Source organism: Schistocerca serialis, chromosome 10 (genome assembly GCF_023864345.2).
Source record: "Schistocerca serialis cubense isolate TAMUIC-IGC-003099 chromosome 10, iqSchSeri2.2, whole genome shotgun sequence".
NCBI lineage: Eukaryota > Metazoa > Arthropoda > Insecta > Orthoptera > Acrididae > Schistocerca > Schistocerca serialis.
The window spans coordinates 221,804,266-222,957,698 of NC_064647.1; the positions used below are offsets into that span (position 1 = coordinate 221,804,266).

At 41.5% G+C, this 1,153,433-nt stretch overlaps 5 protein-coding genes, 1 long non-coding RNA gene, 1 other non-coding gene and 1 pseudogene across 13 annotated transcripts in view; 2 read left to right on the forward strand and 6 right to left on the reverse strand.

The window, feature by feature from the left end:
• The window catches only part of LOC126424707 (uncharacterized), a 54,101-nt gene extending 29,894 nt beyond the window's left edge, over window positions 1-24,207 (reverse strand). The window contains exons 1-2 of the mRNA XM_050087430.1: window positions 24,204-24,207; window positions 13,248-13,301 (exon numbers count right to left, since the gene is read on the reverse strand). Of these exons, the coding sequence (XP_049943387.1) occupies window positions 13,248-13,301; window positions 24,204-24,207 (58 nt within the window). The remainder of the gene's footprint in view (window positions 1-13,247; window positions 13,302-24,203) is intronic.
• A 112,934-nt stretch (window positions 24,208-137,141) lies between these two features.
• On the reverse strand, window positions 137,142-652,531 carry LOC126425040 (transmembrane protein 50B). 3 transcript variants are annotated; one of them, XM_050087947.1, is made up of 5 exons: window positions 652,335-652,531; window positions 649,293-649,405; window positions 633,211-633,374; window positions 625,790-625,925; window positions 137,142-137,201 (listed from the first exon to the last, which is right to left on the reverse strand). In XM_050087947.1, exons 1-4 carry the CDS (start codon window positions 652,431-652,433, stop codon window positions 625,819-625,821), a joined length of 483 nt encoding a protein of 160 aa, XP_049943904.1. In that variant the 5' UTR covers window positions 652,434-652,531; the 3' UTR covers window positions 137,142-137,201; window positions 625,790-625,818. The 3 variants fall into 3 exon arrangements, with proteins under 3 accessions (XP_049943904.1, XP_049943903.1, XP_049943902.1); XM_050087946.1 differs by lacking the exon at window positions 137,142-137,201 and adding an exon at window positions 189,780-190,030; XM_050087945.1 differs by lacking the exon at window positions 137,142-137,201 and having other exon boundaries at window positions 625,340-625,925.
• Window positions 218,511-257,015, forward strand: LOC126425043 (uncharacterized). Its single transcript, XR_007576254.1, has 3 exons — window positions 218,511-218,599; window positions 239,054-239,163; window positions 256,508-257,015. It is a non-coding gene; the product is annotated as an uncharacterized LOC126425043 (long non-coding RNA).
• On the reverse strand, window positions 258,073-301,302 carry LOC126424708 (collagen alpha-5(IV) chain-like). Its single transcript, XM_050087431.1, has 105 exons — window positions 301,299-301,302; window positions 298,606-298,659; window positions 298,188-298,241; window positions 297,770-297,823; window positions 297,016-297,069; window positions 296,639-296,692; window positions 296,262-296,315; window positions 295,848-295,901; window positions 295,472-295,525; window positions 295,058-295,111; window positions 294,681-294,734; window positions 294,304-294,357; window positions 293,927-293,980; window positions 293,513-293,566; window positions 293,151-293,204; window positions 292,733-292,786; window positions 292,356-292,409; window positions 291,979-292,032; window positions 291,602-291,655; window positions 291,240-291,293; window positions 290,863-290,916; window positions 290,449-290,502; window positions 289,710-289,763; window positions 289,333-289,386; window positions 288,956-289,009; window positions 288,579-288,632; window positions 288,217-288,270; window positions 287,840-287,893; window positions 287,463-287,516; window positions 287,086-287,139; window positions 286,724-286,777; window positions 286,347-286,400; window positions 285,985-286,038; window positions 285,623-285,676; window positions 285,246-285,299; window positions 284,869-284,922; window positions 284,492-284,545; window positions 284,115-284,168; window positions 283,701-283,754; window positions 283,339-283,392; window positions 282,962-283,015; window positions 282,563-282,616; window positions 282,201-282,254; window positions 281,824-281,877; window positions 281,410-281,463; window positions 280,996-281,049; window positions 280,620-280,673; window positions 280,207-280,260; window positions 279,831-279,884; window positions 279,418-279,471; window positions 279,041-279,094; window positions 278,664-278,717; window positions 278,287-278,340; window positions 277,910-277,963; window positions 277,496-277,549; window positions 277,082-277,135; window positions 276,705-276,758; window positions 276,306-276,359; window positions 275,929-275,982; window positions 275,552-275,605; window positions 275,153-275,206; window positions 274,735-274,788; window positions 274,358-274,411; window positions 273,981-274,034; window positions 273,760-273,813; window positions 273,398-273,451; window positions 273,021-273,074; window positions 272,659-272,712; window positions 272,297-272,350; window positions 271,920-271,973; window positions 271,506-271,559; window positions 271,129-271,182; window positions 270,752-270,805; window positions 270,338-270,391; window positions 269,961-270,014; window positions 269,584-269,637; window positions 269,207-269,260; window positions 268,830-268,883; window positions 268,453-268,506; window positions 268,076-268,129; window positions 267,699-267,752; window positions 267,322-267,375; window positions 266,908-266,961; window positions 266,546-266,599; window positions 266,169-266,222; window positions 265,792-265,845; window positions 265,571-265,624; window positions 265,209-265,262; window positions 264,832-264,885; window positions 264,418-264,471; window positions 264,056-264,109; window positions 263,679-263,732; window positions 263,265-263,318; window positions 262,851-262,904; window positions 262,475-262,528; window positions 262,062-262,115; window positions 261,663-261,716; window positions 260,925-260,978; window positions 260,548-260,601; window positions 260,186-260,239; window positions 259,772-259,825; window positions 259,395-259,448; window positions 259,018-259,071; window positions 258,600-258,653; window positions 258,073-258,083 (listed from the first exon to the last, which is right to left on the reverse strand). Exons 1-105 carry the CDS (start codon window positions 301,300-301,302, stop codon window positions 258,073-258,075), a joined length of 5,577 nt encoding a protein of 1,858 aa, XP_049943388.1.
• LOC126425042 (uncharacterized) lies at window positions 358,383-547,451 on the reverse strand. 5 transcript variants are annotated; one of them, XM_050087948.1, is made up of 5 exons: window positions 411,920-411,944; window positions 400,206-400,254; window positions 364,473-364,521; window positions 362,161-362,252; window positions 358,383-358,747 (listed from the first exon to the last, which is right to left on the reverse strand). In XM_050087948.1, the coding sequence occupies exons 2-5, from the start codon at window positions 400,211-400,213 to the stop codon at window positions 358,570-358,572; spliced, it is 327 nt and encodes a 108-aa protein (XP_049943905.1). In that variant the 5' UTR covers window positions 400,214-400,254; window positions 411,920-411,944; the 3' UTR covers window positions 358,383-358,569. The 5 variants fall into 5 exon arrangements, with proteins under 5 accessions (XP_049943905.1, XP_049943907.1, XP_049943906.1 ...); XM_050087950.1 differs by lacking the exons at window positions 400,206-400,254; window positions 411,920-411,944 and adding an exon at window positions 547,405-547,433; XM_050087949.1 differs by lacking the exons at window positions 400,206-400,254; window positions 411,920-411,944 and adding an exon at window positions 483,012-483,040.
• A 5,657-nt stretch (window positions 652,532-658,188) lies between the features above and the next one.
• Window positions 658,189-708,174, forward strand: LOC126424709 (ATP synthase subunit b, mitochondrial-like; the record flags this gene model as incomplete). Its single annotated transcript, XM_050087432.1, has 5 exons — window positions 658,189-658,211; window positions 659,341-659,453; window positions 677,502-677,665; window positions 702,164-702,352; window positions 707,866-708,174. Coding segments are annotated over 5 exons (798 nt in total), but the record flags the coding sequence as incomplete, so codon positions are not given.
• Window positions 708,175-876,505: 168,331 nt separating this feature from the next.
• Window positions 876,506-876,623, reverse strand: LOC126425603 (5S ribosomal RNA; annotated as a pseudogene).
• A 226,793-nt stretch (window positions 876,624-1,103,416) lies between these two features.
• Window positions 1,103,417-1,103,489, reverse strand: Trnaa-cgc (transfer RNA alanine (anticodon CGC)). The gene has a single exon. It is a non-coding gene; the product is annotated as a tRNA-Ala (tRNA).
• Window positions 1,103,490-1,153,433: the final 49,944 nt, after the last annotated feature.

Sequence of the window (1,153,433 nt, forward strand, 5' to 3'; positions counted from 1 at the left end):
GATAATTCCTTGTCTAATTAAATGAGAAATAGTTCACTTTCAGAATTTTCTGACAATTACAAAACTGTATTTTCGTAAAGTTAGTGGTACCAGTGTTTTGGTATCTTATTTAATTCGTAGCAAATCAGCATCTGTGGATCACAGTTCTACCATAGTATACATCACCCCTGAATTTCATTGTGTATCAATGCAAATAACTGTGCATTTGAACATTTTTGGAAGCTACAATCCTGCTTCACATTATCTACAAGCAATTGTGGTTTTAATTACTGTAGCAGATATTCTAACATTTTCAGTTACAATCTCATTTTCCCTTTAAGGAGAGTAGTCATATACATTCTCTTCATTTATTCTTACATCTGTTTTCCAGTTTGCAAACAACTGTAATAAATGTAAAAACACTTTAGGAAACTTGTGAATTCTATAACGTCTTTGTGTTGTCTCAACAGAAATCTCTTTTTGTGTATCTGCTTCTGTCTTCATGGGGAATTAGCACCTTTTTAGCTCAGATTAAGAAATAATCAGCAGGTTTAATTTATAGCCCTTTGTTCACCGACCTGCAATACACTGTAACAGCCAAAATGCAGCTCCACTGTGATTGCTGTTACCACACATGGGGTAAGTTGGTTGACATTTGTAAGCAGCTGGAAATCACCCCGACTACTGTAAAAAGATTGTCAGCTGTGATGAATCAGTGTGTTGGAAGAGCTGCCGAGAGTCGTGTACCTGTGGTAACGGTACCAGATGTACCTTAAGTACACTCCTCTGGTGTATATCTTGTCTCCTCTGCATCTGTCATTACTCATCCACTTCCCTGCGAGTAACGTGTCAATGGTGGATCTAGGCGTCACGTGGAGGGTGGACTTGGGCCAGGGAAGACTCAAGGTGTTATACCAATCCCCATAACTAACAAGTCTGAAGTGCTGTCTTTCACTGAAACAAACTGAGCCAGTGGGACTCACTTCACCTGTATGGGGAAAAACAAAAGGGTAGGTGTCTGTAAGTCATTGGCACTCCAAATGTATGGTGAATGATTGTATCCCTTTGGGAAATGCCAGCGACGGACAGGAAAAGACACCAGGTGCACTCAGTGTGAGGCTATTCCAGCAGCCATTGAGGGAACACAGTGCAACAAACTGAAGATTGTGGCACACATTGGAACACGTGATGCCTTTTGTCTGGGCACTGAAGTGACTCTTGGGTCATTCCAGCAACTGGCAGAGAAATTTGAGGAGACCAGCCTTGTGCATTAAGTCTCAATGAAGCTCACAATATGCAACATTGTCTCCGGAACTGATCGTGGCTCTTTGGTTGTGAGTTGAGTGGAAGGACTGACCCAGATGCGATGGCTCGCCATCCAGGGGCTGTAGGAAACCCTGAAGTATAAGTGCAAGACTGAAAAAATGCCTCCCACAGGTGAGAGGTGGTACTCTGCCGAAGCATTCATAACAAAGTGCCAGAGTTTGAAATGCTCGTGAAAAGCAATGAAGCTCAATGAAAGCTGCTTGAAACCTGAAATTGATAGCAATGAGATTTTTGAGGAAAAATTAAATGTATACCAAAAGGATAGGCAAATGGAAAAATGTGATGGTGTATTTGACACTGTAGACAAAAAACTCAGATCCACTGAAGTAGAAATTGAAACTTCATGTGAGCCTGATTGAACAAGACTCAGTGTCAGGGGTGGGTATAAAATGATAATTGGATCCAATCGCCCACCAGACTCATCTCCTCTTGTAACCACAAAGTTCTGAGAAAACGTCAGTTCACTTGTACTCCAGTTACCCAATCACACTGTGATCATTGGTGAAGACAAATCATCCAACAATTAATTGGGGAAATTACAATTTTGTTAGTGGTTGGTGTGGTAAGACATTTTGTGAAGCTACCTAGAACGGATTCAGGGCACCCATTCACAACAGAAATATATCTGCTTTCGTTTCATCAAATATACCAGACATCTTTGAGGATGTCCACTTTGACACTGGTATCGGTGACCATGACGCGGTTGTGGGAACAATGATTACTTAAGCACAAAGGACAGAGGACAACTAAAACAAGTAGAAAGATGGATGTGTTCAGTAAACTAGCATGTAGACAAACTCTGGCTCAAATATAAAAGAATAATTGGCCACACACTGCATAGATAAATATGGAAGTACTCTGTAAATGTTCCTTTACAAAGGAAAACCCAAGAGAATTGACCCAGTTCAGTTGTACCACTGAAAAGATGAATGAAATAAGTATTTGTGTCGGTGGTGTTGAGAAACAGCTGAAATTGTTGGAAATGAAAAAAGCTCCAGAGCACAATGGAATCCCTGTCAGATTCTATACTGAATTTGCAGCTCAATTAGCCCCTCTTCTCACTATAATGTCGCAGATCCCTCAAACAAAAAACCATGCCCAGTTTTTGGAAAAAGGCACTGGTCACACATGTGTACAAGAAGAGTAGAGAAGCGATCCACAACACTACCATCCAGTATCTATGACGTTGATTTCTTGTAGAATGTTAGAACATATTCTGAGCTCAAACTTAATTTGGTATTATGAACAGAATGGTGTCCTCACTTTCCAGCTAGCATCGTTTTTGAAACATTGATCATGTGAAACACAACATATTGAAAGCTTTGGATCAAGGCAACCACGTAGGCAGTGTGTTTTGATTTGCACAAAGGATTTGTCTTCTTATCGCCACTACACTTATTGTCGAAAATACAATCTTGGGGTATCAAGTGAAATTTGTGAGTGAATTGAGAACTGTGTGGTAGAGAGGACACAGCATTTTATCTTAGATGGAGAGTCATTATCAGATTTGGAAGTAACTGGATGTGCTCGAGAGAAGTGTGTTGGTCCCTTGCTTTTTGTATTGTATATTAACGACCTTGCAGACCATATTAATAGTAAAATCAGGCTTTTTGGAGATGATGCAGTTATATATAATGAAACACTATCTGAGACAAGCTGCATAAATATTCCGTCACCTCTTGATAAGATTGCAATATGGGGCAAAAATGGGCAACATGCTCTAAATGTTCAGAAATTTAGAACTGTGCGCTTCACAACAGGAAAAAACATAGTATCCTATATTTTGGGTAAATGAAATCGAATGTCCACATAGGTTCACTCATGGGTAAAGCAGGTGGCAGATTTTATTGATTGGTAGAATACTGGGGAAGTGCAATAAGTCTACGAAAGAGATTAAAAAGCAATCAGTCATGTGATCCATCTTAGAATATTGCTCACGTGTGTCAGACCTGTACTAGATAGGACTAACAGGGGATATTGCATGTATACAAGGAGGAGCAGCACAAATTGTCACAGGTTTGTTTATTCCATAGCGGAGTGTCACAGAGACATTGGCGGAACTGAAATGGTAGACCCTTTAAGACAAACGTAAACTATTCTGAGAAAGTCTGCCCCGAACCATGGGTGGTACCCTCTGGTGGCACTTCTGACAGAAGGTCGATAACTGGCAAATTGATCTCGGTCCCCAAGAGCTATCGGAGGTTGGCCCATATGACAGAGGAAGGGGTGGAACTGTTAAAGTAAGTACTGAATGAAATCCAGCTAGGTTTTTTGCTATCCCAAAGAATTCAACAACACGTGGCATGCATCTGTTTGTAATGAATGCAGTTTGTCATCATAGGATGACTTTAAAATGCTGAGAGCACATATCAGCGCAAGATTTGTGTCAGCGCATGCCTCAGACCACCAAGGGACAGGGACATGATGTGGTGAAGAGGAAGTTTGATGAATAGAACATTCTGCAGCAGAAAGGGTAACACTTGTGAGATATTGCACCTGGTCATCACGACTGAAAATCTTTTTCTTTGAAGGTGACCAGGGAGGAGCACAGCTGCCCATCAGCCTTAGTAAGCTGCAATTTGGGTATGCACACAGATGGGGTAGGAGTCAGCAAACAGACAGCACATGGGAAATGGTCGCTCTAGTAGGCGTAAGAAAGAACGGACCACTCAAGACGATGGCAAGCTGCACATTGCAAAAGGATAAGTCCAAATGGAAATAGGGATGCGAGGAGTTGGGAAGGAAAATGGCAACTCCTGTGTTAAGGCAGAAGAGGTTGAGTTGATTAAGATCAGCCCAGAGGGCACCTCTGGCAGGTTCTAAGAGAACCCGTAAGGGGATTATGCACATTAGTCACCGAGTAGCTGAAATGCTTGAGGTAGCTGCCCAACAAGCCGAAGGAAGTCTGACCTGGTGACATTGAATAATAGAGGAATGTAAACGGTACAAAGGGAAAAACATCAGGTGAGGAAGGAAAAGGTGAACTGCAACAACTTGAAGATGGGCAGTTAGTGAGATGGGTTGCCTATGAATCTCATTCAGCATGATGCCCACAGGAGATTGAATGCTGACCTTGGGAGGGGGAGGGGGGGGGGGGTGGTCTAAACAAACTGGAGAGAAATGTGAAAGCTCAAAGCAGTCGTAAGTATGGAATTTTGTTTCCTGAAGGCAGAGTACAAGGGGACGGTGTGATGCTAAAAGCAGGCATAAATTCTCTTTCTGGGACAGAAGGCTATGAATGTTCCATTCGAGGAGGTATGAGGAAGAAATGAAGGGGCATCATCTCAGCACTGTTGATTGACAGTCTGAAGACTTGCAGCTACACTGCATAGAAGCAGGTGGATCCTACTCCATGAGGTCAACAGAATTATCAGCTTGCTTGTGCTGTCAGTATGTGGAGTCCTGCTCAGGAAACCTGTTTGTGGTGGGTGGTGGCGACATAGAAGCTGGTCAGGCTAAGGTATCACATGGCAACACCGTTGAATACAATCTTCGAGACGGCCAAGGAGAAGACAGTTTGCCTTTGTTGGACTTCTTTGAGCCTTTCCAGTTAGCAGAGGAAGACACTGGCGTTTGGCTGTAGGGATGTAGGAAGTCTTCACAGAACTCCTTTTGTCCTTTCCGGTCACCAGTTGTGTACCCAGTGGCTTCGCTCCTTGAGGCGAGAGACTGATGGCTTGTTGCACAGCTGGACAGGGGGATGGTGATGCTATTTTGACACTGGGCAATTTCACAATCTCAGAACTGAATTTGAGGTCACACGTCTGTGTGGCCATGTCATTCATGGAGTGAGAGGTAGCAAGAAGAGAACTAAGTGGAGAACACACAGTTTGCAACTAGCCAATAACTTGCAGGTGACTGGGGAAGGCACTTTTTCCTTTACCTGGATCTCCTGCTCACCATGATATACAGGACAATCCCAAGAGGCAGCAGCATGACTGCCATGAAATTGATACAGCAGGGAGAAGGAGGTGGACAATGCCCTCATATGCATCCCTACCACAGGTTAGACATTTGGGTGCATGTCACAAGACGTTCTGGTGTGGTTGAATTGATGACAGCAGGGTATAGGGTTCAGAATGTAGGGTCAGACTGTGGTAATTTCATAGCCTACTTTGATTTTGGACAGAAGCACTACTGTCAAAGGTGAGAAAAAGAGTGCATGTGTGCACTAATGAGAAATCTACCTATTTCATCGCCCGACAATCTGAGAGGTTAGACTGGTTCGGCCTCAGTCAGACTGTCTAACAGCCTAATGTATGTAACACCACACGAAGAATTCCAAGTTCTATGGACCATGACACGAAATGGATAGCCATGGAGAAGCGGGGCTGAAAACAGTTATTCAGCTTGAGAATCCGAAGTTGTCTACAAAAGCAAATTGCCACGCCTCTAAACAAGAGCAGGATTTCACAGGCCGGCAATGGCATTAACACAATTTTGAATAATGAACCAATTTACCATTGCTAAGGACTGACCATATTCAATACGTGAAACCACAAGGAACCACGTTGCAGCTGGCAGGGTCTTTGAATTATTAGCCTCATTACCTTTACGTTTCATAGATGTTGATTGTGATGATTGGGTTATTGTGAGAAAATCCCTATGATTGCCAGCATCTCCAATAGCATGCTCTTTCTAACTGAGGGGCCCCTTCAAAGGGGGGCACACCTGCCTTAGGTGATTGTCTACACCTCCAAACACCTGACTGAAGGACCATTTGGGAATTTGGCAGCTCAGGCCATCACCCCTTCCTGGGCCTGGCCTGTACCAGGGGGCACGTAAAAACCCTGACTGTCGACCCAGGGCTAAGAGTTACATGTTTTGCAGTCACCTGTTATGCAGTAGACGTGTGTGCCGGCCATCAGGGGCACATGAGGAGGAAGAAAAAGAGGAACCTCAAATGCCGAAGTGCAGGGAAGAAGGGAGAAGGGAATCAAGCAAATGGAGAGTGAATGGAAGACAGTGGTGAGACTGTTCCTACATCAGTGACAGATGATGTGGAACATTCCCAGTAACATCCAGACATGTTTCCCACAGAAAAGGAAAAAGAATAGCAGGAGGATAGACATGCAGCACAGAAGGGAAATGATGCTATGAAGGCTGGGGACCTGTGGTAGCCAAGCATAAACCCCTGAAAGTGTGTTGAGCCCCCAGGGGGGTACCACCATGTGTGACAACTGCGCAATAAATAAACTGTGTTAGCAGATGCTTCATAAATGCCTGCTCAGAAACACACAAATAACTGCACTATGTAAGTGTAACAGACTGTGTTGAGACGTGTTTGTTGTTATTCAAACCCTGAACCATTTTAAAACTGTGTGACAAACTGCAATTGTGTTAATTATTAATGTTCTAGTGAAGAAGCAGTGACAGTTTACATTCATGCTAGAGCGACACTTCACACAACACATGTGATACTCAGAACGTTTTTCCTATGTTGCTACAGTGTGCAGTGATATATGAAAGACTGATTCTGCCATATTTTATGTTTTTCACAAATGGAACAACCATCAATTGGATTGGCACCACCTGTGCCCACACAGCAACCCAGCTCCATCACGCGTGCCTGCCTTCATTGTCCCACCAGTCAGCAGCAAGATGAATGAAGTGTGGCGTGTGACAGTGACGTCACTCCTATGAGATGGAGCTAGTCGCAACAGTGCCGCCACTACTGATCGACACGCTTCACTTGTCTGCACAGTTGATGTAGTGCTCGGAGCGATGACTGTTGTCACCACACTGCCCCACTGTGTGCTCAAGCCAGTACATTTGATCAGCGGACCTAACTAATGAAATGTCCAAAGCAGAAATTTTTCGATGAAACATGGACAAATGCATGCCAAGAGCACAGTAAAGAATACATTCGTGCGTTTTCTCATTTGTAAAATTATGTTTACAGGTGAAGTGACATTTATGGAACTTATGACTTTTACTATAATTTGTGGATGTTTTAATGAGATCTGACCACTACATTCAATTGAATTCAACTTTTTATTTTCTACGTTATAAAACTAAAAAGTATCTTTCTTTTTAAGTGAAAGTAAATGTAAGCCCCAAAGGTATTGTCTTTAAATTGCCTTATAATGTAAAACTGTAATAATTTCCTAAATGTGAGAGCATAGAGATGTTACAAGCAATGAAAGAGAGCAACTGTATTTGTTAATTGGCAAATAGCACATGGTGGGAGGGAGTTACAGCAGGGAAGAAAGGGAGGAATCCATGCTGTAGATGCTTGGGAGTGAGGTTCTTCCCTGAATGGCAAATATCAGGGAGAGGAAATGTAAATGTGGAGGTCAGTCCCCAAAGGAGGACCAGAAACACTAAAAAGGGATGAAAAGGAGAGACAAGGAGAACAAGAACAGGAAGGAATACAAGAAACCTGACAGATATCCAGGTCGACATGAGAGAGCTCTGAGAGGTGGGAAGGAGTGGGTGTACTAAATTAATTTCTTCTTATACCTACAGGTGAAGCTTTGCCATTTGAGTTAACATGTTTTATTTAGACAAAATTTAGTGGAATGTGTTGCATCACAAACCTGATGACTAGCATTCATACTCTTCTCATTGCTGCAACCACAGGAAATATCCTATTTCAATAGGACATGTTTTGTAGTTGTGCTCACAAACAACGGCAGCTGAGCTTAGGCCTGTTCTGCTAATATAATCGAGCATTCCCCCGACTGCAACAAGAATTCAGTAGCACTCAGTATGCTGATGTCAGCCAGTAAGAGCACTTAACACAATCTTGAGAAGGTGGTTGCTGATTTATTCCATTTGTTATTGCTGACGGTCGTGGAATGTGACAAATACTATATAAACAAGGAGAAATGTAGAGGATACATGCTTTCTTCAAGCTCTAAAGTCCTGTATGGACATACCGCTAATGTCACTTTAAACTATCAACAAAATATTTAGTCCTACATTGACCTGCACTGCTTCTTGATTACATGGAGTTCCTTGTTTCACAATGATTTGGTTTTTTATTCCATGTGAGGCGAGCAAGCACTGTGGCCAACTTATTACACTGCCTTTTAGTATGGCCTGACATGGGAACAGTTCACAAGACTGCATGGGACTTTCTGATGTCACATGCTGAATACAAGAAGAGAAGAGCTGTCTATTGATGTATGTGATCATTCAGTTGAATATGCACGAGGCAAGCATGACATCCAATACAATAACAATAACCTCGAGTAAAGTTATCTTGAGTTTATGCTTTCTCTTTACTGAAGGATATGTTAGCCCCTAATATTTGTTTATAAATATGTGACGTTCTAAATTCATGAGGACCAGCCAATGGTGAAGGGAGAGACTGAAGTGTTTGCACGAGTTTATTTTGAAACTTACTATGTTTTCTTAATACACCAACCCAGGAAGTGATACTCTGATTTACGAGCAATACAGAGAGGTAGAATTACATTAATGATTCAAGTCCCATACCTTTTAGAAACACCAAGCCAGAAAGAAATGAAGAGCCTGCTTCACAGGACACGAACCAGCTATTTCATACTTTGTTACTCTACATGTACTACGAGGGCTATCCACAAAGTACATTACATTTTGAAATTAAAAATACAGTTTTGGAAATTTTTTTATTATATATAAATGAAAGCCACACTTAAATACTAATTTCCTGCATAGTTGCCATATAAATTAAGGCACTTATAGCGATGGACGAGCTCGGATATCCCTTCGTCGTAAAAATCAACCGCCTGCGCCTCCAACCACGTGGTTACCTCTTTTGGGACAGAAAAGGTGTGATTTTTGTGAATTTCCTGGAAAGAGGCACTACAATAAACTCTCAAAGGTATTGCCAAACTCTGCACAACCTCAGAAGAGCAATACAAAACAAGCGCAGGGGAAAGTTGGGCTCAAAGATCTTGCTGATTCACGACAATGCCTGGGCCCACACGGCAAATGCCACTCGTGAAGTTCTCTAATGTTTTACGTGGGAGTTGTTTCCTCATCCGCTGTACAGTCCCGACCTGGCACCGAGCGACTTCCACTTATTCCCAGCAATGAAGAAGTGGTTGGCTATGCAGCATTTTGATGACAACGCACAGCTTCAAGAAGAGGTAACCACGTGGTTGAAGGCGCAGGCGGCCGAATTTTACGACGAAGGAATTTCCAAGCTCATCCATCGCTACGATAAGTACCTTAAAATTAAATGGCAACTATGCAGAAAAGTAGTATTTAAGTGTGGCTTTCGTCTGTATATAATAAAAAATTTTCCAATACTTTATTTTTAATTCCAAAACATAATGTACTTTGTGGATAGCCCTCTTACTACACCATTATCAAGTTGTGAAACTTTGGTGTTTGTTGTGCTGCAGCTGAGGCATCATGAAGGCCTTAACTGTCTTAACATTTGACAATTTTAACAAATCATACAAAAAATGTATTTTATAAATATTTCGTATGCTGTTGCCTTCAGATACCTTGCTTTCATAACATGCTTATTACAGTATACAAACTGTCAAGTAGGAAATCCAATATGGTGCTTCCCAATCGCCCTTCATTTAACAGTAATTGATGTCTATGGTAGTTCCTGCAGTTTTTGATATAGCCTGTCTGTTGCAGCTGCCAGATAATTAGTTGCAAATTGGTTGACATTCACAGTGTCATAAGAAATGCAGAAAATATCAAACAACTCCACCTGGTGAACTGGCCTATACTGAGTTCTGTCAGAAGTCATGTCACACACCTGTTGGCCAAAGTCTTCAATTGCAGACCTGCCCACAACTGTCATTCTGCAACATCTAATCAAAACAAACTGTGGACAGGAGCACTGGTTACCCGAGCAGGCTTAAGTGTTGTGAGTCTATTGTGGTTGTGACAAACCAATCCATAGTTTAATCAGAGCTATACAGAGGTGACAGAAGTCATGGGGTACCTCCTGTATCTTGTCTGATTTCTATTTGCCTAGTGTAGTTCAGCAGCTGAAGGTGGCATGGAGTGAACAAATTGTTGGAAGTTCCCTGCACAAATACTGAACCATTGTGCCTCTATAGATGTTCTTAATTGGTGAAGTGTTGCCAGTGCAGGATATTGTGCATTAACTGACATCACGTATATCCCATTAGTGTTCAATGGGACTGATGTGGAATGTGAGTGGCCAAACCATTTGCTTGAACTGACCATAATGCTCTTGACTAACCTAGAGACATGGCATGTTGTCATCCATAAAAACTCCATCTATATTTGGTCACCAAATGGCCTTAAAAATAACCATTCCAGCCAATAGTTCTGTTGGACTACAGGACCCATTCCATTCCATGTAAACACAGCCCAGACCATTATGGAGTCACCACTAGCTTGCACAGTGTACTGTTAACTTGGGTCCATGGCTTCATGGGGCCTACACCACACTAACCATACCATCAGCTCTTACCACCTTAGATCTGGTCACCTACGGTCCAACTGATATGCTCTGAGGCCAACAAGAGGTGCTGCATGTGATTTCCTGCCGTTAGCCAAAGCATTAGCATCAGTCTGCTGCAATATCCATCAATGCCACATTTCCCTGCACCATCCTAGCAGACACTCATTGTAAATCCCACATTGATTTCTGTGGTTATTTCACACTGTTGCTTGTCTGTTACTACTCACAACTCTACACGAATGCCACTGCCCTGTCATTAAGTGAAGGCCATCAGCCACTGCATTGTCTCCGATACGAGCAAATGCCTGAAATTCACTGAAACTATCACACCTTAAGTATTTATTGGAATCTGCCATTATGAACATAGAACAGACGACATTAACAAAAGCCAGCCACCAGGCCCCAACCCTTGCCAGACTCAAGATGAAGTAGCTGGCTGACAGCCAGACACCCAAGATGTTGAGTGGACTAGCTTTATGACAACATATGCACTGCTCTTTTTGAATGTTTTTGTTAATTGGAGAAAGTTATCACACACATAATCAGACTAGTTAATTAGCTACAGTGAGCAAAACGTGACCAATTTTTCCGCAATACATTTTACATTAGCACGAGAGAAAACATTGCCAATTCATACTAACAATGGAAAGCCCAGAACTAAATCTTTCACCAGTGTAGGTGTGTTCCATTTATAGTCAAAATTGCATTTTCTTTAAAATTGGACAAATAATAGTACTGCAGAAGATGAGTAAAGTCTAGATGGGGACTAGGAGCATACTTACATCTTTTGTGAATACTCACCGAGTTATGATGAGAATGGAAGTGGCTGTGTCAGCCACTTTTATTATGCAGCAAATGAGACAGAAGTGAACACGCAACAGATTTGGAAATACTATGAAATAGAAGCAAAAGCCACTGTATTTGGAAAAATGTTCTCATGTCCCACAGTAACAACAAACTCAGAAATAAACATTCTGAAGGAACAGCTGAGTACTTCTGAACCATGGTAAGCTGGAATACATAGCCTTTTTTCTTACCTCATATTAGATGAAACTGTCATCCCAGATAATGTTCCAACAGACACTGATTAGAAAATTTATTACCAAAGGCAATTGACTTAATGTAAAAAGTTTGTTTTTATTTTGTCTACTTTTATTATCAAAATGTAGGTGACCAATAAACAATCTGAGTATATTTGGAACAGATACCTGATGTGAAAAGTTTTTTTATATTTAGTCACAATACTGCATGTCAATAAAATGTTGTCAAGGAGCTTCCTGGGAAAGGATGGTCTTACTCTGGTAACACATCAAGTTTTCTGAAACTGCCTTACAGTTTTGGTTTTTAAAGCAAAAAGTGTACTACATATGCCACATACTCAATATTTACTTAAAAATCAATTTAACCTTTCAGTTAAGGCGTATTAGCTGTATGTAATACAATAAATATATTAACAATAATGATACAAACAGTAATAGGCACACAAATTATTTGTTTTCTTTAGTAACACCTGGGTTTCCTCATCACCACTGGGGTACCAGGCTTGATGCGTTACTCTTTGTTTTACATGGCGAGTTTCCCCAGTAGGCCTATAAACCATGATGTCCACACATGCATGCACAAGAATCTAGTTGATTCTTGGAGCAAGCATGACACTACAGTACAGGGTGTATTTGAAAAGAACTTCACAAATTTGAAAATTTAGACCAACTTATACAGGTAACTTACAGACAGGCTTGGTGTCATATTGACAGAAAACTGATTGTGTTTTGACTTGTGTGATACGCAAGTACAAATTAATACCAACCCAAGCAGTAGCAGCAGGTTGTGAGTGCTTTGGTTTGAAGAGAATGTGACAACTACACAATGTAATTTTTGTACTGAATATGGTGAAGATCCTCCTAGCAGGCATATCATTTTTGAGTGGTCGAAGTGTTTTACTGGAAGTATTCAGTACAACACATCCTGAAGTCATCCCTAGGCACATGACAATAAACATCAAGTGGGACTAGGCTTCATGTACAGTCCTACAAAAATCAACCCAGCATTCTCTTCTATAGCTCCAGTCCCATATACAACTGGCACGTGTGAAGTAAATATACGCACTTCAAACCGTAAAAGACCTAAATAACAGTAGGATTGATTATAGGATCTTGTGTGGTAGTGTAACAATTTGGATGATAGATACAATGGAAAGGCTATATTTACTGTGTAGTCGACTTCTCATGCAAGTGGTTAAATTAATGAACAGCAGAACTTGCGCCAGTAAAAAACCCATAAACACTCCGACATCTCTACTGCTATTCCGAGTTAGAATACCCCGCATCTGAACAAGTCATATGTGACACGCTGTGGTCACATTGCCAAGACCTCAGCTTCAGATGGAGTGTCTGCTGTGTAACCAAACAAAGTTACATTGGGGCTATGGAACTGTACGGTACATCATTTCCCAATAAAATGACACCAAATCCATGCCCAAGTTAAATGAATAAATCATTGCATTTTCAAAGTTGTGAAGTACTCATCGATACACCCATTATGTGTGCACAAAACTTACCTGGTGCAGCACTGTTTCCAGGAGGTCCACTTCCTTCAGACATCAGGACCAAGCCTGTAACAGAAATTTTACCATTTACAAATCTCCTTCCTGGCACTGTACATTACTTCATTCGCTGAACTATTATACTACACAATGGCCACAAATACTGACAAAGCTACTGTTGCACTTTTCAGCATTCAAGTTTGTGTACACAGGAATGTTTTTGGAAGCAAATACAAGAGCCATATTAAGTTTATAATATGGTTATAAAGGCTGAAACTAGAATGTACCAGTAAACTTGCTCATGTTCATAGCCAGTTAATGAAACTAAACTCTTACAAATGCATTAAACCCATTATGAAATGTTTCTTACATTGTCTTAGTTGGAACACAACCATTTGTTTTAATACAGTAAGCAGAAACAAAATGCTTGAAAAGCCAAAGTCACATTTGCTGCACATAAACTCATATTTGGCTGAGCTTTATGAACTCTTTTGACATGCACGTACAGATGTTTACTTAATGTAAACCGGCTTCAACAGCATACAAAAATCCACCATTATATTGCAAGAACAAGCTGCATTCCAAAACCAAGCAGCAATCCAGATGGGGTGGAGTATGTATTTTATGACTTCATGAACATCAATATCCTAGTGCAGTCTCTTTGGAAGGTCAACCTATCTGATGAAGTCGGTGAAATAAAATTGTCTCAAATTTCAGGGTGTGGAGAGCACTAAATGAAAGATTCAAAGCACTGTCAGTATGCCCCATCAGTTCCAAAGTATTATCTTCCCCATGAAAACATTCTATGGAAGTTCAAATTGAAAAATTCTGGATAATTTATCAGTTTCCCAGAATGAACCACCTGAGCATCACACTAGTGATGAAAGATGACTGAGCAAAGCATCCAATGGATTAAAATAAATTTGTAATTGTATTCTCATGCACACAGGAACCAGCTATCAAATATGGACAGGTTATCTACATTCCATTTCTAGTCCCATCCTAGGTAAGTGCTTTTACTAAAATTGTCAGCTAACACCAGTGCTTAATGATTGATCCCCAATCCACTTCCCATGCGCATTCCATACCTCTGAAATTCCGGGGCCTCCGGATTCAGTGTCGACTGCATCGTGGTTGCCGAACTAAAAGAGAAAACAAACATGGTTATCAGAAGGTACGTGCACACACACACACACACACACACACACACACACACACACACACACACCAACTGGTACACAAAATTTGGAAAAATTGTGAAAAAACATGCTCTATCTCTAGTGAACGTTCTGTAACTCACAACTGTAAATTTCAAAGTTCTGCATGAGACTTAATTGGGGTAGTGCAAGTTCTGTGCCAGTCAGATTCCATATTTTTGCTAGAACCGTAACTTCTGCTGACTTTGGACACTTTATGCAGTCTGAAGTGAGAGTTACTGGACAGAACTAGAACTAAGAATTGTTTTAACATTGCACTACAAGAAACCTTTGAGACTGTTTTGTACGCCTTGTGTCAGCAGGAGGAGGAGGAGGAGGAGGAGGAGGAGGAGGAGGAGGAGGAGGTGGTGGTGGTGGTGGTGGTTTGGAGCAGCCCACACTGGAGGCATGTGGAACAATTCTTAACCATAGTGTGAGACACTAGAAATACTATGAAGAGCTATTCAAAGTAAGGCACTCTGTTATGACTACTTGTTGTGGTTTCATAAAACAACACCCAAACACAGTTAACAGTAACCAGTCATTAGCTCAATTTACATGGGGCTTTAACATCTGCCCCAGTCCAGACTATGCTCCAAACAAGGTCTACCTGTGCATCCACAATTAAGTGGATTGGCAGGAACACTGACATACTTTGTGATGCTGTAACAGGCTACATGCAACCTCAGTTGGGAGAAATTTATGCAGGTGCATTTTGTCAGTTTCTTATAAATGCTCACACTTGAACAGGCCCCCAAGGAAACAAAATATGGAATCTTATGATTTCACAAATTATTTCAATTATACCAGTACTGTATCTGTAACTGGAAAGGGACTATGCACAAAACCCTGTGCTCTGAGGTCTGTTCCATTTCTGAACAGTCCCATGAACATACATGTGTAAAACTTCTGATGCAATGTCTTACCATTCATTCTACTATAGAAAGACAAGATGTTCAATGTTCCCAAGTCTATGTTCTTTCCAGTTTACTTGATTTTACACAATACTCCAATAAACTTTCTGACAGACAATCTCAATAATTCTGAAACAACAATGCACAGTTTACTGTTGAAACTGACAGCACAAAAGAAAATGATGGCTGTGAAAATATGCTGTTCAGTTTTTCTTTCTCACTGTCAAGCCACAATAGCACAGTATTCAAACCATTGGAGAAATTTCATCTCCCACATACTCTTACTCTCATGTAGTTTTAAAATTGATTTTAACAGAAAACAATATGGTTTGTAGGCTTATGATCAGAATACTACTGTGATATAGAAATCAAAAGTTTTGTATTCCTACCAATTTGCAGACAACATATGACTATACTTTCACTGAAGCTACTGTCCACAGGTCCATCATCTGAGAGGTCTCATAGCCCATACAGCAATGATAGGCATTGTCTTACCCATCCATTTTAATCAACTTCAGTTCCTAACGAATGTTACAATACACAGAGAGGGAGGCAATGGAGATTGAGGAACAAAGGGGAGAGGATGGGGTGAAGGAGAAGGAAGAGAAAGGGGACAGAGGGAAAGAGAGGGGGGAAGAAAGAGGTTTACGATTTATATCCAATTACTATACATATTTAGTAACTGGGAAGATTTGCAGATGCGAGTTTTATAGTCACACAGCAGCCAATCAAATGTGTGCATAAAATGATTACATATCTTTACATTCTACCTTGTGTCACATCGTAACTAAGTGCTTTCACACAAATTTTAAACTGCCACTAGTGCATTAACATTTATCAGTGATGCTGATCCACTGGTTATGTATATTCCATACCTTTGAAGTTCAGGTGCATCTTGATGTAATGGCGACTGCTGCACCATCACAGTTGAACTACAAGAAAAGTAAAAATTACTATTAGCGTAAGGTACTTGCAGGAAGCAGAGATAAATAGTTTATCAAATGAACATGTAATATGGGAACAAAATACGGCAATTTAACACACACGCGCGCGTAAGTACCACAGCAAATGAATAAAATTTTTCGAGAGAAACATGAGAATATGATACCTTACAAATTCTGGTGCTTCTGGATTCAATACAGACGTCCATACGCTGAAAATTAAAATTGAAATACATTAGAAAGACATTACAACTGAGAGTGACATTAACACGAGCAGTAACACATTACAATGAAGAATTATGCTAAGTACAGGAAACAGTGTTGTGGGAAGACTGAGCAGGAACCGAAAAACTAAAGACTTCTCACAGGAAGCTGAGGAAGTAGGCATGGAAATAAACTGAAATGAGGTAATGAAAATCAGCAGGGAAAAGTAAGGTTTTTGGTTGTAATAAAGAAGTTATTGAAATATGTGCTTTAATGAAAATCAGCAGGGAAAAGTAAGGTTTTTGGTTGTAATAGAGAAGTTATTGAAATATGTGCTTTCAAATATCTGTGAAGTATGCAGACCAGGACAGGAAACCACACAGAAAAATTTTCAGACAGAACAGAAAAACTACTCACAATTTTGTTATGTATGAGGCAATTAGCTAAAACAAAAATCATAGTATAACAATAAGACAGGAGGCTTTGAAAATGAACTGCACATGCACAAAAATTTCAGGAAGAACAAGACAGCTAACTAGCATTTAACCTGCAATTCTCACGTGCATCAACACAACTATGACCCCTAAAAATTTTTGATTAACTTTAAGAGTAAAATTAGTACCAGCAGAAATGCAGCTATAAATGCTTCAAGAAGTACTGTACAAACCCCACAGTGTTTTCAAGATAGCATTTAGCTACTCTCAACTAACATTCCATTCAAACACTAATCACATTCAGTCCATTATAGGAATAGATTATTCAACAGTTCACCCAATACTACTTTGACACACTAACAGCGACCACCCACAGAACACAGGAAACGTCTGAGGAAAGATCAGCTACTGCACGCTATTGAGCAAGAATATGGAAGCATAGAAGGTAGGTCACCGTTTCACAGCACACTACATACACTCTTGCAACATGGGACAAGACTTTACCTTCATTTTCCATACATACCACAAGTGTCCCAGTCTGAGCCGACAGGCAGACAGAAATGGGATGTCCTCATTTTAGAGCAGTTTGGTTGTATTGCACTGTGGTGTGAAACCTGAAATGAAAACCTCTGTCACCTCCCAAGTGCTCCAAGCTAACTTAAGAGGTAACAGTTGCTACAGCATGAAGCACAAATAGGATAGTCTAATATTTATACCTGGCAAGAAAACTACATAATTATTATGTGACAATTGCTTTACGTAAGTATCTGTACATTTTAAGTGCCATTGCTGATTCTTTTTACATGACCTCCAATGAGCGTGAGCTTTCAAATTTGGTCCAGTGAGCATATACTGTCTATTCTTTAAACTCACCATACCATAAAGCTGCCTTGGAACTTTTCCTGGCAATAGTCCGTGAATGTGAGAACAGAGTTCGTTGCCAATGAATACTGTCAGTTGGTACAGCTTATGTATGGTTGTTTGAGTGTTTTATTTTTGATGTGTTGTAGTTTTGTTTTTCGTGGTTGTCAGTGTTGGTTTTTTGTATCAGTAGTTATAGTTGACCTATACACGTCAAGGAAAACGACGTATTCCGATTTTCATATTTTTAAATGTAGGTACATGTGTTTTGGCACCTTCAGCTGCGGTGAAGGGAAATTTCCGATTCCAATTTTCATAGTTTTTGTTTTAGGCATTGGTGTTTTTGTACTGTCAGCTGCTGTTAACCTATATAGGTCAAGGGAAGTGTACAATTCCTGTAGATTTTTTAATTATTTTTTGTTCATCAACTTTTCTGTTTTGGGATCGATGTGTTTTTTTTTTTACTGTTATATTTAGCTTGTCCACTCCTATAACCCCCAATATCCTGCAGTTGTGCCATTAGTTTTATTCTATTTTTGGAGGGAGATGTTATTGTCTTACATGTATTTTCGTGTTTGTTGCCATGTGCATCTAGTGTTATAGGCGCCATATTGGAGATGCTTAGAACAGCAATTTCCACCATATTGATGACATCATGGATCAAAGTAGACAGGTGGAATCTGACACTTCTGTATTCCCAAACCTCACACTGTAAGGCCCGTAAGGAGGATCGCCACAGTTTTAGTACATTTTACGATCCTGAGCTTGTTCGGTGAAGAAAATGTGCCATTCTGCGTTCCAATGTCTCAAAACCTGACGACGTAATGCTGAGCGAAGGTCTATTTCCAGAATGCCAATAGCAAGAAATGGCCTGTTAGTAGCCAATTTAGCCAGGCCATCAGCAAGCTCTTAGTCAGGGATTCCAACATGGCCTGGGGTCCAAATGAAAACCGCTGAGCATCCATGACCAAGGGGATGAAGGGAGTCCTGGATAGCTATGACCACCCGATGGCAAAGGAAGCACTGGCCAATAGCTTGCAAACTGCTCAAGGAGTCACTGCAGATAGTGAAGGACGGTCACGAGCAGAAGCGGATACTGTTCAGTGAGTGCAAGATAGCTAACAATTCTGCAGTAAAGAAACTACAGCCATCTGGACCAAATCTAGTATCAGGATAAGAACCATGTACCAAAGCACATTTATCTCCCAATACGTTTCCCAACAATCACAATAAACAATATTGAAAGGTGGGTTTTGGGAAGATACTGAATGGTATATATGTTATCTTCACTGCACCCTTTGTTTTTTGCATTTTCGGTTCTAAAACAAAGACATTTAACAAGCTCCCTTGTGTTTAATCTGTAATACTCATGGGCTTGCCCAACGATATTTCCAAGTTCACGGGCCTTGTGCTGCGATTGTGGCTATTGGATGAATAGTGATTGGTCACAATCAAGCAGTGACAAAAATCTTCATTGTATTTTATGCTCTAGCATGTTCACAGAAAAACTCACTCCCAAGAGCATTTGTATACATGTAACATCTACTATGGCACTCATTATTGTATGAGTAAGGTGGTTTCAAACTCCTAGGAACACTGAGGGGAACGAAAATAAACAGACAATAGCTAACGAACGCATGACCTTTGACTTGCTCACTCCACATCCGAGGCTGTATCTGTTACATTACCGAAGTCTGAATCTGCCGTGTCATTTTTTATATTCACCAGGGAGTTATTGATAATTCATACTAAGAATGGCCATTTTTGTATCTCATGAAAGCACCATTGCCTTAATAGTGCACACTTTCATAAAAAGCAAGTTTTAATAGCATAACAACATAATATGAAAATTCTTTAACCATAATATTAGGTATCCCACCAAGTTCTTACAACATATTGTACCAGTAATGACATTTTCAAGAGATCCTCCATGTCTTTGTGCTTTGAAAGATTTATTGATAGGTTCTAAGTTATAAAAGCCACCAAACATGAGCTTCAATTGATTAGAATTAAAGTCGAAGTATCATTTCCCAAATTTTGCTCGAGATGCAGACATGACACAGAAGACATCTGATGGCAAAGGCTGAAGTGACAGTCTTCAGGAAACTTGTAAGAGCTGAACTCTGTAGAAGCCACATTTCACAGCACAGTTGTGAGACCAACTACTCCTGTTCAAAAAACATCACTCGCAGTATTTCACTACAATATCTCATATCCAAATTCACTGGCTTCACAAATGCAAGGCAAATATCTCCTCAACCTATACCTCAAACTACACTTTAGGTCAGGATCAATACAACCTCCATTCCAAAAGTAATGTCTATGTAAAAATAATACTGCCTAGGTTCTCTTCCCAACTGCAACATCACACTGCTCATCATATTATGGGATGAAGCAGACATCCAGTAACTTGTCCAGATGACCGTTACGCACATTTGAGTCCGAAAGCGACTAGGCTAATCGAAGTATCTGAATTCATACCTTCCTCCACTTGAAAACTATCACTTGTGGCAGTTTACAAGTTTTCTATGTAACAAAGTGACAATTACAACATAGTATTACTTTACCTCCATGTAAACCTGACTGCCTTTGAGCCACATCAGTGCTAATTATCTGTTTTTCTGAGAAACAGCTGTTCTGTCACTAAGGAATCTATCAATCTATCCTTTCTGAGATAATTACAGAAAGGCCACTCCACAGACTTTACAAAATATGGGCCTACCATTCATTTAACACAGTTTAACTTTACTATGTTAAACTGCTTGATTTATTGGAAAAGCAGTCTTCAAGTCTTTGACATAACATTACCATTTCAATAGCTAAATTCAAACCATTTAATTCTGTGAAGAGACCTAATGTTTCTTGGCTTAACGATTTCTGATAAATTTATTGTGCCTCAATCAATAACTGAAATTTACTGATATGCAGTAACACTTTGACCAGCATCAAACATTAAAATACAGCTGCATTTAAATAGTGCTAGCATGAGTACATGTCACACTGCTGTTTAGTGAAAAATAACTCCAAAGCACACAGTGCAATGACAGGCATTATTGACAAACATACTTTCAGCAGAAGATGTGCTAATACAACATGCAGATACATACCGGTACAACATCTCTATCTCATCGGAAAACTGCTGACAGCATGGGCACTCTGGAAGGGAAAAAAGCATACATCCTTACTTTGTCACAAATATCTGAACAGAGGTTAACTTCTTGATCTTATTTCAACTTTTACTAGTGACATGCACACTAGTCCAAAATATTCCTACAATTTACACATCTCCACTGTGTATCCATAACATGTACAGAAAACATTGGATAGCACTTTTGCCTGACTTTTCATACACAGCAACTTCATAAAGATTAATTTATCTTTACAATAAATCAAGTATCAGCAACTAGTAATTAACACCATTATAATTAGAGTCCGTGCAAAACAGCAGTTACATATGTTGCTCTGTATCAAAAATATAGTTTACTACTTCAATTTTTCAGTCATTGCTTACAATATTTATATGTGGTGCTTTATTGAATTTGTCCCTGGTAAAGGGAAACTTAAAAGGTTATGTCCATCAGTAAATGCAGTTCCTTATTTATATCAAGGTCAGTGTATAAGAACAACATGTAAGTTTATTGTTGACACCACCCTTTTGACTGAAGGAAAAACTGGCAAGCTCTACTTTCACAGATGTTCTCTTTGAAATCAACATGGCTCATGAAAAATTAAATGACAATCATGGAAAAATCATATGCAGCTTCATCAACACTGGATGCCAGGATCATATGAATCCTGTCAAACTGCTGGGTTTCACGATTGTGCTCTTTCCAAGTATTTGTGATCCATGTAAGACAACATCTGTCGAGACTAAATGGTGCATTAACTGCCCAGCAGCTTGTGACAGTGTATTATGCACCATTACATAGCCACATTAATTGTGTCCCACTGTTACGGGGATGCTTCATGTTAATGAAAATAAAGTTGTCAGGGTCATAACATCAAGCAGAAGACTGGAGCACAACTTGTAAGAAAAATGAAAATTTTCAGCCAGTGTGTTTTAATACCTCATCAGCATAAAGGAAAACCAAGAGGGCTTTCAGCATCAGGCAATAAATATATATAAGGACACAAAATGAACACTGAAATACCCAGTCTGTAACAAGACAGCACTCCAATGGTTGCAGTAAAAATTTCAACACACTTCCTTTAACAGTCAATGCCTACCACCAGGTTTATTTACAAAGCAAACTGCGAAAGTCTGAAACAGCATCCATTATATTCCATACACGAATTTTGCCAATACTGACCGAAGTGACTTGACAAAATGATACTGTTTTTGTCACATACAATAAGGTTGAGGCACCACTTATGCCATGTTAAGGAAAATACAAGAAGCTAGATGATTACTGTAAGGAAAAGTTTACACATTACTGGAAAATCATCTGTTTCAAAGTCTGTACATTACAACTGTGTAGGAACAAATCTAAGTTCAATAATGAAAGCAAAAAAGAAAAGAAAACGTATTTCCCTAGTTTTGGAAACAAATTCTAGACACAAAGTCTTTTCCTCACTTTTGGCCTCTGCATATTAAAAACTGTGGCTTTCATAACTACATTATGAATTTGCTAGGAAGTAATTTGTTCTTTATACATGCACACAAGAAAAATGTGCATAAAGTAGATAAAACTTACAGCAATTCAATGGAACAATTAGGAAGTATTCTAATTACTGGCTGAGAAAAATCTGCTTCTTCAATACATTTTTGCATACATTCACTAGAGATTTTCCTTACAGTGCGGCACTGAATCAAGTTCATCATCACACCACCCCTGAAGACAGAATGTGGGCCACTGTGCACAGTATGTTCTACGCACGAATTTTTAATTCTTTATGTTCTTTGAGTACTATAAAACGCTTGGAGTAGCAGTCATTTTGTCAGGAACAACCTCCAGCACAACTTTGCTGCGTAAATACTTGTATCTCTTATTCTTTGGTTGACTCAAACATTTAGCTAAAAAGTGCTATATTTTCGTAACTTATTTTTAATTTTACTATGCTTCAAGGATAAATAAGAGATGCTCAGGCAAGAATTATGTTTATCTTGGTATAACAATATGAAAACTATTTTAAATAAGCCTAGTTAAAACTAGTAGTTAGAATCTGTATTACCGATACTTTCTACAAATTTTTAAAAGTTGCCAAAACAGAATGTATGCACTTATGGCTACAAGCATGGCCGTAACAGGGAAACAAGACCATGGATCTGCTGACTTTGAGCACTACCATATTGAATTTTAAGAAATGAAAATATAATACTTAACCATTATATCCCAAAAGATCAAGTTTCTTATGTCTTAGTTAAATGCGTAGAATATGAAAAACCAAATGTATGTTGCTTAAGAAGAAACCATAAAACTGCACACAGGCCTTTTCACAAAATTATGACACCAAATAGAAACAAAGAAAGAAGTGCTTCCATGTCTAATTGAATAGCACTTCACGTTTTTGTAATAAGCTATTGTAAAATTGATATTCAAAAGAAGCTTAAGATTCACTAGGCCTAACTGCATCGAAGTACCCATAAGGGGTTTAGTGACCAGAACTGGAGCCTTGAGCCTATATCCTTAACGTGAACAATAATTTCTAAGTATTAAAAACTATACTCTTACATACAAACTATGCACGTGACTATGACGTAGTCTCTTCAGTAATTACTGGAAAATAACGCAAATCTATTAATACTGATGCAAGCTGCAGCACATTATCTGTATGATTTTCTGCTGAATTTTGTAGTCATGTTCATGTTCAAAGACTACGCAGCAGCATATGGAGGTAAACTATGGTTCGTAACTATCATGTAGTTTATGTGCACATCTCACATTGTACACCTAAGCATGCAAACAGTATCATTAAAATTAAGTGAAAGATACGTCGCCAGCTTCTGGAGGGTGTACATGTGTGAAGAGGGAAAAATATGGTAGACATTCTGTCACCATATACGCACAGTAACTTAGCCACAGTTTATGGATACTTTCTGTGGACAACGGCGGAAGCTTCCAGAATGGCACATGAATAGAATCGTGCACATGATTACACTGTTCAGACTGATAAAAAACCGATGTCTCATATGGTATTTAGTATATAACGCAAGATATCTTAAACCAACATCGAATGATACCATACTGATGATTTAAGCCCTATTTTCTATGTCAGGTAAGGCTAACGTAATTTAAACAGATGGTAACAGACGAATGATAAGTTTGCTACGAAGAATTACTTAGAAACCCCGACACCATGAACAAATTGCTGCATAAGTAGATTCATGCGAAATGAAACACGACGCGTTCCATTGCATTACTTAACTAGGCTAGCATCTCGTCCTCTATCCCTAAACCAATCTGCAGTTTATGTGACTTACCCATTATGCTTCCGTTACTACACAGACAAATAACACTGACGACTGCTACACCAAGACTGACGTCTAACTAGAACTGCGCGCTTCGCCTTGGCGGAAATCAGTGACTCATCTTTGCTTCAATGCCGCCAACTTTACCACTGGCATCTGCAGCGCACAACTTTCAACCGTCAAGCGCAGTCGGAAATTACTGAAAAATTTTCGAAATGACCTAAATGAAATCATTATTGCTGGCGTTCTTCGGTTCGTTTCATTAAAGGTGTTGTGATATATCATGACTGTTTGCAAATGGTCTCACCGCGCATGCGCCTTGCCGTGATCGTCCTGACACCTTTCTTGTCTTTCGAAGCAACATTGCCATATTTTACGTATAACGTATTATAAGTCCAGCTAAGCATGGTAATAAAATGACATGCTTAGTTGCACTGAAAATTCCACATCGTTTTATGAACATATTACCTTCAGTCTAGTTCTGTCGATTAATTTGAGAGGCACAAATCCCATCCTTGTACGCATATAATAGACATAAAATACACTCCTGGAAATTGAAATAAGAACACCGTGAATTCATTGTCCCAGGAAGGGGAAACTTTATTGACACATTCCTGGGGTCAGATACATCACATGATCACACTGACAGAACCACAGGCACATAGACACAGGCAACAGAGCATGCACAATGTCGGCACTAGTACAGTGTATATCCACCTTTCGCAGCAATGCAGGCCGCTATTCTCCCATGGAGACGATCGTAGAGATGCTGGATGTAGTCCTGTGGAACGGCTTGCCATGCCATTTCCACCTGGCGCCTCAGTTGGACCAGCGTTCGTGCTGGACGTGCAGGGCGCGTGAGACGACACTTCATCCAGTCCCAAACATGCTCAATGGGGGACAGATCCGGAGATCTTGCTGGCCAGGGTAGTTGACTTACACCTTCTAGAGCACGTTGGGTGGCACGGGATACATGCGGACGTGCATTGTCCTGTTGGAACAGCAAGTTCCCTTGCCAGTCTAGAAATGGTAGAACGATGGGTTCGATGACGGTTTGGATGTACCGTGCACTATTCAATGTCCCCTCGACGATCACCAGTGGTGTACGGCCAGTGTAGGAGATCGCTCCCCACACCATGATGCTGGGTGTTGGCCCTGTGTGCCTCGGTCGTATGCAGTCCTGATTGTGGCGCTCATCTGCACGGCGCCAAACACACATACGACCATCATTGGCACCAAGGCAGAAGCGGCTCTCATCGCTGAAGACGACACGTCTCCATTCATCCCTCCATTCACGCCTGTCGTGACACCACTGGAGGCGGGCTGCACGATGTTGGGGCGTGAGCGGAAGACGGCCTAACGGTGTGCGGGACCGTAGCCCAGCTTCATGGAGACGGTTGCGAATGGTCCTCGCCGATACCCCAGGAGCAACAGTGTCCCTAATTTGCTGGGAAGTGGCGGTGCGGTCCCCTACGGCACTGCGTAGGATCCTACGGTCTTGGCATGCATCCGTGCGTCGCTGCGGTCCGGTCCCAGGTCGACGGGCACGTGCACCTTCCACCACCCCTGGCGACAACATCGATGTACTGTGGAGACCTCATGCCCCACGTGTTGAGCAATTCGGCGGTACGTCCACACGGCCTCCCGCATGCCCACTATACGCCCTCACTCAAAGTCCGTCAACTGCACATACGGTTCACGTCCACGCTGTCGCGGCATGCTACCAGTGTTAAAGACTGTGATGGAGCTCCGTATGCCACGGCAAACTGGCTGACACTGACGGCGGCGGTGCACAAATGCTGCGCAGCTAGCGCCATTCGACGGCCAACACCGCGGTTCCTGGTGTGTCCGCTGTGCCGTGCGTGTGATCATTGCTTGTACAGCCCTCTCGCAGTGTCCGGAGCAAGTATGGTGGGTCTGACACACCGGTGTCAATGTGTTCTTTTTTCCATTTCCAGGAGTGTAGTTACAAAGTTGTACAAGTGGAGCTCAGTTTCAACAGGTCGAAACAATATTTAAAAAAGCACAATTTACCTGTAATATTACCTTTCTTTTGACTCTCGCAATCAATTTTCGAAATGGTATTTACATCTTGATGTACGTAATAGGTGCATTAAGGTATAGCGGATGTCACGATAGATAATGATTTTGTGTATATTCACTCTCCATACACCGGTAGCAAAGAAAAACATTGAGATGGTTGCAGATCGTGTAGCTTGCATACAAAAAACATTCTCTCACATCCAATTTGCGAGACTGCCTAGTTTTGCCCTTGCTGATTTCGTTTCTCTTTGATCGTGTATGAGAATAAAGATATGTTTTAACAGATAGTTATGAAGCAAACAGACTGTACGATTCTCAGTAAAAAAGGAAAACAAAATGTGTTTCATTTATGTTGACAAGTTGTACATTTGAATTCCTTGTTAGAAAGTTCTCTTTTTTATATAAAAGTAAAAGTTTCTGTTGTGTGAATATAGAGATTCATTTTTTTTCTTTATTAGGAGTATTCCGTTAATTGCTGTTATTTCCAGACAGGCTTAGATGTTCTTAGTGTATAGGCAGTGCCAAGTACCGGTCATTGCTCTCGTGGTTGTTTTCTAAGATAATGATTATGACAATAAAACACTATATGCTGTCAATCCATAATTTACCAAAGAATGGAATTCTATAATTTTAAGGTGCAAACGACTGTAGTTAAGAAGTAACGTGAAGCCTAGAGAAGGTAACACGTACATGTCGAAATATTTCTTGTGAAGGCAGTGTTTCATTCCGCATTACTGACCAATTTCTACTGCGCAGCCATTTTCAAGTAAAAGTGTATCAGTGTTCGTGCATAAAGCAGTAACAGATCGTAGAAACATCACATGTCATACATCATTAATATCTAATTTTGTAAACCACACTACAAAAAAAAAAAAAAAAAAAAACTTATCAGTAATCATAGTTACAAAATGCATCCGTAGGCTATGGCCAGATTCATAATGAGGTAACCCTATTTGGTGTTATGCTTTTCATTGTGATTTTCGGATTCCCAGTTTTCCTAGAGTATTCTCTCGTGAATCATTCTTTATCAAGTATTGTATATGAACTGTTAATACTGTAAGTGCGATGATACGAAAATGGAGACTAGAGGCTGAATGAACAGTTGAAACTAGGCAACAATGTGAAATGAAACGTTTTGTTTTAAATAAATTGACATGCTCCACGGAAAAGAATAGGCTATTTCAGTTAAATACACTCCTGGAAATTGAAATAAGAACACCGTGAATTCATTGTCCCAGGAAGGGGAAACTTTATTGACACATTCCTGGGGTCAGATACATCACATGATCACACTGACAGAACCACAGGCACATAGACACAGGCAACAGAGCATGCACAATGTCGGCACTAGTACAGTGTATATCCACCTTTCGCAGCAATGCAGGCTGCTATTCTCCCATGGAGACGATGGTAGAGATGCTGGATGTAGTTCTGTGGAACGGCTTGCCATGCCATTTCCACCTGGCGCCTCAGTTGGACCAGCGTTCGTGCTGGACGTGCAGACCGCGTGAGACGACGCTTCATCCAGTCCCAAACATGCTCAATGGGGGACAGATCCGGAGATCTTGCTGGCCAGGGTAGTTGACTTACACCTTCTAGAGCACGTTGGGTGGCACAGGATACATGCGGACGTGCATTGTCCTGTTGGAACAGCAAGTTCCCTTGCCGGTCTAGGAATGGTAGAACGATGGGTTCGATGACGGTTTGGATGTACCGTGCACTATTCAGTGTCCCCTCGACGATCACCAGTGGTGTACGGCCAGTGTAGGAGATCGCTCCCCGCACCATGATGCCGGGTGGTGGCCCTGTGTGCCTCGGTCGCATGCAGTCCTGATTGGGGCGCTCACCTGCACGGCGCCAAACACGCATACGACCATCATTGGCACCAAGGCAGAAGAGACTCTCATCGCTGAAGACGACACATCTCCATTCGTCCCTCCATTCACGCCTGTCGCGACACCACTGGAGGCGGGCTGCACGATGTTGGGGCGTGAGCGGAAGACGGCCTAACGGTGTGCAGGACCGTAGCCCAGCTTCATGGAGACGGTTGCGAATGGTCCTCGCCGATACCCCAGGAGCAACAGTGTCCCTAATTTGCTGGGAAGTGGTGGTGCGGTCCCCTACGGCACCGCGTAGGATCCTACGGTCTTGGCGTGCATCCGTGCGTCGCTGCGGTCCAGTCCCAGGTCGACGGGCACGTGCACCTTCCGCCGACCACTGGCGACAACATCGATGTACTGTGGAGACCTCACGCCCCACGTGTTGAGCAATTCGGCGGTACGTCCACCCGGCCTCCCGCATGCCCACTCTAGGCCCTCGCTCAAAGTCCGTCAACTGCACATACGGTTCACGTCCACGCTGTCGCGGCATGCTACCAGTGTTAAAGACTGCGATGGAGCTCTGTATGCCACAGCAAACTGGCTGACACTGACGGCGGCGGTGCACAAATGCTGCGCAGCTAGCGCCATTCGACGGCCAACACCGCGGTTCCTGGTGTGTCCGCTGTGCCGTGCGTGTGATCATTGCTTGTACAGCCCTCTCGCAGTGTCCGGAGCAAGTATGGTGGGTCTGACACACTGGTGTCAGTGTGTTCTTTTTTCCATTTCCAGGAGTGTATATACTTAACCACGGGAAAAATCAGATTTGTAGAAGCACAACTTTTTCAAATTAACTGCAACGTTCTGCAAGTGATTTATGCTTGCTTTGCTAATAATCAAATCAGAGGATTAAAATAAGTGATTACAACAAATAAAACATGCTAAGTGAATATATTTTAACTCACTCGACAGCTCCCATCCACGGCAACCACGTTTGTCTTCGTTTGATGCTTCTTATGCACAGAAGCAAGCAATAAGAATTGTGTGTGGAGTACATCCTAGGGACTCGTGCAGGGATCTGATTAGAGCTCTACAAATCCTTACAACACCTGCCCAATATATTTTTTCTCTGATGTGCTTTGTTTCAAAAAATAGCAATTTATTCAAAATCAATACCTCATACCACAGTTATAACACCCGAAGGAAACTGGATATCCAATATGAGCTAAAAACGAAAAGCATGGTCCAGAAGGGGGTTTTATATAGTGGCACCAAGATTTTTAATTCCCTCCCACCGCACATTAAAGAACTGGTTCAAAACATGCCAAAGTTTAAAGAAAATCTGAAGCAGTTCCTTTTAGATGAATCTTGTTACAGTATTGATGAATTTCTTGGCAAAAATGCATAGTCTCTTCTTTGTGCTTAAACCTTACTGTGTGACCTCTACAATTGATTAATCATACTCCAATTTATGTATGTCTGTATATGGTCCCTGTATGACTTAAGAACAATACCCAAATGTATGTATAACTGCATATTCTTTCAGGTATCCTGTATCTTAACGAATATGTAAGGGTATATGCTAAACTTCACAGTTTCTTTAATCTAGTGATAAGATCAATGTATCTGTGCACAAAACAATAATCTGTAAAAACCTTGACTAATTGTATATCCAGGGATATGTTGCCATAGGGATCTATGGAACACGAAATAAATAAACACTCAAGGAGAGCTGCCTCACCGTAAAGTACATATTAGCTATGTGGCCGTTGCCTTTGGAATCGTCAGCAGAAATTCCTGTTAGCGTCCAAATGGTTCTGAACTCCTGATTATCCACTGGATCTCAGTGGAATAGGCTACAGCTAGTCAGGGTCGACTAGAACTGGGAGAATCTCGTGGCAGAACATAAATCCGTGATCTAATCGTTTCTCGAACGGACCTACTGTTGTACGGATTTTTAGATTTTTGTTCGAAACGTTAATCCCCACAAGAGCGACGAATAGCACCTATATTTCTCCAGGGGACGGCTGTACAATCTCATGATAAATCCAGAAATAGCTTATAGTGGAATAATCCAACCACTGCATAACTTGGTATTTGATTGATTGATCCGTCTTTAAGCATTTTACAAGCACCTGATATTATTTTACACACATTGTGTAGGGGCTTAATCAGTCACATTTTGAATATGTTACAGGAATATAAATGGATTATACTAGACATATGTAACAATCAGTTAATATAAATACATTATGCAGAATGAAAAAAGGAGGAACAATATGTGTGTGGCAGTACACATGCTGAGACAATCATTTTAACAGATATAAATGAAATATGCTTTAAACATGTTAATCATTCAGTAGAAATGCAGTATGAAAATACAGCACAGAAAAGTATGACATAATAAACATTTTAAGAATACCTCAAATGATATACTGTTCACATCATCGGCAATTTTAGTGGATTAGATCATTTATATAACGTATTTTAAATTCTGTCACATAGGACACGTTGTGTGCTGAAGTTTGTGACATATTAAATAATTGTGTACCTGTGTATGTGTAATTATTTTAGGTTTTTTATTTCTTGTGACTGGGATGTAAATCATCTACCTTTGACATGGGTCATACTTACGCATGATCTTTCACAATTCATGGCTATCTTGGCTTTCCTTGGTACGCACCAAGCAGCTGAGAAAAGAGAGGAATGTGCCAGTATTTTGAGCTCATTTGTAAGTTTCCCATACATGATGCATAGTTTTTTACTCAGCAATGCACGACATGGCATTTTTCTGCCAAATAAATATTATTTTCGCCTCTTAACAGCACTGCATAAATGAGGTGGCTGTGCAAAAAGGCATAAGTGTTCAGCAATAGCTTGTCAGCCACACAAGTTATAAGTTTACTTAGCAAATATGTGACTTGGGCTAACATTGTGTGTACATAGTTAGTGCCAATGAATGCCAAGGAGCTTAAGTGAGGTAGTTCAGCTGTCATTGTTACAAAGGCTGAAAAGAATATTGAGAGTGGTTAATCTGTAAATTAATTTACTCAGAACCATGTAATGGAAATTCTGATTTATTGTGCACTTTTCTGTCCGAGTCCCTATCAACTGCATCAAAGGTGGTGTCATTTGCATATAAATCATTTATGTAAATCATGAAAAGGAAAGCTGTGTGGAGTGGCTGTATTATTTGAGGTGCCATATCATGTACTGTGTGGCCCCTCCTACCGGTGGTTTGAGTCCTCTCTCAGGCATGGGTGTGTGTCTTGTTCTTAGCATAAGTTAGTTCAAGTAGTGTGTAAGTCTAGGGACCAACGACCTCAGAAGTTTGGTCCCTTAGGAATTCGTATATTTTTTATGAAAAGGAAAGGTCCAAGCACAGCACTAAGAATGTTGTTGGCAGACACATACTTATGGATTTGGAGTAGGGGTTGCAAGCAGTACTCTTCTAATGAAATGGCAACAGTTTTCAGAGACTTTACTGATCTCGTACAGATATGATTTCATGTATGAAGACTGAAACGGTGAGTGAAGATATGAACCAAGGCTAGGAATTGAACCTGGGTCTCCTGCTTACCAGGCAAGTATGTACGCCACTAAGCCACAATATATATTATGTGATCTTAACGTATCCAATGGGTGAAGCTGCTTTGACATCTTTAGCTTTATATCACTGTTTATACCTCCAAAGATTAGTATTCTATAGTTGCAATATTAGGAAAATGAAAGATTGGTGAAGCAGATACGTTGTTGATGATGATGATGTTTCGGATTGTGGTGCGCTCAACTGCACGGTTATCAACACAGGTACAAATTCCCAACCTTTACTCTGTCCAATCTCGCCACTTTCATGAATGATGATGAAACGATGAGGACAACACAAACACCCAGTCATCTCGAGGCAGGTGAAAATCCCTGACCCCACCGGGAATCAAACCCGGGACCCCGTACTTGGGAAGTGAAAATGTGACCGTGACACCATTAACTGCAGACAGATACATTGTGTCATAGATAGGCACAACAAAAAGACTGTCGAACAACACTCACTCACTCAAGAGAGAATAAAGACTGTGGGTGTGTCGGTGGAGTATGGGGCTGTGTGGTGCTGATGTGTGAACAGGGCAGGCAGTAGGGGGGTGTAGGACAATGAATAACAAAGACAGAGGATGAGGGGAGGTTACAGGAACATGGGATATATTACAAGGAGAGTTCCCACATGCACAGTTTAGAACAGCCGGTGTTGCTTGGAATGATCCAGATGTAACACATTGTAAGCAGTCATTAAAATACTCAGCAACTGGGTGATCCAGCTGTTTCTTGGCCACAGTCTGTTGGTGGCCATTCATGCTTGTTGGTTGTCATGCCCACATAGAATGCGGCACAGTGGTTACAGCTTAAATTGTAGAACTCATGCCTGGTTTCACAGGTAGCGCTGCCTATGATGGGATAGGTGATGCTAGTGAACGGACTGGAGTAAGTGGTGATGGGAGGATGTATGGGACAGGTCTTGCATCTAGGTCTATTACAGGGGTATGGACCACGAGGTAAGGGATTGGGAGGTGGGGTTGTGTAAGAGTTTTCCATTGTTTGATACAATTATAATCTCTTATATCATGAGGCAGAATTGTCAGTTCTATTAAAAATAAACACAAATTTAAAAAGATAAATACGGCAACAGATGGTAAAAAAAAAAATCTCAAAAGTATCATTGAATGGTTTTCTGCAAATGGTCTCACCATCAATTTCAAAAGAGACACAACATGTTTAATTCTGCTCATCTAGGGGCACTACGCCAGTGGAAAGTGTAACATGTGGTGAGGAAATAATAAATAGGGTGGGAGCTTCAATATTCTTAGGTGTCCATATTGATGAGCATTTAAATTGGAAAAAGCATATTTTGAAACTTAAAACCACTTAGTTCAGCCACATTTACATGTAGAATCTTTGCAAATCTTTCGGAGAGCCAAATCAGTAAGATGACATACTTTTGTAGATTTTCATTCAATAATGTCAAATGGAATAATGTTCTGGGTTAACTCATCTTCACGAAAGAGTCTTCATTCCAAAGAAGTGCACTGCAAGAAAAATTATGTAGTGCTCACCCACAATCACCTACTAGACATCTCTTTAAGGGCATTCTGACTACTGGTTCACAGTATATTTATTCCATCGTAAAGTTTGTTGTAAATTATCCATTACAGTTCAAAAGGAACAATGACGTTCATAATTACAATACCAGGAGGAAAAATGACATTTATTATTCCACATTAAGATTGTCTTTAGCACGAAAAGCAATGCACAGTGCTAAAACAAGACTTTTGTTCACTTACACAGTGATATAAAATGTCTTGATAATGTCCTGACAAATGATCATGGTAGTGAGTGTTATATTAAAATGTTTTACCTTTTTTTATGTTACACTTTCTGACATGTTGCACACCCATGAGAATCATTTCATTTTTTTGGGTCTATGGAATGAAAACTGAATCTAGTCTTATCTAATTTAACCACACAGTAAAATTTGAAAATAAACTGAGAAAGTTTCTCCTTGACAACTTCTGTTTCATAGAAGAATTTCTGTTATGGTAATGTGTAAAAAGTGGTCGGTAGGAATTACTGCTGACATCTGTATATCTTGTTCCTTTTCATAAGATAGAAATGTTCAGAATGTAATCATACAAACAAATGAGTCTGTGATATGAATGTAAAATGTCTCATTTCACATCATTATGATATATCATGTAAAATGATCCATGGAACATGTAACTAACTGACACAGGTACTCTTACAATCAGCAGTGAGCAGCATTTTGCAGCTTGTGCCCTAGAAGCAGAAATTAATGACAAGGTCATAGTTTTACGTTTTATTTCATGAAGTGCAAAAAAGAAAAAAGTACAAAAATATCAATGAGTTGTTGTTGAAATCAACTCATACAAATACCTGGGTGTAACACTTTGTAGGGATATGAAATGGAATGATCACGTAGGTTCAGTTATGGATAAAGCAGGTGGCAGACTCCGGTGTATGGTGGAATACTGTATAAGTGCAATATGTCTACCAAAGAGATTGCTTACAAAACACACGTGCGACTGGTATTAGAATATTGTTCAAGAGTGTGGGATCCATACTGGATAGGACTAACAGGGGATACCAAACGTGTACACAGAAGGGCAGCACAAATGGTCACAGGTATTTTTAATCCATGGGAGAGTGTCACATAGAAACTGAAGGAACTGAACTGGCAGACTCTTGAAGACAGATGTAAACTACCGCAAGAAAGTCTGTTAACAAAGTTTCAAGAACCGGCTTTAAATGATCACTCTAGAGATATGTTACAACCCCCTATGTAATGCTCACATATGGATCTTAAGGATAAGATTAGAATAATTACTGCACACGCACACAGAAGCATTCAAACAATCATTCTTCCTGCATCCTGCACTTCACGCATGAATTGAATAGGAAGGAACCATAATAACTGGTACAATGGGATGTACCCTCTGCCATACACATCGGTTTGCAGAGTATAGATACAGATGTAGTTGAACCTTTCATGAGTGACAGCAAAGGGCGCTAATGGTGCAGAAAGCTTGGAGGAGGACATACAAACATTCATGATGTAGATGTAGATGTTTGCAAAACATGGTGACATAGGCAAGTTAGTTCTTGAGATTCTTTCATAATATTGCAGTCTGTGCACGGGACAGAAAAAAAAGTTGAGTTGGTGGGAAAAATTAGGACCTTTAAGACATGACTTTCAGTGCTATAAAAGAAATGGAAAGGTTAAGGACAGAGAAAGGTAACCAGCAGTTGGAAATGCTAGCAGGAAAGAAAGGCCACAGAAAAAGAACAGTATGAGAGAGCCTTCTCACTGGTACTGAAAATAGTTTGTCCTGCTACCTTATCTAGATAAGAATGTAACCATACATGTAGGTGTGGGCTAATCACAGCAGGCTTTCAGCAGAAAAGCAGCAATTTCAGGAAAAAGTAGCAAAGAGGAGGAAAGTCCTAATAGTTAGTAGTCATGGAAGAGGTGTAGGCCAGTTGTTACGGGAAGAATTATAGACTGCACGCTAGGTCACAATTTTTTATAACACAAGTGCCAGTCTTACCCAAGTGATAGAGGATGTAAGTTATTTGCATAAATATTTTGGAGAAAATGAATACAGTGTAATAGTGAGTAGAGCAGGAAGCAGTATTCTCAGGGACAATGGTTACAGTATCAAGAGTGACCTGCTAAATATAGCTTCAGCGACAACCTGTACAAATGCTGAAATGTTTCCTGTTCTGAGGCATTTTGACTGACCACAGTTGACCAGCTCTGTGAGATAGATCAATAACTTCTGTCAGGTGTTGGGTTGAACATAGGTTTGTTTTCTGTTGATGCTATTGACAAGCGGGGTTTTTACAAGCATGGCCTACACTGTCTAGTCACATTAATGTGACCCCCTGCCAAAAGCCTGAATAACCACCTTTTGCAGTGGGGACTGCTGTGAGATGTGCAGGAAATGAGTCAATGATTTCTGGAATGTACTAACAGGAATGTAAAGCAATACCTACTCAAGTTCCGTGGCTAGCTGTGCTAGATTTCTTGGCTGAGGATCCGTGGCAGGAAGAGCCCAATTGAGGTGGTCCCACACTCTCAATTGTGTTTAAATCCAGAGAGTACACTATGAGCTGTGTGACATGTTGCATTGTTCTCCTGGTACAGGTCACCAAGCTAAGGAAAAAGAACCTGGATGTAGGGGTGGATATGGTCCCCAAGGATAGACACATGCTTGTTTTGATCCACTACGCCTTCCAGAATGACGAGATCATCATCAAGGGAATGCCATGAAAACATTCCCTAGACCCTAACACTCCCTCCTGCACCCTGGATTCTTCTGATAATTGTTCCAGGGTGTTTGCTTTCAATTCGATGGAGCATAAAACGTGATTCATCTGAAAGGCCACCTGTTGCCACTCACTCAGTGGGCATCCAGTTGTGGTATTGGTGTACAAATTCCAGTCATCATTGCTGATAAATAGGAGTTGGTGTAAAGGCTTGAACCAGGTGCCTGCTGTGGAGGCTCATATGCAGCAATGTTTGCTGGATGTTCATGAGGAGACACTGTTGGTAGCCCCTTGCTTCTTCTTGACAGTCAGTTGCTCAACAGTTGCACATCTGTTTGCCCATATGCATCTCCACAGCCATTGTTCACCGCTGTTGTGTATGACCCATGATGCACCATAACAGCCTTGGAACGACTTTGGTAAAGCCATTTTGCCATTGTAATGGGACAAACAGTTTGGATCAACTGAATATTACAGCACTACATATTAGTATATAACCCAAATACCAAATATCTCCCGTCTCTGTATATTTTACAAATGCATATTGTCACACACTACATGGCAGAATGCAATGTTAATAAAACCTATGAAGCTTTGAGTAGCTAACTAAGTAACAGAGTAGTATTTAGAAGTAATTTATCAAGAAAAATTGTAAACAAACAGCATGTTTTCATATTTTGATAAAACCTGTATGTTTCACAAAAACAACTTAAGATCAAACCAAGCAATATATTTGAAACTTAAGGAAATGTTAGCTACAAAATCCAAATTTTAATTAAGAAGAAAATCAACATTATCGGTTTTGCATTATTTGATCCATCATTAAAATACTCGTTTGTACAGAAAATCATGAAATCCAAGAAAATCATTATTATATGCTAATTTGGTGATTTATTACATGTAAAACCACAGTAATGGAAACATAGGTAATTGGCTTTTTAATTACAAGCCTACCAATGTATTGCAAATAGATATTGTATTTTCATATTTTGTCAAAATCTGTTAACTTCATCAAAAAAACAGCTTAATGAGGATATCGAGGAATATGTCTGGAACTCCTGAAAATGTCGTCCACAAAAGCAAATTTGTAATTAAGAACAAAATCAATATTTTGTATTTTGCATTATTGGATGAGATATAAAAGATTATTTTGCACAATAAATTATGAAATTCACAATTACAACCAATATGTATCAATTTGGCAATTCAAAATAAGAACCAAGAAGGTTTAAAGTGGTGTTAGTTTTTAGAAAACCTGGATCCATCCTGCAAAGACAGGTTTACACCCTGGATTCTACATGAAGGACTACCAAATGTGAGTTAGTATTACAGTCAACTAAAATTACTTTTAGTGACAAATACTTGTTTGAAGGTTCACTGCTGGTCATATGTAAAGTATAAATATTCATGCTTGATTTGTAGATGGTACATAATGCTATGCACAGTTTACATTAACCGTGGTGGCAAGTGAAAGTTTATAAACTTAGCAGCTTTGGACATGCTTCCACAATTGGCCTGAAAGCCAATGATCATGCCATTTTGTATCAAATAACTCGCTCTCTTTCTGTAGCACGACAATGACTGTACTGAAGGGAAAGGACTGGAGAAATCTAGGAAAAATGGGTAGATTTTGGAACAGTCACCCACAACTGTGGTCAGGTGAAACTTACAGCAAAGGATGGGAAGGAAAGTCTTTCCTTCTCATCCTGTTTGGTAAGTCTCGCCTGACCTGCAGTTCTGGGTGACTTTCCTGAAACCTACCCCTTTTCCTAGACCTCTGCATCCCTTTTCCTTCACCTCTCTTCCTTTCCCTTCAACCCTTTTGCCTGAAGAAGGAGCCACTGACTCCGAAAGCATGCCTAATTATAACCTTCTTTTATGTGTGTGCCACCACTTGCTAAGTAGATTTTTTATTTATCCATCCAATTAAATTATTTTGCCAGTAATAGGAAAAGGATGATAGCTGAATCTTCAAGAGGAGGACACCAAACCTCATGGGCATATTCCTGTAGTCATTGTCATGACAGCAGCACTTTTTTAGACTAATTCAGATTTAAGGTTATCAGTTTTAAAATAATTAAATGTACCTGAAAATTAAGAGTTTAAAAATGTGAAGACAAAAGGAAGGTTAAAATACACAGATTGCAGCAAAATATTACAAGGCTAAAAACTAAAACCAGTGAACTTCTGATTTCTGTAGATGAACTGCAGCCTGCAAGTCATGAAGATATATGTTTTTCTGAATATAATTTGATAATAGACAGAGGTATGCTGAATATGGATGGATATAATGTAGCATCCAGTTGCTGTATATTAGGTATGAGTAGCTATTTAAGTTAGGATGGGATATAAAAACAATGACACTTGTTGATTTTGCAGTGATCAGCATCTTGAAAATTGTGATGCAGAAGTATATATATAATAGAGGGAAACATTCCACGCGGGAAAAATATATTTAAAAACAAAGATGATGTGACTTACCATACATAAGTGCTGGCACGTCGATAGAAACACAAACAAACACATACATACACACAAAATTCTAGCTTTCGCAACCAATGGTTGCTTTGTCAGGAAAGAGGGAAGGAGAGGGAAAGACGAAAGGATGTGGGTTTTAAGGGAGATGGTAAGGAGTCATTCCAATCCCGGGAGCAGAAAGACTTACCTTAGGGGGAAAAAAGGACAGGTATACACTCGCACACACACACATATCCATCCGCACTGTTTTCAAGAGGAATGGTTATTCTGCCGGTTAAATTAAATCAGTATTGTCCAAGAAAGTAAGACACGATGCCAGCCATATACAAGAAGAGGACCAACACATAGCGCGGCTTCCTTTTTGCGGTGCTACAACGAGCAAGATAGCCAGAGTCCTGAAGAGGCAAGGAAGAAAACCAGTTTTCCGACCACCTAGGAAAATTAAGGAAATGCTGAGATCAGTCAAAGATAGTCTCGGCTTAAGAGTGCCGGGAATTTATACTATTCCTTGCAAATGCAGCAAGAATTACGTGGGCCAGTCTGTAAGAACCGTTGCCGATCGAGCACCAGCGCCACCTAAAATACAGGTATTTGGAAAAATCAGCAGTGGATGAACATAGCCTGCTTAACAGGCATAAGATTTTATTTGAAGAAACCAGAGTAATAGCCCACACATCGAATTACTGGGACTCTGTGATCCGGGAAGCAGTCGAAATTAGACGTAGCGATAATAACTTTAACAGAGACAATGGCTATGCACTTAGCAACACTTGGAAGAGTGCACTGGATAAAGAAAAATCGCAGAGAAAAATTTCCCGCACTTTACCTCCTAATTCAAGGGATGGCACTGCAAGCAACGCATGATAGAAACTACATCTATGGAAGTAGAGGGCACCACTTCAATACGCGCCATATCGCTGTTGCTACGACGTATTCCAGCCAATCAGAAGCCGTCCTTGGCATATAAAAGTGGGAACCTCGCTAGTTCACGACAGTCAGTTTTAGCCCTGACGACGACCATGGAGGTAGTGGTCAAAAGCTTGGAGTTTTATCCTGAATTGACGCAGCATGTACACAGACAGATTTTTATTCAAGAAATATGTCACGAAAGACTTCGTAGCCAAATTTACATTATTGCATGTTACATCAATAAAGGCACTACCAGGTGAGTATGATTTGATGTATTATTGCCAACATCCAACTGAAGAATCACAAAATAAATAAGAATAAGAGAACAAACAATTTTTAGCCCATGAATATTCAAAATAAAAAGTTTTATAGCAATCTTTCCTTTCTATAATGTCATTGGTATTCCAACCTGGGCTTTCCATAGTTTGAGTTCTTAACAAAATTATACCAAAATACCTAAAGCAGAAGTACGTGTTACGATGGTTGGCTATGATATCACTAACTACTTAATCCTTGAGTCAGTGCACTGTTTTTACCACATGAGGGGAACATGATGTACTTTGTACATGTGAAGGATAGTGGTCTTCATGGTGCTACAGTAATGAGCAAAATCAGAGTTTTATCTTAGTTTAAGTAAACAACAAAAAAAAATAAACCTACATTCTATGAGCTAAATCACTGCTTAATTAAACTAAAATACAAAGCTGTCATCATTTCACTCTGCTGCCATGCACAAGTGTTACAGTAATGGCCCACCCTAGTCATTAAAAAACGTAGTTGCATCAGGTCCCAACCAAACACTTATTCGATTACAAATTCCTCAATGCGAGATTGTGCCACCTGCTTTAGAACCTGCTTCATTTTCTTGCATGAATCATAATTTTTTTTTCTCACCTAGCTTGCCATTTATTGTATATTATTGCTGCTCACTTGGACATACGACAGCATGACTTAGCAGTGTGTTATCTGAAGCAATAATGAAGGAATAGATAATGGGCTCTCAACTGTAAAACAGCAATGGAGTAGTACAAGACAATGTTATTGTGAATGGTGCCCCTTATACGTAGGCACGCCTGCTTGAGGGTTAAACCCAACAACAAAGCAATCTTTTGTTTATATGCAAACTGAACAGTTGTCAGATACCAGACAGTGTTATTGCACCAACTTTTGGAATGTACATCAGTACACATTCCTATTCCATTTATGTATAGTCAACAATGTTTCACCATATACTTCAAAATGTGGTGCATTACAAATAATTACTAAATTAATATATACATCTTGGCGAAAAGGTATATGAAGAGATTTGTTAAATACAGGACAAAAGTCTTACAAAAATTTGCCATTCATATATGAAATTATTTTGTATCTCATTCATGACTATTTTCATTGAGAAAATCCACACACTTATTATATGTGATTTAAGAATGGTCAATGCAGACTTTCACAGATGGTTATGTACACGAAGTTTGAAACAAATTTATGGTCAACGATTTCTAATACAAGATCCTCCCAAATAAAATCTGTGGGCTCCCAAACACATCAAATGTTTACATATTCACTTCTGACATCCATAGACGATAGCAAGACATTTTAAAATACACCGAGTACTGACAGTATTATGTCAGATGGACCTTGCACATAATGGAACAACATGTTTGAACACAAAGTGTTTGTGACTATGCTACCCAGAGAAATTAGCTACCCAGTTGAACACGCATGGACATAAAATTGCATTTAATGACACTTATAATGAAGCCTAATGGTTTCTAGAAACTGTAACAGAAGAAGTTATTGATATAGAAATATGTAACCATCAATAAAGACAATGGTTTGTAGCTGAATACACCATGGACACAGCCACCGTAAGGTTACAACAGGTGTGGCAGGCACAGGATAAAAACAGTGCCTTGTATGACGATGAACTGAGTATTTGTGATGTGACATCTGATGCGATGGCTATACAAAACAAGGCAAGCAACCTCACAGCCAGTTGCCATTTAACAATGGCTGAGGAGCACTGTTGAAAGCTCGTGGATGTACAGGCACTTGGTGCTGCTGGAAGGATTAGAAGATATTGCAGCGAGATCGTGCATTCGTAGAAAATTCTGATAAATGTGTGACCAATTTAACAGCACAAACATCACAGATAGCTGTGTATCCCTTTTCCAAACACACTAGTAATCATATGAAATGCTGAGAGATTCCAGACTTTGAGTATGATGTACACAAATATGAACAGCTTGTATTAGCTTGCTAGATACAGCATAAGAAAGAATTTCTTTTCTCTGACGTAATTTTTTGCATTGTTACTGTTCCAAAAACAGGATATTTAGAGGTTCAAGCACAGGTAGACAAAGATGACGACGTGAGTTGGCTTATGACTTGTTGAAGGGATTTTGATACATCCAAAAACTTTTCAAAGTAAAGAAATAATACCCTTCCCTAAATGTGTGTCCAACATCTCATCCAATGCATCATCTCATCTGGTTTCAATTTTTGAACCAACTGGAGTATGTTAGTACATAAGGCCCACCTACAACTGGATTTTAAACTAAATGAATACATGTGATTCCACGACATGTTATGATGCGTGGATTGTCACAAGAAATGACTGGTAACTTAAGAAATTCTGAATTGGAATTTTTGCTCTTCACATATTAGGGCTATAACAAAGTAGTCATCAAAGCTCCCTTAAAAAATGCATACAACAGACCTAATATCAGACAGCAGGCAAGTGTTCTGATGTTTTGTTCATCATACTAAACTTGTGAGAGGCTGTGGCTGAAATTATCAGAAAGATAGAAGCATGTTTCCTGCATCAATTGATTCTATTATAATCTATACAACACATACACACAAAACAATGATAAACACACAGTATACTTTAGCCAGCATACCTTATGTACAGAAAAAAAACTTTAGCTAATAGCAAGAGGCTATGTTGCTTGCTCTCTACTTTCTTGTGGTACTCTAGATGCAGAGGCACATATTTTAGAAGCAGAGGCACATATTTCATGGGTGTTCACAGAAAAAGTGATACAGTATATCAATATTTAAAACTGAATTATACAAAACAGCCAATGCAATTTATTTTATCATAAAAAACCTCATTATCAGGGTTACAGCTTCTATGTATGAAATGTTAAAAACACTTCAGTTTAATTACTGTAAAAATTTTTAACACCGACATGTAGTTTATTGTGAAAATTTTGAACACTGACATGATTGCCTAGACATCAAGAGCAGCAACTCATGAGTTTCCATAATTCAAATTAAAAAACAAAATATCATTTCATTCTAACAAATGAAAAATTACACAAACAGGTGTTTGGTTTTAGACACACACTTCCATGTTCAGACAACAGGTTACTGCTTCCACGCTGCTTCTGCAATCTGCCACTGACAATACTCAGAGCCGAATGATGTGATGATGATACAATTTTTCAGTGCTGTACATCAAGGAGATAAATCCTCCAGCCTCTGTGAAAATTTCTTTAAACCACATACCTAACAGCATATAAAAGCGGCAACTTGAAATATGTCTAGTAAACCTCTAGTTTTATATATCACAGTACGCAGTTCAGTTCCAGTGGTCTTTGACTGTACCAAACTTAAATACAAGGGAGCTGATGAAAATAAATGCATTCTGAAGAAAAAGACCAACACCTGGATATGACCTTTCTTGGCCTGAAAATCAATAAAAAAACATTGTTACAACAAAATAAAAATTATACAATTGCTTTATCAATCTTCACAAAACCACTATCATAAAATATAATCATGAGTCAAAATAAAATTAATATGTATTTCTATAGGCATAAGTGTGATTTGAAATTTAAATATAAAAATATATACATATACACTACTGTTGACAAGTTACACTTTCAAGTCACATTAATGAACCACCGACAGACAGCAGGTGACAACACCAGCTGTGGATTGTGTATAAAGGGGCACACACAAGACAGTACAGTTGGAAACAGAGTGATTTATCTGACATCCAAAAGGGTACGCTCATTGGCATTTGGGTCAAAGCTGGAAGCACTTCTGATATAGCTATGTTTATTAACTGTTCTCGTGTCACTGTAACTAAATAGCATTGTGCATGGCAAAATTACACTATCCAAAAGTGGCACTGAGGCAGCTATGACGCACCATGGGCCATAGACAGGGGTGACTACAGCTGCAGAAATGTGTACGAGTGAATAGCATGCAACTGTTGAGCAACTGACCACCCAGATGAGCCGAGGGGCTACCAACTGCCTCTCCTCACTGACCATTCTGCAAATGTTGATGCGTGTGAGCATCTGCAGCAAGTGCCTGGTTCTTGCACCCATGCTGACTGCTGTTCATTGACAATGAAGACTGGATTTTGCATGCCAGTATTGCAACTGAAGTCCACTGCGTGGCAACAGGTGGCCTCGTCAGATGACTCGTGTTTTATGATCCGTTGGATAGAAAGCAAATACTCTGCAATGATCATTAGAGCAGGGAGCATTATGGTCTGGGAAACATTTTCATGTCATTCCTTGGGTGATATCATCATCCTGAATTGCACACTGGAGCAACACAAGTATGAAATTGTTCACCCATGAAAGCAATATGTTTTTCCTCGGCACAAGTGCACCTACCAGTAGGACAATTCACGTGTACGTGTGTTGTTCGAAGAGCTCCAGGATGAGTGTACTGTATTCTCCTGTCCACCAAACTTTCCAGATGTAAGCCCAACCGAGAATCCTTGGGACCACCTCGATGGCTCCACATCCCTGTTAGTACCTTCCAGAACCTCAGCCCCCTCTTGCATATCTGGCAGCTGTCAGCACTGCAAAATATGATTATTCAACCTATTGACATGTGGTCATATTAACGTGACTGGACAACATTTGTTTGAGGTGGACTAGTTTCACTTGCTTGACATCACTCCTAATGCAAATGATATTCCTTTCACTTTATTTCTTTTCCTCTACCAATTCATATACCACAAGTACACAAAGTACAAAAATCCTTTTACATTCTGTGCTTTAATAATCCTTATTGATCAGTATGACAGACTTGGCTGACAACAGATAAGTTAATATTTTACACAAAAACAATTTTATTTAACGAAATTTTCAAAATGTAAAATTCTTTGATACTAGTTGAACTTAAAAATCCAGCTACAGAAGTAAGTATTTGTTTTATGGCTGACATACCTATACCTCATTTGAAAACTATATTTCTCTAATATGCCCTCTTCCAGAATTTCGTAATTCAATAAATTAGTAAAAGAAGTTGCTGCAGTTTTTCAAATTCTAGAATGTAAATCTTTCAAAAATCAAATTTTACTGTCTTGTAGCCCTAATTTTGTCCGTATTCACATCTATACATTCTTATCAGAAAAAAAACAAAATCTCAAATATAAAATTTTTGTTTCTAGAATGTTCTTGACGAGCTTTATCAGAAAATGCAGGAAAAACTGCACACCTCCAAAGACTCCTTACTCCTGAAAACATAACCTAATATTAATACCATTTGATTTGAAGAATACACAGCTGATCAAAATAACTTCATTACCAATTGTGAATAACTACCTATCATTCATATCTTTTGTATTGTCACTGAATATGTAATTGGTTTTTATTTCAATATTCTGTACACATCATCTTACAAGATTCTTTCAGTAGGTGCAGTGGGCCATGCCACAGTAAGTCCTTGCTGATCATTCTTTCACAAATGTTGCCAGAGTCACTGTTCTGTCTGATATCTTCAAAAACAGTACCGTCATACTAGAAACAGGCTGCATTTTGTGAAGTATTTAAAAAATGCTCCATTATTCTGTAAAATTGAAAGATTCTGCTAAAAGAACACTGATCGTCAATATTGCATTTTACAAAAATGAATGTGCATTGACAGTGAAGTCACACTGAAAGTATTGTCTTGGTTCTTCATAACTGTTTCGAGTACTTATTTGTTCACAGCCCTCGTAAATGCACCTTTAAGGATGCTTCTATCTCCTTGTAAGTCACAAGTCAGTCATGCTGGACACAGCATAAATGCTTTCTTTTTTTCTTTTAAACAACAAACAATTTTGACCATTTTAAAATCTTATCAAGATCTGATGGACATTGGTACAGCTTTGACAGTACTTCAACAATATTAGGAAAAGCATAGACTGCTTCTCACCATACAGATGACAATTCCAAGTGCACACAGGCACACCAAAAAGACCAGTACACATTCAGCTTTCAGCCAAAATCTTCTTCAGAAAAAGGTGGGCGGGCGCAGAGCTCAGTGCATATTCGCCAGTACTTCTACAGCTGTACTCACCTGAAGATGGCCAAAAGACTTTGTGCCAAAATATCGTGGCAAGATGTTACTGACTTATGGCAGTTCTCCCATGTTTTTATGGAACATTTTGTTTCTGTTCAGAAGCATGTGCAGCTTCCAGACAAATGGAATAGTTTTACTTTGAATCAGGGCTTTCAGGACATTACAAGTAAACTGCAAGGTAGGTTTCACATGACAAATGTTTTTAGAATCCGTACTGGCTGTCAGCCATTTTGCTCAAGGTACCCCGTTATGTTTGAGCCTAGATCAAGTCGCAACATTCTGCAACATATGGATGTTACTGGTATTGGACAGCTCTGAGTATCATTTCTATTGCTCTTCTTGTAGACAAATGTGACCTCTGCTTTCTTCAAACACTGTTTGAGGGATCTACACTATGGTATGGTTACAGGAGGCGTTAACTTAGCTGCAAATTGAGTATACAATCTGACAGGGATTCCCATGGGCCCTGTTCAGTTTTATATACTTTAGCTGTTTCTCAATGCCATTGACATTAATACCTATTTCACTTATCTTTGCAGTGGAGTTAATATTAAACTGGGCTATTAATCCTAGGTTTTGCTTTGTAAAGGAACACTTTAAAATAGATTTCAGCATTCTGCTTTTGCTTTGTTACCTTCAATTTCTATTTCTGTGTCATCTATGAGTCCTGCGCACTAAATTTGGTGCCCCTGACAGCCTTTACATATGTTGTCTCAGTAACCTCCATGTTCCTCTACTCTATTGCGCTTCACTAACTCCTGCCTATATATCAACATAGCACCAAAGTTATTGTCTTGTCCCTAGCGAATGAGACAGGACCTGAAATTATGGACAGCAAAGCAAAACCTGAAATCCTTAAATCTGTTTGTAAATGCTCCTTTATAAATGAAAGTCAGGGAGAACTGTCCCAATTTAATCCTCATACCAATGTAAAGATAAGTGATGCAAATATTAATTTCAGTGGGGTTGAGAAGCAGCTGAAATCATTAAAATAGAACAAAGCTCAGAGGTGTATTGGAATCCTTATTAGATTCTGTATTGAATTTGTGGCCTAGTTAGCCCCTCTTCTAACTAAAACGTATTATAGATCGCTTAAACAAAAAACCGTTCCCAGTAGGTGGAAGAAAGCACAGATAATCCCACATATAAAAAGGGCAATAGACGCAATCCACAAAACTGTTGTCTAATATCCTTGACACTAATTTGTTGTAGAATATTAGAACATATTTAGAGTTGAAACATAATCAGGTAGGTCTGTATTGAATGGAATGACCTCCTTGCCAACCAGCATGGATTCTGAAAACATTGACCATGTGAAACCCAAGTTGCACTTTCCTCAACTGACACACTTACAGTATTGGATCAAGGCAGTCAGGTAGATGGAATATTGGTTGACTTCAGAAAAGCATTTGACTCAGTACCACTCCTACACATACTGTCAAAAGTTTGATCATATGGGATGGCAAGTGAAATGTTTGACTGGATTGAGGACTTTTTGGTAGGGAGGACACAGCATGTTACCTGGGATGGAGAGTCATCGTCAAATGTCGAAGTAAATTTGGGTGTGCCCCAGGCACGTGTTTTGGGACCATTGCTGTTCATGTTGTATATTAATGACCTCGTAACAATATTATTAGTAACCTCAGTCTTTTTGCAGGTAATGCAGTTGTCGTTAATGAATATTCAATTAGATCTTAATAAGATTTCAAAATATTGCAAAGGTTGGCAACTTGATTTCAATGTTCAGAAATGTGAAATAGAGCACTTCACAAAACGAAAAAAATGTACTATCCTGTGACCATAATGTCAGTGAGTCGCAGTCGAAATTGGCTAACTCATGCAAATACCTAGGTGTAACACTGAGTAGTATATGAAAAAGAATGATCATATAGGCTCAGTTGTGGTTCAAGCAGATGGTAGACTTCGATTTGTTAGTAGAATACTGGGGAAGTGCAATCAGTGTACAAAGGATATGGGTTACAAATCACTTGTATGACCAGTTGTAAAATATTGCTCAAACGTGAGAGACCAGTGCAAAATAGGACTAACAAGGGACAGTGAGCATGTACAGAGAAGGGCAGCACAAATGGATATAGGTTCATTTGACCTGTGGGAGAGTGTTGCGGTGATGCGGAAGAAATTGAACTGGCAGACACTTGAAGACACACAAATTATTCCGACAAAGACTATTAACAAAGTTTCATGAACCAGCTTTAAATGATGACTCTAAGAATACACCCCCCCCCCCCCTCCCCTCCCCCTACATATTGCTCACATAGGGAATGAGGACAAGATTAGAATAATTACAGCACACACACATAGGCATTAAAACCTTCTCCCTGAAGGCCTAATGGTACCGACTGGCCGCTGTGTCATCCTCCACCCACAGACGTCGCTGGATGCGGACCTGGAGGGGTAGTATGTCAGTTTATGAAACCTATGTGAATGGTGTGGGAAGAAACCCTATTAATTGGTACAGTGGAACTTCACAGGGGTTTGCAGGGTGTGGATGTAGACATAGCCCTGACATTGAAGATATTTGTTTGCTTTTTCATCCGAAAACTTCTGTGCGTCTCTGTTGAAATTTCTAATGATGAGACCTGAAAAACCACCATGCTACAAATCAAGCTGGAGGATTTGCTGAACACTGAATTGCATCAGAATGCATGGAGCACTGTGCAAAACAAATCTACTTATGTGGGTCCTCGAACATGGTGCAAACAAATGCAACTATGGCGAAGTCCAGAACATGGAACATTGTCTACAATGTCGAACTGGCGCACAAAATGTACCCATGATGACCTAAGGCTTGAAAAGATACAAGCATTGGACATGGCCTGATACTAGGCTGTAAACTTAAAAATACTTTTTCTGGGCACAAGATTGTTAATTTGGTTCAGTACAACAATATATTTTATGAATGATTTGTATATTCAATTTATTTTCACAACTTCGTCCGTTACACAACTCTTTCATTGTGTCATTTAATTCACCTGTTCGGAACAATATTAAAATTCAAGATTTTACTGCTCCAAAAACTTGCACCCTTGGGGTGGTGTCATATTGGGTTCCATGCGACACCCCTCCCCCTTCCCAATCCTGGAGCCAGACCGGCTTGTACCACATAAATGTAATTGATTGTCAAGGAAACTGCTACTTTCAAACCAGCTGCTGCCTCCTTCGTTTCAGTATATAGCAGCTATTTGATTTCTATTATTGTGGTAACTTTGTATTTACTTGATTAAATTTGCATTTTTCGATTATAATATTTGTACATGTGTAAATATTGAGTCCTGTTGGTAGTACTTATTTCCTGTCATGTAACTTTGTAGCAAAAATGGTTCTTATTGCTCACTTCTGCTGAACAAACACTTTTTGTTTACTTTAGATCAAATTAATTATCAAATGGTTCTATTTGTATAAACTGATTAATTTTGCAGATTATAAGTATTATAAATTCTCAAACAAAAGGATCCACTTCAAAGGCGATATAAAAAGGTAAGTGCAATTATTCTCTTTTGTAGTTGAAACTGTTTAAAATGCTTATCATTTTACTTCAAATTATATTATATTCATTGATTTTAGTAGAATGAATAAAAATTTGCTTCAGGCAAAATGTCATTGTTGCCTAATGGAGGTCTTGCTGACAAATGACCAGGTACGTAGTTAACATTCATATTAAAGAAAGTACTTTGTGAAAAATAAATTACACTTGGAATTAAGATACAGGATCATTTTAAGAATGATAAAATATAATGACAGAGCACTTACTGCACTCAGTCTTAGTTTTTTGGTGTAATTGCATGATATTCAAACTTAAGTATTAGTAACTGTTACATGGCATTTCACAAGCAGGAGAATCACTTGATAATATTGTTATGTTCTTTAAAGAGCATTCAGTCAGACACCAAAGTTCGCCCTGGCATCTTTGTCAGGTGCCTCCAGTACCACTGCTGCCATCACTAATCACGGCCGTCAGCAGCCACTTCACAACCTTAGCCACGGTTTCTTTGGATCGAGTGACAGCTGCTGTGGTCTCCTCATCTCATTGGACCCCTCATGTTGCACAGCAGGGAGCACTGATGCCTAATCTAACTGTTGAAGGAGGAACAGGTGTTGTGTATCAGTTGTAGACTGAGTATATATTCTGCCAGTACACCATCTTCATTCTCAGAGTTGCTTACCCTTGGCATGCAGGCCTCTCTCGTCTGGGGGCTGATCATTATTACCACAAGTACATCACATGTTACAGGCACCATACTGTATATAAACAGTTTCCTGATAATCCTTCTGTTACAAGTGTCACCAGAGGGTACCAGCCATGGTTCTCAGCAGACTTTCTTGGGATAGTTTGCGTATGTCTTAAAGGGTCTACCATTTCAGTTCCGCCAATGTCTGTGTGACACTCTCCTATGGAATAAACAAACCTGTAACAATTTGTGCTGCCCCTCCTTGTATACATTCAATATCCCCTGTTAGTCCTATCTGGTACGGGTCTGACACACATGAGCAATATTCTAAGATGGATCACATGACTGATTGCTTTTTAATCTCGTTTATAGGCTGATTGCACTTCCCAGTATTCTACCAATCAACTGAAATCTACCACCTGCTTTACCCACGACTGAACCTATGCGATCATACCATTTCATATACCCACAGAGTGGTACACTCACGCATTTTTATGAGTTGGTAGATTCCAACAGTGACTCATTGATATTATAGATATAGGATACTACATATTTTTCCTTTTTTGAAGTGCACAGTTTGACATTTCTGAACATTTAGAACAAGTTGCCAATCTCTGCCCCATATTGCAATCTTATCAAGAGGTGACTGAATATCTATGCAGCTTGTCTCAGACAGTACTTTGTTATACATAACTGCATCATTTGCAAAAAGCCTGATTTTACTAATAATATGGTCTGCAAGGTCATTAATATAGAATACTAAAAACAAGGGTCCAACACACTTCCCTGGAGCACACCCAGTTACTTATAAATCTGATGATGACTCTCCATCTAAGATAAAATGCTGTGTCCTCCCTACCAAAAAGTTCTCAATTCAGTCACAAATTTCACTTGATACCCCATATGATTGTATTTTTGACAATAAGTGTAGTTGCGGTACTGAGACAAATGCTTCTTCGAAATCAAAACACACTGTATCTACCTGGTTGCCTTCATCCGAGGCTTTCAATATGTGATATGAGAAAAGAGCAAGTTCGGTTTCACATGATCAATGTTTTCGAAAACCCTGTTAGCTGGCACTGAGGACACCATTCTGTTCAAAATACCTCATTATGTCTGAGCTCAGAATATGTTCTAAGATTCTACAAGAAATCAACATCATAGATATTGGATGGTAGTGTTGTGGATCGCTTCTACTACTCTTCTTGTAGACATGTGTGACCAGAGTCTTTTTCCAAGAACTGGGCATGGTTTTTTGTTTGAGGGATCTACGACAGATTATAGTGAGAAGAGAGGCTAATTCAGACACAAATTCGGTATAGAATCTGACAGGGATTCCATTGTGCTCTGGAGCTTTGTTCAGTTTTAGCGATATCAGCTGTTTCTCAACATCACTGACACAAATACTTATTTCATTCACCTTTTCAGTGGTACAAGGATTAATTGGGGCAATTCTCTTGGGTTTTCTTTGTAAACGAACATTTACAGAGTCAAGCATTTCAGCTTTTGCTTTGTTACCCTCAATTTCAGTTGCTGTCTCATTCACTAAAGACTGGATATTAACTTGGGTGCCACTAACAGCCTTAGGATTTTGTGAAATGTCATTTGATAATATTCTGCTACGGGAGTCATTTAAGGCATCAAGCATTGCTCTCTTGACAGCCATTGTGATTCATTTAGTATCTCTCTGTCTATAGCCCTACAATTTTTTTCATCCCTATTATGCAATAATCTGTTTCTTTAGAAGTTTCTTTCAGTGACTGTATTCCATGGAGGTTCCCTCACATTGTGAATTGCTCTACTAAATACTTACCTATACAGCATGTGGTCAATTATTCTTCTAATTTGAGTCAGACTTCCTCTACATGTTCCTGCCCTCTGCTGAAAGTTCAAAGATCCTCTTTGAGATAAAAACTGATTTATTTATCTAGTTTACTGAACACATCCATCTTTCTACTTGTTTTACTTGTCCTATGTCCTTAGGTAATTATTGTTCCCACAACCGTGTCATGGTCACTGATACCTGTGTCGATGTGGACAGCCTCAAAGATGTCAAGTCTATTTGAAGCCATTAGATCAAATATATTTCTATTGTGACTGGGTTCCCTAAATATCTATTCTAGGTAGCTTTCAGTGAAGGCTTTGAAGGCTTTTAGTACAATTTCACAGGATGGCTTACCACACCAACCACTAACAAAAGTGTAATTTCCCCAATTAATTGTTAGCTGATTTAAGTCTCCACCAATGATAACACTGTGATTGGGGAACTTGGGTACGAATGAACAGAGGTTTTCTCAGAACTATGTGGTTACATGAGGAGACGAGCCTGGTGGGCAAGAGAAGGATCCAATTATCATTTTATACCCACCCCTGACACTGAGTCTTGTCCAATCAGGCTCACATGCAGTTTCAATTTCTACTTCAGTGGATCTGAGTTTTTTGTCTACAGTGACAAACACACCATTTCCATTTCCCATTTGCCTATCCTTTTGATATACATTTAATTTTTCCTCAAAAATCACACTGTTGTCAATTTCAGGTTTCAAGCAGCTTTCATTGAGCTTCATTGGTTTTCACGAGCACTTCAAACTCTGCCACTTCATTACGAATGCTTCAGCAGTTTACCACCTCTCACCTGTGGGAGGCATTTCTTTCAGTCTTGCACTTATACTTCTGGGATTCCTACACTCCTGGATGGAGAGCCGTCTAATCTAAAAAAAAAAAAAAAAACCTCTTGGGTGCACCGCACAGTCAGTAGCCTGAGTAGCAGCCTCTGTTGTGTGGTGCACATCTGACCTATTTATAGGGACCCTAAAGTCACAACGCTATGGCACTGGTCCAGGAAGTCGCTTGTCACAGAACTTCCGAAGTGTCAGGTTCAGTAATTCCACTCAACACACAACCGAAGGGCCACGTTCAGTTCTGGAGACAATGCTGCATATTGAGGAATCATTGAGACTTAATGCACAAAGCCGGTCTCCTCAACTTTCTCTGCCAGTCACTGGAATGACCCAAGAGTCACTTCAGGGCCCAGACGAAAGGCATCCTGTGTTCCTATGTGCACCAGAATCGTCAGTTTGTTGCACTCTGTTCCCTAAATGGCTGCTGGAATAGCCTCACACTGAGTGCACCTGGTGTCCTTTCCTGTCCCTCGCTGGCATTTCCCGAAGGGATACAATCATTCGCCATACATTTGGATTGCCAATGATTTATAGACCCCTACCCTTTCGTGTTTTCCCAAAACAGGTGAAGTGAGTCCCACTGGCTCAGTTTGTTTAAGTGAAAGACAGCACTTTAAACTTGTTAGTTATGGGGATTGGTATAACACCTTGAGTCTTCCCTGGCCCAAGTCCACCCTCCACGTGACGCCTAGATCCACCATTGACACGTTACTCGCAGGGAAGTGGATGAGTAATGACAGATGCAGAGGAGACAAGATATACACCAGAGGAGTGTACTTAAGGTACATCTGGTACCGTTACCACAGGTACACGACTCTCGGCAGCTCTTCCAACACACTGATTCACCACAGCTGACAATCGTTTGACAGTAGTCGGGGTGATTTTCAGGTGCTTACAAATGTCAACCAACACACCCCATGTCTGGTAACAGCAATCCCAGTGGAGCTGCATTTTGGCTGTTGCAGTGCATTGCAGGTCAGTGAACAAAGGGCTACAAATTAAACCTGCTCATTATTTCTTAATCTGAGCTAAAAAGGTGCTAATTCCCCATAAAGACTGAAGCAGATACACAAAAAGAGATTTCTGTTCAGACAACACAAAGAAGTTATAGAATTCACTAGTTTCCTAAAATATTTTTATGTTAATTACAGTTGTTAGCAAACTGGAAAACAGATTTAATTTATGATAAATGCAGATAATACGTATGATTACTCTTCTTTAAGGGAAAATGAGATATAACACAAAATGTTAATTAGAATATCTCCTACAGTAATTAAAACCCCAATTGCTTGTTTATTATGCAAAGGAAAATTGTAGCGACCAAAAATTTTCAAATACACACATTTATTTGTGTTAATACACAATGAAATACAGGTGCGATGTATACTTTGGCTGAACTGAGACCCACAGACGCTGATGTGCTACAAATTAAAATACATATCCAAAACGCTCGTACCACTGACTTACGAAAATATAGTATTGTAAGCGTCTGAACAGTCTGAAAGTGACCTATTTCTCACGTAATTGGACAATGAATTAGAGAAAGGTTGTTTTGAACAACAATACCCCTAATTTCCCTAAAACTTTTGAAAGAGCACAATCTAACTTAAGCCTACAATTGACGATAACAACACTAGTTTATCGCAGAGCTTGTGGATGCTCGAAATTTCACAATATATCATAAAACAAATGGCTATCGATACAATCAGTGAAGGATTACACAGGAGAAGTGAAGCAAACAGTAACACATGTGAATGCAGAACTTAAAATTGTCACATGATCTTGTGCAAGCAGTCTCACACAAGGGGAGATTCGAAGGCCGGCTTTTATATGTAAATAAATGTGTGTATTGCACGGGTTTTTCACTTAGTAAGTTCATCTCGATCAAAATAACGAAACTGTGTAGCACCAACAAAGCACATAATCTGCTAACAATCTTTCAGTTATTATCAAAACTGTCCTTGAATGTGAACTTGTGCCATTAAGTAACTGTCCCTAAATTAAACCTGAGAATCAGCATTATTACAGCATGCCTTACACACATGGGGCTTAACAGTAATGGCAAAGGCCATAACAGGAGGAATTTCTCCCTTCTTAATTACAACAGTGTTGGAATATTATTTGTTTTATCAAAGTTTTGTTTGTCCTTTTAAAATATTGAATTGCAGATTTTATGACATCTATTCACCTGTAACTTGTCTATTTCAATATAATGAGAAATAATTAGCTAGTGGCTAATGCAACAGTATCAAAACTTAGTATATGATGAAAACCATTTTATTTTTGCAAACAGCAATGTTGGACCCATTTGTCTGATAGACTGAAGCAGTTTCAGTAGAGCACAGGATCAGTATTACTCTAGGTGACTTGGCCACAACAGCCAATAAGGTTACAATCTCGAAGAACTTTGTACATCAGGTGCAGGATGAAACAAGTTTAGAAGAGACACTTAAACCTCTCTCAGAAAATGGAGAGTTAGGTTTTTGCTGAAAATGACAAGTTCTTTTCCATTCTACATTATTTTTTTGGTGCAGACCAATTCAGTTGTAGCAATGGGGACCTGCAAGAGTAGCAAGTCATCAGATGAAACATTGCAGGAAGCTCTAAAGTTAGACTAACTTGTGGCAAAACAGGGTACAAAATCTTGCTATAAAACAAATGACCTTTCTCTTCAGACAGAACCCTCAGGTGTACACTACAGAATGTAAAGTTTAGATCTGGAGTACTGAGAGAACACATTGGTTCCCTCAAGATCAAAATGCATCTCATGTTACCAGAAGTAAAACACGCAATTCTTATGATAGTGAGTTTAGTTTGACTCCGCCATTGGAGTAATAACCGAGCATTGGCTGCATCATTTGTAATGTTAGTATACCACCTGCAAAATTTTGTTCAGAAAATGTAGCCTCATCCATTAGTTTTTATGCTGGGTGGTTTTGCAAGATGGAAGCATGCAATAAGTTGCAATTATACTTGGCCTTCTTTTCAAAGTTCATATGTCAAGAACACAATTGTTGCACATGTACACGAATGGGAGACATTTGGTATGAAAATTCATCATATGGTATCTGATATGTGTGGGCAAAATCAAGGTCTATGGCTAGAGTTCTTAACTACTGCAGATAGGTTTATGAAATTAATGCACTCTGGGTAGCATCCTGATGAAAAGAGGAAGCTTATTTTGCTAGCTGATCCAACACATTTTAAAATGTTTGAGAAACAACTTTATCAGTGGGCAATCACTCTTCTTTCCCCAAAATGTTATTGGAAACTACTGTGGTTGACTGAGAAATGGTTTGGTTACTTCTGATTAACATTCAGACTGATCCTGCCATTGAGTATGCTGTCAAGACAGGGAAACTTCTGAGGAATGCTTCGATCACTGTATAGCTCTTAAAGGATGTTTGTAACCTGTTTTGTCTCATGACATCCAGAGGTCCAACTATGGCAACTGCTGGTAGTAATAAACAAATGTAAGCAGTCAGGCAGATATAAGGATAAAAAGTGCCTGTTTACAGCCTTTTGTGTGTTGTGCTTCACCACCATCTTCGTTCCCTGCTTGTGTTGCTGTCCTTTTATATTTTTGCTGTCTGGTCCCAAAAGTATTTGTAACTATCAGTATGTCACTTGATACGGGAAACATATACATTACTTCATTATAAACTCGATTTGTTAACGAGTATATTCATTCATAAATTGGGAAGAGACAATGGAGTCAAAATCTGCAGAATTATAGTGTGTCAATAAGACAAGTGAATCTAGATCATCTGTGTGTTCTAACGAGTGAAATGTTTCTCCAAAGTGTACTGTAAAAACGACGGAACGAGGGCACCTGGAGAACAACAAATATCAAGTCTGTGTATTAGGCAATAGTCATGCAAAGGGTGTGGCACAAATAATAAATGATCGGCAGTCGCAATTCAGAGTAACAGCCATTTGTCAAACCTGGTGCTCCCCTTAATGAAATAGTAAATAATTGTGAAAACTTAGTTAAGAGTGGAACATGCTGTGTGCTAATAGGTGAAGCAAATGACATATACAAAAATGAAAGCCAACTAGCAACAAGGGCACTCCAAACAACTCTAAAAAAGCTGTCAGATCTAAATTTAAAGGTTCTCGTTGTAAGTGTGCCACATAGACATGATCTAATCGAGGAATCATGTGTAAACAAAGAAATAAAGTCAACAAATAATAAATTCAGGAAGATCTGCTGTGCTTTTAAGTGTGCAACTTTTGTGGATGCAAACAGCTCAGTGAGAAATCATTTCACGAGGCATGGACAGCACAGGAACTATTATGGAAAAAAGATGATGGGTGAAAAGATACTAGAAGAAATAAGCCGCATAACAGTAGAAAAGTTCCCTAAAATCCCACTCCAAATGAGGGCAGAAGCAGAAGAAATGAAAACTTAACAAGAGCAACATTTGCTGAAGCACTAAAAACATCATCTGCTATTGTAAATACTAAAATGTCATCAGCTGCCACAGCTAGTATAAACAATCAATCAGCATCATCCACTTCAAGTAGGAAAAGCAACAGAAACAAGAAACCTGTGGTACAACAGGATTTTTGGTATCCAGCCGTAATGAAAACTCCAAGATAACAGTGTTAAACGAAAGGAGAAATACCACCAGTGCTCACTCCCCTGTTCTAAAGATTCTGACTCTAAATGTGCAGTGCCTTAAGAACAAATATTGTAAACTTGAAATAGCAGTAAGTAACACCCAACCTGATGTCTTGTGTATTACTGAACGTTGGTGTAAGGACCAACAAATTAGTAGTATTCATATTAATCCATTTAAACTGGCAAATAATTATAGTAGGAAAATTGCAGAAGTTGGTGGAGTTGGTATTTACCTTAGACAAGAGTTAGAATTTAAAAAGAGATGTGAAGCAGAGAACTTAAGTATTGAAAAGTTTTTTGAAGCAGGTGCTGTCCAGCTGTATGGCCTGATGAAAAAAGTCATAGTCAGAACAGTGTATAGGTCACCATGTGGAAACATAGAAGTCTTTTTTGATAAATTAGAATTGTTGCTAAATACTATTTACAAAAAAGAAACTGTGATTATTCTTTGTGGTGATTTCAATATTAATCTTCTAGTTGAAAGTCAACAAAAAAGGCAATTTTTGGACATATTAAAGAGTTTCAACATGTCACCACACATAAACAATTCAACTAGAATAACAAACACCTCCAATAGCCTCATAGATAACATTTTCTCAAATATGTCAGAAACTGACATAGAGGTAACAAACATAGATTTAGGATTGTCTGACCACAATGCTCTCACCATTGAAATCCCTTTAAGGTCAAAGGAAGATAAAGGTGTAAATAATATTTACAAAAGAAACTTCTCTGTGGACAGCTGTCATCAGTTCATAAGTATCTTAGAAAATGAAAATTGGTTAGATGTTATGAAACAGTCAAGTACAGATGAGGCATATAGTGTATTTGATCGATTTATAAGGTGAACTTTGAGATGTGTTTTCCAAAGAAACTGACCAGAATCAAGTCTACTGGATACGTAAAGTCAAGTTCTTGGATGACTCTTGGAATTAAGAAATCATGTGAAAAGATGAAAAAACTGAATTCAGAGTTGATGGAGTGTACAAATATTGATTTTATAGAATACGTAAAGAGGTATAGGAAAATATACCGCAGAGTAATTGCAAATGCAAAGTTATTAAGTAATAATATGGAAATAAAACAGTCCAGAAATAAAACTAAAATAGCATGGGAAATTGTGAGAAAAGAAACTGGGGTACCTACCAAAGACAAGGAAATTATTCTACAAGATGAGGAGAATAAAATGGTAGATAAATATGCCATGCCTAATTATATAAATAATTACTTTTTAAATGTACCCCAGACATTAAGCAGGAATCTTGGGGAGCAGATTAAGATGGAAGCACACAAGGCAGCCAGCAATATGATGGCAGTTCCAACAAATGAAAAGGAAGTTTTAAAAGTGATTAAAAGTCTGAAGTCCAAGACGTCAGCTGAAGTAGATGAGGTGCCAATAATATTAGTAAAGAAAACAGCTAATCAGATAGCGAAACCATTGGCGAACATAGCAAACTCGTCAATGGCTGAGGGCGTGTTTCCACAAAAACTGAAAATTTCTAAAGTCGTTTCCCTGTTGAAAAGGGGTGATAAACTTAAAATAGAAAACTACAGACCTGTCTCACTCCTCCCAACTTTCTCTAAAGTTTCAGAGATACTAATAAACAGTAATCATCATGGATTTCAAGCTGGGAGAAGTACCGAAACAGCTGTACTAGAATACACAAAAGAAATAATCACTAAATTGGAAGAGGGAAATAGTGTAGTTGGGATAAATCTAGATTTGTCAAAAGTTCCAAGACTATGGACGTCACCCACCTGATTCCCACCCGAGGGCGGGTTTACCGGTTGGGCTCCGCCTTGCGTCTCTTTGCTGTGACTTTCAGCTTCCTTCTTTGTCCTGTATTCCTTGCTCGCTCCCTCCCCTCCCACCCCCACCCCCACCCCCCTCCCCCGGTTAGTTCCTCGGTCTCGAATTTGGATGGATCTCCACTGAGGTCCGAAAGATTCCATCCCGCCGATGGTGTTCCATTCCTTTTTCGGCCGTATTTTATGTGAGTTTCGGGATGCTGTTGTTTTTTACACTGATGGCTCTAAATCTGCTGATCATGTGGGATATGCCTTCACGTCCTGTTGGAACCGAAAATCATCTGCTGCCACTTACATGTGGGGTGTTTACTGCGGAATTGATGGCGATTTCCCAGGCCCTTACCTTCATTAAACAGTCCCAGCACAACTGCGTTTTGTCATGTACGGACTCAATGAGTGGCCTTCTGGCTATTGATCGGTGTTTTTCGTGCCATCCTTTGGTCTCTGCCATCCGTGACCATCTCGCTGATATTCACCATGCTGCTTGTTCCGTTGACTTCCTTTGGGTCCCTGGCCATTTGGGTATCCTGGGTAATTAGCTCAATGGTTGTTTGGCTGGGGGAGCAGTCACTTATCCCTCATTTTCTGTAACCCTTCCTGCAGCGGATTTACGGCTTCACATCAAATCCCACTTCGCACATCATGGACCAACTCTTGGGAGGCTACTTCCCTGTCTAATAAACTCAGTGCAATTTAGATGACACCAGGCCCGTGGTGTTCTTCCTTTCGCCTGTCCCAAAAGGACTCAACCAGTGTCGTCTCTGCATTGGCCATACCAGGCTTACCCATGGTTTTCTTTTGCGTGATGAGCCACCCCCACTTTGTGGTTGTGGAGCCTTCCAGTCAGTAGCTCACATTTTAGTTGAATGCCCCCTTCTTTTAGCTCTGTGTGCCAAGTACAGACTCCCCCTGCACTTTACCTTTGATGTTGGCTGACGATTCCTGGATGGTTGACCTGGTTCTCGGTTTCCTCTGGGAAAGTGGTTTTTATTCTCAGTTTTAAGGTTTTTAATCTCTCTGGTGTTCGGGCAGGGCAGTGAGTGTTGGGGTATCTCCCACTGTAAGCCGTGTTTGGAGATTGCAGTCTCCCCTCCCTGACCGAGATCCTCTTTTCTTCCCCTTTTACTCTGTTTTCATAATTTTTTTTAGGATTGGTTAGTCTCCTTTTCCCATACGTACGTCTACATTCTAGCCGTTGCACCTTTTACATCGCAGGTGGTCTTGCTTCTGCTGCTTCAGCATAGCGTTGGGTTCGCTCTCTTGCTGACTTATATCATTTTGTTTTTACCATTGACAACATGACTGCCCTTTTACCTTTTTTAGCTTTTTCCCTTTTATTGTTCTGATATTTCTGAGATGTTACACTATCGGAATGGATGACATTTGAAACAAGGGACTGATGACCTTGCTGTTTGGTCCCTTAAACCCCAACCAACCAACCAACCCACACATCTTCACTGTGCTCTAGTCTTGTCCAGACTCGAATTATGGTAGTCAGGTTTATAGTTCAGCAGCTCCTTCCACTTCGAAACTACTTGACCCTGTCCATCACTGTCGGGTGCGTCTGGCTATTAGTGCCTTTTGCACGTAGTCCTGTTAGTCTCCACAGAGAAGCAGGGATACCCCTCCACACATCCGACCGAACCAACTGTTTATTACGCAGTTGCCATTCGCCAATTCCCTGACCAGCCTGTGTACCCTGTGCTCTTTGCCAATGAGGGATGTCTCCCTCCTAACACCCGCCCACGGGTGGGATGCCGGTTGGCATACATCTCAAAGTCCCCTGCCAGGATCTCTATCTGCGCTCACTGGACTGCACCCCGTGTCTTTCCTCCAGTACCCCTCCCCCCTTGGACAGTGCCTAGACCACGGATTAGGACCAATCTCTTCACGTCCCCCACCGGCTTCGAGCACCACTTGTTGCCAGGATCATGTAGTGTATTTACAGCAGAGCTTCTAGCCATTCACAGGGCCATCCCTTTTTGTCTCTCAGGCCTCCTTCCATAGTGTTTTAATTTGTTCTGACTCCATGAGCAGCCTGCAGGCTATTGAACAATGCTACTCTCATCACCCCTTGGTCTCTGCCATCCATGAGCTCCTCTTAGCCCTTGAGAGTGGCACCTGTTCAGTCGTCATTCTCTGGGTCCCAAGTCCACAGAATGAATTGGCTGACCATTTGGCTAGAAAAGCAGATACTTCACCATATTTTCCTTTCACGATTCCAGCTATGGATATGCAGATCTACGTCAAATCTCTCTTTGCTCAACAGTGGAATGCCACCTGGAGTGTTACTGCTCATAGTAATAAACTCCGCACAATCAAGGAGTCTACTGCAGTTTGGGGCACTTCTTTCCACCCCCCCTCGGAAGAAATGCACTACTTTATGCCTTTTACGTATTGGCCACACACGGCTCACCCATTGTTTCCTGCTATGTAATGACTCACCCCCACAATGTGGTTGTGGTGTCAGACTGACGATATCTCACATATTGGTGGCATGTCCCCTTCTTACGACCCTTTGTGCTAAGTATTGTCTTCCTGCTTCCTTAAATTTAATATTAGCAGACAATCCACAGATGGTTGACCTGCTCCTCGGTTTCCTTCGTGAAAGTGGTTTTTATTTCCAGATATAAGGTTCTCCTTTAGTCTTGGAGCAGGAGGTGGGGGGGGGGGGGGGGGGGGGTTGGGTTGGTTGCGACGCTTTTTGCAGTCTTTACGGTCTGTGACCCCATGTGTGGCCACCCATCCTATGCCTCCTCCTTTGATGATTCCTTTGATCATTAGTATGGGATGCGACCCTCTTAACTGTTACCTACTGGAGTCTGTTACCTTACAAGAATACCGAATAAAGATTATGTATATAAAAGGCCAAGATAACAGTAGCGAATACTTTATTGCGACTGCCAGCAGGATTACAGGAGTTAGCAGAAATGCCAAAACAATCCGCCGAGTATAAAGTGCTTTTAGTATGAGACAATGCGTACAAGAGCGATTTTCCTGAACTAGAGAGATCAGTTCCAATGTGGGCAAAAATCATTAGTAATATTGAAAAAGGTGCCAACAATAAAGATCATCAAGGTTTTAAAATTGTGGAAAACCTTTTGTACCATAAACTTAGCACAAAAGACTGCTGCGCAGTATGTATACCTAACCAGTCAGTCATAATATGGCACACGAACTTAGCATGGGGCCATGCAGGGATTGGGAAGTGCACAGAACTCATTGCGAGATACTGCTTATACCCCTGAATGAAACACCAAATTCAAGTAACAGTTAGGACTTGGGCTATATGCCAGAAAGCAAAACACTATAATAGGACCATAAAATTTGAACTCCATCCCATCGTTCCACTCCAGCCGCTTCAGTTAGTATCGTTGGACATAGCAGGTCCCTATCCCACAGCCAGAGGCGGTGCGAAATATATACTGACAGTGTATGATATTTTTTTCCACATACTTGACAATTTATTGTATAAAATCAGCTACTGCCAAAAGCATAGTCAAACGGATCAATCAACAATACTTGCCTCAAGTGGGGAAACCTGAAGCCATAACTGACAATGCCACTTATTTCACGGGTCACACTTGGAAAAATTATCTACAGGATCAAGGTATAGTCTATTCTGGTATCCCGGTTTCATCCAGAACTAAGTTTAGTCGAAAGAACATACAGAGAATTGAATAAGTTCCTTCGAATTTACATTGCAAACCAACATACAAAATGGCCTGAGTGGGTACCTAAATTTGTAAAAATACATGATTTAGCACCCAAATCAAGTACAGGATACCCACCAGTACAGATATTGAAAGGGGTTTATATGACAAAGAATAAATCGCTCATGCCTTTCCTGAGACTACTAGCCAGGGCAGAAACAACAGAGGAAAAGATAAGAGGTATGGGACAACTTAACCAGTTGTGCTGCTAAGAGAAAAAAGAAGTACGACCGAGGTGTAACCAACACACAGAAATACAATGTAAAGGTGCCGCACGAATGTAGCTGTTCTTTAACACACACCCAGACGGGGAAAATAAAAGGATTGTATCCACATAAAGATGTGAAATTATTTATTCAATGACCTGTCAGATGTAAATAGCAGTACGAAGATTTCAATTGTGTTTTAGAGTATAAGTATGTTAGTTTTAAGAAACATAGCATGAAAGTAGACTCAATAAACTGGGCAATAACATGCAAATTGAAGATTTTGTTAACAGACAATTAGTGTCCGTAAAATACTGTTTGCTCACCAAGGAATGAACAACTTTTTTGACAAAGTAATGAATAATTTCTTGGATCATTTTTCATTTGTAGGCAGTACGTACAATGAATGAAGATGAGATTTCATATACACTCCTGGAAATGGAAAAAAGAACACATTGACACCGGTGTGTCAGACCCACCATACTTGCTCCGGACACTGCGAGAGGGCTATACAAGCAATGATCACACGCACGGCACAGCGGACACACCAGGAACCGCGGTGTTGGCCGTCGAATGGCGCTAGCTGCGCAGCATTTGTGCACCGCTGCCGTCAGTGTCAGCCAGTTTGCCGTGGCATACGGAGCTCCATCGCAGTCTTTAACACTGGTAGCATGCCGCGACAGCGTGGACGTGAACCGTATGTGCAGTTGACGGACTTTGAGCGAGGGCGTATAGTGGGCATGCGGGAGGCCGGGTGGACGTACCGCCGAATTGCTCAACACGTGGGGCATAAGGTCTCCACAGTACATCGATGTTGTCGCCAGTGGTCGGCGGAAGGTGCACGTGCCCGTCGACCTGGGACCGGACCGCAGCGACGCACGGATGCACGCCAAGACCGTAGGATCCTACGCAGTGCCGTAGGGGACCGCACCGCCACTTCCAAGGAAATTAGGGACACTGTTGCTCCTGGGGTATCGGCGAGGACCATTCTCAACCGTCTCCATGAAGCTGGGCTACGGTCCCACACACCGTTAGGCGGTCTTCCGCTCACGCCCCAACATCGTGCAGCCCGCCTCCAGTGGTGTCGCGACAGGCGTGAATGGAGGGACGAATGGAGACGTGTCGTCTTCAGCGATGAGAGTCGCTTCTGCCTTGGTGCCAATGATGGTCGTATGCGTGTTTGGCGCCGTGCAGGCGAGCGCCACGATCAGGACTGCATACGACCGAGGCACACAGGGCCAACACCTGGCATCATGGTGTGGGGAGCGATCTCCTACACTGGCCGTACACCACTGGTGATCGTCGAGGGGACACTGAATAGTGCACGGTACATCCAAACCGTCATCGAACCCATCGTTCTACCATTCCTAGACCGGCAAGGGAGCTTGCTGGTCCAACAGGACAATGCACGTCCGCATGTATCCCGTGCCACCCAACGTGCTCTAGAAGGTGTAAGTCAACTACCCTGGCCAGCAAGATCTCCGGATCTGTCCCCCATTGAGCATGTTTGGGACTGGATGAAGCGTCGTCTTACGCGGTCTGCACGTCCAGCACGAAAGCTGGTCCAACTGAGGCGCCAGGTGGAAATGGCATGGCAAGCCGTTCCACAGGACTACATCCAGCATCTCTACGATCATCTCCATGGGAGAATAGCAGCCTGCATTGCTGCGAAAGGTGGATATACACTGTACTAGTGCCGACATTGTGCATGCTCTGTTGCCTGTGTCTATGTGGCTGTGGTTCTGTCAGTGTGATCATGTGATGTATCTGACCCCAGGAATGTGTCAATAAAGTTTCCCCTTCCTGGGACAATGAATTCACGGTGTTCTTATTTCAATTTCCAGGAGTGTAGTAATGTAATAGGTGTAATTGTGTGAGAATGAAGGAACCCTGAGAGAGTCTCTACTAGACAAAAATGACTGTAGTACAAAATAATTATGTGGAGTAATGTTACTGCCAATAGTGATCTGAGAACGACACTGGAGCAATATTCAATCAAAGACAAATCCGTTTCGTGTAACCTACACTTTGTATGTAACGATGCTTCAATTGAAGCCCGTGTACTTGGTGCAGGTCCTTGAATATTAATTATGCGGTACATGAATCAAGTCAGTCTACGCAGAAACTACACTGGAGTCCCGTAGGACAGATCATTTAAAAAAAAATTCTAATACTAAATGAAGTATTTTTTGAGCAATATGCCCAAGTCCAGCTGTCATGCACATGGTAAAATCCTGTTTGATAGATGGGTGATAACCTGGCAAGCTACACCGAAAAAGGAAAAGAAAACTATGTAGCAAAAATCACAAAACCTTTAAATAATTACAAAAAAAGTCATATATGCCTAGTAACAATACTAAAAGTGTGTAATGAATGTGGTAAACACAATGGACTCAATATAGATGAGTGATTATGCAAGTAACAGTTGATATGCATTAAAAATAAACTGTGTGCATAAACAGTCTAGGGGAGGACAGAATATTCTGTTTATCAGGGACAGAAAATGACTGTTGGATCTGCACCAATATATACATCAGGATAAGTCAACTGTTAAGTGATGGTCATAGTGCAGTGCTCAGTGAACATTAAATTGACTGTGGAAACATTTAGTGTGTGTGATGTGTAACATTTTCGTGTGTTGAGTGATGCTCTGGCAGCACATAGACCATAAGAACAAATGTAAGTGTGTAGTACAACGTGCGTGTGACATACTCTAAGTAGCAGTGTCACAGTGCAATTCAGTTGTGAAGCCACAAGAAACCCGTTATCGCGCCAAAACATTCTCAGAGCAGTGAAAAGACGGCTTACTGAACAATAAATGCTTTTAACCAAGTTGCATCTTCTTCCACAGGTAATAACCTGTACCCTTAAAGCCAGTACACCATTGGAATATTTGTTTCAGGCGTTTTAATGGGAGCCATGCGGAGAAGCAGAGATGGGTGCCGTGCTGCCAGCCAGCCAGCCAGTCACAGGAAACAACTGCAACACGCCGACATTGCTGAATGGTTCGGCGCAGTTTGCGTCCGCGCGAGTGCCACCCCGACACGCCGTCGCTGTTACAGCGGACAGGATGTCGACCCCAGCAGTCCCTGACACGCTGCATTCCAAACGACGTTATTTAACAATTGCTTCGCTCTGCACGACACTGTCGACATTCAGCCGAACTTCACTAACTGCGCTGTTAATGAACTAACATGAAATGAAACAATGGAAAATCCAGGATGGAATGTAACAATAGGAGAGAAGGGAAGTTGCTGCTCACCATTTAGCGGAGATGCTGAGTCGCGATAGGCACAATAAAAAGATTGACACAATCATAGCTTTCCAACATTAAGGCCTTTGAAAGGAGAAAAATAAAAATAAAACAAATTAAGACTGGGTGTGGCAGTGAAATGACGGCCGTGTAGTGCTGGAATGGGAACTGGGAGGGGGCTGTATGGGTGATGTCATGAACATCAATATCTGAGTGCAGTCTCTTTGGAAGGTCAATCTATCTGATTAAACCTGTGAAATAAATATTTATGTCAAATTTGAGGGTGCAGAGAGCACTAAAGGGAAGGTCCAACGGACTGTCGATATGCCCCATCAATTCGAAAGTCTTCTCTCTCAATAATCCATGAAAGCATTCTATCAAAGTGCAACCTGGACATTTTATCATGGTTTCCCAGAACAAACCCTTCTAAGTGTCACACCAGTAAGGAAAAAGGACTGAGCAAAGCCTCCAAAGTGAGTAAATAAATTTGGGGACACATTTTTTGTGTGTATTTTGTGTTTCTCAGAAACAGCCTATCAAAAATGTGAAATTCAATTTCCGGTCACATCATGACTGCATTTACTCATTGTCAGCTGACAGAACGGCAAAAAGATTTATCGCCAATTTCATTAAACATGCCCATTCCATACCTTTGAAATTCTGGTACCTCTGGATTCAATGTCGACTCCAGCACCATCACAGTCGGCGAACTAAAAGAAAAAACACAAACTCCCTGTGTTGTCACAGCAGCCATGCCAGAAGTGTCCCCCCAGATTTGTAATCAACAGAAAAACTTTGCAGCATTGTGAAGCTCAGAAAGCTCAAGTGGGGACCGAGGGGAAAGGGTGGAAGGAGATGTACGAATTATATTCATTTACTATACATATTTCATAACTGGGAAGCTTTCTGTGTATGCTAGTTTTATAGAAACACAGCAGCCAGTCAACTGTCTATATGTAAAATGATTACATAGCTTCACATTCTACTTTGGAACACAGCCAAACTAAGTACTTTTATCCACAAATTTTCAACTGACACTTGTGCATGAAGATTTCAGTGATGCTGGTCCACTGGACATACCTATTCCATACCTTCGTAATTCAGGTTCATCTGGGTGTAATGTTGACTGCTGCACCGTCACAGTTGAACTACAAGAAAAATAAAAATTACTAGTAGGTACTTGCAGGAAGCAGAAATAATTTATCAAATGAACATGTAATTTCGTAACAAAAAAGAGCGCCCTTTGCAGCCCTTGATTGATTATAGGATCTTGTGTGGTAGTGTAACAATTTGGATGAAACATACAATGGAAAGGCTATCTTTACTGTGTAGTCAACTTCTCATGCAAGTGGTTAAATTAATGAAAAGTAGAATTTGCACCGGTGAAAAACCCATAAACATTCCTCGACACCTCTACTGTATTTCCGAGTTAGAATACTCCGCAACTGAACAAGTCATATGTGACACGCTGTGGTCACATTGCCAAGACCTCTGCTTCAGATGGAGTGTGTGCTGTGTAACCAAACAGTCACATTGGGCCTATGGAAGTGTAAGGTAAATCATTTCCCTATAAAATGACACCAAATCCATGCCCAAGTTAAATGACTAAATCATTGCATTTTCAAAGTTGTGAAGTACTCATCAATACACCCATTATGTGTGCACATAACTTACCTGGTGCAGCACTCATTTTCAGAGGTCCATTTCCTTCAGATGTCAGGACCATGCCTGTAACAGAAATTTTACCATTTACAAATCTCTTTCCTGGCACTGTACATTACTTCATTCACTGAACTATTATACTACACAATGGCCACAAATACTGACAAAGCTACTGCTGCACTTTTCAGCATTCAAAAGTTTCAGTGTACACAGGAATGTTTCTGGAAGCAAATACAAGAGCCATATTTAATTTATAATATGGTTATAAAGGCTGAAACTAGAATGTACTCATGTTCATAGCCAGTTAATGAAACTAAGCTATTAGAGATGCATTAAACCCATTATGAAATGTTTCATACATTGTCTTAGTTGGAACACAACCATTTTCTTTAATACAGTAAGCAGAAAAAAATGCTTGAAAAGCCCAAGTCACCTTTGCTGCACTTAAACTCATATTTTTGGCTGAGCTTTATGTACATTTTTGACATGTATGTACAGATGTTTACTCAGTGTAAACAGGCGTAAACAGCATACAAAAACCCACCATTATATTGCAAGAACAAGCTGCATTCCAAAACCAAGCAGCAATCCAGATGGGGTGAAGTATGTATTTTATGACTTCATGAACATAAATATCCTAGAGCAGTCTCTTTGGAAGGCCAACCTATCTGATTAAGTCTGTGAAATAAAAGTGTCTCAAATTTGAGGGTGTGGAGAACACTAAATGAAAGATTCAAGGGAGTGTCAGTATGCCCCATCAGTTCCAAAGTATTATCTACCAATAATCCATGAAAACATTCTATCAAAGTTCAAATTGAAAAATTCTGGATAATTTATCAGTTTCCCAGAATAAACCACCCGAGCATCACACTAGTAACGAACGAGGACTGAGCAAAGCATCCAATGGATGAAAATAAATTTAGGGATGTATTATGTTTGTAATTGTATTTTAATGCACACGGGAACCAGCTATCAAATATGGATAGCTTGTATACATTGACATTCAGTTTCTAGTCCCATCCTAGGTAAGTGCTTTTACTAAAATTGTCAGCTGGCACCAGTGCTTAATGATTAATCACCAATCCACTTCCCATGCCCATTCCATACCTCTGAAATTCCGGCGCCTCCGGATTCAGTGTCGACTGCATCGCGGTTGCCAAACTAAAAGAAAAAACAAACATGAATAATTTTTTTCGAGGCTTTTGAACATGAACAATCAATACATTATGACTTCTGGTGCCTCGGGATTTAGTACAGATGTCCACATGCTGAAAATTAAAATTGAAATACATTAGAGACATTAGTAATGAGACAGTGACACAAGACAACAGTATCACAGCAAACTGAAGAATTAAGCTAAGTACAGGCAACGTATGGTGTTGTCTACCTCTCAGAGGAAACTGCTGAAATAGGGGAGACCAGGGCACATTTTCCACAGGGGCAAGTTTTCCAACTTACTCTAGTTTGAAAACTAACCGATAGATGGTACCACCAGCAATACTGTACGAAGTAGCAACAAAGCATGCTTCATTTATGAAGCCTTCAGTGTTGTACCAGCAGTCACATTGTTGGCAGGGCTGTTTTCGTCATTTTTGCAAAGGCGAGTAAACTTTCACATTTTTATTGAAACTTAAACATACCAGTATTAAACTTATTATTTTGACATTGCATGCACTGAAAGTGGGTTTCTTTCTTTAGGTAACTGTGTATTTGTTTGTAAATATGCTTGCACAGTTACTTATGGACACAGTGTTATAGTTCCTAATATGGTGAGGGGCACAGTCATGGAAACTCCATTGCACAATGAGAAAGTCACGGTATGGGTTAGATTTACCACATCTACTGTTATCGGGCCTTTTTTCTTCGAAGAAATACGCGATTCTGGTTTTGTAACTGCTACTGTCACGGGTGAGAGGTACACTGATATGTTACAGAATCGCATCATCCCCACCCTGGCTGATAAGCACCTGCTGGAACGTATGATGTTTATGCAGGATTGTGCACAAGCCCATATTGCTAGACACATGAAAGGTCTCTTGCACACATCATTTGGAGATGATCGTGAGCTCAGCTCTCACTTTTGTCATGCTTGGCCTCACATGTCCCCAGACCTCAGTCTGTGCAATTACTGGCTTTGGGGTTACCTGAAGTCGCAAGTGTATTGTGATCGACCGACATCTCTAGGAATGCTGAAAGACAACATCTGACGCCAATGCCTCACCATAACTCTGAACATGCTTTACAGTGCTGTTCACAACATTATTCCTATTATTATTATTATCTTTCCTTTCTCAGACCTTAGGTCTGGTTCGGAATGAAAGTGACGCGGACCTTGATCAAGCGTCACTTCGTTTTAACTGTACGGTATATGCTACATTGCGTATAGGAACTTTCGGGTAATTGAACATGTATCAATAATTACGGATTTCTGAAGTTGTATATATAAGTTTGGATGTAGCTGTATTGCATTGATGTACTGGTGGATATTGCGTGGTATGACTCCTGTAGTTGAAAGTATAATTGGTATAATGTCAACTTTATACTGATGCCACATGTCCTTGACTTCCTCAGCCAGTTGGATGTATTTTTCAATTTTTTCCTCCTGTTTTCTTCTGTATATTTGCTGTATTGGGTATGGATATTTCAATTAGTTGTGTTAATTTCTTCTTTTTATTGATGAGTATGATGTCAGGTTTGTTATGTGGCGTTGTTTTATCTGTTATAATGGTTCTGTTCCAGTATAATTTGTATTCATCATTCTCCAGTACATTTTGTGGTGTATACTTGTATGTAGGAACGTGTTGTTTTAAAAGTTTATGTTGTAAGGCAAGCTGTTGATGTATTATTTTTGCGACGTTGTCATGTCTTCTGGGGTATTCTGTATTTGCTAGTATTGTACATCCGCTTGTGATGTGATCTACTGTTTCTATTTCACATCTACATCTACATCTACATCTACATACATACTCCGCAATTCACCATACGGTGCGTGGCGGAGGGTACCTCGTACCACAAATACCACAACTCGCTGTTCCACTCCGAAACAGAACGAAGGAAAAATGACTGCCTGTATGGCTCTGTACGAGCCCTAATCTCTCTTATCTTTGTGGTGTTTCCCTGAAATGTAAGTTGGCGGCAGTAAAATTGTACTGCAGTCAGCCTCAAATGTTGGTTCTCTAAATTTCCTCAGTAGCGATTCACGAAAAGAACGCCTCCTTTCCTCTAGAGACTCCCACCCGAGTTGCTGAAGTATTTCCGTAACACTCGCGTGATGATCAAACCTACCAGTAACAAATATAGCGCCGGCCGGAGTGGCCGTGCGGTTCTAGGCGCTACAGTTTGGAGCCGAGAGACCGCTACGGTCGCAGATTCGAATCCTGCCTCGGGCATGGATGTGTGTGATGTCCTTAGGTTAGTTAGGTTTAATTACTTCTAAGTTCTAGGCGACTGATGACCTCAGAGGTTAAGTCGCATACTGCTCAGAGCCATTTGAACAAATCTAGCAGCCCGCCTCTGAATTGCCTTTATGTCCTCCCTCAATCCGAACTGATAGGGATCCCAAATGCTCGAGCAGTACTCAAGAATAGGTCGTATTAGTGTTTTATAAGCGGTCTCCTTTACAGATGAACCACATCTTCCCAAAATTCTACCAATGGACCGAAGACGACTATCCGCCTTCCCCACAACTGCCATTACATGCTTGTCCCACTTCATATCACTCTGCAGTGTTACGCCCAAATATTTAATGGACTACACTACTAATGGAGCATTCAAACATCACATGATTCTTTTTCCTATTCATCTGCATTAATTTACATTTATCTATATTTAGAGTTAGCTGCCATTCTTTACACCAATCACAAATCCTGTCCAAGTCATCTTGTATCCTCCTACAGTCACTCAACGACGACACCTTCCCCCTCACCACAGCATCATCAGCAAACAGCCGCACATTGCTATCCACCCTACACAAAAGACCATTTATGTAGATAGAAAACAACAGCGGACCTACCACACTTCCCTGGGGCACTCCAGATGATACCCTCACCTCCGATGAACACTCACCATCGAGGACAACATACTGGGTTCTATTAAAAAACTAGAAACACGCCTCGATTGCGAAAAAAGCACTTAGTGTTAAGCTAGGTTTCGGCGTAGATAACTACACCTTCTTCAGAATAATAAAACCCACAAGTGCCTAAGAAGACCTTTGTCAATGATTAAAAGAAAAGCATAGCTATACATTTATAAACGAAAAAAAGGGAAACACAAACAGTACATATGTACAAAGTCTAAACCACTACTTAACTTAATGGTGTAACCTCCACCTCACACCGGCCTATGTTCGATTGGCCATGACCCGTCATAAAATGCAGCTACAAATTGTCGCTCACTTACACGCCAGACCGCTACCTGTGCACATGCGCAAGACAAGGGTAGTTACTTGTATGCGCATGCGCATACGAATACGTCAATGTTTATACATGGGTCGTGGCTAAATAGCCCTTATATTCCCAACCGTGGACCAACATATATCAAAAAATAAAATGGGTAGAATACGTGACGAGCTAAATAGGAGATGAAGCCTAAAAATAACCGCACGCGGTTGCTTATGCTAGGAAAGAAACATGTATGAAGCTACCTATGAAAACAGGAGGAACTCTTAAAACTATACCTAAAGCCAGTAGTTACAGTAGTTAGCCTGTAGGGGGGGGGGGGGGGGGTGGCTGAGGGGACGTAATCTAAAGACGTCGTGGTAATAAACTAAAATCACCTTCATCGTAAAAGGAAATGAGGAAAAAAGAAAAAAGATGAACAGCTTGACCAACCGCGTTCGCCAATCAGCGCACGTATGTGAAAATCCCCAGATCATCAGATTTACAAGTATGAAGAACAAATTAAAGGTGCGAAACCTTCAAAAAAAATTTTTTTTTCTGTTTCTTAGTGGGAGTTGGTCGTTAAGGATATTGTCTTTATCACGTTGCAGACGCTTAAAGATCTGCATTTCTTGCGAAACATCCAGTTTTAAGCCCTTAACCTCGGCATGAAGTAACTCGATATTAACTGGAGGGCTCGGCGTATGAGCCGTTTGCGCAAGGTGTTCCGCATAAGTAGAGCCCTTAATACCGTCAGCACTTCTAGTAGGAATATGCTCTTTGTACCTGAGACCCAGAGCTCGTTCCGTTTGTCCGATGTAAAATTTTGGACACTCCTCACATGTAATTTTATATACTCCTGATTGGGAAAGTTTATCGCTCTTATTGTGCAAGGAGTGGATTAAATTCCTATGTATTTGTTGTTTGCAAAGTCTGCATTTATCTGTTGTGGTATTGGGATCTTTAATAATATGCTTGCTGTAATATCTGGTGTTTATTGTTTGATCCTGTATTGCAATCATGAATCCTTCTGTCTCACTGTATATATTGCCTCTTTTTAGCCATGTGTTGGATGCGTCTTGATCGATGTGTGGCTGTGTTAGATGATACGGGTGCTTGCCATGTAGTGTTTTCTTTTTCCAATTTACTTTCTTTGTATCTGTTGATGTTATGTGATCTAAAGGATTGTAGAGGTGGTTATGAAATTGTAGTGGTGTAGCCGATGTATTTATGTGGGTGATTGCTTTGTGTATTTTGCTAGTTTCTGCTCGTTCTAGAAAGAATTTTCTTAAATTGTCTACCTGTCCATAATGTAGGTTTTTTATGTCGATAAATCCCCTTCCTCCTTCCTTTCTGCTTAATGTGAATCTTTCTGTTGCTGAATGTATGTGATGTATTCTATATTTGTGGCATTGTGATCGTGTAAGTGTATTGAGTGCTTCTAGGTCTGTGTTACTCCATTTCACTACTCCAAATGAGTAGGTCAATATTGGTATAGCATAGGTATTTATAGCTTTTGTCTTGTTTCTTGCTGTCAATTCTGTTTTCAGTATTTTTGTTAGTCTTTGTCTATATTTTTCTTTTAGCTCTTCCTTAATATTTCTGTCATCTATTCCTATTTTTTGTCTGTATCCTAGATATTTATAGGCATCTGTTTTTTCCATCGCTTCTATGCAGTCGCTGTGGTTATCCAATATGTAATCTTCTTGTTTAGTGTGTTTTCCCTTGATTATGCTATTTTTCTTACATTTGTCTGTTCCAAAAGCCATATTTATATCATTGCTAAATACTTCTGTTATTTTTAGTAATTGGTTGAGTTGTTGATTTGTTGCTGCCAGTAGTTTTAGATCATCCATGTATAGCAAATGTGTGATTTTGTGTGGGTATGTTCCAGTAATATTGTAACCATAATTTGTATTATTTAGCATGTTGGATAGTGGGTTCAGAGCAAGGCAGAACCAGAAAGGACTTAATGAATCTCCTTGGTATATTCCACGCTTAACCTGTATTGGCTGTGACGTGATATTATTTGAATTTGTTTGGATATTAAGTGTAGTTTTCCAGTTTTTCATTACTATGTTTAGGAACTGTATCAATTTAGGATCTACTTTATATATTTCCAATATTTGTAGTAACCATGAGTGGGGTACACTATCAAAAGCTTTTTGGTAATCGATGTATGCGTAGTGTAGCGACCTTTGTTTAGTTTTAGCTTGATATGTCACCTCTGCATCTATTATCAGTTGCTCTTTACATCCTCGTGCTCCTTTGCAACAGCCTTTTTGTTCTTCATTTATAATTTTGTTCTGTGTTGTATGTGTCACTAGTTTCTGTTTAATGACTGAAGTTAATATTTTGTATATTGTTGGTAGGCATGTTATGGGGCGATATTTAGCTGGGTTCGCTGTGTCTGCTTGATCTTTAGGTTTCAGATAAGTTATTCCATGTGTAAGTGTGTCAGGAAATGTGTATGGGTCTGCAATGTCACTGTTAAATAATTTAGTTAGATGTGAATGTGTTGAGGTGAACTTCTTTAACCAGAAATTTGCTATTTTATCATTTCCAGGGGCTTTCCAATTGTGAGTAGAATTAATTGCTTGGGTGACTTCATGTTGCAAAATTGTCACTTCAGGCATTTGTGGTATCATCTTGAACGTGTCTGTTTCTGCTTGTATCCACCGTGCATGCCTGTTATGTTGTACCGGGTTTGACCATATGTTGCTCCAGAAGTGTTCCATGTCTGTTATGTTTGGTGGATTGTTTATTTCAATGTGTGTGTTATCTATTGTCTGGTAAAATTTCTTTTGGTTTGTGTTGAATGTTTGGTTTTGTTTCCTTCTATTTTCACTTTTTTTGTATCTTCTGAGTCGTTTGGCGAATGCTTGTAATTTCTGCTTCTTTTCATAAAATTGCTCTGTCGCTTCTTGTTGTGAGATTTTACCTAACCTTTTTCGTTTTTTTTTCCGAGATTTCATTGCTTATAAGTTGTGTTAGCTGTCCGATGTCTTTTCTCAGTTTTTCTATTTTGATCTGTAGCCTGTGTTGCCATGCTGGTTTTGTGGGTTTCTTCTGTGTGTTGGTTGGTTCTGATCTCTGCCTAGTGTGTATATTTAGTGTAGTGAGTGCTCCTATATATACCAGTAGTTGTAACTCTTCCATAGTTGTGTTTTCATTTATTTTGTTGTGTATGATTGTGTTGATAGTTTTTATTGTTGTTTCGACTTGTGGGTTATTTGGTGGTCTATGTAAGAATGGTCTAATGTCTGTATTTGTGTCTTTGTATTCTATATATGTTAGCTGAAATTTTTCTTCTATATCTAATATCTGTGTCACTTTGTGTTCTATTTGTGCTTGTCCTGGTGGCTGCCTTAAGATTTCGTTTTCCTCTGATTGTTTAATTGGTGCGTGTTGTTCTTTGTTTGTTTGCTCTGGGATGTTTGAGTCCATTACTGTATTTTCTTCTTCTTCTGATTGCACATTATTTTGTTCCAGTATTTGTTGTACTTGTTGTTTGATGTTATCTAATTCTGACTGGGGTATCCTGTTATTTTTTATTATTACACGGATCTGATCAGCTAGTCGTTGATCTGTTAAAAATTTTAATTCTGGGTATCTGGTAATAAATGTTGTGTATACTTGTGATCTGTATCCAGTTGTGTTGGTTCCTAGGTTTGTTGCTTGGTAATAACAGAACATGAGGTGTCGATTAACTTCATCTGACCATCTCATCCTCTGTCTTTGTTTTCCTTCTAAGGTGGTTGCAGCAAGCATATCCTGCAAAACACCTCTATTTGGATTTAAATCATTTTCCAGTTGGCTAGCAGTGTCGTTACCATTGTGGGCGGGCATAGGGTTCAAGCGTCGTCCCCGACCATGACGGCGCTTGTCCGAGGCTTCATTAGTTCTGTCCTGAACCAACTAATCACACTAAAAGGGGGGTTAGCCCTATTAGTGGTTTGTTCTTTTCGTCGCCTTTTACGACTGGCAGAACATACCGGAGGCCTATTCTTTTCCCGGGCCTCCACGGGACTTATTATTATTGTTATTGTTATTGTTGTTGTTGTTGTTGAGGAATGATGGTGGACATATTGAGCATTTCCTGTAAAGAACATCATCTTTGCTTTTTCTGACTTTGTTATGCTAATTATTGCTATTCTTACGAGATGAAGCGCCATTAATCAGACATTTTTAGAACTCTGTATTTTTTTTTTTTTGTTCTAATAAAACCCCATGTCATTCCAAGCATGTGTGTCAATTTGCACCTCTCTATCTACATTATTCCGTGATTTATTCAGTTTTCAAATTTATACTGACTTTTTCATCACCCGGTAATTTATTTAGGGTTTACCACTGTAGGCCTATGTTATTAATTTACTGTATAATTACAAACTCAAATAATGTAACATGTCAACTCCTATATCATTGTATAGGATAAAATGGATGCTCAATAAATAACAATAACAATACAATATTATTACAATACCAATTGAAGCACAGTTACAAAATCCATGTGACATAGGTTTTACAACTCAAACATCGAATGATGCATCAGCGCCCATTTAAATTTATTCACTTTTTCCAACTCAGTTGAGGCTAACAGAATTTATACATCTAGTAGCTAACACACGAACGCTAGTTTGCTATGGAGGGGAAAAAAAAATTGCGACACAGAATTACTTACATTCACCATAGATGGTGAACAAAACACAGCATTTGTGTGCCCGAAAGCGTACAACTACAACCAATCCACAGTAAAAAACTATGAGTACACTATTTTCCTATGTTAGCCAATTGCCCTCTTTTTTTTTTTTTTTCTTACTGCTAATTCTTCAGCTCACCAAGATGTATTAACTCACCCATGTTCCCTCGATCACTCTTCACACTTGCAGAGAACAAGACAGAATAAAACTGCGCGCTTCACCTTGGCTGAAATCAGTGACTAAACTTTGCTTCCATGTCGCCAACCCTATCACCATTAAGTTCTGACTAGGGTGGTATGGTCTGCTTTTCAGGGCGGCCACACTGGGTCCCAACGTACTATGTACCCATGGGTTGCAACAATGTATTTGGCTTTTTTTAATAAAAAAAGCTATCTTAACTGTCAGGTACAATTTTTCTTAAGGCAGTGGTGGTGAACTGTGCTGATGTTGGCAACGACTGGCCGTGAAGCAAATAATTAATGCCTGTCCTGCTCATTGGCTGGCATATTATTGTGCGTACCCTTGTCTGCCCAATTAATTAATCCCGTAACGTGAAAATTTCGTAACAAAACGTTTGCATTAATACGAATGTCACATAATTCCCAGCTATCAATGGTCGTTACCAGCTCCAGCACACTACGCTGCCGCTGCCTTATAATGCAACCCAGTTGCTGAATGTATTGATACGGTAGAGCACCAGGTGCGAACCGAACATCTGGATTTCCAGCAACAAAAAATAGTAACATAATGTGACAATATTTTTCTTCCTAGTTTTTGTCATTAACTTCATTCACAGTTACAGGGATGGGTTTTGTAGTTCTCTCCTTACTGGAACTTCAGCAAGCTCAAATAATTTGTATTGCTGCAAGTATCTGTAAGGTACTACAGATCATTTCGAATCCTCACAAATATAAAGGGTAACCAATATTATGTTGCAAATTATCGTTGCTGCAAGGAAAATTTAAAGATGCAGACGAACATCCTATTTCTGAAGTTTTTGTGACAATTTTAAGGAATTCAGTGGTAACCACCATACATCAGCACAACAACCATGACTTTAAACTGGCAACATTTTCAACTGTCATGCCTTTTTTTTTTTTTAGAACACAGTATTCGGAGTGTGTCATTTATTATCAAGGTACTAACAATCAAAGTTTATTACCGTATACAATGACGTAATATTAATGTAACATTTCTGACAAAGAATTTTTGGGCAACAGTGTAATGTGGGACAAATGCATTATGCATACCTGTAATATGAAAAACCGTTAACTGTAGCCTTGTTACATCTAAATAACCAAAGCAGGAAGACCTCATAGTATACTTCGTGGACTATTTTCCCTGCCTTTTGATAAAATGTCAATTATGTTTTTCATTTCGAACTGCTAGATCATGATCTGACATAGAAACACTTGACTCAATTGTTTCTTCCCAATTTATGAAAGAATATACTCGTTAACAAAGCTAGTTTGTAATGAAATAATGTATTATTTATGTACCTTGAGTATTATGAGACGCACTAGAAATAAATACTTTTGGAGAGCAAAATTGTAAAAGGAAAGCAAAACAAGCAAGGAACGGAGGTGGTGGTAAAGGACGACACACAAACTTGTACAAAACGTGTAAATAGGCACTTTTTATCTGTATATCTACCTGACTGCTTACATTTGTTTTTTTACACCCACCAAGTGGCACGGTTCAAGTTCTGGATGTCACGAAACAAGTTACGAACATCCTTTAAGAACCATACTGTGGTCAAAGCATTCCTCAGAACTTTCACTGTCTTGACAGCATACTCAATGGCAGGAACAGTCAATGTTTATCAGAAGTAACCAAACCATCTGTTATTCTGCCACACTAGTTTTGCATCAAACAGCTCTCATGCTGTTGTGGTTCCAGTTTCAAGTGTAAACCACTATCTGTCTCAAATAGCTGCTTTATATGACCAATATGTACCTCATTGAATGGAAACCATAATTTTCCAATAACATTTTGCAGAAGGAAGATTGATTGCCCACTGACCAAGTCGCTTCTCAAAGATTTTAAAATGTATTGGATCAGCTAGCAAAATTAGCTTCCTCTTCTGAGAATGCTACCCAGAGTTTTTGAAATTAATAAACCTACCAACTGTAGTTCTGAACTGTTAGCCATAGAGCTTAATTTTGCCCACACCTATCAGATACCACATGATGAATTTTCATACCAAATTCCTCCCATTCAATGACAATTGCAACAATTGTGTTCATGACATATGAACTTTGAAAAGAAGGCCAAGTATAATTGGAAACTCTTGTTTTGCTACCTACATGTAAAACTACCCAGTGTAAAAACTAATGCATGGAGCTACATTTTCAGAACAATTTTGCAGGTGGTATAGTAACATTAAAAATGATGCAGCCAATGTTCAGTTATTACTCCAATGGTGGAGTCAATCTGAACTCATTATCATTAGAATTGCATGTCTTACTTCTGATAACGTGAGATGCAGTTTGATCTTGAGGGAACTAATGTGCTCTCAGTACACCAGATCTAAACTTCACATTCTGTAGTGTTCACCTGAGGATTCTGTCTGAAGAGAAAGGTAATTGTTTTCTAGCAACACTTTGTACCCTATTTTGCCACAAGTTAGTCTACTTTAGAGCTTTCTGTAATGTTTGAACTGATGGATGACTTACTACTCTTGCTGGTCCCCTTCACTAAAACTGAATTGGTCTGCATCAAGAAACTGGGAGATGTTCAAGTGTCTCTTCTAAACTTATTTCATCCTGCACCTGATGTACAATGTTCTTCGAGGTTGTAACCTCATTGGCTGTTGTGGCCAATTTATCTAGAGTAATACTGACCCTGAGCTCTTCTGAAGCTGCTTCAGTCTATCAGACAAATGCGTGAAACATTGCCCTTTGCGAAAATAAAATGCTTTTCATCATATACTAAGCCTTGATACTATTGCATTAGCCACTATTTCTCATTATACTGAAATAGCTAAGTTACAGGTCAATGGATCTCATAAAAATCTGCAATTCATTATTTTAAAAAGATGGGAACAAATGTTTGATAGAGGCAAATAATATTTTGATGCTGTTATAATTGAGGGGATAATTTCTGCTGTTATGGCCCTTGCTGTTAACATTAAGCCCCACGTTTCTGAGGCATGCTGTAATAACACTGATTCTCACATTTAATTTAGGGACACTTAATGGCACAAGGTCACAATCCAACAATTTTGATAGTAACTGAAAGATTGTTACAGATGATGCGCTTTGTTGTTGCAGTTGCACAGTTTCATTATTTTGTTCTAGATAAACTTACACTGCAGTGTTGTTCTTCGGCACCCCAGTGTAGAAGTGTGCACAGGATAAACCAAGTGAAAAATCCGTGCAATACACACATTTATTTACATATAAAAGCCAGCTTCAGAATCTTCTCTTGTTTGAGACCGCTTGTACAAGATTGTGTGTCAATTTTAAGTTCTGTATTTGCATGTGCACTTGTTTGCATCACTTGTCCTGCGTAATCCTTCACTTACTGTATCGATAGCTGTTTGTATTATGGTACATTGTGGAAACTAGTGTTGTCAATTGTAGGATGAATTTAGAGTGTGGTCTTTCAAAATTTTCAAGGACAGTAGGGGGCTATCGCTGTTGAAAACAGCGTTTTGCTAATTCCATGTCTAATTAAATGAGAAATAGGTCACTTTCAGAATTTTCTGACAATTACAAAACTGTATTTTCGTAAGTTAGTGGTACCAGTGTTTTTGGTATCTAATTTAATTCGTAACAAATCAGCATCTGTGGATCACAGTTCTGCCAAGGTATACATCACCCCCAAATTTCATTGTGTATCAATGCAAATAACTGTGCATTTGAACATTTTTGGAAGCTACAATCCTGCTTCGCATTATCTACAAGCAATTGTGGTTTTAATTACTGTAGCAGATATTCTAACTAACATTTTCAGTTACAATCTCATTTTCCCTTTAAGAAGAGTAGTCATATATTCTCTTCATTTATCATATATCTGTTTTCCAGTTTGCAAGCAACTGTAATAAATGTACAAACATTTTAGGAAACTAAATACTACCACATGTCTTTGTGTTGCCTTAACCGAAATCTCTTTTTGTGTATCTGCTTCAGTCTTCAAGGGGAATTAGCACCTTTTTAGCTCAGATTAAGAAATAATCAGCAGGTTTAATTTATAGCCCTTTGTTCACCGACCTGCAATACATTGCAACAGCCAAAATGCAGCTCCACTGTGATTGCTGTTACCAGACATGGGGTGAGTTGGTTGACATTTGTAAGCAGCTGGAAATCACCCCGACTACTGTAAAACGATTGTCAGCTGTGGTGAATCAGTGTGTTTGAAGAGCTGCCGAGAGTCTTGTACCTTGTGCTAACTGTACCAGAGGTACCTTAAGTACACTCCTCTGGTGTATATCTTGTCTCCTCTGCAGACAGTAGTGCATCTGTCATTACTCATCCATTTCCCTGCGAGTAGCGTGTCAATGGTAGATCTATGCATCCTGTACAGCGTGGTTGTGAGCCAGTGAGGAATCAGGGTGTTATACCAATCCCCATAACTAACAAGTCTGAAGTGCTGTCTTTCACTGAAACAAACTGAGCCAGTGGGTCTCACTTCACCTGTATGGGGAAAAACAAAAGGGTAGGGGTCTATAAATCATTCGCAATCCAAATGTATGGTGAATGATTGTATCCCTTCGGGAAATGCCAGCGAGGGACAGGAAAAGACACCAGGTGCACTCAGTGTGAGGCTATTCCAGCAGCCATTGAGGGAACACAGTGCAACAAACTGAAGATTGTGGCACACATTGGAACACGTGATGCCTTTTGTCTGGGCACTGAAGTGACTCTTGGGTCATTCCAGCAACTGGCAGAGAAATTTGAGGAGACCAGCCTTGTGCATTAAGTCTCAATGAAGCTCACAATATGCAACATTGTCTCCGGAATCGATCGTGGCTCTTTGGTTGTGAGTTGAGTGGAAGGACTGAACCAGATGCTTCGGAAGTTCTGTGACAAGCGAGGCTGCAACTTCCTGGAGCTGCGCCGTAGTATTGTGAACTGTAGGGTCCCCATAAATAGATCAGATGTGCACTACACAAGAGGCTGCTACTCAGGTTACTGACTGTGCAGTGCACCCAAGAGGGTTTTTTTTTTTTTTTTTTTTTTTTTTTTGGATTAGGCAGCTCTCCATCCAGGGGCTGTAGGAAACTCAGAAGTGTAAGTGTAATACTGAAAAAAATGCCTCCCACATGTGACAGGTGGTACTCTGCCGAAGCATTCATAACGAAGTGCCAGAGTTTGAAGTGCTTGTGAAAAGCAATGAAGCTCAATGAAAGCTGCTTGAAACCTGAAATTGATAGCAATGAGATTTTTGAGGAATAATTAAATGTATATCAAAAGGATAGGCAAATGGAAAATGGTGATGGTGTATTTGACACTGTAGACAAAAAACTCAGATCCACTGAAGTAGAAATTGAAACTGCATGTGAGCCTGATTGGACAAGACTCAGTATCAGGGGTGGGTGTAAAATGATAGTTGGATCCTATCGCCCACCAGACTTACCTCCTCATGTAACCATAGAAATATATTGGCTCTAATTTCATCAAATATACCAGACATCTTTGAGGATGTCCACTTTGACACTGGTATCGGTGACCATGACGCGGTTGTGGGAACAATGATTACTTAAGCACAAAGGACAGAGGACAACTAAAACAAGTAGAAAGATGGATGTGTTCAGTAAACTAGCATGTAGACAAACTCTGGCTCAAATTTAAAAGAATAATTGGCCACACACTGCATAGATAAATATGGAAGTACTCTGTAAATGTTCCTTTACAAAGAAAAACACAAGAGAATTGCCCTGATTAATCGTTGCACCACTGGAAAGATGAATGAAGTAAGTATTTGTGTCAGTGGTGTTGAGAAACAGCTGAAATTGTTGGAACTGAAAAATGCTCCAGGGCACAATGGAATCCCTGTCAGATTCTATACTGAATTTGCAGCTGAATTAGCCCCTCTTCTCACTATAATCTGTCGCAGATCCCTCAAACAAAAAACCATGCCCAGTTTTTGGAAAAAGGCACTGGTCACACATGTCTACAAGAAGAGTAGTAGAAGCGATCCACAACACTATCATCCAGTACTTATGATGTTGATTTCTTGTAGAATCTTAGAACATATTCTGAGCTCCAACATAATGAGGTATTTTGAACAGAATACTGTCCTCAGTTTCCAGCTAGCATGGTTTTTGGAAACTTGCACTTTTCTCAGATGACATATTGAAAGCTTTGGATCAAGGCAACCGGGTAGACAGTGTGTTTTGATTCGCACAAAGGATTTGACTTCTTATCGCCAATACGCTTATTGTCGAAAATACAATCATGGGGTATCAAGTGAAATTTGTGAGTGAATTGAGAACTGTGTGGTAGAGAGGACACAGCATTTTATCTTAGATGGAGAGTCATTGTCAGATTTGGAAGTAACTGGATGTGCTCGAGAGAAGTGTGTTGGTCCCTTGCTTTTTGTATTGTATATTAATGACCTTGCAGACCATATTAATAGTAAAGTCAGGCTTTTTGGAGATGATGCAGTTATATATAATGAAACACTGTCTGAGACAAGCTGCATAAATATTCTGTCACCTCTTGATAAGATTGCAATATGGGGCAGAAATGGGCAACATGCTCTAAATGTTCAGAAATTTAGAACTGTGCACTTCACAATCGGGAAAAACATAGTATCCTTTATTTTGGGTAAATGAAATCTAATGTTCGCATAGGTTCACTCATGGGTAAAGCAGGTGGTAGATTTTAGTGACTGGTAGAATACTGGGAAAGTGAAATCAGTCTACGAAAGAGATTAAAAAGCAATCAGTGTGTGATCCATCTTAGAATATTGCTCACGTGTGTCAGACCCGTGCCAGATAGGACTAACAGCGGATATTGAATGTATACAAGGAGGGGCAGCACATATTGTTAGAGGTTTGTTTATTCCATAGCAGAGTGTTGCAGAGACATTGGCGGAACTGAAATGGTAGACCCTTTAAGACAAACGTAAACTATCGCGAGAAAGTCTGCTCCGAACCATGGGTGGTACCCTCTGGTGGCACTTCTAATGGAAGGCCGATAACTGGCAAATTGATCTCGGTCCCAGAGAGCTATCGGAGGTTGGCCCATATGACAGAGGAAGGGGTGGAACTGTTAAAGTAAGTACTGAATGAAATCCAGCTAGGTTTTTTGCTATCCCAAAGAATTCAGCAACACTTGGTACGCATCTGTTTGTAATGAATGCCGCCATAGGATGACTTAAAAATTCTGAGAGCACATATCAGTGCAAGATTTGTGTCAGCGCATGCCTCAGACCACCAAGGGACAGGGACATGATGTGGTGAAGAGGAAGTTTGAGGAATGGAACATTCTGCAGCAGAAAGGATAACACTTGTGAGATATTGCACCTGGTCATCACGACTGGAAATCTTTTTCTTTGAAGGTGACCAGGGAGGAGTACAGCTGCCCATCAGCCTTAGTAAGCTGCAATTTGGGTATGCACACAGATGGGGTAGGAGTCAGCAAACGGACAGCACATGGGAAATGGTCACTCTAGTAAGCGTAAGAAAGAACAGACCACTCAAGACGATGGCAAGCTGCACATTGTAAAAGGATAAGTCCAAATGCAAATCGGTATGCGAGGAGTTGGAAAGGAAAATGGGAACTCCAGTGTTAAGGCAGAAGAGTGAGTTGATTAAGATCAGCCAAGAGGGCACCTCTGGCAGGTTCTAGGAGAACCCCTAAGAGGATTGTGCACATTAAAGTCACCGAGTAGCAGAAATGCGCAAGGTAGCTGCCCAATAAGCCAAAGGAAGTCTGACCTGGTGACATCGAATAATGGAGGGATATAACCGGTACAAAGGGAAAACATCAGGTGAGAAAGGAAAAGGTGAACTGCAACAACTTTAAGATGGGCAGTCAGTGAGATGGGTTGCCTATGAATCTCATTCAGCATGATGCCCACAGGAGATGGAATGCTGACCTTGGGAGGGGGCGAGGGGGGGAGGGGGGGGGGGAAGGTCTAAACAAACTGGAGAGAAATGTGAAAGCTCAAAGCAGTCTTAAGTATGGAATTTTGTTTCCTGAAGGCAGAGTACAAGGGGACGGTGTGATGCTAAAAGCAGCCATAAATTCTCTTTCTGGGACAGAAGGCCACGAATGTTCCATTCGAGGAGGTTTGAGGAAGAAATGAAGGGGCGTCATCTCAGCACTGTTGATTGACAGTCTGAAGACTTGCAGCTACACTGCATAGAAGCAGGAGGATCCTGCTCCATGAGGTCAACAGAATCATTGACTTGCTTGTGCTGTCAGTGTGTAGAGCACAACGCAGGAAACCTGTTTGTGGTGGGCAGTGGCGACATAGAAGCTGGTCGGGCTAAGGTATCACGTGGCAACACCACTAAAGAGAATCTTCGAGACGGCCCTGGAGAAGACTGTTTGCCTTTGTTGGACTTCTTTGAGCCTTTCCAGTTGGCAGAGAAAGACACTGGTGTTTGCCTGGAGGGATGTAGGAACTCTTCACAGGATAACTCCTCATCCCTTCTGGTCACCGGTTGTGTACCCGGTGGCTTCGCTCCTTGAGGCGAGAGTCTGATGGCTTCTTGCACAGCTGGACAGGGGGATGGTGATGCTATTTTGACACTGGGTAATTTCACAATCTCAGAACAGAATTTGAGGTCAAATGGCTGTGTGGCCATGTCATTCATGGAGTGAGAGGTAGCAAGAAGAGAACTAAGTGGAGAACACACAGTTTGCGACTAGCCACTAACTTGCAGGCGACTGGGGAAGGCACTTTTTCCTTTACCTGGATCTCCTGCTCATCATGATACACAGGACAATCCCAAGAGGCAGCAGCATGACTGCCATGAAATTGATACAGCAGGGAGAAGGAGGTGGACAATGCCCTCATATGCATCCCTACCACAGGTTAGACATTTGGGTGCGTGTCAGAAGACGTTCTAGTGTGGTTGAATTGATGACACTCATAGCAGGGTATAGGGTTCAGAATGTAGGGTCGAACTGTGTTAATTTCATAGCCTACTTCGATTGTGGACAGAAGCACTACTCTGTCAAAGGTGAGAAAAAGAGTGCGTGTGTGCACTAATGAGAAATCTATCTTTTTCATCACCCGACAACTTAATCTGAGAGGTTAGATTGGATTTCAGCCTCAGTCAGACTGTCTAGCAGCCTAGTGTATGTAACACCACAGGAAGAGTTCCAAGTTCTATGGACCATGACACGAAAAGGATACCCATGGAGAAGCGAGGCGGAAAACAGTTGTTCAGCTTGGGAATCCGAAGTTGTCTACAAATGCAAAGTGCCACTCCTCTAAACGAGAGCAGGATTTCACAGGGCCGGCAATGGCATTAACACAATTTTGAATAATGAACCAAATTACCATTACAAAGGACTGACCATCTTCAATACGTGAAACCACAAGGAACCACGTTGCAGCTGACAGGGTCTTTGAATTACTAGCCTCATTACCTTTACGTTTCATAGATGTTGATTGTGATGATTGGGTCATTGTGAGAAAATCCATATGATTGCCAGTGTCTCCAGTAGCATGCTCTTTCTAACTGGGGGTTCCCTTCACAGGGGGGCACACCGGCCTTAGGTGATTGTTTACACCTCAGGACACCTCCTAACACCTGACTGAAGGACCATTTGGGAATTTGGCAGCTCAGGCTATCACCCCTCCCTGGGCCTGGCCTGCACCAGGGGGTATGTGAAAACCCTGCCTTTTGACCCAGGGCTAAGAATTACATGTTACGCAGTCACCTGTTAAGCAGCAGACGTGTGTGCCGGCCATCAGGAGCGCATGAGGAGGAAGAAGAGAGAGGAACCTCCAACGCCCAAGTGCAGGAAATAAGGGAGAAGGGAATCACGCAAATGAAGAGGGAATGAAAGACAGTGATGAGACTGTTCTTATGTCAGTGACAGACGATGTTGAACATTCCCAGTAACATCCAGATATGTTTCCCACAGAAAAGGAAAAAGAATAGCAGGAGGATAGACATGCAGCACAGAAGGGGAAAGATGCTGTGACAGCTGGGGCCCTGTGGTAGCCAAGCATGAACCCCTGAAAGGGTGTTGAGCCCCCAGGGGGGTACACCATGTGTGACAACTGCGCAATGAATAAACTGTGTTAGCAGATGCTTCATAAATGCCTGCTCAGAAACACACAAATAACTGCACTAAGTAAGCGTAACAGGCAGTGTTGAGATGTGTCTGTTGTTATTCAAACCCTGAACCATTTTAAAACTGTGTGACAAACTTCAGTTGTGTTAATTGTTGATGTTCTAGTGAATAAGCAGTGACAGTTTACATTCATGCTAGAGCGACACTTCACACAACACATGTGATACTCAGAACGTTTCTCCTATGTTGCTACAGTGTGCAGTGATATATGAAAGACTGATTCTGCCATATTTTATGTTTTTCACAAATGGAACAACCATCAATTGGATTGGCACCACGTGTGCCCACACAGCAACCCAGCTCCATCACGCATGCCTGCCTTCACTGTCCCACCAGTCAGCAGCAAGATGGATGAAGTATGGCATGTGACAGTGATGTCACTCCTATGAGATGGAGTTAGTGGTAACAGTACCGCCACTGCTGATCGACACGCTTCACTTGTCTGCACAGTTGATGATGTGCTCGGAGCGATGACTGTTGTCACCACACTGCCCCACTGTGTGCTCAAACCAGTACATTTGATCAGCAGACCTAACTAATGAAATGTCCAAAGCAGAAATTTTTCGATGAAACATGAACAAGTGCATGCCAAGAATACAGTAACGAATACATTGATCCTTTTTCTCATTTGTAAAATTATGATTATAGATGAAGTGACATTTATGGAACTTATGACTTGTACTATGATTTGTGGATGTTTTAGTGAGACCTGACCACTACATTCAATTGAATTCAACTTTTTATTTTCCATGTTATGAAACTAAAAAGTATCTTTCAAAGGGGGCAATCAAACATTTCTTTTTAAGTGTAAGTAAATGTAAGCCCTAAAGGTATTGTCTTTAAATTGCCTTATAATGTAAAAATGTAATAAATTCTTAAACGTGAGAGCAGAGAGATGTTAGAAGCAATGAAAGAGAGCAACTGTATATTTAATTGGCAAATAGCACATGGGAGTGTGTTACAGCAGGGAAGAAAGGGGAGCAAGGGAGGAAGGAATCCATGCTGTAGATGCTTGGGAGTGAGGTTCTTCCCTGAATGGCAAATACCAGGGAGAGGAAATGTAGGTGTGGAGGTCAGTCCCCAAAGGAGGACCAGAAACACTGAAAAGGGATGAAAAGGAGAGACAAGAACAGGAACAGGAAGGAATACAAGAAACCTGACAGATATCCAGGTCGACATGAGAGAGTTCTGAGAGGCGGGAAGGAGTGGGCAGAGGTGAAGGAGTCCAGGAAAAGAGGGGCACGATAAAGGAAACAGCATGGGAATGAGGAATGAGCCAAAATAGCTCAGGGCCCAGTGTGCACCATACACAAACCCACGTAAGAACCACAATTCCACTGGTGGAGGTGTGGAGGGGTCTACCAAATTAATTTCTTCTTATACCTACAGGTGAAGCTTGGCCATTTAGTTAACATGTAGTTTTATTTAGACAAAATTTAGTGGAATGTGTTGCATCACAAACCTGATGACTAGAATTCATACTCATCTCATTGCTGCAACCACAGGAAATATCCAATTTCAATAGGACTTGTTTTCTAGTTGTGTTCACAAACAACGGCAGCTGAGTTTAGGCCTATTCTGCTAATATAGTCAAGCATTCCTCGACTGCAACGAGAATTCAGTAGCACTCTCAGTATGCTGATGTCAGCCAGTAAGAGCTCTTAACACAATCTTGAGAAGGTGGTTGCCGATTTATTCCATTTGTCATTGCTGACAGTAGTGGAACGTGACAAATACTACATAAACAAGGAGAAATGTACGGGATACATGCTTTCTTCAAGCTTGAAAGTCCTGTATGGACATACCGCTAACGTCACTTTAAACCATCAACAAAATAATTAGTCCTGCCTTGACCTGCACTGCTATTGTTCATGAGACCAACTGTAGTAGACTTCTTGATTATGTGGAGTTCCTTCTTGCACAATGATTTGTTTTTTTTTTTTTTATTTCATGTGAGGCGAGCGAGCACTGTGGCCAACTTATTACACTGCCTTTTAGTATGGCCTGACATGGGAACAGTTCACAAGACTGTGCATGGGACTTTCTGATGTCACATGCTGAATACAAGAAGAGAAGAGCTGTCTATTGACGTATGTGATCATTCAGTTGAAAATGCATGAGGCAAGCATGACATCCAAAACAATAAAAATAACCTCGAGTAAAGTTATCTTGAGTTTATGCTTTCTCTTTACCGAAGGGTATGTTAGCCCCTAATATTTGTTTATAAATATGTGACGTTCTGCATTCATGAGGACCAGCCAGTGGTGAAGGGAGAGACTGTAGTGTTTGCACGAGTTTATTTTGAAACTTACTATGTTTTCTTAATACACCAACCCAGGAAGTTGTACTCTGATTTACGAGCAATACAGGTAGAATTACATTAATGATTTAAGTCCATAGCTTTTAGGAACACCAAGCCAGAAAGAAATGAAGAGCTGGCATCACAGGATACAAACCAGCTATTTTATACTTCGTTACTCTACACTTATAATCGCTACACCATGATCAACTTTTAAAACATCGGTGTTCGTTGTGCTGTAGCTGAGACATCATCATGAAGGCCTTAACTGTAATGGCATCATTTGACAATTTTAACAAATCATACGAAAAATGTGTTTTATAAATATTTTGTATGCTGTTGCCTTCAGATACCTTGCTTTCATAACATGCTTATTACAGCACACCAACTGTCAAGTAGGAAATCCAATATGGTGCTTCCCAATCACCCTTTATTTAACAGTGATGTCTATGGTAGTTCCTGCAGTTTTTTGTATAGCCTGTCTCTTGCAGCTGTCAGAGAAATAGTTGCCAATTGGTTGACATTCACCATGTCATAAGAAATGCAGAAAATATCAAACAACTCCACCTGGTGAACTGTCCTATACTGAGTTCTGTCAGAAGTCATGTCACACACCTGTTGGTCAAAGTCTACAATTGCAGACCTGCCCACAACTGTCATTCTGAAACATCTAATTAAAACTGTGGACAGGAGCACTGGTTACCTGAACAGGTTTAAGTGTGATTAGTCTCTATTGTGGTTGTGACGAACCAATCCATAGTTTAGTCAGAGCTATACAGAGGTGACAGAAGTCATGGGGTACCTCCTGTATCTTGTGTTATCTCCATTTGCCTAGTGTAGTTCGGCAGCTGAAGGTGGCATGGAGTGAACAAGTTGTTGGAAGTTCCCTGAACAGATACTGAACCATGGTGCCTTTATAGATGTTCTTAATTGGTGAAGTGTTGCCAGTGCAGGATATTGTGCATTAACTGACATCACGTATATACCATTAGTGTTCAATGGGACTGATGTGGAATGTGAGTGGCCAAACCATTTGCTTTAACTGACCATAATGCTCTTCAAGTCAAATGCAAACGGTAGTAACCTAGAGACATGGCATGTTGTCATCCATAAAAATTCCTTCTATTTTTGGTCACCAAATGGCTGAAAATAACCATTCCAGCCAATAGTTTTGTTGGACTACAGGACCCAGTCCATTCCATGTAAAAACAGCCCACACCATTATGGAGTCACCACTAGCTTGTACAGTGTACTGTTGACAACTTCGGTCAATGGCTTCATGGGGTTTACACCACACTAACCATACCATCAGCTATTACCACCTGAAATCTGGCCCCCTAGGGTCCAACTGATATGGTCAGAGGCCAACAGGAGGTGCTGCAGGTGATGTCCTGATGTTAACGAAGGCATTTGCATCGTCTGCTGCGATAGTCCATCAGTGCCACATTTCCCTGCACCGTCCTAGCAGACACTCATTGTAAATCCCACACTGATTTATGTGGTTATTTCACAGTGTTGCTTGTCTGTTACTACTGCCAACTATACAAATGCCACTGCCCTGTCATTGAGTGAAGACCGTCAGCCACTGCATTGTCTCCAATATGAGCAAATGCCTGAAATTCACCGAAACTACCGTACCTGAAGAATTTATTGGAATCTGCTCTTATGAAGATAGAACAGACGACATTAACAAAAGCCAGTCACCAGGCCCCAACCCTTGCCAGACTCAAGATGAAGTAGCCAGCTGACAGCCGCAGACACCCAAGATGTCGAGTGAACTAGCCTCATGACAGCATACGCACTGCTCTTTTTGAATATTTTTGTTAATCAATTGGAGAAAGTTATCACAAACGTAATCATACTAGTTAATTAGCTCCGGTGAGCAAAAAATGACCAATTTTTCCAAAACACATTTTACATTAGCACGAGAAAACATTGCCAATTCATACTAACAACGAAAAAGCCCACAACTAAATTTTTCACCAGTGTAGGTGTGTTCCATTTTTAGTCATAATTGCATTTTTTTTTAAATTGGGCAAATAATTGTTCTGCAGAAGTTGGAGAAAGTCGAGATGGGGACTAGGAGCATACTTACATCTTTTGTGACTACTCACTGAGTTATGATGAGAATGGAAGTGGCTGTGTCAGCCACTTTTATTATGCAGCAAATGAGACAGAAGTGAACACGCAACAGATTTTGAAATACGATGAAATAAAAGCAAAAGCCACTGTATTTGCAAAAAATGTTCTCACATCCCACAGTAACAACAACCTCAGAAACAAACATTCTGAAGGAACAGCTGAGTACTTCTGAACCATGGTAAGCTGGAATACATAGCCTTTTTTCTTACCTCATATTAGATGAAACTGTCATCCCAGATAATGTTCCAACAGACACTGATTAGAAAATGTAGTACCAAAGGCAACTAACTTACTGTAAAAAAAATTGTTTCTATTTTTGTCTATCTATATTATCAAAATATAGGTGATCAATAAACAATCTGAGTATATTTGGAACAGATATCTGATGTGAAAAGTTTTTTTTTATATTTAGTCACAATACTCCATGTCAATGAAATGTTGTCAACGAGCTTCTTGAGAAAGGATGGCCTTACTCTGGTAACACAGCAAGTTTTCTGAAACTGCCTTATAGTTTTGGTTTCTAAAGCAAACAGTGTTCTACATATGCCACATAATATTTACTTACATCAATTTAATATTTCAGTTAAGGCGTATTAGCTGTATGTAATACAATAAATATATTAACAATAATGATACAAACAGTAATAGGCACACAAATTATTTGTTTTCTTTAGTAACACCTGGGTTTCCTCATCACCACTGGGGTACCAGGCTTGATGCGTTACTCTTTGTTTTACATGGCGAGTTTCCCCAGTAGGCCTATAAACCATGATGTCCACTCATGCATGCACAAGCATCTAGTTGATTCTTGGAGCAAGCATGACACTACAGTACAGGGTGTATTAGAGAAGAACTTGACAAATTTGAAAATTTAGACCAACTTATACATGTAACTTACAGACAGGCTTGGTGTCATATTGACAGAAAACTCATTGTGTTTTGACTTGTGTGATACGCTAGTACAAAGTTGTGCCAACCCAAGCAGTGCCAGCAGATTGTGTGTGCTTTGGTTTGAAGAGAATGTGACAACTGCACAATGTAATTTTTGTACAGAATATGGTGAAGATCCTCCTAGCAGGCATATCATTTTTGAGTGGTCAAAGTGTTTTACTGGAAGTATTCAGTACAACACATCCTGAAGTCATCCCTAGGCACATGACAAACATCAAGTGGGACTAGGCTTCATGTACAGTCCTACAAAAATCAACCCAGCATTCTCTTCTACAGCTCCAGTCCCATGTACAACTGGCACGTGTGAAGTAAATATACCATACAAGACCTAAAAAACAGAAGGATTGATTATAGGATCTCGTGTGGTAGTGTAACAATTTGGATGAAAGATACAATGCTAAGGCTGCCCTTACTGTGTAGTCAACTTCTCATGCAAGTGGTTAAATTAATGAACAGCAGAATTTGCACCAGTAAAAAAACCCATAAACATTCCTCGACATCTCTACTGGATTTCCAGGTTAAAATACGCCGCAACTGAACAAGTCGTATGTGAGACACTGTGGTCACATTGCCAAGACCTCAGCTTCACATGGAGTGTGTGCTGAGTAACCAAACGAAGTCACATTGGGGCTATGGAAGTGTAAGGTAAACATTTCTCTATAAAATGACACCAAATCCATGCCCAAGTCAAATGAATAAATCATTGCATTTTCAAAGTTGTGAAGTACTCATCGATACACCCATTACGTGTGCACATTACTTACCTTGTGTTCACTGATTCTATGAGGTCCATTTTCTTCAGGCATCAGGACCAAGCCTGAAACAGAAATTTTACCATTTACAAATCTCTTTCCTGGCACTGTACATTACTTCATTCGCTGAACTATTATACTACACAATGGCCACAAATACTGACAAAGCTACTGCTGCACTTTTCAGCATTCAAAAGTTTCAGTTCACACAGGAATGTTTCTGGAAGCAAATACAAGAGCCATATTAAGTTTATAATATGGTTATAAAAATGGCTCTGAGCACTATGGGACTCAACTGCTGAGATCATTAGTCCCCTAGAACTAGAACTAGTTAAATCTAACTAACCTAAGGACATCACAAACATCCATGCCCAGGGCAGGATTCGAACCTGCGACCGTAGCGGTTCCAGACTGCAGCGCCTTTAACCGCGCGGCCACTTTGGCCGGCAGTTATAAAGGCTGAAACTATAATGTACCAGTAAACTTGCTCGTGTTCATAGCCAGTTAATGAAACTAAACTCTTACAAATGCATTAAACCCATTATGAAATGTTTCTTACATTGTCTTAGGTGGAACACAACCATCTCTTAATACAGTACCAGAAAAAAAAAAAATTGCTTGAGAAGCCAAAGTCACCTTTGCTGCACTTAAACTCTCATATTTAGCTGAGCTTTATGCACATTTTGGACACATACGTACAGATGTTTACTCAGTGTAAACAGGCTACAACAGCATACAAAAACCCACCATTATATTGCAAGAACAAGCTGCATTCCAAAACCAAGCAGCAATCCAGATGGGGTGGAGTATGTATTTTATGACTTCATGAACATCAATATCCTAGTGCAGTCTCTTTGGAAGGTCAACCTATCTGATGAAGTCTGAGAAATAAAAGTGTCTCAAATTTGAGGGTGTGGAGAGCACTAAAAGAAAGATTCAAGGAACTGTCAGTATGCCCCATCTGTTCCAAAGTATTATCTACCAATAATCCATGAAAACATTCTATCGAAGCTCAAATTGAAAATTAGTTTCCCAGAATAAACCACCCAAGCACCACACTAGTAACGAAAGAGGACTGAGCAAAGCATCCAGGGGATGAAAATAAATTTAGGAATGTATTATGTTTGTGATTGTATTGTAATGCACACAGGAACCAACTATCAAGTATGGATAGGTTATATACATCGACATGCAATTTTTAGTCCCATCCTAGGTAAGTGCTTTAACTAAAATTGTCAGCTGACACCAGTGCTTAATGATTTATCACCAATCCACTTCCCATGCCCATTCCATACCTCTGAAATTCTGGCGCCTCCGGATTCAATTTTGACTGCATCACCAGCACATTCACCGAACTAAAAGAAAAAATAGTAACATTAATATATCTGAAAAACAACAACAATAATATCTGAAGGTGTACACTCACTCAGCTTAGGAAGCCATGTAACTCCGTGTGTTGTCACAGCATCCATGCCACAAGTGTCACAACAGAAATCCCCCAGATTTGTAATCTACAGAAAAACTTTGCAGTATCGAAAAGCTCAGAAAGCTATTTACACTCACCACAAAATTTGTGCTCTTCAAGGGCGAATTGGTACAGAAATCTTAAGAGAAATTGTGAAAAAATGCTCCATCATTTCAAGATATCTTTCCGTAACTGACAAATGTTTATTCCAAAGTTGTGCACGAGACTGAATTGGGGTAGTGCAAGTTCTGTGCCTGTCAGATTCCGTATTTTGGTAGAACCATAACTTCTGCTGACTGTGGACACTTTATGCAGTCTGGAGTGAGAGTTACTGGACAGAACTAGAACTAAGAATTGTTTTAACATTGCACTACAAGAAACCTTTGAGACTGGAACAATTCTTAACCTTAGTGTGAGACACTAGAAATACTATGAAGAGCTATTCAAAGTAAGGCACTCAGTTATGACTACTTGTGGTGGTTTCACAAAACAATGCCCAAACACAGTTATCAGAAACCAGTCATTAGCTCAATTTACTTGGGGCTTTAACATCTGCCCCTGTCCAGACTATGCTCCAAACAAGGTCTACCTGTGCATCCACAATGAAGTGGATTGGCAGCAACACTGACATACTTTGCGATGCTGTAACAGGCTACATGCAACCTCAGTTGGCAGAATTTTATGCAGGTGCATTTTGTCAACTTCTTATAAATGCTCACACTTGAACAGGCACACAAGGAAACAATGAAATATGCAATGTTATGGTTTTTCTAATTAAATTATTTCAATTATACCAATACTTTGTAACTGGAAAGGGGACTATGCACAAAACCCTGTGCTCTGAAGTCTGTTCTGTTTCTGAACAATCCCATGAACATACATGTGTAAAACTTCTGATGCAATGTCTTACCATTCATACTAATATATAAAGACAAAATGTTCAATGTTCCCATGTCTATGTTGTTTCCAGTTTACTTGATTTTACACAATACTCCAATTAACATTCTGACAGACAATGAATAATTTTGAAACAACAATGCACAGTTTACTGTTGAAACTGGCTGCACAAAAGAAAATGATGGCTGTGAAAATATGCTTTTTAGCTTTTCTTTCTCACTGTCAAACCACAATAGCACAGCATTTGAACCATTAGATAAATTTCATCTCCCACATGCTCTTACTCTCGTAGTTTTAAAACAAACTGCATACAAAACTGAGTGCTGATTTTTTTTTCTTCCTCAGTTGATTTTAACAGAAAACAAAAAGCCTGCAATATGGCTTATAGGCTTATTATCAGAATACTACTGTGATATAGAAATCAAAAGTTTTGTATTCCTACCAATTTGCAGACAACATATGACTATACTTTCACTGAAGCTACTGTCCACACATCCATCAGCTGAGAGGTCTCATAGCCCATACAGCAATGATATTCATTGTCTTACCCATCCATTTTCATCAACTTCAGTTCCTAACAAATGTTACAATACACAGAGAGGGAGGCAATGGAGATTGAGGAACACAGGGGAGAGGATGGGGTGAAGGAGAAGGAAGAGAAAGGGGACAGAGGGAAAGAGGGGGGAAGGAAGAGGTTTACGATTTATATCCAATTACTATACATATTTAGTAACTGAGAAGCTTTGCGTGTGCTCCTTTTATAGTCACACGGCAGCCAATCAAATGTGTGCGTAAAATGATTACATATCTTTAGATTCTACCTTGTGTCACATCCTAACTAAGTGCTTTCGCACAAATTTTGAACTGCCACTAGTGCATTAACATTTATCAGTGATGCTGATCCACTGGTTATGTCTATTCCATACCTTTGAAGTAGTTCAGGTGCATCTTGATGTAACGGCGACTGCTGCATTGTCACAGTTGAACTACAAGAAAAGTAAAAATTACTATTAGTGGAAGGTACATGCAGGAAGCAGAGATAAATAGTTTATCAAATGAACATGTAATATGGTAACAAAACATGGCAATTTAACACACACACACACACACACACACACACACACACACACACACACACACACACACACACACACACACACAGAGGTATGTAAGTACCACAGCAAATGAAAAATGAGAATACGATACCTTACAAATTCTGGTGCTTCTGGATTCAATACAGACGTCCATACGCTGAAAATTAAAATTTAAATACATTAGAAAGAAACATTACAACTGAGAGTGACATTAACACAAAATTAAGAATTATGCTAAGTACTGAAAACATATAGTGTTGTGGGAAGACATTGAGCAGGAACTGAAAAACTACGTTAGACTTCTCACAGGAAGCTGACGAAGTAGGCATGGAAATAAACTGAAGTGAGGTAATGAAAATCAGCAGGGAAAAGTAAGGTTTTTGGTTGTAATAGACAAGTTATTGAAATATGTGCTTTCAAATATCTATGAAGTACGCAAACCAGGACAGGAAACCACACAGAAAAAATTTCAGACAAGGCAGAAAAACTACTCACAATTTTGTTATGTATGAGGCAATTAGCTAAGACAAAAATCATAGTATAACAATATACTCTAAGAAGACAGGAGACTTTTTGAAATTGAGCTGCACACGCACAAAAATTTCAGGAAGAACAAGACAGATAACATGCATTTTACTTGCAATTCTCATGTGCAGCAGCACAACTATGACCCCTAAAAATTTTTGGTTAACTATAAGAGTAAAATTACTACCAGCAGAAACGCAGCTATAAAAGCTTCAAGAAATACTGTACAAACCACACAATGTTTTCAAAATAGCATTTAGCTACTCTCAACTAACATTCCATTCGAACACTAATCACATTCAATCCGTTATACAAATAGATTATTCAACAGTTCACCCAATACTACTTTGACACACTAACAGTGACCACACACAGAACACAGGAAACGTCTGAGGAAAGATCAGCTACTGCACGCTATTGAGCAAGAATATGGAAGCATAGAAGGTAGGTCACCGTTTCACAGCACACTACATACACTCTTGCAACATGGGACAAGACTTTACCTTCATTTTCCATGCATACCACAAGTGTCCCAGTCTGAGCCGACAGGCAGGCAGAAACGGGATGTCCTCATTGTAATGCACTTTGGTTGTATTGCACTGTGGTGTAAAATCTGAAATGAAAACCTCTGTCACCTCCCAAGTGCTCCAAGTTAACTTAAGAGGTAACAGTTACTACAGCATGAAGCACAAATGGGATAGTCTAATATTTATACCTGGCAAAAAACTACATAATTATTTATTAGTGACAATTGCTTTAGGTAAGTATCCGTACATTTTGAGTGCCATTGCATATTCTTTTTACATGACCTCCAATGAGAGTGAGCTTTCCAATTTGGTCCAGTGAGCATATACTGTCTATTCTTTAAACTCACCATACCATAGAACTGCATTGGAACTTTTCCTGGCATTAGTTGGTTGGTTGGTTGGTTGTTTGAGGTGTAAGGGACCAAACAGCGAGGTCATCAGTCCCTTGTTTCAAATATACTCCATTCTGCTAACGAGACATCTCAGGAAAGTCAGAACAATAAAACGGAAAAAGGTAAAAACGTAAAAGGGCAGTCACGTTGTCATTGGTAAAAACAAATGAGGGAAGTTGGCAAGAGAAACGAACCCAACACTATGCTGAAGCAGCATAGGCAAGACCACCTGTGACTTAAAAGGTACAACTGCTATAATGCAGAAAGTACGTATGGGAATAGAAAGACTAACCAAGCCTTAAAAAGAAGGGGTAAAAACAGTAAAACGGGAAGAAAAGAGGATTCCAGTCAGGGAGGAGAATCGGGAATCTCTGAACACTGCCTACAGTGGGAGAAACCCAAACACTCACCGCCCTGCCCCAACACCAGAGAGAGATTAAAAACTTTAAAACTGAGAATAAAAACCACTCTCCCGGAGGAAACCGAGAACCAGGGAGACCATCCGCGAATCGTCAGCCAACATCAAAGGTAAAGTGTGGGGGAGTCTGTACTTAACACGCAGAGCTAAAAGAAGGGGGCATTCAACCAAAATGTGGGCCACTGACTGGAAGGCTCCACAACCACAAAGCGGGGGTGGCTCATCACGCAAAAGAAAACCATGGGTCAGCCTGGTATGGCCAATGCGGAGACGACACAGTGTAGTCGAGTCCTTTCGGGAGAGACGAAAGGAAGAACGCCATGGGCCTGGTGTCACCTTAATTGCACGAAGTTTATTAGACAGTGGAGTAGCCTCCCAAGAATTGGCCCATGACTGTGCGAAGTGGGATTTGATGTGAAGCCGTAAATCCGCTGCAGGAGGGGTTACAGAAAACGGGGGGTAAGTAACTGCTGCCCCAGCCAAACGATCAGCGAGCTCATTACCCGGGATACCCACATGGCCAGGGACCCAAAGGAAGTCAATAGAACAAGCAGCACGGTGAATATCAGCGAGATGGTCATGGATGGCAGAGACCAATGGATGGCGCGAAAAACACCGGTCAATAGCAAGAAGGCCACTCATTGAGTCCGTACATAACAGAACGCGATTGTGTTGGGATTGTTTAATAAAGGTAAGGGCCCGGGAAATTGCCATCAATTCCGCAGTAAACACCACACATGTAGGTGGCAGCAGATGATTTTCCGTTCCAACAGAGGACGTGAAGGCATACCCAGCATGATCAGCAGATTTAGAGCCATCAGTGTAAAAAACAACAGCATCCCGAAACTCCCATAAAATTTGGCGGAAAAAGGTACGGAACACCACCGAGGGGATGGAATCTTTCGGTCCGCGGCGGAGATCCATCCGAAGTCGAGGCTGAGGAACTAACCAAGGAGGGGTGGAGGGGAGGGAGCGAGGAAGACAGGACAAAGAAGGAAGCGGAAAATGATGGTAAAGAGACGCAAGGCGCACTCCAACCGGTAAACTCGCCCGAGGGCGGGAGTCGGGTGGGCGACGTCCATGGTCTGGGAACAGGATAGAATAGGAAGGGTGAGTGGGAGAAGAACGGATAGTGAGGGCATAAGACACCAGAAGCTGGGACCGCCGAACAAAAAGGGGGGGGGGGATCCCAGCTTCAACCAGGAGACTATCAACAGGGCTAATAGGGAAGGCACCGGTGGCCAAACGGATACCACGATGGTGGACTGGATCCAGCACGTGCAGTGTGGAAGGAGCAGCTGAACCATAAACTTGACAACCACAGTCCAAGCGAGACACAACTAGAGCACGATAAAGACGGAGGAGGAGGGAACGGTCCGCACACCAAGAGGAGTGGGCAAGGAAGCGAAGGACACTGAGTTTACGGAAACATCCTACCTTCAGGAGTCTGATATGGGGCAGCCAAGTGAGCTTGTTGTCGAAAAGAAGACCCAGGAAACGAAACTGTGGGACCACAGGCAATCGTTGTGCGTCGAGATAGAGCTCTGGATCAGGGTGGACCGTAGTACGGTGACAGAAGTGGACCACCCGCGATTTTAAAGGAGAGAATTGAAACCCGTGTGAGTGGGTCCATGCAGAGGCACGCCATATAGCCACCTGGAGCTGCCGTTCTGCAGATGCCATCGAGGAGGAACTAACCCAAATGCAGAAATCATCCACATACAGGGCAGGAGCGACCAAGGGACCGACAGAGGCCAGAAGTCCATCGATAGCAATGAGGAAAAGAAGGACACTCAAGACAGAACCCTGTGGGATGCCCGTCTCCTGGGTCCGTGGAGAACTAAAAGCAGTACCAACTCGAACTCTGAATGACCGATGGAGCAGGAACTGGTGGATAAAAATCTGGAGTGGGCCCCGAAGACCCCACTGATGAAGGGTTAGTAAGATGTGATGGCACCAGGCCGTGTCATAGGCCTTGCGAAGGCCAAAAAACACTGCAACCAAATGGCGGCGCTGGGAAAAAGTCTGCCGAACTGCGGATTCCAAGCGAAGTAAATGATCGATTGGAGATCGTCCCTCTCGAAAGCCACACTGGTAAGGGGACAATAGATCCCGAGATTCGAGGACCCAAGTGAGCTGACGGGCTACCATCCGTTCAAGTAACTTACAAACAACATTGGTCAAACTAATTGGCTGATAGCTGTCAACAGATAGGGGGTTCTTACCAGGCTTAAGGACAGGAACCACAATGCTATCCCTCCACTGAGAAGGGAAGTCACCCTGGAGCCAGATATGGTTAAACACCCGAAGAAGATGTTGCCGTTGTGGAGCACTGAGATGTTGAAGCAGTTGGTTATGAATGGAATCTGGGCCAGGGGCCGTATCATGAGAAGAAGATAGAGCAGAAAGAAATTCCCATTCGGTAAAAGGTTCGTTGTAAGATTCTGGCTCACAAGTGGTGAAACATAAGGTGAGAGCTTCAGCCTGCTGTTTTTGATGAAGGAAAGCAGCTGGATAGGAGGCTGACGCTGATGGCACTGCAAAATGGGTCGCAAGATGTTCTGCGAGAACTAATGAGTCCGTACAAATGCCATCTGGGAGGTGAAGGCCTGGGAGGGTGGACTGCCGATGGCAACCTTGGAGAGAGCGAAGTGTAGCCCATACCCGTGACAGAGGGACAGTGGAACCAAGGGAAGAAACGAATCGTTCCCAACATATCCGCTTGCTCTGTTTGATTAAATAACGGGCTTTAGTGCGAAGGCGTTTAAAGGTAGTAAGGCTGGCTACGGATGGGTGCCTCTTGAAGTGTTGCAAAGCTCGACGGCGATCACGGATGGCAATGGCCGTACTCCACCATGGGACTTGCCGGCGACGAAATGGTCCAGATGAGCGCGGGACAGCAAGGTTAGCAGCACGAACAATCGCGTCAGACATGTCACGTAGGACGTCATCAATACAACCCGACAAAGAGGGAGAAAACTCTACCTGTGCAGTGTATAGAGGCCAATCGGCGCGGTGGAAAGACCAACGAGGTAATCTGTCCATCGGGGAGCGGGAAGGGAGCGTGATAATCAACGGGAAATGGTCACTATCACAAAGGTCGTCATGTGGCGACCAGTTTAATGAAGGGAGGAGAGAGGGAGAAGAAAGAGAAAGATCAATGGCAGAAAAGGTACCATGACCAGCACTGAAATGAGTAGGGGAGCCATCATTAAGAAGGCACAGGTCGTGGTCTGCAATAAATTGGTCTATAAGAAGACCTCGTCGAGATGGAAGAGCACTGCCCCACAAAGGATGATGAGCATTAAAATCCCCAAGGAGGAGGAAGGGAGGAGGAAGTTGCTGAAGAAGGGTGGTTAAGGCAGCAGGTGTAAGAGTCCTGTCAGGAGGGAGATAAAGATTGCATACTGTGACTGCAGAGTCTAAGTGGACCCTAACAGCAACCGCTTCCAGTGTAGTTTGGAGAGGAATCCACGTGCTAGCAATGTCTGTACGGACCAACGTACAAACGCCACCAGAAGCCCGCAAGGGTCCGACGCGATTTCGACAGAAAACACGGAACCCACAGAGGGTCGGTGAGTGAGCATCAGTAAAATGAGATTCCTGGAGAACCACACAAGCTGCAGAGTAGGACGAAAGAAGGGATTTCAATTCCGGAAGGTGACGATAGTAGCCATTACAATTCCATTGGAGAACCACAGAATGATGGGTTAAATGAGTGCGGAACATGCTAAAACCAGTCATACCGCCGGGTCCCCACCCGTCACCGACAAGGATGGGGCGACATCCATGAACGACAGGTCAGAATCCGGTTGTGAAGTCGGGGAAGGGACCTCCGGTGACACCAGAGGCTCTTTGTCCAGGGACTTATGTTTCTTCTTCTTTTCAGGCTGAGAACGAGGAGGGCTGTGTGGCATAAAGGAGCCAGCTGCAGCAATATCAGGAACAGAAAGAGACCGGGTGACCTGCGGGCCCACAGCCCGCGGCTCTCGCGGTCGCTGCGCGGCAGCAGACCTTTGACCTGGAAGGTGCCGGGAAGGGGCATCTCTGGAGAGGCGCCCTTGACCGGCAGACGCCGAAGGAGTGGGACACTTCTCCGGCTGGGGAGGGGGAGCAGCGCCCAGAGGAGAAGGTGTGGGAGCCGCAGGGGAGGGGGGGAGGAGAGGGGTCCGGGATGGGGGTAAGGAAGGGGTGAAGATGTAACCAAGGCGTAACTAGATGTCATGGACACAGGGTGCAGTCGTGCATATGTCTTACGGGCCTCTGTTTAGCTTAAACGATCGAGGGACTTATACTCCTGTATCTTTTTTTCTTTCTTATATACTGGGCAATCTGGTGAACGTGGAGAATGGCTACCATGACAATTTACACATTCAGGAGGGGGAACACAGGGACTCCCCTCATGGAGTGGACGTCCACAGTCACCACAGAGAGGGTCCTGAGAACAGCGAGAAGACATGTGGCCAAAACGCAAGCACTTAAAGCACCTCATAGGAGGTGGGATGTACGGCTTCACATCACAACGATACACCATAATCTTAACTTTCTCAGGAAGGGTATCCCCTTCAAAGGCCAGGATAAAGGCACCAGTATCAATACTATTTTCTTTAGGACCCTTCTGAACACGCCGAACAAAGTGAACATCCCGCCGTCCGAGATTGTCCCGAAGTTCCTCATCAGTTTGAAGGATGAGGTCCCTGTGAAAAATCACACCTTGTACCATATTTAGAGACTGGTGAGGGGTAATGGACACAGGAATTGTGCCAAGATGGGTACAGGCACGAAGGGCCGCAGATTGGGCAGCTGAAGCGGTTTTTATCAGCAATGAACCCGACCGCATCTTGCTCAGGGAGTCCACTTCGCCGAACTTGTCTTCAATGTGTTCCACAAAGAATAAAGGTTTGACACTGGTGAAAGTATCCCCATCAGTCCTGGTGCAAACTAGATAACAGGGGAAAGGTTTTGCCCCTAGACGACGGGCCTGACCCTCTTCCCAGGGGGTAGCCATGGAAGGGAAGGCCGAAGGGGCAAGAGAAGCAGCACTTGAGGAATCAGTACCCGCAGAGAGACAGCCGCAAAAGAACGGCCAGAGTTTTGGACCCGTATGTGTTTCATCTGCATAGCGTCCGCCCTGATACCACCCACTCCGATCAGGGGCTCTCCTCACGGGCGCCACCCAGCCACAGCAAGGGCCGTCTGGCACGGCGGCCATTGCCGGGAGTTCCGATGCTACAGGATGACGAGCAACCACTTCAAGGTCACAGCTCAGGTATCAGAAGTGTGATCCCTGTGTGTTCAGGGGGCTCAACCAAAAGGGTACATAGCGACCCCACCACACGGGCTGGCTACCATGCTGGCTATGCACTCTAGCATCAAACAACGACGTGAAAGAAAAGGTGGAATGTACTAGGAAGCGCACGTCGGAGACACTAGGTAAGGTGCTCTTCCCCAAATGGCTCACACTACGGAGGAGAAATTTTGTAATGGAGGTCAAACCCCAGAGGGGGACCAAGGAATGCCAAAAGGAGGAGACGATTACGCAACAAAGCCGGAGTGTAAAACCAACAGAACCAAGAGGATAGCGGGGCCAACATAAGCAAGGACACCAATAGAGGGAGAGGAGAGGGCGCGGGGAAAGGAGCATGGAGGGGAAGGGAAAGGAAATGCAGCCCGGGAGAGAAAGAAGGCTGCAATGGCACGGGGCCCCGTGCTCGCCACGCACGTATCCACAAAAGAGTTGTGGACCCCCTGCAGGTCCTGGCATTAGTCCATGAATGTGAGAACAGAGTTCTTTGCCAATGAATACGTTGGGATGTTTGAGTGTTCTATTTTTGATGTGTTGTGGTTTTGTTTTTCGTGGTTGTCAGTGTTGGTTTTTTCGTATCAGTAGTTATAGTTAACCTATACATGTCAAGGAAAATGACGTATTCCAATTTTCATATTTTTAAATGCAGGTACAAGTGTTTTGGTACCTTCAGCTGTGGTGAAGGGAAATTTCCGATTCCAATTTTCATAGATTTTGTTTTAGGCATTGGTGTTTTTGTACTGTCAGCTGCCGTTAACCTATATAGGTCAATTATTTTTTGTTCGTCATCTTTTATGTTTTGGGATCGTGGTGCATTTTTTTTTTACTGTTATATTTAGCTTGTCCACTCCTATAACCCCCAATACCCTGCAATTGTGCCATTAGTTTTATTCTATTTTTGGAGGGAGATGTTATTGTCTTACACATATTTTCGTGTTTGTTGCCATGTGTATCTGGTGTTATAGGCGCCATATTGGAGATGCTTAGAACAGCAATTTCCACCATATTGATGACATCATGGATCAAAGCAGACGGGTGGAATCTGACACTTCTGTATTCCCAAACCTCACACTGTAAGAGGGAACTACAATGGCCATAAAATTACATAGGATTGACGGAAGGAAAGCTTGAAGGTCATAGAAGAGAGGAGGGAAAAGCGACAAATGATAGGAGCATGAAGGAAGAAGCACAAGTAATCAAGATAGACACTCGAGATTAAACAGACCCCACACGGAAAGAAGGGGGAAGGCAGAGGGCAAGAGAACCACCAAGCCCAGTCAAAGGCAGTCCAGTCAGGGTGAAGAGGGAGCAAAATGGCCTGCCATCCCCTCCACCCACGAATAAGGTTGAAGGACCCTACCCTTAACTAAAGCAATGAACACCATTACAAACTGTAAAATGATATCAGCCACTGAGGCATTGTCAGCAAATAACTAGGGTAGCGAGTCAGGAAATCAGAATCCATCGCCGGGCGGTTAAGTCGGGACAGTCCAGTAAGAGGTGAACCACAATCCACACCAACCCACGATAGAGGAGATATCAGAGTCAGCGAAGTATGGCCAATGCGGAGGACAAAAGAGGCCTTACGAGAGGCCCGTAAGGAGGATCGCCACAGTTTTAGTACTTTTTACCATCCTGAGCTTGTTCGGTGAAGAAGATGTGCCATTCTCCATTCCAAAGTCCCAAAACCTGACGACATAATGTCAGCAAAGGTCTATTTCCAGATTGCCAGTAACAAGAAATGGCCTGTTAGTACCCAATTTAGCCAGGCTATCATCAAGCTCGTAGTCATGAACCCCAACATGGCCTAGGGTCCAAATGAAAACCACTCAGCACCCACGACCAAGGAGAGGACGTGAGTCCTGGATCTCTATGACCAACCGATGGCAAAGGAAGCACTGGCCGATAGTTCGTTAACTGCTCAAGGAATCACTGCAGATAGTGAAGGACAGTCGCGAGCAGAAGCGGACACTGTCCAGTATGTGCAAGATGGCTAACAATTCTGCAGTAAAGAAACTACAGCCATCTGGACCAAATCTAGTATCAGGATAAGAACCATGTACCAAAGTACATTTACCTCCCAATATGTTTCCCAACAATCACAATAAACCATATTGAAAGGTGGGTTTTGGGAAGATATTGAATGGTATATATATATATATTCTCTTCACTGCACCCTTTGTTTTTTGCATTTTCAGTTCTGAAACGAGGACATTTAACAAGCTGCCTTGTGTTTAATCTGTAATACTTATGAGCTTGCCAAATGATGTTTCCATTTTCATGGGCCTTGTGCTGTGATTGTGGTTATTGGCTGAATAGTGAATGGTCACAATCAAGCAGTGACAAATATCTTCATTGTATTTTATTCTCTAGTATGTTCACAGACAAACTCACTCCCAAGAGCATTTGTATACATGTAACATCTATTATGGCACTCATTGTTTGAGTAAGGTGGTCTCCAACTCCTAGGAACACTGAGGAGAACGAAAAACAGACAATAGCTAACGAACCCATGACCTTTGATTTGCTCACTCCATATCCGAGGCTGTATCTGTTACACTACCTAAGTCTGAATCTGCCGTGTTATTTTTTATATTCACCAGGGGGGTTATTGATAATTTATACTAAGAATGGCCATTTTTGTATCTCATTTAAGCACCACTGCCTTAATAGTGCACACTTTCATAAAAAGCAAGATGCAAACATGACACAGAAGACATCTGACGGCAAAGGCTGAAGTGACAGTGTTCAGGAAACCTGTAAGAGCTGAACTCTGTAGAAGCCACATTTCACAGCACAGTTGTGAGACCAACTACTCCTGTTCAAAAAACATCACTCGCAGTATTTCACTACAAGATCTCATATCCAAATTCACTGGCTTCACACATGCAAGGCAAGTATCTCCTCAACCTATACCTCAAACTACACTTTAGACCAGGATCAATACAACCTCCATTCCAAAAGTAATGTCTATGTAAAAATAATACTGCCTAGGTTCTCTTCCCAACTGCGACATCACACTGCTCATCATATTATGGTATGAAGCAGACATCCAGTAACATGTCCAGACGACCATTAAGCACATTTGAGTTCGAAGTATCTGAATTCATACCTTCCTTCACTTGAAAACTATCACTTGTGGCAGTTTACAAGTTTTCTATGTAACAAAGTGACAATTACAACATAGTATTACTTTACCTCCATGTAAACCTGACAACCTTTGAGCCACATCAGTGCTAATCATCTTTACAAAACATGGGCCTACCTTTCATTTAACATAGTTTAACTTTACTATGTTGAACTGCTTGATTTATTGGAAAAGCAGTCTTCAATCCTTTGACATAATATTACCATTTCAATAGCTACAGTCAAACCATTTAATTCTGTGAAGAGACCTAACGTTTCTTGGCTTAACAATTTCTGATAAATTTATTGTGCCTCAATCAATAACTGAAATTTATTAATATGCAGTAACACTTTAACCAGCATCAAACATTAAAACACAGCTGCATTTAAATATTGCTAGCACCAGTACATGTCACACTGCTGTTTAGTGAAAAAAAACTCCAAAGCACACAGTACAATGACAGGCGTTAATGACAAACATACTTTCAGCACAGGATGTGCTAATGCAACACACAGATACATACCGGTACAACATCTCTATCTCGGCGGAAAACTGCTGACAGCATGGGCACTCTGGAAGGGAAAAAAGCATACATCATTACTTTGTCACAAATATCTGAACAGAGGTTAACTGATCTTATTTCAACTTTTACTAAGGACATGCACACTAGTCCAGAACATTCCTACAGTTTACAGATCTCCACTGTGTATCCATAACATATACAGAGAACACTGGATAGGACTTTTGCCTAACTTTTCATACACAGTAACTTTATAAAGATTAATTTATCTCTACAATAAATCTAGTACCAGCAACTAGTAATTAAACCATTACATTAAAAGTGATTGCAAAACAGCAGTTACCTATCTTGCACTGTATCAAAAACATAGTTTACTACAATTTTTGAGTCGTCATTTACAATATTTATATGTGGTGCTTTATTGAATTTGTCCCTGGTAAAGGGAAACTTCAAAGGTTATGTCCATCAGTAAATGCAGTTCCTTATTTATGTCAAGGTCAGTGTGTAAGAACAACATGTAAGTTTATTGTTGACACCACCCTTTTGACTGAAGGAAAATCTGCAAGCTCTACTATCAAGGATGTTCTCTTTGAAATCAACATGGCTCATGAAAAACTAAATGACAATCATGGAAAAATCATATGCAGCTTCATCAACACTGGATGCCAGGATCATATGAATCCTGTCAAACTGCTGGGTTTCACGATTGTGCTCTTTCCAAGTATTTGTGATCCATGTAAGACAACATCTGTCGAGACTAAATGATGCATTAACTGCCCAGCAGCTTGTACCGGTGTATTATGCACCATTACATAGCCACATTAGTAATGTCCCACTGTTACGGGGATGCTTCATGCTAATGAAAATAAAGCTGTCAGGGTCATAACATCAAGCAGAAGACTGGAGCACAACTTGTTAGGAAAATGAAAATTTTCAGCCAGTGTGTTTTTATACCTCATCAGCATAAAGGAAAACCAAGAAGGCTTTCAGCATGAGGCAATAAATATATATAATGACACAAAATGAACACAAATACCCTGTCTGTAACAAGACAGCACTCCAATGGTTGCAGTAAAAATTTCAACACACTTCCCTTAACAGTCAATGCCTACCACCAGGTTTATTTAAAAAAGAAACTGCAAAAGTTTGAAACAGCATCCATTATACTCCATACACAAATTTTGCCAATAGTGACTTGACAAAATGATACCGTTTTTGTCACATAAAATAAGGATGAGGTAACACTTATGCCATGTTAAGGAAAATACAAGAAGCTAGATGATTACTGTAAGGAAAAGCTTACAGATTACTTGAAAATCATCTGTTTCAAAGTCTGTACATTAGAACTGTGTAGGAACAAATCTAAGTTCAATAATGAAAGCAAAAAAGAAAAAATGTATTTCACTAGTTTTGGAAAGAAATTCAAGACAGTCTTTTCCTCACTTTTGGCCTTTGCATATTATAAAACTGTGGCTTTTATAACTATATTATCAATTTACTGGGAAGCAATTTCTTCTTTATACAAGCACAGAAGAAAAATGTGCATAAAGAAGATAAAACTTACAGCAATTCAACGGAACAATTCGTGGTACTGCTCATGCATGGTTTAAGTCATTTATCTGGCAAATGCCAGAAAGTAGAAATAGTACATGATGGAAAGTCGTACTTTTCTGGTTATAAGGAAGTTAGTTATGGGGTGCCCCAAGGTTCGGTATTGGGACCCCTGTTGTTCTTGATCTTTATAAATGACTTGCCAAACTATTTAACACAAGCTGATTGTGTACTTTTTGCTGATGATACAAGTCTCTTTATTAAAGCTCAGAATGAGACTGACCTTAACAGCAACATTGAAACAACAACAGTTGAAGCAAGTAAATGGTTGAGGGACAACAGTTTATTTGTGAATGAGAAAAAAACATTATGGATGAATTACAGACATGTTTCAAATAATATGAAGCTCAATATAACTGTGAAGCTAGGCCAACAGAATATACTACAAACACCAAACACAAAATTCTTAGGAATTTGGTTAGATGAGTATCTAAAATGGGACAAGCATATAGATGTGCTCAATAAAAAGTTAAGTAAATGTTGCTATGTATTTAGAATGCTCAAAAATTGCTGCAGTGATCAAACAGTATTGTGTACATATTATGCATTTATGCATAGTCTTTTGCGATATGGTGTCATATTTTGGGGCAATTCAAGTCAGGCAAAACGCTCTTTTATTATTCAAAAACGAGCGATAAGAATCATAAAAGGAGTTGCACCTAGAGATCCATGTAGGGAAATTTTCAAGGAATATAAAATCATGACTCTTCCATCCATTTACATCTATGAAAATATATGCCTCCTGAAGTCTCAACCCCAGTTTTCTTCTTTAAACAGTGAGTTCCATGACTATACAACAAGACAGAGTAATGAATTTCACAGAGAAGTGCGTAAGAAAGCCCATTACAACAAGAGTGCAATATACCACCCAAAAATTCTCTATAGTGCTGTTCCCTTAAAAATAAAACGGATTCAGCAGCTGAGCAGTTTTAAAAGTGAACTCAAAAGAATGTTAATCAGTAATAGTTTTTACAGTGTTAGTGAATATATGAATTCTTCAGAAAGATAGCGTGCCTTCACCTATCTTATAAGTTACTCATATACAAACTTGTGTCGTGGGGTAGACTCTTATACACACACAAAAATTAATTAATCTGTCAATATAGAGTGTTATAATCATTGTTTCTTGTTGCTGTCCATTATACACAGAATATATGTAACTTATTTGTGTCCTATATTGTTACAAATTTATATCATGTAACCTATAATTGTTTTCCCCATATATTTAATTCAGATCGTTCACTGATAGTTTTTACATAATATGTTGTTATTCATATTTTTTCTGTATGTAACATATGACAAATCCCATATCATTGTACATGATAAAATGGGTGCTCAATAAACAAACAAACAAAGAAGTATTCTAATTACTGGCTGAGAAAAATCTGCTTTTTCAATATATTTTTGCGTAGATTCACTAGAGATTTTCCTTACAGTGCAGCACTGAACCAAGTCCATCATCAAACCACCCCTGAAGACAGAATGTGGGCCACTGTGCACAGTATATTCTAGGGGACACAGGCACTAATTTTTAATTTTTATGTTCTTTGAGTACTATAAAACGCTTGAGTAGCAGTCATTTTGTCAGCAACAACCTCCAGCACAACTTGGTTGCGAAAATACTTTCATCTCTTATTCTTTGGTTGACTCAAACATTTATCTAAAAAGTGTTATATTTTCGTAACTTATTGTATATTTTACTATGCTTCAAGGATAAATATGAGATGCTCTGGCAAGAATTATGTTTATCTTGGTATAACAATACGAAAACTATTTTAAATAAGCCTACTTAAAACTAGCATAGTTAGAATCTGTATTACCAATACTTTCTACAAATTTTGAAAAGTGGCCAAAACAGAATGTATGCACTTACGGCTACAAGCATGGCCGTAACAGGGAAACAAGACTATGAATCTGCTGGCTTTGGCATGTCATTGGGCACTACCATATTGAACTTTTAAGAAATGAAAGTATAATACTTAACCAATATACCCCAACAGATCAAGTTTCTTGTGTCTTATTTAAAGGCGTAGAATATGAAAAATCAGTTGTATGTTGCTTAAGGAGGAACCATAAAACCTCAACAGACCTTTTCACAAAATTATGACACCAAATAGAAACAAAGAAAGAAGTGCTTCCATGTCTAATTGAATAGCACTTCACGTTTTTGTAATAAGCTATTGTAGAATTGATATTCAAAAGAAGCTTAAAATTCACTAGGCCTAACTGCATCGAAGTATCCATACGGGGTTTAGTGACCAAAACTGGAGCCTTGAGCCTATATCCTTAACGTGAACAACCATTTTTAAGTATTAAAAGCTATACTCTTACATACAAACTATGCACGTGACTATGACGTAGTCTCTACAGTCATTACCGGTAAATAACGCAAATCTATTAATACTGACGCAAGCTGCAGCACATTACCTGTATGATTTTCTGCTGAATTTTGCAGTAATGTTCAAAGACTACGCAGCAGCATATGGAGGTAAACTATAGTTCGTAACTACCATATAGCCTATGTGCACATCTTACATTCTACACCTAAGCATGGGACCAGTATCATTAAAATTAAGTGAAAGAGAGAAGTCGCCAGTTTCAGGAGGGTGTATATGTATCAAGAGGGGCAAAAATGTTTGACATTTTGTCGCCATATACACACAGCAAATTAGCCACGGTTTATGGATACTTTCTGTGGAGGACTGCGGAAGCTTCTAGAATGACACACGAATAGAATCGTGCACATGATTACGATGTTCAAACTGATAAAAACCGATGTCTGATATGGTATTTAGTATATAACGCAAAATATCGTACACCAACATCGAATGATACCATACTAATGACAATTCAATCCCTATTTTCTATGTCATGTAAGGCTAACGCAATTTAAACAGATAGTAACAGACAAACAATAAGTTTGCTACGAAGAATTACTTAGAAACCCCGACACCATGAACAAATTGCTGCGCAAGTAGATTCATGCGAAATGAAACACGACGCGATCCATTGCATTATTTGACCAGTCTAACAGCTCGTCCTCTATCCATAAAACCTATCTGCAGTTTATGTGACTTACCCATTACGCTTCCGCTTCTACACAGCCAAATAACACTGACGACTGCTACACCAAGACTGACGTCTAACTAGAACTGCGCGCTCTGCCTTGGCGGAAATCAGTGACTCATCTTTGCTTCAATGCCGCCAACCTTACAACGGGCATCAGCAGCGCATAACTTTCAACCGTCAAGCGCAGTCGGAAATTACTGAAAAATTTTCTAAATGACCTCAAATGAAATCATTCTTGCTGGCGTTATTCGGTTCGTTTGATTAAAGGTGTTGTGATATATCATGACTGTTTGCAAATGGTCTTACTGCACATGCGTAGTGCCGTGACCGTCCTGACATCTTTGTTATCTTTCCGTTACTAGAACCCACGTTTTGTATTTTCAAAACGCGAAAAATCCTCCAACATTACATTTGATTTCATTCTTTCCAAGCTACATTGCCATATTTTACATATAACATGTTATAAGTTCAGTTACGCATGGTAACAAAATGACATGCTTAGTTGCACTGAAAATTCCACATCGATGGATGAACGTATTACCTTCAGTCTAGTTCTGTCGCTTGATTTGGGAGGCACAAATCCCATCATTGCACGCATATAATACATATCAAATAGTTACAAAGTTGTACAAGTGGAGATCAGTTTCAACAGGTCGGAACAATATTTAAAACGCACAATTTCCCTGTAATATTACCTTTCTTTTGACTCTCGCAATCGATTTTCGAAAAGGTATTCACATCTTGATGTACGCAATAGGTGCATCAAGATATAACAGATATCACGATAGACAATGCCTTTGTGTGTATTCACCCTCCACACACGGGTAGCAAAGAAAAACATTGAGATGGTTGCAGACCGCGTAGCCTGCATACAAAAAACATTCTCACACATCCAATTTGCATGACTGCTTAGTTTTGCACTTGCTAATTTCGTATCTCTTTAATCATGTATGACAATAAAGATATGTTTTAACAAATAGTTAAGAAGCAAACAGACTGTACGATTCTCGGTAAAAAAGGAAAACAAAATGTGTTTCATTTATGTTGACAAGTTGTACATTTGAATTCCTTGTTAGAAAGTTATAATTTTTTTTCTTCATTAGGAGTATTCCGTTCATTGCTGTTATTTCCAGACAGGCTTAGATGTTCTTAGTGTATAGGCAGTGCCAAGTTTCGGTCATTGCTGTCGTGGTTGTTTTCTAAGATAATGATTATGACAATAAAACACTATATGTTGTCAATCCATAATTTACCAAAGAATGGAATTCTATAAATTTAAGGTGTAAACGACTGTAGTTAAGAAGTAACGAGAAGCCTAGAGAAGGTAACACGTATATGTCGAAATATTTCTTGTGAAGGCAGTGTTTCATTCCGCGTTACTGACCAATTTCTACTGTGCAGCCATATTCAAGTAAAAGTGTATCAGTGTTCGTGCATAAAGCAGTAACAGATCGTAGAAACATCACATGTCATACAAGAAATAAAACATTAGAGAATACAGCATTAATATCTAATTTTGTAAACCACACTACAAAAAAAAAAACATATCAGTAATCATAGTTACAAAATGCTTCCGTAGGCTACAGCCAGATTCATGATGAGGTAGCCCTATTTGGTGTTCTGCTTTTCATTGTGATTTTCGGATTCCCAGTTTTCCTAGAGTATTCTCTCGTGAATCATTCTTTATCATGGTATTGTATATGATCTGTTAATTCTGTAAGTACGATGATACGAAAATGAGGACTCGAGGCTGAATGAACAGGTGAAACTAGATAAAGATGTGAAATGAAACGTTTTATTTGAAATAAATTGACATGCTCCACGGAAAAGAATAGGCTATTTCAGTTAAATATGTACGTGACCACGGGAAAAATCAGATTTGTAGAAGCACAACTTTTTCAAAAATAACTGCAACGTTCTGCAAGTGATTTATGCTTGCATTACTAATAATCAAATCAGAGAATTAAAATAAGTCATTACAACAAATAAAAATGCGAAGTGAATATATTTAAATTCACTCGACAGCTCCCATCCAAGGCAGCCACATTTCGTTCTATGCACAGAAGCGAGCAATAAGAATTGTGTGTGGATTACATCCTAGGCATTCGTGCAGGGATCTGTTTAGAGCTCTACAAATCCTTACAACACCTGCACAATATATTTTTTCCCTGATGTGCTTTGTTTAAAAAAATAGCAACTTATTCAAAATCAACACCTCGTACCACAGTTATAACACCCGAAGGAATCTGGATATCCATTATGAGCTAAAAACGAAAAGCATGGACCAGAAGGGGGTTTTAAATAGTGGCACCACAATTTTTAATGCCGTCCCACCGCACATTAAAGAACTGGTTGGAAACATGCCAAAGTTTAAAGAAAAGCTGAAGCAGTTCCTTTTAGATGAATTTTGTTACAGTATTGATGAATTTCTTAGCAAAAATGCATAGAATCTCTTGTTTGTGCTTAAACCTTACTGTGTGGCCTCTAAAATTGATTAATCATACTCAAATTTATGTATTTCTGTATATGGCGCCTGTATAACTTAAGAACAGTACCCAAATTTATGTATGACTGTATATTCTTGCAGATGTCCTGTAAAGTTATATGCTAAACTTCACAGTTTCTTTAATCTAATGATAAGATCAATGTATCTGTGCACAAAACAATAATCTGTAAAAACCTTGACTTGTAGGGATATGTTCCCATATGGATCTATGGAACACGAAATAAATAAATACTCAAGGAGAGCTGCCTCACCATAAAGTACATATTAGCTTTGTGGCCGTTGTCTTTGGAATTGTCGGCAGAAATTCCTGTGAGCAGTCCAGATGGTTCTGAACTCCTGATTATCCACTGGATCTCGGTGGAATAGGCTATGGCTTGTCAAGGTCGACTGGAACTGGGAGAATCTTGTGGCAGAACCTAGATCCGTGATCTAATCGTTTCTCGAACGGACCTACTGTTGTACGGATTTTTAGATTTTTGTTCAAAACGTTAATCCCTACAAGAGCGACGAATAGCACCTATGTTTCTCCGGGGGATGGCTGTACAATCTCATGATAAATCCAGAAATAGCTTATAGTGGAATAATCTAACCACTGCATAACTTGGTATTTGATTGATTGATCCATCTTTAAGCATTTTACATGCACCTGATATTATTTTACACACATTGTGTAGCAGCTTAATAAGTCACATTTTGAATATGTTACCGAAATATAAATGGATTATACTAGACATATGTAACAACCAGTAAATATAAATACATTATGCAGAATGAAAAAAGGAGGAGCAATATGTGTGTGGCAGTACACATGCTGAGACAATCATTTTAACAGATAATAAATGAATTATGCTTTAAACATGTTAATCATTCAGTAGAAATGCAGTATGAAAATACAGCACAGAAAAGTATGACATAATAAACATTTTAAGAATAGCTCAAATAATATACTGTTCACATCATCAGCAATTTTAGTGGATTAGATCATTTATATAACATATTTTAAATTCTGTCACATAGGACATGTTGTGTGCTGAAGCTTGTGGCATATTAAATAATTGTGTACCTGTGTATGTGTAATTATTTTAGGTTTTTTATTTCTTGTGACTGGGATGTAAATCATCTACCTTTGACATGGGTCATACTTATGCATGATCTTTCACAATTCATGGCTGTCTTGGGTTTCCTTGGTATGCACCAAGTAGCTGAGAAAAAGAGGAATGTGCCAGTATTTTGAGCTCTTTTGTAAGTTTTCCATACATGATGCATAGTTTTTTACTCAGCAATGCACGACATGGCATTTTTCTGCCAAATAAATATTATTTTCACCTCTTAACAGCATTGCATAAATGAGGTGGCTGTGCAAAAAGGCATAAGTGTTCATCAATAGCTTGTCAGCCACACAAGTTATAAGTTTACTTAGCAAATATGTGACTTGGGCTAACTTTGTGTGTACATAGTTAGTGCCCATGAATGCCAAGGAGCTTAAGTGAGGTACTTCAGCTGTCATTGTTACATAGGCTGAGTAACGTGGCTGCGTTATCTGAGGTGCCATATCATGTACTGTGTGGCCCCTCCTACTGGTGGTTTGAGTCCTCCTTCGGGCATGGGTGTGTGTCTTGTTCTTAGCATAAGTTACTTTAAGTAGTGTGTAAGTCTAGGGACCAAGTACCTCAGAAGTTTGGTCCCTTAGGAATTCACATATTTTTTATGAAAAGGAAAGGTCCAAGCACAGCACTAAGAATGTTGTTGGCAGACAGATACTTATGGATTTGGAGTAGGGGTTGCAATCAGTACTCTGCTAATGAAATGGCAACAGTTTTCAGAGACTTTACTGATCTCGTACAGATATGATTTCATGTATAAAGACTGAAACGGTGAGTGAAAATACGAACCAAGGCCAGGAATCGAACTGGGGTCTCCTGTATGTACGCCACTAATCCACAATATAGATCATGTATTCTTAACGTATTCAATGGGTGAAGCTGCTTTGATGTCTTTAGCTTTATATCACTGTTTATACAGATTAGTATTCTATAGTTGGAATATTAGGAAAATGAAAGATTGGTGAAGCAGATACATTGTTGATGATGATGATGATGATGATGATGATGATATTTCGGATTGTGGTGCGCTCAACTGCACGGTTATCAACACAGGTACAAATTCCCAACCTTTACTCAGTCCAAACTCGCAACTTTCATAAATGATGGAGAAACGATAAGAACAACACAAACACCCAGTCATCTCAAGGCAGGCAAAAATCCCTGACCCCGCCAGGAATCGAACCCGGGACCCCGTACTCGGGAAGTGCGAATGTGACCATGACACCATGAACTTCAGACAGATACATTGTGTCATAGATAGGCACAACGGAGAGAATAAAGACTGTGGGTGTGTCGGTGGAGTATGGGGCTGTGTGGTGCTGATGTGTGAACATGGAAGGCAGTAGGCAGGTGTACGACAATGAATAACAAAGATTGAGGACGGGGGAGGTTACAGGAACATAGGATATTATACAAGGAGAGTTCCCACATGCACTGTTTAGAAAAGCCGGTGTTGCTTGGAATGATCCAGATGTAACACGTGGTAAGCAGCCATTAAAATACTCGGCAACTGGGTGATCCAGCTGTTTCTTGGCCACAGTCCGTTGGTGGCCGTTCATGCTTGTTGGTTGTCATGCCCACATAGAATGCGGCACAGTGGTTACAGCTTAAATTGTAGAACACATGCCTGGTTTCACAGGTAGTGCTGCCTATGATGAGATAGGTGATGCTGGTGAATGGACTGGAGTAAGTGGTGATGGGAGGATGTATGGGACAGGTCTTGCATCTAGGTCTATTACAGGGGTATGGACCACGAGGTAAGGGATTGGGAGGTGGGGTTGTGTAAGGATTTTCCATTGTTTGATACAATTATATTCTCATATATTATGAGGCACAATTGCCAGTTCTGATAAAAATAAACACAAATTTAAAAAGATAAATACAGCAACAGATGGTAAAAAAAAAAATTCTCAAAAGTATCATTGAATAGTTTTCTGCAAATGGTCTCACCCTCCATTAAAAAAAAGACACAACATGTTTTGTTCTGCTCATCTAGGGGCACTACGCCAGTGGAAAGTGTAACACGTGGTGAGGAAATAATAAATAGGGTGGAAACTTCAATATTCTTAAGTGTCCATATTGATGAGAATTTCAATTGGAGAAAGCACATTTTGAAACTCTTAAAACCACTTAGTTCAGCCACATTTGCATGTAGAATCATTGCAAATTTTTGGGAGAGCCAAATCAGTAAGATGACATACTTTCACGTATTTTCATTCAATAATGTCAAATGGAATAATGTTCTGCGTTAACTCATCTTCAGGAAAGAGTCTTCATTCCACAGAAATGCACTGCAAGAAAAAGTATGTAGTGCTCACCCATAATCACCTAGTAGACATCTCTTTAAGGGCATTCTGACTACTGGTTCACAGTATATTTATTCCATCATGAAGTTTGTTGTAAATAATCCAGTACAGTTCAAAAGAAACAATGATGTTCATAATTACAATACCTGGATGAAAAATGACATTTATTACTCCAGATTAAGATTGTCGTTAGCACGAAAAGCAATTCTCAGTGCTAAAACAAGACTTCGTTCACTTACACAGTGTTATAAAATGTCTTGATAATGTCCTGACAAATGATCAGGTAGTGAGTGTACCCGTGGAGGCCAATCAGCTGCTGATAGTGCCTGCACACGCTGTACGTGGTATGGAAACAACTGGTTCTCCAGTAGCACTCTCCATACAGTGACATGGTCAAAGTTACATTGTACAGCAGCAACTTCTCTGACGCTGACATTAGGGTTATCGTCAACTGCACAAAGAATTGCCTCATCCATTGCAGGTGTCGTCGTCGTTCTAGGTCTTCCCCAGTCGCGAGTCGTAGGCTGGAATGTTCCGTGCTCCCGAAGACGCCGATCAATTGCTTCCAACGTCTTCCTGTTGGGACACCTTCGTTCTGGAAATCTGTCTCGATACAAACGTACCGCACCACGGCTACTGCCCCGTGCTAATCCGTACATCAAATGGGCATCTGCCAACTCCGCATTTGTAAACATTGCACTGACTGCAAAACCACATTCGTGATGAACACTAACCTGTTGATGCTACATACTGATGTGCTTGATGCTAGTGCTGTAGAGCAAAGAGTCGCAAGTCAACACAAGCACCGAAGTCAACATTACCTGCCTTCAATTGGGCCACCTGGCGGTGAATCGAGGAAGTACAGTATGTACTGACGAAACTAAAATGAGCTCTAGCATGGAAATTAAGCGTTTCCGGACACATGTCCACATAACATCTTTTCTTTATTTGTGTGTGAGGAATGTTTCCTGAAAGTTTGGCCGTACCTTTTTGTAACACCCTGTAGATGTATTTGAAACTTTCATGAGTGACAGCAAAGTGCGGTAATGGTGCAGAAAGCTTGAAGTAGGAAGTACAGACATTCATGATGTAGATGTAGATGTTTGCAAAACATGGTGACATAGGCAAGTTAGTTCTTGAGATTCTTTCATAATATTGCAGTCTGTGCACGGGGCAGAAAAAAAAGTTGAGCTGGTGGGAATAATTAGGACCTTTAAGACATGACTTTCAGTGCTATAAAAGAAATGGAAAGGTTAAGGACAGTAACTAGCTGTTGGAAATACTAGCAGGAAAGAAAGGCTACAGAAAGAGAACAGTATGAGAGAGCTTTCTCACTGGTACTGAAAATAGTTTGTCCTGCTACCTTAGCTTGATAAGAATGTAACCATACATGTAGGTGTGGGTTAATCACAGCAGGCTTTCAGCAGAAAAGCAGCAATTTCAGGAAAAAGTAGCAAAGAGGAGGAAAGTCCTAATAGTTAGTAGTCATGGAAGAGGTGTAGACCAGTTGCTACGGAAAGAACTAGGGATTGCATGCTAGGTCACAATGTTTTATAACCCAAGTGCCAGTCGTACCCAAGTGATAGGGGATGTAAGTTATTTGCATAAATATTTTGGAGAAGATGAATACCGTGCAATAAAGGGTAGACAGGAAGCAGTATTCTCAGGGTCAATGGTTACAGTATCAAGAGTGACCTGCTAAATATAGCTTCAGCGACAACCTGTACAAACGCTGAAATTTTTCCTGTTCTGAGGCATTTTGACTGACCACAGTTGACCAGCTCTGTGAGATAGATCAATAACTTCTGTCAGGTGTTGGGTTGAACATAGGTTTGTTTTCTGTTGATGCTATTGACAAGCGGGGTTTTTACAAGGCATGGCCTACACTGTCTAGTCACATTAATGTGGCCTCCTGCCAAAAGCCTGAATAACCACCTTTTGCAGTGGGGACTGCTGTGAGATGTGCAGGAAATGAGTCAATGATTTCTGGAAGGTACTAACAGGGATGTAAAGCTATGCTTACTCAAGTTCCATAGCTAGCTGTGCTAGATTTCTTGGCTGAGGATCCATGGCAGGAAGAGCCCAATTGAGGTGGTCCCACACTCTCAATTGCGTTTAAATCCAGAGAGTCTGGTGTCCGGGGGAGTACAGTACACTCATGCCGACACCCTACAAACTAAGCACGTACACTGTGAGCTGAGTGACATGTTGCATTGTTCTGCTGGTAGAGGCCACCATGCTAAGGAAAAACAAACTGGATGTAGGGGAGGATATGGTCCGCAAGGATAGACACATGCTTGTTTTGATCCATTATGCCTTCCAGAATGACGAGATCACCAAGGGAATGTCATGAAAACATTCCCTAGATCCTAACACTCCCTCCTGCATCCTGGATCTTTCTGGTAATTGTTCCAGGGTGTTTGCTTTCAATTCGATGGAGCATAAAACGTGATTCATCTGAAAGGCCACCTGTTGCCACTCACTCAGTGGGCATCCAGTTGTAGTATTGGTGTGCAAGTTCCAGTCATCATTGCTGATAAATAGGAGTTGGTGTAAATGCTTGAACCAGGTGCCTGCTGTGGAGGCTCATATGCAGCAATGTTTGCTGGACGTTCACGAGGAGACACTGTTGGTAGCCCCTTGCTTCATCTTGACAGTCAGTTGCTCAACAGTTGCACATCTGTTTGCCCATATGCATGTCTCCAGCCATTGTTCACCACTGTCGTGTATGGCCCATGATGCACCACAACAGCCTTGGACCGACTTTGGTAACGCCATTTTGCCATTGTAATGGGACAAACAGGGTGGATCAACTGAATATTACAGCACTACATATTAGTATATAACCCAAATACCAAATATCTCCCATCTCTGTATATTTTACAAATGCATATTGTCACACACTACATGGCAGAATGCAATGTTAATGAAACCTATGAAGCTTTGAGTAGCTAACCAAGTAACAGAGTAGTATTTAGAAGTAATTTATCAAGAAAAATTGTAAACAAACAGCATGTTTTCATATTTTGATAAAACCTGTATGTTTCACAAAAACAACTTAAGATCAAACTAAGCAATACATTTGGAACTTAAGGAAATGTTAGCTACAAAATCCAAATTTTAATTAAGAAGAAAATCAACATTATTGGTTTTGCAATATTTGATCCACCATTAAAATACTCGTTTGTACAGAAAATTATGAAATCCAAGATAATAATTGTATGTGCTAATTTGGTGATTTATTACATGTAAAACCACAGCAATGGAAACATTTTTAATTACGAGCCTACAAAATGTATTGTAAATAGATATTATATTTTCATATTTTGTCAAAATCTGTTAACTTCATCAAAAAAACAGCTTAATGAGGATATCAAGGAATATGTCTGGAATTCATGAAAATTTCATCCACAAAAGCAAATTTGTAATTAAGAAGAAAATCAATATTTTGTATTTTGTATTATTGGATCATATATAAAAGATTATTTTGCACAATAAATTATGAAATTCACAATTACAACAACTATGTATCAATTTGTCAATTCAAAATAAGTACCAAGAAGGTTTAAAGTGGTGTTAGTTTTTAGAAAACATGGATCCAGCTTGCAAAGACAGGTTTATACCCTGTATTCTACATGGAGGACTACCAAATGTGAGATTAGTATTCCAGTCTACTAAAACTACTTGTAGTGATAAATACTTGTTTGAAGGTTCACTGCTGGTCATATGTAAAGTATAAACATTCATGCTTGATTTGTAGATGGTACATAATGCTATGCACAGTATACGTTAACCGTGGTGGCACGTGAAAGTTTATAAACTTAGCAACTTTGGACATGCTTCCACCATTGGCCTGAAAGGCAATGATCATGCCATTTTGTATCAAATAACTCGCTCTGTTTCTGTAGCACGACAATGACTGTACTATTTCCCACATTGCCCCCCCCCCCCCCCCCCCCCCTACATTGACATACTTTATATACCCTCCACTGCTAGTGCTGCCACGTGCTGTCTGTAAGTAGTTATTATACAGTGATGTCAAACATAGGTGACCTGATTGTGTATATCTAAACAGTAATAGGAAAAAATAATTTAATAGGATAGATAAATAAAAAATCTACTCACCAAGTGGTGGCAGAACAAACTTAAAAGTCACCCACAACTGCGGTCAGGTGAAACTTACAGCAAGGGATGGGAAGCAAAGTCTTTCCTTCTCATCCTGTTTGATAAGTCTCGCCTGACCTGCAGTTCTGGGTGACTTTCCTGAAATCTACCCCTTTTCCTAGACCTCTCCAACCAGTTTCCTTCACCTCTCTTCCTTTCCCTTCAACCTTTCTGCCTGAAGAAGGAGCCACTGGCTCATAAAGCATGCCTAATTATAACCTTCTTTTATGTGTGTGCCACCACTTGGTAATTAGACTTTTTATTTATCCATCCAATTAAATTATTTTGCCAGTAATAGGAAAAGGATGATAGCAGAATTTTCAAGCGGAGGACACCAAACTTCATGGGCATATTCCTGTAGTCATTGTCATGACAGCAGCACTTTCTTACGCTAATTCAGATTTAAGGTTATCTGTATTAAAATAATTAAATGTATGTGAAAATTAAGAATTTAAAAATGTGAAGACAAAAGGAAGGTTAAAATACACAGACTGCAACAAAATATTACAAGGCTAAAAACTAAAACCAGTGAACTTCTGATTTCTGTAGATGAACTGCAGCCTGCAAGTCATGAAGATATATATAATGTAGCATCCAGTTGCTGCATATTAGGTATAGTGAAAGGAGGAGTAGCTTAGGATGGGATATAAAAACAATGACACTTGTTGATTTTGCAGTGATCAGCATCTTGAAAATTGTGATGCAGAAGTACATTTTCATGAAATGTCAATAACAGTAGTCACAATATACAGAGTCCCATCTGGAAATTTTCAATTATTCATGAAACAACATCGTGCATTATCAAATTTCTTGATTATTAAGCAGAATGAGGTAATATTAAGTGGAGATTTAAATTTAATTTTTTAAGAGCATACCTATTCTAGGGTTATAACTGAGTCCCTTGGCATTTCGTATAATCTGGCTCCCCTCATATGATTTGCAACAAGAGTTATGGAAACCAGCAGCACTGCTTTTGACAACATTTTTATAGATGTATCAAGACTGCAAAGTTATAGTGTAATTCCTATAGGTAATGGAATGGCCTCTCAGACCATGTTGCTCAATTGCCGATGTTCACATAAGTAAAAAAACTGGAAAACTACCAGGGAGTCGATTTTAACCAGGGAAATGATTAAGCCAATGACTAATAATAGCATGGTTGCAGTTAAAATGCACTTTACTATTTACAGTGGTACAACCTCATAAAAGTTTAACAGGCCTAGAGCTCAGAGTACACTACTCTCCTCTTGAGATATTCCACTTGTGCCTGCAGCCACACTGGTCAAAGAATCTTATCTCCTCCACTGCTGCTATAGCTGGTGAACTCTCCACAGCACCCCCCCCCCCCCCCCTCAACCCTGGGAGTGCAGAGCATTGAGGAAGGAGACAGTCAAGAGCCATCAGTGCTGTTAACCTCTCTGCACTTGTGTGTGTGACCAGCCATGCCACGGCTGGCTGCAATGCGTGACATGGCTGCACCGTTTCTTTGTATGTAAGGGGAGAGAGCTCAATGACATTGACCTCACCACATTGAATATAGGTGGTGTTGCCTGACGTGGGGCAGAGGCCAGCGTGACAGCCACAGTGGGAATGATCTGTGATTGTTTGTGTTGGTACAGAGCTCATACGTGTATGCGGCAAGGTGGAGGAGGAGCGACATTAGCATCCGAAGGAATGGTAGGTGATTGTAGTGTTCTGTGGGCTGTAATCGTGACAAAACTCTCAGTCGATAAACTAGGTGTAATCGCAGCTGAATCTCCATCACTGTGGAGCTTATAACTGTGAGTAAACTGACTGGAGATAAAGCCTTTGTTGACTTTGCGTAACTTGTGCTTCCCTTCAACAATGAGGAAGTTATCTGCAGCTTGAACTGGATATCATCCAGCACAAACTGCTGTAAATTGAGTTGTACCACAAATGTGGTGCAGGCGTTTGGAGTGGGTGACGCATAGTCCCGTTCTGAAATGACGTGAATGGTGGCATTGGTCTGAACGGCTTCTACTTCATTGGTATGAGCAATGTTGCACAAGATCTACGCATGTTTAATGTGGTTGACAGCCATAATGGTGAGCTTCATATGGAGCAATATATTGAAGTATTCGTAATCCTATTTGATGACTTTGTGTGAGTTGAAGTAAGGCACCTGCAGAGCAGGTCGAGTAGTGTAGCCTGTAACATGACACAGTCACACTCTGCCGGAGCTTTATGAACAAAAACTTTTGGTGGGCTGTGCGCCTGTGGTGGTGGTATTCTAAGCCATGGGATGTGTTGTTTAACTCATTTTACAAGTGCGAGGATAGTCATAATCAGTATGTGTGGAAAGGGCTTTTATTCTCAATAGAAAGTCTTCAATGATGTTGTACACTCTGTGAAGGTGTCTGACATCTGTTGTGAACTGTGCATTGTAGTACAGATGCTGGAACTATTGGGGACAGGAGTCTTTTGATGGTTGCATATAGAGTCTGCCAAAGGCAAGTACTCTGTGTAAATGACGAGATGTCTGTCCTCGACATCGTCTTTAAACTGGCAGGCTACTTCACATGGTGTGAACAATTCTCTGTCGTAGACTGACCACTTGCACTGAAAGCCTGTCAGAAAAATAGTGGTTGTTGTACACCTGCCACTTCCAGCCACAGCACTGCTCTGATGGTAAAAATGCTTGCATTCGACTTCACTGTCAGCTGTGATTTAGATCATGGGTGGGATGAGGTTGTGAAAGGTGTCATACAGTCGTGGATTTTGATGAAAGCATGTTGTATTTATGGAGTCCACTCAATATTGCATATTCAAGCTGCATTCTTTGCTGTTAGTACATTAGTCTGAGCTGTCACAGTGGCAGCTGCGTTAGGGGGATGTTGACGAAGGAGTTAATCGTCCTGAGAAAACAGCATAATTTGTGGAAGCCTTGAGCCTGAGGTAGTTTCTTAATGACTTCAGTTCATTGTGCTGTAGGTCTAAAGAAGGCAGTACTGACCAAATGGCCAAGGATGACTACTTCAGGTGCGGCTTCTCTAGAATAAATGATAATTAATTGGAACCCTCAGCTGCCGACAGGTATTGTTGACATACCTTGATGGGGACAGCGGAATCGTCAACTTAAGTGGTCACAAGTAACGAGTGGATGGGCAAAGTATCTACTAGGAACATTACGTATGTAGACTGTGGACAGTTGGGAATGTGAGTCTCACAGGAGGCGTGCAAGGGATAAGTCCCTGCAGTCGCACTATTCATCTGTGGCCTCGGTGGCTCAGATGTATAAAGCGTCTGCCATGTAAGCAGGAGATCCTGGTTTCGGGTCCTGGTTGGGGCACACATTTTCAGCTGTCCCCATCAAGGTAGGGCAACAACACCTGTCTGCAGCTGAGGGTTTCAATTAATTTTCATTTATAACAAAAATAATCTAGGTGGCAGTAGAATAATGTTCTATGAGAACAGTGGTAAATTTAAGAAACTTGACTGTAGCCTTATTTCATGCTAAACTGAATAGTCTGATGAATATCATTATTCATGGAAAACATTCTTCTCATATACACTGACAGCTTAAAATTCACAAGAATGACCAGCTGGTTGTGAGAAAGACCTTATCTACATCTACATCTATACTCTGCAAACCACTGTGAGGTGCCTCGCAGAAGGTACATCACATTGTACCAGTTGTTAGGATTTCTACCTGTTCCATTCACATATGGAGTGTGGGAAGAATGACTACTTTCCCAGGATAGTTTATGTCTATCTTCAAGACTCTGCCATTTCAGTTCCTTCAGTGTCTGTGTGACACTCTCCCACAAATTAAACAAAGCTGTGACCATTAATTTTGTGCTGCCCTTTTCTGTATATGTTCAAGTTAGTCCTATCTGGTATGGATCCCACACACTTCAGCAACATTCTAGGATGGGTTGCACTTGTGATTTGTAGGCAATCTCTTTTGTAGACTGAATGCACTTCACCAGTATTCTACCAACAAACCGAAGTCTACCACCTGCGTCACCCACAACTGAACCTATGTGATCATTTCATTTCATATCCCTACAAAGTGTTACACCCTGGTGTTTGTAAGAATTGGCCAGTTCCAACAGCGACTCGTTGATATTATAGTCACAGGATTCTACATTTTTTCATTTTGTGAAGTGCAAAATTTTAGGTTTCTGAACATTTAGAACAAGTTGCTAATCTCTGCATCATGTTGCAATCTTCATCAATATTTATGCAGATTCTTTCAGTACATCATTATAGATAACTGCATCACCTACAAAAATCCTCATCTTACTTTTAATACTGTCTGCATAATATTGTCTGCAAGGTCATTAATACACAACATGAAGAGCAAGGGTCCCAACACACTTCGCTGGGGCAAACTGGAGCTACTTCTACATCTAGCGATGACTCTCCATCCAAGGTAACATGCTGTGTCCTCCCACTGGCCGAAGTGGCCGTGCGGTTAAAGGCGCTGCAGTCTGGAACCGCGCGACCGCTACGGTCGCAGGTTCGAATCCTGCCTCGGGCATGGATGTTTGTGATGTCCTTAGGTTAGGTAGGTTTAACTAGTTCTAAGTTCTAGGGGACTAATGACCTCAGAAGTTGAGTCCCATAGTGCTCAGACCCATTTGAACCATTTTTTTGTGTCCTCCCTATTGAAAAGTCCTTGATCCAGTCACCAATATCACTTGATACCCCCGTATGATCCTACTTTTGGTAATAAGTGTAGGTGTGGTACAGAGTTAAATGCTTTCCAGAAATCAAGAAACACTGCATCTATCTGGTTGCCTCGATCGAAAGCTTTCAGTATGTCATGTCAGAAAAGTGCGAGTTTGGTTTCATATGACCAATGTTTTTTGAAAACGTTGCTGCTTGGCGTTGAGGAGGTAATTCTGTTCAAGATACCTCATTATGTTTGAGCTCGGAATATTTTCTAAGATTCTACAACAAATCGATGTCAAGGATATTTGATGATAGTATCATGGATCACTTCTTCTACCCTTCTTGTAGACGGGTGTGACTTGGGCATTTCCCAGGAACTGGGCACAGTTTTTTTGTTTCAGGGATCCATGATAGATTATAGTGAGAAGAGGGGCCAACTCAGCCACAAATTCGGTGTAGAATCTGACAGGGATTCCATCGGCCCCTGGAGCTTTGTTCAGTGTTAACGATTTCAGCTGTTTCTCAATGCCACTGACACTAATACTTATTTCATTCATCTTTTCAGTGGCATGAGGATTAAATTAGGGCAATTCTCCTGGGCTTTACTTTGTAAAGGAACATTTGAAAACAGAGTTAAGCATTTCAGCTTTTACTTTGTTATCCTCTGTTTCAGTTCCTGTCTTATTCGCTAGGGACTGGACACCTACATCGGGGCCACTAACAGCCTTTACATACGACCAGAATTTCTTTGGATTTTATGAAATGTCTTGACAATATTCTACTATGGCAGAAATTGAAGGCATCACACATCTCTTGACAGCTAAACATGTTTCATTCACCGTCTATCTATACCCCTGTGCTTTGTTTTACACCTATTATGCAGTAATATCCGTTTCTTTTGAAGTTTTTTTTACAGTGACTGTATATCATGGAGGTTCTCTCCCATTGTGACCTGTTCTCTTGGGTACATACATATCCAGTGTGTGGTCAACTATTCTTTTAAACTTGAGCCAGAGTTCCTCTACATGCTCCTGACCTGTGCTGATACTAATTTTTTCATCTAGTTTACTGGACAGATGTACCTGTCTGCTTGTTTTAGTTGTGCTTTGTACTTTGGTGATCATTGTTGCCACAACTGCATCATGGTCACTGAAAGCAGTTTCAACATGGACATTCTCAAAGAGGTGAGGTCTATTTGTTGCCATTAGATCCAACAAATTTCCATCAAGCATACGGTTCCTATCTATCTCTTCTAGGTAGTTTTCAGAGGAGGCATTTAGTAAATTTTCACAGGAGGTCTTATCATGCCCACCACTAACAAAACTAATTTTCCCAATTAATTGTTGGATGATTAAAGTCTCCACTGATGATTACAGCAAGACTGAAAACTTACGCACAAGTGAACTCTGGTTCTCTCTGAAGTCTTTGGTTACATCAGGAAATGAGTTTGTTAGGGGCAATAGAAGGATCCAATTATTTTGTACCCACCCCTGATACCGAGTTTTGCCCAAACCATCTCACATGCAGCTTCAGTTACTGTATTGATGGATCCGAGTTTTTTTTTCTACAGCAACAAATATGCCATCTGCATGCTTTTCATTAGTGCTTCAAATTCTGGTACTTTGTTGCGAATGCTTCGGCAGTTTACCATTAGGATTTTAATACTCTCACTTGTGGATGACATTTCTTTCAATCTTACACTGATACTTCTGGGTTTCCTACCACTATTGTTATCTGGATTCGATGGAGAGTTGCCTAACCTAAAAAACCATTGTGTGCAACCAACACACGTCAGCTACCTGACTAGCAGCCTCTGATGTGTAGTGCACACCTGACCTATTAAGGGTGACCCTACAGTTCTCAACCCTATGGCACAGGTCCAGAAAGTTGCAGCCCAGCTTGTCAGAGCTTTTGAAGTCTCTGGTTCAGTCCTTCCATTCAACTAAGAACCAAAGGGCCATGATCAGTTCTGGGGACAATGCTGCAAATTGTGAGCTTCGTTTGAACTCTATGTGCAAGACTGGTCCTCTAAACCTTCTCCGCCAGCAGCTGGAATGACCTAAGAATCACTTCGGAGCCCAGATGAAAGGCATCATTTGTTCCAATGTGCACCACAATCTGCAGTTGGTTGCACCCTGTTTCATCAATGGCTGCTGGAATAGTCTTTTTCAATATGTTGAGTAAGGTCCCCAGGCATACACACTGAGTGCACCTGGTGTTCTTTCCTGATTCTTGCTGTCAGCTCCTTAAGGTGTATCATCATTCGCCATACGTTTGAGCTGCTGGCGATTGTTAGACCCCTACCCTTTTGTGTTTGCCGCCTCCTGACACTGGACAAAACAGGTTTCCCCACAACAGGTGAAGTGAGTCCCACAGGGTCAGTTTCAGTGAAAGATAACACATCAAACTTGTTGCTTAGGGTCCCCATCAATCCTGTATAGAATGTCTAGATCTACCATTGACGTGCCACTTGCCGTCACGTGGACAGGTATCGATAGATCTACACTTTCTGCAGAGCAGACAGAATCCACAGAAGTGTATAGTACTTGAGGTACCTCTGGTACAGGTGACACAGGTACACAACTCTCAGGAGCTCTTCCAGCACATTGATTCGTAGCAGCTGTCAATCGTTTGACAGTAGTGAGGGTGACTGCCAGCTGCTTATGAATGGCAACCAACTCATCCCGTGTACGAGAACAGCATTCATAGTGGGGCTGCATTTTGCCTGGTGCAATGTATTACAAGGCAGTGAACAAAGGATTTTAAATTAAACCTGCTGGCTACCTTTCAATCTGTAGAGCTAAAAAGTTGCCAATTCCCTATAAGCAGATACACAAAATGAGATTTCTATTAAGGCAACACAAAAATTGGTGGTACAAATTACTAGTTTCCTAAGATGTTTTGGTGTTAATTATAGTTGTTAGCAAATTCAAAAACCCAGTTAATTTAAAATAAATTTACGAAAATTCTCAAAAACACATGTTTACTTGCATTGATGTAGAATGAAATTCAGGGATGATGTACACTTTGGCTGAACTGTGAACCACAAATGCTGATTTGTTACAAATTAAATTGTGTGTCCAAACCACTCGTACCACTAACTTAAAAAAATATATAGTTCATAAGCGTCTGAAACTAACCTATTTCTCATGTCATCGTACAATGAAATTAGAATAGATTGTTTTGAATGAGGATAGGCCTACTGTCCTTAAAAATTTTGAAAGAGCACAATTTAGTTTAAGCCTACAATTGGCAGAAACAATACTACTTTATTGCAACACCCATGATAATTGTAAATTTGACAATACAAATGGGTACTGATACAATCAATGAAAGATTACGCAGAAGTGACACTAACAGTAAAATATGCGAATATAGAACTTTAAATTGACACATCTTGTACAAGTGTTCTCACACAAGGGAAAATTCAGAAGTCTGTTTTTATATATAAGCAATCTTGCGTATTGCACAAATTTTTTACTTAGCTAATTCAATGCACAATTCTACACTGGTGTGCCAAAAAAGAACACTGCAGCATAAGTTTATCCCAATCAAAATTGCTAAAATCTGCACACCGACAAAGTAAGTCTTCTGCCTGTTGCAGCTAACAATGTGATACTGCATATATGAAAGGGGCAAGTCATTTAAATGTGTTCAAAATCACTACCTTTAGTTTTCTGCTTTGCATATTATCACCTTGTTGTCACTCAATCTTTGGAACATGTAAAGTACAACTCTGGCAATGGAAGCTTGTAAAATTCAGTTTTAAGCTGAACAGCAACTCCACAACAAGATGAGTGATACAAACAAAATGATAAAAGACCTGGTTACCTAGCTACAATTTATGTCTGAAAAGGAGTGAGAGTAAAATATGTGGGAAATTAATTTGACTAATTTATCATTCAAACATACAAGAAAGAAAAAGTACGTAAGAAAGCAATTCAAAAGAAGTCAAGAAAGGGCAAGATGGGACAGTGAAATGACAGAACAGGGTTTCCAATAACCTCTATTAAGTTGTAACAGCAGAGTTATCAATGATGCATGTCAGATAATGGGAGAAGAATCTTACAGGAGGCAGATATAAACAGAGAATAAAAGAAAAAAAGGATGTAAATGGTGTTTGAGGGAAACAAAAGACGGGAGGGGCAAATATTTCCTGAGGTCTTGCAAGCGACAACAAACTGGCGGGTGCAGCCTCAACAATAATCTATCCTGTTCTTGTGAACTTGACCTGCGATGTAATGCTGACTCTTGTGCAGTTCATAGAAAAATTAGTATTTGGAGAACAGAGGGGATATATTAAAAATGTTAGCAAAAGAAGGAATTAACAAGCAAGTGAAATAATTAGTTTTTATTGGATATATTATTAATAACTTTATCACAATATTCTAACAAAATTAATATCGGAGGATTTGAGAATGTGCACACTTCTGAAAACCATAATACTTCAAACATTCTGATTAATTTACAACAGAAAGCCATCTTCATTATTACTAATTAATATGTTTTAGACTTATCACAAACTAATTCCTATAAACAGATCTAGGGTAATCATAACCGTCCACGATATAACTTCTCATAATGAAAACCTTCAGCACAAAAAAAAAAATTATATATATAGCACTGTTTTCAAGAGGAATGGTTATTCTGCTGGCGAAATTAAATCAGTATTGTCCAAGAAAGTAAGACACGATGCCAGCCATATACAAGAAGAGGACCAACACATAGCGCGGCTTCCTTTTTGCGGTGCTACAACGAGCAAGATAGCCAGAGTCCTGAAGAGGCAAGGAAGAAAACCAGTTTTCCAACCACCTAGGAAAATTAAGGAAATGTTGAGATCACTCAAAGATAGTCTCGACTTAAGAGTGCTGGGAATTCATACTATTCCTTGCGTATGCGGCAAGAATTACGTGGGCCAGTCTGTAAGAACCGTTGCTGACCACTGCATCGAGCACCAGCCCCACCTAAAATACAGGTATTTGGAAAAATCAGCAGTGGCTGAGCATAGCCTTCTTAACAAGCATAAGATTTTATTTGAAGAAACCAGAGTAATAGCCCACACATCGAATTACTGGGACTCTGAGATCCGGGAAGCAGTCAAAATTAGACTTAGCGATAATAACTTTAACAGAGACAATGGCTATGCACTTAGCAACACTTGGAAGAGTGCACTGGATAAAGAAAAATCGCAGAGAAAAACTTCCTGCACTTTACGTCCTGATTCAAGGGATGGCGCTGCAAGCAACGCACGATAGAAACTACATCTATGGAAGTAGAGGGCACCACTTCACTATGCGCCATATCGCTGTTGCTATGACATATTCCAGCCAATCAGAAGCCGTCCTTGGCATATAAAAGTGGGAACCTCGCTAGTTCACGACAGTCAGTTTTAGCCCTGACGATGACCATGGAGGTAGTGGTCGAAAGCTTGGAGTTTTATCCTGAATTGACGCAGCATGTACACAGACAGATTTTTATTCAAGAAATATGTCGCAAAAGACTTCGTAGCCAAATTTACATTATTGCATGTTACATCAATAAAGGCACTACCAGGTGAGTATGATTTGATGTATTATTGCCAACATCCAACTGAAGAATCACAAAATAAATAAGAATAAGAGAACAAACAATTTTTAGCCCATGAATATTCAAAATAAAAAGTTTTATAGCAACCTTTCCTTTCTATAATGTCATTGGTATTCCAACCTGGGTTTTCCATAGTTTGAGTTCTTAACAAAATTATACCAAAATACCTAAAGCAGAAGTACGTGTTACGATGGTTGGCTATGATATCACTAACTACTTAATCCTTGAGTCAGTGCACTGTTTTTACCACATGAGGGGAACATGATGTACTTTGTACATGTGAAGGATAGTGGTCTTCATGGTGCTACAGTAATGAGCAAAATCAGAGTTTTACCTTAGTTTAAGTAAACAACAAAAAAATAAACCTACATTCTATGAGCTAAATCACTGCTTAATTAAACTAAAATACAAAGCTGTCATCATTTCACTCTGCTGCCATGCACAAGTGTTACAGTAATGACCCACCCTAGTCATTAAAAAACGTAGTTGCATCAGGTCCCAACCAAACACTTATTCGATTACAAATTCCTCAATGCGAGATTGTGCCACCTGCTTTAGAACCTGCATCATTTTCTTGCATGGATCATAATTTTTTTTTCTCACCTAGCTTGCCATTTATTGTATATTATTGCTGCTCACTTGGACATATGACAGCATGACTTAGCAGTGTTATCTGAAGCAATAATGAAGGAATAGATAATGGGCTCTCAATTGTAAAACAGCAATGGAGTAGTACAAGACAATGTTGTTGTGAATATCGCCCCTTATACGTAGGCACGCCTGCTTGAGGGTTAAACCTCAACAACAAAGCAATCTTTTGTTTATATGCAAACTGAGCAGTTGTCAGATACCAGATAGTGTTATTACACCAAGTTTTGGAATGTACGTCAGTACACATTCCTATTCCATTTATGGATAGTCAACAATGTTTCACCATATACTTCAAAATGTGGTGCATTACAAATAATTACTAAATTAATATATACATCTTGGCAAAAAGGTATATGAAGAGATCTGTTAAATACAGGACAAAAGTCTTACAAAAATTTGCCATTCACATATGAAATTATTTTGTATCTCATTCATGACTATTTTCATTGAGAAAATCCACACACTTATTATATCTGATTTAAGAATGGTCAATGTAAACACATAAACAAAGCTAATATGCAAACTTTCACAAATGGTTATGTACACGAAGTTTGAAACAAATTTATGGTCAACGATTTCTAATACAAAATCCTCCCAAATAAAATCTGTGGGCTCCCAAACACATCAAATGTTTACATATTCACTTCTGACATCCATAGACGATAGCAAGACATTTTAAAATACACTGAGTACTGACAGTATTATGTCAGATGGACCTTGCACACAATGGAACAACATGATTGAACACGAAGTGTTTGTGACTATGCTACCAACAGAAATTAGTTACCCAGTTGAACACACATGGACATAAAAATTGCATTTAATGACACTTATAATGAAGCCTAATGGTTTCTAGAAACTGTAACAGAAGAAGTTATTGATATAGAAATATGTAACCATCAATAAAGACAATGGTTTGCAGCTGAATACACCATGGACACAGCCACCGTAAGGTTACAACAGGTGTGGCAGGCACAGGATAAAAACAATGCCTTGTATGACGATTAACTGAGTATTTGTGATGTGACATCTGATGCAATGGCTATACAAAACAAGGCAAGCAACCTCACAGCCAGTTGCCATTTAACAATGGCTGAGGAGCACTATTGAAAGCTCGAGGATGTACAGGCACTTGGTGCTGCTGGAAGCATGAGAAGATATTGCAGCGAGATCGTGCATTCGTACAAAATTCTGATAAATGTGTGACCAATTTAACAGCACAAACATCACAGATAGCTGTGTATCCCTTTTCCAAACACACTAGTAATCATATGAAATGCTGAGAGATTCCAGACTTTGAGTATGATGTACACAAATATGAACAGCTTGTATTAGCTTGCTAGATACAGCATAAGAAAGAATTTCTTTTCTCTGATGTAATTTTTTACATTTTTACTGTTCCAAAAACAGGATATTTAGAGGTTCAAGCACAGGTAGACAAAGATGACGACGTGAGTTGGCTTGTGACTTGTTGAAGGGATTTTGATACATCCAAAAACTTTTCAAAGTAAAGAAATAATACCCTTCCCTAAATGTGTGTCCAACATCACATCCAATGCATCATCTCATCTGGTTTCAATTTTTGAACCAACTGGAGTATGTTAGTACATAAGGCCCACCTAGAACTGGATTTTAAACTAAATGAATACATGTGATTCCACCACATGTTATGATGCATGGATTGTCACAAGAAATGACTGGTAACTTAAGAAATTCTGAACTGGAATTTTTGCTCTCCACATATTAGGGCTATAACAAAGTAGTCAACAAAGCTCCCTTAAAAAATGCATACAACAGACCTAATATCAGACAACAGGCAAGTGTTCTGATGTTTTGTTCATCATACTAAACTTGTGAGAGGCTGTGGCTGAAATTATCAGAAAGATTGTAGATTGTATTTTATTGGTCCTGTTGTCTACATAGCAGCTTATGCATAAGACATTGGACAAGTCAAGTTATAAATATACAGGCTGAAAGTAATTTCAAGGCATACATATTTAAGCTTACAATAATACACTTTACACACAAGTATTTATATAACACATTTCATAAATTTAAATATTCTTCAATGGAATAAAAGCAGTGATGCTGTAAATATGACTAGAGATTTTCCAAATGTATTGACCTCAGTGATAGCTTTTATGTTTTCAGGAAGTTTGTTATAAAGCTTAACTCCCATGTGAAAAGTACCTTTTTGGCACAGTGCTGTGCCGATTTGAGTCATATGTAAGTTCCTGTTTTGTCTGGTAAAGTGCTCATGTATATCACAGTTTTTTTGTAGCCTCTGGTCCTTGCCTATTACATTTAATTTAAAGAACAAAAGGGTTTCCATAATGTATACACACGGTAATGGGGGAATACCAGATTTCTTAAACAGGGGTTTACAAGAGTCTCTAGGCTTGCACCCAAACAAGATTCTAATGGCCCTTTTTTGTAGTTTAAAAGTGCTATTAGCTATTTTAGAGTTTCCCTAAAAGGTGACCCCATATCTAAGACGAGAATGAAAGAACGCATGATATGCATTCAATACTGTTTTCTCACTACAGCATGATTTTAATGAACAAAGAAGATAACATGTTTTGCTCAGTTCTGCATTGAGACATTCAATATGCTTGTTCCATCTGATGTTACTCTGCAGCCAAAGTCCTAAGAATTTGGTTTCAGTACTGTTACCAACTGGTTCGTCATTGATAGAGACTGATGGGATAAACATGTCCTTGTTAGGAACATTGTGGAATTTTAGAGCAACGGTTTTCTTACTGTTTATTACAAGCTGATTACTCTGTGCCCAGCTGCTAAGTTGTTTCGTGACCGTGTTTACTGTCTGCTGTAACTGTTCATCATCGTCTCCTTTTAGTACAATCGTGGTGTCATCTGCAAATATGATTGATTTGTGTGCATCAATATTTAAGCTTAGATCATTTATGTACAGAAGAAACAGAAGGGGTCCCAATACGGATCCTTGGGGTACACCACATTTTATTTGTTTATAGTCAGATAAGTGATTAGATACAGTTTTTAGTTCAATATTTGTGTGCTTGACGCACACTGCCTGCATACGATTTGTCAGGAAGGAACTGATCCACTTGTTGGACAGACCTCGAATACCATATCTTTCTAGCTTTGATAGCAGAATTTTATGGTCCACCATGTCAAAAGCTTTTGACAAGTCAATAAAGACTCCTATTGTTTCCTGTTTTTTGTCCATCAGGTTTAGGATGGAATTGATGCACTCATAGACAGCAGTTGTCGTTGACCTCTTATTTCTGAATCCATGTTGTTCATTACATAGGATGCTGTTTTTATTTATAAATTTCATAAGTTTCTCATACATAAGAAGCATGTTTCCTGCATCAATTGATTCTATTATAATCTATACAACACATACACACAAAACAATGATAAACACACAGTATACTTCAGCCAGCATACCTTATGTACAGAAAAAAACTTTAGCTAATAGCAAGAGGCTATGTTGCTTCCTCTCTACTTTCTTGTGGTACTCTAGATGCAGAGGCACATATTTTAGAAGCAGAGGCACATATTTCATGGGTGTTCACAGAAAAAGTGATACAGTATATCAATATTTAAAACTGAATTATACAAAACAGACAATGCAATTTATTTTATCATAAAAAACCTCATTATCAGGGTTACAGCTTCTATGTATGAAATGTTAAAAACACTTCAGTTTAATTACTGTAAAAATTTTTAACACCGACATGTAGTTTATTGTGAAAATTTTGAACACTGACATGATTGCCTAGACATCAAGAGCAGCAACTCATGAGTTTCCATAATTCAAATTAAAAAACAAAAAATCATTTCATTCTAACAAATGAAAAATTACACAAACAGGTGCTTGGTTTTAGACACACACTTCCATGTTCAGACAACAGGTTACTGCTTCCATGCTGCTTCTGCAATCTGCCACTGACAATACTCAGAGCCGAATGATGTGATGATGATACAATTTTTCAGTGCTGTACATCAAGGAGATAAATCCTCCAGCCTCTGTGAAAATTTCTTTAAACCACATACCCAACAGCATATAAAAGCGGCAACTTGAAAAATGTCTAGTAAACCTCTAGTTTTATATATCACAGTACGCAGTTCAGTTCCAGTGGTCTGTGACTGTACCAAACTTAAATACAAGGGAGCCGATGAAAATAAATGCATTCTGAAGAAAAAGACCAACACCTGGATGTGACCTTTTGTGGCCTGAAAATCAATAAAAAACATTGTTACAACAAAATAAAAATTATACAATTGCTTTATCAATCTTCACAAAACCACTGTCATAAAATATAATCATGAGTCAAAATAAAATTAATATGTATTTCTATAGGCATAAGTGTGATTTGAAATTTAAATATAAAAATATATACATATACACTACTGTTGACAAGTTAACTTTCAAGTCACATTAATGAACCACCGACAGACAGCAGGTGACAACACTAGCTGTGGATTGTGTATAAAGGGGCACACACAAGACAGTACAGTTGGAAACAGAGTGATTTATCTGACATCCAAAAGGGTACCATCATTGGCATTTGGGCCAAAGGTGGAAGCACTTCTGATATATATCTATGTTTATTAACTGTTCTCATGTCGCTGTAACTAAATAGCATTGTGCATGGCAAAATGACACTATCCAAAAGTGGCACTGAGGCAGCTATGACGCACCATGGGCCATAGACAGGGGTGACTACAGCTGCAGAAATGTGTGCGAGTGAATAGCATGCAACTGTTGAGCAACTCACCACCCAGATGAACCGAGGGGCTACCAACTGCCTCTCCTCACTGACCATTCTGCAAATGTTGATGCGTATGAGCATCTGCAGCAAGTGCCTGGTTCTTGCACCCATGCTGACTGCTGTTCATTGACAATGAAGACTGGATTTTGCATGCCAGTACTGCAACTGAAGTCCACTGCGTGGCAACAGGTGGCCTTGTCAGATGACTCGTGTTTTATGATCCGTTGGATAGAAAGCAAATACTCTGCAATGATCATTAGAGCAGGGAGCATTATGGTCTGGCAAACATTTTCATGTCATTTCTTGGATGATATCATCATTCTGAATGGCACAATGGAGCAACCCAAGTATGAAACTGTCCTCAGGGACCATGCCCACCCATGAAAGCAATTTGTTTTTCCTCAGCAAAAGTGCACCTACCAGCAGGACAATTCACATGTACGTGTGTTGTTCGAAGAGCTCCAGGATGAGTGTATTGTATTCCCCTGTCCACCAAACTTTCCAGATGTAAACCCAACCGAGAATCCGTGGGACCACCTTGATGGCTCCACATCCCTGTTAGTACCTTCCAGAACCTCAGACCCCACTTGCATATCTGGCAGCTGTCTGCACTGCAAAATATGATTATTCAACCTATTGACAGGTGGTCATATTAACGTGCATGGACAACATTTGTTCGAGGTGGACTAGTTTCACTTGCTTGACATCACTCCTAATGCAAATGATATTCCTTTCACTTTATTTCTTTTCCTCTACCAATTCATATACCACAAGTACACAAAGTACAAAAATCCTTTTACATTCTGTGCTTTAATAATCCTTATTGATCAGTATGACAGACTTGGCTGACAACAGATAAGTTAATATTTTACACAAAAACAATTTTATTTAACGAAATTTTCAAAATGTAAAATTCTTTGATACTAGTTGAACTTAAAAATCCAGCTACAGAAGTAAGCATTTGTTTTATGACTGACATACCTACACCTCATATGAAAACTATATTTCTCTAATATGCCCTCTTCCAGAATTTCGTAATTCAATAAATTAGTAAAAGAAGTTGCTGCAGTTATTCAAATTCTAGAATGTAAATCTTTCAAAAATCAAATTTTACTGTCTTGTAGCCCTAATTTTGTCTGTATTCACGTCTATACATTCTTATCAGAAAAAAAACAAAATCTCAAATATAAAATTTTTGTTTCTAGAATGTTCTTGACGAGCTTTATCAGAAAATGCAGGAAAAACTGCACACCTCCAAAGACTCCTTACTCCTGAAAACATAACCTAATATTAATACCATTTGATTTGAAGAATACACAGCTGATCAAAATAACTTCATTACCAATTGTGAATAACTACCTATCATTCATATCTTTTGTATTGTCACTGAATATGTAATTGGTTTTTATTTCAATATTTCATACACATCATCTTACAAGATTCTTTCAGTAGGTGCAGTGGGCCATGCCACAGTAAGTCCTTGCTGATCATTCTTTCACAAATGTTGCCAGAGTCACTGTTCTGTCTGATATCTTCAAAAACAGTACCGTCATACTAGAAACAGGCTGCATTTTGTGAAGTATTTAAAAAATGCTCCATTATTCTGTAAAATTGAAAGATTCTGCTAAAAGAACACTGATCGTCAATATTGCATTTTACAAAAATGAATGTGCATTGACAGTGAAGTCACACTGAAAGTATTGTCTCGGTTCTTCATAACTGTTTCGAGTACTTATTTGTTCACAGCCCTCGTAAATGCACCTTTAAGGATGCTTCTATCTCCTTGTAAGTCACAAGTCAGTCATGCTGGTCTCAGCATAAATGCTTTCTTTTTTTCTTTTAAACAACAAACAATTTTGACTGACCTTCATGAAATTAATCTCCGACTTTCTAAAGAAATTCTGCAAATGAACTGTAACCACATGACTGACAGCCAAGAGTTGAAGGAAATGGTCGGTGGCGCATTGTTGTCAAGTTAGCCCTGTTCAAAAATTATAAGAAATCATCTAATGAAAGAAAATCTTCATGACATTACCAGTTTATCACAACACTGCTACTTTAAACAATCCCAGTGAACAGACTAGTTGGTCAATTACTGAGCTGCCATTTTTAAAAGTAAGAAAGCATTTTAAAATCTTATCAAGATATGATGGACATTGGTGAAGCTTTGACAGTACTTCAACAATATTAGGAAAAGCATAGACTGCTTCTCACCATAAAGATGACAATTCCAAGTGCTCACAGGCACACCAAAAAGACCAGTACACATTCAGCTTTCAGCCAAAACCTTCTTCAGAAAAAGGTGGGCGGGTGCGCGCGTGTGCACAACCCCCCCCCCCCCCCCACACACACACACAAAAAGCACACTCACCTCAAGCACATATGACCACCATATGTAGCAGTCCCAACTGAAACGTGTTCTGGTTGGAGCTGCCAGAGATAGTGACCACGTTTGTGTGACATGTGCTTGCTTAAATGAATGTGTGTGTGTGTGTTCTCTTTCCTGAAGAAGGCTTTGACCGCAAGCTGAGTGTGTCCTCCTGCAACTCAACATGTCACCTTTATGGTGAGTTGAAATCTATCCTTTTCTTAATATTTTTTATATTCCAACCTCGACTTTCCGTTATTTGACAGTACTTCATTATAGGTAACAGCACCATCTACGAAAATTCTAAGATTGCTATTAATGATGTGTGGCACACCATTAACATATATCATGAACAGCAATGGCTCCACCATACTCGCCTGTGGGTTGAAGAGGATGAAATTAAAATACATCTTGTTTCTTGAAGTGATGTTTGAAACTTTCCCGCCGTACTGATTGTTCCATAAAAACACAGGAGAACTGCCGTAAGTCAGTAACATCTTGCCATGATATTTCAGCACAAAGTCTTTTGGCCATCTTCAGGTGAGTATAGCTGTAGAAGTACTGGCAAATAATCGCTGAGCTCTGCTATTTAAAGCCAAAGGGGGCTGCATTGTGCATATGCTGCGCATGTACTGTTTAGTGTGCACATTCACAACTCCGTGCGCTGCGCCTGGCGCCCTCCGCAGTGGAAACTTGGCATTTCGATATCAGATCGATCTTCATCTTTATACCAATAACTACGTTGACTACGAAGTTCCTCTACAACAGGATTCCAAGCGGAATTTAACTGGTAACCGCTATCTCGATTGATGAGAGACTCGCTGTCTGACAATTTTATTTCTATGGATTCATTTATAATTGAACTCCAGAAATTTGATGTTTGAACCACAATTTTTGTAACATTGTAATTCATGGAATGGCCAGTAGAAATACAATGTTCAGCAATTGCAGACTTGGTAGGTTGGAGAAGACGAGTATGCCGCTGGTGTTCCACAATACGTTCCTGTACCATTCTTGTTGCTGCCCTATATATGACTTGCCGCAATCACACGGAATCTTGTAGACACCTGATTTATGTAGGCCCAGATCATCCTTAAAGGATCCCACCAGTGATGATATTTTCAGAGGAGGGTGAAAGATGACTCTAACTTGATGCTTCCTCAATATTCTACCTATCTGTGACGAGATGTTCCCAATAAAAGGTAGATAAGCCATTGACCTGAAGACCTCTTCTTCTTCCCTGTTGTGTCATTTGTAGGACTGCATAGCTCTGTTACTTGCTTAGTTGAAAAGCCATTCATCATGAATACTTTTTGCAGGTGTTTCAGTTCCACTTGAAGACTGTTGACGTCAGAAATAGTATGGGCACGGTGGATTAAAGTTTTAAGGACACCCATTGTTTGTTCTGGATGATGGCAACTGGTAGCTTGCAGATACAAATCTGTATGGGTCGGTTTTCTATACACCGAATGACCAAGTGTGCCATCATTCTTGCGCCGTACCAGAACATCTAAAAATGGCAAACAACCATATTTTTCAGTTTCCATAGTAAACTTAATATTTTCATGTATGGAATTCATATGATGTAAAAATTCTGGGAGACGGTCCACGCCATGAGGCCATACTATAAAGGTGTCATCCACATAATGCCAAAACACTGTCGGTTTAAAAGTGGCAGAGTTGAGAGCTCTCTCTTCAAAACCTTCCATAAAAAGATTTGCCAGCAGGGGAGACAAAGGACTCCCCGTGACGACACCGTCAGATTGTTCATAAAATTCATTGTTGAATGTAAAATATGTAGAAGAGAGAGTATGCTCAAACAACGTTGTAATATGTGCATCAAACATATTACCATCAGGTGTAATGAATCTAGAAGAGGCACCTTGGTAAAGAGAGAAACCACGTCAAGGCTGACCAGCAAATCGTTACTTTGCAGCTGTAAAGACTGAATATGGCTGATAAAATCACTAGAGATTTTAATGTGATGAGGGCATTTGCCTATAACTAGTTTAGGCAGTGATGCCAGAAACTTTGCTATGTTGTAGGTGGCTGCCCCAATGTTGCTCATGATTGGATGTAATGGTACATTTTCCTTACAGATCTTTGGCAGTCCATATAGCCTGGGAGGAACCGCACTATTTGGTTTCAAGCTCTTGATGACCTCCTTCAATAGAGAACTATTTGACAAGAGTTCTGCTGTTTTTCGCATAACTCGGTTCGTGGGGTCCTTATCAATTTTGTGATAGGTGGAATCACATAATACAACATTGATCTTATTGATGTAATCATCCTTTGTCATAAGAACTGTAGAATTTCCTTTGTCCGATTTTAAGACAACTGTATCCACATCTGCTCTTAAATTACAGAGAGCTCTCCTTTCCATAGGTGAGATATTACTCTTCATAGGTGCACCTCTAGTCAGCACATGACAAGACTCATGTCAGACATCCTCCGCTTTATCTGTATCAAGATGGCATGCAGCTTCTTCAATGGCACTGACAAAGTCTACAAATGGTGGTGAAACAGGTGTGGGGGCAAAATTCAGACCTTTTTCTAACAAAGACATAGTCGCATCATCAAAATCTTTCTCTGTCAAATTAACAACAGATCCTCAAGGAGCCTCCTGTTGTAGAGAAACTTTGTAGTCAACGTAGTTATCGGTATAAAGATGAAGATCGATCTGATAACGAAATGCCAAGTTTTCACCGTGGAGGGCGCCAGGCGCAGTGCACGGAGTTTTGAACGCACACACTAAACAGTACATGCGCAGCACATGCGCAATGCAGCCCCCTTTGGCTTTAAATAGCAGAGCTCAGCGCGTATTCGCCAGTACTTCTACAGCTGTACTCACCTGAAGATGGCCAAAAGACTTTGTGCCGAAATATTGTGGCAAGATGTTACTGACTTATGGCAGTTCTTGTTGTGACTTGGCAAGACAGCCAAGAAACTAGGAGGTGAAGCCGAAAGGCACGCGTTTAAGCTCACGCAGGCTGGCATGAGGTCTGGAACAGTTAAAGGATTTGAGTCTAGCAAATAAAGTACGTAGCTGTTGGAATACTTAACTTTAATCCATAATGGGTGAACATTGGTCTGACGGTACATGCATCACAAGATAAATAGCAATTGATAATGGTGCCTTGCTAGGTCGTAGCAAATGACGTAGCTGAAGGCTATGCTAACTATTGTCTCGGCAAATGAGAGCGTAATTTGTCAGTGAACCATCACTAGCAAAGTCGGCTGTACAACTGGGGCAAGTGCTAGGAAGTCTCTCTAGACCTGCCGTGTGGCGGCGCTCGGTCTGCAATCACTGATAGTGGCGACACGCGGGCCCGACGTATACTAACGGACCGCGGCCGATTTAAAGGCTACCATCTAGCAAGTGTGGTGTCTGGCGGTGACACCACAGTTCTCCCGTGTTTTTATGGAACATTTTGTTTCTGTTCAGAAGCACGTGCAGCTTCCAGACACATGGAATAGTTTTATTTTGAATCAGGGCTTTCAGGACATTATGAGTAAACTGCAAGGTGGGTTTCACATGACAAATGTTTTCAGAATCCGTACTGGCTGTCAGCCATTTTGCTCAAGGTACCTCTTTATGTTTGAGTCTAGATCAAGTCCCAACATTCTGCTACATATGAATGTTACTGGTATTGGACAGCTCTGAGTATCATTTCTATTGCTCTCCTTGTAGACAAATGTGACCTCTGCTTTCTTCAAACTACTGGGTACAGATTTTTGTTTGTGGGATCTACACTATGGTATGGTTACAGGAGGCGTTAACTTAGCTGCAAATTGAGTATACAATTTGACAGGGATTCCCATGGGCCCTGTTCAGTTTTATATACTTTAGCTGTTTCTCAATGCCATTGACATTAATACCTATTTCACTTATCTTTGCAGTGGAGTTAATATTAAACTGGGTTATTAATCCTGGGTTTTGCTTTGTAAAGGAACACTTTAAAATAGATTTCAGCATTCTGCTTTTGCTTTGTTACCTCCAATTTCTATTTCTGTGTCATCTATGAGTCCTGTGCACTAAATTTGGTGCCCCTGACAGCCTTTACATATGTTGTCTCAGTAACCTCCATGTTCCTCTACTCTATTGCGCTTCACTAACTCCTGCCTATATATCAACATAGCACCAAAGTTATTGTCTTGTCCCTAGCGAATGAGACAGGACCTGAAATTATGGATAGCAAAGCAAAACCTGAAATCCTTAAATCTGTTTGTGAATGCTCCTTTATAAATGAAAGTCAGGGAGAACTGTCCCGATTTAATCCTCATACCAATGTAAAGATAAGTGATGCAAATATTAATTTCAGTGGGGTTGAGAAGCAGCTGAAATCATTAACATTGAACAAAGCTCAGAGGTGTATTGGAATCCTTATTAGATTCTGTATTGAATTTGTGGCCTAATTAGCCCCTCTTCTAACTAAAACGTATTATAGATCGCTTAAACAAAAAACCGTTCCCAGTAGGTGGAAGAAAGCACAGATAACCCCATATATAAAAAGGGCAATAGACGCAATCCACAAAACTGTTGTCTAATATCCATGACACTAATTTGTTGTAGAATATTAGAACATATTTAGAGTTGAAACATAATCAGGTAGGCCTGTATTGAATGGAATGACCTTGCCAACCAGCATGGATTCTGAAAACATTGACCATGTGAAACCCAAGTTGCACTTTCCTCAACTGACACACTTACAGTATTGGATCAAGGCAGTCAGGTAGATGGAATATTGGTTGACTTCAGAAAAGCATTTGACTCAGTACCACTCCTACACATACTGTCAAAAGTTTGATCGTACAGGATGGCAAGTGAAATGTTTGACTGGATTGAGGACTTTTTGGTAGGGAGGACACAGCATGTTACCTGGGATGGAGAGTCATCGCCAAATGTCGAAGTAAATTTGGGTGTGTCCCAGGGAAGTGTTTTGGGACCGTTGCTGTTCATGTTGTATATTAATGACCTCGTAACAATATTATTAGAAACCTCAGTCTTTTTGCAGGTAATGCAGTTGTCGTTAATGAATATTCAATTAGATCTTAATAAGATTTCAAAATATTGCAAAGGTTGGCAACTTGATTTCAATGTTCAGAAATGTGAAATAGAGCACTTCACAAAACGAAAAAAATGTACTATCCTGTGACCATAATGTCAGTGAGTCGCAGTCGAAATTGGCTAACTCATGCAAATACCTAGGTGTAACACTGAGTAGTATATGAAAAAGAATGATCATATAGGCTCAGTTGTGGTTCAAGCAGATGGTAGACTTCGATTTGTTAGTAGAATACTGGGGAAGTGCAATCAGTGTACAAAGGATATGGGTTACAAATCACTTGTATGACCAGTTGTAAAATATTGCTCAAACGTGAGAGACCAGTGCAAAATAGGACTAACAAGGGACAGTGAGCATGTACAGAGAAGGGCAGCACAAATGGATATAGGTTCATTTGACCTGTGGGAGAGAGTTGTGGTGATGCGGAAGAAACTGAACTGGCAGACACTCGAAGACACACAAATTATTCCAACAAAGTCTACTAAAAAAGTTTCATGAACCAGCTTTAAATGATGACTCTAAGAATACACTCCCCCCCTCCCCCTACATATTGCTCACATAGGGAATGAGGACAAGATTAGAATAATTACAGCACACACACACAGGCATTAAAACCTTCTCCCTGAAGGCCTAATGGTACCGACTGGCCGCTGTGTCATCCTCCACCCACAGACGTCGCTGGATGCGGACCTGGAGGGGTAGTATGTCAGTTTATGAAACCTATGTGAATGGTGTGGGAAGAAACCCTATTAATTGGTACAGTGGAACTTCACAGGGGTTTGCAGAGTGTGGATGTAGACATAGCCCTGACATTGAAGATATTTGTTTGCTTTTTCATCCGAAAACTTCTGTACGTCTCTGTTGAAATTTCTAATGATGAGACCTGAAAAACCACCATGCTACAAATCAAGCTGGAGGATTTGGTGAACACTGAATTGCATCAGCATGCATGGAGCACTGTGCTAAACAAGTCTACTTATGTGGGTCCTCGAACATGATGCAAACAAATGCAACTATGGTGAAGTCTAAAACATGGAACATTGTCTACAATGTCGAACTGGTGCACAAAATGTACCCATGATGACCTAAGGCTTGAAAAGATACAAGCATTGGACATGGCCTGATACTAGGCTGTAAACTTAAAAATACTTTTTCTGGGCACAAGATTGTTAATTTGGTTCAGTACAACAATATATTTTATGAATGATTTGTATATTCAATTTATTTTCACAACTTCGTCCGTTACACAACTCTTTCATTGTGTCATTTAATTCACCTGTCGGAACAATATTAAAATTCAAGATTTTACTGCTCCAAAAACTTGCACCCTTGCGGTGGTGTCATATTGGGTTCCATGCGACACCCCTCCCCCTTCCCAATCCTGGAGCCAGACCTGCTTATACCACATAAATGTAATTGATTGTCAAGGAAACTGCTACTTTCAAACCAGCTGCTGCCTCCTTCGTTTCAGTATATAGCAGCTATTTGATTTCTATTATTGTGGTAACTTTGTATTTACTTGATTAAATTTGCATTTTTCGATTATAATATTTGTACATGTGTAAATATTGAGTCCTGTTGGTAGTACTTATTTCCTGTCATGTAACTTTGTAGCAAAAATGGTTCTTATTGCTCACTTCTGCTGAACAAACACTTTGTTTACTTTAGATCAAATTAATTATCAAATGGTTCTATTTGTATAAACTGATTAATTTTGCAGATTATAAGTATTATAAATTCTCAAACAAAAGGATCCACTTCAAAGGCGATATAAAAAGGTAAGTGCAATTATTCTCTTTTGTAGTTGAAACTGTTTAAAATGCTTATCATTTTACTTCAAATTATATTATATTCATTGATTTTAGTAGAATGAATAAAAATTTGCTTCAGGCAAAATGTCATTGTTGCCTAATGGAGGTCTTGCTAGCAAATGACCAGGTATGTAGTTAACGTTCATATTAAAGAAATTACTTTGTGAAAAATAAATTACACTTGGAATTACGACACAGGATCATTTTTTTAAGAATGATAAAATATAATGACAGAGCACTTACTGCACTCAGTCTTAGTTTTTTGGTGTAATTGCACGATATTCAAACTTAAGTATTAGTAACTGTTACATGGCATTCCACAAGCAGGAGCATCACTTGATAATATTGTTATGTTCTTTAAAGAGCATTCAGTCAGACACCAAAGTTCGCCCTGGCATCTTTGTCAGGTGCCTCCAGTACCACTGCTGCCATCACTAATCACGGCCGTCAGCAGCCACTTCACAATCTTAGCCACGGTTTCTTTGGATCGAGTGACAGCTGCTGTGTTCTCCCCATCTCATTGGACCCCTCATGTTGCCCAGCAGGGTGCACTGATGCCTGATCTAACTGTTGAAGGAGGAACAGGTGTTGTGTATCAGTTGTAGACTGAGTACATATTCTGCCAGTACACCATCTTCATTCTCAGAGTTGCTTACCCTTGGCATGCAGGCCTCTCTCCTCTGGGGGCTGATCATTATTACCACAAGTACATCACATGTTACAGGCACCATTCTGTATATAAACAGTTTCCTGATAATCCTTCTGTTAGAAGTGTCACCAGAGGGTACCAGCCATGGTTCTCAGCAGACTTTCTTGGGATAATTTACATATGTCTTAGAGGGTCTACCATTTCAGTTCCGCCGATGTCTGTGTGACACTCTCCTATGGAATAAACAAACCTGTAACAATTTGTGCTGCCCCTCCTTGTATACATTCAATATCCCCTGTTAGTCCTATCTGGTACGGGTCTGACACACATGAGCAATATTCTAAGATGGATCACATGACTGATTGCTTTTCAATCTCTTTTGTAGACTGATTGCACTTCCCCAGTATTCTACCAATCAACTGAAATCTACCACCTGCTTTACCCACGACTGAACCTATGCGATCATATCATTTCATATACCCACAGAGTGGTACACTCACGCATTTGTATGAGTTGGTAGATACCAACAGTGACTCATTGATATTATAGATATAGAATACTACATATTTTTCCTTTTTTGAAGTGCACAGTTTGACATTTCTGAACATTTAGAACAAGTTGCCAATCTCTGCCCCATATTGCAATCTTATCAAGAGGTGACTGAATATCTATGCAGCTTGTCTCAGACAGTACTTTGTTATACATAACTGCATCATTTGCAAAAAGCCTGATTTTACTAATAATATGGTCTGCAAGGTCATTAATATAGAATACTAAAAACAAGGGTCCAACACACTTCCCTGGAGCACACCCAGTTACTTATAAATCTGATGATGACTCTCCATCTAAGATAAAATGCTGTGTCCTCCCTACAAAAAAGTTCTCAATTCAGTCACAAATTTCACTTGATACCCCATATGACTGTATTTTTGACAATAAGTGTAGTTGCGGTACTGAGACAAATGCTTCTTCGAAATCAAAACACACTGCATCTACCTGGTTGCCTTCATCCGAGGCTTTCAATATGTGATATGAGAAAAGAGCAAGTTGGGTTTCACATGATCAATGTTTTCGAAAACCCTGTTAGCTGGCACTGAGGACACCATTCTGTTCAAAATACCTCATTATGTCTGAGCTCAGAATATGTTCTAAGATTCTACAAGAAATCAACGTCATAGATACTGGATGGTAGTGTTGTGGATCGCTTCTATTACTCTTCTTGTAGACATGTGTGACCAGAGTCTTTTTCCAAGACCTGGGCATGGTTTTTTGTTTGAGGGATCTACGACAGATTATAGTGAGAAGAGAGGCTAATTCAGACACAAATTCGGTACAGAATCTGACAGGGATTCCATCGTGCTCTGGAGCTTTGTTCAGTTTTAGTGATATCAGCTGTTTCTCAACATCACTGACACAAATACTTATTTCATTCACCTTTTCAGTGGTACAAGGATTAATTGGGGCAATTCTCTTGGGTTTTCCTTTGTAAACGAACATTTACAGAGTCAAGCATTTCAGCTTTTGCTTTGTTACCCTCAATTTCAGTTGCTGTCTCATTCACTAAAGACTGGATATTAACTTGGGTGCCACTAACAGCCTTTGCATATGACCAGAATTTCTTAGGATTTTGTGAAATGTCATTTGATAATATTCTGCTACGGTAGTCATTTAAGGCATCAAGCATTGCTCTCTTGACAGCCATTGTGATTCATTTAGTATCTCTCTGTCTATAGCCCTACAATTTTTTTCATCCCTATTATGCAATAATCTGTTTCTTTAGAAGTTTCTTTCAGTGACTGTATTCCATGGAGGTTCCCTCACATTGTGAATTGCTCTACTAAATACTTACCTATGCAGCATGTGGTCAATTATTCTTCTAATTTGAGTCAGACTTCCTCTACATGCTCCTGCCCTCTGCTGAAAGTTCGAAGATCCTCTTTGAGATAAAAACTGATTTATTTATCTAGTTTACTGAACACATCCATCTTTCTACTTGTTTTACTTGTCCTATGTCCTTAGGTAATTATTGTTCCCACAACCGTGTCATGGTCACTGATACCTGTGTCGATGTGGACAGCCTCAAAGATGTCAAGTCTATTTGAAGCCATTAGATCAAATATATTTCTATTGTGACTGGTTCCCTAAATATCTGTTCTAGGTAGCTTTCAGTGAAGGCTTTGAAGGCTTTTAGTACAATTTCACAGGATGGCTTACCACACCAACCACTAACAAAAGTGTAATTTCCCCAATTAATTGTTAGCTGATTTAAGTCTCCACCAATGATAACACTGTGATTGGGGAACTTGGGTACGAATGAACAGAGGTTTTCTCAGAACTTTGTGGTTACATGAGGAGACGAGTCTGGTGGGCAAGAGAAGGATCCAATTATCATTTTATACCCACCTCTGATACTGAGTCTTGTCTAGTCAGGCTCACATGCAGTTTCAGTTTCTACCTCAGTGGATCTGAGTTTTTTGTCTACAGTGACAAACACACCGTTTCCATTTCCCATTTGCCTATCCTTTTGATATACATTTGATTTTTCCTCAAAAATCTCACTGTTGTCGATTTCAGGTTTCAAGCAGCTTTCATTGAGCTTCATCGGTTTTCACGAGCACTTCAAACTCTGGTACTTTATTACGAATGCTTCAGCAGTTTACCACCTCTCACCTGTGGGAGGCATTTCTTTCAGTCTTGCACTTATACTTCTGGGATTCCTACACCCCTGGACGAAGAGCCGTCTAATCTAAAAAAAGAACCTCTTGGGTGCACCGCACAGTCAGTAACCTGAGTAGCAGCCTCTGTTGTCTAGTGCACATCTGACCTGTTTATAGGGACCCTACAGTTCACAACGCTATGGCACTGGTCCAGGAAGTCGCTTGTCACAGAACTTCCGAAGTGTCTGGTTCAGTCCTTCCATTCAACACACAACCGAAGGGCCACGATCAGTTCTGGAGACAATGCTGCATATTGTGAGATCATTGAGACTTAATGCACAAAGCCGGTCTCCTCAACTTTCTCTGCCAGTCGCTGGAATGACCCAAGTGTCACTTCAGGGCCCAGACGAAAGGCATCCTGTGTTCCTATGTGCACCAGAATCGTCAGTTTGTTGCACTCTGTTCCCTAAATGGTTGCTGGAATAGCCTCATACTGAGTGTACCTCGTGTTCTTTCCTGTCCCTCGCTGGCATTTCCCGAAAGGATACAATCATTCGCCATACATTTGGATTGCCAATGATTTATAGACCCCTACCCTTTCGTGTTTTCCCAAAACAGGTGAAGTGAGTCCCACTGGCTCAGTTTGTTTAAGTGAAAGACAGCACTTTAAACTTGGTAGTTATGGGGATTGGTATAACACCTTGAGTCTTCCCTGGCCCAAGTCCACCCTCCACGTGACGCCTAGATCCACCATTGACATGCTACTCGCAGGGAAGTGGACGAGTAATGACAGATGCAGTACTGTTTGCAGAGGAGACAAGATATACACCAAGAGGAGTGTACTTAATGTACCTCTGGTACAGTTAGCACAGGTACACGACACTCGGCTGCTCTTCCAACACACTGATTCACCACAGCTGACAATCGTTTTACAGTAGTCGGGGTGATTTTCAGGTGTTTACAAATGTCAACTAACACACCCCATGTCTGGTAACAGCAATCCCAGTGGAGCTGCATTTTGGCTGTTGCAGTATATTGCAGGTCAGTGAACAAACCTGCTGATTATTTCTTAATCTGAGCTAAAAAGGTGCTAATTCCCCATAAAGACTGAAGCAGATACACAAAAAGAGATTTCTGTTGAGACAACACAAAGAAGTTATAGAATTCACTAGTTTCCTAAAATATTTTTATGTTAATTACAGTTGTTAGCAAACTGGAAAACAGATTTAATTTATGATAAATGCAGATAATATATATGACTGAACAACGATACCCCTATTGTCCCTAAAACTTTTGAAAGAGCACAATCTAACTTAAGCCTACAATTGACGATAACAACACTAGTTTATCGCAGAGCTTGTGGATGCTCGAAATTTCACAATATATCATAAAACAAATGGCTATCGATACAGTCAGTGAAGGATTACACAGGAGAAGTGAAGCAAACAGTAACACGTGAATACTGAATTTAAAATTATCACATGATCTTGTGCAAGCAGTCTCACACAAGGGGAGATTCGAAAGCCGGCTTTTATATGTAAATAAATTTGTGTATTGCACGGGTTTTTCACTTAGTAAGTTCATCTCGATCAAAATAACGAAACTGTGTAGCACCAACAAAGCACATAATCTGCTAACAATCTTTCAGTTATTATCAAAACTGTCCCTGAATGTGAATTTGTGCCATTAAGTAACTGTCCCTAAATTAAACTTGAGAATCAGCATTATTACAGAATGCCTTACACACATGGGGCTTAACAGTAATGGCAAAGGCCATAACAGGAGGAATTTCTCCCTTTTAAATTACAACAGTGTTGGAATATTATTTGTTTTATCAAAGTTTTGTTTGTCTTTTTAAAATAATGAATTGCAGATTTTATGAGATCTATTCACCTGTAACTTGTTTATTTCAATATAATGAGAAATAATTAGCTAGTGGCTAATGTAACAGTATCAAAATTTAGTATATGATGAAAACCATTTTATTTTTGCAAACAGCAATGTTTGACCCATTTGTCTGATAGACTGAAGCAGTTTCAGTAGAGCACAGGATCAGTATTACTCTAGGTGACTTGGCCACAACAGCCAATAAGGTTACAATCTCGAAGAACTTTGTACATCAGGTGCAGGATGAAACAAGTTTAGAAGAGACACTTGAACCTCTCTCAGAAAAGGGAGAGAAAGATTTTTGCTGAAAATGACAAGTTCTTTTCCATTCTACATTATTTTTTTGGTGCAGACCAATTCAGTTGTAGCAATGGGGACCTGCAAGAGTAGCAAGTCATCAGATGAAACATTGCAGGAAGCTCTAAAGTTAGACTAACTTGTGGCAAAACAGGGTACAAAATCTTGCTAGAAAACAAATGACCTTTCTCTTCAGACAGAACCCTCAGGTGTACACTACAGAATGTAAAGTTTAGATCTGGAGTACTGAGAGAACACATTGGTTCCCTCAAGATCAAAATGCATCTCATGTTACCAGAAGTAAAACATGCAATTCTTATGATAGTGAGTTTAGTTTGACTCCACCATTGGACTAATAACCGAGCATTGGCTGCATCATTTGTAATGTTAGTATACCACCTGCAAAATTTTGTTCAGAAAATGTAGCCTCATCCATTAGTTTTTATGCTGGGTGGTTTTACAAGATGGAAGCATGCAATAAGTTGCAATTATACTTGGCCTTCTTTTCAAAGTTCATATGTCAAGAACACAATTGTTGCACATGTAAACGAATGGGAGACATTCGGTATGAAAATTCATCATGTGGTATCTGATATGTGTGGGCAAAATCAAGGTCTATGGCTAGAGTTCTAAACTACTGCAGGTAGGTTTATGAAATTAATGCACTCTGGGTAGCATCCTGATGAAAAGAGGAAGCTTATTTTGCTAGCTGATCCAACACATTTTAAAATGTTTGAGAAACAACTTTATCATTGGGCAATCACTCTTCCTTCCCCAAAATGTTATTGGAAACTACTGTGGTTGACTGAGAAATGGTTTGGTTACTTCTGATTAATATTCAGACTGACCCTGCCATTGAGTATGCTGTCAAGACAGGGAAACTTCTGAGGAATGCTTCGATCACAATATAGCTCTTAAAGGATGTTTGTAACCTGTTTTGTCTCATGACATCCAGAGGTCCAACTATGGCAACTGCTGGTAGTAATAAACAAATATAAGCAGTCAGGCAGATATAAGGATAAAAAGTGCCTGTTTACAGCCTTTTGTGTGTTGTGCTTCACCACCACCTTCGTTCCCTGCTTGTGTTGCTGTCCTTTTATATTTTTGCTGTCTGGTCCCAAAAGTATTTGTAACTATCAGTATGTCACTTGATACGGGAAACATATACATTACTTCATTACAAACTCGATTTGTTAACGAGTATATTCATTCATAAATTGGGAAGAGACAATGGAGTCAAAATCTGCAGAATTATAGTGTGTCAATAAGACAAGTGAATCTAGATCATCTGTGTGTTCTAACGAGTGAAATGTTTCTCCAAAGTGTACTATAAAAACGACGGAACGAGGGCACCTGGAGAACAACAAATATCAAGTCTGTGTATTAGGTAATAGTCATGCAAAGGGTGTGGCACAAATAATAAATGATCGGCAGTCGCAATTCAGAGTAACAGCCATTTGTCAAACCTGGTGCTCCCCTTAATGAAATAGTAAATAATTGTGAAAACTTAGTTAAGAGTGGAACATGCTGTGTGCTAATAGGTGGAGCAAATGACATATACAAAAATGAAAGCCAACTAGCAACAAGGGCACTCCAAACAACTCTAAAAAAGCTGTCAGATCTAAATTTAAAGGTTCTCGTTGTAAGTGTGCCACATAGACATGATCTAATCGAGGAATCATGTGTAAACAAAGAAATAAAGTCAACAAATAATAAATTCAGGAAGATCTGCTGTGCTTTTAAGTGTGCAACTTTTGTGGATGCAAACAGCTCAGTGAGAAATCATTTCACGAGGCATGGACAGCACAGGAACTATTATGGAAAAAAGATGATGGGTGAAAAGATACTAGAAGAAATAAGCCGCATAACAGTAGAAAAGTTCCCTAAAATCCCACTCCAAATGAGGGCAGAAGCAGAAGAAATGAAAACCTTAACAAGAGCAACATTTGCTGAAGCACTAAAAACATCATCTGCTATTGTAAATACTAAAATGTCATCAGCTGCCACAGCTAGTATAAACAATCAATCAGCATCATCCACTTCAAGTAGGAAAAGCAACAGAAACAAGAAACCTGTGGTACAACAGGATTTTTGGTATCCAGCCGTAATGAAAACTCCAAGATAACAGTGTTAAATGAAAGGAGAAATACCACCAGTGCTCACTCCCCTGTTCTAAAGATTATGACTCTAAATATGCAGTGCCTTAAGAACAAATATTGTGAACTTGAAATAGCAGTAAGTAACACCCAACCTGATGTCTTGTGTATTACTGAACATTGGTTTAAGGACCAAGAAATTAGTAGTATTCATATTAATCCATTTAAACTGGCAAATAATAATAGTAGGAAAATTGCAAAAGGTGGTGGTGTCGGTATTTACCTTAGACAAAAGTTAGAATTTAAAAAGAGATGTGAAGCAGAGAACTTAAGTTTTGAAAAGTTTTTTGAAGCAGGTGCTGTCCAGCTATATGGCCTGATGAAAAAAGTCATAGTCATAACAGTGTATAGGTCACCATGTGGAAACATAGAAGTCTTTTTTGATAAATTAGAATTGTTGCTAAATACTATTTACAAAAAAGAAACTGTGATTATTCTTTGTGGTGATTTCAATATTAATCTTCTAGTTGAAAGTCAACAAAAAAGGCAATTTTTGGACATATTAAAGAGTTTCAACATGTCACCACACATAAACAATTCAACTAGAATAACAAACACCTCCAATAGCCTCATAGGTAACACTTTCTCAAATATGTCAGAAACTGACATAGAGGTAACAAACATAGATTTAGGATTGTCTGACCACAATGCTCTCACCATTGAAATCCCTTTAAGGTCAAAGGAAGATAAAGGTGTAAATAATATTTACAAAAGAAACTTCTCTGTGGACAGCTGTCATCAGTTCATAAGTATCTTAGAAAATGAAAATTGGTTAGATGTTATGAAACAGGCAAGTACAGATGAGGCATATAGTGTATTTGCATCAATTTATATGGTGAACTTTGAGATGTGTTTTCCAAAGAAACTGACCAGAATCAAGTCTACTGGATACGTAAAGTCAAGTTCTTGGATGACTCTTGGAATTAAGAAATCATGTGAAAAGATGAAAAAACTGAATTCAGAGTTGATTAAATGTACAAATATTGATTTTATAGAATACATAAAGAGGTATAGGAAAATATACCGCAGAGTAATTGCAAATGCAAAGTTATTAAGTAATAATATGGAAATAAAACAGTCCAGAAATAAAACTAAAATAGCATGGGAAATTGTGAGAAAAGAAACTGGGGTACCTACCAAAGACAAGGAAATTATTCTACAAGATGAGGAGAATAAAATGGTAGATAAATATGCCATGCCTAATTATATAAATAATTACTTTTTAAATGTACCCCAGACATTAAGCAGGAATCTTGGGGAGCAGATTAAGATGGAAGCACACAAGGCAGCCAGCAATATGATGGCAGTTCCAACAAATGAAAAGGAAGTTTTAAAAGTCTGAAGTCCAAGACGTCAGCTGAAGTAGATGAGGTGCCAATAATATTAGTAAAGAAAACAGCTAATCAGATAGCGAAACCATTGGCGAACATAGCAAACTCGTCAATGGCTGAGGGCGTGTTTCCACAAAAACTGAAAATTTCTAAAGTCGTTCCCCTGTTGAGAAAGGGTGATAAACTTAAAATAGAAAACTACAGACCTGTCTCACTCCTCCCAACTTTCTCTAAAGTTTCAGAGATACTAATAAACAGTAATCAGCATGGATTTCAAGCTGGGAGAAGTACCGAAACAGCTGAACTAGAATACACAAAAGAAATAATCACTAAATTGGAAGAGGGAAATAGTGTAGTTGGGATAAATCTAGATTTGTCGAAAGTTCCAAGACTATGGACGTCACCCACCTGATTCCCATCCGAGGGCGGGTTTACCAGTTGGGCTCCGCCTTGCGTCTCTTTGCTGTGACTTTCAGCTTCCTTCTTTGTCCTGTATTCCTTGCTCGCTCCCACCCCCCACCCCCACTCCCCTCCCCCAGTTAGTTCCTCGATCTCGAATTTGGATGGATCTCCACTGAGGTCCGAAAGATTCCATCCCGCCGATGGTGTTCCATTCCTTTTTCGGCCGTATTTTATGTGAGTTTCGGGATGCTGTTGTTTTTTACACTGATGGCTCTAAATCTGCTGATCATGTGGGATATGCCTTCACGTCCTGTTGGAACCGAAAATCATCTGCTGCCACTTACATGTGGGGTGTTTACTGCGGAATTGATGGCGATTTCCCAGGCCCTTACCTTCATTAAACAGTCCCAGCACAACTGCGTTTTGTCATGTACGGACTCAATGAGTGGCCTTCTGGCTATTGATCGGTGTTTTTCGTGCCATCCTTTGGTCTCTGCCATCCATGACCATCTCGCTGATATTCACCATGCTGCTTGTTCCGTTGACTTCCTTTGGGTCCCTGGCCATTTGGGTATCCTGGGTAATTAGCTCAATGGTTGTTTGGCTGGGGGAGCAGTCACTTATCCCTCATTTTCTGTAACCCCTCCTGCAGCGGATTTATGGCTTCACATCAAATCCCACTTCACACAATCATGGACCAACTCTTGGGAGGCTACTTCCCTGTCTAATAAACTCTGCGCGATTTAGATGACACCAGGCCCATGGTGTTCTTCCTTTCGCCTGTCCCAAAAGGACTCAACCAGTGTCGTCTCTGCATTGGCCATACCAGGCTTACCCATGGTTTTCTTTTGCGTGATGAGCCACCCCCACTTTGTGGTTGTGGAGCCTTCCAGTCAGTAGCTCACATTTTAGTTGAATGCCCCCTTCTTTTAGCTCTGTGTGCCAAGTCCAGACTCCCCCCGCACTTTACCTTTGATGCTGGGTGACGATTCCTGGATGGTCGACCTGGTTCTCGGTTTCCTCCAGGAAAGTGGTTTTTATTCTCAGTTTTAAGGTTTTTAATCTCTCTGGTGTTCGGGCAGGGCAGTGAGTGTTGGGGTATCTCCCACTGTAAGCCGTGTTCGGAGATTGCAGTCTCCCCTCCCTGACCGAGATCCTTTTTTCTTCCCCTTTTACTCTGTTTTCATAATTTTTTTTTTAGGATTGGTTAGTCTCCTTTTCCCATACGTACGTCTACATTCTAGCGGTTGCACCTTTTACGTCGCAGGTGGTCTTGCTTCTGCTGCTTCAGCATAGCGTTGGGTTCGCTCTCTTGCTGACTTATATCATTTTGTTTTTACCATTGACAACATGACTGCCCTTTTACCTTTTTTAGCTTTTTCCCTTTTATTGTTCTGATATTTCTGACATGTTACACTATCGGAATGGATGACATTTGAAACAAGGGACTGATGACCTTGCTGTTTGGTCCCTTAAACCCCAACCAACCAACCCACACATCTTCACCGTGCTCTAGTCTTGTCCAGACTCGAATTATGGTAGTCAGGTTTATGGTTCAGCAGCTCCTTCCACTTCAAAACTCCTTGACCCTGTCCATCACTGTCGGGTGCGTCTGGCTATTAGTGCCTTTTGCACGTAGTCCTGTTAGTCTCCTCACAGAAGCAGGGATACCCCTCCACACATCCGACAGAACCAACTCTGTTTCTTACACAGTCGCCATTCGCCAATTCCCTGACCATCCTGTGTACCCTATGCTCTTTGCCAATGAGGGATGTCTCCCTCCTAATACCCACACACAGGTGGGATGCCGGTTGGCATACATCTCAATATCCCCTGCCAGGATCTCTATCTGCGCTCACTGGACTGCACCCCATGTCTTTCCTCCAGTACCCCTCCCCCCTTAGACAGTGCCTAGACCACGGATTAGGACCAATCTCTTCACGTCCCCCACCGGCTTCGAGCACCACTTGTTGCCAGGATCATGTAGTGTATTTACAGCAGAGCTTTTAGCCATTCACAGGGCCCTCCCTTTTTGTCTCTCAGGCCTCCTTCCATAGTGTTTTAATTTGTTCTGACTCCATGAGCAGCCTGCAGGCTATTGAACAATGCTACTCTCATCACCCCTTGTTCTCTGCCATCCATGAGCTCCTCTTAGCCCTTGAGAGTGTCACCTGTTCAGTTATCACTCTGGGTCCCAAGTCCACAGAATGAATTGGCTGACCATTTGGCTAGAAAAGCAGATACTTAACCCTCTTTTCCTTTCACGATTCCAGCTATGGATATGCAGATCTACGTCAAATCTCTCTTTGCCCAACAGTGGAATGCCATCTGGAGTGCTACTGCTCATAGTAATAAACTCCACACAATCAAGGAGTCTACTGCAGTTTGGGGCACTTCTTTCCACCCCCCTTGGAAGAAATCCACTATTTTATGCCTTTTCTGTATTGGCCATACACGGCTCACCCATTGCTTCCTGCTATGTAATGACTCACCCCCACAATCTGGTTGTGGTGTCAGAGTGACGATATCTCACATATTGGTGGCAAGTCCCCTTCTTCCTTCTTACGACCCTTTGTGCTAAGTATTGTCTTCCTGCTTCCTTAAATTTAATATTAGCAGACAATCCACGGATGGTTGACCTGCTCCTCGGTTTCCTCCGTGAAAGTGGTTTTTTTTTCCAGATATAAGGTTCTCCTTTAGTCTTGGAGCAGGAGGTGGGGGGGGGGGGGGTTGGTTGGGACACTTTTTGCAGTCTTTACGGTCTGTGACCCCATGTGTGGCCACCCATCCTATGCCTCCTCCTTTGATGATTCCTTTGATCATTAGTATGGGATGCGACCCTCTTAACTGTTACCTACTGGAGTCTGTTGAGTCTGTTACCTTACAAGAATACTGAATAAAGATTATGTATATAAAAGGCCAAGATAACAGTAGCGGATGCTTTATTGCGACTGCCGGCAGGATTACCGGAGTTAGCAGAAATGCCAAAACAATCCGCCGAGTATAAAGTGCTTTTAGTATGATACAATGCGTACAGGAGCGATTTTCTATATATATATGTGTAAAAATTTTCCTGAACTAGAGAGATCAGTTCCAATGTGGGAAAAAATCATTAGTAATATTGAAAAAGGTACCAACAATAAAGATCATCAAGGTTTTGAAATTGTGGAAAACCTTTTGTACCACAAACTTAACACAAAAGACTGCTGGGCGGTATGCATACCTAACCAGTCAGTCGTAATATGGCACACGCACTTAGCATGGGGCCATGCAAGGATTGGGAAGTGCACAGAACTCATTGTGAGATACTGCTACTACCCCTGAATGAAACACCAAATTCAAGTAACAGTTAGGACTTGGGCTATATGCCAGAAAGCAAAACACTATAATAGGATCATAAAATTTGAACTCCATCCCATAGTTCCACTCCAGCCGCTTCAGTTAGTATCGTTGGACATAGCAGGTCCCTATCCCACGGCCAGAGGAGGTACAAAATACACTCCTGGAAATTGAAATAAGAACACCGTGAATTCATTGTCCCAGGAAGGGGAAACTTTATTGACACATTCCTGGGGTCAGATACATCACATGATCACACTGACAGAACCACAGGCACATAGACACAGGCAACAGAGCATGCACAATGTCGGCACTAGTACAGTGTATATCCACCTTTCGCAGCAATGCAGGCTGCTATTCTCCCATGGAGACGATTGTAGAGATGCTGGATGTAGTCCTGTGGAACGGCTTGCCATGCCATTTCCACCTGGCGCCTCAGTTGGACCAGCGTTCGTGCTGGACGTGCAGACCACATGAGACGACGCTTCATCCAGTCCCAAACATGCTCAATGGGGGACAGATCCGGAGATCTTGCTGGCCAGGGTAGTTGACGTACACCTTCTAGAGCACGTTGGGTGGCACGGGATACATGCGAACGTGCGTTGTCCTGTTGGAACAGCAAGTTCCCTTGCCGGTCTAGGAATGGTAGAACGATGGGTTCGATGACGGTTTGGATGTACCGTGCACTATTCAGTGTCCCCTCGACGATCACCAGTGGTGTACGGCCAGTGTAGGAGATCGCTCCCCACACCATGATGCCGGGTGTTGGCCCTGTGTGCCTCGGTCGTATGCAGTCCTGATTGTGGCGCTCACCAGCACGGCGCCAAACACGCATACGACCATCATTGGCACCAAGGCAGAAGCGACTCTCATCGCTGAAGACGACACGTCTCCATTCGTCACTCCATTCACGCCTGTCGCGACACCACTGGAGGCGGGCTGCACGATGTTGGGGCGTGAACGGAAGACGGCCTAACGGTGTGCGGGACCGTAGCCCAGCTTCATGGAGACGGTTGCGAATGGTCCTCGCTGATACCCCAGGAGCAACAGTGTCCCTAATTTGCTGGGAAGTGACGGTGCGGTCCCCTACGGCACTGCGTAGGATCCTACGGTCTTGGCGTGCATCCGTGCGTCGCTGCGGTCCGGTCCCAGGTCGACGGGCACGTGCACCTTCCGCCGACCACTGGCGACAACATCGATGTACTGTGGAGAGCTCACACCCCACGTGTTGAGCAATTCGGCGGTACATCCACCCGGCCTGCCGCATGCCCACTATACACCCTCGCTCAAAGTCCGTCAACTGCACATACGGTTCACGTTCACACTGTCGCGGCATGCTACCAGTGTTAAAGACTGCGATGGAGCTCCGTATGCCACGGCAAACTGGCTGACACTGACGGCGGCGGTGCACAAATGCTGTGCAGCTAGCGCCATTCAATGGCCAACACCGCAGTTCCTGGTGTGTCCGCTGTGCCGTGCGTGTGATCATTGCTTGTACAGCCCTCTCGCAGTGTCCGGAGCAAGTATGGTGGGTCTGACACACCGGTGTCAATGTGTTCTTTTTTCCATTTCCAGGAGTGTATATACTGGCAGTGTATGATATTTTTTCCACATACTTGACAATTTATTGTATAAAATCAGCTACTGCCAAAAGCATAGTCAGACGAATCAATCAACAATACTTGCCTCAAGTGGGGAAACCTGAAGCCATAAATGACAATGCCACTTACTTCACGGGTCACACTTGGAAAAATTATCTACAGGATCAAGGTATACAGCATATTCTGGTATCCCGGTTTCATCCAGAAGGAAGTTTAGTCGAAAGAACATTCAGAGAATTAAATAAGTTCATTAGAATTTACATTGCAAACCAACATACAAAATGGCCTGAGTGGGTACCTAAATTTGTAAAAATACATAATTTAGCACCCAAATCAAGTACAGGATACCCACCAGTAGAGATATTGAAAGGGGTTTATATGACAAAGAATGAATTGCTCACGCCTTTCCTGAGACTACTAGCCAGTGCAGAAACAACAGAGGAAAAGATAAGAGGTATGGGACAACTTAACCAGTACGACCGAGGTGTAACCAACAAACAGAAATACAATGTAAAGGTGGCACACGAATGTTTTGTTAGCACACCCCAGACGGGGAAAATAAAAGGATTGTATCCACGTAAAGATGTGAAATTATTTATTCAATGACCTGTCAGATGTAAATAGCAGTACGAAGATTTCAATTGTGTTTTAGAGTATAAGTATGTTAGTTTTAAGAAAGAATTTGTGTGTATTTAAAATTTTGAGAAAGAAAGACATTTAATAGGTAAACATAGCATGAAAGTAGACTGAATAAACTGGGCAATAACATGCAAATTGAAGATTTTGTTAACAGAGAATTAGGGTCCATAAAATACTATTTGCTCACCAAGGAATGAACAACTTTTTTTAACAAAGTAATGAATAATTTCTTGAATCATTTTTCATTTGTAGGTAGTATGTACAATTAATGATGTGATTTCATATAGTAATGTAATAGGCATAATTGTGTGAGAATTAAGGAACCCTGAGAGAGTCTACTGGACAAAAATGACTGTAGTACAAAATAATTATGTGGAGTAATGTTACTGCCAATAGTGATCTGAGAACTACACTGGAGCAATATTCAATCAATGACAAACCCGTTTCGTGTAACCTACACTTTGTATGTAACGATGCTTCAATTGAAGCCCGTGTACTTGGTGCAGATCCTTGAATATTAATTATGCGGTACACGAATCAAGTCAGTCTACGCAGAAACTACACTGGAGTCCCGTAGGACAGATCATTTAAAAAAAAATTCTAATACTAAATGAAGTATTTTTTGAGCAATATGCCCAAGTCCAGCTGTCATGCACCTGGTAAAATCCGGTTTGCTAGATGGATGATAACCTGGCAAGTTACACCGAAAAAGGAAAAGAAAACTATGCAGCAAAAATCACAAATCCTTTAAATAATTACAAAAAAAGCCATATATGCCTAGTAACAATACTAAAAGTATGTAATGAATGTGGTAAACACAATGGACTCAATATAGATGAGTGATTATGCAAGGAACAGTTGATATGCATTAAAAATAAACTGTGTGCATAAACAATCTAGGGAAGGACAGAATATTCTGTGTATCAGGGACAGAAAATGACTGTTGGATCTGCACCAATATATACATCAGGATAAGTCAACTGTTGAGTGATGGTCATAGTGCAGTGCTCAGTGAACATTAAATCGACTGTGTATAAAAATGGTAGATAGTGATCCGTTCGGAGTCAATTAAAACAAACTTCGCTCGACGGAAACATTTAGTGTGTGTGATGTGTAACATTTTCGTGTGTCGAGAGATGCTCTGGCAGCACATCGACCATAAGAACAAATGTAAGTGTGTAGTACAACACGTGTGTGACATACCCTAAGTAGCAGTGTCACAGTGCAATTCAGTTGTGAAGCCACAAGAAACCCGTTATCGCGCCAAAACATTCTCAGACCAGTGAAAAGACGGTTTACTGAACAATAAATGCTTTTAACCAAGTTGCATGTTCTTCCGCAGCTAATAACCTGTACCCTTAAAGCCAGAACACCATTGTGGAATATTTGTTTCAACGTTTTAATGGGAGCCATGCGGAGAAGCAGATATGGGTGCCGTCCTGCCAGCCAGCCAGTCACAGGAAACAACTGCAACACGCCGACATTGCTGAATGGTTCGGCGCAGTTTGCGGCCGCGCGGGCGCCACCCCGACACGCCATCGCTGTTACAGCGGACAGGATGTCGACCCCAGCAGTCCCTGACACGCTGCATTCCAAATGACGTTATTTAACAATTGCTTCGCTCTGCACGACACTGTCGACATTCAGCCGAACTTCACTAACTGCGCTGTTAATGAACTAACATGAAATGAAACAATGGAAAATCCAGGATGGAATGTAACAATAGGAGAGAAGGGAAGTTGCTACTCACCATTTAGCGGAGATGCTGAGTCGCGATAGGCACAATAAAAAGATTGACACAATCATAGTTTTCCGACATTAAGGCCTTTGCAGTTTAGACGGAGGGTAGGCGAGAAGGCGTGGAGTGGGGGAGGGGAAAGTAGGAGAAAGGAGAGAAATAAAAATAAAAGAAATTAAGACTGGGTGTGGCAGTGAAATGACGGCTGTGTAGTGCTGGAATGGGAACTGGGAGGGGGCTGTATGGGTGATGTCATGAACATCAATATCTGAGTGCAGTCTCTTTGGAAGGTCAATCTATCTGATTAAACCTGTGAAATAAATATTTATGTCAAATTTGAGGGTGCAGAGAGCAATCCAAAGGATTGTCGATATGCCCCATCAATTCGAAAGTATTCTCTCTCAATAATCCAGGAAAGCATTCTATCAAAGTGCAACCTGGACATTTTATCATGGTTTCCCAGAACAAACCCTCCTAAGTGTCACACCAGTAAGGAAAAAGGACTGAGCAAAGCCTCCAAAGTGAGTAAATTTGGGGACACACTTTTTGGATGTATTTTGTGTTTCTCAGAAACAGCCTATCAAAAATGTGAAATTCAATTTCCGGTCACATCATAAGTGCATTTTTCATTGTCAGCTGACAGAACGGCAAAAAGATTTATCGCCAATTTCATTGAACATGCCCATTCCATACCTCTGAAATTCTGGTACCTCTGGATTCAATGTCGACTCCAGCACCATCACAGTCGGCGAACTAAAAGAAAAAACACAAACTCCCTGTGTTGTCACAGCAGCCATGCCAGAAGTGTCACAACAGAAATCCCCCAGATTAGTAATCAACAGAAAAACTTTGCAGCATCGTAAAGCTCAGAAAGCTCAAGTGGGGACCGAGGGGAAAGGGTGGAGGAGGAGATGTATGAATTATATTCATTTACTATACCTATTTCATAACTGGGAATCTGTGTATGCCAGTGTTATAGAAACACAGTAGCCAGTCAACTGTCTATATGTAAAATGATTACATAGCTTCACATTCTACTTTGGAACACAGCCAAACTAAGTACTTTTACACACAAATTTTCAACTGACACTTGTGCATGAAGATTTATCAGTGATGCTGGTCCACTGGACATGCCTATTCCATACCTTCGTAATTCATGTTCATCTGGATGTAATGTTGACTGCTGCACCATCACAGTTGAACTACAAGAAAAATAAAAATTACTAATAGGTATTTGCAGGAAGCAGAAATAATTTATCAAATGAACATGTAATTTCGTAACAAAAAAGAGTGCCCTTTGCCGCCCTTGATTGATTATAGGATCTCGTGTGGTAGTGTAACAATTTGGATGAAACATACAATGGAAAGGCTATCTTTACTGCGTAGTCAACTTCTCATGCAAGTGGTTAAATTAATGAAAAGTAGAATTTGCACCAGTGAAAAACCCATAAACATTCCTCGACATCTCTACTGTATTTCCGAGTTAGAATACTCCGCAACTGAACAAGTCATATGTGACACGCTGTGGTCACATTGCCAAGACCTCTGCTTCAGATGGACTGTGTGCTGTGTAACCAAACAGTCACATTGGGCCTATGGAAGTGTAAGGTAAATCATTTCCCTATAAAATGACACCAAATCCATGCCCAAGTTAAATGAATAAATCATTGCATTTTCAAAGTTGTGAAGTACTCATCGATACACCCATTATGTGTGCACATAACTTACCTGGTGCAGCACTGATTTTAGGAGGTCCATTTCCTTCAGACGTCAGGACCAAGCCTGTAACAGAAATTTTACCATTTACAAATCTCTTTCCTGGCACTGTACATTACTTCATTCACTGAACTATTATACTACACAATGGCCACAAATACTGACAAGAGCTACTGCTGCACTTTCCAGCATTCGAAAGTTTCAGTGTACACAGGAATGTTTCTGGAAGCAAATACAAGAGCCATATTAAATTTATAATATGGTTATAAAAGCTGAAACTAGAATATACTCATGTTCATAGCCAGTTAATGAAACTAAGCTCTTACAAATGCATTAAACCCATTATGAAATGTTTCATACATTGTCTTAGTTGGAACACAACCATTTCCTTTAATACAGTAAGCAGGAAAAGAAAGAAATGCTTGAAAAGCCAAAGTCACCTTTGCTGCACTTACTCATATATTTGTCTGAGCTTTATGTACATTTTTGACATGTATGTACAGATGTTTACTCAGTGTAAACAGGCGTAAACAGCATACAAAAACCCACCATTATATTGCAAGAACAAGCTGCATTCCAAAACCAAGCAGCAATCCAGATGGGGTGGAGTATGTATTTTATGACTTCATGAACATCAATATCCTAGAGCAGTCTCTTTGGAAGGCCAACCTATCTGATTAAGTCTGTGAAATGAAAGTGTCTCAAATTTGAGGGTGTGCAGAACACTAAATGAAAGATTCAAGGGACTGTCAGTATGCTCCATCAGTTCCAAAGTATTATCTACCAATAATCCATGAAAACATTCTATCGAAGTTCAAATTGAAAAATTCTGGATAATTTATCAGTTTCCCAGAATAAACCACCCGAGCATCACACTAGTAACAAAAGAGGACTGAGCAAAGCATCCAATGGATGAAAATAAATTTAGGGATGTATTATGTTTGTAATTGTATTTTAATGCACACAGGAACCAGCTATCAAATATGGATAGGTTATATACATTGACATTCAGTTTATAGTCCCATCCTAGGTAAGTGCTTTTACTAAAATTGTCAGCTGACACCAGTTCTTAATGATTAATCACCAATCCACTTCCCATGCCCATTCCATACCTCTGAAATTCCGGCGCCTCCAGATTCAGTGTCGACTGCATCGCGGTTGCCGAACTAAAAGAAAAAACAAACATGAATAATTTTTTTCGAGGCTTTTGAACATGAACGATCAATACCTTATGACTTCTGGTGCCTCGGGATTTAGTACAGATGTCCATATGCTGAAAATTAAAATTGAAATACATTAGAAAGAGACATTACTAATGAGACAGTGACACAAGACAACAGTATCACATCAAACTGAAGAATTAAGCTAAGTACAGGCAATATATGGTGTTGTCTACCTCTCAGAGGAAACTGCTGAAATAGGGGAGACCAGGGCACGTTTTCCATAGGGGCAAGTTTTCCAACTCACTTTAGTTTGAAAACAAACCGGTAAATGGTACCACTGGCAATACTGTACGAAGTAGCAACAAAGCATGCTTCATTTATGAAGCCTTCAGTGTTGTACCAGCAGTCACATTGTTGGCAGGGCTGTTTTCGTCATTTTTGCAAAGGCGAGTAAACTTTCACATTTTTATTGAAACTTAAACATACCAGTATTAAACTTATTATTTTGACATTGCATGCACTGAAAGTGGGTTTCTTTCTTTAGGTAACTGTGCATTTGCTTGTAAATATGCTTGCACAGTTACTTATGGACACAGTGTTATAGTTCCTAATATGGTGAGGGGCACAGTCGTGGAAACTCCATTGCACAATGAGAAAGTCACGGTATGGGTTAGATTTACCACATCTACTGTTACCGGGCCTTTTTTCTTCGAAGAAATACGCGATTCTGGTTTTGTAACTGCTACTGTGACGGGTGAGAGGTACACCGATATGTTACAGAATCGCATCATCCCCACCCTGGCTGATAAGCACCTGCTGGAACGTATGATGTTTATGCAGGATTGTGCACAAGCCCATATTGCTAGACACATGAAAGGTCTCTTGCACACATCGTTTGGAGATGATCGTGAGCTCAGCTCTCACTTTTGTCATGCTTGGCCTCACATGTCCCCAGACCTCAGTCTGTGCAATTACTGGCTTTGGGGTTACCTGAAGTCGCAAGTGTACTGTGATCGACCGACATCTCTAGGAATGCTGAAAGACAACATCCGACGCCAATGCCTCACCATAACTCTGAACATGCTTTACAGTGCTGTTCACAACATTATTCCTATTATTATTATTATTATTATTATTATTATTATTATTGTTGTTGTTGTTGTTGTTGTTGAGGAATGATGGTGGACATATTGAGCATTTCCTGTAAAGAACATCATCTTTGCTTTTTCTGACTTTGTTATGCTAATTATTGCTATTCTTACGAGATGAAGCGCCATTTATCAGACATTTTTAGAACTCTGTATATTTTTTTTTTTGGTTCTAATAAAACCCCATGTCATTCCAAGCATGTGTGTCAATTTGCACCTCTCTATCTACATTATTCCGTGATTTATTCAGTTTTCAAATTTATACTGACTTTTTCATCACCCGGTAATTTATTTAGGGTTTACCACTGTAGGCCTATGTTAGTAATTTACTGTATACTTACAGACTCAAATAATGTAACATGTCAACTCCTATATCATTGTATATGATAAAATGGATGCTCAATAAATAACAATACAATATTATTACAATACCAATTGAAGCACAGTTACGAAATCCATGTGACATAGGTTTTACAACTCAAACATCGAATGATGCATCAGCGCCCATTTAGATTTATTCACTTTTTCCAACTCAGTTGAGGCTAACATAATTTATACATCTAGTAGCTAACACACGAACGCTAGTTTGCTATGGAGGGGAAAAAAAAATTGCGACACAGAATTACTTACATTCACCATAGATGGTGAACAAAACACAGCATTCTTGTACCCGAAAGTGTACAACTACAACCAATCCACAGTAAAACGCTATGAGTACACTATTTTTCCTATGTTAGCCAATTGCCCTCTCTTTTTTTCTTACTGTTAATTCTTCAGCTCACCAAGATGTATTAACTCACCCATGTTACCTCGATCACTCTTCACACTTGCAGAGAACAAGACAGAATAAACCTGCGCGCTTCACCTTGGCTGAAATCAGTGACTAAACTTTGCTTCCATGTCGCCAACCCTATCACCATTAAGTTCTGACTAGGGTGGTATGGTCTGCTTTTCAGGGCGGCCACACTGGGTCCCAACGTGCTATGTACCCATGGGTTGCAACAATGTATTTGGCTTTTTTTTTTTAAATAAAAAAGCCATCTTGACTGTCGGGTACAATTTTTCTTAAGGCAGTGGTGGCGAACTGTGCTGATGTTGGCAACAACTGGTCGTGAAGCAAATAATTAATGCCGATCCTGCTGATTGGCTGGCATATTATTGTGTGTACCCTTGTCTGCCCAATTAATTAATTAATTAATCCCGTAAAGCGAAAATTTCGTAACAAAATGTTTGCATTAATACGAATGTCACATAATCAATGATCGTTACCAGCTCCAGCACACTACACTGCCGCTGCCTTATAATGCAACCCAGTTGCTGAATGTATTGATACGGTAGAGCACCAGGTGCGAACCGAACATCTGGATTTCCAGCAACAAAAAATAGTAACATAATGTGACAAAATATTTTTCTTCCTAGTTTTTGTCATTAACTTCATTCACAGTTACAGGGATGGGTTTTGTAGTTCTCTCCTTACTAGAACTTCAGCAAGCTCAAATAATTTGTATTGCTGCAAGTATCTGTAAGGTACTACAGATCATTTCGAATCCTCACAAATATAAAGGGTAACCAATATTATGTTGCAAATTATCGTTGCTGCAAGGAAAATTTAAAGATGCAGACAAACATCCTATTTGTGAAGTTTTTATGACAATTTTAAGGAATTTAGTGGTAACAACCATACATCAGCACAACAACCATGACTTTAAACTGGCAACATTTTCAACTGTAATGCCTTTCTTTTTTTAGAACACAGTATTCGGAGTGTCTCATTTATTATCAAGGTACAAACAATCAAAGTTTATTACCGTATACAATGACGTAATATTAATGTAACATTTCTGACAAAGAATTTTTGGGCAACAGTGTAATGTGGGACAAATGCATTATGCATACCTGTAATATGAAAAACCGTTAACTGTAGCCTTGTTACATCTAAATAACCAAAGCAGGAAGACCTCCTAGTATACTTCGTGAACTATTTTCCCTGCCTTTTGATAAAATGTCAATTATGTTTTTCATTTTGAACTGCTAGATCATGATCTGACATAGAAACACTTGACTCAATTGTTTCTTCCCAATTTATGAAAGAATATACTCGTTAACAAAGCTAGTTTGTAATGAAATAATGTATTATTTATGTACCTTGAGTATTATGAGACGCACTGGAAATATAACTTTTGGAGAGCAAAATTATAAAAGGAAAGCGAAACAAGCAAGGAACGAAGGTGGTGGTAAAGAACAACACACAAACTTGTACAAAAGGCGTAAATAGGCACTTTTTATCTGTATATCTACCTGACTGCTTACATTTGTTTTTTACACCCACCAAGTGGCACAGTTGGAGCTCTGGATGTCACGAAACAAAACAAGTTACGAACATCCTTTAAGAACCATACTGTGGTCAAAGCATTCCTCAGAACTTTCCCTGTCTTGACAGCATACTCAATGGCAGGAACAGTCAATGTTTATGAAAAGTAACCAAACCATCTGTTATTCTGCCACACTAGTTTTGCATCAAACAGCTCTCATGCTGTTGTTGTTCCAGTTTCCAGTGTAAACCACTATCTGTCTCAAATAGCTGCTTCATATGACCAATATGTACCTCATTGAATGGAAACCATGATTTTCCAATAACATTTTGCGGAAGGAAGATAAATTGCCCACTGACCAAGTGGTTTCTCGAATATTTTAAAATGTATTGGAGAGAGAGAGAGAGAGTGTGTGTGTGTGTGTGTGTGTGTGTGTGTGTGTGTGTGTGTGTGTGTGTGGTGTGTGTGTGTGTGTGTGTGTGTGTGTGTGTGTGTGTTTGAGAGTTACGGGCGCTAAACAGCGGGGTCATCAGCGCCCAAAAATGTATTGGATCAGCTAGCAAAATTAGCTTCCTCTTATCATGAGAATGTTACCCAGAGTTTTTGAAATTAATAAACCTATCAACTGTAGTTCTGAACTCTTAGCCATAGAGCTTAATTTTGCCCACACATATATACCACATGATGAATTTTCATACCAAATTCCTCCCATTCTATGACAATTGCAACAATTGTGTTCATGACATATGAACTTTGAAAAGAAGGCCAAGTATAATTGGAAACTCTTGTTTTGCTACCTACTTGTAAAACTACCCAGTGTAAAAACTAATGCATGGGGCTACATTTTCAGAACAATTTTGCAGGTGGTATAGTAACATTACAAATGATGCAGCCAATGTTCGGTTATTACTCCAATGGTGGAGTCAATCTAAACTCATTATCATTAGAATTGCATGTCTTACTTCTGATAACGTGAGATGCAGTATGATCTTGAGGGAACTAATGTGTTCTCTCAGTACACCAGATCTAAACTTCACATTCTGTATTGTTCACCTGAGGATTCTGTCTGATAAGAAAGGTAATTGTTTTCTAGCAAGACTTTGTACCCTATTTTGCCACAAGTTAGTCTTTACTTTAGAGCTTTCTGTAATGTTTCAACTGACGGATGACTTACTACTCTTGCAGGTCCCCTTCACTAAAACGGAATTGCTCTGCACCAAATAAATGAGAGATGCTCAAGTGTCTCTTCTAAACTTATTTCATCCTGCACCTGATGTACAAAGTTCTTCGAGGTTGTAACCTCATTGGCTGTTGTGGCCAAGTTATCTAGAGTAATACTGACCTTGAGCTCTTCTGAAGCTGCTTCAGTCCATAAGACAAATGCGTGAAACATTGCCCTTTGCGAAAATAAAATGCTTTTCATCATATACTAAGCCTTGGTACTATTGCATTAGCCACTATTTCTCATACTGAAATAGCTAAGTTACAGGTCAATGGATCTCACAAAAATCTGCAATTCATTATTTTAAAAAGATGGGAACAAATGTTTGATAGAGGCAAATAATATTCTGATGCTGTTATAATTGAGGAGAGAATAATTCCTGCTGTTATGGCCCTTGCTGTTAATGTTAAGCCCCACGTTTGTGAGCCATGCTGTAATAACACTGATTCTCACATTTAATTTAGGGACACTTACTTAATGGCACAAAGTCACAATCAGGGACAGTTTTGATAGTAACTGAAAGATCGTTACAGATGATGCGGCTTTGTTGTTGCAGTTGCAGTTTCACAGTTTCATTATTTTGTTCTAGATAAACTTACGCCGCAGTGTTGTTCTTCGGCACCCCAGTGTAGAAGTGTGCACAGGATAAACCAAATGAAAAATTGTGGTTTTAATTACTGTAGCAGATATTCTAACTAACATTTAGAGTTACAATCTCATTTTCCCTTTAAGAAGAGTAGTCATATACATTCTCTTCATTTATCATATATCTGTTTTCCAGTTTGCAAACAACTGTAATAAACGTAAAAACATTTTAGGAAACTAGCAAATATTACCATGTGTCAGTGTTGGCTTAACAGAAATCTCTTGTTTATCTGCTTCAGTCTTCATGGGGAATTAGAGCCATTTTAGGTCAGATTAATAAATAATCAGCAGGTTTAATTTATAACCCTTTGTTCACTGACCTGCAATACACTGCAACAGCCAAAATGCAGCTCCACTGTGATTGCTGTTACCAGACATGGGGTGAGTTGGTTGACATTTGTAAGCAGCTGGAAATCACCCCGACTACTGTAAAAAGATTGTCAGCTGTGGTGAATCAGTGTGTTGGAAGAGCTGCCGAGAGTCTTGTACCTGTGCTAACTGTACCAGAGGTACCTTAAGTACACTCCTCTGGTGTATATCTTGTCTCCTGCAGACAGTATTGCATCTGTCATTATTCGTCCACTTCCCTGCGAGTAGCGTGTCAATGGTAGATCTATGCATTCTGTACAGCGTGGTTGTGAGCCAGTGAGGAATCAGGGTGTTATACCAATCCCCGTAGCTAACAAGTCTGAAGTGCTGTCTTTCACTGAAACAAACTGAGCCAGTGGGACTCACTTCACCTGTATGGGGAAAAACAAAAGGGTAGGTGTCTGTAACTCATTGGCAATCCAAATGTATGGTGAATGATTGTATCCCTTCGGGAAATGCCAGCGAGGGACAGGAAAAGACACCAGGTGCACTCAGTGTGAGGGTATTCCAGCAGCCATTGAGGGAACACAGTGCAACAAACTGCAGATTGTGGCACACATTGGAACACGTGATGCCTTTCGTCTGGGCACTGAAGTGACTCTGTCATTCCAGCAACTGGCAGAGAAATTTGAGGAGACCAGCCTTGTGCATTAAGTCTCAACGAAGCTCACAATATGCAACGTTGTCTCCGGAACTGATGGTGGCTCTTTGGTTGTGAGTTGAGTGGGAGGACTGAACCAGATACTTCGGAAGTTCTGTGACAAGCGAGGCTGCAACTTCCTGGACCTGTGCCATAGTGTTGTGAACTGTAGGGTCCCCATAAATAGGTCAGATCTGCACTACACAACAGAGGCTGCTACTCAGGTTACTGACTGTGCAGTGCACCCAAGAGGGATTTTTTTTTTGGATTAGGCAGCTCTCCATCCAGGGGCTGTAGGAAACTCAGATGTGTAAGTGTAATACTGGAAAAAATGCCACCCACATGTGAGAGGTGGTACTCTGCCGAAGCATTCATAACTAAGTGCCAGAGTTTGAAGTGCTTGTGAAAAGCAATCACGCTCAATGAAAGCTGCTTGAAACCTGAAATTGACGACAGTGAGATTTTTGAGGAAAAATTAAATGTATATCAGAAGGATAGGCAAGTGGAAAATGGTGATGATGTATTTGACACTGTAGACAAAAAACTCAGATCCACTGAAGTAGAAATTGAAACTGCATGTGAGCCTGATTGGACAAGACTCAGTATCAGGGGTGGGTGTAAAATGATAGTTGGATCCTATCGCCCACCAGACTTACCTCCTCATGTAACCATAGAAATATATTGGCTCTAATTTCAGCAAATATACCAGACATCTTTGAGGATGTCCACTTTGACACTGGTATCGGTGACCATGATGCGGTTGTGGGAACAATGATTACAAGCACAAAAGACAGAGGACAACTAAAACAAGTAGAAAGATGGATGAGTTCAGTAAACTAGCATGTAGACAAACTCTGGCTCAAATTTAAAAGAATAATTGGCCACACACTGCATAGATAAATATGGAAGTACTCTGTAAATGTTCCTTTACAAAGAAAAACCCAAGAGAATTACCCCGATTAATCGTTGTACCACTGAAAAGATGAATGAAATAAGTATTTGTGTCAGTGGTGTTGAGAAACAGCTGAAATTGTTGGAACTGAAAAATGCTCCAGAGCACAATGGAATCCCTGTCAGATTCTATACTGAATTTGCAGCTGAATTAGCCCCTCTTCTCACTATAATCTGTCGCAGATCCCTCAAACAAAAAACCATGCCCAGTTCTTTGAAAAAGGCACTGGTCACACATGTCTACAAGAAGAGTAGTAGAAGCGATCCACAACACTATCATCCAGTACTTATGACGTCGATTTCTTGTAGAATCTTAGAACATATTCTGAGCTCAAACATAATGAGGTATTTTTAACAGAATAGTGTCCTCAGTTTCCAGCTAGCATGGTTTTTGGAAACTGATCATGTGAAACACAACTTGCACTTTCTCAGATGACATGTTGAAAGCTTTGGATCAAGGCAACCAGGTAGACTGTGTGTTTTGATTTGCACAAAGGATTTGACTTCTTATCGCCAATACGCTTATTTTCGAAAATACAATCATGGGGTATCAAGTGAAATTTGTGAGTGAATTGAGAACTATGTGGTAGAGAGGACACAGCATTTTATCTTAGGTGGTGAGTCATCGTCAGATTTGGAAGTAACTGGATGTGCTCCAGGGAAGTGTGTTGGTCCCTTGCTTTTCGTATTGTATATTAACAACCTTGCAGACCATATTAATAGTAAAATCAGGCTTTTTGCAAATGATGCAGTTATGTATAACAAAGTACTGTCTGAGACAAGCTGCATAAATATTCTGTCACCTCTTGATAAGATTGCAATATGGGGGAGAAATTGGCAACATGCTCTAAATGTTCAGAAATTTAGAACTGTGCACTTCACAAAAGGGAAAAACATAGTATCCTTTATTTTGGGTAAATGAAATCTAATGTTCGCATAGGTTCACTCATGGGTAAAGCAGGTGGTAGATTTTGGTGATTGGTAGCATACTGGGAAAGTGAAATCAGTCCACGAAAGAGATTAAAAAGCAATCAGTGTGTGACCCATCTTAGAATATTGCTCACGTGTGTCAGACCCGTACCAGATAGGACTAACAGCAGATATTGAATGTATACAAGGAGGGGCAGCACATATTGTTACAGATTTGTTTATTCCATAGGAGAGTGTCACATAGACATTGGTGGAACTGAAATGGTAGACCCTTTAAGACAAACGTAAACTATCCCGAGAAAGTCTGCTCCGTACCATGGGTGGTACCCTCTGGTGGCATTTCTAACGGAAGGCCGATAACTGGCAAATTGATCTCTGTCCCAGAGAGCTATCGGAGGTTGGCCCATATGACAGAGGAAGGGGTGGAACTGTTAAAGTAATGAATGAAATCTAGCTAGGTTTTTTGCTATCCCAAAGAATTCAGCAACACTTGGCACGCATCTGTTTGTAATGAATGCAGTTTGCCGCCATAGGATGACTTAAAAATGCTGAGAGCACATATCAGTGCAAGATTTGTGTCAGCGCATGCCTCAGTCCACCAAGGGACAGGGACATGATGTGGTGAAGAGGAAGTTTGAGGAATGGAACATTCTGCAGCAGAAAGGATAACACTTGTGAGATATTGCACCTGGTCATCACGACTGGAAATCTTTTTCTTTGAAGATGACCAGGGAGGAGTACAGCTGCCCATCAGCCTTAGTAAGTTGCAATTTGGGTATGCACACTGATGAGGTAGGAGTCAGCAAACAGACAGCACATGGGAAATGGTTGCTCTAGTAAACGTAAGAAAGAACGGACCACTCAAGACGATGGCAAGCTGCGCATTGCAAAAGGATAAGTCCAAATGCAAATTGGTATGGGAGGAGTTGGAAAGGAAAATGGGAACTCCAGTGTTAAGGCAGAAGAGTGAGTTGATTAAGATCAGTCAAGAGGGCACCTCTGGCAGGTTCTAGGAGAACTCCTAAGGGGATTATGCACATTAAAGTCACCGAGTAGCAGAAATGCGCGAGGTAGCTGCCCAATAAGCCAAAGGAGGTCTGACCTGGTGACATCGAATAATGGAGGGATATAAACGGTACAAAGGGAAAACATCAGGTGAGAAAGGAAAAGGTGAACTGCAACAACTTTAAGATGCTTGATAGGTTCCCGGGATTTACTCCGGATAATATTGCAGAGCCATCTCAGATCAGGACAGCTTATCGGCAGAGCTCAGCCATCTCTGCTCTGTATTTGCCCAGAACGGGTACTCTGAGAAGCAGATCCGGAACGCGTTTCGACCAGCACGCTCCAAACCTCAAGAACAACCTGAAGAAGCAGATAACACCACGGGGTTGGTTTTTCTACCGTATGTCGGTGGCGTGTCTTTTAAGAAACACCGGATTAAATGTGTTTTCCGGCCTCCAGCAAAAGTGAAATCAATGCTGCGCTCTGTTAAAGACAACCTCGGCCTGAGGAGACCAGGAATATACAAAATCCCGTGCCAATGTGGGAAATCTTATATTGGCCAGACGTGTCGTACGGTCACAGACAGATGCAACAAACATAAACATCACACGAGGTTGGGTCAGCCAGAGAAATCTGCGGTTGCTGAACATTGCCTTGACACGGGACACGGCATGAATTATGGAGAAACCAAGATCCTCTCGCATGCTTCCACATACTGGGACTCCATCATCAAAGAGGCGCTCGAAATACGTATAAGCAGTGACCTAATAAACAGAGACACGGGGTTTCACCTGAGTAAAGCCTGGGAGCCAGCCTTGACGGCACTAAGGAATCATCAGCCACAGATTAGCAACCGCACCGAGTCCACGCAGATGGGAAGCCTTAGCGCAGATGCTTAAATGGCACACCAACACCTCGCGCGCGCGATCGGGGTCCGTCGCTCCCGGCCGCATTTTCCCGCGCTGCGGCGCGCTTCCGCAGACTGCGACCCGTTTCTCCAGCAGAGGGCTCTGGTATTCGACGCTGTCTACGATTCGTCTTCGATGACGTTATGCCCCGCTGGCGCCTGCGCTGTACTAGAAAGGCAGCATATAAATTTGCGCGCTTCTCAGCGACGCGACAGTAGCACCTTAAGATGGCGGGCAGTTGTCTCGCTGAAATATTGTGCGGTTTCTATAATATTATCTGGCGTAAATCCCGGGAACCTATCAAGCAGATGCAGCGCCGGGAAAGCCTCAAACAGCACAACTTGAAGATGGGCAGTCAGTGAGATGGGTTGCCTATGAATCTCATTCAGCATGATGCCCACAGGAGATGGAATGCTGACCTTGGGAGGGGGAGGGGGGGGAGGTCTAAACAAACTGGAGAGAAATGTGAAAGCTCAAAGCAGTCGTAAGTATGGAATTTTGTTTCCTGAAGGCAGAGTACAAGGGGACGGTGTGATGCTAAAAGCAGCCATAAATTCTCTTTCTGGGACAGAAGGCCACAAATGTTCCATTCGAGGAGGTATGAGGAAGAAATGAAGGGGCATCATCTCAGCACTGTTGATTGACAGTCTGAAGACTTGCAGCTACACTGCATAGAAGCAGGTGGATCCTACTCCATGAGGTCAACAGAATTATCAGCTTGCTTGTGCTGTCAGTATGTGGAGTCCTACTCAGGAAAGCTGTTTGTGGTGGGTGGTGGCGACATAGAAGCTGGTCAGGCTAAGGTATCACATGGCAACACCGTTGAATACAATCTTTGAGACGGCCAAGGAGAAGACAGTTTGCCTTTGTTGGACTTCTTTGAGCCTTTCCAGTTAGCAGAGGAAGACACTGGCGTTTGGCTGGAGGGATGTAGGAAGTCTTCACAGAACTCCTTTTGTCCTTTCCGGTCACCAGTTGTGTACCCAGTGGCTTCGCTCCTTGAGGCGAGAGACTGATGGCTTGTTGCACAGCTGGACAGGGGGATGGTGATGCTATTTTGGCACTGGACAATTTCACAATCTCAGAACAGAATTTGAGGTCACACGTCTGTGTGGCCATGTCATTCATGGAGTGAGAGGTAGCAAGAAGAGAACTAAGTGGAGAACACACAGTTTGCAACTAGCCAATAACTTGCAGGTGACTGGGGAAGGCACTTTTTCCTTTACCTGGATCTCCTGCTCACCATGATATACAGGACAATCCCAAGAGGCAGCAGCATGACTGCCATGAAATTGATACAGCAGGGAGAAGGAGGTGGACAATGCCCTCATATGCATCCCTACCACAGGTTAGACATTTGGGTGCGTGTCAGAAGACGTTCTAGTGTGGTTGAATTGATGACACTCGTAGCAGGGTATAGGGTTCAGAATGTAGGGTCAGACTGTGGTAATTTAATAGCCTACTTTGATTTTGGACGGAAGCACTACTCTGTCAAAGGTGAGAAAAAGAGTGCGGGTGTGCACTAATGAGAAATCTACCTTTTTCATCACCCGACAACTTAATCTGAGAGGTTAGATTGGATTTCAGCCTCAGTCAGACTTTCTAGCAGCCTAGTGTATGTAACACCACAGGAAGAATTCCAAGTTCTATGGACCATGACACGAAAAGGATACCCATGGAGAAGCGAGGTGGAAAACAGTTGTTCAGCTTGAGAATCCGAAGTTCTCTCCAAAAGCAAAGTGCCACTCCTCTAAACGAGAGCAGGATTTCACAGGGCCAGCAATGGCATTAACACAATTGTGAATAATGAACCAAATTACCATTGCAAAGGACTGACCATCTTCAATACGTGAAACCACAACGAACCACGTTGCAGCTGACAGGGTCTTTGAATTATTAGCCTCATTACCTTTACATTTTGTAGATGTTAATCGTGATGACTGTTTCATTGTGAGAAAATCCCTATGATTGCCAGTGTCTCCAGTAGCATGCTCTTTCTAACTGGGGGTTCCCTTCACAGGGGGGGCACACCTGCCTTAGGTGATTATTTACACCTCAGGTTACACCTCCAAACACCTGATTGAAGGACCATTTGGGAATTTGGCAGCTCAGGCTATCACCCCTCCTTGGGCCTGGCCTGTACCAGGGGGTATGTGAATACCCTGCCTTTCGACCCAGGGCTAAGAATTACATGTTACGCAGTCACCTGTTATGCGGCAGACGTGTGTGCCAGCCATCAGGAGCAAATGAGGAGGAAGAAGAGAGAGGAACCTCCAACGCCCAAGTGCAGGAAATAAGGGAGAAGGGAATCACGCAAATGAAGAGGGAATGAAAGACAGTGATGAGACTGCTCTTATGTCAGTGACAGACGATGTGGAACATTCCCAGTAACATCCAGACATGTTTCCCACAGAAAAGGAAAAAGAATAGCAGGAGGATAGACATGCAGCACAGAAGGGGAAAGATGCTGTGACAGCTGGGGCCCTGTGGTAGCCAAGCATGAACCCCTGAAAGAGTGTTGAGCCCCCAGGGGGGGTACACCATGTGTGACAACTGCACATTGAGTAAACTGTGGTAGCAGATGCTTCATAAATGCCTGCTCAGAAACACACAAATAACTGCACTAAGTAAGCGTAACAGGCAGTGTTGAGATGTGTCTGTTGTTATTCAAACCCTGAACCATTTTAAAACTGTGTGAAACTTCAGTTGTGTTAATTGTTGATGTTCTAGTGAATAAGCAGTGACAGTTTACATTCATGCTAGAGCGACACTTCACACAACACATGTGATACTCAGAACGTTTCTCCTATGTTGCTACAGTGTGCAGTGATATATGAAAGACTGATTCTGCCATATTTTATGTTTTTCACAAATGGAACAACCATCAATTGGATTGGCACAACGTGTGCCCACACAGCAACCCAGCTCCATCACACATGCCTGCCTTCATTGTCCCACCAGTCAGCAGCAAGATGAATGAAGTGTGGCGTGTGACAGTGATGTCACTCCTATGAGATGGAGTTAGTGGTAACAGTACTGCCACTGCTGATCGACACGCTTCACTTGTCTGCACAGTTGATGATGTCTCGGAGCGATGACTGTTCTCACCACACTGCCCCACTGTGTGCTCAAACCAGTACATTTGATCAGCAGACCTAACTAATGAAATGTCCAAAGCAGAAATTTTTCGATGAAACATGAACAAGTGCATGCCAAGAGTACAGTAACGAATACATTGATCCTTTTTCTCATTTGTAAAATTATGATTATAGATGAAGTGACATTTATGGAACTTATGACTTGTACTATGATTTGTGGATGTTTTAATGAGATCTGACCACTACATTCAATTGAATTCAACTTTATTTTCTATGTTACAAAACTAAAAAGTATCTTTAAAAGGGGGGCAATCAAACATTTCTTTTTTAAGTGTAAGTAAATGTAAGCCCCAAAGGTATTGTCTTTAAATTGCCTTATAATGTAAAATTGTAATAAATTCTTAAATGTGAGAGCATAGAGATGTTAGAAGCAATGAAAGAGAGCAACTGTATTTTTTTAATTGACAAATAGCACATGGTGGGAGGGAGTTACAGCAGGGAAGAGAGGGAAGGGAGGAAGGAATCCATGCTGTAGATGCTTGGGAGTGAGGTTCTTCCCTGAATGGCAAATATCAGGGAGAGGAAATGTAGGTGTGGAGGTCAGTCCCCAAAGGAGGACCAGAAACACTGATAAGGGATGAAAAGGAGAGACAAGGAGAACAAGAACAGGAAGGAATACAAGAAACCTGACAGATATCCAGGTCGACATGAGGGAGTTCTGAGAGGCGGGAAGGAGTGGGCAGAGGTGAAGAAGTCCAGGAAAAGAGGGGCACGATAAAGGAAACAGCATGGGAATGAGGAATGAGCCAAAATAGCTCAGGGCCCAGTGTGCACCATACACAAACCCACGTAAGAACCACAATTCCACTGGTGGAGGTGTGGAGGGGTCTAACAAATTAATTTCTTCTTATATCTACATGTGAAGCTTTGCCATTTGAGTTAACATGTAGTTTTATTTAGACAAAATTTAGTGGAATGTGTTGCATCACAAACCTGATGCCTAGAATTCATACTCTTCTCATTGCTGCAACCACAGGAAATATCCAATTTCAATAGGACTTGTTTTCTAGTTGTGTTCACAAACAACGGCAGCTGAGCTTAGGCCTATTCGGCTAATATAGTCAAGCATTCCCCGACTGCAACGAGAATTCAGTAGCTCTCTCAGTATGCTGATGTCAGACAGTAAGAGCTCTTAACACAATCTTGAGAAGGTGGTTGCCGATTTATTCCATTTGTCATTGCTGACAGTAGTGGAATGTGACAAATACTACATAAACAAGGAGAAATTTACGGGATACATGCTTTCTTCAAGCTCGAAAGTCCTGTATGGACATACCGCTAATGTCACTTTAAACCATCAACAAAATAATTACTCCTGCCTTGACCTGCAATGCTATTGTTCATGAGACCAACTGTAGTAGACTTCTTGATTATGTTGAGTTCCTTCTTTCACAATGATTTGGTTTTTTTTTATTTCATGTGAGGCGAGCACTGTGGCCTACTTATTACACTGCCTTTTAGTATGGCCTGACATGGGAACAGTTCACAAGACTGTGCATGGGACTTTCTGATGTCACATGCTGAATACAAGAAGAGAAGAGCTGTCTATTGATGTAAGTGATCATTCAGTTGAAAATGCATGAGGCAAGCATGACATCCAATACAATAAAAATAACCTCGAGTAAAGTTAATTTGAGTTTATACTTTCTCTTTACCGAAGGGTATGTTAGCCCCTAATATTTGTTCATAAATATGTGACGTTCTGCATTCATGAGGACCAACCAGTGGTGAAGGGAGAGACTGAAGTGTTTGCACGAGTTTATTTTGAAACTTACTATGTTTTCTTAATACACCAACCCAGGAAGTGATACTCTGATTTACGAGCAATACAGGTAGAATTACATTAATGATTTAAGTCCATAGCTTTTAGGAACACCAAGCCAGAAAGAAATGAAGAGCTGGCATCACAGGATACAAACCAGCTATTTTATACTTCGTTACTCTACACTTATAATTGCTACACCATGATCAACTTTTAAAACATCAGTGTTCGTTGTGCTGTAGCTGAGACATCATGAAGGCCTTAACTGTAATGGCATCATTTGAAAATTTTAACAAATCATACGAAAAATGTGTTTTATAAATATTTCGTATGCTGTTGCCTTCAGATACCTTGCTGTCATAACATGCTTAATACAGTACACCAACTGTCAAGTAGGAAATCCAATATGGTGCTTCCCAATCACCCTTCATTTAACAGTAATTGATGTCTATGGTAGTTCCTGCAGTTTTTTTTGTATAGCCTATCTCTTGCAGCTGCCAGAGAAATAGTTGTCAATTGGTTGACATTCACCATGTCATAAGAAATGCAGAAAATATCAAACAACTCCACCTGGTGAACTGGCCTATACTGAGTTCTGTCAGAAGTCATGCCACATACCTGTTGGCCAAAGTCTTCAATTGCAGACCTGCCCACAACTGTCATTCTGCAACATCTTATCAAAATCAACTGTGGACAGGAGCACTGGTTACCTGAACAGGTTTAAGTGTGATGAGTCTCTATTGTGGTTGTGACGACCCAATCCAAAGTTTAGTCAGAGCTATACAGAGGTGACAGAAGTCATGGGGTACCTCCTGTATCTTGTGTTATCTCCATTTGCCTAGTGTAGTTCAGCAGCTGAAGGTGGCATGGAGTGAACAAGTTGTTGGAAGTTCCCTGAACAGATACTGAACCATTGCGCCTCTATAGATGTTCATAATTGGTGAAGTGTTGCCAGTGCAGGATATTGTACATTAACTGACATCACTTATATACCATTAGTGTTCAATGGGACTGATGTGGAATGTGAGTGGCCAAACCATTTGCTTTAACTGACCATAATGCTCTTCAAGTCAGATGCAAACAGTAGTAACCTAGAGACATGGCAGGTTGTCACCCATAAAAATTCCTTCTATTTTTGGTCACCAAATGGCTGAAAATAACCATTCCAGCCAATAGTTTTGTTGGACTACAGGACCCAGTCCATTCCATGTAAAAACAGCCCACACCATTATTGAGTCACCACTAGCTTGTACAGTGTACTGTTGACAACTTCGGTCAATGGCTTCATGGGGTTTACACCACACTAACCATACCATCAGCTATTACCACCTGAAATCTGGCCACCTAGGGTCCAACTGATATGGTCAGAGGCCAACAGGAGGTGCTGCAGGTGATGTCCTGATGTTAACGAAGGCATTTGCGTCGTCTGCTGCGATAGTCCATCAGTGCCACATTTCCCTGCACCGTCCTAGCAGACACTCATTGTAAATCCCACACTGATTTATGTGGTTATTTCACAGTGTAGCTTGTCTGTTACTACTGACAACTCTATACAAATGCCACTGCCCTGTCATTGAGTGAAGACCGTCAGCCACTGCATTGTCTCCGATACAAGCAAATGCCTGAAATTCACTGAAACTATCACACCTTAAGTATTTATTGGAATCTGCCATTATGAACATTGAACAGACGACATTAACAATAGCCAGTCATCAAGCCTCTATCCTTGCCAGCCTCAAGATGAAGTAGCTGGCTGACAGCCACAGACATCCAAGATGGTGAGACTAGCTTCATGATAGCATACGCACTGCTCTTTTTGAATATTTTTGTTAATCAATTGGAGAAAGTTATCAAAAACATAATCATACTAGTTAATTAGCTCCGGTGAGCAAAACGTGACCAATTTTTCTGAAACACATTTTACATTAGCACGAGAAAACATTGCCAATTCATACTAACAACGAAAAAGCCCACAACTAAATTTTTCACCAGTGTAGGTGTGTTCCATTTTTAGTCATAATTGCATTTTCTTTAAAATTGGGCAAATAATTGTTCTGCAGAAGTTGGAGAAAGTCGAGATGGGGTCTAGGAGCATACTTACATCTTTTGTGACTACTCACTGAGTTATGATGAGAATGGAAGTGGCTGTGTCAGCCACTTTTATTATGCAGCAAATGAGACAGAAGTGAACAGGCAACAGATTTTAAAATACAATGAAATAGAAGCAAAAGCCACTGTATTTGCAAAAAATGTTCTCACATCCCACAGTAACAACAATCTCAGAAACAAACATTCTGAAGGAACAGCTGAGTACTTCTGAACCATGGTAAGGTGGAATACATGGCCTTTTTTCTTACCTCATATTAGATGAAACTGTCATCCCAGATAATGTTCCAACAGACACTGATTAGAAACTGTAGTACCAAAGGCAATTGACTTAATGTAAAAATTTGTTGCTATTTTTGTCTACTTTTATTATCAAAATATAGGTGATCAGTAAACAACCAGAGTGAAAAGTTTTTATATTTAGTCACAATACTACATGTCAATGAAATGTTGTCAACGAGCTTCTTGAGAAAGGATGGTCTTACTCTGGTAACACAGCAAGTTTTCTGAAACTGCCTTACAGTTTTAGTTTTTAAAGCAGAAAGTGTTCTACATTTGCCACATACTCAATATTTACTTAAAAAATCAATTTAATCTTTCAGCTAAGTCATATTAGCTGTACATAATACAATAAATATATTAACAATAATGATACAAACAGTAACAGGCACACCAATTATTTGTTTTCTTTAGTAACACCTGGGTTTCCTCATCACCACTGGGGTACCAGGCTTGATGCGTTACTCTTTTGTTTTACATGGCAAGTTTCCCCAGTAGGCCTATAAACCATGATGTCCACACATGCATGCACAAGAATCTAGTTGATTCTTGGAGCAAGCATGACACTACAGTACAGGGTGTATTTGAAAAGAACTTTACAAATTTGAAAATTTAGACCAACTTATACAGGTAACTTACAGGCAGGCTTGGTGTCATATTGACAGAAAACTCATTGTGTTTTGACTTGTGTGATACGCTAGTACAAAATTGTGCCAACCCAAGCAGTGACAGCAGATTGTGTGTGCTTTGGTTTGAAGAGAATGTGACAACTACACAATGTAATTTTTGTACAGAATATGGTGAAGATCCTCGCAGGCATATCATTTTTGAGTGGTCGAAGTGTTTTACTGGAAGTATTCAGTACAACACATCCTGAAGTCATCCCTTGGCACATGACAATAGACATCAAGTGGAACTAGGCTTCATGTACAGTCCTACAAAAATCAACCCAGCATTCTCTTCTACAGCTCCAGTCCCATGTACAACTGGCACATGTGAAGTAAATATACCATACAAGACCTAAAAAACAGTAGGATTGATTATAGGATCTCATGTGGTAGTGTAACAATTTGGATGAAAGATACAATGCTAAGGCTGCCGTTACTGTGTGGTCAACTTCTTATGCAAGTGGTTAAATTAATGAACAGCAGAATTTGCACCAGTAAAAAACCCATAAACATTCCTCGACATCTCTACTGTATTTCCAAGTTAAAGTACCCCGCAACTGAACATGTCATATGTGACACATTGTGGTCACATTGCCAAGACCTCAGCTTCACATGGAGTGTGTGCTGAGTAACCAAACGAAGTCACATTGGGGCTATGGAAGTGTAAGGTAAACATTTCCCTATAAAATGACACCAAATCCATGCCCGAGTCAAATGAATAAATCACTGCATTTTCAAAGTTGTGAAGTACTCATCGATACACCCATTATGTGTGCACATAACTTACCTGGTGCAGCACTGATTTTAGGAGGTCCATTTTCTTCAGGCATCAGGACCAAGCCTGAAACAGAAATTTTACCATTTACAAATCTCTTTCCTGGCACTGTACATTACTTCATTCGCTGAACTATTATTTTACACAATGGCCACAAATACTGACAAGAGCTACTGCTGCACTTTTCAGCATTCAAAAGTTTCAGTTCTGTTTTCAAGAGGAATGGTTATTCTGTCGGTGAAATTAAATCAGTATTGTCCAAGAAAGTAAGACGCGGTGCCAGCCATATACAAGAAGAGGACCAACACATAGCGCGGCTTCCTTTTTGCGGTGCTACAACGAGCAAGATAGCCAGAGTCCTGATGAGGCTAGGAATAAAACCAGTTTTCCGACTACCTAGGAAAATTAAAGAAATGTTGAGATCAGTCAAAGATAGTCTCGGCTTAAGAGTGCCGGGAATTTATACAATTCCTTGCGAATGCGGCAAGAATTACGTGGGCCAGTCTGTAAGAACTGTTGCTGACCGCTGCATCGAGCACCAGCGCCACCTAAAATACAGGTATTTGGAAAAATCAGCAGTGGCTGAACATAGCCTGCTTAACAAGCATAAGATTTTGTTTGAAGAAACCAGAATAATAGCCCACACATCGAATTACTGGGACTCTGTGATCTGGGAAGCAGTCGAAATTAGACTTAGCGATAATCACTTTAACAGAGACAATGGCTATGCACTTAGCAACATTTGGAAGAGTGCACTGGATAAAGAAAAATCGCAGAGAAAAACTTCCCGCACTTGACCTCCTGATTCAAGGGATGGTGCTGCAAGCAACGCACGATAGAAACTACATCTATGGAAGTAGAGGGCACCACTTCACTACGCGCCATATCGCTGTTGCTATGACGTATTCCAGCCAATCAGAAGCTGTCCATGGCATATAAAAGTGGGAACCTCGCTAGTTCACGACAGTCAGTTTTAGCCCTGACGACGACCATGGAGGTAGTGGTCGAAAGCTTGGAGTTTTATCCTGAATTGATGCAGCATGTACACAGACAGATTTTTATTCAAGAAATATTTTGCGAAAGACTTCGTAGCCAAATTTACATTATTGCATGTTACATCAATAAAGGCACTACCAGGTGACTATGATTTGATATATTATTGCCAACATCCAACTGAAGAATCACAAAATAAATAAGAATAAGAGAACAAACAATTTTTAGCCCAATAATATTCAAAATAAAAAGTTTTATAGCAACCTTTCCTTTCTATAATGTCATTGGTATTCCAACCTGGGCTTTCCATAGTTTGAGTTCTTAACAAAGTTATACCAAAATACCTAAAGCAGAAGTACGTGTTACGATGGTTGGCTATGATATCACTAACTACTTAATCCTTGAGTGGGTGCACTGTCTTTACCACATGAGGGGAACATGATGTACTTTGTACATGTGAAGGATAGTGGTCTTCATGGTGCTACAGTAATGAGCAAAATCAGAGTTTTACCTTAGTTTACGTAAACAACAAAAAAATAAACCTACATTCTATGAGCTAAATCACTGCTTAAGTAAGCTAAAATACAAAGCTGTCATCATTTCACTCTGCTGCCATGCACAAGTGTTACAGTAATGACCCACCCTAGTCATTAAAAAACGTAGTTGCATCAGGTCCCAACCAAACACTTATTCGATTTCAAATTCCTCAATGTGAGATTGTGCCACCTGCTTTAGAACCTGCGTCATTTTCTTGCATGGATCAAAATTTTTTTTTCTCACCTAGCTTGCCGTTTATTGTATATTATTGCTGCTCACTTGGACATATGACAGCATGACTTAGCAGTGTTATCTGAAGCAATAATGAAGGAATAGATAATGGGCTCTCAGTTGTAAAACAGCAATGGAGTAGTACAAGACAATGTTATTGTGAATGGCGCCCCTTATACGTAGGCACGCCTGCTTGAGGGTTAAACTTCAACAACAAAGCAATCTTTTGTTTATATGCAAACTGAGCAGTTGTCAGATACCAGACAGTGTTATTGCACCAAGTTTTGGAATGTACGTCAGTACACATTCCTATTCCATTTATGTATAGTCAACAATGTTTCACCATATACTTCAAAATGTGGTGCATTACAAATAATTACTAAATTAATATATACATCTTGGCAAAAAGGTATATGAAGAGATTTGTTAAATACAGGACAAAAGTCTTACAAAAATTTGCCATTCACATACGAAATTATTTTGTATCTCATTCATGACTATTTTCATTGAGAAAATCCACACACTTATTATATCTGATTTAAGAATGGTCAATGTAAACACATAAACAAAGCTAATATGCAAACTTTCACAGATGGTTATGTACACGAAGTTTGAAACAAATTTATGGTCAACGATTTCTAATACAAGATCCTCCCAAATAAAATCTGTGGGCTCCCAAACACATCAAATGTTTACATATTCACTTCTGACATCCATAGACGATAGCAAGACATTTTAAAATACACTGAGTACTGACAGTATTATGTCAGATGGACCTTGCACACAATGGAACAACATGTTTGAACACGAAGTGTTTGTGACTATGCTACCCAGAGAAATTAGCTACCCAGTTGAACACACATGGACATAAAATTGCATTTAATGACACTTATAATGAAGCCTAATGGTTTCTAGAAACTGTAACAGAAGAAGTTATTGATATAGAAATATGTAACCATCAATAAAGACAATGGTTTGCAGCTGAATACACCATGGACACAGCCACTGTAAGGTTACAACAGGTGTCGCAGGCACAGGATAAAAACAATGCCTTGTATGACGATTAACTGAGTATTTGTGATGTGACATCTGATGCAAAGGCTATACAAAACAAGGCAGGCAACGTCACAGCCAGTTGCCATTTAACAATGGCTGAGGAGCACTGTTGAAAGCTCGTGGATGTACAGGCACTTGGTGCTGCTGGAAGCATGAGAAGATATTGCAGCGAGATTGTGCATTCGTACAAAATTCTGATAAATGTGTGACCAATTTAACAGCACAAACATCACAGATAGCTGTGTATCCCTTTTCCAAACACACTAGTAATCATATGAAATGCTGAGAGATTCCAGACTTTGAGTATGATGTATACAAATATGAACAGCTTGTATTAGCTTGCTAGATACAGCATAAGAAAGAATTTCTTTTCTCTGATGTAATTTTTTACATTTTTACTGTTCCAAAAACAGGATATTTAGAGGTTCAAGCACAGGTAGACAAAGATGACGACGTGAGTTGGCTTATGACTTGTTGAAGGGATTTTGATACATCCAAAAACTTTTCAAAGTAAAGAAATAATACCCTTCCCTAAATGTGTGTCCAACATCTCATCCAATGCATCATTTCATCTGGTTTCAATTTTTGAACCAATTGGAGTATGTTAGTACATAAGGCCCACCTAGAACTGGATTTTAAACTAAATGAATACATGTGATTCCACGACATGTTATGATGCACGGATTGTCACAAGAAATGACTGGTAACTTAAGAAATTCTGAATTGGAATTTTTGATCTCCACATATTAGGGCTATAACAAAGTAGTCATCAAAGCTCCCTTAAAAAATGCATACAGCAGACCTAATATCAGACAACAGGCAAGTGTTCTCATGTTTTGTTCATCATACTAAACTTGTGAGAGGCTGTGGCTGAAATTATCAGAAAGATAGAAGCATGTTTCCTGCATCAATTGATTCTATTATAATGTATACAACACATACACACAAAACAATGATAAACACACAGGATACTTTAGCCAGCATACCTTATGTACAGAAAAAAACTTTAGCTAATAGCAAGAGGCTATGTTGCTTGCTCTCTACTTTCTTGTGGTACTCTAGATGCAGAGGCACATATTTTAGAAGCAGAGGCACATATTTCATGGGTGTTCACAGAAAAAGTGATACAGTATATCAATATTTAAAACTGAATTATACAAAACAGACAATGCAATTTATTTTATCATAAAAAACCTCATTATCAGGGTTACAGCTTCTATGTATGAAATGTTAAAAACACTTCAGTTTAATTACTGTAAAAATTTTTAACACCGACATGTAGTTTATTGTGAAAATTTTGAACACTGACATGATTGCCTAGACATCAAGAGCAGCAACTCATGAGTTTCCATAATTCAAATTAAAAAACAAAAACTCACTTCATTCTAACAAATGAAAAATTACACAAACAGGTGCTTGGTTTTAGACACACACTTCCATGTTCAGACAACAGGTTACTGCTTCCATGCTGCTTCTGCAATCTGCCACTGACAATACTCAGAGCCGAATGATGTGATGATGATACAATTTTTCAGTGCTGTACATCAAGGAGATAAATCCTCCAGCCTCTGTGAAAATTTCTTTAAACCACATACCTAACAGCATATAAAAGCGGCAACTTGAAAAATGTCTAGTAAACCTCTAGTTTTATATATGACAGTACGCAGTTCAGTTCCAGTGGTCTTTGACTGTACCAAACTTAAATACAATGGAGCTGATGAAAATAAATGCATTCTGAAGAAAAAGACCAACACCTGGATAGACCTTTCTTGGCCTGAAAATCAATAAAAAAACATTGTTACAACAAAATAAAAATTATACAATTGCTTTATCAATCTTCACAAAACCACTGTCATAAAATATAATCATGAGTCAAAATAAAATTAATATGTATTTCTATAGGCATAAGTGTGATTTGAAATTTAAATATAAAAATATATACATATACACTACTGTTGACAAGTTAACTTTCAAGTCACATTAATGAACCACCGACAGACAGCAGGTGACAACACCAGCTGTGGATTGTGCATAAAGGGGCACACACAAGACAGTACAGTTGGAAACAGAGTGATTTATCTGACATCCAAAAGGGTACGATCATTGGCATTTGGGCCAAAGGTGGAAGCACTTCTGATATAGCTATGTTTATTAACTGTTCTCGTGTCGCTGTAACTAAATAGCATTGTGCATGGCAAAATGACACTATCCAAAAGTGGCACTGAGGCAGCTATGATGCACCGTGGGCCATAGACAGGGGTGACTACGGCTGCAGAAATGTGTACGAGTGAATAGCATGCAACTGTTGAGCAACTGACCACCCAGATGAGCCGAGGGGCTACCAACTGCCTCTCCTCACTGACAATTCTGCAAATGTTGATGCGTATGAGCATCTGCAGCAAGTGCCTGGTTCTTGCACCCATGCTGACTGCTGTTCATTGACAATGAAGACTGGATTTTGCATGCCAGTACTGCAACTGAAGTCCACTGCGTCGCAACAGGTGGCCTCGTCAGATGACTCGTGTTTTATGATCCGTTGGATAGAAAGCAAATACTCTGCAATGATCATTAGAGCAGGGAGCATTATGGTCTGGCAAACATTTTCATGTCATTTCTTGGGTGATATCATCATTCTGAATGGCACAATGGAGCAACCCAAGTATGAAACTGTCCTCAGGGACCATGTCCACCCATGAAAGCAATTTGTTTTTCTTCAGCCCAAGTGCACCTACCAGCAGGACAATTCACGTGTACGTGTGTTGTTCGAAGAGCTCCAGGATGAGTGTATTGTATTCCCCTGTCCACCAAACTTTCCAGATGTAAACCCAACCGAGAATCCGTAGGACCACCTTGATGGCTCCACATCGCTGTTAGTACCTTCCAGAACCTCAGACCCCACTTGCATACCTGGCAGCTGTCTGCACTGCAAAATATGATTATTCAACCTATTGACAGGTGGTCATATTAACGTGCATGGACAACATTTGTTCGAGGTGGACTAGTTTCACTTGCTTGACATCACTCCTAATGCAAATGATATTCCTTTCACTTTATTTCTTTTCCTCTACCAATTCATATACCACAAGTACACAAAGTACAAAAATCCTTTTACATTCTGTGCTTTCATAATCCTTATTGATCAGTATGACAGACTTGGCTGACAACAGAAAAGTTAATATTTTACACAAAAACAATTTTATTTAACGAAATTTTCAAAAAATTCTTTGATACTAGTTGAACTTAAAAATCCAGCTACAGAAGTAAGCATTTGTTTTATGACTGACATACCTACACCTCATATGAAAACTATATTTCTCTAATATGCCCTCTTCCAGAATTTCGTAATTCAATAAATTAGTAAAAGAAGTTGCTGCAGTTATTCAAATTCTAGAATGTAAATCTTTCCAAAATCAAATTTTACTGTCCTGTAGCCCTAATTTTGTCTGTATTCACGTCTATACATTCTTATCAGAAAAAAAACAAAATCTCAAATATAAAATTTTTGTTTCTAGAATGTTCTTGACGAGCTTTATCAGAAAATGCAGGAAAAACTGCACACCTCCAAAGACTCCTTACTCCTGAAAACATAACCTAATATTAATACCATTTGATTTGAAGAATACACAGCTGATCAAAATAACTTCATTACCAATTGTGAATAAATACCTATCATTCATATCTTTTGTATTGTCACTGAATATGTAATTGGTTTTTATTTCAATATTTCATACACATCATCTTACAAGATTCTTTCAGTAGGTGCAGTGGGCCATGCCACAGTAAGTCCTTGCTGATCATTCTTTCACAAATGTTGCCAGAGTCACTGTTCTGTCTGATATCTTCAAAAACAGTACCGTCATACTAGAAACAGGCTGCATTTTGTGAAGTATTTAAAAAATGCTCCATTATTTTGTAAAATTGAAAGATTCTGCTAAAAGAACACTGATCGTCAATATTGCATTTTACAAAAATGAATGTGCATTGACAGTGAAGTCACACTGAAAGTATTGTCTTGGTTCTTCATAACTGTTTCGAGTACTTATTTGTTCACAGCCCTCGTAAATGCACCTTTAAGGATGCTTCTATCTCCTTGTAAGTCACAAGTCAGTCATACTGGACACAGCATAAATGCTTTCTTTTTTTCTTTTAAACAACAAACAATTTTGACCGACCTTCATGAAATTAATCTCAGACTTTCTAAAGAAATTCTGCAAATGAACTGTAACCACATGACTGACAGCCAAGAGTTGAAGGAAATGGTCGGTGGCGCATTGTTGTCAAGTTAGCCCTGTTCAAAAATTATAAGAAATCATCTAATGAAAGAAAATATTCATGACATTACCAGTTTATCACAACACTGCTACTTTAACCCTGCTGTTCTGTTCACTTTTACTTGACATATATACTGTTCGGGTCAATATGACCCGACATATCAAAATGCTTTAGAAACATAAATTTTGGTACAGTTTTAGCTATCGACATTGTTGTTCTATTCCAGTACCTTGTTAGTAATAATAATAATAATAATAATAATAATAATAATGGTAATAATAATAATAATAACAATGCATACAACTTTATTGAGGGATATTTTTCATTTAAATATGCACATAAATTTGAAACAACAGACAGTTTCCATTACAGGCATTCAACTTAGAAAGCACTACAGTTTTTCCATACTTCTATTCTTATTGTTGACAGTTTAGACGTAAGTATTGACATTTTCTAACAACAGACAGTTGTCATTACAGATATTCATCTTAGAGCACACTACAGTACAGAACACACTACAGTTTTTTTATTACATTCCAACATAGAAAGCACTACAACTTTAGAATCCTCTCTTCTTACTGATTGTAGTTTAGGCACAAGTATTCACATAAATTTGAAACAACAGAATTTTCAATACAATCATCTTATAAAATACTACAGTTCTTTTCTTACTGCTTGCACTGTGGACACAAGTAGGTTACATGTTTCTTGCAAATATGTTTACTACATTTTCCACACACCATGTTTGTTTTATTGTCATTACTTGATGGACAGAACTTACAGCGTGCACGTTTTGTAGATTTTCTTGTTGTTACCGATTCTGACACACCACCCACATCATTCGGGTTTTGGATGCTTGTGACCATTCTCAAAGAATCTTCTGTTCTTGGGAAATGCGTTCTTGATGCAATATGTTCTTTTATCAGTGACTTTCCAAGTTCCTCCAAGAATATTCTCCTTCTAGTCAATTTGCTTGCATTCCAATTAGGGTCAACCGAAATCCACAAAACGTATGCATTATAAGCAGAAACATCAAGAATATTGTAGAAAACTATCATTGGCCACCTATTACTTTTTCGTTTGCATGTATATGTACCTAATAACTGATCAAGCGTGTCTACAGCACCTTTGGTTGAATTATAGTCCAAAATCATTTTTGGCTTCTTATCAGCCCTGTCACTGATTTCCGCATCATGGTGGAGAGTGCTCATAAGTACAACATTCTTGTGTCTCTTAGGAATATAATTAACCACAGTAGTGTCATTTGTGAAGTAAAATGAAGAGCTGTGTACCTCCTTGTTGGTCATTTTGTGTGGAAGCTCCGGCTTATTTTTCCGTATAGTTCCCAACATAGTCAATTTCCTTTTCAGAAGCAGCTGCCCCAAATTGTACGACGTAAAAAAGTTGTCACACGTGATATTCTGACCACGTAACTCAGAAGTGAGATCAGATACCACCCTCATTCCCTGATTTCTTTCTGGTGCCGCTCCACTCACCTTTCCTGTATAAATTTGGGCTTTCAGTACGTATGAAGTTTTGCTGTCACACATGGTCCATATTTTGATCCCATATTTTGCCGGTTTACTTGGGATATACTGCTTGAATGGACAGCGACCTCTAAATGCTACTAACTGCTCGTCAACAGTAACATTTTCTCCTGGATTATACAGTTTAGGAAGGACCTCTACCCACTTCTCCCAAATACTACGAATTGCGGCAAGTTTGTCAGTACGTCGTCTTTCCTCTCTAGTAGATTTCTTGTCAAATCGCAGGACACGTGATATCTTACAGAATGTTTCATGAGACATGGTTGCTCGAAATATGTTTCGCCCAGTATCTTTATCCCACAAACTTTTTGTAGACTCCCCATGAGATCGATATACACCCGCTAGGAGTAAGAGTCCTAAGTATGCATGGAAAACAGAACCATCAATATCTGTCCACTGTTCACCATAAACTCGCTGCCCTTCAATATTTGTCATCTCTATTATTTCATTTTGAAGCGCTGTGTGAAATACTGCTTCAAATGAACATTTTACATCAGATATTCTGCTGACTGCATACCTGGTAACTCCTGGGGTACTCTTGATGATGTTCGAAGCTGGTAGGCGACCATGTTGTGCTGGTGGATGCAACTGCCATTCTATATTCCCATTTTTAGAAAGAAAAGTCTCTACACTATTTTGTATGGGCTGTGGACTGTCGTAACTGTCATCGGAACACTCGCTTTCAGATGCATTGCTGATGTGATCTTCAAACTCAGAAAGTGATCCTTCATCTGGTGAGGCATTTACTATTTCTTCCAACTCACGATCATTCAATGGTCTCATCGCCATGGTGTCACAAGTCAAACTGGGCAGAAACAAAGCATTCCAATTATTGAGAACTGCCAATTATTATTTCCTGGGGAAAGCAACAAACAAGCCCATTGTTGTGAACGCATGGAGCTTTAGGTGATTGTTGAGAGTAAGTTGGAATGATGCAGTCACTATTCCCACACAACACAACAAAAATAATTTTCGCCATTTCCAGATTTTAGAAATAAATACGAGTTACACTAAACATATTTGTGTCGGGTCATTATGACCCGAACATTACATATGCAACTATTACAGTTGAAGCCCAAACTTCTTAAACTTTTTTAAAACCTTTTAAAACACATGCTGCTCATCCATTTTCAGACAAAGTCACAAAGTTTCATAAATATATATTGGTATTTACATAATGTAAAATAACGTTCATATTCGTTTCGGGTCATATAGACCCGAACAGAACAGCAGGGTTAAACAATCCCAGTGAACAGACTAGTTGGTCAATTACTGAGCTGCCATTTTTAAAAGTAAGAAAGCATTTTAAAATCTTATCAAGATATGATGGACATTGGTGAAGTTTTGACAGTACTTCAACAATATTGGGAAAAGCATAGACTGCTTCTCACCATAAAGATGACAATACCAAGTGCTCACAGGCACACCAAAAAGACCAGTACACATTCAGCTTTCAGCCAAAACCTTCTTCAGAAAAAGGTGGGCGGGTGCGCGCGTGTGCACAACCCCCACCCCCACACACACACAAAAAGCACACTCACCTCAAGCACATATGACCACCATATGTAGCAGTCCCAACTGAAACGTGTTCTGGTTGGAGCTGCCAGAGATAGTGACCACATTTGTGTGACATGTGCTTGCTTAAATGAATGTGTGTGTGTGTTCTCTTTCCTGAAGAAGGCTTTGACCGCAAGCTGAGTGTGTCCTCCTGCAACTCAACATGTCACCTTTATGGTGAGTTGAAATCTATCCTTTTCTTAATATTTTTTATATTCCAACCTCGACTTTCCGTTATTTGACAGTACTTCATTATAGGTAACTGCACCATCTACGAAAATTCTAAGATTGCTATTAATGATGTGTGGCACACCATTAACATACATCATGAACAGCAATGGCTCCACCATACTCGCCTGTGGGTTGAAGAGGATGAAATTAAAATACATCTTGATTCTTGAAGTGATGTTTGAAACTTTCCCGCCGTACTGATTGTTCCATAAAAACACAGCAGAACTGCCGTAAGTCAGTAACATCTTGCCATGATATTTCAGCACAAAGTCTTTTGGCCATCTTCAGGTGAGAAAAGCTGTAGAAGTACTGGCAAATAATCGCTGAGCTCTGCTATTTAAAGCCAAAGGGGGCTGCATTGTGCATGTGCTGCACATGTACTGTTTAGCGTGCACATTCACAACTCCGTGCGCTGCGCCTGGCGCCCTCCGCAGTGGAAACTTGGCATTTCGATATCAGATCGATCTTCATCTTTATACTAATAACTACGTTGACTACGAAGTTCCTCTACAACAGGATTCCAAGCGGAATTTAACTGGTAACCGCTATCTCGATTGATGAGAGACTCGCTGTCTGACAATTTTATTTCTATGGATTCATTTATAATTGAACTCCAGAAATTTGATGTTTGAGCCACAATTTTTGTAACATTGTAATTCATGGAATGGCCAGTAGAAATACAATGTTCACCGATTGCAGACTTGGTAGGTTGGAGAAGACGAGTATGCCGCTGGTGTTCCACAATACGTTCCTGTACTATTCTTGTTGCTGCCCTATATATGACTTGCCGCAATCACACGGAATCTTGTAGACACCTGATTTATGTAGGCCCAGGTCATCCTTAACGGATCCCACCAGTGATGATATTTTCAGAGGAGGGCGAAAGATGACTCTAACTTGATACTTCCTCAATATTCTACCTATCTGTGACGAGATGTTCCCAATAAAAGGTAGATAAGCCATTGACCTGAAGACCTCTTCTTCTTCCCTGTTGTGTCATTTGTAGGACTGCATAGCTCTGTTCACTTGCTTAGTTGAAAAGCCATTCATCATGAATACTTTTTGCAGGTGTTTCAGTTCCACTTGAAGACTGTTGACGTCAGAAATAGTATGGGCACGGTGGATTAAAGTTTTAAGGACACCCATTGTTTGTTCTGGATGATGGCAACTGGTAGCTTGCAGATACAAATCTGTATGGGTCGGTTTTCTATACACCGAATGACCAAGTGTGCCATCATTCTTGCGCCGTACCAGAACATCTAAAAATGGCAAACAACCATATTTTTCAGTTTCCATAGTAAACTTAATATTTTCATGTATGGAATTCATATGATGTAAAAATTCTGGGAGACGGTCCACGCCATGAGGCCATACTATAAAGGTGTCATCCACATAATGCCAAAACACTGTCGGTTTAAAAGTGGCAGAGTTGAGAGCTCTCTCTTCAAAACCTTCCATAAAAAGATTTGCCAGCAGGGGAGACAAAGGACTCCCCGTGACGACACCGTCAGATTGTTCATAAAATTCATTGTTGAATGTAAAATATGTAGAAGAGAGAGTATGCTCAAACAACGTTGTAATATCTGCATCAAACATATTACCATCAGGTGTAATGAATCTGGAAGAGGCACCTTGGTAAAGAGAGAAACCACGTCAAGGCTGACCAGCAAGTCGTTACTTTGCAGCTGTAAAGACTGAATATGGCTGATAAAATCACTAGAGATTTTAATGTGATGAGGGCATTTGCCTATAACTAGTTTAGGCAGTGATGCCAGAAACTTTGCTATGTTGTAGGTGGCTGCCCCAATGTCGCTCATGATTGGACGTAATGGTACATTTTCCTTACAGATCTTTGGCAGTCCATATAGCCTGGGAGGAACCGCACTATTTAATTTCAAGCTCTTGATGACCTCCTTCGATAGAGAACTATTTGACAAGAGTTCTGCTGTTTTTCGCATAACTCGGTTCGTGGGGTCCTTATCAATTTTGTGATAGGTGGAATCACATAATACAACATTGATCTTATTGATGTAATCATCCTTTGTCATAAGAACTGTAGAATTTCCTTTGTCCGATTTTAAGACAACTGTATCCACATCTGCTCTTAAATTACGGAGAGCTCTCCTTTCCATAGGTGAGATATTACTCTTCATAGGTGCACCTCTAGTCAGCACATGACAAGACTCATGTCAGACATCCTCCGCTTTATCTGTATCAAGATGGCATGCAGCTTCTTCAATGGCACTGACGAAGTCTACAAATGGTGGTGAAACAGGTGTGGGGGCAAAATTCAGACCTTTTTCCAACACAGACATAGTCGCATCATCAAAATCTTTCTCTGTCAAATTAACAACAGATCCTCAAGGAGCCTCCTGTTGTAGAGAAACTTTGTAGTCAATGTAGTTATCGGTATAAAGATGAAGATCGATCTGATAACGAAATGCCAAGTTTTCACCGCGGAGGGCACCAGACGCAGCGCACGGAGTTTTGAACGCACACACTAAACAGTACATGCGCAGCGCATGCGCAATGCAGCCCCCTTTGGCTTTAAATAGCAGAGCTCAGCGCGTATTCGCCAGTACTTCTACAGCTGTACTCACCTGAAGATGGCCAAAAGACTTTGTGCCGAAATATTCTGGCAAATTGTTACTGACTTATGGCAGTTCTTGTTGTGACTTGGCAAGACAGCCAAGAAACTAGGAGGTGAAGCTGAAAGGCACGCGTTTAAGCTCACGCAGGCTGGCATGAGATCTGGAACAGTTAAAGGATTTGAGTCTAGCAAATAAAGTACGTAGCTGTTGGAATACTTAACTTTAATCCATAATGGGTGAACATTGGTCTGACGGTACATGCATCACAAGATAAATAGCAATTGATAATGGCGCCTTGCTAGGTCGTAGCAAATGACGTAGCTGAAGGCTATGCTAACTATCGTCTCGGCAAATGAGAGCGTAATTTGTCAGTGAACCATCGCTAGCAAAGTCGGCTGTACAACTGGGGCAAGTGCTAGGAAGTCTCTCTAGACCTGCCGTGTGGCGGCGCTCGGTCTGCAATCACTGATAGTGGCGACACGCGGGCCCGACGTATACTAACGGACCGCGGCCGATTTAAAGGCTACCACCTAGCAAGTGTGGTGTCTGGCGGTGACACCACAGTTCTTCCGTGTTTTTATGGAACATTTTGTTTCTGTTCAGAAGCACGTGCAGCTTCCAGACACATGGAATAGTTTTATTTTGAATCAGGGCTTTCAGGACATTATGAGTAAACCGCAAGTTGGGTTTCACATGACAAATGCTTTCAGAATCCGTACTGGCTGTCAGCCATTTTGCTCAAGGTACCTCTTTATGTTTGAGTCTAGATCAAGTCCCAACATTCTGCTACATATGAATGTTACTGGTATTGGACAGCTCTGAGTATCATTTCTATTGCTCTCCTTGTAGACAAATGTGACCTCTGCTTTCTTCAAACTACTGGGTACAGATTTTTGTTTGAGGGATCTACACTATGGTATGGTTACAGGAGGCATTAACTTAGCTGCAAATTGAGTACACAATTTGACAGGGATTCCCATGGGCCCTGTTCAGTTTTATATACTTCAGCTGTTTCTCAATACCATTGACATTAATACCTATTTCACTTATCTTTGCAGTGGAGTTAATATTAAACTGGGTTATTAATCCTTGGTTTTGCTTTGTAAAGGAACACTTTAAAATAGATTTCAGCATTCTGCTTTTGCTTTGTTACCTCCAATTTCTATTTCTGTGTCATCTATGAGTCCTGTGCACTAAATTTGGTGCCCCTGACAGCCTTTACATATGTTGTCTCAGTAACCTCCATGTTCCTCTACTCTATTGCGCTTCACTAACTCCTGCCTATATATCAACATAGCACCAAAGTTATTGTCTTGTCCCTAGCGAATGAGACAGAACCTGAAATTATGGATAGCAAAGCAAAACCTGAAATCCTTAAATCTGTTTGTGAATGCTCCTTTATAAATGAAAGTCAGGGAGAACTGTCCCGATTTAATCCTCATACCAATGTAAAGATAAGTGATGCAAATATTAATTTCAGTGGGGTTGAGAAGCAGCTGAAATCATTAACATTGAACAAAGCTCAGAGGTGTATTGGAATCCTTATTAGATTCTGTATTGAATTTGTGGCCTAATTAGCCCCTCTTCTAACTAAAACGTATCATAGATCGCTTAAACAAAAAACCGTTCCCAGTAGGTGGAAGAAAGCACAGACAACCCCATACATAAAAAGGGCAATAGACGCAATCCACAAAACTGTTGTCTAATATCCGTGACACTAATTTGTTGTAGAATATTAGAACATATTTAGAGTTGAAACATAATCAGGTAGGCCTGTATTGAATGGAATGACCTTGCCAACCAGCATGGATTCTGAAAACATCGACCACGTGAAACCCAAGTTGCACATTCCTCAACTGACACACTTACAGTATTGGATCAAGGCAGTCAGGTAGATCGAATATTGGTTGACTTCAGAAAAGCATTTGACTCAGTACCACTCCTACACATACTGTCAAAAGTTTGATCGTACGGGATGGCAAGTGAAATGTTTGACTGGATTGAGGACTTTTTGGTAGGGAGGACACAGCATGTTACCTGGGATGGAGAGTCATCTTCAAATGTCGAAGTAAATTTGGGTGTGCCCCAGGAAAGTGTTTTGGTTTGGGACCATTGCTGTTCATGTTGTATATTAATGACCTCGTAACAATATTATTAGTAACCTCAGTCTTTTTGCAGGTAATGCAGTTGTCGTTAATGAATATTCAATTAGATCTTAATAAGATGTCAAAATATTGCAAAGGTTGGCAACTTACTTTCAATGTACAGAAATGTGAAATAGAGCACTTCACAAAACGAAAAAAAATGTACTATCCTGTGACCATAATGTCAGTGAGTCGCAGTCGAAATTGGCTAACTCGTGCAAATATCTAGGTGTAACACTGAGTAGTATATGAAAAGGAATGATCATATACGCTCAGTTGTGGTTCAAGCAGATGGTAGACTTCAATTTGTTAGTAGAATACTGGGGAAGTGCAATCAGTGTACAAATGATATGGCTTACAAATCACTCGTATGACCAGTTGTAAAATATTGCTCAAACGTGTGAGACCAGTGCAAAATAGGACTAACAAGGAACAGTGAGCATGTACAGAGAAGGGCAGCACAAATGGATATAAGTTCATTTGACCTGTGGGAGAGTGTTGCGGTGATGCAGAAGAAACTGAACTGGCAGACACTTGAAGACACACAAATTATTCCAACAAAGTCTATTAAAAAAGTTTCATGAACCAGCTTTAAATGATGACTCTAAGAATACACTCCCCCCCTCCCCCTACATATTGCTCACATAGGGAATGAGGACAAGATTAGAATAATTACAGCACACACACACAGGCATTAAAACCTTCTCCCTGAAGGCCTAATGGTACCGACTGGCCGCTGTGTCATTCTCCACCCACAGACATCGCTGGATGCGGACCTGGAGGGGTAGTATATCAGTTTATGAAACCTATATGAATGGTGTGGGAAGAAACCCTATTAATTGGTACAGTGGAACTTCACAGGGGTTTGCAGAGTGTGGATGTAGACATAGACCTGACATTGAAGATATTTGTTTGCTTTTTCATCCGAAAACTTCTGTACGTCTCTGTTGAAATTTCTAATGATGAGACCTGAAAAACCACCATGCTACAAATCAAGCTGGAGGATTTGGTGAACACTGAATTGCATCAGCATGCATGGAGCACTGTGCAAAACAAATCTACTTATGTGGGTCCTCGAACATGATGCAAACAAATGCAACTATGGTGAAGTCTAAAACATGGAACATTGTCTACAATGTCGAACTGGTGCACAAAATGTACCCATGATAACCTAAGGCTTGAAAAGATACATGCATTGGACATGGCCTGATACTAGGCTGTAAACTTAAAAATACTTTTTCTGGGCACAAGATTGTTAATTTGGTCCAGTACAACAATATATTTTATGAATGATTTGTATATTCAATTTATTCTCACAACGTCATCAGTTACACAACTCTATCATTGTGTCATTTAATTCACCTGTTCGGAACAATATTAAAATTCAAGATTTTACTGCTCCAAAAACGTGCCCCCTTGGGGTGGTGGCATATTGGGTTCCATGCGCCACCCCTCCCCCTTCCAAATCCTGGAGCCAGACCTGCTTATACCACATAAATGTAATTGATTGTCAAGGAAACTGATACTTTCAAACCAGCTGCTGCCTCCTTCGTTTCAGTATATAGCAGCTATTTGATTTCTATTATTGTGGTAACTTTATATTTACTTGATTAAATTTGCATTTTTCGATTATAGTATTTGTACATGTGTAAATATTGAGTCCTGTTGGTAGTACTTATTTCCTGTCATGTAACTTTGTAGCAAAAATGGTTCTTATTGCTCACTTCTGCTGAACAAACACTTTGTTTACTTTAGATCAAATTAATTATCAAATGGTTCTATTTGTATAAACTGATTAATTTTGCAGATTATAAGTATTATAAATTCTCAAACAAAAGGATCCACTTCAAAGGCGATATAAAAAGGTAAGTGCAATTATTCTCTTTTGTAGTTGAAACTGTTTAAAATGCTTATCATTTTACTTCAAATTATATTATATTCATTGATTTTAGTAGAATGAATAAAAATTTGCTTCAGGCAAAATGTCATTGTTGCCTAATGGAGGTCTTGCTAACAAATGACCAGGTATGTAGTTAACGTTCATATTAAAGAAATTACTTTGTGAAAAATAAATTACACTTGGAATTAAGATACAGGATCATTTTTTAAGAATGATAAAATATAATGACAGAGCAGGGGTCAAGGTGGTTGGTAGAGGTAGCACCTTTGCTTGGGGTTGACTCAGTACTGGTCCTCACCACCCCAGGGATGAGCTGAGGAGGTATGCAAGACCTTTGCCTCTGAGGAAGCTACGTCCAAGACCGTCCGTGCGTGGTGAAGAGCCACATCCTACACGAGGTGACCCTGTTAACGCAGAACACGGCGGATCTATAGGAGAAAACCTTGAAAAAAAATCTCACATTCCAAATCCTCAATGCGTCTGTACTCGAGTCGAGTGGCAGCGAGGTCAGCGTCTGTCCATCTAGTAGGTGCGGCTGTATTATATGCTCCAGGAACTGACAATCCCTGGTTCTAAACACCCAGTGGAAACACTGGACCAAAACTTACAAGCTATCATGATTCGTGAGAGTAATGACAGAATTACCCCAGGTGGTAACCAATCCACTCGTCGACAGACGACAACTGGGTTTTCGGATTCTGGGGAACCCGGGCCATCACGACCAGAGTTCTCAAGCAAACTTCGTCCCAAGGTTCCCATGTACATTGGTACCTTTAACATTCAGACCCTAATTCAACCTGGAAAATTACACAACTTAGTAACAGAGTTAGACCAACAAAAAATTAAGATCTTAGCGTTACAAGAAACTAGATTCACGGATGAAAATACAATAGACTATGGAAACTATCGCATCTTCAAGAGCAAGACTGACAAACGAATTGCCAATGGTACGCCACTCCTGGGCATGGCATTTGCGGTGCACAGAAATATATTAGGCTCAATTAGAGAGGTCTCTTCCATAAATAATCGCCTCATGACCATGCGTATCCAGTGCGCCAACAAGAAATACACATTGATAAATGTTCATGCACCCACAAACATAGACAACAAAAAACGCCAACTACAAACTGAAAAATTCTGGACTAAACTTGAAGATGTCATGGCCAAAATTCCCCGGGATGATATCAAAATCTTAATGGGAGATTTCAATGCACAAATTGGCAGAGAGAAAGAACACCAAAAAACTGTAGGAAAATATCCAGCACACAGACTCACCAACAGAAACGGACTGAGATTTATTGAACTATGCCAACAAAATAATCTAAAAATAATGTCTACATCTTTGAGAAAAAAACCTAGAAAACAAAAGACCTGGAGGTCCCCCATACAAGAGATCGGCGAATATCAGATTAACCACATTGCCATCTCCTATTTCGTACAGAAAGAGATCCATGATGTCCAAGTCCGCAGAGGGGCGAACATTGACTCAGACCACTACTTAACACGCATTAAAGTGAAATTCACCCCAAAAAAATTCTATCCGAAGAAAACACACATGATGAAATTTGACACACGAACAATCAAAGAAACCAATCTGAAGGAGGAGTGGGAAAAGGAACCAGCTGACTCTTGGGAAAAATTTCGAACAAAAATTACAAAGAAAGCAAAAGAATTGATCCCATTGAAAAAGAACACAAAACACCCCTGGTGGGACTCTGGATGTGAAAAAGCACTGGAAGAAAGAAAGAAAGCCTTTCTGAAGTATAACAGTAAAAACTCCCAAGAAAATCTAGATCACTTCCACAACACCAGAAGACAAGTGGCAAAAACAATCAGACAAGTCAAGAGGAAGTACCTCAAGGAACAGTGTGAGTCTATTGAAGAAAATTTCCGTAACTATAATGTATGAGACTGCTATAAGACCTTTGCTGGGAGAATCAATGGATACGGCTCACGAAATCTGTTTCAGAAAACCAGATGGAAAACTAGCGCTCACAAATCGGGAAAATTGTGAGAAGCTGGCAAGATACTTTTCCGGACTTCTCCATTGCCCTGAACCTTCTTCAAGATTCCCTCAAGAAACTGCTATCTACACAAATCCAGAATCCCCACCACCTACACTAGAGGAGATCCAAAGACATATTCATAAACTGAAAAACAACAAGGCATCCGGAGAAGATAATATCACTGCAGAACTACTTAAAAATCTTGGACCAAATTCCCTCAAAGAACTCACTCAAATCATCACAGACATTTGGCAGACAGAAAAACTACCAGAAGATTGGAAATGCGCCCTAATTCATCCACTGCATAAAAAGGGAGACATGGCAGATATAAACAACTATCGAGGAATCTCCCTTCTCCAAGTCACTTATAAAATCCTCTCAGCTTGTCTTCTTCAATGAACACAAGAACAACTCGAACACAGTATTGGTGAATACCAAGCTGGCTTTCGCCCTCACCGATCCTGTGCAGAACAAATTTTCAATTTGAAGACAACACTAAAATACAAAGCAGTCAAAAACAGTCCGATCATTTGTTCCTTTGTTGATTTTGCAAAGGCTTATGATTCAATCGATAGGCAATCTCTCTTTATTATCCTTGAGGAGCTAGGACTCGATCCGAAAACCCTAAACCTTATCAAAGAAACGCTCACAAACACAACTTCTAAGATAAAATTCCTGGGTGAAATATCAGAGCCCTTCCTGATCAAAACCGGTGTCAGACAAGGTGACGGCTTGTCTCCACTCCTCTTCAACCTTGTCTTAGGCAAAGTCATCCGAGAATGGGAAAAAGAACTGAAGAATCAAAATTACTGGAAGCCTATACAACTAGGAAGATCTAAAGATGGTATTAAAATTTCATGCTTGGCATTTGCAGATGATGTGGCCATTCTAGCAGAAAACGAGACCACAGCAATTAAACAGATAGACATTCTCAAAGAATGCGCCGAAAAAGTTGGGCTACAAATTTCCTTCCAAAAAACCAAATTCATCTGCTCAAAATTTGAAACTCAAAAACTGACTACAAAATATGGACAAATTGAGAGAGTTCCATTCTTTAAATATTTAGGCGAGGTCCTAGAACCCACAGGGGGAGAGAAAACTGCACAAAAAGTTCGACTGCAAAAACTGAAAAGAGCATACTGGAAAACCCACAACATGTACAATAAAAAGTGTCTCTCCATTCACTCAAAAATACGACACTACAATACAGTAATCAAGCCCGAAGCACTATATGCCAGCAAAACACTCACACTCCATAGAAAAGGCGACCTGGAAGGCATCCTGAAAGAGGAACGCAAAATTATCAGAAAGATTCTTGGCCCAAAAAGAACGGAAGATGGATACAGGTTACAGTCTCGGAAAACTACAGAAAAATTATCTAACCTTGCTGCAGACATCCGGAAAAGAAGACTAAAATTTTACGGTCATATCCACGGACTCCCAACACCCAGACTCTCCCACAAAATTTTAATATACATTGAAAAATTGAAAACCATACCCTGGATACAAGAAACCAAAACAGATCTAGCAAATGCACAAATAAATTCTTCAGAAGTTATAAACAGAAATGTATACAGGCAAAAAATCAATAGTTGGTAAGTACAACCCGAGAATGAAGTTTGCAAGAGACAGGGGACAAAATGGACAGAGGAAAGAAAGAGAATTCATGGGGAAAGAATGAGAGAAGTTTGGAGAATTAAAAAATTGAATCGGAAAAGCTTTGCGTGATCCATATGGGTCCAATCGCACATAATAATAATAATAGTAATAATAATAATGACAGAGCACTTACTGCACTCAGTCTTAGTTTTTTGGTGTAATTGCACGATATTCAAACTTAAGTATTAGTAACTGTTACATGGCATTCCATAAGCAGGAGTATCACTTGATAATATTGTTATGTTCTTTAATGAGCATTCAGTCAGACACCAAAGTTCGCCCTGGCATCTTTGTCAGGTGCCTCCAGTACCACTGCTGCCATCACTAATCACGGCCGTCAGCAGCCACTTCACAATCTTAGCCACGGATTCTTTGGATCGAGTGACAGCTGCTGTGGTCTCCCCATCTCATTGGACCCCTCATGTTGCCCAGCAGGGTGTGCTGATGCCGAATCTAACTGTTGAAGGAGGAACAGGTGTTGTGTATCAGTCGTAGACTGAGTACATATTCTGCCAGTACACCATCTTCATTCTCAGAGTTGCTTACCCTTCGCATGCAGGCCTCTCTCCTCTGGGGGCTGATCATTATTACCAGAAGTACATCACATGTTACAGGCACTATTCTGTATATAAACAGTTTCCTGATAATCCTTCTGTTAGAAGTGTCACCAGAGGGTACCAGCCATTGTTCTCAGCAGACTTTCTTGGGATAGTTTACGTATGTCTTAAAGGGTCCACCATTTCAGTTCCCCCAATGTCTCTGTGACACTCTCCTATGGAATAAACAAACCTGTAACAATATGTGCTGCCCCTCCTTGTATACATTCAATATCCCCTGTTAGTCCTATCTGGTACGGGTCTGACACACATGAGCAATATTCTAAGATGGATCACATGACTGACTGCTTTTCAATCTCTTTTGTAGACTGATTGCACTTCCCCAGTATTCTACCAATCAACTGAAATCTACCACCTGCTTTACCCACGATTGAACCTATGCGATCATACCATTTCATATACCCACAGAGTGGTACACTCACGCATTTATATGAGTTGGTAGATTCCAACAGTGATTCATTGATATTATAGATATAGGATACTACATATTTTCCCTTTTTTGAAGTGTACTGTTTGACATTTCTGAACATTTAGAACAAGTTGCCAATCTCTGCCCCATATTGCAGTCTTATCAAGAGGTGACTGAATATTTATGCAGCTTGTCTCAGACAGTACTTTGTTATACATAACTGCATCATTTGCAAAAAGCCTGATTTTACTAATAATATGGTCTGCAAGGTCATTAATATAGAATACTAAAAACAAGGGTCCAACACACTTCCCTGGAGCACACCCAGTTACTTATAAATCTGATGATGACTCTCCATCTAAGATAAAATGCTGTGTCCTCCCTACCAAAAAGTTCTCAATTCAGTCACAAATTTCACTTGATACCCCATATGATTGTATTTTTGACAATAAGTGTAGTTGTGGTACTGAGACAAATGCTTCTTCGAAATCAAAACACACTGCATCTACCTGGTTGCCTTGATCCGAGGCTTTCAATATGTGATATGAGAAAAGAGCAAGTTGGGTTTCACATGATCAATGTTTTCGAAAACCCTGTTAGCTGGCACTGAGGACACCATTCTGTTCAAAATACCTCATTATGTCTGAGCTCAGAATATGTTCTAAGATTCTACAAGAAATCAACATCATATATACTGGATGGTAGTGTTGTGGATCGCTTCTACTACTCTTCTTGTAGACATGTGTGACCAGAGTCTTTTTCCAAGAACTGGGCATGGTTTTTTGTTTGAGGGATCTATGACAGATTATAGTGAGAAGAGAGGCTAATTCAGACACAAATTCGGTATAGAATCTGACAGGGATTTCATCGTGCTCTGGAGCTTTGTTCAGTTTTAGCGATATCAGCTGTTTCTCAACATCACTGACACAAATACTTATTTCATTCACCTTTTCAGTGGTACAAGGATTAATTGGGGCAATTCTCTTGGGTTTTCTTTGCAAACGAACATTTACAGAGTCAAGCATTTCAGCTTTTGCTTTGTTACTCTCAATTTCAGTTGCTGTCTCATTCACTAAAGACTGGATATTAACTTGGGTGCCACTAACAGCCTTTGCATATGACCAGAATTTCTTAGGATTTTGTGAAATGTCATTTGATAATATTCTGCTACGGTAGTCATTTAAGGCATCAAGCATTGCTCTCTTGACAGCCATTGTGATTCATTTAGTATCTCTCTGTCTATAGCCCTACAATTTTTTTCATCCCTATTATGCAATAATCTGTTTCTTTAGAAGTTTCTTTCAGTGACTGTATTCCATGGAGGTTCCCTCACATTGTGAATTGCTCTACTAAATACTTACCTATGCAGCATGTGGTCAATTATTCTTCTAATTTGAGTCAGACTTCCTCTACATGCTCCTGCCCTCTGCTGAAAGTTCGAAGATCCTCTTTGAGATAAAAACTGATTTATTTATCTAGTTTACTGAACACATCCATCTTTCTACTTGTTTTACTTGTCCTATGTCCTTAGGTAATTATTGTTCCCACAACCGTGTCATGGTCGCTGATACCTGTGTCGATGTGGACATCCTCAAAGATGTCAAGTCTATTTGAAGCCATTAGATCAAATGTATTTCTATTGTGACTGGGTTCCCTAAATATCTGTTCTAGGTAGCTTTCAGTGAAGGCTTTGAAGACTTTTAGTACAATTTCACAGGATGGCTTACCACACCAACCACTAACAAAAGTGTAATTTCCCCAATTAATTGTTAGCTGATTTAAGTCTCCACCAATGATAACAGTGTGATTGGGGAACTTGGGTACGAATGAACAGAGGTTTTCTCAGAACTTTGTGGTTACATGAGGAGACGAGCCTGGTGGGCAAGAGGAGGATCCAATTATCATTTTATACCCACCCCTGACACTGAGTCTTGTCCAATCAGGCTCACATGCAGTTTTAATTTCTACTTCAGTGGATCTGAGTTTTTTGTCTACAGTGACAAACACACCATTTCCATTTCCCATTTGCCTATCCTTTTGATATACATTTAATTTTTCCTCAAAAATCACACTGTTGTCAATTTCAGGTTTCAAGCAGCTTTCATTGAGCTTCATTGGTTTTCACGAGCACTTCAAACTCTGCCACTTCATTACGAATGCTTCGGCAGTTTACCACCTCTCACCTGTGGGAGGCATTTCTTTCAGTCTTGCACTTATACTTCTGGGATTCCTACACTCCTGGATGGAGAGCCGTCTAATCTAAAAAAAAAAAAAAAACCTCTTGGGTGCACCGCACAGTCAGTAGCCTGAGTAGCAGCCTCTGTTGTGTAGTGCACATCTGACCTATTTATAGGGACCCTAAAGTCACAACGCTATGGCACTGGTCCAGGAAGTCGCTTGTCACAGAACTTCCGAAGTGTCTGGTTCAGTAATTCCACTCAACACACAACCGAAGGGCCACGTTCAGTTCTGGAGACAATGCTGCATATTGTGGGATCATTGAGACTTAATGCACAAAGCCGGTCTCCTCAACTTTCTCTGCCAGTCGCTGGAATGACCCAAGAGTCACTTCAGGGCCCAGACGAAAGGCATCCTGTGTTCCTATGTGCACCAGAATCGTCAGTTTGTTGCACTCTGTTCCCTAAATGGCTGCTGGAATAGCCTCACACTGAGTGCACCTGGTGTTCTTCCCTGTCCCTCGCTGGCATTTCCCGAAGGGATACAATCATTCGCCATACATTTGTATTGCCAATGATTTACAGACCCCTACCCTTTCATGTTTTCCCAAAACCGGTGAAGTGAGTCCCACTGGCTCAGTTTGTTTAAGTGAAAGACAGCACTTTAAACTTGTTAGTTATGGGGATTGGTATAACACCTTGAGTCTTCCCTGGCCCAAGTCCACCCTCCACGTGACGCCTAGATCCACCATTGACATGCTGCTCACAGGGAAGTGGATGAGTAATGACAGATGCAGAGGAGACAAGATATACACCAGAGGAGTGTACTTAAGGTACATCTGGTACCGTTACCACAGGTACACGACTCTCGGCAGCTCTTCCAACACACTGATTCACCACAGCTGACAATCGTTTGACAGTAGTCGGGGTGATTTTCAGGTGCTTACAAATGTCAACCAACACACCCCATGTCTGGTAACAGCAATCCCAGTGGAGCTGCATTTTGCCTGTTGCAGTGTATTGCAGGTCAGTGAACAAAGGGCTACAAATTAAAGCTGCTGATTATTTCTTAATCTGAGCTAAAAAGGTGCTAATTCCCCATAAAGACTGAAGCAGATACACAAAAAGAGATTTCTGTTCAGAAAACACAAAGAAGTTATAGAATTCACTAGTTTCCTAAAATATTTTTATGTTAATTACAGTTGTTAGCAAACTGGAAAACAGATTTAATTTATGATAAATGCAGATAATACGTATGATTACTCTTCTTTAAGGGAAAATGAGATATAACACAAAATGTTAATTAGAATATCTCCTACAGTAATTAAAACCCCAATTGCTTGTTTATTACGCAAAGGAAAATTGTAGCGACCAAAAATTTTCAAAAACACACATTTATTTGCGTTAATACACAATGAAATACAGGTGCGATGTATACTTTGGCTGAACTGTGACCCACAGACGCTGATGTGCTACAAATTAAAATACATATCCAAAACGCTCGTACCACTGACTTACGAAAATATAGTATTGTAAGCGTCTGAACAGTCTGAAAGTGACCTATTTCTCACGTAATTGGACGATGAATTAGAGAAAGGTTGTTTTGAACAACAATACCCCTAATTTCCCTAAAACTTTTGAAATAGCACAATCTAACTTAAGCCTACAATTGACGATAACAACACTAGTTTATCGCAGAGCTTGTGGATGCTCGAAATTTCACAATATATCATAAAACAAATGGCTATCAATACAATCAATGAAGGATTACACAGGAGAAGTGAAGCAAACAGTAACACATGTGAATGCAGAACTTAAAATTGTCACATGATCTTGTGCAAGCAGTCTCACACAAGGGGAGATTCGAAAGCCGGCTTTTATATGTAAATAAATGTGTGTATTGCACGGGTTTTTCACTTAGTAAGTTCATCTCGATCAAAATAACGAAACTGTGTAGCACCAACAAAGCACATAATCTGCTAACAATCTTTCAGTTATTATCAAAACTGTCCTTGAATGTGAACTTGTGCCATTAAATAACTGTCCCTAAATTAAACCTGAGAATCAGCATTATTACAGCATGCCTTACACACATGGAGCTTAACAGTAATGGCAAAGGCCATAACAGGAGGAATTTCTCCCTTCTTAATTACAACAGTCTTGGAATATTATTTGTTTTATCAAAGTTTTGTTTGTCCTTTTAAAATATTGAATTGCAGATTTTATGAGATCTATTCACCTGTAACTTGTCTATTTCAATATAATGAGAAATAATTAGCTAGTGGCTAATGTAACAGTATCAAAACTTAGTATATGATGAAAACCATTTTATTTTTGCAAACAGCAATGTTGGACCCATTTGTCTGATAGACTGAAGCAGTTTCAGTAGAGCACAGGATCAGTATTACTCGAGGTGACTTGGCCACAACAGCCAATAAGGTTACAATCTAGAAGAACTTTGTACATCAGGCGCAGGATGAAACAAGTTTAGAAGAGACACTTGAACCTCTCTCAGAAAAGGGAGGGTTAAGTTTTTGCTGAAAATGACAAGTTCTTTTCCATTCTACATTATTTTTTTGGTGCAGACCAATTCAGTTGTAGCAATGGGGATCTGCAAAAGTAGCAAGTCATCAGATGAAACATTGCAGGAAGCTCTAAAGTTAGACTAACTTGTGGCAAAACAGGGTACAAAATCTTGCTAGAAAACAAATGACCTTTCTCTTCAGACAGAACCCTCAGGTGTACACTACAGAATGTAAAGTTTAGATCTGGAGTACTGAGAGATCACATTGGTTCCCTCAAGATCAAAATGCATCTCATGTTACCAGAAGTAAAACATGCAATTCTTATGATAGTGAGTTTAGTTTGACTCCACCATTGGACTAATAACCGAGCATTGGCTGCATCATTTGTAATGTTAGTATACCACCTGCAAAATTTTGTTCAGAAAATGTAGCCCCATCCATTAGTTTTTATGCTGGGTGGTTTTACAAGATGGAAGCATGAAATAAGTTGCAATTATACTTGGCCTTCTTTTCAAAGTTCATATGTCAAGAACACAATTGTTGCACATGTAAACAAATGGGAGACATTTGGTATGAAAATTCATCATGTGGTATCTGATATGTGTGGGCAAAATCAAGGTCTATGGCTAGAGTTCTAAACTACTGCAGGTAGGTTTATGAAATTAATGCACTCTGGGTAGCATCCTGATGAAAAGAGGAAGCTTATTTTGCTAGCTGATCCAACACATTTTAAAATGTTTGAGAAACAACTTTATCAGTGGACAATCACTCTTCCTTCCCCAAAATGTTATTGGAAACTACTGTGGCACACTGAGAAATGGTTTGGTTACTTCTGATTAACATTCAGACTGATCCTGCCATTGAGTATGCTGTCAAGACAGGGAAACTTCTGAGGAATGCTTCGATCACAGTATAGCTCTTAAAGGATGTTTGTAACCTGTTTTGTCTCATGACATCCAGAGGTCCAACTATGGCACTTGCTGGTAGTAACAAACAAATGTAAGCAGTCAGCTAGATACAAGGATAAAAAGTGCCTGTTTACAGCCTTTTGTGTGTTATGCTTCACCACCACCTTCGTTCCCTGCTTGTGTTGCTGTCCTTTTATATTTTTGCTGTCTGGTCCCAAAAGTATTTGTAACTATCAGTATGTCACTTGATACGGTAAACATATACATTAATTCGTTACAAACTCGATTTGTTAACGAGTATATTCATTCATAAATTGGGAAGAAACAATGGAGTCAAAATCTGCAGAATTCTAGTGTGTCAATAAGACAAGTGAATCTAGATCATCTGTGTGTTCTAACGAGAGAAATGTTTCTCCAAAGTGTACTATAAAAACGACGGAACGAGGGCACCTGGAGAACAACACATATCAAGTTTGTGTATTAGGTGATAGTCATGCAAAGGGTGTGGCACAAATAATAAATGATCGGCAGTCGCAGTTCAGAGTAACAGCCATTGTCAAACCTGGTGCTCCCCTTAATGAAATAGTAAATAATTGTGAAAACTTAGTTAAGAGTGGAACATGCTGTGTGCTAATAGGTGGAGCAAATGACATATACAAAAATGAAAGCCAACTAGCAACAAGGGCACTCCAAACAACTCTAAAAAAGCTGTCAGATCTAAATTTAAAGGTTCTCGTTGTAAGTGTGCCACATAGACATGATCTAATCAAGGAATCATGTGTAAACAAAGAAATAAAGTCAACAAATAATAAATTCAGGAAGATCTGCTGTGCTTTTAAGTGTGCAACTTTTGTGGATGCAAACAGCTCAGTGAGAAATCATTTCACGAGGCATGGACAGCACAGGAACTATTATGGAAAAGAGATGATGGGTGAAAAGATACTAGAAGAAATAAGCCACATAACAGTAGAAAAGTTCCCTAAAATCCCACTCCAAATGAGGGCAGAAGCAGAAGAAATGAAAACCTTAACAAGAGCAACATTTGCTGAAGCACTAAAAACATCATCATCTGCTATTGTAAATACTAAAATGTCATCAGCTGCCACAGCTAGTATAAACAATCAATCAGCATCATCCACTTCAAGTAGGAAAAGCAACAGAAACAAGAAACCTGTGTTACAACAGGATTTTTGGTATCCAGCCGTAATGAAAACTCCAAGATAACAGTGTTAAACGAAAGGAGAAATACCACCAGTGCTCACTCCCCTGTTCTAAAGATTATGACTCTAAATGTGCAGTGCCTTAAGAACAAATATTGTGAACTTGAAATAGCAGTAAGTAACACCCAACCTGATGTCTTGTGTATTACTGAACATTGGTGTAAGGACCAACAAATTAATAATATTCATATTAATCCATTTAAACTGGCAAATAATTATAGTAGGAAAATTGCAGAAGTTGGTGGAGTCGGTATTTACCTTAGACAAGAGTTAGAATTTAAAAAGAGATGTGAAGCAGAGAACTTAAGTATTGAAAAGTTTTTTGAAGCAGGTGCTGTCCAGCTGTATGGCCTGATGAAAAAAGTCATAGTCATAACAGTGTATAGGTCACCATGTGGAAACATAGACGTCTTTTTTGATAAATTAGAATTTTTGCTAAATACTATTTACAAAAAAGAAACTGTGATTATTCTTTGTGGTGATTTCAATATTAATGTTCTAGTTGAAAGTCAACAAAATAGGCAATTTTTGGACATATTAAAGAGTTTCAACATGTCACCACACATAAACAATTCAACTAGAATAACAAACACCTCCAATAGCCTCATAGATAACCTTTTCCCAAATATATCAGAAACTGACATAGAGGTAACAAACATAGATTTAGGATTGTCTGACCACAATGCTCTCACCATTGAAATCCCTTTAAGGTCAAAGGAAGATAAAGGTGTAAATAATATTTACAAAAGAAACTTCTCTGTGGACAGCTGTCATCAGTTCATAAGTATCTTAGAAAATGAAAATTGGTTAGATGTTATGAAACAGTCAAGTACAGATGAGGCATATAGTGTATTTGCACTGATTTATATGATGAACTTTGAGATGTGTTTTCCAAAGAAACTGACCAGAATCAAGTCTACTGGATACGTAAAGTCAAGTTCTTGGATGACTCTTGGAATTAAGAAATCATGTGAAAATATGAAAAAACTGAATTCAGAGTTGCAGGAGTGTACAAATATTGATTTTATAGAATATGTAAAGAGGTATAGGAAAATATACCGCAGAGTAATTGCAAATGCAAAGTTATTAAGTAATAATATGGAAATAAAACAGTCCAGAAATAAAACTAAAATAGCATGGGAAATTGTGAGAAAAGAAACTGGGGTACCTTCCAAAGACAAGGAAATTATTCTGCAAGATGAGGAGAATAAAATGGTAGATAAATATGTCATGCCTAATTATACAAATAATTACTTTTTAAATGTACCCCAGACATTAAGCAGGAATCTTGGGGAGCAGATTAAGATGGAAGCACCCAAGGCAGCCATCAGTATGATGGCAGTTCCAACAAATGAAAAGGAAGTTTTCAAAGTGATTAAAAGTCTGAAGTCCAAGATGTCAGCTGGAGTAGATGAGATGCCAATAATATTAGTAAAGAAAACAGCTAATCAGATAGCGAAACCATTGGCGCACATAGCAAACTTGTCAATGGCTGAGGGCGTGTTTCCACAAAAACTGAAAATTTCTAAAGTCATTCCCCTGTTGACAAAGGGTGATAAACTTAAAATAGAAAACTACAGACCTGTCTCACTCCTCCCAACTTTCTCTAAAGTTTTAGAGATACTAATGAAATATAGAGTCACACATTATCTTAATATGCACAATCTGATAAACAGTAATCAGCATGGATTTCAAGCTGAGAGAAGTACCGAAACAGCTGTACTAGAATACACAAAAGAAATAATCACTAAATTGGAAGAGGGAAATAGTGTAGTTGGGATAAATCTAGATTTGTCAAAAGCCTTTGACACTGTTGATCACAGCATACTTTTGAAAAAGCTTGAAGCTATAGGTATCAGAGGACCGGTAAAAAAGTGGTTTGAGTCTTATCTGGAAAAGAGGATGCAGGTGGTTGAAATTACAGCACCAAATATTAATCAAAAAATTAAACTAAGATAAGATCCAAGGGAGGTCACAGTAGGAGTACCCCAAGAAAGTGTATTAGGCCCCTTGCTGTTCCTCATTTACATTAATGATATTCAGGTGTCAGAGAGAAAAGCTAAAATCATGTTATTTGCTGATGATACTAGTTTAATAGTTAGTGATATGAAGCAGTCATTGCACAGTACTGTGGACCATGTCCTAAAAGACATACAAAAATGGTTTAGTGCTAACAAGCTAACACTGAATGCAAAAAAAACTAATTATGTGCAATATGGAAAAATAAGTGAACAGGACGATCTAAATCCCACCATGGAGGGCAAACAACTTGAAAGAGTACAGTGTGCAAAATTCCTGGGTATGCAAATTGATGAAAAGATTAATTGGAATGACCATGTGGTGAACGTAGCCCTAAAACTAAATTCAGCATGTTTTGTGCTTAGAATAATTTCAAGAGTTTGTAGTAATGACTGTACCAGATTAGTATATTTTGGATATTTTCAGTCCATTGCATCCTATGGGATAGTATTCTGGGGAAAAACAAATTGTCGTCTAAACGAGATTTTCAAATTACAAAAACGTGCTATTCGGATAATGACCCACAGCCCACCTCAAACACATTGTAGGCCCCTTTTTAAAGCATTGAAAATTTTAACAATTCCATCATTATAATTCTGAAATGTCTGTTGGTGATCAAAAGAAATCAGGACAAAATGAAAACCAATACAGACTTCCATAATTACGATACACAGCAATGTAAAGATCTTCACATACAGGCTGTAACAAGGACCCGAAGCCAGAAACTTGTATGTAATCAAGGCATCAAACTTTTTAATGCACTACCAAAACATATTAAAGAGCTGGAAAATGAGGATAAATTTAAAACTGTTCTAAAGAACCACATGCTTGACAAATGCTATTACAGCACAAGTGAATATCTCTGCGCAACTGTATAAAATATATGTTTAAGTTAATGTGACAAATGAAATTACATCAGTGCATAATAAATTATGTTATAAAAACACTTATTAGTGTATATGGTATTAAACATAAGATAAATTAATTCGAATTCAGTGCAGATACAAATTTTGTAAAGATATTATATAGTTGTTAAAATGTACCCTGACAAATCCTATGTCACAAATGTGATCATTGGGATGATAATAAATAAATAAAATTACAGTCTTTAAAAAATACGAGTAATTTTCGGTAAACAGTACTCATCTTTGGACAGTGTTATATGTTTCTATGTCAGTTCATGATCTAGCAGTTTCAAATGAAAAACATAAATGACATTTTATCAAAATGCAGGGAAGATAGAGTTGTCAAGAAAGTATACAGGGAAGTCTTCCTGCTTTGGTTATTTAGATGTAACAAGGCTACAGTTAACGACGTACTAGTATGCCTAATGCACTTGTGTCCTACATTACACTGTTGCCCCAAAAGTTCTTTGTCAAAAATATGGTACATTAATATCACATCAGTGTTTAAGGTAATAAACTTTGATTGTACCTTGATTATAAATGAGACACTTTGAATGCAGTGTTCTAAATAAACCGTTACAGATGGAAAGTTGCTAGTTTAAAAGTCATGGTTGTTGTACTGGCAGATGGTTGTTAGCGCTAAATTCTTTAAAATTGTCACAAAAACTTCTTCAGAAATAGGGTGTTTGTTTTGCATCTTTGAATTTTCCTTGTACCAACGATATTTTGCGACATAATATTGGTTACCGTTTATATTTGTGAGGATTCGAAATGAGCAATAGTACGCTACAGACACTGGCAGCAATACAAACTGTTTGATCTTGCTGAAGTGGTAGTAAAAAGAAAACTACGAAACCCATCGCTTTCTCTGTGAATGAAGTTCATCATGACGAAAACTAGGCAGAAAAATATTGTCACACATTATGCTACTATTTTTTTGTTGCTGGAAATCCTGACGTTCAGTTCGAACCTGGTGCTCTACCGTATCAATACGTTCGGCAACTTGGTTGCATTATGACTGCGGCAGCGTAGTGTGCTGGAGTTGGCAACGACCATTGATAGGTGGGAATTATGTGACGTTCGTATGAATGCAGACGTTTTGTTACGAAATTTTCGCTTTATGGGTAAAATTAATTAATTAATTGTGCAGACGAGGGTACACACAATAATATGTCAGTCGATGAGCAGGATCAGCATTAATTATTTGCTTCACGACCAGTCGTTGCCAACATCAGCACGTTTCGCCGACGCTGTCGTAAGTAAAATTTTACCAGGAAAATAAGATGACATTTTTATTTAAAAAAAGCCAAATACGTTGTTGTAACCCATGTCCCTGTGTGACCTCCCTGAAAGGCAGACCATACAATCCTAGTCAGAGCTTAATGGCGATAGGGTTGGCAACATATGAAGCAAAGTTAAGTCACTGATTTCAGCCAAGGCGGAGCGCGACGTTTCATTTTGTCTTGTTCTCCGCCAGTGCGTAGTGTGATCGAGGGATCATGGTTGAGTTACAACAACTTGGTGAGCCGCAGAATTAGCAGTAAATAAAAAAAGAGGACGATTGGCTGAAATAGGAAAATAGTGTACTCATAGCGTTTTAGTTCGGATTGGTTGTAGTTGTACACTTTCCGGTACTGCTGTGCTTTGTTTTGTTCACCCATTACGGAGATTTTAAGTAATTCTGCGTTGCATATATATATTTATTCCATAGCAAATAGAGTTCATGTGTTAACTACTAGATGTATAAATTATGTTAGCCTCAATTGAGTTAGAAAAAGTGAATAAATCGAAATGGGCACCGATGTTTAACGTTGTAAAGCCTACGTCACATTCATTTCATAATTATACTTCAACCGTATTGTAATAATAGTGTAAGCATCTGCACGATTTTATCCACGTACTGCTCTGCAAGTTTCCTTCTTCTTCTTTTTCAGAGGAATGATATACAAAGTGTGGGTAATTTGTAAGTTGGTGTGTTTGGCAGTAGAACGCAGTCTATATTTTGCTGTTGATACCATACGTGTGCTTGAATCTGGTGAAGTCTCTCTCGTTACTTACTTTATAATAATGATGCTGGTCGCATGTTTGGGTATAGGTTGTAAGATGCGCAAATGTTTTATTCGATATCTGACTCACCTTTTTGTCTCCATATGCTGTTATTTTCGTTCTGTGAGGATGGTTGTAGATGTCATCAGAAAGTTACATACTGGTAGATTATTTTGCAGAATGTGTTGCAACTTCTGTCAGTATTGCTGTATTACTAGATATGCGTCTTTTATCAGTTATTACTGCACAGACAGCATCAACAGTACATACCGCTATGTATAGCCGTACGAGCAGTATTGTTTTTCATATACAAAGAAAATTGTTTACGAATTGATCCGGTCTGTTATGTCCCTGTTCGAAAAATTACCGAGTGTTATGGGCGCTGTTGGAAACGTGTTGCAATTTTCTCAGTTGAATAATGCTGACGGCTGACACTGCACATTCGGTTGCAGTTGTTCAAAATTTGTAGAGCAGTCGTTGAAATACTCTCTTCAGTTGATTTCTTCTTTTGTTGGTTCATTCATCCGCCGAACAATATCAATTGTATGAATGTCGCCAAATATTTCTTAGTAAAATAACCATGCCTTCTACGGTACCTGATACAATTAGCCATACTTGTCTGGTATGATGACACAAATTGTTGAACAGTAGAATGTAATACTGTTTAGTCTTCTGCGAAAGGTATGGGGATCAATTAGGCCTACATCTTTTATTTTTTGTGGCATTCTATTGTACAATTTTATTCCATGGTATAACACAATGTTGGTAGTTTTTGAATTGTTTCTTTTGTTCGGTTGTAAACAGTGGGTATGGTTCCGTGGCCATATACTTTACTGTCTGTGGTGTACAGGTGAAGACTTGTTTCTTATATACATTGTGTTGCGATTGATGTGTTGACACAGAACTGTCTGAATTGCTAGCTTTTTGAATAATTTTGAGAGTGCTCTGATACTACTACTATTGGTTCCTATTTTCGTACAGCTTTTTCTTCTTTTTTTTTTTTTTTGTACCTTGAAAATAGTTTATATGTTCCCAGCACTTGTTTCCCAAAGCATTAGTCTATAGCTGAGGATTGACTGCATGTATCATAGGGCTACTTCGCAGCAAGAAATGTTGCACACCAAGCGAGCATTCCTTTTCTGCATTACAAGTTGCTGCCTTTTCCAACGACCAGTTGTGCGAGTCTCTAAGAGCTTTATTGGAAGTTTAATTGTTGAATGTTTGTCTATAGTTACTGTGGTACAGTCATCAACAAATGGTATTTCTTCTCCATACCTGACACATTAGAAGTGGGTTGGGCCTAATACACTTCTCTGGGTGACGCAATTATTATTATTATTATTATTATTATTATTATGCTTATGTTTATTATGCTTTGGGTAAGATAAATACTTTACTACTAGTCTTTCAGAAGTGCGAGATTTCAACTCTTTACATCTGGTTTTCTAATAAAGACTTAACCAGTTCGTCGACATACAACTCAATTTTATTTCTCAAATTACATCTATCAATAAGGGGTAAGTGCAGTCAGATGCCTTAGATGGATCCAAAAACATGCCTGTTACTTTCTTGCCCATGTCTAGTGCTATTAGGCCAAAGTATTGAAGACTGCTTTTTCGATAAAGCAAGCAGTTTGTTAAAATAGTGAACGTCAACTATGTTGAATGATCGGTAGGCCTATATTTTGTAAAGTCTGTTTTTCTATAATATTGAGTTTCTTAAAGATGAAACAGATTCCCTAGTGATTTTACAGTAGCTGTTGTTTGCCTCAGAAAAAGACCTATCGATAAATGTGCTAGAGCCCTAAGACTTTGAAGATCTCCTGAAAATGTCATCACTGGTACAATTTGTTGTAAGAACATAGTGGGATACATGATGTAAAAAGATTTCGAGAGCTCGTTTCTAATTTCATATAAATATGTGTCATGTAGATGTTGCACAAATATAAGAGCTCTTGACGGGGAGTGAGTTTTTCTGTGAGCATGCTAGATAGTACAAGCCAGTGAAGGTTTTTTTTTGTCACTGCTTGATCTAATAATTAACTATTCAACCAGTAACCACAATCCCAGCACAAGACCCATGAATCTGGAAAAATCACTGCTCCATTAGGCAATCTCATAATTCCTGCAGATTTAACACAAGACAGCACATTAAATATCTTGGGTTTAGAACTGAAAATGCAAAAAATATGCACAGCATAAAACCTCTTTCCAAAACACATTTTCTAATATGATTTATTGTGATTGTTGGGAAACACGATAATGCGAGATTAATGGTTTGATACATGGTTTTCATCCTGATACCAGATTTGGTGTTAATCAGTAGTTGATCATGAAGCAGAAGGAAGATAAAATATGTAAACTGCTGGCTAGTGTACTATGAAACATAATAGTGGTGACACTGATGTGGAGCATAGCCAGATGCCAAGTTTAGTTCAGATAGATGTATGTACTTCCCCCATGAACCATGGACCTTGCCGTTGGTGGGGAGGCTTGCGTGCCTCAGCGATACGTATGGTCGTACCGTAGGTGCAACCACAACGGAGGGGTATCTGTTGAGAGGCCAGACAAACATGTGGTTCCTGAAGAGGGGCAGCAGCCTTTTCAGTAGTTGCAGGAGCAACAGTCTGGATGATTGACTGATCTGGCCTTGTAACATTAACCAAAACGGCATTGCTGTGCTGGTACTGCGAACGGCTGAAAGCAAGGGGAAACTACAGCCGTAATTTTTCCCGAGGACATGCAGCTTTACTGTGTGATTAAATGATGATGGCGTCCTCTTGGGTAAAATATTCCGGAGGTAAAATAGTCCCCCATTCAGATCTCTGGGCGGGGACTACTCAAGAGGACGTCATTATCAGGAGAAAGAAAACTGGCATTCTACGGATCGGAGAGTGAAATGTCAGATCCCTTAATCGGGCAGGTAGGTTAGAAAATTTAAAAAGGGAAATGGATAGGTTAAAGTTAGATATAGTGGGAATTAGTGAAGTTCGGTGGCAGGAGGAACAAGACTTTTGGTCAGGTGATTACAGGGTTATAAATACAAAATCAAATAGGGGTAATGCAGGAGTAGTTTTAATAATGAATAAAAAAATAGGAGTGCGGGTTAGCTACTACAAACAGCATAGTGAACGCATTATTGTGGCCAAGATAGACACAAAGCCCATGCCTACTACAGTAGTACAAGTTTATATGCCAACTAGCTCTGCAGATGGTGAAGAAATTGACGAAATGTATGACGAGATAAAAGAAATTATTCAGGTAGTGAAGGGAGACGAAAATTTAAGTCATGGGTGACTGGAATTCGTCAGTAGGAAAAGGGAGAGAAGGAAACATAGTAGGTGAATATGGATTGGGGGGAAGAAATGAAAGAGGAAGCCGCCTTGTAGAATTTTGCACAAAGCATAACTTAATCATAGCTAACACTTGGTTCGAGACTCATAAAAGAAGGTTGTATACCTGGAAGAATCCTGGAGATACTAAAAGGTATCAGATAGATTATATAATGGTAAGACAGAGATTTAGGAACCAGGCTTTAAATTGTAAGACATTTCCAGGGGCAGATGTGGATTCTGACCACAATCTATTGGTTATGAACTGCAGACTGAAATCGAAGAAACTGCAAAAAGGTGGGAATTTAAGGAGATGGGACCTGGATAAACTGAAAGAACCAGAGGTTGTAGAGAGTTTCAGGGAGAGCATAAGGGAACAATTGACAGGAATGGGGGAAAGAAATACAGTAGAAGAAGAATAGGTAGCTCTGAGGGATGAAGTAGTGAAGGCAGCAGAGGATCAAGTGGGTAAAAAGACGAGGGCTAATAGAAATCCGTGGGTAACAGAAGAAATATTGAATTTAATTGATGAAAGGAGAAAATATAAAAATGCAGTAAATGAAGCATGCAAAAAGGAATACAAACGTCTCAAAAATGAGATCGACAGGAAGTGCAAAATGGCTAAACAGGGATGGCTAGAGGACAAATGTAAGGATGTAGGGGCTTGTCTCACTAGGGGTAAGATGGATACTGCCTACAGGAAAATTAAAGAGACCTTTGGAGAGAAGAGAACCACTTGTATGAATATCAAGAGCTCAGATGGCAACCCAGTTCTAAGCAAAGAAGGGAAGGCAGAAAGGTGGAAGGAGTATATAGAGGGTTCATACAAGGGTGATGTACTTGAGGACAATATTATGGAAATGGAAGAGGATGTAGATGAAGATGAAATGGGAGATAAGATACTGCGTGAAGAGTTTGACAGAGCACTGAAAGACCTGAGTCGAAACAAGGCCCCGGGAGTAGACAAGGCCTTGGGAGAGCCAGTCATGACAAAACTCTACAATCTAGTGAGCAAGATGTATGAGACAGGCGAAATACCCACAGACTTCAAGAAGGATATAATAATTCCAATCCCAAAGAAAGCAGGTGTTGACAGATGTGAATTTAATAAGTCACAGCTGCAAAATACTAACGTGAATTCTTTACAGACGAATGAAAAAACTGGTAGAAGCGGACCTCGGGGAAGATCAGTTTGGATTCCGTAGAAATGTTGGAACACGTGAGGCAATACTAACCTTACGACTGGTCTTAGAAGTAAGATTAAGAAAAGGCAAACCTACGTTTCTAGCATTTGTAGACTTAGAGAAAGCTTTTGACAACGTTAACTGGAATACTCTCTTTCAAATTCTGAAGGTGGCAGGGGTAAAATACAGGGAGCGAAAGGCTATTTACAATTTGTACAGAAACCAGATGGCAGTTATGAGTCGAGGGACATGAAAGGGAAGCTGTGGTTGGGAAGGGTGTGAGACAGGGTTGTAACTTCTACCCGATGTTATTCAATCTGTATATTGAGCAAGCAGTAAAGGAAACAAAAGAAAAATTCGGAGTAGGTATTAAAATTCATGGAGAAGAAGTAAAAACTTTGAGGTTCACCGATGACATTGTAATTCTGTCAGAGACAGCAAAGGACTTGGAAGAGCAGTTGAACGGAATGGATAGTGTCTTGAAAGGAGGATATAAGATGAACATCAACAAAAGCAAAACGAGGATAATGGAATGTAGTCAAATTAAATTGGGTGATGCTGAGGGGATTAGATTAGGAAATGAGACACTTAAAGTAGTAAAGGAGTTTTGCTATTTAGGGAGTAAAATAACTGATGATGGTCGAAGTAGAGAGGATATAAAATGTAGACTGGCAATGACAAGGAAATCGTTTCTGAAGAAGAGAAATTGGTTAACATTGAGTATAGATTTGTGTCGGGAAGTCGTTTCTGAAAGTATTTGTATGGAGTGTGGCCATGTATGGAAGTGAAACATGGACGATAAATAGTTTAGACAAGAAGAGAATAGAAGCTTTCGAAATGTAGTGCTACAGAAGAATGCTGAAGATAAGGTGGGTAGATCACGTAACTAATGAGGAGGAATTGAATAGGATTGGGGAGAAGAGAAGTTTGTGGCACAACTTGACTAGAAGAAGGGATCGGTTGGTAGGACATGTTTTGAGGCATAAAGGGATCACAAATTTAGCATTGGAGGGCAGCATGGAGGGCAAAAATCGTAGAGGGAGACCAAGAAATGAATACACTAAGCAGATTCAGAAGGATGTAGGTTGCAGTAGGTACTGGGAGATGAAGAAGCTTGCACAGGATAGAGTAGCATGGAGAGCTGCATCAAACCAGTCTCAGGACTGAAGACCACAACAACAACAGACGCATGTAGGGGTAATTTCACTATATAAAGGAAAACGTCTGCATGGATTTTATACTGGGAATAATCACTTTTGTTGTACTGCACAAACACAATACATACATACATTAACGCAGGAAACGAACACTGACTGTTTCCTCCAAAGAACCTCACTCTTTAAGAGAATGTTTCAGTGTCCTATCCACTTGACACACCCACAGAGACCCCCCCCCCCCCCTCGAATTGCGGAGCACCCTGTTTGGTGGGGTACTTAAACTTCACTTCTCAGCCTGCCCAAGTGCAGATAGTGCGGGTGTGGGTGCTGCTTGATGATTCCGCTGCTGCATTAGGTCCCCTGATGTGGAGCTCTGGTGTGTCACAGCTGTCTGGCTCTGCAGAAGGTGTGGGTTCGTTGCGAGTTGTGCCTGAAGTTGTCTGTGAGATTGCAGTTGGTGCTGTCATTGTCCAAGTGAGTTTTACCCGCTCAATGGAAACCTTGGTCGACTTTACCTGGAGGAGGATATACATTGTGTGTGCGCCCCGTCCTAGCACTTGGTACGGTCCAGTGTATGGTGGCTGTAAAAAATGATGTACCAGGTCTGTGCGGAGTATCGTGTGGGAACAAGTATCGAGGGACTTGAGTATGAACACTGGGTGCGTGCTGTGCTGAGACATCGGGGCTGCACGTAGCATCTCTGCCTGCTTCCTCATTTGTTGCAAGAGGTGGGGTAGTTGTCTCATCTGGAAGAGGAACTGGTGCAAGGAATTCTGATGGAACATGTAGTGCGGTCCGTAACTGCAACAAAACCAATGGCAACGCTTGAGTACATGAGTCCTTGTGGCACATCAGGGCAGCCTTTAAAGTCCAGTGCCATGTTTCCACCAAACCGTTGCTGGCCAGGTGGTAGCTAGTTGTCCGGTTTCATTGGAAGCCGCAGAGTTTCGACAGTTGTAGGAACAGTGTCGACTTGAATTGGCATCCTTGGTCGGTGGTAACGAAAAATGGGCACCCAGAATGAGCTACCCAAGTTTCCAAGAATGCCCGTGCAGTAGTCTCTGCAGAAATGTCACTGATTGGTGCAGCCTCTGCCCACCATGTGCAACGATCCACTGCAGTAAGCAAGTACCTGTAACCTTCCAAATGGGGGAGGGGTCCAACCAAGTCAATGTGTAAATGCCCAAAACGTGCTGTTGGGGTTGGGAAGTGTCCTACTGGAGTGTGAACATGGCGACCCACTTTGCTACGTTGACACTGATAGCAGCTGCGCGCCCACTCCCGTGTATCTTTCTTGATTGAAGGCCACACAAAAATGGTCCGTCACTAACTTCACTGAGGCATTGGTTTCTGGGTGTGCCAGGTTGTGAATGCTGTCGAATACCTTTCGTCGGAATTGGGGAGTCATGTATGGGTGTGGTCTAATCATGGAGGTGTCGCACCATATTTTAAATTGGCTGCAGGGGTTGTCTACAAGTTGTAAATGTGGGCCAGTGGAGGAGTCCACCAACAAGGACTGCAGCTGCGCATCTATTTATTTACATTTTCTTTATATGGAGCCATCGTAATGATGGTTTTTCCAAACGCCAGACTTAATACTACGGTTATATTTACACTTATAAAATACACTATATTCTGTAGCTGTTGCTTTTAATGTCTATTTTTTTACATTTATCGCATTACAACCGATATGCTAATGCCTCATGTTACAATCACTGTCTTAAAATTTGTTGAAAGAATATAAACATTTTCTAATTGGAAAAGATTTTAATTTTATTTTAAAAACAATTCCCGTGTACGTTCTTAGAGAGTTTGGTAGCTTGTTATACCAAATCAAACCACTGATATATGGACTTCTATCAGTCATTTTTAACGTTGCTCTGTTACGGAAATAGTTACTATTTTTCTAGTGTTGCGATCATGTACATCACTGCCCTTGATAGCTGCTGTTATATTTTCAACAACATACACACCCAGGAATTTACAGTTACCATTTTCTGTTGCGGAGATAATACACACACTATACATATTGTTGTGAGAACTGCCTGTTTTAAATGTCAGTAGTTGAGATTTGGTGACATTCACGTTGAGTCCCTGCTCACTGAAGTATGTTGTTACTTCTGTTACACCACTAGTAGCAAGAGATTCTAGCTCATTAGATTCACTCCCATAGAATAAGATTGACGTGTCATCTGCATAGCTTACAATATGGGAGTTAATGGGTTGTGCAATGTCGTTAATATAAATAAGGAAGAGAGAGGGTCCAAGGATTGAGCCCTGTGGTACACCTTGTAATACAGGTTCACTGGTGGACTGGGAGTTCATGATTTTGTTATCTAGCTTGTATGGCAATTTAGTGCTTTGCTTAAAATTCAGCAGGTATGTGGTTAGAAGATTCATGGCTTGATCCCCAATACTTTAAGATTTTAGCTTTTTAAGAAGTGCCCTATGGTTTACCGTATCAAATGCTCTTGACAGGTCCAAAAATATACCCACAGTCTGCATCTTTTGGTCTAACAGACAGTAAACTTCATGGATGAACTGTGTAACTGCTGTGGTTGTAATTAGCTCTTTTTTGAAGCAATGCTGCGAATCTACAAGCAGTTTGTTTTGTGAAAAAGGCAGCTTAGCTGAGAGAGGATAATGCTTTCGAATATCTTACTAAAAGTGGGAATTAATGATATTGGTCTATAGTTGGAGATGTCTTCCTTACTTCCTTTTTTATACACTGGTTTCACTACAGTCAATTTTAGAACCATTGGATACATGTTTCCTCTAATGCTGCAATTAACCAGGTGAGTAAGAGGTTTAGAGATCTTTTAAGCACGCTTTAGTAATAGCACTGTATACACCATCCCATCCAGATGAAAATTTTTCTTTAGCATGTATATTGCCCTCGAATCTCCTGCTCGTTCACTTCCACAAATTCAAATTCGATACACTGGGTGAGATGGCATTGGGTCTCTACCTGTTAATCTATAATATGGGTTGATTGTTCACCAGAAATGTAGTAGTTATTAACAATATTATATAGTATCTGGGTCTTGTATAATGTTACCATCATGTCTTATGCTGAGTGGTTCCATGTTCATCTTGTTGGGACCTTTTTCGATATTTGTCAGTCAGTTTCCAAGATGCTTTGCTTATGTTGTCAGACTGTTCTATTGTTTTGCTGTTAATCTGCTTTCTTAGGTGGACAATTTAAGTTTTAAAAGTTTGCTTAGCCCTATTGTATTTTTCCTTGAAAACCTGCATAGCAGTAGCTTTATAAAGCTGGTTTAGATCATGTACTTGCCGCCTCAGCATAATCAGATTTGTTGGGAGTTTTAGTCTAGGATTACTCCCATTTTGACGGTGTTTTACTACCTTCTGGATTTCTCTGACTGGACAACTATATTCATAATGATGCAGTGGGGTTGAGTAGAATTCATTCCATTTCTCATCTGACCCTTTTACCTGGTACACAGAATCCCATTTCTCATTCGCTAGTTTGTCTTTAAGAGCATTAATATTTGCGGTATTCAGCATTAGTTTATGTAACACAATTTTTGTTATTTTAGGCACAACTGAATTGTTGTATTTTATCACCTGACAGAAGTGGTCAGAATAAAGAAAATCTAAGTTACTGTACTTTACCTTATCTACAACATCTTTGTTGTTAATAGCATAATGTATTCTAGTGGAACATGTGTCCGTCACTCTAGTGTCAGAGTTCACTATATTTACAAGATTGTATGAGGTCAGTACATCACTGAGTTTGCATCTATATTAGTCACCTAATATAAGTAAGGTCATTAGAACCAGCCTGACCAATAACACTACAAAGTTTACCCATAAACAGCATTACATCAGCATTTGGTGGCCTATATACTCCACTCACTTTATGCTTTGGTAACTTAAGATCATTACTGCAGAGTACAATTGATCCTGGGTGTGGTGATCAAGAAAGGAAATTCTTTAGCTTCTATATACTTATTAACATAAACTGCCACACCACCACCTTTATGGTTTTGCCTACAATAACTAGTTGCTAGTATGTAACCTTCTAATCTATAATAAATTATTTCACTGCATTTTAGACCATGTTCCATTATTACTGGTACATGTGGCAAGTGTTCCTCTATGAATATTTGTAGAATGTCTAGTTTGTGTCTGAGATATTGCACATTTAAGTGCATTAACTTGAAGGGTGTTATCCCTTCTTGTTTATTAACCATCTTGCATGAATCAAAATTGTTTGAGTTACACTTTTTACAACATTTTACAGACACTGGTCTTTTTAGAACTGAGTTGCAGTGACTGATCACTCATTTCACAGCTTGGGTTTTCTTTGCACGAACGGGACTCAGTAATATCTGAAATACATCCCTGAAAACTATTATTATGGTCCTGTATTCTAAAAAAGGCTCATGGTTGTAGCCCAGTCTACACGTTCTCACACAGTTTGGTTATGTGGGAAACTAGCGTGGCCTTCCCTTTCCTATTTAAGTGGAATCCGTGTTTTGTATGTTAATCACGACTCATCTTACTTAAGGGGCTCCGGAACGCCCTATACTTGCAATGTTAAAATAACGCTTATAAATTACATCTTTCCTCACAAAGTATTTGAGGTAGGAAGTTGAACTTTTTACAGAATATTTATTGGAATATGGGCTACAACTTAACACAGGGATTTTACAAAATTTTAGTTCAGTTATTAAAGATGATTTTTTTTCAATTGTAATGAAAATTCACAACATTTTTTTGCAATTTTTTTATTTATATATTCAAAAATATACAGTTTTTTGGAAAAAGGCTGTGTTAAATTATGCAGAAGGTACTGTGTAACATTTACTGAAAGTTTGAAACAAATATCTTTGGAAGATCCTTAGAAAACATGTAATTAGTATGAGAAAATAAAAGTTTTGGGAATCGAGCGACAAAGATTGGATTAACTTTTTAGTGCATTCCAGGTCCATAGGATGGATTATCTTCATCCTCTGCAAACTCCTCCTCCAGCTTCCTCTTGTTCCTCCTCCTGTTTACTCTTGCTTGTATTTCTAGACTCTTTACAGCCCTGTCTGCAGCCCGAAGGCGTTCCTTGTCTAAAGCAAGCATCGCTTGTACCATGTTAGAACCTATCTTCATTCCCATATTTCTAAATACCTTGCACCTTACAATGATGCCATCATTGAAAGTCGCAACAGCATCATACACACCAAAGTGAAGTGTTTCTATTCCAACAAATACAGTCTTGGGGATTCTCGACCATATAACACTATTTACACTTTCATTGGGGTTTTGAGTTTTTCCGTGAATACACCTTTTCAACAGTTCAGGTGCTGCTAAGTCTCTGAAAATAGGTTTTATCACCTCCATTATTGCATGAGGCAGACTATGCTTATGAGTGTACACTTCACCAGTTAGCAATCCTTTGTTATATTTACACCAACTGTCTTCTTATTTGGGACACAAGCTATGTTGGGGATTTTCATTGTCTTTATTGTTTACAGTAATAACACATATCTTTGGCTTTCCAACATTTCTCCTTTTCTTAAAAGCCTTCAGAGGATTTCTAATAACTTTACTTTTACTCATTATTATACTTCAACAAAACAGAGACTCAAGAAACAGAATTAATTACGAATATTTTCGAGATAACGACAGAGTAAATAAACATGAAACAATCGACAATCACACCAGCGATATATATTGAACCATCACAGGTTAGCCACAACACGTACTTTATCTCACATCACTAAAATGTACCTGATGAACACGGACGTTAATAATAACACAATTTGACAGCAGTTTAACAGCGCCACAGTGGGTCACGCCCATGTAGAACACATTTCAAAAAAAAATTTAAAAATAGTTGTAGTCTTCGGAATTGAATAAATTATATATCTATTAAAAGGTAATATCTATTAAAAGGTAATTAAAAGGTCTGCAGATTCAGAAAACGCAGAAAAGTAAAAATTGAACTTTTCATGATTTTGAGCCTTTCCGGAGCCCTTAAAGTCTATCAAATGTACATGGCTAAATTTATCACACAGTTTCTTTAGCTCGGAATTGTAATGTCAAATCTCCTTGTTTTGCACATGACCACAGTGGTAAATGATGTCGCACTGGCACGTTTGTGATGACAATGTTCGTTTGATATAGTTTTGGTAATATGTTACGGAAGCTTCGCAGGACTGTCTTGCTTTCGTTTTTGTATACGTCATTGCCGCTGGGAGGCAATACAGGGAGCGAAAGGCTATTTACAATTTGTACAGAAACCAGATGGCAGTTATAAGAGTCGAGGGACATGAAAGGGAAGCAGTGGTTGGGAAGGGAGTAAGACAGGGTTGTAGCCTCTCCCCGATGTTGTTCAATCTGTATATTGAGCAAGCAGTAAAGGAAACAAAAGAAAAATTCGGAGTAGGTATTAAAATTCATGGAGAAGAAATAAAAACTTTGAGGTTCGCCGATGACATTGTAATTCTGTCAGAGACAGCAAAGGACTTGGAAGAGCAGTTGAATGGAATGGACAGTGTCTTGAAAGGAGGATATAAGATGAACATCAACAAAAGCAAAACAAGGATAATGGAATGTAGTCTAATTAAGGCGGGTGATGCTGAGGGAATTAGATTAGGAAATGAGACACTTAAAGTAGTAAAGGAGTTTTGCTATTTGGGGAGCCAAATAACTGATGATGGTCGAAGTAGAGAGGATATAAAATGTAGACTGGCAATGGCAAGGAAAGCGTTTCTGAAGAAAGAAATTTGTTAACATTGAGTATAGATTTCAGTGTCAGGAAGTCATTTTTGAAAGTATTTGTATGGAGTGTAGCCATGTATGGAAGTGAAACATGGATGATAAGTAGTTTGGACAAGAAGAGAATAGAAGTTTTCGAAATGTGGTGCTACAGAAGAATGCTGAAGATTAGATGGGTAGATCACATAACTAATGAGGAAGTATTGAATAGGATTGGGGAGAAGAGAAGTTTGTGGCACAACTTGACCAGAAGAAGGGATCGGTTGGTAGGACATGTTCTGAGGCATCAAGGGATCACCAATTTAGTATTGGAGGGCAGGTGGAGGGTAAAAATCGTAGAGGGAGACCAAGAGATGAATACACTAAGCAGATTCAGAAGGATGTAGGTTGCAGTAGGTACTGGGAGATGAAAAAGCTTGCACAGGATAGAGTAGCATGGAGAGCTGCATCAAACCAGTCTCAGGACTGAAGACCACAACAACAACATTGCCGCTGCCAATAATCACAACGTGAGCATCTTTGTTCAAGTGACTTGTTTCTGTTGTAATAGGGGAGAGTGGGGGAAATACACGCACCTAAGGAAAAATCGATGTGAACCATTCGTTACGTCATTAAAACCTACGAAAATAAGTACATACCGTACAATGGACATTTCTCCACATATTCCAGTCGTCTGTAAATAGTTATAAACAGTACCTTAATTCTGAACATTAAAATAAAAAAAAGTGCTAATGCGTGGTATTCCCCACCCCTGAGGGTAATGACACGCAAAGTACTGGGTAATAACATGTAAAACAAATAAACCATAAAAATGTACAATAATTGCTATTTTTATTTGCCTATTAGTTACTACAAATAGTAAACAGTATATTTAAGAATGAAATAATGTAATTCTACAAACATCTCTCGTAATTTTTGTTTTTTAAATTTTTATTGATGTGAAAAGACTTCATTTTCTCATACAGCAAAGATCGCACTTGTAACCTTTTGGAGTGTTCCAGCCACTACATTCTTCATGACTCCATCTGCTACAAGAAATAGATCGGTACCATAGTTCTCCATCTTTCCCAAACTGTCCACAAACTAAAAAGACATCTGAAATCGCCATTGGATCAATATCATCCATTTCATCGGCATCACAAATGTTCTGCAAGTCCAGATTTAGGTCATCCTCGATGCTACTTTTATTTTCTTGGTGGTGTTTCTTCTTATATAATGTCTATTTCTTCTTGCAGATTTCTCCACTTATCTGCTTTATCCTTAAGATTTCTTTTCTTGTTTCCTTCACCTATCTTTTCCATGGCTCCTTTTCGTTTTTTTATTGATAACCCCGTTAGCAGTTTATTTTTCTTTGGAGTTGCTGTAAGAATCACTGACTTTCCCTTAGGCTTTCCCTTGGCTTGTTTCGTCTTAGGAAGAACTTTAGTTTTGGCACGGGAGATATGTCAAATACACTAACGTGCTTGGCACATGCACTTTTAGTTGATGTTGTTGTGACCTCTTCTAGGCCTACTAGAAGTGGAACATCTTCTGCTAAAGATCCAGGAATCTGTTCTTGACTCCTTTTGGAGATATGTAGCTCATTTGTAGATGCAACCACTTCATTTCCATATGTTGCATTCGGAACCTCTTCATCTTCAAGGACAACATCTCTGAAGATCTCGCATTGTTGTAAGTCATCACGCTGAAATTTGTTTGGATTGAAAGGGTAAATCCCTTATGCCTTAAACCCTGACTGCACTTTGTCCATGGTAGCGACCTTAATATATGAATTATGAAAAAGTTCTGCTAACTCATATTTTTTGATACACCTGTGACTTCATATACATGTCACATTCACGATTTACAGCTGATTTTAAAGAGGGAAAGAATGTAACATCTAGTGGTTGAAGCTTGTGAAAAGTGTGTGGAGGTATGATTACCATGACAATAGAATTTTTTTTACAAAATTCAAAAATGTCAAGTGAAATGTGGCTGCTGTGATTATTTAAAATCAGCAGCACAGGATCATCAATAGTTGATTTTACATTGTTCTGAAAATGTTAGATCCATTCGAAAAATGACTCATTGGACCAGCAATTGACGGAGCAGCCATACATTGCTCCAACTGGTCCATCATTACTTAAGAGATTTGAGCTCCTCTTCCTGGGGAAGATAAACATAGGGGGGATGTTGGTACCAGCAGCACGGAGACAACATATCACAGTCACGTTTTTCCCCCTTTCCCAAGACGTGGCCCCACCTTTAGGAGCCAAAATTCTGTCAGGCTTTTGTACAGTATTTATGGCCGTTTTATCGACGTTGAACGCTCGCCCCTCTTTAAATTTATATTTTTCAAAGACACGTTTTAAATTTTTAAAATATGTATTAACCTTTTCTTCATTAAATGCCTGTATTCTGTTAATGCTAGTTGCTTCAGGTTTTCTCATGCTAATACTTGGGTTTCTTTTTAAAAATAGATCTAGCCAATCCTTTCCAGCTAACCTAGATGACTTATCAAAATTGTTTGCAATGTTGTTAGCCTGTGCATACTCAAATGCAATCTTTTGCAGCTGGATGCATGTAATGCCATAAAACAGCTTGGCCATTGTAATAACATGATCCCAAATCTCAATTTCCTGTTCTGTCGAAAATGTTGGGTTTCTTCCAAATTTTGGACCCTCGGTATTTTTAACCTTCATTCTCGTTCACAGGTAGCTTCATGAATCCCGAAAGCTCTTGATACTTCCCTTATGTTTCTTCCAGATTTGATGGCATCAAGAGCTTTACAAAGTTCCTCTTGCATCCGTTTTGCTTTCTGAGTTTTTCCTTTATAATATCTACCCATCTTAAATTTTAAAAAAATCCTCGTTAGTATTGAAAATATAACCTGCAAGGGGGAATACCACGCACTTCAACAGCTGCGTGGCATTACCCCACCGTAAGTTCGATGACTAACCTAAGCATAACTCGGCACATAATTCAAATTGTGGGACAAATCTATGATTAAATTAAATGTTTAATCTAGGGTTAGTAGTTGATATGCAAGAATTACATTACAGCAACTTATAGTAGCACTTACCTTGCAAAATACAGCTGACCAAAATTACATGAGCCACGCCGAAAATAAACAATACTTCACTGCTCCAACAATGCCACTGGAAAATGGCTGGCATAAGCTGCATAGTAGTTGTTACTCCTGCCGGCAGGGTGTAGCACCAACTGGGAACAGCTTGCGCCATTCAAACTGCATAAATCAGCCTGTGTGGGATTACCCACATGCGTGTAATTCCCCCACCTTCCCCTACTCTCCACCACTGCATTTAACATTGCACCCGGCTTGATTTGCGTGAAAACTAAATGCTTTGAAGGCTTACTTTCGCGAAAATGTTTGGATAGATCTTTTTCATGACTGTCAGCATACAGAAGCAGCTCTTTGGTGCATCTTAAGGTTGGAAAGTTCTTTTTTGGTTCTTTAGTGGGAGTTTTGCGATTACCTTCTGGTTAGTTTATGTCCGTTGCGTTACCTCAATCTGCTACTAATGCTGAGAATTTGTTTGATAATGGTATCACTGAGGCTGTATTTACATGTAGTTCTTGCTTGTTTTTTTTTTCGGCACACGCCACATTTTCTGTGCGGAATGACTATTAACAACGGCGTTGCCTTGAGTTAGGCGATAAGTCCGATGCACTGCTTTATATTTAGTTTCCAACTCTTGATATTTCCTCAGAAGTTCTTGATATTTTGTATTGATTGACACTAAATCATCTGTTAACGTGCTTATTATTTTTTCTTGTGTCTTTAGCGTGTTCTTTATTTCGTTTTCCGCGGCACTTAAGAAGCGCTGTCGGCATGTCCAGTCATGTTTGTCTTTTATATATTTCAAATTGACTTTGACGCATTTATCGTGGTACCAGTGCTTGCAGTCGGCACGCAGGATACCTGTTTTGACCTTCTTCACACAAATTTTGCAAACCTCACTATCACTTTTTAAAAAAACTGAGACATCACTACACGAAAAATGTTCACTCGACGCCATCTTGCGTGGTCTGAAGCCTGTGCCCTTGCCAATTCAGAATAATCCAACATTGGACTTACCCCGTTAATGTGCGAGAAATAGTCTGCCACAATGTTGTCGGCACCATGGATGTGAGGCACATCTGTTGAACGAAAACTGGCATGTAAACTCCATATGGCGGGCCTGGCGGGGGGAACATGAATCGCTGATTTTGTAGAAAGCTGCCACGAGAGGTTTATGGTCGGTGTATATGGTGAATTGCCTGCCCTCAACGAAAGGGCGGAAGTGCCTGACACTTTCATACATTGCGAGGAGTTCCCTGTCGTATGCACTCCAATGAGTTTGACTCGTGTGTAGGTTTTGTGAGAAAGAAACATAGTGGCTGCCAATGACCCTTCACTCTCTGATGCAGTGCTGCACCAATTGCAACTTGGCTTGCGTCCACTACTATGGCTAGCTGAGCTCCTGGCGCATGGTGTGTAAGCCCCACAGCATTGTGAAGGCTGTTTTGCAGTGCCTTGAAAGCAGAATCCATCTCGGGTGTCCATGGGAGTGTCCGGCCAAGGCATTGTTCAGTGGCATCTGGATTGCCGCCGTTCCAGGGAGGTGGTGACGATAGAAATTAATCATTCCTAGGAATCGTCAGAGATCGTGGTAGTTTTGAGGCTGTGGTAGGGTACACAATAACTCCAAATGCCCTGAGCTGACACTTTATAACCCAGGAAGGTCACCATGGGTTACCCACACACACACCTGTCCTTGTTAAGTGTTATTCCATGAGCACTATGCCTGCTTTGCACCTCGTTTATGCTTTGCACCTCATTTACGCGTTTCTGATGGTCAGAAACATTCCCCGAAAACACCAGAATATCGTCTAAATAGGCGAAACGATATGGTAGCCTTCTTAGCACGCTGCCCAGAAACTGTTGCCATGTTTGGGCAGCATTTTTCAGCCCGAATGTCATCACCAAAAAGTCAAACATCCCGAATGGAGTTGTCACTGCAGTCTTTGTCCTGCTCTGCCATTGGGACCTGATTATAAGTCTTATGGCAGTCTAAAACACTGAATATGGGCGCCCCGGGCAGTGAATGTGTGAAATACTGTATATGTGGCACAGGGTATCCGTCCAGAACAGTTGGGGCATTCAAAGCTCGATAATCACCGCACGGGCGCCATGACCCATTCTTTTTACGGATGAGGTGCAGAGGAGAGGACTACGGACTGTTGAATGGCTGTATAGTTCCTTCTTGTAGCTTCTCGTTGCAAATGGTCTCGGTTTCCCAAAAGTGATCAGGTGCAAGCCTGCGAACATGTGAGGAGACTGGTGGGCCTGAAGTTGTAGTGGTGCACCGTCTCATGCTTCGCCCTGTTCTTTCTTGTTCCGTGTTGTGGCTTGTGGTTGAAAGAGTAGGAGCCTGTTGTTGTGCCGTCAACTGTTTTGATGTCATTGGAGCCATCTGCAGGTCAGATTCCTTCATTGCTGTGGTGTCCTCCCAGGTGGGTGCGCAGTGGTCATCTACTCTCGGTTCTGCATGAGAGGTCGGACGTCCTTGTATTCCCGGGATAATCCATGCATTGGCAGAATGGACGGATTGTGACTTGCATAAATCTGCAGACAGTGCATGTTTTGCCAGGAAATCAGCACCTAGTATAGGTTGGTCGATATCTGCCATAACAAAGGTCCAATTGCATTTTTCTGGTAGCCCAATGTCCACTGCCAATGTTTCCTGTCCATATTTGTGGATGATTGAATTGTTGACTGCTTTCAAAGTGGTCTCTTCGGCACGTTTGTCTGAAGGGAAGAAATTTACAGGCAGAGTGCTGACATCTGAGCCGGTGTCGACCAAAAACATCCATCCTGTAGAGCAGTAAGGAACGAAAAGTCTTTGTGAAGCTGCGTACCTTACAGCTGTGGGAGAAGTCGATCAGCATAATGTAGGCTCATGCTGAAACGGGGGTTTTCTCCTCCCATGCATCTGTGAGTTTAGGCTCAGTTGTTTGTTTTCTGGCTCTCTCTCTCTCTCTCTCTCTCTCTCTCTCTCTCTCTCTGTGTGTGTGTGTGTGTGTGTGTGTGTGTGTGTGTGTGTGTGTGTGTGTGTGTGTGTGTGTCATGCAGGGAGTGCGCTCTATCGGCCACTTGCAGCAACTCGCTTAATGGCCGGCCCTCGAAAGCAGTTAAGGACACCTGCGGAGGTAACTGCTGTTGCCAGATGTGCACAAGTAATCTGTCTGAGAACACAGAAGGGTCCACCATAGCATTTAAATGCCGGTAAAAGTCTGAAGGCGACCTGTCACCACGTTTCTCGTCGTACAGGAGCTGTGTTATCTGCCAGTCCACAGGTTTTGTGAAATGCGAAATTAACGCCGACTTGAGGGTGGCGTAGGCTTGTTGTGGTGGTGGTGGTTGCATAATTATATCTGATACCACTGATGAAGCACGTTGATCCAGGTTGCATATCACTAGCGTGAACTGTTCAAAATCGACTATTTGTTTTCCATAATAGCGAACCAAATTTCTGGATGTTCGGGAACGAAAAGTGGGGGCCGAATTTGTAATCGCAACGCGGGTGGGCCACAAGAGCCGGCGAACGGAAAGTTTGAAACTCGTGGTAGCAGCATCGATGCGGGTGATGAAAATTGGAGCACATTTGGTCTGATATTAGCGTGTCCTGCGGGCTGGTTGTGCGAGGCAATATCCAGGAACTGCCGGTACACACGGCGCAGTTGGAAACATAATGTCGTGGACGAAGTCGGTATTGGATGTAGGAATCCGTGGCACTGTGAACTGAGGGATTTGCTGCATCGTGTCGAGCTTTTTTTTGATATTCTGGATGACGCCGTCGATGTCGCGGAAGAGGTTGTGTGCAGATGACCTGTCAATAAGAGACAGTGCGGAAAATAGCTAAAGAAACTTGTCTACTGTCACACTACTTAGTTACGGGGTAATTTCACTATATAAAGGGAAACCCTTGTGTGGATTTTATACTGGGAATAATCACTTCTATTGTACCGCACAAATGCAATACATACATACGTTAATGTGGGAAATGAATACTGATTGTCTCCTCCAAAGAACCTCACTCGCAAGGAGAATGTTTGTGTCCTGTCGACTGTAGACTTATCACTCCCACATGTATATTGCAGCATCCACCAGTGGGGAAATTGACCTGGCCATCCTGAAAGTACTTTTTGGCAAAGAACTCTGTTCTCACATTCAAGAACTTTTACCAGAAAAAGTTCCAATGCAGTGATACAGAATGGCAAGTTCAAAGAATAGATAAGATATGCTCACTGGACCAAATTGGAAAGCTCACTCTCATTGGAGGTGATGTAAAAAGAATCTGCAATGACACTTGAAAATGTATGGATACCCACTTAAAGCATGTTGTTAATGTTAATTATGTAGTTTACTTGCCAGGTATAAATATTAGAATATCCAATTTGTGCTTCATGCTGTAGTAACTGTTACCTCTTAAGTTAGCTTGGAGCTCTTGTGAGGTGACAGAGGTTTTCGTTTCAGGTTTTGCACCACAGTGCAATACAACCAAACTGCACTGCCATGAGGACATCCCATTTCTGTCTGCCTGTCAGCTCAGACTGGAACACTTGTGATATGTATGGAAAATGCAGGTACAGTCTTGTCCCATGTTGCAAGGGTGTTTGTGGTGTGCTGTGAAATGGTGAACCTACCTTCTATGCTTCCATATTTTTGCTCACCATTGTGCAGTAGCTGACATCTTAGCTCAGACATTGCCTGTGTTCTGTGGCTGATTGCTGGTAGTGTGTCGAAGTAGTATTGGGTGAACTGTTGAATAATCTGTTCGTGTAACTAGACTGAATGTGATTAGTGTTTGGATGGAATGTTTGTTGAGAGTAACTAAAGGCTATTTTGAAAACATTGTGTGGTTTGTACTGTATTTCTTACAGCATTTATAGCTGTGTATTTCTGCTGGTAATAATTTTACTCTTACAGTTAACCAAAAATTTTTAAGGGTCATAGTTGTGCTGTTGAACATGAGAATTGCAGGTAAAATGCATGTTAGCTGTATTGTTCTTCCTGAATTTTTTGTGCATGTGCCACTCATTTCCAAAGCTTCCTATCTTGTTACAGAGTATATTCTTCAGCATTTACGCTCATTGTAGTCCTGTCTCCTTATTCATTCCTCACCTGCTCTGTCTTGTTTATGCTCTTGCAATTGGTCTTCATCTACATTTTGCCCATTCCAGAGCTGCTCATGGTAGCATTTGTTTTGCCATTCTTTTAAGATGACCAAACCATTTCAGCCCATTTAACTCGGTTTTCTTTGAGATTGATCTGAAGTTCCATTCTTAGACTTCTTATTTTGTCCCAACTCATCTTAGCTAGAATCCCTCAGAAAAAGTGCATTTGACTCAGATCTTTATTTGTCCTGAAGCAGCATTCTGATCCACAGATCAAAATTAGTAGACAATAATTGTATACTATGATTTTCATTGTAGTTATTTGCCTGATACACAATAAACAAAATTATGACCATTTTTCTGCCCTGTCTGAAATTTTTTGTATGTGGTTTCCTATCCTGGTTTGTTTGCTTTGTAGATATTTGAGAGTATATACTTCAATAACTTGTCCATTACAACCATAAACCTTCAGTTTCCCTGCTGATTTTCATTACCTGACTTTTTATCTTTATTTTCATGCCTACTTCAGCATCCTCAGGGGGTCCACAACTCTTTTGTGGAGAAGTGCGTGGCGAGCACGGGGCCCCGAGCAATTGCAGCTTTCCTTCTTTCCAGGGCTGCATTTCCTTCCCCTTCACCATTTGCTTCTTCACCCCCCCCCCCTCTCTCTCTCTCTCTCTCTCTCTCTCTCTCTCTCTCTCTCTCTCTCTCTCTCTCTCTCTCTCTCTCTCTCTCGGTGTCCTTGCTTATGTTGGCCCCCAACTATCCTCCTGGTTCTGTTGGTTTTACAATTTTGCTTTGTTGCGTAATCACCTCCTTCTTTTGGCACTCCCTGGTCCCCCTCTGGGGTTTGAACTCCATCACTAAATTTCTCTTCCGTAGTGTGAGCCATTTGGGGAAGAGGACCTTACCTAGTGTCTCCGACGTGTGCCCTCCTAGTACATTCCACCTTTTCTTTCACGTTGTTGTCTGATGCTAGGCTGCATTGCCAGCACAGTAGCCAGCCCATGTGGTGGGGTTGCTATGTACCCTTTTGGTTGAGCCCCCTGAACACACAGGGATCACACTTCTGATACCTGAGCTGTGACCTCCTCATGCAAGCCTCGGAGTGGTTGCTCGTCATCATGGAGCGTTGCAACTCCCGGCAATGGCCGCCATGCTAGACGGCCCTTGCTGTGGCTGGGTGGCGCCCGTGAGGAGAGCCCCAGATCGGAGTGGGTGGTATCAGGGCGGATGCTATGCAAATGAAATGCATACGGGTCCAGAACTCTGGCCGTTCTTCTGCGGCCATCTTTGTGTGGAAATGATTCTTTGAGTGTTGCTTCTCTTGCCCCTTTGGCCTTCCTTTCCATGGCTACCCCCTGGGAAGAGGGTCAGGCCTGTCGGGTACGGGCGAAACCTTTCCCCCGTTATCTGGTTTGCACCAGGACTGAGGTGGATACTTTCACCAATACCAAACCTTTATTCCTTGTGGAACACATTCAAGACATGTTTGGCAAAGTGGACTCCCTGAGCAAGATGCGGTCATGTTAGTTGCTGATCAAAACTGCTTCAGCTGCCCAGTCTGTGGCCTTTTGTGCGTGTACCCATCTTGGCACAATTCCTGTGTCCATTACCCCCCACCAGTCTCTAAATATGGTTAAAGGTGTGATTTTTCACAGGGACCTCAACTTTCAAACTGATGAGGAACTTTGGGACAATCTCGGACGGCAGGGTGTTCACAATCGCATTGATACTGGTGCCTTTATCCTGGCCTTTGAAGGGGATACCCTCCCTGAGAAAGTAAAGATTATGGTCTATCGATGTGATATGAAGCCCTACATCCCACTTCATATGAGGTGTTTTAAGTGCTTGCGTTTTGGACATGTCTTCCAGCTGTTCGCAGGCCCCTCTCTGTAGTGACTGTGGACGTGGACATGGACGTCCACTCCATGAGGGGAGTCCTGAGGGGAATCCCTGTGTTCCCCCTCCTGTATGTGTTAATTGTCATGGCAATCATTCTCCACGTTCACCAGATTGCCCAGTATATAAGAAGGAAAAGAAGAAACAGGAGTATAAGTCCCTTGATCGTTTAACCTACACAGCGGCTCGTAAGAAGTATACACGTCTCCACCCTGTCCATGACATCTAGTTACGCTATAGTTACATCTTCACCCCTTCCTCCCCCTTCCTTACCCCAATCCTGGAGAGAAGTCTTCCAAAGTAAGAGTGATTTCAGGTGTGCCGCAGGGGAGTGTCATAGGACCGTTGCTATTCACAGTATACATAAATGACCTTGTGGATGACATCGGAAGTTCACTGAGGCTTTTTGTGGATGATGCTGTGGTATATCGAGAGGTTGTAACAATGGTAAATTGTACTGAAATGCAGGAGGATCTGCAGCGAATTGACACATGGTGCAGGGAATGGCAATTGAATCTCAATGTAGACAAGTGTAATGTGCTGCGAATACACAGAAAGATAGATCCTTTATCATTTAGCTACAAAATAGCAGGTCAGCAACTGGAAGCAGTTAATACCATAAATTATCTGGGAGTACGCATTAGGAGTGATTTAAAATGGAATGATCATATAATGTTGATCGTCGGTAAAGCAGATGCCAGACTGAGATTCATTGGAAGAATCCTAAGGAAATGCAATCCGAAAAGAAAGGAAGTAGGTTACAGTACGCTTGTTCGCCCACTGCTTGAATACTGCTCAGCAGTGTGGGATCCGTACCAGGTAGGGTTGATAGAAGATATAGAGAAGATCCAACGGAGAGCAGCACGCTTCGTTACAGGATCATTTAGTAATCGCGAAAGCGTTACGGGGATGATAGATAAACTCCAGTGGAAGACTCTGCAGGAGAGACGCTCAGTAGCTCGGTACGGGCTTTTGTCAAAGTTTCAAGAACATACCTTCACTGAAGAGTCAAGCAGTATATTGCTCCCTCCTACGTATATCTCGCGAAGAGACCATGAGGATAAAATCAGAGAGATTAGAGCCCACACAGAGGCATACCGACAATCCTTCTTTCCACGAACAATACGAGAATGGAATAGATGGGAGAACCTATAGAGGTACTCAAGGTACCCTCCGCCACACACCGTCAGGTGGCTTGCAGAGTATGGATGTAGATGTAGATGTAGATGTAGACCCCTGTCTTCACCGAGTGAGGTGGCGCAGTGGTTAGACACTGGACTCGCATTTGGGAGGATGACGGTTCAATCCCGCGTCCGGCCATCCTGATTTAGGTTTTCAGTGATTTCCCTAAATCGCTCCAGGCAAATGCCGAGATGGTTCCTTTCAAACGGCACGGCCAACTTCCTTCCCCGTCCTTCCCTAATTCGATGAGACCGATGACCTCGCTGTCTGGTCTCCTTCCCCAAAAACAACCAACCAACCAACCAACCCTTGTCTTCCCCCGCTCCCCTGCAGCTTCCCCACTTTCTCTGGGCACTGCTCCCCCTTCCCAGGTGAAGAAGTGTCCCACTCCTTCGGCGTCTGCTGGTCAAGGGCGCCCCTCCCGGGATGCCCATTCCCGGCACCTTCCACGCCAAAGGTCTGCTGCCGCGTGATGACCGCGAGAACCGCGGTCTGTCGGCCCCACATCGCACGATCTCTTTCTGTTCCCGATCTTGCTGCAGCTGGCTCCTTACGCCACACAGCCCTCCTCGATCTCAACCAGGAAAGAAGAAGAAACATAAGTCCAGGTACAAAGAGCCTCTGGTGTCACCAGAGGTTCTATCCCCGGCTTCACCACCAGATTCTGACCTGTCATTCGTGGATGTCACCCCCCTGCTTGTCGGTGACGGGTGGTGACCCGGCAGTATGACTGGCTTTAGCCTGTTCAACCCCCATTTCAATCATCGTTCTGTGGTTATCCACTGGAATTGTAATGGATACTATAGTCACCTTCTAGAATTGAAATCCCTTATTTCATCTTAATCTGCTGCTTGTGTGGTTCTACAGGAGTCTTATTTTAGTGATGATCTCTCACCAACCCTCTGTGGGTTCTGTGTTTTGTGTCGAAATGGGGTCAGACCCCTGCGGGCTTCTGGTGGCGTTTTTACTTTGGTCCGTACAGACATTGCTAGAATGTGGATTCCACTTCAAACTACATTGGAAGCGGTTGCTGTTAGGGTCCACCTGGACTCTGAGGTCACAGTTTGCAATCTTTATCTCCATCCTGACAGGACTCTTACACCTGCTTCCTTAACTGCCCTTCTACAGCAACTTCCTCCTCCCTTCCCCCTCCTCGGGGATTTTAATGCTCATCATCCCTTGCGGGGCAGTGCATTTCCATCTAGACGAGGTCTTCTCTTAGATAAGTTTATTACAGACCACGACTTGTGCCTTCTTATTGATGGCTCCCCTACTCATTTCAGTGCCGGTCATGGTACCTTTTCTGCCATTAATCTTTCTTTCTTCTCTCTCACTCCTCCTGATGGGCAGGTTTCCTCATTGGTCTTTCCAACGCATTGATTGGTCTCTCTACACTGCACAGGTCGTGTTTTCTCCCTCTTTGTTGGGCTGTATTGATGAGGTCCTCCGTGACGTGTCTGATGCGATTGTTCACGCTGCTAGCCTTGCTGCACCGCACTCATCTGGACCATTTAGTCGCCAACAAGTCCCATGGTGGAGTACAGCCATTGCCATCTGTGATCGCCGTTGAGTTTTCAACACCTTAAGAGGCACCCATCCATTGCCAGCCTTATTACCTTTAAGCGCCTTCGCACTAAAGCCCGTTATTTAATCAAACAGAGCAAGGGGATATGTTGGGCTACACTTCGCTCTCTCCAAGGTTGCCATCGGCAGTCCACCCTTCCCGGCCTTCACCTCCCAGGTGGCCTTTGTACTGACCCATTGATTGCTTTCCTTCATCGGAAACAGCGGGCCGAAGCTTCCACCTTATGCTTTACCCCTTGTGAGTCACAATCTTACAACGAACCTTGTACTGAATGGGAATTTCTCTCCGCACTTTCTTCTTCTCGTGATACGGCCCCTAGCCCAGACACCAGACACCATTCATAACCAACTGCTTCAACATCTTAGTGCTCCACAATGGCAACATCTTCTCCGGGTGTTTAACCGTATCGGGCTCCAGGGTGACTTCCCTTCTCAGTGGAGGGATAGCATCGTGGTTCCTGTCCTTAAGCCTGGTAAGAACCCCCTATTTGTTGACAGCTATCGGCCAAATAGTGTGACCAATGTTGTTTGTAAGTTACTTGAACAGATGGTAGCCAGTCGGCTCAATTGGGTCCTCGAATCTTGGGATCTATTGTCCCCTTACCAGTGTGGCTTCCGAGAGTGACGATCTCCAATCGATCATTTACTTCGCTTGGAATCTGCAGTGTGGCAGGCTTTTTCCCAGTGCCGCCATTTGGTTGCAGTATTTTTTGACCTACGCAAGGCCTTTGACACAGCCTGGCGCCATCACATCTTACTTACTCTTCATCAGTGGGGTCTTTGGGGCCCACTCCAGATATTTATCCGCCAGTTCCTGTTCTATCAGTCATTCAGGGTTCGGGTTGGTACTAATTTTAGTTCTCCATGGACCCAGGAGACAGGCATCCTACAGGGTTCTGTCTTGAGTGTCCTTTTCCTCATTGCTATCAGTGGACTTGTGGCCCCTGCACTGTATGTGGATGATTTCTGCGTTTGGGTTAGTTCCTCTTTGATGGCCTCTGCAGATCGGCAGCTACAGGGAGCTATACGGTGTGCCTCTGCATGGATCCTCTCGCATGGGTTTAAATTCTTTCCTTTAAAATCGTGTGTGGTCAACTTCTGTCGCCATAATACAATCCACCCTGATCCAGAGCTCTATCTCGATGCACGATGATTGCCTGTGGTCCCACAGTTTGGTTTCCTGGGTCTTCTTTTCGACAACAAGCTCACTTGGCTGCCCCATATCAAACTTCTGAAGGTAGGATGTTTCTGGAAACTTGATGTCGTTCGCTTCCTTGCCCGCTCCTCTTGGGGTGCGGACCGCTCCCTCCTTCTCCGTCTTCATCGTGCTCTAGTTCTGTCTCGCTTGGACTATGGTTGTCAAGTTTATGGTTTGGCTGCTCCTTCCACACTGCATGTGCTGGATCCAGTCCACCATCTTGGTATCCAGTTTACCACCAGTGCCTTCCCTACTAGCCCTGTTGATAGTCTCCTGGTTGAAGCTGGAATCCCCCCCCCCCCCCCCTTTTCTGTTGGACGGTTCCAGCTTGTGGTGTCTTATGCATTCACTGTCTGTTCCTCTCCCACTCATCCTTCTTGTTCTATCCTGTTCCAAGACCATGGAAGTCATCCACCTGATTCCCGCCCGAGGGCGGGTTTACCGGTTGGGCTCCACCTTGCGTCTCTTTGCCGTTATTTTCAGCTTCCTTTCTTGTCCTGTCTTCCTCGCTCCCTCCCCTCCAACCCCCTCACCCCCACCCCCCTCCCCCACCCCCGGTTAGTTCCTTGGTCTCTAATTTGGATGGATCTCCACTGAGGTCCGAAAGATTCCATCCCGCCGATGGTGTTCCATTCCTTTAACTGCCATATTTTATGCGAGTTTCGGGATGCTGTTGTTTTTTACACTGATGGCTCTAAATCTGCTGATCATGTGGGATATGCCTTAACGTCCTGTTGGCACCGAAAATCATCTGTTGCCACTTACATGTGGGGTGTTTACTGCGGAATTGATTGCAATTTCCCAGGCCCTTACCTTCATTAAACAGTCCCAACACAACTGCGTTTTGTCATGTACGGACTCAATGAGTGGCCTTCTGGCTATTGATCGGTGTTTTTTGTGCCATCCTTTGGTCTCTGCCATCCATGACCATCTCGCTGTTATTCACCATGCTTCTTGTTCCGTTGACTTCCTTTGGGTCCCTGGCCATTTGGGTATCCTGCATAATTAGCTCGCTGATTGTTTGGCTGGGGGAGCAGTCACTTATCCCTCATTTTCTGTAACCCTTCCTGCAGCGGATTTATGGCTTCACATCAAATCCCACTTCGCACATCATGGACCAACTCTTGGGAGGCTACTTCCCTGTCTAATAAACTCTGTGCGATTTAGATGACATCAGGCCCATGGCGTTCTTCCTTTCGCCTCTCCCGAAAGGACTCGACCACAGTGTCGTCTCCGCATTGGCCATACCAGGCTTACCCATGGTTTTCTTTTGTGTGATGAGCCACCCCAACTTTGTGGTTGTGGAGCCTTCCAGTCAGTAGCTCACATTTTAGTTGAATGCCCCCTTCTTTTAGCTCTGTGCGCCAAGTACAGACTCCGCCCGCACTTTACCTTTGATGTTGGCTGACGATTCCTGGAAAGTGGTTTTTATTCTCAGTTTTAAGGTTTTTAATCTCTCTCTGGTGTTGGGGCAGTGCGGTGAGTGGGTTTATTTTTTTTTAGGTTTCGTTAGTCTCCCTTTCCCATACGTACTTCTACATTCTAGTGGTTGCACCTTTTAAGTCGCAGGTGGTCTTGCTTCTGCTGCTTCAGCATAGCGTTGGGTTCGCTCTCTTGCTGACTTACCTCATTTTGTTTTTGTCATTGACATCATGACTGCCCTTTTACTTTTAGCCTTTCCTCATTTATTGTTCTGACTTTTCTGAGATGTCACACTATCGGAATGGACCACATTTGAAACAAGGGAGTGATGACCTTGCTGTTTGGTCCCTTAAACCCCAACCAACCAACCCACACATCTTCACCGTGCTCTAGTTTTGTCCAGACTCGAATTATGGTAGTCAGGTTTATGGTTCAGCAGTTCCTTCCACTTTGAAACCCCTTGACCCTGTCCATCATTATCGGATGCATCTGGCTATTAGTGCCTTTTGCACATAGTCCTGTTAGTCTCCACAGAGAAGCAGGGATACCCCTCCACAGATCCGACCGATCCAACTGTTTATTACGCAGTTGCCATTCGCCAATTCCCTGACCATCCTGTGTACCCTGTGCTCTTTGCCAATGAGGGATGCCTCCCTCCTAATACCCGCCCACGGGTGGTATGCCGGTTGGCATACATCTCAATATCCCCTGCCAGGATCTCTATCTGTGCTCACTGGACTGCACCCGGTGTCTTTCCTCCAGTACCCCTCCCCCCTTGGACAGTGCCTAGACCACGGATTAGGACCAATCTCTTCACGTCCACCACCGGCTTCGAGCACCACTTGTTGCCAGGATCATGTAGTATATTTACAGCAGAGCTTCTAGCCATTCACAGGGCCCTCCCTTTTTGTCTCTCAGGCCTCCTTCCATAGTGTTTCAATTTGTTCTGACTCCATGAGCAGCCTGCAGGCTATTGAACAACGCTACTCTCATCACCCCTTGGTCTCTGCCATCCATGACCTCCTCTTAGCCCTTGAGAGTCTCACCTGTTCAGTCGTCATTCTCTGGGTCCCAAGTCCACAGAATGAATTGGCTGACCATTTGGCTAGAAAAGCAGATACTTAACCCCCATTTCCTTTCACGATTCCAGCTGTGGATATGCAGATCTACGTCAAATCTCTCTTTGCCCAACAGTGGAATGCCATCTGGAGTGCTACTGCTAATAGTAATAAACTCCGCACAATCGAGGAGTCTACCGCAGTTTGGGGCACTTCTTTCCACCCCTCTCGGAAGGAATCCACTATTTTATGCCTTCTACGTATTGGCCATACATGGCTCACCCATTGTTTCCTGCTATGTAATGACTCACCCCCACAATGTGGTTGTGGTGTCAGACTGACGATATCTCTCATATTGGTGGCATGTCCCCTTCTTACGACCCTTCGTGCTTCCTTAAATTTAATATTAGCAGACAATCCATGGATGGTTGACCTGCTCCTCGGTTGGTGGGGGGGGGGGGGGGGGGTTGGTTTGGTTGCGACACTTTTTGCAGTCTTTACGGTGTGTGACCCCATGTGTGGCCACCCATCCTATGCCTCCTCATTTGATGATTCCTTTGATCATTAGTATAGGATGTGACCCTCTTAACTGTTACCTACTGGAGTCTGTTACCTTACAAGAATACTGAATAAAGATTATGTATATAAAAGGCCAAGATAACAGTAGTGGATGCTTTATTGCGACTGCCGGCAGGATTACCAGAGTTAGCAGAAATGCCACAACAATCCGCCGAGTATAAAGTGCTTTTAGTATGAGACAATCCCTATGAAATCCCCAAACCACCTTCCCTACCCTCTGGCTCCTACCCTTGTAACCGCCCCCGGTGTAAAACCTGTCCCATGCACCCTCCCACCACCACCTACTCCAGTCCTGTAACCCGGAAGGTGTACACGATCAAAGGCAGAGCCAGGTGTGAAAGCACCCACGTGATCTACCAACTGACCTGCCTACACTGTGACGCATTCTATGTGGGAATGACCAGCAACAAACTGTCCATTCGCATGAATGGACACAGGCAGACAGTGTTTGTTGGTAATGAGGATCACCCTGTGGCTAAACATGCCTTGGTGCACGGCCAGCACATCTTGGCACAGTGTTACACCGTCCGGGTTATCTGGATACTTCCCACTAACACCAACCTATCCGAACTCCGGAGATGGGAACTTGCTCTTCAATATATCCTCTCTTCCCGTTATCCACCAGGCCTCAATCTCCGCTAATTTCAAGTTGCCGCCACTCATACCTCACCTGTCATTCAACAACATCTTTGCCTCTGCACTTCTGCCTCGACTGACATCTCTGCCCAAACTCTTTGTCTTTAAATATGTCTGCTTGTGTCTGTATATGTGTGGATGGATATGTGTGTGTGTGCGCGAGTGTATACCCGTCCTTTTTTCCCCCTAAGGTAAGTCTTTCCGCTCCCGGGATTGGAATGACTCCTTACCCTCTCCCTTAAAACCCACATCCTTTCGTCTTTCCCTCTCCTTCCCTCTTTCCTGATGAGGCAACAGTTTGTTGCGAAAGCTTGAATTTTGTGTGTATGTTTGTGTTTGTTTGTGTGTCTGTCGACCTGCCAGCACTTTCATTTGGTAAGTCACATCATCTTTGTTTTTTTATATATATATATATATATATATATATATATATATATATATATATATATATATATATATATATATATATATATATATATATAAAATGTGTGTGAAAATTTTCCTGAACTAGAGAGATCAGTTCCAATGTGGGCAAAAATCATTAGTAATATTGAAAAAGGTGCCAACAATAAAGATCCTGCTGTTTTGAAATTGTGGAAAACCTTTTGTACCATAAACTTAGCACAAAAGACTGCTGGGCAGTGTGCATACCTAGCCAGTCAGTCGTAATATGGCACACGAACTTAGCATGGGGCCATGCAGGGATTGGGAAGTGCACAGAACTCATTGAGAGATACTGCTACTACCCCTGAATGAAACACCAAATTCAAGTAACAGTTAGGACTTGGGCTATATGCCAGAAAGCTTGTTTGTGTTTGTTTGTGTGTCTGTCGACCTGCCAGCACTTTCATTTGGTAAGTCACATCATCTTTGTTTTTAGATATATTTCCTACGTGGAATGTTTCCCTCTATTATAACCATATCATTAATTTGAACCCAACAATTACGTTTGTTATTGTCGCTGTTGCATCTCGAATTCTTTCCTGTCGTCTTATTTTCTCTTTCTGCGTTTACCAGTAGTCTCACTTTCTGTTCACCTTCCCTTTTTACCGTAATACAATTTTATCCCGCCTATATATACTCTATAATACGTAACCCACTTCCATACCATAACCAAAAAAAATTTTTATTTTGCGCTTTCAACAATACCGCTAACCGTTTCTAGTTCAATAACAGCTACCTTCACGTATTAAACAACCATTTCGGCTAGTTCGAATAACTTTTACTTTATTAACACTTCCGTTTTTCGTACATCACTGATCATTTTTAGCCGCTCTCCACCGGTTTTAACGTCATTATTTACAATTGTTAGCCCCATTTTCGTAATCTTTCACCACAACACCACGCCTTTTAATACATTTACACGTTTTTTCGAAATTTTCCCGAATTTCTCCGTCCTTTAACGTGTTTTAGCGGCAACACAACCACCTAAGCTTCATGCACATCGCTGTCTACCAACCCCAGTTCACCACAGGATCAACTTAACCAACACTTTTTCGCATTTTTTCATACCAGATCTCCAGTTATTTTCTAGTTCACCCTTATCTCTCCCCATATATTTTTATCTTTTATCTTTCATTTTCATTTCAACCTCATGTTACACTTTCCACCTTCTAATACCATGTCACCCTCACAACACCCACACAACGACCCCATTAAGTTTTATTTACATTCCCTCCGCAAACATGCCTTCACCCTAGCCAGATTACGCTCACATATTTTATTTTCTCAGGCTTGTCTGACATTTGGCATAACCCCCAAAGGCCTCACACTTAAAGTTCCCATCTCTGGCTGCAACCCTTCTTTCCATCAGTCCCTATACCAGTTCCAAACCGAACAATCCATTGCCCTCACCCACCTAATCCTTCACCTACACATCAACTCAGCCAATGAACACACCCGTCAACTCCTATCCTTAATAAAAGTCCTCAATCTTTCCTCTCCCACATCCACACCGGCTATTCAGAGCATCCTCCTCCAGGCCAACCGCAAATTAGAGCAGCATGCCACCCTTCACCTAAAAAAACTATCCAATCTCCTGGTTTCCCACCTCCGGAAAGGCAACTCACTCACCCTTCACAACCTTTCCAGCAAACCTCAACCACCTCTCATTGCACACAAACCCAGTCTCTCCCATCTACTCAATCTCCCACTTCCAGCTCCACTCCCTCCAAAACCTCAAAATTCCAAGCAACACAATCTGGCACCACAACACCCTAACTCAGTAGTTAACCTTTCCTCCAAACCTCTCTCCCAATCTGAAACCTCTGTCCTATCCAAAGGCCTCACCTTCAGCCCCACTCCCAGATTCAACCAAACAGCCCTCGTCAAAGATTTACTGTCCTACATTCGTACTCTCTGCTGGAAGTATCACTTTGCCACGAAGAAAAATGATCCTAATCCTACCCCTAATGATCCAACTCCCCAAGATACTATCCAAATTGAACCCTGCCTGGAACAGTTCCGTCCTCCGTCACAGCGGGACCCACCTCCTCTTCCTCAAAATCACCCTCTCCAAACCTTCCAGGAATTTCTGACTTCCAGCCTTGCCTCTCAATCCTTCTTAAAAAACCTTAATCCTACTCCCAACATCACCACTGCTGAAGCCCAGGCTATCGGTGATCTGAAGGCTGACCGGTCCATCATCATTCTTCCGGCGGACAAGGGTTCCACGACCGTGGTACTTGATCGTTGGGAGTATGTGGCTGAGGGACTGCGTCAGCTTTCAGACAACACCACGTACAAAGTTTGCCAAGGTAATCCCATTCCTGATGTCCAGGCGGAGCTTCAGGGAATCCTCAGAACCTTAGGCCCCCTACAAAACCTTTCACCTGACTCCATCAACCTCCTGACCCCACCGACACCCCGCACCCCTACCTTCTACCTTCTTCCTAAAATTCACAAACCCAATCATCCTGGCCGTCCCATTGTAGCTGGTTACCAAGCCCCCACAGAACGTATCTCTGCCTACGTAGATCAACACCTTCAACCCATTACGTGCAGTCTCCCATCCTTCATCAAAGACACCAACCACTTTCTCGAACGCCTGGAATCCTTACCCAATCCGTTACCCCCAGAAACCATCCTTGTAACCATTGATGCCACTTCCTTATACACAAATATCCCGCACGTCCAGGGCCTCGCTGCGATGGAGCACTTCCTTTCACGCCGATCACCTGCCACCCTACCTAAAACCTCTTTCCTCATTACCTTAGCCAGCTTCATCCTGACCCACAACTTCTTCACTTTTGAAGGCCAGACATACCAGCAATTAAAGGGAACAGCCATGGGTACCAGGATGGCCCCTTCGTACGCCAACCTATTCATGGGTCGCTTAGAGGAAGCCTTCTTGGTTACCCAGGCCTGCCAACCCAAAGTTTGGTACAGATTTATTGATGACATCTTCATGATCTGGACTCACAGTGAAGAAGAACTCCAGAATTTCCTCTCCAACCTCAACTCCTTTGGTTCCATCAGATTCACCTGGTCCTACTCCAAATCCCATGCCACTTTCCTTGATGTTGACCTCCACCTGTCCAATGGCCAACTTCACACGTCCGTCCACATCAAACCCACCAACAAGCAACAGTACCTCCATTACGACAGCTGCCACCCATTCCACATCAAACGGTCCCTTCCCTACAGCCTAGGTCTTCGTGGCAAACGAATCTGCTCCAGTCCGGAATCCCTGAAGCATTACACCAACAACCTGACAACAGCTTTCACATCCCGCAACTACCCTCCCGACCTGGTACAGAAGCAAATAACCAGAGCAACTTCCTCATCCTCTCAAACCCAGAACCTCCCACAGAAGAACCACAAAAGTGCCCCACTTGTGACAGGATACTTTCCGGGACTGGATCAGATTCTGAATGTGGCTCTCCAGCAGGGATACGACTTCCTAAAATCCTGCCCAGAAATGAGATCCATCCTTCATGAAATCCTCCCCACTCCACCAAGAGTGTCTTTCCGCCGTCCACCTAACCTACGTAACCTCTTAGTTCGTCCCTATGAAATCCCCAAACCACCTTCCCTACCCTCTGGCTCCTACCCTTGTAACCGCCCCCGGTGTAAAACCTGTCCCATGCACCCTCCCACCACCACCTACTCCAGTCCTGTAACCCGGAAGGTGTACACGATCAAAGGCAGAGCCACGTGTGAAAGCACCCACGTGATCTACCAACTGACCTGCCTACACTGTGACGCATTCTATGTGGGAATGACCAGCAACAAACTGTCCATTCGCATGAATGGACACAGGCAGACAGTGTTTGTTGGTAATGAGGATCACCCTGTGGCTAAACATGCCTTGGTGCACGGCCAGCACATCTTGGCACAGTGTTACACCGTCCGGGTTATCTGGATACTTCCCACTAACACCAACCTATCCGAACTCCGGAGATGGGAACTTGCTCTTCAATATATCCTCTCTTCCCGTTATCCACCAGGCCTCAATCTCCGCTAATTTCAAGTTGCCGCCACTCATACCTCACCTGTCATTCAACAACATCTTTGCCTCTGCACTTCTGCCTCGACTGACATCTCTGCCCAAACTCTTTGTCTTTAAATATGTCTGCTTGTGTCTGTATATGTGTGGATGGATATGTGTGTGTGTGCGCGAGTGTATACCCGTCCTTTTTTCCCCCTAAGGTAAGTCTTTCCGCTCCCGGGATTGGAATGACTCCTTACCCTCTCCCTTAAAACCCACATCCTTTCGTCTTTCCCTCTCCTTCCCTCTTTCCTGATGAGGCAACAGTTTGTTGCGAAAGCTTGAATTTTGTGTGTATGTTTGTGTTTGTTTGTGTGTCTGTCGACCTGCCAGCACTTTCATTTGGTAAGTCACATCATCTTTGTTTTTTTTATATATAATGTGTGTAAAAATTTTCCTGAACTAGAGAGATCAGTTCCAATGTGGGCAAAAATCATTAGTAATATTGAAAAAGGTGCCAACAATAAAGATCCTGCTGTTTTGAAATTGTGGAAAACCTTTTGTACCATAAACTTAGCACAAAAGACGGCTGGGCAGTGTGCATACCTAGCCAGTCAGTCGTAATATGGCACACGAACTTAGCATGGGGCCATGCAGGGATTGGGAAGTGCACAGAACTCATTGAGAGATACTGCTACTACCCCTGAATGAAACACCAAATTCAAGTAACAGTTAGGACTTGGGCTATATGCCAGAAAGAAAAACACTATAATAGGACCATAAAATTTGAACTCCATCCCATAGTTCCACTCCAGCCGCTTCAGTTAGTATCGTTGGACATAGCAGGTCCCTGTCCCACGGCCAGAGGAGGTACGAAATATATACTGGCAGTGTATGATATTTTTTTCCACATACTTCACAATTTATTATATAAAATCAGCTACTGCCAAAAGCATAGTCAGACGGATCAATCAAAGATACTTGCCTCAAGTGGGGAAACCTGAAGCAATAACTGACAATGCCACTTACTTCACGGGTCACACTTGGAAAAATTATCTACAGGATCAAGGTATACAGCATATTCTGGTATCCCGGTTTCATCCAGAAGCAAGTTTAGTCAAAAGAACATTCACAGAATTGAATAAGTTCCTTAGAATTTACATTGCAAACCAACATACAAAATGGCCTGAGTGGGTACCTAAATTTGTAAAAATACGTAATTTAGCACCCAAATCAAGTACAGAATACCCACCAGTAGAGAGAATGAAAGGGGTTTATATGACAAAGAATAAATCGCTCATGCCTTTCCTGAGACTACTAGCCAGGGCAGAAACAACAGAGGAAAAGATAAGAGGTATGGGACAACTTAACCAGTTGTGCTGCTAAGAGAAAAAAGTACGACCGAGGTGTAACCAACACACAGAAATACAATGTAAAGGTGCCGCACGAATTTAGCTGTTCTTTAGCACACACCCAGACAGGGAAAATAAAAGGATTGTATCCACATAAAGATGCGAAATTATTTATTCAATGACCTGTCAGATGTAAATAGTAGCAGTAAGAAGATTTCAATTGTGTTTTAGAGTATAAGTAGGTTAGTTTTAAGAAAGAATTTGTGTGTATTTAAAATTTTGAGAAAGACATTTAATAGGTAAACATAGCATGAAAGTAGACTCAATAAACTGGGCAATAACATGCAAATTGAAGATTTTGTTAACAGACAATCAGTGTCCATAAAATAGTATATCCTCACCAAGGAAGGAACAATTTTTTTGACAAAGTAATGAATAATTTCTTGAATCATTTTTCATTTGTAGGCAGTATGTACAATTAATGATCATGAGATTTCATATAGTAATGTAATAGGTGTGATTGCGTGAGAATTAAGGAACCCGTTTCGTGTAACCTACACTTTGTATGTAACGATGCTTCAATTGAAGCCCGTGTACTTGGTGCAGGTCCTTGAATATTAATTATGCGGTACACGAATTAAGTCGGTCTACGCAGAAACTACACTGGAGTCCTGTAGGACAGATCATTTAAAAAAAAAATTGTAATACTAAATGAAGTATTTTTTGAGCAATATGCCCAAGTCCAGCTGTCATGCACATGGTAAAATCCTGTTTGCTAGATGGGTGATAACCTGTCAAATTACACCGAAAAAGGAAAAGAAAACTATGTAGTAAAAATCACAAATCCTTTAAATAATTACAAAAAAAGCCGTATATGCCTAGTAACAATACTAAAAATGTGTAATGAATGTGGTAAACACAATGGACTCAACATAGATGAGTGATTATGCAAGGAACAGTTATTATGCATTAAAAATAAACTGTGTGCACAAACAATCTAAGGGAGGACAGAAAATGACTGTTGGATCTGCACCAATATATACGTCAGGATAAGTCAACTGTTGATAGATGGTCATAGTGCAGTGCTCAGTGAACATTAAATTGACTGTGTATAAAAATGGTAGATAGTGATCCGTTCGGAGTCAATTAAAGCAAACTTGGCTCGACGGAAACATTTAGTGTGTGTGATGTGTAACATTTTCGTGTGTTGAGAGATGCTCTGGCAGCACATCGACCATAAGAACAAATGTAAGTGTGTAGTACAACGTGCGTGTGACATACTCTAAGTAGCAGTGTCACAGTGCAATTCAGTTGTGAAGCCACAAGAAACCTGTTATCGCGCCAAAAAATTCTCAGACCAGTGAAATGACGGCTTACTGAACAATAAATGCTTTTAACCAAGTTGCGTGTTCTTCCACAGCTAATAACCTGTACCCTTAAAGCCAGTACACCATTGGAATACTTGTTTCAGGCATTTTAATGGGAGCCATGCGGAGAAGCAGAGATGGGTGCCGTGCTGCCAGTCACAGGAAACAACTTCAACACGCCGAAATTGCTGAATGGTTCGGCACAGCTTGCGGCCGCGCGGGCGCCACCCCGACACTGTTACAGCGGACAGGATGAAGACCCAAGCAGTCCCTGACACGCTGCATTCAAAGTGACGTTCTGTAACAATTGCTTCGCTCTGTACGACATTGTCGACATTCAGCCGAACTTCACTAACTCTGCTGTTAATGAACTAACATGAAATGAAACAATGGAAAATCCAGGATGGAATGTAACAATACGAGAGAAGGGAAGTTGCTACTCACCATTTAGTGGAGATGCTGAGTCGCGATAGGCACAATAAAAAGATTGACACAATCATAGCTTTCCGACATTAAGGCCTTTGCAGTTTAGACGGAGGGTAGGTGAGAAGGTGTGGAGTGGGGGACGGGGTAAGTAGGAGAAAGGAGAGAAATAAAAATAAAGGAAGTTAAGACTGGGTGTGGCAGTGAAATGACGGCTGTGTAGTGCTGGAATGGGAACAGGGAGTGGGCTGGATGGGTGATGTCATGAACATAAAGATCTGAGTGCAGTCTCTTCGGAAGGTCAATCTATCTGATGAAACCTGTGAAATAAATATTTATGTCAAATTTGAGGGTGCAGAGAGCACTAAAGGGAAGATCCAAAGGACTGTCGATATGCCCCATCAATTCGAAAGTATTCTCTCTCAATAATCCAGGAAAGCATTCTATCGAAGTGCAACCTGAAAAATTCTGGACATTTTATCATGGTTTCCCAGAACAATCCCCCTAAGTGTCACACAAGTAAGTAAAAAGGACTGAGAAAAGCCTCCAAAGTGAGTAAATGAATTTGGGGACACATTTTTTTGATGTATTTTGTTTCACAGAAACAGCCTATCAACAATGTGAAATTCAATTTCCGGTCACATCATAAGTGCATTTACTCATTGTCAGCTGGCACAACGGCAAAAACATTTATCGCCAATTTCATTAAACATGCCCATTACATACCTTTGAAATTCTGGTACCTCTGGCTTCAATGTCGACTCCAGCACCATCAGTTGCTGAACTATAAGAAAAAACACAAACGCGCGTGCACACGTGCGCGCGCATACTCCGTGTTGTCACAGCCGCCATGCCAGAAGTGTCACAACAGAAATCCCCCCCAGATTTGTAATCAACAGAAAAACTTTGCAGCATCGTAAAGCTCAGAAAGCTCAAGTGGGGACTGAGGGGAAAGGGTGGAAGGAGATGTATGAATTATATTCATTTACTATACATATTTCATAACTGGGAAGCTTTCCGTGTATGCTAGTTTTATACACAACAGCAGCCAGTCAACTGTCTATATGTAAAATAACATAGCTTCACATTCTACTTTGGAACACAGCCAAACTAAGTACTTTTACACACACATTTTCAACTGACATTTGTGCATGAAGATTAATCAGTGATGCTGGTCCACTGGATATGCCAATTCCATACCTTCGTAATTCAGGGTCATCTGGATGTAGTGCTGACTGCTGCACCATCACAGTTGAACTACAACAAAAATAAAAATTACTAATAGGTACTTGCAGGAAGCAGAAATAGTTTATCAAATGAACATGTAATTGTGTAACAAAAAAGAGCTCCCTTGATTGATTATAGGGTCTCCTGTGGTAGTGTAACAATTTGGGTGAAAGATACAGTGGAAAAGCTATCTGTACTGTGTAGTCAACTTCTCATGCAAGTGGTTAAATTAATGAAAAGTAGAATTTGCACCAGTGAAAAACCCATAAACATTCCTGGACATCTCTACTGTATTTCCGAGTTAGAATATCCCGCAACTGAACAAGTCATATGTGACAAGCTGTGGTCACATTGCCAAGACCTGTGTTTCAGATGGAATGTGTGCTGTGTAACCAAAGAGTCACATTGGGCCTATGGAAGTGTAAGGTAAATCATTTCCCTATAAAATGACACCAAATCCATCCCCAAGTCAAATGAATAAATTATTGCATTTTCAAAGTTGTGAAGTACTCATCGATACACCCATTGTGTTTGCACATAACTTACCTGGTGCGACACTGATTCTAGGAGGTCCATTTTCTTCAGACGTCAGGACCAAGCCTGTAACAGAAATTCTCTGTAGTCAACTTCTCATGCAAGTGGTTAAATTAATGAAAAGTAGAATTTGCACCAGTGAAAAACCCATAAACATTCCTGGACATCTCTACTGTATTTCCGAGTTAGAATACCCCGCAAATGAACAAGTCATATGTGACACGCTGTGGTCACATTGCCAAGACCTGTGCTTCAGATGGAATGTGTGCTGTGTAACCAAACAGTCACACTGGGCCTATGGAAGTGTAAGGTAAATCATTTCCCTATAAATTGACACCAAATCCATCCCCAAGTCAAATGAATAAATTATTGCATTTTCAAAGTTGTGAAGTACTCATCGATACACCCATTGTGTGTGCACATAACTTACCTGGTGCGACACTGATTCTAGGAGGTCCATTTTCTTCAGACGTCAGGACCAAGCCTGTAACAGAAATTCTGTGTAGTCAACTTCTCATGCAACTGGTTAAATTAATGAAAAGTAGAATTTGCACCAGTGAAAAACCCATAAACATTCCTGGACATCTCTACTGTATTTCCGAGTTAGAATACCCCGCAACTGAACAAGTCATATCTGGCACGTTGTGGTCACATTGCCAAGACCTGTGCTTCAGATGGAAGTGTAAGGTAAATCATTTCCCTATAAAATGACACCAAATCCATCCCCAAGTCAGATGAATAAATTATTGCATTTTCAAAGTTGTGAAGTACTCATCGATACACCCATTGTGTAGGCACATAACTTACCTGGTGCGACACTGATTCTAGGAGGTCCATTTTTTTCAGACGTCAGGACCAAGCCTGTAACAGAAATTCTGTGTAGTCAACTTCTCATGCAAGTGGTTAAATTAATGAAAAGTAGAATTTGCACCAGTGAAAAACCCATAAACATTCCTGGACATCTCTACTGTATTTCCGAGTTAGAATACCCCGCAACTGAACAAGTCATATCTGACACGTTGTGGTCACATTGCCAAGACCTGTGCTTCAGATGGAAGTGTAAGGTAAATCATTTCTCTATAAAATGACACCAAATCCATCCCCAAGTCAAATGAATAAATTATTGCATTTTCAAAGTTGTGAAGTACTCATCGATACACCCATTGTGTGTGCACATAACTTACCTGGTGCGACACTGATTCTAGGAGGTCCATTTTCTTCAGACGTCAGGACCACGCCTGTAACAGAAATTCTGTGTAGTCAACTTCTCATGCAAGTGGTTAAATTAATGAAAAGTAGAATTTGCACCAGTGAAAAACCCATAAACATTCCTGGACATCTCTACTGTATTTCCGAGTTAGAATACCCCGCAACTGAACAAGTCATATGTGACACGCTGTGGTCACATTGCCAAGACCTCTGCTTCAGATGGAATGTGTGCTGTGTAACCAGTCACATTGGGCCTATGGAAGTGTAAGGTAAATCATTTCCCTATAAAATGACACCAAATCCATCCCCAAGTCAAATGAATAAATTATTGCATTTTCAAAGTTGTGAAGTACTTATCGATACACCCATTGTGTGTGCACATAACTTACCTGGTGCGACACTGATTCTAGGAGGTCCATTTTCTTCAGACGTCAGGACCAAGCCTGTAACAGATATTCTCATGCAAGTGGTTAAATTAATGAAAAGTAGAATTTGCACCAGTGAAAAACCCATAAACATTCCTGGACATCTCTACTGTATTTCCGAGTTAGAATACCCCGCAACTGAACAAGTCATATCTGACACGTTGTGGTCACATTGCCAAGACCTGTGCTTCAGATGGAAGTGTAAGGTAAATGATTTCCCTATAAAATGACACCAAATCCATCCCCAAGTCAAATGAATAAATTATTGCATTTTCAAAGTTGTGAAGTACTCATCGATACACCCATTGTGTGTGCACATAACTGACCTGGTGCGACACTGATTCTAGGAGGTCCATTTTTTTCAGACGTCAGGACCAAGCCTGTAACAGAAATTCTGTGTAGTCAACTTCTCATGCAAGTGGTTAAATTAATGAAAAGTAGAATTTGCACCAGTGAAAAACCCATAAACATTCCTGGACATCTCTACTGTATTTCAGAGTTAGAATACCCCGCAACTGAACAAGTCATATCTGACACGTTGTGGTCACATTGCCAAGACCTGTGCTTCAGATGGAAGTGTAAGGTAAATCATTTCCCTATAAAATGACACCAAATCCATCCCCAAGTCAAATGAATAAATTATTGCATTTTCAAAGTTGTGAAGTACTCATCGATACACCCATTGTGTGTGCACATAACTTACCTGGTGCGACACTGATTCTAGGAGGTCCATTTTCTTCAGACGTCAGGACCAAGCCTGTAACAGAAATTCTCATGCAAGTGGTTAAATTAAAGAAAAGTAGAATTTGCACCAGTGAAAAACCCATTAATATTCCTGGACATCTCTACTGTATTTCCGCGTTAGAATACCCCGCAACTGAACAAGTCATATCTGACACGTTGTGGTCACATTGCCAAGACCTGTGCTTCAGATGGAAGTGTAAGGGTAATGATTTCCCTATAAAAGACACCAAATCCATCCCCAAGTCAAATGAATAAATTATTGCATTTTCAAAGTTGTGAAGTACTCATCGATACACCCATTGTGTGTGCACATAACTTAACTGGTGCGACACTGATTCTAGGAGGTCCATTTTCTTCAGACGTCAGGACCAAGCCTGTAACAGAAATTCTGTGTAGTCAACTTCTCATGCAAGTGGTTAAATTAATGAAAAGTAGAATTTGCACCAGTGAAAAACCCATAAACATTCCTGGACATCTCTACTGTATTTCCGAGTTAGAATACCCCGCAACTGAACAAGTCATATCTGACACGTTGTGGTCACATTGCCAAGACCTGTGCTTCAGATGGAAGTGTAAGGTAAATCATTTCCCTATAAAATGACACCAAATCCATCCCCAAGTCAAATGAATAAATTATTGCATTTTCAAAGTTGTGAAGTACTCATCGATACACCCATTGTGTGTGCACATAACTTACCTGGTGCGACACTGATTCTAGGAGGTCCATTTTCTTCAGACGTCAGGACCAAGCCTGTAACAGAAATTCTCATGCACGTGGTTAAATTAATGAAAAGTAGAATTTGCACCAGTGAAAAACACATAAACATTCCTGGACATCTCTACTGTATTTCCGAGTTAGAATACCCCGCAACTGAACAAGTCATATGTGACACGCTGTGGTCACATTGCCAAGACCTCTGCTTCAGATGGAATGTGTGCTGTGTAACCAGTCACATTGGGCCTACGGAAGTGTAAGGTAAATCATTTCCCTATAAAATGACACCAAATCCATCCCCAAGTCAAATGAATAAATTATTGCATTTTCAAAGTTGTGAAGTACTCATCGATACACCCATTGTGTGTGCACATAACTTACCTGGTGCGACACTGATTCTAGGAGGTCCATTTTCTTCAGACGTCAGGACCAAGCCTGTAACAGAAATTCTGTGTAGTCAACTTCTCATGCAAGTGGTTAAATTAATGAAAAGTAGAATTTGCACCAGTGAAAAACCCATAAGCATTCCTGGACATCTCTACTGTATTTCCGAGTTAGAATACCCCGCAACTGAACAAGTCATATGTGACACGCTGTGGTCACATTGCCAAGACCTCTGCTTCAGATGGAATGTGCGCTGTGTAACCAGTCACATTGGGCCTATGGAAGTGTAAGGTAAATCATTTCCCTATAAAATGGCATCAAATCCATCCCCAAGTCAAATGAATAAATTATTGAATTTAAAAGTTGTGAAGTACTCATCGATACACCCATTGTGTAGGCACATAACTTACCTGGTGCGACACTGATTCTAGGAGGTCCATTTTCTTCAGACGTCAGGACCAAGCCTGTAACAGAAATTCTGTGTAGTCAACTTCTCATGCAAGTGGTTAAATTAATGAAAAGTAGAATTTGCACCAGTGAAAAACCCATAAACATTCCTGGACATCTCTACTGTATTTCCGAGTTAGAATACCCCGCAACTGAACAAGTATATCTGGCACGTTGTGGTCACATTGCCAACACCTGTGCTTCAGATGGAAGTGTAAGGTAAATCATTTCCCTATAAAATGACACCAAATCCATCCCCAAGTCAAACGAATAAATTATTGCATTTTCAAAGTTGTGAAGTACTCATCGATACTCACATTGTGTGTGCACATAACTTACCTGGTGCGACACTGATTCTAGGAGGTCCATTTTCTTCAGACGTCAGGACCAAGCCTGTAACAGAAATTCTGTGTAGTCAACTTCTCATGCAAGTGGTTAAATTAATGAAAAATAGAATTTGCACCAGTGAAAAACCCATAAACATTCCTGGACATCTCTACTGTATTTCCGAGTTAGAATACCCCGCAACTGAACAAGTCATATGTGACACGCTGTGGTCACATTGCCAAGACCTCTGCTTCAGATGGAATGTGTGCTGTGTAACCAGTCACATTGGGCCTATGGAAGTGTAAGGTAAATCATTTCCCTATAAAATGACACCAAATCCATCCCCAAGTCAAATGAATATATTATTGCATTTTCAAAGTTGTGAAGTACTCATCGATACACCCATTGTGTGTGCACATAACTTACCTGGTGCGACACTGATTCTAGGAGGTCCATTTTCTTCAGACGTCAGGACCAAGCCTGTAACAGAAATTCTGTGTAGTCAACTTCTCATGCAAGTGGTTAAATTAATGAAAAGTAGAATTTGCACCAGTGAAAAACCCATAAGCATTCCTGGACATCTCTACTGTATTTCCGAGTTAGAATACCCCGCAACTGAACAAGTCATATGTGACACGCTGTGGTCACATTGCCAAGACCTCTGCTTCAGATGGAATGTGCGCTGTGTAACCAGTCACATTGGGCCTATGGAAGTGTAAGGTAAATCATTTCCCTATAAAATGGCACCAAATCCATCCCCAAGTCAAATGAATAAATTATTGCATTTTCAAAGTTGTGAAGTACTCATCGATACACCCATTGTGTAGGCACATAACTTACCTGGTGCGACACTGATTCTAGGAGGTCCATTTTCTTCAGACGTCAGGACCAAGCCTGTAACAGAAATTCTGTGTAGTCAACTTCTCATGCAAGTGGTTAAATTAATGAAAAGTAGAATTTGCACCAGTGAAAAACCCATAAACATTCCTGGACATCTCTACTGTATTTCCGAGTTAGAATACCCCGCAACTGAACAAGTCATATCTGGCACGTTGTGGTCACATTGCCAAGACCTGTGCTTCAGATGGAAGTGTAAGGTAAATCATTTCCCTATAAAATGACACCAAATCCATCCCCAAGTCAAATGAATAAATTATTGCATTTTCAAAGTTGTGAAGTACTCATCGATATACCCATTGTGTGTGCACATAACTTACCTGGTGCGACACTGATTCTAGGAGGTCCATTTTCTTCAGACGTCAGGACCAAGCCTGTAACAGATATTCTCATGCAAGTGGTTAAATTAATGAAAAGTAGAATTTGCACCAGTGAAAAACCCATAAACATTCCTGGACATCTCTACTGTATTTCCGAGTTAGAATACCCCGCAACTGAACAAGTCATATCTGACATGTTGTGGTCACAATGCCAAGACCTGTGCTTCAGATGGAAGTGTAAGGTAAATCATTTCCCTATAAAATGACACCAAATCCATCCCCAAGTCAAATGAATAAATTATTGCATTTTCAAAGTTGTGAAGTACTCATCGATACACCCATTGTGTGTGCACACAACTTACCTGGTGCGACACTGATTCTAGGAGGTCCATTTTCTTCAGACGTCAGGACCAAGCCTGTAACAGAAATTCTGTGTAGTCAACTTCTCATGCAAGTGGTTAAATTAATGAAAAGTAGAATTTGCACCAGTGAAAAACCCATAAACATTCCTGGACATCTCTACTGTATTTCCGAGTTAGAATACCCCGCAACTGAACAAGTCATATGTGACACGCTGTGGTCACATTGCCAAGACCTCTGCTTCAGATGGAATGTGTGCTGTGTAACCAGTCACATTGGGCCTATGGAAGTGTAAGGTAAATCATTTCCCTATAAAATGACACCAAATCCATCCCCAAGTCAAATGAATAAATTATTGCATTTTCAAAGTTGTGAAGTACTCATCGATACACCCATTGTGTGTGCACATAACTTACCTGGTGCGACACTGATTCTAGGAGGTCCATTTTCTTCAGACGTCAGGACCAAGCCTGTAACAGAAATTCTGTGTAGTCAACTTCTCATGCAAGTGGTTAAATTAATGAAGAGTAGAATTTGCACCAGTGAAAAACCCATAAACATTCCTGGACATCTCTACTGTATTTCAGAGTTAGAATACCTCGCAACTGAACAAGTCATATCTGACACGTTGTGGTCACATTGCCAAGACCTGTGCTTCAGATGGAAGTGTAAGGTAAATCATTTCACTATAAAATGCCACCAAATCCATCCCCAAGACAAATTAATAAATTATTGCATTTTCAAAGTTGTGAAGTACTCATCGATACACCCATTGTGTGTGCACATAACTTACCTGGTGCGACACTGATTCTAGGAGGTCCATTTTCTTCAGACGTCAGGACCAAGCCTGTAACAGATATTCTCATGCAAGTGGTTAAATTAATGAAAAGTAGAATTTGCACCAGTGAAAAACCCATAAACATTCCTGGACATCTCTACTGTATTTCCGAGTTAGAATACCCCGCAACTGAACAAGTCATATCTGACACGTTGTGGTCACATTGCCAAGACCTGTGCTTCAGATGGAAGTGTAAGGTAAATCATTTCCCTATAAAATGACACCAAATCCATCCCCAAGTCAAATGAATAAATTATTGCATTTTCAAAGTTGTGAAGTACTCATCGATACACCCTTTGTGTGTGCACATAACTTACCTGGTGCGACACTGATTCTAGGAGGTCCATTTTCTTCAGACGTCAGGACCAAGCCTGTAACAGAAATTCTGTGTAGTCAACTTCTCATGCAAGTGGTTAAATTAATGAAAAGTAGAATTTGCACCAATGAAAAACCCATAAACATTCCTGGAATAAATTATTGCATTTTCAAAGTTGTGAAGTACTCATCGATACACCCATTGTGTGTGCACATAACTTACCTGGTGCGACACTGATTCCAGGAGGTCCATTTTCTTCAGACGTCAGGACCAAGCCTGTAACAGAAATTCTGTGTAGTCAACTTCTCATGCAAGTGGTTAAATTAATGAAAAGTAGAATTTGCACCAGTGAAAAACCCATAAACATTCCTGGACATCTCTACTGTATTTCCGAGTTAGAATACCCCGCAACTGAACAAGTCATATGTGACACGCTGTGGTCACATTGCCAAGACCTGTGCTTCAGATGGAAGTGTAAGGTAAATCATTTCCCTATAAAATGACACCAAATCCATCCCCAAGTCAAATGAATAAATTATTGCATTTTCAAAGTTGTGAAGTACTCATCGGTACACCCATTGTGTGTGCACATAACTTACCTGGTGCGACACTGATTCTAGGAGGTCCAATTTCTTCAGACGTCAGGACCAAGCCTGTAACAGAAATTCTGTGTAGTCAACTTCTCAAGCAAGTGGTTAAATTAATGAAGAGTAGAATTTGCACCAGTGAAAAACCCATAAACATTCCTGGACATCTCTACTGTATTTCCGAGTTAGAATACCTCGCAACTGAACAAGTCATATCTGACACGTTGTGGTCACATTGCCAAGACCTGTGCTTCAGATGGAAGTGTAAGGTAAATCATTTCCCTATAAAATGCCACCAAATCCATCCCCAAGTCAAATGAATAAATTATTGCATTTTCAAAGTTGTGAAGTACTCATCGATACACCCATTGTGTGTGCACATAACTTACCTGGTTCGACACTGATTCTAGGAGGTCCATTTTCTTCAGACGTCAGGACCAAGCCTGTAACAGATATTCTCATGCAAGTGGTTAAATTAATGAAAAGTAGAATTTGCACCAGTGAAAAACCCATAAACATTCCTGGACATCTCTACTGTATTTCCGAGTTAGAATACCCCGCAACTGAACAAGTCATATCTGACACGTTGTGGTCACATTGCCAAGACCTGTGCTTCAGATGGAAGTGTAAGGTAAATCATTTCCCTATAAAATGACACCAAATCCATCCCCAAGTCAAATGAATAAATTATTGCATTTTCAAAGTTGTGAAGTACTCATCGATACACCCTTTGTGTATGCACATAACTTACCTGGTGCGACACTGATTCTAGGAGGTCCATTTTCTTCAGACGTCAGGACCAAGCCTGTAACAGAAATTCTGTGTAGTCAACTTCTCATGCAAGTGGTTAAATTAATGAAAAGTAGAATTTGCACCAGTGAAAAACCCATAAACATTCCTGGACATCTCTACTGTATTTCCGAGTTAGAATACCCCGCAAATGAACAAGTCATATGTGACACGCTGTGGTCACATTGCCAAGACCTCTGCTTCAGATGGAATGTGTGCTGTGTAACCAGTCACATTGGGCCTATGGAAGTGTAAGGTAAATCATTTCCCTATAAAATGACACCAAATCCATCCCCAAGTCAAATGAATAAATTATTGCATTTTCAAAGTTGTGAAGTACTCATCGATACACCCATTGTGTGTGCACATAACTTACCTGGTGCGACACTGATTCTAGGAGGTCCATTTTCTTCAGACGTCAGGACCAAGCCTGTAACAGAAATTCTGTGTAGTCAACTTCTCATGCAAGTGGTTAAATTAATGAAGAGTAGAATTTGCACCAGTGAAAAACCCATAAACATTCCTGGACATCTCTACTGTATTTCAGAGTTAGAATACCTCGCAACTGAACAAGTCATATCTGACACGTTGTGGTCACATTGCCAAGACCTGTGCTTCAGATGGAAGTGTAAGGTAAATCATTTCACTATAAAATGCCACCAAATCCATCCCCAAGACAAATTAATAAATTATTGCATTTTCAAAGTTGTGAAGTACTCATCGATACACCCATTGTGTGTGCACATAACTTACCTGGTGCGACACTGATTCTAGGAGGTCCATTTTCTTCAGACGTCAGGACCAAGCCTGTAACAGAAATTCTGTGTAGTCAACTTCTCATGCAAGTGGTTAAATTAATGAAGAGTAGAATTTGCACCAGTGAAAAACCCATAAACATTCCTGGACATCTCTACTGTATTTCAGAGTTAGAATACCTCGCAACTGAACAAGTCATATCTGACACGTTGTGGTCACATTGCCAAGACCTGTGCTTCAGATGGAAGTGTAAGGTAAATCATTTCCCTATAAAATGACACCAAATCCATCCCCAAGTCAAATGAATAAATTATTGCATTTTCAAAGTTGTGAAGTACTCATCGATACACCCTTTGTGTATGCACATAACTTACCTGGTGCGACACTGATTCTAGGAGGTCCATTTTCTTCAGACGTCAGGACCAAGCCTGTAACAGAAATTCTGTGTAGTCAACTTCTCATGCAAGTGGTTAAATTAATGAAGAGTAGAATTTGCACCAGTGAAAAACCCATAAACATTCCTGGACATCTCTACTGTATTTCAGAGTTAGAATACCTCGCAACTGAACAAGTCATATCTGACACGTTGTGGTCACATTGCCAAGACCTGTGCTTCAGATGGAAGTGTAAGGTAAATCATTTCACTATAAAATGCCACCAAATCCATCCCCAAGACAAATTAATAAATTATTGCATTTTCAAAGTTGTGAAGTACTCATCGATACACCCATTGTGTGTGCACATAACTTACCTGGTGCGACACTGATTCTAGGAGGTCCATTTTCTTCAGACGTCAGGACCAAGCCTGTAACAGAAATTCTGTGTAGTCAACTTCTCATGCAAGTGGTTAAATTAATGAAGAGTAGAATTTGCACCAGTGAAAAACCCATAAACATTCCTGGACATCTCTACTGTATTTCAGAGTTAGAATACCTCGCAACTGAACAAGTCATATCTGACACGTTGTGGTCACATTGCCAAGACCTGTGCTTCAGATGGAAGTGTAAGGTAAATCATTTCCCTATAAAATGACACCAAATCCATCCCCAAGTCAAATGAATAAATTATTGCATTTTCAAAGTTGTGAAGTACTCATCGATACACCCTTTGTGTATGCACATAACTTACCTGGTGCGACACTGATTCTAGGAGGTCCATTTTCTTCAGACGTCAGGACCAAGCCTGTAACAGAAATTCTGTGTAGTCAACTTCTCATGCAAGTGGTTAAATTAATGAAAAGTAGAATTTGCACCAGTGAAAAACCCATAAACATTCCTGGACATCTCTACTGTATTTCCGAGTTAGAATACCTCGCAACTGAACAAGTCATATCTGACACGTTGTGGTCACATTGCCAAGACCTGTGCTTCAGATGGAAGTGTAAGGTAAATCATTTCACTATAAAATGCCACCAAATCCATCCCCAAGACAAATTAATAAATTATTGCATTTTCAAAGTTGTGAAGTACTCATCGATACACCCATTGTGTGTGCACATAACTTACCTGGTGCGACACTGATTCTAGGAGGTCCATTTTCTTCAGACGTCAGGACCAAGCCTGTAACAGAAATTCTGTGTAGTCAACTTCTCATGCAAGTGGTTAAATTAATGAAGAGTAGAATTTGCACCAGTGAAAAACCCATAAACATTCCTGGACATCTCTACTGTATTTCAGAGTTAGAATACCTCGCAACTGAACAAGTCATATCTGACACGTTGTGGTCACATTGCCAAGACCTGTGCTTCAGATGGAAGTGTAAGGTAAATCATTTCACTATAAAATGCCACCAAATCCATCCCCAAGACAAATTAATAAATTATTGCATTTTCAAAGTTGTGAAGTACTCATCGATACACCCATTGTGTGTGCACATAACTTACCTGGTGCGACACTGATTCTAGGAGGTCCATTTTCTTCAGACGTCAGGACCAAGCCTGTAACAGAAATTCTGTGTAGTCAACTTCTCATGCAAGTGGTTAAATTAATGAAGAGTAGAATTTGCACCAGTGAAAAACCCATAAACATTCCTGGACATCTCTACTGTATTTCCGAGTTAGAATACCCCGCAAATGAACAAGTCATATGTGACACGTTGTGGTCACATTGCCAAGACCTGTGCTTCAGATGGAAGTGTAAGGTAAATCATTTCCCTATAAAATGACACCAAATCCATCCCCAAGTCAAATGAATAAATTAATGCATTTTCAAAGTTGTGAAGTACTCATCGATACACCCATTGTGTGTGCACATAACTTACCTGGTGCGACACCGATTCTAGGAGGTCCATTTTCTTCAGACGTCAGGACCAAGCCTGTAACCGAAATTCTGTGTAGTCAACTTCTCATGCAAGTGGTTAAATTAATGAAAAGTAGAATTTGCACCAGTGAAAAACCCATAAACATTCCTGGACATCTCTACTGTATTTCCGAGTTAGAATACCCCGCAACTGAACAAGTCATATCTGACACGTTGTGGTCACATTGCCAAGACCTGTGCTTCAGATGGAAGTGTAAGGTAAATCATTTCCCTATAAAATGACACCAAATCCATCCCCAAGTCAAATGAATAAATTAATGCATTTTCAAAGTTGTGAAGTACTCATCGATACACCCATTGTGTGTGCACATAACTTACCTGGTGCGACACCGATTCTAGGAGGTCCATTTTCTTCAGACGTCAGGACCAAGCCTGTAACCGAAATTCTGTGTAGTCAACTTCTCATGCAAGTGGTTAAATTAATGAAAAGTAGAATTTGCACCAGTGAAAAACCCATAAACATTCCTGGACATCTCTACTGTATTTCCGAGTTAGAATACCCCGCAAATGAACAAGTCATATGTGACACGCTGTGGTCACATTGCCAAGACCTCTGCTTCAGATGGAATGTGTGCTGTGTAACCAGTCACATTGGGCCTATGGAAGTGTAAGGTAAATCATTTCCCTATAAAATGACACCAAATCCATCCCCAAGTCAAATGAATAAATTATTGCATTTTCAAAGTTGTGAAGTACTCATCGATACACCCATTGTGTGTGCACATAACTTACCTGGTGCGACACTGATTCTAGGAGGTCCATTTTCTTCAGACGTCAGGACCAAGCCTGTAACAGAAATTCTGTGTAGTCAACTTCTCATGCAAGTGGTTAAATTAATGAAGAGTAGAATTTGCACCAGTGAAAAACCCATAAACATTCCTGGACATCTCTACTGTATTTCAGAGTTAGAATACCTCGCAACTGAACAAGTCATATCTGACACGTTGTGGTCACATTGCCAAGACCTGTGCTTCAGATGGAAGTGTAAGGTAAATCATTTCACTATAAAATGCCACCAAATCCATCCCCAAGACAAATTAATAAATTATTGCATTTTCAAAGTTGTGAAGTACTCATCGATACACCCATTGTGTGTGCACATAACTTACCTGGTGCGACACCGATTCTAGGAGGTCCATTTTCTTCAGACGTCAGGACCAAGCCTGTAACCGAAATTCTGTGTAGTCAACTTCTCATGCAAGTGGTTAAATTAATGAAAAGTAGAATTTGCACCAGTGAAAAACCCATAAACATTCCTGGACATCTCTACTGTATTTCCGAGTTAGAATACCCCGCAACTGAACAAGTCATATCTGACACGTTGTGGTCACATTGCCAAGACCTGTGCTTCAGATGGAAGTGTAAGGTAAATCATTTCCCTATAAAATGACACCAAATCCATCCCCAAGTCAAATGAATAAATTATTGCATTTTCAAAGTTGTGAAGTACTCATCGATACACCCTTTGTGTATGCACATAACTTACCTGGTGCGACACTGATTCTAGGAGGTCCATTTTCTTCAGACGTCAGGACCAAGCCTGTAACAGAAATTCTGTGTAGTCAACTTCTCATGCAAGTGGTTAAATTAATGAAAAGTAGAATTTGCACCAGTGAAAAACCCATAAACATTCCTGGACATCTCTACTGTATTTCCGAGTTAGAATACCCCGCAAATGAACAAGTCATATGTGACACGCTGTGGTCACATTGCCAAGACCTCTGCTTCAGATGGAATGTGTGCTGTGTAACCAGTCACATTGGGCCTATGGAAGTGTAAGGTAAATCATTTCCCTATAAAATGACACCAAATCCATCCCCAAGTCAAATGAATAAATTATTGCATTTTCAAAGTTGTGAAGTACTCATCGATACACCCATTGTGTGTGCACATAACTTACCTGGTGCGACACTGATTCTAGGAGGTCCATTTTCTTCAGACGTCAGGACCAAGCCTGTAACAGAAATTCTGTGTAGTCAACTTCTCATGCAAGTGGTTAAATTAATGAAGAGTAGAATTTGCACCAGTGAAAAACCCATAAACATTCCTGGACATCTCTACTGTATTTCAGAGTTAGAATACCTCGCAACTGAACAAGTCATATCTGACACGTTGTGGTCACATTGCCAAGACCTGTGCTTCAGATGGAAGTGTAAGGTAAATCATTTCACTATAAAATGCCACCAAATCCATCCCCAAGACAAATTAATAAATTATTGCATTTTCAAAGTTGTGAAGTACTCATCGATACACCCATTGTGTGTGCACATAACTTACCTGGTGCGACACTGATTCTAGGAGGTCCATTTTCTTCAGACGTCAGGACCAAGCCTGTAACAGATATTCTCATGCAAGTGGTTAAATTAATGAAAAGTAGAATTTGCACCAGTGAAAAACCCATAAACATTCCTGGACATCTCTACTGTATTTCCGAGTTAGAATACCCCGCAACTGAACAAGTCATATCTGACACGTTGTGGTCACATTGCCAAGACCTGTGCTTCAGATGGAAGTGTAAGGTAAATCATTTCCCTATAAAATGACACCAAATCCATCCCCAAGTCAAATGAATAAATTATTGCATTTTCAAAGTTGTGAAGTACTCATCGATACACCCTTTGTGTGTGCACATAACTTACCTGGTGCGACACTGATTCCAGGAGGTCCATTTTCTTCAGACGTCAGGACCAAGCCTGTAACAGATATTCTCATGCAAGTGGTTAAATTAATGAAAAGTAGAATTTGCACCAGTGAAAAACCCATAAACATTCCTGGACATCTCTACTGTATTTCCGAGTTAGAATACCCCGCAACTGAACAAGTCATATCTGACACGTTGTGGTCACATTGCCAAGACCTGTGCTTCAGATGGAAGTGTAAGGTAAATCATTTCCCTATAAAATGACACCAAATCCATCCCCAAGTCAAATGAATAAATTATTGCATTTTCAAAGTTGTGAAGTACTCATCGATACACCCATTGTGTAGGCACATAACTTACCTGGTGCGACACTGATTCTAGGAGGTCCATTTTCTTCAGACGTCAGGACCAAGCCTGTAACAGAAATTCTGTGTAGTCAACTTCTCATGCAAGTGGTTAAATTAATGAAAAGTAGAATTTGCACCAGTGAAAAACCCATAAACATTCCTGGACATCTCTACTGTATTTCCGAGTTAGAATACCCCGCAACTGAACAAGTCATATCTGACACGTTGTGGTCACATTGCCAAGACCTGTGCTTCAGATGGAAGTGTAAGGTAAATCATTTCCCTATAAAATGACACCAAATCCATCCCCAAGTCAAATGAATAAATTATTGCATTTTCAAAGTTGTGAAGTACTCATCGATACACCCTTTGTGTGTGCACATAACTTACCTGGTGCGACACTGATTCTAGGAGGTCCATTTTCTTCAGACGTCAGGACCAAGCCTGTAACAGATATTCTCATGCAAGTGGTTAAATTAATGAAAAGTAGAATTTGCACCAGTGAAAAACCCATAAACATTCCTGGACATCTCTACTGTATTTCCGAGTTAGAATACCCCGCAACTGAACAAGTCATATCTGACACGTTGTGGTCACATTGCCAAGACCTGTGCTTCAGATGGAAGTGTAAGGTAAATCATTTCCCTATAAAATGACACCAAATCCATCCCCAAGTCAAATGAATAAATTATTGCATTTTCAAAGTTGTGAAGTACTCATCGATACACCCATTGTGTAGGCACATAACTTACCTGGTGCGACACTGATTCTAGGAGGTCCATTTTCTTCAGACGTCAGGACCAAGCCTGTAACAGAAATTCTGTGTAGTCAACTTCTCATGCAAGTGGTTAAATTAATGAAAAGTAGAATTTGCACCAATGAAAAACCCATAAACATTCCTGGAATAAATTATTGCATTTTCAAAGTTGTGAAGTACTCATCGATACACCCATTGTGTGTGCACATAACTTACCTGGTGCGACACTGATTCCAGGAGGTCCATTTTCTTCAGACGTCAGGACCAAGCCTGTAACAGAAATTCTGTGTAGTCAACTTCTCATGCAAGTGGTTAAATTAATGAAAAGTAGAATTTGCACCAGTGAAAAACCCATAAACATTCCTGGACATCTCTACTGTATTTCCGAGTTAGAATACCCCGCAACTGAACAAGTCATATGTGACACGCTGTGGTCACATTGCCAAGACCTGTGCTTCAGATGGAAGTGTAAGGTAAATCATTTCCCTATAAAATGACACCAAATCCATCCCCAAGTCAAATGAATAAATTATTGCATTTTCAAAGTTGTGAAGTACTCATCGGTACACCCATTGTGTGTGCACATAACTTACCTGGTGCGACACTGATTCTAGGAGGTCCAATTTCTTCAGACGTCAGGACCAAGCCTGTAACAGAAATTCTGTGTAGTCAACTTCTCAAGCAAGTGGTTAAATTAATGAAGAGTAGAATTTGCACCAGTGAAAAACCCATAAACATTCCTGGACATCTCTACTGTATTTCCGAGTTAGAATACCCCGCAACTGAACAAGTCATATCTGACACGTTGTGGTCACATTGCCAAGACCTGTGCTTCAGATGGAAGTGTAAGGTAAATCATTTCCCTATAAAATGACACCAAATCCATCCCCAAGTCAAATGAATAAATTATTGCATTTTCAAAGTTGTGAAGTACTCATCGATACACCCTTTGTGTATGCACATAACTTACCTGGTGCGACACTGATTCTAGGAGGTCCATTTTCTTCAGACGTCAGGACCAAGCCTGTAACAGAAATTCTGTGTAGTCAACTTCTCATGCAAGTGGTTAAATTAATGAAAAGTAGAATTTGCACCAGTGAAAAACCCATAAACATTCCTGGACATCTCTACTGTATTTCCGAGTTAGAATACCCCGCAAATGAACAAGTCATATGTGACACGCTGTGGTCACATTGCCAAGACCTGTGCTTCAGATGGAATGTGTGCTGTGTAACCAAACAGTCACACTGGGCCTATGGAAGTGTAAGGTAAATCATTTCCCTATAAATTGACACCAAATCCATCCCCAAGTCAAATGAATAAATTATTGCATTTTCAAAGTTGTGAAGTACTCATCGATACACCCATTGTGTGTGCACATAACTTACCTGGTGCGACACTGATTCTAGGAGGTCCATTTTCTTCAGACGTCAGGACCAAGCCTGTAACAGAAATTCTCATGCAAGTGGTTAAATTAATGAAAAGTAGAATTTGCACCAGTGAAAAACCCATAAACATTCCTGGACATCTCTACTGTATTTCCGAGTTAGAATACCCCGCAACTGAACAAGTCATATGTGACACGCTGTGGTCACATTGCCAAGACCTCTGCTTCAGATGGAATGTGTGCTGTGTAACCAGTCACATTGGGCCTATGGAAGTGTAAGGTAAATCATTTCCCTATAAAATGACACCAAATCCATCCCCAAGTCAAATGAATAAATTATTGCATTTTCAAAGTTGTGAAGTACTCATCGATACACCCATTGTGTGTGCACAGAACTTACCTGGTGCGACACTGATTCTAGGAGGTCCATTTTCTTCAGACGTCAGGACCAAGCCTGTAACAGAAATTCTGTGTAGTCAACTTCTCATGCAAGTGGTTAAATTAATGAAAAGTAGAATTTGCACCAGTGAAAAACCCATAAACATTCCTGGACATCTCTACTGTATTTCCGAGTTAGAATACCCCGCAACTGAACAAGTCATATCTGGCACGTTGTGGTCACATTGCCAAGACCTGTGCTTCAGATGGAAGTGTAAGGTAAATCATTTCCCTATAAAATGACACCAAATCCATCCCCAAGTCAGATGAATAAATTATTGCATTTTCAAAGTTGTGAAGTACTCATCGATACACCCATTGTGTAGGCACATAACTTACCTGGTGCGACACTGATTCTAGGAGGTCCATTTTTTTCAGACGTCAGGACCAAGCCTGTAACAGAAATTCTGTGTAGTCAACTTCTCATGCAAGTGGTTAAATTAATGAAAAGTAGAATTTGCACCAGTGAAAAACCCATAAACATTCCTGGACATCTCTACTGTATTTCCGAGTTAGAATACCCCGCAACTGAACAAGTCATATCTGACACGTTGTGGTCACATTGCCAAGACCTGTGCTTCAGATGGAAGTGTAAGGTAAATCATTTCCCTATAAAATGCCACCACATCCATCCCCAAGTCAAATGAATAAATTATTGCATTTTCAAAGTTGTGAAGTACTCATCGATACACCCATTGTGTGTGCACATAACTTACCTGGTGCGACACTGATTCTAGGAGGTCCATTTTCTTCAGACGTCAGGACCAAGCCTGTAACAGATATTCTCATGCAAGTGGTTAAATTAATGAAAAGTAGAATTTGCACCAGTGAAAAACCCATAAACATTCCTGGACATCTCTACTGTATTTCCGAGTTAGAATACCCCGCAACTGAACAAGTCATATGTGACACGCTGTGGTCACATTGCCAAGACCTCTGCTTCAGATGGAATGTGTGCTGTGTAACCAGTCACATTGGGCCTATGGAAGTGTAAGGTAAATCATTTCCCTATAAAATGACACCAAATCCATCCCCAAGTCAAATGAATAAATTATTGCATTTTCAAAGTTGTGAAGTACTCATCGATACACCCATTGTGTGTGCACATAACTTACCTGCTGCGACACTGATTCTAGGAGGTCCATTTTCTTCAGACGTCAGGACCAAGCCTGTAACCGAATTTCTGTGTAGTCAACTTCTCATGCAAGTGGTTAAATTAATGAAGAGTAGAATTTGCACCAGTGAAAAACCCATAAACATTCCTGGACATCTCTACTGTATTTCCGAGTTAGAATACCCCGCAACTGAACAAGTCATATCCGACACGTTGTGGTCACATTGCCAAGACCTGTGCTTCAGATGGAAGTGTAAGGTAAATCATTTCCCTATAAAATGACACCAAATCCATCCCCAAGTCAAATGAATAAATTATTGCATTTTCAAAGTTGTGAAGTACTCATCGATACACCCATTGTGTGTGCACATAACTTACCTGGTGCGACACTGATTCTAGGAGGTCCATTTTCTTCAGACGTCAGGACCAAGCCTGTAACCGAATTTCTGTGTAGTCAACTTCTCATGCAAGTGGTTAAATTAATGAAGAGTAGAATTTGCACCAGTGAAAAACCCATAAACATTCCTGGACATCTCTACTGTATTTCCGAGTTAGAATACCCCGCAACTGAACAAGTCATATGTGACACGCTGTGGTCACATTGCCAAGACCTCTGCTTCAGATGGAATGTGTGCTGTGTAACCAGTCACATTGGGCCTATGGAAGTGTAAGGTAAATCATTTCCCTATAAAATGACACCAAATCCATCCCCAAGTCAAATGAATAAATTATTGCATTTTCAAAGTTGTGAAGTACTCATCGATACACCCATTGTGTGTGCACATAACTTACCTGCTGCGACACTGATTCTAGGAGGTCCATTTTCTTCAGACGTCAGGACCAAGCCTGTAACCGAATTTCTGTGTAGTCAACTTCTCATGCAAGTGGTTAAATTAATGAAGAGTAGAATTTGCACCAGTGAAAAACCCATAAACATTCCTGGACATCTCTACTGTATTTCCGAGTTAGAATACCCCGCAACTGAACAAGTCATATGTGACACGCTGTGGTCACATTGCCAAGACCTCTGCTTCAGATGGAATGTGTGCTGTGTAACCAGTCACATTGGGCCTATGGAAGTGTAAGGTAAATCATTTCCCTATAAATTGACACCAAATCCATCCCCAAGTCAAATGAATAAATTATTGCATTTTCAAAGTTGTGAAGTACTCATCGATACACCCATTGTGTAGGCACATAACTTACCTGGTGCGACACTGATTCTAGGAGGTCCATTTTCTTCAGACGTCAGGACCAAGCCTGTAACAGAAATTCTGTGTAGTCAACTTCTCATGCAAGTGGTTAAATTAATGAAAAGTAGAATTTGCACCAGTGAAAAACCCATAAACATTCCTGGACATCTCTACTCTATTTCCGAGTTAGAATACCCCGCAACTGAACAAGTCATATCTGACATGTTGTGGTCACATTGCCAAGACCTGTGCTTCAGATGGAAGTGTAAGGTAAATGATTTCCCTATAAAATGACACCAAATCCATCCCCAAGTCAAATGAATAAATTATTGCATTTTCAAAGTTGTGAAGTACTCATCGATACACCCATTGTGTGTGCACATAACTGACCTGGTGCGACACTGATTCTAGGAGGTCCATTTTTTTCAGACGTCAGGACCAAGCCTGTAACAGAAATTCTGTGTAGTCAACTTCTCATGCAAGTGGTTAAATTAATGAAAAGTAGAATTTGCACCAGTGAAAAACCCATAAACATTCCTGGACATCTCTACTGTATTTCAGAGTTAGAATACCCCGCAACTGAACAAGTCATATCTGACACGTTGTGGTCACATTGCCAAGACCTGTGCTTCAGATGGAAGTGTAAGGTAAATCATTTCCCTATAAAATGACACCAAATCCATCCCCAAGTCAAATGAATAAATTATTGCATTTTCAAAGTTGTGAAGCACTCATCGATACACCCATTGTGTGTGCACATAACTTACCTGGTGCGACACTGATTCTAGGAGGTCCATTTTCTTCAGACGTCAGGACCAAGCCTGTAACAGAAATTCTGTGTAGTCAACTTCTCATGCAAGTGGTTAAATTAATGAAAAGTAGAATTTGCACCAGTGAAAAACCCATAAGCATTCCTGGACATCTCTACTGTATTTCCGAGTTAGAATACCCCGCAACTGAACAAGTCATATGTGACACGCTGTGGTCACATTGCCAAGACCTGTGCTTCAGATGGAAGTGTAAGGTAAATCATTTCCCTATAAAATGACACCAAATCCATCCCCAAGTCAAATGAATAAATTATTGCATTTTCAAAGTTGTGAAGTACTCATCGGTACACCCATTGTGTGTGCACATAACTTACCTGGTGCGACACTGATTCTAGGAGGTCCAATTTCTTCAGACGTCAGGACCAAGCCTGTAACAGAAATTCTGTGTAGTCAACTTCTCAAGCAAGTGGTTAAATTAATGAAGAGTAGAATTTGCACCAGTGAAAAACCCATAAACATTCCTGGACATCTCTACTGTATTTCCGAGTTAGAATACCTCGCAACTGAACAAGTCATATCTGACACGTTGTGGTCACATTGCCAAGACCTGTGCTTCAGATGGAAGTGTAAGGTAAATCATTTCCCTATAAAATGCCACCAAATCCATCCCCAAGTCAAATGAATAAATTATTGCATTTTCAAAGTTGTGAAGCACTCATCGATACACCCATTGTGTGTGCACATAACTTACCTGGTGCGACACTGATTCTAGGAGGTCCATTTTCTTCAGACGTCAGGACCAAGCCTGTAACAGAAATTCTGTGTAGTCAACTTCTCATGCAAGTGGTTAAATTAATGAAAAGTAGAATTTGCACCAGTGAAAAACCCATAAGCATTCCTGGACATCTCTACTGTATTTCCGAGTTAGAATACCCCGCAACTGAACAAGTCATATGTGACACGCTGTGGTCACATTGCCAAGACCTCTGCTTCAGATGGAATGTGCGCTGTGTAACCAGTCACATTGGGCCTATGGAAGTGTAAGGTAAATCATTTCCCTATAAAATGGCACCAAATCCATCCCCAAGTCAAATGAATAAATTATTGAATTTAAAAGTTGTGAAGTACTCATCGATACACCCACTGTGTAGGCACATAACTTACCTGGTGCGACACTGATTCTAGGAGGTCCATTTTCTTCAGACGTCAGGACCAAGCCTGTAACAGAAATTCTGTGTAGTCAACTTCTCATGCAAGTGGTTAAATTAATGAAAAGTAGAATTTGCACCAGTGAAAAACCCATAAACATTCCTGGACATCTCTACTGTATTTCCGAGTTAGAATACCCCGCAACTGAACAAGTATATCTGGCACGTTGTGGTCACATTGCCAAGACCTGTGCTTCAGATGGAAGTGTAAGGTAAATCATTTCCCTATAAAATGACACCAAATCCATCCCCAAGTCAAATGAATAAATTATTGCATTTTCAAAGTTGTGAAGTACTCATCGATACACACATTGTGTGTGCACATAACTTACCTGGTGCGACACTGATTCTAGGAGGTCCATTTTCTTCAGACGTCAGGACCAAGCCTGTAACAGAAATTCTGTGTAGTCAACTTCTCATGCAAGTGGTTAAATTAATGAAAAGTAGAATTTGCACCAGTGAAAAACCCATAAGCATTCCTGGACATCTCTACTGTATTTCCGAGTTAGAATACCCCGCAACTGAACAAGTCATATGTGACACGCTGTGGTCACATTGCCAAGACCTCTGCTTCAGATGGAATGTGCGCTGTGTAACCAGTCACATTGGGCCTATGGAAGTGTAAGGTAAATCATTTCCCTATAAAATGGCACCAAATCCATCCCCAAGTCAAATGAATAAATTATTGAATTTAAAAGTTGTGAAGTACTCATCGATACACCCACTGTGTAGGCACATAACTTACCTGGTGCGACACTGATTCTAGGAGGTCCATTTTCTTCAGACGTCAGGACCAAGCCTGTAACAGAAATTCTGTGTAGTCAACTTCTCATGCAAGTGGTTAAATTAATGAAAAGTAGAATTTGCACCAGTGAAAAACCCATAAACATTCCTGGACATCTCTACTGTATTTCCGAGTTAGAATACCCCGCAACTGAACAAGTATATCTGGCACGTTGTGGTCACATTGCCAAGACCTGTGCTTCAGATGGAAGTGTAAGGTAAATCATTTCCCTATAAAATGACACCAAATCCATCCCCAAGTCAAATGAATAAATTATTGCATTTTCAAAGTTGTGAAGTACTCATCGATACACCCATTGTGTGTGCACATAACTTACCTGGTGCGACACTGATTCTAGGAGGTCCATTTTCTTCAGACGTCAGGACCAAGCCTGTAACAGAAATTCTGTGTAGTCAACTTCTCATGCAAGTGGTTAAATTAATGAAAAATAGAATTTGCACCAGTGAAAAACCCATAAACATTCCTGGACATCTCTACTGTATTTCCGAGTTAGAATACCCCTCAACTGAACAAGTCATATGTGACACGCTGTGGTCACATTGCCAAGACCTCTGCTTCAGATGGAATGTGTGCTGTGTAACCAGTCACATTGGGCCTATGGAAGTGTAAGGTAAATCATTTCCCTATAAAATGACACCAAATCCATCCCCAAGTCAAATGAATATATTATTGCATTTTCAAAGTTGTGAAGTACTCATCGATACACCCATTGTGTGTGCACATAACTTACCTGGTGCGACACTGATTCTAGGAGGTCCATTTTCTTCAGACGTCAGGACCAAGCCTGTAACAGAAATTCTGTGTAGTCAACTTCTCATGCAAGTGGTTAAATTAATGAAAAGTAGAATTTGCACCAGTGAAAAACCCATCAGCATTCCTGGACATCTCTACTGTATTTCCGAGTTAGAATACCCCGCAACTGAACAAGTCATATGTGACACGCTGTGGTCACATTGCCAAGACCTCTGCTTCAGATGGAATGTGCGCTGTGTAACCAGTCACATTGGGCCTATGGAAGTGTAAGGTAAATCATTTCCCTATAAAATGGCACCAAATCCATCCCCAAGTCAAATGAATAAATTATTGCATTTTCAAAGTTGTGAAGTACTCATCGATACACCCATTGTGTAGGCACATAACTTACCTGGTGCGACACTGATTCTAGGAGGTCCATTTTCTTCAGACGTCAGGACCAAGCCTGTAACAGAAATTCTGTGTAGTCAACTTCTCATGCAAGTGGTTAAATTAATGAAAAGTAGAATTTGCACCAGTGAAAAACCCATAAACATTCCTGGACATCTCTACTGTATTTCCGAGTTAGAATACCCCGCAACTGAACAAGTCATATCTGGCACGTTGTGGTCACATTGCCAAGACCTGTGCTTCAGATGGAAGTGTAAGGTAAATCATTTCCCTATAAAATGACACCAAATCCATCCCCAAGTCAAATGAATAAATTATTGCATTTTCAAAGTTGTGAAGTACTCATCGATATACCCATTGTGTGTGCACATAACTTACCTGGTGCGACACTGATTCTAGGAGGTCCATTTTCTTCAGACGTCAGGACCAAGCCTGTAACAGATATTCTCATGCAAGTGGTTAAATTAATGAAAAGTAGAATTTGCACCAGTGAAAAACCCATAAACATTCCTGGACATCTCTACTGTATTTCCGAGTTAGAATACCCCGCAACTGAACAAGTCATATCTGACACGTTGTGGTCACATTGCCAAGACCTGGGCTTCAGATGGAAGTGTAAGGTAAATCATTTCCCTATAAAATGACACCAAATCCATCCCCAAGTCAAATGAATAAATTATTGCATTTTCAAAGTTGTGAAGTACTCATCGATACACCCATTGTGTGTGCACATAACTTACCTGGTGCGACACTGATTCTAGGAGGTCCATTTTCTTCAGACGTCAGGACCAAGCCTGTAACAGATATTCTCATGCAAGTGGTTAAATTAATGAAAAGTAGAATTTGCACCAGTGAAAAACCCATAAACATTCCTGGACATCTCTACTGTATTTCCGAGTTAGAATACCCCGCAACTGAACAAGTCATATGTGACACGCTGTGGTCACATTGCCAAGACCTCTGCTTCAGATGGAATGTGTGCTGTGTAACCAGTCACATTGGGCCTATGGAAGTGTAAGGTAAATCATTTCCCGATAAAATGACACCAAATCCATCCCCAAGTCAAATGAATAAATTATTGCATTTTCAAAGTTGTGAAGTACTCATCGATACACCCATTGTGTGTGCACATAACTTACCTGGTGCGACACTGATTCTAGGAGGTCCATTTTCTTCAGACGTCAGGACCAAGCCTGTAACAGAAATTCTGTGTAGTCAACTTCTCATGCAAGTGGTTAAATTAATGAAGAGTAGAATTTGCACCAGTGAAAAACCCATAAACATTCCTGGACATCTCTACTGTATTTCCGAGTTAGAATACCTCGCAACTCAACAAGTCATATCTGACACGTTGTGGTCACATTGCCAAGACCTGTGCTTCAGATGGAAGTGTAAGGTAAATCATTTCACTATAAAATGCCACCAAATCCATCCCCAAGACAAATGAATAAATTATTGCATTTTCAAAGTTGTGAAGTACTCATCGATACACCCATTGTGTGTGCACATAACTTACCTGGTGCGACACTGATTCTAGGAGGTCCATTTTCTTCAGACGTCAGGACCAAGCCTGTAACAGATATTCTCATGCAAGTGGTTAAATTAATGAAAAGTAGAATTTGCACCAGTGAAAAACCCATAAACATTCCTGGACATCTCTACTGTATTTCCGAGTTAGAATACCCCGCAACTGAACAAGTCATATCTGACACGTTGTGGTCACATTGCCAAGACCTGTGCTTCAGATGGAAGTGTAAGGTAAATCATTTCCCTATAAAATGACGCCAAATCCATCCCCAAGTCAAATGAATAAATTATTGCATTTTCAAAGTTGTGAAGTACTCATCGATACACCCTTTGTGTGTGCACATAACTTACCTGGTGCGACACTGATTCTAGGAGGTCCATTTTCTTCAGACGTCAGGACCAAGCCTGTAACAGAAATTCTGTGTAGTCAACTTCTCATGCAAGTGGTTAAATTAATGAAAAGTAGAATTTGCACCAGTGAAAAACCCATAAACATTCCTGGACATCTCTACTGTATTTCCGAGTTAGAATACCCCGCAACTGAACAAGTCATATGTGACACGCTGTGGTCACATTGCCAAGACCTCTGCTTCAGATGGAATGTGTGCTGTGTAACCAGTCACATTGGGCCTATGGAAGTGTAAGGTAAATCATTTCCCTATAAAATGACACCAAATCCATCCCCAAGTCAAATGAATAAATTATTGCATTTTCAAAGTTGTGAAGTACTCATCGATACACCCATTGTGTGTGCACATAACTTACCTGGTGCGACACTGATTCTAGGAGGTCCATTTTCTTCAGACGTCAGGACCAAGCCTGTAACAGAAATTCTGTGTAGTCAACTTCTCATGCAAGTGGTTAAATTAATGAAAAGTAGAATTTGCACCAGTGAAAAACCCATAAACATTCCCGGACATCTCTACTGTATTTCCGAGTAAGAATACCCCGCAACTGAACAAGTCATATCTGACACGTTGTGGTCACATTGCCAAGACCTGTGCTTCAGATGGAAGTGTAAGGTAAATGATTTCCCTATAAAATGACACCAAATCCATCCCCAAGTCAAATGAATAAATTATTGCATTTTCAAAGTTGTGAAGTACTCATCGATACACCCATTGTGTGTGCACATAACTTACCTGGTGCGACACTGATTCTTGGAGTTCCATTTTCTTCAGACGTCAGGACCAAGCCTGTAACAGAAATTCTGTGTAGTCAACTTCTCATGCAAGTGGTTAAATTAATGAAAAGTAGAATTTGCACCAGTGAAAAACCCATAAACATTCCTGGACATCTCTACTGTATTTCCGAGTTAGAATACCCCGCAACTGAACAAGTCATATCTGACACGTTGTGGTCACATTGCCAAGACCTCTGCTTCAGATGGAAGTGTAAGGTAAATCATTTCCCTATAAAATGACACCAAATCCATCCCCAAGTCAAATGAATAAATTATTGCATTTTCAAAGTTGTGAAGTACTCATCGATACACCCATTGTGTGTGCACATAACTTACCTGGTGCGACACTGATTCTAGGACGTCCATTTTTTTCAGACGTCAGGACCAAGCCTGTAACAGAAATTCAGTGTAGTCAACTTCTCATGCAAGTGGTTAAATTAATGAAAAGTAGAATTTGCACCAGTGAAAAACCCATAAACATTCCTGGACATCTCTACTGTATTTCCGAGTTAGAATACCCCGCAACTGAACAAGTCATATCTGACACGTTGTGGTCACATTGCCAAGACCTGTGCTTCAGATGGAAGTGTAAGGTAAATCATTTCCCTATAAAATGACACCAAATCCATCCCCAAGTCAAATGAATAAATTATTGCATTTTCAAAGTTGTGAAGTACTCATCGATACACCCATTGTGAGTGCACATAACTTACCTGGTGCGACACTGATTCTAGGAGGTCCATTTTCTTCAGACGTCAGGACCAAACCTGTAACAGAAATTCTGTGTAGTCAACTTCTCATGCAAGTGGTTAAATTAATGAAAAGTAGAATTTGCACCGGTGAAAAACCCATAAACATTCCTGGACATCTCTACTGTATTTCCGAGTCAGAATACCCCGCAACTGAACAAGTCATATCTGACACGTTGTGGTCACATTGCCAAGACCTGTGCTTCAGATGGAAGTGTAAGGTAAATCATTTCCCTATAAAATGCCACCAAATCCATCCCCAAGTCAAATGAATAAATTATTGCATTTTCAAAGTTGTGAAGTACTCATCGATACACCCATTGTGTGTGCACATAACTTACCTGGTGCGACACTGATTCTAGGAGGTCCATTTTCTTCAGACGTCAGGACCAAGCCTGTAACAGAAATTCTCATGCAAGTGGTTAAATTAATGAAAAGTAGAATTTGCACCAGTGAAAAACCCATAAACATTCCTGGACATCTCTACTGTATTTCCGAGTTAGAATACCCCGCAACTGAACAAGTCATATCTGACACGTTGTGGTCACATTGCCAAGACCTGTGCTTCAGATGGAAGTGTAAGGTAAATCATTTCCCTATAAAATGACACCAAATCCATCCCCAAGTCAAATGAATAAATTATTGCATTTTCAAAGTTGTGAAGTACTCATCGATACACCCTTTGTGTGTGCACATAACTTACCTGGTGCGACACTGATTCTAGGAGGTCCATTTTCTTCAGACGTCAGGACCAAGCCTGTAACAGATATTCTCATGCAAGTGGTTAAATTAATGAAAAGTAGAATTTGCACCAGTGAAAAACCCATAAACATTCCTGGACATCTCTACTGTATTTCCGAGTTAGAATACCCCGCAACTGAACAAGTCATATCTGACACGTTGTGGTCACATTGCCAAGACCTGTGCTTCAGATGGAAGTGTAAGGTAAATGATTTCCCTATAAAATGACACCAAATCCATCCCCAAGTCAAATGAATAAATTATTGCATTTTCAAAGTTGTGAAGTACTCATCGATACACCCATTGTGTGTGCACATAACTTACCTGGTGCGACACTGAGTCTAGGAGGTCCATTTTCTTCAGACGTCAGGACCAAGCCTGTAACAGAAATTCTGTGTAGTCAACTTCTCATGCAAGTGGTTAAATTAATGAAAAGTAGAATTTGCACCAGTGAAAAACCCATAAACATTCCTGGACATCTCTACTGTATTTCCGAGTTAGAATACCCCGCAACTGAACAAGTCATATCTGACACGTTGTGGTCACATTGCCAAGACCTGTGCTTCAGATGGAAGTGTAAGGTAAGTCATTTCCGTATAAAATGACACCAAGTCCATCCCCAAGTCAAATGAATAAATTATTGCATTTTCAAAGTTGTGAAGTACTCATCGATACACCCATTGTGTGTGCACATAACTTACCTGGTGCGACACTGATTCTAGGAGGTCCATTTTCTTCAGACGTCAGGACCAAGCCTGTAACAGAAATTCTCATGCAAGTGGTTAAATTAATGAAAAGTAGAATTTGCACCAGTGAGAAATCCATAAACATTCCTGGACATCTCTACTGTATTTCTGAGTTAGAATACCCCGCAACTGAACAAGTCATATCTGACACGTTGTGGTCACATTGCCAAGACCTGTGCTTCAGATGGAAGTGTAAGGTAAATGATTTCCCTATAAAATGACACCAAATCCATCCCCAAGTCAAATGAATAAATTATTGCATTTTCAAAGTTGTGAAGTACTCATCGATACACCCATTGTGTGTGCACATAACTTACCTGGTGCGACACTGATTCTAGGAGGTCCATTTTCTTCAGACGTCAGGACCAAGCCTGTAACAGAAATTCTGTGTAGTTAACTTCTCATGCAAGTGGTTAAATTAATGAAAAGTAGAATTTGCACCAGTGAAAAACCCATAAACATTCCTGGACATCTCTACTGTATTTCCGAGTTAGAATACCCCGCAACTGAACAAGTCATATCTGACACGTTGTGGTCACATTGCCAAGACCTGTGCTTCAGATGGAAGTGTAAGGTAAATCATTTCCCTATAAAATGACACCAAATCCATCCCCAAGTCAAATGAATAAATTATTGCATTTTCAAAGTTGTGAAGTACTCATCGATACACCCATTGTGTGTGCACATAACTTACCTGTTGCGACACTGATTCTAGGAGGTCCATTTTCTTCAGACGTCAGGAACAAGCCTGTAACAGAAATTCTGTGTAGTTAACTTCTCATGCAAGTGGTTAAATTAATGAAAAGTAGAATTTGCACCAGTGAAAAACCCATAAACATTCCTGGACATCTCTACTGTATTTCCGAGTTAGAATACCCCGCAGCTGAACAAGTCATATCTGACACGTTGTGGTCACATTGCCAAGACCTGTGCTTCAGATGGAAGTGTAAGGTAAATCATTTCCCTATAAAATGACACCAAATCCATCCCCAAGTCAAATGAATAAATTATTGCATTTTCAAAGTTGTGAAGTACTCATCGATACACCCATTGTGTGTGCACATAACTTACCTGGTGCGACACTGATTCTAGGAGGTCCATTTTCTTCAGACGTCAGGACCAAGCCTGTAACAGAAATTCTGTGTAGTCAACTTCTCATGCAAGTGGTTAAATTAATGAAAAGTAGAATTTGCACCAGTGAAAAACCCATAAACATTCCTGGACATCTCTACTGTATTTCCGAGTTAGAATACCCCGCAACTGAACAAGTCATATCTGACACGTTGTGGTCACATTGCCAAGACCTGTGCTTCAGATGGAAGTGTAAGGTAAATCATTTCCCTATAAAATGACACCAAATCCATCCCCAAGTCAAATGAATAAATTATTGCATTTTCAAAGTTGTGAAGTACTCATCGATACACCCATTGTGTGTGCACATAACTTACCTGGTGCGACACTGATTCTAGGAGGTCCATTTTCTTCAGACGTCAGGACCAAGCCTGTAACAGAAATTCTCATGCAAGTGGTTAAATTAATGAAAAGTAGAATTTGCACCAGTGAAAAACCCATAAACATTCCTGGACATCTCTACTGTATTTCCGAGTTAGAATACCCCGCAACTGAACAAGTCATATCTGACACGTTGTGGTCACATTGCCAAGACCTGTGCTTCAGATGGAAGTGTAAGGTAAATCATTTCCCTATAAAATGACACCAAATCCATCCCCAAGTCAAATGAATAAATTATTGCATTTTCAAAGTTGTGAAGTACTCATCGATACACCCATTGTGTGTGCACATAACTTACCTGGTGCGACACTGATTCTAGGAGGTCCATTTTCTTCAGACGTCAGGACCAAGCCTGTAACAGAAATTCTGTGTAGTCAACTTCTCATGCAAGTGGTTAAATTAATGAAAAGTAGAATTTGCACCAGTGAAAAACCCATAAACATTCCTGGACATCTCTACTGTATTTCCGAGTTAGAATACCCCGCAACTGAACAAGTCATATCTGACACGTTGTGGTCACATTGCCAAGACCTGTGCTTCAGATGGAAGTGTAAGGTAAATCATTTCCCTATAAAATGACACCAAATCCATCCCCAAGTCAAATGAATAAATTATTGCATTTTCAAAGTTGTGAAGTACTCATCGATACACCCATTGTGTGTGCACATAACTTACCTGTTGCGACACTGATTCTAGGAGGTCCATTTTCTTCAGACGTCAGGAACAAGCCTGTAACAGAAATTCTGTGTAGTTAACTTCTCATGCAAGTGGTTAAATTAATGAAAAGTAGAATTTGCACCAGTGAAAAACCCATAAACATTCCTGGACATCTCTACTGTATTTCCGAGTTAGAATACCCCGCAGCTGAACAAGTCATATCTGACACGTTGTGGTCACATTGCCAAGACCTGTGCTTCAGATGGAAGTGTAAGGTAAGTCATTTCCCTATAAAATGACACCAAATCCATCCCCAAGTCAAATGAATAAATTATTGCATTTTCAAAGTTGTGAAGTACTCATCGATACACCCATTGTGTGTGCACATAACTTACCTGGTGCGACACTGATTCTAGGAGGTCCATTTTCTTCAGACGTCAGGACCAAGCCTGTAACAGAAATTCTGTGTAGTCAACTTCTCATGCAAGTGGTTAAATTAATGAAAAGTAGAATTTGCACCAGTGAAAAACCCATAAACATTCCTGGACATCTCTACTGTATTTCCGAGTTAGAATACCCCGCAACTGAACAAGTCATATCTGACACGTTGTGGTCACATTGCCAAGACCTGTGCTTCAGATGGAAGTGTAAGGTAAATCATTTCCCTATAAAATGACACCAAATCCATCCCCAAGTCAAATGAATAAATTATTGCATTTTCAAAGTTGTGAAGTACTCATCGATACACCCATTGTGTGTGCACATAACTTACCTGGTGCGACACTGATTCTAGGAGGTCCATTTTCTTCAGACGTCAGGACCAAGCCTGTAACAGAAATTCTCATGCAAGTGGTTAAATTAATGAAAAGTAGAATTTGCACCAGTGAGAAATCCATAAACATTCCTGGACATCTCTACTGTATTTCTGAGTTAGAATACCCCGCAACTGAACAAGTCATATCTGACACGTTGTGGTCACATTGCCAAGACCTGTGCTTCAGATGGAAGTGTAAGGTAAATCATTTCCCTATAAAATGACACCAAATCCATCCCCAAGTCAAATGAATAAATTATTGCATTTTCAAAGTTGTGAAGTACTCATCGATACACCCATTGTGTGTGCACATAACTTACCTGGTGCGACACTGATTCTAGGAGGTCAATTTTCTTCAGACGTCAGGACCAAGCCTGTAACAGAAATTCTGTGTAGTCAACTTCTCACGCAAGTGGTTAAATTAATGAAAAGTAGAATTTGCACCAGTGAAAAACGCATAAACATTCCTGGACATCTCTACTTTATTTCCGAGTTAGAATACCCCGCAACTGAACAAGTCATATCTGACACGTTGTGGTCACATTGCCAAGACCTGTGCTTCAGATGGAAGTGTGAGGTAAATCATTTCCCTATAAAATGACACCAAATCCATCCCCAAGTCAAATGAATAAATTATTGCATTTTCAAAGTTGTGAAGTACTCATTGATACACCCATTGTGTGTGCACATAACTTACCTGGTGCGACACTGATTCTAGGAGGTCCATTTTCTTCAGACGTCAGGACCAAGCCTGTAACAGAAATTCTGTGTAGTCAACTTCTCATGCAAGTGGTTAAATTAATGAAAAGTAGAATTTGCACCAGTGAAAAACCCATAAACATTCCTGGACATCTCTACTGTATTTCCGAGTTAGAATACCCCGCAACTGAGCAAGTCATATGTGACACACTGTGGTCACATTGCCAAGACCTCTGCTTCAGATGGAATGTGTGCTGTGTAACCAGTCACATTGGGCCTATGGAAGTGTAAGGTAAATCATTTCCCTATAAAATGACACCAAATCCATCCCCAAGTCAAATGAATAAATTATTCCATTTTCAAAGTTGTGAAGTACTCTTCGATACACCCATTGTGTGTGCACATAACTTACCTGGTGCGACACTGATTCTAGGAGGTCCATTTTCTTCAGACGTCAGGACCAAGCCTGTAACAGAAATTCTGTGTAGTCAACTTCTCATGCAAGTGGTTAAATTAATGAAAAGTAGAATTTGCACCAGTGAAAAACCCATAAACATTCCTGGACATCTCTTCTGTATTTCCGAGTTAGAATACCTCGCAACTGAACAAGTCATATCTGACACGTTGTGGTCACATTGCCAAGACCTGTGCTTCAGATGGAAGTGTGAGGTAAATCATTTCCCTATAAAATGACACCAAATCCATCCCCAAGTCAAATGAATAAATTATTGCATTTTCAAAGTTGTGAAGTACTCATCGATACACCCATTGTGTGTGCACATAACTTACCTGGTGCGACACTGATTCTAGGAGGTCCATTTTCTTCAGACGTCAGGACCAAGCCTGTAACAGAAATTCTCATGCAAGTGGTTAAATTAATGAAAAGTAGAATTTGCACCAGTGAAAAACCCATAAATATTCCTGGACATCTCTACTGTATTTCCGAGTTAGAATACCCCGCAACTGAACAAGTCATATCTGACACGTTGTGGTCACATTGCCAAGACCTGTGCTTCAGATGGAAGTGTAAGGTTAATGATTTCCCTATAAAATGACACCAAATCCATCCCCAAGTCAAATGAATAATTTATTGCATTTTCAAAGTTGTGAAGTACTCATCGATACACCCATTGTGTGTGCACATAACTTACCTGGTGCGACACTGATTCTAGGAGGTCCATTTTCTTCAGACGTCAGGACCAAGCCTGTAACAGAAATTCTGTGTAGTCAACTTCTCATGCAAGTGGTTAAATTAATGAAAAGTAGAATTTGCACCAGTGAAAAACCCATAAACATTCCCGGACATCTCTACTGTATTTCCGAGTTAGAATACCCCGCAACTGAACAAGTCATATCTGACACGTTGTGGTCACATTGCCAAGACCTGTGCTTCAGATGGAAGTGTAAGGTAAATGATTTCCCTATAAAATGACACCAAATCCATCCCCAAGTCAAATGAATAAATTACTGCATTTTCAAAGTTGTGAAGTACTCATCGATACACCCATTGTGTGTGCACATAACTTACCTGGTGCGACACTGATTCTAGGAGGTCCATTTTCTTCAGACGTCAGGACCAAGCCTGTAACAGAAATTCTGTGTAGTTAACTTCTCATGCAAGTGGTTAAATTAATGAAAAGTAGAATTTGCACCAGTGAAAAACCCATAAACATTCCTGGACATCTCTACTGTATTTCCGAGTTAGAATACCCCGCAACTGAACAAGTCATATCTGACACGTTGTGGTCACATTGCCAAGACCTGTGCTTCAGATGGAAGTGTAAGGTAAATCATTTCCCTATAAAATGACACCAAATCCATCCCCAAGTCAAATGAATAAATTATTGCATTTTCAAAGTTGTGCAGTACTCATCGATACACCCATTGTGTTTGCACATAACTTACCTGGTGGGACACTGATTCTAGGAGGTCCATTTTCTTGAGACATCAGGACCAAGCCTGTAACAGAAATTCTGTGTAGTCAACTTCTAATGCAAGTGGTTAAATTAATGAAAAGTAGAATTTGCACCAGTGAAAAACCCATAAACATTCCTGGACCTCACTACTGTATTTCCGAGTTAGAATACCCCGCAACTGAACAAGTCATATCTGACACGTTGTGGTCACATTGCCAAGACCTGTGCTTCAGATGGAAGTGTAAGGTAAATAATTTCCCTATAAAATGACACCAAATCCATCCCCAAGCCAAATGAATAAATTATTGCATTTTCAAAGTTGTGAAGTACTCATCGATACACCCATTGTGTGTGCACATAACTTACCTGGTGCGACACTGATTCTAGGAGGTCCATTTTCTTCAGACGTCAGGACCAAGCCTGTAACAGAAATTCTGTGTAGTCAACTTCGCATGCAAGTGGTTAAATTAATGAAAAGTAGAATTGGCACCAGTGAAAAACCCATAAACATTCCTGGACATCTCTACTGTGTTTCCGAGTTAGAATACCCCGCAACTGAACAAGTCATATGTGACACGCTGTGGTCACATTGCCAAGACCTCTGCTTCAGATGGAATGTGTGCTGTGTAACCAAACAGTCACATTGGGTCTATGGCAGTGTAAGGTAAATCATTTCCCTATAAAATGACACCAAATCCATCCCCAAGTCAAATGAATAAATTATTGCATTTTCAAAGTTGTGAAGTACTCGTCGATACACCCATTGTGTGTGCACATAACTTACCTGGTGAGACACTGATTCTAGGAGGTCCATTTTCTTCAGACGTCAGGACCAAGCCTGTAACAGAAATTCTCATGCAAGTGGTTAAATTAATGAAAAGTAGAATTTGCACCAGTGAAAAATCCATAAACATTCCTGGACATCTCTACTGTATTTCTGAGTTAGAATACCCCGCAACTGAACAAGTCATATCTGACACGTTGTGGTCACATTGCCAAGACCTGTGCTTCAGATGGAAGTGTAAGGTAAATCATTTCCCTATAAAATGACACCAAATCCATCCCCAAGTCAAATGAATAAATTATTGCATTTTCAAAGTTGTGAAGTACTCATCGATACACCCATTGTGTTTGCATATAACTTACCTGGTGCGACACTGATTCTAGGAGGTCCATTTTCTTCAGACATCAGGACCAAGCCTGTAACAGAAATTCTGTGTAGTCAACTTCTCATGCAAGTGGTTAAATTAATGAAAAGTAGAATTTGCACCAGTGAAAAACCCATAAACATTCCTGGACATCTCTATTGTATTTCCGAGTTAGAATACCCCGCAACTGAACAAGTCATACGTGACATGCTGTGGTCACATTGCCAAGACCTCTGCTTCAGATGGAATGTGTGCTGTGTAACCAGTCACATTGGGGCTATGGAAGTGTAAGGTAAATCAATTCCCTATAAAATGACACCAAATCCATCCCCAAGTCAAATGAATAAATTATTGCATTTTCAATGTTGTGAAGTACTCATCGATACACCCATTGTGTTTCCATATAACTTACCTGGTGCGACACTGATTCTAGGAGGTCCATTTTCTTCAGACATCTGGACCAAGCCTGTAACAGAAATTCTGTGTAGTCAACTTCTCATGCAAGTGGTTAAATTAATGAAAAGTAGAATTTGCACCAGTGAAAAACCCATAAACATTCCTGGACATCACTACTGTATTTCCGAGTTAGAATACCCCGCAACTCAACAAGTCATATCTGACACGTTGTGGTCACATTGCCAAGACCTGTGCTTCAGATGGAAGTGTAAGGTAAATGATTTCCCTATAAAATGACACCAAATCCATCCCCAAGTCAAATGAATAAATTATTGCATTTTCAAAGTTGTGAAGTACTCATCGATACACCCATTGTGTGTGCACATAACTTACCTGGTGCGACACTGATTCTAGGAGGTCCATTTTCTTCAGACATCAGGACCAAGCCTGTAACAGAAATTCTGTGTAGTCAACTTCTCATGCAAGTGGTTAAATTAATGAAAAGTAGAATTTGCACCAGTGAAAAACCCATAAACATTCCAGGACATCACTACTGTATCTCCGAGTTAGAATACCCCGCAACTGAACAAGTCATATCTGACACGTTGTGGTCACATTGCCAAGACCTGTGCTTCAGATGGAAGTGTATGGTAAATCATTTCCCTATAAAATGACACCAAATCCATCCCCAAGTCAAATGAATAAATTATTGCATTTTCAAAATTGTGAAGTACTCATCGATACACCCATTGTGTTTGCACATAACTTACCTGGTGCGACACTGATTCTATCAGGTCCATTTTCTTCAGACATCAGGACCAAGCCTGTAACAGAAATTCTGTGTAGTCAACTTCTAATGCAAGTGGTTAAATTAATGAAAAGTAGAATTTGCACCAGTGAAAAACCCATAAACATTCCTGGACCTCACTACTGTATTTCCGAGTTAGAATACCCCGCAACTGAACAAGTCATATCTGACACGTTGTGGTCACATTGCCAAGACCTGTGCTTCAGATGGAAGTGTAAGGTAAATGATTTCCCTATAAAATGACACCAAATCCATCCCCAAGTCAAATGAATAAATTATTGCATTTTCAAAGTTGTGAAGTACTCATCGATACACCCATTGTGTAGGCACATAACTTACCTGGTGCGACACTGATTCTAGGAGGTCCATTTTCTTCAGACATCAGGACCAAGCCTGTAACAGAAATTCTGTGTAGTCAACTTCTCATGCAAGTGGTTAAATTAATGAAAAGTAGAATTTGCACCAGTGAAAAACCCATAAACATTCCTGGACATCTCTATTGTATTTCCGAGTTAGAATACCCCGCAACTGAACAAGTCATACGTGACATGCTGTGGTCACATTGCCAAGACCTCTGCTTCAGATGGAATGTGTGCTGTGTAACCAGTCACATTGGGGCTATGGAAGTGTAAGGTAAATCATTTCCCTATAAAATGACACCAAATCCATCCCCAAGTCAAATGAATAAATTATTGCATTTTCAATGTTGTGAAGTACTCATCGATACACCCATTGTGTTTGCATATAACTTACCTGGTGCGACACTGATTCTAGGAGGTCCATTTTCTTCAGACATCAGGACCAAGCCTGTAACAGAAATTCTGTGTAGTCAACTTCTCATGCAAGTGGTTAAATTAATGAAAAGTAGAATTTGCACCAGTAAAAACCCATAAACATTTTTGGACATCTCTACTGTATTTCCGAGTTAGAATACCCCGCAACTGAACAAGTCATATGTGACACGCTGTGGTCACATTGCCAAGACCTGTGCTTCAGATGGAAGTGTAAGGTAAGTCATTTCCCTATAAAATGACACCAAATCCATCCCCAAGTCAAAAGAATAAATTATTGCATTTTCAAAGTTGTGAAGTACTCATCGATACACCCATTGTGTAGGCACATAACTTACCTGGTGCGACACTGAATCTAGGAGGTCCATTTTCTTCAGACGTCAGGACCAAGCCTGTAACAGAAATTCTGTGTAGTCAACTTCTCATTCAAGTGGTTAAATTAATGAAAAGTAGAATTTGCACCAGTGAAAAACCCATAAACATTCCTGGACATCTCTACTGTATTTCCGAGTTAGAATACCCCGCAACTGAACAAGTCATATGTGACACGCTGTGGTCACATTGCCAAGACCTCTGCTTCAGATGGAATGTGTGCTGTGTAACCAGTCACATTGGGCCTATGGCAGTGTAAGGTAAAACATTTCCTTATAAAATGACACCAAATCCATCCCCAAGTCAAATGAATAAATTATTGCATTTTCAAAGTTGTGAAGTACTCATCGATACACCCATTGTGTTTGCACATAACTTACCTGGTGCGACACTGATTCTAGGAGGTCCATTTTCTTCAGACATCAGGACCAAGCCTGTAACAGAAATTCTGTGTAGTCAACTTCTCATGCAAGTGGTTAAATTAATGAAAAGTAGAATTTGCACCAGTGAAAAACCCATAAACATTCCTGGACATCACTACTGTATTTCCGAGTTAGAATACCCCGCAACTGAACAAGTCATATCTGACATGTTGTGGTCACATTGCCAAGACCTGTGCTTCAGATGGAAGTGTAAGGTCAATGATTTCCCTATAAAATGACACCAAATCCATCCCCAAGTCAAATGAATAAATTATTGCATTTTCAAAGTTGTGAAGTACTCATCGATACACCCATTGTGTGTGCACATAACTTACCTGGTGCGACACTGATTCTAGGAGGTCCATTTTCTTCAGACATCAGGACCAAGCCTGTAACAGAAATTCTGTGTAGTCAACTTCTCATGCAAGTGGTTAAATTAATGAAAAGTAGAATTTGCACCAGTGAAAAACCCATAAACATTCCAGGACATCACTACTGTATTTCCGAGATAGAATACCCCGCAACTGAACAAGTCATATCTGACACGTTGTGGTCACATTGCCAAGACCTGTGCTTCAGATGGAAGTGTAAGGTAAATCATTTCCCTATAAAATGACACCAAATCCATCCCCAAGTCAAATGAATAAATTATTGCATTTTCAAAGTTGTGAAGTACTCATCGATACACCCATTGTGTTTGCACATAACTTACCTGGTGCGACACTGATTCTAGGAGGTCCATTTTCTTCAGACATCAGGACCAAGCCTGTAACAGAAATTCTGTGTAGTCAACTTCTCATGCAAGTGGTTAAATTAATGAAAAGTAGAATTTGCACCAGTGAAAAACCCATAAACATTCCTGGACAACTCTACTGTATTTCAGAGTTAGAATACCCCGCAACTGAACAAGTCATATCTGACACGTTGTGGTCACATTGCCAAGACCTGTGCTTCAGATGGAAGTGTAAGGTAAATCATTTCCCTATAAAATGACACCAAATCCATCCCCAAGTCAAATGAATAAATTATTGCATTTTCAAAGTTGTGAAGTACTCATCGATACACCCATTGTGTTTACACATAACGTATCTGGTGCGACACTGATTCTAGGAGGTCCATTTTCTTCAGACATCAGGACCAAGCCTGTAACAGAAATTCTGTGTAGTCAACTTCTCATGCAAGTGGTTAAATTAATGAAAAGTAGAATTTGCACCAGTGAAAAACCCATAAACATTCCTGGACAACTCTACTGTATTTCAGAGTTAGTATACCCCGCAACTGAAAAAGTCATATCTGACACGTTGTGGTCACATTGCCAAGACCTGTGCTTCAGATGGAAGTGTAAGGTAAATCATTTCCCTATAAAATGACACCAAATCCATCCCCAAGTCAAATGAATAAATTATTGCATTTTCAAAGTTGTGAAGTACTCATCGATACACCCATTGTGTGTGCACATAACTTACCTGGTGCGACACTGATTCTAGGAGGTCCATTTTCTTCAGACGTCAGGAGCAAGCCTGTAACAGAAATTCTGTGCAGTCAACTCCTCATGCGAATGGTTAAATTAATGAAAAGTAGAATTTGCACCAGTGAAAAACCCATAAACATTCCTGGACATCTCTACTGTATGTCCGAGTTAGAATACCCCGCAACTGAACAAGTCACATGTGACACGCTGTGGTCACATTGCCAAGACCTGTGCTTCAGATGGAACGTGTGCTGTGTAACCAAACAGTCACATTGGGCCTATGGAAGTGTAGGGTAAATCATTTCCCTATGAAATGACACCAAATCCATCCCCAAGTCAAATGAATAAATTATTGCATTTTCAAAGTTGTGAAGTACACATCGATACACCCATTGTGTGTGCACATAACTTACCTGGTGCGACACTGATTCTAGGAGGTCCATTTTCTTTAGACGTCAGGACCAAGCCTGTAACAGAAATTCTGTGTAGTCAACTTCTCATGCAAGTGGTTAAATTAATGAAAAGTAGAATTTGCACCAGTGAAAAACCCATAAACATTCCTGGACATCTCTACTGTATTTCCGAGTTAGAATACCCCGCAACTGAACAAGTCATATGTGGCACGCTGTGGTCACATTGCCAAGACCTGTGCTTCAGATGGAATGTGTGCTGTGTAACCAAACAGTCACATTGGGCCTATGGAAGTGTAAGGTAAATCATTTCCCTATAAAATGACACCAAATCCATCCCCAAGTCAAATGAATAAATTATTGCATTTTCAAAGTTGTGAAGTACTCATCGATACACCCATTGTGTGTGCAGATAACTTACCTGGTGCGACACTGATTCTAGGAAGTCCATTTTCTTCAGACGTCAGGACCAAGCCTGTAACAGAAATTCTACCATTTACAAATCTCTTTCCTGGCACTGTACATTACCTTATTCGATAAACTATTACACTACACAATGACCACAAATACTGACAAGAGCTACTGCTGCACTTTTCAGCATTCAAAAGTTTCAGTGTACACAGGAATGTTTCTGGAAGCAAATACAAGAGCCATATTAAATTTATAATATAGTTATAAAGGCTGAAACTACAATGTACCAGTAAACTTGCTCATGTTCATAGCCAGTTAATGAAACTAAGCGCTTACAAATGCATTGAACGCATTATGAAATGTTTCATACATTGTCTTAGTTGGAACACAACCATTTCGTTTAATACAGTATGCAAAAAAAAAAAAAAAAAAAAATGCTTGAAAAGCCAGTCACTTTCACTGCACTTAAACTCATATATTTGGCTGAGCTTTATGAACGTTTTTGACATGTACGTACAGAGGACTGAGCAAAGCATCCAATGGATTAAAATAAATTTGTAATTGTATTTTAATGCACACAGGAACCAGCTATCAAATATGGATAGGTTATATACATCGACATGCAATTTTTAGTCCCATCCTAAGTAAGTGCTTTTACTAAAATTGTCAGCTGACACCAGTGCTTCATGATTAATCACCAATCCACTTCCCCTGCCCATTCCATATCTCTGGCGCCTCCGGATTCAATGTCGACTGGACGACAGTTGCCGAACACACGTACGTCAGTACCAATCCAACTGAATAATTTTTTTTTATCCCCCCCCCCTCACATTAACAAACGCCATATTAATTCTGGTGCCTCGGGATTTAGTAGAGCTGTCCATATGCTGAAAATTAAAATACATTAGTAAGAGACATTACAAATGAGACTGTTATACGAGAGAACAGTATCACATCAAACTGAAGAATTAAGCTAAGTACAGGAAATGTATGGTGTTGTCTACCTCTGAGGAAACTACTGAAATAGGGGAGACCGGGGCACATTTTCCATAGGGGCAAGTTTTCCAACTCACCTTAGTTTGAAAACAAACTGGTAGATGGTACCACCAGCAGTACTGTACGAATTAGCAACAAAGCGTGCTTCATTTATGAAGCCTTCAGTGTTGTACCAGCAGTCACATTGTTGGCAGGGCTGTTTTCGTCATTTTTGCAAAGGCGAGTAGACTTTCACATTTTTATTGAAACTTAAACATACCAGTATTAAACTTATTATTTTGACATTGCATGCACTGAAAGTGGGTTTCTTTCTTTAGGTAACTGTGCATGTGTTTGTAAATATGCTTGCACAGTTATTTATGGACACAGTGTTATAGTTCCTAATATGGTGAGGGGCACAGTCATGGAAACTCCATTGCACAACATTGGATTTACCACATCGAGAAAGTCACGGTATGAGTTGGATTTACCACATCTACCGTTATCGGGGATTTTTTCTTCGAGGAAATGCGCGATCCTGGTTTTGTAATTGCTACTGTGACGGGTGAGAGGTACACCGATATGTTACAGAATCGCATCATCCCCACGCTGGCTGATAAGCACCTGCTGGAATGTGTGATGTTTATGGAGGATGGCGCTCGAGCCCGTATTGCTAAACACGTGAAAGATCTCTTGCACACGTCGTTTGGTGATCATGTGCTCAGCCATTACTTTTGTCATGCTTGGCCTCACAGGTCCCCAGACCTCAGTCTGTGCGATTATTGGCTTTGGGGTTACCTTAAGTCGCAAGTGTATCGTGATCGACCGACATCTCTACGGATGCTGAAAGCTAACATCCGACGCCAATGCCTCACCATAACTCCGAACATGCTTTACAGTGCTGTTCACAACATTATTCCTATTATTATTATTGAGGAATGATGGTGGACATATTGAGCATTTCCTGTAAAGAACATCATCTTTGCTTTGTCTGTCTGACTTTGTTATGCTAATTATTGCTATTCTGATCAGATGAAGCACCATTTGTCAGACATTTTTAGAACTTTTGTATTTTTTTTTTTTTTTTTTTTTTGTTCTAATAAAACCCCGTGTCATTCCAAGCATGTGTGTAAATTTGTACCTCTCTATCTACATTATTCCTTGATTTATTCAGTTTTCAAATGTATACTGACTTTTTCATCACCTGGTAATTTATTTAGGGTTTACCACTGTAGGGCTATGTTATTAATTTACTGTATAATTACAAACTCAAATAATGTAACATGTCTACTCCAATATCATTGTATATGATAAAATGGATGCTCAATAAATAACAATAACAATACAATATTATTACAATACCAATTGAAGCATAGTTATGAAATCAATGTGACATAGGCTTTACAATTCAAACATCGAATGATGCATCAGTGCACATTTAGATTTATTCACTTTCTCTAACTCAGTTGAGGCTAACATAACTTATACATCTAGTAGCTAACAAATGAACGCTAGTTTGCTACGGGGGGAAAAAAAACTGACACAGAATTACTTAAAATCACCATAGATGGTGAACAAAACACAGCATTCTTGTACCCGAAAGTGTACAACTACAACCAATCCACAGTAAAACACTGAGAGTACACTATTTTCCTATGTTAGCCAATCGCCCCCTCTTCTTCTTTTCTTACTGCTAATTCTTCAGCTCACCAAGATGTATTAACTCACCCATGTTCCCCCTATCACTCTTCACACTTGCACAGAACAAGACAGAATAAAACTGCGCGCTTCACCTTGGCTAAAATCAGTGACTAAACTTTGCTTCCATGTCGCCAACCCTATCACCCTTAAGTTCTGACTAGGGTGGTATGGTCTGCTTTTCAGTGCAGCCACACTGGGTCCCAACGTGCTATGTACCCATCGGTTGCAACAATGTATTTGGCTTTTTTTTAAAAAAAATAAAGCCATCTTAACTGTCAGGTACAATTGTTCTTAAGGCAGTGGTGGCGAACTGTGCTGTGTTGGCAACAACTGGTCGTGAAGCAAATAATTAATGCTGATCCTGCTCATTGGCTGGCATATTATTGTGTGTACCCTTGTCTGCCCAATTAATTAATTAATCCCGTAAAGCAAAAATTTCGTAACAAAACGTTGGCTTTAATACAAATGTTACATAATACCCAGCTATCAATGGTCGTTACCAGCTCCAGCACACTACGCTGCTGCTGCCTTATAATGCAACCCAGTTGCTGAATGTATTGATATGGTAGAGCACCAGGTTCGAACCAAACATTTGGATTTTCGGCAACAAAAAATAATAGCATAATGTGACAATATTTTTCTTCCTGGTTTTCGTCATGATGAACTTCATTCACAGTGACAGGGATGGGTTTTGTAGTTCTCTCCTTACTAGAAATTCAGCAAGCTCAAATAGTTTGTATTGCTGCAAGTATCTGTAGGGTACTACAGATCATCTCAAATCCTCACAAATATAAAGGGTAACCAATATGTTGCGAAATATCCTTGCTACAAGGAAAATTTAAAGATGCAGACAAACATCCTATTTCTGAAGTTTTTGTGACAATTTTAAAGAATTTAGCGGTAACAACCATACGTCAGCACAACCACCATGACTTTAAACTGGCAACATTTTGAACTGTAATGCCTTTCTTTTTTAGAACACAGTATTCAGAGTGTCATTTATTATCAAGCTACAAAGTTTATTAGTGTATACAGTGACATAATATTAATGTACCATATTTTTGACAAAGAATTTTTGGTGCAATGGTGTAATGTGGGACAACTGCATTATGCATACTAGTTATACGAAAAACCGTTAACTGTAGCCTTGTTACATCTGAATAACCAAAGCAGGAAGACCTCCTAGTATACTTAGTGAACTATTTTCCCTGCCTTTTGATAAAATGTCAGTTATGTTTTTCCATTTTGAACTGCTCGATCATGACCTGACATAGAAACACACATTATACTGTCCAAAGATGAGCACTGGTTACCGAAAATTACTCGTACTTTTTAAAGCCTGTGCTCCTACCGACACACTAAAATTCCGCAGATTTTGACTCAATTGTTTCTTCCAAATTTATGAAAGAATATACTTGTTAACAAAGCTAGTTTGTAATGAAGTAATGCATATTATTTCTGTTCCTAGGGTATTAAGAGACACACTGGAAATATATACTTTTGGAGAGCAAAATTATAAAAGGAAAGCAAAACAAGCAAGGAACGAAGGTGGTGGTAAAGGACAACACACAAACTTGTACAAAAGGTGTAAATGGGCACTTTTTATCTGTATATCTACCTGACTGATTACATTAACGATATGAATATAATAGAGGGAAACATTCCACGTGGGAAAAACGCATCTAAAAACACAGATGATGTGACTTGCCGAACGAAAGTGCTGGCAGATCGATACACACAAACATTTACATGAAATTCAAGCTTTCGCAACAAACTGTTGCCTCATCAGGAAAGAGGAAAGGAGAGGGAAAGACGAAAGGATGCGGGTTTTAAGGGAGAGGGTAAGGAGTCATTCCAATCCCGGGAGCGGAAAGACTTACCTTAGGGGGAAAAAAGGGGTATACACTCGTGCGCGCGCGCACACACATCCGCATATACAGACAAGCAGACATTTGTAAAGGCAATGAGTTTGGGCAGAGATGTCAGTCAAGGCGGAAGTCCAGAGGCAAAGATGTTGTTGAAAGACGGGTGAGGTATGAGCGGCGGCAAATTGAAATTAACGGAGATTGAGGCCTGGCGGGTAACGAGAAGAGAGGATATACTGAAGGGCAAGTTCCCATCTCTGGAGTTCTGACAGATTGGTATTAGTGGGAAGTATCCAGATAACCCGAACAGTGTAACACTATGCCAAGATGTGCTGGCCGTGCACCAAGGCATGTTTAGCCACAGGGTGATCCTCATTACCAACAAACACTGTCTGCCTGTGTCCATTCATGCGAATGGACAGTTTGTTGCTGGTTACATTCGTTTTTTACTGCCACCAAGTGGCATACTTGGAGCTCTGGATGTCACGAAACAAAACAAGTTACGAACATCCTTTAAGAACCATACTGTGGTCAAAGCATTCCTCAGAACTTTCCCTGTCTTGACAGCATACTCAATGGCAGGAACAGTCAATGTTTATCAGAAGTAACTAAACCATCTGTCATTCTGCCACACTAGTTTTGCATCAAACAGCTCTCATGTTGTTGTGGTTCCAGTTTCAAGTGTAAACCACTATCTGTCTAAAATAGCTGCTTCATATGACCGATATGTACCTCATTAAATGGAAACCATGATTTTCCAATAACATTTTGCGGAAGGAAGATTGATTGCCCACTGACCAAGTGGTTTCTCGAATATTTTAAAATGTATTGGATCAGCTAGCGAAATTAGCTTCCTCTTATCATGAGAATGTTACCCAGCATTTTTGAAATTAATAAACCTACCAACTGTAGTTCTGAACTCTAGCCGTAGAGCTTCATTTTGCCCACACATATCAGATACCACAGACGAATTTTCATACCAAATTCCTCCCATTCGGTGACAAATGCAACAATTGTGTTCATTACATATGCACTTTGAGAAGAAAGCCAAGTATAATTGGAAACTATTGTTTTGGTACCATCTTGTAAAACTATCCAGTGTAAAAACTAATGCATGGGGCTAAATTTTCAGAACAGTTTTGCAGGTGATATAGTAACATTACAAATGATGCAGCCAATGTTTAGTTGTTACTCCAATTGTGGAGACAAACTAAACTCATTATCATAAGAACTGCATGTCTTACTTCTGATAACGTGAGATGCAGTTTGATCTTGAGGGAACTAATGTGCTCTCAGTACACCAGATCTAAACTTCACATTCTGTAGTGTTCACCTGAGGGTTCTGTCTGAAGAGAAAGGTAATTGTTTTCTAGCAAGACTTTGTACCCTATTTTGCCACACATTAGTCTTTACTTTAGAGCTTTCTGTAATGTTTCAACTGATGACTTACTACTCTTGCAGGTCCCCTTCACTAAAACTGAATTGGTCTGCACCAAATAAATGAGATGTTCAAGTGTCTCCTCTAAACTTATTTTATCCTGCACCTGATGTACAAAGTTCTTCGAGGTTGTAACCTCATTGTCTGTTGTGGCCAAGTTAGCTAGAGTAATACTGACCCTGAGCTGCTTCCATCTATCAGACAAATGGGGGAAACATTGCCCTTTGCGGAAATAAAATGCTTTTCATCATACACTAAGCCTTGGTACTGGTGCATTAGCCACTATTTCTCATACTGAACTAGGCAAGTTACAGGTAAGTGGGTCTCGTAAAAATCTGCAATTCATTATTTTATAAAGATGGGAACAAATGTTTGATAGAGGCAAATAATATTTTGATGCTATTGTAATTGAGGAGGGGATAATTCCTGCTGTTATGGCCCTTGTCATTAATGTTAAGCCCCACGTGTGTGGGGCATGCTGTAATAACGCTGATTCTCACGTTCAATTTAGGGACACTTACTTAATGGCACAAGGTCACAATTAGGAACAGTTTTGATAGTAACTGAAAGATCGTTACAGATGATGCGCTTTGTTGTTGCACAGTTTCATTATTTTGTTCCAGCTTAACTTACGCTGCAGTGTTGTTCTTCGGCACCCCAGTGTAGAAGTGTGCACAGAATAAGCCAAGTGAAGAACCCATGCAATACACACATTTATTTACATATAAAAGCCAGCTTCTGAATCTTCTCGTTTGAGACCGCGTGTACAAGATTGTGTGTCAGTTTTAAGTTCTGTATTTGCATGTGCGCTTGTTTGCATCACTTGTCCTACGTAATCCCTCACTTACTGTATCGATAGCTGTTTGTATTATGGTATATTGTGAAAACTAGTGTTATTGTCAATTGTAGGATAAATTTAGATTGTGGTCTTTCAAAATTTTCAAGGACAGTAGGGGGCTATTGCTGTTCAAAACAGCCTTTTGCTAATTCCTTGTCTAATTACATGAGAAATAGGTCACTTTCAGAATTTTCTGACAATTACAAAACTGTATTTTCGTAAGTTAGTGGTACCAGTGTTTTTGGTATCTAATTTAATTCATAACAAATCAGCATCTGTGGATCACAGTTCTGCCAAAGTATACATCACCCCTGAATTTCATTGTGTATCAATGCAAATAACTGTGCATTTGAGCATTTTTGGAAGTTACAATCCTGCTTTGCATTATCTACAAACAATTGTGGTTTTAATTACTGTAGCAGATATTCTAACTAACATTTTCAGTTGCAATCTCATTTTCCCTTTAAGGAGAGTACTCATATACATTCTCTTCATTTATCATACATCTGTTTTCCAGTTTGCAAACAACTGTAATAAATGTAAAAACACTTTAGGAAACTAGTAAATACTACCACATGTCTTTGTGTTGTCTTAACAGAAATCTCTTTTTGTGTATCTGCTTCAGTCTTCATGGGGAATTAGCACGTTTTTAGCTCAGATTAAGAAATAATCAGCAGGTTTAATTTATAGCCCTTTGTTCACCGACCTGCAATACACTGTAACAGCCAAAATGCAGCTCCACTGTGATTGCTGTTACCAGATATGGGGTAAGTTGGTTGACATTTGTAAGCAGCTGGAAATCACCCCGACTACTGTAAAAAGATTGTCAGCTGTGGTGAATCAGTGTGTTGGAAGAGCTGCCGAGAGTCTTGTACCTGTGCTAACTGTACCAGAGGTACCTTAAGTACACTCCTCTGGTGTATATCTTGTCTCCTCTGCAGACAGTACTGTATCTGTCATTACTCTTCCATTTCCCTGTGAGTAGCGTGTCAATGGTAGATCTATGCATCCTGTACAGCGTGGTTGTGAGACAGTGAGGAATCAGGGTGTGATACCAATCCCCGTAACTAACAAGTCTGAAGTGCTGTCTTTCACTGAAACAAACTGAGCCAGTGGGACTCACTTCACCTGTATGGGGAAAAACAAAAGTGTACGTGTCTGTAAGTCATCGGCAATCCAAATGTATGGTGAATGATTGTATCCCTTCGTGAAATGCCAGCGAGGGACAGGAAAGAACACCAGGTGCACTCAGTGTGAGGCTATTCCAGCAGCCATTTACGGAACCGAGTGCAACAGATTGCAGATTGTGGCACACATGATGCCTTTCGTCCGGGCACTGAAGTGACTCTTGGGTCATTCCAGCAACTAGCAGAGAAATTTGCGGAGACCAGCCTTGTGCATTAAGTCTCAATGAAGCTCACAATATGCAACATTGTCTCCGGAACTTATCGTGGCTCTTTGGTTGCGAGTTGAGTGGAAGGACTGAACCAGACACTTCGGAAGTTCTGTGACAAGCGAGGCTGCAACTTCCTGGACCTGCGCCGTAGTATTGTGAACTGTAGGGTCCCCATAAATAGGTCAGATGTGCACTACACAAGAGGCTGCTACTCAGGTTACTGACTGTGCAGTGCAGCCAAGAGGGTTTTTTTTTTTTTTTTTAGATTAGACAGCCCTCCATCCAGGGGCTGTAGGAAACCCAGAAGTATAAGTGCAAGACTGAAAAAAATGCCTCCCACATGTGAGAGGTGGTAAACTGCCAGAGCATTCATAACTAAGTGCCAGAGTTTGAAGTGCTCGTGAGAAGCAATGAAGCTCAATGAAAGCTGCTTGAAACCTGAAATTGACGACAGTGAGATTTTTGAGGAAAAATTAAATGTATACCAAAAGGATAGGCAAATGGAAAAATGTGGTGGTGTATTTGACACTGTAGACAAAAAACTCAGATCCACTGAAGTAGAAATTGAAACTGCATGTGAGCCTGATTGGAAAAGACTCAGTATCAGGGGTGGGTATAAAATGATAATTGGATCTTATCGCCCACCAGACTCATCTCCTCTTGTAACCACAAAGTTCTGAGAAAACGTCAGTTCACTTGTACTCCAGTTAATCACACTGTGAACATCGGTCAAGACTTAAATCATCCTACAATTAATTGGGGAAATTACAATTTTGTTAGTGGTTGGGGGTGGTAAGACATTCTGTAAAACTTTACTAAAAGCCTTCAGTGAAAGCTACCTAGAACAGATTCAGGGGACCCATTCACAACAGAAATATATTGGCTCTCATTTCATCAAATATACCAGACATCTTTGAGGATGTCCACTTTGACACTGGTATCGATGACCATGACACGGTTGTGGGAACAATGATTACTTAAGCACAAAGGATGGAGGACAACTAAAACAAGTAGAAAGATGGATGTGTTCAGTAAACTAGCATGTAGACAAACTCTGGCTCAAATTTAAAAGAATAATTGGCCACACACTGCATAAATAAATATGGAAGTACTCTGTAAATGTTCCTTTACAACGGAAAACCCAAGAGAATTGACCCAATTCAGTTGTACCACTGAAAAGATGAATGAAATAAGTATTTGTGTCAGTGGTGTTGAGAAACAGCTGAAATTGCTAGAACTGAAAAAAAGCTCCAGAGCACAATGGAATCCCTGTCAGATTCTATACTGAATTTGCAGCTGAATTAGCCCCTCTTCTCACTATAATCTGCCGTAGATCCCTCAAACAAAAAACCATGCCCAGTTCTTGGAAAAAGTCACTGGTCACGTATGTCTACAAGAAGAGTAGTAGAAGCGATCCACAACACTACCATCCAGTATCTATGACGTTGATTTCTTGTAGAATCATAGAACATATTCTGAGCTCAAACATAATTTGGTATTATGAACAGAATGGTGTCCTCACTTTCCAGCTAGCATGGTTTTTGGAAACATTGATCATGTGAAACACAACATATTGAAAACTTTGGATCAAGGCAACCACGTAGACAGTGTGTTTTGATTTCCACAAAGGATTTGACTTCTGATCACCACTACGGTTATTGTCGAAAATACAATCGTGGAGTATCAAGTGAAATTTGTGAGTGAATTGAGAACTGTGTGGTAGAGAGGACACAGCATTTTATCTTAGATGGAGAGTCATTGTCAGATTTGGAAGTAACTGGATGTGCTCCAGGGCAGTGTGTTGGTCGCTTGCTTTTCGTATCGTATATTAACGACCTTGCAGACCATATTAATAGTAAAATAGGCTTTTTGGAGATGATGCAGTTATATATAATGAAACACCATCTGAGACGAGCTGCATAAATATTCCGTCACCTCTTGATAAGATTGCAATATGGGGCAGAAATTGGCAACATACTCTAATTGTTCAGAAATTTAGAACTGTGCACTTCACAACAGGGAAAAAACATAGTATCCTATGTTGTTGTTGTTGTTGTTGTGGTCTTCAGTCCTGAGACTGGTTTGATGCAGCTCTCCATGCTACTCTATCCTGTGCAAGCTTTTTCATCTCCCAGTACCTACTGCAACCTACATCCTTCTGAATCTGCTTAGTGTATTCATCTCTTGGTCTCCCTCTACGATTTTTACCCTCCACGCTGCACTCCAATACTAAATTGGTGATCCCTTGATGCCTCAGAACATGTCCTACCAACCGATCCCTTCTTCTGGTCAAATTGTGCCACAAACTTCTCTTCTCCCCAATCCTATTCAATACTTCCTCATTAGTTATGTGATCTACCCATCTAATCTTCAGCATTCTTCTGTAGCACCACATTTCAAAAGCTTCTATTCTCTTCTTGTCCAAACTATTTATCGTCCATGTTTCACTTCCATACATGGTACACTCCATACGAATACTTTCAGAAACGACTTCCTGACACTTAAATCAATACTGGATGTTAACAAATTTCTCTTCTTCAGAAACGCTTTCCTTGCCATTGCCAGCCTACATTTTATATCCTCTCTACTTCGACCATCATCAGTTATTTTGCTCCCCAAATAGCAGAACTCCTTTACTACTTTAAGTGCCTCATTTCCTAATCTAATTCCCTCAGCATCACCCGACTTAATTAGACTGCATTCCATTATCCTTGTTTTGCTTTTGTTGATGTTCATCTTATATCCTCCTTTCAAGACACTGTCCATTCCATTCAACTGCTCTTCCAAGTCCTTTGCTGTCTCTGACAGAATTACAATGTCATCGGCGAACCTCAAAGTTTTTATTTCTTCTCCATGAATTTTAATACCTACTCCGAATTTTTCTTTTGCTTCCTTTACTGCTTGCTCAATATACAGATTGAACAACATCGGGGAGAGGCTACAACCCTGTCTTACTCCCTTCCCAACCACTGCTTCCCTTTCATGCCCCTCGACTCTTATAACTGCCATCTGGTTTCTGTACAAATTGTAAATAGCCTTTCGCTCCCTGTATTTTACCCCTGCCACCTTTAGAATTTGAAAGAGAGTATTCCAGTCAACATTGTCAAAAGCTTTCTCTAAGTCTACAAATGCTAGAAACGTAGGTTTGCCTTTCCTTAATCTTTCTTTTAAGATAAGTCGTAAGGTCAGTATTGCCTCATGTGTTCCAGTGTTTCTACGGAATCCAAACTGATCTTCCCCGAGGTTGGCTTCTACTAGTTTTTCCATTCGTCTGTAAAGAATTCGTGTTAGTATTTTGCAGCTGTGACTTATTAAACTGATAGTTCGGTAATTTTCACATATGTCAACACCTGCTTGCTGTGGGATTGGAATTATTATATTCTTCTTGAAGTCTGAGGGTATTTCGCCTGTCTCATACATCATCCTCACCAGATGGTAGAGTTTTGTCAGGACTGGCTCTCCCACGGCCGTCAGTAGTTCCAATGGAATATTGTCTACTCCGGGGGCCTTGTTTCGACTCAGGTCTTTCAGTGCTCTGTCAAACTCTTCACGCAGTATCGTATCTCCCATTTCATCTTCATCTACATCCTCTTCCATTTCCATAATATTGTCCTCAAGTACATCGCCCTTGTATAGACCCTCTATATACTCCTTCCACCTTTCTGCTTTCCCTTCTTTGCTTAGAACTGGGTTTCCATCTGAGCTCTTGATATTCATACAAGTCGTTCTCTTATCTCCAAAGGTCTCTTTAATTTTCCTGTAGGCGGTATCTATCTTACCTCTAGTGAGATAGGCCTCTACATCCTTACATTTGTCCTCTAGCCATCCCTGCTTAGCCATTTTGCACTTCCTGTCGATCTCATTTTTGAGACGTTTGTATTCCTTTTTGCCTGTTTCACTTACTGCATTTTTATATTTTCTCCTTTCATCAATTAAATTCAATATTTCTTCTGTTACCCAAGGATTTCTACTAGCCCTCGTCTTTTTACCTACTTGATCCTCTGCTGCCTTCACTACTTCATCCCTCAGAGCTACCCATTCTTCTTCTACTGTATTTATTTCCCCCATTCCTGTCAATTGCTCCCTTATGCTCTCCCTGAATCTCTGTACAACCTCTGGTTCTTTTAGTTTATCCAGGTCCCATCTCCTTAAATTCCCACCTTTTTGCAGTTTCTTCAGTTTTAATCTACAGGTCATAACCAATAGATTGTGGTCAGAGTCCACATCTGCCCCTGGAAATGTCTTACAATTTAAAACCTGGTTCCTAAATCTCTGTCTTACCATTATATAATCTATCTGATACCTTTTAGTATCTCCAGGGTTCTTCCATGTATACAACCTTCTTTCATGATTCTTAAACCAAGTGTTAGTTATGATTATGTTGTGCTCTGTGCAAAATTCTACCAGGCGGCTTCCTCTTTCATTTCTGTCCCCCAATCCATATTCACCTACTATGTTTCCTTCTCTCCCTTTTCCTACACTCTAATTCCAGTCTCCCTTCACAATCTGAATAATTTCTTTTATTTCATCATACATTTCTTCAATTTCTTCGTCATCTGCAGAGCTAGTTGGCATATAAACTTGTACTACTGTAGTAGGTGTGGGCCACAATAATGCGTTCACTATGCTGTTTGTAGTAGCTTACCCGCATTCCTATTTTCCTATTCATTATTAAAACTACTCCTGCATTACCCTATTTGATTTTGTGTTTATAACCCTGTAGTCACCTGACCAGAAGTCTTGTTCCTCCTGCCACCGAACTTCACTAATTCCCACTATACCTAACTTCAACCTATCCATTTCCCTTTTTAAATTTTCTAACCTACCTGCCCGCTTAAGGGATCTGACATTCCACGCTCCGATCCGTAGAACGCCAGTTTTCTTTCTCCTGATAACGACATCCTCTTGAGTAGTCCCCGCCCGGAGATCCGAATGGGGGACTATTTTACCTCCGGAATATTTTACCCAAGAGGACGCCATCATCATGTAATCATACAGTAAAGCTGCATGCCCTCGGGAAAAATTACGGCTGTAGTTTCCCCTTGCTTTCAGCCGTTCGCAGTACCAGCACAGCAAGGCCGTTTTGGTTATTGTTACAAGGCCAGATCAGTCAATCATCCAGACTGTTGCCCTTGCAACTACTGAAAAGGCTGCTGCCCCTCTTCAGGAACCACACGTTTGTCTGGCCTCTCAACAGATACCCCTCCGTTGTGGTTGCACCTACGGTACGGCTATCTGTATCGCTGAGGCACGCAAGCCTCCCCACCAACGGCAAGGTCCATGGTTCATGGGGGGGAGTATCCTATATTCTACCAATCAATAAAATCTACCACCTGCTTTACCCATGAGTGAACCTATGCGAACATTCGATTTCATTTACCCAAAGTATCCTATATTTTGGGTAAATGAAATCGAATGTTCGCATAGGTTCACTCATGGGTAAAGCAGGTGGTAGATTTTATTGATTGGTAGAATACTGGGGAAGTGCAATCAGTCTACGAAAGAGATTAAAAAGCAATCAGTCATGTGCTCCATCTTAGAATATTGCTCACGTGTGTCAGACCTGTACCTGATAGGACTAACAGGGGATATTGCATGTATACAAGGAGGAGCAGCACAAATTGTCACAAGTTTGTTTATTCCATAGCAAAGTGTCACAGAGACATTGGGGGAACTGAAATGGTAGACCCTTTAAGATAAATGTAAAGTATTCTGAGAAAGTCTGCCCCGAAACATGGGTGGTACCCTCTGGTGGCACTTCTAACAGAAGGCCGATAACTGGCAAATTGATCTTGGTCCCAGAGAGCTAACGGAGGTTGGCCCATATGTCAGAGGAAGGGGTGGAACTGTTAAAGTAAGTACTGAATGAAATCCAGCTAGGTTTTTTGCTATCCCAAAGACTTCAACAACACTTGGCATGCATCTGTTTGTAATGAATGCAGTTTGCCACCATAGGATGACTTAAAAATACTGAGAGCACATATCAGCGCATATTTTTGTGTCAGCGCATGCCTCAGTCCACCAAGGGACAGGATGTGAAGAGGAAGTTTGATGAATAGAACATTCTGCAGCAGAAAGAATAACGCTTGTGAGATATTGCACCTGGTCATCACGACTGGAAATCTTTTTCTTTGAAGGTGACCAGGGAAGAGCACAGCTGCCCATCAGCCTTAGTAAGCTGCAATTTGGGTATGCACACAGATGGGGTAGGAGTCAGCAAACAGACAGCACATGGGAAATGGTCGCTCTAGTATGCGTAAGAAAGAACGGACCACTCAAGACGATGGCAAGCTGCGCATTGCAAAAGGGTAAGTCCAAATGGAAATAGGGATGCGAGGAGTTGGGAAGGAAAACGGGAACTCCAGTGTTGAGGCAGAAGAGGTTGAGTTGAATACGATCAGCCAAGAGGGCACCTCTGGCAGGTTCTAGGAGAACCCCTAAGGGGATTATGCACATTAGTCACCGAGTAGCAGACATGCGTGAGGTAGCTGCCCAACAAGCCAAAGGAAGTCTGACCTGGTGACATTGAATAATGGAGGAATGTAAACGGTACAAAGGGAAAACATCAAGTGAGGGAGGAAAAGGTGAACTGCAACAACTTTAAGATGGGCAGTCAGTGAGATGGGTTGCCTATGAATCTCATTCAGCATGGTGCCCACAGGAGATGGAATGCTGACCTTGGTAGGGGGAGGGGGGGGGGGGGGGGGAGGAGGTGGTCTAAACAAACTGGAGAGGAATGTGAAAGCTCAAAGCAGTCGTAAGTATGGAATTTTGTTTCCTGAAGGCAGAGTGCAAGGGGATGGTGTGATGCTAAAAGCAGGCATAAATTCTCTTTCTGGGACAGAAGGCTATGAATGTTCCATTCGAGGAGGTATGAGGAAGAAATGATGGGGCGTCATCTCAGCACTGTTGATTGACAGTCTGAAGACTTGCAGCTACACTGTATAGAAGCAGGTGGATCCTGCTCCATGAGGTCAACAGAATTATCAGCTTGCTTGTGCTGTCAGTATGTGGAGTCCAACTCAGGAAACCTGTTTGTGGTGGGCGGTGGCGACATAGAAGCTGGTCAGGCTAAGGTATCGCGTGGCAACACCGTTGAATACAATCTTCGAGACGGCCATGGAGAAGACTGTTTGCCTTTGCTGGACTTCTTTGAGCCTTTCCAGTTAGCTGAGGAAGACACTGCCGTTTGGCTGGAGGGATGTAGGAAGTGTTCACAGGAGAACTTCTTTTGTCCTTTCCGGTCACCAGTTGTGTACCCAGTGGCTTCGCTCCTTGAGGCGAGAGACTGATGGCTTGTTGCACAGCTGGACAGGGGGATGGTGATGCTATTTTGACACTGGACAATTTCACAATCACAGAACAGAATTTGAGGTCACACGTCTGTGTTGCCATGTCATTCATGGAGTGAGAGGTAGCAAGAAGAGAACCAAGTGGAGAACACACAGTTTGTGACTAGCCAATAACTTGCAGGCGACTGGGGAAGGCACTTTTTCCTTTACCTGGATCTCCTGCTCATCATGATACACAGGACAATCCCAAGAGGCAGCAGCATGACTGCCATGAAATTGATACAGCAGGGAGGAAGAGGTGGACGATGCCCTCATATGCATCCCTACCACAGGTTAGACATTTGTGTGCGTGTCACAAGACGTTCTGGTGTGGTTGAATTTATGACACTCATAGCAGGGTATAGGGTTCAGAATGTAGGGTCAGACTGTGGTAATTTCATAGCCTACTTTGATTTTGGACAGGAGCACTACTCTGTCAAAGGTGAGAAAAAGAGTGCGTGTGTGCACTAATGAGAAATCTACCTATTTCATCACCCGACAATCTGAGAGGTTAGATTGGATCTCGGCCTCGGTCAGACTGTCTAGCAGCCTAGTGTATGTAACACCACAGGAAGAATTCCAAGTTCTATGGACCATGACATGAAATGGAGAAGCGGGGCGGAAAACAGTTGTTCAGCTTGAGAATCCAAAGTTGTCTACAAAAGCAAATTGCCACGCCTCTAAACAAAAGCAAGCTATCACAGGCCGGCAATGGCATAATCACAATTTTGAATAATGAACTGATTTACCATTGCTAAGGACTGACCATATTCAATACGTGAAACCACAAGGAACCACGTTGCAGCTGGCAGGGTCTTTAAATTATTAGCCTCATTACCTTTACGTTTCATAGATGTTGATTGTGATGATTGGGTCATTGTGAGAAAATCCCTATGATTGCCACCATCTCCAATAGCATGCTCTTTCTAACTGAGGGGCCCCTTCACAGGGGGGCACACCTGCCTTAGGTGATTGTCTACACCTCCAAACACCTGACTGAAGGACCATTTGGGAATTTGGCAGCTCAGGCAATCACCCCTTCCTGGGCCTGGCCTGTACCAGGAGGCACGTAAAAACCCTGACTGTCGACCCAGGGCTAAGAATTACATGTCTCGCAGTCACCTGTTACGCAGTAGACGTGTGTGCCGGCCATCAGGAGTGCATGAGGAGGAAGAAAAAGAGGAACCTCAAATGCCCAAGTGCAGGGAAGAAGGGAATCAAGCAAATGGAGAGGGAATGAAAGACAGTGGTGCGACTGTTCTTACGTCAGTGACAGATGATGTTGAACATTCCCAGTAACATCCAGACATGTTTCCCACAGAAAAGGAAAAAGAATAGCAGGAGGATAGACATGCAGCACAGAAGGGAAACGATGCTATGAAGGCTGGGGACCTGTGGTAGCCAAGCATGACATTCAATTGAATTCAACTTTTTATTTTCTACGTTATAAAACTAAAAAGTATCTTTCTTTTTAAGTGAAAGTAAATGTAAGCCCCAAAGGTATTGTCTTTAAATTGCCTTATAATGTAAAACTGTAATAATTTCCTAAATGTGAGAGCATAGAGATGTTACAAGCAATGAAAGAACAACTGTATTTGTTAATTGGCAAATAGCACATGGTGGGAGGGAATTACAGCAGGGAAGAAAGGGAAGGGAGGAAGGAATCCATGCTGTAGATGCTTGGGAGTGAGGTTCTTCCCTGAATGGCAAATATCAGGGAGAGGAAATGTAGGTGTGGAGGTCAGTCCCCAAAGGAGGACCAGAAACACTAAAAAGGGATGGAAAGGAGAGACTAGGAGAACAAGAACAGGAAGGAATACAAGAAACCTGACAGATATCCAGGTCGACATGAGAGAGCTCTTAGAGGTGGGAAGGAGTGGGTGTACTAAATTAATTTCTTCTTATATCTACAGGTGAAGCTTTGGCATTTGAATTAACATGTAGTTTTATTTAGACAAAATTTAGTGGAATGTGTTGCATCACAAACCGGATGACTAGCATTCATACTCTTCTCATTGCTGCAACCACAGGAAATATCCAATTTCAATAGGACTTGTTTTCTAGTTGTGTTCACAAACAACGGCAGCTGAGCTTAGGCCTGTTCTGCTAATATAGTCTAGCATTCCCCCGACTGCACCGAGAATTCAGTAGCACTCAGTATGCTGATGTCAGCCAGTGCAAGCACTTAACACAATCTTGAGAAGGTGGTTGCTGATTTATTCCATTTGTTATTGCTGACGGTCGTGGAATGTGACAAATACTATATAAACAAGGAGAAATGTACAGGATACATGCTTTCTTCAAGCTCGAAAGTCCTGTATGGACATACCGCTAACGTCACTTTAAACTATCAACAAAATATTTAGTCCTGCATTGACCTGCACTGCTATTGTTCATGAGACCAACTGTAGTAGACTTCTTGATTATACAGAGTTCCTTCTTTCACAATGATTTGGTTTTTTTTATTTCATGTGAGGCGAGCGAGCACTGTGGCCAACTTATTACACTGCCTTTTAGTATGGCCTGACATGGGAACAGTTCACAAGACTGTGCATGGGACTTTCTGATGTCACATGCTGAATACAAGAAGAGAAGAGCTGTCTATTGATGTATGTGATCATTGAGTTGAAAATGCACGAGGCAAGCATGACATCCAATACAATAATAACCTCGAGTAAAGTTATCTTGAGTTTATGCTTTCTCTTTACTGAAGGATATGTTAGCCCTTAATATTTGTGTATAAATATGTGACGTTCTAAATTCATGAGGACCAGCCAATGGTGAAGGGAGAGACTGAAGTGTTTGCACGAGTTTATTTTGAAACTTACTATGTTTTCTTAATACACCAACCCAGGAAGTGATACTCTGATTTAAGAGCAATACAGAGAGGTAGAATTACATTAATGATTCAAGTCCCATACCTTTTAGAAACACCAAGCCAGAAAGAAATGAAGAGCCCGCTTCACAGGACACGAACCAGCTATTTCATACTTTGTTACTCTACACGTAATACGAGGGCTATCCACAAAGTACATTACATTTTGAAATTAAAAATACAGTTTTGGAAATTTTTTTATTATATATAAATGAAAGCCACACTTAAATACTAATTTCCTACATAGTTGCCATATAAATTAAGGCACTTATGGTAGCGATGGACGAGCTCGGATATCTCTTCGTCGTAAAAATCAACCGCCTGCGCCTTCAACCATGTGGTTACCTCTTTTGGGACAGAAAAGGTGATTTTTGTGGATTTCCTGGAAAGAGGCACTACAATAAACTCTCAAAGGTATTGCCAAACTCTGCACAACCTCAGAAGAGCAATACAAAACAAGCGCAGGGGAAAGTTGGGCTCAAAGATCTTGCTGATTCACGACAATGCCCGGGCCCACACGGCAAATGCCACTCGTGAAGTTCTCTAATGTTTTAAGTGGGAGTTGTTTCCTCATCCGCCGTACAGTCCCGACCTGGCACCGAGCGACTTTCACTTATTCCCAGCAATGAAGAAGTGGTTGGCTATGCAGCATTTTGATGACAACGCACAGCTTCAAGAAGAGGTAACCACGTGGTTGAAGGCGCAGGCAGCCGAATATTACGACGAAGGAATTTCCAAGCTCGTCCATTGCTACAATAAGTACCTTAAAATTAAATGGCAACTATGTAGAAAAGTAGTATTTAAGTGTGGCTTTCATCTGTATACAATAAAAAAATTTTCCAATACTTTATTTTTAATTCCAAAACGTAATGTACTTTGTGGATAGCCCTCTTACTACACAATTATCAAGTTGTGAAACTCTGGTGTTTGTTGTGCTGCAGCTGAGGCATCATGAAGGCTTTAACTGTCTTATCATTTGACAATTTTAACAAATCATACAAAAAATGTATTTTATAAATATTTTGTATGCTGTTGCCTTCAGATACCTTGCTTTCATAACATGCTTATTACAGTACACAAACTGTCAAGTAGGAAATCCAATATGGTGCTTCCCAATCACCCTTCATTTAACAGTAATTTATGTCTATGGTAGTTCCTGCGGTTTTTGATATAGCCTGTCTCTTGCAGCTGCCAGAGAATTCGTTGCCAATTGGTTGACATTCACCATGTCATAAGAAATGCAGAAAATATCAAACTACTCCACCTGATGAACTGGCCTATACTGAGTTCTGTCACAAGTCATGTCACACACCTGTTGGCCAAAGTCTTCAATTGCAGACCTGCCCACAAGTGTCATTCTGCAACATCTAATCAAAACCAACTGTGGACAGGAGCACTGGTTACCTGAGCAGGCTTAAGTGTGATCAGTCTATTGTGGTTGTGACAAACCAATCCATAGTTTAATCAGAGCTATACAGAGGTGACAGAAGTCATGGGGTACCTCCTGTATCTTGTCTGATCTCCATTTGCCTAGTGTAGTTCAGCAGCTGAAGGTGGCATGGAATGAACAAATCGTCGAAAGTTCTCTGCACAAATACTGAACCATTGTGCCTCTATAGATGTTCTTAATTGGTGAAGTGTTGCCAGTGCAGGATATTGTGCATGACCTGACATCTCATGTCTATCCCATTAGTGTTCAATGGGACTGACGTGTAATGTGAGTGGCCAAACCATTTGCTTGAACTGACCATAATGTTCTTCAAGCCAGATGCTAACAGTACTAACCTAGAGACATGGCATGTTGTCATCCATAAAAATTCCATCCATTTTTGATCACCAAATGGCCTTAAGAATAACCATTCCAGCCAATAGTTCTGTTGGACTACAGGACCCATTCCATTCCATGGAAACACAGCCCACACCATTATGGAGTCACCACTAGCTTGCACAGTGTACTGTTAATTTGGGTCCATGTCTTCATGGGGCCTACACCACACTAACCATACCATCAGCTCTTAATACCTGAAATCTGGTCACCTACAGTCCAACTGATATGCTCCGAGGCCAACAAAAGATGCTGCAGGTGATTTCCTGACGTTAACAAAGGCATTTGTGTCAGTCTGCTGCAACAGCCCATCAATGCCACATTTCCCTGCACCGTCCTAGTAGACACTCATTGTAAATCCCACATTGATTTCTGTTGTTATTTCACAGTGCTGCTTGTCTGTTACTACTCACAACTCTACACGAATGCCACTACCCTGTCATTAAGTGAAGGCCGTCAACCACTGCATTGTCTCCGATACGAGCAAATGCCTGAAACTATCGCACCTTAAGTATTTATCGGAATCTGCCATTATGAAGATTGAACAGACGACATTAACAAAAGCCAGTCACCAGGCCCCAATCCTTGCCAGCCTCAAGATGAAGCAGCTGGCTGACAGCCAGACACCCAAGATGTTGAGTGGACTAGCTTCATGACAGCATATGCACTGCTCTTTTGGAATGTTTTTGTTAATCAATTGGAGAAAGTTATCACACACATAATCAGACTAGTTAATTAGCTCCAGTGAGCAAAACGTGACCAATTTTTCCGCAATACATTTTACATTAGCATGAGAGAAATCATTGCCAATTCATACTAACAATGGAAAGCCCAGAACTAAATCTTTCACCAGTGTTGGTGTGTTCCATTTTTAGTCAAAATTGCATTTTCTTTAAAATTGGACAAATAATAGTCCTGCAGAAGATGGGTAAAGTCTAGATGGGGACTAGGAGCATACTTACATCTTTTGTGAATACTCACCGAGTTATGATGAGAATGGAAGTGGCTGTGTCAGCCACTTGTATTATGCAGCAAATGAGACATAAGTGAACACGCAACAGATTTGGAAATACGATGAAATAGCCACTGTATTTGGAAAAAAATGTTCTCATGTCCCACAGTAACAACAAACTCTGAAATAACTATTCTGAAGGAACAGCTGAGTACTTCTGAACCATGGTAAGCTGGAATACATAGCCTTTTTTCTTACCTCAGATTAGATGAAACTGTCAGCCCAGATAATGTTCCAACAGACACCGACTAGAAAATGTAGTACCAAAGGCAATTGACTTAATGTAAAAAATTTGTTTCTACTTTGTCTAATTTTATTATCAAAATATAGGTGATCAATAAACAAGCAGTTTATTCTGAACAGATACCTGATGTGAAAAGTTTTTTATATTTAGTCACAATACTCCATGTCAATAAAATGTTGTCACCGAGCTTCTTGGGAAAGGATGGTCTTACTCTGGTAACACAGCAAGTTTACTGAAACTGCCTTACAGTTTTAGTTTTTATAGCAGAAAGTGTTCTACATTTGCCACATACTCAATATTTACTTAAAAAATCAATTTAATCTTTCAGCTAAGGCATATTAGCTGTATGTAATACAATACATATATTAACAATAATGATACAAACAGTAACAGGCACACAAATTATTTGTTTTCTTTAGTAACACCTGGGTTTCCTCATCACCACTGGGGTACCAGGCTTGATGCGTTACTCTTTGTTTTACATGGCGAGTTTCCCCAGTAGGCCTATAAACCATGATGTCCACTCACGCATGCACAAGAATCTAGTTGATTCTTGGAGAAAGCATGACACTACAGTACAGGGTGTATTAGAAAAGAACTTGACAAATTTGAAAATTTTGACCAACTTATACAGGTAACTTAGGCAGGCTTTGTGTCATATTGACAGAAAACTGATTGTGTTTTGACTTGTGTGATATGCAAGTACAAATTAATACCAACCCAAGCAGTAGCAGCACATTGTGTGTGCTCTGGTTTGAAGAGTGTGTGACAACTACACAATATAATTTTTGTACAGAATATGGTGAAGATCCTCCTAGTAGGCATATCATTTTTGAGTGGTCGAAGTGTTTTACTGGAAGTATTCAGTACAACACATCCTGAAGTCATCCCTTGGCACATGACAATAAACATCAAGTGGGACTAGGTTTCATGTACAGTCCTACAAAAATCAACCCAGCATTCTCTTCTACAGCTCCAGTCCCATGCACAACTGGCATGTGGTAAGTAAATATACGCACTTCAAACCTTACAAGACCTAAAAAACAGTAGCACTGATTATTCCTCGACATCTCAACTGTATTTCCAAGTTAAAATACCCCGCAACTGAACAAGTCATATGTGAGACACTGTGGTCACATTGCCAAGACCTCAGCTTCACATGGAGAGTGTGCTGAGTAACCAAACGAAGTCACATTGGGGCTATGGAAGTGTAAGGTAAACATTTCCCTATAAAATGACACCAAATCCATGCCCAAGTCAGATGAATAAATCATTGCATTTTCAAAGTTGTGAAGTACTCATCGATACACCCATTACGTGTGCACATTAGTTACCTGGTGCTCACTGATTCTACGAGGTCCATTTTCTTCAGGCATCAGGACCAAGCCTGAAACAGAAATTTTACCATTTACAAATCTCTTTCCTGGCACTGTACATTACTTCATTCACTTAACAATTATACTACACAATGGCCACAAATACTGACAAAAGTTTCAGTGTACACAGGAATGTTTCTGGAAGCAAATACAAGAGCCATATTAAATTTGTAATATGGTTATAAAGGCTGGAACTAGAATGTACCAGTAAACTTGCTCATGTTCATATCCAGTTAATGAAACTGAATTCTTACAAATGCATTTAACCCATTATTAAATGTTGCATACATTGTCTTAGTTGGAAGACAACCATTTCTTTTAATACAGTAAGCAGAAACAAAATGCTTGAAAAGCCAAAGTCACCTTTGCTGCACTTCAACTCATATTTGGCTGAGCTTTATGAACATTTTTGACATGTACATACAGATGTTTACTCAGTGTAAACAGGCTTCAACAGCATACAAAAACCCACCATTATATTGCAAGAACAAGCTGCATTCCAAAACAAAGCAGCAAACCAGATGGGGTGGATTATGTATTTTATGACTTCATGAACATCAATATCCTAGTGCAGTCTCTTTGGAAGGTCAACCTATGTGATGAAGTCTGTGAAATAAATGTTTGTCTCAAATTTGAGGGTGTGGAGAACACTAAATGAAAGATTCAGAGGACTGTCAGTATGCCCCATCAGTACCAAAGTATTATCTTCCAATAATCCATGAAAACATTCTATCGAAGTTCAAATTGAAAAATTCTAGATAATTTATCAGTTTCCCAGAATAAACCACCTGAGCATCACACTAGTAATGAAAGATGACTGAGCAAAGCATCCAATGGATTAAAATAAATTTGTAATTGTATTTTCATGCACACAGGAACCAGCTATCAAATATGGATAGGTTATATACATTGACATTCAATTTCTACTCCCATCCTAGGTAAGTGCTTTTACTAAAATTGTCAGCTGACACCAGTGCTTAATGATTGATACCCAATCCACTTCCCATGCCCATTCCATACCTCTGAAATTCCGGCGCCTCCGGATTCAGCGTCGACTGGATGATGGTTGCCGAACTAAAATAAAAAACAAACATTGTTATCAAAAGGTACACACAGAACTAGAAGTAAGAATTGTTTGAACATTGCACTACAAGAAACCTTTTAGACTGTTTTGTACGCCTTGTGTCAGCAGAGGAGGATGAGGAGGTGGTGGTGGTGGTGGTTTGGAGCAGCCCACACTGGAGGCATGTGAAACAATTCTTAACCATAGTGTGAGACACTAGAAATACTATGAAGAGCTATTCAAAGTAAGGAACTCTGTTATGACTACTTGTCGTGGTTTCATAAAACAACACCCAAACACAGTTATCAGTAACCAGTCATTAGCTGAATTTACATGGGGCTTTAACATCTGCCCCTGTCCAGACTATGCTCCAAACAAGGTCTACCTGTGCATCCACAATTAAGTGGATTGGCAGGAACACTGACATACTTTGTGATGCTGTAACATGCTACATGCAACCTCAGTTGGCAGAATTTTATGCAGGTGCATTTTGTCAGCTTCTTATAAATGCTCACACTTGAACAGGCCCCCAAGGAAACAAAATATGGAATCTTACGATTTCACAAATTATTTCAATTATACCAGTACTTTATCTGTAACAGGAAAGGGGACTATGCACAAAACCCTGTGCTCTGAAGTCTGTTCCGTTTCTGAACAATTCCATGAACATGTCTAAAACTTGTGATGCAATGTCTTACCATTGATACTACTATAGAAAGACAAGGATGTTCAATGTTCCCGTGTATGTACTTGTCTAGTTTACTTGATTTTACACAATACTCCAATTAACATTCTGACAGACATTCTCAATAACTTTGAAACAGCAATGCACAGTTTACTGTTGAAACTGACTGCACAAAAGAAAATGATGGCTGTGAAAATATGCTGTTTAGTTTTTCTTTCTCACTGTCAAACCAAAATAGCATAGCATTTAAACCACTAGAGAAATTTCATCTCCCACATGCTCTTACTCTCATGTAGTTTTAAAACAAACTGCATACAAAACAGTGCTGATTTTTTTTTCTTTCTCAGTTGATAGTAACAGAAAACAAAAAGCCTGCAATATGGCTTGTAGGCTTATGATCTGAATACTGTGATATAGAAATCAAAAGTTTTGTATTCCTACCAATTTGCAGACAACATATGACTATACTTTCACTGAAGCTACTGCCCACAGGTCCATCACCTGAGAGGTCTCTCATAGCCCATACAGCAATGATATTCATTGTCTTACCCATCCATTTTCATCAACTTCAGTTCCTAACAAATGTTACAATACACAGAGAGGGAGGCAATGGAGATTGAGGAACACAGGGCAGAGGATGGGGTGAAGGAGAGGGAAGAGAAAGGGGACAGAGGGAAAGAGGGGGGAAGGAAGAGGTTTACGATTTATATCCAATTACTATACATATTTAGTAACTGGGAAGCTTTGCGTATGCGAGTTTTATACTCACACAGCAGCCAATCAAATGTGTGCATAAAATGATTACATAGCTTGACATTCTACCTTGCGCCACATACTAACTAAGTGCTTTCACACAAAAATTTTAACTGCCACTAGTGTATTAACATTTGTCAGTGATGCTGATCCACTGGTTATGTCTATTCCATACCTCCGAAGGTCAGGTGCATCTTGATGTAATGGCGACTGCTGCACCGTCACAGTTGAACTACAAGAAAAGTAAAAATTACTATTAGCGGAAGGTACTTGCAGGAAGCAGAGATAAATAGTTTATCAAATGAACATGTAATATGGGAACAAAACATAGCAATTTAAGAAATACAGCGAAATACAGAGACTGGTACGTAAGTACCACAGCAAATGAATAAAATTTTTCGAGACAAACATGAGAATACGATACCTTACAAACTCTGGTGCTTCTGGATTCAATACAGACGTCCATACACTGAAAAGTAAAATTGAAATACATTAGAAAGAGACATTACAACTGAGAGTGACATTAACACGAACAGTAACACATTACAATGAAGAATTATGCGAAGTACAGGAAACAGTGTTGTGGGAAGACTGAGCAGGAACTGAAAAACTAATGACTTTTCACAGGAAGCTGAGGAAGTAGGCATGGAAATAAACTGAAGTGAGGTAATGAATATCAGCAGGGAAAAAGGAAGGTTTTTGGTTGTAATAGACAAGTTATTGAAATATGTGCTTTCAAATATCTATGAAGTGTGCAAACCAGGACAGGAAACCACACAGAAAAATTTTCAGACAGAGCAGAAAAACTATTCACAATTGTTATGTATGAGGCAATTAGCTAAAACAAAAATCATAGTATAAGAATATACTCTAAGAAGACAGGAGGCTTTGAAAATGAACTGCACATGCACAAAAATTTCAGGAAGAACAAGACAGATAACATGCATTTTACCTGAAATTCTCATGTGCATGAGCACAACTGTGACTCCAAAAATTTTTGGTTAACTATAAGAGTAAAATTAGTACCAGCAGAAATGCAGCTATTAATGCTTCAAGAAATACTGTACAAACCCCACAGTGTTTTCAAGATAGCATTTAGCTACTCTCAACTAACATTCCATTCAAATACTAATCACATTCAGTCTGTTATAGGAATCGATTATTCAACAGTTCACTTAATACTACTTTTACACACTAACAGTGACCACCCACAGAACACAGGAAACGTCTGAGGAAAGATCAGCTACTGCACGCTATTGAGCAAGAATATGGAAGCATAGAAGGTAGGTTCACCGTTTCACAGCACACCACATACACACTTACAACATGGGACAAGACTTTACCTTCATTTTCCATACATACCACAAGTGTCCCAGTCTGAGCCGACAGGCAGACAGAAATGGGATGTCCTCATTTTAGAGCAGTTTGGTTGTATTGCACTGTGGCGTGAAACCTGTAATGAAAACCTCTGTCACCTCCGAAGTGCTCCAAGCTAACTTAAGAGGTAACAGTTGCTACAGCATGAAGCACAAATGGGATGGCCTAATATTTATACCTGGCAAGAAAACTACATTATTATTTATTATGTAACAATTGCTTTACGTAAGTATCTGTACATTTTAAGTGCCATTTCAGATTCTTTTTACATGACCTCCAATGACAGTGAGCTTTCCAATTGGTCCAGTGAGCATATACTGTATTCTTTAAACTCACCATACCGTAAAGCTGCCTTGGAACTTTTCCTGGCAATAGTCCGTGAATGTGAGAACAGAGTTCTTTGCCAATGAATACAGTGAGTTGGTACAGCTTACGTAGGGATGTTTGAGTGTTTTATTTTTGATGTGTTGTGGTTTTGTTTTTCGTGGTTGTCAGTTGTCAGTAGTTACAGTTGACCTATACATGTCAAGGAAAATGACCTATTCCAATTTTCATATTTTTAAATGTAGGTATGTGTGTTTTGGTACCGTCAGCTGTGGTGAAGGGAAATTTCTGATTCCAATTTTCATAGTTTTTGTTTTAGGCATTGGTGTTTTTATACTGTCAGCTGCCATTAACCTATATAGGTCAAGGGAAGTGTCCAATTTCTGTAGATTTTTTAATTATTTTTTGTTCGTCATCTTGTATTTTGGGATCGTGGTGCGTTTTTTTTACTCTTATATTTAGCGTGTCCAATATCCTGCAGTTGTGCCATTAGTTTCATTCTATTTTTGGAGGGAGATGTTATTGTCTTACACGTATTTTTGTGTTAGTTGCCATGTGTATCTAGTGTTATAGGCGCCATATTGGAGATGCTTAGAACAGCAATTTCCACCATATTGATGACATCATGGATCAAAGCAGATGGGTGGAATCTGACACTTCTGTATTCCCAAACCTCAAACTGTAAGAGGGAACTACAATGGCCATAAAATCACATACAATTGACAGAAGGAAAGCTTGAAGGCCATAGAAGAAAGGAGTGAAAAGCGACGAATGATAGGAGCATGAAGGAAGAAGCACAAGTAATCGAGACAGATACTCGAGATTAAACAGACCCCACATGGAAAGAAGCGGGAAGGCAGAGGGCAGGAGTGAACCACTAAGCCCAGTCGAAGGCAGTCCAGTCAGGGATAAGAGGGAGCAAAATGGCCTGCCATCCCCTCCACCCACTAATAAGGTTGAAGGTCCATACCCTTAACTAAAGCAATGAACACCATTACAAACCGTAAAATGATATCAGCCACTGAGGCATTGCCAGCAAATAGCAAGGGTAGCGAGTCAGGAAATCAGAATCCATCACAGGGCGGTTAATTTGGGACAGTCCAGTAAGAGGTGAACCACAATCCACACCAACCCACGACAGAGGAGATATCAGAGTCAGCGAAGTATGGCCAATGCGGAGGCATCAAAGGACAAAAGAGCCCCGTAAGGAGGATCGCCTCAGTTTTAGTACTTTTTATCATCCTGAGCTTGTTCGGTGAAGAAAATGTGCCATTCTCCATTCCAAAGTCCCAAAACCTGACGATGTAATGCTCAGCAAAGGTCTACTTCCAGAATGCCAATAACAAGAAATGGCCTGTTAGTAGCCAATTTAGCCAGGCTATCATCAAGCTCGTAGTCATGGATCCTAACATGGCCTGGGGTCCAAATGAAAACCACTCAGCTCCCACGATCAAGGAGAGGAAGGGAGTCCTGGATAGCTATGACCAACCGATGGCAAGGGAAGCACTGGCCGATAGTTCGCAAACTGCTCAAGGAGTCACTGCAGATAGTGAAGGACAGTCGCGAGCAGAAGCTGATATAGTCCCGTGTGTGCAAGATGGCTAACAATTCTGCAGTAAAGAAACTACAGCCATCTGGACCAAATCTAGTATCAGGATAAGAACCATGTACCAAAGTACATTTACCTCCCAATATGTTTCCCAACAATCACAATAAACAATATTGAAAGGTGGGTTTTGGGAAGATATTGAATGGTATATATATTCTCTTCACTGCACCCTTTGTTTTTTGCATTTTCAGTTCTGAAATGAGGACATTTAACAAGCTGCCTTGTGCTTAATCTGTAATACTTATGAGCTTTCCCAATGATGTTTCCAAATTCACGGGCCTTGTGCTGTGATTGTGGTTATTGGCTGAATTGTGAATGGTCACAATCAAGCAGTGACAAATATCTTCATTGTATTTTATTCTCTAGTATGTTCGCAGACAAACTCACTCCCAAGAGCATTTGTATACATGTAACATCTATTATGGCACTCATTGTTTGAGTAAGGTGGTCTCAAACTCCTAGGAACACTGAGGAGAATTAAAAACAGACAATAGCTAACGAACCCATGACCTTTGACTTGCTCACTCCACATCCGAGGCTGTATCTGTTACATTACCGAAGTCTGAATCTGCCGTGTCATTTTTTATATTCACCAGGGGGTTATTGATAATTTATACTAAGAATGGCCATTTTTGTATCTCATTTAAGCACCATTGCCTTAATAGTGCTCACTTTCATAAAAAGCAAGATGCAGACATGACACAGAAGACATCTGATGGCAAAGGCTGAAGTGACAGTCTTCAGGAAACCTGTAAGAGCTGAACTCTGTAGAAGCCACATTTCACAGCACAGTTGTGAGACCAACTACTCCTGTTCAAAAAACATCACTCACAGTATTTCACTACAAGATCTCATATCCAAATTCACTGGCTTCACACATGCAAGGCAAGTATCTCCTCAACCTATACCTCAAACTACACTTTAGATCAGGATCAATACAACCTCCATTCCAAAAGTAATGTCTATGTAAAAATAATACTGCCTAGGTTCTCTTCCCAACTGCAACATCACACTGCTCATCATATTATGGGATGAAGCAGACATCCAGTAACATGTCCAGATGACCGTTAAGCACATTTGAGTCCGAAAGGGACTAGGCTAATCGAAGTATCTGAATTCATACCTTCCTCCACTTGAAAACTATCACTTGTGGCAGTTTACAAGTTTTCTATGTAACAAAGTGACAATTACAACATAGTATTACTTTACCTCCATGTAAACCTGACAACCTTTGTGCCACATAAGTGCTAATCATCATTACAAAACATGGGCCTACCTTTCATTTAACATAGTTTAACTTTACTATGTTAAACTGCTTGATTTATTGGAAAAGCAGTCTTCAAGCCTTTGACATAATATTACCATTTCAATAGCTACAGTCAAACCATTTAATTCTGTGAAGAGACCTAACGTTTCTTGGCTTAACCATTTCTGATAAATTTATTGTGCCTCAATCAATAACTGAAATTTACTAATATGCAGTAACACTTTGACCAGCATCAAACATTAAAATACAGCTGCATTTAAATAGTGCTAGCATGAGTACATGTCACACTGCTGTTTAGTGAAAAATAACTCCAAAGCACACAGTACAGTGACAGGCGTTAATGACAAACATACTTTCAGCACAGGATGTGCTAATGCAACATGCAGATACATACCGGTACAACATCTCTATCTCGTCGGAAAACTGCTGACAGCATGGGCACTCTGGAAGGGAAAAAAACATACATCATTACTTTGTCACAAATATCTGAACAGAGGTTAACTGATTGATCTAATTAAAAAGTTTACTAGGGACATGCACACTAGTACAAAACATGCCTACAATTTACACATCTCCACTGTGTATCCATAACATGTACAGAGAACACTGGATAGGACTTTTGCGTAACTTTTCATACACAGCAACTTTATAAAGATTAATTTATCTCTACAATAAATCTAGTACCAGCAACTAGTAATTAACACCATTACATTTAAAGTGATTGCAAAACAGCAGTTACCTATCTTGCACTGTATCAAAAACATAGTTTACTACAATTTTTGAGTCGTCATTTACAATATTTATATGTGGTGCTTTATTGAATTTGTCCCTGGTAAAGGGAAACTTCAAAGGTTATGTCTATCAGTAAATGCAGTTCCTTGTTTATGTCAAGGTCAGTGTATAAGAACATGTAAGTTTATTGTTGACACCACCCTTTTGACTGAAGGAAAAACTGGCAAGCTCTACTTTCACAGATGTTCTCTTTGAAATCAACATGGCTCATGAAAAATTAAATAACAATCATGGAAAAATCATATGCAGCTTCAGCAACACTGGATGCCACGATCATATGAATTCTGTCAAACTGCTGGGTTTCATGATTGTGCTCTTTCAAAGTATTTGTGGTCCACGTAAGACAACATCTGTCGAGACTAAATGATGCATTAACTGCCCAGCAGTTTATAACGGTGTATTATGCACCATTACATAGCCACATTAGTTATGTCCCACTGTAACGAGGATGCTCCATGCTAATGAAAATAAAGCTGTCAGGGTCATAACATCAAGCAGAAGACTGGAGCACACCTTGTTAGGAAAATGAAAATTTTCAGCCAGTGTGTTTTTATACCTCATCAGCATAAAGGAAAACCAAGAGGGCTTTCAGCATAAGGCAATAAATATATATAATGACACAAATTGAACACTGAAATACCCTGTCTGTAAAAAGACAGCACTCCAATGGCTGCAGTAAAAATTGCAATACACTTCCTTTAACAGTCAATGCCTACCACCAGGTTTATTTAAAAAGGAAACTGCATAAGTTTGAAACAGCATCCATTATACTCCATACACAAATTTTGCCAATAGTAACTTGACAAAATGATACCGTTTTTGTCACATAAAATAAGGTTGAGGTACCACCTATGCCATGTTAAGGAAAATACGAGAAGCTAGATTACTGTAAGGAAAAGCTTACACATTACTTGAAAATCATCTGTTTCAAAGTCTGTACATTAGAACTGTGTAGGAACAAATCTAAGTTCAATAATGAAAGCAAAAAAGAAAAGAAAATTTATTTCCCTAGTTTTGGAAACAAATTCTAGACACAAAGTCTTTTCCTCACTTTTGGCCTCTGCATATTATAAAACTGTGGCTTTCATAACTATATTATCAATTTACTAGGAAGCAATTTGTTCTTAATACAAGCACAGAAGAAAAATGTGCATAAAGTAGATAAAACTTACAGCAATTCAATGGAACAATTAAGAACTATTCTAATTACTGGCTGAGAAAAATCTGCTTTTTCAATACATTTTTGCATAGATTCACTAGAGATTTTCCTTACAGTGCAGCACTGAACCAAGTCCATCATCACACCTCCCCTGAAGACAGAATGTGGGCCACTGTGCACAGTATATTCTAGGGGATATAGGCACGAATTTTTAATTCTTTATGTTCTTTGAGTACTATAAAACGCTTGGAGTAGCAGTCATTTTGTCAACAACAACCTCCAGCACAACTTTGCTGCGAAAATACTTTCATCTCTTAGTCTTTGGTTGACTCATTTAGCTAAAAAGTGTTACATTTTCGTAACTTATTGGATATTTTACTATGCTTCAAGGATAAATATGAGATGCTCTGGCAAGAATTATGTTTATCTTGGTATAACAATACGAAAACTATTTTAAATAAGCCTACTTAAAACTAGCATAGTTAGAATCTGTATTACCAATACTTTCTACACATTTTTAAAAGTGGCCAAAACTTATGGCTACAAGCATGGCCGTAACAGGGAAACAAGACTATGGATCTGCTGACTTTGGCATGTCTTTGGGCACTACCATATTGAATTTTAAGAAATGAAACTATAATACTTAACCATTATATCCCAACAGATCAAGTTTCATATGTCTTATTTAAATGCGTAGAATATGAAAAATCAGTTTTATATTGCATAAGGAGAAACCAGAAAACAGCAACATAGACCTTTTCACAAAATTATAACACCAAATAGAAACAAAGAAACAAGTGCTTCCATGTCTAACTGAATAGCATTTCACGTTTTTGTAATAAGCTATTGTAAAATTGATATTCAAAAGAAGCTTAAAATTTACTAGGCCTACCTGCATCGAAGTACCCATAAGGGGTTTACTGACCAAAACTGGAGCCTATATCCTTAACGTGAACAATCATTTTTAAGTATTAAAAACTATACTCTTACATACAAACTATGCACGTGACTATGACGTAGTCTCTTCAGTCATTACTGGTAAATAACGCAAATCTATTAATACTGACGCAAGCTGCAGCACATTATGTGTATGATTTTCTGCTGAATTTTGCAGTCATGTTCAAAGCCTACACAGCAGCATATGGAGGTAAACTATGGTTCTTAACTACCATGTAGTTTATGTGCACATCTTACATTGAACACCTAAGCATGCGACCAGTATCATTAAAGAGATGTCGCCAGCTTCAGGAGGGTGCACATGTGTGAAGAGGGGAAAATATGGTTGACATTCTGTCAACATATACAGACATAACTTAGCCACAGTTTACGGATACTTTCTGTGGAGGACGGCGGAAGCTTCTAGAATGGCGCATGAATAGAATCGAACACATGATTACGCTGTTCAGACTGATAAAAACCGAAGGCTGACATGGTATTTAGTATAGAACACAAAATATCATACACCAACATCGAATGATACCATACTAATGACAATTCAATCCCTATTTTCTATGTCATGTAAGGCTAACGTAATTTAAACAAATAGTAACAGACGAATAATAAGTTTGCTACGAAGAATTACTTAGAAACCCCGACACCATGAACAAATTGCTGCGCAAGTAGATTCATGCGAAATGAAACACGACGCGTTCCATTGCTTTATTTGACTAGTCTAACAACTCGTCCGCTATCCATAAAACCTATCTGCAGTATGTAACTTACCCATTATGCTTCCGCTACTACACAGCCAAATAACACTGACGACTGCTAAACCAAGACTGACGTCCAACTAAAACTGCGCGCTCCGCCTTGGCGGAAATCAGTGACTCATCTTTGCTTCAATGCCGCCAACCATACAACGGGCATCAGCAGCGCACAGCTTTCAACCGTCAAGCGCAGTCAGAAATCACTGAAAAATTTTCGAAATGACCTCAAATGAAATCATTCTTGCTGGCGTTATTCGGTTCGTTCGATTAAAGGTGTTGTGATATATCATGACTGTTTGCAAATGGTCTTACTGCGCATGCGCGGTGCCGTGATCGTCCTAAATTAGATTAGATTAGTTTTCGTTCCATAGATCCGTGCTGAGGAGATCCTCGTGGATGTGGAACATGTCATTTTTTTTTTTAAGCTGAAATAACAATACTAATAGTATGAATATATACAATACATCATTTGTTTCTATTAAAAAATTCGTCAATGGAGTAGAAGGAGTTGGCCACTAGTAAGTCTTTCAAGCTCCTTTTAAACTGATCTTTATTTGTAACTAAATTTTTTATGTTTACTGGCAAATTATTGAAGATGAGTGTTCCTGAGTAGAGGACCCCTTTTTGAACTAAAGTAAGTGCTTTTAAGTCCTTGTGCAGATCATTTTGGTTCCTGGTATTGTATGTATGAACTGAGCTGTTTGTTGGAAAAAGAGATATATTATTTAGGACAAATTTCATTAATGAGTAAATATACAGAGAGGCAGTAGTTAGTATACCCAGTTCTTTGAAGAGGTTTCTACAGGACGTCCGTGAATTTTCTCCACAAATAATACGTATTACACGCTTTTGGACTCTGAAAACTTTTATTTGACTTGAAGAGTTACCCCAAAATATTAAACCATATGACATTATGGAATGAAAGTAGGCAAAGTATGCAAGCTTTTTCATTTTTATGTCGCCTATATCTGCTAACACTAGAATTGCAAATACAGATTTGTTAAGGCGTTTCTGCAGTTCTGTGGTGTGCTCTTCCCAACTGAATTTATTATCAAGTTGTAATCCCAGGAATTTAAGACTGTCAACCTCTTCTATCTGCTCTTCTTCGTATTTTATGCATATGCTGGGTGGAAACCTCTTACAGGTTCTGAATTGCATATAGTGAGTCTTTTCGAAGTTTATGTCAGTGAGTTGGCTTTAAACCATTTATTAATATCCATGAAAATATCATTAGCAGATCTTTCTAGAACTACACTTGACATACTATTTATTGCAATACTTGTGTCATTTGCAAACAAAACGAACTCTGCTTCTGGCAGTGTAACTGATGAGAGATCATTAATGTACACAAGAAGAAGCAATGGCCCTAAGATGGATCCCTGTGGGACACCACATGTAATTTCTTCCCATTCTGATGATGACTGATGACTTAATTCACTAGTCCCTTGCACTAACACCCTTTGTTTCCTGTTAGTGAGGTATGACTTGAACCATTTTGCAGCACTGCCCGTGACACCATAGAATTCTAATTTACTTAAAAGGATATTGTGGTTCACACAATCAAATGCCTTTGACAAATCACAGAAAATCACTGCTGCTTGTAATTTGTTATTTAATGAATTAAGTACATTTTCACTGTAGGTGTAAATAGCCTTCTCGATATCAGAACCCTTCAGAAATCCAAACTGTGTTCTTGATAATATGTTATTTGTGGTCCGATGGTTGAGCAGCTGCCTGTACATTTCCTTTTCTAACATTTTTGACAATGCTGGCAGAAGTGAAATCGGTCTGTAGTTTGATGGTATCTCTTTATCCCCTTCCTTGAATAGAGGCTTAACATCTGCATATTTTAGCCAGTCAGGAAATGTCCCAGTTATAATTGACTGGTTACACAAGTAACTTAGAATTGTACTAAACTCACAAGAACATACCTTAATTAACTTTGTTGATATTTCATTGTACCCACTAGAATGCTTTGTTTTTAAAGATTTTATTATGGACGTTATTTCTTTTGGTGAAGTGAGTGATATACTCATGTACTTGAAGCTATTTGTGAAGGCTAGTTTCAGATATTCAAGGGCATTATTTACTGATCCTGAAAGTCCCATTCTATCAGTAACGGATATAAAGTACTTGTTAAATAGATTTGCCACACTATGCCCATCAGTTACTATAGTTCAATTCTTTTATCTTGGCGGCTCGCGCATGCCCGCCCAGACGCTGGAGATTGCTGTGTTGCCAGTTGCACACGACGCACGTGCCAATAGAAACAGCGCCGTAGTATAGCATAGTTCGCAAGCTTACGTGTAGGGGGGAGCGCGCAGTTCATGAAGTAAAGCCACCACGGCCGCATTAACCCTTTCGCTGCTACAAAGACGTGCTCCCTGCATTCCGCGCTGTGCGCGATTTTGTCACTGCACTGCTCGCCTGTGCAGACACATTGTGTTCCGACTGCTTTGACACTCTTTATCATTCGATTCCACAAAAACTATTTGGCTCAAAAATTAGATTTTTACCTATCTTCTTGACTGATACCTTCCCCCCATAAATGACTTAATTTGGTTTCGATGTTCAACGCAGTTATTATGCAGCATTAAATATAGTAAACCATTGCTCGAAATTTTGAAGAGTTTGCAGAGGTAAAAGTCCATAGAGTATACTTTCCGTATGGTCGATTTTAGTTGCCACAATGTTGAGAATGAAATGTGGACAAGATACCTATATATTTCATTTAATTTAAGTACCACATAAGTGTCGCATGTAATATTGAGAAATATTCCACCTTTCGCAACTGTAACAAAAGTTTTACTTACACTGGGCACGTTTGGCTTTATTTTAAAGCACTTCAATCAATCAAAAGGAAGTAGACAAAATACATTAAACAAAACTGTGGACTTACAAAAACATTAGGACTTGAATATACCATCTGTCAGTGAAGTGCTCAGAGCTATGTCAAATATAATTTAGTGTGTGGCACACACAAACAGCATTTATTTGCTAAAACACTGATGAGCCAACACAAACGTTGAATATTGTGCTACCGCAGCACAAAACTACGAAAGGTGACTTGGCAATGGAGGACACAAAATACAGTCCTCTTATGATGCTTCAAAAGAGAGAAACGCGTCTGGTCTAAATAAGTCGCTTATTACAGTTGCAGAAGAGGGATATATTTCAATACCATTGGTAAAACTGCGACTGTGGAACAAAAACAAGAAATAGAACATGAATACCATTGTGTATGTGCCATACCTTTCACCGATGGAAGTGCTTTAAAATAAAGCCAAACGCGCCGTGTGTATATAAAACTTTTATTGCAGTCGCGAAAGACGGAATATTTCTCAATATTACATACGACACATATGTGGTACTTAAATTAAATGAGATATTGTTATACAGTAAATATTATATGAAATTTAGGTATCTTGTCCACATTTCATTCTCAACATTGTGGCAACTAAAATCGACCATACGGAAAGTATACGCTATGGACTTTTACCTCTGCAAACTCTTCAAAATTTCGTGCAATGGTTTACTACATTTAATGCTGCACATCAAAACAAAATTAAGTCATTTATGGGGGGAAGGTATCAGGCAAGAAGACGTGTAAAAATCAAATTTTTTGGGCAAATAGTTTTTGTGAAATCGAATGATAAGTGTGTCAAAGCAGTGGGAACACCATGCGTCTGCACAGGCGAGAAGTGCAGTGATGACAAAATCGCGCACAGCGCGGTATGTGGGGAGCACGTGTCTGCAGCAGCGAAAAAGTTAATGAAGAGGCAAAGCACCAGAAATTTCATTCAAACGAATAAAATTTGTGAAGTAAGGCACTCCAATATTGTTTTTAAATAAATAAAATATTAAGCACCGCACAAGGTTTGAACTCATAACCTTTCACTTGGAAGCCTATCACCTTAACCATTCCGCTACCTCAGCTCATCGAATAGTGTGGAAGCCCAACACCTTAACCATTCCGCTACCTCAGCTCATCGAATAGTGTAACTCCATAAGGACTCTAACACCGCACGCAACTACTTATAAACACTTGGTATGACTATGAATTACTCACGCTTCGTCGAAGTACAATAGGAAATAAACAATTACCGCTATTCTTTATTGCGAAAAAGCAGTTCGTGAGATTGAAACAAACACATTTCCCTGCTATCGCCTGAATTAGGAGTCTTATTGCTTATTTGGTTTAATTAATTAATAGAATATGAAGCAATTGGTATAAAGAATGCTTTTTCCAAACTTTCTGTAAAAGAAAGTCTGCTATCAAGACATTGCTTTTGTTCCATTACTTTATTTATGACTGAACGTTTCTAAACCTGAAGACACTAGTCCGTGCTCTGCACTGCTGTCGAGATCTGGCAACGTCGTTCCCTGTTCATTGGCTGACTGTGTTTTGTGACGTCAGATGCGGAGAACGAACCTAAACTCGGCCGCCAAGATATATGACGCGCACTTTAATGTGTCATCTACCCTTAGTGCTATTTGCTCCTGTTCCTTTCTGGTTCTACCAGTCTGCTCTTTCACTATATCCCATATTGTTTTTATTTTGTTCCCTGACATTGCTATCTTCTTCTCGTAGTGCATTTGTTTAGGCGTCTGAATTACTTTTTTTAATGTTTTACAGTATTCCTTGTATTTAGCCAAGTCATCAGCATTGGAGCTATTCTTGGTCGACAGATACATTTTCCTTTTTGTCTTACAGGAAATCTTTATTCCTTGTGTAATCCATGGTTTTATTATAGACTTCTGTTTAATTTGAGTAACTTTTAGAGGAAAACAGTTTTCAAACATGGTACTGACATTGTTCATGAATGTGTTATATTTTTCATTCATGTCATGAGCACTATAAACATATTTCCAGTTCATATCCTTGAGCAGTTTTCTAAAACACTCAATTTTTGGTTGATTGACTACTCTCCTGTACTCAGATTTAGCAGTCTTGATAATCTGCTTAGAATTTACATCTAAAACAAGGAGCTGCATGTCATGATCTGATAGTCCATTTATAACAGGTTTTATGATATGATTTTGTTCCTTTGATTTGTCTATAAAAATGTTATCAATGGCTGTCCTTGAGGATTTGGCGATCCTAGTTGGAAAGTTTACAGTGTGAGTTAGATTGAAAGACAACATTACCAACTGCAGTGAATGTCTACTGGAAGATTGCATTAGAAAATCTGTATTAAAGTCACCAGCAATCAAAATTTCTTTGTTTCTCCCTGTTAAATAACCCAAAACAGCTTCTAGATGATCTAAGAATAGATTATAATTTCCTGCAGTTGCTCGGTAAATAGTTATTATTATATAGGATCTGTTATGGAACTCTACTTCTGTTGCGCATGCTTCTAGATGCTGCTCTAAACAGAATTTATTAATGTCAATGTTCCTGAATTTATGGCAGTTTTTGATAAATGTGGCAACTCCTCCTCCATCCATATCTACTCTGCAGAAATAGGAAGCTAGCTTAAATCCTGAAATGTCTAACATGTCTATATCAGTGGTCGCTTGATGTTCAGAGAGGCAGATTATGTCAATTTGGTTAGATGAATTCATTTCATCGATACAAATGAGTAGTTCATCAACTTTATTTCTAAGTCCCAGAATGTTCTGGTGTAATAAAGATAACTGACACTGCATACTAATGGGATTGTAACTGCTTTGGTGAAGATGAACTGGCAGTTTCTGATTATTTTCTGTTAAACACTGTTTAAATGGAGGCTGTATGATAAAATCTGACTCCTGTTCATCTGTTTTCTCAAACTGAGTGTGTGTGCCAATCTCTCTTAAAACCCGTTTTCTTTCCCCCTTCCCTATCCTAAAAAAGGCACCCTTCTGACATCTGTGACCACTGGTATTTTACCACTTGTGCCAGTATCCCCCCTTAAGTTTTCTGCAATCAACCCAGACAGTTTTCCCTTCCCTTTCCTATTGAGGTGAAGGCCATGCCTAGTGTAGTCCCACCTATCAATAGCATCCACAGGAATCAAACCAATATGGGACCCTATATCCGTCCTAAGCAGCCACTCCAACTCCAAGTTCACCCTCCCTACGGAAGAGTTCAAATGAGGCCGATCATGGCGTCTCAACACAGACACAAATCCCACACTCGTATGCTTCGTTGCTGATGCTATCTTCACCAGGTCTCTGCCAATGCTATTTCCCAGACCACCCACTATAACCACGGCATCCTCCTTTGTGAAATCCTTGCATCAAGCACCTACATCCTCTGTTACCTGACCCAGATTTGCACTAGGCTTGAAAAAGTTTGTGACCTAATACTCTGGACCTAGATTTTCCTGCAGTAGTTGGCCAACACCTCTACCATGGGAACTACCTAGAGGTTGTTATCTTTCCGTTACTCGAACCCACGTTTTGTATTTTCAGAAAGTGAAACATCCTCCAACATTGCATTCGATTTCATTCTTTCCAAGCTACATTGCCATATTTTACATATAACGTATTATAAGTCCAGTTACGCATGGTAATAAAATGACATGCTTAGTTGCACTGAAAATTCCACATCGATGGATGAACGTATTACCTTCAGTCTAGTTCTGTCGCTTGATTTGGGAGGCACAAATCCCATCCTTGTACGCATATAATACATATAAAATAGTTACAAAGTTGTACAAGTGGAGATCAGTTTCAACAGGTCGGAACAATATTTAAAACGCACAGTTTCCCTGTAATATTACCTTTTTTGGGTCTCGCAATCAATTTTCGAAAAGGTATTCACATCTTGATGTACACAATAGGTCCATTAAGGTATAACGGATGTCACGATAGACAATGACTTTGTGTGTATTCACCCTCCATACACGGGTAGCAAAGAAAAACATTGAGATGGTTGCAGACCGCGTAGCCTGCATACAAAAAACATTCTCACATCCAATTTGCAGGACTGCTTAGTTTTTGCACTTACTAATTTTGGATCTCTTTAATCATGTATGAGAATAAAGATATGTTTTAACAGATAGTTATGAAGCAAACAGACTGTACGATTCTCGTAAAAAAGGAAAACAAAATGTGTTTCATTTATGTTGACAAGTTGTACATTTGAATTCCTTGTTAGAAAGTTCTCTTTTTTATATAAAAGTAAAAGTTTCTCTTGTGTGAACATGGAGATTCATTTTTTTCTTTATTAGGAGTATTCCGTTAATTGCTGTTATTTCCAGACAGGCTTAGATGTTCTTAGTGTTTAGGCAGTGCCAAGTACCGGTCATTGCTCTCGTGGTTGTTTTCTACGATAATGATTATGACAATAAAACACTATGTGCTCTCCATCCATTATTTACAAAAGAATGGAATTCTATAAATTTAAGGTGTAAATAACTGTAGTTAAGAAGTAACATGAAGCCCAGAGAAGGTAACACGTATATGTCGAAATATTTCTTGTGAAGGCAGTGTTTCATTCCACGTTACTGACCAATTTCTACTGCGCAGCCATATTCAAGTAAAAGTGTATCAGTGTTCGTGCATAAAGCAGTAACAGATCGTAGAGACATCACATGTCATACAAGAAATAAAACATTAGAGAATACAGCATTAATATCTAATTTTGTAAACCACACTACAAAAAAACATATCAGTAATCATAGTTACAAAATCATCCGTAGGCTACGGCCAGATTCATAATGAGGTAGCCCTATTTGGTGTTATGCATTTCATTGTGATTTTCGTATTCCCAGTTTTCCTAGAGTATTCTCTCGTGAATCATTCTTTATCATGGTATTGTATATGATCTGTTAATTCTGTAAGTACGATGATACGAAAATGGAGACTCGAGGCTGAATGAACAGTTGAAACTAGATAAAGATGTGAAATGAAACGTTTTGTTTCAAATAAATTGACATGCTCCATGGAAAAGTATAGGCTATTTCAGTTAAATATGTACGTGACCACGGGAAAAATCAGATTTGCAGAAGCACAACTTTTTCAAAAATAACTGCAACGTTCTGCAAGTGATTTATGCTTGCATTACTAATAATCAAATCAGAGAATTAAAACAAGTCATTACAACAAATAAAACATGCGAAGTGAATATATTTAAATTCACTCGACAGCTCCCATCCAAGGCAGCCACATTTCGTTTGACGCTTCTTATGCACAGAAGCGAGCAATAAGAATTGTGTGCGGATTACATCCTAGGCATTCGTGCAGGGATATGTTTAGAGCTCTACAAATCCTTACAACACCTGCACAATATATTTTTTCCCTGATGTGCTTTGTTTAAAAAAATAGCAACTTATTCAAAATCAACACCTCGTACCACAGTTATAACACCTGAAGGAAACTGGATATCCATTATGAGCTAAAAACGAAAAAGCATGGACCAGAAGGGGTTTTAAGTAGTGGAACCACGATTTTTAATGCCGTCCCACAGCACATTAAAGAACTGGTTGGAAACATGCCAAAGTTTAAAGAAAAACTGAAGCAGTTCCTTTTAGATGAATCTTGTTACAGTATTGATGAATTTCTTAGCAAAAATGCATAGAATCTCTTGTTTGTGCTTAAACCTTACTGTGTGGCCTCTAAAATTGATTAATCATACTCAAATTTATGTACGTCTGTATATGGCGCCTGTATAACTTAAGAACAATACCCAAATTTATGTATGACTGTATATTCTTTCAGATGTCCTGTAAGGTTATATGCTAAACTTCACAGTTTCTTTAATCTAATGATAAGATCAATGTATCTGTGCACAAAACAATAATCTGTAAAAACCTTGACTTGTTGTAGGGATTTCGTGTTCCCGTATGGATCTATGGAACACGAAATAAATAAATACCCAAGGAGAGCTGCCTCACCGTAAAGTACATATTAGCTTTGTGGCCGTTGTCTTTGGAATTGTCGGCAGAAATTCCAGTGAGTGGTCCAGATGGTTCTGAACTCCTTATTATCCACTGGATCTCGGTGGAATAGGCTATGGCTTGTCAAGGTCGACTGGAACTGGGAGAATCTTGTGGCAGAACGTAGATATGTGATCTAATTGTTTCTCGAACGGACCTACTGTTGTACGGATTTTTAGATTTTTGTTCAAAACGTTAATCCCTACAAGAGCGACGAATAGCACCTATGTTTCTCCAGCGGATGGCTGTACAATTTCCAGAAATAGCTCGTAGTGGAATAATCTAACCACTGCATAACTTGGTATTTGATTGATTGATCTGTCTTTAAGCATTTTACATGCACCTGATATTATTTTACACACATTGTGTAGCAGCTTAATAGGTCACATTTTGAATATGTTACAGAAATATAAATGAATTATACTAGACATATGTAACAACCAGTAAATATAAATACATTATGTAGAATAAAAAAAGGAGGAGCGATATGTGTGTGGCAGTACACATGCTGAGACAATCATTTTAACAGATATAAATGAAATATGCTTTAAACATGTTAATCATTCAGTAGAAATGCAGTATGAAAATACAGCACAGAAAAGTATGACATAATAAACATTTTAAGAATAGCTCAAATAATGTACTGTTCACATCATCAGCAATTTTAGTAGATTAGATTATTTATATAACATATTTTAAATTCTGTCACATAGGACACGTAGTGTGCTGAAGCTTGTGGCATATTAAATAATTGTGTACCTGTGTATGTGTAATTATTTTAGGTTTTTTATTTCTTGTGACTGGGATGTAAATCATCTACCTTTGACATGGGTCATACTTATGCATGATCTTTCACAATTCATGGCTGGGTTTCCTTGGTATGCACCAAGTAGCTGAGAAAAAGAGGAATGTGCCAGTATTTTGAGCTCTTTTGTAAGTTTTCCATACATGATGCATAGTTTTTTACTCAGCAATGCACGACATGGCATTTTTCTGCCAAATAAATATTATTTTCACTTCTTAACAGCATTGCATAAATGAGGTGGCTGTGCAAAAAGGCATAAGTGTTCATCAATAGCTTGTCAGCCACACAAGTTATAAGTTTACTTAGCAAATATGTGACTTGGGCTAACTTTGTGTGTACATAGTTAGTGCCAATGAATGCCAAGGAGCTTAAGTGAGGTACTTCAGCTGTCATTGTTACATAGGCTGAGTAACGTGGCTGCGTTATCTGAGGTGCCATATGTACTGTGTGGCCCCTCCTACTGGTGGTTTGAGTCCTCTCTCAGGCATGGGTGTGTGTCTTGTTCTTAGCATAAGTTACTTTAAGTAGTGTGTAAGTCTAGGGACCAACGACCTCAGAAGTTTGGTCCCTTAGGAATTCACATATTTTTTATGAAAAAGAAAGGTCCAAGCACAGCACTAAGAATGTTGTTGGCAGACACATACTTATGGATTTGGAGTAGGGGTTGCAATCAGTACGCTGATAATGAAATGGCAACAGTTTTCAGAGACTTTACTGATCTCGTACAGATATGATTTCATGTACGAAGACTGAAACGGTGAGTAATCTTAACGTATTCAATGGGTGAAGCTGCTTTGACGTCTTTAGCTATATATCACTGTTTATACAGAATAGTATTCTATAGTTGGAATATTAGGAAAATGAAAGATTGGTGAAGCAGATACGTTGTTGTTGATGATGATGATGATGATGATGATGATGATGTTGTTTGTGATTGTGGTGCGCTCAACTGCACGGTTATCAACACAGGTACAAATTCCCAACCTTTACTCAGTCCAAACTCGCCACTTTCATAAATGATGATGAAACGATAAGGACAACACAAACACCCAGTCATCTCAAGGCAGGCAAAAATCCCTGACTCCGCCACAGATCGAACCCGGGACCCCATACTCGGGAAGTGCGAATGTGACCGTGACACCGTGAACTGCAGACAGATACATTGTGTCATAGATAAGCACAACGGAGAGAATAAAGACTGTGGGTGTGTCGGAGTATGGGGCTGTGTGGTGCTGATGTGTGAACAGGGAAGGCAGTAGGCAGGTGTACGACAATGAATAACAAAGATTGAGGACGGGGGAGGTTACAGGAACATAGGATATTATACAAGGAGAGTTCCCACATGCACTGTTTAGAAAAGCCGGTGTTGCTTGGAATGATCCAGATGCAACACGTGGTAAGCAGCCATTAAATACTCAACAACTGGGTGATCCAGCTGTTTCTCGGCCACAGTACGTTGGTGGCCATTCATGCTTGTCGGTTGTCATGCCCACATAGAATGCGGCACAGTGGTTACAGCTTAAATTGTAGAACACATGCCTGGTTTCACAGGTAGCGCTGCCTATGATGGGATAGGTGATGCTAGTGAACGGACTGGAGTAAATGGTGATGGGAGGATGTATGGGACAGGTCTTGCATCTAGGTCTATTACAGGGGTATGGACCACGAGGTAAGGGATTGGGAGGTGGGGTTGTGTAAGGATTTTCCATTGTTTGATAAAATTATATTCTCATATATTATAAGGCAGAATTGCCAGTTCTGATAAAAATAAACACAAATTTAAAAAGATAAATACAGCAACAGATGTTAAAAAAAAATTCTCAAAAGTATCATTGAATAGTTTTCTGCAAATGGCCTCACCCTCCATTTAAAAAAAGACACAACATGTTTGGTTCTGCTCATCTAGGGGCACTACGCCAGTGGAAAGTGTAACACGTGGTGAGGAAATAATAAATAGGGTGGAAACTTCAATATTCTCAGGTGTCCATATTGATGAGAATTTCAATTGGAAAAAGCACATTTTGAAACTCTTAAAACCACTTAGTTCAGCCACATTTGTATGTAGAATCATTGCAAATCTTTGGGAGAGCCAAATCAGTAATATGACATACTTTTGCAAATTTTCGTTCAATAATGTCAAATGGAATAATGTTCTGGGTTAACTCATCTTCAAGAAAGCGTCTTCATTCCACAGAAATACACTGCAAGAAGAAGTATGTAGTCCACCCACAATCACCTAGTGGACATCTCTTTAAGGGCGTTCTGACTACTGGTTCACAGTATATTTATTCCATCATAAAGTTTGTTGTAAATAATCCACTACAGTTCAAAAGGAACAATGATGTTCATAATTACAATACCTGGAGGAAAAATGACATTTATTACTCCAGATTAAGATTGTCGTTAGCACGAAAAGCAATGCACAGTGCTAAAACAAGACTTTGTTCACTTACACAGTGTTATAAAATGTCTTGATAATGTCCTGACAAATGATCATGGTAGTTAGTGTACCCGTTGAGGCCAATCAGCTGCTGATAGTGCCTGCACATGCTGTACATGGTACTGCAACAACTGGTTCTCCCGTAGCACTCTCCATACAGTGACATGGTCAACGTTACATTGTACAGCAGCAACTTCTCTGACGCTGACATTAGGGTTATCGTCAACTGCACAAAGAATTGCCTCGTCCATTGCAGGTGTCGTCGTCGTTCTGGGTCTTGCCCAGTCGTGAGTCGTAGGCTGGAATGTTCCGTGCTCCGGAAGACGCCGATCGATTGCTTCCGACGTCTTCCTGTCGGGACACCTTCGTTCTGGAAATCTGTCTCGATACAAAAGTACCGCGCCACGGCTACTGCCCCGTGCTAATCCGTACATCAAATGGGCATCTGCCAACTCCGCATTTGTAAACATTGCACTGACTGCAAAACCACATTTGTGATGAACACTAACCTGTTGATGCTACATACTGATGTGCTTGATGCTGGTACTGTAGAGCAAAGAGTCACAAGTCAACACAAGCACCGAAGTCAACATTACCTTCCTTCAATTGGGCCAACTGGCAGTGAATCGAGGAAGTACAGTACATACTGAGGAAAATAAAATGAGCTGTAACATGAAAATTAAGCGTTTCCGGACACATGTCCACATAACATCTTTTCTTTATTTGTGTGTGAGGAATGTTTCCTGAAGGTTTGGCCGTACCTTTTTGTAACACCCTGTAGATGTAGTTGAAACTTTCATGAGGGGCAGCAAAGTGCGGTAATGGTGCAGAAAGCTTGAAGTAGGACATACAGACATTCATGATGTAGATGTAGATATTTGCAAAACATGGTGACATAGGCAAGTTAGTTCTTGAGATTCTTTCATAATATTGCAGTCTGTGCATGGGTCAGAAAAAAAAGTTGAGCTGGTGGGAATAATTAGGACCTTTAAGACATGACTTTCAGTGCTATAAAAGAAATGGAAAGGTCAAGGACAGTAACTAGCAGTTGGAAATGCTAGCAGGAAAGAAAGGCTACAGAAAGAGAACAGTATGAGAGAGCTTTCTCACTGGTACTGAAAATAGTTTGTCCTGCTACGTTAGCTTGATAAGAATGTAACCATGTGTGTAGGTGTGGGCAAATCACAGCAGGCTTTCAGCAGAAAAGCAGCAATTTCAGGAAAAAGTAGCAAAGAGGAGGAAAGTCCTAATAGTTAGTAGTCATGGAAGAGGTGTACACCAGTTGCTACAGGAAGAACTAGGGATTGCATGCTAGGTCACCATTTTTTATAACCCAAGTGCCAGTCGTACCCAAGTGATAGAGGATGTAAGTTATTTGCATAAATATTTTTGGAGAAGATGAATACAGTGCAATAAAGGGTAGACAGGGAGCAGTATTCTCAGGGTCAATGGTTACAGTATCAAGAGTGACCTGCTAAATATAGCTTCAGCGACAACCTGTACAAATGCTGAAATGTTTCCTGTTCTGAGGCATTTTGACTGACCACAGTTGACCAGCTCTGTGAGATAGATCAATAACGTCTGTCAGGTGTTGGGTCGAACATAGGTTTGTTTTCTGTTGATGCTATTTGACAAGCGGGGTTTTACAAGGCATGGCCTACACTGTCTAGTCACATTAATGTGGCCTCCTGCCAAAAGCCTGAATAACCACCTTTTGCAGTGGGGACTGCTGTGAGATGTGCAGGAAATGAGTCAATGATTTCTGGAAGGTACTAACAGGGATGTAAAGCAATATCTACTCAAGTTCCGTAGCTAGCTGTGCTAGATTTCTTGGTTGAGGATCCATGGCAGGAAGAGCCCAATTGAGGTGGTCCCACACTCTCAATTGTGTTTTAATCCAGAGAGTACACTATGAGCTGTGTGACATGTTGGGTGGATATGGTCCCCAAGGATAGACACATGCTTGTTTTGATCCATTATGCCTTCCAGAATGACGAGATCACCAAGGGAATGCCATGAAAACATTCCCTAGACCCTAACACTCCCTCCTGCAACCTTGATCTTTCTGATAATTGTTCCAGGGTGTTTGCTTTCAATTCGATGGAGCATAAAACGTGATTCATCTGAAAGGCCACCTGTTGCCACTCAGTCAGCATCCAGTTGTGGTATTGGTGTGCAAATTCCAGTCATCATTGCTGATAAATAGGAGTTGGAGTAAATGCTTGAACCAGGTGCCTGCTGTGGAGGCTCATATGCAGCAATGTTTGCTGGACGTTCATGAGGAGACACTGTTGGTAGCCCCTTGCTTCATCTTGACAGTCAGTTGCACATCTGTTTGCCCATATGCATGTCCGCAGCCATTGTTCACCACTGTCGTGTATGACCCATGATGCACCACAACAGCCTTGGACCGGCTTTGGTAATGCCATTTTGCCATTGTAATGGGACAAACAGGGTGGATCAACTGAATATTACAGCACTACATATTAGTATACAACCCAAATACCAAATATCTCCCAACTCTGTATATTTTACAAATGCATATTGTCACACACTACATGGCAGAATGCAATGTTAATGAAACCTATGAAGTTGTGAGTAGCTAACTAAGTAACAGAGTAGTATTTAGAAGTAATTTATCAAGAAAAATTGTAAACAAACAGCATGTATTCATATTTTGATATAACCTGTATGTTTCACAAAAACAACTTAAGATCAAACTAAGCAATACATTTGGAACTTAAGGAAATGTTAGCTACGAAATCCAAATTTTAATTGAGAAGAAAATCAACATTATAGGTTTTGCATTATTTGATCCACCATTAAAATACTTGTTTGTACAAAAAATCATGAAATCAAGATAATCATTATTATGTGCTAATTTGGTGATTTATTACATGTAAAACCACAGTAATGGAAACGTAAGTAATTCGCTTTTTAATTACGAGCCTACAAAATGTATTGTAAATAGACATTATATTTTCATATTTTGTCAAAATCTGTTAACTTCACAAAAAGCTTAATGAGGATATCAAGGAACATGTCTGGAATTCATGAAAATGTCATCCACAAAAGCAAATTTGTAATTAAGAAGAAAATCAATATTTGTATTTTGCATTATTGGATCATATATACAAGATTATTTTGCACAATAAATTATGAAATTCACAATTACAACCACTATGTATCAATTTGGCAATTCAAAATAAGTACCAGGAGGGTTTAAAGTGGTGTTAGTTTTTAGAAAACCTGTATCCAGCCTGCAAAGACAGGTTTACACCCTGGATTCTACATGGAGGACTGCCAAATGTGAGATTAGTATTCCAGTCTACTAAAATTACTTGTAATGACAAATACTTGTTTGAAGGTTCACTGCTGGTCATATGTAAAGTATAAACATTCATGCTTGATTTGTAGATATGCACACCACTGACCTGAAAGCCAATTATCATGCCATTTTGTATCAAATAACTCGCCCTGTTTCTGTAGCACAACAATGACTGTACTATTTCCCACATTGTCCTTGACCCCCCCCCCCCCCCCTACATTGACACACTTTATACACCCTCCACTGCTAGTGCTGCCACATGCTGTCTGTAAGTAGTTATTGTACGGTGATGTCAAACATAGGTGACCTGACTGTGTATATCTAAACAGTAATAGGAAAAAATAATTTAATAGGATAGATAAATAAAATATCTACTCCCGAAGTGGTGGCAGAACAAACTTAAAAGAAGGTTATAATTAGGCAGGCTTCCATAGCCAGTGGCTCCTTGTTCAGACAGAAGGGTTGAAGGGGAAGAAGAGGGGGTTGAAGGGAAAGGACTGGAGAGGTCTAGGAAAAATGGGTAGATTTTGGGAAAGTCACCCACAACTGCGGTTAGGTGAAACTTACAGCAAGGGATGGAAAGGAAAGTCTTTCCTTCTCATCCCGTTTGGTAAGTCTCGCCTGACCTGCAGTTCTGGGTGGCTTTCCTGAAATCTATCCCTTTTCCTAGAACTCTCCAACCTTTTTCCTTCACCTCTCTTCCTGTCCCTTCAACCCTTTCGCCTGAAGAAGGAGCCACTGGCTCGTAAAGCATGCCTAATTATATAACCTTCTTTTATGTGTGTGCCACCACTTGGTAAGTAGTTTTTTTATTTATCCATCCAATTAAATTATTTTGCCAGTAATAGGAAAAGGATGATAGCTGAAACTTCAAGAGGAGGACACCAAACCTCATGGGCATATTCCTGTAGTCATTGTCATGACAGCAGCACTTTTTTAGACTAATTCAGATTTAAGGTTATCTGTATTAAAATAATTAAATGTACCTGAAAATTAAGAGTTTAAAAATGTGAAGACAAAAGAAGGTTAAAATATACAGATTGCAGCAAAATATTACAAGGATAAAAACTAAAACCAGTGAACTTCTGATTTCTCTAGATGAACTGCAGCCTGCAAGTCATGAAGATATACGTTTTTCTGAATATACTTTGATAATAGACAGAGGTATGCTGAATATGGATGGATATAATGTAGCATCCAGTTGCTGCATATTAGGTATAGTGAAAGGAGGAGTAGCTATTTAAGTTAGGATGGGATATAAAAACAATGACAGTTGTTGATTTTGCAGTGATCAGCATCTTGAAAATTGTGATGCTGAAGTACATTTTCATCAAATGTTAATAACAATAGTCAATATACAGCGTCCCATCTGGAAATTTTCAATTATTCATGAAACAACGTTGTGCATTATCAAATTTCTTGATTATTAAGCAGAATGAGGTAATATTAAGTGGAAATTTAAATTTGATTTTTTAAGAGCATACCTATTCTAGTGTTATAACTGAGTCCCTTGGCATTTCATATAATCTGGCTCCCCTCATATGATTTGCAACAAGAGTTATGGAAACCAGCAGCACTGCTTTTGACAACATTTTTATAGGTGTATCAAAACTGCAAAGTTCTAGTGTAATTCCCATAGGTAATGGAATGGCCTGTCAGACCACGATGCTCAATTTCCGATGTTTGGAGTGCATCACATAAGTAAAAGAATTGGAAAACTACCAGGGAGTCGATTTTAACCTGCGAAATAATTCAGCCAATGACTAATAATAGCATGGTTGCAGTTAAAATGCACTTTATTATTTACAGTGGTACAACCTCATAAAAGATTAACAGGCCTAAAGCCCAGAGTACACTACTCTCCTCTTGAGATATTCCACTTGTGCCTGCCGCCACACTGGTCAAAGAATCTTATCTCCTCCACTGCTCCTATAGCTGGTGAAGCCTCCACAGCACTTCCCCTCCAAATCTGGGAGTGCGGACCATTGGGGAAGGAGACAGTCAAGAGCCATCAGTGCTGTTAACCTCTCTGCACTGGTGCGTGTGACCAGCCGTGCCACGGCTGGCTGCAATGCATGACATGGCTGCACAGTTTCTTTGTGTGTGAGGGGAGAGAGCTCAATGACATTGACCTCACCACATTTAATATAGGTGATGTTGCCTGAGGTGGGGCAGAAGCCAGCATGACAGCCACAGTGGGAATGATCTGTGATGGTTTGTGTTGGTGCAGAGCTCATTTGTGCATGCGGCATGGTGGAGGAGCAGCAACATTAGCATCCGTAGGAATGGTAATAGGCGATTGTAGTGTTCTGTGGGCTCTACTCGTGACAAAACCCTCAGTCGATAAACTAGGTGTGATTGTAGCTGAATCTCCATCACCGTGGAGTTTATAACTGTGAGTAAACTGACTGGAGATAAAGCCTTTGTTGGCTCTGTGTTCCTTGCCTCTCTTCAATAATGAAAAAGTTATCTGCAGCTTTAACTGGATATCATCCAGCAGAAACTGCTGTAAATTGAGTTGTACCACAAATGTGGTGCAGATGTTTGGAGTGGGTGACGCATAGTCCCGTTCTGAAATGATGTGAATGGTGGCATTGGTCTGAACGGCTTCTACTTCATTGGTATGAGCGATGTTGCACAAGATCCACGGCATGTTTAAAGTGGTTTGCAAAAACAGACAATGTCTTATGGGACAACAGCAATCAGTGATTTTATAATGTTACTTAAAATCTGTCTTGATTGTAAATTTTTTATTTATATGACCGGTTTCAGTTCATTCAGAACCATCTTCAGATCTGTAAAAATAATGATACTAATTTCACGGAAGCAAATCTTTTTCATCCTATCTAATCAACATCAAATGTACCAGAACGTATCTGATATTTCAGTTACAGGAGTAACCCGTCCAAATCCAGCAACTTCCACATGCTATGTCACATAAAATTGGTTGGCAGAGTGCACGTCATATATATTAATTATAACACTATTACCGACTGGTGGCGTCAGGTACATTTGTTACATTCCATTTGCACATACTGTATTCAGTAGATATCTTTTTATATTAAAAATACTTAATTAAAATATGTAGATGTCAAGGTTAAAATCTGTACTTATCAAAATTAAAAAACAGTAAAATTATCATTTTTATACAATCTAAAAAACATAGGGCGATTTATATATCTATGGTGCTGGTGTGAACTTGTTTTCCTCTACAGTCTGCTTCCGTGGTTCCCGCCATTTCAGTGTTGTGCCGCGGTTCGCTCAGTCGTCTGATGTCCATCGCTGCGGGCAAGAGGGCCCCACAGGAGGGCCCCGTCAACGACGCCAGGCGCTGCACGCGTCTTCCGGCTTCTCCACCACGCACCATTTCTCATCCCTTGGCCTGGATCTCCACACGCAACAGTTATCTTAGTCGGTCGTCGTAAATGCTAAAATAGGTGTTATGATTGAATTCGCTTTGCTCGTTGAGGATTAAATCCGGATCTTTATTTTTGTGGCTGTATATTTCAATTTCTTCCAAAATGTTAAGAAACCGTTCCTTATGAGCTTTATGCAAGATGACTAAATTGTGTTCAATGTTCATGACTGAGTGCTTTGTCGCAGCCATATGCGCCCCAAAAGCTGTTTTGTTTTGAGAGTAGGTGTGCTCCCTGAATCTGGTTTCAAAGTTCCTGCCAGTCTGCCCTATATATTGTTTACAGCAGTCATTACATTTGATCTTGTATACACCTGAATCCTGAAATTTATTCCTACTATTACATATACTATGCCGGAGCTTCAATTTTAACGTGTTATTTGTTCGGAACCCTATTTTAACATCGGATTTACGAAAGCATCTTTCAATTTTATCTGTAATTCTTCCATTGTAAGTAGGAGCTACATATTTTTTCTTATTGTTCCTCTTAACTGTGACTTGACTTCCTTCTATTTGTTCCATTTGCCTCTTTATCTTCCTATAAATATTCATCACCTGCTTACACGTATATCCGTTCGCTACGGCCATTTGTTTTAAAATACTTAACTCCTTTTCTACTTCCTGTTGGCTTAGTGCCAATCTTAGTAGCCTGTATACCATCGAAGTAAAATATGCCCATTTTTATCGCGGTGGGTGACAAGAGCGCTCATTGATCATTAAATCGGTACACGTAGGTTTTCTGAATATGCTAAATTCATGCTTCCAATCTTTCTTTATTAGTGTTAAATCTAGGTAATCTATACGGTTGTTTTCTTCAAATTCCAAGGTTAATCTAATTTTCGGGTGTTGAGAGCTCATTTTTTTGTGCTAAGTTTGCGATATCATTTTTATCTCCTTTGTATAATAAAATGGAGCCGTCAACATATCTCCTGTAATATACAATTTTCTCAGTGATATTAGGATTTTCATCACAAAAAAAATGCTTAGATGCAGGAATTACTCCTAATTACGAAAGAGTAAAATTCAGGAATATGTCAAACATAGCACAAATAGTAAAACGTAAAAGTGAAGTATTATGGGTTAAAACTCAAATTCGAGAAGCATATAAAATGAAAGACAAGTTAAATAGAGAAGCTTCTTTATTGTATTTGAGTTAATTGCGGGATTTAGGTTATATTGCCGTCCTTTATTTAAAAGGTTCTGCTCATTCTTTGTTAATTTTATCTCAGTGAAGTTCACGACCCTCTCACAAAAAGTATGCAACTTTTTATACGCCGTTTTGTTATCAATATTAAAATCTACACCTAGGTTAAAAAGCTTCTTCTGATGTCTGTTTAGAGTTAATTCTCGCTCCCTGTCAATTCTATTTTCAATCTCTCTGCTTACGTGTGTGAACTGTAATGCTGATAAAATGTCACCTAAAATCAAGTGAAGATTAAAAGCTTCTCTATTTAACAGCTGTCCACATCGAGATATATCAACAACACCTGTCGGCAGCTGAGGGTTTCAGTTAGTCATCATTTATTTCAGGGAAAAGCTGCACAGTCATCAACAGTATTCTGTTCTTTCGAGAACAGTTACTGTCTTCATATATATCGTAGAAGTTATAAAAGTTCCATAAATGTCACTTCATCTGTAAACATAATTTTAAAAATGAAAAAATGCACAGAATGTATTTTTTACTGTACTCTTGGCATGCACTGGTCCCCCGCAGTTGGGAGGAGCATGCCATTGGAGACACTGTATGTCTTGGGTCTTTTCTCTCAATGAGTCAATCATTTTCTTAATCAACATCTATGAAATGTAAATGTAATGTGGCTAATGATTCAAAGATCCTACTAGCTGAACCATGGTTCCTCATGGTTACGTGCACTGAAGAGGGTCAGTCCTGTGCAAAAGTAAATCCGTTTATTATTCAGAAATGTGTTGATGCCGTTGCCAGCCCTGTGAAATCTTGCTCTCATTTAGAGGAATGGCACTTTGCTTTTGGAGACAATTTCAGAGTTTCAAGCTAAACAACTGCTTTCCATCTCCCTTCTCCACAGCTTCCCTGTTCGTGTCGAGGCCCACAGAACTCAGAATTCTTCCCGTGGTGTTATTTACACTAGGCTGCTAGACAGTCTGCCTTAGGCCGAAATCCAATCTTACCTCTCTGATTAAGTTGCCAGGTGATGAAAAAGGTAGATTTCTTATTAGTGCACATGCGCATTCTTTTTCTCCCCTTTGATAGATTAGTGCTTCCGTCCAAGATCAAAGTAGGCTATGAAATTACCACAGTCTGACCCTACATTCTGAACCCTATGCACTGCTACCAGAATGTCTTGTGACACGCACTCAAATGTGTAACCTGTGGCAGGCATGCATATGAGGGCATCGTCCATCTCCTCTTTCGTGCTGTATCAACTGCAATGGCAGCCATGCTGCTGCCTCTTCGGATTGTCCCGTGAATCTTGATGAGTGGGAGATCCAGGTAAAGAAAAAACTACCTTACTGAGTTACCTGCAAGTTATTGGCTATTCGCAAAATGTGCATTCTCCTGTCTGGCACTTAGTTCTGTTCTTGCTACCTCTCACTCCATGAATGACACGGCCACATAGGCATGTGACCTCAAATTCAGCTCTGAGATTGTGAAAAGGCCAAGTGTCAAGGTAGCGTCACCATCCCCCTGTCCAGTTGCGCAACAAGCCATCAGACTCAGCCTCAAGGATTGAAGCCACCAGCTACACAACCGGTGGCTGGAAAGGACAAAAGGAGTTCTCCTGTGGAGACCACCTACATCCCTCCAGCCAAACAATACCCCTTCATTTGTTCCTCCTCATGACTCTCTTCCAATGGAACATTTGTGGCTTTCTGTCCCACAAAGATAATTTATGGGTGCTTTTAGCATTGCAACGTCCCCTTCTACTCTGCCTTCAGTAAACAAAATTGCATCCTCACGACAGCTTTGAGCTTTCACATTTCTCTCCAGTTCGTTTTGACCCCACCCCCTCCTGCCGAGGTCGGCATTCCATCTCCTGCGGGCATCATACTGAATGAGATTCATAGGCAACGCATCTCACTGACTGCCCATCTTCAAGTTGTTGCAGTTCACCTTTTCTTTCCTCACCTGATGTTTTCTCTTTGTACCGTTCATATCCGTCCATTATTCGATGTCACCAGGGCAGACTTCCTTCAGCTTATTGTGCAGCTACTTCACCTGTTTATATTACTCGGTGACTTTAATGTGCATCATCCCCTAAGTGGGTTCTCCCAGAAGTTGTCAGAGAGGTGCCCTTTTGGCTGATCTTCTTAATCAACTCACCCTTTTCTGCCTTAACACTGGAGCACCCTCATTCCTCTCCGACTCCCCGCATACCTATTCCCATTTCGACTTATCCTTCTGCACTGCCCAGCTTGCCTAATGTCTTGACTGGTCCATTCTTTCTGACACTTACTCAAGAGATGATTTGCCATGTGCTGTCTATTTACTGACTCCTACCCCATCCACGTGTAAACCTAACTGGCAGTTTCCTGAGGCTGACTGGCAGCTTTATTTCTACCTGGCAACCTTCCGAGAACAAGATTTCCTCAGTTGTGATCTTCAGATGGAATGTATCACAAACATTATCCCTTCTGCTGCATAACATTCCATTCCTCGCACTTCCTCTTTACCCTGCTGTGTCCCAGTCCCTTGGCTGACTGAGGCATGTTGCAACGCAATTCGTGCACTGGAGACGTGGTTTCCACATCTATAACTGTGATCATATGATGGCAAAATGCATTCATTACAAACAGATGTGTGCCATTGTCATTGCTTTCTTTGGGATAGCAAAAATGCTAGCTGGATTTCATTCAGTAGTTCAACAGTTCCCCCCCTTCCTCTGTCACATGGGCCAACCTCAGACAGCTCTCTGGGACCAAGATCAATTTGTCAATTACCGACGTGACAGTAGCGGACAGTCATTGTGGACCCTATTGCTATCTCCAACACCTAGGGCTGCCATTTAGCAGAAATTTTGATCTCTTCCCACTATCACCCTGCTCTCTCTCTCTCTCTCTCTCTCTCTCTCTCTCTCTCTCTCTCTCTCTCTCTCTCTCTACACACAGCCGGCCGCGGTGGTCTAGCGGTTCTGGCGCTGCAGTCGGGAACCGCGGGACTGCTACGGTCGCAGGTTCGAATCCTGCCTCGGGCATGGGTGTGTGTGATGTCCTTAGGTTAGTTAGGTTTAAGTAGTTCTAAGTTCTAGGGGACTTATGACCTAAGATGTTGAGTCCCATAGTGCTCAGAGCCATTTTTTCTCTACACACACACACACACACACACACACACACACACACACACACACACACACACACACACATCACCTGTGTTGGCAAGGTGATGGAATGTGATTCATGCCCAACTGGTATGGCAGCTGGAGTCTCACCATTTACTGACAAATGCACACTGTGGATTTAGAGTGTGGTGTTCTGCAGTTCACTATCTCGTTATTTTGTTCACACATGTTATGACTGGATTTCTTGGGCTATTCCAGACTGTGGCCGGGTTTTTGAGTTTGGAGAAGGCCTATAACCCCTGCTACAGAACTGGTATCCTCTGTACCCTTTATATGTGGGGCTTCCATGGTTGCATGCTCTGTTTGTGTCAAGTATTTCTAAAAGACTGAGTTTTCAAGATGCGCGTGGTATCTGCCTTGCCAGACACCTTTATCCAGGAAAATGGTGTGCCTTAGGGTCCCATCCTGAGCATCGTCCTCTTTGCTATCGTCATTAACCCTATGATTTTACACAATACTCCAATAAACATCCTGACAGACAATCTCAATGATTTTCAAACAACAATGCACAGCTTTACTGTTGAAACTGACTGCACAAAATAAAATTATGGCTGTGAAAATATGCTGTTTAGTTTTTCTAGTTTTTTAGCAGTAGAATGGGTAGTTTTGAAGGATGAAGTACGGAAGGCAGCAGAGGATAATGTAGGTAAAAAGACGAGAGCTAGTAGAAATGCTTGGGTGACAGAAGAAATATTGAATTTAATTGATGAAAGAAGAAAATATAAAAATGCAGTAAATGAAGCAGGCAAAAAGGAATACAAACGTCTCAAAAATGAGATCGACAGGGAGTGCAAAATGACTAAGAAGGCATGGCTAGAGGACAAATGTAAGGATGTAGAGGCTTATCTCACGAGGGGTAAGATAGATACTGCCTACAGGAAAATTAAAGAGACCTTTGGAGAAAAGAGAACCCCTTGTATCAATATCAAGAGCTCATATGGAAACCCAGTTCTAAGCAAAGAAGGGAAAGCAAAAAGGTGGAAGGAGTATATAGAGGGTCTATACAAAGGCGATGTTCTTAAGGACAATATTATAGAAATGGAAGAGAATGTAGATGAAGATGAAATGGGAGATATGATACTGCGTGAAGAGTTTGACAGAGCACTGAAAGATCTAAGTCAAAACATGGCCCCGGGAGTAGACAACATTCTATTAGAATTACTGACAGCCTTGGGAGAGCCAGCCCTGACAAAACTCTACAATCTGGTGAGCAAAATGTATGAGACAAGCGAAATACCCACGGACTTCAAGAAGAATATAATTCCAATACCAAAGAAGGCAGATGTTGATAGATCTGAAAATTACTGAACTATCAGTTTAATAAGTCACGAATGCAAAATACTAACATGAATTCTTTACAGACAAATGGAACAACTGGTAGAAGCCGACCTCGGGGAAGATCAGTTTGGATTCCATAGAAATATTGGAACACGTGAGGCAATACTGACCCTACGACTTATCTTAGAAGAAAGATTAAGGAAGGGCAAACCTACATTTCTAGCATTTGTAGACTTAGAGAAAGCTTTTGACAATGTTGACTGGAATACTCTCTTTCAAATTCTAAAGGTGGCAGGGGTAAAATACAGAGAGCGAAAGGCTATTTACAATTTGTACAGAAACCAGATGGCAGTTATGAGTCGAGGGACATGAAAGGGAAGCAGCGGTTGGGAAGGGAGCGAGACAGAACTGTAGCATCTCCCCGATGTTATTCAATCTGTATATTAAGCAAGCAGTAAAGGAAACAAAAGAAAAATTTGGAGTAGGTACCAAAATCCATGGAGAAAGAATAAACACTTTGAGGTTCGCCGATGACATTGTAAGTCTGTCAGAGACAGCAAACAACTTTGAAGAGCAGTTGAACGGAATGGATAGTGTCTTGAAAGGAGGATATAAGATGAACATCAACAAAAGCAAAATGAGGATAATGGAATGTAGTCTAATTAAGTCGGGTGATGCTGAGGGAATTAGATTAGGAAATGTAACAATTAAAGTAGTAAAGGAGTTTTGGGGAGCAAAATAACTGATTATGGTCAAAGTAGAGAGGATATAAAATGTAGACTGGCAATGGCAAGGAAAGCGTTTCTAAAGAAGAGAAATTTGTTAACATCGAGTATTGATTGAAGTGTCAGGAAGTCATTTCTGAGACTATTTGAATGAAGTGTAGCAATGTATGGAAGTGAAACATGGACGATAAATAGTTTGGACAAGAAGAGAATAGAAGCTCTTGAAATGTGGGGCTACAGAAGAATGCTGAGTATTAGATGGGTAGCTCACATAACTAATGAGGAGGTATTGAATAGAATTGGGGAGAAGAGGAGTTTGTGGCACAACTTGACTAGAAGGGATCGGTTGGTAGGATATGTTCTGAGGCATCAAGGGATCACCAATTTCGTATTGGAGGGCAGTGTGGAGGGTACAACTTGTAGAGGGAGATGAAGAGATGAATACACTAAGCAGATTCAGAAGGATGTAGGCTGCAGTACGTACTGGGAGATGAAGCAGCTTGCACAGAATAGAGTAGCATGAGCATGGAGAGCTGCATCAAACCAGTCTCAGGACTGAAGAACATAGCAACAACAGTTGCTCTTTGTCACTGTCAATCCACAATAGCACAGCATTTAAACCATTAGACAAAATTCATCTCCCACATACTCCTACTCTTCCGTAGTTTTAAAACAAAGTGCATACAAAGCTGTGTGCTGATTTTGTTCTCCCACAGAGTTGGTTTTAATGGAAAACAAGAAAACTGCAATGTGGCTTATAGGCTTATGACCAAATTGCTGCTGTGATATATGAGTCACTAATTTTGTAATCATACCCATTTGCAGACAACATATGACGGTATTTGTCACTGAAGCTACTGTCCAGAGCCAGCAGCTGAGAGGTCTCTCATAGCTCATATAGCAATGATCTCAATTGTCTTACCCATCCATTTTTAACAACTTCAGTTCCAAATTCATGTTACAATACACATAGAGGGAGAGGGAGGAAATGGAGTTTGAGGAACACAGTTGAAAGGATGAGATGAAGGAGAGAGAAGGGAAAGAGGACTGAGGGGAAAGGGTGGAGGAAGTGATGTATGAATTATATTCAATTACTATACATATTTCATAACTGGGCAGCTGTCTGTGTATGCTAGTATTATAGAAACACAGCAGCCAGTCAAATGTCTATATGTAAAATGATTACATAACTTCACATTCTACTTTGGAACACAGCCAAACTAAATACTTTTCCACAAAAATTTTCAACTGACCCTTGTGCATGAAGATTTATGAGTGATGCTGATCCACTGGATATGCCTTTTCCATACCTTTGAAATTCTGGAGCTTCTGGATTCAATGTTGACTGCAGCACCACCACAGTTGTTGAACTACAAGCAAAAAGAAAATTATTACATAAAGCAGAAGGTACTTGCAGACGGTGCAGAAATAGTTTATCAACTGAACATGTAATTTCGGAACAAAGAGGGTACGCAAAACCACAAGTGTAAGTACACTTGGCACCCACACTACCGCTCAAATACATACATACTTAAGTTACACTTTCCCTTTTAAATATTAAATTTCTAATACACTTTGGGTTTCTTTGTACAGGTTTTTACTCATGAACAAGGGCAAATGCTGGTTCAGTATCTGATGAAGGCTTCCGACATCTATTTTGTGCTTACTCCCAAACAAGTCAAGCGATTTGCATGTATGTATGCTCTTGCATGCAAGCGAAAGGTCCAGAAACCTGGACAGTAAATGAAATGGCAGGGCCTGACTGGTTCAGCACGTTTTTAAAAGGAAACAGTTAAATTTCAATCAGAACTCATCAAGCCACCAGCATCTCTCGAGCCACCAGCTTCAACAGGACAAATGTCGATACGTTTTTTAATACTTTGACAAATATATCAAAGTCCTAAAGCTTTGGACCTAATGGCATATGGCATATGGAATATGGACGAAACGGGGATAACCACGGTTCAAAAGCCAGAAAGAGCAGTTGGACATTGTGGCTTTAAACAAATAGGTAAATTAACCTCGGCAGAAAGAGCAGCATTTGCTGTAAATGCTGCAGGAAAAGTTATTCCACCATATCTGATCTTCTCCAGGGTGAAATTTCATCAACACTTTCTACATGATGGCCCTTCTGGATGTGACAGTGATGTGAACACATCTGGCTGGATGATGGAAAAAAATATTTTGTTAAGTTCACCAAGCACTTTGTTAATTATGCACGTTGTTCTGTAACACGACTAAGTCTGCTTCTTCTGGACAATCCTGATTGTCAACTGTCAGCAGAAGCATCAGATTATTTCAAAGATAAGTGTCACATTGTTGTCTTTCCCACCGCACTGCAGCCCTTAGATCGCAGTGTGTTTCGGCCTCTCAAAAAGAAAACTAACACAGCTTATGATGCATGGGTATGCGCAAACAAAAGACCTGTGACAGTTTATGATATCCCATCTATTTTGGCAAGAGCTGTGCTGCAGGCATTAACACCAGTCAATATTACAGCAGATTTTAAACTTTCAGGATTTTTCCCATTTAATCATGAAATTTTTACAGACTCAGATTTTATGCCGTCCTACTTCACAGACAAACCACCTCCTACTTTATCAAATTCTGAATGCCCTATCAGTCCTGGACTGGATTCAAACTTGCCAGGAAAAAAAAGAAAAAAACTGATCACAGAATCTATTTGAACCCATCGAATTCATCAACTCCTACTACACCAACACAGACTAGCATTTCTGAAGAAGCTGTTCCCTTGAGTTCTACAAAGTCCTTTCCTCTTGCTTGTCAAGAAGGTGTTCCTTCTAGATCCACACAAACTTGGCCAACACCAGAAGAAATTGGGCCTTTTGAGAAGACGGCACCTAGGAATCAAACACGACATGCAAGGAAAGATAGGAAGTCAGCTATATTGACTGATACTCCAATTAAACATCAGCTGAAAATCGAAAATGATTTATCTAAAAAAATAAAACTGCAAAAAGAAGCAAATAACAGAGACAAGAAAAAACAAAAACGAATCCCAGCCAGGAAACAGTATCATCATCTTCAAATGTAAAAAGTAGTAAAACAAAATCTCACAAAGGTATTTAAGGCATAAATACCAGGGATGATGACGAAGATTGTTAATGCATTTATTGCCTTGAGTCTTACGCCAAGTCTGAAGCAAATGAAAAGTGGGTACAGTGCACATAATGCAAGAAATGGGCACATGAAGACTGTATGAAAGAGAACATTGCAATTGTTGTTTGCTTACATTGTGATTCAGACAATGAGTGTGAGTATTGTTACAAAATGTCTGTATTTGTAAAATATATAAGAGACACAATTTGTAAAACTTTTACGTAGCATTTGCTTTTATTTAAGGTGGTTACTTTTATTATCCTTCTTTTGTAATGTATTGTAAATTCATAATAAAAATACGTATTCAGTGAAATCAAGATAATTATTTCTGGTAGTTGGAAAATTTGCCCCTGTACATTTTAAGTAAGCTGGAAAACCTGCCCGCATACAGGGCAGATTTTCCGACAACACGCTCAGACAAAATCATTTGCTGACAAGGGTATTTTCTATTCTCAAAAATATTCGTACAAGACTGTAGATAAAGGTGTAGGAAATACAATGATCTGTTGTTTACCTCCAAAGTGATAAAAATAAAAGTACAAAAACAAAAATTTAAAATGGTGTAAAATATGCCTTAGTCTCCCCTAGGCATGGAAATAAAGTTAAAAAGTCAGGTAATGAAAATCAGCAGGGAAACGGAAGGTTTTTGGTTGTAATGGACAAGTTATTGAAGTATGTGCTTTCAGATAACTACAAAGCAAGCAGAACAGGACAGGAAACCAGACAGAAAAAATTCAGAGAGGGTGGAAAAATGCTCATAATTTTGTTATTGTGTATCCAGCAATTAACTAAAATGAAAATCATAGTATACAAATATTGTCTACCAATTCTGATCTGTGGGTCAGAATTTTGCATAATGAAAAAGATCTGAGTGGAATACAAGTGACAGATGCACTTTCTGTGAGACATCTGAGCTAAGATGAAATGGGACGGAATAAGAAATGGAAATTGAAACTTCAGATCAGTCTCAAAGAAGACAGAGAGAAATGGGCTGAAATGATTTGGTCATCTTAAAAGAATGGGAAAACGAATGTTACCAAAAGCAGCTCTGGAATAGACAAAATGTGGATGAAGACCAGTTGCAAGAGCATAAACAAGACAGAGCAAGTGAGGGATGAATAAGGAGAGAGGACTACAATGAGTGTAAATGCTGAAGAATATACTCTGTAACAAGATAGGAGGCTTTGAAAATGAGCTGCACATGCACAAAAATTTCAGGAAGAACAAGACAGGTAACTTGCATTTAACCTGCAATTCTCATCTGCATAAGCTCAAGTGAACCCTAAAAACTTTTGGTTAACTGTAAGAGTAAAATTAGTACCAGCAGAAATACACAGCTATAAATACTGTAAGAAATACAGTACAAACCACACAATGTTTTCAAAACAGCATTTAGTTACTCTCAACTAACATTCCATTTAAACACTAATCACATGCAGACCAGTTACAGAAACAGATTATTCAACAGTTCACCCAATACTAGTTTGACACACTGTGAGCAGCCACAGAATACAGGCAATGTCTGAGCAATGATCATCAGCTACTGCACAGTGATGAGCAAAAATATGGAAGCATGGGAGGTAGGTTCACCGTTTCACAGCACAGCACAGCACATACACAGTTGCAAGATGGAAAAGACTTTACCTCCATTTTCCATACATACCACAAAGTGTCCCAGTCTGAGCTGACAGGCAGCCAGAAATTGGATGTCCTCTTGGCAGTGCAGTTTGGTTGTATTGCACTGAGGTGTAAAACCTGAAATGAAAACCTGCGTCACCTCCCAAGTGCTCCAAGCAAACTTAAGAGGTAACCATTACTACAGCATGAAGCACAAACTGGATAATCTAATATTTATATCTGGCAAGTAAACTACATAATTATTTATTATTAACAATACACTTTAGGTAAGTATCCATACATTTTTAAGTGTCATTGCAGATTCTTCTTACATCAGCTACAATGGCAGTCAGCTTTCCAATTTGGTCCAGCGAGCATATCCGATCTATTCTTTGAACTCGCCATTCTGTATCACTGCATTGGAACTTTTTCTGGTGAAAGTCCATGAATGTGACAACAGAGTTCTTTGCCAATAAGTACTGTCAGCATGGCCAGGTCTATCTCCCCACTGGTGGATGCTGTAATATACATCTATGTGAACTGACCTTGGCATCTGACTATGCTCCACATCAGTGTCACCACTACGATGTTTCATATTACACTAGCACCAGTTTACATATTTTATCTTATTTCTGATTCATAATCAACTAATGTTTAACACCAAATCTGGTACCTGGACGAAAACCATGTACAAAGCCACATTTATCTCCCAATATCATGTTTCTCAACAATAGCAATGAATCATATTAGAAAATGTGTTTTGGAAAGAGATTTTATGCTGTGTATGTTAACTGTCTATGTTTTTTGCATTTTCAGTTCTAACCCCAAGATATTTAACGTGCTGTCTTGTGTTCTATCTGCAGTGATTATGAGCTTGCCTAATGGAACAGAGATGTTTCCAGATTCATGGGTTTTGTACTGGGATTGTGGTTATTGGCTGAACAGTGAATTATCATATCAAGCAGAGACATAAAAAACCTTCATTGGCTTGTATTATCTAGCATGCTGACAAAAAAACAAACTCTCCAGCAATATTAGATTATTAATGAGATCTAAAAATGAGATCTAAAAATCTTTTCACATTATGTATCCCTCCCTGTTCTTACAAAACATTTTACCAGTGATGACATTTTCAGAAGATCCTCCATGTCTTGGTGCTCGGAAACATTTATTGATACATCCTAAGTTATAAAAGCCACCAAACATGAGCTTCAATTTATTAGAATCAAATTCAATACAGCATTTTCTATTCTGCTTTAGATGCACACGTGACATACAGTAGACGTCTGATGTGAAGGCTGAAGTGACAGCCTTCAGGGAACACCTAATAGCTGAACTCTGTAGAAGCCACATGACCATAAAGCAAGTTGAGTCCGAAAGGGCTTAGGCTAATCGAAATAGCTGAATTCATACCTTCCTCCATTTGGAAACTATCACTTAGAGTACTTCACCAGTTTTCTGGAGGAGGAGGAGATTAGTGTTTAACGTCTCGTCGACAACGAGGTCATTAGAGACAGAGCGCAAGCTCGGGTGAGGGAAGGATGGGGAAGGAAATCGGCCGTGCCCTTTCAAAGGAACCATCCCGGCATTTGCCTGAAGCGATTTAGGGAAATCACGGAAAACCTAAATCAGGATGGCCGGAGACGGGATTGAACCGTCGTCCTCCCGAATGCAAGTCCAGTGTGCTAACCACTGCGCCACCTCGCTCGGTCCAGTTTTCTGTGTAACAAGGTGACAGAATCATAACAATTACTACACAGCGTAATTTCACCTCTGTGTAAACATGATCAGTATCAACTGCACTACATTTGAGCCACGTCAGTGCAAATCATCTTTCTCTGAGACAGACAACAGCTACTCTAATATCACTAGGGAATCTGTTGTATCTTTAAGAAACTGAATGTTATAGAAAGCACACTCCAGAGACTTCACAAAATATAGGTCTACCACTCATTTATCATAGTTGAACTGTACTATTTTAACAAATTGCTTGCTTTATTGGAAAAGCAGTCTTCAATCCTTTGGCATAATATTGATGTTTCAATAGACAAGTGCGTTCAATATCTAAGGTCAAAGCATTTAATTCTGTGATGAAGCCTAATGTTTCTTGGCTTAACCATTTCTGAACAGTTTATTGTGCCTCTAACAGTAACTGAAATGTGCTTATGTATGTAACACTTGGATCAGGGACAGACATTGAAGTACAGCTGCATTTCATTACTGCTAGCTTGAGTAAGTGGCATACTGCTGTTTAATGAGAAACAGCAACTCCAAGGCACACAGGAAAATGACAGGCATTAATGACTAATCTAACGACTTCAGCACAAGATGTGCTCATGTAACATGCAGATACATTACCGGTACATCGTCTCTCTCTCGTCTGAGAAATGTTGACAGCATGGACAATCTGAAAGAGAAAAAAAGCACAGATCAGTACACTGCCAGAAATATTTGAATAGAAGGTAAAAGCAATTGATCTTAATGACATTTTTAGCAGTCACATGCACAGTTCCACAAAACATTCTTACATACGACATTTAATTCCACTGTGTAGCCATAATATTTATGGAATGATTTAAACAAAAAATCCACAGGCTTAAATGATATCCCAGTCAATGTCCTTAAATGTATACAAACAAAAACCCATCAACAATAGTAATTAATGAACCTTTCAATCTGACTGCTTTCCTGCATATCTGAAACAAGCAGAAGTAATACCAATACTAAAATGTGGTGATCCAAAAAATTTAGAAAACCACACACCAATTACTTCAGTATCTAGCATTTCTGAAACCATAACGACTATAATGAAAACTTGCCTAATGAAGTACCAATATAAATACAACCTTCCCTGCAATTAACAATCTGCTTTCAGGACTGCAACAGGTACACAGTCAGCTATAGTGCAGTTTACTGGAGTTGCACTCCAAGCACTAGACATGGGCGAGAAAGTAACAGGCACGTTTTTGGCTCCCTCTAAGGCATCTGACAGCACTTATCCCTTACTGATAGTTGTAATTTGTGAAATAAAATCCAGTGGTATGTCTAAGAACTGGTTGAGTCATAATTGGAAAACAAGGTGTAAAGAGTAGAAATCTCACATTTCTGAAAGACTAGTAGTAAAGAATTTATTATATCCAAATAATAATAATATAGGTGCCACTCAGAGAAGTGTATTAGGCCCAACCCTCTTCTGTATATATATGTAAATAATTTTCTGGAGTGTCAGTTATGGAGAAGAAGTACCATTTGCTGATGACACAAATTCAACAATTAACAGAAACTTCCAATGAAGCTCACGAGATTTGCACAACTGGTCTTTGGGAAAGGCAGCAACATTTAATGCATTAAAGGAACTGTATAAATGTGCAGCTAAAAGAAACCCATGTTACTACATTGAAAGCAAAAGGTTTAGTAGATTTTAAGTGATACCAAATTATTGGTAACATATCTAGACTCAATTGAAATGGAATGAGTAGGTGAAAATTGTGTGAAAGATGCTATCCTCAGAATGTTAAGCTCGACAAATCCTTACATTGGTGTGCATTATTCCTTGCTGAAAAGTAGCCCTTTGATATATGCAGTCAATCCTCAGTTATAGGCTAATGTTTTGGCGAATAAGTGCTGGGAACATATACACTATTTTCAAGATACAAAGGAGAGCTGCACGAATAGTAACCAATGGTAGTAGTAACAGGGCACACTAAAAAAATTATTCAAAAAGCTAGTAATTCTGACAGTTCTGTGTCAATACATCAATCACAACACAATGTATACAAGAAAAAATTCAATCTGTACACCACAGACAGTATAGTATATGGCCGTGGAACCAAACCCACTGTTTACATCCAAACAGAAGAAACCATTCAAAAACTACCTACAATGTCTTGTACCATGGAATAAAATTATACAATAGACTGTCACGAAAAGTAAAAGATGTAAATGATTCCCACACCTATGGCAAAAGACTAAAAAATTATTTACTAAATAATGGATGATCACTCTGTAAATGAATATTTAAAATAATAGCCACTGAATATGCAAGAACTCATACTGTTCAACAATTTATGACATGATACCAGATAAATATGGCTGAGTATATGAGCTACAATAAGAGGCGTGTTTATTTTTGTACGAAATGTTTGATGACATCCATACAGTATCTATTGCTCTGCAGATGAATAAACCAACAAGAAAAGAAATTAACTCAAGACAGCATTCCAATGGATGCTCTACAAATTTTGGACTGTAACCTAATGTTGCCATCAGGATTATTCAAATGAGAAAATTGCAACACGTTTCGAACAGCGCCTATATCACTCGGGAATATTTCGAACAGTGACAAAACAGTAGAGATAAATTTGTTAACTATTTTCTTTGTTATGTGAAAAACAATACTATTCATATGGATATAGATATTGGTATGTACTTTTGATGCAGTCTGTGCAGTCGCAATTGGTAAACGACGCACTTTTAGTAATACAGCAATACTGACAGAAGTTACAACACATTCTGCAAAATTATCTACCAGTATGTAACTTTCTAATTGCACCTAGCCATTCTCACGGAACATAAATAATAGCATATGCAGACAAAGATGTGTGTCTAATATTGTACGTACCATTTGGCCATCTTACATCCTACACCCAAACGTGTGCCCATGATGATCATCATCATCATCACATCATCATCATCAAGTAAGTGAACGAGTCGCCAGATTCACCTACATGTATGGTATGAACAAGGAAATACACTGACAATGTTCTGCTGCCAGATATACACACCAACCAACAAATCAGCCACAGTTTGTATACAATTTCTCTGAAGAAAGCAAAATCTTGCAAAGTAGTACATGGATAAAATCGTGCAGATGCTTACACTGTTATTACTGTATAATTACAAACTCATATAATGTAACATGACAACTCCTACACCATTGTAAATGAAAAAATGGATGCTCAGTAAATAACAATAACGATACGCTATTATCACAATACCGACTGAAGCAAAGTTATTGATTTTTATAAATGATATACCAAACTGTTTAACACTAGATAATGCTGTATTGTACGCAGACGATACAAGTTTTTTTTTATTAAAGCTCAGAATGAGACTGACTTGCAACACAAAGTGGAAGTAACAAAAGAAGAAGCAGGAAAATGGTTTAGAGATAACTCTTCATTTGTAAATGAGGAGGAAAAAAAAAAAAAAAAAAAAAAAAAAAAAAAAAAAAAAAAAAAAAAAAAAACAGTAGGGATGAATTTCAGCCACATATCGAATAAAGTAAAGTTTAGTTTAGTTTAGTTTATTGATCACCCGTTTTATCATGTACAATGATATGGGATTTGTCATATGTTACATACAGAAAAAATATGAATAACAACACATTATGTAAAAACTATCAGTGAATAATCTGAATTAAATATATAGGCAAAACAATTATAGCTTACATAATATAAATTTGTAACAATATGGGACACAAATAAGTTACATATATTCTGTGTATAATGGACAGCAACAAGAAACAATGATTATAACACTCTATATTGACAGATTAATTAATTTTTGTGTGTACATAAAAGAGTCTACCCCACAACACAAGTTTGTATATGAGTAACTTATAAGATAGGTGAAGGCACGCTATCTTTCTGAAGAATTCATATATTCACTAACACTGTAAAAACTATTACTGATTAACATTCTTTTGAGTTCACTTTTAAAACTGCTCAGCTGCTGAATCCTTTTTATTTTTAAGGGAAGAGCACTATAGAGAATTTTTGGGTGGTATATTGCACTCTTGTTGTATTGGGCTTTCTTATGCACTTCTCTGTGAAATTCATTACTCTGTCTTGTTGTATAGTCATGGAACTCACTGTTTAAAGAAGAAAACTGGGGGTGAGACTTCAGAAAGCATATACTTTCATAGATGTAAATGGATGGAAGAGTCATGATTTTATATTCCTTGAAAATTTCCCTACATGGATCTCTAGGTGCAGCTCCTTTTATGATTCTTATCGCTCGTTTTTGAATAATAAAGGAGCGTTTTGCCTGACTTGAATTGCCCCAAAATATGACACCATATCGCAAAAGACTATGCATAAATGCATAATATGTACACAATACTGTTTGATCACTGCAGCAATTTTTGAGCATTCTAAATACATAGCAACATTTACTTAACTTTTTATTGAGCACATCTATATGCTTGTCCCATTTTAGATGCTCATCTAACCAAATTCCTAAGAATTTTGTATTTGGCGTTTGTAGTATGTTCTGTTGGCCTAGCTTCACAGTTATATTAGGCTTCATATTATTTGAAACATGTCTGTAATTCATCCATAATGTTTTCCCCTCATTCACAAATAAACTGTTGTCCCTGAACCATTTACTTGCTTCAACTGCCGTTGTTTCAATTTTGCTGTTAAGGTCAGTCTCATTCTGAGCTTTAATAAAGAGACTTGTATCATCAGCAAAAAGTACACAATCAGCTTGTGTTAAATAGTTTGGCAAGTCATTTACAAAGATCAAGAACAACAGGGGTCCCAACACCGATCCTTGGGGCACCCCATAACTAACTTCCTTATAACCAGAAAAGTATGACTTTCCATCATGAACTATTTCTACTTTCTGGGATCTGCCAGATAAATATGACTTAAACCATGCATGAGCATTACCACGGAGTCCATAGCAACTAAGTTTTTCAAGCAGTAGTTTATGATCAATAACGTCAAAAGCCTTTGATAAATCTAAAAAGACCCCACAATTTACTTCATTATTATCAATGGAATTTAGGACAAGTTTTAGAAAGTTGTATATAGCTGTTTCAGTTGATCTATTCTTTCGAAAGCCATTTTGTTCATCGACCAATATTCCACTTTTTTTTAGGAAGGTAGAGAGTCTTCCATACATTACTCTTTCTATAATTTTTGAAAAACAAGATAACATTGATAAAGGCCTGTAGTTTTTTACATCATAATGATCCCCATTTTTGTATAATGGTTTTATAATTGATTGTTTCAGCTTTCTAGGGAAAGTGCCAGTACTGAAAGATGCATTAATTATATCTACAAGAAGAGGAGAAATATATCTGCTGTGTTTAATGATTTTGTCTGGAATGCCATCGGTGCCACAGCATAATTTATTTTTTAGTTTGCTGATGGCATTCTCTACCTCGTGTACAGTTACAGGATACAAAAACATAGTTTCGGAATTCAATGTGATGTTATGACTGATGTCTGTACTACTTTGGGTTTGTATGAGGTTTTGAACTACACTTGTAAAATGGCAGTTGAATATATTGGCAATTTGTAATGGATCATTTATAGTTTTGTCCTCAGTTTTAATAACAATGTTGTTTCTTACTTTGCTTCTTCCTAAGTTACTATTGATCACTTTCCAAACTGATTTCATTTTTTTGTTGCCATTATTTCTACTGATATATGAATCATTATTTAACTTTTTTGCTGCAGTGATTACTTTCTTATATAATTTCCTATAACACTTAACACGTTGTTTCAAAGCAGGATTTTGCCTTGCTGATTTACTTAACATTCTGAGTTGCTCTCCAGATTTTCTTATGCCCTGTGTTATCCATGTGTTAATTTTGCCTTTTACTTTCATTTTCTTAAGGGGAAAAGCAATTTCAAAGTTATGTTTGTAATCAGCTAGAAATGACTCAAACTTCATGTCTATACTATCATGTTTATCTAGATCCCAACTTGTATTTTTTAACAAGGAATTAAAAATCCTAATGTTGTCCTCATTAATACATCTCCTGTGGATGTGTTTCTCACTTGGCCTAGAGTTTTTACAGAGTACATTATTTATACTAAGTTTTAGTGCTTTATGATCAGAGAATCCAGTGTCAATCACTTCTACAACATTGTCTAGTTTATGTAAGTCAAGAAATATTTGGTCTATTATTGTTTCAGAGTTCTTTCCATGTCTAGTGTATTCAAAGGTAGTTGGTGCTAAATTATGCAAACAAAAGACATTGGTCAATTTTGTAACATTTAAACAGTTGATTTTGAAGTTGACATTGAAATCTCCAAGTACAATAATGCTTTATGTAGAATGTCTTAACTCACTAAAAAGACTTTCAACACTGTCCAAAAATTCCATAAAATTACCTGATGGGGAACGGTATACACACACAATAATTATTTTAAGGTCTGTTAGTTTGCAAACGCAATATTCAAATACTTTTTCTATGTTTTTTATCTTACTAAACTTGATTTCTTTATATTCAATTCCTTGTCTGACATAAATGCATGTTCCTCCCCCTTTAAAAGTTTCTCTACTGAAGCTACTAACCATTTCATATCCTGTTATTCTGGCAGCAAAAGCTTGATTTTCTTTTAACCAATGTTCACATACACACAAAACTGAAACATCCTTTAGTTCATCAAGCAATAGTACTTCTAATTCTGGAATCTTACTAATTATACCCTGTACATTTTGATACAAAACTACTAATTTTTTATGATTGGCATCTGTTGCAGTGCTCACCGCATTGGCTGATTGGTGCCTGCCTCCAATAAAAAATCTTTGAGATGGCCTGGTGGTGACACTTTTCTTTTGCTTAAGGAGCGGGTGGTTTTCATTGCTTCTGCTCGGGTAGTTGGTACTGTTGTTGAACCTGTTAGTGATGTAAGTTGATCTGCTTCTACTGAAGATGGTGATTGTAGTACTGGAGAAGATGCTGTAGGCTGGGCTACTGGAGGCAGAAGAATAGTGGGCTCACTTTCCTTAGTAGGTACTGTTGTTGAAGCTGCCAGCAGTGTAGGCTGATCTGCTTCTGTTGAAGATGGTGATTGTTGTCCTACACACGATGCTGTAGAGTGGGTTACTGGAGGTGGAAGAATAATGTGCTCACTTTTCTTGCATCTGCCTAGTGAACAAAGGAAGTCTCGGATTTTTTGTCCTAATACAATCTTTCCCCTGTTGTTTAAATGCAGGCCATGTTGGGTATAATGTTCTCTCTCCAGTGAATCTACACTAATGAAATGTGAGTTCTGAAATGCTTTGCATATCTTCTTGAACTGTCTGTTAGCCTTAATAATTTCTTTATTTACAATTGAAGTAGTCATAAGATCGTGTCTATGGGGAATACCAACGACAATTACAGGTGTTCTAGCAAAGCTCAAAATTTCTTTCAAATTGTTAGTGGATTTGTAAAGTTCATTCCTGTAAACATCATTAGCTCCACCTATTATAATTGTACACTGAGTTGAGCTGGGGCGATTTCCGACTTTTATGTTCGTTGTGATTTCAGACATGGGTGCCCTCGGTTTTACAATGGCGGTTGCATTTACACGATAATTATCACGTAAGATTTCAGCAAGACCACGTCCGTGGCTGTCAGAATATATACACACATTTGATTCAGACACTGTATTAATTTGCGCATGTTCCTTTGTGTGGTTTACAGTACCGGTAGGCCTACATGTTGTTATTTCACTCTGCGTATTTATCGCTGTGTTTACAGCTGTATGAAACATATTTTTACAATGTTTACGACGCACTGCACTAGAGATAACATATTCTTCCCCGTACGTGGTTTTACCTGTACTCACACCTGCCTCAGGTGCACTGATACGTACGTTTATGCCCAATATAGGTTCGAAACTTGGTGAACAGAAGATTTTACAAACTTCAAACACACAATTTTTAGGTGTTTGGTTAGACAAGCATCTAAAAAGGGATAAACATATTGAAATGCTCAATAAAAAGCTAAGTAAATGCTGCTACATACTCAGAATGCTGAAAAACTGCTGCAGTGAAAAAAACAGTAATATGTGCTTATTATGCTCTTATGCATAGTCTATTGCGGTATGGTGTCTTATTTAGGGGTAATTCACGTCTGGCAAACCTGTCATTCATTATTCAAAAACAAGCATTAAGAATAATGAAAGGGGCTGCACCAAGAGAGCCCTGCAGGTAAATTTTCAAAGAATTTCAAATAATGTTGCTTCCATCTTTATTTATCTACGAAAGTATCTGCTTTTTCAAATCTCAGCTCCAATTTTCTTCTTTAAATAATGAGTGCCATGACTACCCAACAAGACCCAAGAATTATTTCCACAGAGAAACATTCAAAACAGCCCAATATCACAAAGTGCAATATATCACCCCAAAATCCTCTTTACTGCTCTTCCCTTAAGCATCATTTTTAAAAATGATCTTAAAAATGTTATTAAGAGAATGTTTTTACAGTGTTACAGAGTCCATGGGTTTTCAGAACCTAGTGACATAGTGGTCAATGACAATGATAATTCATATTTGAACAAATGTCTAAAATAATCTGCCTGTACACACTATAATTAATTAATTAATTAATTGTTTGTTCTGTTATTCTCTTCTATACGCTGCACGAGATATACCGGGTGATCAAAAGTCAGTATAAATTTGAAAACAATAAGCCACAGAATAATGTAGATAGAAAGGTAAAAATTGACAAACATGCTTGGAATGACATGGGGTTTTATTAGAACCAAAATAAAAAACAAAGTTCACAAAATGTCCGACAGATGGCACTGGACAGCAAACCGTCAGTGACTGTGCATGACAATCGTGTATAAAAGGAGCTGTAATAAGAGAGAGAATCAGATGCGACATCAGTCGCAGCATGTTGACGTTACCTCAAATGACGCTTTTAGTGAAGCTGTATTATCAGAATGTGGAATGTGCTAGTTCAGCATTACGATGCTATCGCCATAGGAAGGGGATTGGAAGGGGTAAAAATCCGTTGACAAATGCAGCTGTGGGAAGAATGATTTCGAAGTTCGAAGCCACGGGTTGTTTAGACGTTAGCCCCTGTAGACGATTGGTTGAGTAACGTGTTGTGGACCGATGAAGCTCATTTCACACTCCGAGGGTCTCAACGCCGACAACTGCAGAATTTGGGCTACCGAAAATCCTAGAAATGTCGTGGAGACTCCATTGCACAACGAGAAAGTCACGGTATGGGTTGGATTTACCACATCTACCATTACCGGGCCTTTTCTCTTTGAGGAAATACGCGATTCTGGTTTTGTAACTGCTACCGTGACGGGTGAGAGGTACACCGATATGTTACAGAATCGCATCATCCCCACCCTGGCTAATAAGCACCTGCTGGAATGTATGATGTTTATGGAGGATGGCGCTCGAGCCCGTATTGCTGAACACGTGAAAGATCTCTTGCACACGTCGTTTGGTGATCGTGTGCTCAGTCATTACTTTTGTCATGCTTGGCCTCACAGGTCCCCAGACCTCAGTCTGTGTGATTATTGGCCTTGGGGTTACCTGAAGTCGCAAGTGTATCGTGATCGACCGACATCTCTAGGGATGCTGAAAAACAACATCCGACGCCAATGCCTCACCATAACTCCAGACATGCTTTACAGTGCTGTCACAACATTATTCGTATTATTACTGTTGTTGAGGAATGATGGTGGACATATTGAGCATTTCCTGTAAAGAACATAATCTTTGCTTCGTCTTACTTTGTTATTCTAATTATTGCTATTCTGATCAGATGAAGCGCCATTTGTCAGACATTTTTAGAACTTTTGTATTTTTTTTTTTTTCGTTCTAATAAAACCCCACGTCATTCCAAGAATGTGTGTCAATTTGTACCTCTCTATCTACATTATTCCATGATTTATTCAGTTTTCAAATTTATACTGACTTTTTCATCACCCGGTAATTTATTTAGGGTTTACCACTGTAGGCCTATGTTATTAATTTACTGTATAATTACAAACTCAAATAATGTAACATGTCAACTCCGATGTCATTGTATATGATAAAATGGATGCTCAATAAATAACAATAACAATACAATACTATTACAATACCAATTGAAGCATAGTTATGAAATCTATGTGACATAGGCTTCAAAACTCAAACATCAAATGATGCATCAGCGCCTATTTAGATTTATTCACTTTTTCTAACTCAGTTGACGCTAACATAATTTATACTTCTAATAGCTAACAAATGAACGCTAGTTGGTACGGAGGAAAAAAAATTGTGACACAGAATTACTTAAAATCACCATAGATGGTGAACAAAACACAGCATTCGTGTACCCGAAAGTGTACAACTACAACCAATCCACAGTAAAACGCTATGAGAAAAATATTTTTCTATGTTAGCCAATAGCCCTCTCTTTTTTCTTACTGCTAATTCTTCAGCTCACCAAGATGTATTAACTCAACAATGTTCCCTCAATCACTCTTCACACTTGCAGAGAACAAGACAGAATAAAACTGCGCGCTTCACCTCGGCTGAAATCAGTGACTAAATTTTGCTTCAGTGTCGCCAACCCTATCACCATTAAGCTCTGACTAGGGTTGTATGGTCTGCTTTTCAGGGCAGCCACACTGGGTCCCAACGTGCTATGTACCAATGGGTTGCAACAATGTATCTTAACTGTCAGGTGCAATTTTTCTTAAGGCAGTGGTGGCGAACTGTGCTGATGTTGGCAACGACTGGTCGTGAAGCAAATAATTAATGCCTATCCTGCTCAATGGTTGACATTATTGTGTGTACCCTTGTGTGCCCAATTAATTAATTAACCCCATAAAAAGAAAATTTCGTAACAAAACGTTTGCATTAATACGAATGTCACATAATTCACAGCTATCAATGGTCGTTACCAGCTCCAGCACACTACGCTGCTGCTGCCTTATAATGCAACCCAGTTGCTGAATGTATTGATATGGTAGAGCACCAGGTTCGAACCGAACATCTGGATTTCCAGCAACAAAAAGTAGTAGCATAATGTGAAAAAATATTTTTCTTCCTAGTTTTTGTCATGATGAACTTCATTCACAGTAACAGGGATGGGTTTTGTAGTTCTCTCCTTACTAGAACTTCAGCAAGCTCAAATAATTTGTATTGCTTCAAGTATCTGTAGGGTACTACAGATCATTTCGAATCCTCACAAATATAAAGGGTAACCAATATTATGTTGCAAAATATCGTTGCTACAAGGGAAATTTAAAGATGCAGACAAACATCCTATTTCTGAAGTTTTTGTGACAATTTTCAGGAATTTAGCGGTAACAACCATACGTCAGCACAACAACAATGACTTGAAACTGGCAACATTTTGAACTGTAATGCCTTTTCTTTAACAACACAGTATCCGGAGTATCTCATTTATTTTCAAGGTACAAACAATCAAAGTTTATTACCGTATACAGTGACTTAATATTAATGTACCATATTTTTGACAAAGAATTTTTGGGGCGACAGTGTAATGTGGGACGAATGCATTATGCATACTTGTAATATGAAAAACCATTAACTGTAGCCTTGTTACATCTAAATAACCAAAGCAGGAAGACCTAGTATACTTACAAGGGAACCTCTCCATCGCACCCCCCTCAGATTTAGTTATAAGTTGGCACAGTCGATAGGCCTTGATAAACTGAACACAGATCAATCGAGAAAACAGGAAGAAGTTGTTGGAACTGTGAAAAGTAAGCAAAATATATAAACTGAGTAGTCCATGGGCAATATAAGCAACATCATGGACGATCGAAGCCCAGGAGCGCCGTGGTCCTGTGGTAGCGTGAGCAGCTACGGAACGAGAGGTCCTTGGTTCAAGTCTTCCCTCGAGCGAAAATTTTACTTTTTTTTTTTTTTTTGCATAGTTATTATCTGTTATAGTTCATTGACGTTTCTGTTCACTGTAATAAGTTTAGTGTCTGTGTTTTGCGACCGCATCGTAAAACCGTGCTATTAGTAGACGAAAGCATGTGCCTCTCCAATGGGAACCGAAAACATTTGATCACAAGGTCATAGGTCAACCGATTCCTCCACAGCAAAACACATATGATATATTCTATACAACACTGGTGACGGAATGTGCGACAGGAGTATGTTGTCGACCCACCTAACTTGTACACTTGGCGAATGGGTAAAAAGATTCTTCTACCTTGCCTGATTTAGGTTTTCTTGTGGATGTGATAATCACTCCCAAAACATAAGAGTTGGTCACATAAACTGAAAATAAAAAGTTAAAACTTTTCACTCGATGGAAGATTAGAACCAACGACCTTTCGTTCCGCAGCTGCTCACGTTACCACGAGACCACGATGCTCCTACGTTCCCAGTGACGATGTTGCATATCTTCCCATGAACTACTCAGTTTGAATATTTTCCTTATTTTTTCACAGTTCCACATAACTTCTTCTTGTTTTCTCAATTGATCTGTGTTCAGTTTTTCAAGGCCTATCCACTGTGCCAACTTATAACTAAATCTGAGGGGGGTGTGATGGGGAGGTTCCCTTGTTAGAGAACTATTTTCCCTGCCTTTTGATAAAATGTCAATTAAGTTTTCATTTCCAACTGCTAGATCATGATCTGACATAGAAACACACATTACACTGTCCAAAGATGAGCACTAGTTACCGAAAATTTCTCTTACTTTTTAAAGCCTGTGCTCATACTGACACATTACAATTCTGCAGATTTTGACTATTGTTTCTTCCCAGTTTATAAAAGAATATACTCGTTAACAAAGCTGTATATTACTTCTGTACCTAGAGTATTATGAGATGTAAAGGAAATAAGGCTAATGTCCCAACTGATGACTTACTACTCTTACAGGTCCCCTTCACTAAAACTGAATTGGTCTGCACCAAAAAAAAATAAATAAATGAGAAATGTTCAAGTGTCTCTTCTAAACTTATTTCATCCTGCACCTGATGTACAAAGTTCTTTGAGGTTGTAACCTCATTGGCTGTTGTGGCCAAGTTAGCTAGAGTAATACTGACCCTGAGCTCTTCTGAAGCTGCTTCAGTCTATCAGACAAATGGGTGAACCATCGCCCTTTGCGAAAATAAAATGCTTTTCATCATATACTAAGCCTTGGTACTGTTGCATTAGCCACTACTTCTCATTAAACTCAAATAGGCAAGTAACAGGTCAATGGATCTCATAAAAATCTGCAATTCATTATTTTAAAAAGATGGGATAATGGCAAATAATATTTTGATGCTGTTTTAATTAAGGAGGGGATATTTCCTGCTGTTATGGTCCTTGTCGTTAATGTTAAGCCCCATGTGTGTGAGGCATGGTGTAATAATGCTGATTCTCACTTTTAATTTAGGGTCACTTAATGGCACAAAGTCACAATCAGGGAAAGTTTTGATAGTAACTGGAAGATAGTTACAGATGATGTGCTTTGTTGTTGCTGTTGCACAGTTTTGTTATATTGATCTAGGTAAACTTACGCTGCAGTGTTGTTCTTCGGCACCCCAATGTAGAAGTCTGTACAGAATAAGCAAAGTGAAGAACCCGTGCAATACACACATTTATTTACATATAAAAGCCAGCTTCCGAATCTTCTCTTGTTTGAGACTGCTTGCACAAGATTGTGTGTCAATTTTAAGTTCTGTATTTGCATGTGCTCTTGTTTGCATCACTTGTCCTGCGTAATCCTTCACTTACATTACTGATAGCTGTTTGTATTATGATATATTGTGAAAACTAGTGTTATCGTCAATTGTAGGATGAATTTAGATTGTGATATTCAAAATTTTCAAGGACAGTAGGGCTATCGTTCATAACAGCCTTTTGCTAATTCCTTGTCCAATTACATGAGAAATAGGTCACTTTCAGAGTTTTCTGACAATTACAAAACTATATTTTCGTAAGTTAGTGGTACCAGTGTTTTGGTATCTTATTTAATTCATAGCAAATCAGCATCTGTGGATCACAGTTCTGTCAAAGTATACATCACCCCTGAATTTCATTGTGTATCAATGCAAATAACTGGATTTGAACATTTTTGGAAGCTACAATACTGCTTCGCATTATCTACAAGCAATTGGGGTTTTAATTACTGTAGCAGATATTCTAACTAACATTTTGTGTTACAATCTCATTTTCCCTTTAAGAAGAGTAATCATATACATTCGCTGCATTCATCATACATCTGTTTTCCAGTTTGCAAACAACTGTAGTAAATGTAAAAACATTTTAGGAAACTAGTAAATACTACCCCGTGTCTGTGTTGCCTTAACAGAAATCTCTTTCTGTATCTGCTTCAGTCCTTATAGGGAATTAGCACCTTTTTAGCTCAGATTAAGAAATAATGAGCAGGTTTAATTTGTAGCCCTTTGTTCACTGTCCTGTAATACACTGCAACAGCCAAAATGCAGCTCCACTATAAATGCTGTTCTCAGACGTGAGGTGAGTTGGTTGACATTTGTGAGCAGCTGGAAATCACCCTGACTACTGTAAAACGATTGTCAGCTGTGGTGAATCAGTGTGTTGGAAGAGCTGCCGAGAGTCGTGTACCTGTGGTAACTGTACCAGAGGTACCTTAAGTACACTCCCCTGGTGTATATCTTGTCTCCTCTGCAGACAGTTCTGCATCTGTCATTACTCGTCCACTTTACTGCAAGTAGCGTGTCAATGTTGGATATAGGCATCCTGTACAGAGTGGTTGTGAGCCAGTGAGGACTCGGGATGTTATACCAATCCCCATGACTAAGTAGTTTGAAGTGCCGTCTATCACTGAAACAAACTGAGCCAGTGGGACTCACTTCACCTGTTTTGGGAAAGCATGAAAGGGTAGGGTTCTATAAATCGTTGGCAATCCAAATGTATGGTGAATGATTGTATCCCTTCGGGAAATGCCAGCGACGGACAGGAAAGGACACCAGGTGCACTCAGTGTGAGGCTATTCGAGCAGACATTTAGGGAACCCTAGTGCACTAAGTCTCAATGAAGCCCACAATATGCAGCATTGTCTCCAGAACTGATCGTGGCACTTCGGGTGTGAGTTGAGTGGGAGGACTGAACCAGACACATCGGAAGTTCTGTGACAAGCGAGGCTGCAGCTTCCTGGACCTGTGCTGTAGCGTTGTGAACTGTAGGGTCCCCTTAAATAGGTCAGATGTGCACTACACATCAGAGGCTGCTTCTCAGGTTACTGACTGTAGATTAGGCGGCTCTCCATCCAGGGGCTGTACGTAACCCAGAAGTATAAGTGTAACACTGGGAGAAAAAAAAAAAAAAAAAAAAAAAAAATGCCTCCCACATGTGAGAGGTGGTAAACTGCCGAAGCATTCATAACTAAGTGCCAGATGTTGAAGTGCTCGTGAAAAGCAATGATGCTCAATGAAAGCCGCTTGAAACCTGAAATTGACAACAGTGAGAATTTTAAGGAAAAATTAAATGTATACCAAAAGGATAGGCAATGGAAAAAGGTGATGGTGTATTTGACACTGTAGACAAAAACTCAGATCCACTCAAGTAGAAATTGAAACTGTATGTGAGCCTGATTGGATAAGATTCAGTATCAGGGGTGGGTATAAAATGATAATTGCATCGTATCGCCCACCAGACTCATCTCCCCATGTAACCACAAAGTTCTGAGACAACGTCAGTTCACTTTTACTCCAGTTACCCAATCACACTGATCATTGGTGAAGACAAACCATCCAACAATTAATTGGGGAAATTACAATTTCGTTAGTGGTTGGTGTGGTAAGACATCCTGTGAAACTTTACTAAAAGCTTTCAGTGAAAGCTACCTAGAACAGATTCAGGGGATCCATTCACAATAGAAATATATTGGCTCTAATTTCAACAAATATACCAGACATCTTTGAGGATGTTCACTTCGACACTGGTATCGGTGTCCATGGTGCAGTTGTGGGACAATAGTAACTTAAGCATAAAGGACAGAGTACAACTAAAACAAGTAGAAAGATGGGTGTGTTCAGTGAACTAGCATGTAGACGAACTCTGGCTCAAATTTAAAAGAAAAATTGGCCACACACTGCATAGATAAGTAGGGAAGTGCTCTGTAAATGTTCCTTTACAAAGGAAAACCCAAGAGAATTACCCCAATCAATCCTTGTACCACTGAAAAGATGAATGAAATAACTATGTGGGCCAGTGGTGTTGAGAAACAGCTGAAATTGTTAGAACTGAACAAAGCTCCAGAGCACAATGGAATCCGTGTTAGATTCTATACTGGATTTGCATCTGAATTAGCCCCTCTCCTCACTATAATCTGTCATAGAATCCTCAAACAAAAGACCATGCCCAGTTTTTGGAAAAAGGCACTGGTCACACGTCTACAAGAACAGTAGTAGAAGCAATCCACAACACTACCATCCAGTATCTATGATTTTGATTTCTTGTACAATCTTACAACATATTCTGAGCTCTAACATAATGAGGTATTTGTAACAGAATGGTGTCCTCACTTCCCAGCTAGCATGGTTTTTGGAAACACTGATCATGTGAAACACAACTTGCACTTTTCTCAGATGACATATTGAAAGCTTTGGATCAAGGCAACCAGTTAGACACAGTGTGTTTTGATTTCCACATAGGATTTGACTTATTATCACAACTATGCTTATTGTCAAAAGTTCCATCATATGGGGGTATCAAGTGAAATTTGGAACTGGATTGAGAACTTTGTGGTAGAGAAGACACAGCATTTTATCTTAAATGGAGAGTCATCATCCGATTTGGAAGTGGATGTGCTCGAGAGAATTGTGTTGGTCCCTTGCTTTTCGTATTGTATATTAACGACCTTGCAGACAATAGTAATAGTAAAATCAGGCACTTTGGGGATGATGCAGTTTTATATAATGAAATACTGTCTGAGACAAGCTGCATAAATATTCCGTCACTCTGTGTAAATGATGAAATGTCTGTCCTCGACATCGTCTTTAAACCGGCAGGCTACTTCACATGGTGTGAACAATTCTCTGTCGTAGACTGACCACTTGCACTGAAAGTCTGTCAGAAAAATAGTGGTTGTTGTACACCTGCCACTTCCAGCCACAGCACTGCTCTAATGGTAAAAATGCTTGCATTCGACTTTACTGTCAGCTGCGATTTAGATCATGGGTGGGATGAGGTTGTGAAAGGTGTTATACAGTCGTGGATTTTGATGAAAGCATGTTGTATTCATGGAGTCCATTCAATCTTGCATATTCAAGCTGCATTCTTTGCTGTTAGTACATTAGTCTGAGCTGTCAGAGTGGCAGCTGCATTAGGGGGATGTTGACGAAGGAGTTAATCGTCCTGAGAAAACGGCATAATTCGTGGAAGCTGGAGGCAGAGGTAGTCTCTTAATGATTTCAGTTCATTGTGCTGTAGGTCTAAAGAAGGCAGTACTGACCAAATGGCCAAGGATGACTACTTCAGGTTGGCACAGTTGGCATTTATCATCATTGGTGATGATACTGGAATCCTTAAGAGTATTGAGAACTTGCCCGACATGCACTTCTTCTCTTTCCATGAAGCAGAGAAAATTAGAACGTCATCCAAATATGCACAGCAGGAGGGAAACATCTCCTCGAAGCCAAGATGTAAAGTGAGAGCTGAGGATCCATAATTTGGAATATTGGCTTCATTTCCCACTTGGAGTTGCATGGCAGATATGTCCACTGTTGCTGGTAATTGTTCAGGAAGTGAGGTACAAGGGTGGTCTGAAAAGTTCTCGGAACAGAATAGAAAAATGTATTTACATTACTCAAACTTTTTTATTTTTCAATGTAGGCTCCTTGTAGAGTAATGCACTTGGTCCAACAATGTTCTAGTGCCTTGATCTCATCTCGAAAGTAAGTTTCCTCCAGGCCTGCAAAATAAATGTCAACTCCAGCTATTAATTCTTCGTTTGGAGTCAATCTTCATCCAACAAGAAAAATTTTCAGTTTTGGAGAGAGATGGAAGTCTGACAGAGCCCTATCAGGTGAATAAGTTGGGTGTAGCAACAATTCATACCTTAGTTTGTATAATTTTGCCACAGCGACGGCACGTCTATGCGGGCCGCGCATTGATCCGGCATCATGAGTTCGGGGCACCCATCTTGCACATAATTTTTTCATTTCTAATTCTTCAGTGAAAATGTGATATACCCTCTCAGATGACATCTGGCAAGTGTGAGCAATTTCATGCACTTTCAATCAGCGATCCTCCGTGACGATTTTGTTCACTTATGCAATGATTTCTGGAGTAGTGACACATCTTGGCCGACCATTGCGCTGATCATAATCTAAGCTCTCCCAACCAAATTTAAATTCATTTGTCCACTTGGCAACAGTTGAATATGAAGGAGCGTAGTCCCCCAGTGTATTCTGGAAATCGGCATGAATGTCCTTTGCTTTCATAACCTTCTTTATGAAGTACTTAATCACTGCTCGAATCTCGATTTTTTTCATCTTCACAAACCACTAAACGGGAACAACAACAGAGCCGTGTCACCACCACAGCTCTCTTCCATGAAAACTGACTTGTCATTTGTTTACAGACAACAGTCCAATGAATATCACACGAACAACTTGTTGCGCTAGTGCTGACCTCTTGTGGTGATTCTGAGAACTTTTCAAAATGCCCTTGTAATCACTTCTGATCCCATGTCAGTGAGAAAATATTGGTTTTGAATGTGGTCAAAGACGTAGAGTCTGCCATTATAGTGAGAAGGAAGCATGCAGAACATTTTGCTGACATGTCATGGAATCAGGCATCTTGAACTGCTGTTATGATCCGATGCACCTACAGCAGGTCATCCTACCCATTAGGGTTCTTGCAAAGTGACCTACAGCTTCATGCTTCATTGCCAAATAGTGTGTGAAACCAGTAGAGTGTGGACTTGACGCTGCATCTGTGTACAGTACACTGTTGCGAGATGCACAAGTGTTTGTTTTGACTGTCTGTAGGTCACGGCCCCACGGAGTGGGGTTGACATTGTGCTCGATATGGTAGGGCGTGGTCAGGTCTGTTCAGCTACTTCTTGCTACTTGGTGTGACATAATTTGCTGGGTGTCCCATTACATGGCATTGTTGTTGGCAATATTCATACATGATCTATGTTGCAACATAGATCAACAAATCCTATCTGCAATGTTAATTTCTGCTCCAATGCTTTGTGTTCATGCAAAATCAATGTGAGTTGCAATTGGGGCTGGTAGTTTGACAATTCAGTGAGTCCAAAGTGAGTAATTGGGCATGAGATTAATGTCCAAAAGCATATGTAGCCAGCACCAAAGAAGAGAAGAGTGTCCTGGTTCCCAGATGATCGTGCTATATAACTTGTTTTAATTATTGCTCTAGTGCCTGTTGAGAGCACTGGTGTAGCGCCGACTTCACAGCATCATATTTTTGTTATTTGGGGGGTGCCAGACAATGTCTGATAATGTCTGTACATTTGCCTAGGTTCCACAATACTGCGACGAGTTTTTACTATCGCCAGAAATGCTGTGGATGGCAAGTAAGCAATCAGCAATTGTGAAACACATTGCCATTTGGTCTGGATGGAATGACAGTAACTTAAGGTATGAACTAAAATGTACAGACATGCCACAGGTGTATGGCTGTGCCAGCTGCCCTGTTGGTGTCTGGAGAGGCACAATGAATGAACTCTCAGTTCATGGATGCAGTGCAGTTGTAACTCTGGTGGGGATGTCTGTAAACAACTATGTGGTGTGGTAAGAGTGGGTTGATTGGATCCATACACAGCATGGTGGTCATGACAGCTTCAAAGAAAAAATCCTGATTTGCCCTTGCAGCAGTCTGTCACACTGTGCCTTGATGGTATGCATGCAGTTTACATTCATGAACAAAGTCAACCAAGTAGATTGTCCCTGGGTACCCATTGTTCAGTGGTGTTGTTAAGACTGGCAGCACTGCACTGAAACGTGTTGCTTTCCTCTTTCACCAGTGGCAGCTATTGAACACATTGACGTAGACTGCGCAATGCGTCCATTTAAAAGTCACTGTCTTGTCACAAAAGTTTTGATACATTATAGTTGCAAAATGGCTCAATGTTTATGTGCAGTAATCAGTTCCTGGATCAGATATGATGGTGGACATATTGAGCATTTCTTGTAAAGAACATCTTTGCTTTGTCTTACTTTGTTGTGCTATTTATTGCTATTCTGATCAGATGATGCACCATCTGTCAGACATTTTTGTAACTTTTGAATTTTTTTGGTTCCCTGATGTATCCCTGGAGCATTGTGTCTGGTTTCATAGCCTTCCGCAATACAAGTATGGAGACTTTGAACATATTGTACTGGGATTCCATTCATAAGAGCAAAGAACTTTCATTCAAATGCCTCCACAAATAAAAGTTGAGTGGATTTAGGTATGGAGAGCATGGAGGCCATGTTACTACCTAACCATATGTCACTGAATCTGTTATTTAGAAGCCAGCGGACATTAACACTAAGATGAGGAAATGCTCCATTGAGCATGCAATATACGAGTTGCAACAATATAGTAATGAGGCTGATTTTCTTTGCAAGATGTGGCCACCCTGCAGGCTTGCATAGGCACAATATCTTTGACCTTGGTCTATAAGCTGCTTCTAGTCCAAGCGTCACATCGATGCAACTGCTCAGTCGTGAGTTGTGCTGTAATAAGTTAACACAAAATTATGATAAATTTTTTCCGTTGATCCTGGGTGAAAGAAAATGAGGTCCTCCCAAACAGTCACCAACAATGCTGGCCCAACAGTGACAAAAAATCTTTGTTGATGACTTGCTTCTACAGTTGCATGAGTATTGACATTTGCCCATACAGGCCGATTGTGAAAATTTACAATCTGATCTAGTTGGAAAAACACCTCATCTGGAAAAGCACCATTGCACTAAAATTAGAGTTGGCTCTTTGTTGAATAAACCATTTTCATAAGGGTCCCCAGTCATGTGGCCAACATTCAGTGTTGCAGTTATATGTCTTGTACTGACTCTAGGGTTGTTCTCAAGTGCATTAAGAATTGACACCAACCATAGCAGTGTCCTCATCCTTCTAGGCCCACCCCCATCGCGAGTATCAGGCTTAAATGTCCCATGTTCCCTAAGGTGACGACCAATGGCTTCAAACGTTTTCTGTTGGGGCACCTTTGTCCTGAAAATCTCTCCCACTACAAATATTGAGTTCAAGCGCCATTGCCATGAGCTAATCTGTACATCAGATGGGGCATTTGGGGACACTGCCACTGCATGAACCAAGTCTGTGATTAAGTAGCAAACATTGTGTTTGCAGAGGTTGTACTGATCTTTGGAACACTTGTTAGCTGTAAACAAGCACTCACATATGTAGCATGGCAACAGAAACATGTGAAACAAAACACTGCTGATGCAAATTGTAACCAGATGTCACCAAGAGCTCACTTTCCCCATATTCCAATGTTCTGTTCTCGTGTGCATTCAATGATTAAGGAGTTGGAGAATAGGAGTTATATTATGGAAACAAAGTGTTTCCAGACCCATGTTCATATAACATAATTTCTTTGTCTATGTGTGAGGAATGTGTCCTGCACTTTGTGCTGTACATTTTTGTTACACTCTGTATATCTCTGCTGTAGAAACGGCTTTGGATCTGTGATAGTGAAATAATGACATGTTCATAACCACTTAGTTACTGTGGTATCTTCTCTGTAATTAAAGAAACTGATCTGTCAACGGAGTTATAAAATAAAAAAAGCTGAAATAAATATCAAAATGCACCATATAGTTGGTGTTTCAGTCTTGATCTACAATCCAGACCTGTCTATAGGGAAACTGATATGCACTATTGGAGGCTACAGACACTCTTGCCAGGAGTAAGATGAGTAACACAATTACTGTACGTTCTCTCACTGAAGATTAGTAATACAATTACTTTACGTTCTCTCACTGATACTATTAAATTGCTTTAAACCAGGATATAAAACTTCAGACTGAAATGTTAATTATTGTTGTGTTTTTCAACAGTAAAACAGAGTCCAAATGTGTAAAGAATGGTGGATGACAAATGCAGGATAATGAGGGACTTGGATCATACAAATTTCAAGAAAAATTGAGAAAGTAGTGCACTGTCAAAAACAACTGCTGAATTGAACTGCAGCACATGGAGATAAGTGCAGCCAACAATACTTCTTAAATAGTTTAGTGTTTTCAAATGCTTTATTCTTCGTTATTTGATCTGTGGTGAATAAAAGGAAACACTTATGATGAAATCTGTGGTTGAAAGATACTCTCAGTAACAGTGGGATGGCGACAGATATGAAAAATCGATTGGTTTCAGAAGGGGTGAAGACTCAAGGTTCAGAAGAAATAATGACAAAGTTAATAGTTCAGTTGGATAAGAAGCATCAAGATTAATGCAAGATGCTGGTGAACAACTACATTCTAAACTTTAAGAAAACAACATTCAAATAGTTCAAAAATCAGACGCAAATCTTAAAGAAAGCAATGAAGGATGGAAGGAAGGAAGACTAGGGTTTAATGTCCATCGGCATTGAGGTTGTTAGTGATGTTGCACACATTCAAAATTTTCCAAGGATGAGGAGGGAAATCGGCCATGCCCTTTCAAAGAAACCAGCCCAGCATCTGCCTGCAGCAATTTAGGGGAAATCAAGGAAAACGTAAATCTGGATGGGTCCATGCAGATCTGAACTGACTTCCTCCCAAACATGTGTCCTGCGTGCTAAGAAATGCGCCACCTTGCTTAGTAGAAATCAATTGACAACTGCAGTTGAAGTTAGCAGAAAACAGTTATAAATTATGTGTGTATAGGAAGGAAATCAATCAAAGACTCAGGAAAATAGAAAGTGAAATTGAAGTTTATAGTGAGAAAATGTTAAATCTGAATGAAGGTATCGAAATCGGATTGAACAATGCAAGAGTTAGGAACACTATAGTAATGGCGGTGATGACTGTTTTTATTTTTAGAGGAGAAAAATCATTTGAAGTAACAAATAATATTTCTGTCAAACAAGACAGAATTTTGAGTTGTAGTATGATGTCTGAAACAGTTTCATCAATTGAAACCTCTTATTTAAAATAGCAAATTATTGCTTGGAATTTGCAGAACTTAAAGAAGATTTTCCAAAACAAATGTTAGGAACTTGCAGCATTATATTTTTTTTAAAAAATATCTGTGGAATAAAAGACGAAAATACTGTCGTGTTGACTCCCTCTCATGTTAACAATGTTTTGGGTAATCATAGCACTTTCCACAGCATATACTGTGACGATAGTTCATCATAGAGACATTTATGACAGATTATGTTACGTTTTTGTGCAGGTTTAGAAAGGGTACAGTCAAAAGAAAGTTCACATTTATTTCTCTGCAGTATGTTGCAAAGATTTTGAATAGGAAGCTAGATTCTTGTGCATGCATGTGTGGACATCATGGTTTATAGGCCTACTTGGGAAACTCGCCATGTAAAACAAAGAGTACCGCATCAAGCCTGGTACCCCAGTGGTGATGAGGAAACCCAGGTGTTACTAAAGAAAAAACCAATTTGTGTGCCTGTTACTGTTTGTATCATTATTGTTAATATATTTATCCTATTACATATAGCTAATATGCCTTAACTGAAATATTAAATTGATTTTTAAGTAAATATTTAGTTTATGGCATATATAGTACACTTTTCGCTTTAAAAACCAAAACTGTAAGGCAGTTTCAGAAAACTTGCTGTGGTACCAGAGTTTGACCATCCATTCTGAAGAAGCTCCTTGATGAAATTTTTATAAACATGGAGTATTGTGGCTAAATATAAAAAAATTTTGACATCAGGTATCTGTTCAGAATAAGCTTTGATCGCTTATTGATCACCTACATTTTGATAATAAAAGGTGACAAAAACAAAAACAAATTGTTTACATTAAGCCATTTGCCTCTGGTACCACATTTTCTAATCAATGTCTGTTGGAACATTATCCGGAATAACAATTTCGTCTAATAAATGAGAGGTGAGGAAAAAAGCTATGTATTCCTGCTTAGCATGGTTCAGAAGTACTCACCGCTTTTTCTTCCACATGTTCATTTCCGAGGTTGTCATTACTGTGGGATGTGAGAACATCATTTGTTTTTCAAATGCAGTGGCATTTGCTTGTTTTTCATTATCATTGTATTTCCAAATATGTTGCCTGTTCACTGCTATCTCATATGCTGCCTAATTTAAATGGCTGACACAGCCACTTTCATTCTCATCATAACTCAGTAACTATTGACAACATGGAGTCACGAAGGATGTAAGTATGTTCCTGGTCCCCATCTAGACTTTCACCATCTTCTACAGAACTACTGAGTATTTGTCCAATTTTAAAGACAATGCAATTGTAATGACAAATGGAACACACTTACACTGGTGAAAAATTTAGTCGTGGACTTTTTGTTGTTAGTATGAATTGGCAATGTTTTATCTTGTGCTAATGTAAAATGTACTGCGCAAAAATTGATGTTACGTTTTGCTCACTGGAGCTAATTAACAAGTCTGATTCTGTTTGTGATAACTTTCTCCAATTGATTAACAAAAACATTCAAAAAGAGCAGTGCGTATGCTGTCAGGAAGCTAGTCCACTCAACATCTTGGGTGTCTGTGGCTGTCAGCCAGCTACTTTATCTTGACGCTGGCAAGGATTGGGGTTTGCTGACTGGCTAATGTTAATGTTGTCTGTTCAATGTTCATACTGGCAGATTCCAATAAATACTTAAGGTACGATAGTTTCAGTGAATTTCAGGAACTGGCTCATATCACAGACAATGCAGCGGCTGACGGCCTTCACTTAATGACAGGGCAGTGGCATTTGTGTAGAGTTGTCAGTAGTAACAGACAAGCAACACTCTGTGAAATAACCACAGAAATCAATGTGAGATTTACAATGAGTGTATCTGCTAGGACAGTGCAGTGAAATGTGGCACTAATGGGCTATGGCAGCAGACTGACACAAATGCCTTTGATAACGGCAGGAAATCACCTGCAGCACCTTTTGTTGGCCTCTGACCATATCAGTTGGACCCTAGGTGACCAGATTTCAGGTGGTAAGAGCTGATGGTATGGTTAGTGTGGTGTAGGCCCCATGAGGCCATGGACCCAAGTTGTCAACAGTACACTATGCAAGCTAGTGGTGATTCCATAATAGTGTGGGCTGTGTTTACATGGAATGGACTGGATCCTGTAGTCCAACAGAATCGACCATTGGCTGGAAACTGTTATTTTCAGCCATTTGGTGACCAAAAATTGATGGGATTTTTATGGATCCTTCTGATAATTGTTCCAGGGTGTTTGCTTTCAATTCGATGGAGCATAAAACATGATTCATCTGAAAGGCCACCTGTTGCCACTCACTCAGTGGGCATCCAGTTGTGGTATTGGCGTGCAAATTCCAGTCATCATTGCTGATAAATAGCAGTCGGTGTAAATGCTTGAACCAGGTGCCTGCTGTGGAGGTTCATATGCCGCAATGTTTGCTGGACATTCATGAGGAGACACTGTTGGTAGCCCCTTGCTTCATCTTGACAGTCAGTTGCTCAACAGTTTGCCCATACGCATCTCCGCAGCCATTGTTCACCGCTGTCGTGTATGACCCGCAGTGAAAAAACAGTAATATGTGCTTATTATGCTCTTATGCATGGTCTATTGCGGTATGGTGACTTATTTTGGGGTAATTCAAGTCTGGTAAACCGGTCATTCATTATTCAAAAAAGAACAGTTGATATACATTAAAAATAAACTGTGTGCATAAACAATCTAGGGGAGGATAGAATATTCTGCGTAACAGGGACAGAAAATGACTGTTGGGTCTGCACCAGTATATACGTCAGTATAAGTCAACTGTTGAGTGACTGTCATAGTGGAGTGCTCAATAAATTGACTGTGTATAAAAATGGTAGATAGTGATCCGTTCGGAGTCGATTAAAACAAACTTCGCTCGACGGAAACATTTAGTGTGTGTGAACCGAAACATTTTAGCGTGTTTAGAGATGCTCTGGCAGCGCATCAACCAAAAGAACAAATGTAAGTGTGTAGTACAATGTGCGTGAGACAAACCATAAATAGCAGTGTCACAGTGCGATTCAGTTGTGAAGCCACGAGAAACCCGTTATCATGCCAAAACATTCTCAGACCAGCAAAACGACGGCTTATTGAACAATAAATGCTTTTAACCAAGTTGCATTTTCTTCCACTGCTAATAACCTGTACCCTTAAAGCCAGTACACCATTGTGGAATATTTTTTCCAGGCATTTTAATGAGGAGCCATGCGGAGAAGCAAAGATGGGTGCCGTGCTTCCAGCCAGGTAGCAGAAAGGAGAGAAATAAAAATAAAAGAAATTAAAAGACTGGGTGTGGCGGTGAAATGATGGCTGTGTAGTGCTGGAATGGGAACAGGGATGGGGCTGGATGGGTGAGGACAGTGACTAACGAAGGTTGAGGCCAGGAGGGATATGGGAACATAGGATGTATTGCAGGGAAGGTTCCCACCTGCGCAATTAGGAAAAGCTGGTGTTGGTGGGAAGGATCCATACGGCACAGGCTGTGAAGCAGTCATTGAGATGAGGGGTATCATGTTTGGCAGCGTGTTTTTGGGCACAGTTTGTCAGTGGGTGTTCATGCGGATAGACAGCTTGTTGGTTGTCATGCCTACATAGAATGCAGCACAGTGGTTGCAGCTTAGCTTGTAGATCACATGACTGGTTTCACAGGTAGCCCTGCCTTTGATGTGATAGTTAATGTTACTGACCTGACTGGAGTAGGTGGTGGTAGGATGATGTATGGGACAGGTCTTGCATCTAGGCCTATTACAGGGGTATGAGACCTGAGGTAAGGGATTGGGAGCAGTGCTTGTGTAAGGATGGAAGAGTGTATTGTGTAGATTCGGTGGACGGTGGAATACCACGGTAGGAGGAGTGGGAAGGATAGTGCGTAGGACATTTCTCATTTCAGGGCACAACGAGAGGTAATCGAAACCCTGGCAGAGAATGTAATTCAGTTGCTCCAGTCCAAGATGGTACCTAACCACCTAAGCATCACACCAGTAAGGCAAAAGGACTGAGCAAAGCCTCCAAAGTGAGAAAATAAATTTGGGGACACATTTTTTTGATGTATTTTGTGTTTCACAGAAACAGCCTATCAAAAATGTGAAATTCAATTCCCGGTCACATAAGTGCATTTACTCGAACATTGTCAGCTGACAATGGCAAAAAGATTTATTACCAATCCATTAGAAACGCCCATTCCATACCTTTGAAATTCTGGTAACTCTGGATTCAATGTTGACTCCAGCACCATCACAGTTGCCAAACTAAAAAAATGAACACAAATGCGTGTACACACACACACACTGTGTAGGAAGCCACGTAACTCCCTGTGTTGTCACAGCAGCCATGCCAGAAGTGTCACAACAGAAATCCCTCCAGATTTGTAATATACACAAAAACTTTGCAGCATCAAAAAGCTCAGAAAGCTATTTACATTCACCACAAAATTTGAGCTCTGCAAGGGCGAATTGGTACAGAAAACTTAAGAGAAATTGTGAAAAAGCATGCTCCATCATTTCAAGATAACTTTCCGTAACTGACAAATGTTTATTTCAAACTTGTGCAGGAGACTGAATTTGGGTAGTGCAAGTCCTGTGCCTGGTACATTCCGTTTTTTTGCTAGAACCATAACTTCTGCTGACTTTGGACACTTTACGCAGTATGAAATGAGTGTTACTGGACACAAGTAGAACTAAGAATTTTTTGAATGTTGCCCTACAAGAAAACAGCAATCGGTAAATTATATTAAAATTGTTTCATTGCATGTATGTGTATTTCGTTTGGTGACTAGTTTTGGTCTCCAATATCTTCAAGAATGTTTTGTACTCCTTGGTACTCTACCATCTGGTGAGCAAAATGTACGAGACAGGTGAAATAGCCTCAGACGTCAAGAAGAATACAATAATTCCAATCCCAAAGAAGGCAGGTGTTGACAAATGTGAAAATTACCGAACTATCAGTTTAATAAGTCACGGCTGCAAAGTACTAATCGAATTCTTTACAGACAAATGGAAAAACTGGTAGAAACCGACCTCGGGGAGGCAATATTGACCATACGACTTATCTTAGAAGCTAGATTAAGATAAGGCAAACCTACGTTTCTAGCATTTGTAGACATAGAGAAAGCTTTTGACAATGTTGACTTAAATACTCTCTATCAAATTCTGAAGGTGGCAGGGGTAAAATACAGGAAGGGAAAGGGTATTTACAATTTGTACAGAAACCCGATGGCAGTTATAAGAGTCAAGGGACATGAAAGGGAAGCTGTGGTTGGGAAGGGAATGAGACAGGGTTGTAGCCTCTCCCCGATGTTATTCAATCTGTATATTGAGCAAGCAGTAAAGGAAACAAAAGAAAAATTTGGATTAGGAATTAAAATCCACGGAGAAGAAATAAAAACTTTGAAGTTCGCCGATGACATTGTCATTCTGTCAGAGACAGCGACGGACTTGGAACAGAGGTTGAATGGAATGGACAGTGTCTTGAAAGGAGGATATAAGATGAACATCAACAAAAGCAAAATGAGGATAATGAAATGTAGTCTAATTAAGTCGGGTGATGCTCAGGAAATTAGATTAGGAAATGAGACACATAAAGTAGTAAAGGAGTTTTGGGGAGCAAAATAACTGATGATGGTCGAAGTAGAGATGATATAAAATGTAGACTGGCAAAGGCAAGGAAAGCGTTTCTGAAGAGGAATTTGTTAACATCAAGTATAGATTTAAGTGTCAGGAAGTCGTTTCTGAGAGTATTTGAATGGAGTGTAGCCTTGTATGGAAGTGAAACATGGACAATAAATAGTTTGGACAAGAAGAGAATAGAAGCTTTCGAAATGTGGTGCTACAAAAGAATGCTGAAGATTAGGTGGGTAGATCACATAACTAATGAGGAGGTATTGAATAGAATTGGGGAGAAGAGGAGTTTGTGGCACAACATGACTAGAAGAAGGGATCGGTTGGTAGGACATGTTCTGAGGCATCAAGGGATCATCAATTTAGTATCGGAGGGCAGTGTGGAGGGTAAAAATCGTAGAGGGAGATCAAGAGATGAATACACTAAGCAGATTCAGAAGGATGTAGGCTGCAGTACGTACTGGGAGATGAAGAAGCTTGCACAGGATAGAGTAGCATGGAGAGCTGCATCAAACCAGTCTCAGGACTGAAGACCACAGCAACAACAGTTTTTCTTTCTCACTGTCAAACCACAATAGCACAGCATTTAAACCATTAGACAAAATCTCCCGCATACTCTTATTCTTGCGTAGTTTTAAAACAAACTGCATACAAAGCTGTGTGCTGATTGTGTTCTCCCACAGAGTTGTTTTCAATGGAAAACAAGAAAACTGCAATGTGGCTTATAGGCTTATGACCAAAATGCTGCTGTGATATATAAATCACTAATTTTGTAATCGTACCCATTTGCAGACAACATATGACAGTATTTGTCACTGAAGCTACTGTCCACACAGCCACCAGCTGAGAGGTCTCTCATAGCTCATATAGCAATGATTTCAATTGTCTTACCCATCCATTTTTATCAACTTCAGTTCCAAATGAATGTTATAACACACAGAGAGGGAGAGGGAGGCAATGGAGATTGAGGAACACAGTTGAAAGAATGAGGTGAAGAGGAGGGAAGGGAAAGAGGACCGAGGGGAAAGGGTGGAGGAGGAGATGTATGAATTATATTCAATTACTATACATATTTCATAACTGGGAAGCTTTCTGTGTATGCTAGTTTTATAGAAACACAACAGCCAGTCAAATGTCTATATGTAAAATGATTAATTAGCTTCACATTCTACTTTGGAACACAGCCAAACTGACACTTGTGCATGAAGATTTACAGTGATGCTGGTCCACTGGATATGCCTATTCCATACCTTCGTAATTCAGGTTAGATGTCCATATGTTGAAAATTAAAATTGAAATACATTAGAAAGAGACATTACAAATGAGACAGTGGCACAAGAGAACAGTATCACATAAAACTGAAGAATTAAGCTAAGTACAGGCAATGTATGGTGTTGCCTACCTCTCAGAGGAAACTGCTGAAATAGGGGAGACGGGGCACATTTTCCATAGGGGCAAGTTTTCCAACTCACTTTAGTTTGAAAACAAACCGGTAGATGGTACCACCGGCAATACTGTACGAAGTAGCAACAAAGCATGCTTCATTTATGAAAGCTTCAGTGTTGTACCAGCAGTCACATAGTTGGCAGGGCTGTTTTCATCATTTTTGCGAAGGCGGGTAAACTTTCACATTTTTATTGAAACTTAACCATACCAGTATTTAACTTATTATTTTGACATTGCATGCACTGAAAGTGGGTTTCTTTCTTTAGGTAACTGTGCATTTGTTTGTAAAAATGCTTACATGGTTACTTATGGACATAGCGTTATAGTTCCTAATATGGCGAGGGGGCACATTTTCTGAGAGAATACGGGGCACACATTATTGCACGTGTCTTGTTGGAAAATGTGCCCCGGCCTAGAACATCTGGTATTATTAATTTAAATATGTATTTGTTGCGTAATAAATTCTGCCAATTTGCCCTCTTCCAAATGGTTCATTGTAAAATGGAATTTTTTTTGGAGGCCTAAAATGGTCTGCAATTATAAAAAGAACAGCGATGTAGGCTCGTACAATCCAGAAGTAATAAATGCTGCACTATTAGCAATTAGAAGCAGGTGCAGTGTCAGAAAAGCATCCATGAACTTCAATATTCCACGTAGGGCTCTGAACACTTACTGGCTGAACTTCCGTTCCATAGACAATCCCCCTCTACCAGTGCAACAACAGCTGTGATTCCGCCGCATCCACTGGAAGAACTTTCAGGAATGCAAGTTCCTCTTGTCGGATGGTAATTGCCTGACCCAGACTTGCCACAAGCAGAAGAAACAGTGCCAGAAATAGACCTACCACTGCCAGAAGTAGCACCACTCGCAAGGCCTCCAAACACGCTGACAATAGTACATGCAAAACCGTGGCGTGTAAGTACACTTGGCACCCACACTAATGCTAAAATACATACATACTTAAGTTACACTTTCCCTTTTAAATATTAAATTTCTAGTACACTTTGGCTTTGTTTGTACAGGTTTTTAATCATGAACAAGGGCAAATGCTGGTTCAGTATGTGATGAACACTTCTGACATCTGTTTTGGGCTTACTCCCAAACAAGTCAGGCAATTTGCATATATGTATCCTCTTGCATGCAAGTGAAAATTTCCAGAAACCTGGACAGTAAATGAAATGACAGGGCCTGACTGGTTCAGCTCGTTTTTAAAAGAAAACTGTCAAATTTCAATCAGAACTCCTCAAGCCACCAGCTTTAACAGGACAAATGTTGATGTTTTTTAATAATTTGACAAATACATTATAGTTCTCAAACTTTGGACCAAATGGCATATGGAATATGGACGAAACAGGGATAACCATGGTTCAAGAGCCAGAAAGAGCAGTTGGACGTTGTGGCTTTAAACAAATAGGTAAATTAACTTCAGCAGAAAGAGGAACATTGGTGACGGCAGCATTTGCTGTAAACGCTGCAGGAAATGCCATCCCACTATTTCTGATTTTCCCAAGGGCAAAATTTCAACACTTTCTACATGATGGCCCTTCTGAATGTGATAGTGATGTGAACCCATCTGGCTCGATGATGGAAAAAAAATTTTGTTAAGTTCACCAAGCACTTTGTTAATTATGCTCGTTGTTCTGTAACACAACCAAGTCTGCTTTTTCCGAACAATCCTGATTCGCATCTGTCAGCAGAAGCATTGGACTATTTCAAAGATAAGTGTCACATTGTTGTCTTTCCCACCGCACTGCAGCCCTTAGATCGCAGTGTGTTTTGGCCTCTCAAAAAGAAAACTAACACAGCTTGTGATGCATGGGCATGCGCAAACAAAAGACCTGTGACAGTTTATGATATCCCATCTATTTTGACAAGAGCTGCACTGCAGGCATTAACACCAGTCAATATTATGGCAGATTTTAAAGTTTCAGGAATTTTCCCATTTAATCATGAATCATGATCACAAAATCTATTCGAACCCATCGAATTTATGAACTCCTACTACACCAACACAGACTAGCATTTCCGAAGAAGTTGTTCCCTCAGTTCTACAAAGTCCTTTCCTCTTGCTTGTCAAGGAGGCATTTCTTCTACATCCACAGAAACTTGGCCAACACCAGAAGAAATTAGGCCTTTTGAGAAGGCGGCACCTAGGAAGCAAACACGACATGCAAGGAAAGAAAGGAAGTCAGCTATATTGACTGATACTCCAATTACACATCAGCTGAAAATCGAAAACGATTTATCTAAAAAAAGAAAACTGCAAAAAGAAGCAACTAACAGAGATGAGAAAAAAAGCAAACCCCAGCCAGGAGTCTTACGCCACGTCTGAAGCAAATGAAAAGTGGGCACAGAGCACAAAATGCAAGGAATGGGCACATGAAGACTATACGAAAGGGAACATTGCATTTTTTGTTTGCTTACATTGTGATTCAGACAATGAGTGTGAGTATTGTTACAAAATGTCTGTATTTGTAAAATATTTAAGTGACACGTTTTGTAAAACTTTTAAGTAGCATTTGCTTTCATTTAATGTGGTTACTTTTGCTATCCTCTTTTGTAATGTATTGTAAATTCATAATAAAAATACATATTCAGTGAAATCAAGATAATTATCTATGTTTTGCCATTTAAACCATAGTTGGAAAATTTGACCCTGTACATTTTAAGTAAGCCAGAAAACTTGCCCCGCATACGGGGCAGATTTTCCGATGCAACATGGTCAGACAAAATCATTTGCTGCCAAGAATGATATTTACTACTTTCAAAAATATGATCCATTGTTTACCTCAAAACTGATAAAAATAAAAAGTACAAAAAATAAATGTAAAAAGTGTATAACATGCCCCAGCCTCCCCTAGGCATGGAAATAGTTAAAAAGTCAGGTAATGAAAATCAGCAGGGAAACAGATGATTTTTGGTTGTAATGGTCAAGTTATTGAAGTATGTGCTTTCAAGTAACTACAAAGCAAGCAAATCCAGACAGAAAAAAATTCAGACATGGTGGAGAAATGCTCATACTTTTGTTATTCTGTATCTAGCAATTAACTAAAATGAAAATCATGTTGTTGTTGTGGTCTTCAGTCCTGAAACTGGTTTGATGCAGCTCTCCATGCTACCCTATCCTGTGCATGCTGCTTCATCTCCCAGTACTTACTGCAACCCACGGCCTTCTGAATCTGCTTAGTGTATTCATCTCTTGGTCTCACTCTACAATTTGTACCCTCCACGCTGCCCTCCAATGCTAAATTTATGATCCCTTGATGCCTCAGAACATGTCCTACTAACCGGTCCCTTCTTTTTGTCAAGTTGTGCCACATACTCCTCTTCTCCCCAATTCTATTCAATACCTCATCATTAGTTATGTGATCTAGCCATCTAATCTTCAGCATTCTTCTGTAGCACCACATTTCGAAAGCTTCTATTCTCTTCTTGTCCAAACTATTTATTGTCCATGTTTCACTTCCATACACGGCTACACTCCATACAAATACTTTCAGAAACTACTTCCTGACACTTAAATCTATACTCCATGTTAACAAATTTCTCTTCTTCAGAAACGCTTTCCTTGCCATTGCCAGTCTACATTTTATATCATGAAAATCATTGTATAAAAATATTGTCTACCAATTTTGATCTATGGATCAAAATGTTGCATCATGACAAAGATCTGAGTGGAATACAAGTGACAAATGCACTTTCTATGAGGCATCTGAGCTAACATGAGATGGGACAGAATAAGAAGTCAAAGTATGGAACTTCAGATCAATCTCGAAGAAAACTGAGAGGAATGGGCTGAAATGGTTTGCTCATCTTAAAAGAATGGGAAAACAAATGCTACCAAGAGCAGTTCTGGAATGGGCAAAATGTGGATGAAGACCAATTGCAACAGCATAAATAAGACACACCAGGTGAGGGATGACAAAGGAGAGAGGACTACAATGGGAGGAAATGCTGAACAATATACTCAGTAAGAAGATAGAAGGCTTTGAAAGTGACCTGCACATGCACAAAAATTGCAGGACGAACAATACAGGTAACATGCATTTAACCTTGCAATTCTCATGTGCATCAGCTCAACTATGACCCCAAAAAATTTTTGGTTAACTATAAGAGTAAAATTAGTACCAGCAGAAATACACTGCTATAAATGCTGTAAGAAATACAGTACAAACCACACAATGTTTTCAAAATAGCATTTAGCTACTGTCAACTAATATTCCATTCAAACACTAATCACATTCAGTCCAGTTACAGGAACAGATTATTCAACAGTTCACCCAATACTACAGCATGAAGCACAAATTGGATCTTCTAATATTTGTACCTGGCAAGTAAACTACATAATTACTTATCAGTGACAATACACTTTAGGTAAGTATCCATATATTTTTAAGTGTCATTGCAGATTCTTTTTACCTCAGTTACAATGGCAGTCAGCTTTCCAATTTGGTCCAGTGAGCGTATCCGATCTATTCTTTGAACTTGCCATTCTGTATCAATGCATTGGAACTTTTTCTGGTGAAAGTCCATGAATGTGAGAACAGAGTTCTTTGCCAATAAGTACTGTCAGCATGGCCAGGTCTATCTCCCCACTTGTGGATGCTGTAATATACATTTATGTGAACTGACCTTAGCATCTGGCTATGCTCCACATCAGTGTCACCACTACGATGTTTCATATTACACTAGCACCAGTTTACGTATTTTATCTTCTTTCTGATTCATGATTAACACCAAATCTGGTACCTGGATTAAAACCATGTACCAAACCTCATTTGTCTCGCAATATCATGTTTCTCAACAATCATAATAAATCATATTAGAAAATGTGTTTTGGAAAGAGATTTTATTCTGTGTATGTTTACTGTTTATGTTTTTTGCATTTTCAGTTCTAAACCTAAGATATTTAATGTGCTGTCTTGTGTTCAATCTGCAGTGATTATGAGCTTGCCTAATGGAACAGAGATGTTTCCAGATTCATGGGTCTTAGTGGCAGGGTTATGGTTATTGGATGAACAGTGAATTATCATATCAAGCAGTGACATAAAAAACCTTCATTGGCTTGTATTATCTAGCATGCTGGCAAAAAACAAACTCACTCCCCTGCAAGAGCCCTTGTATATATGTACATCTAATATGACATCATATTTATATTATATTAGTAATGAGATCTAAAAATCTTTTCACATTATGTATCCCACCATGTTCTTACAACAAATTGTACCAGTGATGACATTTTCATAAGATCCTCCATGTCTTGGTGCTCGGAAACATTTATTGATACATCCTAAATTATAAAAGCCACCAAACATGAGCTTCAATTTATTAGAATCAAATTCAATACAGCATTTTCTATTCTGCTTTAGACGCACACGTGACATACAGTAGACGTCTGATGGGAAGGCTGAAGCGACGGAAGGCTGAAGTGACAGCCTTCAGGGAACACCTAATAGCCGAACTCTGTAGAAGCCACATGACCATAAAGCACGTTGAGTCCGAAAGGGCTTAGGCTAATCGAAGTAGCTGAATTCATACCTTCCTTCATTTGGAAACTATCACTTAGAGTACTTCACCAGTTTTCTGTGTAACAAGGTGACAGAATCAGAACACTTACAACACAGCGTAATTTCACCTCTGTGTAAACATGATCAGTATCAACTGCACTGCATTTGAGCCACATCAGTGCAAATCATCTTTTTCTGAGATAGACAACAGCTACTCTAATATCACTAGGGAATCTGTTGTATCTTTAAGAAACTTAATGTTATAGAAAGCACACTCCAGAGACTTCACAAAATATAGGTCTACCACTCATTTATCATAGTTGAACTGTACTACTTTAACAAATTGCTTGCTTTATTGGAAAAGCAGTCTTCAATCCTTTGGCATAATATTGATGTTTCAATAGACAAGTGTGTTCAATATCTAAGGTCAAAGCATTTAATTCTGTGATGAAGCCTAATGTTTCTTGGCTTAACCATTTCTGAGCAATTTAATGTGCCTCTAACAGTAACTGAAATGTGCTTATGTGCAGTAACACTTGGATCAGGGACAGACATTGAAGTACAGCTGCGTTTCATTACTGCTAGCTTGAGTAAGTGGCATACTGCTGTTTAATGAGAAACAGCAACTCCAAGGCACACAGGAAAATGACAGGCATTAATGACTAATCTAACATGACTTCAGCACAAGATGTGCTCATGTAACATGCAGATACATTACCGGTACATCGTCTCTATCTCGTCTGAGAAATGTTGACATCATGGACAATCTGGAAGAGAAAAAAAGCACAGATCAGTACACTGCCAGAAATATTTGAATAGAAGGTAAAAGCAATTGATCTTAATGACACTTTTGGCAGTCACATGCACAGTTCCACAAAACATTCTTACATACGACATTTAATTCCACTGTGTAGCCATAATATTTACGGAATGTACTGATTCTACATGGGACTCATTACAAAGCCTTGCTCAAAGTTTCAATTTAGTTCCAATGGTTAACAGTGCAACCAGAATAACAAAATACTCAAAGACAGCTGTTGATCAGGTATTAACAGATTTAGGCAAAGAAAACTGTGAGGTGGTGGTAGCAGAGCTAGGATTATCTGATCACTCAGCTCAAATCATTAATATAAAAGTGGCTCCAGAAGAAACAAAGAAAATGCATATTTACAGACGAATTTTTTCTAAAAAAAATAGACATGAGTTTGCCAAACAGATAGCAGGACAAACATGGGACTCAGTATACTCAGAGGTAGATGCAAATGAAAAATTCAAAAATTTCATGACATTGTTTAAGTTAAATTTTGAAGAAACATTTCCTAAAGTATTATGTCCATTACAAACAGCAGGAAAAAGCAAGTGGGTCACAAAAGGAATCAAAAAATCATCTGAAACACTAAAGTACCTGAGCTCCATTAAACACAGCCAAACTAATCCTGCTTTCTCACTCTTTTATAAAAGATATAGGAAAACATATAGGAAAATATTGTTTGCAGCAAAGAGAGCTCATAACTCCAAAATAGTGCACTCTGCTGAAAACAAAAATAAGGCAGCATGGAAGATTGTGAAGCAGGAAACTGGTACCAGGAAAATGAATCTGTCAAACTTGAAAATCAAAGAGGAAGGGACTTTAATAAAAGACCCAATATATTTGGCAAACTATATAAATGTTTATTTTAGTAGCATAGGAATAAAATTACAGGAAAATTTTCTAACAGCCCCTCAGGTCAAAAAGCCAAATAATGGTGTATCACACTCAATGGTGTTATTCCCTACAACACAGGAAGAAGTCTATAAAGCAGTCAGCAAACTGAAAAACAAAAACTCAGCTGGTCTGGATGAAGTCCCCATTTTTATAATTAAGGACTGTATCAAGAGCCTACTTCCACTTTTAGTTGATATTATAAATCAATCTTTCAAGCAGGGCTACTTTCCAGACTATTTAAAATATGCGAAATTACTACCTCTCTTCAAAAAAGGTGATGCAGGAATAGTTGAAAATTATAGGCCAATTTCTCTACTATCATGCTTTGCAAAAATATTAGAAACTATTATGAAAGATAGGCTAATCAATTATTTAAATAAATACAACTTACTGTCTGTTGACCAGTTTGGATTTCGATCAGGGAAAAGCACAGAATCAGCAACAGCACACCTCACAAAACACATTCTAGAAGCATTAGATAAAGGGAACTACACAACAGGTATATTTCTTGATCTAACTAAAGCGTTTGATACAGTAGACCACAACATATTGTTAAATAAGTTAGATGAACTTGGAATTAGGGGACTTGTGAAAAAGTGGTTCCAGTCATATCTAAAAAATAGAAGACAGATAACTGAAATCTCACATATTTCAAGTTGCTCAAACTATATTGTAAAGTATACTTCAGACCCAAATTATGTAAATATAGGTGTCCCACAGGGTAGTGTCCTTGGCCCAGTACTATTCCTCATTTACATAAACGACTTCCCACAGAGCATCAAGCATGGACAAACAATATTGTTTGCAGATGACTCAAATGTTCTAATCAGTGACAAATCACCAGATGCACTAAAAGAAAAAGCCGAACAAACACTAAACAGTGTACGTGAGTGGGCATCCAATAATAAACTAACACTAAATCTTAAAAAAACAAATGCTGTTAACTTCTATGTCTGCAAAAAACCACACTTTAACAACTTTAAGTTAAACAATGAAACTATAGAATGTGTAGACTACACAAAATTTCTTGGTATGCATGTTGACAGTCAGTTAAAGTGGGAAGAACATATTAAAATACTTAGTAACAGAATCGCTACAGCATGCTATGCTCTGAGAATTCTGACTGCAGTTTGTGATACTACATGTGTCAGATCTGTATATTTTTCTTATATCCACTCTGTTATTACCTATGGAATAATATTTTGGGGAGTCAACAGTAAAAATATTCAAATAGTTTTCAAATTACAAAAAAGAGCAATTCGTATAATAACCAAGAGTGGCAGTAGGGCTCACTGCCTTGAACATTTCCAAAAGCTGGAAATCCTAACTGTCCCCTGTGAATACATTTTTCAAAGTGTTATGTATGTAAAAAAAAATATTAACTGCTATATGAAAAATTCATTAGTACACAGCTATGAAACTAGAAACCAATTCAATCTGCATCTAGAGAGGAAAAATAAAGTTAAAACTCAGCAGAGCTTGTTGTACAATGCTGTTAAATTATATAATAAATTACCCCAAAAAATAAGAGATATTGACACAATCGGACAGTTCAAAATAATACTAAAACTTTTTTTATTAAATAAAAGCTATTACGCAGTAACGGACCATCTGAATTAAAACATGTAGTGTAATTAAAGTAGCCTGCATTGTAATACATGAGGAAATAATTATGATATGTAATCAAAAATTGTACAGTACTATAAGAAAATTACAAATTACACAAGGATATAAAACTAATTTAAGATACCTCAAAAATGTGTGTAAATACTAATTTTATGTGTATAATTGTAGGTATATTGTATTGTATATGATTTTGCTGACGAAATCCACACAATGTAAATTGTTACATAGATTAATAAAGAAATCAATCAATCAATCAATCAAAAACAGGACCTGTGCCCAACTAACATCTGCTCGTAAGTACCTAAGGGTGAATTAATCTTTAGGATAAATCAAGTACCAGCACTTGTAACGCTCAATGGTGCTTTCTCCAAGGAAAGAAAATATGCAATTTAAACAAAAAATCCCCAGGCTTAAATGATATCCCAGTCAATGTCCTTAAATGTATACAAACAAAAACCCATCAACAATAGCAATTAATGAACATTTCAATCTGACTGCTTTCCTGCATATCTGAAACAAGCAGAAGTAATACCAATACTAAAATGTGGTGATGCAAAAAATTTAGAAAACCACACACCAATTTCTTCAGTATCTAGCATTTCTGAAACTATAGCGACTATAATGAAAACTTGCCTCATCAAGTACCAACATAAATACAACCTTCCCTGCAATTAACAATCTGCTTTCAGGACTGCAACAGGTACACGGTCAGCTATAGTGCAGTTTACTGGAGTTGCACTCCAAGCACTAGACATGGGCGAGAAAGTAACAGGCATGTTTTTGGCTCCATCTAAGGTATCTAACAGCACTTATCCCTTATTGATAGTTGTAATTTGTGAAATAAAATCCAGTGGTATGTCTAAGAACTGGTTGAGTCATAATTGGAAAACCAGGTGTAAAGAGTAGAAATCTCACATTTCTGAAAGACTAGTAGTAAAGAATTTATTATATCCAAATAATAATAATATAGGCGCCACTCAGAAGTGTATTAGGCCCAACCCTCTTCTGTATATATATGTAAATAATTCTCTGGAGTGTCAGTTATGGAGATGAAATACCATTTGCTGATGACACAAATTCAACAATTAACAGAAACTTCCAATGAAGCTCACGAGATTTGCACAACTGGTCTTTGGGAAAGGCAGCAACTTTTAATGCATTAAAGGAACTGTATAAATGTGCATCTAAAAAAAACCCATGTTACTACATTGAAAGCAAAAGGTTTACTAGATTTTAAGTGATACCAAATTATTGGTAACATATCTAGACATGGACTGAGTAGGTGAAAATTGTGCGAAAGAGGCTATCCTCTGAATGTTAAGCTCCACAAATCCTTACATCGGTGTGCAATATTCCTTGCTGAAAAGTAGCCCTTTGATATATGCAGTCAATCTGCAGATATAGGCTAATGTTTTGGCGAATAAGTGCTGGGAACATATACACTATTTTCAAGATACAAAAGAGAGCTGCACGAATAGCAACCAATGGTAGTAGTAATTATTCAAAAAGCTAGTAATTCTGACAGTTCTGTGTCAATACATCAATCACAACACAATGTATACAAGAAAAAATTCAATCTGTACACCACAGACAGTATAGTATATGGCCGTGGAACCAAACCCACTGTTTACATCCAAACAGAAGAAACCATTCAAAAACTACCTACAATGTATTATACCATGGAATAAAATTATACAATAGACTGTCACGAAAAGTAAAAGATATAAATCTGTAAATGAATATTTAAAATAACTGTTACTGACTATTCAAGAGCACATACTGTTCAACAATTTATGGCATGATAGCAGACAAATATGGCTGAGTATATGAGCTACAATAAGAGGCGTGTTTATTTTTGTACAAAATGTTTGATGACATCCATACAGTATCTATTGCTCTGCAGATGAATAAACCAACAAGAAAAGAAATTAACTCAAGACAGCATTCCAATGGATGCTCTACAAATTTTGAAGGACTGTAACCTAATGTTGCCATCAGGATTATTCAAATGAGAAAATTGCAACACGTTTCGAACAGCGCCCGTATCACTCGGGAATATTTTGAACAGTGACAAAACAAACCAGATAAATTTGTTAACTATTTTCTTTGTTATGTGAAAAACAATACTATTCGTATGGATATACATATCGGTATGTACTTTTGATGCAGTCTGTGCAGTCGCAATTGGTAAATGACGCACATCTAGTAATACAGCAATACTGACAGAAGTGACAACACATTCTGCAAAATTATCTACCAGTATGTAACTTTCTGATTGCATCTAGCCATTGTCATGGAACGTAAATAATAGCATATGGAGACAAAGATGTGTGTCTAATATTGTACGTAACATTTGGGCATCTTACATCCTACACCCAAACGTGTGCCCATGATGATGATGATGATCATCATCATCATCATCATCATCATCATCATCATCATCATATCATCATCATCATCATCATCATCATCAAGTAAGTGAACGAGAGTCACCAGATTCACCTACACATATGGTATGAACAAGGAAATACACTGACAATGTTCTGCTGCCAGATATACACACCAACCTACAAATCACCCACAGTTCATATACAATTTCTTTGAAGAAAGCAAAATCTTGCAAAGCAGTACATGGATAAAATCGTGCAGATTCTTACACTGTTATTACTGTATAATTACAAACTCATATAATGTAACATGACAACTCCTACATCATTGTATATGAAACAATGGATGCTCAATAAATAACAATAACAATACGCTATTATCACAATACCGACTGAAGCAAAGTTATTGATTTTTATAAATGATATACCAAACTGTTTAACACTAGCTAATGCTGTATTGTATGCAGACGATACAAGTTTTTTTTTGTTAAAGCTCAGAATGAGACTGACTTGCAACACAAAGTAGAAATAACAAAAGAAGAAGCAGGAAAACGGTTTAGAGATAACTGTTTATTTGTAAATGAGGAAAAAAAACACAGCAGGGATGAATTTCAGCCACGTATCGAATAAAGTAAAGCCCAATATAGGTTGAAACTTTGTGAACAGAAGATTTTACAAACTTCAAACACAAAATTTTTTGGTGTCTGGTTAGACGAGCATCTAAAGTGGGATAAACATATTGAAATGCTCAATAAAAAGCTAAGTAAATGCTGCTACATACTCAGAATGCTGAAAAACTGTTGCAGTGAAAAAAACAGTAATATGTGCTTATCATGCTCTTATGCATAGTCTGTTGCGGTATAGTGTCTTATTTAGGGGTAATTCAAGTCTGGCAAACTGGTCATTCATTACTCAAAAAACAAGCATTAAGAATAATGAAAGGGGCTGCACCAAGAGAGCCCTGCAGGTAAATTTTCAAAGAATTTCAAATAATGTCGCTTCCATCTTTATTTATCTACGAAAGTATCTGCTTTTTCAAATCTCAGCTCCAATTTTCTTCTTTAAATAATGAGTGCCATGACTACCCAACAAGACCCAGGAATGATTTCCACAGAGAAACACTCAATACAGCCCAATATCACAAAGTGCAATATATCACCCCAAAATCCTCTTTACTGCTCTTCCCTTAAGCATCATTTTTAAAAATGATCTTGAAAATGTTATTGTGTTGTTGTTGTGGTCTTCAGTCCTGAGACTGGTTTGATACAGCTCTCCATGCTACTCTATCCTGTGCAAGTTTTTTCATCTCCCAGTACCTACTGCAACCTACATCCTTCTGAATCTGCTTAGTGTATTCATCTCTTGGTCTCCCTCTACGATTTTTACCCTCCACGCTGCCCTCCAATACTAAATTGGTGATCCCTTGATGCCTCAGAACATGTCCTACCAACCGATCCCTTCTTCTGGTCAAGTTGTGCCACAAACTTCTCTTCTCCCCAATCCTATTCAATACTTCCTCATTAGTTATGTGATCTACCCATCTAATCTTCAGCATTCTTCTGTAGCACCACATTTCGAAAGCTTCTATTCTCTTCTTGTCCAAACTATTTATCGTCCATGTTTCACTTCCATACATGGCTACACTCCATACGAATACTTTCAGAAATGACTTCCTGACACTTAAATCAATACTGGATGTTAACAAATTTCTCTTCTTCAGAAACGCTTTCCTTGCCATTGCCAGCCTACATTTTATATCCTCTCTACCTCGACCATCATCAGTTATTTTGCTCCCCAAATAGCAAAACTCCTTTACTACTTTAAGTGCCTCATTTCCTAATCTAATTCCCTCAGCATCACCCGACTTAATTAGACTACATTCCATTATCCTTGTTTTGCTTTTGTTGATGTTCATCTTATATCCTCCTTTCAAGACACTGTCCATTCCATTCAACTGCTCTTCCAAGTCCTTTGCTGTCTCTGACAGAATTACAATGTCATCAGCGAACCTCAAAGTTTTTATTTCTTCTCCATGAATTTTAATACCTACTCCGAATTTTTCTTTTGTTTCCTTTACTGCTTGCTCAATATACAGATTGAATAACATCGGGGACAGGCTACAACCCTGTCTCACTCCTTTCCCAACCACTGCTTCCCTTTCATGTCCCTCGACTCTTGTAACTGCCATCTGGTTTCTGTGCAAATTGTAAATAGCCTTTCGCTCCCTGTATTTTACCCCTGCCACCTTTAGAATTTGAAAGAGAGTATTCCAGTCAACATTGTCAAAAGCTTTCTCTAAGTCTACAAATGCTAGAAACGTAGGTTTGCCTTTCCTTAATCTTTCTTCTAAGATAAGTCGTAAGGTCAGTATTGCCTCACGTGTTCCAGTGTTTCTACGGAATCCAAACTGATCTTCCCCGAGGTTGGCTTCTACTAGTTTCTCCATTCGTCTGTAAAGAATTCGTGTTAGTATTTTGCAGCTGTGACCTATTATGCTGATAGTTCGGTAATTTTCACATCTGTCAACACCTGCTTTCTTTGGGATTGGAATTATTATATTCTTCTTGAAGTCTGAGGGTATTTCGCCTGTTTCATACATCTTGCTCACCAGATGGTAGAGTTTTGTCAGGACTGGCTCTCCCACGGCCGTCAGTAGTTCCAATGGAATATTGTCTACTCCGGGGGCCTTGTTTTGACTCAGGTCTTTCAGTGCTCTGTCAAACTCTTCACGCAGTATAATATCTCCCATTTCATCTTCCTCTACATCCTCTTCCATTTCCATAATATTGTCCTCAAGTACATCGCCCTTGTATAGACCCTCTATATACTCCTTCCACCTTTCTGCTTTCCCTTCTTTGCTTAGAACTGGGTTTCCATCTGAGCTCTTGATATTCATACAAGTCGTTCTCTTATCTCCAAAGGTCTCTTTAATTTTCCTGTAGGCGGTATCTATCTTACCCCTAGTGAGATAGGCCTCTACATCCTTGCATTTGTCCTCTAGCCATCCCTGCTTAGCCATTTTGCACTTCCTATCAATCTCATTTTTGAGACGTTTGTATTCCTTTTTGCCTGTTTCACTTACTGCATTTTTATATTTTCTCCTTTCATCAATTAAATTCAATATTTCTTCTGTTACCCAAGGATTTCTACTAGCCCTCGTCTTTTTACCTACTTGATCCTCTGCTGCCTTCACTACTTCATCCCTCAAAGCTACCCATTCTTCTTCTACTGTATTTCTTTCCCCCATTCCTGTCAATTGCTCCCTTATGCTCTCCCTGAATCTCTGTACAACCTCTGGTTCTTTTAGTTTATCCAGGTCCCATCTCCTTAAATTCCCACCTTTTTGCAGTTTCTTCAGTTTTAATCTACAGGTCATAACCAATAGATTGTGGTCAGAGTCCACATCTGCCCCTGGAAATGTCTTACAATTTAAAACCTGGTTCCTAAATCTCCGTCTTACCATTATATAATCTATCTGATACCTTTTAGTATCTCCAGGGTTCTTCCATGTATACAACCTTCTTTCATGATTCTTAAACCAAGTGTTAGTTATGATTATGTTGTGCTCTGTGCAAAATTCTACCAGGCGGCTTCCTCTTTCATTTCTGTCCCCCAATCCATATTCACCTACTATGTTTCCTTCTCTCCCTTTTCCTACACTCGAATTCCAGTCACCCATGACTATTAAATTTTCATCTCCCTTCACAATCTGAATAATTTCTTTTATTTCATCATACATTTCTTCAATTTCTTCGTCATCTGCAGAGCTAGTTGGCATATAAACTCGTACTACTGTAGTAGGTGTGGGCTTCGTATCTATCTTGGCCACAATAATGCGTTCACTATGCTGTTTGTAGTAGCTTACCCGCATTCCTATTTCCTATTCATTATTAAACCTACTCCTGCATTACCCCTATTTGATTTTGTGTTTATAACCCTGTAGTCACCTGACCAGAAGTCTTGTTCCTCCTGCCACCGAACTTCACTAATTCCCACTATATCTAACTTCAACCTATCCATTTCCCTTTTTAAATTTTCTAACCTACCTGCCCGATTAAGGGATCTGACATTCCACGCTCCGATCCGTAGAATGCCAGTTTTCTTTCTCCTGATAACGACATCCTCTTGAGTAGTCCCCGCCCGGAGATCCGAATGGGGGACTATTTTACCTCCGGAATATTTTACCCAAGAGGACGCCATCATCATGTAATCATACAGTAAAGCTGCATGCCCTCGGGAAAAATTACGGCTGTAGTTTCCCCTTGCTTTCAGCCGTTCGCAGTACCAGCACAGCAAGGCCGTTTTGGTTATTGTTACAAGGCCAGATCAGTCAATCATCCAGACTGTTGCCCTTGCAACTACTGAAAAGGCTGCTGCCCCTCTTCAGGAACCACACGTTTGTCTGGCCTCTCAACAGATACCCCTCCGTTGTGGTTGCACCTACGGTACGGCTATCTGTATCGCTGAGGCACGCAAGCCTCCCCACCAGCGGCAAGGTCCATGGTTCATGGGGGGGAAGAGAATGTTTTTACAGTGTTACAGAGTCCATGGGTTTTCAGAACCTAGTGACATAGTGGTCAATGATAATGATAATTCATATTTGAAAAAACGTATGAAAATAGTCTGCCTGTACACACTATAATAAATTAATTATTGTTTGTTCTGTTATTCTCTTCTATACGCTGCACGAGATATACTGGGTGATCAAAAAGTCAGTATAAATTTGAAAACAATAAACCACAGAATAATGTAGATAGAGAGGTAAAAATTGACAAACATGCTTGGAATGACATGGGGTTTTATTAGAACCAAAATAAAAAACAAAGTTCACCAAATGTCCAACAGATGGCACTGGACAGCAAACCGTCACTGACTGTGCATGACAATCGTGTATAAAAGGAGCTGTAATAAGAGAGAGAATCAGATGCGCCAGGAGTCGCAGCATGTTGACGTTACCTCAAAAGGCGCTTTTAGTGAAGCTGTATTATCAAAATGGGGAATGTGCTAGTTCAGCATTACGATGCTATCGCCATAGGAAGGGGATTCGAAGGGGTAAAGGTCCGTTGACAAGTGCAGCTGTGGCGAGAATGATTTCGAAGTTCGAAGCCATGGGTTGTTTAGACGATAGACCCCGTAGTGGCCGACTGAGCACAAGACATAATGCTGCTGAGACAGTTCAGGAATAAATGGAGACTGTAGCGGGTTCGTCTATGCACGGAGAAGTCAGTGCTAGTGCAGTCACACGTCGACCAGCATTCCATACACTACTGTCTGGTTGTCACTTAGGCATACCCTACGATGCTGTCTGTGCAAAATCAATTGGCATCATGAACTGTTACCTGGCGATATAGTGAAGCGGAGGGCATTTGCGGTGTGGGCGTTTCAAAAGATGGCGGAAGATGATTGGTTGAGTAACGTGTTGCGGACCGATGAAGCTCATTTCATGCTCCGAGGGTCTCAACGCCCACAACTGCAGAATTTGGGCTACCGAAAATCCTATAAATGTCGTGGAGACTCCATTGCACAATGAGAAAGTCACGGTATGGGTTGCATTTACCACATCTACCGTTATCGGGCCTTTTTTCTTCGAGGAAATGGGTGATTCTAGTTTTGTAACTGCTACCGTGACAGGTGAGAGGTACACCGAGATGTTACAGAATCGCATTATCCCCACCCTGGCTGATAAGCACCTGCTGGAATGTACAATGTTTATGCAGGATGGCACTCAATCCCATATTGCTAGATACGTGAAAGATCTCTTGCACACGTCGTTTGGTGAGGATTGTGTGCTCAGCCATCACTTTTGTCATGCTTGGCCTCACAGGTCCCCAGACTCAGTCCGTGCAATTATTGGCTTTGGGGTTACCTGAAGTCGCAAGTGTATTGTGATCGACCGACATCTCTATGGATGCTGAAAAACAACATCCGACGCCAATGCCTCACCATAACTCCGGACATGCTTTACTGTGCTTTTCACAACATTATTCCTATTCTTATTATTGTTGAGGAATGATGGTGGACATATTGAGCATTTCCTGTAAAGAACATAATCTTTGCTTCGTCTTACTTTGGTATTCTAATTATTGCTATTCTGATCAGATGAAGAGCCATTTGTCAGACATTTTTAGAACTTTTGTATTTTTTTCGTTCTAATAAAACCCCACGTCATTCCAAGAATGTGTGTCAATTGTACCTCTCTATCTACATTATTCCATGATTTATTCAGTTTTCAAATTTATACTGACTTTTTCATCACCCTGTAATTTATTTAGGGTTTACCACTGTAGGCCTATGTTATTAATTTACTGTATAATTACAAACTCAATGTAACATGTCAACTCCGATATCATTGTATATGATAAAATGGATGCTCAATAAATAACAACAACAATACAATATTATTACAATACCAATTGAAGCATAGTAATGAGATCTATGTGACATAGGCTTCACAACTCAAACATCGAATGATGTATCAATGCCCATTTAGATTTATTCACTTTTTCTAACTCAGTTGAGGCTAACATAATTTATACATCTAGTAGCTAACACATGAACGCTAGTTTGCTACGGGGGGCGAGGGGGGTGAACAAAACACAGCATTCGTGTACCCGCAAGTGTACAACTACAACCAATCCACAGTAAAACGCTATGAGAAAAATATCACACTTCACACTTGCATAGAACAAGACAGAATAAAACTGTGCACTTCACCTCGGCTGAAATCAGTGACTACACTTTGCTGCAGTGTCGCCAACCCTATCACCATTAAGCTTTGACTAGGGTGGTATGGTCTGTTTTTCAGGGCAGCCACACTGGGTCCCAACGTGCTATGTACCAATGGGTTGCAACAATGTATCTTAACTGTCAGGTGCAATTTTTCTTAAGGGGAGTTGGAATGCCGGAAAATGGAAAAAATTCACATTTTCAGTTTTTAACCTTATAACTTAATTTGAAATTTTCTGCTTAAAATGGTGCAAAATTTGTTAAGAAATTCCAATTGGAAGTATTTTTATTTAATTTTTCAAAATTACATGTGCGCCCAGCAAAGTTACCCATCTTGTGATTTGTACACATTTAAATCTTCGCATTTCCGAAAACATTACATATAGAAGGCTGTGGATTTCACTCTTCAGTTGTAGAATCTTTGATCCTTCCATAGGTACCATTGTTTTTACGACTAGCTGTGTTTATTGTTCAGTTTTTGATCTGTGAGTGTTTGTTTTGAGCCTCGAGTTTAGTTTGTCGCTCATTTGGAGTTTGTTATCTGTCTTGTTTTGACTTTCAGTGGTGAGTGCGTAGTTTCTACGATGCCTAGGAGTGCATCATTATTTAAAAAGCGAAAGTTTCGCGGTAATAGATTTACAAATAACGTTTGTTCAAGTGATTCTGCTTCAGCACCTGTTGATGCTGGTGAAAGTTCTGACGTTTGTACAGCTGAGATGTGTGAAGGAGACACGCCCACCAGTGCATCAAAAAAGAAGTTATCAAACTGTGCAAGTGAAATTACAGATGAAGCTTCTAATGAACAATATGTTTTAGTCGACTTTCCTGTTTTTACTGAGTTTATGAAGAAATGTTTGTGTTGTAATCTTTGTGGAGGTTCTTTTGATATGAACATAACAAAATCTATAGGACTTTCCTGCAAAATTGCTATAGTTTGTGCCAGTTGTGAAAATGAGACCTGTTTTTGGAGCTCTAAAACATGCAGTAGCAATTTGTTTGAGAGTAATATCAGGCTAATGTATGCAATGAGAGCAATTGGTAAAGGACATACTGCTGCTCAAACATTTTGTGCCATAATGAATCTTCCACCTCCACCTGCTAAAATTGACAATTACACTGAAGTGATAGGAGATGCTGTTCAGTCTGTAGCAGATTTATCAATGAAAGCTGCTGCCAGTGAAGCAAAATATATAAATGAAGGAAACCCAGATATCCCTGTTGCTTTTGATGGAACCTGGCAGAAAAGGGGTCACACATCCAAAAATGCTGTTGCTACTGTTACTAGTGTGGACAGCGGTAAAGTTTTGGACTATGAAGTGCTCACTAAACATTGTTACCATTGTGCATCTGGTAAGATAGAAGCAGCTCACATATGTAGCAAGAATTATGAAGGTACGAGTGGAGGCATGGAGGCTGCCGCTGCTGTGAAAATGTTTAGCAGATCAGAAAAAGAACGGGGAGTATTTTACACAAAATTCCTTGGAGATGGGGACTCCAAGGCATACAAAAGTGTTACAGAATCCATGCCATATGTCAATAAGACAATAACTAAACTAGAATGTGTCGGTCATGTTCAGAAACGAATGGGCACTCGTCTAAGGAAACTGAAACAGAATCTGAAGGACAAAATTTTGTCAGATGGTAAAACCATTAGAGGTCGCCTGTCAGATAAAATTATAAATGAATTACAACAATACTATGGTATGGCAATAAGAAATAATGCAAATAATTTGCAGGAAATGAGACAAGCTGTATGGGCCACATATTTACATCGATCATCAACTGATGATAATCCTCAACATTTTGCTTGTCCAGATGGTCCTCAGTCATGGTGCAATTATAGAAAATCTCAAGCTACTGGGGATCCTTATCACCATAAAAATTATATTCCATTGGCTGTTATGGAAGTAATTAAACCAATATATAGAGACTTGGGGCATCCTGATCTTCTGCGAAAATGTCTTCATGGTTGTACCCAGAATCAAAACGAGTCGTTCAACAACCTCATTTGGACTCGTGTACCTAAGAATGTATTTGTTGGGATAAAAACATTGAAATGGGGAGTCAGTGATGCTGTTATTTCATTCAATGATGGTCATATGGGTAGGCTAAAGGTCATGGCAAGGCTCGGCATTGCTCCTGGTATCAACACCATCAGAGGTCTTCAGCTTCTGGACAGCGTGCGAGTAAGGAAGGCTCAGTATGCAGCTGAATTTAATACAAAAAAAGCAAGGGCAGCAAGGAGAAGAAAGCTTCTAGGTGAAGAAGAAGAACTAGAAGATGACCCTGATTACTCTGCTGGACACTTTTGATAATAGAATAAAAGGTATTTGTGAATTTTCATAATAAATTACTTTAATCGCATTTTCTGGCATTTGACATTTTTAGTGTTACATGTACCTTTATCTCATAAACCACTCAACCAACAACATTCAAATTTTCAGAAATGCTGCAAAACAGTTCAAAGAGGCCACTGAACTAGAATCATGACAAGAACTGGCTTATTCTCTGAACTAGGGAAGTTTATGTTATACTTTTTCCAATAAAAAATGGCTTAATGGTAAAAAATTCATAAATACTATACCAACAAAAAGAAAACATTGGTTCTAGTTCAGTGGGCTCACAATATATGCTGAAAACCTCTGCCAGAATTTCAAAGTTCTGAAGATAATAGTTCCAAAGAAAAAGGTACACAAAGTTAGCAAATTTAACATTGGCGAGATAGGGCATTCCAACTCCCCTTAAGGCAGTGGTGGCGAACTGTGCTGATGTTGGCAACGACTGGTCATGAAGCAAATAATTAATGCCTATCCTGCTCAATGGTTGACATTATTGTGTGTACCCTTGTGTGCCCAATTAATTAATTAACCCCATAAAACGAAAATTTCATAACAAAACGTTTGCATTAATACGAATGTCACATAATTCACAGCTATCAATGGTCGTTACCAGCTCCAGCACACTACGCTGCTGCTGCCTTATAATGCAACCCAGTTGCTGAATGTATTGATATGGTAGAGCACCAGGTTCGAACCGAACATCTGGATTTCCAGCAACAAAAAGTAGTAGCATAATGTGAAAAAATATTTTTCTTCGTAGTTTTCATCATGATGAACTTCATTCACAGTGACAGGGATGGGGACGGGTTTTGTAGTTCTCTCCTTACTAGAACTTCAGCAAGCTCAAATAATTTGTATTGTTGCAAGTATCTGATCATTTCAAATCCTCACAAATATAAAGGGTAACCAATATTATGTTGCAAAATATTGTTGCTACAAGGAAAATTTAAAGATGCAGACAAACATCCTATTTCTGAAGTTTTTGTGACAATTTTAAGGAATATAGTGGTAACAACCATACATCAGCACAACAACCATGACAAAACTGGCAACATTTTGAACTGTAATGCCTTTATTTTTTTAAAAAATACAGTATTCGGAGTATCTCATTTATTATCAAGGTACAAACAATCAAAGTTTATTACCGTATTGACGTAATACTAATGTACCATATTTTTGGTAAAGAATTTTTGGGGCGACAGTGTAATGTGGGACGAATGCATTATGCATACTTGTAATACGAAAAACCATTAACTGTAGCCTTGTTACATCTGAATAACCAAAGCAGTAAGACCTAGTATACTTTGTGAACTAATTCCCTGCCTTTTGATAAAATGTCAATTATGTTTTTCATTTCGAACTCGTTAACAAAGCTGTATATTACTTCTGTACCTAGAGTATTATGAGATGTAATGGAAATAAGGCTAATGTTCCAACTGATGACTTACTACTCTTGCAGGTCCCCTTCACTAAAACTGAATTGGTCAGCACCAAAAAAATTATGAGAGATGTTCAAGTGTCTCTTCTAAACTTATTTCATCCTGCACCTGATGTACAAAGTTCTTCGAGGTTGTAACCTCATTGGCTGTTGTGGCCAAGTTAGCTAGAGTAATACTGACCCTGAGCCCTTCTGAAGCTGCTTCAGTCTATCAGACATATGGGGGAAAAATTGCCCTTTGCGAAAATAAAATGCTTTTCCTCATATACTAAGCCTTGGTACTGTTTCGTTAGCCACTATTTCTCATTAAACTGAAATAGGCAAGTAACAGGTCAATGGATCTCATAAAAATCTGCAATTCATTATTTTAAAAATATGGGATAATGGCAAATAATATTTTGATGCTGTTGTAATTAAGGAGGGGATAATTCCTGCTGTTATGGTCCCTGGCGTTAATGTTAAACCCCATGTGTGTGAGGCATGGTGTAATAATGCTGATTCTCACGTGTAATTTAGGGACACTTAATGGCACAAGGTCACAATCAGAGAAGTTGTGATAGTAACAGGAAGATAGTTACAGATGATGTGCTTTGTTGTTGCTGTTGCACAGTTTTGTTATATTGATCTACATAAACTTACGCTGCAGTGTTGTTCTTCGGCACCCCAATGTAGAAGTCTGCACAGAATAAGCCAAGTGAAGAACCCGTGCAATACACACTTTTATTTACATATAAAAGCCAGCTTCCGAATCTTCTCTTGTTTGAGACTGCTTGCACAAGATTGTGTGTCAATTTTAAGTTCTGTATTTGCATGTGCTCTTGTTTGCATCACTTGTCCTGCGTAATCCTTCACTTACTTTACTGATAGCTGTTTGTATTATGATATATTGTGAAAACTAGTGTTATCGTCAATTGTAGGATGAATTTAGATTGTGGTATTCAAAATTTTCAAGGACAGTAGGGCTATCGTTCTTAACATCCTTTTGCTAATTCCTTGTCTAATTACATGAGAAATAGGTCACTTTCAGAGTTTTCTGACAATTACAAAACTACATTTTCGTAAGTTAGTGGTACCAGTGTTTTGGTATCTTATTTAATTCGTAGGAAATCAGCATCTGTGGATCACAGTTCTGCCAAAGTATATATCACCCCTGAATTTCATTGTGTATCAATGCTAACAACTGTGGATTTTAACATTTTTGGAAGCTACAATCCTGCTTTGCATTATCTACAAGCAACTGGGGTTTTATTTACTGTAGCAGATATTCTAACTAACATTTTGTGATACAATCTCATTTTCCCTTTAATAACAGTAATCATATAAATTCTCTGCATTCATCATAAATCTGTTTTCCAGTTTGCAAACAACTGTAGTAAATGTAAAAACATTTTAGGAAACTAGTAAATACTACCACGTGTCTGTGTTGCCTTAACAGAAATCTCTTTCTGTATCTGCTTCAGTCCTTATAGGAAATTAGCACCTTTTTAGCTCAGATTAAGAAATAATGAGCAGGTTTAATTTGTAGCCCTTTGTTCACTGTCCTGTAATACACTGCAACAGCCAAAATGCAGCTCCACTATAAATGCTGTTCTCAGACGTGAGGTGAGTTGGTTAAAATTTGTAAGCAGCTGGAAATCACCCTGACTGCTGTAAAACAATTGTCAGCTACGGTGAATCAGTGTGTTGGAAGAGCTGCCGAGAGTTGTGTACCTGTGGTAACTGTACTAGAGGTACCTTAAGTACACTCCTCTGGTGTATATCTTGTCTCCTCTGCAGACAGTTCTGCATCTGTCATTACTCGTCCACTTTACTGCAAGTAGCGTGTCAATGGCGGATATAGGCATCCTGTACAGAGTGGGTGTGAGCCAGTGAGGACTCGGGGTGTTATACCAATCCCCATGACTTACTAGTTTGAAGTGCCATCTATCACTGAAACAAACTGAGCCAGTGGGACTCACTTCACCTGTTTTGGGAAAGCATGAAAGGGTAGGGTTCTATAAATTGTTGGCAATCCAGAAGTATGGTGAATGATTGTATCCCTTCGGGAAATGACAGTGAGGGACAGGAAAGGACACCAGGTGCACTCAGTGTGAGGCTATTCCAGCAGCCATTTAGGGAACAGAGTGCAACAAACTGCAGATTGTGGTGCACATTGGAACACATGTTGCCTTTCGTCTGGGCACTGAAGTGACTCTTGGGTCATTCCAGCGACTGGCAGAGAAAGTTGAGGAGACCAGCCTTGTGCACTAAGTCTCAATAAAGCTCAGAATATGCAGCATTGTCTCCAGAACTGATCGTGGCCCTTCGGGTGAGAGTTGAGTGGGAGGACTGAACCAGACACTTCGGAAGTTCTGTGACAAGCGAGGCTGCAGCTTCCTGGACCTGTGCTGTAGCGTTGTGAACTGTAGGGTCCCCTTAAATAGGTCAGATGTGCACTACACATCAGAGGCTGCTTCTCAGGTTACTGACTGTAGATTAGGCGGCTCTCCATCCAGGGGCTGTAGGTAACCCAGAAGTGTAAGTGTAACACTGGGAGAAAAAAAAAAGAATGCCTCCCACATGTGAGAGGTGGTAAACTGCCGAAGCATTCATAACTAAGTGCCAGATGTTGAAGTGCTCGTGAAAAGCAATGAAGCTCAATGAAAGCCGCTTGAAACCTGAAATTGACAACAGTGAGAATTTTGAGGAAAAATTAAATGTATACCAAAAGGATAGGCAATGGAAAAAGGTGATGGTGTATTTGACACTGTAGACAAAAAACTAAGATCCACTGAAGTAGAAATTGAAACTGTATGTGAGCCTGATTGGACAAGACTCAGTGTTAGGGGTGGGTACAAAATGATAGTTGGGTCCTATCGCCCATCAGAATCATCTCCTCTTGCAACCACACAGTTCTGAGAAAATGTCAGTTCATTTGTACTCCAGTTACCCAATCACACTGATCATTGGTGAAGACAAATCATCCAACAATTAATTGGGGAAATTACAATTTTGTTAGTGGTTGGTGTGGTAAGACATTCTGTGAAACTTTACTAAAAGCCTTCAGTGAAAGCTACCTAGAACAGATTCAGGGGATCCATTCACAATAGAAATATATTGACTCTAATTTCATCAAATATACCAGACACCTTTGAGGATGTCCACTTCGACACTGGTATCTGTGTCCATGGTGCAGTTGTGGGACAATGGTAACTTAAGCATAAAGGACAGAGTACAACTAAAACAAGTAGAAATATGGGTGTGTTCAGAAAACTAGCATGTAGACAAACTCTTGCTCAAATTTAAAAGAAAAATTGGCCACACACTGCATAGATAAGTAGGGAAGTACTCTGTAAATGTTCCTTTACAAAGGAAAACCCAAGAGAATTACCCCAATCAATCCTTGTACCACTGAAAAGATGAATGAAATAACAATGTGGGCCAGTGGTGTTGAGAAACAGCTGAAATTGTTAGAACTGAACACAGCTCCAGAGCACAATGGAATCCCTGTTAGATTCTATACAGAATTTGCATCTGAATTAGCCCCTCTTCTCACTATGATCTGCTGTAGAATCCTCAAACAAAAAACCATGCCCAGTTTTTGGAAAAAGGCACTGATCACACATATACAAGAACAGTAGTAGAAGCGATCCACAACACTACCACCCAGTATCTATCACGTTGATTTCTTGTAGAATCTTACAACATATTTTGAGTTCAAACATAATGAGGTATTTTTAACAGAATGGTTTCCTCACTTCCCAGCTAGCATGGTTTTTGGAAACATTGATCATGTGAAACACAACTTGCACTTTTCTCAGATGACATATTGAAAGCTTTGGATCAAGGCAACCAGTTGGACACAGTGTATTTTGATTTCCACAAAGGATTTGACTTATTATCACAACAATGCTTATTGTCAAAAGTTCCATCATATGGGGGTATCAAGTGAAATTTGGAACTGGATTGAGAACTTTGTGGTAGAGAGGACACAGCATTTTATCTTAGATGAAGAGTCATCATCCGATTTGGAAGGAACTGGATGTGTTCGAGAGAAGTGTGTTGGTCCCTTGCTTTTCGTATTGTATATCAACGACCTTGCAGACCATAATAGTAAAGTAAGGTTTTTGGAGATGCAGTTATATATAATGAAATTCTGACCAAGACAAGCTGCATAAATATTCAGTCACCTCTTGATAAGATTGCAATATGGGGCAGAAATTGACAACATGCTCTAAATGTTCAGAAATTTAGAACTGTGCACTTCACAAAAGGGTAAATGAAATTGAATGTTCGCATAGATTCACTCACGGGTAAAGCAGGTGGTAGATTTTAGTGATTGGTAGAATACTGGGGAAATGCAATCAGTCTGCGAAAGAGATTAAAAAGCAGTCATGTGATCCATCTTAGAATATTGCTCATGTGTGTCAGACCCATACCAGATAGGACTAACAGGGGATATTGCATGTATACAAGGAGGGGCAACACAAATTGTCACAGGTTTTGTGATGTTTGAAATTTTCCCAGTGTACTGATTGTTCCATAAAAACACGGGAGAACTGCTGTAAGTCACTAACATCACTCTTCAGGTGAGTACAGCTGGAGAAGTACTCGCAATTATGCACTGAGCTCTGCTATTTAAAGCCAAAGGGGGCTGCATTGCGCATGCGCTGCGCATGTACTGTTAATAGTTCTCTATCGAAGGTGGTCATCAAGAGATTGAACCAGAATAGTGTGGTTCCTCCCAGGCTATATGGACTGCCTAAGATCCATAAGGAAAATGTACCATTACATCTGATCATGAACAACATTGGAGCAGCCACCTACGACCTAGCAAAATTTCTGGCATCACTGCTTAAACCAGTTATAGGCAAATGCCCTCATCACATTAAAATCTCTAGTGTTTTTATCAGCCGTATTCAGTCTTTACAGCTGCAGAGTAACGACTTGCTGGTCAGCCTCGACGTCGTTTCTCTCTTTACCAAGGTGCCTCTTTTAGATTCATTGCACCCGATCGGTAATATGTTTGGTGCAGATATTACAACCTTGTTTGAGCATACTCTCGCTTCTACATATTTTCCATTCAACAATTAATTTTATGAACAATCTGACGGTGTCGCCATGGGGAGTCCTTTGTCTCCCCTGGTGGCAAATATTTTTATGGAAGATTTTGAAGAGAGAGCTCTCAACTCTGCCACTTTTAAACTGACAGTATTTTGGCGTTACGTGGATGACACCTTTATAGTATGGCCTCATGGCGTGGACCGTCTCCAGGAATTTTTACATCATATGAATTCCATACATGAAAATATTAAGTTCACTGTTGTTGTTGTTGTTGTTGTTGTTGTTGTCGTCGTCTTCAGTCCTGAGACTGGTTTGATGCAGCTCTCCATGCTACTCTATCCTGTGCAAGCTTTTTCATCTCCCCGTACCTACTGCACCCTACATCCTTCTGAATCTGCTTAGTGTATTCATCTCTTGGTCTCCCTCTACAATTTTTACCCTCCACGCTGCCCTCCAATACTAAATTGGTGATCCCTTGATGCCTCAGAACAAGTCCTACCAACCGATCCCTTCTTCTGGTCAAGTTGTGCCACAAACTCCCCTTCTCCCCAATCCTATTCAGTACCACCTCATTAGTTATGTGATCTACCCATCTAATCTTCAGCATTCTTCTGTAGCACCACATTTCGAAAGCTTCTATTCTCTTCTTGTCCAAACTATTTATCGTCCATGTTTCACTTCCATATCGCGGGAGGCGCACATTGGCACGGCGCGTCACGGACGGTAGTTGTCGCAAATAGAGTCCCGTCCACCAGAGGGCACGCGAGAATTTGGACGCGACCTCTGCCGGCATGACAACAAGTTCACTATGGAAACTGAAAAAGATGGTGGTTTGCCATTTTTAGATGTTCTGGTACGGTGCAAGAATGATGGCACACTTGGTCATTCGGTGTATAGGAAACTGACCCATACAGATTTGTATCTGCAAGCTACCAGCTGTCACCATCCGGCACAAACAATGGGTGTCCTTAAAACTTTAATCCACCGTGCCCATACTATTTCTGACGTACACAGTCTTCAAGCGGAACTGAAACACCTGCAAGAAGTATTCCTGATGAATGGTTTTTCAACTAAGCAAGTGAACGGAGCTATGCAGTCCTACAAATGACACAACAAGGAAGAAGAGGTCTTCAGATCAATGGTTTATCTACCTTTTATTGGGAAAATCTCGTCACAGATAGGTAGAATATTGAAGCATCAAGTTAGAGTCATCTTTCGCCCTCCTCCTAAATTATCATCACTGGTGGGATCCGTTAAGGATGACCTTGGCCTACTTAAATCTGGTGTCTACAAGATTCCGTGTGATTGCGGTAAGTCATATATAGAGCAGACAACAAGAACGGTGCAGGAACATATTGTGGAACACCAGCGGCATACTCGCCTTCTCCAACCCACGAAGTCCGCAATCACTGAACAATGCATTTCTACTGGCGACTGTGAATTACAATGATACAAAAATTGTGGCTCAAACATCAAATTTCTGGAGTTCAATTATAAATGAATCCATTGAAATAAAATTGTCAGACAGCGAGTCTCTTATCAATCGAGATAGCGGTTACCAGTTAAATTCCGCTTGGAATCCCATTGTAGAGAAACTTTGGAGTCAACATAGTTATCGGTATTGTAGTAGCCACCAGAAAGATCACGGGAGGTGCACATTGGCACGGCGCGTCACGGACGGTAGTTGCTGCAAGTAGAGTCCCGTCCACCAGAGGGCACGCGAGAATTTGGACGCGACCTCTGCCGGCATGACAACAACAACAACAACTCCGGCAGCACGGGCCGTGCCCAGTCAGTTAACATCGGGCATGCCTAGGACACAGTCCCGGTCTACGCTAAGTGAAGTGCGACGTAAATGTGAACAGTGTTACTACACAATTGGCGACGAGTAGGGTCGTTCTTTCGCGTGTTGCGTCGTCGTTCCGGTTTCGCAGTTTTTCCACGGCATGGAGGATTTGGTGCGAGTTTTGGTTGCGCAGCAGACGGAACTCATGGCCACCATGAAACAAGTGCTTCCGGCGTTGCTCTCCACGCCGTCTGCTCCGGCGCAGTTCCCTCCTCCCTTTCCCCCGTATGACGAGACGGCGGAGGATTGGGACGCATATGAACATCGCATTTGGCAGCATTTCCAGGCGTTTCATGTTGCCGATGCGGAGGTATGTCGTGCTCTCTTCTTGTCTCGGATATCTCCCTCGCTGTATCAAGTTTTGCGGCAGCTAGCGCCGTTGCAGGAACCCTCGTCCTTGTCTTTTGACGCATTGTGTTCGTTGCTGTCTTCATATTATCGCCGCCGCACGCATGTTGTGGCGGCTAGGGTCGAGTTCTATCAATGCAAGAAACAGCCCCATCAGTCTTACCGGGTGTGGGCCGCTACCCTGCACGGTCTTAGTCGCAAGTGTCATTTTGTCACGGAGCAGTCGCGAGAGTCGTATGCCCACGTTATGGTACGCGACGTCATTGTTCGTTCGGCCCCTGATAGGGAGGTCCGGCAACGGACCCTGCAGTTAGAAGACCCTTCCCTCGAGGAAGTCCTGTCCATTGTTCAATCTTATTAGGTCTCTCACGCGGCAGGTCAACAGCTGGAAGCGTGGTGCGACGTCGCGGAGGTTCAGGGCGGCGCGGCCGCGTCCACTGTGTCCGGGGTGGACGACGTGCGAGTGGTACAATCCGGCCGTTACGACCGCTCCCGCACGCCGCGTAAACAGAATTCCGGCTGCCGGCCGCTGTTGCCATCCTGTGCGTCGTGCTATATACATCAAGATCGGTCAGAGTGCCCCCAGCATTGGGCCGTTTGTCGCAAATGTAATAAAAAAGGTCACATTGCTAAAGTTTGCCACTCAGCCTCAAAAGCATCGAAGGAAGCAAGTACAGAGGACATGGACGTTGACATTCAGGAAGTTTCATCGGGCTAGGCTCCCGACGCATCAGCACGCAAACTCTTTATCGAGGTGTCGGTTCGGTCGCGCCGGTTACAGCTGCAAGTAGATACGGGCGCGGCAGTTTCGTTGTTGAATGCACAAACTTATTCCGACCTTGGATCACCCCCGTTGGCGCCAGTTTACCGGCGTCTATGCGGTTATGGTAAACAGTTCATTCCCCTACTGGGTCAATTCACTACCGACGTGACTTACAAATCAGTCACTCGGCCTATTACTTTTATTGTTGTCAGTGATGCGAGCTCCGCTAACCTTTTTGGCCTGGATGCCTTTCAAGCTTTCGGTTTTTCTATCGCTGACACCATACAGTTGGTCTCTGAAGACGTTCCCTATCACTCATTGGAATCTTTGATCTCAGACTTTCCAGATATTTTTGAGGAGGGCCTGGGGCATGTTTCAGATTTTGAAGCTCACTTAACGTTGAAGGCGTCAGCTCGCCCGCGTTTTCTACGCGCGAGGCAGATCCCCTTGGCTCTCCGCCCTCAGGTAAAGGAAGAGCTAGACCGGCTGACAGCCCTAGGGGTCGTTCTTCCCATTTCTTCCAGTGAGTGGGCTTCGCCCCTCGTTATTGTCAAGAAGCCCTCGGGAAAATTCCGTCTTTGTGGCGATTTCAAGGCCACCATTAATTCCCAATTGGTGGTGGACACCTATCCTTTGCCTCGTGCTGATGAATTGTTCTCTGCCATGGCGGGAGGCCACTATTTTTCGAAAATCGATCTGTCGGAGGCTTATCATCAGATACCTCTTGATGAGGACTCCAAACGGCTGGCGGTCGTCAACACCCCGTTTGGCCTTTACCAATACCAGCGGTTGGCTTTTGGAATATCGAGTGCCCCGGCGATATTCCAGTGTTATCTTGAGCATGTCACGTCGACAATCCCTCATTGTATTAATTACCTGGATGACATAATTGTCACACACCGCAGCACGAAGGACCACTTGCACAACCCTCGCACCCTCTTTCTCAAATTCAGGTCTGTGGGCTTGCGTTGCAACCTGCGTAAGTCAACCTTCTTCCAACCGTCCATTGAGTATGTGGGCTACACCATATCTCGGCACGGCATCCAGCCACTAGGAAGTTTGGTCCAAGGTATCGTCAGCCTTCCTCGGCCCACTTCGCTGAAAGAGTTACAAGCTTTTTTAGGCAAGATAGCCTATTACCACCGGTTCATTCTCAGGGCTTCCACCATAGCCCACCCCCTGTACCGCCTTCTGCACAAGGGTGTTCCTTTTGATTGGTCGCCTGCATGCGAGCGAGCGTTCACCTCATTGAAGGGCCTCCTCACGTCAGCCCCTTGTTTGGCTACATTTGATCCCCCTAAGCCGTTGGTCCTGGCTACAGATGCTTTGCAATATGGGGTGGGGGCGGTCCTGGCCCATCGCAACGCAGATGGTTCCGAGCAACCACTGGCGTTTGCATCGAAAACGCTTAGTCCCGCACAGGCCCATTACTCCCAGGTGGAAAAAGAGGCTTTGGCCATTGTCTACGCTGTTACTAAGATTCACCCTTTCTTGTATGGCACGAAGTTTCAGTTAATCACTGACCATAAGCCATTAATATCGTTATTTGGCCCCACCTCTCAGATTCCGGATAGGGCGGCCCACAGACTACAGCGCTGGGCCTTGTTCCTCTCTAAGTACCATTATGACATTCATTTTCGCCCTACAGGACAGCATGCCAACGCCGACGCTCTTTCCCGTCTTCCGGTGGGCCCGGATCCTACGTTCGATCGAGAGGAGATTATGTGTTTTCATTTGGATGTGGCGTCCTGCCAAGCGGTTGATGGCTTCCCGATCACTAGTTCTCGAGTCGCCAGGCAAACGGCGGCTGACCCGGTTCTCTGGCAAGTAGTTCGCCTCAGTCAGCAGGGGTGGTCATCCCGCCCTCCGCGCCGGGCCTCGGACCCTCTTCGTAATTATTTTGTTCTACGAGACCGCCTCTCAGTCTTGGAAGGAGTTCTCCTTCTGGCTACCGATGATACAGCTCCTCGCGTGGTTGTTCCTGCAAGTTTACGAAGGGAAGTCCTCACGTTATTACATGCGGGGCACTGGGGTGTTTCCCGTACTAAAACCTTGGCTCGCAGACATGTGTACTGGCCCGGTATTGACAGAGAAATTGAGCACTTGGTGGCCGCCTGTTCCCAGCGTGCGAGCCAACAAGCATCTCCCAGGGCAGCATTCTCTTCATGGCCGCCGGCAACCCAGGCATGGGAACGTGTTCACATCGATTTTGCGGGCCCGTTTCTCAATGGCTTTTGGCTCATTGTCATTGACGCTTATTCCCTATTCCCATATGTGGTTCGCTGCTCCTCAACCACTTCAGAAGTTGCAATCCACGCACTAGCAAAAATCTTTTCTGTGGAAGGTCTGCCAATCACAGTGGTCTCGGACAATGGACCGCAATTTATTTCGCAGACCTTCCAGGATTTTTGTAGGCGTTTCGGTATTCGGCACTTTTGCTCTCCCCCCTTCCATCCACAATCGTATGGGGAAGCCGAGCGCATGGTGTGCACATTTAAGACGCAGATGAAAAAGTATGTGCACGAATTTCCTGCAGAGGAAGCATTGACGTTTTTCTTGACGGCATACCGGACCACACCAATGGGAGAACGCAGCCCTGCAGAGCTCCTCCATGGGCGTCAACCTAGGACTCTGCTGCACCTCCTCCAGCCTGGTCCTCGCCAGTGTTCACAAAACGGAGTACCTGGCTTTCCACTGGGTACGTCGGTCTGGGCCTGTGGGTTTGGTCGTAATCCACGTTGGATACCGGCGGTGGTCCTGCACCGAAATGGCCACCGGCTCTATACCTTGCAGGCGGGGGACCGGGTGGTACGTCGTCACCAAAATCAGCTCCGTCTACGTTCGGGCACCCACCCTCCGACCTCTCGTACTCCGGCTTCCCCATTGCCGGCACCTGTATTGGTTTCACAGGGGACGTTACCTCCTCTCCCCACTGTGACTCTGCCGCACTGCGATGGTTCTCAGCCTTGGCAGCCTCCAGTAGCTCCAGCACCGGCATCGCCATCATTCGAGATGCCCCAGCAAGAGCCGGCCCCCCTAGCCGGCCCGGTTTCGCAGGAGGTTGGTTCACCTGTGGTCGTCCCTTCCCCTTCATCCCCGCCACTGGGTCCTGCCACTCCCGGGGTGGAACAGGATCCGGAGTTCGACAGCTTGTCGCCCATTCTGTTCCGGGCTCCGGTTGTGGGACGACGGGGGCCTCTTCGTGTGGGTCACTTCCAGCCGTATTCGAAGGTTCCGGCTCGAGGGTTGGCAGGTCCCCTCGACTCCGGCCATCCAATGGATGTGGAGGTCATCGCTCCTGCCCGACGCTCCACCTTCCGACGCAGTGGATCACAGTGGCTTCACCCCCCGAAGGAGGAGGAGTGTAGTAGCCACCAGAAAGATCGTGGGAGGCGCACATTGGCACGGCGCGTCACGGACGGTAGTTGCCACAAGTAGAGTCCCATCCACCAGAGGGCACGCGAGAATTTGGACGCGACCTCTGCCGGCATGACAACAACAACAACAACAACAACAACTCCGGCAGCACGGGCCGTGCCCAGTCAATTAACATCGGGCATGCCTAGGACACAGTCCCGGTCTACGCTAAGTGAAGTGCGACGTAAACGTGAACAGTGTTACTACAGGTATAAAGATGAAGATCGATATGATATAGAAATGCCAAGTTTTCACCATGGAGGGCGCCAGGCGCAGCGCAAGGAAATGTGAACACGCACGCTAAACAGTACATGTGCAGCGCATGCGCAATGCGGCCCCTTTGGCTTTAAATAGCAGAGCTCAGCGCGTATTCGCCAGTACTTCTCCAGCTGTACTCACCTGAAGACGGCCAAAAGACTGTGCCGAAATATCGTGGCAACATGTTACTGACTTACGGCAGTTCTCCCGTGTTTTTATGTCACAGGTTTGTTTATTCCATAGCAGAATGTCATAGAGACATTGGAGGAATTGAAATGGTAGACCCTTTAAGACAATTGTAAAGTATTCCGAAAAAGTCTGCTCCAAACCATGGGTGGCACTTCTAACAGAAGGCTGATAACTGGCAAATTGACCTCGGTCCCAGAGAGCTATCGGAGGTTGGCCCATATGACAGAGGAATGGGTGGAACTGTTAACGTAAGTACTGAATGAAATCTAGCTAGGTTTCTTGCTATCCCACAGAATACAACAACACTTGGCACGCTTCTGTTTGTAATGAATGCAGTTTGCCACCATAGGATGACTTAAAAATGCTGAGAGCAGATATCAGCGCAAGATTTGTGTCGGCGCATGCCTCAGTCCACCAAGGGACAGGGACATGATGTGGTGAAGAGGAAGTTTGAGGAATGGAACATTCGGCAGCAGAAAGGATAACACTTGTGAGATATTGCACCTGGTCATCACGACGGGCAATCTTGTTCTTTGAAGATGACCAGGGAGGAGTACAGCTGCCAATCAGCCTTAGTAAGCTGCAATTTGCGTATGCACACAGATGGGGTAAGAGTCAGCAAACTGACAGCACATGGGAAATGGTTGTGCTAGTAGGCATAAGAAAGAACGGACCCCTCAAGACGATGGCAAGCTGCGCATTGAAAAAGGATAACTCCAAGTGGAAATAAGTATGCGAGGGGTTGGAAAGGAAAATGGGAACTCCAGTGTTAAGGCAGAAGAGGTTGAGTTGATTAAGGTCAGCCAAAAAGGCACCCCTCTGACAACTTTTGGGATAACCCACTTACGGGATGATCCACATTAAAGTCACTGAGTAGCGGAAATGCGTGAGGTAGCTGCCCAACAAGCTAAAGGAAGTCTGACCTGGTGACATCGAATAAAGGAGGGATGTAAACGGTAGAAAGGGAAAACATCAGGTGAGGAAGGAAAAGGTGAACTGTAACAACTTAAGATGGGCAGTCAGTGAGATGGGTTGCCTATGAATCTCATTCAGCACGATGCCCGCAGGAGATGGAATGCTGACCTTGGGAGGGGGTGGGGTGGGGTGGTGGTGGTGGTGGGGGGTAAGGACAAAATAAACTGGAGAGAAATGTGAAACCTGAAAGCAGTCTTAAGTATGCAATTTTGTTTCCTGAAGGCAGAGTACAGGTGGACGATGTGATGCTAAAAGCAGCCATAAATTCTCTTGGATGACAGAAGGCCGCAAATGTTCCATTCGAGGATGCATGAGGAGGAAGAAATGAATGGGCGTTGTCTCAGCACTGTTGATTGACAATCTGAAGACTTGCAGCTACACTGCATAGAAGCAGGAGGATCCTGCTCCATGAGGTCAACAGAATCATCGGCTTGCTTGTGCTGTCAGTGTGTAGAGTGCAACACAGGAAACCTGTTTGTGGTGGGCAGTGGCGACATAGAAGCTGGTCAGGCTAAGGTATCACGTGGCAACACCGTTGAATACAATCTTCGAGACGGCCATGGAGAAGACAGTTTGCCTTTGTTGGACTTCTTTGAGCCTTTCCAGTTAGCAGAGGAAGACAATGGTGTTTGGCTGGAGGGATGTAGGAAGTCTTCACAGGAGAACTCCTTTTGTTCTTTCTGGTCACCAGTTGTGTACCCGGTGGCTTTGCTCCTTGAGGCGAGAGTCTGATGGCTTGTTGCACAGCTGGACAGGGGGATGGTGATGCTATTTTGACACTGGGCAATTTCACAATCACAGAACAGAATTTGAGGTCACACATCTGTGTGGCCATATCATTCATGGAGTGGGAGGTAGCAAGAAGAGAACTAAGTGGAGAACACACAGTTTGCAAATAGCCAATTACTTGCAGGCGACTGGGGAAGGCACTTTTTCCTTTACCTTGATCTGCTGCTCATCATGATACACAGGATAATCCCAAGACGCAGCAGCATGATTGCCATGAAATTGATACAGCAGGGAGAAGGAGGTTGACGATGCCCTCATATGCATCCCTACCACAGGTTAGACATTTGGGCACATGTCACAAGATGTTCTGGTGTGGTTGAATTTATGACACTCATAGCAGGGTATAAGGTTCAGAATGCAGGGTCAGACTGTGGTAATTTCCTAGCGTACTTTGATTTTGGACAGAAGCACTACTCCATCAAAGGTGAGAAAAAGAGTGCGGGTTTGCACTAATGAGAAATCTACCTTTTTCATCACCCGACAATCTGAGAGGTTAGATTGGATTTCGGCTTCAGTCAGACTGTCTAGCAGCAAAGTGTATGTAACACCACAGGAAGAATTACAAGTTCTATGGACCATGACACGAAAAGGATAGCCATGGAGAAGCGGGGCAGATAACAGTTGTTCAGCTTGAGAATCCGAAGTTGTCTACAAAAGCAAAGTACCACGCCTCTAAACGAGAGCAGGATTTCACATGCCGTCAATGGCATGAACACAATTTTGAATAATGAACCGATTTACCATTGCTAAGGACTGACCATCTTCAATACGTGAAACCACAAGGAACCACGTTGCACCTGGCAGGGTCTGAATTATTAGCCTCATTACCTTTATGTTTCGTAGATGTTGATTGTGACTGGTTCATTGTGAGAAAATCCCTAAGACTTCCACTGTCTCCATTAGCATTCTCTTTCTAACTGGGGGTCCCCTTCACCTTAGGTGATTGTGCAGGGAAGAAGGGAGAAGGGAATCAAGCAAATGAAGAGGGAATGAAAGACAGTGGCGAGACTTTTCTTATGTCAGCGACAGACAATGTGGAGCATTCCCAGTAACATCCAGACATGTTTGCCACAGAAAAGAAAAAAGAATAGCAGGAGGATAGACATGCAGCACAAAAGGGAAACGATGCTATGAAGGCTGGGGACCTGTGGTAGCCAAGCATGAAACCCTTTAAGTGTGTTGAGCCCCCAGGGGGGTACACCACGTGTGACAACTGCGCAATGAATAAACTGTGTTAGCAGATGCTTCATAAATGCCTGCTCAGAAACACAAATAACTGCACTAAGTAAACATAACAGACTGCTGAGTCGTGTTTGTTGTTATTGAAACTATGAACCACTTTAAAACTGTGTGACAAACTCCAGTTGTGCGAATTGTTAATCTTCTATTGAATGAACAGTGACAGTTTACATTCATACTAGAGCGACACTTCACGCAACACATGTGCTACGCAGAACGTTTTTTCTATGTTGATACAGGGTGCAGTGATATATGAAAGACTGATTCTGCCATATTTTATGTTTTTCACAATTAGAAGAACCATCAATTGGATTGGCACCACGTGTGCCCACACAGCAACCCAGCTCCATCACACGTGCCTGCCTTCATTGTCCCACCATTCAGCAGCAAAATACATGAAATTTGGCGTGTGACAGTGACGTCACTCCTACGAGATGGAGTTAGCGGCAACAGTGCCGCCACTGCTGATCGACACGCTTCACTTTTCTGAACAGTTGATGTAGTGCTCGGAGCGATGACCGTTCTCACCACACCCCCGCCACTGTGTGCTCAAGCCAGTACATTTGATCAGCAGGCCTAACTAATGAAATGTCCAAAGCAGAAAGTTTTCTATGAAACATGGACAAATGCATGCCAAGAGTACAGTAAGGAATACAGTCACGCGTTTCCTCATTTGTAAAATTATGTTTACAGGTAAAGTGACATTTATGGAACTTATGACTTTTACTATAATTTGTGAATGTTTTAATGAGATGACTGATCTGTCGGACCATAAAGATTAAAGACAATTGTTGTATATACCAACACTAACAAAACTGTGAGAGCATAGAGATGTTACAAGCAATGAAAGAGAGCAACTGTATATTTAATTTGCAAATAGCACATGGGAGTGTGTTACAGCAGGGAAGAAAGGGGAGGGAGGGAGGAAGGAATCCATGCTGTAGATGCTAGGGAGTGAGGTTCTTCCCTGAATGGCAAATACCAGGGAGAGGACATTTAGAAGTTGGTGTCAATCCACGAAGGAGGACCAAAAACACTGAAAATTAAGGACAAAAAGGAAAAGACAAGGACAACAAGAACAGGAAGGAATACAAGAAACCTGACAGATATCCAGGTCGACAGAGCGCCGAGAGGCGGGAAGGAGTGAGCACAGGTGAAGGAGTCCAGGAAAAGACGGGCACGATAAAGGAAACAGCATGCGAATGAGCCACAATAGCTCAGGGCCCATACACAAACCCACGTAAGAACCAAAAGTCACCTGGGGGAGGTGTGGAGGGGTCTACTAAATTAATTTCTTCTTGTATCTACAGGTGAAGCTTTGCCATTTGAGTTAACATGTACTTTTATTTAGACGAAATTTAGTGGAATGTGTTGCATCACAAACCTGATGACTAGAATTCATACTCTTCTCATTGCTGCAACCACAGGAAATATCCAATTTCAATAGAACATGTTTTGTAGTTGTGTTCACAAACAACGGCAGCTGAGCTTAGGCCTCTTCTCCTAATATAGTCAAGCATTCCCTCGACTGCACCGAGAATTCAGTAGCACTCAGTATGCTGATGTCAGCCAGTGCGAGCACTTAACACAATCTTGAGAAGGTGGATGCCAATTCCATTTGTCATTGCTGACGGTCATGGAATGTGACAAATACTATATAAACAAGGAGAAATGTACAGGATACATGCTTTCTTCAATCTCAAAAGTCCTGTATGGACATACCGCTAACGTCACTTTAAACCGTCAACAAAATAATTAGTCCTGCCTTGACCTGCACTGCTATTGTTCATGAGACCAACTGTAGTAGACTTCTTGATTATACAGTTTCCTTCTTTCACAAGGATTTGGTTTTTTCATTTCATGTGAGGCAAGCGAGCACTGTGGCCAACTTATTACACTGCCTTTTAGTATGGCCTGACATGGGAACAGTTCACAAGACTGTGCATGGGACTTTCTTATGTCACATGCTGTATTCAAGAAGGGAAGAGCTGTCTATTGACATGTGTAATAATTCAGTTGATAATGCATGAGGCAAGCATGACATCCAACACAATAACCACAAGTAAAGGTATCTTGAGTTTATGCTTTCTCTTTACTGAAGGGTATGTTGGCCCCTAATATTTTTTTAATAAATATGTGATGTTCTGCATTCATGAGGACCAGCCAGTCGTGAAGGGAGAGATTGAAGTGTTTGCATGAGTTTATTTTGAAACTTAATATTTTTTCTTAATACACCAACCCAGGAAGTGATACTCGCTGATTTACGAGCAATTGTATTAATGATTCAAGTCGCATACCTTTTAGAAACACCAAGCCAGAAAGAAATGAAGAGCTCGCATTACAGGACACGAACCAGCTATTTCATACTTTGTTACTCTACACTTATAATTGCTACACCATGATCAAGTTGTGAAACTTATGCGTTTGTTGTGCTGTAGCTGAGGCATCATGAAGGCCTTAACTGTCTTATCATTTGACAATTTAAACGAGTCATACAAAAAATGTGTTTTATAAATATTTCATATGCTGTTGCCTTCAGATACCTTGCTTTCGTAACATGCTTATTACAGTTCACAAACTGTCGAGTAGGAAATCCAATACGGTGCTTCCCAATCACCCTTCATTTAACAGTAATTTATGTCTATGGTAGTTACTGCAGTTTTTGATATAGCCTGTCTATTGCAGCTGCCAGAGAATTAGTTGCCAATTGGTTGACATTCACAATGTCATAAGAAATGCAGAAAATATCAAACAACTCCACCTGGTGAACTGTCCTATACTGAGTTCTGTCGCAAGTCATGTCACACACCTGTTGGCCAAAGTCTTCAATAGCAGACCTGCCCACAACTGTCATTCTGCAACATCTCATCAAAACCAACTGTGGACAGGAACACTGGTTACCTGAACAGGTTAAAGTGTGATTAGTCTATTGTGGTTGTGACAAACCAATCCATAGTTTAGTCAGAGCTATACAGAGGTGACAGAACTCATGGGGTACCTCCTGTATGTTGTCCGATATCCATTTGCCTAGTGTAGTTCAGCAGCTGAAGGTGGCATGGAGTGAACAAATTGTTGCAAGTTCCCTGCACAAATACTGAACCATTGCACCTCTATAGATGCTCATACTTGGTGAAGTGTTGCCAGTGCAGGATATTGTGCATGACCTGACATCTCATGTATATCCCATTAGTGTTCAATGGGACTGATGTGGAATGTGAGTGGCCAAACCATTTGCTTGAACTGACCATAATGCTCTTCAAGCCAGATGCAAACAGTACTAACCTAGAGACATGGCATGTTGTCATCCATAAAAATTCCATATATTTTTGGTCACCAAATGGCTGAAAATAACCATTCCAGCCAATAGTTCTGTTGGACTACAGGACCCGTTCCACTCCATGTAAACACAGCCCATACCATTATGGAATCACCACTACCTTGCACAGTGTACTGTTAACTTGGGTCCATGGCTTCGTGGGGCCTACACCACACTAACCATGCCATCAGCTCTTACCACCTTAGATCTGGTCACCTACAGTCCAACTGATATGCTCCGAGGCCAACAACAGGTGCTGCATGTGATTTCCTGCCGTTAGCCAAAGCATTAGCATCAGTCTGCTGCAATATCCATCAATGCCACATTTCCCTGCACCGTCCTAGCAGACACTCATTGTAAATCCCACATTGATTTCTGTGGTTTGCTTGTCTGTTACTACTTACAACTCAACACGAATGCCACTGCCCTGTCATTAAGTGATGGCCGTCAGCCACAGCATTGTCTCCGATACGAGCAAATGCCTGAAATTCACTGAAACTATCGCACCTTAAGTATTTATTGAAATCTGCCATTATGAACATAGAACATAGGACATTAACAAAAGCCAGTCACCAAGCCTCTATCCTTGCCAGCCTCAAGATGAAGTAGCTGGCTGACAGCCAGACACCCAAGATGTTGAGTGGACTAGCTTCAAGACACCATACGCACTGCTCTTTTTGAATGTTTTTGTTAATCAATCGGAGAAAGTTACCACACACATAATCAGACTAGTTAATTAGCTCCAGTGAGCAAAACGTGACCAATTTTTCCACAATACATTTTATATTAGCACGAGAGAAAAAATTGTCAATTCATACTAACAATGAAAAAGCCCAGAACTAAATCTTTCACCAGTGTAGGTGTGTTCCATTTTTAGTCATAATTGCATTTTCTTAAAAATTGGAAAAATAATAGTCATGCAGAAGATGTGGAAAGTCTAGATGGGGACTAGGAGCATACTTACATCTTTTGTGAATACTCACTGAGTTATGATGGGGATGAAAGTGGCTGACACAGCCACTTGTATTACACAGCAAATGAGGCGACAGATTTGGAAATATGATGAAATAGAAGCAAAAGCCACTCAGAAATAAACATTTGGAAGGAACAGCTGAGTACTTCTGAACCATGGTAAGCTGGAATACATAGCCTTTTTCTTACCTCATATTAGATGAAACTGTCATCCCAGATAATGTTCCAACAGACACTGATTAGAAAATGTAGTACCAAAGTCAATTGACTTAATGTAAAAAATTTGTTTCTATTTTTGTCTACTTGTATTATCAAAATATAAGTGATCAATAAACAAGCAGTTTATTCTGAACAGATACCTGATCTGAAAAGTTTTTTTTATATTTCGTCACAATACTCATGTCAATAAAATCTTGTGAAGGAGCTTCTTGAGAAAGGATGGTCTTACTCTGGTAACACAGCAAGTTTTCTGAAACTGCCTTACAGTTTTAGTTTTTAAAGCAAAAAGTGTTCTACATACGCCACATACTCAATATTTACTTAAAAATCAATTCAATCTTTCAGTTAAGGCATATTAGCTATATGTAATACAATGAATATATTAACAATATTGACACAAACAGTAAGAGGCACATAAATCATTTGTTTTCTTTAGTAACACCTGGGTTTCCTCATCACCACTGGGGTACCAGGCTTGATGCGTTACTCTTTGTTTTACATGGCGAGTTTCCCCAGTAGGCCTATAAACCATGATGTCCACATATGCATGCACAAGAATTTAGTTGATTGTAGGAGCAAGCATGACACTACCATACAGGGGGTATTAGAAAAGAACTTTACAAATTTGAAAATTTTGACCAACTTATACAGGTAACTTACAGACAGGCTTGGTGTCATATTGACAGAAAACTGTGTTTTGACTTGTGTGATATGCAAGTACAGAAAGTAAAAATTAATACCAACCCAAGCAGTAGCAGCAGATTGTGTGTGCTTTGGTTTGAAGAGTGTGTGGCACCTACACAATGTAATTTTTGTACAGAATATGGTGAAGATCCTCCTAGTACACCTATCATTTTTGAATGGTCGAAGTGTTTTCCTGAAAGTATTCAGTATGACATCATGAAGTCATCCCTTGGCACATGACAAACATCAAGTGGGACTAGGCTTCATGTACAGTCCTGCAAAAATCAACCCAGCATTGTCTTCTACAGCTCCAGTCCCATGTATAACTGGCATGTGTGAAGTAAATATACGCACTTCAAACCGTACAAGACCTAAATAACAGTAGGATTGATTATAGGATCTCGTGTGGTAGTGTAACAATTTGGATGAAAGATACAATGCTAAGGCTGCCGTTACTGTGTAGTCAACTTCTCATGGAAGTGATTAAATTAATGAACAGCAGAACTTGCACCTGTAAAAAACCCATAAACATTCCTCGACATCTCTACTGTATTTCCGAGTTAGAATACCCCGCAACTGAACAAGTCATGTGACACACTGGTCACATTGCCAAGACCTCGGCTTCAGATGGAGTGTGTGCTGTGTAACCAAACAAAGTCACATTGGGCCTATGGAAGTGTAAGGTAAATCATTCCCCTATAAAATGACACCAAATCCATGCCGAAGTTAAATGAATAAATCATTGCATTTTCTAAGTTGTGAAGTACTCATCAACACACCCCTTATGTGTGCACGTAACTTACCTGGTGCAGCACTCATTTTCGGAGGTCCATTTCCTTCAAACGTCAGGACCAAGCCTGTAACAGAAATTTTACGATTTACAAATCTCTTTCCTGGCACTGTAAATTACTTCATTCACTGAACTATTATACTACACAATGGCCACAAATACTGACAAAGCTACTGCTGCACTTTTCAGCATTCGAAAGTTCCAGTGTACACAGGAATGTTTCTGGAAGCAGAAACAAGAGCCATATAAAATTTATAATATGGTTATAATGGCTGAAACTGGAATGTACCAGTAAACTTGCTCGTGTTCATAGACAATTAATGAAACTAAACTCTTATAAATGCATTAAACCCATTATGAAATGTTGCATACATTGTCTTAGTTGGAACACAACCATTTCGTTTAATACAGTAAGCAGAAACAAAATGCTTGAAAAGCCAAAGTCACATTTGCTGCACTTAAACTCTCATATTTGGCTGAGCTTTATGCACATTTCTGACATGTACATACAGATGTTTACTCAGTGTAAACAGGCTTCAACAGCATACAAAAATCCACAATTATATTGCAAGAACAAGCGGCATTCCAAAACCAAGCAGCAATCCAGATGGAGTGGAGTATGTATTTTATGACATCATGAACATCAATATCCTAGTGCAGTCTCTTTGAAAGGTCAACCTATCTCATGAAGTCTGTGAAATAAAAGTGTCTCAAATTTGAGGGTGTGGAGAGCACTAAATGAAAGATTCAAACGACTGTCAGTATGCCCCATCAGTACCAAAGTATTATCTTCCAATAATCCATGAAAACATTCTATCAAAGTTCAAATTGAAAAATTCTGGATAATTTATCAGTTTCCCAGAATAAACCACCTGAGCATCACACTAGTAAAGAAAAAGGACTGAGCAAAGCATCCAATGGATTAAAATAAATTTGTAATTGTATTTTCATGCACACAGGAACCAGCTATCAAATATGGACAGGTTATATACATTCAGTTTCTAGTCCCATCCTAGGTAAGTGCTTTTACTACAATTGTCAGCTGACTCCAGTGCTTAATGATTGACCACCAATCCACTTCCCATGCCCATTCCATACCTCTGAAATTCCGGGGCCTCCGGATTCAGTGTCGACTGCATCGTGGTTGCCGAACTAAAAGAGAAAACAAACATGGTTATCAGAAACACACACACACACACACACACACACACACACACACACACACACACACACACACACACACACTAACTGGTACAGAAAACTTGGAAAATTGTGAAAAAACATGCTCCATCTCTGGAGAACGTTCCGTAACTGACAACTGTAAATTTCAAAGATCTGCATGAGACTAAACTGGGGTAGAGCAAGTTCTGTGCCAGTCAGATTCCATATTTTTGCTAGAACCGTAACTTCTGCTGACTTTGGACATTTTATGCAGTCTCAAGTGAGAGTTACTGGACAGAACTAGAACTAAAAATTGTTTTAACATTGCACTACAAGAAACCCTTGAGACTGTTTTGTACGCCTTGTGTCAGCAGGAGGAGGAGGAGGAGGAGGAGGAGGAGGAGGAGGAGGTGGTGGTGGTGGTGGTGATGGTGGTGGTTTGGAGCAGCCCACACTGGAGGCATGTGGAACAATTCTTAACCCTGGTAAGAGACCGTAGAAATACTATTAAGAGCTATTCAAAATAAAGCACTCAGTTATCACTACTTGTGGTGGTTTCACAAAACAATGCCCAAACACAGTTATGAGTAACCAGTCATTAGCTCAATTTACATGGGGCTTGAACATCTGCCCCTGCCCAGACTATGCTCCAAACAATGTCTACCTGTGCATCCACAATGAAGTGGATTGGCAGCAACACTGACAAACTGTGATGCTGTAACAGGCTACATGCAACCTCAGTTGGCAGAATTTCATGTAGGTGCATTTTGTCAACTTCTTATAAATGCTCACACTTGAACAGGCCCCCAAGGAATCAATAAAATACGCAACTTTATGATTTTCTATTTAAATTATTTCAATTATACCAGTACTTTATCTGTAACTGGAAATGGGACTATGCACAAAACCCTGTGCTCTGAAGTCTGTACCGTTTCTGAACAATCCTATGAACATACGTGTGTAAAACTTCTGATGCAATGTCTTACCATTCATACTACTATAGAAAGACAAGATGTTAAATGTTCCCATGTATATGTTCTTGTCCAGTTTACTTGATTTTACACAATACTCCAACAAACATTCTGACAGACAATGTCTAATTTTGAAACAATGCACAGTTTACTGTTGAAACTGACTGCACAAAAGAAAATGATGGCTGTGAAAATATGCTGTTTAGCTTTTCTTTCTCACTGTCAAACCACAATAGCATAGCATTTAAACCATTAGAGAAATTTCAACTCCCACATACTCTTACTCTCATGTATTTTTAAAACAAAACTGCATACAAAACTGTGTGCTGATTTTTTTCTTCCTCAGTTGATTTTAACAGAAAACAAAAAGGCAGCAATATGGCTTGTAGGCTTATAATCAGAATACTACTGTGATACAGAAATCAGAAGTTTTGTATTCCTACCAATTTGCAGACAACATATGACTATACCTTCACTGAAGCTACTGTCCACAGGTCCATCAGCTGAGAGGTCTCTCATAGCCCATACAGGAATGATATTCATTGTCGTACCCATCCATTTATCAACTTCAGTTCCTAACAAATGTTACAATACAGAGAGGGAGGCAATGGAGATTGAGGAACACAGGGGAGAGGATGGGGTGAAGGAGAGGAAAGAGAAAGGGGACAGAGGGAAAGAGGGGGGAAGGAAGAGGTTTACGATTTATATCCAATTACTATACATATTTAGTAACTGGGAAGCTTTGCATATGCGAGTTTTATACTCACACAGCAGCCAATCAAATGTGTGCATAAAATGATTACATAGCTTGACATTCTACCTTGTGTCACATACTAACTAAGTGCTTTCACACAAAAATTTTAACTGCCACTAGTGTATTAACATTTGTCAGTGATGCTGATCCACTGGTTATGTCTATTCCATACCTCCAAAGGTCAGGTGCATCTTGATGTAACGGCGACTGCTGCACCGTCACAGTTGAACTACAAGAAAAGTAAAAATTACTATTAGCGGAAGGTACTTGCAGGAAGCAGAGATAAATAGTTTATCAAATGAACATGTAATATGGGAACAAAACATAGCAATTTAAGAAATACAGCGAAATACAGAGACTGGTACGTAAGTACCACAGCAAATGAACAAAATTTTTCGAGACAAACATGAGAATACGATACCTTACAAATTCTGGTGCTTCCGGATTCAATACAGATGTCCATACACTGAAAAGTAAAATTGAAATACATTAGAAAGAGACATTACAACTGAGAGTGACATTAACACGAACAGTAACACATTAAAGTGAAGTATTATGCTAAGTACAGGAAAAAGTGTTGCAGGAAGACTGAGCAGGAACTGAAAAACTAATGACTTCTCACAGGAAGCTGAGGAAGTAGGCATGGAAATAAACTGAAGTCAGGTAATAAAAATCAGCAGGGAAAAGGAAGGTTTTTGGTTGTAGTAGACAAGTTATTGAAATATGTGCTTTCAAATATCTATGAAGCATGCAAACCAGGACAGGAAATCACGCAGAAAACATCTCAGGCAAGGCAGAAAAACTACTCACAAATTTGTTGTGTGTGAGGCAATTAGCTAAAACAAAAATCTTAGTATAGCAATATACTCTGAAGACAGGAGGCTTTGAAAATGAGCTGCACATGCACAAAAGTTTCAGGAAGAACAAGACAGATAACATGCATTTTACTTGCAATTCTCATGTGCATCGGAACAACTGTGACACCAAAAATTTTTGGTTAGCTGTAAGAGTAAAATTAGTACCAGCAGAAATGCAGCTATAAATGCTTCAAGAAATACTGTACAAACCCCACAATGTTTTCAAAATAGCATTTAGCTACTCTCAACTAATATTCCATTCAGACACTAATCACATTTAGTCCATTATAGAAATAGATTATTCAACAGTTCACCCAATTCTACTTTGACACACTAACAGTGACCAGCCACAGAACACAGGAAACGTCTGAGGAAAGATCAGCTACTGCACGCTATTGAGCAAGAATATGGAAGCATAGAAGGTAGGTCACCGTTTCACAGCACACCACATACACTCTTGCAACATGGGACAAGACTTTACCTTCATTTTCCATACATACCACAAGTGTCCCAGTCTGAGCTGACAGGCAGACAGAAATGGTATGTCCTCATTGTAGTGCAGTTTGGTTGTATTGCACTGTGGTGTAAAATCTGAAATGAAAACCTCTGTCACCTCCGAAGTGCTCCAAGCTAACTTAAGAGGTAACAGTTGCTACAGCATGAAGCACAAATGGGATAGTCTAATATTTATAACTGGCAAGAAAACTACATAATTATTTATTATGTGACAATTGCTTTATCTAAGTATCCATACATTTTAAGAGCCATTGCAGTTTCATTTAACATGACCTCCAATGAGTGTGAGCTTTCCAATTTGGTCCAGTGACTGTATACTGTCTATTCTTTAAACTCACCATTCCATAAAACTGCACTGGAACATTTCCTGGCAATAGTCTGTGAATGTGAGAACAGAGTTCTTTGCCAATGAATACTGTCAGTTGGTACAGCTTATGTATGGTTGTTTGAGTGTTTAATTTTTGATGTGTTGTGGTTTTGTTTTTCGTAGTTGTCAGTGTTGGTTTTAATTTTCATATTTTTAAATGTAGGTACGTGTGTTTTGGTACCTTCTGCTGTGGTGAAGGGATATTTCCAATTTTCATAGTTTTTGTTTTAGGCATTGCTGTTTTTGTACTGTCAGCTGCCATTAACCTATATAGGTCAAGGGAAGTGTCCAATTCCTGTACATTTTGTAATTATTTTTTGTTTGTCATCTTTTGTGTTTTGGGAGGATCGCGGTGCGTTTTTTTACTGTTATATTTAGCTTGTCCACTCCTATAACCCCCAATATCCTGCAGTTGTCCCATTAGTTTTATTCTATTTTTGGAGGGAGATGTCATTGCCTACACATTTTCGTGTTTGTTGCCATGTTTATCTAGTGATATAGGCACCATATTGGAGATGCTTACAATAGCAATTTCCACCATATTGTTGACATCATGGATCAAAAGTAGACGGGTGGAATCTGACACTTCTGTATTCCCAAACCTCACACTGTAAGGCCTGTGAGGAGGACCGCCACAGTTTTGGTACCCTTTACGATCCTGAGCTTGTTCGGTGAAGAAAATTTGCCATTCTGCGTTCCAAAGTCTCAAAACCTGACAACGTAATGCAAAGCAAAGGTCTATTTCTAGAATGCCAATAGCAAGAGATTGCCTGTTAGTAGCCAATTTAGCCAGGCGATCAGCAAGCTCGTAGTCATGGATCCCAACTGGACTGGGGTCCAAATGAAAACCGCTGAGCACCCACGACCAACGAGATGAAGGGAGTCCTGGATAGCTATGACCACCCGACGGCAAAGGAAGCACTGGCCGATAGCTTGCAAACTGCTCAAGGAGTCACTGCAGATAGTGAAGGACAGTCGCGAGCAGAAGCGGACACTGTCCAGTGTGTGCAAGATGGCTAACAATTCTGCAGTAAGGAAACTACAGCCATCTGGACCAAATCTAGTATCAGTATAAGAACCATGTACCAACGCACATTTATCTCCCAATATGTTTCCCAACAATCACAATAAACCATACTGAAAGGTGAGTTTTGGGAAGATACTGAATGGTATATATGTTATCTTCACTGCACCCTTTGTTTTTTGCATTTTCAGTTCTAAAACGAAGATATTTAACAAGCTGCCTTGTGTTTAATTTGTAATACTTATGAGCTTGCCCAACGATATTTCCAAGTTCACGGGCCTTGTGCTGCGATTGTGGCTATTGGATGAACAGTGAATGGTCACAATCAAGCAGTGACAAAACTCTTCATTTTATTTTATTCTTTAGCATGTTCACAGACAAACTCACTCCCAAGAGCATTTGTATACATGTAACATCTATTATGGCACTCATTACTGTATGAGTAAGGTGGTCTCAAACTCCTAGGAACACTGAGGAGAACAAAAATAAACAGACAATAGCTAACGAACCCATGGCTCACCCACAGCTGAGGCTGTATCTGTTACACTACCTAAGTCTGAATCTGGCTTGTCATTTTTTATGTTCACCAGTGGGTTATTGACAATTCATACTAAGAATGGCCATTTTTGTATCTCATGAAAGCACCATTGCCTTAATAGTGTACGCTTTCATAAAAACCAAGTTTTAATTGCATTACAAGAAAATATGAAAATTCTTTAACCATAATATTAGGTTTCCCACCATGTTCTTACAACATATTGTACCAGTAATGACATTTTCAAGAGATCCTCCATGTCTGTGCTCTGAAAGATTTATTGATAGGTTCAAAGTTATAAAAGCCACCAAACATGAGCTTCAATTGATTAGAATTAAAGTCAATATATCATTTCCCAAATTTTGCTTGAGATGCAGGCATGACAAAAGATATCCGAGGCAAAGGCTGAAGGAACAGTCTCCAGGAAACCTGGACAAGCTGAACTCTGTAGAAGCCACATTTCAGAACACAGCTTTATGACTAACTACTCCTGTACAAAAAACATCACTCACAGACTGACTACAAGCTGCACTTGTTAGCCACAACAATATATGGTTCATAACAAATTGTAAACAACTGTTTACCACTGACTATAGTAAGAATGTGAAATGTGTATATTATAATGGAACCATTATATTGGCTAAAAAAGTTAAAAATCCTTATCCCATATTGACAATTCGGACTAATTTAAGCCTCTGGCTGCACATCGTCAACTCTTAAACCCATATGTCACCTTTCAACTTAACTAAAATCAGTATTTCATTACAAGATCTCATATCCAAATTCACTGGCTTCACAAATGCAAGGCAAATATCCCCTCAACCTATACCTCAAACTACAATTTAGATCAGGATCAATACAACCTCAATTTCAAAAGTAATGTCTCTGTAAAAATAATACTGCCTAGGTTCTCTTCCCAACTGCGACATCATACAGCTCATCATATTATGGGATGAAGCTAACATCCAATAACATGTCCAGATAACCATTAAGCACATTTTAGTCCGAAATGGACTAGGCTAATCATAGCATCTGAATTCATACCTTGCTCCACTTGAAAACTAACAACATAGTACTGCTCTACCTCCATGTAAACCTGACTGCCTTTGAGCCACATCAGTGCTAAACATCTATTTTTCTGAGAAACAGCTATTCTGTCACTAAGGAATATATCCTTTTTGAGATAATTACAGAAAGGCCACTCCACAGACTTAACAAAATATGGGCCTACCATTCATTTGACATAGTTGAACTTCACTACGTTAAACTGCTTGATTTATTGGAAAAGCAGTCTTCAATCCTTTGACATGATATTACCATTTCAATAGTTGAGACCTAACATTTCTTGGCTTAACCATTTCTGATAAATTTATTGTGCCTCAAACAATAACTGAAATTTACTAATATGCAGTAACACTTTGACCAGCATCAAACATTAAAATACAACTGCATTTAAATATTGCTAGCACAAGTACATGTCACACTGCTGTGAAAAATAACTCACAAGGAACACAGTACAATGACAGGCATTAATGACAAACATACTTTCAGCACAAGATGTTCTAATGCAACATGCAGATACATACCGGTACAACATCTCTATCTCGTCGGAAAACTGCTGACAGCATGGGCACTCTGTACGGGAAAACAAGCATAAATCATTACTTTGTCACAAATATCTGAACAGATGCTAACTGATTGATCTAATTTCAACTTTTACTAGTGACATGCACACTAGTCCAAAATATTCCTACAATTTACACATCTCCACTGTGTATCCATAACATGTACAGAGAACACCGGATAGGACTTTTGCCTAACTTTTCATACACAGCAACTTTATAAAGATTAGTAATTAACACAATTATATTTGAAGTGATTGCAAAGCAGCAGTTCCCTTTCTTGCACTGTATCAAAAATATAGTTTACTACATCAATTTTTGAGTCATTGCTTACAATATTTATATGTGGTGCTTTATTGAATTTGTCCCTGGTAAAGGGAAACTTAAAAGGTTATGTCCATTAGTAAATGCAGTTCCTTATTTATGTCAAGGTCAGTGTGTGGGAACATGTACATTTATTGTTGAAACCACCCTTTTGACTGAGGAAAAACTGACAAGCTCTACCATCAAAGAGGTTCTCTTTGAAATCAACATGGCTCATGAAAAATTAAATGACAATCATGGAAAAATCATATGCAGCTTCAGCAACACTGGATGCCAGGATCATATGAATCCTGTCAAACTCCTGGGTTTCAAGAGTGTGCTCTTTCCAAGTATTTGTGATCCATGTAAGAGAACATCTGTCGAGACTAAATGGTGCATTAACTGCCCAGCAGCTTGTAACAATGTATTATGCACCATTACATAGCCACATTAGTTATGTCCCACTGTTACGGGGATGCTCCATGTTAATGAAAATAAAGCTGTCAGGGTCATAACATCAAGCAGAAGACTGGGGCAAAACTTGTGTTTTTATACCACATCAGCATAAAGGAAAACCAAGAAGGCTTTCAGCATAAGGCAATAAATATATAGAAGGCCAAAACGAACACTGAAATACACCAGTCTGGAACAAGACAGCACTCCAATGGCTGCAGTAAAAATTTCAACACACTTCCCTTAACTGTCAATGCCTACCACCAGGTTTATTTAAAAAGGAAACTGCAAAAGTCTGAAACAGCATTCCTTATACTCCATACACGAATTTTTCCAATAGTGACCCAAGTGACTTGACATAATGATACCGTTTTTGTGACATACAATAAGGTTCCCCCCCATGAACCATGGACCTTGCCGTTGGTGGGGAGGCTTGCGTGCCTCAGCGATACAGATAGCCGTACCGTAGGTGCAACCACAACGGAGGGGTATCTGTTGAGAGGCCAGACAAACGTGTGGTTCCTGAAGAGGGGCAGCAGCCTTTTCAGTAGTTGCAAGGGCAACAGTCTGGATGATTGACTGATCTGGCGTTGTAACAATAACCAAAACGGCCTTGCTGTGCTGGTACTGTGAACGGCTGAAAGCAAGGGGAAACTACAGCCATAATTTTTCCCGAGGGCATGCAGCTTTACTGTATGATTACATGATGATGGCGTCCTCTTGGGTAAAATATTCCGGAGGTAAAATAGTCCCCCATTCGGATCTCCGGGCGGGGACTACTCAAGAGGATGTCGTTATCAGGCGAAAGAAAACTGGCATTCTACGGATCGGAGCGTGGAATGTCAGGTCCCTTAATCGGGCAGGTAGGTTAGAAAATTTAAAAAGGGAAATGGATAGGTTGAAGTTGGATATAGTGGGAATTAGTGAAGTTCGGTGGCAGGAGGAACAAGACTTCTGGTCAGGTGACTACAGGGTTATAAACACAAAATCAAATAGGGGTAATGCAGGAGTAGGTTTAATAATGAATAGGAAAATAGGAATGCGGGTAAGCTACTACAAACAGCATAGTGAACGCATTATTGTGGCCAAGATAGATACGAAGCCCACACCTACTACAGTAGTACAAGTTTATATGCCAACTAGCTCTGCAGATGACGAAGAAATTGAAGGAATGTATGATGAAATAAAAGAAATTATTCAGATTGTGAAGGGAGACGAAAATTTAATAGTCATGGGTGACTGGAATTCGAGTGTAGGAAAAGGGAGAGAAGGAAACATAGTAGGTGAATATGGATTGGGGGACAGAAATGAAAGAGGAAGCCGCCTGGTCGAATTTTGCACAGAGCACAACATAATCATAACTAACACTTGGTTTAAGAATCATGAAAGAAGGTTGTATACATGGAAGAACCCTGGAGATACTAAAAGGTATCAGATAGATTATATAATGGTAAGACAGAGATTTAGGAACCAGGTTTTAAATTGTAAGACATTTCCAGGGGCAGATGTGGAATGACCACAATCTATTGGTTATGACCTGTAGATTAAAACTGAAGAAACTGCGAAAAGGTGGGAATTTAAGGAGATGGGACCTGGATAAACTAAAAGAACCAGAGGTTGTACAGAGATTCAGGGAGAGCATAAGGGAGCAATTGACAGGAATGGGGGAAATAAATACAGTAGAAGAAGAATGGGTAGCTTTGAGGGATGAAGTAGTGAAGGCAGCAGAGGATCAAGTAGGTAAAAAGACGAGGGCTAGTAGAAATCCTTGGGTAACAGAAGAAATATTGAATTCAATTGATGAAAGGAGAAAATATAAAAATGCAGTAAGTGAAACAGGCAAAAAGGAATACAAACGTCTCAAAAATGAGATTGATAGGAAGTGCAAAATGGCTAAGCAGGGATGGCTAGAGGACAAATGCAAGGATGTAGAGGCCTATCTCACTAGGGGTAAGATAGATACCGCCTACAGGAAAATTAAAGAGACCTTTGGAGATAAGAGAACGACTTGTATGAATATCAAGAGCTCAGATGGAAACCCAGTTCTAAGCAAAGAAGGGAAAGCAGAAAGGTGGAAGGAGTATATAGAGGGTCTATACAAGGGCGATGTACTTGAGGACAATATTATGGAAATGGAAGAGGATGTAGAGGAAGATGAAATGGGAGATATTATACTGCGTGAAGAGTTTGACAGAGCACTGAAAGACCTGAGTCAAAACAAGGCCCCCGGAGTAGACAATATTCCATTGGAACTACTGACGGCCGTGGGAGAGCCAGTCCTGACAAAACTCTACCATCTGGTGAGCAAGATGTATGAAACAGGCGAAATACCCTCAGACTTCAAGAAGAATATAATAATTCCAATCCCAAAGAAAGCAGGTGTTGACAGATGTGAAAATTACCGAACTATCAGCTTAATAAGTCACAGCTGCAAAATACTAACACGAATTCTTTACAGACGAATGGAAAAACTAGTAGAAGCCAACCTCGGGGAAGATCAGTTTGGATTCCGTAGAAACACTGGAACACGTGAGGCAATACTGACCTTACGACTTATCTTAGAAGAAAGATTAAGGAAAGGCAAACCCACATTTCTAGCATTTGTAGACTTAGAGAAAGCTTTTGACAATGTTGACTGGAATACTCTCTTTCAAATTCTAAAGGTGGCAGGGGTAAAATACAGGGAGCGAAAGGCTATTTACAATTTGTACAGAAACCAGATGGCAGTTATAAGAGTCGAGGGACTTGAAAGGGAAGCAGTGGTTGGGAAGGGAGTAAGACAGGGTTGTAGCCTCTCCCCGATGTTGTTCAATCTGTATATTGAGCAAGCAGTAAAGGAAACAAAAGAAAAATTCGGAGTAGGTATTAAAATTCATGGAGAAGAAATAAAAACTTTGAGGTTCGCCGATGACATTGTAATTCTGTCAGAGACAGCAAAGGACTTGGAAGAGCAGTTGAATGGAATGGACAGTGTCTTGAAAGGAGGATATAAGATGAACATCAACAAAAGCAAAACAAGGATAATGGAATGTAGTCGAATTAAGTCGGGTGATGCTGAGGGAATTAGATTAGGAAATGAGGCACTTAAAGTAGTGAAGGAGTTTTGCTATTTGGGGAGCAAAATAACTGATGATGGTCGAAGTAGAGAGGATATAAAATGTAGGCTGGCAATGGCAAGGAAAGCGTTTCTGAAGAAGAGAAATTTGTTAACATCCAGTATAGATTTAAATGTCAGGAAGTCATTTCTGAAAGTATTCGTATGGAGTGTAGCCATGTATGGAAGTGAAACATGGACGATAAATAGTTTGGACAAGAAGAGAATAGAAGCTTTCGAAATGTGGTGCTACAGAAGAATGCTGAAGATTAGATGGGTAGATCACATAACTAATGAGGAAGTATTGAATAGGATTGGGGAGAAGAGAAGTTTGTGGCACAACTTGACCAGAAGAAGGGATCGGTTGGTAGGACATGTTCTGAGGCACCAAGGGATCACAAATTTAGTATTGGAGGGCAGCGTGGAGGGTAAAAATCGTAGAGGGAGACCAAGAGATGAATACACTAAGCAGATTCAGAAGGATGTAGGTTGCAGTAGGTACTGGGAGATGAAGAAGCTTGCACAGGATAGAGTAGCATGGAGAGCTGCATCAAACCAGTCTCAGGACTGAAGACCACAACAACAACAACAATAAGGTTGAGGCAGCACTTATGCCATGTTAAGGAAAATACAAGGAGCTAGATGATTTCTGTAACGAAAAGTACAGATTACTTGAAAATCATCCATTTCGAAGTCTGTACATCGCAATCATGTAGGAACAAATCTAAGTTCAATAACAAAAAAAAAATAGTATATATCCCTAGATTTGGCCACAAATTCTAGACACAAACTCTTTTCATCACTTTTGGCCTCCGCATATTATAAAACTGGGTTTCATAACTATATTATCAATTTGCTAGGAAGCAATTTGTTCTTAATACAAGCACAGAAGAAAAATGTGCATAAAGTAGATAAAACTTACAGAAATTCAATGGAACAATTAATTAGTATTCTAATTACTGGCTGAGAAAAATCTACTTTTTCAATACATTTTTGCATAGATTCACTAGAGATTTTCCTTACAGTGCAGCGCTGAACCAAGTCCATCATCACACCTCCCCTGAAGACAGAATGTGGGCCACTGTGCACAGTATATTCTAGGGGATATAGGCACGAATTATTAATTCTTTACGTTCTTTGCGTATTATAAAACGCTTGGAGTAGCAGTCATTTTGTCAGCAACAACCTCCTGCACAACAATGCTGCGAAAATACTTTTCTCTTATTCTGTGGTTGAAAAACATTTAGCTAAAAAGTGATATTTTCGTAACTTATATTTTACTGTGCTTCAAGGATAAATATGAGATGCTCAGGCAAGATTTATGTTTATCTTGGTATAACAATATGAAAACTATTTTAAGTGAGCCTACTTAAAACTAGCATAGTTAGAATCTGTATTACCAATACTTTCTACAAATTTTTAAAAGTGGCCAAAACAGAATGTATGCACTTATGGCTACAAGCATGGCCGTAACAGGGAAACAAGACTATGTATCTGCTGACTTTGGCATGTCTTTGGGCACTACCATATTGAATTTTAAGAAATGAAACTATAATACTTAACCAATATATCCCAAAACAGCAAGTTTCATATGTCTTTTTTAAATGCGTAGAATATGAAAAATCAGTTGTATGTTGCTTAAGGAGAAACCATAAAACCGCAACATAGACCTTTTCACAAAATTATGACAGCAAATAGAAACAAAGAAACAAGTGCTTCCATGTGGACGGCGGAAGCTTCTAGAATGGCACACTAATAGAACCGTGCACATGATTACGCTGTTCAGACTGATAAAAACCGAAGTCTGATATGGTATTTAGTATATAACGCAAGATATCTTACACCAATATCGAATGATACCACACTACTAACAATTTAATCCCAGTTTTCTATGTCAGGTAAGGCTAGCGTAATTTAAGCAGACAGTAACAGACGAATGATAAGTCTGCTACGAAGAATTACCTAGAAACCCCGACACCATGAACAAATTGCTGCGTAAGTAGATTAATGGGAAATGAAACACGACGCATTCCATTGCATTATTTAACTAGTCTAACATCTCGTCCTCTATCCCTAAACCAATCTGCAGTTTATGTGACTTACCCATTATGCGTCCGCTACTACTCAGCCAAACAATAGTGACGACTGCTACACCAGGACTGACGTCTAACTAGAACTGCGCGCTCCGCCTTGGCGGAAATCAGTGACTCATCTTTGCTTCAATGCCGCCAACCTTACCACCGGCATCTGCAGCGCACAACTTTCAACCGTCAAGCGCAGTCGGAAATTACTGAAAAATTTTCGAAATGACCTCAAATGAAATCATTCTTGTTGGCATTATTCGGTTTGTTCGATTAAAGGTGGTGTGATATATCATGACTGTTTGCAAATGGTCTTACTGCGCATGCGCGGTGCCGTGATCGTCCTGACATCTTTATCTTTCCGTTACTCGAACCCACGTTTTGTATTTTCAAAACGCGAAACATCCTCTAACATTACATTCGATTTCATTCTTTCGAAGCTATATTGCCATATTTTACATATAAGTCCAACAAAGCATGGTAATAAAATGATATGCTTAGTTGCACTGAAAATTCCACATCGTTGTATGAACGTATTACCTTCAGTCTAGTTCTGTCGCTTGCTTTGGGAGTCACAAATCCCATCCTTGTACGCATATAATACATATAAAATAGTTACAAAGTTGTACAAGTGGAGCTCAGTTACAACAGGTCGGAACAATATTTAAAAAGCACAATTTCCCTGGTTATTACCTTTCTTTTGACTCTCGCAATCTATTTTCGAAAAGGTATTCACATCTTGATGTAGGCAATAGGTGCATTAAGGTGTAACAGATGTCACGATAGATAATGCCTTTTTGTGTATTCACCCTCCACACACAGGTAGCAAAGAAAAACATTGAGATGGTAGCAGACCGCGTAGCCTGCATACAAAAAACATTCTCTCACATCCAATTTGCAGGACTGCTTGGTTTTGCACTTGCTAATTTCGTATCTCTTTGATCGTGTATGAGAATAAAGATATGTTTTAACAGATAGTTATGGAGCAAACAGACTGTACGATTCTCGGTAAAAAAGGAAAACAAAATGTGTTTCATTTATGTTGAAAAGTTGTACATTTGAATTCCTTGTTAGAAAGTTCACTTTTTCATATAAAAGTTTCTCTTGTGTGAACATGGAGATTCATTTTTTTCTTTATTAGGAGTATTCCGTTAATTGCTGTTATTTCCAGACAGGCTTAGATGTTCTTAGTGTATAGGCAGTGCCAAGTACCGGTCATTGCTCTCGTGGTTGTTTTCTACGATAATGATTATGACGATAAAACATTATATGCTGTCAATCCATAATTTATTAAAGAATGGAATTCTATAAATTTAAGGTGTAAACGACTGTAGTTCAGAAGTAAAGTGAAGCCTAGAGAAGGTAACACGTATACTTCGAAATATTTCTTGTGAAGGCAGTGCTTCATTCCGCATTACTGACCAATTTCTACTGCGCAGCTATTTTCAAGTAAAAGTGGATCAGTGTTCGTGCATAAAGCAGTAACAGATCGTAGAAACATCACATGTCATACAAGAAATAAAACATTAGAGAATACAGCATTAATATTTAATTTTGAAAACCACCCTACAAAAAAACATATCAGTAATCATAGTTACAAAATGCATCCGTAGGCTACGGCCAGATTCATAATGAGGTAGCCCTATTTGGTGTTATGCATTTCATTGTGATTTTCGGATTCCCAGTTTTCCTAGAGTATTCTCTCGTGAATCATTTTTTATCATGGTATATATCATGGTATATATGATCTGTTAATGCTGCAAGTACGATGATACGAAAATGGAGACGCGAAGCTGAATGAACAATGGAAAGTAGGCAACGATGTGATATGAAACGTTTTGTTTCAAATAAATTGACATGCTGCACGGAAAAGAATAGTCTATTTAAGTTAAATATGTACTTAACCACGGGAAAAATAAGATTTGTAGAGGCACAACTTTTTCAAAAATAACTGCAACGTTCTGCAAGTGATTTATGCTTGCATTGCTAATAATCAAATCAGAGAATTAAAATAAGCCATTACAACAAATAAAACATGCGAAGTGAATATATTTAATCTCACTCGACAGCTCCCATCTAAGGCAGCCACATTTGTTTTCGTTTGATGCTTCTTATGCACAGAAGCGAGCAATAAGAATTATGTGTGTTGTACATCCTAGGCACTCGTGCAGGGATCTGTTTAGAGCTCTACAAATCCTTACAACAGCTGCACAATATATTTTTTCCCTGATGTGCTTTGTTTAAAAAAATAGACACTTATTCAAAAACAGCACCTTATTTATTTTTATTTATTTATTTATTTATTTATTTATTCATCCGTGGAACAATAAATATTGTATGGATGTCGTCAGATTACAACACATGAGCACACATTTACATTTACAATTAAACAGGTTTCTCATATTTTGTGTAGTTTTTATAACTAGTCATACACATATTTATAATTACATAATATTTTGGTGATAATGTCATATGTTGCTAATAATCTACATCTATGTTAAATATTCTTTTACAGTATAAAAACTTTTACTTACTAAAAAGGTTTTAAGCTTTTGTCTGAAAGTGAGGGGCTCATTTATTTCTTTAATTTCTTGTGGTAATTTGTTGTACAGTTTTATCCCATTGTAAAATATACTTTTTTGCGTCTTTGCCTTGTTCTTTCTATCTAGATGGATGTGGTGACAAGCTCTTGTTTCATGGTCATGTATTAGGCTGTTTGTGTTGTACATGTTAAGATTTTTCTTAATGAACATTATGTTCTGAAAGATATACTCACAAGAAACAGTTAGAATTCCTAGCTTTCTAAATAATTCTAGACAGTGGGCCCTGTTGTTGCTATTTGTTAGCACAGTTATAACACCCGAAGGAAACTGGATATCCATTATGAGCTAAAAACGAAAAAGCATGGTCCAGAAGGGGGTTTTAAATAGTGGCACCACGATGTTAAATGCCGTCCCACCACACATTAAAGAACTGGTTGGAAACATGCCAAAGTTTAAAGAAAATCTGAAGCAGTGCCCTTTAGATGAATCTTGTTACAGTATTGATGAATTTCTTAGCGAAAATGCATAGAATCTCTTCTTTATGCTGAAACCTTACTGTGTGACCTCTACAATTGATTAATCATACTCAAATTTTTGTATGTCTGTATATGGCACCTGTACAAGTTAAGAACAATACCCAAATTTATCTATAACTGTATATTCTTCCAGATGTCCTGTAAGGGTATATGCTAAACTTCACAGTTTCTTTAATCTAATAATAAGATCAATGTATCTGTACATAAAACAATAATCTGTAAAAACCTTGACTTGTTGTATATCTAGGGATATGTTCCCATAGGGATCTGTGGAACACGAAATAAATAAATACTCAAGGATTGCTGCCTCACCATAAAGTACATATTAGCTTTGTGGCCGTTGTCTTTGGAATTGTCGGCAGAAATTCCTGTGAGCGGTCCAGGTGGTTCTGAACTTCTGATTATCCACTGGATCTCGGTGGAGTAGGCTATGGCTAGTCAAGGTCGACTGGAACTGGGAGAATCTTGTGGCAGAACGTAGATCCGTGATCTAATAGTTTCTCGAACGGACCTACTGTTGTACGGATTTTTAGATTTTTGTTCAAAACGTTAATCCCTACAAGAGCGACGAATAGCACCTATGTTTCTCCAGGGGATGGCTGTACAATCTCATGATAAATCCAGAAATAGCTTATAGTGGAATAACTTAGCCACTGCATAACTTGGTATTTGATTGATTGATCCGTCCTTAAGCATTTTACATGCACCTGACATTATTTTACACAAATTGTGTAGCAGCTTAATAAGTCACATTTTGAATACGTTCCAGGAATATAAATGGATTATACTAGACATATGTAACAATCAGTAAATATAAATACATTATGCAGAATGAAAAAAGGAGGAGAAATATGTGTGCGGCAGTACACATGCTAAGACAATCAGTTTAACAGATATAAATGAAATATGCTTTAAACATGTTAATCATTCAGTAGAAATGCAGTATGAAAATACAGCACAGAAAAGTATGACATAATAAACATTTTAAGAATAGCTCAAATAATATACTGTTCACATCATCGGCAATTTTAGTGGATTAGATCATTTATATAACGTATTTTAATTTCTGTCACATAGGACACGTTGTGTGCTGAAGTTTGTGACATATTAAATAATTGTGTACCTGTGTATGTGTAATTATTTTAGGTTTTTTATTTCTTGTGACTGGGATGTAAATCATCTGCCTTTGAGATGGGTCATACTTACGCATGATCTTTCACAATTCATGGCTGTCTTGGGTTTCCTTGGTATGCACCAAGCAGCTGATAAAAAAGAGGAATGTGCCAGTATTTGAGCTCTTTTGTAAGTTTCCCATACATGATGCATAGTTTTTTACTCAGCAATACACGACATAGCATTTTTCGGCCAAATAAATATTATTTTCACCTCTTAACAGCATTGCATAAATGAGGTGGCTGTGCAAAAAGGCATAAGTGTTCAGCAATAGCTTGTCAGCCACACAAGTTATAAGTTTACTTAGCAAGTATGTGACTTGCGCTAACTTTGTGTGTACATAGTTAGTGCCAATGAATGCCAAGGAGCTTAAGTGAGGTACTTCAGCTGTCATTGTTACATAGGCTGAGTAACGTGGCTGCGTTATCTGAGGTGCCATATGTACTGTGTGGCCCCTCCTACTGGTGGTTTGAGTCCTCCCTCGGGCATGGGTGTGTGTCTTGTTCTTAGCATAAGTTAGTTTAAGTAGTGTGTAAGTCTAGGGACCAACGACCTCAGAAGTTTGGTCCCTTAGGGATTCACATATTTTTTATGAAAAGGAAAGGTCCAAGCACAGCACTAAGAATGTTGTTGGCACACACATACTTATGGATTTGGAGTAGGGGTTGCAATCAGTACTCTGCTAATGAAATGACAACAGTTTTCAGAGACTTTACTGATCTCATACAGGTATGATTTCATGTATAAGACTGAAAATGGTGAGTGAAAATATGAACCAAGGCCAGGAATCGAACCAGGATCTCCTGCTTACCAGGCAAGTATGTACACCACTAAGCCACAATATAGATCATGTGATCTTAACATATTCAATGGGTGGAGCTGCTTTGACGTCTTTAGCTTTATTTCACTGTCTATACCTCCAAAGATTAGTACTCTATAGTTGCAATATTAGCTTGAAATGATCCAGATGTAACACGTTGTAAGCAGTCATTAAAATACTCAGTAACTGGGTGATCCAGCTGTTTCTCGGCCACAGTCTGTTGGTGGCCGTTGGTTGTCATGTGCACATAGAATGCGGCACAGTGGTTACAGCTTAAACTGTAGAACACATGCCTGGTTTCACAGGTAGCGCTGCCTATGATGGGATAGGTGATGCTAGTGAACGGACTGGAGTAAGTGGTGATGGGAGGATGTATGGAACAGGTCTTGCATCTAGGTCTATTACAGGGGTATGGACCACGAGGTAAGGGATTAAGAGGTGGGGTTGTGTAAGGATTTTCCATTGTTTGGTACAATTATAATCTCTTATATTATGAGGCAGAATTGTCAGTTCTGTTAAAAATGAACACAAATTTAAAAAGAGAAATACAGCAACGGATTGTAAAAAAAAAAAAAAATCTCAAAAGTATCATTGAATTGTTTTCTGCAAATGGTCTCACTCTCAGTTTCAAAAAAGACACAACATCTTTGGTTCTGCTCATCTAGGGGCACTACACCAGTGGAAAGTGTAACACGTAGTGAGGAAATCATAAATACATTGGAAACTTCAATATTCTTAGGTGTCCATATTGATGAGAATTTAAATTAGAAAAAGAGCATTTTGAAACTCTTAAAACCACTTAGTTCAGCCACATTTGCACGTAGAATCATTGCAAATCTTCGCGAGAGCCAAATCAGTAAGATGACATACTTTTGCAAATTTTCGTTCAATAATGTCAAATGGAATAATGTTCTGGGTTAACTCATCTTCAAGAAAGAGTCTTCATTCCACAGAAATACACTGCAAAAAAAATTATGTAGTCCACCCACAATCACCTAGTGGACATCTCTTTAAGGGTATTCTGACTACTGGTTCACAGTATATTTATTCCATCATAAAGTTTATGATATAAAGAAACATTCCACATGGGAAAAATATATTAAAAACAAAGATTCCATGACTTACCAAACGGGAAAGTGCTGGTAGATAGGCACAATTTAAAAAAAAAAACACACACACAAAATTTCGAGCTTTTGCAACCCACGGTTGCTTCGTCAGGAAAGAGGGAAGGAGAGGGAAAGATGAAAGGATGTGGGTTTTAAGGGAGAGGGTAAGGAGTCATTCCAATCCCGGGAGCGGAAAGACTTACCTTAGGGGGAAAAAAGGACAGGTATACACTCGCACACACACACATATCCATCCACACATATACAGACACAAGCAGACACATTTAAAGGCAAAGAGTTTGGGCAGAGATGTCAGTCGAGGCGGAAGTGAAGAGGCAAAGATGTTGTTGAATGACAGGTGAGGTATGAGTGGCGGCAACTTGAAATTAGCGGAGATTGAGGCCTGGTGGATAACGGGAAGAGAGGATATATTGAAGGGCAAGTTCCCATCTCCGGAGTTCGGATAGGTTGGTGTTAGTGGAAAGTATCCAGATAACCCGGACGGTGTAACACTGTGCCAAGATGTGCTGGCCGAGCACCGAGGAATGTTTAGCCACAGGGTGATCCTCATTACCAACAAACACTGTCTGCCTGTGTCCATTCATGCGAATGGACAGTTTGTTGCTGGTCATTCCCACATAGAAAGCGTCACAGTGTAGGCAGGTCAGTCGGTAAATCACGTGGGTGCTTTCACACGTGGCTCTGCCTTTGATCATGTACACCTTCCGGATTACAGGACTGGAGTAGGTGGTGGTGGGAGGGTGCATGGGACAGGTTTTACACCGGGGGCAGTTACAAGGGTAGGAGCCAGAGGGTAGGTAAGGTGGTTTGGGGATTTCATAGGGATGAACCAAGAGGTTACGAAGATTAGGTGGACGGCGGAAAGACACTCTTGGTGGAGTGGGGAGGATTTCATGAAGGATGGATCTCATTTCGGGGCAGGATTTAAGGAAGTCATATCCCTGCTGGAGAGTCACATTCAGAGTCTGATCCAGTCCCGGGAAGTATCCTGTCACAAGTGGGGCACTTTTGGGGTTCTTCTCTGAGAGGTTCTGGGTTTGAGGGGATGAGGAAGTGGCTCTGGTCATTTTCTTCTGTACCAGGTCAGGAGGGTAGTTGCGGGATGCGAAAGCTGTTTTCAGGTTGTTGGTGTAATGGTTCAGGGATTCAGGACTGGAGCAGATTCGTTTGCCACGAAGGCCTAGGCTGTAGGGAAGGGACCATTTGATATGGAATGGGCGGCTGTGTGAAGCTGACCATTGGACAGATGGAGGTCAACATCAAGGAAAGTGGCATGGGATTTGGAGTAGGACCAGGTGAATCAGATGGAACCAAAGGAGTTGAGGTTGAAGAGGAAATTCTGGAGTTCTTCTTCACTGTGAGTCCAGATCATGAAGATGTCATCAATAAATCTGTACCAAACATTGGGTTGGCAGGCTTGGGTAACCAAGAAGGCTTCCCCAAAGGACCCATAAATAGGTTGGCATATGAGGGGGCCATCCTGGTACCCATGGCTGTTCCCTTTAATTGTTGGTATGGCTGGCCTTCAAAAGTGAAGTAGTTGTGAGTCAGGATGAAGCTGGCTAAGGTGATGAGGAAAGAGGTTTTAGGTAGGGTGGCAGGTGATCGGCATGAAAGGAAGTGCTCCATTGCAGCGATGCCCTGGACGTGCGGGATATTTGTGTATAGGGAAGTGGCATCAATGGTTACAAAGATGGTTTCCGGGGGTAACAGACTGGGTAAGGTTTCCAGGCGTTCGAGAAAGTGGTTGGTGTCTTTGATGAGGGATGGGAGACTGTATGCAATGGGTTGAAGGTGTTGATCTACGTAGGCAGAGATACATTCTGTGGGGGCTTGATAACCTGGGGCGGCCGGGATGTTTGGGTTTGTGAATTTTAGGAAGTAGGTAGAAAGTAGGAGTGCGAGGTGTCGGTGGGGTCAGGAGGTTGATGGAGTCAGGTGAAAGGTTTTGTAGGGGGCTTAAGGTTCTGAGGATTCCTTGAAGCTCCGCCTGGACATCAGGAATGGGATTACCTTGGCAAACTTTGTATGTAGTATTGTCTGAAAGCTGACGCAGTCCCTCAGCCACATACTCTCGACGATCAAGTACCACGGTCGTGGAACCCTTGTCAGCTGGAAGAATGATGATGGATCGGTCAGCTTTCAGATCACGGATAGCCTGGGCTTCGGCTGTGGTGATGTTGGGAGTAAGATTAAGGTTTTTCAAAAAAGATTGAGAGGCAAGGCTGGAAGTGAGAAATTCCTGGAAGATTTGGAGAGGGTGATTTTGAGGAAGAGGAGGTGGGTCCCGCTATGATGGAGGATGGAACTGTTCCAGGCAGGGTTCAATTTGGATAGTGTCTTGGGGAGTTGGATCATTAGGAGTGGGATCAGGATTATTTTTCTTCGTGGCAAAGTGATATTTCCAGCAGAGACTACGAGTGTAGGACAGTAAATCTTTGACAAGGACAGTTTGGTCGAAACTGGGAGTGGGGCTGAAGGTGAGTCCTTTGGATAGGACAGAGGTTTCGGATTGGGAGAGAGGTTTGGAGGAAAGGTTAACTACTGAATTGGGGTGTTGTGGTTCCAGATTGTGTTGACTAGAATTTTGAGGTGTTGGGGGGAGTGGAGCTGCAAGTGGGAGATTGAGTAGATGGGAGAGACTGGGTCTGTTTACTATGAGAGGAGGTTGAGGTTTGTTGGAAAGGTTGTGGAGGGTGAGTGAGTTGCCTTTCCGGAGGTGGGAAACCAGGAGATTGGATAGTTTTTTGAGGTGGAGGGTGGCATGCTGTTCTAATTTGCGGTTGGCCTGTAGGAGGATGCTATGAACAGCTGGTGTGGATGTGGGAGAGGAAAGACTGAGGACTTTGATTAGGGATAGGAGTTGACGGGTGTGTTCATTGGCTGAGTCGATGTATAGGTGAAGGATTAGGCGGTTGAGGGCTATGGATTATGCAGTTTGGAACTGGTATAGGGACTGATGGAAAGAAGGATTACAGCCAGAGATGGGAACTTTAAGTGTGAGGCCTTTGGGGGTAATGCCAAATGTCAGACAAGCCTGAGTAAATAAAATATGGGAGCATAATCTGGCTAGGGTGAAGGCATGTTTGCGGAGGGAATGTAAATAAAATTTAATGGGGTCGTTGTAGGGATGGTGTGAGGTTGACATGGTATTAGAAGGTGGAAAGTGTAACATGAGGCTAAAGTGAAAATTCTATGTGGGAATGACCAGCAACAAACTGACCATTTGTATGAATGGACACAGACAGACAGTGTTTGTTGGTAATGAGGATCACCCTGTGGCTAAACATGCCCCGGTGCACGGCCAGCACATCTTGGCACAGTGTTACACCGTCCGGGTTATCTGGATACTTCCCACTAACACCAACCTATCCGAACTCCGGAGATGGGAACTTGCTCTTCAATATATCCTCTCTTCCCGTTATCCACCAGGCCTCAATCTCCGCTAATTTCAAGTTGCCGCCACTCATACCTCACCTGTCATTCAACATCTTTGCCTCTTCACTTCCGCCTTGACTGACATCTCTGCCCAAACTCTTTGCCTTTAAATATGTCTGCTTGTGTGTGTGTGTGTGTGTGTGTGTGTGTGTGTGTGTGTGTGTGTGTGTGTGTGTGTGTGTGTTTTATTTCTTGTGCCTATCTACCAGCGCTTTCCCTTTTGGTAAGCCTTCAAAAAGTTTGTTATAAATAATCCACTACAGTTCAAAAGGAACAATGACGTTCATAATTACAATACCAGGAGGAAAAATGACATTTATTACTCCACATTAAGATTGCCTTTAGCACAAACAGCAATGCACAGTGCTAAAATAAGACTTTTGTTCACTTACACAGTGATATAAAACGTCTTGATAATGTCCTGACAAATGATCATGGTAGTGAGTGTTATATTAAAATGTTACACTTTCTGACATGTTCCACACCCATGAGAATCATTTGGTTTGTTGGGTCTATGGAATGAAAACTGAATCTAGTCTTATCTAATTTAACCACACAGTAAAATTTGAAAATAAACTGAGAAAGTTTCTCCTTGACAACTTCTGTTTCATAGAATAATTTCTGTTAGGGTAATGTGTAAAAAGTGGTCGGTAGGAATTACTGACTGACATCTGTATATCGTGTTCCTTTTCGTAAGATAGAAATGTTCAGAATGTAATCATACATACAAATGAGTTTGTGATATGAATGTAAAATGTCTCATTCCACATCATTTATATATATCATGTAAAATGATCCGTGGAACAGGTAACTAACTAACTGACACAGGTACTCTTAGAATCAGCAGTGAGCAGCATTTTGTAGCTTGTGCCCTAGAAGCAGAAATTAATGACAAGGTCATAGTTTTACGTTTTATTTCATGAAGTGCAAAATTTAAAATTTTTGCCCTTCACAAAATGAAAAAAAAAGTACTATCTTATGGCTATAATATCAATGAGTCATTGTTGAAATCGGCTAACTCATGCAAATACCTGGGTGTAACACTTTGTAGGGATATGAAATGGAATGATCACATAGGTTCAGTTATGGATAAAGCAGGTGGCAGCCTTCGGTGTATGGTGGAATACTGTATAAGTGCAATATGTCTACCAAAGAGATTGCTTAGAAATCACTCATGTGACTGGTATTAGAATACTGCTCAAGTGTGTGGAATCCATACTAGATAGGACTAACAGGGGATACCAAACGTGTACACAGAAGGGCAGCACAAATGGTCACAGGTATTTTTAATCCATGGGAGAGTGTCACGTAGAAACTGAAGGAACTGACCTGGCAGACTCTTGAAGACAGATGTAAACTACCGCAAGAAAGTCTGTTAACAAAGTTTCAAGAATCGGCATTAAATGATCACTCTAGAGATATCTTACACCTCCCTATGTAATGCTCACATAGGGATCTTAAGGATAAGATTAGAATAATTACTGCACACACACAGAAGCATTCAAACAATCATTCTTCCTGTATCCTGCACTTCACACATGAATTGAATACGAAGGAACCCTAATAACTGGTACAATCGGACGTACCCTCTGCCACACACCTCACAATGGTTTGCAGAGTATACAGGGTGTTACAAAAAGGTACGGCCAAACTTTCAGGAAACATTCCTCACACACAAAGAAAGAAAATATGTTATGTGGACATGTGTCCAGAAACGCTTACTTTCCATGTTAGAGCTCATTTTATTACTTCTCTTCAAACACATTAATCATGGAATGGAAACACACAGCAACAGAATGTACCAGAGTGACTTCAAACACTTTGTTACAGGAAATGTTCAAAATGTCCTCCGTTAGCGAGGATACACGCATCCACCCTCCGTTGCATGGAATCCATGATGCGCTGATGCAGCACTGGAGAATGGCGTAGTGTATTACAGCCGTCCACAATACGAGCACAAAGAGTCTCTACATTTCGTACCGGGGTTGCGTAGACAAGAGCTTTCAAATGCCCCCATAAATGAAAGTCAAGAGGGTTGAGTTCAAGAGACCGTGGGGGCCATGGAATTGGTCCACCTCTACCAATCCATCGGTCACCGAATCTGTTGTTGAGAAGCGTACGAACACTTCAACTGAAATGTACAGGAGCTCCATTGTGCATGAACCACATGTTGTGTCGTACTTGTAAAGGCACATGTTCTAGCAGCACAGGTAGAGTATTCCGCATGAAATCATGATAACGTGCTCCATTGAGCGTAGGTGGAAGAACATGGGGCCCAATCAAGACATCACCAACAATGCCTGCCCAAACGTTCACAGAAAATGTGTGTTGATGACATGATTGCACAATTGCGTGCTGATTCTTGTCTGCCCACACATGTTGATTGTGAAAATTTACAATTTGATCATGTTGGAATGACGCCTCATCCGTAAAGAGAACATATGCACTGGAATGAGGATTGACACATTGTTGGATGAACCATTCACAGAAGTGTACCTGTGGAGGCCAATCAGCTGCTGATAGTGCCTGCACACACTGTATATGGTACGGAAACAACTAGTTCTCCCGTAGCACTCTCCATACAGTGGCGTGGTCAACGTTGCCTTGTACAGCAGCAACTTCTCTGACGCTGAGATTAGGGGTATCGTCAACTGCACAAAGAATTGCCTCGTCCATTGCAGGTGTCCTCGTCGTCCTAGCTCTTCCCCAGTCGCAAGTCATAGGCTGGAATTGCCCCGTGCTAATCCATAGATCAAATGGGCATCTGCCAACTCCGCATTTGTAAACATTGCACTGACTGCAAAACCACGTTCGTGATGAACACTAACCTGTTGATGCTACGTACTGATGTGCTTGATGCTAATACTGTAGAGTAATGAGTCGCATGTCAGCACAAGCACCAAAGTCAACATTACCTTCCTTCAATTGGGCCAACTGGCGGTGAATCGAGGAAGTACAGTACATACTGACGAAATTAAAATGAGCTCTAACATGGAAATTCAGTGTTTCCGGGCACATGTCCACATAACATCTTTTCTTTATTTGTGTGTGAGGAATGTTTCCTGAAAGTTTGGTCGAACCTTTTTGTAACACCCTGTAGATATAGATATAGTTGAAACTTTCATGAGGGACAGCAAAGTACGGTAATGGTGCAGAAAGCTTGAAGTAGGACATACAGACATTCATGATGTAGATGTAGAAGTTTGCAAAACATGGTTACATAGGCATGTTAGTTCTAGGGGGGGGGGGGGGGGATGTAATGCTATGGGAAGTGACGATTTAAGTGAGATTCTTTCATGATATTGCAGTCTGTGCACGGGACAGAAAAAAAAGTTGAGTTGATGGGGAAAAATTAGGACCTTTAAGGCATGACTTTCAGTGCTATAAAAGAAATGGAAAGGTTAAGGAAAGAGAAAGGTAGCAAGAAGTTGGAAATGCTAGCAGGAAAAAAAGGCCACAGAAAGAGAACAGTAGAGAGAGCCTTCTCACTGGTACTGAAAACAGTTTGTCCTGCTACCTTATCTAGATAAGAATGTAACCATACATGTAGGTGTGGGCTAATCACAGCAGACATTCAGCAGAAAAGCAGCAATTTCAGGAGAAAGTAGCAAAGAGGAGGAAAGTCCTAATAGTTAGTAGTCATGGAAGAGGTGTAGAACAGTTGTTATGGGAAGTACTAGGGATTGCATGCTAGGTCACAATTTTTTATAATCCAAGTGCCAGTTTTACCCGAGTGATGGAGGATGTAGGTTATTTGCGTAAATATTTTGGAGAATATGAATAAAGTGTAATACTGGGTAGAGCAGGAAGCAGTATTCTCAGGGACAATGGTTACAGTATCAAGAGTGACCTGCTAAATATAGCTTCAGTAACAACCTGTACAAATGCTGAAATGTTTCCTGTTCTGAGGCAATTTGACTGACCACAGTTGACCAGCTCTGTGAGATAGGTCAATAACTTCTGTCAGGTGTTGGGTCAAACATAGGTTTGTTTTCTGTTGATGCTATTTGACAAGTGGGGTTTTACGAGGCATGGCCTACACTGTCTAGTCACATTAATGTGACCTCCTGCCAAAAGCCTGAATAACCACCTTTTGCAGTGGGGACTGCTGTGAGATGTGCAGGAAATGAGGCAATGATTTCTGGAAGGTACTAACAGGGATGTAAAGCTATGCTTACTCAAGTTCCATAGCTAGCTGTGCTAGATTTCTTGGCTGAGGGTCCATGGCAGGAAGAGCCCAATTGAGGTGGTCCCACACTCTCAATTAGGTTTTAATCCAGAGAGTCTGGTGGCCGGGGGAGTACAGTACACTCATGTCGACACCCTGCAAACTAAGCACATACACTGTGAGCTGTGTGACATGTTACATTGTTCTGCTGCTAGAGGCCACTGTGCTAAAGAAAAACAAACTGGATGTAGGGGTGGATATGGTCCCCAAGGATAGACACATGCTTTCAATTCGATGGAGCATAAAAGGCCACCTGTTGCCACTCACTCAGTGGGCATCCAGTTGTGGTATTGGCGTGCAAATTCCAGTCATCATTGCTGATAAATAGGAGTTGGTGTAAATGCTTGAATCAGGTTCCTGTGGAGGCTCATATGCAGCAATGTTTGCTGGATGTTCATGAGGAGACACTGTTGGTAGCCTCTTGCTTCATCGTGACAGTCAGTTGCACATCTGTTTGCCCATATGCATCTCCGCAGCCATTGTTCACCACTGTCGTGTATGACCCATGATGCACCACAACAGCCTTGGACCGACTTTGGTAACGCCATTTTGCCATTGTAAAGGGACAAGCAGGGTGGCTGGACTGAATATTACAGCACTAAATATTAGTATACAACCCAAATACCAAATATCTCCCCTCTCTGTATATTTTACAAATGCATATTGCCACACACTACATGGCAGAATGCAATGTTAATGAAACCTGTGAAGCTTTGAGTAGCTAACCAAGTAACAGAGAAGTATTCAGAAGTAATTTATCAAGAAAAATTGTAAACAAACAGCATGTTTACATATTTTGATAAAACCTGTATGTTTCACAGAAACAACTTAAGATCAAACTAAGCAATACATTTGGAACTTAAGGAAATGTTAGCTACGAAATCCAAATTTTAATTAAGAAGAAAATCAACATTATAGGTTTTGCATTATTTGATCCACCATTAAAATACTTGTTTGTACAGAAAATCATGAAATCCAAGATAATCATTATTATGTGCTAATTTGGTGATTTATTACATGTAAAACCACAGTAATGGAAACTTAGGTAATTGGCTTTTTAATTAAGGGCCTACAAAATGTATTGTAAATAGACATTATATTTTCATATTTTGTCAAAATCTGTTAACTTCATTTAAAAAAAAAAAAAACAGCTTAATGAGGATATCAAGGAATATGTCTGGAATTCAGGAAAATGTCATCCACAAAAGCAAATCTGTAATTAAGAAGAAAATCAATATTTTGTATTTTGCATTATTGGATCAGATATAAAACATTATTTTGCACAATAAATTATGAAATTCACAAATACAACCACTATGTATCAATTTGGCAATTCAAAATAAGTACCAAGAAGGTTTAAAGTGGTGTTAGTTTTTAGAAAACCTGGATCCAGCCTGCAAAGACAGGTTTACACCCTGGATTCTACATGGAGGACTGCCAAATGTGAGATTAGTATTGCAGTCTACTAAAATTACTAGGAGTGACAAATACTTATTTGAAGGTTCACTGCTGGTCATATGTAAAGTATAAACATTCATACTTGATTTGTAGATGGTACATAATGCTATGCACACCATTGACCTGAAAGCCATTGATCATGCCATTTTGTATCAAATAACTCGCCCTGTTTCTGTAGCACAACAATGACTGTACTATTTCCCACATTGTCCTTGCCCCCCCTACATTGACATACTTTATATACCCTCCACTGCTAGCTGTCAGTAAGTAGTTATTATACAGTGACGTCAAACATACGTGATGGTCACATTAATGTGACCTGACTGTGTGTATCTAAACAGTAATAGGAAAAAATAATTTAATAGGATAGATAAATAAAAAATCTACTCACCAAGTGGTGGCAGAACAAACTTAAAAGAAGGTTATAATTAGGCAAGCTTCCATAGCCAGTGGCTCCTTGTTCAGACAGAAGGGTTGAAGGGGAAGAAGAGGGGGTTGAAGGGAAAGGACTGGAGAGGTCTACAAAAAATGGGTAGATTTTGGGAAAGTCACCCACAACTGCGGTCAGGTGAAACTTACAGCAAGGGATGGGAAGGAAAGTCTTTCCTTCTCATCCCGTTTGGTAAGTCTCGCCTGACCTGCAGTTCTGGGTGACTTTCCTGAAATCTATCCCTTTTCCTAGACCTCTCCAACCCTTTTCCTTCACCTCTCTTCCTTTCCCTTCAACTCTTTTGCCTGAAGAAGGAGGCACTGGCTCGTAAAGCATGCCTAATTATAACCTTCTTTTATGTGTGTGCCACCACTTGGTTAGTAGAATTTTTATTTATCCATCCAATTAAATTATTTTGCCAGTAATAGGAAAAGGATGATAGCTGAAACTTCAAGAGGAGGACACCAAACCTCATGGGCATATTCCTGTAGTCATTGTCATGACAGCAGCACTTTTTTAGACTAATTCAGATTTAAGGTTATTAGTATTAAAATAATTAAATGTACCTGAAAATTAAGAGTTTAAAATGTGAAAACAAAAGGAAGGTTAAAATACACAGATTGCAGCAAAATATTACAAGGCTAAAAACTAAAACCAGTGAACTTCTGATTTCTCTAGATGAACTGCAGCCTGCAAGTCATGAAGATATACGTTTTTCTGAATATACTTTGATAATAGACAGAGGTATGCTGAATATGGATGGATATAATGTAGCATCCAGTTGCTGCGTATTAGGTATAGTGAAAGGAGGAGTAGCTATTTAAGTTAGGATGGGATATAAAAACAATGACAGTTGTTGATTTTGCAGTGATCAGCATCTTGAAAATTGTGATGCTGAAGTACATTTTCATCAAATGTTAATAACAATAGTCAATATACAGAGTCCCATCTGGAAATTTTCAATTATTCATGAAACAACATTGTGCATTATCAAATTTCTTGATTATTAAGCAGAATGAGGTAATATTAAGTGGAAATTTAAATTTAATTTCTTAAGAGCATACCTATTCTAGGGTTATAACTGAGTCCCTTGGCATTTCATATAATCTGGCTCCCCTCATATGATTTGCAACAAGAGTTATGGAAACCAGCAGCACTGCTTTTGACAACATTTTTATAGATGTATCAAGACTGCAAAGTTCTAGTGTAATTCCCATAGGTAATGGAGTGGCCTCTCAGACCATGATGCTCAATTTCCAATGTTCGGAGTGCATCACATAAGTAAAAAAATTGGAAAACTACCAGGGAGTCGATTTTAACCTGCGAAATGATTAAGCCAATGACTAATAATAGCATGGGTGCAGTTAAAATGCACTTTATTATTTACAGTGGTACAACCTCATTAAAGTTTAACAGGACTAAAGCTCAGAGCACACTACTCTCCTCTCGAGATATCCCACTTGTGTCTGCTGCCACACTGGTCAAAGAATCTTATCTACTCCACTGCTGCTATAGCTGGTGAACTATCCACAACACCCCCCCCCCTCACCCCACAACCAACCCTGGGAGTGCAGAGCATTGGGGAAGGAGATAGTCAAGAGCCATCAGTGCTGTTAACCTCTCTGCACTCTTGTGTGTGACCAGCCGTGCCACGGCTGGCTGCAATGCATGACATGGCTGCACCGTTTCTTTGTGTGTAAGGGGAGAGAGCTCAATGACATTGACTTCACCACATTGAATATAGGTGGTGTTGCCTGAGGGGGGGCAGAAGCCAGCATGACAGCCACAGTGGGAATGATCTGTGATGGTTTGTGTTGGTGCAGAGCTCATTTGTGCATGCGGCATGGGGGAGGAGCAGCGACATTAGCATCCGTAGGAATGGTAATAGCTGATTGTAGTGTTCTGTGGGCTGTCATTGTGACAAAACCCTCAGTCGATAAACTAAGTGTGATCGTAGCTGAATCTCCATCACCGTGGAGTTTATAACTGTGAGTAAACTGACTGGAGATAAAGCCTTTGTTGACTTCGCGTTCCTTGTGCCTCTCTTCAACAATGAAAAAGTTATCTGCAGCTTGAACTGGATATCATCCAGCAGAAACTGCTGTAAATTGAGTTGTACCACAAATGTGGTGCAGGTGTTTGGAGTGGGTGACGCATAGTCCCGTTCTGAAATGATGTGAATGGTGGCATTGGTCTGAACGGCTTCTACTTCATTGGTATGAGCGATGTTGCACAAGATCCACGGCATGTTTAAAGTGGTTTGCAAAAACAGACAATGTCTTATGGGATAACAGCAATCAGTGATTTTATAATGTTACTTAAAATCTGTCTTGATTGTAAATTTTTTATTTATATGACCGGTTTCAGTTCATTCAGAACCATCTTCAGATCTGTAAAAATAATGATACTAATTTCACGGAAGCAAATCTTTTTCATCCTATCTAATCAACATCAAATGTACCAGAACATATCTGATATTTCAGTTACAGGAGTAACTCGTCCAAATCCAGCAACTTTCACATGCTATGTCACATAAAATTGGTTGGCAGAGTGCACGTCATATATATTAATTATAACACTATTACCGACTGGTGGCGTCAGGTACATTTGTTACATTCCATTTGCACATACTGTATCCAGTAGATATCTTTTTATATTAAAAATACTTAATTAAAATATGTAGATGTCAAGGTTAAAATCTGTACTTATCAGAATTAAAAAACAGTAAAATTTTCATTTTTATACGATCTAAAAAACATAGGGTGATTTATATATCTATGGTGCTGGTGTGAACTTGTTTTCCTCTACGGTCTGCTTCCGTGGTTCCCGCCATTTCAGTGTTGTGCCGCGGTTCACTCAGTAGTCTGATGTCCATCGCCGCGGGCAAAAGGGCCCCACAGGAGGGCCCCGTCAACGACGCCAGGCGCTGCACGCGTCTTCCGGCTTCTCCACCACGCACCATTTCTCATCCCTTGGCCTGGATCTCCACACGCAACAGTTATCTTAGTCGGTTGTCATAAATGCTAAAATAGGTGTTATGATTGAATTCGCTTTGCTCGTTGAGGATTAAATCCGGATCTTTATTTTTGTGGCTGTATATTTCAATTTCTTGCAAAATGTTAAGAAACCGTTCCTTATGAGCTCTATGCAAGATGACTAAATTGTGTTCAATGTTCATGACTGAGTGCTTTGTCGCAGCCATATGCGCCCCAAAAGCTGTTTTGTTTTGAGAGTAGGTGTGCTCCCTGAATCTGGTTTCAAAGTTCCTACCAGTCTGCCCTATATATTGTTTACAGCAGTCATTACATTCGATCTTATATACACCTGAATCCTGAAATTTATGCCTACTATTACATATTCTATGCCGGAGCTTCAATTTTAACGTGTTATTTGTTCGGAACCCTATTTTAACATCAGATTTATGAAAGCATCTTTCAATTTTATCTGTAATTCTTCCATTGTAAGTGAGAGATACATATTTTTTCTCGTTGTTCCTCTTAACTGTGACTTGACTTCCTTCTATTTGTTCCATTTGCCTCTTTATCTTCCTATAAATATTCATCACCCGCTTACACGTATATCCATTCACTACGGCCACTTGTTTTAAAATACTTAACTCCTTTTCTACTTCCTGTTGGCTTAGTGTCAATCTTAGTAGCCTGTATACCATCGAAGTAAAATATGCCCATTTTTATCGCGGTGGGTGACAAGAGCGCTCATTGATAACTAAATCTGTACATGTAGGTTTTCTGAATATGCTAAATTCATGCTTGCCATCTTTCTTTATTAGTGTTAAATCTAGGTAATCTATACGGTTGTTTTCTTCAAATTCCATGGTGAATCTAATTTTCGGGTGTTGAGAGCCCATTTTTTTGTGCTAAGTTTTTGATATCATTTTTATCTCCTTTGTATAATAAAATGGAGCCATCAACATATCTCCTGTAATATACAATTTTCTCAGCGATATTAGGATTTTCATAAAAAAAAAAAAAAAAAATCCTTAGATGCAGGGATTACTCCTATTTACGCAAGAGTAAAAATCAGGAATATGTCAAACATAGCACAAACAGTAAAACGTAAAACTGAAGTATTATGGGTTAAAACTCAAATTTGAGAAGCATATAAAATGAAAGACAAGTTAAATAGAGAAGCTTCTTTATTGTATTTGAGTTAATTGCGGGATTTAGGTTATATTGCAGCCCTTTATTTAAAAGGTTCTGCTCATCCTTTGTTAATTTTATCTCAGCTAAGTTCACGACCCTCTCACAAAAAGTATGCAACTTTTTATACGCCGTTTCGTTATCAATATTAAAATCTACACCTAGGTTAAAAATCTTCTTCTGATGTCTGTTTGGAGTTAATTCTCGCTCCCTGTCAATTCTATTTTCAATGTCTCTGCTTACGTATGTGAACTGTAATGCTGATAAAATGTCACCTAAAATCAAGTGAAGATTAAAAGCTTCTCTATTTAACAGCTGTCCACATCGAGGTATATCAACAACACCTGTCAGAAGCTGAGGGTTTCAGTTAGTCATCATTTATTTCAGGGAAAAGCTGCACAGTCATCAACAGTATTCTGTTCTTTCGAGAATAGTTACTGTCTTCATATATATCGTAGAAGTTATAAAAGTTCCATAAATGTCACTTCATCTGTAAACATAATTTTAAAAATGAAAAAAATCCACAGAATGTATTTTTTACTGTACTCTTGGTATGCACTGGTCCATGTTTCATCAAAAAATTGTCTGCTTTGGACATTTCGTTAGTTAAGCCCGCCGATCAAAGGTACAGCTTCAGCACACAGTGGCAGCGGTGGGGTTAGGAAGGTCATCGCTCCTAGCACTATATCAACTGTGCAGACAAGCGAAGAGTGTCTATCAGCAGTGGCGGCAATTAGTCACCGCCAACTCCATCTCGTAGTAACGACGTCATTCAATTACGTGCATCTTGCTGCTGACCGGTGGGACAACGAAGGCAGGCACGCACCATGAACCATGGACCTTGCCGTTGGTGGGGAGGCTTGCGTGCCTCAGCGATACATATAGCCGTACTGTAAGTGCAACCACAACGGAGGGGTATATGTTGAGAGGCCAGACAAACGTGTGGTTCCTGAAGAGGGGCAGCAGCCTTTTCAGTAGTTGCAAGGGCAACAGTCTGGATGATTGACTGATCTGGCCTTGTAACAATAACCAAAACGGCCTTGCTGTGCTGGTACTGCGAACGGCTGAAAGTAAGGGGAAACTGCAGCCATAATTTTTCCCGAGGGCATGCAGCTTTACTGTATGATTAAATGATGATGGCGTCCTCTTGGGTGAAATATTCCGGAGGTAAAATAGTCCCCCATTCGGATCTCCGGGCAGGGACTACTCAAGAGGATGTCATTATCAGGAGAAAGAAAACTGGCGTTCTATGGATCGGAGCGTGGAATGTCAGATCCCTTAATCGGGCAGGTAGGTTAGAAAATTTAAAAAGGAAAATGGATAGGTTGAAGTTAGATATAGTGGGAATTAGTGAAGTTCGGTGGCAGGAGGAACAAGACTTCTGGTCAGAGTGACTACAGGGTTATTCCAATTCCAATCCCAAAGAAAGCAGGTGTTGACAGATGCGAAAATTACCGAACTATCAGTTCGGTAAGTCACAGCTGCAAAACACTAACACGAATTCTTTACAGACGAATGGAAAAACTAGTAGAAGCCAACCTCGTGGAAGATCAGTTTGGATTCCGTAGAAACACTGGAACACGTGAGGCAATACTGACCTTACGACTTATCTTAGAAGAAAGATTAAGGAAAGGCAAACCTACATTTCTAGCATTTGTAGACTTAGAGAAAGCTTTTGACAATGTTGACTGGAATACTCTCTTTAAAATTTTAAAGGTGGCAGGGGTAAAATACAGGGAGCGAAAGGCTATTTACAATTTGTACAGAAACCAGATGGCAGTTATAAGAGTCGAGGGACATGAAAGGGAAGCAGTGGTTGGGAAGGGAGTGAGACAGGGTTGTAGCCTCTCCCCGATGTTGTTCAATCTGTATATTGAGCAAGCAGTAAAAGAAACAAAAGAAAAATTCGGAGTAGGTATTAAAATTCATGGAGAAGAAATAAAAACTTTGAGGTTCACCGATGACATTGTAATTCTGTCAGAGACAGCAAAGGACTTGGAAGAGCAGTTGAATGGAATGGACAGTGTCTTGAAAGGAGGATATAAGATGAACATCAACAAAAGCAAAACAAGGATAATGGAATGTAGTCTAATTAAGTCAGGTGATGCTGAGGGAATTAGATTAGGAAATGAGACACTTAAAGTAGTAAAGGAGTTTTGCTATTTGGGTAGCAAAATAACTGATGATGGTTGAAGTAGAGAGGATATAAAATGTAGACTGGCAATGGCAAGGAAAGCGTTTCTGAAGAAGAGAAATTTGTTAACATCGAGTATAGATTTAAGTGTCAGGAAGTCATTTCTGAAAGTATTTGTATGGAGTGTAGCCATGTATGGAAGTGAAAATTGGACGATAAATAGTTTGGACAAGAAGAGAATAGAAGCTTTCGAAATGTGGTGCTACAGAAGAATGCTGACGATTAGATGGGTAGATCACATAACTAATGAGGAAGTATTGAATAGGATTGGGGAGAAGAGAAGTTTGTGGCACAACTTGACCAGAAGAAGGGATCGGTTGGTAGGACATGTTCTGAGGCATCAAGGGATCACCAATTTAGTATTGGAGGGCAGCGTGGAGGGTAAAAATCGTAGAGGGAGACCAAGAGATGAATACACTAAGCAGATTCAGAAGGATGTAGGTTGCAGTAGGTACTGGGAGATGAAAAAGCTTGCACAGGATAGAGTAGCATGGAGAGCTGCATCAAACCAGTATCAGGACTGAGGACCACAACAACAACAACGCACCATTGGAACTGGGTTGCTGTGTGGGGGCATGTGGTGCTAATCCACGCAATGGTTCTTCCATTCATGAAAAATATAAAATACAGCAGATTCAGTCTTTTATATATCACTACACACTGCAGCGTCCTAGGAGAAAGGTTCTGATTATCACATGTGTTGCGTTGTATGATGAAGTATCCCTCTAGCATGAATGTAAATTGTCACTGTTTATTCACTAGAACATTAACAATTGACACAACTGAAGTTGGTCACACAGTTTTGAAGTGGTTTGCGGGTTGAATAACAACAAAAACGACTCAACAGTCCATTAAACTTACTTAGTGCAGTTATTTATGTGTTTATAAGCAGGCATTTATGAAGCGTCTGTGCTAATACAGTTGATTCTTTGCGCTGTTGTCATACATGGTGTACCCTCCCGGGGGCTCGCCACTCAGAGAGGGTTCGTGCCTGGCTACCACAGGGCCCCAGACTTCGCAGCATCTCTTCCCTTCTGTGCTGCGTATCTATCCTCCTGCTATTCTTGTTCCCTTCCTGTGGTGAACATGTTTGGATGTTACTGGGAATGTTCCGCATTATCTGTCGCTGACATAAGAACAGTCTCACCACTTTCTTTCATTCCCTCTTCCTTTCCTTATTTCCCTTCTCCTCTCATTCCTGTACTTTGGCGTTTGAGGTTTCTCTTTCTCTGCTTCCTCCCCATGTGCTCTTGATGGCCGGCCAATGCATCTGCCGCGTAACAGGTGACTGCATAATACGTAATCCCCAGCCCTGGGTGGAGAGGCAGGGTTTTTACATACCCCGTGGTACAGGCCGGGCCCAGGGAGATGTGATCGCCTGAGCTGCCAAATTCCCAAATGGTCCTTCAGTCAGGTGTTACAAGGAGTGACCTGGGGTGTAAACAATCATGTAAGGAGGGTGTCCCCCTTTTCAAGGACCCCCCCCCCCCCCCCTGCCGTTGGGAGGAGCATGCCATTGGAGACACTGTATGTCTTGGGGCTTTTCTCTCAATGAGTCAATCATTTTCTTAATCAACATCTATGAAATGTAAATGTAATGTGGCTAATGATTCAATGATCCTACTAGCTGAACCATGGTTCCTCATGGTTACATGCACTGAAGAGGGTCAGTCCTGTGCAAAAGTAAATCCGTTTATTATTCAGAAATGTGTTGATGCCGTTGCCAGCCCTGTGAGATCTTCCTCTCATTTAGAGGAATGGCACTTTGCTTTTGGAGACAATTTCAGAGTTTCAAGCTCAACAACTGCTTTCCATCTCCCTTCTCCATTGGTAGATCTGAAAATTACTGAACTATCAGTTTAAAAAGTCACGGCTGCAAAATACTAACATGAATTCTTTACAGACGAATGGAAAAACTGGTAGAAGCCGACCTCGGGGAAGATCAGTTTGGATTCCATAGAAATATTGGAACACGTGAGGCAATACTGACCCTACGACTTATCTTAGAAGCTAGATTAAGAAAAGGCAAACCTACGTTTCTAAGGAGAAATTGGTTAACATCGAGTATAGATTTAAATGTCAGGAAGTCATTTCTGAGAGTATTTGAATGAAGTGTAGCCATGTATGGAAGTGAAACATGGACGATAAATAGTTTGGACAAGAAGAGAATAGAAGCTCTTGAAATGTGGTGCTACAGAAGAATGCTGAGTATTAGATGGGTAGCTCACATAGCTAATGAGGAGGTATTGAATAGAATTGGGGAGAAGAGGAGTTTGTGGCACAACTTGACCAGAAGGGATCGGTTGGTAGGATATGTTCTGAGGCATCAAGGGATCACCAATTTCATATTGGAGGGCAGTGTGGAGGGTACAACTCGTAGAGGGAGATGAAGAGATGAATACACTAAGCAGATTCAGAAGGATGTAGGCTGCAGTACGTACTGGGAGATGAAGCAGCTTGCACAGGATAGAGTAGCATGAGCATGGAGAGCAGCATCAAACCAGTCTCAGGACCGAAGACCACAGCAACAACAGTTGCTCTTTCTCACTGTCAATCCACAATAGCACAGCATTTAAACCATTAGACAAAATTTATCTCCCACATACTCCTACTCTTCCATAGTTTTAAAACAAACTGCATACAAAGCTGTGTGCTAATTTTGTTCTCCCACAGAGTTGGTTTTGATGGAAAACAAGAAAACTGCAATGTGGCTTATAGGCTTATGACCAAAATGCTGCTGTGATATATAAATCACTAATTTTGTAATCATACCCATTTGCAGATAACATATGACAGTTTTTGTCACTGAAGCTACTGTCCAGAGCCAGCAGCTGAGAGGTCTCTCATAGCTCATATAGCAATGATCTCAATTGTCTTACCCATCCATTTTTAACAACTTCAGTTCCAAATTCATGTTACAATACACATAGAGGGAGAGGGAGGCAATGGAGTTTGAGGAACACAGTTGAAAGGATGAGATGAAGGAGAGGGAAGGGAAAGAGGCCCGAGGGGAAAGGGTGGAGGAAGTGATGTATGAATTATATTCCATTACTATACATATTTCATAACTGGGCAGCTGTCTGTGTATGCTAGTATTATACAAACACAGCAGCCAGTCAAATGTCTATATGTAAAATGATTACATAGCTTCACATTCTACTTTGGAACACAGCCAAACTAAGTAATTTTCCACAAAAATTTTCAACTGACCCTTGTGCATGAAGATTTATGAGTGATGCTGATCCACTGGATATGCCTTTTCCATACCTTTGAAATTCTGGAGCTTCTGGATTCAATGTTGACTGCAGCACCACCACAGTTGTTGAACTACAAGCAAAAAGAAAATTATTACATAAAGCAGAAGGTACTTGCAGACAGTGCAGAAATAGTTTATCAACTCAACATGTAATTTCGGAACAAAGAGAGCACCCCCCCCCCCCCCCCCCACACACACACACACAGGTACATATATACCAATCCAACTGAATTATTTTTTTCAAGGCTTTTGAACATGAACGAACAATACCTTATTAATTCTGGTGCCTCAGGATTTAGTACAGATGTCCATACGCTGAAAATTAAAATTGAAATACATTAGAAAGACACATTACAACTGAGACAGTGACATAACAGAACAATATCACATCAAACTGAGGAATTAAGCTAAGTACAGGCAATGTATGGTGTTGTCTACCTCTCAGAGGAAACTGCTGAAATGGGGGAGACCAGGGCACGTTTTCCATAGGGGCAAGTTTTCCAACTCACTTTAGTTTGAAAACAAAATCGGTAGATGGTACCACCGGCAATACTGTATGAAGTAGCAACAAAGCATGATTCATTTTTGAAACCTTCAGTGTTGTACCAGCAGTCACATTGTTGTCAGGGCTGTTTTCGTCATTTTTGCAAAGGCGAGTAACTTTCACATTTTTATTGAAACTAAAACATACCAGTATTAAACTTATTATTTTGACATTGCATGCAGTGAAAGTGGGTTTATTTCTTTAGGTAACTGTGCATTTGTTTGTAAATATGCTTGCACAGTTACTTATGGATACAGTGTTATAGTTCCTAATATGGCGAGAGAGCACATTTTCCGAGAGAATACGGGGCACACATTACTGCACGTGTTTCGTTGGAAAACATGCCCCGGCCTAGAACATCTGGTATTACTAATTTAAATATGAATTTGTTGTGTAATAAATTCTGCCAATTAGTCCTCTTCCAAATGGTTAATTGGAAAATGTAATTTTTTTTTTTTTGTGGCCTAAAATGATCTGCAATTATAAAAAGAACACCGATGTAGGGTTGTAAAATCCTGAAGTAATAAATGCTGCGCTATTAGCAATTAGAAGCAGGTGCAGTGTCAGAAAAGCATCCATGAACTTCAGTATTCCACATAGGGATCAGAACAATTACTGGTTGAAATTCCGTTCCATAGACAATCCCCCTCTACCAGTGCAACAACAGCTGTGATCCCGCCGCATCCACTGGAAGAACTTTCAGGAACACAAGTTCCTCTTGTCGGATGGTAATTGCCTGACCCAGACTTGCCACAAGCAGAAGAAACAGTGCCAGAAATAGACCTACCACTGCCAGAAGTAGCACCACTCGCAAGGCCTCCAAACACGCTGACAATAGTATATGCAAAACCGTGGCGTGTAAGTACACTTGGCACCCACACTAATGCTCAAATACATACATACTTAAGTTACACTTTCCCTTTTAAATATTAAATTTCTAATACACATTGGGTTTGTTTGTACATGTTTTTACTCATGAACAAGGGCAAATGCTGGTTCAGTATCTGATGAAGGCTTCCGACATCTATTTCGGGCTTACTCCCAAACAAGTCAAGCGATTTGCATGTATGTATGCTCTTGCATGCAAGCGAAAGGTCCAGAAACCTGGACAGTAAATGAAATGGCAGGGCCTGACTGGTTCAGCTCGTTTTTAAAAGGAAACCATCAAATTTCAATCAGAATTCATCAAGCCACCAGCATGTCTCGAGCCACCAGCTTCAACAGGACAAATGTTGATATGTTTTATAATACTTTGACAAATATATCAAAGTCCTAAGCTTTTGGACCTAATGGCATATGGATGAAACAGGGATAACCACGGTTCAAAAGCCGGAAAGAGCAGTTGGGCATCGTGGCTTTAAACAAATAGGTAAATTAACCTCGGCAGAAAGAGCTGCAAATGCTGCAGGAAACGTCATCCCACCATTTCTGATCTTCTACAGGATGAAATTTCATCAACACTTTCTACATGATGGCCCTTCTGGATGTGACAGTGATGTGAACCCATCTGGCTGGATGATGGGGAAAAAAAAAAAAATTGTTAAGTTCGCCACGTACTTTGTTCATTATGCACGTTGTTCTGTAACACGACCAAGTCTGCTTCTTCTGGACAATCCTGATTCTCAACTGTCAGCAGAAGCATCGGATTATTTCAAAGGTAAGTGTCACATTGTTGTCTTTCCCACCTCACTGCAGCCATTTGCTGAAGCCCTTAGATCACAGTGTGTTTCGGCCTCTCAAAAAGAAAACTAACACAGCTTGTGATGCATGGGTATGCGCAAACAAAAGACCTGTGACAGTTTATGATATCCCATCTATTTTGGCAAGAGCTGTGCTGCAGGCATTAACACCAGTCAATATTACAGCAGATTTTAAAGTTTCAGGAATTTTCCCATTTAATCATGAAATTTTTACAGACTCAGATTTTATGCCATCCTAAATTTACAGACAGACCACCTCCTTCTTTATCAAATTCTGAATGCCCTATCAGTCCTGGACTGGATTCAAACTTGCCAGAAAAAAAACGACTGATCACAGAATCTATTTGAACCCATCGAATTCATCAACTCCTACTACACCAACACTGACTAGCATTTCCGAAGAAGCTGTTCCCTTGAGTTCTACAAAGTCCTTTCCTCTTGCTTGTCAAGATGGTGTTCCTTCTAGATCCACACAAACTTGGCCAACACCAGAAGAAATTAGACCTTTTGAGAAGGCGGCACCTGGGAATCAAACACGACATGCAAGGAAAGATAGGAAGTCAGCTATATTGACTGATACTCCAATTAAACATCAGCTGAAAATCGAAGACGATTTATCTAAAAAAAGAAAACTGCAAAAAGAAGCAAATAACAGAGACGAGAAAAAAGAAAAGCGAATCCCAGCCAGGAAACAGTATCATCATCTTCAAATGTAAAAAGCAGTAAAACAAAATCTCACAAAAGTATTTAAGGTCTAAATTCCACTGATGATGAAGATGAAGATTGTTAAGGCATTTATTGCCTTGAGTCTTATGCCAAGTCTGAAACAAATGAAAAGTGGGTACAGTGCACAAAATGCAAAAAATGGGCACATGAAGACTGTACGAAAGGGAACATTGTATTTTTTGTTTGCTTACATTGTGGTTCAGACAATGAGTATGAGTATTGTTAAAAAAATGTCTGCTTGTAAAATATTGAAGTGACATAATTTGTAAAACTTTTAAGTAGCATTTGCTTTTATTTAAGGTGGTTACTTTTATTATCCTTCTTTTGTAATGTATTGTACATTCATAATAAAAATACGTATTCAGTGAAATCAAGATAATTATTTCTGTTAGTTGGAAAATTTGCCCCTGTACATTTCAAGTAAGCTGAAAAACCTGCCCCGCATACGGGGCAGATTTTCCGACAACATGCTCAGACAAAATCATTTGCTGCCAAGGATATTTACTATTCTCAAAAATATTCGTACAAGACTGTAGATAAAGGTATAGGATATACAATGATCTGTTGTTTCCCTCCAAAGTGATAAAAATAGAAGTACAAAAACAAAAATGTAAAAAGGTGTAAAATATGCCTTAGTCTCCCCTAGGCATGGAAATAAAGTTAAAAAGTCAGGTAACGAAAATCAGCAGGGAAACGGAAGGTTTTTCGTTGTAATGGACAAGTTATTGAAGTATGTGCTTTCAGATAACTACAAAGCAAGCAGAACAGGACAGGAAACCAGACAGAAAAAATTTCAGAGAGGGTGGAAAAATGCTCATAATTTTGTTATTGTGTATCCAGCAATTAACTAAAATGAAAATCATAGTATACAAATATTGTCTACCAATTCTGATCTGTGGGTCAGAATGTTGCATAATGACAAAGATCTGAGTGGAACACTTTCTGTGAGGCATCCGAGCTAAGATGAGATGGGACGGAATAAGAAATGGAAATTGAAACTTCAGATCAGTCTCAAAGAAGACAGAGAGAAATGGGCTGAAATGGTTTGGTCATCTTAAAAGAATGGGAAAACGAATGTTACCAAAAGCAGCTCTGGAATAGACAAAATGTGGATGAAGACCAGTTGCAAGACAACAAACAAGACAGACCGGGTGAGAGATGACTAAGAAGAGAGGACTACAATCGGAGGAAATGCTGAAAAATATACTCTGTAACAAGATAGGAGGCCTTGAAAATGAGCTGCACATGCACAAAAATTTCAGGAAGAACAAGACAGGTAACTTGCATTTAACCTGCAATTCTCATCTGCATAAGCTCAACTGACCCCTAAAAACTTTTGGTTAACTGTAAGAGTAAAATTAGTACCAACAGAAATACACAGCTATAAATGCTGTAAGAAATACAGTACAAACCACACAATGTTTTCAAAACAGCATTTAGTTACTCTCAACTAACATTCCATTTAAACACTAATCACATGCAGTCCAGTTACAGAAACAGATTATTCAACAGTTCACCCAATACTAGTTTGACACACTGTGAGCAGCCAAAGAATACAGGCAATGTCTGAGGAATGATCATCAGCTACTGCACAGTGATGAGCAAAAATACGGAAGCATGGAAGGTAGGTTCATCGTTTCACAGCACAGCACATCACATACACACTTGCAAGATGGGAAAGACTTTACCTCCATTTTCCATACATACCAGAAGTGTCCCAGTCTCAGCTGACAGGCAGACAGAAATTGGATGTCCTCATGGCAGTGCAGTTTGGCTGTATTGCACTGAGGTGTAAAACCTGAAATGAAAACCTGCGTCATCTCCCACGTGCTCCAAGCAAACTTAAGAGGTAACCATTACTACAGCATGAAGCACTTACTGGATAATCTAATATTTATATCTGGCAAGTAAACTACATAATTATTTATTATTAACAATACACTTTAGGTAAGTATCCATACATTTTTAAGTGTCATTGCAGATTCTTCTTAAATCAGCTACAATGGCAGTCAGCTTTCAAATTTGGTCCAGCGAGCATATCCGATCCATTCTTTGAACTCGCCATTCTGCATCACTGCATTGGAACTTTTTCTGGTGAAAGTCCATGAATGTGGGAACAGAGTTCTTTGCCAATAAGTACTGTCAGCATGGCCAGGTGTATCTCCCCACTGGTGGATGCTGTAATATACATCTATGTGAACTGACCTTGGCATCTGACTATGCTCCACATCAGTGTCACCACTACGACGTTTCATATTACACTAGCACCAGTTTACATATTTTATCTTATTTCTGATTCATAATCAACTAATGTTTAACACCAAATCTGGTACCTGGATGAAAACCATGTACAAAACCACATTTATCTCCCAATATCACGTTTCTCAACAATCGCAATGAATCATATTAGAAAATGTATTTTGGAAAGAGATTTTATGCTATGTTTGTTAACTGTGTATGTTTTTTGCATTTTCAGTTCTAAACCCAAGATATTTAACGTGCTGTCTTGTGTTCTATCTGCAGTGATTATGAGCTTGCCTAATGGAACAGAGATGTTTCCAGATTCATGGGTCTTGTGCCGGGATTGTGGTTATTGGCTGAACAGTGAATTATCATATTAAGCAGAGACATAAAAAACCTTCATTGGCTTGTATTATCTAGCATGCTGACAAAAAACAAACTCTCCAGCAAGAACCCTTGTATGTATGTACATCTAATATGACATATCATATTTATATTAGATTATTAATGAGATCTAAAAATCTTTTCACATTATGTATCCCACCCTGTTCTTACAAAAAAAATTACCAGTGATGACATTTTCAGAAGATCCTCCATGTCTTGGTGCTCGGAAACATTTATTGATACATCCTAAGTTATAAAAGCCACCAAACATGAGCTTCAGTTTATTAGAATTAAATTCAATACAGCATTTTCTATTCTGGTTTAGATGCACACGTGACATACAGTAGACGTCTGATGGGAAGGCTGAAGTGACAGCCTACAGTGAACACCTGATAGCTGAACTCTGTAGAAGGCACATGACCATAAAGCACGTCGAGTCTGGAAGGGCTTAGGCTAATCGAAGTAGCTGAATTCATAACTTCCTCCATTTGGAAACTATCACTTAGAGTACTTCACCAGTTTTCTGTGTAACAAGGTGACAGAATCAGAACACTTAGAACACAGCGTAATTTCACCTCTGTGTAAACCTGATTGATCTGTATTAACTGCACTACATTTAAGCCACATCAGTGCAATGCATCTTTTTCTGAGACAGACAACAGCTACTCTAGAATCACTAGGGAATCTGTTGTATCTTTAAGAAACTTAATGTTATAGAAAGCACACTCCAGAGACTTCACAAAATATAGGTCTACCACTTATTTATCATAGTTGAACTGTACTATTTTAACAAATTGCTTGCTTTATTGGAAAAGCAGTATTCAATCCTTTGGCATAATATTGCTGTTTCAATAGATAAGTGCGTTCAATATCTAAGGTCAAAGCATTTAATTCTGTGATGAAGCCTAATGTTTCTTGGCTTAACCATTTCTGAGCAGTTTATTGTGCCTCTAACAGTAACTGAAATGTGCTTATGTGCAGTAACACTTGGATCAGGAACAGACATTGAAGTACAGCTGCATTTCATTACTTCTTCTTCATGTGCCGTCTCCTCTAAGAAGGTTGGCTGTCATCATGGCAATTTCTGATCTTGATTTGGCTGATCTAAGGAGTTCTGACGTTGAACAGTTGTACCAATTTTTTAAATTGTCAATCCAGGATGTCCGTCTTCTACCCCTCGTTCTCTTCCCACAAATTTTCCCTTCTAGTATTATTTGCAATATTTTGTAATTTACTCCCCTAATAACATGGCCTAAATATTGTAGCTTCCTTACTTTAATAGTTTTAATTAATTCTTTTTCCTTTCCCATTCTTCTTAGGACATCTTGATTAGTAATCCTCGACACCCAACTAATTCTAAGTATTCTTCTATATGCCCACATTTCAAAAGCTTCTAAACTGTTCATGTCCTTCTTTTTCAATGTCCACGCTTCCATTCCGTATAATAATTTTGAGAATACATAGCATCTTAGCAACCTCATTTTTGTGTTTAAACAAATGTCTCTCGAACAGAATGCATTTTTCATCTTATTAAAGATACTTCTGGCCTGTCCTATTCTCGATTTAATTTCTTCTGAGCTTTCAATCTCCTCATTTACAATTGTTCCGAGATATTCATTACTGCTAGCATGATTAAGTGGCCTACTGCTGTTTAATGAAAAACAGCAACTCCAAGGTACACAGGAAATGACAGGCATTAATGACTAATCTAACATGCCCTCAGCACAAGATGTGCTCATGTAACATGCAGATACATTACCGGTACATCGTCTCTATCTCGTCTGAGAAATGTTGACAGCATGGACAATCTGGAAGAGAAAAAAAAGCACAGATCAGTACACTGCCAGAAATATTTGAATAGAAGGTAAAAGCAATTGATCTTAATGACACTTAGTAGTCACATGCACAGTTCCACAAAACATTCTTACATACAACATTTAATTCCACTGTGTAGCCATAATATTTATGGAATGTACTGAACAGGACCTGCGCCCAACTAACATCTGCTCATAAGTACCTAAGGGTGAATTAATCTTTAGAATAAATCAATGGTGCTTTCTCCAAGGAAAGAAAATATGCAATTTAAACAAAAAATACACAGGCTTAAATGATATCCCAGTAAATGTCCTTAAATGTATACGAACAAAAACCCATCAACAATAGTAATTAATGAACATTTCAATCTGACTGCTTTCCTGCATATCTGAAACAAGCAGAAGTAATACCAATACTAAAATGTGGTGATGCAAAAAATTTAGAAAACCACACACCAATTTCTTCATTATCTAGAATTTCTGAAACTATAGCGACTATAATGAAAACTTGCCTAATGAAGTACCAACATAAATACAACCTTCCCTGCAATTAACAATCTGCTTTCAGGACCACAACAGGTACACAGTCAGCTATAGTGCAGTTTACTGGAGTTGCACTCCAAGCACTAGACATGGGCGAGAAAGTAAAACGCATGTTTTTGGCTCCATCTAAGGCATCTGACAGCACTTATCCTTTACTGATAGTTGTAATTTGTGAAATAAAATCGAGTGGTATGTCTAAGAACTGGTTGAGTCATAATTGGAAAACCATGTGTAAAGAGTAGAAATCTCAGATTTCTGAAAGACTAGTAGTAAAGCATTTATTATATCCAAATAATAATAATAATAATAATATAGGCGCCACTCAGAGAAGTGTATCAGGCCCAACCCTCTTCTGTATATATATGTAAATACTTTTCTGGAGTGTCAGTTATGGAGAAGAAATACCATTTGCTGATGACACAAATTCAACAATTAACAGAAACTTCCAATGAAACTCACGAGATTTGCACAACTGGTCTTTGGGAAAGGCAGCAACTTTTAATGCATTAAAGGAACTGTGTAAATGTGCAGCTAAAAAAACCATGTTACTGCATTGAAAGCAAAAGCTTTAGTAGATTTTAAGTGATACCAAATTATTGGTAACATATCTAGACTCAATTTAAATGGACTGAGTAGGTGAAAATTGTGCAAAAGATGCTATCCTCGGAATGTTAAGCTCCACAAATCCTTACATTGGTGTGCAATATTCCTTGCTGAAAAGTAGCCCTTTGATATATGCAGTCAATCCTCAGTTATAGGCTAATGTTTTGGCGAATAAGTGCTGGGAACATATACACTATTTTCAAGATACAAAAGAGAGCTGCACAAATAGCAACCAATGGTAGTAGTAACAGGGCACACTAAAAAAATTATTCAAAAAGCTAGTAATTCTGACAGTTCTGTGTCAATACATCAATCACAACACAATGTATACAAGAAAAAATTCAATCTGTACACCACAGACAGTATAGTATATGGCCGTGGAACCAAACCCACTGTTTACATCCAAACAGAAGAAACCATTCAAAAACTACCTACACTGTATTATAGCATGGAATAAAATTATACAATAGACTGTCACAAAAAGTGAAAGATGTAAATCTGTAAATGAATATTTAAAATAACTGTTACTGACTATTCAAGAGCACATACTGTTCAACAATTTATGACATGATAGCAGACAAATGTGGCTGAGTATATGAGCTACAATAAGAGGCGTGTTAATTTTTGTATGAAATGTTTGATGACATCCATACAGTATCTATTGCTCTGCAGATGGATAAACCAACAAGAAAAGAAATGAACACACATCTAGTAATACAGCAATACTGACTGAAGTTACAACACATTCTGCAAAATTATCTACCGGTATGTAACTTTCTGATTGCATCTAGCCATTCTCACGGAACGTAAATAATAGCATATGGAGACAAAGATGTGTGTCTAATTTTGTACGTAACATTTGGGCATCTTACATCCCACGCCCAAACGTGTGCCCATCATCATCATCATCATCATCATCATCATCATCATCATCATCAAGTAAGTGAACGAGAGTCACCAGATTCACCTACACGTATGGTATGAACAAGGAAATACACTGACAAATATACACACCAACCTACAAATCACCCACAGTTCATATACAATTTCTCTGAAGAAAGCAAAATCTTGCAAAGCAGTACATGGATAAAATCGTGCAGATGCTTACACTGTTATTACTGTATAATTACAAACTCATATAATGTAACATGACAACTCCTACATCATTGTATATGAAAAAATGGATGCTCAATAAATAACAATAACAATACGCTATTATCACAATACCGACTGAAGCAAAGTTATTGATTTTTATAAATGATATACCAAACTGTTTAACACTAACTAATGCTGTATTGTATGCAGATGATACAAGTTTTTTTTTATTAAAGCTCAGAATTAGACTGACTTGCAACACAAAGTAGAAATAACAAAAGAAGAAGCAGGAAAATGGTTTAGAGATAACTGTTCATTTGTAAATGAGAGAAAAAAAAAAAAACAGTAGGGATGAATTTCAGCCACGTATCGAATAAAGTAAAGCCCAGGATAGGTTTGAAACTTGGTGAACAGAAGATTATACAAACTTCAAACACAAAATTTTTAGGTGTCTGGTTAGACGAGCATCTAAAGTGGGATAAACATATTGAAATGCTCAATAAAAAGCTAAGTAAATACTGCTACATACTCAGAATGCTGAAAAAATGCTGCAGTGAAAAAAACAGTAATATGTGCTTATTATGCTCTTATGCATAGTCTATTGTGGTATGGTGTCTTATTTAGGGGTAATTCACGTCTGGCAAACCGGTCATTCATTATTCAAAAACAAGCATTAAGAATAATGAAAGGGGCTCCACCAAGAGAGCCCTGCAGGTAAATTTTCAAAGAATTTCAAATAATGTCACTTCCATCTTTATTTATCTACTAAAGTATCTGCTTTTTCAAATCTCAGCTCCAATTTTCTTCTTTAAATAATGAGTGCCATGACTACCCAACAAGACCCAGGAATGATTTCCACAGAGAAACACACAAAACGGCCCAATATCACAAAGTGCAATATATCACCCCAAAATCCTTTTTACTGCTCTTCCCTCAAGCATCATTTTAAAAAATTATCTTAAAAGTGTTTTTACAGTGTTACAGGGTCCATGGGTTTTCAGAACCTAGTTACATAGTGGTCAATGATAATGATAATTCATATTTGAACAAATGTACGAAAATGATCTGCCTGTGCACACTATAATTAATTAATTATTGTTTGTTCTGTTATTCTCTTCTATACGCTGCACGAGATATACCGGTTATCAAAAAGTCAGAATAAATTTGAAAACAATAAGCCACAGAATAATGTAGATAGAGAGGTAAAAATTGACACTCATGCTTGGAGTACATGGGGTTTTATTAGAACCAAAATAAAAAACAAAGTTCACAAAATGTCCGACAGATGGTGCTGGACAGCAAAATGTCAGTGACTGCGCATGACAATCTTGTATAAAAAGAGCTGTAATAAGAGAGAGAATCAGATGCGCCAGCAGTCGCAGCATGTTGATGTTACCTCGAAAGGTGCTTTTAGTGAAGCTGTATTATCAGAATGGGGAATGTGCTAGTTCAGCATTACGATGCTATCGCCATAGGAAGGGGATTCGAAGGGGTAAAGGTCCATTGACAAATGCAGCTGTGGCGAGAAAGATTTCGAAGTTCAAAGCCATGGGTTGTTTAGACGATAGACCCCGTAGTGGCTGACTGAGCACAAGGCGTAATGCTGCTGAGACAGTTCAGGAATTGTTATTCTAATTATTGCTATTCTGATCAGATGAAGCGCCATTTGTCAGACATTTTTAGACCTTTGTATTTTTTCCGTTCTAATAAAACCCCACGTCATTCCAAGGATGTGTGTCAATTTGTTCCTCGCTATCTACATTATTCTGTGATTTATTCAGTTTTCAAATTTATACTGACTTTTTCATCACCAGGTAATTTATTTAGGGTTCACCACTGTAGGCCTATGTTATTAATTTACTGTATAATTACAAACTCAAAAAATGTAACATGTCAGCTCCTATATCATTGTATATGATAAAATGGATGCTCAATAAATAACAATACAATATTATTACAATACCAATTGAAGCATAGTTATGAAATCCATGTGTCATAGGCTTCACAACTCAAACATCGAATGATGTATCAGCACCCATTTAGATTTATTCACTTTTTCTAACTCAGTTGAGGCTAACATAATTTATACATCTAGTAGCTAACACATGAACGCTATTTTGCTACGGGGGACCGGGGGGGGGGAGGGGGGGGGGGGAAGGCGACGCAGAATTACTTAAAATCACCATAGATGGTGAACAAAACACAGCATTCGTGTACCCGAAAGTGTACAACTACAACCAATTCACAGTAAAATGCTATGCGTACACTATTTTCCTATGTTAGCCAATCGCTCTCTCTTTTTTCTTACTGCTAATTCTTCAGCTCACCAAGATGTATTAACTCACCCATGTTCCCTCAATCACTCTTCACACTTGCAGAGAACAAGACAGAATAAAACTGCGTGCTTCACCTTGGCAGAAATCAGTGACTAAACTTTGCTTCAGTGTCGCCACCCCTCTGACTAGGGTGGTATGGTCTGCTTTTCAGGGTGGTCACACTGGGTCCCAACGTGCTGTGTACCCATGGGTTGCAACAATGTGTTTGGCTTTTTTAAAAAAAAAATGAAAAGCGATCGTAACTGTCAGGTACAATTTTTCTTAAGGCAGTGGTGGTGAACTGTATTGATGTTGGCAACAACTAGTCGTGAAGCAAATAATTAATGCCGATCCTGCTCATTGGTTGACATTATTGTGTGTACCCTTGTGTGCCCAATTAATTAACCCCATAAAGCGAAAATTTTGTGACAAAACATTTGCATTAATACGAATGTCACATAATTCCCAGCTATCAATGGTCGTTACCAGCTCCAGCACACTTCGCTGCCATTGCCTTTTAATGCAACCCAGTTGCTGAATGTATTGATATGGTAGAGCACCAGGTTCGAACCTAACATCTCGATTTCCAGCAACAAAAAATAGTAGCATAATGTGACAAAATATTTTTGTTCCCAGTTTTTGTCATGATGAACTTCATTCACAGTGACGGATGGGTTTTGTAGTTCTCTCCGTACTAGAAATTCAGCAAACTCAAATAATTTGTATTGCTGCAAGTATCTGTAGGGTACTACAGATCATTTCGAATCCTCACAAATATAAAGGGTAACCAATATTATGTTGCAAAATATCGCTGCTACAAGGCAAATTTAAAGATGCAGATAAACATATTTCTGAAGTTTTTGTGACAATTTTAAGGAATTTAGCGGTAACAACCATACGTCAGCACAACAACCATGACTTTAAACTGGCAGCATTTTGAACTGCAATGCCTTTTTTTTAAGAACACAGTATTTGGAGTGTCTGAATTATTATCAAGGTACAAACAATCAAAGTTTATTACCGTATACAGTGACGTAATATTGATGTACCATATTTTTACAAATAATTTTTGGGGCAACAGTGTAATGTGGGACGAATGCATTATGCATACTTGTAATACGAAAAACCATTAACTGTAGCCTTGTTACATCTAAATAACCAAAGCAGGAAGACCTAGTATACTTCGTGAACAATTTTCCCTGCTTTTTGATAAAATGTCAAGTTTTTCATTTCGAACTGCTAGATCATGATCCTACATAGAAAAACATATTACACTGTCCAAAGATGAGCACTGGTTACCAAAAATTTCTCGTACTTTTTAAAGCCTGTGCTCATACTGACACACTACAATTCCGCAGATTTTGACTCGATTGTTTCTTCCCAATTTATAAAAGAGTATACTCGTTAACAAAGCTAGTTTGTAATGAAATAATGTATATTATTTCTGCACCTAGAGTATTATGAGATGTAATGGAAATAAGGTTAATGTTCCAACTGATGACTTACTACTCTTGCAGGTCCCCTTCACTAAAACTGAATTGCTCTGCACCAAAAAATGAGAGATGTTCAAGTGTCTCTTCTAAACTTATTTCATCCTGCACCTGATGTACAAAGTTCTTCGAGGTTGTAACCTCATTGGCTGGTGTTGCCAAGTTAGCTAGAGTAATACTGACCCTGAGCCCTTCTGAAGCTGCTTCAGTCTATCAGACAAATGGGTGAAACATTGCCCTTTGCAAAAATAAAATGCTTTTCATCATATACTAAGTCTTGGTACTGGTGCATTAGCCACTATTTCTCATACTGAAATAGGCAAGTTACAGGTCAATGGATCTCATAAAAATCTGCAATTCATTATTTTAAAAAGATGGGAACAAACATTTGATAATGGCAAATAATATTTTGATGCTGTTTTAATTAAGGAGGGGATATTTCCTGCTGTTATGGTCCTTGTCGTTAATGTTAAGCCCCATGTGTGTGAGGCATGGTGTAATAATGCTGATTCTCACGTTTAATTTAGGGACAGTTACTTAATGGCACAAGGTCACAAGCAGGAAAAGTTTCGATAGTAACTGGAATATAGTTACAGATGATGTGCTTTGTTGTTGCTGTTGCACAGTTTTGTTATATTGATCTACATAAACTTACGCTGCAGTGTTGTTCTTCGGCACCCCAATGTAGAAGTCTGCACAGAATAAGCCAAGTGAAGAACCCATGCAATACACGCATTTATTTACATATAAAAGCCAGCTTCCGAATCTTCTCTTGTTTGAGACCGCATGCACAAGATTGTGTGTCAATTTTAAGTTCTGTATTTGCATGTGCTCTTGTTTGCATCACTTGTCCTGCGTAATCCTTCACTTACTGTACCGATAGCTGTATTATGATATATTGTGAAAACTAGTGTTATCGTCAGTTGTAGGATGAATTTAGATTGTGGTCTTTCAAAATTTTTAAGGACAGTATGGCTATCACTGTTCAAAACAACCTTTTGCTAATTCTTCGTCTAATTACATGAGAAATAGGTCACTTTCAGAATTTTCCGACAGTTACAAAACTATATTTTCGTAAGTTAGTGGTACCAGTGGTATCTTATTTAATTCATAGCAAATCAGCATCTGTGGATCGCAGTTCTGCCAAAGTATACATCACCCCTGAATTTTGTTGTGTATCAATGCAAATAACTGTAGATTTGAACATTTTTGGAAGCTACAATCCTGCTTCGCATTATCTACAAGCAATTGGGGTTTTAATTACTGTAGCAGATATTCTAAATAACATTTTGAGTTACAATCTCATTTTCCCTTTAAGAAGAGTAGTCATACATTCTCTTCATTTATCATCTGTTTTCCAGTTTGCAAACAACTGTAATAAATGTAAAAACATTTTAGGGAACTAGTAAATACTACCACATGTCTTTGTGTTGCCTTAACAGAAATCTCTTTTTGTGTATCTGCTTCAGTCTTCATGGGGAATTAGAGCCATTTTAGCTCAGATTAAGAAATAATCAGCAGGTTTAATTTCTAGCCCTTTGTTCACTGTCCTGTAATACACTGCAACAGCCAAAATGCAGCTCCACTATAAATGCTGTTCTCAGACGTGAGGTGAGTTGGTTGACATTTGTAAGCAGCTGGAAATCAACCTGACTGCTGTAAAACAATTGTCAGCTACGGTGAATCAGTGCTGCAGACAGTTCTGCATCTGTCATTACTCGTCCACTTTACTGCAAGTAGCGTGTCAATGGCGGATATAGGCATCCTGTACAGAGTGGGTGTGAGCCAGTGAGGACTCGGGGTGTTATACCAATCCCCATAACTAACTAGTTTGAAGTGCCGTCTATCACTGAAACAAACTGAGCCAGTGGGACTCACTTCACCTGTTTTGGGAAAACACGAAAGGGTAGGGGTCTATAAATCGTTGGCAATCCAAATGTATGGTGAATGATTGTATCCCTTCCGGAAATGCCAGCGAGGGACAGGAAAGGACACCAGGCGCACTCAGTGTGAGGCTATTCCAGCAGCCATTTAGGGAACAGAGTGCAACAAACTGCAGATTGTGGTGCACATTGGAACACATGATGCCTTTCGTCTGGGCACTGAAGTGACTTTTGGGTCATTCCAGCGACTGGCAGAGAAAGTTGAGGAGACCAGCCTTGTGCACTAAGTCTCAATGAAGCTCACAATATGCAGCATTGTCTCCAGAACTGATTGTGGCCCTTCAGGTGTGAGTTGAGTGGGAGGACTGAACCAGACACTTCGGAAGTTCTGTGACAAGCGAGGCTGTAACTTCCTGGACCTGTGCTATAGCGTCGTGAACTGTAGGGTCCCCTTAAATAGGTCAGATGTGCACTACACATCAGAGGCCGCTTCTCAGGTTACTGACTGTAGATTAGGCGGCTCTCCATCCAGGGGCTGTAGGTAACCCAGAAGTATAAGTGTAAGACTGAAAAAAAAAAAGAAAAGAAAAGAAAATGCCTCCCACATGTGAGAGGTGGTAAACTGCCGAAGCATTCATAACTAAGTGCCAGAGTTTGAAGTGCTCGTGAAAACCAATGAAGCTCAATGAAAGCTACTTGAAACCTGAAATTGACAACACTGAGATTTTTGAGGAAAAATTAAATATATACCAAAAGGACAGGCAATGGAAAAAGGTGATGGTGTATTTGACACTGTAGACAAAAAACTCAGATCCACTGAAGTAGAAATTGAAACTGTATGTGAGCCTGATTGGACAAGACTCACTGTCAGGGGTGGGTATAAAATGATAATTGGATCCTATCACCCATCACATTCATCTCCTCTTGCAACCACAAAGTTCTGAGAAAATGTCAGTTCACTTGTACTCCAGTTACCCAATCACACTGTGATCATTGGTGAAGACAAATCATTCAACAATTAATTGGGGAAATTACAATTTTGTTAGTGGTTGGTGTGGTAAGACATTCTGTGAAACTTTACTAAAAGCCTTCAGTGAAAGCTACCTAGAACAGATTCAGGGGATCCATTCACAATAGAAATATATTGGCTCTAATTTCATCAAATATACCAGACATCTTTGAGGATGTCCACTTCGACACTCGTATCGGTGACCATGGCGCAGTTGTGGGACAATGGTAACTTAAGCATAAAGGACAGAGTACAACTAAAACAAGTAGAAAGATGGGTGTGTTCAGTAAACTAGCATGTAGACGAACTCTTGCTCAAATTTAAAAGAAAAATTGGCCACACACTGCATAGATAAGTAGGGAAGAACTTTGTAAATGATCCTTTACAAAGAAAAACCCAAGAGAATTAGCCCAATTAATCCTTGTACCACTGAAAAGGTGAATGACATAACTATGTGGGCCAGTGGTGTTGAGAAACAGCTGAAATTGTTAGAACTGAACAAAGCTCCAGACCACAATGGAATCCTGTTAGATTCTATACTGAATTTGCATCTGAATTAGCCCCTCTTCTCACTATAATCTGTCGTAGAATCCTCAAACAAAAAACCATGCCCAGTTTTTGGAAAACGGCACTGGTCACACGTCTACAAGAACAGTAGTAGAAGCAATCCACAACATTACCACCCAGTATCTATGATGTTGATTTCTTGTAGAATCTTGCAACATATTCTGAGTTCAAACATAATGAGGTATTTTTAACAGAATGGTGTCCTCACTTCCCAGCTAGCATGGTTTTTGGAAACATTGATCATGTGAAACACAACTTGCACTTTTCTCAGATGACATATTGAAAGCTTTGGATCAAGGCAACCAGGTAGACACAGTGTGTTTTGATTCCCACAAATGATTTGACTTATTATCGCAACTATGCTTATTGTCAAAAGTTCCATCATATGGGGGTATCAAGTGAATTCTGTAACTGGATTAAGAACGTTGTGGTAGGGAGGACACAGCATTTTATCTTAGATGGAGAGTCATCATCAGATTTGGAAGGAACTGGATGTGCTCGAGAGAAGTGTGTTGGTCCCTTGCTTTTCGTATTGTATATTAACGACCTTGCAGACAATAGTAATAGTAAACTCAGGCTCTTTGGGGATGATGCATTTATATAAAATGAAATACTGTCTGAGACAAGCTGCATTAATATTCTGTCACCTCTTGATAAGATTTCGATATGGGGCAGAAATTGACAACATACTCTAAATGTGCAGAAATTTAGAACTGTGCACTTCACAAAAGGGAAAAAATATAGGATCCTATATTTTGGGTAAATGAAATAAAATGTTCGCATAGGCTCACTCATGGGTAAAGCAGGTGGTAGATTTTAGTGATTGGTAGAATACTAAGGAAATGCAATCAGTCTGAAAAAGAGATTAAAAAGCAGTCATGTGATCCATCTTAGAATATTGCATACGTGTCAGACCCATACCAGATAGGACTAAAAGGGGATATTGCATGTATACAAGGAGGGGCAGCACAAATTGTCACAGGTTTTGTGATGTTTGAAATTTTCCCAGTCTACTGATTGTTCCGTAAAAACACGGGAGAACTGCCGTAAGTCAGTAACATCTAGCCACGATATTTCGGCACAAAGTCTTTTGGCTGTCTTCAGGTGAGTACAGCTGGAGAAGTACTGGCGAATACGCACTGAGCTCTGCTATTTAAAGCCAAAGGGGGCTGCATTGCACATGCGCTGCGCAAGTACTGTTAATAGTTCTTTATCGAAGGAGGTCATCATCAAGAGATTGAAACCAAATAGTGTGGTTCCTCCCAGGCTATATGGACTGCCTAAGATCCATAAGGAAAATGTACCATTACGTCCGATCGTGAGCAACATTGGGGCAGCCACCTACGACCTAGCAAAATTTCTGGCATCACTGCTTAAACCAGTTATAGGCAAATGCCCTCGTCACATTAAAATCTCTAGTGATTTTATCAGCCGTATTCAGTCTTTACAGCTGCAAAGTAACGACTTGCTGGTCAGCCTGGACGTGGTTTCTCTCTTTACCAAGGTGCCTCTTGTAGATTCATTGCACCTGATCGGTAATATGTTTGATGCAGATATTACAACGTTGTTTGAGCATACTCTCTCTTCTACATATTTTACATTCAACAATGAATTTTATGAACAATCTGAGGGTGTCGCCATGGGGAGTCCTTTGTCTCCCCTGGTCGCAAATCTTTTTATGGAAGATTATGAAGAGAGAGCTCTCAACTCTGCCACTTTTAAACTGACAGTGTTTTGGCGTTACGTGGATGACACCTTTATAGTATGGCCTCATGGCGAGGACCGTCTCCAGGAATTTTTACATCATATGAATTCCATACATGAAAATATTAAGTTCACTATGGAAACTGAAAAAGATGGTGGTTTGCCATTTTTAGATGTTCTGGTGCGGTGCAAGAATGATGGCACACTTGGTCATTTGGTGTATAGGAAACTGACCCATACAGATTTGTATCTGCAAGCTACCAGCTGCCACTATCTGGCACAAACAATGGGTGTCCTTAAAACTTTAATCCGCCGTGCCCATACTATTTCTGACATCGACAGTCTTCAAGCGGAACTGAAACTCCTGCAAAAAGTATTCCTGATGAATGGTTTTTCAACTAAGCAAGTGAACAGAGCTATGCAGTCCTACAAATGACACAACAAGGAAGAAGAAGAGGTCTTCAGGTCAATGGCTTATCTGCCTTTTATTGGGAACATCTCGTCACAGATAGGTAGAATATTGAGGAAGCATCAAGTTAGAGTCATCTTTCGCCCTCCTCCTAAAGTATCATCACTGGTGGGATCCGTTAAGGATGACCTGGGCCTATGTAAATCAGGTTTTTGTTTGTTTGTTTTGGTTTTAGGGCGCAAAACTGCTATGGTCACTAGCGCCCAGCCCGTGACTTAGGAAACAGTAAAAAACCGAAATTGAAAACCAGCAGCAATGGGAACAAAGTCATAAAATTGGAGAAACTAAAAGCTAAAGGAAGGCTTAAAAATCCACTACAGAAAGGGGTTGGTTGTCCCCAAAAAAAGCTTCAAATGACTGACGTCATTTCACTGGCACTAATAAACTCGAGAACGCGGTCGGCTGAGCGCTTGTCATCTGCTAAAATCGACGATAGATCAGGCGATAGCTGGAGACGAGAGCGTAATGGATTAAAATATGGGCACTCAATTAAAAGGTGTCTTACCGTCCACAGCTGAGAGCAGTGGGGACAGAGTGGGGGAGGATCGCCGCTTAAAAGATGTCTATGGCTAAAAAGACAGTGCCCTATCCGGAGTATAGTTAAAATTACCTCCTCCCGACGACGCGTTCGGGAGGAAGAGGTCCAAGCACAAGGAAGAGCTTTCACTTCCCGCAATTTATTATGGGGATGTGTTGACCAATGCGCGTGCCATAAATGAACAACACGACGACATAAAACGCTCCGTAGATCGGCGAAAGGAATCAATGGAATAGCTGGCCGAAGAAGAGAGACTGCAGCCTTGGCTGCAATATCGACCGCCTTATTTCCACAGATACCAACGTGTCCCGGGAGCCAGAGGAACGCCACCGAGACGCCCCCCAGGTGGAGCAAGCACAGACAGTCCTGAATCCGGTGGACCAGAGGGTGCACAGGGTAAAGAGCTTGGAGACTGAGGAGAGAGCTGAGAGAATCTGAGCAGATTACGTACTGTATCCGCTGATGGCGGCGGATGTAGTGGACAGCCTGGAGAACAGCGTAAAGCTCCGCAGTATAAACCGAACACTGGTCGGGAAGCCGAAAGTGATTTGGGGTGTCGCCAACAATATAGGCACTCCCTACACCTAACGATGTTTTCGAGCCGTCGGTGTAAATAAATGTGGCGTCTGTCATTTGTGCACATAGAGCAGCAGATGCCCGACGATAAACAAGTGTAGGGGTACCATCCTTGGGAAATCGACAAAGGTCACGGAGCAGGCAGGTCCGGGGACGGAGCCAAGGCGGTGCTGTACCCCAAGTTGTCAAGAAGGTTTTAGGAAAGCGGAAGGAAAGAGAATGGAGCAGTTGATGGAAGTGGACTCCCGGGGGTAGTAGGGAGGAGGAGCGGCCTGCATACCCTACATCAAAGGAGGCGTCGAAAAAAAGGTCATGGGCTGGATTAGCAGGCATGGAAGACAGATGGCTAGCATAACGACTCAGAAGGACTGCTCGCCGATTGGACAGCGGAGGTTCAGCAGTCTCAGCATAAAGGCTTTCCACAGGGCTAGTGTAAAAAGCTCCAGACACTAAACGTAATCCATGGTGGTGGATAGAGTCGAGACGCCGAAGAATAGACGGCCGAGCAGAGGAGTAGACTATGCTTCCATAATCCAATTTTGAGCGCACTAAGGCGCGATAGAGGCAGAGAAGGACCACTCGGTCTGCTCCCCACGAGGTACCATTCAGGACACGGAGGGTGTTAAGGGATCGTAGACAGCGAGCCGAAAGATAGGAAACGTGGGAGGACCAGCACAGTTTTCTGTCAAGCATAAGACGCAAGAATTTAGCCACGTCGGAAAACGGAAGGTTGACAGGACCTAAATGTAAAGAGGACGGAACAAACTCCTTATGTCGCCAAAAATTAACACAAACGGTCTTACTGGGAGAGAAACGGAAGCCGGTTTCGATGCTCCAAGAGTGGAGGCGATCGAGATATCCTTGAAGACGTCGTTCAAGAAGGCTGGTCCGTTGAGAGCTGTAGTAGATCACAAAATCATCCACAAAGAGGGAGTCCGAGACATCAGGAAGGAGACAATCCATAATTGGATTGATGGCAATGGCAAACAGTACAGCACTCAGCACGGAGCCCTGGGGTACCCCGTTTTCTTGGGAGAAAGTACGGGAGAGAGTAGTGTTCACCCGCACCCTAAATGTGCGCTCTGCCATAAATTCGTGAAGAAAAAGGGGTAGCCGACCTCGAAAGCCCCAAGAGAAGAGTGTGCGGAGGATGCCTGTCCTCCAACAGGTATCGTATGCTCTCTCCAGATCAAAAAAATTGCTACTGTTTGGCGTTTCCGGAGAAAATTGTTCATGATATAAATGGAGAGAGCAACAAGATGGTCAATGGCAGAACGATGCTTTCGGAATCCGCATTGGGCAAGTGTTAAAAGACTGCGGGATTCCAGCTACCACGCTAGATGGTAATTCACCATACGCTCCAAAACCTTACAGACACTACTCGTGAGTGAAATGGGGTGATAGCTAGAGGGGAGACGTTTGTCCTTTCCAGGTTTCAGAACGGGAACAACGATAGCTTCCCACGTAAATCAGGTGTCTACAAGATCCCGTGTCATTGCAGTAAGTCATATATAGAGCAGACAACAAGAACGGTGCAGGAACGTATTGTGGAACACCAGCGGCATACTCGCCTTCTCCAACCCACCAAGTCAGCAATCGCTGAACAATGCATTTCTACTGGCGACTCTATGAATTACAATGATACAAAAATTGTGGCTCAAACATCAAATTTCTGGAGTTCAATTATAAATGAATCCATTGAAATAAAATTGTCAGACAGTGAGTCTCTTATCAATCGAGATAGCGGTTACCAGTTAAATTCCGCTTGGGATCCCATTGTAGAGAAACTTTGGAGTCAACATAGTTATCGGTATAAAGATGAAGATCAATCTGATATAGAAATGCCAAGTTTTCACTGCGGAGGGCGCCAGGCGCAGCGCAAGGAGTTGTGAACGCGCACGCTAAACAGTACATGCGCAGCACATGCGCAATGCAGCCCCCTTTGGCTTTAAATAACAGAGCTCAGCGCGTATTCGCCAGTACTTCTCCAGCTGTACTCACCTGAAGACTGCCAAAAGACTGTGCCGAAACATCGTGGCAAGATGTTACTGACTTACGGCAGTTCTCCCGTGTTTTTATGTCACAGGTTTGTTTATTCCATAGCAGAGTGTCACAGAGACATTGGGGGAACTGAAATGGTAGACCCTTTAAGGCAATTGTAAAGTATTCCAAAAAAGTCGGCTCCAAACCATGGGTGGTACCCTCTGGTGGCACTTCTAACAGAAGGCTGATAACTGGCAAATTGATCTCGGTCCCAGAGAGCTATCGGAGGTTGGCCCATATGACAGAGGAATGGGTGGAACTGTTAAAGTAAGTACTGAATGAAATCTAGCTAGGTTTCTTGCTATCCCACAGAATACAACAACACTTGGCACGCTTCTGTTTGTAATGAATGCAGTTTGCAACCATAGGATGACTTAAAAATGCTGAGAGCACATATCAGCGCAAGATTTGTGTCGGCGCATGCCTCAGTCCACCAAGGGACAGAGACATGATGTGGTGAGGAGTAAGTTTGAGGCATGGAACATTCTGCAGCAGAAAGGATAACACTTGTGAGATATTGCACCTGGTCATCAACACGGGCAATCTTGTTCTTTGAAGATGACCAGGAAGGAGTACAGCTGCCAATCAGCCTTAGTAAGCTGCAATTTGTGTATGCACACAGATGGGGTAGGAGTCAGCAAACGGACAGCACATGGGAAATGGTTGCGGTAGTAGGCATAAGAAAGAACGGACCCCTCAAGACGATGGCAAGCTGCGCATTGAAAAAGGATAACTCCAAATGGAAATAGGTATGCGAGGGGTTGGAAAGGAAAATGGGAACTCCAGTGTTAAGGCAGAAGAGGTTGATTTGATTAAGGTCAGCCAAAAAGGCACCTCTCTGATAACTTTTGGGATAACTCACTTATGGGATGATCCACATTAAAGTCACCGAGTAGCAGAAATGCGCGAGGTAGCTGCCCAACAAGCTGAAGGAAGTCTGACCTGGTGACATCGAACAAAGGAGGGATATAAACAGTAGAAAGGGAAAACATCAGGTGAGGAAGGAAAAGGTGAACTGTAACGACTTGAAGATGGGCAGTCAGTGAGATGGGTTGCCTACGAATCTCATTCAGCACGATGCCCGCGGGAGATGGAATGCTGACCTTGGGAGGGGGTGGGGTGGGGGATGGGGGGGTGGGGGTAAGGACAAAATAAACTGGAGAGAAATGTGAAACCTGAAAGCAGTCTTAAGTATGCAATTTTGTTTCCTGAAGGCAGAGTACAAGTGGACGATGTGATGCTAAAAGCAGCCATAAATTCTCTTGGTTGACAGAATGCCACCAATGTTCCATTCGAGGAGGCATGAGGAGGAAGAAATGAATGGGCGTCGTCTCAGCACTGTTGATTGACAGTCTGAAGACTTGCAGCTACACTGCATAGAAGCAGGAGGATCCTGCTCCATGAGGTCAACAGAATCATCGGCTTGCTTGTGCTGTCAGTGTGTAGAGTGCAACACGGGAAACCTGTTTGTGGTGGTCAGTGGCGACACAGAAGCTGGTCAGGCTAAGGTATCACGTGGCAACACCACTAAAGAGAATCTTCGAGATGGCCCTGGAGAAGACTGTTTGCCTTTGTTGGACTTCTTTGAGCCTTTCCAGTTAGCAGAGGAAGACACTGGCGTTTGGCTGGAGGGATGTAGGAAGTCTTCACAGGAGAACTCCTTTTGTCCTTTCCGGTCACCAGTTGTGTACCCGGTGGCTTCGCTCCTTGAGGCGAGAGTCTGATGGCTTGTTGCACAGCTGGACAGGGGGATGGTGATGCTATTTTGACACTGGGCAATTTCACAATCTCAGAACAGAATTTGAGGTCACACATCTGTATGGGTATATCATTCGTGGAGTGAGAGGTAGCAAGAAGAGAACTAAATGGAGAACACACAGTTTGCGACTAGCCAATAACTTGCAGGTGACTGGGGAAGGCACTTTTTCCTTTACCTTGATCTGCTGCTCATCATGATACACAGGATAATCCCCAGAGGCAGCAGAATGACTGCCATGAAATTGATACAGCAGGGAGAAGGAGGTTGACGATGCCCTCATATGCATCCTACCACAGGTTAGACATTTGGGTGCATGTCACAAGATGTTCTGGTGTGGTTGAATTTATGACACTCATAGCAGGGTATAGGGTTCAGAATGCAGGGTCAGACTGTGGTAATTTCCTAGCGTACTTTGATTTTGGACAGAAGCACTACTCTATCAAAGTGCGGGTGTGCACTAATGAGAAATCTACCTTTTTCATCACCAGACAATCTGAGAGGTTAGATTGGATTTCGGCCTCAGTCAGACTGTCTAGCAGCCTAGTGTATGTAACACCACAGGAAGAATTCCAAGTTCTATGGACCATGACACGAAAAGGATAGCCATGGAGAAGCGGGGCGGATAACAGTTGTTCAGCTTGAGAATCCGAAGTTGTCTACAAAAGCAAAGTGCCACGCCTCTAAGCGAGAGCAGGATTTCACAGGCCGGCGATGGCAAACACAATTTTGAATAATGAACCGATTTACCATTGCTAAGGACTGACCATCTTCAATACGTGAAACCACAAGGAACCACGTTGCACCTGGCAGGGTCTGAATTATTAGCCTCATTACCTTTACGTTTCGTAGATGTTGATTGTGATGATTGGTTCATTGTGAGAAAATCCCCATGATTGCCAGTGTCTCCAGTAGCATGCTCTTTCTAACTGGGGTTCCCTTCACAGGGGGGCACACCGGCCTTAGGTGATTGTTTACACCTCAGTTCACACCTCCGAACATCTGGCAGAAGGACCATTTGGGTATTTGGCAGCTCAGGCCATCACCCCTTCCTGGGCCTGGCCTGTACCAGGGGGTACGTAAAAACCCTGCCTGTCAACCCAGGGCTAAGAATTACATGTTACACAGTCACCTGCTATGCAACAGACGTGTGTGCCGGCCATTCGGAGCGCATGAGGAGGAAGAAGAGAGAGGAACCTCAAATGCCCAAGTGCAGGAAATAAGGGAGAAGGGAATCAAGCAAATGAAGAGGGAATGAAAGACAGTGATGAGACTGTTCTTATGTCAGCAACAGACAATGTGGAGCATTCCCAGTAACATTCAGACATGTTTCCCACAGAAAATAAAAAAGAATAGCAGGAGGATAGACATGCAGCACAAAAGGGAAACGATGCTATGAAGGCTGGGGACCTGTGGTAGCCAAGCATGAACCCCTCGAAGTGTGTTGAGCCCCCAGGGTGGTACACCACGTGTGAGTCTGTGTTTGTTGTTATTGAAATTATGAACCACTTTAAAACCGTGTGACAAACTTCAGTTGTGTGAATTGTTAATGTTCTAGTGAAGAAGCAGTGACAGTTTACATTCATGCTAGAGCGACACTTCAGACAACACATGTGATACTCAGAACGTTTTTCCTATGTTGCTACAGTGAACAGTGATATATGAAAGACTGATTCTGCCATATTTTATGTTTTTCACAAATGGAACAACCATCAATTGGATTAGCACCACGTGTGCCCACACAGCAACCCAGCTCCATCACGCGTGCCTGCCTTCATTGTCCCACCAGTCAGCAGCAAGATGAATGAAGTGTGGCGTGTGACAGTGATGTCACTCCTATGAGATGGAGTTAGTGGCAACAGTGCCGCCACTGCTGATTGACACGCTTCACTTGTCTGCACAAACTCAAGCCAGTACATTTGATCAGCAGACCTAACTAATGAAATGTCCCAAGCAGAAATTTTTCTATGAAACATGGACAAATGCATGCCAAGAACACAGTAAAGAATACATTCATGCGTTTTCTCATTTGTAAAATTATGTTTACAGGTAAAGTGACATTTATGGAACTTATGACTTGTACTATAATTTGTGGATGTTTTAATGAGATGACTGATCTGTCGGATCATAAAGATTAAAGACAATTGTTGTAAATACCAACACTAACAAAACTAAAAAGTGAAGTTCCTATGCGAAAAATGGTTCAAATGGCTGAGCACTATGGGACTCAACTGCTGAGGTCAGTAGTCCCCTAGAACTTAGAACTAGTTAAACCTAACTAACCTAAGGACATCACATACATCCATGCCCGAGGCAGGATTCGAACCTGCGACCGTAGCAGTCGCGCGGGTCCGGACTGAGCGCCTAGAACCGCTAGACCACCGCGGCCGGCTCCTATGTGAATGTTTACCTGCTACCTGACCACTACATTCAATTTAATTCAACTTTTTATTTTCTATGTTATGAAACCAAGAACTATCTTTCAAAGGGGCCAATGAAACATTTCATTTAGTGTAAGTAAAGCTAAGCCCCAAAGGTATTGTCTTTAAATTGCCTTATAATGTAAAATTGTAATAAATTGTTAAATGTGAGAGCATAGAGATGTTAGAAGCAATGAAAGAGAGCAACTGTATATTTAATTGGCAAATAGCACATGGGAGTGTGTTACAGCAGGGAAGAAAGGGGAGCGAGGGAGGAAGGAATCCATGCTGTAGATGCTAGGGAGTGAGGTTCTTCCCTGAATGGCAAATACCAGGGAGAGGAAATTTAGAAGTTGGTGTCAATCCACGAAGGAGGACCAAAAACACTGAAAATTAAGGACAAAAAGGAAAAGACAAGGCCAACAAGAACAGGAAGGAATACAAGAAACCTGACAGACATCCAGGTCGACATGAGAGCGTTGAGAAGTGGGAACGAGTGAGCAGAGGTGAAGGAGTCCAGGAAAAGAGGGGCAAGATAAAGGAAACAGCATGGGAATGAGGAATGAGCCATAACAGCGCAGGGCCCAGTGTGCACCATACACAAACCTACGTAAGAACCAGAAGTCCCCTGGGGGAGGTGTGGAGGTGTCTACTAAATTAATTTCTTCTTGTATCTACGGGTGAAGCTTTGCCAATTGAGTTAACATGTAGTTTTATTTAGATGAAATTTAGTGGAATGAGTTGCATCACAAACCTGATGACTAGCATTCATACTCTTCTCATTGCTGCAACCACAGGAAATATCCAATTTCAATAGGGCATATTTTGTAGTTGTGTTCACAAACAACGGCAGCTGAGCATAGGCCTGTTATGCTAATATAGTCAAGCATTCCCCTGACTGCACCGAGAATTCAGTAGCACTCAGTATGCTGAAGTCACCAGTAAGACCACTTAACACAATCTCAGGAAAGTCGTTGCCGATTTATTCCATTTGTCATTGCTGACTGTCGTGGAAAGTGACAAATACTACATAAACAAGGAGAAATGTACAGGATACATGCTTTCTTGAAGCTCAAAAGTCCTGTATGGACATACCGCTAACGTCACTTTAAACTATCAACAAAATATTTAGTCCTGCCTTGACCTGCACTGCTATTGTTCACGAGACCAACTGTAGTAGACTTCTTGATTATACAGAGTTCCTTCTTTCACAATGATTTTTTTTTTTTTTTTTTTTTTTTTTTATTTATTTCATGTGAGGCGAGCGAGCACTGTGGCCAACTTATTACACTGCCTTTTAGTATGGCCTGACATGGGAACAGCTCACAAGACTGTGCACGGGACTTTCTTATGTCACATGCTGTATTCAAGAAAGAAGAGCTGTCTATTAACATGTGTGATCATTCAGTTGAAAATGCATGAGGCAAGCATGACATCCAGTACAGTAACAATAAGCTCAAGTAAAGGTATCTTGAGTTTATGCTTTCTCTTTACTGAAGGCTATGTTAGCCCCTAATATTTTTTTTATAAATATGTGACGTTCTGCATTCATCAGGACCAGCCAGTGGTGAAGGGAGAGATTGAAGTGTTTGCACGAGTTTATTTTGAAACTTAATATGTTTTCTTAATACACCAACCCAGGAAGTGATACTCTGATTTACGAGCAATACAGAGAGGTAGAATTACATTAATGATTCAAGTCCCATACCTTTTAGAAACACCAAGCCAGAAAGAAATGAAGAGCTTGCATCACAGGACACGAACCAGCTATTTCATACTTTGTTACTCTACACTTAATACTACACCATGATCAAGTTGTGAAACTTTCGTGTTTGTTGTGCTGTAGCTGACACATCATGAAGGCCTTAACTGTCTTATCATTTGACAACTTTAACAAGTCATACAAAAAATGTGTTTTATAAATATTTCGTATGCTGTTGCCTTCAGATACCTTGCTTTCATAACATGCTTATTACAATACACTAACTGTCAAGTAGGAAATCCAATATGGTGCTTCCCAATCACCCTTCATTTAACAGTAATTGAGGTCTATGGTAGTTCCTGCAGTTTCTGATATAGCCTATCTCTTGCAGCTGCCAGAGAATTAGTTGCCAATTGGTTGACATTCACAATGTCATAAGAAATGCAGAAAATATCAAACAACTCCACCTGGTAAACTGTCCTATACTGAGTTCTGTCAGAAGTCATGTCACACCTGTTGACCAAAGTCTTCAATTGCAGACCTGCCCACAACTGTCATTCTGCAACATCTTATCAAAACCAACTGTGGACAGGAGCACTGGTTACCTGAACAGGTTTAAGTGTGATTAGTCTATTGTGGTTGTGACAAACCAATCCATAATTTAGTCAGAGCTATACAGAGGTGACGGAACTCAAGAGGTACCTCCTGTATGTTGTCCGATATCCATTTGCCTAGTGTAGTTCAGCAGCTGAAGGTGGCATGGAGTGAACAAATTGTTGGAAGTTCCCTGCACAAATACTGAACCATTGCGCCTCTATAGATGTTCATAATTGGTGAAGTGTTGCCAGTGCAGGATATTGTGCATTAACTGACATCAAGTATTTCCCATTAGTGTTCACTGGGACTGATGTCGAATGAGAGTGGCCAAACCATTTGCTTGAACTGACCATAATGCTCTTCAAGCCAGATGCAAACAGTACTAACCTAGAGACATGGCATGTTGTCATCCATAAAAATTCCATCTATTTTTGGTCACCAAATGGCTGAAAATAACCATTCCAGCCAATAACCCTGTTGGACTACAGAACCCATTCCATTCCATGTGAACACAGCCCACACCATTATGGAATCACCACTAGCTTGCACAGTGTACTGTTAACTTGGGTCCATAGCTTCATGCGGCCTACACCACACTAACCATGCCATCAGCTCTTACCACCTGTGATCTGGTCACCTACAGTCCAACTGATATGCTCCGAGGCCAACAAGAGGTGCTTCAGGTGATTTCTGATGTTAGCAAAGGCATTTGCGTCAGTCTGCTGCAATAGCCCATCAATGCCACATTTCCCTGCACTGTCCTAGCAGACACTCATTGTAAATCCCACACTGATTTATGTGGTTAGTTCACAGTGTTGCTTGTCTGTTACTACTCACAACTCTACACGAATGCCACTGCCGTGTCATTAAGTGAAGGCAGTCAGCCACTGCATTGTCTCCAATATGAGCAAATGCCTGAAATTCACTGAAACTACCGCACCTGACATCCAAGATGTTCAGTGGACTAGCTTCATGACAGCATATGCACTGCTCTTTTTGAATGTGTTTGTTAATCAATTGGAGAAAGTTATCACACATAATCAAACTAGTTAAATAGCTCCAGTGAGCAAAACGTGACCAATTTTTCCGCAATACATTTTACATTAGCACGAGAGAAAACATTGCTAATTCATACTAACAATGAAAAGCCCAGAACTAAATATTTCACCAGTGTAGGTGTGTTCCATTTTTAGTCATAATTGCATTTTCTTTAAAATTGGACAAATAATAGTCCTGCAGAAGATGGGGAAAGTCTAGATGGGGACTGGAGCATCCTTACATCTTTTGTGAATACTCACTGAGTTATGATGAGAATGAAAGTGGCTGTGTCAGCCACTTGTATTATGCAGCAAATGAGACAGAAGTGAACAGGCAACAGATTCAGAAATATGATGAAATAGAAGCTAAAGCCACTGTATTTGGAAAAAATTTTCTCACGTCCCACAGTAACAACAACCTCAGAAATAAACATTCTGAAGGAACAGTTGAGTACTTCTGAACCATGGTAAGCTGGAATACATGGCCTTTTTTCTTACCTCATATTAGATGAAACTGTCATCCCAGATAATGTTCCAACAGACACTGATTAGAAAATGTAGTATCAAAGGCAATTGACTTAATGTAAAAAAATTGTTTCTATTTTTGTCTACTTTTATTATCAAAATATAGGTGATCAATAAACCATCAGAGTATATTTGGAACAGATAACTGATGTGAAAAGTTTTTTATATTCAGTCACAATACTCCACGTCAATAAAATGTTGTCAAGTAGCTTCTTGAGAAAGGATGGCCTTACTCTGGTAACACAGCAAGTTTTCTGAAACTGCTTTACAGTTTTGGTTTTTGAAGCAAAAAGTGTTCTACATATGCCACATAATATTTACTTACATCAATTTAATATTTAAGGTGTATTAGCTATATGTAATACAATAAATATATTAACAGTAACGATACAAACAGTAACAGGCACACAAATTATGTTTTCTTTAGTAACACCTGGGTTTCCTCATCACCACTGGGGTACCAGGCTTGATGCGTTACTCTTTGTTTTACATGGCGAGTTTCCCCAGTAGGCCTATAAACCATGATGTCCACACATGCATGCACAAGAATCTACTTGATTCTTAGAGCAAGCCTGACACTACAGTACAGGGTGTATTAGAAAAGAACTTGACAAATTTGAAAATTTAGACCAACTTATACAGGTAACATACAGACAGGCTTGGTGTCATTGACAGAAAACTGATTGTGTTTTGACTTGTGTGATATGCAACTACAAATTAATACCAACCCAAGCAGTAGCAGCAGATTGTGTGTGCTTTGGTTTGAAGAGTGTGTGACAACTACACACTGTAATTTTTGTACAGAATATGGTGAAGATCCTCCTAGTAGGCATATCATTTGTGAGTGGTCGAAGTGTTTTCCTGAAAGTATTCAGTATGACACATCCTGAAGTCATCCCTTGGCACATGACAAACATCAAGTGGGACTAGGCTTCCTGTACATTCCTACAAAAATCAACCCAGCATTCTCTTCTACAGCTCCAGTCCCATGTACAACTGGCATGTGTGAAGTAAATATACACACTTCAAACCGTGCAAGACCTACAAAACAGTAGGATTGATAATAGGATCTCATGCGGTAGTGTAACAATTTGGATGAAAGATACAATGGAAAGGCTATCTTTACTGTGTAGTCAACTTCTCATGCAAGTGGTTAAATTAATGGAAAGTAGAATTTGCGCCAGTAAAAAACCCATAAACATTCGTCGCCATCTCTACTGTATTTCCAAGTTAAAATACCCCGCAACTGAACAAGTCAGATGTGACACGCTGTGGTCACATTGCCAAGACCTCAGCTTCAGATGGAGTGTGTGCGCTGTGTAACCAAACGAAGTCACATTGGGCCTATGGAAGTGTAAGGTAAATCATTTCCCTATAAAATGACACCAAATCCATGCCCAAGTTAAATGAATATATCATTGCATTTTCAAAGTTGTGAAGTACTCATCGATACACCCATTATGTGTGCACATAACTTACCTGGTGCAGCAATCATTTTCGGAGGTCCATTTCCTTCAGACGTCAGGACCAAGCCTGTAACAGAAATTTTACCATTTACAAATCTCTTTCCTGGCACTGTACATTACTTCATTCACTGAACTATTATACTACACAATGGCCACAAATACTGACAAAGCTACTGCTGCACTTTTCAGCATTCAAAAGTTTCAGTGTACACAGGAATGTTTCTGGAAACAAATACAAGAGCCATATTAAATTTATAATATGGTTATGAAGGCTGAAACTAGAATGTACCAGTAAACTTGCTCCTGTTCACAGCCAGTTAATGAAACTAAACTTTTACAAATGCATTAAACCCATTATGAAATGTTTCATACATTGTCTTAGTTGGAACACAACTATATCTTTTAATACAGTAAGCAGAAACCAAATGCTTGAAAAGCCAAAGTCACCTTTGCTGCACATAAACTCTCATATTTGGCTGAGCTTTATGAAAGTTTTTGACATGTACATACAGATGCTTACTCAGTGTAAACAGGCTTCAACACCATACAAAAACCCACCATCATATTGCAAGAACAAGCTGCATTCCAAAACCAAGCAGCAAACCAGATGGGGTGGATTATGTATTTTATGACTTCATGAACATCAATATCCTAGTGCAGTCTCTTTGGAAGGTCAATCTATCTGATTAAGTATGTGAAATAAAAGTGTCTCAAATTTGAGGGTGTGGAGAGTGCTAAATGAAAGATTCAGAGGACTGTCAGTATGCCCCATCAGTACCAAAGTATTATCTTGCAATAATCCATGAAAACATTTTATCGAAGTGCAAATTGAAAAATTCTGGATAATTGATTAGTTTCCCAGGATAAACCACCCGAGCATCACACTAGTAACAAACGAGGACTGAGCAAAGCATCCAATGGATGAAAATAAATTTAGGGATGTATTATGTTTGTTAGTTTATTTTAATGCACACAGGAACCAGCTATCAAATATGGATAGGTTATATACATTGACATTCAATTTCTGGTCCCATCCTAGGTAAGTGCTTTTACTAAAATTGTCAGCCAACACAGCCAACACCAGTGCTTAATGATTAATCAGCAATCCACTTCCCATGCCCATTCCATACCTCTGAAATTCCGGCGCCTCCGGATACACACACACACACACACACACACACACACACACACAAGTTACTGGACTACTGGACAGAACTAGAACTAAGAATTGTTTTAACATTGCACTACAAGAAACCTTTGATACTGTTTTGTGGAGTGTGGAGCAACCCACACTGGAGTCATGTGGAACAATTCTTAACCTTAATGTGAGACACTAGAATTACTATGAAGAGCTATTCAAAATGAAGCACTCTGGTGGTTTCACAAAACAATGCCCACACACAGTTATCAGTAATCAGTCATTAGCTCAATTTACATGGGGCTTTAACATCTGCCCCTGTCCAGACTACGCTCCAAACAAGGTCTACCTGTGCATTCACAATGAATGTGGATTGGCAGCAACATTGACAAACTTTGTGATGCTGTAACAGGCTACATGCAACCTCAGTTGGCAGAATTTTATGCAGGTGCATTTTGTTAACTTCTTATAAATGCTCACACTTGAACAGACACACAAGGAAACAATGCATTATGCAATTTTATGATTTTTCTAATTAAATTATTTCAATTATACCAGTACTTTATCTGTAACTGGAAAGGGGACTATGCACAAAACCCTGTGCTCTGAAGTCTGTTCCGTTTCTGAACAATTCCATGAACATGTCTAAAACTTGTGATGCAATGTCTTACCATTGATACTACTATAGAAAGACAAGGATGTTCAATGTTCCCGTGTATGTACTTGTCTAGTTTACTTGATTTTACACAATACTCCAATTAACATTCTGACAGACATTCTCAATGATTTTCAAACAACAATGCACAGTTTACTGTTGAAACTGACTGCACAAAAGAAAATGATGGCTGTGAAAATATGCTGTTCAGTTTTTCTTTCTCACTGTCAAACCACAATAGCACAGTATTCAAACCATTGGAGAAATTTCATCTCCCACATGCTCTTACTCTCATGTAGTTTTAAAACAAACTGCATACAACACTGTGTGCTGATTTTTTTCTTATTCAGTTGTTTTTAAAAAACGAAAAGACTGCAATATGGCTTATAGGCTTATGATCAGAATACTACTGTGATACAGAAATCAGAAGTTTTGTAATCCTACCAATTTGCAGACGACATATGACTATACTTTCACTGAAGCTACTGTCCACGGGTCCATCAGCTGAGGCCTCCCATAGCTCATACAGCAATATGATATCAATCAATTGTCTTACCCATCCATTTTCATCAACTTCAGTTCCTAACAAATGTTACAATACACAGAGAGGGAGGCAATGGAGATTGAGGAACACAGGGGAGAGGATGGGGTGAAGAAGAGGGAAAAGAGAGGGGACAGAGGGAAAGGGAGGGGGGGAAGGACGAGGTGTATGACTTAAATCGAATTACTATACATATTTAGTAACTGGGAAGCTTTCCTTATGCTAGTTTTATAGTCACACAGCAGCCAATCAAATGTGTGCGTAAAATGATTACATTGCTTGACATTCTACCTTGTGTCACCTCCTAACTAAGTGCTTTCACACAAAAATTGTAAACTGACACTAGTGCATTAACATTTATCAGTTATGCTGATCCACTGGATATGCCTATTCCATACCTTCGTAATTCAGGTGCATTAGGATGTGATGTTGGCTGCACTGTCACCATTGAACTACAAGAAAAGTAAAAATTACTATTAGCAGAAGGTACTTGCAGGAAGCAGAGATAAATAGTTTATTAAGTGAACATGTAATATGGGAACAAAACATAGCAATTGAACACATACACACACACACACACACACACACACACACACACACACACACACACACACACACACACACACACACACACACACACACACACACACACAACAAATTCTGGTGCTTCCGGATTCAATACAGATGTCCATACACTGAAAAGTAAAATTGAAATGCATTAGAAAGAGACACTTCAACTGAGAGGGCCATTAACACAAACAGTATCACATCAAAATCACGAATTATGCTAAGTACAAGAAACAGTGTTGTGGGAAGACTGAGCAGGAACTGAAAAACTAAAGACTTCTCACAGGAAGCTGAGGAAGTAGGCGTGGAAATTAACTGAAGTGAGGTAATGAAAATCAGCAGCGAAAAGTAAGGTTTTTGGTTGTAATAGACAAGTTATTGAAATATGTGCTTTCAAATATCTGTGAAGTATGCAGACCAGGACAGGAAACCACACAAAAAATTTCAGACAGGGCAGAAAAACTACTCACAAATTTGTTATGTATGAGGCAATTAGCTAAAACAAAAATCATACTATAACAATATTCTCTGTAAGAAGACAGGAGTCTTTGAAAATGAGCTGCACATGCACAAAAGTTTCAGGAAGAACAATACAGGTAACTTGCATTTAACCTGCAATTCTCATGTGCAGCAGCACAACTATGACCCCTAAAATTTTTGGTTAACTGTAGGAGTAAAATTAGTAACAGCAGAAATGCAGCTATAAATGCTTCAAGAAATACTGTACAAACCACACAATGTTTTCAAAATAGCATTTATCTACTCTCAACTAACATTCCACTCTAACACTAATCACATTCAGTCTGTTACAGGAACAGGTTATTCAACAGTTCACCCAATACTACTTTGACACACTGACAGTGACTACCCACAGAACCCAGTAATCGTCTGAAGAAAGATCAGCTACTGCACGCTAATGAGCAAAAATAGCGAAGCATGGAAAGTAGGTTCACAATTTCACAGCACACCACATACACTCTTGAAACATGGGACAACACTTTACCTGCATTTTCCAGACATACCACTAGTGTCCCAGTCTGAGCCGACAGGCAGACAGAAATGGGATGTCCTTATGGTAGTGCAGCTTGGTTGTATTGCACTGTGGTGTAAAACCTGAAATGAAAACCTCTGTCACCTCCCAAGTGCTCCAAGCTAACTTAAGAGGTAACAGTTACTACAGCATGAAGCACAAACTGGATATTCTAATATTTATACTTGCCAAGAAAACTACATAATTATTTATTGTGTGACAATTGCTTTAGGTAAGTATCCATACATTTTAAGTGCCATTGCAGATTCTTTTTACATGACCTCCAATGAGAGTGAGCTTTCCAATTTGGTCCAGTGAGCACATCCTGTCTATTCTTTAAACTCGCCAGGACGAAAGAGACCTTACGAGACGCCTGTAAGGAGGACCACCACAGTTTTGGTACCCCTTACCATCCCGAGCTTGTTCGGTGAAGAAAATTTGCCATTCTGCGTTCCAAAGTCTCAAAACCTGATGACGTAATGCTAAGCAAAGGTCTATTTCCAGAATGCCAATAGCAAGAGATGGCCTGTTAGTAGCCAATTTAGCCAGGCCATCAGCAAGCTCGTAGTCATGGATCCCAACATGGACTGGGGTCCAAATGAAAACCACTGAGCACACACGACCAAGGGAGGAAGGGAGTCCTGGATAGCTATGACCAATCCATGGCAAACGAAGCACTGGTCGATAGCTTGCAAACTACTCAAGGAGTCACTGCAGATAGTGAAGGACAGTCACGAGCAAAAGCGGACAGTCCACTGTGTGCAAGATGGCTAACAATTCTGCAGCAAAGAAACTACAGCCATCTGGACCAAATCTAGTATCAGGATAAGAACCATGTACCAAAGCTCATTTATCTACCAATATGTTTCCAAACAATCACAATAAACCATACTGAAAGGTGGGTTTTGGGAAGATATTGAATGGTATATGTTATCTTCACTGCACCCTTTGTTTTTTGCATTTTCAGTTCTAAAACAAAGACATTTAACAAGCTGCCTTGTGTTTAATTTCTAATACTTATGAGCTTGCCCAATGATATTTCCAAATTCACGGGCCTTGTGCTGCGATTGTGGTTATTGGATGAATAGTGAATGGTCACAATCAAGCAGTGACAAAAATCTTTATTTTATTTTATGCTCTAGCATGTTCACAGAAAAACTCACTCCCAAGAGCATTTGTATACATGTAACACCTATTATGGCACTAATTTTTGTATGAGTAAGGTGGTCTCGAACTCCTAGGAACACTGAGGAGAACGAAAATAAACAGACAACAGTTAACGAACCCATGAACTTTGACTGGCGCATTCCACAGCTGAGGCTCTATCTGTTACACTACCGAAGTCTGAATCTGCCGTGTCATTTTTTATGTTCACCAGTGGGTTATTGATAATTCATACTAAAATGGCCATTTTTGTATCTCACCACTGCCTTATTAGTGCACGCTTTCATAAAAAGCAAGTTTTAACAGCATAACAAAATATGAAAATTCTTTAACCATAATATTAGGTTTTCCACCATGTTCTTACAACATATTGTACCAGTAATGACATTTTCAAGAGATCCTCCACATCTGTGCTCTGAAAGATTTATTGATAGGTTCTAAGTTATAAAAGCCACCAAATATGAGCTTCAATTGATTAGAATTGAAGTCAATATACCATTTCCCAAATTTTGCTTGAGATGCAGGCATGACACAAAAGACATCGGAGGCAAAGGCTGAAGGAACAGTCTTCAGGAAACCTGTACGAGCTGAACTCTGTGGAAGCCACATTTCACAGCACAGTTTTAAGACTACTCCTGTTCAAAAAACATCACTCACAGCCTTTGACTACAAGCTGCACTTGTTAGCCACAACAATATATGGTTCATCACAAATTTTAAACAACTGTTTACCACTGACTATAGTAAGAATGTGAAATAAGTATATTATAATGGAACCATTATATTAGCTAAAAAAGTTAAAAGTCCTTACCCCATATTGACAATTGGACTAATTTAAGGCTTTGACTGAATTTCGTCAACTCTTAACCCATCTGTCACCTCTCAACTTCACTTAGGTCAGTATTTCACAACAAGATCTCCTATCCAAATACACTGGCTTCACAAATGCAAGGCAAATATCTCCTCAACCCATACCTCAAACTACACTTTAGATCAGGATCAATACAACCTTCATTCCAAATATAATGTCTATGTAAAAATCGTACTGCCTAGGTTCTCTTCCCAACTGCAACATCACACAGCTCATCATATTATGGGATGAAGCAGACATCCAATAACATGTCCAGATAACCGTTAAGCACCTTTTAGTCTGCAAGGGACTAGGCTAATCTAAGTACCTGAATTCATACCTTCCTCCACTTGAAAACTATCACTTATGGCGGTTTACTAGTTTTCTATGTAACAGTGACAATTACAACATAGTATTACTTTACCTCCATTTAAACCTCACTGCCTTTGGGCCACATCAGTGCTAATTATCTGTTTTTCTGAGAAACAGCTATTCTGTCACTACGTAATCTATCCATCTATCCTTTCTGAGATAATTACAGAAAGGCCACTCCACAGACTTTACAAAATATGGGCCTACCATTCATTTGACATAGTTGAACTTCACTACGTTAAACTGCTTGATTTATTGGAAAAGCAGTCTTCAAGCCTTTGACATAGCATTACCATTTCAACAGCCACAGTCAAACCATTTAATTCTGTGAAGAGACCTAATGTTTCTTGGCTTAACCAATTCTGATAAATTTACTGTGCCTCAAACAATAACTGAAAGTTACTAATAAGCAATAACACTTTGACCAGCATCAAACATTAAAATACAACTGCATTTAAATAGTGCTAGCAGGAGTACATGCCACACTGCTGTGAAAAATAACCCCAAGGCACACAGTACAATGACAGGCATTAATGACAAACATACTTTCAGCACACGATGTGCTAATGCAACATGCAGATACATACCGGTACAACATCTCTATCTCGTCAGAAAACTGCTGACAGCATGGGCACTCTGGAAGGGAAAAAAGCATACATCATTACTTTGTCACAAATATCTGAACAGAGGTTAACTGATCTTATTTCAACTTTTACTAAGGACATGCACACTAGTCCAGAACATTCCTACAGTTTACAGATCTCCACTGTGTATCCATAACATGTACAGAGAACACTGGATAGGACTTTTGCCTAACTTTTCATACACGGCAACTTTATAAAGATTAATTTATCTCTACAATAATTCTAGTACCAGCAACTAGTAATTAACACCATTACATTTAAAGTAATTGCAAAACAGCAGTTACCTATCTTGCACTGTATCAAAAACATAGTTTACTACAATTTTTGAGTCGTCATTTACAATATTTATATGTGGTGCTTTATTGAATTTGTCCCTGGTAAAGGGAAACTTCAAAGGTTATGTCCATCAGTAAATGCAGTTCCTTATTTATGTCAAGGTCAGTGTGTAAGAACATGTACATTTATTCTTGACACCACCCTTTTGACTGAAGGAAAAACTGACAAGCTCTATGATCAAAGATGTTCTCTGTGAAATCAACATGGCTCACCAAAAATTAAATGACAATCATGGAAAAATCATATTCAGCTTCAGCAGCACTGGATGCCAGGATCATATGAATGCTGTCAAACTGCTGGGTTTCATGATTGTGCTCTTTCAAAGTATTTGTGATGCATGTAAGACATCTGTCGAGACTAAATGGTGCATTAACTGCCCAGCAGCTAGTAACCGTGTATTATGCACCATTACATAGCCACATTAGTTATGTCCCACTGTTATGGGGATGCTTCATGTTAATGAAAATAAAGCTGTCAGGGTCATAACATCAAGCAGAAGACTGGAGCACAACTTGTTATGAAAATGAAAATTTTCAGCCAGTGTATTTTTATACCTCATCACCATAAAGGAAAACCACGAGGGCTTTCAGCATGAGACAATAAATATATATAATGACACAAAATGAACACTGAATACCCTGTCTGTAACAAGACAGCACCCCAATGGCTGCAGTAAAAATTGCAATACACTTCCCTTAACAGTCAATGCCTACCACCAGGTTTATTTAAAAACGAAACTGCAAAAGTCTGAAACAGCATCCATTATATTCCATACACGAATTTTTCCAATAGTGACCCAAGTGACTTGACAAAATGATACTGTTTTTGTCACATACAAGAAGGTTGAGGCACCACTTATACCATGTTAAGGAAAATACAAGAAGCTAGATGATTTCTGTAAGGAAAAGTTTACACGTTACTTGAAAATCGTCTGTTTCAACGTCTGTACATCGCAACCATGTAGGAACGAAGTTATTTGTTTTTTATACATGCACACAAGAAAAATGTTTGCAAAGTAGAAAAAACTTACAGCAATTCAATGGAACAATTAAGAAGTATTCTAATCACTGGCTGAGAAAGATCTGCTTTTTCAATACATTTTTGCATAGATTCACTTGAGATTTTCCTTACAGTGCGGCACTGAACCAAGTTCATCATCACACCACCCCTGAAGACAGAATATGGGCCACTGTGCACAGTATATTCTAGGGGACATAGGCACGAATTTTTAATTTTTTATGTTCTGTGAGTACTATAAAACGCTTGGAGTAGCTGACATTTTGTCAGCAACAACATCGAGCACAACTTCGCTGCGAAAATACTTTTAACTCTTATTCTTTGGTTCAACAACATTCAGCTAAAAAGTGATATTTTCGTAACTTATATTTTACTGTGCTTCAAGGATAAATATGAGAGATGCTCAGGCAAGAATTATGTTTATCATGGTATAACAATACAAAAACTATTTTAAATAAGCCTACTTAAAACTAGCATAGTTAGAATCTGTATTATGGATACTTTCTACAAATTTTAAAAGTGGCCAAAACAGAATGTATGCACTTATGGCTACAAGCACGGCCATAACAGGGGAACAAGACTATAGATCTGCTGACTTTGGCATGTCTTTGGGCACTACCATATTGAACTTTTAAGAAATGAAACTATAATACTTAACCAATATATCCCAAAAGATCAAGTCTGTCTTATTTAAGTAAGTAGAATATGAAGAATCAGTTCTATGTTGCTTAAGGAGAAACTATAAAACCACAACATAGACCTTTTCACAAAATTATGACATCAAATAGAAACAAAGAAACAAGTGCTTCCATGTCTAATTCAATAGCACTTCATGTTTTGGTAATAAGCCATTGTAAAATTGATATTCACAAGAAGCTTAAAATTCACTAGGCCTAACTGCATCGAAGAACCCATAAGGGGTTTAGTGACCAAAACTGGAGCCTTGAGCCTATATCCTTAAGGTGAACAATCCTTTCTAAATATTAAAAACTATACTCGTATGTATAAACTGCGGACGTGATTATGACTTAGTCTCTGCAGTCATTACTGGTAAGTAACGCAAATCTATTAATACTGACGCAAGCTGCAGCACATTATCTGTATGATTTTCTGCTGAATTTTGCAGTCATTCTCAAAGACTTTACGCAGCAGCATATGGAGGTAAACTATGGTTCATAACTACCATATTCTCTATGTGCACATCTTACATTATACACCTAAGCATGTGACCAGTATCATTAAAACTAAGTGAAAGATATGTTGCCAGCTTCAAGAGGGTATATATGTATCAAGAGGGGAAAATATGGTTGACATTCTGTGGCCATATACATTAGCCACAGTTTATGGATACTTTCTGTTGCGGACAGCGGAATCTTCTAGAATGGCACATGAATAGAATCGTGCACATGATTACGCTGTTCAGAGTGATAAAAACCGATGTCTGATATGGTATTTAGTATATACCGCAGGATATCATAAACCAACATCGAATGATACCATACTAATGACAATTTAATACCTATTTTCTATGTCAGGTAAGGCAAACGTAATTTAAACAGATAGTAACCGACGAATGATAAGTTTGCTACGAAGAATTACTTAGAATCCCCGACACTATGAACAAATTGCTTCGTAAGTAGATTCATGCGAAATGAAACACGACGCGTTCCATTGCATTACTTAACTAGTCTAACATCTCGTCCTCTATCCCTAAACCAATCTACAGTTTATGTGACTTACCCATCATCCTTGCGCTACTACTCAGGCAAATAACACTGACGACTGCTACACCAAGACTGACGTCCAACTAGAACTGCGCACTCCGCCTTGGCGGAAATCAGTGACTCATCTTTGCTTCAATGCCGCCAACCTTACCACCGGCATCAGCAGCGCACAACTTTCAACCGTCAAGCCCAGTCGGAAATTACTGAAAATTTTTCGAAATGACCTCAAATGAAATCATTCTTGCTGGCGTTATTCGGTTCGTTCGATTAAAGGTGTTGTGATATATCATGACAGTTTGCAAATGGTCTTACTGCGCATGCGCGGTGCCGTGATCGTCGTGACATCTTTGTTGTCTTTGCGTTACTCGAATCCACGTTTTGTATTTTTTTTAGAATGCGAAACATCCTTCGACATTATACTCGATTTCATTCTTTCGAAGCTACATTGCCATATTTTACATATAACGTATTATAAGTCCAGTTAAGCATGGTAATAAAATGACATGCTTAGTTGCACTGAAAATTTCACATCGTTGTATGAACGTATTACCTTCAGTCTAGTTCTGTTGCTTAATTTGGGAGGCAAAAATCCCATCCTTGTACGAATATAATAGACATAAAATAGTTACAAAGTTGTACAAGTGGACCTCAGTTTCAACAGGTCGGAATAATATTTAAAAAGCACAATTTCCCTGTAATATTACCTTTCTTTTGACTCTCGAAATCAATTTTCGAATGGTTTTCGCAGCTTGATGTTCACAATATGTGCATTAAGGTATAACAGATGTCACGATAGATAATGACTTTGTGTGTATTCACCCTCCACACACGGGTAGCAAAGAAAAACACTGAGATGGTTGCAGACCGTGTAGCCTGCATACAAAAAACATTCCCTAACATACAATTTGCGTGACTGCTTAGTTTTGCACTTCCTAATTTCATATCTCTTTGGTCGTGTATGAGAATAAAGATATGTTTTAACAGATAGTTATGTAGCAAACAGACTTTACGATACTCGGTTATAAAGGAAAACAAAATGTGTTTCATTTATGTTTCCAAGTTGTACATTTGTATTCCTTGTTAGAAAGTTCTCTTTTTTTATATAAAAGTTACTGTTGTGTGAACATGGAGATTCATTTTTTTTCTTTATTAGAACTATTCCGTTAATTGCTGTTATTTCCAGACAGGCTTAGATGTTCTTAGTGAATAGGCAGTGCCAAGTACCGGTCATTGCACTCGTGGTTGTTTTCTGAGATAATGATTATGACGATAAAACACTATATGCTGTCAATCCATAATTTACCAAAGAATGGAATTCTATAATTTTAAGGTGCAAACGACTGTAGTTAAGAAGTAACGTGAAGCCTAGAGTAGGTAACACGTATATGTCGAAATATTTCTTGTGAAGGTAGTGTTTCATTCCGCATTACTGACCAATTTTCTACTGCGTAGCCATTTTCACGTAAAAGGGTATCAGTGTTCACTTCGTGCATAAAGCAGTAACTGATCGTAGAAACATCACATGTCATATAAGAAATAAAACATTAGAGAATACAGCATTAATATCTAATTTTGTAAACCACACTACAAAAAAAAAAACATATCAGTAAATATAATAGTTACAAAATGCATCCATAGGCTACGGCCAGATTCATAATGAGGTAGCCCTATTTGGTGTTATACTTTTCATTGTGATTTTCGGATTCCCAGTTTTCCTAGAGTATTCTCTTGTGAATCATTCTTTATCATGGTATTGTGTATGATCTGTTAATGCTGTAAGTACGATGATACGAAAATAGAGACTAGAGGGTGAATGAACAGTAGAAACTAGGCAACAATGTGAAATCAAACTTTTTTTTTTTTTTCCAAATAAAATGACATGCTCCACGGAAAAGAATGGGCTATTTCAGTTAAATATGTACTTAACCACGGGAAAAATCAGATTTGTAGAAGCACAACTTTTTCAAAAATAACTGCAATGTTCTGCAAGTGATTTATGCTTGCTTTGCTAATAGTCAAATCAGAGAATTAAAATACACGCATCCAAGGCACCCACATTTGTTTTCGTTTGATGCTTCTTATGCACAGACGCGAGCAATAAGAATTGTGTGTGGAGTACATCCTAGGGACTAGTGCAGGGATCTGTTTAGAGCTCTACAAATCCTTACAACACCTGCCCCATATACTTTTTCTCTGATGTGCTTTGTTTCAAAAAAATAGCAACTTATTCAAAATCAATACCTCATACCACAGCTATAACACCCGAAGGAAACTGGATATGCAATATGAGCTAAAAACGCAAAGCATGGTCCAGAAGGGGGTTTTATACAGTGGAACCAAGATTTTTAATGCCCTCCCACCGCACATTAAAGAACTGGTTGGAAACATGCCATAGTTTAAAGAAAAACTGAAGCAGTACCGTTTAGATGGATCTTGTTACAGTATTGACGAATTTCTTAGCAAAAATGCGTAGAGTTGTTTGTGCTTAAACCTTACTATGTGACCTCTACAACTGATTAATCATACTCTGTAAGTACAGTGTAACTTAATACAATACCCAAATTTATGTATGTCCGTATAGGGTCGACAGAAGCATCCGATCCCACGCATCGGCTTTGACCCGTGACGTAAAGGTGTTGTCGTGTGTGACGTCATGACGGCGCGGAGTTTGGTTTGAGTGTGGCTGTCTCCAGTTCTGTTTTATCTTATTTTATTTACTTTTCTGATGTGTTCGTTTTATCTCGTGAGATTTTTTTTTTTTTTAATTTAAAAACACTTATTACTTACTTTAATTATCTGTTTCCTCCAATTTCTGTTTTAGTTTATTATATTTATCTTTCTGATCTGTTCGTTCTATCCCGTGTGATTCTTTTTTTAAAAGACAAAAAACACTATTCAGCTACTGAAGCATCTTTATCTTCTATGGGTTGCAGGGGTTACGACCCCTGGGAGGTGGATGGGTATTCATGCATGGCTGTCTTCACTTACACGTTGTAGCTACGCAAGGCATCTAAATCTGTTTATATTTAGTTTGCCCCCCACCCAAAACACCCCATTTCCCGCGATTGTCCCGTTAGTGTCATTAGGCTTCTTGTGGAAAGTGTGTGTGTTTGTTTTTGTTTCCGCCATATTTGTGACGTCATGGGTCAAAGTAGACGGGCGGGATCGGACGCTTCCGTATTTCCTCTGTATATGACACCTGTATAACTTAAGAACAATACCCAAATTTATGTATGACTGTATATTCTTTCAGGTCTCCTGTATCTTAACTGATATGTAAGGGTATATGCTAAACTTCACAGTTTCTTTAATCTAATGATAAGATCAATGTATCTGTGCACAAAACAATAATCTGTAAAAACCTTGACTCGTTCTATATCCAGGGATATGTTCCCATATGGATCTATGGAACACGAAATAAATAAATACTCAAGGAGAGCTGCCTCACCGTAAAGTACATATTAGCTTTGCGGCCGTTGTCTTTGGAATCGTCGGCAGAAATTCCTGTGAGCGGTCCAGATGGTTCTGAACTCCTGATTATCCACTGGATCTCAGTGGAATAGGCTATGGCTAGTCAGGGTCGACTGGAACTGGGAGAATCTTGTGGCAGAACGTAGATCCGTGATCCAATCGTTTCTCGAACGGACCTACTGTTGTACGGATTTTTAGATTTTTGTTCAAAATGTTAATCCCGACAAGAGCGACGAATAGCACCCATATTTCGCCAGGGGATGGCTGTACAATCTCATGATATATCCAGAGATGGCTTATTATCATGGAATAATCAAACCACTGCATATCTTGGTGATTTGATTGATTGATTGATCCGTCTTTAAGCATTTTACATACACCTTATATCATTTTACACACATTGTGTAGCGGCTTAATAAGTCACATTTTGAACTTGTTACAGGAATATAAATGGATTATACTAGATGTATGTAACAATCAGTAAATATAAATACATTACCCAGAATGAGAAGAGGAGGAGCAATATGTGTGTGGCAGTACACATGCTGAGACAATCATTTTAACAGATATAAATGAAATATGCTTTAAACATGTTAATCATTCAGTAGAAATGCAGTATGAAAATACAGCACAGAAAAGAATGACATAATAAACAGTTTAAGAATAGCTCAAATAATATACTGTTCACATCATCAGCAATTTTAGTGGATTAGATCATTTATATAACATATTTTGCATTCTGTCACATAGGACACGTTGTATGCTGAAGTTAGTGACATATTAAATAATTATGTACCTGTGTATGTGTAATTATTTTAGGTTTTTTATTTCTTGTGACTGGGATGTAAATCATCTGCCTTTGACATGGTTCATACTTATGCATGATCTTTCACAATTCATGGCTGTCTTTGGTTTCCTTGGTATGCACAGAGCAGCTGAGAAAAGAGAGGAATGTGTCAGTATTTGAGCTCTTTTGTAAGATTTCCATACATGATGCATAGTTTTTTACTCAGCAATGCATGACATGGCATTTTTCTGATAAATAAATATTATTTTCGCCTCTTAACAGCATTGCATAAATGAGGTGGCTGTGCAAAAAGGCATAAGTGTTCATCAATAGCTTGTCAGCCACACAAGTTATAAGTTTACTTAGCAAATATGTGACTTGGGCTAACTTTGTGTGTACATAGTTAGTGCCAAGTAGCTTAAGTGAGGTACTTCAGCTGCCATTGTTACATAGGCTGAGTAACGTGGCTGCGTTACCTGAGGTGCCATATGTACTGTGTGGCCCCTCCTACTGGTGGTTTGAGTCCTCCCTCGGGCATGGGTGTGTGTCTTGTTCTTAGCATAAGTTAGTTTAAGTAGTGTGTAAGTCTAGGGACCAAGGACCTCAGAAGTTTGGTCCCTTAGGAATTCACATATTTTTTATGAAAAGGAAAGGTCCAAGCACAACACTAAGAATGTTATTAGCAGATAGATACTAATGGATTTGGAGTAGGGGTTGCAAGCAGTACTCTGCTAATGAAATGGCAACAGTTTTCAGTGACTTTACTGATCTCGCACAGATATGATTTCATGTATAAAGACTGAAACGGTGAGTGAAAATATGAACCAAGCCCAAGAATCTCACGGGGGTCTCCTGCTTACCAGTATGTACGCCACTAAGCCACAATATAGACCATGTGATCTTAATGTATTCAATGTTTGAAGCTGCTTTGACATCTTTAGCTTTATATCACTGTTTATACCTCCAAAGATTAGTATTCTATAGTTGCAATATTAGGAAAATGAAAGATTGGTGAAGCAGATACATTTTTGATGATGATGATGTTTTGGATTGTGGTGTGCTCAACTGCACGGTTATCAACACAGGTACAAATTCCCAACCTTTACTCAGTCCAATCTCACCATTTCCGTGAATGATGATGAAACGATGAGGACAACATAAACACCCAGTCATCTCGAGGCAGGTGAAAATCGCTGACCCCGCTGGGAATCAACACACTCACTCACTCACTCTCTTAGATGGAGGGCAGAGAGGGATGGGGCAGCAGCAAAGGAGAGAATAAAGACTGTGGGTGTGTCGGTGGAGTATGGGGCTGTGTGGTGCTGATGTGTGAACAGGGATGGCAGTAGGGAAGTGTAGGACAATGAGTAACAAAGATTGAGAACAGGGGGAGGTTACAGGAACATAGGATATATTACAAGGAGAGTTCCACATGTACAGTTCAGAAAAGCCAGCATTGCTTGGAACGATCCAGATGTAACACGTTTTAAGCAGTCATTAAAATACTCAACAACTGGGTGATCGAGCTGTTTCTCGGCCACAGTCCGTTGGTGGCCATTCATGCTTGTTGGTTGTCATGCCCACATAGAATGCGGCACAGTGGTTACAGCTTAAATTGTAGAACACATGCCTGGTTTCACAGGTAGTGCTGCCTATGATGGGATATGTGATGCTAGTGAATGGACTGGATTAAGTGGTGATGGGAGGGTGTATGGGACAGGTCTTGCATCTAGATCTATTACAGGGGTATGGACCACGAGGTAAGGGATTGGGAGGTGGGGTTGTGTAAGGATTTTCCATTGTTTGATACAATTATTTTCTCATATATCATGAGGCAGAATTGCCAGTTCTGTTAAAAATAAACACAAATTTAAAAAGATAAATACAGCAAGAGGTGGTAAAAAAAATTCTCAAAAGTATCATTGAATGGTTTTCTGCAAATGGTCTCACCCTCAATTTTAAAAAAGACACAACATGTTTGGTTCTGCTCATCTAGGGGCACTTGCCAGTGGAAAGTAACATGTGGTGAGGAAATAATAAATAGGGTGGAAACTACAATATTCTTAGGTGTCCATATTGATGAGAATTTAAATTGGAAAAAAGCACATTTTGAAACTCTTAAAACCACTTAGTTCAGCCACATTTGCATGTAGAATCATTGCAAATTTTTGGCAGAGCCAAATCAGTAAGATTACATACTTTTGCAAATGTTCATTCAATAATGTCAAATGGAATAATGTTCTGGGTTAACTCATCTTCAAGAAAGTGTCTTCATTCGACAGAAATGCTCTGCAAGGAAAAGGATGTAGTGCTCACACTCATTCCACATCATTATGATATATCACGTAAAATGATCCATGGAACATGTAACTAACTAATTGACACAGGTACTCTTAGATTCAGCAGTGAGCAGCATTTTGCAGCTTTTGCCCTAGAAGCAGAAATAAATGACAAGGTCATAGTCTTACGTTTTATTTCATGAAGTGCAAAATGTAAAATTTTTGCCCTTCACAACATGAAAAGAAAAAAGTACTATAATATCAATGAGTCATTGTTGAAATCGGCTAACTCATACAAATACCTGGGTGAAACACTTTGTAGGGATACGAAATGGAATGATCACGTAGGTTCAGTTATGGATAAAGCAGGTAGCAGACTTCGGTGTGTGGTGGAATACTGTATAAGTGCAATACGTCTACCAAAGAGATTGCTTATAAATCACTCGTGTGACTGGTATTAGAATATTGCTCAAGTGTGTGGGATCCATACTAGATAGGACTAACAGGGGATACCAAACATGTACACAGAAGGGCAGCACAAATGGTCACAGGTATTTATAATCCATGGGAGAGTGTCACATAGAAACTGAAGGAACTCAACTGGCAGACTCTTGAAGACAGATGTAAACTACCGCAAGAAAGTCTGTTAACAAAGTTTCAAGAACCAGCTTTAAATGATCACTCTAGAGATATGTTACAACCCCCTATGTAATGCTCACATAGGGATCTTGAGGATCAGATTAGAATAATTACTGCACACACACAGAAGCATTCAAACAATCATTCTTCCTGCATCCTGCACTTCACACATGAATTGAATACGAAAGAAACATAACAACTGGTACAATGGGACGTACCCTCTACCATACACCTCACAATGATTTGCAGAGTGCAGGCAAAGATTTAGTTGTAACTTTCATGAGTGACAGCAAAGTGCGGTAATAGTGCAGAAAGCTTGAAGTAGGACATACAGACATTCATGATGTAGGTGTGGATATGGTGACATAGGCAAGTTATTTGGGGGGTTGGGGGGGGGGGATGTAATGCTATGGGAAGTGGCGATTTAAATGAGATTCCTTCATGATATTGCAGACTGTGCACGGGACAAAAAAAAAGTTGAGCTGGTGGAAAAAATTAGAACCTTTAAGGCATAACTTTCAGTGCTATAAAAGAAATGGAAAGGTTAAGGAAAGAGAGAGGTAACTAGCAGTTGGAAATGCTTGCAGGAAAGAAAGGCCACAGAAAGAGAACAGTATGAGAGATCTTTCTCACTGGTACTGAAAATAGTTTGTCCTGCTACCTTAGCTAGATAAGAATGCAACCATACATGTAGGTGTGGGCTAATCACAGCAGGCTTTCAGCAGAAAAGCAGAAATTTCAGGAAAAAGTAGCAAAGAGGAGGAAAGTCCTAATAGTTAGTAGTCATGGAAGATGTGTAGACCAGTTGTTACGGGAAGAACTAGGGATTGCACGCTAGGTCACAATTTTTTATAACCCAAGTGCCAGTCTTACCCAAGTGATAGATGATGTAGGTTATTTGCGTAAATATTTTGAATAGGATGAATACGTGTAATAGTGGGTAGAGCAAGAAGCAGTATTCTCAGCGACAATGGTTGCAGTATCAAGAGTGACCTGCTAAATATAGCTTCAGCGACAACCTGTACAAATGCTGAAATGTTTCCTGTTTGACTGACCACAGTTGACCAGCTCTGTGAGATAGATCAGTAACTTCTGTCAGGTGTTGGGTCGATCATAGGTTTGTTTTCTGTTGATGCTCTTTGACAAGCGGGGTTTTACAAGGCGTGGCCTACACTGTCTAGTCACATTAATGTGACCTCCTGCCAAAAGCCTGAATAACCACCTTTTGCAGTGGGGACTGCTGTGAGATGTGCAGGAAATGAGTCAATGATTTCTGGAAGGTACTAACAGGTATGTAAAGCTATGTTTACTCAAGTTCCCTAGCTAGCTGTGCTACATATCTTGGCTGAGGATCCATGGCAGGAAGAGCCCAATTGAGGTGGTCCCACACTCTCAATTGGGTTTAATTCCAGAGAGTCTGGTGGCTGGGGGAGTACAGTACACTCATGCTGATGCCCTACAAACTAAGCACGTACACTGTGAGCTGTGTGACATGTTGCATTGTTCTGCTGGTAGAGGCCACTGTGCTAAGGAAAAACAAACCGGATGTAGGGGTGGATATGATCCCCAAGGATAGACACAGGCTTGTTTTTATCTATTATGCTTTCCAGAATGATGAGATCACCAAGGGAATGCTATGGAAACATTCCCTAGACACTAACACTCCCTCCTGCATCCTGGATCCTTCTGATAATTGTTCCAGGGTGTTTGCTTTCAATTTGATCGAGCATAAAACGTGATTCATCTGAAAGGCCACCTGTTGCCACTCACCAAGTGGGCATCCAGTTGTAGTATTGGTGTGCAAATTCCAGTCATCATTGCTGATAAATAGCAGTCGGTGTAAATGCTTGAACCAGGTGCCTGCTGTGGAGGCTCATATGCAGCAATGTTTGCTGGAAGTTCATGAGGAGACACTGTTGGTAGCCCCTTGCTTCATCTTGACAGTCAGTTGCTCAACAGTTGCACATCTGCTTGCCCATATGCATCTCCTCAGCCATTGTTCACCACTGTCGTGTATGACCGATGATGCACCACAACAGCCTTGGACCGACTTTGATAACGACATTTTGCCATTGTAAAGGGACAAGCAGGGTTGTTCAACTGAATATTACAGCACTTCATATTAGTATACAACCCAAATACCAAATATCTCCCATCTCTATATATTTTACAAATGGATATTGTCACACACTACATGGCAGAATGCAATGTTAATGAAACCTATGAAGATCTGAGTAGCTAACCAAGTAACAGAGTAGTATTTAGAATTAATTTATCAAGAAAAATTTTAAACAAACAGCATGTTTTCATATTTTGATAAAACCTGTATGTTTCACAAAAACAACTTAAGATCAAACAATGCAATACGTTTGGAACTTAACGAAATATTAGCTACAAAATCCAAATTTTAATTAAGAAGAAAATCAACATTATAGGTTTGCATTATTTGATACACCATTAAAATACTTGTTTGTACAGAAAATCATGAAATCCAAGATAATCATTATTAGGTGCTAATTTCGTGATTTATTACATGTAAAACCACAGTAATGGAAACGTAGGTAATTTGCTTTTTAATCACGAGCCTACAAAATGTATTGTAAATAGACATTATATTTTCATATTTTGTCAAAATCTGTTAACTTCATCAAAAAAACAGCTTAATGAGGATATCAAGGAATATGTCTGGAATTCGTGAAAATGTCATCAACAAAAGCAAATTTGTAATTAAGAAGAAAATCAATATTTTGTATTTTGCATTATTGGATCAGATATAAAAGATTATTTTGCACAATATATTATGAAATTCACAATTACAACAACTATGTATCAATTTGCCAATTCAAAATAAGTACCAAGAAGGTTTAAAGTGGTGTTAGTTTTTAGAAAACCTGGATCCAGCGTTCAAAGACAGGTGTACACCCTGGATTCTACATGGAGGACTACCAAATGTGAGATTAGTATTCCAGTCTACTAAAATTACTTGTAGTGATAAATACTTGTTTGAAGGTTCACTGCTGGTGATATGTAAAGTATAAACATTCATGCTTGATTTGTAGTTGGTACATAATGATATGCACAGTATACATTAACTGTGGTGGCATGTGAAAGTTTATAAACTTAGCAGCTTTGGACATGCTTCCACCATTGGCCTGAAAGCCAATGATCATGCCATTTTGTATCAGATAACTCGCTCTGTTTCTGTAGCACGACAATGACTGTACTATTTCCTACATTGCCCCTCCCCCACTACGTTGACATACTTTATATACCCTCCATTGCTAGTGCTGCCACATGCTGTCTGTAATTAGTTGTTATACAGTGATGTCAAACATACGTGATGGTCACATTAATGTGACCTGACTGTGTATATCTAAACAGTAATAGGAAAAAATAATTTAATAGGATGGATAAATAAAAAACCTACTCACCAAGTGGTGGCAGAACAAACTTAAAAGAAGGTTATAACTAGGCAAGCTTCCATACCAGTGGCTCCTTGTTCAGACAGAAGGGTTGAGGAGTAGAAGAGGGGGTTGAAGAGAAAGGACTGGAGAGGTCTAGGAAAAACAGGTAGATTTCTGGAAAGTCACCCACAACTGCGGTCAGGTCAAACTTACAGCAAGGGATGGGAAGGAAAGTCTTTCCTTCTCATACCGTTTGGTAAGTCTCGCCTGACCTGCAGTTCTGGGTGACTTTCCTGAAATCTATCCCTTTTCCTAGACCTCTCCAACCCTTTTCCTTCACCTCTCTTCCTTTCCCTTCAACCCTTTTGCCTGAAGAAGGAGCCACTGGCTCGTAAAGCATGCCTAATTATAACCTTCTTTTATGTGTGTACCACCACTTGGTAAGTACATTTTTTATTTATCCATCCAAATAAATTATTTTGCCAGTAATAGGAAAAGAATGATAGCTGAATCTTCAAGAGGAGGACACCAAACCTCATGGGCATATTCCTGTAGTCATTGTCATGACAGCAGCACTTTTTTAGACTAATTCAGATTTAAGGTTATCTGTATTAAAATAAGTAAATGTACCTGAAAATTAAGAGTTTAAAAATGTGAAGACAAAAGGAAGGTTAAAATACACAGATTGCAACAAAATATTACAAGGCCAAAAACTAAAACTAGTGAACTTCTGATTTATGTAGATGAACTGCAGCCTGCAAGACATGAAGATATATGTTTTTCTGAATATAATTTGATAATAGACAGAGGTATGCTGAATATGGATGGATATAATGTAGCATCCAGTTGCTGCATATTAGGTATAGTGAAAGGAGGAGTAGCTATTTAAGTTAGGATGGGATATAAAAAGAATGACACTTGTTGATTTTGTAGTGATCAGCATCTTGAAAATTGTGATGCAGAAGTACATTTTCATGAAATGTCAATAACAATAGTCACAATATACAGAGTCCCATCTGGAAATTTTCAATTATTATGAAACATTGTGATTATCAAATTTATTGATTATTAAGCAGAATGAGGTAATATTAAATAGAGATTTAAATTTAATTTTTTAAGAGCATACCTATTCTAGGGTTATAACTGAGTCCCTTGGCATTTTGTATAATCTGGCTCCCCTCATATGGTTTGCAACAAGAGTTATGGAAACCAGCAGCACTGCTTTTGACAACATTGTTATAGATGTATCAAGACTGCAAAGTTCTAATGTAATTCCCATAGGTGATGGAATGGCCTCTCAGACCACGATGCTCAATTGCCGATGTTCAGAGTGCATTACATAAGTAACAAAATTGGAAAACGAACCGGGAGTCGATTTTAACCTGGGAAATGATTAAGCCAGTGACTAATAATAGCATGGTTGCAGTTAAAATGCACTTTATTATTTACAGTGGTACAACCTCATTAAAGTTTAACAGGACTAAAGCTTAGAGTACACTACTCTCCTCTCGAGATATTCCACTTGTGTCTGCTGCCACACTGGTCAAAGAATCTTATCTCCTCCACTGCTCCTGTAGCTGGTGAAGTCTACACAGCACCTCCCCCCCCCCAATCCCCCCCCCCCGCCCCAAACCTGGGAGTGCAGAGCATTGGGGAAGGAGACAGTGAAGAGCCATCAGTGCTGTTAACCTCTCTGCACTAGCGCGTGTGACCAGCTGTGCCACGGCTGGCTGCAATGCATGACATGGCTGCACCGTTTCTTTGTGTGTAAGGGGAGAGAGCTCAATGATTGACCTCACCACATTGAATATAGGTGGTGTTGCCTGAGGTGGGGCAGAAGCCAGCGTGACAGCCAAAGTGGGAATGATCTGCGATGGTTTGTGCTGGTGCAGAACTCATATGTGCATGCGGCAAGGTGAAGGAGCAGCGACATTAGCATCCTATGGAATGGTAGTAGGTGATTGTAGTGTTCTGTGGGCTGTAATCATGACAAAACCCTCAGTCGATAAACTATGTGTAATCGCAGCAGAATCTCCATCACCGTGGAGTTTATAACTGTGAGTAAACTGACTGGAGATAAAGCCTTTGTTGACTTAGCGTTCCTTGTGCCTCCCTTCAACAATGAAGAAGTTATCTGCTGCTTGAACTGGATATCATCCAGCAGAAACTGCTGTAAATTGAGTTGTACCACAAATGTGATGCCGGTGTTTGGAGTGGATGACGGATAGTCCCGTTCTGAAATGACGTGAATGGTGGCATTGGTCTGAATGGCTTTTACTTTATTGGTATGAGCGATGTTGCACAAGATCTACGCATGTGTAAAGTGGTTGACAGCCATAATGGTAAGCTTCATATGGAGCAATATATCGAAGTATTTATAATCCTATTTGATGACTTTGTGTGAGTTGAAGTAAGGCAGCTGCAGAGCAGGTCGAGTAGTGTAGCCTGTAACATGACACAGTCACACTCTGCCGGAGCTTTATGAACGAAAACGTTTGGTGGGCTGTGAGCCTGTGGTGGTGGTGGTATTCTTCTAAGCCACGGGACGTGTTGTTTAACTCATTTTACAAGTGCGAGGATAGTCATAATCCGCATGTGTGGAAAGGGCTTTTATTCTCAATAGAAAGTCTTCAATGATGTTGTATGCTCTGTGAAGGTGTCTGACAGCTGTTGTGATCTGTGCATTGTAGTACAGATGCTGGAACTATTGGGGACAGGAGTCTTTTGACGGGTTGCATATAGAGTCTGCCAAAGGCAAGTACTCTGTGTAAATGATGAGATGTCTGTCCCCGACATCGTCTTTAAACTGGCAGGCTACTTCACATGATGCGAACAATTCTCTGTCGTAGACTGACCACTTGCACTGAAAGTCTGTCAGGAAAATAGTGGTTGTTGTACACCTGCCACTTCCAGCCACAGCACTGCTCTAATGGTAAAAATGCTTGCATTTGACTTTACTGTCAGCTGTGATTTAGATCGTGGGTGGCATGAGGTTGTGAAAGGTGTCATACAGTCGTGGATTTTGGTGAAAGCATGTTGTATTTATGGAGTCCACTCAATCTTGCATATTCAAGCTGCATTCTTTGCTGTTACTACATTAGTCTGAGCTGTCAGAGTGGCAGCTGCGTTAGGGGGATGTTGACAAGGGAGTTAATCGTCCTGAGAAAACGGCATAATTCGTGAAAGCCTTGAGCCAGAGGTAGTTTCTTAATGATTTCAGTTCATTGTGCTGTAGGTCTAAAGAAGGCAGTATTGACCAAGTGGCCAAGGATGACTACTTCAGATGGCAGAGTTGGCATTTATCATCATTGGTGATGATACTGGAATCCTTAAGAGTATTGAGAACTTGCCTGACATGCACTTCTTCTCTTTCCATGAAGCAGAGAAAATTAGAATGTCATCCAAATATGCACAGCAGGAGGGAAACATCTCCTCGAAGCCAAGATGTAAAGTGAGAGCTGAGGATCCATAATTTGGAATATTGGCTTCATTTTCCACTTGGAGTTGCATGGCAGATATGTCCACTGTTGCTGGTAATTGTTCAGGAGGTGAGGTACAAGGGTGGTGTGAAAAGTTCTCGGAACAGTATAGAAAAATGTATTTACATTACTGAAACTTTTTTATTTTTCAATGTAGGCTCCTTGTAGAGTAATTCACTTGGTCCAACAATGTTCTAGTGCCTTGATCTCATCTCGAAAATAAGTTTCCTCCAGGCCTGCAAAATAGTTGTCAACTCTAGCTATCAATTCTTTGTTTGGAGTGAATCTTCATCCAACAAGAAAAATTTTCAGTTTTGGGAAGAGATGGAAGACTGACAGAGCCCTATCAGGCAGATAAGGTGGGTGCAGCAACAATTCATACCTTAGTTTGTATAATTTTGCCACGGCGACGGCACGTCTATGCGGGCCTCGCATTGATCCAGCGTCATGAGTTCGGGGCACCCATCTTGCACATAATTTTTTCATTTCTAATTCTTCACTTAAAATGTGATATACCCTCTCAGATGACATCTGGCAAGTGTGAGCAATTTCATGCACTTTCAATCAGCGATCCTCCGTGACCATTTTGTTCACTTTTGCAACGATTTCTAGAGTAGTGACACATCTTGGCCGACCACTGTGCTGATCAGTATCTAAATTCTCCCAACCAAATTAAAATTCATTTGTGCACTTGGCAATAGTTGAATATGAAGGAGCATAGTCCCCCAGTGTATTCTGGAAATCGGCACAAATGTCCTTTGCTTTCATACCCTTCTTTATGAAGTACTTAATCACTGCTTGAATCTCGATTTTTTTTTTAATCTTCGCAAATCACTAAACGGGAACAACAACAGAGCCATGTCACCACCACAGCTCTCTTCCATGAACACTGACTTGACATGTGTTTACAGACAACAGTCCAATGAATGTCACATGAACAACTTGTTGCGCTAGCGCTGACCTCTTGTGGTGATTCTGAAAACTTTTCAAAACACCCTTGTAAGCAATTCTGAAGCCATGTCATTGAGAAAATATGGATTTTGAATGTGGTCAAAGATGTAGAGTCTGCTAGTGTAGTGAGAAGGAAGCACGCAGAACATTTTGCTGACATGTCATGGAGTTAGGCATCTTGAACTGCTGTTATGATCCGATGCACCTACAGCAGGTCATCCTACCCATTAGGGTTCTTGCAAAGTGACCTACAGCTTCATGCTTCATTGCCAAATTGTGTGTGAAACCAGTAAAGTGTGGCCTTGACGCTGCATCTGTGTACAGTACACTGTTGCGAGATGCACAAATGTTTGTTTTGATTATCTGTAGGTCACAGCCCCACAGAGTGGGGTTGACATTGTGCTCGATATGGTAGGGCGTGGTAAGGTCTGTTCAGCTGCTTCTTGCTGCTTGGTGTGACATAATTTGCTGGGTGTCCCATTACATGGCATTGTTGTTGGCAGTATTCACACATGATCTATGTTGCAATACTTTAAAAATCCTATCTGCAATGTTAATTTCTGCTCCAATGCTTTGTGTTCATGCAAAATCAATGTGAGTTGCAATTGGGGCTGGTAGGTTGACAATTCAGAGAGTCCAAAGTGAGTAATTGGGCATGAGATTAATGTCCAAAAGCATGTGTAGCCAGCACTAAAGATGAGAAGAGTGTCCTGGTTCCCAGATGATCGTGCTATATAACTTGTTTTAATTATTGCTCTGGTGCCTGTTGAGACCACTGGTGTAGTGCCGACTTCACAGCATCATATTTGTTGTTATTTGGGGGATGCCAGATAATGTCTGTACATTTGCCTAGGTTCCACAATAATGCGATGAGTTTTTACTATCGCCAGAAATGCTCTGGATGGCAAGTAAGCAATCAGCAATTGTAAAACACATTGCCATTTGGTCTGGATGGAATGACAGTAACTTAAAGTATGAACTAAAATGTACAGACATGCCACAGGTGTATGGCTGTGCTAGTTGCCCTGTTGGTGTCTGGAGAGGCACAATGAATGAACTCTCAGTTCATGGATGCAGTGCAGTTGTAACTCTGGTGGGGATGTCTGTAAACAACTATGTGGTGTGGTAAGAGTGGGTTGATTGGATCCATACACAGCATGGTGGTCATGACAGCTTCAAAGAACAAATCCTCATTTGTGTTAGCAGGAGTCTGTTACACTGCACCTTGATAGTATGCATGCAGTTTACATTCATGAACAAAGTCAACCAAGTAGATTGTCCCTGGGTACCCATTATTCAGTGGTGTTGTGAAGACTGGCAGCACTGCACTGAAACATGTTGTTTTCCTCTTTCACCAGTGGCAGCTATTGAACACATTGACATGGAGTGCGCAATGCATCCATTTAAGTTGCAAACTGGCTCAATGTTTATGTGCAGTAGTCAGTTCCTGGAACAGATATGATGGAGGACATATTGAGCATATGGTGGACGTATTGAGCATTTCCTGTAAAGAACATCATCTTTGCTTTGTCTTACTTTGTTATGCTAATTATTGCTATTCTGATCAGATGAAGCGCCATCTGTCAGACATTTTTAGAACTTTTGTATTTTTTTGGTTCCCTGATGTATCCCTGGAGTATTGTGTTTGGTTTCACAGACTTCCGTAATACAGGTATGGAGACTTTGAACATATTGTACTGGGATTCCATTCATAAGTGCTAAGAGCTTTCATTCAAATGCCTCCACACATAAAAGTTGAGCGGATTTAGGTATGGAGGGCATGTTACTACGTAACCATATGTCACTGAATCTGTTATTTAGAAGCCAGCGGACATTAACGCTAAGATGAGGAAATGCTCCATTGAGCATGCAATATACGAGTTGCGACAATAAAGTAATGAAGCTGATTTTCTTGGCAAGATGTGGCCACCCTGCAGGCTTGCATAGGCACAATATCTTTGACCTTGGTCTATAAGCTGCTTCTAGTCCAAGTGTCACATCAATGCAACTGCTCAGTCGTGAGTTTTGCTGTAATAAGTTAATACATGTTTGTGTCTCTCATCACGTAAATGGAACCGCATAATATTGCGCAATGGTATGCCATTTCTTTTTGTGCTAAATTGGTTGAAAGGTGACGGCAACTTACGGTTAGCTTCAGAAGGCTTTTGGAGAGGAAGATATGTCAAAAGCTCAAGTTTTTAGTTGGCATAAAATGTTTAGTGAAGGCAGAACTAATGCTGAAGATGAAGACCGCAGTGGACGACCATCAACCTCATGGACGGATGTCAACTTGGCCAGAAGCTTTTACGCAAAAATGATTGCAGGAGAACTGAACATCAGTCGATAAACAGTTCATGTAATAATAACTGAAGATCTTGTACAAAAATGGACCCCAAAAATCTCACACCACAACGATGAAAAACATGGCAGCCGATCTGTTAGAGCAAACAGAAATCAATCCAGAATTACTTATTTTGTAAATAAAACTGCCTTTTCCTGCAGCAAGAAAAGGCAGTTTTGTTTACAAAACAAGTATTTATATACTTGCTGCAGAGGGTGGCCACACAAACAAACTTGCAATCCAGAATTGTTCAGCCGTGTTATCACTGGTGATGGAAGTTGGTTTTCTCAGTACGATCCAGAGACAAAATGCCAAAGTTCACATTGGTGTTCAAAGGGATCACCCAGACCAAAAAAAGCTCGCATGTCAAAGTCAAAAGTGAAATGCATGCTTGTGTCCTTCTTTGATTCCAAGGGAATTGTTCATAAAGAGTGGGTGCCTCCTGAACCAACAGTTAACCAATATTACTACAAAGAAATTTAGGAAGACTTTGTAAAAGAGTTCTTCATGTCTGTGCCAACACTGCTGATAATTGGATTCTGAATCACGATAATGCGCCATCCCATACTGCTCTATCAGTACAGCAATTTTAACGTCAAAATAAATTTCAGTATTACCACAGCCACCTTATTCACCAGATATCTTTCCGTGCGGCTTTTTTCTATTTCCAAGAGTCAAAACAGCGGTCAAGGGACACAACGAGAGGTAATCGAAACCCTGGCAGAGAATGCAATTCAGTTGCTCCAGTCCAAGATGGTACCTAACCACCTAAGCATCACACCAGTAAGGCAAAAGGACTGAGCAAAGCCTCCAAAGTGAGAAAATAAATTTAGGGACACATTTTTTTTATGTATTTTGTGTTTCACAGAAACAGCCTATCAAAAATGTGAAATTCAATTCCCGGTCACATAAGTGCATTTACTTGAACATTGTCAGCTGACACAACGGCAATAAGATTTATTACCAATCCATTAGACACGCCCATTCCATACCTTTGAAATTCTGGTACTTCTGGATTCAATGTTGACTCCAGCACCATCACAGTTGCCAAACTAAAAAACGTACGTAAGTACCAATCCAACTGAATAATTTTTTTTCAAGACTTTTGAACATGAAGGAACACCTTATTAATTCTGGTGCCTCAGGATTTAGTACAGATGTCCATATGCTGAAAATTAAAATTGAAATACATTAGAAAGAGACATTACAAATGAGACAGTGACACAAGAGAACAGTATCACATACAACTGAAGAATTAAGCTAAGTACAGGCAATGTATGGTGTTGTCTATCTCTCAGAGGAAACTGCTGAAAAATGGGAGACCAGGGCACATTTTCCATAGGGGCAAGTTTTCCAACCCACTTTAGTTTGAAAACAAACCGGTAGATGGTACCACCGGCAATACTGTGCGAAGTAGCAACAAAGCATGCTTTCATAAAAACAGGGGAGAACTGCTGGATATCAGTAACTTCCTGCCACGATATTTCAGCGCAGAGTCCTCTGGCCATCTTCAGGTGAGTCCCACTGTAGTAGTAGTACTACTACTACTACTACTACTACTACTACTACTACTACAGTGGCACTCACCTGAAGATGGCCAGAAGACTCTGCGCAGAAATATCGTGGCAGGAAGTTACTGATATCCGGCAGTTCTCCCGTGTTTTTATCGAACAATCAGTACGCCGGGAAAGCTTTAAACATCACATAAAGCATGCTTCATTTATGAAAGCTTCAGTGTTGTACCAGCAGTCACATTGTTGGCAGGGCTGTTTTCATCATTTTTGCGAAGGCGAGAAAACTTTCACATTTTTATTGAAACTTAACCATACCAGTATTAAACTTATTATTTTGACATTGCATGCACTGAAAGTGGGTTTTTTTCTTTAGGTAACTGTGCATTTGTTTGTAAATATGCTTACACGGTTACTTATGGACATAGCGTTATAGTTCCTAATATGGCGAGGGGGCACATTTTCCGAGAGAATATGGGGCACACATTACTGCACGTGTTTCGTTGGAAAACATGCCCCGGCCTAGAACATCTGGTATTACTAATTTAAATATGAATTTGTTGTGTAATAAATTCTGCCAATTAGTCCTCTTCCAAATGGTTAATTGGAAAATGTAATTTTTTTTTTTTTTTTTTGTGGCCTAAAATGGTCTGCAATTATAAAAAGAACACCGATGTAGACTTGTAAAATCCTGAAGTAATAAATGCTGCGCTATTAGCAATTAGAAGCAGGTGCAGTGTCAGAAAAGCATCCACGAACTTCAATATTCCACATAGGGATCAGAACACTTACTGGTTGAAATTCCGTTCCGTAGACAATCCCCCTCTACCAGTGCAATCAACAGCTGTGATCCCGCCGCATCCACTGGAAGAACTTTCAGGAACACAAGTTCCTCTTGTCGGATGGTAATTGCCTGACCCAGACTTGCCACAAGCAGAAGAAACAGTGCCAGAAATAGACCTACCACTGCCAGCAGAAGCACCACTCGCAAGGCCTCCAAACAAGCTGACAATAGTATATGCAAAACCGTGGCGTGTAAGTACACTTGGCACCCACACTAACGCTCTAATACATACATACTTAAGTTACACTTTCCCTTTTAAATATTAAATTTCTAATACACTTTGGGTTTGTTTGTACAGGTTTTTAATCATGAACAAGGGCAAATGCTGGTTCAGTATCTGATGAACACTTCTGACATCTATTTTGGGCTTACTCCCAAACAAGTCAGGCGATTTGCATATATGTATGCTCTTGCATGCAAGCGAAAATTTCCAGAAACCTGGACAGTAAATGAAATGACAGGGCCTGACTGGTTCAGCTCGTTTTTAAAAGACAACCGTCAAATTTCAATCAGAACCCCTCAAGCCACCACCTTCAACAGGACAAATGTTGATGTTTTTTAATAATTTGACAAATATATTAAAGTTCTCAAACTTTGGACCTAACGGCATATGCAATTTGGACGAAACAGAGATAAGCACGGTTCAAAAGCCAGAAAGAGCAGTTGGACGTCGTGGCTTTAAACAAATAGGTAAATTAACGTCAGCAGAAAGAGGAACATTGGTGACGGCAGCATTTGCTGTAAACGCTGCAGGAAATGCCATCCCACCATTTCTGATTTTCCCAAGGGCAAAATTTCAACACTTTCTACATGATGGCCCTTCTGAATGTGATAGTGATGTGAACCAATCTGGCTCGATGATGGAAAAAAATTTTGTTAAGTTCACCATGCACTTTGTTAATTATGCTCGTTGTTCTGTAACACAACCAAGTCTGCTTCTTCTGGACAATCCTGATTCCCATCTGTCAGCAGAAGCATTGGACTATTTCAAAGATAAGTGTCACATTGTTGTCTTTCCCACCGCACTGCAGCCCTTAGATCGCAGTGTGTTTCGGCCTCTCAAAAAGAAAACTAACACAGCTTGTGATGCATGGGCGTGCGCAAACAAAAGACCTGTGACAGTTTATGATATCCCATCTATTTTGACAAGAGCTGCGCTGCAGGCATTAACACCAGTCAATATTATGGCAGATTTTAAAGTTTCAGGAATTTTCCCATTTAATCATGAAATTTTTACAGACTCAGATTTTATACCATCCTACTTTACAGACAGACCAGCTCCTACTTTATCAAATTCTGAATGCCCTTTCAGTCCTGGACTGTATTCAAACTTGCCAGAAAAAACGACTGATCACAAAATCTATTCGAACCCATTGAATTCATCAACTCCTACTACACCAATACAGACTAGCATTTCCAAAGAAGCTGTTGCCTTCAGTTCTACAAAGTCCTTTCCTCTTGCTTGTCAAGGAGGCGTTCCTTCTACATCCACAGAAACTTGGCCAACACCAGAAGAAATTAGGCCTTTGAGAAGGCGGCACCTACAGGGTGTTTCAAAAATGACCGGTATATTTGAAACGGCAATAAAAACTAAATGAGCAGCAATAGAAATACACCGTTTGTTGCAATATGCTTGGGACAACAGTACATTTTCAGGCGGACAAACTTTCGAAATTACAGTAGTTACAATTTTCAACAACAGATGGCGCTGCAAGTGATGTGAAAGATATAGAAGACAACGCAGTCTGTGGGTGTGCCATTCTGTACGTCGTCTTTCTGCGGTAAGCGTGTGCTGTTCACAACGTGCAAGTGTGCTGTAGACAACATGGTTTATTCCTTAGGACAGAGGATTTTTCACGTGTTGGAATTCCTCCGCCTAGAACACAGTGTTGTTGCAACAAGACGAAGTTTTCAACGGAGGTTTAATGTAACCAAAGGACCGAAAAGCGATACAATAAAGGATCTGTTTGAAAAATTTCAACGGACTGGGAACGTGACGGATGAATGTGCTGGAAAGGTAGGGCGACCGTGTACGGCAACCACAGAGGGCAACGCGCAGCTAGTGCAGCAGGTGATCCAACAGCGGCCTCGGGTTTCCGTTCGCCGTGTTGCAGCTGCGATCCAAATGACGCCAACGTCCACGTATCGTCTCATGCGCCAGAGTTTACACCTCTGTCCATACAAAATTCAAACGCGGCAACCTCTCAGCGCCGCTACCATTGCTGCACGAGAGACATTCGCTAACGATATAGTGCACAGGATTGATGACGGCGATATGCATGTGGGCAGCATTTGGTTTACTGACGAAGCTTATTTTTACCTGGACGGCTTCGTCAATAAACAGAACTGGCGCATATGGGGAACCGAAAAGCCCCATGTTGCAGTCCCATCGTCCCTGCATCCTCAAAAAGTACTGGTCTGGGCCGCCACTTCTTCCAAAGGAATCATTGGCCCATTTTTCAGATCCGAAATGATTACTGCATCACGCTATCTGGACATTCTTCGTGAATTTGTGGCGGTACAAACTGCCTTAGACGACACTGCGAACATCTCGTGGTTTGTGCAAGATGGTGCCCGGCCACATTGCACGGCCGACGTCTTTAATTTCCTGAATGAATATTTCGATGATCGTGTGATTGCTTTGGGCTATCCGAAACATACAGGAGGCGGCGTGGATTGGCCTCCCTATTTGCCAGACATGAACCCCTGTTACTTCTTTCTGTGGGGACACTTGAAAGACCAGGTGTACTGCCAGAATCCAGAAACAATTGAACAGCTGAAGCAGTACATCTCATCTGCATGTGAAGCCATTCCGCCAGACACGTTGTCAAAGGTTTCGGGTAATTTCATTCAGAGACTACGCCATATTATTGCTCTGCATGGAGGATATGTGGAAAATATCGTACTATAGAGTTTCCCAGACCACAGCGCCATCTGTTGTTGAAAATTGTAACTACTGTAATTTCGAAAGTTTGTCTACCTGAAAATGTACTGTTGTCCCAAGCATATTGCAACAAACGGTGTATTTCTATCGCTGCTCGTTTAGTTTTTATTGCCGTTTCAAATATACCGGTCATTTTTGAAACACCCTGTAGGAAGCAAACACAACATGCAAGGAAAGAAAGTAGTCAGCTATATTGACTGATACTCCAATTAAACATCAGCTGAAAACCGAAAACGATTTATCTAAAAAAAGAAAACTGCAAAAAGAAGCAAATAACAGAGATGAGAAAAAAAAGCAAATCCCAGCCAGGAAACTGTGTCATCCTCTTCAAATGTAAAAAGCAGTAAAACTAAATCTCACAAAGATATTTAAGGCCTAAATACCAGTGATGATGACGAAGATTGTTAATGCATTAATTGCCTTGAGTCTTACGCCAAGTCTGAAGCAAATGAAAAGTGGGTACAGAGCACAAAATGCAAGGAATGGGCACATGAAGACTATACGAAAGGGAACATTGCATTTTTTGTTTGCTTACATTGTGATTCAGACAATGAGTGTGAGTATTGTTACAAAATGTCTGTATTTGTAAAATATTTAAGTGACACGACTTGTAAAACTTTTAAGTAGCATTTGCTTTTATTTAATGTGGTTACTTTTGCTATCCTTCTTTTGTAATGTATTGTAAATTCATAATAAAAGTACATATTCAGTGAAATCAAGATAATTATCTCTGTTTTGCCACTTAAACCATAGTTGGAAAATTTGACCCTGTACATTTTAAGTAAGCCAGAAAACTTGCCCCGCATACGGGGCAGATTTTCCGATGCAACATGGTCAGACAAAATCATTTGCTGCCAAGAAGGATATTTACTATTTTCAAAAATACACTCCTGGAAATGGAAAAAAGAACACATTGACACCGGTGTGTCAGACCCACCATACTTGCTCCGGACACTGCGAGAGGGCTGTACAAGCAATGATCACATGCACGGCACAGCTGACACACCAGGAACCGCGGTGTTGGCCGTCGAATGGCGCTAGCTGCGCAGCATTTGTGCACCGCCGCCGTCAGTGTCAGCCAGTTTGCCGTGGCATACGGAGCTCCATCGCAGTCTTTAACACCGCGACAGCGTGGACGTGAACCGTATGTGCAGTTGACGGACTTTGAGCGAGGGCGTATAGTGGGCATGCGGGAGGCCGGGTGGACGTACCGCCGAATTGCTCAACACGTGGGGCGTGAGGTCTCCACAGTACATCGATGTTGTCGCCAGTGGTCGGCGGAAGGTGCACGTGCCCGTCGACCTGGAACCGGACCGCAGCGACGCACGGATGCACGCCAAGACCGTAGGATCCTACGCAGTGCTGTAGGGGACCGCACCGCCACTTCCCAGCAAATTAGGGACACTGTTGCTCCTGGGGTATTGGCGAGGACCATTCGCAACCGTCTCCATGAAGCTGGGCTACGGTCCCGCACACCGTTAGGCCATCTTCCGCTCACGCTCCAACATCGTGCAGCCCGCCTCCAGTGGTGTCGCGACAGGCGTGAATGGATGGCCGAATGGAGACGTGTCGTCTTCAGCGATGAGAGTCGCTTCTGCCTTGGTGCCAATGATGGTCGTATGCGTGTTTGGCGCCGTGCAGGTGAGCGCCACAATCAGGACTGCATACGACCGAGGCACACAGGGCCAACACCCGGCATCATGGTGTGGGGAGCGATCTCCTACACTGGCCGTACACCACTGGTGATCGTCGAGGGGACACTGAATAGTGCACGGTACATCCAAACCATCATCGAACCCATCGTTCTACCATTCCTAGACCGGCAAGGGAACTTGCTGTTCCAACAGGACAATGCACATCCGCATGTATCCCGTGCCACCCAACGTGCTCTAGAAGGTGTAAGTCAACTACCCTGGCCAGCAAGATCTCCGGATCTGTCCCCCATTGAGCATGTTTGGGACTGGATGAAGCGTCGTCTCACGCGGTCTGCACATCCAGCACGAACGCTGGCCCAACTGAGGCGCCAGGTGGAAATGGCATGGCAAGCCGTTCCACAGGACTACATCCAGCATCTCCTACGATCGTCTCCATGGGAGAATAGCAGCCTGCATTGCTGCGAAAGGTGGATATACACTGTACTAGTGCCGACATTGTGCATGCTCTGTTGCCTGTGTCTATGTGCCTGTGGTTCTGTCAGTGTGATCATGTGATGTATCTGACCCCAGGAATGTGTCAATAAAGTTTCCCCTTCCTGGGACAATGAATTCACGGTGTTCTTATTTCAATTTCCAGGAGTGTATTTGTACAAGACTGTAGATAAAGGTATAGGAAATACAATGATCCATTGTTTACCTCAAAACTGATAAAAATAAAAAGTACAAAAAAAATGTTACTTTACTTACTTTACTTTACACATGGCTAAGGCCTTATCGACCATACACCTGCTCTACGAGCCTCTTCCAATTATTTATATCCAGGGAAATTGTTGTCCAATCAGAGTTAATGCCCATCCTAGCTGCATCTTCCCGGATATTCTCCTTCCACCTAATTCGAGGTCTTCCTCTTCTTCTCTTTCCTTCTAATTTCTTAGTGGATGCTATTTTGGGTAGTCTGTTCTCCGGCATCCTTGCTACATGACCAGCCCAGTTCAGTCTTCTCTTCTTTAACATTTCCACAATGGTACTATGTTTGTACAGCTTCCGTAGTTCTTCATTTTTCCTTATCCTCCACTCCATGACATTTTCATCGAAGATTGGTCCAAATATTTTTCTTAGTATTTTTCTTTCAAATATCAACAGTTTTTCTTCATCTTTTTTCCTGATTGTAATAGCTTCACATCCATATAATGCTACTGGTACAATAGTTGACTGATAAAAACGGATTTTGAATTCAGTACTAAGTGATCTCATCCTTAAAATTTTGATACAGCTGTAAAAAGATCTATTAGCTGCTGCTAGACGGGCATCTATTTCTATTTCTGCTCTATTGTCTCTGCTAAAAAGGCTCCCTAAGTACTTGAAGTGGTCAACTGCCTTGAAAGTGAGACCATTTACAGTCAGTGGTGTATTCTTTTGGAGTTTTTTACTTATGACTAGGTATTCTGTCTTTTCTTCATTCACATGAAGTCCAGCTTTCTCAGCTATTTTGTAATAATTTTGCATCATCCTGATTAATTCAGCTTTTGAAGTGCTTATTAAGGCTACATCATCTGCATAAGCAAGTCTAGTAAAGTTTTGTCCCTGCAGTTGGATCCCTTGTGGATTAGTTTTGGTGAATTCTCTATCAATCTTCTCTAAGATAATATTAAATAGAATAGGTGAGATGGCATCCCCTTGTCTCAGTCCAGTGTACACCTTAAAATTTTCAGTTTCTCCTGCAGGTGTCTTAACTTTGCATATGGTTTCTTCCAAACACATTTTAACTAATTTGATTGATTTTAATGGTATTTCAAATTCTTTCATGGTGTTTAAGAGTGTCTGTCGGTGTATGCTATCATAGGCCTTCTTGAAGTCTATAAATAGAATATGGATATCTACATTAAATTCCCATGCCTTCTCATTTATTTGTCTCAATGTGAATAAGTGATCCAAAGTGGATCTGTTAGTGCGGAAACCACATTGGTAGTCCCCAATCAGTTCTTCGGTTATGGGAATCAGTCTGTGTAGTATACACATCGACAAAATTTTATACGTGACATCGAGTAGGGCAATTCCTCTGTAGTTATCACAGACAAGGGGATCATTCTTCTTAAAGATGGGGCATATAATTGCAGTTTTCCAATCGGCCGGTATGTTTTCTGTCTCCCAAACTGTTTCAATTAAGATATGTAGTTCTATTTCCAATTGTGGTCCTCCATTTTTTAAAAGCTCAGCATATACTTGGTACAAAAAAAATGTAAAAAGTGTAAAACATGCCCCAGTCTCCCCTAGGCATGGAAATAGTTAAAAAGTCAGGAAATGAAAATCAGCAGGGAAACAGATGATTTTTGGTTGTAATGGTCAAGTTATTGAAGTATGTGCTTTCAAGTAACTACAAAGCAAGCAAATCAGGACAGGAAACCAGACAGAAAAAATTTCAGACAGGGTGGAGAAATGCTCATACTTTTGTTATTCTGTATCTAGCAATTAACTAAAATGAAAATCATGTTGTTGTTGTGGTCTTCAGTCCTGAGACTGGTTTGATGCAGCTCTCCATGCTACCCTATCCTGTGCAAGCTTCTTCATCTCCCAGTACTTACTGCAACCCACATCTTTCTGAATTTGCTTAGTGTATTCATCTCCTGGTCTCCCTCTATGATTTTTACCCTCCACACTGCCCTCCAATGCTAAATTTATGATCCCTTGATGCCTCAGAACATGTCCTACTAACCGGTCCCTAGTTTTGTCAAGTTGTGCCACATTCTCCTCTTCTCCCCAATTCTATTCAATACCTCCTCATTAGTTATGTGATCTACCCATCTAATCTTCAGCATTCTTCTGTAGCACCACATTTCGAAAGCTTCTATTCTCTTCTTGTCCAAACTATTTATTGTCCATGTTTCACTTCCATACATGGCTACACTCCATACAAATACTCTTAGAAACGACTTCCTGACACTTAAATCTATACTCGATGTTAACAAATTTCTCTTCTTCAGAAACGCTTTCCTTGCCATTGCCAGTCTACATTTTATATCATGAAAATCATAGTATACAAATATTGTCTACCAATTTTGATCTATGGATCAGAATGTTGCATCATGACAAAGATCTGAGTGGAATACAAGTGACAAATGCACTTTCTATGAGGCATCTGAGCTAACATGAGATGGGACAGAATAAGAAGTCAAAGTATGGAACTTCAGATCAATCTCGAAGAAAACTGAGAGAAATGGGCTGAAATGGTTTGCTCATCTTAAAAGAATGGGAAAACAAATGCTACCAAGAGCAGTTCTGGAATGGGCAAAATGTGGATGAAGACCAATTGCAACAGCATAAATAAGACACACCAGGTGAGGGATGACTAAGGAGAGAGGACTACAATGGGAGGAAATGCTGAACAATATACTCAGTAAGAAGATAGAAGGCTTTGAAAATGACCTGCACATGCACATGCACATGCACAAAAATTCCAGGAAGAACAAGACAGGTAACATGCATTTAACCTGCAATTCTCATGTGCATCAGCTCAACTATGACCCCTAAAAATTTTTGGTTAACTATAAGAGTAAAATTAGTACCAGCAGAAATACACAGCTATAATGCAGTAAGAAATACAGTACAGACCATACAATGTTTTCAAAATAGCATTTAGCTACTGTCAACTAACATTCCATTCAAACACTAATCACATTCAGTCCAGTTACAGGAACAGATTATTCAACAGTTCACCCAATACTACAGCATGAAGCACAAATTGGATCTTCTAATATTTCTACCTGGCAAGTAAACTACATAATTATTTATCAGTGACAATATGCTTTAGGTAAGTATCCATACATTTTTAAGTGTCATTGCAGATTCTTTTTACATCAGTTACAATGGCAGTCAGCTTTCCAATTTGGTCCAGTGAGCGTATCCGATCTATTCTTTGAACTTGCCATTCTGTAGCACTGCATTGGAACTTTTTCTGGTGAAAGTCCATGAATGTGAGAACAGAGTTCTTTGCCAATAAGTACTGTCAGCATGGCCAGGTCTATCTCCCAACTGGTGGATGATGTAATATACATTTATGTGAACTGACCTTAGCATCTGGCTATGCTCCACATCAGTGTCACCACTACGATGTTTCAGACTACACTAGCACCAGTTTACGTATTTTATCTTCTTCCTGATTCATAATCAACTAATGATTAACACCAAATCTGGTACCCGCATGAAAACCATGTACCAAACCTCATTTGTCTCGCAATATCATGTTTCTCAACAATCATAATAAATCATATTAGAAAATGTGTTTTGGAAAGAGATTTTATTCTGTGTATGTTAACTGTTTATGTTTTTTGCATTTTCAGTTCTAAACCTAAGATATTTAATGTGCTGTCTTGTGTTCTATCTGCAGTGATTATGAGCTTGCCTAATGGAACAGAGATGTTTCCAGATTCATGGGTCTTAGTGACAGGGTTATGGTTATTGGATGAACAGTGAATTATCATATCAAGCAGTGACATAAAAAACCTTCATTGGCTTGCATTATCTAGCATGCTGACAAAAAACAAACTCACTCCCCTGCAAGAGCCCTTGTATATATGTACATCTAATATGACATCATATTTATATTATATTAGTAATGAGATCTAAAAATCTTTTCACTTTATGTATCCCACCCTGTTCTTACAACAAATTGTACCAGTGATGACATTTTCAGAAGATCCTCCATGTCTTGGTGCTCGGAAACATTTATTGATACATCCTAAATTATAAAAGCCACCAAACATGAGCTTCAATTTATTAGAATCAAATTCAATACAGCATTTTCTATTCTGCTTTAGACGCACACGTGACATACAGTAGACGTCTGATGGGAAGGCTGAAGCGACAGCCTTCAGGGAACACCTAATAGCTGAACTCTGTAGAAGCCACATGACCATAAAGCACGTTGAGTCCGAAAGGGCTTAGGCTAATCGAAGTAGCTGAATTCATACCTTCCTCCATTTGGAAACTATCACTTAGAGTACTTCACCAGTTTTCTGTGTAACAAGGTGACAGAATCAGAACAATTACAACACAACGTAACTTCCACTCTGTGTAAACCTGATTGATCAGTATCAACTGCACTGCATTTGAGCCACATCAGTGCAAATCATCTTTTTCTGAGATAGACAACAGCTACTATAATATCACTAGGGAATCTGTTGTATCTTTAAGAAACTTAATGTTATAGAAAGCCCACTCCAGAGACTTCACAAAATATAGGCCTACCACTCATTTATCATAGTTGAACTGTACTATTTTAACAAATTGCTCGCTTTATTGGAAAAGCAGTCTTCAATCCTTTGGCATAATATTGATGTTTCAATAGACAAGTGCGTTCAATATTTAATGTCAAAGCATTTAATTCTGTGATGAAGCCTAATGTTTCTTGGCTTAAACATTTCTGAGCAATTTAATGTGCCTCTAACAGTAACTGAAATGTGCTTATGTGCAGTAACACTTGGATCAGGGACAGACATTGAAGTACAGCTGCATTTCATTACTGCTAGCTTGAGTAAGTGGCATACTGCTGTTTAATGAGAAGCAGCAACTCCAAGGCACACAGGAAAATGGCAGGCATTAATGACTAATCTAACATGACTTCAGCACAAGATGTGCTCATGTAACATGCAGATACATTACCGGTACATCGTCTCTATCTCGTCTGAGAAATGTTGACAGCATGGACAATCTGGAAGAGAAAAAAAAGCACAGATCAGTACACTGCCAGAAATATTTGAATAGAAGGTAAAAGCAATTGGTCTTAATGACACTTTTAGCAGTCACATGCACAGTTCCACAAAACATTCTTACATACGACATTTAATTCCACTGTGTAGCCATAATATTTACGGAATGTACTGAACAGGACCTGCGCCCAACTAACAGCCACTCTTAAGTACCTAAGGGTGAATTAATCTTTAGAATAAATCAAGTACCAGCACTTGTAACTCTCAATGGTGCTTTCTCCAAGGAAAGAAAATATGCAATTTAAACAAAAAATACACAGGCTTAAATGATATCCCAGTCAATGTCCTTAAATGTATACAAACAAAAACCCATCAACAATAGTAATTAATGAACCTTTCAATCTGACTGCTTTCCTGCATATCTGAAACAAGCAGAAGTAATACCAATACTAAAAAGATGGTGATGCAAAACATTTAGAAAGCTACACACCTATTTCTTCAGTATCTAGCATTTCTGAAACTATAGCGACTATAATGAAAACTTGCCTCATGAATTACCAACATAAATACAACCTTCCCTGCAATTAACAATCTGCTTTCAGGACCGCAACAGGTACACAGTCAGCTATAGTGCAGTTTACTGGAGTTGCACTCCAAGCACTAGACATGGGCGAGAAAGTAACAGGCATGTTTTTGGCTCCATCTAAGGCATCTGACAGCACTTATCCCTTACTGATAGTTGTAATTTGTGAAATAAAATCCAGTGGTATGTCTAAGAACTGGCTGAGTCATAATTGGAAAACCAGGTGTAAAGTTGAAATCTCACATTTCTTTAATCCTAGTAGTAAAGCATTTATTATACCCAAATAATAATAATAATAATAATAATAATAATAAATCCCGTGGAGGCCCGGGAAAAGAATAGGCCTCCGGTATGTTCTGCCAGTCGTAAAAGGCGACGAAAAGAACAAACCACTAATAGGGCTAACCCCCCTTTTAGTGTGATTAGTTGGTTCAGGACAGAACTAATGAAGCCTCGGACAAGCGCCGTCATGGTCGGGGACGACGCTTGAACCCTATGCCCGCCCACAATGGTAACGACACTGCTAGCCAACTGGAAAATGATTTAAATCCAAATAGAGGAGTTTTGCAGGATATGCTTCCTGCAACCACCCTAGAAGGAAAACAAAGACAGAGGATGAGATGGTCAGATGAAGTTAATCGACACCTCATGTTCTGTTATTACCAAGCAACAAACCTAGGAACCAACACAACTGGATACAGATCACAAGTATACACAACATTTATTACCAGATACCCAGAATTAAAATTTTTAACAGAACGACGACTAGCTGATCAGATCCGTGTAATAATAAAAAATAACAGGATACCCCAGTCAGAATTAGATAACATCAAACAACAAGTACAACAAATACTGGAACAAAATAATGTGCAATCAGAAGAAGAAGAAAATACAGTAATGGACTCAAACATCCCAGAGCAAACAAACAAAGAACAACACGCACCAATTAAACAATCAGAGGAAAACGGAATCTTAAGGCAGCCACCAGAACAAGCACAAATAGAACACAAAGTGACACAGATATTAGATATAGAAGAAAAATTTCAGCTAACATATATAGAATACAAAGACACAAATACAGACATTAGACCATTCTTGCGTAGACCACCAAATAACCCACAAGTCGAAACAACAATAAAAACTATCAACACAATCATACACAACAAAATAAATGAAAACACAACTATGGAAGAGTTACAACTACTGGTATATATAGGAGCACTCACTACACTAAATATACACACTAGGCAGAGATCAGAACCAACCAACACACAGAAGAAACCCACAAAACCAGCATGGCAACACAGGCTACAGATCAAAATAGAAAAACTGAGAAAAGACATCGGACAGCTAACACAATTTATAAGAAATGAAATCTCGGAAAAAAAACGAAAAAGGTTAGGTAAAATCTCACAACAAGAAGCGACAGAGCAATTAGACGAAAAGAAGCAGAAATTACAAGCATTCGCCAAACGACTCAGAAGGTACAAAAAAAGTGAAAATAGAAGGAAACAAAACCAAACATTCAACACAAACCAAAAGAAATTTTACCAGACAATAGATAACACACACATTAAAATAAACAATCCACCAAACATAACAGACATGGAACACTTCTGGAGCAACATATGGTCAAACCCGGTACAACATAACAGGCATGCACGGTGGATACAAGCAGAAACAGACACATACAAGATGATACCACAAATGCCTGAAGTGACAATTTTGCAACATGAAGTCACCCAAGCAATTAATTCTACTCACAATTGGAAAGCCCCTGGAAATGATAAAATAGCAAATTTCTGGTTAAAGAAGTTCACCGCAACACATTCACATCTAACTAAATTATTTAACAGTTACATTGCAGACCCATAGACATACCCTGATACACTTACACATGGAATAACTTATCTGAAACCTAAAGATCAAGCAGACACAGCGAACCCAGCTAAATATCGCCCCATAACATGCCTACCAACAATATACAAAATATTAACTTCAGTCATTAAACAGAAACTAGTGACACATACAACACAGAACAAAATTATAAATGAAGAACAAAAAGGCTGTTGCAAAGGAGCACGAGGATGTAAAGAGCAACTGATAATAGATGCAGAGGTGACATATCCAGCTAAAACTAAACAAAGGTCGCTACACTACGCATACATTGATTACCAACAAGCTTTTGATAGTGTACCCAACTCATGGTTACTACAAATATTGGAAATATATAAAGTAGATCCTAAACTGATACAGTTCCTAAACATAGTAATGAAAAACTGGAAAACTACACTTAATATCCAAACAAATTCAAATAATATCACATCACAGCCAATACAGATTAAGCGTGGAATATACCAAGGAGATTCATTAAGTCCTTTCTGGTTCTGCCTTGCTCTGAACCCACTATCCAACATGCTAAATAATACAAATTATGGTTACAATATTACTGGAACATACCCACACAAAATCACACATTTGCTATACATGGATGATCTAAAACTACTGGCAGCAACAAATCAACAACTCAACCAATTACTAAAGATAACAGAAGTATTTAGCAATGATATAAATATGGCTTTTGGAACAGACAAATGTAAGAAAAATAGCATAGTCAAGGGAAAACACACTAAACAAGAAGATTACATATTGGATAACCACAGCGACTGCATAGAAGCGATGGAAAAAACAGATGCCTATAAATATCTAGGATACAGACAAAAAATAGGAATAGATGACAGAAATATTAAGGAAGAGCTAAAAGAAAAATATAGACAAAGACTAACAAAAATACTGAAAACAGAATTGACAGCAAGAAACAAGACAAAAGCTATAAATACCTATGCTATACCAATATTGACCTACTCATTTGGAGTAGTGAAATGGAGTAACACAGACCTAGAAGCACTCAATACACTTACACGATCACAATGCCACAAATATAGAATACATCACATACATTCAGCAAAAGAAAGATTCACATTAAGCAGAAAGGAAGGAGGAAGGGGATTTATCGACATAAAAAACCTACATTATGGACAGGTAGACAATTTAAGAAAATTTTTTCTAGAACGAGCAGAAACTAGCAAAATACACAAAGCAATCACCCACATAAATACATCGGCTACACCACTACAATTTCATAACCACCTCTACAACCCTTTAGATCACATAACATCAACAGATACAAAGAAAGTAAATTGGAAAAAGAAAACACTACATGGCAAGCACCCATATCATCTAACACAGCCACACATCGATCAAGACGCATCCAACACATGGCTAAAAAGAGGCAATATATACAGTGAGACAGAAGGATTCAATGATTGCAATACAGGATCAAACAATAAACACCAGATATTACAGCAAGCATATTATTAGAGATCCCAATACCACAACGGATAAATGCAGACTTTGCAAACAACAAATAGAAACAGTAGATCACATCACAAGCGGATGTACAATACTAGCAAATACAGAATACCCCAGAAGACATGACAACGTCGCAAAAATAATACATCAACAGCTTGCCTTACAACATAAACTTTTAAAACAACACGTTCCTACATACAAGTATACACCACAAAATGTACTGGAGAATGATGAATACAAATTATACTGGAACAGAACCATTATAACAGATAAAACAACGCCACATAACAAACCTGACATCATACTCACCAATAAAAAGAAGAAATTGACACAACTAATTGAAATATCCATACCCAATACAGCAGATATACAGAAGAAAACAGGAGAAAAAATTGAAAAATACATCCAACTGGCTGAGGAAGTCAAGGACATGTGGCATCAGGATAAAGTTGACATTATACCAATTATACTTTCAACTACAGGAGTCATACCACGCAATATCCACCAGTACATCAATGCAATACAGCTACATCCAAACTTATATATACAACTTCAGAAATCCGTAATTATTGATACATGTTCAATTACCCGAAAGTTCCTAAATGCAATGTAACATATACTGTAGAGTTAAAAGGAAGTCACGCTTGATCAAAGTCCACGTCACTTTCCATTTTTAACCAGACCTAAGGTCTGAGAAAGGAAAGAAGATGATAATAATATAGGGGTCACTAATAGAAGTGCATTAGGCCCAACCCTCTTCTGTATATGTTTGTTGTTGTTGTGGTCTTCAGTCCTGAGACTGGTTTGATGCAGCTCTCCATGCTACTCTATCCTGTGCAAGCTTTTTCATCTCCCAGTACCTACTGCAACCTACATCCTTCTGAATCTGCTTAGTGTATTCATCTCTTGGTCTCCCTCTACGATTTTTACCCTCCACGCTGCCCTCCAATACTAAATTGGTGATCCCTTGATGCCTCAGAACATGTCCTACCAACCGATCCCTTCTTCTGGTCAAGTTGTGCCACAAACTTCTCTTCTCCCCAATCCTATTCAATACTTCCTCATTAGTTATGTGATCTACCCATCTAATCTTCAGCATTCTTCTGTAGCACCACATTTCGAAAGCTTCTATTCTCTTCTTGTCCAAACTATTTATCGTCCATGTTTCACTTCCATACATGGCTACACTCCATACGAATACTTTCAGAAATGACTTCCTGACACTTAAATCAATACTGGATGTTAACAAATTTCTCTTCTTCAGAAACGCTTTCCTTGCCATTGCCAGCCTACATTTTATATCCTCTCTACTTCGACCATCATCAGTTATTTTGCTCCCCAAATAGCAAAACTCCTTTACTACTTTAAGTGCCTCATTTCCTAATCTAATTCCCTCAGCATCACCCGACTTAATTAGACTACATTCCATTATCCTTGTTTTGCTTTTGTTGATGTTCATCTTATATCCTCCTTTCAAGACACTGTCCATTCCATTCAACTGCTCTTCCAAGTCCTTTGCTGTCTCTGACAGAATTACAATGTCATCGGCGAACCTCAAAGTTTTTATTTCTTCTCCATGAATTTTAATACCTACCCCGAATTTTTCTTTTGTTTCCTTTACTGCTTGCTCAATATACAGATTGAACAACATCGGGGAGAGGCTACAACCCTGTCTTACTCCCTTCCCAACCACTGCTTCCCTTTCATGTCCCTCGACTCTTATAACTGCCATCTGGTTTCTGTACAAATTGTAAATAGCCTTTCGCTCCCTGTATTTTACCCCTGCCACCTTTAGAATTTGAAAGAGAGTATTCCAGTCAACATTGTCAAAAGCTTTCTCTAAGTCTACAAATGCTAGAAACGTAGGTTTGCCTTTCCTTAATCTTTCTTCTAAGATAAGTCGTAAGGTCAGTATTGCCTCACGTGTTCCAGTGTTTCTACGGAATCCAAACTGATCTTCCCCGAGGTTGGCTTCTACTAGTTTTTCCATTCGTCTGTAAAGAATTCGTGTTAGTATTTTGCAGCTGTGACTTATTAAGCTGATAGTTCGGTAATTTTCACATCTGTCAACACCTGCTTTCTTCGGGATTGGAATTATTATATTCTTCTTGAAGTCTGAGGGTATTTCGCCTGTTTCATACATCTTGCTCACCAGATGGTAGAGTTTTGTCAGGACTGGCTCTCCCACGGCCGTCAGTAGTTCCAATGGAATATTGTCTACTCCGGGGGCCTTGTTTTGACTCAGGTCTTTCAGTGCTCTGTCAAACTCTTCACGCAGTATCGTATCTCCCATTTCATCTTCATCTACATTCTCTTCCATTTCCATAATATTGTCCTCAAGTACATCGCCCTTGTATAGACCCTCTATATACTCCTTCCACCTTTCTGCTTTCCCTTCTTTGCTTAGAACTGGGTTTCCATCTGAGCTCTTGATATTCATACAAGTCGTTCTCTGATCTCCAAAGGTCTCTTTAATTTTCCTGTAGGCGGTATCTATCTTACCCCTAGTGAGATAGGCCTCTACATCCTTACATTTGTCCTCTAGCCATCCCTGCTTAGCCATTTTGCACTTCCTGTCGATCTCATTTTTGAGACGTTTGTATTCCTTTTTGCCTGTTTCACTTACTGCATTTTTATATTTTCTCCTTTCATCAATTAAATTCAATATTTCTTCTGTTACCCAAGGATTTCTACTAGCCCTCGTCTTTTTACCTACTTGATCCTCTGCTACCTTCACTACTTCATCCCTCAAAGCTACCCATTCTTCTTCTACTGTATTTATTTCCCCCATTCCTGTCAATTGCTCCCTTATGCTCTCCCTGAATCTCTGTACAACCTCTGGTTCTTTCAGTTTATCCAGGTCCCATTTCCTTAAATTCCCACCTTTTTGCAGTTTCTTCAGTTTTAATCTACAGGTCATAACCAATAGATTGTGGTCAGAGTCCACATCTGCCCCTGGAAATGTCTTACAATTTAAAACCTGGTTCCTAAATCTCTGTCTTACCATTATATAATCTATCTGATACCTTTTAGTATCTCCAGGGTTCTTCCATGTATACAACCTTCTTTCATGATTCTTAAACCAAGTGTTAGTTATGATTAAGTTATGCTCTGTGCAAAATTCTACCAGGCGGCTTCCTCTTTCATTTCTGTTCCCCAATCCATATTCACCTACTATGTTTCCTTCTCTCCCTTTTCCTACACTCGAATTCCAGTCACCCATGACTATTAAATTTTCGTCTCCCTTCACAATCTGAATAATTTCTTTTATTTCATCATACATTCCTTCAATTTCTTCGTCATCTGCAGAGCTAGTTGGCATATAAACTTGTACTACTGTAGTAGGTGTGGGCTTCGTATCTATCTTGGCCACAATAATGCGTTCACTATGCTGTTTGTAGTAGCTTACCCGCATTCCTATTTTCCTATTCATTATTAAACCTACTCCTGCATTACCCCTATTTGATTTTGTGTTTATAACCCTGTAGTCACCTGACCAGAAGTCTTGTTCCTCCTGCCACCGAACTTCACTAATTCCCACTATATCTAACTTTAACCTATCCATTTCCCTTTTTAAATTTTCTAACCTACCTGCCCGATTAAGGGATCTGACATTCCACGCTCCGATCCGTAGAACGCCAGTTTTCTTTCTCCTGATAACGACATCCTCTTGAGTAGTCCCCGCCCGGAGATCCGAATGGGGGACTATTTTACCTCCGGAATATTTTACCCAAGAGGACGCCATCATCATGTAATCATACAGTAAAGCTGCATGCCCTCGGGAAAAATTACGGCTGTAGTTTCCCCTTGCTTTCAGCCGTTCGCAGTACCAGCACAGCAAGGCCGTTTTGGTTATTGTTACAAGGCCAGATCAGTCAATCATCCAGACTGTTGCCCTTGCAACTACTGAAAAGGCTGCTGCCCCTCTTCAGGAACCACACGTTTGTCTGGCCTCTCAACAGATACCCCTCCGTTGTGGTTGCACCTACGGTACGGCTATCTGTATCGCTGAGGCACGCAAGCCTCCCCACCAACGGCAAGGTCCATGGTTCATGGGAGGGCTTCTGTATATATTGTATATATTCTGTATATATTGTATATTGTATATATTGTATATATTGTATATATTGTATATATTCTGTATATATTGGAAGTTTCTGTTAATTGTTGAATTTGTGTCTGTAATTACTGTGGTAGTGTCATCAGTAAGTGGTACTTCTTCTCCATAACTGACACTCCAGAAAATTATTTACTTCTGTATATATATGTAAATAATTTTCTGGAGTGTCAGTTATGGAGAAGAAGTACCACTTACTGATGACACTACCACAGTAATTACAGACACAAATTCAACAATTAACAGAAACTTCCAATGAAGCTCACGAGATTTGCACAGCTGGTCATTGGGATAGGCAGCAACTTTAAATGCGTTAAAGGAACTGTATAAATGTGCAGCTAAAAAAACCCATGTTACTACATTGAAAGCGAGAGGTTTAGTAGATTTTAAGTGATACCAAATTATTGGTAACATATCTAGACTCAATTGAAACGGACTGAGTAGGTGAAAATTGTGCAAAAGATGCTATCCTTGGAATGTTAAGCTCCACAAATCCTTACATTGGTGTGCAATATTCCTTGCAGTCAATCCTCAGTTATAGGCTAATGTTTTGGCGAATAAGTGCTGGGAACATAAAAACTATTTTCAAGATACAAAAGAGAGCTGCACGAATAGTAACCAATGGTAGTAGTAACAGGGCACACTAAAAAAATTATTCAAAAATCTAGTAATTCTGACAGTTCTGTGTCAATACATCAATCACAACACAATGTATACAAGAAAAAATTCAATCTGTACACCACAGACAGTATAGTATATGGCCGTGGAACCAAACCCACTGTTTGCATCCAAACAAAAGAAACCATTCAAAAACTACCTACAATGTCTTGTACCATGGAATAAAATTATACAATAGAGTGTCACGAAAAGTAAAAGATGTAAATGATCCCCACACCTATGGCAAAAGACTAAAAAATTATTTACTGAATAATAGCTGATCACTCTGTAAATGAATATTTAAAATAACAGCCACTGAATATTCAAGAACAGATACTGTTCAACAATTTATGACATGATAGTAGACAAATGTGGCTGAGTATATGAGCTACAATAAGAGGCATGTTTATTTTTGTATGAAATGTTTGATGACATCCATACAATATCTGTTGCTCTGCAGATGAATAAACCAACAACAAAAGAAATGAACTGAAGACAGCATTCCAATGGATTCTCTACAAATTTTGAAGAACTGCAACCTAATGTTGCCGTCAGGATTATTCAAATGAGAAAATTGCAACACGTTTCGAACAGCGCCCATATCACTCGGGAATATTTCGAACAGTGACAAAACAGACCAGATAAATTTGTTAACTATTTTCTTTGTTATGTGAAAAACAACACTATTCGTATGGATATACATATCGGTATGTACTTTTGATGCAGTCTGTGCAGTCGCAATTGGTAAATGACACACATCTAGTAATACAGCAATACTGACAGAAGTTACAACACATTCTGCAAAATTATCTACCAGTATGTAACTTTCTGATTGCATCTAGCCATGCTCACGGAACATAAATAATAGCATATGGAGACAAAGATGTGTGCCAAATATTGTACATAACATATGGGCATCTTACATCCTACACCCAAACGTGTGCCCATCATCATCATCATCATCATCATCATCAAGTAAGTGAACGAGAGTCACCAGATTCACCTACATGTATGGTATGAACAAGGAAATACACGGACCATGTTCTGCTGCCAGACATACACACCAACCTACAAATCAGCCACAGTTTGTATACAATTTCTCTGAAGAAAGCAAAATCTTGCAAAGTAGTACATGGATAAAATCGTGCAGATGCTTACACTGTTATTACTGTATAATTACAAACTCATATAATGTAACATGACAACTCCTACATCATTGTATATGAAAAAATGGATGCTCAATAAATAACAATAACAATACGCTATTATCACAATACTGACTGAAGCAAAGTTATTGATTTTTATAAATGATATACCAAACTGTTTAACACTAGCTAATGCTGTATTGTATGCAGACGATACAAGTTTTTTTTTTTATTAAAGCTCAGAATGAGACTGACTTGCAACACAAAGTAGAAAAAACAAAAGGAGAAGCAGGAAAATGGTTTAGAGATAACTGTTTATTTGTAAATGAGGGAGGGATGAATTTCAGCCACGTATCGAATAAAGTAAAGCCCAATATAGGTTTGAAACTTGGTGAACAGAAGATTTTACAAACTTCAAACAAAATTTTTAGGTGTCTGGTTAGACAAGCATCTAAAAAGGGATAAACATATTGAAATGCTCAATAAAAAGCTAAGTAAATGCTGCTACATACTCAGAATGCTGAAAAACTGCTGCAGTGAAAAAACAGTAATATGTGCTTATTATGCTCTTATGCACAGTCTATCGCAGTATGGTGTCTTATTTTGGGGTAATTCGAGTCTGGCAAACTGGTCATTCATTATTCAAAAATGAGCATTAACAATAATGAAAGGGCCTGCACCAAGAGAGCCCTGCAGGTAAATTTTCAAAGAATATCAAATAATGTCGCTTCCATCTTCATGTATCTACGATAGTAGATATATAAATCAAATCTCACCCCCCATTTTCTTCTTTAAATAGTGAGTGCCATTACTACCCAACAAGACCCAGGAATGATTTCCACAGAGAAACACACAAAACGGCCCAATATCACAAAAGTGCAATATATCACCCCAAAATCCTTTTTAGTGCTCTTCCCTTAAGCATCAAATTTTAAAATGATCTTAAAAAGGTTATTAAGAGAATGTTTTTACAGTGTTACAGAGTACATGGATTTTCAGAGCCTAGTGACATAGTGGTCAATGATAATGATAATTCATATTTGAACAAATGTATGAAAATGATCTGCCTGTACACACTATAATTAATAAATTATTGTTTGGTCTGTTATTCTCTGCTATACGCTGCACAAGATATACCGGGTGATCAAAAAGTCAGTATAAATTTGAAAACAATAAGCCACGGAATAATGTAGACAGAGAGGTAAAAATTGACACACATGCTTTGAGTACATGGGGTTTTATTAGAACCAAAATAAAAAAACAAAGTTCACAAAATGTCCGACAGATGGAGCTGGACAGCAAAATGTCAGTGACTGCGCATGACAATCGTGTATAAAAGGAGCTGTAATAAGAGAGAGAATCAGATGCGCCAGCAGTCGCAGCATGTTGACGTTACCTCAAAAGGCGCTTTTAGTGAAGCTGTATTATCAGAATGGGGAATGTGCTAGTTCAGCATTACGATCCTATCGCCATAGGAAGGGGATTTGAAGGGGTAAAGGTCCATTGACAAATGCAGCTGTGGGCAGAATGATTTCGAAGTTCGAAGCCACGGGTTGTTTAGACAATAGACCCCGTAGTGGCCGACTGAGCACAAGGCATAATGCTGCTGAGACAGTTCAGGAAGAAATGGAGACTGTAGCGGGTTCGCCTATGCATGGAGCAGTCAGTGCTAGTGCAGTCTCACGTCGACCAGCATTCCATACACTACTGTTTGGTTGGCACTTAGGCATACCCTACGATGCTATCCGTACAAAATCCATCGGCATCACGAACTGTTACCTGGCGATATAGTGAAGCGGAGGGCATTTGCGGTGTGGGCGTTTCAAAAGATGGCGGAAAATGATTATTGGTTGAGTAACGTGTTGTGGACCTTGGGTCTGTCAACGCCCACAACTGCAGAATTTGAGAGCTACCGAAAATCCTAGAACTGTCGTGGAAACTCCATTGCATGACGAGAAGGTCACGGTATGGGTTGCATTTACCACATCTACTGTTATCGGGCCTTTTCTCTTTGAGGAAATGCGCGATTCTGGTTTTGTAACTGCTACCTTGACGGGTGAGAGGTACGCCGATATGTTACAGAATCGCATCATCCCCACCCTGGCTGATAAGCACCTGCTGGAACATACAATGTTTATGCAGGATGGCACTCAAGCCCATATTGCTAGACACGTGAAAGATCTCTTGCGCACGTCGTTTGGTGATGATCGTGTGCTCAGATAACATTTTCGTCATGCTTGGCCTCACAGGTCCCCAGACCTCAGTCCGTGCAATTATTGGCTTTGGGGTTACCTGAAGTTGCAAGTGCATCTCTAGGGATGCTGAAAGACAACATCCGACGCCAATGCCTCACCATAACTCCGGATATGCTTTACAGTGTTGTACACAACATTATTGCTCGACTACAGCTATTGTTGAGATATTATGGTGGACATATTGAGCATTTCCTGTAAAGAACATCATCTTTGCTTTGTCTTACTTTGTTATTCTAATTACTGCTATTCTGATCAGATGAAGCGGCATTTGTCAGACATTTTTGGAACTTTTGTATTTTTTTTGTTCTAATAAAACCCCATGTCATTCCAAGCATGTGTGTCAATTTGTACCTCTCTATCAACATTATTCCTTGATTTATTCAGTTTCCAAATGTATACTGACTTTTTCATCACCTGGTAATTTATTTAGATTTTACCAATGTAGGCCTATATTATTAATTTAGAGTGTAATTACAAACTCAAATAATGTAACATGTCAACTCCTACGTAATTGTATATGATAAAATGGATGCTCAATAAATAACAATACAATATTATTACAATACCAATTGACGCACAGTTATGAAATCCATGTGACATAGACTTCACAACTCAAACACAGCATTCGTGTACCCGAAAGTGTACAACTACAACCTATCCACAGTAGAACACTATGAGTACACTATTTTCCTATGTTAGCCAATCGCCCTCTCTTTTTTCTTACTGCTAATTCTTCAGCTCACCAAGATGTATTACCACCCCATGTCCCCTCAATAACTCTTCACACTTGCAGAGAACAAGACAGAATAAAACTGCGCGCTTCACCTTGGCTGAAATCAGTGACTAAACTTTGCTTCAATATCGCCAACCCTATCACCATTAAGCTCTGACTAGGGTGGTATGGTCTGCTTTTCAGGGCGGCCACACTGGGTCCTAATGAGCTATGTACCCATGGCTTGCAACAATGTATTTCGCTTGTTTTTCTTTTTTTTTAAAAAAAAAAAATAAAATAAAAAAAAACCATCTTAACTGTCAGGTGCAATTTTTCTTAAGGCAGTGGTGGCAAACTGTGCCGATGTTGGCAACGACTGGTCGTGAAGCAAATAATTAATGCCGACTCTGCTCATTGGCTGACATATTATTGTGTGTACCCTTGTCTGCCCAATTAATTAATTAAATAATTAATGGAAAATCTCATATAAAGATGTGAAACAAATACTAACACAGAGAGAGAGGGGCTAGCCAGTACTTACCTCAGATCAGTACAGCTGATAGATACACAAAAAAACAGAACCGAAAATTTACGTTCCTAGCTTTCGGAACAAATGTTCCTTTATCAGGGAGGAGAGAGGGGAAAGGAAGGGAAGAAGGGAAGGTGGATTCAGTTACTCACAACCCAGGTTATGAAGCAACAGGGAGAGGAAAACAGGGAGGGTAGCAAGGATGGAGGCATGGTTGTCAGAGGGAAGCCAAAAGTATTTTACTGTAAGTACTGTGCCAGCTTCAAACCAAAGAGGATGCATACAGAAGTAAAGAGGTATACAGTATAAAGATAAACACAACTATGTAGGATGAAAAGATGTGTGAATGGCTAAAGAGGAAAGGGAAAGAGGAGAAGACTGAAGAGTAAATGGGAGTGAGGTTGTTCAATGTAGGTTCAGTCCAGGGGGATGGCGGGATGAAAGGATTAATTAATTAACCCCATAAAGCGAAAATTTCGTAACAAAACGTTTGCATTAATACGAATGTCACAATTCCCGGCTGTCAATGGTCGTTACCAGCTCCAGCACACTACGCTGCTGCTGCCTTATAATGCAACCCAGTTGCTGAATGTATTGATACGGTAGAGCACCAGGTGCGAACCGAACATCTGGATTTCCAGCAACAAAAAATAGTAGCATAATGTGACAAAATATTTTTATTCCCAGTTTTTGTCATGATGAACTTCATTCACAGTGACGGATGGGTTTTGTAGTTCTCTTCTTACTAGAACTTCAGCAAGCTCAAATAATTTGTATTGCTGCAAGTATCTGTAGGGTACTACAGATCACTTCGAATCCTCACAAATATAAAGGGTAACCAATATTATGTTGCAAAATATCGTTGCTACAAGGAAAATTTAAAGATGCAGACAAACATCCTGTTTCTGAAGTTTTTGTGACAATTTTAAGGAATTTAGCGGTAACAACCATACGTCAGCACAACAACCATGACTTTAAACTGGCAACATTTTGAACTGTAATGCCTTTCTTTTTTAGAACACAGTATTTGGAGTGTCTCAATTATTATCAAGGTACAAACAATCAAAGTTTATTACTGTATACAGTGACGTAATATTAATGTACCATATTTCTGACAAAGAATTTTTGGGGCAACAGTATAATGTGGGACAAATGCATTATACATACTAGTAATACGAAAAACCGTTAACTGTAGCCTTGTTACATCTAAATAACCAAAGCAGGAAGACCTCCTAGTATACTTCAAGGACTATTTTCCCTGCCTTTTGATAAAATGTCAATTATGTTTTTCATTTCGAACTGCTAGATCATGATCTTACATAGAAACACATATTACACTGTCCAAAGATGAGCACTGGTTACCGAAAATTACTCGTAATTTTTAAAGCCTGTGCTCATACCGACACACTGTAATTCCACAGATTTTGACTCGATTGTTTCTTCCCAATTTATGAAAGAATATACTCGTGAACAAAGCTAGTTTGTAATGAAATAATGTATATTATTTCTGTACCTAGAGTATTATGAGACGTACTGGAAATAACACTTTTGGAGAGCAAAATTATGAAAGGAAAGCAAAACAAGCAAGGAACGAAGGTGGTGGTAAAGGACAACACACAAACTTGTACTAAAAGCGTAAATAGGCACTTTTTATCTGTATATCTACCTGACTGCTTACGTTTGATTTTTTACAGCCACCAAGTGGCATAGTTGGAGCTCTGGATGTCATAAGACAAAACAAGTTACGGACATCCTTTAAGAACCATACTGTGGTCAAAGCATTCCTCAAAACTTTCCCTATCTTCACAGCATACTCAATGGCAGGAACAGTCTGAATGTTTATCAGAAATAACCAAACCACCTGTCATACTGCCACACTAGTTTTGCATGAAACAGCTCTCATGCTGTTGTGGTTCCGGTTTCAAGTGTAAACCACTATCTATCTCAAATAGCTGCTTCATATGACCGATATATACCTCATTAAATGGAAACCATAATTTTCCAGACCGATATGTACCTCATTAAATGGAAACCATAATTTTCCAATAACATTTTGCAGAAGGAAGATTGATTGCCCACTGAGCAAGTGGTTTCTCGAATATTTTAAAATGTATTGGATCAGCTAGCGAAATTAGCTTCCTTTTATGAGAATGTTACCCAGAGTTTTTTAAATTAATAAACCTACCAACTGTAGTTCTAAACTCTAGCCATAGAGTTTGATTTTGCCCACACATATCAGATACCACATGATGAATTTTCATACCAAATGCCTCCCATTCCGTGACAATTGCAACAATTGTGTTCATGACATGTGAACTTTGAAAAGAAGGCCAAGTATAATTGGAAACTCTTGTTTTGCTACCATCTTATAAAACTACCCAGTGTAAAAACTAATGCGTGGGGCTAAATTTTCAGAACAATTTTGCAGGTGGTATAGTAACATTACAAATGATGCAGCCAATGTTCGGTTATTACTCCAATGGTGGATTCAAACTAAACTCATAAGAACTGCATGTCTTACTTCTGATAACATGAGATGCAGTTTGATCTTGAGGGAACTAATGTGTTCTCTCAGTACACCAGATGTAAACTTCACATTCTGTAGTGTTCACCTGAGGGTTCTGTCTGAAGAGAAAGGTAATTTTTTCTAGCAAGACTTTGTACCCTGTTTTGCCACAACTTAGTCTATACTTTAGAGCTTTCTGTAATGTTCCAACTGATGACTTACTACTCTTGCAGGTCCCCTTCACTAAAACTGAATTGGTCTGGACCAAAAAAATAATGAGAGATGTTCAAGTGTCTCTTCTAAACTTATTTCATCCAGCACCTGATGTACAAAGTTCTTCGAGGTTGTTACCTCATTGGCTGAGGTGGCCAATTTAGCTAGAGTAATACTGACCCTGAGCTCTTCTGAAGCTGCTTCAGTCTATCAGACAAATGGGTGAAACATTGCCCTTTGTGAAAATAAAATGTCATCATATACTAAGCCTTGGTACTGGTGCATTAGCCACTATTTCTCATACTGAACTAGGCAAGTTACAGGTCAATGGATCTCATAAAAATCTGCAATTAATTATTTTAAAAAAAATAGGAACAAACGTTTGATAAAGGCAAATAATATTTTGATGCTGTTGTAATTGAGGAGGGATAATTCCTGCTGTTATGGCCCTTGCCGTTAATGTTAAGCCCCATGTGTGTGAGGCATGCTGTAATAACGCTGATTCTCATGTTTAATTTAGGGACACTTACTTAATGGCACAAGGTCACAATCAGGAACAGTTTTGATAGTAACTGGAAGATCACTACAGATGATGTACTTTGTTGTTGCTGTTGCACAGTTTCATTATTTTGTTCTAGATAAACTTATGCTGCAGTGTTGTTCTTCGGCACCGCAGTGTAGGAGTGTGCACAGGATAAACCAAGTGAAGAACCCCTGCAATACATACATTTATTTACATATAAAAGCCATCTTCCAAATCTTCTCTTGTTTGAGACCGCTTGTACAAGATTGTGTGTCAATTTTAAGTTCTGTATTTGCATGTGCTGTTGTTTGCATCACTTGTCCTGCGTAATCCTTCACTTACTGTATCAGTAGCTGTTTGTGTTATGGTATATTGTGAAAACTAGTGTTATAGTCAATTGTAGGATGAATTTAGATTGTGGTCTTTCAAAATTTTCAAGGACAGTAGGGTTATCGTCGTTCAAAACAGCCTTTTACTAATTCCTTGTCTGATTACATGAGAAATATGTCACTTTCAGAATTTTCTGATGCTTACAGAACTGTATTTTCATAAGTTAGTGGTACCAGTGTCTTGGTATCTAATTTAATTCTTAACAAATCAGCATCTGTAGATCACAGTTCTGCCAAAGTATACATCACCCCTGAATTTCATTGTGTATCAATGCAAATAACTGTGCATTTGAACATTTTTGGAAGCTACAATCCTGCTTCACATTATCTACAAGCAATTGTGGTTTTAATTACTGTAGCAGATATTCTAAATAACATTTTGAGTTACAATCTCATTCTCCCTTTAAGAAGAGTAGTCATACATTGTCTTCATTTATCATCTGTTTTCCAGTTTGCAAACAACTGTAATAAATGTAAAAACATTTTAGGAAACTAGTAAATATTACTCCATGTCTTTGTGTTGCCTTAACAGAAATCTCTTTTTGTGTATCTGCTTCAGTCTTCATGGGGAATTAGAGCCATTTTAGCTCAGATTAAGAAATAATCAGCAGGTTTAATTTATGGCCCTTTGTTCACTGACCTGCAATACACTGCAACAGCCAAAATGCAGCTACACTGTGATTGCTGTTACCAGACATGGGATGAGTTGGTTGACATTTGTAAGCAGCAGAAAATCACCCCGACTACTGTAAAACAATTGTCAGCTGTGGTGAATCAGTGTGTTGGAAGAGCTGGCAAGAGTCGTGTACCTGTGATAACTGTACCAGAGGTACCTTAAGTACACTCCTCTGGTGTATATCTTGTATCCTCTGCAGACAGTATTGCATCTGTCATTACTCGTCCACTTCCCTGCGAGTAGCGTGTCCGTGGTAGATCTAGGCATTTTGTACAGCGTGGTTGTGAACCAGTGAGGAATCAGGGTGTTATACCAATCCCCATAACTAACAAGTCTTTAGTGCTGTCTTTCACTGAAACAAACTGAGCTAGTGGAACTTATTTCAACTGTATGAGGAAAAACGAAAGGGTAGGGGTCTATAAATCGTTGGCAATCCAAATGTTTGGTGAACGATTGTATCCCTTCGGGAAATGCCAGCGAGGGACAGGAAAAGACAAGGTGCACTCAGTGTGAGGCTATTCCAGCAGCCATTGAGGGAACAGAGTGCAACAAACTGCAGATTGTGGCACACATTACAACACGTGATGCCTTTCGTCTGGGCACTGAAGTGACTCTTGGGACATTCCAGCAACTGGCAGAGAAATTTGAGGAGACCAGCCTTGTGCATTAAGTCTCAATGAAGCTCACAATATGCAACATTGTCTCCGGAACTGATCGTGGCTCTTTGGTTGTGAGTTGAGTGGAAGGACTGAACCAGATACTTCGGAAGTTCTGTGACAAGCAAGGCTGCAACTTCCTGGACCTGTGCCGTAGTGTTGTGAACTGTAGGGTCCCCATAAATAGGTCGGATGTGCAATACACAAGAGGCTGCTACTCAGGTTACTGACTGTGCAGTGCACCCAAGAGGGGTTTTTTTTTTTTAGATTAGGCAGCTCTCCATCCAGGGGCTGTAGGAAACCCAGAAGTGTAAGTGCAAGACTGAAAAAAATGCCTCCCACAGGTGAGAGGTGGTACTCTGCCAAAGCATTCATAACAAAGTGCCAGAGTTTGAAGTGCTCGTGAAAAGCAATGGAGCTCAATGAAAGCTGCTTGTAGCCTGAAATTGACAACAGTGAGATTTTTGAGGAAAAATTAAATGTATACCAAAAGGATAGGCAAATGGAAAAAGGTGATGGTGTATTTGACACTGTAGACAAAAAACTCAGATCCACTGAAGTAGAAATTGAAACTGTATGTGAGCCTGATTGGACAAGACTCAGTGTTAGGGGTGGGTACAAAATGATAATTGGATCCTATCGCCCATCAGAATCATCTCCTCTTGCAACCACAAAGTTCTGAGAAAATGTCAGTTCATTTGTACTCCAGTTACCCAATCACACTGATCATTGGTGAAGACAAATCATCCAACAATTAATTGGGGAAATTACAATTTTGTTGGTGGTTGGTGTGGGAAGACATTCCGTGAAACTTTACAAAAAGCCTTCTCTGAAAGCTACCTACAACAGATTCAGGGGACCCATTCACAATAGAAATATATTGGCTCTAATTTCATCAAATATACCAGACATCTTTGAGGATGTCCACTTCGACACTGGTATCGGTGACCATGGTGCAGTTGTGGGACAATGGTAACTTCAGCATGAAGGACAGAGTACAACTAAAACAAGTAGAAAGATGGGTGTGTTCAGTAAACTAGCATGTAGACCAACTCTGGCTCAAATTTAAAAGAATAATTGGCCACACACTGCATAGATAAATATGGAAGTACTCTGTAAATGTTCCTTTACAAAGGAAAACCCAAGAGAATTGCCCCAATTAATCGTTGTACCACTGAAAAGGTGAATGAAGTAAGTATTTGTGTCAGTGGTGTCGTGAAAAAGCTGAAATTGCTGGAACTGAGAAAAGCTCCAGAGCACAATGGAATCCCTGTCAGATTCTAACTGAATTTGCAGCTGAATTAGCCCCTCTTCTCACTATAATCTGTCGTAGATCCCTCAAACAAAAAAAACAAAAAAAACAAAAAACAAAAAAAAAAAATGCCCAGTTCTTGGAAAAAGGCACTGGTCACACATGTCTACAAGAACAGTAGTAGAAGCGATCCACAACACTACCATCCAGTATCTATGACGTTGATTTCTTGTAGAATCTTAGAACATATTCTGAGCTCAAACATAATGAGGTATTTTGAACAGAAAGGTGTCCTCACTTTCCAGCTAGCATGGTTTTTGGAAACACTGATCATGTGAAACCCAACTTGCACTTTTCTCAGATGACATAATGAAAGCTTTGGATCAAGGCAACCAGGTAGACAGTGTGTTTTGATTTCCACAAAGTATTTGACTTATTATCGCAACTATGCTTATTGTCAAAAGTTCGATCATATGGGGGTATCAAGTGAAATTTGGAACTGGATTGAGAACTTTGTGGTAGAGAGGACACAGCATTTTATCTTAAATGGAGAGTCATCATGAGATTTATAAGTAACTGGGTGTGCTCCAGGGAAGTGTGATGGACCCTTGCTTTTCGTATTGTATATTAACGACCTTGCAGACCATATTAATTGTAAAATCAGGCTTTTTGGAGATGATGCAGTTATATATAACGAAATACTGTCTGAGACAAGCTGCATAAATATTCCGTCACCTCTAGATAAGATTGCAATATGGGGCAGAAATGGGCAACATGCTCTAAATGTTCAGAAATTTTGAACTGTGCACTTCACAAAAGGGAAAAAACGTAGTATCCTATATTTTGGGTAAATGAAATGGAATGTTCGCTTAGGTTCACTCATGGGTGAAGCAGGTAGTAGATTTTAGTCGATTGGTAGAATACTGGGGAAGTGCAATCAGTCTACAAAAGAGATTAGAAAGCAGTCATGTGATCCATCTTAGAATATTGCTCATGTGTGTCAGGGGATATTGCATGTATACAAGGAGGGACAGCACAAATTGTACAAGTTTGTTTATTCCATAGCAGAGCGTCACAGAGACATTGGGAGAACCCTCTGATGGCACTTCTAACAGAAGGCTGATAACTGGCAAATTGATCTCGGTCCCAGAGAGCTATCTGAGGTTGGCCCATACGACAGAGGAAGGGGTGAAACTGTTAAAGTAAGTACTGAATGAAATCCAGCTAGGTTTTTTGCTATCCCAAAGAATTCAACAACACTTGGCATGCATCTGTTTGTAATGAATGCAATTTGCCACCATAGGATGACGTTAAAATGCTGAGAGCACATATCAGCGCAAGATTTGTGTCGGCGCATGCCTCAGTCCACCAAGGGACAGGGACATGATGTGGTGAAGAGAAAGTTTGAGGAATGGAACATTCTGCAGCAGAAAGGATAACACTTGTGAGATATTGCACCTGGTCATCACGACGGGCAATCTTGTTCTTTGAAGGTCACCAGGGAGGAGTACAGCTGCTAATCAGCCTTAGTAAGCTGCAATTTGGGTATGCACACAGATGGGGTAGGAGTCAGCAAACGGACAGCACATGGGAAATGGTCGCTCTAGTAAGCGTAAGAAAGAACGGACCACTCAAGATGATGGAAAGCTGCGCATTGCAAAAGGATAAGTCCAAATGCAAATCGGTATGCGAGGAGTTGGAAAGGAACACGGCAACTCCTGTGTTAAGGCAGAAGAGGTTGAGTTGATTAAGATCAGCCAAGAGGGCACCTCTGGCAGGTTCTAGGAGAACCCCTAAGGGGGTTATGCACATTAAAGTCACCGAGTATCAGAAATGCATGAGGTAGCTGCCCAACAAGCTAAAGGAAGTCTGACCTGGTGACATCGAATAATGGACGGATATAAACGGTACAAAGGGAAAACATCAGGTGAGGAAGGAAAAGGTGAACTGCAACAACTTGAAGATGGGTTGCCTATGAATCTCGTTCAGCATGATGCCCTCAGGAGACTGAATGCTTACCTTGGGAGGGGGGTGGGGGATAAGATCAAAATAAACTGGAGAGAGACATGAAAGCTCAAAGCAGTCTTGAGTATGCAATTTTGTTTCCTGAAGGCAGAGTACGAGGGGACGGTGTGATGCTAAAAGCAGCCATAAATTCTCTTGGTTGACAGAAGGCCACAAATGTTCCATTCGAGGAGGCATGAGGAGGAAGAAATGAATGGGCGTCGTCTCAGCACTGTTGACTGACAGTCTGAAGACTTGCAGCTACACTGCATAGAAGCAGGAGGATCCTGCTCCATGAGGTCAACAGAATCATCGGCTTGCTTGTGCTGTCAGTGTGTAGAGTGCAACACAGGATACCTGTTTGTGATGGGCAGTGGTGACATAGAAGATGGTTAGGCTAAGGTATCACGTGGCAACACCGTTGAATACAATCTTCGAGACGGCCATGGAGAAGACAGTTTGCCTTTGTTGGACTTCTTTGAGCCTTTCCAGTTAGCAGAGAAAGACACTGGCGTTTGGCTGGAGGGATGTAGGAAGTCTTCACAGGAGAACTTCTTTTGTCCTTTCCGGTCACCAGTTGTGTACCAGGTGGCTTCGCTCCTTGAGGCGAGAGTCTGATGGCTTGTTGCACAGCTGGACAGGGGGATGGTGATGCTATTTTGACACTGGGCAATTTCACAATCACAGAACAGAATTTGAGGTCACACATCTGTGTGGCCATATCATTCATGGAGTGAGTGGTAGCAAGAAGAGAACTAAGTGGAGAACACACAGTTTGCAAATAGCCAATAACTTGCAGGCGACTGGGGAAGGCACTTTTTCCTTTACCTTGATCTGCTGCTCATCATGATACACAGGATAATCCCAAGAGGCAGCAGCATGACTGCCATGAAATTGATACAGCAGGGAGAAGGAGGTTGACAATGCCCTCATATGCATCCCTACCACAGGTTAGACATTTGAGTGCATGTCACAAGACGTTCTGGTGTGGTTGAATTTATGACACTCATAGCAGGGTATAGGGTTCAGAATGTAGGGTCAGACTGTGGTAATGTCATAGCGTACTTTGATTTTGGACAGAAGCACTACTCTGTCAAAGGTGAGAAAAAGCGTGCGGGTGGGCACTAATGAGAAATCTACCTTTTTCATCACCCGACAACTTAATCTGTGAGGTTAAATTGGATTTCGGCCTTGGTCAGACTGTCTAGCAGCCTAGTGTATGTAACGCCACAGGAAGAATTCCAAGTTGTATGGACCATGACACGAAAAGGATAGCCATGGAGAAGCAGGGCGGATAACAGTTGTTCAGCTTGAGAATCCGAAGTTGTCTACAAAAGCAAAGTGCCACACCTCTAAACAAGAGCAGGATTTCACAGGCCGGCAATGGCATAAACACAATTTTGAATAATGAACCGATTTACCATTGCTAAGGACTGACCATCTTTAATACGTGAGACCACAAGGAACCACGTTGCAGCTGGCAGGGTCTTTTGAATTATTAGCCTCATTACCTTTACGTTTCGTAGACGTTGATTGTGATGATTGGTTCATTGTGAGAAAATTCCCATGATTGCCAGGTCTCCTGTAGCATGCTCTTTCTAACTGGGGGTCCCCTTCACAGGGGGGCACACCTGCCTTATGTGATTGTTTACACCTCAGGTCACACCTAGTAACACCTGACTGAAGGACCATTTGGGAATTTGGCAGCTCAGGCTATCACCCCTCCCTGGGCCTGGCCTGTACTATGATTTGTGTATGTTTTAATGAGATAACTGATCTGTCGGATCATAAAGATTAAAGACAATTTTTGTAAATACCAACACCAACAAAACAAAGTGAAGTGCCTATGCGAAAATTTACCTGCTACCTGACCACTACATTCAATTGAATTCAACTTTTTATTTTCCATGTTAGAAAACTAGAAAGTATCTTTCAAAGGGGCCAATGAAACATTTCTCTTTAAGTGTAAGTAAATGTAAGCCCCAAAGGTATTGTCTTTAAATTGCCTTATAATGTAAAATTGTAATAAATTGTTAAATGTGAGAGTATAGAGATGTTAGAAGCAATGAAAGAGAGCAACTGTATTTTTTAATTGGCGAATAGCACATGGTGGGAGGGAGTTACAGCAGGCAAGGAAGGGAAGGGAGGAAGGAATCCATGCTGTAGATGCTTGGGAGTGAGGTTCTTCCCTGAAAGGCAAATATCTGTGAGAGGAAATGTAGATGTGGAGGTCAGTCCCCAAAGGAGGACCAGAAACACTGAAAAGGGATGGAAAGGAAAGACAAGGAGAACAAGAACAGGAAGGAATACAAGAAACCTGACAGATATCCAGGTCGACAGAGCGCCGAGAAGCGGGAAGGAGTGGGCAGAGGTGAAGAAGTCCAGGAAAAGAGGGGCACGATAAAGGAAACAGCATGGGAATGAGGAATGAGCCACAATAGCTCAGGGCCCAGTGTGCACCATACACAAACTCACATAAGAACCACAAGTCCCCTGGGGGAGGTGTGGAGGGGTCTACTAAATTAATTTCTTCTTATATCTACAGGTGAAGCTTTGCCATTTGAGTTAACATGTAGTTTTATTTAGACGAAATATAGTGGAATGTGTTGCATCACAAACCTGATGACTAGCATTCATAATCTTCTCATTGCTGCAACCACAGGAAATATCCAATTTCAATAGGACGTGTTTTGTAGTTGTGTTCAAAAACCACGTCAGCAGAACTTAGGGCTGTTCTGCTAATATAGTCAAGCATTCCCCTGACTGCACCGAGAATTCAGTAGCACTCAGTATGCTGATGTCGCCAGTAAGACCACTTAACACACTCTTAGGAAAGTCGTTGCCTATTTATTCCATTTGTCATTGCTGACAGTCGTGGAATGTGACGAATACTACATAAACAAGGAGAAATGTACAGGATACGTGCTTTCTTCAAGTTTGAAAGTCCTGTAAGGACATACCGCTAACGTCACTTTAAACCATCAACAAAATAACTAGTCCTGCCTTGACCTGCACTGCTATTGTTCATGAGACCAACTGTAGTAGACTTCTTGATTATACAGAGTTACTTCTTTCACAACAATTTGTTTTTATTTCACGCGAGGCGAGCGAGCACTGTTGCCAACTTATTACACTGCCTTTTAGTATGGCCTGACATGGGAACAGTTCACAAGACTGTGCATGGGACATTGATGTCACATGCTGTATTAAAGAAGAAAAGAGCTGTCTATTAACATGTGTGATCATTCAGTTGAAAATGCATGAGGCAAGCATGACATCCAATACAATAACAATAACCTCAAGTAAAGGTATCTTGAGTTTATGCTTTCTCTTTACTGAAGGGTATGTTAGCCCCTAATATTTGTTTATAACTATGTGACGTTCTGCATTCATGAGGACCAGCCAGTGGTGAAGAGAGGTTGAAGTGTTTGCACGAGTTTATTTTGAAACCTACTATGTTTTCTTAATACACCAACCCAGGAAGTGATACTCTGATTTAAGAGCAATACAGAGAGGTAGAATTATATTAATGATTCAAGTCCCATACCTTTTAGAAACACCAAGCCAGAAAGAAATGAGGAGCTCGCACACAGGACACGAACCAGCTATTTCATACTTTGTTACTCTACACTTAATACTACACCATGATCAAGTTGTGAAACTTCTGTGTCTGTTGTGCTGTAGCTGAGACATCATGAAGGCCTTAACTGTCTTGTCATCATTTGACAAGTTTATTAAATCATACAAAAAATGTGTTTTATAAATATTTCGTATGCTGTTGCCTTCAGATACCTTGCTTTCATAACATGCTTATTACAGTACACAAACTGCAAAGTAGGAAATCCAATATGGTGCTTCCCAATCACTCTTCATTTAACAGTAATTGATGTCTATGGTAGTTCCTGCAGTTTTTGATATAGCCTGTCTATTGCAGCTGCCAGAGAATTAGTTGCCAATTGGTTGACATTCACAATGTCATAAGAAATGCAGAAGATATCAAACAACTCCACCTGGTGAACTGGCCTATACTGAGTTCTGTCAGAAGTCATGTCACACACCTGTTGGCCAAAGTCTTCAATTGCAGACCTGCCCACAACTGTCATTCTGCAACATCTTATCAAAACCAACTGTCGACAGGAGCACTGGTTACCTGAACAGGTTTAAGTGTGATTAGTCTATTGTGGTTGTGGCAAACCAATCCATAGTTTAGTCAGAGCTATACAGAGGTGACAGAAGTCAGGGGGTACCTCCTGTATCTTGTCTGACTTCTATTTGCCTAATGTAGTTCAGCAGCTGAAGGTGGCATGGAGTGAACAAATTGTTGGAAGTTCCCTGCACAAATACTGAACCATGGTGCCTCTATAGATGTTCTTAATTGGTGAAGTGTTGCCAGTGCAGGATATTGTGCATGAACTGACATCACGTATATCCCATTAGTGTTCAGTGGGACTGATGTGGAATGTGAGTGGCCAAACCATTTGCTTGAACTGACCATAATGCTCTTCAAGCCAGATGCAAACAGTACTAACCTAGAGACATGGCATGTTGTCATCCATAAAAATTCCATCTATTTTTGGTCACCAAAGGGCTGAAAATAACCATTCCAGCCAATAGTTCTGTTGGACTACAGGACCCATTCCATTCCATGTAAACACAGCCCACACCATTATGGAGTCACCTCTAGCTTGCACAGTGTACTGTTAACTTGGGTCCATGGCTTCATGGGGCCTACACCACACTAATCATACCATCAGCTCTTACCACCTGAGATCTGGTCACCTACGGTCCAACTGATATGCTCAGAGGCCAACAAGAGGTGCTGCAGGTGATTTCCTGCCGTTAGAGAAGGCACTTGCAATAGCCCATCAATACCACATTTCCCTGCACGTCCTAGCAGACACTCATTGTAAATCCCACATTGATTTATGTGGTTATTTCACAGTGTTGCTTGTCTGTTACTACCTACAACTCTACATAAATGCCACTGCCCTGTCATTAAGTGAAGGCCGTCAGCCACTGCATTGTCTCCGATACGAGCAAATGCCTGAAATTCAATGAAACTACCACACCTGAAGTATTTATTGGAATCTGCCATTATGAACATAGAACAGACGACATTAACAAAAGCCAGTCACCAGGCCCCAACCCTTGCCAGCCTCAAGATGAAGTAACTGGCTGACAGCCAGACATCCAAGATGTTGAGTGGACTAGCTTCATGACAGCATATGCACTGCTCTTTTTGGATGTTTTTGTTAGTTGGAGAAAGTTATCACACACATAATCAAACTAGTTACATACCTCCAGTGAGGAAAACGTGACCAATTTTTCCGCAATACATTTTACATTAGCACGAGAGAAAACGTTGCTAATTCATACTAACAATGAAAAGCCCAGAACTAAATATTTCACCAGCGTAGGTGTGTTCCATTTTTAGTCATAATTGCATTTTCTTAAAAATTGGACAAATAATAGTCCTGCAGAAGATGGGGAAAGTCTAGATGGGGACTAGGAGCATTCTTACATCTTTTGTGAATAGTCACTGAGTTATGATGAGAATGAAAGTGGCTGTGTCAGCCACTTGTATTATGCAGCAAATGAGACAGAAGTGAACAGGCAACAGATTCGGAAATATGATGAAATAGAAGCAAAAGCCACTGTATTTGGAAAAAATGTTCTCACGTCCAACAGTAACAACAACCTCAGAAATAAACATTCTGAAGGAACAGTTGAGTACTTCTGAACCATGGTAAGCTGGAATACATAGCCTTTTTTCTTACCTTATATTAGATGAAACTGTCATCCCAGGTAATGTTCCAACAGACACTCATTAGAAAATTTAGTACCAAAGGCAATTGACTTAATGTAAAAAATGTGTTTCTATTTTTGCCTACTTTTATTATGAAAATATAGGTGATCAATAAACCATCAGAGTATATTTGGAACAGATACCTGATGTGAAAAGTTTTTTATATTTAGTCACAATACTCCACATCAATAAAATGTTGTCAAGGAGTTTCTTGAGAAAGGATGGCCTTACTCTGGTAACACAGCAAGTTTTCTGAAACTGCTTTACAGTTTTGGTTTTTGAAGCAAAAAGTGTTCTACATATGCCACATAATATTTACTTACAACAATTTAATATTTCATTTAAGTGGTATTAGCTATATGTAATACAATAAATATATTAACAATAACGATACAAACAGTAACAGGCACACAAATTATTTGTTTTCTTTAGTAACACCCGGGTTTCCTCATCACCACTGGGGTACCAGGCTTGATGCGTTACTCTGTTTTACATGGCGAGTTTCCCCAGTAGGCCTATAAACCATGATGTCCACACATGCATGCACAAGAATCTAGTTGATTCTTAGAGCAAGCCTGACACTACAGTACAGGGTGTATTAGGAAAGAACTTGACGAATTTGAAAATTTAGACCAACTTATACATGTAACTTACAGACAGGCTTGGTGTCATATTGACAGAAAACTGATTGTGTTTTGACTTGTGTGATATGCAAGTACAAATTAATACCAACCCAAGCAGTAGCAGCAGATTGTGTGTGCTTTGGTTTGAAGAGTGTGTGACAACTACACAATGTAATTTTTGTACAGAATATGGTGAAGATTCTCCTAGTAGGCATATCATTTGTGAGTGGTCGAAGTGTTTTCCTGAAAGTATTCAGTATGACACATCCTGAAGTCATCCCTTGGCACATGACAATAAACATCAAGTGGGACTAGGCTTCCTGTACATTCCTACAAAAAATCAACCCAGCATTCTCTTCTACAGCTCCAGTCCCATGTACAACTGGCATGTGTTAAGTAAATATACGCACTTCAAACCGTGCAAGACCTACAAAACAGTAGGACTGATTATAGGATCTCATGTGGTAGTGTAACAATTTGGATGAAAGATACAATGGAAAGGCTATCTTTACTGTGTAGTCAACTTCTCATGCAAGTGGTTAAATTAATGGAAAGTAGAATTTGAGCCAGTAAAAAACCCATAAACATCCCTCGACATCTCTACTGTATTTCCAAGTTAAAATACCCCGCAACTGAACAAGTCACACGCTGTGGTCACATTGCCAAGACCTCAGCTTCAGATGGAGTGTGTGCGCTATGTAACCAAACAAAGTCACATTGGGCCTATGGAAGTGTAAGGTAAATCATTTCCCTATAAAATGACATCAAATCCATGCCGAAGTTAAATGAATAAATCATTGCATTTTCAAAGTTGTGAAGTACTCATCGATACACCCATTATGTGTGCACATAACTTAACTGGTGCAGCACTCATTTTCGGAGGTCCATTTCCTTCAGACGTCAGGACCAAGCCTGTAACAGAAATTTTACCATTTACAAATCTCTTTCCTGGCACTGTACATTACTTCATTCACTGAACTATTATACTACACAATGGCCACAAATACTGACAAAGCTACTGCTGCACTTTTCAGCATTCAAAAGTTTCAGTGTACACAGGAATGTTTCTGGAAGCAAATACAAGAGCCATATTAAATTTATAATATGGTAATAAAGGCTGAAACTAGAATATACCAGTAAACTTGCTCCTGTTCACAGCCAGTTAATGAAACTAAACTCTTACAAATGCATTAAACCCATTATGAAATGTTTCATACATTGTCTTAGTTGGAACACAACTATATCTTTTAATACAGTAAGCAGAAACCAAATGCTTGAAAAGCCAAAGTCACCTTTGCTGCACATAAACTCTCATATTTGGCTGAGCTTTATGAACATTTTTGACATGTACATACAGATGCTTACTCAGTGTAAACAGGCTTCAACAGCATAAAAAAACCCACCATTATATTGCAAGAACAAGCGGCATTCCAAAACCAAGCAGCAATCCAGATGGAGTGGAGTATGTATTTTATGACATCATGAACATCAATATCCTAGAGCAGTCTCTTTGGAAGATCAACCTATCTGATGAAGTCTGTGAAATAAAAGTGTCTCAAATTTGAGAGTGTGGAGAGCACTAAATGAAAGATTCAAAGGACTGTCAGTATGCCCCATCAGTTCCAAAGTATTATCTTCCAATAATCCATGAAAGCATTCTATCGAAGTGCAAATTGAAAAATTCTGGATAATTTATTAGTTTCCCAGAATAAACCACCCAAGCATCACACTAGTAACGAACGAGGACATTTATGGATGAAAATAAATTTAGGGATGTATTATGTTTGTTAGTTTATTTTAATGCACACAGGAACCAGCTATCAAATATGGATAGGTTATATACATTGACATTCAATTTCTAGTCCCATCCTAGGTAAGTGCTTTTACTAAAATTGTCAGCCAACACCAGTGCTTAATGATTGATCACCAATCCACTTCCCATGCCCATTCCATACCTCTGAAATTCCGGCGCCTCCGGATTCAACGTCGACTGGATGACGGTTGCCGAACTAAAAGAAAAAACAAACATTGTTATCAGAAGGTACACACACACACACACACACACACACACACACACACACACACACACACACACACACAGTTTAACTTGTACAGGAAACTTGGAAAAATTATGAAAAAACATGCTCCATCTCTAGATAGCGTTTCGTAACTGACAACTGTAAATTTCAAAGTTCTGCACGAGACTTAATTGGAGTAGTGCAAGTTCTGTGCCAGTCAGATTCCATATTTTTGCTACAGCCGTAACTTCTGCTGACTTTGGACACTTTACACAGTCTGAAGTGAGAGTTACTGGACAGAACTAGAACTAAGAATTGTTTTAACATTGCACTACAAGAAACCTTTGAGACTGTTTTGTACTCTTTGTGTCAGCAGGAGGAGGTGGTGGTGGTGGTGGTGGTGGTGGTGGTGGTGTGGAGCAGCCCACACTGGAGTCATGTGGAATAATTCTTAACCTTAATGTGAGACACTAGAAATAGTATGAAGAGCTATTCAAAATAAAGCACTCTGGTGGTTTCACAAAACAATGCCCACACACAGTTATCAGTAATCAGTCATTAGCTCAATTTACATGGGGCTTTAACATCTGCCCCTGTCCAGACTATGCTCCAAACAAGGTCTACCTGTGCATTCACAATGAATGTGGATTGGCAGCAACATTGACAAACTTTGTGATGCTGGAACAGGCTACATGCAACCTCAGTTGGCAGAATTTTATGCAGGTGCATTTTGTCAACTTCTTATAAATGCTCACACTTGAACAGACACACAAGGAAACAATGCATTATGCAATTTTATGATTTTTCTAATTAAATTATTTCAATTATACCAGTACTTTATCTGTAACTGGAAAGGGGACTATGCACAAAACCCTGTGCTCTGAAGTCTGTTCCATTTCTGAACAATTCCATGAACATACATGTGTAAAACTTCTGATGCAATGTCTTACCATTCATACTAATATATAAAGACAAGATGTTCAATGTTCCCATGTCTATGTTGTTTCCAGTTTACTTGATTTTACACAATACTCCAATTAACATTCTGACAGACAATGAATAATTTTGAAACAACAATGCACAGTTTACTGTTGAAACTGACTGCACAAAAGAAAATGATGGCTGTGAAAATATGCTGTTCAGTTTTTCTTTCTCACTGTCAAACCACAATAGCACAGTATTCCAACCATTGGAGAAATTTCATCTCCCACATGCTCTTACTCTCATGTAGTTTTAAAACAAACTGCATACAACACTGTGTGCTGATTTTTTTCTTATTCAGTTGTTTTTAAAAAACGAAAAGACTGCAATATGGCTTATAGGCTTATGATCAGAATACTACTGTGATACAGAAATCAGAAGTTTTGTAATCCTACCAATTTGCAAATGACATGACTATACTTTCACTGAAGCTACTGTCCACGGGTCCATCAGCTGAGGCCTCCCATAGCTCATATAGCAATATGAGATCAATCGTCTTACCCATCCATTTTCATCAACTTCAGTTCCTAACAAATGTTACAATACACAGAGAGGGAGGCAATGGAGATTGAGGAACACAGGGGAGAGGATGGGGTGAAGGAGAGGGAAAAGAGAGGGGACAGAGTGAAAGGGAGGGGGGGAAGGACGAGGTGTATGACTTAAATCCAATTACTATACATATTTAGTAACTGGGAAGCTTTCCATATGCTAGTTTTATAGTCACACAGCAGCCAATCAAATGTGTGCGTAAAATGATTACTTATCTTTACATTCTACCTTGTGTCACATCCTAACTAAGTGCTTTTACACAAAAATTTTCAACTGACACTAGTGCATTAACATTTATCAGTGATGCTGATCCACTGGTTATGTCTATTCCATACCTTCGTAATTCAGGTGCATTAGGATGTGATGTTGGCTGCACTGTCACCATTGAACTACAAGAAAAGTAAAAATTACTATTAGCGGAAGGTACCTGCAGGAAGCAGAGATAAATAGTTTATCAAGTGAACATGTAATATGGGAACAAAACATAGCAATTTAACACATACACACACACAGACGTACGTAAGTAAGTACCAGAGCAAATGAATAAAATTTTTCAAGACAAACATGAGAATGCAATACCTTACAAATTCCGGTGCTTCTGGATTCAATATAGACGTCCATACACTGAAAAGTAAAATTGAAATACATTAGAAAGAGACATTGCAACTGAGAGTGACATTAACACAAACAGTATCACATCAAAATCAGGAATTATGCTAAGTACAAGAAACAGCGTTGTGGGAAGACTGAGCAGGAACTGAAAAACTAAAGACTTCTCACAAGAAGCTGAGGAGGAAGGCATGGAAATTAACTGAAGTGAGGTAATGAAAATCAGCAGGGAAAAGTAAGGTTTTTGGTTGTAATAGACAAGTTATTGAAATATGTGCTTTCAAATATCTGTGAAATATGTAGACCAGGACAGGAAACCACCCAAAAAATTTCATACAGGGCAGAAAAGCTACTCACAAATTTGTTATGTATGAGGCAATTAGCTAAAACAAAAATCATAGTATAACAATATTCTCTGTAAGAACACAGGAGGCTTTGAAAATGAGCTGCACATGCACAAAAGTTTCAGGAAGAACAATACAGGTAACTTGCATTTAACCTGCAATTCTCATGTGCAGCAGCACAACTATGACCCCTAAAATTTTTTGGTTAACTGTAAGAGTAAAATTAGTAACAGCAGAAATGCAGCTATAAATGCTTCAAGAAATACTGTACAAACCACACAATGTTTTCAAAATAGCATTTATCTACTCTCAACTAACATTCCACTCTAACACTAATCACATTCAGTCCGTTACAGGAACAGGTTATTCAACAGTTCACCCAATACGACTTTGACACACTAACAGTGACTACCCACAGAACCCAATAATCGTCTGAAGAAAGATCAGCTACTGCACGCTAATGAGCAAAAATAGCGAAGCATGGAAGGTAAGTTCACAATTTCACAGCACACCACATACACTCTTGCAACATGGGATAACACTTTACCTGCATTTTCCAGACATACCACAAGTGTCCCAGTCTGAGCCGACAGGCAGACAGAAATGGGATGTCCTTATGGTAGTGCAGCTTGGTTGTATTGCACTGTGGTGTAAAACCTGAAATGAAAACCTCTGTCACCTCCCAAGTGCTCCAAGCTAACTTAAGAGGTAACAGTTGCTACAGCATGAAGCACAAACTGGATATTCTAATATTTATACTTGCCAAGAAAACTACATAATTATTTATTGTGTGACAATTGCTTTAGGTAAGTATTCGTACATTTTAAGTGCCAGTGCAGATTCTTTTTACATGACCTCCAATGAGAGTGAGCTTTCCAATTTGGTCCAGTGAGCACATCCTGTCTATTCTTTAAACTCGCCATACCATAAAACTGCATTGGAATTTTTCCTGGCAATAGTCCATGAGTGTGAGAACAGAGTTGTTTGCCAATGAATACTGTCAGTGGTACAGTTTGCATGGGGATGTTTGAGTATTTAATTTTTGATGTGTTGTGGTTTTGTTTTTTGTAGTTGTCAGTGTTAGTTTTTTCGTATCAGTAGTTATAGTTGACCTATACATGTTGAGGAAAATGACCTATTCCAATTTTCATATTTTTAAATGTAGGTATGTGTGTTTTGGTACCGTCAGGGGAAGTGTCCAATCCCTGTAGATTTTTTAATTATTTTTTGTTCATCATCTTTTGTGTTTTGGGATCGAGGTGCATTTTTTTACTGTTATATTTAGCTTGTCCACTCCTATAACCCTCAATATCCTGCAGGTGTCCCATTAGTTTCATTCTATTTTTGGAGGGAGATGTTATTGTCTTACACGTATTTTCGTGTCTGTTGCCATGTGTATCTAGTGATATAGGCGCCATATTGGAGATGCTTAGAATAGCAATTTCCACCATATTGATGACATCATGGATCAAAGCAGACGGGTGGCATCTGACACTTGGGTATTCCCAAACCTCACACTGTAAGAGGGAACTACAATGGCCATAAAATTACAAACGATTCACAGAACCAAGGATTGAAGGCCATAGAAGAGAGGAGGGAAAAGCGACAAATGACAGGAGCATGAAGGAAGAGGCACAAGTAATCAAGATAGACACTGAAGATTAAACAGACCCCACACGGAAAGAAGGGGGAAGGCAGAGGGCAAGAGTGAACCACCAAGCCCAGTCGAAGGCAGTCCAGTCGGGGTGGAGGGGGAGCAAAGTGGCCTGCCATCCCCTCCACCCACCAATAAGGTTTAAGGTCCCCACCCACAACTAAAGCAATGAACACCATCACAAACCGTAAAATGAGATCAGCCACTGAGAATTGTCAGCAAATATCTGGGGTAGCAAGTCAGGAAATCAGAATCCATCACAGGGCGGTTAAGCTGAGGCAGTCCAGTAACAGGTGAACCACAATCGACATCAACCCACGACAGAGGAGATATCCAAGTCAGCAAAAGTATGGCCAATGCGGAGGCAGCAAAGCATGAAAGAGGCCTTACGAGAGGCCCGTAAGGAGGACCGCCACAGTTTTGGTACCCTTTACCATCCAGAGCTAGTTCAGTGAAGAAACTGTGCCGTTCTGCAATCCAAAGTCCCAAAACCTGACAACGTAAAGCTGAGCATAGGTCCATTTCCAGAATGCCAATAGCATGAGATTGCCTGTTAGTAGCCAGTTTAGCCAGGCCATCAGCAAGCTCGTAGTCATGGATCCCAACATGGACTGGGGTCCAAATGAAAACCACTGAGCACACACGACCAGGGGAGAAAGGGAGTCCTGGATAGCTATGACCAACCCATGGCAAACGAAGCACCGGTCGATAGCTTGCAAACTACTCAAGGAGTCACTGCAGATAGTGAAGGACAGTCACGAGCAAAAGCGGACACAGTCCACTGCGTGCAAGATGGCTAACAATTCTGCAGTAAAGAAACTACAACCATCTGCACCAAATCTAGTATCAGGATAAGACCATGTACCAAAGCACATTTATCTCCCAATATGTGTCCCAACAATCACAATAAACCATACTGAAAGGTGGGTTTTGGGAAGATATTGAATGGTATATGCTTGAATGGTATATGCTATCTTCACTGCACCCTTTGTTTTTTGCATTTTCAGTTCTAAAACAAAGACATTTAACAAGCTCCCTTGTGTTTAATCTGTAATACTCATGGGCTTGCCCAATGATGTTTTCAAATTCACGGGCCTTGAACTGTGATTGTGGTTATTGGATGAATAATGAATTGTCACAATCAAGCAGTGTCAAAAATCTTCATTTTATTCTCTAGCACATTCACAGACAAACTCACTCCCAAGAGCATTTGTATACATGTAACATCTATTATGGCACTCATTTTTGTATGAGTAAGGTGGTCTCAAACTCCTAGGAACACTGAGGAGAACAAAAATAAACAGGCAATAACTAACGAACCCATGAACTTTGACTTGCTCACTCCACATCTGAGGCTGTATCTGTCACACTACCGAAGTCTGAATCTGCAGTGTCGTTTTTTATATTCACCAGTGGGTTATTGATAATTCATACTAAGAATAGCCATTTTTCTATCTCATGAAAGCACCATTGCCGTATTAGTGCACGCTTTAATAAAAAGCAAGTTTTAATAGCATAATAACAAAATATGAAAATTCTTTAACCATAATATTAGGTTTCCCACTATGTTCTTACAACATATTGTACCAGTAATGACATTTTCAAGAGATCCTCCATGTCTGAGCTCTGAAAGATTTATTACTACGTTCTAAGTTATAAGAGCCACCAAACATGAGCTTCAGTTGATTAGAATTGAAGTAGATATATCATTTCCCAAATATTGTTCGAGATGCAGGCATGACATAGAAGACATCTGACGGCAAAGGCTGAAGCGACAGTCTTCAGGAAACCCGTAAGAGCTGAACTCTGTAGAAGCCACATTTCACAGCACAAATTTTAACATTAGCTACTCCTGTTCAAAAAACATCACTCACAGACTGACTACAAGCTGCACTTGTTAGCCACAACAATATATGGTTCATAACAAATTTTAAACAACTGTTTACCACTGACTATAGTAAGAATGTGAAATAAGTATATTATAATGGAACCATTATATTGGCTAAAAAAGTTAAAAATCCTTACCCCATATTGACAATTGGACTAATTTAAGGGTTTGACTGAATTTCGTCAACTCTTAACCCATCTGTCACCTCTCAACTTAACTTAGGTCAGTATTTCACAACAACATCTCATATCCAAATTCACTGGCTTCACAAATGCAAGGCAAATATCTCCTCAACCCATACCTCAAACTACACTTTAGATCAGGATCAATACAAACTCCATTCCAAAAATAATGTCTATGTAAAAATAGTACTGCCTAGGTTCTCTTCCCAACTGCAACATCACACAGCTCATCATATTATGGGATGAAGCAGACATCCAATAACATGTCCAGATAACCGTTGAGCACCTTTTAGTCTGCAAGGGACTAGGCTAATCTAAGTACCTGAATTCATACCTTCCTCCACTTGAAAACTATCACTTGTGGCAGTTTACAAGTTTTCTATGTAACAAAGTGACAATTACGACATAGTATTACTTTACCTCCATGTAAACCTGACTGCCTTTGAGCCACATCAGTGCTAATTATCTGTTTTTCTGAGAAACAGCTGTTCTGTCACTAAGGAATCTATCAATCTATCCTTTCTGAGATAATTACAGAAAGCCCACTCCACAGACTTTACAAAATATGGGCCTACCATTCATTTAACACAGTTTAACTTTACTATGTTAAACTGCTTGATTTATTGGAAAAGCAATCTTCAAGCCTTTGACATAGCATTACCATTTCAACAGCCACAGTCAAACCATTTAATTCTGTAAAGAGACCTAATGTTTCTTGGCTTAACCATTTCTGATAAATTTATTGTGCCTCAAACAATAACTGAAAGTTACTAATATGCAATAACACTGACCAGCATCAAACATTAAAATACAGCTGCATTTAAATAGTGCTAGCATGAGTACATGTCACACTGCTGTTTAGTGAAAAATAACTCCAAACCACACACTACAATGACAGGCATTAATGACAAACATACTTTCAGCAGAAGATGTGTTAATGCAACATGCAGATACATACCGGTACAACATCTCTATCTCGTCGGGAAACTGCTGACAGCATGGGCACTCTGGAAGGGAAAAAAAGCATACATCATTACTTTGTCACAAATATCTGAACAGAGGTTAACTGATTTACACATCTCCACTGTGTATCCATAACATGTACATAAAACACTGGATACGACTTTTGCCTAACTTTTCATACACAGCAACTTTATAAGAATTAATTTATCTTTACAATAAATCTAGTACCAGCAACTAGTAATTAACACCATTCTATTTAAAGTGAGTGCGAAGCAGTAGTTACTTATCTTGCACTGTATCAAAAACATAGTTTACTACTTCAATTTTTGAGTCATTGCTTACAATATTTATATGTGGTGCTTTATTGAATTTGTCCCTGATAAAGGGAAACTTAAAAGGTTATGTCCATCAGTAAATGCAGTTACTTATTTATGTCAAGGTCAGTGTGTAAGAACATGTACATTTATTGTTGAAACCACCCTTTTGACTGAGGAAAAACTGACAAGCTCTACTATCAAAGAGGTTCTCTTTGAAATCAACATGGCTCATGAAAAATTAAATGACAATCATGGAAAAATCATACGCAGCTTCAGCAGCACTGAATGCCAGGATCATATGAATGCTGTCAAACTGCTGGGTTTCATTATTGTGCTCTTTCAAAGTATTTGTGATCCATGTAAGACAACATCTGGCGAGACTAAATGGTGCATTAACTGCCTAGCAGCTTGTAACAGTGTATTATGCACCATTACATAGCCACATTAGTTATGTCCCACTGTTACAGGGATGCTTCATGTTAATGAAAATAAAGCTGTCAGGGTCATAAAATCAAGCAGAAGACTTGAGCACAACTTGTTAGGAAAATGAAAATTTTCAGCCAGTGTGTTGTCATACCTCATCAGCATAAAGGAAAACCAGGAGGGCTTTCAGCATGAGGCAATAAATATATAGAAGAACAAAATGAACACTGAAATACACAGTCTGGAACCAGACAGCACTAATGGTTGTAGTAAAAATTTCAATGCTGCCTATAACAGGCAATGCCTACCACCAGGTTTATTTAAAAAGGAAACTGCGAAAGTCTGAAACAGCATCCATTATATTCCATACACGAATTTTGCCAATACTGATTAAAGTGACTTGACAAAATGATACTGTTTTTGTCACATACAATAAGGTTGAGGCACCACTTACACTAGGCCTATATTAAGGAAAATACAATAAGCTAGATGATTACTTAAGGAAAAGTTTACACATTACTTGAAAATCATCTGTTTCAAAGCCTGTGCATTGCAACTGTGTAGGAACAAATCCAAGTTCAATACTGAAAGCAAAAAATTTTATACTTCCCTAGTTTTGGCCACAAATTCTACACAAAGTCTTTTCCTCACTTTCGGCCTCTGCATATTATAGAACTGTGGCTTTCATAACTATATTATCAATTTGCTAGGAAATAATTTGTTCTTTATACATCCACACAAGAAAAATGTGCATGAAGTAGATAAAACTTACAGCAATTCAATGGAACAATTAAGATGTATTCTAATTACTGGCTGAGAAAAATCTGCTTTTCAATACATTTTTGCATAGATTCACTACAGATTTTCCTTACAGTGCAGCACTGAACCAAGTCCATCATCACACCTCCCCTGAAGACAGAATGTGGGCCACTGTGCAAGTATATTCTAGGGGATATATGGACGAATTTTTAATTCTTTATGGTCTGTGAGTACTATAAAACGCTTGGAGTAGCAGTCATTTTGTCAGCAACAACGTCCACCACAACTTGGCTGCGAAAATACTTTCATCCCTTATTCTTTGGTTGACTCAAACATTTAGCTAAAAAGCGTTATATTTTCGTACCTTATTGAGTGTTTTACTATGCTTCAAGGATAAATATGTGATGCTCAGGCAAGAATTATGTTTATCATGGTATAACAATACAAGAACTATTTTAAATAAGCCTACTTAAAACTAGCATAGTTAGAATCTGTATTATGGATACTTTCTACAAATTTTTAAAATTGGCCAAAACAGAATGCATGCACTTATGGCTACAAGCATGGCAATAAGAGGGAAACAAGACTATGTATCTGCTGACTTTGGCATGTCTTTGGGCACTACCATACCGAACTTTAAAGAAATGAAACTATAATACTTAACCAATATATCTCAAAAGATCAAGTCTGTCGTATTTAAGTAAGTAGAATATGAAAAATCAGTTGTATGTTGCTTAAGGAGAAACTATATAACCACAACAGACCTTTTCACAAAATTATGACATCAAATAGAAACAAAGAAACAAGTGCTTCCATGTCTAATTCAATAGCACTTCATGTTTTGGTAATAAGCCATTGTAAAATTGATATTCCGAAGAAGGTTAAAATTCATTAGGGCTAACTGCATCGAAGTACCCATAAGGTGTTTAATGACCAAAACTGGAGCCTTGAGCCTATATCCTTAATGTGAACAATCCTTGCGAAGTATTAAAAACTATACTCGTATGTATAAACTACGGACGTGATTATGACTTAGTCTCTGCAGTCATTACTGGTAAATAACGCAAATCTATTAATACTGACAAGCTGCAGCACATCTGTATGATTTTCTGCTGTATTTTGCAGTCATCTTCAAAGACTACGCAGCAGCATATGGAGGTAAACTATGGTTCATAACTACCATATAGACTATGTGCACATCTTACATTGTACACCTAAGCATGTGACCAGTATCATTAAAATTAAATGAAAGGTATGTCGCCAGCTTCAGTAGAGTGTGTGTGTGTGTGTGTGTGTGTGTGTGTGTGTGTGTGTGTGTATCAAGAAGGGAAAATATGGTTGACACACTGTCGCCATATACACACAGTAACTTAGCCACGGTTTATGGATATTTTCTATGGAGGACAGCGGAAGCTTCTAGAATGGCGCATGAATAGAATCGTGCACATGATTACGCTGTTCAGACAAATTCCAAAATCTGATATAGTATTCAGAGACACCATGAACAAATTGCTGCGTAAGTAGATTCATGCGAAATGAAACACGACGCGTTCCATTGCATTACTTAACTAGTCTAACAGCTCGTCCTCTATCCCTAAAACAATCTGCAGTTTATATGACTTACCCATTACACTTCCGCTACTACTGAGCCAAATGACACTGACGACTGCTGCACCAAGACTGACGTCTAACTAGAACTGCGCGCTCCGCCTTGGCGGAAATCAGTGACTCATCTTTGCTTCAATGCCGCCAACCTTGAATGAATGGATGAATGAAATTTTATTGTCGTTTAGCTATTACAGCAATTGACAAAGTCAAGTTACATATATACAAGTTATACAGAATATACATATGGGTTTAAGATCAATATGTGACATAGGTTTTACATAAAATACAATATTTAAAATGAAATAATATGAAAACATTGCATCATAACTGATTCAGTTAAAGAAATTATGCTGGACTCTCCAAATCGGTACCACTATGATATTTTACAGTCGTAAAATTCCTGAAGTGAGTAGTATGGATTTGCAGCTAACCAACTGAACAATATGTCTTTAAATAAATGAAATGGAGCTTCTACCCATTCTAGTGGCAAATTATTAAACATCTTCATACCCACCACTTCTTGCGACTTGACTTACCACCGGCATCAGCAGCGCCACTAGTGGCACAACTTTCAAACGTCAAGCGCAGCCGGAAATTACTGAAAAATTTTCGATATGGCCTCAAATGAAATCATTCTTGCTGTCGTAATTCGATTCATTCGATTAAAGGTGTTGTGATATATCATGACTGTTTGCAAATGATCTTACTGCGCATGCGCATTACCGTGATCGTCCTAACATCTTTGATCTTTGTTGTCTTTCCGTTACTCGAACCCACGTTTTGTATTTTCAGAACGCGAAACATCCTTCGACATTATATTCGATTTCATTCTTTCGAAGCTACATTGCCATATTTTACATATAACGTATTATAAGTCCAGCTAAGCATTGCAATAAAATGACATGCTGAGTTGCATTGAAAATTCCACATCGTTGTATGATCGTATTACCTTCAGTCTAGTTCTGCCGGTTAATGTGCGAGGCACAAATCCCATCCTTGTACGCATATAATAGACATAAAATAGTTGCAAAGTTGTACAAGTGAAGCTCAGTTTCAACAGGTCGGAACAATATTTAAAAAAGCACAATTTCCCTGTAATGTTATCTTTCTTTTGACTCTCGCAATCAATTTTCGAAATGGTATTTACATCTTGATGTACGCAATAGGTGCATTGAGGTATAACGGATGTCACGATAGATAATGATTTTGTGTGTATTCATCCTCCACACACGGGTAGCAAAGAAAAACAATGAGATTGTTGCAGACCGTGTAGCCTGCATACAAAAAACATTCTCTCACATCCAATTTGCGTGACTGCTTAGTTTTGCACTTGCTAATTTCGTATCTCTTTGATCGTGTATGAGAATAAAAAAGGAAAACAAAATGTGTTTCATTTATGTTGACAAGTTGTACATTTGAATTTCTTGTTAGAAAGTTCTCTTTTTTTATATAAAAGTTTCTGTTGTGTGAACATGGAGATTCATTTTTTTTTTCTTTATTAGGAGTATTCCGTTAATTGCTGTTATTTCCAGACAGGCTTAGATGTTCTTAGTGAATAGGCAGTGCCAAGTACCGGTCATTGCACTCGTGGTTGTTTTCTGAGATAATGATTATGACGATAAAACACTTGCGTGAAGCATCTCTCTCGTGTGTTCAATATGAGTTTTCCACACCCCAAGCAATACTATCAACTAATGTACTGAAAAAAGCCATTCCTAGCAAACATCACGCAAATGCAGAGGTGAGGAAAAATCAAACTTTGTCTTTATTCCACCAAAATATATGTAGCCTCAAGAATAAAATAGACCAGTTGCTAATAAATTTAAAAGACGAGTGTGAAAGTGAGCCTGATATACTGTGTTTCTCAGAACATCACGTTAAGAATGGGATCCACATGATACAGATTGAGAACTTTAGTTTAGCTACTCATTACTGTAGATCTGTTATGGAAAAAGGTGGTGTTGCAATATTTATAAAAAATAATATAGTGTATAAATCCCTAGATTTAAGCAAATACTGTGATGAACAACATTTTGAGGTGTGTGGCATTGAGTTAACAGCAGATAGTGCAACTGTTATTGTTCTGGCTGTTTACAGGGCACCTGCTGGAAATCTAAATGTATTTCTAAGACAAACTGAATCACTTCTGGTCCACCTATGTAGGAAAACTAAATCTATCATTGTTATGGGTGACTTCAATGTGGACCTTTTAACAGAAAATAGAAACAAGACAGATTTTGAACATTTAATGTACTGTTACAATTTAGTACCACTTGTGAACACTCCAACTAGAGTAACTGCCAGCTCTAGCACTTTAATAGATAATGTATTTGTAGATAAGGATATTTGCAATAATTTAACCATGAAAAATATTATAAATGGTCTCTCTGATCATGAAGGGCAATTCCTCACTCTAAACCAAATGAATGTACGAAGAAAAGAAAATTTCATTTGGAAAACATTTAGGATTATAAACAGACACACCACTGAAACCTTTAATCAGCAATTACGGCTTGTGGACTGGTCTCCTGTATATGCTACAGTTGGTGTTAATTCAAAATTTAATATATTTATCAATGAAGTTACAAGCCTTTTTGAAGAAGCATTTCCTAAAAAATCAGTGAGAGAAAACCTGTGCAAATCTGGAAACAAGCCTTGGATTACTAAAGGCATCAAAATCTCTTGTAAAACAAGAAGAGAACTATATGCTGCAGCCAGGAGTTCAAATGATAACAGTAGGATTACACACTATAAAATCTACAGTAAAGTTCTGAATAAGACAATTCAGGCAGCAAAGAACATGTGCTTGAAGGCAGAAATTGACAACTCAAGCAATAAAGTAAAAACTATCTGGAAATTTGTAAAGAAGGAAACCGGGAAAAATGCAGTTTGTAGTGAAAATATCCAAATCAAAAGTGAGGGTAATCTTGTTAGCGATCCAAAAACAGTTGCAGACACATTCAACTACAATTTTTTAACAGTAACAGAAAAAATAGGTTTACAAGGGTCCATGAAGCAAGCCATCAATCTTTTGAAAGCTAGAGTACCTGGTTTAGTGCAACACATGAAGGTAAAAACAGTCACTGTTCAAGAAATTGAAAGAGTTATTAAATCCCTGAAAAGTAAAAACTCTGCTGGAATTGACAACATTTCTAACAAATTATTAAAATACTGCTCCAGCCATGTAAGTAAAGTCCTTTGCCACATTTTTGATGCATCACTTAAGCAAGGAATAGTTCCTGAGAGGCTTAAGTATGCAGTTGTAAAACCGCTGTATAAGAAGGGGGATAAGACGGATACTGCTAACTATAGGCCAATATCACTACTGACAAGCTTTTCGAAAGTTTTAGAGAAACTAATGCATGCCAGGATAGTTAAGCATCTCAGTGAACACAATAGCTTCAGCAAAAGTCAATTTGGGTTTCAGAAAGGTTTGTCAACAGAAGATGCAATATTTGCATTTACTGGCAAACTCTTGGAATCTATCAACAAAAAACTGAAAGTGATTGGCATATTTTGTGACCTAACAAAAGCATTTGACTGTGTAAATCACCAAATTCTTTTACAAAAAGCTGCACATCTCGGTATAAGTGGTGCAGCAGGGAAATGGCTCGACTCATATCTGTCAAACAGAAAACAAAAAGTTGTAGTAGATAGTCAAGTTGGTGTCCCTATATCTTCAGAATGGGGTACCATCTCATGTGGAGTGCCGCAGGGCTCAGTTCTGGGCCCCCTACTTTTTATTATATTTATAAATGATCTTCCTCTCTCTACGGAATATTGTAGATTCACCATTTTCGCGGATGACACTACACTACTTATTGATAATTCGGAAGATAAGCTTGAGGTAACGGCAAATAAGATTTTAAATGAAACGGTGAACTGGTTCAACATTAATGGTCTTATTTTAAATTACTGTAAAACAAACTACATTCAGTTCCACAAAACATCCAAAGATGAGGAAATATTTGTAAAGGTAGGTGAGCAGACAATGAACAGGGTAGATTCCTCAAAATACCTAGGCTTGCATATTGATAGCAAACTGAATTGGTCCAGCCACATCGTGGATCTGTGCAAAAGACTAAGTTCAGCAACATATGCATTGCGCATTGTTTCTTCTTATAGAAATATGGAAACCATGAAGTCAGCATATTATGGTTACTTTCATGCAATTATGGCATTTGGAATTATATTTTGGGGAAATCAGCCACTGGCTAAAAAAGTACTGTGTGTACAAAAAAGAGCCATAAGGATCATGTGTGGAGTCAATCCTAGAGCCACATGCAGGAATCTTTTTAAGAAGCTTGAAATACTTACATCCACTGCGCAATATATATTCTCATTGATGTGCTTCATAAGGAAAGAAAAATCCATCTTTAAGCTGAATAGTGCATATCACGGTCACAATACTAGAAGGAAACATGATATCCACTATGAACAGCCAAATCTAAGTATGGTGCAGAAAGGAGTCCATTTCAGTGGCTGTAAGATTTTTAATGCCCTCCCTTCAAGAATTAAGTGTTTGATAGATGATGATCTCCTGTTCAAAAAAACCTTAAGGCAGTTCCTATTGCAAGGATCATTTTATACATTAGAAGAGTTCCTGAACTACAGTGTTTAACATCTCTTGTATTGTGAAATGCCCAAATTTGTGTTTGTAATACCGAATATTTTTATTGTGAACATATATTTTGCAATATTTATTTCTTTGTAACACTTATTATTTTGTAATCTTTATCTCTCTCTAAAATGTATTTTTGTAGTGGGACCTAAGTTACTGTTCACTGTTTTTTGTTTTGTAATCTCTATCTATATCTAAAATGTATTTTTTTGTAGTGGGACCTAAGTTACTGTTTACTGTTTTTGTTTTGTTTTATGTATTACCATAAATTCTGGCCAAAAGCTTGTAAAATTGACACGTTCCATATCCTGTGATACTGTCACAACATGGATCACCGGAACAAGAGATAAATAAATAAATAAATAAATAAATATATGCTGTCAATCCATAATTTACCAAAGAATGGAATTCTATAAATTTAAGGTGTAAACGACTGTAGTTAAGAAGTAACGTGAAGCCTAGAGAAGGTAACACATACATGTCGAAATATTTCTCGTGAAGGCAGTGTTTCATTCCACATTACAGACCAATTTCTAATGCGCAGCCATTTTCAAGTAAAAGTGTATCAGTGTTCGTGCATAAAGCAGTAACAGATCGCAGAAACATCACATGTTATACAAGAAATAAAACATTAGAGAATACAGCATTAATATCTAATTTTGTAAACCACACTACAAAAAACCATATCAGTAATCATAGTTACAAAATGCATCCGTAGGCTACGGCCAGATTCATAATGAAGATGCCCTATTTGGTGTTATGCTTTTCATTGTGATTTTCGGATTCCCAGTTTTCCTAGAGTATTCTCTCGTGAATCATTCTTTAGTATTGTATTGTATATGATCTGTTAATGCTGTAAGTACGATGAAACGAAAATGGAGACTAGAGGCTGAATGAACAGTTGAAACTAGGCAACAATGTGAAATGAAACGTTTTGTTTCAAATAAATTGACATGCTCCACGGAAAAGAATAAGCTATTTTAGTTAAATATGTACTTAACCACGGGAAAATCAGATTTGTAGCAGCACAACTTTTTCAAAAATAACTGCTACGTTCTGCAAGTGATTTATGCTTGCTTTGCTAATAATCAAATCAGAGAATTAAAATACACCCATCCAAGGCAGCCACATTTGTTTTCGTTTCATGCTTCTTATGCACAGAAGCGAGCAATAAGAATTGTGTGTGGAGTACATCCTAGGCACTCGTACAGGGATCTGTTTAGAGCTCTACAAATCCTTACAACACCTGCCCAATATATTTTTTCTCTGATATACTTTGTTTAAAAAAATAGCAACTTATTCAAAATCAATAATGGATATCCAATATGAGCTAAAAACGAAAAGCATGGTCCAGAAGGGGGTTTTATACAGTGGCACCAAGATTTTTACTGCCCTCCCACCGCACATTAAAGAACTGGTTGGAAACATGCCAAAGTTTAAAGAAAAACTGAAGCAATTCCTTTTAGATTAATCTTGTTACAGTATTGATGAATTTCTTAGCAAAAATGCGTAGAGTATCTTGTTTGTGCTTAAACCTTACTGTGTGACCTCTAAAATTGACTAATCATACTCTGTAAGTACAGTGTAATTTAGTGCAATACCCAAATTTATGTATGTCTGTATATGACACCTGTATAACTTAAGAACAATACCCAAATTTATGTATGACTGTATATTCTTTCAGGTGTCCTGTATCTTAACTAATATGTAAGGGTATATGCTAAACTTCACAGTTTCTTTAATCTGATGATAAGATCAATGTATCTGCACAAAACAATAATCTGTAAAAACCTTGACTAATTGTATATCCAGGGATATGTTCCTATATGGATCTATGGAACACGAAATAAATAAATAAATACTCAAGGAGAGCTGCCTCACCGTAAAGTGCATATTAGCTTTGCTGCCGTTGTCTTTGGAATCGTCGGCAGAAATTCCTGTGAGCGGTCCAGATGGTTCTGAACTCCTGATTATCCACTGGATCTCAGTGGAATAGGCTATGGGTAGTCAGGGTCGACTGGAACTGGGAGAATCTCGTGGCAGAACATAGATCCGTGATCTAATCGTTTCTCAAACGGACCTACTGTTGTACGGATTTTTAGATTTTTGTTCAAAATGTTAATCCCCAAAAGAGCGACGAATAGCACCTACGTTTCGCCAGGGGACGGCTGTACAATCTCATGTTATGTCCAGAAATAGCTTATCGTGGAATAATCAAACCACTGCATAACTTGGTGATTTGATTGATTGATCCATCTTTAAGCATTTTACATGCACCTGATATCATTTTACACACACTGTGTAGCGGCTTAATAAGTCACATTTTGAACATGTTACAGGAATATAAATGGATTATACTAGACACATGTAACAATCAATAAATATAAATACATTATGCAGAATGAAAAAAGGAGGAGCAATATGTGTGTGGCAGTACACATGCTGAGACAATCATTTCCACAGATATAAATGAAATATGCTTTAAACATATTAATCATTCAGCAGAAATGCAGTATGAAAATACAGCACAGAAAAGTATGACATAATAAGCAGTTTAAGAATAGCTCAAATAATATACTGTTCACAACATCAGCAATTTTAATGGATTAGATCATTTATATAACATATTTTAAATTCTGATATGAATATAATAGAGGGAAACATTCCACATGGGAAAAATATATCTAAAAACAAAGATGTAGTGACTTACCAAACGAAAGTGCTGGCAGGTCGATACACACACAAACAAACACAAACATACACACGAAATTCTAGCTTTCGCAACCAACAGTTGCTTCGTCAGGAAGGAGGGAAGGATGAAAGGATGTGGGTTTTAAGGGAGAGGGTAAGGAGTCATTCCAATCCCGGGAGCGGAAAGACTTACCTTGGGGGAAAAAAGGGACAGGTATACACTCGCACACACACACATATCCATCCGCACATACACAGACACAAGCAGACATTTCCTTCCCTCTTTCCTGACAAAGCAACCGTTGGTTGCGAAAGCTAGAATTTCGTGTGTATGTGTGTTTGTTTGTGTGTGTATCGACCTGCCAGCACTTTCGTTTGGTAAGTCACAACATCTTTGTTTTTAGATATATTTTAAATTCTGTTACATAGGACATGTTGTGTGCTGAATTTTGTGACATATTAAATAATTGTGAACCTGTGTGTGTGTAATTATTTTAGGTTTTCTATTTCTTGTGACTGGGATGTAAATCATCTGCCTTTGACATGGGTCATACTTATGCATAATCTTTCACAATTGATGGCTGTCTTAGCTTTCCTTGGTATGCACAGAGCAGCTGAGAAGAAAGAGGAATGTGTCAGTATTTGAGCTCTTTTGTAAGTATTCCGTACATGATGCGTAGTTTTTTACTCGGCAATGCACGACATGGCATTTTTCTGCCAAATAAATATTATTTTCGCCTCTTAACAGCATTGCATAAATGAGGTGGCTGTGCAGAAAGGCATAAGTGTTCAGCAATAGCTTGTCAGTCACACAAGTTATAAGTTTACTTAGCAAGTATGTGACTTGCGCTAACTTTGTGTGTACATAGTTAGTGCGCGTTTCCCATGGTAATTGTGAATCGAGATGAATGCCAAGGAGCTTAAGTGAGGTACTTCAGCTGTCATTGTTACATAGGCTGAGTAACGTGGCTGCGTTATCTGAGGTGCCATATGTACTGTGTGGCCCCTCCTACTGGTGGTTTGAGTCCTCCCTCGGGCATGGGTGTGAGTCTTGTTCTTAGCATAAGTTAGTTCAAGTAGTGTGTAAGTCTAGGGACCAAGGACCTCAGAAGTTTGGTCCCTTAGGAATTCACATATTTTTTATCAAAAGGAAAGGTCCAAGCACAGCACTAAGAATGTTGTTGGCAGACACATAGTTATGGATTTGGAGTAGGCGTTGCAACCAGTAATCTGCTAATGAAATGGCAACAGTTTTCAGAGACTTTACTGATCTCGTACAGATTTCATGTATAAAGACTGAAACGGTGAGTGAAAATACGAACCAAGGCCAAGAATCTCATCGGGGTCTCCTGCTTACCAGTATGTACGCCACTAAGCCACAATGTAGATCATGTGATCTTAACAAATTCAATGTTTGAAGCTGCTTTGACGTCTTTAGCTTTATATCACTGTTTATACCTCCAAAGATTAGTATTCTATAGTTGCAATATTAGGAAAATGAAAGATTGGTGAAGCAGATACATTGTTGATGATGATGATGATGTTTTGGATTGTGGTGTGCTCAACTGCACGGTTATCAACACAGGTACAAATTCCCAACCTTTACTCAGTCCAATCTCACCACCTTCATGAATGATGATGAAACGATGAGGACAACACAAACACCCAGTCATCTCGAGGCAGGTGAAAATCCCTGACCCCGCTGGGAATCAACACACTCACTCACTCACTCACTCTCTTAGATGGAGGGCAGAGAGGGATGGGGCAGCAGCAAAGGAGAGAATAAAGACTGTGGGTGTGTCGGTGGAGTATGGGGCTGTGTGGTGCTGATGTGTGAACAGGGAAGGCAGTAGGGAGGTGTAGGACAATGAATAACAAAGACAGAGAATGGGGGAGGTTACAGGAACATAGGATATATTACAAGGAGAGTTCCCACATGCACAGTTTAGAAAAGCCAGCGTTGGGGGATATATTACAAGGAGAGTTCCCACATGCACAGTTTAGAAAAGCCACTGTTGCTTGGAATGATCCAGATGTAACACGTTGTAAGCAGTCATTAAAATACTCAGCAACTGGGTGATCCAGCTGTTTCTTGACCACAGTCCGTTGGTGGCCATTCATGCTTGTTGGTTGTCATTCACACATAGAAAGCGGCACAGTGGTTACAGCTTAAATTGTAGAACACATGCCTGGTTTCACAGGTAGCGCTGCCTATGATGGGATAGGTGATGCTGGTGAATGGACTGGAGTAAATGGTGATGGGAGGATGTATGGGACAGGTCTTGCATCTAGGTCTATTACAGGGGAATGGAGCACAAGGAAAGGGGTTGGGAGGTGGGGTTGTGTAAGGGTTTTCCATTGTTTGATACAATTATATTCTCATATATCATGAGGTAGAATTGTCAGTTCTGTTAAAAATAAACACAGATTTAAAATGGTAAATACAGCAACAGATGGTAAAAAAAATTCTCAAAAGAGTCATTGAATGGTTTTCTGCAAACGGTCTCACCGTCAATTAAAAAAAGACACAACATGTTTGGTTCTGCTCCTCTAGGGGCACTACGCCAGTGGAAAGTGTAACACGTGGCGAGGAAATAATAAATAGGGTGGAAACTTCAATATTCTTAGATGTCCATATTGATGAGAATTTAAATTGGAAAAAGCACATTTTGAAACTCTTAAAACCACTTAGTTCAGCCACATTTGCATGTAGAATCATTACAAATCTTTGGGTGAGCCAAATCAGTAAGATGATATACTTTTGCAAATTTTCATTCAGTGATGGAATAATGTTCTGGGTTAACTCACCTTCAAGAAAGAGTCTGCGAGGTGCCGGGGCTAGAAGTGTATTTAACACTAAATCCTTCTAGAATCTTCATATGTAAATGATGCTCTAAGCCCCCCCCCCCCCCCCTTTTCTAACTCCGACTTTTGCTGTTGCACACATGTTAAGAAGTAACACGAACTGACTGTAATTGACTCTGCAAGTGGAGTAGAATTGAGTTTGGCACCTGCAATAATTTAATTTGATAGAAATTAATTAAATAAAGGAAAGTTTCATTAACGTAGTAAGAAATGAAAGGGTTGCTCTACCTATTAACAGAATGAAAGTTCTGTCCAAAATAACAATTTGATTTATTATGACTAAACTCAAAATAATAAACAAAACACATGAAACATTTACAATACATCAAACTGGATACTCAAATAAATGCTGTGAAGGCGAAGTTGTCCATAAACTAGATTGTGACACTTATGACGAAGTGGTATGTGGAGCCAATTCCTCGCATCTCAAATCTTAAAAGAAACACCCAACCAACCCAACATTAATTGCTGCTACACTAGTGAGAACTCAGACAATAAACACCCAAGACAGAACAAAGTTAGAAAAGACCAACAGACACGCTGTGCTGAGCTCTGATTATCGCCTAACAAAATTCCCTAATCTGCCGGCACTGCGGACATACATTACCAAGCTGTCTTCTTAACTGCAAGAACATGATCTGGCATACTGGAGGCGATGGCTGGTTGCTTCGACGTCCCGTCGTGGTGATGATAATGTCGCGAGTATAGGCCGAAACAAGTTACACTGGTCTGGTTGTTCCAGAATAAAGACTTCCTAGCAATACAAATGCGCCTCTGAGGGACACGAAGAAGGCCCACCACACAATCACTGATGGTACAGCGATTGATTTTAACGAGCGAAATCACACAGTAACTCCGATACAGTCAACTTTAGCCAAAACTGCTCAAGACAGACAACATAGGCCGCTTGTATGCAGAATGCTCAATTGCCAACTGTACTCAGAAAGTTACGTTGAAGTCGAAACTTCAGCAACTTCGTCAAACAGTTACAATTAAATGAAAGTATCTTAGACAGCCAACGGAAGGCAGGCTGTCCAGAGCAGCGGGAGCTCAGTCTTGTAACCTACTCCGACCGAAAGGCGAGAGCCCACTCTCTCAAGAGCACCCGTACAAGCCGAACACAGAACATTCCCGCCCCCACGACAACGGCCATGGTTGAAATGTGCCAATCAGCAACTCAAAAACCAGTGGAAAATTCCACTCTATTGCCAAAGCACTACTATTCCACCAATGGAGATACTTGACGCCAATTTCTGTGCCGATTTTGCTACGTCACAGAGCTATCCCCTGAGCAAGCCAATCACAGTTATGATTTTGCAGAAAACGCGGTAATTTGCCTGCCAAGACTGCCTGGGAACACAAATCATTCCCACGCCTCGCTGGTAGCCCACCAGAAAGTGTTTTCACTATGTTTCTGCGAAGTAACGGAATCTCTAGCCCAGCCGCTCCTTCTGGCCCCTCTGAGTGTGTCTCGCTCCCACTCTTATGACAATGTCGGCGTCTGGAAAGCATCCACTCGACTACCTCACACCCGTCGGCTTAACGCTTTCAAGCTCATCAGAACTCGCCTGTCACTGGACCACCCGAGTGACGAGAGACGCTGCGTGGGAAGTCTGCGTGTGAAGGAATAGCAACTTTTCACCGCATGCAATTAGAGAGGAAAGTCAAATTACTCAGAGTAAGATAGAAATATGAGAGGGGGCTCATGCCACCTCTCAAGTCTTCATTCCACAGAAATTCACTGCAAGAAAAAGTATGTAGTGCTCACCCACAATCACCTAGTAGACATCTCTTTAAGGGCATTCTGACTACTGGTTCACAGTATATTTATTCCATCATAAAGTTTGTTGTAAATAACCCACTACAGTTCAAAAGGAACAATGATGTTCATAATTACAATACCAGGAGGAAAAATGACATTTATTACTCCACATTAAAATTGTCTTTAGCACGAAAACCAATGCACAGTGCTAAAACAAGACTTTCATTCACTTACACAGTGATATTTTGTCTTGATAATGTCCTGACAAATGATCATGGTAGTGAGTATTATATTAAAATGTTTTACACTTTTTTTATGTTACATTTTCTGACATGTTCCACACCCATGAGAATCATTTCATTTTTTGGGTCTATGGAACGAAAACTGAATCTAGTCTTATCTAATTTAACCACACAGTAAAATTTGAAAATAAACTGAGAAAGTTTCTCCTTGACAAATTCTGTTTCATAGAAGAATTTCTGTTATGGTAATGTGTAAAAAGTGGTCAGTAAGAATTACTAACTGACATCTGTACATCTTTTTCCTTTTTGTAAGATAGAAATGTTCAGAATGTAATCATACATACAAATGAGGAGTGTGATGTGAATGTAAAATGTCTCATTCCACATCATTTATATATATCATGTAAAATGATCCATGGAACATGTAACTAAGTAACTAACTGACACAGGTACTCTTAGAATCAGCAGTGAGCAGCGTTTTGTGGCTTGTGCCCTAGAAGCAGAAATTAATGACAAGGTCATAGTTTTACATTTTATTTCATGAAGTGCAAAATGTAAAATTTTTGCCCTTCACAAAATGAAAAGAAAAAAGTACTATCTTATGGCTATAATATCAATGAGTCATTGTTGAAATCGGCTAACCCATACAAATACCTGGGTGTAACACTTTTTAGGGATATGAAATGGAATGATCACGTAGGTTCAGTTATGGATAAAGCAGGTGGCAGACTTCAGTGTATGGTGGAATACTGTGTAAGTGCAATATGTCTACCAAAGAGATTGCTTACAAATCACTCATGTGACTGGTATTAGAATATTGCTCAAGTGTGTGGGATCCATACTAGATAGGACTAACAGGGGATACCAAACATGTACACAGAAGGGCAGCACAAATGGCCACAGGTATTTTTAATCCATGGCAGAGTGTCACATAGAAACTGAAGGAAATGAACTGGCAGACTCTTGACGACACATGTAAACTACCGCAAGAAAGTCTGTTAACAAAGTTTCGAGAACCGGATTTAAATGATCAGTCTAGAGATATGTTACAACCCCCTATGTAATACTCACATAGGGATCTTGAGGATAAGAATAGAATAATTACTGCACACACACAGAAGCATTTAATCAGTCATTCTTCCTGCATCCAACACTTCACACATGAATTGAATAGGAAGGAACCCTAATAACTGGTACAATGGGAGATACCCTCTGCCATACACCTCACAATGGTTTGCAGAGTATAGATATAGATGTAGCTGAAACTTTCATGAGTGACAGCAAAGTGCGGTAATGGTGCAGAAAGCTTGAAGTAGGACATACAGACATTCATGATGTAGATGCAGATCTTTGCAAACATGGTGACATTGGCAAGTTAGTTCTAGGGGGGGGATGTAATGCTATGGGAAGTGACAATTTAAGTGAGATTCGTTCAGGATATTGCAGTCTGTGCACGGGACAGAAAAAAAAAGTTGAGCTGATGGGAAAACTTAGGACCTTTAAGGCATGACTTTCAGTGCTATAAAAGAAATGGAAAGGTTAAGGACAGAGAAAGGTAACTAGCAGTTGGAAATGCTAGCAAGAAAGAAACGCCACAGAAAGAGAACAGTATGAGAGAGCTTTCTCACTGGTACTGAAAATAGTTTGTCCTGCTACCTTAGCTAGATAAGAATGTAACCATACATGTAGGTGTGGCCTAATCACAGCAGGCTTTCAGCAGAAAATCAGCAATTTCAGGAAAAAGTAGCAAAGAGGAGGAAAGTCCTAATAGTTAGTAGTCATGGAAGAGATGTAGACCAGTTGTTACGGGAAGAAACAGGAATTGCATTCTAGGTCACAATTTTTTATAACCCAAGTGCCAGTCTTACCCAAGTGATAGAGGATGTAGGTTATTTGCATAAATATTTTGGAGAAGATGAATACAGTGCAATAGTGGGTAGAGCAGGAAGCAGTATTCTCAATGACAATGGTTACAGTATCAAGAGTGACCTGCTAAATATAGCTTCAGTAACAACCTGTACAAATGCTGAAATGTTTCCTGTTCTGAGGCATTTTGCCGGACGACAGTTGACCAGCTCTGTGAGATAGATCAATAATTTCTGTCACGTGTTGGGTCGAACATAGGTTTGTTTTCTGTTGATGCTATTGACCAGCGGGGTTTTACAAGGTGTGGCCTACACTGTCTAGTCACATTAATGTGACCTCCTGCCAAAAGCCTGAATAACCACCTTTTGCAGTGGAGACTGCTGTGAGATGTGCAGGAAATGAGTCAATGATTTCTGGAAGGTACTAACAGGGCTGTAAAGCTATGCTTACTCAAGTTCCATAGCGAGCTGTGCTAGATTTCTTCGCTGAGGATCCATGGCAGGAAGAGCCCAATTGAGGTGGTCCCACACTCTCAATTAGGTTTAATTCCAGAGAGTCTGGTGGCTGGGGGAGTACAGTACACTCATGTTGGTGCCCTACAAACTAAGCACATACACTGTGAGCTGTGTGACATGTTGCATTGTTCTGCTGGTAGAGGCCACCGTGCTAAGGAAAAACAAACCGGATGTAGGGGTGGATATGGTCCCCAAGGATAGACACATGCTTGTTTTGTTCCATTATGCCTTCCAGAATGACAAGATCACCAAGGGAATGCCATGAAAACATTCCCTAGACCCTAACACTCCCTCCTGCATCCTGGATCCTTCTGATAATTGTTCCATGGTGTTTGATTTCAATTCGGTGGAGCATAAAACGTGATTCATCTGAAAGGCCACCTGTTGCCACTCACTCAGTGGGCATCCAGTTGTGATATTGGCGTGCAAATTCCAGTCATCATTGCTGATAAATAGCAGTCGGTGTAAATGCTTGAACCAGGTGCCTGCTGTGGAGGCTCATACGCAGCAATGTTTGCTGGATGTTTATGAGGAGACACTGTTGGTAGCCCCTTGCTTCATCTTGACAGTCAGTTGCTCAACAGTTGCACATCTGTTTGCCCATATGCATCTCTGCAACCATTGTTCACCACAGTCGTGTATGACCCATGATGCATCACAACAGCCTTGGATTGACTTTGGTAACACCATTTTGCCATTGTAATGGGACAAACAGGGTGGATCAACTGAATATTACAGCACTACATATTAGTGTACAACCCAAATACCAAATATCTCCCATCTCTGTATATTTTACAAATGCATATTGTCACACACTACATGGCAGAATGCAATGTTAATGAAACCTACGAAGCTTTGAGTAGCTAACGAAGTAACAGAGTAGTATTTAGAAGTAATTTATCAAGAAAAATTGTAAACTAAAAGCATGTTTTCATATTTTGATAACACCTGTATGTTTCATAAAAACAACTTAAGATCAAACTAAGCGATACATTTGGAACTTAATGAAATGTTAGCTACAAAATCCAAATTTTAATTAAGAAGAAAATCAACATTATAGGTTTTGCATTATTTGATCCACCATTAAAATACTCGTTTGTACAGAAAATCGTGAAATCCAAGATAATCATTATTATGTGGTAATTTCATGATTTATTACATGTAAAACCAAAGTAATGGAAACATAGGTAATTGGCTTTTTAATTAAAAGCCTACAAAATGTAAATAGATATTATATTTTCATATTTTGTCCTAATCTGTTAACTTCATCAAAAAAAAACATGTTAATGAAGATATTAAGGAATATGCCTGGAATTCATGAGAATGTCATCCACAAAAGCAGATTTGTAATTAAGAAGAAAATCAATATTTTGTATTTTTCATTATTGGATCAGATATAAAAGATTATTTTGCACAATAAATTATGGAATTCACAATTACAACCACTATCTTTCAATTTGGCAATTCAAAATAAATACCAAGAAGGTTTAAAGTGGTGTTAGTTTTTAGAAAACCTAGGTCCAGCCTGCAAAGTCGGGTTTACACCCTGGATTCTAGATGGAGGACTACCAAATGTGAGATTAATATTCCAGTCTACTAAAATTACTTGTAGTGACAAATACTTGTTTAGGTTCACTGCTGGTCATATGTAAAGTATAAACATTCATGCTTGATTTGTAGATGGTACATAATGCTGTGCACAGTATACGTTAACCGTGGTGGCACGTGAAAGTTTATAAACTTAGCAGCTTTGCACATGCTTCCACTATAGGCCTGAAAGCCAATGATCATGCCATTTTGTATCAAATAACTCGCTGTGTTTCTGTAGCATGACAATGACTGTACTATTTCCCACATTGTCCTTGCCCCCCCCCCCCCCCTACATTGACATACTTTATATACCCTCCACTGCTAGTGCTGCCACATGCTGTCTGTAATTAGTTGTTATACAGTGATGTCAAACATACGTGATGGTCACAGTAATGTGACCTGAGTGTGTATATCCAAACAGTAATAGGAAAAAATAATTTAATAGGATAGATAAATAAAAAATCTATTCACCAAGTTGTGGCAGAACAAACTTGAAAGAAGGTTATAATTAGGCAAGCTTCCATACCAGTGGATCCTTGTTCAGACAGAAGGGTTGAAGGTGAAGAAGAGGGATGAAGGGATAGGACAGGAGAGGTATAGGAAAATCGGGTATATTTCGGGAAAGTCACCCACAACTGGGGTCAGGTGAAACTTACAGCAAGGGATGGGAAGGAAAGTCTTTCCTTCTCATCCCGTTTGGTAAGTCTCACCTGACCTGCAGTTCAGGGTGATTTTCCTGAAATCTACCCCTTTTCCTAGACCTCTCCAACCCTTTTCCTTCACCTCTCTTCCTTTCCCTTCAACCCTTCTGCCTGAAGAAGGAGCCATTGGCTCGTAAAGCATGCCTAATTATAACCTTCTTTTATGTGTGTGCCACCATTTGGTAAGTAGATTTTTTATTTATCCATCCAATTAAAATATTTTGCCAATAATAGGAAAAGGATGATAGCAGAATCTTCAAGAGGAGGACACCAAACCTCATGGGCATATTCCTGTAGTCATTGTCATGACAGCAGCACTTTTTTTAGACTAATTCAGATTTAAGGTTATCAGTATTAAAATAATTAAATGTACCTGAAAAATGTGAAGACAAAAGGAAGGTTAAAATACAGATATTGCAACAAAATGTTATAAGGCTAAAACCAATGAACTTCTGATTTCTGTAAATGAACTGCAGGCTGCAAGTCATGAAGATATATGTTTTTCTGAATATAATTTGATAACAGACAGAGGTATGCTGAATATGGATGGATATAATGTAGCACCCAGTTACTGCATATTAGGTGTAGTGAAAGGAGGAGTTGCTATTTAAGTTAGGATGGGATATAAAAACAATGACACTTGTTGATTTTGCACTGACAAGCATCTTGAAAATTGTGATGCAGAAGTACATTTTCATGGAATGTCAATAACAATAGTCACAATATACAGAGCTCCATCTGGAAATTTTCAATTATTCATGAAACAACATTGTGCATTATCAAATTTCTTGATTATTAAGCAGAATGAGGTAATATTAAGTGGAGATTTAAGTTTAATTTTTTAAGAGCATACCTATTCTAGGGTTATAACTGAGTCCCTTGGCATTTCGTATAATCTGGCTCCCCTCATATGATTTGCAACAAGAGTTATGGAAACCAGCAGCACTGCTTTTGACAAGATTTTTATAGATGTATCAAGACTGCAAAGTTCTAGTGTAATTCCTATAGGTAATGGAATGGCCTCTCAGACCATGTTGCTCAATTGCCGATGTTCACATAAGTAAAAAAACTGGAAATCTACCAGGGAGTCGATTTTAACCAGGGAAATGATTAAGCCAATGACTAATAATAGCATGGTTGCAGTTAAAAATGCACTTTATTATTTGCAGTGGTACAACCTCATAAAAGTTTAACAGGCCTAAAGCTCAGAGTACACTACTCTCCTCTCGAGATATTCAACTTGTGTCTGCTGCCACACTGGTCAAAGAATCTTATCTCCTCCACTGCTGCTATAGCTGGTAAAGTCTCCACAGCACCTCCTCCCTCCCCTCCTCCCCCCCCCACGCAATCCTGGGAGTGCAAAGCATTGGGGAAGGAGACAGTCAAGAGCCATCAGTGCTGCTAACCTCTCAGCACTGGTGCATGTGACCAGCCGTGCCATGGCTGGCTGCAATGTGTGACACGGCTGCACCGTTTCTTTGTGTGTAAGGGGAGAGAGCTCAATGATATTGACCTCACCGCATTGAATATAGGTGGTGTTGCCTGAGGTGGGGCAGAAGCCAGCGCGACAGCCACAGTGCGAATGATCTGCAATGGTTTGTGTTGGTGTAGAGCTCGTATGTGCATGCGGCAAGGTGAAGGAGCAGTGACATTAGCATCCTTTGGAATGGTAGTAGGTGAATGTAGTGTTCTGTGGGCTGTCATTGTGACAAAACCCTCAGTCGATAAACTAGGTGTGATCGTAGCTGAATCTCCATCACCGTGGAGTTTATAACTGTGAGTAAACTGACTGGAGATAAAGCCTTTGTTGACTTTGCATTCCTTGTGCCTCTCTTCAACAATGAAGAAGTTATCTGCTGCTTGAACTGGATATCATCCAGCATAAACTGCTGTAAATTGAGTTGTACCACAAATGTGGTGCAGGTGTTTGGAGTTGGTGGCGCATAGTCCCATTCTGAAATGACGTGAATGGTGGCATTGGTCTGAATGGCTTCTACTTCATTGGTATGAGCGATGTTGCACAAGATCTACGCATGTTTAAAGTGGTTGACAGCCATAATGGTAAGCTTCATATGGAGCAATATATCGAAGTATTTATAATCCTATTTGATGACTTTGTGTGAGTTGAAGTAAGGCAGCTGCAGAGCAGGTCGGGTAGTGCAGCCTGTAACATGACACAGTCACACTCTGCCGGAGCTTTATGAACAAAAACTTTTGGTGGGCTGTGCGCCTGTGGTGGTGGTGGTATTCTAAGCCACGGGATGTGTTGTTTAACTCATTTTACAAGTGCGAGGATAGTCATAATCAGTATGTGTGGAAAGGGCTTTTATTCTCAATAGAAAGTCTCCAATGATGTTGCACACTCTGTGAAGGTGTCTGACATCTGTTGTGAATTGTGCATTGCAGTCCAGATGCTGGAACTATTGGGGGCAGGAGTCTTTTGGTGGGTTGCATATAGAGTCTGCCTAAGGCCAGTAGTCTGTGTAAATGATGAGATGCCTGTCCTCAACATCGTCTTTAAACTGGCAGGCTACTTCACATGATGCGAACAATTCTCTGTCGTAGACTGAACACTTGCACTGAAAGTCTGTCAGAAAAATAGTGGTTGTTGTACACCTGCCACTTCCAGCCACAGCACTGTTCCGATGCCAAAGATGCTTGCATTCGACTTTACTGTCAGCTGTGATTTAGATCGTGGGTGGGATAAGGTTGTGAAAGGTGTCATACAGTCGTGGATTTTGGTGAAAGCATGTTGTATTTATGGAGTCCACTCAATCTTGCATATTCAAGCTGCATTCTTTGCTGTTAGTACATTAGGCTGAGCTGTCAGAGTGGCAGCTGCGTTAGGGGGATGTTGACGAAGGAGTTAATCGTCCTGAGAAAACAGCATAATTTGTGGAAGCCTTGAGCCTGAGGTAGTTTCTTAATGATTTCAGTTCATTGTGCTGTGGGTCTAAAGAAGGCAGTACTGACCAAATGGCCAAGGATGACTACTTCAGTTTGGCATAGTTGGCATTTATCATCATTTGTGGTGATACTGGAATCGTTAAGAGTATTGAGGACTTGCCTCACATGCACTTCATCTCTTTCCATGAAGCAGAGAAAATTAGAATGTCATCCAAATATGCACATCAGGAGGGAAACATATCCTCAAAGCCGAGATGTAAAGTGAGAGCTGAGGATCCATAATTTGGAATATTGGCTTCATTTTCCACTTGGAGTTGCATGGTAGATATGTCCACTGTTGCTGGTAATTGTTCAGGAGGTGACGTACAAGGGTGGTTTGAAAAGTTCTCGGAACGGAATAGAAAAATGTACTTACATTACTGAAACTTTTTTATTTTTCAATGTAGGCTCCTTGTAGAGTAATTCACTTGGTCCAACAATGTTCTAGTGCCTTGATCCCATTTCGAAAATGAGTTTCCTCCAGGCCTGCAAAATAGTTGTCAACTCTAGCTATCAATTCTTCGTTTTAAGTTAATCTTCATCCAACAAGAAAAATTTTCAGTTTTGGGAAGAGATGGAAGTCTGACAGAGCCCTATCAGGTGGATAAGGTGGGTGTAGCAACAATTCATACCTCAGTTTGTATAATTTTTGCCACGGCGACGGCACGTGTATGCGGGCCGCGCATTGATCCAGCGTCATGAGTTCGTGCCACCCATCTTGCACATAATTTTTTCATTTATAATTCTTCAGTTAAAATGTGATATACCCTGTCAGATGACATCTGGTAAGTGTGAGCAATTTAATGCACTTTCAATCAGTGATCCTCCATGACCATTTTGTTCACTTTTGCAATGATTTCTGGAGTAGTGACACGTCTTGGCCGACCATTGCGCTGATCATTATCTAAGCTCTTCCAACCAAATTTAAATTCATTTGTCCACTTGGCAATAGTTGAATATGAAAGAGCAGAGTCCCCCAGTGTATTCTGGAAATCAGTATGAACGTCCTTTGCTTTCACACCCTTCTTTATTAAGTACTTAATCACTGCTCGAATCTCAATTTTTTTCATCTTTGCAGATCACTACACGGGAACAACAACAGAGCCATGTCACCACCACAGCTCTCTTCCTTGAACACTGACTTGACATGTGTTTACAGACAACAGTCAAATGAATATCACATGAACAACTTGTTGCACTAGCGCTGACCTTTTGTGGTGATTCTGAGAATTTTTTTAAACACCCTTGTAGTCACTTCTGAACCCATGTCAGTGAGAAAATATTGGTTTTGAATGTGGTCAAAGATGTAGAGTCTGCCAGTATAATGAGAAGAAAGCATGCAGAACATTTTGCTGACATGTCATGGAGTTAGTCATCTTGAACTGCTGTTACGATCTGATGCTGTTGTGACTCGCCGATCATTCAAAGTGCCACCGCGCAGTTACGTGCATCATCTACATGCGGCGCTGTCTGCCAGCGATGCAGCAGCTGCGCCACCTAAGCGGCCAGCCAGCCAGCGGCCGCTAGACTTGGTCTCAGTGCTCATTCGAATGTTACCGTGTTCACATGTCTTGCTTTGTCAACTTGCTCAGTGACCTATAAGTGTTGTGTCGTTTTGAAATATATGTGTTCTACTTGATGTTATAACAATTGGCGATGAGGATGGGATTTTTCCTTTTCATCGTTGACCCACAGGTTTCCATGGCTACTGTCGAGCAACTATTGCAAGGTCTCATTGAACAGCAAACACTTCTAACATCGGCGATTCACGATTTTGTTGAGGCATCAAATGCAGGGCGTTTCTCGTCGTTGTCTATACCTCCTTACAACGAGATGGCGGAAGATTGGTCTGATTACGAAAAACGTCTTCGACAGCACTTCTTGGCATTTCACGTCACGGACGAACAAACATGTAAGTCTCTGTTCCTTTCATGGGTTTCACCTCAATTCTATCGGTTATTGTCGCAATTGGCTCCTTTGAAAGATCATCCGTCTTTGTCCTTTGCTGAAATGTGCTCACTTCTGTCTGTCTATTTTCAAAAGCAAACGCATGTGGTAGCCTCTCGTGTTTATCGTCATCAAAAACAACCACATCAATCCTGTCGCGCTTGGGCTGCTGAACTTCACTGCCTCAGTCGAAAGTGTCAGTTTGTTACTGTCATTCACAAAGAATCCTATGCCAATTCTATGGTACAGGATGCTATAATCCGGTCGGCACCCGACAAAGAAGTTCACCAACGTGCCCTTCAGTTGGCAAATCCGACTCTAGATGAAGTCCTATCCATCGTGCAGCCTTTTGAAATTTCTCGCGCTGCTGGGGCACAAATAGAGGCGTGGGGTGATGTCGGGGAAGTACAACATCTGTCCGCTGTTGACGAAGTGTGCGGCGTGTTCCCGCCGGCCGACATGGCCACAGTACGTTCCCATGCGCAGCCTCGGCCTAACCGTAAACAAACCTCTAAGAAACTGCAGCAAAACCCACAGCAACTTCCTTCATGTCCACAGTGTTTTACGTAACATTCATGAGAAGATTGTCCACAACGTTGGGCTGTGTGTTACGAATGCAAAAAGAAGGGTCATGTGTCACCCATTTGCAAATCTGACCGCATACCTGACGTTCATGAACGTGATGCTGATTCTGCTTCTGTGTTGTCTGTCAATTATACTTCTTCCCTTTCAGGGAAGTTATTCCTCACTGTCCAAATCCTTGGTCGGGATGTTCGCATGCAGGTGGATACTGGTTCTGCTGCCACTATCATGAATTCTCAGACGTATCTTCATTTGGGTTCTCCTATCCTATCACCTGTCACTCGGCAATTACGGACGTACAATAAACAGAAGATTCCTCTCTTGGGACAATTTAATGCTGAGGTATCTTACAAATCTATCATTCGCACCGTTCCCATATTTGTGGTCGACCAGAGTAATGCAGAGAATCTTTTTGGTTTTGATGCCTTTCGCGTTTTTGGGTTCTCCATTGATGACTCTGTCAATATCGTCTCTGATGCTATTCCTTATGCTCAATTGGATTCCTCGTCGGCGACATTTTCAACCCTTTTTTCTCCTGGGTTAGGCCGTGCAAACGACTTTGAAGCTCACATCACGCTCAAACCCACTGCTCGGCTTAAGTTTTTTCGGGCTCAGCCCATTCCTGTGGCCCTTCGTGCTCGGGTACAACGGGAGCTGGATCGTCCACTACTTCAGGGGTCTTGCTTCCTGTCACTTCCAGTGAGTGGACCTCTCCTGTCGTTGTCGTTGCTAAGCCAAATGGTGATATTCGTCTCTGTGGTGATTTTAAAGCTGCTGTAAATGCTCAATGCCTCATCGACACTTACCCTATGCCTTAACCTGAAGAATTGTTCACTAAACTTGCTTGAGGCCAGTATTTTTCTAAAATTGATCTGTCAGAAGCTTATCATCAACTTCCTCTCGACGCTGCTTCCTGGCAGTTTCTGGTCCTTAACACAGCTTTCGGCCTGTATCAATACCAACGATTGCCATTTGGGGTTGCCAGTGCCCCTGCTCTCTTTCATCAATTCTTGGAACAATTATTGCTCCCTGTCCCTGGGTGTATCAATTACATGGATGACATTGTTGTCACTGGCTCCACCACTGAAGAACATCTTCAGAATCTCTGCACACTTTTTCATGAATTAAGTGTAATCTTCAGAAATCACAATTTTTTTCAGGCATCTATCACGTACTTGGGGTTTCAACTCTCTCAGGATGGTATTCGTCCGCTTCAGCAAACTGTCGCTGTGATCGATGCCCTCCCTCCCCTGCAGCTGTTAAGGAACTGCAGGCTTTCTTGAGGAAAATAGCATACTATCACAGGGTTTTACCATCTGCAGCTTCGGTGGCTCAGCCGTTGCATCGCCTGTTGCATAAAAACGTGCCCTTTCACTGGTCCACGTCATGTGATGCGGCTTTCCAAAAATTGAAGACTATGCTGAAACAGGCTCCGTACCTCGCTACTTATCAACCCGGCCAACATCTCGTTCTTGCCACGGACGCCTCTCAATACGGTGTTGGTGCAGTCTTTGCGCACCATTTTTCTGAAGGTTCTGAACAACCCATTGCTTATGCCTCCAAAACACTCATGGATGCCCAACGAAAATATTCTTAAATTGAAAAAGAAGCCTTGGCCATTATTTATGCTCTTCATAAGTTTGGTGTTTTACTTTATGGATCCAAATTTCATCTTGTTACGGACCACAAACCACTTGTTTCCTTGTTTCATCCATTAACGTCGCTTCCCAACAAGGCTGCACACCGCTTCCAGCGTTGGGCTCTTTTACTTGTCTTGTTTCAATTATGAGATTCATTTCCGGCCGACGGCTCAACATGCGAATGCTAATGCACTATCTCACCTTCCCATGGGTCCTGATCTGCCATTCGATAGGGATGAACTTTTGTGTTTCCACCTGGATGTTGCTGAGCAGCGGGTTGTGGACGGGTTCCCCATCACCGGGGACCAGCTGGTGGCTGCTACGGGTTCTGACCCTACCCTCTCCCGGGATTTACGCTGTATTCAGACGGGTTGGCCAGATCGTCTGTCCGCTAAGACTTCTGATCTGTTGCGAAATTACTACGCTTTGTGCTACCGCCTCATGGCTAGGGATGGTGTTATCCTCCTTTCCACCGACAATGCTTCGCCACATGTTGTGGTACCTGCGTCTTTGTGTGCGTTGGTCTTGCCCCTCCTTCACCAAGGGCACTGGGGTGTCTCTCGCACAAAATCTCTGGCGCACCCTCATGTGTACTGGCCTGGCATCGACTCTGAAATTGCACACATGGTTTCTGCCTGCGGCCCTTGTGCGTCACAGGCCGCCGCCCCGAAGTCATCTTTGTCACCGTGGCCTTCACCTGAGAAGCGCCGGGAGCATATTCATGTTGACTTTGCGGGACCTTTTTTAGGTACTTATTGGCTACTTGTAATTGACGCCTACTCTAACTTTCCTTTCATTGTCCGTTCCACGTCGCCTACCACCGCGGCAATCGCAAATGCTCTAGCTCGCATTTTCTCTTTGGAAGGCCTTCCCTCTACTCTTGTTACTGATAATGGTCCACACTTTGCCTCTTCCGAATTTGCGGATTTTTGTGTCCGTCACGGCGTCATGCATGTCACGGCCTCTCCATTCCATCCGCAGTCAAACGGTGAGGCTGAATGGCTGGTGCAGACATTTAAGGCTCAGATTAGGAAACTCCTGACTTCTTCTGCTGCTGATGATGTGCTTCTCCAATTTCTGGCTTCTTACCATTCACCCCCATGGGCGACCACAGCCCGGCTGAGCTCTTACATGGCCGACAGCCCCGCACGCTACTTCATCTTCTGCGGCCTTCTACCTCACGGCCGCGGGTGCCTTCGTTTGGCCAGTTCACCGCCGGCAACCTCGTCTGGGTACGGAGATATGGCAGGCGGCCAAAATGGAGTCCTGGCCGCATCTTACGACACCGTGGCCGACGCCTGTATGAAATCCAGATGGACACGGGTGTTGCAGTGCGTCATTCGGACCAGCTTCGGCCTCGTGTACCGGCAACGCCTGTTCCGAATGCTGCTACACCACCTTCGGCTTTACCTGACACTCGGGATCTTGGCATCTCTCATTACTTACAATGCAGCCCTCTCACCGTCATCTCGGTGCCAGCACAAGAACGGACGCCACCAGGAGACGTGCCCATGAAGGAACCGGATGACCATCATCTGTCAGAGCAACTCTACTCGCCTCCTTCTCCTATGGACGCCGACACATCGCCCATGTCTCCTGTTATAACAACCGGACTTGCCGCATTGGGCAGATTGGTGCACGGGGCCCCAGCAGATTCGACCCCTACATCTCGACCCGTTATCATCGGGGACACTTCCGTCCGTACGGGAAGCCTCCTCCTCGAGACTTTACGGCCAGTCAAACAACACCTATGGACGTTAGCAATCTACAGGCCACCTCCATCAAGACCAGTGCAAAAAATTCAAAGGGGGGAAAAGTGTTGTGACTCGCCGATCATTCAAAGTGCCACCGCGCAGTTACGCGTGTCCTGTACATGCGGCGCTGTCTGCCAGCCATGCAGTAGCCACACCACCTAAGCGGCCAGCCAGCCAGCGGCCACTAGACTTGGACTCAGTGCTGATTTGACTGTTACCGTGTACACATGTCTCACTTGCTCTGTGACTTACATGTATTGTGTCGTTTTTGAAATATATGTGTTCAACTTGACATTATAACAGTTGCCTTCCCTTTGTTCTTGTGGGTTCTCCTTGCTTTCCGTTTTGCGTTATATGTTTCGTTTATTTTATTCTCACACTTGTGTCATTGTTTTATTAGGAAAACGGGACCAATGACCTTGTAGTTTGGTCCCTTCTCCTGCCTTTAAATCAACCAACCAACCACTCATTCATTCATTTGTTAATGACAGCCTTCGGGGATGTGGTATGACTCAAGCTATACACTACTTTTGTAAACTACGCTAACAACAAATTATGACTAGTGCTAATGTATTCAAAGTGAATGACTTCTAGATTATGTTTGGATAAAAGCATGTAAAATAAGGGGAAAACCAACTACTCACCTATAGCAAACTGATGTGTGGAGCACAGAGCCACATCACTCTAGCTTTCAAGCTCTGACTCTTCTTGCTGTTATCTCATACTACTAATGCAGCTTTTACGTAACTTTATGTACACCACCATCAGCTATCTCATATACTGTGAGGTCAGACTCTCTTTAATACAAATGTTAGCACTATGGGGCATCCACATTCTTGAGTCAAAGTCTTCTGATAAATTGTAGGAATTGCTAATGAGGCGTCATTTTCATTTGTTTATAAATATTTTGTGATTTTAAACTTCCTGCCTAATAGCCATTGGGAATCAGTCAGAGACTTCTACACCACTGATCTCAAATTCGATTTTGAGCCTTAGAGAGGGTTGCGTAGCCTGTATGGGAATTACTTCTAGTACTATGGTTGTGAAATGCTGAGTTCTTTCCAAACTAACTCGTGTCATTAACCACAAATATCATTAGTATGTATATGTATTTTTATGTAAGTGCATGAATCCCTAGATCCGATTTTCAGTTGTCAACTTTACACAGTATTCTTATTAAACTCTTCTCAGCAACAAATACTTTTTTCACATTTTCTGAACTGAGTCAAAGTATGTAGAATATGCTAGCAATCCTGTCCACATGTTGAGCAGTAAGAGAGGCTTCCAAGTGTGCAGCAGGTAGAATTGAGCTTCTTGGTTAACTTATCCAAGCCTAGGATCTTCACAGCTTCATCAAGTTTATTGCTATTGGTCTCTACTTCTGGTACCTTTATGTCATTTTAATTTGTCTGACTCACATAACATAAGTTTTTATAAGACTAAGGGTTAAACTGTTGGCAGTGAACCAACAGTAAACCTCTTCCATCATTCCCCTGACTGTCTTTGTTATGGCTGTGTTTGGGCCCTTTATCAACATACCTGTGTTATCAGCAAACATTACAGTTAAAAGAGTCCTCTAATGTTCCAGGTAATGTTTAAGTAAACCAAGAAGCCAGCCTGAAGTTTAAGCTTTGTCTTTCTGAACAAGACGATATAATACACAGCTGCAAAATACCAAATTTCCAACTGGAAAAAAAAAACCTCATAACAATGAGCTCAACTCATTACTGCAGTGAAATATAACTAATTCTATAGTTAGTAAAATACCCAGAACCATTACAACTTAATCAAAAGATAAAATTAGGAACACAACATTATTCTTGAAGTACATATATGAAATTCACAACGAGATATCTAGATTCAGACACTGCAATTGACACATTACATACAACTTTTGCACACCCGCAACTAAATAAATATTTGCCATAATGACATACTGCTTGGCCTATCTATATAGTGGGCCTGTACTACATGTGGGGAAATTAACCCAGCTCAATATGCCTATTACGAAATCCAGGCCTATGTTTTTATTGGAAGATGACGAATCCTAATGATTTTTCTTCCAGTACTGAGATGTTATACCAAGTCATACATATTATTTCCCCATAATAACAAAAATATATGAAGATAGTAACTGTTCTCGAAAGAACAGATACCATTGATGACCGTGCAGCTTCTCTAGAATAAATGATAATTAATTGAAACCCTCAGCTGCTGACAGGTGTTGCTGACGTAACTTAATGGGGACAGCTGAAAATGTGTTCCCCAACCGGGACCCGAACCCAAGATCTCCTCCTTACATGACAGACGCTCTATCTATCTGAGTCACCGAGGACATAAGATGAATAGTGCGACTGCAGGAACTTATCCCTTGCACGCTTCCCGTGAGACCCACATTCCCAACTGTCCACAATCTACATACGTAATGTTCCTAATAGATACTTTGCCCATCCACTCGTTACTCACGCCCACTTAAGCTGACGATTCCCTTGAGAGTTTTGGCAACCTGTGTGGACTTGCACAGACGAATGTCAATGGCCGGGTAGCCATTTAACTATATATGAAGATAGTAACTGTTCTGGAAAGAACAGATACCACTGACGACCATGCAGCTTCTCTAGAATAAATGATAATTAATTGAAACCCTCAGCTGCCGATAGGTGTTGTTGACATACCTTGATGGGGACAGCTGAATTGTCAACTGAAGAGGGCGCAAGTAACGAGTGGATGAGCAAAGTATCTACTAGGAACATTACGTATGTAGATTGTGGACAGTTGGGAATGTGGGTCTCACAGGAAGCGTGCAAGGGATAAGTCCCTGCAGTCACGCTATTCATCTGTGGCCTCGGTGGCTCAGATGTATAGAGCGTCTGCCATGTAAGCAGGAGATCCTGGGTTCGGGTCCCGGTCGGGGCACACATTTTCAGCTGTCCCCATCAAGGTAGGGCAACAACACCTGTCAGCAGCTGAGGGTTTCAATTAATCTTCATTTATAACAAAAATAATCTAGGTGGCAGTAGAATAATGTTCTATGAGAACAATGGTAACTTTAAGCAACTTGACTGTAGCCTTATTTCATGCTAAACTGAATAGTTTGATGAATATCATTATTCATGGAAAACATTCTTCTCATATATATTAACAGCTTAAAATTCACAAGAATGACCAGCTGGTTGTGAGAAAGAGCTTATCTACATCTACACTCTGCAAACCACTGTGAGGTGCCTCGCAGAAGATACATCACATTGTACCAGTTGTTAGGATTTCTACCTGTTCCATTCACATCTGGAGTGTGGGAAGAATGACTATTTGAATCCCTCTGTGTGTACAATAATTATCCTAATCTTATCCTCATGACCTCTGTGTGAGCAATACATAGGGGTTCGTAGTAAATCCCTAGAGTAATCATTTAAAGGCAGTTCTTGAAACTTTGTTAATAGACTTTCCCAGGATAGTTTATGTCTATCTTCAAGACTCTGCCATTTCAGTTCCTTCAGTGTCTGTATGACACTCTCCCACAGATTAAACACAGCCGTGACCATTAATTTTGTGCTGCCCTTTTCTGTACACGTTCAAGTTAGTCCTATCTGGTATGGATCCCACACACTTCAGCAACATTCTAGGATGGGTTTCACTTGTGATTTGTAGGCAATCTCTTTTGTAGACTGACTGCACTTCACCAGTATTCTACCAACAAACCGAAGTCTACCACCTGCGTCACCCACAACTGAACCTATGTGATCATTTCATTTCATATCCCTACAAAGTGTTTGTAAGAATTGGCCAGTTCCAACAGCGACTCGTTGATATTATAGTCACAGGATTCTACATTTTTTCATTTTGTGAAGTGCAAAATTTTAGGTTTCTGAACATTTAGAACAAGTTGCTAATCTCTGCATCATGTTTCAATCTTCGTCAATATTTATGCAGATTCTCTCAGTACATCATTACAGATAACTGCATCACCTGCAAAAATCCTCATCTTACTTTTAATATTGTCTGCAAGGTCATTAATACACAACATGAAGAGCAAGGGTCCCAACACGCTTCCCTGGGTCAAACTGGAGCTACTTCTACATCAGGCGATGACTCTCCATCCAAGGTAACATGCTGTGTCCTCCCTATTAAAAAGTCCTTGATCCAGTCACCAATATCACTTGATACCCATGTATGATCCTACTTTTGATAATAAGTGTAGGTGTGGTACAGAGTTAAATGCTTTCCAGAAATCAAGAAACACTGCATCTATCTGGTTGCATCGATCGAAAGCTTTCAGTATGTCACGTCAGAAAAGTGCGAGTTTGGTTTCACATGACCAATGTTTTTTTGAAAACGTTGCTGCTTGGCATTGAGGAGGTATTTCTGTTCAAGATACCTCATTATGTTTGAGCTCGGAATATTTTCTAAGTTTCTACAACAAATCGATGTCAAGGATATTCGATGATAGTATCATGGATCACTTCTACTACCCTCCTTGTAGACGGGTGTGACTTGGGCTCTTCCCAGGAACTGGGCACAGTTTTTTTGTTTCAGGGATCCATGATAGATTATAGTGAGAAGAGGGGCCAACTCAGCCACAAATTCAGTGTAGAATCTGAAAGGGATTCCATCGGGCCCTGGAGCTTTGTTCAGTGTTAATGATTTTAGCTGTTTCTCAATGCCACTGACACTAATACTTATTTCATTCATCTTTTCAGTGGCATGAGGATTAAATAGGAGCAATTCTCCTGGGTTTTACTTTGTAAAGGAACATTTGAAAACAGAGTTAAGCATTTCAGCTTTTGCTTTGTTATCCTCTGTTTCAGTTCCTGTCTTATTCGCTAGGGACTGGACACCGACTTCGGTGCCACTAACAGCCTTTACATGCGACCAGAATTTCTTTGGATTTTATGAAATGTCTTGACAATATTCTACTATGGCAGAAATTTAAGGCATCACACATCACTCTCTTGACAGCTACACGTGTTTCATTCACCATCTACCTATAGCCCTATGCTTTGTTTTACACCTATTATGCAGTAATATCTGTTGCTTTTGAAGTTTTTTTTACAGTGACTGTACATCATGGAGGTTCTCCCCCATTGTGAACTGTTCTACTGGGTACATACCTATCCAGTGTGTGGTCAACTATTCTTTTAAACTTGAGCCAGAGTTCCTCTGCATGCTCCTGACCTGTGCTGAAAGTTTCAACTTCCTCATTGAGATGACATTACTCATTTTTTTAAATCTAGTTTACTGGACAGATGTACCTGTCTGCTTGTTTTAGTTGTGCTTTGTACTTTGATGATCATTGTTGCCACAACTGCGTCATGGTCACTGATAGCAGTTTCAACATGGACATTCTCAAAGAGGTGAGGTCTATTTGTTGCCATTAGATCCAATAAATTCCCATCAAGCATAGGGTTCCTATCTATCTCTTCTTGGTAGTTTTCAGAGGAGGCATTTAGTAAAGTTTCACAGGATGTCTTATCATGCCCACCACTAACAAAACTAATTTTCCCAATTAATTGTTGGATTATTAAAGTCTCCACTGATTATTACAGCAAGACTGAAAACATACGCACAAGTGAACTCGGGTTCTCTCTGAAGTCTTTGGTTACATCAGGAAATGAGTTTGGTAGGGGCAATAGAAGGATCCAATTATTTTGTGCCCACCCCTGATACTGAGTTTTGCCCAAACCATCTCACATGCAGCTTCAGTTACTGTATTGATGGATCAGAGTTTTTTTTCTACAGCGACAAATATGCCATCTGCATGCTTTTCACGAGTGCTTCAAATTCTGGTACTTTGTTGCGAATGCTTTGGCAGTTTACCATTAGGATTTTAATAGTCTCACTTGTGGATGACATTTCTTTCAATCTTACACTGATACTTCTGGGCTTCCTACCACTATTGTCATCTGGATTGGATGGAGAGTTGCCTAACCTAAAAAACCATTGTGTGCAACCAACACACAGTCAGCTACCTGACTAGCAGCCTCTGATGAGTAGTGCACACCTGACCTATTAAGGGTGACCCAACAGTTCTCAACCCTATGGCACAGGTCCAGAAAGTTGCAGCCCAGCTTGTCAGAGCTTTTTAAGTCTCTGGTTCAGTCCTTCCATTCAACTAAGAACCAAAGGGCCATGATCAGTTCTGGGGACAATGCTGCAAATTGTGAGCTTCGTTTGAACTCTATGTGCAAGACTGGTCCTCTAAACCTTCTCCGCCATCAGCTGGAATGACCTAAGAATCACTTCGGAGCCCAGATGAAAGGCATCATTTGTTCCAATGTGCACCACAATCTGCAGTTGGTTGCACCCTGTTTCATCAATGGCTGCTGGAATAGTCTTTTTCAATATGTTGAGTAAGGTCCCCAGGCATACACACTGAGTGCACCTGGTGTTCTTTCCTGATTCTTGCTGTCAGCTCCTTAAGGTGTATCATCATTCGCCATACGTTTGAGCTGCTTGAGATTGTTAGACCCCTACCCTTTTGTGTTTGCCGCCTCCCGACACTGGACAAAACAGGTTTCCCCACAACAGGTGAAGTGAGTCCCACAGGGTCAGTTTCAGTGAAAGACAACACATCAAACTTGTTGCTTAGGGTCCCCATCAATCCTGTATAGAATGTCTAGATCTACCATTGACGTGCCACTTGCCGTCACGTGGACAGGTATCGATAGATCTACACTTTCTGCAGAGCAGACAGAATCCACAGAAGTGTATAGTACTTGAGGTACCTCTGGTACAGGTAACACAGGTACACAACTCTCAGGAGCTCTTCCAGCACATTGATTCGTAGCAGCTGTCAATCGTTTGACAGTAGTGAGGGTGACTGCCAGCTGCTTATGAATGGCAACCAACTCATCCCGTGTACGAGAACAGCATTCATAGTGGGGCTGCATTTTGCCTGGTGCAATGTATTACAAGGCAGTGAACAAAGGATTTTAAATTAAACCTACTGACTACCTTTCAACTTGTAGAGCTAAAAAGTTGCCAATTCCCTATAAGCAGATACACAAAACGAGATTTCTATTAAGGCAACACAAAAATTGGTGGTACAAATTACTAATTTCCTAAGATGTTTTGGTGTTAATTATAGTTGTTAGCAAATTCAAAAACCCAGTTAATTTAAAATAAATTTACGAAAATTCTCAAAAACACATGTTTACTTGCATTGATGTAGAATGAAATTCAGGGATGATGTATACTTTGGCCGAACTGTGAACCACAAATGCTGATTTGTTACAAATTAAATTGTGTGTCCAAACCACTTGTACCACTAACTTAAAAAAATATATAGTTCATAAGCGTCTGAAACTAACCTATTTCTCATGTAATCGTACAATGAAATTAGAGAGATTGTTTTGAATGAGGATAGGCATACTGTCCTAAAAATTTTGAAAGAGCTCAATTAGTTTAAGCCTACAATTGGCAGTAACAATACTACTTTATTGCAACACCCAAGTATATTCGAAATTTCACAATACAAATGTGTACTGATACAATCAATGAAAGATTACGCAGAAGTGACACTAACAGTAAAATATGCAAATATAGAACTTTAAATAGACACATCTTGTACAAGTGTTCCCACACAAGGGAAAATTCAGAAGTCTGTTTTTATATATAAGCAAACTTGCGTATTGCACAGATTTTTTACTTAGCTAATTCAATGCATACTTCTACACTGGTGTGCCAAAAAAGAACACTGCAGCATAAGTTTATCCCAATCAAAATTGCTAAAATGTGCAACACCGACAAAGTAAGTCTTCTGCCTGTTGCAGCTAACAATGTGATACTGCATATATGAAAGGGGCAAGTCATTTAAATGTTTTCAAAATCATCACCTTTAGTTTTCTTCTTTGCTTGTTATCACCTTGTTGTCACTCAATATTTGGAACATGTAAAGTACAACTCTGGCAATGGAAGCTTGTAAAATTCAGTTTTAAGCTGAACACCAACTCCACAACAAGATGAGTGATGCAAATAAAATGATAAAAGACCTGGTTTGCTAGCTAGAATTTATGTCTGAAAAGGGGTGACAGTAAAATATGTGGGAAATTAATTTGACTAATTAATCATTCAAACATACAAGAAAGAAAAAGTACGTAAGAAAGCAATTCAAAAGAAGTCAAGAAAGGGCAAGATGGGACTTACAAGTGAAATGTCAGAACAAGGTTTCCAATAACCTCTATTAAGTTGTAACAGCAGAGTTATCAATGATACATGTCAGATAATGGGAGAAGAATCTTACAGGAGGCAGATATAAACAGAGAATAAAAGAAAAAAAGGATGTAAATGGTGTTTGAGGGAAACAAAAGACGGGAGAGGTAAATATTTCCTGAGGTCTTGCAAGCGACAACAAACTGGTGGGTGCAGCCTCAACAATAATCTATCCTGTTCTTGTGAACTTGACCTGTGATGTAATGCTAACTCTTGTTCAGTTCATAGAAAAAATAAGTATGTGGAGAACAGAGGGGATATATTAAAAGTGTTAGCAAAAGAAGGAATTAACAAGCAACTGAAATAATTAGTTTTATTATTGAATATATTATTCATAACTTTATCACAATATTCTAACAAAATTAATTTCGGAAGATTTGAGAATGTGCACACTTCTGAAAAACATAATACTTCAAACATTCTGATTAATTTACAACAGAAAGCCATCTTCACTATTACTAATTAATATGTTTTAGACTTATCACAAACTAATTGCTATAAACAGATCTAGAGTAATCATAACCGTCCATGATATGACTTCTCATAATGAAAACCTTCAGCACAATATATATATATCCTCTTTCTCCTGTTCCCTACGAAAATCAAGAAAGATGATGAGTGTCTGGTGCCATAATTCAGATATTTCGTAAGCATTTCTAATACACTTGACAAATAGCCTTCTTGTGCATGTGAACAAGCATTAAGTATGTTATACATATAGATCATTATTTTATCTCAATGTTGCATCAAAGAAAAACAATTTACATTATTGCATGTTACATCAATAAAGGCACTACCAGGTGACTATGATTTGATGTATTATTGCCAACATCGAACTGAAGAATCATAAAATAAATAAGAATAAGAGAAAACACAGTTTTTTGCCTATGAATATTCAAAATAAAAAGTTTTATAACAACCTTTCCTTTCTATTTTGTCATTGGTATTCCAACCTGGGTTTTTCATAGTTTGAGTTCTTAACAAAATTATACCAAAATACTTAAAGCAGAAGTACATGTTACGATGGTTGGCTATGATATCACTAACTACTTAATCCTTGAGTGGGTGCACTGTTTTTACCACATGAGGGGAACATGATGTACTTTGTACATGTAAAGGATGGTAGTCTTCAATGTTGCCACAGTAATGAGCAAAATCAGAGTTTTACCTTAGTTTAACTAAACAACAAAAAAATAAACCTACATTCTATGAGCTAAATCACTGCTTAATTAAACTAAAATAAAAAACTGTCATCATTTCACTCCGCTGCCATGCACAAGTGTTACAGTAATGACCCACCCAAGTCATTAAAAAATGTAGTTGCATCAGGTCCCAACCAAACACTTATTCGATTACAAATTCCTCAATGCGAGATTGTGCCACCTGCTTTAGTACCTGCTTCATTTTCTTGCATGGATCATAATTTTTTTTTCTCACCTAGCTTGCCGTTTATTGTATATTATTGCTGCTCACTTGGACATATGACAGCATGTGTGTTATCTGAAGCAATAATGAAGGAATAGATAATGGGCTCTCAATTGTAAAACAGCAATGGAGTAGTACAAGACAATGTTATTGTGAATGGCGCCCCTTATACGTAGGCACGCCTGCTTGAGGGTTAAACCTCAACAACAAAGCAATCTTTTGTTTATATGCAAACTGAACAGTTTTCAGACACCAGACAGTGTTATTGCACCAACTTTTGGAATGTACGTCAGTACACATTCCTATTCCATTTATGTATATTCAACAATGTTTCACCATATACTTCAAAATGTGGTGCATTACAAATAATTACTAAATTAATATATACATCTTGGCAAAAAGGTATGTGAAGAGATTTGTTAAATACAGGACAAAAGTCTTACAAAAATTTGCCGTTCACATATGAAATTATTTTGTATCTCATTCATGACTATTTTCACTGAGAAAATCCACACACTTATTATATCTGATTTAAGAATGGTCAATGTGAACACACAAACAAAGCTAATATGCAGACTTTCACAGATGGTTATGTACACGAAGTTTGAAACAAATTTATGGTCAACGATTTCTAATACAAGATCCTCCCAAACAAAATCTGTGGGCTCCCAAACACATCAAATGTTTACATATTCACTTCTGACATCCATAGACGATAGCAAGACATTTTAAAATACACTGAGTACTGACAGTATTATGTCAGATGGACCTTGCACACAATGGAACAACATGTTTGAACACGAAGTGTTTGTGACTATGCTACCCAGAGAAATTAGCTACCCAGTTGAACACACATGGACATAAAATTGCATTTAATGACACTTTTAATGAAGCCTAATGGTTTCTAGAAACTGCAACAGAAGAAGTTATTGATATAGAAATATATAACCATCAATAAAGACAATGGTTTGCAGCTGAATACACCATGGACACAGCCACCGTAAGGTTACAACAGGTGTGGCAGGCACAGGATAAAAACAATGCCTTGTATGACGATGAACTGAGTATTTGTGATGGGACATCTGATGCGATGGCTATACAAAACAAGGCAAGCAACCTCACAGCCAGTTGCCATTTAACAATGGCTGAGGAGCACTGTTGAAAGGTCGTGGATGTACAGGCACTTGGTGCTGCTGGAAGCATGAGAAGATATTGCAGCGAGATCGTGCATTCGTACAAAATTCTGATAAATGTGTGACCAATTTAACAGCACAAACATCACAGATAGCTGTGTATCCCTTTTCCAAACACACTAGTAATCATATGAAATGCTTAGAGATTCCAGACTTTGAGTATGATGTACACAAATATGAACAGCTTGTATTAGCTTGCTAGATACAGCATAAGAAAGAATTTCTTTTCTCTGATGTAATTTTTAAAATTGTTACTGTTCCAAAAACTGGATATTTAGAGGTTCAGGCACAGGTAGACAAAGATGACGATGTGAGTTGGCTTATGACTTGTTGAAGGGATTTTGATACATCCAAAAACTTTTCAAAGTAAAGAAATAATACCCTTTCCTAAATGTGTGTCCAACATCTCATCCAATGCATCATCTCATCTGGTTTCAATATTTGAACCAACTAGAGTATGTTAGTACATAAGGCCCATCTAGAACTGGATTTTAAACTAAATGAATACATGTGATTCCACGACATGTTATGATGCATGGATTGTCACAAGAAATGACTGGTAACTTAAGAAATTCTGAATTGAAATTTTTGTTCTTCACATACTAGGGCTATAACAAAGTAGTCATCAAAGCTCCCTTAAAAAATGCATACAACAGACCTAATATCAGACAACAGGCAAGTGTTCTGAAGTTTTGTTTATCATACTAAACTTGTGAGAATCTGCGGCTGAAATTATCAGAAAGATAGAAGCATGTATCCTGCATCAACTGATTCTATTATAATCTATACAACACACACACACACACACACACACACACACACACACACACACACACACACACACAACAAGGATAAACACAGTATACTTTAGCCAGCGTACCTTATGTACAGAAAAAAAAACTTTAGCTAATAGCAAGAGTCTATGTTACTTGCTCTTTACTTTCTTGTGGTACTCTAGAAGCAGAGGCACATATTTCATGGGTGTTTACAGAAGAAGTGATACAGTACATCAATATTTAAAACTGAATTATACAAAGCAGACAAAGCAATTTATTTTATCATAAAAAACTTCATTATCAGGGTTACAGCTTCTATGTATGAAATGTTTACAAACACTTTAGTTTAATTATTGCGAAAATTTTTAACACTGACATGATTGCCTAGACATCAAGAGCAGCAACTCATAAGTTTTCATAATTGAAATATTTATATATATATAAAAACTAACAGATGAAAAATTACACAAACAAGTGCTTGGTTTTAGACACACACTTCCATGTTCAGACAACAGGTTACTGCTTCCATGCTGCTTCTGCAATCTGCCACAGACAATACTCAGAGCCGAATGATGTGATGATGATACAATTTTCCAGTGCTGTACATCAAGGAGATAAATCCTCCAGTCTCTGTGAAAATTTCTTTAAACCACATATCTAACAGCATATAAAAGCGGCAACTTTAAAAATGTCTAGTAAACCTCTAGTTTTATATATCACAGTACGCAGTTCAGTTCCAGTGGTCTTCGACTCTACCAAACTTAAATACAAGGGAGCCGATGAAAATAAATGCATTCTGTAGAAAAAGACCAACACCTGGATATGACCTTTCTTGGCCTGAAAATCAAGGAAAAAAAACATTGTTACAACAAAATAAAAAATTATACAATTGCTTTATCAATCTTTACAAAAACACTGTCACAAAATATGATCACGAGTCAAAATAAAATTAATATGTATTTCTATAGGCATAAGTGTGGTTTGAAATTTAAATATAAAAATATATACATATACACTACTGTTGACAAGTTAACTTTCAAGTCACATTAATGAACCACCGACAGACAGCAGGTGACAACACCAGCTGTGGATTGTCTATAAAGGGGCACACAGAAGACAGTGCAGTTTGAAACAGAGTGATTTATCTGACATCCAAAAGGGCACGATCATTGGCATTTGGGCCAAAGGTGGAAGCACTTCTGATATGGCTATGTTTATTCTACATCTACATCTACACTCCGCAAGCCACCTGACGGTGTGTGGCGGAGGGTACCTTGAGTACCTCTACCGGTTCTCCCTTATATTCCAGTCTCGTATTGTTCGTGGAAGGAAGGATTGTCGGTATGCCTCTGTGTGGGCTCTAATCTCTCTGATTTTATCCTCATGGTCTCTTTGCGAGATATATGTAGGAGGGAGCAATATACTGTTTGACTCCTCGGTGAAGGTATGTTCTCGAAACTTCAACAAAAGCCCGTACCGAGCTACTGAGCGTCTCTCCTGCAGAGTCTTCCACTGGAGTTTATCTATCATCTCCGTAACGCTTTTGCGATTACTAAATGATCCTGTAACTAAGTGCGCTGCTCTCCATTGGTTCTTCTCTATCTCTTCTATCAACCCTATCTGGTATGGATCCCACGCCGGTGAGCAGTATTCAAGCAGTGGGCGAACAAGCGTACTGTAACCTACTACCTTTGTTTTCGGATTTCATTTCTTTAGGATTCTTCCAATGAATCTCAGTCTGGCATCTGCTTTACCGACGATCAACTTTAAATTATCATTCTAATGTAAATCTCTCCTAATGCGTACTCCCAGATAATTTATGGAATTAACTGCTTCCAGTTGCTGACCTGCTATATTGTAGCTAAATGATAAGGGATCTTTCTTTCTATGTATTCGCAGCACATTACACTTATCTACATTGAGATTCAACTGCCATTCCCTGCACCATGCGTCAATTTGCTGCAGATCCTCCTGCATTTCAGTACAATTTTCCATTGTTACAACCTCTCGATATACCACAGCATCATCCACAAAAAGCCTCAGTGAACTTCCGATGTTATCCACAAGGTCATTTATGTATATTGTGAATAGCAACAGTCCTATGACACTCCCCTGCGGCACACCTGAAATCACTCTTACTTCGGAAGACTTCTCTCCATTGAGAATGACATGCTGTGTTCTGTTATCTAGGAACTCTTCAATCCAATGACACAATTGGTCTGATAGTCCATATGTTCTTACTTTGTTCATTAAACAACTGTGGGGAACTGTATCTAACACCTGGCAGAAGTCAAGAAACACGGCATCTACCTGGGAACCCGTGTCCATGGCCCTCTGAGTCTCGTGGATGAATAGCGCGAGCTGGGTTTCACACGATCGTCTTTTTCGAAACCCATGCTGATTCCTCCAGAGTAGATTTCTGATCTCCAGAAAAGTAATTATACTCAAACATAATACGTGTTCCAAAATTCTACAACTGATCGACGTTAGAGATATAGGTCTATAGTTCTGCACATCTGTTCGACGTCCCTTTTTGAAAACAGGGATGACCTGTGCCCTTTTCCAATCCTTTGGAAGGCTACGCTCTTCTAGAGACCTACGGTACACCGCTGCAAGAAGGGGGGCAAGTTCCTTCGCGTACTCTGTGTAAAATCGAACTGGTATCCTATCAGGTCCAGCGGCCTTTTCTCTTTTGAGTGATTTTAATTGTTTGTCTATCCCTCTGTCGTCTATTTCGATATCTACCATTCTGTCATCTGTGCAACAATCTACAGAAGGAACTACAGTGCAGTCTTCCTCTGTGAAACAGCTTTGGAAAAAGACATTTAGTATTTTGGCCTTTAGTCTGTTGTCCTCTGTTTCAGTACCATTTTGGTCACAGAGTGTCTGGACATTTTGTTTTGATCCACCTACCACTTTGACATAAGACCAAAATTTCTTAGGATTTAACTGTTCTCATGTCGCTGTAGCTAAATAGCACTGTGGATGGCAAAATGACACTATCCAAAAGTGGCACTGAGGCAGTTACGGTGCACCACGGGCCATAGACAGAGGTGACTACGGCTGCAAAAATGTGTACGAGTGAATAGCATGCCACTGTTGGACAACTGACCACCCAGATGAACCGAGGGGCTACCAACTGTCTCTCTGCACTGACCATTCTGCAAATGTTGATGCGTATGAGCATCTGCAGCAAGTGCCTGGTTCTTGCACCCATGCTGACTGCTGTTCATTGACAATGAAGGCTGGATTTTGCATGCCAGTACTGTAACTTAAGTCCACTGAGTGGTAACAGGTGGCCTCGTCAGATGAATCACGTTTTATGCTCCATTGGATAGAAAGCAAATACTCTGCAATGATCATTAGAGCATGGAGCATTATGGTCTGGGAAACATTTTCATGTCATTCCTTGGGTGATATCATCATTCTGAATGGCACACTGGAGCAACACAAGTATGAAATTGTCCAACCATGAAAGCAATTTGTTTTTCCTCGGCACAAGTGCATCTACCAGCAGGACAGTTCACGTGTACGTGTGTTGTTCGAAGAGCTCCAGGATGAGTGTACTGTATTCCCCTGGCCACCAAACTTTCCAGATGTAAACCCAACTGAGAATCGATGGGACCACCTTGATGGCTCCACATCCCTGTTAGTACCTTCCAGAACCTCAGACCCCGTTTGCATATCTGGCAGCTGTCTGCACTGCAAAATATGATTATTCAACCTATTGACAGGTGGTCATATTAACGTGCATGGACAACATTCGTTCAAGATGGACTAGTTTCACTTGCTTGACATCACTCCTAATGCAAATGGTATTCCTTTCACTTTCTTTTCCTCAACCAATTCATATACCACAAGTACACAAAGTACAAAAATCCTTTTACATTCTGTGCTTTCATAATCCTTATTGATCAGTATGACAGACTTGGCTGACAACAGAAAACTTAATATTTTACACAAAAAATTTTATTTAATGAAATTTTCAAAATGTAAAATTCTTTGAAACTAGTTGGTCTTAAAAATACAGCTACAGAAGTAAGTATTTGTTTTATGACTGACATACCTATACCTCATTTGAAAACTATATTTCTCTAATATGCCCTCTTCCAGAATTTCGTAATTCAATAAATTAGTGAAAGAAGTTGTTGCAGTTATTCAAATTCTAGAATGTAAAGCTTTCAAAAATCAAATTTTACTGTCTTGTAGCCCTAATTTTGTCTATATTCAAATCTATACATTCTTATCAGCAAAAAACATTTTAGTTAAATCTCAAATATAAAATTTTTGTTTCTAGAATGTTCTTGACGAGGTTATCACAAAATGCAGGAAAAACTGCACACCTCCAAAGACTCCTTACTCTTGAAAACATAACCTAACATCAATACCATTTGATTTGAAGAATACACAGCTGATCACAATAACTTCATTACCGATTGTGAATAACTACCTATCATTCATATCTTTTGTATTGTTACTGAATATGTAATTGGTTTTTAGTTCAATATTCCGTACACATCATCTTACAAGATTCTTTCGATAGGCACAATGGGCCATGCCACAGTAAGTCCTTGCTGATCATTCTTTCACAAATGTTGCTAGAGTCACTGTTCTGTCTGATACCTTCAAAAACAGTACTGTCATACTAGAAACAGGCTGCATTTTGTGAAGTCTTTAAAAAATGCTGCATTATTTTGTAAAATTGAAAGATTCTGCTAAAAGAACACTGATCGTCAATATTGCATTTTACAAAAATAAATGTGCATTGACAGTGAAGTTATGTTGTCTTGGATCTTTATAACTGTTTCAAGTACTTATTTGTTCATAGCCCTCATAAATGCACCTTTAAGGATGCTTCTATCTCCTTGTAAGTCACAAGTCAGTCATGCTCGACACAGCATAAATGCTTTCTTTTTTCTTTTAAACAACAATTTTGACTGACCTTCATGAAATTGATCTCCGACTTTCTAACGAAATTCTGCAAATGAACTGTAACCACATGACTGACAGCCAAGAGTTGAATGAAATGGTCAGTGGCGTTGTTGTTCAGTTAGCCCTTTTCAAAAATTATAAGAAATCGTCTAATGAAAGAAAATTTCCACGACATTACCAGTTTATCACAACACTGCTACTTTAAACAATCCCAGTGAACAAACTAATCGGTCAATTACCGAGTTGCCATTTTTAAAAGTAAGAAAGCATTTTAAAATCTTATCAAGATCTGATGGACATTGGTGAAGCTTTGACAGTACTTCAGCTTTCAGCCAAAGCCTTCTTCAGAAAAAGGTGGGCACGCGCACCCCCCCCCCCCCCCCCCCCCACACACACACAAAAAAGCACACTCACCTCAAGCACATATGACCACCATCTCTAGCAGTCCCGACTGGAACGTGTTCTGGTTGGAGAAGCCAGAGATAGTGACCACATTTGCGTGACGTGTGCTTGCTTAAATGAATGTGTGTGTAATGTCTTTCCTGAAGAAGGCTCTGACCGCAAGCTGAGTGTGTCGTCCTGCAGCTCAACATGTCACCTTTATCGTGAGTTGCAATCTATCCTTTTCTTAATATTTTTTATATTCCAACCTCGACTTTCCATTATTTGACAGTACTTCATTATAGGTGACTGCACCATCTACAAAAATTCTAAGATTGCTATTAATGATGTGTGGCACATCATTAACATACAATATGAACACAGCAATGGATTCAGCATACCTGCCTGTGGCAGAAGGCAAGGAAAGCTGTACTTCAACGACTTAACAGACGGGCTAAGCCATATAAGCAGTTATCCTGTACTGTCAACACTGAATGTACAGTGGGCTGTGCTGGTTGGAGTACATTATCAGGACATCAAAAAGGATGAAATTAAAACACATTTTGTTTCTGTTCAGAAGCATGTGCTGCTTCCAGACACATGGGATAGTTTTGCTTTGAATAAGGGCTTTCAGGACATTATGAGTAAACCACAAGGTGGGTTTCACATGACAAATGTTTTCAGAAACCGTACTGGCTGTCAGCCATTTTGTTCGAGGTACAACTACTGGGTACAGATTTTTGCTTGAGGGATCTACACTATGGTATGGTTACAGGAGGGGTTAACTTAGCTGCAAATTGAGTATACAATCTGACAGGGATTCCCATGGGCCCTGTTCAGTTTTATATACTTTAGCTGTTTCTCAATGCCATTGACATTAATACCTATTTCACTTATCTTTGCAGTGGAGTGAATATTAAACTGGGCTATTACTCCTGGGTTTTGCTTTGTAAAGGAACACTTTAAAATAGATTTCAGCATTCTGCTTTTGCTTTGTTACCTTCAATTTCTATTTCTGTGTCATCTATGAGTCCTGCGCACTAAATTTGGTGCCCCTGACAGCCTTTACATATGTTGTCTCAGTAACCTCCATGTTCCTCTACTCTATTGTGCTTCACTAACTCCTGCCTGTATATCAACATGTGAAATACCTACTGCCTTGGCTGCACTTGAGAGATATCCCTGACACAATACAGCATGTATCAAAAAGAATCATCCGAATTAAAAATATAAATATTATGTTATTTGTGATATATGCATGAGAAATGTACTGTTGGAAAGAGCAAACTCTCGAGTTTTACGTGGTTCCCGCTAGGTAGCAACAGTGTGCACCCATTTCAGTTCTGGTAAAAATGGTGTTGGGACAACAGAAAACTTTTTGTTTTCTACATTTTGCGCATGCAAGTCAGTAATAACTGTTCAGCATAACTTTCATACCAGGTATGGTGTTGACCTTCCTACAGCACAGAGCATTATAGACGATGGCATTAACAATTCCGAGAAACAGGTTGTTTGTGTAAAGGCAAATCACCGGGCCATTCCTGAGTGACTGAAACAGACGTCAAATGCATCCGCCATAGTTTCACAAGGAATCTGTAGATATCCATTCCCCATGCAGCTCGACAGCTCAATATGCCCCTGATGTCCATCTGGCATGTGCTGTGTTGACGTTAGCTCAAGAAACCATACAAAATTTGGCTGTTACAAGCTCTTTCTGAAGGAGACAAACAATGAAGTGTGGAGTTCTGTAATTTTGTTCTTGGCAAGATGGAGGAAGACAGTTTTCTTCCACACTTAAGAGTTTAGTGACGAGGCAACACTCCATTTAAATGGAACAGTGAACCATCAATGTGGGAATATGGGGTACGGAATAACCACATGAAGTTGTACGTGTTAATGTGTTTTGTGCAGTTCCACAGGAATGTGTGTATGGTCCATTTTTCTTTCCCAAGAACACTTTACAGTAAGCACATATCTCGATATGCTTGAGAACTTTCTTTTCCCACAGCTGGAGACTGATTCAAACGACTTCATTTATGACATGGTGGGGCACCACCACACTGGTATCTGCAAGTGCAGGAATTTTTAAATCAAAGAATTACTGAACATTGGATTGGTCGCATTTGACTAAATGATTCAGCCTTACATTACTGGCCTCCAGGGTCACCTGACCTGACTGTATGCGATTATTTCTCTTGAGATTTATAAAAGATTCTGTTTATGAGCTTCCATTACCGACGACAATGAATGAACTGAGACATCATATAACAGCACGTGTGGAAGCGGTAACTCAAGACATGCTCAATCCAGTGTGCGAACAACTTTAATACCACATTGACATATGCTGTGTATTTCCAGGGGGGCATATAGAACATCTATTGGGGAGGAGTGGGGGGGGGGGGGGGGGGGGAGTTTTATGTTTCCTGTTCATAAAAAAGCAAAATTCGTTGTATATGTTTATTAGTTCTAGAAATATAGATGTCCCAAATCAGATGATTTTTTTTATACAACCTGTATTTCCTTCCTACACACTTTAAGACAAACCACTGTTCATCTCATCTCATTTGCTCCACCCAACTCAACCTCTATCCTAACCAAGAAGAAATGCCAGGACACTACATCGTCTGAAGCAGAATACAAATCTGTAAGCTAAACTATTACTTTCCAGTTCTTAACTACACACCTGTCCATAACACATAATTATACTACATTATATTTCATATCAATGAGCAGATTACGAACCCTGTGTTAAATATATTGATTAACGCTTATAATATCACTTTGTTTTACAGACGTTCTGTCAACTTACTTTTATTGGTGACGTATTCTGCAAACAGGATCCAGCAAGAGGCAATGACAGCACCGAATCCCATAACAAAGCCAAGGAAGAGCCAGGCGCGTGCTCCTCTTGGACCAAAGCAACCTCCTGAGTAGCCATCTCCACGTACGAGAGCATTTGATACAGAGTTTATCCTGGAATACAAATTGTACACCTCAGTCCTCCTTCACAAGCAATAGAATCTTTAATAGAATTATTATTTTCTTAACGTAATATTCAATAACATCCAACACATCATACAAGGGTTGAATGAAAAGTAATGCCTCCACCTTCATTAATTAGGTTTGGATGGGAATATTTTAATAAATAAAATGCAGAAATAAACCTTAGAATGTGGTCTTTAATTACCAATATTCACTTTTCCACATAATCACTAGCTCATTGGATACATTTCTGCCAATGATGAACAAGTTTTCTGAAGCCATCATGGAAGAAGTCTACACACTGTTTCCACAACCACGGTCTCCACAGTTCTTTCTCTCAATGTCTTCATCAGAAGCATAATGATGTCACTGCAGATCGTCTTTCATTATCGGAAATAGATGGATGTCAGACAGTGCTAAATCTGGACTGTATGGAGGATGCTGTACGGTGGTGAGATTCAGTCTCTGAAGTTCTGCTGTGGTGGCACGTGAAGTGTGTGGTCTGGCATTGTCATACTGCAGGAAAACATTTCCCTTTTCCTTTCGGACCCGCGTTAGCCGTCATTTCCGAGTTCGCAGTGTTGTGTTGTAACGCTCTGAATTTATTGTTGTTCCACGATCACAGAAATCAACGTGGATAACACCATCTGCATCTCAGAACACTGTGGCCATGATTTTTCCAGCTGAGGGCTGTGTCTTGAATTGCTTTTTCTGGGGGAGTCTGTGTTGATATTCCATAGACTGACGTTTCGTCTCCAGATCGTAATGGTGTACCCACGTTTCTTCTCCTGTCGCAACTGAATGGAGAAAGTCGTCACTTAATTCTCGTAACGCAAGAGGAGTTCCTTGCAAATTTAAAGTCTGTGCACTTTCATTTCAGGAGTCAGCATCCGGGGTACCCGTCGTGCACATATCTTCAGATAGCCAAGAAAAGCAATTATGTGACCCACACATTCCTGTGAAATGCTGATGCACTTGCAATTTCTCGTTGATTGATACAACGATCGTCCTGAATAAATATGTCAACATTTTGCTTGTTAAACTCTGTGGTTGCTGTCACAGGACGTCAAACTCTGTCACGCAGGTTTCCCACCTCAAGATCTTTAAACGTACTCACCCAACGACGCACAGTACTCACATCAACACGATCACCATAAACTGCTTTCATTCTCTGATGAATCTCCTTTGGGATGACACCTTCTGCTATCAAGCATTCAATGACTGCACAATGCTTAAATCGCATTGACCAACTGTCTGTGCAGGATTCCATACTTTACACTGTAACAACACAACCGTTTGACGCTAAGGCTTCCCGCCAACTGGAGCTGTAGAGAAGAGGCTATGGAACAAGACAGTACCTGTCGCATACCAATGCTGCCAACTGTTGAAGAGTTACGAAGGTGGAGGCATTTTTTCAGTCAACCCTCGTAAATTAAAACAGAAAAGTGTTTTATCATATTTCTGTTATATCTGATTTCACAGTAAAAACACTGATAGCTAGTGATTGTTCACTTTTTGTGGTACTCTGCAAAATGGTTATTACTCATGCAGAGTGAAACAGACCATGTCAGACAGCCTTCTTGTACAATGGGTAGCTACACTGTGCTATTCAGGCACACATGCTGTTTTATCTACCCATTTCACTAGTGGAACATTTGGTTTGTTAATAGCTGATGTTTAGTGCTTTATTTTCTGTTTTTGGTGAACAGAATGACACCCCGCAAACTCTGAAATGGCAGCAACCCTGAACTACTATCTTCTGAATTAATTTCACTGAAGATTATACTGGCATTGACAACAGTCACATCAATAAAATTGCACACAATGTAGTGCCATCATTTAATCATCAGAGTTACTATCAAAGCTTACTGAATTCTGATCTCTTGACAATTCAGCCAATAGCTGATACAGCACATCAGCTGTCAGGACAGCAGGACACACACATTCCTGTCGAATACGAGGTCGCAAAAGGCCAATGATGTTCACGGCATTCAATGCTCTATATATTGTCTAACATGCAAGCGTAATATTGGCTGCTAATGTCAACAAAGAGCAGGACTGGAGGTAGCCAATGATGAGCACAGCATGAGGCTACGGAGCATAGTTGAACTGCTTAGTCGATGAGTAACTCGACACAGCTACAGTGATAGTGAGTGATTATGATACAAAGCACAGAAATGGCAATGATAGACAGAGCAAACATTGCATTACATCTACAACAGTAGCAGAAGTTGACATTTCACCAGAAAGGAACACAAGGATTTTCACAGAGTGAGAATGAAGTGGCAGATCATTTCTGCAAGATGAGTCAGCAGAATGGGTTATGTTGTGTATGCTTGACTATGTGGAAAATGTAGATGAGGAGTACAGTGACGACGATACGTGCTTAACAAGTGAAAGTGATACTGAAGCAGGTGTCGAGCCATGTAGGTCAGCATACTTGTCTGACAGGGAGCCACAAATCCCATGTCCAGTGAAACGTAGTAAAGGGCAATCATTGTCCAAGGTGTGGGTACTAAACATAATTACATACGTTGAAGATCATCCGCAGCATAGTAAAAAAACAATTCTAAACAGATTTCAAACAAGTCCGCAGTAATATGACCATGTAGTGCATAACAATAACCACGGATATTCGAGGGAGGAAAAGGCGCACTTGTTACAAAAACTAGTGTTTGCACATTTCACTGATGCTTGATACAATTTACAGGATGTGCACGGTAGTGACCTACTACATTATGCACATCAATTGTGTGTGACAGATTGCAGCAATTTCAAGGGAAGCAGTGATTGTTGCGTAACTTCAAACAGTGCTACATAGTTTAATGACGTAAGATAATGGAATTTCAAAAAACCATCAACTTGAGAATGCACAACAAAATGCGGAATCGGGCCAAATATTTGTAAATGGGACAAGTGAACTTATCCCATTGTTCAGTGAGGAATTTGTTTTCAACTCCAATCAATTGGGATTACAAGATGAAATCCATATAAAAGGACGCTCGAAATCAGAGATACCAAGAGATCTGTATCCAGATCGACTAACATCAGTGCCTTAATGAGTTCATATACAATTATGCCAACTGTTAATCTGGATGGTAAGTAGACTGGAAGCTTATTTATTGTGGAGTGAAAAGTTGGAGGTGCTTTGCCCCTAATGACTCTTCCTCGTGTGCATGATCTTACAAGGGCAGTAAGGAATATTTACGTCATAGTATGGAAGATTGGGAAAATGGGTGTAAGAACTACAATTACAGTATGAGTACTACTTTTGGACAATAGCTGGTCAATATAAGATGCTTTTGCTTGATTCCTGGTCTGTGTATAAAAATCATAAAGTTGTAGAGCATACTCTCCCTCCTGAAGAGGGTGTGACATTGCATTTCATACAACATGGAACCACAGGACAAATTCAGCCTCTGGATGTTCATTTTTCTCATTCCTATAAAACATTATTGCACTATATGCAGCTATGCCTTACAGGATAGCCAGTTTCACGATAAGCTCTATGACAGACTGTTTCACATTCCATCAGTTCTCATCACTTTGTTACACTAATATGATTCTATATGTGTTCTTTAAGAGTAGATGCCTAGCTGAATGTCCTGCACAATTTGTAACTGCCAGAGTTCGTCTTCAATCTTGATGGCATGAACCTTGGAGATCACTGTGGCATTCAATTTTTCATCCAGTTCATGGTGCAAGTCAACACTTTGTTTTGAACATTTCTTGAACGTCGATGACATCCATTTTGTGAAGTGCAATACATACATCTCAAAGAAGGCTGATCTCTGCATCTCCCAGACACACGTTTTCTGTCACTCTTCTGGTGCACTGATGAGTCATTAGCAGCTAATATGTTTCCTGTAATAATTGTTGACACAGACTTTCAAATAAGCCTTAATAAAGACTGAATTTGTGTTTTTGCACTTCAGGGGTTCCATATGAGAAAATGGCATGACTTGACACTTACTTGCTAGTGGTTACATACTGAAACCACACATTTACCCTGATTGGTAGTAATGATTTGTGGCACAAAAAATGTAAATTTAAAAACATATCAAAACTGTCTACAGAAACTGACGCTTTCTGAAATATATAATCACGAACAAGTAACTTGCAAGAAAACCACAAGTCACAGCAGTCAAACAATGGAAGGCAGGAAATGTGTGCTATTCCAGAAAAGAGTACTGGAGGCAGCCATTAGAGATCAGCAGCTACCACTAAACAATATATTCCAATATCACACTTTCTGATAAGCTAGGAAGTATACTTAGATGAGGTGGTTTCACATAACAACTTCTGGCAAATTAAGGGTTAATTTGCTGAGTTCCAAAACCTTGTGGATGAATGTAGCAGATGAGATAGACAAACCGAAGAACACCTTTAGGGACAAACAGTTGCAGATAGGAAAATTTTCTTAGAGGAGGAGACAACGCAGCTAGAACATACTGTATTCAAGGCAACATAAATTCTTCCTCTGTACTGGATTATTCAATAGTACAGATAACTATGTATACTATTGGCAAGAGCTGTGCCGCACTGTCTTCACTTTTTATTGTTGTCATTGCTGAATAAACACAAAATTACACTTAGAAAATAATCTTGTTCATAAAGCAAAGAAAATGTTTTCTACTTGCATTGGGTGCAGTATGAAACACCCAACGAGCTGTCTGAGTCAACGTATGAAAAAAAAATTGTAATATCTTTCAAAACAGTGGAGAACAGCTATCTGGCATAAGTAACTCTAGCAGGACACCACTCCCCCCCCCCCCCCCCCCCAAATACGCTGTACATAGTATAGAATACTTCTCTTTGTAGCTAAGGTTGCTAGAAAAGTAAAACAGCTCTTTGTAGCTAAGGTTGCTAGAAAAGTAAAACAGCAGACAATAAACTCCCACACACATCAGAAATTTTCCTGTATTTTTAGTCTGGCACAGTTGGCAGTACAGTTGACACCTTTGAGAAACATTGGAACCGTTTGACATGGCACCTCATCGGTAACAACTGTCTGCCTCACTGAGCGATTATATTCTCTGCAAGATAAGCCAGTTGCAAAGTTAGCTTTGTGCTAGGATCAGTGATTCTTCGTCCTCTAGAGCTAAATATATAGTACTTAGTGCTGTGCAGTATTATTTAATATATGAGGCTATCAAAAAAATTTCTGTTTGAGAGCATTGCTGCTGTGTACACACACAATGCCGTGTGACTTCAATGTGGGTATGTAAGCCCTGATGTGTAGGCACGGGATTAGTGTGGTATTTGTGTCTTCCTCACTTGGTGCGGTGAATGTGGGAATGTGAACTATGGTGATGTTATTACCAAATGCATTCAAAAAGGCCAATGTGCTGTTATTCTTTTCTTTGCTCTGAAAGACAAACGCCAGTTGACATCCACCGGAGAATGAAGAATGTGTATGGGGAAGTAAGTCTGTCAAAAATCACCACTGCAGAATGGAGCATCAATGTGTGCAGCTACTTCATGATAATGCATGCCCATATTGCATATCTCGTAATGCAGACATTATGTCAGTTCAAGTGAGAAATGCTCAAGCACTTACCCCATAGCCCTGATCACTCCCCATGTGAATATAATGCCTTCGATTGCATAAAATAGGGCCTTTAACAGTTAACAATTTTTGTGAGATGAGGATGTGCAGCTGACAGTTTCAGACTCCTACACACAGCAGGACACAATGTCCTATTTTTTTAAAAACACTGTGCGCTTATATGTAGAATGGAAATCATTACCAGTGTAATTGCCAAAACTCTGATTCTGAGTTATTCAGCTTTTTTGTGACAAAAGTGTACTGACAAAACAATACTTTTTATGTATTGCCTACAGGGTGTAAATTTTATGTTGACAAACCAGAATAACTCAAAAAATTAGCTTCACATGAAAAAATGTGTAGAATCCAAAGTTGATTATTTTCGAGGAGGGCAGCTGCTGGTGCTAAAATTAGCAGGAGGCAACTTTAAAATTTCAAATGGTAACCTCCATTTTTTATTGCAGAATCAGATTCTACATAAAGAACCATGTACATTTTGTCTTAAGCATTTATTTTGATTCTTGGTACTTGGCGCTGTAATTCAAGAAAATCAATGTTTTCATTTTTGCATGGAAAATGGTTATGGATAAATACAAAATACTTATTTACTTCGTAAATTTTGATTAGCTAAAACTTAAATTCTTCCTCTCTCTCTATATGGTGTGGTTTGAGAGAGAGGAATTACGAGTTGGTTAAACATTTGTAAAAAATCTCAAATACTGCTTCCTTGCCTATACATGTCAACCAGTGTACACTTTTACTCCTCAAGATGACAGCAATGACAGGTGCCAGAGGTCTAGATTTTATTCAGGCATTTGTTACTGTTGGTGCGTGCATGCACTGCTGGCTTGGCAGTTATCTTGTGTGGTGGCACCCAAGCTTGTACTAGTGGCGCACACCATCGAATAAAAGGGGCGTGCCATGACAATGGTACTAACGTCACAGAAGACATTCAACGCTTAATTATCTAAATATAAATCCATACTCTGGAAACCAAAGCGAAGTGCATGGCACAGGGTACATCCCATTGCACCAATTATTATGGTTTCTTCCTGTTCTAATCACAAATGGAGTGAGAGAAGAATGAGTGACTGGATGCCTGTGCGTATGTTGTAATTATTCTAATCCTGTCATGATCCATATGTGAGTGATACACAGGGTGTTGTTATAATTCATAGAATCATCATTTAAAACTTGCTCTTGAAACTTTATTAGCAGACTTCCACGGGATAGTTTACACCTGTCTTTTAGATTCTGACAGTTCAGTTTCTTCAGTACCTCTGACACTTTCCCATGGATAAAACAAACCTGTGGCCATTCATACTGCCCTTCTCTGCACACGTTCAATATCCCCATTACTCTTATTTAATATTGGTTCCATACGCTTGAGCAATATTCTAGAATAGGTTGCACAAGTAATTTGTAGGCCATCTCCTTTGTAAATTGACTGCACTTCCCCAGCATTCCACCAATAAACCTAAGTTTAACACCTGCTTTACCAACATCTGAGCCTATGTGATCATTCCATTTCATATCCCTACAAAGCGTTAGACTCTCGTATTTGTATGAGTTCGCCGATTCCAATAGCGACTCACTGACATTATACTGGGTGGTCCACTGATCGTGACTGGCCCAAATATCTCACGAAATAAGTGTCAAACAAAAAACAACAAAGAATTAAACTTGTCTAGCTTGAAGGGGGAAACCAGATGATGCTATGGTTGGCCCGCTAGATGGTGCTGCCATAGGTCAAACGGATATCAACTGGTTTTTTTAAAAGTAGGAACACCCACTTTTTACTACATATTCATGTAGTATGTTAAGAAATATGAATGTTTAGTTGGACCACTTTTTTTGCTTTATGATAGATGGCGCTGTAATAATCACAAATGTATGGATAACAATTTTAGACGAACGGTTGGTAACAGGTAGGTTTTTTAAATTAAAATATAGAACGTAGGTATGTTTGAATATTTTATTTCGGTTGTTCCACTGTGACATGTACCTTCGTGAACTTATTTCTGAGAACACTTGCTGTTACAGCGCGATTACCTGTAAATACCACATTAATGCAATAAATTCTCAAAATTATGTCTGTCAACCTCAAAGCATTTCGCAATACGTGTAACGACATTCCTCTCAACAGTGAGTAGTCTGCCTTTCGTAACATTTGCACATGCACTGACAATGCGCTGACGCATGTTGTCAGGCGTTGCAGGTGGATCACAATAGCAAATATCCTTCAACTTTCCCAACAGAAAGAAATCTGGAGACGTCAGATCCGGTGAACGTGTGGGCCACGGTATGGTGCTTCGACGACCAATCCACCTGTCATTAAATATGCTATTCAATACTGCTTCAACCGCACACGAACTATGTGCCGGACATCCATCATGTTGGAAGTACATTGCCATTCTGTTATGCAGTGAAACATGTAGTAGTAAGATTGTCAGAACATTACATAGGAAATCAGCATACACTGCACCATTTAGATTGCCATCGATAAAATGGGGGCCAATTATCTTTCCTCCCATAATGCCGCACTATACATTAACCCGTCAAGGTCGCTGATGTTCCACTTGTCGCACCCATCGTGGATTTTCTGTTGCCCAATAGTGTATATTATGCCGGTTTACGTTACCGCTGTTGGTGAATGACGCTTCGTCGCTAAATAGAACGCGTGCAAAAAATCTGTCATCGTCCTGTAATTTCTCTTGTGCTCAGTGGCAGAACTGTACATGACATTCAAAGTCGTCGCCATACAAATCCTGGTGCATAGAAATATGGTACGGGGGCAATCTATGTTGATGAAGCATTCTCAACACCGACATTTTTGAGAGTCCCAATTATTGCGCAATTTGTCTGCTACTGATGTACGGATTAGCTGCGACAGCAGCTAAAACACCTACTTGGGCATCATTTGTTGCAGGTAGTGGTTGACATTTTACATGTGGCTGAACACTTCCCGTTTCCTTAAATGACAATTATCCGGGGAACGATCCGGACACTTGGGACGATGTCATCCAGGATACTGAGCAGCATACATAGAACATGCCCGTTGGGCACTTTGATAACAATAGCCATACATCAACACGATATCGACCTTTTCAGCTAATTGGTAAATGGTCCATTTTAACACAGGTAATGTATCACGAAGCAAATACCGTCCGCACTGGCGGAATGTTACCTGATATCACGTACTTATATGTTTGTAACTATTACAGCACCACCTATCACAAAGCGGAAAAAGTGGTCCAACTAAAACATTCATATTTCTTTACGTACTATACGAAAATTAGTAAAAAATGGGGGTTCTTATTTAAAAAAGCCCAGTTGATATCCTTTTGACCTATGGCAGTGCCATCTAGCGGCCCAACCATAGTGCCATCTGGTTTCCCCCTTCAAGCTAGATGAGTTTCATTCCTTGTAGTTTTTTCGTCTGATGCTTATTTTGTGAGATATTTGGCCTGGTCACTATCAATGGACCACCCTGTAGTCATAGGATACTAGGCCTATGTTTTTCGTTTTGTGAAGTGTGCAATTTTACATTTCTGAACATTTAAAGCAATCTTTTCACCACTTTGAAATCTTACCAAGATATGACTGAATATTTACGCAACCGATTTCAAACAGTACTTCATTACAGATAACTGCACCAGCTGCGAAAAGTCTGAGGTTACTATTAATATTGTCCTCAAGGTCATTAATATGCAACATGAACAGCCAGAGTTCAAACACGCTTCCCTTCCATCCAAGATAACATGCTGTGTTGTTCCTACCAAAAACTGCTCAATCTAGTCACAAATTTCACTTGATATTTCATATCACTGAACTTTTTTTTTTTTTTTTTTTTTTTTTTTTTTGGTAGGGTTTAAGGGCGCTCAACTGCTGAGGTCATTAGCGCCCAGTCACTGGTGTCAGAGCACAAGGAACCTGCTAAAACTCAAGGGGATGGGGGGACATCAAAAGGACCGGACAAAGATGCAGATGAAATAAGTAAAAGGTTAAATGTCTTTGGTCAAGCCAGTTAAAGTTATAAAACGCAGAAGACGAGCAGCTGCTCGAGCGTCATCAGCTAAAACATCCGGTAAGGTAGATGGCAGGGACAGGACAACACGAAATTGACTAAAACGGGGACACGACAATAAAACATGGTGCACCGTTAATGCCTGACCACAAGGGCACTGTGGGGCTGGGTCACCAGAGAGCAGGTAGCGGTGGCTAAACCGGCAATGCCCAATCCGCAACCTGGTCAGAAGGACCTCCTCGCGCCGAGATGGTCGGGAGGAAGTTGTCCAAGCAGTTGGGAGCGGTTTTACTGCCCGGAGCTTGTTTCCTTGGAGGGATGACCAAGCATCCCACCACAAGGACACAAGCCTCTTACAGACATCCCCACAAACGTCAGATGACGGGACACAATGGGAGGCTGGGCGAGGCTGGAGGACTGCAGCCTTGGCTGCAGCATCCGCAGCCTCATTCCCAGGCACTCCCACATGTCCGGGGACCCACAGAAGGCTGACAGAACCGCCATTATCAGCGAAACTATGGAGGGACTGCTGTATTCGGTGAATCAAGGGATGGACCGGATAGGGAGCCCCAAGGCTCTGAAGAGCACTGAGTGAGTCAGTGCAGAGGACATACGATGAATGGCGGTGGCGGCGGGCATACTGAATGGCCTGATGGAGAGCAAAGAGCTCGGCCGTAAAGCTCGAACATTGGTCAAGGAGCCGGTATTTAAAGGTGGCGGTCCCGACGACAAAGGCACAGCCGACACCATCGTCAGTTTTGGAGCCATCGGTGTAAATAAAGGTGTGACCAGCAAGTCGAGCACGAAGTTCGACAAACCGTGAGAAATACACAGCAGCCGGAGTACCCTCCTTCGGGAGTGAGCTGAGGTCGAGATAAATACGAACCGGAGCCTGGAGCCAAGGTGGTGTCGGGCTCTCACCCTCTCTGAAGGTGGTAGGGAGGGCAAAATCCAATTGTCGAAGCAGGCGACGGAAGCGGACTCCGGGGGGCAGCAGGGCAGACACATATAACCCGTACTGACGGTCGAGAGAATCAGCGAAGAAGGACTTGTAAGAGGGGTGGTCGGGCATAGACAACAGCCGGCAGGCATACCGACACAGCAGTATGTCGCGCCGGTAGGTCAACGGTAACTCGGCAGCTTCAGCGTAAAGACTCTCGACAGGACTAGTGTAGAAGGCTCCGGTCGCAAGACGTATCCCCCGATGGTGGATGGAGTTGAGCCGGCGTAAGAGGGATGGCCGAGCGGACGAGTAGACGAAGCTCCCATAATCCAGCTTCGATCGGACTATGGACCGATACAAGCGAAGCAGGACAGTGCGATCCGCTCCCCAAGATGAACCGCTAAGAACTCTGAGGACATTAAGGGAACGTGTACAACGGGCCGCCAAATAAGAGACATGTGGAGACCAACACAGTTTCCGGTCCAACGTGAGCCCTAGAAACTTAGTTGTGTCCACGAATGGGAGAACAACGGGACCAAGATGTAAGGATGGCGGAAGGAACGCTTTATATCGCCAAAAGTTGATACAAACCGTCTTCTCTTCAGAGAACCGGAAGCCATTTGCCACGCTCCATGAGTAGAGGCTGTCTAGACAACGCTGGAGGCAGCGCTCCAGGAGGCATGTTCTCTGGGCACTGCAGTAGATCGCGAAGTCATCGACAAAGAGAGAGCCTGAGACAGTAGGTGGAATGCAATCCATAATTGGATTGATCGCGATGGCAAAAAGGGCTACGCTCAAGACGGAGCCCTGAGGCACTCCGTTCTCCTGGAGGAAGACGTCGGACAATACGGAACCCACACGTACCCTAAACTTTCGATCCGTTAAAAAGGAATCAATAAAAAGGGGCAGACGACCGCGTAGGCCCCACTTGTGCATAGTGCGGAGGATACCTCCTCTCCAACAGGTATCATAAGCCTTCTCCAAGTCGAAGAACACGGCGACCGTTTGGCGCCTTTTCAAAAAGTTGTTCATGATGAATGTCGACAAGGTCACAAGGTGGTCAACAGCGGAGCGGCGGCGACGAAAGCCGCATTGGACATTAGTAAGTAGTCGTCGAGATTCAAGAATCCAAACTAACCGAGCATTAACCATGCGCTCCATCACCTTACAGACACAGCTTGTAAGAGAAATGGGGCGGTAACTAGAAGGAAGGTGTCTATCCTTCCCGGGTTTGGGTATAGGAACAACAACGGCGTCACGCCAACGCATGGGGACCTGACCTTCGGTCCAGACGCGATTGTAGGTACGAAGAAGGAAGCTTTTGCCCGCCGGAGAAAGGTGGGCCAGCATCTGAACGTGAATGGCATCTGGCCCCGGAGCAGAGGACCGGGACAGTGCAAGCGCACGTTCGAGTTCCCGCATGGTAAAGGGGGCATTGTAAGTCTCCAGATTCAGCGAGTGGAAGGAAGGTCGCCGAGCCTCGTCTGCCTCTTTCCTGGGAAGGAAGGCAGGATGGTAATGGGCGGAGCTTGAAACCTCCGCGAAAAAGCGGCCAAAGGCGTTGGAGACAGCCACAGGATCAACAAGGACCTCATTACCTGAGGTCAGGCCAGGTACCGAGGAGTGGGCCTTAATGCCCGACAGCCGGCGCAGGCTACCCCAAACTACGGAAGAGGGAGTAAAACTGGTAAAGGAGCTCGTGAAAGAGGCCCAGCAAGCTTTTTTGCTGTCTTTGATGACTCTACGGCATTGCGCTCGGAGTCGTTTGTATTCAATACAATTCGCCAACGTAGGATGGCGGCGAAAGGTGCGTAAAGCACGTCGTCGAGCACGGATAGCGTCCCTACAAGCCTCATTCCACCAGGGGACGGAAACGCGACGGGAAGAAGAAGTAGTACGAGGTATGGAACGTTCGGCAGCATTGATGATAACAGCCGTGAGGTATTCGACCTGACTGTCACAACTGGGAAAATCGTGGTCCGGAAAGGTGGCCAGGGAGGAGTAAAGTCCCCAGTCAGCTTTCAGTATGTTCCAGCTCGAAGGACGTGGGGATGGGGTGTGGTGCAGGAGACGAACGACACAGGGGAAGTGGTCGCTCGAATAGGTGTCAGAAAGGACATACCACTCGAACCGACGGGCAAGAGTGGTAGAACAGATCGAGAGGTCCAAGTGGGAGTAGGTATGAGTAGAGTCCGAGAGGAAAGTCGGGGCGCCGGTATTGAGGCAGACAAGATTGAGATGGTTGAAGACATCCGCCAAGAGTGAGCCTCTTTGACAGGATGCAGGAGAGCCCCAAAGGGGATGATGGGCATTGAAGTCGCCAAACAATAAGAACGGCGGGGGAAGCTGATCGATCAGGTGCATCAGGTCAGCTCGACTAACAGCAGATGACGGTGGAGTGTAGACGGTACAAACGGAAAAAGTAAAAGCAGAAAGAGTAATGCGGATAGCTATTGCTTGGAGTGGGGTGGTCAATGGGATGGGATGGTAATATACATCGTCCCGAACGAGCAACATGACCCCACCATGAGCTGGGATACCGTCCACAGGGGCGAGGTCATACCGCTCCGAGGTATAGTGGGAAAAGGCAATACGGTCAGTCGGGCGCAACTTGGTTTCCTGGAGACCAAGGACGAGCGGACAGTGCAGGCGGAGGAGCAGTTGTAATTCCTCCCGATTAGATCGAATACCCCTTATGTTCCAATGAAACAACGCCATTGCTAGTCAAAAAGTTGGGGGAACGAGACGGGGAAGAGCTGGTCACCTCGATGGCCGCGGAGGGCCAGGTTGCGAGGCAACAACACTACAACTGACGGCAGGCGGATCCGGTTCCATCGACTCGTCGCCAGCTGCGGCCGCTGTCCCTGATTGTATAGGAGGGGCCGCATCATTTGCCGACAAAAGGCCGGCGGAACGCCTGGCAGCAGAGCGTCCCGGCGAAACTGAGGACGGCCGGGAGCAGCGACTCACGGATGAAGCGTCAGATGAAACGCGCCGGGGTGGAGAGGGGGATAGAGATTTCTTCTTGGAGGCCTTCTTGGAAGGCCGAGGAGGTACAGGGATGGTGGGCTGGACCCGAAGAAGGTCCTCACGCGCGGGGTCCGTTTTGGAACGCCGGACCTCGGAAGCCGGGGTCCGGAACATTTCCCCGATGGACGCCTGAGAAGAGGATCGCTTCTCAGGTGGCGTGGGGGGAGGAGGAGGAGGAAGGGTGGCCCCTGGGCCAGGGGGGGTGGGGGCCGCGGGGGAGGAGGATTTGGAAGGGAGTGATTTGGGAGGCGGAGGCAGAGCCCCCTGACGGGCAGAGGAGGCGGAGGGGGGACAGGATAGAGGTGAGGATACAGCGGAAGGAGTGGACACAACGGAGGCAAACGAAGTGGCCAGTGACACGGGATGAAGGCGGTCATACTTCTTCCTGGCCTCAGAATAAGAGAGCCGATCCAAAGTTTTGAGTTCCTGTATCTTTTTCTCCTTCTGATAGGCGGGGCAGTCCGGGGACCTAGGCGAGTGGACGCCAGGACAATTAGGGCACCGAGGTGGTGGGGTGCAAGTATGTTCCTCACGAAGAGGACGTCCACAGTCGCCACAAAGGGGCTCAGCCTCACACCGGGACGACATGTGCCCAAAGCGCAAACACCTAAAACAGCGCATAGGAGGCGGGACGTAAGGTCGCACGTCGCACCGGTAGCACATCACCTTTACCTTCTCCGGGAGAACGTCCCCCTCGAAGGCGAGGATAAAGGCCCCGGTGTCGATGCGACGGTCCTTGGGGCCGCGCTGGACTCGCCGGACGAAATGCACGCCGCGGCGCTCCAGGTTGGCCCTGAGCTCCTCATCAGATTGTAGCAGGAGGTCACGATGAAAAATGACCCCCTGCGTCCTATTGAGTGCCAGATGTGGGACAATGGAGACTGGGATGTCCCCTAGGCGGTCGCACGCCTGGAGTGCCGCCGATTGTGTGGCAGAGGTGGTCTTGATAAGAACGGACCCCGATCTCATCTTGCTGAGAGCCTCGATTTCCCCGAAGACGTCCTCAATGTGTTGAACAAAGAACATGGGCTTGGAGGTGGCGAACGTCCCCCCATCTGTTCGAGAACAGACCAAATAGCGGGGGAAGTACTTCGCCCCAAGCCGGCGGGCCTGTCCCTCCTCCCATGGAGTGGCCAAGGGGGAAAGGGCAGGAGAACCAGAACTAGAAACCGTACCTTTTCTTTTGGAAGACTCGGCCGCAGAGCGACCTGATACATGCTGACGTTTCATGTGCGAAACGTCCGCCCCGATACCACCCACTCCGACCAGGGGCTCTCCCCACGGGCGCCACCCAGCTGCAGCAAGGGCCACCTGGCAGGATGACCATTGCCGGGAGTCCTGATGCCCCAAGGAGACGGGCATCTACTCCTTGGCCAACGTGGGGAGGGTGCAGCTCAGGTATCGGCAGTACGATCCCTGTGTTGTCAGGGGGCTACAACCTAGAGGGTACATGACGACCCCACCACAACGGGCTGGCTACCGTGCTGGATTTCTGGTGCCATGGAAAGTCCATCATGATCGCTGGTGCAGATGGAGAGGCACTATGGGCGTAACGTGGACAACCCATCAGGCGTTTAGGCCCAATTTGAGGAATAATGGGTATGGTGACAACGCCGGTGCAATGCTGAGTGCCAAGGTCTTAGTGCACTTAGGACCAGTGGTACACCATGTAAGGTGTCCTTCCCCAAAAGGCTCGTACTTCTGTAAAGTTTTGAAAAATGAAGGTCAAACCCCAAGGGGGACCATCACATTAAGGCCAAAACATTTGAGACTCCTTTTAGTCGCCTCTTACGACAGGCAGGAATACCGCGGGCCTATTCTAATCCCCGGACCCGCAGGGGGGTCACTGAACTTTTGGCAATAAGTGTTGATGTGGTAGTGGGTTAAATGCTTTTCCTAAATCAAGAAATTCTGCATCTACCTGATTGCCTTGATCAGAGGCTTTCAGTATGTCATGTGAGGAAAGTAGGAGCCGAGTTCAACATGATCGATGCAATTTGTCAACTTTGTGTAGGACTGTCATTCTTACTGCCAGACATGGCTGATGTAATGTCATGTCAACTGTATGAACAATTGAAGTGTTGAGTAATACAGATGAACTGTAACAGAAATATTGTTATAAATGTTCCAAATAAGTGCTTGTTATAACAGTTCAGAATTAGTACTTTCTATTATTTACTGTATAGTCGACAATTAAGCAAAGTTTCCAGAACGCAGCACACAATTGCAACCATGAAAAAGTCAATAGTAATCTGATCTACACTGTTTGACACTTATTCAAGTTGCAGCAATTCACAAAGTGCTTTTGTAGCACACTATCAACTGTATGTTTATGATCTGGGGATCATACAAATAACTTACATGAATAATGAAATAGTCCCAAAAACACCACAGACATGGTATGCCTTGTTGAACTGAGCGTTGTCAGGATATGCAGCAGCCACATCAATAATGAACCACCAGCCAGCAAAGAACTGGGAACAAAGAAAAATAACTTTCAATGTGACAATAGCAAATATATACACAAACGTTACGTTATCCATGTTGGACCATTGTAGGAACAGTGACTGTGTATGACAGTAAAAGTCCGGAAATACGGAAGCGTCCGATCCCACCCGTCTGCTTTGACCCATGACGTCACAAATATGGCGGGAACAAAAACACACACTTTCCACAAGAAACCTAATGGCACTAACGGGACAAGCGCGGGAAATGGGGTGTTTTGGGTGGGGGGCAAACTAAATATAAACAAATTTAGATGCCTTGCGTAGCTACAACGTGTAAGTGAAGACAGCCATGCATGAATAACCACCCACCTCCCCAGGGGTCGTAACCCCTGCAACCCATAGAAGATAAAGATGCTTCAGTAGCTGATTAGTGTTTTTTGTCTTAAAAAAAAAAATCTCAGGGATAGAACGAACAGATCAGAAAGATAAATATAATAAACTAAAACAGAAATTGGAGGAAACATAATTAAAATAAGTAATAAGTGTTTAAAAAAAAAAAAAAAATCTCACGAGATAGAACGAACAGATCAGAAAAGTAAATAAAATAAGATAAAACAGAACTGGAGACAGCCACACTCAAACCAAACTCTGCGTCGTCATGACGTCACACACGACAACACCCTTACGTCACGGGTCAAAGCCGACGCGTGGGATCGGACGCTTCTGTCGACCCAAAAGTCCAAATAAAACATTATCTGTGCCAGTCACACTTCTTATTTCATCCCATGAAGCAGCTCAAATTTACACTCCCATCTTCAGGAGGAACAATAATATGTTACATTTTTGACAGCTTCATAATATTTGGTTTGTTTATGTTATTTGTTTGTGTTCTGCAAGACAAACTAAAAATCTATATTTATGACTAACAACAGAGTTCTGAGCACTGGAATGGATTCAAAATGAATCGACAACAAACAACTGGCTGCTTCCAGCTAGCAAATATGTTACATAATATATCTGTGCCTCTTGAAGATATGAGCATGAAGTCTTGAAACACACCGTGGAGAAGTGACTGATGCAGATAATTTCTTTATTTGAACTTTTATAAATCACAAACTCATTTATAAACTAAAATTTTATGGTAGCTGGAAAATAAATTCCCATCAGAGTTTATTTAAAGAATGATTTGATGCAAAGTGTGCTTAATGCAGCACCACAAACAAGCAATATTAGAGAGTCGAGCAATGTTACATCAACACTCCTTAAAATAAACTTCACAAGCACATAATTGTTTTGTTATATTCCAGCAGTGATTAGTTTAATGAAGCCAATTACAGTTCGGCAAATAACTTATAATGGATGGAAAACAGTCTTGGGTTGGAAAAGAAACGGATAGAGAACAGTATCGGGTTGGAAGAGAATGTAAAACGAAACGGGTCTGTAATGTTTACAAGACTACCGCTTCTCTTGTCTCAATCACCTTGAGGAAATCATATGACACCTATTTGTCTCATCAGAGAGCACTCCACAGTTGCAACTATCATTTCACTATGTGTGAAATGAAGAGACTTGCATGCCAACAAAAATCTGGTCATGTTACCTTGCATTAGTCATATTCCATAGATGTGGAAAGAAGTCAAAGATGCACCTACATTTAATTTTTAAGTACAATACAGTGAAATGACTTTACATTGCTGTATTACACTGCAAACTGTAACTCTATATTAACCTAAAACAAAGTTAGGATTTTCTGTGATGATACTCTTCAATGGAGTAGGCGCAATTACCAAACAAAGTTCTTTAATTCACTTAAACTTCACTAAATTATCTACTTTGCATTCAGTGTGTTCTGGAAAGTTGTTGAATGCATGTGAACCCAAGTATCTGACCCCTTTCTGTACTATGTTAATCCCTCAACATCGTTGTAGAGGTTGCATTTGGTCTTTGTGATATGTTCATGCTTTTCACTATTTTTTGTAGAAAGATAAATATTTGCAGTAACAAAAGTCTCCAATGAATACCTTTACTGTTAAGCAGATGTCAACATAGGATATCTATGCGGGATTTTCCCAAATAATGACACACAATGATGTCTTACAGAATCATTAGAATGAGAGTTAAAGTTGTGACAAAAGTTTTAACTGATATGCCTTTGTGGCTGAGTGAAAACTATGATTTTACTTCCTCTGAGGATGACTGGAAGAAGCCTTTTTCATGTTTCAAAAATTCACAGTTCGACAACAACAATGAACTTTACTTTCTGTAACAGAGAGGATCATCTAACGGTTGTGACTAGCAGGGACTGCATTAACATCTTATTTGAATTTAACAACTGATATAACTGGAAAACAGATACATGCGGTACAAAATCGAGTTTATACAACTGCAATGCGTGTGTGTCTGTGTGTGTGTGTGTGTGTGTGTGGGGGGGGGGGGGGGAGGGGAGATAAAAAGACTGAAAATGAATCTGTGGAGCCTATCACATTAGTCAAAAAATCATTGAAATACAAATATTATAAGCATAACACGCAGGAAGCGTGATAATTCTTGTTGATTTACTACGTGTAACGATTTTACCACTCCATATTATACAAATTTCAAAGTGACAGGTGAACTTCTTTCGCTGTCACACCAATTCTCATGTGACCTCATTTCGTGGGTATTATTCCGTAAGTTTCTTCCACTGATTAGTTACATTTCTACGCGAATTCTGATGTGGTATACCTCTTATCGCAGCACAACTTTTTAAGTATGAAACTTTGACAGCAGCATGTTAACCAGCACTACAATCGGTTTTGAATCAAATAAATACGATAAACTGTATAATACAACACCTACCTGTAATTTACGTTCTTAATGATATGATGCACACAGAAAATTAAGTCACACTACAGCACACCTGTCAAAAGGTGCATTTTTTTTTTTTTTCCTTCACTTAACACAAAGTGGTACTCACCAGCAAACCAGCTATAATAGACGCCACGGCATTCCGTTTGTCGTCGCCTTCAAACCACACGCAAGGAGGAAGCTGCACATTTTCAAAGCAACCAGCCATTTTCTGCTATCACTGCCCCAAATTTCGTCTTTCGAACCTCGTTACACAACCAACACAATAAAAACACCTTAGCACTTACTTCGGTGACTTACCTGTCAAAGATATTACTAGCAACCAAAGCACTGATACTGCTGTGCATCTGCTATAATAAACTGTTTTTATAACTAATATCTATATAGCTGGTATTGAATATTATAAAAACTGGGATAAAATATTTAGTGTCATATTAGGTCATTCAGTACAAAACTATCAACTGCTCTTGCGCTCTTTTAATTTATCTCAAATTTCCCGTATATGTTGCAAGAAGTTGTCTGTGTCGTAAAAAGGAAAATGTTAACTTCACTTTTTTTGGTGTTTTTGATTTCATAAAAGCAACGCAAAATAAAAATATATGTGTACGACGTTTTTAATGGGGAAGTCATAATGCAATGTACCGTCTGAGAACGAATGTAATGAGCGCAACTGTATAGCAAATGATGTTCATTGTTGCATCATTAAATTCGCTATACGTGATTTTACATATAATTCGAGTTTTTTCCGTTTGATTACAGGCGTATTTTCACGATGCTGCCCATGATTAAATTGGAAGCAGGTGATTTCTAGAAATAATATTTGTTATTCGTTATCTTATTTTGTTACATTGATTTATATGTTTTGCTGTTAACGGTATCTTACGTAAAATAATACGGACGCATGTTAAACTTCGGCCGTTATAGTAAATAGATAGTAGTAACTGCAATCAGACTGTATAGAGAAATATTTCGCCTTCCGATTACTGAAAATAAAGTGTCTTTGTGGTTCCGTACCAGAACCAAGTAGATAGCGTAGTCATATCCGAATACAATTCAGACATTAGCTTCTCATCCGCAGTTTGCAGTATCTGATATGTTTAATTAGCAGTAGATGTTTAAAACATTAAATAAAAGATAAAACAGTAATGATTTGAAGTGCGTTGGCTGATACGTGCTGCGTCTTCTGGTCCGTTTGTTACCTATTGTGAATATGCACAAGCATTCCATCACCATTTCTACCACTAGCAATTTATCTGGTTAATTGTGTTGGTTTTTCTCATATCTGTTTTACATTGATTTGCATTAAATTATTATGCGCTTCTGCAATTATAGTTACAGCATTTGAAGGTATCAGCATGACAAATGCTGACCTTCAGTTTATCGAGGATTAATGTGATCAGTTTCGTTTTTGAATGCACCAAGTGTTGGCAACAGGTAGTTCCTAAATTTTCACTAGAAAGCACTGCGCACTGTTTACATCGTTTTGCGCTGTTGTACTTACGACCTTGTGTATGAATTTAACCAAGCGTATAATATGCAATAACTCAAACTAAAGGTTTTTGGGTTATCAGTTACTTCCATCGATCTTTTTATAGTATCTGCAGTTAGCGGTGCATTTCCAACACTCCTCCGAAAGAATAATGTCTGATAAAGTCAGAGATGTTCCTGATGCAAATGTATACATGACATTCGAGTATGCTGAAATTAAGAGGCTTGACATAATTGTATCTTCTCTATATCCTTCATTAATCCTACATCTGGGTACCAAATTCATGAACAATTCTCAAGAATCAGTCAAACAAGAGTTTTGTAAGTCATGACTTTCTTGAATGAATTGTATTTCGTTAGTGTGTAACAATAATGGAAATTCCTGGATGGAGCAATATGTAAAATAAGGGAAAGATAACTACTCATCTATAGCGCACTGATGCTTTGAGCAGAGACATGTAACACGAAGCAGAATCCACACCAGATTTCTAGCTCTTGCTCTTTTTGAAGCAAACACACACACACCTCCAAACACGCACTCCCATGGTCTTGCTGAATGCAGTTGCAATACCTGATGGAATTGGGAAAGGGGTATGGAAGGACACGAACAGTGGGTAGCAGGAAATTGACAGGTCTTTGGCGGATGTCTCAGCAGCCACACAACTACATGGAAAGAGTACTGAGGGTAGAGAAAAAAGAGATTTAGGAAGAGAGAGAGGGGGGAAAGGGCAGAGGAAAAGGAGAGGACGGTGGACATGAAGAGGAAGAAAGGGGGTGGTGAGAGAAGGGAGAGGGGTAGATGGTTCAAATGGCTCTGAGCACTATGGGACTTAACATCTATGGTCATCAGTCCCCTAGAACTTAGAACTACTTAAACCTAACTAACCTAAGGACAGCACACAACACCCAGTCATCACAAGGCAGAGAAAATCCCTGACCCCGCCGGAAATCGAACCCGGGCGTGGGAAGCGAGAACACTACCGCACGACCACGAGCTGCGGACAGAGGGGTAGAAAAATACCTAATGTGCCCATGGAAGTGCATTGGAATGCTTGCTTTTCATGTTGTATGTTAATGTCCCTCCGCAGACAGTATTAATAGTAACCTCGGACTTCTTGCAGATGATGGCATTATCATTCAGAGTTGGAATCGACCAACTTATACAAACACGTGAGTGTAACACTTGTACATCTGGATGACTCTCCATCCAAGATAACATGCTCCAGCCTCCCTACCAAAAAGTCTTCAATCCAGTCATAAATTTCACTCGATACCCCATATGATCATACTTGGAAATCAAGAAACATTGCATCTACAGGCTGCCTTGATCCAACACTTTCAGTTTGTCGTGTGAGAAAAGTGCTAGTTGAGTTTCACATCATCAATGTTTTTGAAATCTGTGCTGACTAGCATAGAGGAGATCATTCTGTTCGAGATACCTCATTATGTTTGAGATTGGAATATGTTCTAAGATTGTACAACAGATCAGTGTCAAAGTTATTGTACAATAGTTTTGTGGATCACTTCTACTACCCTTCTTGTCGACTGGTGTGACGTGTGCTTTTTTTGAAAAACTAGGACCATTTGAAAACAGAGTTAAGCATTTCAGCATTTGCTTTGCTCCTCAGTTTCAGTTCCTGTCTCATTCATTAAGGAATGGACACTAACTTTGATGCCACTAACAGCCATCACATACAACTAGAATTTCTTGTGGTTTTGTGAAAGATCATTTGTCAGTATTCTGCCATGGTAGTCAGGCTTCATGTATTGCTCTCTTGACAGCCAAGCACATTTCATACAGGATCTCTCTATCTATAGCTCTGTGCTTTGTTTTACACCTATAATGCAGTGATCTCCGTTTCCTTAGAAGTTTCATTACAGTGGCTGTATACTGGGGTGGTTCCCTCCTGTTATGAGCTCTTCTACTGGGTACTTAACTATACAGTGCATATTTAATTACTCTTTCACACTTGAGCCATAGTTACTCTGTGTGTTCCTGTCCTGTGCTGTAAGTTTCAAGTTATTGTTGGTGTTGTTTGCTGTCAATTCTGATGAGAGTAATTGTGTCATGGAACTGTCTACCCTCCTTTCCTCTTCATGAGAAATAATACTCCTGCAATGTCATTTTCTGCAGTTGTTGATATTACACTGTTATGACCAAAAGAGCTAATCTTTTTTCCATTTCACTTCAGTGGCTCCCACTGTATCTACACTGAGCCTTTACAACTCTTTTCGGATTTTCCAGTGTCCCTACCAAATTCAGGCTTCCGACATTCCACACTCTGACTTGTAGAAAGTTTCTCTTTCATTAGTGGTTCATTCTGTTTCCCATAGTCTTCTCCTGCAGTTACTAACGAGGAATAATCTGGAATATTTTGACAATGAATATATCATCAACAAGAGGATGCTCCCAACCTCTGGTTACTCTTCTGCCCTCTTTGACATGGCCACTGACAGAATGGGGATGATGTATACCAGCAGTCTTCAGCTGCCATTGTTGGTACTTCTAGTTGAAACATAAGTAGTATCTGGGATCAAAACCAGATATTTTGATTACTACTAAGAGGCACTATCCCAGGAGCAGAAATACTGAAAGGTAAATACAGTGTTGTGGAACAACGCCAATTTTGAGCAAAGATTATTTGATATTTCTTTGTATGTACATGTTTCAGTAGTATTATTAAATAACTCATATTGTGTATTTGTCAGTTAAGACTAGCTACCATTCTCTGTAAATATCAACAGCTACAATCATTTTCTCTTGTTTAGCTTTTTGACGCAAGTAATAATAATAAATCCCCCCCATGAACCATAGACCTTAACGTTGGTGGGGAGGCTTGCATGCCACAGCGATACAGATAGCTGTACCGTAGGTGCAACCACAACGGAGGGCTATCTGTTGAGAGGCCAGACAAACGTGTGGTTCCTGAAGAGGGGCAGCAGCCTTTTCAGTAGTTACAGGGGCAGCAGTCTGGATGATTGACTGATCTGGCCTTGTAATACTAACCAAAACAACCTTGCTGTGCTGGTACTGCGAATGGCTGAAAGCAAGGGGAAACTACAGCCATAATTTTTCCCGAGGGCATGCAGCTTTACTGTATGGTTAAATGATGATGGTGTCCTCTTGAGTATAATATTCCAGAGGTAAAATAGTTCCCCATTTGGATCTCTGGGTGGGGACTACTCAGGAGGACGTTGTCATCAGGAGAAAGAAAACTGGCATTCTACGGATCGGAGCGTGGAATGTCAGATCCCTTAATCAGGCAGGTAGGTGAGAAAAGTTAAAAAGGGAAATGGATAGGTTAAAGTTAGATATAGTGGGAATTAGTGACGTTAGGTGGCAAGAGGAACAAGACTTTTGGTCAGGTGAATACAGGGTTATAAATACAAAATCAAAGAGGGGTAATGCAGGAGTAGGTTTAATAATGAATAAAAAAATAGGAGTGCGGGTAAGCTACTACAAACAGCATAGTGAACGCATTATTGTGGCCAAGATAGACACGAAGCCCACACCTACTACAGTAGTACAAGTTTATATTCCAACTAGCTCTGCAGATGACGAAGAAATTGAAGAAATGTATGATGAGATAAAAGAAATTATTCAGATAGTGAAGGGAGACGAAAATTTAATAGTCATGGGTGACTGAAATTCGATAGTAGGAAAAGGAAGAGAAGGAAACGTAGGTGAATAGGGATTTGGAAGGGAGGGGGGGGGGGGGGGGGGCTGAAGAAATGAAAGAGGAAGCCGCCTGATAGAATTTTGCACAGAGCATAACTTAATCATAGCTAACACTTGGTTCAAGAATCATAAAAGAAGATTGTATAGATGGAAGAAGCCTGGAGATACTGACAGGTTTCAGATAGATTATATAATGGTAATACAGAGATTTAGGAACCAGGTTTTAAATTATAAGTCATTTCCAGGGGCAGATGTGGACTCTGACCACAATCTATTGGTTATGAACTGTAGATTAAAACTGAAGAAACTGCAAAAAGGTGGGAATTTAAGGAGATGGGACCTGGATAAACTGACTAAACCAGAGGTTGTATAGAGTTTCAGGGAGAGCATAAGGGAACAATTGACAAGAATGGGAGAAAGAAATACAGTAGAAGAAGAATGGGTAGCTTCGAGGGATGAAGTAGTGAAGGCAGCAGAGGATCAAGTAGGCATAAAGATGAGGGCTAGTAGATATCCGTAGGTAACAGAAAAAATATTGAATTTAATTGATGACAGGAGAAAATATAAAAATGCAGTAAATGAAGCAGGCTAAAAGGAATACAAACATCTCAAAAATGAGATTGACAGGAAGTGCAAAATGGCTAAGCAGGGATGGCTAGAGGACAAATGTAAGGATGTAGAGGCTTATCTCACTAGGGGTAAGATAGATACTGCCTACAGGAAAATTAAAGAGACATTTGGAGAAAAGAGAACCACTTGCATGAATATCAAGAGCTCAGATGGAAACTCAGTGCTAAGCAAAGAAGGGAAAGCAGAAAGGTGGAAGGAGTATATAGAGTGTCTATACAAGGGCGATGTACTTCAGGGCAATATTATGGAAATGGAAGAGGATGTAGATGAAGATGAAATGGGAGATACGATACTGCGTGAAGAGTTTGACAGCAAAGGACTTGGAAGAGCAGTTGAATGGAATGGACAGTGTTTTGAAAGGAGGGTATAAGATGAACATCAACAAAAGCAAAACAAGGATAAAGGAATGTAGTCGAATTAAATCTGGTGATGCTGAGGGAATTAGATTAGGAAATGAGACACTTAAAGTAGTAAAGGAGTTTTGCTATTTGGGGAGCAAAATAACTGATGATGGTTGAAGTAGAGAGGATATAAAATGTAGACTGGCAATGGCAAGGAAAGTATTTCTGAAGAATAGAAATTTGTTAACATCGAGTATAGATTTAAGTGTCAGGAAGTTGTTTCTGAAAGTACTTGTATGGAGTGTAGCCATGTATGGAAGTGAAACATGGACGATAAATAGTTTGGACAAGAAGAGAATAGAAGGCTTCAAAATGTGGTGTTCCAGAAGAATGCTGAAGATTATAATGGGTAGATCACATAACTAATGAGGAGGTATTGAATAGAATTGGGGAGAAGAGGAGTTTGTGGCACAACTTGACTAGAAGAAGGGATCGGTTGGTAGGACATCTTCTGAGGCATCAAGGGATCACCAGTTTAGTATTGGAGGGCAGCGTGGAGGATAAAAATCGTAGAGGGAGACCAAGAGATGAATACACTAAGCAGATTCAGAAGGATGTAGGCCGCAGTACATACTGGGAGATGAAGCAGCTTGCACAGGATAGAGTAGCATGGAGAGCTGCATCAAACTAGTCTCAGGACTGAAGACCACAACAACAGCAACAATGGTAATAATAATATTAATAGTAATCATACAATAATAACAATAATGTTTTACAATGTAATAAGTTCAAACTAATGGATGACTATTATTATGTTCTAATAAGGTTCTTCTTTGTACAGGAAAATTGGTTAAGAGAGTTGTGGAAGAGGCCTCAAAACATGCTGCAGATGTAGCGGAAATGATTAAACAAATTCCATTGTATAAGAGATTGTTTGTGAGTGGGTATGGAATTACAGTAGATTCCTCTGGAGAGAGAGACATTTTGAATTTCCCTCATCCTGTGAGAAGAGAGTATCCAATGAAAGTCCGCTATGGTTTTGTTCCAGACAACTGGTTTACAGATTTCTACAACAAGACTGGGGTAACAGGTAAAAAAAAGGACAGGTCTGAAAATATGTCCTTCTTTTGAGAACTTCCATCTGCTACTTGTTTACACTTCTTGGAAATTTACAATGTTCGTTTTCTTCTGCCTCAATAAACTTGAAGTCAGACAAAATTACAGCAGCCTGTGTTTTAAAAATGTACTAAATTCAGCACTACTAGTTTTGGGCTTGATCCATTTTCAAATGAGTCAAAAAACAGAATACACCATCATGAAAGGAAGGTTGCAACATAAAAGCTACGCAACTGCACTCGATGTAGAGTTTATACAAAATTAGTAATTACTGATAACAAATGTGGATGCATTGTTATAGTCTTGATACAGAAATCATGTGCTATTCATATTTGTGCATAGCATGGTGGTTGAAGTGCATGACCTAAAATATAAAGTGCTCAGGATAATAATGGTTGCCAGAACTTAGCTTTAACACACTATACTATTTTAATAGTGTTTTAATGCTGTAGTTCTCGCAACCATTATCATTACACATACGTTATATTTTAGATCATGCTCTTTGATGACTGTGCTATGCACAATTATGTGTAACGTGTGATTATTTCGTGATGAAATGGGGATGAGGTATCCTATCAAAATTACCACATTTGCTGAAGGACTGTATTCAGTGCAGCTGTATGGCTTTTATGTTATATCTTTCTTTTTATTATGGTGTGTTACGTTTTTAGATGACTTGAAAATGGGTTATGCCTAAAAATAGGTGGGGGGAGGGGGGGAGTCTTGAATGAACTGTGACAAAGCCCGAATGTACTAGGACATGTCTTGAAACTATGAGATAGTGCATTAATAATGACTAGGTACCAGCAAAAATCTTGTTTTGTTTCAATAAAGTCTGAAAGAAAAGGATGACTGATTGCTGTGTTCTATCATTTTTTAAAGGATCAGAGTTTATAATGAACTTCCAAAGAATTTAAAAAAACTCAAATGGAAGCTGCTTTGTAGTGGTCTTGAAGGAGTTTCGTACCAATAGCTGTCTTAATAGCATTAAGGAATTCCTTTTGGAGGAGTAGAATACTTTCATTTGTGCCAGTAGTATTTATGAAGTGCCAGTAATCAAGATATACAATGTTTTTATTGTTTATGATTGTTCCAACAAAATTGTGACATGAAGTTTAAAATATATCCTCAATCCAAAACAAATTCTGTGTTTGTCTGTGGGGAGTAAATAGATACAAATAAATAAATACACAACAATATGATTTTTTCAGGTTGATTTTGTTTTTGGTACAGCTTTTTTGTACAGTTGTTGTAATAAATGTGTCGCAAAAGTAATGAGAACAATTTTTCCTCAATCACTAGAAAGTCGAGAAGGCAAATGAGACTGCTTGGGTTGACAGTGGGAGAGGTCAGATATAGAACCCAGCTTGAGTCACTTTCCTCTGAGCTCTCACACAGTGCACATGGTTGCTTGTTAGATGAGCTGCTGTTTCAGTTATGCATCATTATGACAAAATGTAATGTGGTCTCAGACAACCTTACACGATGAAGATTTGTATAAAATTCAGAAAATATGAAATGGAACTCTTCAGGAACGTTATGGCGACCTCTATACCAGAAAATGAGCTGTCTTCAAGTTTGTGACAGTATACGAAGTGTGGTCAGAAAGTAACAGCAGTTTTTTTAATTTCTTGTGATTTATACATTCGATTTTCAGTTTTTTTAAAATCTTGTTGGTATATATGTTCTTAATGTATGTTTACATTGTCAGCTGTTTTGATTATTTAGTTTATTGTTGACAGCCATAAAGATTATATGTGTTTTTGACTGCTCAGCGAATGTTTACTAAAGATGGATCAAAGAATTTGCATTAAATTTTGTTTGAAAATGGAATAAATTGCAGCACTGCATTTGAAATGTTGACTGTGGCTCTTTGTGAACGTACTGTGAGTAAGACAATATAAGTGGCTTTACTCGTAATTCGGAACAGCTTCCTTCATATACAGACTTTACACTGAAACCTGTAGTAGATGTTATATTGTCCCTGAAAAACAAAAATTCTGCAGGATGGGATGGTATACCAACAGAAGTAATTAAAATGGTTTTAAAATAATATCACATCCTCTGACAGAAATAATTAACCAATCGTTTGAGCAAGGATGTTTCCCAGAGTTACTGAAGTATGCCGAACATAGGCCAGTACACAAAAAAGGGCCAAAAGAAGAAATGGGAAATTACAGACCTGTTTCTATCCTGTCAATTTTCTCTAAGTTATTTAAAAAGCTTGCTGCAACACAGATACTAAATTTTGTCTCAAAATTTAATATCACTGATAAAAATCAATTTGTGTTCCAAAAATGAAAAAAATACCTTAGATGCAATAAACACATTTGTTGACAGAATTAGCTCCTCATTGGATAACAGCAGCAAAGTTGCAGGTATCTGCTGTGAATTAAGCAAAGCATTTGATTCAGTGAACCACTCCATGCTGCTCTATAAATTAGGGAGATATGGGATCAGCAGGAGTGACCTCCAGTGGTTGACCTCATATTTGACAAAGAGGAAGGAAAGAGTTACAAGGTGTACAACTTTGCTTCCATCATTTTTTCCTCAACATTTGAGGTTTTAATGAAACATATTGGTTACACAAGTATCATTTAAAGTATTTTCCATCGCTGGCCACTACTTTCTCCCATCTTTCGGGCAGTGTACGAAGCCCGCATCGAAAAAATTGTTCATCTTTTGAAGCGATCCACGAATCGATCCAATTTGTGACTTCTTCTACATCTACATGATTACTCTGCAATTCACATTTAAGTGCTTGGCAGAGGGTTCATCGAACCACAATCATACTATCTCCCTACCATTCCACTCCCGAAAAGCGCGCGGGAAAAACGAACACCTAAACTTTTCTGTTCGAGCTCTGATTTCTCTTATTTCATTTTGATGACCATTCCTGCCTATGTAGGTTGGGTTCAACAAAATATTTTCGCATTCGGAAGAGAAAGTTGGTTGCTGAAATTTCATAAATAGATCTCGCCGCGACGAAAAAAGTCTTTGCTTTAATGACTTCCATCCCAACTCGCGTATCATATCTGCTACACTCTCTCCCCTATTACATGATAATACAAAATGAGCTGCCCTTTTTTGCACCCTTTTGATGTCCTCCGTCAATCCCACCTGGTAAGGATCCCACACCGCGCAGCAGTATTCTAACAGAGGACGAACGAGTGTAGTATAAGCTGTCTCTTTAGTGGACTTGTTGCATCTTCTAAGTGTCCTGCCAATGAAACGCAACCTGTGGCTCGCCTTCCCCACAATATTATCTATGTGGTCTTTCCAACTGAAGTTGTTCGTAATTTTTACACCCAGGTACTTAGTTGAATTGACAGCCTTGAGAATTGTACTATTTATCGAGTAATCGAATTCCAACGGATCTATTTTGGAACTCATATGGATCACCTCATGATGTGTTGGCAAATATGCCAACACCTTGTAGATAGAGGAGGCCGAAATGCACGCTATCTAACGCAGACGGGCGTGAATTCTGGAACAGGATACGTAATGAATGGTAGCAAGAATAATACGTAGCTGCTATTATACTTAACTTTTATTTCGTCCTTGTTGTATACAGCGTTCTTTATGAGACATTTCATACGATAACTATCAAACTATGTAAGGCTAATGGCGCCTTGCTAGGTCGTAGCCATTGACTTAGCTGAAGGCTATTCTAACTATCTGCTCGGCTAATGAGCGATGCTTCGTCCGTGTAGTCGCTAGCAAAGTCGTCCGTACAACTGGGTCGAGTGCTATCCCGTATCTCGAGACCTGCCTTGTGGTGGCGCTCGGTCTGCGATCACACAGTGGCGACACGCAGGTCCGACATGTACTAAATGGACCGCGGCTGATTTAAACTACCACCTAGGAAGTGTGGTGTCTGGCGGTGACACCACACCTCACACTTTTCGTTATTTAGTGTCAACTGCCACCTGCCACACCATACAGCAATCTTTTCTAAATCGCTTTGCAACTGATACTGGTCTTCGGATGACCTTACTAGACAGTAAATTACAGCATCATCTGCGAACAACCTAAGAGAACTGCTCAGATTGTCACTCAGGTCATTTATATAGATCAGGAACAGCAGAGGTCCCAGGACACTTCCCTGGGGAACACCTGATATCACTTCAGTTTTACTCGATGATTTGCCTTCTATTACTACGAACTGCGACCTTCCTGACAGGAAATCACGAATCCAGTCGCACAACTGAGACGATACCCCATAGGCCCGCAGCTTGATTAGAAGTCGCTTGTGAGGAACGGTGTCAAAAGCCTTCCGGATACCCAGAAACACGGAATCAACCTGAGATCCCCTGTCGATAGCGGCCATTACTTCGTGCGAATAAAGAGCTAGCTGTGTTGCACAAGAATGATGTTTTCTGAAACCATGCTGATTACGTATCAATAGATTGTTCCCTTCGAGGTGATTCATAATGTTTGAATACAGTATATGCTCCAAAACCCTACTGCAAACCGACGTCAATGATGTAGATCTGTAGTTCGATGGATTACTCCTACTACCCTTCTTAAACACTGGTGCGACCTGCGCAATTTTCCAATCTGTAGGTACAAATCTCTTCATGAGATCGGAAGTGTTGGTCAGCCAGGCCATGCACCATTGATCCAAACAGGTGATAATCAGAGGGGCAATGTCTGGAGAATATGGCGGGTGGGGTAGGACTTACTATTTTAATGTTTCCAAATACATTTTGACCTCTATTGCAACATGGGGTCGGGCGTTGTCATGCTGCAAAATCACTTTATCATGCCTCTCGCTGTATTGGGGCTGTTTGTCTTTTAATGCTCTGCTCAAATGTATTAATTGTGTTCGATAACAAGCACCTGTGATTGTTTCACTTCGTTTTAACACCTCATAGTAAACATTGCCGAGCTGGTCCCACCAGTTGCAGAGCATAATCGTGGAGCCATGAATATTTGGTTTGGCCGTCAACGTGGAAGTATGGCCGGGATATCCCCATGATTTTTTGCATTTAGGGTTAGTCTAATTAACCCATTTTTCATTCCCGGGCACAATACGATGCAAAAATCCCTTCCGTTTTTGCCTCTGAAGCAACTGTTCACAAACACACAAATGCCGTTCAATGTCTCTTGGTTTCAGCTCACATGGGACCCAAGTTCCTTCCTTCTGAATCATGCTCATAGCCTTGAGACATTTTGAAATGGCTTGCTGTGTCACTCCCACTAATCATGCCAATTCTTCTCGAGTTTGACACGAGTCTTCGCTCAGCAATGTCTCCAATTCTGCATGTTCGAAAACATTCTCTCTTCCACCACTGTGCCAGTCTACGATGTTAAAATCATTGTTCTTGAAGTGTTGAAACCACTCACGACTTGTTATTTCACTAATAGTGTCCTTAACATCCGTACTTGAGAGCATTTGATGAGACTCAACTGCTATTTTCTTCATATTGAAACAGAACAACACAAAAACAGAAGAAATTTATTTTTATCTGAAGGTACGAAAATCAGAGAATCACATTGTCAAACTACTGGGACTAAAAAAGACCAGAGGCTCTCATGGGATGACCATATAAGCTACCTGACAGGCAAACTTGCACGCATAATATTCCTGCTGTATAAACTAAGAAATTCTGTCAGTAAAAGTTTATTGATGCTTTGCTACTATGCATTCTTTCAGTCACAGCTACAATATGGGATTCTGTTATGGGGTAATTCATCAGGCACAAACTGTGTATTCGAATGGCAAAAAAAAGCAATTACAAATTAGATGTTTACAAGGATTGAGTCCAAGAGAAAGCTGTAAGGAGCACTTCAGTATATTAAACATAATGACATTCCCAAGTCTCTATATGTATAACTGCTTAATATACAGGGTGCGTCAAAAAAATGTATACACATCTTGAAGCGCCATAGAAAATTTATTTCTTGTTCTACAATGTTAAATTTCTGGAAATGGAAAGCTTAAAGTCCAATTGGAAAAATAAATGTACTTTGCAAATGTGATTAATGTTCAAACTGGTGGCCTTCAGCGTCAATACATTTCTGAGTACAAGTCACCACTGATTCCGTACATCGTACCAAAGTGTCCAATGAGATTTCTGTGCACACCGCCTGAATCTCATTTCAAAGTGTGTCCAGGTTACATGGTTTACATTTGTACATCTCATCTTTTACTGTGTCCCATAAGAAGAAATCCAGTGGCGTAAGGTCTGGAGAGTGTGCAGGAAACTCGATTGGTCCCCTGCGTCCTATCCACTGGCTGGGCACATTGTGATCCGGGTATGCTCGTACGTCCCTATGATACTGCGGCAGGGCGCCATCTTGTTGGAAATATGAGGTGCATTCAAGTTCTAAGGCCTCCGATTTTTTTCCTAATTAACTACTCACCGAAATCGATGAAACTGGCGGTACTTCTCGATGTAATCGCCCTGCAGACGTACACATTTTTCACAACACTGACGCCATGATTTGCAAACGGAAGACACATGACCTTTATTTTTGCAATTGTGGCACACAGCCCAACGTTGGGGAAAATCCTCACGTGACTGTTACGTAAAACACCGCGGACATGAAGGAAGTTTCCGGGGGTTTTGCTGCAGTTTCTTAGCGGGTTGTTTACGGCTAGGCCGAGGCTGCGCGTGGGAATGCACTGCAGCTACGTCGGCCGGCGGGGACGCGCCGCACTCGTCGTCAACAGTGCACAGAGGTTGTATTTCCCCGACATCACCCCACGCCTCTATTTGCGCCCCAGCGGCGCTAGAAATTTCAAAAGGCTGCGCGATGGATAGGACTTCATCTAGAGTCAGATTCGCCAACTGAAGGGCACGTTGCCGAACTTCTTTGTCGGGCGCCGACCGGATAATAGCATCCGTACCATGGAATCGGCATAGGATTCTTTGTGAACGTCAGTAACAAATTGACACTTTCGACTGAGGCCGTGAAGTTCAGCAGCCCAAGTGTGATAGGATTGATGTGGCTGTTTTTGACAATGATAAAAGGCAACACGAGAGGCTACCACATGCATTTGCTTTTGAAAATAGACAGACAGAAGTGAGCACATTTCAGCAAAGGAAAAAGACACAGGATCCTTCAAAGGAGCCAATTGCGACAACAACTGATACATTTGAGGTGAAATCCAGGAAAGGAGCAGAGACTCACATGGTTGTTCATCCGTGACATGAAATGCCAAGAAGTGCTATCGAAGACGTTTTTCATAATCAGACCAGTCTTCCGCTGTCTCGTCATAAGGAGGAAAAGGAGGTATAGCCAACGACGAGAAACGCCCCGCATTTGACGCCGCGACGAAATCGCGAATTGCCGCTGTTAGAAGCGTTTGCTGTTCAAGGAGATTTTGCAATAGTTGCTCGACAGTAGCCATGGAACCCTGTGGGTCAACGGTTTTAGGTAAGAGGTCCGCCAGTCACGATTACCTACTTGTTTCACTTCGATTTCTGTTCTCTTTTCCTTGTGTTTCCTTTTCTTTTTTAGTGTGTTTCTTCTCCTCTTGTTTTGCCTCTGTATGTGAGGATTTGGAACTGCGTCAGGTCTGTGTCTTTTAGCCGTTCTCCTTGTTCACTGTCCACCTTCGTCCCTTCACCGCATGTGTTCCTGTTTCTATGCGTTTGGGCATTGATGACCATGCAATTTAGCACCCGAAAACCTCAAACCACACAACATGAGAGTGCAGTACAAAATACTGTAATATATATTAGAATTTTATAGCTTCACCAAAAAAATTGTTATCCGAAATACATTCCCCTCCTCTGTTTGGGTTAACTGGTGTTTTGCTGTGTTATTGTATTGAAGTATAAAATCAGTTGGTCATAGGTTTTGGCCATATGAGCTGGAGTCACACTGCCTGACATAAAAAAAGTGAGGCACCCAGAAGAGGAGGAGGAAATGAACTAAAAAAACTAAACTCCATCCGAACAGGCCTCGGAAGGCCCAACAGTATCGATCAGCCGCCATATCATCCTCAGCCCGCAGGCATCACTGGATGCGGGTATGGAGGGGCATGTGGTGAGCACACCGCTCTCCTGGCCATATGTCAGTTTATGAGACCGGAGCCCTTACATCTCAATTAAGTAGCTCCTCAGTTTGCCTTACAAGGCCTGAGGGCACACTGCTTGCCGACAGTGCTCGGCTGACTGAATGGTCACCCATCCAACTGCTAGCCCAGCTCGACAGTGCTTATCTTCGGTGATCTGACAGGAAATGGTGTTACCCCTGCAGCAAGGCTGTTGGCGAGATGGAAATGAAATAAAACTTCATTGGTTGAGGGGGTATGCAATGTTATTTCAGTGATTTTAAAATCAAAGTCACATTTCCGAAGAACTTGGCAGCATGGGCCCACTTACTGGTGTGACGTTGTACCCTCTTTGGCCTATATGTCTGCACTGATTCCATTGGGGAGAGTGTCATAAAGCCACTGCATCCTTTCCTGAGAAGTTGGCCCACAACTGCTGTAACTGTTCCTTGATAACCTGCACACTGGCACTAAAACGGAGTTGACGCCCGAGCATGTTCTACCGAGGACATCCCTGCAGATCTTGCTGGCCTCTGGAGCACCACAACATCATGCAGTTGGTTCATAGAGAAAAGTGCCATGTATGTGGATAGTCGAAAAATGGCACCACAATACTGTCGCATGAGAGGTAACATCTAAGGATGCAGGATGTCCGTGAAATTATGTTGCGCTGTCAGAGTTCCCGCATTTGGGCTACGAGAGCTCCCTTGATCACTACCAGCTGTAACTTGAAGTCATACTTAATGGTCCCCAGACCATGACAGCGAGATTAACACTGTAATGCCTCTACCAAACATAATATCTGACTGTGGTCATCTGGAATAGTGGAGAACAGCAGTTCATCGCTAAGCACAGTGCGACACCATTTGTCAGCAGGCCTTGCTTCCCCGTCAAAGCACCACTCCACATACAGCCGTTTTTATTGTGGTCTAATGACACCAGACGCATATGGCAGTGATTACCTACCCCGGCTGCTACTACTCACCAACCGATGGTGCGGGATTACACAGAATTTTGCAGGGGGTCCATTATTTGTTCTCAGGTGGCAGGTGCAGATAGGAGGGTGTTATGATGTGCTTGGTGCACAATTCAGTGATCCTCCTCACGGTCGTACAGTGTAAGCTTTTCCGTTGAAACTTCCGAGCTATTATGCCGTGGTCAGTGTATAAAACTTTCTCCTAATGTTTCCTCTCCGACTGCAGGAGACTCAGATGTAAAATGGCAAACTGGTGTTTTACCTCTGAAGATAAATATTAGGTAATATTAGGAGAAAGTGTTAGACATTGACCACGGCCTAATAGCTCTCAAGTTTTAAGCGATTTCTCCCTGTAGTGGTCAGATGTGATTGACCGGAACCTTGATGATGAGTATGCTTGCCTACATGTTCCCTTGCATTCCAGCATAAGACCACTCAATATTGCGTGATTTGAGCAGCTGGCCAAATGGAAACCCACAGTGATACCCCTTTTGGAATCTGTTGAGTACTGATAATGCTGCCTCAGATGAATACACGGCATCTGAACTGCTTCACATCAGTCACTCAACGTCTGTTACTGTTCACACCCATTATATACGCTACTGGGTCTGGTAACAACACTAAACATGATAATCAGTTTATGACAATATAATGTAATTGGATAGATAAAACATCTATTCACAAAGCAGTAGCAGGAGAACACACATACAAAAAATGTTTTACTTACACAAGCTTTCGGAGCCAGTGACTCCTATGATTAATCAATGATACAAAATGATACAAGAACTATCAGATGAATGATGTCACCACATAGCCCTGTTTGTCTGAGTAGCTTAAGTAGGAGAGAGAGGTAGCTTGGGAAAGATTGAAAAGGAAGGCAGGTCACTCGGACCTCAGGATGAGAAAGGCCCAACTGTAGAGTGGACTAATGTCACTTCTCTCATCCCCAGCACAAGAAATTATTAGTCCTGAAAGCTAGAATAGCGTATGTACTGATGTGTGTGCCTATTGGCAGTACAGAAATTTTGTCTCACAATGTATTAGAATACAAATAATTCAGAAGTAAAGGTAACAACCCTCTGAACAGTAGAAACATTGAGTAATCAACAGGCATATATGCAAGACTGAAAACTTTACTAGATTTCATGTGAATCATTTTTTGAGATAGAGCGTATGCACACACACACACACACACACACACACACACACACTCTCTCTCTCTCTCTCTCTCTCTCTCTCTCTCTCTCTCTCTCTCTCTTGTACGACTACATTGTGCTGGCTGAATACCCAAGCCAGTACAATGTAGCCATATAAGGTGAGCATGTGAGGGACGGGAGGGGGAATGTATGTGTGTGTTCCCTAACTTAAAAGGTAGTGAAGTTTTCAGTCTTATGTCCCTACTGACAATTCAGCAATGCAACTGTTTGGTGAGTTGTTACCTCTACTCCTAAAATTATGTAGCTTCTGCCAGAGTTATCCATACTACACATACATCACAGCTGAGAAGCTGGCACACAATCTCTCATTGATCTTGCCTAGTAAAGCAGCTCAGAGACAGCTTTACTTTTACTTGTAGTAACTACTTGCTGACAGGAAATTTATAAAAAATGTGTGAAATATAATCAATGAGAAAATACCAGGTAGTTATAGTTAAAGTGCAGTTCCTCACAGAGGAGAAAACCTTGATAGGTATTCTAGTGCATTAATGTGAAACAGATTTACGCTGGAAAAATTAGTTCCAGTTTTGGCTGCCAGGTGCAAATCTAACACTGCGGATGAAAGAAATATACATAGAAATTTTGTCATATGTAATGGATTAAGAACAGGTCATGAGCAGAAAAAGTCAAACAAGTGAGAAATGGATAATGTTGATTTTATTATTAACCACCACTTACACAATTGATTCGTATGAACACCAGAGACATCAAGATGCTGTACAGCACCAGATTTGCACCTGTGGGCAAAATTGGAACTAATTTTTCTAGCATAAATTGGTTCTGCATTAATGCATTGGCATATATTCCTACCTCCATGAGTAGCTGAACTTTAATTATAACCACCTAGTGGCACGACACAACAAGGAAGTGAGGAAGAAGATCAATCCAGAATGAGATTTTCACTCTTTAAAACTGTATGCCGGACTGAGACTCAAACTCGGGACCTTTGCCTTTCACGGGCAAGTACTCCAACAAGGTTTGCAGAAGAGCTTCTGTGAAGTCTGGAAGGTAGGAGATGAGGTACTGGCAGAATTGAAGCTGTGAAGGTGGGTCGTGAGTCGTCCTTGGGTAGCTCAGTTGGTAGAGCACTTGCCCGTGAAAGGCAAAGGTCCCGAGTTTGAGTCTCGGTCTGGCACACAGTTTTAATCTGTCAGGAAGTTTCAAGAAGATCAGTGTCTGAAACATTTGATTGTTGGAGGAGGAGTAAGAAATGGGAAGAGCCATTAAGTGTAGGTTCACCAAATCTGTTTCTACATACGAGGGTGAGTCAAATGAAAACCTTAAATATTTTTTTAAATATTATTTATTGTGGAGAAGTGGTACAAAGCTGTATCACTTTTCAACATAATCACCCCCATGCTCAATGCAAGTCCTCCGGCACTTACAAAGTGCATAAATTCCTTCAGAAAAAAAAATTCATTTGGTAGTCCGCGCAACCACTCATGCACCGCGTGGCGTACCTCTTCATCAAAACGGAACTTCTTTCCTCCCATTGCATCTTTGAGTGGTCCAAACATATGGAAATCACTTGGGGCAAGGTCTAGTGAGTATGGTGGATGAGTAAGACACTCAGAATGCAGGCCTGTGATTGTTGCAGCTGTTGTGCAGGCAGTGTGGGGTCTTGCATTGTCATGCTGCAATAGGACACCTGCTGACAGCAGTCCACGTTGCTTTGATTTGATTGCAGGCCGCAGATGATTTTTTAGAAGATCTGTGTATGATGCACTGGTGACAGTGGTCCCTCTGGGCATGTAATGCTCCAAAATGACGCCTTTTTCGTCCCAAAAGAGAGTCAGCACAACCTTCCCTGCTGATGGTTCTGTTCGAAACTTCTTTGGTTTTGGTGATGAAGAATGGTGTCAATCCTTGCTCACTCTCTTCATTTCCGGTTGGTGGAAGTGACCCAGGTTTGTCCCCAGTAACGATTCTTGCAAGGAAGCCATCACCTTCTCGTTCAAAGCACCGAAGAAGTTCTTCACAAACATCAACACATCGTTCTCTCATTTCAGGAGTCAGCTACTGTGGCACCCATCTTGCAGACACTTTGTGAAACTGGAGCACATCACGCACAATGTGGTGTGCTGACCCATGACTAATCTGTAAACATGCTTCAATGTCATTCAGTGTCACTCAGTAGATTTTCTTCACTATGCCTTCAACTACTGCAATGTTCTGTGGAGTCACAACTCATGCCTGACCTGGACGAGGAGCATCTTCCACTGAAGTCACACCATTTGCAAACTTGCTACTCCATCGGTAGACTTGCTGCTGTGACAAACATGCATCACTGTACTGAACCTTCATTCGTTAATGAATTTCATATGTTTCACACCTTTGCTACGCTAAAACTGAATAACAGAACGCTGTTCTTCCCTAGTGCAAGTCGCAGGTGGGGCGGCCATTTTTATACTGATACTGTGATGGTATGTTTGCATCCGGACTGTGCTGCCACCTACAGGCCATTCTGCATGCTGTTTGTTGTACACTTACCAACTTACAGGATAATGACGTGAAATTTCGATTTGTTATTACAAATTTAAGGTTTCCTTTTGACTCGCCCTCATACATACTCTTGAAACCACTGTTAAGTTCATGACAGAGAGCACTTAGCAGTATACTATATGCTAGAATTTCTTCTCATTCCAACTGTGTTGGGAGTTCTTGAAGAATGACTGCAGAAATGGCTTTGCGCATGCTTTAAGTAGTCTAACCTGGTCTTCCCTGTCCCTGTGGGAGTGATACTAGAGATCTTCAATGTATTTCTATATTATTCTCCCAATACTGCTTCTTGAAATTTGTGAATAGTTTCTGTAGAATAACTGCAGCCTATCTTGAGGCATGTGTCAGTTCATATTTTTCAGCATTTCCAAGGTGTCCTCCTATGAGTCTAGAAAACCTGTGAGAATTTGTGCTGCCCTTCCTGATATACGTGGGGATAATGTTTAAAAACCCTCGAAGTTATGTAAATTATGCTGAGACAAGTAATTTGAGACACATGTCAGGAAATGTGCCAAAAGTGGATGACAAATGTTGAACGTGTTATGTCACTACATGATGTACCTCACCATAAGCAGCAGTTGAGCCTGTCAGTCAGTCACACCTGATCGTCCTGACCCAAGTCAAGTGTTCACATTGGTGTGGCTCCTTGCCTACATGTGTGACTTTAGCACGTGGGGCTGAGGGTTAAAGTCTTTCATCTGGCAGGCAGTATTTTTTTTTCATTGCATTAGGCAATTATGTGTTTACATTAAGGTAAGATTTATTGTTTTATTAATCAGTCTTACAGTCTCCACTGGTTTATTGCAAAGTGCAGTACAACAAAAACGTACTGTGTTGCATCACAAGTAAATGAGTACAAGCTTACAAATTGTGTTGTTACCAGTCAGTAACCTGCATTTTCTTTACTAAAAAGACTATGTAAACAAAAAAGAAGGGACAAGAGGAAAGAAACACAGAATAGTAAGAGCTTTTGCTTGGTTACGTCTTGCGATGTCTCATGTTCAACATTTGTCATCCACTTTTGGGGCATTTCCTGACATTTGCGGCCCCATGTGTCTTGTATTAAATTAGTTGTCTTAGTGTTGTCTATGTTGCTTTGGAGGTTTTTAAATGTTGATAATAATCACCTTCTATATTTAATGTCCGCTGCTAGTTGTATTTGGTATGGATCCCACTAGAGCAATATTGTTCCATGGTACGTATAAGTGATTTGTAGTGAACAAACAACAACATTGTCTGTCATAGAAAACAGGTTGCCAAATTACATCCATATTTACACAGAGGTCTCCAAGGCACTTGAAGGAAAAGGATATGGTTTCTACTGCACGTTAAAAAAGACTATGGGGTGGTATGCTATATCTAATGAAGCATCCATTTATAGTGCTGAAAATTAATAATTCGCAGTGCAGTTGCCTATGGAATACGGGAAGAATTTCAGAAAGTTTAAGAGGCTGTAAAAGTGCTTTCCATAGGATAGAATGACCATCCCAGATTATATACAAGATGTACAGATGTCATCTTGTGGATCAGAGGACATACAGCCATAATTGAAAATAAAATAGCTGACATGTATGCTACAGAAAGTTTAGCTATAGCACATTCCAAGGAATTAGACTTCCCTGTAGTGATTTTATATGGAAAATATACCGACAAACACAGGAAGAATGGAGCAGTGAGGCAACAATTACTCAAAGGAACTAAGGAAGGTTTTATATGCGTTTTCAATAGGAACTGCTGAGGAAATTGTGGTTTAATTGAATCAGCGTGAATGAATGGCACCAGAGCTCACTTTTATAAAGTTATCGATTCAACAACATGCAGCCATGAAAATGATGAAGAAGCTGACTTAAATAACACAGTATCGGCAAGTACCAAATATCGGACACAGCAAATGTAACTATGTAGGTTGGAACTTAAATAGTGGCAACACTGCTGTGGAGACACTATGCAATGGAATCTACTATTGTTACTGATAGCACACATTGTCGACATACCTACCTTACCTCTGAGCAAATGGATTCGCCCGTCCCATGTCACCGGCATGACAGTGTCATCATGGTCTTCAAGAGGCGTGCAGGGAATTGGCATTGCTGCACAGAACAGTGGCACATTGCGTAAAAGCCTTCAACAAAGGCCGGCAAACTGTGGCAGACATGCATTGGGCAGGTCATCCTAGCATCTCTGAAGAAGACGTGCATGCTGCATTACTGGACAGTGATCGATGCCATACGATTCGTGATCTTGCCCACGAAACCGAATTAGCGCATATGACTGTGCTTTGTGTCGTGAAGGAATGCCTGGGCATGCGAAAAATTGCATCACGATGGGTTCTGCATGACTTGACGGGAATGCATAAATGGATGCGTTACGACACTGCTCAGACGCACTTGGAGTGCTACGAGCGCAATGGAGATGCTTTCTTATGCCATATCATAACACTGGATGAGACACGGTTCACATCGTACAAGCCAAAACTGAAACGCCAGTCCAACAAATGTCATCATTATGAGTCGCCGCGAAAGTCGAAAGTGCGTTAGAGCCCCAGTGTGTTGAAAGTTATGGTGATTCTCGTGTACGACTGTGATGGTGTTATCCTAATGCATTACATTCCTTCACAGTAGACCATCAGTGCACAGTATTACTGTTCGTTTTTGGAACATCACCTTCGACCAGCTTTTTGAAAGAAGTGGCGACACTTTCTGCGCAACCCACCCATCATTTGCACAACAATGCGCGGGTGCATACAGCACAAGCTGTGGCTGCTTTGTTTAGTCAATGGGACTGGGAAGTACTGTACCATCCACCATACTCCCCTGACTTAAGTCTTTGATTTGATTCTGAAGATGAAGGAACTACTTCGTGGCATTCGCTTCAGAACTGTTCCAGAGATTCAACAGGCTGTAGACTGCTCCATTCGCACCATCAACAGAACAGGCTCTGCTGACGGTGTAATACGCCTTCCACATTGCTGGCAACAGGTTCAACACAATGCTGGTGACTACTTTGAAGGACAGTAACAGAAGCAAACATGTAACTCTTTTGTATCGGTTGTGAATAAATAGCTGCCACTATTTAAGTTCCAACCCTCGTACATTGAAAGTTGAACCAGCTGCAGGTTTCATTGCCGATGTCCGTTACTGTCCTATTTCGTACAAATGATATAAGGATTTACACACATTACAGGAATATACCGTATTTACTCGAATGTAAGCCACACTTTTTTTCTGGTTTTTGTAATCCAAAAAACCGCCTGCGGCTTAGAATTGAGTGCAAAGTAAGCGGAAGTTCTGAAAAATGTTGGTAGGTGCCGCCACAACTAACTTATGCCGTCGAATATATGTAGCGCTACACAGGCATGCTTTGCTAGCACAAAGATAAATACTGGCGCCAAAACCTCTGCGTCAGTAAATAAATTAAAAAACAGTGGAAGATGAGCTTTTTTCTCCGCCCTGAGTTTAGCATTTCAATGGGCTACGAAAATCCGACTGGCAAGACTGGCCAACTCTACGTTCTGAATTTTTTCCTACCTGTGAGAAGAGATGGTTGCTAATAGGAACTTTTATGAATTGTGAATCACATGCAGTATTCTCTTCACCATACGATTAATACGAATATAAACATTTTGCCATGTATTCTTTCGTGTTTGCTGCTATGTCATTTAAATCCTGTCTGCCTAATAAGCTACGAAACTGGTGTGAGACAACAGCAAACGCAGAAGAATATACATACCATGTCATGTTTATATTCGTATTATTCTTATGCCTAATAGTGATACAGTCAGAAATGAAGCACGGCACTTGACTAGATTTTTAAATCTAAGATGACTCTAATTTCTGTGCAGAATGTAATGTACTAAAGAGGCGTCTGCAAAGATTTTCAAACGGAGAAAAATTTTCGCTAAACTCTTGTTCAGAACATCATCTGTCATACGCAGTCTATTATTTGGTTCTTGTTGATCATTATAATAGAAAGCAGCAGTGTAACTAACAACAAATAGCAGTCTCTTGCTATTGTTTCGCAAATGTGACGATTCTTCTCTCTCTCTCTCTCTCTCTCTCTCCCTCTTGCGGCGGTAGCGCGCACACAAAAGCAAGCCATGCCGCGAGCGGCGATAGGCCGTAAACACTCATTATCAGAATCCGACAAACAATGCAGGACACAGTACAGTAATGCATTTTCAGCTTAGAGTGACTTAAACACCTATAACAAAGAGAACGGCACTTATCAGATCAAAGAAAAATAAGCAACCAATTCAAACCAGACGAAGCGCGTGAAAAAGGAAGGGTACCTGTATAAATGCGGACAGAGCGCCTGACGCGTAGCAATGGCTACCTGGTAAAGCTTAACTGCTAAGCTTACGACTCGAACCAAACAACTGTAGCTGTATCGTCATTCATTCGACCTATATTGTATCTCATATTACAATGGACCAACTTTGTTTCGATTTGGAGGTGCGGCCTAAAACTTTTCTCTCCCCTTGAATTTTGAGTCTCAAATTTCAGGTGCGGTTTAGATTCGGGAAATTTTTTTTTCCTTGATTTAAAGTTTCATTTTTCAGGTGCGGCTTAGATTTGAGTGCGGCTTAGATTCGAGTAAATACGGTATGTGAAGTCACAGACATCAATATTTAGATACATTTGTCTCAAATGGTTATGTATGGGTGTCACATTAATATATAACTTCAGTTTTTTAATGGATAGAGTATATCAGAATATGTAATCAGTAAGCTATGAAAATGTACCTGATGTTTAAACAAATTAAACACAGTAGCTGGTTAGCCTAGTTGGTGAATATCATGTAAGATCAAATAAATAAATAAAAAGTGATGTTTAAGAAGTCTTCTTACTAGACTGACTGCAATTTCCCAGTATACTACCAATGAACTGATGTCTATCACCTACTTTACGTGTGACTCAGCCTGAGCCTATGTGATCCTTTCATTTTTTATCCTCACAGTTTGTTACAACCGTCTGTGTGTATGAGGTGGCTGCTCTCAATTCTGACTTACTAACACTGCAGTCACAGGGTACTGCTTTTCTGCACTTTGTAAGGGACACAAATGAGAAGAATTTAATATTCTTCTCCTCACAACATAATATAAAATCTGTGGAAAATAGTATAAAATGTTTGATTAGACTGCATCATAATTCTGTTGAGTATAGTTTCCATTATGTGATATTCTCCCCTGTGTGTCGCTTTTTCCTGTGATTCGTATGATAAGATATCTGTGTACATATGTTAAAAGTGTGTTTTGTAGCATACAAAATACCTGACTTTAGTTTAATCCTGGCTGTGTTGCTAATAAATATGTCTTTGTGGCAGGACCATATGTGTTCGGAACAACTGTGTCCTCGTATCTTCTCTCCAAGGAAATATATGTTCTTGAGCACAACTATTACAATGGAATTTCAGTGGCAATTCTTTGTGTGATGGCAGTGAAGAAGCTTGGGCCCAGTCTGTCTGTTTATCTGGACGAACAAGTAGATGTAAGTGAGGGCTGGCTACCTACTGTCCCTTTCCTTCTCTTCTCTTCTCTCTCTCTCTCTCTCTCTCTCTCTCTCTCTCTCTATGTGAAGTGAAGTTCCCTGCTCACATCTGTCTGTATGTTTTGGGTAACCTCAGGAACTGCTGTAGGGATTTTGATCTGGTTTTGACTAACTAGAGGAAGATCGTGTATATAATTTTATAAATATTTTGTGGAAATTGACTGAATTGTGATGAAATGAAGTTCACCCAGCTGTGAAAATGATGGGAGTGCCATCTAGCAATAAAACTGCCACAATTCAACACAACAGCAAAGCCTGAGCACTGAACGGGTAGCGCAGTGGTTAGCACCCTGGACTCACATTCAAGAAGACAGCAGTTCAAACCTGTGTCTGGCAGTCCTGTTTTAGATTTTCCTTGAGTTTTGAAAATCGCTTCAGGCAAATGTTGGGATGTTTCCTTTGAAAGGGCATGGCCGATTTCCTTCCCCATTCTTCAGGTCTTGGGATCGAAACCTGGCGGACCACAGATGTTTCACTGTCTTTTAACCTAGCATTAGCCCTCATTGATGTGGACATTCTTCAGAAGCAGAATGTGGTTTGTATTCCATGTTAAACTGTAGGTGTCAAGGTGTCAATTTCAAGAGTAGAATCATAGTCAGGCTTGGTGGTGTAGTGGTAAAACGTGTGCACGGTAATGGGAACATTGTGGGACCATGAGTTTTTTTATCTTTCTTTTTAACCTAGCACTCAGCTCTCAGTGATATGGAGATTTGCCACAAATGAAACATGTTTTGGGTTTCACGTTAAACTGTAGGTTTTCCTGATTGAATAACTGGCTAGGGAGATGCATTTTGCCAAAGTGATGTCCAGTTGAAACACCTAGAATAAGACACTGAGTCACACATTTTTCTGTCTGATGTGTTAAGGCTGCTCTCAGGAACAGGAACTACCATACAGGGTTTGATACTCGCGGAGCAGTGGTGCGACCACTCCATCGATAAATGAGCAGCTGCGGAGCCTTTGTAGTGAGGCTTACATTGTTGGCAGGTTGCAGTTGGGTAGTCTGCTCATGCTTTTAGATGCTGCAGTACACCAGCAACTGGGATGTGCTGCCTGAATCATTTAATTTATGTGAAAGTGATGCTATTCAGTTATCTAATATGTTCTCTGATTTTTAATCATAACTCTATGACTGAACAAAATTACCACTATGCCAGGCAAGTCATCCAGTCATAGATACTTAGTGCTATCTGTACGGAGATTTGGGGGGTGGGGGGTGGGGGGGTCACTGGTAACTTCTAAAGGTAAGAAAATTATACATTTTATACATTATGAAATCCTCTGGGGTTGATTACATGTTCAGTAAAATACCTCCGAGTTGTTCTCAGTAATATGTACTTCCATCATAAAAAATGTAATTTAGCATGAAGTTAGGGCAATTTTCTAGAGAGATTGATACAAGTCTTTTATAAATCTCTTAATTGAGAAAGGTCACAGAAGAGGCATCAACAAATACAATCCATTCTATTAAATGTATTGTTTTCTGTTATTTGTTTATGTATTTATTTTTTTTGAGAAAAGTAGAGTTCTGTCTTGGTAAGAATACACTCAGTATATTACACTTTCAATTTCAGTTGTTGTGGTCTTCAGTCCAAAGACAGATTTGATGCAGCTCTTTGCAGTAGTCTTTTCTGAACAAGCAGCTTCCTCTCTGCATAACTACCTCAACCTATAGTCATATGAATATAATAGAGGGAAACATTCCACGTGGGAAAAATATATCTAAAAACAAAGATGATGTAACTTACCAAACGAAAGTGTAGGCATGTTGATAGACACACAACAAACACAAACACACACACACAAAATTAAGGCTTTCGCAACCAACGGTTGCTTCATCAGGAAATTTTGTGTGTGTGTTTGTGTTTGTTTGTGTGTCTATCAACATGCCAACACTTTCATTTGGTAAGTTACATCATCTTTGTTTTTAGATATATTCAACCTATAGTCAAGATGATGTAAGAAAATTTGTGACAGTTCACAGCACTGTTGCCAGCTTTCAGCTATGAAGCATTCACAGCTGCAGATGAAACCAGTAGCTGCCTACAGAGCTGTGACAACACTGACACATTACCGTAGGGGGGTTTACAGAATTGCGTTACATTATTGGGTGAAATAGTTGCTTGAAGGCATCATGCCTAGCCCACTGCAACAGTTAGGGATCACTCATTTTACTAAGATTTGTAGCTCCTCTTTTCATTCTTCTGTGTTTGCGATTTAAAAACTGGGTTGTTTTGGAAATCAGCCTTATGCAAACACAATTAGTTATTTTTATATTTACCCAGACATGTTTCGACACCAGTGTGTCATCTTCTGTGGGTCAAATTTTTAGTTCTGTAAAGTACAATATCACATTTGTAATAATGTAACTGCTGTAGGCCTAAGAAATACAATATTTGGAATTTGCTTCATTTTGTTTAAACAGTCAACTTAAAATTACATTGCTAACTGTACTGTATTATTATCCATCAGTTTAAGTGCTCGTTTTCGTCGTTTTTTTTTTTGACAGCATGTCATCTGCAAAGTAGCCATAAAGAAAATTATTGCGTATTTATGGAGAGCTGTTTCGAGGGTAACCTCTACCACTTGAATCTGCTTACTGTACTCAAGACTTGATATCTCTCTACAATTTTTAGTGGCCTGTAGACATCCCTTGGACCTTCACAGCCTAACATGGAGCTCACATTTGTACTCTAGCTCATCAAAGAATTTCTTCTGAAAGCTATCAAAGTGTTCATTTAGTTTTGTGTGTTTCTGTTGCTGACACTGTGTTTCATTTGAGCTCCTCGCCAGACTGTGAACGCCCAAGAGCTATCAGGCACCATGTCATCCTTTTTTTTGTGGCACCATCCACATGCGGTATGGAGGGGAATGTGGTCAGCGCACTTCTCTCTTAGCTGTTTGGCATACTTTCCAGACCATGGAGCTGATACTATTTAGTCAAGTAGCTCCTCAGTTGGCATCACAAGGCTGAGTTCACCCTGTAGCAGTCTTCCCACCGAGGAAAGAACCTTGGCAGTATCGGGAATCGAACCTGGGTCCTCCGCATGACAGCCATCCACACTGAACATGCAGCTACGGAGGTGGAATATTAAACTGATAGTTCAGTTATATTCATACCTGTCAAAATCTGTCTTCTTTGGAATTGGAATTATTACATTCATCTAGAATTCTGTGGGTATGTTGCCTGTTTCACGAGGTGGAATAATTTTGTTGGTGGTGGCTCTCCTGAGGGTCTCCATAATTCTGAGAGGATGTTGTCTATTGCAGGAGCCTTGTTTTGGCTTAGGTCTTCCAGTACTCTGTCCAATTCTTTTTGCAGTATTCTATCTCTCATCTTATCTTTATCTACTTCTGCTCTTTCTATGATTTTGTCTTCAAGTTTGTTTCCCTTTATAGACCATTTAGACATTCCTTACATCTCCCAGCATTCCCTTCTTTGCTTAGTACAGGCTCGTCATCTGAGCTGTTAATATTTGTGCACGCACTTCTGTTTTCTCATAAGGCCTTTTTAATTTTTCTATAGGTGGCATCTATCTGTCCCTTATTTATCCATGCTGCAAGGTTACAGTGTGGTTCAAATGGCTCTGAGCACTATGGGACTCAACTGCCGTGGTCATAAGTCCCCTAGAACTTAGAACTACTTAAACCTAACTAACCTAAGGACAGCACACAACACCCAGCCATCACGAGGCAGAGAAAATCCCTGACCCCGCCGGGAATCGAACCCGGGAACCCGGGCGTGGGAAGCGAGAACGCTACCGCACGACCACGAGATGCGGGCGGTTACAGTGTGAAAAATGTTGAGTTGTACCATGATTCAGAATCCACGTTAAACTGTGTAAACTCCTATAACTGGCTGGTAAGTCAGTTCAAAGACAAGAGGAAGGCAATGACATACCACCTCCAACTGGACCATATCTAATAAAGCATTGTGGGTTTTAAAACAGTTTTCAGATTGATGACTGCTTTATTAAGGTTACAATCTACACAATTGATGTCAGATGCTTCCTTTCATTTTTTCTTGTATATCCGTTTTCTTCTGCATTTTATTATCAATCTTATATGGGTGCTGCTTGACTGTCAAAAAACATGCACATCAAAGATTTACTTTTGGTAGTATAATAAGAACTTTAAATGTGGGAGTGGAGCTGTAAGAGCATATATTGATGCAGTCATATTTTTCTCCTTTTCATGTAATGAGAGCATATGCAAACAGATGATGGCCCATCCTTGCACCACTGCCAAGAAGCAACCAGTCCATTTTTCTAACTACAGATGACTGGTGGGTAATGTAGACAGCCGAAAGCCACAATGTTTAGAAAGAATTGAATCACCAAAAGCTTGACCACTATCTGTGATTGACACCTAATTAACCTTTGCACAGACTGTGTAATTTTATTTAATATAAGATTGTTACTCACTATAAAGTTGACACATTGAGTTGCAGACAGGCACAATGAAAAGACTGTTACACATTTAGCTTTTGGCCGAAGCCTGAGTCAGAAAGGAAACACAAACATATTCACACAAGCAAGCACGCCTCATGTGCACATGACTGCTGTCTCCGCCTGCTCCATATGGCATCTGATTCTAAACAGGGCAGGCAGAGGTAGTGGTTGTGTGTGCATGAGGTTTGCTGGCTTTTGTGAATGTATCTGTGTGTGTGTGTTTGTTTCCTTTCTCAAGAAAGCTGTGGCCAAAAACTCAGTGTGTAACAGTCCTTTCTTTGTAACTGTCTGCAGCTCAGTCTGCCATCTTTATGGTGAGTAGCAATGTGTCCTTTTCATAACATTTTTGATATTCTATTTGATATCAGATACGTTGTAACTAGCTCTCTCTTGTTTGTATGCTGTACCTGTTAAGAGATCTCTTTATTGTATTTATTGACTGAACTTAATCCTTATAAAATTGTATACAGTGAACTTTGCAAGAGAAAAAAATCTCTAGTGTTTATTAGAAACTAATTTTCATTGTAATGAATAGGGGAGAAGAACATGTAAATGACGAGTTTCATTATAGGGGTTATGCAAGGTAGCATATTAGGACCAATACTATTCCTGATATACATTAATGACTTTCCCAGTAGTGTTACTCATGGTGATAAATTCTCATCGCTGATGACAGCAATATTATAGTCCCTTAGAAAACAAGAGAACTCCTTGCAGAGAAAGCAAATGAAACTCTCAAGGAAGTTTATGATTTGTCAATAAGCAATAAATTGACATAGAACACAGAGAAAACTAATGCCATGGATTTCAATTTGAAGAGGGAAAATGACAATGTTAAATTAAATGTTGATGGCACCTCTATAAACTGTGTAACAAATGCAAAATTTCTAAGAATGAATACTGAATTCTCAGTTGAAGTGGTGTGAATACCCAAAGGTACTTGCAAACAGAATGTCATCAGCATATTATGCCCTTAGAATCCTATCATCAGTGTGTAACAAGCAGTGTCTTTTAGTTACATACTATTCATATGTACACTCAGTTCTTAGCTACAGCATTATTTTTTGGGGAACAAACTCACAAAATATGAACACAATTTTCAAACTCCAGAAAAGAACAATAAGAATAATAACCAAAAATAATAGTCGAGCTCATTGTAAAGATCTGTTGAAAATGCTGGGGTTTTTAACTGCTCTGTGTGAACACATTTACCAGTCAGTTGTACACATCAAAAATAACATTGGTTATTACTGTACAAACAGCTCTGTCCATGACCATGGAACAAGAGCTAGACTCAACTTACATTTAGCAAGAAAAAATAAACATAAAACTCAAAACAGCATTTTATACCAAGGAATAAAACTTTACAATAATTTACTAAAAGTGATTAAAGAAATTTCAAAAATACACTTACTTAAAATGACAGCTAAAAAGTACCTGTTATGCAATACATTTCATATGTTGAAGGATTACTTAGATAAAACAGAGCAGGGATTTGGTGAAAAAAACTTATACAAATTAATAATAATAATGATTATAAAACATCCAATATTCCACATAATACCTTCACACTATGCTTTTTTCCTTTTCTGGAAAAACTTACCCCCAAGCTATGCATAGCACAATACTAACACCTTTCCTCTTTCTGAGCTCATATAATGGATTATACTGTAAAAGATGAAAGTATGTGAATGCAGCTTGCCGCTAACTTGGTGTAATGTCTCTCACACATAAACCTGTACAGTAAAGTAAGGGCCTCCTGTTTTATCTTTAGGCTGATCCGTGATAAGACAGGCAAACAATTATACTAATGGAGGATTCTGCGTATTTTCTCTAATTTCATTCGCTCTCTCTCTCTCTCTCTCTCTCTCTCTCTCTCTCTCTCTCTCTGTCTCTCTCTCTCTGTCTTTTATCTATATACAGTTTTAAATATAATATTTCATTACGTGAACTCAGCCCAATAGAATCTCTGGTGGAGCCCTTCGTCTTAATATTCAGTGGCTGGCTTGCTGTAAGAGATCTTTATATCTATTATTATTGTTAAGCGCTGCATTCAGTTGGGAAAATCGATCGTTTCAACAATTCGTTCATTTTACGACAGATTTAGAATTTCAGATGTGTCCGAAGCCTTTTTGGACGATTTTATAAAATCTCGGTGATTGCAGGCTCTCTTCGTCACAACTGAAACTTCCCCACTAATTACAGGGCCAAGTCAATCATCAATGATTCAGACAGAGAACTCATTCGTCATTCACTCTAGAATAAAAGGGTCACAAACCTTATTTCTGAGGAAAATTGTATATTCAATCCATCTCCATTACATGTTCCGTTTTCTGTTGATTCCCAGTCTTACTTAATTTGCGTTTACAATTTTTCTCTCTCTTCAAATAACCCGGTAGTGGCACAAACGTTAATAGCTCGCTTTAGCGAGAAGAAGAGCAAATATGTCTCTTTTAGCAACCCGACAATCTTCCAACAGATACTTCCCAAGCTGTCCTCGTTATCCGTCTATAATAACCATGGAGAATACATATATGTATCTCTGTTATTCCAAAGAATAAACGTACTAGAAAAATACCTTGGCGTCGACGAGCTGTCGGCGCATATATTACTAGAAAATCCGATCAGATACTTTTCAAAAGTGAATAAATGTGGATGATTTGATTGACCATTATTAATTATTGCATGGTAGAGGGTAATTTTCCGTGGGGAGATTACAATGCCCCTCACAGCGAGCGAAGTTTGTGAGCTCAATTTTGATTTACCGAACACACTTCGCGAGCTATCTATTAGTGTGGATAACCCGGAAGTGATGATTGTCAGTCCTCCGACTGAAAAAGAATATTATGTTTAAGACAGACGAAGAAAAGAAATGTTGAAAACAAAAGAAATGAAGAGACAGTTACCGCGGCTGTATTGCTTTTACGTGCATCTAGGTGTTATGTTTGCTGTGCACAACCAAGGAAGATGATCTTTCCTGAAACTGTTATCAGGGTCTACCCATTCGGGAACTTTCTTAAGCAGGGAAACCTTGGAAAACCTCTTAACCCTAGACCCCCAGCCTACGGTACACAGAAGATAGGAAAGCCTATAGAAGAAAAAAATACTTTTGAAATAGATCTCTAAAGGAAAGACAGGGATCAATTTATATCACGATTTGGAGAAGAGTGATTTGTGCCTCTAGCAAAAAAAACATTTTACAATACATAACGTGAATTTTCGTTTTACAATCTTGTTCCTAGGACAATATCTTGAGGTGCTAAAACTCCCCCGGGTCTTGCATGTCCCCGGCGTCCACATTTGTAGTCGGTCTTCTACGCGGCCCACTTTGTAGTCAGTCTTCTACGCGGCCCACAATGGGAAGAGTAGAAGGGACAGGGATACTCGAATTCACATGCAACATTCATTCCAAAAGGATTAGCAATGACCAAAAGGGAAACTCTTCCTGTAAGAGAACTGGTTAGGTTGCACCATCCACGATTCTCCTTTTTGAAAGCAAAATCCTTATGGCTTTATGGATCCTTTTTGTTACGACGTATGTCAAGGAATTTAGCCATTAACTAATGATGTTGCCAAAAGCATCATCATATTTACTCTCGTTTGAATACTCTTTTTGACTTCGCATCCCCACTTGTGCTTATAAATCCAAAAGTTCTGACACATTTCCTATCACTGATTTGTTCTTCATAATTTAAAGGATTCATGCAACTTACAATAGATTCTGGATTCAAATCATCGAATAATGGAAAGTGTAGTTCATTTTATACAAAGACATAATCCAACATTTCCTTGAAAGTCATATAATTTATCTATACTCAAAAACTTTTTATCCTAAATACACATATTTCTCCAATTGATTGTTGTAATGTAAAAGTTATTAGCATTGAGGAATGCGGATTTACTTCTTTCATTTATTCTCTGATTCATACGGCGTTCACACATGCACATATATGGAAATGGATTTTTTTTTTTCCGAACAAACATTCCAAACGAACACGACCCATTAAATAACTATTAATTCTATGAATATTACTTTCTTTAAACATTCAATAATAAATTAAAAACTCTTAACTTCTAATTATAACACCTTTTCTTTTTAAAGTTCAACATGAATCAGTTTACCCTCGCGTTTGGTGCGAGTCTCTTACAAAGCATATCTATGTCGTCTATATCGATTCTACCTCTTGCGCCGACGTCAACTGTTTTGCGCGGGAAATTATCTTTGCGGCGTTAACCGTCACTCATGATTCACTGCCTCAACACATCCCTTCACACGTTTACACATCTAAGCGTGCACTTGAAATTATATATGAACCTTCACTCGGAACCTCTTTTGATTATTCAGCGTCATTTATGGGAAACATTTCATTGTTCTCGAAGGTCAGTTAGATCCTTTATACATCTTGATGACATTAGCAATGCTAAAGTTCCATGTTCACCCAAACACAGGTGAAGCCTATCTCCACTATCTTCTTTGCAACACTCGATAGTAATAGTTAGTCACTATTTCTATTGTCTATGTCACTGATTAATCATTTCAATTTAAAGTTTTCTAACACTACACACACAGTTTTTTTTTTTTTTTTTTTTTTTTTTTTTTTTTTTTTTTTTTTTTTTTTTTTTTACGAGCGTTCATCTCTGTCACTCGCAACACCATTCCTCCCTATCTTCTAATCTTCATTAAATTTCTTCAAGTCGTTTATTTTGTTCGATCCCGGGTATGCTAATAGATAAGTCCCAGGATTCGGAATTTGTAGGATAATGCATAGGCCAGTATATAGTAACTCCCATTTCTTTATACTTTTCTTTATTAAGGATGATTTGGTATGTCTTTTGACTAATACCTTTTCTCCGACCCGGTATGTCTGTACCCTCTTGATTAATTTGTCAAATTGTTGTTTTCTCTGATCAGCTTTTTTCGTCATATTTATGATGGCTTGTCTTATTTTTTCTTCCCAAGGCATCTCAGTTTCCTGAGTTTTGGGCATATGGTCAGTCCAGAAGTTTTCCTCTTTTGCTTCGAACATCAATTCACGAGGTGTATATCCAGTTGAGGAGTGGGGCATGTTATTGTATATCTGCTCAAACTCTTCCACATAATTTGCCCACGCAGTCTGCTTATTATGGCAATACGTCCTCGTAAATCGATTGAATTCTCTAAAAATTCTCTCAACCAAATTGCCTTGTGGGTGGTAAAATGATGTTAGTATGTGTTTCACACCGACTTGAGACAAAGTCTGTTTCCATTGGAGTCCCGTGAATATTTTAGCATTGTCTGTTATGATCACCTTAGGTGTACCAACATGTGGAAGATAATCCCTTATCAATCTTAATACAATTACTTTGGCTGTAGCCGCCTTTATCGGGTATAGCTTTATGTATTTCGTACACACATCGAGAAATGCCAACACATATTTAACACCACCTCTTGAAGTAGGTAACGGTCCACACAGATCGCACGAAATTAATTCTTTTGGTTCTTGGACTAATATAGAGCATAATGGGTGCTTAGTCCCTTTTGAATCCGGCTTTGTTTTTTGACAGATTATGCATCTCTTTAAGACCTCATGCACTCTGCGCTTTATGTTGGGAAAATAACAGTACCCACTTATCTTGTCTGCACATTTTGTCGCACCGAAATGTCCCCAGGTTAAATGAGTGAACCATAAAAGTTTCTCTATTTGCGCCTCAGGTATACAAACACACCAACGGACTTTGTTTTTCCTTCCACAGCGGAAAAATAATACGCCATTTACCAGTTTGTAATAATTTGCCATCTGATCTGAAGGTTGGTGTTGTAACCTTTGAATGACACTTCCCCATTGAGCATCTCTTTTCTGTAACTGTGCCATATGCGCACACAAATTGACGTAGTACGTCTTAAATGGATTTTCCTGCAGCAGCAATACAGGGAATTCAGAGTTATTATTTACTTCAATCTCTTTAGTGAAACCCTGCAGTGACCTTGATAGAGCGTCAGCAATAATGTTTTGCTGTCCTGAGACATGCACGATCTTAAATTGGTATTGTTGCAGAGCGAGAGTCCATCTAGCCAGTCTGGGGTGTAACAGTTTACACGTTTGTAAAAACATTAATGATTGGTGATCGCAATATACGATAGTCTTTGACCCATATAGATAATAATGAAATTTTTTAAAACCCCAGACGACTGCAAGAGCCTCTAATTCTGTCGTCGTGTAAGTTCGTTCACAGTTGGACAAAACACGACTGGCAAACGCAATAGGACAGAAGGTGAGTTGTCCCTTTATCTTGCATACTTGGAAAAGGCATGCTCCAAGACCCACATTCGACGAATCTGTTAACAAGTAAAATTCTTCTTGCATGTCCGGATGGTACAAAAGCGGTGCATTTACTAATTGCTTCTTTATCTCCTCGAATGCTTCTTGACACTCTAATGTCCAGAGCCAGGGCACATCCTTCTTCAGCAAACTATTTAGAGCTGCTGCATTCATGGCCTGATTTGTTATAAATCTTCTAAAAAATGAGCAAGACCCATAAACCCTTTTAATTGCCTCCTATTTCTGGATGTTGGAAACTTACTAATCGCAATTAGCTTCTCCTTGGTTGGTAAAATTCCCTTTGCGTCAATTATATGCCCCAGGAACTTGATTCTGTTTACTGCAAAATGGGATTTCTGTAGGTTAGCAGTTATTCCCATGGTTTTGAACACGTCCAACACCCGTCTCAGTAAGGTAATATGCTCCTCCCAAGTCTTCGATGCAATAAGCAAATCATCAACAAACACTGTTATCCTGGTTCTTAGTTCTGGGCCTAGTGCATAATCTAGAGCTGCTATAAAGATTCCAGCACTAATGTTGAGTCCGAAAGGAACTACAGTAAATTGGTAACTTCTTCCGGAATAAATGAAAGCCGTATATTTCCTTGATGACTCATCCAGCTTGACTTGCCAATAAGAACTCCGCAAATCAATGCTTGTCAAATATTGGACATCCTGGAACCGTTGTATAAGTTCATCTATGTTTTCCGGATGTGTTCTCACTGGAATTATGATTTTATTTATTTCTCTGGCGTAGAGTACCAGTCTCACAGTCCCATTTGCTTTTGGCACGACCAACAATGGGGAGCAGTATGGGCTTGTAGAGGGTTCGATCAAACCCCATTTCAACATGCGATCTATTTCTTTCTGAACTTGAGCCTTTAACCTCCAGGGAACAGGATAGAAAGTTCTACAATACGTTTCGTGCGGCTTAACGTAGAGATGGGATATGTATCCCTTAATAACTCCTGGCCTTTCATCAAACACGTTTTTATACGCTAATAATAATTCTTTTAGCTGCTTCTTCTGATCTTTAGTAATGCAGTCGGATTCATTTAACTTCTCGTACACTAATTGACCGAAATCTCCTTTGACTTGGAACTCATTAATTACATGCTGTTTAGAATTTTGTGCCGTCCTGATTACTTGCACACTGATCCCACTATTATATTTTCTGGTAATGCTTTCTTTTTTCAACAAGTCCAACTCAATTTCTTGTTTATTTACATTTAACCAAATTTTTCCTGTTTTAAAATCTATTCTGCATCTGTATTGACGTAGGCTGTCGACTCCGATAATGCAGTCTACCACCAAATTTTTCACAACAAGGAATGTGCTTAATATTGCTACATTTCCGACTTCTACACTAAGTAGTACTGCACTTTTACATTAGCCGATCTAGCCCCAACGGCGCCTATTATTCTGCAATTTTGAACTGGAAAAATTGGTATTCGTCTTATATTTCTGATCTTGTTGAATAGTGCCTCCGAAATAACATTTGTGGTTGCAGCTGTGTCTAAAACCGCCACTATAGGTACAGTCTCCAAAATGATTTGCACTCCGGCTACTGCCACCTGTTCCTTATCCTCATCCTGTGGTTCTAAGTCCTCGGTCAATTCATCTGCCAGTAATCGTCCATCATTATACGTTAGCATGGGTACACATATCCTGTTGCCCCTCAACCAATTGTTGACCGCTCCTCCGGGGCACGAGTGGGTCCTTACAAGTTTGTTGGATTTTGACTTGCCTGCTGGTTGACATCATCCGTCACTTCGGTAATTACCGGTTGATTCGTAGATGTCCGTCCCCACTGATGTTGATTATTTGAATTCATTCCCCCCCGGTTGATTCCACTTTCTATTACTGTTATTATTCCAGGCTTGGGGTCTGAAATTCCTTTCGTTCCCCCACACGGGTTTGTATCTTTTCCCATTCCTGTTGTTCCTTGGATAGCCCCTTGCAAGACTATTGCCGGTATTACTATTGAGATTTTGAGGGGTTTCTCCGCTATTTAACGATCTCTGTCCATTCCCTTGCCTACTGTTGGGCGGAGGTTCTATCTCCCTATATTGGAATCTGTTATTACGGGCTTTCTGGTTGTTCTCTTCAATAATATCTATATGGTCTAACATCGTGAGGAACGACTCCAAGTCTTTATCATTGCCGTAAATCAATTGATTCCGGATGCTAATTGGTAGTCTTGCCTTAAGTATGTTTATTATGTCTGGCAAGGGCATAGGTCTGTCCCAGTATCTAGTTTTATTTATATATTTTTCAAAATACTTCCTAAAGCTTCCTTTTGAAAAGGAGAAAGGCTCTGGGTAGAGCACCTCCTGCCTTAGGCGTTCCTGTACCCCTTCTGACCAGAACTTTGCTAAAAACGCCTTCTCAAAATCGTCATATGTCGAGCAAACAGAAGTCATGTCCGAGGCCCAAATCGCCCCCGAACCTTGTATATATCCTGTAACGAAACTGATCTTCTGCCACTCCGACCAATTTCTGGGTAGCATTCCTCTGAAACTTCGAATAAAAACAATTGGATGGACCCCCCTTTTGTCAGTGTTAAAAATCTGGAATTGCCGATGCTTTATCATTTTTTCTTCGGCATGGCAAAGGCTTTCGTAATCTCCGTTAGATAAAAATTCACGCGAACAACTAGCTCATGGCAATTTAATGTTTGAGTTACTTACACCAGTCGGTATCGTGTGCGAATGTGCAGTAACTGGCTCTATAGTCGCTGCCAACTTCTGCTGCTGGCCTGTATTCATTTGTTCTGAGCCTTGTTGTGAAACGCTTATCGACTCTTCTATCGTTTGTTTCCAATGCTCGAAATCAGCACCTAACTGCTGTCGCACTTCCTCAAGTCCTTTCGCAAACAAATTCTCTTCCTGTTTGCCAAATAGACTCTGGAATGCTGCCTTAACATTTTGCTCAACGTTTTCACACATTAGCCTTTTGTTTTCTAATGTGATTTCGGATAATTTACCCGTTAATACATTAATTTGGTGGTCTATAACATCTTGACGCTCTGTCAGATGTTCAACACTTTCCTTTAGGTTAGTCTGCGTACGTGCCAATTCAGGAAGTTGAGCAATTGCACATGACATGGCATCTTGCTTTTGTACTAATTGCGGAACCATTTCCACCTGTTCCCGTACGGTATCTATCTTAATAGCCACATAGTCCTTCATTTCTACATGTACGCGGTGAGTAGATTCCTCACATTGAGCTTTCACCAATTCTATTTGTGCAGTTAATTTTCGTTCCGTCTCTTCGGCCTGATCTTTGAGTTCCTTGGTCTTCGTCTCTATCCGCTGCTCTAATTCGGAAAAACTGTCATGTAACTGCTGCTTAATCTCAGTTTTCAAATTTTCCTGCCCTTCCGTAACTGAGGCTAATTTTGTATTCATATTATTCATGCTCTCGGTTATCATCTGCATCTGTCTCATGATAATGACCAATGGATCAAACCCATGTTGCGTACTTGCCGTTTCATCTCCAGCCGTGTCTACAGGGCATTCTCTTGCACTATTTGTAGCGATCGGTTCTACAACACTTCTTACTACATCATTATTATCAGTGCTAACAGCTGAAGGCTGTTGCGTGCTGCTCTGCTCTGCTTGACTCATCTTAAACATTGCCCTAGTTAAAACCATATAAATGTTCTACCGTCAATATATATATATATATATCTCCCTTCTACTGTCACTATATGTAACTCCGTTCACACAAGAGTACTTCTGTGGCTAGTTTCTTACTGTACTTATACAAATAAATGCAGCTGGGGCAAGTCAATCAAACTACATCTAGCATGAAAACAATTAATCAATGTTCAAATATCCAATAATACTAAATAGAAAAGCGTATACTTCATCTATACTAGCAAGCTTTAATAATAAAATTATAGATCTGGCCTTTTCTCTGCGCCCAGCGTGTTGTTTTATGTTCTTATTTGTAGATCCACTTAATGTGACTGCGAGTATTTCTTCTCTTTTCCAAGCGTCAGTTAAGTTGGCTCGTCATAGTTCACATGAAACAGAGAACAAAATTATTTTAACAACGTCCAAAAACGTGTCCTGTCACGGATTGGCCATTATAATGGATTATACTGCAAAAGATGAAAGTATGTGAATGCAGCTTGCCGCTAACTTGGTGTAATGCCTCTCACACATAAACCTGTACAGTAAAGTAAGGGCCTCCTGTTTTATCTTTAGGCTGATCCGTGATAAGACAGGCAAACAATTATACTAATGGAGGATTCTGCGTATTTTCTCTAATTTCATTCGCTCTCTCTCTCTCTCTCTCTCTCTCTGTCTCTCTCTCTCTGTCTTTTATCTATATACAGTTTTAAATATAATATTTCATTACGTGAACTCAGCCCAATAGAATCTCTGGTGGAGCCCTTCGTCTTAATATTCAGTGGCTGGCTTGCTGTAAGAGATCTTTATATCTATTATTATTGTTAAGCGCTGCATTCAGTTGGGAATATCGATCGTTTGAACAATTCGTTCATTTTACGACAGATTTAGAATTTCAGATGTGTCCGAAGCCTTTTTGGATGATTTTATAAAATCTCGGTGATTGCAGGCTCTCTTCGTCACAACTGAAACTTCCCCACTAATTACAGGGCCAAGTCAATCATCAATGATTCAGACAGAGAACTCATTCGTCATTCACTCTAGAATAAAAGGGTCACAAACCTTATTTCTGAGGAAAATTGTATATTCAATCCATCTCCATTACATGTTCCGTTTTCTGTTGATTCCCAGTCTTACTTAATTTGCGTTTACAATTTTTCTCTCTCTTCAAATAACCCGGTAGTGGCACAAACGTTAATAGCTCGCTTTAGCGAGAAGAAGAGCAAATATGTCTCTTTTAGCAACCCGACAATCTTCCAACAGATACTTCCCAAGCTGTCCTCGTTATCCGTCTATAATAACCATGGAGAATATATATATGTATCTCTGTTATTCCAAAGAATAAACGTACTAGAAAAATACCTTGGCGTCGACGAGCTGTCGGCGCATATATTACTAGAAAATCCGATCAGATACTTTTCAAAAGTGAATAAATGTGGATGATTTGATTGACCATTATTAATTATTGCGTGGTAGAGGGTAATTTTCCGTGGGGAGATTACACTCACCATCTCACTCAGTTTTTCAGGATAACAAATGGGAAGTTGCAGTACAGAAAATGGCCCAGAGATCACCAGTGCAGGTGTCTTTGTGTGTGTAGTGAGAGAAGTGTTATGAAACAATGTGTGTATAGTGTGTGCAGCGACTGATAGTGAGATATGAGTGAACAGTGTGGCATTGCATTCTCTAATAAGTTATTTGTAAAAGAAGTGTTGTATACCAGGAGTAAATCTAATGACTGTCTCTAACTAGAAGTCTGTAAATGTATGTCTATACGAATTAACTTATTTTAAATTGGTCTAAACTTGTCAATACTTTGACATGCCCTATATCCTTGTAAAAAGAGATCTATGGATGAATAAAGCTACTACTACTACTACTACAACTACTATTATAGTTACCTTAATTGTAATTAAAAACTATTTTCATTTTTATTTGGAGTAGAAATTCATTTATTCTTTGAGACCATTAACTTGTTGCAAGTAATTATTCATGCATTAACTTGACTAAATCACTCTGCACATGTTTGTTATTGACATACCGAAAGATGAAAAAACAGTTCAAAGATATCAACAAGTTGCTGTAGCCAACATGATGAAAGCCAGGTCTGCTGGTATTTTCTGTTAATTTCAGTGATGTTTTGACAAACTAAGCTGGTGAACTTCTGCATCAAGACAAAAGGTACACAAACTTTTTTTTTTTCTTTTCACTCTCTCACCATTGTGGTATACGAGTATCCATCTAAGACTCAGTGTTGTTGGTATGTCTTATGCACGCTAAACACTTGATTTAAGGTGCTCACTGCATTATTGTATTGAGGCATTTATAAGAATATGTTCATTACAATATGTTTGCGCATTTGTAAGTTGGTTGCCATGGCAACAAGTATCAGTACAGACATTTCTGTTAATTTCTTCATAATACTAAATAGTGGAAAATCCTGGATGGACTAACAGCAATATGGAAAAAATCAAACAATGGAAAATCCAGGATGGAATGTAACAATGTTGTGAAAAGGAAAGTTGCTACTCACCATATAGCGGAGATGCTGAGTCACAGATAGGCACAACAAAAAGACTGTCACAAATATAGCTTTCATGCAGTAAGGCCTTCGTCAAAATTGACAACAAACACACACGTACACACTCACGCAAACACAACTCACACATTACTGCATTCTCAGGCAACTTGGCCACACTGCGAGTAGCAGCACCAGTGTATGAAGGGAGTGGCGACTGGGTGGAGGTTGGAGCAGGGAGGCGGAGGGATGGTAGGGTAAGGGTGGTGGATAGTGACGTGCTATTGGGGACGAGGTGAAAAGAGGGAGGGCAGCTATGTGCAGTCGGGAGGTTAGATGGTGGCCAGTGGGGAGAGGGGGGGGGGGGGAGGGGGGCAATAGTGGAAATGAGGAGTAGTAGTATGGTATTCTGCCTTATGGCAGGTCTTGCCATGGGTTAAGCCTCTTCCACTTTTGTCTGTCCATAGCCAGTCTTTTTGCTTCTGAATATTTGTCTCCTTTGATATTGTCCAGCATTTGATATCTTCTTTTTCATCTTCCCCCTTTTCCCCCCACCATTCCTTCTATTCTTTCCTTCAGTAAACAGTCCCTCCTCAATGTCCAATCCAGTTCTGTTTTCTCTTTCTCATGACTTTCTCCGATTCTTCGTAAAACTTCTTCAGTCCTTACTCAGTTTACCCATTTCACTTTTTCCATTCTTCTCCATATCCACATCTCTAGTGCCTCCAGTCATCTTTCATCTTCCTTCCTCAACGTCCAGGTCTCCGCACCATACAGTGCAATGCTCCAGATGTAACATTTGGGGGGTCTTTTCCTCAGATCTTTGTTTAGTGGTCCACAAAGTAATTTCTGTTTCCTTTTGAATCTTTCTTTTGCCATTGCAATTCTTTTCCTAATTTCTGTTGAGCAATACATTCATCCATTATTACACTTCCCAAGTAATTGAAGTTATTCACTTGCTCTATTTCAACTCCCTCTATTTTCATATGGAATTTTCTCCCCTTTCCTCCAATTACCATGCTTTTCATTTTCTTCTTGTTAATCTTCATTCCATATTCTTCTAATTTTGTGTTTAGACCATCTAACATTTGTTTCATGTCTCTTGCACTCTCTGCCATCACAACCACGTCATCTGCAGATCTTATACACTCCATCTCCGCCCCGCTATACAAACTCCTCTCCTTCCATCAAAACTTTCATTAATAATTTCCTGCAGATAGATGTTGAACAGTGTTGGTGATAAACAACAACCTTGTCTTACACCTCTTCCCAGTTCAGTTTCTTCACTCATCACACCTCCTGTTCTTACTTTTGCTCTCTGGTTTAAATATAAATTTCTAATTAGCCATCTATCCCTCCAGTCAACTCCATGTTTTCTTAGGATTTCCATCAGTTTGCCCCATCTGACACAGTCAAAAGCCTTCTCAGGATCAATGAACACAGTATACACCTTCCTTTTCTTCTCCATGCACCTCTCCCCTATGCCCAATGGCATCTCTAGTTCCCACTCCTCATCTGAAACCAAATTGTTCATCTCCTATCACGGACTTCAGCTCTCTATATAGCATTCTGTTGAGTGTCCTCAGCAAGACTTTGGCTGGATGTGATATCAGGCTCACTGTTCTATGTTCCTCACACTTTTACTGTTCTTTTTCTTTTCTGTAGGTATTAAGATACTTTCTGTAAAGTCCTTTTGCCATTTTCCTGTCATGTATATTTGATTACACAATTCAATCCATTCCCTTTTCCCTCCTTTCTCCAATGACTTCAACAGTTTTGCAGGAATCTCATCAATTCCCATTGCCTTTCCATTTTTCATCTCCTCCATAGATGCTTCAATCTCATTTCTTAGTATTGCATTTCCTTTGTCATCATCTGCAACTTTATCTTCTTCTTCTATCCCAAGCTCTTCTTCACTTGGTCAGCTGTCTGCAGTGTATAGCCATTCTATATATTCTTCCCATCTTCTCATTATTTCTTTGGGGTTCACTCACCATTTTACCACCCGCTGCCTCTACTACCTTTAGTCTATTGTTGTTTCTCTTTTCTCTGAATGTCAATTCCATTGCTTCTTTGTACATTAAATCATATTTTCCTTCTTTCTCTAATTTCTCTATCTTGTTACACTTTTCTGTCAGCCATTTCTCCTTTGCTTTTTCTGTCTCCCTTCTTAATTCATTATTTAACCTCCTGTAGTTGCGCTTTCCTTCTGTGTTTACAGTTTTCCATTTCCTGCGGTCATTCATCTTGGTTATCATATCTGGTGTTACCCACTCTTTCTTTACTTTTTTCCTCTCCTTGACTCTGAGCATTTCCTTGGTTCTCTTTTTGATCCCATTTTTAAAATGATCCCATCTTCCTTCTGAGCATTCCGTTTCCTGTCCTTGCATCATGATTACACAATAAGTATTCTCTGATTTTTCAAAATTGGCTTTGTCTTTCAGTTTCTCCAAGTTAATGTGCTCTCTCTTCTGCCCTTTCCATGTTCTTTTCAATTTAACTAGAACTGCAGCTACTATTAATCTATGATCTGAATAAGTATCTGGCCCTGGATAACTTTTGACACTCTTTAGGCAAGCATTCGAATCACCTATTATAACAATACACCCATTTCTTTTCTCTCTCTCTCTGCTAAGTTTTCTATCTTCTCATAACATTCTTGTACCTCTTCATCTGAATGATTACTTGTTGGCATATAGACCTGGATGACAACTAAGTCTTTCTTTCTCTCTTTCACTGTCATCATCATTTTTCTTCCACTAAGTTATGCAACCCTGATAACCTTGTCCTTCAGTCTTTTACCTATCAAAATTCCAAACCCATACATTCCATTTTTATCTTCACCTGAATAGTACAATCAGAAGTATGCACTTTCTAGTTCTCCACATCCACCCCATCTCACCTCACACATTCTGAGTACATCCAATTTGTTTCTTGTCATTTCACGTTTGGCGTTTGGCATTCTAATTTCCCTTCCTGGATAAGGGTTAAAACATTCCAAGTCCGAATCGTCAATAAGTCTTCCTTCTTCTTCTCCTTCCTTCCTTTTCCCTAATCTCTGGAGTCCTCATTGTATTCCCCTCCTCGAGATCCAATTGAGGGGAAGCTTCACCTCCAGAATACTGTACAAAGAGGTCCATCCCATGAACGACTAGGGAAGTAATTCCAGTGGTGGTTTCCCATTGTCTTCGACTGTCCTCCACATCCTATTGCCTACTGACCCAGTTTCCCACTGGGGTTGGTTACCCAACCTTCCACTGGGTTGCTCAGCTTAACAAGGACACGTGTAGGTAGGATTGTGGAGAATTGAGGTGAGAGAGGCTAAGAGGACTCTCTTGTTGAGTTCATATATTCTCATCTCACCTCCATTTTCAGCCAGAGTCGCAAGGTTGTAGCAGCAAATCCCCCAGGTCATCTCCTGGGGAAAGAAGAGAAGTAAAAGACTGGGTGTGATGGAGGAATGAGGGCTGTGGAGTGCTGGAATGGGAACAGAGAAGGGGTGGGAGATGACAGTGCCCAACAAAGGTTGAGGCCACGAGCGTTATGGGAACATAGAATATATTGCAGGGGAAGTTCTCACCTTCACAATTCAGAAAAGCTGGGGTTAGTGGGAAGGATTCATATGATACAGGCTGTGAAGCAGTCATTGAAATGAAGGACACCATGTTTGTCAGTGTGCTCAGCAACAGGGTGCAAGCCCCCTCCATGGAAAATACGATCACACCATAACACCACCGCCTTCAAATTTTACTGTTGGTGCTACACATGCTGGCAGATGACGTACACCAGGCATTCGCCATACCTACACCCTGCCATCAGATCGCCACATTGTGTACCATGATTCGTCACTCCACACAACGTTTTTCCACTGTTCAGTCGTCCAATGTTTACGCTCCTTACACCAAGCGAGGTGTCATTTGGCATCTACTGTCATGATGTGTGGCTTACGAACAGCCGTTCGACCATGAAATCCAAGTTTTCTCACCTCCTGCCTAACTGTCATAGTACTTGCAGTGGATACTGATGCAGTTTGGAATTCCTGTGTGATGGTCTGGATAGATGTCTGTCTATTACACATTATGACCCTCTTTAACTGTCAGCAGTCAGTCAACAGACGAGATCGGCCTGTACGTTTTTGTGCTGTATGTGCCCCTTCACGTTTCCACTTCGCTATCACATCAGAAACAGTGGACCTAGGGATGTTTAGGAGTGTGGAAATCTTGCGTACAGATGTATGACACAAGTGACACCCAATCACCTGACCACATTTGAAGTCCGTGAGTTCTGTGGAGTGTCCCATTCTGCTCTCTCAGAAGGTCTAATGACTACTGAGGTTGCTGATATGGAGTACCTGGCAGTAGGTGGCAGCACAATGCACCTAATATGAAAAATGTATGTTTTTCGGGGTGTCCGGATACTTTTGATCACATAGTGTATACTAGTGGCAGTAGAGTCATCCTGCAGTCTTGGAAAATGCTGGTCCTCTAAACTTTCTTAATAGCATTACAGGGAGAGAATGTCTCCTATCCTTTAAGGATTCCCATTTGAGTGCACAGTATTTCCGTACTACTCATGTAGATTGAACTTACTGGGAACAAACCTAGCAGCATGCCTCTGAATTGTTTTGATGTCTTCCTTTAATTCAACCTGGTGGAGATCCAAAACACTGATATCAGCAATCTAATCAGCCAACTACATTGAACTTTCTGATGGTGCTTTTATTACATTGAGCGAAAACAGTCAATAAAAATATTGATTGTGATGTGTGGCTATCCTACAAACTTAATTCCTGAGAATGAGTCACACAAGTCTTCTGCATGCAGTCTCCTTTGTAGATGAACTACACTTTCCTAGTACCGCCTCAGCAAACCAGAGTCGACCATTTGCTTTCCGTACTACCAACTTTACTTGGTCATTCTATTTCATGACACTTTGCAGTGTTACATCTAGATATTTAATGAACGTAATTGTGTCAAACAGAACGTCACTAATACTGAATTTGAACTTAATAAGGTTGTTCTTCATACTCATCTGGATTAATCTACATCTGTCCACATTTAGAACAAGCTGCTGTTCATGACATCAAGTAGAAATTAGATCCATGTCGTCCTGCATCCTTCTAAGTCACTCAGTGATGACGCTTTCCTGTACACTACAGTTTCTCAGCAAACCTTAGCAAATTCCTGTTTACCCTATCCATCAGATAGTTTATGTTTACAAAAACAAGACTGGACCTTCTGTCTTTTGTGGGGCACTCCTGACAATATCCCTGCCTCTGATAAACATTCACTGTCCAGGAAAATTTACTGGCTTCTGGTAGTTAAAAAATCTTCAAGCAACTCACATATCTGAAATCCAGTTCCATATGCTCAGTCCTACATTAACAGTCTGCAGTGTGGTCTGTGTCGAGCACTTCCCAGAAATCAAGTAGTGTCTAATCTGCTGGTTGCCCTTCACCCATAGTCATCGTGGCATTGTGTGAGAAAAAAGCAAATTGAGTTTTGCACAAGTGGTGCTTCCTAAATCCGTGCTGATTTGTAGGCCGAAGCTTCTCTGTCTCATGGAAATTTGTTGATTTTGAACTTAGAATTTGCTCAAGAATACTGCTGCAAAGCAATGTTAAGGATATTGTTCTGTAATTTCGCGGGGCTGTTGTCTTACCCTTCTTATTTATGGGAAACACCTGCACTTTTTTCAGTCGTTTGTGACTTTGGCTGCATGATAGATTTATGGTACATGCAAGCTAAATAAGGGGCCAATGCCCTTTGTAAAACCGAATTGAGGTTCTTTCCAGGCTTGAAGACTTATTTGTCTTCAAATCATTCAGTTACTTCTCACCACTGGGATTGCGTAATTCTGTGTTCTTCATAAGGGCCGAATGTTAGTACAGTCAACTTAAACACGGTTCTCTCACTAACAATATATCATCAATGAATTGCAGTAATTGTTCGATGCATGTGCAGTTACCAACCACAGTATTGCAGAAGCTATCTTTAGAAAAAAAATCATATTTAGCTTTTATGGCACAACTAAAAGTATAATTCATATTTGATCAATAATTATTGTAATTTGTGCAGACAATTTTGAACAGTGGCTCCAAATCATAGTAGAAATTCCTCTTGATGAGGCATGTTCAGAAAGTAAACGTACTGTGAGTAACAGCCTGTTTTTTGCTTTTTGAGGGTTAGCAACACTGAGTGGTAGAAGGGGACCCCCTGACTAAATCAACTGTTGAAGGAACACAGTGATACGTAAACTCAGTAGTGTGCAGTTGAGTGAAAGATACTGGTAAGAAATCCTCCCAAGTGCAAGGCGCTTACTGTGGTCCACTTCCTACTCGCAGAAGAAATAATACCTACCAAATTCTTTTTGCAAATTAAAATCATTGATGTGGAAGGTATTATGAACAGAAAGAGTGTTTTTAAGTGGTGTAAGGGGATCTGGTGGAGGCAGACCAAGTGTTCATCATGAACAGAGGTGTGGAAGACTTTCTGTTTTGACTGGTGAGCTGGTGCAAAAAATCGAGGAAACTTGGTGAGTTGGTGCAAAACATTGAGGAAACTGTTCAAGAAGAGTGCCGATTGACAGTAGATGAAATTTCTGCGATGTTTCCACAACTGTCCAGAATTCTCTTATGTGAGACACTCACAGGGATACTCAAAACTATGCATAAGATGGGTCACAAAACAGCTGACAGAGCAGCACAAAAAAAAAATTGGGTCAGCAGTGCCTGCAAGTTTCTTGAGCAACTTGCATTGGAAGATGAGGATTTTCTGAGCTCTATTGTATCTGGAGGTGAAACATGGGTGGTTCATTACGTGTCTGAGACAATAAGACAGCCGTCACACCAGCAATTTCCCATCTGCCAAAAAATTCAGAGCCACAATTTCGGGCAAAAGAATCAAGGCCTCTGTGTTTTGGGACTGAAAAGGCATTATTTTGGTCAAATTCCTGCCTCATGGAGGGACCATCAGTGCATAAAGGTATTGTGAGATCCTAAAACTCGAAAGGAGAATTCAGAACTTAAGGATGGGAATGTTGATGAGAGGAGTGTGCATACTGCACAACAATGCCCATTCTCGCACTCTTAGCCATGGAGACACTCTTGAATTCATTTGGTTGGGATGTTTTGAACCACACCTCATATTCCCCTGATTTGACACCTTCATATAATCATCTTTTCACCTCTCTGAAAGCACAAATGAGTGTAATTAAATTTTCAACCAACAAGCAGTTGAAGAAAGAGGTTCTGAAGTGGAGGAAGGAGCTGGTGAGAGAGTTCTTCAAGGAGGACCTAAAGAAGCTTGTGCCACGGCTCATCGTGTGCATTGAACAGGGTGGCAAATTATGTGGAAAAGTAGCCAATAAGTGTATCAACAATATCCCGTACCTTTTTTTTTAAATGCATTTTTTCTACAGAGTATGAAAATATTGTTCACTTAGTTCCTTAAATGCCTCATATAACGTGTAATTTTGTCATGTTTTATCATTTGTTGATGTCAGTTTCATTAACATCTCTTTTTATCTTACTAGGAGGAAACAGGTCAGTGGAACAAGTACAGAGAAGACCAGTTTCGTTTCTATAATCAAGCCATAGAATTGGAAAGGAAGGCGCAGCTATCTGCCCAAGCACAGACCATGCTGACCGATGCAAAGTACCAGATGGTCGCACTTCAGAGAGAGGCCGCATTTAGAGAGCGCCAGATGGAAGTTCATAGGGAGGTGCGTTTCTCAAAAATTGTGTGCTGACCCTGAGTGTTTTTATTGTTGTGTTTGTTGCAAATTGGAGTGAATGTCTAAAAAGACTGTTGTTGTTGTATTTCCTTCAAAGACTGGTTTGATGCAACTCTTAGCACGAGTCTGTCCAGTGCAAGCCTCTTCATTGCTGTGTAACTACTTCAGTCCATTGCATGCATTTGGACATGTTTACTGCTGTGTCTGCAGTAGCAGAGACAAAATGTGAACACTATTCCTCAATCTGTTTTTACTGGGAAAAACCAATAAACAAGAACATTGCTGATGTCGACAAAGTTGCTGGAACAAGACACAATTCAAGCAAGAAACAAAATATGGATCCCACTTCAGATTTTATAGCAGAAGAACAACAAAATAAAATGTTTTCCTCACAAGTCACTTGCTCGAGAAAGTTCACCAAAGAAGAAACAGAAACAAAATCATTACAGAGCCTCTGAATGTCCATCTTTTCAGAGATGGTTGCGGGACTTGGCTGTTCGCTATGGGTTGTCAAATCAAACACCTTTCAGCCGTCTAATTTCCAAACTTATTTTATTTGGTTGCCAGTTCGGCGATTTACTGTGCTATCTTCAAACCCTTTGTACAGACGACAATGATACCATTATGACATAGATAACCAAAAAAGGGGGGGAGGGATGGTGCAAGTCTTACATACAGTGATAATATGTAATAACATAACAATACCAACCAGTACAGGAAGTTACATGAAGTTAAAGATAAATTAAGTAATAAAGTAATGGAGCATTTACACACTGTATTAACTTAAATTAGTGAGCAAAGTATATACGTCGTCAAATAATCATAAAAAAGGAACCTTCTAATTGGAGGTCAATATTTCATGTTATGAATAGATAATGACAGTATATTTCTAATGCAATGCCTGTGAATGAAACAACTGGAGTAAAACAATATAGTCATATACTGACGAGGACAGACTGAACGTAAAACATTTGATTACATGCTGTCATAATAGTAGTAGAACATATACCACTTACTGGAGGTCACCCCGTAACTGTCTGTATCATCATGTTCCATATGCTACTAATGACTTATAAAAGGAGAATATAAAAATACATCAGTGCAATTTATCGATCACAAACTCATAAGATGCAATTTACTTAATAAAACATCACTAGTGAGCCAAACTATGAATCTAATGTAATATACCATAATGAATTCCCACTGAGCAGTAAGTATTGAAATATATGAAACAGGCAAATCCAATGTTATCACGAAAGTGATAAGTCCTCTGGTAAGCAGGCATGTGGCTAGCTGAGATACCAAGTCTTAAGATATGAAGTAAGCCTAAAGAAAGGTACTGTGATACATATGCAGTATATTAGAAAAACACTCATTACAATCAGAGCAACCAAGGGCACATATCTCTACATGTCATGTAGCATGTAACCCTTAAGCAAGTGAAGAGAAAGGATAATGTGACGTAGGACAGAAAAACCACAAGAATACAAGTGTCAGGGTATACCATACGAGTAATAGACCATAACCCTGTGTTGGATGTTATCAAGGCATTTGAGGTTCAGGTGTGCAATCTACTAGAGAATGGTCGGCACAGCATTATCAACAAGCTCTCCAGGGAGGCTGGAACACCATTACATGACACTCTTGAGTTGCTGTTCGAAGCTACCACTACTGATAATTTGGGACCACCAGCAAATGAGGCACATGAGTGTTGCGACTGGACTGGCAGATCCCTACAAGTTTGGGAAGCATGTTTAACTGCCTTCTGGCCGGCAGTGCTCCGGCTTATAAGGGTGGTTGGTGGATGGATTTTCTGGTGCTATTTTCAATCACATGAATGCTATCGGATCCACTGTGCTCGGGTAACGGGCTCTGGCTGCTGTTGTATGAGACACGAGGCTGTGCTTTCGTCTCCAGCAGCAACCTCAGTTGTACCATAAACATCTGCTGTGGTTACACGTGCTGTGACAAAGGCATCCCGCATCTCTGTTCTGTCATGTGGTATGCTGATGTTGCAGGCAGACGGGATGGATGCTGCACTTCGTGTACTCAATTTCTACCTACGAAACTATCCTCCATTATCAAACTGACAATTGTTTGATGCCTTAATGTTCCCCAATTTGATTCAGTACATCTTTGTGTTATCCAGTCTACCCATCCGATCCTCACTATTATTCTGCAACACCACATTTCAAAACTTTCTGTCTGCCCCTTGCCTGTGCTGTTTGTTGTCCATTTTTTACTTCCATAGTAGGCTACACTACAGACAGCTACTGCTGAAAAAGAGTTTCTGGCTCTTAAATTTCTGTTAAATGTAAAAATATTTATCCTTTTCTTCTCTTCATGTGTCTACATTTCTCTCTTTTACATAAACACTTATCAGATAAATACTTAAAAAAAAAAATTAGAATCACTTTTCTTCCTGTTGTCAGTCTATATTTTATGTCCTCTTGATCTCAGCCAGTATACGTCATTTTGCTGTCCCAATAGCAAAATCCATCTTTTACTTCCAGTCTCTCATTTCATAACCTATTTCCCCCAGCATCATCTGATTTCATTCATCTACTGTCCAGGTTCAGAATACTGAAGTTAAAATAGAAGCCTTTATGAAAAACTCCTACAGAATTGTATTTTACTGGTTTCGGTACTTGTGTGTCACATGCCATACTGTTGCATGTTTTTGTAACAAAAACCAGATGCAAGATGAGGTCTCTTTGGCATGATCACCTACAGAACTAATATATAATCAATTCTCCTTCAGTACCAACTTCCTACATGGAGTATTTGCTAGGTCCTACCTACAGTCACTTAACTTTGACATCTCACCATACACCACAGCATCATCAGCAAACAAGTGCAGATTGCTGCTCACCCTAGCTTCCAAATCATTTATACATGTAGAGAATAATAGTAGCCCTATCACATGTGTCTGAGGCACTCCTGATGGTACCCTTGTCTGTAATGAACAATTGCCGGTGCGGAAAACATACTGTGTTCTATAACTTAAGAAGTATTTGAGCTACTCACATATCTGGGAATCTGTTCCATATGCTTGTACCTTCTTTAACAGCCTGCAATGGGGCACTGTGTCAAATGCTTCCTGGAAGCTCAGAACTATGGAATCTACCTGTTGCCCTTCATCCATTTTTCACCATATATCATGTGAGAAAAGGCAGGCTGAGTATTGCATGAGTGATGCTTTCTAAAAACATGCTGATTTGTGGACATAAGAATCTCAGTCTCAAGAAAATTTATTAAATTCAAACTGAAAATATGTTCAAGGAATCTCCAGCAAACCGATGTTAGGCATATTTGTCTGTAATTTTGTGGATCCGTTCTTTTGCCGTTCTTATACAGGGATCACCTGCACTTTTTCCAGTAGCTTGGAGCTTTGTGTTGGGCGAGAGATTCACAATAAGTGCAAGCTAGGTAAGGGGCCAATGTTGTAGAGTACTCTTTTAAAAACTGTATTGAGATTCAGTGTGGACCTGGTGATTTGTTTTCAACTCTTTCAGTTGTTTCTCTATGCCAGGGATGCTTATTACTATGTAGTCCATGTGGAATTCTGTTTGATGGTCAAACAACAGTATGTTTGTATGATTCTGCTGTGTGAACGATTTGTTGAATGTGAAATTTAAAACTTTGGCTTTTGTTTTGCTGTCTTCAACTGCCACACGAGACTGGTCAACAAGTGAGTGGATGGAAGGCTTACACCCACTTAGCAATTTTACATAGGGCTAGAATTTTCTTGGGTTTTGTGCCAGATCTTTTGCTAAGGTATGATGATGTTAGTAGCTGTATGCGTTGTTTGTAGATCTTTTCACAGACGCACAAATCTCTATACCCATCTCAAAGGGTTGTGCATTAGAGAAATCCCCTGACATCAAGATGAAAGGTAGGTGGCACCCCCCCCCCCCCTCTGCCCCCCCCCCCTGTTGACAGTAACAATCTTCATTCTCAAAAATGCCATTAAGATCTGGGGTTATCGTGTGCAATGCAACTTTGTAAGAGCTACCTGTGACAGTTCCTTCAAAGAAGTATGGCTCGTTCAATGCTTTGGATGCCAGATCACATCAGAATGTTACTCCGTTACTCCTGGTAGATTTACATGCGTTTCTTCAGTTACATACGGATTTTCAGTAGCCCAATTATAAGCAATTAATTGTTCTGTTAAGTTTAAAGGTCTTTTCATCCAACCAAATAATTAGATCTTGGAAACATTCATCTTCTTATTACGCATGTTGATGAAACACTCTCACAAAATTCAATTCGCCTATCAAGTCATCTATGTACAGAGTATGGAATCCAAAAAAATTCTGTGAAAACTAGCTTTTCTGATTGCAGTCTCATGAGAACATCGTCTCACAGACTTTCTCAGGAGTTCCGTGTATGGTGGAATCACCACAACACCACTTTCTTGTCTGTTGGATGTTTCTTTCTTCTGCTACGTTCCTTCATTGTATTATGTATTGTCACATCGACATTAAATTTGCTTCAGATTCTTGTAATTGTTAACTGTGAGGGTAGTGGTGTTCTAAATTCAACTCTCCAAAGTCATCAAACCCTATTCATATTCTTCGTTTTCCAGTAACACTTTAGCACACACTGCTGTTCTCCAAATGATAATGTCATCTGCCTGAGCCCCACATTTTATCTGACATGTTCACTGAATGACCGTGAAGTGCATTGCTTGTATTTGGATGTAAAGAAGCTATATTTTATCATTAATAATATTAAGATTATACTTTTATATGTGACACTCAGGAATATATTTGCACTGCTTGGCAACACCATGCCACATCGCCTGGACATGCCCCATATTTTACATCCAGCATGATCATGAATTTTTTTTTGATTATTTTCAGATGTAAAGCTATTGTTCTTTCTTTCTCCATTTTTGATATGGCGATTGTACTTTTGTAAAAAGTAATTGTGTTTCTTTACATTATACAACCCCCCCCCCCCCCCCCCCCCTCACTATACACCCTTCTTGTCAGTAAGATGTTATATATATTTACTCATGCTTAGATGTATACATGAGGTTTTTTACAATAATATTTATGGCTGTTCCTTTATACCTGCCACACGATAATGCATTTGCTCTGTTTAATGTCTTTGTGGCGTGATATCTGCCTGAGCCCCACAAGTTATCTGGCATGTTAATTGCATGATCATGAAGTGTGCTGCTTCTATTTGGTTGTGAAGATAACGCCATGTTTATTTCCAGTATTGCAACACATGGAAGTTTCTCTAAGTGTTTCACTGCCTTCTGAATTATTACTCGCAAAATATTATTTCTATATGCCTTAATTAAAGAGAGATTCAGTTTTAATACATTACTTTGGAACATCCTATAATACAGAAAATAAAAGGCATTTTGTATTTCTAAAAAAATTGGAGAACTTAATTTTGGGATTACCCTCATGTGAAATACATTTAATGGAGTATTTGTAGGTGTGGAACATTGTAAGCGTTGACAGAGGATACACTATTTCTGGCAGGTGGTCCGCCGCCTGGACTACATGGTGGAGGCATCCCGTGTTAACACCAACTTCATCCTGCGGCACATGGCATCCTGGGTGAGGGACCAAGTCTCGAAGGAGCTGGAGAAGGACCCAGAGCTGCCACGGCGTGTGCTCAGCCACTGCATTGCGCAGCTGCGATTCTTAATACCACAGCACGAGGACCGCCACGAGGGCACGCCAGCGCCTGATGACGACGACGGTCCAGAAGCTGCCAATCCGGGCACAGATGAGGAGCCAGCCGCAGCTGCAACTGTCAACATGTGGGGCGTGCCCATGCTGGTCTGAAGGGGGCACCCCCTTTCAGAAACACCTTGCTGTTGATCTCGTTATAATACAAAGAGTGTTCCTAGAATATTGCCAGCTCTATATAACCATTGAGGTGGCAGTCACTGTAAATCTCGAAATTTTCCTGGCACTCTGAATACTCAGTCATGTTTCAGAGAACATTTGGTTGCCATTTGCAACCTCACATGAGCAGCTGCTAGACACCTGAAGGTGAACTGTCGAAAACTGACATTGGCTACCCATGTCACACTATTTAGTAGTGCTCTGTATGTGTTTCATGCATGTATCGCAATCATAATTGAAAAACTGACAACACTGCCAGCAGGCATCAGCCTCAATGACAGAAATGCAAAACTCATATGTGTGGTAAGTTACTGCTCATTATAGCCATTGACATGCTCTGTTGTCTTCACTGAGGTAAAATTGAAGAAACAATGGAATCATGTGTTATGGCCAATTGATAGCCACTGTTCTGGTTAACATGGTCTTCTGTGTTTTGTATTTCCACTTACTCTTTAATAATGGAATCCAGAAGTGAGTTAGCAACAGCCAGAATTGTTCTTTTGTTGTATTGCACTATTTTCCCAATGGACATGCCAAGTCCAGTAATGATGCAGAAGGCAAGTACAGTACTGATTTTCTTTGCAACGTTGTTCCACAGAGCATAGGATGTGATCTATATAGGCCAACAATATTCGCAAAGTATTTTGTACACTTGAGTTTTCAGTCATAATAAGTCATACTTCATCCATCCCAGAAGGTCTATAATTTTATATGGTGGACAGAAGACCAGTTTAACAAGAATTTTTCAGAGGATCCTATCTATCTTGTGCAATACATTTCCAATCAATGGAGAAAAAAGGCTAAGGATTTTGCTGGTGAGCTATCCTGATTCTCTGATTGTTGGATTTTGCCTTTAACTGGTAATGCCCTGTTGATCTGCTGGATGGGATTGCCATTTCCCGTGAAGAGTGCTTGTAGTTGTGTGATAACCTTAGGCAAACTCTCAGAATTGGGAACTGAATGTACCCTATATGCAGGTGTCTCGCAGTTTGTGGCAGGTGATGGCAGTTTGAAGACTGTAAATATAAATCTCTGTGAGTGGGCTTGTGGTAAACTGCATGACTGGGAGAGCCGTCATCCTTCCTTCTAACAAGAACATCCAAGAATGGCAATCATCTTTTCGTGTTTTCATGGTATACTGGATGTTGTAAACAGAGTTAAGATTGTGCAAAAACTCCATTAATTTTTCATCTCCATGGGGCCAGACCATGGCAGTGCCATCAACGTACCTCCAAAAACCAGTTGGATAAAGGGCTCGTTCTTCAAACTCTTACATTAACAAATTTTACCACCATGGGAGAAAGAGGCCTTTCCAAGGTGACCCCATCAATCTGTTCAAGTATTGTTAGTTAAACCTAAAATACTTTGAGGTAAAATCATGCCAGAATAAGACTGTGATGACTGCCTAAAATTTATTGCCGATCAGTGGCAGGGACTCTGCAGGTGGGTTATCAATGCTGCAGTGACCTATTGCAGTTGAGGAAGTCTGCCATTGCTGAACATTATATATCTACCAGGCATACAATGGAACAACAATTTTGACCTCTACTAATTTGTAATCCATTATTAAAGAGTCTGTGGAGATATGCCTGGCAGGAAACCATGTTAACTGAATAACTATCAATTGGGAAATACATTATTTCCACAATTTGCTCTCAGCGAAGACGATAGAGCATTATGATGGCCTCGGCAATTGGCAACCCAATACACGTGTGAGATTTTCATTTCTGCCATCAAGGGCACTGCCTTCCAGCACTGTGGTAAGGCTTGCAATTACAATCATGGTGTGTGCACACATATAACATGCTAATAAACTGTGTGATGTGGATAGCCAATGTCAGTCTAACAATCTCAGTCCATTCAGCTGATATGCAAAAATCTCTTAGTTATTGAAATGCTGGTTTTGACCAGAAAAGTAAGTTTGTGTGCTGAAATAAGCTTTCAGCTTGAAGAGTTTGGATTAGACTCTGTCACTGATCATTTTCTCTTCAGTTTTCTCTTTCTTTTGTTTCTCAGGATTTTCATTTTGTGCACCAGTTTTGTGAAGCACCTTTGAAAATATTTGTGACAAGTAGGGTGAGTGTCCCAAATAACACCTACCTTAACTTCTTTTGTTATTTCTTCGTCCTGTGATGACAGATGAAGCTAGATATTAAATAAATATTACAAACAGCTATTCTACTTTTGTTTTCAGGAATCATTTTCCTCCCAACCCTTTCCTAGCTGAAGTTAACCACGGGAATTTGAGAAATTGGAAACGGAAAGTCATCAAAATGTGTTCCTCATTCTGCCGGCCTATGTTCCTTATGTTGCCTATAGGCAAACTTCAAAACCAAAGGATTGCAGTTTGTAAGCAGTGAACAGTGTGTTGTGGCAAGTGCTAGAACGATCATGTGCAAGCAAGCTCACAAATGCACACACACACACACACACACACACACACACACACACACACACACACACACACACACATTCTGTAAGTGTTCTATAATATATGAATAGTTACCATGTAAAAATTAAAATCAGTGGATCTTCGTCTAATGAAAGGAAGAAAAAAGTTTCATTCACTGACAGAATGGCATACACTCGATCCATTTCGATTAATTAAGGCCTGCAATAGTTCCAGGAGGTTTAGGTTCATATCATTTTCTTTCGAGAGTAAGTGATCATGGCAAGTAAGAGACACTGACATATTGCTGACAATTACATTGAATTTTCCTCTTTCGCCTGATGAAATTTTTGAATCACATATTTGTTCTTTAAAGAAATGTGTGAAATTAATCAGATTTTACTCTGTGAACTGTCATACACTACCTCTAGTTGGAAAGCCCTTTGCTTTACAGCTATTATGAATAATGTTAGAAAAATTATTCTTAGCATCAGTGCAGTAATTAACAATCTCTGTTTATAAAACTATTTTCAGCAGTAGTTTTTTTGTATCTCACTTTCCACTAGAATTACTTAATTTTATTATTCCTTTTTTGATTATTCCCAGTTTTTCATTTTGAACAGCACAACATGCAGCCTGAAGACTTTATGTGAACCAGGTCTGCCTTTCATTCTGATCTTAGAAGCCTCACTTATTGGGGGGAAACTGCAGTAATAATGTATTAAACTGATGAAAGAGGAGTAAATAAAAAATTGATAGTTCATTATATAAATGATCTGTGTGGATGTTCTTAACATTGCCTCTGGAAGATACTGGGTGGTTTTAAGCATGCTGCTACACTCACCCAGTTAAGTTCAGAAAAAGTTGCTTTCCAAAATCATGCACTGTTGGGCTCTCCATTTTATGCTATTTTAAACATATCAAAAGAGATTGCACCACGCTCACTTGTTCCATCTACAGCTGGAATGTGTTTCAAAAGAGTGAGGAATGAGCTTAGAAAATGTGGAACTCCATCAGTGTCTTGTCAGTCACTGATAAGAGGGTCTTTGTTTACACAGTGGGTAATGGCACCCCAGAACTCAAAGCTGGCTCACACATTGTCTTCAGAACAGGTGTGTGAGGTATTATCACAGGGATAATATTTAGGATACTCACTGTCAATAAATTCCAAAAATAACTCGCAATATTGTTTTATTATTTAAATATTTTTTTTATTTTGTTATATATTACATAATTTATAGACTTGATTTGCAAATCAAATGCATAATATAAATTTTACATTTAAATATCTGTTAGCAGGGGCACAACGCATAAATGAATTTTTAATTTTTATACTATCATTTGTAATTGATGTGGCATTTGCTGGTCAGTGACAGAGAAAGCATAACCTGCTGTTGTCATTGTTAAGTTTTCTTGGTTTCAGATGCATTAGCCTTTAGTTATATTGAAACAGTGTTGTGAATTTTATTTCCAAGATGCAATGATACATATACATGCTTAGAGATGACAAGAGATGCGGACATAGTTTTGTGATGAGTGCTATACATAGTGCTACAATGCTATAATAATTTTTGTTTCTTCTAGGGTATTACTACATTAGCTCAAACCTAGCTTGGGTTTATATTATGTGTATCATTTAATTAAAAAATATTAAACAAAATAACAACTTAAGGAATGTTGCAAGACTTTTTGTCTTCCAATTTCATGTGAAATTTCTCTGGATCTGATATAATGATATTAATTTAAAGTCTTACAGATGTTCAATTTTTATATTTACTGGGTTGTTCATTCTCAGTTTTTAAAATGCAGAAAAGTATCACTGGGGGTAGTTAGTAAAATGTTACAAGCAGGATCATTTACAACATTATTCTCACTTTTTTTTAAGACCACAATCTGCATTATTGAGGAAAAGATTTCTCTCAGGTTCTTGATTAGTGGTCTAGTAGTTGTGATAATTGTATGAAATGTTGTTACATATTCAGAGTATTGTGCCATGAGACTTATTTTTTAAACATACTTCCAGGGTCACTTTAAATGTCTCATGTTGTCTGTTCACACTTAACTGTTTCTACATTTGTGTATTAAATATTTTCTCTTGCATATCTGTAGCAATAAAATAATTCTGTAGATTTATTCTTCATTATCATTAGATGAGAAATGCATGAATCCTTATGTACCATTCATGTATTCATTTGAATGTTGTAACTTTGTCATGTTGTATTTCTTTCGAAATGTGTGTTTCTTTTGTTGTTTTATGTTGGTCCTGAACAATTTTGTTGATGTTACATAATACAATTAAAATAGACATTGTAAGTTGGTAATGATATGTGGTTTGTAACATTTTTGTTTCGTAAAGTGGTAGGTGGAAGTCTAACAGTTTGTATCACCTATAATTGAGCCGATGTGATTGTTCCATTTTCTGCCTGCAACAGGTTATTACTAGCATTTGTATGGTACAAGTGATTTCAGTTGCTCCTGTGAGTTAGTATGGATAGAAAGTATGTATGTCAAGCAGAATAAATTAGTAGTTGGTTCCGTTTACTGATACAGTTGCTCAAAGATTCAATGAAAACTTGTCTCATTTCAAATACGTACCCCCCTGTTGGTGAAAATACATTTTTGAAGTCAATGGTTTGCATAAAACATCCTCTGAAATTATACTAAATGCTTTCTGTGAAAATTAAACAGTGGAAACTCCAGGTAGGAATATCAACAATGTAGGAAAAGATAGATTTCTACTTACCATAAAGAAGACATGTCAAGTTGCAGACAGGCACGGTGGGCGAAAGTTATGAGCTATTTGTGAGTGTCTTTTAATTGTGCCTGTCTGCAGCTTGACATGTCTTCTTTGCGATGAGTAGAAATCTGTCTTTTTTCCTACATTGTTGATATTTTCTGAAAATTATTTTGAGCAGTTAGTTGGAGCCCACTCAAAGTGGAAGTAGTTGTGAAAGCATGTTTGAACTAAAATAATCCTGAGCATATAGGGAGCATCGTGATGGATACAGAAATTATTGAAGACAAGGTATTTGTAATGAGACTGAATACTATAACATCCAAACCAACTAAAAATAAATGCAAAAAATGCATTATAAAAAAGCATGTGAAATTCGCTTGACACATTCTAAAGAGACAGTAGCCACTCTTTCCACACCGTAAGCATAGGCCAGATGTGGCATAAATTCAGAGAAATAGTTCTGATGGAAACAGAGATTTATACAAGATATAATAAGAGATGAAACTGATTCTGCAGGTCATAAAACTGTCACAGAAACAATGAAAAAAGCATGTTAAATTTAAAAGAACACAAGTCTCAAAGAATGGCAACATTTTCAAAAATGTTCAAATGTGGGTGAAATCTTATGGGACTTAACTGCTAAGGTCATCAGTCCCTAAGCTTACACACAACTTAACCTAAATTATCCTAAGGACAAACACACACACCCATGCCCGAGGGAGGACTCGAACCTCTGCTGGGACCAGCCGCACAGGCAACGTTTATAGAAGCTGGAAATTTACCTTCAATGCTAGATGCTTTTAATAGTTTACACTATGAAACTCTTTCTCGAAAGCAGATAGAAAATCCAAAGACATTCTGGTCCTATATAAAGGCCACCTGTGGCAATTCACTCTATGAGAGCATTGGTAATGTTACCAACAGTAGCGCCGCAAAAGCAGAGCTAATAATCTCAGTTTTCCAAAGTTCTTTTATTGAAGAAGGTGAAGTAAATGTTCCAGAATTCAAATCGAGAACAGCTGCCTGTTAGAACTTAGAAGTAGGTATCATCGTTGCAGCAGAGACTCGTAAATCATTTTATAAAGGTAAGTCTTCCAGTCAGATTGCATACCAATTAGGTTTCTTTCGGGTTATGCTGATATAACAGCTCTATAAATAGCAATCGTATACAACCACTTGCTCAATGAAAGACTTACACCTGAAAACTGGAAAATTGCACAGGTTGCACCTGTACTCAAAATGGAAGTAGGAATAATCTGCTGTGTTATAGACTCATGTCATTGCTGTGTATTTGCAGTAGGATTTTGGAACATATACTGCATTTGAACATTATGAATTAACTTGAAGAAAACAATCTATTGACACATATCACAGATTCAGAAAATGTTGTTCTTGTGAAACACAACTGATTGTTTATTTACATGAAGTACTGTGTGCCATTAACGGGAGTTCCCAAATTGATTCCATATTTCTATATTTCCAGAAGGCTTTTGACGCTGTTCATCACAAGCTCTGCCAGTTTCTTATCAAATTATGTGCCTATGCGGTATTGTCTCAGTTATGCTACTGGATACATGATTTCCTCTCAGAAAGGTAACAGTTCTAAGTAACTGATGAGAAGCCATTATGTAAAACAAGTGAAACCTGGCATTCTGTAAGGAAATATTATAGCCCATATGCTATTCATAATCTATATAAATGATTTAGGAGACAACAGTAGAGTGTTTGCAGATGCTACTGTCATTAATTCATCAGAAGATCAGAACCAATTGCAATAAAGTGATTTAGATCCATTAGTGTGAAAAGGGGCAATTGACTCTTGATAATGAAAAGTATGAGGTCATCCATATGAGTACTAAAAGGAATCCATTAAATTTCATTTACGCAATAAATCTGAAAAATCTCAAGAGTGTCAATTCAACTAATTATTTACGGATTACAATTACAAGCAACTTAATTTGGTACCATAACGTAGATAATATTATGGGAGAGGGGAACTAAAGACTCAGTTTTTATTGGCAGAACACTTAGAAGATGCAACAGGTCTAGTAAAGAAACTGCGTACACTACGCTTGTCAATCCCCTCCAAGAGTATTGCTGTGCAGTATGAGATCCTTAGGAGATAGTACTGACAGAGGACGTTGAAAAAGTCCAAAGATGGGCAGCTTCTTTTGTATTATCACCAAATAGGGGAGAGGCTGTCACACGTATGATACAAAAGTTGGATGGCAATCGTTAAAACAAAGGGATTTTTCATTGCGACAAAATCTTTTCACAAAATTTAAATTGGTAACTTTCTCCACTGAATATTGAGATATTTTGTTAACACCCACCTACATAGGGAGAAATGATCACCATAATAAAAGAGGAGAAGAAAACAAAATGAAACTTCATGGTTGAGAATGTATGTGACGTTATTTAAGTGATTACAAAATTGAGTCTAATGTATGAAGAACTTGGCAATATGAGTTGACTTATCAGTATGGTATATATCCCTATCTGGTGTATGTGCATGCTCTGGTTTGGTTGAGAAGGGTGTCATAAACCCGTCGCATCCTCTCCTGAGGCAAGCTGGCCCACAACTGTTGTAACTGGTCCTTGATATCCAGGGTGCTGGTACTGGGACAGAGTTAATGTCCAGGCTGGTCCCACACGTGGCCTATCGAGGACAGATCTGAGGATCTTGCTGGCCAAGGGAGTGCCTCAACATCAAGGGAACAGTTCATACAGACACGTGCTGTGTGTGGATGAGTGTTGCCCTGTTGCAAAATGGCATTGCAGTACTGTCACATGATTAGTAACCAGGGTGTATACGCCCCAGGACAACCGGAAAATCCAGGAATTTTCTCATCTGTGAGAAAACCGGGAAATACCTGAGAATTTTTTAGAATTCTTTGAATTTTTCATTGCCTTAGTTTTGAGATAAATTTTTGTAACTTTGACTGATCTGGACTGATACTCTTAACAAAGAATTTTACTTTAGCCCGCTATTGTAAAATAATACTGCAGGAATAACACATAAACTAGAGGAAAACACCAATGTAAAACTCAAATTGGAAAGAAAATGCACCATTCACAACAACAAAATGCGATGCGCACGTAAGTGTTCACCGAGAGCAAATTGTGTCAAAGGACTCAGGATGAAGACTAAGCAGTACTTCATAACAGCTGCTTTCGATGAGTGTGGCATCACAACTGTTTTTCTAACAGGTCGCGGGAAAATATTGCAAATGATGGTTTGAGAAGCGTTACTTTCAAAGTAAATTTCCTTTTACACTAGTTGAATTATGTTACATGTGAGAATGTGTGTTGAATTTCTTAAATTCCAGAATGTTTGACTCTCATTCAAAATATAACACTCTGAGGACCGGTCACTTAGAAAAATTTCAGGCTCAGAAGACAAGACATTTATGTCATCATTTAAAATTCTACAGGCATGTCTGTGTTTGATATATCTCAAAGGGTAACCCAAGCAAAAAAGACTAATACTACACGTGGAAGCTTAGCTTTACTTGTAGCAATACTATTTGTGTATTAATTTAAAACACGAACTTTTCCTATTGTGTATTCACTCTACTCATCTATCACTGTTGGCTGACTATGTCAGGTATCCTATGTTCTGAATATCTGCTTTCATTTGCTGTTGAGATAACGTGATGTGAGCTACATTGGCACATCAAAATTTGGAAACTAACGTGCTGTGTTTGGCGGAATTCATATTTATACTTTCGTAATATGCAAATATGCAGCATACATGTTGTTGCGCATGAAACATCTTTCCAAAATGTGTTGTTTTATTGCTAGGTTTCATTTCTTAAAGTGCTGGGAAGTGAAGTATAAAACATCTACCATTCAAAGAACTGATTTGTTTTACAGTTTCAACGGCTGTCACTTAACCCAGAGAAAGTGTGTTTTTGCACAGAAAAATGTGTATTTTTACCCAGGAAAAAGTGTATTTTTAACTGGAAAATCCAGGAACTATCTGGGAATTTTTTTTTCCTTGTCCATGTATACATCCTCGTAACACATCAGGACACAGGATATTTGAGCCATACAATTGAGCTGTCAGAGGTCTCTCAATCACCCTCAGTCATGATCTGAAGCCGTACCCCATGGCTTCCGACACTGTGACGACAGGAGGTAACACTGCTGGGCTTCTCCAAAACATTAGAGGAATGGGACCTCTGCCCAAGTCACTGCCATATTTGCCGACAACGGTCATCCAGGGTAGTGGAGAACTGCGATTAATCGCCAAACACAATCTAGTGCCGTTCATCAGTACTCCATGAAATGAAATGAAATGATCGTATGGCACTGTTGGCCGGGAGGCCCCATTCGGTGAGTTTGGCTGCCTTGTTGCAAGTCCTGTTTAGTTGACACCACTTTGGTGTCTTGCGAGTCAATGATGATGAAGGACACACAACACCCAGTCTTCTGCCGGGAATCGAACCCGGGCCCCTTGCGTGGTAGGCGATAACACTACCACTACACTACGTAGGCGGACGTCAGTACTCCATGCTTCACAGTCATGGCATCACCCCAAATGCAGCCATTTGTGTTCTGGTGTTAACGGCAGCCTATGCACGGGACGGTAATTCCCAGTACAGCTGCCGTAATCTTCGACCAATGGTGTAGGATGAGAGAACGTTGCAGGGATTCATTACTTGTTCTCAGATGGCAGAAGATGATGTGAAGGGCTACAACATGATTGGTGCACAATATGATGATCCTCTGCCGTGTTGCAGTCAGATGTCGTTGATCACAACCTTCACGTCGATATGCTTACCTTAGTATTCCCTCATGATCTGACAGTGGGGCACTGTCACATCTGTGTGATCCAGAAATCTTGTTATGGCATGATTTGACCAAGCGGACAAATGGAGTCCCACATATATCCTCTTTCAAACTCTGGCAGTGCTGATAATGCTGTCTCACACACTTGTGTATCACCTCTGTGTCCTTCACAGTGATCACTCAGCATCTGAGGCTGTTCACACCTGTTGTACACCCTACTAGGCCAGGTAACAACACAACACATGAACAACACTGATGCACTCTAGTGGTCATTCTGCTTGTCACCGAGAATTGTAACCCTGATCGGTAATCATTTACATATCCACCAACCACGTCTACATGTAAGAAGTTACATTGGTATTCGACACTGTCTTTTGTGCACTTTACTCACTTTTTTGTCATGTAATTTACTTCTTACCCTCTGAAGGAGATCTATCTGGCAACGGGAGTACCTCAGCATCTGTTGTGCCATCACAGTTCTGTCAGTCACTACTAACCATGTCCTGAAGTCATACTCAACGGCTTCCCACACCGTGACACCAGGACATGACCAAACACTGCTGTGCCTCTCGAGAAAGCTTTGAAGGAATTGATCCTCTCTGCAGGTCACCCCAACGGTGATTATCCAAGATTGTACAGAACCACAATTCGTCACTGAACACAGTGTGAAACCATCCATTGGCAATCCATGCTTCTTGGTCATAGCACCACTCCAAACACAGCCATTCATGTTGTGGTGTTAATGAGAGGCTACATGGGACTGTAACTCCCAAATCTGGCTGCTGTTCATCTCAGACCAATGGTGCAGGATGACACTGAGTGTTTCTGGGAGTCCATTGCTAGTTCTCAGACTGCAGGTGCAGTTGTGAAGGGGATATGATGTACTTGGTGCACAGTTTGGTGATCCTCCCTTGTAGTGTCCATATGTGGCCAAATGGAACCTTGATGATGAGTATGCCTGCCTTCATGTTTCCACATGGTCCAACATCAATCCCCTGTTACATCCAAATGCTCCAAAAACCTGGATATTCCACAACTCAACCAAACAGTGAATGGAGACCAGCGGCGAGGTTCCTTTCAAACTCTGTTAGATGCTGATAACACGGTCTCAGATGAGTATGCGTCATTTCCGAGTCCTTCACATTGATCACTCAACATTTGATGCTTTTCATGGCCCCTATACACTGATGAGCTGAAACATTATGATCATATGCTTAATAACTTATATGTCTATCTTTGGAATGAAATATGTCACTGATTCTGTGTATCATGGATATGACAGTTTGTCGGTAGGTTTGTGGAGATACGTGGCATTAGATGTCTCTGCACAGGTTATGTAATTCGCGTAAATAATGGGCCACTGATTTGCATGTGCAGTGATGGCACCCGATAGGACCCAGATGCGTCATAGGATTCACATCAGGCAAATTTGGTTGCTGGGACATAAACATGAGTTTGCTATAATGCTTCTTAAACCACTGTAGCACAGTTTTGGCTTCGAGACACTGCTGAAAGATGACATTGCTGTTAGGGAAGGCTTCAAGCATGAAGGGATGCAGGTGGTTCACGGATATCAGTGTGTCTTTGGTTACTACCAAAGGTTCCATGCAAGCACAGGAGAATGTCTCCCATAGCATAATACTACTCCCACCAGCCTGCACCCACGGTGTGCTGCACGTTTCAAGCTGGCGTTCACCTCGATGTCAGCGTTTGTGGAGACAACTGTCAACCTAGTGTAGCAAAAATGTGATTCACCTGAAGAGCTGACATGTTTCCATTGATTGATGGCTGAATTCCAATGGTCCTGTGTCCACTGCAGTCTTTAATGACCCTGTCATTGGGTCAGCAACTGAACACGTATAGATTGTCTGCTGCGGAGCTCCACATTCAACATTGTGTGATGAATGGTGTGCCCCAAAACACTTGTCTGTGCACCAGCATTGCACTGCCACAGATCACCATCTTTCCTATTTTACAGAGCAGATAAGCCTCTGAAGCCCGTGTTCTGTGAAGAGTTGTGGACATCTAAGCATTTGGTGCCTAGTGGTAGTTTTACTGTTCTATTTCTTTCTGTAGACGCTCGTGACAGTAGGATGTGAACACGTGAGCAGCTTCACTGTTTTGAGATACTCATTCACAGGCTGTGCGTAGTAATAATCTGCCTTTTGTCAGAGTTGCTTGTGTCAGAGGAGTTCCCCATTTGCAGCCCACATCCCCTGCATAAAAAAGGGGATACGACTGATGCCAACAACTACCGTGAAATCTCTCTTCTGACTGCCTTATCCAAAATTCTTGAAAAAGTAATCTATTGTAGAGTAGCTTCACACCTTTGTAAAAATAAAGTTTTAACAAAATGTCAGTTTGGTTTCCAGACGGGTTTGTAACGGAAAATGCCATATATACTTTCACTAATGAAATGTTAAATGCTCTGAGTAACTGGAAGTCAACCTTGGGATTTTTTGTGATCTATCAAAGGCTTTTGACTGTCTAAATCTTGGAATACTTCTAGATAAGCTCAAGTACTGTGGTATGAACGGGACGGTGCTCAAATGGTTTAAATCATACCTAACTGGAAGAGTGCAGAAAGTTGAAATAAACAGTTCACATAATATGCAAAAAACTGGTGATTTCTCAAACTAGGGAACAATCAAGAATGGGGTGCCGCAAGGTTCGGTCTTGGTCCTCTGCTATTCTTAATATATGTTAATGACTTGCCATTCTGTATTCATGAAGATGCAAAGCTGGTACTTTTTGCCGATGATACAAGTATAGCTATCACACTCGACAGACAAGAATTAACTGGTGAAATTGTAAACGATGTTTTTCAGAAAATCATTAAGTGGTTCTCTGCAAATGGGCTCTCATTAAACTTTGACAAAACGCAGTATATACAGCTCCATACAGTAAATGGAATAAACCCATTAATAAATATAGACTTCGACCAGAAATCGGTAGCTAAGGTAAAATAATCAAAATTTCTAAGTGTGTGCATTGATGAGGGGTTGAACTGGAAAAAACACACTGAGGATGTTTGAGTTGAGCTACTTATGCTATTAGGGTCATTGCAAATTTTGGCGATATACATCTGAGTAAACTAGCTTACCACACCTGTTGTACTTCTCTGCTTTCGTATGGCATCATATTCTGGGGTAGCTCATCATTGAGTAAAAGAGTGTTCATTGCACAAAAGCGTGTAATCAGAATAATTGCTGGAGCTCATCCAAGATCACCCTGCAGACACTTATTTCAAGAGCTAGAAATCTTCACTGTAGCCTCACAATATATATATTCACTTATGAAATTTGTTATTAACAATCTGAACGAATTCAAAAGTAATAGCAGTGTATGTGGCTGCAACACTAGGAGAAAGGATGATCTTCAGTACTCAAGGTTAAATCTAACTCTGGCTCAGAAGGGGGTAAATTATGCTGCCACAAAAGTCTTTGGTCACTTACCTAATAGCATCAAAAGTCTGACAGATAGCCATATAGCATTTAAAAGGAAATTAAAAGAATTTCTTAATGGCAAATCCTTTTACTCATTAGATGAATTTTTGGATATAATGAGTGGGTAATTTCCCAACACCACAAAAAACAAAAACAAAAAATAAAATAAAATAAAAAAATTTAAAAATATTGAGTGTCATGTAATATTTTATCTAATGTAATATCTTGCATAGACACCTTTATTAACCTGACACATTCCACATCATTACGAAGTGTCGTATTCATGATCTGTGGAACAAGTACTAATCTAATCTTCAGTAGATTGATCCCCCGTCAGTGTCTGCTCCGCTTTTAGAACATGTTTTTTGCTTGCGTATCATGTCATTTCTGGAAACCTAGAATCTACTCTGTAGGAATCAACATGGATTCCGGAAACAGCAATCGTGTGAGACCCAACTCGCTTTATTTGCTCATGAGACCCAGAAAATATTAGATACAGGCTCCCAGGTAATGCCATTTTCCTTGACTTCTGGAAGGCATTTGATGCAGTTCTGCACTGTCACCTGATAAACAAAGTAAGAGCCCACGGAATATCAGACCAACTGTGTGGCTGGATTGAAGAGTTTTTAGCAAACAGAACACAGCATGTTGTTACCAATGGAGGGACGTCTACAGACGTTAAAGTAACCTCTAGCGTGCCACAGGGGAGTGTAATGGGACTATTGCTTTTCACAATATATGTAAATGACCTAGTAGATAGTGTCGGAAGTTCCATGCGGCATTTTGCAGATGATGCTGTAGTATACAGAGAAGTTTGCAGCATTAGGAAACTGCAGCGAAGTGCAGGAAGATCTGCAGCGGGTAGACACTTGGTGCAGGGCGTGGTAAGTGACCCTTAACATAGATAAATGTAATGTATTGCGAATACACAGAAAGAAGGATCCTTTATTGTATGATTATATGATAGCGGAACAAACACTGGTAGCAGTTACTTCTGCAAAATATCTGGGAGTGTGCGTGCGGAACAATTTGAAGTGGAATGATCATATAAAATTAATTGTTGGTAAGTTGAGATTCATTGGGAGAGTCCTTAGAAAATGTAGTCCATCAACAAAGGAGGTGGCTTACAAAACACTCGTTAGACCTATACTTGAATATTGCTCATCAGTGTGGGATCCGTACCAGGTCGGGTTGACGGAGGAGATAGAGAAGATCCAAAGAAGAGCGGGGCGTTTCGTCACAGGGTTATTTGGTAAGCGTGATAGCGTTACGGAGATGTTTAGCAAACTCAAGTGGCAGACTCTGCAAGAGAGGCGCTCTGCATGCCGTTGCAGCTCTCTTTGTCAGTCCAAGTACCGGAGCGCACGATTGCAGCGACGCACTCGCATTGGGGGCTGGAACTGAACTGACAGCAGGTACTACTCGCCTTTGGGATGTGTAGCTGGTACTTACCTGCAGGGTATCAGTATTTTTAATTAGCTGAGAGCAGGTCATTATTGGTAGATTTGTTGCAGAATGGAAGAGTTATCCTGTGGTGTTAAGGGGGGTAGGACGTGAAATGGGTCGACTTGGAGCAGGAGAGGCACCACAGGACATTTTTAATTTACACTGTCTATACTTTTATAAATTAATTCATAAAACTTTGTTAGCATGACCAGGAAGGATTCAGGATTCACACTCATAGTAGCACAGGAAGTTCAAAAGCACAACAAAACAAATTTTTTTTACATGTGAAATTTCATCATTTTTTCACTTGGTATTGGCTGCATTTGTTGCTGTAGGTACACTTTTCTTCATAAGTAAGCGAGATTCTTCGATGAATTTTGCACAACATACAAACCATACTTACAGGTGAAACTTCCTGGCAGATTAAAACTGTGTGCCGGACTGAGACTCGAACTCGGGACCTTTGCCTTTCACGGCCAAGTGCTCTACCAACTGAGCTACCCAAGCACGCCTCACACCCCATCCTCACAGCTTTACTTCTGCTAGTATCTCGTCTTCTACCTTCCAAACATTACAGAAGCTCTCCTGCGCACACTCCGCTGCAGAGTGAAAATCTCATTCTGGAAACATCCCCCAGGCTGTGGCTAAGCCATGTCTCCGCAATATCCTTTCTTTCAGGAATGCTAGTTCTGCAAGGTTCGCAGGAGAGCTTCTGTAAAGTTTGGAAGGTATGAGACGAGATACTGGCAGAAGTAAAGCTGTGAGGCTGGGGCGTGACTCGTGCTTGGGTAACTCAGTTGGTAGAGCACTTGCTCGCGAAAGGCAAAGGTCCCGAGTTCGAGTCTCGGTCCGGCACACAGTTTTAATCTGCCAGGAAGTTTCATATCAGCGTACACTCCGCTGCTGAGCGAAAATCTCATTCATACTTACAGGTGTATGAAACTCTAGAATTTCCCAAATCTGTTAAAAACTGTGGTAAAAATTGAGATAATTAACTATAAAATTCGAGTTTTCTCTAAACACGAAGTTTAAAACGTAACAGCCCATTAATTCTTCCATAGATTAATTAAATTCTAGAGTTTCGTACACCTGTAAGTATGGTTTGTAAGCTGTGCAAAATTCATCGAAGAATCTCCCTTACTTATGAAAAAAAGTGTACCTATAGCAACAAATGCAGCCAACAGTAAGTGAAAAAAAATCATGAAATTTCACATTTAAAAAATATTATTTTTTCGTGTTTTTGAACTTCCACTGCTATGACTGTGAATCCTGAATCCTTCCTGGTCATGCTGACAAAGTTTTATGAATTTATTTGTAAAAGTATAGACAGTGTAAATTAAAATGTCCTGTGGTGCCTCTCCTTCTCGAAGTCGACCCGTTTGACGTCCTACCCCCCTTAAGAATACCGTTAATAATATTTTGAGAATAAGATTAAAAGAATATGAAGGGATCCGTATAGAATCATAAAACATAAGTAAGTTCGAACTCGTTAGGTCATGACATAAATAGTGACGTGTTTTCCAATTTTTACCTTGCATACCAACCTCATTTTTGTCATTCGTGAAGTGGGAAGTGTGTTTAGTCAGAAGCTTACATCTGATGTGGCGAGAACATGTTTTTCCGATTAGTGATAAAGTGGCGGAGGTATTTTTTTCCCCTCTGAAAACAAAGGATTAGTGGCTTTAGGTTTGCTGTAGGAGTTGCAAGTCTGTACCCCGTCCCTGCATCTTTAATGGGACAAAAACTGTGAATTAAATTACGACACTGAAAAGAACTTGATTCCGTGTCGTTGATTGGCAGTAGCATTAGACAAACAACGTTACTTTGCGTAAGAGATTAGGTAAAACCAAAGACTTGATGGTGTGAAAGGAATGGCGTGAAAAACTTTCTAAGATTTAAACTATACACAGATAGGATAGAATTCTGAAGAAGAAAGAACGTGAAAATATAGTATCATTCTACATCTACATGGATACTCCGCAAATCACACTAAAGTGCCACCTTCACAATTGTTGTTGTTATGGTCTTCAGTCGTGAGACTGGTTTGATGCAGCTGTCCATGCTACTCTATCCCGTACAAGTTTCTTCATCTCCCAGTTCCTACTGCAGCCTACATCCTTCTGAATCTGCTTAGTGTATTCATCTCTTGGTCTCCCTCTACGATTTTTACCCTCCACGCTGCCTTCCAGAACTAAATTCGTGATCCCATGATGCCTCAGAACATGTCCTACCAACCGATCCTTTCTTCTGGTCAAGTTGTGCCACAAACGCCTCTTCTCCCTAATTCTATTCAATACCTCCTCATTAGTTATGTGATCTACCCATCTAATCTTCAGCATTCTTCTGTAGCACCACATTTCGAAAGCTTCTATTCTCTTCTTGTCTAAACTATTTATCGTCCATGTTTCACTTCCATACATGGCTACACTCCATACAAAAACTTTCAGAAACGACTTCCTGACACTTAAATCTATACTCGATGTTCACAAATTTCTCTTCTTCAGAAACGCTTTCCTTGCCATTGCCAGTCACATTTTATATCCTCTCTACTTCGACCATCATCAGTTATTTTGCTCCCCAAATAGCAAAGTTCTTTACTACTTTAAGTGTCTCATTTCCTTATCTAATTCCCTCAGCATCACCCGACTTAATTCGATTACATTCCATTATCCTCGTTTTGGTTTTGTTAAAGTTCATCTTATACCCTCATTTCAAGACACTGTCCATTCTGTTCAACTGCTCTTCCAAGTCCTTTGCTGTCTCCGACAGAATTACGATGTCATCGGCGAACCTCAAAGTTTTTATTTCTTCCCCATGGATTTTAATACCTACTCCGAACTTATCTTTTGTTTCCTTTACTGCTTGCTCTATATACAGATTGAATAGCAATGGGGAGAGGCTACAACCCTGTCTCACTCCCTTCCCAACCACTGCTTCCCTTTCATGTCCCTCGACTCTTATAACCTTCACAATAATTCTCTATTATTCCACACTCTAACAGCGCGCTAATGAAACGAACACTTATATCTTTCCGTGCGAGCTCTGATTTCCCTTATTTTATTGTGATGATCGTTCTCCCTGTATAGATCGGCGCCAACATAATATTTTCGCATTCTGAGGAGAAAGTTGGTGATTGGAATTTCGTGGGAAGATTCCGCCGCAACGAGAAACGACTTTGTTTTAATGATGTCCACTCTAAATCGCACAGTATTTCAGTGACACTCTCTCCCCTATTTCACGGTAATACACAACGTTCTGCACTTGTTTCAACTTTCTCGATGTATTCCGTTAGTGCTATCTGGTAAGCATCCCACACTGCGCAGTAGTACTCGAGAAGAAGGCAGACAGCGTAGTGTAGGCAGTCTCTTTAGTAGATCTGCTGCATCTTGCAAGTGTACTGCCGATAAAATGGAGTCTTCGAATCGCCTCCTCCACAACATTTTCTGTGTCTTCTTTACACTTTAAGTTGTTCGTAATTGCAATTCCTAGGTATTTAGTTGAATTTAAGGCCTTAAGATTAGACTGGTTAATCATGTAACGAAAAGTTTAACGGATTGCTTTCAGCACACATATGGATGACCAGACACTTTCCACTATTTAGGGTCAACTGCCAATTTTCGCACCGTTCAGATATCTTTTCTAAATCTTTTTCCAATTTATTTTGATCTTTTGAAGAATTTACTAGACGATAAACGGCAGCATCATCCGCAAACAATCTAAGACTGCTGCTCAGATTGTCCTCTAAATCATGTGTACAGATAAGAAACAAGAGAAGGTCTATAACACTATTTTAGCCGTCTTTATTCAAATACATGAATAACACATACATACATAATAAATCTTACATGGCACTGTAAGTAGGTGTTGTCTTACTCGACAATGTCCGTCACCGAGGTGGGGACTTACAGGGCGGATACACCAAGAGAAAAATTTAAAGTATGTATGAAAGGAAGAAAACACAAATATAAAGAGAGCAAAAGACAAAGAACAAAGACGGAGATTCCTCCTGTTGACAGGCCCCAGCAGCCTATCCGACGCCGGCTCGTTCCATCGGGCGTGGCGCCGTCATGTGTTCGAAGATCCGATAGCTCGTGCAGCAGCTCTGCAGTACCCTTGTGCTTAGTACCGCCAGTTCTCGGGGTCGAAATCCAAGTGCGGAAAGGTCCCTCGCCGACGCTGGAGACCAAACACCCCTCCAATTCAATGTTGCGGTGGACACAGTGACCTCCTCGACGTCTCGGTGCAGGTTGGAGATGGCACACCGGATGGACGGCGTGTCATAGTAGGCCGCCTTCTGGGAGTGACACCAGTCGAGCCGGAGATGGTCTCCGACTACCTGGGCGTCGATCACACGGGCGATGCCGTCTTTAACCGCCACCACGTCAGGCTTGCGAATTCCCTCAGGTGTCCGGAGGTGGGGCTCCACAGAGACGTTTTAGCCCCGCTGCACGAGTCCACGAGCGACATAACGCACGATCGCGTCATGTCGTTTAACTCGGGACCCGTGCATCCTGATGCAAGCCTGTAGTACGTGGTTGGCGGTCTCCATGGTTGGCAGCCCGCGCGACATCTGGTGTCCGCCTCACGCCCCCGACTGCGCCGTGCCCTCGTCGGGAAGGCGTTGATGCGGGCGCGGAGGGCGTCGATGTAGTTACGCCCAGATAGCAGGCGACTGGTGTCGGCGACCCATTGGTGTTGCCTCTTGACGGCGGCAGAAGGTGACAGCGCCGCACCGTCAATGGCAACGTGTAGGCGCGCGGCCCACATCTCTCCAACCTGCGTCGACGATTTGGGGAGGTGGCCCTCCAACGTAAGGTGCCGCTCCAGCACCTCAATCTCACGCTGTACCTCGCCTAGGCCTGCATCGTCGAAGGCTGTCCCTATCTTCTTTAGCGCCAGGAGACGGGACCGGCGAAGGATTGGCCCCATCCATCGGCACGATGGGATGCCGCAGCCCCCCTGGGCGACAGGAGCGTGGAAGTAGCCCAGGGGAGTGTCCGCCGGAAGGCGGAACCATCTCCTGACGGCGGCTCTGATGGTCACGTCCGCTGCCTTCAGGGCACCCACTTGGGTGCGACTGAGGGCCAGCCCATGGTACAGGCCAGGCAGAAGCACATTGGTGAGAGCGTGGAGGCGCTGTTGCGGCTTGAGCGGAGCTCGGGAGCTGCTCCCCCAGGTGGCGTCGGAAGACGCAGCGACCGGCGGTGGAGTATTGCAGCCCCAGGTACCGGAAGGTTTCACCCACACGCAGGGCAGACACGGTGGTGTTGCCTGCCTTGAAGGTAACGTCTGTGTCTAGCTTCACCTTCTTGTCGCTTCCAGACGCGACCAAGGCAAGGGTGAAACACTTCCGGGCGTTGATCTGCAGCCCCAGGTGTGCGAGGGCTGCGACGGCTGCGTCGATGAGGGACTGCAAGCCCCTCGCAGTCGATGCGAACAGCAAGACGTCATCAGCAAAGGCCGCAGCGTTGACTCTGCGACCAAGTATCCGAGCTCCGATGTGGGAGGGAAGTTGACTCAAGACATAGTCCACCGCAAAATTGAAGAGGAGGGGGGAGAGGGGCTCGCCCTGACGTACGCTCCTTGACGGCTGCACAGACACTCCCACGCCGGCGCCGCCCGCTATCACCGTCGCGCTGCCCTCGGAGCACCTCTCGACGTACTCCATAAAGCAATCCGGCAGGCCGTGCGCCCTCAGCACAGGGCGGAGGGCAGCATGATCCACCGAATCGAATGCTTTAGAGACGTCAATCGACGCCACAAAAACAGAGCGACAGGAGCGGACCGCGTCGGTGAGAGCAGTGTCCAAGATGAAGGTGTTTTCCAACATCCCATCCCGGGGGATGAATGCCCGCTGACGTTCGTCCACAGCACACGCACGCATCAGGCGTGACGCGAGAACCTTGTGAAAGGTCCGCGCCAGGACCGAGCAGACGGTAATGGGGCGAAAGTCAGCGGGGGATGTTGGTGCAGCCGTTTTGGGGAGAAGTGACGTCCGCGCGCGAAGCAGACGCTCGGGAAGGGCGCGGGCCAGGAGGAAGAGATTCATGACTTTCACCAGGACTTCGTGCGGCAGGCGCCGCAGCTCCGCTGGAGTAAGGCCGTCCGGCCTGGCTGCCGATCCCCTGGGCGGCAAGGCAGCGGCGACCTCCTCGTGTGTGACCGGCCCCCAAAGGCACTCAAGAGCGACAGGCTCCGAGTGCGGGAGGAGGCGGTCACGGATGAAGCCCGCGGTGGAAATGGGCTTCTTTGTGAAGAGGTCCGCCCAGAAGTCCAGCAGACCGGGGATGTCAGGTGGCGGCTGCAGCGAGGTGCCATCCAACAGGCCACGCACGCAACGTGCACGCGACCTGCGGAAGGCATCCTGCGTCCGCGCGTACTCCCAGCGGCGCCGCTTGCGCTTCTGCAGCGGCGGAGCGGCAGGCGGCCGCTTGGATGGTTGGCGCGGCCGCTGCGTTCTGGCGTTCGTCCTCTCCCCCCTGGACCCGACCGACGCAACGACATCCGGGAGCATGCCCAGGATGACATCAGGCGGCGTGCCCCGCCCTAGACCAATGACTCGGTCCAGAGCAGAGAAACGCTGGGCGGAAGCAGGCAGCTCCGCCAGATGCTCCCAGATGGCGGCGTCAGTCGGCCCCTCCTTTGGCGGCCCGGTGGTGTCGGCCGCGAAGTCCTCGGCTGCGTCGTCGGACGGCGCAGCGGCATCGCCCGCGTCAGGCGGCGGACTCGCCGCTCCCCGGCGGGACGCCGGCTCTTCCCCCCGACCGATCTCAAGTGCCTCCATGAATTGGCGGACAAGCTGCTTGTGGGCAGCCTTCCGCCGTTGGCACTTGATTGCCTCGAGCGTTCGGTCGGGGAACATCCTAGTCAGCGTCCCTCTCAAGGAACAGTTCCGCCTCCGCTTTGGCGAGCGACAGGACTTCTTCTTCCGTCCACCTCGCGCGATGCCTCTCCGTGATGATCTCCGCGTTGGCGGCCGCTAGGTGTTGGCGGCGCCGGTGGACCCCGAGACCGTTTTTGGTGGTAAATGTGCGGTGGCACTCACTGCAGGCAAAAGAGGCTACACAAGCTATCAAATCTTCGTCACGGCCGGTTGGCCAGATAGATGCTGGGGAAGCTGGGGTGGCACCTTCAGCGGAAGGACCACCTCTCGTGTTGTCTTTAGTGCTGCCCCCAACTTAAAGGGATAATGCGAGGGGGGGGGGGGGCTGGTAACCCCCCCAAGCCCCTGGTGCGGTCTTCCACTCTGCGAAAATCAGCGGGCCCACGTGAAGGGGAGAAGACCGCAGGAGAGGAGAGGCTAAGAGGGCTAGGCCCTTGTATTGCGCATCACTCTCCCTGTAGCTACAACCCAAGGAAGGCACCCTCGAGGAACGCCAGAAATCCCTTCTGTTTTACCCGGCGACTTTCGGTCAGTTACTACCTACTGTGATCTCTCTTACAGGAAATTACGAATCCAGTCACACAGTTGAGACTATATACCATAAGCACGTAATTTCACTACAAGCCCCTTGGGTGGCCCAGTGTCAAAAGCCTTTTGGAAATCTAAATATGAAATCAATTACAAATCCCTTGTCAATAGCACTCAGCACTTCGTGTGTGCAAAGAGCTAGTTGTGTTTCACAAGAACGACGTTCGCTAAATCCGTGTTGACTGTGTGTCAATAGACCGTTCTCTTCGATGTAATTTGTAATGTTCGAACACAAAATATGGTCCAAAATAGTGCTGTATATCGACGTTAACGACATGGGCCTGTAATTTAGTGGATTACTCTTACTGCTTTTCTTCAATATTGGTGTGACCTGTGCAACTTTCCAGTCTTTGGGTTCGGATATTTCGTCGAGCGAGCGGTTGTATATGATTGTTAAGTACGGAGCTATTGCGTCAGGATAGTCTGTAGGGAACCTAATTGGTATACAGTGTGCACCTGAAGACTTGCTTTCATTAAGTGATTTAAGTTGTTTCACTACCCCGAGGACATCTGCTTCTAAGTTACTCATGTTGGGAGCTGTTCTTGGTTCGAATTCTGGAATAGGAATATTGACTTCGTATTCTGTGATAAAGGATTTCGAAAGGCCGTATTTAGTAACTCTGCTTTCGCAGCGCTGTCGTCGATAGTATCTCCATTGCTATCGCGCAGAGAAGTCATTCACTGTGTCTTGCCGCTAGCATACTTCACGTATGACCAGAATCTCTTTCGATCTTCTGCCAGGTTTCGAGACAAAGTTTCGTTCTCGGCATGACGTCCGCGCTAAATTTCGAGCTTCTGTAAAAGAGCGCCAATCTTGGAGACTTTGCGTTCGTTTAAATTTGGTATGCTTTTTTCGTTGCTTCTGCAACAGTGTTTCGGCACGTTTTGTGTGCCAAGGGGGATCAACTCCGTCGTTTTTTAATTTACTTGGTATAAATCTCTCAATTGCTGTCGATACTATTTCTTTGAACTCAAGTCACATCTGGGTGTTGGGTTGGGTTGTTTGCGGGAAGAGACCAAACTGCGAGGTCATCGGTCTCATCGGATTAGGGAAGGACGGGGAAGGAAGTCGGCCGTGCCATTTTAAAGGAACCATCCCGGCATTTGCCTGGAGCTATTTAGGGAAATCACGGAAAACCTAAATCAGTATGGCCAGACGCGGGATTGAACCGTCGTCCTCCCGAATGCGAGTCCAGTGTGCTAACCACTGCGCCACCTCGCTCGGTCAAGTCACATATGGTCTAGCCTTGAAGTGTCAATATGGAAGGAGCTGAGATTGCCTCTTGGGAAAGCGTCAAGTGAATTTTTATCTACTTTTTTGAATAGGTATATTTTTCGTTTATTTGGGGCTTAAAATATTCACTCTCTTTACGACAACCCCTTTTCACTAATCCCTGTATCCGTTTTGATGCCCGTTATAAGCTCTGGATTATTTGTTGCCAAGGGGTCAAGTGTGTTTCCACAACCATTTACTATTCACGTGGGCTCATGAACGAATTGCTTTAAATTATTTTCAGAGAATGCATTTACCACAATTATTATCTGTGAAATAAACTCCAATCAAAGATAAAGGAAACGGCTAAGAGTGGCTTGTCACTAAAGCAATAGAAGGTTATATTTCAATAAATAATAAAATAATTAAGAAGAGGATAATTAAGTTTGTACGATGATAATATCCTTTATTCCATACACTGAAATACGTTTGTCAACAGCCTAGCGAAAATTTGCCGAAAATAATTTATATATATAAATAACATCATATGCACGAGTCATGTTGTCAGTAGCACTACGGTTCAAAACAAGCTGCCGTACAGTAGCCCCATATATATTTGACGATGCTGGTGCTGATTCTGCATTTAACATTTGACGATACCACTATGGCTGCAGTACATTAGGACTTCATTTTTATAAAACGGGTATGCCTCTTCATACTTAAAGCGCACAAAAGCATATTTGTCAGCAGTACTTTTCATTATAGTCTATGAATTGTTTTTAAGCTGTAGATAAACTGCGAGTGTATTTATGTTTTTTCCCATTTTTGCTGCCGATCTGATGATGGTCATTATAGACCGAAACCGGTAATCTGTTAACAAAAAGTTTGTGACCATAGACGTAAATTAAAGGAAACTTATTATATATACGGGTCACTGTTTTATTTGCGACAGTGTCGCAGCTTGTGAAATTTTACATATGATTTCAAACCTACATGTGATTTCTGACTTATCCCACAAAATGATGAAAAGACAGAAGATTACCGCCTACTACGTATCCGCTGTTCATGCAGGGAAATTGCCGCATTGGGCACTGCGTTTCAATTTATTACTTCTTTACTAACTGTACTTGCAACACGTTTTGTAGACAGTATTCTTATATACCATGAAATATCCATATGATCATATTTTTTGTAAGGCTGTTCGTGAGACCACAGCTGTTGGTCAGAGAGGTTACTTTTTTTGAAGAGATTAGCAAGCAGTATTGAAGCTAGCCTGCCGTGCAGTAGAGGCAGCATTATTTAGAAATAATTTTGTAGTAACATGTTTTGATGAAGAATTCTGAGTAAGTGGTGGTGGTGGTTGTTGGGATGTATAAGGGGGACTAAACAGCTAAGGTCATCAGTCCCCCTCTGAGTAAGTGGGATTGTATTAATTGAGGAGTTAAAGTAAGCCTAATTTAAGGAAATCCAGTTTATTCTATATTTATAATTCTATATTTATAATTGTGTACCTTCTTATTGTTAGAACAATGAGTATGATTGAAGTTTGGTGTAGAAATTTTATAATGCAATACATGGTTTTGTCTCATAATTGAAACAAGTGTCAAGGCAAGTAATTGTGTACAGGAAAATTATTAAGAAATATTTTGCTAACTCGTCTAGTTGTGAGAACTTTATGAAAGGGTGTATTGTTGCTATGGCCTAATGGAGCGTAGTTTAATTTGGAGACTTTGTTTTCATCTAGAAGCCGTTAAGTTTAGTTCCCCACTTTTCATCATTTACCTTTCTGAATGTGTCTTTGTACTTGCATTCCACATCGCGAGTTGGGTCCTACACAAACGTTTTTATGAAAAATTATAAGATACCGTATTACATGCACATCGGATGTATGGTAAATGAAATTATATTTTCTGACAGTTTCATCGTTATCTTAATAGTAAGTACTTGCCGTACACACGAGCGTTCCGTGTTCACAGTAGGCCAATAAATTTAATTATCAAAATTCATGCCCACTGTAAGGTACAGTGATTGTCGGAATGTATTTATGAAAACATGACATCAGTTCAGAGATTTCTCACCAGTAAAGGAGTTAAGAAAAGTGCTACCTTGTAAGTTTACAAGCAGTTTATCAGAAAGTCAGAAGCGTTACATTTTATGTTCATTTGTTGAGTAATTAGAATAACAGTTCCAATATAGTGATTGTTTGTGTGTCTAAAGATAAAGAGTAGCTGTATTCAGGGCCAACATTTTAATCAGTGAATTTTGTTTTGCAGTGAAACAGCACGTGTAAATTTAATTGAAAACGGATTACTTTGTCGCAGGCGAATTGTTTGATGTACCGGCAAGTCTGCATTTCACTTCCTTACGTTCCAAATTTAATTTTAACATACTTCCCTTGCCTTGCAATGAGTTTACGTATTTCAATATCATAATAAGTTTTATACATTTATCATATACCAACCAGATACTTACAGACACGAAAACTTTCAACCGTTGAACGTACCTGCAAAATTATATAATTATACGACACAAAGTTAAGGCAGTGAACACAGAGCGTAGTGGGGCGATCACTCTGTTGTAGAAATAATTCAAAAGCCAAGATCTCTCAAATACTGTTTACGGGATAACCGGTTTCGACACACTAAAAGTGCCGTCATCGGATCTGAATGTAGATTAACATTTATAAACCATCTGGATATAACGATATAAAGGCGGAGCAGCTCCATAATGTATGTAAAACCGAAGTAACAACATAAAACTATTTGGTACACGAACACTGCTCGAGCAGCGGTCATGTACCGAATAGTTTTATCTTGTGACTTCGGTTTTACATGTATTATGGAAAAGAATGACCAGGAGAGCAGTTGTTTCTTAATGATTTTATATCAGCTGGTCTGCCTCATGTATCGTTATATCCAAGTGGTTTATAAATCTTAATCTACATTCGGTTCTGACGATGGCACCTTTAGTGTGTTGAAACCGGTTATCCAGTAAACAGTATTTGAGCGATCTTGGCTTTTGAATTATTTGTACAAAGTTAAGGACATAAGACGTCATTAACAACTCACCCAATGCTTGACAATGAGAGCACTTAGCTACTTGCAGCAAATTTTACACATAATTTCAAACCTTCTTTAAACGTCTTCCTGTTTACATGCTTAACGTCAAATATTTAACACATTAACTCATTATAAAAGTAATCAAAAGTTTGAAGCTCTTTTATGCATGGTAATTCGACTCTTTAAGGGGAGTAGGACGTCAAACGGGCCAACTTGGAGCAGGAGAGGCATCACAGGACATTTTACAAATAAATTCATAAAATTTTGTCAGCATGACCAGGAAGGATTCAGGATTCACGCTCATAGCAGCGGAAGTGCAAAAACATAAAAAAATATTTTTTTTTAGATACGGAATTTCATCAATTTTTACTTACTGTTGGCTGCATTTGTTGCTATAGGTACATTTTTCTTCACAAGTAAGAGAGATTCTTTGATGAATTTTGCACAGCATACAAACCATACTTACAGGTGTATGAAACTCTAGAATTTTCCAAATCTATTAAAAACTGTGGTAAAAATTGAGATAATGAACTACAAAATTTGATTTTTCTAAAAATAAAGTTTAAAACGTAACAGCTCATTCATTTTTTCATAAATTAAATAGATTCTAGAGTTTCAGACACCTGTAAGTATGGTTTGTATGCTGTGCAAAATTGATTGAACAGTGTCTCTTACTTATGGAGAAAAGTGCACCTATAGCAACAAATGCAGCCAATAGTAAGTGAAAAGATGATGAAATTTCACGTGTAAAAAAAATTATTTTGTTATGTTTTTGAACTTCCGCTGCTACGAGTGTGAATCCTGAATCCTTCCTGGTCATGCTGACAAAGTTTTATGAATATACTTGTAAAATTATAGACAGTGGAATTATAATTTGCTGTGGTGCCTCTCCTGCTCCAAGTCGGCCCGTTTGACGTCCTACCCCCCTTAAAGAATCTGGGGTTTACTGGTATATTCCTGACCTGGAAGTACAGTCACGGACAGCCCACGAGTTGATGTCTGTTAATTGCATACTTCAATTTCCTCCTGCCAAAACCTGTGTCGCATGCAGAGGCAGTTTCAGTAGTCTGTGGTTAGTGCTTCGTATCCAGAGGCTGTGTACAGCAACTCCTGGGCCGAGCAGCGTAGGCGAACAGTTGACGCCAGGGGCGGAACGTGCCCTGTGGCAGATTGCGCCAATCACAGCTCAATCTGTCTGCGTACGTCCTGACGCAACGGCTGTTCCTCGTCTCTAAGCAGCCTCCCAGGGCCTCGTCTCTCGATACCTCTCGCTTCAGGCAAAGGTTCACGCCAACGCACGACAAACAAACTATAGCCACCTTCACTATTAATTGAACTGAATGCTGAAACGTGTGGAAGCTTACAGAGGCTGCTGATTGTGTGTGTGGTTCTCGCAAGGTTAATTTATTTCAAAAATTTTTAAATGTGTGTGAATTCCTAAGGGACCAAACGGCTGAGGCCATCGGTCCCTAGACTTACACACTACTTAAACTACACTACTGGCCATCAAAGTTGCTACACCAAGAAGAAATGCAGATGATGAACGAGTATTCATTGGACAAATATATTATACTAGAACTGACATGTGATTACATTTTCACTCAATTTGGGTGCATAGATCCTGAGAATTCAGTACCCAGAACAACCACCTCTGGCCATAATAACGGCCTTGATACGCCTGGGCATAGAGTCAAACAGAACTTGGATGGCGTGTACAGGTACAGCTGCCAATGCAGCTCCGATACGATACCACAGTTCTTCAAGAGTAGTGACTGGCGTAGTGTGACGAGCCAGTTGCTCGGCCACCATTGACCAGACGTTTTCAATTGGTGAGAGATCTGGAGAATGTGCTGGCCAGGGCAGCAGTCGAACATTTTCTGTATCCAGAAAGGCCCATACAGGACCTGCAACATGTGGTCGTGCATTATCCTGCTGAAATGTAGGGTTTTGCAGGGATCGAATGAAGGGTAGAGCCTCTAGTATGATAAAAAAATTATAGGTTAAATATATTTCAATTCTTTCAATTTAAATCTGTGTTTCATACTAGAATGTCGTGTTCCCAGTTTGGCACAGCTTTGCCACAGGAGACACGAAAGCGGTCGAAGACGTCCGTCTTCTGGTCGGCTCCTGATCGTTGTCAGAAGGAGGCTAGTTTTTTATTACGCAAAGACTTCTATTATTTGGAAAAGAACAACCCTGATTTCTTTACGCAATCAGTATGAATTTTATAATTACCTAAGGGACCTTTAACAAAGAACAGTAAAAAAAATGCATTTGCAAATGAAATCATTAATAAATGGGGCTGCTATGAGTTGTATAGAAGACAAGGGACGGCCTTCTGTAAACGACCAGGATGCCGCAGTATTCTCTGCTGTAGTAAAGGCTGTTTGACATTTATAAAAATAATATGGCATGGAGGATAAAAAAGTATAAAGGAAAAGAACAGAATAAGAAGTATGGTAAACACTAAATATATTCAAACAATTCTCACTAGCAAATTAGGGCTTATTTGTAAACAATATAACTTACATAAGTACTTTTCTAACAGTATGGTGCGATCAGATTTCAGCCTGTCCTGTGCTGTCTCCTTGGTTCACGTTTTTGTCACAAATTACAGTCATTACTTTTCTCCTTTCGTTAAAGACAATTCTTGAACTGTTCAACACCTCCGATAACAATAACTTGCTGATTTACAGTTTCGAACATCAATTACTTTAATTTTATTAATTAATAATGTTGTCTGCACGCTGGCAAGACCGCTCACTTTTTTAACTTAAAGTCGACCTCCTTTACGTTTTCACGTTACAAGTAGAAGTACATTAAAATCTGAAGATCTACAAAAGTTTTTTTTTTTACTGTCATCTTTTATTTAGATCGAAGCGGAACGACAGTTCAGCTTCTGTTAAAATGTTTCTTTGACTGCGCAATCGATGTATTAGGGTTCGCGCTAGATGCGCATCTTTACAGTTATGTAAATTATACAAAACAAATGTCTTTCAAAGAATATGTCTCATCTTATAAGTTGATCATTTAATATACAGGTAGGTGAATGCCTTTCCAAGGGTACTCAGAGTTTTCATACGACGGAAATACCAATAATATTACATCGCTTCCCGCGTGAGGAGTAATGAGTCTGAAAGATCGTTACGACTCACGCGCAGTCGTAATATTATTGGATTCACGTACTTAGTGAATGAAGTATTTAAGGATCTCTCCTTGTAGGGAGCAAAACAAACATAACATAAGGCACATAGAATTATATACGTTTCACACTAAGTCGTCAAAGCTACTCACAGTTGCTTGATCATTAACAAACATGGTTGTGGCATGATGCCATCATAAGTGTTCAAGGATTTAACATAGGTTTTTTTTTGCGTGTTCTCAAGAATTACTCTCATTCAGTCAATTGAAACATTGAAATACTAACATAGATACAAGTACAAATTAAATACACATACAGATACTAATATACATAAATATTGACAATAAGAAAAAAATTCTATTACAGTATTGGTGCATTTCCGCCAATTGTGAACAGAACATAAAACTTTTATCAGTCTTTCTCGTAGCGACATCACTCTTCACTTTGTAGTTGGTAGTATTGCCCATGAACTCGGATGATTTTCACAGGGGAATTCTTTCATCACCTGTCACTTTTCACTGCACCAAAACTGGGGATCACCTTTTCACATTCTGGTGGGAAAACACTGGGAATTTCACTATGTGAAGGGGGAAGTGATATTTCTTGACTCGACGATCCATCGGGTCATGTCGGGAATCAGGAAAGTTGATGACTGGTTCAATGACGAATGAGTCAGTTTGGTGGCTGTCTTAATATCATTCCAATTCATGTTTCAGCACATGAAAATACAGAAAAAAATCTGTATTAGGACTTGCTCATTAACTAGCATCTTAATCTAAGGGAATATAGAGTAAGAATTTAAGACAATAAAAATTACTACATAGACTATGTACATATACATTGTATATTATTCGTATTTTGTGTCTAGGTTTTATATTCTTTCGTTAGCAAATGTTAGCAAAACACGTTTCGTCTTGTACAGGTCTTTCTTAAGCAATGTATTTAGCAATATTGCCGTAGCAATTTTCATAGTTAAGCAAAAGCCATCATTAGTGTCCTTTTAATGTAAATATAGTAAAATAGTGCGTAGTTTATCAACGTTTTATTATTTTTATGTCCATTTTCATCTCAAATCTTGAGCACGCTTGCGCCCGTTATGGAGAGGAATGCTTATTGTTGAGTGTGAGCCGGCGAGCAGTCATTGAATGTTGCCACAGTGCTTCACAGTCACGTGGTAACGAACTGGCGGTTTGACAGCTTTGGCAGTCCGCGTCCTGCACGAGGCAGATAGTTCTGTGGCTGCCAACCTTTTTCTTTTTTTAACTTGTGCATTTTGTTGAATCGTGGGTACTGGAGCAGCTCGTCAAGGCGACATGGTCAACCTGGACTGTAAATTGACTGCACCAGCAACGAAGAACAGTCATCGATGAAAATGACTGCTGTCACCTATTTCAGTGAGTACAATAGCTTGTCTATCCTTTGACTGATAGTCACTGTATCGTCGTTACAGCGTGAGAATACTTGAAATGCTACCTCGCACGCGGAACATCACACGTGTCCACAAGTTTATTACAGTTTTGATTCACACAAGAGATAACTAGTTTTTCGTGTCCATACATGTGTCAAATTACGATTTTACACACGTGTCCATTATTTTGACACTGAGTCACACGCAGCAATCCATACGTGTCCATATAGGTGTCTCTATACCACAGAGTAGCACAGGTAATGCTAAAATTACTTATCATGAAAGGATCATTTACAAAATATACATAGTTTTTTTTATTACTGTCCAAAACCTAACGAAAAACGTATTTGCTATTCTGAATGGTGCTTCTGAAGCACGTTAGATTTTATATAATTTTAAATCTGATTCTTTTCCTTTTCGTATTGTTCTATAACAGCCCTTTTTTTTGTTTCTTTGTTCATTCATTCAGTTACATCAATAATCAGTAAAATATACCCACTTTGGCGTGCCGAACAGTTCACGTTCAAAACTTCGTCTAACAGAAATCGGGAAAATTATTCCTATTTCCTAGGATGCTTTTGCTCACAGCAAATCAGATTTACATCACGTTTCGATAAGTAACTGCAGATACGCATTAACCAACGAGCCACGATCGTCAATACACACAATATACACACGTCAAGTCTTTTGAACCAATTTCCAAATTTCTTCCCCTACCGGTTAGGGTAGAAAGGTAAAAATGCTAAAGAAGAAAAATACAATAGGATAGTGCAAGGAAATGAAAGATACGAAGATAGATAATAGGTGAAATAATCAGTTGAGCAAATTCATTCTTCGGCTCCACCGTTTTTAGTGTCATCCACGTGGCATAACTTGACTTCAGTATTAAAATGTCGCACAAATCCGCTTCCAAAGCATCTTCAAATATATGTCAAAATCACGGCATGCGGACATAGCAGAAGAATATAAGCAGATTATCTCAGTCCTCAACTAGGTGTCTTAATATCGAAGGTTTCTGTATAATACTCGTGACATAGGAATAGTATCTCTAAGTTTCTCCAATACAGGACCTAACTCTTATTATACATGCAAATTTCTTAACTGGTTGACTCATAGTAATAAATAAATTAAAGTTGCTCTCCAGTTGCGGGTACCATTATTCATTTCCTTGTACATTAACTATATGTTGCTGCTTATACTCGGTGTAATCTACAGATTACAATGTATCAGTTTTGCATCGTACATGGTTCTAGCGACTTAAAATGTCAATCCTTTGAAAGCTTAACTTAGGTTAATACTTCACATATATGGACATTCTGGTCTGAATGAGGGATTTAAAGAAAACCTTTACTACTTGGTAAAAAGGAGATTTGCCATAACTTAAAACTAAAGCAGCAGGTGGCACTTTGGCACATACCTTACTCAATCCAACGACTGCAGTCTTCTCGTGCTCAAGAGACTTAAAACTACCTTAAAACTAAAGCAAATCTTATTTTCCAAATACGTAGAGTACCTTCTTCAACCAGTTCATATCTTTCAAGCTCCATCATTACTTTGTGTCCACCTCAAATACATGTACATGCTGTTGACTCACATACTTTCTAAACCGATCACACTCTTGTTTCAAGTTGCAGCCTAACATAATAAATGATATATTTTTTTAAATGTTTTTCATGGTACTTCTTTAGGTCTACATGGTGGTAAAGTCCTTTTATTCGTCCACTAACTGGATCTGCCAACACGTAACAACCAATATGCGGCTTCCTGACTATAACAAACGGTCTTTCGTATAGGTTTGCCACTAGTGTTTGAAGTGTGTCCTCAGAAGAACACGCTCGTTCAAACGATACGACAGAACTTTATTGATATGCCTGTCAAATGCCTTTTTTTCTTAAATTGGCATGAGTTGTGAGAGAGATCATGGCTTGTCTTAACTTATTATCTAGGTTGACTTCTGGACCTTCTATCTTGGCGATAGGATCAGTCCATTCATTGCTTTTCTTTTGCCTTTGATTAGTTCTGAAGGTATGAAATCGGTAGAAGTGTGCTTTTAGTTTTCCGCATGATCACTAGGTTGAATTTCGCTCACAATTACCTTTGAAGTACAGGGCGGTACGCTCGGTACGAAGTTTGCTTCCGTATTCCACCTAAGTTGCGAGCTATTTGCCGGAATTTCAGTCGAGATGGTGTGTGTTGGCGGGTTTGCTCGGGCATAATAGATGCGAGAATTTTGAGGTTCATGATTTTGACTTTGATAGTTAGTAAAAGGTGGAGGACTATTCCTAAAGTTTGGAGCATACTGTTTTTTGTATTGCTTGGAAGGATCTGGAGCATTTCTCCCTTGAGAACAGTGCTGGAATCTAGGCTGGTTACCATACTGCTGTTGGCTGTTGGTGTTAATCCAACGTCCTTTTCCATTGAAATTATTATTATTTTGGAGATCGTTATTGTAGTGACAGCGATCATTGTAATTAACTGGTGAATTACCGTATTGCTGTTGTGTTGTCTGGTATATGGCGTGGTACCTGTTTTGATCCTGGAATTTATGTTTCTGCTTCCCGTTACGGCGATAGTAGTTGTTATTATCGCAAGGAACGTCGTGTCCTTTACTGTTGTTGGGTTGGTATGACGCGCCTACACCGTGCGGCTGTGTAGTGTGCAGGCCAAGATTACAATTACTCCGCGCACTAGCACGCACGTCTTCTTGAATCATGTCAAGGTTGTCAAGTACTGACAGAAAAGCCTCCGTGTCGTCGTCACTGACATTTACTAACTTCTCCCTGATTGATACCGGTAGCTTTGACTTAAGGATCATAATTACGTCCTTCGTGGAAATGGGCGTGTCCCAATATTGTACGAGGGCAGTTCAATAAGTAATGCAACACATTTTTTTTCTCGGTCAATTTTGGTTGAAAAAACCGGAAATTTCTTGTGGAATATTTTCAAACATTCCCGCTTCGTCTCGTATAGTTTCATTGACTTCCGACAGGTGGCAGCGCTGTACGGAGCTGTTAAAATGGCGTCTGTAACGGATGTGCGTTGCAAACAACGGGCAGTGATCGAGTTTCTTTTGGCGGAAAACCAGGGCATCTCAGATATTCATAGGCGCTTGCAGAATGTCTACGGTGATCTGGCAGTGGACAAAAGCACGGTGAGTCGTTGGGCAAAGCGTGTGTCATCATCGCCGCAAGGTCAAGCAAGACTGTCTAATCTCCCGCGTGCGGGCCGGCCGTGCACAGCTGTGACTCCTGCAATGGCGGAGCGTGCGAACACACTCGTTCGAGATGATCGACGGATCACCATCAAACAACTCAATGCTCAACTTGACATCTCTGTTGGTAGTGCTGTCACAATTGTTCACCAGTTGGGATATTCAAAGGTTTGTTCTCGCTGGGTCCCTCGTTGTCTAACCGAACACCATAAAGAGCAAAGGAGAACCATCTGTGCGGAATTTCTTGCTCGTCATGTGGCTGAGGGTGACAATTTCTTGTCAAAGATTGTTACAGGCGATGAAACATGGGTTCATCACTTCGAACCTGAAACAAAACAGCAATCAATGGAGTGGCGCCACACCCACTCCCCTACCAAGAAAAAGTTTAAAGCCATACCCTCAGCCGGTAAAGTCATGGTTACAGTCTTCTGGGACGCTGAAGGGGTTATTCTGTTCGATGTCCTTCCCCATGGTCAAACGATCAACTCTGAAGTGTATTGTGCTACTCTTCAGAAATTGAAGAAACGACTTCAGCGTGTTCGTAGGCACAAAAATCTGAACGAACTTCTCCTTCTTCAATACAACGCAAGACCTCACACAAGTCTTCGCACCCGAGAGGAGCTCACAAAACTTCAGTGGACTGTTCTTCCTCATGCACCGTACAGCCCCGATCTCGCACCGTCGGATTTCCAAATGTTTGGCCCAATGAAGGACGCAATCTGTGGGAGGCACTACGCGGATGATGAAGAAGTTATTGATGCAGTACGACGTTGGCTCCGACATCGACCAGTGGAATGGTACCGTGCAGCCATACAGGCCCTCATTTCAAGGTGGCGTAAGGCCGTAGCATTGAATGGAGATTACGTTGAAAAATAGTGTTGTGTAGCTAAAAGATTGGGGAATAACCTGGTGTATTTCAATGCTGAATAAAACAACCCCTGTTTTAGAAAAAAAATGTGTTGCATTACTTATTGAACTGCCCTCGTATTTTTCGCAGGTATTTCTCGAAGTACCTACGGAGACCAGCACTTCTCGTGTTAAACGGTTCAGCATTATGTACTTCCTTTCTAAGGCGTTATTGTATGTCTGAACTCCAGAATTTGTTCAGAAATTGCTTTTCGAAGTTAGCGTAATTATTACATCTGTCAATTACTTCTGTTCCCCAGACAGAACCCTCTCCTTGAATGTAACCTACTATAAAGCGCATACGTTGCTTGTCATCTCAGCTCTCAGGAAAAACACCATTAAATGACTTCAGAAAAACCATTGGGTGGATGTTGCGTTTCTCTGGCAGAAAAGGCTGGAACACGCGGTGCTTGAGAACGCTTTTTTCTTTCATTAGCTCGACAAGAGTTACTTGATCATTCTGGTTGCGTACTAACGGATTCTTACTGCTGTGTCCATGTACAAGTGGAGAGAATTCTACAAGAGACACGGGATTATTATTGTATTCATGTTCTGAAGAAAGCAAGTGTGAATGCTCACTTCTACTGTCATTAGGAAAATCATTGACTTGTTGTTTCAACTGCTCGATTTCCTCAGTGAGGTGTCGTTTCCACTCGGGAAGATCTCGGTGAAAAACTCTACGAATCTCTCCTAATTCAGTGAGAATCGTATCTCCTGATGTACCTGGAGCAGCTAAAACTTCAACTGTGGCTGACTTAACGGCTTCTTTTAAGTCGTGTTGAACCTTGTTTTCTATGTACTGTTCCTTAGTCTCGACCCATTCTACAAATTCTTTTCCTATCGTGGAACGTACGTTGGCTGCAGCATCATTCACCCTCTTTTCAATGTTTATTTCGGATAGCGCCTGTGTCAGGTCATTGACCTGGCCTTGCAGAGTGACGACATTGTCTGCAAGCTTGTTTACTTTAGCTCCGACCTCAGCGGACTTTTTTTAAACTTCCGTTGTAACTGCCTGGCAACTTTCGATTTGTACCTTAATGTCTTTGTGCACATTACCTACTGTACTCTCACATGCATCTACCTTCTGCAGAATACCTTCTATCCTTTCATTAATTTTAGTACTTAATTCCGAGATATATTCCACCGTGACTGTCCTTATTCTTGCCTCTAAGTTGGCATCAATATTATCTAACCTATTTTTCATTGTACCAATCATGGTACTTAGGTCAAACCATTTTCGCTCTGTCTCCCGTTTCTTTTCCCTTTCTTTTTGTTCCCTTTCTTTTCTATCTCGTTGTTTTTGTAATTTATAAGCTTCCCTTTCCCGTTTCTCCTGTTCTCTATCACGTTGTTTTTCTAATTTATAAGCTTCCCTTTCCAGTTTCTCCTGTTCTCTTTCTTGAAAATAAATTCTCATCATTTCAACCATCAAATTTTCTCCCGCTTGCTGTGACGATGATTGCTGTGACGATGCGTCACGCACAACATCATAGTCTACGTTCTCTCCATTCGCGAATCGGGTCTGCCTGTTCCCGTTCGCGAACGTAGTGGGTATGACTTGACAACTGTGTCATCACCGTCATCCAGACTGTTTGTCGGCTTTCCTTTGTCATCTGCCATGTTTATTTTCAAGTTTGTGACGTAACTGCTCAAAGAAATATTTCGCGGCACGCCGATTGTCAACTCTCAGATGCGCGCGCTGATAGTCAAACGTCACACCGCGGTAGGTGACAATTGCAGAGCTATACCGGGTAGAAGACAAGATGGCACCTAACTTTGAAAATAAGTGAGAAACACCTACTAGACACTGAATCCTGCTATTATGGCATCCATCTTGTGTTCTTAACCGTAGCAACAATGAAGATGCTCATAATACTAACAAATAAACTTTGCATGAAGAGATGATCAGAAATGAATTCTAACTACGTAAATAAGCAACTCTGCAAGGAAATAACAGCGATAGGATAAAATGAAGCAGTATGGAAAGAAATTCCGGAAATCAGTTTTTTTTATACAAGACGCACTGCTGTTAATTTTCGATTTTTTTTTTTTTTTTAATACTTCCACGGTTTCGTTCAGTACTTCCTTTACGGCTTCCCGATGTCCACCGGATGATGTCATGAAACAATAACAGAACAGATTAAAAATTTTTTTATCAGGTCCCCGTTCGGGCGCCACATCTAGTATGATAAAAAAATTATTACTATTAAATATATCTCAATTCTTTCAATTTAAATCTGTATTTCATACTAGAATGCCGTGTTCCCAGTTTGGCACAGCTTTGCCACAGGACACACGAAAGCGGTCGAAGACGTCCGTCTTCTGGTCGGCTCCTGATCGTTGTCAGAAGGAGGCTAGTTTTTTATTACGCAAAGACTTCTATTATTTGGAAAAGAACAACCCGGATTTCTTTACGCAATCAGTATGAATTTTATAATTACCTAAGGGACCTTTAACAATGAATAGTAAAAAAAAAATGCATTTGCAAATGAAATCATTAATAAATGGGGCAGCTATGAGTTGTATAGAAGACAAGGAGCGGCCTTCTGTCTACGACCAGGATGCCGCAGTATTCTCTGCTGTAGTAAAGGCTGTTTGACATTTATAAAAATAATATGGCATGGAGGATAAAAAAGTATAAAGGAAAAGAACAGAATAAGAAGTCTGGTAAACACTAAATATATTCAAACAATTCTCACTAGCAAATTAGGGCTTATTTATAAACAATATAACTTACATAAGTACTTTTCTAACAGTATGGTGCGATCAGATTTCAGCCTGTCCTGTGCTGTCTCCTTGGTTCACGTTTTTGTCACAAATTACAGTCATTACTTTTCTCCTTTCGTTAAAGACAATTCTTGAACTGTTCAACACCTCCGATAACAATAACTTGCTGATTTACAGTTTCGAACATAAATTACTTTAATTTTATTAATTAATAATGTTGTCTGCACGCTGGCAAGACCGCTCACTTTTTTAACTTAAAGTCGACCTCCTTTACGTTTTCACGTTACAAGTAGAAGTACATTAAAATCTGAAGATCTACAAAAGTGTTTTTTTTTGTTTTTTGTTTTTTTTTTACTGTCACCTTTTATTTAGATCGAAGCGGAACGACAGTTCAGCTTCTGTTAAAATGTTTCTTTGACTTCGCAATCGATGTATTAGGGTTCGCGCTAGATGCGCATCTTTACACTTCGTAAATTATATAAAACAAATGTCTTTCAAAGAATAGGTCTCATTTCATAAGTTGATCATTTAATATAAAGATAGGTGAATGCCTTTCCAAGGGTACTCACAGCTTTCATACGACGGAAATCCCAATAATATTACAAGCCACGGTCGTAACACATCTGAAATGTAACGTCCACTGTTCAAAGTGCCGTCAATGCAAACAAGAGGTGAACGATACGTGTAACCAATGGCACCCCATACCATCACGCTGGGTGATACGCCAGTATGGCGATGACAAATACACCTTCCAATGTACGCTCACAGCGACGTCGCCAAACACGGATGCGACCATCATGATACTGTAAACAGAACCTGGATTCATCTGAAAAAAGGAGGTTTTGCCATTCGTGCACCCAGGCTCGTCGTTGAGTACACCATCGCAGGCGCTCCTGTCTGTGATGCAGCGTCAAGGGTAACCACAACCACGGTCTCCGAGCTGATAGTCCGTGCTGCTGCAAACGTCGTCGAACTGTTCGTGCAGATGGTTGTTGTCTTGCAAACGTCCCCATCTGTTGACTCAGGGATCGAGACGTGGCTGCACGATCCGTTCCAGCCATGCGGATAAGATGCCTGTCATCTCGACTGCTAGTGATACGAGGCCGTTGGGATCCAGCACGACGTTCCGTATTACCCTCCTGAACCCACCGATTCAATATTCTGCAAACAGTCATTGGATCTCGACCAACGCGAGCAGTATTGTCGCGATACGATGAACAGCAATCGCGATAGGCTACAATCCGACCTTTATCAAAGTCGGAAACGTGATGGTACGCTTTTCTCCTCCTTACACGAGGCATCACAACAACGTTTCACCAGGCAACGCTGGTCAACTGCTGCTTGTGTATGAGAAATCGGTTGGAAACTTTCCTCGTGTCAGCACGTTGTAGGTGTCGCCACCGGCGCCAACCTTGTGTGAATGCTCTGCAAAGCTAATCATTTGCATATTACAGTATCTTCTTCCTGTCGGTTAAATTTCGCGTCTGTAGCACGTCATCTTCGTGGTGTAGCAGTTTTAATGGCCGGTAGTGTAAGATCGTAGTCGTTAACAGCTGAAGCGTTCGCGACATAGCTCCGCAGTTTGAGGCACTCATTAAAAGCAGTGGACGTCACACAGTACTGGGCACAGAAAGTGGGCTGAATCAGATATTTACGTCGGTCATATTTTTGGGGCAAATTTAAGCTTGCATAGAAAGGATAGCTAATCGGAAATGGAGGTGGTGTATTTGTCACAGTAGACACGAAGTTGTAATCCACCGAGGTAGAAATTCAAGTCATATGCGAGATTTTTTAGGTAAGATTCAGTGTCATGGGTGCACATAAACCTGGAATCAAAACCTTTTATCGACCGCCAGACTCACTCTTTAGATGTGAAACCTTAAACTCGCTAGAACATGTTGTTGTTGTTGTTGTTGTTGTTGTTGTGGTCTTCAGTCCTGAGACTGGTTTGATGCAGCTCTCCGTGCTACTCTATCCTGTGCAAGCTTCTTCATCTCCCAGTACCTACTGCAACCTACATCCTTCTGAATCTGCTTAGTGTATTCATCTCTTGGTCTCCCTCTACGATTTTTACCCTCCACGCTGCCCTCCAATGCTAAATTCACTTGATGCCTCAGAACATGTCCTCCCAACCGGTCCCTTCTTCTAGTCTAGTTGTGCCGCAAACTCCTCTTCCCCCCAATTCTATTCAATACCTCCTCATTAGTTATGTGATCTACCCATCTAATCTTCAACATTCTTCTGTAGCACCACATTTCGAAAGCTTCTATTCTCTTCATGTCCAAACTATTTATTGTCCATGTTTCACTTCCATGCATGGCTACACTCCATACAAATACTTTCAGAAACGACTTCCTGACACTTAAATCTATCCTCGATGTTAACAAATTTCTCTTCTTCAGAAACGCTTTCCTTGCCATTGCCAGTCTACATTTTATATCCTCTCTACTGCGACCATCATCAGTTATTTTACTCCCCAAATAGCAAAATTCCTTTACTACTTTAAGTGTCTCATTTCCTAGTCTAATTCCCTCAGCATCACCCGACTTAATGCGACTACATTCAATTATCCTTATTTTGCTTTTGTTGATGTTCATCTTATATCCTCCTTTCAAGACACTGTCAATTCCATTCAACTGCTCTTCCAAGTCCTTCGCTGTCTCTGACAGAATTACAATGTCATCGGCGAACCTCAGAGTTTTTAGTTCTTCTCCATGGATTTTAATACCTACTCCGAACTTTTCTTTTGTTTCCTTTACTGCTTGCTCAATATACGGATTGAATAACATCGGGGAGAGGCTACAACCCTGTCTCACTCCCTTCCCAACCGCTGCTTCCCTTTCATATCCCTCGACTCTTATAACTGCCATCTGGTTAAATGCCATCTGGTTTCTGTACAAATTGTAAATAGCCTTTCACTCCCTGTATTTTACCCCTGCCACCTTTAGAATTTGAAAGAGAGTATTCCAGTCAACATTGTCAAAAGCTTTCTCTAAGTCTACAAATGCTAGAAACATAGGTTTGCCTTTCCTTAGTCTATTTTCTAAGATACGCTAGAAGGTAAGTTCCCAAATATACTTTCATCATCGGAGAAGACTTTCACCGTCCAACATTCAGTTGGGATAATTACTGTTTAGTTGATGGGAGGCGTGGCAAGAAATCCTATGAAACAGTGCAAAAGTTTTGTCTGAAAATTGCCTAGAATAGATACATCGGAACCTTAGTGATGCTGTGGCCGAGCGGTTCTAGGCGCTACAGTCTGGAACCGCGCGACCGCTACGGTCGCAGGGTCAAATCGTGCCTCGGGCATGGACGTGTGTGACGTGCTTAGGTTAATTATGTTTAAATAGCTCTAAGCTATTGTTGAGGAATGATGGTGGACATATTGAGCATTTCCTGTAAAGAATATCATCTTTACTTTGTCTTACTTTGTTATGCTAATTATTGCTATTCTGATCAGATGAAGCGCCATCTGTCGGACATTTTTTTGAACTTTTGTATTTTTTTGGTTCTAATAAAACCCCATGTTATTCCTAGCATGTATGTCAGTTTGTACCTCTCTATAAACATTATTCTGTGATTTATTCAGTTTTCAAATTTATACTGACTTTTTGATCACCCGGTATATGACGATACATCTCACCAGTTACGGTACCTTCAAAGAAGAATGGGCTAAGCAAACCGCACAGTGGCAGATCACATCGCACATTAACGCCCGGTAGAGTAACATGTTTGTCCGTGCGATCTCGAGGATTTTCAGCAGCCCAGTACACACAGTGAGGTGGTTTACAGTACCAGTTTGAATTGCGCCTCATTAAACCAGATAACCAACCCTGCAATCTGTTCATCCTCGAGATGCATGCCTTCAAACCATTCGCAGTTCTCCATCTTTCGAACCCGGTCGTTCTCGTTCATAGCGTGCAGCGATCTTGGAATGTACGCTCTCCACTTTGCCCATATTTCTAGACGCGTGAAAGATCTATTGCGCGCGTCGTTTGGTGATGACCGTGTGCTCAGCCGCCACTTTCGTCATGCTTGGCCTCCCAGGTCTCCAGACCTCAGTCCGTGCGATTATTGGCCTTAGGGTTACCTGAAGTCGCAAGTGTATCGTGATCGACCGACATCTCTAGGGATGCTGAAAGACAACATCCGACGCCAATGCCTTACCGTGACTCCGGACTTGCTTTACAGTGCTGTTCACAACATTATTCCTCGACTACAGCTATTGTTGAGGAATGATGGTGGACATATTGAGCATTTCCTGTAAAGAATATCATCTTTACTTTGTCTTACTTTGTTATGCTAATTATTGCTATTCTGATCAGATGAAGCGCCATCTGTCGGACATTTTTTTGAACTTTTGTATTTTTTTGGTTCTAATAAAACCCCATGTTATTCCTAGCATGTGTGTCAGTTTGTACCTCTCTATAAACATTATTCTGTGATTTATTCAGTTTTCAAATTTATACTGACTTTTTGATCACCCAGTATATGACGATACATCTCACCAGTTACGGTACCTTCAAAGAAGAATGGGCTAAGCAAACCGCGCAGTGGCAGATCACATCGCACATTAACGCCCGGTAGAGTAACATGTTTGTCCGTGCGATCTCGAGGATTTTCAGCAGCCCAGTACACACAGTGAGGTGGTTTACAGTACCAGTTTGAATTGCGCCTCATTAAACCAGATAACCAACCCTGCAAACTGTTCATCCTCGAGATGCATGCCTTCAAACCATTCGCAGTTCTCCATCTTTCGAACCCGGTCGTTCTCGTTCATAGCGTGCAGCGATCTTGGAATGTACGCTCTCCACTTTGCAGCCTTCAGAATTCGCTTTCCGCTTGACCGGCTTATCCTGCTTTCTCGTGCACCCTGCTTCACAGATTTTTGAGGTGATCTAGTAAAATGTTGCAACACAGCAGTGCTGGAAGCTGGACTTGTTGATGTTTTTGGTCATCCAGGCCTTTCCTTACGCACATCCTGAACAATTTACCCCGAATAAGATAAACTGTTGTACGTGTTGTTGGCTGAGTTCCGTGCACATTACGCCATTGGCGTTGTACCTCCGTCATGTTTCCGTACTTCTCGTACCACTTCAATACGGTCCTGCGTTGCTCAAACGACAAACTTACTTCATTCATTACCGCACTGACCCACCGACGTCTGTTGAGAAAACAATGGACTACGCTACCGTGCCAAACTACAACGATATGTCATTTTGTTCCAGAGATATTGCCGGCCGGTGTGACCGAGCGGTTCTAGGCTCTTCAGTCCGGAACCGCGCGACAGCTACGGTCGCAGGTTCGAATCCTGCCTCGGGCATGGATGTGTGTGATATCCTTAGGTTAGTTAGGTTTAAGTAGTTCTAAGTTCTAGGGGACTGATGACGTCAGATGTTAAGTCCCATAGTGCTCAGAGCCATTTAAACCATTGAACCATCCAGAGATATTAACTATCAAAGCGCGTCTAAATAATTCTGGATCCCTTTACAGATGACAGGGTTCGGCAAATTCTGCCAAAAATGGGACCAATAATGCTGGATACAACAACTAACATACAGCACACATTATTAGAAGGGACGTTTGAAAAGTCCATGCAAAAATAAAAACTACTTACGTGTTTAGGGAAAAACTTTTTTATTTTTCGACATAGTTTCGTTTAAGACTTATACACTTAGTCCAACGCTGTTCTAATTTGTTGATCCCTTCCGAATAATAGGAGCTATCCAAGTCTGGAAAATAGCTATTAGTTGCTGCCATCACCTCCTCGTTTGAATAAAATCTTTGCCCGCCAGCCATTTCTTCAAATTGGGGAACAAATGAGTAGTCCGAGGGAGCCAAGTCTGGAGAATAGAGGTGAAACGAGTTTGAATCCTGTTTCCAATAATTTTGCGACCACAACTGCTGAGGTGGGTGCTGGTGCATTGTCGTGATGGAAAAGGATTTTTTTGCGGTCCAATCGACGGCGTTTTTCTTGCAGCTCGGTTTTCAAACGGTCCAATAACGATGAATAATATGCACCTGTAATAGTTTTAGCCTTTTCCAGGTAGTCCTTAGGATTATCCCTTGTGAATCCTAAAAGACAGTCGCCATAACGTTTCCGGCCGAAGGAATGGTCTTCGCCTTTTTTGATGCAGATTCTCCCTTGGTAACCACTGTTTAGATTGTTGTTTGGTCTCAGGAGTATAGTAACGTATCCATGTTTCATCCATAGTGACGAAACGACGCTTCAAGTCCTGTGGATTCTTCCTGAACAGCTGCAAACCATCCTGGCAACACTTCACACGATTTCGTTTTTGGTCACGCGTGAGCAATCGCGGAACCCATCTTACGGATACCTTTCTCATGTCAAAATGTTTATGCAAAATATCATGTACCCGTTTATTCGGGATGCCCACAGCACTAGCAATCTCACGCACCTTAACTCTTCTGTCATCCATCACCATATCATCGATTTTACCAATGATTCCTGGAGTCGTAACCTCCACAGGGCGTCCAGAATGTTCTGCATCACTTGTGCCCATATGGCCATTCCAAAAATTTTGAAACCACTTATAAACTGTTCTAATCGAAGGTGCAGAGTCACCGTAATGTTTCTGAAGCTTCTCTTTAGTCTCCTGAGGTGTTTTGCCTTTCATGAAGTAATGTTTAATCACCACACGAAATTGTTTTTCGTCCATTTTTTGACAATCACTTGACTTCCTTGATTCACACGAATGCCAAGCACAAAGAAATAGACAAATATGGCTAAAACCTGGTGTGCGTTCTTTCCAAAGATGCTACTAACTAAACATCACCTCGATACGCGCCGGTGGTACCATCTCTCGGACTTTGCACGGACTTTTGAAACACCCCTCGTATATTCAAAATCTTCAATACATATGTTGTGGGTTGGCAGGAGAGCCAACCCAGGAATACTAGAGTAAGCCGAAAAGCACGCGTTTTAGCTTACGCAGGCTGGCGTGAGGTCTGGAACAGGACAAGGAAATTAGAATTTAGAAAAACGGACGTAGCTGGTGGAATACTTAACTTTAATTGGTAAATGGTGAACGTCGGTCTGACGGTACATGATTAACAAGATCAATAGCAACTGATAATGGCGCCTTGCTAGGTCGTAGCAAATGACGTAGCTGAAGGCTATGCTAACTATCGTCTCGGCAAATGAGAGCGTATTTTGTCAGTGAACCAACGCTAGCAAAGTCGGCTGTACAACTGGGACGAGTGCTAGGAAGTCTCTCTATAGACCTGCCGTGTGGCGGCGCTCGGTCTGCAATTACTGATAGTGGCGACACGCGGGTCCGACGTATACTAACGGACCGCGGCCGATTTAAAGGCTACCACCTAGCAAGTGTGGTGTCTGGCGGTGACACCACATTCCTCCCCCGCAAATCGGCGTACGTTTGTGTTATAAGGCTTCGGCCCGCCGTGGGGAGGACCCCATGTTGACGTATGCGACGAGGTGGGGAGCCTAACAACAGGCGAGTCTGTGCCACCCGCACCCTGCCATTCGGTCCGTGGGGAGCTAGGAAACGCCTGAAAACCTGCACCAGGGTGCACGCCAACATGCGGTGTATGCGCCCGCAGAGAGACAGGAGGGGCCGAAGGGTCGACCTCCATCGGGTCGGGGCACCCGACGGGCGAAGACGACATATGGTCCGGAGCGGGCAAGAGTTCCATGTCGGAGGACAACTGGTCACGGGAAGCGATCGGCGGCGCGTGACCCAGGGAGGCGAACGGCGGTTGCAGCGACGCGTCCACTGCGGGCGTCGCCGGCGGGAGAACAGGCGGCGGTGGCGGCGGCGCGTCGCCATGGGGCAATATGGAAGGCAGCGTCGGTAACACCTGGGGCTGAGGCGAGGCAGTAGATGGGTCCCCAGGGCGCTGACCGGACGGCACCGTCGCTGAAAGCAGACGGCGAGCGGCAGATCCCATGCGACGACAGAGGCGCAGCTGGTTGAGATGCCGGCGCACGTCACCAGAGGCCCCCAAAACCAGATACATAGCGCGCCCGAGGCAGCGAAGAACACGCCCTTTGAGCCAACGCCGTGAACCTCGATAGTGACGATAGGAGACAACGTCGCCTGGAGCAAAAGCAGGTGTCTGCCGCTGCACAGGAACCTGATGCGGCGGATGTAGCAAAGACATTAAGGTTCGATGATGACGACCGTGGAGCAACTCAGCTGGCGAGCGACCATCTCGGGGCTGAGAGCGACACGAGGACAAAAAGAGCAATAACGCGTCCTCCCGAGAATGCGACTCTTTCAACTTCAACATCTGGGACTTGAAAGTCCTGACCAATCGTTCAGCGGCACCGGTTGACTGTGGCGAAAATGGCGCGGACGTCAGATGTTGAATACCATTGGCCTTGCAGAATGACTGAAATTCTGCGGACATGAATTGTGGGCCATTGTCGGAAACAATAGTCTGTGGAAGACCTTCAATGCAAAAGATAGCAGATAACGCTTGGATGGTGGCAGATGACGTCGTGGAAGACATCCGGACAACAAAAGGAAAATTACTGAATGAATCTACCACAACCATCCATCGAGCATCCCAGAATGGACCAGCAAAATCGATGTGTAAGCGTTGCCAAGGGAAAGTGGCTTTTGGCCACGCAAAGAATTTCCGCGGCGGTGCTGACTGTTGTTCGGCACACACCTTGCAAGAAGAGCAAATATTCGTAATCGCGGCATCGATTCCGAACCAAGTACAGTGATGACGAGCAAGTTGTTTCGTTCTCACTATACCCCAATGTCCTTGGTGGAGAAGCTGTAAGACAGAGGACTGTAACGAACGTGGGACCACGACCCTGGACTGATCATTATCAGAACGCAACAGCAAAACACCATGTCGAACAAAAAGTCTCTCCTTGTGAGCAAAAAATCGGCGAACCAACGGATCCCTGATCCGTGACTGTGACAAGGGCCACTGCGTAGCAATAAAACGCAGAACGGTAGCAAGGACAGGGTCAGCAGCTGTGGCTGTAGCTATTCGACAAAAATCAATCGGAAACGATTCGACCACGTCATCGGTTTCCGCATCAATGAACATGCAAGCAAGTACGGAGGAATCGAATACTCTATCCTCAGCAACAGGCAAACGGGACAACGCATTGGCGATTCCGTGCTTAGCAGTGGACCGATACAAGATATCGTAGCGGTACTGCGAGAGGAAAATAGACCAGCGAATGAATTTCTGCGCTGTACTTGGAGGTACGGGCTTGTTCGGATGAAAAAGCGATGTCAAAGGTTTGTGGTCTGTGATGATGGTAAAGTGACGACCATACAAGAAATCATGAAACTTTGTAACACCAAATACGAGAGCCAATGCTTCTTTCTCGATCTGTGAATAATTTCTTTGCGCAGATGAGACCAATTTTGACGCAAAGGCAATATGGCGATCGTGCGATCCATCTCTGTGCGCAAGCACAGCACCGATCCTGAAATCCGATGCATCCACCATCAACAAAAGGGGCTTCTGGGGATCGAATGGCGTAAGGCAAGTATTGGAAAGCAGCGCCGATTTCAACTGGCGAAAGGCGCGTTCGCATACCGTTGTCCAGACGGCGTAAGCGATGAAGCGATGAAGCGGAGCTGAAATGGAAGAGGTGTGGCCCACATATTTATGTTAATAGGTGATTTTTCTCAGCACACTCTGTAGCTGCTTCAAATTCTGCGGCGAAGGCAAGTCTTGTATGGCACGGAGGTGCTCGGGACTGGGATGTATGCCTTGGGCATTGAGTACATGTCCCAGGTAGGGCAAGTCCCGAGCAAAAAACACACATTTGTCCTTCTGCAAGCGAAGACCATGTTGTCGCAAGACCTGAAATAATGTTCTGAGATTGGCTAAATGTTCTTCTTCTGTCTTTCCGGAGATCACAATATCGTCCAGATAGTTTGCTGCAGTAGGGACCGACGCACAAACAGTTTGTAGATATTGCTGAAACAATGCAGGGGCGGATGCACACCCGAATGGCAGTCGTTTGAATCGATACAAACCAAGATACGTGTTAACCACCAAAACGCGCTGGGATTCTTCGTCCACCGGTATTTGCAAGTACGCATCTGCTAGGTTCAATTTCGAAAAATATTTACCCGGCACAGTTTGTCAAAAAGATCTTCCGGGCGGGGTAAAGAAAAAGTTGCAATCACTAGTTGTGGATTCACTGTTGCCTTGAAGTCCACACTAAAACTCAGTTTTCCGGAAGGTTTTGGCAAAATTACTAACGGTGATGCCCAGAGAGAAGCCTGCACACGTTCAATTACACCTTGTGATTCTAAATCGTTTAATGTTCTGGCGACCTCATCACGCAATGCATGGGGAACATTGCGTGCTCTGAAAAATTTCGGTTGCGCGTTGACTTTCAGTTCCAAATGTGCTTTATAGTTCTTAGCGCAACCAAGGCCCGGTGCAAAAATGTCTGCAAATTCGTCACATAGATGAGAAACACTGTCTGAAGGCACAGTCAGGTTCACTGATAGGACCTGAGTTACTATAGACAAGTTAAACAACTGAAATAAATCGAAACCAAACAAGTTCACTGCAGAAGAAGAACGAAGGACGTAAAATCACACTTGTTTTGCTAGTCCCTTTTATGTTGCAAGAAGGCTGCACTGTCCAAAAACAGGGATCGCTTGTCCTGAATAACTACTTAACATTTGCGGCACGCAACGGAGGTGTGCCCAGCTGTTTGTACGTGTCTTGATTGATCAGTGAAACTGCAGCTCCGGTATCGAGCTGGAATGGTATCACTTTGCCGTTAATGTCCAAATCTACAAAACGTTTATTGTCCTGCTGACGACAAGAGCGACTGTCTCGTGCAACGCGAACTGACACTGGTACAAAATCACTTGCGACTTGACGGGATTTCCGACGATGTCGACGCTCACTATTTGTGGGACGAACACAGTCACTGTTAGAGAGAGTGGCACTGAGCGGAGTGGAATGAACGACATGAATTTCCATGGGCAAAGGTTCATGAGCATGAGTATCCTTGGTTCGAATTCGGCGCGAAGCAAAGGGCCTGGAACGGTTGTGAATGTCCGATCTGAGCATTTCTTGGCAAACACTCTGAACATGGCCTTTTTTATTACAGAAAAAGCAAATAGCTTGGCGTGATGGGCAATTCTCACGCGAATGTCTAGTAGCACAGCGTGGGCATGATTTAAGCACTGCATTTGCTTGCCTGCACAGCACACGTGGCTGAGAGCTTGGCGGCAGCTGCGCGGCCGGGCGCGAGGACTGTTTACTGTTCCTTGCAGCTCGCCCGGCAGGCCGGTTAACGTGACACACGCCTGGTGAAGTTTCAAATGATTCCTGAGCAAAGTCAAGTGTGTCCTGCCGATTCAATATGTCCATCACTTGTTGAAGGGAGGGATTGACTAGTTTCAAAATCTGTTCCCTGATACGAACATCAGAAACGTTCTGTGCAATTGCATCACGTACCATAGTATCTGAATAAGGGAGTCCACATTGACACTGAAAAGCACAATCCCTAGTAAGGCCTTGCAAGGTTGCAACCCACTCCCTATTAGTCTGACCTGCCGTACGTTTTGTACGAAAGAAGGTATACCTTTTTACAACTACATTGACTGATTCTTTGAAATATGCATCTAATGCAGACAAAATTTCGTCCTAGGACAGAGTTGCTACGTCGCGTCGGGGAAATAATTTCACTATCATACGGTATGTGGTCACCCCAATGGATGATAACAAAAAAGGCTGCCGCTCGTTACCTTGAATTCTGTAGGCGGCTAGATGGAACCCAAATTGGCGTGACCACTCCGTCCTGCTTTCCAGTGCAGCATCAAAAGGTCGAAAAGTTGGTGCAACTGCGTGTTGTGGCTGTGTTAGCGGTGGAGCGGCGGCTGCCGCATCCTTTTGCATTGCACGTTGACCCTGGACGAGCTGTCCAAGGGCATCCAGTAAGGCCTGCGTCTGCTGATTCTGTAAGCGATAAAATTCGGACAGTACATCTGGAGATTGTGGCGAAGCCATACACAAGTAAATCAGGGCAATATCGATAAGAACGCGGGGGCATCGTCGCCTAATGTTGTGGGTTGGCAGGAGAGCCAACCCAGGAATGCTAGAGGGAGCCGAAAGGCACGCGTTTTAGCTCACGCAGGCTGGCGTGAGGTCTGGAACAGGTCAAGGAAATTAGAATTTAGAGAAACGGACGTAGCTGGTGGAATACTTAACTTTAATCGGTAAATGGTGAAAGTCGGTCTAACGGTACATGATTAACAAGATCAATAGCAACTGATAAAGGCGCCTTGCTAGGTCGTAGCAAATGACGTAGCTGAAGGCTATGCTAACTATCGTCTCGGCAAATGAGAGCGTATTTTGTCAGTGAACCAAAGCTAGCAAAGTCGGCTGTACAACTGGGGCGAGTGCTAGGAAGTCTCTCTATAGACCTGCCGTGTGGCGGCGCTCGGTCTGCAATCACAGATAGTGGCGACACGCGGGTCCGACGTATACTAACGGACCGCGGCCGATTTAAAGGCTACCACCTAGCAAGTGTGGTGTCTGGCGGTGACACCACAACATAGAATAGCAATATTTCTGTGTTTACATCATTACAAAATCTTCTCCTACAGTACAATAAGTGGTTCAATAGGATGTGTGTCCATGTTGGTATCGTGAGCTATACTAGAAGCAGAACATGTCAGTTTTGAAATACCAGCTATTTACACAAGTACATCAAACGTAATTAACATTCTACGCCTTCATTTTCGAGTCTACATATTTGCAGCCCTCTGCCGCTATAGCGTGGAACATTACGGTGTGTAGCTTAACTATGTCGGTGCATGAGAGACAGCGTGCTGTAATCGAATTTCGAATTCGAAGAGTTTGTCTACATATGGAGTACTCTCTCCTTCAGCGTATCGATGATCCTTCGTACAGTCCCGACTTGACCTCATCCGATTTTCGTCTATTTCAAAAATTTAAAGAACGGCTTCTAGAACTTCACTTTGATTGTACTGAAACGCTGCAAGTAGACGTGAGGTTGTGGCTCCGTCAACAGAGTCGAACATTCTATCGTGACGGTATCAACAAACTGGACTCTCGTTGGGAGAAACGTACTCGTCCTCAGGGTGAATACGTTGAGAAATAAATACGAGGGTCGTCCGCAAAATAAGTTCCGTTTCTATTTCTATCCACGGCAGCGCTACGATCGCAGTTCCGTGCATGCGCGGCAGCTACTCTGACTCAAGGAGAGGACATGTGCGCCATTTTCAGATCGCTGCTGCCGACGTGTGCTTTGTAGTGTATCTTTATAATGTCAGCCGTAATTGAAAATGCCGCCGTGAGTGAAATCAGATCCGTGATTCGTTTTCTAAATGCAAAGAAAGTTAAACCAAAGGAAATTCATCGGCAAATATGCGAGGTTTACGGACAAAATGATATGAGTGATTCAATGGTTAGAAGATGGGTCAGACTCTTCAATGAAGGAAGTGGTCAAGTGCACGATGAAGAAAGAAGTGGACGCCCGTCTGTTGTGACTGATGAACTGGTTCACACAACTGAAGAGAAGATTAAGCACAACCGTAAGTTTACACTTAGTGCCCTTGCTATGGAAGTTCGCCGGCCGGTGTGGCCGAGCGTTTCTAGGCGCTTCAGTCTGGAACCGCGCGACCGCTACGGTCGCAGATTCGAATCCTGCCTCGGGCATGGATGTGTGTGATGTCCTTAGGTTAGTTAGGTTTAAGTAGTTCTAAGTTCCAGGGGACTGATGACCTCAGATGTTAAGTCCCATAGTGCTCAGAGGCATTTGAACCATTTTTTGCTACTGAAGTTCCGCAAATCTCACAATCACTAATTCATGAAATTGTTACTGAAAAACTGAAATTTCGAAAACTTTGCTTACGTTGGGTACTAAAAATTCTTACTGAACAACACAAAAAAACAACGGACGAGCAGTGCACTTCAGTTTTTGACACGCTACAATGAAGAAGGCGATGGTTTTTTTTCTCGCATAGTCACGGGGGATGAAACTTGGGTAACGTACGACACCACTGAAACAAAACGGCGATCAATGGAATGGAGGCACACTTCATCCCCAACGAAGGTTAAGCCTAAGCAAATCTTGACACCTCGAAAAGCCATGTGCACCGTTTTTTGGGACAGAAAAGGCATTTTGCTGAAAGATTTCATACCACGATACCAAACAATCAATGTACATGGTTACTGTGAGACCATTAAGAAACTGCGCCGCGCAAAACAGAACAAGCACCGAGGACTACTGTCAGAAGCTGTTGTTTTTTTTCCACTATAATGCCCGACCTCACACAGCGAATGTGACCAAACAACTCTTCCGGGAATTTCACTGGGACGCGTTTGATCATCCTTCGGATAGCACGGACCTCGCTCCTAGCGACTTTCATCTCTTTTTGCACCTAAAATCTGGCCTTGGTGGTCAACCCTTCAGCAGTGATGACGAGCTGAAGGAACGTGTTACCATATGGTTGAATACACGGGCGGCAACCTTCTTTGAAGAAGGCATACAAAACTTGTGCCACGCTATAACAAGTGCCTAAAATTTCGGGAAGCTATGTAGAAAAGTAGTTTAACAGTTGTAGATTTTTGTACAATAAATATTTTTCTGTATCAGTACACGTTTGTTTTAAATAACAAAACGGAACTTACTTTGTGGACGACCCTCGTAGATAGACACGATAAGTAAAGACATAGAATGTCGATAATGTTTGTTTTATTTAAAGCCCTAAGAGTGTTCAGATAAAAAATTAGGAGGCATTATTTTTCAGCAGGTCCCCATATATTTGTGCAAACTAGAGCAACACTTCGCCGCGCGGGATAGCCGTGCTGTCTTAGGCGCCTTGTCACAGTTCGCGCGGCTTCCCCCGTCGGAGGTTCGAGTCCTCCCTCGGGCATGGGTGTGTGTGTTGTCCTTAGCCTAAGTTAGTTTACGTTAGATTAAGTGGTTTTTAAGCCTAGGGACCGATGTCCTTAGCAGTTTGGTCCCATAGGAACTTACCAGAGAAACACAGTGGCGGCTCGTAGCCAAGATTTCGCAACCATCTTATCTGTTTACTGGACCGTTTTTGCTTCTTTCATCCTGCATTCTCGCCCGTGTTAGTTTTTGCTGTCAGTTATGATACGTCGTTTATCTACAGCGATTTCTGGGACAACTCTGCACCCAAAAAGGTACCGACTCAACGATATACTGTAAACGGGGAACCACTTGCGATGTGATAACGAAAGGTAGCATACGGGCAGATGGTCACAAACGCGTCACCGCACAAAAGAGCACTTTGAACACTAGATCTGTTCATACGTTAAAGAGAGATTCGCTGCTTGAACGTGCTTAGAATTCGTAACCTTAGACTAGAAGCAAGTTAACAAGATTTTTCAGGGATTGCCATGCAAGGATAAAAAAGACGTTTCATGAATGAGATTTTCACTCTGCAGCTTGATGGCAGATTAAAACTGTGTGCCGGACCGCTAGAGACCGCCGGAGCATCAGACCACACGCCATACGTTACGGTATTGTGGGCTGCCTATCTCGCAGGTACGCACCTGCTTGCTACCCTACCAAGAATGTAATTCAGCTCAGTTGGTAGAGCACTTGCCCGCAAACGGCAAAGATCCCGAGTTCGAATCTAGGTCCGGCACACAGTTTTAATATGTCAAGAAGTTTCAAAACGTATCATTTTAGTAGTAAGAGCTAATCCCTGTCTCTATCGGAGGAATTACATTTTTCGTAGGTAGCAAATAGGTATGTACCTGCGAGTTAGGCAGCCTACAATACCGTTACGCAGGGCGTGTGGACTGATGTCCCGGCGGTCTCTAGCACAGACATGGTAGACACACCAGCTCTAATGTCTAAAAAGCAATAAAAATATATATTTAGTGAGCGGCTGTGGCCGAGCGGTTCTAGGCGCTACAGTCTGGAACCGCACGACCGCTACGGTCGCAGGGTCAAATCCTGCCTCGGGCATGGATGTGTGTGACGTGCTTAGGTTAATTATGTTTAAATAGTTCTAAGTTCTAGGGGACTGGTGACCTCAGAAGTTAAGTCCCATAGTGCTCAGAGCCACTTGAACCTCACTGATGCTGGAAATATACTGAATGTAATGGCAACAAACAGACCTGTCCTCTTTGAGGACGTCCATAGTGAGTCAGGTTTCAGTGTCCATGAGTCACCAACAATGATTAGCAAAGTGCAAAGAGCATCTAAAACAAGCAGAAAAATTTATATGTTAAGCAAACAAGGTTGCCGGCCGCTGTAACCTAGCGGTTCCAGGCGCTTCAGTCCGGAACCGCGCTGCTGCTACGGTCACAGGTTCGAATCCTGCCTCGGGCATGGACGTGTGTGATGTCCTTAGGTTAGTTAGGTTTAAGTAGTTCTAAGTCTAGGGGACTGATGACCTCAGATATTAAGTCTCATAGTCGTCAGAGCTATTTGAACCATTTGAGCAAACTAGGTTAAGCAAGCAGTACTGTCAAAATGAGGATCTTGAAACATTTAACTATGGACTGGAGCATGTTCGAGGCCGTGCAGAAAAGTAAGGCCTCTGAATTTTTATACGTGAAAACTCTTTAAGCTTCTTAAATCTGAACACTGAATAAATTTTTCAACTGGCAAACACACCATTACAATTCTTGCACGGGGAACGTTATTCCGTGTCTCCAAAGTGACCCTCATAAGCAGCCAAACAACGTCGATGCCGCTGAACTGTTGACCGAACTAAGGCTGTCCATGTTGTCGTCGTGACAGCCGCACATCACGCCTCGATGGTTTCTCGTAGCTTGTTCGGTGTAGCTGGATTCTGTTGATAAACTTCATTTTTCAAGGTCCTCCATAGGTAGAAGTCAAGAGGTGTAAGGTCTGGAGACGGTGGTGGGTAATCAACAGTTCCTCTTCGACCTATCTATCGTCTAGGTAGATTTCATCCAAGTAGGCTCTGATATCTCTCTGGTAGCGAGGCGGAGCGCCATATTGTTGTAGGTAGAATCTGTCATTTCCAAACCGTCTCGAATGGGAGGTAAAATCGATGTTTGTAGTCCCGGGTGGTCAAAAAGTCAGTATAAATTTGAAAACTTAATAAACCACGGAATAATGTAGAGAGATAGGTAAAAACTGACACACATACTCGGAATGACATGGAGTTTTATTAGAACAAAAAAAAAAAAAAAAGTTCTCAAGTGTCCGACAGATGGCGCTGGACTGCAAAACGTCAGTGACTGCGCATGACAATCTTGTATAAAAGGAGCTGTAATGAGAGAGAGAATCAGATGCGCCAGCAGTCGCAGCATGTTGACGTTACCTAAAAGGCGCTTTTAGTGAAGCTGTATTATCAGAATGGGGAATGTGCTAGTTCAGCATTACGATCCTATCGCCATAGGAAGGGGATTCGAACGGCTAAAGCTCCGTTGACAAATGCAGCTGTGGCGAGAATGATTTTGATGTTCGAAGCCACGGGTTGTTTAGATGATAGACCCCGTGGTGGCCGACCGAGCACAAGGCGTAATGCTGCTGAGACAGTTCAGGAAGAAATGGAGACTGTAGCGGGTTCGTCTATGCACGGGGAAGTCAGCGCTTGTGCAGTTGCACATCGCACCGGGCATTCCCTACACTACTGTTTGGTTGGCACTGAGGCATACCCTCCGATGCTATCCGTACAAAATCCATCGGCATCATGAACTGTTACCTGGCGATTTAGTGAAGCGGAGGGCATTTGCGGTGTGGGCGTATCAAAAGATGGCGGAAGATGACGATTGGTTGAGTAACGTGTTGTGGACCGACGAAGCTCATTTCACGCTCCGGGGGTCTGTCAACGCCCACAACTGCAGAATCTACCGAAAATCCTAGATCTGTCGGGGAAACTCCATTGCACAACGAGAAAATCACGGTATGGGTTGGATTTACCACATGTACTGTTATCGAGCCTTTTTTCTTCGAGGGAATGCGTGATTCTGGTTTTGTAACTGCTACTGTGACGGTGAGAGGTACGCCTATATGTTACAGAATCGCATCATCCCCAGCCTGGTTGATAAACACCTGCTGGAACGTACGATGTTTATGCAGGATGGCGCTCCAGCGCGTATTTCTAGACGCGTGAAAGATCTATTGCGCGCGTCGTTTGGTGATGACCGTGTGCTCAGGTCTCCAGACCTCAGTCCGTGCGATTATTGGCCTTCGGGTTACCTGAAGTCGCAAGTGTATCGTGATTGACCGACATCTCTAGGGATGCTGAAAGACAACATCCGACGCCAATGCCTTACCGTAACTCCGGACATGCTTTACAGTGCTGTTCACAACATTATTCCTCGACTACAGCTATTGTTGAGGAATGATGGTGGACATATTGAGCATTTCCTGTAAAGAACATCATCTTTACTTTGTCTTACTTTGTTATGCTAATTATTGCTATTCTGATCAGATGAAGCGCCATCTGTCGGACATTTTTTTGAACTTTTGTATTTTTTTGGTTCTAATAAAACCCCATGTTATTCCTAGCATGTGTGTCAATTTGTACCTCTCTATATACATTATTCTGCGATTTATTCAGTTTTCAAATTTATACTGACTTTTTGATCACCCGGTATATGACGATACATCTCACCAGTTACGGTACCTTCAAAGAAGAATGGGCTAAGCAAACCGCGCAGTGGCAGATCACATCGCACATTAACGCCCGGTAGAGTAACATGTTTGTCCGTGCGATCTCGAGGATTTTCAGCAGCCCAGTACACACAGTGAGGTGGTTTACAGTACCAGTTTGAATTGCGCCTCATTAGACCAGATAAGCAACCCTGCAAACTGTTCATCCTCGAGAAGCATGCCTTCAAACCATTCGCTGTTCTCCATCTTTCGATCCCGGTCGTCCTCGTTCATAGCGTGCAGCTATCTTGGAATGTACACTTTCCACTTTGCAGCCTTCAGAATTCGCTTTCCGCTTGACCGGCTTATCCTGCTTTCTCGTGCACCCTGCTTCACAGATTTTTGACGTGATCTAGTAAAATGTTGCAACACAGCAGTTCTGGAAGCTGGAATTGTTGATGTTTTTGGTCAGCCAGGCCTTTCCTTACGCACATCCTGAACAATTTACCCCGAATAAGATAAACCGTTGTACGTGTTGTTGGCTGAGTTCCGTGCACATTACGCAATTGCCGTTGTACCTCCGTCATGTTTCCGTACTTATAGTACCACTTCAATACGGTCCTGCGTTGCTCAAACGACAAACTTACTTCATTCATTACCGCACTGACCCACCGACGTCTGTTGAGAAAACAATGGACTACGCTACCGTGCCAAACTACAACGATATGTCATTTTGTTCCAGAGATATTGCCGGCCGGTGTGACCGAGCGGTTCTAGGCTCTTCAGTCCGGAACCGCGCGACAGCTACGGTCGCAGGTTCGAATCCTGCCTCGGGCATGGATGTGTGTGATATCCTTAGGTTAGTTAGGTTTAAGTAGTTCTAAGTTCTAGGGGACTGATGACGTCAGATGTTAAGTCCCATAGTGCTCAGAGCCATTTAAACCATTGAACCATCCAGAGATATTAACTATCAAAGCGCGTCTAAATAATTCTGGATCCCTTTACAGATGACAGAGTTCGGCAAATTCTGCCAAAAATGGGACCAATAATGCTGGATACAACAACTAACATACAGCACACATTATTAGAAGGGACGTTTGAAAAGTCCATGCAAAAATAAAAACTACTTACGTGTTTAGGGAAAAACTTTTTTATTTTTCGACATAGTTTCGTTTAAGACTTATACACTTAGTCCAACGCTGTTCTAATTTGTTGATCCCTTCCGAATAATAGGAGCTATCCAAGTCTGGAAAATAGCTATTAGTTGCTGCCATCACCTCCTCGTTTGAATAAAATCTTTGCCCGCCAGCCATTTCTTCAAATTGGGGAACAAATGAGTAGTCCGAGGGAGCCAAGTCTGGAGAATAGAGGTGAAACGAGTTTGAATCCTGTTTCCAATAATTTTGCGACCACAACTGCTGAGGTGGGTGCTGGTGCATTGTCGTGATGGAAAAGGATTTTTTTGCGGTCCAATCGACGGCGTTTTTCTTGCAGCTCGGTTTTCAAACGGTCCAATAACGATGAATAATATGCACCTGTAATAGTTTTAGCCTTTTCCAGGTAGTCCTTAGGATTATCCCTTGTGAATCCTAAAAGACAGTCGCCATAACGTTTCCGGCCGAAGGAATGGTCTTCGCCTTTTTTGATGCAGATTCTCCCTTGGTAACCACTGTTTAGATTGTTGTTTGGTCTCAGGAGTATAGTAACGTATCCATGTTTCATCCATAGTGACGAAACGACGCTTCAAGTCCTGTGGATTCTTCCTGAACAGCTGCAAACCATCCTGGCAACACTTCACACGATTTCGTTTTTGGTCACGCGTGAGCAATCGCGGAACCCATCTTACGGATACCTTTCTCATGTCAAAATGTTTATGCAAAATATCATGTACCCGTTTATTCGGGATGCCCACAGCACTAGCAATCTCACGCACCTTAACTCTTCTGTCATCCATCACCATATCATCGATTTTACCAATGATTCCTGGAGTCGTAACCTCCACAGGGCGTCCAGAATGTTCTGCATCACTTGTGCCCATATGGCCATTCCAAAAATTTTGAAACCACTTATAAACTGTTCTAATCGAAGGTGCAGAGTCACCGTAATGTTTCTGAAGCTTCTCTTTAGTCTCCTGAGGTGTTTTGCCTTTCATGAAGTAATGTTTAATCACCACACGAAATTGTTTTTCGTCCATTTTTTGACAATCACTTGACTTCCTTGATTCACACGAATGCCAAGCACAAAGAAATAGACAAATATGGCTAAAACCTGGTGTGCGTTCTTTCCAAAGATGCTACTAACTAAACATCACCTCGATACGCGCCGGTGGTACCATCTCTCGGACTTTGCACGGACTTTTGAAACACCCCTCGTATATTCAAAATCTTCAATACATATGTTGTGGGTTGGCAGGAGAGCCAACCCAGGAATACTAGAGTAAGCCGAAAAGCACGCGTTTTAGCTTACGCAGGCTGGCGTGAGGTCTGGAACAGGACAAGGAAATTAGAATTTAGAAAAACGGACGTAGCTGGTGGAATACTTAACTTTAATTGGTAAATGGTGAACGTCGGTCTGACGGTACATGATTAACAAGATCAATAGCAACTGATAATGGCGCCTTGCTAGGTCGTAGCAAATGACGTAGCTGAAGGCTATGCTAACTATCGTCTCGGCAAATGAGAGCGTATTTTGTCAGTGAACCAACGCTAGCAAAGTCGGCTGTACAACTGGGACGAGTGCTAGGAAGTCTCTCTATAGACCTGCCGTGTGGCGGCGCTCGGTCTGCAATTACTGATAGTGGCGACACGCGGGTCCGACGTATACTAACGGACCGCGGCCGATTTAAAGGCTACCACCTAGCAAGTGTGGTGTCTGGCGGTGACACCACATTCCTCCCCCGCAAATCGGCGTACGTTTGTGTTATAAGGCTTCGGCCCGCCGTGGGGAGGACCCCATGTTGACGTATGCGACGAGGTGGGGAGCCTAACAACAGGCGAGTCTGTGCCACCCGCACCCTGCCATTCGGTCCGTGGGGAGCTAGGAAACGCCTGAAAACCTGCACCAGGGTGCACGCCAACATGCGGTGTATGCGCCCGCAGAGAGACAGGAGGGGCCGAAGGGTCGACCTCCATCGGGTCGGGGCACCCGACGGGCGAAGACGACATATGGTCCGGAGCGGGCAAGAGTTCCATGTCGGAGGACAACTGGTCACGGGAAGCGATCGGCGGCGCGTGACCCAGGGAGGCGAACGGCGGTTGCAGCGACGCGTCCACTGCGGGCGTCGCCGGCGGGAGAACAGGCGGCGGTGGCGGCGGCGCGTCGCCATGGGGCAATATGGAAGGCAGCGTCGGTAACACCTGGGGCTGAGGCGAGGCAGTAGATGGGTCCCCAGGGCGCTGACCGGACGGCACCGTCGCTGAAAGCAGACGGCGAGCGGCAGATCCCATGCGACGACAGAGGCGCAGCTGGTTGAGATGCCGGCGCACGTCACCAGAGGCCCCCAAAACCAGATACATAGCGCGCCCGAGGCAGCGAAGAACACGCCCTTTGAGCCAACGCCGTGAACCTCGATAGTGACGATAGGAGACAACGTCGCCTGGAGCAAAAGCAGGTGTCTGCCGCTGCACAGGAACCTGATGCGGCGGATGTAGCAAAGACATTAAGGTTCGATGATGACGACCGTGGAGCAACTCAGCTGGCGAGCGACCATCTCGGGGCTGAGAGCGACACGAGGACAAAAAGAGCAATAACGCGTCCTCCCGAGAATGCGACTCTTTCAACTTCAACATCTGGGACTTGAAAGTCCTGACCAATCGTTCAGCGGCACCGGTTGACTGTGGCGAAAATGGCGCGGACGTCAGATGTTGAATACCATTGGCCTTGCAGAATGACTGAAATTCTGCGGACATGAATTGTGGGCCATTGTCGGAAACAATAGTCTGTGGAAGACCTTCAATGCAAAAGATAGCAGATAACGCTTGGATGGTGGCAGATGACGTCGTGGAAGACATCCGGACAACAAAAGGAAAATTACTGAATGAATCTACCACAACCATCCATCGAGCATCCCAGAATGGACCAGCAAAATCGATGTGTAAGCGTTGCCAAGGGAAAGTGGCTTTTGGCCACGCAAAGAATTTCCGCGGCGGTGCTGACTGTTGTTCGGCACACACCTTGCAAGAAGAGCAAATATTCGTAATCGCGGCATCGATTCCGAACCAAGTACAGTGATGACGAGCAAGTTGTTTCGTTCTCACTATACCCCAATGTCCTTGGTGGAGAAGCTGTAAGACAGAGGACTGTAACGAACGTGGGACCACGACCCTGGACTGATCATTATCAGAACGCAACAGCAAAACACCATGTCGAACAAAAAGTCTCTCCTTGTGAGCAAAAAATCGGCGAACCAACGGATCCCTGATCCGTGACTGTGACAAGGGCCACTGCGTAGCAATAAAACGCAGAACGGTAGCAAGGACAGGGTCAGCAGCTGTGGCTGTAGCTATTCGACAAAAATCAATCGGAAACGATTCGACCACGTCATCGGTTTCCGCATCAATGAACATGCAAGCAAGTACGGAGGAATCGAATACTCTATCCTCAGCAACAGGCAAACGGGACAACGCATTGGCGATTCCGTGCTTAGCAGTGGACCGATACAAGATATCGTAGCGGTACTGCGAGAGGAAAATAGACCAGCGAATGAATTTCTGCGCTGTACTTGGAGGTACGGGCTTGTTCGGATGAAAAAGCGATGTCAAAGGTTTGTGGTCTGTGATGATGGTAAAGTGACGACCATACAAGAAATCATGAAACTTTGTAACACCAAATACGAGAGCCAATGCTTCTTTCTCGATCTGTGAATAATTTCTTTGCGCAGATGAGACCAATTTTGACGCAAAGGCAATATGGCGATCGTGCGATCCATCTCTGTGCGCAAGCACAGCACCGATCCTGAAATCCGATGCATCCACCATCAACAAAAGGGGCTTCTGGGGATCGAATGGCGTAAGGCAAGTATTGGAAAGCAGCGCCGATTTCAACTGGCGAAAGGCGCGTTCGCATACCGTTGTCCAGACGGCGTAAGCGATGAAGCGATGAAGCGGAGCTGAAATGGAAGAGGTGTGGCCCACATATTTATGTTAATAGGTGATTTTTCTCAGCACACTCTGTAGCTGCTTCAAATTCTGCGGCGAAGGCAAGTCTTGTATGGCACGGAGGTGCTCGGGACTGGGATGTATGCCTTGGGCATTGAGTACATGTCCCAGGTAGGGCAAGTCCCGAGCAAAAAACACACATTTGTCCTTCTGCAAGCGAAGACCATGTTGTCGCAAGACCTGAAATAATGTTCTGAGATTGGCTAAATGTTCTTCTTCTGTCTTTCCGGAGATCACAATATCGTCCAGATAGTTTGCTGCAGTAGGGACCGACGCACAAACAGTTTGTAGATATTGCTGAAACAATGCAGGGGCGGATGCACACCCGAATGGCAGTCGTTTGAATCGATACAAACCAAGATACGTGTTAACCACCAAAACGCGCTGGGATTCTTCGTCCACCGGTATTTGCAAGTACGCATCTGCTAGGTTCAATTTCGAAAAATATTTACCCGGCACAGTTTGTCAAAAAGATCTTCCGGGCGGGGTAAAGAAAAAGTTGCAATCACTAGTTGTGGATTCACTGTTGCCTTGAAGTCCACACTAAAACTCAGTTTTCCGGAAGGTTTTGGCAAAATTACTAACGGTGATGCCCAGAGAGAAGCCTGCACACGTTCAATTACACCTTGTGATTCTAAATCGTTTAATGTTCTGGCGACCTCATCACGCAATGCATGGGGAACATTGCGTGCTCTGAAAAATTTCGGTTGCGCGTTGACTTTCAGTTCCAAATGTGCTTTATAGTTCTTAGCGCAACCAAGGCCCGGTGCAAAAATGTCTGCAAATTCGTCACATAGATGAGAAACACTGTCTGAAGGCACAGTCAGGTTCACTGATAGGACCTGAGTTACTATAGACAAGTTAAACAACTGAAATAAATCGAAACCAAACAAGTTCACTGCAGAAGAAGAACGAAGGACGTAAAATCACACTTGTTTTGCTAGTCCCTTTTATGTTGCAAGAAGGCTGCACTGTCCAAAAACAGGGATCGCTTGTCCTGAATAACTACTTAACATTTGCGGCACGCAACGGAGGTGTGCCCAGCTGTTTGTACGTGTCTTGATTGATCAGTGAAACTGCAGCTCCGGTATCGAGCTGGAATGGTATCACTTTGCCGTTAATGTCCAAATCTACAAAACGTTTATTGTCCTGCTGACGACAAGAGCGACTGTCTCGTGCAACGCGAACTGACACTGGTACAAAATCACTTGCGACTTGACGGGATTTCCGACGATGTCGACGCTCACTATTTGTGGGACGAACACAGTCACTGTTAGAGAGAGTGGCACTGAGCGGAGTGGAATGAACGACATGAATTTCCATGGGCAAAGGTTCATGAGCATGAGTATCCTTGGTTCGAATTCGGCGCGAAGCAAAGGGCCTGGAACGGTTGTGAATGTCCGATCTGAGCATTTCTTGGCAAACACTCTGAACATGGCCTTTTTTATTACAGAAAAAGCAAATAGCTTGGCGTGATGGGCAATTCTCACGCGAATGTCTAGTAGCACAGCGTGGGCATGATTTAAGCACTGCATTTGCTTGCCTGCACAGCACACGTGGCTGAGAGCTTGGCGGCAGCTGCGCGGCCGGGCGCGAGGACTGTTTACTGTTCCTTGCAGCTCGCCCGGCAGGCCGGTTAACGTGACACACGCCTGGTGAAGTTTCAAATGATTCCTGAGCAAAGTCAAGTGTGTCCTGCCGATTCAATATGTCCATCACTTGTTGAAGGGAGGGATTGACTAGTTTCAAAATCTGTTCCCTGATACGAACATCAGAAACGTTCTGTGCAATTGCATCACGTACCATAGTATCTGAATAAGGGAGTCCACATTGACACTGAAAAGCACAATCCCTAGTAAGGCCTTGCAAGGTTGCAACCCACTCCCTATTAGTCTGACCTGCCGTACGTTTTGTACGAAAGAAGGTATACCTTTTTACAACTACATTGACTGATTCTTTGAAATATGCATCTAATGCAGACAAAATTTCGTCCTAGGACAGAGTTGCTACGTCGCGTCGGGGAAATAATTTCACTATCATACGGTATGTGGTCACCCCAATGGATGATAACAAAAAAGGCTGCCGCTCGTTACCTTGAATTCTGTAGGCGGCTAGATGGAACCCAAATTGGCGTGACCACTCCGTCCTGCTTTCCAGTGCAGCATCAAAAGGTCGAAAAGTTGGTGCAACTGCGTGTTGTGGCTGTGTTAGCGGTGGAGCGGCGGCTGCCGCATCCTTTTGCATTGCACGTTGACCCTGGACGAGCTGTCCAAGGGCATCCAGTAAGGCCTGCGTCTGCTGATTCTGTAAGCGATAAAATTCGGACAGTACATCTGGAGATTGTGGCGAAGCCATACACAAGTAAATCAGGGCAATATCGATAAGAACGCGGGGGCATCGTCGCCTAATGTTGTGGGTTGGCAGGAGAGCCAACCCAGGAATGCTAGAGGGAGCCGAAAGGCACGCGTTTTAGCTCACGCAGGCTGGCGTGAGGTCTGGAACAGGTCAAGGAAATTAGAATTTAGAGAAACGGACGTAGCTGGTGGAATACTTAACTTTAATCGGTAAATGGTGAAAGTCGGTCTAACGGTACATGATTAACAAGATCAATAGCAACTGATAAAGGCGCCTTGCTAGGTCGTAGCAAATGACGTAGCTGAAGGCTATGCTAACTATCGTCTCGGCAAATGAGAGCGTATTTTGTCAGTGAACCAAAGCTAGCAAAGTCGGCTGTACAACTGGGGCGAGTGCTAGGAAGTCTCTCTATAGACCTGCCGTGTGGCGGCGCTCGGTCTGCAATCACAGATAGTGGCGACACGCGGGTCCGACGTATACTAACGGACCGCGGCCGATTTAAAGGCTACCACCTAGCAAGTGTGGTGTCTGGCGGTGACACCACAACATAGAATAGCAATATTTCTGTGTTTACATCATTACAAAATCTTCTCCTACAGTACAATAAGTGGTTCAATAGGATGTGTGTCCATGTTGGTATCGTGAGCTATACTAGAAGCAGAACATGTCAGTTTTGAAATACCAGCTATTTACACAAGTACATCAAACGTAATTAACATTCTACGCCTTCATTTTCGAGTCTACATATTTGCAGCCCTCTGCCGCTATAGCGTGGAACATTACGGTGTGTAGCTTAACTATGTCGGTGCATGAGAGACAGCGTGCTGTAATCGAATTTCGAATTCGAAGAGTTTGTCTACATATGGAGTACTCTCTCCTTCAGCGTATCGATGATCCTTCGTACAGTCCCGACTTGACCTCATCCGATTTTCGTCTATTTCAAAAATTTAAAGAACGGCTTCTAGAACTTCACTTTGATTGTACTGAAACGCTGCAAGTAGACGTGAGGTTGTGGCTCCGTCAACAGAGTCGAACATTCTATCGTGACGGTATCAACAAACTGGACTCTCGTTGGGAGAAACGTACTCGTCCTCAGGGTGAATACGTTGAGAAATAAATACGAGGGTCGTCCGCAAAATAAGTTCCGTTTCTATTTCTATCCACGGCAGCGCTACGATCGCAGTTCCGTGCATGCGCGGCAGCTACTCTGACTCAAGGAGAGGACATGTGCGCCATTTTCAGATCGCTGCTGCCGACGTGTGCTTTGTAGTGTATCTTTATAATGTCAGCCGTAATTGAAAATGCCGCCGTGAGTGAAATCAGATCCGTGATTCGTTTTCTAAATGCAAAGAAAGTTAAACCAAAGGAAATTCATCGGCAAATATGCGAGGTTTACGGACAAAATGATATGAGTGATTCAATGGTTAGAAGATGGGTCAGACTCTTCAATGAAGGAAGTGGTCAAGTGCACGATGAAGAAAGAAGTGGACGCCCGTCTGTTGTGACTGATGAACTGGTTCACACAACTGAAGAGAAGATTAAGCACAACCGTAAGTTTACACTTAGTGCCCTTGCTATGGAAGTTCGCCGGCCGGTGTGGCCGAGCGTTTCTAGGCGCTTCAGTCTGGAACCGCGCGACCGCTACGGTCGCAGATTCGAATCCTGCCTCGGGCATGGATGTGTGTGATGTCCTTAGGTTAGTTAGGTTTAAGTAGTTCTAAGTTCCAGGGGACTGATGACCTCAGATGTTAAGTCCCATAGTGCTCAGAGGCATTTGAACCATTTTTTGCTACTGAAGTTCCGCAAATCTCACAATCACTAATTCATGAAATTGTTACTGAAAAACTGAAATTTCGAAAACTTTGCTTACGTTGGGTACTAAAAATTCTTACTGAACAACACAAAAAAACAACGGACGAGCAGTGCACTTCAGTTTTTGACACGCTACAATGAAGAAGGCGATGGTTTTTTTTCTCGCATAGTCACGGGGGATGAAACTTGGGTAACGTACGACACCACTGAAACAAAACGGCGATCAATGGAATGGAGGCACACTTCATCCCCAACGAAGGTTAAGCCTAAGCAAATCTTGACACCTCGAAAAGCCATGTGCACCGTTTTTTGGGACAGAAAAGGCATTTTGCTGAAAGATTTCATACCACGATACCAAACAATCAATGTACATGGTTACTGTGAGACCATTAAGAAACTGCGCCGCGCAAAACAGAACAAGCACCGAGGACTACTGTCAGAAGCTGTTGTTTTTTTTCCACTATAATGCCCGACCTCACACAGCGAATGTGACCAAACAACTCTTCCGGGAATTTCACTGGGACGCGTTTGATCATCCTTCGGATAGCACGGACCTCGCTCCTAGCGACTTTCATCTCTTTTTGCACCTAAAATCTGGCCTTGGTGGTCAACCCTTCAGCAGTGATGACGAGCTGAAGGAACGTGTTACCATATGGTTGAATACACGGGCGGCAACCTTCTTTGAAGAAGGCATACAAAACTTGTGCCACGCTATAACAAGTGCCTAAAATTTCGGGAAGCTATGTAGAAAAGTAGTTTAACAGTTGTAGATTTTTGTACAATAAATATTTTTCTGTATCAGTACACGTTTGTTTTAAATAACAAAACGGAACTTACTTTGTGGACGACCCTCGTAGATAGACACGATAAGTAAAGACATAGAATGTCGATAATGTTTGTTTTATTTAAAGCCCTAAGAGTGTTCAGATAAAAAATTAGGAGGCATTATTTTTCAGCAGGTCCCCATATATTTGTGCAAACTAGAGCAACACTTCGCCGCGCGGGATAGCCGTGCTGTCTTAGGCGCCTTGTCACAGTTCGCGCGGCTTCCCCCGTCGGAGGTTCGAGTCCTCCCTCGGGCATGGGTGTGTGTGTTGTCCTTAGCCTAAGTTAGTTTACGTTAGATTAAGTGGTTTTTAAGCCTAGGGACCGATGTCCTTAGCAGTTTGGTCCCATAGGAACTTACCAGAGAAACACAGTGGCGGCTCGTAGCCAAGATTTCGCAACCATCTTATCTGTTTACTGGACCGTTTTTGCTTCTTTCATCCTGCATTCTCGCCCGTGTTAGTTTTTGCTGTCAGTTATGATACGTCGTTTATCTACAGCGATTTCTGGGACAACTCTGCACCCAAAAAGGTACCGACTCAACGATATACTGTAAACGGGGAACCACTTGCGATGTGATAACGAAAGGTAGCATACGGGCAGATGGTCACAAACGCGTCACCGCACAAAAGAGCACTTTGAACACTAGATCTGTTCATACGTTAAAGAGAGATTCGCTGCTTGAACGTGCTTAGAATTCGTAACCTTAGACTAGAAGCAAGTTAACAAGATTTTTCAGGGATTGCCATGCAAGGATAAAAAAGACGTTTCATGAATGAGATTTTCACTCTGCAGCTTGATGGCAGATTAAAACTGTGTGCCGGACCGCTAGAGACCGCCGGAGCATCAGACCACACGCCATACGTTACGGTATTGTGGGCTGCCTATCTCGCAGGTACGCACCTGCTTGCTACCCTACCAAGAATGTAATTCAGCTCAGTTGGTAGAGCACTTGCCCGCAAACGGCAAAGATCCCGAGTTCGAATCTAGGTCCGGCACACAGTTTTAATATGTCAAGAAGTTTCAAAACGTATCATTTTAGTAGTAAGAGCTAATCCCTGTCTCTATCGGAGGAATTACATTTTTCGTAGGTAGCAAATAGGTATGTACCTGCGAGTTAGGCAGCCTACAATACCGTTACGCAGGGCGTGTGGACTGATGTCCCGGCGGTCTCTAGCACAGACATGGTAGACACACCAGCTCTAATGTCTAAAAAGCAATAAAAATATATATTTAGTGAGCGGCTGTGGCCGAGCGGTTCTAGGCGCTACAGTCTGGAACCGCACGACCGCTACGGTCGCAGGGTCAAATCCTGCCTCGGGCATGGATGTGTGTGACGTGCTTAGGTTAATTATGTTTAAATAGTTCTAAGTTCTAGGGGACTGGTGACCTCAGAAGTTAAGTCCCATAGTGCTCAGAGCCACTTGAACCTCACTGATGCTGGAAATATACTGAATGTAATGGCAACAAACAGACCTGTCCTCTTTGAGGACGTCCATAGTGAGTCAGGTTTCAGTGTCCATGAGTCACCAACAATGATTAGCAAAGTGCAAAGAGCATCTAAAACAAGCAGAAAAATTTATATGTTAAGCAAACAAGGTTGCCGGCCGCTGTAACCTAGCGGTTCCAGGCGCTTCAGTCCGGAACCGCGCTGCTGCTACGGTCACAGGTTCGAATCCTGCCTCGGGCATGGACGTGTGTGATGTCCTTAGGTTAGTTAGGTTTAAGTAGTTCTAAGTCTAGGGGACTGATGACCTCAGATATTAAGTCTCATAGTCGTCAGAGCTATTTGAACCATTTGAGCAAACTAGGTTAAGCAAGCAGTACTGTCAAAATGAGGATCTTGAAACATTTAACTATGGACTGGAGCATGTTCGAGGCCGTGCAGAAAAGTAAGGCCTCTGAATTTTTATACGTGAAAACTCTTTAAGCTTCTTAAATCTGAACACTGAATAAATTTTTCAACTGGCAAACACACCATTACAATTCTTGCACGGGGAACGTTATTCCGTGTCTCCAAAGTGACCCTCATAAGCAGCCAAACAACGTCGATGCCGCTGAACTGTTGACCGAACTAAGGCTGTCCATGTTGTCGTCGTGACAGCCGCACATCACGCCTCGATGGTTTCTCGTAGCTTGTTCGGTGTAGCTGGATTCTGTTGATAAACTTCATTTTTCAAGGTCCTCCATAGGTAGAAGTCAAGAGGTGTAAGGTCTGGAGACGGTGGTGGGTAATCAACAGTTCCTCTTCGACCTATCTATCGTCTAGGTAGATTTCATCCAAGTAGGCTCTGATATCTCTCTGGTAGCGAGGCGGAGCGCCATATTGTTGTAGGTAGAATCTGTCATTTCCAAACCGTCTCGAATGGGAGGTAAAATCGATGTTTGTAGTCCCGGGTGGTCAAAAAGTCAGTATAAATTTGAAAACTTAATAAACCACGGAATAATGTAGAGAGATAGGTAAAAACTGACACACATACTCGGAATGACATGGAGTTTTATTAGAACAAAAAAAAAAAAAAAAGTTCTCAAGTGTCCGACAGATGGCGCTGGACTGCAAAACGTCAGTGACTGCGCATGACAATCTTGTATAAAAGGAGCTGTAATGAGAGAGAGAATCAGATGCGCCAGCAGTCGCAGCATGTTGACGTTACCTAAAAGGCGCTTTTAGTGAAGCTGTATTATCAGAATGGGGAATGTGCTAGTTCAGCATTACGATCCTATCGCCATAGGAAGGGGATTCGAACGGCTAAAGCTCCGTTGACAAATGCAGCTGTGGCGAGAATGATTTTGATGTTCGAAGCCACGGGTTGTTTAGATGATAGACCCCGTGGTGGCCGACCGAGCACAAGGCGTAATGCTGCTGAGACAGTTCAGGAAGAAATGGAGACTGTAGCGGGTTCGTCTATGCACGGGGAAGTCAGCGCTTGTGCAGTTGCACATCGCACCGGGCATTCCCTACACTACTGTTTGGTTGGCACTGAGGCATACCCTCCGATGCTATCCGTACAAAATCCATCGGCATCATGAACTGTTACCTGGCGATTTAGTGAAGCGGAGGGCATTTGCGGTGTGGGCGTATCAAAAGATGGCGGAAGATGACGATTGGTTGAGTAACGTGTTGTGGACCGACGAAGCTCATTTCACGCTCCGGGGGTCTGTCAACGCCCACAACTGCAGAATCTACCGAAAATCCTAGATCTGTCGGGGAAACTCCATTGCACAACGAGAAAATCACGGTATGGGTTGGATTTACCACATGTACTGTTATCGAGCCTTTTTTCTTCGAGGGAATGCGTGATTCTGGTTTTGTAACTGCTACTGTGACGGTGAGAGGTACGCCTATATGTTACAGAATCGCATCATCCCCAGCCTGGTTGATAAACACCTGCTGGAACGTACGATGTTTATGCAGGATGGCGCTCCAGCGCGTATTTCTAGACGCGTGAAAGATCTATTGCGCGCGTCGTTTGGTGATGACCGTGTGCTCAGGTCTCCAGACCTCAGTCCGTGCGATTATTGGCCTTCGGGTTACCTGAAGTCGCAAGTGTATCGTGATTGACCGACATCTCTAGGGATGCTGAAAGACAACATCCGACGCCAATGCCTTACCGTAACTCCGGACATGCTTTACAGTGCTGTTCACAACATTATTCCTCGACTACAGCTATTGTTGAGGAATGATGGTGGACATATTGAGCATTTCCTGTAAAGAACATCATCTTTACTTTGTCTTACTTTGTTATGCTAATTATTGCTATTCTGATCAGATGAAGCGCCATCTGTCGGACATTTTTTTGAACTTTTGTATTTTTTTGGTTCTAATAAAACCCCATGTTATTCCTAGCATGTGTGTCAATTTGTACCTCTCTATATACATTATTCTGCGATTTATTCAGTTTTCAAATTTATACTGACTTTTTGATCACCCGGTATATGACGATACATCTCACCAGTTACGGTACCTTCAAAGAAGAATGGGCTAAGCAAACCGCGCAGTGGCAGATCACATCGCACATTAACGCCCGGTAGAGTAACATGTTTGTCCGTGCGATCTCGAGGATTTTCAGCAGCCCAGTACACACAGTGAGGTGGTTTACAGTACCAGTTTGAATTGCGCCTCATTAGACCAGATAAGCAACCCTGCAAACTGTTCATCCTCGAGAAGCATGCCTTCAAACCATTCGCTGTTCTCCATCTTTCGATCCCGGTCGTCCTCGTTCATAGCGTGCAGCTATCTTGGAATGTACACTTTCCACTTTGCAGCCTTCAGAATTCGCTTTCCGCTTGACCGGCTTATCCTGCTTTCTCGTGCACCCTGCTTCACAGATTTTTGACGTGATCTAGTAAAATGTTGCAACACAGCAGTTCTGGAAGCTGGAATTGTTGATGTTTTTGGTCAGCCAGGCCTTTCCTTACGCACATCCTGAACAATTTACCCCGAATAAGATAAACCGTTGTACGTGTTGTTGGCTGAGTTCCGTGCACATTACGCAATTGCCGTTGTACCTCCGTCATGTTTCCGTACTTATAGTACCACTTCAATACGGTCCTGCGTTGCTCAAACGACAAACTTACTTCATTCATTACCGCACTGACCCACCGACGTCTGTTGAGAAAACAATGGACTACGCTACCGTGCCAAACTACAACGATATGTCATTTTGTTCCAGAGATATTGCCGGCCGGTGTGGCCGAGCGGTTCTAGGCTCTTCAGTCCGGAACCGCGCGACAGCTACGGTCGCAGGTTAGAATCCTGCCTCGGGCATGGATGTGTGTGATATCCTTAGGTTAGTTAGGTTTAAGTAGTTCTAAGTTCTAGGGGACTGATGACGTCAGATGTTAAGTCCCATAGTGCTCAGAGCCATTTAAACCATTGAACCATCCAGAGATATTAACTATCAAAGCGCGTCTAAATAATTCTGGATCCCTTTACAGATGACAGGGTTCGGCAAATTCTGCCAAAAATGGGACCAATAATGCTGGATACAACAACTAACATACAGCACACATTATTAGAAGGGACGTTTGAAAAGTCCATGCAAAAATAAAAACTACTTACGTGTTTGGGGAAAAACTTTTTTATTTTTCGACATAGTTTCGAACAAGGAAAGCGTTTCTGAAGAAGAGAAATTTGTTAACATCGAGTATAGATTTAAGTGTCAGGAAGTTATTTCTGAAAGTATTCGTATGGAGTGTAGCCATGTATGGAAGTGAAACATGGACGGTAAATAGTTTGGACAAGAAGAGAATAGAAGCTTTTGAAATGTGGTGCTACAGAAGAATGCTGAAGATTAGATGGGTAGATCACATAACTAATGAGGAAGTATTGAATAGGACTGGGGAGAAGAGAAGTTTGTAGCACAACTTGACCAGAAGAAGGGATCGGTTGGTAGGACATGTTCTGAGGCATCAAGGGATCACCAATTTAGTATTGGAGGGCAGCGTGGAGGGTAAAAATCATAGGGGGAGACCAAGAGATGAATACACTAAGCAGATTCAGAAGGATGTAGGTTGCAGTAGGTACTGGGAGATGAAGAAGCTTGCACAGGATAGAGTAGCATGGAGAGCTGCATCAAACCAGTCTCAGGACTGAAGACCACAACAACAACAACAACAGTTTCGTTTAAGACTTATACACTTAGTCCAACGCTGCTCTAATTTGTTGATCCCTTCCAAATAATAGGAGCTATCCAAGTCTGGAAAATAGCTATTAGTTGCTGCAATCACCTCCTCGTTTGAATAAAATCTTTGCCCGCCAGCCATTTCTTCAAATTGGGGAACAGATGAGTAGTCCGAGGGAGCCAAGTCTGGAGAATAGAGGGGATGTGAAACGAGTTTGAATCCCATTTCCAATAATTATGCGACCACAACTGCTGAGGTGGGTGCTGGTGCATTGTCGTGATGGAAAAGGACTTTTTTGCGGTCCAATCGCCGGCGTTTTTCTTGCAGCTCGGTTTTCAAACGGTCCAATAACGATGAATAATATGCACCTGTAATAGTTTTACCCTTTTCCAGGTAGTCCATTAGGATTATCCCTTGTGAATCCCAAAAGACAGTCGCCATAACGTTTCCGGCCGAAGGAATGGTCTTCGCCTTTTTTGATGCAGATTCTCCCTTGGTAACCACTGTTTAGATTGTTGTTTGGTCTCAGGAGTATAGTAATGTATCCATGTTTCATCCATAGTGACGAAACGACGCTTCAAGTCCTGTGGATTCTTCCTGAACAGCTGCAAACCATCCTGGCAACACTTCACACGATTCCGTTTTTGGTCACGCGTGAGCAATCGCGGAACCCATCTTACGGATACCTTTCTCATGTCAAAATGTTTATGCAAAATATTATGTACCCGTTCATTCGAGATGCCCACAGCACTAGCAATCTCACGCACCTTAACTCTTCTGTCATCCATCACCATATAATCGATTTTACCAATGATTCCTGGAGTCGTAACCTCCACAGGACGTCCAGAATGTTCTGCATCACTTGTGCCCATATGGCCATTCCGAAAATTTTGAAACCACTTATAAACTGTTCTAATCGAAGGTGCAGAGTCACCGTAATGTTTCTGAAGCTTCTCTTTAGTCTCCTGAGGCGTTTTGCCTTTCATGAAGTAATGTTTAATCACCACACGAAATTGTTTTTCGTCCATTTTTTGACAATGACTTGACTTCCTTGATTCACACGAATGCCAAACACAAAGAAATAGACAAATACGGCTAAAACCTGGTGTGCGTTCTTTCCAAAGATGCTACTAACTAAACATCACCTCGATACGCGCCGGTGGTACCATCTCTCGGACTTTGCACGGACTTTTGAAACACCCCTCGTATATTCAAAATCTGCAATACATATGTTGTGGGTTGGCAGGAAAGCCAACCCAGGAATACTAGAGTAAGCCGAAAGGCATGCGTTTTAGCTTACGCAGGCTGGCATGAGGTCTGGAACAGGACAAGGAAATTAGAATTTAGAAAAACGGACGTAGCTGGTGGAATACTTAACTTTAATCGGTAAATAGTGAACGTCGGTCTGACGGTACATGATTAACAAGATCAATAGCAACTGATAATGGCGCCTTGCTAGGTCGTAGCAAATGACGTAGCTGAAGGCTATGCTAACTATCGTCTCGGCAAATGAGAGCGTATTTTGTCAGTGAACCAACGCTAGCAAAGTCGGCTGTACAACTGGGACGAGTGCTAGGAAATCTCTCTATAGACCTGCCGTGTGGCGGCGCTCGGTCTGCAATCACTGATAGTGGCGACACGCGGGTCCGACGTATACTAACGGACCGCGGCCGATTTAAAGGCTACCACCTAGCAAGTGTGGTGTCTGGCGGTGACACCACATTCCTCCCCCGCAAATCGGCGTACGGTTGTGTTATAAGGCTTCGGCCCGCCGTGGGGAGGACCCCATGTTGACGTATGCGACGAGGTGGGGAGCCTAACAACAGGCGAGGCTGTGCCACCCGCACCCTGCCATTCGGTCCGCGGGGAGCTAGGAAACGCCTGAAAACCTAGTCCAGGGTGCACGCCAACATGCGGTGTATGCGCCCGCAGAGAGACAGGAGGGGTTGAAGGGTCGACCTCCATCGGGTCGGGGCACCCGACGGGCGAAGACGACATATGGTCCGGAGCGGGCAAGAGTTCCATGTCGGAGGACAACTGGTCACGGGAAGCGATCGGCGGCGCGTGACCCAGGGAGGCGCCCGGCGGTTGCAGCGATGCGTCCACTGCGGGCGTCGCCGGCGGGAGAACAGGCGGCGGTGGCGGCGGCGCGTCACCATGGGGCATTATGGAAGGCAGCGTCGGTAACACCTGGGGCTGAGGCGAGGCAGTAGATCGGTCCCCAGGGCGTTGACCGGACGGCATCGTCGCTGAAAGCAAACGGCGAGCGGCAGATCCCATGCGACGACAGAGGCGCAGCTGGTTGAGATTTCGGTGCACCTCACCAGAGGCCCCCAAAACCAGATACACAGCGCGCCCGAGGCAGCGAAGAACACGCCCTTTGAGCCAACACCGTGAACCTCGATAGTGACGATAGGAGACAACGTCGCCTGGAGCAAAAGCAGGTGTCTGCCGCTGCACAGGAACCTGATGCGGCGGATTTAGCAAAGACATCAAGGTTCGATGATGACGACCGTTTAGCAACTCAGCTGGCGAGGACCATCTCGGGGCTGAGAGTGACACGAGGACAAAAAGAGCAATAACGCGTCCTCCCGAGAATGCGACTCTTTCAACTTCAACATCTGGGACTTGAAAGTCCTGACCAATCGTTCAGCGGCACCGTTTGACTGTGGCGAAAATGGCGTGGACGTCAGATGTTGAATACCATTGGCCTTGCAGAATGACTGAAATTCTGCGGGCATGAATTGTGGGCCATTGTCGGAAACAATAGTCTGTGGAAGACCTTCAATCCAAAAGATAGCAGATAACGCTTGGATGGTGGCAGATGACGTCGTGGAAGACATCCGGACAACAAAAGGAAAATTACTGAATGAATCTACCACAACCAACCATCGAGCATCCCAGAATGGACCAGCAAAATCGATGTGTAAGCGTTGCCAAGGGAAAGTGGCTTTTGGCCATGCAAAGAATTTCCGCGGCGGTGCTGATTGTTGTTCGGCACACACCTTGCAAGAAGAGCAAATATTCGTAATCGCGGCATCGATTCCGAACCAAGTACAGTGATGACGAGCAAGTTGTTTCGTTCTCACTATACCCCAATGTCCTTGGTGGAGAAGCTGTAAGACAGAGGACTGTAACGAACGTGGGACCACGACCCTGGACTGATCATTATCAGAACGCAACAGCAAAACACCATGTCGAGCAAAAAATCGGCGAACCAACGGATCCCTGATCCGTGACTGTGACAAGGGCCACTGCGTAGCAATAAAACGCAGAACGGTAGCAAGGACAGGGTCAGCAGCTGTGGCTGTAGCTATTCGACAAAAATCAATCGGAAACGATTCGACCACGTCATCGGTTTCCGCATCAATGAACATGCAAGCAAGTACGGAGGAATCGAATACTCTATCCTCAGCAACAGGCAAACGGGACAACGCATTGGCGATTCCGTGCTTAGCAGTGGACCGATACAAGATATCGTAGCGGTACTGCGAGAGGAAAATAGACCAGCGAATGAATTTCTGCGCTGCATGTGGAGGTACGGGCTTGTTCGGACGAAAAAGCGATGTCAAAGGTTTGTGGTCTGTGATGATGGTAAAGTGACGACCATACAAGAAATCATGAAACTTTGTAACACCAAATACGAGAGCCAATGCTTCTTTCTCGATCTGTGAATAATTTCTTTGCGCAGATGAGACCAATTAGGACGCAAAGGCAATATGGCGATCGTGCGATCCATCTTTGTGTGCAAGCACAGCACCGATCCTGAAATCCGATGCATCCACCATCAACAAAAGGGGCTTCTGGGGATCGAATGGCATAAGGCAAGTATTGGAAAGCAGCGCCGATTTCAAATGGCGAAAAGCGCGTTCGCATACCGTCGTCCAGACGAACGGAACACCTTTACGGCGTAAGCGATGAAGCGGAGCTGAAATGGAAGAGGCGTGGCCCACATATTTATGTTAATAGGTGATTTTTCCCAGCACACTCTGTAGCTGCTTCAAATTCTGCGGCGAAGGTAAGTCTTGTATGGCACGGAGGTGCTCGTTACTGGGATGTATGCCTTGGGCATTGAGTACATGTCCCAGGTAGGGCAAGTCCCGAGCAAAAAATACACATTTGTCCTTCCGCAAGCGAAGACCATGTTGTCGCAAGACCTGAAATAATGTTCTGAGATTGGCTAAATGTTCTTCTTCCGTCTTTCCGGAGATCACAATATCGTCCAGATAGTTTGCTGCAGTAGGGACCGACGCACAAACAGTTTGTAGATATTGCTGAAACAATGCAGGGGCGGATGCACACCCGAATGGCAGTCGTTTGAATCGATACAAACCAAGATACGTGTTAACCACCGAAACGCGCTGGGATTCTTCGTCCACCGGTATTTGCAAGTACGCAACTGCTAGGTTCAATTTCGAAAAATATTTACCCGGGCACAGTTTGTCAAAAAGATCTACCGGGCGGGGTAAAGGAAAAGTTGCATTCACTAGTTGTGGATTCACTGTTGCCTTGAAGTCCACACAGTCTCAGTTTTCCGGAAGGTTTTGGCAAAGTTACTAACGGTGATGCCCAGAGAGAAGCCTGCACACGTTCAATTACACCTTGTGATTCCAAATCGTGTAATGTATTTGCGACCTCATCACGCAATGCATGGGGAACATTGCACGCTCTGAAAAATTTCGGTTGCACGTTGACTTTCAGTTCCAAATGTGCTTTATAGTTCTTAGCGCAACCAAGGCCCGGTGCAAAAATGTCTGCAAATTCGTCACATAGATGAGAAACACTGTCTGAAGGCACAGTCTGGTTCACTGATAGGACCTGAGTTACTATAGACAAGTTAAATAACTGAAATAAATCGAAACCAAACAAGTTCACTGCAGAAGAAGAACGAAGGACGTAAAATCACACTAGTTTTGCTTGTCCCTTTTATGTTGCAAGAAGGCTGCACTGTCCAAACACAGGGATCGATTGTCCTGAATAACTACTTAACATTTGCGGCACACAACGGAGGTGTGCCCAGCTGTTTGTACGTGTCTTGATTGATCAGTGAAACTGTAGCTCCGGTATCGAGCTGGAATGGTATCACTTTGCTGTTAATGTCCAAATCTGCAAAAAGTTTATTGTCCTGCTGACGACAAGAGCGACTGTCTCGTGCAACGTGAACTGACACTGGTACAAAATCACTTGCGACTTGACGGGATTTCAGACGATGTCGACGCACACTATTTGTGGGACGAACACAGTCACTGTCAGAGAGAGTGGCACTGAGCGGAGTGGAATGAACGACATGAATTTCCATGGGCGAAGGTTCATGAGCCTGAGTATCCTTGGTTCGAATTCGGCACGAAGCAAAGGGCCTGGAACGGTTGTGAATGTCCGATCTGAGCTTTTTCTGGCAAACACTCTGAACATGACCTTTTTTATTACAGAAAAAGCAAATAGCCTGTCGTGACGGGCAATTCTCACGCGAATGTCTAGTAGCACACCGCGGGCATGATTTTAGCACTGCATTTGCTTGCCTGCGCAGCACACGTGGCTGAGAGCCTAGCGGCAGCTGCGCGGCCGCGCGCGAGGGCTGTTTACTGTTCCTTGCAGCTCGCCCGGCGGGCCGGTTAACGTGACACACGCCTGGTGAAGTTTCAAATGATTCCTGAGCAAAGTCAAGTGTGTCCTGCCGATCCAATATGTTCATCACTTGTTGAAGGGAGGGATTGACTAGTTTCAAAATCTGTTCCCTGATATGAACATCAGAAACGTTCTGTGCAATTGCATCACGTACCATAGTATCTGAATAAGGGAGTCCACATTGACACTCAAAAGCACAATCCCTAGTAAGGCCTTGCAAGGTTGCAACCCACTCCCTATTAGTCTGACCTGCCATACGTTTTGTACGAAAGAAGGTATACCTTTTTGCAACTACATTGACTGATTCTTTGAAATATGCATCTAATGCAGACAAAATTTCGTCGTAGTACAGAGTTGCTACGTTGCGTCGGGGAAATAATTTGACTATCATATGGTACGTGGTCACCCCGATGGAGGATAACAAAAAAGGCTGCCGCTCGTTACCTTGAATTCTGTAGGCGGCGAGATGGAATCCAAATTGGCGTGACCACTCCGTCCTGCTTTCCAGTGCAGCATCAAAAGGTCGAAAAGTTGGTGCAACTGCGTGTTGTGGCTGTGTTAGCGGTGGAGCGGCGGCTGCCGCATCGTTTTGCATTGCACGTTGACCCTGGACGAGCTGTCCAAGGGCATCTAGTAAGGCCTGCGTCTGCTGATTCTGTAAGCGATAAAATTCGGACAGTACATCTAGAGATTGTGGCGAAGCCATTACACAAGTAAATCAGGGCAATATCGATAAGAACGCGGGGGCATCGTCGCCAAATGTTGTGGGTTGGCAGGAGAGCCAACCCAGGAATGCTAGAGGGAGCCGAAAGGCACGCGTTTTAGCTCACGCAGGCTGGCGTGAGGTCTGGAACAGGACAAGGAAATTAGAATTTAGAGAAACGGACGTAGCTGGTGGAATACTTAACTTTAATCGGTAAATGGTGAAAGTCGGTCTAACGGTACATGATTAACAAGATCAATAGCAACTGATAATGGCGCCTTGCTAGGTCGTAGCAAATGACGTAACTGAAGGCTATGCTAACTATCGTCTCGGCAAATGAGAGCGTATTTTGTCAGTGAACCAAAGCTAGCAAAGTCGGCTGTACAACTGGGGCGAGTAGACTAGACCTGCCGTGTGGCGGCGCTCGGTCTGCAATCACTGATAGTGGCGACACGCGGGTCCGACGTAAACTAACGGACCGCGGCCGATTTAAAGGCTACCACCTAGCAAGTGTGGTGTCTGGCGGTGACACCACAACATAGAATAGCAATATTTCTGTGTTTACATCATTACAAAATCTTCTCCTACAGTACAATAAGTGGTTCAATAGGATGTGTGTCCATGTTGGTATCGTGAGCTATACTAGAAGCAGAACATGTCAGTTTTGAAATACCAGCTATTTACACAAGTACATCAAACGTAATTAACATTCTACGCCTTCATTTTCGAGTCTACATATTTGCAGCCCTCTGCCGCTATAGCGTGGAACATTGCGGTGTGTAGCTTAACTATGTCGGTGCATGAGAGACAGCGTGCTGTAATCGAATTTCGAATTCGAAGAGTTTGTCTACATATGGAGTACTCTCTCCTTCAGCGTATCGATGATCCTTCGTACAGTCCCGACTTGACCTCATCCGATTTTCGTCTGTTTCAAAAATTTAAAGAACGGCTTCTAGAACTTCGCTTTGATTGTACTGAAACGCTGCAAGTAGACGTGAGGTTGTGGCTCCGTCAACAGAGTCGAACATTCTATCGTGACGGTATCAACAAACTGGGCTCTCGTTGGGAGAAACGTACTCGTCCCCAGGGTGAATACGTTGAGAAATAAATACTAGGGTCGTCCGCAAAATAAGTTCCGTTTCTATTTCTATCCACGGCAGCGCTACGATCGCAGTTCCGTGCATGCGCGGCAGCTACTCTGACTCAAGGAGAAGACATGTGCGCCATTTTCAGATCGCTGCTGCCGACGTGTGCTTTGTAGTGTATCTTTATAATGTCAGCCGTAATTGAAAATGCCGCCGCGAGTGAAATCAGATCCGTGATTCGTTTTCTAACTGCAAAGAAAGTTAAACCAAAGGAAATTCATCGGCAAATATGCGAGGTTTCACGGACAAAATGATATGAGTGATTCAATGGTTAGAGGAAGGGTCAGACTCTTCAATGAAGGAAGTGGTCAAGTGCACGATGAAGAAAGAAGTGGACGCCCGTCTGTTGTGACTGATGAACTGGTTCACACAACTGAAGAGAAGATTAAGCACAACCGTAAGTTTACACTTAGTGCCCTTGCTATGGAAATTCGCCGGCCGGTGTGACCGAGCGTTTCTAGGCGCTTCAGTCTGGAACCGCGCGACCGCTACGGTCGCAGGTTCGAATCCTGCCTCGGGCATGGATGTGTGTGATGTCCTTAGGTTAGTTAGGTTTAAGTAGTTCTAAGTTCCAGGGGACTGATGACCTCAGATGTTAAGTCCCATAGTGCTCAGAGCCATTTGAACCATTTTTTGCTATTGAAGTTCCGCAAATCTCACGATCACTAATTCATGAAATTGTTACTGAAAAACTGAAATTTCGAAAACTTTGCTTACGTTGGGTACTAAAAATTCTTACTGAACAACACAAAAAAACAACGGACGAGCAGTGCACTTCAGTTTTTGACACGCTACAATGAAGAAGGCGATGGTTTTTTTTCTCGCATAGTCACGGGGGATGAAACTTGGGTAACGTACGACACCACTGAAACAAAACGGCGATCAATGGAATGGAGGCACACTTCATCCCCAACGAAGGTTAAGCCTAAGCAAATCTTGACACCTCGAAAAGCCATGTGCACCGTTTTTTGGGACAGAAAAGGCATTTTGCTGAAAGATTTCATACCACGAAACCAAACAATCAATGTACCTGGTTACTGTGAGACCATTAAGAAACTGCGCCGCGCAAAACAGAACAAGCACCGAGGACTACTGTCAGAAGCTGTTGTTTTCTTCCACGATAATGCCCGACCTCACACAGCGAATGTGACCAAACAACTCTTCCGGGAATTTCACTGGGATGCGTTTGATCATCCTTCGCATAGCCCGGACCTCGCTCCTAGCGACTTTCATCTCTTTTTACACCTAAAATCTGTCCTTGGTGGTCAATCCTTCAGCAGTGATGACGAGCTGAAGGAACGTGTTACCATATGGTTGAATACACGGGCGGCAACCTTCTTTGAAGAAGGCATACAAAACTTGTGCCACGCTATAACAAGTACCTAAAATTTCGGGAAGCTATGTAGAAAAGTAGTTTAACAGTTGTAGATTTTTGTACAGTAAATATTTTTCTGTATCAGTACACGTTTGTTTTAAATAACAAAACGGAACTTACTTTGTGGACGACCCTCGTAGATAGACACGATAAGTAAAGACATAGAATGTTAATAATGTTTGTTTTATTTAAAGCCCTAAGAGTGTTCAGATAAAAAATTAGGAGGCATTATTTTTCAGCAGGTCTCCATATATTTGTGCAAACTAGAGCAACACTTCGCCGCGCGGGATAGCCGTGCTGTCTTAGGCGCCTTGTCACAGTTCGCGCGGCTTCCCCCGTCGGAGGTTCGAGTCCTCCCTCGGGCATGGGTGTGTGTGTTGTCCTTAGCCTAAGTTAGTTTACGTTAGATTAAGTGGTTTGTAAGCCTAGGGACCGATGTCCTTAGCAGTTTGGTCCCATAGGAACTTACCAGAGAAACACTTCATACTTCTGTCAGTGGCGGCTCGTAGCCAAGATTTCGCAACCATCTTATCTGTTTACTGGACCGTTTTTGCTTCTTTCATCCTGCATTCTCGCCCGTGTTAGTTTTTGCTGTCAGTTATGATACGTCGTTTATCTACAGCGATTTCTGGGACAACTCTGCACTAAAAAGGTACTGACCTAACGATATACTGTAAACGGGGAACCACTTGCGATGTGATAACGAAAGGTAGCATACGGGCAGATGGTCACAAACGCGTCACCGCACAAAACAGCCCTTTGAACACTAGATTTGTTCATACGTTAAAGAGAGATTCGCTGCTTGAACGTGCTTAGAATTCGTAACCTTAGACTAGAAGCAAGTTAACAAGATTTTTCAGGGATTGCCATGCAAGGATAAAAAAAACGTATCATGAATGAGATTTTCACTCTGCAGCTTGATGGCAGATTAAAACTGTGTGCCGGACCGCTAGAGACCGCCGGAGCATCAGACCACACGCCATACGTTACGGTATTGTGGGCTGCCTATCTCGCAGGTACGCACCTGCTTGCTACCCTACCAAGAATGTAATTCAGCTCAGTTGGTAGAGCACTTGCCCGCAAAAGGCAAAGGTCCCGAGTTCGAGTCTAGGTCCGGCACACAGTTTTAATCTGCCAAGAAGTTTCAAAACGTATCATTTTAGTAATAAGAGCTAATCCCTGTCTCTATTGCAGGAATTACATTTTTCGTAGGTAGCAAATAGGCGGGTACCTGCGAGTTAGGCAGCCCACAATACCGTTACGCAGGGCGTGTGGACTGATGTCCCGGCTGTCTCTAGCACAGACAGGGTACACACACCAGCTCTAATGTCTAAAAAGCAATAAAAATATATATTTAGTGAACGGCTAAAACAGTCATCCGGTCATAGTTTCAGGTTGCCTATACAACGTCATCCAGGTGCAACGAAAATTTAATTTTTAGAATTTCATACAATTATTGACTGAACTTGAAGATCTGAAATGCTTCACAATCTACTCATTAGGAGTTATAATCTTATGTTAAACGTTTAACGTAATAAGTAAAGAATTAAATTTGGTAGCTGTATGTATGTCTTGAGGCAACGCAATTGACGCACGCAAATTACTGAGACTATATACACTCAGAATTTTAGAATTAGAGCACTTCGCGACCTCCAATAAACTAAACATTGTTTACATCCTATTTGTCACTTTTTCTTGCTGATACCCCTCACAAAATAATAAAATGAAAGACGTTTATACCCTTCTACATTTTCACTGCTCATGCACTTAAGGCTCAACATCAGGCAAGTCATTTAAATTTATTAATTCCTCATTACTGACTATTCTTAGCACATTTGCTGACAATATCCACACAACTTCTGAAAAATCGAACCATTATCTTCTTTAGTATATATGTATAGTGACTAGTATTAAGTAGAGGCTCTCCGTTGTGTTTTGCTCAAAGCATCTTTCGTCCTCTGTATGTTTGACCTCTTCTAATGTCGTCCATCATTCCAATTCTCTTCCTACCTCTTCTTCTATTCCGTTCGCTTTTCGCTCGATAATTATTGATTTTTGCATCTTTCCGCCCAATTCAAATATATCATTGCACTACACATAAGTCAGGTGCTATGACCTCATAAATACTGATATGCGTGAGGAACTATCTTTTCTTAAAAACGGTTTGACGCTGTGGACTATTTGCCAAAAATGTCTTGGATGAACATACAAGCGGGTTATCACTTTTTTGTCTACCAGTTTTTAAAAAGGTTATGGGAAATAATCTGAAACTAATAAAAACCAACGTAATTAGGGTTTTGCGTCTTCAGTCATACAGATTTTACATGCTTAACGTCAAATATTGAGACATTAACTCATTTCTACAGTAATCAGACTCCTGAAGCTGTTCTGTACGTGCCCTGTACCGAGTACTTTTTTATGCCGTTACGTTTAAGTGAGTGAGAGGACCAGACGGGTTTAATGACCAGCTGAATGTGACGAAAAATGGTGCTCACAATAAAACAGCATGCGTTCATTGTCCCGGGTGGTTCGAAGCACAGTTCGTGGGAAAGGTGTGCGGACTGTTTGTGCAAATGTTAAACACTGGAAGTGTTTATACAAAACCTCCAGCAAAATTTGCAATGCAAAATTTAGTGGCAAAGTGCTGCCAGACTCGCTCTGTAGCGAATAAAAACCGTAACTGCTCATTAACAAGCATGTCACAGCTATTGTAAATATGTCCTGGACCAGTTTTATATTTCCAATCCTAAACATTGTTTAAACACATGATTAACATTATGCCTAATAATACCTCATTTATGACTTATGAAAATGCTGTTCATAATTGTCAGATAGAGAGTACTGACAACTTGTCCTTCTGTACATCTTCTGGGGTCGACCTGAAAAGTACAGCCTCTGAATTTTTGCTGTGGAAGTTCTTAATGCTTTTTAAGTAAAACCAACATTATCAACATTCTACTTCTTTATTCTTCATGTCCACATACACTACTGGCCATTAAAATTGCTGCACCAAGAAGAAATGCAGATGATAAACGGGTATTCGTTGGACAAATACATTATACTAGAACTGACATGTGATTACATTTTCACGCAATTTCGGGTGCATAGATCCTGAGAAATCAGTACCCAGAACAACCACCTCTGGCCCTAATTACGGGCTTGATACGCCTGGGCATTAAGTCAAACAGAGCTTGGATGGCTTGTACAGGTACAGCTGCCCATGCAGCTTCAACACGATACCACAGTTCATCATGAGTAGCGACTGGCGTATTGTGACGAGCCAGTTGCTCAGCCACTATTGACCAGACGTTTTCAATTGGTGAGAGATCTGGAGAATGAGCTGGAAGGGCAGCAGTCGAACATTTTCTGTATCCAGAAAGGCCCGTACAGAATCTGCAACATGCGGTCGTGCATTATCCTGCTGAAATGTAGGGTTTCGCAGGGATCGAATGAAGGGTACAGACACGGGTCGTAGCACATCTGAAATGTAACGTCGAGTGTTCAAAGTGCCGTCAATGCGAACAAGAAATGAGCGAGACATGTAACCATTGGCACCCCATACCATCACGTCGGGTGATACGCCAGTATGGCTAAGACGAATACACGCTTCCAATGTGCGTTCACCGCGATGTCGCCAAACACGGATGCGACAATCATGATGCTGTAAACAGAACCTGGATTCATCCGAAAAAAAGACGTTTTGCCATTCGTGCACCCAGGTTTGTCGTTGAGTACACCATCGCAGGCGCTCCTGTCTGTGATGCAGTGTCAACTGGAACCGGGGCCACGGTCCCGGAGCTGATAGTCCGTGCTGCTGCAAACGTCGTCGAACTGTTCGTGCAGATGGTTGTCGTCTTGCAAACGTCCCCATCTGTTGACTCACGGATCTACACGTGGCTGCACGATCCGTTACAGCCACGCGGATAAGATGCCTGTCATCTCGACTGATAGTGATGCGAGGCCGTTGGGATCCAGCATGGCGTTCCGTATTACCCTCCTGAACCCACCGATTCCATATTTTGCTAACAGTCATTGGATCTCGAACAACGCGAGCAGCAATGTCGCGATACGATAAACCGACCTTTATCAAAGTCGGAAACGTGATGGTACGCATTTATCCTCCTTACACGAGGCATCACAACAACGTTTCACCAGGCAACGCCGGTCAAGTGCTGTTTGTGTATGAGAAATCGGTTGGAAACTTTCCTCATGTCAGCGTGTTGTAGGTGTCGCCAGCGGCTCAAACCTTGTGTGAATGCTCTGAAAAGCTAATCATTTGCTTATCACAGCATCTTCTTCCTGTCGGTTAAACTTCGCGTTTGTAGCACGTCATCTTCGTGGTGTAGCAATTTTAATGGTCAGTAGTGTATTTATTTCTCAACGTAGTCAGCCTGGTGACGAATACATTTCTGCCAACGAGAGTCCAGTTAGTTGATACCGTCACCGTAGCGTGTTCGACTTTTGTTGACAGAGCCACAACCTCACTGTTTACACCGCTTCATCACCATCAAAGCGAAGTCATCGAAGGAGTTTTTTAAGTTTTAGAACCAGATGAATATCGGATGCGGCCAAGTCAGGACTGTATGGAGGATGATAGATGACAGTGAACCAAAGGCTGATGTCGCAGCGCTCGTGTGTGGTCTGGCTGGAAGGAGAGGCTGCTCCATGTATGGACAAACTCCTCGAATTCGAAACTCGATTACTTTACACACCGCCATGTTACACGCTACAATTCGGAGCCCTCTAGAGGCAGAGTGCTGCAAAACGTTAAGAGTAAACATGCAGAGTGTTAATAACGTTTGTTTTATTTAGAAAGCTTTAAGAGTTTCCACATAAATAATTCGGAGGCAATGGTTTTCAGCAAGCTGTCATGGATTCATTACCCTTCAAATGTCGCTTATACAGACATGCAGAATTTTATAGATAGGTGACCTTAATGAGTGGCAGAACAGGCCAATCTTCACATTTTAAAGTAATTTTTATTCAGTTCTAGTGGCTCGAGTAGAGGTGTTTCCTTATCACAGTGCTGAAGACCTAAGCAATAGACAACCTGTTTCATGCACCGATCCAAAAGTATGTACACTACTGGCCGTTAAAATTGCTACACCACGAAGATGAGGTGCTACAGACGCGAAATTTAACCGACAGGAAGAAGATGCTGTGATATGCAAATGATAAGCTTTTCAGAGCATTCACACAAAGTTGGCGCCGGTGGCGGCACTTACAACGTGCTGACATGAGGAAAGTTTCCAACCGATTTCTCATACACAAACAGGAGTTGACCAGCGTTGCCTGGTGAAACGTTGTTGTGATGCCTCGTGTAAGGAGGAAAAATAGGTTCCATCACGTTTCCGACTTTGATAAAGGTCGGATTGCAGCCTATCGCGATTGCGGTTTATCGTTTCGCGACATTGCTGCTCGCGTTGGTCGAGATCCAATGATTGTTAGCAGAATATGGAACCGGTGGGTTCAGGAGGGTAATACGGAACGCCGTGCTGGATCCCAACGGCCTCGTATCACTAGCGGTCGAGATCCATATGGCTGTAACGGATGGTGCAGCCAAGTCTCGATCCCTGAGTCAACAGATGGGGACGTTTGCAAGACGACAACCATCTGCACGAACAGTTCGACGACCTCTGCAGCAGCATGGACTATCAGCTCAGCTTCGGTTACCCCTGACGCTGCATCACAGACAGGAGCGCCTGCGATGGTGTACTCAACGACGAACGTGGTTGCACGAATGGCAAAATGTCATTTATTCGGATGAATCCAGCGTCATGATGGTCGTATACGTGTTTTGCGACATCGCGGTGAACGCACATTGTAAGCGTGTATTCGTCATCGCCATACTGGCGTATCACCCGAAGTGATGGTATGGGGTGCCATTGGTTACACGTCTCGGTCACCTCTTGTCCGCATTGACGGCACTTTGAACAGTGGACGTTACATTTCAGATGTGTTACGACCCGTGGCTCTACCCTTCACACACATGGCTCTGAGCACTATGGGACTCAACTTCTGAGGTCACGTTGCCTGGTCGGACGGGTCTCGTTTCACATTGTATCGAGCGGATGGACGTGTTCAGGTATGGAGACAACGTCATGAATCCATGGACCGTGCATGTCAGCAGCGGAATGTTAAAGCTGGTGGAGGCTCTGTAATGAATGTGGGGCGTGTGCAGTTAAATTGATTTGGGACCCCTGATACGTCTAGATACGACTGTGTCAGGTGACTGGTACATAAGCAATTTGTCTGATCACCTGCATCCATTCATGTCCATTGCGCATTCCGACGGATTTGGGCAATTTCAGCAGGACAATGCGACGCCTCACGTGTCCTGAATTGTTACGGAGTGGGTCCAGGAACACTTCCTCTGGCCGCCAAACTCCTCAGACACGAACATTTTTGAGCCTATCTGGAATGCCTTGCAACGTGCTGTTCAGAAGATAACTCCAGCCCCTCGTATTGTTACGGATTTATGGACAAAAAATGGCTCTGAGCACTATGGGACTTAACATCTGAGGTCATGAGCCCCCTAGAACTTAGAACTACTTAAACCTGACTAACCTAAGGACATCACACACATCCATGCCCGAGGTAGGATTCGAACCTGCGACCGTGGCTGTAGCGCGGTCCCAGACTGAAGCGCCTAGAACCGCTCTGCCGGATTTATGGGCAGTCCTGCTGGATTCATGGTGTCAATTCCGTCCAGCAGTACTTCAGGCATTAGTCGAGTCCATTCCACGTCGTGCTGCGGTTCTTCTGCGTGCTCGTGGCTGCCCTAAACGATATAAGGCAGACGTGCTAGTTTCTTCGTCTGTTCAGTGTAAGAAGCTGCCTATTCTCCCTAGGGACCACCGGAGGATGGTCAGCTCTGGCCCGTGCTTCCTCATTTTTGAGGACCCATCCAAGATTCCGTCAAACCCATACTGCACAAGTACAGGATGTCTAATTAACTACAGAGATAGAGGCAAATTAAGAAACGTGTTAGCGGCCCAAGCTTTACAATCACCAATACCATCCATATTATGACCACAACATATTCATCGACCAGTTGGAACATGACACGCATTTCGATCAAATGAATCTGGGTGATTATCATGACTGTTTTTAACTTCTGTGCTATTTATGGCAGTGAACATAGGGGCTTGTATGAAATGGTTACATACTAATTAGTACATTAAACATGGTGAAAAGTATTTAAACCGACAAAGTCTGGGAGGTTGTAGGGGACATCAAAACAAATATTTTTCCCTGATGTAAGTTTTTCCTATGGGGAGTATTTAAACCGGCAGAGGAAGATTTCTCTGGCTGCAAATTAATTATACCAACAAATACTCTTCCTCTGCCAATCCACGTTTCTGGGAACCGTCGGTCCAGGAATCGACGCACACGATGACTGAAATGTGCCGGCACCCCGTCATGTTGGAACCACATGCGTTGTCTTGTAGGGAGCGAGCCTTTTTCCAGCAATTTTGGCAATGCTCTGGTGAGAAAATTCCAATAGTGCCTGCCATTTAATGGCCCATGTAGCAGATACTGCCCAATTAAACAGTCCCCAACAACTCCGGCCCACACATTAACGAAGAACCACACTTGATGAGCGCTAGTAACTGTGACATGTGGGTTACCCTCACTCCAAACATGCGAATTGTGCATGTTGAAGACTCCATCACGCCCGAACGTTGCTTCATCGGTAAACATCACAGAGGATGGAAATGTAGGATGCATTTCACACTGTTCTCGGACCACTGCGAAAACTGTGCTCTGGGTGGATAATCAACTGGTTCCATGTTGTGGACACGCTGTAAGTGAAATGGACGTAACAATTGCTGTCGCAGGACTGTTCTTACATTCGTCTGATTCGTCCCCACGTTGCGTGCAATTGCACGAGTGCTGATTGAAGGATGCCCCTTCACATGCTCCAAGACAGCTTCCTGAAATTGCAGCGTTCTTACCGTGCGACGGCGTCCCTGTCCAGGTAATCTGCTAAATGACCAGGTCTCACGCAGACGTTGGTACACAGCAACAAATGTCTTATGGTGCGGGATACGGCGATTAGGATATTGTTGTTGATAAACCCGCTGTGCAGCTCGTCCGTTGTGGTGCGCTACGTAGTACGCACCAACCGTATCAGTGTACTCACTCCAGGTGTATCGCTCCATTAGTAAACAGAGTCAGAGCACTACTACACTGGTAGACTGCAGTTGCCTACAACTGAAGAGCGTTATACGGCCTCTAACAAGGGAAGAGCGTAATATGGCCTCCACCGGTTTAAATAATGCTCATAGGGAAAAATATTTCTTTTGATGTCCCTTCAACCTCCCAGAGTTTCGGTTTAAATACTTTTCACCCTGTATTTCCTATTTGGAAATTTGTGGTAAGGGCTTATGGGACCAAACTGCTGAAATCATCGGTCTCTAAGCTTACACACTACTTAACCTAGCTTAAACTAACTTACGCTAAGGACAACACACACACCCATGCCCGAGGGAGGACTCGAACTCCGCCGGAGGGAGCCGCTCGGACCGTGGCACGACGCCCAAGAACGCGCGGCTACTCAGCGCGGCCTACATTTCCTAAAATGCAGAGGAAGTAATGGGGAAAAAATGTAGGTGGTCGAAGTTAGTATGGATTTGGGGATACACTGACCGTCTAACAACCCTACCACAACAAAGGTCAAAATTTTAATAACGATTGTGGTGTTGCTCACGCTGCTAAATACTGCATTTTCGGGCAACAACAGTCATATTATGTGGCAGGTGTCATTAGAGCACAGTTAATAGTCATTTCATGTAATAATAAAAAAACTAGGCACTCATCTTTTTGTGTTTCCCACGCTGGTCTCGTCGTAAAATCATGGCTCAATCGTTGAAAATCTAGGTGGTTATGATTCCAAGCTCGGATGCAAAGAGGCCTAGGTTTTATCGTGCTGTATTCAGAAGTTATGTAGATGCGCTTCACAAATCATTCTTGAAGGTTACACTTTTGCTGGACAATGGTGATGTAAAAAAATAATCAGCACTCCGAAATTAAGTTACACTTCCTTTTAATTGCTTTTATTGCAATATCACGTATCACACAAAACATCACTTCACAATACAAAACATACTTGAAAATATCTTCCTCACATTTTATAAACCAACTACAATATGCATCTTTCCAACATGACGTCCAGGACTTGACTTTCTCAAGGTCCGACTCTCTAACAACTTAACAACTAACTCACTATCGCTTACGTGCTGAAAAATCAGAGTTACAAGTACGTCAAAGATCGTAGTGACAAAAGAAAGAATACACATAAGAATAATATCATTGCAATATAAACATATCGATGTATCAAAAGTGAAATCAAATCTGAATGTTGTCTCAGAAATATGTTAAGTAGTTAACAGAAATACAGTAGAATATTACTGGTATCGAGAGGTTCAGGTGAGGTGCCGTAATGGTTGCGTAATTCAAGTACCATTACAATCGGCCTATTATTCAATCACAATTGGCAACTTTAATTCCACTTGTGGTCAATATTTGAAAAACACAATGAAACTTGGTATATAAATCAGTGTGATTCATCACCAAGATTGCATATACACTGAAAGGTACTAGGATGGAGTGCCATACTCATAGTTCCAAATTTATTTGAGCACAATACCTTCAGTTTCATTCATCTTAACACCAAATTCTCATTTCAAAATACCCAGTGGAGTTAGGTTATCCGTTCTTCATTTATCGAGTCATTATCTGACACTTGTGGCCAAACAAACTTCATTCCTTGTTTCGGGATATATTTGACATTCTTTGCTATACCTTAGTTAATATATAAGAAACTGTCAGCCTCGAGTGCGGTAATGAAACCAACCTTTACCCAGGTTCAGCCCTAATAATTGAGCCTCCTTCAGAAGATATACCTGAATCTATAATTTGTCTAAGGGGGCATGGTCTAGAAATAAAACTAAAACAGCCTGAATAGTCGTAGTCACATTTTAAAAACGTGCGACATAAGTACTAAGTCAACACCAAGACTTGACTTAAGCTCTGGCGTGCGCCTCGTCTCCATGGACGCCGTGCGGTGGGCCTCGGGAGCTCACGTGAAACTAAGTAGGACTAGATAACGTACTGCAAGTCAACATGGCGGGGAACATTGCGCATGATCTGTTTTAGTTTTATTTCTATACCATGCCCTTTCAGACAAATTATAGATTCAGATATATCTTCTGAAGAAGGCTCAATTATTTGGGCTGAAACCTAGGTAAAGGCTGGTTTCACTACCGCAATCGAGGCTGACAGTGTCTTATATATTAGATTATCACGATTGCTGACTGTGCTGCAATGTTGAAAGTACTATACCTGAGTCACTGCCTGAACAACAACAGCCTGCAATCTGAGCAGAATATGAACATATTTGTTTTTCTTAGTTGTAGGCACATTAACAGATACAAATGAATCTTCGTCTGTATGGTTCAAATGGCTCTGAGTACTATGGGACTCAACTTCTAAGGTCATTAGTCCCCTAGAACTTAGAACTAGTTAAACCTAACTAACCTAAGGACACCACACACATCCATGCCCGAGGCAGGATTCGAAACTGCAACCGTAGCGGTCTCGCGGTTCCAGACTGTAGCACCTAGAACCGCTCGGCCACCCCGACCGTCCAATCTACATGTAAGTGGTAATCCATGCTCAATGTCCTAGTATAATGTAAAAATGTACTGGGTGATCAAAAAGTCAGTATAAATTTGAAAACTTAATAAACCACGGAATAATGTAGATAGAGAGGTAAAAATTGACACACATGCTTGGAATGACATGGCGTTTTAGTAGAACAAAAAAAAACAAAATGCCGGACAGATGGCGCTGGACAGCAAAACTGCTATCGTGACGGGTGAGGGGTACGCCGATGTGTTACAGAATCGCATCATCCCCAGCCTGGCTGATAAACACCTGCTGGAACGTACGATGTTTATGCAGGATGGCGCTCCAGCCCATATTTCTAGACGCGTGAAAGATCTCTTGCACGCGTCGTCTTGTGATGATCGTGTGCTCAGCCGCCACTTTCGTCATGCTTGGCCTCCCAGGTCCCCAGACCTCAGTCCGTGCGGTTATTGTCTTTGGGGTTACCTGAAGTCGCAAGTGTATCGTGATCGACCGACATCTCTAGAGATGCTGAAAGACAACATCCGACGCCAATGCCTCGCCATAGCTCCGGACATGCTTTGCAGTGCTGTTCACAACATTATTCCTCGAGGAGTGATGGTGGACATATTGAGCATTTCCTGTAAAGAACATCATCTTTGCTTTGTCTTACTTTGTTATGCTAATTATTGCTATTCTGAGCAGATGAAGCGCCATCTATTGGACATTTTTTGAACGTTTGTATTTTTTTGGTTCTAATAGAACCCCATGTCATTCCAAGCATGTGTGTCAATTTGTACCTCTCTATCTACATTATTCCGTGATTTATTCAGTTTTCAAATTTGTACTGACTTTTTGATCACCCGGTATAACTAAAATAATGTCACCCACATTGAACCGCAAATCACTCCATAGAGGCAATTTAGCTGAAACGGTAAGAAATAAAAATTAATATCACACAGCAGCGTGTCCGGACACTCCTTATAAATATGTAATCGAATGAACCACTTGATCGTCTTGGACAGTGTGATGTTTCGAGAAGTAGCATAAACAAAAGTGTTTTCGCCTACCAAGTCGAGAAGCGGCACTGGCTTTCTTGACTCTGCTGACGTCAGATGGGGCATTCGTCAGGCGGAGTGCTACGTCGCGCGACCGGCTCAAAGTCCGCGGGAGTCAACAGACGTGGGACGGTCGCTGAGCGACACCTCTGCTGACGTCAGCCGCGCGTGGCGGGCCAGGCACCAGCTAAGTGGCGGCTATTGCCTGAACGGCGCGGACACGCCCCGCTGTGACGCCAGCAACGGCCCTGGAGAACGAACACGCGAATCTCACAGCAGTCGCACACATCAAAACACTACCAGAAAAATCCTGGTCTGCTGCTCACTGGGTAATAGACGTTTGAGGTTTGAAAAGATCTGTGGAACTACACTACTGGCCATTAAAATTGCTACACCACGAAGATGACGTGCTACAGACGCGGAATTTAACCGACAGGAATAAGATGCTGTGATATGCAAATGATTTGCTTTTCAGAGCATTCACACAAGGTTGGCGCCGGTGGCGACACCTACAACGTGCTGACACAAGGAAAGTTTCCAACCGATTTGTCATACACAAACAGCAGTTGACTGGCGTTGCCTTGTGATGCCTCCTGTAAGGAGGAGAAATGCGTACCATCACGTTTCCGACTTCGATAAAGGTCGGATTGTAGCCTATCGCGATTGCGGTTTATCGCATCGCGATATTTCTACTCGAGTTGGTCGAGATCCAATGACTTTTAGCAAAATAGGAATCTGTGGGTTCAGGGGCGTAATACGGAACGCCGTGCTGGATCCCAACGGCCTTGTATCACTAGCAGTCGAGATGACAGGTATCTTATCCACATGTCTGTAACGGATCGTACAGCCACGTCTCGATCACTGAGTCAACAGATGGGGATGTTTGCAAGACAAAAACCATCTGCACGAGCAGTTCGACGACGTTTGCAGCAGCATGGACTATCAGCTCGGAGACCATGGCTGCGGTTACCCTTGACGCTGCATCACAAACAGGAGGGCAACCGATGGTATACTCAACGACCAACCTGGGTGCACGAATGGCAAAACGTAATTTTTTTCGGATGAATCCAGATTCTGTTTACAGTATCACGATGGTCGCATTTGTGTTTGGCGTAATCGCGGTGAACGCACATTGGAAGCGTGTATTCGTCATCGCCATACTGGCGTACCACCCACCGTGATGGTATGGGGTGCCATTGGTTATACGTCTCGGTCACCTCTTGTTCGCATTGACGGCATTTTGAACAGTGGACGTTACATTTCAGATGTGTTACGACCCGTGGCTCTACCCTTCATTCGATCCCTGCGAAACCCTGCACTTCAGCAGGTTAATGCACGACCGCATATTACAGGTCCTGTACGGGCATTTCTGGATACAGAAAATGTTCGACTGCTGCCCTGGCCAGCACATTCTCCAGATCTCTCACCAATTGAAAATGTCTGGTCAGTGGTGGGCGAGCAACTGGCTCGTCACAATACGCCAGTCACTACTCTTGATGAACTGTGGTATTGTGTTGAAGTTGCATGGGCAGATGTGCCTGTACACGCCATCCAAGCTCTGTTTGAGTCAATGCCCGGGCGTATTAAGGCCGTTATTAAGGCCAGAGGTGGTTGTTCTGGGTGCTGATTTCTCAGGATCTATGCCCCCAAATTGCGTGAAAATGTCATCACATGTCAGTTCTAGTATTATATATTTGTCCAATCAATACCGGTCTATCATCTGCATTTCTTCATGGTGTAGCAATTTTAATGGCCTGTAGTGTATTTGATTTCATTTGATTAAAGCACCTATACCTCAGGATTGGGCAGGGCCTCTCGCTTCGTTCGATGCTGAAGTGCTATTCCAATAAAAAACGTTGTTATCGTCGTCGCCGACGATTGCTTGTTTACAAAACACTTGTAAATGTGGACGGCACTCTGGGTGCTTCGACATCTTCCGCGAAGGGCAAAAAGAACGAAGTACGGGGAGTAGGTAAAACTTGTCAATTTGTTCTTATTAATGGACCTACTTTGTTTTGTGGCGCGAGGTTAAATTTTTCTTTAATGAAGGTTTCTTCTTCTTCGAGTTTGGGTAACGGGTGGATAACAGTTGCTTTCGTTGCATGTAACAGTGCAGGGAGACCCGGTTTGGAATCTTTTGAAACTCGTGAAATTTTGGCTTACCGTACTATACCTGTATCTGAAATTATTATTTCAGGTGAGGGTTCTTACCTTATGCCACATGATATTCGAGGTTTGGGGGAATACCAAGTGGTGTCTCTAATAGGAATTTGGCTGAGGAGGCCTCGACCATGGATGTGTGTGATGCCCTTAGGTTAGTTAGGTTTAAGTAGTTCTAAGTCTAGGGGACTGATGACCTCAGAAGTTACGTTCCATAGGGCTCAGAGCTATTTGAACCATGTGCACTGAGGAGGAAGGCGTGCTAGGGATTGTGTCAGGGTGATGTAGTGATTAGTTTCCCTGACTAGTGGACGGGAGACATGGGTTCGAATACTGTCCTTGGTATAAATTTTCATTTGTCGCTTCACTCTGCATACACGAGGTGCTACAATAAAGTCACGAGACTCCTGCGTGACAGACTCTTCCCACTTCATACAACTGATTAGGGAAAAGCGAATAAAGCCATCAGACATTATGGTCAGTTTTGACATCAAGTCTCTCTTCACTAACGTACCTATTGAGGAGACTATGCGCATTCTACAGGATCGGATCCCACCAGATATCTGCGATCTGGTGCGCTTATGCCTGTCATCTACGTACTTCACCTGGCGGGGAAAATATTACTAACAGTTAGATGGAGTGGCAATGGGTTACCCGCTCTCCCCTGTAGCTGCGGACATCTTCATGGAAGCCTTCGAGCAAACGGCCCAGGCTTCTGCTCCGTTACGTCCCAGTTGTTGGCTACGGTATGTGGACGACACATTCGTCATTTGACCTCATTGCGAAGCGGAATTGGGAAACTTTCTCCAGCACTTAAATAGCCCGCGCAAAAATATAAAGTTTACATTTGACACTGAAACAATGGTACCTTGTCATTTCTGGATGTGGAAGTATACAGAGCTGCCAGAGGTAAACTGGGACACAAAGTGTACTGGAAACCAACGCACACTAATCGGCACCTGCACGCGGAGAGCCACCACCACCCAGCTCAAAAGCATTCTGTTCTGCATACGTTAACTGCCCGAGACTATCAGATAAGCGATGAAAATAACATCAAAGAAGAATTAAAGAAACTACACGTTTCGTGCCAACGGCTATGAAGACAACATCATAAGAAAGGTAGCTAAAACCAAAGGGAGCAGAACACCGGAAGAAGGCAAAGAAGAGAAGCTTCCACTGGTACACGTACAATATGTAAAAGGCGTCAGTGAACGGCTAGGCAACGTCCTCCGCCGACGAGGTTTCAAAGCGATTTTTCGAAGCAGTCACAGGATCCACGAAATGATAAGTTCCACCTAGGATGTAGTCAACAATCTTAACACTGCAGGTGTTTACGAACTACGTTGTGAGTGCGGAGCTACCTACATAGGAGAAACAGGGAGACCTGTCAGCTTACGAGTAGCAGAACACGAACGCTATGTACGATTACAACAACATAATAAATCGGCGATAGCGGAAACCACCGTGACTGTGGCCAACCTATCAGGTTCCAGGAAGCCCGAGTACTGGCGAAAGAATCGTGGACGCGAGAACGCAAAATACGGGACACGATCTAAATTATTAAGAAGCCTGACAACAACAGAGAACATGGCTACAAACTCCCGGCGTCCTGGCTGCTGGCCATCCCAGTCCAACGGTCCGCGAGTGGTCGCAGGGCAGAAGCTACACGGGACACGGACGTATCTGCACGAACAGCTGTAGCGCAACTGTCAGTCCGCTTCCACGCACACCAGGAGGAAAACTTGCCGACCAGAAGCCGAACGCTGATTGGCGGACAGCTACCAATCGTTGACGACATGGATACCCACGAATAGCCTCTTTCCTTCCATCTTCCCTTATGTCATGACTAGTCAATCATATTAGAGGGCCAATTTAAAGTTTTACAAAGTGACTTCAGACAGCGATAGTCTGTAATAAATAGAAGCACCTGTTGTTGTTGTGGTCTTTAGTCCTGAGACTGGTTTGATGCAGCTCTCCATGCTACTCTATCCTGTGCAAGCTTCTTCATCTCCCAATACGTGCAGCAACCTACATCCTTCTGAATCTGTTTAATGTATTCATCCCTTGGTCTCCCTCTACGATTTTTACCCTCCACGCTGCCCTCCAATACTAAATTGGTGATCCCTTGATGCCTCAGAACATCTCCTACCAACCGATCCCTTCTTCTTGTCAAGTTGTGCCACAAACTCCTCTTCTCCCCAATCCTATTCAATACTTCCTCATTAGTTACGTGATCTACCCATCTAATCTTCAGCATTCTTCTGTAGCACCACATTTCAAAGGCTTCTATTCTCTTCTTGCCCAAACTATTTATCGTCCATGTTTCACTTCCATACCTGGCTACACTCCATACAAATACTTTCAGAAACGACTTCCTGACATTTAAATCTATACTCGATGTTAACAAATTCCTCTTCTTCAGAAACGCTTTCCTTGCCATTGCCAGTCTACATTTTATATCTTCTCTCCTTCGACCATTATCAGTTACCTTGCTCACCAAATAGCAAAACTCCTTTACTACTTCAAGTGTCTCATTTCCTAATCTAATTCCCTCAGCATCACCCGACTTAATTCGACTACATTCCATTATCCTCGTTTTGCTTTTGTTGATGTTCATCTTATATCCTCCCTTCAAGACACTGTCCATTCCGTTCAACTGCTCTTCCAAGTCCTTTGCTGTCTCTGACAGAATTACAATGTCATCGGCGAACCTCAAAGTTTTTATTTCTTCTCCATGGATTTTAATATCTACACCGAATTTTTCTTTTGTTTCCTTTACTGCTTGCTCAATATACAGATTGAATAACATCGGGGAGAGGCTACAACCCTGTCTCACTCCCTTCCCAACCCCTGCTTCCCTTTCATGTCCCTCGACTCTTATAACTGCTATCTGGTTTCTGTACAAATTGTAAATAGCCTTTCGCTCCCTGTATTTTACACCTGCCACCTTTAGAATTTGAAAGAGAGTATTCCAGTCAACATTGTCAAAAGCTTTCTCTAAGTCTACAAATGCTAGAAACGTTGGTTTGCCTTTCCTTAATCTTCCTTCTAAGATAAGTCGTAAGGTCAGTATTGCCTCACGTGTTCCAACATTTCTACGGAATCCAAACTGATCTTCCCCGAGGTCAGCTTCTACCAGTTTTTCCATTCGTCTGTAAAGAATTCGTGTTAGTATTTTGCAGCTGTGACTTATTAAACTGATAGTTCGGTAATTTTCACATCTGTCAACACCTGCTTTCTTTGGGATTGGAATTATTATATTCTTCTTGAAGTCTGAGGGTATTTCGCCTGTCTCATACATCTTGCTCACCAGATGGTAGAGTTTTGTCAGGACTGGCTCTCCCAAGGCTGTCAGTAGTTCTAATGGAATGTTGTCTACTCCTGGGGCATTGTTTCGACTTAGGTCTTTCATTGCTCTATCAAATTCTTCACGCAGTATCATATCTCCCATTTCATCTTCATCTACATCCTCTTCCATTTCCATAATATTGTCCTCAAGAACATCGCCCTTGTATAGTCCCTCTATATACTCCTTCCACCTTTCTCCTTTCCCTTCTTTGCTTAGAACTGGGTTTCCATCTGAGCCCTTGATATTCATACAAGTGGTTCTCTTTTCTCCAAAGGTCTCTTTAATTTTCCTGTAGGCAGTATCTATCTTACCCCTAGTGAGGTAAGCCTCTACATCCTTACATTTGTCCTCTAGCCATGCCTACTTAGCCATTTTGCACTTCCTGTCGATCTCATTTTTGAGACGTTTGTATTCCTTTTTGCCTGCTTCATTTATTGCATTTTTATATTTTCTCTTTTCATCAATTAAATTCAGTATTTCTTCTGTCACCCAAGGATTTCTACTAGCCCTCGTCTTTTTACCTACTTGATCCTCTGTTGCCTTCACTACTTCATCCCTCAAAGCTATCCATTCTTCTTCTGCTGTATTTCTTTCCCCCATTCTTGTCAATTGTTCCTTTATGTTCTTCCTGAAACTCTCTAAAACCTCTGGTTCTTTTAGTTTATCCAGGTCCCATATCCTTAAATTCCCACCTTTTTGCAGTTTCTTCAGTTTTAATCTACAGTTCATAACCAATAGATTGTGGTCAGAATCCACATCTGCCCCTGGAAATGTCTTACAATTTAAAACCTTTTTCCTAAATCTCTGTCTTACCATTATATAATCTATCCGATATCTTCTAGTATCTCCAGGGTTCTTCCATGTATACAACCTTCTTTCATGATTCTTGAACCAAGTGTTAGCTATGATTAAGTTATGCTTTGCGCAAAATTCTACCATGCGGCTTCCTCTTTCATTTCTTAGCCCCAATCCATATTCACCTACTATGTTTCCTACCCTCCCTTTCCCTACTCTCGAATTCCAATCAACGATGAGTATTACGTTTTCGTCTCCCTTCACCACCTGAATAATTTCTTTTATCTCATCATACATTTCATCAATTTCTTCGTCATCTGCAGAGCTTTTTGGCATATATACTTGTACTACTGTTGTCGGCGTAGGCTTCGTATCTATCTTGGCCACAATAATGCGTTCACTATGTTGTTTGCATTAGCTTACCTGAACTCCTATTTTTTTATTCATTATTAAACCTACTCCAGCATTACCCCTATTTGTTTTTGTATTTATAACCCTATATTCACCTGACCAAAAGTCTTGTTCCTCCTGTCACCGAACTTCACTAATTCCCACTATATCTAACTTAAACCTATCCATCTCCCTTTTTAAATTTTCTAATCTACCTGCCCGATTAAGGGATCTGACGTTCCACGCTCCAATCCGTAGAACGCCAGTTTTCTTTCTCCACCTATCCCCATGCAAATCCAGTCGTGCCCTTAGGAACGCCATTGCAATTCGGCCGAAACGTCGGTTTTAGTTTATTATTGTTGTTATTTTTTAGCAATGATGCGGCGTAATACCCAGAAGTATTTTAATCACTATGACACCGGCCGCGGAAGCCTACGTTCTTATATCATAGACTGATTTTCTCTGCCAGATGTGGCAACCCTGCAGGCTTGCGTAGGCACAATATCTTTGACCTGGGTCTATAAGCTGCTTCTAGTCCAAGCGGCACATCGATGCAACTGCTCAGTCGTGAGTTGTGCTGTAATAAGTTAACACATGCTTGAGTCTCTCGCCACGGAAATGGAACCGCATAATATTGCGCAACGGTATGCCATTTCTTTTTGCGTTAAATTGGGTGAAAACGCGACGACAACTTACGGTAAGCTTCAAAAGGCTTTTGGAGAGGAGTTTATGTCAAGAGCTCAAGTTTTTCGTTGGCGTAAAATGTTTAGTGAAGGAAGAACGAATGTTGAAGGTGAAGACCGCAGTGGACGACCATCAGTCTCATGGACGGATGTCAACTTGGCCAGAGTGTGTGAACTCGTACAATCTGATCGAAGATTATCCGTGAAAATGATTGCAGAAGAACTGAACATCAATCGAGAAACGATTCGTCTAATAATAACTGAAGATCTTGGTATGGGAAAGATTTGTGCGAAAATGGTCCCCAAAAACCTCACTCTACAACAGCGAGAAACACAGCCAATCTGTTAGAGCAAACAGAAATCAATCCAGAATTGTTGAGCCGTGTTATCAGTGGTGTGAATATTACTACAAAGAAATTTTAGAAAGACTTCGTAAAAGAGTTCTTCGTGTACGTGCCAATATTGCTGATAATTGGATAATTGGATTGTGCATCACCATCATGCGCCATCCCATACTGCTCTGTCAGTACAGCAATTTTTAACTTCAAAACAAATTTCAGTATTACCACATCCACCTTATTCGCCAGATATCGCTCTGTGCGACTTTTCTCCATTTCCAAGAGTCAAAACGGCGGTCAAGGGACACTATTTTAAAACAACACAAGATGTTCAAAAAGCTGTGACGAGGGTCTTAGAGGATATTACAGAAGATCAGTTCCAGGAAAGTTACCATCAATGGCAGAAGCGCTGGAAAAAGTGTGTGCAATCAGAAGGGAACTACTTTGAAGGAGACTACACTAAACTTGACTAAACCGGTAAGCAACATTTATTTTTCACGTCAGTCTCGTTACTTTATTGTCGCACCTTGTATACAATCGGTGTATTCCGAATTGATTTTTCAAATGAAAATTGCTTTTTTCGTCATAACATAAATTCTGAGTAATAGTAGTTAGCTCTAATGTAACACAACAGACACTTTTTAACGCTACACAAAACTGCTTGAAATTACGCGTCTCTTTCCATATCGATCGTTTTACTTTAATTTACTTTTTCAACTACCTTTGTGTGGTTCGGGTTACGTATTTAGTTTGTGTTTTAGAAATTATCACGAGGTTTGCTATGTGCATTGGAAGTCATCTGACTGGTTTTGTGGGACACGGCTTGCATCGGCTCATCCTGCGAGACTGATATGACGACACTTCTTTTCTTACTATATTCCAATGTATCTACGTCCAGAGGAACAGGCATTGCGGTGACTACCAGCTATTATGAAATACATGAAATGTAATCGCAATTGCGAATATGGACAACCTTCAACAATACAATGGAATGACGACGGTAAATATTTGTGCAGGACTGGGAATGGGACCTTGATTTCTAGGTTGTCGGGACTCGTAGCCTTAACCACTTCGGCTACATGGTCACGCTTCGCGGCTAGACCCAAACTCTTCATGTGTCTACAGCTTGTACTCGTACACTGATTACGTACACTGAAGAGCCAAAGAAATTGGTATTGGTATGCACATTCAAATACAGAGATATGTGAACAGCCAGAATACGCCGCTGCGGTCGGCAACACCTACATAAGACAAGTGTCTGGCGCAGTTGTTGGATCGAGTATTGCTGCTACAATGGCAGGCTATCAAGATTTAAGTGAGTTTGAAGATGGTGCTACAGTCGGCGCACGAGCGATGGGACGCAGCATCTCTGACGTAGGGATGAAGTGGGGATTTTTTCGTACGACCATTTCACGAGTGTACCGTGAATATCAGGAATCCGGTAAAACATCAAATCTCCGACATCGCTGCAGCCGGAAAAACATCCTGCAAGAACGGGACCAACGACGATTGAAGAGAATCATTCAACGTGACAGAAGTGCAACCGTTCCGCAAATTTCCGCAGATTTCAAAGCTCGGCCAACAAATGTCAACGTGCGAACCATTCAACGAAACGTCATCGATATGGGCTTTCGGAGCCAAAGGCCCACTCGTGTACCCTTGATGACTGCACGACGCAAAGCTTTACGTATTGCCTGGACCCGTCAACATCGATAGTGGACTGTCGATTCCTGGAAACATATTGGCTCGTCAGACGAGTCTCGTTTTGTCGATGACTTGAAACATGTTGCCTCGTCGGACGAGTCTCGTTTCAAATTGTATCGAGCGGATGAACCTGTACGGGTATGGAGTCAATCTCACGAATCCATGGACTCTGCACGTCAGCTGGGGAGTGTTCAAGCTGCTGGAGGCTCTGTAATGGTGTGGAGCTTGTGCAGCTGGAGTAATATGAGACTCCTGATACGTCTAGTATACGACTGTGATAGGTGACACGTACGTAAGCATCCTGTCTGATCACCTGCATCCATTCTTGTCCATTGTGAACTCCGACAGGCAATTCCAGCAGGACAATGTGACACCTCACACGTCCAGAATTGCTACAGAGTGGCTCCAGGAAAGCTCTTTTAACACTTCCTCTGGCCACCAAACTCCCCAGACATGAACATATTGGGCATATTGGGATGCCTTGCAACGTCCTGTTCAGAAAACGTCTCCATCCACTCGTACTCTTACGGTTTATGGACAGCCCTGCAGGATTCATGGTGGCAGTTCCCTTCATCACTACTTAAGACATTAGTCGAGTCCATGCCACGTCGTGCTGCGAAACTTCTACGTGCTCGCAGGGGCCCTACACTATATTAGGCAGTTTGTTTGGCTCTTCAGTGTATATTCCCGTACAGGAGAGACAATTTAAATGAATGTCGCTTGCTCGGTATCGACCGTTTGTTCATATTAGCAAATGCGGACAAATTTCACATATTTCATAACAGCTGGAATCGCCGCAGTGCCCGTTGCTTCCGAAATGCGTGCACTGCAATGTCGTATTTATCCGACGATACCGAACAAACGACCTTCAGTTGAAACAGCTCCCCTCTACAGGAATATACAAGATGAATGTACTAGTCCAGGTTTTACATACATGGGCGACGACATAGGGAAGCCAAGGTTTCGGACGACGACATAGAGAAGTTAAGAGTCTGGCTGTGAAGCATGTTCAAACAGCCAGAGTGGTTAAGGCGACCGCTCGCGACTAGGAGGAAATCCGGGTTCGATTTCCGCTCCGGCAAGAATTTTGAAATGTCGTCATTCCATTATACAGCTGAAAGCGACCATATTCGTAACTGTGGATTCATTTCATGTACTTCTTCCTTTTCTTGTACCTGTGTCTCGCATCGGTGTAGGATCGCCCTTAGGCGAGCCATGTGGATCGATCAGCGACATTTCCGACGCCGGTGTGGATCGTCTTTCCAGTGGCGTGCGCAGAGCGTGGTGGCGCCACCTACCGGGCCGATCGGGGAGCGAGCGGTGATCTCTAGCGAGTAGCGAGGATTTTGCTTTAGGACGCCGAGCAGTAACGTCGTTTGCCAAGTCTGATGGACAGCACAGGCACCGTGCGAGGATGCAGGAAGAGGACATCTAAAAGGGGCTATTTACTCGGGTGACGGTGCCGTAGGAAATATCGCCGGCGTGGAAGCAGTCGCGTTACTGGGAAACCTTTGGTTGCTTGTGCTGTAAGTTGTGGCCGAAATCGACTACTGGCTTCAGTGCTGTTGACTTCATTTTCTCGGCCAGCCGTTGCTACTCCTACTGAGTCTGTCCTCGAATGTGTTTATTTCAACTTGCTTAGTACGCAAGGTTCTAGTGAGAGCTGTACGTGATGTGAGGATTAACATTTATTGGGAACTCGAGTGCTGATAGATTCTGTTGGTAGATTGCTCCTGTTAACCGCCATTGAAAACAGTTTGGCTGCTCCTTGTCTAAGTGCCGCCTGGTTATTGTATTTATATCACACGACAGAGTTAAGCTAGCCAATTGCTAGAGATGTACAAGGATAAAATTTTCCCTGGATATATTTTGCTGCGAATTGCAATAATATTACTGTTACGTTTCTATCTGAAGTGAAAGTGTGTCTGAGAGACACGTTGTGAGTGTGGGATTGATCTGAGATGTTAGTCTGCACAACGGATTAATCTGAGCTGTACCCTTTACTCTGCGGCTCCTGCAGGATGCAATTTCCGCCCCCACGCTACTACAGAAGTCAGACAGACGCTCCTAACGCTCTAAAGAGAAACGCCTGAAAAACTTTCAGCGATCTTCTGTAGTCGTCCGCTGTAAGGAAATGACACAAAAATTCACAAAATTTGTTATGTAACTAGTGGGATACTTGGGTACTGGAGTAGTGCTAGTTAGTGTAAGAAAAACATGAAACTAACGAAAATTATTATGTATTTTGCTAAAATTCTCAGAAATCACAATGGCACTTTTAGTTATGAACTTAACACGTTATTTCCTGGTTCTTTTCGGAATGTGAAATTACCTCTTAAGGATAGGATTCGCTAATGAAATTTCTGTACAAAGTTTAAGATTGTTACTGACTTGACAGAATGGCTGAGAGCTGCGCCTACTCAACATGAATAATTATTGGTTAGAATTTTGCTAGGTACGGTCGAGGCTGTCGCATGTGAAATGCAGTGAAGTGTACTGTTGTGGAGGAAATGTGGTGCTCGCAACAGCTGTAGCGCACAATACCGTAAGCTGTGATGACTGCTGTCTGCGCCGCTTGCTGCTGGCAAATAAGATAACTCTTGTTCTGAAGTGTTGGCAGAAGAGCCAGCACTGTGTTGCTAGAGGAGGCCGAAATGCACGCGTTTAATTACACGCAGACTGGCGTGAGGTCTGGCACAGGACAATGTCTTGAGAATTGCAAATAAAGTATGTAGATGATGTAATACTTAACTTTAATCCATAATTGGAGTACATCGCTCTTCATGGTACATGTTTTATAATTTCAATATTAACTGGTAATGGCGCCTTGCTAGGTCGTAGCAAATGACGTAGCTGAAGGCTATGCCAACTATCGTCTCGGCAAATGAGAGCGTAATTGTCAGTGAACCTTTCCTAGCAAAGTCGGCTGTACAACTGGGGCGAGTGCTAGGAAGTCTCTCTAGACCTGCTGTGTGGTGGCGCTCGGTCTGCAATCACTGACAGTGGCGACACACAGGTCCGATGTATACTAATGGACCGCGGCCGATTTAAAGGCTACCACCTAGCAAGTGTGGTGTCTGGCAGTGACACCACATGTTCTATCTGGATTGACCTTCGCCAATCAAACTCTTCCACGCCTTGATGAAGTCAAGGACTCCTATTCGCCCCTAGTCTAACTATTGGCGTGGTACACCGGTCAGATAACCAGTCCACTGTGATGCCACTCAAAAATTCGCTCGCAGGTGTTTAGCTACAACTCTGTCCGTTCACACCGCACACTAAGTGTGTCGGCCAACACAGTGAACAACACTTAATCGCAAGGACTCAGTATGGAGTCGCAGTTTGATTTGCTCTCAACAGAGGTGCTCTCCCAGTGAAGTACTGAGGAGAGACTTGTTCCTCACTCTTTGAGTACACGTATGAGCGCACACGCTCTCGTTACGTGTTCTCGCTCCAAGAGCGACAACGGAACAGCTGCTCTCCATGCCAGACATGAAGGGGTATATCTTTTGGTCTCTTCCATTACTCCTACAGCTCAAGGCATCAGAAATATCGTCTGCCAATCAGCATTGCTCTTCTAAAATGGGAGAATGACGTTTCGTTTAAGGCGACCAATCCGGAAATCCATAGCATTGGCGTTTGGCGTTTGCTGTCTCCCTGTGAAATCTCTGAAACTGCGTGCTATGTGTAAAGAATGCGTAGGCTAGCTGCTTCCACACAATGTAGCGGAATTTGCTTTTAAGCCGAACACGGGGTCGTTTCTCCTTTCCCTCGGGCACACGCTGTCTGCTCCACAGGTGGTCACCAGCCAACATAGATAGGCTGGGTCGTCCTCTGAAGGAACCGGCGTCCCGTTGTGCGGTTTCTCTCCTGAACTAAAAGCTCCTGTGACCGTCGTGTCTGGAATGTATGTGTGTACGCCAGCCTCGAGTATTTCAACCCCAGTGCGCTTAATTTTTATTTGCATATCGTTTACGTGAATTCATACAACATTGACTTTATCTTATCGAGTTTCAGTTAGAATGAAGCGTCTTGATGTGCGGAATATGATTGTGAGGGCGGAATATGTAAGCAATGAAGGTCAGGAGACCACGACGTCTTACAACGTGTCTAATTCTAAATGAGAAGTTTCATAAATTCTTAAAAGTTACTGAGAGGCCTGTTGTTATTGTGTGTTGAAATAGTTTGAAACTGATTCTATTAATGAAAGTACAAGAATTCCTTCAATGACAGCATGTGCATATGGTAATTAATTCTGATTTATTGTTCTTCAGGTTGGTCATAGTTTTTGAGTGAATAATTTTTAACTCATTTTACTAAATGTGTTATAGACCATAAGTACTGTAGTTTATGAACGTTCAAATTTTGAAGTAACTTGCTCTCTCACCTAAATGGTAATTTTTAAAAATGTGTTGATGGTTTTATTTTTTATTTGTCTTGTTTAAAAGTGCCAAATAAATGTTCAATGCAACTGTCGATGGTGACTGCCTGATGTGTCACTTGGGCCAGTCCTACCAACCCCACAGCCTATTGTGGTGAGCTAGTGTCATTGTGTAAAAGTTGAATTCCATGCTGTACTGACACATCAAAGGTATTTGGCATGGTTGTTTTATTGTCTGACCGGATTCCCTTCCTATAGCCACCCTCTGGGGGGAATACCATATGTGTACTCTCAACTGTCTGTGCGTCGTGTTACTCTTATGAAAATTATCGAAGTGTTTGAAACGTTTGCGAATTGCTTAACTGAGGCCAGACTTGGGTTCCAGGCGGTATTCACCTAGTGGGATGTGGGAAACCGCCTAAACACCATATTCTGACTGGCCGACGCACCGACTCTCGTCATTAATTCGCCAGGCGGATTCAATATGAGGCCGGTGTACCTCCCAGTCCTGTAAGTGCCGCTCTATCGTGTATGGACAGGTTGATATGCGAACACAGGTCATCTTAATCATACAATGTAGGCTTTCACGGCCGGTGTTGTCTTCAGTTAAAACTTCCGGGCAGATGGAGACGATGCGTTAGATGGAAATTATATACACTACAGGCCATTAAAATTGCTACCATGCAGATGATAAATGGGTATTCATTGGTCAAATATATTATACTAGAACTGACATGTGATTACATTTTCACGCAATTTGGGTGCATAGATCCTGAGAAATCAGTACCCAGAACAACCACCTCTGGCCGTAATAACGGCCTTGATACGCCTGGGCATTGAGTCAAACAGAGCTTGGACAGCGCGTACAGGTTCAGCTGCCCAAGCAGCTTAAACACAATATCACAGTTCATCAAGAGTAGTGACTGGCGTATTGTGACGAGCCAGTTGCTCGACCACCATTGACCAGACGTTTTCAGTTGGTGAGAGATCTGGAGAATGTGCTGGCCAGGGCAACAGTCGAAATTTTTTTGTATCCAGAAAGGCCCATACAGGACCTGCAATATGCGGTCGTACATTATCCTGCTCAAATGTAGGGTTTCGCAGGGATCGAATGAAGGGTAGAGCCACGGGTCATAACACATCTGAAATGTAACGTCCACTGTTCAAAGTGCCGTCAATGCAAACAAGAGGTGACCGAGACGTGTAATCAATGGCACCCCATACCATCACGCCGGGTGATACGCCAGTATGGCGATGACGAATACACGCTTCCAATGTGCGTTCGCCGCGATGTCGCCAAACACGGATGCGACCATCATGATGCTGAAAACAGAGCCCGGATTCATCCGAAAAAAATTACGTTTTGCCATTCGTACACCCAGGTTCGTCGGTGAGTACACCATCGCAGGTGCTCCTGTCTGTGATGCATCGTTAAAGGTAACCGCAGCCATGGTCTCCGAGCTGATAGTCCATGCTGCTGCAAACGTCGACGAACTGTTCGTGCAGATGGTTGTTGTCTTGCAAACGTCCCCATCTGTTGACTCAGGGATCGATACGTGGCTGCACGATCCGTTACAGCCATGCGGATAAGATGCCAGTCATCTCGACTGTTAGTGATACGAGGCCGTTGGGATCCAGCACGGCGTTCCGTATTACGCTCCTGAACCCACCGATTCCTTATTCTGCTAACAGTCATTGTATCTCGATCAAAGCGAGCAGCTATGTCGCAATACGATAAACGGCAATCGCGATAGGCTACAATCCGACTGTTATCAAAGCCGGAAACGTGATGGTACGTATTTCTCCTCCCCACACGAGGCATCATAACAACGTTTCACCAGGCAGTGCCGGTCAACTGCTGTTTGTGTATGAGATATCGGGTGGAAACTTTCCTCATGTCAGCACGTTGTAGGTGTCGCCACCGGCGCCAGCTTTGTGTGAATGCTCTGAAAAGCTAATCATTTGCGTATCACAGCATCTTCTTCCTGTCGGTTAAATTTCACGTCTGTAGCACATCAGCTTCGTGGTGTAGCAATTTTAATGGCTAGTAGTGTACGTCGACCACGGCCTGTCAGCCCGGAAGTTTTAACTGAAGACTGTTCATCTCAGTTTTGAGACTTCTTAGATAAGAGTTTTGAAGCAATTGATATATTTCAGCCGAAGGACGATGTCAAAATCACTCGAATCTGATAACTAGATTTATTCGAAAGACGAGGTTTTAATGACTATCGGTTCGTGTAGGAAGATAACAAGAGGAATAATGCTCCTGTTGGAGCACAAAAAAGGCGAATACATTCGTCTTTAAAAGGCTTTGACAGAAGTGGGGAAGCAGCTGCCTGAACCCGCCTTTCTCATCAAAATCTTTGGCATGCGAACGTATTCTCGTCTTTGTGTGCTGAAGGAGAATAGCAGTAACAGCGGTGGTGGAAGAGAAAGGAGACAGTGCGAGTAGGAGGGAAAGAGAGAGGAGACAGTGACGGTTAGAGAGAGAGCAGTTGGCAGTCAAAGGGAAAGAAAGAGAGTTGAAGCCAAATGGAGAAGAGAGATTGCCGGTCAGTTGGAGACAGTGACAGTAGAAGAGAAAGAGAGATGGATGGATACAGAAGCAGTGGGAGCAAATGAGACTGTGCAAATGAAAAATATAGATGGATGGATACCATACATACACTTGCGGGGGGGTTCCGGACCCTCGCAGACCGCCGCCAAACCGTAATATGTAGCTATGAGGGGTGCGTTTTGGATCGAAATATTATAAAGGCATGGGTATAAGGGAAAGAAATTCCCCCTCCCACAGAATTGTTGAGCTGTTGGGTTGTGGTGGAGACATTGGCGGTAGGTTAGAAAAGGAGGCAATGTAAATCAACAGAAGACACAGGAGGTAGTGGCAAAGAGACTTATATACAGGGTGATCCATTGATCATGACTGGGCCAAATATCTCACGAAATTAGCGTCAAGCGAAAGAACTACAAAAAACGAAACTTGTCTAGCTTGAAGGGGGAAACCAGATGGTGCTATGGTTGGCCCGATAGATGGCGCTGTCATAGGTCAGACGGATGTCAACTGCGTTTTTTTTAAAATTAGGAACCCCTTTTTTTATTACATATTCGTGTAGTACGTAAAGAAATATGAATGTTTTACTTGGACCACTTTTTTTGCTTTGTGATAGATGGCCCTGTAATAGTCACAAACATATGGCTCACAATTTTAGACCAATAGTTGGTAACAGGTAGGTTTTTTAAATTAAAATACAGAAAGTCGGTACGTTTGAACATTTTATTTCGGTTATTCCAATGTGATACATGTAACTTTGTGAACTTATCATTTCTGAGAACGCATGCTGTTACAGCGTGATTAGCTGTAAATACCACATTAATGCAATAATGCTCAAAATGATGTCCGTCAACCTCAATGCATTTGCCAATACGTGTAACGACATTCCTCCGAACAGCGAGTAGTTCGCCTTCCGTAATGTTCGCACATGCACTGACAATGCACTGACGCATGTTGTCAGGCGTTGTCGATGAATCATGATAGCAAATATCCTTCAACTTTCCCCACAGAAAGAAATCCAGGGACGTCAGATCCGGTGAACGTGCGGGCCATGGTACGGTGCTTCGACGACCAATCCGCCTGTCATGAAATATTCTATTCAATACCGGTTCAACTGTACGCGAGCTATGTGCCGGGCATCCATCGTGTTGGAAGTACATCGCCATTCCGTTGCCCAATAGTGCATATTATGCCGGTTTACGTTACCGCTGTTGGTGAATGACGCTTCGTCGCTAAATAGAACGCGTGGAAAAAATCTGTCATCATCCCGTACTTTCTCTTGCGCCCAGTGGCATAACTGTACACGACGTTCATGGTCGTCGCCATGCAATTCCTTGTGCATAGAACTATGGTATGGTTGCAATCGATGTTGTGTAGCATTCTCAACACCGACGTTTTTGAGATTCCCGATTATCGCGCAATTTGTCTGCTAATGATGTGCGGATTAGCCGCGACAGCAGCTAAAACACCTACTTGGGCACCATCATTTGTTGCAGGTCGTGGTTGACGTTTCACATGTGGTTCAACACTTCCTGTTTCCTTAAATAACGTAACTATCCTGCGAACGGTCCGGACACGTGGATGATGTCGTCCAGGACACCGTGCAGCATACATAGCACACGCCCATTGGGCATTTTGAATACAATAGCCATACATCAACACGATATCGACCTTTTCCGTAATCGGTAAACGGTCCAATTTAAGATGGGTAATGTATCACGAAGCAAATACCGTCCGCGCTGGCGGAATGTTACGTGATACCACGTACTTATACGTTTGTGACTATTACAGCGCCATCTATCACAAAGCGAAAAAAAGTGGTCCAACTAAAACATTCATATTTCTTTACGTACTACACGAATATGTGATAAAAATGTGGGTTCCTATTTTTAAAAAACGCAGTTGATATTCGTTTGACCTATGGCAGCGCCATCTAGCAGGCCAACCATAGCGCCATCTGGTTTACTCTTTCAAGCTAGACGAATTTCGTTCTTTGTAGTTTTTTCGTTTGATTCTTCTTTCGTGAGATATTTGGCCTGGTCACTGTGAATGAACCATCCCGTATACACAGGCAAGGAGGGGGGGATGCTAAGTATGAAGGCTTAACTACGAAGAGAGAGTGGGTGAAAGTATTTAGAATGTTCTACGCTAAAAGAACCCCAAAATGTTCACTCGCCAAAGTTTTTGGATAGGAAGGCGTCATGATGATTGAGGCGGATGGTTCCCCACCTTTCTGTCAGCGTCTTTTAAATGCACTCCGTCTTGAGGCCACGCGTGGCCTACCGGGACCATCCGACCGCCGTGTCATCCTCAGTTGAGGATGCGGATAGGAGGGGCGTGTGGTCAGCACACCGCTCTCCCGGTGGTTATGATGGTTTTCTTTGACCGGAGCCGCTACTGTTCGGTCGAGTAGCTCCTCAATTGGCATCACGAGACTGAATGCACCCCGAAAAATGACAACAGCGCAGGGCGGCTAGACGGTCACCCATCCCAGTGCCTACCACGCCCGACACTGCTTAACTTCGGGGATCTCATGGGAACTTGTGTATCCACTGTGGCAAGGCCGTTGCCCCAGATTCTTTTAAAGAGGAATGTAATTGCCTTTTTGTGCCCCGACAGGATCATATTTTCGCTGTTAATTAATTCTTAGATTACACAACCCTGTTCGACATTGATAGACAGGAAACAACTCGTTACTGTGCCTGTATGTTACTTGCAAAAAGCCGCTCATGCCAGCGAGAGCCCCAGACCCCGCAGAAACGTCTCTCCCTACAAGTATCTCTCTGCACAAGCGTTACAGCCCCTGATAACTCATTTACGTGGGCAGAGACACCCGAAGAAATAATTAAAAAACATCTTATGTTAAACGAAGCTTGCTGTTTTCCATAATTCCCGGCCGCTTTCGAGGCTCTGAGTTTTCATGTTGCTTCATTGTCCGTTAAGTCAGAGCTGTCAATTGCGAGAATTACCGCATGATCAGCTTAACAGCTCATGCATCCAACTTGCTGACAAGAATAATATACAGAAGAATGGATGAGGAAATTGAGGATGTGCTAGATAACGATCGGTTTGGCTGTAGAAAAGGCAATGGCACGAGTGAGGCAATTCTGACGTTACGGTTAATAATGGAAGCAAGACTAAAGAAAAATCAAGACACTTTCATAGGATTTGTCGACCTGTAAAATGCCTTCAATAATGTAAAATGGTGCAAGATGTACGAAACTCTAAGAAAAATAGGGGTAAGCTGTAGGGAGAGACGTGTAATATACTATATGTACAAGAGCCAAGAGGGAATAATAAGAGTGGACCACCAAGAACGAAGTGCTCGGATTAAAAAGTATTTAAGACAGGGATGTAGTCTATCCCCCCTACCGTTCAATCTGTGCATCGAAGAAGTAATGATGGAAATAAAACAAAGGTTCAGGAGTGGAGTTAAAATTCAAGGTGAAAGGCTATCAATGGTACGATTCGCTGGTGACATTGCTATCCTGAGGGAAAGTGGAGAAGAATTACACGATCTGCTGAACGGAATGACCAATCTAATGAGAACAGAAAGTTGGACTGAGAGTAAATCGAAGAAAGACGAAAGTAATGAGAACTAGCAGAAATGAGAACAACGAGAAACTTAACACCAGGATTGATGGCCACGAAGTAGATGAAGTTAAGGAATTCAGCTACCTAGGCTGTAAAATAACCAATGACGGATGGAGCAAGGAGGATATCGAAAGCAAAATAGTAATGGCAAAAAGGGCATTCCTGGCCAAGAGAAGTCTACTAATATCAAATAGCGGCCTTAATTTGAGGAAGAAATTTCTGAGGATGTACGTTTGGAGTACAGCATTGTATGGTAGTGAAACATGGACTGTGGGAAAATCGGAACAGAAGAGAATCGAAGCATTTGAGATGTGGTGCTGCAGACGAATGTTGAAAATTAGGTGGACTGATAAGGTAAGGAATGAGGAGGTTCTGCACAGAATCGGAAAGGAAAGGCTTATGTGGAAAACACTGATAAGGAGAAGGGACATGTATTAAGACATGAAGGAATGACTTCCATGGTACTAGACGGAATTGTAGAGGGCAAAAACTGTAGAGGAAGACAGAGATTGGAATACATCCAGCAAATAATTGAAGACTTTGTCTCGAAACCTGCCAGAGATTCTGGTCGTATGTGAAGTATGTTAGCGACAACAAACAATCAACGCCTTCTCTGCCCGATAGCAATGGAATTACTATCGAAGACAGTGCTGCCAAACCAGAGTTACTAACCACAGCCTTCCGAAATGCCACCAAAAAGAAGACGAAGTAAATATTCCAGAATTCGAATCGAGAACAGCTGCAAACAAGAGTAGCGTAGAAGTAAATATCCTCGGAGTAATGAAGCAACTCAAATCACTTAATAAAAGCAAGTCTTCTTGTCCAGACTGTATACCAATTAGTTTCCTTTCGGAGTATGCTGATGCATTAGCTCCATACTTAACAATCATATACAATCGTTCGCTCGACGAAAGATTCGTACCCAAAGACTGGAAAGTTGCACAGGTCATACCAATATTCAAGAAAGGTAGTAGGAGTAATCCACTAAATTACAGGCCCATATCGCTGACATCGATATGCAGCAGGATTCTAGAACATATATTGTGTTCGAACATTACGAATTACCTCGAAGAAAACTGTCTATTCACACACAGTCAACATGGGTTTAGAAAACATCGTTCCTGTGAATCACAACTATCTCTTTATTCAAATGAAGTGCTGAGTGCTATTGGCAAGGCATTTCAGATCGATTCCGTATTCCTGGATTTCCAGCAGGCTGTGACACTGTACCACACAAGCGGCTAGTAGTGAAATTGCGTGCTTATGCAATATCGTCTCAGTTATGTGAATGGATTTGCGATTTCCTGTCAGAGGGGTCACAATTCGTAGTAATAGATGGAAAGTCATCGAGTAAAACAGAAGTGATTTCTGGCGTTCCCCAAGGTAGTGTTATAGGCCCTTTGCTGTTCCTTATCTATATAAACGATTTGGGAGACAATCTGAGCAGCCGTCTTCGGTTGTTTGCAGATGACGCTGTCGGTTATCGACAAATAAAGTCATCATAAGATCAAAACGAACTGCAAAACGATTTAGAAAAAATATATAAATGGTGCGAAAAGTGGCAGTTGAGCTTAAATAACGAAATGTGTGAGGTCATCCACATAAATGCTACAAGGAACTCTTTAGACTTCGGTTACATGATAAATCAGTCTAATGTAAAAGCCGTAAATTCAACTAAATACCCAGGTATCACGATTACGAATAACTTAAACTGGAAAGAACACTTAGAAAATGTTATGGGGGAAGCTAACCAAAGGCTGCGTTTTATTGGCTGAACACTTAGAAAACATAACAGACCTACTAAGGAGACTGCCTACACTACGCTTGTCCGTTCTCTTTTAGAATACTGCTGCGCAGTGTGGGATCCTTACCAGATAGGACTGACGGAGTGCATCGAAAAAGCTTAAAGAAAGGCTTCACGTTTTGTATTATCGCGAAATATGGGAGAGAGTGTCACAGAAATCATACAGGATTTGGGCTGGAAATCATTAAAAGAAAGGCGTTTTTCGTTGCGCCGGAATCTTCTCACGAAATTCCAATCACCAACTTTCTCCTCCGAATGCGAAGATATTTGGTTGACACCGACCTGCGGAGGGAGGAACGATGACCAAGATAAAATAAGGGAAATCAGAGCTCGTACGGAAAGATATAGGTGTTCATTCTTTCCGCGCGCTATACGAGATTGGTCTAATAGAGAATTGTGAAGGCGGTTCGATGAACCTTCTGCCAGGCACTTAAATGTGATTAGCAGAGTATCCGTGTAGACGTAGATGTAGAGGACGTAGGTGGCAAGTGCTACTGTGAGATGACGAGGTTGGCACAGGAGAGGAATTCGTGGCGGGCCGCATGAAACCAGTCACAAGACTGATGACTCAAAAAAAAGTTAGTTGTGAAATTTGGATGTTGATGTATTTTGAACCCCACTACTCAATTCGTCATACATCCGCGCCTGTCGGTCGGACAAATAAGGCCCCAGTGGACGACCAGCTTTTGGTTCACTCTTGAAACTTTTTCTTCCGTTGTTCAAATGCGTGTGAAATCTTATGGGACTTAACTGCTAAGGTCATCAGTCCCTAAGCTTACACACTACTTAACCTAAATTATCCTAAGGACAAAGGCACACTCCCATGCCCGATGGAGGACTCGAACCTCCGCTGGCTTCCGTTGTTTCCTACGCTGAGGTAAAACCCTGAGAGGCGGTCTGTAGGTTTCCGTGCGCCACGGGCGTACTATAGCTCGTTCCTATTAGCGCTGCGTGCTTCCTTTGTTTGGCGATTAGCGAACTGGTTGCGGCAGCAGCGGCGTCTGTCGTCAATGAGCCAGGTGCGCAGTGAATCGGCCGCTATTCTCAGGGAAGTCGTGGGCGGGAAGACGTAACTGTAGCGCAGTAAGAGACACTGCACGTACTACACTCGTATTCTCTACATCTACATCTGCATCCATACTCCGCAAGTCACCTGACGGTGTGTGGCGGAGGGTACCTTGAGTACCTCTATCGGTTCTCCCTTCTACTCCAGTCTCGTATTGCTCGTGGAAAGAAGGATTGTCGGTATGCTTCTGTGTGGGCTCTAATCTCTCTGATTTTATACTCATGGTTTCTTCGCGAGATATACGTAGGAGGGAGCAATATACTGCTTGACTCTTCGGTGAAGGTACGTTCTCGAAACTTCAACAAAAGCCTGTACCGAGCTACTAAGCGTCTCTCCTGCAGAGTCTTCCACTGGAGTTTATCTATTATCTCCGTAACGCTTTCGCGATTACTAAATGATCCTGTAACGAAGCGCGCTGATCTCCGTTGCATCTTCTCTATCTCTTCTATCAACCCTATCTGGTACCGATCCCACACTGCTGAGCAGTATTCAAGCAGTGGGTGAACAAGCGTACTGTAACCTACTTCCTTTGTTTTCAGATTGCATTTTCTTAGGATTCTTCCAATGAATCTGTCTGGCATCTGCTTTACCGACGATCAATTTTATGTGATCATTCTATTTTAAATCACTCCTAATGCGTACTCCCAGATAATTTGTGGAATTAACTGCTTCTAGTTGCTGACCTGCTATATTGTAGCTAAATGATAGGGATCTATCTTTCTATGTATTCGCAGCACATTACACTTGTCTACATTGAGATTCAATTTCCATTCCCTGCACCATGCGTCAATTCGTTGCAGATCCTCCTGCATTTCAGTACAATTTTCCATTGTTACAACCTCTCGATACACCACAGCATGATCTGCAAAAAGCCTCAGTGAACTTCCGATGTCATCCACAAGGTCATTTATGTATATTGTAAATAGCAACAGTCCTACGACACTCCCCTGCGGCACACCTGAAATCACTCTTACTTCGGAAGACTTCTCTCCATTGAGAATGACATGCTACGTTCTGTTATCTAGGAACTCCTCAATCCAATCACACAATTGCTCTGATAGTCCATATGCTCTTACTTTGTTCATTAAACGACTGTGGGGGACTGTATCGAACGCCTTGCGGAAGTCAAGAAACACGGCATCTACCTGTGAACCCGTGTCTGTGGCCCTCTGAGTCTCGTGGACGAATAGAGCGAGCTGGGTTTCACACGATCGTCTTTTTCGAAACCCATGCTGATTCCTACAGAGTAGATTTCTAGTCTCCAGAAAAGTCATTATACTATAACATAATACGTGTTCCAAATTTCTACAACTGATCGACGTTAGAGATATAGGTCTATACTTCCGCACATCTATTCGACGTCCCTTCTTGAAAACGGGGTTGACCTGTGCCGTTTTCCAATCCTTTGGAACGCTACGCTCTTCTAGAGAACTATGGTACACCGCTGCAAGAAGGGGGTCAAGTTCCTTCGCGTACTCTGTGTAAAATCGAACTGGTATCCCATCAGGTCCAGCGGCCTTTCTTCGTTTGAGCGATGTTGTTTCTCTATCCCTCTGTCGTCTATTTCGATATCTACCATTTTGTCTATTTCTGCAAAGAACCTTGGCTAGCGAATTGTAGGACTGGCAAAAAACACTCTCACGATAAAAATGATTAACAGGTACCATAAGAACAATGGGCGTACAGAGGGCGAAGTTCTGTATATGAAATTCCTAGGCTAACAAACTGAGATAGTACCAGCATGTGGATAGGCAATCAAACTGGTCCATTCAGCCTGCTTCCGCAGTTAGATTATGAACACTTCTTTAAAACGTTTATGTCAGGTCGCTTTCTTGTCCGTTTGTTCGGTAGAAGTTTTGCAATCGATTTTAAACGAACTTCGCGATGAGGTAGAAACTTGAAACTTTAAATCTAGCTCAGAACTCGATGACAATGCAATGTTAACTCGCTTTCGTGTCTGGTGTGCGGCTGTTGGATGCTGACGTGGTGCAGCCCGTCTCCCTAGTGCACCCCAGAATCCTCTATGGGATTCAAATCGAGAGAACGAACAGGCCACGTCGAGCGTACAACATCTTCAGTTTCCAAGAAAACATCAACCACCCGTGCTGTATGAGGACGAGCATTATCGTCCATCAGTACGACGTCTGGGCCCACAGCACCTGGCAACAGCCGCGCATGAGGTCCCAAGATCTCGTCACGGTACCTGACACCAGTTAAACCTTGCTGATCCACCCGTACAATTTTATAAACAGGTGTTCGAGTGTTCAACATAATCCCTGCGCATACAGTTGCGTATCCGCCTCGATAACGATCTGTTTCCACAATGTTTGGGTCCCTAAACCTTCTTCCACGTGGCCCCAGATTTGAAGCCGTCGAGAATCACTCTCCAGACCAAATCGGAACCCACCTGTGAAAACAACATTGGTCCACCGCTCGACCGTCCAGGTGGCATGTTGACGGCTCCACTCTAGGCGTTCCCTTCTGTGAAGACGGATCAGAGGAACAGATACAACAGGTCTCTGACAATAAATGGTACTCTGAAGAAGCCTCCAGTACACAATGTGCTTCTGTACAACACGTCCATGCTATGCTGCGAGGTCACATGTCAGTTGCAGTGCATTAGTAAAGCGGTATCGTTGTGCCCTTACAGCCAAATAACGGTCTTCTCTTTTTGGCATTACACGCGGTAGACCGTGGCCTGATCTCCGGCATACTGTTTGGGTGCCTATAAACCGTCTCCTCATCCGAGAAACAACACATCGATGCACATTAAGCCATCGGACCACATCAGTTTGCCACTCCCCTGATTCCATTCTTGCTATGGCGATCCACAGCAGAGAGTCTGTAGGGATTTTCTCTGTACATATAAAAATATACAGCCGACAGTTGCAGGTTAACTTTATCGTTTACCTAGTTTTCAACGTTAGTAATAACGTCTTCTTCAGAACCTGTTTGTTTTTCTTTATTGTGATTTCATTCCCCTGCCCCATATGGGCAGGGGAGGGCTGTCAGCAGCACAATCCGCCGCTCTTGAGCCGAGTGAAATAACAAAATAAGAATAAAATGTTACATACATAAGGCGAGAAAGGAGAACTTAAAACAGAATAATGGGAGAAAATGGAGGTAAAAAATAGACTAACACGAAGACGTTCATGGAGGACAGTTAAAAGTCACCAGGAAGTTAAAAAACACAGTTGTCGATTCTTCAAAACTCAGAGAAGACACTGAATGGTCATGCACACGTTAAAAGTTGGCCACAGTAGTAAAAACACTCTGGAACAACACACTTAAAACCCACTTGGAGCACACACGATGAAGAATAAAACTGCCAGGCGGGACCTGCCGAGGGAAAGGGCAGATAGGATGGAAAAGGAGGGGAGAGCAAGGGGCAGCAGGGGAAGCGGCGGGATGAAGAGAGGAGGGGCATCAGTGGCTACACGAAGAGGCAGGAGACACATGGGGTGGGAGATGAAAAGACAGGGCAGGAGGGAGCGCAGAGGGGGGGAACAAGAGAGGGAGGGGGACTAGGAGGGGGGAAGCCGCTCAGGAGGAGGGGGGGAGGAGAGGGAGCCCTGAGGAGGAGGCAGGAAGAGGGGGTTAGAGTTGGTAGGAAGGGTAGATGTCAGGGCGAAGCTCATCATCCGGGAGGGGTAGACGGTGGAAGTTGTGTTGGGAAAGGAGATGGAGGGTGTGGAGATGGAGAGAGGGTGGGACACAAAGGTAAAGGCACGGAAACTGGGTGGGGGTGGAGAGGAAGGGAGACACCAGGGGGTGAGGGGGATCAAGGCGGCGGACAATATATAGTGTGCGGATGTGTTCAAGGAAAAGGAGAAGATGGGGTAAGGGGATGAGGCCGTCGAGGATGCGCGTGGGGGACGGAAGGCGGATGCGGAAGACGAGGCAGAGTGCATGGCGTTCGAGGATTTGGAGGGCGTTATAGAACCGGGGAGGGGCGGAAACCCAAGCTACGCTGGCAGAGGATGGGGCGGATCAAGGATTTGTAGGTGTGAAGGATGGTGGAAGGATGCAGACCACACGTCCAGCCGGACAGGAGTTTCAGGAGGTGGAGGTGGTTGTGAGCTTTGTGTTGGATGGTAAGGAGATGGGGAGTCCAGGTGAGCTGGCGGTCGAGGGTGAGACCAAGGTATTTGAGGGTAGGAGTGAGGTGGATAGGACGGCTATAAATGTAGAAATCATGGAGGCGGAAGGAGCGGGTGGTGCGGCCTATGATGATCGCCTGGGTCTTGGAGGGATTAACACGGAAGAACCACTGGTTGCACGAAGCGGTGAATGGGTCAAGGTGGGTTTGGAGGGTGCGTTGGGACCATTGAAGGGTAGGATAAAGGGCTAGGAAGGCGGTGTCATCAGCGAACTGAAGAAGATGAACAGGAGGGGGTCAGAACCTGCAACAAGTTAATATTATAATGCGCTAGTAAATTATATTAGATATGGTCACCCTACAGGATGCAACGTGTAGTACTTACATAAAATATTATTTAAATGTTTGCCTAAAACAGGCCATGTCCTAAATCAACTTCATAAAACTTGATGCATAACCATAAGGTTTTGTCACTTCTGTGAAACCAGCTGTAGAAAATTCACTTTAAGCCCGTTGTATGGGCCTCGTCGTATGGCTAGAGAATGCGGACCACGAGGGCTTCGCGGTCTGCCTCACAGAGGGCGGCGCGCATGCGCGAGACGTATGGAATCAGACTCTTATTACGCACGCGTCAGATAACCTTTTTGCTATGAATTAATTTTATATTTTACTAATGTAAGTTAATTACAGTATCCAGCATGACTACGTTTTACATTCTACTACAGAGCTTTCTAAACTGACCAACAAATCTCGTATGAACATCTGTAGGAAAGGATCTTTTTTTTTGGTCATCAGTCTACTGACTGGTTTGATGCGGCCCGTCACGAATTCCTTTCCTGTGCTAACCTCTTCATCTCAGAGTAGCACTTGCAACCTACGTCCTCAATTATTTGCTTGACGTATTCCAATCTCTGTCTTCCTCTACAGTTTTTGCCCTCTACAGCTCCCTCTAGTACCATGGAAGTCATTCCCTCATGTCTTAGCAGATGTCCTATCATCCTGTCCCTTCTCCTTATCAGTGTTTTCCACATATTCCTTTCCTCTCCGATTCTGCGTAGAACCTCCTCATTCCTTACCTTATCAGTCCACCTAATTTTCAACATTCGTCTATAGCACCACATCTCAAATGCTTCGATTCTCTTCTGTTCCGGTTTTCCCACAGTCCATGTTTCACTACCATACAATGCTGTACTCCAGACTTACATCCTCAGAAATTTCTTCCTCAAATTAAGGCCGGTATTTGATATTAGTAGACTTCTCTTGGCCAGAAATGCCTTTTTCGCCATAGCGAGTCTGCTTTTGATGTCCTCCTTGCTCCATCCGTCATTGGTTATTTTACTGCCTAGGTAGCAGAACTCCTTAACTTCATTGACTTCGTGACCATCAATCCTGATGTTAAGCTTCTCGCTGTTCTCATTTCTACTACTTCTCATTACCTTCGTCTTGCTCCGATTTACTCTCAAACCATACTGTGTACTCATTAGACTGTTCATTCCGTTCAGCAGATCATTTAATTCTTCTTCACTTTCACTGAGGCTAGCAATGTCATCAGCGAATCGTATCATTGATATCCTTTCACCTTGTATTTTAATTCCACTCCTGAACCTTTATTTTATTTCCATCATTGCTTCCTCGATGTACAGATTGAAGAGTAGGGGCGAAAGGCTACAGCCTTGTCTTACACCCTTCTTAATACGAGCACTTCGTTCTTGATCGTCCACTCTTATTATTCCCTCTTGGTTCTTGTATATATTGTATATGACCCGTCTCTCCCTATAGCTTACCCCTACTTTTTTCAGAATCTCAAACAGCTTGCACCATTTTATATTGTCGAACGCTTTTTCCAGGTCGACAAATCCTATGAACATTTTTGATTTTTCTTTAGCCTTGCTTCCATTATTAGCTGTAACGTCAGAATTGCCTCTCTCGTCCCTTTACTTTTCCTAAAGCCAAACTGATCGTCACCTAGCGCATTCTCAATTTTCTTCTCCATTCTTCTGTATATTATTCTTGTAAGCAGCTTCGATGCATGAGCTGTTAAATTGATTGTGCGATAATTCTTGCACATGTCAGCTCTTGCCGTCTTCGGAATTGTGTGGATGATGCTTTTCGGAAAGTCAGATGGTATATCGCCAGACTCATATATTCTACACACCAGCGTGAATAGTCGGTTTGTTGCCACTTCCCCCAATGATTTTAGAAATTCTGATGGAATGTTATCTATTCCTTCTGCCTTATTTGACCGTAAGTCCTCCAAATCTCTTTTAAATTCCGATTCTAATACTGGATCCCCTATCTCTTCTAAATCGACTCCTGTTTCTCCTTCTATCACATCAGACAAATCTTCACCCTCATAGAGGCTTTCAGTGTATTCTTTCCACCTATCTGCTCTCTCCTCTGCATTTAACAGTGGAATTCCCGTTGCACTCTTAATGTTACCACCGTTGCTTTTAATGTCACCAAAGGGTGTTTTGACTTTCCTGTATGCTGAGTCTGTCCTTCCGACAATCATATCTTTTTCGATGTCTTCACATTTTTCCTGCAGCCATTTCGTCTTAGCTTCCCTGCACTTCCTATTTATTTCATTCCTCAGCGACTTGTATTTCTGTATTTCTGATTTTCCCGGAATATGTTTGTACTTCCTCCTTTCATCAATCAACTGACGTATTTCTTCTGTTACCCATGTTTTTTTTTTCAGCTACCTTCTTCATTCCTATGTTTTCCTTCCCAACTTCTGTGATGGCCCTTTTTAGAGATGTCCATTCCTCTTCAACTGTACTGCCTACTGTGCTATTCCTTATTGCTGTATCTATAGCGTTAGAGAACTTCAAACGTATCTCGTCATTCCTTAGTATTTCCGTATCCCACTTCTTTGCGTATTGATTCTTCCTGACTAATGTCTTGAACTTCAGCCTACTCTTCGTCACTACTATATTGTGATCTGAGTCTATATCTGCTCCTGGGTACGCCTTACAATCCAGTATCTGATTTCGGAATCTCTGTCTGACCATGATGTAATCTAATTGAAATCTTCCCGTATCTCCCGGCCTTTTCCAAGTATACCTCCTCCTCTTGTGATTCTTGAACAGGGTATTCACTATTACTAGCTGAAACGTGTTACAGAACTCGATTAGTCTTGTCCCAAGCCCATATTCTCCTGTAACCTTTTCTTCTACTCCTTCCCCTACAACTGCATTCCAGTCGCCCATGACTATTAGATTTTCGTCCCCCTTTGCATACTGCATTACCCTTTCAATATCCTCATACACTTTCTCTATCTGTTCTTCTTCAGCTTGCGACGTCGGCATGTATACCTGAACTATCGTTGTCGGTGTTGGTCTGCTGTCGATTCTGATTAGAACAACCCGGTCACTGAACTGTTCACAGTAACACACCCTCTGCCCTACTTTCCTATTCATAACGAATCCTACACCTGTTATACCATTTTCTGTTGCTGTTGATATTACCCGATACTCATCTGACCAGAAATCCTTGTCTTCCTTCCACTTCACTTCACTGACCCCTACTATATCTAGATTGAGCCTTTGCATTTCGCTTTTCAGATTTTCTAGTTTCCCTACCACGTTCAAGCTTCTGACATTCCACGCCCCGACTCGTAGAACGTTATCCTTTCGTTGATTATTCAATCTTTTTCTCATGGTAACCTCCCCCTTGGCAGTCCCCTCCCAGAGATCCGAATGGGGGACTATTCCAGAATCTTTTGCCAATGGAGAGATCATCATGACACTTCTTCAATTACAGGCCACATGTCCTGTGGATACACGTTACGTGTCTTTAATGCAGTGGTTTCCATTGCCTTCTGCATCCTCATGTCGTTGATCATTGCTGATTCTTCCGCCTTTAGGGGCAGTTTCCCACCCCTAGGACAAGAGAGTGCCCTGAACCTCTATCCACTCCTCCGCCCTCTTTGACAAGGCCGTTGGCAGAATGAGGGGTGACTTCTTATGCCGGAAGGCTTCGGCCGCCAATGCTGATTATTTATCAAAATTTAGGCAGTGGCAGGGATCGAACCCGGGACCAAAGACGTTTTTGATTGTGAATCAAAGACGCTACGCCTAGACCACGGGTATGGTAGGAAAGGATCTATTATTACAGAAAATGTGAGGTCACAAAACGAACTTCGCCGTGACATCTACCCTTCCTTCCAACTATAACCTAGCCTTGTTCCCCCCCCCCCCTCCCTGGGGCCCCCTTTTTCCTCTCCCCTCCTTCTCCCAGACCGGATTTTCCTCCTTCCACCCCCCCTCCCCGAGACCTCTTTCCTTCCCAATACCCTCCCTACTTGGCCCTCTTCAGCGCACCCCCCGCCCATCTCCCCCCTCTCTACCCTCCCTCCCTCCCACCCTTCTCCCGGTCTCCCTCATTTACTACGCTCTTGCCATGAACCAAATTTTGCTTTAAACTAAAATTTGGTTCATTTCCTTGAGAAAGACGGTGACAAATCAGCGAAATCAGGCGTATATAAGATTATGTGTGATGACTCCCAATGTTATTACGTATGTCAAACAGACAGAGCTATAGCAGTAAGGTATAAAGAACATCTTTCAATAAAGGGCGTAGGAACATGGGGGTCAGCCTTTGCGGAACATCTGGCGCAAATGCCTCATACACCTAAACCTTTACGTGACATAGAGCTACCACATCATGAAGTTAAGGGATATAGACTCGACATGCTTGATGAACTACACATTTATGCAGACCTAATTGCAGATAGAGGCAATTTACTGAACGTTCAACTGTATCTAAAAATAGGGTATACTTCGAAGGCTTCCAGCTTATACTAGGTTTACAATAATTTATAATGCATGTGACCTCACAGTTTCTGTAATAATAGATCCTTTCCTACAGATGTTCATACGAGATTTGTTGGTCAGTTTAGAAAGCTCTGTAGTAGAATGTAAAACGTAGTCATGCTGGATACTGTAATTAACTTACATTAGTAAAATATAAAATTAATTCATAGCAAAAAGGTTATCTGACGCGGGCGTAATAAGAGTCTGATTCCATACGTCTCGCGCATGCGCGCCGCCCTCTGTGAGGCAGACCGCGAAGCCCATGTGGTCCGCAGTCTCTAGTCATACGACGAGGCCCATACAACGGGCTTAAAGTGAATTTTCTACAGCTGGTTTCACCGAAGTGACAAAACCTTATGGTTATGCATCAAGTTTTATGAAGTTGATTTAGCACATGGCCTGTTTTAGGCAAACATTTAAATAATACACTCCTGGAAATGGAAAAAAGAACACATTGACACCGGTGTGTCAGACCCACCATACTTGCTCCGGACACTGCGAGAGGGCTGTACAAGCAATGATCACACGCACGGCACAGCGGACACACCAGGAACCGCGGTGTTGGCCGTCGAATGGCGCTAGCTGCGCAGCATTTGTGCACCGCCGCCGTCAGTGTCAGCCAGTTTGCCGTGGCATACGGAGCTCCATCGCAGTCTTTAACACTGGTAGCATGCCGCGACAGCGTGGACGTGAACCGTATGTGCAGTTGACGGACTTTGAGCGAGGGCGTATAGTGGGCATGCGGGAGGCCGGGTGGACGTACCGCCGAATTGCTCAACACGTGGGGCGTGAGGTCTCCACAGTACATTGATGTTGTCGCCAGTGGTCGGCGGAAGGTGCACGTGCCCGTCGACCTGGGACCGGACCGCAGCGACGCACGGATGCACGCCAAGACCGTAGGATCCTACGCAGTGCCGTAGGGGACCGCACCGCCACTTCCCAGCAAATTAGGGACACTGTTGCTCCTGGGGTATCGGCGAGGACCATTCGCAACCGTCTCCATGAAGCTGGGCTACGGTCCCGCACACCGTTAGGCCGTCTTCCGCTCACGCCCCAACATCGTGCAGCCCGCCTCCAGTGGTGTCGCGACAGGCGTGAATGGAGGGACGAATGGAGACGTGTCGTCTTCAGCGATGAGAGTCGCTTCTGCCTTGGTGCCAATGATGGTCGTATGCGTGTTTGGCGCCGTGCAGGTGAGCGCCACAATCAGGACTGCATACGACCGAGGCACACAGGGCCAACACCCGGCATCATGGTGTGGGGAGCGATCTCCTACACTGGCCGTACACCACTGGTGATCGTCGAGGGGACACTGAATAGTGCACGGTACATCCAAACCGTCATCGAACCCATCGTTCTACCATTCCTAGACCGGCAAGGGAACTTGCTGTTCCAACAGGACAATGCACGTCCGCATGTATCCCGTGCCACCCAACGTGCTCTAGAAGGTGTAAGTCAACTACCCTGGCCAGCAAGATCTCCGATCTGTCCCCCATTGAGCATGTTTGGGACTGGATGAAGCGTCGTCTCACGCGGTCTGTACGTCCAGCACGAACGCTGGTCCAACTGAGGCGCCAGGTGGAAATGGCATGGCAAGCCGTTCCACAGGACTACATCCAGCATCTCTACGATCGTCTCCATGGGAGAATAGCAGCCTGCATTGCTGCGAAAGGTGGATATACACTGTACTAGTGCCGACATTGTGCATGCTCTGTTGCCTGTGTCTATGTGCGTGTGGTTCTGTCAGTGTGATCATGTGATGTATCTGACCCCAGGAATGAGTCAATAAAGTTTCCCCTTCCTGGGACAATGAATTCACGGTGTTCTTATTTCAATTTCCAGGAGTGTTAGCGCATTATAATATTAACTTGTTGCAGGTTCTTTAGAAGACGTTATTACTAACGTTGAAACCTAGGTAAACGATAAAGTTAACCTGCAACTTTAGGCTGTACATTTTTATATAAACAATATCAGTTGCTGCCGCTGCATAAAAATGTTAAAAATTATGATTTTCTCTGTGCCATACTGCACCGTCTGTGACTGTGTACTGATAGGTACCCTGACGTCATTGCTGGCGTGGTCGTCCGTTGATCGGAATGGCATCTTCCGTGCAGAACACGATCGTAACGACATCTGTTGACAGTTTGTATGGTTATATCGTGAATTAGACACAAGCCGGGGAAATAGCTGTTTGTTGTTTTAATTTTGGACACCAGGGTATATGATATACCAATAAAATATCAATTTTTAGGGCTCCGTTAAACGGTTAACACTATATTCATGGAGCCTTCTTTTCCATCTCTTCTGTCTGTCTGTCTGTCCCTCCTTTCGTCCGAGTGCTGTTCGTGGTTGGCATGTTTAAAATAGTGTTTTCATCAGTTGGTAAAAACACCGTTTAATACACTTCCTATATAAACAAGGTTTTATTTAAGTGTTTTAATCAACATTTAAATTTTATTTAAATTTATGTTTACGTATTTTTACCGACTATGTTGTAAACCGCACGTGAGGAGGAGGAAGAGGTCAAATTTTAAATAAAATCCCCCGTGTAATTACTGGACGTATCCTTAAAAATAAACTGCCATCTTCAACATAAGATAAACAGTAGGGGATTCAAGTTCCTCGTGGTAACACCCTTATATGAAACACATTCGTTTTACTTCCTGTGTCAAAACCTGAGTAAAACCTTGAGCTTTGGACGGATCCAGTAGCCCCTGATCCCCTGATAATGTAAGTAATTGAACCTCCATGTAAAGAACAACGAAGAGTCAGTAAGCGATAAATTGTTTCACTTCCATTATTCCGCGAGGTTGTAGGCCAGAAGGGATTTTCCCGTACGACCATTTCACGAGCGTACCGTGAATATTATGAATCTGGTTAAACATCAAATCTTCGACATCGCAGCGGCCCGAAAAATCCTGCAAGAACGGGACCAACGATGACTTAAGAGAATCGTTCAACGTGACAGAAGTGCAACCCATCCGCAAATTGCCGCAGATTTCAATGCTGGGACATCAAAAAGTGTGAGCGTGCGAACCATTCAACGAAACATCACCGATATGGGCTTTCGGAGCCGGAGCCGAAAGCCCACGCGGGTACCCTTGATGACTGCACGACACAAAGCTTTACGCCTCGCCCGGGCCACTCAACACCGACATTGGGCTGTTGATGATTGGAAACATGTTGCCTGGTCGGACGGCCCTCGTTTCAATTTGTATCAAACCGGATGCACGTGTACGGGTATGGAGACAACTTCATTAATCCATGGACCCTGCATGTCTTCGGTGGACTGTTGAAGCTGGTGGAGGTTTTGTTATGGTGTGGGACGTGTGCAGTTGGAGTGATATGGGATCCCTGATACGTCTAGATACGACTGTGACAGGTGACATGTAAGTAAGCATCCTATATGATCACCTGCATCCATTCGTGTCCATTTTTCATTCTGACGGACAATTCCAGCAGGACAATGCGACACACCACGTGTCCAGAATTGTTACAGAGTGTCTCCAGGAACTGTTCTTAGTTTAAACATTTCTGCTGCCCACCAAACTGACCAGGCATGGACATTATTGAGCATATCTGGGATGCCTTGCAACGTGCTCTTCGGAATAGATCTGCACCACCTCGTACTCTTACGAATTTATGGACAGCCGTACAGGATTCATGGTGTCAATTCCCTGTAGCACTACTTCGGACAATAGTTGAGTCCATGCCACGTCGTGTCGCGGCACTTCTGCTTCTCACGGAGGCTCTACACAGTATCAGGCAGATGTACAGGTTACTTTGGCTCTTTAGTGTATGATATGCCGTTTATCTATAGTGATTTTTGAAGGGCTTTGCACCCTGAAAGCCGATGACTTAAAACGTGGTACTAAGCCATAGATGGCAAACCATTTCCGATGTAACAACGATGATGCCATACGGGAAGATGCTCAAAAACATGTCATCGCATAGCTCAACACTGCGGAGACTAGATCTGTCCATATAGTGAAGAGAGGTTCGCTTTTTGAACGTGTTCAGAAGCTTTTATCCTTAGACTTAAGCAAGTTTACACCATTTTTAAGGGGTTTCCATGCAGAGAGCATCAAAATATATAATTTTAGAAGTAAGCAATAATCCGCATCGTTGTCACAGCGATAACGCTTTTAGATGGATAGCAAATATGTGGTTGCCTGCGAGTTAGGCAGCCCGCAATAGCATTACGCATGCAGAGTGGATTGACATCCTGGTGGTCTGCAGTGGTCACAAGAGAGATACACCAGTTAGGAATGGCTAAAACGATGTATGTTAAAACCAAATAATAATATACGTTACTAAATGGCTTGATGATCACCATGTCATAGTTGCAGGCTATCTATACAGCGGTTTCCAGGGCGAACGAAATTTTGATTTTTAGTATTTCAGACAATTATTGACTGAACTTGAAAGTTTAAACTTTCAGTCTTTAGGAGGTATAGTCATGTGAAATGTTTAACGCAATAAGTAGAGTATTAAAGTTGGAAACTCTATCTCTTGAGTCAGTACAATTGGCACTGCGCAAATTACTTAAACAATATTCACCCACAATTTTAGACTGAGAGCACTTAGCGTCTTCCAGCAAACTTTACACATGATTGAAAACCTTTTTGCAACTTTTTCTTGTTGCCTCCCCCCCCTCCCTCCCCCAACACACAAGTGACAAGAAAGAGGTTTCTCTTTCTACATTTTCACATATGTATTGTGACTAGTTTCAAGTGGGGGCTCTCCGTTGTATTCTGTTCATAGCACCTTCCTTCATCGGTTTGTCCTCATGTAATGCCGTCCATCACTCCACTTCCCTTCCTACGTCTTCCTCTAGTTCCTTCCATTTCCCGTCCTGTAATTTTTTGTTGTGGACAATTCCTACGCAGTATGTGCTGTGGCGTCCAAATAACACACAGCCAGAGCAAAGCAGCACAGGCGCAAAGACGTGAGCTGCTGCCAGTCCCACAGAGACTCGCTACGTGTGCGACTTCCGCCAGAGCCACGGGCCAGCCGAGTACAATCCGGCAATGACCGAACGACAACGGGCAGTATCCTGCGCGGAAGACAGAAGTGCAGTTCAGGGCTGCCTCAGACAGGGAACGTCGTTTAGTGAAGTATCACAAGTGAACAGACAGTTGTTGTACATTGCATTTGCTGTGTACTGTGAAGTTTACCTGCGATTATTTGCACTTAACCTTACATCCATTATAATCAGTGTTTCAGACTTCATTATTCAACAAGGCACAAAGATAAGTAAATCTTTTAAACTCATTCGTATGATTTGTTACTAATTTATTGGATTGTTGTAGAGCCTTCGTTCTCTTATCCTGTTACCTGACCGTGGGACATAGCTGTGTAATAGTGGCAGGGAGTAATTGAAGGCGATGTACTGCACCAGAAGCCGTTTCACGGACTCGCAGACTCGGCCTACCATAACAATTGTGTCAGCACGGCCTCCACAGCGGTAGCGACGAGGCACTTACAAAAGTATGTGTCGCACCCAAGATTTTTTCGTATTTGTGATCACTTCCAATACATAAGGGGCGATCAAAAAGTTTTGAAGGGATGACGGCACCATGTATGCAACGCACCTTACTAGTGGTGTTATTTCTACAGCGGTTTGAAAGTTTAATTATAATCACGCTGTACACTTACATGATTGTGGTAAGTGTGGTATTTCGTCTTAAATGAAAATACGTTCCAGATTTCTTGACGTATTCTTCATCCATGAGGACCATATCACTTACAATCCGTGGAGGAATTTTAACATTTCTCTTTCTTTTGTAAAAGTGTATCTTGCATTCGTGTTTTATGACGCTCTGCAGTCATCATTTCCTCCTCACTATAGATCTATCGAAATAAAAATCTTGCAATGTACCTGAAAAGCATATAATAATTTCTTCTAGTCCCATAGTGGTTCATAAATCCATACCATACAAATAGTCATTAAAAGTTTTACTTGTGAATTTTTAATATCTCTGAAAATACTTGTAGAATTTAAAACGAAAAAAAACGCGAGGTACGTGCGATAGATAATATCATGTAGATGAACTATTGATGCATGAATTATGTATTGCATGTACCTCACCCAAGCTCTCCGTTTTAAATTATACCATTATTATTTAAAATTCACAAGCACAAATATTCAGGATTATCTGTGTGGGCTTAGGAATTTGTACATGGCTACGAGACATTATTTTATACTTTTTGTCCGTTTTAAAAACACGTCATATTAAAAAGTTGTTTATTGAAATAATTATGCCGACTTTTTAGTCCTATGAGTGTCAAATTTTTCAATCGATTTCGAACATTTTTATGAGATTAGAAGAGAGACATTTGGTGAATTTCCGGATTATTTCAGGTTCTCTTCACATGAGTCAATCAATACGCTGTTTATTCGTACGATCATCTCACGAAAAGACCGTTCTTACTACAAAACATTCGATAACGACACGGCCACGGTGACACAGCAGTCAGTCTTATCACTTGACAATGACCGGGGACAGCTCGGTGAAAGCTCGTGGGATTTTAACCACCTGACGCGGCTGGAACCCCGAGAAAATTTTATTAATTCGTATCGCCGCGAAACTATGCGTTCATACGAGGTGCATTCAAGTTCTAAGGCCTCCGATTTTTTTTCTCTGGACTGGAAAGAGATAGAAACATGCACATTGTTTTAAAATGAGGCCACGTTCATTGTCAATACGTCCCAGAGATGGCAGCACCGTACGGCAGATGGAATTTTACCGCCAGCGGCGAGAATGAGAACTGTTTTAAATACTTAAAATGGCGACGATTTCCTTACTTGAACAGCGTGCAATCATTCGTTTTCTGAATTTGCATGGTGTGAAACCAATTGAAATTCATCGACAGTTGAAGGAGACATGTGGTGACGGAGTTATGGACGTGTCGAAAGTGCGTTCGTGAGTGCGACAGTTTAATGAAAGCAGAACATTGTGTGACAACAAACCGAAACAACCTCGGGCTCGCACAAGCCGGACTGACGACATGATCGAGAAAGTGGAGAGAATTGTTTTGGGGGATCGCCGAATGACTGTTGAACAGATCGCCTCCAGAGTTGGCATTTCTGTGGGTTCTGTGCACACAATCCTGCATGACGACCTGAAAATGCGGAAAGTGTCATCGAGGTGGGTGCCACGAATGCTGACAGACGACCACATGGCTGCCCGTGTGGCATGTTGCCAAGCAATGTTGACGCGCAACGACAGCATGAATGGGACTTTCTTTTCGTCGGTTGTGACAATTAATGAGACGTGGATGCTATTTTTAAATTCAGAAACAAAGTGCCAGTCAGCTCAATGGAAGCACACAGATTCACCGCCACCAAAAAAATTTCGGGTAACCACCAGTGCTCAAAAAATGATGGTGTCCATGTTCTGGGACAGCGAGGGCGTAATCCTTACCCATTGCGTTCCAAAGGGCACTACGGTAACAGGTGCATCCTACGAAAATGTTTTGAAGAACAAATTCCTTCCTGCACTGCAACAGAAACGTCCAGGAAGGGCTGCGCGTGGTTTGTTTCACCAAGACAACGCACCCGCACATCGAGCTAACGTTACGCAACAGTTTCTTCGTGATAACAACTTTAAAGTGATTCCTCATGCTCCCTACTCACCTGACCTGGCTCCTAGTGACTTTTGGCTTTTTCCAACAATGGAAGACACTCTGCGTGGCCGCACATTCACCAGCCATGCTGCTATTGCCTCAGCGATTTTCCAGTGGTCAAAACAGACACCTAAAGAAGCCTTCGCCACTGCCATGGAATCATGGCGTCAGCGTTGTGAAAAATGGCGATTACGTCGAGAAGTAACGCCAGTTTAATCGATTTCGGATGAGTAGTTAATTAGAAAAAAAATTGGAGGCCTTAGAACTTGAATGCACCTCGTAAAAGACAATATTGTTTCTACCTTACTTCGAATTGTATGATTACGTAGCTTTTCAGTCTCTTGAGTTATATGATCACCAACAGATTATTCTTGTCGGTGAACTTCACCTTAGCTCCCATCCACAGACGAAGGACTTCTTGCTCGCAGGTGTGTTTCGATTTGTCGGCATGTCGCTTACCGTACGCATTGTAGAAGTTCTGATACAAATTAAGGTTGAACACAACAATTTTTTGGAAATTTGTAGTAAGGTCTTATAGGACCAAACTGCTGAGGTCATCGGTCCCTAAGCTTACCCACTACCTAAACTAACATACTCTAAGGACGACAACACACACACACACACACACACACACATGCCCTAGGGAGGACTCGAACCTCAGACGGGGGGAGCCGCGCGAACCGTGACAAGACGCCCTTAGACCGCGCGGCTGAACACAATAAAATCGGTCTTATGTGTGCTGCAGAATATCGCAACTGACTCACTGACCGACACTCAGAGATTTCGACCGGCACGACAGGGAATGAAATGTGACACTTGTGCGGCACTTGTTTCAAATCGGGGAATCCCAGCACGCACATGTGTGAAGCATTTAGTTCATTTCAGAGCGGCCACAAAGACTGGTGGGCACTTTAATAATTTCCGCTACAATAACGTATACAAGGTGTTTCAGAATTGGTGGTCAATAATTCAGACAAGGAAAGCACAGCCCGAAAGTAGCTAAAAAGCTTTAATAAACATGCGTCCACAAATCAACCGTTGTCGAGATACAACACATTTGCCGTTGCGGTTCATCAGTGTCTAGCAACACATGGCATATCTATACATCAAAATAGTTGTCCGAAATATTATTCATGCGTCTGAATGCAACATTGCCCTTCAGTCTGGAACCGCGCTGCTGCTACGGTCGCAGGTTCGAATCCTGCCTCGGGCATGGACGTGTGTGATGTCCTTAGGTTCGTTAGGTTTAAGTAATTATAAGTCTAGGGGTCTGATGACCTCAGATGCTAAATCCCATAGTGCTCAAATCTTTTTTTTTTTTTTAATGCAACATTGAACTCTTCTCTGAAATGAATTGCAAATCCTCTCAGGAGTACTGGGGAATTCTGTAAATGCAGGAAGGCTGCTTCAATCCTCAGGCGTAATTCCTCAAGAGAGTTGACCTCGGTAGCGTAGGCCAGGCTTTTGTCACGACCCCAGACGCAGAAATCCATTAGATTTAAAGCCGGAATCACGGAACATGCCCTCCTCTACCTATCCAGTGTTGACCATACGTCCAAGTTAGAAGCCGGCACATTCGAAAATGTGCTGGAGCACCGTCAGGCATGAACCGCATGTTCAGGCATTGGTTCACTGGGACTTCACTATGTACACCTTGAAGTACAGTCCGCAGAAAGCGCATATAGTGCTGTCCGTTTAGTCTCTGTGGTGGGAAGTGTGGTCCAATTATGCGATCTGCGAGGAGTCCAGCCCAGACGTTCAATGAATAACGCAGCTGATGTCGTGACACGTGTGTTGGATTAGGACTGACGTTGATCTAAATGTGACAGTTATTGTTGTTAAAAATACCGTCACAGGTAAATCCAGCCTCATACGTGAACAAAATACTGCTTACAAACAGGGGATTCAGGGCACATTGTTGTTGCACCCATTGGCTGAAATTCTCCCTAGGAGGGAAGTCTGCATTTTCGAGGGCTTGCACTCACTGCAGATGATACGGACAGAGTAGTTGCCGATGTAAAATCTGCCGCACACTGCTGTGTCTCAGGACACGCTCTTGTGTAGCAATCCTCCATGTTGAAGTAGTCGGACGATGGCGCACAGTCCAACATTGGGTGCTATGGATCTCGTACGTGGTGTGCGAAACTCTCGGTTTCTCTAAGGCGCTGATGTAGCCGGCTGAGTGTACGCCTATCGGGCAGCCTGTGGAGAGAAAAAGCTTCTTCATGCAATCGTGCAGCCTCAAGGGCACTGCCATTCGCTTTGATGTACATAAAGTGCACGTTGGCGTACTCTTCATTTGTGTAACCTCTGTAAATGGTGCATTCACGTTCGTTCGTGAGGTACGGCACAGTGCACAGAGGGGGGAAAGGGAGCTAGTTGCGCATGTGTAAACAAATATATAGTCGATCCCAAACCTTGAGATACGGACGTAAATACCGCGGTATCCGGGGGCGTTTACAGTTGGCTCCCAACTCGAACTAATGTGATACCTCGGCAACGCTTGATTTGCGGACCCATGTTTATTGGAGCGTTTTAGCTACTTTTGGCCTGTAATTTCTATGTGCGGATTATTGACCATCACTTCTGGAATACCCTGTATTCTCTGAATTAAAAAGCTGACGTGAGAGTTTCATTGCACCCCTCCTCTCCCCTCCTTTAAATGAGATTACGTGAGTTTCTACTGGACATCCCCCGTTCTTCCCAACCTCTTTGAACTCACGTAGTTAATGGACGTCCCCTACCAACAAATTCTCAGATTATTTTGTTTACAGGCCCTTTATTAAGACAGTGCAATACCTTTTTGTTTACCTCTTGATTTTGTGCCTCCTAAGTTCACGTTTTTAACATTCTTAGCCATGCCAGGGTTTTTAGGGGTTTTGGGGTACTCAATTGGTAAAAACGGAAACCTTCTGGCATCACTTAGTTGTTGGTCTGTCGGTCTGATTGACTGTTAAAAACCCTTTTTCTCAGGAACGGTCTCATACTTGGGTGTATAGTCCCTTGGCAGATGATACAAGTACTGGTATGAAAAACAGTACCCGTGATCTGAGTGAGCAATCAGCTAATGAAATATTTGTAAGTATCACAGGAAATGGATTGTCACTGTATTTTGACAAGACCTAGTACTTCCAGTTTAGTACCTCACAAAGAATACCTGACCCTGTAAGTATAATGTTTTCAAACAATGAAAGTAAAGCTGTAGACATTGTCAAATTTTTAGGGATACAAATTGACTACAATCTAAATTGGAGAACTCACATTCTAGACTAAATGAAACGCCTTAGTTCAGCTACATTTGCAGTAGGCATGATAGCAGAAATACGTGATTTAAAAATGAAGAAGTTAGTTTATTCGGCCTACTTATATTCACTGATGAGTTATGGAATCATCTTTTGGGGAAACTCCTCTCACAAAGAGAACATTTTCAAAATTCGGAAACGAGTCATTAGAATTATATCTGGTGTCAGTCCTGGATCATCATGCAGGGACCTCTTTAAGAAACTTGGTATTCTAACTACTATTTCTCAGTACATATACTTACTGATGTCCTTTGTCATTTCCAACATGTCTCTTTTTACAAAAAATAGTGCAAAACATGATTGTAATACCAGAACCAAAAACGATCTGTATAAGGACTATAAAAACTTAACATTAGTACAAAAAGGAGTCAAACACACGGGTACTCATATATTCAGTAACTTACCAGAGCATATCAAAGGTCACGTAAGTGATAAAGATCGCTTTCAGAGTGAATTAAAGAACATCCTGTTGGGCAACTCCTTCTACTTCATCGCTGAATATCTTCACAAGGATTATAGCTCATAACTCTGTCTGCACTAGAATTGTACAATATCCTCTCCAAGGGATCCATGGAAAACGATAAATGTAATGTAATAAACGTTAGCTTGTAACTCAATGCAATCAAAAGATGCGGCCATCTGTGTCAAATATTTTGATACTCGTAGACTCGCTCATCAGAATTTATAGCCTAGAATCATGAGATTTCGCAATAACAAAGGTTACACAGTACATGTAATGGGAAAAATCCTAAATTGTTGATTTGTAATTATATGACACTAAGAAAATATTTTTTGTCATTTGTTATCAGACTGTCTGTCTCTCCCTCCGTCTGTTAAGCCTCCTTTTTCTCAGGAACGGGAAGACGTGTCACTTTCAAATTTATGTCACTTACTGAGGCGTAAGGCCCTTTGGCGGTGTAAAAACTTTAAGCTTCTCTTGTCAATGCAAGCGAAAGGATGGCTATTTACGTCACAAATTTTGATTCTCGCAAACTCAGTCTTTAAAAAGAATTCCGCTAACAGCTGGTAAAGTTGTTATTTTGCTGAAACACAACCGGTTTGGCGACCTAAAGCCGCATTATCAGGTGCAACCTACATGGTAAAGAGTAATTAATACACAGCGTCTCGACTTTGTGTATCTTAAAAATTATAAACGTAATATCTAAAAGACACTCGCACTGTTAAAAGGTCGTAGGTGTGACTATCGCTCCTAGTCAAGACACTGTATGCTATTCAGTGGATATCGTCTCCATTGCGTTCCTAAACGAAGGTTGACAAACAAGTGATCCACTACGATCATAAAAATTGCTGGCTGGTGGATCATGTGTCAAAGAACCATGTTTTAACATTTGCCTGCATCTACAAAAGAAAAGGCGGAGTTCAAGTTGAATAATCAATTAGAGTTACACCGCCATAGCATTCTGGCTAATTTTGATTGTTTATACTGTTAAGTATTAATAGGTAAGAAAATTCTGTATTATTATCGCTTGTGAAGGAGAGACGAATCGCTCCTAGTCATGAGTGCGTGACGTCAGACCGTCCGCAGGGTAGTTTCCGTATAGCCACCCTGTTTGTCCGTCTTAGTCGCTTGTGCGGGCCACTTCTACGCTTCCGAACAATGGGTTGCCCTACCATCGCATCCGTAGAATACAGCCACCTTATACCATTCCACACAGTAATATGCAATATACCCCGAGTGATCATGTTAGGAGTGGCAAGTTTCTATTGTCAATCAGGCCTTTAAAAATTGTTTAGCGTCCTCTCACATTTTTCTTTCATATGCAGAGAAATTTTAAAACATAGCTCTGTAACTACATGATCCATCCGCCAGCAATTTTTACGATCTTAATGAATCACATCTTTGTCACCCTTCGTTCGCCAGTATAATCTAGACCAGTCGTTCCCAAACTTTCTTAGACCATGTGGCGAAACCAGTTTACGGTATTTCGTGACTTTAATTACTTATAAATGAATTTCAGGTAGATCAAAAAATATATAAAACTAGTTACCTATTGTCAACGTAACAATTCATTTGATCTCAAAAGTGATTATCCCGCCTAATATTTGTCACTCTGCTAAAGAAATCTCCGCTTGTCGCTGTGTAGAAATGTTGTCTGTAAAGTCGTGTGAGTGGCACTAAATTGCACATCATTTATCAGATTTTACACAACTGTTACTTAAGACGCAAGCACTTTTGTCTACCAAAAGGAACATTTAGTCACAAAATACTACCCGCGCACAACACTGACGTACGTCTCCTATTAAAATATTTCATGTAAATCGTCCGAAATAATTAGGCTTCATACATGCGCAAATTAGAAATTGATGTAGCGTAACGTGCTGTGAGCACTGTTTTTAAAGATTTAATCTGAGTTGAATTCTGTCTTTTAAAGTAGATTCGGGACCACCGGTGGACATTTATTTGCTTTCATTTATATCTAACAACATTTATGTTTGTTAAAATTCTCTATTCAGAACTGTCACGAAGATATTTTTGCTAAGATGGCGACAGACAGACGGTAGTCAATTTGTCTTTGTTATTCTCGATTCCTTTTATATCAAGTTAATATATTCAGATAAAAGTCTTTAAGCCTTTTGTTTTCTGTTCTTTAGCATTTAAAATTATTCTCAATGAAAAATGTTTCATATTTTTTATACCAGCTACTAGCAAAGTCCGCTGTAAGTGACTAGCGCTAATGGCTGCGCTCCTAATTGCGGAGCTGAAAATTAACACTTAAAAACATTAATTAGATTGTTTTACAATTGTAAGAAATACAAATCCTTGTTTAGACAATAGCGACGCAATTTTTCAAATAATAATTAACAATATAGTTACAGGTTTTCTCTTTACAGACCTCCACACGTCTCACGTCAGAACAGTTGATCGGTTAGCACAGGAAGAACAACTGAACCACAATTATCACAGATAACAAAAAAAGATTATAATTGTCGTTGTCTATGAATGTAGTTCTCTGATAATAGTTTTAATTCACACAGAAATTAAATTATTACAGAAATAATGAAATAATTATCGTCATTTTTACAATATAACATTTGTTGAAGTTCGTACACTTAGTTCATTTTAATGTGGCTAGAACATAGTGTCGTTTACCCTCAAGAGGTAATCACCCCCAGGTTTGAATCCACTGATGTAGAGAGTATAGACTGAACGGCATATCTTGACTAGGAATGCTGGGTACACATACGACCTTCTAATATTGTGAGTACATTTTAGATGTTACTTTCATAAATTTTGATATCCACGAAGTTGAGACTCTTTACCACGTAGGTTACACCTGATGATGCCGCTTTAGGTTGCGAAACCGGTTGTGTTCCAATAAAATAACAGTTTTACCACCTGTTAGCAGGATTCTTCTTAACATCATGCCTTTCAACAGCTGCGGATGCCCACTGTGTTGACGTAGAATCATGGAATTGGCAAGGAGCAAGTTTAGCAGTACAAGCAAAGGAAAAAGCAGAAATATATTAAATTGCAATTATATCATACGAAAAAAGATATTCCTTTGATCATTTGTTGTTCCACTTCAGATTACGAGTTTGTCGAAAGTCTTGGGATCCCTGACAAGGGGAAGGCCTCAGACACAGCAAACCGATTCGGCTAAAATTTGGCAGGTCGCTTGTGTACAACCTAAAACAAAGGAATCTAAAATATTTTGGGTCAATACCCCCGCGTTTTTGAGAAAATAACCCCTAAAGATTATGACGAGCAATCGACTCAAAATTGGCGGGATCGATAGATAATTGTAAATAGAGCATTTTTCATCATCAGGTATGGGGTCCGAAAACGCATACTTTTCCAGAAATCGAGGTAAGAAACTTTTACAACTGCCGCTTCTGTATCCACATGGTAAATGCTTTTCGCCGACAGCACCGATGGTCGCCGGCACGGTAGCTCAGCGTGTTCGGTCAGAGGGTTAGCTGCCCTCTCTAATAAAAAACTGAGTAAACGGCCCAACACTGAACATGAACGGGTGTCATGGGACATCCGCACCGAACAATAAAAAAAAAAAAAAATAGCGCAACGGCCAAGGTAACTGTCTGGGATTCGGAGAACCCGGGTTTGAATCTCGAAGAAACCTAGCGGATGTTCTTCTTTTCGTTTGTATTTTTCCATATCTCAACTGATAGGGATAGGAGGGTTAATAGGGTAAGTAAATCAATAAGGAATGATAATATTAAGGTAGGCAAATAAATTTCTCAATCGCCGAGAAACAGAACCGCCTGCTTCCGGTAGTGCGTTGATAATGCATCTGTCTTGCAACACTTTTACAAACCAAAACACAGCGTCGGTAACTTCCCGCTTGCCATCGTCTGTGACACGCTTCCAACTATATATATTACAGCGCTAGTCGAAGGGTGTACATCCTCCATTATTCAGATTATGCAACTGAAAGATATGACACAACAAACCAGTTACTACGGCATAAACGGACGAGCTAATTACTACAAACTGCCTACAGTACTCGTCATATGTTACTTACGGAAGAACACTGTGTTCACTCAGAAAACATATTTCATTCGGCGCATTAACGATGGAAAAATCATGGTACATGTATCCGCGAGGTTCGCGGCAGCCTAATGACGGAAAACAATTCTTTCCTTCACTCTTCCAGGTTCAGAACTATGAAATGACGAAGTGGCAACCGGAACAACATAACTCTCCCCGCGTGCATTCTGTCCGGTGCCTCGCTGTAAACAAGCGTCGTGCGGTTGGCTATCTGTGATCCTTCGTGAGGAATTCGCAGCACTCTTACTCGGAGTTGTTTTCATGTGACAAGGTTTAATACTTTAATACATTACTAACTCGCGGCGTTTGGGAAATTAGTTTGCCTACCTTATTATTATCATTCCTTATTGATTTACTTACCTTATTAAGCCGCCTATCCCTATCAATTGAGATATGGAAAAATACAAACGAAAAGAATAACATCCGCTAGGTTTCTTCGAGATTCAAACCCGGGTTCTCCGAATCCCAGACAGTTACCTTGGCCGCTGTGCTATCGGCACTGTCGGCGAAAAATGTCTACCATGTGGATACAGAAGCGGCAGTTGTAAAAGTTTCTTTTCTCGATTTCTGCAAAAGTTTGCGCTGCGGGCCCCATACCGGATGATGGAAAATGCTCTATTTACAATTATCTATTGATCCCTTCAATTATGGGTCGATTGCTCGTCATAACCTTTAGGGGCGTTTTGCTCAAAATTGGGGGGGGGGGGGGTTGATCCAAAAATATCTTAAGAGTCCTTCATTTTAGGCTGTACACAAGCGACCTGCCAAATTTGAGCCGAATCAGTTGGTCGTGTCTGAGGCCTTCCCCTTGTGAGACCGATATCTTGTCAGTATCAACGTCGACGACAAGCAAAAATGGTCGAGATTCACGAGTCCAGGAAAAAGATAAACTGTCTGTATACTTATTAAAGTTTGTACGAAACACTTACTGCTCGAGACCTACTCGTACCTGCCCACTGTTTTTTTTTTTTCTTTTTTTGTGTTCCCCTACTCAGGCATAACGCAGACGTGCGCAGTATTTGGACAGGTACTACCGTTCCACAACACGTCTGACGAACCGCAGCGTTTAGCAGCTCTGTTGTTCCCCTTGCGGGAGCCCACTTGTGGCTGCTTCATTAGCAGCTGTGGTCACGCGAGCCGCCGCTCCCCTTCCATCACACGGACACCTGCCTTGCTGGCTGTGGTCACGAGGCGATCACGCTTTGACCAGCTCCAGCAGAACGGCGAGCTCGCGTCGCCGTTATCCAAGCATACGGCTGGCGCCGAGACGATAAATGCAGGCCTCAGCGTACGCCTGTGTGACGTCGGCAATGTAGTGTTAATGCCTGCCGACACGAAGGCGTGAAGCCTGAGCCCCGTATTGCGGTGTTAAAGGTTTTTGTCAAACTTCTTTGAGCAAACCTCTTCGCTGGAGCTACACTGAAGAGCCAAAGAAACTGGTACACCTGCCTAATACCGCTGGTTCATTCTCTAAGTAGCCACACATAAATTCTAATCTGTGCTGCAATGACCAGTTGGGAGGAAAACAAAGAGAGAATTGATGAAGCCTTGCTTGTGGATGAATGTCGTTGCCGGAATTCTTAATTGTTTTGAATTTACGTGTAGTAATAAACAGCTTATAGTCAAATTCATCATGTCGGCGAGTCGCATGTCGGTCATTGTTACGTCGTTTCGGCGGTTCCATTTCAAAATTCGGTGCACCTTGCCAATTTCTTTCATAATTTCCGAAATGTCCTGTGTTATTATTTTGTGGTTGTTCCGTATTTCTATGTCCCTCTTCCCGTACTGGAGCGCGAGTGTCCTCTGAATATGTAATTCTTGTATTACTTGTGCCAACAGATCTTGTACTTCCCGGATTTCTCTTTTGTACTGTGTATTGATTTGATTTTGATTTTGTTTGAATTTTCTAATTTGTTCATACTCTTCAGTGTCCGTGAAGGCTACAGGTCTTGTGTCATTCAGATCATCATCTACCTTTGTAGATAAGTTAGTGAACTGATCTGAAAGTTCGGCTACTTTATACGATATTGAAATTATTTCCTCTGTGTGTTTTCCTGAACCAAGTTTCAGAGTGTCCATTTGTGTTGAAATCGTATCTACTGTGTCCTTAAAGTTTTCCTGAGTTTTTGCAAGTTGCGTAACCGAATCGGTAGATGCAACTGAGTCAATTTTAGCTTGCAAGGTGTCGTGATTTTCATGAACAATAGTTTGCAGTTCTTTTATGGCTGCTTCGTGATTCTGTAATGCATTTTCATGACGCGAAAAAATAGGTTGGAAATGCGCGGGGACCCTACGCCATGCATAAGTGCCGCAACACGACGTGGCATGGAATCGGCTAATGTCTGAAGCAGTGCTGGAGGGGACTGACACCATGAATTGTGCAAAATAAAGAACAGCCGAAGGTTTCACCATAAATTTTAACAATTACTGCCGACATACATCACGTAGATACTTCAAAGAGATATGTACCTTGTGTGGACGAGCATTGCCTTGTTGGAAAATGCAACCATGATACTGTCGCAAGAGAGTTAACACAGGAAGATGGAAGAGTTCATGATGTACCGTTGTGCAATCACTGTCAGCCGTGACCCGAATTCATAACCGATGGCTCTTCATATGAAGACGCCAGGAGTAACACCGCTGTGCTTCTCCAGAACATTGGAAGAACGGCACATCTCACCATCACTACGCTTACGTGGGACACATCTTCCGAAAGACGAAAACTGAATTCCGAAAACCGTTATCCGCTGTCGTGTTTACATGTTGAGGTCTGGAAAACAGCTGTTACAGTTTCTCATTTAGTCAGCATAATGTTTATTTCTCTTCAATTACACGAGGCGTAACGAGCTTCAGTCTAACGTTTCTACACTCCTGGAAATGGAAAAAAGAACACATTGACATCGGTGTGTCAGACCCACCATACTTGCTCCGGACACTGCGAGAGGGCTGTACAAGCAATGATCACACGCACGGCACAGCGGACACACCAGGAACCGCGGTGTTGGCCGTCGAATGGCGCTAGCTGCGCAGCATTTGTGCACCGCCGCCGTCAGTGTCAGCCAGTTTGCCGTGGCATACGGAGCTCCATCGCAGTCTTTAACATTGGTAGCATGCCGCGACAGCGTGGACGTGAACCGTATGTGCAGTTGACGGACTTTGAGCGAGGGCGTATAGTGGGCATGCGGGAGGCCGGGTGGACGTACCGCCGAATTGCTCAACACGTGGGGCGTGAGGTCTCCACAGTACATCGATGTTGTCGCCAGTGGTCGGCGGAAGGTGCACGTGCCCGTCGACCTGGGACCGGACCGCAGCGACGCACGGATGCACGCCAAGACCGTAGGATCCTACGCAGTGCCGTAGGGGACCGCACCGCCACTTCCCAGCAAATTAGGGACACTGTTGCTCCTGGGGTATCGGCGAGGACCATTCGCAACCGTCTCCATGAAGCTGGGCTACGGTCCCGCACACCGTTAGGCCGTCTTCCGCTCACGCCCCAACATCGTGCAGCCCGCCTCCAGTGGTGTCGCGACAGGCGTGAATGGAGGGACGAATGGAGACGTGTCGTCTTCAGCGATGAGAGTCGCTTCTGCCTTGGTGCCAATGATGGTCGTATGCGTATTTGGCGCCGTGCAGGTGAGCGCCACAATCAGGACTGCATACGACCGAGGCACACAGGGCCAACACCCGGCATCATGGTGTGGGGAGCGATCTCCTACACTGGCCGTACACCACTGGTGATCGTCGAGGGGACACTGAATAGTGCACGGTACATCCAAACCGTCATCGAACCCATCGTTCTACCATTCCTAGACCGGCAAGGGAACTTGCTGTTCCAACAGGACAATGCACGTCCGCATGTATCTCGTGCCACCCAACGTGCTCTAGAAGGTGTAAGTCAACTACCCTGGCCAGCAAGATCTCCGGATCTGTCCCCCATTCAGCATGTTTGGGACTGGATGAAGCGTCGTCTCACGCGGTCCGCACGTCCAGCACGAACGCTGGTCCAACTGAGGCGCCAGGTGGAAATGGCATGGCAAGCCGTTCCACAGGACTACATCCAGCACCTCTACGATCATCTCCATGGGAGAATAGCAGCCTGCATTGCTGCGAAAGGTGGATATACACTGTACTAGTGCCGACATTGTGCATGCTCTGTTGCCTGTGTCTATGTGCCTGTGGTTCTGTCAGTGTGATCATGTGATGTATCGGACCCCAGGAATGTGTCAATAAAGTTTCCCCTTCCTGGGACAATGAATTCACGGTGTTCTTATTTCAATTTCCAGGAGTGTATTTATCCTTCACTGTACAACAAGCCACTCCGTCCATAATAGCAGAAAATTTTTAGAAACAAAGAGAAGACCTGACAGCCCAAGCACGTTTCAAAACCGGTTGCATTTACATGGAAGTGAAAATTGAGTGTGGAATTGGAAGACCGGCAACTACACTGAAGAGCCAAAGAAACTGGGACACCCGCCAAATATCGTGTAGGGGCGACCGCAAGCACGCAGAAGGGCCGCAACACGACGCGGCATGGACTTGGCTAATGTCTGAAGTAGTGCTGGAGGGGACTGACACCATGAATCCGGCAGGGCTGTACATAAATCCGTAACAGTATGAGAGTGTGGTGATCTCTTCCGAACAGCACGTTGCAAGCCACCCCATATATGCTCAATAATGTTCATGTCTGGAGAGTTTGGTGGCTAGCGGAAAAGTTTCAACGCAGAAGAGTGTTCCTGTAGTTACTCTGTAGTAATTCTGGACGCGTGGGGTGTCGCATTGTCCTGCTGGAAATGCCCAAGTCCGTCAGAATGCACAATGGACATGAACGAATGCAAGTGATCAGACAGGATGCTTACATACGTGTCACCAGTCAGAGTCGTATCTAGACGGATAAGGGTTCCCATATCACTCCAACTGCACACGCCCTACATCATTAAAGAGCCTCCACCAGCTTGAATAGTCTTCTGCTGACATGCAGGGTCTATGGATTCATGTGGTTGTCTCCATACCCGTATACATCCATCCGCTCGATACAATTTGAAACGAGACTCGTCTGATCAGGCAACATGGTTGCAGTTACCAGCAGTCCAATGTCGGTGTTGAAGGCCCAGGCGATGCGTAAAGCTTTGTGTCGTGCAGTCATCAAGGGTATACGAGTGAGCCTTCGGCTCCGAAAGCCCATATCGATGATGTTTCGTTGAATGGTTCAAAATGGTTCAAATGGCTCTGAGCACTATGGGACTTAACTTCTGAGGTCATCAGTCCCCTAGAACTTAGAACTACTTAAACCTAACTAAGAACATCACACACATCCACGCCCGAGGCAGGATTCGAACCTGCGACTGTAGCGGTCGCGCGGTTCCAGACTGTAGCGCCTAGAACCGCTCGGTCACCCCGGCCGGCTCGTTGAATGGTTCGCACTCTGACACTTGTTGATGCCCAGCATTGAAATCTGCAGCAATTTGCGGGAGGGTTTCACTTCTGTCACGCTGAACGATTCTCTTCAGTCGTCATTGGTCCAGTTTTTGCAGGATGTTTTTCCGGCCGCAGCTATGTCGGAGATTTGATGTTTTACCGCATTCCTGATATTCACAGTACACTCGTGAAGTGGTCGTACGGGAATATCTTCACTTCATCGCTACCTCGGAGATGCTGTGTCCCATCCCTCGTGCGCTAGCTGTAACACCATGTTCAAATCTTCATAACGTTCCATTGTAGCAGCAGTAACCGATGTAACAATTGCTTGTTGTCTTATATACGTGTCGCTGACCGCAGTGCCATATTCAGCCCGTTTATGTATCTCTGTGTTTGAATATGCATGCCTATACCAGTTTCTTTGGCGTATCATTCTAGAAGCGGATTTCCAGAATTGATTTTGAAGTGTTTACGTGACCACCCAGAAGCGGTATTGGGAAATCCGTTTACGAAATCCGGTTTCGCGAGCCCCATATATACGAGGTGCAAGTCGCTATCATACTGGCCGTTGACGATCGAGAATGTTTGGGGCAGAATGGCAATTTACCGTTGAACACAATGCGGCCGCTGTTCGTCATCAGTGCATGTTTACCAGTCTCGGCAACACTCCAAACGTAGCCGTCTATGTTGTGGTTTTTATGGCAGGCTGCACATGGGACAGTAATTCCCTGGTCCGGCGGCCTCTAGTCTCCGACAAGTGATATACGTAAGGTTACACAGAACGTTGCAGCAGGGAGAGCGTTACTTGCTGTCGCTTGGTAGGGGCAGATGTGAAGCGACTACCATGTGCTTTGTGTGCAGTACGGCAATCCTCCCGTGTCGTGGTCAAACGTAGTTGACTGCCTCAACGTTATCGTGCAGTAAAATATCGACGATTGGTTATTAGACGATTCGAACAGCCGGAAAAGAGAAGACCCACAATGAGACCACTTTCGAAGTCTGTCTGTTGGTGATAACTCTGTCTGGCATGAGTAACTGGCACTTTCCTGTACTTCAGAGTGGTCGTCGCTATTGAGGCCCTTCATGTACCCTACCAGGCCTACAGTACAACAACACTAATGCCACAACAACAGTAATGCCACCATGTGGCTGTCGTATCAAACTCTAATCATTTAAATACCCTCTGATGACTTATACATGTTTGAAGTTACACCGACATCCGACCACGTCTTCTGCATGCCTCGCGTCTTTTGTCAGGAACTTTACATTCACCGAAGGTTAAATCATTATGGAAAAACTGCCGACTTACTCAACTGCTTTCATCTGCATCAGTGGCAGCCAACCTCCTCTACCTGGTGCCCCCTTTGCAAGCCCAGAATACACTATGTGATCAAAAGTACGGACACCTGGCTGAAAATGACAAGTTCATGGCACCCTCCATCGGTAACGTTGGAATTCAGTATGGTGTAAGCCCACCCTTAGCCTTGATGACAGCTTCCACTCTCGCAGGCATACGTTCAATCGGATGCTGGAAGGCTTCTTGGGGAATGGCAGCCCATTCTTCACGGAGTGCTGCACTGAGGAAACGTATCGATGTCGGTCGTTGAGGCCAGGCACGGCTTTCCAAAACATCCCGAACGTGTTATATAGGATTCAGGTCAGGACTCTGTGCAGGCCGATCCATTACAGGGATGTTACTGTCGTACAACCACTCCACCACAGGCCACGCATTATGAAAAGGTGCTCGATAGTGTTGAAAGATGCTGTCAAAAAAAAAAAAAATGGTTCAAATGGTTCTGAGCACTATGGGACTCAACTTCTGAGGTCATTAGTCCCCTAGAACTTAGAACTAGTTAAACCTAACTAACCTAAGGACATCACAAACATCCATGCCCGAGGCAGGATTCGAACCTGCGACCGTAGCGGTCTTGCGGTTCCAGACTGCAGCGCCTTTAACCGCACGGCCACTTCGGCCGGCTAAGATGCTGTCGCCATCGCCGAATTGCTATTCAACAGTGGGAAGCAAGAAGGCACTTAAAACATCAATGTAGGCCTTTGATGTGATAGTTGCACGCAAAACAACACGTTATCCACGCCCCCTCCATGGAGAACACAACACCATAACACCACCGCCTCCGAATTTTACTGTTGGCACTACCACACGCTGGCAAATGACTTTCACCGGGTATTCGCGATACCCACACCCTGCCATCGGATCGCCACATTGTGTACCGTCATTCGTCACCCCACGCAACGTTTTTCCACTCTTCAATCGTCCAGTGTTTACGCTTCTTACACCAAGTGAGGCGTCGGTTGGCATTTACCGGCGTGATGTGTCGCTTAAGCAGCCGCTCGACCATCTCCCGTCTAACTGTCATAGTACTTGCAGTGGCTCCTGATACAGTTTGGAATTCCTGTGTGATGGTCTGGATAGATGTCTGCCTATTACACATCACGATCCTCTTGAAATGTCAGCGGTCTCTGTCAGGCAACAGACGAAGTCGGCCTGTACGCTTTTGTGCTGTACGTGTCTCTTCACGTTTCCACTATCACATCGGAAACAGTATGCCTGGGGCTGTTTAGGAGTGTCGTAATCTCGCGTACAGACGTTTGACACAAGTGACACCCAATTACCTGACCATGTTCGAAGTCCGTGAGTTCCGCGGAGCGCCCCATTCTGCTTCCTCACGATGGTTAATGACTACTGAGGTCGCTGACATGTTGTACCTGGCAGCAGATGGCAGCACAATGCACCTAATATGAAAAAAATTTATGTTTCTGAGGTTGTCCGGATACTTTTGATCACATAGCGTATCTCATGCCCCTACTTTTACTTATATTAATAAATAAATAACCGTTTGCTTCTTTCGAAAAGCTTTATACGACAATAAACTGCAGTCTACACTTTAGTAAAAGAGGGTTATCACATACAGAGTAATACAAAGCAATATTATTCCAAAAGGGCAATGGCCTTGCAGCAGTGGATCCACCGGTTCCCGTCAGATCACCGAAGTTAAGCGTTGTTGGCCGTGCCCGGCACTTGGATGGGTGACCATTTAGGCTGCCATGCGCTGTTGCCATTTTTCGGGGAGCACTCAGCCTCGTGATGCCAACTGAGGAGATACTCTACCGAATAGTAGCGACTCCAGTCAAAGAAAACCATCATAACGACCGGGAGAGCGGTGTGCTGACCACACGACCCTCCTATCCCCATCCTCAGCTGAGGATGACACGGCGGTCGGATGGTCCCGATGGGCCACTTGTGGCTTGAAGACGGAGTGATACTATTCCAAAAGACATAGTAGCCGATAAAGAACCATATTTTTGTCTTAGTTACATGTGTAACGAAATAGTTTTCATCTATATTTTTGTGACGAAAGTCACAAGAAAAATTCAGAATACCAATGAGATGGTTGAAGTTGTTTTTCTTTAAGCATCTATTCAATGTTTGGTTTCGAGCTAGTTAAAGCACGTCTAAGATCGCTCTCCACGTTCGGGCGACTGCTCTGTTTTGTTTTCAAGACGGTTAGTGTGGAGAATCCGATAACACATGGGTATATATATTAGAAATGTACGGAGACTTTTAAGGCTTTCTTTGCCGCTACTGGGTAAACACGAAGATAACTGGCTCGAAATTCTTCCAATCCCATTTTTTGAAACTGATCTTTAGCATTCGAATCACATTTCAATTCAATTCCATTCTCTTGTGTTTCATCAGGAATTGCCTCCACTTTTATTGTGAAGAGTGATCTTAGTAATTTGCGGTCCAGTTTCATGTGGTTTCTCCCGTAAAAGACTCTTTTGGTTAATTTCTCAACGCCGGGTGAGGTGTTCTTAGATGGCGTTTCAGACGCACAGGCCACAGTAAGTCGTTACTGTGGACATTATGAGACACAATACACTATAGCATAAAAAGTTCTCGGTTTACTTGCCGCTTCAAATTTGGATAAAATCCCTAGCTTTCGATGACTACCTCCGTCATCTTCGTCAGGGGTAAAACTGACAGTCTCGGTTTACATGCCGCGTCAAATTTGGATAAAATCCCAAGCATTCGATGATTACCTCCGTCATCTTCGTCAGGGGTAAAACTGACAGCTTGAGATTTTATCCAAATTTGACACGGCAAGTAAACCGCGAACTTTTTATGGAAGGACTCCGCCGCGAAAGACTTAGTAGTAACACACTATAGCATTTGGATATTACCTTTTACCATAAACGTGGGTTGTTGTTGTTGTTGTTGTGGTCTTCAGTCCTGAGACTGATTTGATGCAGCTCTCCATGCTACCCTATCCTGTGCAAGCTTCTTCATCTCCCTGTACTTACTGCAACCTGCATCCTTCTGAATCTGTTTAGTGTATTCATCTCTTGGTCTCCCTCAACGACTTTTACCTTCCACGCTACCCTCCAATGCTAAATTTGTGATCCCTTGATGCCTCAGAACATGTCCTACCAACCGGTCCCTTCTTCTTGTCAAGTTGTGCCACAAACTCCTCCCCAATTCTATTCAATACCTCCTCATTAGTTATGTGATCTACCCATCTAATCTTCAGCATTCTTCTGTAGCACCACATTTCGAAAGCTTCTATTCTCTTCCTGGTTCAAATGGTTCTGAGCACTATGGGACTTAACATCTGTGGTCATCAGTCCCCTAGAACTTAGAACTACACTCCTGGAAATGGAAAAAAGAACACATTGACACCGGTGTGTCAGATCCACCATACTTGCTCCGGACACTGCGAGAGGGCTGTACAAGCAATGATCACACGCACGGCACAGCGGACACACCAGGAACCGCGGTGTTGGCCGTCGAATGACGCTAGCTGCGCAGCATTTGTGCACCGCCGCCGTCAGTGTCAGCCAGTTTGCCGTGGCATACGGAGCTCCGTCGCAGTCTTTAACACTGGTAGCATGACGCGACAGCGTGGACGTGAACCGTATATGCAGTTGACGGACTTTGAGCGAGGGCGTATAGTGGGCATGCGGGAGGCCGGGTGGACGTACCGCCGAATTGCTCAACACGTGGGGCGTGAGGTCTCCACAGTACATCGATGTTGTCGCCAGTGGTCGGCGGAAGGTGCACGTGCCCGTCGACCTGGGACCGGACCGCAGCGACGCACGGATGCACGCCAAGACCGTAGGATCCTACGCAGTGCCGTAGGGGACCGCACCGCCACTTCCCAGCAAATTAGGGACACTGTTGCTCCTGGGGTATCGGCGAGGACCATTCGCAACCGTCTCCATGAAGCTGGGCTACGGTCCCGCACACCGTTAGGCCGTCTTCCGCTCACGCCCCAACATCGTGCAGCCCGCCTCCAGTGGTGTCGCGACAGGCGTGAATGGAGGGACGAATGGAGACGTGTCGTCTTCAGCGATGAGAGTCGCTTCTGCCTTGGTGCCAATGATGGTCGTATGCGTGTTTGGCGCCGTGCAGGTGAGCGCCACAATCAGGACTGCATACGACCGAGGCACACAGGGCCAACACCCGGCATCATGGTGTGGGGAGCGATCTCCTACACTGGCCGTACACCACTGGTGATCGTCGAGGGGACACTGAATAGTGCACGGTACATGCAAACCGTCATCGAACCCATCGTTCTACCATTCCTAGACCGGCAAGGGAACTTGCTGTTCCAACAGGACAATGCACGTCCGCATGTATCCCGTGCCACCCAACGTGCTCTAGAAGGTGTAAGTCAACTACCCTGGCCAGCAAGATCTCCGGATCAGTCCCCCATTGAGCATGTTTGGGACTGGATGAAGCGTCGTCTCACGCGGTCTGCACGTCCAGCACGAACGCTGGTCCAACTGAGGCGCCAAGTGGAAATGGCATGGCAAGCCGTTCCACAGGACTACATCCAGCATCTCTACGATCGTCTCCATGGGAGAACAGCAGTCTGCATTGCTGCGAAAGGTGGATATACACTGTACTAGTGCCGACACTGGGCATGCTCTGTTGCCTGTGTCTATGTGCCTGTGGTTCTGTCAGTGTGATCATGTGATGTATCTGACCCCAGGAATGTGTCAATAAAGTTTCCCCTTCCTGGGACAATGAATTCACGGTGTTCTTATTTCAATTTCCAGGAGTGTACTTAAACCTAACTAACCTAAGGACATCACACACATCCATGCCCGAGGCAGGATTCGAACCTGTGACCGTAGCAGTCGCGCGGTTCCGGACTGAGCGCCTTAACCGCTAGACCACCGCGGCCGGCTATTGTCTTCCTGTCCAAACTATTTATCGTCCATGTTTCACTTCCATACATAGCTACACTCCATAGAAATACTTTCAGAAACGACTTCCTGACACTTAAATCTATACTCGATGTTAACATATTTCTCATCTTCAGAAACGCTTTCCTTGCCATTGCCAGTCTACATTTAATATCTTCTCTACTTCGACCATCATCAGTTGTTTTGCTCCCCAAAACTCCTTTACTACTTTAAGTTTCTCATATCCTAATCTAATTCCCTCAGCATCACCCGACTTAATCCGACTACATTCCATTATCCTCATTTTGCTTTTGTTGATGTTCATCTTACATCCTCCTTTCAAGACACTGTCCATTCCGTTCAACTGCTCTTCTAACTCCAGGCGGCCGGGGTGGCCGAGAGGTTCTAGGCGCTACAGTCTGGAACCGCGCAACCGCTACGGTCGTAGGTTCAAATCCTGCCTCAGGCATGTATGCGTGTGATGTCCTTAGGTTAGTTAGGTTTAAGTAGTTCTAAGTTCTTGGGGACTGATGACCTTAGAAGTTAAGTCCCAAAGTGCTCAGAGCCATTGGGACCTATTTTCTCTTCTAAGTCCTTTGCTGTCTCTGACAGAATTACAATGTCATCGCCGAACCTCAAAGTTTTTATTTCTTCTCCATGGATTTTAATTCCTACTCCGAATTTTTCTTTTGTTTCCTTTTCTGTTTTTCGCAATACACAGATTGAATATCATCGGGGATAGGCTACAACCCAGTCTCACTCCCTTCCCAATCATTGCTTCCCTTTAATGCCCCTCGACTCTTATAACTGCTATCTGTTCTCTGTACAAACTGAAAATAGCCTTCGCTCCCCATATTACACCCCTGCCACCTTCAGAATTTGAAAGAGAGTATTCCAGTTAACATTGTCAAAGGCTTTCTCTAAGTCTACAAATGCTAGAAATGTAGATTTGCCCTTCCTTAATCTTTCTTCTAAGATAAGTCGTAGGATTAGTATTGCCTCACGTGCTCCAATATTTCTACGGAACCCAAACTGATCTTCATTATGCAATCTCTTTTTAGCACATATTTTCACTCCACGTATAAAACTAATTAAAATACTGTTTACTTCTACAGAGCACAACAGGAGTAAAGAGTGCAATGTATTGTGTCAGCTGTAACTTGGTGACGCGCGAGGCAAAGCTGATGCTGCCAACGCCACAAAATTGCACTCGCCAAACGCGATAAGGGTATAATATTTTTCGCCTACGTGTTGGCGAGTTTCTGCCTTCTTCTGAGCTGCCTGGGCCCTCCTCCTCCCCCCTCCCCCCTAGCCCCCGGGGAGGAGCCGGTCACGGGCAGAAGCTTGGGAACCACTGACCAACTTCGGTTATGCTCTCATGACGCTACTTGGACGCTCCCCTCCTACGCTGGCACACGTCTCTCCTTCTCTCTCTCTCTCTCAACCGGCACTGTCCTTCCGTGGTGCGCCGATCTCCAGACTGCGCTATCTGTGCGGAAGAGAAAGTACACCTCCTCGCCTCAGCTAAGCGAGAGCGTTCACGATACGCCTTACGTAGTCTCCAGCTATAGGGAACTCCCCACTTTATCCACCAGACTGACAGCCCTGTAACATCATTCCATGTAGGCTTTCACGGCCGGCGTCTTTATCAGTAAACTCTTCCGGGCTAAGTTGCCGTGGTCGATCTGTAGAACTTCTTCTCCCTGACGTTTCGTTCTCAACTACGGAGAACATCTTCGGAGGTGAGTCGACGACTGGCTGCTAGGAGCTGGGGCCGCCGCTTATATAGAGATCGTAGGGGGCGCCACCACACGTCACATGGCGTCGATGTGCAGCTGTCTCTGGCTATCGTCTGTTCTCTCGATTGCAGGCAATCGATTGTCACGTGATTGATGCAACGTCGACCGCCATATCTTATCCAATTTTAATCCTTCTTCTTTACGATTAAAATTGTATTGATGTTTGTGGATTTCAATTGCCTCTCTATACATACGTGTATAATAGTGCGACGTCCTCGCTAGCACGCTTGTTTCACCAAATTTTATGTCGTGATCTCCATCCTTAAAAACATGTTCCGCTACTGCCGATTTGTCGATATGTCCCAAGCGACAGTTTCTTTTGTGCTCCGTCAACCGTGTATTGATGCTTCTTTTTGTAGTTCCTATGTAAACCCTGCCGCAACTACACGGAATTTTATATACCCCTGGGGTGGCTAGGGGGTGACGAGCATCTTTTGTTGATCTTAGGCATTCACTAATTTTCTTAGTAGGTCTAAAAATGGTCTCTACCTGAAACTTGGCTAGTACTTTTCCAATACGATCCGTGATATTATGGATGAACGGAAGAAATACTTTTCCAGCTGATGGTTGTTGCTGTCTCCTATTTTTAGGCATTTTTCTATTTGGGTGAAGTGCTCGATTAATCTCGTTTTTTGTATAACCATTTTTCGCAAAGGCCATTCGTAAATGATTTAGTTCTTCTTGTAAGTAGCCTGGTTCACAAATATTATTGGCCCTATCCACTAGTGTTTTTATGACCCCCCCTCTTTTGCCTAGGGTGGTGGTTTGAGTTCTTATGGAGGTAGCGATCGGTATGTGTACCTTTCCTGTAGACCTTATGGCCTAAGGTCCCATCCGCCCGTTTGATAACTGATACATCCAAGAAGTTAAGTTGTCCATTCTTCTCCTTCTCCATAGTAAATTTAATCTTTGGGTTGATGCTATTTAAGTGTACCAGAAAATCATTCAAGTCTTCTTCCTCATGATTCCATATTACAAAGGTATCATCCACATACCGATACCACTTCGAGGGGCTTTTTTTGGCCGACTGCAATGCTTGATGTTCAAAATGTTCCATGAATAAATTGGCAATTGCGGGACAGGGGGCTTCCCATGGCTACCCCATCGATCTGTTCATAAAATTCACCATTGTACTGAAAATAGGTTGAGGATAGACAGTGTTGGAACAAGGCTACTATATCAGTAGGGAACATATTGGCTACATGGGAGAGAGCTTTATCAACTGGAACCATCGTGAACAAAGACACTATATCAAAACTGACAAGTATGTCATTAGGACCGACAGTAATTTCCCTACGTGAGCGGATACATCAGACACGACGAGGACTGGCGGTATGTGATGGCCAACTGCTAAATCTTCATTTACTTATTAGCAATACTATGCAGTTTTGTCATTGGAACAAAGTGGACAGTTTAACATTTAGATCTATGGAGATTAGTGCAGAAGTGTCTTCCAATAGGCAGAAGGACAAGTTTGATCGTCTACAAGAGGGTCGACAGGAAACACCGATTCCAAACAATTCCCAAACGGTTATTAATTTATCGGAAAAAGAATTGTCTAAGGAAGAACTTTCTGTTCTGTCTAAAGGAGGGAATTTTGCAATAACTCCATCCAAGATTCCTGTGGAGGACATTATTGCTAATATAGAGGCAGGAATTCGTCAGTTACCATCATATTCTGCTGATGAAATTAGAATGGAAACCTCCAGGATATTACGCAAAGCTAAGCCACCCAGCAGCAATCTGTCTCAAGGGGAAAGGAAGGCATTGCGGGAGATCAATGCAGACAAGAATGTTATTATAGTTGCCGCTGACAAGGGAAATGTTACTGTTTTAATGAATACTGAGGATTATCACAAGAAGATCAGTGATCTCCTGGAACCCAGCACATACAAGAAGTTGAAAAAGGATCCCACAACGAATGTGCTGAATGCCACCAAGCGTCTGATAAAACAGTCTTCAATTCCTACAGAAGTTAAAAAGTATCTTTGTGAAACGGAGGCTTATCCTCCGAGATTATATGGATTACCAAAGATACATAAACCTGATGTTCCTTTGAGACCAATAGTCAGCGCAATTGGAGCTCCTACCCAAGAACTAGCCAGACACCTTGCCTCTTTGTTACAACCTCACATAGGCAAAACTGAGAGTCATATTAAAAACTCTCTACACTTCATTGAGAAATTGAGGGAAATTACTGTCGGTCCTAATGACATACTTGTCAGTTTTGATATAGTGTCTTTGTTCACGATGGTTCCAGTTGATAAAGCTCTCTCCCATATAGCCAATATGTTCCCTACTGATATAGTAGCCTTGTTCCAACACTGTCTATCCTCAACCTATTTTCAGTACAATGGTGAATTTTATGAACAGATCGATGGGGTAGCCATGGGAAGCCCCCTAAGTCCCGCAATTGCCAATTTATTCATGGAACATTTTGAACATCAAGCATTGCAGTCGGCCAAAAAAAGCCCCTCGAAGTGGTATCGGTATGTGGATGGCACCTTTGTAATATGGAATCATGAGGAAGAAGACTTGAATGATTTTCTGATACACTTAAATAGCATCAACCCAAAGATTAAATTTACTATGGAGAAGGAGAAGAATGGACAACTTAACTTCTTGGATGTATCAGTTATCAAACGGGCGGATGGGACCTTAGGCCATAAGGTCTACAGGAAAGGTACACATACCGATCGCTACCTCCATAAGAACTCAAACCACCACCCTAGGCAAAAGAGGGGGGTCATAAAAACACTAGTGGATAGGGCCAATAATATTTGTGAACCAGGCTATTTACAAGAAGAACTAAATCATTTACGAATGGCCTTTGCGAAAAATGGTTATACAAAAAACGAGATTAATCGAGCACTTCACCCAAATAGAAAAATGCCTAAAAATAGGAGACAGCAACAACCATCAGCTGGAAAAGTATTTCTTCCGTTCATCCATAATATCACGGATCGCATTGGAAAAGTACTAGCCAAGTTTCAGGTAGAGACCATTTTTAGACCTACTAAGAAAATTAGTGAATGCCTAAGATCAACAAAAGATGCTCGTCATCCCCTAGCCACCCCAGGGGTATATAAAATTCCGTGTAGTTGCGGCAGGGTTTACATAGGAACTATAAAAGAAGCATCAATACACGGTTGACGGAGCACAAAAGAAACTGTCGCTTGGGACATATCGACAAATCGGCAGTAGCGGAACATGTTTTTAAGGATGGAGATCACGACATAAAATTTGGTGAAACAAGCGTGCTAGCGAGGACGTCGCACTATTATACACGTATGTATAGAGAGGCAATTGAAATCCACAAACATCAATACAATTTTAATCGTAAAGAAGAAGGATTAAAATTGGATAAGATATGGCGGTCGACGTTGCATCAATCACGTGACAATCGATTGCCTGCAATCGAGAGAACAGACGATAGCCAGAGACAGCTGCACATCGACGCCATGTGACGTGTGGTGGCGCCCCCTACGATCTCTATATAAGCGGCGGCCCCAGCTCCTAGCAGCCAGTCGTCGACTCACCTCCGAAGATGTTCTCCGTAGTTGAGAACGAAACGTCAGGGAGAAGAAGTTCTACAGATCGACCACGGCAACTTAGCCTGGAAGAGTTTACTGATAAAGCCCTGTAACACTTCCCTTGGAGTACTTGCGGAATGTGTACAAGTATCGATATCCTATTCCTCACATACTCTCGTTTGCAACAGCAAGAGACACAGTCAAATGGAGGATAAAAACAAAACAATTTAGATGCGTTATTCTGCATTCCACGTTTTGTTACAGTGGGGATTATTTCATTCATTATCTTGTATTAGTTTACTCTGCCATCTGGTGAGCAAGATGTATGAGACAGGCGAAATACCCTCAGACTTCAAGAAGAATATAATAATTCCAATCCCAAAGAAAGCAGGTGTTGACAGATGCGAAAATTACCGAACTATCAGTTTAATAAGTCAGAGCTGCAAAATACTAACGCGAATTCCTTACAGATGAATGGAAAAACTAGTAGAAGCCGACCTTGGGGAAGATCAGTTCGGATTCCGTAGAAATGTTGGGACACGTGGGGCAATACTGACCCTACGACTTATCTTAGAAGCTAGATTAAAGGAAAGGCAAAACTACGTTTCTAGCATTTGTAGACTAAGAGAAAGCTTTTGATAATGTTGACTGGAATATTCTGTTTCAAATTCTAAAGGTGGCAGGGGTAAAATATAGGGAGCGAAAGGCTATTTACAGTTTGTACATAACTAGATGACAGTTATAAGAGTCGAGGGACATGAAAGGGAAGCAGTGATTGGGAAGGGAGTAAGACAGGGTTGTAGCCTCTCCCCGATGATATTCAATCTGTATATTGAGCAAGCAGTAAAGGAAACAAAAGAAAAATTCGGAGTAGGTATTAAAATCCATGGAGAAGAAATAAAAACTTTGAGGTTCGCCGATGACGTTGTAATTCTGTCAGAGACAGCAAAGGACTTGGAAGAGCAGTTGAACGGAATGGACAGTGTCTTGAAATGAGGATATAAAATGAACATCAACAAAAGCAAAACGAGGATAATGGAATGTAGTCCAATTAAGTCGGGTAATGCTGTGGGAATTAGATTAGGAAATGAGACACTTAAAGTGGTAAAGGAGTTTTGCTATTTGGGGAGCAAAATAACTGATGATGGTCGAAGTAGAGAGGATATAAAATGTAGACTGGCAATGGCAAGGAAAGCATTTTTGATGAAGGGAAATTTGTTAACATCGAGTATAGATTTAAGTGTCAGGAAGTCGTTTCTGTAAGTATTTATATGGAGTGTAGCCATGTATGGAAGTGAAACATGGCTTTCGAAATGTGGTGCTACAGAAGAATGCTGAAGATTAGATGGGTAGATCACATAACTAATGAGGAAGTATTGAATTGGATTGGGGAGAAGAGAAGTTTGTGGCGCAACTTGACTAGAAGAAGGGATCGGTTGGTAAGCCATGTTCTGAGGCATCAAGGGATCACCAATTTAGTATTGGAGGGCAGCGTGGAGGGTAAAAATCGTAGAGGGAGACCAAGAGATGAATACACTAAGCAGATTCAGAAGGATGTAGGTTGCAGTAGGTACTGGGAGATGAAGAAGCTTGTACAGGTTAGAGTAGCATGGAGAGCTGCATCAAACTCGTATCAGGACTGAAGACCACAACAACACTTTTTCATATTCCAGTTCCAAAGAAAGCAGCAGCTGACAGGTGTGAATATTATCGAACTACCAGTTTAACAAGTGATGGTTGCAAAATACTAATACGAATTGTTTACAGAAGAACGGGAAGCTGGTAGAAGCCGACATCGGAGAAGATCAGTGTGAGTTCCGCAGAAATGTGGGAACGTACGAAGCAATACTAACAGAACGAGTTATCTTGGAAGATAAGTTTTCCTTTTCTTAACCTTTGTTTACAGCTTTTGTAGATTTATAGAAACCATTCGACAATGTCGACTGGAATGCACAGTTTTGAATTATCCAGGTATCAGGGGTAAAATCTGCATTGGCGGGGCACTGTCTCACCGAGGGACATAGAATGCTGTATGACGAGACGCAAATGGTTATCTGGGGTAAAATCTGCACTGGCGGAGCACTGTCTCACCGAGGGACATAGAATGCTGTATGACGAGACACAAATGGTTGCCCCTGCATCTGGCTATTGGGACTGTGTTTGAAAAGAATCCATAGAGATTCGTTTAACTGATAATCTTATTAATAGAGACAAGGGTTATCTTTTAAGTAAGATTTGCAACCCGGTGTTATCAGAAATTAAAAAACAACGGCCTGTGTTTCGATCGTCGGAATAAAATTTTTAATTTATGATAGCGATATCTCGATTTCGCCTGTTTCCACCACTGGCGGCGCGGTATGTTTACTTGCGCTAGAGGGCATTTACGGCACCTTCTCGCGCACGCATTGTGGGCCTTCTGCGGCCTATATAGGGGCCGCCGCTTGCGCTGAGAAGGCAGTTCTGGTGAGATCGTGTACCAGCACTCTCACCTGAAGATGGCGGCCAGTTGGACCGCGGAAATATTGTGTCAAGATGACGTTATGATCCGGCTGCACACCCGAGAATAATACACTACTGGCCATTAAAATTGCTACACCAAGAAGAAATGCAGATGATAAACGGTTATTCATTGGACAAATATATTATCCTGGAACTGACATGTGATTGCATTTTCACGCAATTTGGGAGCATAGATCCTGAGAAATCAGTACCCAGAACAACCACCTCAGGCCGTAATAACGGCCTTCATACGCCTGGGCATTGAGTCAAACAGAGCTTGGATATCGTGTACAGTTACAGCTGCCCATGCAGCTTCAACGCGATACGACAGTTCATCAAGAGTAGTGACTAGCGTAATGCGACGAGCCAGTTGCTCGGTCACCATTGACCAGACGGTTTCAGCTGGTGAGAGATCTGGAGAATGTGCTGGCCAGGGCAGCAGTCGAACATTTTCTGTATCCAGGAAGGCCCGTACAGAACCTGCTACATGCCGTCGTGCATTATCCTGCTGAAATGTAGGGTTTTGCAGGGATCGAATGAAGGGTAGAGCCCCGGGTCGTAACACATCTGAAACGTAACGTCCACTGTTCAGAGTGCAATAATTGCAAACGAGAGGTGACCGAGTCGTGTAACCAATGGCAGCCCATACGATCACGCCCGGTGATATGCCAGTATGGCGATGACGAATATTCGCTTCCAATGTGCGTTCACCTCGATGTCGCCAAACACGGATGCGACCGTCATAGTGCTGTAAACAGAACCTGGATTCACACGAAAAAATGACATTTTGCTATTCGTGCACCCAGGTTCGTCGTTGAGTACGCCATCGCAGGCGCTCCTGTCTGTGATGCAGCGCGAGGGTAACCGCGGCCATGGTCTCCGAGCTGATAGTCCATGCTGCTGCAAACGTCGTCGAACTGTTCGTGCAGACGGTTGTTGTCTTGCAAACGTCCCCATCTGTTGACTCAGGGATCGAGACGTGGCTGCACTATCCGTTACAGGCATGAGGATAAGATGCCTGTCATCTCGAGTTAGTGATACAAGGCCGTTGGGATCCAGCCCGGCGTTTCGTATTGCCCTCCTGAACCCATCGACTTCATATTCTGCTAACAGTCATTGGATCTCGACCAACGCGAGCAGAAATGTCGCGACACGATAAACCGCAATCGCGATAGGCTACAGTCCGACCTTTATCAAAGTCGGAAACGTGATGGTACGCATTTCTCCTCTTTCCACGAGGCATCACAACAACGTTTCACCAGGCAACGCTGGTCAACTGCTGTTTGTGTATGAGAAATCGGTAGGAATCTTTCCTCATGTCAGCACGTTGTAAGTGTCGCCACCGGCGCCAACCTTATGTGAATTCTCTGAAAAGCTAATCATTTGCATATCACAGCATCTTCTTCCTGTCTGTTAAATCTGTAGCACGTCATCTTCGTGGTGAAGCAATTTTAATGGCCAGTGGTGTATTATCAATTATTACGCCGTGAAAGCCTTCCTCCTGATTGGCTGCACTTAGCATTGACGATGGCAGCAAAAGGTTCGTGGCAGAAGCAATGTTTCCCGCTGATTTCCACGCTCTGTTTGCTTTGATCCGGTATACGTGAAGGCCCTCTGCAGGTCGCGCTGCAAACGGCGGAGCCAGAGCTGCGTGTAGCTGCAGGGGCTGAGTTGGCAACCAGCACGGCAGCCTTGTGTTGCAGTGTGGCCTCGGCGCCAGGCGGCTTTTGCGACACGCCACAGTGCATGCTTTCGTTAGACAGCTACAGAGTGAGTAACTGCAAGCTTTGTAATTCCTTTCAATAAGACGTCAAAGCACAATAAATTTCCCTTGAAGTAAGCAAGCAGAAATATGCATCCATTATACTGATTAAAATTAAAAACATACGAAAAAAAATTATTATCGTCGAATACATTCATGTTATGTAAATTACATAGCTGATGTGCGACCATTATGGCCGCGTTGATAATAAAAAAAACAGTGTAACAGGGATGACGCCATCTACACTCTAACAAACAATAAAGCAGATTTTAAAAAGTACCCAAAGTATGTGCATATTTCGCATTTAACTTATCGAATTTTATTGACATTATCTTCATTATACATACTTTAATGAAATGTCTGAAGTGCTTTGTGTATGTCACTGCAGACATGAGAAACTATCTGATACATAGCACCTATTCAAATGATAATCAGTCAATAAAGTAAAGGTTTGCGGTTGCTGGTAACTAGAGAGGACCGTTACTCCTTCTTCTGGTTATGTTGCTGCTCGGTAATCAGTGGTCTGCCTTTGAATTTCCTCCTCAGGTGTAATGAGAAGCCAGCAGAAAGTGTCAACCGAGGTGTGGCAAAGTGCTGAACCAATACTAAGGAAAAGTGGAACTGGAATTCAGTCTTTAGTGCACTAGGTCCACGCACTTCACGCTTACATACAAACTGAGCCACCAAAAATTCCCCCTTACCTAAGCCATTTTGTCAGCTTCGTCAAAAACTGTGCTCGCAATGCAAAATAATCGTCTCTGAAACCAAAGTTTTGGACAGTCCTCTCTGAAATCAAAGTTTCACGTCGTGGATCTACACAAATCATAAAAAGTTTTGCATCACCTCGGTTCCGAGAGTTCCAGAAACTGTAGAGAAAATTGGAATAGAGATCGACATAAACATCATTTCCGCTACTTTTATTGATCATGAAAACCACACATTGCATGTTGTAAGGTCATACAGCGAGACCTGCAGAGGTGGTGGTCCAGATTGGTGTACACACCGGTATCTCTAATACACAGTAGCACGTCCTCTTGCATTGATGTATGCCTGTATTCGTTGTGCATACTATCCAAAAGTTTATTAAGGTACTATTGGTCTAGATTGTCGCACTGTTCAACGGTGATTCGGCGTAGGTCCCTCAGAGTGGTTAGTGGGTCACGTCCTCAATGAACAGCCCTTTTCAATCTATCCCAGGTATGTTCGATAGGGTTCATGTCTGGAGAACATGCTGCCCACTCTAGTCAGGCGATGCCGTTATCCTGAAGGAAGTCATTCACAAGATGGGGCGAGAATTGTCGTCCATGAAGACGAATGCCTCGCCTATATGCTGCCGATATGGTAGCACTATCGGTCGGTGAATGGCATTCACGTATCGTACAGCCGTCACGGCGCCTTCCATGACCACCAGAGGCGTGCGACGGCCCCACATAATGCCACCACAAAACAGCAGGGAACGTTGCTGCTCTATCTGGACAGTGTGTGTAAGGCGTTCAGACTGACTGGGTTGCCTCCAAACACGTCTGCGACGATTGTCTGGTTGAAGTTTTATGTGACACTCATCGGTGAAGAGTTCGTGATGCCAATCCTGAGCGGTCCTTTCCGCATGTTGTTGGCCGCATCTGTACCGCGCTGCATGGTGTCGTGGTTGCCATAGATGGACATCGCCATGCACGTCAGGAGTGAAGTTGCGCATCGTGCAGCCTACTGCGCACAGTTTTGAGTAGTTACACTACCTCCTGTGGTGGCACGAAAAGCATTATTCAACATGGGGGCGTTGCTGTCAGGGTTCCTCCGAGCCATAACCGTAGGTAGCGGTCATCCCCTGTAGCAGTATTCCTTGGGCGGCCAGAGCGAGGCATGTCATCGACAGTTCCTGTCTCTCTGTGTCTCCTCCATGTCCGAAGAACATCACTTTGGTTCACTCCGAGACGCTGGACACTTCCCTTGTTGAGAGCCCTTCCTGGCACAAAATAACAATGAGGATGCGATCGAACCCCGATATTGACCGTCTAGGCGTGGTTGAACTACAGACGACACGAGCCATGTACCTCCTTCCTGGTGGAATGACTGGAACTGATCGGCTGTCGTACCCCCTCCTTCTAATAGGCGCTGCTCATGCATGGCTGTTTACATCTTTGGGCGGGTTTAGTGACATATCTTAACAGTCAAAGGGACTGTGACACAATATCCACAGACAACGTCTGTCTTCAGGAGTTCTGGGAACCGGCGTGATGCAAAACTTCTTTTGACGTGTGTGTATTGTAGGAGCCCACCAGAAGCGTGAGTGTAGGACCTGAGCGTACAGGTGCTGTACAAGATGGGGCGCTACTGAGACATCATTCAATTAACAATCATTTTTTGGCATCAGTTTTACATTCGTTCCATCTTCTTCCCGGTGCTGCCTAGCAGCGGCCGTGGTGAGCCCACCGTGGATGAAGGCGTAGAGTGGCCTGTCAGTGACCGGCGAGGAATCTGCAGGTGCGGGCTCTGGTGTTGTCAGGGGTCTGTGCTGCGGGCCTGGCGTGACTTGTACGTCTGTCAGAGCCTCAGCTCTCTCGTCAAGTGAAGTTACACTTCGGCTCAGACCCAGAAATCTGCATGCTCTTGTTTTCAGTTGCCGAGAAAGCGTGTAGGCAGAAGAGTCAATACTGACACATAGGAGAGTCCAAATGGCGATACTTTTACTGCCCAGGAGTGGTGGCACAGACGCCCTGCTCGCAGATGGGCGCAGCTGTTCTTCATTCACGGAAGACTGGCCCGGACCTCATCTTCAGTCAGTCACCATTGTGACCGGCAGGAGTGCAGCTCACACAGTCGAAGTCCCAACACTGGTGGGATGGCTGCGAACCTGTAACAGTGGCAATATCTGTAGACACTTCGTTGTATTCACCAGGGCATCATGCGACTATAGTCGTATTCTTTTATCTTGGCGGCTCGCGCATGCCCGCCCAGACGCGGGAGATTGCTGCGTCGCCAGTTGCACACGACCCACGCGCCAAGAGAAGCAGCGCCATAGTATAGTATAGTTCGAAAACTTTTGTTTAGGAAGGAGCGCGCAGTTTATGAAGTAAAGCCACCACGGCCGCATTAACCCTTTCGCTGCCACAGAGACGTGCTCCCCGCATTCCGCGCTGTGCTCGATTTTGTCATCACTGCACTGCTCGCCTGTGCTGACACATGGTGTTCCGACTGCATTGACACACTTTCACAAAAACTATTTGGCCCAAAAATTTGATTTTTGCACATATTCTTGACTGATACCTTCCCCCCATAAATGACTAAATTTTGTTTCGATGTTCAACGCAGTTATTGTGCAGCATTAAGAGTTGTAGAGGTAAAAGTCCATAGAGTATACTTTCCGTATGGTCGATTCTAGTTGCCACAATGTTGAGAATGAAATGTGGGCAATATACCTAAATTTCATATAAAATTTACTGTATAACAATATCTCATTTAATTTAAGTACCAGATAGGTGTCGAATGTAATATTGAGAAATAATCCGTCTTTCGCGACTGTAATAAAAGTTTTATTCATACCAGAGTCATCCCGCTTTTTTTAAAAAAATTCTGATTAAAATTGGCGAAGTACACAAAACTGAATTATGGACGTAATAAAATATATAAACTAAAATATATTGTCAGTGAGAAGCAATGCGCAAAAAAATTTGCGTTTGTCACAACGGACAGCAAATACTTTGCAAAACATAGATCAGTTGACGAAAACATTGAATATGATGATTTTGCCAAAGCAGCGAAGCAAAGAATTGCGTCAGACAATCAAGTAGCTCGGCAACGTACGAGCCGAAATTCTGCTCTATATAATACTTTTAATACTGTCGCAAAGAATATATTTCAATATGAATAGTAAAACAGCGACTGCGCAAGAGAAGATATACAAATAAAACAGCTAACATGAATATTGTATGTGTGCCTTTTCAATGTTTTTAATTGCTGTGAAAAGAACTATTGGAGGACAAAATTAGAAAAACCGAAAACTTATTATGATTATAACGAAGAGACAAAGAACTAGAAATTTCAAAAAATTACATTCAAACGAATAAAACTCATGAAGTAAGACACTTCGATATTGTTTTTAAATAAACAAAATGTTAAGCATCTAACAAGGTTTAAACTCAGAACCTTTCACTTAGCAGGCAAACACCTTAACCATTACACTAACGCAGCTCGTCTTTCAAACACATTACTGGAGTACTGTAAAATATCACGCAAAATACCGACAAACACTGTTGGTATGACTATGAATTATTCACGTTTCGTCGAAGCACAATAGGAAATAAACAATTACCGCTGTTGTTTATTGTGAAAAAGCGGTTCGTGAGAATGATACAAATACCTTTCCTTGCTATCACCTGAATTAGGAGACTTATTGCTTGTTTGGTTTAATTAATTAATAGAATACGAAGGAACTGGTATAAAGAATGCTTTTTCTAAACTTTCTATAAAAGTAAGTCTGCTATCAAGACATTGCTTTTGTTCAATTACTTTATTTATGACTGAACGTTTCTAAAACTGAAGCCACTCGTCCGTGGTCTGCACTGCAGTCAAGCTCTGGCAATGTCGTTTTCTGTTCCTGGCTGACTGTGTTTTGTGACGTCAGATTGCGCAGAACGAACCTAAACTCGGCCGCCGTCGTAAATGACACGCACTTTAGCAGGGCTAAACTTTCATTGTTATCCCTGATGCAGATGGAGTGGCGTAACTATGAGAGTGAGTGGAAGGAAGGCTAGGGCTTATAGCAGTCAATGACATAATAGCCCTCTTTACAGGTGACCAAATGTCCTAGTATTTTCTGAGCATTTCTGCGCTTTTGGCTGGCCAGATGTTTACTGTCAGGGCTTCCGCCCGCTCCTTTATCCAAAGTTTGCAGCCTGAAAGGCGTACTAGGGTTAAGATAGATACTGCCTACAGAACAATTAGAGAGACTTTTGGAGATAAGAGAACCACTTGCATGAACATAAAGAGCTCAGATGGAAACCCAGTTTTAAGCAAAGAAGGGAAAGCAGAAAGGTGGAAGGAGTATATAGAGGGTCTATACAAGGGTGATGTACTTGAGGACAATATTATGGAAATGGAAGAGGATGTAGATGAAGATGTAATGGGAGATACGATACTGTGTGAAGAGTTTGAAAGAGTACTGAAAGACCTGAGTCGAAACAAGGCCCCCCGGAGTAGACAACATTCCATTCGAACTACTGACGGCCTTGGGAGAGCCAGTCCTGACAAAACTCTACCATCTGGTGAGCAAGATGTATGAGACAGGCGAAATACCCTCAGACTTCAAGAAGAATATAATAATTCCAATCCCAAAGAAAGCAGATGTTGACAGATGTGAAAATTACCGAACTATCAGCGTAATAAGTCACAGCTGCAAAATACTGACACGAATTCTTTACAGACGAATGGAAAAACTAGTAGAAGCGAACCTCGGGGAGATCAGTTTGGATTCCGTAGAAATGTTGGAACACGTGAGGCAATACTAACCCTACGACTTATCTTAGAAGCTAGATTAAGGAAGGGCAAACCCACGTTTCTAGCATTTGTAGACTTAGAGAAAGCTTTTGACAATGTTGACTGGAATACTCTCTTTCAAATTCTGAAGGTGGCAGGGGTAAAATACAGGGAGCGAAAGGCTATTTACAATTTGTACAGAAACCAGATGGCAGTTATAAGAGTCGAGGAACATGAAAGGGAAGCAGTGGTTGGGAAGGGAGTGAGACAGGGTTGTAGTCTCTCCCCGATGTTATTCAATCTGTACATTGAGCAAGCAGTGAAAGAAACAAAAGAAAAATTCGGAGTAGGTATTAAAATCCATGGAGAAGAAATAAAAACTTTGAGGTTCGCCGATGACATTATAATTCTGTCAGAGACAGCAAAGGACTTGGAAGAGCAGTTGAACGGAATGGATAGTGTCTTGAAAGGAGGATATAAGGTGAACATCAACAAAAGGGAAACGAGGATAATGGAATGTAGTCAAATTAAGTCGGGTGATGCTGAGGGAATTAGATTAGGAAATGAGACACTTAAAGTAGTAAAGGAGTTTTGCTATTTGGGGATCAAAATAACTGATGATGGTCGAAGTAGGGAGGATATAAAATGTAGACTGGCAATGGCAAGGAAAGCGTTTCTGATGAAGAGAAATTTGTTAACATCGAATATAGATTTAAGTGTCAGGAAGCCATTTTTGAAAGTATTTGTATGGAGTGTAGCCATGTATGGATGTGAAACATGGACGATAAATAATTTGGCGAAGAAGAGAATAGAAGCTTTTGAAATGTGTTGCTACAGAGGAATGCTGAAGATTAGATGGGTAGATCACATAACTAATGAGGAGGTATTGAATATAATTGGGGAGAAGAGGAGTTTGTGGCACAACTTCACTAGAAGAAGGGATCGGTTGGTAGGACATGTTCTGAGGCATCAAGGGATCACCAATTTAGTATTGGAGGGCAGCGTGGAGGGTAAAAATCGTAGAGGGAGCCCAAGAGATGAATACACTAATCAGATTCAGAAGGATGTAGGTTGCGGTAGGTACTGGGAGATGAAGCTTGCACGGGATAGAGTAGCATGGAGAGCTGCATCAAAGCAGCCTCAGGACTGAAGACCACAACAAAATCAACAAGGCATTCTTGTGTCATCCCTAGGTGGAGTTGCTACATGAAACTTTGTTACAGAAGAGCGTTGTGACTGCTCTGTACTGTTGTCTAAGTGGTAAACCAGGGGTTCCTCAGGTGCCTGCTTGCACACTATGAGGCAGTGAGCTCACTACTTGTTTGTTCTTCAGTTATTCTCGGTGTTGACGTTGCACTCAAAAAGCACTCCGTCTTCAGGCCACAAGTGGCCCATCGGGACCATCCGACCGCCGTGTCATCTTCAGCTGAGGATGTGAATAGGAGGGGCGTGTGGTCAGCACACTGCTCTCCCGGACGTTATGGTGGTTTTCTTTGACCGAAGCCGCTACTGCTCGGTCGAATAGCTCCTCAATTGGCATCACAAGGCCGAGTGCACCCCGAAGAACGGCAACAGCGCATGGTGGCCTGGATGGTCACCCATCCAAGTGCCGACCACGCCCGACAGCGCTTAACTTCGGTGATCTCACGGGATCCGGTGTATCCACTGCGGCAAGGCCCTTGCCTGTGTTGATGTTGGGTACAACATTATTACACGCCCGGTGCTTGTGTTCCACATAGCATCGCTTCAGCCATTTCTAACAAAATTGTACTCATTCACTTAATTACTATTCTCGTGTGTAAAAATGTCGTATTGGACCTTGTGTGCCAATGATTAGCACGAGAAAACAATAACGCAGCGTTCATAGATTGTGTTTTTTATGTCACACTGTGTTCCGTTCTCTTATGTGTAAAGGGTTATCTACAAATATCATACGAGCGAATGGTAGTTCACATTGCCAAGTCGTCTGCAAATGCACATTTATTTGTGTTCGCTTCCATTCGCTCTTGTGAAAAGAGGATCTAGGAACCAACGTCACAGATTTAGAAATGCCGATTGTTATAATTTCCGCTATTGTTTACTGATATAGCCGATTGTCAGGCCTGGTTGAAGTTTGCTTTGGCTGCCTGTGCAGAAGCGCACAATCACCACCCTCAGTGCAGCTAAATTTCTTAGGTTCATACTGCACTTTGAACTCAAAAATCAATAAAACTAATGTGTGAATAGATTTTTTATTGTAATGAGGACAGAGAGAGATACACAGCAGATGTAAAAAAAAAGCTGTGTTTAAAATTTGATCACTAAGTGTTCTTTTATCCGCATTATACTGAAGCAATCTACATGATGTTAATGTTTAATAATCGTCACTGTCGCAGGATCTCGTTTGCGTGAATATTCCTCAACTTTATTCTGAACTGAATATTCCTCAACACCTTGGAAAACAGTAGGAGATGAAGGTTCGAACGTTCCTCAACTTTACTCTGAATAGTTGTGATTTTGCTTTCTGCTTAACCTTTGATCTCTGTCCCTCACTCGGCGTTGTGATAGTTGGCACAGTTTTTCACAAGATGAAATATTACTGCTTGGAGAAGTGATTTTTGGGTACAGTTTCGTTTTATGTAAGTCCTTAAATGAAATGTAAAATGTAAATATAATTTTTTCCATGTTTTACATTTTTATGAACACTTTAAATATTAATCTTTTCAGAATACATTCCATCGATGAAACTTCATCGAAAATTATGTCTGGCTGCAATTCATATCTGACTACAGCTCCTGTATTACAACAACTAACAACTTCCCATCATTCAGCCAAAATCAGTCGAAAATGATATATGACATGACCATTCATTATAAGTGTGGCGTGCGTGTGTTGTGGTTTGATTGCGTGTTGTACAGTTTCAGCAATTTAACATGAGGTTTTATTTAAACACTGCTTTTCCCGGCTAATGATCGTTATTTTGTTAAAGAAACCTCCACCTGCGAACGAGTAGCAATGTTGTCTGTCAAGCAGTGTAAATGGCACTAAGTTGCAGAACGTTTATCGAACTTAACGCTACTGTTATTCGAGGTGGCAGCACTTTCCTTTAAGCAAAATTACAGTTTTGTCACACAATATTACACGCACATAACACTAATGTATTTTTTCTGCGACAATACTTCATAAAAGCTGTTGCGAAATAACCAGGCTTCATACATCAGCAGATAAGAATTTCTATCGCGTAAGATGTTATTAGCACTACATTTAAAGTTTATTCGCGATCTAAGTCGAATTTATTTCCTCAAAGTGGGTTCTGGGCCACCAATACACAATTATTATCGCAATTATGACCAATAACATTTATGTCCGTATAGAAAATCAGTTTAAAAATGCCGCTGCAATATTTCACTAAGATGGCGGCGGCTAACATAAGACAATCACTTATAGATTCTGCTTCAGGCCCTCTTGTACTACTAACAAAAATATATATAGTTTTAAATCTTTTTGTAACTTCACTATATGCATTAACATTTGATAATATTGCTCAATGATAATCGCTTATTATTCAGCATTTACCAATAAACCTCCGTGTAGATCAATGGCTGCGCTTCTTTGTAGCTGATCAGAAAATTTAACATTTATATAGGACGAGAATCACAATGAAATAAAACTCCAAACTAAGTAGATTCATTTCATTGATAGATAACCTCTGTTTTTCAAATATTAAATTAGCAACATAATAAAATTTTTTACAGACCTCTGTGTTACGAGACATCAACCACGTTCGGCATTACAACAGTTCGAATAAGAAGAAGGATTATTCTAGAAGAATCACAGATAACAAAAGATGAAGATTTTCATTATCTTTTTCCATGAGTATTGCCTGAGATATGATTTTCACAGAAAATAAAATTATGTCACTGACAATAATTATTGAGTATTATTTTAGTGTCGATGAAGTCCTTTCTTATTAATATCACGAGAATGTGGCCTCAAATTCTTCACACAATGCTGTCGTGAGTATTGTTCTGATTTGTTGCGTTTGTAATTCATTTTTGATGTTATTATTTCAATACGCAGCATCGATACCGACAATAATCACCAATGGATGTAATGGATGTAGGTGTGCGTGTATGTTCCACGTCTCCCCCTAAATCACTGGACCGATTGTAACCGAACTTGGTACAAATATCCCTTACCGTCAGGCAACGGTCGATGTGAGGGTAAGAACGTCATATACACAGATCTGTGTAAAAATGCCGTGTCATGCATGACGTTTTAATACATTTATTCCTTGAGTGAACGAAGGAACTCCCTGACACCTGGCTGCGCTTTTGACAGCTTTCAACTGCGAAGGGGAAGCGGCTGTAGGAGAAAACAATAGCCTTGTATAGGGCTATGAAGAGGCGTTGCCATAGAGACGTCTACAAAATCGCGTTGTACACACGCGGAGCAGCTGCGCCCAGCTGTCTAGACATGTAATTATAAGTATTGTTTATAGTCACGCACTCAGCTACATAAGCGTTACAGAGAATTTGTATTTTGCATACTATGCTTCTTAATTTGCTTATTGTACTTATACATTTGTATATTAGGCATATTTCTTTGTACGACTTTTCATAACTGCAAACGTGTTTTCACGAATGAAATTTTGTCGATAGTACTATACAAACACAGTTTTTTTTTTGTTTTCGGTTTAATAGGAAACTGGGAAAATGAATACCGGGGCAATGCCGGGTTTGTCAGCTACTAGTAATAATTAGAATCAAAGTTATTAGTTACATTGATGTACAAACTATATCTGACGATTTTAGTGTTGCAGTATTTGAATGAATGTAACGTTTTAATACACTTTTCATATCAGCACACAAGCGAATAATACGTTAATATCTGTGTGGATGTAGAATAAAAATAAAGAAAATTACTTTGTTCGAGAAACATTAGCGAACCGCTAAGTGAATTAAATGTTTGTATCGTGTTCTTTAGTAGACAATGAGAGTGTACCATCGACAAGATCCATTACAGTGTCCACGTGATCGCTAGTCGCGTAAATGTTTACCTGCGATGTGTTTCGGGTTTCATGGCACCGAGTCTGTTTGCATACCTGCCTTGATTAGCATTCTGATGTGCAATTAAACTCGTAATTAACTGACATCTGCGTGCTAACGTTTCCTGTACCCACAGAGTGAATCTGATTGCACAGTCTGCTTTTTGCGGCGTATGGCTTGAGGCTGCACGTTTGGCCATGTGTTATGTTCAGGGTGGACGAAACAAAACTGTCCCGGAAAATATTTCATGCACCTTAAGATAGGATACCAAACCTGTGGCAGATGATGTAAGTGGCAGTATGTACAAGCTGTTTGCTTTAAGCTGAAACAATTACGTGTCACTAAGACGAATTGTTCTAGGTGAAAAGTTAATATTAGTAAATGGGAGATCTGTTTGTGGTATAACTGGCCCCTTCCTTACCACCCTCCTGCGTGGAAGCGGTAACTTTGTGTTTTCTGGTGGGAACCCCCCAATTTACTGCATATTTGGAGTCTACACCAAAAGTAAATACGATTTCATCAAACAATTGCTTTCCATTCGTGGTAGATGGTGCTGTATTGGACAGATACCAAGGTGCCTGTTTTTGCAATTAAGAAACGACGCATCTGATTCTACACTTCATGTGCGATGTAAATGTAAACCTTTGTTATCTAAGGGTTGATATTTATGTTAGAAATTTACTTTAGTGTTGCAGATTTAACTATACAGTACAATATGGTTGGCCGTTTCAGGGTCTGCTTAGAAACTATGTGATCCAGAAACAACGATGTGGGTGTAATAATTTTCTGTTGCTACAGGGATGCTTGACATTGGTGAGTCTCTTACCTCTCACCATTGGGGTACTTGATTTCGCTGAGGGCCTTTGCCTCTTATCATCGGCGTGCTTGATTTCAGCGAGTTCCCTTGCCTTTCACCACTGGGTGTTTGCTTTCGGTTACTATTCTCGCCTCTCACGGTTGGGGTGCCTGATTTCTGCGAGTCCCCTTGCCTCTCACCACTGGGCTGCTCGATTTCGCTGAATGCCCTTGCCTCTCACCATTGGGATGCTAGATTTCACTGAGCCCTTGGCTGACACCATTGAGGTTTTTGATATTGGCGTGTCTCGTTGCCTCTCACCTTTGAGGTGTCTGGTTTCGGTGAGCCCCCTTGCCCCTCACCACTGGGCTGCTTGATTTCGCTGAGAGCCCTTGCCTCTCACCATTGGGATGCTAGATTTCACTGAGCCCTTGCCTGACACCATTGAGGTTTTTGATATTGGTGTGTCTCATTGCCTCTCACCTTTGAGTGTCTGGTTTCGGTGAGCCCCCTTGCCTCTCACCACTGGCTGCTTGATTTAGCTGAGTGCCCTTGCGTCTCACCGTTGGGATGCTAGATATCAGTGAGCGCTTACCTGACACCATTGAGGTTTTTGATATTGGCCTGCCTCATTGCCTCTCACCTTTGAGGTGTCTGGTTTCGGTGAGCCCCCTTGCCTCTCACCACTGGCTGCTTAATTTCGCTGAGTGCCCTTGCCTCTCACCGTTGGGATGCTAGATTTCAGTGAGCCCTTGCCTGACACCATTGAGGTATTTGATATTGGCGTGTCTCGTTGCCTCTCACCTTTGAGGTGTCTAGTTTCGGTGAGCCCCCTTGCCTCTCACCACTGGCTGCTTGATTTCGCTGAGTGCCCTTGCCTCTCACCGTTGGGATGCTAGATTTCAGTGAGCCCTTACCTGACACCACTGAGGTTTTTGATATTGGCGTGTCTCGTTGCCTCTCACCTTTAAGGTCTCTGGGTTCGGTGAGCCCCCTTGCCTCTCACCACTGGCCGTTTGATTTCGCCAAGAGCCCTTGCCTCTCACCATTGGGATGCTAGATTTCAGTGAGCGCTTGCCTGACACCATTGAGGTGTTTGATTTCTGCGATTCCCATTCCTCTCACCTTTGGGGTGTCCTGCACTTTATTCATCCAGCATTTGAGTAAGAGAGCTTTAAGCGACTTCCAACAAACTTTACATGTAATTTCAAATCTTTACGAATTTTTTTAACTGTCCCCTAAAAAAAAGAAGAAAGCGAAAAGTTTATCGCTTACTATATTTTCGCTGTTCATGCAGCCAAAATTCCCCGTCAGGTGTGACGTTTTAAATTATTACTGCTATACTACTGGCTCTTTTTCCAACACAGTTTGCAGGCAGTATCTGGTTATATCATTGTATGTACATGCGAAATGATATCATTGTAGGAAACGTAGTTCAGTAGATATTACGTCATAAACACTGTGATGCGTCAAAAACTAGCTTTTACTGAAAATGGAGCCCTAATTACTCACCTCCTTTATTATTAGATCACTACCGGTTTCGTAGCACTAAAAGCCCATCTCCAGAACGCGGATGCGTCCCCTGTACGAGGTTCCGTAAAGATCGGAGAAGCAGTGTTCACTTGAAGATGTGGCTTTTAGTGCCACGAAACTGGTAGTAATCCAATAATAAAGGACTAAATACAGCTGAACCCGTTTTAGTAATATGCAAGATGACTATTCATATCTGTGGTTGCCCCACTTACTAGGTTGTTTACTCACCTGTATTCTTATTGTATTACATAATGAAAGCACTTAAGGAAACTTGCCTTCGAAACCGGTTCAGATAATTGATTTTAATTTTTTTTTAAATCGATGTTTAGAGTTTTTTTTAAATAATAGTACTTAAAAGATCTGAACTGGACATCAGGAAGAAGTTTAAAAATGAAGTTAAAAATCTCTCGGTGTGCGTCCAAACACATATTTCCAGTACTTTCATACGTCAGTGTTGTTGTTAGACTCCTCTTCGAGAATCATATGCTATACAACTGTTTTTGAAGTTGGAAGCCCTGTTAGGAGATGCGCTTTGCGATTCTCTTACTTTTTCCCTGTATATCTTTGGTTTTATAGCATTACTTTCTTATAAACTGTTCTGTAGTTTGAGTTACTGTTTTTTGTCATTCTGGAAAATTATTGCGCCTGTAATTTGTTTTAATGTGGGGGAGTTAACAGATATGAAGTTCTAGAGTTGCTAGGAATTTATTCTGAGCTTAATTTGAGAGAAACACTATTGCCAAACGATTTCGTGACTGTGGCTGAAGCTGAAAAGTGGTTTCTTGAGACAACTTAAGGCGCCAGAATAACAAGGAGGAACGAGAAGAGAGAAGATAAGAAACACGTAAACCAAGATGATTACGATACTGGAATGCATTATGTGTATCAGGAATAACTGAGGTGAATCACAGATAAAATATAAATTTGAATTGAATTTCTCGAGAGTTAAATTTTCTAACGTGTTTATTCTACGCACAAAAACCTATTTGAGCTAGCTGTCTGAAATTTTCAGGATACTGTTTGGAGGTAAGGAGACTACAAACAATAAAATACTATCGACAGGAAGGAAGATGCGTTCTGATTGATTACAAAAAAGTAACCTTAATTTTGATTATCTAATGTATATATTTCTAGAATAAAAACTTGCGGCTGAAAGACATGATTGTGGTCTACTTTTAGATAGACATATTGTTAATGCGTACTTTAAGTTTCAATCATCTAAAAAAGATAGATAGTCGGTGCATAGAGTCCAAGTCTGAACCAGCATATAAAATTTAATTTACTGATGTTCACAAAAAAAAGTAATAAAATCAACGTGATTGAGTGTATATCGAAATGTTGAGCAAAAAACATTCCTATTCTCCTACAGTTTTTATCCTACTAAGAGTTCAGGACTTTTTGTCAGAGCCGTGTAAACTGTGGGGAAATTGTTAGTATTTTCTGGGCAATCACTGTCAAGTTACCTTAATGACTTTCAGAATATTTTAAACATTATTTCAAACCTTCCCTAATGATTTTTACTCTCACGCACTTAGAAGTCATTCTTAATACATTTGTAGAATAATCAGACATCTGAAGCAGTTTTACACATGAAAATTTGATGCCTTAAAGAATCTGGCGTTTACTGGTTCATTCAGATTCGGCTTGCTTAATCAAGAGATTTTATGTAATAAGATTACGGCATGTCTTGTGAACACAATATGCAGGTTTTAACTCAACAGGAATTTCACAAGTTGTTTTGGTAGAAATTTCGTGTAGCAATTCTAACTTTTAGTGCAATAATAGTTGGAACAGAAGTTCGAGAAGCATCTAACGATACAGGGGTTAGTAATAGAGGTGAAGCAGATTTAAATTAAACTGAAAGTTACATCTCACATTCTCCTGTGTAAAGCGCTTCAAAGCTATCAGTCAGCTGTTTTAACAGGGTGACAAATATTTTCGCCGTTAGGTCTCGCTGGTAATTGGAAAAAGTAAATTACATGAAACAGAATCCGTTTACAGGCGGTTTCTCTTATCCTATGTGGTTCTTGCTTCTGCCGCCGCATCCCAAAAATCTGTCGTTATCGGTTTGTATATCCCATACTTCCCTGTCTTGTTCTTTTTCTCACGGCCTCCTTTACCCTCTCCAACCAGGCAACCTTCGCTCTTCCCTTTCTCTTTCTGCCCTGAGGATAGTACATTCAGTTCTTCTTTGGCCATATGTGATCTGTCATTCGCATTTTATGTCCACACCAGGCGAGCCGCCGTTCTCCTGTTCCACCTGTGATGCATTCTTGATTCTGGGTTATTGCCCTTATCGTTGTACAATGTATTTGCACCAAATTGAACTATTTTTTGAGGCGGATTACAAAATGTAAATCTTTCTTTGTTTCAGGTGTGGCTTGTCCGTTGAGTGCAGAAGGACCTAAAGCTGCTGCGTAATTTTTGTCAATGTTTGCTGTCCGTCCAAGTAAAAATGCTCAGGTTAGGAGAAGGCACAAACTGTGGTTTGGTATGCAGAGTTTAAATTCATTGTAGTGGTGCAAAGACAGTTTCATCTGTTTGCATGAAAGTAACATCAGATGCCAAGAAAATAAAACTATTGAATAGACAGTTTCTGGACTCTGGCACCACCCTCAAGCGACATGCAGGGGATCGGCGTGTCTCCAAAGACCAAGGGGAGAATGTACGCCAAGCTTTCCAAAGAAGCTCACGGAAATAAATTCGTCAAGCTTCACGGAACTTCAAATGCCATGTGCCATGTGCAGGAAGTGGTTGCTTCTGTCCTTCTACAAGATGAAGCTTATGCAGGCCATAAAGACAAATGATAAACAACGGCTCTATGGATTTGCTTGTGAAATGCTTAACTGAATCGACCGGAATCCTGGTTCCTAGTCAAGTGTAATGTCTTGTAATAAGGTCATATTCCATGTCCCTGAATCTGTGAATAAACATAACGTTGGCATCTGGGGGATCACAGAATACACACACTGTAAGGGTAAAGGTTTGGGATAGCTTGAAAGTGAACTTTTGGTGTGGCCTCATGTGTGTAAAGAGAACCATTCTTCTTTGCTGAGGAGAGTGTCACAGGAACGACACACCTAGACATGTAGGAAATTTTGGTTTTTGTCCAGTTTGAAGTTTCCCATTGTGGGATAGTGCACACAGAAAAGGTTCCCAGGTAGCACTGAACAATAGAAATTTACTTCTATAAGAAAGCAACAAAAAGCATGAATAACAGAATACTGGTTCTCTATGAAAGAATACAAGAGATTGTCCTGATTTAATAAGAATGATTGCCACTCATTGAGTAAAGTTGTACAAAGGTGCGAGGGAAATCACACAGTCTGCCCTCATAAGTTACTCTCCAAGTTCGGAATTGGTATTGCACAGGCTTTGTCGTGTTGCAGCAGTGCAGCATTGTGGCTCGCCGTTTACTGGCCAATCACACTTGGCAGCAGACTCGGCGTGCGACTGATTGAGAACTGCAGGCGGCGATCGTACAAAGGCTACCTGGCTATGGATACACGGAAGTGGCTGGCGTCACATAGTTTCGCGGATGCGAAATAGTGCCGGCGGTGTCCGGCGACCGTGGCTCCCTCCTTACTGCAACTTCAACTGCAGGCGTCTGGCTGGACGGCAACCCTCAAGGCAGTGTTGTGTGGCGGGTGTGCCGGCTGTTCAGGCGCCAGCCGTATGGGTATTCTTGTTTCATTCAGATGGCGTAGCGGTCTCGGTGCTTAGACGGTGGCGTAGCCTCGGTAACAGCCAAGCATACGGCACAAACCTTTCCTTTCACCAAGGTGGTGCTCCACCTAACTGGTTGTTGGATGTTCAGATAACTGAATCCAACATTTCCAACGCTGAATTGGAGGAGAATTGGCCTTCATGTTCTCCTGATGTAAAACAACAGGACTTTTTCTCTAGGACTACGTGATCGACAGAGTTTTCGCTGCTGCAGTGCAGGACCTTCAAGACCTCTGTACTCGGATTGTGAAAGTTATCACTACCACCCATTGGACATTTTGCATCGGACCTGCGTGGAAACTGAATACAGACATCCTTCGTGGCACCACAGGGGCTCACATGGAAGTGTTCTGATCTAATGATTTCTTGAAAATTAAACTCGATGTACAACATAGTTTTGAGAAGGAGATACATTTGTTTCATTTAATTTTGTGTTGGGAGCATATTGGAAATGCGGGAATTTCGGTGTAGACACCTAGGATTTTTTCCGTAGTCTCGCCGAGAAGTTCTACACAATCCCCTGAGATAGCCCTTTTCTACAAGTTCCATTTTTTTCCAGTAAGCTCCCAGCACTCACGTCCAGAGGTCGGTATAGGCTCCACAGTACTTATATAGAGCATCTGGTTAAGCTCTTGGGTTGCTGTTTTCCCATGGGCTACTCGTTTCTGTACTTCACAGTCACTTGTTCCGTCTTCCAATAGGATGCTACCAGATATTTACATTTTTCATATACGCTGATGTACTGTCCATATACTGTTATTGCACTTTCTCCTCTGAATAGGAATTTAGCCCTTTAAAACTTTACTTTCCAACTTGACTTATGATATGCTTCTAGTAATTTTCTTAGCTTGAAACGGGTATCATCTTCTTCACTAGCCTCCATACCTGATCATCTAGAAAAAACTGGGTGTACATACGTTGATCCTTTGCTATCTTAAAGTCCATTCCTGCGCAATTCCTACTCCACAAGTCTATGGCTTTCTGAATGTATATTTAAAACGTTGCAAGGGGCAAGCAGCATCCCTGTTTCGATCCTTTGGTAATTTTGAAAGGCTGTGACGGTATTTTATTCACTACTGCATACTGCACACTTCTGATGTGTACATATACTTCTTGAGCCGTGGTAAAAATTGTTGTTTTGAAGAGCGCGCCGCAGTGCGTAGTGTGAAGCAGTCGCCCTCCATTTCTGGCGGTTTCGCCGCTGTGGCAATCGCAGCTTTGGTGGGAAAGGGGAAAGGTTGCCTGTTCACGTGCATTTAAGGGGCGCTATGAGCTCGCCAGTCGGTGAGTCTGGGTCAGTCTCTCGTCCCCAGCTTGCTAGTCTGTCTCTCGTCCGCATTTGTTAGGCAGTTAGTGTCTGTCTGTCGTTCGGAGTGCTAGTATGTCTGTCGTTCGGATCAACCTTTAAAGCCGGCAAAATGAGTTTCCACTCCGCCAGTAAGAGAACTCAGCGAGTGGTCGCCCGGTCGGGGCTTAGTTCCTGCATCTGAAAAAAAAAAGTGTGAAATCTTATGGGAGTTAACTACTAAGGTCATCAGTCCCTAAGCTTACACACTACTTAACCTAAATTACTCTAGGGACAAACACAAACACCCATGCCCAAGGGAGGACTCGAACCTCTGCCTGCATCTGAGTCTGCGTGTTAGGCCGCCAGTCAGCTCGAGTTTGCTCAGGCAATGGTCATTGGCGGTTGGATCGATCGGTTGCGCACTGAGACACAAGATGACTTGTCCGTCTTGAGCGTCGGCGCATGTGAGGTCGCCACGTGAGTCCAGTGGGCCGCGGCGTATAGCGAGGGGTAGTGGCTTCGCGATCGACACGACAGCAACAGGAGTCAACCCACGACATCAATCTGGCCGGTGCGAGCTGCGACGCCGTGAGACGGGAGATCGGCGCGCCTTCCTGCGTCCGTTGAAGCGGCTGGCAGCGGACGGTTCGGGAGAGCGATTTGGGGGTGCTGCGCCAGGTTTTCTCGAGAAATCGCAGTTTATTAGAAGTTAAGTGATTGGTGATATCTTGTGTGATTTACTCTTGTTAAATTCTACTTGTTTTCTTGGTGAGGTCACCTGCCGTTTTGCTTTGGGGTCGTCCCACCATTCTTCTCCGTTTACCCATCCGCGGGAAGGTGGTTGTTTATAAACTGGGCGGTACGTTTTTCCCTTGTGGAGTACGGGCGGTTAGAGCAACCTGCGGTTCGGTTTGTTCGGTAATCTCCCTACCAATCTACCGTTCAATCTACGGTTCAGTGGGAACTTCCGTTATAACAGAAACTACCAATTTTTCCTCTACGGTGCAGCACACCGAATTTCGTAACATATATAACAGCTGTAATCGTCAAAATAGTGTCTGTGCTTGCATGTCTGAAGCACATTGAAGATACAGACACTGTATAAACACAGACATTGTAATAATCAATGATATTAAAAATTACGTTCAACTCACCATATATGAAGATTGGAACTTAAATATTGGTAACTATTTATTCACAACCGATACAAAAGAGTTACATGTTTGCACCTGTTACTGTCCTTCAAAGTAGTCACCAGCGTTGTGCAGAACCAGCAGCCACCGATGTGGGAGGCGTAGTATACCGTTAGCAGAGCCTGTTCTGTTGATGGTGCGAATGGAGCGGTCTAAAGTTATGGTGATTCTCGTGTACGACTGTGATGGTTTATCCTAACGCATTACGTTCCTCCCCGACATACCGTCAGTGCACAGTATTACTGTTCGTTTTTGGAGAATCACCTGCGACCAGCTTTGCGAAAGAAGCGGCGACACTTTCTGCGCAACCCATCCATCGTTTTGCACGACAATGCGCGGGCGCATACAGCGCAAGCTGTGGCTGCTCCGTTCGGTCGACGGGACTGGGAAGTACTGTACCATCCACCATATTCCCCGGACTTAAATACTTGTGATTTTGATTTGATTCCGAAGATGAAGGAACCATTTCGTGGCATTCGCTTCAGAACTGTTCCAGAAATTCGACAGACAGTAGAGCGCTCCATTTGCTCCATCAACAGAACAGGCTCTGCTAACGGTATACTACGACTTCCACATCGCCGGCAATGGGTTCTTCACAACGCTGGTGACTACTTTGGAGGACAGTAGTAGGGCCAAACATGTAACTCATTTGTATCGGTTGTGAATAAGTAGTTGCCACTATTTAAGTTCCAACCCTCGTACATGAAAAGTGTCACTAGTCAGAATGTGCCATTCTTCTTGAATGAGCCATGAAAACATTCCAGTGGCAACGCTGAAGACACGCTGTTCTTGCTGTAGTGAATCATGAAGTAGCCTAAAACAAAACTGACGTACCTGTCCTAAGGTGGACGGAGTGGGAGATAAAGAGGTGACTTTTCGTCCACGTTGCGGCACTTCACACGTCTTTTTCAGTGACGAAAACTAAACATTGCCGTTTCTTGACTTGTGCCAAATTTCTTGCCGGGATGCGATGTGCCTTTCCAAGCCCACTCCCACTCAGAACTTCAGACAGGCAGGCAGTTTTTAGATGCGGTGCCACCGGCGAGCAGCTGCGTAGAATCAAAACAGTGCCAGGTTGGAGTTGATCACACTTGCCTTGCAATCAAGGGGTAGCGGCCACCTGTCCGGAGTAAGGCGCTCTAACGAGGCGATTACTCGTGGCTAACTAGCCCAGGGCCACCCTGTCGAAATAGGCCTCCCGTGACTGGCTGCAGACTATGAGCAATCGGTCAGTTACCAGCCTAGTGCTAAGGAAGCGTCAATAAAGCCTTCCTCACGCCGGACTACGCAGCTAACGTTGACGTGGAAGTGGATGGGAAAACCAACCTCACGAGACAGATCGGACATGCTGGTCGACGTGATTTGCGATTGTAGCGATGTCCAGCGGCAGCTATCAGCTGTATCTGGCTCGCAAACCAAACAGTTTGCTTACGAAAAAAGAAGCACACTTAATTTCTAAGTTAGCTCTATTAAAACGCACGTTTCCTTGCTTGCCCTTATGCTAGTCACGTTGTTCTGTCTGTAAAATACATAATCAAAAACTTCAATATTTAAGGATGTTATAAAACGTCCCGAAATGAGTCAAACACAGTCCTGAGAGAGAACACACTTATATTAACATAATCTCAAATATTACAGAAATTTTTTCTGTTAATTTAGTAAGGAAGTTCCATAATCTTTTAGAAAAGCCGGCCGTTGTGGCCGAGCGGTTCTAGGTGCTTCAGTCCGGAACCGCGTGACTGCTACGGTCGCAGGTTCGAATCCTGCCTCGGGCATGGATGTGTGTGATGTCCTTAGGTTAGTAAGGTTTATGTAGTTCTAAGTCTAGGGGACTGATGACCTCAGATGTTAAGTCCCATAGTGCTCAGAGCCAATTGAACCATTTTTAGAAAACGCGAACGTGAAAAAAAATCCTAATGCAGCAGGGTGCAAACCCGCTACACGTCCTTTCGTAATCGGCACCTCTAGCAACTACGGTACACTAAATTTCTGCAACAAACGTGGTTGTATTTTATCTTACAGTCTCTTGAAGTCTTTACTCGCCGATGTGTTATTAATTGACATTTAATTATGACAAATCCTATGAAGAACGATGCCTTAAAACGGCGTACTTTCATTACGTGCGGATTACAACACGAAAATAACTAAGTACGAAAATTCTTTGACCTCCAATATGACGTTTCCCGTAATTTTATCGCAACGAAGATTACCAGTAACAACCCACTTTCGAGAAGTCCTTAGTGAGCTGGTGCTTAGAAACAGGTGTAAGTTATAGGCATAGGGTGTATGTTATAAAATAAAACCCACCAAATAAGGGCTTCAACTGAAAACGGCAAATAGGCAAATACAATATGGCGTCTCGCAAGTTGTGCTTGCGGCACAGAAAACGTACGCTCCGTATTCGCTCCATTGTGCGTGGCACGCCGCCGAAATATCGCAGAAAATATTTCGTGTTTCACATGACGAAATGGCTCCTCGACGTGAAATAGCAGGAAATGACGTCACAAAACTCGTACAGCACCGCGTCAACGTTTACCAATTCCTCCCGTGTGAGGACAGCTTGAGTAGAAGGCATCGTAGCCGTGTAGCTGCGTACGAACAAGGTGCGGTTGGGTCCAGAGATGGCGATGAAATATCAACATGTTGGAAGTATCTACCTTTTGCATAAATAATTCGAGCTAATCAAATCTTCTTGGCTTATCATCCGAGTTCTGGCGTTCGCCTTATCGCCACCATTCGACGAGTTGTCTTCTTCAGGCTAAGTCTTCGCTTGAAGATGAAGAGCAGGACACTCGTCGAAACGTTACGACCATCCAACGCCACAAATCGCCTGATAACCCGGGAAGATTCGTGGAGGAAACCTGCATTCTCAAATAATATCGACATTCAGACATCGACATTATACTGCCACGATGACGGTGCATTTCCCCGATTTATCAGACTTTCGTAATTCTTATTTTCTGCAGGGTTAGTCCGAACTTCACAGGCAGAGATGTTACCAGAAAGAACTAGACATCATCACGCAAACAGCAACAAACAATAGGTACAGTAGGGATCTAGTCACCAAATTAAACAAAAATATTAAAAAACAAATACAGCCAGTGAACACAGTACGCAAACACCCACAAACAACAGTACGACAAAACACTACACAAACAGGCACAAAGAGTGACAGAAAAATAACGAGATATCTACCAAAAAGCAGGAATATACCAACTACAGTGCAACACATGTGATGGAAGGTATATAGGACAAACCAGCATAACATTAGATACCCGGTACAAAGAACATATGAGAGCATGGAAATACGGAACGAGCCACTCCACTTTTGCAGAACATTTGAGAGAAAATAACCACAAACCTACTACAAGAGAAAATGATATGAAAATAATTAGAATAAATAATGAAAGACATCTCCTAACATTACAGGAAAATTATCATATGTACAAAAGAAAGGCTGAAAAGAAACAACTACTCAATGACCAAGTAATACGACTAACAACTCACTGTTTACACTGATTGATCACATAATAGACAGAAATCCCAACAAATGATTACACATCTGATTCCTCTCATAAGTATATACAGGAAAATATAATAATAATAATAATAATTATTATTATTTTTAAGAATAAATAAATGAATAAAAAATAGTAATAAATTTAAATAAATAATTTTTGTTTTATTAAAAAAAGAAATCTCTCTCCCCCTCTCTAACACACACACACACACAAGTTCACAAAACACTTCAATGCAGAAAACTGAGAATGTTGGTAACACTTAGACAAACAAATGAAACTTTGTATTAAATAGATGGCAGTTACAGTGATATGTAACGTAAAAGATGAGAAAAAGTAGTTTGTTTAGATACAATGAGTTAGAAGTTACCTGTAAGTACCTTTCCATTTCATAAAAAAACATTAAAGAACTGTTTTTAAATCTATAACCTAGATGTGTAACCATAACCTATGTTTTAAAATGGACAAATCATGTAACATTTCAGGACACCCACTGAAGATGCCTTGTAAAAAAGGCGAAACGCGTCTGGGTGCATAAATAAAAATAAAAATGTCGATGTGCAGCATGCAAAAAAGGCATTTTTTTCGAAACAACTACAATTTATAGAGATATTTTGTGAGTTGTTTGGTGTGAGGCACCCGAGTCTCCGGTGGCTTGTTCAGAGTAATTGCATTTCGTATGATTTCTGATCCCCAGTCATCTTTGCATCTTTACCACACTGAAAATACTTTCGCAGCAATGTAATTTCTGACGGTATACGCGATGTGCCATGTTTGGAAACAAACTTGTTCCATTCGTTCACCCAAGGTACACTAAATGAAAAAAAAAAAATCTTGTTAACAACTGTAGAGCTTACAGTGATTTTACAGGGAGTAAATATGAAAAGGAGTTCAAGAACAAACAATCATTATTTTATCATATTCGCACTAAGCGTTGATGCTGTTAAAATGCGGCGATGTCAACAAACCCAAAAATTACTTAGTAAACAGCGTTATAGATGCAATTCAGGGGTTTTCGCATCTAGATAATACTGCCATCATTTTTGGGCGAAGTACCTCAGCTAACTAAAGGGACACTTGTACAGAGAAACACCATAAAGTGTTGCATGACGATCTTCTTCATATAAGGATTAGAACCAGGACATTATGGAACGAAAAGCTCCATCAATCCTGCAAGATTAAAAGGATACACTTCGCTGCAGGAGTACATAATATCCCATTACGTCATTGGTTCCAAAATTACAGACACAGCATAAACTTTATAGCGACCACGACACGACTTCGATTTAACCGCGGAAGATTACGGCCACATATTTACCGTCTCAACATGACGGCATTTTCTTTATGTGAATGTGACAATGAGGAAGGTGTTAACAGCAGTTTCTTCGGCTGCGACAGAAATCACCAAGAAACTACTTTAGTAATGTAGCGTCTGATGTCCTTTGGCGATGCATTTGAAACGAGAATTCAAATTCTCTTAGCGGTAGAAGGCACAATGGGTATAAACTACACGGCCGGAAAAAATTGGAAATCGATTACCAACAATATGTAATGGCATTACCTTTTAAAGATAAAGCATATTTTTGACTTAATAATTGGTATTTGCTATGAACAATTATAGGTCTTCTCCATTATGATGTAAGCACAAGGACTCTAACCTTACGTTACGACAGGTAGACTACACTTTACGAGAAAAGTTATTACGTTATATTGTGTGTGTACGATGTATGTCACTTTGGAAAAAAATTAGTATTTGCACATATTGGTTCAGCTAAGGACGGGATCATGCCATAAAAAAAGTGATAAAGTCATATAATATTTTGAGGAATGAGCCTCAGTTGCACAAATTTTCTGGTCCTATCCAGGTTTCGGCTAAATTAATCTACCCTTCTTCAGAAGCATAAAATTACTATAACATGCCAGAGTAAGGCCAGCCAACATTAAAATTAGAACCTATAGTATCGTGGTACCATGTCGAATAAAAGTTTTATTCGAGATAGTACCACGATACTATAGGTTTTAATTTTAATGTTGACTGTGCCTTACTCTGGCATGTTATAGTAATTTTATGCTTCTGAAGAAGGCTAGATTAATTTAGCCGAAACCCGGTTAAGACCAGAAAATTTGTGCAACTGAGACTGATTCCTCAAAATATTAGTCTATCACAGTTGTTGACGGGGCTGCAATGTGCTAAAAATTCTTGATAAAGTCATCTTTCCGGGCTGAGGCTACATTAGTTACTGTTATTATGATAGACGGCTGCGTTTTCAACAATCCACTACGATGGATATGCAAGATATATGAAAAGAAGTTACTTGCAAGAGAATCCCCTTACAGGCAATACTGAATATTGTTTATCACAGTAGGAGTTTTGACGCACGGTACCGCTGGCAAACATATCTGCGCGGAATCAAAACAGTGCCAGTCTGGAGTTCATCAGACTCGCCTTGTACTCAAGGTCCATCGGCCATCTGTTCTGGGAAAAGAGTTCTAACGAGGCGAATACTAGCAGCTAAGTGGCTCCAGGGCCGTCCTGTCGAAATAGGACTCCCGTGTCAGGCAGTAGACGCTGATCAATCGGGCATTTAGCAGTCTGATGCTACCGATCAGCAAGTAAGTGGTGGACGTAGAAGCAACGTGGCTGCGTCCTACAATAGATAAAGACGGTACATCGATGTATGGGACATACCGACATTGCGCACAAATAATATCGATATACTAGCGACTAGGAGGCTGGTAGCAAGTCCGTAACGAGGAACCCCATAGAATTGGGTGGATGACAATTATATCATGATTCCGGTTCCCGTCAGATCACCAAAGTTAAGCGCTGTCGGGCTTGGTGGGCACTAGGATGGGTCACCGCCCAGGTCTGCCGAGTGCTGTTAGCAGTCAGCCCTTGTGAGGCCATTTGAGGACCTACTTGATTGAAAACTGACCATGGTCGGGAGAGCGGTGTGCTGACCACATGCCCCTCCGTCTCCACATCTGGTAACGTCTAAGGTAACGTCTGAGTATGACACGGCTGCCGGTCGGTACCGTTGGGTCTTCACTACCTGTTCGGACGTGTTTTTGTTATTTACCCAGAATATGGGAGAGACCTTTGGAGAAAAGAGAACCACTTGCATGAATATCAAGAGCTCAGATGAAAACCCAGTTCTAAGCAAAGAAGGGACAGCAGAAAGGTGGAAGGAGTATATAGAGGGTCTATACAAGGGCGATGTACTTGAGGACAATATTATGGAAATGAAAGAGGATGTAGATGAAGATGAAATGAGAGATACGATACTGCGTGAAGAGTTTGACAGAGCACTGAAAGACCTGAGTCGAAACAAGGTCCCAGGAGTAGACAACATTCCATTAGAACTATTGACAGCCTTGGGAGAGCCAGTCCTGACAAAACTCTACCATCTGGTGAGCAAGATGTATGAGACAGGCGAAATACCCTCAGACTTCAAGAAGAATATAATAATTCCAATCCCAAAGAAAGCAGGTGTTGACAGATGTGAAAATTACCGAACTATCAGTTTAATAAATCACAGCTGCAAAACACTAACACGAATTCTTTACAGACGAATGAAAAAACTGGTACAAGCCGACCTCGGGGAAGATCAGTTTGGATTCCATAGAAATATTGGAACATGAGAGGCAATACTGACCTTACGACTTATCTTAGAACAAAGATTAAGGAAAGGCAAACCACGTTTCTAGCATTTGTAGACTTAGAGAAAGCTTTTGACAATGTTGACAGGAATACTCTCCTTCAAATTCTAAAGGTGGCAGGGGTAAAATATAGGGAGTGAAAGGCTGTTTACAATTTGTACAGAAACCAGGTGGCAGTTATAAGAGTCGAGGGGCATGAAAGGGAAGCAGGGGAGTGAGACAGGGTTGTAGCCTCTCCTCGATATTATTCAATCTATATACTGAGCAAGCAGTAAAGGAAACAAAAGAAAAATTCGGAGTAGGTATTAAAATCCATGGAGAAGAAAAAAAAACTTTGAGGTCCACCGATGACATTGTAATTCTGTCAGAGATAGCAAAGGACTTGGAAGAGCAGTTGAATGGAATGGACAGTGTCTTGAAAGGGGGATATAAGATGAACATCAACAAAAGCAAAACGAGGATAATGGAATGTAGTCGAATTAAGTCGGGTGATGCTGAGGGAATTAGATTAAGAAATCAGACACTTAAAGTAGTAAAGGAATTTTGCTATTTGGGGAGCAAAATAACTGATGATGGTCGAATTAGAGAGGATATAAAATGTAGATTGACAATGGCAAGGAAAGCATTTCTGAAGAAGAGAAAATTGTTAACATCGAGTATAGATTTAAGTGTCAGGAAGTCGTTTCTGAAAGTATTTGTACGGTGTGTAGTAATGTATGGAAGTGAAACATGGACGATAAATAGTTCGTACAAGAAGAGAATAGAAGCTTTCGAAATGTGGTGCTAGAGAAGAATGCTGAAGATTAGATGGGTAGATCACATAACTAATGAGGAGGTATTGAATAGAATTGGGGAGAAGAGGAGGTTGTCGCACAACTTGACAAGAAGAAGGGACCGGTTGGTAGGACATGTTCTGAGTCATCAAGGGATCACAAATTTAGTATTGGAGGGCAGCGTGGAGGGTAAAAATCGTAGAGGGAGACGAAGAGATGAATACACTAAGCAGATTCAGAAGGATGTAGGTTGCAGTAGGTACTGGGAGATGAAGAAGCTTGCACATGATAGGGTAGCGTGGAGAGCTGCATCAAACCAGTCTCTGGACTGAAGACCACAATAACAACAGTGTGATTGGACATTAAGTTCTGGTTCAAATGTATCTTTCACGATTAATTTCTACGTTTGCAGCTTGTATTAATTTTCGTGTCCCATAAAAATAAATACTTAGATTGAACTTCTGCGGATCTTTTAAATCCTTCGTCTATCAAAACTAAATCTATTCCTCATCAGGGATTGTCCGCGACCGTTGCGTATACAAAACTCACAACTTCAGTCTCCAGATCGATTTTCTTCATTTCCCCATCACCGGTTCCGGGTCAGGTACCCATCTTCGGATCATTTGTTACAGTTTCAGAGTAACCTGTCACATGACGGTGATCTGATGATCGGCAGCTGTTCCGAAGCCGGTCATGCTGAAATAAAGAAAAGCGGCATGGGGACTGAATTTTGGCAGTTTTTAATTTTTCTTTTCATTCTGTTTATTGGGGACAGAGGTCAATGATTTCTCTTTAGCACTTTTTGTTGTAGATATTCTTACAGAATAGGCTTTTTCCACCTTGTGTGTCCTTTCCTCTAAAGCAGATTTTTTAACCGTTTTCTTGAATACTCTCCTAAATATTTGAAATTTCTGTTTGCCCAATATCTGTTATTCAATATTTAGGTTCACTTTTTATATTTATCGTAAATTTTGTTTTCTGTGCAGTGGTTCTTAAACCTATCATGTTGGCTGTTTCTTTCGGATGACTGACTTGCACAGTGCTTTCACAAAGTATGGGAAAACCGTCCGTAAACGCTAGGCAATTTACTGCAACGCCATTGTTCTTTCTCCCTAGTGTGAATGGCGATGTTTTCGAGTCTTTCAGATTTTCATTTCGAATCGTGGCTATTTTCTCGGTTACACTGTCGAAAAGAAGCGGAAATAAACCATTGCTTAGCCTGACACCTATATATATTTTGAAATGTCCAGCTATGTCGCCCATAGATTTTACTTTCGAGATTGGTTTTGTCAGAATTTCTAGGATTTGGTCTGGCCTTTAGTTTTAAGGGGACAAAGTCGCGAACAGATTTAAAATATCCAATTTTTTTGTCTTCTTTAATGCCATTATTATTTGACTAAAAAGCAAGATGTGTTTTATTCAGATTTAACGACTAGGCCTGGGGATATTAATTTTTTCGCCGTGGATAGTAAGTAATTGGCACGCTCATTTTTTCTCTGTCTTGCTGAACGTTGATTAGAATACAACAATTATTTGTGTATCACAACGGCAAGAGAAGACGTTCAGTTGAATAATACAAAATCTAACTCAAGATTTTGACAGCAATTGGCACAAATGAGGACATACATTCCCAAATGAAGTTGTGTCACCCAGTTCTTTTGATGCTCGAAAGATTCTGGATATTGAAGTAATTGTTCAGTTCTACAACATCTGTAGCAAAAATCTCACAATGCGACATATGTGCGAAAATGACTATAAGTATTTGTTGTGGAAGCATGGAAGTGGCTGGTTAACGTTTTGAAAAGATCTAAGCAATCAAGACGTGTCTCACGTACAGAGAATCTCGGGTTGCGAATAGAAGGATTATCAGAATGTGGCAGAAGAGAAACCATATGGGCCTCCAGTCAAAATTAATAAACTGGAGTGTATAGGCAAGTAAAGAAAAGAAAGGAATCAAGAATTCTATAGATATGCAAAGGAAGAAAGTTAGGTGGGTAAAGATGTTCTGTCAGAGGTTTAAATAGATAGGATCCAGAATTATTGTGGTACAGCAATTACGAATAACAATGTAGAAGCAATGGGCTACATTTATTCATAAAATTTCAACGAATGAGAAACCACATCACCTTTCCCTATGGCGTCCTGACAACTGGAGCATTCATCAATCCATCTATAGCTTCCAATTATAGGCATAAACATTCGATTCCAGAAACTTTCCTACTTGGTACAAATCCGTTTTCGGAGAAGTTAGCCAACAAGAGCTCCTGAAAATGTGTCTCCATGGTAAAACTCAGAATCCGAATGAAAGTCTGAATTCTGTTACTTCGACAGTGCTACCAAAAACTAGAAAAGAAACACTAAAGTTTGGTGTTCACGATGAAATGATGTGCTTCAATTCTGATGTGTCATAGAAAACTTTTGTGTTAAGACTGTTGGGACCAAAGGATGGTACGAATAGTGAAAGGGGACTGTAAAGCGTCGACATGGAATGCATCTGCTGTGCTGAAATTCGTACACGAAAACCTACCAAGGAGGCAAGGACAGCCCGAAGATCAAAGAAAAGAAGATAAGAGGGATGAAGCTGAGCCACATTACAGTACTGGATTATTTTAAGAGTGTGTGTATTTGGTAATGTACATCAATTTCTGATATGCAAAATTTTAATACAGTTTTTCTCAAAATTACATTATTTGATACTCTGGTACATTTTTCTGAAAAACTAACACTGATAAAGGCATTAAACTTTCCGTATTCTTGTTAATAAAACAATGATTAATAATATAAAAAAAGGACCTATAGTGACATCAAGGACAAATTTTCAAGCTTCATGGTGTTTAAAAGAGTTACAATTCTTTCTTTTATGACAAAAAAGCATTACTCATGACGTATATAAAATACAGAAACCAATTTGTATGCAACTTGAGGGTGTTGTTTCAGTCGTACTCTGCAAACGGTTTGGGTCTTTATCTCCATCAGTTTCTTCAAAAAGTGAACCTGAAGATGCTCATTTTAACTTTGATTCCTTATTCAGTTCGCGACTGTGCCCCCTTAAATCCAAATTTACAGGTTACTTTATACATTTATTTATAAATTTATTTCTATAGCACTTGGAATAAAAAAAGTTAAAACTAACATTCACTGAAAGTCAAAGAGATTTAAATAAAATTCGACATTATTACAAACTATCATGTGAACTCAATGATAGCTAGACGAGCAACGTACGTTGGATATGTGTGTTTACCAGAAGGGTAGAACGAGGCTGTTTGCCACAGGCCTGTTCTCAGTCGCTGCTGCTTCCTAGCGTTCTAAATTCAAACTGCAGTGCGATCACAAAATTCTGAGTAGCTTATAGTTCCTTGCTACAGTTTTCTAGATTTGGATGGCCTTCTTTTTTTTTTTTTTTGCAGCCTAAGTGTTCATTTATTGAAGTAATTAATTCTAATTACTCATTTTTGTTCAGTGAAGTCTATGTCCGAACTATTTTCTACTATTTTATAACAGTTGCAAAATTTTTTTAGATACCATCATTAAGGTTAGCTTCAACGTCTGTTTCCCATCTCAGTTTTTCTCTGAAGTGTGTGTTCGAGATTAGTTATCACGAAAACTTCGATGATGGTTGTCACATGTCACAACCTATCCCGGTAGGTATCCTAGTAGTTTATTCGCTTGTGTCAAGAAAAGATGACAACAAAATATACAAGAAGGCTAATCGTGGAGAAACTGCTCCAGACGTCATGTTTGCAGCTATTGGGAAGGTAAAAAGGAGGGGTTATTAATACGTCAATATGCAGCTGATTATCCAATAAGTTATCGGACTGTAGCAAGATATTGTGGGAAAATTTCCAAATATGAAATTCACGTTCAGAAGACAATTTGGTCTTCACCGCTTTTGATTGTTTTTTTCAAACAGAAAAGTTTTTCTGATGACAACGAGAATTAATTAAAACAATATCTTGTTCAAGCTGCCGATGTTTAGTATGGTTTAACGCCAATAGAAATCAAAACGTTGGCGTACGACGGTAGCACGGAAATTTCCATTTTATGATTGCAACTGATTTGTTGACAAATCCGAACTCCTTTAAGGGGTTGAATAATGTTACTCAGTAAGTCGAATCTTTTTTTTTTTTTTTACATCCACAAATGTTATGCAAATGCTAGTGTCAACACAGCGACTCTAGCCAGGTTCGCCACGTGGTGGAAAGTAAGGCCGCTAACAAAGAAAAAAGAGACACTGAATAATTAATAATCTATTGCAGAGTCAGAGCCACTCTAATTGAATAATTCATTGGTGAAGTTGTTATCGGGTTATCAATTTTTCTTCGAGATTCCCTAAACTTTAAATTCACAGTAGGCACTTATTAAAATACAGAGGAACAGTATTGAAGGACTGATTGCAGATACTGTCATTTTGACAGCTGCAAATTATTGGTTCAATATGGCGGTAACCGTTAACGTCTTCTTCACGGAGGACGCACAGTACTAAAAAACAACTGCGTTACGACGGTTCGAATCAAGCCGGGGTGAGGAACGTCTATGCACAGAAAATGTTGTTTGTTTCTGTTCTGCGAGGTACTGGAGACACACAGCTGTCTTTTACCTGTTTCTTTTTTTAGTGTAATATTTGAAACATACACCCGCAAGTATTTACTGAGTGTATTCCAACCTCTGTCTTCCTCTACAGTTTTTACCCTCTACAGCTCCCTCTGGTACCATGGAAATTATTCCCTCATGTCTTAACCCTTTAGTGATCAATTTATTTCCGGAAGTTGTAGACTTTTTATGAACACTTTATTGGGCTAAGAAACCGTTCATAAAATCATAGTTTAAATCTTGAAAGTGAGAGTTTAGCCTACGTGTATAAAAAAATTAGTGGGAACTATTGTTCCAACCAAACTCTGGAGTAACGTGACTTGCTAATTTAAAAAAAAATGTATTTTCTTTATTTTTAGTACAAAAACATGTTAAACGTTACATTTATATTTGTATTAGTTCATACTGTCCTTTGAGTTCACTAAGGTGATGTACTATGGAACTTAGAGATGCATGGTGCTACACACAAAGGTGCACGACAGTTGCTACACATTATTTTTGTTCTCTTTTCTTTGTTCTTGTTGCTACATTGGCGGCATCTTCTGTTTGTTGTCCCTTTTGTAGGGACATGAGTTCCAACTTTCCCCAGACAAACTTCACCTGGTACTCCAGACACACCTCTTTTTGGTGCTTGAAAATGAACAGGCCTTCCTCTTCTCTTACGACTTTAGAAGCGAAAGATAAGCTGCCTTGCCAAGTGCAATCTAAATGTTAGCTGGTCTGCTTCTGTCTACTGTAGCTTCCACATAACGTAGGAATTATCAACTGCCAAATCTACAAGAAAGAAAAACAGTTTGTGCTACCACTTCCATGAACGACGGCCTACAGCATGCCGTTCTCGCAGCTGATCTAATCCATCCACTCTTCCCATTATTTTATTATACTCTGCCACAGCCAATGCGCAGAATACTTCGCTTCTGCTTCCACTAACTTACCTTGTAATATTTATGTAATTTTCAATCAAATCCAGCAAATATACACGAATACTATCTCCCTCATAAATATAAAAGTAGATAAATATAACAAAAGTGACCTGACACGTAAAAGGAAAGCACACTATCCAAAAAACGCTGTAGCGGTTGAAACAGTGGCTCGTTTTCACGCGGGAAATGCGCTTCTGCATTGATTGACTCACAAAGCAGAAATACATACAGTTAGCACACTCTAACAGATATGGTAGCACAAGTTAGAAGTGGGAACACGGATTACCACTGAACTTACAGCGAAAACAAATAAGTGGGAACTATAGTTCCCACTGGTCACTAAAGGGTTACAGGTGTCGCGTTGCCCTGTTCCTTCATCTTGTCAGTGTTTCCCGTATGTTCTTTCCTCGTCGATTGTGCGGAGATCCTCCTCGTTCCTCACCTCATCAGTCCAGCTAACTTTAAACTTTCATCTGTATCAATACATCTCAAATGTTTCGATTCTATTCTGTTATCGTTTCCCAACTGTCCGTGTTTCACTGCCTTACAGTGCTGTGGTCCAGGCATACATTCTCAGAAATTTCCTCGTCGAATTTAGGCCTACGTTTGATACTGGTAGAATTGTCTTGGCCAGAAATGCCCTTTTTACGAGTGATAGTTCGCTTTTTATGTCCTCCTTGCTCATTCCATCAGCGATTATTTTGCTGCCTTGATAGCAGAATTCCTTAAGTTTGTGTACCGATTGATCCCCAGTTCTGACGATAAGTTTCTCGCTGTTATCATTTCCGCTGCTTCTTATTAGTTTCGTCTTTCTTCTATTTAATCTCATTCGTATTCTGCACTCATTCGACTGTTAATTCTATTTACCAGATCTTGTAATTTTTCCTCACTTTCACTGAGGATAGCAATGACATCAGCAAATCTTATCATTGATATCTTTTCATCTTGAGTTTTAATCCATCTCTCGAACGTTTCTTTTATTTATTTTTTCTTGGACGTATGGATTGAACAGTAGGGGTGAAAGGCTACATCTCTGTCTTACACACCTTCTACTCAAAGCGCCGCGCGGGGTTGCCGCGTCTTTCACGATACGCGAGGCTCCCCCCGTCGGAGGTTCGAGTCCTTCCTCGGGCATGGGTGTGTGTGTGTTGTCGATAGGGTAAGTTAGTTTGAGCTAGATTAAGTAGTGTGTAAGTCTAGGGGTCGATGACCTCAGCAGTTTTCTCCCATAGAAGTTTACCACAATAACAACAACAATAACAATAATCCAAGCAGTTTGTTCTTGGTCGTCCGTTCTTATTATTCCCTCTTCGTTCTTGAACATATTGTGTGTTAACCGTCTCTCCTTATACCTTATCACTATTTTTTCTCAGAATTTCGAACAACTTGCCCCATTATACACTGTCGAACGCTTTTTCCAGGTCAACAAATCCTATGAACGTGTCTTGGTTTTTCTTTAGTCTTGCTTCCATTATCAGCCGCCTCATCGGAATTACCATTCTCGTGCCTTTACCTTTTCTAAAGCCAAAAAGATCGTCATCTAGCACATCCTCAATTTTCTTTTCCATTCTTCTGTATATTATTCTTGTCAGATAATGCATGACCTGTTAAGCTGATTGTGCGATAATTCTCGCACTTGTCAGCTCTTGCAGTCTTCAGATTTCTGTGGATGATATTTTTCCAAAAGTCAGATGGTATGTCGCCAACTCATTCATTCTACACACCAACATGAATAGTCGATTTGTTGCCACTTCCCTATATGATTTGCCGACCCATGTGGCCGAGCGGTTCTGGGCGCTTCAGTCTGGATCCGCGCGACCGCTACGGTAGCAGGTTCGAATCCTGCCTCGGGCATGGATGTGTGCGATGCCCTTAGGTTAGTTATGTTTAAGTAGTTCTACGTTCTAGGGGACTGATGACCTCAGATGTTAAGTCCCATAGTGCTCAGAGCCATTTCAACCAACCCATGATTTTAGAAATTCTGAGGGAATGTTAACTATCCCTTTTAACTTATTTGATATTGTCCTAGAAAAGCTCTTCTATATTCTGATTCTTATACTGGGACCCCCATCTCTTCTAATTTGACTCCTGTTTTCTCTTCTATCACGCCATACAAATCTCCCCCCTCATAGAGGCCTTCATCGTACTATTTCCAACTATCCACTCTCTCCTCTGCATTTCACAGTGGAATCCCCATTGCACTCTTAATGTTACCACCCTTGCTTTTAATGTACTGAAGGTTGTTTTGACTTTCCTGTATGCTGAGTCTGTCCTTCCGACAATCATTTCTTTTCCGATTTCTTCACATTTTTCACGCGGCCATTTCGTCTTTGCTTCCCTGCACTTCTTATTTATTTCATTCCTCAGAGACTTGTATTTTTGTATTCCTTAGTTTCCTGGAGCATTTTTGTACTTACTCCTCTTCTGTTACCCATGTTTTCTTCGCTGTTACCTTCTTTGTAGCTATGTTTTTCATTCCAACTTCTGTGGTGGCCCTTTTTAGAGATTATTTGACAAACTTTATACTTCTCTTGAACTTACATATGTTATGCACCACATAAAAAATGTCTCTATAAGGGAAGGACATTATTTTCACTTAAAGAATTAATCTCATGTGGAAAAGATAATAGTACTGTTTATTTCAAATAAAGGTCGTTATTACTTTCCAGATAATAAAATTAAATAGTATAGAAACAGGAGAAAGAGTAAATACCCCGTTATCCAATCCGTCACCTGGGCATGGTGCACGTGCAGAAGACTACTCCAGTGGCGCTACCCCCTGTCGCACTGGCCAGCCCTGCCTTTTGCCTCCCTCTCACATCAACTGATGCGCGCAACGTCACGGCCACACCCACGCTCCCTGTGCGCGCAGCCGACCGTGCAGACATGACCAATGACATAGCTGATAATGTGCAACATACCAACCCAGTTAGCAGTGGGTCGATCGGGTCCTTCTGGATGCAGCTCTTTTTTGTAAATACGTACCATTTTTTTTTCCAAATTTGTCCCTGTGGGTGTCTGTGTTTTCCTTTAAAGGGGCGCCTGCCCCATGTCCATCTCGGACAACACCACTGTGAAGTTTTCTGAGAATTGTCCGTCCTTCTTTCTCGATGTCACGGATTATCGTCATCTCTAATTACTGAGAGTTCTGTGTCATACAAGCCTTCTGGTAAAACAACCGTGTTTTAGTCTCGTGATTTTGCATTATAATAAATTTCTTTTTTGTTGTTGTGATTCTGAGTTAGTTTATATGCCTTTCGCAGTACGAATATTCTTTCTGTGTTTCTATTCATTCCTGTGTGTTGGATGGTTTCTCCTAAATACTTGAAGTGAGTGATTCCTGAGATTTTTCCACGTTGTTTTTTCAGTGGGAGTTTTTCTGCTGATTTGTTGTCAACACACCGATTTTCTTCAAAGGAAATTTGCAGTCCAATTTTATAATTAACTTCGCGCAGTTTATCTGGTTCTTGTTTGGTTTCATCTTTGTTGTTTGTTAATATATTCAGACCATCTGCAAGGGTCAATCTTTTCATAGTGATTCCTTTCCCTAGTATAAAGGGGAGAATGTTGTACCAGGAGAATTGTGTATTCGGGAACACTGTCTAGTGTCTGATTGAGACTCGCATGAACGAACGTGGTAGAGACCACCAAAAGCAGTTTCCACCATTTTTTTTTACGTTTTGTGTTGCTGTTAGATCTGAGATGATGCTATGGGTATCATTTCTAAGTATTTTGACTTGTATATATTTAAGTGCCACATAATATATCAAAGCTATTTGAAATATTGATAATTCTTCACTTAGAGATTTTTATAGCACGTAAAATTTGATATATTTTTAAACCTATTTATGTACAAGGGTTGTTAGGAAAGAAAGGAAAGATCGGTCACGAAATCGAAACCACAGTGAAAATCAAAACTGTTTTCTTTGCACATTTAGCTATGTATTCCAGGTACTTCTCTACATAGTCGCCACTCTAACTTAGATATTTGTTGGAGCGTTATACCAAATTTCCATTGTTATAGAAGGCAGCCACCTGTGCTTTTCGATAATTCTCTACGCTGTTCTATAGCTCATAGCCTGCGCCAAAGGGTTGTCTTCGTATCCAGCGTTTCATGTGAACGGAGATGATACTCAGGACGAGCCAATTAGGGCTGTGTAGTGGGTGATCGAACACTTCCCACTGAAAAGGCTGCAGGAGCGTCTTCACTGCCCCTGCAGAGTGCGGCTGAGAACTGCCATGAAGAAGGAAGTGCGTGGCAGTTGTGTTATGTGGGCTGCATTCATTAAGGCGAAGCCTCTCAGTGCGCCATCCTACTTGGTCGGAGACATTGTTTTTCTAGGATCCTTTACTCGCTCACAGTGCGCTCACAACTAAAAAGAGTGTCTTGATGCGATCGATGGACATACTACAGACACTGCCCAAAACATCTGTGAAAAGCCTCGTCAGATTTTCACAGTAGTTTCCATTTCGTGACTGATCGTTCCTCACTTTATGAATAGCCCTCTTATAATAAGTGCAGAGTTAAGTCATGCTTCATTGGCCATGCACCATCTTTTATCTTGAAACAGAAGTTCTTTTACCATTGTGATATTTGGAAATAAACTGAGTTTCTATAAAATATTAACAATGTTTCCTATCTCGAAAATAGGAATTTGTGTTGTTACGCCATATCTTCTGTCTCAAAACGTATTTAACTTTAACTCGTTTTTGACAACACTTCCACTTCATTTGATTTTGCTTATGATTATTGCAGTGTATTAGAGTAATAACGTAAACATACACTATTAAATACAGTATTCAAAAGATTTTCTCGATTGCAGAGTTTTTAAATTTGAATACAATATTTGTTGAATGGTACATCTTGATAGTAATGAAGTGGTGCAAGCAGAGTTGAGGTTGTGGCATCGCCAACAATGTCAAACGTTCTACAGTCATGGTGGAGAAATGAGTTCTGAAAATGGCGGAAGCAGCTTATGGTAGTCTCTAGCATATATTCGTTCATGTGAATGTCAGTCACGAGATGGCAGCGGCGACCAAAACAGATGCAACAAACTGGTCTCTCGTTTGGAGAAACGTATTCATCGCCAAGGTGACTTTCTGGCGAATTTGTAGATATGAAGAATAAAGATGTTGAATGTTAATAATGTATGTACAGAGCCTGCAAGAAATATGTACACACACTTTAAGGAACGAAAAAGTATCACTTATGTGTTTATTTTACAATTAATAATTGGTCACACATGGTGTACAACCTCCAGTTTAGCACATGGTTACTTTAAATGTTCACCGTTAGCGGCTGTACACACAGCAGAACAAAGAGCAGTCGCCGCAACAATGTTGCAATGTCGATCGCTGCACATGTCACTGTAATCTCCTGCTGTAGTTCCTCCAGCGTGTGTGGCCTACGTCGATAGACGTTATCTTTCACAGTTTAACACAAGTAAAAGTCCATAGGTGTTAGATCCGGCGAGCGCGTGGGGAACTCAATGAGCCCTCTTCATCCAGTCCAATGCCCCGAAAAATTGTCATCCAGTACAGCTCGTACGGCTAGGTGGTAGTGTGGTGGCGCCCCATCCTGTTGGTAGAAGACCTCTACATCAGCTCCATGCAGTGCACGTATACCTGGCAAAATTGATGTGCATAACATTTCCAGGTACACTTTTCCAGTGACAGTAGCATAAAAGAAAAAGGGTTTCTTACAAAACCACACCATACACGAACGCCTGGTAGACTGGCCGCTTTATCCACATATACATGCGAATTTTCCAGTGCCCAGTACACACTGTTATGCCGATTCACAATTCCATTAAATTGTGCCTCGTCACTCCACACTACCTTCTCCACAAATTGTTCATCATCAGTTACCATTTGCTAATACCATTCGCAAAATTGCATTCGGCGATCAGGACAGTCATCATTAACCGCGTGCAGTATTCGTGGAATGTAAGCTTTCCACTTCGCAGCTTCCAGAATTCTTTATACACTTGTACTGCTAACCCCCATTTCATGTGCACGTTGCGTAGCAAGGATTAACAAACGTTGCCAACACGAGAGCCGAAGAAGCAGGACTTGGAGCTGCATACTGTCTTCCTGATCTTCCTTTGTGAATATCACAAATCGTTGCATGCAATTCAAACTTTTCAATGATGTTTTTAATTGTTAGGCGGGTTAGTGCTTCTGTTTCAAACTCCTGCCTTCACTGACGTTGCACTTCAACGGTATTATCAAACTTGAAAAACCACTTCACAATACATTTTCGTTGCTCGAATGTCAAGCGTACTCCAGCCATCTTGTTTTCTCGATACCGAGATGAAAGTACTAACATCTGTTGAGCCAAAGGGCATACTACAGCAGACTCGTAACTCAAATCGAACGATAATATCGATTTCTCGATAGAGCCTGACAAAGAGTGTATACATTTTTCTGGCGGACTCTGTATTGTTTAAAAATCCTTAACAGTTTTGACATAAAAAATTCGGAGGCATTACTTTTTAGAAAGCCATCGTATGAGGGTTGTCCAGAAAGTAAGTTCCGATCGGTCACGAAATGGACACCACAGTGAAAACCAGAAAGGTTTTATTTGAAACAGCTAGGTACACCTTCCACCTACTTCTCTACATAGTCGTCGCTCCAACTTTGAGTTTTGTCGTAGTGTTGTATCAACTTTCCAATATCCTCGTCATAGAAAGCAGCCGCCTGTGGTTTCGGCCAGTTATCTGCGCTGGTTTTCAGCCCGTTGTCGGAAAATTTTGTCTTCATAGCCAGCAGTTCTTGTGAGCGGAGGTGAGACTCAGGGGGAGTCAATTACGGACTGTATTGTGGGTGATCAGACACTTCTCATCGGAAACGCTACAGGAGCGTCTTCATTGCCCCTGCAGTGTGCGGCCGAGAATTGGCATGAAGAAGGAACTGCTTGATAGTTGTGTTATGTGGGTTGCCTGACACAGGCGAAATCTCTGACCAAGCCCTCATACTTGGCGGGAGACGCTATTCCCTACGCATCTTTACGTACACACTGTTCACTCAAAACTGAAAAGAGCGACACTGCATGAGGGACGAGCATACTAGAGACACTGCCCAACACATCTGCGCAAAGCATTATCGGATTTTCCCAAAGGTTTCCATTTTGCGACCAATCGGAACTTACTTTCTGGACAACCCTCGTATACGACCACGTTCGTACCTTGGAATAGTTTTTCACATGTGAAGAAGCCTTACTTTTCAGAAAAATTGTAATTTCAGAAAAAGGATGGACCTAACTTAAAGTGAATGCTATCATTTAATAAATTTTTTTTCTTTATTGTGATTTCATTCCCCTGCCCCATATGGGCAGGGGAGGGCCGTCAGCGGCACAATCCGCCGCTCTTCAGCCGAGTGACATAACAACTTAAAATAAGAATAAAATGGTACATAAACAAGGTGATAAAGGGGAACTTAAAACAGAATAATGGGAGAAAATGGAGGTAAAAAATATAGACTAACACGGAGACAATCATGGAGAACAGTTAAAAAAAGTCACCAGAAAGTTAAAAAAAAACACAGTTGGAGATTCTTCAAAACTCAGAGAAGACACTGAATGGACATGCACACGTGAAAAGTCGGCCACAGTAGTAAAAACACTCGGGAACAACACACTTAAAACCCACTTTCGGAGCACACACGACGAAGAATAAAACTGCCAGGTGGGACCTGCCGAGGGAAAGGGCAGAGAGGATGGAAAAAGATGGGAGATGAAGGGGCAGCAGGGGAAGCGGCGGGATGAAGAGAGGAGGGGCATCAGTAGGTACACGAAGAGGCAGGAGACATGTGGGGCGGGAGAGGAAGAGGGAAGACAGGGTAGGAGGGAGCGCAGAGACACTGAAAGGGGGAACAAGAGATGGAGGGGGAGGGGGAGTAGGAGGGGGAAGCCGCTCAGGAGGAGGGAGGGGGAGGAGAGGGAGCCCTGAGGAGGAAGCAGGAAGATGGGGTTATAGTTGGTAGGAAGGATAGATGTCAGGGCGAAGCTCATCATCCAGGAGTGGTAGACAGTGGAAGTTGCATTGAGAAAGGAGATGGAGGGTGTGGAGATGGAGAGAGGGAGGGACACAACGGTAAAGGCGTGGCAACTGGTTGGGGGTAGAGAGGAGGGGAGACACCAGGGGGTGAGGGGGATCAAGGCGGCAGACAATATATAGTGTGCGGATGTGTTCGAGGAAAAGTAGATGGTGTGGGAAGGGGATGAGGTCATAGAGGATGCGCGTGGGGGACGGAAGGCGGATGCAGAAGTTGAGGCGGAGCGCATGGCGTTTGAGCAATTGGAGGGCTTTATAGAACTGGGGAGAGGCGAAAATCCAAGCGACGCTGGCATAACAGAGGATGGGGCGGATCAAGGATTTGTAGATATGAAGGATGGTGGAAGGATGCACACCCCACTTCCGACCGGACAGGAGTTTCAGGAGGCGGAGGCGGTTGTGAGCTTTGTTTTGGACGGTAAGGAGATGAGGAGTCCAGGTGATGTGGCAGTCGAGTGTGAGGCCAAGGTATTTGAGGGTAGGAGTTAGGTGGATAGGACGGCCATAAATGGTGAGGTAGAAATCATGGAGGCAATAAAATGCAATAAGAAAACATGTTAAACCATTACTAAAGGACTGGGTAGAGGCACAAGTTCGAAAACTGTTCGAAGGTACAACAACCTCCCCTACATATTATTTTGTGTAAGGCATTGCCAGCGTTCTCTTGTTGTGACGTATTAGCGAACACAGCACCTCCTGACCGGTGCACTCTGCCGTCGTGTGGGAAGGGCTTTATCCTTGCCGCCCCGTGTTGTGACGGGAGCCGCCTCACACCAGCGCCCCTAGCGGCGGCGGCCGCGGTCGCGGGCTCTGACGTCATCGTCTGGTTGCCTCGGCAACCACGTCAATGCGTGCGTACTACGTGCGCCTCAGGGCACCTGCTCGCCCACAAAAACAGAGGCGGACGTGCCGCCACTACAGCCAGCTGTAGCGCTCGTAACCATTCACGCGTACACGACGTGATGTAATGTCTTTTTACAAATACGAGTATACGACGCTTTTCAACGTTCTTCTGCACATCCTGAATTTTTTCGGGAACTTTCTCTGCAAATTTGTGTTTATGGATTGCGGTTCCAAATTTCGTTCTATCGCTGACTTCTGCGAAAATGCCAATTTATTTTCGGTCTTTGCTAACTTGCGCTAGGTAGCCGCGAAATCTCATCGATAACTCCTCATCTCAGACGCTATAGTTCTCTGCTTCTCTGATTTTGCCATATCCCACGATGTCCTGAAGTTGGACATACACAGAAATTTCTTCTTCAAAATAAGGCCGATGTTTGAGCCTAGTATATATATATATATATATATATATATATATATATATATATATATATATATATATATATATGAACGAAGACTGCCCTCTTTTCTTGTGGTGGTCTGCTCTTTACGTCCTTCTTGCTTCTAGCATTACTTTTCTTCTAACGTATCAGAATTCCTCCCCTCTAACTACTACAGGGTCACCAATTTTGATGTTGAGTTTTTCACTGATCTTATTTCCGTTGCCCTTTACTACTTTCGTATTACTTTGGTGTATCCTGAATCCATATCCTTTGCTCAGAAGGCTAATTTATTCCACTTAACGGGATTCTACAACTCTTACTGTCATTGAGGGGAACAATGTCACGCCGGCCGGAGTGGCCGAGCGGTTCTACACTACAGTTTGGAATCGCGCGACCGCTACTGTCACAGGTTCGAATTCTGCCTCGGGCATGGATGTGTGTGATGTCCTTAGGTTAGATAGGTTTCAGTAGTTCTAAGTTCTACGGGACTGATGACCTCAGAAGTTAAGTCCCATAGTGCTCAGAGCCATTTGAACCATTTTTTTTAACAATGTCACCAACGAATCATTGCAACTATATACTTTCCTAATTTTAATTTCCTTTCCGAATCTATAGCTTATTTCCTTATCCTAAAAGCCGTAAATTCAACTAAATACCTAGGTATTACAATTACGAACAACTTAAATTGGAAGGAACATACAGAAAATGTTGTGGGGAAGGCTAACCAAAGACAGCGTTTTATTGGCAGGGCACTTAGAAAATGTGACAGGTCTACTAAGGAGAGTGCCTACACTACATTTGTCCGTCCTCTTTTAGAATACTGCCTCGCGGTGTGGGATCCTTACCAGGTAGGACTGACGGAGTACATCGAAAAAGTTCAAAGAAAGGCAGCACGTTTTGTATTATCGCGAAATATGGGAGAGAGTGTCACAGAAAGGATACAGGATTTGGGCTGGAAATCATTAAAAGAATGGCGTTTTTCGTTGCGACGGAATTTTCTCACGAAATTCCAATCAACAACTTTCTCCTCCAAATGCAAAAATATTTTTTTGACAGCGACCGACACAGGGACAAACGATCACCACGATAAAATAAGGGAAATCAGAGCTCGTACGGAAAGATATAGGCGTTCATTCTTTGCGCGCGCTATTCGAGATTGGAATAACAGAGAATTGTGAAGGTGGTTCGATGAACCCTCTGCCAGGCACTCAAATGTGATTTGCAGAGTATCCATGTAGATGCAGATGTAGATTGTTTCTTTGCTGCACAGTATGGGCGACAGAGCTGCATCCTCTTCTCGTGACCTTTCACCCCGACCACTTCTCTCTTGTTAAGAGAAATCACTGCAGCCATTTAGGTCTTAATTATTATTATTTATTTATTTCCCTATCGCGATTTCGAATTCTAGCGGTTGTTCGCTGCTGTAGACCATGGCGTGACAGCTAATGAGAGTTAATTTGCAGAGATGGAGCAAAATAGTTACTTGTGTATACGACTTTTCTGATCCCCTGCGAGCGGGGAGGTTTTGTTATTCACCAGCCTGTCGGGCCCTGTCCCAACCGTGGCCGGCACATCACTAATCCTCTTCTAACAGGGCTTCAGTTGATGGTCTATTAACACAATCAATAGTTCGACGGAGGGAAGCTACAGACAAGAGGAAATGTGTCTGTTCTGATAAAATCTGCTGTACTGTTCCTTCAATAACACAGAGTAAATTGGCGACGTAGCCTGACACACTACGATATACGTCGTCGGCTGATATTCGTATCCGAGTTTTCTTTTCTCTCCTAAGATTTCCTTTGTCACGGTTCAGGCGTGGCTTAGCAATCCAATCCTAGCGTGGAACAGGCGGTCACAGACATTACAGCTGACAGAAGGTGGAGGACGTGGCTGAGCCTGGAGGAGTTTACGTCTCCGGCGTTTGTCATTCTCCATTCTTCGACGTTCCAGCTCAAAGTTTTGAAGAGCATTTGAGGTAACTGAGCGCCAGCGACTTCGATCTTCTGCTATTGTGGACCAGTAGAGAGTTGAGATATTCCCCGGTAGTTACCACAGACGCTTCTGTCGCCCTTCTTGAAGATGGTGACAATTGTGGTGTTCAAGTCAGCTGGTACCTTGCGGGTTTCCCACATTAATAGAATGAGCGAGAACAGGCTAGTTTTTAGAGGCAAGCCGCCACCCTTAACAGGCTCCATCGGGATGCTGTCAGGTCCAGGAGCTTCCCAGGTTTCACACTCTTGAGTGCCTTGCAAAGTTCTTGAAATGTTGGAGGATCAGCCATCCAGGGCTGTGGAGGGTGCTGTGGGACATTTTTGAGAAAATCTCCAGCGGCAGTAGAAGGGCGGTTTAATAGTGAGCTGAAGTTGTCTTTCCAACGATTTAAGATGTCCTGACTTTCAGTCAGAATGGTGGAGTTGTCAGTAGCTTTCAGTGTATCTGATGAGGAGCGGATAGGTCCATACAGCTCTTTAATACCAGCGTAGAAGCCACGCAGGTTCCTTGCATCGGAAAGATTTTGGAGTTCTGTGGCTTTCTGTTGCCACCATTTGTTCTTGATTGCTCGTATTTCACTTTGACATTTCTGTTTGAGTTCTTGAAAGTGTGCTTTCTTTTCTGCGCTGGACGGATCTTGAGCAGGGGATAGGTAAGCATCCCGCTTTGCATTGATGGTGGCTTGGATTTCTCCATGGTTGTCATCAAACCAGTCACTTCTTTTCCGTGCACTAAAACCAACGACATTCTCAGCAGTTTCTTTGATGATGTTCTTTAATGTGGTCCATTCTTGTTCGACATCATCTGTGGTTGCTGGAGCTTTGTTAAGTTGTTCAGACAGTATGTCTTGGAAGTGTGAGCAAACGTTTTTGTTGTTCAGGTTGCTTATGTTGAATTTTCTGCGTGGTTGGTTTGAAAAGTGGGATCGTGGCTTGCGAGACTTTGGTACTCTCAAATGGCTGACTAAATGTCTATGGTCAGTCCAACACTCATCGATGTTTAGTGCTGCTTTTGTGATGAGAATGTCTTTCTTATCACGCTGTCGAGTAGTAACGTAGTCTATAAGATGCCAATGTTTGGAGCGTGGGTGCATCCATGTGGTCTTATAGCGGTGAGGCAAGCAGAATTGGGTATTGAAGGTGAAAAACTCGTGCTCAGCACATGGACCAAGAAGTAACAACCCATTTGCATTGAAGTTTCCGACCCCTTGTTTACCCATGACGTCTCTCCAAAAGCGGTTGTCCCTTCCAGTCTGGCATTGAAATCACCAAGTTAAATTAATTTATCTTTAATGGGTATCTTAGAGAGAGTGCTGTTCAGTTGGTGGTAGAACTGATTCTTTGTGTCTTCATCACTGTCAAAAGTAGGAGCGTATGCGGAGACGAAGACGATATACGTAAATTTATGAAAACTAGATCCTATTGCTTCTTCCTGCAGGATAAGAATACAAAATACAAACATTCACTCACATGAATTTCATTGATTAAAACTGTCCAGCCTTTGAACTACGAGAGAGTGCGAGGAGAGAAAATATGGAGAACTCTGGTCACTAGCACGAAGGTAATGGAAGCCCGGACAAGGCACTTCAGATGGCTTGTCCGGTATCATAATAAATAGCGCCCGGTCTATTGCGTACTGAACGAAACATCAACTCGGAGATGAATTTAGCTGACAGTAACCTCGCGAGCGGAACAGTGTAAGATGTGGGTTAGAACCCTCCATTACACTGAAAACAACATAGTAACTTAACGCTATTCTTTGCATTGTGTAAGCACTCAGATGTCGATAGTAACAATCTGAGGGAGAAACCTGGGAGCGCCATTCTAAGCATTGTTGTGAGACGAGTTCTGTCTGCGAGAGTGGAAGTAGTAGTGTCGGTCGAGAGCTCGGGGACAGAAGGCGTGTCACGCTGCCCTCACGTCGCTGACGATTGGTTCAAATGGCTCTGAGCACTATGGGACTTAACTTCTAAGATCATCAGTCCCTTATAACTTAGAACTACTTAAACCTAACTAACCTAAGGACATCACACACATCCATGCCCGAGGCAGGATTCGAACCTGCGACCGTAGCGGTTGCGCGGTTCCAGACTGTAGCGCCTAGAACCGCTCGGCCACCCCGGCTGGCCCTTCGGTGACGACAGATCTTACCACACTCACGGCCTGATTTCATTTATATGGCCAGGAGAGATTTGGATGGCTTAACTACGCTTGAAGATGGAATTCAAGGTAAAATTCGCAAGCATAGCGCAAAAGCAATTGCAGGGTTAAGCTCGAGATTGTTAGTCCAAGTTTGCAATAATCCCATGTTTTGCTTGTCAATGAAAGGAGCCTCCTTATTCTCCAAATAATAATAATTATTTTCCACATTCTGTTCATAAATATGCTATGTATTAAATGTTAATGTAACTTTGAAATTGAAAGAATTTGTTAATCTGGTAATCAGCCATTATTTGTATTTATACGGTAATTGTGAAGCATTTCGCCATTACTAATACTTGTTCATGACGAATTTATGGAATCCTTTCTCACAAGTTGTTTAGTAGTCAACAGGACCCAAGCAAACTCCCCTTTTATTAAATTAATTCTTAGTACCAATAAGCTTTAGTCGCTGCTGCTGCGCATTGCTGTAAACCACATGGAAAAAGGCAGTCATCTAACGAGGTGTGTGCACAATAGATTCACAGACCACCACAACATGTCACGTCCACTAGTCCAGTAAATTCCGTAGCACAAGTCAGATTCTGTATCACTTGGAAATTCTTATTCCAAAACGCAGTCAGATAGCTTATCCAAATGTTTTTCATGTAACGATCTGTTGAGAGCTTACTTACAGTGGCCGGCCGCTGTGACCGAGTAGTTCTAGGCGCTTCAGTCCGGAAGCACGCTGCTACTACGGTGGCAGACTCGAATCCTGCCTCAGGCATGGTTGGTTGGTTGGTTTAAAGATTAAAGGGACCAAACTGCAAAGGTCATCGGTCCCTTGCCTCATAAACACACAGATCACATTGAATCCATCCACCAGTCATCTAAACACTAAAAGGAAAATTCCGGGAGAAGAAAAGCCCCAAGGTCAATGGAAAGGCAACATGGAAAACGGAGCACAGCAACAAAACCAACATATAAAAGAGAGGCAGAAAGAATCAAAACTGTACAGCAGAGGATCGTGGCCGGCTGATCACGAAAATAAAAGGATGAGCCAGCCACTCTGCAACTTGTTAAAACCTCCAACCTAAAAGATTAGGGTGGAGTCGAATTACAACACAAAACTAAGTAAAAGATACAGCACAAAAGAGGGTGATGCAATAAAATTAGATGGACCTATAAAAGCCGCTTGCGCGAATAAACCCCGATCTGCCATAGAGACATTGTCACCTAAAAGAAATGATAAATCACCCTGGAGATTAAAAGTTCGCCTGAGGGCGGTTAAAATAAGACAGTCCAACAACATACAGGCCACCGTCATGTTCGCACCACAGCGACAATGAGGGGGCTCCTCTCGACGCAACAGATGACCATTCGTCAGCCAAGAGTGACCAATGCGGAGCCTACAGAGAACAACAGAATCCCTGCGAGAGGCCCGCATGGAGGACCCCCACACAGTCGTGGTCTCCTTTACTCGCCGCAGCCTGTTGGGTGCAGACAGAGTGCGCCATTCGTCTCCCCACATCCCAAAGACCCGACGGCGCAACACCGATTGGAGATCAGCTGCCGGGAGGTCCATCTCCAACGTCAGTTTGCGGGTAGCTTCTTTGGCTAACTTGTCGGCGAGTTCGTTTCCCGCTATCCCAACGTGTCCCGGGGTCCATATGAACACCATCGGGCATGGATGTGTGTGATGTCCTTAGGTTAGTTAGAGTTGGGTTGTGGGTTATTTGGGGAAGGAGACCAGACAGCGAGGTCATCGGTCTCATCGGATTAGGGAAGGATGGGGAAGGAAGTCGGCCGTGCCCTTTCATAGGAACCATCCGGGCAGTTGCCTGGAGCGATTTAGGGAAATCACGGAAATCCTAAATCAGGATGGCCGGACGCGGGATTGAACCGTCGTCGTCGAACCACTGCGCCACCTCACTCGGTGCGGTTAGTTAGATTTACGTAGTTCTAAGCCTAGTGGACTGATGACGTCAGATGTTCAGTCCCATAGTGCTCAGAGCCATTTGAACGAAATGATAGTGAAACTGACACTCATACAACACGCACACATTTTTATGCAGGTTATATTTCGTTTACTGATAGCTCAGATTGCTTATCGAGTCCATTGTAACTGACGAAGATAGACAATATATGTTGTACATACGTTTCAACAGCCCTAGCCCATAGTGGCAACTGACGCACTAAGAACACTCACCGACGCTAGGATGGCAGCTCTTCCCGAACTCAAGACGATAATGTCTCCTCACCTGTGTTCAACTCGATCAGCTAGTCACAACTACGCTATCATGACGTCTCTCATTACTTTAGTGAGCGAGGAGCCCTCAACACAGTAAGCTTCCGCCGACAAGAAGAGGGCCATATAGCGAACATAGCGCTGCGGTTACCATTAGCTCCCCAATGCTGCGATCAGAACCCGCGGTTCAGAGGTTGGGACTACTGAAGAGACGGTAACTTCCTCGAAACTGCAGGCATTCTTGTGTCCTTCAGCGGCAAGTAGACGTGGTCGTCAATATTCGCCATCTTGCGATATTGCAAAATTAATCAAATTATGATCCAGCAAATTCGTACATCCTCACGAGCCGATAGTCCCACGGTTGGTTAAGCCGACGGTGATCTCAAATCGTTGGAGAAAATAACGAATAATTAAGGATTAGTTGTGAAGATTTTTGAAACAATTATACAATTATATTCCATTGGTCGTCGAAGCATCATACCATGGCCCGCACGTTCATCGGATCTGACGTCCCCAGATTTCTTTCTGTGGGGAAAGTTGAAGGATATTTGCTATAGTGATCCACCGACAAAGCCTGACAACATGCGTCAGCGCACTGTCAATGCATGTGCGAATATTACGGAAGACGAACTACTCGCTGTTGAGAGGAATGTCGTTATACGTATTGCCAAATGCATTGGAGTTGACGGACATCATTTTGAGCATTTATTGCATTCATGTGGTATTTACAGGTAATCACGCTGTAACAGCATGCGTTCTCAGAAATGATAAGTTCACGAATGGTACATGTATCACATTGGAAGAACCGAAACAAAATGTTCAAACGTACCTACGCTTGTATTTTAATTTAAAAAATCTACCTGTTATCAACTGCTCGTCTAAAATTGTGACCCATATATTTGTGACTATTACAGCGCCATCTATCACAAAGCGAAAAAGTGGTCCAACTAAAACATTCATATTTCTTTACCTACTACACGAATATGTAATAAAAACTGGGGGTTCCTATTTTAAAAAACGCAGTTGATATCCGTTTGGCCTATGGCAGCGCCATCTAGCGGGCCAACCATAGCGCCATCTGGTTTCCCCCTTCAAGCTAGACGAGTTTCGTTCTTTGTAGTTTTTTCGTTTGATACTTATTTCGTGAGATATTTGGCCCGGTCGCTATCAATGGACCACCCTGTATAATCAACTCGAGATGCATATCAAACGAAAGGTAATTTACTGAATAGCCCGTATATGATGTCAAAGGTATTGATTTAATTTACTTCGTGCACTCTCCGTTTGCCCTTGAGTTGGACCTTGAAGCACTAGAGTCTGGTGGTAGGTCTTGTGGCCGGTCCACCAAAAGTCGGTCTTATACAGACTGTGAAGTTATTTTCAAGTGAAGCCGAAAAATAGTCAGTAAGTAGCAGACCTGAATAACATTATATTTTGCAATATGTCGACGACAACACGTCATTCGGACAAGTCTGATACTTACTGACTTTTTTTTTCCATCTTGCTCTACAGCCGAAATCGTGATAGTGAAATAAAAAATAACAGCTTACGTTGAAATAGCAGCAATGATACCATTTAAAAGGTACAAAATAATTGTGGTCCCCAATCAAGGAGAAGTCATCAACTTCTTATTGTTATCCATACTGCATGCTACTCGTCTATACTTACTGCGCGTACATTTTTCTCGCCGAATTTCAGATACCTAGTACCATTTTACGTCATTGTGGGTTTTTCCCTACGTAAAGATATTTTATGAGAGTGCCTTGTCCTCATAGTAGCTATCTATAACAGCGAACAGGAAAACGTATTCACGTGCCTCCAACATCAGTATTTTGAGCTGCTTCTATCCGTGTCTAAGAAACCAATCGGGTCCGCCTTTTTCGTCCTCTGTCCAGCTTCTTGCTGTGCAATCGATGAGACGACCGCCACGCGGTTCGATATCCCTTCGGGCGTGCGCGTTGTGCGGGTAGCCTACATGTGAGGCACTGGCTGGCACCACGCGCTCTTTTCTCAACGTCGACTCGAATTCCACGATCCGTTTGTTGAATCTACAGGGTGATGATTATTGAAGTACATGAAAAAAACGTAAATTAATTACGAACTACAGCGTGCACACATTTTATTCAATATTTAAATGTTACTACACATATTCGGATTTAGGTTATGACATCTTCAATATTCCTGCCATCACTGGCAACAACGTTGCGCAGACGAATAGCGAAATTCTGCATAACACACTGAAGTGTCGGAACATCGATGGTTACGAACCCAGCGGAGGTGCTATGGGAGATGTCGAGCTGTTAGCAAACACACTCTCGTCGGTCGTCTGCTGCTGCGTCACACTGTCCTAACGGATACGTTCGGCGTACGTCCCACATTTATTTTTGCGGACATTTGCTTGTCTGTTAACACTGACAGCTCTACCGAAACGCCGCTGCTCTCGGTCGTTATGTGAAGGCCGTGGGCGAGTGTTTTGTCCATGGTGGGAGGTAATGCCTGAAATTTGATATTCTCGGCACATTCTGGACACTAAATCTCTAACGATTTCAGAAATGGAATTTCCCATGAATCGAACTTGAAATCCCAATCCGCATTCATAGTCTGATAATTTCCGTCGTGCGGCCATAGGCACGTCGGAAACTATTTCACATGACTGATCTGAGTATAATTTTCTCCACACTGTATTATCTTCACCTTTTTATTTCCACTGCCATTATTTTTGTTTTCTTTTTATTGGTTCTCTTTCCATAAATCTTAACGGTAGCTTCAGTGGAATACCCTATGTTCCGTAATTCTCTTTCATCTGTTGCTAGAAGGGCCAAGTTGTCGGCAAACCTAAAAACTCTTCTCCTCCAGCTTTTACCGCTTTATCATCTTGTGGCCAGTAGTCAGCCATATGTTCTAATTACATACTGAAAAGACCAGGAGACAGATAGAAGCCTTATTGCTCCTGTCACTGCCGCTTTTTGATTTAAATGTAATGAATTAAGCTTATTCATTATAGATGTTTAAGAACCCGTGACTGTTTATTCAGTATAAACACAGAAAACTACAACAGGTCAATTGTTCCAAATGTTGTTCATTCTATAATAGGGTTTTCGAACGTTTTCGTGCTCACCTTCAGATGTTGCACAGAAAGTCACATGACTATGTCGTAGCGTAATGCTGGATACTGACTTGCGGCTATGTTATTACTATCCATATATCGGATTCTGTCGTGACTGAAAGCTGGTGACACATCACTCAGCCGGACGCTGTGGCCGAGCGGTTCTAGGTGCTAAAGTCTGGAACCGTGCGACCGCTACGGTCGCAGGTTCGAATCCTGCCTCGGACATGGATGTGTGTGATGTCCTTAGGTTAGTTAGGTTTAAGTAGTTCTAAGTTCTAGGGGACTGATGACCTCAGAAGTTAAGTCCCATAGTGCTCAGAGCCACACATCACTAAGTTTTCAGGCGGTAAGTATATAAATACCGATGGTTATGAAACTTAGTCAGCATCTACCATGTACTGTACAGCCGGTGCTTGTTACAAAGACCTTCATACGAATAAGCACCGACTGCACAGTACATGCTTAATGCTGGGCTAAGTTTCCTATAATTATTTATACACATATTCTGTGAAATGTGAGTGATGTGTTACCAACTTTCAATCACAATGGTAGCTGATAGATGAATATTAGTAACAAACCCGCAAGGCAGCATCCAGCATTACGCTATGAATTACTCGTGTAACCTCCTGTGCTCCATCTGTAGAAGAGCCTGAAAAGGTTCGAAAAGCGGTTTGTGGAATAAACAACATTTCAAAAAAGTGAATAGTCGTAGTTTTCTGTGTTTATATTGAATATAATGAGTTTAAACACCGTCTGGTTTCCAGTCCACTTGTAACAACAACTGTACATATAATAAATTTTTCTTCTGATTTTCGATAAATTAGTGTAAGCAATGTTTTGATTTCATTTCTTTTTCTTTTCGTGTCATTATGTTAAAGAAACTGTAAGAAACTTTCGATGTGAATATTAATATTTATGTCAAATTTCAAGCAATGCTATAACAGAATTGAAGTGTAACCCATGTTGAATCTATTGTAACATGTTTAAAATTGTAATTGTGCGCCTGGTCCATACGTAGGCAATGTATTAGGATATGTGGAATGCAAAACCTTTGGCAAATACCCTGTCTGTAGGGGAGCGGTAAAAGGTGGAGGCAGGCGAGCGCGGGAAAATGCACACGGGCGCTGCACGGCATAACGGGCTCAGCAGAGTTAGTCGGAGTTGGGCATCGGTCTGAGAAACACGCTCTGGATCGAGGAGGCTCTCCTGGAAAACGTGATTTCATTGAGCCTCGGATGTGCTGTTTCCGACGACTATACAGCATGGCTATATTCCATAGGCACTAAATGGAAAAGGATTGCGACGCTAAGAAGAAGCAAAGCGCCGATACATCAAGAGCCATAGCTGTGATTGTACGTGTGCTGTGCGCCTCGCCATCTCGCCGCCCGCCAACCACCGCATGGACACGAACAGGTTGAAACATGTAGTACTGTATTCGTGTGGACCAGTGTTACTTTTGTTCCTGACTGTTCAATAACAACTTAACTTTTACCAGAATTGTCCTATCATTTAATTATCCTCATCACTAACCTAGACAGGGTCCTTTCCACATGTTGTGCAATCCGAGTGTCCCGAAATGAAGATTTAAAGTTTATGTTAATAAGAATTACCTGCAGACCTATCTATGCTAGAATGATGTTTAAGGAACTTTATTGTTAATGAATATACAAGTAAAGAACACAGGTCTGACAAAGTTGGAAGATAATGTTGAAATTGGTTTAGTAATGAAGTATAATTAATTTGAGACAAAAATAATGGTAGTTAAATAAGCAAGAAATAAGACAAAAAGAGTAGTAATTCATATATTGGAAGTCTTGAGTGCTTAATGAGTTCAATAGTCAAAGAATTTAAATACAGTGACAATTACAGTTTCAGGGTCCCCCCCCCCCCCCCCACCCTCCATTTTTTTTCTATTCATTTAAATTCTGAAGTGTACGGAACTGATTTGACCAGCAAAGTTAAAGTCAATATAAAACCTAAATTTATCAGTGTTTTACCCTTCTTAAAACTGACATTGTATGTGTGTTTCAAAAGTACTATTTCTAGGGTAACCTATGCCCGATTTCAGTCAGATCAATAGACAAAACGCAGTTTGTAGTAATCATTATAGTGTAATGTTGTGTATTTATAGCTTGTCCAAATTAGTACAGAAAGGGAAAATATTAGTTCAGTAGATTTTTCTGGTTCTAAAATTTACCATATAATGCAGTATTACTACGTGTTATTATGCTTGTACGTACATCCACTTGTACAAGGAAAAAACTCACTTAATGCCTAATTAGGCTGGCGACCGTATTATTAACAATTGGTAGCATCTGCTGTGTATGTTTCTTGCCCGTCCTAACGTGTAGTTGCACTTTAGACTTGCTTGACGTATCATTGTTGTTACTGAGTGGGTGTAAGTCTGATTTTGCCACCATTCAGGTACACGCGGTCAACATATTTACTAAAATCCTTTCTTATAAGGTGAAGCCCGTCAACTTACCATAGTACAGGCTTTAAAGAGTTAACGTACGCCCGAGCGTAGACGTTACAAGTGGCTTCCCGGTGACAGGACATCCAATTGTTATCGGTCACAAATTAATGTAAATACCGAGCAGTGGATGTTCAGTGGCACGAATTGCAATATTATTTAATAAAATAAATAACAGTGAACGTCAAATACGATAGTGTAGTGCAATTTGCATTCAGTATGGACGGGAGAGTAGACAGAGTAGAAGTGCCGAGCGTAATGGAAGAGGCGCATGGCAATAGCAGGAGTTTACGAGGCCAGATAACAGATGGCGTTAGCGAAAGGCAATTGGCGTATATACAATATCACGAACATGTTAATGAACAGATTGAAATGTCGAGATTGCCTCTAACACAGCAAGAGATAAAACAAGAAGTAGGGGATGACTTTGTAAACGATAGTAGGTACGTGAACGAATCCACTGACATGTTTGATTCTCCACAGATAAAGAAAGAACCGAAAGAAACTTTTGAGGTAGGATCGGAACACACTGGTTCCGTAGAACAAAACAGTATGAAAATTTTAAGCATGAACGATTTATTTGAACAATTAACCAAACAAATTGTAGGACAGAGTGATCAGCTTCAAAAACAAGTCAGTAATCATGTTGATCAGCTCAAAACACAGAATGATCAACTTAAAACACACGTTGCAGAGCAGCTCAAAACACAGAATGATCAGCTTAAAACACAGGTTAGTCAGCTTAAAACACACGTTGACGAGCAGCTTAAAACACAAAGTAATCAGATTAAAGCACAGGTCGAAGAACAAGGAATTAAAATTCGTAAACAAATACACTCCTGGAAATGGAAAAAACAACACATTGACACCGGTGTGTCAGACCCACCATACTTGCTCAGGACACTGCGAGAGGGCTGTACAAGCAATGATCACACGCACGGCACAGCGGACACACCAGGAACCGCGGTGTTGGCCGTCGAATGGCGCTAGCTGCGCAGCATTTGTGCACCGCCGCCGTCAGTGTCAGCCAGTTTGCCGTGGCATACGGAGCTCCATCGCAGTCTTTAACACTGGTAGCATGCCGCGACAGCGTGGACGTGAACTGTATGTGCAGTTGACGGACTTTGAGCGAGGGCGTATAGTGGGCATGCGGGAGGCCGGGTGGCCGTACCGCCGAATTGCTCAACACGTGGGGCGTGAGGTCTCCACAGTACATCGATGTTGTCGCCAGTGGTCGGCGGAAGGTGCACGTGCCCGTCGACCTGGGACCGGACCGCAGCGACGCACGGATGCACGCCAAGACCGTAGGATCCTACGCAGTGCCGTAGGGGACCGCACCGCCACTTCCCAGCAAATTAGGGACACTGTTGCTCCTGGGGTATCGGCGAGGACCATTCGCAACCGTCTCCATGAAGCTGGGCTACGGTCCCGCACACCGTTAGGCCGTCTTCCGCTCACGCCCCAACATCGTGCAGCCCGCCTTCAGTGGTGTCGCGACAGGCGTGAATGGAGGGACGAATGGAGACGTGTCGTCTTCAGCGATGAGAGTCGCTTCTGCCTTGGTGCCAATGATGGTCGTATGCGTGTTTGGCGCCGTGCAGGTGAGCGCCACAATCAGGACTGCATACGACCGAGGCACACAGGGCCAACACCCGGCATCATGGTGTGGGGAGCGATCTCCTACACTGGCCGTACACCACTGGTGATCGTCGAGGGGACACTGAATAGTGCACGGTACATCCAAACCGTCATCGAACCCATCGTTCTACCATTCCTAGACCGGCAAGGGAACTTGCTGTTCCAACAGGACAATGCACGTCTGCATGTATCCCGTGCCACCCAACGTGCTCTAGAAGGTGTAAGTCAACTACCGTGGCCAGCAAGATCTCCGGATCTGTCCCCCATTGAGCATGTTTGGGACTGGATGAAGCGTCGTCTCACGCGGTCTGCACGTCCAGCACGAACGCTGGTCCAACTGAGGCGCCAGGTGGAAATGGCATGGCAAGCCGTTCCACAGGACTACATCCAGCATCTCTACGATCGTCTCCATGGGAGAATAGCAGCCTGCATTGCTGCGAAAGGTGGATATACACTGTACTAGTGCCGACATTGTGCATGCTCTGTTGCCTGTGTCTATGTGCCTGTGGTTCTGTCAGTGTGATCATGTGATGTATCTGACCCCAGGAATGTGTCAATAAAGTTTCCCCTTCCTGGGACAATGAATTCACGGTGTTCTTATTTCAATTTCCAGGAGTGTAGAACAGGTAGAACAAAAAGTGGGTAATTTAAGTTCTGTGGTAAATACTATGAAATTTGAAATTGACACAATTAACAAAAATATGGATACTATGGAGCGGGAAATTGACAACATTAACAGTACGTTTGATGTTGAAATTCTCAACATCCAAGAGAAAGTAGAGCCTCTAGTTGAAACGAAAGTAGACGAAAAAGTTTTCGGTCTTAAAACTGAGATCGTAAACGAATGTCAACACGGAATATCACAGCTGAAAAAGGCAGTTTCAGACACTGAAAGAGAATTAGGCGAAAAGGTGACCGGATGGGTACTAAAGTGTGAACAAAATACATCGAAAATTCAAGGCAAAATTTTCGATCTTGAGGGTAAAATTAAAGATAGGCCTGGTGTTGTCTGTAATGGCACACCACTTACGAAGCTATTGGAAAGTGAGGAACGCTTCGATCCCGCCAAGAAACATAACGGATGGCATCCGTTAGATTTCATCAAAAATTGCGAGAGAATATTTCCTGAACACTTGTCTGATCAGGAAAAGATAAACGTAGTAATTAGCGCCTTAGCAGGTGACGATAAGCGCTGGGGAATTAATTTGAATACCGAACGAATGACGTTCGAAGAATTTAAGAAAAAGTTTACGGAAGAATATTGGTCCGAACAAAAACAGGATCATTTGTGGCGCGAGTTTATCATGGCCAAACTTCATGATAACAGGGGCAGGAATTCTTTAAAAGATTTCTACGAATATTGGTACCGGAAGTTGACGCATTTAAGAGGAAGAAGATCCGATTCTGAAATAATATGGGAGTTATATAAAAAGCTTCCAGAAGATTCGAAGAGATACGTGGGAAGCAATCATCGTAGCTTCGAAGCGTTTCTCGAAAGGGTCGAAGACGAAGAACACTGGCGCGAAAGTCGTGCCAATTATCAAAATATTGGTAACAGGAATAATCGTAATAATGACGAGAGAAATGACGGCGAAGGGTTTCGCGTCAACGTGATACAGAGAGGAAGAGGCAGAGGAAGAGGAGGGGGAAGTTATCTAGGTCGCGGTAGAGGGTACACAGCGATAAATAATAACGACGCGGGAAACTGATTTCCGCGGACGTTGCGGGCCAAACGGAAGCGGACAGTACATTCCGGCCCCGATTTAAGAAATGTTACCGGACCGACAGTAAAATTATGAGACAGGTTAGAGACAGGTGTGGAACGACGCAACGTGTTGTTGCGAAACAAGCGTCAGATGCGGGCATAAATGAGTCATCATTGCCGCGCAGAGCGCTACATGTTAACAGGCGAGTGGAGCATCAGAGGGCAACGGCCCAGCCTAGCAAAACAGCTGTTCTGAGAGAAACCGATAGCAATGCGGCAGCATTAGATACGAGCACTGCCGTAAGTACTGGTGCATACATTACGAGTGGTAATTCCGTGGCGAAGGAAATAGTAGATGAAACGGTGGAGACACAGAGAGGCGCGGTTAGCAGTGTTAGCAAAAAAGTAAATGGCGAGAATGATCTAGCAGAAGTAACTGATTGGTGTGTGCAGATCGACGATCTGTACAAGGGCCTAAAGCAATGTGAGTGTGAGGATTTTAAGAAGGAGTATGAGGCAAGGAAGTTGATTAGTGAAAAAGGAGATAATAGGAACGTCGATAAGGTGACGTGGCCCAAAGTTGAAGAGGAGAGAGTAAACGGCGCCGCGCTGAGTACGCGTGCTGCCGATAGGACGATGATTAAAGATAGGAAGGAATTGGAGGATGAAATACTAAGCATTGCCGAGGAAGTAACTTCTGTTAACGATCCGCCAACAGTACGAGCTGCTACCGAAAAGCACCGTGAGGAAGGAGCAGGTAATTACCTGAAAGTAATTGAAGTCCACGAGGATTACACGAAATATGAATTAACAGTAGATGTGAGTAAAGCTGATAATGAGGACGTTTTGCCGAAAGAGGATACTGAGTTAAAATCTAAACCTGACGAAAACGCAGAGGAAGAACTTAGTGCCTGTCTCAGAAAAGCTTCTATGTTAGAACCTGAAAGCGATCCAGAATGGTCGGATTCGGATGATAGTTCAGATGACGAATATTTCGGTACTGGTGAAAATAATGGGGATGCAGCTAATTGCGATATTGTACCTAATGATGACGAAGTTTCAAAACAAAATCCAGATGTTGAGACTGAACAAAGAAAGAAAGAACAACCTGACGACTCAGTGTTATTGTTACAAAGAGTTCAAGTAAGAAAATACTTTGAACTCCAGAAACCGAGAAAGCCACCAGATATAAATGGTTCACGGGTCAGGAACGTATCTTGAGACGTGTCACAGTCGACCAAGGCGCGTTGTGGAAAAAACAGGAAGGGGCATGATTTAGAGCCTGGGGCAGATTTATATTGGACTTTGAGAATATCATGAACACAGTACGTCACGAATCTACTGGGTTCCCACCGGAAGAAATTTTGTTAGGCAGCAGAAGTAAAAGTTTAATTGAGGAAAAACTAGAGTTTCCGCCTTGTACAAGCTTGGGGTTGAATCAAAAGAAAGAATTAGTCAGAAATAGGGCAAAGCAAAAAGCTGAATCGAGATCTAAAAGACATGATAAAAATCTGAAAGTTTCAAAATTTAAAATTGGAGATTATGTTCTTTTAAAAACCCACGAAAAATCTAGTGAACTGAACCATGAAATTTCCAAATTTAAATATATTTATAATGGACCGTATATAATACAGAACATTCCACACGAGAATGCTTACTACCTGATCTACCCAAAATCCAAAAGACCTTTTGTTGTAAGAAATATTATGGACCTGAAACTGTATGTTCCTAGAAGTGAGTGAACTAAGTACAATCAGAAAACAATTTACAGTAAATATGCTGTATATTATGCTGAAGCTAATTTATGCCATATGTAACAAACCTTTGTAACTTAGGTAGACCAATATCAGTGTACTAATGCAATTATGTGAGTTTCAGATTACCAATTGTACTATAAATGTAAAGAGGTATGGAGAAAAAGGGCTGAAAAGAAAGGATAAATGCTATCAGCCAGATAAAAGATGGGACTGTCAAAAATGAAAATGGGCAGTGTATGAGCCATAATATAAAGGACTGCCACACACCAAAGAGGGCAGATAAATAGTCAAAGGAGAATTGTAAGTGTGATACAGGAGATGTGACAATATGAGGTGAAAAGGACTGCCCAAATCTGAATAATAGGCAGCAAATGTGTGTAGTAATTTTCTAAATATTATTGTGTGTGTTTTTTTTTTAGTAAATAAGGAAATGGACTGCCATTCAATGCAAGCAGCAACAAATTGTCTTATAGTGTATATAGATATTTGTATTTGCTTTTGTAGTTAAGTGGTTGTGTTCCAGATTTTGAAATTATTTCTTTGAGAAATTTACTAAAAATGAGTAATTTGCTGTTTAAATAATGTTGTGATAGGAGAGTGGACTGTGCCAAAGGCACTTAAGTAAATGGTAAGTAAATGTTCTTGATATGTTAAAAAGTGTAGACCTATATAATGTGAGTGAAAGGAAGCTTGTGGTATAAATTTTTTTTTGGATGGGAAATTCACATAAAGATTCAGAACCACTGTATAAATGTAAAATTTAGTGTTCCCATCAAATTTGTACTTAGTAAAATTTACTGGAAACTGGGGCATGTGTAACAACAACTGTACATATAATAATTTTTTCTTCTGATTTTCGATAAATTAGTGTAAGCAATGTTTTGATTTCATTTCTTTTTCTTTTCGTGTCATTATGTTAAAGAAACTGTAAGCAACTTTCGATGTGAATATTAATATTTATGTCAAATTTCAAGCAATGCTATAACAGAATTGAAGTGTAACCCATGTTGAATCTATTGTAACATGTTTAAAATTGTAATTGTGCGCCTGGTCCATACGTAGGCAATGTATTAGGATATGTGGAATGCAAAACCTTTGGTGAGTACCCTGTCTGTAGGGGAGCGGTAAAAGGTGGAGGCAGGCGAGCGCGGGAAAATGCACACGGGCGCTGCACGGCATAACGGGCTCAGCAGAGTTAGTCGGAGTTGGGCATCGGTCTGAGAAACACGCTCTGGATCGAGGAGGCTCTCCTGGAAAACGTGATTTCATTGAGCCTCGGATGTGCTGTTTCCGACGACTATACAGCATGGCTATATTCCATAGGCACTAAATGGAAATGGATTGCGACGCTAAGAAGAAGCAAAGTGCCGATACATCAAGAGCCATAGCTGTGATTGTACGTGTGCTGTGCGCCTCGCCATCTCGCCGCCCGTCAAACGCCGCATCGACACGAACAGGTTGAAACATTTAGTACTGTATTCGTGTGGACCAGTGTTACTTTTGTTCCTGAATGTTCAATAACAACTTAACTTTTACCAGAATTGTCCTATCATTTAATTATCCTCATCACTAACCTAGACAGGGTCCTTTCCACATGTTGTGCAATCCGAGTGTCCCGAAATGAAGATTTAAAGTTTATGTTAATAAGAATTACCTGCAGACCTATCTATGCTAGAATGATGTTTAAGGAACTTTATTGTTAATGAATATACAAGTAAAGAACATAGGTCTGACAAAGTTGGAAGATAATGTTGAAATTGGTTTAGTAATGAAGTATAATTAATTTGAGACAAAAATAATGGTAGTTAAATAAGCAAGAAATAAGACAAAAAGAGTAGTAACTCATATATTGGAAATCTTGAGTGCTTAATGAGTTCAATAGTCAAAGAATTTCAATATAGTGACAATTACAGTTTCAGGGTCCCCCCCCCCCCCCCACCCCCCCTTTTTTTCTATTCATTTAAATTCTGAAGTGTACTGAACTGATTTGACCAGCAAAGTTAAAGTCAATATAAAACCTAAATTTATCAGTGTTTTACCCTTCTTAAAACTGACATTGTATGTGTGTTTCAAAAGTACTATTTCTAGGGTAACCTATGCCCGATTTCAGTCGGATCAATAGACAAAACGCAGTTTGTAGTAATCATTATGGTGTAATGTTGTGTATTTATAGCTTGTCCAAATTAGTACAGAAAGGGAAAATATTAGTTCAGTAGATTTTTCCGGTTCTAAAATTTACCATATAATGTAGTATTACTACGTGTTGTTATGCTTGTACGTACATCCACTTGTACAAGGAAAAAACTCACTTAATGCCTAATTAGGCTGGCGACCGTATTATTAACAATTGGTAGCATCTGCTGTGTATGTTTCTTGCCAGTCCTAACGTGTAGTTGCACTTTAGACTTGCTTGACGTATCATTGTTGTTACTGAGTGGGTGTAAGTCTGATTTTACCTCCATTCAGGTACACGCGGTCAACATATTTACTAAAATCCTTTCTTATAAGGTGAAGCCCGTCAACTTACCATAGTACAGGCCTTAAAGAGTTAACGTACGCCCGAGCGTAGACGTTACACACTCTATTTTCGCTCGTTGTACGAGGCCTATTCGCAAAGTAAGGTCCGGTCGAGATCGAAATGGTAACCACAGTGAAAACCTGATGACGCCTTGCACAGATGTGTTGGACAATGTCTCTAGTACGCCTGCCGATCTCCCTCCATGTATGGGTGCCTGCCGGGAGATTTCGCCTGACTTCATACAGTTCGCTTACTGTAACTGTCCTGCATTTTCTTCTTCATGACAATTCTCGGCCGCACTATGCAGGGTCAATGAACCCACTCTTGCAACGTTTCTGTTGGAAACTGATCACGCACCGTATAGCCCGGCCTTGGCTCCTTCTGATTTCATCTCTGCTCTCATGAATCGCAGGCTATGAAGACAACATTTTGGCGCAGACAACGAGAATTGATGGAAACCACAGGTGGCTGCCTTTTGTGATCAGTGTATTCGAAAGTTGTTACAACGCTACGACAAGTGTTTAAGTTGGAGCGGTGACTATGCATAGAAGTGGTCGTAGGAGTAATAACCTGTAGCAAATGAAACATTTTTTTTCATAGTTGTTTTCAGTTAGAGACCGATCGGGCCTTACTTGCCAAATAGCTCTCGTAGCTACAATCTTATCACAATCCACATTCTCTAATGCCTTTACCAGGACTACAAAACACGTATATACACTATGTGATCACAAGTATCCGGACACCTGGCTGAAAATGACTTACAAGTTTGTGGCGCCCACCATTGGTAATGCTGGAATTCAATATGGTGTTGGCCCACCATTAGCCTCGATGACAGCTTCCATTTTCGCAGGCATACGTTAAATCAGGCGATGGAAAGTTTCTTGGGGAATGGCGGCCCATTCTTCACGGAGCGCTGCACTGAGGAGAGGTATCGATGTAGGTCGGTGAGGCCTGGCACGAAGTCAGCGTTCCAAAACATCCCAAAGGTGTTCTATAGGATTCAGGTCAGGACTCTGTGCAGGCCAGTCCATTACAAGGATAGTATTGTAGTGTAAGCAATCCGCCACAGGCCGTGCAATATGAACAGATACAATCTCCATACCCGAATTGGTCTTGGGAAGTGGGAAGCAAGAAAGTGCTTAAAACATCAATCTAGGCCTATGCTGTGATAGTGCCACGCAAAACAACAAAGGGTGCAAGCTCCCTCCACGAAAAACACGACCACACCATAACACCACCGCCTCCGAATTTTACTGTTGTCACTATACACGCTGGCAGATGACGTTCAGCGGGCATTTGCTATACCCAAACCCTGACATCGGATCGCCACATTGTGTACCATGATTCGTCACTCCACTTAACGTTTTTCCACTGATCAGTCGTCCAATATTTACGCTCCTTACACAAAGCGGGGCGCCGTTTGGCATTTACCGGCGTGATTTGTGGCTTATGAGCAACTGCTCGACCATCAAATACGAGTTTTCTCACCTCCCGCCCAACTGTCATAGTACTTGCAGTGGATCCTGATGTAGTCTGGAATTCCTGTGTGATGATCTGTATAGATGTCTGTCTGTTACACATTAGGACCCTCTTCAACGGTCGGCAGTCTCTGTCAGTCAACAGACGAGGTCGGCCTGTACGCTTTTGTGCTGTATCTGTCCCTTCACGTACGTGTCCCTCAGGTCCCTGATATGGAATACCTGGCAGTAGGTGGCAGCAGACTGCACCTAATATTAAAAACGTATGCTTTTGGGGGTGTCCGGATGCTTTTGATCAAATAGTGTATGTCTCTACCCGTTTTCAACAAGACTCTCTCTTAAAATTCACAACGATCCTATTTCATACCTTGTGCCATTGTTTTGTCTAAAACTAAGTTGTTCCTTAGCCTGACTTTCTTCCATTACCAAATTAGAAGACCAGAAACGAAGTTTTCTTTCTTTCTTTCTGTCTTTAGACCTTCGTCCCACGTCAGCGCAGGGTCGTTTGTTCTGACGGACGTGCCAGTGTTAGTTGCATAGGGTGGCTGGATGCTCTTCCTCACGCCACCCCAAACCCCCCGGGACGTAAGCAGTGTACCCGAGCTGTCTGCGTCTAGTTTAAGCCATGAAATAGTGGAAACGTTTGCAAATGTCTGTGAGTCGCGTAACTGAGGCGGAATGTGGGGACCAGCCCGGTATTCACCTAGCGGGATGTGGAAAACCGCCAAAAAACCACATCCAGGCTGGCAGGAGGACCGGTCCATCTCGTTAATACGCCCGGCGGATTCGATCCGGGGCCGGCGCGCTTACCCGAGTCCAGGAAAAGTGCATTAGTGCTCTCGGCTACCCTGCCAGGTAGAAGACCAGAAACGAAGTGCTCGGATCAAAAAGGGTGCACCACAGTGATGCAGTATTTCGCCTCTGCTGTTCTATCTACACATGGAAAATGCAGTGATGGAAAAATGAAAGATCCAAGGCTGTGATTAAAATTCATGGTGAAAGAATACCATGATAAGATTCACTGATGACATTGCTATCCTCAGTAAAAGTGAAGATCTGTTTGATGGAACAGACGACCTCTTGAGTACGGAATATGGACTGAGAGTAAACTGGAAAAAGACAAAGGTAATGAGATGTAATAGAAATGGGAACAGCGAGAAACTTGACTTTAAAACTGGGGATCACGAAGTAGGTGAGGTTAAGGAATTTTGCTACCTAGGAAGCAAAATTACCCATGACGAGCGAAGCAAGAAGGCCAAAGGAGACTAGCATAAACAAACAGGGCATCCTTGGTCAAGAGAGGTGTACTGGTATCAAACGTTGGCCTTTATGTGAGGACATTGTATGGTAGTGAATCATGGACAGTGGGAAACCGGAAGAGAAGAGAATCGTTTGAAATGTGGTGTTACGGAAGTATGTTAATAAATTAAGTGGGATGATAAGAAATGAGGTTCCCCACAGAATCGGCGAAGACAGGAATATATGAAAAAAACTGACAAGAAGAAGGGAAAAGATGATAGGACATGTATTACGATATTAGGGAGAAGCCTGCATCGTAATACAGCGAGCTGTAGGTGACGGAGCCGTGCTCCGGCTCGCGTTTGTGCCGTTGACAGTTTGGCGTCGTGTATTCGGATGGAACTCTCGTTTTCTTAGTGCGTTCACTGGCGCCAATACGTTTTCTCGCTTTGTCTGTCCGTCAGTGGCAGCAGCAGCGCTTATCGATAGCGCGTACTGTGGTACTATTTTTGGAGCGACCTCTAGTATTTCCGGGTCGTCGTATGTCAGGAGTTCGGTGAGGGACGGAGCAGCAGTGCGGTCCGACAGCGCCAGTGCTCGCCGAGGGAGCTGGCGATACATGCAATGCCCGATGGAAGGGTGTGGTCGCGAGAGTGCACGACCACGCCGAGGTCCGGATTCAGCGAGTTTAACTTGAATTTACGGAGATGGGACCTGGATAAACTGACTAAACCAGAGGTTGTACAGAGGTTCGTGGAGAGCATACGGGAAAAATTGACAGCAATGGGGGAAAGAAATACAGTAGAAGAAGAATGGGTAGTTGTGAGGGATGAAGTAGTGAAGGCAACAGAGGATCAAGTAGGTAAAAAGTCGAGGGCTAGTAGAAATCCTTGGGTGACAGAAGAAATATTGAATTTAATTGATGAAAGGAGAAAATATAAAAATGCAGTAAATGAAGCAGGCAAAAAGGAACACAAACGTCTCAAAAATGAGATCGACAGGAAGTGCAAAATGGCTAAGCAGGGATGGTTACAGGACAAAGGTGAGGATGTAAAGGCTTACCTAACTAGGGGCAAGATAGATACTGCCTACACGAAAATTAAAGGGACCTTTCGAGAAACGAGAGCCACTTGTATGAATATCAAGAGCTCAGATGGAAACCCAGTTCTAAGCAAAGAAGGGAAAGCAGAAAGGTGGAAGGAGTACATAGAGGGTCTATACAAGGGCGATGTACTTGAGGACAATATTATGGAAATGGAAGAGGATGTAGATGAAGATGAAATGGGAGATACGATACTGCGTGAAGAGTTTGACAGAGCACTGAAAGACCTGAGTCGACAAGGCCCCCGGAGTAGACAACATTCCATTAGAACTACTGACAGCCTTGGGAGAGCCAGTCCTCACATAACTCTACCATCTGGTGAGCAAGATGTATGAGACAGGCGAAATACCCTCAGACTTCAAGAAGAATATAATAATTCCAATCCCAAAGAAAGCAGGTGTTGACAGATGTGAAAATTACCGAACTATCAGCTGCAAAATACTAACTCGAATTCTATACAGAAAAATGGAAAAACTGGTAGAAGCCGACCTCGGGGAAGATCAGTTTGGTTTTCGTACAAATATTGGAGCACGTGAGGCAATCCTGACCTTACGGCTTATCTTAGAAGAAAGATTAAGGAAAGGCAAACCTACATTTCTAGCATTTGTAGACTTAGAGAGAGCTTTTGACAATGTTGACTGGAATATTCTCTTTCAAATTCCGAAGGTGGCAGGGGTAAAATACAGGGAGCGAAAGGCTATTTACAATTTGTACAGAAAACAGATCGCAGTTATAAGAGTCAAGCGGCACGAAAGGGAAGCAGTGGTTGGAAATGGAGTGAGACAGGGTTGTAGCCTTTCCCCGATGTTATTCAATCTGTATATTGAGCAAGCAGTAAAGGAAACAAAAGAAAAATTCGGAGTAGGTATTAAAATCCATGGAGAAGAAATAAAAACTTTGAGGTTCGCCGATGACATTATAATTCTGTCAGAGACAGCAAAGGACTTGGAAGTGCAGTTGAAAGGAATGGACAGTGTCTTGAAAGGAGGATATAAGATGAACATCAACAAAAGCAAAACGAGGATAATGGAATGTAGTCGAATTAAGTCAGGTGATGCTGAGGGAATTAGATTAGGAAATGACACACTTAAAGTAGTAAAGGAGTTTTGCTATTTGGGGAGCAAAATAACTGATGATGGTCGAAGTAGAGAGGACATAAAATGTAGACTGGCAATGGCAAGGAAAGCGTTTCTGAAGAAGAGAAATTTGTTAACATCGAGTTTAGATTTAAGTGTCAGGAAGTCTTTTCTGAAAGTATTTGTATGGGGTGTAGCCATGTATATAAGTGAAACATGGACGATAAATACTTTGGCCAAGAAGAGAATAGAAGCTTTCGAAATGTGGTGCTACAGAAGAATGCTGAAGATTAGATGGGTAGATCACATAACTAATAAGGAGGTATTGAATAGAATTGGGAGAAGAGGAGTTTGTGACACAACTTGACAAGAAGAAGGGATCGGTTGGTAGGACATGTTCTGAGGCATGAGGGGATCACAAATTTAGCATTGGAGGGCAGCGTGGAGGGTAAAAGTCGTAGAGGGAGACCAAGAGATGAATACACTAAGCAGATTCAGAAGGATGTAGGTTGTAGTAGGTACTGGGAGATGAAGAAGCTTGCACAGGAAAGAGTAGCATGGATAGCTGCATCAAACCAGTCTCAGGACTGAAGACCACAACAACAACAACAACAACAAGTTGAATGCATCGTTGTATTCGAGTAGTGCAACTTTGACTTATGTGTGTGTCTGTCCGTCGAAGTGACCTCATGCCATCAAGCTGTCAGATGGCGATTTAATACTCCGACGTTTCCCTTGCCTGACTTGATTGGCAACGACAGATGGTTGGTCGTTCGGTCGGTCGTCTCAGTGGACGGCGTGTATCTGGCCTCTCGACCGTTTCTGTGCTCTTACAAGGGAACCTCCCCATCGCTCCCCCATCAGATTTAGTTATAAGTTGGCACAGTGGATAGGCCTTGAAAAACTTAACACAGGTCAATCGAGAAAACAGGAAGAAGTTGTGTGGAACTATGAAAAAATAAACAAAATATACAAACTGAGTAGTCCATGTGCACGATAGGCAACATGAAGTGAAGAATGAGCTCAGAGTGCCGTGGTCCCGCGATTAGCGTGAGTAGCTGCGGAACGAGAGGTCCTTGGTTCAAGACCTCCGTTGAGTGAAAAGTTTTAATTTTTTATTTTCAGACAATTATCAAAGTTCAGGCACTCACACATAAAACTTCGCTCTCCAAAATTCCAGGACATGTTCAGATTTGCTTGGACATATGCAGGATTTGACGGTCTACATACGGAAAAATTTGAAAACGTTAAAAACATATATTATGACAGAGCACAGGGAAAAAGTGTGCGACTGTGAAACTGTTGCAATCATTTGTTGCAGCTTATGTGACAAACTCTTATGTTTTCATCACTTTTTTGGGACTGATTATCACATCCACAAGAAAACCTAAATCGGGCAAGGTAGAAGACTCTTTTTACCCATTCGCCAAGTGTACAAGTTAGGTAGGTCGAAAACATATTCCTGTCATGTGACGCACATGCCTTCACCAGTGTCGTATAGAATATATCAGACGTGTTTTCCTGTGGAGGAATCGGTTGACCTATGACCTTGCGATCAAATGTTTTCGGTTCCCATTGGAGAGGCACGTCCTTTCGTCTACTAATCGCACGGTTTTGCGGTGCTGTCGCAAAACACAGACACTAAACTTATGACAGTCAACATTAACGAACAGACAGATCATAACTTTGCGAAAATAAAGAAAGTAAACTCTTTACTCGAGGGAAGACTTGAACCAACGACCTCTCGTTCCGCAGCTGCTCACACTAACCACGGGACCACGGCGCTCACGAGCTCACTTTCTCCTCGATGTTGCCTATCTTGGACTACTCAGTTTGTATATTTTGCTTATTTTTTCATAGTTCCACACAACTTCTTCCTGTTTTCTCGATTGATCTTCTTTCAGTTTTTCGAGGCCTATCCACTGTGCCAACTTATAACTAAATCTGAGTGGGTGCGATGGGGAGGTTCCGTTGTTAGCGTTCATGTCTACGTGCAATTCGTCTTGTTGATGTATAGTGACTGTTTTAGCTTTGTTTGAGTTGTTTGTGGAATTGTCTTTTGCGGTTCCATGTGCATCTAGTCAGATTTTGAATAGGCAGTTTGGCCTTAACCCTGTCTGCGTACTAGGATTTGGTGGAGCCAACTTGTGTAATTAAATGCTTATCATTTGACGATGTTAACTGTTATTCTATCGTGGTATTGGTTATCGCTTCATAGGTGGATTTTGCGAGTGTGCTGGTCGGCGTTTAAGTCGTCCCTAGTTCGAGTTGCCATCCTGTTAAGTGGGCATAATTGGTTCAAATGGCTCTGAGCACTGTGGGACTTAACTTCTGAGGTCATCAGTCCCCTAGAACTTAGAACTTAACTAACCTACGGCCATGACACACATCCATGCCCGAGGCAGGATTCGAACCTGCGACTGTAGCGGTCGCGCGGTTCCAGACTGAAGCGCCTAGAACCGCTCGACCACTCCGGCCGGCACTGAGCATAACTTTTGGCTGTCTGTCTCACCACTTACGCAGCTGTACGGGCTTTTCTCAGGTCTTTATTTGGTCTGATTGTGTCAATTGTTTAAAAATAATATTGAAATTATTCCTATTGTATGTGGCCTTCCGCCGACAAAAAATTTGAATTCTTCTTAATAAGGCCTTCAGCCGTCAGTGTAGCTTGCGTTACAGTCAATTTTTAATGATCGTTTAAAAAATTACTTTGGTATTTTTAACGTGTACTTGTCTTCCTCATTTGTAATTCAGGCCTTCAGCCGTTAATTGTTCTGAAGTATTGCTCGTGATTTTCAGCCGAGATATAATTTGTATTCTTTCTTAAGAAGGCCTTCAGCCATCAGTGTAGCTTGTGTTACAGTCATTTTTTTAAATGATTGTTTTAAAAATTATTTTGGTATTTTCAGTTTGTAGTTGTCTTCCTCATCTGTAATTCAGGTCATCAGCCGCTAATTGTTCTGAAGTATTGCTTGTGGCCTTCAGCCGACAAATAATTTTGAATTCTTTCTTAACAAGGCCTTCAGTCGTCAGTGTTGCTTGTGTTACAGACAGTTTTTTTAAAGGATTGTTTTTTAAAAATTATTTCTGATCAGGCCCCGTTCTCACCTTTTCCTGCTTTCCCTAAGTCCCACGTTTCAGTGACTGCTGTATGTAAGAAGGGTAAAAGAACGTATCCACAAAATTATAATCCATTATCTTTAATTTCAGTTTTCAGTTTACTACAGAACCGTTGAATATATTACCAGTTCCAGTATAATAATCATTCTTGAGACTGAGAAGGTGACGTCCACGAATCAGCGTGGTTTTAGAAAGCAACGCTCGTGTGAAACTCCGCTTGCCCTTTGATCACATGATATACTGCGAACTGTGGGTGAAGGGCAACAAGCTGATTCCACATTTCCAAATTTCCGGAAAGCGTTTGACACGGAGCCCCATTCGAGGCTGTTAACAAAGATACGAGGATATGGAGTAAGTTCACAGGTATGTGAGTGTCCCGGAGACTTATAACAGAACCCAGTATGTTGTCCTCGACGGCGAGTGTTCATCGGAGGTAGGGGTAACATCAGGGGTGCGCCAGGGAAGTGTGATGGGACCGTTGTTATTTTCTGTATACATGAATGATCTGGTGTGCAGGGTGGGCAGCGATCTGCGATTATTCACCGATGATTCTGTGGTGTACAGTAATGTGTCGAAGTTGAGTGACTGTAGGCTGATACGAGATGACCTACACAAAATTTCTAGTTGGTGTCATGAATGTCAGCTCGCTCTAAATGTGGGAAATTGTAAGTTAATGCTATGGGTAGGAAGAACGAAAGTTCGGATACAGTATTAGTAGTGCCCTGCCTGACACTGTGAAGACGTTTCAATTTCTGGGCGCAACGTTGCAAAGCAATATGAAACGGAAGGAACGTGTGAGAACTGTGGTAGGAAAAACTAATGGTCGTCTTCGCTGTATTGTGAGAAGTTTAGGAAAGTGTGGTTCACATGCCTAGGAGACCGAGTATAGGTCACTGGTGCGACCTATTCGTGAGTACTGTTCGAGTGTTTGGGATCCGTGCTAGGTCGGATTGAAAGAAGACGTCGAAACAATTGAGAGACGGGCTGCTAGATTTGTTACCGGTAGGTTCGAGCAACACGTGTTACGGAGACGCTTCGGGTACACAGATGCGAATCCCTGGCGGGAAGGCGACGTTGTTTTCGACGAACACTACTGAAAAAATTTAGAGAACCGGCGTTTGAAGCTGACTGCCGGACGATTCTACGGCCGCCAACATACACTACTGGCCATTAAAATTGCTACACCACGAAGATGACGTGCTACAGACGCAAAATTAAACAGACAGGAAGAAGATGCTGTGATATGCAAATGATTACCTCTTCACAGTATTCACACAAGATTGGCGCCGGTGATGACATGAGCAAAGTTTCCAACATATTTCTCATACACAAAATACCGCGGTGGTCTAGCGGTTCTAGGCGCTCAGTCCGGAACCACGCGACTGCTACGGTCGCAGGTTCGAATCCTGCCTCGGGCATGGATGTTTGTGATGTCCTTAGGTTAGTTAGGTTTAACTAGTTCTAAGTTCTAGGGGACTAATGACCTCAGCAGTTGAGTCCCATAGTGCTCACAACCATTTGAACCATTTTTGTTAAGTCCCATAGTACTCAGAGCCATTTTTTTTTTCACGTTTCCGACTTTGATAAAGGTTACACTATCATGATTGCGGTTTATCGTATCGCGACATTGCTGATCGCGTTGGTCGAGATCCGATGACTGTTAGCAGAATATGGAATCGGTGGGTTCAGGAGGGTAATACGGAACACCGTGCTGGATCCCAACGGCCTCGTATCACAAGCAGTCGAAATGTCAGGCATCTTATCCGCATGGCTGTAACGGATCGTGCAGCCACAACTCGATCCATGAGTCAACAGATGGGGACGTAAGCAAGACAACAACCATCTGCACGAACAGTTGGACAACGTTTGCAGCAGCATGGAGTATCAGCTCGGAGACCATGGCTGCGGATACCCTTGACTTTGCATCACAGACATGAGAGCCTGCGATGGTGTACTCAACGACGAACCTGTGAGCACGAATGGCAAAACGTCATTTTTTCGGATGAATCCAGGTTCTGTTTACAGCATCATGATTGTTGCATCCGTGTTTGGCGGCATCGCGGTGAACGCACATTGGAAGCGTGTATTCGTCATCACCATACTGGCGTATCACTCGGCGTGATGGTATGGGGTGCCATTGGTTACACGTCTCGGTCACCTTTTGTTCGCATTGACGTCACTTTAAACGGTGGACGTTACATTTAAGATGTGTTATGACCAGTGGCTCTACCCTTCATTTGATCCCTGCGAAACCCTACATTTCAGCAAGATAATGCACGACTACATGTTGCAGGTCCTGTACGGGCCTTTCTTTATACAGAAAATGTGCGACCGCTGCCCTGGCCAGTACATTCTCCAGATCTCTCACCAATTTAAAACGTCTGGTCAATGGTGGCCGAGCAACTGGCTCGTCACAATACGCCGGTCACTACTCTTGATGAACTGTGTTATCGTGTTAAAGCTGCATGGGCAGCTGTACCTGTACACGCCATCCAAGCTCTGTTTGACTCAATGCCCAAGCGTATCAAGGCCGTTATTACGGCCAGAGGTGGTTGTTCTGGGTATTGATTTCTCAGGATGTATGCACCCAAATTGCGTGAAAATGTAATCACATGTCAGTTCTAGTATAATATATTTGTCCTATGAATACCCATTTATCATCTGCATTTCATCTTGGTGTAGCAATTTTAATGGCCAGTAGTGTACATTTCGCGTAAGAACCACGAAAATAACATACGAGAAATTATTCTTCATACGGAGGCATATAGATAATCGTTTTTCCCTCGCTAAATTTGGGATTGGAACAAGGGAGGGAATGACTAGTAATGATACATGGTACCCTCCACCACGCACTGAACGGCGGCTTGCAGAGTATCTATGTAGATGTAGATGGTAAAAAACTGTAGGGAAAGACAGATACTGGAATTCGCCCACCAAATAACTGACGATGTGGGTTGTAAGTATTAGCCTGGTATTCTGAAACGCCGCATCAAATCAATCTGAAGACAATTACTAAGAAAAACATTTTCCAGTATTTTACTGATGATTCCTAACATAAGTTTGGTTGCACATGAAATGAGGCTTATTGTCATGTCTTCATTGCATTTCTTGGTTCCTTGTTTCTTTAGTATTGGAATCATTACTATTGTCAGAAACCCTTCTGGCCATTCGGCACTGCTGTGTACTTTGATACTCGTCTCTCCTGTTATTTTTCTTATTCCTTCTGTGTTCAGAGATTATGGTATTTCTCCTAGTATCGTATCTATTCCTGCCGGTTTCCCATTTTTCATTGTGTTTATTGACCTCTTTAGTGCTTCCATAGCCATTGGTGCTCGTTTCTCAATATCACCCACACTGTTGAAGGATTAAAGTTCCAGATTTGTTGGTTTCCGATATTTGCCATATGCTGCTTTAAATATTCTTCCCTTCTGTGGAGGACGTCCTCGTGATCTTTCTAGGCTGAATTTTGGTCATAACTGAGAATTTACTTAGTAGAACTTCTTGCTCTGTTTGATCCCATATTGTAGCCTTTACTCTTCCGTACAGTAAATCATATCTTCCCTTCAACTCCAGTTATTCAGTTGCGTCACACACCTTCTTTAACCATTTTTTTCTGGCCTGCTCTGTTGCTGTACGCAGTTCGTCATCCAATTTTCAGTACATCTTTCTTTCTTCTTCATTGCTCTTCTTTTTGATTTTCCTTCTCTCATCCGTCTTCAAAATAATTTCCTGCCCAACCCATGGCTTTTTGTCCTCTTCCTGTTTATATAACCTATACTTTTCTGCCATCCTTTCACTATTCCTTCTTCCGGCATATTCCAATACACTTTGATATTGTGACGTCTCCTGGCAAGACATTTGCAAAATCGGTGTAATATATGTGAAAAAAAGAAACATTTACCTGTATTATTATTGTTATTGCATTTCTGTATGAACGGTTGTCGATTGTGTAATTAAAAAACGAAATAATCATTTCTCATTTTTATCTTTGTGCAATATTTACGTATCTATATTTTGCAAATAACGTCTGTGGTTGGCGAGTGTAGAAATCGAAGCAGACAATGATAACTGAAAAAAATTAACAAACTTATTACTAGCGTACTGAACTGATTATCCTGGAGGGTTAAATGTTACTCTCTTTGTCTTCTTGTAGCCTGTGACGCTCGCTTGAAAGTTTGGTTAGATTTCTTTTGTTCTTTATTCGAGAAAGACGCCATTGGAGGCTTGTGTATAAAAAAAGGTGTGTACTTTGAATTTATATTGATTTTTGAATATAGAAATTGTTAAAAAATAGTTGTAATAATTTATTGATAGCTTGCCCAGTATTTCATTCCACATTTTTAGAAGTTTTCAGAATATTTGAATTTTTCATGAAGCAGAATAGCGCCATGATCGCGGGAGCCGCTACCTTGGCAAATTCAAATTATAACTGAATGAAAGCAAGTTTTCTCGCACTTAAGCGGGCAGGTACTGGTACATTAAAATTATTTCTTTCAGCTTCCCAGAGACCTCAGAGGAGAATTGTGGATTTTATTATGTCATTTTCAGGTGGACATGGGCAACTGCTATTACAATCTCAGTGACGTAAATAATTTATGTAAATGAGAGTGGTAAAACTTTACTTGTGTGATATCAAAGACTGCTGTGCTGAAACCTTTTCTGGCTAATAATAATATTACATTCAAATTTCATTTTTTGTTTCATGCTCTCGTGTAAGTCGTGGCAATCAATAGTGTTCATATGTTAAAAAATCAACTGCAGCTTTTATGTTTAGCGAACATAGCATAGGGTATCTTCGCTACGTGTAAGTAAGAGTAATTTTCAGTGCATTTTAGAGATGGAAGCAGAGAAGGACATGTTTAATTTCATAATTAGTTACAGTAATAATACCATGTTCCATTTCTAACAGGCCAGATCAGGGTTATATGAAAATAGTTTGCATATTAAAGATCACACGTTCACAGCAGGAAATCTTTTGGTGTTGTCCGTATCCCCACATAATAGGTTGAGGTGTACAAAGTTAAAGTTTTTCAACTACAGAAATTAATAGTGAGAATCGCATGTTATCTTTTGTGGTCGCAACAATAAGCAATATACAGTTAATTCAAAAGGTATGCAACATAAACTGCATATAAAATCAAAAAGTGCGCGGTGGGGAGAAGCGACAATAGTTTCTGGTGTTTCTTTGTCTCACAATATGTTTGTTATCTCAAGTGATAGAATTTCGCTAACTATTCTTTACCCTCACCTCATCTTCTCTAGGTTCCTCTTCTTCATCACAGTAACCTTCTTCAGTTTCTCTATCTTTATTTCTATTTATGCAATAAGCAAATTGTGATCTCTATTACCACGTGCACATGATAAAATGTGCACATACCCTTTTTCCATCTCTGTATCTTTCTTCCACAGCTATAAATTCAGTTTGTTTTCTATATTTATCCCTTGGTGATTTACAAGTCTTTCTCCTGTGATTTTTGAACCATTTACGAAGGCTTGCTGATAAGTAATGTCTCCCAATTTTTACTGAGAAAACACTTAAAGCTTTTGACTTAACACAACTGTTATTAACATCCTGCATCTTTCTTCTTCATGTTTACATATCTGCAGCCCTCCGCTGCCAGAGGGTTCCGAATTGTAGCATGTAACATGGCGGTGTGTAACGTAATTATGTCGATGCGTGAGAGAAAGTCTGCTGTAATGAGTTTCGAATTCTATGAGTTCGTCAACACATGGAGCACCCTCTTTACTTCAGCATGACAATGCAAGATCATAAACGAACGCTGTGACACCTGCAACATTCCGACACCTCGTGTTCACTGTCATCGATCATGGTTGGGTTGGGTTGGATTGTTTGGGGGAAGAGACCAAACTGCGAGGTCATCGGTCTCATCGGATTAGGGAAGGACGGGAAAGGAATCGATCGTGCCCTTTCAAAGGAACCATTCCGGCATTTGCCTGTAGCGATTTAGAGAAATTACGGAAAACCTAAATCATCAATCATGCTCCAAACAGCCCCGACTTGGCTCCATCCGATTTTAATTTGTTTCCAGAACTTAAAGAATACCGTAGAGTACGTCACTGTTTCACATAAAAAATTCGGAGGCATTATTTTTCAGCACCTCGTACTAGTCACTACCAGCTCTCTTCCTCTGCAGAACTCCATCTCTGTCATTCCTCCCTCCAAGACCATGGCAGTCAACAACGGTTCCCTCCTTTCCTTCTCCCACAATGACATTTCAATCACCCATTATTATTTTCGAGCATCCTTGATTATATTATTTTCTCACTTTATTTTTTTTTTCCGACTGGTGTGATGCGGCCCGCGACGAATTCCTCTCCTGTGCTAACCTCTTCATTTCAGAGTAGCACTTGCAAACCTACGTCCTCAATTGTTTGCTGGACGTATTCCAATCTCTGTCTTCCTCTACAGTTTTTGGCCAGTACAGGTCCCTTTAGTACCATAGAAGTCATTGCCTCATGTCTTAATATATGTACTGTCATCCTATCCCTTCTCCTTATCAATGTTTTCCACGTATTCCTTTCCTCTCCGATTCTGCGCAGAACCTCCTCATTCCTTACCTTATAAGCCACCTAAATTTGAACAATCGTCTGTAACACCACATTTCAAATGCTTCTTCTGTTCTAGTTTTCCCCCAGTCCCTGTTTGACTACCATACAATGCTGTACTCCAGACGTACGTTCTCAGAAATTTCTTTCTGAAATTAAAGCCTATGTTTGATACTAGTAGACTTCTCTTGGCCAGGAATGCCGTTTTTGCCATTGCTGGTCTGCTTTTGATGTCCTCTGTGCTCCGTCCGCATTGGCAATTTTACTGCCTAGGTATCAGAATTCCTTAACTTCATCTACTTTGCGACCATCAGTCCTGACGTTAAGTTTCTCGCTGTTCTCATTTCTAATACTTCTCATTACTTTCGTCTTTCTTCGATTTAGTCTGAGTCCATATTCTGTACTCGTTAGCTTGTTCATTCCATTCAGTAGAGCATGTAATTCTTCTTCACTTTCACTCAGGATAGTAAAGTCATTCGCGACTCGTATCAATGATACCCTTTCAACTTGAATTTTAATTCCACTCCTGAACCTATCTTTTATTTCCATCATTGCTTCCTCGATGTACAGATTGAACAGTAGGGGGCGAAAGGCTACATCCGAGTCTAATCTGAGCGCTTCGTTCTTGGTCATCCACACTAGTTATTCCCTCTTGGCTCTTGTACTTATTGTATATTACCCGTCTCTCCCTATAGCTTACCCCTACTTTTTTTAGAAATTCGAACATCGTGCACCATTTTATAATGTCGAACGCTTTTTACAGGTCGACAAATCCTATGAAAGTGGCCTGATTTTTCTTAAGTCTTGCTTCCATTATCAACCTCTACATCCGAATTGCCTCTCTGGTGCATTTGCCTTTCCAAAGCCATAGTGAACGTCATAAAACACATCCTCAATTTTCTTTTCCATTCTTGTATGTATTATTCCTGTCAACAACTTGGATGCATAAACTGCTAAGCTGACAGTGCGATAATTCTCGCACTTGTTAGCTGTTCAGAATTGTGTGGATGATTTTCCGGAAGTCATACGGTACATTGCCAGTCTCATACGTTTTACACACCAGCGTGAATAGTCGTTTTGTTGCCACTTCCCCTAATGATTTTAGAAATTCTGATGGAATGTCATCGATCTTTTCTGCCTTATTTGATCTTAATTCCTCCAAAGCTCTCTTATATTCTAATACTGGATCCCCTATCTCTCCTAAATCGTCTCCTGTCTCTTCTTCTATCACATCAGACAAATCTTCCCCCTCATAGAGGCCTTTAATGTACTCTGTCCACCTATCCGCTCTCTCCTCTGCGTTTAACAATGGAATACCGGTTGCACTCTTAATGTTACCACCCTCGCTTTTAATTTCACCGAAGTTTCTTTGGCTTTCCTATATGCTGAGTTAGTCCTTCTGACTATAATTCCTTTTTCGATTTCTTTACATTTCTCATCCAACCATTTCGCCTTAGCTTCCCTGCACTTCCTATTTATTTCATCCCTCAGCGACTTGTATATCTGTATTCCTGAATTTCCGTGAACATTTTTGTACTTCCTTCTTTCATCGATCAGCTGCAGTATTTCTTCTGCTACCCATGGTTTCTTTGCAATCTCTCTTCTTTATACCTATGTTTTTCTTTCCAGTTTATGTGATTACACCTTTTAGAGATGTCTATTTTTCTTTAACTGCACTGCCTACTGGACTATTCTTTGTTGCTGTATCTGCAGCCTTAGAGAACTTCAAGCTTATCTCGTCATTCCTTAGTACTTGCGTATCCCACTTCTTTGCGTATTGATTCTTAGTGACTAATCCCTTAAACTTCGGCCTACTCTTCATCACAACTACATTGTGATCTGAGTCTACACCTACTCCTGTGTAGGCCTTACAATCCAGAATCTGATTTCGGAATCTGTCTGATCATGATGTAATGTAATTGAAATCTTCCCGTATCACCTGGCTTTTTCCAGTTGTACCTCCTCCTCTTGTGATTCTTGAACAGAGTATTTGCTATTACTTGCTGCAATTTATTGCAGAACTCAATTAGTCTTTCTCCTCTCTCATTCCTTGTCCCAAGCCCATATTCTTCTGTAACCTTTTCTTTTACTCCTTCCCCTACAGCTGTATTCCAGTCCCCGATGACTATTAGATTTTCATCTCCCTTTGCGTATTGTATTACCCTTCCTATATCCTCATATACTCTCTTTAGCTCTTCATCTTTAGCTTGCAACGTCGGAATGTATACCTGAACTATCGTTATCGTTGTTCGTTTCCTGTTCATTTTGGTAAGAATAATCTTATCGCTGAACTGCTCTGCCCTACCTTCCTGTTCATAACGAATCCTACACCCGTTATAGCATTTTCTGCTGCTGTTGATATTACCCTACACTTATCTGACCAGAAATCGTTGTCTCCTTTGCTTTTCATTTCACTGACCCCTACTATATCTAGACTGAGTCTTCGTATTTCCGTTTGCAGATTTTCTAACTTCCCTACCATATTCAAGCTTTTGATATTCCACGTCCCGACTCGTAGAACATTATCCTTTCGTTGATTATTCAATATTTTTCTCATGGTCACCTCCCCCTTGGCAGTCCCCTCCCAGAGATCCGAATGGGGGACTATTCTGAAATCTTTCGCAAATGGAGAGATCTTCATGACTCTTTTTCAATTACAGGGCACATGTCCTGTGTATACACTTGTCTTTAATGTAGTGGTTTACATTGCCTCCTGCATCCTAATGCCATTGATCGTTGCTGATTCTACCGCCTTTTGGGGCAGTTTCCCATCCTAAGGGCAAGGAAATGACCTGAACTTCTGTGTTCTCTTCCGACCTCTTTGACAAGGCCGCTGGCAGAATGAGGGTGACTTCTTATGTCGGAAGTCTTCGGCCGCCAATGCTGATTATTAATCAGCGGTGGCGGGTTTCTTAACCGGGACCAATGATGTTTTGATTATGAATGAAAGACACTATCCCTAGATCACAGGTCTCACTTATCTTGCATAACTCCTCTACAAGCCCGCCATCACGTTCTGAAGCTGCCATGCACTCCTGGGTAATCTTTCTGTACTCCTTTCAACCTTGCACCAACCACCCTGTCACTCAAATAGTCTAAATTTTCCACACACTTAATCAGTTTCTTTGTCACAATCACTGCTACTCCATTCCTTCCTTTTATTTGTCCTCTTGAGGAGTACATTATGTACTGATTTGACTGCAATTACTCCCGTCCATCTTAGCAACTGCTACCACGCTCATATTATTCGTGGCCGACTCACTTTTGAGATTTTCTAGTTTCCCTTCTAGTAGAAGTGTTCCGACATTCCAGGTACCATTCCTCATTTGAGTACTATACCTCATTAAAAGTTGTGTACCCTCTCCCTGGAGATGCGAGTGAGGGACTACACTCCTGGAAATGGAAAAAAGAACACATTGACACCAGTGTGTCAGACCCACCATACTTGCTCCGGACACTGCGAGAGGGCTGTACAAGCAATGATCACACGCACGGCACAGCGGACACACCAGGAACCGCGGTGTTGGCCGTCGAATGGCGCTAGCTGCGCAGCATTTGTGCACCGCCGCCGTCAGTGTCAGCCAGTTTGCCGTGGCATACGGAGCTCCATCGCAGTCTTTAACACTGGTAGCATGCCGCGACAGCGTGGACGTGAGCCGTATGTGCAGTTGACGGACTTTGAGCGAGGGCGTATAGTGGGCATGCGGGAGGCCGGGTGGACGTACCGCCGAATTGCTCAACACGTGGGGCGTGAGGTCTCCACAGTACATCGATGTTGTCACCAGTGGTCGGCGGAACGTGCACGTGCCCGTCGACCTGGGACCGGACCGCAGCGACGCACGGATGCACGCCAAGACCGTAGGATCCTACGCAGTGCCGTAGGGGACCGCACCGCCACTTCCCAGAAAATTAGGGACACTGTTGCTCCTGGGGTATCGGCGAGGACCATTCGCAACCGTCTCCATGAAGCTGGGCTACGGTCCCGCACACCGTTAGGCCGTCTTCCGCTCACGCCCCAACATCGTGCAGCCCACCTCCAGTGGTGTCGCGACAGGCGTGAATGGAGGGACGAATGGAGACGTGTCGTCTTCAGCGATGAGAGTCGCTTCTGCCTTGGTGCCAATGGTGGTCGTATGCGTGTTTGGCGCCGTGCAGGTGAGCGCCACAATCAGGACTGCATACGACCGAGGCACACAGGGCCAACACCCGGCATCATGGTGTGGGGAGCGATCTCCTACACTGGCCCTACACCACTGGTGGTCGTCGAGGGGACACTGAATAGTGCACGGTACATCCAAACCGTCATCGAACCCATCGTTCTACCATTCCTAGACCGGCAAGGGAACTTGCTGTTCCAACAGGACAATGCACGTCCGCATGTATCCCGTGCCACCCAACGTGCTCTAGAAGGTGTAAGTCAACTACCCTGGCCAGCAAGATCTCCGGATCTGTCCCCCATTGAGCATGTTTGGGACTGGATGAAGCGTCGTCTCACGCGGTCTGCACGTCCAGCACGAACGCTGGTCCAACTGAGGCGCCAGGTGGAAATGGCATGGCAAGCCGTTCCACAGGACTACATCCAGCATCTCTACGATCGTCTCCATGGGAGAATAGCAGCCTGCATTGCTGCGAAAGGTGGATATACACTGTACTAGTGCCGACATTGTGCATGCTCTGTTGCCTGTGTCTATGTGCCTGTGGTTCTGTTAGTGTGATCATGTGATGTATCTGACCCCAGGAATGTGTCAATAAAGTTTCCCCTTGCTGGGACAATGAATTCACGGTGTTCTTATTTCAATTTCCAGGAGTGTATTTATTCACAACCGATACAAAAGAGTTCTATGTTAGCACCTGCTACTGTCCTTCAAAGTAGTCACCAGCGTTGTGTAGAACCCGTTGCCAGCGATGTGGAAGGCGTAGTATACCGTTAGCAGAGCCTGTTCTGTTGATGGTGCGAATGGAGCGGTCTACTCGCTGTCGAATCTCTGGAAAAGTTCTGAAGCGAATGCCACGAAGTGGTTCCTTCATCTTCGGAATCAAATCAAAGTCACAAACGCTTAAGTCCAGGGAGTACGGTGGATGGTACAGTACTTCCCAGTACCATCGACCGAACAGAGCAGCCACAGCTTGGGCTGTATGCGCCCGCGCATTGCCGTGCAAAATGATGGGTGGGTTGCGCAGAAAGTGTCGCCCACTTCTTTCGCAAAGCTGGTCGCAGGTGATGCTCCAAAAACGGCGCATTCAATCTTGATCCAATTCCGTTGTTCCTGTTTCGAAAACATAGTGTCACCGTTACGTTAGACCGCTCGCTCACAAGTGACTGTGTTTCCCTCGATTGTGCGCACGCCGGTGACGTGGGACGGGCGAGTCCATTTTCTCGGAGGTAAGGGAAGTATGTCAATAACGTGTGCTGTCAGCGACAATAGTAGGGTTCATTGCATAGTGTCTCCACAGCAGTGTTGCCCCTTTTTAAGTTCCAACCTACGTAAAATGGAGACTGCGTTCTATTGGGAAAATAATCTGCGGTGGTATTCCGTTGCCTTTGGCAATTCATTCTAGTTCCCTTGAATCACATAGTTCTACTATGTCTTTCTGTACAGTGTTATTGGGCGGTATACAACTGCGTAGGCCAGAGTCAGTGAACACAGAAGAGTTCTACGGTGGTGCTGCGCCATACTATCGAATATCGGTCACTGAATAAGACCTGCATTGGGCTCACGGTGGCTGCGGCCGAAACGTCACTCTTATTCAGCGACAGTTTTTTCACAGTTCGGCGAGGCGACATCCCCAGCGCACTTCTATGTTATTGTACCTCAGCTGAAACCATGCACTGTGCGAGTAAACCCGATCACTGCTATCATATAGAATAACAGAAAGAAAATAATTATTTTCTGCTCACAGACATGCCCCTATCTACAATTCTATTTCACAAAGAGTGATTGGTTTTTACGTTAACTGAGAGAGTTGGTTAGTATTTTGTGTTTTATTTCTGTTGCGATACAAGTTAGCACATTTTTTGTATCTCAGTCGGTAGAAACGGAACCCATATAGTCCCACTTTTATATCTGTTAAGACTCCTTTTTTCTCAGTACCGGGTAGAGTTACCAAGTTGAAATTCATGTCTAATACTAAGGTGTAGGGATGCTTGTCGATTTAAAATATTTAAGCCTCTAAGTCAATGCAATCAAAAGATACCTCCATTTATGTCACATATTTTGATACATGAAAAGTTAAAGGGATTTTCCCGTTGAAGTAGAACCATGGAATCTGGCAATAAGCATGGTTTAACAGCACAAGTAAAGGAAAATAATCCAAAATCGTTAATTTGTAACTATATTAGTAAAAAAAATTTTTTTGCTGTTTGTTGTCCGTCAGTTATGACCCATTTTTCTCAGTAATGGTACCGGTATAAAGTTGCAGTTTATGTCAGATACTAAATGGACGGGCCCTTTGCATTTGAAAAACTTTACGCTTCTAAGTCAATGCAGTCGATACAACCACTTATGTCACATATTTTGACAGTCGCAAACACACTCATCAAAACCTGTATGGTACTTCCCGTAAATTTTTTTTTGAAATTTGGCAAAAAGCAAGATTTCACACTACAATTAAGGTAAAAAAATGCGAAAATTTTAAATTTGTAATTCTATAACATAAAAGATTTTTTTACCATTTGTGTTCCATCAGTTAAGACCCCTTTTTCTGAGGAAAGAGTAGAGGTAGCAAGCTGAAAATTATGTCACATACTAAGGTCTACCCCCCCTTGGCGTCGTAAAACATTTAAGGTTCTAAATCAATTAAATCAAAAGCTACAGTCATTTACGTTACATATTATGATACTTGGAAACTCATTTGTCAGAATGTGTGGATGAGCTGTCTACATGAGTAGCGGAACCCTCAGAGAGTGAGCCCTATTCGCACTCAGCCCTTTTTATTTTATTTTTCTATTGTTGAATGGCAGATATAGACCCGACTGCTTTGTACAGCTGAGGGACAGTAACAAGACACTAATATGCGTTCGGAGCAACACGTGACTTGTCTCGCTGTCATGACCCGTAAACTGAAATCGGATCTTTATTGTTTGTATACGCTGATGAACATTAAAAATGCAGCACCAGGAAGAATAGCAAATAGTGAAATTTCACTTTTTGGCGTATACAGTGTAACAGATCAATGGAAAAACGCTCCTTCAGGAGCACAAAAATGACGAGTATACTCCTGTTTAAAAGTCTCTGACTGAAAAGCTACTCCACCTACCCCATTCTACCTTTCTGAGCAGCGTTAAAAATTTTCCCAAAATTTCTGACATGCAAACACAGGTGCGCTCTTTTTGAAACGTTACTAACCTAGCCGGCCTCCGTGGCCGAGCGGTTCTAGGAACTTCAGTCCGGAACCGCGCGACTGCTACGGTCGCAGGTTCGAATCCTGCCTCGGGCATGGATGTATGTGATGTCAAAATGGCTTTGAGCACTATGCGACTTAACTTCTGAGGTCATCAGTCGCCTAGAACTTAGAACTAATTAAACCTAATTAACCTAAGGACAACACACACGTCCATGCCCGAGGCAGGATTCGAACCTGTGACCGTAGCGGTCGCTCGGCTCCAGACTGTAGCGCCTAGAACCGCACTGCCACTCCGGCCGGCGTATGTGATGTCCTTAGGTTAGTTAGGTTTAAGTAGTTCTAAGTCTAGGGGACTGATGACCTCAGATGTTACGTCCCATAGTGCTCAGGGCCATTTGAACCATTTGGTTACTCACCTCTCATTCCAGCAAGCTCCACTAACTTTACTGTAACTCGCCCACACGCGCTAACAGATCCCCGTGGCAGCTGGTTGTTTACCTTCATCTCTCGACTTATCTTGTTGTTCAATAATACTTGGCAGCATCGCATACTCATCATTTCATTGGTGAGAGAGCCCATGTTTTTAGGGTTGACATGATTTGTAGAAGACCCGACACCTTGCTTCAGACCGTATCATATGCAGTGACTTCTCTTGAATCTGGAAGCCAGCTTTTATGATTGTTGTTGGCGAGGGCATATGTGGAGCTGCGGTTTGGTCTGAATTGTGTCTGTTCAACCGCTATATTTTCAAAGGTCTTGTAACATATTCTACTGTACGCCATTATTTCCAGCAACTTACACTGCATACTAATTAAGGTTATGGATCGATAACACATTACCCCGGAATAGCCAACTTTAGCACTGCCCTTCGCCGTTTACTTATGCCGCCTCTACCGCCGTGCCATGGTAGTGTGACGCGATGATTTCAGTGCCTGCCACCACTGCAGACAATTACATACAAACAAAAAATTAATTACACAATTTCAGTTTGGAGTGCTGATAATTAATACACTCTAAGACATAAAACGAGACAACGGCCTTGCTGCAGTGGATACACCGGTTCCCGTGAGATCACCGTGGCCGGCAGTTGGATGGGTGACCATCCAGCCGCCATGCGCTGTTGTAATTTTTCGGGGTGCACTCGGCCTCGTGATGCCAGTTGATTAGCTACTCGACCGAATAGTAGCGGCTCTGGTCAAAGACAACCATCATAACGACCGGGAGAGCGGTGTGCTGACCACACGCCCCTCCTACCCGCATGCTCAACTGAGGATGACACGGCGGTCGGATGGTCCTGATGGGCCACTTGTGGCTTGACGACGGAGTGCTAAAGACAAAATACGACACTCCACGTAGGAATTATTCTAATGGGAAGGAAGTCGGTAGATGTGATGTACATGTACAGACAAACATATGACTACAATTTTAGAAAAAATGGATAATTTATTCAAGAAAATGGAAATGAGCGTTTGGCGTCATTGGCCGGGAGGCCCCTTACAGGGCAGGTCCGGCCGCCATGGTGAAGGTCTTATTACATTCGACGCCACATTGGGCGACCTGCTCGCCGGATGCGGATCACATGATGATCAAGACTACACAACACCCAGTCCCTGAGCGCAGAAAATCCCCGACCCAGCCGTGATTCGAACCCTGGTCCGTAGGACGGCTATCCGTCACGCTGACCACTTAGTTATCGGGGCGGACATTTATTCAAGAGAAAGAGCTTCACAAACTGAGAAAGTCAGTAACGCGTTGGTCCACCTTTGGCCCATACGCAACAAATTATTCAGCTTGGCAGCTACTGACAGAATTGCCAGATTCTCTACTATTTTCGGGTTAGATCGTCAGGATTCCCAGACAGTTGGAGGGCCCTGCCCATAAGTTTGCAAACGTTCTCAGTTGCGGTGAGATTCGGCGACCGTTCTGGCCAAGGTGGGGTTTGTCAAGGATGAAGACAACAAGTACACTCAAGCTCATAAATTAAGGATAATTTCGTGGTGCCACACAACGAGGCACTACAGAAAACTGGCGCTAATAGCATAGGCACATAGGGAACACACACGACACAGATCTGTAAGTCCACGGTAGTGGTGATAAGTTGAGAAAACCGTCCCAAACACATATGCTACAAAACGCCACTGTTTCCTGCACATGTACCCTGACATCAATATGGGATATGATCACCATGCACACGAACACGGGCCGCACAATGGGTTAGCATACTCTGGATTAGATGGTTGAGTAGCTGCTGGGTATAGCCTCCCATTCTTGCACCAGTGCCTGTCGGAGCTCCTGAAGTGTTCTTTGGGTTTGAAGAAGTGCAGCGATACGTCGACCGCGAGCATCCCAGACGTGCTCGATGGGGTTTAGGTCTGTAGAACAGGCAGGCCACTCCATTCACCTGATATCTTCTGTTTGAAGGTACTCTTACACGAAGGCAGCTCGGTGGAGCCGTGTGTTATCATCCATCAGGAGGAAGGTGGGACCCACTGCACCCCTGAAAAGGCGGTGTAAAATGACGTCCCGATACACCTGACCTGTTACAGTTGCTCAGGGGTGTACCTGCACCAATCATAATCCCACCCCACACTATCAAACCACGACCTCCATGCAGGTCCCTTTCAAAGACATTAAGGAGTTGGTGACTGGTTCCTGGTTCACGCCAGATGAAAACCCGGCGAGAATCACTATTCAGACTATACCTGGACTCATCCGTGAACATAACCTGGGACCACAGTTCCAATGACCATGTATTGTGTTCTTGACATCAGGCTTTACGGGCTCTCCTGTGACCAGGGGTCAGTGGAATGCACCTTGCGGGTCACCGGGTGAATAAACCGTGTCTTTTCAGTCGTCTGTAGACTGTGTGTCTGCAGACAACTGTTCCAGTGGTTGCGGTGAGGTCCTGAACAGGGCTACCGGCAGTACTCCGTGGCCGTCTGCGGGCACTGATGGGTACACTGTGGACGTCCGTACTGTAGTGCCTGGACACGTTTCCCTGTCCGCTGGAATCGTTGCCATAACCATGAGATCACACTTTGTGTCACACGGAGGGCCCGTGCTACGACCTACTGTGTTTGACCAGCCTCCAGCCGCCCTAGTATTCTCCCCCCCCCCCCTCCCCGCCATAACGTCATAAATATGTGTTCTTTGAGTCATTTTCAACACACAGCCACCATTAGCACTTCTGAAAACGTCTGCACACTCACTCGCTGCACCGTACTCTGACATGCACCAACACTCTGCGTATATGAACTGCTACCAGCGGCACTGTGCTACGACCGCAGGTCAAATGCACCACACGGTCATAGCCTGAGGTGATTTGAACCCGCAAACCACCCACCAGAGCATTCTTTCACCATGTATCCACTGTGCTGTAAGAGTACTGAGGATGACAATGAAAGGGGCCTGGTCACTCTTGGCTGTAGGGCTGGTTGGCGGGTGACAGCCACATTGGTGTACCACATCCGTTTGGAGCGTCCCAAGACACGGCTTCGGTCTGGAATTTTATTGACTACAGCAGAATTGTCTTCACTGATGAGTCTCGATCCGAAAAGAGCCCACATGATCAGTGAAGACGTGTCTGGAGACAATCCAGAGAGCATTAGTGTGGTGTGCGTACTGTAAGACCTTCGGTACACACACCATCAGATTATTTGACTTGTCGCTCTAACGAAGTAGGCGAGTGTCAGCAATATGTCTCGTGGTCTTATCGTGGCGTGTTTATCTTCTGCTGTTAGGTCAGACGATAGAAATGCCACTTGAACGCTTAGAGTAGCAGATTGAAGGTGGCCAACTTTAAACAGAACTTGATTAATTTTCACACACATTTATTAAAATAATAAAAAGCCTAAAAACTACTTAACTTGGTTCTGGATGCTATTTACAATTGACAATATGAAGTTCCTTTGGTCTTGGTACGTTAATCTTATTCTCACATATCTCTGATACTTGACAAAGTGTCTATACATTTCTCTTCATGGCTATGTACAGGAATATGATAATCTTATTAGACGCAGACTGAAACTTGACTATAGACTAATGCAGACTGACCTATTGGAGGTCTGTACACTCGTTATAATACCTCGCGCATTCAAGTATCACTGCGCGAGTATGATCCGCGAGCAGAAAAGGTTCTACGTTAGCAGCAGTCTCATTGGCTGCGTTACACATTAATGTGCGGATCGGGTGGAAGCAGAATTTGGTCCGTCTCTAAGACAGCGCCATCTCGTAGTGCGGAGACGGACGAGCGCTGCGCCTGCGCTGTTGTGCTTAGCGGGGCGCGCTCTATTGGGAAAGTTGTGTATGCGATGACTACGCGGAACTAAGTAAACAACAATTAGGTACCAACCTAACTGTCGCCCATCATACAGCCCAGCAGCCAGAAATAATAGTCTGGGGTGTCATTTCATTTCATAGCAGGACACCTTTGGTTGTCACCAATATGGCACAGCGGTAAGTCGACGACATTCTACACCCTGTTTTGTTGCCTTTCATCGCAAGCCAACCTGCGCTTTGATTTCAGCAAGATACTCTATGTGATCAAAAGTATCCGGACACTTTGCTGAAAATGTCTTACAAGTTCGTGACGACCTCCATCGGTAATGTTGTAATTCAGTTTGGTGTTGGCCCACCCTCAGCCTTGATGACAGCTTCCACTCTTACAGGCATACGTTCAGTCAGATGCTGGAAGGTTTCTTGGGGAATGGCAGTCCATTCTCCACGGAGTGCTGCACTGAGGAGAGGTATCGATGGCGGTCGGTGAGGCCTGGCACGAAGTCGGCGTTCCAAGACATCCAAAAGGTGTCCTATAGGATTCAGGTCAGGACTCTGTGCAGGCCAGTCCATTACAGGGATGTTATTGTCGTGTAATCACTCCGCCACAGGCCGTGCGTTGCGAACAGGTGCTCGATCGTGTTGAAAGATGCAGTTGCCGTCCCCGAATTGCTCTTGAACAGTGGGAAGCAAGAAGGTACTTAATACATCAATGTAGTCCTGTGCTATTGCAAAACAACAAATGGTTCAAACTCTCTCCACGCTGTAACACACCGACTCCGAATTTTACTGTTGGCGCTACACACGCTGGCAGATGACGTTCACGGGGGATTCGCCATACCCAAACCCTACCATCGGATCGCCACATTGTGTACCGTGATTCGTCACACCACACAACGCTTTTCCACTGTTCAATCGTCCAATGTTTACGCTCCTTACACAAAGAGAGGGGTCGTTTGGCATTTAACGGCGTGATTTGTCGCTTATGAGCAACAGCTCGACCATCAAATACGAGTTTTCTCACCTCTCGCCTAACTGTCATAGTACACTCCTGGAAATGGAAAAAAGAACACATTGACACCGGTGTGTCAGACCCACCATACTTGCTCCGGACACTGCGAGAGGGCTGTACAAGCAATGATCACACGCACGGCACAGCGGACACACCAGGAACCGCGGTGTTGGCCGTCGAATGGCGCTAGCTGCGCAGCATTTGTGCACCGCCGCCGTCAGTGTCAGCCAGTTTGCCGTGGCATACGGAGCTCCATCGCAGTCTTTAACACTGGTAGCATGCCGCGACAGCGTGGACGAGAACCGTATGTGCAGTTGACGGACTTTGAGCGAGGGCGTATAGTGGGCATGCGGGAGGCCGGGTGGACGTACCGCCGAATTGCTCAACACGTGGGGCGTGAGGTCTCCACAGTACATCGATGTTGTCGCCAGTGGTCGGCGGAAGGTGCACGTGCCCGTCGACCTGGGATCGGACCGCAACGACGCACGGATGCATGCCAAGACCGTAGGATCCTACGCAGTGCCGTAGGGGACCGCACCGCCACTTCCCAGCAAATTAGGGACACTGTTGCTAATGGGGTATCGGCGAGGACCATTCGCAACCGTCTCCATGAAGCTGGGCTACGGTCCCGCACACCGTTAGGCCGTCTTCGGCTCACGCCCCAACATCGTGCAGCCCGCCTCCAGTGGTGTCGCGACAGGCGTGAATGGAGGGACGAATGGAGACGTGTCGTCTTCAGCGATGAGAGTCGCTTCTGCCTTGGTGCCAATGATGGTCGTATGCGTGTTTGGCGCCGTGCAGGTGAGCGCCACAATCAGGACTGCATACGACCGAGGCACACAGGGCCAACACCCGGCATCATGGTGTGGGGAGCGATCTCCTACACTGGCCGTACACCACTGGTGATCGTCGAGGGGACACTGAATAGTGCACGGTACATCCAAACCGTCATCGAACCCATCGTTCTACCATTCCTAGACCGGCAAGGGAACTTGCTGTTCCAACAGGACAATGCACGTCCGCATGTATCCCGTGCCACCCAACGTGCTCTAGAAGGTGTATGTCAACTACCCTGGCCAGCAAGATCTCCGGATCTGTCCCCCATTGAGCATGTTTGGGACTGGATGAAGCGTCGTCTCACGCGGTCTGCACGTCCAGCACGAACGCTGGTCCAACTGAGGCGCCAGGTGGAAATGGCATGGCAAGCCGTTCCACAGGACTACATCCAGCATCTCTACGATCGTCTCCATGGGAGAATAGCAGCCTGCATTGCTGCGAAAGGTGGATATACACTGTACTAGTGGCGACATTGTGCATGCTCTGTTGCCTGTGTCTATGTGCCTGTGGTTCTGTCAGTGTGATCATGTGATGTATCTGACCCCAGGAATGTGTCAATAAAGTTTCCCCTTCCTGGGACAATGAATTCACGGTGTTCTTATTTCAATTTCCAGGAGTGTACTTGCAGTGGATCCTGATGCAGTTTGGAATTCCTGTGTGATGATCTGCGTAGATGTCTGCATATTACACATTAGGGCCCTCTTCAACTGTCGGCGGTGTCTGTCAGTCAACAGACGAGGTCGGCCTATACGCTTTTGTGCTCTACGTGTCCCTTCACGTTTCCACTTCACTGTCACATCGGAAACGGTGGACCTAGAGATGTTTAGGAGTGTCGAAATCTCGCGTACAGACGTATGACACAAGTGACACCCTATCACCTGACCACGTTCGAAGTCCGTGATTTCCGCGGAATGCCCTATTCTGCGCTCTCACTACGTCTAATGAGTACTGGGGTCGCAGATATGGAGTACCGGGCAGTAGGTGGCAGCAAAATGCACTTAATATGAAAAACGTATGTTTTTGGGGGTGTCCGGATACTTTTGATCACATAGTGTAATTCCCGCCAGCACACGGCAAGAGTTTCAACTGCTTGCCTCCATGGTTGTCAATCCCTGCCTGTTACCAGATCTCTACCCAGCTGAGAGAGTTTGGAGAATTGTGGGCAGTGCCCTGCAACTAGATTGGGATTTTGAAGTTCTGACGCCCCAATTGGCCACGATTTGGAACGGTATCCCGTAGGAGGACGTCGAGCAACTCTGTCAATCACTGCCAAGCCGAATAATTTCTTGCGTAAAGGGCAGAGGTGGATCAACGTGTTATTGAATAAATCAGTTTACAGAAATTGTCATCACTTGCGTGTCTGTACAACTTATCTGCCGATTTCCATCCTATTCGGATAATTTCCTCGTGCTGCGTCGTGATTGTTTTTTTTTTTTTTTAAATCTTGGTCTACTTTAGTACTGTCCCTTGGAAGAAATGTAGCCTACGTTTCTAGCATTTGTAGACTTAGAGAAAGCTTTTGACAACGGTGACTGGAATACTCTCTTTCAAATTGTGAAGGTGGCAGGGGTAAATTTTTTTTTTTTTTTGTCATCTGTCTACTGACTGGTTTGATGCGGCCCGCCACGAATTCCTTTCGTGTGCTAACCTCTTCATCTCAGAGTAGCACTTGCAACCTACGTCCTCAATTATTTGCTTGACGTATTCCAATCTCTGTCTTCCTCTACAGTTTTCGCCCTCTACAGCTCCCTCTAGTACCATGGAAGTCATTCCCTCATGTCTTAGCAGATGTCCTATCATCCTGTCCCTTCTCCTTATCAGTGTTTTCCACATATTCCTTTCCTCTCCGATTCTGCGTAGAACCTCCTCATTCCTTACCTTATCAGTCCACCTAATTTTCAACATTCGTCTGCAGCACCACATCTCAAATGCTTCAATTCTCTTCTGTTCCGGTTTTCCCACAGTCCATGTTTCACAACCATACAATGCTGTACTCCAGACGTACATCCTCCGAAATTCTTCCTCACATTAAGGCCGGTATTTGATATTAGTAGACTTCTCTTGGCCAGAAATGCCTTTCTTGCCATAGCGAGTCTGCTTTTGATGTCCTCCTTTCTCCGTCCGTCATTGGTTATTTTACTGCCTAGGTAGCAGAATTCCTTAACTTCATTGATTTCGTGACCATCAATCCTGATGTTAAGTTTCTCGCTGTTCTCATTTCTACTACTTCCCATTACCTTCGTCTTTCTCCGATTTACTCTCAAACCATACTGTGTACTCATTAGACTGTCCATTCCGTTCAGCAGATCATTTAATTCTTCTTCACTTTCACTCAGGATAGCAATGTCATCAGCGAATCGTATTATTGATATCCTTTCACCTTGTATTTTAGTTCCACTCCTGAACCTTTCTTTTATTTCCATCATTGCTTCCTCGATGTACAGATTGAAGAGTAGGGGCGAAAGGCTACAGCCTTGTCTTACACCCTTCTTAATACGAGCACTTCGTTCTTGATCGTCCACTCTTATTATTCCCTCTTGGTTGTTGTACATATTGTATATGACCCGTCTCTCCCTATAGCTCACCCCTACTTTTTTCAGAATCTCGAACAGCTTGCACCATTTTATATTGTCGAACGCTTTTTCCAGGTCGACAAATCCTATGAAAGTGTCTTGGTTTTTCTTTAACCTTGCTTCCATTATTAGCCGTATCGTCAGAATTGCCTCTCTCGTCCCTTTACTTTTCCTAAAGCCAAACTGATCGTCACCTAGCGCATTCTCAATTTTCTTTTCCATTCTTCTGTATATTATTCTTGTAAGCAGCTTCGATGCATGAGCTGTTAAGCTGATTGTGCGATAATTCTCGCACTTGTCAGCTCTTGCCGTCTTCGGAATTGTGTGGATGATGCTTATCCGAAAGTCAGATGGTATATCGCCAGACTCATGTATTCTACACACCAACGTGAATAGTCGTTTTGTTGCCACTTACCCCAATGATTTTAGAAATTCTGATGGAATGTTATCTATCCCTTCTGCCTAATTTGACCGTAAGTCCTCCAAAGCTCTTTTAAATTCCGATTCTAATACTGGATCCCCTATCTCTTCTAAATCGACTCCTGTTTCTTTTTCTATTACATCAGATAAATCTTCACCCTCATAGAGGCTTTCAATGAATTCTTTCCACCTATCTGCTCTCTCCTCTGCATTTAACAGTGGAATTCCCGTTGCACTCTTAATGTTACCACCGTTGCTTTTAATGTCACCAAAGGTTGTTTTAACTTTCCTGTATGCTGAGTCTGTCCTTCTGACAATCATATTTTTTTCGATGTCTTCACATTTTTCCTGCAGCCATTTCGTCTTAGCTTCCCTGCACTTCCTATTTATTTCATTCCTCAGCAACTTGTATTTCTGTATTCCTGATTTTCCCGGAACATGTTTGTACTTCCTCCTTTCATCAATCAACTGAAGTATTTCTTCTGTTACCCATGGTTTCTTCGCAGCTACCTTCTTTGTACCTATGTTTTCCTTTCTAACTTCTGTGATGGCCCTTTTTAGAGATGTCCATTCCTCTTCAAGTGTACTGCCTACTGCGCTATTACTTATTGCTGCATCTATAGCGTTAGAGGACTTCAAACGTATCTCGTCATTCCTTAGTACTTCCGTATCCCACTTCTTTGCGTATTGATTCTTCCTGACTAATGTCTTGAACTTCAGCCTACTCTTCATCACTACTATATTGTGATCTGAGTCTATATCTGCTCCTGGGTACGCCTTACAATCCAGTATCTGATTTCGGAATCTCTGTCTGACCATGAAGTAATCTAATTGAAATCTTCCGGTATCTCCTGGCTTTTTCCAAGTATACCTCCTCCTCTTGTAATTCTTGAACAGGGTATTCGCTATTACTAGCTGAAACTTGTTACAGAACTCAATTAGTCTTTCTCCTCTTCCTTTCCTTGTCCCAAGCCCATTTTCTCCTGTAACCTTTTCTTCTACTCGTTCCCCTACAACTGCATTCCAGTCGCCCATGACTATTAGATTTTCGTCCCTCTTTACATACTGCATTACCCTTTCAATATCCTCATACACTTTCTCTATCTGTTCATCCTCAGCTTGCGACGTCGGCATGTATACCTGAACTATCGTTGTCGGTGTTGGTCTGCTGTCGATTCTGATTAGAACAACCCGGTCACTGAACTGTTCACAGTAACACACCCTCTGCCCTACCTTCCGATTCACAACGAATCCTACACCTGTTATACCATTTTCTGCTGCTGTTGATATTGCCCGATACTCATCTGACCACAAATCCTTGTCTTCTTTCCACTTCACTTCACTGACCCCTACTATGTCTAGATTGAGCCTTTGCATTTCCCTTTTCAGTTTTCTAGTTTCCCTACCACGTTCAAGCTTCTGACATTCCACGCCCCGACTCGCAGAACGTTATTCTTTCGTTGACTATTCAATCTTTTTCTCATGGTAACCTCCCCCTTGGCAGTCCCCTCCCGGAGATCCGAATGGGGGACTATTCCGGAATCTTTTGCCAATGGAGAGACCATCATGACACTTCTTCAATTACAGGCCACATGTCCTGCGGATACACGTTACGTGTCTTTAAAGCAGTGGTTTCCATTGCCTTCTGCACCCTCATGTCGTTGATCATTGCTGATTCTTCCGCCCTTAGGGGCAATTTCCCACCCCTAGGACAAGAGAGTGTGCTGAACCTCTATCCGCTCCTCCGACCTCTTTGACAAGGCCGTTGGCAGAATGAGGCTGACTTCTTATGCCGGAAGTCTTCGGCCGCCAATGCTGATTATTTATCAAAATTTAGGCAGTGGCTGGGATCGGACCTGGGACCGAAGACGTTTGTGATTATGAATCAAAGACGCTACCCATAGACCACGGGTACTAGACAGGTGTAAAATACAGGGAGCGAAAGGCTATTTACAATTTGTACAGAAACCAGATGGCAGTTATAAGAGTCGAGGGGCATGAAAGGGAAGCAGTGGCTGGGAAGGGAGTGAGACTGGGTTGTAGCCTATCCCCGATGTTATTCAATCTGTATATTGAGCAAGCAGCAAAGGAAACAAAAGAAAAATTCAGAGTAGGAATTAAAACCCATGGAGAAGAAAAAAAAACTTTGAGGTTCACCGATGAAATTGTAATTCTGTCAGAGACAGCAAAGGACCAGGAAGGGCAGTTGAATGGAATGGACAGTGTCTTGAAATGAAAATATAAGATGAACATCAAAAAAAGCAAAACGAGGATAATGGAATGTAGTCGAATTAAATCGGGTGATGCTGAGGCTATTAGATCAGGAAATGAGGCGCTTAGAGTAGTAAATGAGTTAACATCGAGTATAGATTTAAGTGTCAGGAAGTCGTTTCTGAAAGTATTTTAATGACGTGTGTCCATGTATGGAGGTGAAACGTGGACGATAAATAGTTTGGACAAGAAGAGAATAAAAGCTTTCGAAATGTGATGCTACAGAAGAATGCTGAAGATTGGATGGGTAGATGACATAACTAATGAGAAAGTATTGAATAGAATTGGGGAGAAGGGAAATTTTTGGCACACCTTGAGTAGAAGAAGGGATCGGTTGGTAGGACATGTTCTGAGGCATCAAGGGCTCACCAATTTAGTATTGGAGGGCAGCGTGGAGGGTAAAAATTGTAGAGATAGACCAAGAGGTGAATACATTAAGCATATTCAGAAGGATGTAGGTTGCAGTAGGTACTGGGAGATGAAGAAACTTGCACAGGATAGAGTAGCATGGAGAGCTGCTTGAAACCAGTCACTGGACTGAAGACCACAACAACAACACGTGTCGGATATTTTCTGGGAAATGCAATCCTTCTAGCGCTGTGCGCAAGTTAAAATTCACCCAAAGTTTTTGTCTGTATTCAGGTAAGAATTGTAGTAGTCCGAAATCTTTTTGAAGCAGCTCGTGTAACAGAGCTTGCGAACGACGTTTGCAGAGTAGACACACTCAAGGGTATCGGCTGTTGACGGGCATTCGCGTCAGTCTTTTCAGACACACGGCAAGCAAGCACAGCGGTCGCAGCAGAAACGTGTGCGCTCGTTCGTTTCACACAAATTGCTGTTCCGGCGGACGTCAGCACGCTTTTGCGTCACTCGGCTTTCGGATGTAACCGGTGGAACGGCGGTGCCGAATAAAAGCGCCAACTGCCGTCGTACCAAGAAACGGGGGGATTTATTGCGAAAGCAGGTTTCCGCACGCGTTGCGACGAATACCGTGCATGAAATGGCGTGGGGATCGCATGAATGACGTGGGCGGTATGAGACCGAATGTGCTTCGTAACAGCCCGCCAGCGGCTAACTGTTACGTCCACTGTGTGACGTTACCAGTGCACGCAGCTAAGCATTCAAGTTGGATCACCAGGGCAGACAGCAAATAGCCTAGTTTTACAGGGTGGCGAAAAATGTGTTAGAAAAGAATTGTCTATTGTGGTTTTATTGTACCCCATTGAAACCTTCCCGTTTCCTCTATATCTCTATTGTTACGCAACATTCCCTTCTACAATAACCTATGAAACCTTTCCTTAAGATTTCTACCTCTTGCTTAATAATAACAAATGAAATCTTCCCTTTGAAATTGATTCTCTTTCTCAATAATAATAAGGGCAATCTTCGCATGCAAATTTAAATGCTGCTTATTAAAAGTGATTTTCTGATTATTTCGACGAAAGATAGAATGTGTCGTCGTCGTGGCCCTCAGTCGTTACCTGCAATAACACAAAACTGTTCTTACCTTTTTTTACTGTTACTGGATCGCCATCTGATTGCTACATCGAACTGTTACATGAATATACTTACTCTGGTTTACTATACTTTATTAGCTGCTGGTGGGCTTTCATAATAAGTGGCTGTATTTATTACCAAAGCGGACGTTATTCTTTAATAGCAAAGCTGACGTTATTCTTTAATTAATTTGACTGTTACGTAATTCATAGTTAAACTTTTTCTAGACAACAATAAAATTTTGCAATATTTTACATTGATGGTTTTTGGGATGGATTATAATCAGTAATAAAACATTGCTGCCAAAAATTAATTATATTCTGAAAACGATGCTTCAAATATTTACTGTTGGTAATGAAATGATTTTACAAACGTTCAAATGGGATTTACTTTTTACCTTAATCTTACAACTAGCACTGCGCAAAGATACCTTCAGTAGTCTTGAGTTTAAAAAAAAATTAATAATATTAGTTCCTCTTGTGATAATAGTTAGCTAATGTCTCTGTAGATCCGTTTATAATCTCTTGTAAATCATAGCTGGTGGCTGGCAGGCACACCGCTCCTCTCAACCTCTCGCTTCAGACCTGCTACCGACTAGACAACAGAAATATACACGTCTTACACCGTAAATGATTCTTCTTGTGATACGGTGGTATTGTAGCTCTGAAAATTCTATGGTTCTCTCAGCGATGTCTCAGTTCACATTTCAGAATGATGGAAGCACTAACACCGGAACAGCGTTTGTTGATCTTAAAGACATTTGACGCAAATTTTGGACATATCTCTGTGACGAGTCGCGCGTTCAACACTACTTTTGGTCCAAGAACAGCCCCTACATCTGCATAATATGTGTAATATATAATATAGATATATAAAGGGGAAATGTTGTTAACAAAAGACTCGAAAGCTCTTCACCGATTTATTTCAAATTTTTGCGCTATACACTACTGACCATTTGCACGAACGTAGGCTAAAACGTTATCAAAAATCTCGTGAAGTTCTTGACAGAATGACTTCAAATTTCTACACGATGTTCTAATGAACGTTCGAATCGACGTAAGGGAAACGTAGTTATCAAAAATCTCGAAAAGTTCTTATTCTATTTACTTCAAATTTCCACCGGATACACTAACAAACATTCAGATTGACATTGGCTGTATATTTTTAAGCGTTTCGTTTTAAACGACAAGGTACAGATATTCTGTAAAAACCGACAGAATGATGTGTTCTGCTGTGAAAATGCGCGGTTTCGTTTTCTTTCTAACAGTCAATTTCAACTAAGGGAGAGAAACATATAAATGATTTATCAGATTGTTTCACATATATACAGGGTCAGTCACCTAACGTTACCGCTGGATATATTTCGTAAACCACATCAAATACTGACGAACTGATTCCACAGACCGAACGTGAGGAGAGGGGCTAGTGTAATTGTTTAATACAAACCACACAAAAATGCACGGAAGTATGTTTTTTAACACAAACCTACGTTTTTTTTAAATGGAACCACGCTAGTTTTGTTAGCACATTTGAACATATAAACACATACGTAATCAGTGCCGTTTGTTGCATTGTAAAATGTTAATTACATCCGGAGATATTGTAACCTGAAGTTGACGCTTGAGTACCACTCCTCCGCTGTTTGATCGTGTGTATCGGAGAGCACCGAATTACTTAGGGATCCAAAGGGAACGGTGATGGACCTTAGGTACAGAAGAGACTGGAACAGCACATTACGTCCACGTGCTAACACCTTTTTATTGGTCTTTTTCACTGACGCACATGTGCATTACCATGAGGGGTGAGGTACACGTACACACGTGGTTTCCGTTTTCAAATACGGAGTGGAATAGAATGTGTACCGATATGTCAGGCCAATAGATGTTCAATATGGTGGCCATCATTTGCTGCACACAATTGCAATCTCTGGCGTAATGAATGTCGTACACGCCGCAGCACATCTGGTGTAATGTCGCCGCAGGCTGCCACAATACGTTGTTTCATATCCTCTGGGGATGTAGGCACATTACGGTACACATTCTCCTTTAACGTACCCCACAGAAAGGAGTCCAGAGGTGTAAGATCAGGAGAACGGGCTGGCCAATTTATGCGTCCTCCACGTCCTATGAAACGCCCGTCGAACATCCTGTCAAGGGTCAGCCTAGTGTTAATTGCGGAATGTGCAGGTGCACCATCATGCTGATACCACATACGTCGACGCGTTTCCAGTGGGACATTTTCGACGAACGTTGGCAGATCATTCTGTAGAAACGCGATGTATGTTGCAGTGCTCTCCGATACACACGATCGAACAGCGGAGGAGTGGTACTCAAGCGTCAACTTTAAGTTACAATATCTCCGGATGTAATTAACATTTTACAATGCAACAAACGGCACTGATTACGTATTTGTTTATACGTTCAGATGTGCTAACAAAACTAACGTGGTTCCATTTAAAAAAACGTAGGTTTTTGTTAAAAAACATACTTCCGTGCATTTTTCTATGGTTTGTATTAAACAATTACACTAGCCCCTCTCCTCACGTTCGGTCTGTGGAATCGGTTCGTCAGTATTTGATGTGGTTTACGAAATATATCCAGCGGTAACATTAGGTGACTCACCCTGTATACTCTTTCTCCGTATGTATAATTTGGAACGAGTAGTGTACAGACAACAATGTGCTCTTTCGTTTGTTTCCTTGCCGTCCGTTTTACAGAAAACGGGAAATGTGTGTTTATGGCTTATCAGGTTATGATAAATATAGTACTACGGAATCTGAATCGTTGTAATTCTACTCGTTTGCAAATTAAAATTACGAGGGCAAATCAGAATGTCTTTGCCCCTAATTTTTCTAGCCAAGACAAGGTAATGGGAAATGTACATCCCATTCTACGTACCCTACACTATTTCTCCACATAGTCCCCACACCGGTTCAAACATTTGTCCCATCGGAGCACTAAATTTGAGATGCCCCTGGACTACGGAACTACCGTCGGACTGCTGTCTTAGCTTCACCGTTACTTGTGAATAGCTTCCCTTCCAGGAACTTCTTCAGCCGTCCGAGAACGTGGAAATCAGTAGGGGCGAGGTCTGGAATGTATGGTGGGTGGTCCAGATTCTCCCAGTGAATGCGTGGAACTTTTAGGCAGTTCTGGTTGTTCACATGTGGTCTCGCCTTGTCATGTACCAGAATGACGTTGTCCACACAGAGGACCCCTCGGCGACCTCGCCTGATGACAGCCCTCAGACGCGACAGTGTGGAACAGTAATTGTCGGCATTGATGGTTGCACCTTGTGGCATAAAATCCAGCAGGAGTGGTCCATGTCTATCCCAGAACGCCGTTAACGTCACTTTCCCAACAGATTGCTCTGACAGGAATCTTTTTGTCACAGGCGAACTCAGATGTTTCCCCACCGTGCTCTGCTGTTTGGATTCTGGCATACAATGCAGTATCCAGGTTTCATCGGCAGTATCAATGCGGTCCAGGAAATCTTTACCCTCCTTGGAGTACCGTTCCAGATGATTCAGTGATCATTCGCTTGCCTTTCATCATGTCATCCAACTGCTTAGGCAGCCACCGACGTGAAATCTTCTGGTACTCTAAGGACCCCTGGGCGGTGTTGTAAGCGCTACCACTTGATATGCCAAGCTCCTGGGAAACGGCCGTGACGTGCACACGCCCATCTACACTCATGCTCATAAATTACGGATAATGCTGGTACATGCAGGTTTAAACCACCTCGGGGTATGACCAGGAGGTGCATTTGATCTGCTGTAGCCGCACGGTGGCGCTGGCAGCATTCCACATACTCAGAGGTGTGTTGGTGCATGTCAGAGTACGGTGCAGCGAGTAAGTGTGCAGACGTTTTCAGACGTGCTAATGGTGACTGTGTGTTGAAAATGTCTCAAAGAACACATATTGATGACCTTATGAGGGGTAGAATACTAGGGCGACTGGAGGCTGGTCAAACACAGCAGGTTGTAGCACGGGCCCTCCGTGTGCCACAAAGTGTGATCTCAAGATTAAGGCAACGCTTCCAGCAGACAGGAAACGTGTCCAGGCGCTACAGTGCAGGATGTACACAGTGTACAACACCACAAGAAGATCGATATCTCACCATCAGCGCCCGCAGATGGAGTACTGCAGGTAGCCTTGCTCGGGACCTTACCGCAACCACTGGAACAGTTGTCTCCAGATACACAGTCTACAGACGACTGAACAGACATGGTTTATTCGCCTGGAGACCTGCAAGGTGCATTCCACTGACCCCTGATCACAGGAGAGCCCGTAAAGCCTGGTGTCAAGAACACAGTACACGGTCATTGGAACAGTGGTCCCAGGTTATGTTCATGGACGAGTCCAGGTATAGTCTGAACAGTGATTCTCTGCCGGGTTTACATCTAGCGTGAACCAGGAACCAGATACCAACCTCTTAATGTCCTTGAAAGGGACCTGTATGGAGGTCGTGGTTTGATGGTGTGGGCTGGGATTATGGTTGGTGCACGTACACCCCTGCATGTCTCTGACAGAGGAACTGTAACAGGTCAGGTGTATCGGGTCGTCATTTTGCACCAGTATGTCCGCCTTTTCAGGGGTGCAGTGGATCCCACCTTCCTCCCGATTGATGATAACACACGGCTCCACCGAGGTGCCATCGTGGAGGAGCACCTTGAAACGGAAGATATTAGGCGAATGGAGTGGCCTGCCTGTTCAACAGACCTAAGCCCCATCGAGCACGTCTGGGATGCTCGCGGTCGACGTATCGCTGCACGTCTTCAAACCCCTAGGACACTTCAGGAGCTCCGACAGGCACTGGTGCAAGAATGGGAGGCTATACCCCAGCAGCTGCTCGACCACCTGATCCAGAGTATGCCAACCCGTTGTGCGGCCTGTGTACGTGTGCATGGTGATCATATCCCATACTGATGTCGGGGTACATGCGCAGGAAACAGTGGCGTTACGTAGCACAAGTGTTTCGGGACGATTTTCTCAACTTATCACCAATACCGCGGACTTACAGATCTGTGTCGTGTGTGTTCCGTATGTGTCCATGTTATTAGCGCCAGTTTTGTGTAGTGCCACGTTGTGTGGCACCACATTCTGCAATTATCCTTAATTTATGAGCATGAGTGTACTTTCACCATTGCATTCATGCGGGAGATTTGTTGTCAGCGACGAACGTGGACTCTCCGATCACTCATTGACAATGCAGGACTCTATGGCCTTTGTCGAACTCACCACCTTGCGGTTCTCAAAGCGAGACAGTTTTCCCCATATGTGGTCTGCATTTCCCTGTGGATCTCGATGGGCATATCTCGATGGGCATCCGTCCCTAGCTCCATAGACAACGAATCGCAATTGGCTGCTGTAACGCCGTGGACGTGTGAAGCACAACCCCCATCTTTAACGACTGACAGCAGCGTTTAGGGGCGGAGCTATCGGCAGACAAAGCCGACACGAACCATGAGAGTTGCAACAATGGGAATGGATGACTTCGCATTTACAGCCATTATTTCTTAAAACCAAATATAAGGGCAAAGGCTTTCTGATTTGCCCTCATATGCGAAGTACTGTCATTGCATCTAATCTGCAACAGGAGAGATCTCTTTCATACCCGACATTCCAATGATTTCTCCATTCATTTTAAGCTCATTTTGCAGTGGCAGTCAGGAGGGCTTAAGGGCAAAGAGAGCGAGGGGAAGCGTTTAGGATGTGCCTGTATATCTAGTTCCCATGATATTTAGCAATAGCGAAACACTGTCGGTTTCGCTAGTGTAAGATAATGGTTCTGAGCACTGTGGGACTTAACATCTGAGGTCATCAGTCCCCTAGACTTAGAACTACTTAAACCTTGAAACGTCCCCTTAGAAAAATTATACATGACTGTGCTTAAACTGACACACAATAATTTTTAGCGCAACGCAATCTGACTTTCAATAATCCCTACAAGAGAATGGCCCTGACTAAATTAACCTATACGTTTCACAAATTACTCACCTCACGAAAATCTTCTTTACTCGAACTACTGCAATACAGCGAGCGCCACTACTGCCAACTAAATAAAAGATTCAAACCACTGAAGGCACTAATTACTGATAGGCATAGTTAGCAAAAGAAAGATTTTGATAGAGAACAATGTATTTACCTTAAAAGTGTTCAAAAGTCATAATATATATAGCAGTTCATGACATCCATTCTTACAAATGTACTGTTTCTGATGGACACACGTCCAGATCATCCGCTCTCAAAAATCCGCCATCTCACTTCCCCACATCCACCACTGCTGGCGGCTCATCTCCAACTGCGCAACGCTACGCGCTGTTAACATCCAGCTGCCCAACACTACAATAGCAGACAACAATGCAAACTAGCCACAGACTGCACACAGCACAGCCAGTGATTTTCGTACAGAGCGCTACGTGGCGTTACCAATAAGAAAACCTAAACAGCCTACTTACAACCTAACCAACCTAAGGACATCACACACATCCATGCCCGAGGCAGGATTCGAACCTGCGACCGTACGAGCAGCGCGGTTCCGGACTGAAGCACCTAGTGTAAGATACATACATATAATTTAAACATAACATCATCTTGAATAAAATGTGTCGATAATACGGTATGTAGCCTGCTGTGAAATATAACTGTCACGAATAACGAATAAGGCCGAATCGGTCGCTTGACATATATTTTTCATTTATTACGACGTTTCTGCTAAGGGCATAGATTACAGCTTAGAACTCGTTAATCGAATTCAGTCAGTTGCCTCAGCGGTGCGTTAGCTCAGTGCTTCAGTTATGCATAGATTCTGCTGCTTCTGGTACAAAAGCAAACGACGAAATGTTTCTTTCAGCTGAAATTCGTTTCTTCTTGCCCCAAGAGGTGGGGACGGGGTTGTGCGGGTGCAGTAGTAACCTTGCTACGGGTCGCCGTATTGATTGCGCGATGAAAAATTCAGTGATCTGTGCAAGGTTCAGAGGTCAGACTGATGGAAGGCGTAGTCTGGAAGTGCGCTTGTACTATAGGCGTCCAAGTAGGGCGGGTGAAGCCACTTCTATACGGCCATAAGCCATGATTTTAAATAATTTTGTTAATATTATTGTGCGATTGTGAATTATATAAGAATAACCATTTAAAACGAATAAGTAGGTATAAGAAGTTATAGTTACGTCAACTTTTCTTTTGTGTTAGTCTTTAAATATTTGAGACAATAGTGTTCGCTCTCATTTTGTCGTTTTACCTCACCTTAACTTGTCTCGCGATGTCTGTATTGTGTTAGCTCGGGTGAGTGCTTATTGTGAAAGTATGTAGTGTGAAAGTATTCAAAACTTTAATTTCAAAAGTACCTTCCACTTTATCTGAAAGTAATTATCTTTGTAAGAGAAAAAAATTTTGTAATTAAAAAGAATTGAGGATTCATTTTTGAAGTGAATTCAGGGAAGTGAGGTAGTGTTTCAATGGACAAGAATTAATTCAAAGCTTAAACTGTGAGAACTTAAGCTATTGTCGATCGCTACATTAATGCAGCTCGGCGATCGTCATTTTTTCTTCATATCGAAAGAAAGAACGTAGGCATAGGATCTTTGACTGGCAATACCAATGAACATTGACTTTATAACAACCCGCAAAAATAACTTTTGAAGTAAATTTAACTTACTTGTAAGAGTGTAAAATCAATTTAGCCAGGCCTCGCTTACAGATTATCCCTTTTATTCATTGATTAATCCATCAAAATTCAAGATAGAAAGACAATACGATGTACTCAGTTCCACTGCGAACCCAATTTTGCGATGAATTTTAAAGAATAAATTGTGGCGTCTTTTCGCAAAAAAAATTATCAATTACCACACCCTGAGGTCAGGAAGAAACCAATATTTACGACAACTAACCACTGGGTTAGTCAAGAAATATCAAGATTACGAGAACCGCCCCACGGGGTTGAGGTGGGGGGGGGGGGGGGGGGGGGAGGGTTAGCAAGAGAGATCATCTGCCTCTCCCCGAACTTGGCTAAAGATTTTTTCTTCATTACCGAATTGGTTCAAATGGCTCTGAGCGCTATGGGACTTAACTTCTGAGCTCATCAGTCCCCTAGAACTGAGAACTACTTAAGCCTAACTAACCTAAGGACATCACACACATCCATGTCCGAGGCAGGATTCGAACCTGCGACCGTAGCGGTCGCGCGGTTTCACACTGTAGCGCCTGGAACCGCTCGACCACTTCGGCCGGCCATTGCCGAATTGTTACGCATTATAAGCAGTGATTAATAGCGACTCTACAGAACTGTAGGCTTAACACTGCTGTGGTCGACAATGACTTTACACTGAATCACTGTCGAAGTACCTTGTATTTGGCACATTATGGCGATTCCTAGCTACGACCGCGATTTCACCGCTGTTCTGTATTCAAGATGGATGCGAAACTTTAGAGAACCGCACCGAAACAGAGCCCTAAGTCCTTTCTCTGTGACTTCCTCACACAGCCCTTATCGACTTCTATATTCCCTAACCCACAGAATCCAACGCCAATTCCCACAAGAACAGAAACATGGGAGCAACATACGTACTCCGCATCTGTCCCCTCTAATCCTGGAATCACAACAGTAGTCTACCGTTTCCTGTGGACGAAGGAGACGCTTTTTGGCTTGCTGAATGTACATCCAGTTTCACGCAGAAATGCTACTGTAGTTTTGTATGTTGGGCTCCATAAAGTTCCCTTTTTGTGCAGCGACCGTGGAATATAAAATTAAAAAGATGTAGCAACCAGTCGTGGAAATGTAATTTATTTATCTTGTTGCAAATCGATTTCGACTGATATCAGTCATCATCGGTGCATTTTTCTAACCGATACATGCCGTAAGTAGAAGTACTGTCCTTGGCAGATTTCTATCATGAAGTCATACGACTCTGACAGGTGATGCGTAGGTAAGCATCGTGTGTGATCACAGGCATCCATTCATGTCCATTGTGCATTCCTACGGACTTGGGCAATTCAATTAGGATAATAAAACACCCCACACGTTCAGAATTGCTACAGAGTGGCTCCAGAGACGCTCTTCCGAGTTAAAACACTTCCGCTGGCCACCAGACTCCCCAGACATGAACATTATTGAGCATATCTGGGATGCAACGTGCTACTCAGAAGAGATCTCCACTCCCTCGTTAATCGACAGCTCTGTAGGATTCATGGTGTCAGTTCCATCCACCACTACTTCAGACATTACTCGAGTCCATGTAACGTCGCGCTGTAGCATTTTTGCGTGCTTGCGGGGGCCCTACACGATATTAGTCAGGTGTACCAGTTTTTTTGGCTCTTCGTAGTACACGCCAGACATATTTGTTCTTATGTTTTATGATGAGACGCCTGGTTTATATTTAAAGATATACTTGGCCAATTGCACTTGGTAATTGCTGCAAAGGGACCGATGGCCTTTGTAGTCTGGTCCCTTCCACCCCCACAAACCACCCAATTGCTGCAAAGCCAAAATCGCGATAGCGGAAATGATGAAAACATATATTCAAATAGTTGTACTGCTACCAGAACAAAAAATAGTTTTCTGTTCGTGCTGTGCATTGTGATACCCATTACGGCTGTGGAACTTATGTTTGCTTTACTCGATTGGTACTCTTTCCAAGAAAGCTTTCTCTTAGTTACATGAGGCGTAAGAAAAATATACGGTCAGTATTACAGAAAACATTCCACATACACAGAGGAGGAAAATATGTTATATGGACATGGATCCGGAAACGTTTCTCATCTGGAATTTATGGTGCAAGAGTAATGCCGGAGATATTAGCATTATGAAAACTTTTCCCAATACGTCACAGAAAATTAAAATAATTTTGAAGCAACTCGGTGAAGGGCGAGAGAAAGGTTCCTAGGTAGCAAACCTGTGCAAAAACATAGATAAATGAAGTTAACGATTAGTGTCAAAAGATGTAAATTAAGTTTTCACGTGATTATCAGTTTACATCCTATTAGTATCGTGAGGTACGATATTAATCAACCCACCGAAGCGACTGCTGAAGTCATTGTTCGAAGATAGTTGACCGATGAACCTAACTTGATTCTTACGTAAAAAAAAAAATGAAAGAAAATGATAGACAACTCGATCTCTGGTTCTTCTTAGCATTATTGAATAGGTAACGAGAGGACTCGTGATGTGTTCGGTCTTTCTCGAACGATTCGTTGCCAATACTTTCTTTACGTTCTCTGAATGGGAAGATGAAAATTCATACGAAGTTATGATTATAATCATTGGACATGATCAGGTCTGACACGGCAGATAAATTTCACTTGCGTATTAATAAGATCATTATTTTATCTGATGTTACGGTACACAGAAACACGTGTGCTTACTCTACAACAGCCAGACTATATATATATATATATATATATATATATATATATATATATATATACACTCCTGGAAATGGAAAAAAGAACACATTGACACCGGTGTGTCAGACCCACCATACTTGCTCCGGACACTGCGAGAGGGCTGTACAAGCAATGATCACACGCACGGCACAGCGGACACACCAGGAACCGCGGTGTTGGCCGTCGAATGGCGCTAGATGCGCAGCATTTGTGCACCGCCGCCGTCAGTGTCAGCCAGTTTGCCGTGGCACACGGAGCTCCATCGCAGTCTTTAACACTGGTAGCATGCCGCGACAGCGTGGACGTGAACCGTATGTGCAGTTGACGGACTTTGAGCGAGAGCGTATAGTGGGCATGCGGGAGGCCGGGTGGACGTACCGCCGAATTGCTCAACACGTGGGGCGTGAGGTCTCCACAGTACATCGATGTTGTCGCCAGTGGTCGGCGGAAGGTGCACGTGCCCGTCGACCTGGGACCGGACCGCAGCGACGCACGGATGCACGCCAAGACCGTAGGATCCTACACAGTGCCGTAGGGGACCGCACCGCCACTTCCCAGCAAATTAGGGACACTGTTGCTCCTGGGGTATCGGCGAGGACCATTCGCAACCGTCTCCATGAAGCTGGGCTACGGTCCCGCACACCGTTAGGCCGTCTTCCGCTCACGCCCCAACATCGTGCAGCCCGCCTCCAGTGGTGTCGCGACAGGCGTGAATGGAGGGACGAATGGAGACGTGTCGTCTTCAGCTATGAGAGTCGCTTCTGCCTTGGTGCCAATGATGGTCGTATGCGTGTTTGGCGCCGTGCAGGTGAGCGCCACAATCAGGACTGCATACGACCGAGGCACACAGGGCCAACACCCGGCATCATGGTGTGGGGAGCGATCTCCTACACTGGCCGTACACCACTGGTGATCGTCGAGGGGACACTGAATAGTGCACGGTACATCCAAACCGTCATCGAACCCATCGTTCTACCATTCCTAGACCGGCAAGGGAACTTGCTGTTCCAACAGGACAATGCACGTCCGCATGTATCCCGTGCCACCCAACGTGCTCTAGAAGGTGTAAGTCAATACCCTGGCCAGCAAGATCTCCGGATCTGTCCCCCATTGAGCATGTTTGGGACTGGATGAAGCGTCGTCTCACGCGGTCTGCACGTCCAGCACGAACGCTGGTCCAACTGAGGCGCCAGGTGGAAATGGCATGGCAAGCCGTTCCACAGGACTACATCCAGCATCTCTACGATCGTCTCCATGGGAGAATAGCAGCCTGCATTGCTGCGAAAGGTGGATATACACTGTACTAGTGCCGACATTGTGCATGCTCTGTTGCCTGTGTCTATGTGTCTGTGGTTCTGTCAGTGTGATCATGTGATGTATCTGACCCCAGGAATGTGTCAATAAAGTTTCCCCTTCCTGGGACAATGAATTCACGGTGTTCTTATTTCAATTTCCAGGAGTGTATATATATATATATATATATGCCGCAAATGGCTATAATAAATGAATTACTTTTTCATTTGTTTTGCAGCAAAAAAGTTCCGTTTGGCCTCTTTAGCAAAAGTCTCTGACCAATCGTTTGGATTATGGCTGTAATTACAAAACGTATTTCGCACAGAAAAACAAAAACAGAAATTCACCACATATCACGGTATTAATGTGTTTCAATTCGTATATTTTGATACCAGACTGTAGGCAGCAATGAAATTACATGGGGGCAATGCATATAGGCTTTTCATGGCTAGCACAGTACAACATTATAGACCGGAAGCGCTTTATTTCCATCTTAGGACCCTTCAACAAATTAATCATCTGCTCTGAAACGAAGCGTCATCCGTGAAGAGCCCATTTGCACTAAAGTGAGGGTCGACACATTGCTGAATGAGGAATTTGCTTAAGTGTACTCATGCAGGAATATCAGTTGCAGACAATGCCTGCGTACGCTATACATGGCTCGGATCAGCTGGTTCTCATGCGGCAATCTACAGACAGTCATGTGGTCAACATTACTTGTTACAGCAAAGAAGTTGTCATCCAGTTGAGGTTAAATGGACATATATGTGACGCTTATACAGCTACTATTAGTGATGGAACAATGCGCATCTCATAACTATTATTCCATTTACGCAAATGCGTAGCTGAGATGGTGTTCGAACCCGATGGTGGTCTGACCCTAGACCGAAATCGATCGTCTCTAATGAAAAAATAACGGTACAGCTGTGTATTGCATAATGCAGCTGAAAATACCTGGCAGATCAAAACTGTGTGCTGGACCGAGACTCGAACTCGGGATCTTTGACTTTTGCGGTAAGTGCTCTATTGACTTTTTTGTAATATTTTTTAAATTGATCAGGTCGTGGGGTGGCGGAGGCAGGGTGGGCAGGGATCGCAACCCGAGGCCTCGCCACAGTGTATCCTCCCTCCCATTCCTGGGGATGTGAACAAGGGATGGAACAGTTTTATTGTTATGAATGTCTATTTCCATTTATTTTTATTTGGTTACTTGTTTTTTTGTTGTTTTATTTATTTAATTTTTTTAAAGCAATAAGTAACAAACTAATAAATACACTCGTTGCGTCAAATTGGGGCCGTACATAACTGAAAACATACTGATAGTTGCAGCAAAGGGTAAAAAGAGAGAGAGCAAAGTGTGAGGCTAAGGAAGCCATTAAATAAAACCTAAGGGTGGAGTCTGTACCACCATTAACCCGTACTACGTCTTGCACTAGGTGGGAAACAAAAAACACTACGAAGAACCTTTCGCACTGGGGACAAAAAGACGTAAGGGGACAAATACTGCTACACAGTGTGAGGGGTCACGACGAAACTCTCCATCTGCTTTACCATCCAGGTACGACTTCTGGCAATGACCAAGGTAGATCCCACGTTGTACCGTGGAGTGTTCTAAGGACCCGATGGTGGTCTGACCCTAGACCGAAATCGAACGTCTCTAATGAAAAAATACCGGTACAGCTGTGTATTGCTTAATGCAGTTGAAAATTCCTGGCAGATTAAAACTGTGTGCAGGACCGAGGATGGAACTCGAGACGTTTGCCTTTTGCAGCAAGTGCTCTACCGACTGAGCTACCCAAGCACGACTCACTACCCCTCCTCACAGCTATACTTGCGCCAGTACCTCGTCTCATAATGCAGTTCTTAACATTCATTAAAGCTGTAGAACTCCATCACGAAAAGTATTTCGCATGTGTCAACGTTAAAAAGAAAAGATAGAATATCCGCAACCCATTTCTGGGCCGATTTCAGTGACGAGCTCTTCAAAAATGGCCAACAGCCAAATCGCTGTAATTTACTTTAGTTTATACCTAAAGGATGTACAAACTGCGTCGTAGGAGCAAGAACGTTTTTCAGAATCTCATAGCAATCATTGCTACCAGTTGTCATAGAATCATTCAAAGATTTTACTGTCAATACAGCACTGTTGGGGACTAAGATATACTATAGGTATTATAATAGTACAATCATTGGTAGGTGAGGAGAGTGAACTTTAGTTCAAATTACTTTTGTGAGAATTTTATGCGTCACTATGAGATGTGCAAGGAAGAGTCTTATATCCTTGACAATGTATGTTTGCTGCTTGCTTATTAATTTTGACTGTGGCTAACAATATGTCACGTAATTTAAGTTAGGTAATATTGCAGGGTGGTATAGACAGATTTACACTACATGTATGTTAGCACGTGTAGTAATAAGAGCTTATGATTTGTGTTTTTTTGTTTTATAGAGCTTGATACTGCGATAATGTAGTTCTGAAATATGTTGTGATGCATAAAACTTTTATCTTCGACAACTGGTGCGTAATAATCTGAATACTGATTGGCTACTTTTATTATATGTGTATATTTTCACTCCATGGGAACGGGAGACCTCATTGTTCGTCATTTTGAAATAATTTTTTTTGTAACATTTTAGTGCTTTTGCAACGTCATTTGTCAGACTCGACGGGCTAATACAGACGACTCTGGTTGATCCGCGCACTCCGCTGAAGAGTAAAAGATTCCATTATGTCGCTGGTCCCACCAGATACGCAGTATCGGAAACTTCACTTTTCCGATACCCGTCCAAGAGCTTCCGTGCTTTGCGGCTCAAGCCGTGAATTCCGCGGGCGCTGCGACGGCGCGGAAAGGGGAGAGTGCGGCGGCGATCGTAGTACACACGCATCGACGTGGTTGCCGTGGAGACGCGCCAGTGACGTCAAGAGATCGGAAGCTGCAGGGATTTACGGGGTGCGGTGGGGTAGGGGGATTACAGGAACAGGAGGCGCCGTCACAACCCCCCCCCCCCCCCCCCACTGCGGGGGTAGGAAAAACACCGCACGGCTACCTCCACCCCCGCTGTGTCAGAGATACGCCCCCGCTCGTCCGCCGTGTCTGCTGCTCTGGCGGGCGTCGATGTCGGCGGTTCCAGCGCGGTTGACTTTACAGTATGTGACCTGGCATCTCTACATCTACTTCTACATACAGGTACAGACGGTGTTTTTGGGAGAACAGTACATCTAGTGTCCGATTCCACTCGTTGGCTTTGAGCAATGACGTCTTACTTAAGGCAGAGACGATACGTATAGGCAATCTATGAAAGCAACGATTCATACTCGTAAACAAACGAAGGTAGCATACGATAGAATTACAATCACATTCACGCAGTTATTTACTTAGTCATGAATTATATCGAAACGAACTGAAGATAACGCAAATAATAAGAAGAAGAATTAAAAACAAATTTTCATGTCTGGTAAGAAGTATTCTCGTAATTTATGCGACTAGAAAAGCACAGAGAATCTTTAGGTTGCATTAGAGTAAAGCGCATGGGGAAGTCATACCGTTATAAAATAGTGTTAATTTTATATTAATTACTGAATCAAATGGGAGAAGATCTGGAAAGTGCGGGTTTTGGGCGGGGAGAAATTAAAATGTATCTGAAAAACGGGAAAATTAAATGCATGACAACGAATACGAAGCAGTAGCATAAAATATGGAGAAACCGATACACTAAATTCTAAAAGAAAAGCCAGTCATGGAAAATGAATATCTACAAAAAATGAAAAATACTGCAATCGATAACTAGAATTAAACTATGTAGGTAAATTTAGGTTACACATTCCAATCGCTCTATGATTCATATGTGAATTATTTTTGCAGTTGTACACACTGAATCGTAATACCATTTTTACCTTTGTAATTGCTCTCTAAAACTGCTTCGGTCTATAGCACAAATTGGAATCAGTAACTAGAACTGACTTTCCATATAGGTCAATTGTAGTTACCGCTTCCAATATTAGTAACCTTTCTGCAGTAATGCAGAGAGCAATTTGCAAATGCAGAAATCATATTAGGCTACATTCTAGTGCACACAAGTGCTGAAAAACGCTCTAATTAATGAATCATTGAACGGCTGGAATCGGTAACTAGAAGTGACCTAGGTCAATTCTAGTTACCGATTCCAACTTTTCGATGGTTCATAATTTTGGACATTTTTGCAATAAATCTGTGGACTATGTTTTTGTAGCATTTCTAGATTTCTTATTGATCTCCAACTACTACGAAAAACTAATAAGTATTGTAGTTGCAGCTCCCAAATTTGTCTCTTTTTCATAGTAATGAAGACACTAATACCATAAGCAGAAATCCTGTAACATTTTGGTTGGAATCGGTAACTAGAATTAACCTATATAAGTCAGTTGCAGTTACCGATTGCAGTATTTGTTAGATCCTACTTTTTGTCAGTTTTCGTTGTTTGTGTCCCCTTCCTGTTAAACTTAACAATTGATATTAAAAGTTAACGCTGATTCATAATATTATGACTTCACCATTCGCTATACTGTACTAGATTTAAAGGTTTTCTGTGGTTTTCTTCCTCGCTTTAACTACGATAATAATTTATTTCAGACGTGTATACTTGTCTTTTTCTGTTCTTATTTATTTTCGTTACCTTTAATTCTTGTCGGTATAATTTGAGGCTAAGTAATTAATCACGTGAACTGTGTAATTTTATCGTATGCTGCATTCATTCGTTTACGAATATGATCCATTGCTTTCAAAGACTGTCTCTATGTAGTGTCTCTGCCTTAGGTATGACGTCATTGCTCAAAGCTGACGAATTGACCCCGGTTCCAGCGTGGCTGACTTTACAGCAAGGGAGCTGGCATCTCTACATCTACTTCTACATACACGTACAGAGGGTGTTTCAGGAGGAATAGTTGTCTACATCTACATACACACTACGTAAGCCACCGTACGGTGCGTGGCGGAGGGCACCCTGTACCACTACTAGTCATTACCTCTCCTGTTCCAATGGCAAACAGAGCGTGCGAAAAATGATTATGTGTGTGCTTCCGTAAGAGTCCTCATTTCTCGTATCTTACTTTCGTGGTCGTTACGAGAAATGTATGAGGGCGGCAGCAGAATCGTTCTGCCGTTGTGGCGTTTATCTTCATCTACATCTGCATGGATACTCTGAAAATCACGTTTAAGTGCCTGGCAGAGGGTTCATCATACTACCTTCAGAATTCTGTATTACTCCAGTCTCGTATAGGGCGGAAAAATGAACACCTATATAATAGGTTTGTTTATAAATAATCTTCTGCTACCAGTCACGATTTTTCTTTATTTCACTTTTCACAGGACGCGTTTCGAGAAATAAATCCCATTTTCAAGGGCGTTTTTTGTGTGTCTTAAGCCATTTCTTTTGATGTTGTCAGTGTGTGTGTGAGTCTGTTTCATTTCGTTGACTTTTACTGCAATACATAACAAACACACGATTTTTTAGTTGGATATCAATTCTTTTTTGAAATTAGTGGCGAAATTTAGAAGAATTTGTACTTACAATATTCTAATGGTTCATTTGTGCAGAGTCTCACACACACTAAGCATCACACACAACTTGTTGTACACTTTACACATAGAAAATATCTTATATAAACAAAACAGTTACAAAGATCTTCTTACAGGTACTCCACAGAGATAACATTATAGGTCTTCCACAGATTATGATACGCTTTGGTACAGAGGTTATTTATCTTAACAATTTGGCTCATAAATTACTTATATTGATTTTACAATTGTGCTTATTTCTATGTTTTATTATTTTTATTTAAATAGATTATCGAAACATCTGAAGATATTCACTGTTTCACTTTCAAGTATTTCATTTAATATTTTATCTTCATATTTTCTGTAATGTGACTATATCTCCAGTTCTTCAAGCAAATCCGTTTTATGTCCTTTCTTTAGTCGGTGGAGTACTTTGACATTTTGCTCTATTTTTCCAAATGGGTGTCCCGTATTATGTATGTGTGTTGCTATTGCTGATGTAGTGTGTTTGTTGTGTGTGTATGCTCGAATGTTCTCTGTGTACCTTGTGTTGAAATTTCGGCCTGTTTGTCCTAGGCAGAACTTGGAGCTTTCCTGGCATGTTACCTTGTATATTCCAGAGTCTGAATATGGATCATGATTACACTTTATATTATGTATTAGTTTTTGCTGTAGCTTATTAGATGTAGAAAATCCAATTTTTACTCTGTGATTTTTGAAAATATTTGCAATCTTCTCTGCACAAATGGACCATTAGAAAACTGTAAGTACAAATTCTTCTAAATTTCGCCAGTAACTTCACAAAAAGAATTGATACCCAACTTAAAAATCGCGTGTTTCTTACGTATTGCAGTAAAAGTCAACGAAATGAAGCACTCACACACACTCACAACATCAAAAGAAATGGCTTAATACACAAAAAAATAAGATTTATTAGTAAAGAAACCTATAGTTTCTACAGTCGCAGGCTTTCAAAAACCGTTTACAATGGATTAAACCAGAACACCTATATCTTTCCATGTGAGCCCTGATTTCCCTTATTTTATTATGGTGATCGTCTCTCCCTATGTAGGTCGGCATCAACAACATATTTTCACATTCGGACGGGAAATTTTGTAAATGAAATTTCGTGAGAGGTTTCCGCCGCAACGAAAAACGTCTTTGTTTTAATTATGTCCATCCCAAATCCTGTATCACGCTAGTGACACTTTCTCCCCTATTTCGGGATAATACAAAACGTGCTGCCCTTCTTTGAAATTTTTCGATATGCTCCGTCATTCTCATCTGGTAAGGATCCCAATCGGCGCAGCAGTGTTCTAAAAGATGACGGACAAGCGTAGTGTAGGCAGTCTCTTTAGTAGATCTGTTAAATTTTCTGTCTCATGCCAAGAAAACGCAGTCTTTGGTTAGCCTTCCCCACAACATTTTCTATGTGCTCCTTCCAATTTAAGTTGTTCGTAATTGTAATTTCCAGATATTTAGTTGAATTTACTGTCTTTAGTTTTAAGTGATTTATAGTGTAACCGAAGTTTAACAGATTCCTTTTAGTATTCGTGTGGATGACCTTACACTTTCCGCTGTTTAGGGTCACTTTCCACTTTTCGCACCAAACAGATATCTTTTTTAAATCTTTTTGCAATTTGTTTTGATCTTCTGATGACTTCACTAGTCGATAAACGACAGCGTCATCTGCAATCAATTTAAGACGGGTGCTCAGATTGTCTCTCAAATTGTTTATAATGGTAGGGAACAGCTAAGGTCCTATAACACTACTTTGGGGAACGCTAGAAACCATTTCTACTTTACTCGATGGCTTTCCGTCAGTTACTACGAGCTATGACCTCTCTGACAGGAAATCACGAATCCAGTCATATAACGGGGACGATATTCCGTAAGCACGCAATTGCACAACAAGCCGCTTGTGTGGTACGGTGTCAAAAGCCTTCCGGAAATCCAGAAATACGGAATCAGTTTGAAATTCCTTGTCAATAACACGCAACAGTTCGTGTGAGTAAAGAACTGGTTGTGTTTCACAAGAACGATGTTTTATAAATCTGTGTCGAAAGTCTGTCAATATACCGTTTTCTTCGAAGTAATTCAAAATGTTCGAACACAATATATGTTCCAGAATCCTGCTGCATTTCGATGTTAATGATATGGGTCTGCAATTTAGTGGGTACCCCCTACTACCTTTCTTGAATATTGATGTGACCTGTGCAAGTTTCCAGTCTTTGGGTACGGATCTTTCGTCGAGCGAACGGTGGTATATGCCACATCCCTCCCCACGTTTAGCACATTTTTGTTGCTATTTCTTAATGCAGTGTATAGGAAGATTTTATCACGGGAGGATGCTAAGCAGGTTGAATCAGAAACCGCGAAAGCCGCACCGGATGGTTACAAAGCGTGAGAATGGCCGGACGAGGGAAAAAAATGTTCAAATGTGTGTGAAATCTTATGGGACTTAACTGCTAAGGTCATCAGTCCCTACGCTTACACACTACTTAACCTAAATTATCCTAAGGACAAACACACACACCCATGGCCGAGGGAGGACTCGAACCTCCGCCGGGACGAGGGAGAGCCTTCTCGTACTGGAGCAGCGACAGACAGTGGGGACTCACCTACCAAGCTGGGTGCCAAAAAGCGAATTTTTTGTTGTGTATGTTTACTATTTCAAATTAGTATACAATCCCAACGGTGCTAATGACGTTACTAGCACTGATAACTTGTTAACAATAATTTAGATATCACTCAATTCATGAGGAAATGCTAATTACAAATTTTAGTTGTCGTCGGTGCTTATTGATGGTTCAAATGGTTCAAATGGCAACTGCTGAGGTCATCAGTCCCCTAGAACTTAGAACTATTTAAACCTAACTAACCTAAGGACATCACACACATCCATGCCCGAGGCAGGATTCGAACCTGCGACCGTAGCGGTCGTGCAGTTCCAGACTGTAGCGCTAGAACCGCTCGGCCACTCCGGCCGGCCGGAATTAATTGTTAAATTTGCCTCGGAAAACGTATTTGTGCTATCTTAAAATTACTGCCTTGTCAGAAATATGCAAAAAATATCCAGGCTCATTATAAACTGCAGAAGTCCCATGTGCAACACCAATAAAGCCTGCAAAGGATGAATCGAATCAGAGGTGGATAGGGCAATCCTTTGTTGAGGATAAATTCGTGTATTTTCTGAATCTATCCCCCCCCCCTCCCCGTTCCCCAATATTAGAAAGCATCGCATCTGAACAGAATTCTTCTAGAATGTGGAGGATCTCTTCTGCCTCATCCAGTTGCTGTTTAGCCATTTAACAACTGAAGAAATACGGAAATAAATCCTTAAAGAATAACATCGTGTATCGCATACTACCATGACAAATGTTTCATAAATAAGCACAACTTGAAAGCAAATTGTATAGGTCATTACGTAAAGTAAAAAATGAGGCAGTATGGAACATGTTACCCCCCAAAATACATCTATATAAATCTCAATACCTTATTACCTTATTGCGTTGTAGATCGCAAAAGAAGAATGCCCTGGATTTCGGCAGAATATACTTGTCAACAAATTAACAAAGATACACAGTGCAACAGATGTTACTGAGAAGGCGTTGTAGCCAGTTTTTCTAAACAGAATCTAGACTGCCATATTACGCCTTACACGGTGCAGGTTCTCTGGAACACTCAGAGCTCAGTGCATCTTTTCCTTCACAAGGTATTGTCTTGCTGTTTCATTCACCAATGCCCAAGCATTATTGCAAGTCAAGAGCAGTAGTTGTTTGGGTGTCATGTGGAATGGTTGTGTGTGGTCATGTGACACCAAAAGTACATGCACAGTTTGCAGATGTTGATATATGTGTTTGGAAGCTTTCTATTGATGGTAGGGCAACACTGCGTGATTAATCAGTTTATTCGTGGAGGGTCCATGAAATTACACACAAAATCAGTTAAAGAATCACTATTGTTACTCTCTGCCAGTTTTTTAGGCTATCATGAACAGTTGAAGCCTGATAGTCTAATTTGTAAAAGTAACACTGCAATGGGAGACGTAATTGTGACAGTAGAACTAAATTTATCTGCCATTATTAGCATGTTTGGGTCTAACCACAGTTAATGTGTTACGAATGAAATTAACAGATGAAGTAAATTGTATGAACTGTTATCCTTTCAAAGCAACCTTTACACCTAAAATTGAAAAATGTTAATATTCGAAAAGAAAAGAGACATGTTTTCATTTTAGGCAACACGATCAGGTTTCGTACAAAGTGTACTCTCTCTGTTACCCATCTCTTATTCATGTCTAAGCCCTGCAAACTAAAACTGTTTCAATTACAAATCAGCCCGCATCTCGTGGTCGTGAGGTAGCGTTCTCGCTTCCCCCGCCCGGGTTCCCGGGTTCGATTCCCGGCGGGGTCAGGGATTTTCTCTGCCTCGTGATGGCTGGGTGTTGTGTGCTGTCCTTAGGTTAGTTAGGTTTAAGTAGTTCTAAGTTCTAGGGGACTGATGACCATAGATGTTAAGTCCCATAGTGCTCAGAGCCAATTACAAATCAGCAAAAAAGTAGTGGAAAGAAGATTTTAAGCTTTCCTCACATAATATAACTGTCATAAGATAATTCTGAATTGTAGTTTTCAGTGCCTGTTTTTGTGTAAATCTACCTTCATTTTAAAATAATACGAATGTAGCATTGAATGTACCACTATTCATTTCAATCTTACTGTTTTCCAGAGTATGAGAAAGGACCTGAATATGAATTTGTAATTACTAGATTAGCTCACAAACGGGAGGGAACTTCTACAGACTGGAGATCCAGGTCCATTTCAAGTAGATACTGAAGGCAGAGCAACAAATATATCAGCATTTTTGTGACTTTTGCAGTAGTCGGTAACTAATGATTAATCACCGTGAATCTTGTTATAAATATTAACGATAGACTGTCTGTAGAAATTGTTTTAATAATTTTCCTGTTGGTGAAATAAAACGAAATTAGTTGGCATCCAAACATTTTACGATTTTTATTATGATTAACATTTAAACGTACCCACTTGTCACATTATTGTGCACTGCTTATGACACGAACGTTAGAGCTCGCGACTCACAGAGAAGAATCCAATTGCGGTAAGATCTACGAGAAGCAAAGCAAGCACTGTGGCTCCAATTCAGGTACCAGAAGTTGGAGGCACTGTGCGTCCCTGTGTACAAACTGTGGCAGACGATGTTTCGGACATTCATTCTTCTGTCTGCTGTGATGGTGTCACACGATCAGCTTCAAATGGCGGTTCTCTAAATTTTCTCAGTAGTGTTCTTCGAAAAGAACGTCGCCTGTCCTCCTCGAATTTCCATTTCAGTCCCCGAAGCACCTCCGTAATACTTGCGTGTTGTTCGAACCTACTGGTAGGAAACCTAGCAGCTCGTCTCTGAGTTGCTTCGATGTCTTCCTTTGATTTGACTTGGGGCGGTCCCCAAACTGTCGAGCAGTGCTCAAGAATAGGTTGCACTAGCGCCCTAATGCTGTCTGCTTTACAGATTATGAACACTTCCCCAAAATTCTTCTAATAAACTGAAGTTGACCAGTCGCCTTCCATATCACAATCCTGACGTGCTCCATCTATTTCATATCACTTTGCAGTGTTACGCTCATATATTTAAACGACGTGACTGCATCAAGCAGTACACTACTAATTAGCTTAGATTAGATTAATTGTTCATTCCATAGACTCACAAAAGAGGGGATCCTCCTGGGTGTGGAACATGTCAGATAAACGCATTACAAAAATGTAATTAGAAAAACTTGATTTAATAAATTTTAATGATCCTCAGTCAATGAACAGTAAAATTATGTACATGAGTTACAATTAAACTTCTAATATATACAGGTTTAATACTTACATCTGCTTTCATTAAATCCATCATTCACACAGTAGCTAGTTACTTGGCAGTTACAACCAAGTATTGTAAAAAATTAAAGTATAATAAATTTTCATTAAAATGGTCTACTGCACTTGTTCAGAAATTCATGGATGGGAGAGAAGGAGTTGGCCACCAAAAATTCTTTTAAATTATGTTTAAATTGTACCTTGTCCGAAACTAAACTCTTAGTGGTTGCTGGTAACTTATTGAAAATATGCGTTGCTGAATACTGGACTCCTTTCTGGACAACAGTAAGTGATTTTAAATCTTTATGTACATTGTTCTTATTCCTAGTTTGATACTGTATACTAAGCAGTTAGTTGGGAAAGAGATCTATTATTTACAACAAAATGCAATAAGGAATATATATGTTGAAAAGCTGTGGTTAGTATACCCAGTTATTTGAATAGGTTTCGACATGATGTTACTAGATTTAAACTACACATTACTCTTATTATGTATGCTTCTGTACTCTAAAAAATTTTTCTCGGTTTGTGGAGTTACCCCAAAATATGATACCATATGACATAATGGAGTGAAAATATGCAAAATATGTCAGTTTTTTATATTTATATATCTTATGTCTGACATCATTCACAATGCAAACACAGACCTGTTTAGGCGCTTTAACAGTTCGTTAGTATGTCGCTCCAAACTGAATTTGTTATCAAGTTGTAATCCCAAGAATTTTACACTCTCAACTTCTCCTATTTCCATGTCATCATATTTTATACACCACACAGCAGATGGAAATCTCTTGGAACTTGAGCTGCGTATAGCGTTTAATGACAGGTAATGGGTATGAACCACTTATTAATGTCAGTAAAAATTTGATTAGCTGCCCTTTGTAAATTTATATTTTATTTACTATTTATTGCAATGTTTGTATCATCTGCAAATAGGACTAACTTGGCATCTGGTAATGTGACAGATGACAGGTCATTAACATACACAAGAAAAACTAGTGGACCGAGTATGGGACCTTGATGAACACCATATCTAATTTCTTCCTATCAGATGATGTCTGATTGCCTACTGCTGAAGTGTTACTTAATGACACGCTTTGTTTTCTGTAAGTGAGATATGACTGAAACCACTTTGCAGCACTTCCAGTGATGCCATAATATTTTAATTAGCTTAAAAGAATGCTGTGATTCACACAGTCAAAAGCCTTTGACGGGTCACAGAATATACCAGTTGCCTCTAATTTGTTGTCTAGTGAATTAAGGACATTTTCACTGTAAGTGTAAATAGCCTTCTCAATATCAGAGCGTATTCGAGCGTTGTGGGTTTGTTTTTCCTACTCATCTGCATCAACATAAATTTTTCTACATTTCTAGCAAGTTGCCATTCATTTTGTCTTAGTCATCTTGTATGCTCCTCCTGTCACTCACCTTCGACACCTGCCCAAACACCACACCGTCATTAAGAAACAACTGCAGACTGCTGCCCACACTGTCTGGAGGATCATTTATATATGTAGTAAAAACTTTATGTGATCAAAAGTGTCCGGACACCCCTAGGTAATATGCAGTTGACTACCAGATGTCACAAGAGACGGACCCACTATTATAGAAGGAGGCAGGGAGTATTGTGTTGCCAGTAGAGAAGCGATTAATTCCCGCTCGGATGGCCAGGAGTGTTGAAGCTCCACTTCGTGGAAGGGGAGGTGAGCCAGGCACAGATCGAATGCGTCTGGTGGATCCTCGACAGGGTTGGTGTGCCGACTCACGTACTTCCCCTCAGCTTGGAAAACTCCAATGGTCATCACCCTCCCAAAATCCAATAAAAACCTGCCCCTTCCCGAAAGTTACAGGCCCATTTTTCTCCTAAATAGGAGTAAAATCCTGAATTAATAATCCTTTCACCCCTCCATCAGTCCCTGACTGAAAACAGTGTCCTTTTGCCTGAACAGTTAGGATTCCGCACTGAGCATTCCACTATCCTACAATCCCTTCGCTTGGTAGAGCACCTTTGTCTGGCCAGGGCAAGGAGAGAAGTAGTAGGAGCAGTGTTCCTGGACATAGAAAAAGCATTGGACCGCGTCTGGCATGATGGTCTAAACTACAGACTAGATCAGATAGGGTGCACAGTTCATATATCTTGGATCATAGGCTCCTTCCTTACAGGACGTCAGTTCTTGGTAAGGAATGGAGACAAGTCCAGCCAGACACTATGGATTGCGGCAGGAGTACTGCAGGGTTCAGTTTTTGGTCCTGTACTTTATACCATATTTGCGAATGACATCCCTTGGCAGATTAGCGGACAGATTGCTATCTATGCGGATGACACCGCCATATACAGAAGCAGTCGCAGCCTTCTGCTTATACACCGCCACCTCTGACAACATCTGGAGAGGATAACGCAGTGGTACAACTGCTGGAAAATAATGATCAATCCTACCATATGCCAAGCGATCTACTTCAAACCAAAATTAACCCTTACACGCCTCTTTAGCGACCAATAACATATACATAAGACACCAAACACGAGCTTACACACAGAAAACACGCACACAACCCAAATCCCTGAAATTCACGTAAACCCCTAGCGACGGGCACAGCCCTGTGGTACTTGATATGCAACCAAAACAAGCACAGCCTCGTCGCTGGTGTGCCGTGTGGGTTTCTTGCCCTCCATCACGTGACTCAGATGTTGGTTTCAGACATTAACATGTCAGAGTAAGGCCGTGTGCGGTCTATGAGGGACAGTCAAATGAAAACCGAACACCCCCATCCAAAAATAGTAACCACATGGGCTAAGATAGTTATCTTACTGGTAGGCGAAACAATCAATTCCTGTTTCGTAGAACACGATCGGTCACTGACGGATCCACAATCACACCCGCTCTTGCATTTGCTCGTCCGGCTGAAAACGACTTCCACGCATGTCGCCATAAACGAGGGTTATTCGGAAAGTAAGGAACGACCGGTCGCGAAATGGAAAATACAGCGAAAATCTGATGAAGCTTTGGACAGATGCGCTGGGCAGTGTGTCTAGTACGCCCGTCGATCGCATCATGTCGATCTTTTCAGTTCTGAGCTCACAGGGAGAACGTAAAGATGGCTAGAAATTAGCGCCTCCCGCCAAGTATGAGGGGCCTGGTGAACGATTTCGCCTGGAGCTATGCAATACACATAACATAACTTCATGCGGTTCGTTCTACACGACAATTCTCGGCGGCACTCTGCAGGGGCAATGAAGATGTTCCTGCAGCGTTTTCGATGGGAAGTGTTTGATTATCCACAATACAGCCATAATTGGCTACCCCTGAGGTTCATCTCTGCTCAGACGAACGGCTGGCTACGAAGACAATATTTTGACACAAACAACGAGCTGCAGTCCAGAATAGAAAATTGTCGAAAAGCACTGCCGGCTGTCTTCTATAACGAGGAAATTGAAAAGTTGGTACAGCGCTACGACAGATGTCTAAGTCTGATCGGCGACTGTACAAAGAACTAGCTGGAAGGTGTAGCTAACCGTTGCAAATAAAACAGTCTTGATTTCCACTGTGGTTTCTATTTCGCGACCTATCATACCTTACTTTCCGAATAGCCCTCGTATCTGAAAATCACACAGTGCAAAATTCAGGCTGTATATATTATGCTACAGCATTTACCCAACCAAATCGCTGAAGCGTATATTCGACCGACTGTGGTTCCACGCCAGAGGAACTTGTTTCCATGTGATTACCGCGGTCCGTGTAGCGAGCGAGCGAGGAATGCAGGCCACGTCTGACACACAGCTGTATGAAGGGTAGCCGAATCGTAGGCGCTAGCCGTACGATACTGTGACAATTAGAGCAACCCGCCAACAACGAAGGTCATAACTCAACAACTGCGCGAACCTGTGATGTGCCATGTGCCGTTCCTCTACCACAGCGGCGAGAGTACCCGAACGTAACAACAGTATGGTTACCTGTCACGTGGAATGTATGTTATGGAGGGGGTTCAGTATAGTTTAGTTATACCATGTTCCGTAGATCATTTTCACGATTATTTTATCGGTATGAATTGGAACAAGTCACAGTGTCACAGTACAAGATATATATATATATATATATATATATATATATATATATATATATATATATATATATATAGTGTAAATATTAACATTATTGAAATTTTTAGTTTAGTTTAGTTTCGGTTTTCGTTTGACTGCCCCTTTTACAGGGCGAATCACCTAAAACTTGCACCGAAAATATTGATGAAATGGAAAGTGCTATTGATTTGTGGTTTTCACAGAATGGAGTGATAGTCATGGGCTCGTATTGTGAGCCAACAGCCGGCCGGGGTGGCCGAGCGGCTCTAGGCGCTACAGTCTGGAACCGCGCGACCGCTACGGTCGCCGGTTCGAATCCTGCCTCGGGCATGGATGTGTGTGATGTCCTTAGGTTAGTTAGGTTTAAGTAGTTCCAAGTTCTAAGGAACTGATGACCTCAGAAGTTAAGTCCCATAGTGCAATTTTGTCATATGATGACATATTGGAGACCGTGGCTGTTTTTGAAGACAAATGTTGATCGTGTTAGGACAGCAACCAGCCACAAATTTACTTTGAGTTCCTTTATTCAAAGGAAACCGTTACCGGTTTCGAATCGTTGCGATTCATCATCAGACGGTTTACACGCTTTCTTTCTACATTTGGTGTGTTTTTTACAGATTAATTGTCCTAAAATATAAATAAAACACAATTACAAACACGCCACACACACAAAAATCTGCAACGCAACCATCTGTGTGTGGCGTGTTTGTAATTGTGTTTTATTTATATTTTAGGACAATTAATCTGTAAAAAACACACCAAATGTAGAAAGAAAGCGTGTAAACCGTCTGATGATGAATCGCAACGATTCGAAACCGGTAACGGTTTCCTTTGAATAAAGGAACTCAAAGTAAATTTGTGGCTGGTTGCTGTCCTAACACGATCAACATAAGTCCCATAGTGCTCAGAGCCATTTGAACCATTATGTGAGCCAACAAACAGACGGTAATAATACTTACTTTTTAAAATGGAACAACACCTATTGACAGCAAAAGAATGAAAGAGGGGTAAATTAGAAAGTCAGTGGTGTTTGCTGCGGGATTATAGTGCGACTCGTTTACGAGGTATCGTGTTTTGAAAAATTTCCTCACCGACACTTGTTTGTGCCATTCAACCTGCGTAGTTGGCAGGTACGATGTTGTTTTTTACTTACAGTATGGATATGTGTTCCCTGGGTGCACTGTGACTTGCTAGTTAGTTAGTGTGTGGCAGTCCAAGCAGTGGGTAGTGAATGGATGGTGGGATTTACCAATGCGCAAAAAGCCGACATGTCATGGGGTATGGAGAGTGCAGGAGGAATGCACTTGATTCTTGTAGTTGTTTTCGGTACGTCAACCATCGAGGAAATTAATTATCATCGTCTTCACCCAGTTATGTGAAAGTGCCAGTGTAACACGTGGGCAACGTAACAGAAGGAAACAAGTGACGACAGAAGAGGAGCAAATTAACGTTGATGCTGCAGTTGATCCGCACATTAGCTGCCGCGCAATCGCACGCCGAAGTGGTAAGAGCCACGCAGGTGTCCCCCGAATTCCCCATCGACAAAGGTTCCACCCCTATCACATCGCTCTGTATCAAGAGCTGAATACTCCAGATGTGTCATGAATGTTGTGTAGTTAAGAAGTCACATTTACTTATCATGGCCAGGTAAACCGCCGAAACATGCACTGTTGGTTTGTTGGCATCCCCGTTGGCTTAGTCAGGTGGAATGTCAACATGCACGGAGTGTAAACGTGTGGTGTGGAAAAATCGAACCATCAGCTCAAAGGCCCATTTTTAATACACAACGCGGGCCTGTATCGCAGCCTCCTGACAGACCATCTTCCAGGGACTTTCCTCTACAGGCTAGGAGGAACATATGATGCCAGCATGATGGTTGTCCAGCCCATAGAGCATGAAGTACTATAGCCTGTCTTAGCGAATTGTTTCCAAGTCGCTGGATTGATCGCAGAGGATCTGTACTTTGACCGATCCATTCCCTGAATTTGGTGCCTGTAGAATTTTTCTGTGGGAAAGCTGAAAGACGCTGCCTACAAGGACTAACTACGTCCGATGAAATGCAACGACGTATTACTGCAGCCTGCTAGGACATCTCCGCTGAAATGCTAGCACGTATGCAGCAGTCGTTCCATACCTAACTACAGACGTGTCTTGCCGCTGCTGGTGGTCATTTTGAACATAACCTGGGATGGTCAATCGTCTCATTACTGGTCAGAATCCACATGAGTGTATGCACTTCTGTTGTTCTTTAGTGTGTGATATTACAGGTTGTAAAAGGTCCATGAATAAGGAATTTATTGCTAGCGCACTGGAGCAGATGTAACTTTGATGGACTGCTCACGCCCTGCCTGCGATATGCAGGCTACAACAGAATCGCAGACCAGAGAGCAGTGTCGGCAGCAGTAGTGGTAGTAGCTCGCAGTCGGGCGGTTGGGCCGGTCGTGGAGAGCGAAGGCGGTCCCTGATCGATGTACTACAAGGTAAAACCAAGAATTACTATTTATAGCACCGCGCATATGTAATTTATAACAACTGATTTTGTACTATTGTTATATCAAGTCCCATGTAAATGTTTAAAAAAATCTGGATTTAAATACACTCCTGGAAATGGAAAAAAGAACACATTGACACCGGTGTGTCAGACCCACCATACTTGCTCCGGACACTGTGAGAGGGCTGTACAAGCAATGATCACACGCACGGCACAGCAGACACACCAGGAACCGCGGTGTTGGCCGTCGAATGGCGCTAGCTGCGCAGCATTTGTGCACCGCCGCCGTCAGTGTCTGCCAGTTTGCCGTGGCATACGGAGCTCCATCGCAGTCTTTAACACTGGTAGCATGCCGCGACAGCGTGGACGTGAACCGTATGTGCAGTTGACGGACTTTGAGCGAGGGCGTATAGCGGGCATGCGGGAGGCCGGGTGGACGTACCGCCGAATTGCTCAACACGTGGGGCGTGAGGTCTCCACAGTACATCGATGTAGTCGCCAGTGGTCGGCGGAAGGTGCACGTGCCCGTCGACCTGGGACCGGACCGCAGCGACGCACGGATGCACGCCAAGACCGTAGGATCCTACGCAGTGCCGTAGCGGACCGCACCGCCACTTCCCAGCAAATTAGGGACACTGTTGCTCCTGGGGTATCGGCGAGGACCATTCGCAACCGTCTCCATGAAGCTGCGCTACGGTCCCGCACACCGTTAGGCCGTCTTCCGCTCACGCCCCAACATCGTGCAGCCCGCCTCCAGTGGTGTCGCGACAGGCGTGAATGGAGGGACGAATGGAGACGTGTCGTCTTCAGCGATGAGAGTCGCTTCTGCCTTGGTGCCAATGATGGTCGTATGCGTGTTTGGCGCCGTGCAGGTGAGCGCCACAATCAGGATTGCATACGACCGAGGCACACAGGGCCAACACCCGGCATCATGGTGTGGGGAGCGATCTCCTACACTGGCCGTACACCACTGGTGATCGTCGAGGGGACACTGAATAGTGCACGGTACATCCAAACCTTCATCGAACCCATCGTTCTACCATTCCTAGACCGGCAAGGGAACTTGCTGTTCCAACAGGACAATGCACGTCCGCATGTATCCCGTGCCACCCAACGTGCTCTAGAAGGTGTAAGTCAACTACCCTGGCCAGCAAGATCTCCGGATCTGTCCCCCATTGAGCGTGTTTGGGACTGGATGAAGCGTCGTCTCACGCGGTCTGCACGTCCAGCACGAACGCTGGTCCAACTGAGGCGCCAGGTGGAAATGGCATGGCAAGCCGTTCCACAGGACTACATCCAGCATCTCTACGATCGTCTCCATGGGAGAATAGCAGCCTGCATTGCTGCGAAAGGTGGATATACACTGTACTAGTGCCGACATTGTGCATGCTCTGTTGCCTGTGTCTATGTGCCTGTGGTTCTGTCAGTGTGATCATGTGATGTATCTGACCCCAGGAATGTGTCAATAAAGTTTCCCCTTCCTGGGACAATGAATTCACGGTGTTCTTATTTCAATTTCCAGGAGTGTATTTTCCTAATTTCTCCTACCCATGGTCATTCCTGTTATCGTAAAGAAAAATCAGTTGTTTCTTTTTATACATAACAAATCTAGTGGCCAGCATTGCACTGGGCTGCCCCAAAAAAATATCTTATAGGAGCAGATATATACGCGTTAACCGGCGACATAAGTGAGGTAAGAATTTTCAGTTTATTCAGAATGACTTTTCAGGGCCATGACGCTGCATTGCTGACGTCCAGATTTACCAGTCGAGATTCATAGTCAGTTAATTATTGAAAGGTTGTATATGAGTCACATTTTCATTGGGAAATTAGTCACATTTTATTGCGAGGTTACGGAAATAATTAAACTGTTGTGAGGTTACAAGGTATTGTACGAGTGTCGGTGCGGGAACTTTTTTAAATACATCTCGTAAGCGACTCGCACTAGATTCCCGCAACAAACACCAGTCTCTCTCCCTTAGAATGTTAATGTCGGTAGCCATTCTTCCATTTGTTTGCACAAAAATGAACTTTACAAGTATTATTGTGATGTGTTGAGTGGCTAACAATACGAGCCCCTGAATAACAATCCATTCTGTGAAAACCGCACTTCGATAGCACTTTCCATTTTCGCAGTATATGCATTGCAAATTTTAGGTGATTCACCCCTTATATAGGTCTCTTGTCTTAGTGTTTTCTTTATTGATTCTGTTTTTTTTTAAATTTCTTGTTGTGGTGTTGTTCTTGATTTCGCGTAACTGAATATTTCAACTATAATTATGATTTATTGGTCAGTGCATAATCAGAAAGTGTGTACTGCACGTGTTTACGAAGACGCGCTACTGAAAAGCAATTCCTCCAATTCTTTATTCTGTTCTCAATATCGGTTGAGATATTACATGAAGGGCTTATTTCAATAGTGGTACACGTCCATTTTTGTTCATTCTGAGATACAGAGTCCTGAAAAATCTGCAGTTGAGAAACCAGAAATATTCAACCAATTGCAACGTAACTGTGCCAGTGCGTGAGAAACAGTGTGCTCTAATGGAGTTTTTAAGCGCACGAAACATGTCTCCTATTGCAATCCATAGAAGAATGAAAACAGTCCACGGTGACAAATCAAGATCACACACGCGTGCCGCGACATCTGAAACAATTCGACGCCTTGGGTTCGCTGTCATCGATCATCCTTTTTATGGTTCCGACTTGACTTGGCACCAGCCGATTTTCATCTGTTCCCAAAACTTAAGGAACCCCTGCGATGACTTCAGTTTCGTAGCAACGAAGCGATAAAAGCCGAGGTGAGGTTGTAGCTCCGTCAAAAAAGTCAAAAAGGCTTAAAAAGGCTTACGGGTTGAAAGCTGGTAGTCGAGGAAGGCAGGATTCGATTAGGAGTGTGGACCGGGCCGTAATCAGTTGTTATTGGTTCCCTTTTGCAATTACACATATTTATTTTAACACAGTAATTCCAGACTCAGCAATAAATCAAGATATCACACAGTATTAATGAAGGAATAAACAACTGTGTAATTAATAGTGTTTTAAGTGCTTTACAATTTACCAAATGAGCATAAAATACAGACACAGCAAATAATGTTTTAAAAACAAGCCAATGTGATCCCAATTAGGATTTTAAGGCAAGTAACCACAGTCACGGCAATTATAAAAATTTTAAGAAACATACTGTAAAACAGCAATGCAATAGCAAAGGTTAATTTAAAAAGACAGGCAACTGATCACCAAACGGATGAGACAAAATGATGATAAACCTGGTAGCACAAACATTTAAACCTGCTGTGACGCCAAGAACGGCAATTATATAAAAATTAAAAAAAAAAAAATACAGTACAACAGCAAATACAACAGCAAAGGTTAATTTAAAAGGACTAGCAACTGATCACCAAACAGGTGAGACAAAATGATGGTAAACTTGGTAACATAATCATTTAAACCTGCTATAACGCCAAGAATGGCAATTATATAAAAAAATTAGAAACATAAAATAAAACAGCAAATACAATAATAAAACACTAGGGCCAGTTACAGACGCTGCACCAGGAATCGGCCCCTGAGTAGATCTTGCAAAAAATACTTTCACGAGCGATGAGATAGGCAGCCAAGAGTTGCATTCACTTCACAAGATGGTAAATCAGACTAATGGCAGTCTAACGAATGACTAATGATAATCTTGCTGAGGCTACCTGACGTCCAATAAGCCAAACGCAAAGATGTAAAAATACTCCAAAGCCGGAACCGGCAGTCTGGACTCCACTTAGAGCGCCTGGATTGAGAAAGGAATCACTACCACCAGAGTAGAAGAATCGCCAACGAACCTACAATCAAGAAAGTTGTCAAAACTATTTGCCTCACCGGGCAGCAGCGGCAAGGTGAGGAAACGTGCACTGCCGTTACATACACTAACCACCAGGGCAGGTAACTGGGGCGTTAGCGGCCACGAGGCAGGAAAAAAACCGCTGGTTGAACTTAGTAAAGAGTAACAAACTGAACGGAATGGCTTAAAAAAATGGTTCAAATGGTTCTGAGCACTATAGGACTCAACATCTTAGGTCATAAGTCCCCTAGAACTTAGAACTACTTAAACCTAATTAACATAAGGACATCACACACACCGATGCCCGAGGCAGGATTCGAACCTGCGACCGTAGCAGTCCCGCGGTTCCGGACTGCAGCGCCAGAACCGCACGGCCACCGCAGCCGACAACTGAACGGAATAAATAGTAATAAGAAGTGGAGGAAAGCTGTGATGTGCATACTGTAAGACCTTCGGTACACACACCATCAGATTATTTGACTTGTCGCTTTATCGAAGTAGGCGAATGTCACCAATATGTCTCGTGGTCTTACTGTTGCGTGTTTATCTACTACCGTTAGGTCAGACTATAGAAATGCCACTTGCACACTTAGAGTAGCAGATCGACGGTGACCAACTTTAAACAGAACTTGATTAATTTTCACAGACATTTATTAAAATAATAACAAGCATAAAATTACTTAACTTGGTTCTGGATGCTATTTACAATTGACAATCTGAAGTTTCCTTGGTATTGGTACGTTAATCTTATTCTCACATATCTCTGATACTTGACAAAAGTGTCTATTCATTTCTCTTCATGGCTATGAACAGGAATATGATAATCTTATTAGGCACAGACTGAAACTTGACTATAGACTGGTACAGACTAATGTACTGTTACAGACTGGTGCAGGCAAATGCAGACTGACTGATCGGAGGTCTGTACACTCGTTATAATACCTCGTGCATTGTATTTATCATCACTGTGCGAGTGTGATCTGCAAGGAGAAAAGGTTCTACGTTAGCAGCAATCTCATTGGCTGCGTGACATATTAATACGCGGTTCGTCGGGAGCAGAATTTGGTCCGTCTCTAAGGCAGCGCCATCTCGTAGTGCGGAGACAGACGAGCGCTGCGCCTGCGCTGTTGTGCTTATCGGGGCGCGCTCTAGTGGGGAAGTTGTGTACGCACTGAGTACGCGGAACTATGTACACAACAAAAGCTAATCAGATCCGCCTTCCCCAAGCACTCTACTCACTGCTCTTTGCCTCGGCGACACTACGAGCAGCAACACGATCCCAAGTCACTGGAGAATCGCGAGATATCACAATGGTGGAGGTTTCTCAATTTGGATTGAAATGCACTCATCTTAAAGCCTGCAGGATCTGCTTTACGACGAGGTCGTGCACCCTCGTGACCACAGCCCTCTGATCCGGCAGTCCACGCGCGCCGCCAGCATTCCTGGCATTTTCACGCACTGCGCGGACCTGGCTCCTCCTGAGTCCCCAACCGAACTGGCCCACCCACATGACCCGGAAGAACCACGACGTTGCCCCAAAGATAGGGCAACAGGTACTACATATTGATACCGCCGTTGCTGCCACTAGCGGACAGGCAACACTTGCGAAACCGAGCGGCGCCAGTCAACACGAGAAGAAGACAAACAACCACAACCATGCCAGCTAAACGATACGGTCTGGCCTGCAACAGATGATGGAAACCTACAAACAGCACCAACGCAAGTTGCAGCGCGGCTGAAGGGTGTCCACTTAAAACATCATCATAGAAGTGCTGAGTATGTCGGTATGGTAATGTTAAAAAATATATCGGCTCAACCGCTTGTGTACAGTGTAAAACACTAAGATTGATGCGTTTCGGAAGTCAAGCTTCTATCATCAGAATAATAAAAAAAGTAAAAGAACCTGTTAAAACTCGCTAAAATGGAACATGCACCACGCACAATAAAACTGATAATAAAATTAAAACATCGTGGCTACTTCCCTTGTTGCAGCCATGTCTTCCAAGAGAGAGCTGGGTTCTATAAAATTCAGTGTAACACATGCAAGGCAAGCTATATAGGCCAAACTGGTAGGTCCTTTAAAGTACGCTACAATGAACATAGCGATGCTTTCCGGCTTAATAATTTCGAAAAGTCAGCTGTAGCCACGCATATTTAGGAAACGGGACACCCCCATGTTGGGAATAGATCAGGATCTCGTTATTTTACATAGACAGGACAAAGGCAAAAAGCTGGATCTACTAGAACAGCTGGAAATTACGATACATAGCGTGGATAATTAGAACAGACTTGTGATACAAATAACTTTTTCAAACATTTCACTGTTTTTTTTAGTAACTGCATTTTTAGCAATTGGCAGGATACCATCATTTCATGAGGTCTTTGGAATACGTATATGTTATCTGTTTGTATAGAAATCTCTGTGACTTCCTTGTTTACTTGCGCGTGAGCTCACTCGCGTTTCAGTGTCGTGTTTGGCTACGTGGTGTGTGATATCAACGAAGACGCACGGGCGGTTTACGACGTTAGAGGAGAGAGCCATGTGGTTAGATGTTGAACATCATAGGCGACACCATTTTAGAGTTTTTTATATTTTGACGACTATGTAGAGATGCACCTTGGAAGACACGGCTGCAACAAGGGAAGTAGCCACGATGTTTTAATTTTACTATCAATTTTATTGTCCCTGGTGTGTGTTCCATTTTAGCGAGTTTTAACAGGTTCTTTTACTTTTTGCCGGCCGGTGTGGCCTTGCGGTTCTAGGCGCTTCAGTCTGGAACCGCGCGACTGCTACGGTCGCAGGTTCGAATCCTGCCTCGGGCATGGATGTCAAAATGGCTTTGAGCACTATGCGACTTAACTTCTGAGGTCATCAGTCGCCTAGAACTTAGAACTAATTAAACCTAATTAACCTAAGGACAACACACACGTCCATGCCCGAGGCAGGATTCGAACGTGCGACCGTAGCGGTCGCTCGGCTCCAGACTGTAGCGCCTAGAACCGCGCGGCCACTCCGGCCGGCGTATGTGATGTCCTTAGGTTAGTTAGGTTTAAGTAGTTCTAAGTCTAGGGGACTGATGACCTCAGATGTTAAGTCCCATAGTGCTCAGGGCCATTTGAACCATTTGGTTACTCACCTCTCATTCCAGCAAGCTCCACTAACTTTACTGTAACTCGCCCACACGCGCTAACAGATCGCCGTGGCAGCTGGTTGTTTACCTTGTTCTCTCGACCTATCTTGTTGTTCAATAATACTTGGCAGCATCGCATACTCATCATTTCATTGGTGGGAGTGCCCATGTTTTTAGGGTTGACATGATTTGTAGAAGGCCCGACACCTTGCTTCAGACCGTATCATATGCAGTCGTTAGATAAATGAATACGACTGGTGACTTCTCTTGAGTCTGGAAGCCAGCTTTTTATGATTGTTGTTGGCGAGGGCATATGTGGAGCTGCGGTTTGGTCTGAATTGTGTCTGTTCAACCGCTATACTTTCAAAGGTCTTGTAACATATTCTACTGTACGCAATTATTTCCAGGAACTTACACTGCATACTAATTAAGGTTATGGATCGATAACACATTACCCCAGAATAGCCAACTTTAGCACTGCCCCTCGCCATTTACTTATGCCACCTCTACCGGCGTGCCACGGTAGTGTGACGCGATGATTTCAGTGCCTGCCACCACTGCAGACAATTACATACAAACAAAAAATTAATTACACAATTTCAGTTTGGAGTGCTCATAATTAATACACTCTAAGGCAAAAAAACGAGACAACGGCCTTGCCGCAGTGGATACAACGGTTCCCGTGAGATCACCGAAGTTAAGCGCTGTCGGGCGTGGCCGGCAGTTGGATGGGTGACCATCCAGCCGCCATGCGCTGTTATAATTTTTCGGGATGCACTCGGCCTCGTGATGCCAATTGAGGAGCTACTCGACCTAATAGTAGCGGCTCTGATCAAAGACAACCATCATAACGACCGGTAGAGCGGTGTGCTGACCACACGCCCCTCCTACCTGCATGCTCAACTGAGGATGACACGGCGGTCGGATGGTCCCGATGGGCCACTTGTGGCTTGACGACGGAGTGCTAAAGACAAAATACGACACTCCACGTAGGAATTATTCTAATGGGAAGGAAGTCGGTAGATGTGATGTACGTGTACAGACAAAGATATGATTACAATTTTAGAAAAAATGGATAATTTATTCAAGAAAATGGAAATGAGCGTTTGGCGTCATTGGCCGGGAGGCCCCTTACAGGGCAGGTCCGGCCGCCATGGGTAAGTTCTTATTACATTTGACGCCACATTGGGCGACCTGCTCGCCGGATGGGGATCACTTGATGATGAAGACAACACTACACCCAGTCCCTGAGCGCAGAAAATCCCCGACCCAGCCGTGACTCGAACCCTGGTCCGTAGGACGGCTATCCGTCACGCTGACCACTCAGTTATCGGGTCGGACATTTATTCAAAAGAAAGAGCTTCACTAACTGAGAAAGTCAGTAACGCGTTGGTTCACCTTTGGCCCTTACGCAACAAATTATTCGGCCTGGCAACTACTGACAGAATTGCCAGATTCTCTACTATTGTCGGGTTAGATCGTCAGGATTCCCAGATGGTTGGAGGGCCCTGCCCATAAGTTTGCAAACGTTCTCAGTTGCAGTGAGATTCGGTGACCGTTCTGGCCAATTGGGGTTTGTCAAGGATGAAGACAAGAAGTACACTGATGCTCATAAATTAAGGATAATTGCACAACGTGGTGCCACACAACATGGCACTACAGAAAACTGGCGCTAATAGCATAGGCACATAGGGAACACACACGACTCAGATCTGTAAGTCCACGGTAGTGGTGATAAGTTGAGAAAACCGTCTCCAAACACATGTGCTACAAAACGCCACTGTTCCCTGCACATGTACCCCGACATCAATATGGGATATGATCATCATGCACACGAACACAGGCCACACAATGGTTTGGCATACTCTGGATTAGCTGGTTGAGTAGCTGCTGGGTATAGCCTCCCATTCTTGCACCAGTGCCTATCGCAGCTCCTGAAGTGTCCTTTGGGTTTGAAGAAGTGCAGCGATACATCGACCGAGAGCATCCCAGACGTGCTCGATGGGGTTTAGGTCTGCAGAACATGCAGGCCACTCCATTCGCCTGATATCTTTTGTTTCAAGGTACTCTTACATGAAGGCAGCTCGGTGGAGCCGTGTGTTATCATCCATCAGGAAGAAGGTGGGACCCACTGCACCCCTGAAAAGGCGATGTAAAATGACGTCCCGATACACCTAACCTGTTACAGTTGCTCAGGGGTGTACGTGCACCAATCATAATCTCACCCCACACCATCAAACCACGACCTCCATGCAGGTCCCTTTCAAAGACATTAAGGAGTTGGTGTCTGGTTCTGGTTCACGCCAGATGAAAACCCAGCGAGAATCACTGTTCAGACTATACTTGGACTCGTCCGTGAACATAACCTGGGACCACAGATCCAGTGACCATGTATTGTGTTCTTGACACCAGGCTTTACGGGCTCTCCTGTGACCAGGGGTCAGTGGAATGCACCTTGCAGGTCTCCGGGTGAATAAGCCGTGTCTTTTCAGTCGTCTTTAGACTGTGCATTTGTTGGTTGGTTGGTTGTTTTGGGGAAGGAGACCAGACAGCGAGGTCATCGGCCTCATCGGATTAGGGAAGGATGGGGAAGGAAGTCGACCATGCCCTCTGAAAGGAACCATCCTGGCATTTGGCTGGAGCGATTTAGGGAAATCACGGAAAACTTAAATCAGGATGGCCGGACGCGGGATTGAACCGTCGTCCTCCCGAATGGTGTGTCTGCAGACAACTGTTCCAGTGGCTGTGGTAAGGTCCCAAACAAGGCTACCGGCAGTACTCCGTGGCCGTCTGCGGGCACTGATGATGAGATATCGGTCTTCTTCTGGTGTTGTACACTGTGGACGTCCGTACTGTAGCGCCTGGACACGTTTCCCTGTCCGTTGGAATCGTTGCCATAACCATGAGATCACACTTTGTGTCACACGGAGGGCCCGTGCTACGACCTACTGTGTTTGACCAGCCTCCAGTCGCCCTAGTATTCCCCCCCCCCCCTCCACGCTATAACGTTATAAATATGTGTTCTTTGAGTCATTTTCAACACACAGCCACCATTAGCACGTCTGAAAACGTCTGCACACTTACTCGCTGCACCGTACTCTGACATGCACCAACATTGCGTATATGGACTGCTACCAGCGGCACTGTGCTACGACCGCAGGTCAAATGCAACACACGGTCATAGCCTGAGGTGATTTAAACCCGCAACCACCCACCAGAGCGTTCTTTCACCATGTATCCACTGTGATGTAAGAGTGTTGAAGCTGACAATGAAAGGGGCCTGGTCACTCCTGGCTGTAGGGCTGGGTGGCGGGTAACAGCCACATTGGTGTACCACCCCTGTTTGGAGCGTCCCAAGACACGGCTTTGGTCTGGAATTTCATTGACTACAGCAGAATTGTCATCACTGATGAGTCAAGATCCGAAAAGAGCCCACATGATCAGTGAAGATGTGTCTGGAGACAATCCAGAGAGCATTAGTGTGGTGTGCATACTGAAAGACCTTCGGTACACACACCATCAGATTATTTGACTTGTCGCTCAAACGAAGTAGGCGAGTGACAGCAATATGTCACGTGGTCTTATCGTGGCGTGTTTATCTTCTGCCGTTAGGTCAAACGATAGAAATGCCACTTGCACGCTTAGAGTAGCAGATTGACGGTGGCCAACTTTAAACAGAACTTGATTAATTTTCACACACATTTATTAAAATAATAAAAAGCCTAAAAACTACTTAACTTGGTTCTGGATGCTATTTACAATTGACAATATGAAGTTCCTTTGTTCTTGGTACATTAATCTTATTCTCACATATCTCTGATACTTGACAAAGTGTCTATACATTTCTCTTCATGGCTATGTACAGGAATATGATAATCTTATTAGGCGCAGACTGAAACTTGACTATAGACTACTGCAGATTGATGCAGACTGACCTATTGGAGGTCTGTACACTCGTTATAATACCTCGCGCATTCAAGTATCACTGCGCGAGTATGATCCGCGAGCTGAAAAGGTTCTACGTTAGCAGCAATCTCATTGGCTGCGTTACACATTAATATGCGGATCGGCGGAAGCAGAATTTGGTCCGTCTCTAAGACAGCGCCATCTTGTAGTGCGGTGACGGACGAGCGCTGCGCCTGCGCTGTTGTGTTTAGCGGAGCGCGCTCTATTGGGAAAGTTGTGTATGCGATGACTACGCGGAACTAAGTACACAACAATTAGGTACCAACCTAACTGTCGCCCATCATACAGCCCGGCAGTCAGAAATAATGGTCTGGGGTGTCATTTCATTTCATAGCAGGACGCCTTTGGTTGTCACCAATATGGCACAGCGGTAAGTCGACGACATTCTACACCCCGTTTTGTTGCCTTTCATCGCAAGCCAACCTGCGCTTTGATTTCAGCAAGATACTCTATGTGATCAAAAGTATCTGGACACTTGGCTGAAAATGCCTTACAAGTTCGTGACGACCTCCGTCGGTAATGTTGGAATTCAGTATTGTGTAGGCCCACCCTCAGCCTTGATGACAGCTTCCACTCTTACAGGCATACGTTCAGTCAGATGCTGGAAGGTTTCTTGGGGAATGGCAGTCCATTCTCCACGGAGTGCTGCACTGAGGAGAGGTATCGATGGCGGTTGGTGAGGTCTGGCACGAAGTCGGCGTTCCAAGACATCCCAAAGGTGTCCTATAGGTTTCAGGTCAGGACTCTGTGCAGGCCAGTCCATTACAGGGATGTTATTGTCGTGTAATCACTCCGCCACAGGCCGTGCGTTGTGAACAGGTGCTCGATCGTGTTGAAAGATGCAGTTGCCGTCCCCGAATTGCTCTTGAACAGTGGCAAGCAAGAAGGTACTTAAAACATCAATGTAGGCCTGTGCTGTGATAGTGCCACGCAAAACAACAAAGGGTACAAGCTCTCTCCACGCTGTAACACACCGACTCCGAATTTTACTGTTGGCACTACACACGCTGGCAGATGACGTTCACCGGGGATTCGCCATACCCACACCCCAACATCGGATCGCCACATTGTGTACCGTGATTCGTCACACCACACAACGTTTTTCCACTGTTCAATCGTCCAATGTTTACGCTCCTTACACAAAGAGAGGGGTCGTTTGGCATTTACCGGCGTGATTTGTGGCTTATGAGCAACAGCTCGACCATCAAATACGAGTTTTCTCATCTCTCGCCTAACTGTCATAGTACTTGCAGTGGATCCTGATGCAGTTTGGAATTCCTGTGTGATGGTCTGGATAGATGTCTGCGTATTACACGTTAGGGCCCTCTTCAACTGTCGGCGGTGTCTGTCAGTCAACAGACGAGGTCGGCCTATACGCTTTTGTGCTCTACGTGTCCCTTCACGTTTCCACTTCACTGTCACATCGGAAACGGTGGACCTAGGGATGCTTAGGAGTGTGTAAATCTCGAGTACAGACGTAGGACACAAGTGACACCCAATCACCTGACCACGTTCGAAGTCCGTGATTTCCGTGGAACGCCCCATTCTGCGCTCTCACTACGTCTAATGAGTACTGAGGTCGCAGATATGGAGTACCGGGCAGTAGGTGGCAGCAAAATGCACTTAATATGAAAAACGTATGTTTTTGGGGGTGTCCGGATACTTTTGATCACATAGTGTAATTCCCGCCAGCACACGGCAAGAGCTTCAACTGCTTGCCTCCATGGTTGTCAATCCCTGCCTGTTACCAGATCTCTACCCAGCTGAGAGAGTTTGGAGCATTGTGGGCAGTGCCCTGCAACTAGATCGGGATTTTGAAGTTCTGACGCCCCAATTGGCCAGGATTTGGAACGGTATCCCGTAGAAGGACGTCGAGCAACTCTGTCAATCACTGCCAAGCCGAATAATTTCTTGCGTAAAGGGCAGAGGTGGATCAACGTCTTATTGAATAAATCAGTTTTACTGAAATTGCCATCACTTGCGTGTCTGTACAACATATCTGCCGATTTCCGTCCTATTCGCATAATTTCCTCGTGCTGCGTCGTGATTGTTTTTTTATAAATCTTGGTCTACTTTAGTACTGTCCCTTGGAAGAAATGTAGCCTACACTTCTAGCATTTGTAGACTTAGCGAGAGCTTTTGAGAACGGTGACTGGAATACTCTTTTTCAAATTCTCAAGGTGGCAGGGGTAATTTTTTTTTTTTTTTGTCATCAGGCTACTGACTGGTTTGATGCGGCCCGCCACGAATTCCTTTCCTGTGCTAACCTCTTCATCTCAGAGTAGCACTTGCAACCTACGTCCTCAATTATTTGCTTGACGTATTCCAATCTCTGTCTTCCTCTACAGTTTTCGCCCTCTACAGCTCCCTCTAGTACCATGGAAGTCATTCCCTCATGTCTTAGCAGATGTCCTATCATCCTGTCCCTTCTCCTTATCAGTGTTTTCCACATATTCCTTTCCTCTCAGATTCTGCGTAGAACCTCCTCATTCCTTACCTTATCAGTCCACCTAATTTTCAACATTCGTCTATAGCACCACATCTCAAATGCTTCGATTCTCTTCTGTTCCGGTTTTCCCACAGTCCATGTTTCACTACCATACAATGCTGTACTCCAGACGTACATCCTCAGAAATTTCTTTCTCAAATTAAGGCCGGCATTTGATATTAGTAGACTTCTCTTGGCCAGAAATGCCTTTCTTGCCATAGCGAGTCTGCTTTTGATGTCCTCCTTGCTCCGTCCGTCATTGGTTATTTTACTGCCTAGGTAGCAGAATTCCTTAACTTCATTGATTTCGTGACCATCAATCCTGATGTTAAGTTTCTCGCTGTTCTCATTTCTACTACTTCTCATTACCTTCGTCTTTCTCCGATTTACTCTCAAACCATACTGTGTACTCATTAGACTGTTCATTCCGTTCAGCAGATCATTTAATTCTTCTTCTTTCACTCAGGATAGCAATGTCATCAGCGAATCGTATCATTGATATCCTTTCACCTTGTATTTTAATTCCACTCCTGAACCTTTCTTTATTTCCATCATTGCTTCCTCGATGTACAGATTGAAGAGTAGGGGTGAAAGGCTACAGCCTTGTCTTACACCCTTCTTAATACGAGCACTTCGTTCTTGATCGTCCACTCTTATCATTCCCTCTTGGTTGTTGTACATATTGTATATGACCCGTCTCTCCCTATAGCTTACCCCTACTTTTTTCAGAATCTCGAACAGCTTGCACCATTTTATATTGTCGAACGCTTTTTCCAGGTTGATTTTTCTTTAGCCTTGCTTCCATTATTAGCCGTATCGTCAGAATTGCCTCTCTCGTCTCTTTACTTTTCGTAAAGGCAAACTGATCGTCACCTAGCGCATTCTCAATTTTCTTTTCCATTCTTCTGTATATTATTCGTGTAAGCAGCTTCGATGCATGAGCTGTTAAGCTGATTGTGCGATAATTCTCGCTCTTGTCAGGTCTTGCCGTCTTCGGAATTGTGTGGATGATGCTTTTCCGAAAGTCAGATGGTATGTCGCCAGACTCATATATTCTACACACCAACGTGAATAGTCGTTTTGTTGCCACTTCCCCCAATGATTTTAGAAATTCTGATGGAATGTTATCTACCCCTTCTGCCTTATTTGACCGTAAGTCCTGCAAAGGTCTTTTAAATTCCGATTTTAATACTGGATCCCCTATCTCTTCTAAATCGACTCCTGTTTCTTTTTCTATCACATCAGAGAAATCTTCACCCTCATAGAGGCTTTCAATGAATTCTTTCCACCTATCTGCTCTCTCCTCTGCATTTAACAGTGGAATTCCCGTTGCACTCTTAATGTTACCACCGTTGCTTTTAATGTCACCAAAGGTTGTTTTGACTTTCCTGTATGCCGAGTCCGTCCCTCCGACAATCATATCTTTTTCGATGTCTTCATATTTTTCCTGCAGCCATTTCCTCTTAGCTTCCCTGCACTTCCTATTTATTTCATTCCTCAACGACTTGTATTTCTGTATTCCTGATTTTCCCGGAACATGTTTGTACTTCCTCCTTTCATCAATCAACTGAAGTATTTCTTCTGTTACCCATGGTTTCTTCACAGCTACCTTCTTTGTACCTATGTTTTCCTTCCCAACTTCTGTGATGGCCCTTTTTAGAGATGTCCATTCCTCTTCAACTGTACTGCCTACTGCGCTATTCCTTATTGCTGCATCTATAGCGTTAGAGAACTTCAAACGTATCTCGTCATTCCTTAGTACTTCCGTATCCCACTTCTTTGCGTATTGATTCTTCCTGACTAATGTCTTGAACTTCAGCCTACTCTTCATCACTACTATATTGTGATCTGAGTCTATATCTGCTCCTGGGTACGCCTTACAATCCAGTATCTGATTTCGGAATCTCTGTCTGACCATGTTGTAATCTAATTGAAATCTTCCCGTATCTCCCGGCTTTTTCCAAGTATACCTCCTCCTCTTGTGATTCTTGAACAGGGTATTCGCTATTACTAGCTGAAACTTGTTACAGAATTCAATTAGTCTTTCTCCTCTTTCATTCCTTGTCCCAAGCCCATATTCTCCTGTAACCTTTTCTTCTACTCCTTCCCCTACAACTGCATTCCAGTCGCCCATGACTATTAGATTTTCGTCCCCCTTTACATACTGCATTGCCCTTTCAATATCCTCATAACTTTCTCTATCTGTTCATCCTCAGCTTGCGACGTCGGCATGTATACCTGAACTATCGTTGTCGCTGTTGGTCTGCTGTCGATTCTGATTAGAACAACCCGGTCACTGAACTGTTCACAGTAACACACCCTCTGCCCTACCTTCGGATTCACAACTAATCCTACACCTGTTATACCATTTTCTGCTGCTGTTGATATTGCCCGATACTCATCTGACCAGAAATCCTTGTCTTCTTTCCACTTCACTTCACTGACCCCTACTAATCTAGATTGAGCCTTTGCATTTCCCTTTTCAGTTTTCTAGTTTCCCTACCACGTTCAAGCTTCTGACATTCCACGCCCCGACTCGTAGAACGTTATTCTTTCGTTGACTATTCAATCTTTTTCTCATGGTAACCTCCCCCTTGGCAGTCCCCTCCCGGAGATCCGAATGGGGGACTATTCCGGAATCTTTTGCCAATGGAGAGATCATCATGACACTTCTTCAATTACAGACCACATGTCCTGCGGATACACGTTACGTGTCTTTAAAGCAGTGGTTTCCATTGCCTTCTGCATCCTCATGTCGTTGATCATTGCTGATTCTTCCGCCCTTAGGGGCAATTTCCCACCCCTAGGACAAGAGAGTGCTCTGAACCTCTATCCGCTCCTCCGCCCTCTTTGACAAGGCCGTTGGCAGAATGAGGCTGACTTCTTATGCCGGAAGTCTTCGGCCGCCAATGCTGATTATTTATCAAAATTTAGGCAGTGGCTGGGATCGAACCTGGGACCGAAGACGTTTGTGATTATTAATCAAAGACTCTACCCCTAGACCATGGGTACTAGACATGTGTAAAATAGAGAGAGCGAAAGGCTATTTACAATTTGTACAGAAACCAGATGGCAGTTATAAGAGTCGAGGGGCATGAAAGGGAAGCAGTGGCTGGGAAGGGAGTGAGACTGGGTTGTAGCCTATCCTCGATGTTATTCAATCTGTATATTGAGCAAGCAGTAAAGGAAACAAAAGAAAAATTCAGAGTAGGCATTAAAATCCATGGAGAAGAAAAAAAAACTTTGAGGTTCACCGATGACATTGTAATTCTGTCAGAGACAGCAAAGGACCAGGAAGGGCAGTTGAACGGAATGGAGAGTGTCTTGAAATGAAAATATAAGATGAACATCAAAAAAAGCAAAACGAGGATAATGGAATGTAGTCGAATTAAATCGGGTGATGCTGAGGCTATTAGATCAGGAAATGAGGCGCTTAGAGTAGTAAATGAGTTAACATCGAGTATAGATTTAAGTGTCAGGAAGTCGTTTCTGAAAGTATTTGTATGGCGTGTGGCCATGTATGGAGGTGAAACGTGGACGATAACTAGTTTGGACAAGAAGAGAATAGAAGCTTTCGAAATGTGGTGCTGCAGAAGAATGCTGAAGATTAGATCGGTAGATCACATAACTAATGAGAAAGTATTGAATAGAATTGGGGAGAAGGGAAATTTTTGGCACACCTTGACTAGAAGAAGGGATCGGTTGGTAGGACATGTTCTGAGGCATCAAGGGCTCACCAATTTAGTATTGGAGGGCAGCGTGGAGGGTAAAAATCGTAGAGATAGACCAAGAGGTGAATACACTAAGCAGATTCAGAAGGATGTTGGCTGCAGTAGGTACTGGGAGATGAAGAAGCTTGCACAGGATAGAGTAGCATGGAGAGCTGCTTGAAACCAGTCTCTGGACTGAAGACCACAACAACAACACGTATCGGATATTTTCTGGGAAATGCAATCCCTCTAGCGCTCTGCGCAAGTTAAAATTTACCCAAAGTTTTTGTCTGTATTCAGGAAAGAATTGTAGTAGTCCGAAATCTTTTTGAAGCAGCTCGTGTAACGGAGCTTGCGAACGACGTTTGCAGAGTAGACACACTCAGGGGTATCGGCTGTTGACGGGCATTCGCGTCAGTCTTTTCAGACACACAGCAAGCAAGCACAGCGGTGGCAGCAGAAACGTGTGCGCTCGTTCGTTTCACACAAATTGCTGTTCCGGCGGACGTCAGCACGCTTTTGCGTCACTCGGCTTTCGGATGTAACCAGTGGAACGGCGGTGCCGAATAAAAGAGCCAACTGCCGTCGTACCAAGAAACGGGGGGATTTATTGCGAAAGCAGGTTTCGCACGCGTTGCGACGAATACCGTGCATGAAATGGCGTGGGGATCGCATGAATGACGTGGGCGGTAGGAGACCGAATGTGCTTCGTAACAGCCCGCCAGCGGCTAACTGTTACGTCCACTGTGTGACGTTACCAGTGCACGCAGCTAAGCATTCAAGTTGGATCACCAGGGCAGACAGCAAATAGCCTAGTTTTACAGGGTGGCGAAAAATGTGTTAGAAAAGAATTGTCTATTGTGGTTTTATTGTACCCCATTGAAACCTTCCCGTCTCCTCTATATCTCTATTGTTACGCAACATTCCCTTCTACAATAACCTATGAAACCTTCCCTTAGGATTTCTACCTCTTGCTTAATAATAACAAATGAAATCTTCCCTTTGAAATTGATTCTCTTTCTCAATAATAATAAGGGCAATCTTCGCATGCAAATTTAAATGCTGCTTATTAAAAGTGATTTTCTGATTATTTCGACGAAATATAGAATGTGTCGTCGTCGTGGCCCTCAGTCGTTACCTGCGATAACACAAAACTGTTCCTTACCTTTTTTTACTGTTACTGGATCGCCATCTGATTGCTACATCGAACTGCGACATGAATATACTTACTCTGGTTTACTATACTCTATTAGCTGCTGGTGGGCTTTCGTAATAAATGGCTAAGTGGCTGTATTTATTACCAAAGCGGACGTTATTCTTTAATAGCAGAGCTGACGTTATTCTTTAATTAATTTGACTGTTACGTAATTCATAGTTAAACTTTTTCTTGACGACAATAAAATTTTGCAATATTTTACATTGATGGTTTTTGAGATGGATTATAATCGGTAATGAAACACTGCTGCCAAAAATTAATTATATTCTGAAAACGATGCTTCAAATATTTACTGTTGGTAATGAAATGATTTTACAAACGTTCAAATGGGATTTACTTTTTACCTTAATCTTACAACTAGCACTGCGCAAACATACCTTCAGTAGTCTTCAGTTTCAAAAAAAAAAAAAAAAAAAAAAAAAAAAAAAAAAAAAAAAAAAAAAAAAAAAATCAATAATATTAGTTCCTCTTGTGATAATAGTTAGCTGATGTTTCTGTAGATCCGTTTATAATCTTTTGTAAATCATAGCTGGTGGTTGGCAGGCACACCACTCCTCTCAACCTCTCGCTTCAGACCTGCTACCGACTAGACAATAGAAATATACACGTCTTACACCGTAAATGATTCTTCTTGTAATACGGTGGTATTGTAGCTCTGAAAATTCTATGGTTCACTCAGCGATGTGTCAGTTCACATTTCAGAATGATGGAAGCACTAACACCGGAACAGCGTTTGTTGATCATAAAGACATTTGACTCAAATTTTGGACATATCTCTGTGACGAGACGCGCATTCAACACTACTTTTGGTCCAAGAACAGCCCCTACATCTGCATAATATGTGTAATATATAATATAAATATATATGCAATATATAAAGGGGAAATGTTGTTAACAAAAGACTCGAAAGCACTTCACCGATTTATTTCAAATTTTTACGCTATACACTACTGACCATTTGCACGAACGTAGGCTAAAACGTTATCAAAAATCTCGTGAAGTTATTGACAGAATGACTTCAAATTTCTACACGATATTCTAATGAACATTCGAATCGACGTAAGGGAAACGTAGTTATCAAAAATCTCGAAAAGTTCTTATTCTATTTACTTCAAATTTCCACCGGATACACTAATAAACATTCAGATTGACATTGGCTGTATATTTTTAAGCGTTTCGTTTTAAACGACAAGGTACAGATATTCTGTAAAAACCGACAGAATGATGTGTTCTGCTGTGAAAATGCGCCGTTTCGTTTTCTTTCTAACAGTCAATTTCAACTAAGGGATAGAAACATATAAATGATTTATCAGATTGTTTCACATATATACAGGGTGAGTCAACTAACGTTACCGCTGGATATATTTCGTAAACCACATCAAATACTGACGAACTGATTTCACAGACCGAACGTGAGGAGAGGGGCTAGTGTAATTGTTTAATACAAACCACACAAAAATGCACGGAAGTATGTTTTTTAACACAAACCTACGTTTTTTTAAATGGAACCACGCTAGTTTTGTTAGCACATTTGAACATATAAACAAATACGTAATCAGTGCCGTTTGTTGCATTGTAAAATGTTAATTACATCCGGAGATATTGTAACCTGAAGTTGACGCTTGAGTACCACTCCTCCGCTGTTTGATCGTGTGTATCGGAGAGCACCGAACTACTTAGGGATCCAAAGGGAACGGTGATGGACCTTAGGTACAGAAGAGACTGGAACAGCACATTACGTCCACATGCTAACACCTTTTTATTGGTCTTTTTCACTGACGCACATGTGCATTACCATGAGGGGTGAGGTACACGTACACACGTGGTTTCCGTTTTCAAATACGGAGTGGAATAGAGTGTGTACCGACATGTCGGGCCAATAGATGTTCAATATGGTGGCCATCATTTGCTGCACACAATTGCAATCTCTGGCGTAATGAATGTCGTACACGCCGCAGCACATCTGGTGTAATGTCGCCGCAGGCAGCCACAATACGTTGTTTCATATCCTCTGGGGATGTAGGCACATTACGGTACACATTCTCCTTTAACGTACCCCACAGAAAGAAGTCCAGAGGTGTAAGATCAGGAGAACGGGCTGGCCAATTTATGCGTCCTCCACGTCCTATGAAACTCCCGTCAAGGGTCACCCTAGTGTTAATTGCGGAATGTGCAGGTGCACCATCATGCTGATACCACATACGTCGACGCGTTTCCAGTGGGACATTTTCGAGCAACGTTGGCAGATCATTCTGTAGAAACGCGATGTATGTTGCAGTGCTCTCCGATAGACACGATCGAACTGCGGAGGAGTGGTACTCAAGCGTCAACTTTAGGTTACAATATCTCCGGATGTAATTAACATTTTACAATGCAACAAACGGCACTGATTACGTATTTGTTTATATGTTCAAATGTGCTAACAAAACTAACGTGGTACCATTTTAAAAAAACGTAGGTTTGTGTTAAAAAACATACTTCCGTGCATTTTTGTATGGTTTGTATTAAACAATTACACTAGCCCTTCTCCTCACGTTCGGTCTGTGCAATCGGTTCGTCAGTATTTGATGTGGTTTACGAAATATATCCAGCGGTAACGTTAGGTGACTCACCCTGTATACTCTTTCTCCGTATGTATAATTTGAAACGAGTAGTGTACAGAAAACAACGTGCCCTTTCGTTTGTTTCCTTGCCGTCTGTTTTACAGAAAACGGGAAATGTGTGTTTATGGCTTATCAGCTTATGATAAATATAGTACTACGGAATCTGAATCGTTGTAATTCTACTCGTTTGCAAATTAAAATTACGAGGGCAAATCAGAATGTCTTTGCCCCTAATTTTTCTAGCCAAGACAAGGTAATGGGAAATGTACATCCCATTCTACGTACCTTACACTATTTTTCGACGTAGTCCCCACACCGGTTCAAACATTTGTCCCATCGGAGCACTAAATTTGAGATGCCCCTGGACTACGGAACTACCGTCGGACTGCTGTCTTAGCTTCACCGTTACTTGTGAATAGCTTCCCTGCCAGGAACTTCTTCAGCCGTCCGAAAACGTGGAAATCAGTAGGAGCGAGGTCTGGAATGTGTGGTGGGTGGTCCAGATTCTGCCAGTGAATGCGTGGAACTTTTAGGCAGTTCTGGTTGTTTACATGTGGTCTCGCCTTGTCATGTACCAGAATCACGTTGTCCACACAGAGGATCCGTCGGCGACCTCGCCTGATGACAGCCCTCAGACGCGACACTGTGGAACAGTAACTGTCGGCATTGATGGTTGCATCTTGTGGCATATAATCCAGCAGGAGTGGTCCATGTCTATCCCGGAACGCCGTTAACGTCACTTTCCCAACAGATTGCTCTGACAGGAATCTTTTTGTCACAGGCGAACTCAGATGTTTCCCCACCGTGCTCTGCTGTTTGGATTCTGGCATACAATGCAGTATCCAGGTTTCATCGGCAGTATCAATGCGGTCCAGGAAATCTTTACCCTCCTTGGAGTACCGTTCCAGATGATTCAGTGATCATTCGCTTGCCTTTCATCATGTCATCCAACTGCTTAGGCAGCCACCGACGTGAAACCTTCTGGTACTCTAAGGACCCGTGGGCGGTCTTGTAAGCACTAGCACTTGATATGCCAAGCTCCTGGGAAACGGCCGTGACGTGCGCACGTCCATCTACACTCATGCTCATAAATTACGGATAATGCTGGTACATGCAGGTTTAAATCACCTCGGGGTATGACCAGGAGGTGCATTTGACCTGCTGTAGCCGCACAGTGGCGCTGGCAGCAGTCCACATACTCAGAGGTGTGTTGGTGCATGTCAGAGTACGGTGCAGCGAGTAAGTGTGCAGACGTTTTCAGACGTGCTAATGGTGACTGTGTGTTGAAAATGTCTCAAAGAGCACATATTGATGACGTTATGAGGGGTAGAATACTAGGGCGACTGGAGGCTGGTCAAACACAGCAAGTCGTAGTACGGGCCCTCCGTGTGCCACAAAGTGTGATATCAAGATTATGGCAACGATTCTAGCAGACAGGAAACGTGTTCATGCGCTACAGTACGGGACGTCCACAGTGTACAACACCACAAGAAGACCGATATCTCATCATCAGTGCCCGCAGACGGCCACGGAGTACTGCAGGTAGCCTCGCTCGGGACCTTACCGCAGCCACTGGAACAGTTGTCTCCAGATACACAGTCTACAGACGACTGAACATGCATGGTTTATTCGCCCAGAGACCTGCAAGGTGCATTCCACTGACCCCTGATCACAGGAGAGACCGTAAAGCCTGGTGTCAAGAACACAGTACACGGTCATTGGAACAGTGGTCCCAGGTTATGTTCATGGACGAGTCCAGGTATAGTCTGAACAGTGATTCTCTGCCGGGTTTACATCTAGCGTGAACCAGGAACCAGATACCAACCTCTTAATGTCCTTGAAAGGGACCTGTATGGAGGTGTGAGGTGGGATTATGGTTGGTGCACGTACACCCCTGCATGTCTCTGACAGAGGAACTGTAACAGGTCAGGTGTATCGGGTCGTCATTTTGCACCAGTATGTCCGCCTTTTCAGGGGTGCAGTGGATCCCACCTTCCTCCCGATTGATGATAACACACGGCTCCACCGAGTTGCCATCGTGGAGGAGCACCTTGAAACGGAAGATATTAGGCGAATGGAGTGGCCTGCCTGTTCAACAGACCTAAGCCCTATCGAGCACGTCTGGGATGCTCGCGGTCGACGTATCGCTGCACGTCTTCAAACCCCTACGACACTTCAGGAGCTCCGACAGGCACTAGTGCAAGAATGGGAGGCTGTACCCCAGTAGTTGTTCGACCACCTGATCCAGAGTATGCCAATCCGTTGTGCGGCCTGTGTACGTGTGCATGGTGATCATATCCCATACTGATGTCGGGGTACATGCGCAGGAAACAGTGGCGTTTTGTAGCACAAGTGTTTCGGGACGATTTTCTCAACTTACCACCAATACCGCGGACTTACAGATCTGTGTCGTGTGTGTTCCGTATGTGTCCATGTTATTAGCGCCAGTTTTGTGTAGTGCCACGTTGTGTGGCACCACATTCTGCAATTATCCTTAATTTATGAGCATGAGTGTACTTTCACCATTGCATTCACGCGGGAGATTTGTTGTCAGCGACGAATGTGGACTCTCCGATCACTCATTGACAATGCAGGATTCCATGGCCTTTGTCGAACTCACCACCTTGCGGTTCTCAAAGCGAGACAGTTTTCCCCATATGTGGTCTGCATTTCCCTGTGGATCTCGATGGGCATCCGTCCCTAGCTCCATAGACAACGAATCGCAATTGGTTGCTCTAACGCCGTGGACGTGTGAAGCACAACCGCCATCTTTAACGACTGACAGCAGCGTTTAGGGGCGGAGCTATCAGCAGACAAAGCCGACACGAACCATGAGAGGTGCAACAATGGGAATGGATGACTTCGCATTTACAGCCATTATTTCTTAAAACCAAAGATAAGGGCAAAGGCTTTCTGATTTGCCCTCATATGCGAAGTACTGTCATTGCATCTAATCTGCAACAGGAGAGATCTCTTTCATACCCGACATTCCAATGATTTCTCCATTCATTTTAAGCTCATTTTGCAGTGGCAGTCAGGAGGGCTTAAGGGCAAAGAGAGCGAGGGGAAGCGTTTAGGATGTGCCTGTATATCTAGCTCCCATAATATTTAGCAATAGCGAAGCACTGTCGGTTTCGCTAGTGTAAGATAATGGTTCTGAGCACTGTGGGACTTAACATCTGAGGTCATCAGTCCTCTAGACTTAGAACTACTTAAACCTTGAAACGTCCCCTTAGAAAAATTATACATGACTGTGCTTAAACTGACACACAATAATTTTTAGCGCAACGCAATCTGACTTTCAATAATCCCTACAAGAGAATGGCCCTGACTAAATTAACCTATACGTTTCACAAATTACTCACCTCACGAAAATCTTCTTTACTCGAACTACTGCAATACAGCGAGCGCCACTACTGCCAGCTAAATAAAAGATTCAAACCACTGAAGGCACTAATTACTGATAGGCATAGTTAGCAAAAGAAAGTTTTTGATAGAGAACAAACAATGCACACTCCTGGAAATTGAAATAAGAACACCGTGAATTCATTGTCCCAGGAAGGGGAAACTTTATTGACACATCCCTGGGGTCAGATACATCACATGATCACACTGACAGAACCACAGGCACAAAGACACAGGCAACAGAGCATGCACAATGTCGGCACTAGTACAGCGTATATCCACCTTTCGCAGCAATGCAGGCTGCTATTCTCCCATGGAGACGATCGTAGAGATGCTGGATGTAGTCCTGTGGAACGGCTTGCCATGCCATTTCCACCTGGCGCCTCAGTTGGACCAGCGTTCGTGCTGGACGTGCAGACCGCGTGAGACGACGCTTAATTCAGTCCCAAACATGCTCAATGGGGGACAGATCCGGAGATCTTGCTGGCTAGGGTAGTTGACGTACACCTTCTAGAGCACGTTGGGTGGCACGGGATACATGCGGACGTGCATTGTCCTGTAGGAACAGCAAGTTCCCTTGCCGGTCTAGGAATGGTAGAACGATGGGTTCGATGACGGTTTGGATGTACCGTGCACTATTCAGTGTCCCCTCGACGATCACCAGTGGTGTACGGCCAGTGTAGGAGATCGCTCCCCACACCATGATGCCGGGTGTTGGCCCTGTGTGCCTCGGTCGTATGCAGTCCTGATTGTGGCGCTCACCTGCACGGCGCCAAACACGCATACGACCATCATTGGCACCAAGGCAGAAGCGACTCTCATCGCTGAAGACGACACGTCTCCATTCGTCCCTCCATTCACGACTGTCGCGACACCACTGGAGGCGGGCTGCACGATGTTGGGGCGTGAGCGGAAGACGGCCTAACGGTGTGCGGGACCGTAGCCCAGCTTCATGGAGACGGTTGCGAATGGTCCTCGCCGATACCCCAGGAGCAACAGTGTCCCTAATTTGCTGGGAAGTGGCGGTGCGGTCCCCTACGGCACTGCGTAGGATCCTACGTTCTTGGCGTGCATCCGTGCGTCGCTGCGGTCCGGTCCCAGGTCGACGGGCACGTGCACCTTCCGCCGACCACTGGCGACAACATCGATGTACTGTGGAGACCTCACGCCCCACGTGTTGAGCAATTCGGCGGTACGTCCACCCGGCCTCCCGCATGCCCACTATACGACCTCGCTCAAAGTCCGTCAACTGCACATACGGTTCACGTCCACGCTGTCGCGGCATGCTACCAGTGTTAAAGACTGCGATGGAGCTCCGTATGCCACGGCAAACTGGCTGACACTGACGGCGGCGGTGCACAAATGCTGCGCAGCTAGCGTCATTCGACGGCCAACACCGCGGTTCCTGGTGTGCCCGCTGTGCCGTGCGTGTGATCATTGCTTGTACAGCCCTCTCGCAGTGTCCGGAGCAAGTATGGTGGGTCTGACACACCGGTGTCAATGTGTTCTTTTTTCCATTTCCAGGAGTGTATTTACCTTAAAAGTGTTCAAAAGTCATAATATATATAGCAGTTCATGACATCCATTCTTACAAATGTACTGTTTCTGATGGACACACGTCCAGATCATCCGCTCTCAAAAATCCGCCATCTCACTTCCCCACATCCACCACTGCTGGCGGCTCACCTCCAACTGCGCAACGCTACGCGCTGTTAACATCCAGCTGCCCAACACTACAATGGCAGACAACAATGCAAACTAGCCACAGACTGCACACAGCACAGCCAGTGATTTTCATACAGAGCGCTACGTGGCGTTACCAATAAGAAAACCTAAACAGCCTACTTACAACCTAACCAACCTAAGGACATCACACACATCCATGCCCGAGGCAGGATTCGAACCTGCGACCGTACGAGCAGCGCGGTTCCGGACTGAAGCACCTAGTGTAAGATACATACATATAATTTAAACATAACATCATCTTGAATAAAATGTGTCGATAATACGGTATGTAGCCTGCTGTGAAATATAACTGTCACGAATAACGAATAAGGCCGAGTCGGTCGCTTGACATATATTTTTCATTTATTACGACGTTTCTGCTAAGGGCATAGATTACAGCTTAGAACTCGTTAATCGAATTCAGTCAGTTGCCTCAGCGGTGCGTTAGCTCAGTGCTTCAGTTATGCATAGATTCTGCTGCTTCTGGTACAAAAGCAAACGACGAAATGTTTCTTTCAGCTGAAATTCGTTTCTTGTTGCCCCAAGAGGTGGGGACGGGGTTGTGCGGGTGCAGTAGTAACCTTGCTCCGGGTCGACGTATTGATTGCGCGATGAAAAATTCAGTGATCTGTGAAAGGTTCAGAGGTCAGACTGATCGAAGGCGTAGTCTGCAAGTGCGCTTGTACTGTAGACGTCCAAGTAGGGCGGGTGAAGCCACTTCTATACGGCCATAAGCCATGATTTTAAATAATTTTGTTAATATTATTGTGCGATTGTGAATTATATAAGAATAACCATTTAAAACGAATAAGTAGGTATAAGAAGTTATAGTTACGTCAACTTTTCTTTTGTGTTAGTCTTTAAATATTTGAGACAATAGTGTTCGCTCTCATTTTGTCATTTTACCTCACCTTAACTTGTCTCGCGATGTCTGTATTGTCTTAGCTCGGGTGAGTGCTTATTGTGAAAGTATGTAGTGTGAAAGTATTCAAAACTTTAATTTCAAAAGTAGGTTCCACTTTATCTGAAAGTAATTATCTTTGTAAGAGAAAAAAGTTTTGTAATTAAAAAGAATTGATGATTCAGTTTTGAAGTGAATTCAGGGAAGTGAGGTAGTGTTTCAATGGACAAGAATTAATTCAAAGCTTAAACTGTGAGAACTTAAGCTATTGTCGATCGCTACATTAATGCAGCGCGGCGATCGTCATTTTTTCTTCATATCGAAAGAAAGAACGTAGGCATAGGATCTTTGACTGGCAATACCAATGAACATTGACTTTATAACAACCCGCAAAAATAACTTTTGAAGTAAATTTAACTTACTTGGAAGAGTGTAAAATCAATTTAGCCAGGTCTCGCTTACAGATTATCGTTTTTGTTCATTGATTAATCCATCAAAATTCAAGATAGAAAGACAATACGATGTATTCAGTTCCACCGCGAACCCAATTTTGCGATGAATTTTAAAGAATAAATTGTGGCGTCTTTTTGCAAAAAAAATTATCAATTACCACACCCTGAGATCAGGAAGGAACCAATATTTACGACAACTAACCAATGGGTTAGTCAAGAAATATCAAGATTACGAGAACCGCCCCACGGGGCTGAGGTGGGGGGGGGGGGGGGGAGGGTTATCAAGAGAGATCATCTGCCTCTCCCCGAACTTGGCTAAAGATTTTTTCTTCATTACCGAATTGGTTCAAATGGCTCCGAGCGCTATGGGACTTAACTTCTGAGGTCATCAGTCCCCTAGAACTTAGAACTACTTAAGCCTAACTAACCTAAGGACATCACACACATCCATGTCCGAGGCAGGATTCGAACCTGCGACCGTAGCGGTCGCGCGGTTTCAGACTGTAGCGCCTAGAACCGCTCGGCCACTTCGGCCGGCCATTGCCGAATTGTTACGCATTATAAACAGTGATTAATAGCGACTCTACAGAACTGTAGGCTTAACACTGCTGTGGTCGACAATGACTTTACACTGAATCACTGTCGAAGTACCTTGCATTTGGCACATTATGGCGATTCCTAGCTACGACCGCGATTTCACCGCTGTTCTGTATTCAAGATGGATGCGGAACTTTAGAGAACCGCACCGAAACAGAGCCCTAAGTCCTTTCTCTGTGACTTCCTCACACAGCCCTTATCTACTTCTCTATTCCCTAACCCACAGAATCTAACGCCAATTCCCACAAGAACAGAAACATGGGAGCAACATACGTACTCCGCATCTGTCCCCTCTAATCCATTTGCTGCACACTCGAATCACAACAGTAGTCTACCGTTTCCTGTGGACGAAGGAGACGCTTTTTTGCTTGCTGAATGTACATTCAGTTTCACGCAGAAATGCTACCGTAGTTTTGTATGTTGGGCTCCATAAGGTTCCCTTTTTGTGCAGCGACCGTGGAATATAAAATTAAAAAGATGTAGCAACCAGTCGCGGAAACGTAATTTATTTATCTTGTTGCAAATCGATTTCGACTGACATCAGTCATCATCGGTGCATTTTTCTAACCGATACATGCCGTAAGTACTGTCCTTGGCAGATTTCTATCATGAAGTCATACAGACAGGTGATGCGTAGGTAAGCATCGTGTGTGATCACAGGCATCCATTCATGTCCATTGTGCATTCCGACGGACTTGGGCAATTCAATTAGGATAATAAAACACCCCACACGTTCAGAATTGCTACAGAGTGGCTCCAGAGACGCTCTTCCGAGTTTAAACACTTCCGCTGGCCACCAGACTCCCCAGGCATGAACATTATTGAGCATATCTGGGATGCAACGTGCTACTCAGAAGAGATCTGCACTCCCTCGTTAATCGACAGCTCTGGAAGATTCATGGCGTCAGTTCCCTCCATCACTACTTCAGACATTAGTCAGGTCCATGTAACGTCGTGCTGTAGCACTTTTGCGTGCTTGCGGGGGCCCTACACGATATTAGTCAGGTGTACCACTTTCTTTGGCTCTTCGTAGTACACGCCAGACATATTTGTTCTTATGTTTTATGATGAGACGCCTGGTTTATATTTAAAGATATACTTGGCCAATTGCACTTGGTAATTGCTGCAAAGGGACCGATGGCCTTTGTAGTCTGGTCCCTTCCACCCCCACAAACCACCCAATTGCTGCAAAGCCAAAATCGCGATAGCGGAAATGATGAAAACATATATTCAAATAGTTGTACTGCTACCAGAACAAAAAATAGTTTTCTGTTCGTGCTGTGCATTGTGATACCCATTACGGCTGTGGAACTTATGTTTGCTTTACTCGATTGGTACTCTTTCCAAGAAAGATTTCTCTTAGTTACATGAGGCGTAAGAAAAATATACGGTCAGTATTACAGAAAACATTCCACATACACAGAGGAGGAAAATATGTTATATGGACATGGATCCGGAAACGTTTCTCATCTGGAATTTATGGTGCAAGAGTAATGCCGGAGATATTAGCATTATGAAAACTTTTCCCAATACGTCACAGAAAATTAAAATAATTTTGAAGCAATTCCGTGAAGGGCGAGAGAAAGGTTCCTAGGTAGCAAACCTGTGCAAAAACATAGATAAATGAAGTTAACGATTAGTGTCAAAAGATGTAAATTACGTTTTCACGTGATTATCAGTTTACATCCCATTAGTCTCGTGAGGTACGATATTAATCAACCCACCGAAGCGACTGCTGACGTCATTGTTCGAAGATAGTTGACCGATGAACCTAACTTGATTCTTACGTAAAAAAAAAAAAAAATGAAAGAAAATGATAGACAACTCGATCTCTGGTTCTTCTTAGCATTATTGAATAGGTAACGAGAGGACTCGTGATGTGTTCGGTCTTTCTCGAACGATTCGTTGCCAATACTTTCTTTACGTTCTCTGAATGGGAAGATGAAAATTCATACGAAGTTATGATTATAATCATTGGACATCATCAGGTCTGACACGGCAGATAAATTTCACTTGCGTATTAATAAGATCATTATTTTATCTGATGTTACGGTACACAGAAACACGTGTGCTTACTCTACAACAGCCAGACAATATATATATATATATATGCCGCAAATGGCTATAATAGATGAATTACTGTTTCATTTGTTTTGCAGCAAAAAAGTTCCGTTTGGCCTCTTTAGCAAAAGTCTCTGACCAATCGTTTGGATTATGGCTGTAATTACAAAACGTATTTCGCACAGAAAAACAAAAACAGAAATTCACCACATATCACGGTATTAATGTGTTTCAATTCGTATATTTTGATACCAGACTGTAGGCAGCAATGAAATTACATGGGGGCAATGCATATAGGCTTTTCATGGCTAGCACAGTACAACATTATAGACCGGAAGCGCTTTATTTCCATCTTAGGACCCTTCAACAAATTAATCATCTGCTCTGAAACGAAGCGTCATCCGTGAAGAGCCCATTTGCACTAAAGTGAGGGTCGACACATTGCTGAATGAGGAATTTGCTTAAGTGTACTCATGCAGGAATATCAGTTGCAGACAATGCCTGCGTACGCTATACATGGCTCGGATCAGCTGGTTCTCATGCGGCAATCTACAGACAGTCATGTGGTCAACATTACTTGTTGCAGCAAAGAAGTTGTCATCCAGTTGAGGTTAAATGGACATATATGTCACGCTTATACAGCTACTATTAGTGATGGAACAATGCACATCTCATAACTATTATTCCAATTACGCAAATGCGTAGCTGAGATGGTGTTCGAACCCGATGGTGGTCTGACCCTAGACCGAAATCGATCGTCTCCAATGAAAAAATAACGGTACAGCTGTGTATTGCATAATGCAGCTGAAAATACCTGGCAGATCAAAACTGTGTGCTGGACCGAGACTCGAACTCGGGATCTTTGACTTTTGCGGCAAGTGCTCTATTGACTTTTTTGTAATATTTTTTAAATTGATCAGGTCGTGGGGTGGCGGAGGCAGGGTGGGCAGGGATCGCAACCCGAGGCCTCGCCACAATGTATCCTCCCTCCCATTCCTGGGGATGTGAACAAGGGATGGAACAGTTTTATTGTTATGAATGTCTATTTCCATTTATTTTTATTTGGTTACTTGTTTTTTTGTTGTTTTATTTATTTAATTTTTTTAAAGCAATAAGTAACAAACTAATAAATACACTCGTTGCGTCAAATTGGGGCCGTACATAACTGAAAACATACTGATAGTTGCAGCAAAGGGTAAAAAGAGAGAGAGCAAAGTGTGAGGCTAAGGAAGCCATTAAATAAAACCTAAGGGTGGAGTCTGTACCACCATTAACCCGTACTACGTCTTGCACTAGGTGGGAAACAAAAAACACTACGAAGAACCTTTCGCACTGGGGACAAAAAGACGTAAGGGGACAAATACTGCTACACAGTGTGAGGGGTCACGACGAAACTCTCCATCTGCTTTACCATCCAGGTACGACTTCTGGCAATGACCAAGGTAGATCCCACGTTGTACCGTGGAGTGTTCTAAGGACCCGATGGTGGTCTGACCCTAGACCGAAATCGAACGTCTCTAATGAAAAAATACCGGTACAGCTGTGTATTGCTTAATCCAGTTGAAAATTCCTGGCAGATTAAAACTGTGTGCAGGACCGAGGATGGAACTCGAGACGTTTGCCTTTTGCAGCAAGTGCTCTACCGACTGAGCTACCCAAGCACGACTCACTACCCCTCCTCACAGCTATACTTGCGCCAGTACCTTGTCTCATAATGCAGTTCTTAACATTCATTAAAGCTGTAGAACTCCATCACGAAAAGTATTTCGCATGTGTCAACGTTAAAAAGAAAAGATAGAATATCCGCAACCCATTTCTGGGCCGATTTCAGTGACGAGCTCTTCAAAAATGGCCAACAGCCAAATCGCTGTAATTTACTTTAGTTTATACCTAAAGGATGTAAAAACTGCATCGTAAGAGCAAGAACGTTTTTCAGAATCTCATAGCAATCATTGCTACCAGTTGGCATAGAATCATTCAAAGATTTTACTGTCGATACAGCACTGTTGGGGACTAAGATATACTATAGGTATTATAATAGTACAATCATTGGTAGGTGAGGAGAGTGAACTTTAGTTCAAATGACTTTTGTGAGAATTTTATGCGTCAGTATGAGATGTGCAAGGAAGAGTCTTATATCCTTGACAATGTATGTTTGCTGCTTGCTTATTAATTTTGACTGTGCCTAACGATATGTCACGTAATTTAAGTTAGGTAATATTGCAGGGTGGTATAGACAGATTTACACTACATGTATGTTAGCACGTGTAGTAATAAGAGCTTATGAATTGTGTTTTCTTGTTTTATAGAGCTTGATACTGCGATAATGTAGTTCTGAAATATGTTGTGATGAATAAACCTTTTATCTTCGACAACTGCTGCGTAGTAATCTGAATACTGATTGGCTACTTTTATTATATGTGTATATTTTCACTCCATGGGAACGGGTGATCTCATTGTTCGTCATTTTGAAATAATTTTTTTTGTAGCATTTTAGTGCTTTTGCAACGTCATTTGTCAAACTCGACGGGCTAATACAGACGACTCTGGTTGATCCGCGCACTCCGCTGAAGAGTAAAAGATTCCATTATGTCGCTGGTCCCACCAGATACGCAGTATCGGAAACTTCACTTTTCCGATACCCGTCCAAGAGCTTCCGTGCTTTGCGGCTCACGCCGTGAATTCCGCGGGCGCTGCGACGGCGCGGAAAGGGGAGAGTGCGGCGGCGATCGTAGTACACACGCATCGACGTGGTTGCCGTGGAAACGCGCCAGTGACGTCAAGAGATCGGAAGCTGTGGGGATTTACGGGGTGCGGAGGGGGGGATTACAGGAACAGGAGGCACCGTCACAACACACCGCCCCTCCCCCCCCCCCCCCCCCCCCCCACTGCGGGGGTAGGAAAAACACCGCACGGCTACCTCCAGCCCCACTGTGTCAGAGATACGCCCCCGCTCGTCCGCCGTGTCTGCTGCTCTGGCGGGTGTCAATGTCGGCGGTTCCAGCGCGGCTGACTTTTACAGTATGGGACCTGGCATCTCTATACATCTACTTCTATATACAGGTACAGACGGTGTTTTAGGGAGAGCAGTACATCTAGTGTCCGATTCCACTCGTCGGCTTTGAGCAATTACGTCTTACCTAACGCAGAGACGCTACGTATAGGCAATCTATGAAAGCAGCGATTCATACTCGTAAACAAACGAAGGTAGCATACGATAAAATTACGATCACATTCACGCAGTTATTTACTTAGTCATGAATTATATCGAAACGAACTGAAGATAACGTAAATAATAATAAGAAGAATTAAAAACAAATTTTCATGTCTGGTAAGAAGTATTCTCGTAATTTATGCGACTAGAAAAGCACAGAGAATCTTTAGGTTGCATTAGAGTAAAGCGCATGGGGAAGTCATACCGTTATAAAATAGTGTTAATTTTATATTAATTACTGAATCAAATGGGAGAAGAGCTGGAAAGTGCGGGTTTTGGGCGGGGAGAAACTAAAATGTATCTGAAAAACGGGAAAATTAAATGCATGACAACGAATACGAAGCAGTAGCATAAAATATGGAGAAACCGATACACTAAATTCTAAAAGAAAAGCCAGTCATTGCAAATGAATATCTACAAAAAATGAAAAATACTGCAGTCGATAACTAGAATTAAACTATGTAGGTAAATTTCAGTTACACATTCCAATCGCTCTATGATTCATATGTGAATTATTTTTGCAGTTGTACACACTGAATCGTAATACCATTTTTACCTTTGTAATTGCTCTCTAAAACTGCTTCGGTCTATAGCACAAATTGGAATCAGTAACTAGAACTGACTTTCCATATAGGTCAATTCTAGTTACCGCTTCCAATATTAGTAACCTTTCTGCAGTAATGCATAGAGCAATTTGCAAATGCAGAAATCATATTAGGCTACATTCTAGTGCACACAAGTGCTGAAAAACGCTCTAATTAATGAATCATTGAACGGCTGGAATCGGTAACTAGAAGTGACCTAGGTTCGATGGTTCATAATTTTGGACATTTTTGCAATAAATCTGTGGACTATGTTTTTGTAGCATTTCTAGATTTCTTATTGATCTCCGAACTACTACGAAAAACTAATAAGTATTGTAGTTGCAGCTCCCAAATTTGTCTCTTTTTCATAGTAATGAAGACACTAATACCATAAGCAGAAATCCTGTAACATTTTGGTTGGAATCGGTAACTAGAATTAACCTATATAAGTCAGTTGCAGTTACCGATTGCAGTATTTGTTAGATCCTACTTTTTGTCAGTTTTCGTTATTTGTGTCCCCTTCCTGTTAAACTTAACAATTGATATTAAAAGTTAACGCTGATTCATAATATTATGACTTCACCATTCGCTATACTGTACTAGATTTAAAGGTTTTCTGTGGTTTTCTTCCTCGCTTTAACTACTATAATAATTTATTTCAGACCTGTATACTTGTCTTTTTCTGTTCTTATTTATTTTCGTTACCTTTAATTCTTGTCGGTATAATTTGAGGCTAAGTAATTAATCACGTGAACTGTGTAATTTTATCGTATGCTGCATTCATTCGTTTACGAATATGATCCATTGCTTTCAAAGACTGTCTCTATGTAGTGTCTCTGCCTTAGGTATGACGTCATTGCTCAAAGCTGACGAATTGACCCCGGTTCCAGCGTGGCTGACTTTACAGCAAGGGAGCTGGCATCTCTACATCTACTTCTACATACACGTACAGAGGAATAGTTGTCTACATCTACATACACACTACGTAAGCCACCGTACGGTGCGTGGCGGAGGGCACCCTGTACCACTACTAGTCATTACCTCTCCTGTTCCACTGGCAAACAGAGCGTGCGAAAAATGATTATGTGTGTGCTTCCGTAAGAGTCCTCATTTCTCGTATCTTACTTTCGTGGTCGTTACGAGAAATGTATGAGGGCGGCAGCAGAATCGTTCTGCCGTTGTGGCGTTTATCTTCATCTACATCTGCATGGATACTCTGTAAATCACGTTTAAGTGCCTGGCAGAGGGTTCATCAAACTACCTTCAGAATTCTGTATTACTCCAGTCTCGTATAGGGCGGAAAAATGAACACCTATATAATAGGTTTGTTTATAAATAAATCTTCTGCTACCAGTCACGATTTTTCTTTATTTTACTTTTCACAGGACGCGTTTCGAGAAATAAATCCCATTTTCAAAGGCATTTTTTGTGTGTACTAAGCCATTTCTTTTGATGTTGTCAGTGTGTGTGTGTGAGTCTGTTTCATTTCGTTTACTTTTACTGCAATACATAAGAAACACACGATTTTTTAGTTGGATATCAATTCTTTTTTGAAGTTAGTGGCGAAATGTAGAAGAATTTGTACTTACACTATTCTAATGGTTCATTTGTGCAGAGTCTCACACACACTAAGCATCACACACAACTTGTTGTACACTTTACACATCGAAAATATCTTATATAAACAAAACAGTTACAAAGATCTTCTTACAGGTACTCCACAGAGATAACATTATAGGTCTTCCACAGATTATGATATGCTTTGGTACAGAGGTTATTTATCTCAACAATTTGGCTCATAAATTACTTATATTGATTTTACAATTGTGCTTATTTCTATGTTTTATTATTTTTATTTAAGTAGATTATCGAAACATCTGAAGATATTCACTGTTTCACTTTCAAGTATTTCATTTAATATTTTATCTTCATATTTTCTGTAATGTGAATATATCTCCAGTTCTTCAAGCAAATCCGTTTTATGTCCTTTCTTTAGTCGGTGGAGTACTTTGACATTTTGCTCTATTTTTCCAAATGGGTGTCCCGTATTATGTATGTGTGTCACTATTGCTGATGTAGTGTGTTTGATGTGTGTGTTTGCTCGAATGTGCTCTGTGTACCTTGAGTTGAAATTTCGGCCTGTTTGTCCTAGGCAGAACTTGGAGCATTCCTGGCATGTTACCTTGTATATTCCAGAGTCTGAATATGGATCATGATTACACTTTATATTATGTATTAGTTTTTGCTGTAGCTTATTAGATGTAGAAAATCCAATTTTTACTCTGTGATTTTTGAAAATATTTGCAATCTTCTCTGCACAAATGGACCATTAGAAAACTGTAAGTACAAATTCTTCTAAATTTCGCCAGGAACTTCACAAAAAGAATTGATACTCAACTAAAAATCGCGTGTTTCTCCCCAATTTCGGGATAATACAAAACGTGCTGCCCTTCTTTGAAATTTTTCGATATGTTCCGTCATTCCCATCTGGTAAGGATCCCGAACCGCGCAGCAGTATTCTAAAAGATGACGGACAAGCGTAGTGTAGGCAGTCTCTTTAGTAGATCTGTTAAATTTTCTGTCTCCTGTCAAGAAAACGCAGTCTTCGGTTAGCCTTCCCCACAACATTTTCTATGTGCTCCTTCCAATTTAAGTTGTTCGTAATTGTAATTTCCAGATATTTAGTTGAATTATCGGCCTTTAGTTTTAAGTGATTTATAGTGTAACCGAAGTTTAACACATTCCTTTTAGTATTCGTGTGGATGACCTTACACTTTCCGCTGTTTAGGGTCACTTTCCACTTTTCGCACCATATACACTCCTGGAAATGGAAAAAAGAACACATTGACACCGGTGTGTCAGACCCACCATACTTGCTCCGGACACTGCGAGAGGGCTGTACAAGCAATGATCACACGCACGGCACAGCGGACACACCAGGAACCGCGGTGTTGGCCGTCGAAAGGCGCTAGCTGCGCAGCATTTGTGCACCGCCGCCGTCAGTGTCAGCCAGTTTGCCGTGGCATACGGAGCTCCATCGCAGTCTTTAACACTGGTAGCATGCCGCGACAGCGTGGACGTGAACCGTATGTGCAGTTGACGGACTTTGAGCGAGGGCGTATAGTGGGCATGCGGGAGGCCGGGTGGACGTACCGCCGAATTGCTCAACACGTGGGGCGTGAGGTCTCCACAGTACATCGATGTTGTCGCCAGTGGTCGGCGGAAGGTGCACGTGCCCGTCGACCTGGGACCGGACCGCAGCGACGCACGGATGCACGCCAAGACCGTAGGATCCTACGCAGTGCCGTAGGGGACCGCACCGCCACTTCCCAGCAAATTAGGGACACTGTTGCTCCTGGGGTATCGGCGAGGACCATTCGCAACCGTCTCCATGAAGCTGGGCTACGGTCCCGCACACCGTTAGGCCGTCTTCCGCTCACGCCCCAACATCGTGCAGCCCGCCTCCAGTGGTGTCGCGACAGGCGTGAATGGAGGGACGAATGGAGACGTGTCGTCTTCAGCGATGAGAGTCGCTTCTGCCTTGGTGCCAATGATGGTCGTATGCGTGTTTGGCGCCGTGCAGGTGAGCGCCACAATCAGGACTGCATACGACCGAGGCACACAGGGCCAACACCCGGCATCATGGTGTGGGGAGCGATCTCCTACACTGGCCGTACACCACTGGTGGTCGTCGAGGGGACACTGAATAGTGCACGGTACATCCAAACCGTCATCGAACCCATCGTTCTACCATTCCTAGACCGGCAAGGGAACTTGCTGTTCCTACAGGACAATGCACGTCCGCATGTATCCCGTGCCACCCAACGTGCTCTAGAAGGTGTAAGTCAACTACCCTGGCCAGCAAGATCTCCGGATCTGTCCCCCATTGAGCATGTTTGGGACTGGATGAAGCGTCGTCTCACGCGGTCTGCACGTCCAGCACGAACGCTGGTCCAACTGAGGCGCCAGGTGGAAATGGCATGGCAAGCCGTTCCACAGGACTACATCCAGCATCTCTACGATCGTCTCCATGGGAGAATAGCAGCCTGCATTGCTGCGAAAGGTGGATATACACTGTACTAGTGCCGACATTGTGCATGCTCTGTTGCCTGTGTCTATGTGCCTGTGGTTCTGTCAGTGTGATCATGTGATGTATCTGACCCCAGGAATGTGTCAATAAAGTTTCCCCTTCCTGGGACAATGAATTCACGGTGTTCTTATTTCAATTTCCAGGAGTGTAGATATCTTTTTTAAATCTTTTTGCAATTTGTTTTGATCTTCTGATGACTTCACTAGTGGATAAACGACAGCGTCATCTGCAATCAATCTAAGACGGGTGCTTAGATTGTCTCCCAAATCGTTTATAATAGTAAGGAACAGCAAAGGTCCTGTAACACTACTTTGGGGAACGCTAGAAATCATTTCTACTTTACTCGATGGCTTTCCGTCAGTTACTACGAGCTATGACCTCTCTGACAGGAAATCACGAATCCAGTCACATAACGGGGACGATATTCCGTAAGCACGCAATTGCACAACAAGCCGCTTGTGTGGTACGATGTCAAAAACCTTCCGGAAATCCAGAAATACGGAATCAGTTTGAAATTCCTTGTCAATAACACGCAACAGTTCGTGTGAGTAAAGAGCTGGTTGTGTTTCACAAGAACGATGTTTTATAAATCTATGTCGAAAGTCTGTCAATATACCGTTTTCTTCGAAGTAATTCATAATGTTAGAACACAATATACGTTCCAGAATCCTGCTGCATTTCGACGTTAATGATATGGGTCTGCAATTTAGTGTGTACCCCCTACTACCTTTCTTGAATATTGATGTGACCTGTGCAAGTTTCCAGTCTTTGGGTACGGATCTTTCGTCGAGCGAACGGTGGTATATGCCACATCCCTCCCCATGTTTATCACATTTTTGTTGCTATTTCTTAATGCAGTGTATAGGAAGATTTTATCACGGGAGGATGCTAAGCAGGTTGAATCACAAACCGCGAAAGCCGCACCGGATGGTTACAAAGCGTGAGAATGGCCGGACGAGGGAGAAAAGGTTCAAATTTGTGTGAAATCTTATGGGACTTAACTGCTAAGGTCATCGGTCCCTAAGCTTACACACTACTTAACCTAAATTATCCTAAGGACAAACACACACACCCATGCCCGAGGGAGGACTCGAACCTCCGCCGGGACGATGGAGAGCTTTCTCTTACTGGAGCAGCGACAGACAGTGGGGACTCACCTACCAAGCTGGGCGCCAAAAAGCGAATCTTTTGTCGTGTATGTTTACTATTTCAAATTAGTGTACAATCCCAACGGTGCTAATGACGTTACTTGCACTGAGAACTTATTAACAATAATCTCGATATCACTCAATTCATGAGGAAATGCTAATTACAAATTTTAGTTGTCGTCGGTGCTTCTTGATGGAAAGGATGGACCAGTCACAAGAGCGCCCTGAGAAGGCAGTCGTCAAACTGCTAAAATAGCTCACCACTAGTCTACAGTCGGTTCCCGAGGAGGTAGTACAAGAATCCGTGTATAAAATCAGATCTCGTGAAAAGATGGAGCAGTCTGCTGAAAAATTGCCTCGGATGACGTTCTTGTGAGATGTGTTAATCCAAGGCAGACTATGACCGATTTTACAGGTGGCAACACCCTAACTAGTGTGTGAAATGCAGCACCGGGAAAGGACGGAATTAACTTTAAAAATGGTTCAAATGGTTCTAAGTACCATGGGACTTAACATCTGAGGTCATCAGTCCCCTACACTTATAACTACTTAAACCTAACTAACCTAAGGACATCACACACATCCATGCCCGAGGCAGGATTCGAACCTGCGACCGTAGTAGCGCCTAGAACCTCTCGACTACAGCGGCCGACCGGAATTAATTGTTAAATTTGCCTCGGAAAACGTATTTGTGCTATCTTAAAATTACTGCCTTGTGAGAAATATGCAAAGAATCTCCAGGCCCATTATCAACTGCAGAAATCCCATGTTCAACACCAATAAAGCCTGCAAAGGATGAATCGAAACAGAGGGGGATAGGGCAATCCTTTGTTGAGGATGAATTCGTGTATTTTCTGAATCTATCGCTCCCCCCCCCCCCCCCCCCCCCCCCCCGTTCCCCAATATTAGAAAGCATCGCATCTGAACAGGATTCTTCTAGAATGTTCAGGATCTCTTCTGCCTCATCCAGTTGCTGTTTAGCCATTTAACTACTGAAGAAATACGGAAATAAATCCTTAAAGAATAACATCGTGTATCGCATACTACCATGACAAATGTTTCATAAATAAGCACAAACTGAAAGCAAATTGTATAGGTCATTACGTAAAGTAAAAAATGAGGCAGTATGGAACATGTTACTCCCCAAAATACATCTATATAAATGTCCATACCGTATTACCTTATTGCGTTGTAGATCGCAAAAGAAGAATGCCCTGGATTTCGGCAGAATATACTTGTCAACAAATTAACAAAGATACACAGTGCAACAGATGTTACTGAGAAGGCGTTGTAGCCAGTTTTTCTAAACAGAATCCAGAGTGGCATATTACGCCTTACACGGTGCAGGTTCTCTGGAACACTCAGAGCTCAGTGCATCTTTTCCTTCACAAGGCATTGTCTTGCTGTTTCATTCACCAATGCCCAAGCATTACTGCAAGTCAAGAGTAGTAGTTGTTTGGGTGTCATGTGGAATGGTTCTGTGTGGTTATGTGACACCAAAAATACATGCACAGTTTGCAGATGTTGATATGATATGTGTTTGGAAGTTTTCTATTGATGGTAGGGCAACACTGCGTGATTAATCAGTTTATTCGTGGAGGGTCCATGAAATTACACACAAAATCAGTTAAAGAATCACTATTGTTACTCTCTGCCAGTTTTTTAGGCTATCATGAACAGTTGAAGCCTAATAGTCTAATTTGTAAAAGTAACACTGCAATGGGAGACGTCATTGTGACAGTAGAACTAAATTTATCTGCTATTATTAGCATGTTTGGGTCTAACCACAGTTAATGTGTTACGAATGAAATTAACAGATGAAGTAAATTGTATGAACTGTTATCCTTTCAAAGCGACTTTTACACCTAAAATTGAAAAATGTTAATATTCAAAAAGAAAAGAGACATGTTTTCCTTTTAGGAAACACGATCAGGTTCCGTACAAAGTGTGCTCTCTCTGTTAACCATCTCTTATTCATGTCTAAGCCCTGCAAACTAAAACTGTTTCAATTACAAATCAGCAAAAATGTAGTGGAAGGAAGATTTTAAGCTTTCCTCACGTAGTATAACTGTCATAAGATAATTCTGAATTGTAGTGTTCAGTGCCTGTTTTTGTGCAAATCTACCTTCATTTTAAAATAAAACGAATGTAGCATTGAATGTACCACTATTCATTTCAATCTTACTGTTTTCCAGAGTATGAGAAAGGACCTGAATATGAATTTGTAATTACTAGATTAGCTCACAAACGGGAGGGAACTTCTACAGACTGGAGATCCAGTTCCATTTCAAGTAGATACTGAAGGCAGAGCAACAAATATATCAGCATTTTTGTGACTTTTGCAGTAGTCGGTAACTAATGATTAATCACCGTGAATCTTGTTATAAATATTAACGATAGACTGTCTGTAGAAATCGTTTTAATAATTTTGCTGTTGGTGAAATAAAACGAAGGTAGTTGGCATCCAAACATTTTACGATTCTTATTATGATTAACATTTAAAATTACCCACTTGTCACAGTATTGTGCACTGCTTATGACACGAACGTTGGAGCTCGCGACTCACGGAGAAGAATCCAATTGCGGTAAGATCTACGAGAAGCAAAGCAAGCACTGTGGCTCCAATTCAGGTACCAGAAGTTGGAGGCACTGTGCGTCCCTGTGTACAAACTGTGGCAGACGATGTTTCGGACACTCGTTCTTCTGTCTGCTGTGATGGTGTTACACGGTCAGCCTCAAATGGCGGTTCTCTAAATTTTATCAGTAGTGTTCTTCGAAAAGAACGTCGCCTGTCCTCCGCGGATTTCCATTTCAGTCCCTGAAGCACCTCCGTAATACTTGCGTGTTGTTCGAACCTACTAGTAGGAAACCTAGCAGCTCGTCTCTGAGTTGCTTCGATGTCTTCCTTTAATTTGACTTGGGGCGTTCCCCAAACTGTCGATCAGTACTCAAGAATAGGTTGCACTAGCGCCCCAATGCTGTCTGCTTTACGGATTAAGAACACTTCCCCAAAATTCTTCCAATAAACTGAAGTTGACCAATCGCCTTCCACACCACAATCCTCACGCGCTCGATCTATTTCAAATCACTTTGCAATGTCACGCTCAGATATTTTAACGACGTGACTGCACCAAGCAGTACACTACTAATTAGATTAGATTAGATTAATTATTCATTCCATAGACCCACAAAAGAGGGGATCCTCCTGGCTGTGGAACATGACAGATAAACACATTACAAAAATGTAAATAGAAAAACTTGAGTTACATTAATTTTAATGATCCTCAGTCAATAAACAGTAAAACTATACACATGAAATAAAATTAAACTTCTAATATTTACAGGTTTGATACTTACATCTGCTTTCATTAAATCCATCATTCACACATTAGCTAGTTCCTGGCTATTAAACCCAAGTATTGTCAAAAATTAAAGTAAATTATTCATTTCAATGATCCTCAGTTAAGAACAGTCAAATTATGTACAAGACTTAAAATTGAACTTCCACTATTTACAGCCTTAAGACTTACATCTGCTTTCCGTACATCCATCATTAACACAGTAGATAGTTACTTGGCTGTTACAAGCAAGTATTGTAAAAATTAAAGTATAATAAATTTTCATTAAAATGGTCTACTGCACTTGTTAAGAAATTCATGGATGGAATAGAAGGAGTTGGCCACCAAAAATTCTTTTAAATTATGTTTAAATTGTGCCTTGTCTGAAACTAAACTCTTAATGGTTGCCAGTAACTTATTGAAAATATGCGTTGCTGAATACTGGACTCCTTTCTGGGCAAGAGTAAGTGATTTTAAATCTTTATGTATATTGTTCTTATTCCTAGTATTGATACTGTGTATAAGCAATTAGTTGGAAAAAGAGATGTATTATTTACAACAAAATTCATTAAGGAATAAATATAATGAGAAGCTGTGGTTAGTATGCCCAATTCTTTGAACAGGATTCGACATGATGTTCTTGGATTTACACTACACGTTACTCTTATTATACGCTCCTGTATTCTAAAAATTTTTTCTCGGTTTGTGGAGTTACCCCAAAATATGATACCATATGACATAATGGAGTGAAAATAAGCAAAATATTCCAGTTTTTTATATTTATATCTCCTATGTCTGACATCATTCCCATTGCAACCACAGATTTGTTTAGGCGCTTTAGCAGTTCGTTAATATGTCGCTCCCAACTGAGTTTGTTATCAACTTGTAATCCCAAGAATTTTACGCTCTCAACTTCTCCTATTTCCATGCCATCATATTTGATACACCACACACTAGAAGGAAATCTCTTGGAAGTTCTGAACTGCATATAGTGGGTCTTTTCAAAGTTTAATGACAGGTAATTGTCTATGAACCACTTATTAATGTCAGCAGATATTTGATCAGCTGCCCTTTCTAAATTTATATTTGATTTACTATTTATTGCAATGTTTGTATCATCCGCAAATAAGACAAACTTGGCATCTGGTAATGTAACATATGACAGGTCATTAATATACACAAGAAATAGCAGTGGACTTAGTATGGAACCTTGAGGAACACCACATGTAATTTCTTCCCTGTCAGATGATGTCTGATTGCCTACTGCTGAAGTGTTATGTAATGACACGCTTTGTTTTCTGTAAGTAAGATATGACTGAAACCACTTTGCAGCACGTCCAGTGATGCCATAATATTTTAATTTACTTAAAAGAATGCTGTGATTCACACAGTCAAAAGCCTTTGACAGGTCACAGAATATGCCAGTTGCCTCTAATTTGTTGTTGAATGAATTAAGGACATTTTCACTGTAAGTGTAGTTAGCCTTCTCAATATCAGAGCGTATTCGAGCGTTGTGGGTTTGTTTTTCCTACTCATCTGCATTAACTTAAATTTTTCTACATTTCTAGCAAGTTGCCATTAATTTTATCTAAGTCATCTTGCATGCTCCTCCTGTCACTCACCTTCTACACCTACCCAAACACCACGCCGTTATTAAGAAACAACTGCAGACTGCTGCACACACTGTCTGGAGTATCATTTATGTATGTAGTAAATACTCTATCTGATCAAAAGTATCCAGACACCCCTAGGTAATATGCAGTTGACTATAAGATGTCACAAGAGACGGACCCACTACTATAGAAGGAGGCAGAGAGTATTGTGTTGTCAGTAGAGAAACGGTTAATACCCGCTCGGATGGCCAGGAGTGTTGAAGCTCCGCTTCGTAGAAGGGGAGGTGAGCCAGCCACAGATCGAATGCGCCTAGTGGATCCTCGACAGGGGTGGTGTGCCGACTCACGTACTTCCCCTCAGCTTGGAAAACTCCAAAGGTCACCCTCTCCAAACCCAATAAAAACCAGCCCCTTACCGAAAGTTACAGGCCCAGTTTTCTCCTAACTAGCCTGAGTAACATCCTAGAATTAATAATCCTGTCACCCCTCCATCAGTCCCTGACTGAAAACAGTGTCCTTTTGCCTGAACAGTTTGGATTCCGCTCTGAGCATTCCACTATCCTACAATCCCTTCGCTTGGTAGAGCACCTTTGTCTGGCCAGGGCAAGGTGAGAAGCAACAGGAGCAGTGTTCCTGGAAATAGAAGAAACATTTGACAGCATCGGGCACGATGAACTAATCTACAAACTAGATCAGATAGGGTGCCCAGTTCACATAACTTGGATCATAGACTCCTTCCTTACTGGACGTCAATTCTTGGTAAGGAATGGAGACAAGTCCAGCCAGACACTACGGATTGCAGCAGGAGTCCCGCAAGGTTCGGTTTTTGGTCCTGTACTTTATACTATATTTGCGAATGACATCCCTAGGCAGATTGGCGGACAGATTGCTCTCTATGCGCATGACACCGCCATATAAAGAAGCAGTCCCAGCCTCCTGCTCATACATCGCCACCTCCGACAACATCTCGAGAGGATAATGCAGTGGTGCAACAGCTGGAAAATCAAGATCAATCTTACCAGGTGCCAGGTGATCTATTTCACACGTAAAGTCAAGCTCCCTGATCATCAACTCACCATTGACGGCAGAGAGTTATCTTTGAGAAGTTAAGTTATTTACGTGGATATCGAAATAGATCGACGCCGAACATGGAACAGGCACTTCACCACCGCAGCAAACAGAGGCTGCGCCCTCTTGTATAGGTTATATCCCCTGTTGAAAGGCGACGGAATACAAACTTCTCCTCTGGCGCCAGCTCATACTTCCAGTCATCACGTGCGGCTCCGAGGTATGGTCTATGGCGTCTATCCCGACTACAACGTCTCCAGAACAAAGTTTTCCGTGTCATCTCAGGCGTTGACAGATAGGTCCCCAACACACAAATAAGAGACTTCCTGAGCCAACCTACCATTTACACACTTATTCAGGACAAATCCACTGAATTTTAAGAATCAACACAAACTTCGCCCCACTTTCTCCTACAAAATTTAGGATAGGAACCACAAGAAGCTTCTCACAAACGCCCAAAATTACCCTTACACGCCTCTTTAGCGACCAATAACATATACATAAGACACCAAACACGAGCTTACACACAGAAAACACGCACACAACCCAAATCCCTCAAATTCACGTAAATCCCTAATGACGGGCACAGCCCTGTGGTACTTGATACGCAACCAAAACAAGCACAGACTCGTCGTTGGTGTGCCGTGTGGGTTTCTTGCCCTCCATCACGTGACTCAGATGTTGGTTTCAGACATTAACATGTCAGAGTAAGGCCGTGTGAGGTATATGAGGGGCAGTCAAATGAAAATCGAACACCTCCATCCAAAAATAGTAACCACACGCGTTAAAATATTTATCTTACTGGAAGGCGAAACGATCAATTCCTGTTTCGTAGAACGCGATCGGTTACTGACGGATCCACAATCCCACCACGTCCGGCTGAAAACGACTTCCACGCATGTCTTTCACTAGGTCACCATATACGAGGGCTATTCGGAAAGTAAAGAACGATCGGTCGCGAAATGGAAAATACAGTGAAAATCTGATGAAGCTTTGGACTGATGCGTTGGGCACTGTGTCTAGTACGCCTGTCGATCGCATCATGTCGCTCTTTTCAGTTCTCACCTCACAATGAGAACTTAAAGATGGCTAGAAATTGGCGTCTCCTGTCAAGTATGAGGGCCTGGTGAAAGATTTCGCCTGAAGCTATGCAATCCATGTAACTGTCATGCAGTTCGTTCTACACGACAATTCTCGGCCGCACTCGACAGGGGCAATGAAGATGCCCCTGCAGCGTTTTCGATGGGAAGTGTTTGATCAGCCACAATACAGCCCGTAATTGGCTACTCCTGAGGTTCAAATGAACCGCTGGCTATGAAGACAATAATTTGACAGAGCAACGAGCTGCAGTACAGAGTAGAAAATTGTCGAAAAGCACTGGCGGCTGTCTTCTATAACGAGGGAATTGAGAAGTTGGTACAACGCTATGACAGTTGTCTAAGTCTGAGCGGCGACTGTGTAGAGAAGTAGCTGGAAGGTGTAGCTAACCAATGCACATAAAACAGTTTTGATTTTCGCTGTGGTTTCCATTTCGCGACCTATCGTTCCTTACTTTCCGAATAGCCCTCGTATTTGAAAATCACACCGTGTAAAATTCAGGCTCTATGTAGTATGATACAGTATGTACGCAACCAAATCGCTGAAGCGTAGCCTTCGACCGATTGTGGTTCCACGCCAGAGGAACTTGTTCCCATGTGTTCACCGAGGTCCGTGTAGCGAGCGGGCGAGGAATGCAGGCCACGTCTGACACACAGCTGTTTGAAGGATAGCCGAATCGTAGGCGCTAGCCGTACGCTACTGTGACAACTAGAGCAACCCGCCAACAACCAAGGTCATAACCCAACAACTGCGTGCACCTGTGATGTGCCATGTGCCGTTACTCCACCACAGCGGCGAGCGTACCTGACCGTAACAACAGTATGGTTACCTGTCGCGTGGACTGTACGTTACGGAGGGGGTTCAGTATAGTTTAGTTAATTATGTCATGTTCCGTAGATCACTTTCACGATTATTTTACCGGTATGAATTGGAACAAGTCAGATTACAAGACATATATTGAAACGTCCCCTTAGAAAAATTATAAAAGACTGTGCTTAAAATAACACACAATATTTTTAGCGCAACGCAGTCTGACTTTCAATAATCCCTACAAAAGAATGGCTCTGACTAACAATAACCTATACCCTTCATGAATTACTTACCTCACAAAACAAAAATCTTCGTTACTCGAACTACTGAAATACAGCGAGCGCCAGTACTGCCAGCTAAATAAAATATTCTAACTACTGATAGGCATAGTTAGCAAATGAAATATTTTGTTAGAGAATATATATATATATATATATATATATATATATATATATATATATATATATATATATAATCAGTTCATGATATCCAGTATTACAAATTTACTCTTTCTGGCGGACACACGTCCAGATCGTCCGCTCTTAAAATTCTGCCATCTCTCTCCCCACATCCACCACTGCTAGCAGCTCACTTCGAACTGCGCAACGCTACGCGCTGTTCACATCCAACTGCCCAACACTACAATAGCGAATATTACAACAATGCCACAGCACAGCCAGTGATTTTCATGCAGAGCGCTACGTGGCGTTACCAATATAATAACCTAAACAGCCTACTTACAATATATGTATACACACGTGAATAGTGCTAATATTAACATTACTGAAATTTTTAGTTTAGTTTAGTTTCGGTTTTCGTTTGACTGCCCCTTTTACAGGGCGAAACACCTAAAGCTTTCACCGAAAATATTGATGAAATGAAAAGTGCTATCTATTTGTAGTTTTCACAGAATGGAGTGATAGTCAGGGGCTCGCATTGTGAGCCAACAAACAGACTAATAATACTTAGAAGGTGTACTTTTGTGCAAATATACACTTTTGAAAATGGAACAACGCCTATATACAGCAAAAGAGTGAAAGAGGGGTAAATTAGAAAGTCAGTGGTGTTTACTGCGAGATTATCGTGCGACTCGTTTACGAGATATCGTATTTTGAGAAATTTCCCCACCGACACTTGTTTGTGCCATTCAACCTGCGTAGTTGCCAGGTACGATGTTGTTATGTTACTTACAGTATGGATATGTGTTCCTTGAGTGTACTGAGACTTGCTAGTCAGTTAGTGTGTGGCAGTCCAAGCGGTGGGCAGTGAATGGACGATGGGATTTACCAATGCGCAAAACGCCGACATGTCATGATGTAGAGAGGGTGCAGGAAGATTGCACTTCGTTCTTGTGAGTTGTATACGGTACGTCAACCATCTCGGAAATTAATTATCATCGTCTTCACCCAGTTACGTGTAAGTGCTAGTGTAACATAGTGTAACACGTAGGCAACGCAACAGAAGGAAACAAGTGACGACAGAAGAGGATCAAATCAACGTTGATGCTGCTGTTGCAGTTGATCCGCACATTAGCTGCCGCGCAATCGCACGCGCAAGTGGTAAGAGCCACGCAGGTTGTAACACTACCGCCCTACTCGGACGTAGGTTAGCTATATAAAGCCTGAACTGTAATAAGTTCACGGGCTTCACCTTATGAACAAGGATTTTAGTACAAAAGTTGACCGCGTGTACCTAATAGAAGCAAGATCGGACTTATATTCCGTCAATAACTACAGTGATGCGTCAAGCAAATGTAAAGTATAATTACTCTTTCGCACGGACAAGAAGTACACACAGTAGATGCTACCTGTAATTAACAATTCGGTCGCCAGCCTACTTAGGCAATGAGTGAGTTTTTCCTTGTACAAGTGGGTGCATGTACAAGCATAGTAACACGTAGTAATGAAGCGTTATATGGCAAAGTTTGAAACCGGAAAAATCCACTGAACTAAAGTTTTCTCTTTTAGTATTAATTTGAACGAGCTATATTTACACAACACCACACAGTAATGATTACTACGAACTGCATTTTGTATGTTGAGCAGACAGAAATCGGGCATAGATTGCCCTAGCGTCGACAATCTTAAAAGTACACACACAATATCACTATGAATAATGGAAAAACTCTAATACATTTAGGATTAATATAGAATTTAGCTTTACTGGTCAAATTTGATCAGTACACATCAAGGTTTGAACGAATGAACAAGAGCAAAAGGGGGAGGCCCTGAAACTGTTATAGTCGTTAGTCTGAAATTATCTAGTACTGAAGGCAAATTAACACACAAAATTATCAATCTCTGGATAACTACTCTTTTGTCTTACTTCTGAATAATTTAACTGTCATTATTTCTGTCTCAAATTAATTAGATAACATCGCTAACTCAATCCAACAAAAACTCTTTTGTTCTTTACCAATATTTGCAACAGCACACAGAACTATAGATTCCTTTATGGCATAGGTTAATCTGCTGATAATTTTCATTAACACAAACATTAAACTTTCAGTTTAGGATACTCGGATTGCACAATACGAGGTAAGGATCCTGTCTAGGTCAGTGATCAGGATAAGTCATGGCTAAAGCAATTCTGGTGAAAGTCACGTTATTATTGAACCATTAGAAACAGTTTCGACACTGGTCCACACAGATACACTTCTAAGGATGAAATAAATGTTTGACCTGTGCAAGTCGGTGCGGCGGTTGGCGGGCAGCGAGATAGCGGGCAGCACGGCACACATACAAGCACGGCTAAGGCTCACACAACATCGGCACTTTCCATCTTCTTAGCGTCGTAATTTTTCCAATTTTGTGCCTCAGAATATAGCCATGCCAAGTAGTCGTCGGAATCGGTTCATCCGAGACTCAATGGAATCCACTTTTCCTGGGTAGCCTCCTCGGTACAGTACGTGTACTTCCGACTGTTGCTCGCCTCCGACTGTGTTACTGAGCCCGTTGTGCCGAACCGCGCCCAGTGTGCGTTTTCCCGCCTCGCCTGCCTCCACCTTTTCCCGCTCCCCTACAGGTAGGGTATTCACCACAGGTTTTCTACTACACATATCCTAATGCATTACCTACGTATGGACCAAGTGTATAAATTACAATTTTCACATCTTACAATAGTTTTAACATTAAATACACTTTCCTTTGATTACCACATTATTTGAAATCTAACATAAATAATATTCGTTTCAAAAGTTACTCACAGTTTCTTTAACATGACACGAAAAGGATCGAAAAAGAAATTCAACACATTGCTATTATTAATTTATCTAAATTCATAAAGAAAAAAATTCTTATACGTATAATTCTCGTTACAAGGTGACCCCCGAATTCCCCATCGACAAAGGTTCCATCCCTATCACATCCCTCTCCATCAAGAGCTGAATGGAAACGATTATGAGAATCGCGTTAATTTCTGTACATGGATATTAAGACGGGATACTCCAGATGTGTCATGAACGTTGTTTAGTTAAGAAGCCACATTTACTAGTCATGGCCAGGTAAACCGCCGTTGCACGCACTACTGGTTTGTTGACAATTCCCGTCGACTTAGTCAGGTGGAATGTCGACATCCACGGAGTGTAAACGTGTGGTGTGGAAAAAGTGAACCATCAATTCAAAGGCCCATTTTTAATAGACAGAACACTAACGTGCACCTGTATCACAGCTTCCTGACAGACCATCTTCCAGGGATTTTCCTCTACAGGCCAGGAGAAACATGTGATACCAACATGATGGCTGTCCAGCCCATAATGTACGAAGTACTACAGCCTGTCTTAACGAATTATTTTCCAAATCGTTGTATTGAACACAGAGGACCTGTGCTTTGGCCGATCCGTTCCCAGAATTTGGTGCCTGTAGGCTTCTTTCTGTGGGAAAGCTGAAAGACGCTGTCTACAAGGACACGCCAACTACACCCGATGATCTTCAACGTTGTACTACTGCATACCAACTACACCCGATGACATGCAACGACGTATTACTGCAGCCGGCTCGGACATCTCCACTAAAATGCTAGCACGTGTGTAGTAGTGCACTGCCGCTGTTGGCGGTCATTTTAAACTCCACCTGTGATGGTCAGTTGTCTCGTTACTGGTCAGAATCCAAGTAACCAATGTACGCTCTTGTGGTGTTCCTTAGTGTGTGCTATCACAGGTACTGTACAAGTGTCGATGTCGGAGCTTTTCTAAATACGATATCTCGTAAGCGACTCGCACTAGAGTCCTGCAACACCACTGTCATTCTAATTTACTCTACCTTAGTCTGTTAATATCAGCAGCCATTGTTCCATTTAGAAAGTGTATGTTTGCACAAAAATAAACTTTATAAGTATTATTATAATGTGTTAATTGGCTAACAATATGAGCCCCTGACTACCAATCCATTCTGTGAAAAGCGCACTTCGATAGCACTTCCCATTTCCGCAATATATGCGGGGCAGGTGATTCACCCTGTATATAGGTCGCTTGTTCTTTATTGATTCAGATTTTTTTAAATTTCTTGTTGTGGAGTTGTTCTTGATTTCGAGTAATTGAATTTTTCAACTACGAGTACGAGGAACGATCGGCCACGAAATGGAAACCACTGTGAAAATCCGATGAGGCTTTTCACAGATGTGTTGGGCAGTGTCTCTGGTATGCCCGTCGATCGCACAAAGACGCTCTTTTCAGTTGTGAGCGCACTGTGAGCGAGTAAAGGAGCCGAGAACAACGATGTCTCCCGCTAAGTTGAAGGCCCTGCTGAGAGGCTTCGCCTTAATGAATGCAGCCCACCTAACACAACTGCTACGCACTTCTTTCTTCATGGCAATTCTCAGCCGCTCTGCAGGGGCAGTGAAGACGCTCCTTCAGCCTTTTCGAGAAAAGTGTTCGATAAACAACAGCATATGCAAGAGTGCTGGTGACAAGATGACGCTTGCATATGGTTTTATTTACATATATTTGACGATTTTGGTGCTGATTTTTCATTTAACATTTGACGATGCCACTATGGCTGCAGTACATTAGGACATGTTTCCATAAAACAAATCTGAAGGTGGTCATTATAGACCGAAACCGGTAGTCTGATGACAAAAAATTTGTGACCATAGACGTAAAGGAAATTTAATTTTTCTTCCCTGGAAACATCTCAATGTGCCATGGCCAATAACTGGTGATAGATTGGAGCTACCAGAGAGGCCTCCTTGTACTTCAAAATACCAGGACTGGACGCAAATACGGAGACGCGAAAAACGTAACACAATACCGTGCCTAACACGGTGTACAGACACGAAACACCTTCCAGTCGTCTTGGAATCTACAAATAAAGGTCCTGTACTGTTTTCAAGGGAATCTTATACCACTATTCCTACAAAAAAGTTCAGGTAATGGTGACGGAGGTGGCTTGTCTCTCCACAAATGCTGAATAACATTGAGATCTGTTGACTCTGTTGGTCAGGAGCTGTCTCATGTTGGCACACTATTTGTGTACGAACGTTAGACCATGGGATGGACCTGATCAGCTAAAATCGTGGCAAAATGCTTGGCAGTAATGCCACCTCACAGAGTACCCATGGAGGGGAGGGGGGGGGGGCAATGGAAACCGCGATATGGCTGCACAAACTATTACCGAACTTGCGCCATGTTACACTCTTGGGACATAAACTCGGCTAGGAGCTGGAAACAGTGAAGAATCATCCGACAAAACGACATTCTTCCACTGCTCCGTAGCCCAGATTTCACGGCTACAGCACCAAGTTTTCCTGTTGTGGCTTTCGCAACGCACATGTGTGGTTTTGGAATTCCTACTCGAGCTGCAATGACTTGTTTCTGAGATCTCTTCATGGTGGCGCTGATAGCGCTCGCCATTCATCCACATCTACATCTACATCCATACTCCACAAGCTACCTGACGGTGTGTGGCGGAGGGTACCTTGAGTACTTCTATCGGTTCTCCCTTCTATTCCAGTCTCGTATTGTTCGTGGAAAGAAGGATTGTCGGTATGCCTCTGTGTGGGCTCTAATCTCTGATTTTATCCTCATTGTCTCTTCGTGAGATATACGTAGGAGGGAACAATATACTGCTTGACTACTCGGTGAAGGTATGTTCTCGGAACTTCAACAAAAGCCCGTACCGAGCTATTGAGCGTCTTCCCTGCAGAGTCTTCCACTGGAGTTTATCTATCATCTCCGTAACGCTTTCGCGATTACAAAATGATCCTGTAACGAAGCGCGCTGCTCTCAGTTGGATCTTCTTTCTCTTCTCTGTCAACCCTATCTGGTACGGATCCCACACTGCTGAGCAGTATTCAAGCAGTGGGCGAACAAGCGTACTGTAACCTACTTCCTTTGTTTTCGGATTGCATTTCCTTAGGATTCTTCCAATGAATCTCGGTCTGGCATCTGCTTTACCGACGATCAAATTTATATGATTATTCCATTTTAAATCACTCCTAATGTGTACTCCCAGATAATTTATGGAATTAACTGCTTCCAGTTGCTGACCTGCTATATTGTAGCTAAATGATAAGGGATCTTTCTTTCTATGTATTCGCAGCACATTACACTTGTCTACATTGAGATTCAATTGCCATTCCCTGCAGCATGCGTCAATTCGCTGCAGATCCTCCTGCATTTCAGTACAATTTACCATTGTTACAACCTCTTGATATACCACAGCATCATCCGCAAAAAGCCACAGTGAACTTCCGATGTCGTCCACAAGGTCATTTATGTATATTGTGAATAGCGACGGTCCTACGACACTCCCCTGCGGCACACCTGAAATCACTCTTACTTCGGAAGACTTCTCTCCATTGAGAATGATATACTGCGTTCTGTTATCTAGGAACTCTTCCATCCAATCACACAAATGGTCTGATAGTCAATATGCTCTTACTTTGTTCATTAAACGACTGTGGGGAACTGTATCGAACGCCTTACGGAAGTCAAGAAACACGGCATCTAGCTGGGAACCCGTGTCTATGGCCCTCTGAGTCTCGTGGACGAATAGCGCGACTATCGTCTTTTTCGAAACCCATGCCATTGTGGCATTCAGTTCCGCTGTAACATTTGCAGCCGTCGTCCTCTAACTTTTCGTTACAATCCTCTTCGATGACCATCCGATGAGATCACTCATCACACACTGTCGTCCGCGTTGTGAGTTAGCGGATGACCTGCTTCCGCATTCCCTGCATCCTGTATAAATCTACGACACGGTACCCCTCGAAACATCGAACACCTCGCCTCTCCTGGTTACAGAAGCACCGACCATATGAGCACGAACAGTTCACCCGAGTTCGAGTCCAATTAGCACTAGCACCCAGACAGAACGCTGTACTGCCCAAGACTAACATTTGCAATGTATTGAGGACACTGCACAGATGCCGTTAGCGGTCAGATACAATAGCGCGACCTGCAGGCTGGGCTAGAATCAGCATTTATGTCCAAGAATGCATTTCCCACGCCATTTCCATTCTTTATTGCAACCCCTGTACCTCCATTAGATCGTCGGTGAGTAATCAACGCCTGAGGGGCAAAATCAGATTTTCTGAGAGGTAAAAACTAAATGATTCGATTCTGTTTCATTCGCGAAAGTAAATTATTTTCAAAGGGTCATTACCATTATCACAATTTTGTTGTTGTTGTCGTTGTTGTTGTGGTCTTCAGTCCAGAAACTGGTTTGATGCAGCTCTCCATGCTACTCTATCCTGTGCAAGCTTCTTCATCTCCCAGTACTTACTTCAACCTACACGCTTCTGAATCTGCTTAGTGTATTCATCTCTTGGTCTCCCTATACGATTTTTACCCTCCACGCTGCCCTCCAATGCTAAATTTGTGATCCCTTGATGACTCAGAACATGTCCTACCAACCGGTCCCTTCTTCTTGTCAAGTTGTGCCACAAGCTCCTCTTCTCCCCAATTCTATTCAATACCTCCTCATCAGTAACGTGATCTACCCATCTAATTTTCAGCATTCTTCTGTAGCACCACATTTCGAAAGCTTCTATTCTCTTCCCGTCCAAACTATTTATCATCCATGTTTCAGTTCCATACATGGCTACACTTCATACAAATACTTTCAGAAACGACTTCCTGACACTTAAATCAATACTCGATGTTAACAAATTTCTCTTCTTCAGAAACGCTTTCCTTGCCATTGCCAGTCTACATTTTATATCCTCTCTACTTCGACCATCATCAGTTATTTTTCTCCCCAACCTGCAAAACGCCTTTACTACTTTAAGCGTCTCATTTCGTAATCTAATTCCCTCAGCATCACCCGACTTAATTCGACTACATTCCATTATCCTCGTTTTGCTTTTGTTGATGTTGATCTTATATCCTCCTTTCAAGACACTGTCCATTCCGTTCAACTGCTCTTCCAAGTCCTTTGCTGTCTCTGACAGAATTACAATGTCATCGGCAAACCTCAAAGTTTTTATTTCTTCTCCATGGATTTTAGTTCGTACTCCGAATTTTTCTTTTGTTTCGTTTACTGCTTGCTCAATATACACTACTACTTCCCTTTCGTGTCCCTCGACTCTTATAAATGCCATCTGGTTTCTGTACAAATTGTAAATAGCCTGTTTTGACCCCTGCCACCTTCAGAATTTGAAAGATAGTATTCCAGTTAACACTGTCTAAAGTTTTTTCTAAGTCTACAAATGCTATAAACGTATGTTTGACTTTCCTTAATCTATCTACTAAGATAAGTCGTAGGGTGAGTATTGCCTCACGTGCTCCAACATTTCTACGGAATCCAAACTGATCTTCTCCGAGGTCGACTTCTATCAGTTTTTCCATTCGTCTCTAAAGAATTCGTTTCAGTATTTTCCAGCAGTGACTCATTAAACTGATAGTTCGGTAATTTTCACACTTGTCAACACATGCTTTCTTTGGGATTGGAATTATTATATTCTTCTTGAAATCTGAGGGTATTTCGCCTGTCTCATACAGCTTGCTCACCAGATGGTAGAGTTTTGTCAGGGCTGGCTCTCCCAAGGCTATCATTAGTTGTAATGGAATATTGTCTACACCCGGGGCCATGTTTCGACTTAGGTCTTTCAGTGCTCTGTCAAACGCAGTATTATATCTCCCATTTCATCTTCATCTACATCCTCTTCCATTTCCATAATTTTGTCTTCAAGTACATGCCATTTATAAACCCTCTATTTACTCCTTCTACCTTAGAACTAGGTTTCCATCTGCGCTCTTGATATTTATGCAAGTGGTTCTCTATTCTCCAAAGGGCTCTTTAATTTTCCTGTAGGCATTATCTATCTTACCCCTAGTGATATATGCCACAATTTTGTACGACTAATATTTATTACGTAAGTTATCGGTAATTACTTTTTCTCAGTTAGTAGCATTAATGCTGTAGGGGTTACAGGTTCCTCGCATAGTCTACCCACTACACACATTTATTGTGCTTTGTCCTGCACATTGCTGATGATGAAAGTAAGACATACAGCCACACGGTTTTACGTGTTGTTCCCCTTAAAAATACTGAGTGGGATAGTTTGTGACCGCGAAAATAAAAAGTCTTCAGGAAGTTGGCACTCTTTATTGCCTATCTGCTAGTAACTTTCTCTTTAGTGTGACGTAAAATTAGATATAAGAAATATAAAAGCATTAAAGGCAGGAGACAATCGAGAGAGTACACATTTGTGAAGTTCTTAGATCCCAGAATTTTTTCTCTCTAATCTTCCTACAGCGTTACACAGCGTTCTTTCCTGCCTGTGAAAGAATCTATTAACTCATCCAAGTTCGTCAAATGTTTCGTTGTCTACCACCGAAAAAGCTGCTAATACGTTTAGTACCCAAGACTGGTGTGGTATCTCGAACTGATTACGTCTAATTTGTCACTATCTGCTAAATAAAATGAAATAGGCATTTCTAATATAGCAACAATTGTAACCCACACCAAAAAAGCGGGACTGTTTTGGCTTAAATGCTTATTTTTATGTACCTCAGATACATAAATAACATGACAGGATATAATTTACAAAGTACCAATAACAAATGTCTATTAGGTATGTAACAGATTGTAAATATCTCAAGAAAATGTCTTCTCCAAGTTGTAGATAGTACCTGCAGAAATTGCTTCATTACTCGCTTCGAGACACGTAAATGAACTGACAGAACGACACGGCAGTAACTATACTACTATAGTGCTGTACACAGAGTTATTATTATTATTAGAGTGGTTAGACACAGAGCATTAGCAGCCTGAAGGCGTCTAATTTCTGGCAGTTCAGAAATAAGGAGTGCAGCAATGGAGTGTTTTACAAACAGTAAGTATAGTGCACACATCTGAACTTATTGGATTTTAAATGGGGTTTCAGTGTGCAGATCAGGCAAGTGCTGCAACGGAGAGGAGTATTGCTGAGGAAGCATCTGTTGTAACAAGTATCTACCCTCACTGTGGATAGTCAGCTTTCTTTTCTCAGAAGCAGTTGTGGGTAGCAAGCACTTGCGATGCACCATGAATTCTTTCGTCATTCAAACACACACACACACACACACACACACACACACACACACACACACACACACACCAGGGGGTTGGGGGGGAGGGCAAGGGGGTAACAGATGGAGCGGAGGGGGGGGGGGGGGGAGGGCATAGTATTACGTAATGTCTGATCGCACTAAGTGGTAATGGTCTAAGAATGGTTGGGAACGACGACACTAGATGCTGCAGTGTGTAAGTTAATTTGTGCGAGGCGTGAGGAACACCAAATGTGGCTGGCGTGTCAAACCGCTGAGACAAACGTCTTATAACTTCTTCCTCGTTCTTTTCCCTGCAAGAAACAATCAATAGCAGACTATATTTAATTTGAGTTATTTCCGACAGTATTATTTGTGTCCAGAACTGTATGATGGAAAGGGTTAGTAAAGTTAAATACTTGAAGAACGATACTAGCCTAAGAATTCAAAGAAAGCTGAACCTGTACCTAATAAACGAAGGGACAGCTCTCGCTCAGAAAGAATCACCACAACGTGATACCGTAAAATCATTTGAATTTACAGGGTGAGTTTTGCAAAGAAGGAAACAGAAATTAGCCACTACTGATAATGCTGCTTATTTACGCAAATAGCGCGGTTACCAGTTTCGAACCCACGTGTTCATCCTCAGATGACTGTTCGCGTGCGACAACTGAGTAGCTGAATGCGCCCCTCCTTCTATACAGGACAAACTGTGGGAACCTTCGAATTCAGTTCAATGAACATTTAGTTGCCGTAGTGTGAAAAATGTATCAAAATCTACATTTGAAAGCGCACAACTCTCGACAGACATGGGTAACAAGAAGTGAAGAACACGTTTAGATATTACATTGTGCTGAGAAAGCTAGCCTCATGAGTCTACTCGAAGAGATAGAAAAAGTCTACATTAAAGCAACTCACCATATCATCTCCGTAATGAATAGCCTGAGTTAGTTAATGCAGCCTTTCTGCAAAATTTCATTCACCTACTTTCCAATTTGAAACGTAAGTAAACACTACTGCCTCCGACGATAACAACATTCTGACAATAGCCCAACGTGAAACAATACACTGAAGTGTAACAGCCAGTTCAGTCAGACACTAACACATTAGGTAAACTAATTTAAACTTTTAACTAGCCATAATGTTTTAATATAATGTCCACTGCCTTAATATTTACTTATTTGCGATTATGTCTCATCATTAATTTCGTACATTATTTAAGTAACATTCGCAATGATAATCGCTTGTACATTTGTTTACTTTATTTTTAATATTATTAAAGTTCATTGAATGTAAATTGGACGCAACGAAACGTTTATATTTGTACATTTTCTACTGTCACTTCAATGTATATATTATTGTAATATCTCTTACTCAGAAGTTCTGTTATATGTTTGTGATATCGTCATCTTTGTTTACATGTTCTCATGTGGCAAAAAGGTTTTGATGTGGGTGTGGTGGTTTACATTATGTAGATACACATACGTCAGATACGTCCTTTATATACTGTTCAGTATTTTGTGAACACAAGCAAACAACATAGCAACATACTGACGCAAGATTTTCGACTTAAGTAAACTGATACACAGGTTTCCCAACAGTATAAACTGCTTTGTTTTTAAAGTAGTTACCTCTGAATTTTCTTTTATCTGATTTCGTTATGTGCAGCATTATTAGTATTAATACACACTAGTGAACCTCCTGAATCACAAATATCTATATCACTTAGGCACCAAACTTCCAGTAGGTTGTAAACAAAGCACTTCAACGAAGCGGAAATAAACAGGAGCAAAGATGATCATTTACAGATGCTAGAAACCAGCAGTGTTACCAGCATACACAATGTATCCCAAACAGAATCGCTGGAAGCCAAAATTTTTCAGCTTTTCTGAGAAATACTAATGATTTTGTATAATTTTAATAACAGGACATGGCACCATACACACTTGCGACTTTAAAATATAGAACATCCGGTACTTTTAATTCCAAACCCAACAAGTACATATCGAATATGTGTAATCAGAGAACATAATAAATTAATAAACTAATCTATAGAACTTAATAAAGTATTGAAAACAATTACGATTTTTTCCATTATTCAAAAGTACCCTGTATCCTTAACAGCCTAGCCATTGAATCAGTTTCTTTTTCGTGACAGCCCATCGTGATGCATGTTTGTCTGTCCGTCGCATACATAAACGGTGACTGAAACCGCCCTCGCGTTCGGTACGAAATGTGGGCATGTTTCGATTCGTATGTACGTCACTGTACCAGTCGCCGCCCAGTACGGGATATCAACGAACCAAAACAACAACAAAACCTGGGTACAGGTCGGCGTCAAGGTCGACAGCCGAGGCATGCGACTCAGGGACGATTAGCCACCTGGCGTGAAACAAAAGGTGCGATCACCGCAGTAGAAGGGTGCTAAACGGGCGACCATTTTGAAATAGCCCTGCCAATGACAGCGCTCCCGCAATCGCCGGTTTAGTGCGGTTCCGCTAATGGAGCTGAGTGCTTTCGCACTTAATGCGGCCTGCGTCGAAAGATATTACTAACAAAAGGAAGACTCCCTGTTTGATTGAGCTATCTGGTATTTTAGTTGGTGAACTACTCCTGGATTGTCATTATTTTCATTAAATTCCGTAGGCAATGCCACTTGAGATGTGTAAAACCAACTATATTTGCAGGAAAGGGAAGGATCCGATTGACGATTATATTTTAGTTCTGACAAAGTTACGGATCAGTTGTCAAATGTGTGATATATTTACGACAACATGTTTTGGGAAAACGTTATTCTGTTATCAAGTGCTATAAAAACAGAAAAAAACCAATATATCACAATACTCAGGAGAGTGTTCCTGGAGCCACTCTGTAACAATTCTGGACGTGTGAGATGTCGCATTGTCCTCCTGGAATTGCCCAAGCCCGTTGGAGTGTTCAATGGACATGAATGGATGCAGATGATCAGAGAGGATGATTATGTACGTGTCACTTGTATCAGGGGTCCCATATCACTCTAACTGCACACGCTTCATACCGTGACAGTGCCTCCACCAGCTTGAACAATCCCCTGTTGACACTCATCGACATTCCAATGCCGTTGTTGATGGACTTTGTGTCGTGCAGTCATCAAGGATAAATGAGTGGGCCTTCGGCTCCGAAAGCCAATATCGATGATGTTTCGTTGAATGGTTCGCACGCTGACAGTTGTTGGTGGCCCAGCATTGCAATCTGAAAACTGCAACAGTTTGCGAAAGAGTTGCAGTTCTGTCGCGTTGAACGACTCTCTTCAGTCGTCGTAGGTCCCATTCTTGCAGGATCTTTTTCCGGCTGGAGAGACGTCGGAGGTTTGATGTATTACCGGATTTATGATATTCACGGTACATTCGTGAAATGGTCGTACAGGATGACCCCCACTTCATCGCTACCTCGGAGATGCTGTGTCCCATCACTCGTGCACAGACTATAACACCCACGTTCAAACTCACTTAAATCTTGATAACCCTCCGTAGTAGCAACAGTAGCCGATCTAACAACTGCACCAGACACTTGTTGTCTTATATAAGCGTTGCCAATCCCAGTGCCGTATTCTGTCTGTTTACATATCTCTGAATGTGAATACGGGTGCCTATACCAATTTCCTTAGCATTTCAATGTTCAAAAATGGTTCAAATGGCACTAAGGGACTTAAAATCTGAGGTCATCAGTCCCCTAGACTTAGAAGTACAGTAGAGCGTCGATTATCCGAAGTAATTGGGGGACATGAGTGTTCGTAAAACTGGTTTGTTCGGATAAACGAACTGTTCATGTTCATTTCCCAAAAAGAAGTACTGTACAGTAAATTTATTCATAAAATTGATATTGTTTTAGGACCAGGTGCTGCTAATTCATGAGGTGAAACAAGAGTTTTTCTCGGTAGAGCTTTTCAGTTAAGTCCAGTTTCGTCAGCAATGTAAAAGTTTTCGAGAGCATAATTTTCTTCCTTTATAGGTCCCATAGTTTGCCTTTGAAGGAATCAGCTGCTGAAGAATCAGCCGACAGTTTTTCTTCCAGTATTGTAAGCTCACGAATGCCGTGTCGTGATTTGAAGCGTTTTAAACAGCCCATGTTCGCTTTAAAGTTCGAAGGCCCTCCAAGTTTTTCGTTGAACTGCATTGCCTTTTCACACAGAATGGGACCTGAGATAGGTTCTCCTTCCGATCTCTTTTGTGTAAACCACTTGTAAACAGCATCATCTAGATCTGTGTTAGTGGCGAGCTTCGTAGTTTTACGGCTTGTTGATCCATCAGTAGAACCAAGCATAGCTCGTCTTTTGTTTTTTTATATCCGTAATTGTCGACTTCCCCACCTTGTACTCATTGGATAAAGTGGTTGCAGATTCACCTTCTTCTAACCTTTTAATAATCTCGTACTTGTCCCTCATAGAAAGGACAACACGTTTACGTTTAAGCGTTTTGTATCGTCAAGTTCACTTCTTCACGCAGCAGCACACAAGTGGTCGTAACAGAGAACAGATTATGTAGGCACCGTGAGAAGCTCTTCCTGGGGGCGCGCAATCCTTCAAACTGCGCGGAGCGGCACGCCTCAACTCTAAGCTGGCGCAGCTGTTGCTGTGCAACAGCTTTGATACTGCCGCTACTTCTACTGCCGGTGCCAAGCCGACAGAAGTGTGCTGATTGTTGAAAAACAGCGACTGGCGGTTCGGCCGGTCAGCAGCGCCTCGTGAAGGCCCCATTAGAACCGATGTTCCGCCAGCGGTGGCCCAGTGCGGCGACTACTGTGGGAAACTTGGTTTGGGAGTGAGGGCGATGATGGACGGTAGAGTGGGAGAGTAACAGGTGCGAGGCGAGCGAGTACACAGTTCGGTTAAGTGGTCGTTCGGTTGACCGACGTTCGGATAATCGACGCTCTACTGTGCTTAAACCTAACGAACCTAAGGACATCACACACAGCCTTGCCCAAGGCACGATTCGAACCTGCGACCGTAGCGGTTGCGCGGTTCCAGACTGAAGCGCATAGAACCGCTCTGTCACAGCGGCCGGCCGTTTCAATGTATTTTCGTGTGTGCGCATTCGTTTACTTTGACAGCTCAACGATTATGACATTGTAGTCGAACGTATACCTAGGGTTATGCTACACATCAACCTAGTTGTGGGGATGATGGCAAGGGGTAGGGGCCGGGATCAGGGGGAGGGGGGGGGGGGGGGGGACAGGTAGTAGGCGAAGGAGAACTACACACTAGTCGATAATCAGAACTTTAAATGTGATTGTTGTCCGTTTCAATCACAGCAATGTAACTTATGCTATTACGTACCAAACTGACCACAACATCGGAAATGGCGAAATATTCGGAAAGAACCACGATTGTGAAAATCACTAATCAACCTAAAATCACTAACAGCCAGCTCAATAACAACCTAGCACTCTGCATATCGATAGAAAAGGTAGTGAATTCGTATCTCCCGTCAAATGAAATCATTAGATTCAGCGATTCTCACTCGCTAGTGTACACCGTCACCCGATTGTTTAAGACAGACGATAACGAGTCGCCAAGAGAACAGTAGGTACAGAAGAACCACGGACACTACCAGTACACTTTAGCCAGACTGGGTAATATTCTACATCTACATCTACATTTATACTCCGCAAGCCACCCAACGGTGTATGGCGGAGGGCACTTTACATGCCACTCTCATTACCTCCCTTTTCTGTTCCAGTCGCGTATAGTCCGGACTGTCGGAAAGCCTCCGTGCGCGCTCTAATCTCTCTAATTTTACATTCGTGATCTCCTCGGGAGGTATAAGTAGGGGGAAGTAGTGTATTCGATACCTCATCCAGAAACGCACCCTCTTGTAAACTGGACAGCAAGCTACACCGCGATGCAGAGCGCCTCTCTTGCAGAGTCTGCCACTTGAGTTTGCTAAACATCTCCGTAACGCTACCATGCTTACCAAATAACTCTGTGACGAAACGCGCCGCTCTCCTTTGGATCTTCTCTATCTCCTCCGTCAACCCGACCTGGTAGGGATCCCACACTGATGAGCAATACTCAAGCATAGGTCTAACGAGTGTTTTGTAAGCCACCTCCTATGTTGATAGACTACATTTTCTAAGGACTCTCCCAATGAATCTCAACCTCGTACCCGCCTTACCAACAATTAATTTTATATGATCATTTCACTTCCAATCGTTCCGCACGCATACTCCGAGATATTTTACAGAAGTAACTGCTACCAGTGTCTGTTCCGCTATCATATAATCATACAATAAAGGATCCTTCTTTCTATGTATTCACAATACATTACATTTGTCTATGTTAAGGGTCAGTTGCCACTCCCTGCATTTCGCTACAATTTTCTAATGCTGCTACTTCTCTGTATACTACAGCATCATCCGCGAAAAGCCACATGGAACTTCCGACACTATCTACTAGGTCATTTATATATATTGCGAAAAGCAACGGTCCCGTAACACTCCCCTGTGTCACGCCAGAGGTTACTTTAACGTCTGTAGACGTCTCTCCATTGAGAACAACATGCTGTGTTCTGTTTGCTAAAAACTCTTCAATCCAGCCACACAGCTGGTCTGATATTCCGTAGGCTCTTACTTTGTTTATCAGGCGACAGTGCGGAACTGTATCGAACGCCTTCCGGAAGTCAAGAAAAATAGCATCTACCTGGGAGCCTGTATCTAATATTTTCTGGGTCTCATGAACAAATAAAGCGAGTTAGGTTCACACGACCGCTGTTTCCGGAATTCATGTTGATTCCTACAGAGTAGATTCTGGGTTTCCAGAAATGACATGATACGCGAGCAAAAAACATATTCTAAAATTCTACAACAGATCGATGTCAGAGATATAGGCCTATAGTTTTGCGCATCTGCTCGACGACCCTTCTTGAAAACTAGAACTACCTGTGCTCTTTTCCAATCACTTGGAACCTTCCGTTCCTCTAGAGACTTGCGGCACACGGCTGTTAGAAGAAGGGCAAGTTCTTTCGCGTACTCTGTGTAGAATCGAATTGGTATCCCGTCAGGTTCGGTGTACTTTCCTCTGTTGAGTGATTCCAGTTGCTTTTCTATTCCTTGGACACTTATTTGTAAGACATGTCGATGCGGTAGACAGTTGTTCGTTATTAAACGTAAAACGTAGACAAACTCGGGCAAAACACACACACACACACACACACACACACGCACACACACACACACACACACACACACACACACACACTGAATACTATGCACCGCATTTGCAAACCAATAGTTCCTCGTCTCAAAACGCTCAGTATTGTACCCTGCATCGTGCATACCATTTACACCCCTAGGTTTCCGTGAGTCTGACGAAAAGAGACGATCCATTGCACGGCACGACTGGTCACCGTAATGTCACGAGGACCAACACGTAAGGAACACGTGGGCGGCTGATTATCGCAGTAACACTGACGTTTCCGCTGATTAATACGCGATCGTGACTTGCTGAGCGCGCGCTCAATGAATCACTAACGAGAGAATCGCAACGTCACTCTATGACAACAGAAGCGAGGACGGAAAAATTTAGTGAATGAGGGATACACAACGAAGGGAGTTCCACAAGGTTCAATTTTGGGTCCAGTCCTACCCTTTATATTTGCGAATGATCCTCCACATAAGATATATCAAGCATAATCACTAATTTTGCGAACGACACTAGTGTTTTAATAAATCCCATTAGAGAGAAAGCAGCAGAAGAGTTGGTAAGTTACGTTTCTCAAAGAATTCTTAAATGGCTCTTTCAAAATGAACTCCCCTTAATTTTGAGGAAACGCACTATATTCGGTTCTGTACAACAAATAGTCATACAAACAATTGGTGTCACTCATGTACACGAGTCAGTAAACAGGGGAGAATGGTGCAAAATTTTGGGTCTACATACTGATGGAAACTTGAATTCAAAACTGCATATGACTGAACTGCTTGTGCAGTTAGGTTGAGCTGCTTCCGTTCTTAGTATAACTGTTGTTGTTGTGGTCTTCAGTCCTGAGACTGGTTTGATGCAGCTCTCCATGCTACTCTGTCCTGTGCAAGCTTCTTCATCTCCCAGTACCTACTGCAGCCTACATCCTTCTGAATCTGCTTAGTGTATTCATCTCTTGGTCTCCCTCTACGATTTTTACCCTTCACGCTGCCCTCCAGTACTAAATTGGTGATCCCTTGATGCCGCAGAACATGTCCTACCAACCGATCCCTTATTCTAGTCAAGTTGCGCCACAAACTTCACTTCTCCCTAATTCTGTTCAATACCTCCTCATGTGATCTACCCATCTAATCTTCAGCATTCTTCTGTAGTACCACATTTCGAAAGCTTCTATTCTCTTCTTGTCCGAACTATTTATCATCCATGTTTCACTCCATACATGGCCATAGTCAATACAAATACTTTCAGAAACGACTTTCAGAAACGACTTCCTGACGCTTAAATCTATAATCGATGTTAACAAATTTCTCTTCTTCAGAAACGCTTTCCTTGCCATTGCCAGTCTCCATTTTATATCCTCTCTACTTCGACCATCATCAGTTATTTTGCTCCCCAAATAGCAAAACTCCTTTACTACTTTAAGTGTCTCATTTCCTAATCTAATTCCCTCAGCATCAATCGATTTAATTCGACTTCATTCTATTATCCTCGCTTTGCTTTTGTTGATGTTCGTCTTATATCCTCCTTTAAAGACTCTGTCCATTCCGTTCAACTGCTCTTCCAAGTTCTTTGCTGTCTCTGACAGAACTACAATGTCATCGGCGAACCTCAAAGTTTTTATTTCCTCTCCATGGATTTTAATACCTACTCCGTTCTTTTGTTTCCTTTACTGCTTGCTCAATATACAGATTGAATAGCATCGGGGAGAGGCTACAACCCTGCCTCACTCCTTTCCCAACCAATGCTTCCCTCGACTCTTATAACTGCCATCTGGTTTCTGTACAAATTGTAAATATCCTTTCGCTCCCTGTATTTTACCCCTGCCACCTTCAGAATTTGAAAGAGAGTATTTCAGTCAACATTGTCAGAAGATTTCTCTAAGTCTACAAATGCTAGAAACGTTGGTTTGCCTTTCCGTATTCTTTCTTCTAAGATAAGTCGTAAGGTCAGTATTGCCTCACGTGTTCCAACATTTCTACGGAATCCAAACTGATCTTCCCCGAGGTCGGCTTCTACCAGTTTTTCCATTCGTCTATAAAGAATTCGTCTTAGTATTTTGCAGCTGTGACTTATTAAACTGATAGTTCGGTAGTTTTCACATCTGTCAATACCTGCTTTCTTTATATCAAGCATAATCGCTACTTTTGCGAACGATACTATTGTTTTAATAAATCCCATTAGAGAGAAAACAGCAGAAGAGTTGGTAAACGACGTTTCTCAAAGAATTATTAAATGGCTCTTTGAAAATGGACTCTCCTTAATTTTGAGCAAACACACTATATTCATTTCTGTACAACAAATAGTCATACAAACAATTGGTGTAACTCATGTACAGGATTCAGTAAACATGGGAGAGTGGTGCAAAATTTTGGGTGTACATACTGGTGGAAATTTGAATTCAAAATTGCATATCAGTGAGCTGCTTGTGCAGTTAGGATGAGCTGCTTCCGTTCTTAGTATAACTGCTAGGCTTCGGTACAAACAAATTAACATCCTGACATATTTTGCGCCTTTCCACTGAATAATGTTTTCTGAAGAAGAGAAATTTGTTAACATCCAGTATTGATTTAAGTGTCAGGAAGTCATTTCTGAAAGTATTCGTATGGAGTGTAGCCATGTATGGAAGTGAAACATGGACGATAAATAGTTTGGACAAGCAGAGAATAGAAGCTTTCGAAATGTGGTGCTACAGAAGAATGCTGAAGATTAGATGGGTAGATCACATAACTAATGAGGAAGTATTGAATAGGATTGGGGAGAAGAGAAGTTTGTGGCACAACTTGACCAGAAGAAGGGATAGGCTGGTGGGACATGTTCTGAGGCATCAAGGGATCACCAATTTAGTATTGGAGGGCAGCGTGGAGGGAAAAAATCGTAGAGGGAGACCAAGAGATGAATACACTAAGCAGATTCAGAAGGATGTAGGTTGCAGTAGGTACTGGGAGGTGAAAAAGCTTGCACAGGATAGAGTAGCATGGAGAGCTGCATCAAACCAGTCTCAGGACTGAAGACCACAACAACAACAATGTTATATAACTTCTTGGGGCAAATCAGCACTTAGAAAGAAAGTACTGATTTAAAAAAAAAAAAAAAAAACTTACGTGGTGTTCACCAACGGTCGCCATGTAGGTACCTTTTCGAGGAGTTAGTCATTTCCATTGCATCATCACAATACGTATGAGGCGCTGTGACCCATAAATTCCTAAGGCACACCCTCATCGATTTTGATGTTGTAGCATGTATGCGTGCTCCAGACATCTGTTGATCTGACAGTGAACCACCTTTATCGATACTGTTACCTTACACTGTGTGTATGAACACATGTCAAAAGTTGTGATAAATGGAACGAATAGTTTAATGAGTACAGAATGTGGATTGAAAGCAAACGGAAGAAAATCAAAAGCAAACAAAAGTGATAAACTTATAGAAAGTGTGGCGCGGGAAGTAGACGAAGTTAAGGAAGGCCTCCTGCTAGCTTGAATGCAATGTAGCGCATGATGGACGAAGGAAGAAGGACGTAAAAAGCAGATCAGCGCAGATGAAGAGGTCATTCCTGGCAATGCGAAACTGTTAGGAGGGAAACAGGGGCCTTAATTTGAGGAAGGAATTTCTGAGAATAAACGTTTGGAGAACTGCACTGTATGGTAGTACATGTACCCGTGGAAAACTGGAACAGAAGAGAACTTAAACGTTTGAGATGTGGTGTTACAGCAGAATCCAGAATGAGATTTTCACTCTGCAGCGGAGTGTGCGCTGATATGAAACTTCCTGAGTACCGGGCGTGAGTCGTGCTTCGGTAGCTCAGATGGTAGAGCACTTACCCGCGAAAGGCAAAGGTACGGAGTTCGAGTCTCGGTCGGGCACACAGTTTTAATCTGCCAGGAAGTTTCTTACAGCAGAATGTTGAAAATCAGATGGACTGATAAGGTAAGGCATGAGAAGGTTCTCCACAGAATTGGTGAGGAAAGTGTGAAGGAAGAAGGAACAGGATGATAGAGCTTGCGTCAAAAACAGCTTCCAGCACGAGTAACTTAGAAGTAGATATCGTACGAGTAGTGAAGCAACTTAAACAATACAAGCAAGTCTTCCAGTCAAGACTGTACAACAATTAGGTTCCTCTTAGAGTATGCTGGTGCAACAGCTCCATACTTAACAAAGATATACAACCGCTCACTCGACGAAGGATCCATACCTAAAGACTAGAAACTTGCATAGTTCAGCCAATATTCAAGGAAGGCAATAGGAGTAATCCACTAAAGTACAGGGCCATATCATTAACACCGATTTGCAGCAGGATTTTGGAACATATATTGCGTTCGAACATTATGAATTACCTCGAAGACAACGGTCTGTTGACACACAGTCAATACAGATTTAGAAAACATCGTTCTTGAGAAACGCAACTAGCTCTTTGCTAACACGAAATGTTGGGTGCTATCGACAAGCGGTTTCAAATCTGTTCCGTATTTATAGATATCCAGAAGGCTTTCGACAATGGAATACGGTCTCTGTTATGAGAGTGGATTTCCTGATTTCGTGTCAGAGACGTCACAGCTCGTAGTAACTGACGGAAAGTCATCGAGTAAAAGGAAGTGTTTTCTGAAGTTCCCCAAGGTAGTGTTATAGGCCCCCTGTTATAACTTATCTATATAAACGATTTAGGAGACAATCTGAGCTGCCGTCTTAGGTTGTTTGCAGACGATTCCGTTATCTGTCTTTTAATAAAGTCATCAGAAGGTCAAAACAAATTGTAAAACGATTTAGAGAAGGTATCAGTATGATGCTAAATAACGAAAAGTTTGAGCTCATGCACATAAGTGCTACAAGGAATCCGTTAAACTTCGGTTACACGATAAATCAGTCATTTCTAAAGGCAGTGAATTCAACTAAATACGTAGGAATTACAATTACAAACACCTAAAATTGGGAAATAACACAGAAAATTTTGAGGGGAAGGTGAACCAAAGACTGAGTTTTATTGGCAGAATGGTTAGAAGATGCAACAGATCTATGTGGGTCTTCAAATGAAACCTGGTCACTAGCGTAAAGTAAGTGGTTCAAATGGCTCCAAACACTGTGGGACTTAACATCTGAGGTCATTAGTCCCCTAGAACTTAGAACTACTTAAACATAACTAATCTAAGGACACCACACACATCCATGCCCGAGGCAGGATTCGAACCTGCGACCGTAGCGGTTGCGCGGTTCCAGACTGAAGCGCCTAGAACCGCTGGCCCACCCCAGCCGGCCTTCTAATTATAGGTTTGCAAAGTTTACTGTCTCTCCTCTTTTATATTTATTCTTAGATAGGCCAATACATGTTCATTAACAGTTACCAAAATGTTCCAGCTAGTTCAACGCTTACGCACGACCAGAGATTCTAAAAGTCTCTTGTACTGAAGTTTTATATTAACACTTGAATGACGATATCTACACTGAAACTCCAAAGAAACTAGTATAGATATAGGTACTCCAATACAGAGATATGTAAACAGGCAGAATACGGCGCTGCGTCGCGCAACGTCTATATAAGACAGGTATCTGGTGCAGTTGTTAGATAGGTTACTGCTGCTACAATGAATGTTATCAAGATTTAAGGGAGTTTCAACGTGGTGTTGTAGTCGGCGCACGAGCAATGGGACACAGCATCTCCGAGGTAGCGATGAAATGGGGTCTTTCACGTACGACCATTTCAAGAGTCTACCGTGAATGTCAGCAATCCGGTAAAACATCAAACCCCGACATCTCTGCCACCCGAAAAAGATTCTGCAAGAACGGGACCAACGACGACTGACGAGAATCGTTTAGCGTGACAGAACTGCAACCCTTCCGCAAATTGCTGCAGATTTCAACGCTGGGCCATCAACAAGTGTCAGTGTGCGAACCATTCAACAAAACATCATCGATATGGGCTTTCACAGCCGAAGGCCCACTCGTGTACCCTTGATGACAGCACGACACAAAGCTTTACGCATCGCCTGGGCCCGTCAACACCGACATTGGACTATTGATGACTGGAAACATGTTGCCTGGTCGGACGAGCCACGTTTCAAATTGTATCGAGTAGACGGGCGTGTGAGGGGTACGGGTATGGAGACAACCTCATGAATCCATGGACCCTGCATGTCAGCAGGGGACTGTTCAAGCTGGCGGTGGATCTGTAAATGTGTGGAACATGTGCAGCTTCAATGATATGGGGCCCCAAAACGTCTAGATACGACTCTAAAAGGTGACACATTCGTAAGCATGCTGTCTGATCGCCTTCATACATTCATGATTCATGTCATTGTGCATTCCGACGGGCTTGGGCAATTCTAGCAGGACCATACGGCATCCCACACGTCCAGAACTGCTACCACTGGCTTATTTCCGTTAGTGTAGTGAAATATTTCACTAATCCTTTCTTTCATAATAATTTTTAAATTTACGTTATTTGAGATATTTAAGTAAAAATTTTAATTAAGACGAAGTAGAACGACAAAGAATATCAATTTATAAGAGAGTAAAACTGTAATATCATAGTTTCTTTTTGCTGTTATACGCACGTACCCAACATTGTTAGCTCATTACTATAGCGATTACTATTCCTACTACTATTCCGATACCTTTTCCTATTCTCGTCCTGTGACTGCTGTTATTACTGTTATTGCTATTGATAATATAGCGTTTTGTCTAGTGTGAAGTGCTGAAAGCATACCTGTTTTAAAAAGTGCACCGATCATTTTAGAAAAGCATTACCTGCGCCAAATGGGCTTAATTTTCATCTTCCAAAGATATAATTTCAGGGACTTGAATTAATTTAAAGAGAGAGAAAGATAGATGTTTTACTGATTAGAAACGAAAATCTGTGGGATTTGACCTTAAATGGAATTATCAAGTGAAAAATAAAAGTTGAAATTAATTGAGCTTTAGTGTGATTATTTGTAAAATTAACAGTTTCGATATAGCCTTGTGAGCCATAGAAACTGGTACACTGCCTAATATCGTGTAGGGCCACCATGCAGAAGTGCCGCAGCACGACGTGGCATGGATTCGACTAACGTCTGAAGTAGTGCTGGAGGGAACTGACTCCCTGAATCGTGCAAGGCTGCCCATAAATCCGAAAGACTACGAGGGGGTGGAGATATCTTCTGCACAGCACGTTGCTAGGCATCCCAGATATGCTCAGTAATGTTCATGGGTGCGGAGTTTGGTGGCCAGCGGAAGTGTTTAAACTCAGAAGAGTCTTCTTGGAGCCATGCTGTAGCAATTTTCGACGACGTCGCATTGTCCTGCTGGAATTTCCCAAGTCCATCGGAACGCACAATGGATATTAATGGATGCAGGTTATCAGACAGGATACTTACGTACGTGTCACTTATCAGAGCGGTATACAGACGTATTAGGGGTTGCATATCACTGCAATTGCACACGTCCGACACCTTACAGAGCCACCACAAGCTTGAATATCCCCTGCTAACATGCGGGGTCCATGGATTCAGTCCAATGTCGATGGGCCAAGGCGAGGTGTAAGACTTTGTGTTGAGCAGTCATCAAGGGTAAACGAGTGGGTCTTCGGCTCCGAAAGCCTATATCGATGATGTGTCGTTGAATGGTTCGCAAGCTGACACTTGCTGATGGCCAGGCATTTGCAGTCTGAGAACTGCAGCAATTTGCGGAAGGGTTGCACTTCTGTCACGTTGAACGATTCTCTTCAATAGTTGTCGGTCCGGTTCTTGCAGGATCTTGTTCTGGACGCAGTGATGTCCGAGATTTGGTGTTTTACCGGATTCCTGATGTTCTCGGTACACTCGTGAAATGGTCGTACGAAAAAATCCCCAACTCATCGCTACTTCGGAGATGCTGTGTCCCATCGCTCGTCCGCCGACTATAACATCACGTTCATACTCACTTAAATCTTCATAACCTGCCACTGTAGCAGCAGTAACCGACCTAACAACTGCGCCACACACTTGTTTTATATAGACGTTGCCAGCAGTTGCGTTGCGTCGTATTCTGCCTGTTTGCATATATTTGTATTTGAATACGCATACCTATGCCAGTTTCATTTCGCTTCAGTGTATTTGTGATACTCGTTACGCATCAAATTACTTCATTTATGTAACTACTAGTTTTTTTCTTATACCTATGAGGGTTAACAAAGCACTTAAGAAAACTTTAGATCAATGTATTTATTTCTGGTTGGTCAAAGTTTCGTTGTGTTTTTGAAATATGCAGTGGTAGTTGACAGTTGTTGCGGAAGCCAATTTATCCCCATCAATGCTAACTTTGACCTACCTGACCATTCTGTAAATCACACTTAAGTGCCTGACAGAGAGATTATGGACCCGCCTTCACACTAATTGTCTGTTATCCACTATCGAACAGCGCGCGGGAAAAACTAACTCCTGTATCCTTCCGTGCGAGCACTGATTTCCGCGGGGAAAACTAACACGTGTGTCCTTCCGTGCGAGCACTGATGTCCTCTATTTTATTGTGATGATCTTTTCTGCCTATACATATCGGATTCAATAAAATACTTTCGCATTCGGATGAGAAAGTTGGCGATTGAAAATTCGTGAGAAGATCCCACCGCAACGAGAAACGTCTTTGTTTTCATTAATTCCACTCCATATGCTGTATCATGTCCGTGACAATCTCTCCCACGTTTGTCGAAAATACAAAAGTGTTGCTCTTCTCTGAGCTTTCTCGATGCACTCTTTTAATCCTATCTGGTAGATATCCCACACCGTGCAGCAGTACTACAAAACAGGACGTACAAGCATAGTGCAGGCAGTCTCTTCAGTATGGTATCCGTGCCAAGAAAACGCAATCTTTCATTGGCCTTCCCCACAAGATTTTCTATGTGTTCTTTCCAATTTAAGTTGTTTGTAACTGTAATTCCTAGGTGTTTAGTTGAAATTACGGCCTTTAGATTTGATTAACTTATCATTTATCCGAAGATTCCTAAGATTAAGCGCTCATGTGGATGAACTCACACAGTTTTCGTTATTTTGGGTCAATTTCCAGTTTTCTCAGCAAAGACATATCTAATCTACATCGTTTTGCAGATCTTTCGATGACTTTACTAGACGATAAGCGATAGCATCGTCAGCAAACGACCTAAACGGCTGCTCAGATTGTCTCCTAAATCTTTTATATGGATAAGGAACAGCAGAGGACCTATAACATTACCTTGGCGAACGCCAGATATCACCACTTTTCTATTGAATTACTTACTACGAACTGTGACCTCTATGACAGGAAATCACGTATTCAATCGCATAATTGAAACGACAGTCCATAAGCACAGAATTTGATTACAAACCACTTGTAAGCTATGGTATCAAAAACCATCTGAAAATCTAGAAACACGGAATCAATTTGAAATCCCTTGTCGATTCCACTCAACACGTCGTGTGAATAAAAAGCTAGTTGTGTTTCACAAGAACGATATTTTCTAAATCCGTGTTGAGTGTGTGGCAATAGACCGTTCTCTTCGCCGTATTTTGTAATATTGAACCCAATAAATGTTCCAGAATCCATTTGCGCATCGACGTCAATGATATGGACCATTAATTTAGTGAATTACTCTCATTTCCTTTCTTGAATACTGGTGTGATCTATGGAACTTTCTAGTCTTCAGGTACCGATTTTTCATCGAGTGGGCGATTGTGTTATGGTTGTTAAGTATGGAGCTGTGGCATCAGCTTACTGTGAAAGGAACCTCATTGGTATACAGTCTGGACCGGATGACTTCCTTGGATTGAGTGGTTTACACCGCTTCACTACTCCGAGGATATCTACTTCTGACTCACTCATGTGTGCAGCTGTTCTTGATTCGAACTCTGGAATTTCAGAAGGCTGCGTCAAGTAATTCTGCTTTAGCAGCACTGTCGTCAATAGTATTTCCATTGATATTGCGCAGAGATGGCACTGATTGTGCCTTGCTGCCGGCTGGTGTGGCCGAGCGGTTCTAGGCGCTTCAGTCCGGAAGCATGTGACTGCTACGGTCGCAGGTTCGAATCCTGCCTCGGGCATGGATGTGTGTGACGTCCTTAGGTTAAGTTTAAGTAGTTCTAAGTTCTAGGGGACTGATGACTTCAGATGTTAAGTCCAATAGTGCTCAGAGCAATTTTTTTTGTGTCTTGCTGCTAGCATACTTTACTTACGACCAAAATATCTTTGGATTTTCTGGCTAGTTTCGAGACAAAGTTTCTTTGTGGGAAGTCTGCTGTAAATTCGAGCTTCTGTAAAAGACCGTCAATCTCTTTTTTTTCCTATCACTTCCTCTGAATTGTAGAAAATGTGTTATACTAACTAGCATGTAATCCTTTTATACAATTCACTATCTTCACTTACATAGATATCACAAAACTTAAGAAAAGTCATGATGATCACATTTTAATCACAATGCACTGTGTGATCAGAAATATTCGGACACCCCCAAAAACTTATTTTTGTATTAGGTGCATGGTGCTGCTACCTACTGCCAGGTACATATCAGCGACCTCAGGAGTCATTAGACATCGTGAGATAACAAATGGGGCGCACAGCCGAACTCACGGACTTCGAACGTGGTCAGATGATAGGGTGTCACTTGCATCATACGTCTGTACGCGAGTTTTCCACACTCCTAAACATTCCTAGGTCCACTGTTTCCGATGTGATAGTGAAGTGGAAACGTGAACTGATACGTACAGCACAAATACATACAGGCCTACCTCGTCTGTTGACTGACAGAGACTACCGACAGTTGAAGAGGGTCGTAATGTGTAATAGGCAGACATCTATCCAGACCAGCACACAGGAATTCCAAACTGCGTCAGGATCCACTGGAAGTACTATGACAGTTAGGCGGGATGTGAGAAAATTTGGATTTCACGGTCAAGCAGCTGAACATAAGCCACACATCACGCTAGTAAATGCCAAACAACGTCTCGCTTGGTGTAAGGAGCGTCAACATTGGACGATTGAACAGTGGAAAAACGTTGTGTGGAGTGACAAATCACGGTACACAATGTGTACAGGGTGTGGGTATGGCGAATGCTCGATAAACGCCATCTGCCAACGTGTGTAGTGCCAACAGTAAAATTCTGAGGTGGTGGTGTTATGGTGTGGTCGTGTTTTTCACGGAGGGGGCATGTACCATTTGTTGTTTTGCGTGGCACTATCACAGAACAGGTCTACATTGAGGTTTTAAGCACCTTCTTGCTTCCCACTGTTGAAGAGCAATTCGGGGATGGCGACTGCATCTTTCAACACGATCCAGCACCTGTTCATTAATGCACAGCCTGTGGCGGAGTGGTTACACGACAATAACATCCCTGTAATGGACTGGCCTGCACACAGTCCTGACCTGAATCCCATAGTACATCGCTGGGATGTTTTGGAACGCCGACTTCGTGCCAGGTCTCACCGACCAACATCGATACCTCTCCTCAGAGCAGCATTGCGTGAAGAATGGGCTGCCATTCCCCAAGAAAGCTTCCAGCACCTGATTGAACGTATGCCTGCGTGAGTGGGATCTGTCATCAAGGCTAAGGGTGGTCCAAAACCGCAGTGAACTCCAGCATTACGAGGGTGGACCCAAAAGAAACTGGACTCCGAGGGCGCTGCCACTCGTAGACGTAGTGCAGTGTTCTCACGCTAGATGGTGTTAGTAGAGAGCTTCATGAAACAGCTGTGCAGACGGCGTCAGTGTAGAGCTGAACGTCCAAGTGTGGTATTGTGTTTCTCTGACTGTTGGCGTGTTACCTCTGCGAAGTCGTTATGGCAACTTTACAAGAACAAAGAGCGTGTGTGAAATTTTGTTTCCTGCTTAAAACAACTGCAACGGAGACACACCAAATCCTTCAGGAAGCTTTCCAGGCGGACGCTATGAGCCGCACACATGTGTTCAAGTGGTTTGGGCGCTTTAAGCGTGGTGAGATGTGTGTTGAAGACCAAGCTCGTTCTGGACGCCCTTCAACATCGCGAAATGAGGATAACATTGAAAAGCTTCGCCAAAAGATCAACGAGGATCGTCGCCAAACGATCGACCAAATTTCAGCAGAGACAGGAATCAGTTGGAGCTCGTGCCAGCGGATCTTGAGCGAGGATTTGCACATGAGACGTGTTGCTGCTAAATTTGTTCCGCGCCTTCTCACACAAGAGACTTGAAAACAGAGATTGCACGTGACCCAAACTTCTTGAACAAAGTCATTACAGGGGATGAGAGTTGGTGTTACGGTTATGACCCAGAAACCAAGCAAGCGTCAAGCCATTGGAGGACTCCCAACTCTTCCAGACCAAAAAAAGCAAGGCAAGTGAGGTGAAATGTGAAGGCGATGATCATTGTCTTTTTTGATGTTCGTGGAATTGTGCATCGGCCAGACTGTTAACCAGCACTTTTACTTGGATGTTTCAAGGCGTCTTCGAGAGGATGTGAGGAGGAAACGCCCGGAACTTCGGCGATCAGGTGACTGGTTTCTACATCACGGCAACGCTCCAGGACACACGGCCTTACGAGTGACCCACTATTTGGCACCTCAGATGTGGTCTGTCGTTCCCCACGCTCCGTATTCGCCGGACCTAGCCCCGTGTGACTTTTTACTATTTCCACGAATGAAAAAAACGCTAAAAGGGGAGCGTTATAACGATGTGGAGGTGGTGAAAACAGCTTCGCAAAGGACACTGGACAATATCAAACGTGAAGAGTTCCAAACATGCTTCCAACAGTGGGAAAAGAGAATTCACAAGTGCATCGCATGTAATGGAGAGTATTTTGAAGGTGACTGAAGTAATTTTGTAAAAAGTTTGATCAATAAATTTTTTATGACGACAATCCGGATTCTTTTAGGTCCCCCCTCGTACCGATGGAGGGCGCCACGAACTTGTAAGTCATTTTCACCCAGGTGCCTGGACACTTTAGATCACATAGTGCCGCTCAAGGTGTACCCGGTTTTCAGTAAGCAACTCTCAACATTAGACTCGTACACACGCTCCGTTTCTGATACCTAACAGGATCCCACTTGGTCTAGAAGTACTGTACGGATACAAATGCACCAGCATAGGCGACAACGGCGGACCACCGACTCGTGCCCCAGTAGCTTCCGCTCACTTAGCGCAGGATGCGCGCCTGTTAGCTGCTGCGGCGTCATCAGCTCACGTGGACGTGACGAGTGGTGCATCGCGGGCCTACGACGCAACGGGCCTACGTCCGCCAAGAGCTGCGAGGCCGCGAGGAGTCAGCAGACGGTCGCGGCATTAGCGCCTCTGCTGACGTCACGACAAGTTGTTAGGCGCGCTATAAGTGGCACAGATTGCTTCAATGAGGCGGCGCGCAGCGACGAAGCAGCCCAGCGCAGCTCTTGTGGGAGGGGGGAGGGGGGGGGGGAGGTCTTCTCCCACTCCTGCCAACTCACCGTGTGCGAGCGAAGGAGGCTGAGGACGTTGCGAGAAAGATCTCGTAGAGGGCAGAACCCACTGATGCTGATTCGCTTTTATAGGAGGTTCGCCTCTGACTGCAACTCAAGGGGCGTTTAATGGGCCTAGCGGTCAATGTCAAATAAGCCAAATTTATGTACCTTTACCTCTGGAACCAAAGAAGATAACAATTTAAAATTTTTACAAGTAACTTATACGTGTTATGTACACTACTGGCCATTAAAACTGCTACACCAAGAAGAAATGCGGATGATAAACGGGTATTTATTGGACAAATATATTATACTAGAACTGACATGTGATTAAATTTTCACGCAATTTGGGTCCATAGTTCCTGAGAAATCAGTACCCAGATCAACCACCTCTGGCTGTAATAACGGCCTTGATACGCCTGGGCATTGAGTCAAACAGAGCTTGGATAGCGTGTACAGGTACAGCTGCGCATGCAGCTTGAACACGATAACACAGATCATCACGAGTTGTGACTAGCGTATTCTGACGAGCCAGTTGCTCGGCCACCATTGAATAGACGTTTTAAATTGGTGAGAGATCTGGAGAATGTGCTGGCCAGGGCAGCAGTCGAACATTTTCTGTATCCAGAAAGGCCCGTACAGGACCTGCAACATGCTTTCGTGAATTATCCTGCTGAAATGTAGGGTTTCGCAGGGATCGAATGAAGGGTAGAGCCACGGGTCGCAACACATCTGAAATGTAACGTCCTCTGTTCAGAGTGCCGTCATTGCGAAAAAGAGGTGACCGAGACGTGTAATCAATGGCACTCCATACCATCACGCCGGGTAATACGCCAGTATGAAGATGACGAATACACGCTTCCAATGTGCGTTCACCGCGGTGTCGCCAAATACGGATGCGACCATCACGATGCTGTAAACAGAACCTGGATTCATCCGAAAAAATGACGTTTTGCTATTCGTGCACCCAGGTTCGTCGTTGAGTACACCATCGCAGGCGCTCCTGTCTCTGATGCAGCGTCAAGGGTAACCACAGCCATGGTCTCCGAGCTGATAGTCCGTGCTGCTGCAAACGTCGTCCAACTGTTCGTGCAGATGGTTGTTATCTTGCAAACGTCCCCATTTGTTGACTCGGGGATCTAGAGGTGGCTGCACGATCCGTTACAGCCATGCGGATAAGATGCCTGTCATCTCGACTGCTAGTGATACGAGGCCGTTGGGATCCAGCACGGCGTTCCGTGTTACCCTCCTGAACCCACCGATTCCGTATTCTACTGACAGTCATTGGATCTCGACCAACGCGAGCAGCAGTGTAGCGATACGATAAACCTCAATCGCGATAGGCTACAACCGACTTTTATCAAAGTCGAAAACGTGATGGTACGCATTTCTCCTCCTTGCACGAGGCATCACAACAACGTTTCACCGGGCAACGCCTGTCAACTGCTGTGTATGAGAAATCGGTTGGAAACTCTCCTCATGTCACCATGTTGTAGGTGTCGCCACCGGCGCCAACCTCGTGTGAATTCTCTGAAGATGTAATTATTTGCATATCACAGCATCTTCTTCCTGTCTGTTAAATTTCGCGTCTGTAGCACGTCATCTTCGTGGTGCAGTAGTTTTAATGGCCAGTAGGGTATACTGAAGCAAAATTAAGAGATCAGATAGAAAAGGATGAGGGATATACAATGAAGATTCAAAAATGGTCAAATGGCTCTGAGCACTATGGGACTTAACATCTGAGGTCATCAGTCCCCTAGACTTAAAACTAGTTAAACCAAACTACCTAAGGACATCACACACATCCATGCCCGAGGCAGGATTCGAACCTGCGACCGTAGCGGTCACACGGTTCCAGACTGCAGCGCCTAGAAACGCACGGCCGCCAGCGGCCAGCCGGACTGCCCTATGAAATGTAACATTGTTTCCGTCTTCGTCCTTGCTTCCATTATACTGTTACAATTAGAAGCAGCACACAAACGAACCCTGTTTACGCACTGTTTCCCTGCAAATGGCGGCTTCTACCACGTTCAATGCGGGGACGCGACACTAGCGCCAATGACGGTCTAGTTTTTATTTAGTAAGTCTATGGTTGTCAACGTATGCCACGTCGGTGCTCTTGGAAGAGAGCTGTGGGGCTGACGTGGCTCTATTGTCGTTCCCTCGTAGTAATTTGCGAAGGTGGAAAAAGTCGAGATTCGAGCAAAGTACTTGATAAAGAAAGGTATGAAATCAAAGGAAATTCATGCCGATTTCCAGAACACACTAGAGGGACTCTGCTCCTTCATATTCAGTTGTTACCAAGTGGACAAATGAATGTAAATTTGGTCGGGGGAGCTTAGATGATGATCCGCGCAGTGGTCGGCCAAGATGTGTCACTACTCCAGAAATCATTGCAAAAGAGAACAAAATGGTCACGGAGTATCGCCAATTGAAAGTGCGTGAAATTGTTGACATTTACTAGATGTCATCTGAAACGGTATATCACATTTTAACTCAAGAATTAGAAATGAAAAAAATTATCTGCGAGATGGGTGCCGCGACTCTTGACACTGGATCAAAAACGCATGAGAATGAAGATATCAGAGCAATGTTTGGCTCGTTTTAGGAGAAACGAATGAGATTTTTTGAGCCAGTTTGTGACCACAGGTGCATCTTGGGTGCACTGCTATACCCCAGAGACAAAACGAAAGTAAATGCGGTGGAAACCTGCTGATTCTCCGTCACCAAAGAAAGCAAAGACACTTTCTTCGACGGGAAAGCTCATGGCATCAGTGTTCTGGGATGCAAAGGGGATTCTACATCTACATGGATACTCTGCAAATCACATTTAAGTACCTGACAGAGGGTTCATCGAACCAGCTTCACAATTCTCTGTTATTCCAATCTCGTATAGCGCGCAAAAAGAATAAACATCTATATCTTTCCGTAAGAGCTCTGATTTCCTTTATTTTATCGTGGTGATCGTTCCTCCCTATGGAGGTCGGTGTCAACAAAATATTTTCGCATTCGGAGGAGAAAGTTGGTGATTGGAATTCCGTGAGAAGATTCCATCGCAACGAAAAACACCTTTCTTTTAACGATTTCCAGCCCAAATCGTGTATCATTTCTGTGACACTCTCTCCCATATTTCGCGATAGTACAAAACGTGCTGCCCTTTTTGAACTTTTTCGATGTAACCCGTCAGTCCTGTCGAGTAAGGATCCCACACCGCACAGCAGTATTCTAAAAGAGGACGGACAAGCGTAGTGTAGGCAGTCTCCTTAGTATGGCTGTTACATTTTCTAAGTGTCCTGCCAATAGAACGCAGTCTTTGGTTAGCCTTCCCCACAACATTTTCTACGTGTGTTTTCCAATTTAAGTTGTTCGTAATTGTAATACCTAGGTATTTCGTTGAATTTACGGCTTTTAGATTAGACTGATTTATCGTGTAACCGAAGTTTAACGAATTCCTTTTTGCACTCTTGTGGATGACCTCACACTTTTTGTTATTCAGGGTCAACTGCCACTTTTCGCACCATTCAGATATTTTTTCTAAATCGTTTTGCAGTTTGTTTTGATCTTTTGATGACTTTATTAGTCGATAAATGACAGCGTCATCTGCAAACAACCGAAGACGGCTGCTCAGATTGTCTCCCAAATCGTTTATATAGATAAGGAACAGCAAAGGGCCTATAACACTACCTTGAGGAACTCCAGAAATCATTTTTGTTTTACTCGATGACTTTCTGTCAGTTACTACGAACTGTGACCTCTTTGACATGTAATCACAAATCTATTCACATAACTGGGACGATTTCCGTAAGCACGCAATTTCAATACGAGCCGCTTGTGTGGTACAGTGTCAAAAACCTTCCGGAAATCCATAAATACGGAATCAATCTGAAATCCCTTGTCAATAGCACTCAACACTTCATGTGAATAAAGAGCTAGTTGTGTTTCACAGCAACGATGTTTTCTAAACCCATGTTGACTGTGTGTCAATAGATAGTTTTCTTCGAGGTAATTCATAATGTTCGAATACAATGTATGTTCTAAAATCTTGCTACATATCGACGTTAACGATATGGGCCTATAATTTAGTGGATTATTCATACGAAGTTTGTTGAATGTTGCTGTGACCTGTGCAACTTTCCAATCTTTTGGTACGGATCTTTCGTCGAGCGAACGGTTGTTTATGATTGTTAAGTGTGGAGGTAATGCATAAACATACTACGAAAGGAAGCTAATTGGTATACAGTCTGGACCAGAAGACGTGCTTTTATTAAGTGATTTAAGTTGCTTCACTACTCCGAGGATATTTACTTCTACGTTACTCATGTTGGCAGCTGTTCTCGATTCGAATTCCGGAATATTTACTCCGTCTTCTTTTCTGAAGGCATTTCGGAAGGCTGTGTTTAGCAACTCCGCTTTGGCAGCACTGTCTTCGATAGTATCTCCATTGCTATCGGGCAAAGAAGGCATTGATTGTTTCTTGCCGCTAACATACTTCACATACGACCAGAATCTCTTTGGATTTTCTGCCAGGTTTCGAGACAATGTTTCGTTGTGGAAACTGTCATAGGCATCTCGCATTGATGTCCGTGCTAAATTTCGAGCTTCTCTTGGGGATTACCTCCGGACTGGGGAAACAATTACTGGAGAATACTATGCTAACCTCCTGGAGAAATTGGAACAAAAGATACGCGAAAAAAAACCTTGTTTATCAAGGAAGAAAGTCATCTTCCATCAAGACAATGCACGCCCGTACACATGTGCCGTCCCCACGGCAAAACTACACGAAATAAGGTATGAACTGTTGCCACACCCGCCAAGCACCTGATGTGGCTCTGTCTGACTTCCATCTCTTCCCAAAACTGAAAAAGTTGCTTGGTGGAGGGAGGTTCACTTCAAACGACGAACTGATAGACGGAGTGTACAACTATCTTGCAGGCCTGGAGGAAACTCATTTTCGAGATGGGATCAAGACACTGGAACATCGTCGGACCAAGTGCATTAATCTACAAGGAGATTAATTGAAAAATAAAAAAAAAAATGTTTCAGTGATGTAAGTACTTTTTTTCTGTTCCGTTCCGAGGATTTTTCAAACCACCCTCGTATAATGGGCACCATGTTGTACAGTATCAGCAGAAAAATATTTTTGTTTGTTTGTAGTGGTAGCAGTACAACTATTTGAATGTACGTTTTCATCGTTTCCGCTATTGTGATTTGGCTTTCCATTAATTACCAAGTCCAACCGTCCAGATATTTCTCTTCAAATAAACCAGACAACTCATCATAAAATATGAGAACAAGTACTGTCTGGCATGTACTACTCTGAAGAGTCAAAGAAACTGGTACACCTTCCCAATATCGTGTAGAACCCCAGAGAGCACGGAGAAGTGCCGCCGAACGACGTGGCATGGACTCGACTAATGTGTGAAGCAGTGCTGGAGGGAACTGACTACGTGAAACCTGTAGGACCTTCCATAGATCCGTAAGAGTACGAGGGGGTGCAAGATCTGAACAGCACGTTGCAAGGCATCCCAGATATGTTAAATAATGTTCATTTCTGGGGAGTTTGGTGGCTAATGGAAGTGTTTAAACTCTGCTACAGTGATCTGCGAATGTTTGTTTCACATACAACGGGAAACCCTATATCTACGTGGAACAATCGCTCCTTGATACCTGATGATGGATAAATTCTGAACCGCGTCGTATAAGCAATATAAGCAATAATTTCATTCCTTGTCTGATGTTTGACTTTTACCATTGCGGCGAAGTCAGTCCGAATGAAGAACAGATGATTATTATAATAATAGTTACCTGCCTCCTACACGAAGTTATGTCGATATATATTATTGAAATTAGTACGTTCTCGAAAATAGTGGAACCTGTGTGACCGATATCTTGTGGTGTCACCGCCAGACACGACACTTGCTAGGTGGTAGCCTTTAAATCGGCCGCGGTCCGTTAGTATACGTCGGACCCGCGTGTCGCCACTGTCAGTGATTGCAGACCGAGCGCCGCCACACGGCAGGTCTAGAGAGACGTCCTAGCACTCGGCCCCAGTTGTACAGCCGACTTTGCTAGCGAAGCTACACTGACAAATACGCTCTCATTTGCCAAGACGATAGTTAGCATACCCTTCAGCTACGTCATTTGCTACGACCTAGCAAGGCGCCATTACCAGTTTATATTGAGATTATAATTCATGTATCAACAAGAGCGATGTTCTCCAATTATGGATTAAAGTTAAGTATTCTACCAGTTACCTCCTGTTTTGCTAGTCTTATTTCTCTGACCTGTTCCAGAGCTCACACCAGCCTGCGTGAGCTTAAACGCGTGCCTTTCGGCTTCCTCCAAACCCCGTGAATTGGCTCCTGCCAATTCACAACATGTCTTCCGAGTATAAGTGTCGATAAGAGGTAAAAATGTTTGAGATTCTCGATATCCGGAATAAATGATCTGTCTATAGACATAATTTGGTTTGAACTGATCACAAAGTGCGCTAGTCCTACTCATATCTGCCCATTCTTTTTTAATTAATGAGTACGAGGGTTTCCTCTCTTACAGTACAGGACACTATGCGGGGAACAGTGTGTCGTCGCTTTCTCACCTGTTTCTCTCAGCAGATAGCGCGAGAGCTGCTGCGCTGTTTAGTCCGGCTCTGCGTGTACACGCGAGATTTTCTGCGTCAGAGCGGTCCGCAAATTAATTAATCAAAATTACACCTACGGCTTCATTAACGTCAAGGCACCGTAATTAATTCCTTCGCGGTCCGCGTAACTTGACCTCCAATTTCCGCATCACGGTGGATAATTATGGCCATAGGCATCAGCGACAGCGTCTATTAGCTCGCTGACTCGTTATTTCGCTTATTTTTACCGTCTATCGCCATCTGTCGTCAATTATGTTTAGCTTGTTAAAATGCACAGCAATCAAAAGTACAACATATGCTCCACGTGAACTCACCCACGCGAAGTGGCACCCACCTACCCGCACACACACACACATACACACACACACACACACACACACACACACACACACACACACACAAACACACAAGCTTTAAATTCTATAGTTTCGAGAGCCGCCTATGACCAAGACAAACGTGGCACAATTCCGTAAGTAACCTGTTGTGGTTTCCCTGTTTCCCGCAAGACAAATTATACGATCACGTGGCGTGGTTAATTGTCACAGCTGCAGCTGTTGCTTGAAAGTGCTGAGAGTGTATTTCCGTCACACTCTGCGTTCTGCAACTGAACTGCACAGCTCACATGAAACCTCCCTGACTTGCAAACACAATTCAGAAAAGATAGCAAAATGAAAAAGGTCAGGTGCGAGTATGATTTGTGATCTGGAGTTTCCATTCAACATTAATTATCTATGTAGAATACCTGTTCCGGGAATGCCAAGACTTTCGAGAACTTTTTTTTTTAATTTTAATGTTGAAGTCGGATAGCAAAAGACAAAAGAAATAATTTTTTCTGTGATATAATTACAAATTCTTCTCGGATTTTTTTCCTTTACCTGTAGTGCTAAACCTCGCTTCTTGCCAAATTTCATGATTCAATGTCAACGGGACTTTGATAGGTGAAATTAAGAGTACCAAAACATGTGACATGCGCGGCCATATCTTTTGATAGTACCAACTTAGAAGCTTACATGTATTTTCCCGGCAGGGGGCTACAGACTTTAGTATGCAGCATAAATTTCAACTTTGTACATCTATCCGTTCCCGAAAAAAAGGGGTCTTAACGGACAGACGGAAAATCGGATAAAAATGAGAAATTTTTTTCCTTGTGTTGTAATTACAGATGAACAATTTTCAGATTTTTTCCTTTAGTTGTACTGTGAAACTCAGCTTCTCGCCGGATTTCATCGTTCTAGGTCAAAGAGAAGTATGGTGTAGGTTTTGATGAGTGTGTTCGCGATTATAAAAATATATGACATAAATGGCCGTATCTTTTGAGTTCATTGACGTAGAAGCTTACATTTATTACACTGCTGAGGAACCGTAGAGCTTTATAAATGACATAAATTTTAACTTGATACTTCCTGCGGTTCATCAGAAGAAGGTTTTCGACAATCTGACATACAGACAGACAGACTCGCATACTGACAACAAAGTGATCCTATAATGGTTCCGTTTTTGCCGATTAGTACAGAACCCTAAAAAGGAATGCTATGGGACATAGACACCAAGTAAACTAATTCAAAAAGCTATGTACGAAAGATTCACACCCATCTACACTCATGTTCATAAATTAAGGATAATTACAGACTGTGGTGCCACACAACGTATCACTACACAAAACTGCCGCTAATATCATAGGCACATAAAAAAATGGTTCAAATGGCTCTGAGCACTATGGGACTTAACTTCTGTGGTCATCAGTCTCCTAGAACTTAGAACTACTTAAACCTAACTAACCTAAGGACATCACACACATCCATGCCCGAGGCAGGATTCGAACCTGCGACCGTAGCACATAGGCACATAGGGAACACACACGACACAGATCGTAAATCCACGGTATTGATGAGAAGTTGAGAAAACTGGCCCGAAACACATGTGCTAAAAATGCCACTGTTTCCTGCGCATGTACCCCGACATCAGTATGGGATATCATCACCATGCACACGTACACAGGCCGCACAACGGGTTGACATACTCTGGATCAGGTGGTCGAGCAGCTGCTGGGGTATAGCCTCCAATTCTTGCACCAGTGCCTGTCGGAGCTCCTGAAGTGTCGTAGGGGTTTGAAGACGCGCAGCGATACGTCGACCGGGAGCATCCCAGACGTGCTCGATGGGGTTTATGGTTCAAATGGCTCTGAGCACTATGGGACTCAACTGCTGAGGTCATTAGTCCCATAGAACTTAGAACTAGTTAAATCTAACTAACCTAAGGACATCACAAACATCCATGCCCGAGGCAGGATTCGAACCTGCGACCGTAGCGGTCTTGCGGTTCCAGACTGCAGCGCCTTTAACCGCACGGCCACTTCGGCCGGCCAATGGGGTTTATGTCTGGAGAACAGGCAGGCCACTCCATTCACCTGACATCTTCTGTTTCAAGGTACTCCGCCACGATGGCAGCTCGATGGGGCTGTGCGTTATCATCCATCAGGGGGAAGGTGAGACTCAGTACACCCCTGAAAAGGCGGGCATACTGATACAAAATGAAGTCCCGATACACCTGACCTGTTACAAAAATGGTTCAAATGGCTCTGAGCACTATGGGACTTATCATCTAAGGTCATCAGTCCCCTAGAACTACTTAAACCTAACTAACCTAAGGATATCACACACATCCATGCCCGAGGCAGGATTCGAACCTGCGATCGTAGCAGTCGCGCGGTACCGGACTGAAGCGCCTAGAACCGCTCGGCCACCACGGCCGGCTGACCTGTTACAGTTCCTCTGTCAAAGACATGCAGGGGCGTACGTGCACCAATCATAATCCCACCACACACCATCAAACCACGAACTCCATACAGGTCCCTTTCAAGAACATTAAGGGGTTGGTATGTGGTTCCTGGTTCACGCCAGATGAAAACGCGGCGAGAATCATTGTTCAGACTATACCTGGACTCGTCTGTGAACATAACCTGGGACCACTGTTCCGATGACCATGTGCTGTGTTCTTGACACCAGGTTTTACGGTCTCTCCTGTGACCAGGGGTCAGTGGAATGCACCTTGCAGGTCTCTCGGTGAATAAACCGTGTCTGTTCAGTCGTCTGTAGACTGTGTGTATGGAGACAACTGTTCCAGTGGTTGCGGTAAGGTCCCGAGCAAGGCTACCTGCAGTACTCCGTGGCCGTCTGCGGGGACTGATGGTGAGACATCGGTCTTCTTGTGGAGTTGTACACTGTGGACGTCCCGTACTGTAGCGCCTGGACACGTTTCCTGTCTGCTGGAATCGTTGCCATAATCTTGAAACCACACTTTGTGGCACACGGAGGGCCCGTGCTACGAACTGTTGTGTTGGACCAGCCTCCAGTCGCCCTAGTATTCTACCCCTCATAACGTCTTCAATATGTGTTCTTTGAGCCATTTTCAACACACAGTCACCATTAGCACATCTAAAAACGTCTGTACACTTTCTCGTTGCACTGTACTCTGACATGCACCAACACACCTCTGCGTATGTGGACTGCTGCCAGCGCCACCGTGCGACGACCGGAGGTCAAATGCACCGCATGGTCATACCCCGAGGTGCTTTAAACTCGCAAACTGCCCACGAGACCGTTTTTTCACCAGGTATCAAAAATGGTTCAAATGGCTCTGAGCACTATGGGACTTAACTTCTAAGGTCATCAGTCCCCTAGAACTTAGAACTACTTAAACCTAACTAACCTAAGGACATCATACACATCCACGCCTGAGGCAGGAATCGAACCTGCGACCGTAGCGGTCGCGCGGTTCCAGACTGTAGCGCCTAGAACCGCTGGGCCACACTGGCCGGCCACCAGATATCAACATTTATGAGCATGAGTCTACATGGACTCTTTTCGTTGCCTGTAAAATGTCTAGACGATAATATAACTCAACCCATTTGCGCACAAGCATGTCTGAGGGTGTTTGAGGCTGCTGGACTCAAAATACTTCTGCGACGATGTCCAGGGTCACTGAAGAGATCAGTCAGCAAAGGGCTTTGGGAACTGTAAGGTGTGGTCGTCATATAAGCATCATTGGAATAACGGCATTATTATTAAAATAAACCAACACAACACTTATGAATAACAAAATAGAAAACAGACCAAAGGGTAGCAATACAATTATAAATATCAGCAGATGCTCATAAGCTTCATTTTGCTCTCATCGGATGTGGGCTGGATCCAGCTTGCCACCAATAGACAGTACTGGACGCGCGATCTGCAGGATCTGCTGGTTCTTCTATTACATACACTACTGGCCATTAAAGTTGCTACACCACGAAGATGACGTGCTACAGACGCGAAACTTAACCGACAGGAGGAAGATGCTGTGATACGCAAATGATTAGCTTTTCAGAGCATTTACACAAGGTTGGGCCGGTGGCGACAACTACAACGTGCTGGCATGAGGAAAGTTTCCAACCGATTTGTCATACACAAACAGCATTTGACTGGCGTTGCCTGGTGATACGTTGTTGTGATGCCTCGTGCAAGAAGGAGAAATGCGTACCATCACGTTTCCGACTTTGATAAAGGTCGGATTGTAGTCTATCGTGATTGCGGTTCACCTTATCGCGACATTGCTGCTCGCGTTGGTCGAGATCCAATGATTGTTAGCAGAATATGGAATCGGTGGGTTCAGGAGGGTAATACGGAACGCCGTGCTTGATCCCAACGGCCTCGTATCACTAGCAGTCGAGATGACAAGCATCTTATTCGCATGGCTGTAACGGATCGAGCAGCCACGTATCGATCCCTGAGTCGACAGATGGAGACGTTCGCAAGACAACAACCATCTGCACGAACAGTTCGACGACGTTTGCAGCAGCACGGACTCTCAGCTCGGAAACCACGGCTGACGTTACCCTTGACGCTGCATCACAGACAGGAGCGCCTGCGATGGTGTACTCAACGACGAACCTGGATGCACGAATGGCAAAACGTCATTTTTTCGGATGAATTCAGGTTCTGTTTACAGCATCATGATGGTCGCATCCGTGTTTGGCGACATCGCGGTGAACTCACATCGGAAGCGTGTATTCGTCATCGCCATACTGGCGTATCAGCCGGCGTGATGGTATGGAGTGCCATTGGTTACACGTCTCGGTCACCTCTTGTTCACATTGACGGCACTTTGAACAGTGGACGTTACATTTCAGGTCTGTTACGACCCGTGGCTCTACCCTTCACTCGATCCCTGCGAAACCCTGCACGAACGCATGTTGCAGGTCCTGTACGGGGCCTTTCTGGATACAGAAAATGTACGACTGCTGCCCTGGTCAGCACATTCTCCAGATCTCTCATCAATTGAAAACATCTAGTCAATCGTGGCGGAGCAACTGGCTCGTCACAATACGCCAGTCACTACTCTTGATGAACTGTGGTATCATTTTGAAGCTGTTTGGGCAGCTGTACCTGTACTCCCCATCCAAGCTCTGACTCAATGCCCAGGCGTATCAAGACAGTTATTACGGCCAGAGATGGTTGTTCTGGGTACTGATTTCTCAGGACCTATGCACCAAAATTGCGTGAAAATGTAATCACATGTCAGATCTAGTATAACATATTTGTCCAATGAATACCCGTTTATCATCTGCATTTCTTCTTGGTGTAGCAATTTTAATGGCCAGTAGTGTATATCATATAGATGAACGTATTCCCAAAATTTCATTACTGTACATTAATTATTTTTTGGTTTTGTGATTTTTTCGATCAGTGTATTCAAAATATCGTTTCCCGATACTAATCAGTATTCTACGTCCAACAAATATGCCTAAGAACAAACCGAAAGTATAGTGCTTATATCTGATGGTAGTAATCTTTCAATATCTAACCACCAATATAAAGTCCTGGTAAAGGTAGTAGAGACTTAATACAGTCAACATGGAGTTTGGAAGAAACAGTTCTTACCACAGAAGTCTAATTAAATAGATTTAAGCAGAGGTACAGCATCAACTAAGCCCAGTTACAAAAATTCGCATAATAAAAATCTTGAAACCAGACATATTCACAGAACACGGTCGGACCAGCTGAATCACTCTCCCAGTCCACACGGGTGCTGAAACCAATGACAGTTTAAAAGTTAAGACAAAAAATCATTTAATTCCAGCCGGCGACAACAAGAACAAAGTAAGGGGGAAACCCATATAACATGTAACAATGAACAATGCACTCTTAATAAAGTCTGTCGGAATCAGCAGCAAACACCAAACAACAAAACGGACTGCCACTCAGTAAATGGCACAAAACAGATTCAACTAGATGTTAAAATCAGCTCCACGTCACAAGTGCACAGCGAGAGTCAATGTTCTGGAACGTTGTCACCTACTTTAGGTCTTTTTGGTTGAGCAGGGGCTGTCACGAGGTGCAACTGGTACAGCAGTCTTTCTTTGGCCGGCCCCCGTGTCCTCACGATTCCTTCACTCGATGAGCGGCTGCCCACTTCACTCACATATGCCCTGACTTCGATGTCGCGCACTCAGCCACGCACTGCTCTGAAAGCGCCCAACCAACTTGTCAACTGCGAGTCGAGTCGGAGATCTTGTTGTCAGCCAGAAATTTCCTTCTTGACCGCCATACCGAGACTCCACCAAGCGAGCCTGGTTAGTCATTAAAACGCCCGGAACTCACAGCGCACGCTCCCTATAGCGACATGCACGAATCTGCTGCTTGGCAAGTCAAATAAAGTAACCAAAAGGAGCCGAAACGGCTCAGTCACGAACTGGCGAGGCGTTCAATACCCCACAGAAAGAAATCCAGAGGGGCGAATTATTTGGTCCATCACGTCCCGTCCATCACTGTTCAGTTGAGGAAGACGCGGACATGTGAATTCTAGAGCAGTAGTCCACCAACCTGCTGGGTCACATTTCGTTGAAGAAGAAGAAACAGAGGGGCAGCAAAATGCTCCAGAGCGTCTTTTGTACCTTTTTTTGCGTTCATCCTCTACCCCATGTGTGACATTACATAGTTTATCCAGGAATACCCCTAGACACATCGCTACTACATTTCTTCACCTGTCACATCCGACATTGCAATGCTGTCTGGAGCCCTGCGACCTTTCAGCACGCCGGCCGTTTTTGAGACTTTTCTTGACACGACAGCACGGATAGGCGCGCAACAATGGCGCGTCCAACTGCAACAATGTACACCATGAGTGACCCCACGCCTTCTTTTCATATAAAATCCCGGTGCTACGCATAGTATCATGATCCCTGAGTGGAGGTCCCGAAGAGAACGAGTGTTTCCAGACTGCATTCGTTACCGTGACACAAAACCGGCACTTGGCGTGATGATATGGGTCACCCATTTCCTACACATGATCATCACCTTTGGTTCGCATAGCCGGTCAGCAGGTTTTACATGTATGCTGCGTTAAGGCCAATAGCGGTGCCTTGTCTTCAAGATTTCCTTGACGTTAGCTTTCAATACGCTAACGCATGACTGCATCTTGCCCGTGCTGTCGTGACCTACGGAGGGTGTACGAGCTGTTGTCCTGCCTACCACGTTCGCCAGGTATGTAGTCCATTCAAAGTGCCTGATCATGAGTTACCGAGAGAATGTCCACCACGGGGGTTGATGAATTATAGCATACAGTTGAAGCATATGGTATGACGTACCTGTTTCTGTCATCAAAGCTCCGTTGGTATTAGTGAAGTGTTGGCAGAAGAGCCAACACTGTGTTGCTAGAGGAGGCCGAAATGCACGCGTTTAATTACACGCTGACTGGCGCGAGGTCTGGAACAGTTAAGGGAATTAATAGTAGCAAATAAAGTACGTAGTTGATATAATACTTAACTTTAATCCACAATTGTAGAACATCTCTCGCTACTGTACATACTTCACAATATTAATTATCAAATGCTATGGCGCCTTGCTAGGTCGTAGCAAATGACGTAGCTGAAGGCTATGCTAACTATCGTCTCGGCAAATGAGAGCGTAATTGTCAGTGAACCATTGCTATGAACGTCGGCTGTACAACTGGGGGCGAGTGCTAGTAAGTCTCTCTAGACCTGCCGTGTGGTGGCGCTCGGTCTGCAATCACTGACAGTGGCGACACGCGGGTCCCGACGTATACTAACGGACCGCGGCCGATTTAAAGGCTAGCTTCTAGCAAGTGTGGTGTCTGGCGGTGACACCACAGTTAGTGCTGTTCCTGATGCCAGAGGTAACAGCCCTGTGTACTAAATTTCGCATACAGTCTTGTCTTATCCTCACGAACGAAGATTAGGCTTCAATGACCTGTTTTGGGTACACAGAATTTATTCACATCTTTCTTTGGTCCTCCCATATTCCTTCTTCTGACTAGCTTGTATCTAGTTGCTGCTATTGGAAATCGTTGCACTGATAATAAAATACGATTTATAATTTAATTTAAGTAACACTGGGTAAACAAGTACGATCAGTTGAAATGTCAGTGTATGGTATACGTTTTATGTACCTGTCAGCATTACTGTTTGACTGGTCTCTGTTTGCATATCACCTGAGTATATGCTCTACAGTGCGCAAGACTAATTATACGTATAATCACTTTTCAGTTTTTAACGGATCTGACATACTGTTCTAACACAAAGAGTCCTTAGTTCATAATGGAATCACACGTATACGTGAATTTCTAGAGACAAAATAACAGTAATCGAAAATAATTACAGTTACCTATTTGGTTACGTAAATGTGATCAAGCGAAATAATCTGCTTAACAATAACGTCTCAAGCATCCTGGAGGTTATTTCACTGTGGTAAGAAACTTATGCCTTTAAAGCTTATCGCACTGCGCGATTTATATGTGGTAGACTTGTACCAATGTGTTATAGAAAATCCATTCACACTAATCCCATTCAAAAATAATATAGGAATGGGTATTAAAAATAAAACCTTTCACTTACTGATATCACGTCAATTTCAGTAGTAAAATGTACTAATGAACCCTTCATTAATGGAAATTGGCCGGCAATATGGCCGAGCGGTTCTAGGCGCTTCAGTCGGGAACCGCGCGACCACTACGGTCGCAGGTTCGAATCCTGCCTCGGGCATGGCTGTGTGTGATGTCCTTAGGTTAGTTAGGTTTAAGTAGTTCTAAGTTCTGGGGGACTGATGACCTCAGAAGTTAAGTCCCATAGTGCTCAGAGCCATTTTTTGAATGAAAATTGAATCCAAAGAAAATTACGCTCTTTTTTTCTGTATGTTTATCACAGTATTAAGCAACAAGCCAAGTCAGCGATATAATTTACTGCCTGCACAGGCCTTCTTTTATTTTGTTTTTATGAAAATAAATCTGATTTCCTTCGTCTTTCTTCTCTTTGTCACATGTAATTGTTTTGTACATTAATGAATTAAACACAATATATCAATTTGTGCTTTTCAGTTAATCTCTTTTAATAATAAATATCTTTCTTGTTCAGTTTAGATAGTCGTAATATCACGGAGGCATAATAACGGGAGATGGCACCACAGATTTAGGCCCAATGCTGCTTTGAAGCCGGCGGCGCCATGTTAGATGCCCCAAAACATTAGCAGAAGTCTGCTTCTGGTTTAATTTACTATTACAATGCTTTGTGGATAAAACTGTGTGAAATAAGCATTTTAAGACGTTTCTTCTGGTCGTAAGTTCATTATTTTACCCTGTAATGCGACGCATTTCAACTCGTTAATGTAAATTTCTTTTTGTTTTACGTTTCGAATAACCAAGAAGACGAGCATGTGATATGGAAAGCCTGGCTTCCTAATCCAGCCTTCTCCTTAATACGGAATGACGAAACTGATTTTCGATGTATATTCTCTTCCTGAAAATGCCGAGACCATATTTTTCTACATTGGTCGGTATTCAATCTTTTCTTCTCACAGTGTTCACCCAGAAAGATTATCGAGTTGGCCTGATATGAAAACTAAAGTCAAATGGCAGAAAAAATCAATGCAATAAAAGTAAACAGTGCAACCAAACTTGATGCATGTAAAAGTAAATATCACTTGAATGATTCCTTTACACTTTAGACTATAATACAAATGACTAGTTAATCTGAAAATGATGCAAGATCGAATTTTTGATAAAACACTTACTCCAGAAGCTATTTTTTTGGGGAACTAACATGCGAATGTTGGCTTCAAGTTTGTGTCATAATGACAACTCCCCTTATCATACCTCCATGCGTAATAGAATTATACATATTGTGTCAGCTTTATCGCAATTACGTGTAATTAGCGTATATTCAATATTTCTTGTTCTTGAAAGTACTTTCCAAGTTATTATTTCTCAATACGTTTAGTCTCGGTTTCATAAAATTTGTCGTTGAAAGGCAATTTATTTTCAGTCGTAAGTGGGCAACTAAATTTTGTTTTCAGTGGCGTAGCCTTAGTTTAGATCTTCAGTTCACACATCAGTATACTCAATTCGTCGTAAGTGCACTAGTGTCAACTAAAGTATAAATTCCCAACAACGGACAGCAATCATGAACAAATAGGACAAACAAGAAAAACCTACGTGCCACCATGACTTTGTCCATACAATTAAAAAATCAAGTCAAAATTTAACCCTCTGGACGTCACGCGTCCCACTAAATATCCTTAACTGTAAAAGTCATTAGACAATATTAATCATAAGCAACAGCTTTGCTGTACATATGCTTTTTATTTAAACGGCTTCTTTAATAGGCGAGATCTCTCTGTAACTATCACGGAGCTGACCTCCACAAACTAACGGGTAAATCGTCAGTGTAGAAACAAGATAACCTTCCTCCTACAACTGCTAGAGACTGTCACCGTAAATAAAACGCTCTTGAGTCACTACATCGCCCAAGACTCAAAATCTACCAGTACACAACCAATAAACAGCCACAAGTCTATCCCCTAAGAGTGCACAACAACAATGTAACCACAACTTAATTCCTTCTCAGTATGCTTCCAGAGCCACTAGCTTTACGCCATGGAAGTATACGCATCCCTGTCCGCTATCATCATTCAAAACTCACAACCACAATCATTGATTGTTGTTCCTTACAGCCCCATAATATACTACTAACAAATAATTATGCAAGCCCGGGAAGCGTCAACTTGCCCAAAACTACCTCTTCACGATCTGAACTGACTTCTCGTTCAGTTAAAATGGTACTGCCTATCTAGACGATATGAAAAAGCATTCCCATTAATTATGACAAATGTACAGCGCCACAATTTCTTTTAACAAGTTAAATATTGTTGCACAAGGCTGTCATTTGCTCTCTCAGCAAACACCTATGGACTTAGCAAACATCTCTGGACTGTGGGAATACCCGGTTCTAGGCGCTTCAGCCTGGAACCGCGTGACCGCTACGCTCGCAGGTTCGAATCTTGCCTGGGGCATGGATGTGTGTGATGTCCTTAGGTTAGTTAAAGTAGTTCTAAGTTCTAGGGGACTGATGACCTCAGATGGCAAGTCCCATAGTGCTCAGAGCCATTTGAACCATTTTTTGTGGGAATGCAGGGTACAAGTTACAGCACAACGTGGCGACTCTCTAACATGCGCGTACTGCAGCTCGTCATTGCGCTATCTGCAACAGAGCTACAAAACACATATTAGAAAATTATAGGAATATGTGGTGTTTGTACTTCCGGACCTGTCTGAAAGAACAGGCACTATGCATTCATAAAAGTGATTCTCCTCGTTGGACAATGAATCCGCACCCTCCAGCGCAGATGAACATTTACGTTCTACCTCCAGCGGCAACCTAAGATAAGCGAGCACGGAAGAGACGGGCGGGGACTGAAGATGGTCCCCGCATTTGCCACAAACACTGCGTCTGGGGGTGGGGGGTGGGGCAGTGATTAACGAAGCTGCCTAGTAAGCAGATCTCGGGTTCGAATCCCAGTCTGGCACACACTTTTACACGTCGCCGCTGATTCCGCATAAAGTCCCGATGCATCTGATATCAGTGTCTTTCCTTTCCTTTTATTTAAAAAAAAAAGTTCAAATATGTCTGAATTTACAAGGGACCAAACAGCTGAGGTCATCGGTTCCTAGACTTACACACTACTTAAACTAACTTGTGCTAAGAACAACACACACGCCAAAGCTCGAGGGAGGACTCGAACCACCGACGGGAGTGGTCGTGCAATCCGTGACATGGCGCCTCAAACCTCGCGGCCACACCGCGCTCCTTTCCTTTGTAGCCTTCTCCCTACACACTACTTAAACTAACTTACGCTAAGAAAAACACACACACCGAAGCTCGAGGGAGGACTCGAACCTCCTACGGGAGGGGTCGCGCAATCCGTGACATGACGCCTCAAACCTCACGGCCACACCGCGCTCCTTTCCTTTGTAGCCTTCTCCCTACGCACTACTTAAACTAACTTACGCTAAGAAAAACACACAAACCGAAGCTCGAGGGAGGACTCGAACCTCCTACGGGAGGGGTCGCGCAATCCGTGACATGACGCCTCAAACCTCACGGCCACACCGCGCTACTTTCCTTTGTAGCCTTCTCCCTACACACTACTTAAACTAACTTACGCTAAGAAAAACACACACACCGAAGCTCGAGGGAGGACTCGAACCTCCTACGGGAGGGGTCGCGCAATCCGTGACATGGCGCCTCAAACCTCGCGGCCACACCGCGCTCCTTTCCTTTGTAGCCTTCTCCCTACACACTACTTAAACTAACTTACGCTAAGAAAAACACACACACTGAAGCTCGAGCGAGGACTCGAACCTCTTACGGGAGGGGTCGCGCAATCCGTGACATGGCACCTCAAACCTCGCGGCCACACCGCGCTCCTTTCCTTTGTAGCCTTCTCCCTACACACTACTTACGCTAAGAAAAACACACACACCGAAGCTCGAGGGAGGACTCGAACCTCCTACGGGAGGGGTCGCGCAATCCGTGACATGGCGCCTCAAACCTCGCGGCCACACCTTGCTCCTTTCCTTTGTAGCCTTCTCCCTACACACTACTTAAACTAACTTACGCTAAGAAAAACACACACACTGAAGCTCGAGGGAGGACTCGAACCTCCTACGGGAGGGGTCGCGCAATCCGTGACATGGCGCCTCAAACCTCGCGGCCACACCTTGCTCCTTTCCTTTGTAGCCTTCTCCCTACACACTACTTAAACTAACTTACGCTAAGAAAAACACACACACCGAAGCTCGAGGGAGGACTCGAACCTCCTACGGCAGGGGTCGCGCAATCCGTGACATGGCGCCTCAAACCTCGCGGCCACACAGCGCTCCTTTCCTTTGTAGCCTTCTCCCTACGCACTACTTAAACTAACTTACGCTAAGAAAAACACACACACCGAAGCTCGAGGGAGGACTCGAACCTCCTACGGGAGGGGTCGCGCAATCCGTGACATGGCGCCTCAAACCTCGCGGCCACACCGCGCTCCTTTCCTTTCTCTCCTCTCTCCTTTCCTTTGTAGCCTTCTCCCTACACACACACCGAACCTCGAGGGAGGACTCGAACCTCCTACGGGAGGGGTCGCGCAATCCGTGACGTGGCGCCTCAAACCTCGCGGCCACACCGCGCTCCTTTCCTTTGTAGCCTTCTCCCTACACACTACTTAAACTAACTTACGCTAAGAAAAACACACACACCGAAGCTCGAGGGAGGACTCGAACCTCCTATGGGAGGGGACGCGCAATCCGTGACATGGCGCCTCAAACCTCGCGGCCACACGGCGCTCCTTTCCTTTCTCTCCTCTCTACTTTCCTTTGTAGCCTTCTCCCTACACACACACCGAAGCTCGAGGGAGGACTCGAATCTCCTATGGAAGGGGTCGCGCAGTCCGTGACGTGGCGCTTCAAACGGAGCGGCCTCTCTGTGCTCCTTTCCTTTCTCTCCTCTCCCCCTTCAATTTATATATCGTATTAGAGAAGTTTTACATTGTTTTGTACACTTCATTGGGTACTAACATATTTGTGGATGAAAATTTCGATAAGGAGACACAAAACAATGAACATTTTCAATTTGTATACTTATACAGTATGTTCTAGGTGACCTTTCCACTTTTTATTAATTTGTATTTCATCATTTAGGTTATATATTTGCAACCCTAACCTCTTCTATATCGATTTCGTTTAGCACATCCTTTTACGGACCTTAGAAGTTTCATTTCCACTGTTTGTACACGGCTTTTATCTATCTCTCATTATCTATGACTCACTTTCATAACGCAGCTTAGGGACAACTTTTACATTATACGTCCTGAGGTGGGTGCCCTTCTGGATTTTGTTTTTAATGTTCTTCTCACCGTGGCACATACCATTTGGAATGTACACTCCTGGAAATGGAAAAAAGAACACATTGACACCGGTGTGTCAGACCCACCATACTTGCTCCGGACACTGCGAGAGGGCTGTACAAGCAATGATCACACGCACGGCACAGCAGACACACCAGGAACCGCGGTGTTGGCCGTCGAATGGCGCTAGCTGCGCAGCATTTGTGCACCGCCGCCGTCAGTGCCAGCCAGTTTGCCGTGGCATACGGAGCTCCATCGCAGTCTTTAACACTGGTAGCATGCCGCGACAGCGTGGACGTGAACCGTATGTGCAGTTGACGGACTTTGAGCGAGGGCGTATAGTGGGCATGCGGGAGGCCGGGTGGACGTACCGCCGAATTGCTCAACACGTGGGGCGTGAGGTCTCCACAGTACATCGATGTTGTCGCCAGTGGTCGGCGGAAGGTGCACGTGCCCGTCGACCTGGGACCGGACCGCAGCGACGCACGGATGCACGCCAAGACCGTAGGATCCTACGCAGTGCCGCAGGGGACCGCACCGCCACTTCCCAGCAAATTAGGGACACTGTTGCTCCTGGGGTATCGGCGAGGACCATTCGCAACCGTCTCCATGAAGCTGGGCTACGGTCCCGCACACCGTTAGGCCGTCTTCCGCTCACGCCCCAACATCGTGCAGCCCGCCTCCAGTGGTGTCGCGACAGGCGTGAATGGAGGGACGAATGGAGACGTGTCGTCTTCAGCGATGAGAGTCGCTTCTGCCTTGGTGCCAATGATGGTCGTATGCGTGTTTGGCGCCGTGCAGGTGAGCGCCACAATCAGGACTGCATACGACCGAGGCACACAGGACCAACACCCGGCATCATGGTGTGGGGAGCGATCTCCTACACTGGCCGTACACCACTGGTGATCGTCGAGGGGACACTGAATAGTGCACGGTACATCCAAACCGTCATCGAACCCATCGTTCTACCATTCCTACACCGGCAAGGGAACTTGCTGTTCCAACAGGACAATGCACGTCCGCATGTATCCCGTGCCACCCAACGTGCTCTAGAAGGTGTAAGTCAACTACCCTGGCCAGCAAGATCTCCGGATCTGTCCACCATTGAGCATGTTTGGATGAAGCGTCGTCTCACGCGGTCTGCACGTCCAGCACGAACGCTGGTCCAACTGAGGCGCCAGGTGGAAATGGCATGGCAAGCCGTTCCACAGGACTACATCCAGCATCTCTACGATCGTCTCCATGGGAGAATAGCAGCCTGCATTGCTGCGAAAGGTGGATATACACTGTACTAGTGCCGACATTGTGCATGTTCTGTTGCCTGTGTCTATGTGCCTGTGGTTCTGTCAGTGTGATCATGTGATGTATCTGACCCCAGGAATGTGTCAATAAAGTTTCCCCTTCCTGTGACAATGAATTCACGGTGTTCTTATTTCAATTTCAAGGAGTGTATTTAATTTAATGTCTGTGTATCCGTAGCCGTCAAATATTTCATCCAATATTTACTTGGATATCTACATCTACATGGTTACTCTGCAATTCACACTTAAGTGCCTGGCAGAGGTTTCATCGAGCCATTTTCATACTACTTCCCTACCATTCCACTCTCGAATGGCGCGTGGGAAAAAGGAACACCTAAATCTTTCCGTTCAAGCTCTGATTTCTCATACTTTATTGTGGTGATCATTTCTTCTTACGTACGTGGGTGTCAAGAAAAGATTTTCGAATTCGTAAGAGAAAGTTGGTGATTGAAATTTCGTAAATAGATCTCGCCGCAAAGAAAACCGCGTTGTTTCAGTGACTGCCACCCCAACTGGCGTATCATATCAGTGACACTCTCACCCCCATTGCGCGATAACACGAAACGAGCTGCCCTTCTTTTTACTTTTTCGATGTCCTCCGTCAATCCTACTTGGTAAGGATCCCACACCGCGCAGGAATATTCCAGCAGAGGACGGACAAGTGTAATGTAGGCTGTCTCTTTAGTGGGTTTGTCGCATCTTCTAAGTGTTCTGCCAGCGAAGTGCAGGCTTTGTTTCGCCTTCCCCACAATATTATATATGTGGTCTTTCCAATTTAAGTTGCTCGTAATTCCTAGGTATTTAGTCGAATTGACAGCCCTTAGATTTGTGCCATTTATCGAATACCTAAAATTTATCGGATTTCTTTTAGTACCCATGTGAATGACTCAGCACTTTTCTTTGTTTAGTGCCAATTGCCACTTATCGCACCATACAGAAATTCTCTTTAGATCATTTTGTAATTGGAATTGATCGTCTGTTGAATTTACTAGACGGTAAATTACAGCATCAATTGCAAACAGTGTAAGGGGGCTCCTCAGATTATCACCTAGATCATTCATAAAAATCAGGAACAGCAGAGGGCCTATGACACTACCATGCGCAACGCCAGATATCGCTTCTGTTCTGTAAGTAGGCTGTTTAGGTTTTTTATATTGGCAACGCCACGTAGCGCTCTGTATGAAAATCACTGGCTGTGCTGTGTGCAGTCAGTGGCTGGCTGGCATTGTTGTAATACTCGCCATTGTAGTGTTGGGCAGCTGGATGTTGACAGCGCTTAGCGTTGCGCAGTTGGAGGTGAGCCGCCAGCAGTGGTGGATGTGGGGAGAGAAATGGCGGAGTTTTGAAATTTGTAAGACTGGATGTCATGAACTGCTATATATATTATGACTTTTGATGACTATTAAGGTAAATACATTGTTTGTTCTCTATTAAAATCTTTCATTTGCTAACTATGCCTATCAGTAGTCAGTGCCTATAGTCGCTTGTGTGGAACGGTATCAAAAGCCTTCTGGAAATCCGGATGAACAGACGATATCCAGCTGTCCTAAATTAATTTGAAATAAGTTCGAAAGCAAATAACTTGGTCTCAGACTTGTTGGTTATAGAAGTACTACCTATTGGTGACATGTGAAAAATTGTGCCAGGCTATGAGTCGACGCCAGATTTCCGACTTATCGCGAGCGGTCGCTTTAACCACCGTCTCCGTGCACGCCTCCCGGACCGACCAAAACTTGCGTATGTCACACTGTCTACATCCCTATACCTGAGTCACCTACATTCGTCACTAAATTCTCGCAGTTTTTCTCTGTATTCTCTTATCAGTGACAATCAGATTATAAGGAATCGAGACTTAAGATGTTACCCTATGTAAGAGACTGTAATACAGGTATATAGACATTGTGACACAAGGAAGTTTGGATCCGTCCGGGATTGTTTACTAAACGAGGGCTCTAAAATGCATATCTTAAGACCTAAGACTATTTGTTTAATAGAAGGGATGTTTCTCAGTAGTAAAGGTGAACACGTGTACATAGGTTTAAAGCGGGCGCATTATAAACTCTGGTTACTGGACTTTTTTCTTGTTTTGGTCCATAGTACCAACTCTCAAAGTACTTGTAGTAAAAGAGAATTGATTCACAGTATCTAAGATCAAGAATTGCTTGTAGCTCTTAAGGTATGCGCTTAGGAGCCCATGCTTACTGGACTCTTTTTGCTTCTAATCGTCGTTGCTGTTCTATTCCTGAATATTGACCATCGCTTCTGGGACACACTTTATATTAAAGAGTGTCGAGCCTTGACTGCATCTGTAGTGTCCCTTTTGAAATATGCAAGCCGATATATTTGAAGTAAAACGGGCTGTGAACAATACTATATGGACATAAACGACAAATTAATTATGAAAATGTATTAAATTAGCTTCAAAGAAAGGCCATATCGATTGCAATGTAATAAAAAGACATTATTTGTGTTAGATGAGATCGTAGTGCATAACGTTCTCGAAACTAACATTATTATCTTTGTTATTATATATAAGAGAAAAGAGATATTTAAAATCACTTCCAGTCAGATAATTTCTTCTGCTGTATGTAAGGTACGCTTGCTATTGTAAAGCGGTAGCTTTTATTCTATTTGTTCTCGTAAGTAGCGAATAATTCAAGTGTGTATTCTGTGCTTAGCGTAAATATATTTACAAAAAGTGAGTGCGTTGTGTTACTTAAGGAACCCATTCAAACAATTCTTCCTGAATTAATAATTGCAAGAAGTTATTTAGCATTTTTTCAGTCTTTGCGGAGAGAGCAGCGGTGGTCTTTGACTGGCAACAATTGGCCGCCATTACGCGGCGTATTTAAATTAATTTTTTTGTGTAACATATCACCACAGACGGAGCAGGAAGAATCATTTCAAGTTATTCACTAATTTTATTTCGTCAGAAAATGCATTCTTTCAAAGATACGATTTATTCTAGGTCAGTGAACTTAGTCTGCATTACATTTCACCGAAAGCATTTGAAATAATTTGTAGGGAGCCTGGCGCTCATTTGAAACATAATTTAATATTTATCTTTGGCCACCTACAAATCAATATATATATTTCTTATATTATCCCTTTCTTGTGTTTCACTTAGTAATAATAATTAATAACCACATAAAGGAAGGGATAATATACATCCTTCTCTTACACCATAATTTATGATTAGTATCTGATGCTCTCTTTCTTTTTGAAGAATTATATGTGTTCAAATACAGGGTTTTGCTAAGCATATGTTGTTGAGGGTACGCATGTCTCTGTAAAATTTCCCATAGTGTCTTGCGTGCTGAACGCCTTTCAAAATCGACGAAAACAATATATTTATTGGTTCTCGAATATTCTTTCTATTGTGTGTATGTTGTCTGAGCAAGAGCTTCCTTTCGTGAGCCCATTTCGAACTTAGGCTCTGGTACGGGTTGCAGAGGAGCTTTAACGATCTTAGTGCGTATATTGTATCGTGAATTATTCGTCTGTAATGTTTTGTGCTTGAACTATCTATTTCGCACAAAGTATACCACACGTAGAAATAACCTATACATTTACTAGTATGTTCCTCCTACTATACCGTCTACATACACTAACCAAAATTTCGTTAAAATAAATGATAATTAAATGAAGCCCTCAGCTGCCTACAGGTGTTGTTGATATATATATATATATATATATATATATATATATATATATATATATATATATATATATATATATACCTAGATGGGTACAGATGAAAATGTGTGCCCCGACCGGAGTCGAACCCGGGATCTCCTGCTTCATGGCAAACGCTCTACACATCTTTTTTTTCTTTTTCTTCTTTTTTTCGGTATTGTTCGTTTCGTTTGGTCCGGGCGGACGTCACATGACATTCTTTCAAGTAGAGCGTTGATTCCTTTACTCAGTTTTTTTTTTTATTACAGAGGACAATCGGCTCTATGATCGAACACGCTGAGCTAACGTGCCGGCGATCCATCTGAGCCACCGAGGACACAGATGCATGGCGCGACTGCAGGGACTTATCCCTTGCACGCCTCCAGTGAGACCTACATTTCCAACTCTCCACAATCTAGGAGATCCCGGGTTCGGGTGCCGGTCGGGGCACACACTTTCAGCTGTCTCCATCGAGGTATATCATGTCAACAACACCTGTCGGCAGCTGAGGGTTTCAATTAATTATCATTTATTCTAGAGAAGCTGCACGGTCATCAATGGTATCTGTTCCTTCGAGAACAGTTACTATCTTCATATAAAATTTCGTTAGTTTTTGACCATCCTGGTGTTTTCAATTTCAATGGCCAGCAGTGAAATTTCTTGTGCTACTTCACAGTGGTATGCCTATACAACGTGGGCAAGGTAACAATGGCCTGGAAAATGCACTGCCGGAAAAAATGCCACACCCTCAACGACAAGGTCATTTTATTGACAAGTGATGTGACAAGACTATACCGATACACTGTTCCCCACCTGTGCGGCAATCCGTCGAAATGATCAGCCAGTCGCCTGCAGGCCCATAATGCGACCCCCTTTAGAAGGTGGAATCTGTTGAACAGTAGTACGTGCTCGTCGATGGGGAATGGCTATGCCCTAGAATGAATGTCCTGAACACCGTTAACATCTAAACTCAGTGCATTACTGCCTGCAGAGACGAAATAGAGGGTGCTTTGGCAGCAGAACGCCTGCAGACCGCCGATGACTTTGGCAAATGATTTACTAACACTATAACCTCTCGGTATGCACATATTATACTCAGATGACACTGAACACAGCCCTTGATGGAGCTCTATTTTTTTCTGGCAGTGCGTTTCAAGCACCCTAAGACAGGAAACTTAACTTACATCATCCGCCCCTTGGTGGATAATGTAAGTTGGCTTGCCTGTCTTAAGTAGAGATGGCCAAACTCGTTCATCCTTGGGACTAGTTCACTGCTGGTAGTTCTTTTTTGGGAACCGTTCATTTTTACTCGTTCACCGTTCATTTGTGCTTGGTATATGGTTCTTGTGAAAAACTGAAAACTAGTAGTGTAGGTGACTGAAGGATGGAGGGCACCAAGAGGGGGCACTTGCCTCCCCCCTGGAGTATAGAGCTTTTATTCATTACAGAACTCTTACACACTTTTAGAAGTAATTTCTGTGATTCTGCAGAACCTGTCGTTTAGCCAACCGTAGCCTTGTGTGGCTGATCGCAGGGAAATAATATAGGGTGGCGCACGGGAAACAGCCCCCAAGTACAGACTGCTCGCCAATTACGGACGATGTGTTGCCCGTTACGAGCAGATACAACAAACAGACAAACATGTAACAACTACGCAGTGAAGAAATAACAAGCTAATGCAAGCAACCATTGCGAAACAATCGCTGGCGATGTGTAGAGAGCTGGAGAAGAGAACACGAAAATCTCACGCGACGCGCATGGGCTATAGCACATGTAGTCTTGTAAACCTGTTGGTGGCTGTTTCCCAACTTAATAGACCACAAGTGTCTTCTATAAACTTCTTCGTTTCGACTTCCACTACATAGCTATGCTACGTTGTAAACAATAATTGTTTACACCCTATATATACTTCACATTGTCTCTGAGTTCGTATGTGAAGTAGACTTTATGGAAGCATAAAATAAAATGTGGTTTTTGTCATCATACTTGAGTCACACGCTTAGTAAAAATTAGGTTTTTATGTTGCATTATTAAAGTTAATGCAGCAATAATAATAATAATAATAATAATAAAGTTCGCAGTAATAAAGTTTTTGGTTTCAAAGCTCCTTCTGAACAAATGTTTTTGAGATAATAAGTAAAAACGATTTTATGGCAATCTATGTCTTTTCAAATGGAGAAGCACCGCTTTTGCTACTGAGCCAAAATGACCCACAACCCACTTTTTTTCAAAGAAACAAAAAAAACCTAGCAGATAATGCAAATTAGAAACAACCAAACTTAAAAATAATTAGAGCCTTCCTAAATGTAATGTTTTATATATGAAAGATACACGAAAATCGTTTTATACGAATTTTCTTACACTAGAAATTAGGCAAATTATTGGAAATTGGTTGCTAAATCATGTCGATGAAACCAAAAAGTATATGAATAACAAAAGAAACTTGCCTTGTTATAAGTATGTCTTCTGCTGTTCATCGATATAATGAAGTGAGCTGATATGCCCTTTTACTACCTCAAAAGACGTACCTATTACATACAACGTGATTTTTATGTAATTTACGTAACTATAAAATACTTTTTGATTACCGGTCGTGGACGCTGAATAGCTAGACCCAAGTGGAAGAACAGTTTGGAACACATGCAAAATGGGCGAGCGCAGTGAACGAAACGAACAACTGGATACTGAACTAACTAGGAGCAGTCGTCAGTGGAACTGAGACAGGTGGTCATGCGAAGAACGACGAGTGCGGCCGAGGGAGACCGAGACTGAGACGAGCACGCGACCGAGGCTGGAACGAGAACTGCCCAAGTGACCGCCGCGACCGAAGTGAACTAGTGAACTATGAACCGATCGTTCCCGGGAACTATAAGCAGATCGCCGCGACCGAAGTGAACTATGAACCGATTGTTCCTCGTTCCCGGGAACTATAAGTAGAACGTCGCGACGGAAGTGAACTATGAACCGATCATTCCTTGAAATTCGTTCCTCGGTCCTTTCGTTCATCTTGGTGAACCGTTCCTTTGCATCCGTTCGTTCGCGAACTACCCATCTCCAGTCTCAAGGTGCGTGAAATATTTTCCGGGCCAGTTTTACGCACGCTGTATGTCTTAATGCAGAGAGGAGAAGTATCGAATAGTCTTCAAAACATTCTCGTCGTGGATGGAAGAGCAAGCGAGTCAATACTCTATGTGAATTTACAAACATTGCTCAAGTTGTGCAAGTCGCCGATGTACAAGTACATACCGTGCGCTGTTCACGGTACACTCCATTGTGCTTTGTAGAAAGAGCCGCAGAATTAGAGCCACTAATGATCCAACAGTAGAGTGCGCCACCTACAGCATGCAAGCCACTCGTGTTCAAAGCAGCCTGTAATTACTCTAGACGTGACCTCTAATCTGGGCGGCCAGACGCGTCGTACCTAACGCAGTCTGTAATCTCGGCGTCCAGCATTGGACCCTGTTCTCTCATCTCCTACTATGACATAAAAGGGATATCTTCAGGGACCACACAGCATGCTTCGTTATCTCCAGAGACTTCTCAGTGATGTAACAATAAGACCAGAGTGGCACTGAGCAAAGATGTCGTGTTCCGGTGATTCAGAAAGACGAATTCTACTGATCCTCGGTAAGCCATGGTACAATTTACTAAAATTTTGCCCCGTGACAGTAGACAATTTTCCTACGTTAGGTATAAACAGTCTACACGTAGCAGAAACTGGTGTGTCACTCTCGGTGGCAGAATCGTTTTTCTATGCTGGAATGGCCATAGGGACAAGGATTACAACTGATCTGCTTTCAATTTTATTAATTAGGCCCTTTATAGGATTTTATAAAAAGCAAAAGAAGACGATTGAGTATCGTATTTAAAATGAAATCTGAAATAATATACTTGTGTGCAAAACTTAAGGATGAAAGTAACTTTCGCATGATCTGTGACTGCCAAGTATCATAGCCCTATGAAACTTGGACCACAACTAGAAAAAACGGAGGAGGAGGAGATCAGTTTTTAACGTCCCGTTGACAACGAGGTCATTAGAGACAGAGCACAAGCTCGGATTAGGGAAGAATTGGGAAGGAAATCGTTCGTGCCCTTTCAAAGGAACCATTCATGCATTTGGCTGGAGCGATTTAGGGAAATCATGGAAAACCTAAATCAGGATGGCCAGAGACGGGTTTGAACCGTCGTCCTCCCGAATGCGAGTCCAGTGCGCTAACCACTGCACCACCTCGCTCGGTAGAAAAAATGGATACAGTATTGTACAGAACAGAACAGTACGGTACAGTGTAGTATAGAAGATAACTGAGAGGAATACACAACGAGACGAAGCAGACATAACAATTGTATTCGAACACAATAAGTGCACCGTGAAACCTGATAGTCAAGGGAACGCAGGATTCGGTTACGATTATGGACGGGGTTTTAATTAGTTACTATTGGTTGCCTTTTACAGTTACACACAATTTATTTTAAACCAGTAATTCCAGACTCAACAATAAATAAAAAATACCACACGTTATTAATGAAGGAATAAACAACTGTGTAAATAGTAGTGTTATCAGTGAGTTACAATTTAGCAAATCACTGTTAAATATAGATACAGCAGATAATGTTTTAAAAGCAAGCCACTGTGATATGGGCAGAAGGCCTTACACGCCAGGAATGGCACTAAATTAAGAATTCTTTAAAACTCGCCGCAACGTACGAAGTACAGGTATTGAAATATTAAAGGCAAGTCGCCACAAACACAGCAGGATTCATCAGACGAGAGGAATGGCAGTAAATAAGGTTTTAAGGCTTACCACTAAAATACAAATACCAGATTAGAATTTTAAGGCAAATGACCACAATCACGGCTGAAGGCCTTACACGACGCCAGGAACGGCAATAATATAAAAAAATTAGAAACCTGCTGTAAAACAGCAAATACAGTAGCAAAGGTTAATTAAAAAAAACGAGCAGCTGATCACCAAATGGGTGAAATAAGATGATGGTAAACTTTGTGAGACAAGGGGCCACAGACGGTGCTCCAGGAATCGACCTCTGAGAAGGTCCGGCAACAAACACTTTCGCGAGCGATGAGATAGGCAGCCAAGAGTTCCATTCATTTCACAAGATGGTAACTCAGACTAGTGGCAGTCTAACGAATGACTAATGCTGAAGTTACATGACGTCCAATAAACCAAATGCAATGATGCAACAACAGAAGCTAACAGATCCGGCTTCCCCAAACACTCCACTCGCTGCTCTTCGCCTCGGCGACACTACGAGCAGCAATACGAAGTCCCTGGAGAACCGCGAGATATCACAATGGTGGAGGTTTCTCTACTTGGATTGAAATGCACTCATTTTAAAGCTTGCTGGATCTGGTTTACGACGAGGTCGTACACCGTCGCGACCACAGCCCTTCCATCCGGCAGTCCAAGCGTACCGCCAGCAGTCCCAACGTGTTCTCACACTGCGCGGACCTGGCTCCTCCTGAGTCCCCAAGGGAACTGGCCCACTTACACGACCTGGAAAAACAACAACGTCGCCCTGAAGATAGGGCAGCACTTACTACATTCCGATAACCTTCACTGCTGCCACTAGCGGACAGGACACGCTTGCGAAACCGAGTGGCGCCAGTCAACACGAGAAGAAGACAAACAACCGCCACCATGCCAACTAAACGATACCGTCTGGCCTCCAAGAGAGGGCGGAAATCTACAAACAGCATCAACGTGAGCCACAGCACGGGTTACACCGAAGTCGCCGCGTTATATGAACGTCCCCTGGACATTACCAAAGGCCTGACACGGTTTTTAATAGGGTATGTACCCCCCACGGAGGGTGATGCTGCAGATTAAAAAGGTTAGTAAGGAGTTCTTGTGATGGGGTGTTCCATTCCTCCAGTAGCACAGCTCTCAACTACTGGATGGTCGTTGATGCGTGTGGGCGTACTGAAATGTGTCTCCTCAACACATCCCACACTTGCCCGATGAGATTTAAGTCGGGTGAATGGGCAGGCCAATCCATGCGCCAAATATCTTCTCTTTCCAAGAAGTCCTTAATCTGTGCAGTTCGATGGGGTCGCTCATTGTCATTCATAGAAACCAAGTCAGGGCTGAATGCACCTCGGAAAAGAAGAACATGTCGATGGAGGACAGACCAACTATAACGACGACCAGTGAGTGTATAGTGGTCAAAGAGTTGGAGCTCAGTAGACCCATGAATCACTGACGCTCCCCGGGCAACAGCGTCTCAATCTGCATTACATGTTCCCACCTTTTGTAGTATGAGGATACGCAACTACCGTTAAACCCAAACTAAAGCTCAGGAAGTATTACAAATCAACAAGCTAACAGCGCAACTAGTACTTTTACCCAATTAGTTAATTGTGTCAGAGGACCATCGGCGAAGCGTGCATCGGTCAGCTTCGCGCTCGTATGAGGTAGTTTACTTTTTGTCGTCGCAGAATTTGAGCATTGCAGGCTACCCTCAGCATCAAGACCTTGCTGCATCTTTCTCCTTTCCCCTCATCTACAACGTAGTTTGTACAAAATTTTATATCAATAAATCGAAAGTAAGTAACGTAATCATTTAACTCTTTCTCCACATACCGTCGATCCTGGTGACAGCTTCTCTCGTGACACCAGCCACGCAAAATTTAGCGCCTTATAAAAAAGAACTAAACTCCGCCGGGACAGGTCATGAAGGCCAAACGGTGTCGACCGGCCGCCGCGTCATCCTCAGCCCACAGGCCTCACTGGATGTGGATATGGAGGGGCATGTGGTCAGCACATAGCTCTCCTGGGCGTATGTCAGGTTACGAGACCGGATCCGCTACTTCCCGATCAAGCAGCTCCTCAGTTTCCCTCACAAGGGCACTCTCCCCTCTTGCCAACAGCGCTCAGCAGACCAGATGGTCACCCATCCAAGTGCAAACCCATCCCGACAGCGCTTAACGATGGTGATCTGACGGTAACCAGTGTTACCACTGCGGCAAGGCCGTTGGCATTCTAAAACTAATGCATCATATTGTTTTCGAGTAATCCACAATTGATACAGACAAGACGGTGGCACCGTTAAATAGAGCAAGATTCCACCTATAGACTGTAGTTTTCCCACATTGTCACCACCATTCAGCTCTGACGGCAGCGGCCTGGTCCGGAAAACGATGGCCACACACTCCATGAAAGTTTGAAGGTGCTAAAGCAGCCCTTTAGGGTGGATGGAGGTGGACAGTTCAGATATACAGCAGAAAAACTGTTGTCGGATATGGCGTTACCGTGCTGCAAGCAGGAGTGTGGCCTGACCCTGGATATTAGAGTATTAAGACTAGTCAGCGTTGTCTTGTAGTGGTCCAGCTGATCCTGATAAATTTCCATCTGAGGAACCTATCCCGCACGCACTTTGTGGTTACTGGGGTTGTCTACCATCTTACCTAAGGCGCTGCAGCCGGCATTCAGTTGTGCACATAATTGGTTAGTCGCAACCCGCCGATCATGGCGGATGAATTACAAAGAATGGTTCAAATGGCTCTAAGCACTATGGGACTTAACATCCGGGCTCATCAGTCCCATAGACTCATTGATGTGTTGATAATGGCGTCTTTGTCACCTTAAAAGCATTCTTGACTGCCATCAATTGATATCAAAGGTAACTAACGTTCACGACCGTTACGGCGTGCATTTACAGCAAGCCCGATGTGCGTCCTCGTAGTGACGAAACTAGCGCCACTCTTATGCGACTCGCTCGAAATCTGAGTAGACATCATCTTTCAGATGCTTAAACAAACCTACCAACTTTCGTCGCACAGCTCCTTCTTGGCGTTTCGATTTTTTTGTCCGTGTGTGTTTAAATATCTGCTTCAATAGTACAAGAAATGATACATTTAAAATTTTGAACATCTTTTCCTGGCGGATATCAGCCTGTATATATTTTAAGATATGAATAACACAAATGCTGACTGGTATTTTATTCACCCTCCTTATTCGAACTGATTAACGCCTCATTTTCGAACAGTCATTGTGCATTACGAGATCTGTACTCTTTGAATTCAATTATGTGTCTTGTGTTTTCGTAAGACGTATGACATGTAGTGTTGGATGTGTAATAGCATTTTGATGTAAGTATCTCCTTACGAATGTTACACTCAAACTTTTGGCTTTGCACGTCATGTTTGTCACTGCTTCTTATTTCGTTTTTGTTTTGTGTTTCCCATACTACCGTGTGCAGGGTTTTGGACTGATGAATAAAATACAAGTCAACATTCGTCTTACGTATTTCTTAACACATTTAAAACTTCCAGACTAGAAGCTAGGACCTATGTCTTTCGCGGCAAGTGCTTTACCAACTGAGCTATCCAGGGACGCCAGAACCCCTTCTCTCACCTTGCAAAGGTTTATAATTTCATGTAGCTAATGCTGAATATGAGCATGTTCATGCATAATTAGTACCACAAATAGCCGTCTTATGAGGACTTATTAATTCTAAACCGGTACAGAGGGTATTCATATTCAAAAACAAAACTTTATTAACACTCTCTGGTTTCTGCTTTTGCTTTTTCTGTAAATTAACTTTTAGAAAAATGTACTAGTGGTAATTCTTTTCAAAGTCCAATTAGCCGCGATATTAAAACTACTATCAAAATCCAATGAGGCTTTATGCGGTCTCTAATAAGCGGGTCGATTGCGTCACGTCGCACTTTTCGGATCTGAGCGCACAGTGAGCACGTAAAGAAAATGGAGAAATGGAGTCTCCCGCCAAATGTGAAGCGCCTGCGGCCATACGAGTTTTTCATTCTGAGGGCTCCCACCTTATTTAATGCAGTCTACGGCGCTGTCACGAATATCTAAGTCGTAGCGGCGACTATGTAAGGAAGTAACTGGGTGGTGTGTACTAATTCTTGACTTTTTTCAGTGGTTTTCATTTCGCTACCGATCGGATCTCGGAAAAAAACCTTGTTGTAATCATCAACCCCCGCCAGTAATGTAGGAATAACATTTCTAGGTGATTTGCGGAAGTGGCTGTTGTCACAGAGTTAGGCAGTCCGCACTACCGACGTGCTCGCCGTGTGGTCTTACATCAAGGCGAAGTCTATGTTGGAAATTAATCTGTTGCTATCTGATTTCCCTATTCATCTGTATAAAAAATTTTTTGTTCACCGTGGTATGTCACATGGTAAACAAATGCAGACAACCTTGTAGGTGAGGCGACCACAGCTAAGAGTAGTCATCTTGGGTATTAATAATCGCTTCAGCTGTGTGTAGTTCTTTATTACTGGATCGCCACCGGTTTCGTTCACCAGAAGGTGTGGCTTTTTGTGTCGCGAAACCGGTAGCGATCCAGTCATAAAGGACTACATACAGCTGAAGCGGTTATTACTACCCAAGAAAAGTAATGAAATGCCTGTATCTCTGAGGCAACATCTGAAAAATACTTTCCCCACTCCTCATACTGTCCTTATTCGATCAACGATCTCTTCAGACTTGACACCGTCTGACCGTTTTTCTCGGCTTTGGCTTTAGACGGAATTGTACAGACGACGTGCAATACGAATTTCTGGTTCGCTCCAAAGAAAGTAGAGATGCTATATTACTGTATGACAAGTGTCTAATTATTTCAGAGTGAGAACACGAAATCCCTTTGATGTTAACAGCGCTCGTTTACAAACGAACTTCATTGCTGACTGAAGTTGATTGTGAACTGTTAAAAAGAGCATGGAGTCAAACGACTATTAACGTTGGTGTGTGGCACTCATGAGACTGGAATCTCACTAGACACGCCCGAAGACAGCAAGGGTAAACAAATCCGAGAATATCGCTTCAACCTGATTGATAACCACCCTTCCAAACAGCTGAAGAGAATGGTGAACCGAAAAATGGAAAAGACAGTCCAGGATCTGCTACACTGTATGTTTAGCTGTAGGAAAAATAAAGGTATAACAGAGCGATGCTGATGATGCAGTATAAAACGAAAGCGAGCTATAAACACTTTCACAGAAAATTTCAATCTAGAAAAATCGTGCCGCAATTTGAAATCGTTCAAGATGGTCGAGATAAAAAAATGGGTATACGATGCAGTGAAAGACGTGTAATATACATGTACAAGAGTCGAAACAGAAAAATGAGTGTGACTGACTAAGGACACAGGGTTCCGATTAGAAAGGGTGTAAGACAGGGTTTCAATGTATTCATCCAAGAAGAAATGACAGAAATAAAAGCAGGTTTCAAAAGTGGGATAAAAATTAAGGGTGAAATGATATCAATTATAAGATTCGCTGATGATATTGCTGTCCTCAATGAAAGTGAAGTGCAAGATCTGTTCAAATGTTCAAATGTGTGTGAAATCTTATGGGACTTAACTGCTAAGGTCATCAGTCCCTAAGCTTACACACTACTTAACCTAAATTATCCTAAGGACAAACACACACATCCATGCCCAAGGGAGGAATCGAACCTCCGCCGGGACCAGCCGCACAGTCCATGACTGCAGCGTCTATAGCGCTCGGCTAATCCCGAGCCGCAGTACAGGATCTGTTGGATGGAAGAAACAGTCTACGGGGCACACGGTGTCGACCGAGAGTACACTGAAGAAAGACGAAAGTAATGAAGTGTAGCGGAAATCACATTAGCGATAAACTTAACATCAAAATTGAGAATAAGTTGGAAGATGAAGTGAATGAGTTGTGCTACCTTGAAAGCAGACTGACACAGGCATAGGGGAGCCTGCTGTTGTGATAGACCGACCTTAATTTGAGGAAGAAATTTTCCAGAAACTTCGTTAATGACCACATTTTTGTTGTAGCGAGACTGAACACCGTAACATCCAAATCCACCACAAACAAGTGTGAGGTATATCTGTTTAAAGAAGAAGAAGCCTTCCTAAGAGTCTGCATCCCTTCTGAACTAACTGTGTAAGCGTAGACCAGATCTTGACTGAAAGAAATAGTATTGAAAGCGTTTGAGCGATTTATATGAAATAAATTAATAAGAGATGGAACTGCCCCCCCCCCCCCCCGTGACCCCATGGTACACTGCTGCAGAAACAACAAAAGAGCGTCCCAAGTTTAAAACGACACAATATCCACAAGATTGGCAACGTTTTACTCACTCGACATTTAGTGCGAATTTCAATGCAAGATGTTTTCAGTAGTTTCCACAATGAAACTCTGACACCAAATCTGGCGGAAAATTCAAAAAGATTCTGGTCGTGTGTAAAATATACCGGCGGCGAGAAACAATCAATAGCCTCACTGCGTGATACCGATAGTACGAAAGTACCACTACACAGGAATTAGTAAATCCGGTTTTCCGAAATTCCTTTACCAAAGAAGACGAAAAATATATTTCAGAAATCGAACGAAGGACAAATGTAGACATGAGTAACTTAGAAGTAGATATCCCCAGTGTGGTGAAGCAGTTTCAATTACTTAATAAAGGCAAGGCCTCCTGTCCAGATTGTATAGCAGTGAGGTACCTTTCAGAGTATGCTGATTCAATAGCTCCATACTTAACAAACAAATATAACTGTTCGCTCGACGAAAGATCCGTAAGTTGCACAGGTCACACCAGGACGCAAGAAAGAAAATAGGAGTGATCCGCTGGATTACAGATCATATCACTGACGTCCATTTGGAGTAGGATTTTGGAATATGTACTATGTTGGAATATTATAAATTGCCTCGAAGAAAACGATCTATTGACATATAGTTCAGAAAATATCTTTCAGTTGCAACAGTTGCTGCTTTCGACAGACGTTCTCAAACTGATTCGATATTTCTAGATTTCCAGATGGCTTCCTCAGAAGCGGCTTCAAATGAAATTTCGTGCCTACGGAGTATCGTCTGAGCAGCACGACTGGATACGTTATTTCCTGCCAGACAAGTCACAGATCATAGTCACTGACAGACTGTTGCCGAGTGAAACAGAAGTGATATCTACCGCTCCCCAAGGAAGTCTTATAGGCCCTAGGCTGTTCCCAACATATTGTTACACAACAGGATATCCCCGGTGGGCACTAAAAATTCTTCCAAATTCTACCTTGGCAGTTTCCGGAAGCCGAACCATCTGTGTCAGTGACCAGTAGAAATATAAATGATTTAGGAGGCAATCTGAGCAGCTCTCTTAGATTGTTTGCACATGATGCTGTCATATACCATCTAGTAAAATCATCATAAGATGAAAACCAATTGTAAATTAATCTATACACGATATGTGTATGCTGTAAGAAGTGGCAATTGACCCTAAATAGTTAAAAGCGGGAGATCATCCACTTGAGTACTAAAAGGAAGGCACTAATTTCGGTTACACGATAAATCACACAAATCTAAAGACAGTCAGTTCAACAAAACAGCTAGGGATTACAATTAGGAACAATCACAAAGATAATGTTGTTGGTTAGGTGAGCCATAAACTGCATTTTACTGTCAGAACACTTAGAAGATGCCATAAATCAGTTAAAGGGACTGCCTAAGCTACGCTTGTTAGTCCTCTGCTAGAGTACTCTTGTACCGTTTGGGAACCACCAGATAGGATTAACGGAGTACATCGAGAAAGTCCAGAGAAGGGCAGCTCATTTTGTACTATCGCGTAATAGGGGAGAAGAGGTCACGCACGTGATAGGCGAGATGGGGAGTTGGCGATTATTAGAACACGGTATTTTTGCTTGTGGCGAGACCTTTTCACGAAATACCAAACAGCAGCTTTCTCCTCCGAGTGCGAAAGTGTTTTGTTGACGCCCACCTTCATAAGGAGTAGAGATCTCGTAGTAAACAAATCAGAGCTAGCACGGAAGAACTGAAGTGTTCGATTTCCCCGCTCGCTGTTCAATAGTGGAACGGTTCAGGAATAATGTGAAAGTGGTCCGATGAACCCTCTACCAGGCATTAAAGTGTGAATTTCAGAGCAGTCATGTAGATGTAGATGCGTTTGGAGTACAGTATTGTATGAAAGTTAAAAAATGGAGTGTGAGAAATCTGGAAAAACAGAGAATCGAACCGGTTCAGATGAGTTGCAATAGAGAGAATGTCGAAAATAAGGTAGATTGACGAGATAAGAAATTAGGGGAATCGGCGAGGATAGGAAAATATGAAGAACGTGAAACGAAGGAGAGGCAGTAATTTGTGTTAATACATCAACGAAAATTTTCGTAGTACTGCATGGATGTATAAGGGGGTAAAAACTATGGGCGATGACGGAGGTTGTAATATATTCAACAAATTATTGAGGAAACTGGGTGGAAGTGCAATTTTGAGATGCAGAGGCTATCACAGGAGAGGGTTTCGTGGCGGTTCGTTCATCAATTCAGTCAAAAGTTCGATGACGGGAGAAACATTAAAGAAATAAAAATAAAAAACTAAATATTTAACAGGAAGATCAGAACAAAAATTACACAGTAAGCCTTTTAAAGCAAGGCGTCAAGATATGGTTAAAATAACCTGGTGTAGTTCTAGAAGAAATCGGTATTCATGAGAAATGGTGGAAGACTGAACTAAATTTAGAACTCTGATTCACAAACACAAATTTGCCGGTCACCCTGCCCAAAAAAATTCGGGATGAAACGAAGAAAGTAAAATGTAATACAGTGAACGAATGAAGTAACACTAGGAGCGCAAAAGTAGGTGCAAAATAAGTTGAACGGGGTTTTTTAGTTGGAGACAAAGAATAAAATAATTCGCTTAACCCTTCTTCTACTTTATAGACGATTAATATAATATTAATAAATTCAATAGAAAGGATAAGAAACGCTAAATGGTTAAGCAACTGAATGCGATAGAAAATAAAAAGTGCATTACTTACTGTGGTGCAACTTGTGGGCGGTGAAATTCCGTGTCTAAAATGTCCGTATATCGCATTTATTATCTGAACTTGACGTAATAAATTATTATACAGAGTGTTTGAGAATGACGTTTTAAAAATTTGTGTTCATCTCCTTACAACAAAACAAGGAAAAAATGTCCAGTAAATATGAGCCCTAAAATACATACTTTCAAGAGCTATGACCTCTTCTAGTGTAAGCTTTTTGCTCTCCATATGTTGGGAAGAGGTAATATGATCCAAAACAAGAAAAAAAGGCCCAGTAAACATGGGCTCCTAAGTGCATGCTTTCAGAGTTGCTAGCACTTGTTCATCTTGGTTACAGGGAAAAATATGTCTTCTACTGAACCAGTGTCGTACTTCTTAGGTGACGCATTTTAAAGCCAATGTCCAGTTAACATTTTTTCTTCGACGTAAATGTTTTCTGGGTGTGGTACCGTATCATAATGTACAAAACTACTGCTGCTGGAGAAAAAAATCCATCGTTTCGCCCACGATTGCAGCGGCCTTCTTCTGCGCCGAAACGTCGTTTTTTCTTTCTTTTTCCTCCAGCAGCAGTAGTTTTATACATTATGACGCGGTACCACACCCAGAAAACTTTTATGTTGACTGACTCTGGCCGCGGAAGCCTACGCCATTATATTAACATTTTTTCTTGTTTTGTTCAATACGACCTTCGTCCAAAATATGGAAAGCATAGACCTTACAGTTGGAGAGATGTGTTTTACAATATCTAAAAAAAAAAAGTGTTCGAAGCCCTTGAGGTTGTAGTGGGACGCGAAATTGAAGCGTCACCCATCCACCAGTGTCAGCCCAGTTCGCAGGTGAATATAAGTTTAATTTAGTGTTTCGTTTATGCATTTTGTAATATTTGTAATGTTTGTGAATTATCTAAAGTTTTGTATTTTTTTTAATGTTTCATGTACGGAGAGGGCGGCGCAACGAACGGAGACAGCATATTCACTGCCGGGACCAGAGGGAAAATTGCTGGCCACTGTACGTCGCGGGTCGACAGCCAAAGAGCAACAGAAGATCCTGAAACCGAGCTGTTGCTTCTAAAAACTGAAAAAATAAGAATTTGTAATGTTTCTACAACAATGACGTCATAGAAAGTTTAATCATGTGGTAAATGTTCAATCCTATCTTGTCAAGGCTCATGTTCACGTCTATATGTGGTATATATGAAAATAATAAACTAGTGTATACTACAAAAGTTTGTCCGCAGCTCGTGGTCGTGCGGTAGCGTTCTCGCTTCCCGCGCCCGGGTTCCCGGGTTCGATTCCCGGCGGGGTCAGGGATTTTATCTGCCTCGTGATGACTGGGTGTTATGTGATGTCCTTAGGTAAGTTAGGTTTAAGTAGTTCTAAGTTCTAGGGGACTGATGACCATAGATGTTAAGTCCCATAGTGCTCAGAGCCATTTGAACCATTTGAACTACAAAAGTTTAAATATTTATTCCGAGAATTTATTTACCAAGAATTATATTAAGGAAGAAGTATTACTGATTTATTTGACAAGATTATTAATTTTTGACAACGTTCATCACGAGTAGGAGCCTTAAAAATTTATTCAATGTGGTTTCAATATTTATTAAAGCATATAAGTTGCATTAATATAATTTCTGAGAAGAGACAAACGACATCTAAATTGAAAAAAGTCTGCGCAAACCAATTGGACTGAGTGACGTAATTCTGCGCATACAACTCAAATGATGATGCTTTAATTACAGTTTCGTTCAAGAACCATTCAGAGACAACTTTAAAAAGAATTTAAATAATTTTGAAGTGTTTTGTAACTGACGTAGGTGACGAAGTCTGCACATGGTCATATGTCAAAAGACAATCATTTATACAAAACTTACGTCGTTACATTTTAGAGTCAATGTTCCGTAGCCTTTTTGTTCTCGTTTTCTTGTAACAAAACTGTCTCCAAAGTTTTAAAACGAAATTTCGAAATATCCTGTGTAAACAATTAAAAAATTGCATACTTCCGTTGGACAATATTTCCAAAAAAAGCTGAATTTTACGAACACACGCTCGACATGAGCAGATGAGAAGAAAGCGATAAACAAAAAGAGACAGAAAACAGAACGCGAGTGCGTAATAACTGGCTGCCTCGGAAATTCAACGGATACGGGGAAACGTTCTCGATGTCGCCTCATCTGGCGGTGTATTCGAAGAGCAACTCTCGATTTTATTTCAATCGGGCGCCCGCAACGCTAATGTCATTATACGGGATTCCCGCATAGCTTGAGTGCTACACGAACGTTATCCGCGGGAAACAGTTCCCGCTAAAAGTCGCCACCGACCGATGCGGGGGTGCGGATCGCCGACGGAAACGGCAGTTAGTGGTGCCATCGTCAGAATTACAACTCCGCAGAGAGCGGGCGCTGCGGAGGCAATTACACGCGCGCAGCTGGATGCGGCCCGACTAAAACCTCCCACACTCTACATCGCAGCATTGAAACTCTGTGTAGAGTTAACGCAAGGGCGGTCTGCTTGACTTTCTATGTATTCCCGGCTTCATACCGCGCGGATGAACAGCGCAACTTGCGAATTGCGTAGGTGCGGCAGTGACCCCTACGGTTATGGAAACGCAGCAACGAAGGGAGGCGTGTTGGTTTAAAAGTTTGTTTTTGTCCTGCTCAGGTGGTTAGTACTGGATGCCATTATTTTATCGTTAACGTACTATCCGCTAGCTTGGTCTGCACTGTCTTTGGATTTTGAATTCACTCCTTTTAATCATATTCACTCCAATTTCTTTTATGTTCAATATCTTGTAACGCCGGAAATGCATATTCTCCTATTTCCATCTATTGTGCTATAATTTTTTTTCCTTATTTTGTTACCTGAAGATATGACATTTCTGTGTCTTTATATATTGTAATTTTTCTACTATATATATATATATATATATATATATATATATATACACTATATATATATATACTATATATATATATATACCCAGTCAAAATATTGGTGGGGTTAACTTGACGTTAATAATTTACATCCATCATTACTTTCTATCGAGGCAAGCGGCCTCACCCAATTCGATTCTTTAAAAGAGGTCTGTACTGTATAGTCAGATGTCATTAAGCACACAAGAATCGAATTTGGGGAATTTATAATAGACTTCCGACTTCAGCAAATAGTTCATCTGCATATCGCCTCACGGTAGAAAAGGAAACTCTGAGGTCGCTTCCCACCCCGTCTACATCTACATTTACATCTACATGGATACTCTGCAAATGACTTTTAAGTGCATGGGAGAGGGTTCATCGAACCTTCACAATTCTCTATTATTCCAATCTCGTATACCGCGCGGAAAGAATGAACACCTATATATTTTTCCGTACGAGCTCTGCTTTCCCTTATTTTATCGTGGTGATCGTTCCTACCTATGTAAGTCGGTGTGAACAATATATTTTCGCATTCGGAGCAGAAAGTTGGTGATTTTAATTTCGTGAGAAGATCCGTCGCAACGAAAAACGCCTTTCTTTTAACGATTTCCAGCCCAAATCTTATATCATTTCTGTGACACTCTCTCCGATATTTTGCTATAATAGAAAACGTGCTGCCTTTCTTTGAACGTTTTCGTTGTACTCCGTCAGTCCCATCTGGTAAGGATCCCACACGGCGCAGCAGTATTCTAAAAGACGACGGACAAGCGTAGTGTATGCAGTCTCTTTAGTAGGTCTTCAAAATGGCTCTGAGCACTATGGGACTTAACAGCGATGGTCATCAGTCCCCTAGAACTTAGAACTACTTAAACCTAACTAACCTAAGGACGTCACACAACACCCAGTCACCACGAAGCAGAGAAAATCCCTGACCCCGCCGGGAATCGAACCCGGGAACCCGGGCGCGGGAAGCGAGAACGCTACCGCACGACCACGAGCTGCGGACTTTTAGTAGCTCTGTTACATTTTCTAAGTGTCCCGCCAATAAAACGCAGTCTTTGGTTAGCCTTCCCCACAACATATTCTACGTGTTCCTTCCAATTTATATTGTTAGTAATTGTAATACCTAGGTATTTAGTTGAATTTACGGCTTTTAGATTAGACTGCTTCATCGTGTAACCGAAGTTTAACGAGTTCCTTTTGGCACTTATGTGGATGACCTCACACTTTTCGTTATTCAGGGTCAACTGCCACTTTTCGCACCATTCAGATATTTTTTCTAAATAGTTTTGCAGTTTGTTTTGATCTTTTGATGACTTTATTAGTCGATAAACGAGAGCGTCATCTGCAAACAACCGAAGACGGATGCTCAGATTGTCTCCCAAATCGTTTATATAGATAAGGAACAGCAAAGGGCCTATAGCACTACGTTGGGGAACGCCAGAAATCACTTCTGTTTCGCTCGATGACTTTCCGTCAGTTACTACGAACTGTGACCTCTCTGACAGGAAATCACAAATTCAGTCACATAACTGAGACGATATTCCATAAGCACGCAATTTCAATACGAGCCGCTTGTGTGGTACAGTGTCAAAAGGCTTCCGGAAATCTAGAAATACGGAATCGATCTGAAATTTCTTGTCAACAGCACTCAACACTTCATGAGAATAAAGAGCTAGTTGTGTTTCACAGGAAGGATGTTTCCTAATCCCATGTTGACTATGTGTCAATAGTCCGTTTTTTCGAGATAATTCATAATGTTCGAACACAACATATGTTCTAAAATCCTGCTACATATCCTTCCCTAATCCGATGGGATTGATGTCCTCGCTACTTGGTCCCGTCGCACTAATCAACCAGCCAACTTACTTTGAAGCGTTTAAATATGTTTTTGCGGAACTAAACCTCACACTATTCAACATTACACGCCATTTGTTCCTTCCGCACTCTTCGTTTTGCTATGAAAATTCGGACAAGAGCTCACTGCGCAATTTATCGGAATTCTTATTTCCGTGTTGCCCAAACATTTGACTAAAATAGGATAGTGAAGCGGATCCTCTTGTCAGTAAACGACACGTGAATGTGGCATCAGGACGCTGTGGTGTTGTGTGTACGTGGCTTGTTTCGGCTGCGCTCCGGCGCGGTTTTCCACCAGCCAAGCTTCGTGGGACGCCGGCGCCTGCTTGGGCCTGTCAGACTGGCAGCCGGCCACGGCGTCACGGGCCGACGCTCCACCGGGGACGCCTGGCGTCGCAAATAGACGCCGGCCAGGGCGCCACGCACACACACAGACAGACACACACACACACACACACACACACAGACCCTGCGACCTTTGGCAGCGCCACATGGGCCACGAACCCTGGACTCGCGTAAACCGAGAAGGAGCAGCCTCTTGGTTCTAAAGGCAACGACACGGATGCGTGTCAGAAAACTCTTGGCGAACCAGGAGGGCTCAATAATACAGTACAGGGCGTCCCATGACTCCCAGTAACCACCTGCATTTTGCTGTTGTTATCGTGCTTTTGTGGTCTTCAGTCCGAATACTTGTTTGATGCAACCGCTCTCCACGCTACTCTGTATTGTAGTGTCCTTCAGTCCTGAGACTGGTTTGATGCAGCTCTCCATGTTACTCTATCCTGTGCAAGCTTCTTCATCTCCCAGTACCTACTGCAACCTACATCCTTCTGAACCTGTTTAGTGTATTCATCTCTTGGTCTCCCTCTACGATTTTTACCCTCCACGCTGCCCTCCAACACTAAATTAGTAATCCCTCGATGCCTCAGAACATGTCCTACCAACGATCCCTTCTTCTAGTCAAGTTGGGCCACAAACTTCTCTTCTCTCCAATTCTATTCAATACCTCCTCATTAGTTATTTGATCTACCCATCTAACCTTCAGCATTCTTCTGTAGCACCACATTTCGAAAGCTTCTTTCTCTTCTTGTCCGAACTATTTATCGTCCATTTTTCACTTCCACACATGGCTACGCTCCATACAAATACTTTCAGAAACGACTTCCTGTCATTTAAATCTATACTCGATGTTAACATATTTCTCTTCTTCAGAAAGGCTTTCCTTGCCATTGTCAGTCTACATTTTATATCCTCACTACTTCGACCATCATCAGTTATTTTGCTCCCCAAATAGCAAAACTCCTTTACTACTTTAAGTGTCTCATTTCCTAATCCAATTTCCTCAGCATCACCCGACTTAATTCGACTACATTCCATTATCCTAGTTTGGCTTTTGTTGATGTTCATCTTATATCCTCCTCTGAAGACACTGTCCATTCCGTTCAACTGCTCTTCCAAGTCCTTTGCTGTCTCTGTCCTCAAAGTTTTTATTTCTTCTCCATGAATTTTAATACCTACGCCGAATTTTTCTTTTGTTTCCTTTACTGCTTGCTCAATATACAGATTGAACAACATCGGGGAGAAGCTACAACCCTGTCTTACTCCCTTCCCAACCACTGCTTCCCTTTCATGTCCCTCGACTCTTATAACTGCCATCTGCTTTCTGTAAAATTGTAAATAGCCTTTCGCTCCCTGTATTTTACCCCTGCCACCTTTAGCATTTGAAACAGAGTATTCCAGTTAACATTGTCAAAAGCTTTCTCTAACTCTACAAATGCTAGAAGCGTAGGTTTGCCTTTCCTTAATCTTTCTTCTAAGATACGTCGTAGGGTCAGTATAGCCTCACTTGTTCCAACATTTCTACGGAATCCAAACTGATCTTCCTCGAGGTCGCCTTCTACCAGTTTTTCCATTCGTCTGTAAAGAATTTGTGTTAGTATTTTGCATCCGTGACTTATTAAACTGATTGTTCGGTAGTTTTCACATCTGTCAGCACCTGCTTTCTTTGGGATTCTGCAAACCTTTTCTTCTCCGTATAACTACCAAGGGTGGCCATACTTGTCGGTAGCGGTGGGGGAGTGTCTTCACTTCCCCTTCACCCTCCCCCAGCTCTTAGGGAAAGGAAAAAGGTATATAGAAACAGGTGCTTTTCTTTCAAGAAAACGATCTGGAAATCGATATTACTCGGGTTATTACCAGAGTAAGGAGTGTAATTTATTAATGGGTACTAACAAGCCGTCATTCGTCTTATAAAAGTTGAGAGTGAGGTCGCTCTCCCGTTCCTAGATGTGTTGGTATACAGAAGATCTGATAACACTCTAGGTCACAGAGTGTACAGAAAGTCGACTAACAAACATGTATTTAGATGCCACTTCGCACCACCACCCAGCCCAGAATCCAGCAGTACACAACACTCTGTTCAAATGGTTCAAATGGCTCTGAGCACTTAACTTCTGAGGTCATCAGTTCCCTAGAGCTTAGAACTACTTAAACCTAACTAACCTAAGGACATCACACACATCCATGCCCGACGCAAGATTCGAACCTGCGACCGGTAGCGGTCGCGCAGTTCCAGACTGTAGCGCCTAGAACCGCTCGGCCACTCCGGCCGGACACACTCTGTCTTCCTGTGCCTTCCTTATCAGCGATGACGACAACTTGGAATCAGAGTTAAATTTTTTAAAGGACGTTGAAGGCAGATGGGTATGATAGTTACTCAATCGATAGGGCTTTTAGACGGAATCTTTTTACCGCTAATAAGAATGGCGAGTAACCGCCTTCTCACTCCGTTAGGTTACCGTTCGTTTCTGGGGTCACTGACCGCATAAGCAGAATTCTAAAGAACAACGGTATTCAGACATCTTTCTTTAGTCAAAACAAAATAAAAGATTTTTTTTCGACGGAAAACGGATGCACCTGATTGCCTCCATAATGCAGGCGTCTATCAAGTGACATGTGGTTGCGGCAAAGAGTATACAGGCGAAACGGGAAGCATTCTTAAGGAACGCATTAAGGAACACGAACGGCACATGCGGCTAAAACAAAGTGAAAAATCAGCAGCAGCGGAACATCATGAGAACTGTGGCTCTGACATCGATTTTAATAACGTAGGTCTGCTGCCTAAGGAAACAAACATTTGCAGAAGAAAGATCCGAGATGCGCTTGAAATTTCCAAGAATACATCTAATTTCAATAGAGAGGACGGCTATAGGCTTCCGGCATCGTAGCTACCCGTCATCAAAGAGGTGAATACACGGCCGCGGTGTGCGAGCGTCATAAACAACGCCCTGCAAGTCTCCTCAGCGGACAATAATATTTAGGGTAAACATTCCCCCTCTCTTGGTCTGTCCGTTTCGAATCTAGCCAATGATGGACGACCAACCAGTAGCAATTGCGGGAATTTCAACGAATAACCCTTCTCCAGCATAAGCGTGGAGTAGAGCCCTTTTATCCAATGACGATGGGCCGCCAATGGTATCCACAGGAGATGAGCTACCAACGCCCCTTCTTCTGCATCAGAGCGGGAATATTAGTCTATGATTGTGGCCCACCAATGGTAGCCATATGAATTTGAACCAATAATATCACTTCTCCAGCACGAACGCGAGAAAACTCCTCTTTATAAGAGAACGCGACACTCGCTTCTGACAGTGTTCTAGTAGTAGTGGACACCAGAAGATCCTGAGGAAGATCCCAGCAGAGGGGTCGAAACGTCGATCATGTTAGAAGAAATATGACAAGGCCTAATAACCCAGAAGATTTTAACTTCAGTAACAACTGCCACGAAAACCTGCAGACTTACTTATTAAAAATACTCCATGGCATCAGATCTGGCCTCTCCCTCGCTACAAATTATAGTACGGCAGCCCATGATAACTACTGCAGCCTACATGCATTTCAATGTGCTTACTCTACTGCTCTCCTACAGTTTTGGCTCTCACGCTTCCCTCGACTACAAAATTGACGATTCCTTGATGGCTCAAAATTTGTCCCAACAACTTGCCAATTCTCCTGTCATAAGTTTATTTCATTCCTAATGCGATCCAGTACGTCTTCTTCGGTAATCTCATCTGCTTAAATAATCTTCTGTATACTTCCCTTGAAGCACATGTCAAAAGCTTCTATTCTCAATTTTTTTGACATTGTCAAACAAGAAATACGGGACCTTTTGTAAATGCTTTTCATTTATTACGGATTGAAAATGCATGAAGTCAAGATCGGACGTGAAATCTTCTTTATTTGAATGGATTACTTGTTTCGTCTAATAATCTAACCAGCATTAGATCATAAATCATTTTTTATTAGTGTTTGTGTCATTACGGCTTCATTAATCGTTAAAATCTCTCTTAAAACGACAGCATCCATACATGACATATTTAAAAACAGCTTCTCATCGCTCGTGGTCAGTGTAATTTAACGATGGCCATAAAATAAAGTGGTTATGCTGTTAAAACTTGTTAACTGCTATCATAATGCCTTCGTTTTATGACCTTCGTTCTGTTAAACTGTCCACCAACGACGAAAAGCTGTTTTTAACTAAGTCGTGAATAGATGTTGTCGTTTTAAGAAATATTTTAACGATGTAGTGCCAACAGTACTAATAAAGGATCATTTATGATCTGATGTTGGTTAGATAATTAGACGAAACTAATAATCCATCCAAATAAAGAAGATTTCACGCGCGATCTTGACTTCATGGATTTTCAATCACTAACATAAACAAAAAATTAAAAGAAAGCTTCTATCGTCTTCTTATCTCTAGTGCTTATCGTCCATCGTACGCAACTACAAGCCAAACAAAGATCTTCAGAAAAGACTCCTTTGCACTTAAATTTATTTTCGATATCAACGAATTTCAGTCCGCATCTCGTCGTCTAACAGTTAGTGTCACTGCAAGAATCTGGTGGCCTCTGATCGAATCCTGGCCACCTCGCTTATTTTCTTCACTCGGGGACTGAGTTTTTGTGTTTCCCTTGCCATTTCATCTTATCATCAATCAATTTACAGAAGCTCGAAATTTAGAGCGGACTTCAATGTGACATGCCTATAACAGTTTCCACAACGAAACTTTGTCTCGAAAGCTGGCAGAAAATCGAAAGAGATTCTGGTCGTATGTGAAGTATGTTAGCGGCAAGAAACAATCAATGCCTTCTTTGCCCGATAGCAATGGAGATACTATAGAAGACAGTGCTGCCAAAGCAGTGTTACTAAACACAGTCTTCTCAAACGCCTTCACAAAAGAAGACAAACTAAGTATTCCAGAATTCGAATAAAGAACAGCTGCCAACATGAGTAACGTAGAAGTAAATATCCTCGGAGTAGTGAAGCAACTTAAATCACTTAAGGGGCTCCGGAACACCCTATACTTGTAATGTTAAAATAACGCTTATAAATTACATATTTCCTCACAAAGTATTTGAGGTAGGAAGTTGAACTTTTTACAGATTATTTATTGAAATATGGGCTACAACTTAACACAAGGATTTTACAAAATTTTAGTTCACTTATTAAAGATGATTTTTTCAATTGTAATGAAAATTCACAACATTTTTTTGCAATTTTTTATTTATATATTCAAAAATATGCAGTTTTTTGGAAAAAGGCTGTGTTAAATTATGCAGAAGGTACTGTGTAACATTTACTGAAAGTTTGAAACAAATATGTTTGGAAGATCCGTAGAAAACATGTAATTAGTATGAGAAAATAAAAGTTTTGGGAATCGAGCGACAAAGATTGGATTAACTTTTTAGTGCATTCCAGGTCCATAGGATGGATTATCTTCATCCTCTGCAAACTCCTCCTCCAGCTTCCTCTTGTTCCTCCTCCTGTTTACTCTTGCTTGTATTTCTAGACTCTTTACAGCCCTGTCTGCAGCCCGAAGGCGTTCCTTGTCTAAAGCAAGCATCGCTCGTTGTTGTGTTCGTAGATTTTGCTACCATTTTCTTCAGTTGCAGTTACTGCAACACTGTTTCAAAAGGTGGTCATGTATGAACACTTATCACATTTCAGTTGTATTTCACTAGCAAGTCCTACGTGCTTTATTATGGAGAGTTCCAGACCAACTTCACTACAATGAATACTCCTTACACAGTTTGAAAAAATTCCTTTGAGAACCGACATATCAAATATTTCATTCATATCCGATTCGCCCATAAAACATTCATAGTTTTCACTCATTGAACCAAGCTTCTTCTGTGAAGTATTTTCTTTCCCACTTTGAATGCTATGGGCAGGTGTTTTTGCAGTAATAACACATACCTTTGGCTTTCCAACATTTCTCCTTTTCTTAAAAGCCTTCAGAGGATTTCTGATTACTTTTACTCATTATTATACTTCAACAAAACAGAGACTCAAGAAACAGAATTAATTACGAATATTTTCGAGATAACGACAGAGTAAATAAACATGACACAATCGACAATCACACCAGCGATATACACTCCTGGAAATTGAAATAAGAACACCGTGAATTCATTGTCCCAGGAAGGGGAAACTTTATTGACACATTCCTGGGGTCAGATACATCACATGATCACACTGACAGAACCACAGGCACATAGACACAGGCAACAGAGCATGCACAATGTCGGCACTAGTACAGTGTATATCCACCTTTCGCAGCAATGCAGCCTGCTATTCTCCCATGGAGACGATCGTAGAGATGCTGAATGTAGTCCTGTGGAACGGCTTGCCATGCCATTTCCACCTGGCGCCTCAGTTGGACCAGCGTTCGTGCTGGACGTGCAGACCGCGTGAGACGACGCTTCATCCAGTCCCAAACATGCTCAATGGGGGACAGATCCGGAGATCTTGCTGGCCAGGGTAGTTGACTTACACCTTCTAGAGCACGTTGGGTGGCACGAAATACATGCGGACGTGCATTGTCCTATTGGAACAGCAAGTTCCCTTGCCGGTCTAGGAATGGTAGAACGATGGGTTCGATGACGGTTTGGATGTACCGTGCACTATTCAGTGTCCCCTCGACGATCACCAGTGGTGTACGGCCAGTGTAGGAGATCGCTCCCCACACCATGATGCCGGGTGTTGGCCCTGTGTGCCTCGGTCGTATGCAGTCCTGATTGTGGCGCTCACCTGCACGGCGCCAAACACGCATACGACCATCATTGGCACCAAGGCAGAAGCGACTCTCATCGCTGAAGACGACACGTCGGCATTCGTCCCTCCATTCACGCCTGTCGCGACACCACTGGAGGCGGGCTGCACGATGTTGGGGCGTGAGCGGAAGACGGCCTAACGGTGTGCGGGACCGTAGCCCAGCTTCATGGAGACGGTTGCGAATGGTCCTCGCCGATACCCCAGGAGCAACAGTGTCCCTAATTTGCTGGGAAGTGGCGGTGCGGTCCCCTATGGCACTGCGTAGGATCCTACGGTCTTGGCGTGCATCCGTGCGTCGCTGCGGTCCGGTCCCAGGTCGACGGGCACGTGCACCTTCCGCCGACCACTGGCGACAACATCGATGTACTGTGGAGACCTCACGCCCCACGTGTTGAGCAATTCGGAGGTACGTCCACCCGGCCTCCCTCATGCCCACTATACGCCCTCGCTCAAAGTCCGTCAACTGCACATACGGTTCACGTCCACGCTGTCGCGGCATGCTACCAGTGTTAAAGACTGCGATGGAGCTCCGTATGCCACGGCAAACTGGCTGACACTGACGGCGGCGGTGCACAAATGCTGCGCAGCTAGCGCCATTCGACGGCCAACACCGCGGTTCCTGGTGTGTCCGCTGTGCCGTGCGTGTGATCATTGCTTGTACAGCCCTCTCGCAGTGTCCGGAGCAAGTATGGTGGGTCTGACACACCGGTGTCAATGTGTTCTTTTTTCCATTTCCAGGAGTGTATATTGAACCATCACAGGTTAGCCACAACACATACTTTATCTCACATCACTAAAATGTACCTGATGAACACGGACGTTAATAATAACACCATTTGACAGCAGTTTAACAGCGCCACAGTGGGTCACGCCCATGTAGAACACATTTCAAAAAAAATTTAAAAATAGTTGTAGTCTTCGGAATTGAATAAATTATATATCTATTAAAAGGTAATAGTCTGCAGATTCAGAAAACGCAAAAAAGGAAAAATTGAACTTTTCATGATTTTGAGCCTTTCCGGAGCCCCTTAATGAAAGCAAATCTTCTGGTCCAGACTGTATACCAATTACGTTCCTTTCGGAGTATGCTGGTGCATTAGCTCCATACTTAACAATCGTATACAACCGTTCGCTCGATGAAAGATCCGTACCCAAAGACTGTTAAGTTGCACAGGTCACACCAACTTTCAAAAAAGGTAGTAAGAGTAATCCACTTAATTTCAGCCCCATACCATTAAAGACGATATGCAGCAGAATTCTGGAACATATATTGTGTCCCAACATTATGAATTACCTCGAAGAAAACGGTCTACTGACACACAGTCAACATGGGTTTAGAAGGCATCGTTCCTGTCAAACACAACTAGCTCTTTATTCGCATGAAGCATTGAGGGCTATTGACAACGGATTTCGGATCGACTCCGATTTCTGGATTTCCAGAAGGCTTTTGACACCGTACCACACAAGCGACTTATAGTGAAATTGCGTGCTTATGGAATATCTTATCAGTTATGTGACTGATTTGTGATTTCCTCTGGGAGAGGTCGCAGTTCGTAGTAATTGACGGAAAGTCATCGAGTAAAACAGAAGTGATTTCTGGCGTTCCCCAAGGTTTTATAGGCCGTCTGCTGTTCCTTGTCTATATAAACGATTTGGGAGACAATCTGAGCAGCCGTCTTCGGTTGTTTGCAGATGACGCCCTCGTTTATCGATTAATAAAGTCATCAGAAGATCAAAACAAACTGAAAAACGATTTAGAAAAGATATATGAATGGTTCGAAAATTGCCAGTTGACCCAAAATAACGAAAAGTGTGAGGTCATCCACATGAGTGCTAAAAGGAACTCGTTAAACTTCGGTTACACGATCAATCAGTCTAATCTAAATATCTAGGTATTACAAGTACGAAAAACTTAAATTGGAAGGAAGACACAGAAAATGTCTTGGAGAAGGCTAACCAAAGACTTCGTTTTATGGGCAGGACACTTAGAAAATGTAACAGACCTACTAAGGAGAGTGCGTACACTACGCTTGTGCGTCCTCTTTTGGAATACTGCTGCGCGGTGTGGGATCGTTACCAGATAGGACTGACGGAGTACATCGAAAAAGTTCAAAGAAAGGCAGCACGTTTTGTATTATGGCGAAATATGGGAGAGGGTGTCACAGAAATGATACAGGATTTGGGCTGGAAATCGTTAAAAGAAAGGCGGTTTTCGTTGCGGCGGAATCTTCTCACGAAATCAAAATCACCAACTTTCTCCTCCGAATGCGAAAATATTTTGTTGACACCGACCTACATGGGGAGGAACGATCACCACGATAAAATTCGGGGAATCAGAGCTCGTACGGAAAGATATAGGTGTTCATTCTTACCGTGCGCTATACGAGATCGGAATGATATAGAATTGTGTAGGTGGTTCGACGAACCCTCTGCCAGGCACTTAAATGTGATTTGCAGAGTATCCATGTAGATGTAGATGCAGATGTAGATGCAGATGTAGAAAATCAAATCGCCAAAGCAACGTACGTAGAAAGACTTGGGGGTCGAACTACTTCAGATGGGATCTCACAGGCTATAACGCCATACGATCATTTCATTGCACTTTTCTTGAACCTCTTTCTTGCTATTTCCACATGGTGGCCTACAGTTTGACCCTCGGGTGGTGCAGCCATTCAGCCGGCATCGTTTGTGCGCAAGCTTCTTGCTGCCTGTCTCCACTCGTTGAAGCAGGTACTGCTGGAACTGTGAACCGTCTCATCTGCATTGGTGCGCGGCTCGATTCTGCGAGTCTCGGGTACTCGTCGTCCTGTGCGGTTGGGCAGCGTGTTGTCTGCACAGTGGACCGCCATCCACTGCTGTGGTCAGCGTCCTCGTCTGGGTAGTCGTCTTCGGTTCATGGTAGAATTTTGGAAAAATGTGGTTCATCTGTAAAGGAGACCACTTATAAAACACTAATACGATCTATTCCTGAGTACTGCTCGAGCGTTTGGGATCCCTATCAGGTCAGATTGAGGGAGGACATAGAAGCAATTCAGAGCCGGGCTGCTAGATTTGTTAGTGGTAGGTTTGATCATCACGCGAGTGTTACGGAAATACTTCAGGAACTCGGGTGGGAGTCTCTAGAGGAAATTTAGAGAACCAGCATTTGAGGCTGACTGCAGTACAATTTTACTGCCACCAACTTACATTTCAGAGATAAGATAAGAGAGATTAGGGCTCGTACCGAGGCATGTAGGCAGTCATTTTTCCCTCGTTCTGTTTGGGAGTGGAACAGGGAGAGAAGATGCTAGTTGTGGTATGAGGTAACCTCCACCACGCGCCGTATGGTGGATTGCGGAGTATGTATGTAGATGTAGATGGTAGCTTCCGTCGTAACTCCAAGCCACCGGGTCAGCTACTGATGGCTGCACCACCTTGCAGGCCGCCTACCGCTAATGCCCAGTGGCCTCTCCAACAATCGTCACTACTGTTGTAGTTTGTTGAGCAATAAATGAATGTGGTCCTTGAAGTTTTCGCGGCGTAAAGAGTATTCACTGAAGTTTCGGGATTGCAGCTTGATGATGTCGACTTCTTGACACAATTTATTGTGACAACTTCTTGCTGACAACAATTCCGCAATCTTCAGGTGAATGTGTTGCACTGGAGATTGGTAGTTCATATGTGCGATGCGAACTAGCAATCTCCAGACGCAACATCGTGGCAAGAAGTAGACGTCATCCGCGTGCAATGCTGGAGTTTCATATAAAACAATAAATGAATATTTTAACAATAATTGAATGTTTTCAGACAGATATCTGGTACCCACTCACCAGTCAACTGTTGCCCCACCGAGGGTAGTGATCTAGTGGCCTCCTTACTGAAACGACCGCTAAACCCACTGGGCAGAACACGTGATTAGGATTGTGGAAGGGGCCAAATAAGGTGTCGGTCAGGTTCACTCAAAATTGTAATATATTGTAATTTAATAACACCTTTAAACCAAAACGGCACATAGGCGAACCTTTAGAGCTACGGGTTTCAAAAAGGCAATTATTTCACGGCTAAAGGCCTCCAAACAAGAAATCTTAAAGCAACAAGATAAATCTCAAGTGGTAAGAACATGCAGTTAAAATAGCAAATAAAATAATTAACATATACACACACACAGCGAGGCTGAGAGCCTTAAAGCGAGGGTGAATAAACAAACATAAACAAGATGCAATACAAACGGCTGAAGGCCCAGAATAAAGTTTTCAAGATTTTAAAATAAATTACCATAACCTGTCAAAGGCAGACGGCCACAATAATTTATTGTTATTATTTTTTTTTTAGAGTAAGGATTTAAGCTGATGAAGGTCCACAATTGCTTTTGCAAAATTTAAAAATCCATAAAATCCATAAAGAAAGAATTTTTTTTATCGTTGGCTATGATAGATTATAAACAGACAGTTAAACACCGGTGAGAAGGACCATAAAGAAAACTGCCCTCAGAAGCCTCCAGGGGGTCGGTCTGCCCTCGTTCACTTAGGCGAGACAGGTGGTGAGCCCAGCCATACTTGATCCGTTGGAACCCAACCAAGGGACAGCCACGGACCGACTGACAAAACGACTTGCTTGCCAGCAATCGGTACATGAGAACTCAAACACCAAAAGTTACGAACGTGATTATCCACAATGAAATATGTATTAAGCTGTCAAAACTACACACCATGTTGTACACCGACAACAGGTGAGAAAAGGACGCTGCCTGAAATTACATTAGTGGCCGGGGCAGGTAACCGGTACACTAACGGCCACAAGGCAGAAAATTCCGCTGGTACACTTGAATTTGAAATACGGTAATATAGTTAACTTCACCCAAAAGGAACACAGCCTGAATTTACGTCAGTGGCCGGGGCAGGTAACCAGAACACTAATTGCCACAGGGCAGAAAATTCCGCTGGTGCACTTGAATCGTAGTCAACCAATATAGTTCATTCCACTGCACAGCGGCTCGATTTCAGCAATCCAAACACTCGGTGTTGCTCACAGGGAAAGCTCCCCAACAGTGAACCACCGAAACGAACGACACAACATGAACGGACGTTACTCGGGTACTCAAGACACCACTCAACTTTGACGATTTGGGTCGGTGAGCCACGAAGCTCGTAGCTATCGGACAGCTCTACACACGCTCCGACACTGCGCAGGGACCGCCAGTGGACACAGCCAACTGCACCGTGCGGAGATAACTTCCCTGGTCCGCAGCAACCGATCGACTCCTCAGAATGCCGACAACATTAAAAATAGTCGTCCGTGGAAATAACACTTGAATTTGAAATACGGTAATATAGTTAACTTTACCCTAAACGACGATCGACGATCCTCCAAGACCGTGGCCCGGCTCAAGTGATGCGTGGCGGCAATGGTCGGGCGAGCCATGTCGACGCAGACCTCACTGCTCCAACCCGACTGCACTAGTGCAGCATTGCAACTCCCCGACTGCCAGGTCCGGACCGCGCTCCAGACGCGTTCCAACTGACTGGCAGACCCGAACTTGCGACCCGAACTCACTCACGACAGACAAAGACCGGGAAGTAATAGCAGTCGAGCAAAGATACTACGAGAGGGGATATATCGATACGCGTTGCTAGCGCGGGTCACAGTCAGGCAAAGCAGCAACTCAGTAACAGTAGTAATTTAAATTAACGTAGTGATGTGGAAGTACGTAAAAAACAGGGTGTAAAATACATGATGGCGGGAACACGATCCACGCTCGTCTCACTGACCTCTGCGAACCCAGTCCTACCCAGTCTAATGCGCCTCCCATCCTGCCCTCCATAGGAGGTACATAGATACTGTTTTGACCTAGGGGTGTGAGGACATCTAAGACGGACTGTAGATATTTATAACACATCTTTATACTCTGTGAATGACTGGTTACAAGTTAGCAGAGGGTACTTCCTAATGTACCATAGAGGATTAATCTGTTACATAAATATAAGGCAGTGTGTTGTATGTGTGTATGTTTGGGATCTGCTCTCAAACCCCTCATGCTTATAACCTACTAGCTCCAATAGGAGCAGAGGTAAGGCAAAAATAAGTTTCTCCCGGTCCCTGGCGTATAGTCTGTCATGGACGACAACCATTTTATGCAGGAACAGCATTTGCCTGCCAAATCAACCTGCTTTGCAGGGCTTGCTAGACGTCAGAGGCTAGAAATGGTACCGAGCGAGGTGGCGCAGTGGTAGCACACTGGACTCGCATTCGGGAGGACGACGGTTCAATCCCGCGTCCGGCCATCCTGATTTAGGTTTTCCGTGATTTCCCTAAATCGCTCCAGGCAAATGCTGGGATGGTTCTTTGAAAGGGCACGGCCGACTTCCTTCCCCATCCTTCCCTAATCCGATGAGACCGATGACCTCGCAGTTTGGTCTCTTCCCCCAAACAATCCAATCCAATCCAATCCAATCCTAGAAATGGTTTTCCGGGCCTCGACATGCAGGCTGTCCTAGAAGACAGGTATGTTGTGGCAGTAGTGTCGGTCTGCTTCATTGTTCTGTATCGTAGAGGCTTTGAAGTTGGGAGAGTGTGTCACGGATGTGATAAGCGAGTTGGGACGACAATCATAAAGAAGGGGTTTTCCGCCACCGCGAGGTTTTCTCACGAAATTTCAGTCTGCGACTTCCTCCTCCGAAGGCGATAATATTTTGTTGACGCCCGACTACACAAATAAAAGTGATTATTGGAATACGATAAGAGAAATCTGAACCAGCACGGAGCTGTTTGAGAGTTCGTTTTTCCCGGACGCTATTCGAGAGAGGAAATGCATAAGAATAGCGTGAAAGTGGCTTGAGGAACCCTCTGCCTTCTTGTTGTGTCATCAGCAGGATTTTTATAGCGTACTGCCTCCATGTGTCCTATGTTACATTTTCATGTTGTGTAGTCAGTATACGCTGAGGTGACAAAAGTGATAGGATATCTTCTAATATCTTGTCGGACCTACCTTTAACCGGGACAGTGCAGCAAGTCGACGTGGCGTAGAGTCAACAAGTCGTAAGACGTCCTCTGCACAGATATTGAGCCGTGCTGTCTCTATGGCCGTCCATAATTGCGAAGGTGTTGGTAGTGCATGATTTTGTGCACGAACTGACTTCCTGATGATGTTCCATAAATGTTCCATGGGATTCATGTCTGCCGGAGTTTTCCAGAATGTTTTCCAGACCAATCGCGAACATTTGCGGCCCGTCGACATGGCGCATTGCCATCCACAAACATTCCATCCCTTTTGGGCACATGAAGGCCATGAATGGCTGAAAAACGTCTCGACATAACCAGGACCCAGTCCATTCCATTCCATGTAAACACAGCCGACACCATTATGGAGCCACCACCAGTTTTCACAGTGCCTTGTTGACAACTTTGGTCGATGGCTTTGTAACGTCTGTGCCACACTCGCCCCCAACATCAGCTCTTATCAATTGAACTCATCTAACCAGGCCACGTTATACAGTTGTCTAGGGTCCAATCAAAATGGTCACGAGACCAGGAGAGGCTCTACAGGCGATGTCATGCTGTTCGCACAGGCATTCCTGGAGCTAGTCTGCTGCCATAGCCCATCAACACCAAATTTCACGGATGCGTTCGTCGTAAGTCCCACATCGATTTCTGCTGTTATTTGGCTCATTGTTGCTTGTCTGTTAGCACTGACAACTCTACGCAAACGCCGCTGCTCTCGGTCGTTATGTGAAGGCCGTCGGCCACTGCGTTGTACGTGGCTAGAGGTATGCCTGAAGACTGATATTCTCTTGATCACTGAATACTGAATTCCCTTACCATTTGCGAAGTGGAACGTCCCATGAGTCTAGCTCCAACTACCATTTTGCCTTCAAAGACTGTTAATTTCTGTAGTGCGGCCACAGTAAGTTGGAAACCTTTGCACATGATTCATCTGAATACAAATGACAGCCCCTCCAATGCAGTGCAGTTTTATACCTTGTGTACGCTATACTACCCCAATCCTTATAATATTAACATATCGCTGTCCCATGACTTTTGTCGCATCAGTGTACTGTGGATGCGAGAGTTTGTTTTATGTCGCAATCTGTTCTCTTGTTAAGTGTACTTAACTAAGACTTAACTAATGTATGCTCTGAACTGTCAACACACACTATACTATTTCATTGAGCCGCATGCGGCTCGCGTTCATTCTGTTTGTTCTTTGGCATTTTGTCACATCAAGTGGAGTCATGTTTATTCCGTACTTACTGGCGTAAAGAAGTTGCTGTCTTGCCTCCTTAAGTGGCAGCAGCAGCGCTTATCGATACTAGTACTGTCGTACTATCTTTGGTGTGACCGCCAGTATTTCCAGGTGGTGGTGGTGTGTGTGGTGGTCAGTCAGTTGGTACGGAGCAGCGAGGAAGTCTCTGCGGCGCAAAGCCAGGTGTCGGGTCGTGAGGCGCCAGCTGCGAGAGCGACGAAGTTCGTTGCCCACCGAACCTGCACGCTGAAGTTGAGTGATCAGTTAACCTGTTATGAAACCCCAACTATTGTGACATCTCTTCGTTCATTTGCGGGTTGTTACTCCCTCGGCCGTTCGCGCTAGCAGCATTGTATGATGGAGTTGGCGAAATCTTGCAGCTGTCTTCCTATATTGTGATTAATTATTAAATTGACATTTGCCAGTGAAGTGCACCAGCGGTATTTTCTGTACTGTGGCCGTTAACGCCCCAGTTACCTGCCCTGGTCGTTAGTGTAGTTTTCCGGCAGTTGATGCTGTCCTGCACAGTGTGTAAATCGACAGCCTTTCAGGTTGTTTGGTTCATATTTTGCTTAGAGTGGTTGTTGTTATCATGGCTGTTTTTCGACGCCAGTTTCTGAAGATATAGTGCTGTTCGCATCCTCGCCCTCGGCCGATATTTTCCATCGTTGTGCCGTTGGTCAGACGGAAGGGAATTGGTTAAAGTGTTGGTCGGTCCTTGGGCCGTCCCTAGTTTGGGTTGCCATCCGATTATTTAACTTCAACTCTTGGCTACCTGCCTCACCTCATCTTACGTTTCAGCTACCTTCTCAGGCCGACCCTTGGAACACTTCTGAGCACCACTTGTTCTGTTTGTTTTATATTGTGATTTTCATTTTAGTTTGAAGTATTGGGCAAGGCTTTCGGCTGTGTATTAATTCAGTTCTTTATATATTTTACATAAAGGCCCTCAGCCGTGTAAAATTTTTTGAAGGTTAATTTTATTTAAAAAAATCTTTTCCTTAAAATTTGTTCTGTCTGAAATTGTTTGTAATCCGGGCCCTAAGCCATTACTTGTTCGATGTGTTATGTGCAGCCTTCAGCCAAGGATATACGTGAACCCCTTTTAATAAGGCCATCAGCAGTGTGTATTCCTTAAAGGAAAATTTTTATAAGAAGGAAGGGGTTTATTTTAAATTATTTGTCCGACTTGTTGTTCAGGCCTTCAGCTGTTGTTTAAAATTTGTTTGTGGCCTTCAGCCATGCAATAAGTTAATATTTCCTTTATTAGGCTTTGGCTCTTCTCTTGTAAGTTTAAAAAGAAATTTCTTGGTTAGAAAAATTGTTTATTAATTTTTTTTAAATATAGTTGTCTTTTAGACATGTAGTGTAGGCCTTCAGCCGCTAATTGTTTTCAATTGCTTGTTTTTTTAAATATTTACCTTCTATTTTTAATTGCTTTTCATTTCTAAGCCAGTCCTTCAGCCATTCTTGTTTTTGTGTGGTTTTGGGCCTTCAGCCCAAAAAGCATCTCAAGTTTTTTTTAACTAGACCTTCAGCCGTATTGTCTAATTGTGATCTTTTAAAGTAATGTGTAAATAAGTCGTTCTTAGAAAAATAAAGTTATGTGTTTGATTGTGCAACTCACAGTAACTGTTTACGGCCCTATCCACAATTGTAACCTTATCCTGTGCACTCTCTGAATACCTACCAACCAGGTTTCATATATTACTAATGTTTCGAAAAAAAAGAAAAAGAGAGCCTTGTGGAGTTTGAATTGTAGAGTAATTGCGTAGACGGATGTTCAACACACAATATGCATAGCGTCGTCTTTAGCATCGTCTAGGCGGCGCCGGCACGCCAATTAAGAACCGGGCAGCCGGACTGTCTAGCTGGCACATCGCCTGCAACTAGAGACACGCGGACTGCTCTAGAAATAATGACCTCTCTGCCCTATCTTGGTCACTGCTCATTATATTATGACTCGCATTTTTCTTTCGTTACAGACCACCTTACGATCTTCGAACCGGTAATTCAAGTACCAGGTTTCTCCGATACTGGTCAACTTTTCATGTCTTCTTTTTATTTATTTTTTCATCTTTTGCTGCCTACATTCTGGTCTGCATTCTTAAAACTGCTCCTTCTTGGAATCCTTCCAGTTTCTAAATTTGGTTTCTATATACTTTTTTGTCTTTATTTTCTAGCTAATTTATTCTAGTTTCTTTCCGGCCTTTCTGCACTGTGACAAGTCAGTTGTACCAGCCTTTTAATTTCTGACAGTCTTCTGCGACTTATTCTTTGTATACGCTCATATAAGATTAGCCTTCATTGCCTAATTTCGGCTGTAATTTTTACTACATGTTTCTGTGCTTCATTATTATCCCTTAATTTAAATATTGCAACTGTTGTTCCGTTTATAATATTTTCCATATATCTCTGTTTCCTATCCTAGTTTTCTTCATTTTGTTTCATCGATTGATGTTTTTTATGCATTATGGCCACATTACTACGTTCTAATAATGAATTTTGCCTGTCCAGACAATGAATGTCTTCACAACAGAAACTTTTGTTGAGTGGAACAATTATTTCAGTTTGTTTTCCTGTCGTTAATCACGTCTTATGAGAAGCATACTTTTTCATTCTTTGGCAAATTTACTATTACTTTTTAACATTGTGGCCATAGAGGTTCCTAATGCCATAGTTGTCAAGGTAACCTAACGAAGGGAAGTCAATTGTGCCGTCTGTTGTGAATCGTGTAGAATGAGATTGGAGACCAGCCTAGCATCTGTCTATACGAGAGCGGAAAAGTGCCTAAACGCGTCACTATGTTTGGCTGGTGTAACTGCCAATGGCCGTCAGTTGGCAGCATGGATCGAGTTCCCACCTCTTTGTTTTGCAAGCGAGAGTGCTGTGTGTTATGATATAAAAGCAGGTCTGTTTAGTGTTTCTACGAGGGTTGACCAGAAAGTAAGTTCCGATCGGTCGCGAAATGGAAACCACAGTGAAAAAACATTTTATTTGCAACAGTTAGGTACGCTTTCCACCTACTTCTCTACATAGTCGCCGCTCCAACTTCGAGGTTTGTCGTAGTGTTGTATCAACTTTGCAATATCCTCGTCATAGAAAGCAGCCTCCTGTGCTTTCAGCCATTTATCTGCACTGGTCTGCAGCTCGTTGTGTGTGGAAAAATTTTGTTTTCATAGCCAGCGGTTCTTGTGAGCAGAGATGAGACTCAGGGGGAGCCAATTATGGACTGTATTGTGGGTGATCAAACACTTCTCATCGGAAACGCTGCAGGAGCGTCTTCATTGCCCCTGCAGTGTGCGGCCGAGAATTGGCACGAAGAAGGAACTGCTCGACAGTTGTGTTATGTTGGCTGCATGACACAGGCGAAATCTCTAACCAGGCCCTCATACTTGGTGGGAGACGCTATTCCCTACGCATCTTTACGTGCTCATTGTTCACTCAAAACTTAAAAGAGCGACGCGACACGATCGACGCGCATACTAGAACACTGCCCAACACATCTCTGCAAAGCTTTATCGGATTTTCCCAGTGGTTTCCGTTTCGCGACCGATCGGAACTTACGAGGGTGAGTCAAATGAAAACCTTATATATTTTTTAAATATTATTTTTTGTGCAGAAGTGGTACAAAGCTGTATCACTTTTCAACATAATCTCCCCCACGCTCAATGCAAGTCCTCCAGCGCTTACAAAGTGCATAAATTCCCTTAGAAAAAAATTCAAAAATTCTTTTGGTAGTCCGCGCAACCACTCATGTACCGCGTGGCGTACCTCTTCATCAGAACGGAACTTCTTTCCTCCCATTGCGTCTTTGAGTGGTCCAAACACATGGAAATCATCAGAACGGAACTTCTTTCCTCCCATTGCGTCTTTGAGTGGTCCAAACACATGGAAATCACCTGGTGCAAGGTCTGGTGAGTATGGTGAATGCGGAACTGGTTGGTGGAGGTGAACCCAGGTTTCGTCCCTAGTAACGATTCTTGCACGAAAGCCATCACCTTCTCATTCAAAGCGTCGAAGATGTTCTTCACAAGCATCAACACGTCGTTCTCTCATATCAGGAGTCAGCTGCCGTGGCACCCATCTCGCAGACACTTTGTGAAACTGGAGCACATCACACATAATGTGGTGTGCTAACCCACAACTAATCTGTAAACATGCTGCAATGTCATTCAGTGTCACTCGGCAGTTTTCCTTCACTATGGCTTCAACTGCTGAAATGTTCTGTGGAGTCACAACTTGTTGGGCCTGACCTGGACGAGGAGCATCTTCCACTGAAGTCACACCATTTGCGAACTTCCTACTCCATTCGTAGACTTGCTGCTGTGACAAACATGCATCACCGTACTGAACCTTCATTCGTCGAATTTCAATAGGTTTCACACCTTCACTACGCAAAAACCTAATAACAGAACGCTGTTCTTCCTTGGTGCAAGTCGCAAGTGGGGCGGCCATATTTATACTGATACTGCAACGAAATATGTACATCCGCAGTATACTGCCACCTACAGGCCATTCTGCGCGCTGTTTGTAGCACGCTTACCAACTTACAGGATAACGGCGCGAAATTTCGATTTGTTATTACAAATTTAATGTTTTCATTTGACTCACCCTCGTACTTTCTGGACAACCCTTGTACATTAATTTAAATTTTTTGTTCAGTTGTTTACATTGACCGTGTTAGATACTGACGGAAAAAATTGCAACACCAAAAAACTACTAAATGTAGAGTAATGAACTTTCGGGAATGTATTTGTCTAGATAACATATTTAAGTGATTAAAATAGCAAGATCACAAGTTGAAAGTAAGCGCGAGGTAATCCTTTGCAAATGTGAAATGCTGATACTTTAATAATAACCGGTGTAACCGCCAGAAAGTTGAATACACGTATGCTAAGGTGCGTCTGTTGCGTTTTACAGGTGCGGTTTGTCAGTTTATGAGATGGAGTTCCATGCCTGTTGCAGTTGGTCGGCCAGTACGGGGACCGTTCACGCTGGAGTTGTCATCCGACGTTGCCCCATATGTGCTCGACTGGACACAGATCTGGTGACTGAAAGGGCCAGGGGGCTCTGTAGAGCATGTTGGGTTACAACAGCGGTACGTGGGCGAGCGTTATCCTGTTGGAAAACACACCCTGCAATGCTGTTCGTAAATGGCAGCACTACAGGTCGAAGAATGACCTACAAATTTGCGGTCAGGGTGCTTGAGACCACCACAAGAGTGCTCCTGCTGTCATACGAAATCACACTACAGACATAACTCCAGGTGTAGCTCCAGTGTAGCACGCAGACAGGGCATCAATTGGCCCCCTTCTAACCACTACACGGTCTTCACTGGCACTAAGACAGAACCAGTCTTCAGTACGAAGCACCACCCTGCCCCCCAATGAGCTCGCTTTTGACACCACTGAAGTCGCAAATGGCAGTGGTTTGGGGTTAGCGGAATGCAAGCTACAGGGAGTCTGGCTCGGAGCTGTCCTTGAAGTATTTGATCTGTAACAGTTCGTCGTGCCATTCTTCTTGCGACCGTACGTTCTCGGGACCACCGCTGAAAGCAGTGGCTATATTCCTGCCAAGTCTTCCCGCAGTATCGCGGAAGAAAAATCCAGGTTCCCGCAGCCCTATTACTCTACCTCGTTCAAAATCGATGTTGATAATGGTATCTTTGTTACCTTAAAGGCATTCTTGACTAACAACTCACCACGTCCAATCGTAAAGGTAGATAACGCTCGCGACCGTTAGAGCGTGTGTTTAAAACAAACCTGATCTCCCTTCCCGTAGTGGTGCTAATAGCGCCATTCTTATGCGACTGGCATGAAATTGAGTAGACATCATATTTCAGGTGTAGAAACACGTACACCACCTTTCGTTTATGTCGCGCAACTCGTTCTTGGTGTTGCGATTTTTTTCCGTCAGTATACTTCAATGTTAACGTATTAAACTTTACAAAGCTGGCATACTTATTTTTTTAAATGAAATTATAACATGAGAGTACGAGAAGGTTTCAGAAGGTATATTATACATCATTACGGCAGACCGGGTAACTTCTATTGAAAGCTACACTACACTTCAAAATGGCACACATACACGTCATTATTTAACAACACAGTTAAAAGTCGATGTAAACAATGCTCGTACCGTTGTAGCAATCGTTCAACGCCTGGACGATACATATCTGCCCCTTGCCCACGGAACCATTCGCTGTATGAATGTTCTTATCGTTGGAAAATCTCTTACTTCGTAGACGTTGTTTCAGGTTGCTGAAAAAGTGGAACTCGCATGACGGAACATGTTGAATGCATGGAGGACTCTTCGAAACCTACATCTGCCTCTACATATACATGGTTACTCTGCCTGGCAGATGGTTCATCGAACCATTTTCATACTACTTCTCTACCATTCCACTCTCGAATGGCGCGTGGGAAAAAGGAACACCTAAATCTTTCCGTTCGAGCTCTGATTTCTCTTACTTTATTGTGATGATCATTCGTTCTTACGTACGTGGGTGTCAACAAAATATTTTCGCATTCGTAAGAGAAAGTTGGTGATTGAAATTTCGTAAATAGATCTCGCCGCAAAGACAACCGCCTTTGTTTCAGTGACTGCCACCCCAACTCGCGTATCATATCAGTGACACTCTCACCCCTATTGCGCGATAACACGAAACGAGCTGCCCCTCTTTTCCCTTTTTCGATGTCCTCCGTCAATCCTACCTCGTAAGGATCCCACATCGCGCAGCAATATTCCAGCAGAGGACGGACAAGTGTAATGTAGGCTGTCTCTTTAGTGGGTTTGTCGCATCTTCTAAGTGTTCTGCAAACAAAGTGCAGTCTTTGTTTCGCCTTCCCCACAATATTATCTATGTGGTCTGTGGTGTCACCGCCAGACACCACACTTGCTAGGTGGTAGCTTTAAATCGGCCGCGGTCCCTTAGTACATGTCGGACCCGCGTGTCGCCAATGTGTGATCGCAGACCGAGCGCCACCACAAGGCAGGTCTCGAGATACGGACTAGCACTCGCCCCAGTTGTACGGACGACATTGCTAGCGACTACATTGACGAAGGATCGCTCATTAGCCGAGCAGATAGTTAGAATAGCCTTCAGCTAAGTCCATGGCTACGACCTAGCAAGGCGCCATTAGCCTTACATAACAATTGATAGTTTGATAGTTATCGTATGAAATGTCTCATCAAGAACGCTGTATACAAATGGTGGATTAAAGTTAAGTATTCCAGCAGCTACGTACTTTTCTTTATAGCATTTATGAAGTATCCTGTTTCAGACCATCAAGTCCGCCTTCTTGCTTAATGGCCGCCTCCCTTAAATAATGTGCGTAGTGTTGGCAATCTGTCAACACTACGTGGTCTTTCCAATTTAAGTTAATCGTATTTGTAATTCCTAGGTATTTATTCGAATTGACAGCCCTTAGATTCTTGCGGTTTTTCATATACCCAAAATTTATCGGATTTCTTTGATTACCCATGTGGATGGCCTCGCACTTTTCTTTGTTTAGTGTACGATCGTAGTAAAACACTGCGCTACCAACAACTGAATTTTGGCGTGATCACCCTATCAGTTGAATCAGAATCGCAGAAATTAACGTACGCATAGTGGGGTGAACATGCAGGGTCTTTATGTCACCGAATATCGGTCAGAAATATTGCGCCTGTAACGTAATAAAAATGTAGTGTCAAATGAAAATCTGTACGAGAACGGTATTCAAAGCATCTTTTCAGTTGGGCACTAATTTTAGTCTGTCACGAAATATTCATAATCACCACAGACTCCTAGGCGGCTACGAGACTTCTTTAGCGTTACGACTCGCGTTTGTAGTAACTGTATTAGAGACAGGTCAACAAATTCGAGTCCACCCACGCCAGTTCTGAAGTGCCCCCTCTTCTGTAGAGCGGCCGACGAGGCGGGCCGAGCACGGCGGTCATTGGCACGTGGTGGCCACGTGTGCCCGCATTCTGCACGGGTGCTCCGCGTACGTCATCGGAGACTTCGGCCGCACCGCTCGCCCTCCTGTCCGGCGAGCGCTGGTAGGGGCACCTCGGCTGACACAGCAGCCCTCGTGTGGCGCGAGCCGACCATGTTGCGCGTAAACGCATTAAGATGCACACAGTACTAGACTGGCACTTGGGGGGAAAGTGGCTCAGTTTCCGTCACACCATCCTAACTCAGACTCTCTGTGACTTGGAAGTCACTAAAGAGGAATACCTGAACCGATTCTTAAATAATCACCCAATTATTTCACAGCTGTGTACAGTCAAAGTTCTCAGTCTATCTCAAACGACGAAGACATTGACAGAACTTTAAACATTACCTTCTGTCCATTCCTGTTATAGTGAGGATATTCTACACCAAGCAGAGATGATCTGAACTCTGTAATGTATAAGAGAGAGAATTTTTTTCGTATATGAAATCCTGCCATGGTCGCCAACCAAAGTTGATCGTATTTGTAATTCCTAGCTATTTAGTCGAATTGACAGCCCTTAGATTCGTGCGATTTATCGTATACTCAAAATTTATCGGATTTCTTTTCGTACTCATGTGGATGACCTCGCACTTTGCTTTGTTTAGTGCCAATTGCCACTTTTCGCACCATACAGAAATTCTCTCTAGATCATTTTGTAATTGGAATTGATCGTCAGATGATTTTACTAGACGGTAAATTATAGCAACTATCTAAGGGGGCTGCTCAGATTATCACCTAGATCATTTATGTCAATCAGGAACAGCAGAGGGCCTATGACACTATCTTGCAGAACTCCAGATATCACTACTGTTCTACTCGATGATTTACCGTCTGTCACTACGAACTGTGACCTCTCTGAGAGAAAATCACGAATCCAGTCACACAACTGAGACGATACTCCATAAGCACGCAATTTGATTAATAGTCGCTTGTGAGGAACGGTATCAAAAGCCTTCTTGAGATCGGAGATGCCTCGTCGACAGCACTCATTACTTCATCGGAATAAACAACAAGCTGCGTTGCACAAGAACGATATTTTCTGAATCCGTGTTGGTTATGTATCAATAAGTCATTTTCTTCGAGGTGATTCATAATGTTCGAGTACAGTATATGCTCCAAAATCCTACTGCATATTGAGGTCAGTGATATGGGTCTGTAACTCAATGGCTTACTCCTATTTCCCTTCTTGAATATTGGTGTGAAAAGTCTGAATCAAAACTTGTGTTGAGCGCGCTCTGCCGTGTAGGAGAACAATGATTTCGCTTCGCTTAATTTGCCACGCCCCTTCTTCTTTACAAAGTTGTGCTCCACACCTCACTTCAAGAGTCTCCTATTGTTGTTTGTTGAACGTTCAATGGCACTCTCCCATTGGCTACAAGGAAGGCCCAAATATTTGACCGTTCTTTGTCTTTTGCCGTAATATGTTTTCGTTTGGGCGCCACACTGCAAAAACCCTTAAGAATCGACGACATAGTGTTTTTCAATGGTATGTGTTCAGAGGTGAATTACGATTTCATGCAGTTCTTCCAAATTGATGATGTCGTTTCACATTGAGTACCTCTTCATCAATACCTACATTACATACGTATTCGGCTCGCCACTGTACGGTGCATGGCGGAGCTTGCCTTTGCGGTGGAACGGCTATTTATTTCTGTAAAGTTTTTCTACCCACCTTTCGGTGTATTCTCCTTCAGCAGGAGACGATAAATCAACTGTATCGTGTTACCGTGGTGCGAATATGCAACACTTTCAGTTCAGGTTTAGCTAATTACTGAAACTAACGTATCAGATCTGGAAACTCTAACACACTGCAGGTTTGAGTTACATAACTTCACCATCAAGTCCAGGTCTACGTATAAAATCACAGTTTCCTCTTTCAATGAAGCATTCACTCACAGTAGCCAGTACTTAGCAAATAATCGCAACTTATCCTATGCGTAATGCACACTCCCGTGCATGAATTATTTTTTCCGAAGCTGTAACAGTTACAATACTGAATATTAGCTCAAAATTATTTTCGTCGGAGCACAGCGCCGCATGACCTATCTCGAACGCAATTGACTGCCATCTTCCCTTCAGCCACAAAAAAATTATTCAGATGGCTCTGAGCACTATGGCACTTAACACCTGAGGTCATCAGTCCCCTAGACTTAGAACCACTGAAGCCTAACTAACCTAAGGACATCACACACATCCACGGCCGAGGCAGGATTAGAACCTGCGACTGTAGCAGCAGAGCGGTTCCGGACTGTAGCGCCTAGAACTGCTCGGCCACAGCGGCCGGCCCTTCAGTCACAGCCTTGCGTCTCGCCACAAAAAAGCGCGAAATCTTTCGTTTCGCATTGGCTAATCGAAAACGTGAGACAATCTGATACTCTCACTTCCAGCACTCTAGCGCGTCTGTCAATCATCAGATATCATTATCATTTATAGCAAAATCTACAGAGACGAAATTTAGAATCTCCTCAGAATGAAATTTAAATCTCTTGAAAGAATCGAGAATGCTCTTCTTCTAACCAGAATAACTGACTCAATACGTAAATCACTATCGCCTATGTATGTGATTCACAGTGTCTTCTGCTCAGAAACTCACACCAACTAATTACATTTCTAGTTATTCAGGTTCCACATACTGAACTTCATTAACATATTTGTGGCGAACCTGGTGCACATCACACGTTTTCACTGCTAGATGGCACTGCAGTCGCATGGGAAAATCAAACATTCAATATTGTGGATCCACAATGAGATTTTCACTCTGCAGCGGAGTGTGCGCTGATATGAAACTTCCTGGCAGATTAAAACTGTGTGCCCGACCGAGACTCGAACTCGGGACCTTTGCCTTTCGCGGGCAAGTGCTCTACCAACTGAGCTACCGAAGCACGACTCACGGCCGGTACTCACAGCTGTACTTCTGCCAGTACCTCGTCTCCTACCTTCCAAACTTTACAGAAGCTCTCCTGCGAACCTCCTCTTCGCAGGAGAGCTTCTGTAAAGTTTGGAAGGTAGGAGACGAGGTACTGGCAGAAGTAAAGCTGTGAGTACCGGGCGTGAGTCGTGCTTCGGTAGCTCAGTTGGTAGAGCACTTGCCCGCGAAAGGCAAAGGTCCCGAGTTCGAGTCTCGCTCGGGCACACAGTTTTAATCTGCGAGGAAGTTTCAATATTGTGGATGTCGAAAAATTTAAAAATGGGACGGAAATTGGTCCGAAATAAAAAAAAAAGCAAAATAAAACAGATGGTGCTGATGGAAAATTTAAAAATGTAAGATGGCGGGAAAATAAAAACAAATTAGAAAAGATCGACGCTGTTGGAAACTGACATTTTTACCCATGACGAAGATGACGGAGGTAGTCATCGAAACCTCGTGATTTTATCCAAATCTGATGCGGCAAGTAAACCGAGAACTTTTTATGCAAGGGCAAAGTTGCCTGTGAATTACACAAGCACGCGCTCACACACACACACACACACACACACACACACACACACAAAACACATACAGGTCAAAGATTTTTTTATGGCAGTGAAAGACATTTATGTAAGATGTTTTCCTCTGAATTTCAGATGCACACACAAACACCCACGCATTGCATAACATAATAACTCCCTCTTCTCTCCTCCAATCAGAGCCTTGCATTTTAGATACCATTAAAATGAAAAAGTCAGTTAAGATGTATCGCCATCCGGGCTGCTCTCAAAAGTATCCGAACGACGTGAATTATTTAAGAAGAAGTATGTCACACACTTAGAAAAGCGCATTGCATAGAATGACGAAAATGTTAACTAAATTTTCATTACTGACTTAAAAAACCGTTCATGAACTGGCTTACCTGTCGCATCAGTAAATTTCATTGGAAGTTATATACAATTCGTTATGGAATATTAGCATAAGTATAGAAAACACTCTTCATTAATAGTTAAAAGCAAATGTTGCTTAGCCAAAGTAATTAATACACAGTTTTCAAACATGAGTTTTATTTTGAATACTATTCAGAAAAACTTCAAAAATATCAAATAAAACCCGTTGTTGCTTGTCTTTGTCAACAGATTGCTGCACAGGTAAAAGGTTCGATGTCCAATTGCTTCACCTTATTGTAAGCCACAAGAGAACCTCAAATTATTGCATCAACATCGCAAAAAAGTGCAGCGTTTAGGTCAAATTGGCTTAAAAAACATGATTTCGAACAAAAAAGTAAATACCACATGCTATACTCATGCCTTAATACATGTGGCCTGCTATATAGGCAGGTAAACGTATTACGGAATAACAAAATGAGTATAAAACGTACTCTCCGTAAATACTCGTAGTTAAAAACCAACATTGGAATATCTTATGTAACTAACGAATTAGTAATATGTAGCTGTCAAAGGTGAATTTTACTTTGCATAGTATTCCACAGAACTTCGAAAACGTGAAATAAAATCATTTGCTGCTTGAATCAAGACATCGCCAACAGGTTGCGACATTCATAGTTCGATGTGAGTACCAGGCTTGTTTTAAGACACAAAAGAGCCTCGAAGTAACTATTTTCCTCGTATACGACACTTTTCAAGTATACAATATAAGTCTACAATGTCTGGAAAAATACATCTGCAATGCAAAGAAGTTCAATGTTTACATCAAGTATCACAGTTTTATTTCCCATGCACACATACATATCAGTGAAAATAATGCCTAAAGTATGATTAAGTACTCCAGTACTACTCCAATGACTAAATAGTTACAAATACTATTATAAACTAACAATCGATATTAGAAGTTAGCCCTAAAAGACTGATGTCGTAAAACTGATCTGACCAGCCTTATAACTGCAGAAAATGTATGTTAGCTAAAAATATTACACCAACCAGAGAAACACATAAGCAAATAGTCAGTTTTATTGAGTGGAAGAATGTTGCTAATTAGGCTTTCTCTTGGTGTAAGCCACCATACACACTCAAATATTTCGACTTCTGCATTCATTTCGAGCACCACTTTATGAGGGATAAAGAAAAGTATAATCGATGATATTGCTTGACAGTTAATGTTTTTACTATGAATGACTCGGGCCTACAAGAGGTTGTGTACAATATCATCTTTCAACAAAGGATGGAATGTTTACCAGTTGGAAATATGGTGACAAGGCTCTGTAAAGGTTTATGGACTGTAATTCCTATAATCAGTTATTAAATAACACCGGCATCTAATAAAAATATACGATGTGAAAATACAAACACACACACACACACACACACACACACACACACACACACACACACACGCACACGCAACATAGCCAAAAGACAAACAAACTGAACAAATACCGAATTAAGGAGGAAGGAAGAAGGTGTCTGGACGATATTATTGCGATGTAGCACTTGAACTGCATGTTCTTTGTTTTCTTTTTTTTTTCGTAACAGGCAACGAAAAATTTTCTTATGTTTAGAATTGTGCTACAAGCAAAGAAAATGACAGGGTTGAAACATTCCAAAGAAGATGGTGCAACAAGACAGAGTCGACGCCTCAAAAGTAAACTCTTTGATAAAATTGTTTATCAGTTGTCCGCCTCTGTAGCGTTTCCGCCTACCATGCAAGGGGCCCGGGTTCGATTCCCCGCAGAGGACTGGGTGTTGTGTGTCCATCATCATTGACCCGCAAGTCGCCGAAGTGGCGTCCACTAAAAAAGGACTTGCAATACGGTGACCGAACTCCCCCGCATGGGGCCTCCCGGCCAACAGTGCCATACGATCATTTCATTTCATTTATCAGTTATCGATTAAAATAACACACACACACACACACACACACACACACACACACACACATGCAGATTGCTTATCGAAATACGTAAGTATATTTGCAGAACTCTACAAAAATTCGAACAACAAAATGAAATTGTATTATTTCTCGAAATATGTTAGATTTCCCACACTTTTCAAACTCTGTGGATATTCAAATTAAATATTTATGCATCTAAATAGCCTTTGTTTCTTATTATATACAGATTGGTTATTGTACGTCAGTAGGCGCCAATAGTTACATCTTTGAACTGCACATTAAATTCCTCTAAATACAGAGCTAGGTGGCGCAGTGAGCGGTTAGCACACGAGACTCGCATTCGGGAGGACGACGTTTGATTGAGGTTTTCCGTGATTTCCCTAAATCACTTCAGGCAAATGCCGGGATGGTTCCTTTGAAAGGTCACGGCTTTCTGTGGTTATTAATTATTACTATTATTATTAAGTGAAACACAAGAAAGGGATTTTATATATATATATATATATATATATATATATATATATATATATATATTTGGAGGTGGCAAAAGATAAATATTAAATTATGTTTCAAATGAGCGCCACGCTCCCTACAAATTATTTCAAATGCTTTCGGCGAAATGTAATGCAGGCTAAATTCACTGACATAGAATAAATCGTATCTTTGAAAGAATGCATTTTTGACGAAATAAAATTAGTGAAGCTTTGCACTTTAGCTAATTGAATAACTTGAAATGATTCTTTCTGCTCCGGCTGTGGTGATATGTTACACAAAAAAATAACTTTAAATACACCGCGTAATGGCGGCCAATTATTGCCAGTCAAAGATCACCGCTGCTCGCTTCGCAGAGACTGAGAAAATGCTAAATAACTTCTTGCAATTATTAATTCAGGAAGAATTGTTTGCATAGGTTCTTTAAGTAACACAATGCACTCACTTTTTGTATAGATATTTCCACTAACCACAGAATACACACTTGAATTATTCGCTACGTACGAGAACAAATAAAACAAAAGCTACTGCTTTACAACAGCAATCGAACCTTACATACAGCAGAAGAAATGAAATGGCTCGAAGTGATTTTAAATATCTTCTTTCTCTTATGTATAATGACAAAGATAATAATGTTAGTTTCGAGAACGTTATGCACTACGATCTCATCTAATATAAATAATGTCTTTTTATTATATTGCAATCGATATAGTCTTTCTTTGAACCCAATTCATTACATTTTCATAATTAATTTGTCGTTTATGACCATATAATATTATTCAGAGTCCTTTTATTATTTATTTCCAATATATCGGCTTGAATATTTCAAAAGGGACACTATAGGGACCAATGACCTCGCTGTTTGGTCCCCTCCTCCGAATCAACCAACCAAACAGTTATCTAAACACATGAAAATTGATTGCAAAAACACGCACGTGGCACTACTGCAGATCTAATTTATAGCTTAAAATGCACCAAGAGTTACCAATTTTAAACTCATGTATAAAACTCGCCACTAAAATCGAAAGTTCGACATTGGTACCACACGTAACAAACACAATGGATTTCAAAATGAAATAGCCCGCGTTCAAAATGAAATACCGCCGCGTTCAAAATGAAATACCCCCCGCGTTTAAATTATGTATACAGCTTACTAACATATACAAAGCTCGCTTATTGACAACATTGAATTCTTCTAAATCAATACTGCGGATTTTACGTACAGCTTGAAGTACACCGACAATAAGCAAAGTAAACAATGACAACATCGCAAAATGCAGTTCACTACACATCTTGGAATGAGTTTAGCGTGGCAATATGATCAGAATACCCAACGCTGACACAACACAAAATATTGTAGCCTTCCCTTGTTACACAGTCGAAAACTGTAGTCCCTCTGCCACATACATTTTAATGTTATTGCCTCAGTGAAGTAAGCATTACAGAGAGAGGAAATGCGTCAGGGCAGGGATCACAAACAGTGGAATTGTACTCGAAAGTGCGTGGCAATGCGGTCTCCTTCATGCAGGGTGTTTGGTTATTATTGTCCAAACGAAAAACACAAGAAGAAGACAATGAAATAAGCAAGTAATACTGGTAACCATAGGTCGAGAGGCCAGTGGTTTCTCTGATGTGATGTATTACGACTGACCACAAATGGTTCAAATAGCTCTGAGCACTATGAGACTTAACATCTGAGGTCATCAGTCCCCTAGAACTTAGAACTTCGTAAACCTAACTAACCTAAGGACATCACACACATCCATGTCCGAGGCAGGATTCGAACCAGCGACCGTAGCGGTCGCGCGGTTCCAGACTGTAGCGCCTAGAACCGCTCGGTCACTCCGGCCGGCTATGACTGAGTACATAAACGTCTTACAAAAGAATACACCAAGATCCAAATTGCAGACATGCACTGGAGGAACATCACAAGTATTCCACATGGACACAGTCTATCTAAAGGCATGCTTCACCATGTTTCTTCACCATGTCTCCTGTCCGCCCCGGTAGCTGAGTGGTCAGCGTGACAGACTGTCAATTCTAAGAGCCCGGGTTCGATTCCCAGCTGGGTCGGAGATTTTCTCCGCTCAGGGACTGGGTGTTGTGTTGTCCTAATCATCATCATTTCATCCCCATCGACGCGCAGGTCGCCGAAGTGGCGTCAAATCGAGAGACCTGCACCAGGCGAACGGTCTACCCGACGGGAGGCCCTAGCCACACGGCATTTCCATACCATGTCTCCTCAGTGGTGCCCGTACAAGCTAAAACATCCCAGGCGTGCTCCGAATGCACTGTCAACCATGCGCAACAAGTTCATTACTTTCGTCTTTCATCGGTTTACTCTCAGTCCACATTCTGTGCTCAATGAACTCTTTATTGTATTCAGTATGCGCTGTAATTCTTCCTCACTCACTTTTTTTAATTCGTGATCACCAAATCTCATGTCACGTTTCTCACTATTCTAATTTCTGTTAATTACCATTACTTTTCTCTTTCTTTGGTTTACTCTCAGACCATATTCTGTAATTACTCTGGTCATTCCCAGTATTCCTTCACCTTCACTGAGGATAGCAATGTCATCATCAAATCTTATCGTTGAAGGATCAACCTGTATTTTAACGTCACTCTTGTGTGTTTCCTTTACTTCCGACATGGCTTCTTCGGTGTAGAGATTCAACAGTAACGGAGAAAGATTGCATCCCTGTCCTTTTTAATCCGACCACTTCGCTTTTGGTCTTGCAATTTTATTCTCTCCTCTTGGTACCTGCACATACACTGGTGTCCAAAATTAAAGCAACAAGCTGCTATTTCCCCGTCCTGTGATTAATTAACGATATAATCATACAAACTATCAGCAGATGTCATTACGATCGTGTTCTGCATGGAAGATGGCATTTCGATCAACGGACAACGACGCCAGCAATGATGTCAGAGTAACTATCAAGAGAGGCAGTGTTTGTCGGGTAGTCCCAAATCCACAATCGCCGTGTACACAGTCATAGACGGTGCTGTATGACACAGTGAAAACACCAACCAGACTCTGTGCTGTGGGGGGCCATCGGAAGAATGGAAGCAGGAGAGTCGTAAAGTGGATGTGTCCCGATGGCTTAATGTGAATCGTTCTGTTGTTTCTCGGATGAAGCGACAGTTTATAGCGACCGAAACTGTATCCCGAAGACCAGGACAGGACCGACCACGTGTGACATTAGAAAGAGTGTATCGTTATTTTGCTGTAAGGGAACGATGGTACCGTATTAGTACTGCACAGCAACTAGTATCTGACCTCGCAGCTTCCACTGGACGTGTTGTATCGAGGCAGACGGTGCACACAGGGCTTCAGCAGCGTGGTCTTTATTGTTGGAGACCTGCTGCCTGTTTACGTCTGGCGTGTCTTCATAGTGAGGGACCGTCTAGAGTGGAACCGTCAACATGCCACCTGGACGGTCGAATGGTGAACCAATGTTCTTTTCACAGATAAGTCCCGATTTGGTCTGGATAGTGATTCTCTTCGGATTAGCATCTGGAGAACAAGTGTAACACGATTTCGAGACGCAAACATTGTGAAAAAAGACCGATGTCAAGGAGGATACCTAATGATGTGGGGAGGGATTATCTTGACCACATGAACACTTCTTCATGAAATTGTACGGGTGAATCAGCAAGGTTTAATTGCTGTCAGGTACCGTGAGGAGATCTTGGGATCTCATGCCCGATTGCTGCGAGGTGCTGTGGGCCCAGACGTCGTACTGATGTACGATAATGCTCGATCTGATAGAGCACAGCTGATGGATGTTTTTTTTCGAAACGGAAGATATTGCACGCTCTCCTGATCTGAATCCCATAGAGCATGTCTGGGATGCACTAGGGAGACGGTTACATCACGTCAGCATCTACCAACCACTCTCCAAGGCTTTTGAGCAGCTCTGCTGGAAAAATGGGCGTTATTGTCTCAAAATGAGATTGATGACATCATTCACAGCATGCCCCGGCTTTGTCAGACCTATATTGGTGCCAGGGGTGGTCACATCCCATACGCAGCACATTAACCTGTTGTCAGAATGTGTGCGCAAATCCGTTAAGTTGGAAACAAAGAAGAACATTTTTTGTACCGTTATCCATGTTGAAGTTGACTACGTTATGTATGATTTACGTTGTTTCTAGTAATAGTAGTAGTAGCTTTAATCATCCGTAGATTTCTTTTTACAAGGATATAGGACATGTTCAAAAATGGTTCAAATGGCTCTGAGCACTATGGCACTTAACTTCTGAGGTCATCAGTCCCCTAGAACTTAGAACTACTTAAACCTAACTAACCTAAGGACATCATACACATCCATGACCGAGGCAGGATTCGAACCTGCGGCCGTAGCGGTTGCGCGGTTCCAGACTGTAGCGCCTAGAACCTCTTGCCCACTCCGGCCGGCTATAGGACATGTCAAAGTATTTACAAGTTTAGGCCAATTTAAAATAAGCTAATTCGTATACACATGTATTTACAGACTTATAGTTAGAGACAATCAATAGATTTACTCCTGGTATACAATGCTTTCTTTCACAGATAACTTATAAAATAATGTAGTGCCACACTGTTCACCCTACCTTGCAAAATTTCCGTTTTTTGGTTTAATTTTGGACGCCAGTGTATTTTGTAAGTAGGCTCTTTAGGTTTTTTTTATTGGTAACGCCACGTAGCGCTCTGTATGAAAATCACTGGCTGTACTGTGTGCAGTCTGTGACTGGTTTGCATTGTTGTTTGCTATTGTAGTGATGGGAAGCTGGATGTGAACAGCGCGTAGCGTTGGGCAGTTGGAGGTGAGCCGCCAGCAGTGGTGGATGTGGGGAGAGAGATGGCGGAGTTTTGGGAGCGAATGATCTGGACGTGTGTCCATCAGAGAGAGTAAACTTGTAAGACTCGATGTCATGAACCGATATATATATATATATATATATATATATATATATATATATATATATATATATATATATATATATATATATGACTTTTGAACACTATTTAGGTAAATAAATTGTTTGTTCTCTATCAAAATCTTTCATTTGCTAACTTTTCCTGTCAGTAGTTAGTGCCTTCAGTAGTTAGAATCTTTTATTTAGCTGGCAGTATTGGCGCTCCCTGTATTGCAGTAGTTCGAGTAACGAAGATTTTTGTGAGGTAAGTGATTCATGAAAGGTATAGCTTATTGTTAGTCAGGGCCATTCTTTTGTAGGGACTATTAAAAGTCAGATTGCGTTGCGCTAAAAGTATTGTGTGTCAGTTTAGTGATGGTCAGAATAAGTAAAGAGAGTAATGTCTGAGTACGTTCAGTTTTGCTCAGCTGTTTGAAAAGCAAATAACGTAAGAGGTTTTCCAGCACAGTAATTGATAAATTTTTCTAAGGGGACGTTTCAATTTTACCGGGTGGTTATCGTTAAACTTTCGATATTTTAAAGGACTCCCAAAAAAACGATAGATCGTAGGACAATGATACTTTGTGAAAACATTTCTAAGGACGCACGGAAGAGAAATAACGAATAAACCATTGAGAGAAGCACATGAGAGGTCAACGTTCCAAGATACAAATGTAACGATCATCTGCAGAAACGACAACCCGGAACTGCACTTTTACACCATTTCACAATTGTTCGCAGCACCATAGAATGTTCAGCTGTCGTGACACAGCTCTGACAATGTTTGAAGATCGCGCATTGCATCCTGCTTTTCTCAACTATGGGAACAGTAAGTAATTCAACAATCTGTGGTGTAACTGCATGTCGCGTCTCCCGGGTCAGCTCCCTAATCGCCAGTTAATTCGAATCTCCGACTCGCGTTCTTCAACCTCTGCGTATTCCTTTAATGCGTCGAACTCGCGAAGAACATCAGCAGTAGTGCTGTTGTTTTGATAAAACAGCTTCACGAGAAAAGCCATGCTCAACCTGTCCAGACAAGTGTTTCCGGTCTACAACTGCAATGCACTCTGATGCCTTTGTTGCCGGCCGCTGTGGCCGAGCGGTTCTAGGCGCTTCAGTCCGGAACCGCGCTGCTGCTACGGTTGCAGG

What these genes read in the sequence shown, in the direction of transcription:
- LOC126424708 (XM_050087431.1), bottom strand. An exon ending in TAGAATCAGTGTCCCACCAG is followed by an intron (nt 292,033 to 292,355) that starts GTAAGTTATGTG and finishes TTTCTGTTACAG; the next exon opens with GCTTGGTCCTGACGTCTGAA. An exon ending in TAGAATCAGTGTCGCACCAG is followed by an intron (nt 268,130 to 268,452) that starts GTAAGTTATGTG and finishes TTTCTGTTACAG; the next exon opens with GCTTGGTCCTGACGTCTGAA.
- LOC126425042 (XM_050087950.1), bottom strand. An exon ending in GAGAGAGAGACGATGTACCG is followed by an intron (nt 362,253 to 364,472) that starts GTAATGTATCTG and finishes TTTTCATTTCAG; the next exon opens with GTTTTACACCTCAGTGCAAT. An exon ending in TCAGACTGGGACACTTTGTG is followed by an intron (nt 358,748 to 362,160) that starts GTATGTATGGAA and finishes TTTTGCTTGTAG; the next exon opens with TTCAACAACTGTGGTGGTGC.
- LOC126425040 (XM_050087947.1), bottom strand. Translation starts at nt 652,433, where the DNA reads ATGGCTGGTTGCTTTGAAAATGTGCAGCTTCCTCCTTGCGTGTGGTTT. An exon ending in GGGACTATTTCATTATTCAT is followed by an intron (nt 633,375 to 649,292) that starts GTAAGTTATTTG and finishes TTTGTATTCCAG; the next exon opens with GATAAACTCTGTATCAAATG. An exon ending in AGAATACGTCACCAATAAAA is followed by an intron (nt 625,926 to 633,210) that starts GTAAGTTGACAG and finishes CTTGATTTTCAG; the next exon opens with GCCAAGAAAGGTCATATCCA.